This window comes from Cydia splendana, chromosome 12 (genome assembly GCF_910591565.1).
Source record: "Cydia splendana chromosome 12, ilCydSple1.2, whole genome shotgun sequence".
Classification (NCBI taxonomy): domain Eukaryota; kingdom Metazoa; phylum Arthropoda; class Insecta; order Lepidoptera; family Tortricidae; genus Cydia; species Cydia splendana.
This window is the reverse complement of record NC_085971.1, coordinates 17,454,123-18,607,555: the sequence shown is the minus strand read 5'-3', so window position 1 is coordinate 18,607,555 and position 1,153,433 is coordinate 17,454,123. Positions and strand designations below refer to the sequence as shown.

The window sequence follows — 1,153,433 nt, the reverse complement described above, 5'->3', positions numbered from 1 at the left end:
ATATTACATTGAGGCTTGCGTCATCTAGATCGGTTTTTGGTCTGTGATTGCATACGTTAAAACGTGCGCCTGTCACGGTCAGTCGTCTATCTAGGTCATCTAGGTGAGCTATTTTGAAATGCCGTTTCACCGGGGACTTGTGGCTGTTGTGGTTGTTTGTCTACATGACGTTCGGCAATCTGAAATGACATCGAAATAAAAAAAAATGTGGAGTTAGACCAAGATAATTTGCAACGATTTTGATAGCTCACGCAGTGCAACTGTTATTTTACACGTCAAACTCTCTAGGTGTATGTGACGTTATTGATTTTAGATAATTACGTGCGTACGATAACGATTATATCAACAACGGTAAATAACTTATAATATAATTAGTATATTACTTGTGGGTCTGAAATAAAGATATATTTAATTAAAATTTAATTAATTTTAAAGGTACTTCATGACGGTCGACCGGACCGAGAATCGTTAAGGCTGATTTAGACGGCGCGTGAATTCGCATGCGATCTTAGTTTCATTGCGGACTATTGGTTACGTCCAATTCAACCGACCGATCAAAAACCGCAATGTAATGAAACTCGCATACGAGTTCTCGAATCGTCTCTAAATGAGCCCTACTCTCCAATACTGATGCAGTGCTAGGCGACGTAAACGCTAAGCAATATGAGGTACCTTTACCAATGGAATGTCACGTATTATTATGACTTTATACATAAACGCGCCACAAGTCTCAATTAGTTATTAATTGGAGATGCCACGAATAGTGATTTTGGTCGAATACCGAATATTCGGCCCCTCTTTCGGCCGAAGCGCCGAATATTCGGCATAGTTAATCGTTTGTCCTAATCTGTCATTATGACTTAAATATGTATTCGTGAAAAGGTATAAAACATAAATTTACTAATTGAGGCTTGTTATATGAATAATCAATCTTTAGTAATCAACATAGTAACATTATTAACATTATTTAAAGTATAACTACTTAATGTGGTTGTAACGTTTCTGGCATTATTATTATAACTTTATCTATTGAGAGCACAAGCAACACAAAATATTCTTCAAATAAATAACTTTGGTAAACCATTCGCATAAAAAACAATAATCAAAACACTTCTCTATTTATTTCTGAGACAAGTTGCCAAGAACTCGACTCGTCGCAAACAAGATAATGCGTGGTGTAAAACAAAGTTATTTCTTAGGTACTATGTTTTCGAGCTACGCAACTCAAGAAGTGTCATTGAATCAAAAGATACTGTTTTTAACTTTGATATTCTCACAAAAATAATATTACCATAGCTCAGGAAAGAGAATACAAAAATGTTTGGAAAAACATTCTATAGAAATTAACAATAACACCGACGCGTTCGATCGTTGCAGTAGTGCCGGGACAGAAGTGTAGCTGCGGTCAGTAATACGTTAAAATCACCATATTATGTGCAGTCGAAGTAACGAAGGTCGCAAAAATATCTGACACGATCTTATTCGTAGTACAATAAGAGCGCGTCACATATTTTTGCGGCTTTCGTTGTATACCATACTATTGCTCGTGACTGTGCACTTGTGCAGTCGGTGGATATTGTTATTCATTTTACTATGGAAATTGACAATAACAACGACGTGTTCAGGCCGCTGCAGTAGTGTTGGTACAGTAGTGCAGCTGCGGTCGGAAATGGAATGCTACCCTAACCCCTTCGACAACGCCACGCAACCAAAAAAGTATGAATACATATAGGAGACGTTCGAATGTCAACGTCACCTGCATTACTCTTGCGGCATCGTTGTTGCCGCCGCTCACAGACAAAACATCCTCCAGACTGAGCATAGTCGCGCTACCCCCTCTGCCACGCATACGGTAATTTACTCCATGTTCGAGTCGAAAGTGTCTTTGTGTGACGTCCGTGTCTTTGAACGGACCAATCACGGCAAGGGACTTCGCTCACCTCGTCCCGCGCACCCCCGCATTTTTGGCATCATCGGTTGCATGAAATCATCATCATCATCATCATCATCATCAGCCTACTCTCGTCCACTGCTGGACATAGGCCTCTCCTATTGCACGCCATTGAGCACGATTTGCGGCAACTCTGATCCAGCTCTTGCCAGCCGCCTTGCGAAGGTCATCGCTCCATCTGAGGGCGTCCTACGCTACGTTTGCCGATGCGCGGTCTCCACTCCAGAACTCGCCTACCCCAACGGTTACCGGTTCTACGGCTAATATGACCGGCCCACTGCCACTTCAGCTTGCTAATCCGGTGGGCTATGTCGACGACTTTAGTTCTCTGACGGATGACTTCATTTCGAATACGATCCCTCAGAGAGACTCCGAGCATAGCCCTTTCCATAGCTCGCTGAGCGACTTTGAATTTATGGACCAGTCCTACCGTGAGTGTCCACGTTTCGGCTCCGTATGTCATGAAATAATTGCTCTAAACTCGGTCTAGAGGATTCCTAGTCTATGCCGATGCCGCCGCTGTATCTGTAAATTTCCTTAATGAAATGAATGACAGAATGAACGCCATAATAGCGCCAGTAATGCGGCGTCGAACGTCACTAATTTTAACAAGTAAATTGACAGAGAAAGCGTAGGCAGTTAATATCCGAACCTTTAGTAATTTTTAACAGTACCTACGCCCTAGTGCGCAGCGGTAACTAGCACTCTACGTGCGTATGTCGAAAATTTAAAGGGCTATATGTGCTGTAAAACGTTGTACAATACACGTGCGAAAGGTAATTCGCAACTCGTGTCGATTTAAAACACTTCAGTCGTTTTTTTTTAATTTATCGCCACTCGTTGCGTATTTCCTACTTTACGCACTTGTATCGTAATGTACTATTACATTTCTAGCAATGAGTGATTCTCAAAATAGTGGCATCTTAACCTGTCATCGAGTTTTTGAATTAAATGTATGTTTATTTGCTCTTTTTTATATGAAACAAAAATGTATCTAGATAAACTAAAACAATGTTTATCGAGGCCAAGTCATTATATTTATAAAAAATAAAGAGTAGCACTTTTCACTGTAACCTGTCTTGTCCAAAAGCATCGCTCTTGCAGTTTTAGTTCTTTAGATTTTATAAGCACCAATTTATGTAAATAAAATATCATGCTTTATAATAACATCGTAACATGCTTTTGGCATTAAGTCCGCCTTTTGTACGATAAGTTTTTCTTTTGTGCAATAAAGTTTAAATAAATAAATAAATAAATAACATAAACAATATATTTTGAAATCTACTTTGCACAGAGCCTCTACCATCAGTTTTAACATTGACATAACGCTCACGTCTACGTAATTTACTTTCTGTACATCTCGCTTGCACTATTGCTCGCATATGCGAGTACGAGCGAGATGCATAGAAAGTAAGTTACGTAAACGTGAGCGTTATGTCAATGTCAAAACTGGTGGTAGCCGTACTAGCCTTATATATATATATTTTACAACAATCTTCACGCACGAAGTTTGTCCAAGGATATTTTCTCTGTTAACCTGTACCAACCTGTACATGCGCGGTATTGCATCTGACTCATACACAGAAAAAAATATTTAGATCATAACTATGGCAAAATATTAGGTAAGTATCTGTTGGAAAGTGTCTTCGTAAACTTAAAGAATCTTGTTTCATAGGTAACTGCATAAACGCACGTGGAACAAGTTTAAATGTTTGAATAAATATACAGCTTTTGTTCGCGTGCGTGATGCCGTCACATTCGTTTCGACCTTGCTGCTAACCAGACTAAATTTGTATCAGTGCCTAATCCTCGACAATATACTCTTCATATGGACTCATCATAGTTTCCTTTACGCCCCGATTTAACAGGTCATGGGCCTGCGCGTTTTCAATAAAAATCATAACGTATTTCGAGCGTAAAAAGCGAAAATAGTTAATACGGTTGCCGGCAGTAATGGCGTCCAGTACAAGTTCCTCATCTCCACTCGTGATGGAAAAACTAAAAGGAATGGAAAACTATTCATCGTGGAAATTTATGATGAAGATGGTGTTAGTTCAAGAAGATCTTTGGGATTTTGTGGAAAAAGAGGTTGACGATAAAAAACCGGAAGATGTGAAAAAGGGCCAGAAAGCGCTCGCACGCATTGCATTGTCCGTGCAATCGACGGCCTTTGTACACATAAGGAACGTGACCTCGGCACACAAAGCATGGACGAGTCTTCAGAAAGCATATGAAGATAAGGGATTATGTCGGAGACTAGGCCTGTTGCGAACTTTGTTTAGCACAAAGTTGACGGATTGTCAGAGTATGGAGAAATACATAAACAAGATCACGGATGTCGCACAACAACTGCAGGATATTGGTGCTGGGTTGGAGGATGACTTTGTTGCGGTCATCATGCTGAGCGGACTTCCTGAGGACTACGACCCGCTAATCATGGCTATTGAGAACTCGTCAACTGCCAAATTATCTAGCGAAGTTGTATCGGCGAAGCTGCTACAGGAAAGGATGCGACGTGAGGACAGCAAGCGCGACGGAGACGGAGTTACGGCTCTGACAGCCGCGAGAAAGCTGCCTAGGTGTTATGTATGTAAGAGGACCGGACATTTCAAGAAAGATTGTCCGATGTTGAACAAAAAGAAAAGTAGCAAGGAAACGTCGTCGGCAAAGGCTCTACTCACGGCGCTGTCGGTGAACGTGGAAAGTGATCTTTGGTACGTGGACAGTGGATCGGCGAGTCATCTTTGTCGAGATGTGAACATGATGAGTGACATGAAGTCAGAGAAATCGTTGCAAGTGACTGTAGCTAACGGAGACAAACTATTTACGGCCGGACGAGGTAATGTTCAAGTGGAACAACGTAATGGCACTGTAAAGACTATAAGTGATGTGTATTATGTACCTAATTTAGTAGCTAACTTATTGTCGGTAAGCGCCATGGCAAAGAAAGGCTTTAAGATAGTATTCGAATCCGATAGTTGCGAAATATTAGATAATGGGGTTATTGCAGCGACAGCTACTTTGAAAAATGATGTTTATGTCCTTGACACTGTGGGGGCGTGTTCTAATGTTCCTACAGAACAAACAGATGGCCAATGCAGCAGTGGAGGAGAAGCGTGCGGTTACTAGCGACGAAACTGTATCTGTGGCTTCAGAGAAGGTTTGGCATCGTCGTCTATCGCATCTCAACAGAAGAAGCATGGAACTTTTGAAAAAAGGTATGGCTTCTGGTATATCATATTGTTCGCGAGCCTAACGCCATCTAGCGGGCATCCCAAGAAGAGGCGGAGTTTCCAAGCACGGCCGCGCGGGGGCGCGGCGACAGCCTCTACCACTTTACCATCTTACACGGCAAGGCACACAAGCCGCTCTCGCGATTTTTGCCAATTTTTATATAAAGTCGCCATACTATCAAAGTTCTATAATATTCATTTAATTTAATATACAATAAAACAATTTTGTAAAATCAAAATAAGAAGAAGTCATTGAAGAGCCCCGTCTGCTGCTCCTGAGACCTCCAGAATCGCTAACCTCCCAAACATTGGACCTCCGAGCCGGAAGCTATCAACCAGCGCCAGGATCAGCAAGAAACGGTCAGGCCATCCATTCTTCACCTTCTTCCCTTCAATCGGCATTGTGCTAATACCGTGTCTATTTTGTAACCTTCCAGTGTCGAGCACGTGTCGCGTGGTTCACACGGCCGCCATTACGTGCCAACAACGAGTTTCGGGAATAAACTGTAAGTGCTTTACATTCTCTCACACAAACCATGGCTACTCCTAAAACAGCAGTGACTCCAATTTCTTTAACTGTCGATTTAAACGATCCGCGTGTCTTGACGCAAAGACGAGGCACACTCAAGGGTAAACTCACGTTATTCGCTAAATATGTCGCTACGCTTAATAAGGCTAATTTAACGAATATTCAAAAAGTCGAGTTACAATTACGCATAAATAATGCCGCGAGTTATTATCGAGATTTCGATGTCGTTCAAACTAGGATCGAGGAGTTAGCAGAGTCGAGTGACCTCCCTAAACATTTAGAATACCGCGAAGAGTTCGAGGGGCAATATTATCAGACAGTGGCCGCAGCGTCCGAATCAGCTGACGTCGGCAACAGCCCCGCTGTTGCTAACGGCAGCGCCGCTGCCCCTGCCAGCGCCGATTCCGTGGGCTATAAGGTTAAATTACCTACTATATCACTCCCCACCTTCGACGGTTCATACGAGCATTGGTTAGGTTTTAGGGACACGTATACTTCTCTGATACACGATTCTAAGGACCTAGGTGCCATACAAAAGTTTCATTACCTACGCGCAGCCTTAACCGGCACCGCTTTGCAAGTAATCAAGTCCTTGGAATTTTCAGCAGAGAACTATACAACCGCGTGGGAGCTTCTCGAAAACCGTTTCAATAATCATAGGTTACTAACACACAATTACGTAAAGTCACTTTTCAACACGCAATCAATAAACAAAGAATCGGCTACACAGATTAGAAAGCTGATTGACTCCGTGTTACGTTCCCTTCGTGCCCTGAAGACCCTAGGAGAATCTACGGACTCCTGGGACACGTTAGTCATCTATTTAATAGTCACAAAATTAGACGCGGCTACGGAGCGCGAGTGGGAGGAACACAAGGGCTCAGTCAACTCTAATCGGCAGGATTCTACCTCTCGCATTAAGCTAGCTGATCTGATTACTTTTTTACAAAATCGTGCAGATATGTTGGAATCTATTGCGGCAAATCATTCCAAAAATACGCATTTAAATTCGCATGAAAACAAAAAGCCATCAAATCAGTCGCAATCACACAATGTACACGCAACGCATAGTTATGCTTCTAACTCCACGGTTTCACAGTCACACACAAACAAATCCATTTCCAAACGCACTTCGCCTCGCAATTGTCAAATGTGCAGCGCTAATCATCCGCTTTATTCGTGTAATAGTTTCCTAGATTTAACTGTACCCGACAGAGTTAAATTGATTGAGGATAAGAAACTATGTCACAATTGTCTTCGCGTTGGTCACACAGTTGACAACTGCTTTTTTGGCCCGTGTAGGATCTGCCAGAAGAAACATAATAGCTTGATTCATAGCCTGAGTAGTGACAGTGACGGTGCATCAGCTTCGGCTGGCAGTGTAAACAACAAGCCACCGGCGAGCGCCGTCCCCGCCACCTCGGCTCATCACACTATTACACTTAATTCGCACACACTCTCAGCGCCGTTAACACCGGTATTATTATCTACTTTAATAGCAGATGTTGCCGATAGCAACAATAGATTACATAGGGCTAGAGTTTTTCTCGATAATGGCTCAGAACACAGTTATGTCACACAATCTTTCGTAGACAAATTAAATACGCCTTTGATACAGTCCACTTACAATATTTCAGGGTTAGGTAAATTAGTCACGCAAACCACACACTCGTGTCAGCTTAACCTACAGTCTATTACAGGTGACTATCATGCACGCATCAATTGCATGGTAGTCGCTGTCTTAACGGAACCGCTGCCGTCAGCAGTGATAAGCGCGCATTCCATTCGCATTCCAGACAATATTCAACTCTCGGACCCTACTTATTTCAAATCATCAGATATTGATATATTGATAGGCGGTGATTATTTCTGGGGCTTGTTAAATAAGGATCGATTTCCTCTCGCAGAAGGGCCTTATTTACAAGATACTAAATTTGGTTGGATGGTCGTGGGTCCGATCAATAATAAACGCATTAAAACAAATAAGACTACTTGTCATTTCACGCAAACTTTAGACACACAATTAAGACAGTTTTGGGAGCTCGAGGAGGTGCCTAAGATAGGAGACGGACTGACTGACGACGAACGCGCCTGTGAACAGCTGTTCGTTTCAACTACGCAACGCGATAAAGATGGTCGTTTTTTAGTGCGTTTACCCCTTAAGGAATCAGCTGATGCGCTCGGCGATACCTTCGATGTAGCTAGGAATAGGTTCTTATCATTAGAACGCAAACTCGAGCGGCTCCCGGACTACAAAAATATGTACTGCGATTTTATGCGTGAGTACATTGAGCTAGGGCACATGTCACTTATACACACATACACAAAGCCTTACTGCTTCCTTGTACACCACGCTGTATTAAAAGATAGTCTCACTACACGCTTAAGAGTCGTTTTCAATGGATCAATGCCCACTAGTTCAGGGAAATCCTTGAACGATTTGCAATTAGTCGGGCCGACCATACAAAACGATATTTTTTCCATATTGTTACGTTTCCGCGAGCACAGATACGTCGCCTGCGCAGACGTGGCAAAAATGTACAGGCAAGTCCTTATTCAACCCGACCAACGGAACCTTCAACTAATTTTGTGGCGAGAGAACCCTTCGCAGCCGCTAAATATTTACCAACTTAATACGGTAACTTTTGGTACTTCGTCTGGGGCCTTTTTAGCCATCCGCTGTCTCAATCAGCTGGCAAAGGAATGTGCTGACGAGGAGGTCTCTCGCACCATATTAGAAGACTGCTACGTAGATGACCTTATTACAGGAAATAATGATAAACACGCTTTAATTGACATCTGTGAAAAGGTCACCGACGTACTTCAGTCAGGTTGTTTCCCGCTCCGAAAATGGGTGTTTAACTTTGACGTTTCGCAATTTTCCTCGTCCAAAATTACGTCACGCGAATTGTGTTTAGGCGATAACTGTCAAAGTAAAACACTCGGCTTAGGATGGACTAACAACACTGACGAATTTCATTACACGGCAAAAATACAACAGGATAATAACGAACCGATAACAAAGCGCAAAATATTATCGGTAATTTCACAAATGTATGACCCTCTCGGGTTACTTTCGCCGGCCATAATTATTGCCAAAATTTTACTCCAAAAACTATGGCTGTGCCGCTTAGATTGGGACTCGGAAGTACCTGAGGAGGTCGCATCTGCCTGGCGTAGATACATACTCACACATACACAACACATACATAGCCTCCGCATTCCTCGTTATGTAATGGATGCGTCTGCGCATTGCACACAGTTGCACTTTTTTTGTGATGCTAGTCAATCGGCCTATGGAGCCTGTGCATATGTGCGTTCGCTTTCGGGACATAATAATGAGGTCATAACAGTGCATCTGTTGTGTTCTAAGAGTAAAGTCGCTCCTTTGAAGTCCGTCAGTATCGCGAAACTTGAGTTGCTAGGCGCGCTGTTAGCTGCTAGGTTGTACTCAAAAGTAATTAAATCGCTCAAAGTGAAGTTCGATTCTGTGTATTTTTGGTGTGATAGCACAATCGTTCTATCGTTACCGGGAGCGCGCAGTGGTTACATGTAAGTAGCAAAAATAACGCAGCTGATTTAGTTAGCCGCGGCCTTGAACTTGACGCGCTTATCAATAATTCGTTCTGGTTCAATGGACCGCCCTTTTTGCATGAACCAGAATCTGACTGGTTACCTAGTACTTTATCGCGCACTTCCGAAATTATACCGGCCGATTTACCTGAAATAAAAACAAATACAATTAGTATGACAAGCCAAATTAACACCGATGTATTCGAGTTCGACAGGTTTTCGTCTTTTAACCGCTTACGGCGCGCGGGTGCTTATGTTTTACGATTTATAAATAACACACGCATTAAAATCAAAATAAATCGTAAAACTGGCCCGCTGACTGTTGACGAATTAAATGCATCGATGCAACATCTGGCGCGTCTTTCGCAAATGAAATCTTTTCCTGTTGAGTATGATAAGATGATAAATAACTTACCTGTTAAACACACGCGCGGGATTAATAAATTAAATGTCTTTTTAGACACAGATAAACTGATAAGGGTCGGCGGTCGTATTAGTAATGCGACTAGTTTTTCATACGACAAAAAACATCCGATTTTGCTTTGTTCGAAACATCGTTTCACACAGCTTTTGTTTCAGAGTGAACACATACGATTACTGCATGCGCCTCCTAGTCTCCTGCTTGCTACTATCAAAGACTGCTGGTGGCCTCTCGGAGGCACTAATTTAGCAAAGCGAGTGGTACGCACCTGTGTAACCTGCATTCGCATGAAGGCGAAGACGTTCGCGCCTATTATGGGTAACTTACCTTCGCTACGTTTGGAACCCGGGTTCGCCTTTATGAGCTGCGGGGTAGACTACGCAGGGCCAGTATACGTACTTAACCGTAGGGGAAGGGGAGCTAAGCCTCAAAAGGCATACATCTGTCTGATAGTTTGCTTCACGACGCGCGCGGTTTATCTTGATTTGGTCACAAGTCTTAGTACCGAAGGATACCTACTCGCACTTAAACGCTTTATTTCGCGCCGTGGTAAACCTAACGTCATATATTCCGATAATGGCCGTTGCTTTGTAGGGGCGATGAAAGAACTTTCGTCATTCCTACAAGACAATGCGAGTAGTATCATTGAGTGTGCCGCTAATGATAACATTAATTTGCATTTTAACCCCCCTTACGCTCCACATATGTCAGGTTTGTGTGAGAGAGCTGTACAGTCTTGCAAATATCACCTGAAGCGCGTTATTGGCAACGCGAATTTAACTTATGAAGAATTTAGCACGGTTTTGGCACAGTCCGAAGCCCTACTGAATTCCAGACCCATGCATCCTCTTTCCACAGACCCAAACGACCTTTCCGCATTAACTCCAGCTCATTTCCTTATTGGCCGACCGCTGACAGCGCCGCCCTGCAGGGACTTGACGGCAGAGACGGGCCGGCTCCCACGCTACGAGATGCTGGAGAAAATGAGACAACACTTTTGGCAGCGGTGGTCGAAACAATATATTTCTGAGCTGCAGACCAGAACGAAGTGGCAGACGCACGGCCAGGATATCGTTCAGAACTCCTTAGTTCTGGTCAAGGAAGATAACCTACCACCCCTCAAATGGCGTTTGGGACGGGTGGTAGCTCTGTTCACAGGACACGACGGAGTCTCTCGCGTCGCTGACGTGAAAACAGCGAGCGGGATCATACGCAGGGCTTTCACCAAGCTTTGCCCTCTCTTGATGACGCCAGAGAGTGAAGCTGCGCCAGCCCCATCCACATCACCACAACCACATTGAAAGCGGGTGCTTTCAAGGCCGGGGGCATGTTCGCGAGCCTAACGCCATCTAGCGGGCATCCCAAGAAGAGGCGGAGTTTCCAAGCACGGCCGCGCGGGGGCGCGGCGACAGCCTCTACCACTTTACCATCTTACACGGCAAGGCACACAAGCCGCTCTCGCGATTTTTGCCAATTTTTATATAAAGTCGCCATACTATCAAAGTTCTATAATATTCATTTAATTTAATATACAATAAAACAATTTTGTAAAATCAAAATAAGAAGAAGTCATTGAAGAGCCCCGTCTGCTGCTCCTGAGACCTCCAGAATCGCTAACCTCCCAAACACATATGATAGTAGACATTTTGAAACGTGTGTAGCGTGTGTACAAGGTAAGGCAAGTAGGGTCCCCTTTCCTAAGAAATCTCACAACAGGGCTAAAGAGGTCCTGGGTTTAGTACATACAGACGTCTGTGGGCCGCTACCATCTCCCTCATTCAGCGGTGCAAGGTATTTCTTGCTTTTCATAGATGACTATTCTAGAAAGACGTTTGTGTACTTTTTAACTAAAAAAGGTGAAGTATTTGATAGGTTCAAAGAATTTAAGGCTTTAGTGGAGAACCAGACAGGTAAAAAGATAAAATCGCTACGTAGCGACAACGGAGGAGAATACACCAGTTCTGCTTTTCAGGCGTATCTCAAGAGCAATGGCATCGTGCATCAAACCACTGTTCCTGGCTCCGCTGCTCAGAACGGGGTCGCAGAACGCGCGAACAGGACTGTGATGCAGGCTGCAAGATGCATGCTGCAAGATGCAGGCCTAAGCAACGAATTCTGGGCGGAGGCTGTTAACACGGCCGTCTACGTCAAAAACCGCTGTCCTACGAAAGCTGTACTGGGGAGCACTCCTGAAGAAAAGTGGAGTGGCAAAAAGGTATCTCTAAGTCATTTACGTATCTTTGGTTCTGTGGCTTATGCGATGACTTTGAAGCGTTCGAAATTAGATCCGAAATGCAAAAAGTACATTTTTGTTGGGTATTGTGAGCATACAAAGGGTTATAGACTCTTGGACCCGGAACAACCAACAAAATGCATCAAAGCCAGAGATGTAACCTTCTTAGAAAATACGTTCATTAAAAAAGTATCAAGTGATGACATTGACAATGTCATTGAGTCAATTGAAATATTTCCACAAATTGAAAATAATGGAAATAAAAATGTTGTAATCGAATTGTCGAACCCAACTTCTGTACAACCAGCGATATCGGTAGTGAGCGGTACGTCTGATGATGCCAATTTAACACAAAATTCTCAGAGTACGAGCGATCGAACGAGTACGATCACAATAAATTATTCGTCTAGCTCTAGTGAATGTGATGATCCGGCCGATGCAACTTATATTCCAGAGGAGGAGAGTACGGATACTTCGGAATATGACAGTTCATCGGGTTCACCACATTTTGGATTCCTGGCGGGCACGTACGATCCAGATGCTCCACGGACTGTACGAGAAGCACTGAGTGGTCCAGATGCTGACAATTGGAGGGAAGCAATGTCTTGTGAGTACAACTCATTTATTAAGAACAAGTGTTGGACACTGACAGATCGACGAGAGTCACAAAAACCTGTCAAATGCAAGTGGGTGTTCAAAGTGAAACGTGGATTGAACGGTGAACTACTCAAATATAGGGCACGCCTGGTAGCTAAAGGCTTCACGCAGCAATATGGAATAGACTATGAGGAGACGTATTCACCAGTTGTCAGATATTCCACTATACGTACTTTGTTAGCCTTGGCGGTTGAGTACGGTATGAAGATTGAACATCTTGATGTAAAAACAGCATTTCTCAACGGTGACTTGAAGGAAACTGTGTTCATGGAACAACCGGAAGGCTTTATAGTTAAAGGTCAAGAAAGTAAGGTCTACAAATTAAATAAAGCTATTTACGGGTTGAAACAAGCCTCAAAGGCATGGTACGAGAAGATTGATCATGTTCTATGCAGTAAGTTGAAGTTCAATAAGTCATCATCTGAGCCTTGTGTTTATTTTCAGCAACTGAAGGGGTCGTTTATAATTATTGCTCTGTACGTTGATGATATAATATTGTTTTCGACAGGTGATGAACGTGATAAGCTAGATGTCAAAGTCAAATTAATGAAGGAATTTGATATGACAGATCTAGGGCCAGCTCATCAGGTGTTAGGTATGAGATTGTGTAGAGATGAAAACAAAATTACTCTCGATCAATCGAGTTATATCGCGATGGTGCTGAAGAAATATAAAATGGAAGAGTGTAAGTGTTCGCCTACTCCCATGGAAACTGGACTTAAGTTACCTAGGGGCAATCAAAGAGATGATACCTATGATTATAGAGGTCTTGTAGGTTCTCTTATGTATATTGCTATCTGTACCCGACCAGACATCGCATACGCAGTTAGCTACTTGAGTCAATTTAATGAATCATTTACAGAGACCCACTGGAAAGCAGCCAAAAGAGTGCTGCGCTACTTGAAAGGTACCTTGGATCTCCGTTTGACTTTTAAGAAAGGCAAGCAGCAGCTGGATATCACCGGATATGCGGATGCAGACTGGGGCAGTGACGACGTAGACCGCCGGTCGTACACGGGCTATGTTTTTAAAATAGGTGAGTCAGTAGTTACTTGGGAAAGTCGCAAGCAAAAAACAGTTAGCCTTAGCTCTACCGAAGCCGAATACTACTCTTTGTCTAATTCTTGTAAAGAGGGTTTGTTTATTAGTACATTTCTGAAAGAAATTATAAATAAAGAAATTGTACCGACAATTTTCAATGACAACCAGTCAGCGCTAAAATTGTGTAGGAGCTCTTTACATCATGCTAGGACCAAACATATCGATATACGGCATCATTTTATTAGAGAACTTGTAAATAGTAATAAGATTACTATTGAGTATCTAAATACTAATGATATGTTGGCAGATATACTGACGAAAGCGTTGTGTAAAGTTAAACACAGTAAGTTTGTGAGACAGCTCACATTACTGTCATAGGTAAATACATTTAACTATGTATTCTATGTAATAATTGTGTTCTTAATGTAATTACCATCATGGTTATTTGTTGGTTAAGTCAAACATGATAGTGATTACATGAAATTAAAAGAATTGTTTATTTTATAAACATTTATTGAATAACAATTCATAATGTGAATAACTGAACTTTGTTAATAAGGTGTAGCGAAAGTTCAGTGCATATATTTTTGTTAATTTAATGTTATAGTGAAGTGTAAGTCACTATTTAAGTTTTGTGTTTGTGTGTTTAAACCAGCCAGAAAGCCAGCTTTCTCCATTCGCTCTGACGCAGACCTGCATCGTGTTTTTGGAGTCAGCACCGTCTCAGGTCTGGGCGGGCGTATGTAGCATATATTGTTTTGTCATTGCACTATGGGACGGCAATGTCTGTTTGTTTATTTCACAAATTTTTAGCATTTATATAATTATAAAGTTGTTTATAATCTGCAGGCTCTGGTATCTATGCGACACTGGTTCTGTTACTGTTATACATTTTGTTAAAGTTACGTCATCTGTTTGGTGGTCTGTCTGGTCTGAGGTATATCTATATAACTATAATAGTAAATAAAACACTTAAAATAGGTTTGTACAATGCAGGTTCTCTTGGCACAAATCATGACAATTTCATAGCGGCTGCTACTCGGCAGGATGTTGATGTGTTGGCGATCAACGAATCATGGTTAAGGGCGGGTGAAGAAGGGCGGGCGCCGACACTTTCTGGATATAGTTTCCGGCATATTCCTAGACCGCAGGGCGACCGGTCGCGCGGTGGAGGCGTAGGCTTTTATATTAAGCGTAATCTCAAAGCTCGGACCTGGCCTCATCCCGTTGACCCGTTGCATAAGCTGGTGGAGCAGATGTGGATCACATTTACTCTCAACGGAAAGAAGCTGGTAATCGGAACGGCATACCGACCACCTTGGATGGATCTGCAATTATTTTTTGATGCCTTAACTGACTCAGTTAGTGCAATCCGTGGCTATGATAATCTAATTATACTTGGTGACTTCAATGTTAACTTATTGAATGGCACCGACACAAAAACCACTCAGTTCAATAACTTCATAACAAGTACTGGATTAACTCAATTGGTGTCACAGCCTACGCATTTCACTGACACCAGCCAGACGCTGATCGACGTTGTCTGCTCTGACTTGCGGGCTGCTAGCACTCACATGGATCATGTGGGTTCACTGTATGGTCATTGTCTTGTTGTCTGTAATTTTAATATTAAGCGCGAGAAACTAAAACCTTACCACATTACCTACAGGCCTTTTAAAAATATCTGCGACAAAGATTTAGATGTGGACTTGCAGTGCGTGAGATGGGACTTAATATCAAATCTTGAAAATGTAAATGACATGATTAATGTTTTTAATCAACAAGTACTTAGTCTATTTAATGTACATGCCCCTGTAAAGACGTCCCTAGTTACAACACAATCCTACCCCTGGATTACTGACACCATCAAACATATGATGAGGCTGCGTGACAGTGCTGCGGCAGACTTCCACAAAAACCAGAGTGATGTTAAAAAGAAATACTACAAAGATCTTAAATCTGTTGTAAATAAAGCTTTATATTTTGAAAAAGTTGCATATTTCAAACAAAATATAAATAATAAAATAAAAGAACCTAAAACTTTATGGAAAAACTTAAAATCAGCAGTCTTGCCTAAAAAGGATAAAGAATTACCTACTTTTTTCAATAACCCCGATATCTTAAATATACATTTTCTAGAGCTGCCGGGAACTACAGGTGTCACTATATCACAGCTAACTTATTTTGAGTTCCATAAGCACAGTGACTCTGTTTTCCACTTAGACACTATTAATTCTAGCCAGATTATCAAAATAATTAAATGTCTAAAATCTAACGCCGAGGGTTTTGATGGGATAAATTTTAATATGCTTATCTTAACTTTCCCATACACAATTGACATCATTACAAGCCTAATTAATACCTCTATTGTTACATCCACCTTTCCAGATATCTGGAAGTTAGCATTAGTAAACCCCTTGCCTAAAGTATCAAACCCAACCATGCCTAAAGACTTTAGGCCCATAAGCATACTACCCTGCCTATCTAAAATATTGGAAAAAGTTGTCTGCTCACAGTTAACCACCTACCTAGAAAAAAACAATATTTTGCCAGATGTCCAATCAGGTTTCCGCAAAGGACGTAGTACAATGACTGCTCTATTGGATGTCACTGATAACATTTTGGATGCTCAAGACAAGGGAATGTGCACACTTTTAGTACTCCTCGACTTTTCGAGGGCATTCGATTGTTTGAATATTAACCTGCTATTATCGAAGTTGAGCTACTATGGTTTTGACCATAAAACTGTAATGTGGTTTGCAAGCTATCTGTCTAACCGATCGCAAATTGTAAAAGTGCATCTCAGTGATGGTTCTTCACTTTTTTCTGAGAAAGCCGAGCTAACTAGAGGAGTTCCGCAAGGATCCGTGATTGGCCCGCTCCTGTTTATATTATATTCTGCAGATATTACATCTCACATCACGCATTGCAAATACCACATCTATGCAGATGACATACAAGTATATATATCATGTAAGCCCGCCGATATCAACAGTACCATAGGGAAACTAAATGAAGATCTCACCAGAATTGCTGGATGGGCTACACAAAACTGCCTACTACTTAACCCTAGCAAAACAAAATACCTTGTGTTTGGCAGCAAGCAGCAACTGGCCGGTGCCAGCATTTCAGTGGATGTTCTGCTAATGAACAAACCAGTTGAGAGGGTGTATGAGGCGCGTAACTTAGGTCTCATAATGGACTGCGGACTACGATATGAGAAACATACCGCTGAGGCCATTAGGAGTTGCTTTTATAAACTTAAGGTACTATATAAAATTCGGCCATATTTAAGTGAAAACCTGCGCATTCAATTAATTGAATCACTCGTCCTATCAAAGCTGAACTACGTGGATGTTGTGTTTGGGCCAAGACTTCTTGCAAAAACTAAACGACTCATACAGCGTGTTCAAAATGCCTGTGCTCGCTTCTGTTTCGATATTCCGTTGAGAGCTCACGTGACCCCATATCTGAATAACCATAGCATCCTCAAAATGCAACACCGCCGTAAACTACACTTGGCTTGTTTGCTCTTTGGCGTACTGAACTATAAAACTCCTTCATATCTCTTCAACAAGCTATCTTGCATCAAGCTCCGCGAACGCCGTGATTGTGGGATTCATCTGTTGACGCCGCGTCATGCCTCAGCCGCTTTCCGAGGAAGCTTTAAATATTCTGCGTCCCGCTGTTGGAACAACATTCCGCCCCCAGTGAGAAACCTGCAAAGTATATATAGTTTTAAAACAAAGCTCAAACAGTATATGCTCAATCACCAGCTTAACCAGGAAACCTGCAGATTAGAAACCAGCTGCCTGTAGTTAAGACTCTTGCTATTGTTGTATTATATTGTAAATTTTGTTACTTACCACAATGTTCTTGTTCCTTCCGCATAGGAGTCGACACCATTCCCGACACGCCATCCTTTTTATCTGTGTCATTTCATTATGTTTCTATTTGTTTAACTTTGGTGTTGTTTTTGTTTATGTATTTTAGCCAACTTTGTAACATTGTTTTCATGACTAAAAAGTTAAAACTGATTGAGATTTTACATAATATTATATTAGATTCACTCACTTTATTGTTTGTCAAATCTGTCATCGAATTTAATTTCGTGTAGCTACCGCTGGCGCTAGTTATGCGCGCCTAATGCCGCGCCACGATGTGACCCGACCGGATGGTACAAGTTCGATCGATTAATCCGTGTACTTAATTCATCTCTTTTTTGTATTAGCTGTGTAAAATGTGTGTAATCAATTTTTCGGTTTATTTTATGTTTCTTTACTTATTTTTTTTGTCTGTTACCTTCCGTGATTATTTCTCACTTGATGGTCTAATCGGAAGATCAGCGCTGGAAGTCGCCAGCAACATGCTGAGATGGGACCATTTCGTGACACTTTATTTTTCACTATGTTTTTTCAATGTATGTCTGTTGTCTGTGTGTTTACGAATAAAAAACTATTCTATTCTATTCTATTCTAAACAAGATTGCTTTGGTTTAAGGGCCAGTGTTGGAAAGTGTCTTCGTAAACTTAAAGAATCTTGTTTCATAGGTAACTGCATAAACGCACGTGGAACAAGTTTAAATGTTTGAATAAATATACAGCTTTTGTTCGCGTGCGTGATGCCGTCACATTCGTTTCGACCTTGCTGCTAACCAGACTAAATTTGTATCAGTGCCTAATCCTCGACAATATACTCTTCATATGGACTCATCATAGTTTCCTTTACGCCCCGATTTAACAGTATCAAGCTAACCACCGTAGGGTACCATTATGACCCAAGTGTCGTAGTTCCGTAGAGACAAGTGGTTAAAGGCAGAAATCTGGGGTTTTGTAACGGAATGTTAACTTTAACTTGTCTCGATTATTTTACGAATTTGGTATGGGGCCTAATGTAATAATATCATTTTAATATTGTATGAAGGTTTATTCATCTATGCTAAAAGTGAGACATTCGTATTATTATCCGTTCAAGGGAAAAAATAAAAATGAATGTATATTTCACTGTAACCTGCTTAACTTTAACCTGTGTTCAATGTATAGGTTATTGTATGTCTTGAAAATAACTTCTTCATTTTCCGTTCCCTTTTGAAAATTTGGGGTACTTGAAGTGGTAAAACATATTTTTCATTCTTAAAAGTAAAAAAAAATACAAAAAAAAAATTTCATTAACTTTAACTTGTCGATGCCACTTTTTAGAGAATCACTCCAATAACACTAAACGAGTTATAACCACACATAACTTTGTGAACATCTGTTTCGCCCCTATACATTTGGCGACTGCACAAAGCTCATATCTACATCAACGAACATTTAAAAATACAGCGTCACAAAGAACAGAATTTATTATGTCCCGCCCGAGCCGTAAATATGCGCACTAACTGCCAAAATATTCATAGCGCTCGTGATTGCATGTCCGATGCCGCGGTGCATTTGCTAACGTAACGTTGGGGCAGACGTTCAGGCGTGAAGCTTCGGTGTGACGCATCCCACGAGTAGATGGAGGGAGTCGCAGTTAGCGGGGGAGCGGGGGAGGGAAGGCGTAAAGCGCGAAGCCGCGTGGTCATTCTAAAATAATAAATAGAATTTCATAACAAAATCTAGTAAAATAGATAGAAAATGAGCAATTTATCACAATATTGTGGATATTAAAAAAATATATGGAAAGAATACAAAATACAGCACCTGAAAGTTTCAAAGTTTAAGTTTTTTTTAACTTCCATAAACGAAATAAGTAAGGATACCATTCGATTCCTCACATTTTATCCAAAAAAAATGTATAGCAACAATATACATAAACGCAATATTTCACCGACAAAAAACGCAATTTTCTTGTATTGTTCATACTTCAAGATGGACTCTCAGTGACCTTGACGTCACGTTCACTTATCGTTTTGTTAGGGATGTTTCGCAAGTGAAGTACGACTGTCGGACTTTGACTATCATTTCTTACTTTTGTATTGCTTTAATGCAATGGGTCCCATATAGACATTTGATCCTAAAAACAAACCTGATTGATACCATAAATGAAAATTTGTCATCTAGCCTATTAGAGCATTATTATGGTAAACTCATTAGTTAACTTTCCTATTTTCTTACCTTTTTTTTAATGAGAAGAAAAGTTAATCTCAAGAATTTGACATTAAATATCGAAAAAACTGTTGTTGTGAACCATCCTTAAAATAGCTAAGGAATAAGAAAAAAACTATGACGCGAGGTGTCACATGAAGTAGAATTTTGTCCATAAAGTGCCCTACTGTATAAAAAAAAGTATTTTAGAGATACAATATTCATAGCACTTTGTGACTGCATGTTCGATGCCACATGTTCAGGTGTGAAGCTGGATGTGTCCCGCGGGGAGGGAGGGAAGAGTGGGGAGGAAAGGCGTGAAGCGCAGAGCCACGGGTATTTGAAACTGATAAGCGCGATTAACTGCCTGGTTTGGCTTTTCAGTTAACCTCAGCCAAGTCTGGCACTTTAAAATCTATAGAACCTGGAGAATACTGGCACTCAAAGCGAGAGCTACGGCCTCCATTTCAGCTTAAGGTAAAACCTTGCCTGGCTATTTTCATCTACAGGTCGCATTTTCTTAACCGACTCTCAAGAAAATTGTTCGGCAGGTTCCGTTTTTGGAAAATTTTCAAAATGGCGGGGTTGCAAAAGACTTTACTTAATTTTATGTTTGATTATACCTTAGATGTTTAATAAATTTGATTATTTTTATATGACGCAATATGACGCAATAATATTATAATTCAATTAATAGCACACATCATTGCATGTTCAGATCCGGATCCCGGGTGAATTTGCATTCACGCAGACAGTTTACAGGCGTGAAATGTGACATGCCCCACGAGGCATGGCAAACGCAATAGATTATTAATAATTCAGACATATACATTATTGGTAAAAGGCATTATAGGCAACAATAATGTTTTGAGTATCCAGCCATCACTAGAATTGAACTTTCACACCAAATACGCCATTCATTTTATCAAGGAAATTGATATACCGGGTGTGGCCTGTAATATGAGCAAAAAATTAAACAGTATGCTGTACTCCTCATACTGACCAACATTTGTTCAGCGACTTTTAAAAATAACTTCGGTTTGATTTTTAATAGACTTTAAAGTTTATTCTAAGACGCAATGTATTGCGAATTTTGTTACGTTTAAGGCGTGACAAGCAACGTCAATCACAATGATATGGCGTGGCGATGGCGTCCATTGAAGATAATATTTATTTTGTATGAAAAATAGGGAGTCTAAATACTTCATAATTTTTAAAAGTTGTTGAACAAAAGTGTCACCGTTTGAGGAGTACAATCTATGTTTTAATTATTTGCTCATGTTACAGGCCACACCCGGTATACGTCGTCGCCGGTCCGAAAGTCGCATCGAACCGGGTTAGTGTACCTGTAAAGGGTACTGAAGAGCGAGCGGTTCCCAAGGAGAAGCTCCCTGTTGCCGGTGTGGATGAGGAGGATTTCACACTGGTATCAAGAAAGAAGAAGGCGCGCACGGCGCCTCGTAAGACTCAGTGTGGTACCGCCGAACCGGCTAACTCTGGCTTGCGGGTTGCTACACCGAGTAAGGCGCTATATGTGTCGCGCCTGCACTACACCGCCACGGCTGCTGAAGTGGTGGAGTACGTACACCAGAAGACCGGTTACTCGCTGAGGGTGTTCCAGCTTCGATCGCGCCACTACGTGCACTTCAACTCTTTTGTGGTGCGCGTGCCGCGACCGCTGCAAGAGACCATCGAGTGCGCCGACTTCTGGCCGAAAGGTGTCGTGTTTCGGAGGTTCCGGGGCAAACTGCCGAATCCGACACAAGAACAGCCGATTCAACGGAGCCACGCCGTTTTGTCGCATAAATAGTGTTTAGTTTTTAAGTTTATAATATATATATATGTATGTTAGTCTGTAAGGTATTTGTAATATGGGCCTTGTTGCCTGATTTAAAATTTTAAATAAAAAAAATAAAAAAAAAAAACAGCGCCTTCGTAGAGACCGCAGCAATAGGGTATTTGACTACTAGTCAAATCAGTTTCTTTTTTCGAACTGTCAAAACGATTTTGCTACCATGAAATCTATATCAAACACTAGCATGTGATGTCACGATCAAATTACCTACTCTTTATAGTTTTGTACGGGTTTTAAAATAGAATTTATGTGTAAAAATAACTTCTGTCTACGTTTCTCTATTAATCTTCTAGTGCTTTATTTCATACACATGTTGTAAAATAATTTATTTTAAATACAGTCAAATACCTTATAATGTCGCCACAGTAATGCAGCTGCAGTTACCATCCAAACGTCAATTTTAGATTAAGTAGGTGGGTCATTCTCGCATTTCGTGCAAATCGGTATTATTTGCAATTTACCAAAAATGTGATGGTGTTTTCGAATATCTGTTAATGCAAGGTTGTAACATAGGACCTAAAGTATATTGGCCCGCCATGAACAATTCTAAAAAGGTGGTTATTTTCTTTATATTTACAATTAACCCCCACTATTTTCATTCCTCTCTGCACGTATCGCGTGAAGCTATACTTTGACCTCGATTTGAACCTTAAGATACTAAAAATAGAAAACTTGTTGTTGGTTCAGTAAACAAGTAATTTAGTTATGTTTTATATCCTATAATATTATACGCTAAGAAATTAACAATAAAACTATACAGCCTTATAAGTGATGGTCCAAGCAATTTCTTCATTACCGACGCGAGAAATAGATTAGCTATACTCGTATTTTGCTATATAGCGCTCTCTCGCGGATACAACACATTGTTCGTCAGTCAGTTGGCCGCGTGCTACCACAGCGGTCGTCTGTATGTTGCTTTTGACGAAAATACCTACGTTCTCTCGTGTCGGGAAGGAGTGTGGTTCAGATAAATCTTCATCGCCATCTAGTGATTTATACAGTAAGTACCAATTGTACATCATTAAAATTATACCTAATTGATGTGTTTTAGGGTTGCCTTTCGTGTGGCTTATTCCGCGAAATCAAGGTCTGATATCAACTGACCTAGGCGACGAAAACTTCCAAAACTTCATTCATATCTGTTTCATTCATTTCTTTTCCTTCCAATTTTGCCAGGGAAGGTAATTTATTTATTTATTTATTTATTACTCAAATAAGTGACACAGCATTACAGTAAAAACTAAGGCACTGTGAAACTACAAAATAAGAATACAAGAAAACAACAACAAAACTACAAATAAAAACCAAACACAAATTAAACATTAAATTTGGGCGACGACGTAACAGCGTGGCTCCGTTGCGTCGTCTGACTTGGTGTAGGGTTCGGCAGGTTGCCCCGGAATCTCCGAAACACCACACCCTTCGGCCAGAAGTCCGCGCTTGCGATGGTGTCCTGCAGCGGCCGCGGCACGCGCACCACAAATGAACTGAAGTGCACATAGTGACGCGACTGTAGCTGGTGCACCCTCAGCGTGTAGCCAGTCTTCCGGCGGACGTACTCCACCACCTCGTCGGCCCCGGCGGAGTAATGCAGGCGAGACACGTAGAGCGCCTTACTCGGTGTCGCAATTCGTAAACCAGAATTAACCGGTTCCGCAGTGCCACACAGAGTCTTACGGGGCGCCCTGCGCACCTTGTTCTTCCTTTCCACCAGTGTGAATCCCTCCTTATCCACATTGGTGCGGGAGGACTTCTCCAAAAGGGGAGCCCGTGATTCACACGCCTTAGAAGGCGCGTTGACCCGGTTAGCTGCGACAGGCTGACCGGCGACGTCAGCATAAGCACGCTGACGTAACTTCGAGGGGACAGGAGGCGGTCGCGCGCGCGGGGGGTGCGCGGGCGGTGCAGCGGCGCGTGCGACACATTTTACAGTGTCAGCAACACGTAAACTAACCGACTCGACTCCAGTGTCAGGTCGATAATCGCTCTTGAAATTTGAAACCGCCGACCGAGTTGGAGCATTCCGCAAACATGTGATTTCGTCGCGTAACTCGGCGATAGTGACTAGGCTAGCTTCAAACTTCATAATAACTTCGGCTAATCTTGTATTAAGGGCCACGATTTCCTTAAACAAGCTGCGAACGTCGACATTATCCGGGGCACACGACGGCAGGATTGGGACACCCGTCGCCACAAACTCCGGAATCCGATCCTTGTTTTCCCTTAGGATTTTCATTATATCCTCGAGGGACTTCTTCCCGGCTTCATCCCCTCTCCGGTGAGGTACATAGGTGCCAACGATCCCAAGGGACTGGCATAGCACTTGCTTCGCTGCACAGATGTCTTCCACGGTGAAACTCGACGCACGCGAATTCATCTGGACAGCAGTCACCGCATCCATCGCTCCTTCCTGCACCAGCTTATTTTTTAGTTGCAGAAAGGCGAGGAACTCATTCACGATGGGTTGACTCTGTTCGGAGTCACTCATCGCGTCGATTTACCAGCGGCGGCCGGTAATGAACGAATTTAGAAGGTAATGATAATGTATTTGAGGCAGTGCATTTAATGGAAAGAGGGTTAAGTTATTATAAATAGAATGTTGGTATAAACATTTAAAACTGTATGTAATAATATATAGGGGAGCCCAACTGGTGATTTTTTGGATTTAACTAGAGCCCAGTAGATTAACATAATCTGCCGCTCTACATATAATACCAGACCGCACTTAAGGACTGTGCTGAGAAATTTGACACGTTACTAAGAGACTAAGTGAGTTGGAATCATTTGATACCTGTCGACGATAAGGTGTCGAGGAGAACGGGGCAAATGTTTGAAATAAAGGGCAGAAACTACAGAAACATAAACACAGGCCGATAAGCAATAATAGTGCCTCCGCCGTCAAAAGCGACAATCCGTGCGTGATAAATCTCAGAAAACTGATACCAGCAGTAAAAAGCGGTGTAAAATCCCTCTCAGGGCGGTGGACCATCGCAAGTTCATCCATCTGTGGAATATAGCTTGAGGATCGGAGGACCTACGGGCATATCTGCTGTTATTCATGGTGCACTGTCGATGAACTTAAGCTCAAAGGGGACTCCAAGACTTTCAAAATAGGAGTACCCTCGACAATGTATGAATCCTGTTTATTTCCAACTATGTAGCCTGATAATCGTGGTCATTTCGTAAATCCAACGTCAATGGGAGTCAGACAAAAACCAACCAGTAATACTTAGTTTCGGAATCCTGATTTGAAACCTTCACTGGATCTAATTTACCAAAGTGTAAGGGGTCTTAACACCAAAGTAAGTTTTTCGGGCTTCTATGCTGTTGGTCCAGACTATTTAGGTACCTGCATATATCTTAAAGGGGTGTTTAGAGCATTTGAATGGTCCAATACACTCCATGCTTAATCTGGTACCTACTCTCCACAAGTACATATCCTCACCATTGGAAGATTTCACGGGTAAGACCGATCCCAAAGTCAAGGTATTCTTTTCTTTCAGCTTTAGCAAAGCTGTTTGAGTCCATACTCCATGGCACGTATGCGAAACAAGTGAAACCATTATTCCTGTGCAACACTAAGCATGGTTTCAGAGCGAAACGGTCTGTGAAAACTAACCTGACCTTGGTTGACACCATCTCAGAGCATCTGGATATGGGTATCCTGATAGACGTCCTGTATTATGATTTCCGAAAAGCCTTCAATCGTGTGGGTAACGATGTATTCCTACACAAACTAGACGCTATTGGGTTTAATCCACATTTGCTTAACATTTTTGCCAGTTATCTGCGTGATCAACCGCAGTATGCAACGACCAGCATGGCCACTTCGTAACAGATCCTTAATATACTCGTTCTGGTGACAGCCAAGATTCAATCTTGGGGCCCTTCCTATTTGGAATAATGGTCAATAACCTGCCCTCGGTTATCCATAACGCTCGTTGTCTACTCTACGCCGACGATCTTAAATTGGTATATTGAGTTGAGAAGGAGGAGGATTGTAAGTTGCTGCAGGAGGATGTTTCATCTCTGTTCCAATGGAGTCGGGATAACAAACTGACTTTCCATGCGGCTAAGTGTCAAGTGTGTAGTTTTAATCAAGCCCTATTTCCTACACATGCTCAATTTTTTCTTGGACCTGAGCCAATAGACTCTTAGATCAATAGACTCTTGTAATAACAAGAGTCGTCTCAGTAAAGGATCTTGCGGTCATATTCGATACGCGGCTAACATTTCACGACCATATCAAAGCTTCACTGACGAACTGTAGCTTCAGTAGATTAGGCTTTGTCACTCGCAACGTCAGAGAATTCCATGACCCTTGCCCCATAAAAGTTTTTTACAATGTTCTGGTCAGAAGCAAGTCGGAGGCGTCAGCATTAGCCTGGATCCCTTACGAGTCAACGTACATTCTACTATTGGAAAAGGTCCAAAAGAATTTCCTTAGGATGTATTACCAAAAAATATTTATTTTAGGAACCCTGAGCTTCATGTCTTTGGAGGTGAGGCAGAACTTAAGCCTACTACTTTTAGCTTGTTGGACTTTTCGTGGAGACTCTGGCTGCCTTGAACTAGTAGAGAGGCTTGTAAGACTTTTTGTACCGGACATTAGAAATATAACCCTTAGGCTTCTCCTGGTGCATCTCCTGTTGACTCATGAGTGCTTGAGATTTTGCGAGTTTATGGAGCTACGGTGGATGGATTGGCAGTCGAGTGTATTTGGATGTTAATTTTAAATTAAAGTATGTAGTTTCTCAGTATGTTGGTGACAAGACTAATGTAGTGCTGTGTAATCATTAAATAAATAAACAATACGAAATACATCTTCAATCACGTAAATTGTGCTTGACAATCGCTACAAGCTAGGTGGTAAATCATAAGTCGCGATTGTCAAGCCGGAGTATTTGTTAAGTCGGCTTGATCGTCTGCACAGCGCTTAAGACACGTGATTTTAATGTTGTTCATTATATTAATGGTGTTAATTTTCGTTAACTAAAGTTTTTTTATTGCGATTTCATAAGTTTGTTTCATTACCCTCCACTGATAAAATTACCATCCATGCCCATTTCATTACCAGCGCGTAGTTCATTACCACCAGTCTTATTAAATGAAAAGGAATAAGGTTACGAAGGTGCCTTTAGCATAAAAGTGTCAATAAATGAATCCACAATGAATGAAAACACAAAAAATTACCATTTAAAAGAAAATTTACAAATCGAGAGAACATAACCGATTTGCACGAAATGAGAGAACGACCCAGGTATATTATTAAATTGCACAACGGGACTTAATCGCGTACCTATTTAAGTTTTAAGATTTACTTCCGACGTTGCGATTTCAATCGGGACGAGGGTTTTAAGATCTCATCCACATGGAATCCAGTCATTAGTAAATGTAAGCGAAAACGAATATCGACAGTCGATAAATCGAATATCGTTAGTGTTGTGTGTCGACAGAGTAACATCCCTAGTGCGCAAAACGTTCAAACTGATAAACAAGACCAAGTGCGGGTAGTTCGAAAAACTCGTGCGGCTAGAAGATTTTGATGTCAACTTGAGCCAGTCTTCTCCGAGACCACGGGGACAACGCCGTCCTCTACGGCTACCACCAGTTTTGACATTGACATAACGCTCACGTTTACGTAACTTACTTTCTATGCATCTCGCTCGTACTCGCATATGCGAGCAATAGTGCAAGCGAGATGTACAGAAAGTAAATTACGTAGACGTGAGCGTTATGTCAATGTTAAAACTGATGGTAGAGGCTCTCGAAACGTCGGAAGTAAATCTTAAAACTTAAATACGCGATTAAGTCCCGTTGTGCAATTTAATAATGTTTAATAATAAATAATAATAAATAATAAATTCATTTATTCGCGACCAACTTGGATCAATAGTGTTAGTGACAGTTTTTATCTTAAGGCTAATGTTAGTATCTATAATATAATATACACAATTATTTACTTACTAGCTAATTAACTACTACAATCTCATATAACTATTTTTAATAATCGTGAAAGTTTAAATCAGTGTTAAGTAAGTATATTACTAATTGCAAGATACACATGTCGTGCATAATAGTTTTCCATCATATTTTCTCGGAAACGTTCGCTTTTGTCATGCTACTTCAGTCAACCTCAGTACTTTTAGGGTTCCGTACTTCAAAAGGAAAAATCGGAACCCTTATAGGATCACTCGTGCGTCTGTCTGTCTATCCGTCTGTCACATCCTATTTTCTCGGAAACTACTGGACCAATTAAGTTGAAATTTGGTACACATATGTAAATTAGTGACCTAAAGATGGCCATGTTTTTTTTATAATTTTATAATATATAGGTTCGAAGTTATGTAAGAAAATAGCCAAAAAATGACCATTCCCCCGCTTTATCTCCGAAACTACTGGGAGTAAAATTTTGAAAAAAATACACAAAATAGTTCTTTACCTATAGATGACAGGAAAACCTATTAGAAATATGCAGTCAAGCGTGAGTCGGAATTATACACGGAACCCTAGAAATGCGAATCCGACTCGCACTTGGCCGGTTTTTTGTACCAAGGCTGACTGAAATAGCATGACACGTTCGTGCGTTTCAGAGAAAATACGATGAAAAACAATTATGCACTACATCTGTAGATATGTGAGTAATATAAAATCAAAGTCATATTTTTTAAGCTCGAATGTCGCTTCTTGTAGGGGTGACACATAACTCGCACACGGCGACGACGCTTATTAGGGTTGTCCCTAATTGGGTACGAACAATAATACAAACAGCAACACTCCTAACTGTACATAAGTGGACTTTATTACAAAAAGCATAAGGTCCAATGTACAGTTAACAGTTTGAGCAATGGAACTAATTCTGCTTAGTTCCGGCCGAATTACGAGAAAACTTTTTGTTCCCTTTACACTGGCAGTATTTAATGTATTTAGGTCCCTGGTTAGTCGCCCACAGTGATTTAAAGTACTCAGATTTATATTTTAAATGTCGATTTGATATACAAGAATGGCTCAAGGTCGTACAGTATCTATAATACCGTATGCAACGCGCCAAAAGTATCTGCTAATAGGTACCCTCGATTATTTTTCCAAATAGAGATATATCGCGACAGCCGGCCTAGACAAGGTTACAATCGCTATCGCTTCGACAACGAAAAGCATTATGTCTCTCTATCACTCTTCCATGTTAGTGCGACAGTGACAGTTGCGTTTCGATCGCTACGGAGCGTAAGCGATCGGCAACTTGGCTACGCGGCCAGTTCTCCTTCAAATATATGTGCAACAGTTTTATTGTTCTATATAAAGATACAATCTCCCTTTCTTAAGTTATTAGAGAATGCTAGAATTTTTTGACGGATTATACTGACAAGTACGCTACTTTTATTGCTGACTATACCCGTATCTAGTGTTTGCACGACGGATCCGAAATGTATGGGAGGATCCGCGGATCCGGATCCGGATCCGGATAATTTCATACATTTCGGATCCGGATTGCAAACCCTACCCGTATCATTTTAGCGCATGAATGGATATCTATTCTGAGAAAAACATTGTTACGAACCGGAGTTCGTACCTACTAAAGAGCCCACAATCTGCAAGCGTACGAGCTTTTTTTCGCATCGACAAAAAATATAAGTACCTACTTAACCATAAATTCCGAACCCAAATCGTTTATCCCTCCACAATTACGTGCACGATCCGTGCGATCCGTGCAATCCCGTGCAGACTCCGTGCCACGTCATTCGCAGCAATTGCCGCAGAATCGCGTTACCTGAGCCCCTATTCTAGAAATCAGAGCGATATCATTTGAAGTGGATACTTTTATTAACCGACTACAAAAAAACATGCTGTAGATAGATATCTGTTTCCAATATGATACTGATGTGTCATTGTCAAAAGTGACGTTTAAGGTTGACACTGGCAGATCTGTATCATATCGGAATCAGATTGAACAACTAAAACTCGAATGGGCCTGTAAGTAAATATTATTTATCGCTCAAAGAAATTAAGTAGAGAATTAGAACTAGATAACAACAGGGCGATTTATATAAAATGCGTATAATAGGCCGGCAACGAACTTCGCAACTTCCGGCAACAAAGCGTCCATAGGTTATATACAGAGTGATTTGGTTGGGTCTCTATTGTTTCCCAAATAGTTCTAAGTCATAATGTATTGTTTGTCCGAATTTTCGTTAGACATAATTAGTTTTTCTCAGAAACGCGTAACTTTTCAGGATTGCCATAAAACAAACCTAACCTAACCTAACCTATCTACAGAATAACCTTACGAAAATCCTGAAAAGTTAACGGTTTCAGTTTTATGACTAACGATAATATGACAAACAATACATTATGACTTAAAACTTTATGGGAAACAAAGGGACCACGATTTGGTTATGTTTGACCATACTCTGAGGGGTGAATAATATGTAAATCATACTGAATAACTTTTACTATAGCGCCTACACCGAAAACCCAAAATAAAACTGCTGTCTTGTCTCGTACATTTCAAATCATATGTCAATGTTTTCTATGGAACAGCAGATTATTTTCGCGATTTCGGGGTTGGCTCCATATATATTATAAAAAACTACTTAGGGTGCCGCCAGCAGCAGGGCATTGGCCCAAGCTGCCGGTGGTCAGGGCTGCAGAGAGAGGAACCGGCGGACTATCCGCGCCGTGTCCAAGATCATCGCCTCTTGATCCAACCACCAAGCGAGTCCCTCCAGATGTTCGTCGAGACTTTTCGCTATCAGACCGTTCACTGAAATATGCTTATTATTAACGGGCGGGCTATACGCTTGAACCACTGTCGTAATATGAAATGAAATTACCACTACAACCATATAGCTTTGTATCACCCGAATAACCCCATTTCACCTTGTTGCTCCCTCGGTGGAAAGGGAGAGGCAAATTTTGCATTTTTGCGACAAATTGCAGCAGCGACGCGTCGACGCGAGAAATGCAACGGTTGTGATGCAGTTATATGATCAAGGAATATACCGTCAGCGGCTTTTTAGCGTTCCGTTTTTGACGTGATAAAGTCTTATAAATCGATGAACACCGGTTAGCATTCACGAAAAAGTGTCACGTTGAGGACATTCTCCTTGGTAACGTTGTGGACGGATCTCCATGGTAACGTTACGGCCACGTTTTCTTATGACGTTATCACGCAAAATTATCGTTCGTAAACCGGCTTTACAGACAACCATTTTTTTATATGCACTTATTTTCAGGGATCGGAGCCGGTTTTTTGCAAAAACGTCGAAATAGCCATATATTTCGAATTATTTTACACTCGAAATGTAGGACTCAGTGTTTTTGGGTAACGACTTCGTATTATTAGATTGCTCAGTTAGAAATGAAGTAATTGACAAAGAACGAAAAAATATGTACCTACCGTTTTCGTTCCCATACAAAAAATACCGGTATCCGATCCCTGCTTAGTTTTTCGACATCGGGAGAGTTTGTTATTTCTATCCGTCCACAGCATAGTTTAGTGATCGTTTTTGCTGAAACATTGAATCAATATTACATTTCTATTAACAACTAGACGGGCCCGCAGCTCCGCTCGCGTAAATGAAATAAAGAGTTTGTCTTAAGTTTAGTTAAATACCGATATTATTATGTATTCAACCCTGCCAGGTTTTATAACTGTGATAGGGAATATTTGTAGCCGTTATTTGGATAACTTAATTCGCAAATTTCTCATTGCGAAAAGGCAAGATGGTATTTTTATACATCTAAAGTACGTAGCTATTTATTTAAAACTTGTTTCAACAAAAAAATATTATTTATCAACCGATGAAAAAAAAACCGGAGGAGGTTCTCAAGTCGACGCGTAAATTTTTTTTTTTTTTATGTATGACCACGCATAACTTTTTACAGAGATGTTCGATTTTGATAATTATTTTTTTATTGGAAAGGGTATACCCCGAAGTTGGTCCCATATAAATTTGGAAAAAAAAATCCAACCTTAAGGGTAGGAAAATAGGGGATGATTGATTTTTTCACTCACCGATTGTAACGTATGACCACGCATAACCTTTTACAGAGTAGTCGTAATAATAATAAAAAATTGGAAAAAAATCCTACCCTAAGGGTGGGAAAATAGGGGTAATTTATTTATATTACAGAACAAAATAATAGTTAAAGTAGGATTATTAATATAACAGTTAATAGCTAAAGCAAGGTAGGTAGCTATTTTAAAAGTAATCAAAAATTAAGCATGTAATAATTTGTATAAATTATAGCCACAGAAAATTATAAAATAAAAACTTTTTAACAAAAAAAATAACCGCCGAAAAAAACTAAAAGGAAATAAAAAAACCGGCACTAACACGAAACGAGTCGACCAACAAAAACAATAGCACACTGAAAAGAAAAAAATAATTATTTTGTCTTCAATAACGCAAGTGAATACCTATGAACTATGTATATACATACTTCTGAAATCAATCACACAAATCTGCGTATTTATATATTTACAATCTGTTATTTTTGGAGTCGGTGCAGGTGCTTCACTAAGGTGCTCAAGTTTGTTTGAGGCTGGCACCGACTCCAAAAATAACAGATTGTAAATATATAAATACGCAGATTTGTGTGATTGATTTCAGAAGTATGTATATACATAGTTCATAGGTATTCACTTGCGTTATTGAAGACAAAATAATTATTTTTTTCTTTTCAGTGTGCTATTGTTTTTGTTGGTCGACTCGTTTCGTGTTAGTGCCGGTTTTTTTATTTCCTTTTTTTTTATAACCCTAGTTGCAAAAACATTTATTAGATTAATTTCCGCCTTAAGACAAATATGGACGACCACCGCCCATAAAACGCCTTTTCATACAAACGTAGGTAGTCCCCATTGGGGTTGCATTTGAATTACGCATTGTAGGGAGGGGGGTGGGAGAGGGGAGGGGGTAGGAACCCCCGGACCCCTCTCCAAAGTTAGGAAATCAATAGTTACAAAGAAAATTTTATTTTTATATTTTGAGGTTATGTTCAATACCCAATTTAGACTTTGAAAATTTCGTATACATATTTTTGAGCACTTTGTCCGTATACATGTTTTTGACCACTGTATTTCTTTTTTGACAGCGAGTCGGGTGTGTTGTGAACGCAAGATACCTAACACTCCTCCTCGCTTCGCTCGTCGTCGTACCTAACGGTGACTCTGGCACTGTATTTCGTAACTTCAAACACGTATAAAAAAAACTACGCGTCTCCTAGACACAAATCGGGTGTCATTTCAAAGGGGTGACCAATCCCTATAAAATGCCACCCTTCCCTCCCCCCCCTCCCTGTAATGCGAGATTCAAATGCCAACCCCTGGCCTCCGACAGCAGATCACGCCATGTTTCTCGGTCTTGCAATAGCTCTCGCCAGTCGCCATGGCCGAGGTTGAGCAGCTCTGGAGCAACTACGTCGTTTCAGCGGTACCTAGGACGTCCAATCGGGCGTCTCCCATTTTGTTGTCCCAAGTACGCTCTCTTCACGGCACGGTCTCCCATTATCTCTAAGTGTCCGAGCCACTGAAGCTGCCGCTTTGGTCTCTCAATATTTCGCCACTATATCGTACCACATCCTTATTTCTACGGCAACAAAGTTATATTACGATATTTGGCTGACTGCTGACTGTACATTAACTTATTTTCATCAGGTCGCTCAAAAATATCTGAACATGCACTTTATCTACTTACCTACATTATAACTTACAATCCACTTTGTATTTCTGGCCCATCTCGGCAGCCCGTTCCCCGGCATGGCAGTGTTTGCCGAAGCCGTGAAAGTCAATCTGAATCATATAACTCAAAAAGAAATAAACAACAAAATACAAATTATAAATAATATGACAATATTAATTTGATTGATAAGTCATATATGGCATAAGACACTCGTATGGGCTATAGACTAAGGTTGAGGTTGTCAGCACTTTTTATTTTTCTTCGTGTAAAAAAACGCCGAAATAACTGTATACCAACATGACAAACATACTTTAGGTTACTTTAACTTACGAATAATTTGGTCTAGTCTGTAGCACGACCGAAACGAAAACAACCGAGAGTTGCCGAGAGATGGCCGAGCGTCGTAAAATAAAGATTGTTATGAAAATTTATTTTGCTTATTATAAATTAAATACGCATCGAAAGTGATAGTTTTTATGCTCTAGTTCTATTCTCATATTTAGATAATAGATTGGAATAGTTTTTTCGTATCATGCGTGCGTCGTATTTGAGAAACGTGTCAAAAACTTTTTTAGAAATTTGTAGGGCGCCATCTCGCTTCTTCCCTCGTTTTTATCCCGTTCTGGTTTTTCAATTGTATATATATGATGATGATGATAAGCCCTTTTTTACGTCTACCTTATCACATTGCGCGACAGGCGACGGCGGCACCGACAACCATAGGAATGAAAGATCCGATCGCAGTGTCTCGCTCCAACCTATGGTTATCGATGCCGCCGTCGCAAGTCGCTCAATGTCGTGGCCGAGCCGATAAACGTAAGTAACCATTTATTATTTTTATTCATCAAGCTTGTCTTGATACGAAAATGAGTGCAGTAGGGCTAATATGGTCAGTTTTTTATCATCTGTCATCATGTCTGTCACGTTCTAATAAGTATGTAAGTGCGAAAGTGACGCATGACATGACAAGTGATAAAAATGCGACCATGATTGTGAAATTCGAATTCCTTTACAAAACTCAAGAACCTTGTAATTATTTTCAATATTCACGGATTAATTCGGATTAGGGTTTTTAATTTAGGTAAATGTAATTTTCCCTTTCTATTAGCAATATGATCAGCATATTTCAACGAAGCGCCATTATGTAAGCCCCGTCTGTACCATTACGTTATAGATCACTTACCTGCTAGGCGAAGCACAGTAGAACTTAAGGAAAAGACGCTCTCCACAAGAAATTTAGTTAGTTGATCAGCTTGTTCCTATCTCTATTGCACGCGCATAACTATATAGCTGTTCCGGTCGCTCTACTGTGAGAGTAACGGCTCGATTCGGGAAATTAATTAGAAATTAACTAGATACGATATAGTAAAGATATGTGACGTTCCGCGGCAAAAGGTACCTTATGGCGGCTGGCGCCGCGATTCGGGAAATGAATTAGAGATTCACTAGATATGAAATAGTAAAGATATGTGACGTTCCACGGCAAAAGGTACCTTGTTGCGGCTGGCGCTTACGTCGCATAGCGCCGCAATAACATTGGAGCGGCGTTAAAATTAGCGTAAGCGCCAACCGCCATAAGGTACTGTAGATGTGGAAGGTAATCGTGCCTTTAAAATACTTCTATGAATAAAATTAGAAAGGAGAAAGAGCGAAAGCAAAACTAGCAGAATAAAATATTTAAGTATATTGACAGCAACAATAACAACCATGCGTCTCTAGGGACTCAATGCGCCTGCGGGCGGCGAGTGCAATACATGGCTGTCAGCGCTGCAGCCGAGGGCCGATCGTTAGACCGTCCATACGGCGCGCAGCGCTTACAGCTGAATTTACAATATTTGTTAGTAATAAAATACAATCATCATCGTCACCACAGTACCTTTACCCGTGGGACGTCACATATCTTTACTATATCGTATCTAGTTAATCCCTAATTCATTTCCCGAATCGCGCCGTAAGTAGTAGATAGTAGAGTAACAGTAAAGGACGACTCACGTTAGACCGGACCGTGCCCGGGCCGGACCTTCCGGCGCTTCATTTTCTATGGAAAGCGTCACGTGATCACCTGTCATGTCATAGAAAAGGAAGCGCCGGAAGCTCCGGCCCGGACACGGCACGGTCTAACGTGAGTCATCCTTAATCCTACAGAAGACCACAACCATAAAAACACTGCTATAACACTTACTCTGTAGATAGTTATGTAGTGTTGTGTTCCTAATGGTGAGTAAGGTTCCCAGAGCTCCAAACACTTAAAGGCCGGCAACGCACTTGCAGCCCCTCTGGTGTTGCAGGACTTGCAGGTATACATGCGCGGAGGTGGTCATTTGCTACTAGGCAATTCGTCTGCACGTTTGCCTCATATACGTATATCATAAAGAAAAAAAGTTATTCGATTCAACCTTTCATTCTTATTACGTGCCCTGCCCAGTGCCGTCCCATTTAAGCTTTTTGGCGGCTTGGAGTATATCTCTCATGCGGTTTTTATGTCGTTATTCTTTAGTTGGAATATTTCCTTAGTAGCACCTAGGGCTTGCAATTCGAATATTCGAATTTGTCGAATATTCGACCTGTTTTGATATTTGAATATTCGGCCGCTCAGGTTTCGAATATTCGAATATTTTTTATTACTATAAAAAATCTATTTCATCCGCTGTAGTTACAGTTTCTGTGTGTTTTCCGGGTATTTACAGTGAATGAGGAACGTTAGGTACCCAAATACGAAGAAAATAATATATTTACTGTATTCCTCTCGATAGACTTCGTGAATACAGTGAAACTTAACTCAATTTGAAAGAAAACGAAATCAAAAAGTATGTATTTTCAGTGCAAGCGTACGTTAAGCGATTTTTTGAAGACTAAACCTTGCCCGCACTTATCGCAAATTCTCAAATTTAACTTTTTCCCTTAAATATTCCAATATTATATAATTGTGTCGACCTTTAGGAATAAAAACTTGCCAAAACAAACAAAGTCAATAAAGATTCAAAATACAATGGAATTAGGTACATGCCTTTTTACAGGCCTCTGAGTGATGAGATATCTTACATACCTAGGTGTTTGGATGGTTAAAGTTATATTATTTCACGCAACAACGCATTTATAATAAAAGTTTTATCTAGAAATATTGAATACGTCTTAATTATTTGGCGTTTTACTTGTTTTTATAAATGTGGGCATCTCATAGTAGGATGATAAAATCTAGTTAATTAATAAGTGGATTTCTGCAATATATCATTAGTTTTAGCAATATGTGAAAAAAGCTTTTGAATAAAACGATAATAAACCGATTTCTCGTTCTTTTTCTTATTTTTTATAATATTCGAATAATTATTCGAATATTCGAATATGTCGTCAGAAAAAGTCGAATATTCGAATACCTGAAAGTTTCGAATATTTGCAATCCCTAGTAGCACCTAAGTAATATTCTTTCCATTTTACGCTGATGGATATTTAATTTCTTAGCTAGTTCTTCACTTAAAGCCCATATTTTTATTTTATAAAAAATTAAAAATTAAAATAAAATTTATTTATTTCGGACGATAAGGAATCCATATAAACATAATTAATACACAATCTTTTTAACTAGATTATACATTTTTTTTTATTAAAATTAATTATTAATTATTTTATTATAGGTACTGTAGGCAAATAGGCGAATATTCTGTTCTCATTTTTTGTTACTAAAATATGTAGTTTGCATAGCTGATCGTTGAATGGAGGCATTCTCTGAACAAACAGAACCGTGATTGCTGTGACAACATACAGCGGCGCAAAATCGTGACCCATACAAAATACCGTGAATATAGCCAACTTTGCCACCAGGGGAAACTTTGCCCAAAACGACAATTTTAAGCAAATTCGTTAATGTAGAAAAATTTAAAATACTTATGGCCACCCTGCTATTTTTAGCAGAATATAGGTTAAATTTGTGACAAAACTATACACCATACATGTGCACAACTTGACTTGGGAATTTTCAGCGATTTGTCAAAGGGTATATTTCGGCGGGCAAAAAATTGTTAAAAAATGAATGCATGTAGAAAAAAATTGAGAACCCTTTGACAAATATTTCCGGGTTTCAGTAATAAAACATGAAGCATAGATTATGTCCATTGAGGTTTAATCTAAAAAGGCCTAACGACACAAAAGTTTTGGCGGTGGGCAATGTAATCCGGTAATTTACAGACCTATGGATGCCAACATTGCCCACCACCAAAAACGGCTTAGGGTTGTCACTTTTGACAAATTTACCCAACTTCGCAAGTAAAAGAAGGTTATTTTTGTACACTAAAGTAAGTTTATAAATATATACTGTATTTGATTGGTCTTATTATCCTTTATTTAGATGTTTTATCCCTTTTACGCATGAGAAATACAGCAAAACTCATATTTTAGGCCATTAAACTATTGTAATAGGTTTTTTCTAAAGTGACAACCCTAGTCTTTGTAAAATGCTTAGGTGAGCCTTGTATGGAAAAGGGCAAAAACGGGTAGGCAACATTGCCTACCCGATTTATTCAAAAGTTTACATACTTATCGATAAGTTATTAACAGGGAATGGTAGGATTTCCCAAAAACTTTTTGTGATTCTTAGACATCATCATCATAAGAGCTATATTTCAGCACCAAATTGACGTGGTCAATGTTGGCCACAACCCCGGATATCTTTGCCCGCCCTCTAAAACGCCAAAAAAGTGGGTAAAAACAGGACTTAATATTTTTTTCTTCAAGTAAACTAACGCGGTTGATTACAATGGACGTGCTGAGCAAAAAAAAGTCATATGATGCCATATATTTTTTTTGAGAAATTCGTGTTTTACGAAAAAGCGGGCAAAGTTGGCTATATTGACTATGAAAAGAGTTGTGACAATTAGACGCAACCGCAAACATATTCTCATAGAATGACCCACTTAAACTCCATACCGTGGTCCGATTCTAAATATATCACTAATATCAGCCTGCACGGTTAATTATCATGGTCGCATTTTTATCACTTGTCATGTCATGAGTCACTTTCGCACTTTCATACTTGTTAGAACGTGACAGCCATGGTAACAGATGATAAAAAGGCGACCATATTAGCCTTGTTGTTATGTTCCCACAACGTTAAACTCCAAATACCTACACAGATAAAAAAGATATCTTAATTCAAAGCGAAAAACTCTCTTGCGCACGGTTGCTTAAATAAAATAATAAATTGCTTAGTCCAATAAATATGTCTTGAGTTAAAACCATCATCATTCTTTAAAGGAGAATAAAAATTGTTTAGTTTTATGTTTACACATTTTTAAAGCTAATTTTAGTGATTTGAGTTAAGATATTAATTATTCGCCGCAATAAAAAAAGTCTTGGCAAGAGATATTGCACGCTCTTAAAAAATGATTTTAGCTTGAGTAACTCTTCATCAAACCAAAAATATTACCCAATTCCAAAGAAGAAGCACCAAAATTTTCCTTTGAGACTTTTAAGTTTTTAGACAAGAGCGATAAATTCTTGGTTTGATGTTTTCAACCTACAGTCAAGAACCAAAGCTATTTCAAAGAAGAAGCACCAACATTTTCCTTCGAGACTTTTAAGTTTTTAGACAAGAGCGATAAATTTTTGGTTTGATATTTTCAATATACAGTCAAGAACCAAAGCTATTTCTAAGAAGAAGCACCAAAATTTTGCTTTGAGAGTTTGGTTTATTTGCAAGAAGTTAATTTTAGTTGTCAAATTGCTGTCAAATTGTCGCTGTACCGTGTCTTGAAAATCCTAGTTCGTGGTGTTAAGATTTTTCCGAGAAACATGACGTCTGGCCGGTAATAAATATTGTTAAGCTTTTAGAACAGTTGTACCTCTATTGAATTGATTACATTATTGTATAGTCAATAAGAGGGCTTTTCTTTTAGTTCAGTTTCGAACAACAAACATTACATCTTCAACTAATCACGAGAATCATGTTGGTTTAAGAAAATTAATTATTTTTACAAGATATACAAAATTTTGCGCTAAGAAATTTCAGCTCTAGATATAAATAATATAATATTTTACATTGAGTACCGTATGCTTGAACCAATGCTTTTTCTTGTTTTTTTGGAGAAATATAATTCTCAATTCAATTATGAGTATCTTTAGCCCCAAGAAACAAAGTTTCTTGGCACAAGTTCTTTAAGTATTGCACTAAGACACTTAGGTTCAATTCAAAAACTACAATACATAAAACAAAACGCAAACGCTCTTGGTGAGAATATTGAGCTTTTTTAAAAAATCTTTTTGTAGCTCGGATAAAGAATCGATATTTTTTGCTTAAATAATAAACGTTGAAACATTTTATATCTTGACGCAAGAATTTTATTGTTTCCTTATATAGGAAACACAAAATATCTTGACTCAAGAGTATTTACTTGGCTGGAGAACTATTTTTTTTGTGTACACTTGTCTACACTGAGTTCAATAATCTGATCTCTCACATGATCGCTCAAATGCGTTGTACGCCTCAATAACTATAATCCTGGCTTACTCATAATGGCGTCTGATCTCTGCAGGCATATTGGGGATGTGTGTAATGCATAGACAATCTCTAACCGACTCCGCGTTAAGAATCCCCAACAATCTCGGTTCTCCATACAAACGTAGTTACGCTCTCGTTTTTAAAATGACTAGCTAGATTTCTCAGAAACTTTGTACTGACAATAGGATAAGGTATATCTAGTTCTATAATTATTTTATGTAGCTTCAGATACCATAGTTAAAAAAATACAGCTAATTTAAGTTTTTCATACAAAACTTGGTTTTGCTAAATTTCGTATGTTTTATAAACTGGAGCTATTAAGAACTAATTACAGAACTAGATATACCTCATGTCGTTGTATGTGCAAAGTCGCGTTTAGATCTTCAAACAATATAGGTGACGTTTGTTGCTGTATTACTGCCAGGCGGAGTTCGGAACTTTCACAGCAAAATATTAAGACGGTGTCAATTAGAAACATTTTTTATTGGTGTCGATAGGTAGTTGTTTATTAATAGAAAAATAATATGGTCCTCCAAAAAACATTATACACAATAATACGTTCCTGCAGTTTGTATGAATTCATATAAAAGAAACAGATGCAATTTCTTTTTCGAAGTCCACGTCAGCACTGCACAAACAGATGATATGATGGTAGAAGAGCCGGCCGCAAAATTTCTAACCGACTTGATACCACGATGAAATGCACAATGGTTTCCCAGAAAAGTTATGCTAAGTCCGAATTCGATAGTCTGCCACGGCGGAACTTGCCGAAAGTACGAAAAAGAAGGCCACTTCCGGTCCGAAAAAAGGGGCTGATTTAACCCATCTGATACCGAGATAGTAGTTATGGCAGCAGTTAGAAATTTACATGTAGACACAGAAAAGCGAAGTCTGCCACTATTTTTTTTGCCGGAAGTGCTTGGCAGACGCTCTCAAAGGTGACCATCGGGACCCCTAAATTAACCCATCTGATACCACCATGAAACCAATGCCAGTCGGTAGGTATGAACTCTCATGTCAGGAATATATAAGTCTGCCAAGGCTTTTCCTGCCGAAACACCATGGCAGACGAGATTATGTAAGCAAGGTCGCCATCGGTTACCCTACACTAACCCATCTGATACCACCATGAAACCAATTCCATTCGGTAGGTATGAACCCCCATTTTAGGAATATATAAGTCTGCCAAGGTTTTTCCTGCCGAAACACCTTGGCAGACGAGATTATAAGCAAGATGACCATCGGTTACCGTACACTAACCCATCTGATACCGCCATGAAACCAATTCCAGTCGGTAGGTATGAACCCTCATTTCATGAATATATAAGTCTGCCAAGGCTTTTCCTGCCGAAACACCTTGGCAGACGAGATTATGTTAGCAAGGTGTACATCAGTTACCCTACATTAACCCATCTGATACCTCCATGAAACCAATTCCAGTCGGTAGGTATGAACCCTCATTTCGGAAATTTTTAAGTCTGCCAAGGCCTTTCCTGCCGAAACTCCTTGACAGACGAGATTATGTAAGCAACATCCGCATCCGTGGGACCGGTATACGTGATTACTGTAGGCTTATTTATTACTTTATGCTTTTACATATTTGTATATTATTATGTTATTAATGAAATATATTTATAATTTATTAAACCTATACCTAATACATTGGGAATTCATTACCTGCTTACGGCAGTAGTAGGGAGTAGTGGGTGAGTTCTGGCTCACTTAGCCAGGCCAACAGTCCCTCCCCCTTTTTTTCCCTTGTTGAGGCCCTGCAACCTTACCTTGAACCCAACCTAATGTCATTGTAGCTCGAATCTAACCTAATCTTCTCATTTTTATTGCTTTTAGAAAATATTCTAATAACAATTATCTACTTTTGCAAAGTTAAATGTTGAATTCTTTATTTCGCAAAATGGAATTTTAATGTGACTATAATGTATGTGCAATCTACTTAGAAACTGGGTTTAGAAATATAAAAACACACATTTTATATAGGATAATAAGTTTATTCAAGTAATATTCTGAACATATGAGATATAGTAACATCATTACTTATTCTGTGTACAGTGGAGAAAACATGCAAGTTGACATTTTTCGTTTTAAAATAAAGATAAACTAAACAGTATTTGCCACAAACCGATGTAAAAAAAACTTTGCAGTTGTTGATTACAATACCATATCTTAAGGCCCCAGTACACAATGGGCCATCGCCGGCCATTCCAAGGGACGCATTTATGCGTTAGAGGGAGCAAATGATATTGCTATCTCATTCTACCGCATGGCTGCGTCCCTTGGAGTGGCCGGCAATGGCCCATTGTGTACTGGGGCCTTTACAATTTCTCTCCATGAACATTTTATGATACCCAACCAACCTTCCGGTTTTCGCCCGAATGAATTAAAATATTCACCAACACCATTGAGATCAATATAAATGGCTATCCGATGTCAGCCAGGTTTAAAATCCGGATCTAAATTGATAATAAGCAATTTAAACAGGTGAACAGGTAGCTGAACAAACATTGGCATTTTGTTGGCTGCAAATACATTCGATTCCACGTCTATATTCATTTTACTCATATAGTGTTACACAGAACTCATTTGCTGTCAAGAATTACCGACAATTGTCGTGTTTCTTGTGACAATTGTCATTAGCTTCGCAAAATAAGTACTTAGTATTTGGCGATATAATGGAGTTTTTATTTTATTAACAAGTTGGTGGCAAACAAGCACACCGCCCGTCTGATGGTAAGCGGTTACCGTAGCCTATGGAGGCCTGTAACGTCAGTACCAACTGTGATGTCGACAAGTGTCGCACCTGCCACCGTAGTGAAATAGAGGCCAGGCCCCAATTTCACATCGGTGACAGGTGCGACGAATTGTAAAATCACTATCGCTGACGTCACAGGCATCCATGGGCTACGATTACCACTTACCATCGGGCGGGCCGTATTCCTGTTTGCCACCATCATTGTATTATTAAAAAAAAACTTTATTATATCGGAAAAAACAGATATTTCTCCTGTGAAGTTTCTGACATTTGTCAAAGATCTAGAAGAATTGTAGGTAATTCTTGACAGGTAATGAGTTATATGTCGGAATTTCGTGACAATTGCAGTGTTTCTGTGACAATTGTCATAAACTTAGCAAGAGAAATATCTGTTTTTTTTTCCGATATCATAAAGTTTTTTTTTAATAATACAATGATGGTGGCAAACAGGAATACGGCCCGCCCGATGGTAAGCGGTAACCGTAGTTCATGGATGCCTGTGACGTCAGCAACAGTGATTTTACAATTCGTCGCACCTGTCACGTTGGTGAAACAGGGGCCAGGAGTTAAGTCAAAAGCTAGTAAACAGTAATCTCCTCCATAGTCCTCTCTAACTTTCAGGCAGTTTTATTAACTTCTTATGGTATCAATGTGGAGTATAAATAGTCTACTATACATATATCCCTCAAACTTTAACGTTTACGTTTTTAAATACAGGGTGACCTTAGCCATTGGACAAACCCTGAAATCCCACATAGGGTTACTTCTCAGAAATGCTCTAACGGTAATTTCTTTTTAATTAGAACAAAAGATAAAACATTAAATTATCAAACAAAAGTTAATTCCAATAATCGACAACAAAAAGAAACATACTGTATTAATCATTGGCAGTGCTTTTGACAATTTCTTTGAAAATGTGCGGCAATGATGACATTTGTCAAAAGTCAGAATCTTATTAATGTCATAAATAAAAAAGATAATCAAAACGGTCGAAGAAAGTTTTAATTAATTTAATTTAATTTAATAATTTAATAATTTAATAATTTAATAATTTAATAATTTAATAATTAATAATTAATCTTATTTAAAGCTGCAACACGACTGATTAATTGACATGATTGTTCTCCCAGAAGGAGGTTCGTGGGGTGTTAGACTTTGGTACGGTCGTATAGAGGGCGGTCTCGTGACTTCAGAAAATTCCGACTTTTGGCCTACCGCTTCCGGTCAGAAAAATGTTCGACGGCCCGGCCAAACGGTGGGAGGTAGGTGGGGGGTGCTCGACCAAATGTCATAGAGGGTCCCTGGCAGTTTTTGACGCCGCCATTTTTTTTCAAAATGGCTGACTTTTTTTTTAAATTTTTTCAAGTTTGTCCTAGCGCGCTGAAATTTTGGTCACGGAATCTCGGGGTCCTCTAGATTCGTATGGGAAAAAAAATTTCGAAAAAATCCAAGATGACGGAAAAAATGGCCCCTTTTATTTTGTATGGCAACTTTTAAACGGTGCGAGATAGGTGGGGGGTGCTCGACCAAATGTCATAGAGGGCCCCGAGACAAAATAAACTGCATTTAAAAATTTTCAACCGGCCGACTTTTTTTTTTTTTTTTTTTCAAGTTGGTCCGAGCGCGCTGAGATTGGCATGGCGAGAGATAGAAGCCTCTAGATTCCTATGAAAAAAAAATTTTTGGAAAAAGTCCAAGATGGCGGAAATAATGGTCATTTTAATTTTGTATGGCAACTTTTAAACGGTGCGAGGTAGGTGGGGGGTGCTCGACCAAATGTCATAGAGGGCCCCGAAACACAGCAAACTGCATTTAAAAAATGGCCGACTTTTTTTTAAATTTTTCAAGTTGGTCCGAGTGCGCTGAGATTTGGCATGCGGCGAGCTAGGGGGCCCAGCATTACCATGTAAAAAAAATTTTTGGAAAAATCCAAAATGGCGGGCGACAAGGGCAAAATTCAAATTTCCAAGTAGGTTAAGCGAGCCCGAAGGGCGAGCTTCAGGCCGGGAGGCCGAAGGCCGACCCCGCGTAGGGCCGTCAGGCCCGGAGCTTCACCCCGAATATCCAAGCGTGCCCCGCCCCCAGTAATTTTGGGCGAGGCCGAAGGCCGAGCTGCGGGAATGACGAACAAAGCAAAATCCTATACAAAAAGTGTGTTAAGCGAGCCCGAAGGGCGAGCTTCAGGCCGGGAGGCCGAAGGCCGACCCCGGCGGAGGGCCGAAGGCCCGGAGCCTCCACCCCGACTCCCAAAACGCGAGGCCGAAGGCCGAGCTGCGTGAATGCAGTTCCCCCAAGCGTTCTACAAAGTCAACTGTCTTGATAAGCGAAGCCGGCGGGCCGAAGGCCCGACGGCGAAGCGTCGAGGCTCGCGAAGGCCGAGGGCCGAGCTCCGCGTAGGGCCGAAGGCCCGAAGCGTCACACGAGAGGGGGAAGTTGGCCTACGGCCTTCGGCCTTCGGCCCGCCGTTTCGCTTGTCTAAGACACTTTTCCTATTGGGTCGTGTTTAAGCTCCAACTTCCCGCTTAAGCCCCGAAGCAAAACCAACCCTCCCAACTGTTTTAATAAGCGAAGCGGCGGGCCGTAGGCCCGACGCTGAGCTTCGAAACCCAGCGAAGGACGAAGGCCCGGAGCGTCCCTTACGAGTTCCCAAGCACGCGAGGCCAGGCCGAGCTGCGGGAATGTAGTGCTTTCACGCGGATCTTTTCGTCCTAGCAAAAGTACAACTTTATTTCTTTTTCCCTTTGGAAAACATACTACTACTACTACTACAACAAAAACAACAGCACCAACAACAAACTACAAGAAGACCGCGGGGCCCTCGGGCCCCGCGCACAGGGCAAAATCTAGTCATACTATTTATTACCTCAGGAGCTACTAACACATACAGGTTGCTCCAAAGTAAAAAAATCGTAATTTGTTATGATACTTTGTATACTGGTTCTAAATACCATTGACGTGTAAAATTGTATTGATTTTATGAATAAATTATTGAATATTGAATATAAATACCCTAATGCATGGACACCCTGTATATCAACTTGAAAGAAAATGTTCAATATTTCTTTATAGTGCGACTCCTTAGCTCGATTTAGTATGGAGGTAGAGTCTGGCTAATAAAAGATGAACCTGCAAAAATGCGGTCCTGGTCTGACCCATCCTAAATCCTGTCCCATCCGGCAGAAAGCACGAAACTTGGCATGCAAACTTCAAACTTCAACATTTATTCAGCAAATAGGCCGCAAGGGTACTATTACACGCCGCTAAAGAAATTTTCACTTCAAAAAGTTTTGAGATGTAATGTGAAACCAAGTCGGTTATTTTAATTAGTGCCAGGGGGTGTTAAAACAGTATCAATAAGATATCTTTAGTTTGTAATTTTTAGCGAGTTTTAGCGGTGGGCAAAGTAATCCGGTGATTTGGCATCCATTCCAACATTGCCCACCACCAAAAACGGATTAGGGTTGTCACTTTCATCTAATTTACCCAACTTCGCATGTAAAATAAGGTTATGTTTGTACACTAAAGTAAGTTTATAAATATATACTGTATTTAATTTGTCTTATTATCTTTTACTTAGATGTTTTATCCCGTTAACTAATGAAAACACAGCAAAAATCATATTTTTGGCCATTAAACTATTGTAACAGATTTTCTCAAAAGTGACAACCCTAGCCTTTGTAAAATGCTTAGGCGAGCCTTATATGGAAATGAGCAAAAACGGGTAGGCAACATTGCCCAGCAAATTTATTTAAAAGTTTTTACACTTATCGCTAAGTTATTAACAGGGAATGGTAGGATTGCCCAAAACCAGTGATCCTTAGACATCATCATCATACGAGCTGTATTTGAATACCAAATTGATGTGGGCAATGTTGGCGAAAACTCCGGATATCTTTGCCCACCCTCTAAAACGCAAAAAAATGGGTAAAAACACGATAAAAATATTTTTTCTTCAAATAAACTGATGCGTTTGATCACAATGGACGTGCTGAGCAAAAAAAGTAATTACGATTTGTTTTTTTTTTGAGAAATTCGTGTTTTTTTTTAAATGCGGGCAAAGTTGGTGATAATGACCGGTACCTACTCTTCGAAGGCCGCAAAAATATATGACATGCTCTTATGGTTCTACAAATAAGATCGTGTCAGATATTTTTGCGGCCTTCGTTGTGTGTTGTGTAACATAAATTGCAGGTGACTGTATATTAGGAATAATTATTTTATTTAGTTTCAACGAAAGTTTCAAGTTTAGTACGAAAATACTTCAGATATACAATATGCACAAAATGTAGACCTAATCGAAATAAAACATTGCTTTTTATAGTATTTTTTTTTTAAAACATTCGATACATAGGTATACATAACAATAACCAGGCCACAGCGGTATTGGCCTGTAAGCTTTATCTCGGTCTCCAAAGCCGCAAAAACTCGCTAGTACTTCGTGCTGGTCTAGCCGTTATTTTTTCTTGAAGATTTTCAAAGAACAGCACGTACACGCATTATACATATAGACGGAACGAACGGCATAATCATAATCATTTATTCGTCGCAATCCATGGTATTACAGATCTAGGTACAAGACTTTCAGGTATTACTTATACGAATTACATAACGCTTCCTGTTAATAGGCAATATTTTAAGATAAAAGTTCTATAATATATTACAAGATTACAATTGTCATCAAAATTAATTGACGTACAGAAGTCAAATACGTTTTTAAAATGACGCAAAATGAAAATTAATCTCAATCAGTAAAGGATGAGTCTTTAAACTTTTTTCATTTTAAGCGAGTTTTGATTTGAAGGAACATAATACTTAAATTCGACTGTAATCGTATTGTTTTAAGATAGTTTACTGAGGTTTTCAACCATTATGACCCGTAAATAACAGCAAATCAAATTTAAAGGAGACGCGAGCTGATATTTATGTACCCTATTTTTTGAAATACAATTTATCTACTGGTATACTTTCTCGTGTGCGTATATGATTTAATGTCAAATCAAGCTGTCATTTTTATTTGAAGAATTATACGTGTGCTCCGGTGCAGCCCCAGCGGGCATCTGACTTGAAGAAGAATTTTGAGTGATGTCGTCAATGTATGGAAATTGTTCGAAGGTTTACATTTGAGATTGAGTTTCTGTGTTGTCTTTGTGAGTAAAAATATAAATCTTGAATTGTCTAGCTTTCAAAATCACACAATAATTCAATTACTGTCAAAGACAAAATTGTTTTGCTTCTTTCTCAAACGGAACTCCATATTTTGATATTTTGATACTTTTAGTGTCGATTTGTAGAGAATAACAGCAAATTAAAAATATAATGGCATGAAGAGTCGGTACACGGTTTCTTCGTGAACAAATTTACGTGTAATAATAATAATTATGACTTCTGGCGTAGCATCTGGTCAGTGCCTGTCGGACACACCGAGGGGAGTTGGATGAGTGTTGTCGAGCGTGAGTGCGAGTCCATCGAGCCTATGGGGGCAGTCACCATCAGCCCCGATGACGTAAGTTGTGCCATTCGCACGGCCCAGAACTGGAAAAGTCCTGGGCCGGATGGATTGCACAACTTCTGGCTAAAATGGTTCCGATGCTCACACTCCTGCTTGGCAGCACAATTTCAACAAGCCCTCGAGCTTGGTTCTCCCCCACCTTCCTTAACAACTGGTGTCACCTTCCTGCTCTATAAGTCCGGTAGTACCACGGAAGCGAAGAACTACAGACCCATCACATGCTTGCCTACACTCTACAAGCTCCTTACATCCATTTTGAGAGCAAAAATCAACGCGCACATTGTCGCAAACAATATTTTGGCCTCTGCTCAAAATGGATGTAGGGTTGGGTCCCGTGGTACTAAAGAGCTCCTCCTCATAGACATGACCATCTGCCAACAAATCCGGCGGAACAGGGGGGCCCTCTCAGCAGCCTGGATTGACTACAAGAAGGCCTATGATTCGGTGCCTCACTCATGGCTGGAGAGGATCTTAGAGCTGTATAAAGTTGATACAGCTTTAAGAGCCTTTCTAAGCGCGTGTATGAGGCAATGGACCACAGTCCTTCGTCAACCAGGAGGCGGGGATGGGAGCCCTGGCCCGCAGGATTTTATAAGGATTGAGCGAGGAATATTTCAGGGTGATAGTCTGAGTCCTCTGTGGTTCTGCCTAGCTCTGAATCCTCTCAGTACCTTGCTGAAGGATTTAGAACTAGGTTGCCGACTTCGGAGAGGGGGTGAAGTCATTTCTCACCTTCTGTACATGGATGATCTCAAATTATTTGCACCAAATAGCCAAGACTTGGTGGAGCTACTGAAAACTACCGAAGTCTTCAGTAATGCCATCAACATGGAGTTTGGTGTCGATAAATGTGCGGTTATGCATGTACAGCGGGGGAAAGTTGTAAATTCAACAAATTTACAACTTTCTGAGACAATGTCTTTCAGATCCATCTCTGAATCAGAAACCTATAAATACCTTGGCATGTCACAGTCGTTGGGTATTGAGGAAGAAGGTATTAGACGGTCGGTGAAGGAGCGCTTTTTCAGTCGGCTCACAAAAGTACTCAACAGTCTTTTGTCAGGAGGCAACAAAGTGCGCGCCTTCAACGCCTGGGTAATGCCTCTACTCACATACTCCTTTGGCATACTAAGGTGGACTCAGACCGAGCTGGATGCCCTGGATCGGAGGGTCCGGTCACTGCTCACCACACATCGCATGCTACACCCACGCTCGTCAGTTATGAGATTGTACATCCCACGGAAGTGTGGAGGCCGAGGCTTCCTAAACGCCAAGGATCTCCACAACCGCGAGGTGTACAATCTCAGGAATTATTTCCTTAACAACGAGTGTGGGATGCATCGGGATGTGGTGGCAGTAGACAGGAACCTCACGCCGCTCTCCTTGGCGAACGAGAACTGGCGCAAACCTGTAGTACTAAGCACCGAGGACCGCAAGGCGGTATGGAAGGATAAGCAGCTACACGGGCGGTTCTACAAGGCCCTCATGGGACCCGATGTGGACCTGCTCGCGTCGGTGAACTGGTTACGATTCGGGGACCTCTTCGGAGAAACCGAGGGTTTTGCCTGTGCAATTGCGGACGAAGTGATGATGACGAACAACTATCGGAAATATATCCTGAAGGACGGTACGGTCGACATTTGTCGGGCATGCCGCCGTCCCGGAGAGTCACTCAGGCATATTATCTCCGGTTGTTCTCATCTTGCTAACGGCGAGTACTTGCACAGACATAACCTCGTAGCCAGAATTATTCACCAGCAGCTTGCCCTCCTATACGGCCTTGTGGACCGCGAAGTGCCGTACTACAAGTACTCACCTGCGCCAGTTCTCGAAAATGGTCGTGCCACGCTCTATTGGGATCGATCTATCATCACTGACAGGACTATTGTAGCCAATAAGCCTGACATCGTGCTGATAGATCGATCGCAGCGCCGGACCGTGCTCGTCGACGTCACCATCCCCCATGATGAGAATCTCGTGAAGGCCGAGAAGGACAAGTCCAGCAAGTACCTAGACTTAGCCCACGAGATAACCGCTATGTGGGATGTTGACTCGACGATCATTGTTCCTATAGTCGTGTCAGCGAACGGTCTCATAGCGAAGAGTCTCGACCAACACCTAGAGAGACTCTCGCTGGGTGGTTGGATCAAGGGTCAGATGCAGAAGGCGGTAATTTTGGACACGGCGCGTATAGTACGTCGATTCCTCACTCTGCGGCCCTGACCACCGGCAGCTTGGACCCTGCCCCGCTGCCGGCGGCACCCTAGGTTAGGTTTTTTATAATGTGTTTATATATTTTTGTTATGTTTTGTAAGTGTTTTTATATTTTACTTTTATACTCACATTGTAAAACCCTAACCTAAGACCCTAATTGAATAAAGAGAAGTATAATTATAATATAATATATATTATAGTGGTTTTCCGGGTCAAGGTCCGGGTCCGAGTCCGGGTCCGAGTCTGAGTCCGAGTCCGGGTCCGAATCCGTGTCCGAGTCCGTGTCCGGGTCCGAGTCCGAGTCCGGTTCCGAGTCCGGGTCCGAGTCCGAGTCCGGGTCCTAGTCCGAGTCCGAGTCCGGGTCCGAGTTCGATTCCAAGTCCGGGTCCGAGTCCGGGTCCGAACCGGATCCGGGTATGAGTCCGGTTCTGGGTCCGAGTCCGGGTCGCAGTCCAAGTCAAAATCGAAATTAGAAATCACCAAACGTGTACTATGCGTCGTTGAAGAGTTTTGTTCTGGTCATCATCAGCAGTTCCACTTTATCAAATGCGACAGTTTTTAATGTAAATGCTTGATTTTATGATGAAAATACAAAAAAAATCTATACTTATGCCTTTAATATTTGAGGAGTTCCCTCGATTCCTTATGGATCCCATCATTAGAACTCGAGCTTGACAAAAATGTGGCTTTAAAACTTGACTTGCTTAACAAACATAACGAAGAGGAAAAATCGCCAAACGTGAACTATGCGTGGTTGAAGAGTTCTGTTCTGGTCATCATCAGCAGTTCCACTTCATCAAATGCGCCAGTTTTTAATGAAAATCCTTGATTTTCTGATGAAAATACAAAAATGTCTATACGCATGCCTTTAAGATTTGAGGAGTTCCCTCGATTCCTCATGGATCCCATCATCAGAACTCGAGCTTGACAAAAATGTGGCTTAAAAACTTGACTTGCTTAACAAACATAACGAAGACGACAAATCGCCAAACGTGAACTATGCGTCGTTGAAGAGTTCCGTTCTGATCATCATCAGCAGTTGCACTTCATCAAATGTCACTTTTTTGAATGTGTATGCTTAATTTGATGATAAAAACCCAAAAATCACTACATGTGTGCGTTTAAAATTTGAGGAGTTCCCTCGATTCCTCATGGATCCCATCATCAGAACTGGGTTTTGACAAAAACGGAACCAATCTGTATGCATATACATACAATCAAAAAACTAATTTTCAAAATCGGTCCAGGAATGACGGAGATATAGAGTAACAAACATAAAAAAAATAAAAAATAAAAAAAACATACAACCGAATTGATAACCTCCTTCTTTGAGATTTGGAAGTCGGTTAACAAACTAATATTAGCCCAAAATCTAAAATAAATGAAGTACCGATCACATAAAAAGTAAAAAATTAAAATAAGTAAATAAAAACAGGAAGGTATCATAAAATGTTAATGAAGAGAAATTGTAAGAGATGGTATTATGCCAACCAACAACTGCAAAGTTTTTTAACATCGGTTTGTGGCAAATACTGTTTAGTTTATCTTTATTTTAAAACGAAAAATGTCAACTTGCATGTTTTCTCCACTGTACACAGAATAAGTAATGATGTTACTATATCTCATATGTTCAGAATATTACTTGAATAAACTTATTATCCTATATAAAATGTGTGTTTTTATATTTCTAAACCCAGTTTCTAAGTAGATTGCACATACATTATAGTCACATTAAAATTCCATTTTGCGAAATAAAGAATTCAACATTTAACTTTGCAAAAGTAGATAATTGTTATTAGAATATTTTCTAAAAGCAATAAAAATGAGAAGATTAGGTTAGATTCGAGCTACAATGACATTAGGTTGGGTTCAAGGTAAGGTTGCAGGGCCTCAACAAGGGAAAAAAGGGGGAGGGACTGTTGGCCTGGCTAAGTGAGCCAGAACTCACCCACTACTCCCTACTACTGCCGTAAGCAGGTAATGAATTCCCAATGTATTAGGTATAGGTTTAATAAATTATAAATATATTTCATTAATAACATAATAATATACAAATATGTAAAAGCATAAAGTAATAAATAAGCCTACAGTAATCACGTATACCGGTCCCACGGATGCGGATGTTGCTTACATAATCTCGTCTGTCAAGGAGTTTCGGCAGGAAAGGCCTTGGCAGACTTATATATTCATGAAATGAGGGCTCATACCTACCGATTGGAATTGGTTTCATGGCGGTATCAGATGGGTTAGTGTACGGTAACCGATGGTCATCTTGCTTATAATCTCGTCTGCCAAGGTGTTTCGGCAGGAAAAACCTTGGCAGACTTATATATTCCTAAAATGGGGGTTCATACCTACCGAATGGAATTGGTTTCATGGTGGTATCAGATGGGTTAGTGTAGGGTAACCGATGGCGACCTTGCTTACATAATCTCGTCTGCCATGGTGTTTCGGCAGGAAAAGCCTTGGCAGACTTATATATTCCTGACATGAGAGTTCATACCTACCGACTGGCATTGGTTTCATGGTGGTATCAGATGGGTTAATTTAGGGGTCCCGATGGTCACCTTTGAGAGCGTCTGCCAAGCACTTCCGGCAAAAAAAATAGTGGCAGACTTCGCTTTTCTGTGTCTACATGTAAATTTCTAACTGCTGCCATAACTACTATCTCGGTATCAGATGGGTTAAATCAGCCCCTTTTTTCGCACCGGAAGTGGCCTTCTTTTTCGTACTTTCGGCAAGTTCCGCCGTGGCAGACTATCGAATTCGGACTTAGCATAACTTTTCTGGGAAACCATTGTGCATTTCATCGTGGTATCAAGTCGGTTAAAAATTTTGCGGCCGGCTCTTCTACTAACTATTCATTTCCAACGTATGATTTGTATAAATTTTTATTTATTTCTTAGTGAATCGTATTTTTCTTCTATTACACAATTCACAACCCACATCGCTAAAACCATTTCTAACACTAGCTAGATCGCGACATGTTTTTGCGATAAAGATCATCGCTGATAACATTAATTATCTCATTTCTTTCGCCTTACATTATCCAAAGCTGAGAAAGTTGTTGGTAATCATGTCCAATGTACCTCAAGCAAAGCATAGTCTAATAAAACATGGTCTTCTATTCCCAGAGTGACACAGGCCTACGTCACAATAACATGGCCGCTATATATAGCGCTATCGCATATTATCATATAGCGCTGTCGCATGATGACGTAGGCTTGCGTCAGTTAGGTGACCTAGAAAAGACGGGAATGGAGTACCAGGCGGAGTATATTATTATACCATGAAGCAAAGAGTTACAGCGGTGGTGGACATGACCAATTTCGAACCTACCTTTATATTCCTATTTTACAGAGCACGTTTGCAGCAAAGAGGAAAGGCAAAAACGCTCCATAACTTATTCAAACTCGTATCTAGCTGAAATAATAAGTAGAAAACAACCATATTTTACAATGCATGAGGTTGACTTTTGAATCCTAAGTCGAAGAGAGATACGTTTTTAACGAAAGAGTATGTTCGGTGAGCCGAATTTACATTTTAGCAACGAAATATTTCTTAAAAATACCCGGTGGTGTCGCCATCTCCTCCATTATATTTGCATTTGTGAATATTTTTCGGGGTTACTGGTAGAAATGGCTGTAAATTTTCTTGTCGCGCGGTATTGCTATCTTTCTACGATTTTGCATTGTGATTTCAAGTTAAAAGTAAAAAACTTATTAGGTAGGTAATGACTTTAAAATATTTTTACACGCAGACTTTTGTTATTCTTGGATCGTTTAGTTGACAGAACAATAATAACTACAATGACATATACATAGGTAGTCCGGCTCATTTCTCTCATAAATTTCAAAAGCATAGTCCCATCCGGAAGAAAGCTTAGAATACTTATGTAGAATGGATTCTGAAGTCGCCATCCAAATGGCACCTTTGTAGGGTTCCGCACCCAAAGGGTAAAAACGAGACCCTATTATTAAGATTCCACTGTCTGTCTGTCCGTCTGCCTGTCTGTCACCAGGCTATATCTCATGAACCATGATAGCTAGACTGTTTTTACAGATGATGTATTTCTGTTGCCGCTATAACAACAAATACTAAAAAGTACGGTACCCTCGGTGGGCGAGTCTGACTTGCACTTGTCCGGTTTTTTGTTTGGTAATGTAATGTTAAGTATTTTTTCGAATATGTCATTGTGTTGAAAATGGAAAGTCAACAAGCAAAGGACATTATATTTAACGATATACAACATTCAGCCATCATCCTCGTGCTCTGAAAAGCTGCAGTTAATTACAAGGACACATTTTCATGGAAGAGTGCCCTCACAAAGATTAATTATAATTAATTGCCTTTATCTCGAAAAGCGAATAAAAATAACAAAGTGCTTCGCTTCCTGTGTTTGGTCGCTCGTATCGTTTGATGACGCCCCGTGGCAATAAAAAAGGCAATTGTTGTTACGCTACCTGGGCATAAATCATTTCGTTTCTCCTAAAGATATATAATTATGGTTTATATTTTTGTTACTTACACGTGTAATTGGTACCTACTTAAGCAATTTTGCTGCGTGAATTGATCCAAAATTCTGGGATTGAAAAAAGACTTATCAATAACTTGTACGACAAATGATGGTGTTGGTGATCGAAAGCAGTACAAAGATTCAAGATACCTAATGCGATTTATTCGCCTTTGCTATTGTGTTTAATTTACTTGCAAAATAGCGTTTGCTGCTATACAAATACATTTCACAAGAATGTTTAATAACGACTATCCGTTGCCCTTATCCAACATTTGTTCTCTGCAAAACTGTCCCTGTCTCTGCAAAATTTTCGAACACCAACTGCGAAATATGAAGCGAAGAGTATAAAACCCGCTACGCACCAAAGCTAAAGAAAAATAGTTCGAGTTATCACTATCTACAGTAATGCAGCACTTCACATCATCACGTAATAATCTCATTAATCGTATCTTTTTATGTGTATCCAAGCTATCCGAACATCTTCGAAACAGCTTCGCGACACACCCTATCAAACGCCTTTTTAAGATCAACGCACCAAGGGACTGGTAACAAAAGCAAAAGCTTATTAGCCTGCTACGGTAGTTTAAATTGACTTGCATAGACCGGACGAGGCTAAGTAACGTTCGAGGAAGCCAATCACAAGTTGGTGCGGATTGGCAAACTTAGTTTAACTGTCAGGTTTACTGGACGGTCCTGAATGCACGAATGACCGTATTCTATAACTAGATAGCTAGTTATTGGAATCTTTTTCTTCCATTTCAAACGTATATTTTCGATAAAGACAGTCCAAGTTAACTCTGCAACGATATCGCAAGCAACAGTGTGGAAGGGCCACCGTAAACATCAAAGATATTATAGTGGCAATCCACACTTTGTCACTGCAGAGTTATCTTAGACGGAGTCAGTAGCATATCCTTAAAATATTACAAAAATTAAACCTAGGTTAGCTTTGGATATTTGTTCATATCCATAACAAATCCAGGTCAAATTCACAACCTGTCATTACTAGGCTTAGGACTTTTCGTAGCATACCGTGGTTAAAATAACTTCATACTTTTGACTTTGACTTTGACTTCGAAAATTTAACATATGACGGCTCCAAGAATTTTAGAACCACGGTATGCTACGAAAAGTCCTAGGCCTAGTCATTACAATCAGAATACATTTTATTTGTACAGCAGGCTTATTATGGCTGGCTTTATCCACGTGATAAATAAGCTGTCACTTTTTAACGCCGCGGGATAGAAAGTGACGGATACCGTTTTATCACGCTGTCACGTAGACAAGAACGACCATCATATCCATGCAGAAGCGGTATCACGGTCGCATTTTTAACACTTGTCATGCCATGCGTCACTTTCGCACTTACATATTTGTTAGAACGTGACAGGCATGGTGACAAATGATAAAGCCGACCATCTTAGCCCTACAGGTTAATGTAGTTAAGTTTCATATTACGATTAACAAAATTTTATCGCAACGCTATATTGGAGCTTTCTCGAATACAGCTAGCTAGTTTCATCTCTCCGGTCAAACTTAAGTTGCTGCTTCACTAAACGCTAGCTTAAGACAATACCCATCAAAACTGTTTACTTTGATCCCAAGTAAAGTTTTTAGTATCTGGTTAAGTTTCTTCGTAAACGTAACAAGGTAAAGTTAAAAGTCCGATAAGTAGCGGAGTACCTAAGTTGGATCTCAGCTCTTTCACTAATCAAGTATTTAATAAGCTTAATTTAAGTATATTTAAGTTTATTGTTATATGAATGAATAAATGAATGAAATGAAGCAAACCAAAAGTTGCAGTTCTTGGAAAATAAGGGTTGACAATAATACATACTTAAACTAAACTTACCCTAAATACCTCTGTCTGCCTGTCCTCTTCACGCTTATACCGCCGAACCGATTTAGATGAAATTTTGTATGGAGTTATTTTGAGACCTGAGGAAGGACAAGGATAGTTTTCATCAATCATTAACATCCCACGCAGTCGCAGGCAGAAGCTAGTATATATGTATATTTGGAAAACTGTTTTATGGATTATACATATTTTCAAAATAATACCCGTCCCGTAAAATCAAATTAAGATTAACATTAAAATTAAATAATTTTTTTAACATTAACATTAACCTCGGATTAACACAACACGAAATCATCTCAACATAACACCGCAACATACATCCGTACTTTTACCATCAAATAAGTACATACATTAATACAGTTTACTCTTTACCCATTCTTTTATTCAGTACGTAATCCTGAAACCTTCCCAATCTTCAGGCGTGGAATCCTAACAGTCAAAATCATTTATTCGATTGAATTTTCAGAGGCTCTTACGTGGGGGGTGGTGGGGGAACTCAGGATCCCCCGATTTGGAGTAAACCGGCTTAGACCTAATGTGAGCGGAGACCTGTTTTTCGATGCGAGCGAATACGAATACGACTGCCGAGTTCCCAACGGTTGCTTTAAAATTAGCAGAAATAGGTATCTCATAAACAGACATAGGATTCTATGGTGCAGAATTTATTGACACCTAAGGAGTTCCTATATCGATAAACTCAATTATCAATACTTTTCCCTAATACTAGTGACCGCCTCCAGTTCCGTTTGTAAATGTATATTGTTTGTAGTATTATTTCGGGGTCGATGATAAAGTTTACACAAACCCTATTTTATATGACCGCTAGATTAAAAAAAATTACGATAAGTGAAGTTTCAAAAATTCCTTCAAAATAAAGAAAACGGGAATATAGTTATTATTTTGTTTCATGTTAATACCTTGAATAAAAATGTATTTTTACAAACAAAACTTGGAGCTAACACTAGTACGTGAGAGAAACATCGATAATTGAGTTTATCGATATAGGAACTCCTTTGCTGTCAATAAATTCTGCCCCATAGAATCCTATGTCTGCTCATAAACAAGTCAGTAACTGTCTTTTTTGATACACACTTTTACTTATATACGCACTCCTTTTCATATTTTTTAAGTACTTTTCAAGACCTTTCTATAATAATGAGCCTAAACTTAATATGTTTGTGTTTTTCCATCGACGAGTTTCACTGGCCATTCCGACTGCATCATCAGATCAGCTCCATGTTCGCATATTATTGCATTGTCATCGGAATTACGGAAAGTACTCCAAATATCAACTGAATGAGATACCAGATAATAGTTCAAATTTAAGTTACAAGATTTAAAGTACACGTACCTACCTATATATGTATAGTTGTATTTGTATACGTACAAATATACCCAGTGAAGCCATTGTCTTATACATATATGACTTCGTAAAGACGGGCCTTACCAGTTGGCGTTCAAATGACGTTTGTGCACATTTTCTTTGGTGCGCATGTTCCCTCGCCATTATATATATGAAAGGGCCTATCCTTACTTTTGAAATCTTTGAGTGAAGCTAAAGAAAAGTGTGTAAAAGGCTGTGAGATTAATGAATGACGTAGCTTGTTATTTTCCTAAAACAAAAATGGTTGTTCAGAGGAAAACAGTCATTTTGATTATTCATGCTTCCAACTTTTATTCTAAACAAAGCTTAATCAAAGCACTCAGTCTTTATTATACATTAATGCATAAATTTTCATCTCTAAAATGAATGTATTTATAACACTAATTGTATTACTAAATTAATGCAACGCTTGTTTCTCTAATCTATTAAAATAATTACATACCTACATACTAATTGGAACTCTGTCTTTTGTTTTCGAAACATGAAAATTTAATAACTGCTTCTGAAACTTAGGCCTTACATTCGTAGGTATATCTCAATTACAAAAAAAAAAAAAACAAAACCCTTACATGTCTTTTATCAGTCTTCTCAAAAGTCGTATCTCTATTTTATTTGTCACTGAATATTAAATCTTACACGTAAAGACACAAGGTTGAATTTAGCACTAGTATTGTATTAGACAAAAGCTATTTGAACAGTCAGGTGTGCCAGAATGCAGCAAAACATTAATCTTGGCTGCCTGGCGGCCGCAGGTCGTTGGTCTCACGGGGCGTTAAAGGTCACGAGATCGTCAGACAGACGACGTAACCTTTATGAGGTCATCTTTAATGGTTTCATAACAAGTGCGTGCCCGCTCCGCGTTCAAATGGCTTCTCAAGCCAGTTGAGGGTATCTACCCTCAACCTTCATCTGAAAACATTACATGATCAAATAATGTAGGTTAAAGTCAGGTCGTTCAGTGGATGGGAAGAAGACACCGGATGTAGACAGTCGTAGATGATGATCAAAGGCATAAATCACAGGAGAACCAGGTATCTTCTGAAACTAGGTAAGAGCAGTCTGAGACTTTTGACGGGTATCATCACTGGTCATAACACTCTCAACAGACACCTTAAGATTATGGATATTAGCAGAGACGCCTCCTGTCCACACTGTGGTAAGGAGGAGACTAGCTTACACCTATATACTAGCGGAATGTATCATGTATGCGGCACCGCGATATAATACATTCGGTAAAGACACACTAAAAGAAAACGAACTAAAGGACGTCGAACTTAAAGATGTCCTTCTGTTCTGCAGGAAAACAAGAAGATTTGAGGAGAATGGTGAGGGAACGCCGCCGGGACAGTAACCTGCAGCTCCGACTCCAGGGAACAGGGCTGAATGAACGCGACACGCGATCGACAGCCCGCCTGCTTCCGGCCTGGCGTCCCTGCACTACATCTACATCTACATGTACAGGTCGTTCAGTGACAGATCCAGGTGGTTTTGTATTTAGTTGGTTAATCCATAAAACTACCGACTACGAAAATGTACAAATTATTTGTTTACTTTTATTTAAGTACCTAAAGATACAGAGTCAGTGGGGAGACACTCCTGACTTCGGGCAAACTCGGCTCCGCGCGGCTCAGCATTGCTCCGAGCAATTATTACGGTTGACACAACATGACATGACGTTCCTTTGCGTGCACGACCAAAGATAAGATAATTACTTGAATTTTGACAACCCTGAATAGCCGAAAGGGATAGTGCTATAAGTTAGAAAGAGATATCATGATTCGGCCCTGAATCGCTGTCAAACTTCGGTTTTGTAGGAAGCGTCCTTTCTGTATGGTAGTACTACTTATTCTGTGACAGAGTATACAACTGCGTGCGCGGGAACTGTAGGGGGCAGCACCTGCTTTAACGTGAAGTGTCAATGCCAAGTTTAAGTTTCCGATTTAGGCCACAAGATGGCAGATCCACGGCACGGTCCCTATTGAACACGCGCCGCTGCACATCGTTCGATCAAGGAATTTGATTTCTGTAGGTACTTACTATTTCATACCTTTTCACAGGTCACAGTACCATTTCATACCTTTTCACAGGTCACAGTGGTTATAATATGAGATATATACCGTACCCCTGTGTACATTTCATTTAATATATAGCGTGACGTGACGTACGCGTTTGCGTTGTCTCATTTTGTATGGGATTTTGAGTTTTCAAAACGTCCCGCTTGGCGCGCTGTTCAACATCCCATACAAAATTACGTCACGCTATCTAATTAAATTTACACTAGGGGTTCTGATTTCTGATTACTGAAGTCCTTCTATCATAATAATATTGCCTTTGCCTTCTTTGCACTGTCGTTTGCGAATTGCCTACTTTATCCTCTAGCCGCCCAGACATCAAAACTTGCCAATACAAATGCAATTTTAATTTGTCAAAATAAAGATTCAAATTAGAATGGAACGTGAGACCTTTTTATAGGCCTCTAGAAGATATACAAACCTACCAGTAGACAGGCTAGATCTCATTTCACATTCAGGCCGTCCGTTTCACTCCAGTGAGCGCTGTGTCCCGTAGACCTCGTGCGACTGACGTGCGACTAGCTGGCTTGCGATTAGCGTTGTTTGACTGACATCCGCTGTTTTGACAAGTGATCTCGTACTACAAAGCGCCAAAGCAAAGTCGAGTTCACAAGCATTTCTACAAGCCAATATGTTAAAAAATATAAGGTCGTGTAAATACAAAGAATTTTAGGACATGAAAAGTACCTGATGATACTCTTATAGGTATATAGTATAATTTATTGTACGCTCATATGTAGTAAAAGGGCTTAAGAAAGAAAGCAGGGCTTGGAAGGTGGGGGAATGGGGTGGAGATAAAAATCTGACGTAGAATAGAAGAAACAAAACCCTGTTCCCTGTTTTGATATTTTTGTCTCCTTCAATGAATACCTATACTAGAAGATAATTTGCCCTAACAATTTGAAAACAATCCTTTTTTTGCTTTTGACAACTAATAGGACATAGGTAGGACATACCTACATAAATCTTGTATGGAATATGGAGCAAATATTAGGTATACATTTTACTATTTGTGCCTTACTCATACTCAATGCTGAATACATACACCTACTTGAGTTTAAAATTAAATCCAGGTCATTAGCCGGCTAGGCCGATCCAGCAAGGTTGAAGCTTATACCTATAAGTATACGTACGTACACATCAGGTTGACAATCGGGTCGCTAATTAGCGCGAGATCAAAGCGCCCGGCCTTTATTATTAAATCCCCTAGCAAACTTTAGACACACAAGGTTGTAAGTTGTTTACAAAACCGAGGTGATTATAACCTTGTCTAATGCAGAATTTCTGCGAACTAAACGCCTTTTGCGAAGGAAAAGACGAGGAAATTGTAAGATATTTTTAGGTGAAAATATTGGGAGTGTTCATTTTGAAACTGTGTTTTATTTTTATGGACACGCATGCTATAGCATTAGCATAGTTTTTTGTTTTGCTGTTGTCCTTTGGCCTATGACACATGACGTCACTTACCGTCCGCGAACGTGTTCGAAAACGTCGTTTTCGGCACTGACATATCAGTATCATATCGGTGTGACATCTTATAAGCATTTATCGATCGGGCCGGAAATCTTTAGACTTCCTGTTTCTCATACAAATTAATTATTATCTTCAATGTAAGCTAGCATCATTGTATTTGACGTTGCTTGTCACGTTTTAAAGGACAAAATTCGTAATACACTGCGTCTTAGAATAAACTTTAAAATGTACTTACTAATAATCAAAACACAAGTTATTTTTAACAGTCGCTGAATAAATGTTGATCAGTTTGAGGAGTAGGTACCTACAGCCAAAGAGTATAAAGTTTATTGCTTCTGGTACAGGGCCCACCCGCCTACATATTGAGATTAAAGTCAGCAAAGCTCTATGAAGCGATGTGGCCCACATTTGGCACCGAAGCCTCAGACAGATAACACTCAAATTTTATCTAGTTGTGTAGATCGCTGCCAAAGGGGCTTACCATATCCGGTTGACTGTAAAATTGGAAAACTTTATTGATATATGATTTGCATTTTAAAAATGGAGACGGTATGTACGAGACTGAGAGGTTTTCAGTGTGCTTTATGACATTGCAATAGAAAATTATATCACCCCATTTAATTCTCCTTGAGTAACGATTTTCTTAAGTGATAATACAAAAAAGACCGTTCTGATGTTTTTGATGTGCGTCCAAAGTTAAATCGGCCGTTTTTGTTTTGAGTTCATAGATTGACGAATCCAGCAACATAAAAACTAGTTTGATGTATTCAAAAGGTACTTCCTTTTTTCAATATCTTTCGTTAAATTTCAATAATCACGATTATTTAGCAGTATCGCTAGTGTGCACGTTGATGGGCTCTTAAATGAATATGAGGCGTTAATAAAATATGAGTACGTACGAGTACAAACGTAAATTTTAATAATAATGAAAAAAAAAAGAAATGAGTATTAGGTAAGTAAGCAATCTCTTTCTCGCAATTTACTAACGGCTACGAAATACGAGTAGGTAACAACAATGGGCATAAAACGTAAGATGGGGTACTTAGGGCATACTGAAAATTCCTGGACTGGCCAGCACTTAGAAAAAATAAGTCTTCTCATATATCAGAATCCAGAAACTTTCAGTATTGCCCATGCAAGACTTTACACTGGGGCAAGACAGACACTTGTATGGAATCCTCATACTGTTTGTCTTGTCCCGAGCAAAATAAACTTTGTAAGGTACCTAAGGTGGAGGCTTACAAAGTTTAGAGATGAAAATTCCATAGATGACACTAAAGGGTCCCACAGATTGCCAGTTCACCGGACGATATCAGTCTGACAGTTGTTCGAAACTGTCACTTTTTGCGTTTAACTGACAGGCTTATATCGACCGGCGAACTGGTAATCTGTGGGCCCCTTAACGTATGTGCGTAGCCACTCTCTAAATTGCGAGACCCATATACCAAATGTCCGAACCCATGCACTCAGCAAATCATGACACACACGACATCATATTACTTATCACTGTCGCATGTCGGACGTTTGTCACATCGGAAGGGTCTGTCCAAAGAGTAGTATAATATATAGGACAGATCTGTCGGACCCTCGTCATGTAATGGCGCACACTAGTCGCATTTAGAGAAAAGTGGGACATTGCTTATATCGCTATAAAAAAAATCTTTATATAAAAAAAATAATTACTCTTTGCAATATTAAAAAAAGCGATATTAGCAATGTCCCACTTTTCTCGATTTTGAGACCAGTGTGCGGTGTGCGACGTATGAAGTGACGCTAGTGTTGGTAAGAAGTAGGAACTCGAATCTCTTGGGTCTAAATCATGGTATAATAATATACTCCGCCTGGTACTCTCTTCCGACCACGTGACTGACACAAGCCTACGTCATCATGCGACAGCGCTATATAATAATATGCAATAGCGCTTTATAAAGTGGCAATGTTATTGTGACGTAGCTTGTGTCACTCTGGGAAGAGAAGACCATGTTTTATTAGACTATGGGTCTAAATTTGGTGAACTCGACTCGTTTTTGGGGTTCCGTACCTTACCCAAGGGTAAAAACGGAACCCTATTACTTAGACTCCTCTGTCCGTCTGTCTGTCTGTCACCAGGCTGTATCTCATAAACTGTGATAGCTAGACAGTTGAAATTTTTACAAATAATGTATTTCTATTGCCGCTATAACCACAAATACTAAAAACAGAATAAAATAAATACATATTTAGGTGAGGCTCCCATACAACGAACGTGATTTTTTCCCGTTTTTTGAGTAATGGTACGGAACCCTTCGCGCGCGAGTCTGACTCGCACATGGCGGGTTTTTACGATTTGCACTTAAAAAAGTCCCGAGTCGACTCGTTTGTTGAGTCTTTGCTCAACTCAAAATGGCTTGAGCCTCCGAGGCTCCAAATAAAGAGTCCGTTAACAATTTCGTCGGTTTTATCTAAATTAAGTAAAGAAAATAAACGGTAAAATTTACATAAATAAACAAAGGCAAACTTATCCCTGACACATATACCCTCTATAAGGGCACTATAGGGACATTGCATACCAAAATAAATACATCCGCATGGCCCACATAAACCACTATAACTACACCAATAGTTGAAAGTTGCGGAAAATTAGCCCGCGATAATCTATAATCAATAAAGTGGCATATAAAGAGTGATCAATCACTCGAGCCTTGGCCCGGATCCACAGGAAATGCCATATGGCGAGGATACGTCTTATATATTACGTACTTTACTGTGAATTTTGGTGTGAAAAGAAGAAAAAACTGAAGAAAAGGTGCGGTGGTACGTATCTTTTTGAAGTGATTTAAAAATTTTAGAGATTTCATATGCCGAGGATATATGTTACAAGTATACATGTATGTATATGTTATTATTGCATGTACAATGAGGAATGCTCCGAAGAACTTTTTGATTTGGTATCTCGCTTTTATCACGGCACTTCCCTTAAAAGAGCCTCGCTGCCCGATTTGCACTTTAAAATACGTCAATTAATAGATCTAGAAACGATATGTATTAGATGTGTCAGTGTCAAAAGTGACGTTTTTGTTTGAAGAAACCTCATATTTGACACTGAATATCTAATCCATATCGTTTCTAGATCTATTAATTGACGGATCTCTCTTAAAGTTCGAATCGGGCCGTCGGTAAAAGGAGCAAAGATCATCCCCATTTCCTAGATACATGGCACAACAAGAACAAGCGGGCATCTCGCTCGTTTCTTCCCAGAACGTACGGAATGTGGATTGAATTACCCCCTGAGGTCCTAGCTCTAGTCAGTTTTTCGAGAAGCGGGTATTTAGGGATTTTAGGGTTCTCAAGAGTCGGCAGCGCTTAAGTGGCTCCCCCGATGTTGCTTAAGTCCATGGGCGACGGTGACCGCTTCCCATCAGGCCGCTCGTCTGCTCGTTTGCTGATTATCACATAATGCAGTGAGGATATGGCGGTATAAATATGCCTACAGAAAATTTAAATTCAAGTTGTGAATAGAAAAGATGTGTTTAACGAAAGGACCTCCTCCTAATTCACCCCGTCTAGTTCTGTTGGCGCAACATTTATTTAATCAAGTAGTCACATGAATACTTTTAACAATGCGCATTTGCTTGTAAAAATAATTCTTCTTCAATAATGAGCAACAATATACATCCAACACGTTTCCACTGTACATTTCCAAAACGTAGTAAGTAACATACCATCGTCCACACTGTTAACTGTACATCGGTGGATCTTATGCCTTTTGAAATAAGGTCCACCAATGTACAGTTATGATACCTATGCAACTTCTTGGGACTCTTTGGAGACGTACGCTTTTCATTTGTTTATTTCCAGAATGCAGTAAGTAAAGTAGATATGCAATGTTGTGTGACTATTTGAAAGTAATAAAGTGTTAGTTGATTTACGCTCCATATACGATTCTAACGAGATGATGTGCTATTTGTTAATGTCTCAGATATGTCAGTTTAATGCTTGTTGAGGGATAAAGCTATTTTGGAAATTTGAAACAAATTGTATCCATTTATCTTAATCTGTTGCCTATGGGCTCTGTGGGAAGTGCGCAGTAGAGGAATTAAAGGCATATCGTCGGAGATAGTGCAATACCGCGTAACTAACAAATGCATTTAGGTCCAATTTCCTTGTTATGACAACGCATGGTGTATTAATATTTTGACCACACCAGCTCATAAAAGGCTCTTCATGTTTTTCAAAAACTGATGACCCATATAACCATTCCAGTCGCAGAATCACAAAGTGGTAACTAAATGTCAGATGTGTCGTAACAGAGTCCACACAATGTGTCTAGAATTGTTTCGAAACAAAGTGTCGTCGCCGTGTCTACACTTTTCCGTAACAAGGTGTCGACACATTTGTGTGCACTTTGCGTGCGGTTTGCGACTAAATCTGACAGCAAATTTGTGACAGCAAATGTCAATATAAAATACCTCTTGAAAACCAAGGTTTGTCAAACTACTATTAGTGTCTCGTGTGCTCGTAATTCTAGTAAGTCATCATGGGCAATGCAAATGATAATAATCGACCGAAACCATATAAACACCCAACACCCGTCAACCTTTTACAGAAAAGTTTTTAAAGAAATTCAATAAGCTACTTAGGTCAGGCAACGAATGCTCTAAAAGTTGTAGAGGGAAATGCTCGGAACACAATTTTTGACTCCGTAACTCGGTTTGACAAGTTAGGAGGTGAACATATCAAAAGTCCCCGGCCGTAGCCCTTGACCGGGGGGGAGAGAGGGGGCTTTGAAGGTCCCATTTTCCCGTTTTTCGATTATATCTCGGAAACTATGCATCTCAGCGACATGGCCACTTATACAAAATGAAAGTTAATTTAATTTGTTACAAGTTTATTCAGTCAATTTTTTCGATATGTTGAATAGTTTTTGAGATATCCGCTCTGGAAAGTTTATTTAGGGCTCTCAATTTTATCTTGATATATCTATATCAGTGAAGGTGCTAGGCCGTGTTTGGTATCGTTTTCGTATAAATCTGGGGTGCTGAATCCATTTAAGATATCACATTGACACCATTCCACAAAATAAAAATAAATCTTTTTAGGGTTCCGTACCTCAAAAGGAAAAAACGGAACCCTTATAGGATCACTCGTGCGTCTGTATGTATGTCCGTCTGAATACACAAAATAGTTCTTTACCTATAGACGACAGGAAAACCTATTAGAAATGTGCAGTCAAGCGCGAGTCGGACTTAATGTACGGAACCCTTAATACGCGAGTCCGACTCGCACTTGGCCGGTTTTTTGAAACTCTTCTTGACGCTTAACCGCTGAACCGATTTCGTTGAAATTTGGTATAGAAATAGTTTGCGTCCCGGAACAGGACATAGGATAGATCTTATAACCAAAATCATCTTTTGAAGGTGTGAAAAGTGGCGTGGAAATTTGTACGGGAAATCAATAACCGCTGAACCGATTTATATGAAATTTGGGATGGTCTACATCTTTGATTTAGTTAAAAATGATGAAAAAACATGACTTCAAACCTAAACTTAAACAGTATTAACTTCAAGAAGTCAATTCTGAATTCCCCCCTACACCTCATTTCACACCTTTAAAGGATGATTTTTGAGATAACTTATTATATCCTGTCTCGGGACTCAAAATATATGTGTACCAAATTTATATTAAAACTGTTCAGCAGTTTAAGCGTGAAGAGGAGTTTAAAAGAAAGTATTTTAATAAGTTTATATGTTTTTACTTCGGAATGGTGTCAATGTGATACCTTAACTAAATTTGGTACTGCGAATTTATACGAAAACGATACCAAACATGGCCTCGTAGCTTTACTGTTGTAGAAGTCAAAATAAAATTGAGAGCCCTAAATTCTTATTACTTGGCCAAACTTGTGTAGAAGGAAAAGGTAAAATAAAAGTCTTCGGCAGGAATATAAGACACAAATATATTTTTTTTTTGCGTTACTATTTCATTCATCAAATATAAACATACCTTGATTATACTATTCTAGTGAGATCCTCATAGATAAACAAAAACATTTACTTAAAAAATTACAAGGTCGAAATGTCACGGAACTTGTGAGAGTAATATGTGAAAAATAAAAAGTTTTATGACACAAAAAAATCTGGACACAATTTAAGAATCACCCAATTACGTCGAGGAATCATCTGTATTTTTGCTTGTTTCATTACCTCCTCGCTTCTTTTTTGTCCTTTGTATTCTGTAGCAATTTGTTAGATCTGAAAATAAAGATAACTTGCGTCGTCACGGATGTCGATTTATAGGTTTTAGGGAGTGCAGAATTCGAAAACGATGATCATTTTATAATCCAAGATGGCGGCTACGTATTTTTTCATAAAAGTGGAATCCAAAATGGTTATAATTTTCTAAATCTGCGCCCCCCAAAACCTATAAAACGACACCCATGACGACTTTTATGACATAGTGCATGGCCGCCATTTTGGATTTCAAAATGGTCATCATTTTCGAAATCTGCGCCCCCTAAAACCTATAAAACGACATCCATGACGACTTTTATGACATAGTGCATGGCCGCCATTTTGGAATCCAAAATGGTCATCATTTTCGAAATCTGCGCCCCCTAAAACCTATAAAACGACACCCATGACGACTTTTATGGCATAGTGCATGGCCGCCATTTTGGATTTCAAAATGGTCATCATTTTCTAAATCATGGCCCCCTAAAACCTATAAAACGACATCCATGACGACTTTTATGACATAGTGCATGGCCGCCATCTTGGATTCCAAAATGGTCATCATTTTCAAAATTGGGGCCCCCTAAAACGTATAAAACGACATCCATGACGACTTTTATGACACAGTGCATGGCCGCCATTTCGGATTCCAAAATGGTCATTATATTCGAAATCGGCACTCCCTAAAACCTATATATCGACACCCATCTCGACTTTTATGACAAAGTGTTTTGCTACCATCTGCATGCAAGACATTTCTATTATTTTTACGTACAAAAATGGCCCCCTGTCAACTTTCAATCGAGATTTAATCGATAATTTATTCGATTAATATTCAGATTAATTCAATTTCAATGTATGTTAGGTCGACTAAACTAATCGCGATTAAAATTTGAGAATTAACTTTTTTTATTCCATTAATTAGTCGAATAAACAGTTAATCGATTAATGCCCATCTCTGACCACGGAATTTTTACACTTTGAGAATAACTGAAAACAAATCAACACAAGGAGCCATTTTGCAAATCCAGTAACATACCAGTAACTTTGTTATTACTTTTGACAGCGCGTGTCATGTGTCAACACAGAGTCGACACAAAGTCGAAACATTGCAACTACTTTGTGACTGCAATATTTCTTAGCCTTAAACCATATTTATATATCATAATTAACAAGTTTCGTAGTATGTATAGCGTTATTTCTGTTATTTAAGTATAGTATACGCATCGAAGTACTAAAAATGCTTCAAATAATATAGTTATGAACACAGGCACTGAGAAGTAAACAATTTCATTTCTGGCTAAACTAAAACAATGTGGTGGCGCGTTGATTAATTGATTATATTACACTTAGTTTATCAAATCACTCGAGCAGTTTAATTCCCCATAATAATTTAAGTCCTATTGTAATATAAATGCAAACAATATATAATTACGTCTTGTAATCCGTTTTAGAGATGGCGTATTAATGTCACTTATTTTTATTTAAGTATTTTTCCATCTGACAGTTTCCATTTGACAGGAACAAAATGAACGAATGAACGAATGATTTTGGCATAAAGTAGTCGCAAACCCGAAACAATGTGTGCACACGGCGACCACACTTTATGTCACTTTGTGTCATGTGTCGACCCTTCCCCATTTCTGGTAACTGTGTCGACACGGCGACGACTCTGCGACTGGAATTGTGACCGAAACAGACGGTGTCGACACAAGATGTGTCAACACCGCGTCGTAACGGCGACTGGAAATGGTTGTATGGGGAGAAAGTTGCATTTAATACACAGGAGTGGCACAGAAATCTGATGCAAATTTAGACTTGTTCGTCATGTTGGCTGGAAGATAAGAGATGAGTTTTACCCGACTACGGCAACGCAAAAGGAGGGTTATGATTTTGACCGGTATGTTTGTGGGTATGTATGTATGTATGTATGTATGTATGTATGTATGTATGTATGTATGTATGTATGTTCACCTGTTTCCTCATAACTTCTAAAGTACTCATTGAAATTTGACAAACGACGTGTCATTCGAATCGTCTTAATCGTCCGCTGGTTATAGTGGGCTATATGACGTCACAAAAAAATGAACACGGCGCCCTCTAGAGGTCATAAAGTCACGAACCAAAAAAATAAAAATAAGTAATGATGACGTGTTGTATATCATTTGAAAGAGCTTATATATTTCAAATATATACATATTGTTAGCTTTTGGACCCGGCTTTGCTTGCATGCACCCGATAAAACATTAATTACCCGACTACGGCAACGCAAAAGGAGGGTTATCTGGTAGGTAATTCGAACTACGAATCTACAATCGCTCTGGATTCTATCTATCCGCGTGTTACGCGACTACGGCGATACAAGAAGGATTTTTCAAAAGAAATTTGTTTGGCCGCTATATACATGGTGTTTTTTAATGACCTGTAATATTTTATAACGTGAATAGGTATAGAAGTCCAGATCAGATAATAAATGGTTATCTATTTATCTATCTATCAGCAAATTTTTTTACGAGATCGGGTTTGGTCCCATGGTAAAAGTTGCTAAGTAATCTTAGTATATTCACCTCATTAAAATTCGCAGTGGTCAGGCGAAGCATACTGAAACGTACCTATGTGACGCACCGGACTCGGTCCAAAAGGCGACACTAATAGGGTCAGGCGTAGCCCGATGTACGTGGCGCGCTGTACGCGGTCCAAAGCCGGGCGCCTTCTGCACCCTCATACTAAAAGAGTCGGGCGTAGCCCGACGTACGAAGCACGATGTACGCGTTCCAAAGCCGGGCGCCTTCGGCGCCCTCATAATAAAAGAGTCGGGCGTAGCCCGACGTACGAGGCTCGCTGTACGCGTTCCAAAGCCAGGCGCCGAAGGCGCCTTTATGCCAAAGGTTGTCGAGCGTAGCCCGATATATGCGGCACTCTGCGTGCATTTCTGTACTGAGGACGCCCTCGCAAAAGTAATATAAAGTGACTTCAAATATTATTGTAAGTAACGAAATCCTGACCCCAAAATTAATTAAATAAAAAATAAGTTCAAAAACTAAAACCCGACTACTGCAAATATAAATCGCGCTCTAAAAAGTATGAAACAAGATAGAATTCTTATCTGAAATTATCATATAGGAAAATTATAAGAGTTAACATTTTTTTATATATATATTTACAGAGATTCAGAGGATAGCCGTGGTCGTATGCCACTTTACCTTAAAGTTTATAATCGTGGCATACGTCCACGGCGATCCTTTGAATATCTCTGTAAATATATAAAAAAATGATAACTCTTATAATTTTCCTATATGATAATTTCAGATAAGAATTCTATCTTGTTTCATACTTTTTAGAGCGCGAATTGCAGTAGTCGGGTTTTAGTTTTTGAACTTATTTTTTAAATAATAAATATCTAATAAAGTTCATATTTAGTTGATTTGTTATATTTTACAGTTAGTATTTTTCTCGTGTTGGAGTAGTAGCTATGAGGTTCAAAGGTTTTTTCATTTGTAGCCTGCCTCTGTCGCACTCATAAAATGTTCATATACGTGACGGCTTCCCTCTTGCACACTTCATTTCCCTTTAAGCGTAAGCGTCTTTATAGATAATATGTGGCCACCTTGGCCGTTCCGATATATCCGATGGCGACTGTTACACATAACATGACGTGACAAAGACACATGTTAAATCAAGAAACTTTAAAAGTTTTGCCTTAACGACGTCGCACACTCATTAAAACGGCCTGCCATTGTGACTAGTAGCAAATGAGCACAAGTCGAGCTCTACAGACTTTATTCAATTAAAAGTTGAAAAATCTACAACCGGCACGGTTTCCGAGTGTGCTTTGCTTAATCTTGAACTCCGATCTGTTCACAAAACGTTTTCCGTACTTGACTTTTTAGTCTTGTGTAACGTGATCTTAGACATCTACTAAGAAAATTATACTTCATTCTAGATAATATACTCTAGATGATCACTTATAGTATGCATTATCTCAAATGATTTTTAGGCCTCAGACCCTAATCCGTTAAACAAAAGCCTAATATGTTTCTTTATGGAGCGGTGCCTTTCGCGTGGCGGTCGCGTGACAAAACAACCATGTCGTTAAAAAGCAGGTATAGGTATAGGTATTTTTTAAGGATATTACAACTTATCACACGCTACGTTAAATTTATTTCAGATCCCAACAGGAAAGTCTCTTGAACAATTTTTTTTTTAAAAGGAGTATTCCTTTCGCAGCGGTTTTCAAATATTTGTGAACTTCCTTTCAGCCGCCTTTGGCTGGACTCACACTAATCACGAACTTGTTTAATTGCTACCAATTCCCCCCCCCCCCCCCTCTCCCTACAACTTGGTTGACAAGTTTAAAACTAAGGATAGCTTTAACGCTCGATTTATGGGTTTTCTTGGGTCTAAAGACTTAGGGCTTTAGGGCTTTAGGGCTTAAGAAGTTTTATAGATTAGCCGCTGAATAGAAGTGAAGAGATAGAATGCTGACAGACGGACAGATCAAAGGGGAAGCTTAAGTAATATGGTTCTGTTGGCATTCTTTGGATATGGGACCCTAAAATATATATGTACTAGGACCTTGGGAAATTTAACAAAGTTTAAAATCACTAAGTACAGTCAACTGTAAAAATATGGGTGTAGCCAACTTATTCAAAAATATGTCCCAGAGTTCTTTATTCGCTGACATAAGAGCTATGGGACATACTTTTGAGATGATTTGTGCACCCATATTTTTACAGTAAAGTTGACTGTACAACATAGGACTTTATATTCAAAGTTATAACATTATAAGATTTATAAGTTATAAGTCTTGTCGAAAATGAAACCAACAACAAGAGGCAAGAGGCCCGATGGAGTGTCCTTTGTTCCTTGGAGGTTGGGACGGATGTTGGTGTGGGATGCTACCTGCGTAGACACACTGGCACCGTCCCACCTTCAACGGACTACTGTAAAAGCGGGCGGAGCGGCGGAAAGCGCCGAAATTCTAAAACGTAACAAATATAAGAGCCTCGGTAGAGAGTACCATTTTGTACCATTTGGAGTTGAAACTCTAGGTCCATGGGGTCCCAGCGCGCATAAGTTGTTCGCAGAAATCGCGAAGCGTCTGGTTGACGTAACTGGTGACCGAAGAGCTGGCGGCTACCTCGCACAACGTATCAGCATTGCGATACAGCGAGGAAATGCCGCCAGCATCCTTGGTACAATGCCTCAAGGGCCTATTTTAGATTTAAGCTAGCTATTAATTTAGTTTAGTAGTACCACTGTATATATGTGACGTTCCACGGGAAAAGGTACCTTATGAGGGTTTCTAGTTTCGGAGATATGAAATGTTTTGTAAAGAGGTGAAAAAATGCTCAATTTTTTTTTATTGTGTGATCTGAAACCTTAATGCGTAACGTTTGTTTACCTGTTTTTTGTTATAAGTTAGTTATAAGCCTAGTAATGTCGTCTCAGAGTTTAGTAGAAAAGGTACCTTATGGAAAAAAGATTGAAAATTCCCAAAAAAACTAGTCAATACGGGAAAAGAAGTTTGGTAGAGAACTGTATTAGCATTCTGCAAAACTAATTTGATAATTTCAGTTCTGGTTGGGGCGCCTCGCAAATATTATAACCGTACATAGACCGACATCACAAATCCAAGTAGCCTGCTATTATACCAAAGTTACTCTCGTCAAGTCTTTCTTAACTAGAATAATCTTCATTTGGTTTGGTCGCATGCAGTAAATCAGCCATTGGTTTGCTGAAAAATGCCAATACCCGACGCATTACCTTATGGAATATCTGAGGTCATTGAACCTCAATGCCGCTTATCTTCAATAGCAACCGAAATATATTATTGATAAGAAATAGACGATTTATACCAGGTTAACCCCAAAATATTATTAGTTTATCCTAACTGTTCCATCATCATCATCATGCCTCATCATGTAACTTAATCACAAGGTACCTTTTCATTGCATACAAATTATTGGTCTTTTTTAAGATTATTATGACGAAGAACTAATTAAATTTGGGGCAGTTTAATGTTAATTAATATTTTCTATTCATAAAAGATAAACTGTAATATGATTGATATTTTGTAGTGATGTATTATTAGATTTATTTCCATACCTTTTCGTAAATGTATGGAGCAAATACTGTTATTGTTATGTAAGTTTAAAGTGGCATAAGGGGTTAAATATAGTATTTAGTTGGGGTTTTAGGATTTATTTCATTTGAATGACAGAATTTCTTTCATATGTGCTCAGAAAAATTTATTGTGTGTCACATTAAAAGTAAAAATATTCAATTTTGTGATTTTATATGAAAAAGTCAGAAAATACATTTTCACCTCTAAATCGGTATTGTTTTTTGCTTAAACTGTCTGTCAGTGTCGTTTTCTAATAGATAAATTTAAATCTTGAGAGCTCATTGCAATCAATCGTGAAAATGAAATAAAACTTTATTTTCAAGAGATTGGTTAGTATACACATAAATCAGTCGATATCAAAAGTTTCTATTTGCATTACAGAACAAGTCGCAATATTTTTTTAATCTCACATATATAAGGTATTATTATTTGTAGTCAACTATGTAACTTACTTCAGGAATATAGTTTTTTAGGCGGCTAAACTTAAAACTTCTCTATCGTAAAGTTGCTAATTTCACAACATTATTTTCAAAAAATCATATCTCTGTAACTACGCAACCTAGAAGGTTGATCTTTTGTGTTATCGATAGTTTATTTATTGTAGATTACTGGGGTATGCATAACTCCATACCCGCCATAAGGTACCTTTGACCGTGGGACGTCACATATATTGTATGTAAATAAATGATTTAAAAAAAAATATATATGTATGTAACAACCAACAACAAGACAACAACAACGGACAAGTGCGAGTCGGACTGGCCCACCAAGGGTACCGTTTTTTTAGTATTTGTAGTTACAACGGCAACAGAAATACATCATCTGTGGAAATTTCAACTATCTAGCTATCACGGTTCATGAGATACAGCCTGGTGACAGACAGACAGACGGAAAGACAGACAGACGGACAGTGGAGTCTTAGTATTAGGATCCCGTTTTTATCCTTTGGATATTAGTATCCAGTACTTATTTTTGAGGTAATTTATTTAATTCTTATTATTATTTGACGACCGGTCTGGCCTAGTAGGTAGTGACCCTCTGCCGTGTCACGCGCATCTCATGTAACTTTAAAAGTTGAGTTTCGAGAATTTTACGTTTAAAGTTTTAAAGATTCAAATGCTGTTAAGTATCGTTGACGGTTCATCATAATTTTTTTATTTTTTCTAATCTCATCATCATGATCATCATATCAGCCAGAGGACGTCCACTGCTGGACATAGGCCTCCCCCAAAGAGTGCCACAATGACCGGTCTTGCGCCACCCGCATCCAGCGGACTCCCGCGACCTTTACCAGGTCGTCAGTCCACCTTGTGGGGGGTCTACCCACATTGCGCCTTCCGGTACGTGGTCGCCACTCGAGAACCTTTCCGCCCCAACGGCCATCGGTTCTACGGGCAATGTGCCCCGCCCACTGCCACTTAAATTTAGCGATTCGGAGGGCTATATCGGTTACTTTGGTTCTGCTGCGGATGGCCTCATTTCTGATGCGATCACGCAGAGAGACTCCAAGCATAGCCCTCTCCATTGCCCTTTGGGTGACTTTGAGCCTTCTTATGAGGCACACAGTAAGCGGCCACGTTTCAGTTCCATATGTCATCACTGGCAACACACACTGGTCGAAGACTTTCGTCTTGAGACACTGCGGAATATTGGACAAAAAGATGTGCCGTAGCTTCCCAAACGCTGCCCAACCGAGTCGAATTCGTCGATTAACCTCTTTCTCGAAGTTGGACCTACCTAACTGGACAGTCTGTCCTAGGTATATATAATCGTCTACAACTTCAAGTGTAAAGTCTCTGATTGTAACAGGAGTTGGTTCTACACGGGCATTTGCCATGATCATCGTCTTGTCCATGTTCATCCTCAGACCAACTCGCTCGGAAGCTTTACTGTGGTCATAGAGCATCATACTCAAATCCTCCGTAGTCTCAGCCAAGATTACTATATCGTCCGCAAACCGAAGGTGAGTGATGTACTCGCCGTTTATGTTGATGCCAAGCCTTCTCCAGTCCAAAGTCTTGAAAACATCCTCCAATGCAGCGGTAAACAGTTTAGGAGAAATAACATCCCCTTGCCTGACTCCCCGCTGCAACGGAATAGGTTTCGAGTTCCGGTCCTGGAGTCGGACTGACATAGTGGCGTTCTCGTACAAACACTTCAGCACTTCGATATAGCGGTAATCCACTTGGCACCTTTGGAGAGATTGTAGTACTTACAGCCCAGGTTTCGATCGAATCGAAGGCTTTCTCGTAGTCCACAAACGCTAAGCAGAGAGGCAGGTTATACTCCTCAGTTTCTAATCTACATGTAGGAAATATGGTCACAGAATAGGCCCTTTAATTTTTTTTTCGCATAATGAATATAGTTTTCATTTTATTCGAATTAAATGGTTCCGCATGATCAACTCTTCCATACTATAGTGGTCACACGAAGTCATGGAAGTCAAGTTACATGACATACGCGTGATCAAACGTGACACGTAAATTACTTGACCAATATTGTTGTCGTATAAACCAAGCGCTCGGCCAGTCATGCCTAACTCCGGCAACTTAAGAAACGATGGTGATATTTTGGTTCTGTCAGTCATGCAACTCAAGTTAACCGAGTTGTGCCTGACGCCATCGGCAAAAAAATGAAGTTACATGAGTTAGTCATATGCTTTCCTCAGTAAATAATGAAGTTTTTCAAAATTTTCTTTTAAAAGATATATCTTTAATGGTTTTTAAGACGATTTAGACTGGTTATCCGTAACTCATGTAACTCGAGTTAACGGAGTTAGGCGTGACACGGCAGCCCTGCTATGAAGCCGATGGTCCTGGGTTCGAATCCGGGTAAGGGCATTTATTTGTGTGATGAACACAGATATTTGTTCCTGAGTCATGGACGTTTTCTATGTATTTAAGTATTTGTATATTATATATGTCGGGGCGTGACTCCAGAAGGACGTATTGCAGCGTGACAGTTCATAGTTTTAGACGCCTGTATACAATTGATTAGCAATGTTTGGCTACTAGCAATGTTTGCTGTTTGGAAGTTGTAACGAAATTCATAACGTAGAGAGTAACGCCATCTATTGGCGTGTTGTTGAACTAAGATGACAAGTAGAAGGCTTTGGAACGTCAAGAGGTTTCTCTTGGGTGAACGTAGGCACGAGTTGGCATTTTTGTCGTTATGTTGGTAGACTGGTCAAGCAGGTTGACCAACTTGACGTTGAGGCGGGAGCACTGGAGCAGCGAGGCTCCGCCGCTGGTGTTCTTCTTGATCGGACCGCACTAGAGATCGGACGTACTCGTTAGCCAACCTCGTGCCTAACTCGCCACGTTCCTGAAGGCTTATACCTGAAGGATTATTCTGAAAGCTTATAGAATTCAACGTTCTTTATCCATTTAGCTAAGTGTTTTATTCCAAGTGTTATTTTGATTTCTTATGTTTCATTAGAAGCTTACTTTTGTGAAATAAAGAAAGGATGTGTTGTTTTGAAAGGATGTGATCTTTTATTTTACAACAAATCAATTAGCATCGGTATTATCGGTATCGGTATCGGTATTGGTTCTTTTTATCATTTAGTACTGAGATATAGTAGGCGCTAGTATGGTTAACGAGTTCGAATGCTTATTTCATGCACTGGTAGCATACTAATTTAGCTGTGAAGAATACATTGAGGTACTATGCCCACTGCCGTCGCCCGTGCCTCCGTCATATATACACATCGGTAACTCGTGGCATTTAGGTAGCACTTAAAAGATTAGTTTAATTAATTCCTTGTTTTAGTGGTTTCTTTTTCTCGACTCGTATAGGAAGAACATTGTCACATCACTAGTCTGTTAGAAACTGTCAAGTGCCACGAGTTACCGATGTGCGCTCATCACTAATCTTTTAAGTGCTACCTAAATGCCACGAGTTACCGATGTGTAATTATATATATCGTTATCTGAGTACCCACAATACAAGCTTTCTTGAGCTTACCGTGGGACATAGTCAGTTTGTGTAAGAATGTCCCTATAATATTTATTTATTGTATTGCAAGTTTTCCATAGGATTTTAGCAACTTATTAAAAATAAATAAGTACTTAGATAACAATGTCATTATAATAAACATATTGTTACTTAGGTAGTTATATTTCCATGTCTCATTTCTTTTCGAAACCCATTATTACTCATTCATAATGCAAGCAATAATACGGAAATAATAATCCACAAAACCCCAATATTACAAACATAATTTCCTATCATAACAAAATAAACAACGATTTCACCAAGCGCCAAAATATCCCAGCATTAAATTTAAATCACAACTATCACGAAAACAATTGTGAAATTTGCAAATTACCTGCGATTTTCCGAATTTTCCAACATTATTCTCATATGTAGCGCGGTCTGTGCCTGACAGGGAGTGGGAAAGGGGGGATTGCGGCTGTCGCCGTAATTGGATAAGGGGGGGGATTATAAGTTCATCGTAATTACTTCTCTCGCATTGAGCGGGTATGTCACTAATTAATTGGTAGTTTCTGACGATGCGGTTACGTGTGCGTGAGGTAACTATGTTGTAATCATAAGTTAATTGGACTGGAAACTTGCTCAATAATTGCATGTCAAACATTGCCCGCCTTAAGAAACCTTTGAAGTTTTATAAATATTTAATTCCTTCAAATTTCAATTGTATTGTACTGTATTTAAGTGACCATCTGTGCTAGCGTATGACGCACCAAAAATACCTGCCACACTCAAATAGTTTCATATTAAGAGATATATTGTTTAAAACATAATGTACTTACGTTATACTTCACTACAGCTGTATAGACTATAGCTCAAAAATAACCCCACGCGAATTATGTAATATTTTATTAATATTTTTGCACATTAAGCACCTAACTTACACGAAATACCTAAGATACAAGTATTAAGTTATTTAGATTAGTTATTTATTGATGTAAAATATGTTAGAGCCAGTTACAATTTTTGCTTACAAGATCTTTTATTTTAAGGTTCACTTTTCTAAACCATTTGTAATACTTTAAGTAACTATTTAGGTAAAGCGTATTATGATTGTTTTAATTTTTGGATATTTTTCAAAGAAATAAATTTTATCTTATATTTTATGTCAACTATTGTAATGCCGTGCAAAAGATTCTACATAATTATAGGATTTTATTTCAACCAATCAATATAATAATAAATCTTATTGTCCAAAAACCTCCTTTTTTAATGTCGGGAAATTGTGTATTGTGTAAAGATTCAAAGCTGCGAGCGAAGTATATCTATGTAGAAGAGATAACTTTCAGTGTTATACCTTCATATGGATCGTTTTTAGAAGTCGAAAATGTATTGAGAGCTTCGTTTGTAATATTTCGCATTAGAATATTCTTCATATATAACTAACTAATATAACTAAATTCGTCAAAATCAATCAATATAATTCCCAAGTTCTACATTCGGATTAGCAGAGCGAGCAGCCAGCACACCAGCAGCTACGCTCTGTGCCTTGAATACTTGCTAATGAGATGCAAACGAATGCAGCCGGGGAGAGCTAACTTTATATTCTGGAGTATGTTCTTGTAGATGAGAACGACAGAATCGAATACTAGGGAGAACCAGCGTAATGGCTTAATTTTACATTAATAATTTCAGCCTATATACGTCCCACTGCTGGGCACAGGCCTCTTCTCATGCGCGAGAGGGCTTGGGCTATAGTCCCCACGCTAGCCCGATGCGGATTGGGCTTCATATACACCTTTGAATTTCTTCGCAGATGTATGCAGGATTCCTCATGATGTTTTCCTTCACCGAAAAGCTAGTGGTAAATATCAAATGATATTTCGTACATAAGTTCCGAAAAACTCATTGGTACGAGCCAGGATTTGAACCCGCGACCTCCGGATCGAAAGTCTTACGTCATATCCACTCGGCCACCACCGCTTCAATTTTACATGTAAAATCACACAAGCACCCCAGGAGTTGCAGGCGCCCAAGGCTACGGGAACCGCCTACCACCAGGCGAGTTTTTTGCGAACGACGTGGTAGGTATTAAAAAAAAGATCGCTCACCTGGGACGCCGTGTAAGAGCGTTTTCACATTGTCCGATCCGATATCGGATGTAGGATCCTACATCAGGCCGCGGGAGCGCGGCAGGCACCGGCTTTAGCGATCACGCACACTGCAAGCATTATGCCTACACATACGCACACAAACAAATATTATCGGCCGACAGCGGACGGGGGGCTCCGACATGGCTAAAATTATCGGAAGCGCCTTTCCGATATCGGATGTCGGAAGGCAGCAATGACAAAACCAGCTGCAGGAGAGTGCCGTTGGCATTAAGTCCGTCTTTTCGCGTTATCTATCGTTTTTTTAGTAATAATGATTTATTCTATGTATAAATAAATACAGAGAAACACATATATCCTACATTTTACTTGCTTCCGACATCCGATATCGGACAATGTGAAAACGCTCTAAAGGTACGGCCTAGTAACTTCTAGTCCGTTCACTGACAGGCGTTCGCAGGCTGCTGGCAGGCTGTAGGCCCACAAATACACATGTAAAGCACTACACAGGGGATTCACCCTGACCTGACTATTAAAAAAATAGTTAAGATTCCTTATAAATTAGGTATCTCAGGTCCCAGTACACTTGTTCGCCAGATTGCTCGACTCGCATGCACTCCTTAATTCCTTGACAGCCACGGAGAGACGTGTCATAATGCTCTGTTAAATAAATTATACTGATTTCGCGTCTTCGTGCAGTACACTGACAATATTATGTAGATTATGATGCAGATAGCATAGGAAACGGAACTGAATATGCGACAAGATTCTCCTATTAAATGTTGCCTTCTCCATTGTCAAATAAAGCCCTTAAAGAAAACCCTAAATGTCTGGCGAGGTCACAGAATAAGTACTCGTAATAGTACCTACTACCGTCAGAAAGGAAACTTTCTACAAAACCGAACTTTGACAGCGGTTCAGGGACGAATCATGCTGTTCCTTTTCTAATGTATGGTATATATATGTAAATATATAAATAAAGAATAATTGCTCGTTTAAAAATTATTAGATGAGACAAGCATTATATCCCCTGATAAGTAAAACAAAGATGTTATCTTTAATAATACAGATTGAAAGAGTGAGGGGTACAGTCAAAAATGTGGTATGGCAAATAGTCCCAAAAATAGAAGTGGTATGGCAACAGTTTGCTAACAGTCCCTTGGCGACATTAAAACGGTAGATTATTCCGGCTTGCAATTGCAGCGAACTTCGCGCGATGTTCCCGTGTGGCTCTTTATAACTTACACGAGAAGTTAGGAAGCATTCTTAAATTGCAGAATTCAGTGGAGAAGCACATATCAACATAGTAAGGGCACTAAAGGCAAGTGTGGCTTCGGGATAAGTGTGGCTGGCGGGGTAAGTGTGGCATTGGGGCTGTTTACACATTGATTAGTGTTTATTACGAGTTTATACATTTGCTAAGTACTTACGTTTCGTGGCAAATGTATGAACACTCTCTAAGAAAAAAATGACAACGTATTGTTAGACCACTCTGTATAAGAGGATAGAAGATTAAGCCGATCGTAAAGTTCTCCAATACGGCACTTAAGGAAAAAAAGAAATATTACACACAAAGTAACTCCAAAACCCCATTACCTACTGACATAAAATCCACTCCCACAATCCAGCTAGAGCTCAATCCACACATCGAAAACTGCAAATCAAATCGCAGCAAAACAATATTTTATTCATAGCGCAATCAAACAACGCGATTTGAAATTTCCAGCAAACAGGACAATTTTATCAGCCGCCTCGGGCGCCAAATTGCCGTTCCAAAAACGTCAGTGACAGGGACGGCGATATGGGGTGTAGATAAGTGTGTCTCTGTCGGTCAGGTTGGCAAGGCAGTGGAGCTTGGCGTTGGCGAGCCTCCAGCGCAGGTTCGTTGTTTCGTTAGCTAGTACAATGCTGTCAACGGGCAAGTGTGAGTCGTGCTTCAATATTGAGGTTTCCGAACCAATTTTATACATTTTATTTTTGAGACCTACACTTTGATCTCATTTACCGGTTGAACGGTGTTTATTATTCATTTAAACGTGAAAAAAAAACATACTATAGTTATTTGTTTTACAAGGGGGCAAAGTTGTTGTTTATCCGCTCGTGCTAATATTGATACCCGAGCAATCGAAAGATTCCAAAATTGAACCACGAGCGTAGCGAGTGGTTCGAAAAATGGAATCTTGAGCGTTGCGAGTGAAGCGAAATTTGCCCCCGAGTGAAACACAAAATTTCTCACCACACCAACCCGAAGCAAATATTAAATGTCAAATATCAAACAAAATCAAACCAAATCAAATCCAAATGAATGTTATTAAATATCTTTCATCCAAAATCATAATTTAAAAGTCAATTCTACCAGCAAACATAAGAAAACAACTCAAAATTTGTATTTGATTACTTTGCCACACATGTGAATAAAATGCAACTTTGCTATCAGTTTTTGAAGTGCAAAGTAAGCCTTTCCGAGCTGGTGTGGTGAAAAATCATTTATTGCTCCAAAGAGAAACATTTACCTATTTTATTTGTTGTTATAAAGTATATTTTTCACATCGACTAGGTTTAAATATAAATAAAATTATGCTTCTTTGTTTATACATAGAAACTTAATAATGTCAATACAGGTAAGTGTGGCTGCGCGAAAAGAGCCGAGCCCGGTTTACATTGATTTGTGTTATTGCGAGTTCATACCTACATTTGCTACCTGCGTTTAATGGCAAAGTTGGTATCACAAGGTATGGACTCGCAATAAACATTAATTCATGTGAAAACAGTCTCGAGGGCCAGCCACATTTATACCGCAAACACAATTACCCCTATTAACATTTTATATTGGGCCCTTTAGTAAATAATTTATATTGATTATTGTTTGCCTATAGAGTCAATAGGTAAACAAATCTAAAAAACTCTTACGGTTCATGACATTTACTGCCCGATTATAACTTTAAGATACGTCAATTAATAGTTAATAGTCATTCTTTTAAAATTAAGGCTTCAGCCCATTGGGGCTATTTCACACGTGGACAACCGGCCGTTGACCCAAAATGATGGTTAAACGTGCTTCAAGATAAATTCTCCATTCACTGCACACTACCACATTAGTTTACTGTATAATAGGCTATCGATATTACACTGTAAACAATATTAATGAGCAAAAAACAAAGCAATTGATCCCGACGCGTGCCATCAAGATGGCGCTCGAACCGGAAGTCCCGTCAATTAATAGATCTAGAAACGATATGGACTAGATGTGTCAGTGTCAAAACTGACGTTTTTGTTTGAAGAAACGTCACATTTGACACTGACATATCTAATCCATATCGTTTCTAGATCTATTAACTGACGTAAGGTTTACTCGGGTAATTCCGAATGTCGAAAACTGTCGGATAATTCCGAAAGAGACTTTTATTATGATGGAATTAAGGGTGATTTTCATCTGAATTTCGGAATTATCCGACATTCGGTAATACCCGAATACACCTTATCTTAAAGTTAGAATCGGGCCGACAGCCTCCTGACAAACGAACAGCGGAGGCCTAAGCAAAGGGTTCAGCTTACCACTCTTCGGACCCCTAAAAAGTATAATAAAGGGTATAAATCTGAAGCAAAGTTACGGAAATTAGTTATTTCTGCACAAGGAAAGGAAAATAGAATTACGGTCAGTATTGTGCGAGTAATGTATGCGAGGAAGCACTCGGCTTTTCAATAGGTTTATGTTAATATAGTATTACGTTAGTTCTTTCATAGGTTTTTCTGCTAAGAGTAGATTTATCTGTCGTATACTCCATTCCTTTCCTTAATTTCCTATAAAATAAGTCTATTTTACAAAAGTGTTTTTCAATAATGAGAGATTGTTTACCATTTTTCTAATACTAAAAATACGAAGTGTGTAATAGTGCAAAAACAACTTCTGCCGGAGAAAACAAAATGTTGTTGAATATTCTCAAAATCGTCTGTTTCCATTTTAGCAAATTGTCTTAAAAACGTTCACATCGAAAGAGTGATAATAAATTATTCATATGACTTTTCCTATGACTTTATGTTTTGACGCTGCGCCGGCTACAATCCATATTTTACGAGTACAGTCAGCCCGAATTATATTTTATGGATTCAACCCTTCAGTAATAAAAAGTTGAGATGAGCGCAATTGACATAAACAGACGGCTGAAAAACATATTTTCGATGTAGAATAAAGGATGACTCACGTTAGATCAGGCCGTGTCCGGGCCGGAGCTTCCGTTGCATCGTTTTCTATGGAAAGCATCACGTAATCGCCTGCTATCATGCCATAGAAAAGTATTAAGCTCCGGAAGCTCCAGCCCGGACACGGCCTGGTCGTACGTGAGTCATCCTTAAAATCGTCATGTCGGAAAATATTAGATATTGCCATGAAAACAAGTGAAATTTATTGTGACGTAAACTTGCAGTTGAATGGTTCCGATAGCGTCTGTTAAGACACCCATTTATTTGCAGAATCATTTATTTTTATAAACATTGGGTAAAAACAACAGTGATAAATAATATGACAGTGTCAAAGCGCAAACAAACTATTTAGTCAACTATTTAACAAGCTACAATATAACTATTGAGACTTTGAAAGACATATTAACTCACATTTATAGACGGGTCTATCGCGAATATATTTTATTTCCTTTTTTATGTTTCGACACAGGTCTAAACCACGTCGACCAGTCCAGAGAAGGCTAAAGTAAGTCGAAAGTTTTAAATATTACTTTGAAAGACGTCAAACTGACACATTATTCGCATCATGTTTAGCGATAAGACCGCCTGTGGCCAGCCTCTATATTTAGTCAATTGGGTTTTTGGTGTGAAATAATAGTTATTTACAGTACATATGGTGCTACTTTCGCGCACTAGTGCGAGAAAGAGCACTTTCCCGTACTAGTGCGAGAAAGAGCACTTTTCACACTTGTATCGTAAATAACTATTACGATACAAGTGCGGAAAAGAGGAAATTCGAAACGAGTGGCGATAAATTAAAACACGACCGAAGAGAGTGTTTTAAATCGACACTTGAGAATTACTTATTCGCACGTGTATCGTACAACGTTTTATAGTACATATGGCCCTTTAAACTTTTGACATACGCACGGAAAGTGCTTTATCCCGCACTAGTGCGGGAAAGTAGGACCATATGTAAGGTGTATTCGGGTAATTCCGAATGTTGAAAACTGTCGGATAATTCCGAAAAGAGACTTATTATGATGGAATTTGGGTGATTTTCATCTGAATTTCGGAATTATCCGGCATTCGGAATTACCCGAATACACCTGAAAAGAGTATTTTGCCCATCTATCAACCATCTCATTAAATAAAAAAATCAGCCAAGTGCGAGTCAGACTCGCGCACGAAAAAAACGGCAAAAAAATCACGTTTGTTGTATGGGAGCCCCACTTGAATATTTATTATATTCTGTTTTTAGTAGGTACTTATTTGTTATTATAGCGTCAACAGAAATACATCATCTGTGAAAATTTCAACTACCTATCACGGTTCATGAGATACAGCCTGGTGATTTACAGACGGACAGCGGAGTCTTAGTAATAGGGTCCCGTTTTTACCCATTGGGTACGAAACCCTAAAAATTCTCAAGGTCAAGCTGTAAATTCAGCCAGTAAGCATTAACTCTGATGGGTCTGCAGAGCTCCCAATTAGGGAGTCAACACATAATTCGCGATTCAGCAAGCAATCCACAACTGATTGAACAGCACACTTCACTGACGCCGTAGCAAAATGCTCGCGTAGTGTGCATTTTCGCACATTCACCGATAGATGGCGTTTTTTTAAACGAATGATTTAATTGCGCTATGATTTTTAAAATGCTCGTAATAGGATCCTCCAGAACTAATAATAAGTAATTATATAATATAATTATGATTTGCCGGACTTCAACATAATATTATGTTAACATATTAATCATAATCATACCTGTGCTAACTCGGATCACGAATACTTGCGAATACTAAAGTGATGTCTAATCTCTAGAAAGTGCCCGGAGTCAGTACAGGTGCATATACATGGTGTGTCTGACCATGGGGCTTTAAATCCAGGGCTTGATTTTACTCGCTAATCTGAGCTACTTTTACTATGGGACCAACCCTAAAATCGGGGAAAAATTTTTGGCTTTTCCATAGAAAACGTCGACATCTGATCACCCAAAATGTATGAAAAGGTAAAAAAAAATTTGGGATTTCGGGGTTGGTGCCATAGCAAAAGTAGCTCAGTTTAGCGAGTAGAATCGAGCCCTGGATTTAAAGCCCCATGGTCAGACACACACTGTATTATGTTGAATTCCGTTAAACAGTGTAGGCTGTAGGCTCTACCAAAGAATTAGACACAGGTAAAATAAAGGTACGTTCAGGTAAAAAGTAATACAAATGGAAAAACCATTGTCAATACAAAATTCAAGATGGATTTGAGCTAATTTGTTTATTTTTGTTTATTTGCTTGATCTTCAACTAAACCGACTCACAGCCAACATGTCAATCAGTTTATAGTTTATTTGCATGGTTGTCATTTGAACTATCTTCTCGGAGCTCCGTGGGCTGATGGTACTTAGACCGTCTATCTCTGTCTCTTATGCTCAGGTTCAATTAGTGTGACTGAGACAGCCACCTTTTCAGTTACTCTCAAATAATCGGTTTTCAGTAACTTATTTGGCGCGGTCGGTAGGTTCGAACTTATAAAGATAGAAACATTTAATAATGAAATTATGTGAGTGTAGAAGATTTATACTATACTTTTTTTATACCACGTCGGTGGAAAACGAGCATACGGCTCGCCTGGTGGTAAGCAGTTACCGTAGCCTATGGACGCCTCCAACTCCAGATATGTTACGTGCGCGTTGCCGTTGCCCTTTAAAAACCTGTACGCTCCTTTTTTGAAGGTTCCGTACTGTAGCCCCTCAGGAAAAGTTCAACCTGGAGCTCATTTCACCGGAGCGTCCGCGGGAGGAAATACAAAAAATATATTTCACCACACCGAAGAAAATATTAACTTGTAAGATATCAATTAAAATCAAACCAAATCAAATCCAAATGAATGTTATTAAATATTTATCATTCAAAATCAAACATACGAAAACAACTCAAAATTTGCATTTGATTACTTTGCCCCACATATGAATGCAACTTTGCTATCAGTTTTTGAACAATCAAGAATTAACAGTTGGTGTGGTGAAAAAATATATATTTAATCAACCATTTTTCGCTCGCTCGACGTTTGACGTAAACAGCTTAGAGCTCAATCGATTTATAGTTTATTTGTATAGTGAATGAGTCCTTTGAGCTAGTGCCCTCGGTTCCCCGTGGGCTGTCAGTGGCAGCTGCGGCAGCCTAATGCCGGTACAAACTATCTAGACAGCTAGGTCATATTATAATGTAAATCCTGACCAGGATTATTATGATCAGTGATCACCCGCCATGTTGCGGCATTCCACTGGAACTAATTTTTAGGGTTCCGTACCCAAAGGGTAAAAAAGGGACCCTATTACTAAGACTCCGCTGTCCGTCTGTCTGTCCGTTCGTTCGTCTGTCTGTCACCAGGCTGTATCTCATGAACTGTAATAGCTACACAGTTGAAATTTTTACAGATGATCTGTGATTTATCTGTTGCCGCTATAACAACAAATAGTAAAAACAAGATAAAATAAATATTTATGTGGGGCTCCCATACAACAAACGTGATTTTTTGCCGTTTTTTGCATAATGTTACGGAACCCTTCGTGCGCGAGTCCGACTCGTACTTGGTCGTTTTTTTACTATACATGAGAATAACAGCGCCCTCTTGACAATGATCCTTATTACTGGTCAGGCTTTAATTGTAAAGTTTAATATTGTAAGAACGGTTTGCAATACAGTTGTACTTGAGATGCAATTCAAAAGAAGTCTGCAGCAGCGTTGACGCAGACGGTTTCACTATCAAATATTTTCAGGAAATAAAATGCATTAATACAAACTAACGACGTTTTTGTTTGAAGAAACGTCACTTTTGACACTGACTACGAGTATATCCGATCCATGCATATCTTTAGCAAATTTTTAACGTACGTATCTTAAAGTTTGAATCAGTACGGCTACCACCAGTTTTGACATTGACATAACGCTCACGTTTACGTAACTTACTTTCTATGCATCTCGCTCGTACTCGCATATGCGAGCAATAGTGCAAGCGAGATGTACAGAAAGTAAATTACGTAGACGTGAGCGTTATGTCAATGTTAAAACTGATGGTAGAGGCTCAGGCCGAATGCCTAGTTTTCTGATTAAAGGATGGTTCAAAAACTTTTACAAGTTTTACTTGTAATAAAACCCTAGAGACCTACTCGCAAAATATATATTTTAATTTGAATCTATGTTTGGCAGGAGTCTGTTTCTCATAAGCTGCGGTGCTGTGACCCGACTAATCTGTTCATTTGCGAAGTGCAGGGGGTTGTGCGGCCCACGGATTATCGGACGTTGACGACACGCGTGCGGCCCCTTTAGAGCGCCTGCAGTGATAATTGTGATCTGGAATCTAAGGTTTAAGTCCATTTCTGACAGCACGTAAACACCGCACTCTGCACCTTAAGGCCCATTTACACCATCCCAGAAACCCAGGGTTAAGCGGTTAAACCGTTAACCCAGTGTCAAATTGTACTGGTAACCATGTTAACTCCAGGTTTAACCGGTTAACCTCAGGTTAGTGAATAGTGCAAGTGGCCCTAAGTGATATTAAAGGTGACATTCGGATATCAACTGGAGCTGCATTGCTGTTACGACACGGTTGTATCCTCAGCTGTCTCGAAGCCCAGAGTCTACTTTCTGACTAAACTAATACTCTGTGTCTTTAGGTATTTAAATAAAAGTAAACAAAATCTACCCTCAAATGGCTCCTTAAGCCAGTTGAGGGTAGATGAAAATAATTCATGATCAAATAATGTAGGTTAAAGTCAGGTCATTGTTCAGTGACAGATCCAGGTGGTTTTGTATTTGGTTGGTTAACCAATAAATGTTATAATACAACTACCCGAAAATTTACAAATTGTTATATTTAAATACCTAAAGAGACAGGCTATATTCTGTACGTATTTTTTTTGTAGTCAGTACATGGCTTTTAAGAATGTGTCAAAGCATATAAATAAATACAGATGTAGTGCATAATTATCTTCCATCGTATTTTCACGAAAACGTACGAACGTGTCTTGCTATTTCAGTCAGTCTCGGTACAAAAAGTACCGAGGTTGACTGAAGTAGCATGACAAATACGAACGTTTCCGAGAAAATACGACGAATACAATTATGCACTACATCTGTCATTTAGAAAAAGAATTTCGTTCTAGCACTACACTATTTCAATCGGATTCTGATGAAACAGTTGATCTGCAAAGATCCCATTTTATTATTATGAAACAACTTTCATCAATTTTATGAGTATAATCAAAGGTTTTAGTTCTCACCACATTATAAAGAAGAAACAGACTAAGTTTGCATCCAGCACAAAGTTAGCTGGACGTTTTAAAGACTAGGGTCGGATGAAGTTTATGTGCCGTATCTTTTACACTGTACTGTTTCGTAGTGATGGCCCTCGGTCCGGAATATTCCTGGTATGGGAAAAGAATATTGAATAGCTATTGTCATGGGAACATAATCTGTTTATATTTTTTTATAAATGAAATTTTTTTTATGACAGTAGGAGGCAAACAAGCTGACAAATCGTCTGATGGTAAGCGACTACCGTCGCCCATGGATACTCGCAACACCATGTGCTTAGTTTTTATAAAATAGAAACGACCTAATGTCATTATTTATAATGGTCTTACAATCCATAAACATATCTAAAAGGCATAAAAAAGAGAAAATAAAATTAAAAAGAAAAAAGATAAAATATCGTTTCTCATAAAAGTCATAAACAAGCATCAATAGAATAACATACAAATGTCGTTATTTCTTAACACCTAACTAGCCTCTAATAGCAATAAGTTATTCTGTTTTATTAAAAAGGAGATGGGGTTAATTTTTAACTCTCGTTTGACTCAGTTTTTATCACTGCTAGAGTTACCACTGACAAATCATATTTATAACAAATGCAGATCAGATTCATAACCTGTTATAACCAAAAACCCCTTGAGTCGTGAATATTTCTGGGAACTTTTAAGGAAATATTCCTACTTGTTTACCTCAAGAGGCACATCACTAGCTCCAAGACGCTCGTTTGACTAAGTTTTTATCGCCACTAGAGTTACCGCCGTCCGGTCGGAATTTAATTGCATTAACGCTAGTTGTAGAAACTCTGTGACAACTTCCACATGTTTTCAAAGCTTTAAATAAGTAATTCTCTTGAAAAGTTTCTCTGTATAATTTTGTAATAAGAAGAAGAAGAAATACATTTATAAAACGTCTTGATTGAGTATAAAAAAATAACACATACAACACAAATTACACAAACTAGATGCTAAACAGGATCCCCACTCAGCATAATGCCACGGCAAGCCATGACGCTGATTTTCAGTGGCTACCTGACTTAAAACTAAGCTACACCTAAACTAAAACTAAACGAGTGACAACACACACGTCAAACACAGATTACATAATACCAACACAATAAAATTTAAACTAATACTATGTATTTATAGGTATAGATAGTTAATTTTATTGTTTTGATGGTGTGTTATTGTTTTATGTTTGCTTGTGTTAGTTACATTTATTATTGCACTCCCGAAATGGACGAGCTGGTGGACTTTTGTGATATTTATAAGATCTATTGTACCTACACAGTTTTGACAATACTAATTTAATCTTATTTTATTAGACGCATTAAAAAAAAGGAGTCCATATCTAAAGCAGCCCGCAAATTTAGCCAGGCAACCATGTGCAATTCATATTATATGTTCATCAAAACCATGTTAAAAATTAGAGTTAAAACTTGTCGTCGTTATCTATGGCGTTATTCATAAATGTTTATCATGACATCTAACAAACCATTGATAACTTTGTTCTTATCAGTTATTTTGTGCTAAAATTAATATCTGAGAATAGGTATTCCTTATTCGTATAAAGTTCGTCTAAACTAACTTTGCATCGATCATCATCATTACACATCGGTAACTCGTGGCATTTAGGTAGCAGGCACAGACTAGTGATGTGACAATGTTCTTTCTATACGAGTCGAGAAAAAAAAAACCACTAAAAAAGGAAATTAATTAAACTAATCCTTTAAGTGCTACCTAAATGCCACGAGTTACCGATGTATAATCATCATCATCGATTTAATGACATTGCGATGGGGTCCCTTTTTTAGACATAATTATTGAAAGTCATAATGTAATGATTGTTAGATTATCATTAGTCATAATTCTGAAACCGTTAACGTTTCAGGATTTTCGTAATGTTATCCTATAATAGGTTAGGTTAGGTTGGATTTGTTTTATGGCAATCCTGAAAAGTTACGCGTTTCTGAGAAAAACAAAATTATGACTAACGATAATGTGGACAAACAATACATTATGACTTAAAACTTTATGGGAAACAATAGAGACCTCATTGCGATACTTTGCCATTGCAAATGCCATGCAGAGTTAGCTTGGTCCTACTCTAACCCCCTTATTCATACACGCGCTACAAACTGTTAACTAATAATCGTTTGTCCTTACCTGTCATTTTGACTTATGTATTTGTAAGAAAGCGATAAAACATAATTTAACTAAATCAGGCCTGGAAAGTTTTATGAAAAAGGGGGTAAGTCTATTACCATCAGATGGATCGTACGCTTTACCACGATCATGATAAAACATCAATTCCGCCCCACCATTTACTGGCCCGCCAGCGGATAAACGTCACGTTTTTGCCGCGAAAGCTGTCTATTAATCTTAACGACATGTGAAGGTCAAAGGGATGGGATGGTACCGGAAATATTCCCGAAACGGGAAAAGTTTGGGAATATTCCGATAGAATTCCCGGTAATATTTACCACTTTATACAAAACTAGCCTCCGGCTGTCTATTAATCTTTACGACATATGAAGGCCAGAGGGATGGGACGTTACCGGAAATATTCCCTAAACGGGAAAAGTTTGGGAATATTCCGATAGAATTCCCGGTAATATTTACCACTCAATATCATATAAAACTAGCCTCCGCCCGCGACTTTGTTCGTGTAGAAGCAGAACTTTCAACCTCTTGCGGTTTGATTTTCAAAAAATCCTTTTCAGTAAAGCGCTAGAGCTTTACAAATAATTTTAAGGTGCCTAATTATCTACATTTCATTAAACGGAATATTAACTTTGAAATTAGCAGGCATTTATACTTATATATTAAATTTTTCCAAGTTTCTAACTTGAAATAAATGAATAATTTATTTATTTGATAATATAAAACAAATACATACAAAACTTAAGAACTAAAACCCGTTCTGAGCCATGCCGGGTCCAAAGGTCCCCATCACACTTGCAGCGTTACCCCGCTGTATGGCGATGGAGACCTGTTGGACAAGCCATGACTCAGAACGGGGGTCATTCCCCTTTTCCCTTAGGCGCTTGCCGATCTCTCTAAATAGCTCACGCGCCTCCCGTCCCCAGGGCCCGGCTGTCTCGACGGCAACGGGCACAAAGTCGTAGTTGGCTCCCAAGGCAAAGTATTTTTGGTGCTTGTTTTTGGCGGCAGTCTCTGCCGCTGAGCCTGCCGACTTAGCGGTGTGTCCTACATGGGACGCAGCAAATGTACTCACACAAGTTGCGTCCCATATAAGACACCGCCCTCTCTGCCAGGGAACCAAGGTAAAATATTATTAAATTAGTAACATTTAGGACGGGTACCTATTTTTTGTGAGAATTCCCCTAAAAACGGTCATGGGTAACTTTCGTAATGAAAAGTTTCCTCTACAAATCGTCGGATGAGAAGCAAAAGTCACTAACTAACACCATTGAAATTATTGGACAATAAACCGTGTTACAAGTGTAATAAAGTGCATTGTTACTTTAATTTTTTGATAGTACTTAGTGACTTTTGCTTGTCACCCGACGTTATTTAATATTGTTATGTGTTAATAAACTTCATATACCTACTATTGCTTGTAAAAAGGCTTAAAAGATTGCTTGTAAAAGAGTTACTCTACTTTGCTTGATTTTTAGTTGGTCCTCACCCTAGTAAACATTGTTAAGGCAAATAGTTTTGTGTTCCCATTTTATATAGGTATAAATATGTCTTCAATACTCATTGAAACTCATAGAAAAAACACTTTAAAGAGACTTAATACATATTATTAAATTCAATATTTATGATCTTCTCTAATATTTTAATCCAGGTACCTACTCTATTTAACGATGAAAAACATACATAAACAAAAAACCGACTTCATTTGCGAAAATCTCAGCACTCAAAAACAGCGGATTTCACCTTAAAGTCCCATGACGGGGGCATTTACCCACTTTATCAGTCACCGGAAAACTGTCAAGTTTTTGCGACGACGGGCCTTGAAACTATTAATCACTAGCCTTGTACAGTCAGCAGCGGAAGTTGCTAAGCGGGCGAGTGTTCAAAATTACCTAGACACGCTCTTATTCTCTTAACAATAAAGTCGCGTTGATGTTTGATCACCTCACCCGCTTAGTAATTTCTGCTGCTAACTGTACTCATAGTGATAAGGTTATTTATGAAGGTTACAGGAGATAAGGAATGTAGGTGAGTTTTTGAACCACGGAAGTAAATGAATGATATTCGGGTATTAGCAATGTTCTAAAGAAAATTCTCTAGTCTCCTAAGACCTCCATACAAATAAAAACCCAAAATTGGCCACTGTGAAGCTATAGTGCAGGGAATAGAGTTGATTTTTAATTGATTGAAAATTTTACGAAACAAAAGAAATGCAACTCTGTTCCAATGGTATATGGTTTAAATTTCATCGATCTGATGAGGTACTATAGGTAGGACCTTGGGCCCTAGGAGGCTAGAATTACAAAGTTCCCAATGAAATTTTCTGCACGTTTATTGCCAAACTAGTTAGTTTCGATTTCTATGACACTTGAAATAGACGCTAATGAGTGACTTACACGTTAAATAAAACATTCGTCAACAATAGGGAATATTAGGCAAAGCTCTGCGTAGGTGGCACCTTTGTGGCACATACAGTAAACAAACCACATTGACACATCACACGTCACGTCAATCACATGGCCTACCGCGAAACAAGAAAATCGAAATTTCGTTATCTAATCTCACTATCACTCTTGCATATTCGAGCGATAAAGAGGCAGATAAGTAAATTTAGATTTTCGCGTTTACCGGTAGGCCCTTGTTAACAAACCGCCTTGATGCAACAATGTCATTTATTGTCTGTGAAAACTTGTCAAAAAACAGTTTAAGGCACAGTATGTATAAGTTAGTCAGTTAGTCTATGAATTTACTGAGTCGGTAGTGCTGCACTCTGGCGGCAGAACATTGCAGTAATATCCCCTATTAAGAACATTAAGTAATACCTAAACAATTTTCTCATGAAAGTTTCCAGCAATTTGCGGAAATTTCGAGATTGTTCTGCGACTTGTACATTGCTATTTATACTGTTTATGATAATACAAGATATACACAACTGTAGGTAGGGCAGACCGAGGTGGGTTGTGACAGAGGAGAGTTGTGACATTGTCGATTTTTTGGAATCCATTAACTAAAAACTAGGTCGCAATAGTGCGCGTTTGTTAGCTCGCAACTTGAACTAACAAACGCGCGCTATTGCGACCTAGTTTTTAGGGTTCCGTACCCAAAGGGTAAAACGGGACCCTATTACTAAGACTTCGCTGTCCGTCCGTCCGTCCGTCCGTCCGTCCGTCCGTCCGTCCGTCCGTCCGTCCGTCCGTCCGCCCGTCCGTCTGTCACCAGGCTGTATCTCACGAACCGTGATAGCTAGACAGTTGAAATTTTCACAGATGATGTATTTCTGTTGCCGCTATAACAACAAATACTAAAAACAGAATAAAATAAAGATTTAAATGGGGCTCCCATACAACAAACGTGATTTTTGACCAAAGTTAAGCAACGTCGGGAGTGGTCAGTACTTGGATGGGTGACCGTTTTTTTTTGCTTTTTTTTTGTTTTTGTTTTTTTGCATTATGGCACGGAACCCTTCGTACGCGAGTCCGACTCGCACTTGCCCGGTTTTTTAGTTAATAGATTCCCAAAAACCGACAATGTCACAACTCTCCTCTGTCACAACTCACCTCGGTCTCCCGTACTCATTACTGTGAATATTGTGAACAACTTTTGTTATAAAGAGCAACCCTGAAAACGCAAAACAATCAGGTTCAGGCAGAGGCGTTAAGGATGACTCGGACCGGAGCTTCCGGCGCATCGCTTTCTATGGAAAGCATCACGTGCTCGCCTGTCATGTCATAGAAAAGTAAGCGCCGGAAGCTCCGGCCCGGAGACGGCCCGGTTTAACGTCAGTAATCTTTTAAGCGCCTGCCGCAATTCGCTCAAGATAATTTTGGCCCGGCACAACAACATATTATTATTTTATTTTTGCCTGCCTTAAAATATCACCTTGTCACATATCAGTCTATTAGAAGCTAGCAATTAAATATGCTGTAAGTGATTAGTATTTTTTTCCACTTTCGTGTCGTTATTAAAATAATTACAGGCTAGTTATGTGCCTATACTCTCATAAACTATTCATTTTACGAGTAGGTCACCCGCCCTTGTCAAGGGCCGTCATGCAAAGCATTCTCATGTCATAGCCATCACTTTAGGACTATAGTATTTTACAAACTGGAAAGGTACCATTTACTTTTTTCGAAAAAACATCAACTTTTCGGTTATTTAGACTCGGAATCACGAGTACTAATGAATGAGACAATGAAAAAAAGTGTCCCCAGTTTTTCATACAAATTTTGGGTGTCAGGTTTTCAATGGTCCATACAAAATGTAAGTATGTGAATATGCGTTACAAATTGATTTTTTTTTAGGACACATTTTTTTATACGGGTAGTCCTCGTGATTCTGAGTAGAAATAACCCCAAAAGTTGATGGATTTTCGGAAAAATAAATGGTACACTTTTAAATGAAAATGCCCAATCGGAGTCTGACGGCGCGATTTGGGAAATGAATTACAGGCCTATTCGGATTTCGAGATAATCACAAGATCTTGAGACGATTTAGAGATCAACTAGATCTACATTAGATATCGACTAGATGTGACTTGGATATCTAAGTCAAAACATGTCGAAATCGTTCAAGAGGACCTCCAGAATCGCGGAAACGTCAAATTTGACATATCTATCTTACAAATATCTTTAAATTATCCATATCGTAACTTGTTGAAGTCTAGTAGATATCTAATTCATTTTCCGAATCGAGCCGTTAGAGATTAACTAGATACGATATGTGACATCCTACGGGTAAAGGTACCTTATGGCGGTAGGCGCTTACGCTATTATTAACGCCGCTCCAATGTTATTGCGGCGCTACGCGACGTAAGCGCCAGCCGCAATAAGGTACCTTTTGCCGTGGAACGTCACATATCTTTACTATTTCATATCTAGTGAGTCTCCAATTCATTTCCCGAATCGAGCCGTGATAGTCGTGTCGTAAAACTACAATGAAGCTGGAACCACCTAGGACATGTCCCGGCGGCAGTATTAATCCTGCGCGGTCATTCCGCGGTATTTCCCCGGGGTACCGAACCGGTTTCGGGAGCGACACCGGTGTGCGAATCATTCCGGATTGAGACCTGTATTCTACGATTAAGAGTCTATTATTTTTATTCTCTTTATTCATCATCCTTCTTAGGCTAGGGTTTTTATAATATGAATATAAAAGTAAAATATAAAAACATTTACAAAACAATAAAAATACATATAAACACATTATAAAAAACCTAACCTAGGGTGCCGCCAGCAGCGGGGCAAGGCCCAAGCTACCGGTGGTCAGGGCTGCAGAGAGAGGAACCGATGTACTATTATTTATGTCTTTCCCATCACGGAACAATGGTGTTCCGGACCTTTGGGAGGCGTGCGCGGAGCCGAAGCCAACACGTAGAGCCCCTTTTGACACTTTAATGAAATGTAAGGGGTACACCGAGCGGATGCTGCCCTTACCCGTGTCATGGGACACACGCAGAGGCAGCACCCGCCAGGGTGTATGGGCTATTGAGAGTTGATGGTATCTAAAATGAACTACGTTATTGGGTGAAAGCGATGGACTAAGTACTGAGCTATGGGGTAAAAAACCGAACGCCTGCCTAATAAAACGGTATACAATTTTATTTCCGGCAGACGGTGACTCGCCCTCACAAGATGGACCCCACAAAAAGCGACATCTAGGATGGCTCAAGGGCAACACCGGTGTGAGCGGCTCAGGGGTGTCGAGAGGTGTGCGCCGCTTTCTACCCAGTGGCTGTTAACAGCCACTGTGCCAACTCGCGTCTTATGCATATTTCACTTCCACCCCTGGAGCTTATAGCTCTAACGACTCCACTCTGGCCGGCCGGCTAAGGCAAGCCAGAGGCAGAGAATCCTGTCCCACACACCCTCCTTGCGGGTAACAGAACTCCCCAGGAGCACTCGGGTATGTGAGGTCGCTAATCCCCAACAGCTCGCCACAAGCTGCCCTGCGTTGACTGATTGCACTGGTAAAACCAGCGGGCGATGGGGTCGTCACATCCCTATTATTTATTATTATTATATACCTAGATCTCATTAAGATAATTAACTGTCAAAAATTAAGGAGGTTCTTCATTCGTCGAGATTTTAGTTTGTTAACTTTTTAGTAGGGATGTACCGACTAGTCGCCGACTAGTCGGGAAAGCCGACTATCCGGCCAAATGTGTAGTCGGCGATTAGTCAGCGACTAGTCGGCAAAAATGGCCGATTAGTCGGCACTTTATTAGTGAAAGAAAAACAGAAAAAAAGAAATCAACTGTCCATATTTACCATATGTTTTACGTTTATTTTACTAAAATACCTATTCAGGGTGCATACGAAAACTTATGTTAATATAATTGACCGTTTGATCGTTATCGTATGTTGTTGGGCTGGTGTTTTCCTCTACAGGTCGATCTCAACTGATTCTCGTGTAATTTCATGTGCAAGGTCTATAGTGTTTTTTTTTTTATTATTATTCAGTTTTTTTTAAATGGTGGAGCCATGAGGAACTATTAATGTTATTGCAAAATTTAGAGACTTAGTCAGGGCACGTTGCTCGTAAAGACGCTGACCACAGGGGATAGGTTCTTAACTGGCGACTACGTACGGGAAATAGAGCCTTGGAAATACCTCCTACAAGCTGTACTGACGGTCTGCTCAGGATCGCAAAATAAAAGAACTAAAGACAGAAATTGAACGAGGATTCTTGCGATAGGTCTTTGAACCTGTAGAGAACACCTTTTAGCCAAGCTAAATTATGATGACTAGCGCAACCAAAGGAGCAAAACTATTGTTTTTCACCTGAACTTATACGAAACTAATGATCTGGCCGACTAGCCGACTAGTCGGCCGACTAATCGGCCATTCGAGCGCCGATTAGTCGGCTAGTCTGCCAAATCAATAGTCGGTACATCACTACTTTTTAGGTATTTATTTCGAAGTTTTCTCCAGGACGGCTTGATTGATCTTGTTTTTTTTGCAAAAATATTCAATTTTCAGTTTAGTTTCAATTTTCCAAAATTCCAAACTCAAGGCGCAACCTGAAGATGTCGATTTAGAATGTTGCAATTTCGCTTGAAAACCTCTGAAAGTATAGGCATTGATTAGCGATACAGAAATGAACAAAATAAAAAATAAATATGTTTTCTACTGCAACTGACCCCCTCTGCATAGAAACTTGTTTTCAGGGGGGTCCGTTATAGTAATACGGCTAATCTCGATCCAAAGCAATTTCAGAAACAAATTTAGGTACTTGACCGGACGATAAACGACCGGGGCTGCTCATTAGCGGCTATCAAAGGCGTTTAGAATCGCTCTTCGAACCCCCTCTTCGTGCAAAAAGGGCTTAAGCGCCAATAATTTTTAACCGCATTAAGACCTTTTGTTAAAGACAATGAAAAACTTTGATTAAAAACAACCTAAGCGCCATGGTCTTCAGGACAAGTTAAGCCGTTTTGCTTGTAAGGAGCTATGTTTGAAAACGTCGTAACTACCAAGTGTTTGAGTATAATATTAAGCCGTTTTGTAAATTGTTAGAATGAATCGTTTGATAGTAAATGAGCTGCGAACGGTAATGAGCTTGGCGGTTGTGTACTAACGAAAGGCTTTTAAGTTTGCAGACCTTATTACGATGTAATAAGGTGCATTTTTGCGTGTTTTGTTAAGGCATTAGACCGATGTTAACGGCATAACGTATTTCGATGACGTTTGAAACCAAAGCCTAATGATATGAAATAGACCAATGGCGGTTGGAGCAGTTTTGAAATTATATTATAATAGCTTCTGCGCGACTCGTCTGCTTGGAACGATGAGATGATGATGGATAAAAACTATAGTATGTCCTTGAAAAAATTTGGTATGGAGATAGTTTGAGGCCCGAGGAAGGACATACTATCTTATCTTATCTTATCTTATTGTTTTCGGGGGCCCTTGCAGATACACTTCGACCCATAGGGATCTTTTAGGGGGTAATTGCACGAAAGATCCCTATGGGTCGAAGTGTATCCACAAGGGCCCCCCGAAAACAATAAGATAAGATAAGATAGTATGTCCTTCCTCGGGCCTCAAACTATTTCCACACCAAATTTTATCTAAATAGGTACAGCGGTTTAAGCGTGAAGAGGTAACAGACAGACATACACTTTCGCATTTATAATATTAGTATAGATTATGCTTGATCGAAAGTACATACCAGTAATGTCTTGACATCTATTCATAAGAACAAATTTGTTAATCAGTCCCGGTACTAGATGATAGTGTCCATTCCCGGGAATTCCCGGAGAATATCAGTCTCGGGATTTCCCGGGAGCATGCCCTAATCTTGTTGTAGTTCTGTGATTGGCCCTATTTACACAACAGCCAAATTGCGACTGGGAGCCACAATATTATATTCAATTAGCTTTGTACAGAATGTAGTCGTAAAAACCTTTGTTGCGACCTGAGCCTCTACCATCAGTTTTAACATTGACATAACGCTCACGTCTACGTAATTTACTTTCTGTACATCTCGCTTGCACTATTGCTCGCATATGCGAGTACGAGCGAGATGCATAGAAAGTAAGTTACGTAAACGTGAGCGTTATGTCAATGTCAAAACTGGTGGTAGCCGTACTGATGGTTATAACTGTTAGATTAGGTACACACGGATTTTAGACGGTATGTAAAGTCATAGAGAGAAAAAATACATAGAGTGCTCACTCCATACGTCAGTTTTAGTACCGAAACGACTATTATTTTCGTAGTCGACATCTAGCATCGAGTAGCGGAATAAAATTGTCAGTACTGCTACTTGACAATAGATGTTGCAGCGATCGAAAAGTGTAATGCTCAACAATTTTCAGCTAATATTATATCCAGATTAACCGGAACTCTATTTTCAACTCCTTCTGCTTTTAATATTAGTTGTAAATTGATGTTCAATACAATTTTCGTGAGTCGCGACACTAGAGAATTGAGTATCAAGTAGCAGTACTGATAATTCCGCTACTCGATGCGAGATGTCGCCTGCGAAAATAATAGTAGTTTTGTTACCAAAACTGATCTATGGAGTGAGCATGACCACTCTATTCTTACTAATATCTCTATGGTAAAGTCTAACAAGATTATCGGCCCGATTCGAACTTTAAGATAGGTACATCAAATACTATTACGTCTAGATACGATATGGATTAGATATATTATGAAAGTTCTTCAAAAGTCCTTCAAGTAAAAACGTCACTTTTAACACTGACATATCTAATCCATATCGTATCTAGTAGTAATTTTTGACGTATCTTAAAGTTCGAATCGGGACGTATATTTGATGTTCACCAAGTTGCAGATTTTCAGTGTTTTTATGGAAATGATAGTTTTGAAAAATATAGCAGCGAAGATCATCCTTTCTCCCTCTCATTATTATCATTAACACAGTGGCGCCCCTAGCGGCGAATTAACTCGCAGTCCCCATTATGTAAACACAACCAACATGGGTAACAATCAGACTGTAGACCAACAAAGATATTATTACTGCATTCAGTGCTAAGGCAATTTAGTCTTGTGGCTCCCAATTTGGCAATTACGCTATTGTATTAATAAACACCTAATTCAATTAAGCTAATTGTTTTGAAGTTTAATAAGATAACACAGGGTTAAATAACAGGACGTAACTGACGTACTTGAAAAGCTTTTAACTAGAGTCAGTCCATCAAAAGTCTGCAGCGGATTTGATAGCCCACGCAGTGCACGTGTTATTTATAGCATCAAACTTCTATGAAATTATGACGTATAAATGACACTTGCACTGTGTGGACTATCAAATCCGCTGCAGGCTTTTCTTGGTCCGACTCTAGCTACGGGATTATATTATTACATACTTTCGTATGAAGCCTTTGACAGTCTTAGTTTTAAAATTTGGATCCCATTTCTGGTATCAGTTATAACTTTTTATTAAGTGTGTGATCAAATACTGCAATATCTGTCATAAAATGTGGTTCTTGAACACACCATAGAGAAATATAGTAGTTACATAAGCTACAAATAAAAGAAAACTGTTTAAAATATAACTCAACTGCGGAAAAAAATATCTAAGAAATGAAATATAAAAATAAAACCTATGAATATTCCATGTGGCACCATCGAATATCAATCAATAGACACCAGGTGCAGATTGCTATGTGATTGTCATAGTAAAATAACGAACGTGAGAAGAATACTTTTATGGCATTGCCAAACCCATTGTTTTAGGTCCACCCCATACTATAACGCGTCTCTCGAGCGTCGGCGTTTAGTCAACTAAGTATTATGACTGCTCGACGCGCTGGGAGAAAAATCTTCAACGCAGTCAAGTCGGGCATGCTGCCGGATACCGGGCCGGCAGTATCCAATGAGGATTACCTAAACGTTGGCACAACTGCGCTGCTACGCTGAACAGACGCTAGTGTAGGGTGGTCCTTAACCATAGACACATTATTTAGAACATCCAGACATTATTTAGAATTATTATTATGAGCCTGTTGTGTCCCGCTTCTGTGCAAAGGCCTCCCCCCTCTTCTTCCACTCGTCCCAGTTTTGAGCTACATCTGGCCAGTCTCTCAATAAAGGAGTCCAAGTTATCCCGCCATCGCCGGCTGGGGCACCCACTCTGTGGTTAACTTGGCTCATTCGATAATATAAAAAAAGCATGACAGCTCCCGCGTCAACGCTGCTGTAGGAATGTCGCAAAAGTAATGCAGCTACAATTGAAATCAGGATGTACCTGGGTGCGAACGATACGCTAATGTCTCTCTGTCGCACTAATATTTAAGGAAGAGTGATAGAGAGAGATTACCATTTCGTCCGCTACGGTAAAACGATTAGCACCCTCTGATATATTTAATAATGTAACCACATCTTAGTATTCGTTTCAAAGATTCTACCTAGTGTTGGTAGGAACTCGAGTCCACTAAAACTGAATTTGAAGAACTCAGCTCATTTGACAAGACTCGGCGCTTAAAAATAATTCTGAGTCTTTTAAAGGGGCCCACTGCATGATTAACAGTCCGCCGGACGGTATCGGCCTGTCAGTTGTTCGGAACTGTCAAAATTTTGTTCTAACTCCGGCGGACTGTTAACAGGGGGGTGTCACTACGCAGTTTAGGTACATTTGGTCGGCGCGCCGCCCGGGCCGGCAGGTGTATGGCAGTGCAGGCCGCTCGACCGCACGATAGTCGTGTCACGTGGCGCTCGCGCAAAGAAGATTCACCGTTCGTGCGCGGTTATAAGTTTCAATTTTGTTGCAGGCGGCGAGTATAGATATAATTTAATACCTCCTAGGTTTTTCCTATATTACAGTAAAGAAATTAGGCGTTATTGTATGATTTGTGTACCTAATTCACGAATTTTACATAAACCCAAAGAGTTCTCTGGAAAGGACTCAAGTCTCTACAAAAGACCCGAGTCTTTTTTTCTAACAATTTGAAAATAACTCGAGTTTAGACTTGATTATAACTAATATAAGTCTCAAAAACTGAGTCAAGTCTTGAAGCAGAGCACTCAAAGGACTCGAGTCTTGATCAACACTAATTCTACCTAACTTCACTGTCTTGACTATGGCGTCAAGAATCAAGATGTTACGTTATGGGCACCAAAGTTACCGCACACCTGGCACCCTGCCGCGCCCTTCACACGAACGAATCGATATGTAACGGTATTTCTTATGCCCTCGGCCCGATTCGAACTTTAATGCGGGCTGTACACACTCGTCGAGAGACCCCGAGACAGGCCGAGAACGAGTGTGCACATGCTTCTCCCTCTCGTCTCGCTCTTCCTTGTCACGTCTCGCGCTTCTCCGATTGGAACGGAGCGATGCCGAGACTGTAGGCGAGAGGCTCTCGACGAGTGTGTACAGCCGACATAAGATACGATAATAGATCTAGAAACGATTTAGATGTGTCAGTGTCAAAAGTGACGTTTTTGTTTGAAGAAACGTCACATTTGGCACTGACATATCTAATACATATCGTTTCTAGATCATAACTGACGTATCTTATAGTTCGAATCGGGCCGTATATTTCTATAACATAAATAGGTTGTGGCTGTGTGATATAATATAACGGATGGTTGGGTGTTGTATGAACACAGCGTAGTAAGTAAAAAGAGTAGATAATAGATAGTCAATTATTTTATTTATTAAGTTAATTGATTAGTAATACTACCTACTACTACTACCTAGTCAATTCAATATAGGTGCAGATACCAATATTTACATAAATCATTATTTTCTCATTGTTCTATTAATTCTTGAGTTATCGAACGAGCGAACAAAGCGAAGTGAAGTTCTTACATTCAACTTGGAACACACGGCTGGCTAGGGGCACGTCCCGGAATTTAGATGTTTTTAAGCTGAACTATCAGAGGATAGTTTGATGCACAATAACTTAAGTAAATTTGTTCTAATTTAAATGAAATTGTGTGAACGTATAGTTGAGGGCATTATATTTTAGTCATTAAATTTTGAGCAGGCTCGATGAAGAGGTTATTGAGCTAGAAGAGCTTAAAATACTACAAACGCTATTTGTGAGGGGTCTTGCTATTCTGGTCAACTTATTTTTAAGAAAGTATGGTCGAGTTTGGTATCAAATGAAAGTGCTCGGTTTATACATTTACAAGTAATATTGTTTTTTAATTTACAATATTAAAATAATTGGCAAGAATTATAGAAACTAAATAAATAAACATAATATAGGTAAGTATTTGACATTTGGCAAGGAAAATTGCGGCTTACCACAGATACAGTTTCTTTTAATCTCTATGGTGACTAGTTACTTAAATCTATCAGTTCAGGGCTCCACAGACCTTGCAATAAATTGTACGCGGTTTTCGATCCTTTGCCGACTAGGTAGGTGCATTCAATTGATCTAACTTTTTGGCGAACCGCGAGTTCTCGATATTAAAATAATTGGCAAGAATTATAGAAACTAAATAAATAAACATAATATAGGTAAGTATTTGACATTTGGCAAGGAAAATTGCGGCTTACCACAGATACAGTTTCTTTTAATCTCTATGGTGACTAGTTACTTAAATCTATCAGTTAAGGGTTCCACAGACCTTGCATAAATTGTACGCGGTTTTCGATCCTTTGCCGACTAGGTAGGTGCATTCAATTGATCTAACTTTTTGGCGAACCGCGAGTTCTCAGTTCAGGGCTACTAGTTTAATTTAAATTAAGTAGGTCTGTAATAGATTGCTGATGACAGATTGCAGATTAAAGAGCTCTCAAATAAGAGCCCAAGTCGAAAGAGAATATTTCCACCTAACAGGTAGGTAGGTATATAATCCTACAATTTGACATAAGCCCTGTGTGTTCACACATGGTCTAATAAAACATGGTCTTCTATTCCCAGAGTGACACAGGCCTACGTCACAATAACATGGCCGCTATATATAGCGCTATCGCATATTATCATATAGCGCTGTCGCATGATGACGTAGGCTTGTGTCAGTTAGGTGACCTAGAAAAGACGGGAATAGAGTACCAGGCGGAGTATATTATTATACCATGGTGTTCACATACAGGTGTAAGTCAACCTGTAAATACTACACTTTACGCCCTTACGATCAAAGTACACGCTCCAAAACCACTCCATTCAACTTTAAATGCGTTCTCGTAATTTCAGCATTTTCGTGGCCGGAATGAAAGGTAAGTGGAACGAACTAGGCCGCACTCGGAGGAATTAAGCGGCAGGCAAAGGGTTGAATACGTTGTAGTTCTTTGCTGTACCGGTTTTTACGTACGTGCACAATATTGTCGCTTTTTTAGCGATCCTCGTAAAGGATAAGTTTTCTAATGGGATTACACCATACAATAGGGTAAACAGTATGACACGATTAGCATGCATCATAAGCGCGGAATAAGCATGAACAATCGAATATAACGAACAGATTAAGTTTAGATTTTAAAAAGGAATACCGCTTTTTTAAGAGGGTTTACGCTTAAAATTATCAACATGCAACTTTTATCATACGGCCCGATTCGAATTCTAAGATACGTCAAATATTACCTACGTCTAGATGCGATATGGATAAGATATGTCCCTGTCAAAAGTGACGTTTTTGTTTGAAGAAATATTGTATAGATGTACTTAGGGCATTATTATTTTCCATCGTCTTTTCACGGAAACGTACGAACGTGTCTTGTTATTTCAGTCAGTCTCTGTAAAAAAGTACTGAGGTTGACAGAAGTAGCATAACAAATGCGAACGTTTCCGAGAATACGATGGAAAACAATTTTGCATTACATCTGTATCGGCAGCATTCTGATCGTGTTCTGAAGTTAGCGCTGAGCGGTCATTAAGAGCGCCTGATTGGTTCATTCATGCGAGCACTTCGCTATTAGCTACGGTCGGATGCCCGCGCGAGGCTTCGCAAAATTACCATGGCTATCTGACCCAGTAGTATGAAGACAGGAGTCAAATTATTATTTTCTTTAACTTAGGGCACGTTTATAAAAATATGACAGAATTTACTATAACGTGACTTAATCGCGTATAATTTAACTTAAAAATTACCTCGGACGTTTGAGGACGTCATTGTCTCCGTGGTCTCGGAGGAAGACTGACTTCCAGTTTGAGCGCCATCTTGATAGTCACGCGTCGTGATTAATTCCTTTGTTTTTTGCTCAAATATTATTTAAAGTGTATACAATATAGATCGCTTATTATACAGTAAACTAATGTGGTAGTGTGCAGTGAATAGAGAATTAATCTTGAAGTGCGCTTAGCCACCATTTTGGAGTCAACGGCCGGTACTTAGTCCACGTGCTACTTGTAAAGTCCAGCTATCGCTTTACAAGAGCTAATAAAATCACCGTAATACACTGTCTTGTACTAACGGTACAATTTTTGTCGTCGTATTTAGCTCGTACCTTGATACTGGCGAAATAGTCCCACTGGACTGAAGCCATAATTTTAAAAGAATGAATGAGGAAGACTGGCTAAAGTTGACATCATCCTCTTCTAGCTGCGCGACCCTTTGGAACTACCCGCACTTGTTTATTACCCGTAACTTGCACGTTTTGCACCTTAGGCTTCCCGGGGCCTTGGCCTGGCCACGACATTGCGCGACTAGCTTCGGCTAAGTAAGGCGAAAACCATAGGTGGGAACGAAAGGTCCGATCGCTGGGTCTTGCTCCAACCTATGGTTGTCGCCTTAGCCGAAGCCAGTCACGCAATGTCGTGGCCAGTCCACAAAGGTGTATAGATCACCGAAGGATATTATTCCGTTCCTTTCCTAGAAAATCTGAAAGACACTTCGACCGTTCAACCCGTAATGTTGAAAGGTATATAGGGAGTATTACTATTACTGCAATGTTCTGCCGCCAGAGTGCAGCACTAAGCTAGCTATTAGTAAACCACCCAACTAACAATTTGAGGCAAAATTTAGGTTTATACGACCAAATTTTATGGTCGTATAAACGTCGTATATACGTTTATACGACGCGATTTGGGCGCAGTTTATTCAACTTAAAGTCGTAAAAAAGTTGAATAATGGTCGTGTTAATACCTATTTAGTTGCATAGTCGTCGTATATGCGTCGCCAATCCGACACTTCGTCGTATAAATAGTAACTACTACGACGCTTAATCGACTTAAGGAACAGTAGTGGTGAGAAATACGATATTTTTAACAAGCTTTTATTAGGTCGACCTGTATGTAACTAACTTGTAATGGAATCTAAGGTAACTAATTTAACCATCTTCCAAGGATCGTAGCGTCATGAAAATTGGCAGCTGTATGTAGTTCTGATGACAATACAATAATATGGTACTGTCGAACTGATCTGATGATGGAGACAGGAGGTGGCCATAGGAACTCTGTGATGAAACAACGCAACCTAATTGTGTTAGGGGTTTTTAGAATTGTCTCGATGAGTATTAGTTGTCTATCGTATGAAAAGTACAGTCGGCGACAAAAGCTTGTACCAAAAATGAAATTTTTGCCAAAAACTTACTACGACTTTAAGTTGAGTTATCGCCGCTTAAAGGTCGTACATTCTTATTTCTTCAACGCAAATTCCGCGTCGGCTTGTGTCAAAAATGACATCAATATTAACAGCAAGTGGTGTGAAATTGTATCTTTGAAAGAAGGCATAAGTAGCCATTTTTTTTAAGTTGGTGGTTTATGATATAGGACACAAAAGTGTATATTATATCTGTAAATTACTGCGTAGTTAAATTTACTGATGTTTGCTATATAAGTTTATAACTAATTCTTGAAGCGCTTTTAAAATTCTTGCTTATTTAATTATTTTGATCAACAAATTATTAAGCAGATGCCTTATAGGACAGTTATACAACTTGAGGTTGTATAATCTATGTTTGATTGGGAATAGTCGCCATAGCTTTTCAAAAGTTGTATAAAAGTTTATTTTACCACATCTATTCGACTGTTGGTTGAATAGCAGTAGTATAAATAGCACTTTTGCTACTTAAATACGGATAGCGATCGCCATAGTAACAGTTAGTCGACTGTTATATAAGGAACACTTTTACGACGTGTATGCAACTATTAGTAGTTTAAAAGTCGCATAATGGATATTCATACCACAAAATTGTCGTGACTACGACATCATTACGACCATAATAATGAAGACCTCTATGCAACCAACTGTCGTGTAAGAAAGTTCTATAGGAGTCGTCGTGATACCTACTATACGACTGTCGTATAAAATGGTAGAGTAAACGTTTTATCGACCTTGCTATACGACAATAAGTTTACCGACTATTAGTCGTATAAAATGGTAGAATGAACGTTTATTCGACCTTGCTATACGACAATAAGTTTACCGACTATTAGTCGTATAAAATGGTAGAATAAACGTTTATTCGACCTTGCTATACGACTATACGTTTCACCGACTATTTAGTTGTATAAAATGGTAGAATAAACATTTATTCGACCTTGCTACACGACAACAAGTTTATCCGACTATTTAGTTACATAATGCACCATTAGTCAAAATGACGACTGTTATGCTACTTTTATAATACTTCGAGTGGTATAGCTACTTGATATATGACCAAATTGTTTGTTGGGCATAGAGTAACTTATACATACTGTGTCTTAAACTGTTTTTTTATAAGTTTTCACAGACATTAAAATATAACATTCATGCATCAAGGCGGTTTGTTAATAAGGGCCTACCGGGAAAATCGCAATTTAGTTATCTGCAAGAGTTATAGAGAGATTAGATAACGAAATTTCGATTTTCTTGTTTTGCGGTAGACCCCCAAATTGTGGTGGATTGTGAGAGTAGCACCCCCTACGCAGAGTTTCGCGTAATATTCCCTATAGAAACAAAATATTTTATTATACCTGAGCTCGGGCACTTTTGTTGCTAAAATTTCAGATATTTTCTCGACATTGAACTTGTTAAACCTATTAAAGGGTCAGATTGGCCGTTCATGCGACTAATCAAAAATCAGCTATGTCTCACTGCCCACGCTTTAGGGTCGCCCTTTATGCTAAAATTGGGGAGGTCACATTAACTTAAAGGTCGCCATACTGCACGTTAAGTACTTACAACATGTGTATTTCTTGGTTACCTACTTTATTTTTCCTTCTTCATTGATGTATCGTAATGTCTGATTTTATTTACGTGATTACACAGTTTGGTTTACATAGATAGTGACCAGCGACTGGTTTCTTTATTAGAGAGTGGGGTCGCGGCCGAAAGGGCCACGTCACCACTCTTTATGTCTGAAGGAAGTGACAATAATTATGATGGCCTCCCATGCAGTGATCATGCGGCTTTTTCCGTTTAAAGGTGACATTCCATTTCTGACCGCAGCTGCACTACTAGTACGAACGCGTCGGTGTTATTGTCAATTTCCATAGTAAAATGAATGGTAGTGCTGCTGTCGTTGGAAATGGATTGTCACCTTTAAGGTGACATTCTAATATCAACAGCAGCTGCATTAAGGTGATAGTCCATTTCCAACGACAGCTGCACTACTGTTGCGACGTTACTGTCATTCATTGTCTTGTCATGTGCTTGTCATTCATTTTACTATGGAAATTGACAATATAATATCGACGTGTCGGAGCAGTAGTGCAGCTGCGGTCAGAAATGGAATGTTACCTTTACTCTTCCGGTCGTTGTTGTCGCCGCTATATCTGTCAATTTTCTTGATAAAAACTTCACCATTATGAAAATTTCCCAAAAAACAAAACGACAGAAAAATTATATCTAACTACCAAACCTGTTCACAAAATAAGGTCACTGTGGCGAAGTCCGGCATACTTTATTTTTTTTTATTTTGGAGTGATCTAGTTCCCTTAATTATTCACCTATGTTACTGCTCGTAATAGCATGCGATGAAAAATTTAATAATTAATAGTTTAGCCTTAGTGACAGATCATTTCAAGCACAAATTAAGCAAAAACAATGGCATTTTTTAAAATTCGGCGAGTAGACGGACTTCCCGTGCAGTTTAAGGGAAGTCCGTCTAGTTATGATATCAGCCAATCTATGGGTGCGTATATCCCTAGTAGCATTTTCGTTGGGGCCCACGGTGCCAACGGTAGGGAAAACGTTGGGATGAGGTTCGTTCCGTAGCCAACATTAAAATTTGTATTGGCCCACCATCGCATTTACCAACATTCGCTGTGGCACAGATGCCCAACAATGGGCCTTTGTGTATTTTGGTACCGTTGGCTAAACAACGATAACATTCGTTGGCCCAATGGTGACAAATACCGCATTTACCAACATTGGCTGTGGCACGGATGCCCAACAATGGGCCTTTGTGTATTTTGGTAACGTTGGCTAATCAACGATATCATCCGATGGCCCAATGATGACAAATATCGCATTTACCAACATTGGCTGTGGCACTGATGCCCAACATCGGGCCTTTGTGTATTTTGGTAACGTTCGCTAAACAACGATAACATTCGTTGGCCCAATGGTGACAAATACCGCATTTACCAACATTGGCTGTGGCACGGATGCCCAACAATGGGCCTTTGTGTATTTTGCTACCGTTCGCTAAACAACGATAACATTCGTTGGCCCAATGGAGACAAATACCGCATTTACCAACATTGGCTGTGGCACGGATGCCCAACAATGGGCCTTTGTGTATTTTGGTAACGTTGGCTAATCAACGATATCATCCGATGGCCCAATGATGACAAATATCGCATTTAACAACATTGGCTGTGGCACTGATGCCCAACAATGGGCATTTGTTTATTTTGGTAACGTTGGCTAATCAACGATATCATCCGATGGCCCAATGGCGACAAATGTCGCATTTACCAACATTGGCTGTAGCATTGATGCCCAACAATGGACCTTTGTGTATTTTGCTACCGTTCGCTAAACAACGATAACATTCGTTGGCCCAATGGTGACAAATATAGCATTTACCAACATTGGCTGTAGCATTGATGCCCAACAATGGGCCTTTGTGTATATTGGTAACGTTGGCTAATCAACGATATCATCCGATGGCCCAATGACGACACATATCGCATTTACCAACATTGGCTGTAGCATTGATGCCCAACAATGGGCCTTTGTGTATTTTGGTAACGTTGGCTAATCAACGATATCATCCGATGGTCCACTGATGACAAATATAGCATTTACCAACATTGGCTGTGGCACTGATGCCCAACAATGGGCCGTTGTTTACTTTGGTAACGTTGGCTAATCAACGATATCATCCGATGGCCCAATGACGACAAATGTCGCATTAACCAACATTGGCTGTGGAACTTTGCTTATGGCGTCACTAGATGGCGTTACTGTCTCCAAACATCGAAGTTATAGTTATTTTCTCGATTATTCCGGATATAACCATAATATTTTTTAAGAGTAACTTATAAATCTAATAGCTATAACTATAAAATTTATACATTAATTTAAAAAATTGTATTTTACCAACATTTTCTCAATTTAAATCTCAAAAACATAAATCTCGCTTACGAAGTTTTGAAGTGCGGTTAGTATATATACAAATTAGAGTGTATAGTAAGTGTACTTGCTTCGGCAGTACATATACTAAAATTGGAACGATACAGAGAAGATTAACAACAACTGCTGCCTAGGACCTTCATGTGGGTATACAACCAATGCCTACCGTAGTGTAATTGTAATATTTATCAGCAAAGGCCCAACGTCGTATTACACAACCACTTACCTAACGTAGGATAACTGTAGGACTCGTAAACAAATGCCCATTACATAATTAGACTGTAGGCCCACTATAAATTACACAACTATTTACCTATGGTAGTATTGTAAGAATCCTACACAAGGCCCAACGTTAAAGTTACAATGTTGGCCCTTTGTGGGACAAGCTGTGTTGGGCCTCCAACCTGGTGCACGACTACCTACCGACCTACCTGACTTGCCGTTGGGTAATTGTTGAATGTGCAAACAGAAGCACAACGAAAAACTTGCCCTTTTTTATTTTTTTGCAGTTGGCCCTACAGCAAGCCATACGGCCAAATGTAACAATTAACCAACCATCAAACAAATGTGTATAGGCCCAACCACGGCCCAACCAAAACCACAACCGTTGAATAATTGTATGATTTATTTAAATAGGCCCAACGAAAAAAATACTCTAATGGCCCTCTGTTGGGAATCTTCAGGAGGGCCTTTGTCGAGGGCCCTCCAGCAAATCGTACGGCCAAATGTAACAATTAACCAACCATCAAACAAATGTGTATAGGCCCAACCACGGCCCAACCAAAACCACCACCGTTGAATAATTGTATGATTTATATAAATAGGCCCAACGAAAAAATTACTCTTATGGCCCTCTGTTGGGAATCTTCGGGAGGGCCATTGTCGAGGGCCCTCCAGCAAATCGTACGGCCAAATATAACGGTTGCCCAAATAATACGTAAACAAAGGCCCAACCAAATCCCTACAAGAAAATGCTATTAGGGATGTTCGTAGTCAAATTCCTAAAAAGAACGGATCAAGAGAATGAAAAGTGTATTTTAAACTTGTTAATATACGGTTCAGATTCGAAATAAACACCATTTTTCTAAAACAAAGGCAAGTCATATACATACTACCAAAATGGGGTCGTAAACCTTTTTTGGCAAATAATTAAACATAATTATTTTTTTGATTTTTGAAATAAAAGGTCAATAGTAATTTTCATATGAATTTTAATCGTTTCTTTTAAATTACTGAGATCAAAATTTAATAAAGTAACATCATGCGCAAAGTCAGGAGGATTTTTTGATACCTTATCAAAATCGTTATAATATTAAAGTCGCAAAAACAGTTGGTAATCTCTGATTTAACTAAAGTCGACGGACTTGCCTTGAACATAATAGACGGACTTTCCAACTTAGTCAAATTTTAATATGATAAATTGTGGAACGTATAATTACAAAACTAAGCTAATTTCTGATATTTTAAAAATAGAATAAAGACAACTGGTTCTTATGCTACCTACGTAGTTACTTTCTGATGCATAATCTTTTCAAAAACTATTTTTAACAATTTTTTTCGAACGGCTGTCGAACTATGACTTCAAATTCAAAACACGAAATGACTTGTTGAGGCGGATTGCTCTGAAGTTGGTTGTCACAGCGCCATCTGTTTTACAGTGACGTAACTAGCGCGAAAAACTGGTTAATCGACAGGACTCCAAAGTCGCATACGTCTTCAAATTCAAAAGTTATAACGTGTTGACGGACTTGCCTTGTAGACGGACTTGCCTACAGTGACCTTACACGAAAATCGGTTATAAAATGCGACCTGGGGGCCGATTTTTGAATTTCGATCGCTCGATTTTGTCACTCGAAAACCGGTGGAAAACGGAGAAATGCAAATTTTTTAAAGACGAGTGATCGAAATTTGGAATCTATTGGTATTGACCACTCGATTTCAATTCTATTAGTAGAATTTAAATGCCTAGTAGTGGAGACATTATTGAACGAAATACACGAAATCGAGCGGTCGAAATTCAAAAATCAGGACGAAACGGTGACCTTCATTAACGCTCGGTCAGTGATATTTCGAAAATAAGACACTCATTGACATGCCAGGGTAAATCTTTGACCTCCAGTAACAAAGCTCACAGCTACCAACAATTTATCTTTGCTCAAAAATTTTGATTCCATTCATAATGTAAATTGCACTCAAAAACACAAATGGGGCATTATCTATGAAAAGGGACCTTATTGTCGATGGCGCTTACGCCGCACAGCGTCGCTCGACATTGTATTTATATCGATGCATCGTTAATAATGGCGTAAGCGCCATCATCAATAATAAAATCCCTTTTCATAGATAACGTCACAAATAACCACCATAAATCCATGGTCTAATAAAACATGGTCTTCTATTCCCAGAGTGACACGGGCCTACGTCACAATAACATTGCCACTTTATTTCAACATAACATGTTACATGGGTACATTATACCTATGGTTAATAAGTTAAAATATTTCTTTATAATTTTATAATTTTCATTTATATGTATTTTATCTTAAATTTTACAATAACACGTCATTTTTAATTATTCGTTAGCAATATCTTCCGATTCACGAAAGAAATTTCAGACGTTCGGGTAATTCTGTTTACATTACTGGCAACACAGGATAGCGCTGTCACATTTGACAATTCGGATCTAGATAACTTCGTGCCCTGACCGTCATCCTTGTCGAACGCGTGCTAATTGTGAAGGAAATATCCATGGTATAATAATATACTCCGCCTGGTACTCCATTCCGAGATTCGCGTATGACCTAACTGACACGCGCCTACGTCATCATGCTGTTTACAGGTTCTCAAACTTTGAAATGTGGGAGAATTTGAACCAACGGTGAAAATTATTTTAACGGCATTAATTTTAAGTTATTCATGTAGAAACATAGTAAAATAAAACAAATCTAATGTATTAAATTAAACTTTATTTATCTATACAAGACAAACGTTTGAAAAACTAATTCACAGTTAATCAATAAACGGTGTTCGACACTTTAAGCAATTTTCGTTTTAATTTCTTAGGGGGGCTGCTTGCGTTAACAAGCAAACATAGAACATAAAATTTTATCATTAATAGTAATTATTGTCGATAATTACGTATACATACCATTTTTACATATTGTTTTCAGTCCACAATAGCGAAGCCATTCATTGGCTACGGATTCATTATTCGGAAACGTATAAAATCTGATTATACTGCCCTTTTTACTCCTACTCTTACAGTTCCGAATAGAACAGCCAACCATTTTCGTAACAAAACATTAATTACCAAGCTTACGACGTGAAAAGTTTGGAAAACTCTGCGACTGCTGACACTGAGCGAGAAGGAAATAACAATTAACACGCGTTCGACAAGGATGACGGTCAGGACATGAAGTTATCTAGATCCGAATTGTCAAATGTCCTCAGCGCTATCCTGTGGTGCCAGTAGTATAAACAGAATTACCCGAAAGTCTGAAATTTCTTTCGTGAATCGGAAGATATTGCTAACGAGTAATTAAAAATGACGTGTTATTGTAAAATTTAAGCTAAAATACATATAAATGAAAATTATAAAATTATAAAGAAATATTTTAACTTATTAACCATAGGTATAATGTACCCATGTAACATGTTATGTTGAAATAAAGTGGCAATGTTATTGTGACGTAATCGCGTGTCACTCTGGGAATGGAAGACCATGTTTTATTAGACCATGGAAATATCCTTCTCGCTCAGTGTCAGCAGTCGCAATGTTTTCCAAACTTTTCACGTCGTAAGCTTGGTAATTAATGTGTAACTGTGAATTAGTTTTTCAAACGTTTGTCTTGTATAGATAAATAAAGTTTAATTTAATACATTAGATTTGTTTTATTTTACTATGTTTCTACATGAAGAACTTAAAATTAATGCCGTTAAAATAATTTTCACCGTTGGTTAAAATTCTCCCACATTTTAAAGTTTGAGAACCTGTAAACAGCATGATGACGTAGGCCCGTGTCAGTTAGGTCATACGCGAATCTCGGAATAGAGTACCAGGCGGAGTATATTATTATACCATGCATAAATATAAAAGGTGACATTAAAACTGCCGCAGCTGCGAGGCTATGCGATATCCAGCGATGTAGGTACGCGAGTATCATAACGCCCCGGTGGCCATTTTGAACTTACTTTGACATCAAAATGATATCTAACGGCCACTTGCACCATTCACTAACCCGGGGTTAACCGGTTAAACCTGGAGTTACCATGGTTACCAGTACAATTTGACACTGGGTTAACGGTTTAACCGCTTAACCCCGGGTTAGTGGGATGGTGCAAGTGGCCCTAAATGATGTCATTTAGTTATCATTCGCGTATGGATTTCGCGTACGTACTTGACTGTAAAGGCCCCTGTACACAATGGGCCAGCGCCGGCCAGTCCAAGAGACGCAGCCATGCGGTAGAATGAGATAGCAATATCACTTGCTCCCTCTAACGCATAAATGCGTCCCCCAGACTGGCCCCCGCTGGTCCATTGTGTTCAGGGGCCTTAATTTTGGCGTGAATGTGACGCACGGACGAACCTGTGTGAGCAAGACAGCGCTATGCACATTTATAGGGATGTACCGCTCGCACACAGAAGCGTCGAATCCAATCCAATGTGGCCGCCAAAGCGGTGTAGCCACATGTCATTAATATTAATCGGTTGCAATTTGTATGATTAATTGTTGTGGATTAATCAAAGCTTATAATTACTTGTATTTAACCCAACTTACGTGTTAATATAGTTATAAACGTTGGTTTAATTTCAGTAATTAAATGTGAAATTGAATTTTAAGTGATGATTTTGAATGATAAATATTTAATATCGTTCATTTGAATTCGATTTGTAATTAGACATTTAGTATTTAATTTACCTCGCGTTGTTATGGTGAAAAATATTGCGTTTCTCTGTATCGGTTTGTTTAACCCTTTTTGAAACACTCGCAATGCTCAAAATTAAAAAAAACTAATACATAATATCCGCGATCCATGCATGGCACGCACTGCCATCTCGGTGACGCTTACGCTCAGAGAGAGTGAGGGGTGAACCCGAACCTTACGGGGGCTTAAGGCTGGCGTCCACTAGACTCGCCGAGGCGAATCGAATCGAATCGCAATAATTCGCCTGCAATAACTGCGTCCATTGGCGAATAGCCGCGGCGCGCCGATTCGACTCTCCGCGCGTATTGCTCGTCAGGCGAATTTCTGCGTCTACGCGTTTCGACTCGACTCGGCGAGTCTAGTGGACGCCAGCCTTAAGGGGCTACCCGAGGTTTTCATCGATTTTTGACAAGTTTTTAATCTCCTACTTTTGCACTACAGATAGCATTATAAGACAAACTTTTGTCTACCGGATTTTGAAAGAATTAAATTTAATATGTAGGTACTTATTTTTTTATGTTTTTTTTTAATTGTCAAAATAACACTTTTTTCGTTTCTCGATTTCTGTGAAAGATCTTACATATACGAAATCTACAATTTGGGTTCGCCTGTGACGTCTCTAAAAACTGGTCAGAGGTTTTAATTGTAAACTAATTAACACAAAAGTTATGGCCAGAAAACCAGTTAATTGGACTAAAATCGTTCCACTTTGATGCCAAATATCTCGAAGACAATGAACTTTGAAGTAAATATGGGATACTATATTGCTGTTAATATGATAAGCTACAAAAATATTAGAAAACTAAGGGATTCAGAGCGAAGGTCATTGGGGCATGGGATCCCCTTAATTGTCCGGCCAAAGCCAAAACTCTAATACTATTATACACGTCTGTTCTTTCAAGCTTATCAGGGGATATGTGGATTCTTTCTAGAAAAACCTTCAATTTTGAGGGATTTAGGAAACACATTTGAGGGACAGGGATTTGAGTGACTTTAAGTACGTTATATATATTTTTGTATTTATACCATTTATACATTGTTAAAATGATAAGTACGATTGTCGATCACATTCATTTTGTTGTTTAATTTGTTGTTTTTAGGGTTCCGTACCCAAAGCGTAAAACGGGGCCCTATTACTAAGACTCCGCTGTCCGTCCGTCCGTCCGTCACCAGGCTGTATCTCACGAACCGTGATAGCTAGACAGTTGAAATTTTCACAGATGATGTATTTCTGTTGCTGCTATAACAACAAATACTAAAAAGTACGGAACCCTCGGTGGACGAGTCCGACTCGCACTTGTCCGGTTTTTTTTTAAATAGATTTAAAGAAAATGGTTTAAATTACATTAAAATAATTAGTACTACGTGTAGGACCGTGAGCCTTACGAGGTTGGTTATGCATAAAAATGCTCATTAGTGCAAATTACACAACCTCTCATTCTCAATTTCCCGTCACGTTTTGTGCAGTACTCGCACCATATTTTACTGGCAGTTGAACTCTATCTCCATCCAATAAGGACTAGTATTGCTAACTTTATAACTCAAAGACCCTTGAGGACCTATCGCGAAACACGAAGATCAAAATGTCGTTATCTGCCTCTCTATCACTTACATATTCGAGTGATAGAGAGGCAGATACCGAGATTTCGATTTTCGTGTTTCGCGGTAACCCCTAAGAATCGTAATGGAAGCGATATCCGAACTCGTTTCATATTCGAGGCAGGAGCCAAAGTTTTACTTGTGGAAAAGTTGGTCGTAAGGGCTCGGTCCTTTGGAACCGAAATAACTTAACTCCATAGAAGTGGAAGGTCTATAAGATTTTATCGAACTAAGGTAGACTTGGAGAACTGAGATCGCAAAAGATTTTAGTTCAGTGTGTCGTATTATTTGGCAATCTTTTGTATAAGGACCCCTGAAGTACGCGCACACCGCAGCTTATGAACTTTTTGCGGTGTCTTTTCTTCTGTAGAGACTTCTGTAGAGTATACACGTACACATACAGACATACCTACACAATTATATACACATACAATACATGCATACTTTATGCTCGCATAGGCACTAGAGGCGTAAGTGTAAAACTTGCTTGCTCTTTCTGTGGAAGTGTGACTCATTCAAAACCCGCTTAAGATTTAAAAAAAAACACACGTAAAACGAGGGAAATCCTTAACGTGATAGCAATAAACGGGGTTTTCTGTATTTATTACTCTGGAAACTCCAAAAAACTACCAAGTACTAAGCGCTCTTTTATTTCGTCAGCTGTCGAAAAAACCCCCCATTGAATGATCCTCAACCAAACATCGAAAAACGATTCTAAACTAGGGTCACCATACGTCCTGGTACGTCAGGACATGACCCAGCTTGAAGCATGGTGTGCTGACCATACCGGAACACTGCTCATACATTATGCTGGTTTGAAAATAATAGAAATATGATTTTTTGTGGCGGTTAAAATACTCAATGGCGAACTCCTGTGGAAGCTAATTGTAGATGGTGCCACAGAATAAATAATAGTACTAGCTACAGAAGACTCACTCTCTAACAAAACGCGTCTGTTACGATCAGGACAGATATGGCCGCTAGGTGGCGACAGCGCCACGCGCGGCTTATGGCTAGCCACCAAAATTGGTGTGGAACGGATGTACTTGTAGCTACCTGTAGCAAAGCGACGAAATCGCGGAGCCACGCCTGATGGCGCCCCCAGATTCCATAAAATATGATATACGATGAGACAGGGAGGCAGAAGATGGATGGTCCTTAACTTTGTACGGAGACTACTAGTAGTATAGGTATACAGTTTGAAGGCTATTCTTAGGCAAAAACATTCGAGAGAAGAAAAAACAGTAGTTTTTTTTGTTGTTTTAATCCACAACCTCTTCTTCTTTGATTTTAGGGTATTTAAGAAAACCACGCACCACGATAGACTCCCATTTAGAATCGACTTTGTCCCGTTTCGAAAACCAATGAAACATGCTTTTTTTAATCCGACACAGGTCAAAATACGCAATCGTCCCGATCGACATCCATATTTATGGCAACCCTATTCTACCCCCCCCTCCCCTTTTACCCCCTCGAACCACACACCCAGTAGGTAATTATATCACGCGTGCAAGATAGACTGTGGGATCGGTCGGATCCCATGGCATCTTTATTCGTTTAGTATAATGGAATGATTGGGTATTATTCAATATTAATTGGGTTTGGGAGTGGATCCCGTGTTTTGAAGTTCATGCAAAGAGGGGGGACTAAATGTGATAAGTTGATAATGCACGGTGTTGTAAATATATATAAAATAATAAAATCATTCACGCTAATATCGATTTTATTTTTTTATATTAAGTACATGGTACATGCATCTACTAGTAAAAACTAGTTTTAACTAAAATAGGTACATTTTTTAACAAATAATCGAAACTAGTTTTCGCCAAGGTACATTGCGAGTTTGACTGAAAAATACTAGTTAAAACTAGTTTTACCTCGGGAGAACGTACCTATTTTCACTAAAAAAATGTTTTTTTTTACGGTGGCATATATGTAGGTACATAATATTACCTGAATTATGTAAAACACAAATAGCCTCACATGTCAGATAAATCAACTGTTCCATAGAATAGGTAATTAAGTATTAATAACATTTCGTTAATCATCATTAAGTTTCGGTTGATGATTATTAATCGCTTCGGCTATTTGATTTGTCACGCGAATGACATATTTCGGAAGTCTAATTGAAAATGATGATTCATGATTGACACTCATTGATAATTCCGTGGTTCGGGTGTACATAAATGATTGTAGATTTCATTTTCCTTTGTATTATTTGGTATTATTTTACTAGTTCAATATTTTAAAATGGAGTCGTAAAGTTCGGGAAGCACACATTAGTAGTAGTAGTAGTAAACTCTTTATTGTACAAAAAGACATATTAAAAATAACATACAATTAGTAAGAAGTACAAAGGCGAACTTATCCCTTTGAGGGATCTCTTCCAGTTAACCTTTGAGTAGATGAGAGGAGAAAGTGAAAAGAGGGTGACAAATGCAGCAAAATGTACAACAAGGTACCAGAAAGATAAAGGATATAAATACATACAAAATTTATAGGATAAACATAAGTACATATATTACACAAAAAGGAATGGGGAAAATACACTAAAAATTAAGCCACACATTAACACATTATAACCGTAAGAGAAATTAAATGACGTCGGTTAAAAAACTAGTTTGAATTCGGAATTTAAAGTGAAATAAAACGAATTATAATTAATGAGGTTACTTTTTTTGCGTAAAATGTTTTTCACCACACCAGCTCGGAAAGGCTTAAGGCTTTGCACTTCAAAAACTAATAGAAAAGTTGCATTTTATTCACATGTGAGGCAAAGTACTCAAATGAAAATTTTGAGTTGTTTTCTTATGTTTGCTGGTAGAATTTACTTTTAAATGATGATTTTGGATTATAAATAATTAATAACATTCATTTGGATTTGATTTAGTTTGATTTTGTTTGATATTTTACATTTAATATTTGCTTCGGGTTGGTGTGGTGAAAAATGTTGTGTTTCACTCGGGAGCAAATTTTGTTTAACCCTCGTGCTTTGAAACCCTCGCAACGCTCAAGATTCCATTTCTCGAACCACTCGCTACGCTCGTGGTTCAATTTTGGAATCTTTCGCTTGCTCGGGTATCAATATTAGCACGAGCGGTTAAACAACAACTTTGTCCCCTTGTAAAACCAATAACTATTAAACAATATTTATTTGTTAACATTTATTTAGTTTAGGAACTTTGATAGCCCAACGGCTTCCGATCGATCCGGAGTGGAGGTCGATATAAAACAATTTGTATGATATTCGATCCGGAGTGGAGGTCGATATAAAACAATTTGTATGATATTCGATCCGGAGTGGAGGTCGTGATTTCGATATAAAACAATTTGTATGATATAGGAGGCAAACGAACAGGCAAATTGCCTGATGGTAAGCTGTTGCCGTTGCGCATACACCTGCAATACCAGAGAGTTTAGCTGTGCGAGAAGAATTGTTTATAGAAAGGCACAGTTGAGGACTGCCAACCATCTAAATGGTAAAGATGAAAATGTTTAGTAGAATTTTGAATTACTTTTTTAGGTTCACCGGTCTCCTCTGTCCATAACAAAATTTAAATTCATTTTTAATTGAACCCGCATAAAAACGTTTTCCTTTTTAATTAACCTGTGTAATCAAATCATAACTTATGTCAGTGTATGCACACAAGGATGGTTTGGACAAGTGGAAAGAATGAGTGAAAGAAGGTTAACAAAGAGAGTGTATAAGGGAGAAGTAGAAGTGGGAGTTGGAAGGGGTAGACCTCGGCGGACTTTCTCTGATCAGATCGGGGAAATCCTGAAGAAAGGCCAGGTCAAGAGCACCCTAAACCGGCGAGCGTGTATGAGGTATGTTATGAAAGTGAAGGAAGCGAAAGAGGTAGGTACCTATGTCAGGATCTTAGCAAGTGGATATCCGTGGTCTCTGCCTACCCCTCTGGGAAATAGGCGTGATTATATGTATGTATGTCTGCACACAAGGGAGTGAATAACGACAAAAGCCTTGTTACATTCGATTGCACCGGCTAGTTTTTATATTAAGCATAAATCCGGCGGTATGGCGGTCACGTCGCAAACTTGACGGCCGAGGGTCGCGAGATGGAGAATTTAATTCTCTTCAAACAATGTTTTTTCGACCCTTACGACCTTTGGTTATTTACAGTATTTGCAGTGTAGGTAAGTAGTTATTGTAAGCCGTAGCCGCATTACTGCCGTCGTTAGAACGTTCATCCCATCACTCATTTTATCAAGGAAATTGACAGTGACAGTGATCGCGTCAAGGCCGCAGCAGTCACTGCACTTGAACTCCAAATGTAACCTTTATGCATCACCATGCATAAAGGCTACACCGAGCAGTACCACAGCATCACCGTAACACTTTAAACTAAGGCTAATTTTGTATACATTTACTTAGTGTTTCGAAGACAAAATCTGCTGTAAGCTTAAAATTATCACCAAAGTTTTAAGATGCACATAAAAGTTGAGCGAGTCTTTTACGATTGTTTTACGAGTTCTGCCACTTAGTTGTCACTTCAGAGGGCGTACCGCGAACCACGTTCGACGTGTTGCCTCCCTGTCACACTTGCGTACGAATGTACAAGTGCGACAGAGAGGCAATACGTCGAACGTGGTTCGTGGTAGGCCCTCAGGCCGTTTTAGTTGCTTCGGTTAGAGTAGGAAAGTGTTCGTCACAAGAGAAAAATGTGATTTAATCCCGTAAGGGATTCGTATAGAAGGTACAAGCACGCACCTACTGCTTGCCCCTAGAAGTACGTGTAAGTATGGGCTTTCAAAGATTGCATATACTCGAGTTTCGACCGGTCCCGAAATTTCAACCGGTCCCGCAGTAACCCTGGAGGCTTAATAGTGGTTATGATGTCTGGCGCAAATGCAAAAGACATTGTTTGGATCCCAGCCTAAGTGAGTCTGCATAATTATTATCCATCGTGTTTTCTCGGAAACGTTTGTATATGTCATGCTACTTCAGTTCTTTTTGTACCGAAATAGGTAGGACACGTTCGTACGCTTCCGTGAAAATACGATGGATAGATGATAATTATGCACTACATCTGTAGGTAGTTTCTTAAAACATTCCTTCCCTTTGTTTATGAAGAACTCGACGATATTGGGTCCCAAGCAACGCCGGGCTCCAAACTGTTTGCGGAAGTGATCGAAATCACCTACGACCCGCGCGGCACGTACCAGTCATTACGTCCGGTGGTAACTCACGTCTACCTAACTTACGGCCCACTTAACTCACACACACAACACTCTACCTTATGTAGATTGTGTAAAGTTGATTTTAGCTTGAAAGTAGTGGAGAACCTGTGCCAAAACTCTGCAAGATTACATTGGTGCCGCGAGGCATTACGGCAGTTCGCGTCTAACGTAGCAACTTGGATAATGCGTCACGGGCCGAGTTATTCAATTAATAAAGGCGTATAACTATGCACTTTCCAAGGCACCTACGACGTTTTTGCCCTGCGCTGGTTTCTTAACCTGTGCCGTGCGTAAGGGCCTATAAATGCTTGGTTTTCTAGCGTTTTACGTCATTTTGGAGTTGAGTAAGTATCTCCCGGCTGGCGCTTTAACGACCTGATCGCCGGCTGCCTTTATTTCTATCTATTGGCGTTAACTCTTGGTAAGTTTCTGGCTAATTTGTCAAATGAGGCTTAAGAATGGAATTGGGACCGATTATAGCTCGTACAACGTTCAGTGAACGAAACTCGGCGGTTTTCTTCCTATTTTTTATGATTTGTTAAACTGAACTATTTCCGACAATAAATTTCAGACGTTTGATTTATTTCAGATGCTATTAAGCTTAGAATAAATTTTATAAGTGGAAAAAATACTGTCTTGGGTGAGACTTGAACGACGGCCTCTCGATCGATACTCCAGCGCTCAGCCATCTGAGCCACCAAGACCTCATCCATAGCCAGCAAATTTTCCACCATATTATTGGTCAAGGGGACCCTAGCGACATCTACCGTAAGAGTGTTACACTTCTTAAACGGCTACCGGAGTTCCAAGTCATATTGGAAATTCACCAGTTACGATGTGCTACCCATACTATATTAGATGAGATTTTGTATTTCAGATGTTTGGTCTGCAACCAAAAATGTCACTTTTGACACTTACATATCAGGTCCATAACTAATCCAGATCTAATTTAAAATCCGAATACGCCTGGAACTTCGATTCGGGCGTCACTAAATCAATTTCACGCCACCAATTTCGTAATGTAAATCTGGCTTTAAGGGCGTCCACTAGATGGCGGGGATGCAATGAGCGGGTTCACGAAAAAGATTTTACCTGCAATGGCACCCGCGTGCGAGCGCCCGCTCCGTGCATCCGCGCCATCTAGCGGACGCCCTTAAAGCCGGATTTAGCCGGATTTACATTACGAAATTAGTGGCGTGAAATTGATTTCGTGCCATTAGTTTTACCAAAGACATATGTAACTCCGTATAAGATGAATAAAGTCTAACAAAAAAACGTGCCTCGGCAATCAAGAAAAAGTCATTCTCGGATAGATGGCGCACACACCTTTGGCCTATGGTCGGCTAGATGGCGTTGACGACACCGTTTCATATTTACCAATTTTAACACATAGGTATCAGTGAATGAACATGGGTCAAAATGATATAAAAATAATAAAACCACTAATCCATATATATATACATTTTTTCGATAGTTTTATACGTTTTAATTTTGAGTTGTAGTCGTGTGGCGATAGATGGCAATACATTTACTGTGACTACATAATTTATTATGACAGGACCCCTCTATACTATCTATTCTCTTTGGTTTTACCAACAGTTTCACGTGTAATTTAATATTTTGGTAATGCATGCATTAATTTCATGAAAGCAAATCAATTTCGTGCCCTGCGCGATTTTTTGGTGAAATTAGTGTCTTGCAACTAATTTCGTAGTGTAAATGCGACGTGAAAATGAAAACTAGTGTCGCGAAGGTGCCTGTGCTGTACGGACGTGTAGCTTCGATGCTGATGGGCCCATGGCCACTGCGATACTATGAATTTCACGACCGTAATAATTTCACGAAATTACTTTCGCATATATCGAAACTAGTTGCGCGTCACTGATTTCAACATTGCTGACACTAATTTCGTAATGTAAATCCCGGTTTCAAAAACCAAAAATTCGTTGGTACGACGACATCAAAAGAACAGCTGGATCAAAATGGGTACAAAGGGCACAAAATAGAACAGAATGACAAAAATTGAAGGACGCTTACCTACATCTGAAAGATTAAAAAGGGCTAAAAAGAAGAAGAAGAAGAAGAAATCCCGTTTAAAGTTTCAATTCGATCGACGTCGAGAGACGGTTGGGTGTAAACGGTCCCAAGTGATGTGTGCCTATAGTAGTTATACTGTACCATATAGTTCATATACGTATGGTCATCATCGCAGCCATAAGACGTCCACTGCTGAACATAGGCCCCCCCCTTATACGTATGGTATATGTGTGTAACCTGATCTATGGGGTCAGTCCAATCTATCAGAAGTTTGCTTTCCGCTATACTTCGAACATTCTCTGTAACAGCAACACTTAATGAACTTTGGTAGACCTTATTGTCTTCTCATTAAGGCTTACGAGACGTCAGTCAACAATGGACGATGGTATAGTCTTTCTTGTTTACTTACCGCTTGACATCATTTCTCTGCCGCTTGGTGGACTAAATGGGATAGAATGAACAACAGTTGAAAATGTTATAGGTATATGATGTCAAATTTGTATAAAATTGTGCCATATACTTAGATTATAACAATGCATGTATGTACATATAGCTCTATGGGTAACACTTAAGTTAAATTTAATGTATTGAATATTTATACGCCATATTATGGTAAAATAAGGAATGAGAATAAAAACTTTGTACACCACCTGTTTGTACCCTAATTTATGCAAATGAATATTTTGATTGATTGGTTGAATGATAATGTCTTTCAGTAGCAGTCACAAAAACTAGTATTTTAATTAAATTAACAAGCAGAAACGTCTGAGAACGATGCTATTAAGCTTAGAATAAATTTAATAGTGCTACAACTTATCTGCTTTGCCTAAAGGTTGACTGGTAGAGAATGCCTTATGGCATTAAGTTCGCCTTTTGTACAGTGTATTTCCTTATGTGCAATAAAGATTAAATAAATAAATAAATAAAAGTGGAAAAATTACTGGTTAGGTGAGACTTGAACTCACGGCCTCTGGAGCGATACTCCAGCGCGCTGCCAACTGAGCCACCAAGACTGCAACCATAGCCAGCAAATCTTTTCACTATATGGAAACCATATGTATTTTCTACTATTTTAGTTTTGGAACGTCCAAAATACAATTAATTGAATCATAATATATTTTAAGGAATACCCATCCGCACACCAACGAAATTACAATGCTATTCACTACCAAATAACGACCCTTACGTCTATCTACCCTACTGCCGCCCAATGTACATTAGGATGTACAATCAGTTTCGATGGAATGTCAACCTTATTTAAAAACAAAGTAGTTAGCATTCCATTTGTCTCGTATAATTTCGAGCAAATGAAATTCAACCCAATTGAAAATACAACAAGATTCTAACTTCCTTGGCTGTAATTTAGTATGGTGGGCACGAGGCTATAACTATGAACCTCCAACATAATACACGTTGATAACTTATGACCTACCGCGAACCACGCTCGACGTGTTGCCTCCTTGTCACACTTACGTACGAATTTACAAGTGCGACAGAGGGGCAAGACTTCGAACTTCGCGGTAGGCCCTCTTATCCTTATCAGTATGCGGCTCGGTCGGAATACGCAAGTTCGTTTGCTAACTCCCTTACACTAATCCATAGACTAGGAATCCTCTAGACGGAGTTTAGAGCAATTATTTCTTGCTGCCAAAAATACGGGGGTGCGCGGGACGAGGTGAGCGAGGTCCCGTGCCATGATTGGTCCGTTCAAAGACACGGACGTCACACAAAGACACTTTCGACTCGAAAATGGAGTAAAACTACCGTATGCGTGGCAGAGGGGGTAGAGCTACTATGCTCAGTCTGAAGGATGTCTTGTCTGTGAACTAATCATATCATAGCCTAAACGTCTCCTCCCTAAACCCGACTTCGAGGGCCGCGTACTAATGCATTTCAGAACTATTTTTGGCTATTGGACCTTTCGGAGTTCCGCGATCATGTTCTGAACCCCTAAATTTCGTTCGATAGCGTGTCGAGCGTTCTCGTTTGCGTTATGTATTATTCTGTATGTGATTTTGGAAACTCAAAATGTCCCGCTTGGCGACAACGATAAGAAAGAGAGGACATCCACTAGCCAGGTGGTAGGAGGAGATTGTTGCTACTTCTTTCAATTTAAGAGCTGGGCTCTTATCGGTGCAGCGTGATGAAGTTGTCTCCACCTCGGTCGGTCCAAAGCCAGCCCTTTAGTGTCCTGGTACGACACGACCCCTACATGCTCCTTTATATGGTTCCTATAACTTTTCTTTGGTCTTCCCCTCCCTCTCTTTCCATTTATTTTCCCTTCCATGATGTTTCTGATGAAGTGGTCGTGTCGTAGCAGGTGGCCTATCATTCTTCCTTTTCTATTTTTAATAATACTCATTAAACTTCTCTTTTCTTTCACTCTGTTTAGGACGGCTTCATTAGTAACTCTTTCAGTCCAACTTATGCTACTGCGGGCAAAGAATGGCAAAGTGTAGCACTAGATAAAGCCAAATGGAAACAGCTGGACGGGCTTTTACCCAGAAGCTGTCTAGACCACAGGAGAAAAATAAAATAAAATTTAAAATAGATGTATCAAATCTATAATGATTCTCTGTAGAATAACGAAAGCTCTAATTAATAAATATAAATAAATAATAGATCTCTATATCAATTGTAAATATTTCAAAAATTACCTAGCATTTCGCCGTTTTCACCGATTTTCGAGTGACGAAAACGAGCGGTCGAAATTAAAAAATCGCATCCTGAATCGGGCTCTAGGAATTACAGATAGTGCATAATTGTTTTCCATCGTATTTTCTCGGAAACGTTCGTTATTTGTCGTGCTGGTTAATTCAATTTCATTACTTTTTAACGAGAGTGACTGAAGCAAGACACGTTCGTAAGTTTCCGTGAAATCTCTTCTTCCTCACGTTATCCGAGCATTTTTGCCACGGCTCATGGGGCTGGGGTCCGCTTTGACAACTAATCCCTTGATTTGACGTAGGCACTAGTTTTTACGAAAGCGACTGCCATCTGACCTTCCAACCCAGAGGGGAAACTAGGCCTTGTTGGAATTAGTCCGGTTTCCTCATGATGTTTTCCTTCACCGAAAAGCAACTGGTAAATATCAAATGATATTTCGTACATAAGTTCCGAAAAACTCATTGGTACGAGCCGGGGTTTGAACCCGCGGCCTCCGGATTGAAAGTCGCACGCTCTTACCGCTAGTAACTCTACGTGAAATCACGGTGGAAAATAATTATGCACTACATCTATATCTATAGAGTTGGAATTTGTATATTTAGCGCAAACACCTCATTTTACAACTTAATCCTGTAATCTTGTATGATAAGGTTTACAATAACATTGTTATCTCTTTGTAGAAGTAAATATTATCCCACGGCCCATCTTGATCAACATTATATAATTACTACTTAAATCATACCTACTTAACAGTCTCACTAAAGAGAATTTGAAATAGAGAGTTACCCGGTAAATTATGTAGCTATAGTACATTTACTGCCATCTTTCGACAGATTAAAACTGTTAGAACGCCATTTGACTTTGATCATTATTCTTTCATTGATATGTGTTAACTTGTTAAATATTAATATTAACGCCATCTACTCGAGCGTAAGCTGAAGGTTATGGCGCCATCGCTTGAAAACATTGCACCATACCTTTGGCCTAGAGTCGAGTAGATGGCGTTAATATTAATATTTAACAAGTTAACACATATCAGTGAAAGAATAAGGATCAAAGTCAAATGGCGTTCTAAGAGTGTTAATCTTCTGTCGAAAGATGGCAGTAAATTTACAGTGGCTACATAATTTATTTTGACAATCCGCCTCCATACACTCTATGGCAGTCGCTTTCGTAAAAACTAGTGCCTACGTCAATTGTTGGGATTAGTTGTCAAGCGGACCCCAGGTTCCCATGAGCCGTGGCAAAATGCCGGGATAACGCGAGGAAGAAGAGATATACAGGTAAATATTTCTCGTCGATAAATTCGAATTAACCGAGTTGACAGCTCCCGTTGCTGTCAGATTGTATGATGGTCTCATAAATCAAACACGAATGGACTTAGAGATAAAAATACATGTACCCGAATCGGCTTTTTAGGATTCCGTACCCAAAGTGTAAAAACGGGACCCTATTACTAAGACTCTGCTGTCCGCCTGTCCGTCTGGCCCCTATTTCACCAACGTGACAGGTCCGGCAATTGTCGACATCACTGTTACTGACGTCACAGGCCTCCATAGGCTACGGTAGCCGCTTACCATCAGACGGGCGGTGTGGTTGTTTGCCTGTCACCAGGCTGTCTGTAACTCATGAACCGTGATAGCTAGACAGTTGAAATTTTCACTGACGATGTATTTCTGTTGCCGCTATAACAACAAATACTAAAAACAAAATAAAATAAATATTTAAGTGGGGCTCCCATACAACAAACGTGATTTTTGCGTAATGGTACGGAACCATTCGTGCGCGAGTCCGACTCGCACTTGGCCGGTTTTTTTAATGGATGATGACAATGATAAATATAATATGCCTCAAATCCCGCAGGGTTCCAAGATCAATCATTAATCTAAATACTGGAAGCCTAATTAATGCCAACAGCGAGAATAATTAATTGATCGCACATTTTCAATATTCACATTTGATTCAGCAATTTCGAGTCTATTCAGCAAATATCCGGCTTTTTGATTGGTGTAGTAATCTAATTTAGTGTTCGGGGGATGCTAGTTTTGAATAAACTTGTCACTGAAATATGAATATACAGATGGAAGTGATAATGAAAAATTTGCCTTAAATATTTAATGTCCTCAAACTGCTCAAGCCATGGATTGAATGTAAGTTTTAGTAAATGATTACTTTTTGATTGTTTTTTTTTTCTGCATGATGAATGGAAAAATGATGATGATGATGATGTTGATGTCTAATCTATATGATATTCATAAGCGTTTCTATCAAAATCAAATGTATTAAGGTACGCTGAAAAACTGCAAATTAGTTAGTCCCAAATTTGATAAGTACCTAATCAATTAGTATTCTAAAAACTTGAAAAAAAAAGTAAATTTAACAAAAACATAAACAGATAACAGTCGGCAATAGGGAAGATGCAATAACAATATTCTTATTATTTGTGATAATTGTAATTGTGTGTTCATTCGGTCACAACTTTATCAGAATAAGCTTGAAATCAACCTTTGAAATCCGTTTAGTATTCGCATTAAAATGGTTACGAGTTTCTTCTCTATAAGTACTTCTAATGAAGATACAACACAATTATGTACAAGGGGGTGAACAACTGTTTTACGATTAAGTAGTTTTGACTTTCATACTTCTTCTAGTTAACACTTTATAAAGTCCAAAAAGCGACAGCAGCACACTGATCAGCACAAGAGCGGCCGCTACTATGTCTCCATCGATGAAGGTAAGCCAGTTGACGTGTACGGCGGGGGCGCGCCTGCGCGTGCGGCGCCGCAATGTGCGCTCGATCCACCAGATGGCGCGCTCGAGCGACGACTCTGAGCGGTCTTGCATCTCTTCACTTAATAGCTTTGAGCGGGAGCGGTAACTGCAATTAAAAATATAAAGGAGTTAATAATGTAGGCATGTCTCTTTCTGATACACAAGTCTGAAGCTTGTTTTTGGTAGCCTACTTTAAAGTCATCAAACTCATCAATAATGGTGGCCATGATTGTGACAGTGGTCAAACTACTCGCTCGTGAGAAATACCGATTGAAGATAAGGTAGATATTTGATAGACATCAATTATTTTAAATGATGACTATATAATTCGTAAACTCCAACAGCCTAGTTCAGATATATCGCTAACTTCACAGAGAGTTTTCCCAATTGTATCTTTAATAACCTTTTGCTGATCTATGAGGCTAATAACTATTGGAACTTTGTTCACAACGTCTTCATTACCATCATCATCATACCAGCCCTTTATTATTGCCCACTGCTAAGCATACGTTTCTCTTCTAGTACGCTACTTGTCCCGGTCCTGAGCTAATCTCATCCAGAAAAGACCTCTTACACTACTTAAAGAACATCTTACCCTTTGTCCTTTATTAGCTCTTCAATATTTTCCCGTAGTTGGACATCAGTGAATGAAGCAAACTCCAGCCTTCGCCCCACACCGAGCCTCTCATATTGTTCAGCATTAAACCACTGGTCACCGAGCATGGGGAAAGCTAGGAGAGGCACACCAGCGCGGAGGGCCTCGTCTGTGGATTGCAGGCCTCCTTGGGTGATGAAGAGAACCAGCTTCTTGTGGCCTGCGTACAATAAACATGTCCATGTAGAATAAATTATCAGTTACGTTTTTGGAGGGCGCATATCGCCAGCAAATAAATTTAGCAGATTAGAGCAGATTTTTCGAAAGACAGTCCAAATTGGCCATATCATGATATAAGACCCCTCTTTCGTCCTCTTCACAAATCTTTCCAAGTTGACAATTTAGTAAATACAGGAATGTATATTTACTAAATTGTGAACTTTGTATTCAGGGATCGGATAGCGGTATTGTTTGTATGGGAACGGAAACGGTATTTTTTCGTTCTTTGTTAATTATTTCATTCCTAATTGGGAAATCTAATAATACGAGTAATAATAATAGTCGTAACCTAATTACACAACTGAGTCCTACGTTTCGAGTTTGAAATAATTCAGAAAATATGATTATTTCGAAGTTTATGCAAAAAGACGGTTCCGATCCCTGCTTGTATTGCTCACAAACCCTAATTGTTATGAGGTAAAAGAGCAGACGAATCGACTGATGGTAATTACCCTCACCTATGGACACCTGCTACACCAGAGGGGTAGCAATTGCGTTGCCGGGAAGGAATAAATGGAAGGAATGGATGGAAGTACGCTCTCTTCTCGTAGATTTGAAGGTCGTATCTATCCGGAAATACCACAGGTTCATATTTAAGTCATTGTTATCATTTAAACCATATACTTACGCAGCAGATCAGACTGCGGCAACCAACCCGACGTCCGCACATTAGCCGGCAGTCCCGCTGGCGGCTCCTTCCACTTCCACAGCACATCATACGGCAGTGTCTCGAAGACCCGAATGAAGATCGCCATACGCTCCGGTGGAAGCAGCGACGGATCCGCGTTTGTACCAAAGCTCACGTAGATGACTCCGTGCTTGGATGAGTCCATCCATGACTTTAGGTCCTGGAAATTCCAAAAAAGGTACCTATCAAAAATTACTCGTTCCCAATATCAACTTTCAATCCCCTTTCACCCCTTTAGGGGATGATGATGAAGTGTCCTAATTTATTCCAACTTTTTTTGATTTTCGATTACTTATTATTAGATAAGTATTAAGCAGGGTAAGATTTGACACTTTTCCTTCTACTTACCCGAGGCAGATCTTTAGACGGCGCACAATTAAGACTCCCCAAATGTATCACATTAGGCGGCAGAGGGCGGTAGCCTTCAAACACGGGATCTATATTTACCATCAGCAATTCCACATTCTTATTTAACTCCTTTAACGGAGGTGTATCCTTTCCAAACAAATCACGAAGCATCACATCTTCCTTCTCCTCATACGCCATTATTAACCGATTTAATGTGTACCTATTATATAATTCTGTCACTTTTTCCCATAATGTAAGATTGAACAGCCGCGTGCGCAGGAAATCTGGATACAATATTGGGTCGACAGGTGCACCCATTAGATGGTATTGTTCATCCGTTCCTCCAAGAGTACTCATCAATACAACAGGCGCTTTGAAGACGTGAGACAGTCCCCGTGCCGGTCTCGTCCATGCTTCTGCGATCAGTAAATCGAACTGCTTTTCTTTTTCAAACACCTTCTTTGCAGCTTCACTCTTAATTTGCTTCGGGAATATTTCTAGCACGAGATCATGCCCTATATCCGTCTGCGTATATAAATCATTCTGCTTTCCAGTAGCAGTTTTAAGGAAGCGCTCGATCCACGGAGTGTAGGATACGTCGTGGAGATCGATTTCTGTGAGATTCGGCGGGGCCTGGTCTGGAAAGGCTGGATCAGTAGTCAAAATAACAACACGATGACGCTTTGCTAACTCCTGTGCTATTGGACGGAACACTACCTGATGGCTAATAGAAGGAGTTGGCACTACGATGAGTATTCGCGCGGTATCTCCGTACCATGCGCACACGCATATAATAAACGCGCAACGCCACCCGCCCACCATTCTCAAGCCGATTATCACAAATCCAAAGAATGCTCACTACAGACTGCAATTTGTGAGTGAATAGCAAGAACGTACTAAGTAAGTGTCGGGTAACTGTTGGGACAATGTTCTTGTATAAATGTCATCTTCTGTACACAGTTTGTCAATAAAGTGTTTCTATTCTATTCTATTCTAACACCTCTTGATTATTTAATTTCAATCTTATGTGGACCACCACATCATCTATCAACCTTTACTTATTTGAAAAAAATATCTCTGACTCAACCTCGAGAACGACAGGACAGTTCTTTACCGTGATGATTAAACATGTTTACTAACTTGGTTAGGTATTATACGGAAAACTGCTTCAATTAATACATACATAAGATAAGACATAACCAGAAGGCCAATTCTGTCTTCACAATTTGATAAGGAGGCGTTTTATTATTGTATTTCCATTTTGTATTTCACTGGTCTGTAAATCCCGGTTTTTGATAGGCTTGCATGGGGATATAGATCCAACATGTGTAACAAGCGTTTTGGTCTTATTAAGCTATGGACTATTGGTGGTACTCAGGGTTCGTGGGTCTGACTAGTGATTGCAATCCGGATTATTCAAAGTTCAAAAATCCGGATTTCGGAGCGTTTGAAAATCCGTTTTAAAATTCGGATTTTGAAAAAAAAAACCGGTTTTTCGGATTTTTTCCCACCAGTACTAATTTGCTCAAAATTAATGCTAATGCGAAATAAAAAGCGGTGCACATGAAGCGGTAACGCGGGAGAGCTATTGCCAGCCGGGCATTGCGCGTCGCGCACTCGCTCGCACCTGTATGCTTGCCCCGCGTCCGCTTTTAAGTAACAAAATTTGGTACTATAAAAGTCCTGAGAACATTTTGGAGCGTGCTAATGAGTGTTCATGGTTAGCACTATAATGGTGTTGTAAACGTTTACAAAACCCCTGATAGGCCCTAGTTTTATCACTGATTTATTCTATAAACATTACATAAAGGCTCTCACGGTGATAAATCAGCTCTATGGTTGAAATGTAAAAGTGACGAGAAACGCTCTTTAGTACTAAAATAGTGCTGTCTGCAACGTTTATGTCGCAATTTGGAATTATAAAAGTAACCAATGGAACATGTTTATAGTGCTATTTTGCACCGTAAACGATTCCAGTGATCTTTTTTATCATACTTGCGTCGTGGGTGCCTAAAATATTAAATAAGTTCATTCGCCATTGTTTCTTAAAGTGACATTTGTATTTAGGTAATAAAAAGGATGTACTAAAAAGCATTTGTGGACCGTTACTATGCCGGTACATTGTACATGCGAAAATAATTGTATCGATAGAATCATTATGCTGATTTCAAATTTGACAATGCGCTCTCATAATTTTCATGTTTTAATTAAATTAAAATTAATAAAATAAGGACTTGTTCCAACTGTGGCTGCTATAGTACACATAGGCTCCAGCCGTGCCGCTAATGTGCTATTATGGCAGAAAACAGCAGCCATTTTTTAAGTTACGATTTAAGTTATTTAGCAACGTACCAGGTAACTTTTATGGTACTATATAGCACTATAGAAAAACTTTCATGACTTTTAGAGAACTCTTCTAGCCTTATAGCGATGTTAAGAGAGCTTTTAAAAAGCTAAAACGTTACGTAATGGTCGTGCAAAGTCCTTTTATAGTGCAGATTGATCCTCTAATAGTGTTTACGATACTGCTACAATACTAGTACTATAAAAGTTACTTTGACGCATTATTAGTGCAAAATAGGTACATAAAAGCATCAGTAAAGTCGTCTATAGTATTAAATAGTACCATAATCGCTTTTTGCATATCTATTACAGTGCAGCACTTTAAAGATTCTTTTGTATGATCCTACAAGCGTTTTAAGAGCTAAATTATAGTACTTAAAAGGTCTTTAATCTTATAGAAACAAAACGCTTTGTTAAAAAGCTTTATAGTACAAGCAGTCACAATGGTTACCATTATAGGCCTACTATATCACTGTTTGGTGATAAAATGCCTTAGTTATAGAACCTTTTGTTACTTGGGAGTGTACGTATGTATTTTGTTTCTATTATTTTTTAAAGATTTTGTTATTGGCGTAGCAGTGTACGCATTCTGTTTTTTTATTTTTAATAAAAACAACTTAATTTGATTGTTTATTTCACTTTGCCTTTATGCCACATATTCCTTTCTTAAAATCCGGATTGAATCCGAACTTCGGATTTCGGTCAAACCAAAATCCGAAAATCCGGATTTGAAAAATGTTCACGGATTTGCAATCGCTAGGTCTGACGCTCTATTGTCACACTACACGTCTGTGTTATTCCTAAAAATCTATTTTAGTAACTAAATTAATTTTAGAGAGAAAGAGTAAGCAGTAATATTGGGCGCCAGCACGCTATAGAGCGTACAGATAGGTAAAACTAAGATGAGATAAAGAAAAACTATTGTTTAAGCTCGACACAATTAAATATAATTTCCAAAGCTTCACACAAGGAAAACAGTAGTAGTACAGTAAAGCAGTACAGAAAATAACCTTATGCTAATTAAGTATACTAAGAACACTATGCTATCGGACTGGCTAGGCAGTCTCAGTTAAAGTTTATTAAGTCTATACACTAATTATGCACTGAGCACTTGAAGTCTATTAAGAGGCCACTATTGCGTGAAGCTAATTAAAGTCTATTGATACCAGCACACCTAAATCATGTGTCTATAGTAAAAGGCAGTCTGGCTGTGTCCATGTGTTACGCCAGAGGCGCATAGGTTGGAGCCAAAAGCCGCGGTGACACGTGCCGAAACCGTCAGCCACGTGTCCAAGTGGCCGCCTATCTACCACGCCAACGTCGCGATGCGCAACAGTAATCACGAGCTCGAAAGAGCCAATAACAAATTAGATCTGACCACACCTGAGTCACGTGTCCATAGCGGAAGACGGTGAAGCCGTGGCCACGCACTGCTCCAGAGGCGCGCAGGGGAACAGCCAAGAGTCGCGGTGACACGCGGTGATACCGTCAGCCACGTGTCCAGGTGGCTGCCTGCCCGCTTCGCCAACGTCGCGATGAACAGCACGAAGCTCCAGCCCAAGATCCACAGCAACGCCCAGCGCCGACACGTGCCCGAAGAAAAAACCCAGGGTAGAGACCGGCATTAAAGCTAAAGGAAAAAACACATATTGAAACGCAATATGAAAAGGATTGAGGTTACGCACATGTTAGACCTTGTTCTCCACTGAAATTAACTAGACATTAACCAAACTGACACACCGATCCGGTATTTACAGGAAAACTTACAAATTGGCCATGCGGTCATCCGACACACATGGACAAGGACAGAAAAAAGGTTACACCTCCTACAATAAAATCGCAAATGCTTACCCGGATTTCAATTGAAGCTGCCGATGCTACACTGCCGACATTTATAAAAAAAATAATCCTAATTTGCCCTTACAGGGACTTAATATGGGACGCCATGTTGAGTTCTGTTTGCTGTAACAAAAGAAATGGAAAATCAGTATTGACAAACGTTGCAGAGAGCGGGCTATATTCTCCTAACATTAAACACTTGCGCTGTGACTTACCTTGCTACAAGAAGTCGAGGTGTGTTCCCATATTTTACAGGGATGGCTCCCGTACAAAGCGACCAGAGAAGATCTGCACCAACTTTCTCACATGGCTGCGGAAATCTCAGTGACTTGATCGCGCTCGACAATCAATTTCCTCTCTTGTTATTTTTTTTAATCTACATCCGCGCTTCACAGCCAAGGAATTTTGCCAGGCATTGCAAACGATGTCCCAAACAATATTTGAAAATTATCATATTAAAAGACTAACGATATTGAGTATTAATATTTTAGAAGAATTAAACCTAAATCTTTCAATCATTAAAGAAAATCTTTAATACTAAATAAGAACCATAAAGTTGCCTAGGGTAACAGCTTGCGACTAAGTGATCAAGTGCCATCTTGTGCGGATAGATGGCGCTGAAGACAATCCTGTGCGGTCTGTTCAACCACAATGCCGCTAGGTGTCGTTGTGAGTACCAAACTAAAAAAAAGGAATTTCCCCTGCTACGTTTGAAACGTTACACATGTAGAGGCCCTTTGGAGAGCTTTAATGTCATGTAGAACGCCTGCTGGAACCCGTTCACAGGCGCAACAATAGACACCTCGCAGGAGGCATTGGACTATTTTAGAAAAAGTGAACAGTATACCGGTCTATGGATTGACTGTGCCACTGTGCCAACTCGCGTCTTATGCATCTTTCACTTCCACCCTTGGAGCATATAGCTCTCCTCTCTGGACGGCCAATGAAGGCAAGCCAGAGCCGAGTGTCCTACTCCCCCCTAGGGGTCCACTCCGACCGACGAAGACATGCCGGAGACGGAGACCCTGACCGACTCTCGGGAGTACTTGGGTCCGCGGGGTCGTTACTCCCCAACAGCTCGCCACATATATAAGTCGACGCGCAAGTGATATAATAATTAAATTAAAACAATACAATGTTTATATGATATCAAGTAACTAATATTATTATATAAGCTGGTGAATGATGTCTTAAATATTGTTTAATATATTTTAGTACAAAAAAGATATTGATAAAGAGGTTTTGCAAGTTCGTCAAGTGACACTTAAGGGGCCCACTGATTCACAGTCCGCCGGACGGTATCGGCCTGTCAGTTGTTCGGAACTGTCAAAATTCTTTTATAACTGACAGGCCGATACCGTCCGGCGGACTGTTAATCAGTGGGCCCCTTAATGAGTGTAGCGGCTTCAGGCTATTGTTTTACAATAACACTATTATGTTTACAATTGCAAATTATAAACTGAAATAAATGTCATATAGGTACTAATGAAAAAGTGACCAAGACCTCCAGTGGCTGAGCTCGGATTCAAACCGGCGTCTTTAGCTTACACGACCTTGGACAAAGATCTCTAGAAAAGTGTCATATGCATAATTATTAGACCGCAGTTTGACTTCTAACCCTTGTAGTAAGGCTACCTTGCTCGGTTGCCAGGCTGAAAAGTGGTTCCGTTACGTTACCTCCATATAAGTGCAACGAGCCGGTATCTATGTCGTGTCGTCGATTTCTATGGAAAACATCACGTGATCACCGGCCATCTGTCATAGAAAAGTACCGGCCCGGACCCGGCCCGGTCTAAAGTGAGTAGTAACTAACGACGTTGTTGTAAGCATGACGATGACTGGCTGGAGAACCTTTAGCGGAAAAGTCTTCGTCGTCCTGTACCACCTCCTGCGGACTCGCGTTTTGTGTGCGATCGATGTGGCAAGATTGGCAAGAAATGCCGCGCTGCTATAGGACTTTATAGGCATCAACGGCTACAACAGATGATGTGGCCAATGATGATGATGTTGTAGACAGATCTTCAGGTAAATATTATATTTATTTATAAAATTGCATCGACTTACCTGAGGCAGATCTTTAGACGGCGCACAATGAAGGCTCCCCAAATGTATCACATTAGGCGGCAGAGGACGATAGCCCGCAAACACAGGATCTATGTTCAACATGAGCAATTCCACATTCTTATTTATTTCCTCCAACGGAGGCGTATGCTTTCCAAACAAATCACGAAGCATCACATTTTCTTTCTCCTCATGCGCCATTATTAACCGATTTAATTTGTACCTATTATATAACTCTGTCACCTTCTCCCATAATGTAAGATTGAACAGCCGCCTGCGCAGGAAGTCTGGGTACAATATCGGATCGACAGGAGCCCCCATTAACTGGTATTGTTCATCCGTTCCCCCAAAAGTAGTCACCAATATAACAGGCGCTTTGAAGACATGAGACAGTGCCCGTGCCGGTCTCGTCCATGCTTCCGCGATCACTAAATCGAAATGCTTTTCTTTTCCAAACACCCTCTTTACACTATCACTCTTCATTTGCTTTGGGAATATTTCTAATATGACATCAAGCCCCGTATATATCTGAGTATATAAATCATTTTGCTTTTTATTTGCGGTTTTAAGGAAGCGGTCGATCCACGGAGTGTAGGATACGTCGTGGAGATCGATTTCTGTGAGATTCGGCGGGGCCTGGTCTGGAAAGGCTGGGTCGGTAGTTAAAATAACAACACGATGACGCTTTGCCAACTCCTGTGCTATTGGACGGAACACTACCTGATGGCTAATAGAAGGAGTTGGCACTACGATGAGTATTCGCGCAGTATTTCCGTACCATGCGCAGACGCATATAATAAACGCGCAACGCCACCCACCCACCATTCTCGAGCCGAATATCACAAATGCGAGGAATCACAAAACACTGCATTTTCTGAGGGAATAGTAAAAACGTGCTTGCTAATCACGATAATGATAATGGATTGACGACATGACTTATACTGTTTCCCTTCGGGTAATAAAATTTACATTATGCTTTAATGGCAGACGTTGCTTCCCGAAACTATCACAAAAATAGCTCTATTGTATTGTAAGAATTATTTTACATAAAATATAAATAAATAAATGTATAACCATGTATGTAGAGAATTTGAAGTAGAGGAATATTGTCAAAGTAAATTATGTAGTCAGTACATTTACTGCCACCTTTTGACACAAATGATTAACACTTTTAGAACGCCATTTGACTAGTCAAGTCAGGTCGTTCAGTGACAGATCCAGGCGGTTTTGTAATTGGTCGGTTAACCAATAAATGTTATAACTACCCGAATATGTACAAATTCTTTGTTTACTTTTATCTGCTTTTATTTAAGTACCTAAAGATACAGACTAGAGTCTGTGCGGAAAGAGAAGAGTCGTGGAATGTATCGGGCCCAATACATTCCACGACTCTTCTCTTTCCGCACAGACTCTATAAATATTATCAACACCGTATCTGGTTGTTAGCCCCGAATCGGTCCCCTTATCTTGTTTGTTGTCATATCTGTCACCTCTTCACGATTTAAACGCTGATTTAACATTTATAATTGCAATAACAATTATCTTTACTTTACAATAATCTTATTTTTAATTCTTCTCGACTCTTAAGTGAATATTGATAACCGTTATCTTATTCGTATTATAATATAATTATGTAAAAAATGACTTAACAATAACAATAAATAATTCAAAATGACATTACACCTAAAATAAATACTTAAAAATAAATGCTGACTTATTTTGTCGTAATGTAATTGAATGTAATGTAACGAATTGGACTTGATAAAAGGCTTTTTTATTTTATTTTATTATCTTATTCGTTGTCTTATTTGTTTACCTTTTTATATATTACCTCTTCCTCAGTATACTAGTAAATGCTGGGTCAGCATTTATAATTATAATAACAATAATGTCACCGCCCGAGTTCACCCTGAGGTCAAATCACAACGATACGAGTATTACTTTTTATTTTATTTAAGCCATTTAATTCCTTAATAAAAAAATATACATATTTCATTTTTTTTTTATAGTAAAAATCATTTATTTACATACAATATATATACAGTGGTACTACTAAACGAAATTAATAACTAGCTTAAATCTAAAATAGGCCCTTGAGGCATTGTACCAAGGATGCTGGCGGCATTTCCTCGCTGTATCGCAATGCTGATATGTTGTGCGAGGTAGCCGCCAGCTCTTCGGTCACCAGTTACGTCAACCAGACGCTTCGCGATTTCTGCGAACAACTTATGCGCGCTGGGACCCCATGGACCTAGAGTTTCAACTCCAAATGGTACAAAAATCATAATTAAAATAAATTAAATATTATCAAACTAATGTACATGCAAGTTTAAATTGGTAATAATTATATTCAATAATTTAGTTTTTATTTTGAAGGACCTCTTGACGAGTAAAGGCCTCCTCCATTTTACTGCACATTTCCCTGTCTTGGGCTATTGTTACCCAGTCGTCGCTGGCAAAGTTTTTTAGGTCTATCCATTTTCCCAGTGGGTGGGCTGACTTTCTTTCGAGTACGTGTCTTCCAGTGGCCTGACTATCTTGCGAGTACGAGTCTTACTTAAAACAAGCTTTTATTTAACGTGCAATGTAGGTATGTCATTTATTCTTCTTCTTATGGTGCCGTCTCCTGCCGGAGGTTGGCTATCATTAGGGCTATTTTAACTTTTGACGCTGCAGCTCGAAACAGCGATCTGGTGCTCATCTTGAACCAGCACCTGAGGTTTTTGAGCCACGAGGTTCGTCTTCTTCCACATTTTCGTTTACCCTGGATGTTCCCCTGTATTATCAGCTGGAGGAGGTGGTATTTGTCATTTCGTAATATATGACCAAAGTACTACAGTTTCCTAATCTTTACAGTACCCAAAATTTCGCTTTTCTTTTGTACTCTCTGCAGCACGCTGTCATTGGTTACTCTATCCGTCCATGAGATTTTCAGTATTGGTCCATGACGACTCGCATTGACGACTTATTGGCATGTTAAAACCTTCTACTTCTTTAAATCTGTATCACGAAAGTCTTAGAAACATGAATCCAAATCATCAAATTTTGTAATGTCCACAGATACGCTGATTTTCCCAAACGATTCTGACCTATAATTAAACTTGTATCAAAGCTACGCAAATCCATTGAAGTAATTGTTTCCCTCGAGGTCAACCAGACCCCCATGTGATGAGGGTACGGTTTATTCCCGGATTTTCAGTTACATAAAGTTACAACTACCTTCATATTTCAATATAAATTTGTCCTTTAAATAAAGGAGGCCAGAGTTCCGCTCTAGTGTTGGTTAAGGTTCGAGTCCTTTGAGTACTCTGCTTATAGACTCAACTCGGTTTATCAGACTAACTCGTAACTCGACTCGGTTTTTCACTCTTAGTTATAAATAAGTCGTAACTGGAGTTCTTTCCAACTTGTTAGAGACCCGAGTGTTTTGTAGAGACTTCAAGCCTTTTCGGAGAACTCTAAATTTTTTTTAATTTTTAAATTAATATCTTTATATCAAATTCATAGGTATACAAATCATTCAATAACTCCTATTTTCTTGGATGCGTAGACAAGATGCTAATCGTTAATGCTCCGTACCGACCGAAATGCAGTTGTCTCTGTCACACTAACATGGAAGAGTGATAGAGAGATAACGTGAGCGTGAACGATTGGCATCTTGTTAACGCATCCTTAGTTAGATAAAACGTACAAAATGTTTGCCATTCTTTCGAAAGTCCTTTTGCGTTTCACCGGAGTCAGAATATCATTCAATAGCGTAAATAGCGTTCGCGTTTGCGTTATGTCTATTTTTGTATGGAATTTTGAATAGCGCGCCAAGCGGGACTATTTGGAAACTCAAAATCCCATACAAAATGACACTTAACGCAAACGTAGGTACGTCACGTCACACTATCGAATGAAATGTGTACTTATGTACAATAGGGGTACCTACTGGACTAAAAAGTCTCAGAAGTTTTTTAAGCACCGATCTCATAAAAAAAAAACGGAAAAAAATGCAAAAAAAAAACGGTCACCCATCCAAGTACTGACCACGACCGACGTTGCTTAACTTTGGTCAAAAATCACGTTTGTTGTATGGGAGCCCCATTTAAATCTTTATTTTATTCTGTTTTTAGTATTTGTTGTTATAGCGGCAACAGAAATACATCATCTGTGAAAATTTCAACTGTCTAGCTATCACGGTTCGTGAGATACAGCCTGGTGACAGACAGACGGACGGACGGACGGACGGACAGCGAAGTCTTAGTAATAGGGTCCCGTTTTACCTTTTGGGTACGGAACCCTAAAAACGAGTCGAGTTCTTCAAAAGACTCAAAAGACTCGGGTTCCTACCAACACTATTCCGTCCGTTTTTACGCGCTGCTGCGTCGTTTGTCAAATTTGAAAACGTCCGGGACCCGGATTTAGTGTGATCTGATTTCTACGACCGCGGAAAATGGTAAATAAGTTTGAATAGAGTTGGGTTAGCAGTTGGAAGATTTGTACGTGGGCGTTTTCTAAAATAAATAATGAAAACCTGATTCTCACAGATCCTGGTGTTTTTGGGTTATTTCAACTCAGACTCACTAGCATATCAACCGCGCCAGCTAGCGGGCGTCCTTAGTCTATGATCTCGCCAGATCCAGGGCTATAACCGCGAAAATCGAAGTTCGCAAAATGCGGGCATCTTTCTCTGTCACTCTTATTACGCCTTCATTGGAGTAAAAGAGAAAGATCCCCGCAATTTGCGAATTTCGGTTTTCGCGGTAGCCCCCCTGGCGTAATCCACCTTCAATACGGCTCGCTCATAAATACGCAACGATCACTCATTCGGCTCAATACGTGTGGACATGACCCAAACGCACTTAAAAACCAACCTTAGCTGCTTATCTATAGCATCCATTTTTAAATGCAGCGATCTCATCAAGCAATACCCCGGAACATTGACGTTGATATATGGATCGTAAGTTAATGGGATAAGGTTGATTTTGGATTGGGTTAGTGGTGTTTAGTAGGATTCAGCTCATACATAATGTAGCTGCTATTGGGCCGGAGCTTGGGTGATGAGCCCCGCCACACGGGGTGATATTTATGCGAAGGCTTGCAGGTGAGGTTTACAACGTAGGGTTTGTTCACTTCTGGGGACGATTGAAGAGTTATGCGACCCTTTTTGGGCCCTAGAAAAGTCAGGAGTGATCGCTTGCTTCGGATATTAACTCCCTTGTATTTCCTCCAAAAAAGTTCGCATTTTAAAGTAAATGCTAATAAACGGCATCCTATCTTAGAATCAGACCAAGCAAACTGTGTCCTTACTGGACTGGATAGATTTGTATCATCACTGTGGTCTAGTATGTACATTATGTAAGCCATAACATAAAATATGATGACTATTGTGACCTAACGGAAGCAATAAGGGGGTCAGCAGACACATTATCGGGATTCAGAATCACTGGAGTGCATATTAATATACCTAGGTAACTATCTATGTGTGTTAAATAATATAGGTAGGTACCTGTGCCTTCGTAGTTATTGACTGTGACAGTATATACGAACATTATCAAACTACACAACGGGACTTAATCGCGTATTTAAGTTTTAAGATTTACCTCCGACGTTTCGAGGACGGCGTTGTCCCCGTGGTCTCGGAGAAGACTGGCTCAAGTTGACATCAACATCTTCTAGCCGCGCGAGTTTTTCGAACTACCCGCACTTGGTCTTGTTTATCAGTTTGAACGTTTTGCGCACTAGGGATGTTACTCTGTCGACACACAACACTAACGATATTCGATTTATCGACTCTCGATATTCGTTTCCGCTTACATTTACTAATGACTGGATTCCATGTGGATGAGATCTTAAAACCCTCGTCCCGATTAAAATTGCAATGTTTTTTGATTTCAATGGCTTCCCGCACTTTTCTACTGTAGAAATGGCGATCCGTGGAAAGGATTTTAGGTTTATGCAGCTCAATCCAGTGGTTTAAGTTCGTGAAAGTTTAAATCAGTATATACGAAGTTCGTGGTGGTCGAATAAAAATCAACAATAGCGTCTATCGTGATAAAAAATAGAAATATGTGTTTCCATGATGGAGTCTTTAAGAAACTTATCCTAAGGTAAACGTTCCAGTGTTCTACGTGCTAATGCCCAATACCTAGTTAACAACTTTCTTTCAACTCTATTGCTTATGACATAAGTTTAAAATTGGCATGTAACTCTCATTCCCTATTCATACTGCTATGAAGGAGATTTTTTTTTTGTGTTCTATCAATGAACCGGTTTTTCAATGAACGAAATAATACTAGTGGCTCTGTGAGCTGTAGACCTCGCGAGCAGAGCTTAAAACTGAATAAATGTATGGTTCCGTTGTTTAGAAGAATTTAGAGAATCTAATTTGACCATAAAAACTTAACTATCAATTGCTTACAAAATTCGGGAATTTGTTTAGATATGCGACCTGTAGAGTAGAACATATGGACATACGAAACATTTTTTGGCTAACAGGCCAATTCAAACTTACACTGATATCAGAAAGACATCTAACTGATGTCATTTAGTTATCGTGCATTTCACTCGTTCTTGTCCGTATATGTATTGGCGCAAGCGAGACGCACGATGACTACTAAATAACATGATAAAAATATCATCCCGATGTCAGTGTACGGTCGATGCCCCTTAAGTATCCACGTCGCCATACTAATTGTATAGAAAAGTGGATAGAGTTAGACCAAGAAAAGTCTGCAGAGATTTTGACAGCACACGCAGTGCCAATGTTATTTGTGCCAGTGTCAAAATCTCTGCAGACTTTTCTCGGTCGAGTGTGGCCCATAATTTCCGAAAATCATTTTTTCTTCGAGGCAATTACTCCGTTCTCATATTTTGCGTTGCCCATAATTTCCCGAAATCATTCATTCTCGGTAGCAATTTTATTACTCCGTTCCCATATTTTCCCAATGGTTTTCTTCCGCAATCGCCTATTTTTAATATTTTTAAATTAATCTTTTCCGTATAGTTTTCGTTCTTTTAAATATCAAGGATAATATTTTCTTGTTACTGTATGTTAATAGTGTAGTAATTATATTTGTTTCTTGCAGGTATTTCACATACAACAAATATCAAAAACACTAAAATTAAAACATAATCTAAAAAACTACAAGTAAAAAACCAAACGCTGTCAGCCAATAACTCTAACCTACCTATATCTGGGAGCAGATTCGTTTTTAGGGTCATCAAAAAAAAAAATAACCCTAACCTACCTATCTCTGGGAGCACTTTCGTTTTTAGGGTCATCAAAAAAAATAACCCTAACCTACCTATCTCTGGGAGCAGTTTCGTTTTTAGGGTCATTAAAAAAAATAACCGTAACCTACCTATTTGAAAAAAACCTGGTTATTTTTTTTTTTAATAAAATAAAATAAAAATATTAAAAAAAAGAGAAAATATGGAGATAGAGAATATTTAGTTAGTGAAAAAAAAAAGCCTACTGGTTATTTTAACTACTGGGATCAAAAAGAAAAGGGAATAAATTGAGAAAGGGAAAATTTAGTTTACGAAAAAATGTCCACGAAAAATTAAATAAAGCGAAGAAATTCCACTGGGAAAAAATGAGAACGGAGTAATTGCGTCGAAGAAAAAATGATTTGCGGAAATTATGGGCCATTTTAGCGAGGCGATCCAAATTAAAAGGCTCTAGGATAATGTTAGTTAGACTTTGAGCCCGGGAAAGCGCAACGTACGAGCAACCTACAGCTAGTTCCCTGAGCCCAAGGTCGACCACTACCCTAGGCAATGTTAACCCCTGCGATTTATGGATGGTGACCGCCCATTCTAAGGGGCTGTCCATAAATTACGTCCCTCTATTTTTGAAGATTTAAGACCCCCCCCCCCCCCCTAAAATCATCCAAAAATCATGCTTCATGTGACCCTGTTTCCTCCTACGTCATGCTACCATCATCCGATGTCCAGACCCCCGCCCCCTAATTTGAAATGACGTAATTTATGAATAGCCCCTAACGTAAGTGGAAATTGACTCCTGGAACAGCCATGCCCTTGAACTTAAACCGCTAAAAAAATGTTCATACAAAAACTCAAACGAATACGCTTACCTCGCGCTTCGCGCTCGCTTGATCAATCAGCAATACGATGTTTAAGTGCAAAAAATAAATAAAAAAAGTTGCATTTACTGGGGATCGAACCGGGTACCTATCCCATATCCTTGCTTGTAAGCGTCTTTCCAACTGCGCTATGATAGCATTTAGATGAGCTGACGAAATTTGGTTACTTATTCTCGAGTAAGAATTTAAATATCTAATCTAAAGAGAATAAAGTGTATAGGGGACGTGCATGAACTATAGGGGGCAGCACAGGAGCCGTCAGATCTTTGGCGCGAAGCGTAGATGTGTAGTTTATGATTCCGATGTAGCCCACGAGATGGCAGAACCTACTATGCACAAGGAAACGTACTTACGAGAACGGTAGATGGTAGCACTTGCTTTGGCAATGTACATGTGCACATATGTTTCCGATTCAGGCCACAAGATGGCAGGCCCTCCAACGCGCACGGTCCCTATAGTGGGCGTGCGTGAACTATAGAGGGTAGCATAGGAGCCGTCAGATTTTTGGCGTGAGGCGTAAATGTGACGTTTATGCTTCCGATGTAGCCCACAAGATGACAGAACCTACTATGCATAAGGAAACGTACCTACAAGAACGGTAGATGGTAGAACTTGTTTTGGCAATGTACATGTTTCCGATTTAGGCCACAAGATGGCAGACCCTCCAACGCGCACGGTCCCTATATGTAGTAGAGGGTTATTGTCATACTAAATTTTGTAGTCACAGTAAATTTACTGCCATCTTTCGATACAGGATTAAAATGAAAATGAAAAAAAATATATCAAAAAAATGTATATATGTATGGATAAATGATTTTTTTTATTTTTAGAACGCCATATGATTTTGACCCATGTTCTTTTACTGATATGAGTAAAAATTGTTAAATATAAAATGGTGTCGCCATCTAGACGAGCATAGGCCAAAGGTATGGCGCCGTATATTTAAGAATCAAATTTTCTTTAAAGCGCAAAAAGCCATCATCTCTTGCAAAAAATAAACGAATACGCTTAGCCCGCGCTTGATTTAAATACGATTTTTTTCATTTTTTTCAAAATAAAAAAATAAAATAAAAAACAACAATTGATACGAAATTTAAGTATAAAAAAATACAAAAAGTTATGTAGCAGCATACAATTACTGGGGATGGAACCAGGGACCTCCCGATGCAAACAAAAAAGCGAACGTTTGCAAAATGCGCCATGATAGTTCTTACTAAAGCTGACGAAATTTAGCTACTCATTCTCAAGTAAAAACTAAATATCAAAATACCGCCGAAACCAGCAATACAAATTTTCTGAATTTTTGGCCATTTAATCTATAATCATATATCAAAAAGAAAAAACTCTTATGATATCGTTACGACTATTTGTTTAGGCGACAGGTATCACGACTCCGCCATTTTAAAAAAATTCCAAAAACCGGATTGACAAAAAAATTTTATTTAGTCATAAAATCTGGTCAAAAAATTTCATGAGAATCGGTTAAGAATTGCGACCTGTAGAGGAGAACATCCGGAAATACAAAACTAAATATCTAAATACCGCCTAAACCAGCGATAATCTTTTTCTGCATTTTTTGCTATTAACTCTGTAAACATGTCTCAAAAAGAAAAAACTCTTATGATATCGATATGACTATTTATTTAGGCGCCAGGTATCACGACTCCGCCATTTTTAAAAATTTATAAAAACCGGATTGACAAAAAAAAATTATTTAGTCATAAAATTCGGTCACAAAATTTCACGAGAATCGGTTAAGAATTGCGACCTGTAGAGGAGAACATCCGGACATACGAAAGCAAAATGCCCGAGTCAAAACGTAGACCTTCGCTTCGCTTCGGTCAATAACAGTTTTAGAACGATATTAACAGGTATTTAAATCAAATTGAGTCGTTTTTTTGTTTTCGCACTTTTTTGTCAAAAATCTTAGCATTTTCACCAAAGTATTTTTTTATTTTGGCTGAAATGTGCACTATTTAAATAAATTCTATTCAGGTTATATGCGAACCAGGAGCTCAGAGTCACTGGCTTTCAGAGCTTATATATATGTATGAGAAGGAACACGTTTCGAATGAATATGTGAAACGAATGTTTGAAAACCGAGCTGGTGTTTTGAAAGAGTAGGTTAGATTTTAAGATGTAACTTACTTTCGTAGTAGGTACCTATCTATAAACATCGCTCATTATCCCTTATATGTATTTATTTATTCGTATGGCGATTTTCTAACGTAGGCAATTTTCTAACCAAACCTAAGCAGGATCGCCGTGTCATCACCAAAGTACAGAACTGTGGGTTTTTGTAGGTGAAGGTTACAAAGACCGGTAATGTAAACTAAAATAGTTTCATTGCTTCGTGGGGCAGCGGTACATATACTCTGCGAGTGCGAGTGGCGAGTGCGAAACCCCACAGCTCTTGAAACACGAAACTAACTGAAAAATACTGTATTTACCAGCTTCACCTGCCAGGGTTGCCAAATGCTGTTTGGATAATGATTTAACCTCTGAGTCTAAATGTACATTACAATGTACATATTCTTTGCAATCTATATTTGAACTTTTCATGAACCAAATAACGTAGCATTTCTTTTGTTTCATTGCTTTTTAAAACACACGAAATTCGTTCCAATTTACTTATAAAACAAGGGTAAAATGTTGAAAAACTTTCTATGGTGGGTCTTACGAAGTTAAAATTGCGTTTATTGGTTGATTGGTACAGTATGGGGTCCTTCAAAAAAGGAGTGTACAGATTTTTAAAGGGTCGGCAACGCGCATGTAACACCTCTGGGGTTGCAAGCGTCTATAGGCTACGTTGACTGCTTACAATCAAGCGGGCCGAATGCTTGTTTGCTACCAACGTGGTATAAATTTTTTTTTAGGTGTATCATATAACGCCTAGCCTAGTCGGTAGTCACCCTGCCTACCAAACAGGTGGTCCCGGGTTCGAATCCTGGCAAGAGCATTTATTTGTGAGGCAAGAACAAATATTTTTTCCTTCATTATTGATGTTTTCTATGTCGGTACATACGTATTTATGTATAACTATATAAAATATATATCGCCGTCTATTGCCCACAATACTAGCCTTATTGAGCTTACTGTGGTACTATTTCGATTTCGGTTTTAAGTCCGCCCTGTGGCAACGTGGCAACAGCATATATAGTTTGTCAAAGGACTGTCTTTGTCTTACACTAGTACTAGCACCCAAAAGAAAAGGATGAGTATAGTTTTTTTGTTCTTATTTACTGACAAATTTGGTTTGACCAATAATAAACATTTACAGTACACATGGTGCTCCATTACGACACCGCTATAATAAGCACATTACGTAACTACGTCGAAAATTTAAAGGGCCATTATGAACTGTAAAACGTTGTACGATACACGTGCGTATAGATAATTCGCAACTCTACGTCTACCACCAGTTTTGACATTGACATAACGCTCACGTCTACGTAATTTACTTTCTGTACATCTCGCTTGCACTAATATGCGAGTACGAGCGAGATGCATAGAAAATAAGTTACGTAGACGTGAGCGTATATGTCAATGTTAAAACTGATGGTAGACGTACTCTTGTCGATATAAGTCACTCCCTTCGGTCGTGTTTTAAAATACGCCACTCGTTGCGAGTTTCCTATTTTTCGCACTTGTATCGTAAATCTTATACCTTTAAACGAGCAATTCTTGTTTATTTATTTAGGTATATTTCGGGGATCTCGGAAACGGCTCTAACGATTTCGATGAAATTTGCTATATGGGGGTTTTCGGGGGCGAACAATCGATCTAGCTTATCTCTGGAAAAACGCGCATTTTTGAGTTTTTCTATGTTTTCCGAGCAAATCTCGGTCATCCAGAAATTAATTAAAATGACATTACTCGCATGCCAACCCTAGCGAAGTAGCACTGCGTCCTACATTGTGAGAGGGAGATTGCATTCCACGGTGGTTGTATTTCGCGATCGTAAACGAAATGACGTCAGGCCAATTCCAGAGTAAGAGAGGGTAAGAGAGAAAGTGTGATGGTTGCACTCAAGATTCTCAAGAATATCCGCTTCTCGATAGAAACAGTCCCCATTTTCTGCTCTGGATATTAACATTACTTATAGAAAAAAATATTCTTACATAATTTCATGTAAGGGTATTGGGTTAGGAGTTAGGAGCAACCAAAAATGTGTATGTTATTTTTCTTTCGCTCCTATAATAATCAAAAAATCGAACGGGCATTAAAATACATCAAAATGTGTCTAAATTATTTCACCACACTAGCTCGTAAATGCTCACTTTATTCTTCAAAAACAGATGAGAAAATTGCATTTAATCCACAATGGCAAAGTAATTTGATGCAGATTTTAAGACGAGTAAAGTTATATCCTCGTGTCCTGGTAGAATTTATTTTAAGTGTTAATTTTGAATGATAAATATTTAATAGCGTTAATTACGATTTGATTTGTAATGTTTTCCTCATGTTGGTGTGGTGAAAAATGTTGTGTTCACCGGTAGCAGTTTTTTAACCCTCGTTCCTTGAAACCTTCGCAACGCTCTAGATTTCACTTTTACAAATTTTGGTATATTTCGCTTGCTCTGGTATCAAAATTGGCAATTTCGATTAGCGTTTTGCGGTAATCGATTCTTTTTAGGGTTCCGTACCCAAAGGGTAAAACGGGACCCTATTACTAAGACTTCGCTGTCCGTCCGTCCGTCCGTCCGTCCGTCCGTCCGTCCGTCCGTCCGTCCGTCCGTCCGTCTGTCACCAGGCTGTATCTCACGAACCGTGATAGCTAGACAGTTGACATTTTCACAGATGATGTATTTCTGTTGCCGCTATAACAACAAATACTAAAAACAGAATAAAATAAAGATTTAAATGGGGCTCCCATACAACAAACGTGATTTTTGGCCAAAGTTAAGCAACGTCGGGAGTGGTCAGTACTTGGATGGGTGACCGTTTTTTTTTGCTTTTTTTTTTTCGTTTTTTTTTGCATTATGGTACGGAACCCTTCGTGCGCGAGTCCGACTCGCACTTGCCCGGTTTTTTGTCGTGACATTATACTAGTATGTCTTCTTCTCGTGTCGATGGTTTCAGACTGTACGGGACCAGAAGGTAGCGACTACTAGTATGTCGCCAATTGGTGTTTGTGCCAACAGCCACCATTGCAGACGATAAAAGCGCGGCCATCATAGGCCAGCAGCAGAGCTCACATATTGCAGCGCTGGGAATCATATAGAGTTTACAGCTTTCCTGGATTCGGTCCGGATTTCGAGAACGCATTAAATTACATGAATCACACAGATAATGAAGAAAATGAATGTTTAAAGCATTGAATTACATTTACAATGTTGAATGTATCTTGCCTATTTTTAACCGACTTCGAAAAAAAGGAGGAGGTTATCAATTCGACCGTATTTTTTTTTTGTATGTATGTTACCTCATAACTCCGTCATAACTGAAACGATTTGGAAAGTTATTGAAGTGAAAACTTCTTTAGCGGCGCTGAGCACTTTTTGAGGTGGGGAAAAAATGATAAACTCGATTCAGACGCGTAACGTAACGGTGACGTCATGTGTCCAGTACGGTTACCATCAGTTTGTCACTGACATAAACGCCGTCGAGAACGTAATTTACTTTCTATACATCTCGCTCGCACTCGCATATTAGTGCAAACGGGATGTATAGAAAGTAAATTACGTTCTCGACGGCGTTTACGTCAGTGACAAACTGATGGTAACCGTACAGGACAATATTATTCACCAAAGAACTTTAGTCATAACGTATCATAATCAGGTCAATTATTTAAAACTGGACTTTTATATTAAGCAATAAAGCTCAATGTTCTAATCTTCTACGGGCTGAAATACGAGGATTTCACAGTTACATTCTAACTTTATATCACTCAAATATAATTCAATAACGCTACATCTTGATGAAATGCTAATAAAACTGAACTCTAGTACTGGTGAATAAAACTCAAAATATCATGACCAAATATATTTAGATGCGAGGTCTGCAAGGTAACTTTACAATTTCTATTCGAATTTTAAACAATTATCGCTACAAATTTAAGTTCACTGGCCAGCAATTTCGGAACTAAAGTTTTTCAATAGAAAGGAGGATGGGTCAATTATACATAGTTGAATCGGACAAATGCAGTCCCCTCATGGACAACCAAAAATGAATACGACAAAGGCGGGCAGCTGCGTCAGCTCCTCTCTCTCTCTCGTCTCTCTTACTCTAAGCATGGGCCACCAACATGGGTTCCTGGCGCTTCCCTGGCGCGCAAGTACACATGTACTATAGGAGCTGCCCCATCTATCTTTCCTATGATCTAGTACTTAGCCTTCCGTTTACGTACTCTTGACCTGGAGACACGTGGCTGCGACGACCAGCTTCCGGCCGTCGTGTGTGCCGTCGCTGCGCTCCGCTGACGACTCCAGCTCTCCGACCAGCTGCATGGAGCACAGTCGCTGCCCTAGCGGCTGTGAGGAGAATGTAACCCGTTCAGGGTTAGGAACACGTGACGTCGTTATTGAAAGGCACTGAATTTACTTAACTTTTATATTAACTGAACTCTAGCGATACATCTTATTTTAATACGTACTGACTTGTTAACTAAGGGCCGCCGCGGCATAATGTAAGACAATTATACCGAGGACAAATGGTGGAGCTGACTTGACCGGTCAGCTCCGACCCGCGCCCCGGGCAGCCGGGCACGCGTCCGCTCGCGACGAGGAATCGAATAGAAGAGAGCGATGCAACGGCTGTATGAATGTCCATTGCAACGGATGAATTGACTGATTTTACTTATACCTTTTAATTACAACGAGCCATGGATTCTCGTTGATTTGGCGTGAACAATAGTGCTGCAGACATTTTGGACTAGTCATTGAGTTTTCACTTCTGTCGGCACTCCCGGAGTGCAACCCGTTGTTTTTATGTTACCTCATAACTCCGTCATTGGTGAACCGATTCGGAGAGTAATTTTTTTGTTTGAAAGTATATAGTTCCAAGTTGGTCCCGTTTTTATTTTTTATATATACCTACAATTAAGAGATGCAAGCGTAGAATATTTGATATAAAGACTTACTTTCATAAGGCATTTAATTATTCAATTCTAATGTAAAAAGAAAAATAATAGCCCTAATTATTAAGTATTAATCTGTTACTACGTTCGCTCTGAGACATCATACATTATGACCAAACCGTAAAAAACATAACCGCACAAGTGCGAGTTGGACTCGCTCACCGACAGTTCCGTACTTTTTAGTATTTGTTGTTATAGGGGCAACAGAAATACATCATCTGTGAAAATTTCAACTGTCTAGCTAGTAGCTATCACGGTTCATGAGATACAGCCTGGTGACAGACAGACAGGCCGGACGGACGGTGAGACGGATAGCGGAGTCTTAGTAATAGGGTCCCGTTTCTACCCTTTGGGTACGGAACCCTAAAAATGCAATTGTATCGTATTTTTTTAATTACATTTATTAATTACAATATATATGTACAATAGGTATTTACATTAGTTAGACAGTATTCATCATCATCATCATCTCAGCCATAGGACGTCCACTGCTGAACATAGGCCTCCCCCTTACAATAAAATATTCATTGGTATATGTTCAATAATTATCGAAATAAACAGTTTTTTGTGTCTCCTGTAAAGTAGGTTAAAACACATGGCGACTTTTGCACGCACAGCGACGATATGTACAATAGGTATTTACATTAGTTAGACAGTATTACAGCCCTCAAAGCTTCTTTAAAAATATACTTTCCTAAAACCACCCAATATTTCTTGGCCCCAAACTTTTTCTTGACGTAATCAATCACCGCGGAACCGCGAAACTTTGCCGATACAAGCTGGAGATTGGGTCATTTTTTATCATATATCGATGGCAGCTCCGAATTAATTTATACAGGGTGGTACGTTGTTTGACGATACTCATATTTCATAAACACATTCTTGTTCATGTTGTTCAGCACATTTATATAGCTAAGTTTGTTCACTATGCTCAGGCATAACGAAGTCACTATGTACAGGGCCGGATTAAGCATGTCGGGGCCCCTAGGCAGTGCGAGGCTCGGGCCCCCTACAGTCAATTCTGCACACAGCATATTCAGTACAGGGAAATAAGTTTGCGTTTTTAATTTCAATCTTCAGGCGTCGGACGAGCCGATCCAAATAGAACGATGTCTTTTTCGCTCTTATTGCGTGGACGTAAAGCTTTATTCTATCGGTTTTTGCCGATTCCGCGTCGTGTCAAGTGTGGGGAGAGCCTCTAGGCTTAAGGCCAATTCCCAGTGGAATACCAAAGATGTGAGCTTCAGCGTCACTTTCCTATCTACCTCTAGTGGCAAATTTTAAGCGAGGCTAAAAGCTAAGCTCAACTGGTGCCGTAAAATTTATTTTTTCAATAAGTTAATATTTTGCGAGCCTGAACAGCGATTGTCCGACCATACGACCAAACGCCGAGCCACATGATTAGAATCAACCTAATAATAAAGAATTTTCATATGTTTAAATTACTAGAGTTAGACCAAGATAAGCCTGCAACAATTTTGATAGCACTCGCAGTGCAAGTGTTATTTTAAACGTTAAAACTTCTATGAAATGATGACGTATAAATAACACTTGCACTGCGTATGCTATCAAAATCATTGCAGACTTTTCTTGGTCTAACTCTACTCATTCACCAGTCAAGCTAACATGTAGATACAGGGTCAACTAAAGAACCAAAATATAAACGCGAGCGCAGCGAGCGCGAAATTTTTTTTAAAAGAAATTGTATCTTAGGTCCCTTTTATTGATTTAATCTTAAAGATAAAAGTCTTCCTTTGATAATTAAATAGCAATTACCTCCAATAATCAATTAGTTTTATGGTGGCAGTCATTTTTAACAAGGAAGCTGGAAAACTGTCATTCTTCCGGAGTATGATTAGGTCTGGCCAAATGTATAAACATTAGAATAATTTAATTGCTATATTCAAATAGACGATTTTGTAAAATTTTCTTAATCTGCGTTGACCACCCACCGGGGCCCCGCCACTTGACTACTTTTCGCGTTTTCGCTGGCGCCACTTGAAGGGTTAACAATATCGCAAATTGTGAAAGCGTGTTAAAAGGCCGGGTATCGATCTTCATTTGGGCCTAAAAGTCCGAAGTGCCCCAGTGAGGCGAGCTTTCATGCGAAGTCAAAGCCGTGCTTCATCAGGCTTCAGGATAAATAGTTGAGCACAGACACGAACCAGAGGGGCTACCGCGAAAATCGAAGTTCGCAAATTGCGGGCATTTTTCTCTGTCACTCTAATTACGCCTTCATTGGAGTAAAAGAGACAGATCCCCGCAATTTGCGAATTTCGGTTTTCGCGGCAGCGCCTCAGCAATGCCCATTGTATTAAAAAACGAGACAAAGGCTAAGCTGAAGTAGAGGAGATGTGGAACACAAATCAATGGTAAATTGAGGTAAAAAGTGAGGCTGAAGGTCGAGCATTCCTATGAAAAACTGGGGACAGTTTTGTCTACTTTCTTTTTCTTTGTTTTAATCAATAGTCCTCGTGATTCAGAGTCGAAATAACCCAAAAGTTGTTGGTTGTTCGAAAAAAAGTGAACCTTTTTTCCCAAAAACCCCTATTATTACAACTTTACAACAGGTACGCACAATACGCCCCGTAAACTGTAACGTATTGCTTCAATTTGATTACAGTAGGTATTTCATTAATTTAAATGGGTCGATAAAAACAATAACAAAGCATATAATTTTTTATAATAATAAAAAAATTACGCATGAATTTTGACCCTATGGAACAAAATATTATTTGGTGCGCGCTGAGCCGCCGGGGCCCCCTGGCCGAGGCGGGGCCCCGCCTCGGCCAGGGCTAACAACCTAGGCAGTTGCCTACTTTGACTTAGGGTTAATCCGGCCCTGACTATGTAAACAAATGCTTTTTCACCACAACAACTGGTAAAGGCTCTCTTGTTTGTTCAAAAACTGATAACAAAGTTGCATTTTATTCACATGTGAGGTAAAGTAATCAAATGCAAATTTTGAGTTGTTTTCTTATGTTTGCTGGTTGAATTGACTTTTAAATGATGATTTTTAATGATAAATATTTAATAACATTCATTTGGATTTGATTTAAATTGGTTTGTTTTTGTTTGATATCTTACAGTTCATATTTTTCTTCGGGTTGGTGTGGTGAAGAATTTTGTATTTAACTCGGGGGCAAATTTTGTTTGACCGTCGTGCTTTGAAACCCTCGCAACGCAAGATTGCATTTTTCGAACCAATTTTGGAATCTTTCGCTTGCTCGGGTTACCTCGGGTATCAATATTAGCACGAGCGGTTAAACAACAACTTTACCTCCTTGTAAAACAAATAACAATTTTTCCGGAGTTTCCGGCGCTTCGTTTTCTATGGAAAGCACCACGTGATTACCTATCAGCCGTCATAGAAAATGACGGGTCGGATGCCTCGGCCCGGGCTCAGGCCGGTCTAGCGTGAGTCATCCTTAAGTCAGCAAAGCAGTTGCCAGCGCATTTGTTTTTCAGTGTGTCCGAATCAGAATTAGGTTACAAAAAATTGTATTACATACAAATATATACTGTGCTTAATTAATCAAAAGCGTTTTGTATTTATTCACCAACAAAAACAGATGTATCAAAATAACCAATATACCAATCCATCTATTGAAAAGGCTAAAAACTCGTTACGCTTTTCAATTGGCTTGGCTCCTTTAAAAAACCGTTGTACAGTTGAGTGCATAAATATGTATACATTTCTTCACCTTAACCCATTGGAATAAGGTGAAAAAATGTATACATATTCATGCACTCGACTGTACAAAAATTCCAATCAGCGCTTGCAACGAAAGCAACGCGCCGAAACACCCGTTCTGACGAAAACAGGCAGGCTACGTAATCCGTCACAACACTGGGGTTCGTCAAAAAGTGTTTTAGACTGTTTGTGGGCCATTCCTAGTATAATTAGACCTCTAGGAGGTCGATTATATTTTAACAATTTGTTATAGTTTTTAAATTGTTTTGATACGACCTTCACAATTGTGTCGCTTAACTTCATACTCGGGTAAATCCATTCGACCCTCTCAGCAAATATCTACCCTATTAACCCTTTCTTAATACCAAAATCGCATAATCTGACGGATTTACCCGAGTTCGAAGTTAAGCGACTCAATTGTCTTAGTGATTGGCGCGCATTTCAGAGATGATTTTCACTTCATTTTGCATACACCAATGTGCGTGAGCCATTTTCAAGGATGTCAAAATAAGATCAAACCCATAAATCTAGGCAGACTAAGTACTTAAACAGGCAGGCTACGTAATCCGTCACAACAAGTATTTTAGACTCTTTGTGGCCCATACCTAGTATAATTTAGGTCTCTAGACCAAGCTAATGGTTACATGGCTACTATAATGGCTCCTCTACTAGATGGGCCATCATACTGGCCCACTAAGATGGGCCAGCGTTGAGAGTGTAGTGGTGCTGGATAGCTTATGGCGCGGCATGATGGCCGGGTGGCCACGGTGTCGGTTTTTCGTCCGTACATCAAAGGTAGTGGGCCAGCGATGGTGCGTACGCATCTACACGTGGCCCAGTCCATAGTGCGTGCTCTCAACCATCGCATGGTCATCTCGCTGGTCCAGCGCTGGGCCATTGTGTAGAGCCATAACAACTGTTACTGTTACAATGTTACTGCTGCTGCGTTGAAGCAGGCAATGTCGCTGTCAATGTGAAAAAGTACTGTACGTAACTCAACGGAGAACTACATACATATATTTTTTTCTGAATAAGGAGCTCTTTAAACCAATTTTTAACAAGCAGAAACGTCTGCGAACGATGCTATTAAGCTTAGAATAAATTCAAAAGTGGAAAAATTACTATCTTAGGTGAGACTTGAACTCACGGCCTCTGGATCGATACTCCAGCGCTCTGCCATCTGAGCCATCAACACCTCATCCATAGTCAGCAAATCTTTCCACCATATTATGGGTCAAGGGGACCCTAGCGACATCTACCTTAAGAGTGTTACACTTCTTAAACGGCTACCGGAGTTCCAAGTTACATTGGAAATTCACCAGTTACGATGTGCTACCCAAACTAATTTTTAATGTTTAACAAGCAGAAACGTCTGCGAACGATGCTATTAAGCTTAGAGCTAGCTCTTTAAACCTGCCAAATTTTATCGAAATCTACCGAAAAAAATTATTTCGATAGGAAAATAAATAAGTTTTTGGTAAAAATTTCATTTTTGGTACAAGCTTTTATCGCTGACTGTACTTTTCATACGACAGACAACTAATACTCATCGAGACAATTCTAAAAACGCCTAACACAATTAGGTTGCGTTGTTTCATGACAGAGTTCCTATGGCCACCTCCAGAACTACAACATACAGCTGCCAATTTTCATGACGCTACGATCCTTGAAAGATGGTTAAATTAGTTACCTTAGATTCCATTACATAGTTAGTTACATAAGGGCGACCTAATAAAAGCTTGTTAAAAATCGGCCTTCGGTGGGGCCGTAATGTCTATACTGGTCAGTTATAGCAAACTAACCGGTAAAATTGATGAATAAAGTATAGAAGTGCAACAAGTTTGAAACAAAGCTGGATGGGCGAGCGGCTTAAAAATGGTCCTATTACGACGAAGCCGGAAAACTGCCGCGTGTTAATGAATTGAGGGAAAGTATGTTGTTGTGGGCATACATTATCCCTCTAGTGTGGTAAGCCGATTTGTGTCGGGTGCGATTTTCCGGTACTTGTAATTTGTAGAAGGAAATCTCGCAAAGAATCTCCGCGGATATAATCACTCACTTACTCCTTATAAAAAAAAAAGTCCCCCGCCGCGTCTGTCGGTTTGTGTGTTTGTATGTTCGCGATAAGATTAATAACTACTGAGTGGATTTTCTTGCGGTTTTCACCTATCGATAGAGTGGTTCTTTAAGAAGGGTTATGTGTATAATTTTTCAACCCGTGCGAAGCCGGGGCGAGTCGCTAGTATAGTATAAACCCAAGACTAAATAATCACAATATTATTTAGTTCACTTTCACTTGCACCATCCCACTAACCCTGGGTTAAGCAGTTTAACCGTCAACCCAGTGTCAAATTGTACTGGTAACCATGGTAATTCCAGGTTTAACCGGTTAACCCCAGTTTAGTGGAATGGTGCAAGTGGGCCTGAGGGATTTAAATTATTTAATCATAAACAACATATGCAATGAAGATTTTTAGCCTTTCAAAGAGAATCCCAGACTCTCATGCAGATTTATAAGTCTGTGTATGCAGTCCCTCGTGCATTATGCACCGCCTGGCATCATATTTCACCTCGGCTAGTGGCCAGTGTGACTCTTGCTTTAGAAACGACTTAAGTGGAAATTTGAGCCGCATGTAAAATGTTTCTTTGATGTACAGTCGACGTCAAAGATATGTTTACACTTTTGCACCTTACTCCTTTGCAATAAGGCGAAAAGTGTAAAGATATCTTTGACGTCGACTGTACTCAACTGTTTTTTCTTAAACATTGAAGCTAGCTGTCTCAAATGTCTAGAATAAATAAATATTTATTTATTTAATATATTTATTTCGGATAACAAGATCCATACATTTTAATAGTTACATTACATATATAAATAATAGGACAATCTTACAAAAATTGACTAAGCCCCACATTAAGCTCAAGAAGGCTTGTTTTGTGGGTACTCCGGTACTCAGACAACGATATACGAGTATCTAATATACTTAAACTGCTGGTGGCCTAGCGGTAAAGGGGCCCACTGATTACCAGTTCGCCGGACGATATCAGCCTATCAGTTAAACGGAAAATTTGACAGCTCCGAACAACTGACAGCCTAATAACGTCCAGCGAACTGGTAATCTGTGGGCCCCTTAACTGCCCTCCTAACGAAAAGTGCAATAACTAGAGTCAAGCTACTTTCGAGAAAAACGCGGTAATAGATTTTAAATTTGTTTAGTTGATATCTCCAATATTACACATCCTATTGACTTGAAACTTTGACCAAAAAATAGATAATATTATTGAGTTTATTTGTATGTACCTAATAATTATTTATTTATTTATTAATACTATAAAAAATGAGCAAACGCACTTATGCTTAGGATGGTCCAATACAGACATGATATAATTACAAGCCATAACTGCAATAAGTAGTCTACTTATAGCACTTATCGTAAGTAAATCAAGATATTACGATTATTTTAAGCAATTATAGTATGGTGCTGTACTGTATGCTTAAATCTTAAGTACAATAAGTAGTTTATTTATTGCAGTTTTAATTAGTAAGACAATGTGTTTAATTTTTTTTTTCTATTATGGTTGTTGCAAAACCGTACGCTGACGACATTGCACTGACAGATGAGGACAAACAGAAACTGGAGCATAAAGTGAACCAATGGAAGGGTGCGCTAGAGAACGGCGGTCTGAAACAAATGTTGCGAAGACCGAGTACATTGGCATGTGGCGGCACGGACCCCGACCCCATAAAGGTAGGAGACGAATTTGTTGTGAAAACTAATAAATTCAAATACCTTGGGTCCGTGCTGCACGAATCGGGTGAAATCGATCACGACGTCCAAGCCCGAATTAGCGCTGCTTGGGCAAAATGGCGAGAAGTAACCGGTGTCCTCTGCGACCCCAGGATACTGGTGAAGCTAAAGGGCCTTGTGTACAAGAGCATCATCCGACCAGTCCTACTATATGGTAGCGAGCCCTGGCCTGTCCTCGGAAGGCATGTCCAGCAGCTTCACGTCACGGAGATGAAGATGTTGCGATGGATGTGTGGCGTTACGCGACTAGATCGCATACGTAACGAACACATGCGTGGCAGCCTCGGAATCCGTGACGTAGCGGATAAGCTGCAGGAAAGTCGCCTCCGATGGTATGGCCATATACGCCGCAGACCGGTAGACTACGTCGGAAATAGATGCCTCAATCTCACTGTCCAAGGCCCTAGATCACGCGACCGCGGTAGGCCTAAGAAGCGCTGGCTGTACGTCGTGACAGCGGACATGGGGGAGACCAATCTCACACCTGAGGATGCCGAAGACCGGGCAAAGTGGAGAAGACTGAGCAGGAAAGCGGACCCTGGCGCTAGGCCGGGAAAACGCTAGGTTTAAGAAGAAGAAGAGGTTGCTGCAAAAGTGTATTTTATGACACTTGTACCATTGTTCTGTGTTTGAGCATTAACCTCCCGGACGCTTCGGGCCTTCGGCCCTACGCTGAGGTTGGCCTTCGGCCTTCGCATTTAGACACTTGTACCATTGTTCTTTGTTTGAGCACTAACCCGGATGCATCGGGCCTTCAGCCCTACGCGGAGCTCAGCCTTCAGCCTTCGCATTTAGACACTTATACTTTAGTTCTGTATTTGACTTTCCGGACGCTTCGGGCCATTGGCTCTACGCGGAACTCGGCCTTCGGCCTTCGCAATAAAGACGCTTGTACCATTGTTCTGTGTTTGAGCACTAACCTTCCGGACGCTTCGGGCTTTCGGCCCTACGCGGAGGTCGGCCTTCGGCCTTCGCAATTAAGACACTTGTACCATTGACGACCGGTCTGGCCTAGTGGATAGTGACCCTGCCTGCGAAGCCGATGGTCCTGGGTTCGAATCCCAGTAAGGGCATTTATTTGTGTGATGAACACTAATATTTGTTCCTGAGTCATGGGTGTTTTCTATGTATATAAGTATGTATTATAGATAAATACATACTTATATACATAGAAAACACTATATAATAAGTATGTATATCGTCGCCTAGCACCCATAGTACAAGCTTTGCTTAGTTTGGAGCTAGGTTGATCTGTGTAAGATGTCCCCTAATATTTATATTTATTTATTGTTCTTTGTTGAGCACTAACGTCCCGGACGCTTCGGGCCATTGGCTCTACGCGGAACTCGGCCTTCGGCCTTCGCAATAAAGACACTTGTACCATTGTTCTGTATTTGAGCACTAACCTTCCGGACGCTTCGGGCCTCGGCCCTACGCGGAGGTCGGCCTTCGGCCTTCGCAATTAAGACACTTGTACCATTGTTCTTTGTTTGAGCACTAACGTCCCTGACGCTTCGGGCCTTCGGCCCCACACGGAGCTCGGCCCTCGGCCTTCGCATTTAGACACTTATACTATAGTTCTGTGTTGAGTATTCACCTCCCGGACGCTTCAGGGCTTCGGCCTTCAGACACTTGTACTATTGTTCTGTGTTTGAGTAATAACTTTCCGGACGCTTAGGGCCTTCGGCCCTACGCGGAGCTCGGCCTTCGCGATTAAGACACTTGTACCATTGTTCTGTGTCTGAGCACTAACCTTCCGGACGCTTCGGGCCTTCGGCCCTACACGGAGCTTGGCCCTCGGCCTTCGCATTTAGACACTTATACTATAGTTCTGTGTTGAGTATTCACCTCCCGGACGCTTCAGGGCTTCGGCCTTCAGAGACTTGTACTATTGTTCTGTGTTTGAGTAATAACCTTCCGGACGCTTAGGGCCTTCGGCCCTACGCGGAGCTCGGCCTTCGCAATTAAGACACTTGTACCATTGTTCTGTGTCTGAGCACTAACCTTCCGGAAGCTTCGGGCCTTCGGCCCTACACGGAGCTCGGCCCTCGGCCTTCGCATTTAGACACTTATACTATAGTTCTGTGTTGAGTATTCACCTCCCGGACGCTTCAGGGCTTCGGCCTTCAGACACTTGTACCATTGTTCTGCGTCTGAGCACTAACCTTCCGAACGCTTCGGGCCTTCGGCCCTACGCGGAGCTCGGCCTTCAGCCTTCGCATCTAGACACTGGTACTATTGTTTTTTGTGTTGGCGCACTAACCTCCCGGACGCTTCGGGCCTTTAACCTTACGCGGAACTGATATAATATAAATAAAATAAATAAAATAAAAATCGTTTATTTCAGATCATTGATTGATCATTGATCAGTATATATATTGATATATAATATAATTATATATACTGATACAGCCTAACCCCATTTTTTTCCACCACACCAACGCCAAGAAAATACTGACTGTATCAAATCCGATTTTGCCCCCTAGTAAGATACATAACTATTGTCATCTTGCAGCGGGGGCGCAATCTAATATGTTCATTAACTCGTATAAAGTAAAAACTTAAAAATAAAATTAAGTAAAACGGTTTTATTTTAATCAGAAAGTGTACCAAAAACTAGAAAATAAAAATTATTATACTAATCGGAGTCCTATATACTTCCTATGCTCCTTTCTCGACAGTAATCATGCAAGACGGGTAGCAATGTAGTCTTCTCGAGTCGGATTCTAAACGCCACTTTTCGACACTATGTCAGTGATTTAAGTATTAATCGATTTTTTTTCTCAGACTAAATTAAAAACGTGGGGCGTTAGTATTTAGAAATGTTGTGAAAGATCTAAAAATATAAGAATATACAATGCAACGTGGACTTTTAGTTAGCTAGCTACATAGTTATGTTTACTAAGATTTTCTTTTACAAATATATAAATGTATTATATTTTCCTTCCAACGCCGCACGTTTTTATTTTAGTCTGAGAAAAAAAATCGATTGATACTTAAATCACTGACATAGTGTCGAAAAGTGGCGTTTAGGACTCCGATTGGTATAATCATTTTTATTTTCTAGTTTTTGGTACACTTTCTGATTAAAATAAAACCATTTAACTTAAAACTTTTTTACTTATTATATTATGCTCTATTTTACTACTCATAAATGCGATAAATTGACATCATATCGCACCGTGATTGGTAAAACTATACTGTCTGTGCCCCATCGTCCTAAACATAAGTGCAGTAACTTAGTTGTATTGCCTTGTTATTAAGTAAACTTATCATTAAAATTTCGACAATCCTAAACATAAGTGTAACAACTTCACTTATTGCGTTTATGATTAGTTATTGGACTAACATTTGTTATCACAATTTTACTAAGCATAAGAGCGATAACAATTCTTATTACACTTTTTACTAGTAACGTGCTAATAAAAATAATACACCCTACCAATCATATTCGTAATAACTATCCTTATTGCAGTTTTTGTAAGTAAGTGATGTTGAAGTATTTTATTAATCCTACTTACTAAAAGTGTAATATCTATAGTTATTGCGGATATTGTTAGTAATGTTGCTTAAAAGTATTACTAATCCAAGAATAACTACAGTTATGGCGTTCTTCATAAGTAAATCAGAAGTCTTTGCCTCAGATATTGCAGTTATGATTAATAAAAAACATGTTTACGTTACAGATACCTTAAAACTGTCTAAGAAGAAAATATAGAACTCGTTATGCTCAATCCGAATATGTATATAACTCAATTTGACCCAAAACTCGAGTTATTGCACTTTTCGTTAGGAGGGCAGTTAAGAGCGTGCGATTTTCAATCCGAAGGTCGCGGGTTCAAACCCCGGCTCGTACCAATGAGTTTTTCGGAACTTATGTACCTACGAAATATAATTTGATATTTACCAGTCGCTTTTCGGTGAAGGAAAACATCGTGAGGAAACCGGACTAATCCCAATAAGGCCTGGTTTCCCCTCTGGGTTGGAAGGTCAGATGGCACTCGCTCTCGTAAAAACTAGTGCCTACGCCAATTTTTAGGATTAGTTGTCAAGCGGACCCCAGGCTCCCATGAGCTGTGGCAAAATGCCGGGATAACGCGACGAAGGTGACTTAAATACATAGAAAACACCCATGACTCATGAATCATGATCAAATCTGTGAATCAAACCCAGGACCATCGGCTTCATAGGCCCCTGCCTGCCCACTAGGCCAAACCGATCGTCAAAGACGTCGCTTACGCTTATACTCTCTTCCAATTGTAAAGTCTCTTAAAGCTCCTACATTCAAAGAGGCTTGTACCTGTTTCCTGTTAGAGTTCAACCAAGAAAAGTCTGCATCGATTTTGATAGCCCACGCAGTGTATGTGTTATGTATATGTCATAATGTCATAGAAGTTTGACGTTTAAAATAACGTTTGCACTGCGTGGGCTATCAAATTCGCTGCAGACTTTTCTTGGTCTAACTCTAGGATGCTTATACGACTTTATGGTAATAAACAAGGGTAGATTTCACATCCAGCACAGAGTTATGATGTTGGTTGATATAATGGCTTGCTATGGCCAGCTGGGAGGCAGAAATTAATGAAGGACTAGGATTAGACGACAATTGCACCACTTGCACCATCCCACTAACCCGGGGTTAAGCGGTTAAACCGTTAACCCAGTGTCAAATTGTATTGTTAACCATGGTAACTCCAGATTTAACCGGTTAACCCCGGATTAGTGGAATGGTGCAAGTGGCGCTAAGAGAGTTGAATGGTTACCCGAGTTTGAAGTTAAGCGACTCAAATCAAGTTACTAAACAAAACTCGTTAAGTAACAATCCTTGAAATAAAAAGGTACAAACTGCCCGTACTTATTTCTAGTAATTACCGCATACTGAACGTAGTAGGTTAACAACTAACCGTTTCTAAGAGAAAAATGGCGCGGCCCGCAGACCAAAGGGCATACGCGCGTGTTCAAGAAGGCCTTTAAACGCCGTTCTAAAATCGGTTTTGGTGTAACATGTTGGAATAAAGGTACCCTTTGGATTCAGACTGCACATTCTCTGTGACCAGCATTAGGGTAACATTCCATTTCTCACCGCAACTGCACTAATACTAGTACGAACGCGTCGGTGTTATTGTCAATTTCCATAGTAAAATGAATGGTAGTGCTGCTGTCGTTGGAAATGGACTGTCACCTTTAATGCTACATTAAATATAAATTGTCGCCCTGCAATACTACTGCCGACCGCATTACTGCCGGAATAAAATAACTTTTTCAAGGGGCCCACAGATTATCTACCAGTTTGCTGGACGATATCAGCCTGTCAGTTGTTCGGAGCTGTCAAATTTTGCTTTTAAATGACAGGCCGATATCGTCCGGCGGACTGGTAATCAGTGGGCCCCTTTACGTTTCTTGCAGCAATGCAGTCGACTGGATTAATACAGCAGTATTACAGCGGGACACTACTGCCGACTGTCGGCGCGATTCGGGAAATGAATTAGAGATTCACTAGATATGAAATAGTAAAGATATTATTATATAAGTTATTAACACCGCTCCAATATTTGTATATATTGCCGTGGAACGTCATATATCTTCACTATTTCATATCTAGTGACTGACTAATTCATTTCCCGAATCGCGCCGTGTATTGGTATGTTTACTACAGAAATGGTTATCATGTAAGTGATTAGGTGATGACAGTAACGAAGCAATTCTGCTGTCATCATCGAAACGCAACCTTAAGCTGCAATTCCCATTATTTTCCTCGCGTTTCGCCCAGTTAGCGGTTCCTGGAAGCGGCTACAGTAACGTTCAACGTTATCGATTCTGCCAGGATTAGGCGGGAATACACTGGATTATGCTGGGTCGGTACGTGGGCCAAATATCTAAGGCATTTAAGCTTTATTTGTGACGTTCCACGGGTAAAGATACCTTATGGCGGTCGGCGCTTACGCCATACTAATTTACTTGCCAAAGCGCTCATTGTCAGGGTAATATGAACGAAGTCTCCGCCAAAATAGATATACATATTTAACTGCACTCTGAGTGAATTCACAAAGATTACAAGCCGGCAATTATGCTATCTGCCAAATATTTAGTTAATATTTAGTCTGTTTTTACTGTAATATTCTTAAGTGTGTTGTTAACTGTTCATTATTTGTCTTCCTTTATGTAATATATATATCACGTATTGGATTACTCTGTAAAGTGGTATTATTTTTGATTATATAATAAATAAATAAAAATTATTAAGAGCCAACGGGAGTGGTAATTTCTCCATACAAACGTACTCCTCGTTTTCCTCCGTGGTTTTTGAAGCTAGAGCAATGATTTTTTTTTTTTATTGTCAATATCTGTGTCGGACCGTTTTGCTTTTTTTGATATTTTTGTTTTTTAAGGCGCTAGAGCCCTTCAAAAATGGCCAAAATGGCCTAATTGACTATGCCGCAATAAGAGGCGTGGCATTCAAAACTGATATCAATTAGCCGAAAAAGCAAAACGGTCCGACACAGATAATTTCATAATCATTTAGATTTCCAAATTTGGTTACGATTGGTTAAGTTTTGGAGGAGGAAACAGAGGAGTACGAAACCTCGATTTTTGAGATTTTTACGCAGGATTTTTCGCCTTGTCCTTATCGCACTACTTTTAGGTGCCGCTTCCGTTAGCGAGACGGGTATATTTACCTAAAATATTTAAAACTCAGCTCCTGTTTCGTCTTAAGGACGCTCCTATACTAATGTGGTGCTATGCGACGTAAGCGCCACCACCTTATAAGGTACCTTTACCTGTGGAACGTCACATATTTTATTTTGTGTACTTAATAGGTAATTATTCTTACATACAAAACATTACTTTCATTCTTATAAACATTAAATTAAATTATTATTAGCACCATTATATTGAACAACAATTCTTAGCATACAGTGTGTTCTTAACTTAAGTGACCCAGTACAATAGACGATGTTCGAGTAGCCTTTTTCCAGGAAATGCCCTAATATAGTGCGCTTTCGAAGAAAAAAAAAACACTCTGTATAACATTGTACGATGGCGAACTTTGGCACGATGATATGCGAATCTGTACAACCCTAGTCAATATCAATACGTATAATTTAACGGGTCAAACATATGTGACTATTGATATTAATGTCTATACAGAATGGAACATTTCTAGAGACCGAGCTGAAAGGATACTTTCAGCTCAGTAGATTACTTAGATAACACGATAGTACAATCGAGTTATTATAATCGTAAAGCTGGATTAATAAATAAAACAATATCATTTATCATTTACCTGTACATTTTGTACTTAAAATGTAGGTAAAATAATAAAACTTCTGTCAAGTAATAAGGCGCGTAATGTACCAGCTCCTCGGCTCCCGTTTTTCTCGAATCCCCAACAATTTAAATGGAAGTTGTTGGGTAGCTTAGTTTTTGTTCGGCACCGCCGCCGCGCCGCATTATGCATAAAAACAACCGCTTAGAAGTTGCTCTGGCCATGGCCACAGGAAAAAAGGAGACAGTAACTACCCAACTAGCAACCACGCTGCTTTGTTACGATAAATAATTTAAGTCGAGTGAAAGATTCTGATGGCTATCATAGAACTAAGTTAGCATTCGAGTTGCGATTACTCAATGTTCTTTCACCTATTCATACGAAACTCTTACGATATTTACAGCACTAAAAAGCCGAAAGAAGTCCGCCCAAATCGCGTTGAAAGAACGTGCTCAGATCCTTCTTTCGACCTTTTACAGATCTATCTCTCGACCTGAAAGAGAAACGTAACTCTGCCTTTTTTACGACATAATTTGCTAGTTGGGTAGGTACATGGTGTAAAATATAAATAGTTATTTCTTCTATAAGTGCAAGGGGGCAACGGTCCATATAACAACTTTTGATATATTTTTAGTCGATATAACGATTGAGGGACATAATGCACTTTTGCTATAACAATACATGGTATATTCTTAGAGAGTCTAACTATCGTCAAGTATAATGAACTTGTAATATAACAACTTCTAATCTAACATTAACAGCGTATAACGTATATGTGATATAATTATGTTCGATATAACGCTCAGTTGGCATAATGGTATAATTTGTATTATTTACTACTATTAAAACAACCTACGAATTCGAACTTAAGGCAGGTCTCAGTTAGGTACGACGACGAGCGAAGCGAGGAGGAGTGTTAGGTAGAACTGCGACCCTACAGCGCGCGAGCCGAGCGAGCTACAGTAACGTTCAACGTTATCGATTCTGCCAGGATTAGGCGGGAATACACTGGGATTATGCTGGGTCGGTACGTGGGCTAAATATCTAAGGCATTTAAGCTTTATTTGTGACGTTCCACGGGTAAAGATACCTTATGGCGGTCGGCGCTTACGCCATACTAATTTACTTGCCAAAGCGCTCATTGTCAGGGTAATATGAACGAAGTCTCCGCCAAAATAGATATACATATTTAACTGCACTCTGAGTGAATTCACAAAGATTACAAGCCGGCAATTATGCTATCTGCCAAATATTTAGTTAATATTTAGTCTGTTTTTAGGGTTCCGTACCCAAAGGGTAAAACGGGACCCTATTACTAAGACTTCGCTGTCCGTCCGTCCGTCCGTCCGTCCGTCTGTCACCAGGCTGTATCTCACGAACCGTGATAGCTAGACAGTTGAAATTTTCACAGATGATGTATTTCTGTTGCCGCTATAACAACAAATACTAAAAACAGAATAAAATAAAGATTTAAATGCGCCTCCAATACAAAAACGTGATTTTACCAAAGTTAAGCAACGTCGGGAGTGGTCAGTATTTGGATGGGTGACCGTTTTTTTTTTGCTTTTTTTTTGTTTTTTTTTTTGCATTATGGTACGGAACCCTTCGTGCGCGAGTCCGACTCGCACTTGCCCGGTTTTACTGTAATATTCTTAAGTGTGTTGTTAACTGTTCATTATTTGTCTTCCTTTATGTAATATGTACTCCCATCTTAAAGGCCGGCAACGCGCTTGCAACCCTTCTGGTGTTGCGGGTGTCCATGGGCGGCGGTAATCGCTTACCATCAGGTGATCCGTCTGCTCGTTTGCCTCCTATTTTATAAAAATATATATATATATGTCGAATACCGATAGTCTCAAAGGCGGTGGGCGCGTGGGGTAGTACGATAATGTATTACTTCACAGCTAAACCAGTATGCTACCATGCTACCAGTGCATGAAACAAACCTTAGGACTCGTTAACCATACTAGTGCCTACTATACTTCAGTACTAAATGTTTAAAAGAACTAATTGCTATGTTTAACTCAAGGGAGCGATATGAAAGTAAAAAGAAACCGTTTAAATCTTTATTCAAGTCAAACTAGGCCGGCTCCAACCCTACGCCTCTAACATGAGAAGATTTAGCCCTATATGGGACCGGCAACAAACTCAGAGGGACAAATCTTTTCAAAACAAGTTAAAACAACACATAACACATCATTTCTTTATTTCACAAAAGTAAGCTTCTAATGAAACATAAGAAATCAAAATAACACTTGAAATAAAACACTTAGCTAAATGGTTAAAGAACGCGGGATTTTATAAGCTATCAGAATAATCCTTTAGGTATAAGCCTTCAGGAACGTAGCGAGTTAGGCACGAGGTTGGCTAACGAGTACGTCCGATCTCTAGCGCGGTCCGATCAAGAAGAACTACCAGCGGCGGAGCCTCTCCGCTCCCGCCTCAGTCAAGTTGGCAAACCTGCTCGACCAGTCTACCAACATACCGACAAAAACACCAACTCGTGCCTACGCTCACTCGAGAGAAACCTCTCGACGTTCCAAAGCCTTCTACCTGTCATCTCAGTTCAACAACACGCCAATAGATGGCGTTACTCTCTACGCAACTTTATTTCAACAATGCGCCAATAGACGGAGTTACTCTCTACACAACTTTATTTCAACAATGCGCCAATAGACGGCGTTACTCTCTACGCAACTTTATTTATTTCGTTACAACCAAATAATACGTAGCTCAACATTGCTAATCGATTTTATACAGGCGTCTAAAATAATGAACTATAACGCTGCAATACGTATTTCTGGTGTCAGGGTCCGACATATATATATATATATATATATATATATGTATATATATCACGTATTGGATTACTCTGTAAAGTGGTATTATTTTTGATTATAAAATAAATAAATAATAGTACATTGTAGGAGAGGACGGAAAACCGCCAAAAGATGGACGAGTCGTTTGAGGGCCGACACGTTAGTGGAGGCCCTCTAATAATACGAGTCCATCTTTAGCGTTTCCGGCCGAGGCATTACATAGTGCTTTTCACGACTACTGCGAGGAAATAAGAAAACATTTGCAAAACTATAAGTACTATCCCGCGATTTCTCTGGTAGCAAATTACTAGCCACTGCCTGTGCTGTCTCTTGAATTTCGGCAGGCGTCAGCGTAAGAATATCATTTTCTTCACTAACTCATTTTTATAGCGAGCGTAGATACGTGTTTCTTGTATTTTTTAACCAAACATAATTTACACTATCCAATGCAGTAACTATTTTCAGATCCCGCCTTTTTTACTTTTTTTATCACTTTTAAGAGGCGTTTTTCTGTTATTTGCTTCAAACCGACTCTAAACTTAGAAGCGTTTTTGTTAAAAAAAAACCACAAACAGCTTCAAAAGTAAAAAACGCCTTAAGCGTGAACTGAATGGATAATTGTTAAAAAAAATGAACTGAAAGGTTTTGACATTTCTTTTTTTTTAAACAAGAAATTGGTCCTATAAATAACCTAATTTTATTTTTGAAGGAAAAAGTTGCTCCAAAAAAGACCTTTTATTGATTTTTATGTTTTAAATGATACTCATTGCTGTAGCGAACCGTCATCAATGACAGATGATGATAACAATGAAACATTGTAGTAGTGGTGGTTCAGGTGCTACAGCTATCGCCTACTTTCCAGCTTGGTTTTAGACCATCTATTGCCACATTTCCGAACAGTGGCGTGAAAAAAATATTAAGGACGCTCCTATACTACTGTGGTGCTATGCGACGTAAGCGCCACCACCTTATAAGGTACCTTTACCTGTGGAACGTCACATATTTTATTTTGTGTACTTAATAGGTAATTATTCTTACATACAAAACATTACTTTCATTCTTATAAACATTAAATTAAATTATTATTAGCACCATTATATTAAACAACAATTCTTAGCATACAGTGTGTTCTTAACTTAAGTGACCCAGTACAATAGACGATGTTCGAGTAGCCTTTTTCCAGGAAATGCCCTAATATAGTGCGCTTTCGAAGAAAAAAAAAAAACACTCTGTATAACATTGTACGATGGCGAACTTTGGCACGATGATATGCGAATCTGTACAACCCTAGTCAATATCAATACGTATAATTTAACGGGTCAAACATATGTGACTATTGTAGGGTTTTTGGTATTTAGCATACCTAGTTAATTCGTTTTTAAAGTTAAGGGTAGTTTGAAATTGAAGACTGTTATTGGTTGGGTATAAAAAGAAACTACACTCGGCCGACGGGTCTCAGTTGGTTGTTGAGTTGTGCTAGCAAACGGTTGTCATAAGATGAGATTATTGTGAATTGGAATAAGACAAGAAAATAAATGGATAAATATATTCAAGGGTGTTGTTATTTTACACTTCAGAAGTGTGCAGAACGTAAGTACACGCCTACTGTTATTACTTATTGATTTAGTAAGATAACTGATAATAACATGACCCTTATTTTGAGCTTTGAGATAATTAAATGTACAAAATTATAATGGATTACGTAAGAAATATGGTACTTACTGGTAACTTTTTATTTAATTTAAATAAGTACCTACATAATTTATTAATATTATTATGATGATTATGATTATAGGCTATCTATCTAATTGCATGTCAGTTAAACTTAGGTTAGTTTGACCCATAAATGACCCTTAAATGGACATAATCATAAGAATATATGCGTCAGTTGGTCGAGAATTCAAAGTAACAAAATCAAGTACACCTTCTTCCTAATAAATACGTGACGGTAATTACTTCTTTTGCTACTTACCTACCCACACACATGTGGAAATTAGGCAGAATATGTCAACACGTGGGTCTTGATATGTGTTGGTTATGGAGTGTTAAAGGGTGCCTTAATTATCATTATTTTTTCACAACGGCGCACAGTTTCCGAGATAAATTGATATTTATGATTTACAACCAGGTCTCGCAAATTAATTGGTGATTTTGAGTTTTGATTTTGATCCTTAATGTTAAAATTTGTGGTCCTTTAAAGTTTATAAGGTATTATGATATAGTATATAGGTACCTATATGTAACACCGGATACTTTTACGTTTCATGCCGATTTGTTGGAGAATATGGCTGACGATGACTCATGATGATCAACGGCGCTTGCAAACGTATGTAGCTGGAATTACAGCGGTAGTGAAGAAGGAATCCAGAGCGAAGCAGAGTCCTGTTGTGAAAGTCGGGAGTAACCCCGCTTCGACAGCCTTAGTGAGGGGCACGCGCCACTGGACATCAGGTCATGTACACCTACTTTTACTATATTATTATGAATGATTTGATATTGTAATATTGTATGTGTTGGATACTGTCAATTGATTTAAAAGCTGAGACTTCATCTTCATCATTCATCGAATCTAGCACATATAACATAAGTATAAGAATATTTTGCCAAAAGATAAGTTGAGAGAAAAATAAATTTCATGAACCGATAGAAAACTATTACATGTGTTATGAGAAAATTTTGCCTAAATATATCAATTTAATATGTATATATCTTACGAAATAATAGATACGATCGATGAGTGGTTCTCATCCTAACCATTGGACCGACTTTTGTGATTTCTATTTAAGAGCGCTCTTACAAGAAAAGTCGAAATAATGCAAAATTGATGATACTAGTCGAAGAAATTCAGGACTTTGCGCTCATTATTAGAAACAATGAGTACTTGTTCCAGTAAAAGCGTCTTCTTATCTTTATAAATATCGTTGTAAATATTAGAAAAAGGACTTATTAAATTAGTAATGATTTTTTTTCTGATGGTCGTTTCCGAAAAACCCCGTGAAGCACTGAATGGCGAGCTCTTATTTGGAAATGTTGAGAATTTTACTCTGCTAAACCTGGCTATTTTGTATTACTAATACCCTGTACTTTAGGCATATCAAACTATATTTTTCCTACATACCTTTGAGAAAGAGAAAATCAAAGTAAAACGAACTCGATTTTCTCTCCGAAACAAGTGTCAATTCCTACGAAAATCTACTTAATATCGAAGTCATTTTCATACTCAAGCAATCTGCCACGTTTGCTTATACTGTTGGTATACATTAGTGTTTATGAAATTCTACTATAATTTTTTGGCAATTTTTTGAAAACTACTCTATATTACCGATGACGCGCGCTGCGCCAGCTCAGTGCCGCGGCAGAGCTTGTAGAGGCAGGACGTGTGTCGGTCGGCTCCGCACATTTTCAACGGCGACGACGAGGTTTTTTATCATTGTGTGCGGCGGGCGCCGTGTAAAACGCTATACTGTGTGCGTGTAAACCGCAACGAGAGACTTTGATCCTAGCACCGTTTTTATAGTATTATAATTTATAATGGTACAGTTTAATAAACTACCGGACAGGATTAAAAATATTTGAAACGACCTGACATTCTATATGTATTTATTTGACTCAAGATAGTACTCAGGGTCTGATGATGGAGCCGGAAGGTGGTCACCGGTACCAATCAACCATGCAACTAAACCACTTCGTGTTTAGGCTCGTTTTATTCATCTTAACAAGATCTTTGACACAAGATAGTACTCAGGGTCTGATGATGGAGCCGGAAGGTGGTCACCAGTACCAATCAACAATGCAACTAAACCACTTCGTGTTTAGGCTCGTTTTATTCGTCTCAACAAGATCTTTGACTTAAGATAGTACTCAGGGTCTGATGATGGAGCCGGAAGGTGGTCACCGGTACCAATCAACCATGCAACTAGACCACTTCGTGTTTGGGCTCGTTTGATTCGTCTCAACAAGATCTTTGGCACAAGATAATACTCAGGGTCTGATGATGGAGCCGGAAGGTGGTCACCGGTACCAATCAACCATGCAACTAAACCACTTCGTGTTTAGGCTCGTTTGATTCGTCTCAACAAGATCTTTGACACAAGATAGTACTCAGGGTCTGATGATGGAGCCGGCAGGTGGTCACCGGTACCAATCAACCATGCCACTAAACCACTTCGTGTTTAGGCTCGTTTTATTCGTTTCTACAAGATCTTTGACACAAGATAGTACTCAGGGTCTGATGTTGGAGCCGGAAGGTGGTCACCGGTACCAATCAACCATGCAACTAAACCACTTCGTGTTTAGGCTCGTTTGATTCGTCTCAACAAGACCTTGGACACAAGATAGTACTCAGGATCTGATGATGGAGCTGGAAGGTGGCCACGGGTACCAGTCTACCGTGTAACTGAACCACTTCGTGTTTGGGCTCGTTTGATTTGTCGCAACAAGATCTTTGACACAAGGTAGTACTGAGGGTCTGATGATGGATCCGGAAGGTGGTGACCGGTACCAATCAACCATGCAACTAAACCACTTCGTGTTTGGCTTCGTTCGATTCGTCGCAACAAGATCTTTGACACAAGTTAGTACTCAGGGTCTGATGATGGAGCTGGACTGTGGCCACGGGTACCAGTCTACCATGTAACTGAACCACTTCGTGTTTGGGCTCGTTTGATTTGTCGCAACAAGATCTTTGACACAAGGTAGTACTGAGGGTCTGATGATGGATCCGGAAGGTGGTCACCGGTACCAATCAACCATGCAACTAAACCACTTCGTGTTTGGCTTCGTTCGATTCGTCGCAACAAGATCTTTGACACAAGTTAGTACTCAGGGTCTGATGATGGAGCTGGACTGTGGCCACGGGTACCAGTCTACCATGTAACTGAACCACTTCGTGTTTGGGCTCGTTTGATTCGTCGCAATAAGATGTTTGACACAAGATACTACTCAGGGTCTGATGATGGAGCTGATGATGACAGACAGGTACCCGTCGCCACCTTCGCGCTCCATCATCAGACCCTGAGTACTACCTTGTGTCAAAGATCTTGTTGAGATGAATAAAACGTGCCTAAACACGAAATGGTTTAGTTGCATGGTTGATTGGTACCGGTGACCACCTTCCGGCTCCAACATCAGACTGAGTATCACCTAGTGTCAAAGATCTTGTTGAGACGAATCAAACGATCCTAAACACGATGTGGTTTAGTTGCATGGTTGATTGGTAATGGTACCTTCCAGCTCCATCATCAGACCCTGAGTACTGTCTTGTGTCAAAGATCTTGTTGAGACGAATCAAACGAGCCCAAACACGAAGTTGTTTAGTTACATGATAGACTGGTACCCGTGGCCACCTTCAAGCTCCATCATCAGACCCTGTGTATCTTCAGTGTCAAAGATCTTGTTGAGACGAATCAAACGAGCCTAATCATGTTACTACATGGTTGATTGGTATCCGTGACCACTTTAATCATCATCAGATCCTCAGTACCAGTTCGTTTTTAAACCCTCGTTGATACAAACTTTACAACCTATAGGTACCAAATGCAATGACGAAACATGTAAATAAGCGAGTAGGTACCTATAATTTCTTTCGAGTAATATACCTTCATAAGTACAAGTATGGGGCTATTCATAAATTACGTCGTTTCAAATGGGAGGAGTGGGGGGGTCTGGACATCGGATGATGGTAACATGACGTAGGAGGAAACAGATTCATCCGAAGCTTGATTTTTGGATGATTTGAGGGGTGGGGGGGGTCAAAAATCGTCAAAAATAGATGACGTAATTTATGAACAGCCCCTATGTACATTCGCACTGCATTTAGTATTTTCGTTCTTACCAAATAACAGTTTTAGAACTTTAAAAGTTAAGTACAGTTAGTGTTGTTATGGTTGATTTCAATATGCTTCGCGAAGGATCAAGAATGTTTAATCCATCATTGTAGTGCGAGTGTGGTAGAAGGGATCGGCGTACTGAGCTCGCACGGCCTGCCGCAGCGCGTAAAATACCTAAACTCGCTCAACGCCGAAATGTAATAGCGCTCTTAAACTGCAAGGAACCTCCACATTTATAATGCCATCTAATTATAAACTGAATTATTTATTGATCAAATATCGAGTATCGTGTATCGCGTATCGTGTATCGTGTATCGAAGTTATCAATCAAAGAGATGGAATTATTGAATTATCGAGCTATTGAATTTTAGAACTGTGGAATTATTCGACCCTTAGAATTATCGAGTTGTTGGATTATTTAATTGAGTAATTGAATTATCGAATTATAAAATTGCTGGATTATTTTAATTATTGAGTTATTGGATTAATGAGTTATTGGATTGAGTTATTAATGGATTGAGTTATTGGATTGAGTTTTAATGAGTTACGTATTCATGAATTACGTGTTAATGAGTTACGTGTTAATGAGTTACGTGTTAATGAGTTACGTGTTAATGAGTTACGTGTTAATGAGTTACGTGTTAATGAGTTACGTGTTAATGAGTTACGTGTTAATGAGTTACTGATTAATGAGTTACGGATTAATGAGTTACGGATTAATGAGTTACGGATTAATGAGTTACGGATTAATGAGTTACGGATTAATGAGTTACGGATTAATGAGTTACGGATTAATGAGTTACGGATTAATGAGTTACGGATTAATGAGTTTCGGATTAATGAGTTTCGGATTAATGAGTTACGGAGTAATGAGTTACGGATTAATGAGTTACGGATTAATGAGTTACGGATTAATGAGTTACGGATTAATGAGTTACGGATTAATGAGTTACGGATTAATGAGTTACGGATTAATGAGTTACGGATTAATGAGTTACGGATTAATGAGTTACGGATTAATGAGTAACGGATTAATGAGTAACGGATTAATGAGTTACGGATTAATGAGTTACGGATTAATGAGTTACGGATTAATGAGTTACGGATTAATGAGTTACGGATTAATGAGTTACGGATTAATGAGTTACGGATTAATGAGTTACGAATTATTGAATTAACGAAATATTGAATTAACGAAATATTGAATTAACGAAATATTGAATTAACGAAATATTGAATTAACGAATTATTGAATTAACGAATTATTGAATTAACGAATTATTGAATTAACGAATTATTGAATTAACGAATTATTGAATTAACGAATTATTGAATTAACGAATTATTGAATTAACGAATTATTGAATTAACGAATTATTGAATTAACGAATTATTGAATTAACGAATTATTGAATTAACGAATTATTGAATTAACGAATTATTGAATTAACGAATTATTGAATTAACGAATTATTTAATTAACGAATTATTTAATTAACGAATTATTGAATTAACGAATTATTGAATTAACGAATTATTGAATTAACGAATTATTGAATTAACGAATTATTGAATTAACGAATTATTGAATTAACGAATTATTGAATTAACGAATTAATGACTTAATGAAGACTTGAATTTACGAATTAATGACTTAATGAAGACTTGAATTTACGAATTAATGACTTAATGAAGACTTGAATTTACGAATTAATGACTTATCGAGTTACTGAATTATCGAGTTACCGAATTATTGGGTTACTGAATTATTGAGTTGTTGATTTACTGAATCATTGAGTTGTTGAATTATTGAGTTATTGAATTATTGAGTCATTGAATTATTGAGTATTGAATTATTGAGTCATTGAATTATTGAGTCATTGAATTATTGAGTCATTGAATTATTGAGTAATTGAATTATTGAGTCATTGAATTATTGAGTCATTGAATTATTGAGTCATTGAATTATTGAGTCATTGAATTATTGAGTCATTGAATTATTGAGTCATTGAATTATTGAGTCATTGAATTATTGAGTCATTGAATTATTGAGTCATTGAATTATTGAGTCATTGAATTATTGAGTCATTGAATTATTGAGTTATTGAGTTATTGACTTATTGAATTATTGAGTTATTGAATTATTGAGTTATTGAATTATTGAGTTATTGAATTATTGACTTATTGAATTATTGACTTATTGAATTATTGAGTTATTGAATTATTGAGTTATTGAATTATTGAGTTATTGAATTATTGAGTTATTGAATTATTGAGTTATTGAATTATTGAGTTATTGAATTATTGAGTTATTGAATTATTGAGTTATTGAATTATTGAGTTTTTGAATTATTGAGTTTTTGAATTATTGAGTTATTGAATTATTGAGTTTTTGAATTATTGAGTTTTTGAATTATTGAGTTTTTGAATTATTGAGTTTTTGAATTATTGAGTTTTTGAATTATTGAGTTTTTGAATTATTGTGTTTTTGAATTATTGAGTTTTTGAATTATTGAGTTTTTGAATTATTGAGTTTTTGAATTATTGAGTTATTGAATTATTGAGTTATTGAATTATTGAGTTATTGAATTATTGAGTTATTGAATTATTGAGTTATTGAATTATTGAGTTATTGAATTATTGAGTTATTGAATTATTGAGTTATTGAATTATTGAGTTATTGAATTATTGAGTTATTGAATTATTGAGTTTTTGAATTATTGAGTTTTTGAATTATTGAGTTTTTGAATTATTGAGTTTTTGAATTATTGAGTTTTTGAATTATTGAGTTTTTGAATTATTGAGTTATTGAATTATTGAGTTATTGAGTTATTGTATTATTGAGTTATTGTATTATTGAGATATTGAATTATTGAGTTATTGAATTATTGAGTTATTGAATTATTGAGTTATTGAATTATTGAGTTATTGAATTATTGAGTTATTGAATTATTGAGTTATTGAATTATTGAGTTATTGAATTATTGAGTTATTGAATTATTGAGTTATTGAATTATTGATATTAAAACACGTTAGATATTCGCAACAGACTGACTTTATTCAACGAGTAACGGTACTTATAAGTTTCACACACATTGTGGATAGATGGCGCTAGTAGTAAGGAACATACATTTAATTACAATTTTTGATACTATGCCAATACCCCCACTTATCAAAATAAGCTAAACATCCTCAATAACTCACAAGGATAAACATTCTTAAGAAATTAAGAAGCCAAAAAAACCACCACCACTACAAAATAAACAACCCCATACATAGGTATATAGGTAAACCTACAAAGAAACAATACCAAGCATTTTCATAAACTTGTAGTGTTTAAGAGAACACAAACCCTTGGTCAATAAATCAGCTGGCATTTCCTCAGTAGGAATGTACTTAATATTAACATAATTACTTTTAACAACATCTCTGATATAGTGATAGCGTACATCTATATGTTTAGATCTATTGTGACTTTGATGACTAGATGCTAATTTCAAAGCACTCTGGTTGTCACAATGCAAATTAATTGTATGAAACTTTCCTGTAATTTCATGTAATAAATTTCTTAAGTAAACGGCCTCTCTGGAAGCTTCAGAGAGAGCAGTGTATTCTGATTCTGTACTAGAAAGGCTAACAGTCTTCTGTTTCCTGCTTTGCCACGAAACAGCTGACCCCGACATAACAAAACAGAAACCAGTATAAGACTCAATCAATTAAATTCGCTGAAAATGTCCGCGCGGCGGCGGGTCCACCTCGCGTGCGCGACGTTCCGCGTGTTAGCACGGCAAACGTCGCGCGCGCTGGCCGACAAGTTGCGGCGCGCGGCCGCGGCCGACTCCGCGCGCCCGCGCCGAGCCCTCCACGCGCTGCTACTGGTACCGCCCGAGTATCGTGCGGCCGCGTTCAGGGGGTCATTTCGTTACGCTGCCACCAAATGTTGGAACGATATCCCCCCTCCTGTGCGTGAGGCAAAGAGTATCCAACAGTTCAAATCTAGACTTAAAAAGTTGTACATGAATAGTCAAAAAGAGTTTGAGAATATACACGTGACCAGCCCCGTGAGGGATGCGTTCATAAAGTTAACTTTTAGGTAAATACTAACCACACGAAACATATGCTATTAAATACTGTTTCTGTATTAAGTACCCCGTAAGGAAACTATTGTCAAATACTAATGTTTTGTTTTTTATGTGAATTTCATAATTTAAATATTATGTAATCTTAATACCATTCCAATTAGCTGACCGAGGGCGGGTTTAAATTCAGCAAGCTGTACCCGCACCTTTTTCATTACTTACACAATTTGTTACACAATGTTTAGATTAATACTTACCTACTTACTCCTTATACCTAAGATGGACTAATTACCTACCTAACCCTTATACTATACCTAAGAACTTATGTAAAAAGTAATGAAATAAACGCATTTGTATTTGTATTTGTATAAGACTTTCTATCTATGGAATCACTTGCCCAATCACTGTCAACAAAACCTTGCAAATCACTATTATTATTACTATATCTCAAACAATAGGTTTTTGTTAACTGCAAGTACCTTAAAATGCGTTTTGCATAATTGTAATGTTCACTGTTATAACAATTATTGAACTGACTTAGGTAGCTTACCGAATATGCTATGTCCGGCCTTGTCAAAACTGCCAAGTACATCAAACTTCCTATTAACTTTTGGTAAGGAACATTAGGTAAACTTCCTTCAGTTTTTTCTAAATTTAACTTGGGTTCAATGGGAGTAGTTTGCGTTTTACACTCTGACATCTGAAATTTAGACACTAACTGTTCAATATATTGCTGTTGATCCACAGTTATCACACTTTTATTTTTATCTAAATTTATTCTCATGCCAAGATACTGTCTTACAGGGCCTAGGTCCTTTAACTTGAACTCTGAACTTAATACATTTTTCAATTTTTCTGTTTCAGTGCCATTGTTTGAGAAAATTAGAAAATCATCTACATAGAGCCCGACAATTATCTTTACTTTCCCATTAGTTTTTGCAAACAAACATGGTTCATATTGACTGTTTTTAAAGCCTAATTTACAAAGACATTCTTTGACTCTCTCATACCATGCTAGAGAAGACTGCTTAAATAAATATTGCTGTAAATAGCCCGCTTTAGTTTCAACACATTTCCCCCACTTTTGTTTGCAAAACCTTCAGGAATTGACATATATATGTTTTCCTTCAGAAAACCATTTAAGAAAGCGGTTGTAACATCTAAATGCGTTATACTCATTCCTAACTTTACACTAAGAGCAAATAATAGTCTCAGAGTTGAATGACGCACTACAGGAGAAAAAGTGTCCGTATAGTCAACACCAGGCTTCTGCGTAAAGCCTTTGGCCAAGAGCCGCGCACGATAACGCACATTATTGTCCACATCACTTTTTTTATTGAACACCCACCGACACTTCACTACAGACACGTTACCAGGGTTCTCGACGAGCTCCCACGCATCATTGTCCTCGAACGACTGTAACTCTTCAGCTATGGCACGTCTCCACTGCTCCTTCTCAGGCCCTTCGAGAGCCTCTGAGTATGAGATTTCCTCTGATGCTGGAACAGTACTGGGAACGCACATGCTGCTAAAGCCATACCTGTCAGGCTGTTTTCTCAGACGCTTACTTCTCAGCTCAGGTGTTGATGTATTCTGGACTGGTTGTTCTGGCTCCTCATTTGACAGAGGTTCGGTTAATGTCTCATTACCATCAGCGTATACTGAAGAATCTGAAGAGAGTACAGAATGATCCGCATCTGGATCATCAGGATGCGAATCCCCCACTGAAACACTGCTTTTCTCCTCCACACTGTTTGTCAGTGCCTCTTCATTAGGTATCCAAATAGCCAAATCTTCACAGGTGTCGCTACTATCCATTTCACCTTCCATCACAATGACATCTCTGCTGGTAACAATGGTCTTCTTTGAAGGATTATACAATCTGTATCCTTTCACATTCTCTCCATACCCAACCAAGATATGCTGTGCAGCTTTCTTATCCCACTTCAAGCGTTTCTCCTTCGGGATATGTACCATTGCTTTACTACCAAACAATCTAATGTGACTTAAATCAGGTTTTGAACCATACCATAGTTCAAACGGAGTTTTCTCTAAACCTGATACAATGGACCTGTTTTTCAGATAAACTGCGGTGCTGGCCGCCTCTGCCCAAAATCTCTTATCCAACTTTGCATCATAAAGAAGACACCTAGCTTTCTCGACCACGGAGCGGTTGGCTCGTTCTGGGATTGAGTTTTGTTCTGGAGTGTAAGCATTTGTAGTTTGATGTATAATGCCAGCAGCAGCAAGGTAGGTTTTAAACTCACGGTTGCAATATTCCAGACCTTGATCAGTATGAAATATCTTGATCTTCTTCCCTTGCTGATTCTCTACTAGTGCTTTAAATTCTTTAAATTTACTAAAAGCCTCGTTCTTTTGTTTAAGAAAGTAAATGAAGGTCATTCTGCTGTAATCATCAATGAACAGCATGAAGTATCTGTTACCATTTAAAGAATTAACCTCCATGGGTCCACACAGGTCACTGTGTATTCTGTGACATGTCTCTGTGCTCCTGGTACCAACATGAGTAAAAGGTAACCTCGTTTGTTTCCCTTCACAACAGGTTTCACATTGCGCCTTAGTTATGTCCAAAGATCCTTCATACGACACACCATCAACAATGCCATTTCTCATTTTGTTTAAATCTTGGCTATTAATGTGAGCCAGACGTTTATGCCAAAGCTGTCCTGTAACTACTGGCGCTGCCAACAAACAACTTTGTTTCTGTAGCCGCAGCTTGTATACACCATTAATTAGATCGGCTATGGCAACCAAAGCATTGTTTTTGTCACAAATATAACAATGTTTTTTATCAAAAGTGACACTGTTGCCATTCTTGGTGAGCTCGCTTACCGATAACAAGTTTGTTGTCAAACTAGGCACGCATAACGCATCCTTCACGGTTATTTGACATTCCAAATCCGAAACAATTTCCACGTCTCCGGAACAAACTACTGGCACTTATTTATTTAATCGTATGGCTACAAACTGGTCGCTTAGTAATTAATTGCTTATTGAATAGGTACTATAGTTTAACATCTAGTTTCTTCACCCATTGGGCTGCGTTCACATCAGGGCAGAGCAGGTCCAGGGAAACTCCGGTATATTTCCTCTTGGGGCAGTCGTAGATGATGTGATTAATAGACTGCACTGGAGCTCCGCAATCACACGCCGGTGAATTTCGCCAGCCACACTTAAACATGTAATCCCCACAGAGTCCATGTTCGGTTCTGAGCCTATTCAGCTGGCACAAGTTCCGTCTAGAGCCCGAGAAGCCAAATGGCTTTTGCGTGGGGTCATAGTTAGAAACATTAGCCCTGGGTGGATTTGCTATCCATTCGTCTTTCCATCTTGATTTTATATTGAACGGCTTTTCCATCAGGTACTGTGCTGTCTGGTAGGGCGGATGTCGGGATTTCAGACGATGGCGAGGCGGGCACATAAACTCCTGGTGAACCGGTAGATTTGGGTTTCGAGCTATTTTGTTGGCTTCATTTAGTAAAGCCTGTTGCCTTCTAAGATGGGGAGGCGGTATGTGGCTCAGTGCTGGCAACCATTGTAGGGGGGTTGATTGTATCGTGCCAGATATACAGCGCATAGTTTTATGCAACTGAACGTCGATCTTGTCTGTGTGGGCACTGTTCAGCCAAACCGGGGCGCAGTATTCTCCTGCAGAATACACCAGGCTAAGCCCACTTGTGCGCAGTACTTCTGCGCTAGCTCCCCAAGACGTGCCTGTAAGCTTATGCAAGATGTTGTTGCGAGTTACGAGTTTCTTATTTAACTTGCTCAGGTGAGATCGGTATGTCAGCGAACGATCAAGAGTGACGCCAAGATATTTAGGCTGTGGGTTGTATTCCAGGATTTTACCGTCAAAAGTGACTTTGGGGCAGTAGTTCCTCAGAGGCCTTAAACGTTTTGTGCTGGTAAGTTAGGGCAATATCGTCAGCATACATAAATTTTCTAGAGGCCGAACTCGGTAAATCGTATGTGTAGAGGTTAAACAGTAGCGGCGCCAATGTTGAACCTTGTGGGAGGCCATTTTGTAGTTTTCTGACACGGCTTCGTTTGTCCCCTAGGTACACAACGAACTCCCGATTGCTGAGCATGTTGTTTACTAGATTTGTGATTCGTCGGCAGGGCACCGCCTTCATTAGCTTAAAGAGCATCCCTTGTCTCCACACAGTGTCATAAGCTGCGGATAGGTCCACGAAGACGGCCACAGTTTTTAGTTGCTTTTGAAACCCAGCTTCTATATGTGATGTAAGACACAGGACTTGATCAACACAATTACGACCACTTCTGAATCCCGCTTGCTCCACAGGGACAATTTTATCGATAAGCGGGCTTATCCTGAACGCCAGTAGCTTTTCCAGTAGCTTGTACGTGCAGCTAAGTAAGGCAATTGGTCTGTAGCTCTTTGCATCACAAGCAGGTTTTTCGGGTTTGAGTACAGCAATTACTTTGGCGAAGTTAAACGCTGGGGGTAGTTTGTTTCTAGCTAGAGCTAGAATGTCGGAAAAGAAAGCTGCTAACCATTTTACACATTTAGGGCCGAGGTTCTTAATAAATTCATTGTAGATACCATCCTGCCCTGCCGCTTTACCTAGAGCAAGTTGATTGATAGCGGCAGATGTTTCATCAGTTGAAAACGACCTGGACAGATTTGCGTCATCTGGGAGGGTATCTTTGAGTTTATTAGCCAGCATCTTAATGTTTCTAGTAGTGGCACGGTCTCCTCGTACACGTGATGTTTCTACAATGCGTTTTCCTATGGAGTCCGTAAGCTTTTGAGAAACATTGTGATTTTTTGACCCAGTTTTGCCTGTAAGTTTATTGAGTACCTTCCACGCTTTTCTGCTTGATGTTTTGAAGTTAAGCTTTTCAACAGTGGCTACCCATTTGTTCTTCCGTTCGATATCCAGAGATTGTAGTAAGTCACGTCCTACTTCCTGATTGCCTGATTCTTTGTACTGTTGGTAAAGTTGCTCGCTTTCCTTGGTCCACCCGGGTATGTACGTTTTTCGGAAGCCTCGGGGGACGTACTTTTTGGCAGCTGAAATGACTAAACCAACCAATCTCTCGTAGTTTTCGGCTTTCGGCGGAATCCATCTGATGGAGTTGTCAATGTATGTTGCAAATCTATCCCACTGTGCCTTTTGGAAATTCCATCTTGGTAGAGGCATGGACTGTACTAACGGGATTTGGTTGCCGACCTCTAACAGAATTGGACGGTGTTGACTGTTTGGGAAGTTTGTTAGTATTTTCCTTGTGGAGGGAAGAGGAGCGCCTGTACTATCACGAGAAACAAAAGTTAGGTCCGGGTTGTACTCTTTTCTCCATCTGGCTGATCTAAATGAGCCCTTGTCTTTTGCGTCGAAGACTAGCTGGTAGTTATTGTCTTCCGCCCATTGGTTGAGTGCTATGCCGTTTAGGTCGTTGGAGTCATAACGCCAGGTGGTATGGTGGCTATTAAAATCACCAGCGTATACACAGGGGTGCGGTAAGATCGGTGCCCCATCTCCCCATGAGTTGTTAGGAGGTTTATAGATGTTTGCTATGGTCAACTCTTGTGCTCTAATTACCGAGATATAGTAGTTCGGATTTGGTATTTGCGGCAAAACCACGATGGTTAATATTCCCTGTTTGACATAGGTTGCTATACCATGTTTGGGGTGGTTAAGTGCGTCAACTAGACTGTACCCTGGGATTTTCCCCCTTAACTCTAAGTTTTGCTCATCCCTGGTGTGAGTCTCTTGGAGTAGTAATATATCAACATTATGTTTCGTCAAAATTTTGTGCAAGACTTCGCACTTTGCCAGGCTAATTCCTTCTATGTTGAGCTGGCATATACGTAGGCTAGGCCCAATGGTAATTTTCGAAGAACTTTCATCATTATTTGCATCCATCATAGTACACTTTCGAAATAGCATCAGCGACTCGGTTAACTTGCTGTGAGGTTGATCAGTGGCAACAGGTACAGCAGCCGAAAGGTTGTTACTCGATTAGCGCCACCCAGGGGACACGTGCAGGGTGTTGGTGGCAATTCCTGCGGACGTGAGTAACACGTGAGTAACACTACTGGCACTCTTTCATCATTTGCCACAATGATTTCTGGTAAACACGGCGTAAAGTTTGCATTTTTCACCCAATCTTTGTTCACCACAAAATGCCCGCTCGCACCTGAGTCCACGTAAAAATCTTCCTTACTGAACTTCCTAGTGAGGAAAACAACACTAAATACGCATTTACTAGCGTTTTTCTTCGACATCGGGCATTGATTTCGATAATGTCCGCCGGATTTGCATCTAAAGCAAATAACCTCTTTAACCTCTTTTTTTGTTGTATCTGTCACTGTCTTCTTGTTTGACATTGACTGCCCGCCATTATTTTTCGGCTTAGTGTTGCTAGAGTGATATTTATTTCTTGCTACAAATGCCGCACTGCTGCCAACTTCAGAATCTTTCGTTACTTCCATGTCAAGTAACTTTGACTTAATGACATCTGCAGTTATCGAAATACCCGAATGTTCAATTGCCATAATCATGGGTGAATAACGGTCAGACAAACCTGCTAACAATAATGATCCTACCCATTCATCGGTTATTGTAAATCCTGTGCCGTTTAACCTTTGAGCTGTTTCGACCATTTGTGTGACATAGTTAGACATCGAGTCACAGTTTTCAAGTCTTATATTAATCAAATGTCGAAGCAAGGTTATCTTTCTTGAGAAACCAGAGTCGTCAAACATGGTCTTCAACTTAGTCCATAATTCCGCTGAGCTCTGTGTGTTCTTGATATGCACGTACAATGCTGGATCAATAGTTAATATTAACTTTGCCTTCGTTTTTGCATCTTCTGTTGGCTTATTTTCAAATCCCTCCGGGGGGTTGATGTACTTGTCAGTTCCATCGAGCACCAACAAGCTTTGGGCCGCAAAACTCCACTCGTCGTAATTCTCCCTGCCTTTCAACTTAGGCACACTGGCAATATAGTTCGTAGTCATGTTTCCACGAATAAACGTTCACTTTTATCTATTTTACACTAAAATAACTGATAAAAACTGGAAACGCCCATAACCTATTAAAACACGTTAGATATTCGCAACAGACTGACTTTATTCAACGAGTAACGGTACTTATAAGTTTCACACACATTGTGGATAGATGGCGCTAGTAGTAAGGAACATACATTTAATTACAATTTTTGATACTATGCCAATAATTGAGTTATTGAATTATTGAGTTATTGAATTATTGAGTTATTGAATTATTGAGTTATTGAATTATTGAGTTATTGAATTATTGAGTTATTGAATTATTGAGTTATTGAATTATTGAGTTATTGAATTATTGAGTTATTGAATTATTGAGTTATTGAATTATTGAGTTATTGAATTATTGAGTTATTAAATTATTGAGTTATTGAATTATTGAGTTATTGAATTATTGAGTTATTGAATTATTGAGTTATTGAATTATTGAGTTATTGAATTATTGAGTTATTGAATTATTGAGTTATTGAATTATTGAGTTATTGAATTATTGAGTTATTGAATTATTGAGTTATTGAATTATTGAGTTATTGAATTATTGAGTTATTGAATTATTGAGTTATTGAATTATTGAGTTATTGAATTATTGAGTTATTGAATTATTGAGTTATTGAATTATTGAGTTATTGAATTATTGAGTTATTGAATTATTGAGTTATTGAATTATTGAGTTATTGAATTATTGAGTTATTGAATTATTGAGTTATTGAATTATTGAGTTATTGAATTATTGAGTTATTGAATTATTGAGTTATTGAATTATTGAGTTATTGAATTATTGAGTTATTGAATTATTGAGTTATTGAATTATTGAGTTATTGAGTTATTGAATTATTGAGTTATTGAATTATTGAGTTATTGAATTATTGAGTTATTGAATTATTGAGTTATTGAATTATTGAACGATTGAATGGTTGAATCACTGAATTGTTGAACGATTGAATTGTTGAATCACTGAATTATTGAATCACTGAATTATTGAATTAATAGGTTACTGCAGTTAATGTTACAACATTACATTGAAATGAAAGCGATAATGAAGACTGCATGGTTGAACCTGTTTGTACTTACGAGAACTTGATTTGGTTCGTAAGGTACTAGAACAGAACACCACAATTAAACCGAGATCAAGGAGGATTGATATCCTCTTATTGATTATAGTAATATGTTTTCACTCAAACTTGAATAAAATAAATAATAGTAGATTACCAATGAGGGCATTTTTAGAACAAGTCAGATGGTACGGATAGGTAAAGCATAACAGGTTTTTGCAGTTCTATCGTTTATGTCTGCCATGCCATGTAATATTTAAAACGTATAATTTATTTTAATTCCTGAAAAGAAACATTACCGACGTGTAAAAAAAAAATATTACTGATCCTTTTTCTACGGAAACAGACCTAGGTGCTATGTTTATTCCCGAACTGTGCGATTTGGTATTCTGTAATGTTTAAATTTAGGTTTATAGACTTCAGCTATTTAACAACAACGTTTAGTGTATTATTAATATACTGTTCAAGTCTTTCATAAAACAATATGCATATTATAAAAATAAAATTAATGGTCTTGAAATCCCAACGCGTCTTGCAATTGATGAACTAAGTACTTGGTCAGCTTGGATAAATCCTAACAATCTAGAATATACGACCTTCTCTGAAAACATTGGGATTACAGGTTTTTAGTTACCAATTTGATGATTGAATTGATGCATTGATAATGGAAACATAATAGGTCAAGTTGTACACAATAAGGTCCCAGTTTTACACATGTTTTGCATATGAATATGTGAAGTTAATTATCGCTGTTATTCATCATAGTAATATTTTATAAATTATAGTCAGGGTTAAAGTTATTGAAAGGTACTCAGGAAATATGAATCCTGTCTCAAGAGTGAGGTTTATAATTGTTGATTTCTTGACATGATATTTGAAAAGATGTTTCAGTCACGAGAATTGAATTGGTTCGTGTACTGTTTAGAGATGTTTCAGTCACGAGAATTGAATTGGTTCGTGTACTGTCTACCTGCAGATAGAGATGATCAATACTTATGAAAGTCGAATAATAAATGGCAATTATTGATCTGTTACCCTGAATTACTTAGTCAATGTTGGATATTTTTAGCAAGTTGAGCGCCGCACCTCTACCGGCGTCCCCCGCTTCGTATGACACTGACACCAGGAGCCCGCCTCGCGCCGCCAGAGTCCGGTGCGAGCCGTCTCCATCAGGAGCCCGCCTCGCGCCGCCAGAGTCCAGTGCGAGCCGTCTCCACCAGGAGCCCGCCTCGCGCCGCCAGAGTCCGGTGCGAGCCGTCTCCAGCAGGAGCCCGCCTCGCGCCGCCAGAGTCCGGTGCGAGCCGCCTCCAGCAGGAGCCCGCCTCGCGCCGCCAGAGTCCGGTGCGAGCCGCCTCCAGCAGGAGCCCGCCTCGCGCCGCCAGAGTCCGGTGCGAGCCGCCTCCAGCAGGAGCCCGCCTCGCGCCGCCAGAGTCTGGTGCGCGCCTAGAGCACGGCGACCGCCACTCCGCGCTCCCGTGCCCCGGCCGCGCCGCAGCCCGCGCGCGCTGACCTCCAGAGCCAGGGCCCTTCTCACCGCTCGACGGTCGTCCATTCTGATGACATCGGTGTCGGCCTCTGGTCGATGTCGAGTGGATGTCTCCGGCAGAAGAGTAACAATTTTAACCCTTCGTATGCCTTAGTCAAAATTTACTACTGAATTAATAACCTTGAAACTGTAAATTATAGTCCAAATTGTGTGGTACGTATACGGGACCAGGCATACGAAAGGTTATTTACACGATGTTTTTGAGATTTTGACGTGCTGATGACTGATTGAAACTGTTTTAAGTCACGAGAAATGATCGGTTCGTGTGCTGACACAATTAAGTAGTAGGTGCGAGAATAGAACTGGTTCGTATCCTACACATTAACTCTGATCGCAAGAAATTGATCGGTTTGCGATTAGTGTATCCACTGTTAAGTATACGTAGTCTGTCGGCCAAGTGTAGGGTTTCCACCTGGCACGTGTATGAGGACATACACGGAGTCAGGATGGACGAGTGTAGGGTTTTTGGTATTTAGCATACCTAGTTAATTCGTTTTTAAAGTTAAGGGTAGTTTGAAATTGAAGACTGTTATTGGTTGGGTATAAAAAGAAACTACACTCGGCCGACGGGTCTCAGTTGGTTGTTGAGTTGTGCTAGCAAACGGTTGTCATAAGATGAGATTATTGTGAATTGGAATAAGACAAGAAAATAAATGGATAAATATATTCAAGGGTGTTGTTATTTTACACTATTGATATTAATGTCTATACAGAATGGAACATTTCTAGAGACAGCTGAAAGCATCCTTTCAGCTCAGTAGATTACTTAGATAACACGATAGTGCAATCGAGTTATTATAATCGTAAAGCTGGATCAATAAATAAAACAATATCATTTACCTGTTCATTTCGTACTTAAAATGTAGGTTAAATAATAAAACTTCTGTCAAGTAATAAGGCGCGTAATGTACCAGCTCCTCGGCTCCCGTTTTTCTCGTATCCCCAACAATTTAAATGGAAGTTGTTGGGTAGCTTAGTTTTTGTTCGGCACCGCCGCCGCGCCGCATTATGCATAAAAACCACCGCTTAGAAGTTGCTCTGGCCATGGCCACAGGAAAAAAGGAGACAGTAACTACCCAACTAGCAACCACGCTGCTATGTTACGATAAATAATTTAAGTCGAGTGAAAGATTCTGATGGCTATCATAGAACTAAGTTAGCATTCGAGTTGCGATTACTCAATGTTCTTTCACCTATTCATACGAAACTCTTACGATATTTACAGCACTAAAAAGCCGAAAGAAGTCCGCCCAAATCGCGTTGAAAGAACGTGCTCAGATCCTTCTTTCGACCTTTTACAGATCTATCTCTCGACCTGAAAGAGAAACGTAACTCTGCCTTTTTTACGACATAATTTGCTAGTTGGGTAGGTACATGGTGTAAAATATAAATAGTTATTTCTTCTATAAGTGCAAGGGGGCAAAGTTGTTGTTTAGCCCCTCGTGTTAAAATGGGTGCGTAACGGTCCATATAACAACTTTTGATATATTTTTAGTCGATATAACGATTGAGGGACATAATGCACTTTTGCTATAACAATATATTCTTAGAGAGTCTAACTATCGTCAAGTATAATGAACTTGTAATATAACAACTTCTAATCTAACATTAACAGCGTATAACGTATATGTGATATAATTATGTTCGATATAACGCTCAGTTGGCATAATGGTATAATTTGTATTATTTACTACTATTAAAACAACCTACGTATTCGAACTTAAGGCAGGTCTCAGTTAGGTACGACGACGAGCGAAGCGAGGAGGAGTGTTAGGTAGAACTGCGACCCTACAGCGCGCGAGCCGAGCTAGCGAAGCGAGCGTGCCGCGGTAGCGGCCGGCGAAGCGCCAGGAACGAGTTTTTTTATTATAACCTCAACTTATTTTTATACATTTGAATACATTATACCATAAATACTTATAACAAATATTCATTATATCCAGTAAACGTTATATCGAATAGCTTTTATATCGATTAAACATTATACCCCATGAAAATAGTTAATTTGTTGTTATATCAAAAGTTCATTATACCGCTTAAGTGATTATTCGCCATGAAATTATATCAAAAGTTGCTATATCTTTTGAAAATATATCAAAAATTGTTATACGGATCATTACACACCCTGTTAAAATTGATACCTGAGAGATAAAAGATTCCAAAATTGAACCATGAGCGTAACAAGTGCAGGATCAACGCTAGATCATTGGCCATTCTGTAGGTAAGTGCCCAATTTCCAGCGTGTATTTATATACGACCGTATAATCTAAGTTTTTAGGCACAGAATAAATAATAGTACTAACGTACGGAAAGGACACTTCCTACAAAACCGAAATTTGACAGTGATTCAGGGACGAATCATGCTGTCCCTTTCTAATGTATGGCACTATCCCTATTGGCCATTTAGGGTTGTCAAAATTCAAGTTATTTTCTTATCTGGGGTCGTGTACGCAAAGGGACTTCAAGTTGTGTCAACCCTAATATTGCCCGATGGCACATTCTCCCCACTGTTTAAGGCCCTAATGAATACAATCAAAGGTTTTATAAAAAACGTACAATTTTTATTTTTCCTTATAAAAGAATTCAACAAGCGATGCATCACTAATACTTTGTTTTTATTCAAAACGTTGCATCAAAGATACAACCTGCCGTATTCGAACTTCAAGATATTCACAAGAGACGACACGTACTAGATCCATTCTAGATACGTTACAGTTTAGATATCAACTAGTTCTCTTTTGCAGCGCAATTCGGGCAACCGATGTCACTTTTACGTTAGATAGACTAAGATATCTATTAGATGTGAATTGGATCTCTAAGTCATATCCTGTGGAAATCGTTCAACAGTATTATTATAGTAACTTAATAAATACCAGCAACAATAAGTCCAAAATGCTCTGGAATGTCGTTAACAAGGAGAGAGGTAATAGTTATTTGTACAACAAGAGATCAAAGTTTGATATTTCTTCGAGTGCTTATATTGAGTCCCGTGCAAGCGAAAGATTCTATAATAGATTCACGAGCGTAGCGAGTGAATCTAATTTAGAATCTTGAGCGTAGTAAGGGATTCAAAAGCGCACGAGATGTAAATAACTTTGATCTCGTGTAGTACACAAAATTTTTCACCCTAAGCAGTGAGAACATACCTAGAGGGACAGAGATAATAGAACCCAAGTATATCGAACTTGTATTAGACCCCGCATGTTGAAATGACCATAAAGGTCACTTGAATGTCATTTTGTTTCACTCAGTGAGCAAAATCGCATTTTGCTCACTGAGTGACCCACAATCAGTGACCAAAATGCGATTTTGCTCACTGAGTGAGACAAAATGACTCAGTGAGCAAAATCGCATTTTGCTCACTGTTTTTAAGAAGCAAAGTACCCTTGTTCGAGCTGCTGAGGTGAAAAAATAATTGCCCACGATTGGACGTCACGAAGGTGATTGTAAACACCGATGGGTCACAGTTCGCAAGTAAAAAGGACGTTGTCGATGCGCTGAACAATAGGTTCCTCGGCGCCGCGGCGGCGTGCGGCGCGCCGCGCGCAGACGGCACCCGTGCCCTACGCCAGCTGCGCGCCGCGCTGCCGGCCGCGGATCGTTCCCTGAGGCTCCGACCTTTCAGCGCGGATGAGGTCTATCGCTTGATAACCTCCCTCATCCCCCCTAAAGCCTCAATGGACATCTATGGGATAAATATGAAGCTACTAAGGGCTGCTCCAACCCCCTTAGCCTATGCCATGGCGGAGCTATTCAATCGCTGTATAAGGGAGGGCACCTACCCTAAACCACTTAAAATCAGCAAAATAGCTCCCATCTTTAAAGGCAAGGGTAAAAGAGGGGATATGGATGCATACAGACCCGTTGCTATTATCCCCGCGATGGCAAAGGTACTTGAAAACGGAATCAGCCGCCGGTTGACGAGTTTCCTAGAGTCGACGAGCGCCCTATCGGACAGACAACACGCCTATCGAGCGGGCCGCTCCACAATCCACAACCACACTGACTCGTGATGTGGTCCGACGCGTAGTGGATGCCAGAGAGAGGAAACAGCATGTTGCTATATTGTGCTGCGACCTGTCCAGAGCTTTTGACGTCGCGGACCACGCAGTCCTTACCAGCAAGCTAAAGCATTATGGGATCGATGGTCCGACACTTTCCTTGTTCAAGAGTCTTTTGCAATATAGATCTCAAATTGTAGTCGGAGACGGCGGAAAGGCTAGATCAGACCCGCTAGAAACTACCATGGGTGTAGCTCAGGGCTCATCGGTTTCAAACATATTATTCTCGTTGTTACTGAACGATCTGCCGCATGCAATACAGGCTGCTGAAATCCTTATGTACGCAGATGATGTTGCTGCAATCGTCACAGCGCAATCGGTGGACGCCATAGAAGAGAAATTAAATGAAACCGCGGCGCAGCTTGCACAGTGGTTTAATGTCAATGGTCTAGCGCTAAACCTCAAGAAGACCCACTACCTGGTCTTCAATCTATCGGGTCGCAGCACGAGGCCACTTGCTGTGTCTGCAAATGGGACCGCTTTAGACCAATTAAGTAGCACCGGTTTCCTAGGGTTCGAAATTGACACCTGTCTGAAGTGGGACCATCATATTGACAGACTCAGCGGAAGAATCGGCAGTGCGTGCTTTGCATTAGGACGAGTAAGTAGGTTGGTGTCGGACGAGGTCGCGCGCTCGTGCTATTTTGCCACGGTGCACTCGCTGCTCCAGTATGGTGCGGAGCTATGGGGACGCTGTGCCGAGTGGGAAAGGGTATTCCGTCTCCAGAAGCGCGCGATCAGGATAATCGCCCGTGTCCCGCACAACACTCCTGCACGACCCTATTTTAAAAAGCTGGGGGTACTGACTTTACCAGCAATAGTCATCTTGCAGGTGGCTATGAATGTGAGGTCAAATCTTTCGGCCTACAAAACGCATAGCATGGTACACAAGTACAACACACGTAACGCCTACAAGCTCGTTGGCGTGGGCTGTAAAATGGCCAAGTCGGCCAAGCTCACCCACATCATGGGGCCCGCCGTCTACAACAACCTGCCCTATAGCATCACCAGCGCCCAGAGCTTGGGCAGTTTTAAATGTCGCCTCAAACGCTGGCTTGTTGAGCACCCGTTTTATGATTATGACGAGTACCTAAATTTTCATAAAAGGGATTTCAAGTAACTCTTAGTGTTAAATTATTACAAATAATGTAATGTAATGATGTGATGTTAGATTTATTTCAAATTGAGTTTTTGTTTGTTCACGGCATATTGTAAATATGTTCTATATATAACGTGTAAATTGGTTTTATGAATAAATGACTTATGACTTATGACTTATGTATCTCCAGAATCGCGCAAATGTCAAATTTGACAGGTTAGATCTTAAACATATCGTTATCGTATCTTGGTGATGTCTAAAAGATGTCTAATAGATGTCTATTTCAAAATCCGAATCGGGCCCATTGATTGAGTAAGATGCGTAAAATCTTAGACACTTTCTTGCTTCGAATTTTACAGGTACCTAAACGAGATGGCGCTGTACAGCTCCATACATTTTGCGTAACTCTGATTGTCAAAAGTTGATGTTTGACAATTCAGTAAACGCAAAACATATGGCTTAGTACAGCGCCATCTGTTTTGGATGTCAAACAAATGGGCACGTTTTATTCTTCGACTTTATCTCTCTATTACTCGTACAATCAATTCTCTTTGGTCGTATTTACTGACGCCACGTTACAACTGTCACAAGTGAGATGATCACGAAGTACCTTAGATGTTTTTTTTTTAAATTAATTGCGTTTCGGTAGTTAAGTCTAAATTAATAAAAATATCTTTCAGAATAGTTTTGTAGCACTATAACCTACGTCTAGCTTAAAATTGCAGTCTTATTTAACAATACACACTGTCTATTCTGTTCATACCGTTTACTGTTACATCCTGTTTTGTTCAGCTTTCATCGTATTGGCCAAGAAACCGGTTTGCAATTACCCTCGAGAGCAATTAAAATCGGTCACTCTGTAAGGCAAGGAGCAGTCAGATTTTTGGCGCGAGGCGTAAATGTGAAGTTTATGCTTCCGATGTAGCCCAAAAGATGGCAGAACCTACTATGCACAAGAAAACGTACGAGAACGGTATATGGCAGCACTTGCTTTGGCGTGATGTGCCAATGTAGGTATGTACATGTTTATGTTTCCGATTCAGGCCAAAAGATGGCAGACCCTCCAACGCGCAGGGCTCCTATTGAGCTCTAGTCAGACTTTTATAGCTATTTTAGTTCGTTAAATAGGTTTAGGAGTATAACTAGCAATTCCTGCAGCTCTCAGGTACATGTCGAGATAAATGCATATGTATGTTTTAGAACACTCCTATGAACCCTATGGAAATGTACGATGTATGATGAATATTCTGTTCATATGTTAACAGAATAATTTACTAACGCATACGAATGTTAGTCCAATTTCGGTCCTTCGCAAAAATCACACGAAATGTAAAAGCGTCGCGTGTTTTCGTATCATTATATTGCAATGTTTTGATTACAATTTTCTTACTTTTTACATTTTACATTCTTGGTAAAAGAACGAAAAAACTTCAGCCTATGGGCTACCTATATAAGTATATATATTGCTATATTATCCGAGAATAATAGATACATGTAAGACTTGTAGAGTAATAGCAAAGAGAATAGAGTGTATACAGGCGGATTGTCTAAGTAAATTATGTAGCCACTGTAACTGCCATCTTTCGACAGAAGATTAACACTGCTAGAACGCCATTTGAATTTGATCCTTATTCTTTCACGGATACTCAATACCCAATACTCAATATCTTTATTGCGAATAAGGAATAGTCCATGCAGTAGTGGATACACAGTATCAAATCAATTAAAACAGAAAAAAAGTAATTTTAAAACATGTCAAAAATATAGAAAATAAATAACACATAATAAAATTGATAATTTCATTTCGATTAGAATAATAATGAATAATTATACAGATTAATACAACACATCAGAAGATTCTACAAACAATAATAATAACAGTCCAGAACAATAAAAATCAAGATAAAATTTGTGCAATTCCAAGGTCTATGTTAATCAAATATCTTACCAAAGTATTCGTCCAGGTTATAGAATGGTCTACTTATTAAATATGTCTTAAGATTCGTACTAAACTCTTTAACATTACTGGAATCCTTATTTTTTATGTCAAGACTATTATATATTTTAATTGCGATATGGTTGATGCTTTTCTTATAGTATGCAAAGTGTGATTCAGGTAGCACAAGATCTAAATTGCGGCGAAGCGGGTATCTCTCACATTCTGTTTTAGATTCATACGAGCTTAAATTTTTATGAACAAATAGACAGATTTGGTATATATACAATGCAGTTACTGTAAGTATGTTGTTGTTTATAAAAGGATGCCTATGCGTTTCAGGGAAGTAACCTTCAATGAAGCGTATGCATTTTTTTTGCATGAGTAGAATTTAATTTATACTTGTACTATTACCCCATACTTCAATGCCATACCTGATTATAGTCTCTACGTATGAATAGTAAATAGTTCTCAGGGTTTGCTTATCGCTAAGTTTAGCCATCGATATTAGTGATTAACATTCACTTCCTAGACGTTTCACAATATAGTTTATGTGGTCATGCCACCTTAGGTATGGATCTAGTTCGATACCAAGAAAACGAATTGAATCCGATTTAGCAAAAGGGAGATTTAGAGAACAGTCCATTGAGTTGAATGCACGCTTAAAAATCATGTAGTAGCACTTGTCATTATTGAGCGACAGACCATTTGCGGAGAACCATTCTGAGAGATTTTACCAGCCACGTGTGGTTATATTCTGCAATTCTTCTTGAGTCTCTGCACCCAGAATTAAACTAGTGTCGTCGGCATACAAATAAGGAGTTCCATGTAAAATATTTTCTGGAAGATCATTAATAAATATTATGAATAATAGTGGTCCAAGAACTGATCCTTGCGGAACGCCACGTGTTATAATGCCTTCATCAGATTTATAGGTTTTATTATTTTCTGCTTGACTTGAACACTTGATTTCAACAAATTGTCTACGTCCGGTTAGGTAGGAAGATATCAGATTGAGTACAGTACCCCGTATGCCATAGTATTCTAATTTATAAAGTAAAATCTTATGATCAACACAATCAAAAGCTTTGCTTAAGTCACAGAATATTCCTGCACATTTTATGTTGTGATTAAGATGATTCATTATCTCAGACGTTAGCTTAGTAATAGCTGTGATTGTGTCCTTGCCTTTCAGAAATCCGAATTGTTTTGTTGAAATATAGTAGTTGTCATTCATATATTTTTCTATCCGGTCTGCTAGGCATTTTTCGAATATTTTCGCGATTATTGAGAGCAATGAGATGGGTATGTAATTCTTAATTTGTTGTGTACTACCTTTCTTATGTACCGGAACTACTTAAGCATTTTTGAGTTGACTAGGAAATGTGCCTGTTTTTATATGCTCGTTGAATATATGGCAAATTGGTATGCAAAGGATGTCAATATTATGTTTTATTATAGAAGTGTGTATATGATCTGGTCCGCATGCATTGCTATTTTTTAAGCATTTGGCAACTTTAATGATCTCGTGTTCCATAATAGGTTTTAAAACCATGGATTTAGTGTTATATACAGTTTTTCTTTTTAGTAGAATTTTAAAATCACGATTATGATGGGGAGTGTTCATGTTTTCACCTACACTAAGAAAGTATTCATTAAATAAATTGCTTATGGATTTAGGATCATTTACAATTATATATACTAGTCGTAATTTAAATATTCTATCCAGAGATTTGGACATTGATGTATTTAATAGTTCCATTCCTTCAGTGAAGCGAAAATTAGCGAATCTATTTTTTAACCCACTTTGATCGCGATTGTTTTGTTTTCACATTCAAGTAACAGGTTTGTGATTTGTCTGGGTGCTTAAGTATTTACGTATCCTCTATTCTAGTATTGTTAGCAGTCCATCCTAGATTAGTTATAAGTTCTATAAAATTAAGTGTCTTTTTTTTTTGTTATTTTCTAAATGTATAAAACGTGATAGCATGTGTGAAATTTCGCGCAAAGTTTGATATATTGTCTACTTCATTTCTATCTGTGAGTACCTGTAATTGGCTTTGTATTGTTACCTAAATCTATATAATGTTTTTGCAGCTGTTGGTACTCCTTACAAAAAAAAAAATATATTGCTATGCTCTATTTTCCAAGTACCTCCTTTGCTCGTAGTCGCTTTGCCAGTATTCTCCTTTATTAATTTCCAAACAGCCTTCGATTTATTTTTTGCTTTTGTTATAGTTTTTGTAATATAGTTACGTTTCGCAGTGATCAGTACATTTTTAAGGACACATTGGTATATCTTAAAGTATTAAAAGATATTGTGTTAATTTGTTTAATATTGAAATTAACGCCATCTACTCGACTGCAGGCCAAAGGTTATGGCGCCATCGCTCGAAATGATTGCACCATACCTTTGGCCTACTCTTGAGGAGATGACGTTAATATTAATATTTAACAAGTTAACACATATCAGTGAAAGAATAATGATCAAAGTCAAATGGCGTTCTAACAATTTTAATCTTCTTACCAAAGATGGCAGTAAATGTACTGTAGCTACATAATTTACTACAGTAACTCTCTATTTCAATAGTGAATCACTTTCACTATGTTGCCGAAATCGAAGTTTTTATAGTACATATTTACACAAAAATTCCAAATACCTGGTACATGTTTCGCTCGCTCACATATTTATCGCTTATCGCCCGAATGAACTTACCTCGCAAATAAACGGTACACGTACAGACATCGCGCGATAAATAACCCGCCGACACCGCGATACATCTCCGTCCGCGTTCTTTTGTTTCCTACCATTCGTTTTAACGCTCTCTGAGCACAGAGGAGTTTTAGCTTCACATGGACCAGGACCCTATTAGTAGAGGAGGTTCAATCCTTGTTTTTGTACCCCAAATAATCTTAATGGCCTTTCAAAATATTTAGTGAAGGCGGTTCTTTTCTATTAAAGATTATTGAGATAGATCCTTCAAGATTAAGTTGATAGTCTCTGAAGCATTAAAGCGTAGACTCGTTCTGAGTCGACTTCCTTACTTAGGTACTTAATGGCGCAGCGACCCAAAATGAGTCTTGGCCTCTGACACGAGTACACGCCAGTTGTCTCGATTCTGAGCAATCTCCCACCAGTTATCGGGTTAAAGATCGCGCAAGTCCGCTTCAACAGCATCGCTCCAGCGATACCTGGGACATCTGATCGGCCTCCGCCCTACTGAGCGTCCTAGTTACCAATGCCCTTTTAGCGCCACGATCCTCATTCTTACAACGTGGTCGAGCCAGTAAATGCGGTGGGCTTACTAAAAAAAGAGAAACAAAACAAATTGTTATCCATCGCAATCACGGTATTTTGGTTCCTGAGGCCTAAACTCGCCCTCGTTGCTTGTTCAATCGGAACACAGTCTTCTATTCGTTCATCGCTTCCACTTCGCTAAGGAGCGAAATTGGATCCGCGCTTTTCTAGCAACGTAGCACACTTAAATGAACACAGGAAGATCTTATATGAGTATGTATCATTATCCTGTATGCTATCATCTGTGTAATTTTAATATAATTAATGTTGTGTAGGTATGTCTTTATAATCGTCTCTTTAGTATTTTATTTAACCATTTGTCCACTGTATGTCATTTATTCCTGTTTATTGTATGTTTTTTTTCTTCTTGCCTGTTACGTGCCATGATTCTTCTCGCTTGGTGGTCTTATCGAAAGGCCATAGCAGTAGGCCAAGCACAGTATCTCGCCGTGAGATAGACTACCCGTCTTTTTCTAACTATATTAATTAAAGAGGGACGGGTAGTCCGGCTGGAAGTCGCCAGCAAGATGCTGAGATGAGTCCATTTCATGGCATTTTATTCCTTCCGCGTTTTTTCTTACAAATAGTAAATTGTCTCGTTTGTGTTTAATAAAAATATTTCTATTTCTATCATCCCCCTATTAAGCGATGCCATATTTTACGGCTTCCTTAGGGGTCCAATTGGTAACTTAATCCCGACAAAACACTCGTTTTTACAAGAACGACTACTAGCTGACCATCCATCTTACTGCCTGGCCACGACATTGCGCGACTGATTGTTTCGGCTAAGGTAAAAACCATAGGTGGGAACTAAAGGTCCGATCGCTGTGTCTCGCTCCAATTTAACCTATGGTTGCGGCCTTAGCCGAAGAGAGTCGCTCAATGTCGTGGCCAGGCCGTTAGAGGAAAACTAGGCTTCATTGGGGTTAGTCCAGTTTCCTCGCGATGTTAACATTCGCTAAACTTGTAGGTAAACATTCTGTTGAGATTTAAAATTGCCGCATAAATGTACATACTCTAAATTAATTACTGAATTGATCGCTAGATGTCTCTTTTTAAAATGCAAACTAGCTAACGGTATGTTTTCTAAAAACAATGGAGTCAAACAGTTTCCATGGTCAAGTCAGTAACCAAAAGTAAAGTGACAGTGATACAGTGAAGTATAGTAGTAAAAGTAACAGTGCTTAGTGATAGGAAAGTGAACTTTAAAGTGCAGTGTTTAAGTGCGGATTTACAACAGCCAGGTGCGAACATTTGGTCCTATTCAAGTCGGATCAGGCTGTGACGCGAGTGATAGTGCAGTGCAAAGTGGACTCTATCGGATTGCACTAAGGACTATAATTGAGTAAGATCGTTCCGTTTATTTGGACTTGTAGAATTTCGCGAAGTGTACTTTGAACTTGTACAATTTTCCGCGATATTTGGGACTTAGAATATTTCGTAGTGTTCTGAACATAGTCTAATTTTCGAGTATCCGAGACTTAGAAAATTTTCATAGAATTTAGAACATAGAAAAATTCTGTGATTAAAAGACTTTGAATATTTTTCACTAACTTGTGTCTTAGAAGTTTGGAACTTAGAAAATTCTTGGAATTTGGACTCAGTCAAAATGGAAGCCTTATTCGTAGTACAAGCGGATAACTTACATCTTCTTCAGAAAACGGCTACAAACTTCAAGAAGTGTCCCAAGGCGAGACTTACCAAGTCATACTTGCAAGTCAGAGTGGAGAATTTAGACAAACTTTGGGAAGTTTTTCAAAACACTCACCGAGAGATAGTGAAGATAGCGACAACAGAACAACGAAATAGTCACGAATATTTTACGCAAGAGATATACGACAATGTAGAAGAGTTGTATATAGACACCAAAGCGGAGATACTTGCGAAATTAGAAGGAGAGCAAACGAGTCATACATCAGGAACGGAGAAGCAATCCATCAGACCACAGAGCCAGGAAGTTAAGCTACCTAAGATTAATATACCACAGTTCAATGGAAATTACAATGATTGGGGGACTTTCAAGGATCTCTACACATCTCTCATTCATAATCAGAGTTCATTGAGCCCAGTGCAGAAATTGCACTATTTGAAGAGTAGTCTTAGTGGCGAAGCTGAACAACTGCTAAAGCACATTCAAATTACTGAGAAAAATTATGAAGTAGCATGGAATACCTTACACAACAGATACAATAACAAGAGGATTATGGTTAACTCAATTTTGAATAGATTTTTGGGTCAAAAGAAACTGAGCGTTGAATCTGCCAAAGGTGTCAAAGAATTGCTGGATATTTCTACAGAATGTCTGAACAGCTTGAAGAACAATGACATTAGTATCGATAACTGGGATCCAATCATAATACATCTATTGGTGCACAAGTTAGATACGGAGTCACACAAGCACTGGGAAGAGGATCTGAAGTCATTATCTGTGGAAGACTTGCCGACATTGGAACAATTCAGCAAATTTTTGGAGGGAAGATTTAGAGTTTTGGAGATGGTTCAAACTGCGCACCCAAAAGAGAAGCCTCAAGTTAGAGCCAAGACGTTCCATGCAACTGCTACGCCTAGCAGTACCACAGACTCCAACCATCAATGCGGTTTCTGTAATGAAGATCATTTCATCTACAACTGCAAGGAGTTTGCTAAATTGGATCCCGAGCAACGATCCAAGGAGGTTCAAACAAGGAGTCTTTGCTTCAACTGTCTACGGCCTGGACATAGCGTGAGATTTTGCAAGCGTAATACTTCATGCCTGCGTTGTAAGAGAAAGCATCACACACTATTGCACGTTACGAAACCTAACACTGTATCACTCGTAGAAAAACCAGAGAAAGAAAACAAAGAGCAAGCTACACCAACAATCAACATAGTATCTCACTGTGCCTCTCAGAGACGGGTTACTCTTTTAGCTACAGCACTAGTGAATATTATGACAAACAGAGGAGCACAAGTAGTTCGAGCACTCATAGATCCATGTTCGGAAGAGTCATTTATATCAGAGGAGACAGTTAACAAACTACAACTCAAACGAACAAGGGTGGAGGGTCAAGTGACAGGTGTTGCGAAGATGTCGACTCCAATCAAGCACGCGGCGGAAATACAAATAGTATCGAGAATCAACGAGAGCTACAAGCTAAACTGCACCGCCTACGTGACAAAAGAAGTTACTGACATAATGCCTGTTACGAAGATCAATAAAGAACAATGGACTCAACTACATGGCTTGGAGTTTTAGCTGATCCTACATACTACAATCCTGGAGAGATAGATTTGTTACTTGGTGTGCATGTCTATACAGACATTTTAATGAGTGGAGTCATCAAGGGCAAACCAGGATCACCGATAGCGCAACAGACGTTATTCGGATGGATAATTTCGGGCGGAGCACCCGGTGAAGAGCACGGGAAGAATGGAAGAATTGTTAGCATGCATTTGAGTGTGAGCCTAGACAACATGCTGCAAAGATTTTGGGAATCGGAGACGCTAGATAATGAGAGCAAAGACACTCTGACACCTCTAGAGAAAAGAGCTGAAGAGATTTATGAGAAAACACTAGCGAGAGATGAGGATGGAAGATTCATTGTTGGACTACCATTCGTACGAGATACACCGATTGTTCCCGAAAATTCCCGTTCAATTGCTGTCAAAAGACTTGAATGTCTAGAGAGGAAGTTAGCACACAACAGCAAATTGAAAACTGAGTACGATAACGTGATTAAAGAGTACCTTACCTTGAAACACATGGAACCGGTAGGCAAGCCTGAGAAAGATGAGAAAACAGTCTACCTTCCACATCATGCTGTGGTTCGCGAGGATCGGGAGACCACGAAAGTGAGAGTAGTTTTTGACGCATCCTGTAAAGGATCTAATGGAGTATCTCTCAATGATGAACTACTGGTTGGACCGACTCTGCTAGAAGAGCTAAGAGACGTCATCATGAGATGGAGACAAAACAAGATATGTTTTGTGGCAGACATCGTAAAGATGTATCGACAGATCAAGGTTCGAGAAGCAGACACTGACTATCAGAGAATTTTGTACAGTTTGGCAATAAGGACACTAAAACAGCTGGCCAAAGAAGAGAAAGACGCATTCCCTAGAGCATCTGAAATTATAGACAGAGACTTTTACATGGACGATGTACTTACAGGATTCGATGATGTGAAGTCAGCATTAGAAGCACACGAAGAGCTGAACAAAGTAATGAGCAAATGTGGATTTGAGTTACAAAAGTGGGCTTCTAACAGCAGAGAATTTATGTCGGCCATACAACCTGAAAAGAGAGAGAGTTCAAACACTGTAGACATGAGTAGAAAGAGCCAAATAAAGACACTAGGAATAATTTGGAATATTGATGAAGACAAACTCAAAGTTACACAAAAAGAGATAAATACTGAGAGTGCTAAACCTGTTACAAAGAGAAATGTACTCGGACAGATCGCTTCACTTTTCGATCCGTTGGGTTGGTTAGCACCAGCAATCATGAAGGCAAAGATGTTCATGCAGAAGCTATGGTTGGAAAAGCTAGATTGGGATGAGGAACTACCCACAGATCTAAAAGAAGAATGGATCCAGTACCAAGAAGACTTACCCGCGTTATCAGCGATACAGATTGATCGTTGGACTGGTTCTAGTAAAAATTCAGCGATCGAGTTACATGGATTTTCTGACGCATGCCAGACAGGATATGCAGCAGTCGTGTACCTTCGAGTTGTACCCAAAGATGAGTCACTATGTCAAGTGTCTTTAATTACTGCAAAAACCAAAGTTGCACCAGTTGTTAAATCATTGTCTTTGCCACGACTTGAACTATGCGGAGCATCGCTACTTAGCAAACTCATGAAACACGTGATGAGAGTTCTAAATATCGAGTTGCAACAAACCTATGCGTGGGTAGACTCCAAAGTGGTTTTAGCCTGGATAAAAGGAGATCCTAACAGATGGACACCCTATGTCAAGAATAGAGTGATTGACATAAGGAGCAATTTAGACACACACTGGTTATTTGTCAATACCAAGGATAACCCAGCAGATCCAGCTTCCAGAGGTCTGTCACCCAGCAAGCTGAAACAAAATCAGTTATGGTTCAATGGTCCGGAATTCTTACATGAACCTGAATTCACCATACCCGTCGACTCCATACCTGAAACAGAATTAGAGAAACGCTTGTTAGTAAAATGTAAGACAACAACCATAGAAACAGACTCTGAAAAGCTTACCTTACTGAAGAAATACTCGTCACTGCAAAAACTTCTGGACGTGATTTCGTATTGTAGAAGATGGCTGAAGATCCTGAATAGAGAAAAGAATATTAGTAAACATATAACCTGTGAAGAAAAAGATGAAGCATTTACCTTGTGTTTAAAGATGTCCCAAGAGATAGCATTTCCTGAAGAGATTGATCACCTGAAAAGTGGAAAAACTATTAAGAAAAGCAGTCGTCTACTGCAATTCACACCTTATCTGGATGATAAAGGTCTTTTGAGATTAGGAGGAAGACTGAAACACGCAGAGTTGAGTATGGATCAAAAGCATCCTATTATTATAACTAAAAACAAGGTATTGTTACCTGTTTTGTTGGATGATTCTCACAAAAACACTCTCCATGGAGGGCCGCATCTCATGACACCATATTTGAGAAGCAAATACTGGATTATTAAAGGAGGTTCTTCAATAAGGCAGTTTTACAAGAAGTGTATAACGTGTGCAAGATACAATGCGAAAACAAATACTCAGTTGATGGGAAACTTGCCGGAAGTTCGAGTGAAACCTTCCCGCCTTTTCCTTATCAGCGGTGTTGACTTTGCCGGTCCCATCACATGCAGAATGAGTAAAGGTCGAGGAGCTAAGACATACAAGGCATATATTGCTTTATTTGTGTGTATGTCTACCAAAGCCATACATTTGGAACTAGTCAGCGATATGACCACAGAAGCGTTTATCGCTGCCTTCAAAAGATTTGTGTCTAGGCGTGGTCATTGCAAGGAACTCTGGACTGATCATGGTACAACATTCGTTGCAGCTGTAAAAGAACTATTGAAGATGTGGCAACAAGGTCGCAACGAAATCCCAGAAGACTTACTCAAAAGTTTAGACGACAGAGGAACTCGTTGGAGATATATTCCCCCTGGAGCACCAAACTTTGGAGGACTATGGGAGGCCGGTGTAAAATCGACGAAGTATCATCTGAAAAGAATAATGCAAGACGCAACCCTGACGTTCGAAGAATTTTATACGGTCCTTTCGCAAGTTGAAGCGTGTCTTAACTCACGTCCATTGGCTCCATTAGGCGATGATTTAGATTATTTGACACCTGGACATTTTCTGGTCGGCGAACCCTTGATTTGCTTACCAGATCGCAGTAATGAGCAGAGTAACATATCCAGCTTATCGAGATGGCAGTTGACCCAACGAATGCTACGAGATTTTTGGGTTAAATGGCAAAGCGAATACCTTTCTCGTTTGCAATTGCGTCCAAAATGGAATACACCTAAGAAGGATTTAGAAATTGGAGAACTGGTATTGATCAAAGATGGAAGATTTCCACCAGCTAATTGGAGAGTAGGTAGAGTACTTAAGAAGTACCCTGGCACTGATGGATTGACTCGTATGTATGATATTCGCACAGCTTTCGGGATCACACAACGGCCGATTACCAAGCTGTGTCGACTTCCTAACTAGTAATCAAGGAATACTTCCTTGGCGGCGGAGGATGTTGAGATTTAAAATTGCCGCATAAATGTACATACTCTAAATTAATTACTGAATTGATCGCTAGATGTCTCTTTTTAAAATGCAAACTAGCTAACGGTATGTTTTCTAAAAACAATGGAGTCAAACAGTTTCCATGGTCAAGTCAGTAACCAAAAGTAAAGTGACAGTGATACAGTGAAGTATAGTAGTAAAAGTAACAGTGCTTAGTGATAGGAAAGTGAACTTTAAAGTGCAGTGTTTAAGTGCGGATTTACAACAGCCAGGTGCGAACACATTCAATGTAGCAGGCCATACGCTTGTTTCCCATCGATGTTTTATAAAAGTTTCACTTATATTGGTACGCCTGGGCGTTTGACTCCTCACTATGTAGCAATTAAAATAGCACGCGTGCACTCGACACATATTGCCCCCCACATATCACGGCGACCTCAAGATAAGCCTGTGGCCGACAGAGGGCGTTGCAGGCGAATATTTATGACTGAAACTTTTATGACCGATCTTTTTGTTGAAGCTACAATCGTATAAAGGTGACAGTCACAGCAGCACTACCATTTATTTTACTATGGAAATTGACAATAACACCGATGCGTAAGTGTGGTAGTGGTAAAGTAGGCCGATTCGAGCTACAAATGGATGGATGAAGTTGACAGAGCGATAGGCTAGCTCGAGCCTCGCCCGTGACAGTGAATTTTTCCACTTTTAATTTATTTCTAAGCTTAATATCATCGTTTGCAGACGATTTTTCTTAAAAACAAAAAACAATTTTTGACAAAATTGGAAAGTGTACGTTATCAAACATCAACATGAAACATCAACATTTATTCAGCAAATAGGCCACAAGAGCACTTTTACACGTCAACATGCGACAAAAAACACATCAAAACATATATAAAAGACATCTTTTAACCGCAAATATCAATTCAAACTAGTCTTCTTTATTCTTTCTCACACTCCAATGATACATATAGTACTCGAGAACTGGCATGTGGATATTGTGGATTTCACTATGTAGGTAGGCACCGCCAACCGCCAACCTACTGCCGTATTCGAACTTCAAGATATTCACAAGAGACGACACGTACTAGATCCATTCTAGATACGTTATAGTTTAGATATCAACTAGTTCTCTTTTGCAACGCAATTCGGGCAACCAATGTCACTTTTACGTTAGATAGAGTAAGATATCTATTAGATGTGAATTGGATCTCTAAGTCATATCCTGTGGAAATCGTTCAACAGTATCTCCAGAATCGCGCAAATGTCAAATTTGACAGGTTAGATCTTAAACATATCGTATCTTGGTGATGTCTAAAAGATGTCTAATAGATGTCTATTTCAAAATCCGAATCGGGCACCTACTTCTTTACAATGTCAGACAATCGTACGTGCTCTGTCTTGAGCACACGTGCCACGAAAATAAACACAAAATAAAGCCAAATGTTCTAAAATTATCTGTTTTTCTGGATGCTTTAGAGACGGCAAATGTCCGAAAGGCTCGTTATGTGTGGTAATATTTTCTTAACCCTTAAATGGTCACACGAAAGCACCGGCTGTTTAAAGTAAATCTATAAGTATTACGTCGATTTAGGACTAATTAAGGGAAATTACTAGCATTACTAGAAAGTGGCAGTTAAAATACCAGTTCAATAACTTTCGGTTTACTTGATTGCTTTGGATGATACTTTTTATATTTTTTGTATTTCATTAAGTAATTCCCTTTGAGCATTTCTGCTTTAATTTACTAGTGGAAACTGTTTTGGCTTGTGTTTTATTAATATTAATTCATATTGTATAAGATTGAAAGCTGTATGTTACCCAATAAAATAAAATAAATTATTATATTACCTATAGGTTTTGATAAAAAAAAATCGGTTCAATTCACATCTAAAGCACATTTCACAAAAGGTATTTTAGGTGTAAGCCACGCGTATTACGCGATTTGTGCGAGCGAAAGAAATTATGTTGTGGGCATGTTTAAAAAGTTCTTTCTAACGGACGAAATTCATTTAAGGGTTAAAATGGAAAGGTTTATTTTTACATGTTCTAAAGTAGAGGATTTTACCCCACATATGATAAAGTTTTACCCAGCTAGAAAGAATATTCTGTACAAAATCCAGCCATGCATCTCTTAAGACGTAAGAGAACGACGACACGTAAGCACTTCTCCATACAAACTTAGTCCCTTTCTAGATATTAACATTATACTAGACTTATATCGACCGGGATATGAACCGTGATTACCTTTTGTATTGTTCGGGAGCTCGAAAACAATACAAATAATCATGTTTCATATCCCGGTCGATATAAGTCTAGTGAAACTAAGCGTGAATCATTCAAAACTGTTATTAACATTATAGAAAATAATTTTACGCAATTTGACGTATATTAATCAATCCATTTTATTAATTATTATAACAGTTAAGAGCTTATAAAAATTGCATGGGTTTTGTTTTCTCCTAACTCTTATAATAGGTAATCAGGAAATCGAAAAACGTCAAACGAAGGGGCTTAGAGGATATAACGAAACGGAGTAGCCATTAACAGGCGTTCCCCTCTGTCAAAAATAGGCGGCCAATGGTTATACACAATGTGTAGACTAACGTTTATCTGACATGGCTAGTTTTACGTTTCGTATAGTTACATATGACGTGCCCCTCCCCCGCAAAAATCGACAGACTGTTTTGTACAGAAAATTACAGGTTTTTTTCCATAATGTCAATATCCAGGGAGGAAAACGGGGACTACGTTAGTATGGAGAAGCGGTTGTCCACTTTCCTCTTATATGTCGCGTACATTATGCAGTATGAATATGCAAGGCAGCATGCCGGTTTACATCTCAGGTCGACAGGAAGCTTTGCAGACTTGCTGAACGTAACGTGGTACCTATTTATGCTAGAAATTGGTTTTTGGGTCATATACATAGGTAAATATAAAAAAATATATTTAAGAGGGTGTCGTAAATAGCTATTAGGGTTCATGTATGTGTTTAATTAGTCTCTACGTTTAGGTTACTATTTTTACTTTTGTATATCATGTTTTACTTTGTGCTCGTATATTATGTCAAATGAATTGCGTGGAATGTTTTATATCTAGTTATAAGTCTAGGATTCATGCTCCTTTCATACGTGCTTAATATTGTACCTATTTATAAGTCTAGGATTCGTGCTCCTTTCATACGTGCTTATAATTAACGAGATTGGCAAAAATATACATTACTGACTCTGCATGATACACCCACTAGTTGAAGAAGGTACCAAACGGCCTTGTGTTTTACTATATAAGGCAGAGCCGTTTCGTGGCTTATTCAGAGATATCAGAGACATCAAGAGAGCTTCACTCATACCAGCCTGAACACTCTCCAAGTGAATAAATCAAATATATGTTTTCATTCTGCTTCCCGCGCCCGAGTCGAGCACGCGCGTACATTGCTGTGCTCCTCAAAAGATACTACCGCGCCTGCGCGCGCTATTCCGTGTGCCCCCGCGCCGCCTCGCGGCGGCCGCGCCCCCCGCGAGCTTTGACGCGAGTTTGCCGGGCCCAGCTGGCCAGTGATCCCCTAGTACAATGCGAGCGTGTTTTCGTGTATGCGGCATTATTGTGACTGTGTATACTGCGGTATCGTGCCGTGCCTGAGATAGTGACTCTATTAGTTAGGTTTTTTAGTATAAGTGTAAATTAAGTTTTTTAAGTGTATAGTGTCATTGAGTAGATTCAAAAATGGAGTTTGAATTGTCCAACGAACAAGTTAAAGAAATCGAGAGCATTGCCCTCAGGAAGGCAATGAACTACTTTTTGGAGCGCTGCCCGGGAACGGCGCAGGAGCTCCAGAATACCTACAAGGAAGCTCTAGACAGCCTTACGGCGTCGGGCGAGAGCGTGTTGGCGTCACAGTCGCTGCCGACACAGCAGGATAATAAAGGTATGTCACCTGGCACTCACGACGAAATGTCTCAATATAATGATCATCCCGCGAGAGGATTTGTAGCAAACCTCTCCCCCCTGGGCCCTATCCCCGATGTAGGGGCGGCGGCACCCAGCTCGCAGGTCAGTCTTTTTGACACCCAGCTGGCCCCAGGGCAATTCAGTCAATTATCCGATGTATCCCTGGCCCTCGGGCAGGGGCTGTCGTCCCCTACCACCAAAAATGCATGTAGTGAGAAATCAGCCAAAGACTCTGACAGTGACCACACCCTTACAGGTGATAATGAAAATGAAAATTACATGGACTGTGACATTTTAAGTGACAGTCATGACAGTACTGCTTCGACAGAACAACAAGACTTTAAGGTAGTTAAAAATAAAAAGAACAGGAGGAAGCGTACCCGTGGGTCCCCCCTTCCCCCGTCCCCCCCTCCCACTATGCCTACTCCCCAACCCATAGCGACAGGCAACCAATTTGAACCCCTCCCCTCAAATGAAGGGAAGACAGATAGTGACGTGACCCCCCCTGCCCCCACCCCAATAAAGAGGCCAGACAGGAGGAACTCAATAGATAAGATAGATAAGACAGTTAAGGTGAGACCTCCACCCATTCTTGTTCTGAGGGACAAGACTAGGTGGACCCCTCTCACCAAAATAGCCAAAGAGACACGGGTCGGTTATTTAAAGGCCCGTGTAATACAGGGTGAAGCCGGTGGCATGGCCATATTCACCCAGACCATTGAACAGTTCCGGGCCTGGAAGGCCCTTATGGTTAAAGGTTATTACACCTTTCCTACTGACGATGAAAGAGGTATTAGAGCAGTCATAAAAGGTCTCCCAAAGGAGATTGATACTGATGATGTTATGGAGAGTATCAGGGAGCAGGGACTCCCCATACTCTCCTGCCATAGAATGTATAAGCCTTATACCAAGCCGCGCCAACCATATGACATGGTTGTCGTGACTATGGAATACTCCAAGTTAGGTGGCGAGATTTTTAATCTGGCCACAGTCTGCGGCATCTCAGACTTATTAATTGAGCCCCCCCACCCTAGAAAAAGGATCCCCCAGTGCCACAACTGCCAGCTGTATGGGCACACCAAGAAATACTGTAAATTGGACCCGGTGTGCGTGAAGTGCGCCGGCGACCACGAGTCTTCTATATGTGAGAGGGACCCGGAAAAGGACGGGGACCCCAAGTGTGGACCCTGCGGGGGCAATCACACAGGAAACTACGGTGGGTGCCCTAAGGCGCCCAAATATAAATACTTCCCAAAGAAAAATCCCTCTAAAAATGTCTCAAACAATGTTTGGAATAGGTCAGCCCCAAATGCCGCTACACCACCATCAGTAGAATCACTGTCCCCTCCAGTCCCTTCTGTGGACAAATTTCCTTCTCTCGGGGTGCGGAAAGCAAAGGCACAAGTGGCCATGGCTAACCCGTCACCGCTGTCACCTCCCGAAAATCATCATCATCATACTGAACCCACGCAGGCTGAGCCTGCGGCTGCTGTTGTAGCAGCGGCTGCAGCCCCAGCTCCTGTACAGTCTCACCCCCCCTCATCCTCTTCTAAAAGAGTAAATAAGCCTAAAGGGCAAAGGCCCGTAGGACAGCCTAAGGCTGTCCCCCCCCCATCGCAGGTCTCAAAGCCTTCACAGGCCCGGACCTTCCCTAAACTTAGCCCACAGCCGCAAAACAGCTGTGGGATTTCAGCAAACCCAGCCGACGACTTGCGCCTTGTCATGGACCTCGCCTGTATCTTTGATATAGACGAGGTCTGTGACATGGCTGCAAAGTTTAGAGCGGCGGGCTCACTCGGGGACCAGCTCTTGATCATGTCAGAGCATGCGAACCTCCTCCGTAATATCAGATCTTACGCGCTTAACATTCGCAGCCAGAAATAAGCCGAGATCTCTCAGTTTGGCATTTTTTAATGCCAATGGTCTTCGAAACCAGCGCGACGAAGTCTCCTGTTTCCTCAAGGACAACCTAGTGGATGTCCTTTTGGTACAGGAGACCCTCTTAAAACCTAGCATCAGAAGCCCAAAAATAGCCAATTATAATCTACTTCGCAAGGACCGCGCCACCCCGGGTGGAGGCACGGCCATATACTATAAGCGCTCCCTACATTGTAGCAACATAGATGTCCCTGACCTTGAGAACATGGAGGCGTCAGCTTGCCGGCTGGCGCTTACCAACCATCCCCCTATAACAATAGTTTCCACATATCAACCTCCAAACAAACCAATCCTTGCCAGTGACCTGGACGTGCTTTTGGGGTTGGACTCATCGGTAATATTGGCTGGTGACTTCAACTCCAAACACGTCCAGTGGAGCTGTAGACTATCCACACCAAATGGTCGCAGACTCCTCAAATACATCACAGAAAACAACATTAATATCATAGCCCCCATAGAGCCTACGCACTACCCCATTACCAACCTATCCTATAATCCTGATATTCTAGATATGGCTCTCCTTAAAGGAGTAACCCTCAGTTTTAATAGCATTACTGTCATCCAAGAACTCGACTCAGACCACCGACCTGTGCTGCTCAAATTGGGCCCACAGGGCGATGCATCACTCGAAACAAAGACCATCATCAACTGGGTCGAGTTGGGCAAACGCCTAGCCGCAGACGACCTGCAGCTCCTGGATAACCTCCCTAAAGTTGACACAAAGACAGAAACAGATGAAGCTATTTCTTTCCTCTCCACCGGCCTCCAAAGCATGATAGCTGAGTGTTCCAGGGAGGTTCCAGCGGATGGTGATAACCGTCGTTGGCGTCTCCCTGAGCACTTGAGAGAGCTGATGTGGAGGAAGAATAGAGCCTTAAAAGATTACAATAGGTATCGTTCCCCTGCTGCCAAGACAAACCTAAATAGACTACAGAAGCAAGTCAGGCAGGAGATTGCCGAGTTCAGGGCTGACAGGTGGGGTCATTTTCTGAAGGGGATTGCGCCAGGTCACCAGGCTTACTGGAATCTGGCGCGATCCCTGCGGAAAGACACAGTAGTGTCAATGCCCCCGCTAGTTGTCCCTGGATCCGGCGCTCCGGCCTTTCTTGACTCTGAGAAAGCCGAGTGTCTGGCTAACAGCCTGGAGGCGCAATGCTCCCCCAGTCTGCAGCCAACCGATCAAGCTCACATTGATTTCGTAAATAATGAGGTAGAAACGTTTTCCAAACAGCCCATCTCGCATCCACCGGTTGACCGGGTGTCCGGAAGTGAAGTCAAGACCTTAATTAAAAAGCTTAAAAATCGCAAATCACCAGGAAATGATACCATTCCTAACAGAGTATACAAACTATTACCTGACTCAATTATCACATTCTTAGCAATCATCTTTAATGCAGCGTTATCAAACTGTCACTTTCCGGACGCGTGGAAAGCGGCAAATGTCATTGGTATCCATAAACCCGGTAAACCAGCCAATAACCCCACTAGTTACCGTCCTATTAGTCTATTGAGCACTATGGGCAAACTTTATGAGCGCATAGTGCTCAATAGACTCATTAAACACGTAAGTAAGGAAAACGTTATCATAGATGAGCAGTTTGGATTTCGAGCCAGACACTCATGCCCTCAACAAATTCATAGGATCGTGGAGCACTCGCTGTACTGGCTCACGACATTCAGACACTCTATCCCAACTGCAGCAATATTCTTAGACGTGGCGAAAGCGTTCGACAAGGTTTGGCACAACGGCTTGTTATACAAGCTGTACACTTCTGGAGTGCCAAACCAGATAGTCCATACCATCCGGGACTATCTTAATTGTCGGACCTTTCGCTACAGAGTCGAGGGTACACTTTCTGATGCCCATCCAGTCACAGCGGGTGTTCCACAAGGCTCTGTCCTTGCTCCCACCCTTTTCACTCTCTTCATAAACGATATCCCTAAGATCCCTGGTGCAAATTATGCCCTGTTTGCGGACGACACGGCTGTTTATGCCACGTCTCCGCACCCTTCTAGGTTGTCCAAGATCCTCCAGTCCGCCATCGATGCCCTCGGGGATTGGTGCCGACGCTGGAGGGTCGAGGTCAACCCGGAAAAGAGCCAGGGCATAATTTTCTCCAGGCGTGCAGACTATCGGGCACTAACATCTGCCCATGGGAGTATCAAATTACACAACACCCCTATACCCTGGGTACCTGTAGCGAGGTACCTTGGGGTATACCTTGACAGAAGACTAAATTTTTGTCACCATATCAAAAAAGTTAAAAACAGAGCTGCCTTTTTCGCAAACAGATTGAATGTCCTCATAGGCAAATATAGCACCTTATCAACCCAAAACAAACTTACATTATATAAGACGTGCATAAGGCCGGTGTTCGGCTATGCCTGCACTGCCTTTGCACACGCCTCAAATACAAACATCAAATCACTACAGATCCTTCAGAACAAACTGCTGCGGCGTGCCGTATGGGCGCCGTGGTACGTTAGCAACCTAGACCTACATAGAGACCTCAAAATGCCCACAGTGAAGCGCTTCATGAAGCTTCTCTCAAAGAAGTTTCATGAAGACGCTGAAAACCACGCTAACCCATTAATCAAAAAGTTTGGTAACTATGTTCCAAACCCTCACGCAAATAAATTTAAAAGAAGACCTAGGAACGTCCTAATAGATAGCGATGACGATATAACAAAGGCCCAGGAGGTGGAGGACCAAATCGTTAACGAACTCAGGAATAAAAAACGTGGTGTTGGGGTGGTGGGGGCTGGGGGGGGGCCCTCTGCTGTTATGGCAGCGGAGGTAGTCCAACCCCTCCCTCTGCCTCTCGACACCACAGCCGTCATACCCCCACCTTCACCGCTTCCCAACCCATCTAATTTGTCCCCACCGTTATTATTGTCGGGAGTGCCAAGTGACAAAACCCTACAACCGAGACTGCTGTGTCGTACTAAATTAGTGCGGCGCTCTCGCCGTCCGCCTTTACCCAAATTAGTTGAAACCACTTCTGGAGCTGCTGCTGCCGTCTCCACTCAAGCTGATTCCCCTGCGAGGGAAGAGAGTGACCCGTTCGAGTTCTTCACCATGAGCCCCTAACGGGGCTCACGGCGAAGAGCTCGAACTATACGTCACCATTAGTTTTTAAGTTTATTGTAAATTGCTGCGCCTTAAGGGCGTAAGTACATAGTCCGTCATTAAGCATAAGAGCCCTGTGCGGCTCGGCTTAAAAATTCCAAAAAAAAAAAAAAAAAAAAAAAAAAAAAAATGGCTTATTCAGAGATATCAGAGACATCAAGAGAGCTTCACTCATACCAGCCTGAACACTCTCCAAGTGAATAAATCAAATATATGTGTTTTCATTTCACACAACACATATACCGGTAAATGGAGGTATAGCGGACTTCGAGACAGCACAGCGGCCAGCGCGTTCCAGCGGCGAGTTTCTACGCTTCTCCCAACGAACCCCCATCACGAAAAGCTACAGTCTACACTCCACAGTTTGGTCCTTTTGAAGCCGGATGAAGATAGAAAAACGTACGCGCTGAGTTTCAAGCGACATTGCTTAACTCAGACAGCAAGAAAGAAACAAGTACGCGCTGAGTTTTAAGCGAACGTTGCTTGACTCAGACGGCAAGAAAGAATAAAGGACGCGCTGAGCCTAGAAGTTCGCTTCGGTTTAGACCCAAACCCTATACCTTTCCGTAACCCATTTACCGGCTTGCCGGACGGACCGTGCAGCGTCGTAGATTAATCTCCGCTCACGTGTCCTGGCAACTTTCGTTGCATGTGTCACATGGTTGATGCCCACACACTGCTTTCGAACGTTCTAGGCATTGCACTTTGCCATTGCGGGAGATTCAGTGCCACGAGGGATCCACGCTTAGGGCACTGACGTTGCGCACGGCAACGGTCAGTCATAGGCATAGGCAGGTCAAGTTAGGGACCCCCGCGTGTGTTAAGTGAAGTGGTTCCAGCCAGAAAGATGTCCGAAAAGGAAGCAAGGAGCCTACGACCACGCACCAAGGGCCCACCTGCGCCCGCACCGAACATGGATACCCCTACCCCCTCGTCTGGTAAGACTACGTCCAACGAGACTAATACGTGGAGCAATGGCACCAGTGGCAACCCGAATGCTACCGGTGGAACCGAGTCGGTACACTCGGAGATGTTAGACGCCACCGTAGTAAATCGTAGTAGGTCGAATACGCTAGTGAATAAAGACGCCGATGCGCCGCCGCCGCCGTCGCGGGCGCCGTCTAATCGCGAATTAAAGAATCGCAAATCGGTTAGGGAACGCGACAATGAATTGTCCGTGCTAATGGCCGAGCTCGAGGTTCATAAAGCCCGTCTAGTCGTTGCTAAGACCGAGTCCGACACTGCCAATTTACGGCTGCAGATTGCGCAATTGAAGGCGCAGTCTCGCGGCGGCAGTGACGCGACCGTCGAAGTTTCTAAGAAAGGGTCCGTCACTGCAAATTTGCGGCCGCAGGTTGCGCCACTGAAGGCGCAGTCTGTCGGCAGCAGTGACGCGACCGTCGAAGAACGTACTAGAAGTTGGGTAGAACGACAAGCTAGGTTACAGCACGAGGTCGCGAAAGAAAACGTTAAATTCCCGCCGCCGAAAAAGACCGCGCAGCCGCCGCCGCGTGCCGCCGCCGACCGGGCTAGCAGACCGCCCCCGCGCGTTTTAGAGGTACCGCACGGTACCTACGCGCCAATGTACCATAAACCGCCGGAATTACCTGCATTCGGCGGAGATATCACCGAGTGGATATCATTTAGGGCAGAGTTCGAAGATACGTCGCCCATGTTTAGTGCCGTCAATAACGTCAGTCGGATTAGGCGCGCACTTAAGGGCGAAGCTCGGACGGCCGTAAAATCAATAATGTACACGGTTCAGGATCCGTACGAGATAATGGAAGCGCTGGAACGGCAGTTCGGCGACCCTGAGGAGATTGTTCTTACGGAAATTCATAATGTTAAACGCATGCCGCGTTTATCCGAAGACAATTCGAATATAGCCTCATTCGCCGCGCATGTAGCGAATGCCGTCGCCACCATTAGATCCTTGCGTCAAGAGAAATACTTGCACGCGCCTGAGCTCGTGAATAAAATCGTGGATAAATTAAATCTGATAGTGCGCTATGAATGGGCCAAATACTGGCAGTCTAACGTAGAAACACCCGGGTTAGTAGCAATTTCCGAGTTTCTGAACGAAATTAGTACTGCGGCCAAGCGCATAAACCGATATAAGCCGTCCAACAAATCACGGAATGCAGTGAACGCGGTTTCCTCTGCGCGCGAACCCAGAAGATCGAGCCAAGCTCTCTCTAGGTCTCGCGACCCCGCGTTCTACCGTGATGCGTATGATAGATCGCGAAATGAACGAAACGCGGTTTCTTCTGTGCGCGAGCCCAGCAGGTCGAGCCGCGCTCTCGCTGGGCCCCGCGCCCCCGCGTCCATTCGCGACTATAGTTCGGATTCGGAGTCAGATTTCCGCGAGTCATACACACGTGATACGGGAAATAGATCGCGTACTAATAAATCGACCGTAGCTCAAGTAAAGCACCGCGATGGCAATTTAAAGAAAAAGCCAGCGTCAACCGGAGCTAAGCCCAAGCGACAGATAGCGTCTGTCTCTGTCTCGCACGAAGCGTGCGCCATATGTAACAACGGCAAAGAACACGAAGTTAAGGAGTGTTCGAAATTTCTAGCCGCGACCATACCTGAGCGCTGGGACTTGGCAAAGGGAGCTAAATTGTGCTTTAGATGTCTAGGCGCGAATCACCGTAAACTTTTTGGATGTAAATATGTCGCGTGTGGCATGAATCAGTGCGAAGCCGGACATAGTAGACTATTACACGGTTTAAGCGCGGCCAGGTCCGCGAACGGTAATAGTGCGCCGGCAGCACGCAAAGCAGTACTCAATGTTAAACTGCCGCAGACGTATCTCAAAATCATGCCAGTAGAGGTGTCGGGACCGTTAGGTACCGTCCAAACCCTCGCGCTACTCGATGAAGGCGCGGCAATGACGTTGATGTTACATGAAACTGCGGATAGAATCGCACCTCGTGTGCGCGGTGAAACATTAGAGATAGAAGGCATAGGCGGTGTAGTACGGGACCCAGATTCGTATGCGTTACGAGTCGCAATACGGGGTTTTTGTAGTCGACATATGGAAATGATGGAGACTTACACGGTTTGCGATATAGGTTTAGGAGCGCAGGGCGTGCCGCGAGACTTGGTAGATAAATGCGATCATTTATCTAAAATCGCGGACGAATTAAGTTACCCCCCCGCAGTACCTACTATCGTGATAGGCCAAGATAACTGGCATCTCATCATTAGTCGGCAAATTATAGACGGTCCGCCTAACCTCCCAGTCGCGAGTTTAACCAGGCTAGGATGGGTTTTGCATGGACCAGACCGTACGCGTCGCGCCGCGGTACAATTTGTTGGGCACGCAAGGCCTAATACCGCGGATGACGAGGCCTTACAATTGATGAAACGACATTTTGACATAGAGTCATTAGGCGTTTCACAAAAATTACCTCGGGCCGACCCCGACCAACGTGCGCTAGATTTGTTAGAAGCCACCTGCGAAAAGATACCGGGGGAGCAACGGTATCGCTCGGGCTTACTTTGGCGGTCAGATGACGAGAAACTCCCCGATAACCGAGCGCAAGCACTGAAACGGCTGTACAGTCTAGAACGAAAGCTAGACCGCGATGCGAAACTTAAAGCCGAATATGCAAAGCATATGAACAACTTGCTCGACAAAGGTTACGCGGAGAAAATGAGCTCGCGACCGCCCCCCGAGGCACCCCGGACGTGGTACCTAGCCCACTTCCCAACTTTTCACCCGCAACGCGGGAAAATGCGATTAGTTTGGGACGCGGCCGCAACAGCTTATGGACGCTCGCTCAATAGCGCGCTGTTAGCTGGCCCCGACCTGTTAGAATCACTTTTCGGCGTGTTAGTGCGTTTCCGCGAGGGTAAAATCGCGGTAATAGCCGACGTCAAAGAGATGTTTTTACAGATCGAAATAATTGAGCAGGATCGTGATGCGTTACGTTTCGTTTGGAGGGGAGAGGACCGTACCTCCCAACCGCAAGAATATAGGATGAAGCGGCTTATATTTGGTTCGGCAGCGTCGCCGACAACCGCGCTATACGTCAAAAACGAAAACGCAAAATCGCATAGTAAAGAATTTCCGATCGCAGCGGAAAAAACAATAAAGAATACGTACATGGACGACATGTTGATCGCCCTCGATACGTCTGAAGAGGAAGCGAGACGCGTAGTAAACGAAGTTTACGAGCTGAATATGCGCGCGTCATTCGAGCTTCGCGGGTTCGCATCGAACCATCCTGCGGTAATTGCTGACGTAGTTAATAGCAATCAGGAAACGTCGCTGTTAGGCGCGAACGAGAGCGAACGTACCTTAGGTTTGAAATGGAATCACAAACGTGACACCTTAGGTTTCAACGTAAACTTTCGTAATACGCCCGAAGACGTACTTAACGGTCAGAAATTACCTACAAAACGACAGGTAACAAGTAGCGCGATGTCGATATTTGATCCGATCGGTTACGTAAGCCCCATATCCGTCTTAGGCAAGGCGTTAATGCAGGAAATATGGAGGACAGGAATCGATTGGGACTCGCCTATACCCGTCTCACTCGCACCCGTTTGGCGATCGTTCATTGATAACGTACAACAATTACGAGACTTAGAGATTCCGCGACACGTGCCCGCATTTAATAGGGATATGCATGTTTTTTGCGACGCGAGCGAAAAAATATATGCCGCGGCCGTGTATTTAGTTAGCATCAACCCCGAGGGGACTAGAACCTCCGCGTTAGTGGCCGCTAAGGCCCGCGTTTCACCTCTCCGGGTAGTCAGCATTCCGAGGATGGAATTGCAGAGCTGCGTACTAGCTACTAGATTAGCGGAAACCATAGTCAAGGAGTCAGATTACGTAATAAAGGACAAGTATTTTTGGTCTGACTCTAAAACGGCGCTCACGTGGATACGTTCGGACCCACGTAGGTATAAAACGTTCGTAGCACATAGGTTAGCAGAAATCGAGAACACTACCACCCCCGCCAACTGACGCTGGGTGCCTAGTGCAGCTAACGTGGCTGACGACGCGACTCGTGGAGTACCTGCGCAATTCGGAGTGAACCACCGATGGTTCATAGGGCCCGATTTTATACGTAAATCCAAAGAGCATTGGCCGACCGAAAAAGTGCCTACGCCCGTCGCCGATACGGGCGAGGAACGCATTAATAAACTCGTATGCTCAGTAGGCGTCGCGGAGAATAGGTTTGAGTACCTGCCGGAGGTGTGTAGGTTCTCAAAGTTCGTGCGATTAGTTCGCGCCACCGCTAGTATTCTGGTTGCCGCCGAGGTTTTCAAAGCCGCATTGTTCGCTAAGAAAACAGATATAGAGATAAATAAGGGGCATTTAGATTTAGCAGAGATATTGTTAATCCGACGGAGTCAACATGCTGCATTTCCGGAGGAAATGAAGCTTCTGGAAACTGGGCGGCCACTCCTGAAGAAATCTCCGCTATACAAAATCGCTGTACAACTTGACAAAAACGGAATCATCGTACTAAATGCTAGAATCGATAAAAACACGCATATGCCTGTTTTACATGCGAAAGAAGATTTCGTCAAGTTATTAGTACAGCATTTTCATGCACTCTACAATCACGGCAACCACGCGACCGTCATCAACGAGTTGAAACAAAGGTACTACATTATCGGGCTGCGCGGTAGCATTCGCTATATAACGCATAAATGCCAATGGTGCAGAACCTATAGGGGAACGCCAATCAAAGTTCCCATAGGTGACTTGCCGCCAGAAAGGCTAAAAGTGAATCAGCCGCCATTTACCGCTGCAGCCGTAGACCTGTTTGGCCCCATGCACATAACGATAGGCCGCCGCCGCGAGAAAAGGTGGGGTGTATTATACACATGCCTCACAACTCGCGCTGTACATCTGGAGCTTGCCGCCTCACTTTCGGCATCCTCCATGATACTGTCGCTACGCCGAATGATAGCGCGACGCGGCACGCCTACGGTTCTCTATTCCGACAACGCCACTAACTTCCACGGCGCGGAAAGAGAACTGGCAGAGGCCAAAAACACGCTGCCCGACAGTCTCAAGCCCTTCTTGACCGAGCGAGCCATAAAATGGAAGAAAATTCCACCCGGCAACCCCTCCGCTGGCGGTGCCTGGGAACGGCTCGTGGGCAGCGTTAAAACCGCATTAAAAGTAGTACTGAAAGAAAGAGCACCCCACGAAGAAGTTCTACATACTTTACTGCTAGAATCAGAGCACATAGTCAATTCCAGACCGTTGACACCTGTGGAGTGTAGACTGTAGCTTTTCGTGATGTGGGGGTTCGTTGGGAGAAGCGTAGAAATCCGCCGCTGGAACGCGCTGGCCGCTGTGCTGTCTCGAAGTCCGCTATACCTCCATTTACCGGTATATGTGTTGTGTGAAATGAAAACACATATATTTGATTTATTCACTTGGAGAGTGTTCAGGCTGGTATGAGTGAAGCTCTCTTGATGTCTCTGATATCTCTGAATAAGCCACGAAACGGCTCTGCCTTATATAGTAAAACACAAGGCCGTTTGGTACCTTCTTCAACTAGTGGGTGTATCATGCAGAGTCAGTAATGTATATTTTTGCCAATCTCGTTAATTATAAGCACGTATGAAAGGAGCACGAATCCTAGACTTATAAATAGGTACAATATTAAGCACGTATGAAAGGAGCATGGATCCTAGACTTATAACTAGATATAAAACATTCCACGCAATTCATTTGACATAATATACGAGCACAAAGTAAAACATGATATACAAAAGTAAAAATAGTAACCTAAACGTAGAGACTAATTAAACACATACATGAACCCTAATAGCTATTTACGACAGTCTCCCCCACGTGTGTCAACACCGTCTTCATGCGCGGAGTAAATGGGGATAAGTCTAGAAACTGGGCGGCGGACGTCACCTGCGCGTGTGCGAACAATGGCCACTCTCACATGACCATCTGGGCCAGGAAATAGCTGGGCGATTACGCCTTTGGGCCACGTTCCTCGTGGCATGGAGCTATCCGCAATGATGACTACGTCACCTTCATGCAGTTTTCTCACGTTTTGATGAGCACCGGGCCTAGGGAGGAGGCTGGGTCGGTATTCCCGCTGCCAGCGCCTCCAAAATTGGTCGGCTAGCGTTTGCGCTGTTTTCCACGAAGAGAGCGACATAGTTGCGTCTGTGAAGACACCCAGTGGCGACATGGCACTTGATCGACCGATTAGAAAGTGATTCGGCGTCAGAGCTTCGATGTCTAAATCTGGATTCACTGGTGTCAGCGGTCTGGAATTGACTATGTGCTCTGATTCTAGCAGTAAAGTATGTAGAACTTCTTCGTGGGGTGCTCTTTCTTTCAGTACTACTTTTAATGCGGTTTTAACGCTGCCCACGAGCCGTTCCCAGGCACCGCCAGCGGAGGGGTTGCCGGGTGGAATTTTCTTCCATTTTATGGCTCGCTCGGTCAAGAAGGGCTTGAGACTGTCGGGCAGCGTGTTTTTGGCCTCTGCCAGTTCTCTTTCCGCGCCGTGGAAGTTGGTGGCGTTGTCGGAATAGAGAACTGTAGGCGTGCCGCGTCGCGCTATCATTCGGCGTAGCGACAGTATCATGGAGGATGCCGAAAGTGAGGCGGCAAGCTCCAGATGTACTGCGCGAGTCGTGAGGCATGTGTATAGTACACCCCACCTTTTCTCGCGGCGGCGGCCTATAGTTATGTGCATGGGGCCAAATAGGTCTACGGCTGCAGCGGTAAACGGCGGCTGATTCGCTTTTAGCCTTTCTGGCGGCAAGTCACCTATGGGACCTTTGATTGGCGTTCCCCTATAGGTTCTGCACCATTGGCATTTATTAGTTATATAGCGAATGCTACCGCGCAGCCCGATAATGTAGTACCTTTGTTTCAACTCGTTGATGACGATCGCGTGGTTGCCGTGATTGTAGAGTGCATGAAAATGCTGTACTAATAACTTGACGAAATCTTCTTTCGCATGTAAAACAGGCATGTGCGTGTTTTTATCGATTCTAGCATTTAGTACGATGATTCCGTTTTTGTCAAGTTGTACAGCGATTTTGTATAGCGGAGATTTCTTCAGGAGTGGCCGCCCAGTTTCCAGAAGCTTGATTTCCTCCGGAAATGCAGCATGTTGACTCCGTCGGATTAGCAATATCTCTGCTAAATCTAAATGCCCCTTATTTATCTCTATGTCTGTTTTCTTAGCGAACAATGCGGCTTTGAAAACCTCGGCGGCAACCAGAATACTAGCGGTGGCGCGAACTAATCGTACGTTATTAACAACGAACGATCGCCACGCGGGTGCGAGTGAGACGGGTATAGGCGAGTCCCAATCGATCCCTGTCCACCAAACGAAACGTAACGTATCGCGATCTTGCTCAATTATTTCGATCTGTAAAGACTCTAACAGGTCGGGGCCAGCCAACAGCGCGCTGTTAAACGAACGTCTGTAATCTGTGGCTGCCGTGTCCCAAACTAATCGCGTTTTCCCGCTTTGCGGCTGAAAAGTTGGGAAGTGCGCCAGAGGCCACGTCCGGGGTGCCTCGGGGGGCGGCGGCGAGTCCATTTTCTCCGCGTAACCTTTGTCGAGCAAGTTGTTCATATGCTTTGCATATTCGGCTTTAAGTTTCGCATCGCGGTCTAGCTTTCGTTCTAGACTGTACAGCCGTTTCAATGCTTGCGCTCGGTTATCGGGGAGTTTCTCGTCATCTGACCGCCAAAGTAAGCCCGAGCGATACCTTTGCTCCCCCGGTATCTTCTCGCAGGTGGCTTCTAACAAATCTAGCGCACGTTGGCCGGGGTCGGCCCGAGGTACCTTCTGCGAAACGCCTAATGATTCTGTCTCAGAATGTCGTTTCGCAAGTTGTAAGGCCTCGTCTTCCGCGGTATTAGGCTTTGCGTGCCCAACAAATTGTACCGCAGGTACGATGCTGTCCGCAGTTTCGTGTATCGTCAAAGCCATTGCCGCGCCTTCGTCAAATAGCGCGAGGGTTTGGACGGTACCTAACGGTTCCGACACCTCTTCAGGAATGACTTTGAGACACGTCTGCGGCAGCCTAACATTGAGTACTGCAGGTGCCGCCGGGACACTATTACCGTTCGCGGATGCGGCCGCGCTTAATCCGTGTAATAGTTTATTATGTCCGGCTTCGCACTGACTCATGCCACACGCGACATATTTACATTTAAAACGCGTACGGTGTCTCGCGCCTAAACATCTATAGCACAATCTAGTACCCTTCACCAAGTCCCATCGCTCAGATATAGTCGCGGCTAGAAATTTCGAACACTCGCTAACTTTGTGTTCTTTGCCGTTCTTACATATGGCGCACGCATCGCGCGAGACCGAGACAGACGATATCTCCCGCTGGGGCTTAGCTCCGGTTGACGCTGGCTTTCTCAAATTACCATCGCGGCGCTTTACTTGAGCTATAGTTGATTTACTAGTACGCGATCTATTTCCCGTATCACGTGTGTATGACTCGCGGGAATCTGACTCCGAATCCGAACTATAGTCGCGAAGGGACGCGGGGGCGCGGGACCCAGCGAGAGCGTGGCTCGATCGACTGGGCTCGCGCACAGAGGAAACCGCGTTTCGTTCATTTCGCGATCTATCATACGTATCACGGTAGAACGCGGGGTCGCGAGACCTAGAGAGAGCTTGGCTCGATCTTCTGGGTTCGCGCGCAGAGGAAACCGCGCTCACTGCATTCCGTGATCCGTTAGACGTATCACGCGTGTACGTTTCGTGGCAATCTGCCTCCGAATCAGAACTAACGTCGCGAGAGTACGCGGGGGCGCCGGACCCAGCGAGAGCGTTGCTCAATCGACTGGGTTCGCGCACAGCGTTTACCGCGTTTCGCGATCTATTAGACGTATCACGCGTGTACGTTTCGTGGTAATCTGACTCCGAATCCGAACTAACGTCGCGAGAGTACGCGGGGGCGCCGGACCCAGCGAGAGCGTTGCTCGATCGACTGGGTTCGCGCACAACGTTTACCGCGTTTCGCGATCTATTAGACGTATCACGGTAGAACGCGGGGGGACGAGACCCAGAGAGAGCTTGGCTCGATCTTCTCGGTTCGTGCACAAAGGAAACCGCATTCACTGCATTCCGTGATCGGTTAGACGGCTTATGTCGGTTTACGCGCTTGGCCGCAGTGCTAATTTCGTTAAGAAACTCGGAAATTGCTACTAACCCGGGTGATTCTACGTTAGACTGCCTGTATTTGGCCCATTCATAGCGCACTATCAGATTTAATTTATCCACGATTTTATTCACGAGCTCAGGCGCGTGCAAGTATTTCTCTTGACGCAAGGATCTAATGGTGGCGACGGCATTCGCTACATGCGCGGCGAATGAGGCTATATTCGAATTGTCTTCGGATAAACGCGGCATGCGTTTAACATTATGAATTTCCGTAAGAACAATCTCCTCAGGGTCGCCGAACTGCCGTTCCAGCGCTTCCATTATCTCGTACGGATCCTGAACTGTGTACATTATTGATTTTACGGCCGTCCGAGCTTCGCCCTTAAGTGCGCGTCTAATCCGACTGACGTTATTGACGGCACTAAACATGGGCGACGTATCTTCGAACTCTGCCCTAAATGATATCCACTCGGTGATATCTCCGCCGAATGCAGGTAATTCCGGCGGTTTATGGTACATTGGCGCGTAGGTACCGTGCGGTACCTCTAAAACGCGCGGGGGCGGTCTGCTAGCCCGGTCGGCGGCTGCACGCGGCGGCGGCTGCGCGGTCTTTTTCGGCGGCGGGAATTTAACGTTTTCTTTCGCGACCTCGTGCTGTAACCTAGCTTGTCGTTCTACCCAACTTCTAGTACGTTCTTCGACGGTCGCGTCACTGCTGCCGACAGACTGCGCCTTCAGTTGCGCAACCTGCGGCCGTAAATTTGCAGTGTCGGACCCTGTCTTAGAAGCTTCGACGGTCGCGTCACTGCCGCCGCGAGACTGCGCCTTCAATTGCGCAACCTGCAGCCGTAAATTGGCAGTGTCGGACTCGGTCTTAGCAACGACTAGACGGGCTTTATGAACCTCGAGCTCGGCCATTAGCACGGACAATTTATTGTCGCGTTCCCTAACCGATTTGCGATTCTTTAATTCGCGATTAGACGGCGCCCGCGACGGCGGCGGCGGCGCATCGGTGTCTTTATTCACTAGCGTATTCGACCTACCACGAACTACTACGGTGGCATCTAACGTCTCCGAGTGTACCGACTCGGTTCCACCGGTAGCATTCGGGTTGCCACTGGTGCCCTTGCTCCTCGTATTAGTCTCGTTGGACGTAGTCTTACCAGACGAGGGGGTAGGGGTATCCATGTTCGGTGCGGGCGCAGGTGGGCCCTTGGTGCGTGATCGTAGGCTCCTTTCTTCCTTTTCGGACATCTTTCTGGCTGGAACCACTTCACTTAACACACGCGGGGGGTCCCTAACTTGACCTGCCTATGCCTATGACTGACCGTTGCCGTGCGCAACGTCAGTGCCCTAAGCGTGGATCCCTCGTGGCACTGAATCTCCCGCAATGGCAAAGTGCTATGCCTAGAACGTTCGAAAGCAGTGTGTGGGCATCAACCATGTGACACATGCAACGAAAGTTGCCAGGACACGTGAGCGGAGGTGGTCCTACGACGCTGCACGGTCCGTCCGGCAAGCCGGTAAATGGGTTACGGAAAAGGTATAGGGTTTGGGTCTAAACCGAAGCGAACTTCTAGGCTCAGCGCGTCCTTTATTCTTTCTTGCCGTCTGAGTCAAGCAACGTTCGCTTAAAACTCAGCGCGTACTTGTTTCTTTCTTGCTGTCTGAGTTAAGCAATGTCGCTTGAAACTCAGCGCGTACGTTTTTCTATCTTGATGTCTGAGTTAAGCTATGTCGCTTGAAACTCAGCGCGTACGTTTTTCTATCTTCATCCGGCTTCAAAAGGACCAAACTGTGGAGTGTAGACTGTAGCTTTTCGTGATGTGGGGGTTCGTTGGGAGAAGCGTAGAAATCCGCCGCTGGAACGCGCTGGCCGCTGTGCTGTCTCGAAGTCCGCTATACCTCCATTTACCGGTATATGTGTTGTGTGAAATGAAAACACATATATTTGATTTATTCACTTGGAGAGTGTTCAGGCTGGTATGAGTGAAGCTCTCTTGATGTCTCTGATATCTCTGAATAAGCCACGAAACGGCTCTGCCTTATATAGTAAAACACAAGGCCGTTTGGTACCTTCTTCAACTAGTGGGTGTATCATGCAGAGTCAGTAATGTATATTTTTGCCAATCTCGTTAATTATAAGCACGTATGAAAGGAGCACGAATCCTAGACTTATAAATAGGTACAATATTAAGCACGTATGAAAGGAGCATGAATCCTAGACTTATAACTAGATATAAAACATTCCACGCAATTCATTTGACATAATATACGAGCACAAAGTAAAACATGATATACAAAAGTAAAAATAGTAACCTAAACGTAGAGACTAATTAAACACATACATGAACCCTAATAGCTATTTACGACAACACCAGTGAATCCAGATTTAGACATCGAAGCCCTGACGCCGAATCACTTTCTAATCGGTCGATCAAGTGCCATGTCGCCACTGGGTGTCTTCACAGACGCAATTATGTCGCTCTCTTCGTGGAAAACAGCGCAAACGCTAGCCGACCAATTTTGGAGGCGCTGGCAGCGGGAATACCGACCCAGCCTCCTCCCCAGGCCTGGTGCTCACCAAAACGTGAGAAAACTGCATGAAGGTGACGTAGTCATCATTGCGGATAGCTCCATGCCACGAGGAACGTGGCCCAGAGGCGTAATCGCCCAGCTATTTCCTGGCCCAGATGGTCATGTGAGAGTGGCCATTGTTCGCACACGTGCAGGTGACGTCCGCCGCCCAGTTTCTAGACTTATCCCCATTTACTCCGCGCATGAAGACGGTGTTGACACACGTGGGGGAGACTGTCGTAAATAGCTATTAGGGTTCATGTATGTGTTTAATTAGTCTCTACGTTTAGGTTACTATTTTTACTTTTGTATATCATGTTTTACTTTGTGCTCGTATATTATGTCAAATGAATTGCGTGGAATGTTTTATATCTAGTTATAAGTCTAGAAATTCATGCTCCTTTCATACGTGCTTAATATTGTACCTATTTATAAGTCTAGGATTCGTGCTCCTTTCATACGTGCTTATAATTAACGAGATTGGCAAAAATATACATTACTGACTCTGCATGATACACCCACTAGTTGAAGAAGGTACCAAACGGCCTTGTGTTTTAGTATATAAGGCAGAGCCGTTTCGTGGCTTATTCAGAGATATCAGAGACATCAAGAGAGCTTCACTCATACCAGCCTGAACACTCTCCAAGTGAATAAATCAAATATATGTGTTTTCATTTCACACAACACATATACCGGTAAATGGAGGTATAGCGGACTTCGAGACAGCACAGCGGCCAGCGCGTTCCAGCGGCGAGTTTCTACGCTTCTCCCAACGAACCCCCATCACGAAAAGCTACAGTCTACACTCCACAGAGGGGGTGTATAAATACAAAGGTAACAAAAGATATGGCGCGCCGCGCGAAAGTTTCAACAGAACATCGGGTGGAGCCTATAACGAGCAAAAAATTAAACTTTAAGCTGTACTCTTCAAACTGACCAACATCTTCATAATTTTTTAAAGTTATTGAGCTTGACCATTATATATTTTCTGGTGTTACAGGCCCCACCCGGTGTAACTTGCTATGGAAATAAGGTTTTGGAAAAAAATCATTTTTGGTACAAGCTTTTATCGCTGACTGTACTTTTCTTACGACAGACAACTAATACTCATCGAGACAATTCTAAAAACCCCTAACACAATTAGGTTGCGTTGTTTCATCACAGAGTTCCTACGGCCACCTATACTGTCTCCATCATCGGATCAGTTCGACAGTACCATATTATTGTATTGTCATCAGAACTACATACAGCTGCCAATTTTCATGACGCTACGATCCTTGGAAGATAGTTAAATTAGTTACCTTAGATTCCATTACATAGTTACATACAAGTCGAGAGTTCCTATGGCCACCTCCTGTCTCCATCATCAGATCAGTTCGACAGTACTATATTATTGTATTGTCATCAGAACTACATACAGCTGCCAATTTTCATGACGCTACGATCCTTGGAAGATGATTAAATTAGTTACCTTAGATTTCATTACATAGTTAGTTACATACAGGTCGACCTAATAAAAGCTTGTTAAAATCAAAGCTGAAATATCTATATGTAACTTACACGTCTTGAATATTATTTAAAAAACACACCTAAATGGAAACCTCATTAATACAAGTTTAAAACCTACCTGCGCTAAAATCATAAACAACCAAAGGATCCATATTAAATAAGCCGGGGAGTAACTTTGAGCCAACTCCAGGTTGTTATTGCTCTCTGAGCAAAGACAAGGCGTTTAGGCAAACCATCATAGGGAGCTCTACGATTATTCATTAGCTTTTAAAATGTTTGACTGACGTGTCAACGTTAGACCGGGCCGTGTCCGGACCGGAGCTTCCGGCACTTACTTTTCTATGACATGACAGGTCTGGTGATCACGTGATTCTTTCCTTAGAAAACGCTGCGCCGGAAGCTTCGGCCCGGTCTGTTGAGTCATCCTTTATTCAGTAGTATTGGTAAAGATTTTTTCATCACACCAGCTCGTATAAGTTATTTTTATCGCAAGTTGTAAAAAAACTTCATTTAGTAGTAATTAATGTATGTGTGTAGGTCACGTCACAATAGGCTAGAAGACAGGGTCTTTTTAAGCGTAGGTATTTCTAATTTTTTTTCGATCCGGTTGGTTTTGAGGATCAAACGTCTAAATGGCTCCTTTGCATTAAATCAATACCAAATTCAGAAACGATAGTTACAGTCTGACAATCGTACACAACGAACAAAACGCCCCTTACTAAACGGTACCTTCTTGACCGTGATGTCACGATCACGGTCACGAAACCATTTCGACGGCGAATTTTTCAATAAAATGTAAGGAAGGGACCATTTTTTTATTTATTTTAAAAGCTAAAAAATCTCTTACCTAAATTTTTAAACTGTGTTGTATTTTTTATGATTTCCATGTTTTTATTGTCCAATTTATTGTGACAAATCGCTCATTTCCTATCAATATAATACATGGTGTGTCTGACCATGGGGCTTTAAATCCAGGGCTTGATTTTACTCGCTAAACTGAGCTACTTTTACTATGGGACCAACCCTAAAATCGGGGAAATTTTTTTGGCTTTTCCATAGAAAACGTCGACATCTGATCAGCCAAAATGTATCAAAAAGTAAAAATTTTTTTCGGGATTTCGGGGTTGGTGCCATAGTAAAAGTAGCTCAGTTTAGCGAGTAGATTCGAGCCCTGGATTTAAAGCCCCATGGTCAGTAACACACAGTATATTTCGTTACAAATGTTACAATCCCCATTGCATTGGTTTACATAAGAACATAGTTTATCTGAGTAATAGAATAACTCCCAGGCAGATTCTCCGCGCATTAATAACTGAGAAGTTTGGCAAAAGCCAGAACAAAACGAAATATACGGTTGCTACAGTGTTATGTTTTGGGATCCCACAAGGAGGTGAATTATCCCCGAATGTGTTTTTATTTATTTATTTAAACTTTATTGCACAAAATAGGTATATAGTATATACAACAATGTACAAATGGCGAACTTAATGCCAAATGGCAGTCTCTACCAGTCAACCATGGGGCCAAACAGAGACTTATACTGAGAGTGTTTTTGACTTCTAGGACCATTATTATTTAAAGTTACACTAAACTTATTTTTTTCAAATTTATAGGTTAAAATGACATTTTTATCTCAATACCGTCCAGTTTGACTTTTTTTTGTTAAAATAATTGAGAATTATCTGAAAAGGACTCGATTTTTTACGAATTGCTCGAGTACTGTGACACGGCACTTTGCATGAATGATTCAGTTTAACGTTTTTAGGATTGTCTCGAATATAGTATAGTTTTGTTTTATGGCAAGGAAGTCACTGATGTAGCAACAAAACAAATGACAACCATTTGGCCAATTAGAAACTAATTAAATCTGATGGTGTTGCTACTTCAAATTAAATCCTATATTGATGGAATAATATTAATTAAATATTTAAATCAAGACTTAATATAAATACAAAAAAGGTTGAAATATATTTAAATAATTAAATATAATTTATTTCTATATGCCGAACTTACATATAAAATTATTCCATGGATTTCATTAGTTACTGTTATTTTGATTGTGTTATCCCAGGGACAGTTAGGCTTGAGATCATTTCCTGGTTGGCATTCGCCCTGGATGGGCATCTTTTACATAGAAGAGTGAAGCGATAAACATCATGCTCTGGTAGCATCGATCCGAGTTTTGGTTAGGCAGCAGCCGCTGCGTCCATAAGCTAGGAAGCTGAGATAGTAGTTATTTCGCCATCAACAGTAAGTAGAATGTAATGGTGTCTACAGGTTTATTTCCTTTGTTGAATCCTTGTCCCTGCATATTTGACCATTCGTTTTGTTTCCAGTCTGCTGGTGAAACAATGTGGTTGGGTGGGTTAGTCAGAGCTGTGAGATGAATCCACTCTAGGAATTTCCAGCTGGTAAGAAACTCAGAATATAATAATGTCCCTTGAAAGGTTAAGATACCACATGCTCCTGGTTGTTAATGTTGAAATGTTTCTTTCAGCTGACTGGGTGTTATGTTACGTTACTGTTATGTTACTGCTATCTGGTGAACAGTTCGCCATGAGCATTTCGTCTTTCTGCTGGATGGAGGAGATGTCATCTCCAAACTGAGGTCTTAGTCCTACGGCGGTGCTCCGCGGTGTTTGGTCAGTTGCCTGCTGCTGCACTTGGCTCCGGCACCATGGGTTTGAACTGGCGGTAACATTGTGATGAGGTTGGTGTACGCTTTCCTTCTATCCTAGAAGCATTTTCCAAATCTAAACTTAGAGAATTTAGTACAATCGTATGTGATGGCAAATGATAATTTAGGGACTAACAAACTTAGATAGGTCTGCTTGTAAACCATTGTAGAACCATTATTGGCACGACCCAGCTCTATCGTCTGACATTATAGAATAAGGTGCTTAATGCTAGCTTAATAAATGATTTACTTGTAAGACAACTTCCCCAGTGTGAGAATAGAAATAAATTATGTGTCACAAAACTAACTTTTCATTTTGACATCCTTTAGGAACCCCTGAATAGTTGATGGAAATAAGAGTTAAGCACCTGCTTGAGCTTTTGGTAAGATTTAGATTGGTTAATTTAGTAACCTTAATTGTCCGTGGGTTTCCTCTGGGCAAAGCCCCTGCCGGGCTAGGAAAACTCACGTGACAGTACCTAACATCTTTCTGGTGACCCCATTTTACAGTGTATAAGAATTAGCTACCTGAGCACACCAATAATTTATTAGCACTTCCCATCGACATATTCATATTTCAGTAACAAAATTCAAAACTAGCATCCCCCGAACACTAAATTAAATTACTACACCAATCAAAAAGCCGGATATTTGCTGAATAGACTAGAAATTGCTGCATCAAATGAGAATATTGAAAATGTACGAGCAATTAATTAGTCTCGCTGTTGGCATTAATTAGGTCCAGTATTTAGATTAATGATCGATCGTAGAACCCCAGGGTTAATAGCATATTATACTCGTATTTATCATTATTATCATAATTACTAGTATATGTAGGTCACTCTGAGCAATATCACAGAATAATAGTTATTTGTTTTACAAGGGGGCAAAGTTCTTGTTTAACCGCTCGTGCTAATATTGATACCCGAGCAAGCAAAAGATTCCAAAATTGAACCACGAGCGTAGGAGTGGTTCGAAAAATGGAATCTTGAGCGTTGCGAGAGTTTCAAAGCACGAGGGTTAAACAAAATCTGCCCCCCAGTGAAACACAAAAATTTCACCACACCAACCCGAAGCAAATATTAAATGTAAAATACTTACAAAATCAAACCAAATCAAATCCAAATGAATGTTATTAAATATTTATCATCCAAAATCATTATTTAAAAGTCAATTCTACCAGAAAACTTAAGAAAACAACTCAAAATTTGCATTTGATTACTTTGCCTCACATGTGAATAAAATGCAACTTTACTATCAGTTTTTGAAGTGCAAAGTAAGTCTTTCCGAGCTCTTCTTCTTCTTCCTCGCGTTATCCCGGCATTTTGCCACGGCTCATGGGAGCCTGGGGTCCGCCTGACAACTAATCCGAAGAATTGACGTAGGTAGGTTTTTACGAAAGCGACTGCCATCTGACCTTCCAACCCAGAGGGGAAACTAGGCCTTATTGGGATTAGTCCGGTTTCCTCACGATGTTCGATGTTCTTCCCGAGCTGGTGTGGTGAAAATAATATTAGGTACTAGGTACATAAATTTCACTACACGTTCACTCTCTAACAAAACGCGACTATTGCGAGAGATATAGACGCAAGCGCGAGCAGGCGTCCGTTCTATAGCGGTGCGCGGCAACTACTACTGCTAGACACCAAAACTGGTGTGCCCGCATGCACTTGTAGCGACGCGATGAAATCGCGGAGTGAGCCACGCCTGGCAATATTTACTATCAAACTCTAAATCTAAAATATTTGGCTCTCCCATAGAAAACATCGATTTTTTTCTCAAGCCACGTGTGCAAGCGAAACTATTTAAATTAAAACAGAAATGGAAAAGTCACCGCTTCTGGCAAGACTCAAACTTGCGACTTTAAAACACCGGTCTAATCGCTCTTAACCAACTGAGCTACCAAAGTTCACTAGAAGCGTGCGAAGGTACAGTCACCTGCAATAATATGTTATATATACCTGCAATAATCTATATACTCTTCGAAGGCCGCGAAAATATGTGACACGATCTTATTTGTAGAGCTATAAGAGCGTGTTACATATTTTTGCGGCCTTCGAAGAGTAACATATTATTGCAGGTAACTGTACAAAGACGGCACAAAAAACGGGACGACCTAGTAACCATTCTAAACGCAATTTAATTTTTTTTTCGAATTCTAATTTTATTTTTGATTAATCACTTAGAAAACTACGAGTAACACAACTGTAATCATAGGTAATCATTTATATGTTGCAAACCATTGTATTACACATGTTCTCAAAATGTAACCTGAATGTTATCCACTTTACCCTTTTACTCCAACATATGTTGTATGTCGCATGATCCTAATATTTGTATGTCGAGGATGGGCCGCGTGATTAATATTTACTTCTACCAAGAGATAACACTGTCATTGTAAACCTTATCACAACCGAGTAAGGTCTAAAATGAGACGTTTGCGCTGAATATCCAACTTTAGAAGATATTCCCGTGTTGAGTTTCTATTTTGAAACAAGGAAGTAATTCGGTCGCTTAGCTTGCAATGTTTTAGCACTTTTAAGTTTAAAAATATTTATTAGTGCATACAAACTTAATATAATACATACCTAGAAACAAAACATGACTAACCTACAAAACTTAAAAACTAAATAAAAAAAAAAAAAAAACTAAACTTAAAATAAATAAGTTTAAAAAAAGTTTGATGACAGTTTTTCCTGTTCTATCAGCGAACCTGTCGGCATCTTCGTGTTGAGCGAGCAATGTAATGCACGAATACGAAATTATTTGCTGAAATGGAGACATTTCATCACTCTGTGAATAAATAATAGGTAGTACATGGGACGAAGAAGCGTGAGCGGGGCAGGCCCAGGCGGAGATGGCGGGACGACTTTGACGCCTTCCTTAACAACTGGCCGGAAGAAACGCTAAATCGGGAGTATGGAAAACAAATGGAGAGGCCTTATCCCAGCAGTGAGACACTCAAATAGGCTAAGAAATAAAAAGTTAATAGGACAATATTACACAAATCGACTTAGTCCTATTAGCAACCTCAAGAATAAAGTACCTAGTAATTTTCTAAGGCGTAATTCGAGGGAAGCCAGTGCTCAGCTGTGAAACTGGTTTAACTTGACAGACATTCAGACGTACTCTATGAGTAACCACTGATGAATCTCTCAACCGTAATGTTGAAGTACAGGGTGGCCAAATAACATGTATACACTTTAGTTTATGTAATTTTATTCTATGAATTGTAAAAATTATTAAGTATTTCTTGTTAAATATTTAGGGCCGGCAATGAAATATGGAAAATAATGTCAGACAAATGTCCACCTCTAGCAGCATGCCAGATGTGAACCCTTTTCATCGCGTTTTTCATTACATGTTCACACATTTCCTGCGTTATCTCAGTGACTGTATCTCGAATATTTTGTTTTAATTGCTGAAGGTTCATTGGCCTGTTAGCATAGACAGTACAGACACGTCCCTTTAGATAGCCCCACGGAAAAAGTCAGGAGCTATTGTTAGCCGCGAAGGTGATTTCTATCAAAAATTGGCCGCAATTTTCTTAGATTTTCCGCAATTGAGTTTGTTGTTGTTTCCAAAATTGGGTTGAGTAGAACGTTTTAATATTTATATATATATATATATATATAATTTTCATGCAACAACTGTCATATTTGCCGCCAAAACAAAATGGCGTTAAAAAAAGTTGTATACCTCCAAGTTGCCCACCCTGTATACTGTATTGTTTGAAGTAATTTTCCTTATAAGTAGTACAGTCAGTATCAATAGTATATCAAATAGTAAAGATATGTGACGTTCCACGGCAAAAGGTACCTTATGGCGGATGGCGCTTACCATATTATTAACGCCGCTCCAATATTATTGCGGCCGCCAAAGGTACCTTTTGCCCTGGAACGTCACATATCTTTACTATTTCATATCTAGTGAATCTCTAATTCATTTCCCGAATCGCGCCGTTGACTGTAACATATACTTTGGACAGTGAACTGTAGAGTAGTGTAGAGTAGAGATAAGTACGGTTACCATCAGTTTGTCACTGACATAAACGCCGTCGAGAACGTAATTTACTTTCTATACGTCCCGTTTGCACTAATATGCGAGTGCGAGCGAGATGTATAGAAAGTAAATTACGTTCTCGACGGCGTTTATGTCAGTGACAAACTAGGGATGCTACAGAGCTCCGGTTCCGTTTCCGTTAAGTCGGAATTTGCGTTTGATATTACACATTCGTGTCTGTTCCGGTTTTTTTTTTTTGTTAATTTACTGTTAATTTGTTGTTTGTATTATTCGTGTTATTGAAATTAAAACTACCTATTCATATGTGTTGTGTTGTGTAATGTGTACCTACTGACAGTACTGCCTACTGACTGTGTGTGGTGAATGTTAGTGACTAAAAAAACAAAATGAAATCAAAATCAAGTTCAATTTGGAATTTTGTTTTAATAGACCTACCCTGAACGTCTCCGATTCTGGTTCCGGTTCCGTTTTTGGTTCCGAATCCGTTTCCTATTCCGATAAACTAAATTAAAAACATCTGTTTCTGTTTTCGGTTCCGATAAAACCACATCCCTTACATCCCTGGTAGAGATATATCTTTATTTGTGGCAGATACTTTTGGCACGTTGATTCCTCCGCTACTATGCCTAATATGATGCTGACTGTACCTAACCCTGTACACAGTTATCAATTATAGTAATCACACAGGCTAGAACTGTCCGATCATTCTCGAGGCTAAGACAGTGATGAATTATTCAAACGAATATCGCATCTATAAACTTCACATAAGATTGAAATACCTAACCAGTACTTAGTACATTTTCACAATTCTCTCACAAATGGCAGCATTTAGTTGGTATTCTACGCATTTGTGACAATCGGCTTGAGAATGGTGGGTGGGTGGCGATGCGCGTTTATTATATGCGTCTGTGCATGGTACGGAGATACCGCGCGGATACTCATCGTAGTGCCAACTCCTTCTATTAGCCATCAGGTAGTGTTCCGTCCAATAGCACTGGAGTTAGCAAAGCGTCATCGTGTTGTTATTTTGACTACTGACCCAGCGTTTCCAGACCAGGCTCCGCCGAATCTCACAGAAATAGATCTCCACGAAACCTACGCTCCATGGATCGACCGCTTCGTTAAAGCCGCTACTGGAAAGCGAAATGATTTATACAAGCAAGTTGATACGGCGTTCGGTGTCATTTTAGAAATATTCCCAAAGCAAATGAAGAGTGAGGCTGTAAAGAAGGTGTTTGAAAAAGAAAAGTTCGATTTAGTGATCGCAGAAGCATGGCCGAGACCGTCGCTGGCACTGTCTCATGTCTTCAAAGCGCCTGTTATATTGATGAGTTCTCTTGGCGGAATGGATGAACATTACCAATTAATGGGTGCTCCTTTCAACCCAATATTGTACCCAGACTTCCTTCGCACGCGTCTGTACAATCTTACGTTATGGGAGAAAGTAACAGAGATGTGTAACCGTTACCTAGTGTATCGGTTAATGGTGTCGTATCAAGAAAAAGAAGATGTGATGCTTCGAGACTTGTTTGGAAAAGATACGCCTCCGTTAGAGGAGTTGAAGAAAAATGTGGAGTTGCTGATGGTGAATATAGATCCTGTGTTTGAGGGCTACCGCCCAGTGCCGCCTAATGTGATACATTTAGGGAGTCTTAATTGTGCGCCGGCTAAAGATCTGCCTCAGGTAAGCCTTTGTACCGTTATGCATATCTGCAAGATCCCTTTAATAGATAGTTAATAAGCGAAATTAATTAGATTTGTCTGTCTGCTCCCTTTTATCACTTAAACCGCTGAACCCAACGTAGATAAAAATTTATAAGTAGGTACTTAGATAGTTTGAATGGAAAATTGATATGGACATGGGATAGTTTTATGAATCATTACGATAATTCCACGCAGACAAATTCGCAGTAAAACGCGCTAGTATTTTAAAAGTGTTGCTAATTGCCAACTGGAGATTTCTTTGTACAACAAAGTCGCTATTTCTTTTTACCATTCCAACGATTTTAATGACGACCATAACCTTAAATTAACTAACGCAATAACCACCACTAACCAACTGTGTTTGTTGTATTTCTTTAACTTTTTAACTAACGATTTAACTTTTTAAATAACGGTTTAACTAACGATTTACTAACCGCGAATATAAGGAAAAAAAATATCTTTATATATAAATATTGTCATCATGTGTAAAACTTGTAGTGAACCAGTGATTGATGGTGTGGACTGTGGCAGCTGCCGTAGTCAATTTCACTTTGGGTGCATCGGCGTAGTGGAAACCACCTACCGAAAAATGAACATGGATCGAAGAGCAGGAATACGATGCCAGAAATGTCGTGCCAGCACGACAATTCACAGGACATATCCACCATTCTCGAGGAGCTGAGAGGTTTTAGGGCAGAGTTCGGCGCCGCTAGGTCAGACATTGAGCGAATCTCCAATTCTGTTGACTCATTAAATGCAAAATGGAATGAGATGGAATCCCGGTTTTCCAGTTTAGAAGACAGAGTGATTGCTCTGGAAAGCAGTGCGAAAGTCGTTTCGAAATTACAATCGGAACTTGCCACCTCAAGTCAGACAATACATAACCTACAAAATGAATTGCATGTGCGTGACCAAAATGCACGAATGAACAACGTCGAAGTATCTGGAATACCGTATAAGAAGGGCGAAAACCTTTTAGTGATACTGGACACTATTTACAAAAAAGTTGGTGTACATCTGGAGGCTAAAGAGGTGGATTCCATACATCGCGTCCGCCGTTTCGTTAGCAGAAATACTGGTCAAGTTGACACCAACTCGGAAGGCAACGTAACAGGCGAGAGAAGCATGGGTAGCAATGCGACAGAACCACGTCCCCCCGCGATTATAGTTAAATTCACCAGGCGGCTGTGCAAGGACCAGCTGCTGGCAGCAGTGCGCGCGCGCCGCGGCCTCACCACCACAGACATCGGCACGGAGGGACCGGCTCGTGCCATATTCATAAGTGATCACCTCACGCCGACAAATAAACTGCTATTAAAACGCGCCAGGGAAAGGAAAGCTGAGCTCCAGTATGCATACCTTTGGACTCGCGATTGCAAGATCCTCATGCGTAAGACCGACACGTCTAAAATCGTCGCGATAAATAACGATTCGGATCTATTTAAGTTAAAGTGACTACTATGTTTATGTTATATCAGTATGTACACGTTTGCATGTGAATATGATTATTATATACTCTGTTATTGCCCTTTGCCTTCACAAATGACTGCCAAAGTACTTCTCGTCTATTTAGCACAAATCACATCATTTATTAACTATTTGCTTACGGCTATAATGGGCAGACCTGCATGCGCGTCTCATTATTATGAATGCTATCGTTATCTCAACGCTTTTTATGTACCTACATACGCCCGCCACCATGTCGCAAATATTTTACCTGTTAATAAACAATATATATGTTTTTGTATTGTATCATTTTGTAATGCCTCAACTGCTTTGAATTATAATAGTGCCTTTAGACTACTGCTGTTCATAGCTACACACAGTATAAATATACGCCTACGCTTTGTTCTTATATTTACAATAATGCAAATAAATACATTTTTTATCTGCAGTGTCGGATAAGCTATTTAACGGTTATTATCAAAACGTACGGGGACTACGTACTAAATCGCATAGTTTCTTTTCACAAGTTGCCCTGGCCGATTACGATTTTATCTGTATTACTGAATCCTGGCTGACCTCGAATTTTTATGACAGAGAATATGTTGACGAAAGATACATAGTATATAGGTGCGACCGGTCGGAGGTGGACAGCGGCGCTGCGCGCGGCGGGGGCGTGCTGGTGGCGGCGCGCCGCGAGCTGCTGCCGCTGCGCCGCGCCTGGCCCTGCCCCTCCCCCGCGCACGCAGAGTGTGTTTGGATATCACTCCCTATTTGTAATGATCACTTTAACTCTCAGCGTAGAAATACTTAAATATAAGCATGCGTATACATTCCGCACGGATCTAACCACAAAGATGCTATCGAATCATTTTTTGACATAACTTCTCGACTTATTCTCGATCACCCTGATGATGTATTCCTTATTACAGGGGACTTTAATATCTCCCATGCTGAATGGTTAGGTGGAGGCTCCGGAGCACTATCCTTAAATAATTCTAGTAATGTTTTAGTTCAATTTATGCATGATTTTATGTCGCTCAGTAATTTAAATCAATTTAACAATATTGTTAATGTCAATAATCGTATCCTTGACCTCATATTTAATAACGAGCTTTGTACAGTCACTAGGTGTGATATTCCGTTGACTCCAGAGGATGTACACCATGCGGCATTATTTTTAAATTTAAAACTTAATTATACTGCGCCTATTAAACCCGCAAAAACGCTTATATATAAATTCTATTTAGCAAATTATGATGATATTAACAGTGACTTATTAAATATAGATTGGAACACATTTTTCAATAATTTAAATATTGAAGGATGCGTAACCAAGTTTTATAATTTGTTATATACCTTAATTGACAAACACGTACCTTGCTGTTATTCTAGAAACTCGTGTACAAATTATCCTGTATGGCATAGTAGATCTTTAAGGAAGATTTTAAAAGAAAAAAGAAAATATCATAAATTATGGAAATGTTATAGTAATCCGTTAGATTATGAAAGTTATAAAATTTTAAGAAAAAGAGCTGAAAAAATAGAAAATGAGTGTTATAAAAATTATATAGAAAGTTCCGAGGATAAAATAAAATCACATGTAAAGCATTTTTGGAAATTTATTAAGTCCTCAATGTCCAATAAAGGTATACCACAAACAATGAATTACAGGGGTGTTTCTGCATCAGACGGTGAAACTATTTGTAATATGTTCAGTGATCACTTCCAATCAGTCTTTGAAAATTCCACCTTACCACCACTGGACATCGACTGCCTGGAGCCACCGCCCAAGCCAGTTTTTGATTTTAGTACAATTATGTTGACAAATGAAATGGTCCTCAAATATCTGAAATCTGTTGATATAAATAAAGGCGCAGGACCTGATCGTATACATCCTTTGCTAATTAGTAAATGTTCTGGTACTTTGGTGGTTCCTGTCACCAAATTATATCAGCAGTCTATTAAGGAGGGAAAGGTACCGCAAATCTGGAAAACGGCGTGGATCACACCAATACCTAAGGGTTCTATAAGTCAAGACGTCGAAAAGTATAGGCCTATTTCTAAGTTGTGCCAATTCGGTAAAATATTGGAAAAAATTGTCACTGACCAATTATCAAACGCTGTACGGCGTCATATCAATCCGAGTCAGCACGGGTTCTATAAGGGTCGAAGTGTGGAGAGTAATCTTTTGTCCTTTAGTGAAGTCATACGAGATGCAATGGATAATAAGTATCAAGTCGACGCAGTTTACACAGACTTCGCTAAAGCGTTCGACAAAATTTCTTACAATACGCTTCTGGTGAAACTTTAGAAACTTGGCATCCATGGTGATCTTTTTCGATGGGTGAAATCGTATATAGAAAATAGGTCCCAAAGTGTTGTACTTGGCGGTTTTTCATCGGCTTTCAAAATAACCACTTCAGGTGTCCCTCAAGGGTCCCATTTGGGCCCTTTATTATTCATTTTATACATAAACGATATCACGGAGTGTCTGACAAATTCTAAAGCCCTTTTATACGCCGATGATACTAAAATATTTCGAATCATTAAAACAGACGCTGACTGTGCTCTATTGCAGGATGATTTAACTAGCTTTGAAACATATTGTGTGCAAAATAATCTGTTTTTAAATAGTGACAAATGTTCAGTTATTACCTTCACTCGGAAAAGGGATCCCATTGTATTCAGTTACCGGCTCTGCGGCAGTTTTCTAACACGACAGCATAGTATACGTGACCTAGGGGTGCTAATGGATGCAAAACTAACGTTTAACCCACATATAGATCATATATTAAACAAAGCATACAAACAACTGGGTTTCGTTCTTCGCGTAGCAAAACCTTTTCGAAGACCTCTCACTTATAAACTTCTTTATAATAGTTACGTTCGTAGTAGATTGGAATTTGCCTCTGTAGTATGGAATCCTTTCTATAATGTCCATAAGACTCGAATTGAAAGACTCCAGAAAAAGTTTATTAAAGGACTGGAATTTCGAGTAGGTCGGAACTATGTAAATTACGCTTCCTCGGCTACACATCATAATATCCAGCCGCTTTCACTTAGGCGGTCATGTACAGATTTGGTATTTTTATTCAAAATTATTAATAATGTCGTAGATGCCCCCGACTTATTATATAAAATTGGCTTCCGTGTTCCCCGTAGGAATGAACGTAGTTGTCGTAGTAAGGCATTATTTAGCATTCCTAACAGCAGAACGAAACACGCACAGCATTCATATATTGGGCGCGCATGTAAGCAGTACAATGAAAAATGTATGGACGCAGACTTGTTTGGCAGTTCATTAGGTCTGTTTAAGAAAACTGTATATTCTTTGTTGAAGTAAAGAAAGTGTGAAATGTTGCAAGCAACCGCATACTTGTAATTTGAGTCTTTTCTCTTTTACATCTATTCTATTTTTATGTAATTGGGTACTATAAGTTTACACTAATTTTATACATTTGTAAATTATCTTTGTAAATTAGGGAACTATAGGTCTATACCGAAATTAATTTGTAGCTTCTAGCTAAGTTGCTCATATGTTTATTTTAAGACTGTTTGTTTCTCAATAAAACAAAAAAAAAAATTCTTCTTTTAGTTTACAAACTTAATGCAATTTGCTGGAACCAGGAATAAGTGGCCAAAATGTTACGAGTTATAAGACCACATGGCGTATTATAAAATTTTAATGTATTAATTATTCTATTTTATAATTCTTATTTTCCTTTAAGTTCATAAAAGAACCTGTATCACTTTCCTCGGAGGAATCACTAAATCCTGAGTCACAAACTTTGTCCTAGTTCAGGAAACAGAGGCTCAATCCCAATGAAACTGTTATAAACCTAATAAAAGATTTTTTTTGTTTTGTAATTTAGTGGAAGGCTTATATAATACTGTATTAGGTTTCAAGTAAATAAAGATTATGATTTATTATTATGAGTTAAAAATGCTTTTTACTTCGACTTGTGTCAATTAGCCGTATGGACGTCATTATCGTTAAATGTTTTTAAGAATAGAAGCAATTTAAACATGGCGGCTAAGCTACGATGTGTCTAAACGATGCTACATAATGTCACATAATTATTTTCAATGCGACAGCAACTATGCAAATACACCACAATAATAGAGTCGTTTTAATAATAGTGTGAGGAGGCGATTTTAACTAACGACATTATGACTAACGAAAATGCGGACACACACATTATGACTTAAAACTTTATGGGAGACAATAGAGAACCTTGGTGTTTCCAGGACCTAAAATCATGGATGGACTCATCAAAGCACGGAGTCATCTACATGAGTTTTGGCACGAACACGGATCCGTCGCTGCTTCCACCGGAGCGTATGGCGATCTTCAGTCGGGTGTTCGAGAAACTGCCGTATGATGTGCTGTGGAAGTGGAAGGAGCCACCAGCGGGACTGCCGGCTAATGTGCGGACGTCGGCTTGGCTTCCACAGTCTGATCTGCTGCGCAAGTATCTGGTTTATACAATGATGCAGGATTTATTCTGCATCTTCTCCGACTTTGATTTAGTCCAAAATGTTGAATACTAAAAGCATGGTATAGACCGACTGAACTACACCTAGAAGTGATAGTGTAGATTAGTCTCCATGGACAATGGTTTTGTTCGCAGGCCACAAGAAGCTAGTTCTCTTCATCACCCAAGCAGGCCTCCAGTCCACAGACGAGGCCCTCCGCGCCGGTGTGCCTCTCCTAGCTTTCCCCATGCTCGGTGACCAGTGGTTTAATGCTGAGCAATATGAGAGGCTCGGTGTAGGCCGAAGGTTGGAGTTGACTTCGCTCACTGATGACCAACTACGGGAAAATATTGAGGAGATTATTAAAGACCGAGGGTAAGATCACCTACTTATAAACAAGGTACCTAATGATATTATGCATGATTTAATGTTAGTGGTACAATGCTGACTCTCCGAGATGACCTTTTTTCGTGACTTCGGTGGCCTGTTATCCGGCAGTTTTCTAACTTTGCCTAGGTATAGTTAAAGAACTAACTCTTAACTCATAGCTCTAATTTTCATTTAAATTGCGATTTAACATTATGTCCTTCATTTTCCGATTGCAGTTACCGCACCCGCTCCAAGCTCCTAAGTGAAGAGATGCAAGACCGCTCAGAGTCGTCACTCGAGCGCGCCATCTGGTGGATCGAGCGCACATTGCGGCGTCGCACGCGCAGGCGCGCCCCCGCCGTACACGTCAGCTGGCTTACCTTCATCGATGGAGACATAGTAGCGGCCGCTCTTGTGCTGATCATTGGTGTATTGCTGGTTCTTTTAGGGTTGTATAAAGTGTTAACTGGACGAAACGTTAAAGTTAAAACTACTTAATCGTAAACCTCCATGATATAAGTTTGGCACTGAAATAGACGCTAGCGTAAACGTAACTTACTTTCTATGCATCTCGATTCTCGCTCGTACTGACATGTTAGTGCGAGCGAGATGTATTGAAAGTAAATTACGTAAACGTTAGAGTATAATTATGTCAGTTCTGTACGTCTACCATCAGTTTTGACAATGACAATACGCTCACGTCTACGTAACTTACTTTCTATGCATCTCGCTCGTACTCGCATATTAGTGCAAGCGAGATGTACAGAAATTAAATTACGTAGACGTGAGCGTTATGTCAATGTCAAAACTGGTGGTAGACGTACTGATACTGTCAATGACTCATGGTACTGTTAATAGTCTATTTTAATATTTAAAACTTTCGCTTTTTGAACACATATTAACTCACATTTATATCTACTTATCTCACGGGTCTATCGCGAATTTATTTTATTACCTTTATTTACCGACGTTTCGACACAGGTTTCACTATAAATGTGTGTGTGTGTTCATCTATAAATGTGAGTTAATATGAAGTCTATTTTATTTTTGAGCGATAAATTCTAATCGAATAGAATTTACACTAGGGGTTCAGTACGGATATGATGGTCGTTCTTGTCTACGTGACAGCGTGATAAAAGATAAAACGGTATCCGTCACTTTCAAATCTTTCAAACGCGCTCTGTTAAAAAGTGACGGATATTTTTGTGACGTGGATAAAGCCATCCATAATATGATAGAGTCGGACCAAAAAAAGTTTGCAGCGGATTTGATAGCCCACGCAGTGCAAGTGTCATTTATATGTCATAATTTCATAGAAGTTTGACGTTTAAAATAACACGTGCACTGCGTGGGCTATCAAATACGCTGCAGACTTTTCATGGACTGACTCTATTAGGCCTACAGCTGGCGTATTATGGATCGCTTTATCCACATTTATCCACGTGATAAAATAACTGTCACTTTTTAACTCCGCGTGGTAAGTGACGGACACCGTTTTATCATGCTGTCACGTAGACAAAAACGACCATCATATCCGTACTGGTCGGCTTAATGGAAATAGGTTTCTATTCTTTAATAGTCTTAGTTTATTACATATAAACAATGTAACTTCCTACAAAAAGGGATTTATATTGCAGCAAGCCGTTAGCGTAGAAAAGTTGGCACAAATACCGATAGGTCGTCGACTAGTCACAGAGCAATTTGAAATCGGAATCGTTCTTACATCCTGTTTATTATGGAAAACGGATCAAGGTGGTGGTACTAGTGCTCGAAATAATGCCAATGCCCAATAGATGACACCCTGCTGTCACCTCTATTGACAATGACTTAAGTTTCAAGGTGACATGCACTGGGACCGCGTCGAGCACCAGTACCACCACCTTATATTGCTATCCGTTTGTATATTTCGTATACTTCCTGTACAGTAGCGGTATGATGGTTGCACCTTTTAGCACTGCTCAAACTCAAATGGTTTATACCCCAATTGCAGCTTTTATTTTTTATCAAAAACATATTTTGACATATCCAAAACTATATTTCCCCTATTCTTTAGCTAAAATAGCAATGGCGTGACCAGTATCCATAGTCACAAAATAAATAACAGCAGGTACTAGGTACAGAAGACTCACTCTCTAACAAAACGCGTCTGTTACGATCAGCACAGATATGGCCGCTAGGTGGCGACAGCACCACGCGCGGCTTATGGCTAGCCACCAAAATTGGTGTGGGACGGATGTACTTTTAGCTACCTGTAGCAAAGCGACGAAACCGCGGAGTGAGCCACGCCCTGCCATAGTGTAAATTTCATTCGATAGCATGACGTGACGTAGGTACGAGTTTCCGTTGTGTCATTTTGTATTACGGGGTTATGAGTTTCCAAAACGTCCCGCTTGGCGCGCTCTTCACAATCCCATACAAAAATAGACATAACGCAAACGCGAACGCTCGTCAATAATGAAATTTACACTAAGATCACTAGAACTTATAATTGATCCTAAACTAGTGATCCAAAGGACTCGAGCCTTTTAGCTCTTTTTTTAGGGCTCGCCTCATTTCTTGACGCCTAAAAGGCTAAAAGCCTATTTAGCTCTTTAGCCCCCGAGCCTAGTTTTACTTAAGATCCTAGACTCTTGGGGCTAATAACCTTATTAAGGCTTGGGGCTAAAGAGCTAAATAGGCTTTTTTTAGGGGCTTAATAAGGTTATTAGCCCCAAGAGTCTATGCTCTTAAATAGAACTAGGCTCGGGGGCTAAAGAGCTAAATAGGCTTTTAGCCTTTTAGGCGTCAAGAGATGAGGCGAGCCCTAAAAAATAGAGCTCCAAAGGCTCGAGTCTTTTTATCACTATCCTAAATACATCTACTTGTTGTGAATAATAAAAATCCTCTCAGTTTTGGTAAAATAGTTGAACAAAATCCTATACCTACGTCACAGCAAACGTTAGTACAGTCAGCAGCAGATGTAGCTAAGATGAGTTGTTTTACAGTCAGTACAGGTTGACCACAAATACGTTGTCAAAAACAGTTTTAAGCCGACCACTGGCTAACAGGCCGCCGGACGATATCGGCCTGTCAGAAAAATTTGACAGTTCCGAACAACTGACCGGCCGATATCGTCCGGTGGACTGTTAGTGGTCGGCTTTAAGATAATTGTCTTACTTACACTTCTTTTATAAATGGCATTTAATTTTAAAATTTCAACCATTTGTCTGAAACAAAACGTAGGTATTATCTTCAGAATATGTCTTTTTTTTTTAAATTAATAAATTAATACACAAAAGATTTTTTTTTTGGATTTACTAATACACAAAAGCAAACGTTTATTTAAATTATTCCGTGTTTATACAGGATTGTATTTTCCTTGCGGTGGCGAGGTGCAAAATATACTGTGTAAAAACATGTGCCTTGAACGCTCAAAACTCCACTGATTCGTTACTAAGAGAATAATTCCATGTACAGGTAAATTTGAACACCTGGGCCACTTCTGCCCCCGACTGTACCCTGCATTTATTATCCCACAATACACATCTCGAACTGCCGGAGCGGAAGGAGCGTAAAAAACCCGGCCAAGTGCGAGTCGGACTCGCGCACGAAGGGTTCCGTACCATTACGCAAAAAACGGCAAAAAAATCACGTTTGTTGTATGGGAGCCCCACTTAAATGTTTATTTTATTTTGTTTTTAGTATTTGTTGTTATAGCGGCAACAGAAATACATCATCTGTGAAAATTTCAACTGTCTAGCTATCACGGTTCATGAGTTACAGCCTGGTGACAGACAGACGGACGGGCAGACGGACAGACGGACAGACGGACAGACGGACAGACGGACAGACGGACAGATAGACAGCGGAGTCTTAGTAATAGGGTCCCGTTTTTACCCTTTGGGTACGGAACCCTAAAAAAGGAAATTTCTTTTTGCGAACAAACCGCTGCCGTGTGGGGAAGGAGGGGGGAAGGGTAGGGGGGGTGTTGTTTCAGCGGGACGTGTACTACGCTTTATTGTTTTATTCGCCGTGGAAAATTGGGTGTAGTCCAATCAATAGGGACTGACGAATTTTATAGTCTGTACCTGAATTTTATAGTCTGTACCTGAATTTTATAGTCTGTACTGTAATACCTAAAGATGTATTTAAAAACAGTAAACAAAATCTACCCTCAAATGGCTTCGTAAGCCAGTTGAGGGTAGATGAAAACATTACATGATCAAATAATGTAGGTTAAAGTCAGGTCGTTCAGTGACAGATCCAGGTGGTTTTGTATTTGGTTGGTTAATCAATAAATGTTATAACTACCCGAAAATGTACAAATTATTTGTTTACTTTTATTTAAGTACCTAAAGATACAGCATACAGAAAAAAAACAAGTAGGTGTGTTCATGTGATTGGACACCTAATAAGTTTGCCCGATCTTAATTTTAAGTCTAGGTAAAATATAGCTCTATATTTTACCTAGACTTAAAATTAAGATCGGGCAAACTTATTAGGTGTCCAATATAGCTCTATATTTTACCTAGACTTAAAATTAAGATCGGGCAAACTTATTAGGTGTCCAATATAGCTCTATATTTTACCTAGACTTAGAATTAAGATCGGGCAAACTTATTAGGTGTCCAATATAGCTCTATATTTTACCTAGACTTAGAATTAAGATCGGGCAAACTTATTAGGTGTCCAATATAGCTCTATATTTTACCTAGACTTAGAATTAAGATCGGGCAAACTTATTAGGTGTCCAATATAGCTCTATATTTTACCTAGACTTAAAATTAAGATCGGGCAAACTTATTAGGTGTCCAATATAGCTCTATATTTTACCTAGACTTAAAATTAAGATCGGGCAAACTTATTAGGTGTCCAATATAGCTCTATATTTTACCTAGACTTAAAATTAAGATCGGGCAAACTTATTAGGTGTCCAATCACATGAACACACCTACTTGTTTTTTTTTTTGTTTAGCTCATTGGAAGACTACTAGGTCTGTACAGAATTCCTTTAGTAATTAATATTTGTCTCTATTGTCTCTAATCTATGTTTTCTTGGATGTATGTGCTACCTAAGTAGTTAGTTTTAGTCTTTTTCCAGGTCTCACTGAAAATCAGCGTCACGTTGTGTGTCCTAGGATACACAACGTGACGGGAAGCTGAGTGAGGACCTTTTAGAACAAATATTTATGTTCTGTTCGTCAATGAATTTTAGTATTATGTTATTTTTTGTGCTAATAAACATTTCTTATTCTTATTCTATTGTGCAATAAAATGTAAATACCGTGACTTGAAAGACAAATATTCAGTCAAACACATGTAGACTAAATAAACTCAATCAAAACTCGAGGACACAGAACATGCCGGTAAAGTCGAACATTGTCTGCGACATGCGGGCAAAGTCGAACATTGCCGGCGACTCGACAACTAAATAATAACCGGCATTATTGTCGCCTGTCGCGACACGCCGCACTTTACTAACACGGTTAGGGTTGCCTCTTAGCGCCACTTGCACCCAATAAACCGGGGTTAACCGGTTAAACCGTTAACCCAGTGTAATGGTAACCATGGTAACTCTAGGTTTAACCGGTTAGCCCCGGGTTAATGGGATGGTGCAAATGGCGCTTAGCGAAATAATAATATATCTATTTGAACTAAGCTAACTTTGCATGGCAATTGCAAATGATAATGTCATCATCATCAATGTGTCATCATTTATGTGAAAAATGTATGAAAAGTAGGACGTTTATTTTGACACTTCCTCACTTTGTTATATTTAAGTCGGTGGATAAAGCTTATTGAGACGGACTCTACGACTACGACATATTGCGTAAATTGCTTGGAATAAATATTAAGGCGTTAAAGAACAAACAGTAAAGATTTCAAAAATAAAGAAGGTTGCCTATGATGTATATTATTATGTATCCTATAGGTATGCTCTAACTGTATTATTTATTATTGTTTCCCTTTTTCTTGAAAATGGCTGAACAGATTTTTTTTTTCTTATTGGAACAGTTATAAATCACAGTTTTTCCTTACAAAAATTGAGGGTACCGCACAAAATGACTTGGATATTTCTGCAATTGTAAAATTGCTAATTCCCTTCTTGTAAAGAATATATATGATTATTGTTAAATATTATACATTTTATGTTGTCAACTGTAGCAACCCTAATAACGCAAGTACACCACAGCAGGCCAACTTCGAATGCGGGCGACACCTCCTGTTGCCGCGGTCGGACGACCTAGAACAATGTCTGATGTAGTACCTACAGTTTCCACGTTATACAGTAGAACCTCGATAAATAATATACCTTCGGATTGGGTTGAGGCATAGTTTTGAATAATATACAATCATTTGTGTAGGTAAATATATTTTCCTTAATGTCAACCCAGCGAAGAAAATGGGAACTACGTTTGTATGAATAAGCGGTCCTCAACTCCTCCACTATCCTCTTTTTTTAGCCTAATATGCTAAAAAAAGAGGATAGTGCTAGAAGTGTCGCGCTGCTGAGCCAAGGCCTTCCCTCTTTCCCGCCATTTGGTCCTATTCGATGCACACTCCCGCCACTCTTTACAAAATGACTGTGTCAAGATCGTCCCGTTTTATCCGTTCCTATGAAAAACGACATGTAATATGAATTATTATGAATATACGAATATGAATATGAATATAACCTCCTTTAACTATACTCTAACTTTGAATTATACTACATAGTACATAGGATTTGGGTTTTCGTTTCATCGGGGTCGCGGCAAACCTCGACGGTGTTGGCGAGATGACCTTGACGCCTTTGGTAGGAACTGGTGGGAGACGGGTCAGTCGGGTCAAAACCGGGATACGTCGAAAGGGAGGAGGGAGGCCTTTGCCCAGCAGTGGGACACTCTGTCTACCTGCCTGCGAAGGATTCTGGAGTACTTCGGGACACATAGCCAGGAAAAGCAGCGATAATCTCGAAAAATTAGTGGTCACTGGCAAAGTGGAAGGAAACAGACCTAGGGGCAGAAGCCCGATACGTTGGACTGACCAGGTTCGCACCACCCTCGACACCACCGTACACGACGCTCTTCACGAGGCAGCAGATAGAAGTGTGTGGCGCCGAGTGGTCCACACAAAACTATTTCGACGAGATGGTCACGACCCTCAGCATTGAAGAAACCGACGCGAGGAGGGGGGGACACTCTAGGCTCATATAAATAAATAAATAAATAAATCTAGGTTCATGGGGTCCCAGCGCGCATAAGTTGTTCGCAGAAATCGCGAGGCGTCTGGTTGACGTAACTGGTGACCGAAGAGCTGGCGGCTACCTCGCACAACGTATCAACATTGCGATACAGCGAGGAAATGCCGCCAGCATCCTTGGTACAATGCATCAGGGGCCTATTTTAGATTTAAGCTAGTTATTAATTTCGTTTAGTAGTACCACTGTATATATATTGTATGTAAATAAATGATTTAATGAATAATTCAATAAATATATAGGATATATTTAACATTTTAAGCTCTCGCTGTTTGTAGTCATATTACCTACACAGCCTTCACTCAGCTGGCGCAAGAACGCGTCGGATTTAATTTAAAAATAATTAAATTATATCGCGGTTGTTCTTTTTTTTGCATTAGAGAAAAGGTAAACAGTCTTGACGTGTATTTTTCTTGAAAAACACTTTTGAAAAATAAGTCATGGCAAATATGTAACAGTTATGAATCTTATACGATTATTTATTTCCATTCTTTTGCTTTCATAAATAATAGTTACTGATTTTTAAAAAGCGTTTTTCAATTAAGAGACGTCGAGATTGCGTAGTCTTTTTTTAATGTTAAAAAAACGAACTATAGACCCGTTCGTACTCGTATCACTAAATAGGTAATAGGTAAATATGTACGAGTATATATATAGGATGCTTTCTATAGCAAAACTCATCCCTTTAAACAACGAAAATTGGGTTAAAAATTGGTATCGTAAACTCAGGTAACAATAGTGCTTGTAGTTGTTTTGTGGTAATATGTTGTTTTTTAACGAATTTTTTTGATTTGTACTCGTTATATTTATTTTGGAGCTTAGATATACTTTTTTTTCTATTTTACTGATCTTATACCCCTAACGAGCAATTTTTGTTTATTTATATATTTCGGGGATCTCGGAAACGGCTCCAACGATTTCGATGAAATTTGCTATAATATAGGGGTTTTCGGGGGCGAAAACTCGATCTAGCTAGGTCTTATCCCTGGGAAAACGGGCATTTTTGAGTTTTTATAAGTTTTCCGAGCAAAAGCTCGGTCTCCCGGATATTGGAACTTGAATTTGGACCATACTTGTAAGTTGTGGACTAAAGTTACCTGAGTTTACGGTACTTATCTTCTAAGAAAACGAGGTAGCTGAAATAGACTAGTTTATAACAAAGAATAAAAACCATTACAAAACGGTAGAGTATAATGCCATAATAAATCGATCTACACATCAAATTGAGCTATCAACCATTCACAAACACGTCCCGTAGGAGTGACAAATTTGAGAGATATAAAACGAACAATCATCCTTGTACAAATAGCAACACTTAACTGTCCATGGTGTACCTTATGCTTTTTGTAATAAGGTTTATGAACTGTCAGTCAACAGTGTGAACGACGGTACGACTATTTATGGACACAAAAGTATCAATAGGCTTATTTTCATCACCTGCCAATCTAAATCCAACTTTAACGTATTCGTATAAGGTTTTATTTCGAGTGTGAAGATTATTGGATTCAGTAGTACGGGCACGTTCGGATACTACAATTCATTTTATATTCTCGAGGGACCGATGAAAGAAACAGAGGGCCTACGAAGCACGTTCGACGTTCAAAACTCTCTCTGCTCTCTGTCGCACTTGTAAATTCGTACGTAAGTGTGACAGGGAGGCAGCACGTTGAACGTGGTTCGCGGTAGGCCCTCAGTGTTTTCATAAACACGTAGAGTTGTTTCCAAGTTTTGAAACTTGGTCGTTTCCATTCGGAGTTTTCGAGTTGGAGAGATTTGCATTGAAATGAAGCGGCGCGATTCGGGAAATGTATTAGAGATTAACTAGATACGATATAGTAAAGATAATATCTTTACTATTTCATATGTAGTGAATCTCTAATAACATGTTGGTATTGGTATGTATTTAATTAGTTTAGATCAAAAAAAATTATTTCATAATTAAAATAATACATAAACTAAACATAAAACTGATTAAAAACTAAACTTAAATATAAATATAAACTAAATAAGTATAAAAAATTGCCTACTGAAGCCCGTCCCGGGCTGCCCCCGACGCAAAACTACCGTAGGTAAATAGTTGTGTAATTTATAGTGTGCCTACAGTCTAATTATGTAATGGGCTTTTGTTTACGAGTCCTACAGTTACCCTACGTTAAGTAAGTGGTTGTGTAATACGACGTTGGGCCTTTGCTGATAAATATTACAATTACACTACGGTAGGCAACTAGGCATTGGTTGTATCCACATGAAGGCCCTAGGCTAGACAGCAGTTGTTGTTAATCTTCTCTGTATCGTTCCAATTTTAGTATATGTACTGCCGAAGCAAGTACACTTACTATACAGTTACACTCTAATTTGTATATATACTAACAGCACTTCGAAACTTCGTAAGCGAGATTTATGTTTTTTGAGATTTAAATTGAGAAAATGTTGGTAAAATACAATTTTCTAAATTTATGTATAAATTTTATAGTTATAGCTATTAGATTTATAAGTTACTTTTAAAAAATATTATGATTATATCCGGAATAATCGAGAAAATAACTATAACTTCGATGTTTGGAGACAGTAACGCCATCTAGTGACGCCACAAGCAAACTCAACTGGTATTGTTAGGCGTCAGTGCCACAGCCAATGTTGGTAAATACGATATTTGTTATCATTGGGCCAACGAATGTTATCGTTGTTTAGCGAACGGTAGCAAAATACACAAAGGCCCATTGTTGGGCCTCAGTGCTACAGCCAATGTTGGTAAATGCGATATTTGTCGTAATTGGGCCATCGGATGATATCGTTGATTAGCCAACGTTACCAAAATACACAAAGGCCCATTGTTGGGCATCAATGCTACAGTCAATGTTGGTAAATGCGATATTTGTCGTCATTGGGCCATCGGATGATATCGTTGATTAGCCAACGTTACCAAAATAAACAAAGGCCCGTTGTTGGGCATCAATGCTACAGCCAATGTTGGTAAATGTGATATTTGTCGTCATTGGGCCATCGGATGATATCGTTGATTAGCCAACGTTACCTAAATAAACAAAGGCCCATTGTTGGGCATCAGTGCCACAGCCAATGTTGGTAAATGCGATTTTTGTCATCATTGGGCCATCGGATGATATCGTTGATTAGCCAACGTTACCAATATACACAAAGGCCCATTGTTGGGCATCAATGCTACAGCCAATGTTGGTAAATGCGATATTTGTCGTCATTGGGCCATCGGATGATATCGTTGATTAGCCAACGTTACCAAAATAAACAAAGGCCCGTTGTTGGGCATCAATGCTACAGCCAATGTTGGTAAATGTGATATTTGTCGTCATTGGGCCATCGGATGATATCGTTGATTAGCCAACGTTACCTAAATAAACAAAGGCCCATTGTTGGGCATCAGTGCCACAGCCAATGTTGGTAAATGCGATTTTTGTCATCATTGGGCCATCGGATGATATCGTTGATTAGCCAACGTTACCAATATACACAAAGGCCCATTGTTGGGCATCAATGCTACAGCCAATGTTGGTAAAAGCGATATTTGTCGTCATTGGGCCATCGGATGTTATCGTCGATTAGCCAACGTTACCAAAATAAACAAAGGCCCATTGTTGGGTATCAGTGCCACAGCCAATGTTGGTAAATGCGATATTTGTCATCATTGGGCCATCGGATGATATCCTTGACTAGCCAACGTTACCAAAATACACAAAGGCCCATTGTTGGGCATCCGTGCCACAGCCAATGTTGGTAAATGCGGTATTCGTCACCATTGGGCCAACGAATGTTATCGTTGTTTAGCGAACGGTAGCAAAATACACAAAGGCCCATTGTTGGGCATCACTGCCACTGCCAATGTTGGTAAATGCGATATATGTCATCATTGGGCCAACGAATATTATCGTTGTTTAGCCAACGGTACCAAAATACACAAAGGCCCATTGTTGGGCATCTGTGCCACAGCGAATGTTGGTAAATGCGATGGTGGGCCAATACAAAATTAATGTTGGCTACGGAACGAACCTCATCCCAACGTTTTCCCTACCGTTGGCACCGTAGGCCCCAACGAAAATGCTACTAGGGAAACCTAGTCTTTCATTATGTCAATAACGTACTAAAAATCATGCAGAATGGAAAATATTTAGAAGTGGAAAAACAGTTTCTCATTTTTATGGACGAATATTCTTCCCTCTTAACAGCAGGTACAGAAAATGTAGACCCACTAATTGAAGAGATAAGGGCAATTAGAGAAAATCTACGAGTAAAATTTAAACAGAACCCTTAACACATATTTTACTATACTTACAGCATAATTCATTTATTTATATGTGAATTTGCTTAAGCTAATAGTACTTAATACTCATGTAATTATTAATATCTGAAAGACCGAGCTTTGCTCGCAAACCATATAAAAACTCAAAAATGCGCGTTTTCCCAGAGATAAGACCTAGCTAGATCGAGTTATTGCCCCCAAAAACCCCCATATAGCAAATTTCATCGAAATCGTTAGAGCCGTTTCCGAGATCCCCGAAATATATATATAAATAAATAAATAAATATATACACAAGAATTGCTCGTTTAAAGGTATAGGTTTATTTTTGACAGTATTTTTTGTCATTTGTAAACAAATAATTGCGATATCAAATACAATAATTATTTCATTAGTAAAGCATTAATTCGTAAAATAATCTATCAATTCTATCATTACGAATGACGTTTCTTCCAATTATGAATGATTTATTCGGTTATAAGTTATATGTCCAAATTGAAGTCCAAGTCAAGTAGCAAGGTCTCCCATGGGGTACACCTATCACTTTTTCATTTACGTAACCATTTGGTAGCCTCGTCACTTTTAAACGTTTTCTCGAGTCAAATAGACCCCCAATTAGACATACCGAAGTCGTAAAAAACACATTTTTCACCCTATTTCTCCAAACTTACAGTTGCAATGCGTAATTATTTTCCATCGTATTTTCACGGAAACGTACGAACATGTATTGCTAGATATTTCAGTTAGTCTCGGTACAAAAAGTACTGACATTGACTGAAGTAGCATGACAAATACGAATACTTACCTAGCTTATAATTCTTGGCCCTCTCGAATTACAGACCCTTTTAAATTAGTTTACCGTATAATTAGTTACTTAAACTTCACAAAAACCCTTTCTTGCCAATAAATAATTAATGTAGGGTGTCGCGGCGTGTCAGCAAATTGCGGATTCAGTCCCTTTCGGACTGTCCCTACCGTGGGTCTTTTGTGGTGACATGATTACAGTAGTACCAAGTAACCACAGATATATAATGACGCGTAGTTAGACCAAGAAAAGTCTGCAACGATTTTGATAGCACACGCAGTGCAAGTGTTATTTATACGTCATAATTGGGTCTCTATTGTTTCCCATAAAGTTTTAAGTCATAATGTATTGTTTGTCCGCATTTTCGTTAGTCATAATTTGGTTGGTGGTAACTTTTTAGGATTGTCATAAAAAGAACCTAACCTAACCTAACCCATTATAGGATAACCTTACGAAAATCCTGAAAAGTTACCGGTTTCAGTTTTAGGACTAATGATAGTATGACACACAATATATTATGAGTTATGACTTAAAACGTTATGTGAAACAAAGGGACCCCGTCATAATTTCATAAAATTTTGACGTATAAAATAACACTTGTAGGGAAAGCCATCACTTACATGAACGTTTCATAAGTGCGAAAGAGGCAGACTACAAATGAAAAAACGTGAACACTTTTGAGCTTCACAGCGGCCGCTAGCGGCCACTTGAATGAACCAAAACGTAAGGCGGACTGGGAAATATAAATAAAGCTGAAGTGAATAGATAGGGAAAAAACAAATAGTTTACGCAATCACATATTATTTCTAGATTCAATACTTCCAATGACACTTAACATCATTCCGATTTCCGTCGCACTTTTTATAATTACATACACAAACTTTTATTACCTTGCCCTGTTCATATGTTTGTTACTTTAGTGTGGAAAAATCTTGGAAGCTAAATTTGACCACCAGTTTCCGATTTCCGATTGAGCTGAAATTTTGCATGCATATCGTCGGGTGACAAGCAAAACTCACTAAGTACTACCAAATATATTGAGTAACAATGCACTTTATTACACTTGTAACACGGTTTAGTGTCCAATAATTTCAATGATGTTAGTTATAGTTACTTTTGCTTGTCACCCGACGATATGAATATCGGATGGCAATGCAATATTATGATGACATGGAGCTGATCTGATGATGGAGACAGGAGTTGGCAATGGGAACTCTGTGATAAAACAATGCAAACTAATTATGTTTGGGGTTGTTAGAAATGTCTCCATAGAAGTTACAGTCAGAGATAAAAGCTTGTACCAAAAACGAAATTATTGCCAAAAACTTAAGATATTTGATAGGATATCTAGTACATTATAGATCTGTGGTACTAACGGCAACACTCTTTGACCATTTGTATACCTTATGTCTAGGGAATAAGGTTTATTTTGAATTAAAAGTATGAATGGTACACGGAAAGGCTTCGGGCTTAAATATTCATTATGATTAAGGCCGTTCCCTGAGCCAGAAATGTAAAAATACCCCAATAATTATCCTATTTTTCTAAGAAACGGTGATATTTGTAGACGTGGGAAAAATAAATATAATTCTTGATTATATTATCTTTAATAACACAGCTTTCGATACACGATTCATAACACTTCGCTCGATACAATTTATTCCCAAAGTAACCTCCAATTCGAATTTTTACTCCAACTTTACTCGTTTCTTTACTATGTGACACTATGAAACAAAAAAAGGAGAAAAATCAATCATAAGTATAACAGTAATTTGACAGCTTTAGAAAAACGATAATTAGAGGCAATATTTTTAAAATAAATAAACATCAACTAATTCTATCGTAACAAAATATCGACTCCGGCCTGCATGCTCTATCTCCGTCCGTCTTTCGAAATGAGACAGTGATGGCTGAGCGCTCGTGCCAGACGGACCTGTACTAGGTGTCCCCAAAACAAATATAAGATTTACTTATAAAAACTGTGCTGTGTTGTGTGTCCTAGTGATATACCGTGTGCACCAAAACCTTTAAGTTATAATGGGTAACAAGCAATTGAATTAAAAGAAGACATCTCGAAAAAGACAACTCGGAAGATTCCAACAAACAATGGAACTAACGTAAGTAAAAATGTATATTTATTACACAGTGAAATACGTAATTATTACTTAATTTAATATATACTTGATCGTACTAATTAGTAATCCATATAACTTAAAACATTCTAGAATTTAATAATCGCTCCATCTACCGGTTAAACATTGTCATCAATTCATCATCTAAATAGCTTAAAAGGATATTGCGATTCGCGACGTTTACACCACGCGGCACTAGCGCCTTGCACGGCAAAGACAGAAAACATTGCCGTCTATGTGTGCGTCTCCGTAGTTACGCGGTTGCGGTGTAGTGGGCCTTCCTATAAATACGAGCACACAGTGATACATGTAACGCACACAATTAGACGCATAAAGCGTTCTTTTAGCAATCCATCCACCTATCGAGGGTTCGAACCTCAGCTCGTGATTTGTCATGCGTCTAAACTTTTTACTTTTTTGTCTTTCTAGGAAAAGAAGAAAATTGGATAATTTCACAGCCGAACATGATACTATATCTTTAGACTACATCGAGTGAGTATAATTATTTGACTTGTGCTTTTTAGCCCTACCTACGTAACACAATACACTACTACAATTTATCTTTATTTACAGACTGCAAAATATGGAACTGGAATCTCCGATTTCATCAACCACTGACATTCAAAGTAACGAGTAAGTTCTAATTCTAATTGTGGCATTATCTATGAAAAGGGACCTTATTGTCTATGGCGCTTACGACGCACTGCGTCGCACGGCGTGGTATTTATATCAGAGCATCGTTAATAATGGCGGAAGCGCCATCGACAATAAGGTCCCTTTTCATGGATAACGTCACATATGTCGCGCGTAACTTCGTGCGTTGCGATAAATACCTACCTACTCAAGTACTCACAGCGGCGGCGTACGAAAAGACCTTAGTTAGATTTAGATACCTACTGTTTTCCTATCAGTGCAGATGCTTATATCTTTTTATGCTTTGAATTGATATTCTCAATTATTTGGACATATTTTGTACTTATTTTCCTAGATGGCTATTAGTACTACCAAGTACTACCTACTTAGCAAATGTTCGCCGAAAACTAAATAAAATGTCGCCAATCAATAATATCGTACGTACATTGCCCTCATCAGTTATTTGATATTCTCCAAGAGGTACTTAATTTAAAAAAACCGGCCAAGTGCAAGTTGGACTCGCACACGCAGGGTTCCGTATCATTATGCAAGAAACGGCAAAAATCACGTTTGTTGCATAACTATTTATTTTATTCTGTTTTTAGTATTTGTTGTTATAGCGGCGATAGAAATTCAATCATCTGTGAAAATTTAAACTGTCTACCACGGTTCATGAGATACAGCCTGATGACAGACGGACAGACGGACGGACGGACAGCGAAGTCTTAGTAATAGGGTCCCGTTTTTACCCTTTGGGTACGGAACCCTAAAAATGTACACTGATAGAATGTAATAGGGTTGCCGGAGTAAGTCCCGGAAATTAAAATCCCGGGATTTACCGATTGTCCGTACTTTCGTTATTCTTTTACGTATTTTTTAATGAACTGATAGTTATTTTATATTATACCTACCCTACACAATAGTAAATGATTTCCTTTTCTTGAGCGTGTTGACCGGTTTTTTATTTTAATAAAACTAATAATCTTGGGCAATTATTTCCATTTTCAATTTCTCATTTACCTGTGATAGAGCATTTTTAGGGTTCTGTAGCCAAATGGCAAAAAACGGAACCCTTAAGGATTCGTCATGTCTGTCTGTCTGTCCGTCCGTATATACAGCCACTTTTTTCTGAAACTATAAGAACTATAGGTACTGTTCAAACTTGGATTTTCCAACAAAAATAGAAAAAAACAATACATTTTGGGGGTTCCCCATACTTAGAACTGAAAAAATTTTTTGATGCAAAAAATTTTTTTTTGCATCAATCCCATACGTGTGGGGTATTTATGGATAGGTCTTCAAAAAATATATTGAGGTTTTTGATATCATTTTTTTCTAAACTCAATAGTTTGCGCGAGAGACCACCTCCAAAGTGGTAAAATGTGTGTCCTTTAACTTCTAAAATAAGAGAATGATAAAACAAAAAAAAATATATATGATGTACATTACCATGCAAACTTCCACCGAAAATTGGTTTGAACGAGATCTAGTAAGCAGTTTTTAGGGTTCCGTACCCAAAGGGTAAAACGGGACCCTATTACTAAGACTTCGCTGTCCGTCCGTCCGTCCGTCTGTCCGTCCGTCCGTCCGTCCGTCCGTCCGTCCATCTGTCCGTCCGTCCGTCCGTCCGTCCGTCCGTCCGTCCGTCTGTCTGTCACCAGGCTGTATCTCACGAACCGTGATAGCTAGACAGTTGAAATTTTCACAGATGATGTATTTCTGTTGCCGCTATAACAACAAATACTAAAAACAGAATAAAATAAAGATTTAAATGAGGCTCCCATACAACAAACGTGGTTTTTGACCAAAGTTAAGCAACGTTGGGAGTGGTCAGTACTTGGATGGGTGACCGTTTTTTTTTGCTTTTTTTTCGTTTTTTTTTTTGCATTATGATACGGAACCCTTCGTGCGCGAGTCCGACTCGCACTTGCCCGATTTTTTTAATACTTACGTCATAAACCGCAATTTTATTATGTTACTTGCTAGATGTTACTATTTGGCTACTTTGTTGCTACAAAGTATTTGACGCCGACTGTACCTGTAACCAGCACAATGGTTTATTTACTTTCAAGTAGTTTTCTCCATTGTCATCACTTGTTATAATATAGGTACCTACATAAAAATTTTGAAATTAGTCTGTCTCACTTTTCGAAATAACTGCATTTCTGGAATGCTGCGTTTCGCGGGTCCATGATCAATTTATGAAATAGTAATGGACTAATTTATAAATTGAGTGATGTTGTAAAGAAATGACTGACTGCTACAATTCTTCGACCGACAGATTTGTCCGGATGCTTAATGAGAGGCAAAATGTGGCTGTTATTGTTCATCATCACTTGATGATAAAAAATAGTGCGAAAAATAGTTGACATGAGTTGCGTATTACCTATTCTCACATGTATCGTACAACGTTTTACAGTACATATAGCCCTATAGGTTAACTGGAAGAGATCCCTCAAAGGGATAAGTTCGCCTTTGTACTTCTTGCTAATTGTATGTTATTTTTAATATGTCTTTTTGTACAATAAAGAGTTTACTACTACTACTAGCCCTTTAAATATTTGACATAGTTACGTAATGTGTGTGTGCATTATCGCACTAGTGCGGTAAAGTCCATATGTGCTGTAAAACATCATACATTTATTTAATTTTGGTTTTGACAGTGAGGCGACCGGCCGGCACATTTTGAACCCACGCATTGCACAGGTGGATGACACTTATCGGGTTCCTAGTATATTAGAGGAAGAAGATACCCATGAGGTAGGTGATTCATGCTAATTATGCTTATTGATTGTAGAGCAGAGAACAATTTTACCTTTTGTACTAACTACCTAGCTAGAATAACATTGTTTCAACTTCGTGTGCCAGAATTCCATCGTAAATGGATTTATCACACGATTCGTAGTCTATTATACAGGGTCTTACTTCTATTTCTCTCGTTGGTTCTTTACCACCGGTGCTTTATATGTACAGTCGACGTCAAATATATGTATACATTTTTCACCTTATTACAAAGGAGTATGCTGCAATAGGTACCAGTGGCGGCGACTGCATACAACCCGATTCCCACCGGCTTGCCTAACATTTCTTGCTACATATACCAAACTTATTATCCATAACGAAAACACTACGTAGTACCTTGCAATTGATAACACAAGTACTAAAGCTTTGTAATAGATTTTTCAACCAATCATAGCGGGCGCGCGAAGTGTAGCTTCTCGAGTCTAAACTTCACTATTCATTGATGAGCCACCACCACAGATAGGTACATATCTTTGACGTCGACTGTACATGATGTGACAAATTGTAAATGCTAACACATACAATATATTTTATTTTCAGTTACAAATATCGTTCAATGTGGAAGAAGAGCTTCCTGACAAAACCGTCGGTCGAAGAATTGTCGCAGTTAGTTACCATTCGATTCGATTCCTCACATTTTATCCAATAAAAGATTGTATGGAAACTATATACATAAACGCAATATTTCACCGACAAAATCGCAATTGAATAAATGTGCAAAATTGCATGTGAGTAGGTAAAAATGGTAATAAAATTATCAATAGGAAGGATCAAGAAGTTGTTGCAGCCAGAATTAAGAATTTACCAAGGAGAGGACATGTCACTATAATATTTTAATTCATTTTAAAATGTCATTCAGATTATCAATAAGAGTTTCTTATACCGTATTCGAATTAAAAGAAATATTTTATTAATAACACAATTCTCTCTAGTTTTTGCTCGTATTTAGTATACAACTAACTAATTATTCGTATAAAATTATTTATCGTAGAAACACTCGTATAGTTTCAAAATAAGCTATTTTATTTTGTTGGCATTGTCAAACCCATTGACTATTTTTGTTTTGCTTTAATATATGGTCAGTCGTAAAAGTATTAGCGTCAGCAATGGATTTATATAATGTATTTCTTTAAAAAACATGATATTTCATGCTAAGTAACAGAAAACAGTCAAATATTGTACCGGAAATATTAGTCCCGAAAATCCCGAAAGTACCGGGAATTTAATTTTGAAATCCCGGTTCTTTGCTTGGCTCTAAATCCCGGGAATTCCCGGTACTTTCGGTACCGGTATTTCCCGGGAGCAAACCCTAGTATGTAGGACTGTAGGTACTGTAAAACGTTGTACGATACATGTGCCAATAGGTAATTCGCAACTCGTGTCGATTCAAAACACACCCTTCGGTCGTGTTCGAATTTATCGCCACTCGTTTCGATTTTCCTATTTGCCGCACTTGTAAACGTAATGTAGGTAAGTACTATTACAATATGGTGCTACTTTACCGCATTAGTGCGATAATTAGCACATTACGTAACTATGTCGAAAATTTAAAGGGCCATATTATGTACTGTAAAACGTTGTATGATACATGTGCGAATTACCTATTTTTCGCACTTGTACCGGTATGCCCTAATTAGGGTTCCGTACCCAAAGAGTAAAACGGGACCCTATTACTAAGACTTCGCTGTCCGTCCGTCCGTCCGTCCGTCCGTCTGTCACCAGGCTGTATCTCACGAACCGTGATAGCTAGACAGTTGAAATTTTCACAGATGATGTATTTCTGTTGCCGCTATAACAACAAATACTAAAAACAGAATAAAATAAGATTTAAATGGGGCTCCCATACAACAAACGTGATTTTTGACCAAAGTTAAGCAACGTCGGGAGTGGTCAGTATTTGGATGGGTGACCGTTTTTTTTTTGCTTTTTTTTTGTTTTTTTGTTTTTTTGCATTATGGTACGGAACCCTTCGTGCGCAAGTCCGACTCGCACTTGCCCGGTTTTTTTTTAATAAATATCGATGATATACCTGCACAGTATACTTACCTAATAAATAATGATATTATAGAAAACTTGCAGTCATTAATTTGTTTAAATATAAACTGTATTTACCCTTATAATTAAATATTATTGAAATAAGAGTTGACTTCATTAAAATGAATATTTAATTTGCACTATGTTTCATTTATTTTTCCAACTTAACTTTAACGCCATCTATGAGATGCAGCATGCTTTTTTCAGTATTTAGTAATACGTTTTACAAATCAGTGTCCTGTTAGTTCATTTAAGTCGCTACTTCTTGCGTGGCGCTGTTGTATCGTCATTGTATCTAGGGGCGGGACGGGTGGCGTGAGGAGAGGCTCGATTGTAGATTTCATTTGGGTACGGGAACGGCCTTAATGACAGTAGATGAATTTTTGGGGTGAAACCATGTAAAGGGTTGTAGGTTTTAGGTTGACGTAGCTACGGTTCTTTGACAAGCAAAACGTGTATGAAATTATTAATGGGCCTTTTTGTTTTGTGTCCCAAACCCATTGGCATTCGTCTAGTCTAAAACAGATGTAGTGCATAATTAGTTTCCATAGTATTTTCAAGGAAACGTACGAACGTGTCTTGCTATTTCAGTCTGTGTCCGTACAAAAAGTACTGACGTTGGCTGAAGTAGCATGACAAATACGAACGTTTCCGAGAAAATACGATGGAAAACAATTATGCACTACATCTATTCTGTATCTAGTATGATTGGAAAATTCAAGCCAGTATGGATTTGCGCAATGTTACATATCCAATAAATTAGATCATAGTTTGTTCAAAACCATGGTATCATAATAATATACTCCGCCTGGTACTCCATTCCCGTCTTTTCTAGGTCACCTAACTGACACGGGCTTACGTCATCATGCGACAGCGCTATATGATAATATGCGATAGCGCTATATATAGCGGCCATGTTGTTGTGACGTAGCCCCGTGTCACTCTGGGAATGGAGGACCATGTTTTATTAGACTATGTTCAAAACTATATTAGTAAGGTACAGCATGGGAGTCGCCAATGGGAGGCAGTGGCGGCATCTGACCTTGAACAACTTCAACGTCTTCAACAAAAACATATCCAGTGGCGGATTTGACCTAAGGCCCAGTAAACCCGGGCCTAGGGCGGCAAATTGTGACAAAAAGTTCGCTGATGATAACAAGAAAATATAACTCAAAATGCACCTAGTCAATATGATGGGTGCGGAGAAAGAGGCGGCCCGATTCGGAAAATGAATTAGATTTCTACTAGACTTCAACAAGTTACGATATGGATAATTTAAAGATATTTGTAAGATAGATATGTCAAATTTGACGTTTCCGCGATTCTGGAGGTCCTCTTGAACGATTTCGACAAGATATGACTTAGATATCCAAGTCACATCTAGTCGATATCTAATGTAGATCTACTTGATCTCTAAATCGTCTCTAGATCTTGTGATTATCTCGAAATCCGAATAGACCTGTGGGGCCTAGGGCGCCTAAAACTGCAAATCCGCCAATGAACATATCGTTGAGAAATATGGAAGGCACATAAGAGATCCTTTGCTCTTTGATATAAATTCGAGTTCCAATGGAAGTGATTAATACTTTAGAAACTTGTTCTTGAATCGCATTGTTAAGTTAATGAGATATTCTTTGATCAATTCTTGGTTCGTGATAGTACTTAAAAAACCGGGCAAGTGCGAGTCGGACTCGCACACGAAGGGTTCCGTACCATTATCTATAAAAACGGTCACCCATCCAAGTACTGACCCCGCCCGACGTTGCTTAACTTCGGTCAAAAATCACGTTTGTTGTATGGAAGCCCCACTTAAATCTTTATTTTATTCTGTTTTTAGTATTTGTTGTTATAGCGGCAACAGAAATACATCATCTGTGAAAATTTCAACTGTCTAGCTATCACAGATCACGAGATACAGCCTGGTGACAGACGGACGGACGGCCGGACGGACAGCGGAGTCTTAGTAATGGGGTCCCGTTTTACCCTTTGGGTACGGAACCCTAAAAATTATGCCTTACCAGAACCCCTAGTGTATATACATTACATACGATAGCGTGACGTGCGTTCGCGTTTGCGTTATGCCTATTTTTGTATGGGATTTTGAACAGCGCGCCAAGCGGGACGTTTTGGAAACTCAAATTCCATACAAAAATAGACATAACGCAAACGCGAACGCTTAGTCACGCTATCGAATGAAATTTACACTAGGGGTTTCTGTATAAAGATGAAAAAATAGTTATTTGTACAGTGATCAAAGTTTGATATTTCTTCGAGTGCTTATTTTGAGTCCCGTACAAGCGAAAGACTCTATAATAGATCTAATTTAGAATCTTGAGCGTAGTAAGGGACTCAAAAGCGCACGAGATGTAAATAACTTTGATCTCGTGTAGTACACAAAAATTTTCACCTGAGCAGTGAGAACATACCTATTAGACAACTTGAAAAATGTAATCCTTCTCCATCACTTAATACCTGCACTCATGTTTTCTTAATATATACAAACAATTAAGTTTAATTACCGCAAACGAACACAAAAACAAAACGTAATAATAAATTTCAGTAAAATAATATGGAAGTAACGAACATCAACTGACACTTCAACCGACAACTTTTTTTTTGTAAAAAAATTCTTTGTACGGTCCGAATCGCGGATACGTACTATTTGTCAACTATAGTAGAAATTCTTAAAAGTAAAATAATTAATTTTGCGTGATAATCTGTGTATTTTTTGAGTTCATTATTTTAATTGTACTATAAAATACCTAAAATATAATGTTTTTATCAGTTTAAATCAAATCTTAAACTTTATTTTAATTAATTCATTATTAAGAATTCATTCTCGTACGTGGTTTGGAACGATGCGTTCTGAAGTTTTTCGGGGGTCTATTATAAACAGTCAATATACCGTTGAATGTCGTTTGAACTTTTTTTTTGTCTGTTTCTTTTTGCTAACAGTGTGAAAGGGGCAGAGATAATAGAACCCAAGTATTTCGAACTTGTATTAGACCCCACATGTTGAAATGACTTTTGACTATAAAGGTCACTTGAATGTCATTTTGTCTCACTCAGTGAGCAAAATCGCATTTTGCTCACTGTTTTTAAGAAGCAAAGTATCCTTGTTCGAGCTACTGAGGTGAAAAAATCATTTCACAATCTGACTAATGTATAAAAATTACAAATTGGAAATCGTTTAAATCGACAATATTGAGGATGCTGCCACGGAAAACCCTACGGTTGAGAAGCCTGTTCAAACGCGGTGTTTGTCATAAATGACAGGGTCGAATGGCGAAACGAGAGGGAAATAGGGCGCAGCCTATTGTATTCCGCGTGAGTGACACTATTGTCCACCCAGCGAAATGCTAATTTGACAGGGCCGCCATTCCACATTGTGTTAAATAGCTCTGTGTAATAATTAATTTTATATAATAATAATGTTTAACTTTAAATTTTGCTTCATAGTTCATACGTTTTTTTTTATTAGCAAAATTTGACTGATAATAATTGCCTAATTTGCCTATACATAAATTAAAAAGTTTAATTGAAACATTGTTTATTTATAACTCTTATTGATGAAATTCTAATGACATTTCAACCGAAATATTGTAATTATTTCTAGTAATATTTAAAATATTATTGTAGAGATAAAATCATTCCAGCGATTGGGCCAATACCACCTCTCGTTCACACTTATGGCTCCTCTACACGATGGGCCAGCGCCGGCCACTCCAAGGGACGCATTTATGCGTTAGAGGGAGCAAGTGATATTGCTATCTCATTCTACCGCATGGCTGCGTCCCTTGGAGTGGCCGGCGCTGGCCCATCGTGTAGAGGAGCCATTACAGGCGCTTTAGATAATAGCTATAAAACAGCCATGTCACAAACTATCGTATATAAAGTCGAATTTACCACCGACCGAAATGTGTCCAGTGACAGTGGTCCGTTTCCTGCGTCTTCCGTCCGGTCGTTTGTAATTCACCAACCATTCCCTTTAGCTGAATGATCATTTTATTTCAGTGGCAATTTTCCATGCAGTCGCAATATTGTATGGTTAGTTTATTAATGAATTCATTCATAATGTGTTCATGAAATTTTGTAGCTCGGAGTAGCTAGATCAGTGCCCCAAACGCGTTAGTTCCGCGTAGCATTATTCCCGATCGCATTTTTCCCCACTCGCGTTATTTCCGCGTAGCATTATTTCCGGTCGCATTTTTCCCCACTAGCGTTAGTTCCGCGTAGCATTATTCCTGGTCGCATTTTTAGACGGAGCCCCGCTTCGCGGGGCTCCTATTTCTGGGCGGTTTGCCTTTCGGGCATCTGAAGCTACCTAACGGACCTAACCTACCTACACTTTTTTGCCCAAAGTGTAAGGTTTCATGGACGTCACACTAAATTAATAGGTTAGGTAGGTTAGGTTCGTTAGGTAGCTTCAGATGCCCGAAGGGCAAACCGCCCAGAAATAGGAGCCCCGCCTAGCTAAGTTGTGAACTAAATGTTTTTTGAAAAACAAACTCTAGTGGGGAAAAATGCGACCGGAAATAATGCTACGCGGAACTTACGCGAGTGGGGAAAAATGCGATCGGGAATAATGCTACGCGGAACTAACGCGTTTGGGGCACTGATCTAGCTACTCCTATTCGACAAGCGTTTGACGTATCGTGTCGATCTCCCGTTGGTATGGGAAAAATCATAAGTTCTCAAATACGAACAATGTCCAAATTTGACATTAGCAATCCACAGTTAGGCGACAACCAAACCAAACCGAACCACCCCGAGCTTAGAGTTGAGTTTTGGCTGTAGTAACATAATCTCCATAATAATCCATACTTCTATCTATCTATACATATAATAAAGCTGAAGAGGGTCGAAAGTCTGTACATGGAAGATATTTGAAAAAAAGTTGGCTGGGGATACTTAGAATTGATAACAGAACACGTTCCAACAGTTTTTAGAATTTTTGTCTGTTTGTCTGTTTATCTGTTTATCTGTTTGTCTGTTTATTTGAACGCGCATCACGTGAAAACGGCTGAACGGATTTTGATGAAAACTTTACTAATCTGTCGAGAAAATCTCCGGCCAGGTTATAGGCTATAAAAATTCAATCCCTAAAAGGGGGGGTAGCCACAACACTCGATTGACTTAAGTTTGCCCCTGAATCGTATGGCGCTACTTAGGAAGGAGGGCAAACTTTTTTCAAATAAGTACTAACACTATAGAGTACTCTGGTAAACTAACAAATGGCGCTGAATTTAATACGATGTGACATAAATAAGCCACCGAGGAAGGATTTTGCCAAATTAACTCTAAGTTTAGAAGACCCCTTTTCTAAAATTTCAATCAATCGTACGGATATCAACAAATTTAATTGAATAATTGTGTTGATTTAATAATACAACAAAATTAAACGACAGTATATTAATTGCCCCTCATTGCACAGTGCCATCTTTTGGGGAACTGAGTAAACATTAAGTAGGTAACCAAGAAAAAATGAGTTTACCATAGTTACGTAGTGGTAAAATAAACACACATATCAACACGCGTATAATTGCATAAAATGATTTATTTTCTCCGTCATAAATTATACCTAATCGTAATTATATCGCATCCATATCAAATCCATATTCATACGTATCGCCTCCTTAAGCACTTAATACTGGCCACGAAGGTGGGTACTTTGAAAAAAAACATTGACCTCTGTCATTTGCAGTGCCGGATTAACCCTTTTAAGCAAAACAAGCACTTGCTTAGGGCACCATGCCTAGGGGGCTTCAAAAATTATCGAAAAATTTTCGCGCTCGCTTCGCTCGCGTGTTCAATAACATTCTAAGATATTTATGATAAAGGTGACATTCGGGTGGCGACTGCAGCAGCATTAGGTACTCTGTTGCAACGTTACTGCTGCGGCACTGTCAATTTTCGTGATAAAATGATGTGACTGATTTCCATTCTCAGCTGAAATGCAGCAATTAACGTCACTCAATTTACCAAAAAATTTCAATGTAAACGTGATGACCCTACGGAGAGGGGGCACCATGGTCTAGAAATACTTAATAGGGCATCAAAATATTTTAATCCGGCCGACTGGTCGTTTGCGGAGTCAAACGATTTGGGACTCGCATTTTATACGCATTACCATGCCTTCCCGAAAAAAATCGAATCATTCGCGAAAGTTTCGCAACGCATTGAGGTAACAAGGGGCACGTGGTCTTCCTCAGGAGTCTGAAGAAGACCACGGTAAGTGGCGCTCTAGCCAGGCAGGCCGCTTCGCTTTCGCTCGCGCGCGTATACCTTACTGTATCGTCCGATATACACCTACTACTCTGTCGTTTAAATCCTTAGAGAATATAACCAACGGAGTCGCCATGTCTATAATTTTCGGTACAAAATAGTCTGGCGTTTTTTGCGGGGGAGGGGCACATTAAATGTGTACCCACGTAACGTAAACATAGCCATGTCAGATAAACGTCGGTTGACCATTGGCCGCCTATTTTCGACAGAGGGGAACGCCTGTTAATGACCACTCCGTTTGGTTATATTCTAAGTTTAAATCACGTGTAAAATTTGAATAAGGGCGAATAAAACTATTGATTTTGGAGTGTAGTTTTATTTAGTGGTAAGTACCTAATTGTAAAATATTTTATCTGGACTTCAGTTCTCTAGCATATCCATATGTCAACTTTACTTCAAGTTCCGCCTCCAGGGGAGAGGGAGAGAAATTAGGATTAGAAATTAGCCGCTTACTGACACAGACCGAATTACACGCGGGCGGAGCCGCGGGCACAGCTATCTATACATATAATAAAGCTGAAGAGGGTCGAAAGTCTGTACATGGAAGATATTTGAAAAAAAGTTGGCTGGGGATACTTAGAATTGATAACAGAACACGTTCCAACAGTTTTTAGAATTTTTGTCTGTTTGTCTGTTTATCTGTTTATCTGTTTGTCTGTTTATTTGAACGCGCATCACGTGAAAACGGCTGAACGGATTTTGATGAAAACTTTACTAATCTGTCGAGAAAATCTCCGGCCAGGTTATAGGCTATAAAAATTCAATCCCTAAAAGGGGGGGTAGCCACAACACTCGATTGACTTAAGTTTGCCCCTGAATCGTATGGCGCTACTTAGGAAGGAGGGCAAACTTTTTTCAAATAAGTACTAACACTATAGAGTACTCTGGTAAACTAACAAATGGCGCTGAATTTAATACGATGTGACATAAATAAGCCACCGAGGAAGGATTTTGCCAAATTAACTCTAAGTTTAGAAGACCCCTTTTCTAAAATTTCAATCAATCGTACGGATATCAACAAATTTAATTGAATAATTGTGTTGATTTAATAATACAACAAAATTAAACGACAGTATATTAATTGCCCCTCATTGCACAGTGCCATCTTTTGGGGAACTGAGTAAACATTAAGTAGGTAACCAAGAAAAAATGAGTTTACCATAGTTACGTAGTGGTAAAATAAACACACATATCAACACGCGTATAATTGCATAAAATGATTTATTTTCTCCGTCATAAATTATACCTAATCGTAATTATATCGCATCCATATCAAATCCATATTCATACGTATCGCCTCCTTAAGCACTTAATACTGGCCACGAAGGTGGGTACTTTGAAAAAAAACATTGACCTCTGTCATTTGCAGTGCCGGATTAACCCTTTTAAGCAAAACAAGCACTTGCTTAGGGCACCATGCCTAGGGGGCTTCAAAAATTATCGAAAAATTTTCGCGCTCGCTTCGCTCGCGTGTTCAATAACATTCTAAGATATTTATGATAAAGGTGACATTCGGGTAGCGACTGCAGCAGCATTAGGTACTCTGTTGCAACGTTACTGCTGCGGCACTGTCAATTTTCGTGATAAAATGATGTGACTGATTTCCATTCTCAGCTGAAATGCAGCAATTAACGTCACTCAATTTACCAAAAAATTTCAATGTAAACGTGATGACCCTACGGAGAGGGGGCACCATGGTCTAGAAATACTTAATAGGGCATCAAAATATTTTAATCCGGCCGACTGGTCGTTTGCGGAGTCAAACGATTTGGGACTCGCATTTTATACGCATTACCATGCCTTCCCGAAAAAAATCGAATCATTCGCGAAAGTTTCGCAACGCATTGAGGTAACAAGGGGCACGTGGTCTTCCTCAGGAGTCTGAAGAAGACCACGGTAAGTGGCGCTCTAGCCAGGCAGGCCGCTTCGCTTTCGCTCGCGCGCGTATACCTTACTGTATCGTCCGATATACACCTACTACTCTGTCGTTTAAATCCTTAGAGAATATAACCAACGGAGTCGCCATGTCTATAATTTTCGGTACAAAATAGTCTGGCGTTTTTTGCGGGGGAGGGGCACATTAAATGTGTACCCACGTAACGTAAACATAGCCATGTCAGATAAACGTCGGTTGACCATTGGCCGCCTATTTTCGACAGAGGGGAACGCCTGTTAATGACCACTCCGTTTGGTTATATTCTAAGTTTAAATCACGTGTAAAATTTGAATAAGGGCGAATAAAACTATTGATTTTGGAGTGTAGTTTTATTTAGTGGTAAGTACCTAATTGTAAAATATTTTATCTGGACTTCAGTTCTCTAGCATATCCATATGTCAACTTTACTTCAAGTTCCGCCTCCAGGGGAGAGGGAGAGAAATTAGGATTAGAAATTAGCCGCTTACTGACACAGACCGAATTACACGCGGGCGGAGCCGCGGGCACAGCTAGTATTTTATAAAGGCGAATAGTTTGGTATTGAATGATTGCTATTAGCTTTATCCAGGCGCTATACCTACTTTAGCTGCTGTCACTAATTCCACGCAGACGAAGTCGCGGACAAAAGCTAGTTATAAAGGCGAAAGTGTGTCTGTCTGTTACCTCTTCACGCTTAAGCCGCTGAACCGACATAGTTGAAATTTGGTATAGAGATAGTTTGAGCCCCGGGGAAAAATATATGGTTAGTTTTTATGTCGGAAATCATCCCTGAAGAGAGTGCAAAGGGGGGTGGAATTGAAAGAGTTAATGAATTGCCTAATAATCGAAGTAAGCAATGCGCGAATTGAATGATTGCTATTATCATTATCCAGGCGCTATACCTACTTTAGCTGCTGTCACTAATTCCACGCAGACGAGATCGCGGGCAAAAGCTAGTAATATTATAAATGCGAAAGTGTGTCTGTCTGTTACCTCTTCACGCTTAAACCGCTGAACAGATTTGGACAAAATTTGGTATGGAGATAGTTTGGGCCCCGAGAAAGGACGTAGGGTAGTTTTTATCAATCATCATCATCATTCCACGCAGACGAAATCGCGGGCAGAAGCTATACTCTGTATCTTTAGGTATTTAAATAAAAGTAATAAGCTGTGAATTTGTGGCACATTTTTTTCTCAGTAAATAAGGTGAAAACCATACTAATATTTGTCTGTCTGTCTATTACGCTTAAACCGCTGAACGGATTTAGTTTGGCATAGAGATAGCTTGAGTCCCGTGGAAGGACAGAGGATAGTTTTTATGCCGGAAATCATCCCTAAAGAGAGTGAAAGGGGGTGGGGGCGGCGGGGGGGGGGGGGTGGATTTGAGAGACTTAATAAATTGCCTGATAATTGATGTAAGCATTAACTTATCAAATTGAATGATTGCTATTACACTTTCTCCAGGCGCTATACTTTAGCTACTGTTACTGATTCCACGCAGACGAAGTCGCGGGCAAAAGCTAGTATTACATAAATGTGAAATAATTCCACATCACGTTTCGCGCCTCCCACATAGGTATGTAGGTACACCGATCACATTTATGACACGTAAAAACGAAACAGGGGCCAGGGCCTACCGCGAACCACGTTCGACATGTTGGCTCTCTGTTGCACTTGTAAGTTCGTACGTAAGTGTGACAGAGAGGCAACACGTCGAAAGTGGTTCGCGGTAGCCCTCAATTTTCCCTAACATTACACGCATACAAATGGCTGGGGCAAATTTTATTTTCTGTTACGGGATATATTCTATTGTTTTTGTAGAATGCATTGTTATTGGATATGTTTACAGAGATATGTAATGGTATTGCTACTTTGGGGCTATTCATAAATTACGTCATTTCAAATTAGGGGGGGGGGGTCTGGACATCGGATGACGGTAGCATGAAGTAGGAGGAAATGGGGTCATTTGAAGCATGATTTTTGGATGATTATAGGGGGGGGGGGGTCCAAAATCGTCAAAAATCGATGACGTAATTTATGGACAGCCCCTTTCCAGCTATTGTTTTTATAAAATACGGTAACTAGGTACTTAAGACAGTACGAATAAGGTCCGCTGCTGATTCTGACCATACATTTATAACATTTGTCTTCAAGAATGTAAAAACAATGCCAAGTTATATGGGCCTTTTTATTTAAAGTTGTCCCCTAGACTTTTTTTTCAAAATTGGGATTTTTTATGTTATTTCTACTTAGAATCACGAGCTCTTTCTATCCTAATAGGAGAAAAAAAATGTCCCAATTTTTCCCATTCCGTTACCATTTTTTCATAGACTTCGTATGGCGGTTTCGGAATGGAAAGATCGTAAATTTTATGGAAATCTAGGGACACTTTTTTTCTCCTATTAGGATCAAAAGAGCTCATGATTCTGAGTAGAAATAACATAAAAAATCCAACTTTTGAAAAAAAAGTGTGGAGGACCTCTTTAAATAAAATGGCCCATATCTTATTACATTTACACTTAAAATAAAAGTCCAAATACGTCACAAAGCAAATCGGTTCTTAAATATTTGAAACACTTAAATAATAATTGCCTTCGAAAAGACGCTTTCAATATTTAATTGCGTTATAAACCACCACTTAAGTAAAGTCTGAGAGCCATAAATCCTTGAGATTTTATCCTTTAATACAGCCATTCTCAAAGTGTGTTCTACGGAGCCCTAAAAAAGAAAAAATAAAACCTTCTACATTGTATATGTCTGGTCCACAGTTGAATAGTAATGAACGGTTATTTTTTATTTAGGGCCCTTTCAAATATTATACTTGCAAAAGGTTCCGTCACTAAAAAAGTTAGAGAACCGCTGCTTTAATATATTAGGGGTATTTTGCTACGTCTGTGAGATTCTGGTTCTGTTACGGAGACTAATGGTGGGATTAAATATAAAGGTAGGATTTTTCCGTTTATTAATAATATTTTATGTTACCTTTCGTTTCTGTGTAGGTTTTTAGAAAATTATGTTTAGGTAGGTACATGGTCATATCTTTGGCCGTTTCGTGTCCAGTAAAAATCGTTTCATAAAAATTAAAAAAGTGACTGAAAATAGTGTTCTACGACGAATGATATGACAGAAGAAGACATACCTAATACAATTTTTGTATCTATATGATAAAAAAATACATGGAATAAAAAACAAGTATTTAGGTAAAACAATATTCTTATATTCAAATTTTCAATTACAAAGTACCTATAGTATATTGCATTAAAATAACGAATAAATACTTAACAATTAAAATATGTACTATACTTTATTTATTACACGATAAATACCATGTTCATGATACATTTAATACGGTACACGATCTCCGATTTCTCAAAGATATATTAAATTATTATAGATACATTATTATGTATATAAGTATGTATATCGTCGCCTAGCCATAGTACAAGCTTTGCTTAGTTTGGGGCTAGGTTGATTTGTGTAAGATGTTCCCTAATATTTATTATTATTATAATAGGTACTACAGTATGTACGGTACAGTACCGTAGGTACCAGTGGCGGAGCGTCTATAGAACTCGATTCTCATCGGCTTGTCTGATATACAGGCTCTTGGACCATTTTCTTTAAACTTATGAAGAAAAGGAAGGGCAACTCAGCTACGGCTTGCCTACGAACAATCTAGACGGCCGCCACTGGTAGGTACAATACAATACAATACAATAATTTATTCATAAAACCAATACAATTTTACACGTCATATTATTCGGTACATTACTATTCTATATTTATAATAATTATTTTACATAATACATTTCATTATTAAAATTAAGCAAGAAGTGCATACATTATTATAAATTCACCTATTCGAAGAATTCATTCAATGAATAGTAGGCAGCAGAGACTAGGTATTTTTTAAGTTTGAGTACGAATGTGTTATTGCTATTCGCAGTTTTTATGTCTTCAGAGACTCGGTTGTAGATTTTCGGGCCAATTGTGTGCAGACATTTTCTAGATTTAGCTAGCCGTGTGCGTGGTGGACGGAGTTCGTGGCGGTGCCTAAAGTTGTATTTGGGTTCCTCACCATTAGACTGGAACTGTTCGAAATTAAACCTTACCTGTTTCGCTACCTCTAGGATATAAATGCAGGGTAGTGTTAGGACTTTGTTACTGGTGAACAGTTCTTTGGCTGGGTGGTCCCATTTGACACCAGCGACTACACGAATTGCACGCTTCTGTAGTTTAAACACCCTTTCGCGCTCCGCGGCGTCACCCCATAGGTCTATTCCATACGTTAATAACGAGTGGAAATAGCCAAAGTAAGCTTTCTTGACATTGTCGGGGTGCAGACTTTGGCGCAACCTTGTGAGCGCGAAGCAAGCGGCAGCGAGCCGGTCACACAGAGAATCGATATGTGGTCCCCATGTTAGACCGGAGTCGAATGTAAGGCCTAAATATTTTACCTGGTCAACTTGTGGGACTAGCATTCCATTACAAGTGATGTTTAGGTTGTGCTCTCTAGTTCCTCTCAGGCCAAAATGGACAATATTAGTTTTATCTATATTGAGGGACATACCGTTTGCCGTGAACCACGCCGCGACTTGCCGCATCACTCTGCCCAGTTTTAATATTAGCTGTTCCTGGTTCTCAGCTGCAACAATCACACAGCCGTCGTCGGCAAAAAGGACGAACTCCGCTTCATTTGATGCTTCTGAGAAGTCATTCATAAGAATGAGAAACAGGTTATTTCCCATTATGGAGCCTTGGGGTACGGCACAATTTCCCAGGTCGAGCAGTTCTGATCGTTCACCCTTAACCGACGTTAGTTGTTTACGACCCTGGAGAAAAGATGCGATCATGTGGTGTAGTTTACCTGTTACACCATAGTGGTCCAGTTTTGCTAGGAGGAGCGGGTGATGCACGAGCTCGAAGGCACGGGAGAGGTCACAGAATATGGCCGCAACCTGTCGTTTTGCCTCTATGTGACTTACAGCACCTAATGGTAAGTTTTCTTTTGTAATAGTAAAAGGAGTAATAGTAGTTATTTATTTTTATTGCACTACTGTAATGCTCTCGGAAACCATTGGTAATGCTCCAATGACCACAAAATGATGGCATCTCAAACTGTGAAGTCTAAATTTTTATAGATTTATTGATTTAAAAACCCCCTTCGCTTCAACCCTCACTCCTCTCATCTTCATACTCCTTGAGGAACTTGACATGGAAGTTTGCGATCTGCTCCATCATGTAGTTAAACTCCTCGCGAGGATGCAAGATGGTGGTGCGGAAGTGCAGCGTACCTTCGGCTTGCCCGAATCCTGACCCTGGTACAACGCAGACGCCTGAAATATTTATAAAGATAAATATAAAAACGGGAGTCCGCTGGATGCGGGTGGCGCAGGACCGGTCATTGTGGCACTCTTTGGGGGAGGCCTATGTCCAGCAGTGGACGTCCTCTGGCTGATATGATGATGATGATGATGAATATAAAAGACTTATTCGTGACCATTACAAAACATATACGAACATGTACCTACAGATAACAAAAGAATATTAAGTGTGCATGACAAAATGGACCCAACTCGGTATTATAATGCTACAAAACCAGCGCTGGTCTTCCGTAGGTATAGTTGTGCCGTCCTCGAGAACGTTCTCCGTTTTGTATGGGAAATGTTCTCGTGCGAGAATATTCCTCATTGTAAACGGAGAACGTTCTCGCGAACGGCACAACTATATCCGTAGGGCCCATTCGGTCATGCCAGCTTATGATAAAATTTCTAAATCAGTTATCCCTCGTCAGCGATTGCTGTCCCTCGTAGACTCGGGTTCAAGTTATTAAGTATCTTATAAAGTGCCAGATAAATACAGGATGATTCATGAGACGTGAGCAGGACTAATCCTGCACACTCAGTAACTGATAATTGATCGATCACCGTCGTATTTAGGAGAAACAACCACACTTTTCCTAATTTTTTAACTTTTTGGTGAGGGCAAATTTAATTCTCAACAATCATGGTCACCCTACAGGACCTAATTAATAAACATAAAACCTCTTTAACCGTAATGGCATTTTGATTACGAAGAAAATAAACAGTCAAACTTTTAGTGAGATACGAGTTTTCAGGCCCCAATTTCACCACGGCTACAATTGTCAGTGACATATGTCGAGCGACAATTGTCAAGCGACAGGTGACATATTACAATTTTATAAAATATTTTCTATAGAAATACTTACAAACATGACAGGCATTTTGCTACAATTGTATGTATTACAATTATGTTGTGAAACAAGAATTATTTTTTCTAGTCGACATATTTGTAGAATTGTCGGTGAATCTTGACAGGAAATGCGTTATATGTCGGGATTTCGTGACAATTGTAGTGTTTCTTGTGACAATTGTCATAAACTTAGCAAGAGAAATATCTGTTTTTTCCGATATAATAAAGTTTTTTTAATAATACAATGATGGTGGCAAACAGGAATGCGGCCCGCCCGGTGGTAAGCGGTAACCGTAGCCCATGGATGCCTGTGACGTCAGCAACAGTGATGTTTTACAATTGTCGCACCTGTCACCGTGGTGAAATTGGGGCCAGAAGTAACCAGACCGTGATGACAGTAATGACATTCAATTTGACACCGAATATCGGTAGTTTAGTATTCTAATTTTAGGGTGACCATGCATGTCGTAAAAAAATTAATAACTTTTTTTTTGCAACATGACTAGAAAATTAACGTTAACCTCACTAATACTGATACGAAACAGTTGCTTATAATTAACGATATGCGCAGTGTTAGTCCTGCTCACGTCTCCTGAATCACCCTGTATGTACACGGCCTTATTTATTGCCCTTACATTAAAGTAGTATGTACATATATTTTCCACACGAAGTTCTCTTTTTATATTAAATTATATTATCGCAAAGGTTCCAATATTTCCAATTAATTTGTTTTTGTATGAACCTTGACCATCCTCTACCACCTGGTGGGTTATGAAATGAAGTAATAGTAATAAGTAATTATACCTGTTTCTTCGAGCAAACGCAAGCAGTAAAATTCATCAGGCGTCATCCCATGCGCTCGCGCCGCTGCCGCCGCGCGAGATGGTACCGAAAACCTCGGAAACGCGAACATTGATGCCTAGAAAAATCACAGATATCTAGATACGCTAACGCTTTAAGATAAAATTTAAGTGTGCAAAAGGGAAGCCATCACGTCTACGAATATTTTATAAGTGCGATAGAGCCGAAATACAAATGAAAAAAACGTGAGCTTCGTAGCGGCCGCCAACGGCCGGCTTAAATGTATAAAACGTAAGGTTAGCGGACTGGAAAATACGAAAAGATGCACTTAGGAGATACGGTGAGTATTTAATCTTGGAATATTACTGCTACAATAGCAATCATATAATTTTTTAATTGTTGATCACACCATTCCATGCACAAAGTTAAGATTTTAAGAATACTTACGTCAATAGGATTACAGGAGAATGTAGGGATGGAGTTGAGCTTCTTATGCGCAGTAGCGGTCCGTTCGCAAAGCGTTCGCCGAACCGTTGCGAGCTCGCGCGCGAACTGTTCGTAGGACGGCTCGCCGGGCGCTGGCGGTTTCATCTGACAAAACATGCGTGGACAATGTCAATGTGGAGAAGACCGGTTATAACTATAAAATGTATTGCAGGGAAAATTATCATATCGCAAGAAATTTCCTATTTGTATATGTACGCTCAGACACTGGTAGAAAGAAAAAGCTACACACTTCTGCTCTACCGACCTTCCGTAAGTGGAATATGAGTACAAACGCAACAATTAAAAGCGACGAAAGAGCTTGTAGACGGACTAGACGGTATGTTGATTGAAACTAATACGATTTTCACTCATAATTTTAAAACTAAAACTTTTTCTTGTGTCTTCTTCTACTTCTACTTCTTTTGTCGATATTTAACTTTTCAGGATTGCCATATTATACAAACCTAAACTAACCTAACGTATCTATAGGATAACCAAGGGATAACCCTACGAAAATCATGAAAAGTTAACGGTTTCACAATTATGACTAATGATAATCTGACAATTATGACTTTCAATAATTATGTCAAACAAAGGGACCCCATTTCAAAATTGTCATATTGTTGAGGCTGCCTGTTATGTTTGGTATTACTTACGACACAATCTAACGCACACTGCCCTAACAAGTTAGGGCACTGCGCCACAGCTCTCGTCGCCTCAAACGCTCTTCGCGCAGTTTCTGTCAGTCTAGGAATCTCGACCAGGCCGGCGCGGGCGCCGCACTCCGCAGCCCAACCCTTGGATGCTGTTATGAAGCTGGCTAGCTCCATTGAGGGGTATGGAGCGCCCATTTCGTGCATCACCTGATAAATAAACAGTAAAGTATATGCAGTAAATCATTAGAGCTGTAATATATTCGTTTTTTATACCATATCGGTGGCAAAACAAGCATACGGCCCGTCTGATTATAAGCAGTCACAGTAGCCTATGGACGCCTGCAACTCTAGAGGTGTTACATGCCCGTTGCGACCTCGCGTTGCGTTGTTGTATTTAATAGAAAGCCAGCAATGAATGCCAAGATGAAAAGACTTTTTGAAATATCTTTCGTTTCTTATAAAGATTTTATAAAGTTTTCTACCTTTTATTTTTTGTGCCATTTTCTAGACAAATAAACAAAAAAATCAACCAAATATGTCCAGGTATGTGGAAATTAAAATCGGCACAAATTGTCGCAATTGATTAAAATTCGTAAGCTGCAAGTAGTAAACAAGCACTTAGATTTAAATGATGACTCACGCTAGACAGGGCCGGACCCGGGCCGAGGCGTCCGTCATGTTTTTTTCTATGACGGCTGATCGGTGATCACGTGGTGCTTTTTATAGAAAACGAAACGTCGGAAGTGCCGGCCCGGTCTATCGTGAGTCATCCTTAAAGGTAGTGAGCATCAAATACCTAAATAGTGGCAGCCTAAGTTCTGGCTGTATGTACAGAAAAGCTACAGAATCTTTTCACAATAAAGTTCCGTGTATGGCAAGGCAACCAGATAGCTACTGACCTTCTTGAAGGACAAAAATGGCTTCGAGACGATGTTCTCCTGATAGACTTCATCAGCTAACAGGAAAAGTCGCCGCCGGTGTGCGAACTTGATGATTTCTTCCATGTTTTCTCGTGTCAAGACCTGGGAGAAACGTTTTTGTTTTTAACTTAAATATTCTACGGTGTTCCGTGGTTCCCACTCAGTTCAGTGGAGGCCGGGGTTCAGGTAGACCGAAAAGGAGATGGCGTGGACGACTTGGACGCATTCTACCCCAAATGGTGGGAGAAAGCCGATGGCAGGGTCGAGTGGAGAAAACGAGGAGAGGCCTTTGCCCGGCAGTGGGACACCAAAGTAGGCTAATAAAATATAGCTGGTCAAGCTCTTGTCAATAGAAAAAGGCGGCAAATTTGAAAAATGTAGGCGCGAAGGGATATCGTCCCTTGAATTTCGCGCCTTTTTTAACCGACTTCCAAATCCCAAAGGAGGAGGTTATCAATTCGGTTGTGTTTTTTTTTTATTTTTTTTTTTTATGTTTGTTACTCCATATCTCCGTCATTACTGGACCGATTTTGAAAATTCTTTTTTTGATTGTATGTATATGCATACAGATTGGTCCCGTTTTTATCAAAACCCAGTTTTGATAATGGGATCAATGAGGAATCGAAGGAACTCCTCAAATCTTAAAGGCATACATATAGTGATTTTTATGTTTTTATCAACAAATCAAGCATATACATTCAAAAACGTGACATTTGATGAAGTGGAACTGCTGATGATGATCAGAACGGAACTCTTCAACGACGCATAGTTCACGTTTTGCGATTTGTCCTCTTCGTTATGTTTGTTAAGCAAGTTAAGTTTTTAAGCCACATTTTTGTCAAGCTCGAGTTCTGATGATGGGATCCATGAGGAATCGAGGGAACTCCTCAAATCTTAAAGGCATGCGAATAGAGATTTTTGTATTTTCATCAGAATATCAAGCATTTTCATTAAAAACTGTCGTATTTGATGAAGTGGAACTGCTGATGATGACCAGAACGAAACTCTTTAACGACGCATAGCTCACGTTTGGCGATTTTTCCTCTTCGTTATGTTTGTTAAGCAAGTTAGGTTTTTAAGCAATATTTATGTCAAGCTCAAGTTTTGAACATGGGATCCATGAGGAATCGAGGGAACTCCTCAAATGTTAAAGGCATACGTATAGAATTTTTTGTATTTTTATCATAAAACCAAGCATTTACATTATAAACTGACGCATTTGATGAAGTGGAACTGCTGATGATGATCAGAACAGAACTCTTCAACGACGCATAGTACACCTATGGTGATTTCGAATTTCGATTTTGACTCGGACCCGGACTCGGACTCAGACCCGGACCTTGGCCCGGAAAACCACTATGATGCCTAAACTAAATAAACCACTATGATTACCTATCATAAAATGTAGGTATAAAGTATGATGATGCCAACCCCCCCCCCCCCCCCCCCCGGGTTAAACCCCCGTACACCGCACCGCATGCGCCGTTAAGACGAAACAGGAGCTGAGTTTTAAATATTTTAGGTAAATATACCCGTCTCGCTAACGGAAGCGGCACCTAAAAGTAGTGCGATAAGGACAAGGCTAATTGATTTCAGTTTTGAATGCCACGCCTCTCATTGCGGCATAGTCAATTAGGCCATTTTGGCCATTTTTGAAGGGCTCTAGCGCCTTAAAAAACAAAAATATCAAAAAAAGCAAAACGGTCCGACACAGATATTGACAATATTAATCTGTGTTGAAAAAATCATTGCTCTAGCTTCAAAAACCACGGAGGAAAACGAGGAGTACGTTTGTATGGAGAAATGACCACTCCCGTTGGCTCTTAAGTGGGTTAGGTTAGGTTTGAACTGCGATCCTCATAGAACCGAACAACAGTGGGTTAGGTTAGGTTAGAAATGCGAGCCTTACAGAAACGAAATGCTACTAGAAAAGTGGGTTTGATTAGGTTCGAACTGCGATCCTCACAGAACCGAACTGCTATCAGAGAAGTGGGTTAGGTTAGGCTAGAACTACGACCCTTACAGAAACGAAATGCTACTAGAAAAGTGGGTGGTTTTACCTCCTTTTCTACATAGTGCACCATCTACCATAATCTTTCACCGGGCCCTATAGAAGTCGGTTTTTTTTCTTAAAAATTATTTACTGACAAGATTTGCTTGACCAGCTTTAAAATAAATTAAAATATTAGGAATGAGCCTAGAAATTATATTTTTTTACAAACTATTTAAAAGTTGAGACAGAAAATATGTTGAGATCGTTAATATAATAACATATTTTTGATCTGACTCTTAAAAATTGAGGCTGAATTTCTATTTTGTCATAATTTCTTAGCTTAGCGTATATTTTACTACATGGCAGACTTCAAAGAGCGAAAGAGCAAAGAGTGAAGAACGAATGCATCCTTACCTTATTTACATTATAAGCAAATACTACTAAGACCAATAGGACCAAGAAATTAAATTTGCTCTAAAGTATTTCTTAAACAAGAGTTAATAGACTCTTTCGACACTTTCCATCGATAATAAGATCTTTGATGAATTGCACGACTGAAGGCAGAAACTCATGTCTGTGAGCAATATTATTTACCTGACCAGTAGGATTTCCAGGATTAATGACAACCAACGCTCTAACAGCACTGCCCTTGCTAGCTTCAGTCCAGCTGCGTTCCAGCTCATCGGCCATCAGCGCCCAGCCCTGGGCTTCGTCCAGGTAGTAGTGGGCTTGCTGGATCCCCAGCTCTGATAGGGTCCCGGAGAATACGGGGTATTGGGGGATTGGGATCATTACCGCTGGAAAGAAAAATATGAGAATAAGTACTTTGCGGCGCTGGCAATTTCCATAAAATAAGAGTTTTATTGATCTAGTTTGGCAAAGATGTTTATGTCTAAGTAAATTGATGCATACCTACAGTCCGTCGTGAATAATTTGAGACTCAAGTATTCCAATATATTCATTGATTATTTTATGTTTTTGTTAGCATCTGTGCATAGTTAGCTTGGTCAGGCAGACATGTTAAATAAACAAATAATATTGGTTCAAAGCATAAGGATATTTAATCAAGTGGTATAATCAAGTGGAATAATAATTTTCTTCATTTAATTAGCACGAATTAATAAACACTGACACAACCATTTTGAATTCAAAGATAAATGAATAAATGAATGATTTATTCACATGGCAACGATCAGCAATAAATATTACTCTCTCACCTGGCGGCTTCCCATCTACATCTCCACCAAACAACGACAATACTGCTTTAATCAGATCACTGGCACCAGAACCCAAGTAAATCTGTTCAGGATAAGCTGGCACTCCATCTCGCGTTGATAAATATTGTGCTGCGCGCCGGCGAACTACTAGCAGACCTTGGGATGGAGAATATGCACCGACTGAACCTTTCCTAGAAGTTAATAAAGTAATTAAACTAAAAGAGCAGTTTAAAGGAGATGAAAATAATTAAGAGATCACTATTAATGCTGAAATTAAAGAAGCCGTAGTCGGACAAAATATGTGTGAGATAATAGCAATGCATTGGTTAATAAGTCAGGCAAAGCAAACGAGCAGTCTACTTTGGGAGTGCTTTTAAGTCTGATTGTTGATTCCAGGAATAACCCTGATGAAACTTAAAGATTCTTAAAAGAAATACCTACTGTGACACGAAGAATGAACTAATCTAAGGACCTCTATAGTCTGCAGTAGGTTAGGCTAGTTCAGAATTGTGTCATGTTAAGAGTATCAGATAGCTCAAATTTTACCGCTGCAAGATTTAATATTGATTCAAAGTCAATTCATGTAAGACGAAATGTCAATCAAATAGATCAAGTCTAGCTACTTCAAAAAGTAAAGAACCTGTCTTTCCAAAATCAGTTCATATTTCTAATAGTTTTTAAAATGTTTATGTCCAAAACAGATAAGTTCTTATTGTTCTTAATTACATCATCGTTTAGCGCGAGATTAGCGCTGCGTGATCCCTTGTATATTCCACGTTTTTCGCGTTTTTTGCGCAAATGCGTTTATAATTGCGTTTTTGCACGCACGTGCTTCGCACAATGTTCAAACAGGAAACAGGAAACGCCAAACCAAAATTCGCTTAAAGGAAATTTTATTACAAATATCTTTAGACAATGTCTTGCGAAAGAAAATCTGGTTTTGTTGTAAACAAATAAATTTATTTGGGTATTGTCACATTATTTAATTCATCAAAAGTACTCGAGCGCGGGTAACGAGGAGGCCTATTCGACATTTAAAATCTTAACTTATTATTTTGTAGATATGATACGAATATGACAAGACTTGGGGTGCATCTCCTATGAATCCTCAAAATACACTACTTATTCATAATGCCAACAAGGTGGATTTTTAATATTTGAATACGCTTCAAGTGCTTACATAAAAGGATCATTATTAAGATGTTTATTACCAATTGCTTTGTGGACCTAGTTTGTGAAGAAGCAGTAAATTTTGATATCTGGTAGATATTTTTTAGAAGTTTCCGTTCAAAATACATTATAGTTATGTTAACAAAACTGCTTGAATAATGAAATGATCTAAATTAGGCACCTTTGACAGATTAGTCCGCCAGGCTCATCTGCCAGACAGATTTGACGAACACATCTGTACGTTTAAGGATGACTCACGTTAGACCGGGCCGTGTCCGGACCGGAGCTTCCGACGCTTAATTTTCTATGACATGACAGGCGATTACGTGATGCTTTTCGTAGAAAACGATGCGCCGGAAACTCCGACCCGGACACGGCCCGGCCTAACGTGAATCATCCTTTATTCCTAGCTATTAGATTTGTTGGATAACTTACGTGCAATCAGCCAGCAGTTCTCTCGCCCTTGCTTTCACGTCATCAGGAATATCTGGACTGGAAAGCAACTGAGGACAGGCGACAAGCGCTTGTACCTATAGTAAAAAAAAATATTCATTCGTTACGACAGTGTCCCGAATTATTTATCAAAATTGTGCTCGCTGGCTAGACTAGGACTGTAAAATGGAGTTACTTTGATTTTAACATTGCTCATCGAGTTTTGAGGAATAGGGAGTTAATTTTTGAACACACACTTAAACATTTTATGATGTGGTTGGCTTGAACAGAAATATATGATTAAATCATCCAGAAGCGAATTTCTTATAGGTTAAAAATCTATGATCATGCTACCCTACGAATCAAAGTAGGCAGTTTACTTACGGTAAGGCGTAAACGGGTCAAACAGATCACTGTGTTATTCTTTATTCTTTATTCTTTATTCAAACACTATGTATAAGTTTACAGCTCAAGCCAAGGCACTTATACTGTTAATTAGGTACATATATGTTGTCAGTATCAGTCAGTATCATAAAATTAGTAGGTACACTTATTGTATTACACACTTATCTTTATAATTGAACATACATATTATGTATTACTAAGTTACATAGAGATAAAAAAAAGAATCTGATATTAAATAACATAGGTAGAGTTTAAAAAAATCCTGATACTACGTTGTAGGGACGGCCACTTGTCTGCGAATATGTCTGCGTTTTGGACTGTAGCTATGAAGTTATTTAGTAATTCTATTGCTCGGTACGTGGGTGCGTTTGAACCGTGATAGGTGCGAACATTTGGATATGCAAAAAGGTTTCTGGCTCTACGTGCGCTACGCCCTACTGCAGCTATGTAGTTGTCTGGGGTAAAAATACGCATACGCTCCAGAACGGATGGGTTGTCAATACGATTTCTTAAAAGCAGACAATAGTGTAAGGCAAGCGTTTGCTTACGCCTTAGCTCGAGAGACTCTAACCCTACCATTCCCAATACAAAGGATGACGGAAATAAGTATGGGTAGTATCCGTAATACCTTTTGTAAAGATGTCTAGCAAATTTACGTTGGACGCGCTCGACCATTATGGTATATTTTGCTTCCCGAGGGTCCCATGCGATAGAATTGTACTCAAGCTTGCTGCGAACATAGGCATTATAAATAATTATTGCGATTTTAGGGTCACGAAATTCAGAAGTCGTTCTAATAATGAACCCTAAAATTTTGTAGGCACTTTTGCAAATATTTATAATGTGTGAGTGCATGTTTAGCTTAGTGTCGAGTGTTAACCCTAGATCCTTTATTTCTGTTACTCGGTCAAGGGGAATGTTAGTAAGAGTATATGTCTGGAGGATATAATCTACAGACCGGCTAAAACTTATTACTTTGCACTTAGATTCATTTAGGTACAAGCGGTTTGTTTTACTCCAGCTGTCAACCATGTTGATTGTTTGTTGGAGTACCGTACAGTCGGATGGATTTACGACCGGTTGAATTATTTTAAGATCATCCGCATAAAATAGTGATTCCACGCCTGATATATTACTTGGCAGATCATTGACCATGATTAAGAAAAGAGTAGGCCCCAGAGTGCTACCTTGACTAACCCCGGAACGAGTGTAATACCTTTCAGATTGGTAAGAATTTAATTGGACATATTGTGTGCGATTCCTGAGGTAGTCAGAGAAGAAAACAAGAAGTTGAGGGGTGAAACCTAAGGCTGACAGTTTGCATAGGAGAGTATCGTTGTCAACTAAGTCGAAAGCTTTCTTGAAGTCGAAATAAACAACATCAACTTGTCGTGCAGTATCCATTTGGCGCAAAACGCTATCAAAGAAGCAAATGTGGTTGGTAGTAGTGGATCGAGAAGCGCGGAATCCATGTTGACAATCTACTAATTTACGATTTATCTGATTAAGTAAGCAGTGGTTTAGAATGGTCTCAAACACTTTTCCAAACACGGACAATACAGCAATGGGCCTGAAGTTTGTGATATCGGAGGACTTACTTATCTTAGGAATTGGGGTCACTCTTGAGACCTTCCATTGGGATGGATATACGCCCAGCTTGAGTGATAGGTTGTATATGTGAAGTAACGAGTGTTCTAACAAGCATACACAGTCCTTGACTAGAAACGGGGGTATACCATCAGGCCCAGCTGACGACTTAGGTTTGAGTTTCCGAATAGCGGCTCTGATTTCTGAAATACTGATAGTTGGGATAGCAATCATAGATTCATTGTTGTTACCAGCCTCCAGTTCCGCTTTTTTGGGATCTAGTTGCGGAGCTTCAGGCTGGAATACGGAGCTGAAGAAGGACGCAAAAGCATCGACTGCTTCTTGATCAACGACTGTTTTACCTTTATATATGTATTCAGATATTATGTTTCTATTCTGTTGTTTACTTTTTACATATTTCCAAAATTCTTGAGGGTTTTTACTTATATTACATTCAATATCATGAAGATATTTTTTATAAGATTTGTTAATTAACTCCTTTACGAGAGACCTGTAGTATTTAAACATTTCGAGGTTAAATTGTAGGCCTAATGATTTAAATTTCTTTAAGTGATAGTATTTTAGTTCGATATATTTTTTGATTTCCGGTGTGTACCACGATGGATATGTATATACTTTAGTTTTGGGTAAACGTTTGGGCACAGTAACATTGAAAACGCCGTAGAGTTTTTTGTAAAAAACGTCTACCGCAGAATCAATGTTATTTGAATTAAGAACATCAGACCAGTCAATAGACTCTAGTTCTGTATACAAGGCAGGGAAATCAGCTTTAAAAAAATTCCATCCGGTCGGAGCATCACTATGTTCAACACTACGTGACGGTGAAGATAATGTGGTCCGTCTTGTCTGTCCTCTTGGCAGGGTGACAGTCACTCCTAAAGGTGGGTGATATGGATCTATTGGTATCAACGGCTCGACATCGCTACCCACGCACACGTCACTGAGACTAGTTAAAACTAAATCCAAAATGCCTCCATATTCGTTACAAATTTTGTTTAATTGCCTAAGTTTGCAAAATTCGGTGAAACAGTTAAATTGGTCAACTACAGTTTTTGTGCATGAGGAGAGGTTGAAATCGCCAATAATAATGGATTTTATGGTAGAAAATGTACAAATTGCATTCTCAATACACGTTAGTACGCGAAGATACTGATCTCTATTATAATTTGGCGGTAGGTATGCTACACATATAAGAATTTTATTATTTTTAATATGAAGTATAACAAATAATATCTCCATGTCTGGTGTCAAGCCATCAATTTGCATTACTAACTGAGGTTTGTAAATATCTTTCACTGCTAGTAGAACTCCTCCCCATCCCGCGTCGCCTGCTCTATCCTTACGGAACACGGTGTAGTTCGACGGGAAGAGCTCAGCATCTTGTATCGAGCTAGTTAGAAATGTTTCAGTGAGCGCAAATATGTCACAGGCACTTGCGAGGGCATTTCTATAAAAGAGCGAGGTTCGGCTACGTAGTCCCCTAACATTTTGGTATATTATTTGTATTCTAGTAAAGCGGTTTTTGTTATGTATTGTTTTTGTCTGCGTAATTTTGTCGAAAGGGCTGATTCCAAGGTTTGACACATACGTCTTTTGGCCAGTTATCAGGGATCATAATTCTATCTAACAGACTCGATGGCACAGTAAGCTTAAATGAAGCATATTGACCGCGGGATTTAAGACATTCAACTTTAAATGTGTCACAATCATAACCTGTAATAACTTTTAAATGATTTTTAACTACATCATCGGGGGTTCCCAACTTCACATAATATAGGTGAATTTGTCTCATCCATTCAGACGCTTGGAGTTGAGAAATGCAAGTGGTAGCACAGCCCCGTGTGATTCCCTTTAGTGACTTTCTATGGTCGTTAATTTCTGATAGGCCATTTTGGGTTGGATTTGTTTCGCGAGATGTTGATGGTGGTACCTTAAGCGGTGCGGCAGGAGTAGTAGACACTTGATTGTCTTTGTTTTTGTTAGGTTTGGAATCGTTGTTTGTTCTTGCCTTGGGACTGGAGCGAATAACGGGCTGGACTGGTAGTAGGATAGGAGAAGCTGGTGCTGTGGTGGTGGTTACAGCGGCGGCGGCAGCGGCGTAGGATGGATAAGTATTGGTAGTTGCGGTGGTGGTAGCAGAAGCGGCGACGGGAGCAGCAGGGGTGGAGGTGTAGGCAGGTGCAGATGTAGCGACGGGAGCAGCAGGGGTGGAGGTGTAGGCAGGTGCAGATGTAGCGACGGGAGCAGCAGGGGTGGAGGTGTAGGTAGGGGCAGATGTAGCGACGGGAGCAGCAGGGGTGGAGGTGTAGGTAGGGGCAGATGTAGCGACGGGACCGGCAGTTGCAATGGGAGCATTGTGCTCACTTAGTCCTGTAACATTGTTGTGTAGTACGGCAGTAATCTTATTAATAAGTGTCGGGATTAATTCATCTGACACCCTCTTGCAAATTTTATCTATTAGACGTTCATTAAATGATTCTTCAATTTCCTGGCGTACAATAGATCGAATACTTTCAAAGTAAAGAATGTCGTCGCGGAAAGTCTCATTGCAATACTGCACACTAGTATTTAGTACATTTGGAGACCGCTCTCGCCGTGTTGTGATGTTTCCAAACATGGAGTTATCTGCTTCGTAGATAGGAACAGAAGGAGCGTTGGAAGTACTGGGATTCGGTATAGGAGTAATTGACTTCTTGGTTTTATTAACGATATTCGTCTTTCCATAATTTTGGTTACAGTGACGGCATTTCCAGTTACTTTTATTTTCTATGGTCATAAGGGTAAACCGTTTAAAACTTACGCCCATTTCTTCTAGACAGTCTAGGCAGTACCTGGAGTGGCAGGAACAACAATCCAGAAAATTTCTGTGGGTCACCGTGCTACATTTACTACACAGAACCATTATCGAATAGTATTTTAGCAAATTTATAAATATATATCAAAGAAAATACGTATATAATGAAGTAAAATAATGAAAATAAATTTTATTGACGTTGACGTTTATGACACGTTCTTTCTTTCTTCTTTCAACGCGAACAAAAGCTGTACAGTTCGCGCGAACACACTAGTTTTCTCTCCTGTGGGCAATAGTTAACAGCTTGTGGGCATGTAAGTAATGATTTTATCATAGTTCTCTAAATAAAAGGAGGACCTTTTCACGTGGATAAGGGTTAAATAAGCCTTTATAGCCCTTAACTCTTGTGTATGTCTACAGGAAAGACATAACACAGTGATCTGTTTGACCCAATTACAAATGAAGCAGGGCTAACAAAAGATGGGTGATTGAATGAGTGAATTATTAGATCCTTTACTGACCTGGCGAATGACGGTGAAAGGGGCTTGGCCGAGGGCATGACAATCTCCTATGTTACCGCGCACTACTCGATCAAATGGTTTCTTCATGCCCTGGAAAACAGATAGATTTATATAAATAATGAACTATATATAATAAATGAATGTATATAAATAATAAGTATTATCTGGCGGAACCCAAACTAGGCTAAGACACAAGCTTAATGTCGTGAAAGAAAAATGCATAAAATTATGCTATGTTATCTACTCACAGAGATACACTCTACAGTCAAGAACAACTGTAAACTTACGCTTTTTACCCGGTTTCCATACAAATTGATCCATTTTTATTGCGCTCGAGTTATTAAGAATGTCAAGCTAACATATTTTATGAATGTTCGATTTTTCAATAATCTTATTACAATATCAGCTTAATTTGACCGTCGGAACAATTGTTACAAAGTGCAGACTTAAGGATGACTCACTCCAGACCAGGCCTAGGCGTCCGACAAGTCATTTTCTATGACGGCTGATCGGTGATCACGTGGTGCTTTCCATAGAAAACGAAGCACCGGAAGCTTCGCCCCGGCCCGGGCCCGGTCTAACAGTCAACCTTCACTCCAATACCTATACATTCTTCGTATTAGGTTGTCGGATGAACCTCAGACTGCCTTAGTGAGTCACAACAAAAACGCAAGGACAATGCTACTATATAAAGAAACAAATATTATGAGTTTATGTAAGTTTAGTATATGATCGATAAAATTCCTCGCATTGTTTACTTTCTGAGTACGTAACATACAATAAACCTATTGACATTGAAAAACACTCAAGTACCTATTGATTCAAGAATTGTCTGTTCTTTTATCAGAAAATATACTTCCTACTGCTAAATAAAAGCATAATTATAGCAGACATAGACCACTTCAACCACTTGTCGGAGTAGGTACATACCTACTTAGGCCAATCGAGGCCACCACATAAGCGCTCCCGTGCAAATTTAGTAGGAGCGCGACCGCATAATTATATTTCAGAGGGCCTACCGCGAACCACGATCGACGTGTTGCCTCTCTGTCGCACTTGCAAATTCGTACGTAAGTGTGACAGCGAGGCAACACGTGGAACGTAGTTCGCGGTAGGCCCTCAGTTGCGCCCAGAATTACGACAAATAAAATGGTTGAAAATACAATTCGGCTAGAGTCTGTGCGGAAAGAGAAGAGACGTGAAATGTAGGGGAGCCCATACATTCTACCTACACCCTATACTAGACCTTACACCCCCTACACACCTACCCTGTTACCTTACACTGCTTACAGGGTTGGGCATATTAAGTGTCCTAGTTTTGTACTGCCATTTTACTTAAATATAGCGCAACTTTTTTTAACTATATTATTTTTTATTAATCGAGAATTTATGCATCTTTATGATTTCTAGATGTCAGCGGGATATCTATTGTTTTTATATTGTTATCAACATGGACGCGAAACGCCAGCTCGTTGTAAATTTATGCAAACAAAAATTCCGACCGTGCGAGATATTTAAGAAGCTAAAACATTTAGAATATTAATGTAAGGTTCACATCTCGGACCATTAAGCGATTAAAAAAATCAGGATCTTCAAGAATCAGGCCAAAACCTGGTCGAAGACCATCTGTTTGTGTCAAAAATATAATTAAAAGTCTTCGTGAGCGTATTCGGCGAAATCCATCCCAAAGTGCTAGCTGGTGCTAGTAAACTCGTTAAATATATGAAAATATCCTGACGATCAATGAGGCGTATACTTATTACGACATGATCTTGGATTGATGGCCTTCAAAAAATAAAAAAATATCGTGGATTAACAGAAGCCCAGTAAAAAGCTAGAGTGAAAAAATGCAGGGACTTGCTAGCTTGGCATGAGGGCGATGAAATTATTTTTTCCGACGAAAAGATGTTTCAATTGCAAGATAGCCACAATGATCGCGTTTACGGTGCTTCATTGAGGGATATTCCAGTAGACAAATTAGCCGTACAGCGGTTTCAAAGTGCGTCGGCTGTCATGGTATGGGGTGCCATATCACCTAGGGGCAAATTACCACTGCTGTTCATTGATCGGAGAGTAAAAATTAACCATTTATACCGTGGCAAGAATGAACTGAACGAAGAACGAAAGAAATTGAATGAAGAACTTTTCTATATGGGGATACATGCTCAGCAGGATTGACAGCACACAGGGAATTAATTTAAATTCATTCAATTATCGGTTGATCAAGATATGGAACGATATAACAGATGAGGTAGTACGTGCCGCGTGCAACTCATTCTATGGTAGAATGCGTAAAGTTATACAGGTTAAAGGAGAGCGATTTGAGCTAATAAATTAATTTTGTAAATATATGTAGAGTATGCTTAAAATAAAAACAAGTTTAATATTCAGATTTGAAGCTTTGTTTTAATTTTATGGCTATTTTAAACTAGGACACTTAATCTGCCCAACCCTGTAAATATGCTACTTTCCTATTAGTCAAATCAGCTTCTTTTTTAGAACTGTCAAAACGATTCGCTAATATGGAATTTATATGAAAACGAGTAATAATGACGTCACGGTCTACTCACCTACTTTTTATATTTCAATCCGATTTATTAAATATATATAATTTGTATTTAAAAATAACTGCTACAGATCTATGTTTTGCTAATAATTGTGTTCTATGTTTTGCTTTATTTCGTGCACGGTGTCAAATAATCAAATGTTAAGTGGATGAAACATCCCTATTATAGCATTATTCAAGTCTGCATTGCGTATGTAGCCTATATTTGTAAGTATATGTGGTGACCTCATGCCTTGTAAACGCTTCATAATGCGATGTCTGTTCCGCGACAGCAGGGCTCAATTTCAGGACTTAAGGTAATTTTCCACACAACACATTACAAAATGTAGTGCAGGTACTGAAAAACTGAAACAACTGTCGCGACCTGCGCCTACGGTAATAATTCAGAGGAACGTGACCCCCCCCCCCTGTGGGAGGGGTGGGGAGTGCACAAACAGCGCAATAAATCTGCCTTATAGCCAACAACTAACATAACTTACACACTAGCGTGGGGAACAGCGTAGCGGGGAAGCTGATTCAAAATACTCAGTAATGTTTACTGGCCACTTAAAGTTGCGTATGTAGCCTATGAGTGTAATTAATACAATCGTGTGTTTAAACTTAGGTGCTGCATGCCTGTCAAAGCAAAAACAAAAACCTTTATATAATGTGTCCTTAACACAACTAAAAAGTTAAAAAGTCAATCATTACACATATTTTAGCTTAATACAATTTAAGTCAGAAAGTAACACTGTAACAAATTATGATGAAAAAGCACTCAAAGTTAGGAGGGGAGGGGTCTCAAAATAAGCTTCGCGTGTCTCCTTCTCCTATATCGTACTCAGAGATAGAAATATGATAGAACGATGCAAAGACTAGGTGGCCGGGTGGTCTGATGGTCAGGACGTTAGCCGCGTAAACTTAAGACGCCGGTTCGATTCCGGCTTCCGCCACTAGTGGACTTGGTCACTTTTTAGGGTTCCATACCCAAAGGGTAGAAACGGGACGCATGCAACAAACGTGATTTTGTCGTTTATGCCTAATAGTACGGAACCCTTCCTGCGCGAGTCCGACTCGCATTTGGCCGATGTTTTTTTAATGTATGACATGGGTATACATATTATTCCAGGTTATAATTTCTTATCATTTTCTACGATTCAAGTGTATCTATTTATTAATAAACAAAACTATTATGAAAACGTTGCAAACGTTCAACTTCCTGAATAGTTAATAGTTAACGCCGCTTTCCTTGAACCCTAGTTGAGTTATCTGTTGTTCAACCTTGTTGTTGGTCTATAAGTGAGAAATCTTTATTAGTGGGAATAAATGATCCCAATCCCACTTATCCAGGAGAATATATAATTCGATAATTCCTTCGGTTAGTTGGACTATATTTGGACCCTCGTTTTTTTGTAATTGATATCACTTTAGCGGCAAGCAAGCAGTCCGCCTGATCGGGAGCGTTCATCGCAGCCTACGGATGTCTGCAATCTCAGATGTGTCACTTCCGTTTCCGACCTTTGAGAAACCTACAGATACTTCTGTGTACCTACCTACACTTCTGTGACCTTTTTTGTCATAGTTTCTCTTATATTTTTGCAATAAATCAAAGTCATTGCAGATTTTTAGCTAAATGAGAAGTGTTAATGTGAATGACAAGTGTTATTCGAAATATTTTTTAAATGTGAAAATATTTTTGTAAAGTGTAAAAATGTTTCTCTTTCTCATTATAAAAAAAAATCAATTATTCAGGTTTAAGGATGACTTACGCTAGACCTGGCCGAGCCTCTGACATGTCATTTTCTATGACGGCTAATCGGTGATCACGTGGTGCTTTCCATAGAAAACGAAGTTACGGAAGCTCCGGCCCGGTCTAGCGTGATTCATCCTTTATTTGTACTTAGGGCATACTGAAAATTCCTGGACTGGCCACTTAGAAAAAAAAAGTCGTCTCATATATCAGAATCCAGACTTTCAGTATGGCCCATGCACGTATTTAATTCGAAAACAATGAGGCAGCCGCCCCATTCGCTGCTTTCTGTCAAAAATATGTTTTTATTGCCTCCCAGCGTCAGAATGGCCGCAAGTTCTTTCGCTATCTGCCCCATCACGCGAGATAATGCTACTTCTATACTCCACACATAACAACCGTGTGTTACAGTCGAAAATACGTTCAATTATTTACCGTATTATGACGCAATAAAGTACAATTTCAAACTATTACAATCACGCATACGGTTTTATGCGTATTAGTTATGTTCTTCTATAACTAAAAAGATGTATGTGATTATGGAGGTTTAAATGGATGTAGGACTTTTGGATGCACGACGGTTGTACGTACAAATGAAGGATGTATTATTGAATACTTGAAATGCCTGTTTTTACGATCTTTTGCTTTGAGGCTAGACATAAACTATTCAAGGGCTTGTTAAATAACAATCAGTGAGTTTCGGTACAAAATCACGGAGGTTGACTGCTGACGTAGCACGACAAATACTAACGTTTCCTAGAAAATACGATGGAAAACGTTTTTGCACTAAATCTGTAATATACCTACAACTCCTAGGGCTAAACTACAACCTAAAGCCACTTATGTAGGGGGCACACAATAAATAATAGTACTAGGTACAGAAGACTCACTCTCTAACAAAACGCGTCTGTTACGATCAGCACAGATATGGCCGCTAGGTGGCGACAGCGCCACGCGCGGCTTATGGCTTTCCCAAAAATTGGAGCGGAACGGATGTATACTTTTAGCTACCTGTACGGTTACCATCAGTTTGTCACTGACGTAAACGCCGTCGAGAACGTAATTTACTTTCTATACATCTCGCTCGCACTCGCATATTAGTGCAAACGGGATGTATAGAAAGTAAATTACGTTCTCGACGGCGTTTATGTCAGTGAGAAACTGATGGTAACCGTACTGTAGCAAAGCGACGAAATCGCGGAGCACGCCTGCCAGTAGGTACTTTGACGTTCGAGTATAAGTATACCTAATGAATAATGATGGTGTAACGTTAGGATTTAACTTTTGATCTTTTATGTTTTCTTTTAACTAAATAGAAGCTTTCTTAAAGGTAGGTACACAATAACATAGGTACATTAAACTCCCAGCCCTTAAGAAAATAAACCTTATAACATATTAACGAAAAATACCATTACCCTAATGGTGTGCAGGGAAAGAAAGGTCCCGAAAGGGTGCCTTTACCTGAAATATATACGATTCTGTTTTACCAATTTGATGTGGTTTTCATAGTTAAACAAACACATGTTTCAAAATGGAAAGAAACAAGACGCGACATGCAGGTTCTGTCAGGGGTTCAAGGAAAGTGCAATGCCGTAAAATGGTCCTACTTTGCTCCTTGGTGGGTAACTATGCTCCAATTAAAAAAAATGACTTAACGTCTAATATATCCAAACATAATATTTCTATATTATTTTATTACTTATATAGTACTCAGATAAACTAAATTGTATATTTTTTTGAATTGCTACTTTAGTCATAAAATCTCTCTTTTCTTGGCGGGGCCTATTAATTTGGCGCACAACAATGGGGTAACTTTGCACCCCTGAGTGAACTATAGGTAGGAGCAAAAATACCCCCAACAATGATTATCTTCAGATCTTATTCAGAGCTTCGTTTTATATAAAACATCATTTCATAAAGTTGATTTACCGATAAAATATAACACATGAGATGTTCTTCTTCATATTCAATTTGTCTAAATATTTAAATAAAAAACAGTTTAAAAAATATTCAAAATAACCTTAAAGTGGAGCCAATTTTGGAGCAAAGTAGGACCATTACGTACACATTTTATGTTCCTTTGGAGCACTAATGTCAAAAATAAGTTATGGCACAAAATGCAATCTGGAGTCGTCTCATAAGGCATCCCGCGCGCAACAAGAAATGCTGAAGACATGACCCAAAGTCGTATCAAAAGTTACATAAAAACCTCATCAAAATTTTAAAACAGAATTGGCCTCTTGGCCGACACGCTGATTGGTGCACGCGAAATGAAGTGAAAGCCTTACGTGAAATGCGCAGCAGTCGCCAAGATGATCGTGAAAGTCGTATCAAAACCAGTCCAAACCCATAACAAATAGTTAAATGTGAATCGTGCTCTGGTCGATGAAAAAAATTCAACGACTTAATGCATACAAACGGTTTTCCAATACGTTTATTTTTATAATTCAAGTACCTTTCGGAGTCGGGGCGAATGCGCTCGAATTTGAAAAGGGTACAAAATTCACGGAATGACTCGCAGGGTCAGGTGGGGAGAATATAAGATGGCGAATGTTTTCTGAGAGAAAATGAGAAATGATTGGAATTTAAAATAAATCTGAGACTTATGTTAATTTTATGGTTTTGCTCACGTATTTTTAGTCACTCGTGTGACATGGCAATACTTGTAGAGACCTAAATTGTTAGTATGACTATCTATATACATATAGTAAATGGATGTAGTATGACTCACGACATTTCCAATACTAAGCGGCACCATTCCACTAACCCGGGTTAACCGTTTAAACCTGGAGTTACCATGTTTACCAGTACAATTTGACACTGGGTTTCGGTTTAACCGCTTAACCCGGTTTAACCGCTTAACCCCGGGTTAGTGGAATGGTGCAAGTAGCCCTTAGAATGCGTATTGAATTTGTGTTATAAAACAAAAATCAATTTTAAAATGTTCAATTGTCTAGGTTCCTTTTTCATTTAACTTACAAACACATTTATTTGTCAAACAGGTCCCAGGAGGATTGTATACACAATTGGATTGTATAGTCCCGCGATATTTTTAAAAGTATCTAACCGCCGGCAAACGTAGCCAAAACTAAAAAAACTGGGCAAGTGCGAGTCGGACTCGCGCACGAAGGGTTCCGTACCATAATGCAAAAAACGGCAAAAAAAACGGTCACCCATCCAAGTACTGACCCCGCCCGACGTTGCTTAACTTCGGTCAAAAATCACGTTTGTTGTATGGGAGCCCCACTTAAATCTTTATTTTATTCTGTTTTTAGTATTTGTTGTTATAGCGGCAACAGAAATACATCATCTGTGAAAATTTCAACAGCCTGGTGACAGACGGACGGACAGCGGAGTCTTAGTAATAGGGTCCCGTTTTACCCTTTGGGTACGGAACCCTAAAAAACGGGAAAAAAGGCCTCTAGGGCTTCTAAATCTGAACCCCTAGTGTAAATGTCATTCGATAGAGTGACGTGCGTTCGCGTTTGCGTTATATCTATTTTTGTATGGGATTTGGAACAGCGCGCCAAGCGGGACGTTTTGGAAAGTCAAAATTACACTTAATGCAAACGCGTACGTCACTTCACAGAATTTTATAAACTCTATAGTCAATCAAGGTTTCGGTTTTGAAGCCTCGTTATGAAGCCATACATGTCGAGCAATCATCGACTTGAAATACGTGAGTGACTCGTTTTATCTTCTTTCTGGCTCAAGGAAGTTTCTTTAATAAAATTCGTTTGGATATTGTGATTATCTTAAATTCTTTAAACTCTTTAAAGCAACATTTTGTCTTATGCTTTTTATAGAAATCATGTGAGTAACTAAACCACAATATAATAATCGTAAGTATGGCGTTCAATAATCCGAACTCATTTCCCAAATCCAAACAAGAGAGATTCGGCAAATCATATACCTAATACAGTCACACTTGCGCCCGAGTCACGAAGTGTTTAGATCGAAAGGAAAAAAAATATCCTAAAAATATATGGGAGCAGCTAAGGTGTCTAAAATATGTGCACGTGCACTCTGTCCCCTTAACAATAGACTCGTGACTCTACAACACAGTTTGTACAATAGATATGTGAACACCTCAGTCGCTCCGATATCTCTGATAGTCAGACATTGGAAATTCAGGGACACTTTCTCCTCCTAGTTAGATCAAAAGAGCTCATATCTGCGTAAAAATTACATAAAATCTATTGTAAAAATAAATTGGGATATCTTTTAAAACTCAACGTACCTCTTCAAGCTCCTTCTCAATCTGCGCGGCCCTCGTCACAATAGGACCACGCACTGCATACTGTATGTTCAAAAGATTCTGATTTACATGCTCCGAGGTAGATTCCAACTTCATGTTGACACTTTCAACTGTATCCGTATAATGCAGTCCTAGAACGATGTACTGAGATTTTATTGAAAGTACAATCGTGACCAGCTGATTGCCAATAGTTTTTTATGCATAATAGCAACACAAGCGATTCCAATGCTTACCAGCAAGAGAATAGAGTCTGTGTAAGATGAAGTTTTGATTATGTGTCCTGTGAATCTGTGCCCGGTGATTCCCTATCGTTTTCCTTAAGTATGATAGAACAAATCTGCAGGTCAGCTTTTAGGTTATCTGTACCTCGAAATTTTTGGGTAATAATTTGGCGATAATTAAAATATTTGATGACTAACATGCGATAATTAAAATATTAGATGACTAACATCTTGGGCTGATTTAGAGCCCGATTCGGATTTTGAAATAGACATCTATTAGACATTTTTTAGACGTCACCAAGATACGATAACAATACGTTTAGGATCTAACCTGTCAAATTTGACATTTGCGGGATTCTGGAGATACTGTTGAACGATTTCCACAGGATATGGCTTAAAGATCCAATTCACATCTAATAGATATCTTACTCTATCTAACGTAAAAGTGACATTGGTTGCCCGAATTGCGCTGCAAAAGAGAACTATATAGTTGATATCTGGATGCTGTTAAGCAATAATGTGTCAACCCACATTAATTTTTCAATAAGATGTCAACTCAAATAATTGACGCTTAAAGTTGACATTTTATTGGAAAATGGATGTGGGATGACTCATTTTTGCTAAACACCATCCATCTAAACTATAACGTATCTAGAATGGATTTAATACGTGTCGTCTCTTGAGAATATCTTGAAATTCGAATACGGCAGTTAGACGGCGCGCGAACTCGCATGCGATTTTAGTTACATTGCGGACTGTCGGTTACGTCCAATTCAACAGACCGATCAAAAACCGCAATGTAATGAAACTCGCATGCGAGTTCTCGCATCGTCTAAATGAGCCAGAGTCACAGAAACCTAGCTACAAGCATACTCGTACAATCGACACAATCTGAAATAACATTAATTTTGAGACGATCAAAAATTTTACAAGTACAAAAAAACAACACGTAGGTATTAACTGAACTTCTCGATCTGAAGTGCTCACATAATAGAGTCAGTCCATGAAAAGTCTGCAGCGGATTTGATAGCCCACGCAGTGCACGTGTTATTTTAAACGTCAAACTTCTATGAAATTATGACGTTAAAATGACACTTGCACTGCGTGGGCTACCAAATCCGCTGCAAACTTTTCTTGGTCCGACTGTACAGTTTTTTATTCGCTCTAAGTAGAAACAAACTCAATATGTGATATTAGATAGGTAGAAAAATTGTATTTTCATGCACGTTTTCATCGCTAGAACATGTGTCAACGCACGTGAATCGAATGTAAATAGTTTCACTGAAAATCGTTAGTTTTAATAGTTTTCTCACGATCCATACCTTGCATTCAAGGTCCAAAATATGAATGCGGACACATCGAAAAAAAAAGGAAACCAGACCTTATTTACCTACACATTACGGTGTATATAAATAATTTTGCCCTTTATCCTTCCTTCAAAAAATCAAAAACCCCTCACGTAATTGATAGTTTCCCCCGAAATAGGTACCTATTTACCGTCATTATTATTTATTGCATGCATGTCATGTTTAGATATTTGTGAGCACCTCGGCCGCTCCGATATATCTGACATACAATAATGAACCAGCGAACCACTACATACGTAGTTATCCTATGTACGTTATCCTTGACGTATTAAATAATTATTTATTGACTGCTATATATATAGTCAGCTGCTAGTACGTATAATTATACCGGGTGTGGCCTGTAACATGAGCAAAAAATTAAACTGTAGGCTGTACTCCTCATACTGACCAACATTTGTTCAGCGACTTTTAAAAATAACTTGTGGTTTGATTTTTATTACACTTTAAAGTTTATTCTAAGACGCAATGTATTGCGAATTTTGTTATGTTTAAGGCGTGACAAGCAACGTCAATCACAATAATATGGCGTGGCGATGGCGTCCATTGAAGATAATATTTATTTTGTATGAAAAATAGGGAGTCTAAATACTTCATAATTTTTAAAAGTTGTTGAACAAAAGTGTCACCGTTTGAGGAGTACAATCTATGTTTTAATTCTTTGCTCGTGTTACAGGCCACACCGTATATAAATTATGATAATGCACAACCTCATCGACTTCATTACATTCTCATCATTCTCATCTTCATTGTTTTTAGTCATACAATAATTTGCGGGATGAATATAATAGGTCATACATGAGCAACTCCTACTTAACTATGAGACCATCCCCGAAATCACGAAAAAAAAAAGTTGGCTATTTCATACATTTTGGCTGCTCTGATATTTTGTATGGGAGAGTCAATTTATTTCGCGGTTTCGGGATTGGTCCCATAGTAAAAGTTGCTTTGTATGACCTATTCTATATATTCACCCCGTAAATTATTGGAGGTGACTAAAAAACACATCCTGTTTGTATTAACAGAAACTCCTCACCGTTCGTTGTAATAAGATTTATTATATATCAGTTAACGGAGAGGACGTTGGTAGAAATAAATAGTACCTACATCATTACACAGATCGCCACAAATGCAAAATACTCACGTCCCCTGAATCATCCTGTATTATAAGAGAACTGGTGATCACCACACATAGGCGTTCTCGTAATAATTAAACAGATGATTCGAAAAATATACTTACTTATGCACTCCGCGATTTCATCGCATCGCTACAAGTACATGCGGCTTACACCAATATTGGTGTCTAGCAGTAGTAGTTGCCGCGCACCGCTAAGGTACGGACGCCTGCTCGCGCTTGCGCCACCTTGCGGCCATATATGTCGTAAATGTCGTAATAGACGCGAACCTTCTGTACCTGGTAGGTACTATTGTTTATTCTGTGGCTAAATCTAGCATGGTCTAGCCAAATAAGGGGCTGTCCATAAATTACGTCATCGTTTTTTGACGATTTTTGACCCCCCCCCCCCTACAATCATCCAAAAATCATGCTTCAAATGACCCCATTTCCTCCTACGTCGTGCTACCGTCATCCGATGTCCAGACCCCCCCCCCCCCTAATTTGAAATGACGTAATTTATGAATAGCCTTTAGGTAGGGGGTTGTACTAGACCACTTCAACCTACACATGAATAAATCATAATACCACCAAAATCAAGTCTCAAGATTGCTAAAAAGCCTAAGATCGGTGAATCCCAGCCGTTTTCCTGTATGATAGGTACTATTTATCAAGGGGTCGCCCCTGTCTATTATATGGCAATGCGTACGATTACATCACACAGTTTACCGAACTGCCGTATTAGGCTATTATGAAACATAATGATTTTTTATGATATAGGAGGCAAACGAGCAGACGGATCACCTGATGGTAAGCGATTACCGCCGCCGGACACCCGCAACACCAGAAGGGTTGAAAGTGCGTTGCCGGACTTTAAGATGCGAGTACGCTCTTTTCTTGAAGGTTTAAAGGTCGTATCGGCCCGGAAATAGAGGAATAGGAAAATGGATGAAATAAACTAGTCAATCCAAAAAAGGTCTCGTTTCCCCTTGTGGGAAGGTCAGACGACAGTAAAAACTAGCGCCTACGCACTTCTTGGGGTTAATTTCAGAGCGGACCCCAGTCTCCCATGAGCCGTGGTAAAAAGTGATTGTATATTTGTGCTGCCTTGTTTCAATCAATCAATCAATCAAAATATTTATTGTTGGTCATGACCAACAAAAATATCCGTAATATAACGTACTTATAACAATATCTCAGTAACGCATGAGTTACAGAGATATTCCTAAGTAGTGTTAAGTTCTTTGAATAAGGTTCTCAGACAACACAATGACCCGCTTATTGTTAATACTGCAGCGGACAATATGTTATGAATAGATAGCATACATATGGAATGAATACCCAGCATACGTATTGGCCTTAGATTTAAAGATATTTACACCGGACGACGTAAAAGACGACGTACGAAAGACGTAATACACGTACAGTAAAGGTGGGATCAGAACGGTTCACTCGAATGAATGTTCACTTGAGTGAATGATTCATTTTTCTTTCATTGCATGTTCACACGGTGCTGGTGCTAAGATTCTGTCTGCGTCTGGAATAAAAAAAATGTGATCATTTAATAAAGATCTTTAACAAGCAAAAAGCAAAGATAACGTTGACGGTGGTGGGCGCGAGCTTCGAATACATTGGGAAAACTAGCCATTAAAGATCCGGAATCGTATCGCAATCATTTGCGGATGAATTTAAGTAATTTTGAAGAACTTCTACTATTAGTTGCATCAGCGGTGGCAGCATTGTTCTATTTTTATCGTCTGTCACTATGTCCGTCGGTTTCGCATTTACACACTTGTTAGAACGTGACAGACATGGTAACAGGCGATAAAAATGCGACCGTGCTACAGCCGCAATATATGTATATACCAAGCCAAATAAATCATCAAATTTTACTGCGATACCTTGCTTCTGGCGATTATTTAGGAATTCTGGAATATTTTTACAGAGTAGGTTTCCAAGAAGTCTAGGTACTACTACCCACAGGATTCGAGAACAATATGCAAAATCGGAATGAACATTCACTCTGTGTTCACACTGTTAATTTTTTGTTCATTCGGAGTGCGAGTGAAAGATGCCGAATGAAAATATCCAACACTGTTGGATCATTTCACTAATTAATTTATTTTTCACTTTTGGTTCATTTTGTGTTCACACGTGTCACTTTGAGTGAAAGATGAATAATGAAACAAGAAAATGAACACAAAATGAACCGTCTGATCCCACCTTAAGTGCCCCTAACTTAAGTACCCATGTCGCCATACTAGCTGTATAGAAAAATGAATACTTAGGTATTTGGGTATGGTATAGGGCGTCGACTGTACAAATAATGCCTTTTCACTATAATCTTTCTCGTTTTCGTAGAGAACTCGCCTAGCGGGTCGCTAAAAGTAAATGTCGTCATGTGACAATCAAAAATCACTAATTGCATAATAATTAAACAAAAATCAACCTTGTTTTGTTGCTGGTACGGTTCACTTTAGCTTTGAATTGTGGTAGTAGTTACTGAGTCTCGATTGTCACCTGTCGATGTGATAAGGTAGATGTAATAAAGCCTTGTGAATATCAGCTGCCACTCCGTTGGTGCATTGAGGAACAGTAGGCGGTTATCCATACTAATATTATAAAGACGAAAGTGTGTCTGTCTGTTACCTCTTCACGCTTAAGCCGCTGAACCGATTTAGTTGAAATTTGGTATTTGAGTCCCGGGAAAGGACATAGGATAGTTTTTGTCGGAAATCAACCCTGAAGAGAGTGCAAAGGGGGGTGCAAAGAGTTAATGAATTGCCTAATAATTAAAGTAAGCAATGCGCGAATTGAATGATTGCTATTAGCATTATCCAGGCGCTATACCTACTTTAGCTGCTGTCACTAATTCCACGCAGACGAAGTCGCGGACAAAGGCTAGTAAACTTATAAATCATTAAACAGGTGCAGTTTGAAATAATAAAAACACCAACATTTGCCATTTTTTATTAAATTTCAACATTGCGTAACAACTCGCTTAACTACAGATTTAAGGGTCAGGAATGTTTACCTACAGCCAATAATTGCTACATCTAAAATAAACAATGACACGTTAACGCAAATTTATGACAAGTGACTTTTTTTTAATTAACCATCGATTCTATCGATTTTGACCAGATTCAAGCCACAGATTATACAAATACGCTACTTACTCTTAAAAAACGTTCTCAAATTATTACTACCGCAAGATGATTTCGTGGACTTTTTGAGCGCGGTGAATTGTGATTACATATCTTACTTAGTATTCATTTTTGCTTGAACGTGTCAAACAGGAACTGAAATACAAGGATCTAGTGTGCTTTTAAGACACATACGGTTGTTTTATCTCCTTAAGCTCTTAAAACATTAGGTTGTATTTTAACTCATCAAGGTTTTCACCTTTTACGGAGCTCTGCCTGCAGCCATACGTAGAGGCGACGGGCCTTTGCAGATCTCAAGCCGTTAAGAAAATTGTCGCCGTTGAATGTAGCGTATCTGTTCCAGTATTCTGTAATCTGTAACATTGCTTTTACATTTATAATGCACCGGAAAAAAAATTTAGAATGACTAACAAAATTATTGTCTTTAGACATTAGTCGAATGGCACACCGACTAGACTTAAGAGAAACTTAAGAAAGAAGTTAACAGAATATTTAAGAATTAATCTTAATTACTAATCTAATTATAGTAATTATCATAGTGTTGCCAATTTACAAATGAAAAACTAACGAGTGCTGTGACCAGATTTAGACTTTTTTTAAATAATTAAAAACAAAGATAAAGTAAAATACTGTGTATAAAATATACATAAAACAGAGCATTAAAATCAACTAACTAGTCCAAAATAACAGCCATAGAATTTTAAACAATCCATTATTGCCATAACGTACATCATAATAAGGTTTAATTTCAATTGTACGATCGTTGCTTGCAAACAACATTTAGAGTAAGTCCAAGATAAGTTTGCAGAGATTTTAATAGCACACGCAGTGCAAGTGTTATTTTAAACGTCAAACTTCTATGAAATTATGACGTATAAAATAACACTTGCACTGCATATGTTATCAAAATCGTTGCAGAGATTTCTTGGTCTAACTCTAGCTAACTAGGTACAAAGAAACAAGGACCAAAAAATGCAACTTATTTTAATATATATACTAATAAACAACCAATATTAATGAGTATGGGCATTTTCGTCTTAATCGAGTATTAATTAATAACTCAGGGGTTTCTTGACATTTTTGAGTAGGTATAGTTTTAAAAAAATGCTTCATATTTATATAAACGTCAATTAAATTATTAAAAACACATTCTGCACTTCAATTCACTGGTATCAAAGATTTTAGTATTAACAGACCTTTTAACAAAGTATAGACATTTTTTTTCCGCGAAAATGCCCTTTTTACATCTTTCAATCCTAATGTACATACACATTTTCTATATAATATCAATATCTCGAATGGATTTCAACGCACCAAAGAGTCATTTCTATCGCGCCATACCTATTGCATAAATACACTATAGTATTCATAACGGTATAATTATTGTATACATATTATACATAATGTATAAAAGACTTGCGACAAAGATAATTGATTGTAATAGAGAGGTAAACTTTGAAAAAAAAAGTGTCCCTTAGTTTGACATCAAAAACAGATGGCGCTGTCCTGCGCCATATATAGTTGGTCAAACCAATTTGTCAGTCAGTAAGAACCAGGAAAACTATACTCATCCTTTTCTTTTGGGTGCTAGCACTAGTGTAAGACAAAGATAGTATGATTCTCTCTATGATTGAAATGAGACAGTCCTTTGACAAACTATATTTTGTGGTCACTGAATTGTCAGACGTCAACTTTGGACAATCAGAGTTACCGGAAAAAGTATGGAGCTGTACAGCGCCATCTCTTTTAGCTATCAAATTCGAAGCAGGAAATTCTCTCAGATTTTACACGTCTTACTCAATCAATGTATCTTTGCTTGTGATTATAAACGTGAATATATCTATACAAATAGATACCTATTGTGATGTGTTGAGAGTAAAATACAATAACTATTATTGAATTCTGGACCACATTGAATCTTCACTCAATGACAAGACGTTTATTTCAATACCTATTGTTGTTACTGAGAGAAAATACAAAGCTGCCTAGGGGCTATTCATAAATTACGTCATTTCAAATTAGGGGGGGGGGGGGGTCTGGACATCGGATGACGGTAGCATGAAGTAGGAGGAAATGGGGTCATTTGAAGCATGATTTTTGGATGATTATAGGGGTGGGGGTCAAAAATCGTCAAAAATCGATGACGTAATTTATGGACAGCCCCCTATACACTGTATCTTTAGGTATTTAAATAAAAGTAAACAAACAATTTGTACATTTTCGGGTAGTTATAAGATTTATTGGTTAACCAACCAAATACAAAAGTGCCTGGATCTGTCACTGAACGACCTGACTACATTATTTGATCATGTAATGTTTTCATCTACTGGCTTAAGGAGCCATTTGAGGGTAGATTTTGTTTAGTATTATTTAAATACCTAAATATACAGACTATAGCCCAGATAAAATGTATGGAAATGCAATTGGCGGGCAGTTGATTCACGTGATTAAGCATGTCGGCGGTAACCATAAATAATATAAAATATATCGCCGATATTGAATATTTTAATATTAGGTCATTACCTATGAAATTGGCGTTTTGTTCGGAGAATTTCAACGAAACACGAATTTCCATACAATTAATTTTGCGGATATTTTTTTGATGGCTAATTCAAACCAAACAAAATTTTTCCAGTAATTTTTGACACCTTTAAGGTATGTTTTCAATATCTCCATTTCTTGAAAATTGGTACCATTAGAAAAATATAAGTAATTTTAATACTCGAACCGACAGCACATGAAAAGACCTATTTTCAAGGCTTAATTCTGAACACTTAACAATAAAAAATAACAATTAATTGTATGTAAAATCGTTGTTTATTGAGTGCACTGTAGTTTTATTGTAATTGTGTATGTACTTTTGTAAAAAAAAAAAACTAGGATCAGACTTATATCTATGAACAAAAACGCCAATTTCATAGGTAAGGACCTAATATCAAAATGACCCCAGGCTCCGATGAGCCGTGGCAAAGGGATATCGCGAGGAAGGTGATGATTTTATGCAATCATATAGTGGGTGATCATCCACCCACGATATGACTCTTGAAACTAGCTCTAAGCGTCTTTTTCGTGGTATTCGTCTAACCGTATTAGTATTTAAGCGTGTTCCTTAGCGAACTTTTCGTGGAAGTTCTTAAAGATGTCCAACATTTCCTGGAGTAAAGCCGGCTGTGGGAGGATGGTGGTGCGGAAGTGGTAGGTGCCGGGGCGTTGGCCGAAACCTGAGCCGGGGACGATGCAGATACCTGGGAAAAGCAAAATAATTAGTTAAAGTTACTTCTTTTTTAGGGTTCCGTACCCAAATGGTAAAAAAAACCGGGCAAGTGCGAGTCGGACTCGCACACAAAGGGTTCCGTACCATTATCTATAAAAACGGTCACCCATCCAAGTACTGACCTCGCCCGACGTTGCTTAACTTCGGTCAAAAATCACGTTTTTTGTATGGGAGCCCCACTTAAATCTTTATTTTTTTTTTCTGTTTTTAGTATTTGTTGTTATACCGGCAACAGAAATACATCATCTGTGAAAATTTCAACTGTCTAGCTATCACGGTTCGTGAGATACAGCCTGGTGACAGACGGACGGACGGACGGACGGACGGACAGCGGAGTCTTAGTAATAGGGTCCCGTTTTACCCTTTGGGTACGGAACCCTAAAAACGGGACCCTATTACTAAGACTCCACTGTCCGTCTGTCTGTCACCTGTGATAGCTAGACAGTTGAAATTTTTACAGATGATGTATTTCTGTTGCCGCTATAACAACAAATACTAAAACGTACGGAACCATCGGTGGGCGAGCCCGACTCGCACTTGTCCGGTTTTTTTACTACTCTAGAGCTACTTCTGTTCATCGCTTTTTTATGGGCAATTATAGGGTCATTGCGCTAGATTCCGTCCATGCTCTAGTTTTCGTCCACTTGACAGATTAGCAAACATAGGTAATATATTTGATTTTTAATTTGCTACTTACGAAATAGCATTTTTATGTAGATAGATATATTTTTACACATTAAGGATGGCAATAAGTCCAAATTAGTGCGGCAATGTAGGTTTATATTCAAACTTCGTCGTTACGCCCGTGGCATACACTACACAATGTTTTTCATCGTTACATACATTACATCCCTAGGTCGAAATTCGGGATTTACAGACCGCATCGCCTAGCAAGTGTGATGAAAAAACGCATTATAACCCTAGGTCAAAATTTTGGATTTACGGACCTCATCGTCTACGTGTAATAACACCTTTTGCGAGTAAGTGTGATTAAAATAGATATATTTACCAGTCTGCTCCAACAGTTTGAAGGCGTAATATACGTCGGGTACCTTTCCGGCAGCCTTCGCCGCCTCGATGGCTTTCGGAGGCAGGTCGATACTTGGGAACGCGTACATCGCACCCTGTAAATTGATAATGAACCTTAATTATCAGTATTTAAAGGCGATTTTAAATTATTAAAGGAAATTAAACAAAACTATTAAAGGAGAGAAGATGATGCCTCGTGAACGTCAGCTGCCGCTGCGTATGTAGGTTGAGAAACTTCTTCTCGATTGAGAATTTATCAATTGATAAATAAGTAACTTAAAAGAAATAAGTTTTTGGCAAAAAAAAATTTTTTTGTACAAGCTTTTAACGCCGACTGTATTTTTTTTCCTGAGTCATGATTGTTTTTCTATGTATTTAAGTATTTATATATTATATATATCGTTGTCTGAGTACCCACAACACAAGCCTTGAGCTTACCGTCGGGCTAAGTCAATTTGTGTAAAAATGTCCTATAATATTTATTTATAGGTTTACCTGTACAACATTGCATTTGAATCCCTGCATCGAGTTGAAGGTGTCTGCGATCATTCTAGCCCGCTTGTTGAGGGAGTCTAGAACGGCCGTCTTCTCCTGGATCCAAAGGTCGTAGGACGGCTCGCCTTTGCTGGGCGGCTTGGCCTGAAAATAAGAATATTTAATTAAAAGAAAAAATCGGGCAAGTGCGAGTCGGACTCGCGCACGAAGGATTCCGTACCATATAAAAAAAAAACAAAAAAAAAAGGAAAAAAAAAACGGTCACCCATCCAAGTACTGACCACTCCCGACGTTGCTTAACTTTGGTCAAAAATCACGTTTGTTGTATGGGAGCCCCATTTAAATCTTTATTTTATTCTGTTTTTAGTATTTGTTGTTATAGCGGCAACAGAAATACATCATCTGTGAAAATTTCAACTGTCTAGCTATCACGGTTCGTGAGATACAGCCTGGTGACAGACGGACGGACGGACGGACGGACGGACGGACGGACGGACAGCGAAGTCTTAGTAATAGGGTCCCGTTTTACCCTTTGGGTACGGAACCCTAAAAACCTTATTAACAAATATTAAATGGGGTTTTATACAGTACGTGAACAAAACTCTTATTATAGTTTACAGCTTCTATAGTCCGCTTTTGTTATCACACTGAGTGCGATTCGCACGTCGCTCCGATGTGCGAGCGGGATGTCGCTTAGCGTTGTCTCGCTCAAACATCGGAGCCACGTCCGAATCGCATCCAGTGTGATTACGTAATCGGTTTCTGTTTTCCTGTGTGAGCTTGTTGGTTTTTAGGGTTCCGTACCCAAAGGGTAAAACGTGACCCTATTACTAGGGCTCCGCTGTCCGTCTGTCTGTCTGTCCGCCTGTCTGTCACCAGGCTGTATCTCATGAACCGTGATAGCTGGGCAGTTGAAATTTTCACAGATGATGTATTTCTGATGCCGCTATAACAACAAATACTAAAAACAGAATTAAATAAATATTTAAGTGGGACTCCCATACAACAAACGTGACTTTTTTTACCGTTTTTTGCGTAATGGTACGGAACCCTTCGTGCGCGAGTGCGACTCGCACTTGGCCGGTTTTAAGATTATAAATTATAGTAAATTATTCGTTAAATACGCAAAATACAAACACATTTTCGGGTTTAGGGATTTTTGTTTAAGTGAGCTTCCGAGTTTTTTACGTTATAAAGATTTTTTTTTATTTACCAAATGCGTGGACTTTTTTTAAACGATTATAAAACCAAAGAACCGATTTTGACCAATAAGGTGAATATCGATTTTTTTTTCTGTAGCCGAAAACTAGACTACTTTTTTTCAATGACTTACAAAGAGAATTTCTAAAGGAAACAATGTAATAATCGGTTATAATTGATATGAAATAATACTTACGACTAAATCCACCGCGGACTGTCCCAACACGGTGGGGCACAGCATGGCTGATATGCACTGAAACATTTAAATTTCATTCAAAAAGGTCGTATGGCTCGCCGGGGGGTCGTCGTGGTAGAATAGGGTATTATCCTGTATTTAAATCTAGAAAGTTAGATAATAAGGCAAGACTAAATAATGCTAAAAATATCTCGAAAACTAGTTGGGAAATCATAAATAAAGACACAGGTAAAGTGAATAAAAGAAATAGACTTATTGACAAAATTACATATAATAATCAGACCATAGATAAACCAAATGACATTGCAAATGTATTTAATAATTTTTTCATCGACACCACTCATAATAATTTAAATTTTAATAATATGGTTAATCAATATGACCATTTTCTTCAATTCAACAATACAAATATGTTCATCTTCCCCATTGACTCAATAGAAGTAGTAAATATAATAAAAAAACTGAGAAACACCCGTTCGGTGGGCTATGATGACATCCCTACACATATAGTTAAGTCAACAAGCGACATTATTGCCCCTGTACTTTCACATTTAATCAACATGACCTTTCAACAGGCAGTGTTTCCTGATAAGTTAAAGATTTCCATTGTTAAACCCATTTTTAAAGCAGGAGACAATAACTTTCCTGGAAACTATAGACCAATTACGCTTATACCTATTTTCGCTAAAATCTTGGAGAAAGCAATGTATACAAGGCTGTTGTCTTTTATTAAAACTAGTGAAATAATAAGTGACCACCAAAATGGCCTCCAAAAAGGTAAATCCACCACATTGGCCACATTTAATTTAATAAACAAGATAGTTGATAATGTAGATAAGGGTCTCAAAACTGTTGCCATATTCTTTGACATGAGCAAAGCCTTTGACCATGTATCGCACAGGTTACTACTAAAGAAATGTGAAGCCTATGGCATGAGAGGACTGGTAAACTCGTGGATTGAGAGCTATCTCAGCAATCGTCGCCAAATAGTAGAAATAGTAGGTGTAGATGATGAGAAAATGCAACAGAATTATAGCTCAAACATGTTATGTAATAGGGTTGGAGTACCTCAAGGGACTATACTTGGCCCTTTATTTTTTTCTTTTATACATCAACGATTTACCTCTAATTACAAATCACAGTTGTACCTTATTTGCGGACGATATCTCAATTGTTATTTGCGATAGGGATAATGAAAATTATGAGAATATTATTAATAATGCTATTGCTGACATAATTAAATGGTTAAATGATAATAATTTACAAGTTAATATTGATAAAACAAAGTACATCCAATTTATTAATAGAAGAGGAAAGAAGGAGAAACTGCATATAGCATATAATGGACACACTCTCGTAGAATGCGATACCACTACGTTTTTAGGATTTGCCCTAGATGATCGATGTACTTGGAAAACGCATGTGGATAAGGTATGCTCAAAAATTAATAGATTTGTATATGTTTTATGGCGTTTGACACGCATAACTGATATGAAAACTGCTATAATGGCATATCATGCTTATGTTGTATCCAATTTAAGGTACGGTATATTGATTTGGGGCAATTCATCATATGTAAATCATGCCTTTATAGCACAAAAGCAATGCATTAGAGCAATATGCAACATCCCTCAAAACTGGCCTCAAAGAACATCCTGTGTAAGTTCTTTTATAAAATTGAAATTGTTAACGGTGCACTCGATTTATATATACGAAGTTTGTGTATTTGTTAAATTGCATCCCGATATGTTCGTCATGAAAAGAGATATAACACATTTTAACACTAGATATCCTGACAGGCTAGTACTCCCTAATATGCATACAGTTATGAAAAATAAAAGCTGTTATGCAATGTGCGTTAAAATATTTAACAGACTGCCTGACGAGCTTAAACAGCTACCACTTAATAAATTTAAAAACAAACTGTACTCTTTCCTTGTTGATAAGTGTTACTATAGTCTGAATGAATTTTTAGATAAAACTATCACTTCATAATCTTTTGTAACAGTCCACGTTAATGACTTAACTAGTTTAATAATGCATGTTTTGTTTTAAATAATAATATTAATTAAACCTAAATTTAGTATAATTTTAATTTGCATGGCTTTTTAAAGCCTAAATGTGTACGGCTCTATAAATAATAATGTAACACCATTGTATACCACATTTAATGGCAAATAAATATATTTCTATTTCTATTTCTAAAATAAATTATTTTACACCGTGCATGAAATAAAGCACCGGATAATTATTACAAAAACACAAATAGAGGTTATTTTTAAACACAAGTTCTATTTAATAAATCGGATAGATATATAAAAAGTATGTGAGTTGACCGTGACGTCACGATGTAATGTTTCATATAAATTCCATATTAGCAAATCGTTTTGACAGCTCTAAAAAAGTAACTGATTTGACTAGTAGGAAAATACCCTACGTTCGCGAGCCCAGGGCGCCTCCCCAAACGGCATATTGTTGGAAACGCCGGTGTGATGGGTTTAGTGGGGAGGCTCCTCGGGGCCCACCTCAGGCAGGGGGACGATGCGTAACAGCATTCCCACACCGACAAAAAAAGGGGGTAAAAAGGGGGGGGGGGGAGAAGGCTTGGTATTTGGCCTATTTTTGAACCCTTGTAACACAATAGTAGTTTGTGTGACAAGGGATCAAAATGATATATTTCCGTCAAGAGCGTGACGGAATTGAATCCTGAATGAAGCGATGGATTCTACAATAGAATCCCGAATGGAGTGAGGGATTCTATTGTAGAATCCTGAGCGTAATGAGGGATTCAAGTGTTAACGCGCAAGACGAAATAATTTTGATACCGCGTGACACATACTGATTTTCACATCAACTATGAGGAAATTGTTATGTTCCAAAATATGTATTATTTGACCAAAATAAAATAGTATGCACGAAAGAAAAAATCGTGCCCTAGAACAGAAAAGTACAACTTTGATCCCCCCTAGCAGGGAAGAAAAGTGCCACTTTGATCCCTCCTAGCGGGGAAGAAATAGTAGTTTGTGTTACAAGGGATCAAAATGATATATTTCCGTCAAGGGCGTACATTGAATCCTGAATGAAGCGATGGATTCTACAATAGAATCCCGAACGTAGTGAGGGATTCTAAAGTAGAATCCTGAGCGTAATGAGGGTGTTGGCGACTGGCTGGCATGCGACCTATTTTATACTTTTAATTTGTATACTTTTTGAATGATTGCTTGTCAATCAGTCTGCCTGTCACCGCCTAACTATTAAGATCTTGTGCTCTGTTTTAAATAAATTATTAATGATATTTGTTTAATATCTGCGTGTTTGCATTATATCTTCGATTCATCATACAGTCCACTCCATTAGCTATCATTTTGGTCCATTCTCGCCGTAGTTTTACCATTCCATCGAAATTAACTTGTCAAATTTTTTCACGTAAGTCATTGTAAATTTTCATTTCATTGTAAAACATTGTTTACATTAATTACGTACATTTTTCATCATGGTGGAAACACGTAGTAAGACAAAGGCAGACCCGACGGCTACGGAATCCGACCGGGCGCAGCGCGAACGGCGTGATCGTTCACCGCGCGGCGCCCCGCCGGGTTTAGCCACGAATAACGAAGGTGCTTCGGCATTGCCTGGTAGTTCGAACATACTAACGACGGGCGACATTCCAACCAGCGCGGCACAACCTAAGCCCGCTGCGGAACGCCCAAATGCTCGAACTAGCTCGCTTACGCTCGCACAAGGCGATGTCAAGGCACCAACTGAAAGCGCTTCTAGTGTTCACAGTAAGCAATCGCATACCGTGCGCATACACTCAACGCGTTCTTCGGCGACCGTTCGCGCACAAAAGCTAGCTCTTGAAGCGGACCTAATGCGGCGTCAGGTGGAGCGCGAGCGCGAACTCGCTCAACAACAAGCGGACCGCGATCGGGAGCAGGCGGAGCGCGAGTTTGAACTCGCGCGTCAGCAAGCCGTGCTCGCCCGTCAACAGGCCGAGGCGGAGCGCGAACTCGCTCGTCAACAAGAGGATCGCGAGCGCAAGCTCGCAAATCTTGAGTTCGAGGCGGAACAGACGGAGCTGCAAGCAAGAATCGCCGCTCTGGAAGCTTCAGATAAGTCTGCCAAATCTCGTAGTTCGTATTTTTCTGATCGCAACGCCGAAAGGCGCACTGCGACTTGGGTATCCGAACAGAATGCTAACATGACTACAGCAACTCATGGAAATATGCCTGGTGGGGCACGGATTGTCACCTCGAGTAACGCTCGAGGACCTAGTTTACAACCGGGAGCCACCGCCAACTCGGTATCTTTCAACGTGCCTATTGTCAACCAAGCAACCCTCTCGAAACCCACTCAAGCGCCCTTAACATATAACTACGACACAGTGGCACCACGACTACCAGTATCATCTGAACGTTCCTCCTCAGACCCTATTACAAAACTTACCCAAGCTATAAATTCACTTTCGAACAGGCCAAAGAAGCCCGAGCTAATTACGTTCTCGGGTGAGACTTCACAATGGATGGCTTTTAAAAGTAGTTATGAACGAACAAAATGCAATTTTTCAGCTGCAGAAAACTTAGACCGTTTGAACCACGCAGTCCGCGGACAAGCGTACCAGTCCGTCGCGTCGCTCATGTGGACCTGCGGGTCGCCCGACGACATAGTGAAGGCCCTGGAGCAGACGTACGCCCGTCCGGAACTTCTGGTCGCCCGCGAGGTTGCCGAGCTCCGCAACAGTCCAAAGCTAAGTTCTCCTCAAGATTTAAATGGTTTAGCAAATAAATTGCGTAATTTTATTACAACGCTCACTTTGCTCAAACAAAATGAGTACTTATCATCCCCAGAGCTCCTTCGGTGCATTTTGGTAAAATTGAGTGAGCACACTAGATCTCGCTTTACAGACTACGCATCGGCTCACGCGCCAGAGCAACAAAATGTAACAAAACTTGAATTGTTGTCACAATTTCTCTTAACCGAAGCTGACAAACAGTTAAAATATAATTTTATTGCTGACAGTACGATTAAGGCGCCAACGACACCAACGCATCCAAATGTACCACGCACTAATGCTCCGAAATTCCCGTTAAAAAAGGAAACAATACATGCTACGGTATCTAGCGGGAGTACATCTGAGCATTGCGCATATTGTAAACAAGGATCTCATAAGATAAAAACATGTAAGAGTTTTTTACAGCTAACATTTGACGACAGATGGTGCTGGGTCCGAGAAACTAAAATATGTTACCGTTGTCTCAAGTCTAACCCACACACGTGGAACAATTGCCGCGCGAAACGTTGCGGTGTCGATGGATGCCCTAGACGTCATAACGCGCTCCTCCATGGCACAGGGACAGCCGACGACAATCCCGACGCAGCTCCAAGCGGACAGAGCCTCTGTCTTCAGACTTCCTCTGTCAACCCTACATGTCCTGTCAATATAAATACTACTCAACAACATAACGAAATCAAACCTTCCGACAAAATCGCGAATACTACTGATTGTTCAATTAATGCAACAGGATCCTGTCCATCGACTACACGCCCACATCGTCGAGGCCTGCTGAAAGTGGTCCCGGTCATAGTCGAGGGTCCTGACGGCACGTTCGAGACAACAGCAATGCTAGACGACGGCAGCGTCTCATCTCTCATTGACGCCGAAGTGGCAAAACGCATCGGCGCGAAGCCAACCCGCTCGGAGAGTCTTCGCATTGAAGGTGTTTGTAATATGACAGCGGAACTTGACGTAAGTTATGTTGATTTTTACGTACGTGGTCGCGACCGACCCGATCGTTACCTGATCGAACACGCGCGAGCCGTGGAACCCTTAGGGCTTCGCGCACGATATCCAGACACGATTAATATCATGGATTACGATCATCTGTCAGGTCTAGCAAACGAACTTTCACATGACATTGCTTATCCCACCGTCCTAATCGGCGCGCCTGACTGGTATATATCCATAAGTCGCGAAGTGCGGTGCGGAAAAAAGAACGACCCTGTTGCCTCCAAAACCTTATTAGGCTGGGTACTCCATGGCGCACACTCTATGTCGTCGAAGCCATTTGAATTTGTCAATCACGTCACGGAAGATCTGGATACACTTATAAAATGCCAATACGACATCGACGCCTTGGGTATCACAAAAAAGGTCCCACGTCAAAACAGCGAGGATCAACGGGCCGTAGACATCATAGAATCATCCACTCACCAACTTGACGATAGCCATTTTGAAGTCGGCCTGCCTTGGAAGGAGGAGCTACCGAAAATTATACCAGATAGCTACCCACAGGCACTCTCACGCTTCAAGGCCCTCGAGCGACAGATGTCAAAGGACCCAGCGTTCGCCGCATCCTTTCAACAATTCATAGATGACATAATCAGCAAGAACTATGCCGAAGAGTGTGATTCGAAGACTTACCACCATCGACCCGCACCAAATGCCTCTTGCGTCAACGCAGATGGCTCCATTCGCTGGTACCTGCCTATCTTTGGCGTCTATCATCCTCAGAAAAAGAAGCTGAGAGCAGTCCACGACGCGGCTGCCACAACAAAAGGCGTAAGCCTCAACAGTCTGCTTCTGCAAGGTCCTGACCTATTGTCGCCCCTACTTGACATCCTGTTCCGTTTCAGAGAAGGTGTGGTAGCCTTGAATGGCGATATCAAGGAGATGTTTCCCCAGATTAAGATTGCCGCAAGGGACAGGGATGCTCAACGTTTTCTCTGGCGTGACAAGAACGGCGACCTCAAGGAATACCGCATGTCGTCAATGATCTTCGGCGCAGTTTCGAGTCCTTTCATCGCCCTCTATATAAAAAACAAAAACGCGAAGATGCATGAAGTTGACTATGCCGCTGCCTGCAAAGCAATAATTGACGACCACTATATGGACGACTACCTTGGGAGCCACACAAATGTTGCCGACGCAGCTCAACTTGCCGCCGACGTTGTCACAGTGCACAAGAATTGTGGTTTCGAGATGCGAGCGTGGACGTCTAACCATCCAGAGGCACTCTCTCTTGTCCCGAAGGAACTTCGTAGCGACGCAACTTCTGACGTTTACCTGCCTCCCAGTAGTGACGTCGGCGTCTTGGGTGTTAAATGGAACCCACGTCAAGACTTCTTAGGGTTTCGTGCCGTACCCCAGATACCGACCGGCACTATGACAAAACGCATTCTTTTATCGAACGTCATGAAAGTTTATGACCCTCTTGGTTTTTTGATGCCGGTCGTTATCTGGGGTCGCATTTTGATTCAAAGATTATGGCGGGCAGGCGTTGGCTGGGACACAGACTTACCTGAAATGTACGTAAGCGAATCCAAAGACTGGTTTGCACAGCTGCATATTGCAGCCAATATAAAAATCCCTCGCTGGTACATGGTCAGGTCAGACGTGTCCGACGTCCAGCTGCACGTAATCGCCGACGGTGGCGAACAAGCCTACGCCTGCGTCGCCTATTGGCGTTTCACTTACAGTGATGACTCTGTATCGACAGCCCTCATCGGTAGTAAGGCCCGAGTCTGTCCCCTGAAACCGGTTTCCATCCCAAGATTAGAATTACAAGCCGCGCTTATCGCGTCGCGTTTTGCGCAAACAATTCTGCAAGCTCACCGTTTTGAGCCCCCCGCAACTATTTTCTGGACTGACTCAACCACAGTCCTAAAGTGGATCCGGAGTGACGCTCGTGCGTTTAAACCTTTCGTGGCACACAGGTTGGGAGAGATATTGGAAACCACCAATCCATCCGATTGGAGGTACCTACTACCTCTCTCAACGTCGCTGACGATGCGACAAAACCAAAACGAACCGACTTTACCGCAACTCATCGGTGGTTCACCGGTCCACAGTTCCTTGTTGAACAGTCTTGCACTTGGCCGACCGAGCGCGTCACCGACGAGGGAGAGACCTCATCAGACCCCGAGTTAAAATCGAATCTGATGGTTCTGCTCCTCGACACCCCACTCTCGAATTCGTTACCTGATCCAACGCGTTTTAGCTCCTGGCTACGTTTACTACGTGCCACCGCCCGTTTTCTCCAGGGCGCACGCCTATTCCGGCTTAAACTGTCTCGGCCAATAGATCCAAATTCAGCTTCACGCGTCAGACATGATAGAAGCGGAGAAGATGTTGGTCCGTCAAGCACAAACAGAGAGTTTCCCTGAGGAATTATCAAACTTACGATCTTCGAAGCCAGTGCCCAAGAATAGTCGGATTAAGAAATTGGCGCCTACACTTGATGGAGAAGGCCTAATGCGACAAAACACGCGCATAAGTTCCGCACCGGGAGTGAACGACGAGATGAAATCACCCATGATTCTCGACGGCCGCCACTACGTCTCACGACTCTTGATCCTACACCAACATATCAAAGCTGCGCATCAGTTTAACGAGCTCGTCCTAAATGAACTTCGTCAAAGATATTCGATCTTGAGAGCCAGAGGAACCATCCGTAGCGTAGCAAGCGCCTGCTTGAAGTGTAAGAGATGGAACACGAAACCTATCCAACCTCAGACCGGTAACTTACCACCAGAACGTCTTGATCACCACAAAAGACCATTCACCCACGTAGGCCTCGATTACTTTGGCCCGATCCTAGTAACGCTATATCGACGGAGCGAGAAACGATACATCGCCTTATATACGTGTCTCACAACCAGAGCGCTTCACCTCGAAATCGTAAACTCACTCACTGCAGATAGTGCTATAATGAGCCTCAGACGCTTCATTGCTCGCCGAGGATCGCCCACCACCATATTTTCCGATAACGGGACTAACTTTGTTGGCTCTTCCCGCGAACTGCGCTCCCTACATGACAACTCGGTCGTAGAGTATGCCACTAACCACAAAATCGACTGGCGCTTCATACCACCGGCATCCCCGTTCATGGGCGGTGCCTGGGAGCGGCTTGTGCGGACAGTGAAAGCAGCCCTCAGATCTTGCCTAACAAATCAACCACTGAAGGAAGAAGTCTTGTCAACACTCCTACTCGAGGCTGAATCGATAGTGAATTCCAGGCCACTCACATACGTCCCGTCTTCCCCAGATGCACCAGAGGCGCTAACACCATTCCATTTTATCCTCGGCTCCTCATCAGTCGTTCCATGGACCACGTCGCTGACAGACGCAGACCTATCCCGACGATGTGACTGGCGGAGAACCCTCCGCCTAGCAGATCAGTTCTGGGCACGATGGCTACGCGAGTACTTACCGACGCTTCGAACGAGGGGACCCAACAACAACGCGTTAAATCTTAGCGAGGGTGATGTGGTGTTGATCGCCGATCCTACCCTTCCTCGTGGTTTGTGGCCACTAGGAAGGGTAGCAAAGGTTTACTTAGGACCCGACGGAGCGGTCCGCGTGGCAGACGTCCACACTAGAGGAGGCGTGCTGCGCAGACCGGCCCGGAAACTTATTCTGATGGAGGCCGCACCTCAGCCAGTAGCCACCAGTGGTTAGTGTTCCACTGGGGGTCCGGTATGTTGGCGACTGGCTGGCATGCGACCTATTTTATACTTTTTCATATCTCATGCTCTGAAAGTGGGTCGTTGTTGTTCTAAAAGGTGCGCAGAAAGTGATACGTTTATGCTCTAGCGCAGAAAAGTAGTGTACTCCTCTGCGTCCCCGTCCCACGAACAACTGGGTGGAAACAAAATGGAAAAATAGTGTCTTTATTTCCTCGCTTGGAACAATTGGTAACTGTTTAATTTTACTAATCCCACGTTGATCCTTTTTTTATAAAAAATGATGTAAGTAAATTGTTAAAAACAATTTTTTCTTGTTTCTTTCGTTGAATTCTATTTACTCGATTTCGTAAGGCGGGAACCAACAGGAATACACCAAAAATATTTTTTTAAACCTTACACTTGCGTAAATTAGCAAAGGCAAAATCTTATACAGCCACAGTTAAACCTTTGTACGATATTAAATTGGTTTTTAAAGTTATTTAGCACTATATTCATGAAAATAAAATAAAATACAAGATAAAAATTTTGTTATATTATTAATGAAATAGTTATTTAATATTTAAAATACTTTTATTATGTTATTACGTGGTGCGGTGCACCAAGGTCGCGGTGCGGTCCGGTAGCCTGTTGCGGCTTTTAGAACGAAAAAGTATAAAATTAAAAAGTAAGAGGCAATCCCGCTGATTTTCATACTATAATGTACAAACCATTTTAAAATTACTGCAGTTTGTTAAAAAATGTGTATTTTCGTAAATATTGCAATCTAAATGATTTTCGCTAGGGGTTATTAATCTTTACACTTGTAAAGTCTCCGATTGCAAGTAAGTCCTAATGAAAAAAATCATGGCCGTAGGTCTATTAGGTACTTCAATTGCTGATTTTCCGAAATTGCCTTGTCTTGTTTGGTTTCCTCGCATTCGATATGAAAAGTAGAGTGTTTAACTCGGGTGAAAGGCACCATTTCCGTCTCGGACTATTGGCGCTCTCACTGCGTTCGAGCGCCAAACTACCTCGACAGAAATGGGTGCCTTTCAACCCTTGGTTAACAATCTACTATTAATTTGTATACTTTTTGAATGATTGCTTGTCAATCAGTCTGCCTGTCACCGCCTAACTATTAAGATCTTGTGCTCTGTTTTAAATAAATTATTAATGATATTTGTTTAATATCTGCGTGTTTGCATTATATCTTCGATTCATCATACAGTCCACTCCATTAGCTATCAGAGGGATTCAAGTGTTAACGCCCAAGACGAAATAATATTGATACCGTGTGACACATACTGCTTTTCACATCAACTATGAGGAATATTTAAAAATCTTAATCTATGAGGAAAATTATTCAAGCTAAAAAGAATGCAAAAAATAACAAAAACAGTGTCCTAGAACAGAAAAGTTCCACTTTGATCCCCCCTAGCAGGGAGGAAAAGTGCCACTTTGATCCCTCCTAGCGGGGAAGAAAAAGCCCTTTTCCGAATAGGTGATGTGAAAAAGCCCTTTTTCGAATAGGTGATGTGAAAACTACTATTATCACGCTGTCACGTACACAAATACGATCATCATATCCATACAGGAAAGTAAGGAGACTAAGAAGTGACATTAATGTTACCTTGTAGAGGTTGGCCTGAACGGCCTTATCGAAGTTGACAAGCTCCATCCAACCGCCTCGAAGACCGCACTCACCCATGTAACCTGTAAACGATTAATAGGTATGTTCATATATGAATGTATGCATGTACATACATACGTATGTATCTATTTATGTATGTCACTTTATTGCACATAAACAGGTTTACATAAAACGGACAAAAATAAAAATGTTATGTACAAAGGCGAACTTATCCCTAAAAAGGATCTCTTCCAGCTAACCTTTGAGAAAATGCGAAAGGATCAAACACTCATTTGTTATTGAATGTATTGATCCTGTTTTTAAAACTGGCGGCGCGTAATTCCTGTTAAGTTTGTATGTCGAGCACGCTTATTTGGACTTAAGTTATGGGATGGGTCTATGTGTCTAAGTTTGTATCTATCTATTCTAGTATGTATTATGTACACCGTGTTTTTTTTTATTTCCGTTAATTTCAAGGGTGCATACCTGAGCTTAAATCAAGTAACTTTCCCAAAGACACCGATATTCTAATTAACTCCATTTCGAAGATAATCAATATTTTATTTTTTTCCTATAAGGCCTCTACAAGCTTGTACACTTGCCTTAAGGCCGGTTTACATATTGATTAGTGTTTAGAATGAGTTCATACTACTAAACTTAAGTAAAATCTCGGTCGATCGATGTTCGAATTGACATTGATATGTCACAGATTTCAATTGTTTGGTTTAGTTAAATGTAATGCCCGTGTTACAACAACGCTATATGCTACATTTAATTACTTTTTAATACTATTTTTTCTGAAAAAAAAAGCAAAAAAAATTTTTTTTTTCAAAATTAACTATGCCATTTAGTTTTCTTAAACGTACTTAACCATACCCCGAAGTTAACGGAATTCAATAAAAACACGGTGTATATCGTTGCCTAGTACTCATAGTACGAGCTTTGGGGCTAGGTTGATCTGTGTAAGATTGTCCCTAAATATTTGTTTTATTTATTTAACATATACCATGTACATTGTACAGTCAGCTGCACAGATAAGTGAGCCCCTCACTGCAAACAAATGTCCGTGCAGGGGGGATCAGTTATCTCTGCAGCTAACTGTACCTATCTAGGTCTTCACATATCTAGACATAGTACTATGGGGCTGTCCATAAATTACGTCATCGATTGTGACGATTTTTGACCCCCCCCCCCCCTAATCATCATCCAAAAATCATGCTTCAAATGACCCCATTTCCTCCTACTTCATGCTACCGTCATCCGATGTCCAGACCCCCCCCCCCCCCTAATTTGAAATGACGTAATTTATGAATAGCCCCTATAGTACAAACTTAGCTCAGTTTAACATTGTTCCAAAATATTTTTTATTCATTTAAATTTCGACAGTTACCAATGTATATGTCGTAGTCAGATCGTATAATCCGCCGTATTACATTACGGCTAGCCGTTTTCAAAAACAGGGGCGTTTTGAAATGCGGCGGTTCGACGATTAGCCGAATTGTCATTGCGATACGTTCTTCAATAAGGCGGCCAACGTTTAGCCGCATCGTACTACTATTTAAATTGTAGAGTGACCAGTTCTTTCGGTCGCCTACGTAACCGGAGTTTGACAATGTTTGCAATTTAATTTATTTTTACCATGGCCCCACCGCACTACATGTGTTTGTTTTCCAAAACATTTGCTTCACAACTTAAATAGACGGAGCCCCGCTTAGCGGGGCTCCTATTTCTGGGCGGTTTGCCCTTCGGGCATCTGAAGCTACCTAACGAACCTAACCTACTTACCTACCTACGCTTTTTTCCCTAAAGTGTAATGTTTTCACGGACGTCTCACTAAATCAATAGGTAGGTAGGTTAGGTTCGTCAGGTAGCTTCAGATGCCCGAAGGTCAAACCGCTCAGAAATAGGAGCCCTGCGAAGCGGGGCTCCGTCTAGTTAAGTTGCGAAGGAAATGTTTTTTTAAAAGAAGCAGTCCGACGAACTCCAGATTTTATGGACACCCCAGCGTTTGTCATAGTTTATTGTTGTTATGTCAGGCAGCGCCACGAGTGTTAAAAATGAGAACTAAAAACTGGCAAAGCGGCGGCTAATGACTCGCTGTATTACATTACGGCTAGCCGTGTTGAAGAACGTATGGCGCCGAATACATTCCGGCGGATTCTCATTCAGCCGCATTCAATCCGGCTAATCGTTGAACCGCCGCATTTCAAAACGCCCCTGTTTTTGAAAACGGCTAGCCGTAATGTAATACGGCGGATTATACGATCCGACTGCGACATATACATTTCAAAATATGTTTTTGAATTGAAAAAAATTAAACAAAAGTTAGGTTGAAAAGAACAAGCTTATAAATATAGCAACGCTTGAGAAATCTTCTTTCAATAAAAGTATCTGGGAGACCGAGCTTTGCTCGGAAAACATAATAAAAACTCTAAAATGCGCGTTTTTCCAGAGATAAGACCTAGATCGATTTATCGCCGAAGAATTGCTCGTTTAAAGGTATAATGATAATTATCTTACCTTTGCTGATAGACATGAAGGAAGCCAATTCAAGTTCATTCGTGTACGGGGCACCCAATTCTCTCAACACCTGAAAAATTAAATAAAATAGCATTATAATCTGAATGACTACTGTAACTCCATTTTTTTTTTTTTCGATGTGGCGCGCGCACAGCTCTTGTGAGCAAGGGCCCCGCTAAGGATACGGGCGAGCCTTGCTCATATGCATATCTGTCGCCAGTATTCCCTTAGTCGCCTTATACGACACCCACGGGACGAGATGGGGTGGTGCTATTCTTTTCTGATGCCGGCACCACACGGCACTGTAATTCCATTAGCTGAACACATAATGTGTTGCACGGTTGCGTTCGTGGCCCACAAAATGGTCTCGCCGGAAGATCAGCGCTGACTTTCGGGTCAGTATTATGCTGAGGCGAGCCCATTTTCGTGGTAAACTTTAACGCTTACCAATTTTATTAATATCTGTAGTTTTAGTTTTACTTTTGTAATCTTAGCTTTAAGTTTGCCACGAATAAAATGCTTGATTCTTGATAATGGACGCTATTATCGCCGTGACAAAGCATACATCGCTTTCGAGCACAGCGCGATTGAAAGGGACAGCAACTGTCATTTTTTCTCGTTGTTACTTTAAGTCAATACCTACGACCATCATATCCGTACATGGCTGTTCTAATTTTGACGCAGTATTCATTATATATTGCATTATCGCTCTTTTACTCGATTTTTATAACAGCAATATAGAAGTAAGAATATAATTTCGGTTTCGCGTATTAACAGGGAGGCTATAGCTTTTCAAGTAAGGCAGTGTTAAACATGGTAGGATTGATCGAATTTAAACTGTTGTAAGACATACTAACATTGAATAGTTTTTACGGTTTAGACTAGTGATCCAAAAGACTCGAGCCTTTGGAGCTCTATTTTTTAGGGCTCGCCTCATCTCTTGCCGCCTAAAAGGCTAAAAGCCTATTTAGCTCTTTAGCCCCCGAGCCTAGTTCTATTTAAGAGCCTAGACTCTTGGGGCTAATAACCTTATTAAGCCCCTAAAAAAAAGCCTATTTAGCTCGTTAGCCCCAAGCCTTAATAAGGTTATTAGCCCCAAGAGTCTAGGATCTTAAATAGAACTAGGCTCGGGGGCTAAATAGCTAAATAGGCTTTTAGCCTTTTAGGCGTCAAGAAATGAGGCGAACCCTAAAAAAAGAGCTAAAAGGCTCGAGTCCTTTGGATCACTAGTTTAGACTCACTTGTTTTTAGTCACTCGCACGACATGTTTCGGAGAACCTAGGTCTCCTTTCTTAAGCACTAACAGTGCGAGCAGCGTCCACGACGGCCGTGCTTCGCGTACTGCGGCGCGCCGAGATAACCGGTTGAGGGAGACCCTCGTGGACGCTGCTCGCACTGTCAGTGCTTAAGAAAGGAGACCTAGGTTCTCCGAAACATGTCGCGCGAGTGACTAAAATGTCTAAAAACAAGTGAGTCTAAACCGTAAAACTATTCAATGGTAAGATTGATTGGTACTGTTGAGGTTGTCTTACCTTTTTGAATGAGAAGAACTTGCTCCCCTCGGCATACACGTTGTCCTGGTACACTTCGTCAGCCAAAAGCAACAGGTTATGTCTGTGGGCAAATTTGATGATCGTCTCGATGTTGGATCGCGTTAAGACCTGGAAGAAATTTATGTCTATTAATGTCTATGAAAAATGAGGAGAATTCCACTACAACGCTTATAGTTCCGTCACCTATATACAACCGGTATACCTTCTTCAAGTATTGTCTCCACTTTGGGCCTCTTGGACGATACTATTAACCCGGGTTAACCGGTTAAACCTGGAGTTACCATGGTTACCAGTACATTTTGACACTGGGTTAACGGTTTAACGGGTAAACCCCGGGTTAGTGGGATGGTGCAAGTAGCGCTTAGAAAGTATTTTTTGAAATTAATCCCCTATCCCCTAGCTATAGAGGGGTGAAAATACTGAAAAACAATGTGCCAGACTTAACTATATTATCCGCAAACAGAGGCTAACGACCATTCATAATGCTTCATACTTATTATCATCATCATCATCATGGTATCATCATCATCATCATCATCATCATCATCATCATCATCATCAATGCTCATGATCATGCATCATGCAAGTATTAATGAGAAGTTTTACGGTCACGGTCCTCAGTTTGGTTCAAGGATAGTATACTCGTAGTTAATCAAAGAGAGTGTAAAGGTAACGAATTTAAACAGTACCTACAGACATTTTTTACACAAAAGAGTTTCTTTTGACTAAGTATTAATCTAAACGCTGTTTTCGTCTAAGTAGCCCACTTCGATAAGGCTATATTCCTCAAATTTATACAATATGAAAAGGATGTATATACTAACCTGTCCCGTGGGGTTGCCCGGGTTGATAACAGCGATGGCCCTAACACTGCAATCCTTTGCGCTTTTCAAGGACCTTTCTAGCTCCGCTTCGTCCAAAGCCCAGGCGTTGTCTTCGTCTAAGTAATACCCCACTTGGGTGAGGCCGTATTCGGCGAGGGAGGCCGAGTATAATGGGTACTGGGGTATGGGGATGAGAACGCCTGAAAAAAGAGATTGATTTGCAATATAACACTTTAAACTCTCGAGTTTTGTACACATATTTAATCACATATTTTATTTTTTTATTTTATATCGCGGTAGACCAGTTTGTGTAATTAAATAAAAGAGATTAGGTAAGTTATTTTGAATCTAAGATGCAAAATGAAAGATGTTTAACCTTTTGAATGCCACATCTTTCGTGCGCGACGCGTCATTGTGAAGCTAGTCGGAATGCACAAAGGTTCAGATTGGGCTGAGGCCGCGCGCGGCATTTAACCTATTTGGCGATCAAAAAGAGTTAAAAAAACCGAACAAGTGCGAGTCGGACTCGCTCACCGTGGGTTCCGTACTTTTTAGTATTTGTTGTTATAGCGGCGACTGAGATACATCATTTGTGAAAATTTCAACTGTCTAGCTATCACGGTTTCTGAGATACAGCCAGACGGACGGACAGCGGAGTCTTAGTAATAGGGTCCCGTTTTTACCCTTTGGGTACGGAACTCTAAAAAGACAAAAGGTACTGAATGATATTGTCAGAATATAAATAAATTAAATTAAATTTGATGTTTATACTACAATTTCTATTTATGATACGTGCCTAAAATCATTTTTTGTGGTCACAGAGTTCCTTTGGCCAAATTTGGTTTCTATCATTAGATATATTAACAATATCATCATCATAATATTGCATTGCCTTTGATTGACGTTATTATACATAATTTCAGCTCAATTTGACACCAACAAGTGGTCGAAAAATGGTTTGCAAATATTGAAGAGCTGGCTAGTTAAATACGAATATTGCAAAAAAAATCTTGTATATATTTTTTTATGCTTCACATCATGATTTTATATTTCCAACCAGTACTCGTAATGGATTACGTTATAACCGCACTGTGAAACAATAAACAATATTAAACTCGACTACCGAGTATTAAAACATGAACGTTGAAGGTCACATACTAATTACTCCGCTGACTAACTCATTTGTTGGAATACCAATGAGATGACCATTGTCGTTTTAACCTATACATACAATAATTTACCACATGTATGTCATATATTGCCCGACGCATACGGTGATTCTAGACGTCAAACTAGGTATAAGTATTTTCGAAGAATAGGAGACCCTCTGCACCTCTCTGCACTGTCTTTCTAAACATTTTATGTGATGTAGAAGCCCTAAAAAGGAGATTTTTTTTTGCTCACCTGAAGATTTCCTCCCAAATCGTTATACACAGCAATTGCAATACATTCTTGATTCCATTAGAATTGCCACCCGTAAGGACAATGTCGTCTCATTTCGCTGGGTGACCGTCGCGACGCTCGATGTATTCGGCGACGAGCGACGGATTAGCTCGACGTAATACAACAAGGACAGAGGTACGATAGCCTGGTTGTAGAAGCGAGACAGCAAACGCTCACCTGAAGGTTTTCCTCCACAGTCGTTACACAGCAATTGCAGCACATTTTTGATACCACTAGAAGCGCCACCCGTAAGGATAATGTCGTCCCATTTCGCTGGGTGGCCGTCGCGACGCTCGATGTATTCGGCGACGTGTCGACGGATTAGTTCGACGTAATACAACAAGGACAGAGGTACAATAGCCTGGTTGCAGAAGCGAGACAAAACACACTCACCTGAAGGTTTTCCTCCACAGTCGTTACACAGCAATTGTAGCACATTTTTGATACCACTAGAAGCGCCACCCGTAAGGACAATGTCGTCCCATTTCGCTGGGTGGCCGTCGAGACGCTCGATGTATTCGGCGACGTGTCGACGGATTAGTGCGACGTAATACAACAAGGACAGAGGTACGATAGCCTGGTTGTAGAAGCGAGACAGCAAACGCTCACCTGAAGGTTTTCCTCCACAGTCGTTACACAGCAATTGCAGCACATTTTTGATACCACTAGAAGCGCCACCCGTAAGGACAATGTCGTCCCATTTCGCTGGGTGGCCGTCGCGACGCTCGATGTATTCGGCGACGTGTCGACGGATTAGTTCGACGTAATACAACAAGGACAGAGGTACGATAGCCTGGTCGTAGAAGCGAGACAGCAAACGCTCACCTGAAGGTTTTCCTCCGCAGTCGTTACACAGCAATTGTAGCACATTTTTGATACCACTAGAAGCGCCACCCGTAAGGACAATGTCGTCCCATTTCGCTGGGTGACCGTCGCGACGCTCGATGTATTCAGCGACGTGTCGACGGATCAGTTCGATGCCGTGTGATGCGGTGTATGAGCCAACTGACTGGCCACTGAAAATGATATGAATTTCCGTTGTAATTATTAAGTATTACCACAGAAACAGTAATTAGCCTCATGCATGACTGTTTATTAATTCTTTAAATAATGATCGTTTGAACGCCGGAAATAATAAAAAGAGTTTATAAACATTCCCATAAAATTATTAAAAAATATAATGTTGAAAAATTTAGAGCGGTTGAAACGCTCATAATTTTTGGCGCGAATTCGACAGAACTGATGACGACTCTCGGTGTGAACGCAACTGACGTTTGCTACTTAGTGGCGAGTCAGGTCATAATTCCATCTCTTTCACTCTTGGTTGGTCTTAACAATTTGTTGAAACGAGTGACGTCACTTGACGTTTCGACTAATGGCGTTGCGTTTCGCTCACTAGCTTTTCGCGAGCAAATTTATGTACTTTTTATTTATTATTTAAGCAATTAAATGATAATTTAATAAAGAAAGTGCATTTGTAACATGATATAACGGCAACAAACATCCAAACAATAATAAAAAACGTTTCGTTCAAATGTAAACTTCTTGCATGAGGCTAATTGTATTATATAGCAGAAGATTCACTCTTAAATGTACGGCACAGTGACGAGCGACTAGCGGCGCGTTTGAGAGAGCGTCTAGCGTTGCGTTGAGCCACAGATTATACAATAGTTCTTACGAAGTCGAGCATCCAAAGTATTTGAGCAGCATGCATTAAGGCCACTCACATATGTTTGTTAACCCTACGCCACACCTATCGTGCACCTTGCTGGAATGCACGTAGGTTAAGGGGCTACCCGAGGTTTTCATCGATTTTTGACCAGTTTTGAATCGTATCTCCTTTTTTTGCACTACAGATAGAATTATAAGACAACCCGTTTTGGTCTACCGGATTTTGAAAGAAATTAATACTTATTTTTTATGAATTTTTTAAACATTGTCTAAAAAAACACTTTTTTCGTATCTAGTTTGCTGTGAAGGATCTTAGGAAATCTACATATTTGGGTTCGTCTTTGACGTCTCTAAAAACGTGTCTAGGGTTTTAATTTTAAACTAATTAACACAAAAGTTATGGCCTTAAAACCAGTTTTTTGCCTAGAATTGTTCAACTTTCATGCCAAATACCTCGAAGACAATGAACTTTGAAGTAAATATGGAATACTATATTGCTTAAAGCCGTTGCTGTTAATATGATAAGCTACAAAAAAACATTAGAAAACTAAGGGATTCAGATCGAAGGTCATTGGCGTGGGGGAGCCCCTTAATATTAGGCTGTAGCCGCGCGCGTCAGTTGACATCTTGGCGGTCAAATGGTTAAAACGTGTCACATTCGCAATAAAATGGACCAGATCTAATCTGTAAATTGGGATGGCGGAAAAAACAAATCAAATACCTAGGTGCACGGCTGTGCAGTTTTATTAATAAATTGACTTGCTTCGAGCCATTGAGTGTGTGAATCGCCTAAAAGCTTATAGGCCAAGAAAGGTACGCTCGGCTAGTATGGCGGAATGGAAATAATTAGTAATAGCTGAAATTTTCGGTGTATGGGACAGATAATAAATCTAGTGATTACGTCGACACATAATCCAAATAAATATATTACATTTAGGTATTTCAAAAAAAATGTAAAAATATAAAAAATCACAGAAAGTTTGTAAAAAATATTAATAACATTTTTTAAATTTATACTCATAGAGAAATATTTGCTTTATGACATTAAGCATGAATCACACAAAAAATAATTCTGTATCCTACATTTAAAGTAAGTAACCTACGGTTATTATTAAATTCAGTATATTTCCGTCCTCAAAAATGGTAATAGGCTATTTTTTCTCTCATTATTTCCAAATTACAATAAGTACAAGCGTTGCAATTTAATCGTACACTAAATAATACCGTATGGGAGGTTTTATGGGGTTGTGCATTAATTGCCTGGTTAAAAATGGTAATAGATCAATATCATATGGGATTTTTATTATGAGTTCTCCTTCATCGAATACTGTAAAAATCGGCTTGAAATATGATTCGTAACACAAAAAACCATCAAAAACGTTATCGTTGCTTTAAAGTTGCCGCGCACGAGCCAGCGAGCTAACGCGATTGGTCGTTGCATGGAGCGGGGCGACGGAATGATGAAACTTCCATCGCCCCGAGCGCGAATATTTAAAAAAGTATTTAGTATATTTACTATTTACTCGGTCAAAACATATGTACCAGTGAACGTAAAAAATATGGGAGACTAGATTCGAACTAATTATCAGCTTTAAGAGTCCTTACTCCTACAGACGAGCGTATTTTGCAAAATGCTTCCTTTTTCATTTAAGATTACGACGTAACTATTAGTATTTATTCAAAAACTGATAACGTACTTAAATAATCATTTCTTAAACTAGGGGCTGAAAACGTTCAAATTTTCATTTTCTCTTTTTGAACCTAAAATAAATGAGTTTTCTTAGGAGTCTTTTTCAAATTTTGCAGTGAGAAGGGTCGTTTCGGTTCTCAATTTTGCAGTAAACAAGAATCATTTGGTACATGAATGATTACAATTCAACTCACCATATCTTGTACGAGGGGCTGACATGCTTGAAAATCGAAGATTCATTTTAAAAAATTGATAAAAAACCTTCCGAGTTTTCTTCATTTTTTTGGTGAAAACAGGGTTACATTACATTTTTTTATCGCAAATTGGACTTATATTTTGCCCCAAAAATAATATTTTATCAAATTGTAACTTTATGTCTACTCATAAAAAAAAAATCATAACTATAGGACCTACCTAGCCGTAAATCTATATTTTTTTAAAGACGTATAAATCACGCTGCACCGACACCGCGCGCTCAGTCTCCGCCGAGTGCGCTTAGGGGACGGACCTGTGCTCGACCGTCAGGCGTTCGTTGCTTTCGTAACCATCGAGAGAGTTCCGAGAAGTGCTGTATACTATGATTAGAAAATCTTGATCCAAGGGTGTACATTTTTTACACCATATTTAATTTTAACAACCGACTCTCGCTTATGTGATAGATTTTCAGTGTTACTTGAATTCTGGTTAGGGTTTGCATTTTTATTATACCCGGACGACCTGGATGATGTCCAGGTTCTCATGATGGAGTCAGGAATGGTCACCGAACTCCTAATCTACTCATCATAACTCCATCGTGTTTGGGCTCAATAGATTTTCCTTGACGAACACCATCGATCTAGATGAGGTCCAGGTTCTCATGATGGAGTCAGGAGTTGGTCACCAGAACTCCTAATCTACTCATTAACACTCCATCGTGTTTGGGTTCAAATGATTTGCCCTGACGAGCACCATCTATCTAGATAAGGTCCAGGGTCATGAGACCCTTCTGGTGACCAACTTCTGACTCCATCATGAGATGGTCACCAGAAGTCCTAATTTACTCATCATAAGTCCATCGTGTTTGGGCTCAATCGATTTGCCTCGACGAGCACCATCTATCTAGATGAGGTCCAGGGTCATGAGACCCTTCTGGTGACCAACTCCTGACTCCATCATGAGATGGTCACCAGATGTTCTAATCTACTCATAATAACTCCATCGTGTTTGGGCTCAATAGATTTGCCCCGACGAGCACCATCGATCTAGATGAAGTCCAGGTTCTCATGATGGAGTCAGTAATGGTCACCGAACTCCTAATCTACTCATCATAACTCCATCCTGTTTGGGCTCAATAGATTTTCCTTGACGAACACCATCGATCTAGATGAGGTCCAGGTTCTCATGATGGAGTCAGGAGTTGGTCACCAGAACTCCTAATCTACTCATTATCACTCCATCGTGTTTGGGCTCAATCGATTTGCCTCGACGAGCACCATCTATCTAGATGAGGTCCAGGGTCATGAGACCCTTCTGGTGACCAGCTCCTGACTCCATCATGAGATGGTCACCAGATGTTCTAATCTACTCATCATAACTCCATCGTGTTTGGGCTCAATAGATTTGCCCCGACGAGCACCATTGATCTAGATGAAGTCCAGGTTCTCATGATGGAGTCAGGAGTTGGTCACCAGAAATCCTAATCTACTCATTATCACTCTATCGTGATTGGGCTCATTAGATTTGCCCTGACGAGCACCATCTATCTAGATGAGGTCCAGAGTCATGAGACTCTTCTGGTGACCAACTCCTGACTCCATTACGAGATGGGGTCAGGAGTTGGTCCCCAGAAGTCCTAATCTATTCATCATAACTCCATCGTGTTTGGGATCAATAGATTTGCCCCGACAAGCACCATCGATCTAGAATCTAGATGAAGTCCAGGTTTTCATGATGGAGTCAGGAGTTGGTCACCAGAACTCCTAATCTACTCATCATAACTCCATCGTGTTTGGGCTCAATAGATTTTCCTTGACGAGCACTATCGATCTAGATTATTAATATTATTTTATTTTACATACATACTTACAAATAAAGCTTCATTTGCTTCCCACAAGGATCAAGTAAACCTTATAAATCAACTTCGTTCTAAATAAAAACCGGCCAAGTGCGAGTCGGACTCGCACACGAAGGGTTCCGTACCATTATCTATAAAAACGGTCACCCATCCAAGTACTGACCCCGCCCGAGCCCGACGTTGCTTAACTTCTATCAAAAATCACGTTTACAACAGTATGGGAGCCCCACTTAAATCTTTATTTTATTCTGTTTTAGTATTTGTTGTTATAGCGGCAACAGAAATACATCATCTGTGAAAATTTCAACTGTCTAGCTATCTCGATTCGTGAGATACAGCCTGGTGATTGACGGACGGACGGACGGACGGACAGCGGAGTCTTAGTAATAGGGTCCCGTTTTACCCTTTGGGTACGGAACCCTAAAAACGGAGATACTTCTGTTTTAGACATAAAATCGAACTTCAGAGAGTTCAGTAGTTGTTACTTGCAGGTACTCTCGAATTTATTGTCATTATACAGGGTGGCCATAAAATAAGTGCTTTTCCGCTGCTGGCAAGAAAATGGTTGCTGGAAAAAAAATTACCCTCCCATAGAAAATGGACTAGACAAAATGTATGAAACAGCCAAATTTTTTTTTCGCGATTTCGGGGTTGGTCCCATCGCGGTTCGCGGTTGCTTAGTTCAGTATAATCCCTAAACCTCCCTGGCAACGGGAATGCACTTATTTTTGGCCACCCTGTATATATTATTATTTAATATAACCTTATCTTTAAAACATTTAATTATTCAACTTCCTTGGTGAACTGACTTGAATAAGTTACTTGACTTCGTGGATGAACTTGTCACAATAATTCCATGACATACAGAGGTAAACAATCATTATTTTTTACTCGTCGTTGGTTATATATTATCTCATCACATATACTCTATTGACTACTACCATGCTTATAAAATAAAATACAGAGTGCCAATATAACGTTAAAATAAATTTACTTGCAAATTAAATTGAAAAGTATCAAAATTATTCTTGTCTGCGTTGAAACGCGCTTAGCTTTGCCGGCGCTCGCGTACCGAGCGCTAACGCCATCTATCGAGTGTTATTTCGCAAAATCGGTGAACGCTCTAAGGAATAAGGGCTCTTAATCTGGGCAAGAGTGCTGTAAATAAGAAAGTAAATTTTACGTAATTGCAGGCTTTCCGTCTTTGCGTGCGCGTTAAATTTAATACAATAATAGGCCAATTATATAGGGCTATTATACTGACACACACCCAATTTGATAGCAGAAAAAGACGCGAAATTAAAATTTTCTTAGGGAAATCAAATCTTCGCGCCTATAAGTTTAAACTTTAGGTTTCAATAGCGGTCATTTAAGTACCACCCCTCACCACTAAAATGTAATTATCAAAAACGACAGTTGCTAATGTTCCCCAAAGTAAGCATTTCTAGTTAATGCTGCAATACAGTGGTACCGGGCACCTTGCGACGCAAGGCCGAGCAGGAATCGCAAACCTTAAAATATTTGCACTAATTAATTGAGTTAGGATTTTGTTAGTACTCTTTAATTGAATAGCAAAAAATATAAGTTATGCATTAGAAATACCGTTTTTATTCTATTTTTAATTAAGTAATTATTGTTAAACTTATTTTTACCGTGTGGTGTCGGTTAAAATTTCACTAGTAACATCATTTGGCGACTAGGGCAATAAAAGTCGACACCACAACCAACAAATTAACAAACAACAATAACCAACAAATTAACAAACGACAAAAATTTGCAGTAATATTCCAAAACTCGACTGAACGCAAGCGCACCGAACCGTGTCGCTCCCCTGACGCAACTCAGTGTCATAAAACGTAAGGCCGTGGTATTAACGACAGCGGATAGCTGAGCGGCGAGCGGTGACTGCAGGCGGCAATAAGGTGTTCAGTTAATGTTTTTATAATTTGAAATGACTTCGTTTCCATGTAGAAATAACCAAACAGACTTTAGAAGCATTTAATATTTTATTTGTGGCCGTATAAATTATGTTTTATTGGTAAATTAACTACAATTATTCATATTTGTGGGTAAAACAATATACATACTATAATTAATACTAAATTAACATTAAATAAATACATTATTTATGACATAAAAATACATTGCGCGTATTTAACTACTTAGCACTGTTTAATTACGATACTTGCAAGCAAGTAGTAAAGTATATGGCTCCATCCTATCCTGTACCACGATATACAAGCGATAACATTTTTGCGACAGTTTTGTATAGATAATGGATTTGTCGCTAGAAAATTACGATATCGAGATAAAAGTCAGGTCTCTGAGCGCTATTGAAACCTCAGATGCTTTTTACTTATACATGTTTTAAATTTGCCGCGCTTTTTCTAGTCAAGCTGAATGTGTTTCACTATAGAATAGTAATCGAATTGGTTCAGATTTAACGTTTAATGCATATAAATAACATAATTAGTAAATAACATAATTTTGGACTAAGTACATTATACATACCTACATGACATCAGGCTATGGTTTGGCGCACCGTGACCCTGAACGGCGCGGTAATGTGTTACGGCTGTTAAGTGAAGTCCAGACGGGATGATCAAATCGACCGATTTGATCAGAAATGAAATTGGGGTCAATCTCCAAATTAAGCAACAATTAAACAACTGTACCGATATTTGGAACCTCAGAATAATATACCCGGCCGGATACCGGATAGTAACTTTGCTTGATTTCAGAGTAAACAAATTGGATTTAAGAAACAGTCACGGTCATATTGTACATTACTCGTTTATTATTTCAAAACAATTTAAACATCCACTCACTTGCACGCGTAGGTACCTACTCATTTCGAACATAGAAATGAGTCCGCGCCAATGTTCACCACGAAACAGGTTAAAACCTGCACAATGCGCACCTAAAAACCGAAATGTAGGTATTGTTAAATTTAGTTTGTAGTTAATTAGTTTTTTGGTGTAAGTGTATGAACCAAGGTCTGAATAAATGATTTTTTATTTTTTTTATTGTTCCGCCGGCCGACGGTCGGGCCGAATATCCGGTATCCGACCAAACAACTATCCATTGCATTTCTAATTGAGAGTGGCAACACTATCGTAGGTCGTATTGCCCTTTTCTAGCATATACGTCCCTCGCTCCTACACTCCCACCACACAGGCAGGTTGCTTTGTCAGTTATACAAGGCAAATTTTCAAGTCATTGGCATGCTGTTTTTCCATCTGGAAGGTCGTGAAGCTAAACTGCTGGTGAGTTTTTGAATTTGTACCTCAGTTTAGCTGACTATATTGAAATAGTTATTTATTTTACAAGGGGGCAAAGTTGTTGTTTAACCGCTCGTGCTAATATTGATACTTGAGCAAGTAAAACATTCGAAACATGGAATCTTGAGCGTTGCGAGGGTTTCAAAGCACGAGGGTTAAACAAAATTTGCCCCAAGTGAAACACAAAATGTTTCACCACACCAACCCGAAGCAAATATTAAATGTAAAAATATCATACAAAATCAAATACAAATGAATTTTATTAAATATTTATGATTTAAAAGTCAATTCTACCAGCAAACATAAGAAAACAACTCAAAATTTGCATTTGATTCCTTTGCCTCACTTGTGAATAAAATGAAACTTTGCTCTCAGTTTTTGAAGTGCAAAGTAAGCCTTTCCGAGCTGGTGTGAAATAAATAATTAAATTTTTCACGCCACTGTTCGGAAATGTGGCAATAGATGGTCTAAAACCAAGCTGGAAAGTAGGCAATAGCTGTAGCACCTGAACCACCACTACTACAATGTTTCATTATTATCATCATCTGTCATTGGTGACAGTTCGCTATAGCAATGAGTATAATTTAAAACATAAAAATCAATAAAAGGTCTTTTTTGGCGCAACTTTTTCCTTCAAAAATAAATTTAGGTTATTTATAGGACCAATTTCTTGTATAAAAAAAAAACGAAATGTCAAACTATTCATTCATTCAGTCAGTTCATTCGATTCACGCTTAAGGCGTTTTTTACTTTTGTAGCTGTTTGTGGTTTTTTTAGCAAAAACGCTTCTAAGTTTAGAGTCCGTTTGAAGCAAACAACATAAAAACGCCTCTTAAATGTGATAAAAAAGAAAAAAGGCGGGATCGGAAAATTCTCACTGAATTGGATAGTACTATAAAATATAAGAAACACGTATCTACGCTCGCTATAAAAACTAGTTCTTCTAGTGAAGAAAATGATATTCTTACGCTGACGCCTACCGAAATTCAAGAGACAGCACAGGCAGTGGCTAGTAATTTGCTACCAGAGAAATCGCGGGCTAGTACTTATAGTTATCCAAATGTTTCCTTATTTCCTCGCAGTAGTCGTGAAAAGCACTATGTAATGCCTCGGCCGGAAACGCTAAAGATGGAGTCGTATTATTCGAGGGCCTCCACCAACGTGTCGGCCCTCAAACTCACTCGTCCATCTTTTAGCGGTTTTCCGTCCTCTCTTACAATGTACTATAGTTGTCCGTTAAATTATCTAGCAAATAAAAACGATCCGGAATAGTGATGTGAAAGTGCAAGAGGATATTAGAAAGAGAGATGCCTAAGAGTAGCATACCATAATGAATACATGTGTCTTAGCTGTATATTGTATTGTTATAAATAATGTTAAAAATGCTTTATGTTGTTAATGTGTTCCAAATTGTGCTGCTTTGGCATTAGCTGTAAGGTGCAATTTGTTATTTGAATTAATAAATAAATACAATAAATGTTAATTTTACAAAATGTACCTATCAAATTGTATACTTTATTAAATATCTCTCTCCTCACAGGTGTTACAATAAAGGGTGTACGTACTACATTATTAATTAAACACTCATAATATAATTATATTACATACACATAATAAGTATATCATAGGATATGTATAATCACATTGGTTTGGCGTCTTCCCACCACCAGGCGATAACAAACATGTTTCAATATTATTCTTAGGTTCCGAATATCGGTACAGCTGTTTAATGACAGCATTTACACAAAAATAAAACGCTAATTAAATAACTTATCATATTCGGAACTACAGATGCAACGGATAGTTGTTTGGCCGCATACAGGATACGGGAGGTACGGCCTGACCATAGGCCGAATATTCAGTATTCAGCCGCCGAATATTCGGCCGGCGGAAATATTCAGGTTTTTCAGGTGCGCATTGTGGAAGTTTTGGCCTGTTTCGTAATGAACTTTCGCGCGGTATATAGGTCTATCACTAGGTACGAAATTAGTGCGCGAGCTAGTGAATGGAACGTTTAAATTGTTTTAAAATAATAATCGAGTACGATTATATTCCGATATCAAGCATAGTTATTTAGTACCCTTATTTTAGTATCCGGTATCCGTCCGGATATTAAAATAAGGGCGAGATAGGATACCGGATAGTAACCGAATATCCGGTGCATCTCTATTCGGAACCTAAATTTTTAATCCTGCATGGTGCAAATATGTATAATATTGAGACAATGACTTGAAAATTTGTCTTGTATAACTGACAAAGCAACCTGCCTGTGTGGTAGGAGTGTGGGGTAGAGAGGGAGGTATATGCTAGAAAAAGACAATACGACCTAGGGGCTGTCCATACATGACGTCATCTATTTTTGACCGCCCCCCCTCCCATAAAATCATCAAAAAATCATGCTTCGAATGACACCGTTTCCACCTGCGTCATGCTACCATCATCCGATGTCCAGACCCCCCCCCCCCCCCCCCAAATTTGAAATGACTTAAATTTATGAATAGCCCCCTACGACAGTGTTGCCACTCTCAATATTATTTATTCTTAGGTTCCGAATATGGTAAGTTATTTAATTAGCGTTTTATTTTTGTGTAAAACGCTGTCATTTTAAAGCCGTACTTTTCGCCTTATTGCAAAGGAGTAAGGTGCAAAAGTGTAAACATATATTTCACGTCGACTCTTATTATACTATGTTATACTTATTATGGAACTTACTATGTTATACTTATTATGGAGCGTAAACTATGAATTGAAAGAGCACGAAATAGTCAATATAATACGTTTGTTGGAAAAAAAAGTCTACAGACGCTTAGGCGCGAAGGGTTATTGTCTCATAGAAAATTTGAATTTCGCGCCTTTTTCTACTGACAAAGTTGTTGGATAGACGTTAATATCAAATTAAAGAGTGGGCCTACACACTTCGCTGTGACAGAATGTGAAAGTGTCACCAAAACTGTCAAATGACTACGATAATAAGTATTCCTTTTATAATGCCACTCCACACTATGCCATTCTGAAATTAAATAAGAACGATAGATAGTCTTGCGCAATTTTTATTTTTGTAGTGGGTCATAATTGACGTATATAATTACGAATATAATTTGAACATCAACCAATAATATTGGAAATGATATCAGTTATTTTTAATCAGCTATCATTCACGCGCGCGTTCATTTTGCTCAGACTTGGTCGCACAAATATTTGGTGCGAGCGAGACGCCCACGCACGTTCGAATTGGCCTGTCACTTGTAGCAACTTGTAGGTAAGTACATACTTACCTACATACTATCCACGCGTCCTTGGCACGAACTCCCGCCACCGCCCGCATTGAAACTGTCCCCGCGCGCCGCAAGGAAATGTAATCCGTAGCATTAGCGCAAAGAGTTCAAATTTGGTAGTTTCATTTAGCGAATTTGATAAAATGCACATATTTATTACATTGACCATATTTTTGTGTGATTATGTATTGAATATCACTTTGAACGTTATCAGAACAAAGTCTGCAAGAAATTATATCTATAACCATTTTTTCTAGCATGTTTAAGGCGTAAATATATATACAAGTGATACAAATCATATTGATGTCCGATTCTCGGATAAATAGCTTAATGAGGTAGTTTTATGGTAATTCAATCAAAGACCTAATTATTACTTTTTTTTTTATATCAAGTTACGACGTATATCGGTGAGGCCCCGCCATTTATTGAATTAGTTATTTTCCGTGTTAATATTTTGACTGATTCCATTGTCGACTCATTATAAATATTATTTTCGTCACGTTTACGAACTAAAAATACTATTACTATTTTTAACAAACAAGAACGGCTCTTTTTTTTAACTATTTTTTTTTACCTACTTCCGGACAGAAAGTTTTTTGGATTCGAAAATAAAGTATCTTAAAATGATCTAAAGAACAGGAATAAAAACAAAATTGCCTATTACTAATTAATGTTTAACGTAAGCGTATCTTTACTGGAGTATTATTACACTGAAAGCAGTTTAATCACCTTGCTTCCTTACATTGTTAAGCCTATCGTTCCATTGATTGCGGTGACTGTGTGTCTGTGTTGACTGTGAATCGCCTAAAGGGGCCCACGGATTACCAGTTCGCCGGACGATATCAGCCTGTCAGTTGTTCGGAACTGTCACCTTTTGCGATTAACGGACAGGCTTATATCGTCCGGCGAACTGATAATCTGTAGGCCCCTTTAAGCTTGTAAGACTGAAAGGTATATCAATAAAATCGTGTACATACCCGCAACCCTCGAGGATTTCCGTGGCGCGCTTTTTCACGTCGCTGGGAAAATCGTATGTGTCGATAAGCTCGGGGAAAGAGACGCAAGCCAGCACCTGTCAAAGATTCACACATTTATTCACATGGCCAATGTTGGCGGCATTCGACAACGTTTGTCTTGACAGTATAATATCGTCGCTATATTTACTCAACCTCATATCTGCGACAATCATTTGATGGAAATGTCGCTTTTCTTTCATTCGGAATACGGGTGTTTTTGTCATCAAATGAGTGTTGCAGATACGAGGTTGAGTAAGTATAGCGGCGATATGCCTAATAGTGTTTCAACTTTTCGATGGGTCTAGGGCAGCGGTCGGCAACCTTTTAGCAGCCAAGGGCCACATAGTAGTTACCGAAGTTGACGCGGGCCGCACTTCGTTAATATTTATGACCATATCAGACATTGTCGTTTGTCTATATTACATACAAAATAGCCAGGGAGGCTCGCGGGCCGCTAGTGAGAGGTGCGCGGGCCGCCTGTTGCTGACCGCTGGTCTAGAGGAGGCCCTGTCCCGGGCTAGGGCCTCGTAGGGGCTTCGCGACCCACATATTGCGACCCAAATGATAACACTGGATTACTGCATTACTGGTATTGTTTGAATATAAAATAGTTAGAATTTTGAAGGTGTGTAAGTGTTTGGCCGAATGGTCATGTCAGGTGGTTTTGTTTCTTTATTGAAATAGATTACATCAATTACATGTCGTAAAGAGCCCAGTTTTGTAAGGGAACCTGTGCAGGATAGCAAGGCCGACAATCTACCGGTCGACCATACACACACAAACGTCAATGTTACACTACTTACACTACTGAATCTGACCGCAACCGCTAGAATAAACTAGCCTTGACACCGTGGAGCGGATATTTTGTCATTATACCAATACACTCACGGTCACGGTGTCACGCAGTTATCCTAGTCCAGGGGTCAGCAAACCGTGGCTCTCTTACATAAGTATCCACGTTTCTATACAGCTAGTATGGCGACGTCAGTACCGTCTTTACCATAAGGGCACACGGGGCCCGTGCCCAGGGCCCCCGTCCTCAGGGGACCCCCGAAGGAAGACAGTAGCAGTATATTTGATTACCCATAATACATAGAAGATCATAGTAGAAAAATGTTAGTTTAATTCGTTTTCATTACTTTCCAAAAGCCCCGGCATATAAGACGGTCCTGGGCGACGTGGGTACCTAAGTTGAGGTACTTATTACTATACAAAGCGGCTCTTTAAGTCACAGACAAAGATAACACAAAGAGGTTTTAGAAAACTCCAATCAACATACCTCAAGGGCTCGTTGAGATTTTTGGTACTAGTGATTTCCACTGCAATTGGCTGTTCTTAGAGTTTGCCGACCCTTGCCCTAGTTGCCATTTCGAAATTCGTTGATTTAAGAACTGTCAAAGCGATGCCAGCGAAGCCATGGATGCGAAATGTACCCCACATTCCGCATCCATGGCATTTGTGCGTGAATTGTGATAAGATAAGTATGATGGAAAACAAAGTATTATGATTATATAATTTTAATCAAAACCCATAAAGTTAATTAAAGACATGGACACACGATAAACAACGTCTTTGTTATCAAATAACCTTTGTCAAATGACCTTAACATATCTAATATAGATTTTAATTTAAACTTCAAACTTATCAAATCGTATGTCTCGGTACGTTAACTAAATAACATTTTACCCCTTACCGCATATAATGCCATATGTGGCGGATATGATATTCAACTCTATTGACAGCTATTAAAGTTCAAAGTGCACCTTTACTGAGAAGGTACATATCCATAACAATCCGAGGAGACCTGTGCCTACCAGATGGAGGTAATCATAGTTTTGAAGGGAAGTTTTTATCCTAAAGCCTTTCTGCAATAGCGAAATATTACAATAATGTATTGTAATAATCCCAAGAATTGATGTAAGCACAAATAGTTTTTACGAAAGCGACTGCCATCTGACCTTCCAACCCAGAGGGGAAACTAGGCCTTATTGGGATTAGTCCGGTTTCCTCACGATGTTTTCCTTCACCAAAAGCAACTGGTAAATATCAAATGTTTTTTCGTACATAAGTTCCAAAAAACTCATTGGCACGAGCCGGGGTTTGAACCAGTGACGTCCGGATTGAAAGTCGCACGCTCTTACCGCTAGGCCACCAGCGCTCCTGAACGCTGTTCAGTGTGACCTAACTTAATCACGGCTCATCTAATCACAATATAGGGTAGTGATGATGATGATGATGATGAGTACTGACCTGCCTGATGAAGGTGATGGGTTTCTGTCCCATCGCGTGCGCATCTCCAATGTTGGCTTTGATCACCCTCTTGAAAGGTTTCTGGGCGCCCTGGAACAATACAATAAAGAAGGTAAGAAACAATCACTTTGGGACACTAGACCAGGGGTCTCCCAACCCCGGCCCGCGACGCGTTCCAATCTGGCCCGCGGACCCCCAAAGCGAGTGCCTACTGTCCGGCCCGCCGGAGCCAGGCTCCAGGGGTTCAGCATTCATTGAGAGTGGAACTGTTCCTAACAGCAGCAATCAGATACCCTCCACCGGCGCAAAAACCGACGGTGGCCCGCGCGACAGTTTCTGAGCCGCAATATGGCCCTCAGCTAAAAAAATTTAAAGACCCCTGCACTAGACAGTTTCAATTGTATTGTATGTAAAAGATGTATCCCATCATCCCATCCAAAAAACCGGTCAAGTGTACATTACTCAATTTTTAACAATGTATTTTTTATATGTAAAACGCGAGTGAATTGCCTTTAAAAAAACCCGTAGGGGTCGGATCAAAAACAAAGTAATTGGTCCGACTCACGCTTGACTGCACATTTCTAATAGGTTTTCCTGTCATATATAAAGGTAAAGAACTATTTTGTGTATTTTTTCAAAATTTTAGACCCAGTAGTTTCGGAGACGAAGGGGGGGGGGGGGGAATGGTCGGACAGACAGACAGACGCACGAGTGATCCTATCTTCTTCTTCAGTCGGTCCCTCAATACTGAGGATCGTGACATCATATCCTTCTGTTGAAGACCAGGTTCCTCCATAGGGTTCTGTTCCCTGCCATTCAAGTGCATGGCAAGGCAAGGTTTTTTCCTTTTGAGGTACGGAACCCAAAAAAGTGAAATGAGAGCCAAGTTCAATATTAAGAATACGCGTTGTTGACTTCGCCTGCAAAAGAGATATAGATAATATCAATATCTATATGAGTGACAAGTTCTAGTTCACTTAGGCTGTAATTTGCGCTAAAACCAGGTCAAAGTTACATATTTACACTCTCTTTACCTTGAAAATATGTAGTATGATGCATACTCGTAGAGTAGTAGAGTACACACGGAAACATTTGACTGGCCGATTGTAGACCCTATTAAAATACACGCAAGGTCTAGTAACGGTAACTTTTGTGATCTCGCCCCTTTCAAATCTTTAGACGTGACAGCACCTGGCTTTTAATGAATAGGATATGCGACGTATGAGCTTTTATATAACCCAACAAACAATTAAGCGACACTTAGCACTTATTTTATCACCTAAAGACATAGAACGGCTGTAGAATAGCTACATATTCTAAGCTTACAGGCTCTGGTGACATCAAGGTCTTTAAGAGGTCCATGTATAGTTTTAAGATCCACAGTAGCCGTTTTGGCCGCTATAATGCATCTTAAGCCGCTAGTGTTATAGCTCAAAGTGAATTCTACCACCTTAATATCTATATGAGTAATAAGAAGCTGCAATTTTCACTTAAGGTTCTAAACAGGCGATAAAAAGTCTTTTATAGCTCCGTGTATCATAATCGCTACTTAACTCTCTTGTATCACTTACAGTCGAAAAGAGAAGTTATGAGTCACCATTATCGATCATGTAGTCGCAGACGAGCGTTATTCAATACCTTAGTACATCTTATACTGTTATTGGAGTCTTACTTAGAACCTAAGCCTATAGCGCCATGTTAAGATGACCGATGAATCAATAAGCAAAACAAAAACTATTAATTAGAACGTAAATACTTCATAAAAATCGATACTTTTACTCAATATTGACCTAATGTTAGTATTGTTATATTTAAAACCGGACTTCACGTATATTGAGTAATTTTTCGAAAATTAAATACGGTGGACCACAAATAAAGCAATATTATATTCAGATAAATATGCAAAGGATCAGAGGCCCATTAAAATTTTGTTAGTAATACATATAGTTTTTGACAGTGTAATTAATTTCGCGATCATAAATCCGCAGATAACTCCTGCATCAGTGAACTAAAATAATTATTTGCTTTTAATTATCCGCCATTACATTTCACTTCAAGCTGTCACAGAGCAAGCTTACTAATAATAATACAAAATGGAAACATCTGCAACCAAAGCAGATAGGGCTAAGGAAAAATGTGCAATTACCTTCTTGAGTATTACAAATATTGACTTTTCACGCCACTGTTCGGAAATGTGGCAATAGATGGTCTAAAACCAAGCTGGAAAGTAGGCAATAGCTGTAGCACCTGAACCACCACTACTACAATGTTTCATTGTTATCATCATCTGTCATTGGTGACGGTTCGCTACAGCAATGAGTATCATTTAAAACATAAAAATCAATAAAAGGTCTTTTTTGGCGCAACTTTTTCCTTCAATAATAGAATTAGGTTATTTATAGGACCAATTTCTTGTTTGAAAAAAAAAAGAAATGTCATTCAGTTCATTTTTTTTAACAATTATCCATTCAGTTCACGCTTACGGCGTTTTTTACTTTTGTAGCTGTTTGTGGTTTTTTTTAGTAAAAACGCTTCTAAGTTTAGAGTCGGTTTGAAGCAAATAACAGAAAAACGCCTCTTAAAAGTGATAAAAAAAGTAAAAAAGGCGGGATTTGAAAATACTTACTGAATTGGATAGTGTAAATTGTGTTTGACTAAAACATACAAGAAACGCGTATCTACGCTCGCTATAAAAATGAGTTCTTCTAGTGAAGAAAATGATATTATTACGCTGACGCCTACCGAAATTCAAGAGACAGCACATCAGGCAGTGGCTAGTAATTTGCTACCTGAGAAATCGCGGGCAAGTACTTATAGTTATGCAAATGTTTTCTTATTTCCTCGCAGTAGTCGTGAAAAGCACTATGTAATGCCTCGGCCGGAAACGCTAAAGATGGACTCTATTATTATTTGAGGGCCTCCACTAGCGTGTCGGCCCTCAAACGGCTCGTCCATCTTTTAGCGGTTTTCCATCCTCTCCTACAATGTACTATTAAATGCTAATATACCATCTAAAGCTGAAAGTATCATCTATATGGCCCTACACTACTACTCAAGTAGTTAGTATTCGCTTATTTGGCACCCTTTTAAATCCTAAGTACTTAATCAACGCTATTACAACACTACTTTAGCGCTCTTCTACTACAACAGTTTGTAGTCACCTATATGCAATCCATCTATCTCCTAAAGAATTAATTAACACTATTGTAGCTCCAGTATACCGCTCTTATGTCTCTTTTTTTATCCGCTAACCCTACTGTAGCACTGTTATAAATCTTATGGTGATAAAATTTGTGCCCAATCCGGGGTTTAAACGGGGTTATAGCCGGCTATAACTCCTATTTTTAGAGCACTAACAACACCTAAGGAGTAAATAGGCGCTTATATAAATCTCTTCTAACCCTTAAATTTAGCGCCTAATGTTAGTTGGGAACTAACAATCTATGGGCAAACTGGCCTGAAATTAAATAAAGATAAAAAATAGGTATACCTACCTACCTAGTTATTCAAAAAAAAAGTACAAAGTCGAACCACTAACTGTCTACATTCATACTCGACAAAAATAAGCATGTGATATATGTAGGTACCACAAAATTATTGTTTTATATGTAGGAAATTATGTGTGTGATTTACTATTAATAATTGTGATATATTTTTATGATGTGACGTGTAAAATTATTATTTTATAAATAAATTAATTGAAATTGAAATTGAAATTGAAATATTATTATTCTTCTCAGCTGGGCTAGCACATGATTGGAGCGACAGTATCTCGCGGCGAAATATTTTATTAACGTAGAAAAAGACGGGTAGTCTATATATGTCACATGTTAAAACTTATACGAGTATGTACACCATGGAATTGTTTATGTCTATCTACATATATACTATCATATTAACAACATAATACAGTAGATAAGACGCCAGCAAAAATATTTCCATCCCAGATGACGGATAAACCAACAAACAAGATTATGTCATAATACTCATAATCACTATCATGTTCAAAAAATTTATCACCCGAAAGACAATGACCGATTCTGAACCTTACTACATTGATATACAGCTCACAAATGTAGATATAATAGAGTTTATCCTTGAGACGGTTAAATATTGCCATAAACGGGTCTCTATTGTTTCCCAAAAGTCATAATGTATTGTTTGTCCGAATTTTCGTTAGTCATAATGGTTTTTCTCAGAAACGCGTAACTTTTCAGGATTGCCATAAAACAAAACAAACCTAACCTAACCTATCTACAGAATAACCTTACGAAAATCCTGAAAAGTTAACGGTTTCAGTTTTAGGACTAACGATAATATGACAAACAATACATTATGACTTAAAACTTTATGGGAAACAAAGGGACCCCGCCATAAACACATTATTGCTGGAAGATAGACATAGAGCAAGAACTTTGGTTTTTGTATACCTACGTACAGTCACGGAGTTTAATTGTTGAGCCATTTAGGGTTCAAGCTTGGATGGCATAAAAAAAAATGTCCAATGTAAAGTAAACCCTAAATGGCTGAACAATTAAACTCCGTGACTGTACGTCGCTCAGACAGTCAGAAAGGAAGTTCCACATTCGACTTCAAGGTTTCTAAATTATAGCTCTATAGACTTTCTGAACCACTTGTGGCAAATTTTGGAACTTTTCTCTAGCTGGAGTCTCAACACTCTCAATACAAGCACGAGACGTAAACAACAACTTTACTCCCTTTAACAAATAAAATGGTTCACCTAACAGGTACATAACTTTAACCGTGCTTATTGATTTTGTTCACTAGGTTTAGTTGCATAACCTATGTTGACCTTTGGTAGGAACCAGTTAGGCCATTTTTATTAAGACTTAAAGTAATAACAAGAGGAAAGGTCACGTTTTCAGCAGTCTTATATAATATGGACTTCGCTAGTAAGTCCATATTATATAACCCGCTCCGGCTTCGCACGGGTTACACAAAATCTTAACAAATTACATACCTAAACCTTCCTCAAGAATCACTCTATTGATTGGTGAAAATCGCATGAAAATCCGTTTAGTAGTTTTTATGTTTATCGCGAACATACATACACACAGATAGACGCGGCGGGGGACTTTGTTTTAAAATAAGATGTAGTGATTAAATACCTAGGCCTACATGTGAAATACTAAATTTTTAACCTAAGTATTTTCCAAAAGGCTTTAGGCAATTTTTTCACCAAAAAAACTCAAATATATTTTAAAAATCGTATCGATCGCTTTTCCCGAATCTACTAGCTGGATTTCATAGATAAGCATAGTTTTGTATTGGTTTAAATTCATACATATATCTATTATGTATTTTCGCCGCAATAATAACTGCTATCGTATTAAAATAATAAGCATTAGGGTAATTCGCCAGTAACTGGCCACCAGCAAATAACTGGCCACCCTAAACAAATAAAATGAATTATATTCACCTATAAACAGAATTCATTTTAGTATAAGGTTACAATAACTGGCCAGCCTTCAATAACTAGCCACCTTATACTAAAATGAATTCTGTTTATAGGTGAATAGAATTCATTAACAAGCTTTTATTAGGTCGACCTGTATGTAACTATGTAATGGAATCTAAGGTAACTAATTTAACCATCTTCCAAGGATCGTAGCGTCATGAAAATTGGCAGCTGTATGTAGTTCTGATGACAATACAATAATATGGTACTGTCGAACTGATCTGATGATGGAGACAGGAGGTGGCCATAGGAACTCTCGACCTGTGTGTAACTAACATGTAATGGAATCTAAGGTAACTAATTTAACCATCTTCCAAGGATCGTAGCGTCATGAAAATTGGCAGCTGTATGTAGTTCTAATGACAATACAATAATATGGTACTGTCGACCTGATCTGATGATGGAGACAGGAGGTGGCCATAGGAACTCTAGGATGAAACAACGCAACCTAATTGTGTTAGGGGTTTTTAGAATTGTCTCGATGAGTATTAGTTGTCTGTCGTAAGAAAAGTACAGTCAGCGATAAAAGCTTGTACCAAAAATTAAATTTTTGCCAAAAACTTATTTTAAGTTTAGGGTGGCCAGCTACTAACAGGTGGTCAGTTGCTGGCGTATTACCCTATATGCATTAATTCTATAATTTTCATAAATATCAAGTCACGAGACACTAACTGTATTCAGTTAAATGAGTTATCTATCTTTTAGTAACCATTAAGTGAACAGACTGTATATAAGTGAACCTTATTTTAAATATATTAAGGCCTACAATCAGTCACTAAGCGTTCCTATTTGTACACTAATAAAATGAAGTGGTTATACCATATCGGGGCCAATTGTAAGCACTTATCTCGTGATAACACGCAGATCTGAATGTTGAAACATTATAACTTAAGCGCCATTTTTGTTATTAAAATTTATACCTTATTACTCTAATGATAAAGCATTATTTTCAATGGGAAAGAGGTAGGACATATGACATTTTAAATGTATCTAACGATGATAGACCGCACGCAGATCTGTACGAGATACTATAGCGTCAAGTGATGTATGTACAAAGCTTTGCTTTTTGAAATTATACCGTATAGGTATAAGAATAAAGTTTTAATTGCAAAGGTACAATATAGGCTTTTGCTGGTTATGGTGATAAGTGATAATAGAAGAGTAGGTTATCATTATCACACTTATCACAATCCGCTTTCATCGTTTAATGACAGAACAATTGACAGTTGAATACCTATGTAAGCTAAAAATAAACATGATACCTATGTTAAAATGATAAAATAATTTAAATGACATAAGTAGGTACGCTAAGTTACAATCAAATGTATAAGGTGTAGGGGGTCAATTTCGACTGCGGGATAATTTCTACTTATCGAAATATCTTCCACGTTTTACATTATTAACAGCCATATATGTCCAGATAGCGAAAAAGATGTGTTGTGTGTGCTATGTGTGACTCTAGTTAATAATGTAAAACATGGAAGATATTTTGATTAGTTGAAATTATCCCGCAGTCGCAATTGCCCCCCTTGCACCTTATCTTCACATTCCTAATTATTAATTTTATGTAACACCCAACGACTCCGTTTTAATTAAAAACTTTGAAAAGGTCAAACAGGCAGGTATTAAAAAAGTTGTCAGAAATTGGATAATTAATTTCAAGAGTTCGAATCGAAATAGGGTGACTGCTATATTTATTGGCCACCACATAGTAAGAATAAGAATAAGGTAATTGTCATAATAAGAATAAGATAGTAATTGGCCACTCTTGACAACAAGACTTATATTGGCTTGTTTCTTTCTGCCTTACTATGGAATGGCCAATTACTATGTAGTGGCCAATAGCTATAGCAGTGACCCTATCATGACATGCAAAAATCTGGCTAACTGCCAATTTTGTGCCAATGGCTAAACTAATAAAATTACCATAACTTTCATAAGCAGGTGACCTTCGGCAAACTATTAACTCATACGTGCTCTGAAAATAGCTACAGAGTACAGTCATGCTCGGAAAGGAATATAGGGTAATTGCGTCTGTTTACCGTCCGGTGCCAGTTTCCGTCCACTTGACGAATTAGCAAATAACATTTCATTATTAATTTGCTACTTGCGAAATATATTTTTATGTAGATAGATCAATTGCTTAGATATTAAGGATTGCCATAAGTCCAAATTTGTGCAGCAATGAAGGTTTATATTCAAATTTCGTCAAGTGGACGAAAACTAGCGCAATGACCCTATAATTGCCTATTTATTTTATTCCCAAAAATTGCAAGGACACTTTGCAATAGGCTGTGTAGCCATCCTTGTTGTAATGTAAGTATCCCATGCCATACATACATTATTTATTTTTTCTGTAGGTATATTTTCCCTCGCAATCGAAGAGAAAAGCAGAGTATATTACAACTCGGGCATAAATGCCCATTTTATCCTCGCTAACTCTCGGAACAACAAAATTACCTCGGATACAATGGGTCACTTTATATTGTTGTACCTTTATTCTACCGTTTTGACTACTTACATAAAAATTAGAGTCCGAATTTTATTTGAGTAATTTTGAAGTTTTTTTAGAAAGGATCTCTCTTAGTGATAAGACTGCCGATTGTTTTATCTTAATTTATCACTAAGTCTCCTTTTCATTTTTAAGAAATTTGCTTTGACCATACAGACATCAACAGAAATAAAAGATACAAAACTTTATCAAAATAAAAAAAATCAAGATCAAAAATATTTTATTGCACAGTTATCGTAAAGGAAGTTGGAATAAGAGTGAGTGTCTACTTTTCATTGTAGAAACGTATGAAACTTTAGGCCTATTTTTAGTCATTTTTGTAAAAGGCTGTTTGTTTTCTAAATAAATTTAAAAAAAAAGTGTGTAATAACTATCTGCAGTAATTTCCAGTACTCTGCAGCAGCACTAGAGTTGCTGTCGACTGTACACCACATAGCAAGAGCCAGATAAAAGATCTAGATTATAAGCAATTACCTCTATCAGCCAAGTGTTGAGATAAACCCATTATTAGATAATATTATACCAAGCCTGGCGTAATGTAATACACGTGATATCTGATCATTACAGGTGCATTGCAGTTTTAATGTGCGACATATGCATTTATACATGCTTTATATGCTTATGCGCTGATTATGACTTTAATAGGGTGGATTTCATCACAAAAAATTTCACCATACAAATTTTTTTTTTTTTTAATGTTTAATTTAACACGATTCTAGCTGGGTAAAGGAATAGGGGGCTGTATATTGAGGATATTTATGGTATTTATACAATCATTTGTGGCTTATATTTGAAGTTATCGCTTTCGGAAAATAAAAACGCAAGATGGTGATGACAACCATGGTATGGTAATGACTCTTTTATAGACGGTAATGACACTGCATGTACGGTAATGACGATTTGGGAACTAATTTATATATGTATTTAAAACGTATTAATAAAACAAAAACTTTTTTTAATTGTAAGGCTTTAGAACTTTAATAATCTTTAACAAACTTTAATAAACAAATAACGTGTTTTTGGACATAAGACTAGCTACATAAATTATTTTTAGAAAATTATAAAAAATACATTTTATTCATATAAATAAATATATAACAAGTATTTTTATTGTTAATTTTAAATAATTTATATTCCGAAACAGGCAATTTATGTATTCATTTATTTTTTTGGGTTTTTTCAATGTTAAATCATATTAACAATATTGTACTCTTATTATCAGTTTAAACCCGCATCTTCTTTTATCTACTGCATAACTTGGTATTTATATCATATTATAAAATTGCTGGCTTACCAATGAGCTTAATTGTTATGATATATTACTTTTTGATAATTTGAATCATTGCATTGCATAACTTTAAAAATAGCTATAATGATTTAAATCCATATTGTTTAATAGCTAAACATTAATATATAATCAGTGTTTTATAAGTTGCAAGACCCCTACTTGTAATGCATGTCATAAGTTACAAAATGTTAGGTATTGGGTCCGGTGACTACCCAATGGTATAATTATTAATTGCTGTAATTATATACATCAATTAATATAATATTATCAAAAAACATAAGGCCATCACGATAGTGAGCCAGTACCGTAGCCTATGGTCGCTTAAAACTTAATATATGTTGCTTGTTTTAATACTTTGTTTTAACACGACTAACATGCAATTACAGACTCTAAGTTGCACGATTTACATTATTAGATTATAAAAAAAACATTTGTATGTTCTAAGTTCTAAGTGACCTAAATGTTGCCTACTTCAGACAAAATGTTATTTAAAAACTAACCATCCTCTAGTGTGAAAGAAATAGTTATATCTTCTTCTACATTTATTCTACATTTATAAGGTAGACATTATATAGTGTTAGAAGACATAGAGAACGTTTTTCAAACATACAGCTTAATTTCATAATGAATTATAGCAAAATAACTAGAAAAGTTTCTGAGAACCGTCATCACCATACACATGAAATCATCACCGGTCGTCAATTTTTCCCGGTGATGATGGGTATGGTGTTGACGATTTGAGAGTTTCTTGTTTTTATTTCTAGAATACGAATAATAGTAGTTAATGTCTATGCTACACAATAAACTTCATGTACTTTGCCATTCATTTCAGTAATTATTTCTAATATATCATTTGTAACTTTTTTAAACCAAAGCATAACGGTGATGATGCTCTGTTGTGACAAACTACGTTTTACAAATTTGTTCGTAATATTTCTCACGATTCAATGATGTGACTTTATAGTGAAATCATTTTTGGCATTCTATATTAAAGTGAAAAATAGGGCAAGGACCTTTAGCGGTATTTCGTTGTTCATACACGGAGATAAGCTCACATTGACATTACCATGACGGTGTTGACGAATATTCGTGACAAAATTTTAAATATTTTTAAATGTACTTTCTCGGTGAAGGAATTATTGCATATTTTGTCATGTGTTAAACAACAACATGGAAAAGATATAAGTAAAAGAAAAATCGCAATCGTACGATAGGTATGCTATAATTTTCACTGGAAACAAAAAGGTTCAGATTTTTCCGGTAGACGGTGATGATTTTAGACACATAAAACATTTTATATAAAAAAAACTATTAAGTTATTGGAGATGGTAATTGAAGGAACATGAAGATAATAGTTCTTAAAAACATATAAAAAAGTTGCAACTCGCACAACCTACTAGTTTTTTTTATAAAGACCGAACCATAAGTTTTCGCAGGATTTTGAAATCCACCCAATAACATTAATAAAAACAAATATGGGCTTGTGCACAAATCACGCCAGATCACGTTGGGGGAGGGGGAGTATAAGGAGACCTCACCTGTATTTTTATACAGTGAACGAAACTAAGAAAAAATACCTACCACATGAGTAGATACTTTGTCTCGGTTTCGTTAAACATAAATCGCCATTCCGAACTTCGAAATAGCGAGTCTATTTTACGAAATTTTGGAGCGCGTGGCCTTGACCGGTCGGATAAAAACAATTCAAAAAAATACACGTGATGTTATGTGGGGGAGGGGGGTAACCAAAAATCTCACCTAATATCACCAAGGGGGAGCTCGGGAGGGGGGGTCAAAAAGTAGCCGAAAACACCTCGCCTGATTTGTGCATAGGGTTGCCAGATCGAAAGGCGCTATTATCGGGAAAACATATCAATTTATCGGGATTTTGGGACTTAAGTCGGGAAAATAAAACATTCAAATTAAAGTAATTGTATTAAAAACAACGATATTTTACATTATTAGCACTACGCTCGACGCGGGTCGCTCGCTCGCTCGACGACAGTTCGGAACTTTTATTGTTTTATAACGTGGAGCTGTTTTTCGGGACAATTTTCACTATGTCGGGAATCGGGAACACATGCTAAAAATCGGGAGAATCCCGCCAAATCCCGACCATCTGGCAACCCTAGCCGTAAGGCATAGGCCTCCTCCAACTGTCTCCATTGGGCTCTGTCTGCAGCAACCCTCATCCAGTATGGCCCCAGAGTCAGACAGACAGATGTGCTTGCTTTCTAGTACAGCCTCTAGGGTACCATAGAGTAACCTGTTTGCTCCATTATTCTATTGGGCAGCGTAGCATGTGGCCTGTCCATCCCCACTTTAGATGGTCAATGCGAGCAAGTATGTCGGTAATCTTTGTTTTCTTTCTTATTTCTGAGTTTCTGATCTTATCTGATAGTTTGAATGATGTGATACATACTAATTTGTGAAATCGTATCTTTCCTTTTTCGTAAATCACGTTGGAACAAATACGTTTGGTATACTTTATTTCTCCTATATTTATATTACACTAGCGACCCGGCCCGGCTTCGCACGGGTTACACAAAACCTTAACAAATTATACACCTAAACCTTCCTCAGGAATCAATAGGTGAAAAACGCATGAAAATCCGTTCAGTCGTTTTTGAGTTTATCGCGAACATACATAGACACAAACAGACAGACGCGGCGGGGGTCTTTGTCTTATAAGGTGTAGTGATATTTTTTTCATCTTTCCAGCTTCGAATCCCCAACCCCGACCACCGTAACAGTGCCCAGTAATCAGACCGAAGCCGTGCCGCTGAAGCTGGTGGTCCGCCGGCGCGCCGTCGGTAAGTCCCGTCGTATAGACAAATATGACAACGCGGCTTCTTCGTTAGGTCTGTGTTGGGTGTTGATGCTTAATGCTATCTTCATTTATATTATAAAGGGTTAAAAATTAGGATTAATGTATTTTTAATAACTCTCTGTCTCTGTCTTACATAATAAGAAGAAAACAAGAGAGCTATAGTCTGTCAAGCAAAGTATGGCAGTAGCAATGTGAAGTAAGGCAACACTCAAAGAGCAGTATTGCGCTAAGAAAAGCAGCAATGTATATCGAACCAAAACATGTAATTATCATAACCTCCAATTTTACAAATATTTACGATTAACGAGCATGGTTGTACATTGTAGGTAGGGTTGCCAGATGGAAAGACGCTATTTTCGGGAAACAATATCAATTTTTCGTGATTTCGGGACTTAGTCGGGAAAAAAAATACATTCAAATTAAAGTAATTGTATTAAAAACAACTATATTTTACATTATTGGCACTACGTCAGCTCGCTCGCTCGACGACAGTTCGGAACTTGAAATTATTGTTTTATAACGTGAAGCTGTTTTTCGGGAAAATTTTCACTTTGTCGGGAATCGGGAACACATGCTAAAAATCGGGAGAATCCCGCCAAATCCCGACCATCTGGCAACCCTATTTGTGCACAACCCCTATTCAATAAAATTGAGGCCAAGAAGTCAAGGACCCTTGCTATCCAGCCATGTTCTGATCACTTTTAGCACCATGTGTAGTAACAGTTGAGTGTAAAAATATGAGTGTAGACAACTTACTCAAAAATATGTCCCATAGTTCTTAATTCGCTGACATAAGAGCTATGGAACATATTTTTGAGATGATTTGTGCACCCATATTTTTACACTTGACTGTACCTACTGATATTTTTAAGAGCGACCATCACTAAACCAAACTTGGCAAGTGAAGAGTGACTCATATGAAACATTATATATATGTATGTTAATCTGAGTTCTAATAAGAAGCCTACACTTGCTAATATGTGGCTTTCCATCAGAGAAGGGTCCATATGCTTCATAAGCAATAAGGACCATTCTATTTAACTACAGGTGAACAGCAATTTTGCCTTTATACAGGTGTTGCATTCCATATGGATCAAACAAAGGACCTTAAAGGGCTTAAAGCAGCCAGATTTGACCGCCATGTCTGTTTAATAAAAACCGGCCAAGTGGGAGTCGAACTCGCGCACGAAGGGTTCCGTACCATTACGCAAAAAACGCCAATAAATCACATTTATTGTATAGGAAAAACAGAATAAAATAAATAGTTAAGTGGGGCTAACTATTTATTTTATTCTGTTTTTAGTATTTGTTGTTATAGCGACAACAGAAATACATCATCTGTGAAAATTTCAACTGCCTAGCTATCACGGTTCATGAGATACAAGACAGATGGACAGACAGCCAGAATCTGAGTAATAGGGTCCCGTGTTTACCCTTTGAGTACGGAACCCTAAAGATTAATGGATTCAAAGAATCATTGGGTTGATTCAGCCTGATATGAAGGTATGTGACTAATTGCAGCAACAAAAGTGTTAACTAACATTTACTCTGTTGGGTACAATGAATGGTATGAAACTTTGCCAAATCTTTTGTTCAATGCACATTACTTCCTGATAAATTCAGGACAATGCTCCAGAATCTTTGTTTGAAGATGTAGATGCAGTGGTGTAGTGACTTGTGCGCTCCATCTAGCGGGTGGTCTGCCGCGAGTCCTCTGGCCCTCAACTTTGCCCGTCATAGTCGTCATTTCTAGGCTATCAGGAGAACGTCGTGAGAGGTGGCCAAAATATGCAAGGATGCGGTCTTGACATATGGTCGACAGCCGGCGGTTTATGCGTAGCTCTTCTAGAATGGACTGGTTCGTACGCTTTGCAGTCCAAGGTATTCGCAGAAGTCGACGCCAACACCACATTTCGAAGGCATCGATGCGACTTTTCATTTTGGCTCGGATAGTCCAGGTCTCATCATTCATATTGGAAAGGTTATTTGTAATTTAATTCTGGAAATTGCGGGAAGTTCCAAAAAACCTTCATTGGAATAAATACCTCAAAATACCAGAACAAATACATGGCCTGTTAACCCTTTATAGAGCATACTTAGATACTATAATTGGAAAAGGACCACCGATAACATCATCTTTTTGTATTTTTTTTCTAATGCAATATTTTTAGAACTTAAGCTTGTGTATTTTTTTAAATCTTGACCGTTGAAGGGTTAAAAGAGCCAACCCTTGAATGTGATCGGAAAAGGCCAGGCAAAAAGTTTGTAAAAGCTAATCATAAATCTAGATTCATTTAACTTCATTGACACAGAACATTTTGCAGGAGCGTATTTACCCTAGGGCCAAGGGGGTCATGGCCCGGGGCGGCTTTCCTTATATGAGATACATATCATCACTTAATGGGGCGGCGAATCTAACTGGCCAGGGGCGCTACATCTTTAAAATATGCCTCTCATTTTTTGAGTGGCGGGAAGCAAGCCAGTGCTTGGTAACATATTGTCGGTAGATTGACAGCCAAAAATGTATAAGTTGCCTGTAGAATATTTATATTGATTATGAGGTTTGTACAATATATCAAAAATAATAATTATTTATTTGTTAAATCCATAATTTAATATTCGGGCTAAAGGAAAGTTAAACCTGATTAATAAATTTACACTTTCCTTTTGTTTTCAGAATAACAAAACTGGCTTATCATATCAAAACAATTGAATGGTGCCATAATGTTAAGTTATCAGAGTTTAGTAGAGATATCTAAATATGACAATAAAAAATTATTCTTGGGTAATCAGTTCAACAATCATGGCAATGTTTTAATATTAAGAAGTCTAATGATATTACACCCTTTCAACCTTACATAAGTTTTGAATTTACCACACAGAACATACATAACTGTTCCAATGAGGATAGACTTCTTGAAAACTATGGCATGGCATGGACAATGTGCAAAGAATAATAAAAGTATTGTCAGGGCCACATGACATGCCGATTGTAATTTATTAATAAGCAACTGCAGCAATCCATGTAATTAACACAATTTTATTAATGTTGTTAAATAGTCTGACTGGCCTTGTGCTCAATACTGGTGCCTTTCACTCAAAAAGACGAAAGTTTAAAAAAGTTATTTAAAAAAATAAATTTAAAAAGATAGTGGGTTAAGGCGCAAAGATTCCTTATCAATATATCGTACCTTTTCAAGTTCCTTTTCGATTTCCGCCGCTCGGATGACCAGCGGTCCGCGCACAGCATATTCCAACTTCACAATGTTAGGGTTGATATTTTCTAAAGTGATAGCTTTTGACGCCATCCTGTGTTGTATTAAGTGATTCCTCGGCAACGTTGCACTACAAACAGCGTCCAAACGTGCCGCCGCGCCGGCCAGCAATCGACTGTGGTTTATCATCTTCAACCCCGACATGGTTGGCTGCAATCAGTCACACTACTTAAAAACACGTCACTGCTAAACAACACCCCGCACACACGATAACACCGCTTGTAAAATTAAGAAAGAATTTACGTCACTGCTATCTTTCTTTATCTCACAAAAATAAATCACGAAATGACTGCAAACGGGGAATCAAAAACACGATTGTACACCGATCGATATATCGCTTGATACGTTCGCTCGTGCCCCGGATTACAAAAGGACTAGATGTCGGAATAATTATAATAAATTAGTTCATTTAATTCATGTCTTATCAAGAGTCAAGTTCGAAGGTTATAGTTATCTGATTAAAGCAAGAATACTTCAAAGAACTAGGGCTGTAATGCCGTAACTAGTGATAAACTGTAATTTTATCGTGGTTATAAACAATAAAACATGAATCAAATAGTAAAAACTAAAAAAGTAACTACTTGCGCTGTTACGTAAATTATGTAATTTGAAGAAATGAAAAGGAATGTATCTTGTATGTATTGTGTTTTGTTTGATTTTTAGCAAGTTGGCAATATCTGAAAACTGAAAATTTAAGCGGGAATGTAAGAATGTGACATTTTAGTATGGCAACATTCGTGACAACAGCTGTTTTTGCTGTGACAAAATTGACATTACAACTTATCACTAGTAGTTATTATTGCACGTACTTACGTAGGTTCCTATTTGTACTTGTACTTTGTACCCCACAACGGAAAGACGTCGTATAGGTGTACTACAACCATGGTACAACTCACTTCGTATTTTGTTATAGCGTTGTGGTTGTGACACTGCGTCACTTTCGGCTCACTTAACATAGCTATACGTACTCATACTCATACTCATATATTTTATTGCGTTTCATGTGTACAGAGGATCTTATGATATAAATACAGTCTCAACATGAACCCTGCAAGGGTATAGCAACATTAAACTACCAAAAACAAATTAAATATCAATAGCAGTAGGTATTACAAAATAACTAAACATCTAAATTCTCACTTAAAAAATCCTGTAAACAATAATTATGCTTTACTAATTAAAAGACGCTTTAATTGCAACTTAAATCTATGTATATTTGTTTCCACCTGTATTGTCTTAGGAATACAGGTGTACGTAAATACGTAGTACCACTAGTACCAGTTAGTGCTTAACATATAGAGGATAGAGATGTTTAACTAGCTAGATAACAAAGAAAATCATTATGAATGCGTGTTTCCATTTCATGATTTTGAGGAGAGCTTCAGCACCATACCAGATTTAAAATTATAGCAGCACTTTTGGTGGTAGTTTGTTTCTTCGAAAAGGATCGACCAATTACGGTGATGTTTTCTGTAAAAAAAATGTGATATCTACCGCCATAATTATGGTGCTATTACATTTTTTTAAGCTGCTAAGGGACTCGAGCCCTCTCACAATGCATTAGAGACGAGACGCTCAATTAATAATTTTAAGGTAGTACCTAGTAGCTACCTAAATCTACCTTCATTGGGTTCAAGCCCAAGTCAAACCAAGATCCTGGATCCGCCCATGGTATAATAATATACTCCGCCTGGTACTCCATTCCCGTCTTTTCTAGGTCACCTAACTGACACAAGCCTACGTCATCATGCGACAGCGCTATATGATAATATGCGATAGCGCTATATATAGCGGCCATGTTGTTGTGACGTAGGCCTGTGTCACTCTGGGAATAGAAGACCATGTTTTATTAGACTATGGATCCGCCATTGCATCTATTCGGTCGCCGGACACTGCGAAAGTGCGACAGGGAAATAACATGTAGGTTCTTAGCAGACTGAATCCGGCGATCGGGTAGATTTAATAATCCGTAGATTCAGCATCAAGTTTATTTTACTGTCTGTACTTATGTAATTTAATTTACTCACCATTAAGCCTTTGGGAAATCATTGTTAATTTAGTTTTGTGACTGTAAAATAATATGTGATACTGTAAAATTATACCGAATAAATTAGAAATAATAAGTGTATTTTTTTATTATAATATCTTAATCAACCTGAGAAAGGGATTAGCCGTTGGCATTTCATATTATAATTATAATGTGAAGTTGTCAGTATATTGTCAGCGTTTAGATTTGTTATAGTTTTTTTTCCTGTAGTTCGTTTTTTTAGCATTAGAAAGAACTTGAAAGAATCTTGACATATCTTTTAATTGAAAAACGCTTTTTAAAAATCAGTTACTATTACTTATGAAAGCAAAAGAATATAAATGATCGTATTAGATTGATAATTGTTACATATTTGCCGTAACTTATTTTTAAAATGTGTTTTTCCATTAAAAGACACATCAAGATTGTTTACCTAATTTCTAATGCTAAATAAAAATAACGAACTATAGTTTGAATTTTTTGGTTTCCTCATGCCCAATTTACACTATTAGGTAACTGTTGAGTTAGTGAGAAGAGAAGTGATACTTCACTTTCAACTACTGCTGACTGCATAAATTTGGTAAAACGACAAATATTCTCTTGAAAAAAGCTATCAAGAAAAGAGAAAAGCCCTTATTACTTACAATAAATTTGGTAAAACAACGATTTGCAGGTGCACAGTTAAATAATATTCATTCCCTTGAAAGAAGCTATAATGTCAGTCAGTAAGAACCAGGAAAACTATACTCATCCTTTTCTTTTGGGTGCTAATACTAGTGTAAGACAAAGATAGTACGATTCTGTCGATGATTGAAATGAGACAGTCCTTTGACAAACTATAAATTCCTTGCTACCATAATTCTTTGCTTGCTAAAAAAGGATGGTATTCCTGTCCAATTTCTTGGTCCAATTCATTGCGTCTTACGTGCGTCTCACTCTCTCATTTAGCAAAATGTGAGACGCAAATACACATTGGCTGAAATTGTACAGGTGGAATCCTAATCTTCTCACTTATAGGGTATTTGCCATTTAAATACTAAATCCCTGTAAATCGTGCATCATGCTTCCAAAACTACAATATTTTATGCCTGTCGTTGGCAACACTAACGCTAATGTCACTGTCAGTAAATGTCAATGTAATGTGTCAATCTCAGAGTCAACTGTCAAACAAATATTCGTATTTTTCTTTTGAGGTTTCTGTTTGGTCGGCAACTGCAAGTGCATTGATTTTATTTGTAAGTAAATGATATATATCAAGCAGCCCATCGTTTCCTATATCGGAAAACTGTAAAAAGGGGGACTATACCAGTCTTATAGGGAAATTATGCCTTAATTATTTATTATTATAATTATTACTTGTCCGGGGCATAGTTTATTTTGGTGTAGTCCCATTATTCCCCGTCTCTCTACCGCTGCCATACATGAGGATACAGATGGGAACAACACAGGAATGCACCTATTCCCATCTGTGCCCAGCGGAGACAGACCAGGATACACCTTTGTGTTATTACTTCAAGATTGAATTATACTCATAAGTGATTGTAATTTTGATATTTTTAAGTAAACCTAGGCTTTATAGTCAGCTATAATACAAAATAAACAATAAAAGCATCAGATAAACGGTAAAAATATATTTAATTACTATACAATTATCACTTTAAAGTAAAATTCTACAAGTATCTTAGAGGCTACTCGATATATTTTAATTTTAATGAAATATTTAGTTTAAAGTTTGAATATAAAAGTTACAATAATATCATGCCACACTCTAACCTATTACTTTGATCTCCAACTTTGCATTGAGTGCCAAAGTATGGCTTTGACATGACCAAGTATGGCGGTGCCACAACCATCATAATTATTTTCATAGTTATGGTGCACAGCTAGTGTGCATGATTGTTACATCTTTTATTTCATAAGATTTTAACCAAAATACATTTCTATCACTATTAGGTAAACTATGTTTTATAAAGGAATAAATAGGAAAAAGACAGTAGAAAGAGAAATAAATAACTTATGAACTGAATATATCTATAAATAATACTAAATTAAGACTAAAATAAAACAAGGAATATAAAAACTACTCAAAGAGGCCTCCCTGCGCTACACCCAGCGCAAAGGTGCCCATCACTCTCGCTGCGTTACCGCGTTGAATTGCAATGGACAGCCTATCACTATTGATGTAAGTTTCACTGTAAATTTTTCTAGTATACTACTTAATACACTGCTGATTGACATGTAGTGTCTCAGGGTGGGTGGACAGGTGGTTAGGACCTCAAAAAAGTTTTGTTGGCATATCTAATGATGTTTTTTAAACAATTGTAGCCCCTTCTGTGTTAAGCTTTTTGCGATTCTCCTTGCAACTAAGTTGCCCTCTGGTTGTTACTTTATTACCAACGTAGGCACACGTCCAAGATATGTATACACTTTTCCTCCTTAATACTTTGTAATAAGGTGGAAAATGTAAACATATTTTTGACGTTGACAGCACCATTGTTGTACACAATACCGATCGAATCTAAACCTTCCTATAATTATATAAGGTCCAATTTGTGATGGCTAGGCATATTTTTTTGTGAATTTCTGGTGGAAGTCTTGAAATATATTGAGCATTTCTTTGAGTAAATCCATCTGTGGTAGTATGGTGGTCCGGAAGTGGTAGGTGCCTGGTCGCTGCTTGAAACCGCTGCCTGCCACAATGCAGATTCCTGTAAGTTATGGATTATATTACTGCTTTTGGCCATAGTTTATTTTTTAATAGCAACATGCTATAGCTCAATATCAAGTCTCATGCAGTCTGATAAGCTGCAGCACACGATTGACATGGTATGGCATGGCGATCAGAGGATTAAAAATAATGGACTTTATTTCTTTGCAATAAAGTTCACGATATTTTATTTTCGACTATGGTAAGGTGTATTCGGGTAATACCGAATGTCGGATAATTCCGATATTTAGATGAATATCACCCTTAATTCCATCATAATAAAAGTCTCTTTTCGGAATTATCCGACATTTTTCGACATTCGGAATTACCCGAGTAAACCTTACAGTCAACCGTAAAAATATGGGTGTAGACAACTTACTCAAAAATATGTCCCATAGTTCTCAATTCACTGACATAAGAGTTATGGGACATATTTTTGAGATGATTTGTACACCCATATTTTTACAGTTACTGTCCTATACGTGACGAGTAAAGTGAGGCCAATGTTTAAACAGCTGAAGTAGATGGCGCTGCTTGTCCCATACATTATGCGGTAACTATTAACAAAGACATATGTAACTTCGTATAAGACGAATAAAGTCTAAGGAAAAAACGTGCCTCGGAATTCAAGTAAAAGTGATTCTCGAATAGATGCCGCACACACCTTTAGCCTATCCTCGGCTAGATGGCGTGACGACACCGTTTCATATTTAACAATTTTAACACATAGATATCGGTGAATGAACATGGATCAAAATGATATAAAAATAATAAAATCATTTATCCATATATATACATTTTTTGATAACTTTATACGTTTTCATTTTTAGTTTTTGTCGTGTGGCGATAGATGGCAGTAAATTTACAGTGACTACAAAATTTACAATGACAGGACCCCTCTATACTATCTATTCTTTTTGCTATTAAGTAGGTATTAACAATATAGTGATCTACCTTGTCCTTACAAGGTCCACCGAAGGTCAGTTAGAACTCCTCTAAGCTAAAGGCCAGTCCAGACGGGACAATTAAATTGACAATTTGATCAGAAATTAAATCTTATCTAGCGTCCCCACGTACGAAACTTTATCACCAATTTTAGACTTACAGTCTTAATAAGCCTTTTAAGAATCTTTCTCCTTGAACCAGGGATCGGAACCGGTTTTTTGCAAAAACTTTGAAATGACCTTATACACCGTGTTTTTATTGAATTCCGTTAACTTCGGGGTATAGTTAAGTACGTTTATAAGAACTAAATGGCATAGTTAATTATCAAAAAAAAAATATTTTTTGTTTTCTTTTTTGTTTTTTTTTTTGTTTAAAAAGTAATTAAATGTAGCATATAGCGTTGTTGTAACACGGGCATTACATTTAACTCAACCAAACAATTGAAATCTGTGACATATCAATGTCATTTCGTACATCAATCGACCGAGATTGTACTTAAGTTTAGTAGCAAATGTATGAACTCATTCTAAACACTAATCAATATGTAAGCCGGCCCTAAGGCAAGTGTACACGCTTGTAGAGGCCTTATAGGAAAAAAATAAATTATGGATTATCTCCGAAATGGACTTAATTAGAACATCGGTGTCTTTGAGAAAGTTACTTGATTTAAGCTCAGGAATGCACCCTTGAAATTAACGGAAATCAAAAAAAACACGGTGTATATTTTGAATTATTTTATACCTACTCCAAATGTAGGACTCAGGTTGTGTTTTTAGGGAGGTACCTGAATTTATTAGATTGCCCAATTGGAAATGAAATAATTAACAAAGAACGAAAAATAACCGGTTTCGTTCCCATAGAAAAAATACCGGACTCCGATGCCTCCGCCAGGGGGCCTCAACTTTCATCGGTTATTATTACCTGTTTCTTCTAGTAAAGCGAAGGCGTAAAAAACATCAGCCGCCTTCCCGTCAGCTTTGGCCGCCTCTATTGCTTTTGGTGGCAGTTGAATCCGTGGAAAGCAGTACATGGCTCCCTTCAATGAGAAAATAATATGTAATATGTATATTGTGACTTTAGCCGACACTGACGCTGTGGCAAAAGCTAGTTGCCAAGCGGCCCCAGACTCTCATGTGCCGTTTAAAAAAGCCGGGACAACGCTAAGATGATGATGAGGAATAATATGTAATGCTTAGCGCCACTTAAAATGATAGTTGGGTTGCACCATCTCACTAACCCCGGGTCAGTAGGATGGTGCAAGTGGCCCTTAATGGTTATAACATCTGATGGTTTGGCTCCAAGTGCGAGCTGTCGTCGAAAATGTTAAAATACCTGAACAGCGTTGCATTTGAACCCCTCCATGGAGTTGAAAGTATCGGCGACCATTTTAGCGCGCATCTTCAAGGATTGCAACACAGCTGTCTTCTCTTTATTGTAGAGGTCGTATGAAGGCTCTCCTCGTTTTGGTGGTCTGGCCTAATGAATACAGATACAGGTTATTAAATCATGTTTAGCAAAAAAAAGAACTGTCTTGTTTAAAACAATTGAAAATTGTTTTTTTGGGCAGTCCTGTAAAGTACCTACTACCTAGTACACTTTATGGTTCTCACCAGCAGTTCCACTTCACCGAATGGTGCTCTCTAAGAAGAAAAGCAGGAAAGAATGAAAATCGATTCAGTATCGTCTTCAAAACCGCAATAGGTGTGAGTATAATACAAACAGCAACACTAACTGTCCATCAGTGGACCTTATGCCTTTTGTAATAAGGTTTACGAACTGTCAGTTCACAGTGTGGGCGATGGAGTACATGAGTTCCCTCGATTTTTTCGGGTTTCTTTCATCGGCTTCTGACGTGATGAGGACATTCTTTCCTGAATTATACTAGAGTAAATAATAAACTTACAATTGCATCTGTGGCAATCTGGCCAAGTACAGTCGGACACAGCATCGCTGATAATGCCTGAAACAATGACACATTATGAGGGTCTAATATCTAACAGCTATCGAGCGAACGACAAGGCAAAACCGATGGCACTAGACCACGAGGCAAATGACCTATATGCGATGGACCTACCAGATTAAATCTGCAATAGGTGGACTTCTACCCGCAAGCGAAAGGAAGACGGCTGTCAGAGAGGAATGGAGCTGCGTCTTGTAAAGCTTGCTACTAGCACCTAGCCTTGTGGTAAGATCTCACTTAAACATTGATAGGTTCCTACTCTGCCGAAAACCCCTGTATTCAGTGTTAGGCTCAAGGCTCGGAACCGGTTTTTTCTTCATACAAAAATACCGGTATTATTACCTACGTTCTTTTTCGTTCTTTGGTTTATTATTTCATTTTTAATGGGACAATCTAATAATACGAAGTTGTTACCTAAATACATGATTCAGGCCTACGTAAAGAGCATAAAATAATTAAAAATATTGGGATATTTTGGGATTAAAAAAAACCGGTTCCGAGCCCTGGCGGCCTAGCCAAGGTGACGATCGTTTGCGCTTCGCCATCGAATCGCTTTGTATCTCTATCACTCTTCCATATTAGAGTGACGTGAGAGAAAGTGACCGTTGCGTTTCGTTCACTACGTAGCGTTAGCGATTGGCTTGTCTGTCTACGGGACCTGTGGGCGCAGCACGGTTCCATTTTTATCGTCTATCACTATGCGCGTCCCTTTCGCACTTACGTACTTGTTAGAACGTGACAGGCATGGTGACAAGGGATTAAAACGCGACCGTGCTACTTAGTCTGGTTAGGCTACACTACGTCGCAGCTGATGTTGTAGAAAACTCAAATAAAATTTCCCATAAGCAAAACGACAAACGGCTCGATTTGGGAAATGAATTAGAGACTCACTAGATATTAAATAGTAAAGATATGCGACGTTCCACTGCAAAAGGTACCTTATGGCGGCTGGCGCCGCGATTCGGGAAATGAATTAGAGATTCACTAGATATGAATGAAATAGTGAAGATACGCGACGTTCCACGGAAAAAGGTACCTTATGACGCCCGGCGCTTACGTCGCATAGCGCCGCAATAATATTGGAGCGGCGTTAATAATAGCGTAAGCGCCAACCGCCGTAAGGTACCTTTACCCGTGGGACGTCACATATCTTTACTATATCGTATCTAGTTAATCTCTAATTCATTTCCCGAATCGCGCCGAATATGTTGCAGTCTTACTTTATAAAGGTGCGCCTGCACTGCTGGCTCCATGTTCACGATCTCCAGCCATCCACCCCGCAGTCCGCATTCACCCATGTAGCCTTTACTGACTGTCATGAACGAAGTCAGTTCTACTTCGTCCGTGAATGGAGCGCCCATTTCTCTTAGTACCTATGAAGGTAGATAACATTTAGGTATAGGCTACCTTTTCAACGCCAAACGGCGCATCCATTTGCCGTGCCACTGACGCCACGGGGGTAAAATTTAGTTTTGCGAATAAATAATGCCAACCTAAAAGTGGGGTGTTTTTCAGTAGATTTTCATCAAAAAACGATCGACGTCAAATGCCGTCTTTGGCGTCGATATCACGATTTTGCGTTTACGTCAGTTGCCGTCTGTGGCGTTCAAAAGGTTAACCTTTTGACCGCCAAAGACGCCGATAACAACCTTAGTGCAAGGTTCACGATAACGCGGCGCGCACGATACGCGCGCAGTTCAAAAGGTTAAAAAGGTTTTATGTTCTGCATTAAACATTGTTAATGGACAATTGCCGGAAAATAGTCTCTAAAATAATCAAATTTCCACTTTTTTCCATGTGAAGATTTGATTGAGGCTCCGGAAACCTTTCAACTGCATATGGAACGAAGTTTTCCTTGGTTGCTTGTGAAAGTTATCGGTAAACTCTGATGTGAACTTCACGATCACTGGTATAAAAGTAAAATTTCACATTCTTCTGGTCTGAGCGAAACAAATGCTAAGCCCTAACAAATACGAATGTTTTATGGTCCTACTTAATGACATTCTATCACATTTCAAGTGTATAGAATGTTTACATTGTTTACTGTAAAAAAACGATACAGAGGCAAATGAATAAACCTTCTTAAACGAGTGGAACTTGCTGCCCTCAGCGTAAACGTTGTGCTGGTAGACTTCATCCGCCATTATCAACAGATTGTTCTCGTGTGCAAACTTGATGACAGACTCTATGTTTTCCCTCGACAACACCTGTCAAACAACACGTGTTAAAATCATCATAACATTTCCCGGCATATTTGCCCACCAAGAAGAGAAAATTAATTTATCAGTGTACTCGTATTCCTGATTATAAAAAGCGCTGGTGGCCTAGCGGTAAGAGCGTGCGACTTTCAATCCGGACTCAAACCCTGACGCGTAGAGTCTGTTCGGATAGAGAAGAGTCGTGGAATGTATTGCCCCCCCCCCCATTTCACGACTTCTCTTTCCGTACAGACTAATGAGTTTTTCGGAACATATGTACCTACGAAATATAATTTGATATTTACCAGTTGCTTTTCGGTGAAGGAAAACATCGTGAAGAAACCGGAATAATCCCAATAAGGCCTAGTTTCCCCTCTGGGTCGGAAGGCTTTCGTAAAAACTAGTGCCTACGTCAAATCATGGGATTAGTTGTCATGCGGGCCCCAGGCTCGCGTGAGCCGTGGCAAAAAGCCGGAGTAACGCGTGGAAGAAGGTATTAATGTATTCCTGATTATATTGAGGGACGAGGGAGTAAAATGTAGTTTCTATAATTTCTTGAATGTACCTAACTACAATATTCTTTTGCATATAGTGAAGGTATCCCACACAGTTTTTCAGTCCAACCTGGACTGCGACAAAAAGTGCAAAACACAGGTGCCAATGTCACTGAATCTTTTGCATTTCCGAATTCCCTAAAAGTCATACATTAGCCTTATAATGTCGTAGTCATCTTGCACCGTCAAAAACATAATACCTAGCTATCTTCAGGAGACTTTCAGCATAAAGAGAGATAGGAAACATTCCTGTCCCTAAATTTAGCGTACCTGCCCCGTAGGATTCCCAGGATTTATAATAACAATACACTTCACACTGCACGTTTTCTTCGCCTTGTCCAGAGCGCTGTTCAGCTCATTCACATCCAGCCCCCAGGCGTTGTCCTCATCCAAATAATAGCCTACGGGTTCTAGCCCGAATTCGACGAGAGTGGCCGAGTAGAGCGGGTATTGAGGTATGGGGATCATTACACCTGAAAATATAGAGAACAAAAAAAGAACCGACTTCACTACACACTTTAAAATAAGTACCGTAATTTTATGGTTTTTATCAGCAGGTCCACTTTGCATAATTGTACTTTTCAAGACCAAACGCACGGTTACAATAAAAAATACCAAAATTACTACAAGTGTGCTTATATAATTTAAAGGGTCCCCTCTATTTGTCAGGGTCCAGTAATCAAATCCTATTTTCATGACAAATCGGCCTAGGTAATAGTTGCAAAGAAGATGAACATGGTACATTAAAAAAATACGATGAAATGAGAACTTACTCCTTTTTTTAATCTGTTAAAAATACTTAGATATCCACTGATCTAAAATACCTTATGCAAATAAAAATCTCTATATCTATATAGCGCTAAATGAAGATTTAGAATATTCCACCATCAAACCAGTTGCTACCTAGGGGCTGCCCATAAATTAAGTCATCGATTTTAGACGATTGTTGACCCCCCCCCCCCCCCCCCCCCCCCCCACTAAAATCATCCAAAAATCATGCTTCGAATGAACCCGTTTCCTCCTACGTCATGCTACCATCATCCGATGTCCAGACCCCCCCCCCCCCCCTAATTTGAAATGACGTAATTTATGAATAGCCCCCTACTTTTAACGCATCAGCATATTGCTGTCTATATAGTGCAAATGAGACACATCAAATATGAAATATGTAATATCAAAATCAAGATTAAATGTCTGCTCGGTCGTTAGCTGAACTCCCGATCAATTGAGTGAAATACCACTGGTTTTACTTACCATCAGGTTTGCCCTCATCCGAAGAATACAAGTTGAGAATACTTTTAATGCCCATAGAAGCTCCAGCTGTTATAAGAATATCTTCCCATTTGCTGGGGTGCCCGTCTCGTTCTTCGATGAATTTGGCAACGTCCCTGCGAATTATTTCTAGTCCGTATGAGGCGCTGTAGGCTCCGACTGACCTTCCTCTAAAGACATGAAATAATAAGCTTAATACTTAAGTCTACTTCCTATGTTTTGGGTACGATCGTTTGAACTGCCTTACAAAAGCCGCCCATAAAAAAGGACACAATATTATTTTGCTGAACTAAAAATAGTGCGCACGCCAATTCCTGGGATTCGTTGCCAAGCGGACCCCAGGCTCTCGTGAGCCGTGGCAAAAATGCCGGGACAATGCGAGGAAGAAGAAGGAGACATGATTTTGCGAATTAAGTAGCTACATCGCTGGCCCAATATTACAGGGTTCTATGTTACATTTTCAAGATAGTTGAAATTCGACTTAATGTCACTATGACAATGTTCAAATTTCAGTTCGATAAAAGTGAAACATAGAACCCTGTAATATTGGGGCAGCGACATGTAGATTATTATTGCATTGCCGGTTACATGATGGAGGTACTTCTATCAGATAGGTAGGTAGGGAACGACATGAAAAAGTTATATGGACACATTATGAATGATATTTTTAATTATGAATTATATCCTTGAATACTTCGGACATATAGCAAAGAAAGATGGTGGCATTGGTGGCAGCCTCGAAAAGCTTTTTGTGACCGGCAAAGTGGATGGGAAAAGGCCTGGACGTGGACGCAGTCCAATTAATACGTTGGTCCGACCAGATCCGCACCGCTCTTGAAAGTCTTGACTCCACAATCCACATGGCTCTTCACACCGCCAAGGACAGAACCAGATGGAGAGAGATTGTGAGAGAGAAGGTGATTCAAAAGGGAGGTCACGACCCTCATTACAGTGAGGATTACGATGCAAGGAGGAGTTTATATAGTGGCCATGCACTTTTGCGGCTCGGTGTACATGTGTGTGTAGCTGAATGGGAATATGGAGACTTACGCACATCCATCCAGCAGTTCATTAGCACGCTGTTTCACGTCACTGGGGAAGTCATACTTATCAATCAGCTCTGGAAATGTTGCACACGCCACCACCTGACCAAGGAAAACTGAGAAATTTATGAATATTATGATAAAAGTAACAAACAAACGTTGGCGCCCTAGGCATCAACTTTTGAAGAATGTCGTTTCGAAACCAGTTCCTATTAATGAGTTTCCTGGAACTGACATAAATGTTCACTCATCGCTTTTTAGGGTCATTCTCGCATTTCGTGCAAATCGGTATTATTTGCAATTTACCAAAAATGTGTTGGTGTTTTCAAATACCTGTCAATGCAAGGTTGTAACATAGGACCTAAAGTATATGGGCCCGCCAAGAACAATTCTAAAAAGGTGGTTATTTTCTTTATATTTACAATCGCGTGAAGCTATACTTTGACCTCCATTTGAACCTTAAGATACTAAAAATAGAAAACTTCTTTTTGGTTCAGTAAACAAGTAATTTAGTTATGTTTTATATCGTATAATATTATACTCTAAGAAATTAACAATAAAACTATACAGCCTTATAAGTGTATGGTCCAAGCATTTTCTTCATTACCGGCGCGAGAAATGGATTAGCTATATTTTGCTATATAGCAAGGGTATATAGCACTTCCCGCGGATACAACACATTGTTCGTTAGTCAGTTGGCCGCGTGCTACCGCAGCGGTCGTCCGTATGTTACTTTTGACGAAAATACCTACGTTCTCTCGTGTCGGGAAGGAGTGTGGTTCAGATAAATCTTCATCACCATCTAGTGATTTATACAGTAAGTACCAATTGTACATTATTAACATTATACCTAATTGATGTGTTTTAGGGTTGCCTTTCGGGTGGCTTATTCTGCGAAATCAAGGTCTGATATCAACCAACCTAGGCGACGAAAACTTCCAAAACTTCATTCATATCTGTTTCATTCATTTCTTTTCCTTCCAATTTTGCCAGGGAAGGTAATGAACGAATTTAGAAGGTAATGATAATGTGTTAGAGGCAGTGCATTTAATGGAAAGAGGGTTAAGTTATTATAAATAGTATGTTGGTATAAGCATTTAAAACTGTATGTAATAATATATAGGGGAGCCCAACTGGTGATTTATGGATCTAACTAGAGCGCAGTAGATTAACATAACCTGCCGCTCTACATATAATACCAGACCGCACTCAAGGACTGTGCTGAGAAATTTGACACGTTACTAAGAGACTAAGTGAGTTGGAATTGGAATCATCAGGTACCTGTCGACGATAAGGTAGAGAACGGGGCAAATGTTTGGAATAAAAGGCAGAAACTACATGAACATAAACACAGGCCGATAAGTAATAATAGTGCCTCCGCTGTCAAAAGCGACAATTCCCAACCCGTGCGTGATAAATCTCAGAAAACTGATACCAGCAGTAAAAAACGGTGTAAACCTCTCAGGGCGATGGAGCATCGCAAGTTCATCCATCTGTGGAATATAGCTTGACAATCGGAGGACATACGGGCATATCTGCTGTTATTCATGGTGCACTGTCGACGAACTTAAGCTCAAAGGGGACTCCAAGACTTTCAAAATAGGAGTACCCTCGACAATGTATGAATCCTGTTTATTTCCAACTATGTAGCCCGATAATCGTGGTCATTTCGTAAATCCAACGTCAATGGGAGTCAGACAAAAACCAACCAGTAATACTTAGTTCGGAATCCTGATTCGAAACCTTCACTGGATCTAATTCACCAAAATGTAAGGGGTCTTAACACCAAAGTAAGTTTTTCGGGCTTCTATGCTGTTGGTCCAGACTACTTAGGTACCTGCATAAGGGGTCTTAACGCAAAAGTAAGTTTTTCGGGCTTCTATGCTGTTGGTCCAGACTACGTAGGTACCTGCATATATCTTAAAGGGGTGTTTAGAGCATTAGAATGGTCCAATACACTTCATGCTTAATCTGGTACATACTCTCCACAAGTACATATCCTCACCATTGGAAGATTTCACGGGTAAGACCGATCCCAAAGTCAAGGTATTCTTTTCGTTCAGCTTTAGCAAAGCTGTTTGAGTCCATACTCCATGGCACGTTGTCGAAACAAGTGAAACCATTATTCCTGTGCAACACTCCGCATGGTTTCAGAGCGAAACGGTCTGTGGAAACTAACCTGACCTTGGTTTACACCATCTCAGAGCATCTGGATATGGTTATCCTGGTAGACGTCCTGTAATTTGATTTCCGAAAAGCCTTCAATCGTATGGATAACGATGTATTCCTACACAAACTAGACGCTATTGGGTTCAATCCACATTTGCTTAACATTTTTGCCAGTTATCTGCGTGATCAACCGCAGTACGCAACGACCAGCATGGCCACTTCGTACCAGATCCGTACCATACTCGTTCTGGTGACAGCCAAGATTCAATCTTGGGGCCTTTCCTATTTGGAATAATGGTCAATGACCTGCTCTCGGTTATCCATAACGCTCGTTGTCTACTCTACGCCGACGATCTTAAATTGGTATATTGAGTTAAGAAGGAGGAGGATTGTAAGTTGCTGCAGGAGGATGTTTCATCTCTGTTCCAATGGAGTCGGGATAACAAACTGACTTTCAATGCGGCTAAGTGTCAAGTGTGTAGTTTTAATCGAACCCTATTTCCTACACATGCTCAATATTTTCTTGGACCTGAGCCAATAGACTCTTGGGTCAAAAGACTCTTGTAATAACAAGAGTCGTCTCAGTAAAGGATCTTGCGGTCATATTCGATACGCGGCTAACATTTCACGACCACATCATAGCACTTGCCACTGTAGATTCAGTAGATTAGGCTTTGTCACTCGCAACGTCAGAGAATTCCATTTCCCTTGCCCCATAAAAGTTTTTTACAATGTTCTGGTCAGAAGCAAGTTGGAGGCGTCCTGGATAGCCTGGATCCCTTACGAGTCAACGTACATTCTACTATTGGAAAAGGTCAAAAGAATTTCCTTAGGATGTATTACCAAAAAATATTTATTTTAGGAACCCTGGGCTTCATGTTTTTGGAGGTGAGGCACAACTTAAGCCTACTACTTTTAGCTTGTTGGGCTTTTCGTGGAGACTCTGACTGCCTTGAACTAGTAGAGAGGCTTGTAAGACTTTTTGTACCGGACATTAGAAATATAACCCTTGCTTGAGATTTTGCGAGTTTATGGAGCTGCGGTGGATGGATTGGCAGTCGAGTGTATTTGGATGTTAATTTTAAATTAAAGTATGTAGTTTCTCAGTGTGATGGTGATAAGACTGATGTAGTGCTGTGTAAACATTAAATAAATAAACAATACGAAATACGTCTTCAATTACGTAAATTGTGCTTGACAATCGCTACAAGCTAGGTGGTAAATCATAAGTCGCGAATGTCAAGCCGGAATATTTGTTAAGTCGGCTTGATCGTCTGCACAGCGCTTGAGACACGTGATTTTAATGTTGTTAATTATATTAATGGTGTTAATTTTCGTTAAATAAAGTTTTTTTTATTGCGATTTCATAAGTTTGTTTCATTACCGTCCACTGATAAAATTACCATCCATGCCCATTTCATTACCAGCGCGTAGTTCATTACCACCAGTCTTATTAAATGAAAAGTAATAAGGTTACGAAGGTGCCTTTAGCATAAAAGTGTCAATAAATGAATCCACAATGCATGAAAACCCAAAAATTTACCATTTAAAAGAAAATTTACAAATCGAGAGAACATCACCGATTTGCACGAAATGAGAGAACGACCCTTTAGTGAAGAAAAACATTGAGACGTAGAGGCGTAAATGTAGTTTCCCGACTCGGTCAGGTTAGTTAGATCGTTCAAATGGCAAATCACATTCTTAAAAACTATAATTCTTGGGATTACATTGCTATAGCGGAACCTGCTTTATAAAATGCTGCCGGGACCATCGGGAAAAAGCTAAGATGCATTTGATGTCTATAGAGACATCTCTTGCGCTCGTGTCAGATTTTTCTTCTATACCTACGCCTTTACCTATTTTGCTACGAGTACCTACCTATGTCTTCGCTATGTTTGGAAGTTTCTTTTGTAGATATTCTGCGCACAAACGGCTTACCGTTAATATCTGTACCTTAGAACAGCGTAGGCGAGTGTTGTTGATGGTGCTTTGAATAGGTACAATATAAATAGAATGTGTACCTGTCGAATAAAAGTAATGGGTTTTTGCCCCATTGCATGCGCGTCGCCAAGGTTGGCTCTGATTACCTTCTTGAACGGTTTATTTGAGCCCTGCAAATTCACAATGATGATCAGTAAAGGTGGTTCAGTCAAGGTTCAGTAAATCTAGTGCCTACCTACATTCAATTCTTGAGATTAGCGGACCATAGGCTGGCAAAGAAGAAGATCAGTAAAGGTTTTAAACTGTTGTGAGACTGTAAACATGGCTATTAACATTGAATAATTTTACGGAAAGGAGACCTAGGCTCTCCGAAACATGTCGCGCGAGTGACTAAAAACAAGTGAGTCTAAAATTCTAAACCGTAAAATTATTTTTCTCAAAAATGGACGGCAAAGTCGACTTTGCCGTTTAAAAAATAGGTTGCGAAGCGCGTAGTTTATGGTCAGTCAAAAATTAAAAAGTTAAAAACATTGCAGTCTCGATTTTGGGACTGCAATGTTGCATACAAATTCCATTATTTGTCGAGTTCCAAACTTTTTAAAAGTTGAAATGGCCATATCAAATGAAGGCACAGGCCCATTAAACAGCCAAACAGATGATTAGTACCGCGACTATTTAGCTGTCTCAAATAGGTTGGCGTATTTTCGGCAGAAAAATACACTTCTACTTTTTTATTAAAAAAATAAAAAGGCGGCAAAGCTAATTTTTTCAATTGTTTCTACTTTTTTCTGTGAAAATATATACTTAAGAAAGTTGCTTTTGTAAAATATTTCTATGATATTTATATTTCTTGCACCATTTTTGAGAAAAGCACTATATATGACTCGGCTGGAAGGCTACTTGCTGGCTTCGGATTCAATTAAACGGACTCCCAAGGTCGTCCGTTTAAAACGAATCCTCAGCCTGCAAGTAGCTACTTCCGAGCCTCGACAATAATGTACTATACCTATACTATATATCCACTTATACTATATATATCAGTATAAGTGGCTCCAGATGAACGCATGATGATGATTTGGCAGGATTGAGAATGACTTATGGAAAGTCGCAGCGTTGTCGTATAAAGAGTGACCATAACAGTTCTGCCAAGAGCTTAAGAAAAGCAAGTTTCAATCGATTGAAGTGTGTTAAGTATACATATTTCGATTTTTTGGTATAATGAATCCTATGTACCTACAGAAAAGGCAGAAATGTAGCTTAGATTTTTTGGTTATGGAGAGGAGCAAAATGTGTATGTATCTATTACTTAGAAAACTATACCTAGATACTTCGCGCATGAAATCCTTGTGGATTCGCGATCTATTTCGCTTCCTCAGACCTTGTACCTAGGTACTCTATGGTTTACTACTACCTATACCTAGTTATAGGTAGTAATCTACCTTCTTAAGTTCCTTCTCGATGGCAGCAGCTCGTTGGACCAGCGGACCACGCACAGCATATTCCAGCTTCACAATGTTTTGCCTCATAGTTTCTAGTGTAAGAGACTTATGCCTACACTGTATGGGACTTAAACTTGTAATAACGGCTTCAAATCGTATTGCTAGCACGTGGCTTAGCATTTTCTTTGCCCCACCCATTCTTATTCGGAAAATAAGGTTCATTCGACTAGAATTTATAACAATTCTTCACAAACAGTCGGTTTGAAACGAAATTTAAAGTAAATTGCAAGTAAATAGAAGTTCAAGAAACAGTTTTCGAATTTGGTCAAGCATCTGACAGAAGAGAGTGTTTGACATTGTCATTGTCATAAGAACTACAGTTGATGAATAGAGGTTTACTAAAAATATTTATATGACAAAGGCTCTTGCACATGTCGCGTGTAAGTCGTGTAACATAAGTGCGGATGGGTCTGTTTACACATTGATAAGTGTTATAGTCGCACCAAACAAAGTCTGCAGCGGATTTGATAGTCCACGCACTGTAAGTGTTATGTATACGTCATAATTTCATAGAAGTTTGACGTTTAAAATGACACTTTCAGTGCGTGGGCTATCAAAATCGCTGCAGACTTTTTACGGTCTGACTATAAGTGTGTTTCCATACTTACTAACTCACTTACTTAATCCGTTGGCTCAGCGACCCAAAATGAGACTTGGTCTCCGACATCAGACTGCGCCACTTTTCTCGGTCCCGAGTCTGTGCGACTTCTCACCAATTGTTGACTCTAAGTTCGCGCAGATCCGCCTCCACCATGTCGCACCAGCGATACCTGGGGCGTCCGACAGGACGTTATCTTGCCATGCAGGCGGCCCAGGTACCTACAGTCGCCATCAGATATATCGGAGCGGCCAAGGTGTTCATAATATCTGAACACGCGCCCTAACGCCTTGACAATAGAGGCGTGTTCAGATATTTGTGAGCGCCTTGGCCGTTCTGATATATCTGATGGCGACTGTACAAACAGCAACACTCCTGTCCATCGATGGACCTTATGCCTCTTGTAATAAGGTTTACCGATTGATATTTAACAGTGTGCGCGATGGTACACTATAGTTCGTTTTTTTTGCATTAGAAAGAACTTGAAAGAAGGTAAGCGATCTTGACATGTCTTTTAATTAAAAAACGCTTTTTAAAAATCAATAACTATTACTTATGAAAGCAGAAGAATATAAATGATCGTATTAGATTCATAATTGTTACGTATTTGCCGTAACTTATTTTTAAAATGTGTTTTTCAATTAAAAGACACATCAAGATTGTTTACCTTATTTCTAATGCTAAAAAAAACGAACTATAGTCACGTCCCGATCTTCATCCATTCACCGACCGTTTGATATTTTTCACTGAACGTTGAAAGTAACTATTGCCTAGTAAGTAAGGGTGAAGGCTAGTAGCTATACCTACCTTTAGATATTAAAATCAATTTAGGACGTTATGCTTTGAAATAAAATACGAATTCGTTTCATTATTAATTTATTTTTTACACAATATTTTCAACTACCGTCAGAGACCTCTAATAACTATAAGAATTCCAATACAAAAATATTTCATCTCTTTTAACTATCCGTAGTATTGACATGTTTACTCTTTTTACAATATACATATATATTTATGTTCATATATTCAATTCTCAATAGGCTATTTAGTTATATATAATTTTAGATTGTAAACAATGTGATGTATTCACAGAGGAGTATATATGTATATTAATATGGTACATATGTATAGCAACTTCAGTAAGAAATGGAATACGGTGTTTTATTTACAATCTTAGAAGATTCATTAAAAAATTGATGATAATATCATTAAAATTAAACAACAGTTACAGTAGAAACATTATCTCACACTTTTATGGCAAATTCTTAATGTCCACAAAACAATTGTAATAATTTTTACCATTTTTCATTAATAGACAATTATAAAACACAACATTGCTATATTTTACATAGTCTTAAATCGAAATAAATAAATTATTCTCTAAAATAGTGTATTGCTTATTGTCAAATAAATTTAAAAGTCTAGAAAAATCCCCTTTAGGGGGCGGCTGTGCAATTCCTAGGTTTCATTTATGTACTAGACCTGTGGATCTAGGTCCACGGAATGTATAGAAAGGCTCATCTAATACAATTTACAAGATATTAGCCCTAAGTAAAGCTTGAAGGGAATGTATACAACCTCTAATCAATATAGGTACATATATCTTAACAAACATTATGTTGATATCACGCGATGATATGAATAATTCGAGTTCAAATATTCAACAATGAAAAAATATTCCCTGACAAGATTTCATTTGGCCTCCGCCATCTTGCGGATTTTCAGTGGTACAGTCGACGTCAAAGATATGATTACATTTTTCGCCATTTTACAAAGGAGTACGGTGCAAAAGTGTAAATATATCTTTGACGTCGACTGTACTAATTTACTTTACTGGCACGGAATCAACAGACGTTGAATGTGAACAAATGTCCCCGATGTAGGTAAACAAGAAGAAAAGATTTTACAATTATAAACGATTTTACTACAAATATGCCAAAAAAGATTGTCTAAGGGGTCAAAATTCTTCTTGCTCTCTTGTTTTTTGTCCCCAAAAAATGTGACGGTGTGGAGCTTTTTGTATGGGGTGAAATTTAATTTTTCTCAAGAGTGTTATAATTTAGGTAGGTGCAGCTAGGAAGACATGCAATAGCACTCAACTTTATTTATTTATTTGATAACAGACAAAAATAGAAGCGTGACAGAGTGGTCAGAAACGAGACAACAAAAAGAATTTAGATGCTAGAACAATTATTCTGAATACAATAAACGATTTACATCAATAAAAGGACGCAGAATTGCGTAGCATTCTAATAAACAATGTTTCGAAATTAGTTATTGACGTGAACGGTACTGACATTACGATTTGCCATATGTAAACTGCTTGTAGCGACACTACCTCAGGGCCAAATAAAATCTTGTCAGGCTTTACATGAAATAGAGACATTCACACAGAAAATACTGATACAACATAAGTACGACCAGATCTAGCTGGAGATTTAAAAAAAGCATAGAGTAGTGACACATTGGCCAGTATTCACTATACTTTTTAAGAAAAAAATAGAATAGGTTAGGATAGAAAAGTATATAAGAAAAAAATAAAATCTCTATTTACGTCAATAATCTAGATTTACATGCGCTAAATTCGATTTTTCCGCACAAAACTGGATAAAAATAAAATACGTCAACATTTTCAATTATTACAAACAATTTAATTAATTATAAAGTATCGCATTTCGTCCGAATTCAATTTACAATGGATTTCGTTCGAAATACGAATTTAATTACCGGCAGCGCAAGAGCTATTATTAATAAAATCATTATTAATTTTAATCAAGCATTAAGTCACTTTTGCACTGTCGGCGAAATAGAGTCACATTTAAAGCAACTCAAAAAACTAACACAAAAAAATTACCTTACCACTTAAAATCAGTTAAAAATGCCACAAGTTCTTGCCGCGGCATCGATAGTTTAACATTTTGGATATTTCGGGTAAATCCTCTTCAATTGAAGGCATACTTTTAGAAAAACAATATCACCGACCCCAATATTTCCTATCTTAAAAGAAAAATGGACTCGTCAGTTATATTTTTTCTACAAATATCCCTCAATTCTACGCTCTCGTGAAACTTCTATTGCTACTCGAAAGTACCTTAGCAATAACAGGCACTATGTTGGAAAACTTCAACTTTACAGACTTAGGGATAAGCCTTAAAACGACTGTCATCCAACGCTACTGAGTTTCAGCGCGGCACGTATTTCGTATATTGACCTATCGACTTTTATGGTTCTGATATTAAAGTTACGACTCTATCTCTATAGATATAGCTCATTAATCTAGTGATTATCACTTAAGGGGCCCACTGATTACCAGTCCGCCGAACGATATCGGCCTGTCAGTTAAAAGCAAAATTTGACAGCTTCGAACAACTGACAGGCTGATATCGTCCGGCGAACTGGTAATCTGTGGGCCCCTTTAGGTTGGTATTTCACCTGTCCAATTTTTTGGGCCAATGTGTATTGCGTTGTACTCTCTCATTAAGCAAAATGGGAGACGCAAATACACATTGGACATAGAAATTGGACACCCTAAGACACAGAAAGGAAATATTAAGACGCGTAAAGTAAGTTTAGGCGCCGCAAATTTAAAGATAATTTAGATGGTGCTGCACTTCATACGTTATGTGGTAACAATAAGGTTAACAATTCAGTTATCACAAAATGGCACCGTCTATACTACTGTTAAATATGGAGCCCTATTTCGCACTTTTCGTGTCTTAACAATTCTTCGTGAGCTTCAATAAGGCTCAGAACGCCCTGCGATTAATTTCTTGCGGATTCAGAACCGCAAAAAACGTACGGTACGCTTCATAATCGCACGCTTACAAGACTAAAAACGCAAGAAATTACACTGAAACCGCAAGAACTATAGGGGCGCCATAAGCCTTCAGTAAGAAGTGCATATACTTGGAAAATTTGACCTATGCCGCTGTGGCCCGGTGGCCGAGTGGCTTAGGCACCTGCCGCGATAGCAGAGGGCGCTGGTTCGATTCCAGCCTGGGGCACTAGAGGCCTCGGTCCCTTTTTTTTAGTATATGACATTTATTTCAGATTATAAACCGCAAGAAATTAATCGCAGGGCGTTTGAAGCCTAACCAAGGGCCACGGAACACTCGTTGGGAGCGAAAAATTCTAGGTCAATATAAGAAATCGGCACTGCAAACCTCAGCTCAGGGATAATATGTTGTGACGCAAGCTACCTGTCCGGCCTTGGGGCGCCCCCTTCTGGGGGCCGCGCGGCGCTAGCAGTCGCGGTCCTCCCGCACCAGCTGCGCCGTGTCCGCGCCCGTGTCGGCCGCCGGGTCCAGCGCGCGCGGCCGCGGGGCGCCGCGCGTCTCCGTCGACGATGGGGATATCACCGCGGATACCACTTTGTCTTTAAGCTCGTCTGGGACTTCGTAGATGCCCGCTGGAAGAGAGAAAGTTTCATTATGGATCGCTTTAAATCAATAAGTAACTATTATTATGAGTTTTGTCGATGAGAAAGTACACTTTCTGAGTGAGTAATTTGCTGCAAGGTTCTCGAAACATTCGCTTTCAGACAATTTTTCTGCGATCAGAAATACATCTTACGTTCGAAGGGTGTTCCAGGCTTGGACACTGGAGGCCTTGGTATTTTTTTCCTTAGTATATGACATTAACACATTCACTGCCCCCGACGCACATGTGCGTCCACCGTCATACAAATGTGTTCCTAGGCCACGCCCCCTGGCAGTGAATGCGTTAATTTCGGTTTGTAATTTAAATAGTATAGTAAATAACTTTTCTCAAACATGCAATGAAATATTGATGTTATGTTCCTTATAATAGGCTGCGAAGTATGACGTTTCAGGTGCGGCTAGGGCAAAAGGTCGTTGATGGAATTTCATACACATCTTGCAGGCCTAGGCCGGCAAAGTCCTCTTTTTTAATTTTCATTTCACAGATATTTGTGACACAGCATCGTGGCATTCATCCATTAAAAAAAACTAGAGGCAGTATTTGCTTTATGGTTCGTAATGACACTCTGCCACTACGCCTATAAAAAAAAACCAAAAATAATGTTTGCTATTATTTGCAGTTTTATTTGTATAAAATCAACATGAACTTAATAAATAATACATTCTATAATTTTATAATTTTAAATTATAATTTTAACTACACAAATAAAAACATTTAAAATATTTCATCTAAACGTTAGCGGTAAAAAGGTCTACTCAAACACGCGTAGTTATATTTTTAAATTGTTATGGAGGTAAAGTTGAAAAATATTCATTCTGTTTTATTGGATTTATGGTGCGTTGTTGATTTTTTGACTTTAATATGAGTTTAGACGAAATAATGAAATTAATATTAATTGTAATCGTAGGTGTTGGAATTGGCAGCGTAAGCAGAATTGATTTTAATAACTTGCTGCCTCTACCGCCAAGTCAAAGACGAAGTATGTATATGGTTGCTTATGGCAATTTTATTATTTGAGAAACTAAGAAAAATGGCTTACAGTTTATTAGAAACAGTTTTGTGGCATATTTTAAATGAATGTAACTACAAATTCGTCAACACTGTGGAAATTATACTTATTTACTCCATGCATAAAGCAACGATGTATATGAAACATGATATCAACATGAAAGACTATGTAAACTTATGTGACGAAAACGACAGTCAGACGGATACAAGGCGAAAAAATCAAAGATACATGAAAATATACGGGTAGTAAAAATACACGACTCGTGTAAAACATACGCGTGATAATGATATAGGTACGTGTTGGTTATATTTTGGGTGTAGTTTACTTTTAGTTTTTTCTATAAATAAAACTTGGGTTTCGTGGATTTTTATTTTATTTATTTCATTGCATGTTTGAGAAAAGCACTATACATACCTCGGCGGGAAATGGGGTTGCCCGCGCTCAGACCTTTCGTCCCGGCCTCTGTAGTAATGTACTATAGTGTGTCTACTTGAAATAACCAAATTTAAATATTTTCATAGAAAGTAATTTAATTTGTTTTTATTTTTCTGTTCATTACAGCTCTGAAAGTTAATGTTTCTCTATTTAGTAAATAGTGCTTACTGAATTGTGGTATGTTTCCAAATCGTTTCAATCACCTTACGGAAATCGAAAAACTACCCAAATTTTGTATCTGGGTCAATGTTTTTTTTTTATTTTGTTGTCTTTTTTCTCACTTTTCTCAAATTTGGTGATTAAATAGAGTTCCTTGTTGTGTACAACATTAAGTGCAATTTCACAAATACTTCCACCGAGTTACGGAAAACGTATGGAATTCTACTTTACTCAATGGGATTTTTTTTTCTCAGGATTTCGTATTTATTCCTACCAGAATATCCTTATACTGATTCTGAGTTTTTGATAAAAATTGGTAGGTTTGAAACCTGAAGCTCAAAAAATTAAAATAACAAACAATAAATGGCCCATTTATATAAACTCACGTGGCGGCTCGGGCTCGCCCTGCGCGGCGGCGCGCGTGACGGCGTCGTACATGGGGTTGGAGAAGTCGCGGCCCTTCCGCCGCGCCTCCTCCAGCGAGTACGCGGGCTCCGCCACGCCGCCGAATTCCACGTTGGAGCCCTGCCGGAACGATACGCTCTGGGATGAGGCTAGGCTGCTTAGGCCACCGCCTTTGCCGCTGGAAACAAAAAGTTTTTGTGAGTAATTTACATTCAAATTAAGTAAGCTTTTCTTGCATTAAAATAAAGCCTAAAGTTCCTCTATGCAAACATTGCACACATTTTGCAGGTGCAAAGTATAGAAATGCTTCTATAGACGTCATATTTTTATAGTAATTTGAGGTTAATGGTACCTCTACTACTCTGTCGTTTGGCAAGTCGGTACAGACTTTTCTCGGTCTGACCTTAGTCAAACTACAACCAAGTTTTTTGAAGTGAAAATTTCTTTAGCGGCGCTGGGCACTTTTTGAGGTGGGGAAAAAATTATAAATTCGAGACAGCGTAACGCGATCACGTGACCGTAACGTTTAGATGGCCACTCATTTAAATGGCATTTAAATCAATAAAGAAAAACTCAATGGCATTACATGAAAAAGGTTCTAATTTTGTACGGGTTGAAATACGAGGATCTCACAGTTTCATTCTAACTTTATATCACTTTATATAACTTTATTCAATAAAGCTACATCTTGATGAAATCGTTAATAAAAGTTAACTCTAGTACTGGTGAATAAAACTCAAAATATCATGACCAAATATATTTAGATGCGAGGTCTGCAAGGTAACTTTACAATTTCTATTCGAATTTTAAACACTTAACGCTACAAATTTGAATTTCGAATTTTATACAAACTCACTTTCAGCTTTCACAAACCAGCAATTTCGGAACTAAAGTTTTTCAATAGAAAGGAGGATGGGTCAATTATACATAGTGCTGCAGACATTTTGGACTAGTCATTGAGTTTTCACTTCTGTCGGCACTCCCGGAGTGCAACCCGTTGTTTTTTTTGTCTACGTATGTCACGTATGATCCACAGACGGGCTTTACTCGAGCCTTGGAGGTGCTGCTGGCTTAGCGTAGCAAGGGATGGATGACAAATGCGCATCAATGGTCTTACAATAAAAATGGCAGGAAGGATAGTGCGATGTGGAGTGGAAAAAGTCGGAGGCCCTCGGCTTCCAAGTAGTAGCTGAGAACGCAACCTGTACGGATATTATGGTCGTTCTTGTCTACGTGACAGCGTGATAAAACGGTGTCTGTCACTTTCTATCCCGCGGTGTTAAAAAGTGACAGTTATTTTCTCACGTGGATAAAACCATCCATAATACGCCTGCAGGATATAATTGACCGAAGCGTAGCGAAGGCCTACGTTTTGACTCGAGCAATTTGCTTTCGTATGTCCGGATGTTCTCCTCTACAGGTCGCAATTCTTAACTGATTCTCATGAAATTTTGTGACCAGATTCTATGACTAAATAATTTTTTTTTGTCAATCCGGTTTTTGGAATTTTTTTAAAATGGCGGAGTCGTGATACCTGTCGCCTAAACAAATAGTCGTATCGATATCATAAGAGTTTTTTCTTTTTGAGACATGTTTACAGAGTTAATAGCAAAAAATGCAGAAAAAAATTATCGCTGGTTTAGGCGGTATTTAGATATTTAGTTTTGTATTTCCGGATGTTCTCCTCTACAGGTCGCAATTCTTAACCGATTCTCATGAAATTTTGTGACCAGATTATATGACTAAATAAAAAAATTTTGTCAATCCGGTTTTTGGAAATTTTTAAAAATGGCGGAGTCGTGATACCTAGCGCTTAAACAAATAATCGTATCGATATCATAAGAGTTTTTTCTTTTTGATATATGTTTATAGATTAAATGTCCAAAAATTCAGAAAATTTGTATCGCTGGTTTTGGCGGTATTTAGATATTTCGTTTTTACTTGAGAATGAGTAGCTAAATTTCGTCAGCTTTAGTAAGAACTATCATGGCGCATTTTGCAAACGTTCGCTTTTTTTGTTTGCATCGGGAGGTCCCTGGTTCCATCCCCAGTAATTGTATGCTGCTACACAACTTTTTGTATTTTTTTATACTTAAATTTTGTATCAATTGTTGTTTTTTATTTTATTATTTTATTTTGAAAAAATGAAAAAAAATCGTATTTTTTATTTATCAAGCGCGGGCTAAGCGTATTCGTTTAATTTTTGCAAGAGATGATGGCTTTTTGAGCTTTAAAGAAAATTTGATTCTTGAATATACGGCGCCATACCTTTGACCTCTATGCTCGTCTAGATGGCGACACCATTTTATATTTAAAAATTTTTACTCATATCAGTAAAAGGGTGAAAATCATATGGCGTTCTAAAAATAAAAAAAATCATTTATCCATACATATATACATTTATTGATATTTTTTATTCATTTTCATTTTAATCCTGTATCGAAAGATGGCAGTAAATTTACAGCACTGATTTACAGTGACTACAAAATTTAGTACGACAATAACCCTCTACTATAGGGACCGTGCGCGTTGGAGGGTCTGCCATCTTGTGGTCTGAATCGGAAACATGTATATTGCCAAAGCAAGTTCTACCATCAACCGTTCTCGTAGGTACGTTTTCTTGTGCATAGTAGGTTCTGCCATCTTGTGGGCTACATCGGAATCATAAACTACACATCTACGCTTCGCGCCAAAGATCTGACGGCTCCTGTGCTGCCCCCTATAGTTCATGCACATCCCCTATACAATCTATTCTCTTTAGAATTTAGATTAGTTAGATATTTCAATTCTTACTCGACTAAAATTAAAAGCATGAAACTCCTTCTATTGCGACTCGAGGAGGAACAAAGACTGAAAAGACTGGCAAACCAAACGCGCACGAAGCTTCTCAGTTGCAGTTTACAGGCTAATTAAAAGGTAATGTTGGTTCCCTAACATAAGTAGAGTTAGACCAAGAAAAGTCTGCAGAGATTTTGACACTGGCACAAATAACATTGGCACTGCGTGTGCTGTCAAAATCTCTGCAGACTTTTCTTGGTCTAACTCTATCCACTTTTCTACACAATTAGTATGGCGACGTGGATACTTAAGTTGGGGCACCGACCGTACACTGACATCGGAATGATATTTTTATCATGTTATTTAGTAGTCATCGTGCGTCTCGCTTGCGCCAATACATGTACGGACAAGAACCAGCGAAATGCACGATAACTAAATGACATCAGTTAGACGTCATTCTGATATCAGTGTACGTTTGAATTGGCCTGTTAGCCAAAAATTGTTTCGTATGTCCATCTGTTCTACTCTACTGGTCGCATTTCTAAACCAATTCCCGAATTTTGTAAGCAGGTTCGATAGTTAAGGTTTTAATTGTCAAATTAGATTCTCTAAATTCTTCTAAACAACGAAGCCATACATTTACTCAGTTTTAAGCTCAGCTCGCGAGGTCTACAGCTCACAGAGCCACTAGTATACCCTAAGAGAGAGAGAGAAAATAACAAAAGACCACTTACAATGGCCTTTTCCTGATGACGAACCACGCTGCCGCTCCAGCTATCGCCAACAACAACACCAACAGCACTGGTACTAGTACAGCAGCGGGCGCAGCCCTCGTCGACGCCGCCGCTTCAGCACAATACGGTGGCAATAACGGCGCTCGACAGATGCACTTTGATTTGCCGTTTCAGAGACATAGGGAATGGTCCCGGTAACGAATTCGTATGGCAAGAACCGGGGAAAAAACCGAGAATTATAGTTTCGGCACTGATTTTGTATAAAATATCAGTACGGGAGCATACCCTAAGAGACGGCGAGGCACAGATGCGAGCAGGGATTTGACGAACAACCGCCAACCAACCGGCTAATTTTGTTATAGTTACCAGTACAAAGTTACTGGTTCCCAGTAGTATCTGTTAACTAGCTAGAAGTACATACCGGCATCACACGCCTGTTCCTGAGAAATACTCTAAGAGAGGGAGAAAAAAATAACAAAAAAACACTTACAATGGCCTTTTCCTGATGACGAACCACGCTGCCGCTCCGGCTATCGCCAACAACAACACCAACAGCACTGGTACTAGTACAGCAGCGGGCGCAGCTCTCGTCGACGCCGCCGCTTCAGCACAATACGGTGGTAATAACGGCGCTCGGCAGATGCACTCTAATTCTCCGTTGGTGGTTTCGGAGCAGACGCCGCCATTCTGGCAGGGGCAGATGCGTGGGAGCGGCCTTGGGACTTCCGCAGCTGTGGAATGAAGGAATATTTAGTAGTAATAAAGCACTTTAATCCACTATAAAAGTATCTAAAGGCACGAAATTCAATTAATGAAGTCTTCTTCTTGTTGCCCGTAACTATAGGTACCTACAGTCACGGATTTTAATTGTTGAACCCATTGAACCATTTAAGGGTTCAAGTCAGCGTCAAGCGATTCAGGGACGAATCATGCTATCCCTTTCTAATGTCTGGCACTATCCCTTTCGGCTATCTAGGATGGTCAAGACTCAAGTCAAGGTAATGGCCATGATCCATGGCCGTGCACGCATAAGGACGTCAAGTGGTGCCACTCTAATAATTGCTCGGAGCAATGCTGAGTCAAACGGATCCAAGAATGCCCGAAGGGAGGGGTGTCTCCCCACTGATAGAAGTAAATATTTACCAGCATCACATATTTAAAGCTTGTTCCTGAGCAATGCCCTTAGATTTGGGAGCGGCTGAATCAGGGCACGCGCAACGCCAGCCGCCCCCGGCACAGTTATAGGCACAGATGAGAGCAGGGATTCGACGAACAACCGACTAATCTTGTTACTAGGTTTTCAATAACTACTGACTGGTTTCCAGTAGTAACTCTTATACAGCTAGAAGTACATACCGGCATCACAAGCCTGTTCCTGAGCAATGCCCTTAGGTTTGGGAGCGGCCGAGTCAGGGCACGCGCAGCGCCGGCCGCCCGGGACGGCGAGGCACAGATGCGAGCAGGGGTTCGATGAGCAGCCGCTGGTCACCGAGGTGTTGTAGCGGCGTGGGTGGTACACTGTAAACAAAGGACACAGGATAAGGCGACGTAGTTTAGTAAAGGGGCCCCAACCCTAAAGATCATAAAGAAGGCGTCTATTTTATTGGCTTATTGTTTGTAAGGGGAGGCCTTTGCACAGCAGTGTAAAAAAAATGAAAATTAGGTAGCCATTTCCATATACTACTTAGTATGCTGCTGACTGTAAATAGTATGAAAATGTAACGTAAAAAAATGTTAATTCTTGTATATAAAGTCCATGTTTCACTTTGGAATGTCTATTTGGCTGTGTTGTTTTGACCTATGTAAAAAGAGGTAAGAGAAGATACACACTACACACCTCACCGATTTTAACTTTAACAAAACAGTATCTGCACCCAACGGATTTCGACGACTTTCAGTTTAAAATAGTCCGTCTTGATGCTAAATAATAAAATAACTTACCAAAAGACTCTCTAAGCATAGAAAGGAAGATTTTTACTCACCTTTAACAGCCGACGGGTTGACTAGATCCTTGGACAGTATAAACGGCACACCGCGCCCGAATTTATCCTGACGAACCAGCTCTCCTGACTCCCTCGTCACCCAGAACAGAGACGACTCAAACACGTCCAAAGACACAGGATGTTTCAGCATATCTCCCTTAAGAACCGTCTTTCGGAGCGAACCGTCTGGCCGCATCATCTCAATGGTGTTCAATTTCGTGTCCACCCAGTAAATAGTGTGATCCATGGCATGGTCAATAGCCAAGCCAGTCGGGTGTCTGATGTTCTCGTTAATAAGCGGTCGGCGTTGTGAGCCATCCATCCAAGCGGTTTCAATCTTCGGCGCTGAGCCAGCATCAGCCCAGTACATTTTACCTTGCTGAGGATCGACTACAACTGATGTTGGACTCTCTATTCCCACAGTTACCAAAGCTCGTCGGTATCTTCCATCAGTCTTAGCGACCATAACGCGACCGCGTGGTTTAGAGCCAGTTCTATCCGTCTCTGTCCAGTATAAGTTTTCACCAATATAGTCTACGGCTAAAGCAGTAGGCTTCGAGCTTCCCTTCATGTTAAGATCCTGAGCGAATCCACTCTTAACTTCTCCATGCAACGCGTTGACCATGTAGGATCTCTTGATGGTCTTATCGTAACTGTCAGCCCAGAAGACCATCTCATGCTGAGGATCGTAATCGATGGCCTCAATGCGTTTCTCTGATGAGATGACTTCGTATTCTTCGTTCTTGTCTTGCACGAAGCCTCGGATCTCAGGGCCGTTGGCAAACATTAGCACTACATCTTCTTCCGTCGCTTTACATACACCGGAGAGGCTGTCAGCCAGTCTGTAAAAAAAGAAGTTTATAAAGAATATTGTTTTTTTTTTGCTGTGCCGGAGCAGGTAGGTACATTCTAGGTCAGCAAATGCAGTCTGAGCACTGGCTCTGAATGTTTTCTGATTGAGGTAACGGACACATTCAAGCTGTAACGTGAATTGAGCGCAGGGTATTGGTAGGAAAGTGGGGCTCTCTTACTAGTACTAAGAGTTCGTAAGCAGATTTTGTGTCAAAAGTTGTTATCCACCTGTATAAGCTGAACCTCCAGTGGCCCACCATACAAGAAAAATCGGCAGTCGAATCTGTTGTATTAGATTATTAGAAGATAGAAAAGAACCAGACATAAACAACTCTGTTCCATTTAATAATGATTCAAATTCCATTGGAAGTAATTTGTACTAGCATTAGGACCATGGGACGCTAAAGGTTATTTAAGATTAACAATAGCTTTGAGTACTTACTTGAATCCTTCCCTGCAACTACAACTAAAGCTGCCATTCAGGTTAGAGCATAGCTGCGAGCAGTGATGGTCACCCGTAGCACATTCATTCACGTCTTCACACCGCTTGGGGTCCGCGTGAGAGATGATGTAACCCTGATAGCAGGAACAGATGTACCCCACACCAGTACCGCCGGTCAGGTTCGTGCAGAAGTGCTCGCAGCCACCTAGAACATAAATGTATTAATCAAAAAATATCATCACTAGCAGCAGCTTTGGACACAACATAAATCTCTTCCGTACGTCTGGGGTAAATATTAAATTCAATATTGTTGGGACTTGGGACCGAATGAGTAGGTAATATCACAGGTCTTAGCATGATGACAATCCCTTTCATTGCTAGCGTCTCCACAATCATCTGACAGGTCGCAGAGTTGCGTTCGCTCCACGCATCGGTGGTTGGCATTGGCACATTGGAACTGAGAGTATGAGTCTTAGAGCTTATATTTTTCCTTACCTTTAGAGATCATATCACAAGTCTTAGCGTGATGACAACCCCTCTCGTCACTGGCGTCTCCACAATCATCTGACAGATCGCAGAGCTGCGTTCGCTCGACACATCGGCGGTTGGCACATTGGAACTGTGAGTATGGGTCGCAAGGCTTGGCACGGGCGGCGCAGAGCGTCATGTTATTCTCGTCTGATCCGTCACCGCAGTTGTCTACTCCGTCGCAAACTTGGTATCTGTATAAAATAAATGATAGTTAAGTCTTGGTCTCTGGTTCACGCCCTTAAGAAATGATGCTTCTATATTGTTATACAATGTTCCTCTATAAGTAGGTACAGCGTGTCAGAAAGGTCAAAAGGTGAAAGTTGAAATACAGAACGCAACGAAAAGTAATGGATTCAGGAGACCATCACAAATCTTTACTTTCTTATTTAAAGTACCTAAGGCTCTTAAAAATATAAGCCTGCAGCATTGCTAGAATATATATGTATTGTTGAGATAAAGTTATTACCTGGGCACACAGCGATGATTAGTGCAGTGGAACCGCCTGAGCGTATCACAGTTGAAGTTGGTACACAACGCCGGTGCTTCATCACTGCCGTCGCCGCAGTCGTCCGCTCCGTCGCACAGGTCCGATTGTGATACGCAGAGGTTGTTCGCGCACTGGAATCTGCAAGTGGAAGTGACGATGAGTTGAAATTGGACTCTATTTCTTTTAGCATAACAATTATTGAGGGTAGTTTCCAGGATGACTGCTTAGAGTTTACCCACAAACAGAATTGCAACAGAACCGATCCATTAGTGGTGGAGCAAGCCTCCGTATTCTCCATAAACATAGAAAGGGAGACAAACACATCATAATACACAGAATGGTGAGTATTCTTCATAATTAAGTGGGCTAAAACTTTGGTATACATCCTTATTCACCAAGCGAGCGCAAAGCGTCGCCTTTTCACTTGGACAAAAACGCTGTCGTAATTAATTATATGGATTTTTTTTCGATTACTTTTTCTATTTTTTTTAAATGGCGGAGTCATGGGGTTTCACCAGGTCTACAGCTCACAGAGCCCCTTAAAGAGACCGAAGACAGAGAGGGCGTAACAAACAAAAAAAAAAGTAACTAACCTGCTCTCCGGGCAGTATCTCCCACCAGGGAAGCGCGGCGGGCAGCCAATCTCGTCCGACAGATCGCGACAATCTCGGTCGCCATCGCACCGGAAGTACGACGCGATGCAATGTCCCGACTTGCACTGGAACGTTCCATTCTTACACTGGAAGCCGCCGCATGACATCTCGTCTGAATTGTCCCCGCAATCGTCTTCGTGATCACAGCGCCATCTTGAGGATATACACTTTCCGTTTCCGCATTTGAATTCTGATTCGGAGCATTCTCTGTATTGATGTCGGCAGACTCCTTCGGCTTCATCGCTTCCATCGCCACAGTCATCAGTGAAATCACAAAGCCATTGCTTCGGTATACACCGTTTGTTCTCGCAAGTGAAATCCGTGTCTGCATTGCAAGAGGGACAGTTCTCTGGAAGCTCATCTGAGCCGTCTCTGCAGTCATCCTTTCCATCGCAGAACAGCCATTTCGGTATGCATCTGTAGTTAGACTGTCCAGGGCAACGTCGCCATCCAGTAGTACAGTTCTTCTGTCTGCACATGTATGCAGGCTCATCCGAATCGTCACCGCAATCGTTGTCGAAATCGCACATCCACAGTTTAGGGATGCAGCGGCCGTTCTTGCAGGAGAATTCGGTGTTAGGGTCACAAGGTCTGTTGTGACACATTAATGGGTCTTCATCGCTGTTGTCTTTGCAATCTGTGTCACCATCACACTTCCAGCTGTCCAAGATACAACGGCCACTGGCTTTGCACTTGAACTCGAGAAGAGGGCATTCATGAGCGCATTCAGCTTCGTCGCTTCCATCCCCACAATCGTCAGTGCCATCGCAAATAGTAGCTGCAGGAGTACAATTAGTATTCTTACACTGGAAGGAGCCAGCTCTGCAATGTCGTACAGGGCATGTGTCAGGTTCATCCGAACCGTCCATACAATCTTTCTCGCCATCGCACTTCCAAAACCAGGGAATACACTTCTCATCGCGGCCGTTACATCTATGCTGGCCATCGGTACAGTTGGCAATACAGGTCTTCATATCTCTAGCCAGGTAATACTGATTCGGGCATGCGCATTTGTATGTAGTCGCGCCTTCCTCACCGTAACCTTCGATGTTCAAGTAACTGGACTCGTGAGGCGGAGCAATAAGACACAAGTGCGAGCATCCACCGTTGTTATCGCCGCAAGGATTGTGATACGGCAGCTGTCTCAGTGGGTGGACTACGTGAATATCATACGGTCTGTGGGTAGTGTTTCTCAAAAGCGTGAGATTCTCTCCGGAATGTTTGTTGGCTTTGCTTATAGCTTTAAGATTCCAGTCCGTCCAGTAGATTTCATCATCGAACAAACTGATGGCAAAAACGTGAGGTACTTTGTCTCCTGAAAGTACAACGTGTCTGTGTTTTCCTTCAAGATCAGCGGAACCAATGTAGTCCAAATGAGCGTCAGCCCAGTAGATTCTGTCAGTGAAATAATCGATGGTAAGAGCGTTCGGCCACGCGATGTCATCTTCCCAATTCAGAATCGCGGTGAAGTTAGAACCATCCATGCCCATCTTTCCGATGTAAGCTTGGAGGTGCCAAGATGTGAAGTACAAATATCCAGTACCAGGATGGACAATGATGGCACGAGGGTCGGCAATGCCAGTCTTGAGCGTCTTTCTACGTGTACCATCTAATTCAGATACATCAAGGTTCTTAGAATGTCTATCCAGCCAGTACAATTTTCTTCCGATCCAGTCTATTGCTATTCCTTCTAAGCCGTGCGAGTCATGTCTGATCACTACTTCCTTAGTAGGATTAGGATCTGTAAAGTCCGAGCGATAGATAGTTTTGGCTGAAACATCGGCGAAGTACATCTTGTTTTCTTTAATGTCGAAGTCGATGGCCACGACGTTCATTAGGTCTTGGTGGACTAGATTGTAACGAGAAGCGTCAGTCGACATATTTCTGACGTAGTATTTGTTGGTGAATATGACCCAGGCTGTGATGTTATCCTTCCTCTTGCAGGTATGCTCATCGGCTTCTCTTTCGTAGTACCTGTCGTTACATTTACAGTAGTAGGATCCTGGTGTGTTGGAGCAATATTGTGAGCAAACTCCTGGTGTTTCCAAACATTCGTCTATATCAGCACAAGCTTTTCCATCTGACAACAGCTTGTAGCCTTGGTTGCAGTCACAGTAGAAACCAGTTAGTGTGTCTATGCATTTATGTCCGCATTGGTTGCTTTCTAACTTAGCACATTCATCGACATTACAATGTGCAGGCTCATCGGAATCATCCGCACAATCTGACACTTTATTGCATACCAGTCTGTTGTCAATGCACTGGTCGTTGTTACATTTGAACTGTCCAGCCGGACAAGTCTTATTCTCCTTATTACATCCGACTTCGTCAGAATGGTCACCACAATCATCTTCACCATCGCAGCGGAAATGATTGCGGATACACTTGAAGTTCTGGCATTTGAATTCTTGGTCGGAACACTGTTTGTAAAGAGAGTTGCAGTGTTTTCCTTCGTCGGAGCCGTCGCCGCAGTCGTTATCGTGGTCGCAAACCCAGCCCTTATTGATGCAGCGTCCATTGGTGCATTGGAACTGGTCTTCGGAGCAAGGAGCGGGTGTAGCACAGTGGTGTATCGAAGCATTTTCGTCCGCACCGTCAACACAGTCAGGGTCACCGTCGCACAACCATTTGCGCGGGATGCATTGAGCCCGGTTCCAGATTTTGTTCGCTTCGCAAGTGTATTCGGTTTCCGCGTCACATTTGCGTTCGTTACATTGGTGTCTTTCATCCTCGTCACTGCTGTCAAGGCAGTCGTTGTCACCGTCGCAGATATAGATTCTTGGAATACAGTTTCCGTTGTCGCAAGTGAATAGATCGCCGAAACAGGTGCGGCCTTCTGAGCGGCAGTATTCTGGCGGTTCATCGGCACCATCTCCGCAATCATCGTCGCCATCGCAGTACCAAGTAGCGGGGATACAACGGTGGTTAGGGCAACGGAAACTGTTCTGCGGACACGTCCTCTGAGCGCAATGTAGCGGATTCTCGTCTGAATTGTCTCCACAATCGTTATCGCCGTCGCATAACCAATAAGGTTCCACGCAGATATTCGTCTTTTCACACTTGAGATGGTTAGCTGGGCAAGTGGTGTTCTTCGGGCAGCGCTCGTGCGTTTCATCTGACGTGACGTTGTCTTTGCAATCGTTGATGCCGTTGCAAACTTGGGACATTGGTATGCAGCGCGAGTTGGCGCAAGTGAATTCTCCATCAGCGCACGGCGCGTATACGCAACCTTCTTCGTCAGAGCCGTCTTTACAGTCGTTTTCATGATCACATTTCCAAGATTTGAAGATGCAGCGGCCGTTGTTGCAGCGGAACTCGTGAGGGGAACAGGAGTGATATGCGCAGTAATCAGGTTGTTCATCAGAGCGATCACCACAGTCGTCATCACCATCACAAGCCCACATACGACTGATGCATTTGCCGTTGGCGCATGAGAATTTGCCAGCGTCACATGTTACGTTGCGCGGTACACACATTCGACCCTCATTGACAAGCTTGAAATTGTCATCGCACTTGCATTCGACAGTGTTATTAGGTGCTGGGTGGCAGGAGTGAGCACATCCTCCATTGTTGATGTTGCAAAGGTTCGCTGTGCAAGTCTGCCTGCTGGTACTATAAACGTGGATATCTCGCGGTGAATCTTCTAACCTCTTTACCATCTCTACCATGTTCGCTCCGGTATGCTTCTCAGCGCGATATACACCGCGAAGTTGTAAGTCAGTCCAGTAGATGTAATTACGGAATACTGTGATCGCGAATGGGTAGATCGTAGCGGAGATGAGGACCTCGCGATCTGATCCGTCCATTTTTGATCGTTCAATTTTCTCGCGTACGGCATCTGTCCAATACAGCATGGAGTCATCGAAATCAATTGTGAGACCGCTCGGTTGAGAAAGGTCCTTATCGATGATGGCTTTCTTTAGTGATCCGGCCATAGTGGTTCTGTAAATCTTGCCTGAAGTTCCAAATCTTCCCCAATCAGTGTAGTATAAAGTTCCGTTGCAGGGGTGTACTACAATAGCTCTGGGTCGTTCTACTCTGGCGATCATCACAATCATGGAACCATCGAGATTCATAGCGTAAATGGAGTTGTTAGAGCTATCGGTCCAGTAGATCTTCTTCTGTGTCCAATCATAAGCGATACCCTCAGGGTTAATGTTCTTTTGCAGTATGTTTTGGATAGTAGAGGGATCAGGGTTGGTTGATGGCATCCAGGCGATTTTAGCCCACGGGCGGATCTGAGTGAAGAACAATTTGTTGTCCGCATAGTCGAATTCAACGCCGACTACGTTGGTTAAGTTAACGACAGGTTTGAATGGTGTTCCAGTGGATTTGGGGTCTAGGTTCACGGCACGGATTTCGGTTCTGGTGGTGAAGACTAGATATTCGTCGACGACTTCGCATTTGCTTGGGTTACTCTTTGAGACTTGGCCTGTGGCACAGTCACAACGGTGCATGTTTCCTTGGAAGCTGGCGTCTGGAGGGAAACTGAAACACAATTGCTCGCAACCACCGTTTCCTAACTTTCTGCACGGATTGGTTTCGTCTATTGGCTGGTTGTTTATATCAAATATAACGATGTCCCTCAATTTTGGCAGATTTGTTCTCATTTTTTCAGGCATTGACATATTTCCTGGAAGTTTCGAAGCCTTGTAGATAGTTTGCAAATTTCTGTCTACCCAGTATACGCTTGTCGTGTGAATAGCGATACCCATAGGGTTTGGTAAGTTGGAGCGGATCACCTGCCTGTTTCCGCCATTGTATGAAATTTTCTGAATCTGATCCAGTTTGGAATCTACCCAGTAAACGTCGTGCGATAACATATCGATGGTCAGATCTCTAGGGTTTGAGATTCCTGAGCTTACAACTGGCTCCCATTTAGAACCATCAAGGTATGATTTACCAATATGCGGGTATTGGCCGTAGTCAATCCAGTATAGCAATCGCTTTATCGGATTTACAGCGAGTTCGCGTGGCGCTTCCATGGTCTTCTTAACAAGTACTTTCCTGTGTGAACCGTCAAGCCAGCACATTTCTACGTAATTCTCGTGCGGGAAGACGTTTGTGAAGTACAAGTTACCAGCTACCCAATCAATGGCCAGCCCTCGAATGCCGTTGCTACCGATGCCATCTTTAACAATGTGTTGTAATTCTGTGCCATTTGGTCGGATACGGAAGATACCGTTCCACTGTCCACGATTGAACTCAACCCAATATATGTAGTTCTCGGCGAAATGTACGTCCACATGTAGTATATGATGTCCCAAGCCAGTAACTGGGACCATAGCTTCAGCGCTGTTATCCAAACTGTATCCTCGGATGAGGTCGAGTTGTGACACAACTGCAAAGGTCTTGTAAGGGACACAGTTGATTTCGTTTTCTTTCTTATATCCGACTGAGCAAGCGCATACTCTCGAGCCACCTTCACCAGGGATACAGATCTGTTCGCATCCTCCATTATTCTGCAAGCACGGATGATGGATCATCTTTCTCTTTTGGAATATCGTGAGGGATTTCAGATCGCTTTCATTGTCCATGATGATTTTAATGTTGTCACCGTTCGGGAGATCAGCCTTGATTATCTTTTCATGTCTTTGGTCCAGGACGTAAAGTCTTGAGTCAAGCACTGCGATAGCTTTAGGATATGAAATATCATTGGTTTCAGAAAGTACGGTACGGCGATCGTTGCCGTCTGTGTTCACGCTGCTGACACTAGCTGGATATTGAGTGCTGAAGTAGATGACCTTCTTCTCAATGTCGATGGTGATGGCTTCAGGTCGTTCGATGGCGTCGACCAGCACTATCGGGTTGGTACCGTCCATGTTGGCGCGTCCGATCTTCGCTGGCACACCGTAGCCGCCTTCGTCTGACCAGAAGATTTTTCTGGAAAATAAATATGGCATCGTTTATAAGCAATATTTTAATCTCAAAGGGATTTGTATTTTTTTTCTCAATCTTCGACTCCATGTGTACAGAATGCATTAAAGATTTAAAACACAAAGCTATGTAGCTATACACAAGATATAACTTACCCTTCAGTAGGATCCAGACAGATGCCCTTCGGCCTCGCAACGGACAACCGGCTTCCATCATTGGCCAGAATAATAGTCCTGTATTTGATCTTCCCATCAATCCTGACCATCTCGATATTGCTTGCGATCCTATTCGCCATGAACATATTACGGCCGAGCCAATCAAAGGCAATGGCCGAAGGGGCTCCAACGATGCCGGTGTCATCTCCGAAGAATTCTTCCTTGTTCCCGCCTCCGTAGGGCATGCTGTAGATGGTGCAGTTTTCGTTGTCTTCACTGTCACCAGAGACGGATTGGAGCCAGTAGAGCATGTGGCCTTGACGGTCGTAGTCGATTTGGACTCCACCTATAAACAAAGGAAATTATAGTAACAGACAGCTGAAAAGCGTTTACACTTCAAATACAGATAATTCCAACAACGCTCGAGCAACCCTCTGCACCTTTCGCGCTGCAACCAATCGTTTAAGTTATCTCGTAATTTTCAAATATAAATAGTGTTTACATTCCGCTTTATTTAATCGTATGGCGAAGTAGTCAAATAGGAAAAACATAAAGTAATATTTGGATAACGCAAACATCCTAGTTTTGTGTTACATATGCTACTGTATGCATGTACTTATAATAAGGCGTATAATTTTAGTTCGACTTCAACGTCAGTCGTTATATCCCATCCTCGTCGCCACTGTTAGATATCGGAACGGGACGAGTGCGTATTATCTGAGCAGCATTCGTTTCCCTTGTCCCGTTCCGCTATCTAACATTTTGCAACCACTGCACAGCATCGGGCGTCAAGTCTATCTGCTAGTTTCATTCAACAGTATAGATCTCCGAGGTTCAAACCTAAACGCAACAAGTATCAAAGATGAAAAGCATACCTTGAACGCCAACAACTGGTGCAAGCTGACCGGCCTTGCCAGAACCGTCAGGTGACAAGTCGATGATTTGGGATCCCTTCAGTACCATCAGATATGCGTTCTCCTCTGAAATGTAACAAAAAAGTTATCATTATTTTCTGGCCAAAAGCCAAATCAACAATTTCTGACAAAAAAACTAATGAAGTCTTTACCTTCCACGCATTTTCCTTCTGACAGCAGTTTGAATCCAGGTTTGCAATAGCAAGTGTAACCCGTTGGCTTATCTGGACTGAGTAAGCACAGATGCTGGCACGAATCAGGCTTGCAAGGGTTTGTATACTGGGGCTGCAGCGATGGGTGGTGCACATGGATCGAAAGAGGCTGCGAGATCAGATGAGATACCACTGTTTGGTTAGTGCCTCTGAATTTGTGAGCTGATAGTACTCTGTTCAACTGTCTATCCGTCCAATATAACGTGTCTTCAAACATGGTGAGTGAATGCGGATGTAATAGGTAATGGCTTCCAGCTAACACTTGCTGCCGTCCTGTGCCATTGTAGTTACAGAAATCGATGAAATCTAGCTTGGAATCCGCGAAGTAGACGCGTTGCGTGGCTGTGTCGAGGGTCAGACCGTTAGGCCAGTAGATCTTGGTGGTGATGATTGCCATGCGATGAGAGCCATCCATGCCGACGCGTTCGATACGAGGATTCTCTCCCCAATCAGTCCAGAACAACCATCTAGCACTTGGAGCGGGATCTAAGCACATTCCTCTAGGCTGTGTAACATTTCCACTTAACAAAGTTGTCCTCGCGCTTCCATCTTCTCTAGCTACCTCAATAGTATTCAACTTGCTGTCCAACCAGTAGATGTTGCCACCCACCCAATCATAAGCCAAACCTTCTACTAAGTCCAAGCCAGTGGACACCAAAACCTTAGGCTCGCTGCCACGATCTAACCTTGAAATAGTCTTTAATTTCATATCGGACCAGAAGATAGTTCCAGTGTGCATATTCGAGTCTGTAGCGACGACATTTTCGACGCTGATCGGGACTCTTTCTAAGCCTTGTTCGTTAAGATCTGCTACTAAGATGGAATGTCTGTTAGAGATGATCAGGAAGGCACTGGAGTGGTTATTTGCTTTGCACATATGTTTATCCATGCCTAATACGTAGCCATCCACACAGCCGCAGTGGTAAGCTCCTTTAGTGTTAACACAAGTCTGAGAGCAAAGGCCTGGCGGGTTGCATTCGTCGATATCTTTGCATCGGAAGCCATCAGACTCTAATTCTTCGCCTGGTGGGCAGAGACACAATGGTCCATTAGGCGTTTGCTTGCAATCGTTCGAGCAGAGACCTGATTGATGTTGGCATTCGGCGAAATCGCAACTTGGTCCTGAAATAAAGCATAGAAGATTTAATTTGTATCTTACGAAAAACCACAAAGTGTAGTCAACGACTCTTCTGAAAAGCCAGATGAATTTAAATCTTACAACAATGGAATAACGACTAAAATTGTACGCGTTGTATTTTCGGATCAATAATTGTTGACATACCTTCATCAGCTCCATTGGGGCAGTCAAATTTGCTATCACAGACTTGCGTGAGATTGACACAGCGACCCGTGACTCCTGGACACTGCCATTGTCCTGACGGACATCTGGAAATTAACGAATCTCTCATAAATATCTGAGTGTGGAAAAACATCGAGCTGTAGTGATGAGTTGATGACACAAGTAAATATGACGTTAAAAGTATTACGAATAAAGTAGACCACATCATTGCATTGCTTTCGAGTTGCACTTTGGAAGTTCGGGCTCATTCAAGATCTAGTGTATTTTTTGTAGAAAGAAATACGAAAAAAAATTACATAGTAGGTATAGTCTGAAATGTCGTTGACGAAATTCAAGTATCGATTTCTGGTTTTCTTGATAAATTTCAAGTTCCAGTAACAAGTGACTCTGAAGGTTACAACTGTTAGAAGTTCGAGTCGAGTGTCATGTCATGCGTCACTTTCGCACTTACATATTCGTTAGAACGTGACAGGCATGGTGACAAATGATAAACAGCCGGCCCTTCTGCTTACCTGAAAGGCGGAGGCTTGCACGCATGCGCGGTACCCTCATCGGATCCATCTCCACAGTCATCCCGTCCGTCGCACACGTAGGCCTGGTACACGCAGCGGCCTGACGCGCATTTGAAGTGGTTGGGCGGGCAGGCGGCCGCGCCGCAGGTCGCTGGCTCGTCCGATAAGTCTTCGCAGTCTGGTGAACCTGGAATAACCATTTATCGTGAAATTAAGGACTTTCTGGTTGTTGATGGGTAATGAAACGGTTCAAATAAGTTGGGACGTTCAAGTTGTGTGTCTTTATCTTAGACCAATGGAGGTTTTGAATCGGTATATATAGAAATAGTAGGTACTAAGTCAACTGTGTTGGATGCTACTGTCGATGAGTTAAGTTTGCTAGTTCTGGCCCCATAGACGACATGTCAATCGCTAACGCTCCGTAGCGAATGAAACTCAACTGTCACTGTCACACTAATATGGAAGAGTGACAGAGAGACACAAAGCGATTCGATGGCGAAGCACAAGCGAATTGGTCAAATATTAGAGAAAAATTAGGACTACGTCTGTATAGAGAAGTGGTCGCCCCTTTCCTCTTAAGATTGGCACATACTGTCTAGTGAGAGAAGTACAGGACAGGCTAGTTACAGAAACTTACCATCGCAATACCAAGTCCTCGGTATACAAATCCCAGAGCTTTGACACTGGAACTGTTTATCCGGCGAGCATTGATGCGGCGCCAACGACGGACAACCAGCTTCGTCGCTTCCATCGTTACAATCCGGTATCCCATCGCACTTGTACGCTTCCTGGACACATTGTTTAAGGTCGGCACATTTGAATTGGCTGGCGAGGCAGGAGATGGGCGGGCAGTCGGCCTCGTCTTGTTTGTCGAAGCAGTCGTCGTCGCCGTCGCAGACCCAGGATGCTGGGATGCAGTGGCCGGTTCGGGGACAGGTAAACTGGAATTGTAAGAAATGAAACCTGTTATTTTTGGATTGGAACTAGATTTAGTATGTTTGAATACGGGAAAATAGCTGTTTTGAAATATTTTTAAGCTTCTCCTTCTTTGGGCCTCCTATATTTGGAGTCTGTTCTTATAATCCGGATTGATCATTTTCTTGGTCATCTTTGTATATTCTACTTTTTCAGGTCTTTATGTTGTTGTGCCCTGAACACCCGTTGGATCTTTAATTCCCGATAAGGTACCTTAAATCTACAACTCACCTGGAAGTAGGCGCAAGTTTTCTCCGCGCAATGCGTGCCTTCATCAGAACCATCCCCACAATCGTTCTCCGAATCACACTTCCAAGTGCTAGGCACGCATCTTCCGTTGTCGCATTGGAACTGCGACGCGGAACATGTCGCGTTGACGCATCCACTCTCGTCGGAGAAGTCGCCACAGTCATTTTCGCTGTCGCATTTGAAAGTGGCTGGGATGCAGCGACCGGATTTGCACATGAATTCGGAGGCGCTGCAGGTAGTTTCTGAAAAAATATAATGGTAGATACTTAGAATAAACTGCTAGAAGTGCTAGATTTTTTAAAAGATTACTGGGTAGCTAAAGTTTAATTAGATCTTTATCATTTAGAGACATTAGTTTCTGAATCAAAAAGGTTTTTAATGGTTCATTAGAGGATATAAGTGGCATAATAGAGGACACAGTCCAATTGAATTTTATTAAATACTTCCACCATTATGAGTTGCATAGCTTTTACAATATCAAGTATTTTGTACAGTCAGTCGGTCCCATGACATGCATTGCAAAATATCACCTAAGTGAGGCCATAGCAATACATACTTTGCAATGCATCTTATTATCTCATCTTTTAAATAAGGTAAAGTCAAAGAAATATGAAAACATAAATATAAGATAAAGACAAGCATCAAAAAACTTACTGGTGCAATTTTGCTCCTCATCACTATTGTCCAAGCAGTCGTCATCTCCATCGCACACCCAACTCTTCGGAATACAGCGCTGGTTGTTACACGTAAAGTCCCAAGTGTTAGGACAAGCCTGCACCGGTGGTTCCTTGTTGGGATCCGCTATGCAGCTCATACCATCCGCATCTAACTTCTCTCCATACGGACAACCACATTTCACTTGTAATAACTCAGTGTTGTTTCTTGGGATAGCGAAGCAAAGCTTCTGACAATTTCCATTCCTGATCGAACAGGGTTGGTTTGGATGTATTTTCTGTATCTCTTCGCTGTAAACTTTGACACCGTAAAGTCTGTTAGTCTGAGGTTCTCTCACCATAATGTCTTCCTGTTCACCTGTGAGCTTATGCAGCCTGACTATGGCGTCTAACCGCCAGTCGGTAATATACATGAATTCCTTGTAAATGACGATGGAGAACGGATGTCTGATGAGTCTGGAGTTTACTGTCTTGACATCTGTACCATCTAGTTTAGCGTGTTGAACGTGGTCTAATAAAGCATCGCACCAATAAACGCGATCGGCGTCGAAATCTATGGAAAGACCGTTAGGCCATCCAAGGGTTACGTTTTCGAAGACTAGTAGACCAGTTCCATCTGTATTCGCTCGGCTGATGTTAGCAGGACGATCCCATTCCGAGAAGAATATGTAACCTTTGTTCGGATGCACCACTATAGCTCTCGGTCTTTTCAGGTCTTTGAGCAAAGTTCTTTTGTATGTAACATTTATCGTAGATAAAACGTTTAGTGTACCTTTCCTTGAATCAATATAATACAAATTCTTTGACGCCCAGTCGACTGCTAAGCCTTCGACTCCTTCATTCTGCGACGCCAACACTATTTCCCTAGTTGATCCATTCCTATGTACTCTATAGATCACATCTTGTAAAACATCAGAATAGTAAATATGATTATCTCTAGCATCAAAGTCTAAACCTACGAATCTCGCTCTCCTAGAAACTACGGGCAATATGGCTTCGCTGAAGCCTTCTATGACAGGGTTCAAGACTTTGCCTTTGATGAACCTCTGCTGAGAATACATAAGGAACTCGGATACGATATCACAGCTGCGTAAGTCTGTTTCTAGTTTGTAGCCAATGTTGCAGGCGCACCTGTAGCCTAGACCGCCATTCTGCAGGGCGGTCACGATGCACAAGTGAGCGCAGCCACCATTGTCATGTCCACAAGGATTGTTCACTGAAGTCTGTTTTAGAGAGTGTATGACGCTGACCGCCTTAGGGTCTCTAATGTCTTTCATTTTGTAAATGGCCTGTATGCTGGTTGAGCCTTCGAATTTGTTGACGGAGCTGATACCCTGTTTGGTAGCATCAGACCAGTATACCCTGTCTTCAAAGAGGGCTAGGCGTGAAGGACTAGGAACCTGCTGCCCTCGGAGTACGAGGAAGCGATGGTTGCCTTCATAGTCTACGGTTTCGATGTAGTCCAATAACGAGTCGCACCAGAAGACGCGGCGAGCGATAATGTCAACGGCGATACCGGATGCTTTATAAGCTGCTTCGGAGACGATTGATTTTGCATGTGTACCATCCATGTTTGCTCGTATAATCTGAAAAAAAAATTAAAAGCGTTATTTTTTGAAGTTGCCATAAAAAAATCTTGCATTTCTATGGTACTAAGTTCACATCAAGAAAAGTCTGCAGCGATTTTGATACCCCACGCAGTGCAAGTGTTATTTGTACGTCATAATTTCATAGAAGTTTGATGTTTAAAATAAGACTTGCACTGCGTGGGCTATCAAAATCGCTGCAGACTTTTCTTGGTGTGACTTTATAACTTTTGTTTAGATACTTCTATGTTTTGTATCATCTTTTCATTGTTATGTAAATGTTGATATGTGAATTGCAAAGATACTTGCACCACTCCTCGCATGCCAACTTTAAAGTGGTAGGGTGTAATTTTAATATTCTCAACATTACAAACGCTATAAAATCAGACAAGTTTAACCAACGCTCTTCAATGTAGAAAAATATTTACTGGTTCACTGCTTTATCAAGCAACAACTAATGTAAGAAGATGAATCAAGGTATTTTTAACATCAAATCATAATGCCTCACCTGATTGCTATCAGCGACAAACATCAACCCAAGCGTCGGGTCCAACGCGATATCGGCCGGGCTGGTCAAGTTACTGCCCAAAACCACAGCATGCCATCTCCCGTCAAGTTCAAACACGTCTATCTTCTGTCCCACAGCATCTGCGACGTAGAGCTTGTCCCCCACCCAGTCCACGGCGAGCGCCACGGGGGCCCAGGAGCCGGTGACGGTGATGTCGTTCTCGTAGCTGGTCGCGCCCGCTGGGGAGCTTAGGTGTTGGATGTGGATCTGAAAATATATATGGATTAGATTATTGAGTGCTGGTGGCCTAACAGTGAGGCTTCAGAAAAAAGTCGTGGGTTTGAATACTCCAAACGTCATGGCTTGCCAAGCAAAATTTTCATTTTGCTTGGCAAGCTTTGACGTTTTGATTTGTCAAAACAAAGATTCAAATTAGAATGGAACAGAAGACCTTTTTATAGGTATCTGCCCGGTTAGACGACGGCTCGTCGTCGCCATTTTCACAATGAGACCACGAATGTGATGTTGGTTTAGTGTCATTATAGAACACAATAAATGGGTTTCCATAACAGGTGGCATTTGTAGTTTTTTGAATCTGAAGAACGGGCAAGACTGTTCTCTTTTGCTGCTGTTATTAAAAAGAACCATTCATGAGATTTAAGGTGACAGTCCATTTCCAACGACAGCAGAACTACCATTAATTTTACTATGGAAATTGACAATAACACAGACGCGTTCGTACTAGTAGTGCAGCTGCGTTCAGAAATGGAATGTTACCCTAACTAGCTGCTGTTTATGCATGAAATACGTTCTAAACTCACCTTTCTAGTTTTAAGATCAGACCAGAACAGCAGATTCTTCTTGAAATGGAAGTCTAAGCCAGCGGCGGCCGTGGCGTTAGCGAGGACAGCGGGCGCTCGTCCGTGCATGTCCATACGAAGGATCGCCTTCTCGTAGGCCAGCAGCAGCGCGGGCGCGGCGGAGGCCGACGCCACGCAGCGCGACCCGTCCACGAGTGTGTAGCCGGGGGCGCACGCGCATTTGTAGACTGAAAAAGCACAAAGATGAATATAAGTAGGTAGTGCTCTTTATTGGCATAAAAAAATGCGTGTTGAAACTCCAGAAGAAAGTTTAACACGTTTTGAGTAAAACGAAGAATTGACAGATCTTCAATTTTGGTGATGTTGGAAGTTGAAGTTCCAAATCTCCAGAGAATTGTATCATCATTATTAAAGTTTCCCCCCTCTACAACGACCAATCGTGCGCTGACCGCTTGCTTAGCCACTAAGTATGCCGTTTGCGATCTTAACCATGTCGTCGATCTATCTATACTGTGCTCAACAAGAACAACAACAAAATCTATAAAGAATAGAATAAAAACAGTGGCAACCCGGGAGTGCCGACAGAAGTGAAAACTTGAACAACCAGCAAACTCAACTCTCGTGTAAACGGGGCCAACATATGTAGATACTTATAAACAGAGGGGTCGGTTACGGTAACGGCAACAGTGTCGCGAGTTAAATGGTTTTTTCAAATAATGCCCAACACGCCTAAAGAAGTTTTCACTTCAAATATATTTTCTATTATTTTCTTAATTTAAAAAAATATCAATAAGTACTTACATCCAGGCGTGTTGACGCACAGCTGATGGCAGTATCCCCATTCCTTGCACTCGTCGCGGTCGACGCAGGTGCGGTTGTCCGGCGCGAGCGTTAGACCGGCCGCACACGCGCAGGCGCCGCCTGAAGGCGATGCCACGCATTTGTACTCGCAGCCTAGTGCTGGGCAGGATGCCGTTGCTGGAAAAATTAAAAGCAGTTAGTAATTAATAATATATAATTCAGCATATATACGTCCCTGTGCTGGGCACAGGCCTCCTCTGATGCGCGAGAGGGCTTGGGCTATACTCCGCACGCTAGCCCAATGCGGATTGGGGATTTCACATACACCGTTGAATTTCTTCGCAGATGTATGCAGGTTTCCTCACGATGTTTTCCTTCACCGAAAAGCTAGTGATAAATATCGAATGATATTTCGTACTCAACTTATGTACGAGATGGATCAGGGATGTGGAAAATCGGCCTGATGGACCGATATCGTGAAAAATGCCTGAAAAAATGCCACCTGGTTCTGGAAAGCGGAAAATCGTGCACTCAGTGCAGATAGAAGAGAAGAAACTATGTGATCGCAATCCTCAATCCTCTGTCACATAGAAACCAGGAAGTTTTAATGCATTAATAAGTGTTTTTGAAGAGTGGAAACCAACCGTCTTTTTTAGCAGTAAGTACCTACAGAAACGAATAGACCAAATAAGTTAATAACTAACAAGTACATAATCTAATTTTACATAAACTGTTGCCCAACTTTCCTAAAAATCTACAATGCCAATAAAACAGATGAACCAACCAACAACACACACACACACACACACACACACACACCCACAGCAGTACCCACAGCAAGCAGCATTCTCATTGTCCTCCGGGCGTATACCTCTAGGACAGAGGTCCTTGTTGTCTGGACAGGCAATGGCCTCATCTGGCAGAGGTACTTTAATGGATAAACAGTTCAAAAATACTTACAGCAAGCAGCATCCTCATCAGCATTATCCTCACAATCCTTCTTCCCATCGCACAGCTGCGATCTCGCTATACACTTATGTTGTCCTCCAGGCGCGCCTCGCGGACAGAGGTACTTGTTGTCCGGGCAGGCAATAGCGGTACAGTTGGCCTCGTCTGAGCCGTCGCGACAGTCTTTATAGCCATCGCAGTGGAAAGTCGCGGGGATGCAGAGGGCGTTGCTGCAGCGGAACTGGCCGATGTGGCAGGGCGGGAAGCCTGGAAAGTGAAATTTTTGGTTAAATTTTGAAAAATGATCACAGCTATGATACGAAATAGTTGGTTAAGTAGTATGAAGGTTCTGAAACTATAGACAAAGGATTATAGGGGGGATTTATTCCTGAATGGGTGATTTGGATTGTAAATGATGTTTGTCAATGCTTGTGTTACGCTAAATTTCATGGGAATGCATCTTACAAGAAAGATTAAGCTTTTGTACTAAGTTAAGAAATGTTTGAATTCGGTAGACACGTCGCAAAAAGTTAAACTGACTGACGCAATCTACAGTTTTGCCGGCCGTCCCACCAAAAAACTATATCTTAACTTTAAACTTTATAAAAAACTTTTTATGATAGGTTGACAGATATAGCGCGTAAAATGAACCGCGGGTATTGTAGTTCTGAACTCCTGAGAGCCAAAGGTACACCTCGTGGTTATTTTGCTTAGTTTTACCAAAGCAACAATCATACTATACGGCACTGCCTGAGATGGTGCGTGGTGAAGGATGGTGCATACCATTACCTATACTGCTGACAATAGATATATATATTATATAAGTACTTACTACAATGCGCCTCATCCGAATTGTCCCCGCAGTCATTCTCGTGGTTACACTTGGCCGACATGTTGACACACTTGTTGCCGGACTCGCAACGGAACTCGTCCAGTCGACAAATCGTGGTGTTGTTCGCGCAGCCTTCCTCGTCCTTTCCTGTTCTGCAGTCTAAGTAACTGTGGACAAATAATAATGTGGATTAGCTTTATTTTCCTAGTCGAATCCTCATGTCTGAGGGTCGTGACCACCATAAGTCGCTCTGCGGTGTAGTGCTCTCCATCCTGGCCGATTCATTGCCTTCCTTAAGGAAACCTGGCACGTCTCGCGTGTAACCTCTTGAATGGAGTTGAACCAGTGTGTGGGTATCCCTCCCTGTTTTCGATGGCCTTCAACAGGCGATGGCGTTTTCCGGTGTAGCGGTTTATGCCATAACTACTAAGCCAGTCGGTCACGGCGGTACTCAACCCAATTTCTTGAGAACTATACATTGTTTACAAGGCTACCTTTGGTTTCGTCGTTTCCAATTTGCATAATGTCAGATAACTATAACGTTCCATCGTCGCTATGGCGGCGCCATAAAGGATGACTCACGTTAGACCGGGTGGTGTCCGGACCGGAGCTTCCAGAGCTTACTTTTCCATGACATGACAGGCGATCACGTGATGCTTTCCATAGAAAACGATGCGCCGGAAGCTCCGGCCCCGACACGGCCCGGTCTAACGTGAGTCATCCTTAATCATCCACACATCCAATAGATATAACCCCCAGAGAACAATAAAATCAATACGCGGCGTCCATTATTATAATGAAATAAAACTCGTCACCGTGTGCTTAGCATAATTAAATCAATACAATTACTCGATTGAAACGGCCAATGATTCGATAAAGCTTACTGGGCCTATTTAAATTAATGCGATTTCCTCATAGGCCGAGCATCACAGATAAATAAAATACAGGAGATACTCTTTTGAAAAAAGAAAAGGTGCTCTCTGTACAGATATAGTGCATTATTGTTTTCCATCGTATTTCGGTCAAACAGAAATCTGTGTTCGCGTCTTTCCTGTAGACATACACAAAAGTGTACAGTTCGCGTGAACACACTAGTTTTCTCTCCTGTGGGCAATAGTTAACAGCTTGTGGGCATGTAGGTAATGATTTTATCATAGTTCTCTAAATAAAAGGAGGACCTTTTCACGTGGACAATGGTTAAATAAGAAAATTAACCTTTATAGCCCTTTACTTTTGTGTATGTCTACAGGAAAGACGCGAACACAGAGATCTGTTTGACCCATATTTACTCGGAAGCGTTCGTATTTGTCATGCTACTTCAGTACCTTTTGTACCGAGACTGACTGAAATAGCAAGACACGTTCGTACGTTTCCGAGAAAATACGATGGAAAATAATTACGCACTACACCTGTAATGCATTATATGACAAGTTTAATTACAATTGCTATATTGCTATTTATAGCAAATGAAGACAAACAGCAATAGATGTAAATTATATTATTTTTTGAAAAAAAATAACCAGCAATCGTGTGAAACTTATGCTTTAATAAATGGCAAATGCAGCTAATGAAGATAGGTAGGCATGTCTATTTAACTACAGTGTTTTAGTGTTCAAGTAACGTCAGATCACTTTGACTTCTCCATAATGCGTGTGGCCGATAAATGAGAGGCAGTCTAGTCATGTTAGGCATGTACTTTATATGTTAGGGACAGCCTATTCAAATTCTTGGCCAGTTGTATAGGTATGGAGACAAGCTTCTGCAAATCTATTATCTGTCGTCACCGACCTTTTCAGCTTTTTCGAATTATATTTCTGACTGATATATTGAATTATAGACGAACCGAGCTCAATTGAGTAAATTATAAGTAATCTAGTAAGTGGTTCAATATCAATCAATTTATTTTTTGGCGAGTTGCAGGTACCTTTTAAGCTTTTAGGGTTCCGTACGTCAAAAGGAAAAAACGGAACCCTTATAGGATCACTCGTGTGTCTGTCTGTCCGTCTGTCACAGCCCATTTTCTCCAAAAGTAATCGACCAATTAAGTTGAAATTTGGTAGGTACACATATGTAAATTCGTGACCCAAAGACGGACATCTTACGTAAACAAATTAATTTTAAACAAGGAGGCCACTTTTGGGGGTAATGAGAAAATTAAAAAATAATGTTTCAAACTATATCGTGTTACATATCAAATGAAAGAGCTCATTTTGAGAATCTCAAATATTTTTTTTTGTAATTGTAAAATAAATAGTTTAGAAGTTATTTAAGAAAATAGCCAATAAATGATCACCCCCCCCCCCCCTTTATCTCTGAAACTATTGGGTCTATAATTTAGAAAAACCGGCCAAGTGCGAGTCGGACTCGCGTTCCAAGGGTTCCGTATATTACACAATTTTTAACAATCAGTGCCGGATTAAGATATGTTGATGCCCTAAGGATTTCTAGGTGCCCCCTCTCCCTCGGGTCATCAAGATTACATTGATTTTTTGGTAAATTGAGAGAAGTTCATTGCCGCGTTACAGCTGAGAATGGAAATCAGTCACATCATTTTATCACGAAAATTGACAGTGCCGCAGCAGTAATGTTGCAACAGAGTACCTAATGCTGTTGCAGTCGCCACCCGAATGTCACCTTTATTATAGCTTAGAAAGTAATAGAAACGCGAGCGAAGCGAGCGCGGAAATTTTTCGATATAAAAACGCAATATGATAGACAGTTGTAAATTTTTACTTTTAGTATGGAAATCAGTCACATCATTTTATCACGGAAGTTGACAGTACTGCAGCAGTAACGTTGCAACAGAGTAATGTTGCTGCAGTCGCCACCCGAATGTCACCTTTATCATACCTTATAAAGTTATTGAAAACGCGAGCGAAGCGAGCGCGAAATTTTTTCGATATACAAACGCAATTTTACTTTTAGTCCCAACCAGGCGCGACTCCAGGATTTCATACAGAGAAGGGATGGGACAGTTTTCTATCAGCTTAGCTTCGCATAGGGCTCGATATTTCTTAATAGGCTTCGATATTCGAGGTTGTTTTCATGCATAAAATATGCAAGAAAGCAGAGCTTGGAATTGAATTGGCGAAGTGTGAGAAAGGCAGTAGGCCTAGCTGCGAAAGAGGAAAGCTTGGATTTGGATCCACGCCTAAGTGTAATTAAGGCAGAAGGCCTCGCATAACACCTAACGCCGAACCGCAAAAGAGTGGGTTGAAATCGAATCTATGCATGTAATCACGACTCTTCTACTGCTACCGATTGTTTCCCAAAGAATTACGCGCCATTATTTTTGCAAATTAGCTTTTGGACAGCTAAAAAAAATCGTGTGGTAAAAACGATGTGTCTGTCCCTAATTTTAAAATTTGTTCACCTTTTTCAACCTGGCATTTTGGTGCCCCTCCTGAATGTGGTGCCCTAAGCACGTGCTTGTTTTGCTTATTGGTTACAAAGTCTTTATTAATTCAACCATTAAAGTCGACGAGTACAAAAATCTTTAAGCTAGCTCTCAATTTAACATTTTTTTAAAACATTATTTTTAATTTGACCTTACAATTACTCGTAAGTAGGTAAGACCGTTAAATATTTAAAATGATTATCTTATCAGAAAATTATCACCAATTACTCTAAGAAAACTACTACTCTAAGTAATCCGGCACTGTTAACAATGTATTTTTTATGTGAAACGTGAGTGAAATCTCTTTAAAAAATCCGTAGGGGTCGGATTAAAAACTGTAATTAAGTCCGACTCACGCTTGACTGTACATTTCTAATAGGTTTTCCTGTCATCTATAGGTATAGACCTATTTTATGTATTTTTTTCAAAATTTTAGACCTAGTAGTTTCGGAGATAAGGGGGGGGGAATGGTCATTTTTTTCCTATTTTCTTGAATAACTTCTAAACTGTTGATCCGAAAATTATAAAAAAAAATTATTTGAAATCCTTACAATAAGCTCTTTCATTTGATATGTAACATGATATAGTTAGAAAAATTTTTTTTTTTCATTTTTTCATTTACCCCCCAAAAGTGGCCCCCATGTTTAAAATTCATTTGTTTACGTTACATGTCCGTATTCGGGTCACAAACTTACATATGTGTACCAAATTTCAACTTGATTGGTCCAGTAGTTCCGGAGAAAATCGGCTGTGACAGACGGACAGACAGACAGACAGACAGACAGACAGACAGACAGACAGACAGACGCACGAGTGATCCTATAAGGGTTCCGTTTTTTCCTTTTGAGGTACGGAACCCTAAAAAATATACAAAATAGTTCTTTACCTATAGATGACAGGAAAACCTATTAGAAATATGCAGTCAAGCGTGAGTCGGACTAATTACTTCGTTTTTGATCCGACCCCTACGGGTTTTTTAAGGTTTACTAACGAATGGGCCAAAAACGTTTCCCAAATTATCACATCCCAAACTATGTTTCCCAAATTATCATTTCCCAAAAAAATGTTTGGCAAAACAACTTATCGCGAATTTTCAGTCAGCAATAGACTTTTTTGGCAAGTTATTGTTTAGCAAATAATTATTTGGACAAGTTTCATTTTACCAAGTATTATTTAGTCAAATGTATCATTAAGCATAACATATTGCATGGCATATAATTAACATACCAATAGATATTTTTATTTTTGCTTTTATTCGAAATACTTAATCCCGACCTTGTTTTTTTATCATTTTGGTTATGTTTTACGCATACGGATGTGATTAGTTGAACCATAAACATTATAATTTTTAAGAAAAAATACCTATTTCTATGGGGGCCGGTGAAAGATTATTGTAGATGGTGCACTATGTAGAAATGGAGGTAAAACCACCCACTTTTCTAGTAGCATTTCGTTTCTGTAGGGGTCGTAGTTCTAGCCTAACCTAACCCACTTCTCTGATAGCAGTTCGGTTCTGTGAGGATCGCAGTTCGAACCTAATCAAATCCACTTTTCTAGTAGCATTTCGTTTCTGTAAGGGTCGCAGTTATAACCTGTCCTAACCCACTTTTGTTCGGTTCTGTGAGGATCGCAGTTCAAACCTAACCTAACCCACTTAACGGCTTTTTTGGAATATAATATTAGCCAATAAAAAACGTTTGCTAAATATTTTTTTGTCCTAACAACATTTGACAAAGTAAAATCATGCCAAGTGATAATTTTACCAAATAAATTATATGCGAAGTGTAACTTTGCTAAAGGTTCCTTTGGGAAATGAAACTATTGCGATAAGTTTGTTGGGAAGTGAAATTTGGCGAAAGGTATTTGGCCCAAACGAAAGTACACCGTTTTTTAAAGGCAATTCACTCGCGTTTTACATATAAAAAATACATTGTTAACGATTGGGTAATGGGTAATGTACGAAACCCTTGGAAAGTGAGTCCAACTAGCACTTGGCCGGTTTTTTAAACTATCTACAGGTTTTTTTCACCTAAATGATTTGCTTCGCAGAAAACATCATGGTGCAAAGAGTGAAACAAGATAAAGTAATTATGTGGTCACGCGACAATTAAATCAATACCTAATAGATACCCTGTAGCTAAACTGTGATAGTTTGCTAACCTACAATGACAATACAGGAAGGAATTGAAAGAATTGTAATCAATAGCAATTTTATGTTTACGGAATTATGGAAGACGCAATGTCCATAGAGTTAAGAGTGTTAAACTTAGACCAAGAAATGTCTGCAGCGATTTAGATACTTAGCCCACGTAGTGCAAGTGTTATTTATACGTCATAATTTCATAGAAGTTTGACGTTTAAAATAACACTTGTGCGCTGCGTGGGCTATTAAAATCGCTGCAGACTTCTCTTGGTCTAACTGTAAGACTGTATCGACCGTCCAGTGGCGCCCTCATTGGGGATTGTGTTATCTAATAAACCAATTCAGTTCACAACAGAAATTAGACGCTAACTAAACAAGACCCCTAATATTACACACTTATTCGTTTTCAAAAATTGTGAAAACGCGTTTTCATTATTTAAACGCGCTTACACTAAAAACGGGGTTTCAAGATAACATGTACAATACGTAAACGTACGACAATAAATAGAGTACTTACCCATCGCATCTCTTTTCCTTGGGTATGCAGGGTCCCTGAGAAGCGGCTTTCCCTGATACCGACGTTTCGACACCGCACTGAAAGTCGTCCGGCTGACACTTTCTGTACGCTGTAACAAATATATTACAATATTAATTGACTGCTACAGTGATAAACCGGATATCTGCCGTATGCAATTGGAAACGTGGGTCAACATGGCGGATTCCCAACTGTCCCCGCTTCGTTCACATAGGGCGGGAACAGCGGGTACGGTTACTTCTCATTCTATGCCCACCGGGGACGGATGGGAATGGTTTCATTCCCCTCTGTACCCCCTATGACTTGTTAGCCGTGCCTTGGCCGTCATTTTTACGTAATAAATATAAATGCACTACAAAATTCACAAAGTATGAGTGAAAATGATGATTGCAACTTGGTCAAACTCGAAATTATGTTAAAACTTAACCTTGTATCTACTAAAAATTACGGCGGTCGGAACGTCCGAGCTCGGCCCAGGTAAATTTCCAGGGAACACAGAATACAAAAGCAAATTCTGTCACATAACATGTTCACTAAATTATCAGTCCTTCCATGTTTCAGCACGTAATATCAAGTACACACGCATCAACCAGCGGAAAACCAGTTCGAATTTGGACTTTGTTACGTCAGAATACGGCAAAGAATTGAATGTATTTTCCAATGGCTGTTGCGCAGTGGACAGACTTGTCTAGTGTTGGTTAAGACTGGAGTCCTCTGAGTCCTCTGCTTTTAGACTCGAGCCAATTTTTTAGAATAATAATTAAGACGAAACGAGATCTTTTCAACTTGTTAGGAACCAGTGTTTTGTAGAAACTTGAGTACTTTTAAGAGAACTCCCATTTTTAAAGAAAAATCTTACAATGCAATGTTATTATGTAAAATTCATGGGTTATTAGGTACCTACACAAATCACACAATATTTTTTTTACTGTTATTTAGATAAAACCTACAAAATTGTTGACAGTCTTTATTAAGAGACTAGAGTCCTATGAATTTGCGCTTAAAACCACTCAATATAGAACTGGACTGTTTTAAAGTGCTGAGTCTCATTAAATTGAGTCGAGTTCCTATAGTCCTATGAATTTGCGCTTAAAAAAGACTCAAAAAGAACTCGACTTTTTTAAGCGCCGAGTCGAGTTATTCGAGACTCAAAAGACTCGAGTTCCTACCAACACTAATGTTACGTGTCCGATCGCGTGTGCCGAAGTGTGAAATTTCCCTTGTGCACAAACACTGTTCTAATTACAAACGTTCAAACGTCCGTCAAACGTGTTGGGTTACGAATCAATAGCAGTATGAGCATTGTAGGGTAAACAGGTAAGTATAGGAGAATTAGGACCTAATTAACTGTGTACATGCACTAAATTACAGAACCCCTAGACTAAATTTCATTCAATAGCGTGACGGACGTACGCGTTTGCGTTCAGTCTCATTTCGTATGGGATTTTGAGCAGGGCGCCAAGTGGGACGTTTTGAAAACTCAAAATCCCATACAAACGCGTACCTACGTTGCGTCACGCTGTCGAATGAAATTTACACTAGGGTTACTGTCAGGCGTGGCTCACTCCGCGATTTCGTCGCTTTGCTACAGGTAGCTAAAAGTACATCCGTTCCCTTCCGTTCCACACCAATTTTGGTGGCTAGCCATAAGCCGCGCGTGGCGCTGTCGCCACCTAGCGGCCATATCTGTGCTGATCGTAACAGACGCGTTTTGTTAGAGAGTGAGTCTTCTGTACCTAGTACTATTATTTATTCTGTGGTACTGTTTAGTTCCATAACGTAGACTGAGTTATGTTTTTGACGCGTATGTCTCCGAGTTAAAACATAATTGTCAAAAACTTTTTAGTATGAGTTAAAGTTATAAGACTTGCCCGTGGATATAAAATAAACTTAGAGCCACTTGCACCGTCCCACTAAACCGGGATTAAGTGGTTAACTCAGTGTCAAATTGTACAGGTAACCATGGTAACTCCAGGTTTAACCGGTCAACCCCGGGTTAGTGGAATGGTGCAAGTGGCGCTTACAAGCCTAATGTTCGTACTTTATCCTTTCCGGCTTGATAAAACCTATATCCTTAAATTTCTGTGCTGAAAGCCTTAGCAGAATGTATCTTATAGACATATTCTCATTTTAATAACAGATTATGAATAGGGGGTATTACTGCAGTGTTCTGCCGCCAGAGTGCAGCACTAAGCTAGCTAATAAACCATAGAGTAACTTATACATACTGTGCCTTAAACTGTTTTTTGACAAGTTTTTAAAGACAATAAAATATGACATTGATGCATCAAGGCGGTTTGTTAACAAGGGCCTACCGGGCAACGCGAAATTTAGTTATCTGCCTCTTTATCACTCGAATATGAAAGAGTGATAGAGAGGTTAGATAACGAAATTTCGATTTTCTTGTTTCGCGGTAGACCCCCAGATTGTGATGGATAGTGGTAGTGGCGCCCGCTACGCAGAGTTTTACGTTATATTCCCTATTAGATCTGGATTACTTATAATATCTGTCAGTTTCAAAAGTGACGTATTTGTTTGAAGAAATAAAATCAGTATACCTCTGTAAATTAACTTTAGTAATACCCACAGAACAGACGCCTATTTTCGCAAATGTTTTTAATCAAAAGAAATTAAAGACAATCAACACACGGATACATTAATTTAGTTAATAACAAACCTCGTGTTATAATAAGCCTTTCAAAACATAATGTCAACGTCTAACATTTCAGGTCTCCTTCATTGTTTCAAACTCAATATTACTTTGCTAATTTTGTTAGTAATATAACGGCGACGTCAACTCGTGTCTCTCACACGGGATCTTGTTAAATTTCGTCGTTTCTTCATTATTCAAACGCTAAACGCTTGCCTAATAATGTAATGATGTACAGTCATTCATTCTTTTAAAATTATGGCTTCAGTCCAGCGGGACTATTTCGCCAGTATCAAGGTATTGGGAGCTAAACGACGACTAACAGCCGTATTCGAACAATGAGATACGTCAAATACTAGATATTGAAATGATATGGATTGGATATGTCAGTGTCAAACAAGTGTCAGAATTGACGTTTCTTCAAACAAAAACGTCACTTTTGACACTTGTTTGACACTGACATATCCAATCCATATCGTTTCAATATCTAGTATTTGACGTATCTCATTGTTCGAATACGGCTGTAAAAGTGTACGGTTAGTACAAGACAGTGTACGGTGATTTTATTAGCTCTTGTAAAGCGATAGCTGGACTTCACAAGTAACACGTGGACTACCGGCCGTTGACTCCAAAATGGTGGTTAAACGCATTTCAATATTAATTCTCCATTCACTGTACACCACCAAATTAGTTTACTTCGATTCCTGGTTTAAATATTCTATCACTTCATACTCGGATATAATTATGAAAGACTGCGTAAAATTCTATGAATTCAAATCAAATTAAACTAAGTAGATAATCAAAAAGCCAACTAAGATCATGATAATTAAAAAAAATATATTTAAAAAAATTTAAGTAATTAAAAGATTTAAAAGAAATCGCAATATAGGAAGACCAACTTAACCAAAATTTATTAAATTAATCCACGTACCCGTCTTACTTTAAAACCTGCCTGAATCTCATTACCGACCTGCACACATTTTAAATATACATAAGATATCTCTATACTATCTCCATATATTATACTGCTCTATAAAGGTGCATCGTGGATAATGTGGTTGCCATACAAAGCCTAGGAAAAAGCCTTTGAGACCGAGTCTTATGCCTTTGTAGTCGATAACTTTGAGCTGGAAAGGTTAGCACAATATGGGAGATATAAGGAAGTAGGTTACTTTGAGTGCGTTATATACGCTGTATATTTTATAACGATCAATAGCTTTGTTTGTCATTTTCGTATTTAAGTACCTACTTGTTTCGTCTATATTTTTGCATGCATGGATTGTTATTTTATTGCGTTTATTTTTTATTTTCATGCAATGAAGTGCGTATTGCATGCGAACTGACGTGATGAAGTGTCAGAATTGTGGTAGTAACATAGGCTATATACATTTTGAAAATGAAGGGGGGGGGGGGGGTTACCATAGCAATATGGGTATCAAAGACCATTTCAAAAATATATGCATGTAACTAAGGATTTTCCCTTTTTATCAAGCCCCTTTCATGTTTTAAGCAGTTGGGTTTTATGTTTTTATAATAATATTTATTTACACTTGTTTATATTCAAGTCGCTACAAACTTGCAAAGGTAGCTTAAGGATAAATCACGTTAGACCAGGCCGTGTCCGGGCCGGAGTTTTCTATGGAAAGCATCACGTGATCGCCTGTCATGTCATAGAAAAGTAAGCGCCGGAAGCTCCGGCCCGGATACGGCCCGGTCTAACGTAAGTCATCCTTTAGACGGACTTTAAAAAGCCGTAATAGAGTGTCCGCCCTGTGGCACGTCTCACCGCATCAAAAAATGCAAATCGCCCGTATGGAAATGACACGGCACCAACAAAAGAGCCTGTAATGCATCCTTCTGTCATCCAGATTAAATGCAAATTTAAGCCAAACACGGACCTATTTTTATGGCTAACTTTGGCCACACAAAGGATGGGATGCCAGCGAGCTGGACCCGTAGTTTTCCTGTACGAGTTTACTAAGCAAAACGACGTATGTAACTTGGTTTAGTTTTTAACAAGGATTTTTTTTTTTTATGCAATAGTAAATGGGTCATAAAACGTCCGGGAAAACCGGCGCCTTTTCTGTGGACATTACAAAAGTTAACGATTTTACATTTTTCTAAGACTTTTAGCATACAAATATTAAGAAATAAGCATACAAATATAAAAAAATAAATAAAATAAATAAATAAGTAAAAGTAAGTTAAGTAATTTTGTAAGTTAGTTTAGAAATATCATACGTATAATTGTAAAGTAAATTATAAAACTTATAAAATATAGGTTATATTATAGGAAAACTAGATCGGTAGGTAGTCTACCTATATTTTATTGTCATACTGAAAATCAACTTTAAATTTCGCATAATAGTACGATATGAAAATTTACATAAAAAAAAAAGTAAAAGTTTATAACATGCCTATAAGATATATAAAGTAAAAAAACTAGGCTTTAAGTCATGATCATAATCATTTATTGTGTAAATAGATTTACGCCATGTACAGCACAGTGAAGTAGGTCCATATAGTATGTATGTATGTCACTTTATTGCACATAAACAGGATTACATAAAATATAAGGTTTAATTTTCTTGCAACAAATTATAAATATCTAGACAGACACAGCATTATAAAGTGCAAAATACACTGGTTGGAGTTGGCGCATAGTATAATTATATTAACAACGCAGGTGTAGACACAGCATTGCGCGCGAAATGCAGGAAGGCTATTATGGATGGTTTTATCCACGTGATAAACCTGTCTCTTTTTAACACCGCGGGGTAGAAAGTGACGGGCACCGTTTTATCACGCTGTCACGTAGACAAGAACGACCATCATATCCGTACAGGGCTCAGGGCAAAGTGGGCGGTATGAAATTGAGTCAGTCGCTGAACCGCGTCTTCATGTCAAAGGATTTGCACATCTAATGCATGCGAAACTAAATAGGTATTTTTTTTATATGAGACGTCTTTTTAGTACTCACAACACAAGCCATATTAGGTACTAGGTCGATTTTGTAGTTAATTTTTTTTAGGTACTATTCATAACCATTGACTCTAAACGTTAGGTACCGTAAACCGGGGTGAAAAGACACGATTTTCAACTTCAAGGACGATTTTCGCCAATAATCCAAATGATAAAAGTAATTTTATGAGTCTTGGTTAGTTCCTTAATTTTGCATTTGTGAAATCAATTTAGACCCGCCCAATTAAGAGAAAATCAAAGAAAACTACCTGTTTTCTCCATATCCTTAAAACGGGGTCGATAGACACACGAAAGGGGTGAATAGAAATATGGTTTTAGTTGTCATAGGCATCGAATCTGGTCATTGTTATGTTGATACTCTATTGGCAAATAGTATAGGTATATCTGTTAAACAAATATATGATACAAAAATATTTTTTCGTGTCTTTTAACCCACAAGGCGTGTTTTTTCACCCCTTTGTGGTGTCTAATCACCTCCTATGACGTAGTTACGTCGTAGTAGTTACTCACCCCATATGCGTGTCCACCGACCCCTTTTTCACGTAAAATTGCTGGTAGGTACTAACTTATAACTTAGTTACAGATAATCTTAGAATCTGCCTAGCAGGCCTATTCGGCATAATAATAGTTTCCCAACTCGCTCGTATAATCCGCTTAAGTCGCTAAACGTTCCAAATCGAATCATCAATCACAGCGCTTATAAACTAACTTACTACACTTCGCCTGCAAATATTTATGTAGAAAACAGTATTTTAACTTGTAAAAATTAAAAAGTAATAACGAGTATAAGTACCCAATATTTTAGTAAAATCTTTCCTGCTTATTCATAAACGTTTACTAAAGTTGACAGGCTGATAATAATCGTTTGTCCTTTGCCATCATACCAATATGTTGGAAAGGGACAAACGATTATTATCGGCTTGTTAACTTTAGTAAACGTTTATGAATAAGGGGGTTTATATGCAAGTTGTTGGTTAAAAATGTATCGTCTCACACTTCATTTATTTAAAACGGCACATTAGTCCTCTTTAGGCCAACTTCTACTTATTTCTTATTTCTTTTGCATGTCTATGTTTAGTATAGAAGTGGTATAGAATAATAAAAGATATGTAGAGCCATCAGTATGCAGTGGCGGATTTGCAGTCTTTGCCGCCCTAGGCCCCAGGCCCTATAGCCGCCCCTTTCGCAGCATCTATCATATTGACTACATTTTACAGTTATTTCTTGTTATCATCAGCGAAATTTTTTGTCTGTAGGCCAGGGCCTACTGGGCCTTAGGGCAAATCCGCCACTGTCAGTATGCAAATAAAGCGACGGTTATTTCGGGCTAAAAGTAGTAGTAGTAGTAGTGGGTAATATACATACTAACATGTCAACACAATCAATAGATTAATTCGTATAAGTACAAAGCAAAGGACAAAGGACTCCTCCTGTTTTTTAACTATGAATTTTTGGGCGATTTCTCGTAACCAAATTCGCACGAGAAAGGTTTGCAATATGCCATCAGTATCAGTGCTAAACTAAGTTTCAAGTCAACATACTGTCTCACTATACTGTATTTTACCTCGCTGTATTGGAACCGTATTAAAAGTTCCACATCCCAAGTTAAGGCTCGGTGCGCGTCATTACCATACAGAACATAGCTACGTACGTACGTACATACATACATACATAAGTTAACGAGTACGAGTATACTCTAGAGACGCAACAATGTTGAGGTGTGGTTTGAAACTGTGAAATGTACAGTCAACGAGGTTTATGTAGACTTTTCGTACTATATCGCACATTTTGTAAGATGCCTTAATAAATATGTCTAAAGTTAATTATACAACAAATCACCACTACATTAAATAACTACTGAAATAAAATAAATTGGCTAAATGGGCACACAAGTTTTTAAAAGTTTTTAGTGATTACTTTTTGAGTCCGATTTTCGCTTGATTGGGTTATATTATTTGATTAGTTACTTAGTTATTATATTATGGTTTAATCCCTTACTGCATGTAATCAAAAATATTTGGTTAAATTTGAACTATGCGTATGACAAGTTTGGTGGTTAGAATTAGGTAACTAGGTTACCTAATAGATAAGTTAGGCTAGGTTCACACGGCGTGATTTTTTCCCGTATACCGTATACGGGATTTTATCGAATACCGTAGTGACAGCCAAATTTGTAAGGAAACGTTCAAAGTCGTTCCCACAGCATCTATGCCGGAAAGCCGTCTAGCCGTCTGAACGATTTTGAACGTCTCTATACAAATTTTGCTGTCACTACGGTATTCGATAAAATCCCGTATACGGTATACGGGAAAAATTAACGCCGTGAGAACCTAGCCTTAGGCTCTCTGTTACTTACTTATATTTGCAATTGTGCAAATTGAGTTGTTGGTTCTCCGAATATTAAATAAATATAATGGGCATAATGGCATATAAACGTCGAATATACATAGTAAGGTGGCCTCCGTTTCCGCTGGGTTAGTATGAATCATTAAGTAGTCAAAGCTATGTTTTTTGTTAACAATGACAAGAGGAACACGCACAAATCTCTACAGTAAAAACACAACCAACACACACACGTATGTTCCAAACGTACGTATACTATACAGTGTATGGAACTGTACGTATGCATCAGACTACTGATTACCTAGGCGTGCAGAAACGCCGCTCCAAAACACACCGGCCTATTTTCTTTTAAAAAGAAACTCCACATGGCAGGTGAAAATGTCAACCACTCTAAAACTAGGAACAACAAAGCGCGCTATATCTATATCTACAGCTCGTATTTTAGTTTGCTGTTTTTAGATAAATATTTGTCGTTAAACAATAACAATGTCATATTATGAAAAATACTGGCGAAATATACAATGAAATCAAATGGAACTCAAATATGCCGAACATTTTGCGATATCGGATCGGACAATGTGAATGCGCTCTCACACTTAACAAGCTTTAATGTTGTAGAAATTGCGTTTTTCTTTACCGTGCCGTGTTCCCGCTAAAATCTGCTGTCTCTGAAACTCCACAACTTTGTTTCCAAATCTTAATGGGAGCGTAGTACTTGAGTTCTGGTTAAAAAACAATGGTAGGTATCTCAAGTTTCGCTTAAATCCGATATCATTCGTGTCTCGTGAAGCGAAGAATGGAGCCATAACTCGTTCTTTTACGCAAATTTGCCACGCGACATATTTTCTCCACAAACTTAGATTTATTTCCAATACGCTCTATAAAATCAAAATCTTGCTTACGGCTGCATTTTTTCTGATTCTATTTGTAACGGTGCGTGTAACGAAACGTTACACTACCACCTTTCCTATTATTACTGGCACATCCAAATTCTAAATTCCCTTTTTAAATTCAAATCCTTCTTCAAATTCCATTCCTTGATTTTTATTTTCAGTTCGATCCAAAACTTCGATCGATGAACATATTTTTATTTTAACAGAGTGTACTTCCTACATAGTTTTCTAAGTTCTATTTTATTGTAATCGAGATCCACAGTTAATACAATATGAAAAGTGCAGTGAATAGTGTGCACGATTACCTATTGCCAAGCGCAACTCCAGATCTATACCCACATCTTAAAGGCACATTAATTGTAAGTTTTTAGTAATATCTAAGTTATTTACGAAAGTGTTTATACATAAATGTGTAACTGCATCGCAGGGCTAACCCTTGGCCTGTATATTGTTACAGGTGCCTTTTTATTAAAATTAATAAATACCCATCATCGCCCTGGATCCTGCCTTTGATTTCCACCATCCCATGTGAGGCCCCATCAGCTCCCCTCACACTATTCTCGCCGCTGGGAATAAATAATATTTTTTTACCTACTAAAATATTCTATAGGTGAAACTTTGGGGTATCATTTCGAGTATAATATACTTACAACAATCTGCTCAAGACTAGGGAAGCATATTAATCAGGTTAACGCACAAGCGATCGTCATGGAGGTCCCAAGGGAAGCCTTTTGGTCATTGCTTTAATTTTTCGGCCCATTGGCTATTAAAAACAGTTCGATTGGAAAAACTATAATACCTATGTTATCTTTTTTGCTATTACAGTAAAACAAGCAGAAATAAAAGTACACTTACTCGTTCCCGCCTCGCTCACGGGGCATTACTAAAAGAACACACTTTTTCCAGCAAATATATCGCGAAACTTTCCGCGAGACAGTCGGAGTTTTAATAGCTCTCAATTATATCGTAGATCTATCTCGCAAGTTTGGATTGAAAAGGATAGTTTGTTCCATGGACCGAGAAGCAATCGGGGTTGAATTAAAGATGTATCTCATCCATCGCCTCAACTATTCCATTTCCCGGGATTGCATCGCTTCAGCGCCGGGAGATTTGCCTCCGATGTTTTCGACGTACTATTTGTTGTGGAACGACTTCGGAGGGAACGCAATTTCTTTTGTTTTCGTTCGGTTTCCATTAGCTTCGTTGCGGTTTGATATTGGGTAAATTGATTGGTTCGTTTTGACAGTTTTGCTAATTGTTTTTGCCTGCTCCAGTTTTGTGTGACAGTGTTATGTCCGTGATCAAAGGAAGTAATTGAAATTAACTCAGGCGGAAATTAATATAACATCGTTGGGGTACTTTGATAGATATTGAGTAATTGACACTTAATTTCGAATACTTCAAACAAAAGTTATCCATGTTAGAGTATTTTCATCAGCTTCGCCTGTGTTTACAAACAATAAAGTTTCCCTTGATATGAATTGATTCATATTCTAACAGATTTTTGCACTTATCGTTAGTTTGGGACTTAATCCATACCTATATCCTTCGGATAATCAGCGCGTAGGGTAAAGTAAAGTAAGTATAAGTATGTCGGTAATTGCATGTTTGGAAATAAACTACTCTGCTATGGATGTCACGGCAATATTCGAACTTTAAGATACGTCAAATAATATATATGGAAATGATATGGATCGGATATGTGAGTGTCAAACAAATGTAAAAAGTGAGGTTTCTACAAACAAAAGCGTCAGTTTTGACACTTGTTTGACACTGACATATCCGATCTATATCGTTTCCATATCTATTATTTGACGTATCTTAAAGTTCGAATTTGGATGTGTCTTTTATTCATTTAACATTGGCGCAGTCGGCAGTATAATAAGGGTGCAACAACAGGATGAAAGCGTCCTTGTTACCTGAAGGGGTTAAAATATTTGGCGAAAACCTGTAACTTCGGAACCGGTCTCGAAGAAAATCTACAAGACCAATTCGTCTCAGGTTTATGCAGTGAAGAGTTGCGTTCGATTTGTTCGCCGAGAAAACCATAGATTACAAGCGGGCTGGAGTGACCGTAGTGATTTGGATAGGTAATAAAGGTCTATATTTGGTACTTACTGCAGTCCGCTTCGTCGCTGCCATCCATGCAGTCGACGTGCATATCGCACCGATAATGCGCTGAGTAGCAGTACGTCTTGTTGAAGACGTACTGCCCACAGGACAGCTCATCCTGTAAGCAGTCGGGTGGAGCTGTGGACAAAAAAAGAAGGTAAGTAAATTGGTTTTATGAAGATACTTATTGAGAACTTTCTGTAAGTAAGTAAATACATATGAGGGCGTCCGCTAGCTGACGTGGTTGCATGATGCGGGTGAGCGGGATACCGAAAAATATACCTAAGTCAGTTAGAACAATAATTTGACAGTTCCGGACAACTGACAGGCCGATACCGTCCGGCGGACTGTTAATCAGTGGGCCCCTTTACTGGCACGGACACGTGCGATGGATTTTACTTACGCCCGCTCCGTGCACCCGCGCCAGCTACCGGACCCCTTAAACACTCTCACGCGTACACAATGTACACATACATACACCCGCACACACTGCCACTTCGCTTTCTTTGTTTTATAAGCGCTTAATTAATGTTTACCTCATCTATTCTTATTTTTTGGTTTTTAAATTATATTCCGTTCCACTGTTTATGTAATCTTTTAAGCTATTATGTAATTTCGGGCATTACGTGTACATTTTAACAAGCTTTTATTAGGTCTACCTGTATGTAACTATGTAATGAAATCTAAGGTAACTAATTTAACCATCTTCCAAGGATCGTAGCGTCATGAAAATTGGCAGCTGTATTATGTAGTTCTGATAACAATACAATAATATGGTACTGTCGAACTGATCTGATGATGGAGACAGGAGGTGGCCATAGGAACTCTGTGATGAAACAACGCAACCTAATTGTGTTAGGGGTTTTTAGAATTGTCTCGATGATTATTAGTTGTCTGTCGTAAGAAAAGTACAGTCAGCGATAAAAGCTGAACCTAAAATGAAATTTTTGCAAAAAACTTATTTAATTTGATTTGGTTACCTATACTAGACTGACAAAGGCGTGCTTTGAACTTTCCAAATTACACAGGCCGTTAAACATTATTGAGCTATTATTTATTAATTTATTTACATGAAAAAATATACAGTGGTAGTGGTAGGTATGAATTCAATAGCTCAATTTAGTTTAGTAATACCAGTGTATTACTAAACTAAATTGAGCTATTGAATTTCAAGAGATTCACACATGACACAAATTGGTGACCCAATACGTGGCAACTGGGAAAATGGCCACATGTCACACAAACCGGTGACCCCCGGAGGGGGTGACTGTTTGTCTTAGATTTGGTCAATGTTGTTTACCCGGTTGTAGGCTTCCATCCGTTGTTTATTTGTATCGCTAATGGAATCACGTTAAAATTTTATGTTTGTACAGGATGTGGGTCAATCCTTGGACCTACTTCGAAAGATACATTCGTAGGTCTGTACCAACTACGATGCTGCAAATAAAAGCTATTTGATTTCACAAAAAAATCGACAATTTGTTCAAAATGTATGAATCTAACATTTATTTATTTAGACCACCTGTTGTTACCTACATTACTCAGGTACAGTCAGCAGCAGAAGTTGCTAAGCGGGCGAGGTGTTCAAAATGACCTTGACGCGACTTTATTGTTAAGAGTGTAAGAGCGTGTCAAGGTAATTTTAACCACCTCGCCCGCTTAGCAACTTCTCCTGCTGACTGTACTTGTAAATTTTCCGGCACGTAAATCTTTTTATTATTATGTTTTTGTTGTAAACCGTAATTATTCTTTGAACTGGACTGTAAAACAAAATTAAAATAGGTACTTAATTCTTCAATTTAATTTATTCCATCGTGTAGGTACGAAAGTTACCGATATAAATTCCATTACACAATGAAATCAATTATATTTCCAGTTGAATGCTCTATTTGTCAATGATTAATGCCATAAAAGTGTCCAGAGATTTTCGATTCCACCCAACACCATCAATGAGATATTTTTGGACAAACCTTTTTTATGTAGGTACGTTTAAATGGTTATTTACGATACACTTTTCGTGCGTACCTATGTCAAAAGTTTAAAGGGCCATAAGTACTGTAAAACGTTGTACGATACACGTGCGAATAGGTAATTCGCAACTCGTGTCGATTTAAAATACTCCCTTCGGTCGTGTTTTAATTTATCGCCACTCGTTTCGAATTTCCACTTTTTCGCACTTGTATCGTAAATAACTATTACAGTACGTATGGTCCTATTTTCCCGCACTAGTGCGTAAAATAGCACTTTTCGTGCGAATGACAAATTTTAAAGGGCCATATGTACTGTAAAACGTTGTACGATACACGTGCGAATAGGTAATTCGCAACTCGTGTCGATTTAATTTATCGCCACTCGTTTCGAATTTCCTCTTTTCCGCACTTGTATCGTAAATACTATTTTAGCACAAGCGTTACGGCCGTCTTCACATTGCATGTGCGTCTCCGCTCGCTCGGGTGTTATACTGCGTCAAGCAAATCTTGTCAGTAGAAAAAGGCGGCAAATTTGAAAAATCGCGGGCTAGCAACACTGTGTTCGAATAATTCCAAAATCGCGTGTCATCTGTGTTATCTGTGGCATGTGGATCGCCATCTTATTTATTTGTTTATATCCTGAATCGTTTCTATTTCAAGAGATATTTCTGCTGTGATTGATTAAATACCAATATATTGAATAAGATTGTGCATGACCTTAAGCAAAGCTAAGCCTACAATCAATGTACAATCATGCTCGTTGATAGTAAACTTTAATTAGGTAAAATTTGAGGTTATGACAAGTACTGGGAGAACTCTTCGGAACTTTTCAGATTATGTGCAGTTTTTTTTGTTTTAGGGTTAAAATGCATCAATAAAATTAAAATGTATGCCTAAATCCATCCAATAAGACCACACATTGTGTCCTGGAAACCGTCCATAGGCCCACATATCTTAATATTTTCAGCGACTGATCCGACTACATATTTACAGGTAAACTTTTTAAACAGTATTAAGAACCTTGATTATATCCCCGTTCTTTCGCAACATTACCTAATCCTTACATATGTTTGTTGCAGGATTAAATCTCGCCCAATAAGGCATTCGTAGCATATTCGTAGTAGGTAGTTTCTCTTCAGAAGTTCAGACAAGTACCTACGGCGGTTTATGTATGTGTACAGCGCAACCAAGACGAGACGAGAGAAGAAAAATGTAATACAGATATTGGGAGCAATGGAATAGATTATTCTTGTATAAGTTGTCCTTATGTTAGTCATCCAGAAAATATAATTATTTAGGCTAATTTGTTTCATGCACTCAGCTACTGCACATATATACCTATTGGAAATCCTAGTTTATACTTGCTGAAATAGGTATATACCTTTTTAAAATAAGTTTTAAGTCGCTTTACATACCTGTTTGTTCCATGAAAGAAAATAATTTAGTCGGTATTCATATGGAGCACTAGATCCAGTGTAGGTATAAAGTATTTTCTCATTTCCAAAATGACAAGTCTTGAATAGCTTAATGTGCCAGTTAATAAAATTCCTTAACAGTATTCTCCTGATATATAAATGCCTTTTTTAATTATCAGCATACCAAATATGATTTAGCCGATACCTACATGTAACATTTTTAGCCCATACACAAAACAGCAGTATGAGCAAAATGTTACCAAGCTAGCATGTAAAGAGTATCACTGAACTATAATTAACACACACAACATAACAATATTATAATTGAGTTAATATTTCTCAAACATATTTCTTAAACTTTAGTCTGGCAAACACTACTACATAGCCAGTTAGTAAGAACCAAGAAAATTATACTCATAGCTTTAGCATAAGACAATGATGTATGATAATATGATTCCCTCTGTCTATGTTTAGACAGTCAGTCCTGGGCCAAACTACATAAAGAATATTTTATGCCTGCCACAAAACCCTACAAATTATAAATTGAATATGTTTCTTAGCACCATGAAATAACTTAGGTACCAAGGGTTAAATTAAACAAATTACTGTTAAACTAAACTAAAAATATTTAGTTTACCCAAGAAATGGTTATTTAAGTTATATAGGGAAGATAAAAAGTTAACTCCTTATGTTTGGAAACTTAAATTACACATTTTGTAACAAATCTGTTTTATGCTTAAGATGCAATAGATGACTACAGAGTATTATACCAAGGTTACCTAGCCACTTCAACCAAGCATCATGCTTGGTAACCTTGGTAACTTCATTATATTTTTTCAATGTATGCCCTGAATTATAGTGTAAAAAGTTATAGTGATCCTTATCTTATCTTACATTTAAATTAAATAAGCACCCAAATATCATTTGTTTTATTTTTTATTATGTATATTGTACAATATATACTAATCAAGATATTACACTGGTAGGTATGTCATATTGATCCAGAAAAGTACACTAATTTACATTAACAAGTGGCATATTATATTGTAAATAAGTATCAAATATTGCACAATAAATCCATTTTACTATGATTTAATTTTGTTTTAAGTACTAACTAACTAGTAGTAACTAACCAACTTAACTGCTTGCCTAACTTGCCTTGCTTACTTGTTGATTGTAACTTTAGATAGGAGTTGTTTTTGACGCCAGTTCAGAATGAAGGAGCTCGAAGAGAATAATTAATGCCACTTGTTGATATACTTATCCTAATGTCACCTATCACTTATATTGAAGAGGTATTGTCTGTCTGTAAGCCCTGGGATCTCGGAGATGGTAAGTTACCATTGCAATAAAAAACAAAATTAATACTCTGAAAATGCAGTTGCCAATATACTGTATTAGTTACCCGGACTGAGAAAAACCATTACAATTACGGTTGTCGCAAACACTGCAGCTTTTCTCAAAAATGATTTTGTACTGTATTTACATAGAACGAATCAAAGAATAGATAGGATTGGATAGAAAAGCGTTTAAGGTCGATAAATACTTACCCAAAAGTCATAAAAAAATCATAACTTACTTAGATGAGAGACTAAAAGTATGAAATGAAAAGTGTAAAGCTTTTATTTGTAGGTACAAACAGCAACACTCTTAACTGTACATCGATAGCCCTTATTACAAAAGGCATAAGGTCCACCGATGGTTAACAGTGTTGGCGATGGTACCTACTTACATCTGAGAGCAATAAAAACGGGTAATTTGTATGGATAGGTATATAATAAAATAAATGCGAATGTAACTAGGTACGGGGTCTATTACCTTTTCAAGTTCAAAACTACTGAATCGATCATGATAAAATTGAGCATATCGAAAGAATAAGCTAGGGCAAAGGTTGTTATTCATTTTGGATCAGAAAAAGTGGAGGCTCGCTTTGTTATTTTGGTATGCAGCACAAAATTATAACTTAGCCAATTATCATCACGATTTGAACGGCGCAAATTTTTGCGCAAAATTAACATCCACCAAAGTAAAACGTATGAGCATAGTTATATTAGAATATGTTCCATCAATTGATACAAAACCAGAGATTTTTAAGGCTAATCGTTCATGTTGTCCTAAAGTTAACCTCCGGACCACTGAGACCTGAACTAAACAGAGCTGAGGAGTCAAATGGAACCAGATTTCATTTAAGGTGTGTAAGTAAGTTGCATTAATTTTGGGAATACCGGCCGAAATTTGATAAATCGGTAAGTACTATTTTTAACGTGTTACAGGTCAAACTCATACTCTGAGTCTAAATATTCGACTTCTTCATAGATCGAGTTGGTCTCACTGTCGTTTTCGTCACTGTCATCTTCATCATCTACGTGTATTACGAGTTTGTTTATGTGATCTACTGCAATTCTATCTTTGGTTCTGTATTCTTCCTCGACTTTAATAACGTGGTCAGTGAATCGCTTCCACTGGTCTGCTGTGACGCTGAGGAAACATTCTGTTATTAAAGTCTGCATGTCAGCTGCCGGTATTCCCAAATTTCGTTTTGCAACGGTCCGTTTGGCCATACTCCATGCCAGCTCTATTGCGTTGAGGTCACAGTGGTATGGCGGTAGCTTTAGCACCTCGTGACCATGAGCCTTTAAAATCTCTTCTGTTTCATAGCACGCATCAGGAGATTTATTCTTGTTGACCAAAGTCATAAGTTGTCGTTTGTCGGCAGCGGGGTCGAATGGAATACCATTAGTGGTGAGCCAATTTTGTATGGTCGCTTTTAAGTCCTGCTTAGTTGGTGGTTTGTTTATTTGCCTTACATGGTATTTGGCATTATCCATGACAATTATGCTGGGCTCATGCAAATTGGGGATTAATTTTTCTTTGAGCCATTTCGTGAAATTTTGCGCGTTCATATCGTGATGATAATCGGCTGCTTGGGATTTTGTACTAAACACTAAAAGTGCATTTGGAACCCAACCTTTGTCTGAGCCAGCATGAACAACGATATACCGTTTGCCAGCTGAAATATTCTCAGTGACACCTTTGACGGACGGTCCCTGCCAGGATTTTTTAGTTTTGTAGTTGAGATGCACGTAAGTCTCATCTAAGTAAATTATGGGTTTCCCCTCTTGTCTCTTGGTATAAATCGACCTTAAGTACTTTTCACGCCATTGCGATATTTCCATCCTCTCCATAAGATCCTGTCTTTCGGATCGATTATTTTTAAATACAAATCCATTTTTGTGTAGAATTTGACGCAGTGTCTCGTGGGAACCCGTGAATCCGATGGCTTCTCTCAATTCGGGTAACAAAGACCGTAATGTTGGCACTTGCTTTTTCACGGTGTAAAATTCATTAATCTTGTTTTTTATAGCAGTGATATCAAAACTGTCTAAATTTGCAATAATGCCTTGTTTTTTACTAGATCCGCAGGCTACATTGTTTCCAGTGGCTTCTTCTTTGGTTTCCGGGTTAGTTATTTCTTTCTTAAGTCGCCACAAAGACCTCACTGGGACATCTATAAAATTAATTAGGTACTTACACATTTTTATCAAGCTCGAAATAGATTTCATTTAGTCTTTAATATGAATAAGCATATAATTTTTTTATATAAGTATAATATATGTTTAACCTATACTTATAAAGAAGTTACAAATGACACGAATAATTTAAGTCTGCTTAAATTAATGTGTTACCTTATACTTATATAGTTGTAGGTAATTTTATATGAAAATTGCCATTAACCTGTGAGAAATGAAATCCTTTCCATGTATTGGGTCTCGTTACGCAACCTATTGTTCTCTTCGAGCTCCTTCAGTTTTTGAACTGGCGTCAAAAAGAGCTCCCTATCTATATCTTCTATGTTTGCTAAAACAAAAATAAAATAAAATCATATCAAGCTATAAATAGTCCATATGTTTGATATTTAATAGGTAAGTTCTACAATTCGTGAGAAGAATACTTAGTGATACCGTACCAGTGACTGCCCAGTGCTGCTACTATATGCAGATCGGTTATAATATTTACCTACTACTATTAATATCAATCAACAATAAATGATTTCATTATAGTTACATTCGGTAGCAGGTACTTATACTTAGCTCGTTTGGTAAAAAACTTAAAAGGTACCCTTTCGCCCTCCACCTTTTACTAAACAAAAACATGCGAACTTTTATTTTAATCCAATCCATTTGTTAAGATTACAGACGAAACATAAATGTTCATACTTAATCCCATTAGACTTCTCTAATGCCCCACCCATCCCATGTTGTGCTTACCTCTAAGGAATTCGATGTGATTGATATATTTTTCGATTGTACCTACTTATTTAAGTATGTCTAATTTGCAATGTTTCATGAAGGGCCATTAATTGTATTGCATTTTATTGTTATATATATCATTCAAATTGAATTCCAACTGAGAAATCTAATAAAATATTAAAATCCAGTAGAACATCTACCTGCGGAAGCAATGATTTTATTTATACATTCTAATTTAATGGCATAGTCCGCTTCTAATTGTAATTTTATATCTTCATATTTGTTTATCATTTTGACCAACATTGTTTTTATTCCGCTTTTTAATTGTCCGTCCATATTAAATATCAATATCAAAAATTTTCAATACTTAAACCGCAAGTGACAATTTGAATTGACGTACGTAGTAGGGCGCGCTCAGCGGAAAAAAAAACATATTCGTTTTGGTTCGACGTACATTGCTGCTTTTCATAGCGCAATACTGCTCTTTGAGTGTTGCCCTACTTTAGTTTGCTTTACATTGCTACTGACAAGATTTGCTTGACGCACTATATGTATGTGCGGTCCCTCGATATACAGGGTATTTATATAAATATTTCTAAGGGTTGAAATAACTTCCTTTACAAGTTCACACGTGGATAGCACTGTCTCGCTTACACTCCGGAATTGCGTGCTGATCCTTACGTCAACGAATGGAATCGATCCCACGCTTATTAGTGGGCACTCGTGTCCACTGTCCACTGACCCATCAATCAATGGACCCCGTAGGACGGCGCCCTGTATGGATGAGGAAGTATTTGGGTATAAAATACTCCGGTTAAATTTAACAATTATCATGTAGGTAACAGAATAAAACAGTTAATTATTTCTGCACTTCTAACCCCCTGAGACTAAATGTACATTACAATACAATGTACATATTCGTGCAACCTGATTTGAACCTTCCATGAACCAAATAAAGTAGCATTTATTTTGTTTAATTGCTTTTAAAAACAAACGAAATTCGTTCTAATTTACATAAACTACATAAAGAATAAGGTTCAAATTATAAAAATTAAAACTTTATATGGTGGGTTAGGTGGCTAACTATTAATCCTACGAAAATCTATAAAAACCTCAGGGTCAACTATGCAAATTTCATGTTTTAAGTTTTATTACTCGACGATATTTTGAGTAATCTTCCACCAATATTACACGACAGTTCGCAGGAACGAAGTTCATATAAAAAACATTTTGCTAAACCTGGCACTAAGCCTGGTTCAGGAAAAAGAAAGGCCAAACGGAATTGCGGATGCAGGTTTTTTGACATCCGCGGATGCGGATGCGGATGCGGATGCGGATGCGGATATTTAAAGCCTCACATATGCGGATGCGGATGCTGATGTCAAGATTTGGTACTTGAAAAACGTCAATTACATTTTTAGCATTTTTTATTTAAAAAAAAACGAATCGTTTAGTATTTGAGCAAGAATATAGGTGCGTTTTATTTAATCAACAGTAACTTGGCCGACTTATCGGGATCTAGACGATTTCGTTGTATAATGACAAAATTACCTAGCACTTACGCCGCCGGCGCCGCCGCTAATACGTTCCTGTTACCGACTTGGTCGACATCCGCATCATGCGGATGCTCCGCATCGATTTTATGCGGATGTGGATGTTGAAAATAATGCGGATGTTCCGCGGATGCGGATGCGGATGCGAATATTCGCAACATCCCTGCACAAGACCACGTGGATGATGGGGTGCTCTGATTTGGATTTGTAGCCAATTTATATAAAACATATTTATGACTTGTCTATACTAGTTACGGCTATTAAATTTTATGGCAAGTATCATTATTTAAATTGAATTTGAAATTAATGTATAAGGCAATTATAACACTTGGTCGTTATGGCAAATGAAGTTACAGAATTTTATGACAATTATCATTATTGCATTTGTAATTAAGGTTTAAGACCATTATGACACTTGGTCGTTATGGCAAATTAAGTTACAGAATTTTATGACAAGTATCATTATTGCAATTGTAATTAAGGTTTAAGACAATTATGACACTTGGTCGTTATGGCAAATGAAGTTACAGAATTTTATGTCAAGTATCATTATTGGATTTGTAATTAAGGTTTAAGACCATTATGACACTTGGTCGTTATGGCAAATGAAATTAGTGGAAATGAAATGGAATACGAATTCCTGGTTTTAATACTTTTATTACTGCAACAATAATAACTGTATGCAATTAAGTTCCATTGCGTTAAAAATAACGAAAAATAGCGAAAATGGCTCCGATGTAAACAGGACTTGCAAGTACGAGTAATGGCAACAATCCGACCTGTCATGTTAACATCCCCATCGTTCTGTTTCAAGTTAATTAAATGAATGTTCAACGTTTTTTACATTCACCGGATTTTTCGAAAAAATCCGCGTATTCGTTGACAAGCTACATTTGGGTAACGTGTCGGTCCAATTATTTTGAGATGTTGACTTTTTCCGAATTCAAATATCTCGTCAGTCATTTTTATTGCGTTGAGGTATGGCATTTTGATCTGCTGAATATTCTTGCCATTCTTATCAAGTTGCGTTGCCAATGGGTTCAGTGTGTAAAAGCTATTGTGAACGCAACTTACGTAATTTCTATGCATCTCAAATGAATATGACGTTGAAATTTAGAACAATAGATTTAAATTCCCCGCACGAATCCGTGTCTGCATACGAGGGGTTAACAATCAAGTTTCCTAAGCCAATGCGTTCAGTAGCAGTGACTTCAGGACAATAGTATTTCAAATACCCAACCCTTCGGTCAATCCCTTCAGTATCATGTCCAGAGGTACTTGAAGTAAAGGCCTAGAGCGGTGAGGTGTGAACGGGTCGGCTCTCAAAGTTGTGTTTGTGTATCTGTATGTTTGTATATCACAGGGTCTGGCTTAACGGGGAAGCTGTGTAAGGATACTTATCGAAACTTTACGTAACTGCGATTATCAAGATGTTTTTTTGTCCTCAGACTTTGTATGTATATATGTGTGCGATGTGAAAGGTCCATGCAACGACAACAACAATGTAACTAAAATCGCATGCGAGTTTGGGCGCCGTCTAAATGAGCCCTAATGAATTACTGTTTTGTTTTTCAATTATTAAAATGTCACTTTTTAACACCGCGTGCCTTATATCCTTTTGGAAAGGAGCCGATTACTCTTCAACCTGCTGGATCGATTTTTACCAAACATAGCTAAGAACCACCGCAAGGAAGCTCGCTTTCACGTGAGAGCTACGATGCAAAAGACACACAGATAGACATTGGCATCATACGTATAGGTAACACCTCTCTTTTTGCATCGGAGGTTAAAAATACTGAAACCTCTGTCAGATTTTTCCGCAACATGATTTTGCGACATCCGCTCGCACACAAGGCAACCTCATTTGTAGGAATGCTGAGGAAAATCCGCAGTCGCATGTGGCATCCGTCACGTCTCCAGAGGCCGCGCTGAGCCATATGCATGTCAAGCTTTCCGATTCTGATGCACTTGCCTGAAGCCGTCCATACCGACCTTCCCAACCTCGTATTAAGACTATCATTGAAACATCGACTGTAAGTCCTTGGAACAAAGTCCACTTCACAACCATCGATGATTGACTTGTGACGTTTTGATTTTGTTGAGCTTCCGTATCGTTTGGTAGCGTTAACAAGCGCTTATCTAGAGTAAAATTTGTTGGAATGTCGACTCTCAAGACGTGTGCGAAGGTTGATTTTGGAATGATCAGCGTGTATGCGATAAGACGTTTTTGTTTTGATGCTACATGGGTGACGCTGCAATAACTCGGGAAAGGATTTGCAGCAAAATTCTACGCTTTTGAGCGAGATAATGGGATTGATAAGAAAGAAGGACGGAATAAGTCTGGAATAGAGTTGATTAAAAAAAGGTACTAATGAGAAAAAATCTGCTGACTCTGATTCATGGGCAGTAGTTCTACAAGAGGTAACCAACTTTCAAAGTAAATAAAGACTGAAACTATACATTTCACTTAACGAAAACTTACGAATAATATACAATTGTTTTCACCAGTAAGCATAATTACATTTTCTAAATGCTACAAATAATTAGCACGTAATAAATGCCAATAATGTATACAACATACCTAATGAATTTTGTACAGCAGGCATCGATACTCTAATAAAACGGCCAAGATCATGTCGGGACATGCTCAGTGAAGGGTGTTTTGAAAGACCATCCAACGATACCCCACACCATTGGATTAAAGTGAAAAAACTAATAAAAAAAAAACGTTTTGTATGGCAGGTACTCAAAAAAATGTTATCGTAGTTTTTATTCCACCGTTCTGTCGCCATGCCAAATTGCAGCTTTCTAGCACTAACGATCACCCAGGAAAGCCGCGGACGGACGGACAGACGGACATGGCGAAACTATAAGGGTTCATAGTTGACTTCTTCTTCTTCTTAGTCGGTACACTCTTGCCAGAGTGGTCGTGGTCATCATTGTGAATCTCGATGAGTGATGATCTTGCTAATACGGCGCCATTCGTCGCGGACTGCAGCTTTCCGGGTACATTCGTAAACCGAGCACTTAGTTGCGGCCTTGATCTGGTCTGTCCATCTCATTGGTGATCTACCACGTGGCCTGGTGCCTTCGACCTTTCCCTGCACTACGAGACGCTCTATGGAGTCATTACCATGACGAGAAACATGGCCGAAGAAAGTCAGAATGCGTGACTCCACTGTGGTTGATAGGCGCTGTCTGATGCCGAGTTCTTTTAATATGGAGTCATTTGTACGAAACTCTGTCCACGATACTAGTTGACTACGGAACCCTAAAAAGGGTAGAAGAGTAATTTGCAGATACTGTGTTCCCAATTTCTTTTCCTAATTAGAACACGATACCGAATACCTATGTCCTTAAACGGATCCCGACTATTTTTGTTACACCTTATAAATTAGGGTACAACCACCGATAATTGGTGAGCTGGGTGTCATTGCTACGAACTCGCTACGTCGTAGCCGCGTAGGCGTGCTACGCGATCTAACTTTCGATGTCCTTGAACTATAATGTTGAACGTTTGATCTGTTCGCGCCCCTTTCGTTCACTATTTCACATTCATTCATTGCGTCCCCCGTACATGATGCTTTGCACTTAAAGTACTATAACTAGCGACCCGGCGGCTTCGCACGGGTCTACAAATTATACACCTAAACCAGCCTTAATAATCACTCTATTGATAGGTGAAAACCGCATCCATTCAGTAGTTTTTGAGATTATCGCGAACAAACAAACAAACAGACAGACGCGGCGGGGGACTTTATTTTATAAGATGTAGTGATAGATAATGTGGAAACTTATAAATAGCCAAAATGATGGTATTTTATTTTGTGTATATTTTGTTAAACAGCATGTTTACAAATAACTGCGTTTGCTCTGTACGTCCTTTGCGGTGGTTAACCCTTTGAACGCTACAGTATATCCTACAAAACCATCGTAAACCTTATCGGAATACACGAAGGTTAATATTATACTGTAACCCCGTCTGTGGCCGTTTTTGACCCCTGGCTTTGTCAACAAACTTGCCAAACAGGGGTCGCCAACTAATGTTGACTACTCTGCAGTTCTCTAATTGTGACTGCCCACACATTTTAGTTGATTTGCTTTATTTTAGTTTCGTGTCTGAGAAGTTTATTTGAAACAATCGCGATATTTGCTTTGGTTTTGACTCACCACTTTTTATGTATGATTTTCTCGAGTTCTGGTTCTGTTAGTTAGCAACGTCAATTACACTGATGACAGCGTACATTGAAGATAATATTTAATTTGTATGTTAAATAGGAAGTCACTACATAATTTTGGACAAAAAAAAGTAACATTGTTATCGTTTGAGGAGTACAATCTATGTTTAATAAGATATATTTTGCTTGTGTTACAAGCCCCACATTCAATTTAGTATTAGCCAAAGAGAATAGAGTGTATAGAGACGGATTGTAAAAGTAAATTATGTAGCCACTGTAAATTTACTGCCATCTTTCGACAGAAAATAAAACTGTTAGAACGCCATTTGACTTTGATCTTTATTCTTTCACTGATATGTGTTAACTTATTAAATATTAACGCCATCTATTCGACTATAGGCCAAAGGTATGGTGCAATCTTTTTGAGCGATGGCGCCATAACCTTCAGCCTACTCTCTAGTAGATTGCGTTATAATATTTAACAAGTTAACACATATCAGTGAAAGAATAATGGTCAAAGTCAAATGGCGTTCTAACAGTTTTAATCGTCTGTCGAAAGATGGCAGTAATGTACTGTAGCTACATAATTTACCATGACAGTAACTCTCTATTTCAAATTCTCTTTGGTATTAACAAATTCACGTTGGTGTTACAAGTACATTCTACGGTATCGCGTACTATTTCAAAAACAAGATTTATGCGTTTAGCCACGCAGAACCGGCAATTTGTCACCTCGGTATCTAATATCGAAGTTTCCCTGAGAATGGGATATTACATTTTGTACTCATGCCCAATTTGTCAAGGCAATAACGTTCGTGGAGACATATCATCATATGTCTGACTAGGCTTATATTTGAGCTAGTGGGATAAGTTAGGTTAAAATATAGGGTCAGGAAGGAATAAAGCAAATTTGGATATACAACGAAGAGATATCTTGACGACAAGAATATAAACTGAAATACAGCCCGATTCGAACTTTAAGATACGTCAAATATTACGACTAGATACGATATGGATTAGATATGTCAGTGTCAAAAGTAAGGTTTTTGTTTGAAGAAAAGTCTACAGAGATTTTGATAGCCCACGCACTGCAAGTGTTATTTTAAACGTCAGACTTCTATGAAATTGTGAAAATAACACTTGCACTGCGTGAGCTATCAAAATCGCTGCAGACTTTTCTTGCTGTAACTCTACATGACATCATGTCATATCAACGTGCCAACGAGCAATGGAGCGTAGCATATTAGGTGTCAAATTGGTGGATCGGGGCCGGAACACCACGCTGCGCTCCAAGACACAAATTGTCGATGTAAAGTGTCATTCTATGGAACTTGCTAACTATGTAAACAAACCGCCACATTGAAATTGTCTCTGACTGATGAGTTGACTAGTGACTTTTGTTTACATAGTTAGCAAGTTCCATAGAATGACACTTTAGCTCGGTAGGCGGCCAAGCTAAAATGGGACTGGGCTGGTCACGTCTGCCGAAAGAGTTGTGGGGCAAAATCACTTCAGAGTGGGAGCCCGAAAACTCAAATCGGAGATCTGGCAGACCCTGCCGGGCGATGGCGGGATGAACTGGACTCCTTCTTAAAGGAGTGGCCAGACATAGCAATGGACAGAGATTTGTGGAGAAATTGGGGGAGGCCTTTGCCCAGCGGCGGGACACAATAGGCTCCGAATAATAAAGATTTCATATACTAAAGAAAAACCCGTTGGCCGCGGCCAGAATCGAACCGGCGTCTTCGGTTTATGCGGCTAACGCCCCGACTACTAGGCCACTAGGTCACGGAGATATATTATATTAGTAAATGTATGACGTTTTACTCATACCAAATTTGTCACGGCAGTAACGTTCGTGGAGACAAATCATATGTCTGACTAGGCTTATATTTGAGCTAGTAAGGGACAGGGCTGGTTAAATATGGGGTCGCGGCAATAAAGTAGGAGATATAACGGGAGTGGACAATTCGAGAATAAAAATAAGTCTCAAGGAAAAAAAATATGCCGATTCGAAAAATTACTGGCTCAAACTTTGGGGAAGAATGCAATAATAGAAAAAAAAGATGTCGTTTCGTTTCCTTCTACAAGCTCCAAGAAACGAGAAGATTTGCTTGCCTCCACGTCCCGCACTAAATGCACCGTCTCGCTTCCTCAGCCAGAAAATAGGTAATTGGAGTTTGTGCGCATTCTGTACAATAATTAGCCTATATTATTTCTACTCGTACCTACTACTAAATAAAAGTCGTTACATTTTCAAGCCATTTCAGTCGGCAGTCAGTTTTAGACATCGTGAGGAAACCGGACTTATCCCAATAAGGCATAGTTTCTCTGGGTTGGAAGGTCAGATGGCAGTCGCTTTCGTAAAAACTAGTGCTTACGTCAATTCTTGGGATTAGTTGTCAAGCGGACCCCAGGCTCCCATGAGCCGTGGCAAAATGCCGGGGTAACGCGAGGAAGAAGGGTCAGTTTTAGGTTGATCTTGTCATCTATAATGAAATCAAGGTGTAGGTTTAACCTGTTTTCAGTATCTTGTTTACTATCAGTCTATCACTTTCATAAAACAACGACCAAAAAAATTTATCAATTTATTGGCTTACGGCCCGATTCGAACTTTAAGATACGTCAAATATAACGGCTAGATACGATATGGATTAGATATGAAAGTGTCAAACATGACGTTTTTGTTTGAAGAAAAGTCACTTTTGACACTGACATATCTAATCCATATCGTATCTAGCCGTAATATTTGACGTGATAAAGTGTGCCAAGTCAAAGGTCATATTTTCATACATATTTGGATATCTTGGGCCCACTCTAGATACTTTGTCAACTTTCACGTCATGTATATGTCCTTAGCATAACCAGCAAGGGACACACATTAGTCTGAAGAATGTACGAAGACGCATTGTCTTCCGTGAATAATAGAGGGCGTTTCTGAGGCCCTTCACGAAGTTTCCATGGGTTAAATGGGTTAAAGTAATGATAATGGTGTTGTGGTTTATTGAAAACTTCTTGAATGGATAGAAGTAGATGTAGGTATTTATTTGTTTTCAAGCGATCTCAAGTATTAAAGTATTATAGTAGTACTAGGAGGAGCTGATGGGAGGTACAGTCGGCAGCAGAAATTGCTAAGCGGGCCAGGTGTTCAAAATGATCTTGACGCGACTTTATTGTTAAGAGAATAAGAGCGTGTCAAGGTAATTTTGAACACCTCGCCCGCTTAGCAACTTCTGCTGCTGACTGTATGGAATAAGTAGGTACCTAACCTTGAACCTTAAGATCGTCGTTAGATCCCGCGTTTGCTCTAACAAACGGATGAAGTTGCGATTTCTGCCCTATCGGATCAAGACTGGCAAAAATGTTTTCAAAGTTGGTTTAGACCGGCGGTCGGCAACCTGCGGCCCGCGGGCCGCTTGCGGCTCGTGAAACTGTCACTTGCGGCCTGCGAGCCTCTCTGGCTATGTAATATTGAGAAACGACAATGTCTGATAAAGTCATAAATATTAACAAAGTGCGGCCCGCGTCAACTTACTTATCGTTAACTACGCTACTAAAACTACGCAAAAAAAGGTTGCCGACCGCTGGTTTAGACGAATGGAACTTTGTATTCTCTATACTATAGAGAATGATAGAGCGGATTTAGAAAAAAATTAAAATAAATAGTGCTAATATCTTGAATAGTTTTTCTGTATCTCAAAAATTATTGAGTGACCTACGTATACATACAAATTATACATAGTCAATTAGTTTTTCTTTTCTTGTAATAAATTCAGCGCATGCTGTCATTAAAAGCTAGTTTTCAGCCACAACAGTCAGAATAGTCAGATAAAGCCGTCGTCCAATAAACTGCAGCGCGTAGGCCGTCCATCCATCACGCTATTGTTGCTGCGCTGAGAAATGGCGCGGCAATTTTTCGACGCGGACGTGAGCACGAAATAAATAACAGAAGATACACGTTTGTAAGAATTTTTGCGGTTATATATTATAAGGTTGCTTAAGGTTACATTTGGATAGCGACTGCAGCCTTGCTCTTACATCGTTACTGGCTGCTGCTGCGCTCGCTGCTGCACTTACAGCGTTGTCAGTCTGTCAATATCTTTGATGGAATTATTGTCGAATTGACCGTTCTGAACGCGATTAATGGAACAAATTGACAAACTTACTTGGCTGGCGCGATGACCCAAAATGAGTCTTGGCCTCCAATATAAATCTACATTTAAAACTAATTTCTTAGACCAAGCGCCTGTTTTAGTGGAACAATGTCAATCGCTTAGTTTTCGTGGCTCAGATAACAGCGGCGGTATCATGGTCACATTTTTATCACCTGGCATGTCATGCGTCACTTTCGCACTTAAATACTTCATAGAACGTGACAGGCATGATGACAGTTGATAAAAACTGACCATCTTAGCCCTGCAACTACATTTTTAACGATTTACATATAGAAGAAATTTTATATCTAGTCATTAACTAAACTTTCTGAAATATTTATTTACTCTGTGAAAAGGGAATTTATCGCCATTAATAGTATTGTCATCAGATTTATAGCATGGATTTTATTAGATTTGTTTATTTACCGTAACGTTATTATTGTCATGCCGGGATATATGTTATGTGGGACCAGTGATTCAAATGTTGAAACCAGCGGATATATCTTCGGACCAGTGTACGGATACTGTGAGTGTTGCGTGTCGTGCCGTGGACAATAAACATTAAACTTTACCGGGTAGCTGCAATTTCTTTGTCTACCCCGAACATTTTTATAAACTAATTTCGGGTAGTTTAGTGGTGTTTTATTAATATCTCCGTTGACATTTGTTGGGACGTCAGTCTTTCCGTGACCACAGCTGGTGCAACTCAGCTGAAACGTCGGAATTAAAGGTAAAAACAATGAAATTATATCGCGGTAGACCCGTTTGTGTAATTAAATATATGTTAATATATATATATATATTTTTATATTTCATTATTAATGAAAGTTTTTATAGCTGACTGTAATTTTCTATTACCTAACAAGCAACTATATTCATGAACCGGGACAATTCTAAGAAACCTAAACACAATTAGATTGTGGTAGGACTTGGGTATGATGACGAAGCCTGGCGCTGTGGATCTGAAGGTACCTATGCTGTTATCATTATTTGTTTTTTGGTCAATAAGTCTAAAATTATTCATGAATAATTAGGTTGTGTTGTTTTATCACAGACTAGATCCTATGGTCACCTCCTGCGTCCGCTAAAAGCCGATAGAAAAAAGCTTTATTACCTATGTCTACTCATTTACGTATAAAGCTTTTTTCTATCCGCTATTGCCGATTCCGCGTCGATAGGTGTGGACGATGCATTTTTAGGTAAATAAGTCCTTGTCAACTGCATAGTGTACGCTAGTTGTCCAGTTCAGTTTTAGAGCCGTTCGGGGACATTTAATCGATGCAGCACTTTTAGCTACGTTCGGAAAAACGTGCAAGCTAACTTAACTTGTTTTAATGACAGCTCGTAAAATAGCGACGGTGTGATGGTTTTTTTGTGAGCATGTAAAAAGACTAATAAAGTGTTGCGCAACTACGTTTTCCGTCAAAAAACCGGACTTTGTCGCTTACCATAAAGACGCTTTGCACGGTGTGCTCAAATTACTGCACCTATGCAATTAGAACTGCACGAGGCCATGCGCTTGGCGAAGAATAGAAGCCTATAGAGGAACCTTTTTTTTTTTTTTGACGGAGTGGGAATGCATTTACGCACAGTGTGTGGGACTCGCCGCTCCTTATCCCTCTCTTAGCGAGAGGGGGGGAGAATTTGGCCCTACCCACTAAACCCACTCCGGCGTTTCACCCTCTTTGCCGTTCGTGAGGGCGCACTGGGATCGAGCCTATAGAGGAACCTGGTCTTCAACAGAAGGACATGATGTCACGATCCTCAGCATTGAGAGACCGACTGGAGAAGAAGATAACGACGCTTTGGCAGTTATTCGTATAAAGATACAAACAAATTTTATCCTTATTGTAAGTGACAAAGTACTTTTTGCATGAAAAGGACACCTATAATTCTTGAAAGTGATACTTACCATTTTCATGTTTCCTTTCCACTGAGGCGGTATATTTCGAATAGCATTTAAAGTTGACTCATGTTAGACCGGGCCGTGTCCGGGCCGGAGCTTCCGGCGCTTACTTTTCTATGACATGACAGGCGATCACGTGATGCTTTCCATAGAAAACGATGCGCCGGAAGCTCCGGCCCGGACACGGCCCTGTCTAACGTGAGTTATTTATCCTTTAGTTGTAATTCGGCGCATTCTTCACCTCGGTGGAAAGGCAGCTTCAGTTTGACATAATGTAAAAGTGCTACTTGGCGAAGAAGCGCATCAGTAAGATAAATATAAATAATATTGTCATTCGTCATTGTATTCGTCATATTGTATAGTTTTATTCCATTCACTACACTGTTAATAGTAAAGTCTTTCTTACTTATAAATTCAAACTCGTCCTTACTTAAGGTGGTTCGACTAGGTTACTCAAAGCTTAACTCTCGCTAGATGGCGCCACTTTCGCAAAATTACAGGTTTTATTTTTTTGTGGCATGGTCTTGGTATTTGTATACTTAAAAGTACGTTTAGCGCACTCTTTAAGTAAATATTGAACTATTAAAATAAACATTGAATACTTCATTGTGCAAAAACCACCCTTTTACGTCGACGGAGTGTTGCTGTCACGCTGTTTCCTACTATTACTCACACATGGGAACAGTGTTTCCTTGATCCTTGTAGTAGACAATTTCGCACAACGTAAGAATGCTGCAATGGCGTTGCGGTATGTTCGTGGAAATACGTGCAAGAGGATTGGGGTTCAAGACTGATGCGAGTAGGTAATTTCTTTTTGTTTATTTTTGTCTTTTTGTGTTATCTTACCTTTAAACGAGCAATTATTATATATATATATATATATATATATATATATATATATATATATATATATATATATATATATATATATATAATAATTGCTCGTTTAAAGGTAAGGTATATATATATATATATATATATATATATATATATATATATATATATATATTTATTTATTTATATATTTGGATGATATCAGAAACGGCTCTAACGATTTCAATGAAATTTGCTATAAGGGGTTGGATCTCTTAGCTAGGTCTGATCTGTGAGAAAACGCGCATTTTTGAGTTTTTATATGTTTTCTAAGCTTTGGTCGGTCTCCCAGATATTCAATCTCATCTTCCTCGCGTGGGGTCCGCTTGGCAACTAATCCCAGAATTGGCATGGGCGAATTTTACGAAAGCGACTGCCCTGACCTTCCAACCCAGAGAGTAAACTTATTGGGATTAGTCCGGTTTCCTCACATTGTTTTCTTTCACCGAAAAATAGGTATCGGTATATAAATAGGTTCCGGTAAATAGGTATCAAATGATATTTCGTACAAAATTTCCGAAAAATCATTGGTACGAGCCGGGGTTAGAACCCGCGACCTCCGGATTGCAAGTCACACGCGCTTTCCGCTAGGCCACCAGCGCTTCCCCCAGATATTCAGTATATCAATAAATTACTTTATCAACGTTTTCAAAAAATATATTCAATACCTGATTTTCATAGATTATGATCTTTTTGGGTTCTTCCAACTCAGAATCACTAGCATATTCTTCTTGAATCCTGATGCTAATATAAAAACTATGTTCCAAATATTTGTATAGAAGTTTTAGTTTCCGCTACGTCAAAAAAATGTCTAATGTAGGTAATAGGAAGAAAGATGATGCAACAATATATTATGGATTCTAATAAAGTTATAATTTACTTACCGGGTAGTAACTAGTAATAATTGTGTTTTTATTCATAGACAAAATTCCATTATTTTCAACTACAGGAAATTTTATACATTTCTTTTTTATTGCAGTGAGGATGTCCTGTTGTATAAATCCAAGAGATTAGGTAGAGTATAATTTCTAATTATCTTTGTAAAAAATAAACGAATACTCTTAGCCCATACTTAACCCCCATAATAAATAAAAAAAACAAAACGAAATTTAGGTGTAAAAAAAAGACAAAAAGTTATGTCCCAGCTGGGGATCGAACCGGGAACCTGCCGTTTATAAGCAAAAAAGCGACTGTTTACAAAACACACCATGATAGTTCTTAGCTAAGCTGACGAACTTCGGGTACTTATTCTCGCTTCGGTCAATTAAAGTACCTGTCAACAAAATTGCACTAAACATGACGGCACTCCAAATTCGCGCCGTGGTCAGCCCGGCAACGTCGGAAATGGTATGGCAACGTCGCAAATGTATCTGTACACGACATTTGTGACACACACATACGTAAAATTGATGAAAAGTTAACTATGATTTTTGCATGATTTCTGTATGAAACATTGTTTTCCTATTAATTTCGCGCAAACGAATATTCAAAAGTAGATAAATGCGGAAATATTTATGTACTAATAGTGTGTAGTTACTTAATGAACACGGATTGAATTTTGTATGAAAATCGAACCACCTTAAAAAAAAACAACTCGAGTCAAAACAATCATTTGTAAAACAAAGACTGTTAAAATCATAACCCTTCCACTTTCGTCGAGTAAAAACGTCACGGATCGGTCACGTCCGACGTATCAGTAAAAGAACATCAATAAATGCAGTTGCAACAAAAGCCTGAAACCGACTGCAGCCAATGGGAGAATTGGGAGACTGTAATTTTTCAACAATTGAATCGTGGCTCCATTGTGTCGGACCCGACAAAGCGTGCCCCATCTGACCAATTTGCTGGATTCGATATATTGTGAACATATTTGTTACTGTTATTTCGACACGACTAAATAAATATATTGTCTTCAGTTAACGCGATAATCTGATCTATACTCGTATATACAAATGCGTATGTCCTGACTGATTCATCAACGCAGAGCCGAAACTACAAAGGCTAGTATAAATAGTAGATTGTACAACAAGGGCATAAAGTGACCCTTTTTTACCCGAGGCAATTTTTTGGTCTGAGCGAAACGAAAAGCAAAATAGTAGACGAGGGTAAAAATGGACATTTATGCCCTTGTTGTACACTCGGCTTTTCACTTCGATTGCGAGGAAAATAAATTATATTTTTCACGGCAATTTACACCACGAAATTGTCGTAAAGCGAAAGAACAATAACCAATTCCCGCCAACTAACTTTTTAATTTTTTTTAAATTTTCAACATGTGATCAGAGTTTCAGATGCTTGGTTTTCTGCCAAGTCAAACATTTCGGAGCATTTTTGAACGATAATCGACTCCTATTTTATGTGATTTACTAAATGTAATGACAGAAAATACGGATTTCTAATAAATTGTAGCAAAAATAAAATAATATAACAAGTTTTGTCATCTACACAATTTTATTGCTCAGTAAAATTGTGCAATATGTTTTAACTGTTTGGCTGTTGAGACCGATTACCTTAGTCTTAGAAGAAAATTTTACTTTTATGCTCTAGAGTCTAGAGCATAAAATGCGATTTTATGTCGTCTACGCACGACATAAAGGTGCACTTTTTGAGCATGAGAAGTGAAAATAAAATTATGTATGTAAACGGAGTATATTATAATGAATTTAAAATACATCCCGACTCCGCCATTTTGGTATAGTTTTGCCATCTTGAATTCCAGTGGATAAAATGTTTGTTTCCTCGGATGAAATCATTCATATTAAGTAGTCCCTAGTATCACTAAGCAAACCGGCTTTCTGCATGAAATGCAGTTTAATTTTGCTAAGCCTTATGACTAACAATCGGCTTCGTTAAATTGACAGCCGATGACACAGCCGTTCGACGTGCCGTGCCGTTACGTTTGGTGACAAATCACCCGCGTCAAATAACGTTCGTGGCATTGAGACGGTTAAGGGTTGATAGATTGTTCAGACCTGTCTGAACGTAGACAGACTAGTTAATGTACCTAAAGTCCGTTAAAACTAATTTTGCACCGACTGGAAGATAACAAAGTGAAAAAGTGTCATTATGTCATATAAATTTGACATTAACACCTTCACTGCCAACGTTTTTCACGTTTTTGTAGCGCTAGTAGCGCTACGCTCGTGGCCGATCCCAGCGTTTTCCCGATTTTTAGAGAAAAGCGACTACGAACAGAAATCCTGAGCGGGTTCCCGGCACTCAATGTGTTAATGATGATATTTCCACACTTTCCCATTGAAAATGGCATGCAATGTTAGCTTGGTTTGCGTCCAGAAAGCAAACCTATTAACTATGCATTTGCTTATTAGTTCCAAGCAGAGTTCGTTAACGTTTGCCAACATGCATAATATTCGTAAAGCTGGAGCAAAGTCCACAAAGTTCAGAATGGTCAACCGCACGGTGTTATTCTCGGTATTCATGTTCGTTCTGAATGCTCTAGACCAGCGGTCGGCAACCTTTTTCTGCGTAGTTTTAGTAGCGTAGTTAACGATGAGTAAGTTGACGCGGGCCGCACTTTGTTAATATTTATGACTTTATCAGACATTGTCGTTTCTCAATATTACATAGCCAGAGAGGCTCGCAGGCCGCAAGTGACAGTTTCACGAGCCGCAGGCGGCCCGCGGGCCGCAGGTTGCCGACCGCCGCTCTAGACTCTGCCCTAGTTCAGGAACTCACTTCATTTGAACAACTTTCATGGAAAATAAATGAACATCCAATCCTACTTGAATGTACTGTGATACGAGATCATATATAAAAATGCTTTGCACTAGTGCGTAAAATAGCACTTTTCGTGCGTATGTGAAAAGTTTAAAGGGCATATGTACTGTAAAACGTTATACGATACACGTGCGAATAGGTAATTCGCAACTCGTATCGATTTAAAACACGCCCTTCGGTCGTGTCTAATCTGTCGCCACTCGTTTCGAATTTCCTCTTTTCCGCACTTGTATCGTAAATAACTATCACAGTACATATGGAGCTAATTTACCGCCCTAGTGCGGTAAGTAGCACTACATATACGCTATGATATAGGCTTCTGTAGCTCAATTGGTTAGAGCAAACGCACGGATTGCGGAGGTTGCGGGTTCAAATCCTGCGTAAATTTTTCCATTTTTTCCTTTAATATAAAATTTGGACTATACGCGCGTATGTCGAAAAGGGCCATTATAAAACGTTGTACAATGCGAAAAGGTAATTCGCAACTCGTGTCGATTTAAAACAGAGGCCGTGAGTTCAATTATAGCCCAAGGCAGTAATTTTTCCACTTTTAAATTTATTCTTAGTTTAAACTACTGTTTATCTTATCTTATTGTTTTCGGGGGCCCTTGCGGATACACTTCGACCCATAGGGATCTTTTGTGCAGTTACCCCCTAGAAAAGATCCGTCAACTACTCAAGAGCTTTTCCCACCATATCCATGTGCCATAAACTACTGTTTACTACAAATGCTAAATAACTTAAGTAAGAGGACCACACAGTTCAAATCCACAGAACTAGTGTCTAATGTTCGCCTTAGCACATTCGTAATGCATTCGTCCTGCAATGGCACTGAGCTTTGCAATCGAGTTCTAAACTAAGCTTCAAACAAGTTAGCTATTAGAGTAATGGAAAGCTGTGTGGGTTTTCAATGTGGGATTATAGTTCTACATTCATTAATATTGTCAAGTTTTTTGTAGTAACTTAATGACCGACGCAGCATACTTGTATCACAATAGGCCTGATGACAAATTTTGAAATCCCTTTTATTATTGTCGGTGCAATTGTATTGGTTCCGAAAAACACAATATTTCAGCTATACTCATAAGATTTAACATAAATAATTGCATTTTATTATAGCTAGTTTAAAACTCGCGCGAAAACGCCTCGCACGACATTTGTGACGTCACCATTTAGTTGGTGGTAGGGTGGTAGACATTGTTTACATACTTACAGTTACGAATTTCCTTTGAATCCGAATGATATTGTTAATTCAGCACCATATATTACGATTAGGGATCATAAATACATTACAAAAATAAATAAATAAATAAATAAATATTATAGGACATTTTTACACAAATTGACTAAGCCCCACGGTAAGCTCAAGAAGGCTTGTGTTGTGGGTACTCAGACAACGATATATATAATATATAAATACTTAAATACATAGAAAACACCCATGACTCAGGAACAAATATCTGTATCATCATACAAATAAATGCCCTTACCAGGATTCGAACCCGGGACCATCGGCTTCATAGGCAGGGTCACTACCCACTAGGCCAGACCGGTCGTCAACCAAAAATCAAAAATCAAAAATCGTCAAAAATTTATCACAATAACTCATTTTACACAAAAACTCTGACACGGTTGCAATTTAAGATGAATTATTTAGATATACTGGGACAAGCACATGGTATAATAATATACTCCGCCTGGTACTCCATTCCCGTCTTTTCTAGGTCACCTAACTGACACGGGCCTACGTCATCATGCGACAGCGCTATATGATAATATGCGATAGCGCTATATATAGCGGCCATGTTGTTGTGACGTAGGCCCGTGTCACTCTGGGAATGGAAGACCATGTTTTATTAGACTATGGGTCAAGCAGATCTTGTCAGTAGAAAAAGGCGGCAAATTTGAAAAATGTAGGCGCGAAAGGATATCGCCCCATAGAAAATTTGAATTTCGCGCCTTTTTCTGCTGACAAGATTTGCTTGACCATCTATACATGTAAATTTTGAGTGAAACTCACCGAGCGCCGGTTTTACTTTTTAATTTTTCATTTTTTCTAGTTACGACAGCCAACATGGCAATGATAGTTCCATTCAGCCAAATAATTAAAAAAGTTTGTTGGTGAAATATCGTATTATTTAGCATTTTATTTAGATAATAACTAATAGATATCTCCTTTATATCGTGTAATAATATTTTTTGGACGTAATAAATGTTTAGTGGCGAAATAACATTTTTTTTGCACCTTCGAACTCTTTGGTGAGAACATATGGATTTCGGTCAATGAGGTTGTCTATGTTGCTCTAAGAAATATGTTATGGATTGATGACGTCACTGTTTAGAACGCTTCTGATTGGCGTTTCAGTAATAATGGCCGATTGGAGAATTTTGCAGTTTTATTTTATTGAATATATTAATAATCCTTCAGTTTATACTGAGATTGGGCCATTTTTTAGAATCATATATTAACATATATGTTTCACACGTATCGTTTCGTACATATATTAACATATATGTTTCTTTGAAACCATTATTTCCGTGATTCTTTGTTACTTGCAACAGGCCTATTGGCCCGATTCGAACTTTAAGATACGTCAAATATTACGTCTAGATACGATATGTCAGTTTACCAAAAGTTTTTGTTTGAAGAAACGTCACTTTTGACACTGACATATCCAATCCATATCGTATCTAGATCAAATATTTGACGTATCTTAAAGTTCGATTCGGGCCGAATGTACATGCTTGTATCACAATGTATACTGCATGCGTTACCGTTAATAGGTTTTACACATATAATTAGCGAAGATTAGGGCTAATTAATAGTATTGTAAGGGCTTGAAAACCTAAAAAGTAGGTATTGCTAATAAATGTACAACAGAAATAAAATTACTACCGATGTGCTGATGAAAAGTTTCTGAAATTCGAAATTTTGCACATCGGACGATCTCTGACACCTTTCATACTTATTTTCTTAACTTACAGTATTCCCTATTCTAAAAATGGAATATTTCTTTATTTCAATAAGATTTTCTTGAAGTTACCGATAATGCTTCCCACATTTAGGAAAACATCCGTAACTTTCACATCAATATACAAATTAATTCAATTCTTTTATATAATTAACGGATCAAATCCCCCGTGTATCAATTACACCCAGTCCCCTCTAACGGTCGTGTAACATTAATTTTTATTAATCTCATAAATAATATTCAAATGGATCTTTAATTGCAAATGGCGGGATGTGACTCGAATTAATAGCGTCACATTAACTAGCGGCCGCAATCCGGGAATTCCCGGGAATTCCCACTATTCCCGAGGATTAGCGGGAATAATTACGCGTTATTGCGTAATCGTCAACGCGTGATTCAATCAACGTGACATGGAAATTAGGGAATGGCATTACAATTTACAACTGCCGGTGTCGTTCAATTGTCATTTAAGTTCGTTTATATTTGGAAATAGTGAATAACACATTCACTGCCAGCGCGAGCTACGTGCTACGAGCGTAGCTGGCGAACACGTGTTTTCCTTTATGCAGCGAAAAGCGCCTATGAAGATTGAACCTGGGTCGAACAGAGGTCGCTGACAGTAGTGGCAGTGAATGTGTTAAAATCAATTAAAATTACGCGAAGTAAGAATTATACAACACTGTATTCTGAAACGATAGGTACGTAATACCTATTCTTATACCTTTAAACGTGCAATTCTTGTTTAAATATATATTTATATATTTCGGAGATCTCGGAAACGGCTCTAACAATTTCGATGAAATTTGCTATGAATATCTTTGTATAGAAAGACACACAAGTGCGTCCACTGATGATCCGCAATGCGGCCATGTGGACGTCTACCTTTCTTCAAACAAGATCGTGCCACCGCGTTCCTGTCCTAATAAAAACTGCACAATCACTTCCACAAGCGTTACACGAGCTCAACAGGTCTCGGACACGTACAGGCACGGGACGATAAAACGGGACATTACCGGGACACGTGTCTGCACCGTCCCAGGACATGACACGTGTTACTCTAACATGGTTAGGGAATCGGACTTGCAGGTTATTCTAGTTGCTTTTATCGATTGAAGGTCGTATCTTGTTTGTAGCAGCAAAATCATACTCTTAATTGTTGAAGTCGTGAAATACATGCATAAATAAATTATATTTAATTAGGTTTTCTTTATTTTCAAAAGTAACTTTTAGTGTTTAAGAGAGCGCGCAAGAGAAGCCTTGCGTGGAAAAACGAATACATGGGAGTAGAATGCGATGCTTTATTTATGCAGCGCATTAGTATCGCACCAATACATCAGTGCGAGCGAGATGGACTGCGATCCAGTTGAGGCAGTCGCTAACGCAAACGTCAACCTCATGGGGTACGACTATAGGTCAACTGGATGCTAAGTGTCAGGTGACTGTTGTATTTGATACAATTTAGCACCTGTCCAACACATTTATACACGATATGGTCGATAGTGGTTTGGTCTAGCTGACTCTAGCTCATTGCACTTTAGTATGTTAGGTTTATGATATTATAGAATACTCACGGCACTGCTGGAATTCATCTTCGCCCTTCTCGCAGTCTTTCTGATAGTTGCAGACCCTCGACCGCTCGATGCAGGCCCCCTCGGGGCACTGGAACATGGTCGACGGACATATTGTGTCGCCTGCAACAAAAACACAGCTTTAGAATGATGCAAACTGGTATAAATTTTATATATGTACAATTGTACACTGAAAAAATGAACTGTGATCAACTCTGGCTAACGACGGACAATGTGGAACGTGTGGGTGGGGGAATAAAAAAGGAAAACTCAATATTTTTAGTAGAGATGCACCGGATATTCGGTTACTATCCGGTATCCGGCCTACCCGGCCATTATTTTATCATCCGGGCGGATACCGGATAATAGCCTACTATCCGGCCGGATACCGGATAATAACATTGCTTGGTTTCAGAGTAAACAAAATTGGAATAAGAAATATTCACGGTTATAATCGTACTCGATTATTATTTTAAAACAATTTAAACATTCCACTCACTTGCACGCCGCGCACTCATTTCGAACCAAGAAATGAGTCCGCGCGAACGTTCACTACGAAATAGGTCAAAACCGAACTAAACAACCGAATTGTAGGTATAGTTCCGCCGGCCGAATATTCGGCCGATGATCAGGCCGAATATCCGATATCCGGTATCCGGCCAAACAACTATCCGTTGCATCTCTAATTTTTAGCGATGGGTCCACACTGTTAATTGTCCATTATAAACCTTATTATAAAAGGCATAAGGTCCACCGATGGACAGTTAAGAATGTTGCTGTTTGTACTTCCAATGACGCTATAGAATGAGTCCTCGCCTGCCGCCCGCACCTTCCCCGCCACCCTTAGTCGTCCTACCACGTCGCCCCCGTACCGCGCAGGCGAGGACTCATTTAAGCAGTCGGTCCTTAGATATATTTAATTCCGATTTTCATCGTGTTTTTGATCGTTGACAAGTTGATAATTGAATAAACGAGAAACTCAATTGGCACTGAAAAGCATAATATTATCTTACTTTTGAATGAAAACACGAGAAAATCACTGCTTTCAAACTGCCTATCAAAGACAAAGTTCATAATTAATACAAAATGTAAACAATCCAAGACATTATCGAATATCCATCATTTGACAGTTTTCGGCACAAGGGTGAAATGTAATTGATACCGCGGATATTATCTTGGGAGGAAGTTATTATATTGGGAAAGTATCAGGTGCTTGTAACGGGAGATGTTTTGTTTTGTAATTACATAATTCAATCTAAGATGGACTCCGAGTTTATAAAGGAAATAGAATACCGTAAAATTAGGTAACTATAGTCCTCGTCGTATAGTCTAGCAGCAGCAGCGTACACTGAAAAAAAATAGTTCTCCAGCCAAGTAAATACTCTTGAGTCAAGATATTTTGTGTTTCCTATATAAGGAAACAATAAAATTCTTGCGTCAAGATATAAAATGTTTCAACGTTTATTATTTAAGCCAAAAATATCAATTCTTTATCCGAGCTACATATTTTTTTTTTAAAAAAAAGCTCAATATTCTCACCAAGAGCGTTTGCGTTTTGTTTTATGTATTGTAGTTTTTGAATTGAACCTAAGTGTCTTAGTGCAATAATTAAAGGACTTGTGCCAAGAAACTTTGTTTCTTGGGGCTAAAGATACTCATAATTGAATTGAGAATTATATTTCTCTATAAAAACAAGAAAAAGCATTGGTTCAAGAATACGTTACTCAATGTAAAATATTATATTCTTTATATCTAGAGCTGAAATCACTTAGCGCAAAATTTAGGATATCTTGTAAAAATAATTAATTTTCTTAAACCAACATGATTCTCGTGATTAGTTGAAGATGTAATGTTTGTTGTTCGAAACTAAACTAAACTAAAAGAATAGCTCTCTTATTGACTATACAATAATGTAATAAATTCAATAGAGGTACAACTGTTCTAAAAGCTTAACAATATTTAGTACCAGCCAGACGTCATGTTTCTAGGAAAAATGTTAACACCGCGAACTAGGATTTTCAACACACGATACAGCGACATCTAGCAGGCAATTTGACAACTAAAATTAACTTCTTGCAAATAAACCAAACTCTCAAAGCAAAATTTTGGTGCTTCTTCTTTGAAATAGCTTTGGTTCTTGACTGTATATTGAAAATATAAAACCAAAAATGTATCGCTCTTGTCTAAAAACTTAAAAGTCTCAAAGGAAAATTTTGGTGCTTCTTCTTTGAAATAGCTTTGGTTCTTGACTGTAGGTTGAAAACATCAAACAAAGAATTTTTCACCTCAGCAGCTCGAACAAGGGTACTTTGCTTCTTAAAAATAGTGAGCAAAATGCGATTTTGCTCACTGAGTCATTTTGTCTCACTCAGTGAGCAAAATCGCATTTTGCTCACTGATTGTGGGTCACTCAGTGAGCAAAATGCGATTTTGCTCACTGAGTGAGACAAAATGACATTCAAGTGACCTTTATGGTCATTTCAACATGCGGGGTCTAATACAAGTTCGATATACTTGGGTTCTATTATCTCTGTCCCTCTAGGTATGTTCTCACTGCTTAGGGTGAAAAATTTTTCACCTCAGCAGCTCGAACAAGGGTACTTTGCTTCTTAAAAACAGTGAGCAAAATGCGATTTTGCTCACTGAGTCATTTTGTCTCACTCAGTGAGCAAAATCGCATTTTGCTCACTGAGCGTGTTTCACTCAGTGAGCAAAATCGCATTTTGCTCACTGAGTGAGACAAAATGACATTCAAGTGACCTTTATAGTCAAATGTCATTTCAACATGCGGGGTCTAATACAAGTTCGATATACTTGGGTTCTATTATCTCTGTCCCTCTAGGTATGTTCTCACTGCTTAGGGTGAAAAATTTTGTGTACTACACGAGATCAAAGTTATTTACATCTCGTGCGCTTTTGAATCCCTTACTACGCTCAAGATTCTAAATTAGATTCACTCGCTACGCTCGTGAATCTATTATAGAATCTTTCGCTTGCACGGGACTCAAAATAAGCACTCGAAGAAATATCAAACTTTGATCTCTTGTTGTACAAATAACTATATCGCTCTTGTCTAAAAACTTAAAAATCTCAAAGCAAAATTTTGGTGCTTCTTCTTTGAAATAGCTTTGGCTCTTGACTGTAGGTTGAAAACATCAAACCAAGAATTAATCGCTCTTGCCTAAAAACTTAAAAGTCTCAAAGGAAAATTTTGGAGCTTCTTCTTTGGAATTGGGTAATATTGTTGGTTTGATGAAGAGTTACTCAAGCTAAAACCGTTTTTTAAGAGCGTGCAATGTCTCTTGCCAACACTTGTTTTTATTGCGGCGAATAATTAATATCTTAACTCAAATCACTAAAATTAGCTTTAAAAATGTGTAAACATAAAACTAAACAATTTTTATTCTCCTTTAAAAAATGATGATGGTTTTAAACTCGAGACATATTTATTGGACTAAGCAATTTATTATTTTCTATAAGCAACCGTGCGCAAGAGAGTTTTTCGTTTTCATATTTATTGGACTAAGCAATTTATTATTTTCTATAAGCAACCGTGCGCAAGAGAGTTTTTCGTTTTCATATTTATTGGACTAAGCAATTTATTATTTTCTATAAGCAACCGTGCGCAAGAGAGTTTTTCGTTTTCATATTTATTGGACTAAGCAATTTATTATTTTCTATAAGCAACCGTGCGCAAGAGAGTTTTTCGTTTTCATATTTATTGGACTAAGCAATTTATTATTTTCTATAAGCAACCGTGCGCAAGAGAGTTTTTCGTTTTGAATTAAGATATCTTTTTTATCTGTGTAGTATAGTTGTATAGTAGTGTCGTGGTCGTGTAGTATAGTCGACATAGTCGTAGAGTAGTCGTCGTAGGTGGTCGGGTTGAAAGGTCAGATGGCAGTCGCTTTCGTAAAAACTAGTGCCTACGTCAATTCCTTGGATTAGTTGTCAAGCGGACCCCAGGCTCCGCGCTACCAGGCTAACGCGAGGAAGATGATGATGACTGTTCGAGAAATGGGCCCCTGCATGTTAAAAAGATGAAAGACGCCTTGTAAAATTAGAATGGATAAGTAGACAATATAATAAATTTTGGCAAAAATTTCATTTTTGGTACAAGCTTCTATCGCTGACTGTACTTTTTTTCGACCGGCAAATAATACTCATCGAGACAATTCTAAAAACCCCAAACACAATTAGCTTTCATAGCTCGAGTTCCTATGGCCAACTCGAGCTTGCAAGATTTGACCCGTACAAACATAGTAACATAACTACATATTTACATCGGTACATTGCAAGTATTAAAGGTTGTAAAAATATACAAGCCTGTTTAATATTAAACACGCTCTACACACGCTCTAACTACAATTGAATTAAATATTAACGTTAACTTTCTAAATACTAGTTAATAAATATTGAAACAGTGTTATTTCTAATAAAGTGTAAGCTAAATAAGCAAAGGAGCTCAAACAGACTTAATTTTCTTAAGGCATAATGCGCGAGGCGAGTATGAGAGCGCGAACAATATTCCAAATTGTATTAACATTTGACGTCAAAAATATGTATACATTATTTCGCCTTATACCTTTGAGATAAGGTGCAAAATTGTGAATATATATCTGACGTTGATTTTATACGTAAACCAAGTTGTACAACAAAGATCGAGTGTAAGAAAGCTTCGTTAATTTAAATTCGTTAAGTTTGCCCTTCTTCCTTAGTAATAAAACGATTTTTTACAGATATACTCGTAGGATAAAGAAGTAGTTAAGTCCACTTACTTGTTTATTAAGCAAGTTAAGTTAAGAGAGTAGGTACAGTTAATTTGTTTCTAAGGTACCTAATTATTAATTATCAAAAACAATGTATTTCTATGTTCGTCAAACGCAATGCGTTTAAACATAAAAATTATAAAAAACCGCGCGTTTTTCCAAATACGCGGGAAAGCCAGAGATTTTTATGTTGGCACCATTGAAATATTGCAAATGCAATCCCATCTGTCGCGGGTACTGATTTAAATTTCGAACAAGGTGATTGATTTACACCCAGTTACCGATTTGAACGGCCATTACTTTTTTTCTCGATTTCCGATAATTGTTTGTGGCCAGAATGGCAGATATTTTGGTTTATGGTCTATGGGCGAAATTCAATTAGAGTCTGTGCGGAAAGAGAAGAGTCGTGAAACGTATGGGGGCCCCATATATTCCACGACTCTTCTCTTTCCGAACAGACTTCTATGAAGTTTGACTTTAGAGTGATTGGGTTTTTGTAGGTGTTTCTTTTAATTAATAGGTCAATTAAATATTTTGGCTTTAGTCGTTTTAGAGGTGAATTACGAGTTTTTTTCCTTCATATGTAATAGATAGACTTTGACGTCCAGTTTTTTGCGGGTACTTACGGTTTTTTGCAGGATCCAGTTTTCTGTAGTATGTATGCAGGATCCCGCAAACAGAGTCCTCGTGTGAAAGTTACTATATTAGCTGTATTAGCACAACCTATACTACTATAACGGGATTAGGCAAAAACCGTATCCGCAAAAAAACTGGACGTCAGTGGGAAACAGCTCTTAGGCGGATTATTTTTAGTCGATTCATAAATCGATGTCAGTTACACCTTGAGATCTTTTTACCTATTAAGAGTATGAAGTCCAATCCACTAATATTGTAATCCATCCTTTTTTTTCTAGTTGACAGTTGTAATAAATGTATAATTTACAACTGTCAACTAGAAAAAAAAATAGGAATATTGTGCGGACGTAGGCACGACGTAAACAGCCAATAAAATTTGATGTCCTCGTAAACACAGATGGCGTTTTTAATGGCCAGCGAATTAGTTGAAATGGCAGCTTTTACGCCAAATAGAAGTGACGAGACTTACTATGTAGTTTCATTAGAGCTACTAAGTAAATTACTATTAGTTTTTTATTACTATTGATTTATTAGTCATTGTTATTGGTATTTTTCTCTGATTCTCATATAGCGTATCATTTTGAGCGTAGCGAGTCGTGAGCTCCATCGATATATAAATAGTTTTCTCTCTAAATCTGCTTTTCAGACGTTATTATATTTCCAAAAAAAGTCTAAGCTGTAAATAAATTACGAAATTCTATGATAACAACGAATAAAAAAAAAACTAAAGCTCTGTTAGTTGTAAATCTCGCCAATCCTATAGGTTTGCCATTTTCGAAAATTTTCAAAAACTGAATCGTCGACAAAATCTTTAAATTCGGATTTTAATCGAAATAACTCACAAAATTTCATGAGAAGCGGTTGAGAAGGCTTGTCTCTGCGTCAGAAGAATTTTTGTTCTAGAGTCGGACCAAGAAAAGTCTGCAGCGGATTTGATAGCCCACGCAGTGCAAGTGTAAATAATTAGAAAATAAGTTTAAATTTAGAATTTCTTTAGTTGTTTACTTATATATGTTTTGCATGCGGTGTTTACCTGTAAGTGATTGTGACATCACTCCCTAACATGTATTAGCTTGTACGTTTTAAATGTATCGATGTCAACAATTGTTGGTGAACCTTAATAAAATAAAATAAAAATAAAAATAAGTGTCATTTATGCGTCATAATTTCATAGAAGTTTGACGTTTAAAATAACACGTGCACTGTGTGGGCTATCAAATCCGCTGCAGACTTTTCATGGACTGACTCTAGGCTTAAGTTGGAGACACTACTTCTCTCGGCCAAATACAGTCAAATCCCGTTCATTTTCAGTTAAAGTAATTTAATAAAAAAACTATACAGCGTGGAACATTTCTAGGGACTGAACTGGAAGGATGAGGATGAGACAGGAAGGACGGAAGGATGAATGAGAGGATAAATGTGTAGGATTGTATCTACAACCCCGATTGTAGATCATTTAGATAACACTATCTAAATTATCTACAATCGGGTTATTATAATAGTAAAGCTGGATTAAAACGAAAAACAAAATCATTAAAATGAAATATTTTTACATATCAGTCACAAGTGTCACAACCCTACAAATTTATTTACATTTTAAATTGACACATGTTATACGTGTCGGAAGCCGGTGTTGCTCGAAGTGTTATACCATTAATAGGATCTTCTTGCTAGGGTTGAAACGTAGAGATTTTGGCACTAATGTTTAACAAACTATATTATTATATCAAAAAAAAATATATTAACGTGATTAATAAGTGAAAAATAAAGTTCGTAGCCTAAACAATTCCCCGTTTGCACAAAAGTACCTCTTTCTGTTCCACCCGATATACCTACAGAAATAATTAGGTTCTGGCTTAAGAGCCAACGGGAGTGGTCATTTCTCCATACAAACGTACTCCTCGTTTTCCTCCGTGGTTTTTGAAGCTAGAGCAATGATTTTTTCAACACAGATTAATATTGTCAATATCTGTGTCGGACCGTTTTGCTTTTTTTGATATTTTTGTTTTTTAAGGCGCTAGAGCCCTTCAAAAATGGCCAAAATGGCCTAATTGACTATGCCGCAATGAGAGGCGTGGCATTCAAAACTGATATCAATTAGCCAAAAAAGCAAAACGGTCCGACACAGATAATTTCATAATCATTTAGATTTCCAAATTTGGTTACGATTGGTTAAGTTTTGGAGGAGGAAACAGAGGAGTACGAAACCTCGATTTTTGAGATTTTTACGCAGGATTTTTCGCCTTGTCCTTATCGCACTACTTTTAGGTGCCGCTTCCGTTAGCGAGACGGGTATATTTACCTAAAATATTTAAAACTCAGCTCCTGTTTCGTCTTAAGGAAGCTAAGGCACTACTTAACAACTATGACATCGCGCATTTTCTTGATGGTCCCTGTGACAGTTCTTTCGATTCTTATTACTTAAGTTGGGCTTTTTTTTTAATAATTTAAGAAATATGTTTTTACCGTATTTTTATTACTTAAATGTTACGTTTCTAAATAACTTCCAAAAAATGTCGTTATATGTAGTACATCTCATACCCATCGACATTCCGCCACAATTGAAAATTGTGTTATAATATTTTAAACGGCTATCAAATTAATAAAATTAAATATTTTTGAGCATAAACAAAAATATCAAATAATAAACGTCGGTATTTTAAAAGTAAAACTCCTTTATAAGTACCAGAGCCTCTACCATCAGTTTTGACATTGACATAACGCTCACGTCTACGTAATTTACTTTCTGTACATCTCGCTTGCACTAATATGCGAGTACGAGCGAGATGCATGGAAAGTAAGTTACGTAGACGTGAGCGTATATGTCAATGTAAAAACTGATGGTAGACGTACAGGTACCTTGACTTTAAACACACTTTACTTATAACCTACATGGTTCGTATGAATTAGTGACATAATTAAAATTTTCACAATCCATAATTCCCGCGGGAACAATATAGGCCTTTGTCCTTCAATACACGGAGTACACCTGCATGAAATAAGGTATTTTTCGAGCAAGTGTGGTGAAATAGTTATTTACGATACAAGTGCGGAAAAGAGGAGATTCGCAACGAGTGGCGATAAATTAAAACACGACCGAAGGGAGTGTTTGAAGTCGACACGAGTTGCGAATTACCTATTCGCACATGTATCGTACAACGTTTTACAGTACATATGGCCCTTTAAATTTTCGACATAGTTGCGTAATGAGCTTATTATGGCAGTAGTGCGGTAATGTAGCACCATATGTACTGTAACTACATCATTCGACGCCAGGGGTGTCGATGATTGGTTAAAAACGTAAGTTTCTAACCAATCATCGCCACATTTGCAGTGTGACCAACATAACGGAACTTGTAAATCCGCACGAACCTTTCAACGTCTATTTATACCCGCACTGGCTCTCGCACCTCGTTAGCTGTCCGTCCATCTTTTATTCAACAGAGCTATGAACGAATGAATGTGAACGAATGAAATGAACGGACTCAGATTGACGACCAACGCACCAAATATAGTATTCACTTGTTCTAACCGTTACGCCGTTGAGTTAAAGTACATTTTAGTTTGAATGGACGGTAAGGGAATGTGCCGGATTGTTTTATTTAGGAAAGAAAGATAGGTGCGTTGACCCTTCGGGTGTAAGCCGGGTTTTATGACAGTTTTGTCGCTGTCGTTTATGTAACTGGGCATTTTCACTTAAACCATTTACTTTTTTTCGAAAATCCATCAACTTTTGGGTTATTTCTACTCAGAATCTAGATTTAAAAAGAAATAAAATGTGTCCCGAAAAAAAGACAGTTTTGTAACGCATTTTCACATACATTTTGTATGGAACGTTACAAAACTAAAACTTGTATGAAAAACTGGGGACATTTTTTTTCTTTATCTTATTCAATAGTACTTACTTGTGATTCTGAGTCTAAATAACCCAAAAGTTGATAGTTTTTCGAAAAAAAGTAAATGGTACCATTTTTTCTGAAAACCCATAATGACAAAAAATCAATAACACCAAAGAAAGCTACATTAGGTAGCTTCAAGCTAACTAACTAAAAATATTTTATTGGATTGTGTTTAGTTTTTACTATGTCAAAAAAGAAACTAACATAATAAAACCTAAAAACCGAATACCCGTGTTTAACGAAATCCTACCCAAAATTATGTTTCTTTTCTTTTCATCGTTTTTTTTTAGAATTAGAAAAAGCAGAAGTAAAGCATGAGGTTCTTAATTAGTTGAAAACGAAATTAGTAATCGAAGCACGGCTTGAGATTATTTAGATATTTTACCTTTTAAGTGACCAATAAAAATCATAATGCTTATTTCTGTGGGGTTAATTCTTAAAAAACTACCCTAATTATTGTTACTATACCATTCACGTCGAATAATGGTACCTGTCTGTTTGGTTGGACTTTATTAAAAAAAACTAAATATTCCTCTCTTATTTTTTCATTACTTAAATGTTACATTTCTATGTAAATAAATGTGCTAAGCTTCCAAAAATATCGACTATCATTGGACGCGGGAGGAATAGGAACTAGAGTTAAATATTAACTTTTTTTCATTGGCATAAAAGCACACTGCAGGCATAGCTTTAGTTTTAATAAGGCACATAATACCCGCTCAAGCGGTCGAGAGCTAAAATTACCGGAACTAAGGAGCTAAAGATGTAATTACTTGGCAACTGGATACCGGTAACCCGGCTGGGTGTGAGATTTCCTTTACCGCTAAGGATAAAATACGCAGTTCTTACAAAATATGATATTTAGGGCTGATTTAGACGGCGCGTGAACTCGCATACGATTTTAGTTACATTGCGGACTGTTGGTTACGTCCAATTCAAACGACCAATCAAAACCCGCAATGTAATGAAACTCGTATGCGAGTTCCCGCCTCGTCTTAATGAGCCCTATACTCACAGTTTCGTTACTAACGGCCCGATTCGAACTTTAAGATACGTCATATATTACGGCTAGATACGATATCGTTTATCGTTTTTGTATATGAAGAAACGTCACGTTTGGTAGTGACATATCTAATCCATGTCATATCTAGACGTAATATTTGACGAATCTTAAAGTTCGAATCGGGCCGTTAGATCCTGACAGACGCACACAACACGGGTTTTCAAATACCTATTGTACTTACGTGGTTATATGAAGCGGAGACTTGTTATCTATCTACATATACCTAGTATACCTACCTACCTAAATTACTGGATTTTATTAGTTACTTAGATTTTTTTATTACGTCTGTAGTTGGATTCAAAAATTCAAGCTTCAATGCAAACTTGAAAATGGAAAAAGTAGTCCATTCGGTGTGAAAACATTGTAACCAAGACTTGTTTCCATTCCTGCGATATCACGACTCCGAGCTTTGTTTGCTTTTCGATTCGTCAGTCCTTTGTTTTGCGAATTCACGGCATTTTTGTTATGTCTACCGGTAATTAAATACGGTAAATCGGTGACATACTTCCTTTAAGTAAGATACTAAGATGTGTGTGTGATATGGCTTTACTTTAATATTTTGTATTTATTTAAATTACATTGCACAACTTAACATAAACATTTGTACCCAAAAGATTTGAAGACATTTGAAGATCGCTCACGCGTAAAGTGCGCCAACCATGAAGACGAATGTCGAAGGTCGTATCAAAACCCGTTTAAAACAATAACAAATTGTTAATAGTACATAGCCGTCGCGATTTAACTTACTCTCGTTTGCAATATTATTACGCCCCGAGTTACACACAATGTTTTTCATCACACTTGCGATACAAAAATTAGTATAAAGACAAAAAACTGTTAATTATGGCACTAGAAACTTCATAACTCCCTAGGGAGAACGTTTTTTCTATAACTCCCGCTAAACCTGCGTGCAATTCTACATTTACTGAGCGAGTGTGATGAAAATTAGTATTAAGTAGCCTTCTGTAGGGCTAAGATAGTCGGCTCTTTATCATTTGTCACCATTCCTGTCACGTTCTATAGTTCGTTTTTTTAGCATAAGAAAAAAGGTAAACAATCTTGAATATCTTGATGTGTCTTTTTATTGAAAAACACTTTTAAAAAATAAGTCACGACAAATATGTAACAATTATGTATGAATCATATGAGATTATTTACATTCTTTTGTTTTCATAAGTAATAGTTACTGATTTTTAAAAAGCGTTTTACAATTAAAAGACTCGTCAAGATGGCGTAGTCTTTTTCTAATGCTAAAAAAACGAACTATAACAAATGTGTAAGTGCGAAAGTGACGCATGGCATGACAAGTGATAAAAATGCGACCATGATACCGCTTCTGGAATCGTATTTTAAAATAATCGAAATTTCGGGATAGATTTCGAGCGAGTCACGCTTCAAAATTTAACTGAACCATTAATTCGAGCACAGCTCAGTTCAGTTCAAAAGCACTAAGCTAAGTTTCAGTTTGGAACAGATGTTAGCACGGACCCGAAACGGCTATAGTAGAAGAGCCGGGTTAGTGTAGGCTAACCGATGGTTACCTTGCTCACATAATCTCGTCTGCCAAGGTGTTTCGGCAGGATAAGCCTTGGCAGACTTATATATTCCTGACATGAGGGTTCATACCTACCGACTGGAATTGGTTTCATGGTGGTATCAGATGGCTTAAATTAGGGGTCCCGGTGGCCACCTTTGAGAGCGTCTGCCAAGCACTTCCGGCAAAAAAAATAATGGCAGACTTCGCTTTTCTGTGTCTACATGTAAATTTCTAACTGCTGTTATAACTATTATTTCGGTATCAGATGGGTAAATGAGCCCCCTTTTTTCGCACCGGAAGTGGCCTTCTTTTTCGTACTTTCGGCAAGTTCCGCCGTGGCAGACTATCGAAATCGGACTTAGCATCACTTTTATGGGAAACCATTGTGCATTTCATCGTGGTATCAAGTCGGTTAGAAAATTTGCGGCCGGCTCTTCTACTACTAAGCCTGCAGCTATTGGTTGAATCTGGACGGGGGACGTTTGTCCGGGGCATTCGATGTTTAAATATTTATGACCACCAGTCTGGGGCCCATTTCTCGAACGATATTAGACTAATATTATTAGTCCACGAACTGTCAAATCGTATGGGTTGTCATGACAACACACTAATAATATTAGACTAATATTGTTCGAGAAATGGGCCCCTGGCCTAGTGGGTAGTGACCCTGTCTATGAAGCCGATGACCGAGCTAATCCCGGTAAGGTCATTTAATTGTGTGATGAACACAGATATTTATATACCTGAGTCATGGATGTTTTCTATGCATTTGTGTGAATATTTCTCTCATTTCCATTGTTTTCTAAATGCTCGAATATTATAGTTAAACCAATAAAGTTTTTGCATTACGTATTTGTGTTGTGCAGAGAATTTAATGTAAAACGGATTTACCTTTGTCTATCTTCCTGTTGGGTGCATATGTTGTAGGCAAAGCCCGAAATTCATAACTTTATTTAAAAATCAGGGACCGGAACCGGTTTTTTGCAAAAGCTTCGAAATAACCATATATTTTGAATTATTTTATACTGCAAATGTTGGACTCAGTCGTGTTTTTAGTTAACGACTTCGTATTATTAGATTGCCGAATTAGAAATGAAATAATTAACAAAGACCGGTTTAGTTCCCATACAAAAAATACCGGTATTCGATCCCGGTTTAAAATATAGGAGGCAAACAAGCAGACGAATCGCCTGGTGGTAAGCTATTACCGTCTCCCATGGACACCCGCAACACCAGAGGGGTTGGAAGTGCTTTGCCGGCCTTTAAGATGGGAGGGAGCTCTTGAAGGTTTGAAGGTCGTTTCGTTGGGTGCGCTCTCAACAATGGTTAATACTTTTATATGTATTGTAGATATACATACGAATTGTAAAAGGCACTCTCGGATGGTACATACATAGATATTTTGTATCGAAATGCCAAAGGTATTACAATGCCACAGTTGCCCCGTTTAGAGTAACTTTGCCCCGACTTGAACACAAAAGTGACCGAGTGTCAGAATAAACGTCATATTTTCAAAGAAATTTCAAATATATTATGACATTGCCACACTTTTTCATTGCAAATGCCTTGCAGAGTTAGCTTGGTCCGACATTAGCCATTCTTAAAATTGATTATTTGATTTACAAGATCGCTGGTACAACTTTGCCGGAATTGTGGCTTTGACTGCAACACTTGAATTCTGTGAATTGTAAATTGAATCGAATCTCTACACCGCATATCAAACTGTTATTCGGAAAACTAATTTCCGTGTTTCCCTTTTAGATCAGAAACTGCTTCTATATGTTTGAAATTAGTTTGACGCTGATTTCTAGTGAAACTGGAACAAGAGTAAATTATAACTAACATGAACTTTATTTGAATATCCTATATAATAGAACTATTATTTTGGTATAATATTGAAAACTTTCGCGTTTTGAACACATATTAACGCACATTTATAGACGGGTCTATCGCGAATATCAGTTAGCTGCGGCCAGTGAAACCTGTGTCGAAACGTCGGTAAATAAAGGTAATGTACTTAATAAAATAAATTATTGATAGACCCGTCTATAAATTTAATGTGAGTTAATATTATTTTGGTGTTTGTTTCTGTGTACTTTCTAGGGTTTGAATATAAATTCCGTTTAAATTCGACCAAATATATTTGATTCTATGTGTTGCCTGTCAGCACGGTTATCGCCAAGGGGGTGCAGGATGCAGCCACCCCCCCCCCCCTTCCCTTAGAAGATAAAATTTGTAACTAAATGCCCCTCCTCCCCACCCCTTCGCTTGCGGCCATATCAACTGTCACAGAACAGCGAGTTTAAAATTGTAGTTTGTAGCACAATGCTCTAATATTAAATATTTTAAGTCCACAAGCGACAGCAAAAAGATAACAAATAATCATTTCAGCATCTGACTTCGCGAACGAGCTAGCTTCCAGCGAGGTATAAAGCGCCCTGTACACGATTCCAGTAAGTACCCCTCTAGGCCCAGTGCATATAGGGGGCAGCATAGGAGCCGTCAGATTTTTGGCGCGAGGCGTAAATGTGTCGTTTATGATTCCTATGTAGCCCACAAGATGGCAGAACCTACTATGCACAAGGTAACGTACCGACGAGAACGGTAGATGGTAGCACTTGCTTTGGCAATGTACATGTGCACATATGTTTCCGATTCAGGCCACAAGATGGCAGACCCTCCAACGCGCACGATCCCTATACGGCTTTCACCAGTTTTGACATTGACATATTAGCTCGCGTCTACGTAAATTGCTGTCTATACATCTCGCTTTCACTAATATGCGAGTACGAGCGAGATGCATAGAAGGTAAGTTAGACGTGACGTGAGTGAATAATAATATGTCAATGTCATAACTGGCGTAAATTTCATTCATTAGCGCGACGTGACGTACGCGTTTGCGTTAAGTATCATTTTATATGAGATTATGAGTTTCCAAAACGTCCCGCTTGGCGCGCTGTTTAAAATCCCATACAAAATTAGACATAACGCTTACGCGAACGCACGTCAAGCTATCGAATGAAATGTACACTAGGGGCTCTGTTATTATTGATATGAAGTGTAAGTGTCCCAGTGCACTGACTAAAAGTTTTGAACAGTCAAGTATTAAACAAATAAAACTTGTTGATAATATGGTTTTTAATCCAGAAAAGCTATCAAAATTAATAAAAAGTGCGAGGAAAGTAGAGCTAATAAATATCATTGTGAACTTTTTATGATTTCCCAGTATGACATTTCGATTCTGCGCTTGTCATTTCGGCTATAAGTAGTAGACTTTATACATTCACAACATATTGTGCGATTTCCTAAAATAGGAGCATATATGTCCCAGTGAATTACGTATGCAGCTAGTATGCCACATCGCAGCCAGTCGACCCTTCTGTTCCCAAAAGTTAAAAAAGCTAAGTACTTCTGGTTTTACAGCTTAAAACCCGTGGCGATTTATAGCTCTTGGTTGTACCAAAATTATGCACTTTTTTTTTACTAATGCGCATTAATTTTATATTTTTGTACTGTGACCTATAACTTTAATGTTTGGCAATCTGCTGCAAATGTAAGTTGGTTAAATAAATAAATAAAATAAACAAACTTTACTGTGAACTACAGAAGAGACGGACTAAAACTGTATGACTGGGTACTAAAGCCAGTAACTACCCATGAACGGGACAGCTACTCACTCAATGTGTCTCGGCCTTAAGCGTAACTTTTTCACGCTCGTGAGCCAGCGTCGCTGTGACGTTGCACTAATAAGCTTAACTGATAAGAAGATTGCGTTTTCTTATAACTTATAAATCTTATAATAGTATTTTGTTGCAATTTCATTTTGCGGAATGGGAAATATGAGTTTTAAAGCGAAGGATGCGAGAAGCTAGACTTTTCTGTAAGGTTAAAATTAAACCTACTTTGACATAGTAAGGTTTGAATTTTTGTATATTTAGCCGCTAGAAAGCTATAAAGTTTAAATTCCAATTGCAACTGTACCGCGGCATAATGTCCTTGATAAATTGTCATTAACCGTGTTAATTAATGTCCTTTCCGTTATAATATTCTCTGTAGTGACAGCTTCCTTGAACCATGAATTACCCACCGATAGCCGTCATCGACTAACTGCTAACATCCATAACTCAGGAACACATATTTGTGTTCATCGCACAATTAAATGCCCTTACCAGGATTCGAATCTGGGACCTCCTGCTTCGTAGGCAGGGTCACTACCGACTAGGCTAGGAGAACGATAGGATTAGGAGACAAAGTAACTCAATAATGATCAGATTTATTTCGTCGAATCGTTGGCCTTAAAGATGACTCACGCTAGAACGGCCCAGGGCCGGGCCGGAGCTTCCGGCGCTTCGTTTTACGTAATCACCGATCAGCCGTCATAGAAGATGACGCTTCGGCCCAGGCACGGCCCGGTCTAGCGTGATTCATCCATTATTGTCTCCTCAATTGAGCCAGGAATGTCAAATATTTGTATCCTATATTACATGAGTGATACAGGCACTCTGATATCGCATTGCACTTACCGTCGCGATGCACTTACGGAATGAAAGATGGCGTCTCTTGGGTCAAGGGGATGGTACAACCGCGAAATGGGATAGCTTGTGCTTATTTAAAATGTAAAATATATAACTATTAGGGGACATCTTACACAGATCAACCTAACCTCAAACTAAGCAAAGCTAGGCGACGGTAGCTATAACTACGGGTGCTAGGCGACGATAATGAGCGTTTTCCAAAAAATGTCTGCATTTCATTTATGTCTTTAAAATATTGAATTCTTGGGCTCATTTTACTCAGAATCATTTGTACATTCACGCCTCATAAATGAAAAAATGTGTCCCAAAATTTTGTATGAAAAATGTTTTTCCAGTGCGTCACGTTCATACAAATAAAAAAAAAATTCATAGAAGAATGTGACGATCTGGAAAGGAAATTTTTGGACACATTTTTTCATGTATGAGGCGTGAATTGTACAAATGATTCTGAGTAAAATGAGCCCAAAAAGTCAATATTTTGAAGACATTAATAAAATGTAACACTTTAAACTCTCGCGTTTTGTACACATATTTAATTACACAAACGGGTCTACAGCTGGCTGTCGTTTCAGCTGGTGCAACTCAGCTGAAACGTCGGAATTAAAGGTAAAAACAATGAAATTATATCGCGGTAGACCCGTTTGTGTAATTAAATATTAATAAAATGTACCTACACATTTTTTGGAAAACGCTCAAGTATGCCTAGGTATATTATACACCTTCCTCAAGAATCACTCTATTGATAGTTGAAAACCGAATGAAATATGTATTTAAAGATTTTAAAGGTATATCCGAACTAATTTAAAATCAATAACAAAGCAAGATACCTATTCCATGTTTGAACGCAGCTTCTACACGATAGGATTTAGTTATTAGGTACTTTGTTCCCACCTCACGATAAGTCGGGCTAACAGGTGTGCGACGATGTGGAAAACAGGGTTTTACATCCTTATATGTAGCCTAGAAATATGTATACACGGGTCGATGAACTATCGGGGACGAGGCTACGCTGGTGACAATACAATGCATTTTATAAGACAGTTTCTAAGAACTAGTCTGACCGAAACCGGATTTTTGCCGAAACCGGTTCGGTTATGCTCTAGTTTTGGCCAAAACCGAAACTTGATCTTTAAGCTGAAACCTGCCGAATCCGAAAACAAAATACAGTTTAAGCGTGGCCGAAAGGTTCGGCAGTTTTCTGGTCGAAACCGATCTATCGGCCGAAACATTCGAAATTGCCGAAACCGAAATAGAAAATTCGGTCAGGCACTATCAAAAACTGACAACAACGGGATATATTGGCTGCTATACCGAATTGTAACTAGGTTTTGGGCTTGGAATCACACACAAGTACACTTACTACCAATAAACGGGTCATTTTATACCCATGATAACAGAGTTTTTCAAGAAAGCAAACCCAGACAGCAAAAACAAGAAATAAGTCATGAAACAAACACCTCAATGCCGGATCGGCAGCCATGTTCCCGGGAACATGGCTCCGGATCCGGCGGAAGTGGGAAGCGTCACCGCTCTCATTGCGACGCACTTCCGGCAGACGCTGGCGCAAGTGTCGGTGCAATTACAGGATTTTACAGACTTTCAATGTACTTTTCAGTGGCAATAAGAGCCAAATTAGCTTTAGAGGCCAACGGCTCGATTCGGGAAATGAATTAGAGATTAATTAGATACGATATAGTAAAGATATGTGACGTTCCACGGCAAAAGGTACCTTATGGCGGCTGGCGCTTACGTCGCATAGCGCCGCAATAATATTGGAGCGGCGTTAATAATAGCGTAAGCGCCAACCGACATAAGGTACCTTTACCGTGGGTAGGACGTCACATATCTTTACTATATCGTATCTAGTTAATCTCTTATTCATTTCCCGAATGCGCCGTAATTCAAACATACATTCTGACATCAAAACGATTACTAAATGATGTCATTCACCCGTGCGTCTCTATCGCACCAATACATGTACGGACAAGTACGAACAAAATGCACGCGCGGTTGACAATGCAGGAAACTCCCTGAAAAGTTTTTTACACACACACAATCTGCACAGTGCGCGGCCATTTATGATTATAATGAGTTACTAAATACTTAAATAGCATAGTTCATAATAAAATTTTAATTACATTTAGCTTCGGAATTTGATTTAAAACCCAAGTCCGCTTCTCCACACAATTTTTCCAATAATATTCGCTACATCCCCCCACTTTGACTCCAAAGCAGTGTGGCTACAACGCTGCAGCTACACGACTGCAGGCTACAACGCCACGAGGTGCTAATTTATAGCCGATTGTTCCATCGCGTCGCCGGCGATTTTGAATTATTTCCACTTCCAATAAACTACAGAACGACGTATCTCCCACGCAAATATTATACACATACGATCTTTTAGAAATAGAACAAACATCGACGTTCAAGGACATAAGTTGAGCTTAAACTATTTTGCACTTAAGCCCTTTAGAATTAAGGTTTAAAGTAGCAAATGATAAAACGCACTAATGAACACAGCGATGCATTAATGACGAGCCTGTGCTGGCATTTTGGACTGTTTAAACACGTTGAACACTTGATAGATGGCTTTATTGAGCGTCATTTGTCGTTTCATCAGTTTGTTACACGAAATATCGTTCAGTGATCCGAATTGTAAATTGAGAGTATTTTCGTTGAAACTTTTAATAAACAACATTTTTACGGCTTCAAAGTAGCATTAAATTTCGTAAAACCTCTGTCTTCTTTTTAAAGTAAACGAACTTAAAAGAAACGGTAAGCAAAAATAATTATTATAAAAAACAGTTTCAAACTAATCTCTTCTCTGATCATGAATATTTATATCATTCATTTTTTTCAAAAAAAAAAGGTAACCATGATAATTCTCAAGCTTCTTTCAACGAGTGCAATCGACTTTAATAGCAGTATTTAAATCTAAAAATATCTTCAATACCTAATCTTAACCATTTTCAGAGGCTATCTAGCCATCTTAAGGAACATTACTAGATCCAAATAACGTTCCTGCAAAATCAACTCTACACCATCAGACATAAGGTAGAAAATGGCAAGTTTAATCGGCCCCACGTTGGGCGCCACTATTAACTCGTAATAGCCACTACGACTGAGACTTTCCTGTCGCTTAGTGAATTCAGGCAAGTCCAAGGTACAAAGAACCAGAATGAGGGCCATCAACTACCAAAGTTGCATCCACCACAATTAACGGATTAATTAGCGTCACTCAGCAGCATTGAACTATTATTAGAGTTAGACCAAGAAAAGTTTGCAGCGATTTTGATAGCCCACGCAGTGCAAGTGTCATTTTAAACGTCAAACTTCTATGACATTATGACGTATAAATAACACTTGCACTGCGTGGGCTATCAAAATCGCTGCAGACTTTTCTTCGTCTCTACTAACGTAATAGAAGGCACAGAGAACCTGTATTTTGCGCCATGAGTTGATGTTGTTTTGACATCAAACCATAGAAGCGGAGCGTGCATCTCGCGACCTAAACGCGTAAGCGCCATGAAATTTACGGCCCTTACGACGTTTTGGTCGCGTGGTACAGGTTGTGATTGCGACAATTTCATTGTTTGGTACGTCTTCTTTAAAGTAATAATAAGTCAATGCTCAGCAGTGAACTATAATATACAATTAGGAGCCGTCCTTACATTGTAACAGAAAAAATGTATTTTTTTATACATCTCAATACTCGTAAATACGAGTACCTACTGAGAATACTACTTGTTACTGTTGTTACTTTTTGTTACTGTAAATACAGTAAAGGTAATTCCGTAAGTAAATGATATTCAAAATAAATATAAAATAAATAAATATCATCGGACATCTTACACAAATTGACTAAGCCTCACGGTGAGCTCAAGAAGGCTTGTGTTGTGGGTACTCAGACAACGATAGATATAATATATAAATACTTGAATATGTACATAGAAAAACAACCCTGTTTTTGTTTTAATTTTTTTGTTACGGAATGTCAATTTATACTGGTCCATCGAGATTCATTTCGGCCGCGCTGGCAACACAGCCCGTTGTCTTGATCGCCTCTACTCGGGGATTGCCAGCTATTTCGTTATTTTCCTATGTCCCATTCAGTGCTTAGATAGCGAGTAAGAGTAATTGGGGTTAGTAGTTTGTTTTGGGCTGGATTTATCTACAATTCACTGAAACGGAACGTTCCTAATATGTAACTAAACATGTATAGGTCCTGTAAATGTATGTACACCTGAAAAGGTAAAGTTTCGGTGTAACTAAATATGTAATTGACGTAAATGTATATTGCACCTATTACAATGTAACCTGATTCTTACATACAATAACAACTTTGAACTTTGAAAGGCGACATCATTATTTCTTGCCAATAGAGGCTATACTTTTAAAAGGGTTATCATTGCATTCGCCCGTAATTTAAATTTAAATATGTATGTATAGTTAAATATGTGCAAGTTGCGAAAAATAAGTCTAGTACCTAAAAGTTCTGTGGTTCTAAAGATAAATGGTTCTTTTTAAACAAAAAGCATATTTTACCTATTTTAACTTTAATGGCCGTCTACGGAACCCTAGACACAATTAATTTTTTTTATAAAAGGTGTAAGAAAACATTTTTTTTCTATGGTCAGCTCGACGGGCCAGGTCGTGTAACTCGGCCAACTCTCCATACAAAGGCCAAAAAATTTTCACGTCAAAAAAAATTTTCCTAATCAGAACACGATACCGAATATGCCCAAGTCCTTAAACGGATCCCCACTATTTTACACCTTGAATACTTGAAACGTTATACTAAGTAGGGTATATAATAAGAAAGTTTCTAAAGATATTCAGAAAAATAATTTTATTTTCTGAATAAATAACTATCCACGTGGAATCTAGGTTCAGGACAAATTGGACCGAAGGACGCCAGATGGGCCCTAATCGAGTTGACTGGGCCCGAGTGATATAGAGCCTGAAAAATACTTTGCTGAGGCCGTTCTGATAGACGGCGACTTTAAAACGATTCAGGCCGATACTAGATCAAATGAAATTGTAGACCTTTTTAGTTTCACATTTTTTCTTTAGGTAAAAGAAATTCTTGATTGATTTATTTTACTTTATTTATTACCAACAGTTGAGATAGTATTATCTACGTTAATTTGATCAGTTCATTTTAAGATGACTTTGTGTTTTAACTAGAAACTCCGACTCTGACTCGGACGTATTATATTTATTTATGACGAGTCACTCACGACGAAATGAGGAATAAAAAAATTTGGCTGTTTCATACATTTTGGCTGGTCCATTTTCTATGGGAGGGTAAATATTTTTTTCGCGATTTCAGGGTTCGTCCCATAGTAAAAACTGCTCAGTATAATCCCAAAACCTCCCTGGCAACGGGAATGTAGTTATTTTTTGGCCACCGTGTATATCTGAACACTTCACTGCTACAAAAAGGTGAGGTAAAATACATTTACAGGAAAAGCAAGCATACCTAAAAGCTTACATTAATATCTCTGTTCTCCGCGTAACACTATTAGCTCACAAAACCGCTTACCACTACTACCACCAGACTAGCAAGTTAATTCAGTACAGAATAAATCCCAGCGCGCAACCTCAGAATGAGCTTCGGAAATGAGGTGCAGTGTTTACGCGCCTTATCTTCCCTCTGAATTACCTCACTCCGTTGTATATGAGGAAACTATACACACGGTTAAGTAGTATGAGCCATTCGTATAAATGCGGGAGTATTATTGTTGGCGGGTGAAGTTTTTTGGGTAGTTATTTTGTCCCGCTGCCCAAGAGCAGTGGTAAGAAATATTGTATCACGTTCTACTAACATGCTAACATTGCGAACTTGCTAAGTAGCTGACCCATTATGATAATGGCTTATAACTACCACAGAAACGAAAATTAATCGCTGCCTCAGGATCTAGTAAAAAAGCTATTACCCTAATATGGCTAAATCATTGACGTATAGCTCGGGACGGGCCTTACGGGCACTAACAATAATATGGCTAAATCATAGATGTATATCTTACGGACGGGCCTTACAGGCACTAAAAATGGTACTAGTTAAGTGACAACTTACGAATTCAAGCCAACTAGTCTAACGCAACTAATTGCGACTAATCGCGCGCGTGATGCGAACTCATCACCCAATCGCGTTGTAGCTGTGTCATGTTGATGCCCCATTCTTATTGCCCGTAAGGCCAGTCCTGAGATATACGTCAATGGGCTAAATACGATTTCTTGCGGGCTACCCCTCCAGGAGTCCCGAGTTCTGGTCGTTTACCAAAGCTGCCGATACCATCTTCGACGATTTGACTCAGTCCAGAGGCGCGCTGTACGAACCGTCGACGATCCCAAACTCACAGTTATTGAACCTTTAGGAATACTGTTGCTTTCTGATACTAAAATTAAATAACAGGTCTCGAAAACTTCTCAGCAACAAACCTAATACCTTTAAACTATATCAAGAAAACATTTCACAAACTTAGAACAGCAAACCGAGGAAAATAACATTACATTCGATACTTAGAATGGACTATCTGAACAAGACCACCGAGTAAAGCTTGTGACATTGGTAGAAATTGTTTCGGATTGTCGTGGTCACAGTATTACTTACACACAAGAAGAATTCTAACACAAAAGACCTATTTACTTGCGAGACGTTGAGCATTTCACCAGTGTTAAGAACGCCACTGTTTTATAGATATTAATTCACATTTACAACCGGATCTATCGCGAATTTATTTTGTTACCTTGTAAATGTGATTTAATATGTGTTCAAAACGCGAAAATTTTTAAATTTTATAGATATGTCAAAATGCAAACCGAACTTAGGTCTGATCCAGGTACTTACATATACCTACATATTGGAATTTGACGTTACGTCCACAGCCCGAAGTAACGTTGGAATTACCGCATTTTCTAGCAGCTTTTGAGCTACTTTAAGAGCCCATCAACGTGCACACTACTGCTAAATAATCTTGATTATTTAAATTTAACGATAGGTATTTAAAAAAGGTGGCCGCTACGTACTGTATTTTGTATTTAAGTACCTTTTGAATAAATACAAAATACAGTAGCGGCCCCCTTTTAAATTTAAATAATCACGATTATTTAGCAGTGGCGCTAGTGTGCACGTTGATGGGCTCTTAAAAAAAGAGATGCAAAACGAGGTGTCGTTAATCAAGCTAAGTAATTTGCAAGCAATAAACATAGAAATTAAAAGACACACAGACATGGACATCCAGCCTGAGTTAAAAGTCCTTAATTAAAGTCGACCGGGATAAATGCGTCACTTGAGATAAATGCGTCTATTAAAGATTCTTTAAAAGGAACATTTTGAAATAGAATAAAATAGAGAGCGTTTATTCGTGAAAAAATAAATAAAAGAAAACAACAAGTAACACAACAACATAATGGTCACGACAACCCTCTCTGTTCGAAGTGTGGTCACTGAGCTTTTAATGCAGACGGCTGTAATAGTTATAATATGTTGCATTTCGAAGATATCTTCAAAATACGCATTTACCACAAGAAACGCATTTATCCCAGTTGACCTTATATTCTAGCCGCCCAAAGACCTATAAAAAGGTCTCCTGTTCCATTCTAATTTGAATCTTTGTTTTGATAAATCAAAATTGCATTTTTCTTGGCAAGTTTTGACGTCTGGCCGGCTAGAGGATAGGTGACTGTGACCTGCGAGTGGTAGCGTGTCTGTAACGGAGCCCGGCTGGCATCTAGGTTTCAATTCACTCGTGTGGAGTTATGATTTCGTTGTACACATGAATAGGATATAGAAAAGAGCGGAAGCGGACAGCGTTTTTCCAAATAGTTTTTGAAATAAAGGTGACGATCGCATGCGCTTCTCCATCGAATCGCTTTGTGTCTCTCTATCACTCTTCCATGTGTGATAGTGACAGTTGCGTTTCGTTCGATTCGGTTCGGTACGGAGCGTTAGCGATTGGCATGTTGTCTACGGGGCCTGAGGGCATACCGCGAACCACGTTCGACGTGTTGCTTCTCTGTCGCACTTATAAATTCGTACGTAAGTGTGACAGGGAGGCGACACGTCGAACGTGGTTCGCGGATACCGAAGCTCACTCGGTTGCGGAAGATATGTCAATTTAAAGCATTTATTAATGACAATCACAAAACATGTACGAACATGTTCAGGAAACCAAAGCAGAAAAACTCAATGAAATTCCTTTATTTTACACGCTTCAGAAATGTGCGATATCTTCTGTAAATATACTAGACTATCTAAACTGATTTATATTCTATTCTATTCTAAAAAGTAGGTACTGACGCCTCCATTTAGTACATAGAACTTTAACTTATGTACGTGGTAGGCAAATATCTAGATAAGTTACTAAAATCTACGCTAAACATGCTAAAATTCCGAAAAGTTTCTGGAATTATTCTACTTACAATAAATAGTAGTTATATCTATAGACTACGAGTACATACAATAGATAATATGTAAGTATACCTATAGTAACAATAAAACACAAATAGGTATACTTTAATACTATCCAATATTCTTTGAATCCAACACAGCTAAGAATACTTCAAGTAATTTCGTAATAAATCTACCCAAAAACAAAGTAGAAATCGCAGAAACAAACTCTGAATCTCACAGCTCAAGTCCAAAGTTGACATTATCTCGAAACTTTCGGACTTGCCCGCGTTATGATTGTTAAAACAGGTGCTATCTTGGAAAAAAGTTGGAGTCCGTAAGATAATACCTTTTCTTGGAAAGTCTACTGTTGGGAAGTGTTTGATAACAATTACTTTGTCATATCGCTTTTTAAGTTGCTATGACATGAGAATTAAGGGAGTGTGACGCGTGCGAACTGGGCGAATGGTGAATGAATTTAATTATTTACATATATGAATAAAACACTGTGAAAAAAAAATCAATGCTGTTGGCAACGTATTGTTGTAGTTAATATGGTTTACTCTAACCACATTAACTATAACGAGTGATATTTTAAACACTCGTATAGTCAGCAAAAAAAAGTAGTGTATCAGACTATGCGTTAAAAGTATCTTTCTCTGAAACTTAACATAAAAGACATGTGTGAGACAATTAAACTGTTGCAGATACTTTTGAACGCGAACTGTCGAGATATAATATGTATCTCTAAGAAATTGGAAAAGTATTCGAGAGTGGCAGATACTTATTTGGCACGTCGTTTCATACTCTACTGCATCCAGGCAGGTTTGTGGGTTCAAACAGGAAATATCCAATAAACTAAACTGTCAGCTCATTTAATTGTGAGTATCTCCAAATATTTTTTTTAAAGGGACGAAAATGTCCCAAAAAAGTTTTTAAGATCGCTAGCGCTTAAACACTATAACCACAAAACAAAAGAGTGGCGAAACAATCTCGCAGACAACAAAATAAATTGCTCGCGTCTCTCGGGAATTGTTTTTAAATTTTGTTACACAAACTTGCGAATTGTCACATCTTGCCAAAGCATGTGTTACTATTAAACCACTATATACTGAACCGCAGAAGCGATTATGTAATAATTGCTCTGTGAGCTGTAGATCGAACCCTCATGGATCCGGCCTTTTGAAAAATCTCTATAAAAATCATTTATAAGTCGAACCTGCTCACAAAATTTCACGAGAATGTGTTGAGAATTGAGAACAGGCGATAGCCGGACACACGAAATAATTATTAACTAAGAAGCTCTGATGCTTCTTGGTCAAACATCACCCAAGTGTTGTCCCGGCATTTACCACGGCACACATAATAAGGCTGTGACCCGATTGACATCCGGGATTAGGTGACACAAGCATTAGTTTTTACGTATCTGACTTTCCAACAGAAGATACCAGGGATTAGTCCTTCCACGCGATGTTTTTCTTCATCAAAAGGGATTTTGTACAAATGTTTTCTTACATATGCTCCAAAAACTCATTGGTACAAGCCAGGGTTCATACCAGCTACCTTCGGATTTAACGTCGCATGCCATACCGCTAGCGCCACCAAAGTGTTTTTAGAGTTAGACCAAGAAAAGTCTGCAGCGATTTTGATAGCCCACGCAGTGCAAGTGCCATTTTAAACGTCAAACTTCTATGAAATTATGACGTATAAATAACACTTGCACTGCGTGGGCTATCAAAATTGCTGCAGACTTTTCTTGGTCTAACTCTATTTGCTTTTCAGCTTCGTAGTCAATAAAATATCATATCATAAAAATATCATTTTCTGAGCATTAGACTCGCGTGTGTTCAGTAATAGGCTGAAATTACCCCCAGAGCGTGGCCGCAACACGATCCTATCTAAGTTAGAAAGGGACAGCATGCGTATTTCTGTAGTTGGAAAAATAATGTTGTAATGGAGAAGACAAGTGTTTTGAGGTTCTTTTAAAGTTCGTAGGGGAAAAGTTGGATATTGGTGCTGGTTTGTGTTTAAATATGTATGGACTTGTGTAAGTTAACTTTCTGATGTTTTTGTTGAAATGGAAAGTTAATTTAGTTTTGTGTTCTGTACCTATATCACCTATATGACGACAAAAAACACCGATTTAATTCTGACAAATATGTTATACATATATTCGGAGTATCGCACTTTATGGTAGAAAAACGTAGACTCTGACCCAGATTGACCTAAAAAGCCTGGAAGCTTTCGAAATGTGATGTTGGAGGCGTATGAAAGCTATAAAATGGACGGAGAAGATAACGAACGAAGAACTATCACGTAGAGTGAAAGAGAAGAGGATGACACTGAACACCATCAACAACAGACAGGGAAACATGATTGGACATTTGTTACGGCACGACAACTTCCTTAAAACCATCATAGAAGGAAAGATAAAAGGAAAGAGAGGCAGGGGCAGACCAAGACGTAGCTACGTAGACCAAACAAAAGAAAAAGCTTTGGTTAAAACAAGCCCCGCACTCCCCTACACACTGTTTTATACTCAACAATCTCAACACAGCCCCAGACAATCTCGCCCTAACTTTTATTTTTAAACCGTACAGAGTTAACCTCGAAAAAGTCAATCAAACTTAGCGCTCTCCACATAACTTTAAACTTCCCGAAGATGTGTGCTAACTTTTAGATTGCTTCAACCCACTTTACGGCTTAAGTTTGAACCTATTTTTTGCAGGTTTTTGTCAAGATTAAGTTAGTAGTTTGCGCTGTGACGCAGAGTTTTGCTGGATAATTCCAACATAGTTGACCTAGAAGTTTAACAAAAATAGACGCTTTTTAATCTTTTTTATCTTAAAACACGCTAAATTTATTATTATAATATAAATAACTAGCTACTTCCATTCTTTTTTAAAAGCTAACAATGATAAAGTCTGGTTCAATATAACACAAGTACATAAAAATATTTAGACTGCCTAATTCATATTGTTTTTGAGATTCTAAAAACTTTCAGTGTTACCCTCTTACCTGGAGACTATCAGTAAATTTACTGCTGTCTACATCATTTCATATTTTTCGACTGTCTGTTCTGTAATTTCGCATCTGTCATATAATTTCAATAATAATGACACAGATATCCTGTCACCCATAGCCAATTATGACAATAATTTAACGCTATAAAGCGGTGACCACATGCCCGCGGTCGTCCGGACTGATCTCGACGGCGTCACCGCAACGCGTAATGAGCTCGCTACGGTGACCAACCGGGCATCCATTTCGGGATATTATATCATTCAATTTGATTGAATAAATATTGTAATAAACATAAGAGGATTCTTATATGTATGTAGATATTATACTGCTAAGGTATGCAGGACATGCAGGTTACAATATACAATTGAATGAAGACATGTTTTCGTGTTTTTAGGGTTCCGTGCCCAAAGGGTAAAAACGGGACCCTATTAAATACTAAGACTTCACTGTCCGTCTGTCTGTCACCAGGCTGTATCTTATGAACCGACAGTGATAGCAAGGCAAAATGAAATTTTCACAGATAATGTACTCGTATTTCTGTTGCCGCTATAACAACAAATACTAAAAACAGAATAAAATAAATATTTAAGTGCTCCCATACAATAAACGTGATTTTTTTGCCGTTTTTTGCGTAATGGTACGGAACCCTTCGTGAGCGAGTCCGACTCGCACTTGGCCGGTTTTTAGGGTTCGTACCTCAAAAGGAAAAAACGGAACCCTTATAGGATCACTCGCGCGTCTGTCTGTGTGTCCGACCTTTCCCCCCCCCCCCCTTTATCTCTGAAACTACTGGGCCTAAATTTTTGAGAAAAATACACAACAAAATAGTACTTTACCTATAGATGACAGGAAAACCTATTAGAAATGTGCAGTCAAGCGTGAGTCGGACTTATGTACGGAACCCTTGGAACGCGAGTTCGACTCGCACTTGGCCGGTTTTTTCTATCGATCCAACTTTTACCTATTAAGGTTTTAGTTAGATTCTGCCCTTGTAAATGTGACTACATTATATATAGGACTTAGGAAACTAGACTTAGTTTCCGTGTAAAATGGCATTTACCCTTGATTAAAACGTGTAAAATTTCATTATGAAAACTACAAATTTCTGTTAACCCCCTCTTAAGTTTTCACTTATACAATCCTCTGAAGTATGAGTTAATGAAATCATATTCTAGGAATCTCATCGCAATGCTGCTTATAAAGTCTGGCGTTTTCTGAACAAAGTAATAATGCCTTCCGAGAATATGTACAAATTATAATACACTTAGCTCACATACATTATTAAACATTTAACTTCTGAGTAATTCCTGTAATAAATGAATACTGAAAGTTTTTCCAGAGATTCTGGCTTGGGTTGTTGCCAAATTTAATAGGGATATTCATTCTAGCCTTCAGTCGCCCACTGCTGAGCATAGGCCTCTCTTCGTGTACGCCACTTATCCCGGCCTGGGCTAGTCTCATCCAAAAGTGCCCCGCGATTTTCCGAATGTCATCCACCCAACGAGCTAACGGACGCCAGGCGCTTCTTTCATCCGAAAGCGGCCACCAATCCGTCAACATTTTGGTCCACCTGCCATCACTCTGCCTAGCAACATGTCCCGCCCAACTCCATTTAAGCTTGGAGATGACGTCACCCACGTCAGGGATATATGAGTAGTTTAGTAATTTAAGTCATGGCTGTGGCAAGTGTGTTGAAACGCATGTGTATTAGTCATTACACACATCGGCTTTCTTATTGCGCGCTCACTGTAACGTAGCACACTCGTATCACAATGTACTATATCGTAAGCAAGATCATTCTGGCCTCGAATGTCCAATTCCTGGAACCTGGAATGTCCATATGCCTCGAATGTCCAATTCCTGGAATGTCCATATGACTCGAATGTCCAATTCCTGGAATGTCCATATGCCTCGAATCATCATCATCATCATCTCAGCGATAAGACGTCCACTGCTGAACATAGGCCTGCCCTTTGGACCTCCATATATACCGGTCGGAAGCGACTTGCATCCAGGGTCTTCCGGCGACCTTTATAAGGCCGTCTGTCCATCTTGTGGGTCCACCGTTGTTATATTCTATTTGAATATTAACAACATAAGAAACCAAAGCCGAGTACAATCGAAAAGGCCATCAATAAAGACCCCATCCAATGCTATATCTTGCCTCAGCAATTCCTGTCGTTGCGGTGAAAATGCCCATAAAAAGTATTTAAATCACCCTTATATATCTTCACTAGATATTGGTAGGAAGACTTAATTTACATGCGCTAGCGGAAAGCTTTTTTGACAATGTTTTGTACGAGGGGCGAACTGAAAGTTTTTAGAATAGAGAAAACTGTAGCTATTAGGCGGTCATTGATCAAATGGCAGTACCAATGAGTTTCTCGAATAATGAACGTATATAATATCATACCATACGATAAAACTTAAGTACCTTGTACTTTTTGGTGATAAAAATTGGACTAGATTTTCACTCTGGTTTGGTATATGTCAGATAGCAGACGCTTTAAAACTAACGTATGTACCAATACTTGTGATTAGGTTGCCGAATGGACCCCAGATTCCCCTAGTGCGTCTTCTACAGCTGTTCCTAGGTAACAATATAGTTCCGCTCAGGTCATTTTTGACATCTGTCCCGCTTACTTCTGTAGTTGACCGTACTCCATATAGGTGTTTGGCATGGCTATCAGTATTATCGTGATACTCCGATATGTCAATATTAACGCGAGATTTTAAATCGTTTCGATTTTCCTATGATACGAATCAACATTTCGTTATGTGCATCGCGATATCCGTGGATCACACTATAATATTGATAATGTAATCCGTGTGGTTAAGGTCGCAGGGAGCCGATGGATGAGAGCGGCGCAAGACCGGTCGTTGTTGAGATACCATCAGGGGCAGGCCTAAGTCCAGCAGTGGACATCTTTCGGCTGATATAATGATTTCTAAGAACAAATTAAATTATTTTCTATGAAAATATTTTAATTTGTGTTTTTTCAAGTCAACACACTACTATTTAAAACTATAAACCCAAATAGATGTCATATACCTACAAAGGAAAAAAAATACCAAAGCCTCCAGTGTCCAGAGCTGGAATCAAACCAGCGTCCCCCGTTTACCGAACAGGTTCCTGAACCACTCGGCTATCCGGTCACGGTGGCATGGGTCGAAATTTCCAAGTATATGACAATTTCCTGAATGCTTGTGGCGCCCCCTATAATGATGATGATGAATTCGTGCCTTTCGACAATACTAAAATTCCTGGACTGGAGAGAGAAAAAATAAGTCGTCTCATATATCAGAATCCAGAAACATTAAGTATGCCCTTTACAAAACGCTGCGCTCCTATACTTTGCACCCCCGTAACTGCAGCTTAAACCCTTCGCCATATTCGTTATCTCCGCTCTATTTATTTCCATCACGTGTTTATAGGGACGGCTTCCTACATTGTAACGAATGGTATGTAAACACTTTTAACCTATTAACCTGCCTATAAGGATAAATATATCTATTTGGTTTGAAAAACAGAATAAAAGGCAAAAACATCAGCGAAAAAATGCTACATCAGGGGCCTTACCAATGATGTCCTTATTGCGAGGTTTAGGACCTAAACTGAATTGCTAAAGGACGGAGCTATATAAGTCGCATAACTCCGTCCCTTAGCAATTCAGTTTAGGTCCTAAACAGAATCGCAATAAGAACATCATGGTAAGGCCCCTGTTGTCGGCCCCTTGATTTTAGCCTTCATAGGCAATACCTAATTATAAACTTCTAAGATTAGATATAAATGAAAAGTGGCAAAATTCACTGTCTCGGGTGAGACCCTGTTTCACTAGCACATCGCTCTGTCAACTGAGCTACCGAGACTTCGAATATTTCCACCATATCACCCGACATATGAGCGGTGGTAGCCGAGTGGATATGACGTCCGACTTTCAATCCGGAGGTCGCGGGTTCAAATCCTGGCTCGTACCAATGAGTTTTTCGGAACTTATGTACGAAATATCATTTGATATTTACCACTAGCTTTTCGGTGAAGGAAAAACATCGTGAGGAAACCTGCATACATCTGCGAAGAAATTCAAAGGTGTATGTGAAGTCCCCAATCCGCATTGGGCTAGCGTGGGGACTATAGCCCAAGCCCTCTCGCGTATGAGAGGAGGCCTGTGCCCAGCAGTGGGACGTATATAGGCTGAAATGATGATGATGAATGATGATCACCCGACAGTGAATTTTTACAATTTTGAAATACTTCTAAGCTTTGCGGTATCGTTACTATCGATTACAAACTTTTCTGCTTAATGTTTTGACGACCGGTCTGGCCTAGAGGGTAGTGACCCTGCCTGCGAAGCTGATGGTCCTGGGTTCGAATCCCGGAAAGGGCATATATTTGTGTGATGAACACAGATATTTGTTCCTGAGTCATGGGTGTTTTCTATGTACATATAAGGATGTATTTATTAAGGATTATTTATCTATATATGTATATTGTCGCCTAGCAGTGAACGTTTCTGCTTAATACAAAATGAATGTTAGCTTCTACTCGTGACTTCACTTGGGTATTAGAATAGGGTATCTGACTGTATTTAAAATAAATTATTTTACAACATGCATGAAATAAAGCACCAGAAGATTAATAGAAAATTTAGACAACAGTTATTTTTAGACCCTATTTCTATTTTAAAACCCGTATAAAACTATAAAGAGTAGGTAATTTGATTGTGACGTCACACGCATGAAACACTTTCATATAAATTTCATAGTAGCAAAATCGTTTTGGGAGTTCGAAAAAAGAAACTCATTTAACTAGTAGGTAGTCAAATACCCAATTAAGTCAAATGTGATTTCCATTCTTATGTTTTCGGGTCTCAATAAAAGTAATAAGTAACGTTGGATGTTAATATTTGCAGCTTTTTTTTATATCGTAATGAATAACGAAATGAATAGCCATACACAGAAAAGTTTCTTAAGCGTTTCAAAATAACATAGGACCCTTTTTATAAAACGTTTGCCCAAAGCTCTCTCTTTCTTCGCCCATGAGCTCGGTATTTACGCCACAATAACCCGCATTGAGTATTTGTATTCAAAATATTTGTGTTTATGAGTAATGAAGTTAAAAGTCTATCAGGAGACATTCATCATGTCGTATTATTCTCACACTGATAGATATTTGTGAGATAGGTACATGTTTTTGTATTTGGTAACTTTTTTACGAATAACCATCACCTTTTGGTTATTTAGACTCAGAATCACGAGTACTATTGAATGAGACAGAGAAAAAAAGTGTCCCCACTTTTTCATACAAATTTTGGGTGTCAGTTTTGTAATGGTCCACACAAAATGTATGTGAAAATGCGTTACAAAACTGTCATTTTTTTGGGGCACATTTTTATTCTTTTTAAATCGATAGTCCTTGTGATTCTATGTAGAAATAACCCAAAAGTCGAGGAATTAACGCAGATATGTAAGGAAGAAAATTAGAATGGGATATCCCGTTCTAACAGAAAGAGGGGGGAGGGATACAGTCGGATGAATTCATCGCGGACAAAGTCCCGGGCAAGAACTAGTATACATTACTAGGGACTCTGTGAGTTGTAGGTATAAGTACATTAGTAATGACTCTGTGAGCTGTAGACATCGCAAGTTTGATACGCTTAAAAAATGTAAAAATAAAAGACACTATAGTTTACTTCGTTGAGTCACAGCGAACTCATAATGGTCTTAAGAGCCAACACAGTTACGGCACTTAAGTATTTTATGTCAATTTCCACCGTATTAAACATTTTCCAAAAAACGAAACGACAAAAAAATCTAACTACCTACCGAACCCTGTCACAAAATTTCACAAGAATCGGTTGAGAAATGCGATATAAATAAATATTATAGGACATTCTTACACAGATTGACTAAGTCCCACAGTAAGCTCAAGAAGGCTTGTGTTGTGGGTACTCAGACAACGATATATATAATATATAAATATGTATTTAAATACATAGAAAACAACCATGACCTAGGAACAAATACCTGTGTCATCACACAAATAAATGCCCTTACTGAGATTCGAACCCAGGACCATCGGCTTCCCAGGCAGGGTCACTACCCACTAGGCCAGACTGGTCGTCAAATTGCAGAGAACATCCAGACATACGAAAGTACTTTTGCCAAAGTTGAAAGTCAGTCAATTACATCAACAACGGTTTGTGATTCTCCGATTCATGCCGCCACGTGGTGGTCTCGTTTAGTCAAATTAAATACGGGTCACTAGAAACCGTTAGTTACCAAAAAAGGAATGGAAGTCACTTAGAATGAAGCCGCGAGTCGCAGTATCATCATGATTAATGTGTTTGTTACTTATAAGGGCATGCGACTAGCTGCCATCATTCTATTTTGAAATAGCTCTAAAGGCCATGCCACACCGGCTGCCTGTGCGTGCGCTAAAATGTTGGAGCCGCGCACGCACACGTCACGCAAGCGGTGTGTCGTCTCTCACAAGGATCTGTATATTACAACCCGCACGTGCACGTCTACGCACACGCACCTGGTGTGAACAGACTTAAGTATTTAGCGAAGGATACTTGATGATGACTTGAGCGAAATGCGAACTTTAATAATAATGAGTAATATTTTTTTATTAGCCTATAAGTGTCCCACTGCTGGGAAAAGGCCTTATGTTAAAGGCCTATATATTATTTAAAACATATTTATGTCGGGTCGGTCACGAATTTATTTTGTTTTTACCTTTACTTCTGATCTTAAAGACTTTTCGTTAGGTAGCTACGAGTACACTAATCCGTTTTGATATTTTGCAGAGACATGAGTAAATAATCCGCGACCACGACCAGCGTCTAAATTTCGGAAAAAAAAATAACAAAATAAATTCACGATAGACTTTTTTTTTCACTAGTAAGTTGCATTTGCCATTGCAAAGTCTGTGCAGAGTTAACTTGGTCCGCCTCTAGCCACCTTTGTCCCGGCCCTTGTGGACCAACTGTCGTGTATTTCGCACGATGGCAAAGTAAATATTTGCGCGCGGTCCCGCGTTCGAGTCCCGCCGATGATGGATTGGGGCACAATTAACTTACTTGCGGTAATAAATTGGGGTCAGTAGGGTTAAGGGAATTAGGGGTAGTTAGTTATAAATCTACCACTTAACTTAAGAGATTGGTAAAGGAATGAAATTGTGCGATGTTTTTCTAGGAACTATATTCTAGTTAAAGTATTTTACTATAAGTAAAGTATAGAAAGTATCTAGTTACTCAAAAAAATTAAATCTAAAAATTACAAATATTACTTGTAGCACAATATTACAATATAGGGTAAATACACACAAAAATTTTCAAAATAAACAAGACAAATCGAAAATACACACCCTTTTAAAAAAATACTTTTACAAACCCAAAAAATTAACATGATTAAGTAGTTATATGTTGTTTATTCTCATAGTTCACAAAAGTGTAAAAGTAAAAGTAAAAATAAACACAAAGTATATATACTTTGTGTTTATTTTTACTTTTACAGATAAGCAAGTAGTACCTAACTCATGAAATGTAAATATCCCAATATACTCGTAAACATCTTCAATAAAATAACTTAGAAAGAATCCCAATAGATACATAAAACACACGCACCTTACCTTCAAGAAGGAAAATACACGTAGAAAAATATTTAGTACACTAAAAAACGCTATGAGAATATAAGAAAAACACATAAAAACTACAAATAAACACTAACGCCCTCTACGACGTACCTTTGAAGCGTATTTTTTTTAAAAAGGGCTTGGACAGCCGACTCTTGACTCGGGCCACACGTCCTGGAAACATGTGCCAGTTCAATAAAAAATGGTACTTATTACTGTGTATTTCAACACGTTTTACCCTAACAGTTGTCATATTAGATCTACTTTATGGCTCCTCTTCACGTTGGGCCAACGCCAACGCCAACGAGGGACGCATGTATGCGTTAGAGGGATCAAGTGATATTGCTATCTCATTCTACCGCATGGCTGCGTCCCTCGTTGGCGTTGGCGTTGGCCCAACGTGAAGAGGAGCCATAACGCTCAATGCTCACACACACGGCGGGAGCGTGTGTGTGCTTGCGTGAGACGGTATCGGCCTGTCAGTTGTTCGGAACTGTCAAAATTTTGTTCGAACTGACACCGCGAACACTGAAGTTCGCAAATTGTGGGCATCTTTCTTCGCCACTCTAAATGTTGTGTAGGTATGTCAGTCAGTAATCATAACTCCTTAAAGAATGGAGGCGATTCAAAAGGTAACATAGCCAAGACGATAAAATAATTCATTAAACCTAAAAAATATTTCACTTTTTCAAGGCAGCCTAAATATAAATTCTTAAAGTGCCGAGTAAACTTAAAAATACAGCAATTAATTAACCTAAAAGGCATTAAATTAAAAACTCGTAAATTAGAAAAGCCTTATAAATACGGGTTAACGATATCCTTTAGAATATTTCTTAATGATAAGTAAATAATCTGACGCGGTCTTCGGTACACAGAACTAAAGGACTTAAGCGCCGTAGTTTTTCTATACATTTTCGTCTTTTTAGTGAGAGTAGGCATTGTATTCCTATTATTTTGAGAGCTGGCAGGTCGAACGAGAACGAGTGTAATTGATCTTGAGATTCGTACACTTTCGAAAAATGAGAAAACAATATAATTACCGGGCAGCTCGTCTAAATAAAAGACAATAAAAGTGACTATCACCGTACAACTACGTAGATACCTATCGGCTATCACCGAATAGCCAAGGTTTGCCATAATATGCGGCATTCTAATAAAACTCGCATACAAAAAACTGTCAAAGCGGGTCTGATTCTCATTATCTTTCAGCTATAACGAAGACAAGTAAAAGGGTTGCCAGAAATAATCCCACCTGCATTAATATCGCGAATTTGAAATTCAATTCTGACACTACCCGGCTACCCGGCTACCCGGCCCGGATCCGCGGATGTACCTCGTAAGTCGCAGATGAGATAAATAATGGAGTCGGAAGTCATCTTTAACGGCCCACTGATTAACAGTCCGCCGGACGGTATCGGCCTGTCAGTTATTAAAACAAAATTTCGACCATCCGGCGGACTGTTAATCAGTGGGCCCCTTTACGTAGGATTACTCAAACTTTTTACCCTGATGCGTACCCCTCATCAATTTCTGGCTGGCCTTATATGAACGCGAAAGTATAGTCCAACAAGAAATTGACGAAGAAATTCAATAAATGACTAAATTGTAAAATTATTGATGGTGCCACTTCCAGCGGCCCACACGGCACGGCACTAAGAGTATCTTACCGTATCTAACCTTTACCACATCGGCCGCATCCCAAATACATGAATAAAATGAATATTTCGGGCCGAATGCAGATTAGCGCGGCGGCGCAGACTCATTAAGGCCATTACCTGCAACAATAGATACAAAAATAAGTCAGTTATACACAGGATGAGGAATACAATTTTATTTATTAAAACATTATTAATCGTTTTTCAATGAAATGAAGAAAAAAACACAGCCTCGGCTGAGACTCGAACACGCGGCTCAGCTAATAAAACGGTTCGGTTTTTGGTGACCCACCATACCCTTAAGCAGCTAGACTGGATGGATGCCTCAAACTGATTCGAATCTCGTCCGGGATGATGTTCTAATTTTTTTTACATTTTCAGATAGTTACGCTGAATTTCTGGGTATAATTTAAAACGAAAAGTATATGATTTCGTCTGTCGTTACAATCACTTGTTAAACCTTTATCTCAAAGTGTATGAACTTAAAAGTCAAACAAAGCTTCCTATCTCGTAAAAATATCTAATTATATCTTCACAGTATCACAAACAACAAATTATAAAGAAAATAAATTCATTGTAAATTCTATCTTCTTTCTGGGTCGGTGTGGACGCTTCTAGAACATTCTAGAATTTTCTAGAGCGAGCCAATTTGTGTCTGCTTGCGTTGTCTGATATTAAAAATCCCTCAACTGTGTACGAGTTATATTATTATCGCAGTAAAGTATAATAAACAGTAGGTAATTTAAGTATTTTTGTTGTTTTCATTATAAAATGATATAGTAGATTGTTGACCAAGGGATGTAAGAGACCCATTTCTGGCAAGATATTTTAGCCAATATCCAATAGTTCGAGTCAAAATGGGTGCTTTTCACCCTAGTCAAACGCTCTAGTTTCTATTTTGAATACGAGTAAAGTAAAATACATATATTTTACAATAGTACTTATTTCTTGACAGTATTAACAATTTAGGTAAAATATCGTTATTTATGCAACCGAGGGTTAAATATGGAACCGAATTAAGATTGCTTATCGTAAAAAAAAAAACGTACCTACTTGGAAAGTAAAATGAAGATCAGAAACGGATCAGTTTCAGCCCGCTTCACAGATAAATAATAACTTTCAATGCATGAGAAATAAAAATATGATTTTCATATAGAAATTTGACATGTATGATGTCATTTCACAAATGCCACGCAGAGTTAGCATGGTCCGACTCTAGTAATCACTAGCTTGTGTGGTGCTAAAGCGGCCATTAAATTTATTATCTGTCTACAGATGTATTAGTGCATAATTGTTACATATCCATCGTATTTTCACGAAAACTTACGAACGTGTCTTGCTATTTCACTCAGTCTGGGTACAAAAAGCACTGACATTGCCTGAACTAGTATGACAAATGCGAACGTTTCCGAGAAAATACGATGGAAAACAATTATTTCATGTACTACCTTCGTTAACGCTAACGCATTAGCAAGCGCAAACTATCATAATACAGTTCATTAGCAAACAGAATGGGGTTCCGTTGGGGCCCTTTCGGAACCCTCAGTCTCCTCGGTGTAAATAACTGTACCTCTAACTGTTTCTGTAATACGCGGGTATAATGAGGGTTCGTGTTAAATGTAATATCCTGCGGATCCTCTCGTTGTATTGTGTTTATAAAATATAAGGGTTTGTCTGTGTTGTGAACTTGTATAGAGTTTTCTTACAGGAATCTAATTTTAATAGTAGGAATGAAAGGTTTAAAAAAAATACGAACAATAATAATGAACTGAACCAAAAACAAAGTGTTAAGGAAATTTTTATAAGAAAATTTTGGCAGACGAGAAATGGCGTTAGACTAGATTCTAGATAAGTATAGTAATATTTTAACCGAATTTTACTGCTTAATGGTAGAAATTTGTCCAGTTTTAATTTTCTTCATTTCAATAAGAAACTTAATCCATATTAAACACACAAAAAAACGATGACCACTATAGCCAGTATATTCTTAACGGAAAAAAAATCATGACACTCGATGATGTCATAAACACTACTGACTATCAGTACCGTCTTTACCATAAGGGCACACGGGGCCCGTGCCCAGGGCCCCCGTCCTCAGGGGGGCCCGAAGGACAGAAAGTAACAGTATATTTGATTATCCATAATAAATAGAAGATCATAGTAGAAAAATGTTAGTTTAATTAGCTTTCTTTACATTCCAAAAGGGCCCCAAATTGTTATGTGCCCAGGGGCCCCAGCATAGTTTAAGACGGCCCTGCTGACTATATCAGTGTACTGTCCACAACATTCGTTCCCGTAATGTCTCAGGTACAGTCAGCTGCATAAAGATAAAAACTTGCCGTGGAATGAAAATGTTCTTACGGCCTTATTGCGCGATCCTAATAGGCGGCGAGTAAGTCTTTGAATAACTTTTGCAAAACTTGGAAATATTCATGAGAAATATACGAGATGGATGAGTTTCGTAATTTATGTGTTCGCACTTTTGTTACAGTGTATTTGACTTATTTGGATTCGAAAATCTTGCTGCAGACTTTTTAGTGTGTAGACAAAGGGATATGCTAAGTTTGATAACACACGGATATAACGAGTAACGACTACCATTTGTTACCTACAAGCGGACATGCCGCCGTTCGCCGAATGGTAAGTAATATCAAGTCAAAATATGATTGGCCAAGTTTAGAAAGCGATAATATGTTAGAGATTTCGTGAAAAAATGCAGCAAATGCCAAGTAACGAATGCGAAGTAACGAAGATTTAAGAGGAAAGGGGACGATCACTTCTCCATACAAACGAAATCCTCATTTTCCCCCCTGAATATTGGCATATTGGAAAATATTTTTACACAATTTGGTGTAGGTACTTAGGTATTAAACACCACTATGTCTGACTGTCCGAAAAGCGTTTTTCAATAAAAGATACAACGTAGGTTGGGATCGTGTAGTCTTTTATATGAAAAAAAACGAGGTATAGTGAAAAGTGTTCATCCCTAAACTGAAACACATAACTTCATAACAAAATAAAAGAAAATAAAGACACAATATAAAGTCAAGACACAGCGTAGTATTACACTAGCAACAACTGTCACATAAACTCAGTGTCTGCAATATGGCGACACAGATGTCGTCGAGTTCATATTACACCTGCACTTGTCTCCGCGAATGTACGGGACAGTGCCTGACTCTAAATTAATGGTGACATTCCATTTCTAACTGCAGCTGCAATACTGTCAATTTTACTATGGAAATTGACAATGACAGCGACGCGTTCAGTACCGGTAGTGCAGCTGCGGTTAGAAATGGAATGTTACCATAAATTTTAAGTAAATTTAGCTAATCTCTGGATTATTTCACTAATGAATTCATTTTTCACTATTGGTTCATTTTGTGTTCACACGAAAATGAACACAAAATGAACCGTCTGATTTCACCTTAAATTTCATTCAAAGCGTGACGTGCGTTCATGGTTGCGATATGTCTATTTATGTGCGATACTGAACAGCGCGCCAAGCGGGCCGTTTTGGAAACTCACTTCGTCAATTTCCTTGATAAAATGAGTTTATTTGACTCAACAAAATGATAAATCGTTTGTAGTATTTTAGGCACTTTATTCATAAAACCTTTATTACCTAGATAATGGATGGATATAAGAGTCTTTTACTCTTGATTTTTTCTATGCCTAAGATTTTTTTTTACTCTATCCATCGCATAAAACTTACTTAATACAACATTATAATATTAAAGGATGTTATTAAATCTCAGATTTTCCACGCGAAAAAATCCATTTTTAAACATGATAATATTTCTGGCAGAAAAACAGCCGATTTCGCTCAATATCAGATGATATCTGAACTTAATATCCTGTCGAGAAGATTTCATATTTGAAGCCTTCTTCTTTAGTTTTTAGGGTTCCGTAGTAAGGAGACTTTTTCAGACAGAAGTTGTCCTTTTTAACGCCCTAGGAAGTTACTATCAAAAACTATTGCGGTTTATTCGATTTTTGACAAAGTTGCGTTCGGTGCTCGAGGTCACAAACTTGGATTATTCATTGGGCCAACATCATAAACAAGTCTGCAAAAAATCAGAACTACCGGATTTGACGCAAACGCAAAATGTATAATTTTACTGTATTATTACCAGGCATCGGAGTTTTTATCGCATGGTAAGACTAATAGCAAGCTATGGAGTCGACATTTGCCATAAATGTAAACTCTTATTCATACTCATACTCATTTATTTAATTTATCTTGAAATGCCTTTAGAGCGGTCGGTCGTGTATATTGAAGTTCCAGTGGATTTCGTTTGATGAAGAATACTGTTGATATGTTTTAAAATAAATTTATGTTTCAATTGGGTGAGTTGTACTTCACAACTCAAGCACACTCTAGCAGATTTTTCATAGTCATATTGTAAATCGTTGTATGGATCTATCCATGCCAAAATTGCAGCTATTTCTGGGTTAGGCATAATAATTAATTATGGAATAATCCACAACGTATTTACCACTTACAGATATAAATAACTACTACGTTTGCAATCACCAGTGATTGACATATGATAAATACTAATCAATTTTATCAGCGGTCAGTACCTACATGACATTAGGTCTTTCGCAGCGATGTAGTTTGTATAGTTGTATGTTAAAATAGTTGAAGTTATGAATTCATAATGTAATAGAAAAATATTTTTATATATAATTCGACTAAGATAATATACACGACCGACCGCTCTAAAGGCATTTTAAGATAAATTAAATAAATGAGTATGAGTATGAATAAGAGTTTACATTTATGGCAAATGTCGACTCCATAGCTTGCTATTAGTCTTACCATGCGACAAAAACTCCGATGCCTGATTATTACCTTAAGTAGTAAATTCTAATTTCATTAAATTGATATATACAGGATGGCTAAAAAATAGGTGCCGTTGCCAGGGAGGTTTTGGGATTATACTGAGCAACTTTTACTATGGGACCAACCTCGAAATCGAGAAAAATTTTTTGGCTGTTTCATACATTTTGGCTGGTCTATTTTCTATGGGAGGGTAAATTAATATTTCGCGATTTCAGCGTTGGTCCCATTGTAAAAGTTGCTCAGTATAACTCCAAAACCTCCCTGGCAACGGGAATGCACCAATTTTTTAGCCAACCTGTATATTAAGAAATAAAATTCAATGCAATTCATGTATCTGCTACTATTGTAAACTAGTATTTTCACTCTGCATCAGTATCTCAAATACGAGCAGTTTTCTGCATTTCTCGACGTCTGTTACTTTGTGGCCATTCGATAGTTTAAAGTTTAAACAAATACGACACATCTCACAAAGTAAAATTGTTCTCATTGTTGACCTTATTCCGATGGAATAGAGTTCAAATCGGTTTGCAATTACGTTTACATTTTATAAGTTAATGGTAGTTAGGTCCCTTTTGAATAAGATACCGTTTCTTTGACTTTGACGAAAACATTCCGAAGCTGGTTTAATCCTAAGGAAATGCACAGAAACCTGAAAAGACGCAATGTTATTTCGCTTTGGAATAAAACACAATGTAGAAAAGTTGGTTTCATGTGAACCTTTGCATACGAAACCCTAAAACAATATTAGTAGTCGTAAAGTGTGAATAAACTATGAAACTACTTTGAGCCAGTTTTTGCATTGCGAAATAGTGCGAATTAATAAACAAAAATTTTACGTTTGTAAATAAGCACGCAAGAAAAAATATAAATAAGTCATAGTAAAAGAAATAACATCAAATACATAGTAATAATCTTTATTTTCGTTGCATGAAATATGTATGTGGCTAAATTTATTATTAATAATAATAAAAAAACATTAAAACTAAAAACATTATAGTGCGAGTTGTTTTCTATAATTTTTACATGCAAAATATTATCACTTTTTTTAATGATACCAATTCTATCTTTTCTTTCATCATATCAGCCGTATATAGTCCACTGGTGAGCAATTGAGCATAAGCCTCTCTTCTAGTACGCCACTTGTCCCGGCCCTGAGCTAATCTCAACCAGAAAGCATGTTTTTCGATTATAAGTACATATTTTTAAATAAATTTTAATTATTCTAACTTAGATAAAAGTTTTCTGTTTATCTCCACCATTAAAATAATAAAAAATATGAAGTTAATCCATTAAACCAAATAACATTTTAGGCTGTTCAGTGATTATTTAGAGCCGCTCCGCAGATTTATGCAAGCTCTAAATTATTTTAACTACACGAATGTCTGTTGAGATAACATAATTACGTTAATGTTACTGGAATTTAACATTTGTGTAGCTCATCGAATAAACAACTATCAACAGCACTTAATATGAATATTTCATAGTAATATAATATAAATGTATCAAGTTATCAACACCGGCAGTACCGTCTTTACCATAATCCTCAGGGGGCCCCGAAGGACAGACAGTAACAGTATATTTTATTACCCATAATAAATAGAAGATCATAATTCATAGTAGAAAAATGTTAGTTTAATTCGCTTTCTTTACATTCCAAAAGGGCCCCAAATTCTTATGTGCCCAAGGGCCCCAGCATAGTTTAAGACGGCCCTGAACACCGGTCTAGTCCTGTAAAGTCATAAACGGGCCTCAGGCTGCCTTTCCACTGAGTCAACCACGGAGATTGGCGGAGATGAGACATCTCTTCCCCACTCCGCTTGCTTACAACCAATGATTATTGCTTGATTCCCGCACTTTTCCTCCCATCTCCACTTTAGTGGAACGGTAGCCTAAGCTACACGTCACGCGCCATATACACCCAGCTGCAAAATTACATGGTCATTTTATGAACGAATTCATTCACAATGTGTCAGATCATTAGCATTAGGTACCTATTGGTTTGTTTTCTAAGTCCTAATTGCCATGCATTTTTTTCGAGAATTTCCAAGGATACTGAGGGCCTACCGCAAACCACGTTTGACGTGTTGCCTCTCTGTCGCACTTGTAAATTTGAACGTAAGTGTGACAGGGAGATAACACGTCGAACGTGTTTCGCGGTATGCCCTATGAGCTCCCCTTAAAAGTAACACAATTCCCTTGCAGCTCGAAACAATATCAACCGACACGAATTCTTTTCACCCATAACAAATCCTTTGGGAGCCGCGATCCCAACTACCCACTAAACCTAAACACATACTACAAGCTGAAATCAACCTTACACCTAACACACAAAGTCTAATTTTGTTTAAAACTCTTTAAATAGTTTAATTTCATCGTAAGAGTTCATAAGTCCTGGCGCAGACATTAATAGGGATTATACGGGTAGTAGCGGAATTAACTTGCATTTTCACGAGTTTCATAAAGGTGGTATTCTACCTGTCCATTCTTTGGTCAAATGTGCATTGCGTCTCACTCTCTCATCAAGCAAAATGTGAGACGCAAATATACATGGGACCAAGAAATTGTACGGAATAGTACCCTAAGGTAGCTCGTTGATAGGTTCTAGTTTAAGCTACTGCGCTTCAGTAGGTTATTCTGAAGAGGGAATTTTAAAGTCAGCAGTTTGGATCTTATAAGGTTACCAAGGTTAGACGGGTGCAGAAGCGTTATCATGGCTTTTATCACCTGTCACGCCATGCGTCACTTTCGCACTTACGTATTTGTTAGAACGTGACAAATGATAAAGAGCCGACCATCTTACCCTACAGCAATATGGTCGCCTTTTTATCTTCTATCACCATGCCTGTCACGTTCTAACAAGTATAAAGGTGCGAAAGTGACGCATGACGTGACAAGTGCTAAAAATGCGACCATGGTAGCCGTGTACATAGTTTGGATTAGACGTTTAAAAAATGCGAAGACAAGTGAAACTTATTAACTTACTATAAGTCGATCTTGATAAAATTTGACATAAGTGCTCTCTTATGCCGTTACAGTTTGAACAAGAAAAGTTTGCAACGATTTTGATAGCACACGCAGTGCAAGTGTTATTTTAAACGTCAAACTTCTATGGAATTATGACGTATACATAAGACTTGCACTGCGTATGCTATCAAAATCGCTGCAGACTTTTCTTGGTCTAACTCTATGTAATATTTAAATATTATAACCGTATTTACAATAAGATGAACTGAACTATTATTCGACGTCATTTATCATTCATTTAAAAGTCAATTCTACCAACTAATATAAGGAAATAACTCAAAATTTATCATGGTCGTATTTTTATCACCTGTCATGCCATGTGTCACTTTCGCACTTACATATTTGTTAGAACATATTGACAAATGATAAAGAGACGATCATCTTAGCCCTACTGATTACTTAATTGGCCCCACATGTGGATAAAATGCAACTTTCTCATTCGTTTTTGAACAATCAAGAGGAATACTACTTCGTGTGCTGATAAACATATTATCTCACAATATTTATTTATTTTATTCATTTAATCTTTATTGCACATAAGAAAACACACTGTACAAAAGGCGAACTTAATGCCATAAGGCATTCTCTACCAGTCAACCTTTAGGCAAAGCAGATAAGTTCTCAAAAAGTTCAAAGGAGTGAATATTCTCCTTTGGCTTTTAAAAACAAAAACAAAGCTGTGTTAAAATTATCAATTTATCAGCAATACGCACATTTAAAAAAATTGCCAGCGTATTTACGAGTCTGTAATTCCACAATTTCCTTGAGGAATACCTTTTCATTTCTTTTCTTTAATTGGCTATCCGACCTCCAGCCTTAAGACCCTTGGGGTCTTAACCTGACATCTATCACTTATCAGTTGTAAGACGTAGGTCAGCCATTGGGGATACACGTAGGTAGTACTGTAGGTCCTAATTCAGACCCTTGGGAAATTGATTTATAGAGAAAATATCGACACTAAGCTAGGCGACCTAACACATTCAGTGCCAAGAACCCGACTGTCGGGTACACTGTTCGTAGCGACTACGCGCTCCATACGGCGAAACCGTGGCTACGCGCTACGAGCGTAACCCGTAGCACTTAGTGGCAATGAATGTGCTAAGCAATAATTTAAAACATTTCTTTTACTGTACGGACGGACTTAATGCTGTTAAGTATTATTTACCAGCCAATATTCGGGAAAAGGATATAACGTCAGATCTAATGACAACCAAAACTCACTAACTAATAGGGAATATTAGGCAAAGCTCTGCGTAGGTGGCACCTTTGTGGCACATACAGTAAACAAACCACATTGACACATCACACGTCACGTCAATCACATGGCCTACCGCGAAACAAGAAAATCGAAATTTCGTTATCTAATCTCTCTGTCACTCTTGCATATTCGAGCGATAAAGAGGCAGATAACTAAATTGCGATTTTCGCGTTTACCGGTAGGTCCTTGTTAACAAACCGCCTTGATGCATCAATGTCATATTCTATTGTCTGTGAAAACTTTTCAAAAAACAGTTTAAGGCACAGTATGTATAAGTTAGTCTATGAATTTACTGAGTCGGTAGGCTGCACTCTGCACTGAGAGAAAAAACTAACAAAAACACACTTAGAATTACAAAAATAAAACTTAATCCGGGGACAAGGAGAGTCAACTAATAGGAACAAATTGACTTTTGCAATTTCCATTTAGTAGGAAATACAACTTCTATATTTGTAATTTGAAGTATGCTAGAGTAATTTCAGAAATTTGGTTTTGTTATTCCGAGAGGTGCTTTAGCAATATCGGAGGTGATGACGTCATGGGTGAAAACTAGCCGTTTTGTAATTCTAAGCGTGCTTTAGCAATATCGGAGACGATGACGTCATAGGTTTTACTAAACTGTACTGCGATTCCAAGCTAGCTGTTGTTATTCTAGAGATAATGACGTCACAGGCAAAAACTAAACTGTTTGCAATTCCTCCGCCCCTAGCAAACGGGCGCCGCGAGAGCATGTCGCGCGCGTGGTAGCTACCCGTCTCTATTTCTGTCTGTATGAATAAAAAAGCATTTGGTAGTATATCTCTGTACTGAAGAGGCACTATAAAAGCCTGTCGAGATATTCTACCCATTCCTTTCTTATTCATACAGTCAGAAAGAGACTAGTAGTTATTACGCGCACAACATGCTCTCGCGGCGCACCTGTGCTAGGGAGGTTGGAATTGCAAACAGTTTAGATTTACCTTTGATGTCATTATCACTAGAATAACAACAGCTAGCTCGAAGTTGCAGAACAATATATTCCTGTAGACCCCAACTACACAGTAGGTCGCGGGTTAATATGTCCATGGCCCACAATATATCCTAAATTTATTATTTAACTTAAGTATGTTTTAAACAAAGAAGACACGAGACACGCCCGCCCGACATCCGACACAATACTAACTCTAACCAAATGAACGTAGCAAGTAGCTGTGTTGGTATTACAAAACTCGTTTAGTGATTGGTACAACAATGAACATAAACACAACAAGTCTATCTATTAAATACCAGTAAACTTTGTAATGTCGCTATAGTAACAACTGAATTGTTATTTTAAATGGGGTAATGTTATTCCCGCGAACTCGTTTTTTAGATATTACAAAACTATGTAAGTGAGACATTTACTAAAATCATAACTTGAAATCACAGATGCTTTTTTTCCAAAAATCACAAACTTTACTAGTAAAAATCGGAGAATTTTAGTAGTAATAAAAATGGATTGTAACAAATACTGAACTTTGTTTAATGCTCCATTTACTAAAGTCTGTTTGCTGAAATTAGATTTAGTATTACTGAGCTGTTTGTAGAAATAAATAAATTTTACAGAAATAGTGAAACTTCCATGATTACTACTAAAACTTCATTTTTTCCCCCAGTACAGAACTGTTTATTAATTCCTGGTGGTGATTTTTCTCTCAGTGTGGCGGCAGAACATTGCAGTAATATCCCCTGTTACTAAAAGATAACTAAACAAAAATCTACCTTATCAAAGTACTAATACGGTTAATTATGGTTATGTTATGAACTTGTGGTGGTAGTTAGTGAGTTTTAGTGATCAGTTGTCACCTAACGATAAGTTGTCGGCTGATTTGACAGAGACATCGGCGATAAGACCACATTTAATCTCTTTTCCCTTTTTTTAAATATTTTATCGTGGAGGATTCAATCAGTTATTTGCATTTCCAAACCAAAGGTGTTTTCGCTTATTATATACTATATTAAACTATACAAGATATCGAAAAACTTGATGAGTAGAACTTGTAGCAAATTTAATAAGCTTTAATTTTGTAGAAAACATCATGTCTCTAGGACGCATAGTTTCCGAGATATAAGTAAAAAACCGAAAAACGGGACCTTCAAACCCCTCCCTCCCCCCCAGCACCAGGGCTAAGGGCGGGGACTTTTGATATGTTCACCTCCTAACTACTCCAAACAAAGTTACGGAGTCAAAAATTGTGTTCGTAGCATTTCCCTCTACAACCTTTTTTGGGCATTCATTTCCAAAACTTTGTTTTATACAGAAATCACGAAAAAAAAAACGTTTATTTTTTATCAATGCAATACCAAAATAACGTTTTTGCGTGATTGTGTGGATAACGCAATTGGTTTTTGTATGGAAAGCGACCCACCTTAAGTTAGATGAATCAGGTAAGTACAGACCGAAGCCAACTTTTTTACATCAATTATGAAATATTTGACTTTTTTATATCATCTAAAATATCTGCTATTCAAGCGTCTGTACCACATAAACCAAAGCAGGGTTCGCAAACCTTTTTCCCACTTTAATAACAAAATCCAGGTGCGCTAAACCTTTCCTCTTATCCCCCAAAATTACGCCCAGAGTTCATTATAGTTGGACCGAGCATTTTTAGGGTCAACTTTATTCGTTGCCCGTTCGTTCGGTGCACTCTCATAAAAATGCAAATTCCGCGAGAGAGAGACGGACGTATTATGTTAATTATCGCGAATGCGCCATCTTTTTTACACATTTTTCACCATTTCGTGTGTTTCAAGTTCTTATTTATTCCCTCTAAAACGTTTTATCTTCGGATTTACGCTGTATGCTGGTGGTTTTTTTTAAAGCTAAGAGTTTCCGCATAAATTGTGGGAATTTGAATATTGAAATGCGTTTTTACTTATGTTGATGTTTCGTTATTTAAAGGAGTTACTTTTAATGACTTGAAGTTTTCCTCATGTGTTGCGTTATATTTTGGTGATTTAAACTAAATATCTGTTCCTGATTTATGTATGTACCTATATCATTAAGTAGGTATTTACTAGGGATATACCGACTAGTCGCCGACTAGTCGGGAAAGCCGACTATCCGGCCACATTTGTAGTCGGCGATTAGTTGGCGACTAGTCGGCAAAAATGGCCGATTAGTCGGCACTTTATTAGTGAAAGAAAAACAGAAAAAAAAAGAAATCAACAGTAAATATTTACCATAATGTTTTATGTCTATTTTACTAAAATACCTATTCAGGGTGCATACGAAAACTTTTGTTCATAAAATTGACCGTTGGATCATTATCATATGTTGGTGGGCTGGTGTTTTCCTCTACAGGTCGATCTCAGCTGATTCTCGTTTAACTTCATGGGCAAGTTCGATAGTAAAATAATTTTATTATTATTCTTTTTTTTTAATGGTGGAGCCATAGGAAACTATTAATGTTATTGCAAAATTTAGACAGGGCACGTTGCTCGTAAATACGCTAACCACAGGGGATAGGTTCTTAACTACGTACGGGAAATAGAGCATTGGAAATACCTCCTTCAAGCTGTACTGACGGTCTGCTAAGGATCGCAAAATAAAAGAAAGACAGAAATTGAACGAGGATTCATGTGATAGGTCTTTGAACCCGTAGAGAACACCTTTTAGCCAAGCTAATATGATGAATAGCGCAATCAAAGGAGCAAAACTATTGTTTTTCACCAGAACTTATACGAAACTAATGATTTGGCCGACTAGCCGACTAGTCGGCCGACTAATCGGCCATTCGAGCGCCGATTAGTCGGCTAGTCGGCTAGTCGGCCAAATCAATAGTCGGTACATCACTAGTATTTACATATAATATACTCGTATATCTTCGTTGGTTGGCGGGCCTTGACGCTTTCTAGTACTGTACGGATATGATGGTCGTTCTTGTCTACGTGACAGCGTGATAAAACGGTGTCCGTCACTTTCTGATCCCGCGGTGTTAAAAAGTGACAGATATTATATCAGTGGATAAACCCATCCATAATACGCCGGCTGAGCTTACTGTGGAACTAGGTCGACCTGTGTAAAGTAATCCTATAATATTTACTTATTATTTATTTATATAAGTCCTACTTAAATAGTTATATGTACGTGCCTATAAATTTCAATTGTAAAGTTTAAATAAAACCGGTTTTATAAAGAAACATTCCCGTTGTTTCAAGTATATCGTAAACTCTTTATTTCGATTCTAAAGAATGTAGTATAACGCTCATTACGCTCTTCCTTACAATAAAACTTTAATATCCAGTACTTTAAAATCCACTCTAAGAAAACTATTATGTTGATCTGTGTTATGTGGCTTAAAAACCTAACTTGGTTAACAAACATAACGAAGAGGACAAATCGCCAAACGCGAGCTATGCGTCGTTAAAGAGTCCGTTCTGATCATCATCAGCAGTTCCACTTCATCAAATGTCACGTAAAAACCATAGCTAAATATCCAGCAAATAAAATAGAATAGAAATCGATCCAGCAGTTTCAAGACTATCAGCTTTTCCAAGATGATGTAAGGCATTTTTGGAATGAAATGTTTTTTTTTTGGGAATATAGCGTGGGGTTTATATTTTTTTTTATATAATAGTTATTTGACCAAGTGAAGCAAAAAAGGTATCCATTTCGGCTTGCGCAAAAATGTTTTCCTATGCATGTAAAAGTTAAAACAGCTAGTAGTAGTATTAAAACTCTTCTCCCTCTACAGAAGCACTACCACCAGTTTTAATATTGACATATTAACTCACGTTTAAGTAACTTACTTTCTATGCATCTCGCTCGTACTCGCATATTAGTGGAAGCGAGATGTATAGAAAGTAATTTACGTAGACTCGAGCTAATCTGTCAATGTCAAAACTGGTGGTAGCCGTACAGGTCGCCGTCTTCAAACGATTCTCGGTGAACAGGTTCGATCATTTTTTACACCGTTCATAATTTAGAGCGTTTTCATATTGTCCGATCCGATATCGGATGTAGGATCCTACATCCCCGTAGTCAGGCCGCGGGGGCGCGTCCGGGCGTCGTTTTTAGCGGCCACGCACACTACCTACACATACGCACACAAACAAATGTTATGGATCCGACAGCTGACGGGGGCTCCGACTTGGAAGAATTTATCGGAAGCGCCTTTCCGATATCGGATGTGATGACAAAAACAGCTGCAGGAGAGTGCCGTTGGCATTAAGTCCGCCTTTTTTGTGTTGCCTATCGTTTCATAATAATTATTTATTAAACGTAAAAAAAATACTATATCGGATCCGATATCGGATCGGACAATGTGAAAAGTCGAACTCTGTTCCCTTTTCCTGTTTGGTCGATGAACGTAGAATAATACTTGTATTAAACAAACTGTAGCAATTGCAACTTCAACAATTAGACGTATAAAACCGTTCCGTCGGGAAGTAACGATGCGTTCCATGTGGCTACGCTACGTTCCACGCGTGGCGGTTTACATTTGTTAGGCATAGTTTACATGAGAATTTGTTGCAATACAGCAGTTTTTTAGGGTTCCATGCCCAAAGGGTAAAAACGGGACCCTATCACTAAGACTCCGCTGTCCGTCCGTCCAGGTAGTTATAACTTTTATTGGTTAACCAACCAAATACAAAACCGCCTGGATCTGCCACTGAACGAGCTGACTTTAACCTACATTATTTGATCATGTAATGTTTTCATCTACCCTCAACTGGCTTAAGTAGCCATTTGAGGGTAGATTTTGTTTACTTTTACTTAAATACCTAAACATACAGAGTATAATGTAAGACAACAAAATTGGTACACACGAAAAATTGTGCTGAACCACGTCCTTAGAATGATGTTGAAACTCGTCTCATCGTGTTTCGTTCCACGCAGGAACGTAACGATACCGCTTTACGAGGCTTTGCGCTGTGCTGAGAAAGCTTATTTACATTCGCGGCTCGTGGCTCGGCTCGCCGCTCGTCTCGTGTTCGCCTCGAGCTCGTAAGCTCGTCGAGCTAATGATTACACTCTTGCCTCGTGGCTCGGCTCGTGGCTCGTCTCGTGTCTCGATCACAGCTCGTAAGCTCGTCGAGCTAATCGATTTTAAACACAAACGGCATGGTATAAGGTTTGTAACAGAATGACAGCCGAACGCGAATGTAAACAGCAATCGCGCGTCCCGCGCGAGCCCCTTTGACTCGTGCTCAAAAAACCGCTCCTCCACGCGAGCGCAAGCCGAGCAGCGAGACGAGCCACGAGCCCACCGCTTACACTCGCGTCTCGTGGCTCGGCTCGCGGCTCGGCTCGTGGCTCGCACGCGAATATAAACCGCGGGAGAGACGGATTGCGTTACGGTGATGTGGCTTTGAAATTTTATAGTTACAGCTGTCAGGATGTATGGGTACTAAGGAGCGTTATGTGCTCCTTTAGTCAAGCTCTCATGGAAAACTGTGATACAAGTAAATATAACATTTAAAACTTTCGCGTTTTGAACACATTTACAACCGGGGTTGTTACCTTTATTTACCGACCTGTCGAAACGAAAAAAAAACCGCGATAAACCCGGTTATAAATGTGATTTAATATGTGTGATACAAGTGTTCTAGAAGTTGCTTAAGGTGCAAAATGCTCAATTAAAGGATTCAAAAGCCACTCGAGGTTACGTCAAAGGTGCCTCTTGCATTGAAACATTTTGGACCTCAGAGGAGTTTGTAACATCTTCCAGTCGTAGAGTTAGACCGAGGTAAGTCTGCAACGATTTTCTGACCTGACCTTATCTAAAATTTCTACTGATTTTGCTCCAAAACTTGCTTTTAAGGCAGTTTCAATACATGACTAATGACAAAGAGATTTTCCCGCTCGAAAGGCCCGCTCTTGTATTAAAATGTAAATATTAATAAGCAAAGGCCCCGAGCCTTACAAAGTAGAAATTAATGGATGCATCGCGAAGGCAAAGAATAGAGCAGCGCCATCTAGTGGCCAAACAAAGCTGTTTGTTTGGCTCTGGTTTATGGAGAGTAAACATGTGTCACGTACACATTTTTAATATTTTTATAGGGTGCAGTATTATATTTATTTATTAAGGCTGACGAAATATAAAGTGAGCCGATCTCTCGAACAAGTTTGAACAAGCATGACCATTAGTTGTCTTTTGAAAGAAAAGTACAGTCAGCGATAAAAGCTTATTTCACAAATGAAATTTTTGACAAAAAACTTATTAAGTAATTATATTTTATCATACATATAGCCTAACTGCCGTTTGTGTTTTCGCAATGAATTTATTTGCTTTCAACAAACTTAAGGTGGCCACTGACGAGCCTTCCAACAGTCCAAATGGCGTGGCTGCAATCCAAAATCGGGCCGGGAATGTCAAAAACGTACAATGTTTAATATTAGGATGCCGTCCATTTGGATGAATCCATTGTAACGGCATCCATTTGGAAGGCTCGTCAGTGGCCTGCTTTAGCAGCAATATTCAAAATTCTATCGTTATAGTGCTATTTTGTATAGTACAGAAATTAGTAGGTACTTATTCCGATCTTTCAAGCTATTTCCTCCTCTTAAGTAAATAAAATTAACAAAAGGAAAAACAAGGTAGACACTCTAGTAGTTATCCGAAAGTTAGTGACCGCGTCCGCGTCATGCGGGTGTAACTTGCCTTTATTTAGTTAGTTAGTTAGTTATATACTTTTATTTCATTGTAAAAGACAGTAAAAGGACAAATAAATAACTTATGAACTAAATACATCTATGAATAAAACTAAATTAAAACTAACAACCCTAAATATATCTAAAATAAAACAAGGAATATAAAAACTACTGAAAGAGGCCTCCACGCGCTACCCCCGGCGCAAAGGTGCCCATCACACTCGCTGCGTTACCGCGTTGAATTGCGATGGACAGCCTTTGCACCAGGAAAAACCCGGAGCGCGGGTCAAGGCCCCTTTCTTGCAGGCGGCGACCTACTTCCCTAAGGAAGGTTTTTGCCTCAGCGCACCAACAACCGGACGTCTCTACGGCTACTGGGACGAACAGGTATAATTGTAATTGTGAATCAAACGATCTGATCTAGTTTACTCAAAGAGTCTCAAGAATACAATACCATTGAGTGGTAAACCACAAATTAGGATAATTACCTCGTAGTAAAAGCAGATTATAACCGCCTTGAAATGTTAGTATAGATTAACGACTCTATTTCTTTAAACAATAGACTACAAAATACACTAACTAAATAATGGCTAACCTAACTTTTTTTGCATTTAACAACCATCGACACTCAAAAAGAACACACTCAGTAGAAAAACAGCTATGAGATACCATAAAATTCCATTATATTTTCGGCTCTATAGTCTTACCATAAGGATAAAAATGCTTTGAAGGTAAGAATAACATTCACACGTTTTGCATTTAGAGATAACAGATGTGCCGCCAGAGTCGTACTCGCATTGTTGCAATTGATAAGCACGTGGTTTATCTGTTTATATCGGAATGTTATTTAGTGGTAATTTTTTCTGACCTATACCTAACTACAATTGTAATAAAAGAGCGAGCGAGACACCAATAACAAAAATTACCTGGCCTGTTATAAAATTGTGGGACACATTATGATATAATTGTAGTTTTAAATCTTAGTGTCTAACTGGCTTTCGCTCGTTCAGTACATGTGTTCTTATTCAATTCCTACTGATCTTTTACGCAACTTGTCTAAGTTTTACCGGACATTCCCTGCTTTCGATTGGATTTTGTACCTTGTGATTTTAACGACCCTGGCTACGTTTTACTGGACTTGATAATAATTATGTGGCGACCGTGGGTCAATGCGAGTACAAGTGGATATTAACTAATAATGTATAATAATTATACATTTTTATCTTTCTACATATTTTATTTAACACCAGAATACGTCCCTGTCGTGGCTAAGGTGCATGTGACTTTCCAAAAGATTGAATATGATATTATCTTTTTAGACCATTTTAACCCCATTCAACAAGAAATAAGGTTTAGAATTCAATATACATGCCATGTACTTCTAACTTATTTTGTAAGTAAATTGGTTGGCGCCTACGAGAACAAAAGCAGATAATAGGATTGTAATAGAACAATGCCATTGTTAGTACAGGTAAGTGAACAAGATCAGTTCAAAAATTTTTACCTATAATTGGTGAGTGGTGAGTGCAAAGGTGTGAGGGGGCAAAAGTGCTTACACACGGAGCGTCCCATAGTAAGCACTTGCCTTTTTCCCATGGAACCAGTGTTAGTTTAGGGTTAGTTAGATATAACCCTTCCTTATTAACTCAAGAATAAAGTGTTTTGTGGTTTACATACACACACACACAATACAACATTAAACAAACAAAACTATGTCGCGAAAAGTTAGTTTACTCTTCATACATACATACATATCACGCCTATTTCCCGGAGGGGTAGGCAGAGACCACGGATTTCTACTTGCTACGATCCTGACATACCTCTTTCGCTTCCTTCACTTTCATAACATTCCTCATACACGCTCGCCGGTTTAGGGTGCTCTTGACCTGGCCTTTCTTCAGGATTTCCCCGATCTGATCAGAAAAAGTCCGCCGAGGTCTACCCCTTCCAACTCCCACTTCTACTTCTCCCTTATACACTCTCATTGTTAGCCTCATTCTTTCCACGTGTCCAACCAAACCATACATACCTTTCTCAATTCAACTCTTCATATTACTTATTAATAGGTATTCATTGAGTCATAAAATGGGTTTCTTTCACCTCACTTAATAATGGTCAGCTATAAAAGTTAATTAATAAAATGCTCAGTCGCTTGAAACAGCTTCGCTTTGATCGTTTTAACACATTCCCAAGTAGCATTGCAAGCTGTATATAAGCTGTATTTAAGTTTATTTGTATACTATAAGCTGTACAGTTAGGCTGTACAAAGGCTGTATAAGCGCTTATACAGCCCTTATAAGTTAAAAAAGGGCCCAAATTATACAGCCTTTCGCGTTATTAGAGCTGTAGAGTAGCTGTATAAGCAATACATAAGCTGCATTACAGCTATATTTCGGTGTAACAGGAAACCTTAACACTGCAGATAATCTCTTATAAGTACGATATAAGAATATAAGTTTTAAATGAATTTAAAAAAAGAATTACAAGAGAATAATAATCATTTAAGAAACTAAAATGTCTTAATCTTGTTCATTCGTAATATAGTAATGGCGACAATAAAGTGTTATAGTGGATGGTAAAAGTAAAAGTAAATATTATACAGGACTTGAGTGGAATATTATATCATTGGTAAGTGCCGATTATTATTTATTGTGAACCTGTGTATCTTTTCTGGCAAAATATTCACGCGCCTGCAAAATAACAAAGAGAAACCATAAGGAAAATATCAAAAATCGGTAAAGTTAGTGTTTGTTTTTAAGGTTAGAATATCAAAAATATTTATAATATTAATTCTAAGGCTAAAGTCAATTTATTTTAGCTGGTAATCATAACACGGCGTTAGTCTGCTAAATATTTACAAGTATTTCTTTAATTATATTTACAAATACGTTTTTTTTTCGTTGTAAAATGGCGACAATTGTTAAACAGCCTACGGGATAGTTGGAGAGCATTATAATCTTAGTAGCTGTGCTGTGTAATAAATGGAGTGTCTTTTACAGCTTTTGTAATTAAAACAGCTTTATAATAGAATATTTGTATTCATTTGGCTGTATTTCGGTTCTCCGTACATAAGTTATAATTCTCTTTAGAGATCCGTATAATAAATAAAAAACACGTAAGTACTGTAACTGTCATATATTCCTTTAGTTTTATAATACACTTATTTTCAAAAATTATTATACTACTATACTTATACGACTGTAAAATTACGCCAAAAGATTGTTATAAGCGACTCTGTCAGTAATACAGAAAAAAGCTGTACAATAGCTGCCATTTATTCGTTTAGTTTTATAATACCCTTACAGACAGAAGTTATACAACTACTATTCTTATAGGAGAGTAAAATTACGCCATAAGAAATAGCTTTAAAACGGAGTTGACAGATACATTTGTACAGCTACAAGTGCCAAGTGATACTACAATACAGCCTGTATACAGCTTTTACGATAAAATTAGCTTGTTGTGTTTCACAACACTTAAAGTTTTAAAACGGAGTTGACAGATACTTTTGTACAGCTAAAAGTGCCAAGTGTTACTACAATACAGCCTGTATACAGCTTTTACGGTAGAATTAGCTTGTAGTGTCTCAAAACACTTTTAGTTTTATAGTAGATTTTTTATATTCTGATAAAGCACCCCATGCTTCCGCAGAACCCTTTATAATGATTTTATACAGCTTGAGCTGTATAATGTCTGTAAAATACCTTTTATACAGCTTAAATCTTTTCTGACACTCTTATACGTCCCTTAAATCACTCTAAGTTCTAAATTGGCTGGTATATTGAGGTTGCCGACACTTCCATGCTACTTGGGTTGTGACTCTGAACATACGACCCAAAACAAAAAGTGACCCATCCATTTACGAAAGTTACGGGTGCTTGGGGCTAACTCTTTCCATTAAGTGATACTTATATGTACAATTGTACATCTTTATATGAGTCGCTTAAATCCATCTGTCAGATTACGCGATTTTGGTATTAAGAAAAGGTAATAGGGTAGATATTTGCTGAGAGGGTCCAATGGATTAACCCGAGTTTGAAGTTAAGCGACATATATATAAATCAGTCCTATTATTAGACATTGACAGATAACGCGCGGACTAAAACATGTTGTAAAGCTCGCAATAAAGGTTTTTTTTATATTTAACCTCTGCGGGCGTGAAAAGGGTGTTGTCAGTTTTTAACAAATATAGCAGATTTCATGTTTTAAATACCTATACATATTAGCGACCCGCCCCGGCTTCGAACGGGTAAAGGATGCGGACACGGCCCGGTCTAACGTGAGTCATCCTTTACAAAGAACCTTAACAAATAATACACCTAAACCTTCCTCAAGAAACACTATTTTAGGTGAAAACCGTATGAAAATCTGTTTAGTAGTTTTTGAGTTTAACGTGAATATACTCGTACATAGCCATAAACAGACGGCGGGAGATTTTGTTTTATAAGGTGTTAGTGATTTATCCTAGCCCAATTGAAATAAAGTTGAAAAGTGGAACATATTTTCAGCATTGACTGTACAAATGAAGAACCCAAATCTCTGATTACTTAACCTAAAAACCTAGAATATTCACTCCTAACACTTCTTACATACGCTCAACGACAAACATGTCTCAAAATCCCTGTACTAAAATCTACTTAAGTCCCAAACACTTACTACCGTATTCGAACTTCAAGATATTCACAAGAGACGACACGTACTAGATCCATTCTAGATACGTTATAGTTTAGATATCAACTAGTTCTCTTTTGCAGCGCAATTCGGGCAACCAATGTCACTTTTACGTTAGATAGAATAAGATATCTATTAGATGTGAATTGGATCTCTAAGTCATATCCTATGAAAATCGTTCAACAGTATCTCCAGAATCGCGCTAATGTCAAATTTGACAGGTTAGATCTTAAACATATCGTTATCGTATCTTGGTGATGTCTAAAAGATGTCTATTTCAAAATCCGAATCAGGCCCATAATATCCGAAGCGTATGTTTGCTTGACTCATCCAGGCATCCAATAAGTCTAAAAGTCCTAATTTTGGAAGCGCTCGGTAAAGTTTGAGCACATAAATCAAGCAGAGTGTACTTGAATCCGGGAGTGTACATTCGTCCTATATTTTAAACAAATGTTTACTCTGTACTTTTAGGAAGAGACTTGGAGTTTCGGTTTTAAAATCTTTCAGATTGTTTTTTGTAAAATAATACTAATCAGTTCTTACCTCTATTTTATTTTTGGGGTTGGATTAGGTTAGCAGCGAGGCGGCAACAGAGGGGTTTTAGTGGGTAAACCTAGGGTCTCATTAGCCCACAACAGGGAGTCCCACATAACCATCCCGGCCCGTCCCCGCGCCGGGTGGTATGCGTAAAGCATTTCCCCTCTTAAAAAAAAAAAAAAAAAAAAAAGGTATTATAACGTGCGTCGTATACTTTGTAAAAACTGGTAAATTATTTCTAGTTTATACGAGATAGTTCATACATTTTACTCACCATCAAAACAAATAAAATAGGAATCAAAATCTGAATCAGAATCATCATCATTTATTCGTGATAAACTATGACATAAATCTTATGTTTAAATAGTTTACCACGAAATGGTCTCGCCTCAGCATAATGCTAACCCAAAAGTCAGCGCTGATCTTCCGGCGTGATCATTTGTGGGTCTAGAACGCAGAATCTGCAGAGCTGTGGGGCAGAGCACTGGATTATCGATCCAGAGGCCGTGAGTTCAAGTCTCACCCAAGACAGTAATTTTCCCACTTTTAAATTTATTCTATGTTTAATAGCATCGTTCGCAGACGTTTCTGCTTGTTAAAAATTAGAACGCAGCTGTACGACGCAAATATAAATATGTAAATATATTTTTAAAACAAACAAAACCAGGATCGCCTAAATGGATTCCAAACACCCCAGTGCCTAACCGAAACCTAAATGATCTAACCCAGACTCCAGTACAGTCACCCATATTTCAGATTCAGTAAGTTTGCGAGAGATAAATCAGCTGAGTGTACTTGAGACGAGGCGAGGTGCAGTGGGAATAAATTGTATTGTCCTATAGTGGTGCAGGTTCGAGTCGGTCGAGTCTTCATTAAAAGTCGAGTCAGGTTTTATACAAATCATTTTAAGTCAAAGCTTGAGTTCTATTTCAATTGTTAGAGACTCGAGTGTTCTCTTGTGTTGGACCGGTCCCGGGTTCGAATCCTGGTAACCAGTTAGGGGAGTTCTACAAAGAGATCAGGAACCTTACGAATACCACACCACCTGCAAAGGTGCCACTAAAGCCTTGTAATGGCGAAGGCCTTCTTAAAAGTAAGGATGAGGTATTGACACGGTGGGCAGAACACTTCAACACTCTGTTGAACGTTGATCGAGCAGCAGATCTAGAACACATCAAGTCAATGCCTCAACTCCCTATTGCCGTTGAACTGGATAAGCCACTGTCAGGTGACGAGGTTGCTCTTGCTATCAAACAACAGCAAAACAAGCGTGCGGCTGGCATCGACTTTATACCAGGAGAACTGATTAAATACGGCGGCGGGGAGTTGCAATCAGCTATGTGGAAACTCTTTGATCTTATATGGGAAAAAGAACAAGTCCCTCATGACTACAAAGTCTCACGCATCAGGGCGTTATGCAAGAGCAAAGGCGACCGTTCTGATTGCAATTCTTACCGTGGTATTTCGCTGTTATCGGTCCCTGGGAAAGTCTTTGCCAGAGTTTTACTAAACCGCCTTATGGATGTATCCGAAAAGCTGCTTCCAGAGACCCAATTTGGCTTCCGGCCAGACCGAGGCACCTGTGAAGCTATATTCTCAGTGCGTCAACTACAAGAGAAAAGCAGAGAGCAGGGTCGGCAACTGTTCCTCTGTTTTGTTGACCTTGAGAAAGCATTTGACAGCGTGCCTCGTGAAGCCCTCTGGGTAGTTCTGAGCAAGCTTGGATGTACGGAGAAGTTTGTAAGACTGGTTAGACTCCTGCATGACGACATGGAGTGCTGCGTGGCTATCGACGATGAACAATCGGACTTCTTCCCCGTTACGTGCGGTGTGAAGCAAGGCTGCGTCCTAGCACCCACTCTGTTCGCTTTGTATTTTTCAGTTGTAGTCCGAGAAGTCTTATCGACATGCTCCGAAGGTGTTCGCGTCCGCTACCGCACTGACGGCAACATTTTTAACCTGGCCAGATTCAAAGCACGCACAAAAGTCTCATACGCAGTGATCACAGAGATCATGTATGCAGACGACTTGTGTTTTGCGACTGAGTCCCCGAAAGGCATGCAACAGCTGATGTCCAGTTTCGACGAGTCTTGCCGCAGATTTGGGCTCAAGATCAGTGTCAAGAAGACTGAAGTGATGTCACTGGACGTCCTCAGTCAACAGACACTGGTCGTTAGACTCGACGAGGACCAGCTGAAGCAGGTTGACAAGTTCCGCTACCTGGGGAGCACGATAACCTCCAAGTGCGATCTTGATGCTGAAGTTAACAGCAGAATCGGGGCTACGGCTGCAGCTTTTGGTAGGCTAGATCACAAGGTCCTCAGCTCACACGACTTGAAATTGGCCACTAAGATCTCCGTGTACATGGCAGTCGTGTTGCCTAACCTCCTTTACTCTGCTGAAACGTGGACCGTTTATCGCCGCCATATTCGTATGCTGGATCGATTCCACCTCAGATGCCTACGTAAGATACTGAAGATGCGATGGTCCGATCGTGTTCGGAACACCGAAGTGCTGCGTAGAGCAAATCGGCTACATCAGCCACTTGCGAGCACACCAACGAGAGCAACGGAGTTGACAGCAGTCGCCGTGGCCGAAGTCGGCCGTGGAGTTATTATATAACAAATATTTGCTCCTGAGCTATAGATGTTTTCTATGTATATAAGTACATATTTATATGTAAATATTACTTCACGAATAAACGAATCACCTAATGGTAAGCTATAACCGTAGCCCATGAACACCTGCATCACCAGAAGCCGCTAGTTGCTAGTGCGTTACCGGCCTTTCTGATGGGAGTACGTTCTTTTCTTGAAGGTCGCACCGGTCCAGAAATACCGCGAGCGACAGTTCATTACCATTACACATTTTAGCTGTGCGAGCCAGGAAGTTTCTGGGGAAAAACACATACCACAACTGAAACGAGTACTCCAAATCTAGCCTCGTCCTGCCCAATGTGATTTCTAAAGGACGTCTTCTTCTTCCTTCCCTTAGTCCCAGTTCTATCTGGGGTCGGGCCTTCTTGTACGGCGGCGCCAGGACGCTCTAACCTGGGTTGTCATAGGGGTTAGGTTCTGGGCTTTCATCTCCCTCTTGATACTGGACAACCATGTGTCGGGAGGTCTTCCTCTTCCCAGGGGTATTGTGGGGATATTGAGGACGATTTTTAAAGGACATATTCCATTTTTAGCAAGTTATTAATAAAAAACCTGAACAGGTTCAGTTTACACTAAAAATCGTTAAAAGGAAAATCAACTCTATTTTCCAGATAATGTGGTTTTAATTTCAATGGATTACACTGAGTATGATGGGCAGGACGAAGCTAGACTCGTAAGACTCGAGTTATTAACAACACTATTCCTTAATGTACGTGGCTTTCGAGGACTGTATATATAACTATGCGAATTCGGTCGGATATGTTTGCAAAATCGACCAGGAAAATTAGTTTATACATATTTAGTGGTCTAGTCTCACTCAGTTTAAGTGAGATACGAAATTAATGTAGGTGATTTTAAGGATCAACTTAAGCGGAACTAATGTACATATAGTACCTCTGAGTACAATATCAAAACAATTAGTAACTTTTTATTACTCTTTGTGCAAGTTATTTCTTGGCTTCTCTTATATAATATCTCTGCGTAAATACGATCATGTCTCTTCATACCGCTCCCAGCTTGGCTGGCTTCCCATCCGTCAACGACGCAGTGTTCGCATGCTGTGCACTCTATACTCTGTCCTCAACGATCCACACTCTCCTGTATACCTCAGGTCCCTCTTTCAATACTACGGCGTTTCTCGCAACCGTCAGCTTCGCTCTTCTGGCAATATGTCCTTATCCATCCCTCCACATCGCACTGGCTTTATGTCAGATTCGTTCTGCGTGCAGGCAGCGCGCCTTTGGAACCGACTCCCCCTTAGTATTAAAAATGCCCCAAACAAGTTCGCTTTTAAGAAATCGTTACGTGCTTTCTTTGCTGGTAGAATGAAGGATTCCTAGTTTTAGTTATATAAGTTATATATTTTATTGTATATATTTAATGTTAGGTATATATATATATATATATGTATATTTATATTTTTATTATATGTATATTTATATTATATGTATCGTGTATATTTTGATGTACTTGCGTATGTATGTTAAAATTCTTTAAATTAGCGTTGCGTCCTTATATTAAATTTTGTTAGTAGTAGTAGCAGTTGCACCGCCCACAATCTCTCTGCTTTGCCTTAAGGTTGACTGGTAGAGAATGCTTTTGGCATTAAGTCCGCCTTTTGTACGATAAGTTTTCTTTTGTGCAATAAAGTTTAAATAAATAAATAAATAAATATAGGTTATACTGAAAAAAAGAAATTGCGGATTCTATTTTATTACATTTAAAAATTATAATGAAATATTTTTTACATTTTAATCGATATATCCATTGAATCATATTTTAATAAGGTTCGACCTACTGAAAATCCATTTACATAACTTTCTTTCACAGATTCAGACACATTGTATTTCATCGAACAATCCCAGCGTAAAATCTGAATTTCAAAACGAGCATAAAAAATGTTCGTCACATAAATCGGGGCGGCTTTGAAAACGTCAGAAAAATATAATTTACTACCCTAGGCCGGGAATGTTCGTGACGTCACTGTCAAGGATTGTCGGCCGCGTTACCGGAGGTGTGGGGACTGTAAAAAAAGTTTTGACGCCTGCAATTTTATATAGGATTGAACAGGTGTTATTAAAACGTAGAAATTTAAAATTTCTAGATACATTTCACCCTCTTTTCACTTTCTCCTCTCATCTACTCAAAGGTTAACTGGAAGAGATCCCTCAAAGGGATAAGTTCGCCTTTGTACTTCTTACTAATTGTATGTTATTTTTGATATGTCTTTTTGTACAATAAAGAGTTTACTACTTACTTACTACTACTTACATTTCATCATCTTCCTCGCGTTGTCCCGACATTTTGCCACGGCTCATGGGAGCCATTATTATATTTGGTTTTAATACCCTATTAAGTGTTAAATTGATGAAATACTACTAAGCTAGAAATAATACTGTTCCTGGCGGAAATTGAAAAAGAAATCGTATTTCGTAGCGTTTCTGACCTCGAAAACAACATTACAATACTTTTTATGAGTTTCGCATTTTCGCCGTTCGTACTTTTTCCCTTCCAGGAAGTATAAATCTATTATAAATATCAGAAAATATTTATGTTTTGGGTTTAAGAGGCACTTTGCAAGGGTAAAAGGTTTGTTGAAATAATAATAATATTATTGACATACTTACTTTGCCAACGATTTTTGTAAAAGTGCTTTCAAATACTTCTAAGCTAATATTTCACGAGATATTGGTTTCAAGAATATTGGCTCTCGGCCTGATTCGAACTTTGAGACACGTCAAAAATTAGCTAAAGATGGATTAGCTAAACTGACGTTATTGTCTGAAGAAACGTCACTTTGACACTGGCATATCTGATCCATGTCGTATCTATAACAAATTGTTGACCAGTATCTTAATTTAGAATCAGGCCGTATGTTTAAGTAAAAAACCGGGCAAGTGCGAGTCGGACTCGCGCACGAAGGGTTCCGTACCATAATGCAAAAAAAAACGAAAAAAAAACGAAAAAAAAACAAAAAAAAAACGGTCACCCATCCAAGTACTGACCACTCCCGACGTTGCTTAACTTTGGTCAAAAATCACGTTTGTTGTATGGGAGCCCCATTTAAATCTTTATTTTATTCTGTTTTTAGTATTTGTTGTTATAGCGGCAACAGAAATACATCATCTGTGAAAATTTCAACTGTCTAGCTATCACGGTTCGTGAGATACAGCCTGGTGACAGACAGACGGACGGACGGACGGACGGACGGACGGACGGACAGCGAAGTCTTAGTAATAGGGTCCCGTTTTACCCTTTGGGTACGGCACCCTAAAAACTGAGGCCATAATGCATAATGTAAGTATCAGAAATTCCACTACTAAGAAATTGGAGAAATGACAGATAATATGTTGATATTTTAAAGAATTATTTTATGTTTCAAGTTAATATAATATTATATCATTTCATTTTCATTTATTCCTTTATAAAACATAGTTTTATATGTCAATTACAGTATTTCATATTTACAACTATTTACATATTAATTACATAACATAACACATCACTATAATTATATTTAATATTAGGTATAAGATATGTTACATTTTGAAAAAATAAATGTTGGGTACATCAAGTCAAGTTAAATTCATATTTTAATTGGTTGTGAACCAGTTTAAAGGATGACTCACGTTAGACCGGGCCGTGTCCGGGCCGGAGCTTCCGGCGCATCGTTTTCTATGGAAAGCATCACGTGATCGCCTGTCATGTCATAGAAAAGTAAGCGTCGGAAGCTCCGGCCCGGACACAGCCCGGTCTAACGAGTCATCCTTAAGAGTGCGTATCTTCAAGTAGTATATATGTACTTATGTAGTAGATACCTAAGTATAAGTCTATACTAGACTTTACTTTTTACATTTCCTATCCAAATAACACTGGCATTTTTTCTACACTTAATTCTTACTTTTTAAAATTCAAGTGAAACTCAAATAAAATCTAAGATTTTTCAAGAAAAACTAACGATATAAAAACAACTTGAGATACAAACTGCCGTATTCGAACTTCAAGATATTCACAAGAGACGACACGTAGTAGATCCATTCTAGATACGTTTTAGTCTAGATATCAACTAGTTCTCTTTTGCAGCGCAATTCGGGCAACCAATGTCACTTTTACGTTAGATAGAGTAAGATATCTATTAGATGTGAATTGGATCTCTAAGTCATATCCTGTGGAAATCGTTCAACAGTATCTCCAGAATCACGCAAATGTCAAATTTGACAGATTAGATCTTAAACATATCGTTATCGTATCTTGGTGATGTCTAATAGATGTCTATTTCACAATCCGAATCGGGCCCAATGTAACGAACCCAATATTTGTTTCGGGAAGAGCTCTCTAAAACTAAAAGCACTGAATTTAAAAAAGAAGGAGCATATTTGTGTCGCTTGGGTATAGAAAGTTCCGTTGATTTTATTGTATAATACAATGTAGTGTACAATTATTTCCATTTCTCATGCTCTGAAAGAGGCTCATTGTTGTTGCAAAAGTGTGCAGAAAGTGATACGTTTCTGCACTAGAGCATTTTACTTTCCAAGTACGATTTTTTTTAATTTTTTTACTACAAGCAATTGAAATTTGATTTTAAATTGATTTGGTGTACGTTTTTCATTCTGATATTTAAATCTCCATTCCATAAATAACGATACCTACTTTTACTTAAATGGTTATTTGAAAGTAAGTACCCTCAAGAAATGCTATAAAAAAATATAAAAATTATACTTATAGTAGAGTGCATGTTTAACTCAGGTGAAAGGCATCTTTTCAGCCTCGGACTATTGGCGCTCTCACTGCGTTCTAGCGTCAAACTACCTCGGCAGAAATGAGTGTCTGTTATCCCGTGGTTTATAATCGACTAATGCAATTGAGAGTGAGCTTCCTCTATGTATATATTCCGTCGCGGTTTATATTATTTCCAAAGGGATTTACCTAGAGGTTTAAGGAACCCTAAACTTGCAAACAGAACGCTACAAGGGCCCCGCTCATAAAAAATAACATTTTACTCGGCACAATAAAAAGGCTAGGAAAGAATAATTTTATTAGAACGTCACGTCTGCCCCGAATGTTATCTAATCTTATCTTTCCAGAAACGTCGTGCTCATTATATTATATCTGATGTATCTTTTAATAAAAATGTGATGTGGAGTCGGAAGAGAAATGTGTTTATAAAGAAAATAGTACTCTATTGTCAAAATCATTGATTAATGATTGTCTGTGTTGAAAATAGTACTCTTTAAAGTGTATTTGACTGTTTAATCAAATACACTTTAAAGTGATATTTAATACGCCACTTTGGTATCTATTTTCATCAAATAAGTTCATGAAACCTTAAACATGTTTCGCGAATTAAATTTACGATATCCTACAGGCAAATAAAACACGAGAAATGGAATATTTCATTATAGTATTTCATTTCTCGCATTTAAACACAGAAAAGTAGGTACATAAGTCTCTGTAAAATTTTCTTTAGGGCTATAAAATGTAGGCAGTATAACTGCTTTATTTAACGTTTCCCATATATGAAAGTAATATTCCAGATACATTTTATGGGGGCCATTACTTGTATCTTGAACCGGGTTGGAGGCAGGTGCTGAGTTTTTTTAATAAAAACCGAACAATTTTATGACATTTCTTCTTGACAATTCCGTTACGTTCGAAATTTTCTTAGGATCCGTAACTTATAATGTTTTATTTTCTGAATGAATGATCGTGCGAAAAAAATTAAATTAGTTAACTTATTTTATATTTATTTGAAAGTTTTATAGTTAAAAACAGCCACATTATTACCTAATGTAAACAAAAAGCAAATCAAATTTTGTATATTTTCATGTTTAGGTACTTGGCTGCACAACGGCGAAGTGCTATTATTCCCTTTTCTAAATTACTACATTGAACAAATTATTAACTATAATTGATTTCCCAAAAAAAAACTTTCAATTTGTAAAAGTCAAAATATCAGAAATCAAGAAAAACTACTTACACCCTTTTACACTGAACTTTGACAATATACCATCGTGAGTGAGCACAAGTGATCAACCACACGTCCAAGTTTAATTGCCAGCTACTGGAGGCGAGCCAACTTGAACGGCCACTCGACCGGACACTCGACCTTAATGCGATTACGGAATTGCGTTGGTTGATAAATCTGAGAACATTATTAACAGTAAAAAAAGTTTAAAACCGTCAGTATCATATGAAAAACTGGCCAAGTGCGAGTCGAACTCGCGCACGAAGCGTTCTGTACCATTACGCAAAAAACGGTAATTCTTTTTGTATATATATTGTAATTGAATCCTATTATGGTCCATTTCTTATTATGATAACACAATAGAATCAAATAAAATTACGACTAATTACATATGTACGTTTTTTTTTTACATTTCATCCGGTGGGTAACATTTACAAGTTTTCTAGATACCTACGTACCTACTAATTTACCTAATGTATACCTACTGCAAAAATACTTAAACTGTATAGTTAGAATACAAACGTATTTATGTAGGTATAGTTACATAAATGAAGCAACTTAATACTGTAATAAATTGTGCGTACTTTAAATAATAGTGGACCTAATTCTATTCAATCCTATCGTTCGAGCTGTTTTTCAATCCGGGTAATAAATACTCCGTTGTCAATCAGTGGCTATCGCAGGCAACAAAAGCAGATTCATTAAGATTCTACCGACGCAGTACGAGTAGTACCAGGGTGAATCGACTTTTAGAACACCGATTTCGTGCCCCTAGACTCCCTAGCAAAGAAAAAGCGATTTCTAAAAAACCATCTTGATTTTTTTACTTTTTTGTTTACAGGGGCATTGTTAGATCCATAAGTATTGAATTAACACATTAAAATTAAGAACTTGGTCAGATAGAAGTTACATTTTGTACGGTAATGCAGGATAAAAAAATATGCTCCCTTACAAAAATGCATGTCCCTGATTTTTGTATGGGAGTAATTTTTTTTCTTCTTCTTTAAAGTTGTAGTCTTAATTTCGAATAGACATGGTCCAATCATATAGCCTTCTGTAACTTTCTCAAATGCAAATATATATTATGCAGGCTACTTCAAAACTGACTGCGCGTCTCTTCTGAGAACCCGTTCACGGAGCCTAGCAATGACCTAACGGTCGGCGGACAGTTATAGGAATATCAAATATTAGCATATCGGTGGCGATACAATACCTATACACGCATACAAAGCTGCGCGTGTACCTATGTCCTAGATAAAATGACAGTTTTATTGGTTAATCCTGCGGATGTCAAAATTTGTACTTACGCCCTCAAATAAAACGCGAGCCCTAGTATATGGAAAAAACATCTATAATTGACTTTATCGATATAGCTTCTTGTTCTTACCTATTATTAAATTTCGCACCCTAAAAGCAGACCTCTAGTAAAAACCGAAGTAAAAATAAGTTTCTTTAACACTTGTTGTGTTTTAGCCAAGTTCTTGTTTAATAATTGACTAAATCTGATTCTATGAATCTCGAAGAAATTAATTTTGTCTTAAGATAATAACAGAGTTTAGAATTTCAGTATTTATTTGTAGATCAGATTGTTTAGCTCAGGTTGTATTGTTTAACTTAATTAGTTTTACTTTACTCGTAATTCGTAACTTTAATATTATAAATGGAAAACAATTCTGTCTGTAAACAGGCAGACAAAATTACTTCTTGACGCTTAAACCGCTAAACCTATTGAGATAAAATTTGGTATGGAACAGTATACCGTACCTGTGGCGCACTGTTCAAAAAAATTGTATGGACAAAATGAGACTAAACGCAAACGGGTACGTCTGTGACGCTATCGAATGTACACTAAGGGTTCTGTAACCGTTGATCTCAGTGAATAATACCTTCTATAAAATTATAAAAGTAGTAAACTAGTAACTCTGTAGGCATTGAGAAAATCTAGGCAGATTTTTGCCAACTGCCAAGCTCTACAGCTCCACATTTAAAGAAATTTCTTCCAATAAAACACAAATCTATCCCTCCACTATACGTATTTTAATGCATACGTTACTGGAATCTTAATTAACCCCAACGAAACCCCATTGTACCCCCGAACCCTCCTGATACATTGTAAATGGGAATGAAAGGCATGTTTCGGACTGTTAGGTACGAATAAATTATGCCTACCGGATCGCAAAAACTACCCGAATAGGATTTTCGTACGTGGGTTATGGAAATTGATTCGTCGGGGAAAATATTAAGGTTTTTGAGTATTTATTCACATACAAGGATAACATATAGAATGGATGTTATTAGGTCATTACCTATGAAATTGGCGTTTTGTTCGGAGAATTTCAACGAAAGACGAATTTCCATACAATTAATTTTGCGGATATTTTTTTGATGGCTAATTCAAACCAAACAAAATTTTTCCAGTAATTTTTGACACCTTTAAGGTATGTTTTCAATATCTCCATTTCTTGAAAATTGGTACCATTAGAAAAATATAAGTAATTTTAATACTCGAACCGACAGCACATGAAAAGACCTATTTTCAAGGCTTAATTCTGAACACTTAACAATAAAAAATAACAATTAATTGTATGTAAAATCGTTGTTTATTGAGTGCACTGTAGTTTTATTGTAATTGTGTATGTACTTTTGTAAAAAAAAAAACTAGGATCAGACTTATATCTATGAACAAAAACGCCAATTTCATAGGTAAGGACCTAATATAATAGATAAGTACACCTAGAAAAAACAAGAGTCGAAAGCCTCTTTAAAGGCAAAACATTCTGTGATTTATTTTATGGCCGACTGTACTTTTCTTCAGAAAGTATATCATCTTCTACTGATCAAGACGTTTCTAATATGCCGAAACCAATTGTTTTTTACTACAGACTCCATGTGATTCGTTCGATAGATCCGGTTATAAATATGATTTAATATGTGTTCAAAACGCGAAAGTTTTAAATGTTACATCATCAAGATAGCCTGGTGATGCATATTTCGATTGCATTGTCACCAGAGTTGGTGCGACGTGGTGGAGGCGGATCTGCGCGAACTTCGAGTCAATAATTGGCGAGAGGCCGCACAGGACCGAGAAAAGTGGCGCTGTCTTGTGTCGGAGGCCAACAACTGCCCTATTCGAACTATAAGATACTTCAATTAATAGATTAAGAAACGATATGGATTAGATGTGTCAGTGTCAAAAGTGAGGTTTTTGTTTGAAGAAACGTCACATTTGACATTGACATATCTAATCCATATCGTTTCTATATCTATTAACTGACGTATCTTAAAGTTCGAATCGGGCCGCAAGTCTCATTTTGGGTCACTGAGCCAACGGAGTAATAAAGTGAGTAGTCACCAGAGTTACGTGCCAAATTCCATCTCAATATATATGTATCGGTAACTAGTTTAGTTCTTGCTAGCAAGATTTGAAGTAAACAAATACTCTTATCTACACACATATCATAAACTCTCTATGATGCCTTCAAAATCCGTAAATAATGGCCCACATTACGATAAACTGTTTTGTTACAGCAAATTTCTTATCTGTGAAAATGCGGTAATAGCTTCATTACTATATCAAAATCGATTTGGTAATGAAATTCAAATTTCGAACATCTCTGAAAAAAAAAGCAATTTGATTTGACCCCTATTCTAATATCAGTCGAGATGACGTTTTATTCGAAATCAAATGTCAATTGCATACAATATTGACAAATCTCGCTTGTAAGTTGGTATCGGACGATATGGTAATCGACCCCGACTCTAGTTTGTCTCTGAATTAAAAAAAAAACTACGGATGCGTGACATGCGTGAAAAAAGTTTTCATTTGCCGCCATTTGACGTACAGTTTATCTTTTAATTAGTTTGTAGTAAAAAATAATTTGTTTTGTTGTTTTTAAAGTAACTATAACAAAAGTTTCGTGTAAAATGTGCGATAAAGATATTTCGGAGACGCCACCTCACATCCGCGAGTTCCGCCAGAGAACAAAGTGCCCCAATGTCGGTTGTAATATGAGGTTAGTGAATATATCATAGAAAGTTTATAATATGTGTGTAGATAAAGCAGTGTATGTAACTGTACATAATGAGGCATTAAAACACTCGTGTGATACTATTATGAAACTCATTTCATTCGTTTCATAAACCCACACTCGTATTTTAATGCCTTTCATTATGTAGCAGTCACATAAACTACTATTAATGATATTACTCTCCGTTAAGAACCTTCTTTACTTACCCCTGTACTCTGAGTTTATTAAGACACATACCCCCTGAAAAATACTTAATCTGTGCTCCATAAATTTCATATTTAAATTCCTTTGCTTAACAAAGGGTGTTTTTAGTAACCGGCGTTTTATTTAAAATTAAAAAGGTGAGGTAATAAAACCCATAAAGTGTGAAGCTCGGCGAAATAATGGTAAAGCGATGGGGCCGCTGCAAATTTATTTATTGTCTTGACCCTTGTTCGGTTTGCTCTGGCTGGCCACTAAAACCGCGAGTTTCTAAGAGATATTTCACTTAAGTTTAGAGCGGGTCTATTTATTTCTGATTTCTTGCTACTATGTTCTGAACTTGTTTATGTTTCATTCTAATTGTACATAAACTATAAAATCACTTTTACTAGTGAACCAAAAGGAGTATATTTAATAGAGATGCAACGGATAGTTGTTTGGCCGGATATAGGGAATGCAATAACCGGCCAAACTTCATAACCGGTTTCGGGTACGGTTATGCCCGAAAAATAACCGAATATCGGTTATAATCGGTTACGGTTATTTTAGGGGAAAAATTATAAATTTATAATGAAGTAATTAAAAAAATACAAAAATCTTTGTTTTAGTACCTACAGTATTAGGGAATGTGAGTAAAAGTCTTCGTTTTTTAATAAAACACACCAAATACAGTAAAAGTAAAATATGACCTTGAACGTGATACAATATTCAATAAAAATATTTCATAAATAAGGGAAGTAAATTTGGTATATTATGCTATTAAAGTCCACGAATGACAAAAATTATAGTCACAGGCGTCACAGCCAAAAATGGCATGATTTTGTAGTCATTTGATGATAAAAACATACAATTTAAGTCATAAATAAATAACCGAAAATAACCGTAACCGGTTATTCGAGTTTCCAATATTCGGTTATGAAATTTTGTCAAAATATTTGGTTATAACCGAATATTTCGGTTACGGTTATAACCGATTTGCATTCCCTACGGATACCGGATACCGGATATTCGGCCGAATATCCGGTATCCGGCCGCCGAATATTCGGCCGGCGGAACTATACCTATATTTCGGTTTTTCAGGTGCGCATTGTGCAGGTTTGACCTGTTTCCTAGTGAACGTTCGCGCGGACACATTTCTAGTACGTCTACCATCAGTTTTAACATTGACATATACGCTCACGTTTACGTAACTTACTTTCTATGCATCTCGCTCGTACTCGCATATTAGTGCAAGCGAGATGTACAGAAAGTAAATTACGTAGACGTGAGCGTTATGTCAATGTCAAAACTGATGGTAGAGGCTTAGGTTCGAAATGAGTGCGCGTGTAAGTCAGTGGAATGTTTAAATTGTTTTAAAATAATAAACAAGTACAACTATGACCGTGACTGTTTCTTAAATCCAATTTGTTTACAATGCAATGTTACTATCCGGTATCCGGCCGGATAGTAACGCACTATCCAGTATCCGGCCGGATATTGAAATAATGGCAGGATAGGCCGGATACCGGACAGTAACCGAATATCCGGTGCATCTCTAATATTTAATTTCTAAGGCATTAGTAGTCATTATACTAATAATTACATACCTACTAGATAAAATAATACATTCTATCAAAAACGTATTTCTGTTTTTCGAGTATTCAAATTGCGTGCCTTAAAGAATTTCTCCATCTACTCTCCACCAATTTACTAGCCCCACGCGTACACTCGAAACTTAATCAGTTCGCCCGCAAGTTGCGATAAACTCCGGTAAAAACTAAGTTCGCAGTCTTCGTGGTGGAGTTCAAGCCTTTTTTAATTACTACGAGCCTCGGTAGGTTTAATCTGTATTGCAGGTATCAGGATAAAGTGCCTACTGTATTGAGCGTGACTTTATTTTTAAAAAACTTTGTAAAAAAATTTAGAACTAAAGGAAACATTCCTCGCTTTGGGAAATACTCGAACTTGCGGACTTTTGGAACACCGGTCCAATCACTCTTAACCAACTGAGCTACCGATGCTTACCAGAAGCGTGCGAATTTTTCCTTTCTTTCCTTTTGTTTACACGCCTTAGTGACTTGAATCTTGTCCGAATCGGTGAATTTTTCCTTTTTACATGAGTAAATATCGTAAATCGCTGATATTACATATTATTATATAATATCGTCTTTTAGAACCGAAAACACAAGCCTTCTTGAGCTTACTGTGGGACTAGGTTGACGTAAATTATTTTTTTAATTTGATTTTGAGAAATCTGATGTAAATGATTGCTCAGATCGTAATATAAACTACAAAACGTGCAATAATTTTATATTTGAAAAACTATCTATACTTGGATGAACACATTATATACCTATAACGGATACACCCTAATCTTATATATGTTTATTAACAGTTGAAAATGTCCAGTAATTGATTGATTGCGGGTCGAGACCCTTGGACTAAAATGGCGCCTACACCTTTTGTACTGCGTCGTGGGTTAACATTAATAACGCTTCGAATAAATAACTGTCGATAGTCGATGCAAGTTTTGCAAAAAGGTAGTTTGGGGTTAGAGGGAGGTGGTAGATGTAAACACGATTAACTGGGGTCAGTGGGTGAAGAAAACACTATAATATATGGTTTTTTTTAGGCAAAGACCTTCAATCATCCTGTTCATTTTAAGTTAGAGTTACCAGTTAATGAAATCAACGCGAATAAATTAAGGAATGACGGTTTTATCACTAGACTTTAAAATATCGCCGATGTTAATAATCGACAAAATTTCGCACGGTGCGTCAATGCACCACGATCGCATCACTAGTTGGTTATTTCCAAGTCGCCTACGTCTTACGAGAATTGAAGACTAAGGGGCCCACAGATTACCAGTTCGCTGGACGATATCAGCCTGACAGTTGTTCGCAACTGTCACCTTTTACGATTAACTGACAGGCTGATATCGTCCGGCGAACTGGTAATCTGTGGGCCCCTAGACAAGCATTCGCGGCACATTCGCAGCGCGTTCGCCAAAACTGGACGCACCTTTCGACCGCAACGTCTTCCTTCCATGATCGTCAATCACGATAAATTACCTGCAACAAAAGATTACGTCAAAAATATGTATACAGTTCCCCTTATCACGAAGGAAAAAGGTTCAATATTGTTAGCATGTATTCAGGTGTATGAAGTAAATAAATCTCTCGCTCGGGGAGTCGTTATAGAGACGGATGGGAGGCAGCGGCGATTACAGAGGAGTTATTGCGATTTAAAAACAAGAAAAAACAGAAATAAATCCGTGCCACGGTAGTTATCTGACCTCAAAGATCGAGATTGTTGTCTGGGGGTCGATTGGTTGTATTTATATCGGTTACTGTATGTTTGTGATGGTAGGGTTTATCGTGCGATACACTGGATAACCGCAAACACAATAAACGCATGAAGTTTTGGTTCCCTAATTATGTGTTGGTTGAGGGTGATTATGTTATGATGATTAACAGGCCAGTTCGAATGTACACTGATTATCGTGATGTCATTCAGTTATCGTGCATTTCGTCAAACATCAACATTTATTTAGTAAATAAATATATAGTTAATGAAATTATCCTTCGAGATGTAATAGGGTCTCCAAGAGTCAAAATCCTGTATAATACATTCATTAAGTGAAAAAAGAACATACACTGAGAAAAAAAATCGTTTAAAACAATTGAAATTGCATTAACGTTTAATGATTTAAACGGTTACATATGAGCCTATCGAACCAAGCAGTAAAGTTTACTGTTTGTACGTTACACGTACGAACGAACGTACATTAGTTGATATTGTAATAGCAGTTAATCTTAATGAAATTATTTTAATGTGTGCTCGATAGCTCATATTATTTTTTTCAGTGTACGAGAACCGAATGAGGTGTCTCAATCTTCGCTCGTACTTATCCGTACATATATTGGCGCGGGCGAGCACGATAACTAAATAACATGTATGATTCAAATATCATTCTGATGTCACTGTACGTTCAAATTGGCTTGTGAGATGAAAGGTCATACTCATAAGGCCCATACTCAACAACTTTTGCTTTGAAACCGACGTATTTTTTTTGTTTAAATTAAGATTTTCTATTTCTATTTCTAACAAAAATCACTTTGACACCAACAATTGCAATTGTCATCACGTCCCTATAGTTCCAAGTTCCAGCTTATAAGGCGAAGCACATCCAAGCCGCAAATCGCATTATAGTTGGCGGGAACTTATAATTATTTTTGTCAAGTTAAATGAGACTTCCGAGACTGGTTTTATTGAAATTGCGGACTTAGGCTTTCAATTTATCTGCTTGTTCTTAACTTTGTTCTCTAACTTTGAAGCTTTTTGGATTATTCTAATAAAATTGTGTTTGAGGTCTGTATTTGTTGTACTTATATGTTTAAAATTTTGAAATCTTTGAGTCTGACATAGTAAAATTGAAATGGTAACCAAGGAAGTAATAAATAAATAAACCTGTTAGAGGCAGCCGTGAAACAATTGTGTCGTTTCGGTAGGGTCGCCATGTAAAAACCTCTTCTTCCTGTATTATTTCTATTGTTTTCTGTAATGAGGTGTGCAATAAAGAGTATTTGTATTGTATTGTATTGTATTGTAAAATTGGCGGACGCGAGGATTTTTTAGTTTTAGATATTGTCTGATAGTGTTTGAGGTTTTTAGTGTCTTAGGTTAAAACAGTTTTAGAACGTCGACCATTTAGACATCCTAAGGTAGTTGCTCAGAAGTCCAAACTCGGGGTTTGCCAGAGAGCTATGGAGCGCAGCATATTAGGTGTGAAACTAAGGGATCGCATCCGGAACACCACGCTGTGCTCAAAAACTCAGATAATAGATGTAGCTCAAAAAGCGGCCAAGCTAAAGTGGGACTGGGCTGGTCATGTCTGCCGCATGCCGAACGACTTGTGGGCCAAGTTAACCACAGAGTGGGCGCCCCACGAGTCACACCGGGGATCCGGCAGACCTCGTCGGCGATGGCGGGATAACTTGGACTCCTTTTTGAGAGACTGGCCAGATGTAGCTCAAAACCGGGACGAGTGGAAGAAGAGGGGGGAGGCCTTTGCCCAGCAGTGGGACACAACAGGCTCATAATAATAAGAATAATAAGTGTTGCCCTGTTGTCGCACTGTGCGTGCGGCCATTGCGGGGCCCACTCTATGAGTTGGCAAGTCACCACCTGTCTCATACAATTTTGAGACTGATTGTCACGGCAGGTGTCCGCTAGTCTCCTCCCATAGCCTGATATCCAGTCCATCCAACATTCAAATCTATAGCCTATGACCTTAGTTCCCATCGCAGCACAAAAGTGCTGCACTGCAATAGTCTTTGCACCTGGCGGGGACCATCTCCGGATGTATCATATTGTGCGTTCGGGGATGGTATCCGCCACGTGTATCCCTTGCCTTTAGATTAATTTGTCTTAAAGGGCCTCTGCGCTGTTGGCTTCGGCCCCACGCACGCCTCCCAAAGGTCCGGGACCCTATGGTCCCGAGATATGGAAAGACAGACAAATAATAATAATAATAAGGTAGTTGTTAATATTTGTTCGGGAAATATTCGTTTTATACTATACTGGCAGGGTCGCCATGTAAGAGAGGCGACCGGAATATAATAAACAATTAGGAAAGATGATGACGGTTACATTTAAGAAAGTTTATTTTTTTTATTCAATATTATTACTAAAACCAATAATATCGCTAACGACCAAACTAACAGTCAAATGGAAAACTTTGTTTAGGAATTATTGGAAATTTAATTTAATTCGACATTAATTGAAGCTTCCTATTGACCACGTTCCTCTAAACTTTACAAACAGTTTATTATCAAATTAGCCCTAAAACACCTGACTGCTTAGTTATTTTGATGACTTGTGCAACACATGCACAAGTACCTACGCAACAATAATCAGATCAAATAATTATTAGATATTTTAATAACAAGAATCAGCAGATGGCGCTCTGTAGCCGCCGCGCGGTTGGTAAAAGCAGGTAAAAGTAAATATCATGAGGAATTAAAACAAAAATATTACTTTGCTAATCCGCGAAAAGATAACGTGCTAGTTAATCAGTAGTGGGAGGGTGGGAACATTAATTGCATGTAAAAAATACGCAAGTAAGTATAACGGGTTAGCACTGATTGACTAGTACTAGGGAATGCAAATCGGTTATAACCGTAACCGAAATATTCGGTTATAACCGAATATTTTGACAAAATTTCATAACCGAATATTGGAAACTCGAATAACCGGTTACGGTTATTTTCGGTTATTTATTTATGACTTAAATTGTATGTTTTTATCATCAAATGACTACAAAATCATGCCATTTTTGGCTGTGACGCCTGTGACTATAATTTTTGTCATTCGTGGACTTTAATAACAAAAATATACCAAATTTACTTCCCTTATTTATGAAATATTTTTATTGAATATTGTATCACGTTCAAAGTCATATTTTACTTTTACTGTATTTGGTGTGTTTTATTAAAAAACGAAGACTTTTACTCACATTCCCTAATACTGTAGGTACTAAAACAAAGATTTTTGTATTTTTTTAATTACTTCATTATAAATTTATAATTTTTCCCCTAAAATAACCATAACCGATTATAACCGATATTCGGTTATTTTTCGGGCATAACCGTAACCGAAACCGGTTATGAAGTTTGGCCGGTTATTGCATTCCCTATTAACTAGTACGTTATCTTTTCGCGGATTAGCAAAGTAATATTTTTGTTTTAATTAATGATTTCCGCAAACGCCTGATTCTATTAACTATCATGAGGAATTCCCGGTAGATGAATTTATCCGCGCTTACTTTAAAAGTGGCAGCAAACTTCTTAATCGCATGGAGAAGAGTAATCATTCAAAGAAGTATTTCTGATGTTATATTAGTTCACATAAATCTTCGACTATTCGTAAACCTTAATTCAAAGACATAAGGTCCACCGAATGCTCAAAAACCTTCTGTTACCTGAGTTCCGCAAGTAATTAGAATTATATCCAGCACCCAGCGATATTCAAATCAAACAGCAATTGCGAATTCACACCGGCAAGTCGACGGTCAAGTTGGCGGGCGAGTAACTCGCCGCTCTAATCATGCCTGATCTATCTGCCTTTGAAAATACATCAAATTTTGTACCTTGCAGCATGGGAACTAGGTTGATAATTCAATAAGTAATCAGTTGCAGATAAGATGGTTATGGAGTAACTCTCTTCACAAATATACCTGTTATATCTGCGTTTGAAAACATCTTCAATTGTGCACCTTATATAATGGGAATAAGATTGAAAACTGAATGAGTTTTTAGTTGAAGATACGGTAGTTATGATAAAGTTGAAGCCAGTGCAGAAACTAGTTGGAAACTTGCAGTTTTGATTATGTTACCGTAATAAGATTATTTGTCTTTTGGATTAACTAGATCTATTAATTAGTGTGTGAACATTATGAAATTGCTGGGGATGAAAGATGTAGGTATCTAATCTGCATGTATAATCAAACTCCGATTTGATGGTTAACATTTCGCCACTACTTTGATAAATCTCGTATCTGACACTATTACCTACTCAAAGTTAAAACTTAAAAGGCTGTAATGTAACTCTGTATGCATCCCATTTTGACATAACAATTAAGGTACCTAAAATTCGTTTTTTTTTTTAAGTAGTGCCGAGTTGTTTGATGAGGTTTAAAAAGTGTGAAGACGGTTGAAATCTACTCTTATTCGATGTCCATAAAATTATGAAGATTTTTTTTTGTAAAATAAAAACAAAATCATTTGAATATACAGGATTTTCCCAACACGACATACAGGAAGAACGTCACCTTATTAATAAACTATGTATTAAATATTTGTCTAGTATTCGACAATCAATAAAAAATTAAAACGTGGTACAACAGCCTTAATTTCAGTGCCAAGCGCCTTATATCCAATACAAAATGAACACACCCTAGCGTGTAATAGCTAAAAAGAAAAGGTTTTTGAACGTTACTTCGTTTGTTTTAAATTTGAAGTCGGCCGAAACAACATCTCTAGAAAGCACAATACAACTGTTAAGACTAAAAGGCGTTAAGAAGTTTAAAAACCCAATTAAATAAATTTGCTCCACACGTGAAGGAATCCGCACTAAGCCGGCGAATTGCACCAACTTCTGATAGTTTAGATTGCCAATTCGGAATAGTGAGGAGCCCTAAAATAGGGTATTTTCCTACTAGTCAAATCAGTTACTTTTTTAGAACTGTCAAAACGATTTGCTAATATGGAATTTATATGAAACATTACATCGTGACGTCACGGTCAACTCACCTACTTTTTATATTTCTATCAGATTTATTAAATAGAACTTGTGTTTAAAAATAACTACTATCTGTGTTTTTCTAATAAATATCTGGTGCTTAATTTCATGCATGGTGTAAAATAATTTATTTTAAATACAGTATAATACCCTATTACCTACCGATAAAACGAATAAGTTATTTTATTTTAAACTAATAAGTTTTTAGTCAAAATATTTATTTACGATACAAGCGGAAAAGAGGAAATTCGAAACGAGTGGCGATAAATTAAAACACGACCGAAGGGAGTGTTTTAAATCGACACAAGTTGCGAATTACCTATTCGCACGTGTATCGTACAACGTTTTACAGTACATATGGCCCTTTAAACTTTTGACATACGCACGAAAAGTGCTATTTTACGCACTAGTCCGGGAAAATAGGACCATATGTACTGTAAAATCATTTTTGACACAAGCTTTACCACCGTGCCACATTACTTTTTGGTGCCTAATAATCATCTAATTATTCTTTGATGCCTCATCTAATAGTACAACCTGGCTAAAACGTCGGGAAAAAGGTAAAATAATAAAATTTAATCGCGTTAGACCCGTTAATGACATTAATTATTCCTGGAGATATTTGCGCAGCACACCACTAGTTTAGAACATTTTATAGTCAGTTAATTAGTTAGTTATTTGATCTTCCACAGTTTCGGTTAACGTGGCTACTTTGCTCTAGATAGTTATGTTTCGAGTTTTGAAATAGGTAAACTGAGTTTCAGAATTCTGATCCCAGATTTATGAAATCTAGGTAAGTTTTACGTAGCTTGAGCCGTTTTCCCCTGAACGGGCGTTTTTCAAGTGTCTCGGGAATTTAGGAAATTTTCAATAAGCATGATGTTATTCCAAATGTTCCTCGAGACATTGACATTTTTTTCTCGTCTCGACTAAGGACTAAATTCTCGAGAAACCCTACTCGAAGATAAGCGTTTTTGCTTGTCGGTTTTCATTGCCTTATTAGCTATCGTTTAAAGCATGGTATAATAATATACTCCGCCTGGTACTCCATTCCCGTCTTTTCTAGGTCACCTAACTGACACGGGCTTACGTCATCATGCGACAGCGCTATATGATAATATGCGATAGCGCTATATATAGCGGCCATGTTGTTGTGACGTAGCCCCGTGTCACTCTGGGAATGGAAGACCATGTTTTATTAGACTATGGTTTAAAGTACGAATGTTACAACACCCTACGTTAAACGTGGTGCGACACGCATTTAGAATCAGAATCATCGCATTTGTTCAGAATCATTTAGCCACTTTTAATTCAAAATTCTTCATTTAAATTGAAATCTCACTAGAACAATTTCATTGCAGCGCCATCTGCGTTAAGCTTTGCGTGTTTAATCTCATTAATAACGAATAATATCGAAGTTATTCAGCTCTAATCATGCGTAATCTTCACGAATAAGGGTGATATTTCTAAAACACTTCCCTAAATACGTTGGAGCATTTTCCCGCAGTTTTGCCATTCATTACTTCCCATACCAGTATTTTTTTTACAAAACGTCGTATGTAAGCAGAACGCCATAATGCAGATAAGACCTTTTGTAAATTAGTCTGCCATACCAGTCTATTTTACAAAATGTCATATGTTAAAAGAACATCATATGTAGTTAAGACCTTTCGTAAACGAGGTTAGCATAATTCGTCTAATGACGTCCATTGTCCCAGAAAACTCACGCGATACACTCATAAGCCCTTGGGTCTTATTATTATGGTATTTAGGGTGGGAATTGAATGGAGCCATGGGAACGACTTTCTGCAGATTATCTTGTAAACGCACTTTGATATTGTACAAAGGTTTTGTTGTGTGCGTGTATTTTTGTATGTGTTTATCTTAGTTTCCATTGGATCGCTTTGAAAAAACAGCACAAAACAACATTGAAATGGATAACTCGGTATTGAGGTCGCCCCTTAGGTATTATTATAACAACACTAACGCAAACTAAAAATTGTCTTTGGCGTTACGGATATATTCTATGATGTCTCACATAGTAGAAATTACTTACATACAAACTTATAAAATAATTGAACAAAACTAAACTCTCAACAATCATGGACAATCTTATGTCACGGACTCACGGATCCTGTCTTGACCATGACGCGATTGCACTAAGTAAATTCATTATTTTTAGGTGCTATTTAGTGCCAAAAATCCCATGTGCCGCACAATCTTAACTCAGTAAATACTGTACAGTCGCCATCAGATATATCGGAGCGTCCGAGGTGCTCACAAATATCTGAACACGCACTCTAACGCCTTGACAATAGAGGCGTGTTCAGATATTTGTGAGCGCCTTATCCGCCCCGATATATCTGATGGCGACTGTACCTATGGCAAGTAACCAAATATAACGTAATACCTTAGGTAATATTATTTTTTCTCGATTAAAATAGGAAAATAGGAGTTACAAAATGAGGCCACAATTTTATCAAGTTTTATTTTCAATTCTTTGTCATAATATTTTTTTTTTGATCTCATCGCATTACCCTGTATTCCTCAAATTAACTAAAACCCACAATGTTCCTTACTGCTTTTAGTAAAGCGTTCATGTATTATGTAACCAACTTAGCTTATATCTAAGAGCTAGCGCACCTATCTTTCAGCCTAATTTGCCTAAAGCACTAAGCGAGTGAACAGACAAACAGACGGTGGGACCGCGCATACATAATTACTAATATGAAAATGCATGCGCCTTGCGTGCCCGACGTGACTGCTACGTAACCATGTTCAAGTTGGATACGTCATTTGACGTATGTAATAGAAAATGAATTTGTAGGACATTAATAGAAAATTACAACAGGACGACTTGGCCAAGAAAACTACCGAGTGGACACCAAACAGTGCGGCACGGCAGACCTAAAAGGAGATGGCGGCACGACTTTGACGTCTTTTGGAAAGATTGGCCTAAATACAGAGATGCGTGGGAGATCATTGCCCAGCAGTAGGATAGGCTAACAAATAATACAGCGCTGTATTTGTCAATTGCCTTGATAAAATGAGTGACGTTCGCCCCATTGTAAAGTTTATTCAGTCAGTCATTTCTTTCTTCTAAGTCGGTCCCTCACTGCTGAGGATCGTGACTCCGCTTGCTAATTTTTCCTATGGCAGCTCTCCACTTCTCCCTGGCGGTTGCTTTGTGGAAAGCGTTGCTAAGTGTAATGTCCATCTGGGCGGATATTTGGTCACACCATCTCGAATGGACTTGGTCCTCTAGGCCGTCTGCCGTCCACCTTTCCCATCACCACAAGTTGTCAGGGTCTCTGCGAGCTATGTGACCGAAGTATCTCAGTACTCGTTGAAGACAGATGGTGGATAGTCTAGGTTCCTTTTCGAATTTGATTTCAGTCAGTCATTTAATAAAGGAAATTGACAGATACGGCTGCAACAGTAATACAGCTGCAGTTGACATCCGTACGTCACGTTAAAACGAGCACCAGTCTATCTGACGTGACACAATGGACCCGCGCATATTGGCTCGACTGCACCGCATTTACATTTCATTTCAACTGTTGCCGTGCAGGTGCGCAAATAGCCAGCCATTGTGGAGTCTGCATGGGATTTAGAGATCCTATAGGCGTCTAAAATCTGGAAGAAGCACTAAGTAATGAAAACTTCTGGATACTCGCATCCGCGAACCTATCGCTTGCGGACCGCGAGCCTCCTTGGCTATTTTCTATGTAATATCGACAAACGACAATGTCTGATAAAGTCACAAATCTAATACCTTTAAACGAGCAATTCTTGTTTATTTATATATATATTTCGGGGATCTCGGAAACGGCTCTAACGATTTCGATGAAATTTGCTATATGGGGGTTTTCGGGAGCGATAAATCGATCTAGCTAGAGCTTATCTCTGGGAAAAACGTGCATTTTTGAGGTTTTATATATTTTCCGAGCAAAGCTCGGTCTCCCAGAAACAAATGTAAAAACAATATAATAATGTGACGAACAGACAAAAAGTGTAAAAAATATAAATAATATATAAAACATTACCTCCTCAGGTTAATAATGTTCCTACTATTATATACTCAGTAGTTAGTATACTCAGTTAAGTAAGATGTTTCTCCGGAACGTGATATTGTGCGCGCCGGGAAGATTTGCAACAATAGCGGGACTGTTTGCTTAGTGCTCGGCCGTCGCTTTACCGGCCTAGGCAATATAGGCACTAAGCAAACTAGTTAACTACATTTTATGGTGAATTTTTAAGACGTACGGCCCGATTCGAACTTTAAGATCAGGCCAATGTGGCTAATTCCGTCATAGGAGTCATTTGCTTTTGATTGCTGAAACTAAAAGCAATCGCTGCTTCGTCGACGAAATTATCAATGTTGTTAGTTGTTCGAGAAAAACGCTAGTGGACGGAATAGTCCCTATATGACGGAATTAGTCACATTGACCTTACGTCAAATATTACTCCTAGATACGATATGAATTAGATATGTCAGTGTCAAAAGTCACGTTTCATCAAACAAAAACGTCATTTTTGACGCTGACATCTAATTCATATTGTATCTAGATGTAATATTTGACGTATCTTAACTTCGAGCAACACCGGCTTCCGACACATCGGAAGGGAGGGGCCCAAGCGATATCTCACCGTACAAATCTTTCTGCCATTTTTCGCGGGGGGAAAGGTGCACACAGTCGCACTTCTCACACACTTACATACAAAATCCAATCTGTAATGACGACACAAATACATAGAAAATGACACACGTCAAAGACAAATCTTGCAAACCTCGATCTCTTTTTGTGTTACGGACGAGTGACAAGTGTCACAACACGCACACTAACACATTTTTGTTGAAGTATGTTATTGTATTCTGAGAGACGAGAAGTCGGATTTGTCGCTCGACCGATCCGCAATTTGTACTGAGCGTGCAAAATCGATAAATCCAACAATTACATGAGACTAAAATATAATAATTGTGTTTGAATGTAATTAAATGTATGATACTTATGTAAAAAAAAATTTACATGTGAAATGTAACACTTTCTTTTTGTAAATTTGATGTCCCTGACCTCTTTTTATAACAAAAAACCGAGCAAACGGGCATTTTTGTGCAGCAGTGTTCACGCGCGCGTCTGGACTCGGTCTAGTGAAAAATCCAAGTGCAACTAGTTTTATTACCCGCGCTAGATTAGATTGACGCGCTAATCTTGTACCTCGGCAGAGGGGAAATAGTGCGAATGCCGCCTCCCTTCCGTGTTGCTCGAAGTATCTTAAAGTTCAAATCGGGGAGATTGAGTGCCGGGGACTCGGCGGGTTCTCTGTTCGTGTCGCTTTCCTCTACAGAGCGGTAAAACGCTGGGATCGGCCACGAGCGTAGCGCTACGAAAACGTTAGTTAGTGAACGTGTTAAATGGAAAAAAACCGGCTTCATCTCTGTGGAAAGTTACCGATTAATCTACTTTTTTCTTTAAAAAATCATCATACAACATGTAGGAGTAGACGGTTTTAACATTCATACATTCATATACGAATAAAGTAAAAAAATTAGGCTTTAAATATCCGTTTGTTTCATGAAGTCCACAGGAAAGACGCAAAACCTCCTACCTTAGCCGGTAGTGAAGCAGGAAGTCCCGGGTTCAAACTTCGGTAAGGGCATTTATTTGCGTGTTCATTATAAACGTTTTGTTCCTAACTTATGGATGTTTTCTGTGTATATGTAAAGTATCCTATAATATTTATTTCATATTTATTTATTGCGGTCCCTTTGTTTCCCATAAAGTTTTAAGTCATAATGTATTGTTTGTCATATTATCGTTAGTCATAAAACTGAAACCGTTAACTTTTCAGGATTCTCGTAAGGTTATTCTATAGATACTTAGGTTAGGTTAGGGTAGGTTTGTTTTATGGCAATCCTGAAAAGTTACGCGTTTCTGAGAAAAACCAATTATGACTAACGAAAATTCGGACAAACAATACATTATGACTTAAACTATTTGGGAAACAATACAGACCCATATTTATTACTATAAATCTTGAAATGATTGTATAAATCGTATAAATTGACATAATCCTTGCAGCCTTGGCTTTATTATGCTAAATGCTACAATGATCCTAGTATTCAAATATCATGTTTTCCTCTCCTAATACAGAATGAAGGAATAACTATGGCAAAGCCATACTTAACCTCCATAGTCCAGGCAAAAGTTAACTCTATGCGATAGTATGAAGGTCCAAAATCAAAGAGGTTCATCGTTTTGGTTCTTGTAATTCGGTTTTCGGTCAGAATTCGTCTGACCGAAAATTCAGAAATCCAAAGGCTGTATAAATCGGAATAATCCATCAAATTATAATATTTGTTTGAAGAGCACTTGAAAACGGCTTGTAAGGGATCTGGAAATCAGATGTGCAAATGTACAGTCGGTATCAGATAAAAAAACGCGTATGGTTGACGAAATAAAATATGCACCGATCTCTCGAACATGTATGTCGCATTGGTGCAAATTACGTTAACTGTACCATCCTCTATTACTGTTACAAATGTGACGTTCCTCGGGTAAAGATATGGTTGACGCTTTAGTCGCGTAGCATTGGTAGAATTGGAGCGTCGTTAATAACAGCGTAAGCGCCGACCGCCATAAGCTACCTTACCCGTTTGAACGTAACAAATATCTCTACGGGTAGGGTTGCCATATGGAAGAATTAAATGTCCTGATAAAAATCCGGACATCACCCTAATAATCCGGACATTTCTTGTAGTAGAAATTTGGCGTAACTTGAACGACGCCCCTGCGGCGCGTTGCTCTCTGCGGTGAACTGTATCGTGGGATCTACTTTTCCCTTTCCCTTCGCCCGATCCCGTAGCCCCCTCCCCGGGCGCGCATTTTATTTTTATAAGGTCATTCCTAAAAATCTGGACACATGACAAATCCGGACGTATGGCAACCCTATCTACGGGTTCAAAAGTATCTTTTTTTTATACCACATCGGTGGCAAACAAGCATACGGCCCGCCTGATGGCTCTCTCACACTCATTTTGTTTAACACCATAGAGACATTATATCTCGTTTAATACTTAATGTTATTTATTTATTTAAGAAGAAACAAACAGTCGTTTACAAATAGGTTTACAAAAATATTTCTTAAATTAAGACCTGGAGTTTCCTTATTATATGTATATAAAAATTGCAGTCTGTAAAATAAAGTAACATAAACATAAGGTACTAGATTAGTTTGAACATATAGGTATACTCTTATATAAGTTTCAGCCCACGACTTCGTCTGCGAAGACAGATAATTTCCATATTTCCAAAACTATCGTAAACTCGTTTAAGTGTGAATAGGTAACAGACAGACTGAAAGCGTTAATTTCGCATTTATAATATTAGTAGGGATAGGGATCAGCGAATGGTATAGAAACTTTTAACACGTAATCTCATCCATTTTTATTGACGCTGAGTGTAGCTATGTAAATATCCTAAAAAAATACTCAAGAAAGCCTAATCTGATTTTTGCAGAGAACCGGGGGATGAATTTGGAGAATTGGTTTAAAATATTCAAATGAAGGCTTTTGTTGTCCACCCTTTCAAATATTTTTGAAAGCGTTTATGAAATGTCACATTAGAAAATCTTTGAGTTATGTTTGAAAATTCGACTTTTATACGTATTTGTGACCTTTATACCTATAATCCAAATCGATAGCATAAACTATGTAAACTAGGTACCTAGAAGAAGAAAAATAATGAAAAAAAACCAACATCAATAAGATTTATGGTTTACACATAGGTATACGTAAACTAAGGGTCGGTTGCACCAAACCGTCTAATCAACAAAGTTTAGTTTTTAACCTAGACCTAGACTACCTGCGCTGAGAAAAAGATCTACCTTCCTTATATTAAACAATATACCAACATTTCGTAATTGTGATACTAATGTTATTAAAATTTATATCATTTGTGTGGCAGGAAGGATAACCAAAAAACTTTTCACGGAACGTTTTCGTTTTATTTGAACGCCGAAATGCCCGAAACTCACCTATTGGTTTTTACCTCCGCGTATATTCTAAAAGAAAATTTGTTTCAAAATTATTACGCATTCCAAACAAAATCTTTCGCAAGCAATACAGTAAGCAACCCAAGTTAATCCTGATCTTTATTGTACTAAGAATAAGGTCGGTTTTGCTTGTGGTGCACCATACAGTATAAGTTCTTGGGAATATTTTTTCGTCATAAATAAGGATTGGGAAACGAGCCTCTTGAGTGAACCCTTAAAATTTTACGATTCATCGGGGTTACTGTTGGTAACAAAGTTCGTTGGCGTAAAAAAGTTTACACGTGCGTTCGGAAAGCCTTAAACGGGTAACTGAAGTGGGTACGGAAATCGTTTTAATATCAGCATAGGAGGCTAATACGGGTCTTGATAACTTCGAACACACCCGACTTGAAGATCTTGACGCCAAACGCCAGCTCCGAAAAACTCGGCCCAAGCCCTCCTACAGTTACACATACAACGCGTCTGGGCAGCTTTACTGTGTTTTGTGTTGTCGCACTTACAAAACCAAATCTGGATTTCCGAGCCACGCTCGCGCCCATGAACGTAATAGTTAAGACCCTTAATTTGTCAAGATGTCGCCGTCGACGGATACGTCTGGGAGGACATCATCAGGAGGCTAATATAGCGCATAGTTACTCTCATATTTCGGACACTCGGTGCGCAGAGGCGACGAAAGTTTGGAAAAAACTGATTGTGATTGGAAACACCGAAGGCAGAAGATCACGCGGTCGTTCACCAATAAGATGGACCGATCAAGTTAAAGACTCGTCATCCTCTTCTTTCTACACGGTCGTCAGAGACGCGTTGGACAGAAACCGGTGGAGGCAGATCATCCGCTCCAGATGCAACCCTGATACTGACCACGATCCTAAGACATGAGGGACCGACCAAAGAGAGAAGAGGCTAATAAGCAGACGAAACATCCGATGGTAAGCAATTACCGACGGCCATGAACACTTTTGCAACACCACAGGGGTAAGTGCGTTGTCGGTAGATGGAAGTACGCTCTTTTTCTTGAAGGTCCATTAGTACGTTCATTTATTAGCCACATTAAGGATGACTCACGTTAGACCGGGCCGTGTCCGGGCCGGAGCTTCCCGCGCATCCTTTTCTATGGAAAGCATCACGTGATCGCCTGTCATGTCATAGAAAATTAAGCGCCGGAAGCTCCGGCCCGGACACGGCCCGGTTTGTAAATCATCCTTTAGCTGAGTTGATAAAGTGTGATACTCTTCTCCTAAAAAAATTGTGTAGCATATTCTGAACACCTTACCTGCTTGACTACTTCTGCTACTTGCCTTTATACATAGCTAATGCAATACCAATTCAATTTCAGCGCTGCGCGGAAGGCTAGAGTTAAACAACAAAAACCGTACAATTCTTTCCCATTCAGCCTTTCTGAACGTGAATACTGAAGCTGATTCTGTTTTTGAAAGAAGAAAAAAAAGAAAATACATTTATTTAACACCTCAACATAGTACATAAAAAACCGACCAAGTGCGAGACGGACTCGCGCACAAAGGGTTCCGTACCATTACGCAAAATATCATGGTTCATGAGATACAGCCTGGTGACAGACAGACAGACGGACGGACACCGGAGTCTTAGTAATAGGGTCCCGTTTTTACCCTTTGGGTACGGAACCCTAAAACAGGAGACATGCAGATATACTTACAAAAAAAATGGATGCTAAAATAGAATGCCGCGACAATCCATCGCGCTGGTTCACAGTGGGGACTGGGGACTTGACTTAGAAACTATGATGTTATGAGTTTTAAGAGCCCATCAACGTGCACAACTGCACACTAGCGCCACTGCTAAATTGGACGCATAGATTGACGAATCCAGCGACACAAAAACTAGTTTGATGTATTCAAAAGGTACTTAAATACAAAATACAGAACGTAGCGGCCCCCTTTAAATATCTTTCGTTAAATTTAAATAATCACGATTATTGAGCAGTGCCACTAGTGTGCACGTTGATGGGCTCTTAACAATTTGATATGGATTTCATTTCATACGACCTTGAACCGTGTTATCATATATCACGCCAATAAGGGCGAGCGAAATGTCTTATGCTGAGTTGTGAGACAACTTCTCATTGCATTTCGTCAACACCAATCAGTTTGAGCAACTAACGGCCCGGCCACGAGTTTGTGCGACCGGCGGCGGCGGCGGCAACCATAAGTGGGAACGAAATGTCCGATCGCTGTGTCTCGCTCCAACGGAATGGTTGCCGGCGCCGCCGCCAGTCGCGCAATGTCGAGGCCGAGCCGTAACGCTGATTGGTGATCACGATCAAGGTATCAAAACAAGATGAAAACCTTATCATATTTTTAAAACAGAATCGGCGTCCGAAACACTAAAAGAACTTCGACAAAATCGAACGGTAGCCCGGCAACGCTTGTGCCTGAAAGACCGAACAAAGCACAAAAACAGTTCCAAAGCATTGTTGGGTTTTCCCCAGTTTTAGGATTCCGTACCCAAATGCACTGACACATGAAGGCACGCACTGGACAAGGGGCAAAAAAGACGACTAGGCGTCATCATCATCTTCCTCGCGTTATCCGGGCATTTTGCCACCGCTCATGGGAGCCTGGGGTCCGCTTGACAACTAATCCCGAGAATTGGCGTAGGCACTAGTTTTTACGAAAGCGACTGCCATCTGACCTTCCAACCCAGAGGGTAAACTAGGCCATATTGGGATTTCCGGTTTCCTCACGATGTTTTCTTCACCGAAAAGCGACTGGTAAATATCAAATGATATTTCGTATACCGGGTGTGGCCTGTAACACGAGCAAATAATGAAAACATAGATTGTACTCCTCAAACGGTGACACTTTTATTCAACAACTTTTAAAAATTATGAAGTATTTAGACTCTACTTTTCATACAAAATAAATATTATCTTCAATGGACGCCATCGCCACGCCATATCACTGTGATTGACGTTGCTTGTCACGCCTTAAACATAACAAAATTCGCAATACATTGCGTCTTAGAATAAACTTTGAAGTGTATTAAAAATCAAACCACAAGTTATTTTTAAAAGTCGCTGAACAAATGTTGGTCAGTATGAGGACAGTTTAATTTTTTGCTCATGTTACAGGCCACACCCGGTATACAGGGTCATTTTTAGACCTTTAGCCATATTGTTCGAGGTGATTAGGTAGGTCATACTGAACAACTTTTTCTATGAGACCAACCCCGAAATCCCAAAAAAAAAATTGGCTTCCCATAGAAAACGACGACATCCAGTCGACCAAAATTACGAGCCGGGGTTTGAACCCGCGAGCTCCGGATTGAAAGTCGCACGCTCTTACCGCTAGGCCACCAGCGCTTCTCCACGACAACGACGACTAGGCGTATGAGTACCAATAGGACCATGTTCTGCAAACCCCGTCAAGGTCCAAGCCAAGATGAAAATCGAAACTTAAATAATGTATGGAAATAGTTTATTTTTCTTTTCGTTTGGTTTATTAATTAATTCTTTTAAAATTATGGCTTTAGTACAGTGGGACTATTTCGCCAGTAACAAGGTATTGGGAGCTTTAAATACTACTAAAATTGTACGGTTAGCACAAGACAGTGTACGGTGATTTTATTAGCCCTTGTAAAGCGATAGCTAGACTTTACAAGTAGCACGTGGACTACCGGACATTGACTACAAAATGGTGGTTAAACGCGCTTCAAGATTAATTATCCATTCACTGCACAAGTACACACTACCACATTAGTTTACTGTATAATACAGGGAAGACCCGATGTAAGATTGTTATCTTAAGCATTGTCAGTGTCAAAAGTGACATTTTTCAAAATGTCACTTTTGACAATGACAGATCAGTATAATATCGAATAACTAAAACTCGATTGGCCTGATAAACATGTAGACCAAGCGTGAGTTAGGCTTAAGGAAAACAATTGGGTGATGGTACGGGACCCTCGGGGCTTGAATCCGACTCGCACTTACACGTTTTTCCACCTTTAATTAAAGCAAGATCAAAGTGCATTTGATGTTTAAATTAAAATAACGTTGGTTTATTTATTATTGGTTAATTAATTTGTCTCCGCCGTTGATCCGGCAATATAAATGTAAATTATTTAATTAGGCGGTGCTGGATTAAAGGCCTTGTGAAAGTGTGGATTTTTACAAGCCTTTGTGTTCTTTGTCTTCCATTAACTTTGTGTGGTCACTGGGTATTATCGGTTTAGTCGATGGTTTAGTTAAATGAAAACATTTCGGCGTCGTACGCCTGCCGCCCGCACCTTCCCCGCCATCCTTAGTCGTCCTACCCCGTCGCCCCCGTACCGCGCAGGCGAGGACTCATTTAAGCGGTCGGTCTATAAGTACAGTCACCACACGGGATTGTTATGCCAGTTATGCCATTTAGGGTTCTAGTTAAATTGGAAATTCTATAGCGTAAGTATTGAACAACCAATTTAGCTAGGACCCCAAATGGCGGAATAATCGCGGAGCGTGATGGTACATATTAGAGATGCACCGGATATCCGGTTACTATCCGGCATCCGGCCAATCCGGCCCTCTTTTTACTATCCGGCCGGATACCGGATAGTGAACTACTATCCGGACGGATACCGGATAGTAATTTTGCTTGATTTTGGAGTCAACAAATTGGATTTAAGAAACAGTGACGGTCATAATCGTACTCATTTATTATTTTAAAACATTTTAAACATTCCGCTATTGCACGCGCACTCATTTTCGAACCTAGAAATGATTCCACGCGAACTTTCACTACGAAACAGATCAAAGCCTGCACAATGCGCACCTGAAAAACCGAAATGTAGGTATAATTTCGCCGGCCGAATATTCGGCGCCGGATACCAGATATCCGGCCGATGATCAGGCCGAATATCCGGTATCCGGCCAAACAACTATCCGTTGCATCTCTAGTACATATATACATTTCGTTTGATAAAACCATTTTACAATACATGCGCTCAGAAAGTGGTACTTTATGTGGAACATTCGCATAGAAAGTGCCACTTTTCCGCACATGTGCGGGAAAGACATGATTATAACTATTTGCAGGACAGGTAAAAATACGGGACGCGGTACTTAAATACGGTGACAGTCTCTTATATACGGGACGTATGATAGCCCTACCAATGTAGAGCAAATAAACCAAGCGTAATTCACCCAATTAAGCTTTACGTCGACCACGTAAAGTCCACAATTGATTGACCCGTCGGCATTAAGCCTCTGATAGCGGTTTAGTATAATCCTAAATTAATTGAGCCGTGGATTGCCTTTCTTGATTAGGTTATTTTCTAACTAAAATATTGTCTAACAAAGCAAATGTTGGCTTTATAAGTCTCCTGGCGTGAAACACCTATATTTCATATAGATTTCATTTTGACGCCTCGAAAGCCTCCCTCGAAAACCTCCAAATCAGCCATATCTTAAAAAAAAACAACGGGTTGCACTCCGGGATTGCCGGCAGAAGTGAAAACTCAATGACATTGTAACAGTTTTTCGATCAGGTCACGTGTCCGTCTTACGAATTTTCAATCCGTCGAACCTGTCGGTCACGTGACCTGTCGCGAGTTTAACATTTTTTCCCCATCACAAAAAGTGCACAGCGCCGCTAAAGAAGTTTTCACTCTCAAACTATAATGTGTAAGTACAAAATCTTTGTTCTAACTTATTTTTGCTATGGGCCACTGTTTACGAGTTATTTACGAAAAACTAAAAAAAGGGGAAGGTCCCTTAGTTTTTTAACATTTACTTTGCTTTTCGTTTGGTGAGCTACAATACAAATACCTACCTACTCTTTATTGCACACCTCAATAAAACAATACAGAAAGAAAACGGCAACAGAAGTAGAGGTAAACAACAGGCGATCTTATCGCTAAAAATCGATCTCTTCCAGACAACCTTTAGTTAGCGGAAATAGATAAAATTTACACAATGAAAGAAATCTTGTTGCAAATCCAATGAAAGAAATCTAAACTATACCGCTATATAAATACTATTACTATACCGGTTGAATACTAGGACCTAGAAACAGCCTGCCCACCTTATAATAATTATTAAGATATTTGTAACATAAGCAGGGGTGCGAAACTCCTGACTTCGGTCAAACTCGGCTCCGCTCGGCTCAGCATTGCTCCGAGCAATTATTAGGGTTGGCACCACTTGACTTCCTTTTGCGTGCACGACCACAGATAAGATATTCACTTGATTTTTGACAATCCTAAATAGCCGAAAGGGATAGTGCCATATATTAGAAAGGGCCATCATGATTCGACCCTGAACCGCTGTCAAACTTCGTTTTTGTAGGAAGTTTCCTTTCTGTACGGTAGTACTATTAATTATTCTGTGACATAAGTGCATATGAGATCTATCAATTTTCACATAAACAATAAAAATCTTAATTTTACTCAGAGAAACAATATAAAGTCCATATAAACTTCGGCAGTAACTTTATTTTGTAGCGCATAAAATCTAAGAACTCCCTCTTACAGACTTACGTAAAACTCTGCCGTATTCGAACTTCAAGATATTCACAAGAGACGACACGTACTAAATCCATTCTAGATAATCTAGATACGTTATAGTTTAGATATCAACTAGTTCTCTTTTGCAGCGCAATTCGGGCAACCAATGTCACTTTTACATAAGATAGCGTAAGATATCTATTAGATGTGAATTGGATCTCATATAAGGAAGTCATATCCTGAGGAAATCGTTCAAGAGTATCTCCAGAATCGCGCAAATGGCATATTTGACAGGTTTGATCTTAAACATATCGTTATCGTATCTTGGTGATGTCTAAACGATATCGAATAGATGTCTATTTCAAAATCCGAATCGGGCCCACTGTACCTACATTGTTACTCGATATAGATCGTTAAGTTTGAAGGGTTTTTAGTTGAACTGATTTTTAGTTTATTTTAGTCCAGAACAATGAAACATTTGGAATTAGGTTTTACTCAATACAACTTATTACCAGGGCTCGGAACCGGTATTTTTTAAAAACCCCGAAATAGCCCAATATTTTGAATTATTTTATGCTCTGTACGCAGGACTGAATCATGTATTTAGGTAACAACTTCGTATTATTAGATTGGCCCATTAAAAATGAAATAATAAACCAAAGAACGAAAACGAACGTAATAATAACGGTATTTTTGTATGGAGCAAATACCGGTTTCCGAGCCCTGCTTATTACAACTGATCTGAAATATCGTTTACGGTTTGGGAAATTAGATGAATCCATACTTTTATTATAAATGCAATAGTAACTCTATCTGTCTATTTTTCCTGATAAGGTAACAAGGTAACATACTAAACTGAAACAATAGAATTGATTTAAATGCTATTTGGTATGGAGATAGTTTGAGATTTCGGGAAGGACACAGGATCGTTAATTATTTGCTACCTAACCTCATGGTATAATAATATACTCCGCCTGGTACTCTCTTCCGACCACGTGACTGACACAAGCTACGTCATCATGCGACAGCGCTATATGATAATATGCGATAGCGCTATATAAAGTGGCAATGTTATTGTGACGTAGGCTTGTGTCACTCTGGGAAGAGAAGACCATGTTTTATTAGACTATGCCTAACCTAGTTCATTATTGTTGTATAATTTATATTATATATTAGTATTATTAGTAATCAGAAATTCACTCAGTTATTTTTAGGGTTCCGTACTTCAAAAGGAAAAAACGGAACCGTTACCGGATCACTTTGTTGTCCGTCCGTCCGTCCGTCTGTCTGTCAAGACCCATTGTCTCGGGAATGCAGGTAAGATAAATTTGTACAGAACCCTCGGTGGGAGAGTGTGACTCGCACTTAACCGGTTTTTTAATGTTAAGTTTTATATTTAAAAAAAATACCTGTACTGTGTGAATATGTGTGAATTATTAATGACATAATGACATTATGAATGAACTAGAATATTTTCTGACAAATTACCCACCATATCGAACCTAAAACATATTAAAATCTATATTGAAGCAATTAATCATGATTTTTATTGGCACGTCGCTAAACCAATCAATCAGGGGTCATACATATTCATACAGGGTGTGTTGGGTCACGGGACACGTCTGTTGGTGAATCGGTAATCCTTTAATTTTGTGTAGGATTCGGGATCTTGCGTTTGCGTGTCCGGAATTCGATTTACTGAGGCAGATTTAAGTAATTCTATGTACCGGTACCTACTCAAATAAATATTCAAATAGTACAGTATATATTGAACATTGAATAATTTTACGGTTTAGACTCACTTGTTTTTAATATACAGGATGGCCCATTTAGATCGGTCAGTATGGGAAAATCTGAAATGCGTTTCTATGGGACAGCCCGTGGAACGCTTAAAAAACATAATTTTTCCGTTTTATTTTTCAATTACCTCACATTAATGATTCAAACACTTCCAAAAAACCTTAAAGGCGCGGCTTAATCGCTAATCCGTGGCGAATATTAAAAACGCGGCCACAAAAGCGGTATGAAGTCATAATGCCGGCGTAAGCCGACTCCTGCGATGGCTAGGTTAAGCTTTTAAGTGTTGGGCTCAAAACGGATAGAGGATAAACACTGGATATTGTGTGGAAATCTTGGAAATCTTTCGGGCTAACCTGGATGCGATTTTGCCTAATATTTTCACTTTAGAATATAGATTTTTCTAGCTAATCTTTTCCTTTTAAATTGGTGATGAAAAAAAAGTGCAGTTCTTCCAAAAACTTAAAAAAAAGCTATTTTTCAATCAGGTACCTTAAATTACTGATTTACACATTTCCACCTAAAAACCTTAAAGGCGCGGCTTAATCGCTGATCCGTGGCGAATATTAAAAACGCGGCCACAAAAGCGGTATGAAGTCATAATGCCGGCGTAAGCCGACTCCTGCGATGGCTAGGTTAAGCTTTTAAGTGTTGGGCTCAAAACGGATAGAACATAAACACTGGATTGTGTGGAAATCTTTGAAATCTTTCAGGATTTAAAACCTGGACGCAATTTTTCCCAATAGTATAATATTTTCATATTTATTTACCTATAAATAAAATTTCCTAAAAAGGTTTGATTTTAAGAATTAATAATTAGGTAAGACTTATAATGTTTTTGGAGAAAATTTTATGTAGATTATTTATTCATTAAAACCTATTTTGCTATGGTAAGACTTATATGTATATGTACAAAGATTTTAAAATATTCTCATGTCTTTGAGCCAGATAAAATGCTATTTAAAAATACCTTATAGGTAATAAATATATGATTTTTGTTTTGTATATATTTTTGATACGTTTCACTCTTGAAGTCATTGAAATTGAAATGTTTATTGTCATATTGTGAGTAACGAGGATCTTAAAATTACATCAGAGTAGAATCGTCACAATAATCCGCGATGCAGCGTACAATGTTAATACTAAAACTAAAATACTTATATGTATTAATAAGTGGCTAGCTTATCTAATACTAAGATAATATCTGTATCTTGTCTGTAATACCTGTAGGTGATCTAGCAAATTCCCCATTATAACACGTCTACACGAATTGATTGCACGGCTAACACGTGCGAAGCGGCTTTAGATCTGTTAGCACGTGTATTTTAATTAAGGGACTCATCCCTAATATATGTCATCCCTAATAGAGGTAGAGGTAGCTCGATGCACCTAGTCCCTAAACTCGTTTCTTCTGCATAAGCATTACTGAATTTGTGATTAATTAATTATTTATTTTTAATTACTTATGTTTGTAATTTGTTATGTATATGGACTAACTGTCTGAAATAAACGTTTACATTACATTACATTATTCCTAGTCACATTTTTCCCCGACGTTTAATGTTTTCGCGATAGTTACTCCGACCCGATTCGAACTTTAAGATACGTCAATAAATAGTTCTAGAAACGATATGGATTAGATATGTCAGTGTCAAATGTGATCATTTCTAGATCTATTAATTGACGTATCTTAAAGTTCGAATCGGGCAGTCTGTATAAACTGCGGGTCACTTCTGGATAAGATCAGCTCAGGACCGGGAAGTGGCGTACTAGAAGAGAGGCCTATGCTCAGCAGTGGGCGATAAAGGGCTGATATGATGATGATGATACATAAATAGGTACGTTGGTCAAGTTCGTTAGGTAGCTTCAGACCAAACGGCAAATAAGTTCGTCGACGTCGTAGTCGTCCAGAAATCAGTTCGTTTTTAGGGTTCCGTACCCAATGGGTAAAAACGGGACCCTATTACTAAGACTCCGCTGTCCGTCCGTCCGTCCGTCCGTCTGTCACCAGGCTGTATCTCACGAACCGTGATAGCTAGGCAGTTGACATTTTCACAGATGATGTATTTCTGTTGCCGCTATAACAACAAATACTAAAAAGTACGGAACCCTCGGTGGGCGAGTCCGACTCGCACTTGTCCGGTTTTTTGAAGGAAATGGTTTTGGAAAGACTACCTACACTTTGGTGAAAAAAACGATACTAAGTTTTAATATTGTGAAAATAAACGCTTGTTTAAATAACATGATAGCACAAAATGCGACTCGAAATTTTGCCACGGAGAACATACGAGTTTGGCGACCTGGCCCCAATTTCACCACGGTGACAGGTGCGACAATTGTAAAATCACTGTTGCTGACGTCACAGGCATCCATGGGCTACGGTTATCACTTACCATCGGGCGGGCCGTATTCCTGTTTGCCACCATCATTGTACTATTTAAAAAAACTTTATTATATCGGAAAAAAACAGATATTTCTTTTGCGAAGTTTCTGACAATTGTCAAGATTTAGAAGAATTGTAGGTAATTCTTGACAGGTAATGAGTTATATGTCGGAATTTCGTGACAATTGTAGTGTTTCTTGTGACAATTGTCATAAACTTAGCAAGAGAAATATCTGTTTTTTTCCGATATAATAAAGTTTTTTTTTAATAATACAATGATGGTGGCAAACAGGAATGCGGCCCGCCCGATGGTAAGCGGTAACCGTAGCCCATGGATGGCTGTGACGTCAGCAACAGTGATGTTTTACAATTGTCGCACCTGTCACCGTGGTGAAATTGGAACCTGATCCAGTTACTATTTAGTCTCTGGGAATCATAAGAACGCAATATACAACAATTAAAAATAACGCCCACCTACTTATGCATAGTTAGTAAACTAGTTAATAAGGTGCTAATTTTATAATTATAAAGTTTTAATTGGAGACTAACAACATCGACCATCGAGCATCGACCTTAACATCAATAAATTGAAAAAAAAAATTGATCTCAATATTTAGCGAATGATGATTATCGGTAGATATAGGTACGAAAATAAGTCTACAGATATGTATTATAGCCTAGTTGGTAGTGACCCTGCCTACGACGCAGGAGGTCCCGGGTTCGAATCCTGGTAAGGGCATTTATTTGTGAGTTCATTACGTATGTAAGTATTTGTATATATGTGTATATTATATATATCGTCGTCTAGTACCCACAACACAAGCCTTATTGAGCTTACTGTGGGACTAAGCCGATCTGTGTAAAATAGTCCTATAATATTTATTATTTATGTATTTAATACATGCCTATTTACATAAATATGATTTATAATTTCAACGTAATAATAGTACACATAAGTTGGGAAAAGTTCTAACAAGCTTTTCGTACACAAATAAAAGAGTTCAAAGATTTATTACTCAGTGAGCACTTTTACTGGAATTCCTAATGAATGGTTCAGTACGTCTGTTTCTTGGAAGCGGTGGAAATAAGAAGATTTTCTGGAACATGGCTGACATACTTGACACTTACATACTTACACTATGCATTGTGAAAAAGTACTTACTTACCTGTGCTCTTTTTAGGGTTCCGTACCCAAAGGGTAAAACGGGACCCTATTACTAAGACTCCGCTGTCCGTCCGTCTGTCACCAGGCTGTATCTCACGAACCGTGATAGCTAGACAGTTGAAATTTTCACAGATGATGTATTTCTGTTGCCGCTATAACAACAAATACTAAAAACAGAATAAAATAAAGATGTAAGTGGGGCTCCCATACAACAAACGTGATTTTTGACCGAAGTTAAGCAACGTCGGGCGGGGTCAGTACTTGGATGGGTGACCGTTTTTTTTATTGACGTTTTTTGCATTATGGTACGGAACGCTTCGTGCGTGAGTCCGACTCCCACTTGCCCGGTTTTTTTTGGGTTCCCTATTAAAAGTTAAATAAGGCATTATCAAAAGTCTAAAAATGTATCAAATAAACTTATCCTTTCTCGGTTCGCGCCAATAAATGTACGTACAATTACGAGCAAAATACACGTGCGAATGACAACATTTTGAATTCAAATTGTTGGTTAGAATTGGCCTGGGCAAGTGGGCACTGGAGGCCTTGGTCACTCTCACTTTCGTGAATTTCGTATAGGTATTAGATATTAGCGATTTTCTAAAATATCCCGTTGTCGAAGTTACCCCAATACACCTTATCCCGTTCTATCTCCATAATCATTCTATCTTCTCTTCCATCTTTGCATCTTAGACCATGCAGATCCAGATTCTATACAAACCCACAGCCAATCTACCTAACACACCTATTGTAACCTTCTACTAAATTTGCATAAGACTGACCATTTTAACTTGAGCTCTACCTACGTAGTACAAGTATGGAAGCAGGGACCAAGTTGTTGGAAGTTGCTGGACAATAGTGTAACACGTGATTTTACTTTTGATGGGGTTGCATCGTGGGGTAACGGATAAGAGGGGTTTTGCATTAGAGCTTAGTTTGGTTTGTCATTCGTGTTATTACTTCAATTTTCAGTAAAAAAAAAAGCGTAAAACGACCATGAATGTTTCTCTAAAAAGTAAAAATTGGTACAATATAACAAGTTGTCTGAGTACCCACAACACAAGCGTTAGGGCTGATTAAGACGGCGTGCGAACTCGCATGCGATTTTAGTTACATTGCGGACTGTTGGTTACGTCCAATTCAACCGACCGATCAAAAACAGCAATGTAATGAAACTCGTATGCGAGTTCTCGCATCGTCTAAATAGGGCTTTAGTGTAGAACGTCCTATAATATATTAATTTATTTATCAATAGTAGATTGTACAATAAGGGCATAAAGTGACCCATCTTTACCCGAGGCAATTTTTTGATCTGAGCGAAGCGAAGACCAAAATAGTAGACGAGGGTAAAAATGGACATTTATGCCCTTGTTGTACAATCTGCTTTTCACTTCGATTGCGAGGAAAATAAAACACATTTTCACGGCAATTTACACCACGAAATTGTCGTAAAGCGAAAGAACATAATACATAACCAATTCCCGCCAACTAACTTTTTAATTTTTTTTTTAAATTTTCAACATGTGATCAGAGTTTCAGACGCTTGGTTTTTGCCAAGTCAAACATTTCGGAGCATTTTTGAACGATAATCGACTCCTATTTTATGTGATTTACTAAATTTAATGACAGAAAATACGGATTTCTAATAAATTGTAGCAAAAATAAAATAATATAACAAGTTTTGTCATCTACACAATTTTATTGCTCAGTAAAATTGTGCAATATGTTTTAACTGTTTGGCTGTTGAGACCGATTACCTTAGTCTTAGAAGAAAATTTTACTTTTATGCTCTAGAGCATAAAATGCGATTTTATGTCGTCTACGCACGACATAAAGGTGCACTTTTTGAGCATGAGAAGTGAAAATGATGTTTATCTACGCATATTAGACGCGGAACAATTACTCAAATTACTTAAATACGGGACTAAAAATCTGCGATGAGTCGATAACAGCGTGACAGAACAAGGCCGCGGTAATGACATCGAAATGGTACACGGCAATGACAAGTAACCACTTCCGCTGCATTATGTGACAATCGCATCCGGCGCTTTCATGATATTCCATGTTCACATGTTTATGGGTAATTATGGTTTGAGATTATAGGGTTGCAATGAAATATATATTTACAGATTCTAGAAAAAAATACAGTTAATATTGTATTAGTGATAAGTAAAGCAGAAATATAATAAAAAAGTTTCATCAAGATTAATCTAAAGTTATTGCTTATTGGTCTCCCTTCATTTTAATTTTCTCATTGCTATTCTTCTTCTTCGTCTTCTTCATTACTGAAGGTCGTGCCTGTCTTGAAATGCCTTCACCGAGGCCTCGACGAGCTGCTTCCATTTCACCCTGTCTTCGGCTTGTCTAAGGGCAGTAGTGACAGTAAGTCCTGTAATGTTCCTTACTTGATCGGACCAACGGGTGGGTGACCGTCCTCTCGGCCTCTTGCCATCCACTTTTCCACAAACAACCAGTTTCTCCAGGTTATCTGGCTGCCTTCGAGCAATATGTCCAAAATAGCCCAGGACTCGTTGGTAACAGATTGTGGATAGTCTGGATTTGATCCTGAGTTGGTTGAGAATGGATTTGTTGGTTCGTTTTGCTGTCCACGGTATGCGCAACATTCTCCTCCAACACCACATCTCAAATGCCTCAATTATTTTCCTGTCTATTGCCCGTATTGACCATGACTCCGAGCCGTAGAGAAAAATTGAAAACACTAAAGACCGCACAAGTCTCATCTTGGTGTCATTGGAGACGTTTCTATTCCGCCAAATTGTGTTCAATTTGCTCATGGCGCCTTTTGCCATCTGTGCGCGTCTTCGAATTTCTTTCTCACAGCCGCCCTCATTGCTGATGAGTGAGCCCAGGTAGACAAACTCTTGTACACATTCGAGGTCCGACAGTTCACCAGTCCGTACAAGCAATCCAGCTCGATCAATGACCATGATTTTGGTCTTCGATTTGTTAACCGAGAGCCCTACCATTTTGCTTTCACGCTCTACCTTCCTAAACAATTCGGCTAGTTCCTGTTCTGAAGAAGCAAACAATGTTGTGTCGTCTGCATAGCGAAGGTTACTGATCTTGTGACCACCTATTGAGATGCCTCCCTCCCAGTCCTCTAGGGCTCTTCGCATTATATATTCGCCGTAGATGTTGAAAAGAAGCGGTGATAGAATGCATCCCTGGCGGACACACTTTCCTGGTTTGAAAGCACCGGACACAACATCATTGATCTTGATGCTCGATTCGATATTATATTATATTACCATTAGCATTATGTAATATTGCGTAGGAATGAACCCAAATATTTATATAGCTACTTACATACTTTAAATACGATTTGATATAATTATGGCCAGTTTTTTTATGTAACCAGTCCAAGTCTGTTGGTAGAAATAGCTTAAACAATTTTTATTTCATAAGAAGTTTACGTTAACTTCCAGTCTCTTATATTTATTTTTGTTTTATTTTTAAAGGCTGAAACTCCAGCAGGTTATACAATACCCCTGCATTTTACGCCACAAACACGAATTAGCATTGCAATTGCCAGGGTAATCCGATAGCGCTGCGCCGCGCCATCTGCAATCCGGTCCACGATCGTCATTTCCATGGCGCCCGCACGGTAGTGACTGTCATATCCGTGCCAGCCGGACGCATCTAACATGTATACTCGGAAATTTATTCCTGAGCTTATGTCAGCGGGCTAAGGTCCAAATTTGAATAGATTTTTAGTTGAGCGCAACATTATTTGCAGGCTGCGTTATGAGTCGCTTCGAACTGGTTTCTGGTTTTAGTGTCTATAATATATGAGTATATCTACCTACTTGAAGTGTCCGGTGTATAAGCTGGCGGTCAAGGAGGCTTAGCTATTAGAATAGATTGTAAGTTTTGTACTTTGAATTGTTGTCGTTTGTTCGAATTGGTAATCCTGCCTACGACGTCAATGGTACTGAGTTCGAAATGTTCGAATCTCGATAAAGGCATTTATTTGTGTGATGAGGGTTAGCACTAAAATTGATTCTCGAGTTATCAATCTGAAGTGTGTGTAGTTTAGGTTTAATTCGTTTTAGTTGTGTGTGTGTGTGTGTGTGTTTTTATTTTTATTTTGTACTAGCGACCCGCTTCGCACGGTTTATGCATAAATTATACACCTAAACCTTCCTCAAGAATCACTCTATTGATAGGTGAAAACCGCATGAAAATCCGTTCAGTAATTTTTGAGTTTATCATTAACATACAAACACACAAACAGACAGACGTGGCGGGGGACTTTGTTTTATAAGGTGTAGTGATAGTGATAAATATAGTGATGTTTTTGACATGTTAACGTTTACATCCTATCCATGAAAACAAAAGGCAATAATCTGTTATTTATGTGGACAGAAATGGATTGTTAATTCAGATTAATTGTCTAACCTTCGTGTCAGCTGACACCGAGGTACGATCTTCGAGATGACAGTAACTGCGCTTCCTATAGGTACAGGAAACTTCTCAGGGTCTACCTTATTTATTGACAGCTATCCTCTTCCTTGCTATGGTGGTTGCTTGGTGGGGAAAATAATGCTTGAAGCTAAATTTAAAAGTATGCTTGAAGCTACATTTAAAAGTATGCTTGAAGCTAAATTTAAAAGTATGCTTGAAGCTATATTTAAAAGAATGCCTGAAGCTAACCTTAAAGTTGGATGTACTAGATTAAAATGTATGAGCGCAAAGCTTCCCAAAAGTTGAATATGTTCTCGAAATTTTGTGGAAATTTTCACAAGATACAAAATTCAAACAACTGGTTCCACGTCCTTCTAGACGCAAAAGTGCCCATCACGCTCGCCGCGTTGTCGCGTTGAATCGCAAAAAATAGCAATGCATCCTGCATCAGGAATGTCCCGGAAAGAAATACGAAGTATGACAATTGTCCAGTTAGAGTTAAACCAAGAAAAATCTGCATCGATTTTGATAGCCCACGCAGTGCAACTGTTATTTTAAACGTAAAACTTATATGACATTATTACGTATAAATAACACTTGCACTGTGTGGGCTATCAAAATCGCTGCAGACTTTTCTTGGTCTAACTCTACTTGATTTCAACCCGGTCACTTCTAGTAGTGACATATCGTCTATACGCAGACCAGTTGGATGCACCTGCAGCAAATGTATCAATGCATTATGCACCGAGAGCGCCTTTATGCGGTGACGAACGTGCATCGCATGCCATTCGGACTTCCTAAAGCACCAAATATTTTGTTTGTAAGTGTAAAGGTTGCATTCGGGTTACGACAGTAACAGAAGTACAGCTGCGTTCCTCACATAACAATTTTGCACCTTAATCCTTTGTGATAAACACAGATCTAGAATCACGATTAAATATAATTGAAGTGTGCGGAAGGGAAGCCATCACATATATGAACATTCATGAGTGTGAAAGAGGCAGAATACAAATTAAAAAAGTGACTACTTTTGAGAAAAAAACAAATAATTTACGCAATCACATTATTTCTTAATTCAATACTTCCTATGACACCTGCCAATTTTGGTCGCACATTTGAGAAATCTTGTACGGTCACATCTGAAATACATATAGATATGCACGACAAAGTGTGTACATATTTTTGGAACTTTGTCCGCATGTAGGGTTACCAGATGTCAGGAATTTTCCTGACATGTCAGGAATTTTGGCCGTTTGTCAGGAATGCGGCCGGAATACGAAAATGTCAGGAATTTTAGTGAATTAACAAACTTTTCTATTATGTACCTTAAAAGGTACATTATTTAAATGTGAAAGGTACCTTATTGCGGCCGGCGCTTACATCGCATATCGCCGCAGTAATATTGGAGCGGCGTTAATAATAGCGTAAGCGCCAACCGCCATAAGGTACCTTTACCCGTGGGACGTCACAAATTTACTTACATAAATCCAAAACAAATCAAATTTAAACAATGTATCTAGCATACATAGATATCGCTTACGGCTAGTCCCCCCCCCCACCCCCTCTCGCCCATATGAGCGTCAGGAAAAATATTCGTAAATCAGGAATTTTGTCAGGAAATTCCAAATTTGGATCTGGTAACCCTATCCGCATGGATATTTTCAGACGTGACTGTTTATGGTAGATATGAAGCGTTACTGCTGCAGCGGCATCCTCCAGACTGAGCATAGTAGCTCTCTCCCCTCTGCCACAAATACGGTAGTTTTACTCCATTTTCGAGTCGAAAGTGTCTTTGTGTGACGTCCGTGTCTTTGAACGGACCAATCACGGCACGGGACCTCGCTCACCTCGTCCCCCGCACCCCCGTATTTTTGGCAGCATCGGTTTCATGAAATAATTGCTCTAAACTCCGTCTAGAGGATTCCTAGTCTATCATCATCATCATCATTTCAGCCTATACACGTCCCACTGCTGGGCACAGACCTCCTCTCATGCGCGAGAGGGCTTGGGCTATAAGTCCCCACGCTAGCCCAATGCGGATTGGGGACTTCACATACACCTTTGAATTTCTTCGCAGATGTATGCAGGTTTCCTTACGATTCCTTCACCGAAAAGCTAGTGGTAAATATCAAATGATATTTCGTACATAAGTTCCGAAAAACTCATTGGTATACGAGCCAGGATTTGAACCCGCGACCTCCGGATTGAAAGTCGGACGTCATATCCACTCGGCCACCACCGCTATACTCGGCCACCACCGCTAGTCGCTAGTCCTAGTCTATGGTGTGATCTAATTCTAATCGCGATAGGTAGCAAAGACAACGCAAAAAGAAAACGCAATCATTTCATTTGCCGTCGCTGCAACATCACAGCAACAACACTGTTGCCGTTGTAATCCGAACCAGGGATGTTGCGAACATCAGCATCCGCATCCGCAACCGCGGAACATCCGCATTATTTTCAACATCCGCATCCGCATAAAATCGATGCAGAGCTTATGCGGATGCGGATGTCGACCAAGTCGGTACAGGAACGTCTTAGCGGCGGCGTAAGTGCTAGGTAATTTCATCATTACCTATAACGAAATCGTCTAGATCCAGTAAAGTCGGCCAAGTTACTGTTTATTAAATATAACCGATAACGCACCTATATTCTTGCTCAAATACTGAACGTTTCGTTTTTTTTTTAAATAATAAAAATATTATTTGACGTTTTCTAAGTACCTAATCTAGACATCCGCATCCGCGGATGTGAGCCTTTAAATATCCGCATCCGCATTCGCATCCGCATCCGCGGATGTCAAAAAATCGGCATCCGCAACATCCCTGATCCGAACGTAACTCATCTTAAACGTAACTTCAGTTCTTTTCCTTGAAGCTTGTAAGTTTTGTCTTAAAACTTAGCCGTCTGGGAAGAACTTTGTTTTGAATCTCGTCTAAGAGTCTAAAAGGTAAAAAAATGTTAGTAAAAGTATACATAGTGAAAGAGACGGATCTTTTCTTCTAGTCACGTGCCCTAGCACTTTGTCTGTCTTCTGCTATTCAATGGACTAACCTTTTAGTATTTGCATAACATGTATTTTGCTTATCTTAAGAACACTGTGGAAAACTGGCATTTCTCTGCATTTCAAAAGTGCAGGAACACAGCAATAAAGTCGTTTTTTTTTCTCATGCTAAACTCTGCCGTATTTCGTAATAAAGTAAGAAATGATGGAAATATGCTCGGTACTAGAGTTAGACCAAGATAAGTCTGCAACGATTTTGATAGCGCACGCAGTGCAAGTGTTATTTATACGGCATAATTTCATAGAAGTTTGACGTTTAAAATAACACTCGCACCGCGTGTGTGTGTTGTCAAAATCGTTGCAGACTTATATGGTCTAATCTGAGCTACTGAGCTCACTTACGTCTGGACTGTTTTTTTCAGTCGCAATTTTGAATCTCATTATAATGATTTTTTTCTCACATCAAAAATCATTCTTGTTACAAAGGCCTTCAAAACCACGACAAAAGAGTCCACGACCTTTTTACCGGGACACCTTATTTTAGTTCTTCTTCTTCCTCGCGTTATCCCGGCATTTTTGCCACGGCTCATGGGAGCCTGGGGTCCGCTTGACAACTAATCCCATGATTTACACCTTACTTTAGTTAACACTTAATATTTCAAAACTTCAAAAACTTCAGAACTTCAATATTTATTCTATTCAGCAAATAGGCCACAGGGACACTTTTACACGTCAACATTGAATTTACATACAAGCAAAAATAATAATAATTTGGTAGACACTGTTGTTTATTATTTATTAAAGCGTTCCTTCCAGCAGAATATATATCGTGTATGCACCGTTAGATGCATCTGCAGCTGATTTATACGCGAGTCAGATGTGGCTGAGCATTGATGAGACATGTCGCAAATGACTTATAATTTATAGTTCTTGGCATTTGATTGGCTTGTAAGCTTACGATTAGTTACGACCCATATTGTAACTATACTGTCTAATTGTTTATTCTATTCCAGCTCGATGTTACGTATAGGTACCCTTAGAGCATTTAGGAACGGCACGTCAAATGTATAGCTATTCGTACATGATTTGTACGTAGCGTACAAATAGCCATGTCCGATAAACGTTAGTCCATACAAAAGTTTGCACAATTGTGCAAGGTTTTCGGCAGAGGGATAAGTAAGCTCTTAAAGACGACTCCAGTTATTAAATGCTTTAAACCTATACCTTGTCACTTAACGATGCGCAATTTGGGTTCCGACCTGGTTTGTCTACGGAGAGTGTAAAGAGTGTAGATAATAATAATTTGGTAGACACTGTTGTTTATTATTTATTAAAGCGTTCCTTCCAGCAGAATATATATCGTGTATGCACCGTTAGATGCATCTGCAGCTGATTTATACGCGAGTCAGATGTGGCTGAGCATTGATGAGACATGTCGCAAATGACTTATAATTTATAGTTCTTGGCATTTGATTGGCTTGTAAGCTTACGATTAGTTACGACCCATATTGTAACTATACTGTCTAATTGTTTATTCTATTCCAGCTCGATGTTACGTATAGGTACCCTTAGAGCATTTAGGAACGGCACGTCAAATGTATAGCTATTCGTACATGATTTGTACGTAACGTACAAATAGCCATGTCCGATTAACGTTAGTCCAAAAGTTTGCACAATTGTGCAAGGTTTTCGGCAGAGGGATAAGTAAGCTCTTAAAGGCGACTCCAGTTATTAAATGCTTTAAACCTATACCTATTGATAACCGATAATGACCCTTTCGCGAGTGCAGCCCAACAATCGGAATTGGAAATGGTCACATCACTATAGCGCGGCAAGGACTGACAGATGTGCATCGCGGCGCGGTGCAAAATGGCGGCGTCGTAGTAGAGTTTCCCAGTTCTCCGTTATTATTGAATTAAATCCTTTATTGACATAGACCTTTAACCATCCCTCTGCATCTATCGAAAGGATTACTTTTAAACCAAGTGTGTGTGTAATCTACATTACAGAACAGAGAAAAAGAAAAATGTCATCTTACCCAAAAACTCACGTTCGACAATCGCATTGAAATACTAGATATTGTTCTACAAATTTAGGTTAAAAACGATTTGGCTAAACGCAGCCAGTTGTACAGTTTCCCGTTGAAGCCTAACTGGTTATCGCCACGGTCCGGTGGCTCGGTGACAAGAGTAATCCGGTGACAATTAACAGTATCATCAAAGAGAATAGAGTCTATAGAGACGGATTGTCAAAGTAAATTATGTAGCCACTGTAAATTTACTGCCATCTTTCGACAGAACATAAAACTGGTAGAACGCCACTTGACTTTGATCCTTATTTGACGACCGGTCTGGCCTAGTGGGTAGTGACCCTGCCTGTGAAGCCGATGGTCCTGGGTTCTAATCTCGGTAAGGGCATTTATTTGTGCGATGAACACAAATATTTGTACCTGAGTCGTGGGTGTTTTCTATGTATATAAGTATGTATTTATCTATATAAGTATGTATATCATCGCCTAGCAGCCATAGTACAAGCTTTGCTTAGTTTGGGGCTAGGTTGATCTGTGTAAGACATCCCCTGAAAAAATAAAATCTTTCACTGATATGTGTTAACTTATTAAATATTAATATTAACGCCATCTACTCGACTATAGGCCAAAGGTATGGTGCAATGTTTTCGAGCGATGGCGCCATAACCTTCAGCCTCGAGTAGATGGCGTTAATATTAATATTTAACAAGTTAACACATATCAGTGAAAGAATAAGGATCTAAGTCAAATGGCGTTCAAACAGTGTTAATCTTCTGTCGAAAGAAGGCAGTATATGAACTGTAGCTACATAATTTACCATGACAGTAACTCTTTACTTCAAATTCTCTTTGGTATCATTGAACTGGATACATTTTATATATTGCAAATTGATTTTACCAATGTTGTGTTAAACAGACCGTACGTAAAAGCAGAGGGCCTACCGTGAACCACATTCGACGCGTTACCTCTCTGTCACAGTTGTAAATCGTACGTAAGTGTGACAGGGAGGCAACACGTCGAACGTGGTTCGCGGTGGGCCCCCAGTTACCATGATCATGTATAGCAGTAACAGGAGGAATTTGTTCATCGACAAACGCTAAAGACGTAAAAGATGCTACGAAAACTCACGTAACTATTTCCATACATTATTTAAATTGCGATTGGCGTTCCCTATCAACGATTGTCATCTTGGCTAGTACCCAGGTCAGTGGCATGACAAAAAAAAAACAAATTCTCATTCCGAACAGAATCGTCGCTACCGAATCAGGTTTCTTAGAAAAATATACCTGAAAAACAGTCAATATCCATAACTACATACTAAAGAAAGCGCTGGTGGCCTAGCGGTAAGAGCATGGGACTTTCAATCCGGAGGTCGCGGGTTCAAACCCCGGCTCGTACCAATGAGTTTTTCGGAACTTATATACGAAATATCATTTGATATTTACCAGTCGCTTTTCGGTGAAGGAAAACATCGTGAGGAAACCGGACTAATCTCAATAAGGCCTAGTTTACCCTCTGGGTTGGAAGGTCAGATGGCAGTCGCTTTCGTAAAAACTAGTGCCAACGCCAATTCTTGGGATTAGTTGCCAAGCGGACCCCAGGCTCCCAGGAGCCGTGGCAAAATGGCGGGACAACGCGAGGAAGATGATGATGAGCCAATATCCATAACTCTAATTGTGTTATGTAAGCTGATAACTCCTGTGTATGATTTTTAGACCTATTAAGTATTCTCTTAATTTTGAACTCCACTGGTAAAAACGTTTACAACAATATATAGGCATTTTATTTAAAAATAAACCTATTTGAAGTAAATCGCCTCAGACACCTGACAATGTCCCGGAACGTTCCCGATGCGGCTAATGCCCGCACATTCCCGCATAAAACGCTGTCGTGGTGCAATTTCAATGGCGCTGCCATCATTTTCTTCGCAGATAGCTTTTAATATTCGCTTCACCTGCTGACCCAAGTAATAGGATAGGCGGAAGAGGGTTAAAATTATTCTTATGAGAAACGTAGTTTTGCATAAAAAAAGTACCGTAACATAAGATCTATTTTCGCGTTCGTCTCTCATAAGCTCATAACGTAACGTGATTTGGATTCATCACCTTTTTTAGGGTTCCGTACCCAAAAGGTAAAACGGGACCCTATTACTAAGACTTCGCTGTCCGTCCGTCCGTCCGTCCGTCCGTCCGTCCGTCCGTCTGTCACCAGGCTGTATCTCACGAACCGTGATAGCTAGACAGTTGAAATTTTCACAGATGATGTATTTCTGTTGCCGCTATAACAACAAATACTAAAAACAGAATAAAATAAAGATTTAAATGGGGCTCCCATACAACAAACGTGAATTTTGACCAAAGTTAAGCAACGTCGGGCGTGGTCAGTACTTGGATGGGTGACCGTTTTTTTTTTGCATTTTTTTTTCGTTTTTTTTTTCATTATTCAAAACGAAAAAATAAAAAGCAAAAAAAAAAAAGGTCACTCAAAAATCTGTGAAAATTTCAACTGTCTAGCTATCACGGTTCGTGAGATACAGCCTGGTGACAGACGGACGGACGGACGGACGGACGGACAGCGAAGTCTTAGTAATAGGGTCCCGTTTTACCCTTTGGGTACGGAACCCTAAAAAGCTAAAAACTGTATTTTTTACGTGTTCATCACTCGCTTCGGTCCAAAACTTGAACCACCATCGCGGTGCACTCGTTACGGCATATTTGGCGGAAGCTAGCGCCGCGCCGCGGCTCCGCTCGACTTCCTTGCACGACACTTGCATCCGTTATGACGGGCTTCTATCTATCTCTAAAGGTGTCGTTTCGATTTGTAATCATATATGGACAGCCGATAAAGCAATACCAAAGACATATGTAACTTCGTGTAAGACGAATAAAGTCTAAGGAAAAAACGTGCCTCGGAATTCAAGTAAAAGTCATTCTCGAATAGACGCCGCACACACCTTTAGCCTATCCTCGGCTAGATGGCGTGACGACACCGTTTCATATTTAACAATTTTAACACATAGATATCAGTGAATGTACATGGATCAAAATGATATAAAAATAATAAAATCATTTATCCATATATATACATTTTTTGATAACTTTATACGTTTTCATTTTGAGTTTTAGTCGTGTGTCGATAGATGGCAGTAAATTTACAGTGACTACAAAATTTACAATGACAGGACCCCTCTATACTGTCTATTCTCTTTGGCAATACTTATAAGGACACTTGACATCATTCCAATTTTATTCGCATTTTTGATATTTGACAGGCAATCTTGTACAGAGGTAGTGAATAATAGGGAATATTACGCAAAACTCTACGTAGAGGGCGTCACTAGGCCAATCACATGGCCTACCGTAAAACACGACAATCGAAAGTTCGGTTTCTGAATTAGAGATTCACTAGATATGAAATGGTAAAGGTATGTGACGATCCAAGGCAAAAGGTACCATTTCCCCGGCAGAATATTGGAGCGGTGTTAATAATAGCGTAAGCGCCAGCCGCCATACGGTACCTTTTGCCGTGGAACGTCACATATCTTTACTATTTCATATCTAGTGAAACTCTAATTCATTTCCCGAATCGCGCCGAGAGGCAGATAAAGAAATTTCGATTATCGCATTTCGCGGTAGGCCACCTGTAAACAAACGGCCTTGATGCATCAATGTCATAGTGAAAACTTGTCAAAAAACTGTTTTAGGCCTAGTATGTATAAGTTACTCTATGGTTTACTAAACAAATGAGTGCTGCACTCTGGCGGCAGAACATGGCAGTAATACTCCCTATTGTTTTCCATAGTATTTTCTCGGAAACGTTCGTATTTGCCATGCTACGTCAGTCAACCTCAGTACGTTTTGTACCGAGACCTACTGAAAGAGCAAGACACGTTCGTACGATTCCGTGAAAATACGATGGAAATAGTTATTTGTACAACAAGAGATCAAAGTTTGATATTTCTTCGAGTGCTTATTTTGAGTCCCGTGTAAGCGAAAGATTCTATAATAGATTCACGAGCGTAGCGAGTGAATCTAATTTAGAATCTTGAGCGTAGTAAGGGATTCAAAAGCGCACGAGATGTAAATAACTTTGATCTCGTGTAGTACACAAAATTTTTCACCCTAAGCAGTGAGAACATACCTAGAGGGACAGAGATAATAGAACCCAAGTATATCGAACTTGTATTACCCCGCATGTTGAAATGACATTTGACTATAAAGGTCACTTGAATGTAATTTTGTCTCACTCAGTGAGCAAAATCGCATTTTGCTCACTGAGTGAGACAAAATGACTCAGTGAGCAAAATCGCATTTTGCTCACTGTTTTTAAGAAGCAAAGTACCCTTCGAGGTGCTGAGGTGAAAATAATTATGCACTACATCTGTACATTGTAGATCTGAGAGAAAATAACTGTGATAAAGTGTGATTTTGTTTATCTTTAGGTAGCCATCATAATCTGAGAGTTGAATGTAGTCATACTGAACAAGTTTTATTATAAACAGAAATAAATGTCATATACTAAGAAAAAGTAACCAAGTCCTCCAGTGCAGTGCAGGTACTTTTTCTTAGTAGGTACCTATATGACATTTATTTCAGTTTATAACTCTGTTTGTACTTGAAATAAAAAGAAATTAAAGTATTTTCTGAAAATAATTTAATTTGTTCTAATACTTCTAACAAGTTTTATTATATTAGGACCAACTCTGAAACCGCAAAAAAGTCTTCTGTTTCAGACACTAGCGATTCATATTATGTTTTCTTTCAGCAGATATTTCTTCGCAATTTTGGCGTCCTAAGAAAGTAACGAAATAAGAATTATTTTAAGTCTCTCCACATAAATTATTCCGTCAGTACCATTATGTTTTAACGTATTTTCTTATTAAATATACCCAGTAATTTCAATTTTCTTTTTCCCAAGACTTATCAAAACTAAAAGTAAAGTCAAATAATCGAATTTCTTCAATTCTCTGGAGAACAAAAATAACAATGAACGAAAAGGGTGAAATCTATTAAAAGATTATTTTAGACGAAAATTTTTGTTTAAATCATTTCTTTTATTGAAAGTCATTTCTTAGCTAATATTTTTTTAATTTCTTGTAATTGAAGGGTTGGTAATTTAAATTGCTCTAGAGGAATCAGTATTTAAAAATTGTGAGAAAAGTATTTCGGTGTACCTAAAAATATGGCGTACTCTACCGTACCATGAGTCATTGACAGCGTCAAAACTGACATATTATGATACGCTAACAACTACGTAATTTACTTTCTATACCTACATCTCGCTTGCACTAATTATGCGAGTACGAGCGAGATGCGTCGAAATACGAGTAATTTACGTTCTATGGATAGCGTTTATGTCAGTGCCAAACTGGTGGTAGCCACACAGGTAATGTTAACGTTTTCGCTCTATCACAGACATTTTTGTCATTTGCACATGACATCTGTACAAATCACATTGTTGTCATTCAAAGACAGACCGTCCTAACCTTGCACTTGACAATGGCGGCGGAACTGATGCGCGCGAAAAGCGGAACGCGCCATTGTGCGAATTCGCGTACGCGTCACGTCACGGCTCGTTGGCCGACTTTGAAAATATAATGTCGGCTGTACCAGGGGTGCGAAACTTTTCCATTCGGGCAAACTCGGCTCCGTTCGGCTCAGCATTGCTCCGAGCAATTATTAGGGTTGACACAACTTGACGTCCCTTTGCGTGCACGGCCACAGATAAGATAATGTCTTGAATTTTGACAACCCTAAATAGCCGAAAGGATAGTGCCATATATTAGGAAGGGTCAGCATGATACGACCCTGAACCGCTGTCAAATTTAGGTTTTGTAGGGAGTTTCCTTTCTGTATGGTAGTACTATTATTTATTCTGTGGCTGTACACACTCGTTGTGATTCTCTCGCTGAGAGTCTCGGCACCGCTCCAATCCATCGGAAAAGCGCGAGACGAGAAGGGAGCAGCATGTACATACTCGTTCTCGGCCTGTCTTGGGGTTTCTCGACGAGTGTGTACAACCGGCTTAAGGTTCTCTGACGAGACTTATCGAATTCCTGTACATACTACTTGTTGAAAGTCCTCATATTTATTACTTTTTTAGCTAAAACATAGATAATTAATAAGCTTAAATCTTATTACAAATAAGTTTTAAAGCTCGATTAGAATTTGTAAGACTCTTATCTATGTTAGACAAGCGGCCCGTCCCCGCGCCGGGTGGTATGCGTAAAGCATTTCCCCTCTTAAAAAAAAAAGGTGTTAGACACACACTAACTCGACAAAAAAAACGGAAATACAAAGATTTGCTTTATTAACTGACAAATAATGTAAAATTAATTTCTAGTATATGTTGTTTATGTCTTTACGTTACCTTAACGTACCCTAAGTTCCAATTAAACAATATATACGAATTTACGGGGTTTTGTATTATTTTTATTTTATTATTAATAATTTAATTTTATCTTTGCGCTCTATTAGATACTTAGATACCTACTACACCGCTTTGATGGAACCCATCATTTGGTAGATAAACAATAATTTATCACACGCGGTCCTATCGACCCCAATCTCCTCTAATAGACGTAATGCTGAGGTTATGACTCCCATTTGCAACGGACCCCGGTGCCCCCAATTTGGGCGTAGGGTAATGGGGTTTAACCCTTTCGAAGGGTTTCGAAAGTTATTCGTTTTCTTTGCTAAGATTAAAAAAACTTTAACACGTTCAGGCGCTATAAAAACGGAGGTATTTTGTATGTCAATTCTACATGCCGTAAAGTAACTTTGGCCGTTGAGATTTACTCGGTCCAGGTTATAATTATGGAAATATGCCATGAGGTTTATTTTAGCTAAATTTTCACGTTTTTATGTTTTGAATTAGACCCTTATAAATGAGGTTTTCATGCGGGTCAAAGTTACCCTCCATTGGGTCAAAGTAACCCGAGTTTACGGTGTCCCATTTTGATTGCTCCGGAGTGCATACTCACGTGGACTTTTTAATTACAAGCCCTTATTTCTTTTTTGCCTTTTTTTGGCATCCGGGCATGCGCATGGCGTACATACCTGTAACAAAATGAGAAAATTAAAAATAGGAATACTGGCGTAATTACATTCCGGAGGGAGCTTGTGCGTAAATATGTACACATAGGTATGTACTCGTATGCACGTATATAAATAGGTAAGTATGCATGTGTAAGTTATTTATTTCGCACGTCTAGGATGGACAGAGAGCGCCACTAGCACCATCCCACTAACCCGGGGTTAAGCGGTTAAACCGTTAACACAGTATCAAATTATACTGGTAACCATGGTAACTCCAGATTTTACCGGTTAACCCCGGGTTAGTGAATGGTGCAAGTGGCCCTAAAGCGGGGTCTACAAGTCGGTGCCCCAATATTACAGGGTTCTATGTTACATTTTCAAGATAGTTGAAATTCGACTTAATGTCACTATGACAATGTTCAAATTTCAGTTCGATAAAAGTGAAACATAGAACCCTGTAATATTGGGCCAGTGAAGTGTTAGTTCATATTAGAGGTAAACACCAAAACAATGGGCGTCTCTAAACACTAAACTAAAACGTAATTATCTGGAAGACTGCCTCAACTAACAAACAAACAGGTTTAGTTTAGTTAGCGCTGAGCAAACCTGTTGGCTATCTGTCATTGTATGTCGCTAGACTCGAAACACAGTAAATTTAGCGCTTGCAGTATGTTATCCTGTGATAAACTTTACGCAGCAGACAAGCACTGAGCAAGCCTCTTGGTTATCTGTCATTGTAATACAAGAATCTAGCGACATACTATGTCGATAGACTCGCTAGACACAGTAAAGTTTGTGCTTGCAGTACCTACACTGTTATCCTGTAGCAAATACACAGACAGCGACGGAATATATATTAATATAATTATAGACGAAGCTCTTAGTACAGTTTTACATCAAAAAACAGTCCACGTGAGTGACGCTTATCTGAGACGTATCACTGCCAAGTTATCCCTTCTCAATGAATATACCCGTTTGCGGCTTTGAATGTTACTCGATACACAATTTCCCACTATTAAAAAAGTTGGGATTATTTACTAATAATTATGAAGTTTTTGTATGAAATAGGACGAAAATGAGGTGACGAATCGCTTGATGGTAAGCAATTACCGTCGACCTTGGACACTTGCGGCGACAGAGGGGTTGCAACTGTGTTGCCGGCCTCTCTTTCCTTGAAGGTTAATAAAAAAACTTTGTTTACTACTGCTTACAAGTAATAAATGATTCAAGGTGAACTTATCATTGTAAATAACTTGTACACATAAGTTTAAAAGGTAAATGCAATGAGACATTGAGTAAGCGTCATCTGATCCCCGTACTAGTAAAACCTGTATCACGGTGGAACAGGGGAATCCTTGTCGTTGTTTACATTCATGTGTAATTATTATAACTATTATAACATGACTTTTCTTATCGTCTTTTCTTTTCTTATCTTCTAGATATGTGGGTAAGTTAGTTTATGGCTGTATCGGTATATAAGTAAAGTACTGTCTGCAATATTCATACTGTGTGCTATCCGTGTGATAAGACCTGTCAATACCAATAAGGATTAGTTCTTGAGATCCAATCACTCACCGATGAAGGGCTTAGCGCTTAAACTGTAGACCTAGGACTTGATTGATATTATTAGAAAGCGACGTACAAGTGAAAAGTAAAATATGTCTAATGTATATGGTGTTAATGTGAAGTGCTAGAAAAAAGACGGCGAATTGATCTTCAATTGAATTTTTAAGTTTTACACCTTTTTTACTGAAAAATTGTGACACCAGACTACATCAAAGTTCCTACAATTAGGGATTGCAAACCGGATTGATTTTCAATCCGGCCGGATCCGGCCGGATTTTGGCCTCAATCCGGCCGGATCCGGCCGGACCGGATCCGGTTAGATATAAGGATATTAAAGTTAATTAAATGACATATTTTTCAAGTTTTATGCGTTATATGAGAAACAAAGGGTATTTTTACAAATGTATTCATAAAACAACAATTTGAAGTTAATAAGAAATAACTTTTTAACAATAAAATAAAACTAAGTATGTATTAAAAAGTGTCACATAGTCAATCTCAATTTAAAAATAAAATTTGAAATCTAAGTCATTAATTAATTTTATTATATTTAATCATTCACATTCTGCTCAAACTTATACGTTTACAATAAAAATATAAATTTGATTTGATGGGATAATTATGGGATGCGAAATAGAACTCCTTGAAAGGACAAGTTTTCGTAACTGTTCTTTGATGGAATTATTTGTAACGCTGAGATCCATTCTAGTAACAAGATATTTTACTTTTAACCAAAATTGTATGAAATGCGTTCCAATATTATCTTGCTTTCATTTTTTATCCGTGAAAATAGTTTTATAGCCTAAATCACAAATAAATAAATAATTCATGAATAAATATTTGAGGACAATTTTATACAGATCGACCTACTCGTAGCCCTAAACCAAGCAAAGCTTGTAATATGGGTACTAGCTAGCTCTAGGTAGTACTACTAGGCGACGATATATATACGTATAGTATATTGATAAATACATGCTTATATACGTAGAAAACACCCATAACTCAGGAACAAATATCTGTGTTCATCACACAAATAAATGCCCTTACCGGTATTCAAACCCAGGACCATCGGCTTCCTAGGCAGGGTCACTGAATGAATGGTCACTAAGTACTCACTAGGCCGGACCGGTCGTTACAAATGCCTTCCATGGCATCTCCATCCTTTAATTTTTACTTCTAATTATTTAAGTAATCGTCGTATCGTGCCGATTCGTGCCACCAACATGAAAGAAGTCCTAAATCCTCTTCTGTTCTCAATCATAGTCATATTAAATATCATCTTATTTTACTAAATTTGGATTTTTTCAATCGTTCTTTATGCTGTTTAACTTCTTTCTTCTATCCGTCGCCTTTATCTCACCTAAAACGCGCAGTGGGTGCTGCGTGTGGTCTTATTTTCTATTTTCCCGGATCCGGTCCGGATCCGGTGATTTCAACCGGATCCGGTAGCTCCTAAAAAGTGCCGGATCCGGCCGCATTACCGGATCCGCCGGACCGGATTGCAATCCCTACCTACAATCAAATAGGATAACAAAGCAGTAAAATAAATATTGAATATTGAAGTGATAATGATTCCATGTTAAGCTTGCGGTTGTTTTCTGCGATAAACGCAGCGTTGAATGCATGCGATCAACGGAATGTAGGAAAAATGACATTTTGCATAAGATAATGACACTATTTTACGCGATAAGCGCATTGTAATTTTTAATCCCGTTAACGCATGCCTTCTATGCGTTCAACGCTGCATTTATCGCTTAAAACAACCGCGCGCTTATTAAATGACTTAACATTTTACTTACTTAAGTACCTATTTTACTTCCTTAATAGATTATTTTATAGAAAAAGATTTATTTGTACGAGAAACAATATTTGTAATTAATAAACATTGCAATTTAATAATAAAATGTAAAACAAGTTTGAATTTGAACTTCAACGCGTGAGAAAATGAGAAAATACTCCCCGTATTTGACAGGTTAATTCGTTTCTGGCGTAAAATCCGTGCCTAGATATACCCGACCTAAATTGATGACCTAGTTTATCTAGATCGAAGTAAAGCCTAAATAGCCCCAAGTCGTCAGCCTTCGCGATCATCGCCGAGTGTAAACAAGCGAGCTCATCTCGGGTAATAGAAGGATTACTGAAAACGACTTAATATACTGCGTTAGCGATATATTGGATATTAATAGGCTGATATTACTCTTCATATTAAAAATGTGTTACTTTGTATGTGCCAAAACGAAACGGTTGAACATGAACAACTCCCATATTTAATATTTTCAACAGGATCAGATCATAGATGAAATTCAAGATGGCGTCCGCTTGTCACAATTTTAACCACTAGTTGGGACCTTCTGGGTTTTCAAATACCATTTTCGACATAATCCGACTAAGAATTAAGATCAGCAAGACAAAAAATGAAATAAATTTCATATATATACGAAGGAAAAAAATTACCAACTGCCCAATTCGAACTTTAAGATACGTTAATTAATAGATCTAGAAAAGTTATAGATCAGATATGTCAGTGTCAAAAGTGTAATTAGTAATTTGTTAACCCGTGCGTAGCCGGGGCGGGTCGCTAGTGCTTGATAAAGCGGAGTCTACCAAGCGGGTTGTCTGTGAAGTAAACATAATGAACAATAATTATTAGTCCATTACTCGCTGAACCATGTACGAATATGTTCTGCGCCCTTATTAAGCAGACATGTATATTGCGAGAAACAGCTTATTGCGAGAATCAGCATAAAGCGAGAAATTAAACAGCGCTTCAGGAGAGCTGGCAACAGTGAGATAAGGGTCACAGTATAGACAATGACAGTAATCCATTCCTAAGTTTATTTTATTTTTACGACGAACCCTCCGCCAAAAAGCCGCTCCCATACAATCTTTGGTGCTAAATATTGCAACACAAATAAAATAGAGCGTGTAGAAATACAGATGTAGTGCATAATTATTTTCCATCGTATTTTCACGGAAACATACGACGCGTCTTGTTATTTGAGTCAGTCTCGGTATAGTACAAAAAGTACTGAGGTTGACTGAAGTAGCATGATTAATACGAACGTTTCCGAGAAAATACGATGGAAAACAATTATGCACTACATCTGTGCCTAGGGGCTATTCATAAATTACGTCATTTCAAATGGGGGGGGGGGGGGTCTGGACATCGGATGATGGTAGCATAACGTAGGAGGAAACGGGGTCATTCGAAGCATGATTTTCGGATGATTGTAGGGGAAGGGGGGGTCAAAAATCGTCAAAAATCGATGACGTAATTTATGGACAGCCCCCTATACAGCTGTATAAAACGTTTACTCTTACAATTTCTAACAACGAAAACTAGTAACACAGCACACACTATGTATGGTGGCGGCTAGGTCCGTGTGGTTTTTAAATAAAGTATATTTACAAAACATTGTCACAGGAGTTCACAGAACTTACATTTAGGTGTAATGCGATCATAAAATCGGCGATATCTCCAGCCGGTCCGAATGGCAACCGAACTTTTCCTTATACCGGGCGTTTCCTCGTTAGGTCTTCCACTATTTACGATACGCGGAGGCACCTATACGGTTACCATCAGTTTGTCACTGACATAAACGCCGTCGAGAACGTAATTTACTTTGTATACATCTCGCTCGCACTCGCATATTAGTGCAAACGGGATGTATAGAAAGTAAATTACGTTCTCGACGGCGTTTGTGTCAGTGACAAACTGATGGTAACCGTACTAGTGTGCCTACTACCTACATTTATACCCTCACCGTGAGCATAGTCTAATAAAACATGGTCTTCCATTCCCAGAGTGACACGGGCCTACGTCACAACAACATGGCCGCTATATATAGCGCTATCGCATATTATCATATAGCGCTGTCGCATGATGACGTAGGCCCGTGTCAGTTAGGTGACCTAGAAAAGACGGGAATGGAGTACCAGGCGGAGTATATTATTATACCATGACCGTGAGTTTTGCGTGGCCTCAAACCAAAATTAAGGGCGACAAATGATTCCACAGTTAGGTGGCCACTGACGAGCCTTCCAACAGTCCAAATAGCGTGGCTGGGTCAAACAGATCACAGTGTTATGTCTTTCCTGTAGACATACACAAGAGTTAAGGGCTATAAAGGTTAATTTTCTTATTTAACCCTTATCCACGTGAAAAGGTCCTCCTTTTATTTAGAGAACTATGATAAAATCATTGCTTACATGCCCACAAGCTGTTAACTATTGCCCACAGGAGAGAAAAATGTGCTGTTCGCGATAACACACTAGTTTTCTCTCCTGTGGGCAATAGTTAACAGCTTGTGGGCATGTAAGTAATGATTTTATCATAGTTCATTAAATAAAAGGAGGACCTTTCACATGGATAAGGGTTAAATAAGAAAATTAACCTTTATAGCCCTTAACTCTTGTGTATGTCTACAGGAAAGACATAACACAGTGATCTGTTTGACCCGGCTGCAATCCAAAATCGGTCCGTGAATGTCAAAAACGTACAATGTTTAATATTAGGATGCGGTCCATTTGGATGAATCCATTGTAACGGCATCCATTTGGAAGGGTCGTCAGTGGCCTGCTTTAGCTGTGCGAGGAAGGAAGTTTCTGGAGAAACGCACAGTTGAGTACTGCCAACCATCTGTGGTGAAGATGTTTCCATCTCTTGTGTACTCGTAATAGTTTCATACGATACCTATTCTGGCCTGGGTGCCTAGCCAAGATGCCACTCGTTTGCGCTACAACAACAAAACGCTATGTCTCCCTATCGCAATAATATATATGTATGAGTGATACTGAGAAATGATTCAAGTTTCCTGGGCAAGTCTCCCGGATGCCCGCTATTAAATGTTTAAAAAATAAATAAAAAATGAGTACCTACTTCGTACTCATTTTTTTAGGGTTCCGTACCCAAAGAGTAATAACGGGACCTTATTACTAAGACTCCGCTGTCCGTCTGTCCGTCCGTCCGTCTGTCTGTCACCAGCGGCAAGAGAAATACATCATACAGGTATTTCTCTTGCCGCTATAACAACAAGTACTAAAAACAACATAAAATAAATATTTAAATGGGGCTCCCATACAACAAACGTGTTTTTTTTGTCGTTTTTTGCGTAATGGTACGGAACCCTTCGTGCACGAGTCCGACTCGCACTTGGCCGGTTTTTTTATTAGTTGCACGTACTACTATGGGTAAAAAAACATTAGTAATGTAACCTCGCGTAAAGTATTTCCAAGCGTGTTCGAGAAATACCTAATTACCTACCTATAAGCACTACCTAAGCTTCTCAAAGACGTCATCCTCCTAAAAATACCAAAGAGGATAAAGGTTATCTCACATCTGATCATTTAAGCCAGTTCTCATAATTGAAAGCCGAAATTCAAGGTTCGCAAAAAGGCCAAACGGTTTTGTGATGAACATCCTTATCTTGGCTTAGATTTTTTCTGCGGATGTTTTCCAAAAACATAGGTATTTATTTAACTAAGATTGTGATTTCTGAAAGCCAGACTTGTTGTGCATTTTAAACTAGAATATTATTGCTTAAGAAACCCACATATGCGGTAGATATGATTTCAGTATTGCGCCTTTGTGTCTTATGATTTTTTTGAAAGATCGTTAGTTGGACCTAGCTAACTCTCCATGGCAATTTTAATGACGATGTGTGGCAATGTCATCATTAATATCAAATTTCTTTGAAAATATGGCGTTTATAATGATACATCCTCATTTTGTTATATTCAAGGCGGTGTTGTTATCTTAGGTCGACTCTAGCCCTCTAGGGATCTCTATCTATTCTTTAAAATGAATCCGAACCGAATGTGATGCAAAAAACCAGACAAGTGCGAGTCGGACTCGCCCACCGAGGGTTCCGTACTTTTTAAGGTGACGTTCGGATGGATGCTGCAACAGTAATGCAGCTACAGTTGACATCCGAACCTCACCTTTAGTATTTGTTGTTATAGCGGCAACAGAAATACATCATCTGTGAAAATTTCAACTGTCTAGCTATCACGGTTCATGGGATACAGCCTGGTGACAGACAGACGGACACTCGGACAGACGGACAGACAGACAGACAGACAGACAGACGGACAGTAGAGTCTTAGTAATAGGGTCCCGTTTTTACCCTTGGGTACGGAACCCTAAAAAATCATCAATTAAATAGGAAATAAACTACAAATCATCAAATTATATGCCAACTTGTAATACCTACTTCACAACAAAAATAAAAATTGTTACTTATTTGCTGTGTTCGTTGTTGTTTCAAGGAGATTACGTGCAACGCGAACGCCTTTTAAAAGACAGTCATCTGACATCGAACAAGAATTCAAAGTCAAGACTTAAGAACACATATGTTGAATCATCGAGAGCGTGGAATTGCATATGTAGTAGTATTGTTTGTTTACAGGCATTCTATATTTGAATTTTCTATTTTCTTGTACTATCAGCATACAACCACTACAAATGCAATTCCATCTTCTCGATTATTCAACTATATCATTGTTTGTTTTACCCTGCAAATATTGGGCCCGATTCGGATAGACATAGACATCTATTAGACATCTTTTAGACATCACCAAGATACGATAACAATATGTTTAAGATCTAACCTGTCAAATTTGACATTTGCGCGATTCTGGAGATACTGTTGAACTATTTCCACAGGATATGACTTAGAGATCCAATTCACATCTAATAGATATCTTACTCTATCTAACGTAAAAGTGACATTGGTTGCCCGAATTGCGCTGCAAAAGAGAACTAGTTGATATCTAAACTATAACGTATCTAGAATGGATCTAGTACAAGTCGTGTCTAAGTTCGAATACGGCAGACTGTCTTGGAATTCGTGTAGAAGATACAAGGAAAATAAGTGTTATTTTTCCTCTAATGTTTTCTTTTCCATTGTTTTCTCGACATTACTCTTCAAATATTCGTAATATGTTTTTTTCTATGCTATATACGATATTTATTATGAACATAATATGTTTGAGATGAATTGATGATACAAAATTACCTACACTTGTAATTTTAAATCGTAAAATAATGAAGTTTTACGTAAAATAATGAAGTAAGTAAGTACCTACTTACTAAACTAAATATTTTGCATAATTTGTGAGCGCCAAGTTTTTTATAAATTAAAGTAAACCAAAATAATCGCAAAAAACGCTCTTAGATCCCGCAGTACCTAACAATATCGATAGTCACTTGTAACAGTACTCGCGCGCATTCTTGCGGCGATGCCTGGCACGGGCTGGTACGGTCCTCCACTCCCCACTACACTAACACCGACCTTAACCACTACGACTTACGGCTCAAAATAATTAAGCATATTCACGTCAGTCGAAGCGACAGGGCTCACTCGTACATAAACGTAATTTGAACGTTAAATTTCGAACGCTACGGTTCGAATTCGATATCGTTATTTAAGTTGCACACATGGACGCTTAAACCAGCTGCTCAACTGAGTTTCAACTCTATTTACTTGCAGTTCAAGTGCATTTTTGTTTGGGGTTTAATGAATACAGAATGTAAACATTAAGCAAGTCGTTTAAATGAATGTGTTAGTTTTGTTTGTATGTTGTTTTGCGTGTGAGACGGCGTGACAAACGGTGAATGGCTGATGGATGGAGCCCTTACGGTCGGACTATTGTGTGATCCATCAAAATTAGGCGTCTAAAGATTACGAAATGGTACAAATGAAAGGTAAAGCGGCTGTTTAGATGCGATCGGTAATCTGAGTGCGTAAAGTTCATCTTCCCAGCCTACTAAAGTTAGACCAAGCTAAGTTGGCAGCGTTTTTGATAGCCCAGTCTGTGCAAGTGTTATTTAAACGTCATAATTTCATAGAAGTTTGACGTTTAAAATAACACTTGCACGATTTGGGCTATCAAAATCGCTGCCAACTTAGCTTGGTCTAACCCTAAAACGCATGCACATATACCGCATTTCATGTAGGGATTGCAATCCGGTCCGGCGGATCCGGTAATCCGGCCGGATCCGGCAAAATTCACCGGATCCGGTAAAGGGAATCAAAGCGCTAAAATATAAAATAACAGCTTAAAACACTGCTAAAATTTAAAAATTTTCGCCAGTATTCGAATTTTCTCGCTCGCAAACAGCAACACAACAACTTGTGTGTTAGTTGACGCCAGTCTTCTGGCCGACGAAATATGTGTGGTTCGTAGCGTTGAGATTTCCGTGCACCGTAAGTACTGGATTGGTTTATATTCAATTTATTGTGTTGTTACATTGTAATTTAATGTACTTACATGGTCTTTCGTTATATTTTGTACAAACCATTATACCCCAGTTATAATAAGTGTTACCTGCATTTAAAATATAATGAATAAATATTTATAAAACTTCATTCAGCACTTCAGCAGTTAAGTTAAATGTTTTGTCGAATTAAAAGTAATTAGAGGAATATATGTTGACTTTTGACGACCGGTCTGACCTAGTGGGTCACTATTTCATGTGTTTATGTTACCAGATAAATAGTTTTTGAGTTATGTAAGGGCCAAAATTTGCTCTAAACAGTTCGTGTCATATACCTAATAGGGTCATAGGTATTTGTTGAATTTGGCTTGACACACTGACTCGTGTACAGATATCAGCATATTAGCAAAATACACATAACACTATTATTGACAAATTTGAAATTACACCTATTATAAATGTACCGCCGCGTCCGAAGTTCTGATATTCAACTATGGAAACATTTTAAAAGTACTTAGGTACTAGAAATATTATTTGATTGCTATTTATTTTGCTAGTACTTCCCCATTTATGCTACATTTACTCAATTTTATGCTACTTTTTACTTAACATAAAATATCTTAGGTAATTTAGCACTGTCCACAAATTATGCAAATATTCTGCAATGATGTCATCCTTTTAATGTATTGGATATTCTCAAGGAACAATGTTAGAACTATTCGCATAGAAAATGATCGATCGGATAATTAGTATCGGAAATTGCCGCATAAAATGTTACAAATGTGCCAATATATCATTTACGGTGGAAGTGAGCAATTTTAAAGAAAATTTTGTAACAATTTATGGTATAATTTAAACTGAAAACATGTAATATACCTACTACCCATGTAATATGTACGTTGGCTCGTTGGGTGGATGATATTCGGAAAATCGCAGGGCACTTTTGGACGAGACTAGCCCAGGACCGGGATAAGTGGCGTACACAAAGAGAGGCATAGGTATCCTCAGCTGTGGGCGACTGAAGGCTAGAATGATGATGAGGATGATAGGTACCTACTACAGAAAATTGACCCTGCAACAGAAGAAAATGTGCACCAGAAACTATAGAGCTAGCCGCGATAGCTGAAGGAAGACGCCGGTTCGAATCCGGCCTTGGACACGGAGAATTGATATTTTTATAGTTCTTATTACCTATAGGACCTTCGGCCATCTAAGCAGGACAGGGCCAGATAGCCTAGAAAGGCTCTTTATTACTGCATGGCCGCATGGCAAGGAAGCGTAAGGGTGGGCGTATGGCCACGCGTTGTTGGCGGGCAGAATATCCATCAATGGCCACTGCATCCCTGACGGATGATTGTTGCAACGCTGTGTCAAGAGCGGTTGAGACGGCCAATGCATTTCCGCCTATGGCTATACAAGCCTATCGCTGCACGGCACTTCTTGCCGCATAATTCGCATGTGTGTATTTGTTGAGCCTCTGGATCTGAGACCAGGCTACCAGCCCGATGACGCCTGTGCCTTTTTTGTCTTAAGTTTTCCAGCCACCCTTCGTCGTGCTTCTTCACTCCCACGCATAGGTCTCTACGCCACTCGGGTCTCATTGCAGCACGTTCCTCCCAGCCGTCGGTACCGATGCCAAAATAACGTCAGGGATCAAACGCCACATTGCAGGCTAGCATGCACTAGGCTCAAGACAGAGCGGCTTGGAGAGTACTGGTGAAAAGTGTCCACATTCGTCACGTCACTCAGCCATGAGGATACGACAAAGAAGATAAGACTATAGGACGTAAATTCTATTTCAGTTTAAAAATTAACAGACAATGAATCATTGTTTGTAAATTTTTCTAAGGATTACTTATGTTATTGTTTGCAAGAATTGTAGGTTAAACTAATGATATAATGATGTCATCAGCTTAGAGATCGGATGTCGCCGTAATGTCTGTGTTTTTCCAATGCAGAATTCCATGCGTGTATGGGTAGTATGTACCTATCTCGTAAACGATGTAAGTACCTACTTTAAAATCAAATAAATGATAAATAAATAAATATTATAGGACAATTTTATACATATCAACCTAGTCCCACAGTAAGCTGAATAAGGCTTGTGTTAAACGGCCTCCTAGCCTAGTCGATAGTGACCGTGCCTATGAAGCAGGAGGTCCCGGGTTCGAATGCTGGTAAGGGCATTTATTTGTGTGTTATCACAAGTATTTGTTCCTGGGTTATGGATGTTTTTTTATGTATATAAGTGTATATATTATGTGTGTATATTACACCACAAAATCGAACGTGAGGTCGCGGCAAACCTCGACGGCGTTGGCGAGACGACCTCGACGCCTTTGACATGAACTGGTGCGAGACGGGTCAAGACCGGGATACGTGGAAAGGGAGGAGGGAGGCCTTTGCCCAGCAGTGGGACACTCTAGGCTCATATAAATAATATTATATATATCTTATAGTAACCACAACAAGCCTTATTGAGCTTACTGTGGGACTAGGTCGATCTGTGTAAAATTGTCCTATAGTATTCATTTATCTGCTTGAAGATCGCCTTGTGAATGTGAGCCGTCCCAATCCATACATTCGAAATTATGGTCTCGTTGAAAAAAAAAACTTCGATTGTGTGGCGGCGGTTAGGTTCTTATGACGCTTCAACAGCTGTATCACTAATGATACTAAATATTACCCAGTGTGTTTATCAGACAGTGTTGTAGTAAAATAAACAACTGGAATTACCAGAAACGATCGTGACTCGCCATGTTCAAGGTTGATTATCCGCATACACTTTTTCCTTGTCAGATACATCATTATAAAAAAAAAGTCTGTATCTTTAGGTACTTAAATAAAAGCAAACAAATAATTTGTACATTTTCGGGTAGTTATAACATTTATTGATTAACCAACCAAACACAAAACCGCCTGGATCTGTCACTGAACGACCTGACTTTAACTTACATTATTTGATCATGTAATGTTTTCATCTACCCTCAACTGGCTTAAGGGGCCATTTGAGGGTAGATTTCGTTTACTTCTATTTAAATAACTAAAGATACAGAGTACATAATAGAGAACTCCGAGCTCTTTTAGAATGGAAAACGCGAAGATAAGAAGGTTATCTTATCTCGCTCATGCATTTATGCACCTCGTTTTTCGCCATGCATTCGAGGCTACAGGATAGTGCAGAAAACAAGTAGGTACAGTACAGACGCCATCAGATATATCCGAACGGCCGAGGTGCTCATAAATATCCGAACTCGCACTTAGCGCCTTGACAATAGAGACGCGTTCAGATATTTGTGAGCACATTGGCCGCTCCGATGTAGGTATCTGATGGAGAAATAGTCGTGACGAGCGTTATTTCAAGGCCCACCTCGTGGTCAAACGTGGAATAATTACTCCATTGTACCTATCCATGATTTATTATCAGCCTCGGTACATACAACTCCAAGTGGTACAAAATGATACTAGAGAGTAGTCTGGACTTGAAGTTGAAATTTAGTCCATGGGGTCCCAGCGCGCACAAGTTGTTTGCAGAAATGGCGAAGCGTCTGGTTGACGTAACTGGTGACCGAAGAGCTGGCGGCTACCTCGCACAACGCATCAGCATTGTGATACAGCGAGGAAATGCCGCCAGCATCCTTGGTACAATGCCTCAAGGGCCTATTTTATTTAGATTTAAGCTAGTTATTAAGTAAGTTTAGTAGTACCACTGTATATATCTTTCAGTAGAATCAAGTCATGAAAATAATTAAAAATATTAATCCCTGCACCTCAATTTGTTTTGGAAACTCAAAACCCCATACAAATTGACACTTAACGCAAACGCATAGTTACGTCACGTCAGTTTTGTAGTTTCATTATCGAATTTTACTCTAGGGATACAAATTTACCCGAACACACCTATCTCGTTTCCAAAGTCGAGTCGAGTAGCTCTAATGACACCTACTCGACTTTGACATGTCATATCATATCAATTGTGCATCCAAATTTTCCATGGCACAGAGAACTCGCAGCAGGGAAACATCTCACTTGTATGCTCTAATGACACCTACTCGACTTTGACATGTCATATCAATTGTGCATCCAAATTTTCCATGGCACAGAGAACTCGCAGCAGGGAAACATCTCACTTGTATGCTTTTAGAGCATTAGCCGTCGCTAATAACTCCGTGTGTACACTAATTAGCACGTATTAGGGAGCCGCGACGCAAAATACAGAGTAACAGTACGAAAGTTAGAATTTTGAATCGGCCATTTTATAAGTACCTACTAACTGCTCAACTTCTTGGAGCCTAGAGGTTAATATAAAGCTGAAATGTATTTTCTCAGGTAAGTTTCGGCTTGTAGGTGGCTAGAGAATAAATGTTTGTTTTTTTTACTCCCTATATACGACTACAAATATACAAATACCTATCATGTTTTAGTGAAAAACTTATATCGGCTACGACTTGTAGTGCAAGGAAAAGTCGAAGGCACAAGGCGCGGTAGATAACCAATGCGTTGGTCAGACCTAGTCAAAAATGCACGCAATGGACCAATCCTCCGTAATTTCATAGAAGTATGACGTTTAAAATAAAACTTGCACTGCATGGGCTATCAAAGTCTCTACGGACTTTTCTTGGACTAATTCTAATGAAATTGTCGCCCTTGTAACCTACTGTATTCATTTACTGTGACCACGGATGTCAACGCGTTTGACAAATTAATGGCACTAAGTGACGAATACTGGATTCGCATTGAAACTCCTAGGTACCTACCTACATCATATATTACATATAGTTATGTATATGTACGCTTGATGGCGTTAATCAATTATCTAGGGTCTCTAAGGAGCTAAGGACTATGTATGTTAATGCCTAATGGCACAAGGGAAATATATTTATGACTGACTTCATCATCTTCCTTGCGTTATCCCGGCATTTTGCCACGGCTCATTTCCTGGGGTCCGCTTGGCAACTAATCACAAGAATTGGCGTAGGCACTAGTTTTTACGAAAGCTACTGACATCTGACCTTATAACCCAGAGGGTAAACTAGGTCTTATTGGGATTAGCCTTTTATGACTGACTTATGCAAATATTTAAATTTCAAATATCTTATATTCCTAATTAAATACTCAAGTTACAGCTGATGTAGTGCATAATTATTTTCCATCGTATTTTGACGGAAACGTACGAACGTGTCTTGCTATTTCAGTCAGTCTCGGTACAAAAAGTACTGACGTTGACTGAAGTAGCATGACAAATACGAACGTTTCCGAGAATATACGATGGAAAACAATTATGCACTACATCGTAAATACATCAATTAACAAGCAAGTAACAATTTTAATTACATTCTAACGCCTACACAAATTAAAAGTCTACAAAATTAAGACGTACTTAAAGCAATTAAAATTCTTACATAATAAACAAAATGCAAATCACGCTCTTATACAATCGCAATTTAACATTAAACACTATGCAGTTAGCATAAGTCATAAAAAACAAACAATGTAAATAAAAATACAATCAAAAACCATTCTTACCTCTTTTTAATAAAGTTCACCTAAACCGCACAGGTAAAGTAGCGTAGCTCAGGGCCTACCGCGAACACCGAAGTTAACACCATCTTTCTCTGTCGCTCTAATAACGTCTTAATTGGAGTAAAAGAGACACATTCCCGCAATTTGCGAACTTCGGTGTTCGCGGTAGCCCTTTCGAATTGTCTGCATTTTTAGACAAAGCAATTTGAATTCTACGCCATTGTAATACGGTCCCGGGTAATTGACATGCAAAGAGGTGAAGGCCCAAGTACCGTTGCCGCGGGGTGAATGAACTCGCGTGGGAATACGATCTTTGCGTAGAACAAATATATAGCCAATATGTGTGTAGAAAATATTATCAAATAGAAATCATAGACGAGGTACGTTATTTTTATTTTTTTGCGTAATTTTTTAGAGTTGAAAGGAAAAAGGGCACTTCTGAAAACTAGTTAATTTTTTCACTTTTAATCATTTTAAAATAGAAAAAACCGGACAAGTGCGAGTCGGACTCGCCCAACGAGGGTGCTTTTTAGTATTTGTTGTTATAGCGGCAACAGAAATACATCATCTGTGAAAAATTCAACTGTCTAGCTATCACGGTTCATGAGATACAGCCTGGTGACAGTCTGTCTGTCTGGACAGACGGACAGCGGAGTCTTACTAATAGGGTCCCGTTTTTACCCTTTGGGTACGGAACCCTAAAAAGTGACACGAAACATTAATCATAAGCTATGTTGTGATTAATAGAGTCAGGCTAAGCTAACTCTGCACCGTATGTGATAGCACAGAGTGTACAAGTGTTTGAATTTTGACGTTTATGATAACATTTCCACACTCTGTGCTATCAAACTTCAAAACTAATATATTATGTGTAATAAGTACTCATATTTCTATGAAACGAGCTAATCGTGAACCTTTATTCAAAGGTACCTTATATTATAGTATAGGCCAATCAAATTAGATCCAAAAAAAGCGTTTTGAGGAATTAATTCCCAGCAAGCTGGAAATCATTTGAATACCTTCATTTGGTCCTAAATGCGTATAATACAAGTTTACTCCATCCCAAGAGGTGTGGATAAATTTTGGGAGCTTTTAGGAGATACATTTTAAACCTTGGATTGACAAAACCACTCGATGTAGAAATAAGGAATCCTCCATCAATTACAATGTCACTACTAGCAAGGTTGTTGTGGATCAGATACTGGTGAAAAATATTACCGGATTTTAACACGATTTAATACCAAAAAAAAGAAATTCAAAGTGGCGGCCATTTTATACAATCTTTGACTACGAATTCATATTAAGGTATCTTTCGGATCCTCAGATGTCAATTTTTATAACGATTACAGCAAATTTTCCGTCGGATGTACCGTTTTTGAACTACAAGCAAAAAACAGAAAATTAAATTAAATTAAATAAAATTAAATAATTATTTATTTCAGAAATTAAATTTCCATAATATATTAGTAGCTTATATTTTCTTTATTTATTTTTCGTCTTAAGTTAGGGTTGTTATAATATGAATATAAAAGTAAAATATAAAAACACTTACAAAACAATAAAAAATACATATAAACACATTATAAAAAACCTAACCTAGGGTGCCGCCGGCAGCGGAGCTTGGCCCAAGCTGCCGGTGGTCAGGGCCGCAGAGTGAGGAACCGACGTACTATACGCGCCGTGTCCAATATTACCGCCTTCTGCATCTGACCCTTGATCCAACCACCCAGCGAGAGTCTCTCTAGGTGTTGGTCGAGACTCTTCGCTATGAGACCGTTCGCTGACACAACTATCGGAACAATGATCGTCGAGTCAACATCCCACATGGCGGTAATCTCGTGAGCTAAGTCTAGGTACTTGCTGGACTTGTCCTTCTCGGCCTTCACGAGATTCTCATCATGGGGGATGGTGACGTGGGCGAGCACGGCCCGGCGCTGCGATCGGTCTATCAGCACGATGTCAGGCTTATTGGCGACAATAGTCCTGTCAGTGATGATAGATCGATCCCAATAGAGCGTGGCACGACCATTCTCGAGAACAGGCGCAGGTAAGTACTTGTAGTACGGTACTTCGCGGTCCACAAGGCCGTATAGAAGAGCAAGTTGCTGGTGAATAATCCTGGCTACGAGATTATGTCTGTGCAAGCTTAGCTTATTATTATTACTCTTAACCTATGTTAGTGACTATCTATGTTATGTGCTTTATTTAACTTCTATAAACATGTAGGCTACTCCAGTACTCCCAGAAAGCGCCATCTATCCTGTCTGCTACAGTGGCTAGGAGACTGTTGGCGCTGCCGCGTACGCGCCGCATCAGCGACGCCACCCGCTTGCGCATGATGGCGTGGAAGCCGTCGGTGCGCGCCTCCGCGAACATACCGCTAGCGCTGCAATAGCGCGGCAGCCCCAACAGCATCCTAAAAGCGTTATTATATTGGACGCGTAGGGCGCTGTAAGCTTTTTGAGTAAAGTTGATCCATAGGCTGCAGGTGTAAAATGACTGGCAGTACGCCTTAAAAAGGGTGATTTTAACGTTGCTAGTACACCTTGCGAACCTGCGAAAGAAAAAGAGAAAAAAAAAATTCCACAACTCCTGGAATGGAGCAAACTCGGATTACACTAATTTAGAACCAAATGGCGATAAATGTCTCTAGCTTCTGGTTCCGCACAGTCTGAAACCATCGACACGAGAAGAAGAAGAACCATATGAAGATTAGTTTATATAAATTATTTATTGTATGTAATATAATGTGTATTAAGTATATCATATTAATTGTATGTAGTATATTATGTAGGTATTAGCTTTAGTGATTAGTAGCACCGCCCACAATCTCTCTGCTTTGCCTTAAGGTTGACTGGTAGAGAATGCTTTTGGCATTAAGTCCGCCTTTTGTACGATAAGTTTTCTTTTGTGCAATAAAGTTTAAATAAATAAATAAATAAGATATTAAGACGATTTCCAGCTTGCTGGATAAAATCTTATTTGACTGGCCTAATACCTTATAACGAGAACCTATTCATGTATTCATAGACCCGCCTTTATCTGATCTAATCATTACTCGTATGAGTTATTGGGTAAGCGTATAGGTACCTCTGTATACAGGCTGTTATTTTCATGAAGAGGGGTCTAACGCAAAATTGTAGTTTTTATATATCAACGGCAAATGCCATGAAAAAAAAGTTTTTGGCAAAAATTTAATTTTTGGTACAAGCTTTTATCGCTGACTGTTCTTTTCTTACGACAGACAACTAATACTCATCGAGACAATTCTAAAAACCCCTAACACAATTAGGTTGCGTTGTTTCATCACAGAGTTCCTATGGCCACCTCCTGTCTCCATCATCAGATCAGTTCGACAGTACCATATTATTGTATTGTCATCAGAACTACATACAGCTGCCAATTTTCATGACGCTACGATCCTTGGAAGATGATTAAATTAGTTACCTTAGATTCCATTACATAGTTAGTTACATACTGGTCGACCTAATAAAAGCTTGTTAAAAATCACACGTAAAATACTGAAAATAGACTATATGTTTGTAAGGGCAAACTCAAACCAAAACCTTAAAAGGTTTTGACCTCGATAGAAATAGACAGACAGACGGACAGACGGACGAACAACAAAGTTCCGTTTTTTCTTTTTGAGGTACGGAACCCTAAAAAATCACGAAAACAGCTCGCGCGATGGCCAAATCTTATGTCGCAAGTTCCGCGCGGCGGCGGCGCGCCATATATATATGTACTATGTGCTTTACTTATTTACCTAGTGCATAATTATTTTCCAACATATTGTCACGGAACCATTGGTCACGAGGTGAATATAGAGCTGCGTTTCCACCACAGGTGTGCGAGGATGCGTGACGAGGGTCGTGTTTATTACAAACCAATTTTTTAATATGGTCAACTAGAGCTGCGCTGAGCAAGGATAGGTAAATGAAGTCATTCTATTGGTTCATAACAAACCCATCCCTCGCAACGCATCTTCGTACATCTCTGGTGGAAACGCAGCCTAATATACCTGTGAGTCATACTGAAATATGAGACAAATCCCAATGTCACGATTAAAAATAAGAAAATAATTTTGTGAATTCAACTTCAAAGGGGTGAAAATTATGTTGACATTTTTTAACGTTTTCTGCGCGGGCAGAAGTCGCGGGTAGACACTTAATTGTATTCCATATTACTCCAATGTTTATTTGTGACGTTATCTATGAAAAGGGACTCAATATCGATGGCGATTACGCCATTATTATCGATGCTCCGATATAAATACAATGCCGCGCGACGCTGTGCGGCGTAAGCGCCATCGACAATAAGGTCCCTTTTCATAGAAAATGTCTCATTTAGACACTACAAGATGTAGATAAGAATAGACAACATTTCCCCATTTCCTCATGTTATGTTAAATCAAGTTTGGCGAAGCATTGCGGAATCGCGAGGGGCTCTTAAAAGATATAATATAAATAATGTTCGCTATTCTCGCAGTTCTTTTATTCTGGCCACATAGTGGATATAGTCAAGAACACTCAGCACAGTCCACAGCAAAAGTACCTTAGAGGTGAGATAACTTTTTGAAGTGAAAACTTCTTTAGCGGCGCTGTGCACTTTTTGTGATGGGGAAAAAATGTTAAACTCGCGACAGGTCACGTGATCGTAAGATTCGTAAGACGTAAGACGGACACGTGACCTGGTCGGAAAACTGTTACAATGTCATTGAGTGTTCACTTCTGCCGGCACTCCCGGAGTGCAACCCGTTGTTTTTTTTTATTGGAGGCAAACAAGCAGAATCGCCTGATGGTAAGCGATTACCGTTACCCATGGACACCAGCAATACCAGAGTGGTTGTAAGTGCGTTGCTGGCATTTAAGATCTCTTTTCTTAAAGGTTGTATCAGTCTGAAAACTCTGAAAATACCGCAAGCGACAACAGTTCATTTCACAATCAGTTTTCACGATTTAAGTACGTTTTTACCGTATCTTTTGGATTATATGTAAAAGTTTTTAATGTAATAATCCCAATAGGTAATCATTTAGCCAACATTGATTAAAAAATAGACTTCAAAACTTTTTTCGATACCATAACTTTTTTATTAAGTAGATTCGTATGTTTAGCAATAAAAATGCATAAGTATAAATTCATAGTACGATTCTCACAGAATAAATTACTAGGTACAGAAGGTTCACTCTCTAACAAAACGTGTCTATTACGACGACATATATGGACGCAAGATGACGCAAGCGCGAGCAGGCGTCCGTTCCGTAGCGGTGCGCGACAACTACTACTGCTATAGACACCAAAATTGGTGTGGGCCGCATGCTTGTAGCGACGCGACGAAATCGCGGAGTGAGCCACTCCTGCCCTAGCCAGTGACTTTTCCCACTTTTCTTCACAAAAAAACCTCTGTTTTTCATAGTCTGTGAAACGCGAGTAAGTAACACTAATGACGGTGAAGCTCAATCATGTGAGTGCGAGACGGACTTATACGAGATGAACTTGTTAGAGAAGAGCGGAAAACATAAGTACCTACATAACTATATAGTAGTACATCAGTTCATGATATGTCTTAACAACAAGGCATAAATCTTAAGGTACACGAATTCAGTGTTAAACATGATCTTGTTTTTCATTCATGCGTCGCGCTCTTAACAATGCGTTAAAACTAAAAATGGAAATATAATAACTTTTTATAGTACGTAGCGTAGGTACGTACCTCCATAAGAAAGAAAAAATATGGACAGTTCAAATTGAAATACCTCCATAATGAAAGAAAGAAAGAAAAAAAAATGTTCAGGACGCTTAGCTTAAGCGCGCACCACGATTTTAGTTTTTGCGACACGATTTTAGAATCGCGCTGTAATATATCGCAGAAAATTCACTGCGCGCACTGCGATGAAAAAGTCGCGGTTTGTTCATTCTCAACATGGATTTCGTACCAGTCGTTTGTCATGAAACGTTGTCTTTAATATGTGATCGCTGTATGACTTTGAGTATTTATACCACAAAGGTGATCTCCTTCTATTTCCATAATTAAATGGTCAACATCTAGCGTCTTCAGCAGCAGGTTCCGACATGTTGACGCTTGGAGAGCGATATGCCGACTGAGGTCCGGGTGCGATTTTATTATCGCAGTGCGCGCGGGGCCATACAACTCCGTATGCCGCAATTCACTTTGCGACAATCGCGTCGCGAGCAGTCGCGGAAAAATGTGACAAATCACAATTTTAAAATCGCTGCGATTTTTTTGTCGCATATGCGCGCACTGCCATATAAACACATACGTTACATTTCTGCGACTAAATTATCGCGCGACAAAAAGTCGTGGTGCGCGCTTGGCCTTACAGTATTGCTTAAATCTAATACAACACTTAATTTTTATGTATAGGAGGTTGCATATGTACTGGCACAATCTATCGACGGTGGAAATTTCAAATGTCGTAAGGGACATTTACTGTCTAATGTAATGTCAATATCTCAAAAATATATATAGTTTCTACCTAAAACTCGCCTTGACTATCAGTTCCACTTATTCTGCTGTGAACCAAAATGTTCTTCGAATATCATGACCACATCGATCGAATACATAATTTATACCACATCGGTGGCAAACAAGCATACGGCCCGCCTGATGGTAAGCAGTCACCGTAGCCTATGGACGCCTGCAACTCCAGAGGTGTTACATGCGCGTTGCCGACCTTTTAAAAACCTGTACACTCCTTTTTTGAAGAACCCCATACTGTAGAGTGTAGACCCTCGGGAAAACAAATAATAAAAAATAATAATTATGAAAAAAGCTCCGTGAAAAATATATTTTTTCAATTCTCCGGCCGGAAAGCGTCAACGTTCGGGCCGCTGCGCTAAACAAAGTTACCGCTTTCCGGCCCCACCAGGAAAGGAAATCAACTATTCCTAATGACACCTTTCTAGAATTTCAGTAGTTCGAACAACCTTTTTCATTCCATATTGACCAGAAGCCCTAGTGTAAATTTCATTCGACAGCGTGACGTGCGTTATGTCTATTTTTGTATGGGATTTTGAACAGCGCGCCAAGCGGGACGTTTTGGGAACTCAAAATCCCATACAAAATGACACTTTTAACGCAAGCGCGTACGTCACGTCACTCATTCTTTCTCGCGTTGTCCCGGCACTTTGCCACGGCTCATGAATAGGCTAGATGACTAATTTTTATTTATGGTATCAATCGATCAGGTTTGTTTTTAGGATCAAATGTCTATATGGGACCCATTCCATTAAAGCAATACAAAAGTCAGAAATGATAGTCAAAGTCCGAGAGTCGTACTCCACTCGTGAAACGCCTCGAACAAAACGATATGTGACCGTGACGTCAAGGTCACTGAGAGTCCATCTTGAAGTATGAGTGGTATGAACAAAACAAGAAAATTGCGATTTTGTAGGTGAAATGTTGCGTTTATGTATATAGTTTCCATACAATCTTTTTTTGGATAAAATGTGAGTAATCGAAAGGTATCCTTATTATTGTCGTTTTTGGAAGTTGAAAAAAAACTTTCAGGTGCTGTACTTTTGTATTATTTCCATATATTTTTTTAATATCCAGAATAATGTGATCAATTGCTCATTTGCTATCTATTTTACTAGATTTTGTTGTAAAATTCAACATGTGTCATCATCCCTATTGACGTAGGCACTAGTTTTTACGAAAGCGACTGCCATCTGACCTTCCAACCCAGAGGGTAAACTAGGCCTTATTGGGATTAGCCCGGTTTCCTCACGTTGTTTTTCTTCACCGAAAAGCGACTGGTAAAAATATTGAATGATAATTCGTACATAAGTTCCGAAAAACTCATTAGTACGAGCCGGGGTTAGAACCTGCGACCTCCGGATTGAAAGTCGCACGCTCTTACCGCTAGGCCACCAGCGCTTACGTCAACGCTGTCGAATGAAATTTACACTAGGCACTCCCCGGGTACCAGAACCATGAAGTCAAGCCATTTACAAACACCTTTTCCACACAACGACCACATTATTTTAAATGTCACTTGAAATCCTCAATTTGCACTTCATTCTAACACGCAGGCGTCTCTTTCTTGCTTGTGTAGAGTGGTAAATAGTCGTCTCTGTCGCACATTATTATTTTTTATGGGGCCATTGGAAAGTGCATCGCTCGTTACTGGAAACGACGCTAGAGCGGTATTTGAACTTAAAAATGTTTTTTTTTTAGATTTGACAGGCGTTTTTAGATATAAGAACAGGCGTTTTTTATTAATATTATGACGTTTAAAATTATTCTCTTCACTTTCGGCCCGAATCGAACTTTTACGTCAAAAATTTGCCAAAGATACGGTATGGATCGGATATGTCAGTGTCAATCAAAAGTGACTTTTTTGCTCGAAGACACGTCATTTTTGACACTGACATATCCAATCCATGTCGTATTTAGCAAATTTTTGACGTATCTTAAAGTTCGAATCAGGTCGTTTGTTAGAGTCAAATCAGTGCAAAGTTAGTTTAGACGGGCTCTATCTAATCAAAATTTAGAAATTTTAAATCTTTACCACTAATTATTTCGCATTAGAGTTAGAGCAAGAAAAGTCTGCAGCGATCTTGATAGCCGACGCAGTGCCACTGTTATTTATACGTCATAATTTCATAGAAGTTTGACGTTTAAAATAACACTTGCACTGCGTAGGCTATCAAAATCGCTGCAGACTTCTCTTGGTCTAACCCTACTACTTTAAAATTTTCAACAAGGGAAAATGATGTACACATACACCCATATGTATAAACAATAAAGGTTACCCCACACTGATGTATTTCTAATTACCAAAACTAACCCCCATTATCCCAACTAATTCCAAGCATATTCCAACTAACGCAAAAACGCCGTAGGTACGGTCCGCAAAAAGTTAATGGCTTGTTTAATTGACGTTTTTCCCTAAGACCTTGATCACTTTTTTGCTGACGCTAAGTTTTGGTGTAGGGTATTGTCGGGCTTGTAATGTTTTGTTAGTATATTATACAGGGTAAGATTTCATACGTGCTTAAATGTAAAAATAAATACGAATACAAGAGTGCTCGCGATTACAAATCACAAGGAAATAATTTTATAAATTCCTTTCGAAATAATTAAATTTGTGTCAAAATCAATGGTTCCCGGAATGGACGTTTTTTATTAACGGGAAAAAATATACAAAAAGGAATTTTGCTTCGCGTGCAGTAAGTATAACATGTGTCTAAAGAAAGACTATTTTTTATTATTATTTAATTAATTGCCTTTTCATGGCTTAGGTAAACAAATGTATGCATGTAGTTTTATTTATTCATTACAAATAATTTGAAGTTGGGAAAAAACATTAACTTGTAAGGTACCTGCACCAAATAAGGCCCGGTTCGGTTATTAAGCGGTGTTAACTTCCAAAATTGAATTTTATAAGTGCGAATGGGTTACAATTTTGCGCCTGCATAAATATATCCGCTAGTACTATTGACAAAACTGCAAGTAAAAAATAAAAATAACGATGGGCCTTATTTAGTGCAAGTGCAGTACTTTAATTTAAAAAGTTGTGATTTTATTCTGTATCATCTAGATAGCACTCTACAAATACCATATAAAATTGCTGTATTTTACGCTTGACCGTTATGTTCAACAAAACATAATATAGCAATTATGACTATTTAAATACACATACATGTACTTAACATAGATAGCACTCACGCAATGTTTGATGTTTGTATTTGATGAATTGGATGCATGACATACCTGTAATAAAAATAATTTATTAGAACAAGGCTATAATTATTTTAATGTCATAATATACAGTGTGGAAAGATAAGTCGAGCCCTGGAGGGAAACTACCTTAAATCCTTAAGCTGGCTCATTTTACTTAAAGGAGACATTCCTTTAGTTTTAAAAGAAACAAAACTGCATTCAAAGATTTTCTAAAACTCGTTTGCCTCGCCCGGGACTCTAACCAAATAAAATTAAAAAAACAAACACTCCCTATTTTATTATACTAATCGAAAGTATTATTATTCAGGATAAAATTTCACTAACAAACATTTGGTCTTAAAAATAAAAATGATCGTAAAATCTAACATTAACTTTATTTTACTATCAATTTGTTACACTTAAATTACTTAACTGATAAATTGTTCGAATTGAGCCCCCTCGTTCTGGCTACACAAAATTAGTCGCCGTTGAAATTCATTTCTTGTAGCCTTCAGCAAAGTGTTGTGGTGTATGCCCCTAATAACATTTTCTACCGCAACCCTTAGCTCTTGAATGGTTTCATAGCAAGTTTCATAAATAACATTTTTTACATGACCCCATAAAAAGAAGTCCATGGGCGTCAGGCCTGGACTTTTTGCAGGCCGTCTACTCGTCCCGTTTGTACATATCCAGACTCCAGACATTGAAATTTTCATTGAGGTAAGCCCTGGCAATTCTGCTGTTGTGGGCAGGTGCGCCATCTTGTTGAAAAATGATATTGTGTTGACAAATGTCCTGAAAAATAATATGTACTATCGATTAGTATAATAAAATAGGGAGTGTTTGTTTTTTTTTTATTTTAGTTGGTTCGAGCCCCGGGCGAGGCAAGCGAGTTTTAGAAAATCTTTAAATGCAGTTTTGTTTCTTTTTAAAAATAAAGGCTTGTCTCCTTTAAGTAAAATGAGCCAGCTTAAGGATTTAAGGTAGTTTCCCTCCAGGGCCCGACTTATCTTTCCACACTGTATAACAAAACATAGGTACGAGTACATACATATATTTTAGAACAATAGCTCTAGGGATTATTCCAATTCACTCTGGTCTATTAGCTTTTATTTATTGTTATTTATTAAAGTATTGTTCGTTTATATTGAAAAACTGTTTAGAAATAAACAAAGAACTTATTCATTTAAGTCTATTGTAAGTAACAGTAGCAAGATAAGACGTAAGATGATTGTTTCCTACGGGCTTGTTACTTGGAAAGATTTTTTTATAGCTCATAAAGAAAAAAATAAGCCCATTCAGCTCCAGCTTGCTTTAGAATTTATATATTTACTTAGAATTCTGCCCCGAGTTAGCACAGGTATGATTTTAATATATACTTTTTAAACAGCTAAATTAAATGTCACATTTCGATATAATCGGTCCTATAGGTAACGTTCAAATTTACAACCTTTCATCGACTATTGATCGTCTTCGGCATGCAAGAGGCAATACCGAAACCACCAGACTATTAACGGCCGGCCGATCAAACAATTAGTCAGCAGTTAACCGACGGCGGTGCAATTTGGCCGGCAACTTGAAATTTAAAGGCTTAGCGCTTGCATTGATTAAAGTTACGTTAAAAATGTTTAAGTATTTGGTATAAGTTTGAAGTGAGTTTAAAGTGGTTTTATTTAAGATTCAAATGATATAATGTACGTTTTACCACAGACAATAAACTAACTGCAAGCTAATTGTAAAACTATTCTATGTAAAATTATAAATACCTAAAATGTATGTAATAAATGTACTAGAGTAGAGTCTATGCGCAAAGAGAAGAGTCGTAGAATGTATTGGATCCCATACATTTCACGACTCTTCTCTTTCCGCACAGACTGTAGTACCTAATGAACTAAAGTTGAGTGGTTTAACGGTATATGAAACTAACGTAATTGTGTACAAATAGCCAACTGTGCTTGCTATGTAGAACTTGGAAATAGTCGTAGTTAACATATCTCGGTTACGCTTTTTCCTGTAGCGACCGGTTAGTTAAGCGTTAATTAGGAAGCGGTTAACTGGCGGTTGTATTACCGGCTCCGCAGAGAGCATTTTCAACTAAAAACATTAAAAAAACATTAAATACGTTTTTTTTAAACACACCACGTATACATATAGTAGGCCTTTATCATCTGTGTCAGATGTTTTAAGCAGCATCCCGGTTACGACACTTGCGTTCGTGGTTGTAAAGCCCTATACGAGAGAGGATCCCTCTGTCACACACGCGGCAGGTGTATGCTACCACACCACATACGAACCTAAGCGAAATTTTGTCCTTAGAACTCGATTTTCAGCGTCTCATACTCGTAATTACCTATATGTTTCGAAATAATTGAGGGCCATATTCTAGAGGCCTCAAGAGAAAATACCCAAGCGAAAATTACCTATATTTTCTTTTTCCATATTCTATTTAAAACTACGTTTGGAGCGCATAGTTGAAACGTATATTGAATGACATCCTAAAAATAAAAACTTTTATAAAAAAAATAAGAAAACCGACTTAAAAAAGGATAAAATAAAATATTATCCATTTTTAAGTATATGCGTTACCAACTGATATGTTTGAAGTCGGTGCCAGGCCAAATTTGAGGCATACCATGATTTTAGGGCGATTCGATAAGAATGTGGCTATATGTACGTTGGATTACCTTAGACGACACGACAGCAATGATCATACTTTTTGGAGATACCTAAGACACACAGTCAATCCACCTTGGCGCAGTTCCCTTCAAACAAAAAAAGAATTGCTCAAATCGGACCACGGGTCTCGGAGTAATCGCTGAACGTCCTACATTGTAAGAAATCGTCATTATTATCATCAAAACAATCATCATCATCAGGTGCACTTCATGAAATTGGTGGTTTTCTAGAGAAAATGCTTGAGTTGCTTAAGAAAACACCCAAATCACCATACATGTGCTTTTAAAAATGGAGTAGTTCCCTCAATTCCTCATGGATCCCATCATCAGAACCGCACCAGATTGATGTTGGACTACCTTGGAAGTACCTTCTTTCGAACAAAAAAAGAATTACTCAAATCGGCCCACGGGTCTCGGAGTAATCGGTGAACATACATTAAAAAAAACATAGCCACAACCGAATACAGAACCTCCTGCTTCTATGAAATTGAAGTCGGTTAAAAATGGGTATTTAAGACATTTTTCCTTCTGCGTAACCCTATCTCGAATAGAGTATAGTTTTACGCTTCTGTAAGTTTCAGTTTCCTTTCACCCGCTTAAAACGCAACGTCTTATTTCAATATGAAAGCCCAACCTCAAGCCCTAACATATATTAAGCCTCTCCAACAAAAAAGTCTCTCCTCAGTACAAAATGCACGGCGCTTACGCCTTTCCAGTTCCGCTCAACAAAATACGTATGGAAATTAAATAAGGCCCATATAAATCACACGCAACTGTCAGACCCTTCATTTGCACAGGCTGTTTACTTAACCGTGTAGACTTTAAGGCTAAGACTTAAGGGTGATATTGCGGTGGCAAGAGGGCAATCTCGTCTTATTGCTGAGTGAAAATCGTGACATTCGTGCTTAAACCGTGTGTTAAATCATGTTTTAGATCTGGTTTTTTAGGGATACGTAACTCTGAGGAAGAAATAATTATCTATAGTAAATGAAATATTCTTTCTCTCATGGTTCTCTTTACTCATACAATGAAAGTTTCGTTCATTTCATTCGTGCCAGAGGGCCTACCGCGAGCCACGTTCGACGTGTTGTCTCCCTGTTACACTTACGTACGAATTTACAAGTGGGACGGAGAGGCAACACGCCGAACGTGGTTCACGGTAAGCCCGTGAATCAACCTGTATCTATAGGACTCGAGTAGAGTCCACTCATCATACTCAAAAGTATGTCTCATAGCTCTTATGTAAGCGAATTAAGAACAATGGGACATATTTTTGAGTAAGTTGTATGCACCTATGCACCCATATTTATACACTTCACTGTAGCAATTCGCACTTGTAAAATTACTAATTACCGTAAAACGGGGTGAGTAGGTTTCGCGGGGAGAGGTGGGTTATGCTTATGAATGGGGAGAGAAGGTTTGAGAGGGGGGTGAAAAGGGATTTTAAGGCTACTGCTACAAAAATAATGTATTCCAATTTAAAATGGAGCTATAGTAGTATATAGTAATACGCATAATAATAAAAAATCGATCCAACAATCTTCCAAAATCACCTTTGTATGAAAACCCCTCTCACCCCAAATACGAGGCACTACGGGGTGAGGTGGGTTTTCCTCTTTATCGTCAAAATTATGAAATGGAACTACCCAAAATAAAATAAAAACTAAAATACAAACGTCCGGAACACTTATCTTATTATATACACCATTCAGTTTTCATATGTAAAAATAAAATGTTATCGAGGTTTGAATTTCAGTTTTGACCCTACTCACCCCATTTTTAACGGTACTTTGTTTTGCTCGAATCAAAGCGTTAACGAGATCTCTAAGGTCAAAAGTTCAAGCCTAAGTTCAAAAGTCAAAAACGTAAAATATTTTGGCCTGTACGGAATCAATATTTTCATTTAGGTACTTGTTCAAATTTGCATTTCGACACAATGCATCACGTCTCAATGTGAACGTCCGCGCTATAGCTTTCAAGCTGCATATTGCACATGCATCTTGTAACGTCTAATACCCAGAATTAGCTGGCCAAAGCTTCTTACACGTTTGTCTGAAACCCAACCCTAAGTACATTAACCGCTCATGCAGTGTTTACGTATGTAAACATTATATACCGGGTGTGGCCTGTAACACGAGCAAATCATTAAAACATAGATTGTACTCCTCAAACGGTGACACTTTTGTTCAACAACTTGTACATCAACTTTTAAAAATTATGAAGTATTTATTAGACTCCCTATTTTTCATACAAAATAAATATTATCTTCAATGGACGCCATCGCCACGCCATATCATTGTGATTGACGTTGCTTATCACGCCTTAAACATAACAAAATTAGCAATACACTGCGTCTTAGAATAAACTATAAAGTGTATTAAAAATCAAACCACAAGTTATTTTTAAAAGTCGCTGAACAAATGTTGGTCAGTATGAGGAGTACAACCTACAGTTAAATTTTTTGCTCATATTACAGGCCACACCCGGTATAAATAGTCTATTTACATATGTAAGCAGGAGGTGGGTTAAAATGTGTGTATGTTCATCCATCACTGCCTTATCACAGATATTTGTTCCTGAATTAGGGATGTTTTCTCTGTATTTATTCTATCTACATCTATCATATATATCGTCATCTAATACACACAACACAAGACTTATTGAGCTTATTAGGCTAGGTCGATATGTGTAACTATCAAATAATATTTTTTTATTTAATTTTGTCCTCATTAATAATTTGTCTTTATTCCATTGTTAATTTTTAGGGTTCCGTACCCAAAGGGTAAAACGGGACCCTATTACTAAGACTTCGCTGTCCGTCCGTCCGTCCGTCCGTCCGTCCGTCCGTCCGTCCGTCCGTCCGTCCGTCTGTCACCAGGCTGTATCTCACGAACCGTGATAGCTAGACAGTTGAAATTTTCACAGATGATGTATTTCTGTTGCCGCTATAACAACAAATACTAAAAACAGAATAAAATAAAGATTTAAATGGGGCTCCCATACAACAAACGTGATTTTTGACCAAAGTTAAGCAACGTCGGGAGTGGTCAGTACTTGGATGGGTGACCGTTTTTTTATTTGCTTTTTTTTTCGTTTTTTTTTTTTGCATTATGGTACGGAACCCTTCGTGCGCGAGTCCGACTCGCACTTGCCCGGTTTTTTAATGTTGTAAACCATTAGACTTTTAGCACTTCATTTGTGTACCCATATATCTCTTTTGATTTAATGGTTGTGCAAAATTTGTCAACGTATTTTCGGGTAGTTCAGTGCAGTTTATTTATATCTCCGTTGACATTTGCTGGGTCGTCAGTCTTTCCGTGACCACAGCTGGTGCAACTCAGCTGAAACGTCGGAATTTAAGAGCCAACAGGAGTGGTCATTTCTCCATACAAACGTACTCCTCGTTTACCTCCGTGGTTTTTGAAGCTAGAGCAATGATTTTTTCAACACAGATTAATATTGTCAATATCTGTGTCGGACCGTTTTGCTTTTTTTGATATTTTTGTTTTTTAAGGCGCTAGAGCCCTTCAAAAATGGCCAAAATGGCCTAATTGACTATGCCGCAATGAGAGGCGTGGCATTCAAAACTGATATCAATTAGCCAAAAAAGCAAAACGGTCCGACACAGATAATTTCATAATCATTTAGATTTCCAAATTTGGTTACGATTGGTTAAGTTTTGGAGGAGGAAACAGAGGAGTACGAAACCTCGATTTTTGAGATTTTTACGCAGGATTTTTCGCCTTGTCCTTATCGCACTACTTTTAGGTGCCGCTTCCGAGACGGGTATATTTACCTAAAATATTTAAAACTCAGCTCCTGTTTCGTCTTAAGGCAAAGGTGCTTCTTCAAGTGAAATGTACACATCCAAAATTACTGTTCACCTATGTTCATCACTAGATTTTTGCAAATAAATATCTTTATCTTTAATAACAATGAAATTATATCACGGTCGCCCGTTCGTGTAATTAAATATGTGTACAAAACGCGAGAATTTAAAGTGTTATAACGTGAAAATACGTTATACGGGCCAACCTGTAAACAAATAAATATAAAATTTCCCATTGCACGTCATTTTATTCTTGTGCTTGAATTTGCACCTAGACTCTCCGAAACATGTCGCGCTTAGTGACAAAAACAGTATCCAAATACGTGAGTAAAACTGTAAAATGATCTAGGGGCATGAACTATAATATCAATAATATGTCATTACGAAAAAAACAATTTTCTGGTGATTGTCTGCGAGGTCTCACGTTACAGAATGGAACTGCGTAACGAATTGAACTGTTACGTGGTGACCCGTGGCAATAGTTACACTGTCAATTACGCCATTATTTGTTACGTGTAACTTTTTCTAAGATGTTTTTATACTTAACATATTTTTATACTACCTGTAGCTTAATTAGGGGCAGTCCACCAAAGTGTCACTATAGTATTTTTCAAACTGGAAGGGTAGGTACGCTGATACACGCCAAAGGAAATCTTCGATAGAATAACATAAACACATTGAGTTTAGGCTCATTTGAAAGGTCTCGGATACTTGAAAGACATGCAAAAGAGAGAAAGTACAGGCGGCTATAAAAGTGTGTATCAAAAAATATTTTTGACGGTTACATGTTATGTTATATTTACCAATATCACAATAATTACCTAGAATGATTTCCACGCTTTCTCTTATATGTATCTTTGAGTGAAAAACGGTACCTATACTTAACCTTTACATATTAAATTATTTGTAGTTTTCAAAGTCACGTTTTAGCAGAATATTTTCTGTATTAAAATTCATCTGAAGCGATTAAAAACAAAGTTTACGCAATGAATACTAATGAAAGTCGGGATAGTTTTAAGAAGAAAACTTCCTATGAATAACTGAGAAGACGTTTTAAATGCAATGTTTCGTCATTTATTTCGGTAAAACGAGCTAAATTAAAAAAAATCTACCATGAGTTATAGCAGACAACCACAGCTATATGATTCGGTCAAATGGTGTTTTTTGAAAAACAAATTATAGCCAGCATTCAATGAATGTAGTATGATACCTTTGGGTATGGTGCTTTACGCACACTAGTGTCCCATCCCCTCCCCCTGACGCAACCCCCCCTTTTAGCATGAAATATGTCCCGGATGACAGTTATTTTTTTATTTTTTGGGGAAAGTATACAATATAGGAAAAAAGTGTCAATGAAAGAAATAATCCCTATTAAATAATTAACAAAGAAGGTTATATTCATTTTTTTGATATGAAGCACCATATTATTTATATGTCGGACCCTGACACCAGAAAGACGTATTGCAGCGTTATAGTTCATTATTTTAGACGCCTGTATAAAATCGATTAGCAATGTTGAGCTACGTATTATTTGGTTGTAACAAAATAAATAAAGTTGTGTAGAGAGTAACTCTAACTCCGTCTATTGGCGCATTGTTGAAATAAAGTTGCGTAGAGAGTAACGCCATCTATTGGCGTGTTGTTGTACTGAGATGACAGGTAGAAGGCTTTGGAACGTCGAGAGGTTTCTCTCGAGTGAGCGTAGGCACGAGTTGGCGTTTTTGTCGGTATGTTGGTAGACTGGTCGAGCAGGTTTACCAACTTGACTGAGGCGGGAGCGGAGAGGCTCCGCCGCTGGTATTTCTTCTTGATCGGACCGCGCTAGAGATCGGACGTACTCGTTAGCCAACCTCGTGCCTAACTCGCTACGTTCCTGAAGGCTTATACCTGAAGGATTATTCTGATAGCTTATATAATCCCGCGTTCTTTAACCATTTAGCTAAGTGTTTTATTTCAAGTGTTTTTTTGATTTCTTATTGTTTATTGTTTATTGTTTATTATTTAAGTTGACAATTGTACCTTAACAGCTAAAGCCACAGCGGCACAAATTGGGAGACAGTAATACTTATACCTAGGGTACACAAGTATTTACATAACAATATTATAAAATACTACTTACAGGCATCTCTCGCTCTATCACTCTCTTACACTCAATCATCAGTCGTCCAATTGCACTTACAAACAAATCACACTCTGGGTGTGCCTCGAGCACGGAGTTGAGCAGAGCGTGCGCGCGCGCGACCGGCGCCTGCGCGTGCGCCCGCGTGCGCGCGGTGCCCTCCGCCAGCAGCGGGTGGCGCCGCGCGCGAGTGTACTGGTTAGGCACAAATAATCGCATGAAGGCCTCGACAAGGGCTACGCTATCTATTCTGTTTCTAATAACACCGATCGTGAATTTCGCCAAAGAGAGCATCCTCCGTAACTGGAGCGAGTCGTACCCTAGGTGTCCCTGCAGAAACAGAGTAGGGTACATATACGGATAATAGGTGTGTGTTTTTTTGTATAATGCCCTAAGATACGACTTTTGGACTTGCTCCAGCATAATTGTATATTTGCTTTCATGCGGACTCCACACCACTGCATTCGTTTCGAGAATGCTGCGCACGAGTGCCGCATACAACACGCGCATGGCTTCCACAGTCAGGGGCGCTGAATTGCGCAGAACGAAACCCAGTCTGCTGTACGCAGTCTTAGCCACGGCCTGGACATGTTCGCGAAACGTTATATTTGAGTCAAAGAGAACTCCTAAATCCCGTACCTGTTCCGAGCGCGATATGCCGGCGCCGCCAATATTGTAACTAAATATTTGAGGTGTATGGGACCGGGTGAAAGACATCATTTCGCATTTACTTGCATTGAAATAGAGTTCATTTTCAACACTCCAACGTTAAACTGCCTCTATGTCCCGTTGCAGCTCCTCGCAATCCCTTTGGCTTTGGATCGGTTTAATCAATTTCACATCATCAGCGAACATTAGCACTGTGCAGTGATGCACTTCGACAGGCAGATCGTTTATCAGCAGCACAAAAAGAAATGGTCCCAAGTTGGACCCCTGACTGATACCCGAGCGCGTGGGGTAGCTTTCTGAAACGTAAGGACCATACTTCACGTACTGTTTTCGATCGGATAGATAATTCGCAAAAAGATTTATAAGTCTGGGTGTGAACCCCATAGCACCTAGTTTTAAAAGAAGGACGTCATTATCTACCCGATCGAAAGCTTTTTGAAAATCCAGATAGACGACGTCCACCTGAGCTTTCTTATCCAACTCGCGTGATAAAATATGGGTCAACGTGAGCAGGTTTGTGGCCACCGATCTTCTGGGGAGAAATGCATGCTGTGTACTGGTTATGTGAGGCTGACATTGAGGGAGCAGTTTGCAATGTGTCGCCGATTCAAAAACTTTTGCCAGGGCGTTCAGAATTGCAACGGGACGATAGTTCTCGACTTTAAGTTTAGATCCCTTCTTCGGAATCGGCGTTACCCTCGATCTCTTCCAGTCAGTTGGGTATACCCCAGAATGAAGAATGAGGTTGAAAATGAACTCTATCGGACCCACAAGACTATCAATACAACCCTTGAGCACAAAAGCCGGTATCGCATCCGGTCCAGGCGCCGACCTAGGTTTTAGTTTTTTTACTGCGTTCCTTACGTCATTCTGTGTAAAACCCCTGATATCAATACACCTCGCGTCAACAGGCAAGGCCGCGCTGGCTACCTGTGGGTCTAGGACAGGTTCATCGGATAGAAAAACCGAGCCGAAGTGAGACGCGAACGCACGGGCGGCATCAGCGCCTGTGTGCTCTACATCCCCGCGCGTCACTCTCGGTTCCACACCTCCCTTGCAACGTAAGGAATTTACATGGGACCAAAATTGAGCCGGGTTACGAGATAACCTCTCAGACACGTTTTTCATATAATTATTTTGTGCCTCAGTTATGTCAGTTTTTATTTTTGTACGAAGCTGACTATAGCGGTCATAAAACAATTTATTTCCCGACCTTTTCCATTGTCGATGGAGATGTGCTTTTAGCTCTATGTCACGGATGATTGCTCTCGTATAGAAGATTGGGTAGGTACGACTACACGAGTGCTTCCGTATTTTCTTTGGAATCCAGCGGTGGAAAGCGTTATACAAAGTGTTATTTAAAAACTGGACAGCATCATCGGAACGACTCATATTGTATAGTTGCTCCCAATCTGTATCCCTAATTTCGCAATACAATTGGTAAAAGTCACCCTTTGAGAAATTCCAGTCGTTTTGTTCCCCTATGTTGGATGGCTCCATTATAACCCTACCTGATACGAGCATATAACGGGCTTGGATAATGATAGGCGGATGGTGCCCGTCGATCTTAGATAGCACTTCATGCGAGTCCGCGGGCCGCACACACACCGCTCCGCTCAACTCCTGGCTCGCCAACACTACATCCAATATTCGTCCATTTACATTAGTCACTGTATTGTACTGGGATACGTTACAAACATTAGTAAAGCAGTGAAAATACCTTTCTACATTTGCATTAGCGCTGTAAAGATTTAAGTCACCTAGAACAATAATCTTTGAGCAGCCATGAATTAAACACACTCTTTCCACTGAGTCAAACCATTGAAAATACACTTCATCATTAGATCCAGGTGGTATGTATACTACACAAACATAAATATACTGCCCGGAGACTGAGAATCTCGCCCAGAGGTCTTCACCCTGAGCTGTTTCGTAGGACGTCAACCTCTCTAGACACAAGGGCGCACGCGAGATCAGTAGGACCCCGCCGCCTCCACGTCCACTGCGGTCCCGCCGAAGCATGTTCCACTCGGCACCCGGGCCGCACACTTCTGCGTCGTATATAGACTCGTCGAGATTAGACTCTGTAACCGCCACTAAGTTTAAATCATCAGAGGCAATGAGATTATTTCGCCACGATTGTAGCTTGGTTTTCAGCCATCGCACATTCTGGTAATATATATTCAGGGAAAAGGATTTAGGCACTCGCTTTGTACCCGGCTTTTTGAGTTTGCTGTGGCTTCCGAAATAACCAAGCCTTGACTCGAGCATTATCGGGCCAACACTCTGCTGACAAACATCTGTCGTAAAGCTCCGAAGGAACACCAATTTTATAAGACTTATAGTCGCCTTTTGGTTTCAGTTCGTCGACAGTGAACGTTTTATCCGGCCCAAGTGTTTGCAGATAACTTCGTATTTCGTCCGCTCCGGATAACATGTTCCATAGGTGAATGAATTTGCGGCGTTCAACGGCTCTCAGCGACGTCACACCAGGGCCCGCAGTACACCGTACCGAGGTAGAGCGGGATTTCTTGCGCTGCACTTCCCATACCTCAGACTCTCCATCTCCAGCGGTAGTTAGGTCCAAGGTCGGTTCGTCGTTGTATGAGAGTGTCGTGTTTCTGTTAGGAACTGCTGGCTCGTCCGAAGCTCCGTCCACCGCCTCGCTCGACGCCTCACTTACCACCTGAACCTCTGTGACTGGTTCCGCATTTGCTGAGGTCGTTGCAATAGGCGCCGCTGACTGTCCCCTACCACGTTGTTGTCTGTTTTTCCTCCTTGGCTTCGACCTTGGTTTGTTATCCTGCACAGGCGTGGACTCAGTTTTACGAAGGCAGGAGCACGTAGAGGCCAACTCCAAATTCAGCAGCCTTTCGTTGACCGCCTCGAATTTTGCCGTACAATTTTCAAGAGCTGCTTGGTAATGTGCTATGGTGGAGACAGCGGTAGTTAGTTGTTCCGTTAACTGACCTATTTGATCCCGTAACAATTGCAATTCGGTCGACATCTGCGTCACGTCGCACCCCGATGGCTGTAGTGAGAACGAAGCATCACTTTTGTTCCTCACCATCACATTCTTCAGAGTGGTGGGCGTACCTACAGGGGTCTCACAATTGCGGCCTACCTGCCTATACGTGATGCAGCACTCTGGGCAGACCCAGTTGTCCCTCTCCTCGAGCACTATGGTTTTACCGGTACAACCGTGATGATACAGTTTACGACACCTTTCCATCTTACACTGCAGGTATTCCTCGCCAACCTTGAACTCTTCATGGCACGCCTGACATATTAACTCACCACTATCCGCCCTGCTCATAATGAACTTATCGTTGGCGGCCATACTTGCTAACATTATATACGGCAAAGTGTAGCGCGCCACTTATAGTTTATTAACCGGTAGGCCAGCGAGCCTCGTAGCAACTGTGTAGCAATTGGTCGTAGCTAGCGCGCGGACATGCAAAGCGTAGCAAGATGTCGTAGCCGATACGCGCGGTCTCGATGACGTCACCGTACCTTGCCGTCCCAAGTTTCGCCGACAGTAGCTCAACGATCTCGGTCCAGCGGTGAGTGCGGCTGCCTTCTAATTCGCCGACCCCGGTTCGATCCTCGGCAGCGCAAGTGCCAATTCTTGTCGTCCTCTTCTAAGACCGCCCACTGGGTGGAGTCCACTGGTTAAAGCTCCTCAAGAGTGACAAGGAATCGCAAGCAACCAATCACAATTTAAATAGCGAATTAAATAGCAACAAGCTCAAAGCAACAATATACGCGTCCACTCGCGGCGAGCGCGGGACGAAATATGTTTCATTAGAAGCTTACTTTTGTGGAATAAAGAAAGGATGTGTTATGTGTTGTTTTGAAAAGATTCGTCCCTCTGAGTTTGTTGCCGGTCCCATATAGGGCTAAATCTTCTCATGTCAGATATGTAGGGTTGGAGCCGGCCTAGTTTGACTTGAATAAAGATTTAAACGGTTTCTTTTTACTTTCATATCGCTCCCTTGAGTTAAAAATAGCAATTGGTTCTTTTAAACATTTAGTACTGAAGTATAGTAGGCACTAGTATGGTTAACGAGTCCTAAGGTTTATTTCATGCACTGGTAGCATGGTAGCATACTGGTTTAGCTGTGAAGTAATACATCGAGATACTACCCCACGCGCCCACCGCTTTTAGGACCATCGGTATTCGACATCAGCAAGTGGGATAGATGCAGAGTTTCATGTATTGCTTGCACAGCCACCTGGGAAGCGTGCACTGAGAGAAAAATCACCACCAGGAATTAATAAACAGTTCTGTACTGGGGGAAAAAATGAAGTTTTAGTAGTAATCATGGAAGTTTCACTATTTCTGTAAAATTTATTTATTTCTACAAACAGCTCAGTAATACTAAATCTAATTTCAGCAAACAGACTTTAGTAAATGGAGCATTAAACAAAGTTCAGTATTTGTTACAATCCATTTTTATTACTACTAAAATTCTCCGATTTTTACTAGTAAAGTTTGTGATTTTTGGAAAAAAGCATCTGTGATTTCAAGTTATGATTTTAGTAAATGTCTCACTTACATAGTTTTGTAATATCTAAAAAACGAGTTCGCGGGAATAACATTACCCCATTTAAAATAACAATTCAGTTGTTACTATAGCGACATTACAAAGTGTACTGGTATTTAGTAGATAGACTTGTTGGGTTTATGTTCATTGTTGTACCAATCACTAAACGAGTTTTGTAATACCAACACAGCTACTTGCTACGTTCATTTGGTTAGAGTTAGTATTGTGTCGGATGTCGGGCGGGCGTGTCTCGTGTCTTCTTTGTTTAAAACATACTTAAGTTAAATAATAAATTTAGGATATATTGTGGGCCATGGACATATTAACCCGCGACCTACTGTGTAGTTGGGGTCTACAGGAATATATTGTTCTGCAACTTCGAGCTAGCTGTTGTTATTCTAGTGATAATGACATCAAAGGTAAATCTAAACTGTTTGCAATTCCAACCTCCCTAGCACAGGTGCGCCGCGAGAGCATGTTGCGCGCGTAATAACTACTAGTCTCTTTCTGACTGTATGAATAAGAAAGGAATGGGTAGAATATCTCGACAGGCTTTTATAGTGCCTCTTTAGTACAGAGATATACTACCAAATGCTTTTTTATTCATACAGACAGAAATAGAGACGGGTAGCTACCACGCGCGCGACATGCTCTCGCGGCGCCCGTTTGCTAGGGGCGGAGGAATTGCAAACAGTTTAGTTTTTGCCTGTGACGTCATTATCTCTAGAATAACAACAGCTAGCTTGGAATCGCAGTACAGTTTAGTAAAACCTATGACGTCATCGTCTCCGATATTGCTAAAGCACGCTTAGAATTACAAAACGGTTAGTTTTCACCCATGACGTCATCACCTCCGATATTGCTAAAGCACCTCTCGGAATAACAAAACCAAATTTCTGAAATTACTCTAGCATACTTCAAATTACAAATATAGAAGTTGTATTTCCTACTAAATGGAAATTGCAAAAGTCAATTTGTTCCTATTAGTTGACTCTCCTTGTCCCCGGATTAAGTTTTATTTTTGTAATTCTAAGTGTGTTTTTGTTAGTTTTTTCTCTCAGTGTGGTGTATTTCCGTGTGTTTTGGTGACCTACATTCCATAATCTGGACACGTGGTAATGGTAAGCTCACGTGTCTAACCTTCATTGAAAGTGTCCTGCAGCCCGAGCCGAGCCAACTTACAGACACCATTACGCATGTGACACAGAAGCAGCTGTGCAGTATCATCTGTGCTGGAGAGTTGGAAATAAAAGTACAGGTTTCGTTCCAATTGTTTATTAGTGAATTTTATTTTCAGTGTAATGGCGAAGCATAACAGTCTAACGTAACTAATTAGCTGTCACTTTTGGTATTGGCCCATTTTACCGAGTTACTTATTTTTGGAACACATGTTTGTTTGTTCATAGAAGGAAATAAAACGCACTCAATGAAGTTTAAATTTTATTCTGAGATTTTTAAAGTCCCGTATCCTATGGCAACATGTCTTTTGTGTCCGCTACTAGGGCACATTCACAAACCCTGAAGTTTAGCCTGCATATATGATAAACCTGATACCGTGCAAATGATGATTTCAGTAATAGCCAGCTATGATGAACCACATCGTGCATCTCGCCATCTGCCGCAGCAACGGCAACTGCAAGTCGGAAAGCATCAGCCTTCGTGCTTGGGTCGGACTTCACCACTACCACCTTTGACTTGGTCGCGACGCGTGCATCATGCTTTATTAATCTGGTGAGCAGTTCCCATTTTGTTTGGATTATTTTGAGAGGATTTACTTCTGCATAGAAGTTTTGAGCGAGTTTCTATTGTTAAAGCTAAAGTAGAAAGCTGAGTTTCTGTTGTTGAAGCTAAAGTAGAAAGCTGAGTTTCTGATGTTAAAGCTAAAGTAGAAAGCTATCTTTAGTGATTTTGATCAGTAATGTTCAGTTTCAGTCGGTCAGTTGACGCTGATAGTACCAATGGTTCTGAGTAACATGATTTAAAGACCTGTTTTTATTTTCTTTTTGGAATTCACTCTTAACATTGTTTTTGCTTTCGACGGACTGAAAGCTTGTACTTTCGAAGGACTGAAAGTACGCCCGATGGACTGGGCACTACTGTTTTGCTTTCGATGGACTGAAGCCAAGCCCGATGGACTGGGCACTACTGTTTTGCTTTCGATGGACTGAAGCCAAGCCCGATGGACTGGGCACTACTGTTTTGCTTTCGATGGACTGAAGGCAAGCCCGATGGACTGGGCACTACTGTTTTGCTTTCGATGGACTGAAGGCACGCCCGATGGACTGGGCACTACTGTTTTGCTTTCGATGGACTGAAGGCACGCCCGATGGACTGGGCACTAATGTTTTGCTTTAGATGGACTGGGTATTGTTTTGTGACCGCATCAGAAGTGCCGGAGCATGTAAGAGGTGCACGTGGTCTGCTTTTTACGTGCAGAATGCTCTTTGCGAGGAGTAGCACTTACGCGGCTGAGATGGTTACTTCTGACGAGGGTCTGGTATCTGCCGAAGGACTGGCAATGTACCGAAGGACTGGTGTTTTGTTAAAAATGAATTCCCGTTTATATACTGTGTTCATATGAGTAAAATTGGCATTATTAAGTCAGAGTGCTATTTATTTTAAGATGTCCTACAATGATTATTATCACATTTGACCAAAATATTTTTTTTAATGCCAGATAATTTCCCCGTAAATTGATATTGATGACAATAGTAGTGATACTGTCGAGCAATGAGTTAGAGCTGTTGTATTTGTGTTTTTGATGTTTGAGATTGTTCTGTTTTCACATAAATTTGAGAGTATCCGCCAGATGGAGGCGATGATTAATGGAGTGTATCCGCTAGATAGCGGCGATGATTACTGATTATTTTTATTAAGTCTTTGCTCGATGGACTATTTTTGACTAGAGAATTGAGGATTGTTAAAGTAATTTTGAACAATATTTTTTTCTGGTTGGATTGATAACAAAGTTTGATTTTAATAGTAATTTGAGAGAGACCCAAATTGTGGGTCAGGAATGACCGAGCGATGAGATACTGTGCTGAGTATTTTGTTACAGAATCAAATGCATACACCCACACACGAGGACGTGTGTAGCGCAGGACGGCCGTGTCGGACCCTGACACCAGAAAGACGTATTGCAGCGTTATAGTTCATTATTTTAGACGCCTGTATAAAATCGATTAGCAATGTTGAGCTACGTATTATTTGGTTGTAACAAAATAAATAAAGTTGTGTAGAGAGTAACTCTAACTCCGTCTATTGGCGCATTGTTGAAATAAAGTTGCGTAGAGAGTAACGCCATCTATTGGCGTGTTGTTGTACTGAGATGACAGGTAGAAGGCTTTGGAACGTCGAGAGGTTTCTCTCGAGTGAGCGTAGGCACGAGTTGGCGTTTTTGTCGGTATGTTGGTAGACTGGTCGAGCAGGTTTACCAACTTGACTGAGGCGGGAGCGGAGAGGCTCCGCCGCTGGTATTTCTTCTTGATCGGACCGCGCTAGAGATCGGACGTACTCGTTAGCCAACCTCGTGCCTAACTCGCTACGTTCCTGAAGGCTTATACCTGAAGGATTATTCTGATAGCTTATATAATCCCGCGTTCTTTAACCATTTAGCTAAGTGTTTTATTTCAAGTGTTATTTTGATTTCTTATGTTTCATTAGAAGCTTACTTTTGTGGAATAAAGAAAGGATGTGTTATGTGTTGTTTTGAAAAGATTCGTCCCTCTGAGTTTGTTGCCGGTCCCATATAGGGCTAAATCTTCTCATGTCAGATATGTAGGGTTGGAGCCGGCCTAGTTTGACTTGAATAAAGATTTAAACGGTTTCTTTTTACTTTCATATCGCTCCCTTGAGTTAAAAATAGCAATTGGTTCTTTTAAACATTTAGTACTGAAGTATAGTAGGCACTAGTATGGTTAACGAGTCCTAAGGTTTATTTCATGCACTGGTAGCATGGTAGCATACTGGTTTAGCTGTGAAGTAATACATCGAGATACTACCCCACGCGCCCACCGCTTTTAGGACCATCGGTATTCGACATATATATATTATAAATAAGATAATGTGTTCTGAAATACAGTCAAAACCAAAAAAGGATATAAAATTGTATAAAGATGATTTTGTCGTACCTGTTATTTGGTGATTATACGTACTGATCATAATCTTATATATATATATTTTATGAATTTGTTTCAACAAACATGTTTTGTTAAGAAACTGCTAAAAACAACATTTATTTCAAGGTTATTGGCTATTGATAGCTTAACCTCACAAACACGAGTTAGAGATAAATCACAGTAACACGATAGGTATATGCAAAGAGGATTTAGACTAGAGGAATATTGTCAAAGTAAATTATGTAGTCAGTACATTTACTGCCATCTTTCGACACAAGACACTTCTAGAACGCCATTTGACTTTGATCATTTATTATTTTTTCACTGATATGTGTTAAATTTGTTGGTAAAAGATGGCACCATACCTTTGGCCTATCCTCGAGTAGATGGCGATACTTTTTGACATTTAACCAATTTAACACATATCAGTGAAAAATAAGGATCAAAGTCAAATAGCGTTCTAAAAGTGTTAATCATTTGTGTCAAAAGATGGCAGCAAATGTACTGACTACATAATTTACTTTGACAATATTCCTCTATTTCAAATTCTCTTTGGTATAGGTAACACATAAATCAGGCACATTAGGCCATAGATCCAGGTATTCTAGTATCGGCATTGTACACTTAAGTACAGAAGTCATCAGGCGCTATTTATCAAAGTATGTAATGTGCGAGCATTACCACTTGTGCAGTACACAGAGTGTGTGCAGTATGATAATGAAAATAATCATTTGTGAATAAGTATGAATAGTGGTGTAGAAATTGACAACGAGAATGCACTATTGTCAAACTGTAAGCGAATGATCCTTACACTTAATAAGTTTTTGGCAAAAATTTCATTTTTGGTACAAGCTTTTATCGCTGACTGTACTTTTCTTACGACAGACAACTAATACTCATCGAGACAATTCTAAAAACCCCTAACACAATTAGGTTGCGTTGTTTTATCACAGAGTTCCTATGGCCACCTCCTGTCTCCATCATCAGATCAGCTCGATGGTACCATAATATTGCATTGTCATCCGATTTATACATGCATGCAAAATTTCAGCTCAATCGGAAACCGGGAAGTGGATCAAATTTAACTTGCAAGATTTGATTACAGATCAACTTCTAAACTAACTTTATTGTATTTCATTTAGAACTTCTTTTAGTACCTGATGGAGAAGTAATGTGTGACAGCATAGCTATAGCTAGTTCGATTTACGAACCCTGAGATACATACAAATAGTCCATAGCTCTTTCAAAATATTTAAACCTGTTACACATTATGCGTTAAAATTTAAAAGTGAAATTTTATTGTAACACCACTTAACACCGCATAAAGTATCCGCTAGAAATCTTTTCAATGGTAAATTATAAAGAAACATAAAAATACCTAAAATAAAAGTACATATCTAAACGGGTACTGTGACCGCCTGCCACCATACCAGTAATTAGTGTTACAAATGACTCCGTACCTGCGCAGATTGCTACCACCATCTTATTCTAAAACGACCTAACCGCCTACCATTCCCAATGTCGCTTACGACTATATTACCCCACTAAAATATATAACTATTTAAAGTTTAATGGAGTTTAAATTGTAAGTCGTTGCATTAAGGTTGCTTTTAGTGTGTAGGTATGTTGCTATAGTTGGACTGTCTTAATCTTTTCTTTGACGCTCCTGAATTTAGTTTCTAGGTTTGTAGTAATTAAATAGGTAATATATGTTGGTATAATCATAGCAAATATAGCGGACCGCCTAAAAATATTTCTATTAAGTCAACTATTTATTAATAAACTGAACCTCCCAAAGGTCCACCATATAAAATGTCAGTTGAATATGAAATTAATAGTGATGGACCTAGTTGAATTTATTTTGCTTTGAATTTATTTACCTAATAACAAAACTTCCGTGAGACACAGACATATTAAATATATTACGAACGGGTCACGTAAGTCGAAAGACGCTCGACATGTTTCACTAACGTAACCGGGAGTGTCATCAGGAGCTTTCGTCCGTCACCGTCAACGCAAGCTCCTGATGACACTCCTCGGTACGGAGTGAAACATGTCGAGCGTTTTTCGACTTAAAATACGTGAGTGACTCGTTCTTAATATATTTAATATGATTTCATTTACATTGACGTATGTTGTACTACAGGTGGGCATTAGGAGGATAAATTTCCAGATTCCAGACATCACTGCAATGCAATGGGCGTCCATTTTGCAATTCAAACACGAGAACTATGTTGTCAATTTTCGTCCCAAGATGGCGCCCATGCTATGTTTATTCATTATTCGAGAGGCGGTACACGATTGATTTAGTTTAATTGAAATCTGAGACTAACGTCAATTTGCATGACACGGTTGCGTCGGTTGCGGTGTTATTATGTAATGAAACAATTTAACCTTACACAACTCAAATTTAATTGGATGTCCGCTTCTCCATACAAACGTAGTCCACGTTTTCCTCCCAGGATATTACAATACAACACAAGACTATTTATTGCACACCGTGAGGTTGCACATAGTTTACAATAAATGTACAGAAACATATATAAATATTGATCTTATGGAAAATATTATTCTACAATTTCTTGTATCTATTAACTACAATTATGCAACTTCGTTAGAATCGTTAGATTTTTTAAGATTTTTTGATTATTATTAAGAGTTTGCAGCGAAAAACAAATCCATACAATTTTTTTAATATCACGTCGGTGGCAACCAAGCATACGGCCCGCCTGATGGTAAGCAGTCACCGTAGCCTATGGATGGCCTACAACCTACTGCCTAACTCAAACAATAAAAAAATCGAAATAAATTAAACGAAGGGACATCGATATGGTTTAATATACTTACATCAAATTGCGTAAAAATATTTTCTATATTATTAATATTCAGAGAGGATAATGGGAACTACGTTTGTATGGAGTAGCGGTCCCCTTCCGTCTTAATTATTTAGCGACTACACGAACTTGAAACATGTGTTCTATATCCCATGAATAAGACTCATATTCGATTGTCATTTCTGACAAAATAAGGGTTAAGGCATTCTGACATGCGTGATGCGTGAATATATGATCATTTGATCAAGTTGATATTTGATCGCTCATTTCTCGCGGTACGATGAAATTGATATTTCTCATTATTATTCACAACGAATCGTGTAAAATTAAGTTTTAAATTTACCTCCGTCGCTTTGAGGACGGCGTTGTCCCCGTGGTCTCGGAGAAGACTGGCTAAGGTTGACATCAACATCTTCAAAGCGCGCGAGTTTTTCGAAAATGTTTCGCAAAATTTTAAACAGACGTATGTTTATTTTCAGAGTAATTGAGATCATCGTTTCAGCTCGAATTACCTGTAAAATAAGTACCTTTCCATGCCCTTATTAATGCCAAAACACCTAAGTAGATCCATTTTATCTTATGTGCACAAGCTAAAGTTTCAGATAATCACAACCTTTTTTTATAATGTTGGGGAAACGCGTTTACGCAAGCCACCTGGCCCGGGCGAGCCAGGAGCGATGACCGCCTAACCAGTGGTAGGGCTACCGTCTAAAACCACCAACGAATGCCGACTCCGCCTTGTAGAGGAGCGCCGCAGGATTACTATCAGCGGGATCATCACAACCTTGATACACACACACACATAACATACACACACACACACACACAATTACACATTACATAATTTGCTATTCTAATGTTGTCATCATCATCATCATCATATCAGCCCGTTATCGCCCACTGCTGAGCATGGGCCTATCTTTCAGTAAGCCACTTGTCCCGGTCCTGAGCTAATCTTATCCAGAAGTGACCCGCAATTTCCTGGATGTCGTCCACCCAACGAGCCAACGAGTCTAATGTTGTATCGTACTTAAACTACAGTATACATAATAGTACTACCGTACAGAAAGGACACTTCCTACAAAGCCGAAGTTTGACAGCGATTCAGGGTCGAATCATGCTATCCCTTTCTAATGTATGGCACTATCCCTTTCGGCTATTTAGAGTTGTCAAAATTCAAGTGATTATCTTATCTGTGGTCATGCACGCTAAAGGACGTCAAGTGGTGCCAACCCTAATAATTGCTCGGAGCAATGCTGAGCCGAACGGAGCCGAGTTTACCCGAAGTCGGGAGTGTCTCCCCACTGCTTAAACTAAAACAAGCAAAATTCAATTAATCGCGCTCCTCACGTCACATGAGCGGTAACTAATACCGTCACCAAACTGAAAACTCTTGCAGAACTGCAGCGGAACTGCAGCGCAACTACTAAGCCGGTTACGAGACGTGACGGGCTGATTGATTCAATTTCCGGTTGCTTATGGAGCCGGAAGCGAGCATAGAGGAGAATGGACTTATGTGTACATACAGCAACACTCCTAACTGTACATCGGTGTACCTTTAAACAAAAGGCAAAAAGGTCCACCGATGTACAGTTTGAGTGTGAGCGATGGTACAAGTGACACAGGCTTTTACATATAAAACGCCCACGCCCCGCCCGGAAAATGCACCTGTGTGACGGAACCTTTAAAACAAGACAGTTAAAATTCTTTATACTTACCGCAAATTATGGCCTGCATAAAGATAAACTATTTTGATTGATATATTTGTATGATTATAGATAATATAATATTAGTATGGATTCATATTATCAGAGATATATATAACTCCGTATAAGATAAATAAAGTCTAAGAAAAAAACGTGCCTCGGACGGCCAAGGAAAAGTCATTCTCGAATAGATGGCGCCATTACCTTTGGCCTATTCTCGGCTAGATGGCGTTAACGACACCGTTTGGTATTCAACAATTTTAACACATATCAGTGAAAGAACATGGGTCAGTATGGAACAATAAAAAATAAGAATCATTTATCCGTAAACATATTTTGATTATTTTATACATTTTCAATTTTATTTTAAGTTTTAATCGTGTGTCGATAGATGGCAGTAAATGTACCGTGACTACAAAATTGACAATGACAGGACCCCTCTATACTATCTATTCTCTTTGATATTATCCATACTAATATTATAATTGCGAAAGTGTATCTGTCTGTCTACTTATCTGTCTGTTACCTCTTCATGCTTAAACCTCTGAACCTATTTAGTTGAAAGGTACATATGGATAGTTTGAGGCCCTGGGAAGGACATAGGATAGATTTTATCAATCATCATCATCATCCACGCAGACGGAGTCGCGGGCAGATGCTATTCATTCAATAAAGCATTCAAAATAACATAAGATAAGAACGTATACCGTAATACATTGTAACATTGCCCTTTCAACATAACTTTGCCCACCGCGTCACAGTTCAGTACAAGTAAAATAAAATAACTTAAAAGTAGTTACAGATACACTTTCTAAAGAAAGTGAAGAAAGTGTATCTGTAACTACTTTTAAGTTGTGCCGCGGTGGGCAAAGTTATGTTGAAAGGGCAATGTTAATAGTGTTCTACGGTACTTTATTACAGCCTTAGGTACTCTACCTACTTAGAATTTCATCGAGTACTCAGTATATACATTTTTAATAAAAACAAATTTCGGTAAAAAACATTGTTGGGTTCCGCGGAGGGATTATAGAATCACGTTTTGAAATAAAACAATGGAGTGTTGACACGTATAGGTAGTTAAATAAAGCAAAGTTAAATGAAATTGATAACCTTAGATTTGTAAGAAATTGTGTTGTGTAATGCCGTTTTCAGTACGTAATAACAAATTCTGTTGATCGACGAAATATTATTTTGAGGGTTCTCGAGGGTTTCCTTTTTTTTTATGAAATAGGAGGCAAACGAGCAGACGGATCACCTGGTGGTAAGCGATTACCGCCGCCCATGGACACCCGTAACACCAGAAGAGTTGCAAGCGCGTTGCCGGCGTTTAAGATGGGAGTACGCTCTTTTCTTGAAGGTTTGAAGGTCGTATCGGTCCAGAAATGCCGCAGGCGACAGTTCCTTCAATTAAAATAACATACATATTATATTTAAAATGTATATGTCTTTTATTAGTAAAATAAGACTTTTAAATACAATTTTCCTCTGTGCTCGATAATATAAGATACTAAGATAATAAATATCTCATTAGTAACCAAGTTCCAAAACGAAAGACATAATGATCAAAATATAAGGTACAGTCGCCTTCAGATATATCGGAGCGGCCGAGGTATTCAAAAATATCTGAACACGCACTCTAGCGCCTCGACAATAGAAGTGTTCAGATATTTGTGACCACCTTGGCCGTTCTGATATATCTGATGGCCACTGTTACGTGTGTTACAATTTCAAACACATCTCATATTTGTCTATCGGATATCGGTAACGACATTTTCCATTTCCAAAATGTAAAATTTCCTTTAGGTCTTGTCAAACTTTCTAGAAATTTGCGAGAACTTTTCCAGGTTTTTCGTAACTTTCGCAAGGTACGTCTGTAGGTCTATATATATATATATATATATATATACATCTACTCGCTCTCTTTTCTCTATTTTTGGAAAAGTTAAACATGAAAAATCCAAACTGGCAAATAGGTCTTCTTAGACTGTCTTAGAGTGATCAAGGAACCCTAAAAATGATTCTCAAGCCCGTAAAAGCCTCGGAACCCATTGAATGGGCCTCTTTGAATTCTAACAAATTACGTTATCCTCCCTTCTAACGAGGAATATTGTGTTTTAACCGACTGCGACAGAAAAGGGTGAAAGGGTATGCTTAAGTGTATTACATCAAATTAGAAATAAGACCCTAAAAGTCGTCAACATAGCTCAGAAAGTTCTTAGATATCACTTTTAGAACCGATGGTCTCTGAATTCGAAAGGTTTTTATATGGCCACCTGAAAATATTGCTCGTACAGTCCCTTTGAGATATATCGAGCGACTAAGGCGCTCAAAATGAACACGCCTCTATTTTCAGTGTGTTAGAGTGCTTGTTCAGATATTGTGAACACTTTGGCCGCTCCGATATATCTGACAGCGACTGTACAATAGGCTGTGCTCTGAAGAATTGTTTGACACGATGCCAACGGCCGCTTTCTATCACCGCTCGCCGTCGGTAGGGTTTTCATCCTCACACCCTAGAAGCTAAATGGTCGCGCACTGTGCGGTTTAAAGGGGCCCACTGAGATTAACAGTCCGCCGGACGGTATCGGCCTGTCAGTTAGAACAAAATTTTGACAGTTCCGAACAACTGACAGGCGGATACCTTCCGGCGGACTGTTAATCAGTGGGCCCTTTAAGAGGAATTTCATCCCGAGCGTAGCTAGAATTTAATATAAATCAATATCTTAATGAACCGCCAATACGCGCCGGGCCATATAAATCCATCACAGAGACAGCTCAAAATTAAAACGGCCCGTAAATGCGTAGACGCAGACGTTTATATAAATTGCCGCACGTCGAGAAGTTATCGCTTCCGGGCTTAGTTTTATTTATGTGACCTCTATTGGCTGTGAGGAATCCGGGCCAGGAAAGTGTTTTTTAAGCCCTACGCGAAACCTAAAGGAATACTTAGTTTTATTGATCGAACGAAAGCGAAGGTTTTCAGACCTGCTAGCATGAGTATCGTTCTCGCGCGCGTCTCCATACATCAGGCGCGACTTCAAGTATGGACTCGCGCGCGAGAACGCAACTTATGCTAGACCGCCAGCTTGGGCAAAAATTCTTTCGTATATCCGGATGTTCTCGTCTACAGCCGGCGTATTATGGATGGCTTTATCCATCTTTATCCACGTGATAAAATAACTGTCTCTTTTTAACACCGTGGGATAGAAAGTAACGGACACCATTCCATTTTTGGATTTTTTTCAAAATATGAATAAGCAAAGATCTAAAGAATATTCTCAAGACCACTTCGCCATTTTGAAGTTCAACAGTAAATCCAGCACTGTACGTTGCCGCCATTCCAATGTAACCTGTAGCCTTCTGGACCGACTTTGTGACGTCATAAAAACTCACTCCATCACTTAGAAGGTGACACTTGCATTTCATAATCAGTAGACCATGCTGATACCAACGATACCAGTTGTCGGTATAAACCTTTTCGGTCCTACAAAAATCGTAAAGAAGGTAGCTCCTACGAATTGGCCTCTCCACTACATCTTGAACAAGTACGGTCATAGAGAAATATAGTAAGACAAGTGTGCTCACTCCATACATCAGTTTTGATACCATAAAAAATTGTATTTTCATAGTCGACATCTAGCATCGAGTAGCGGAATTATCAGTACTTTAAGTAGTAGTAGTAGTAGTGCTGTCAAATGACAATAGATGTAGCACCGACCGGAAAGTCTTATGTTGTTGATCATTAGACTTTCCGGTCGGCGCTACTCTAATCTATTGTCATTTGACAGTACTACTACTACTACTTAAAGTACTGATAATTCCGCTACTCGATGCTAGATGTCGACTATGAAAATACTATTTTTTTGGTACCAAAACTCATGTATGGAGTGAGCACTCTTGTCTTACTATATTTCTCTATGGTACGGTCAACATACATCTCCTTAAAAACGGTTCCGTACATGTTAACAATCAGGTAGTGTGGTTCCGGGTTCGCCAAATATTTGTTTTGTCCGGATCTATGCAAACGAGGCTCTTGAGGGTTTCTTAGAATCATAGTAAACTGCACGTAAGTGAGTTGTCTTACTGAAATCTGGTTTTATTTTATACATTCTAGTTTGTGGTATGTATTCGTAATTCATAATAAAGACGGATTCGTGTGTTCAATAGAAAAGACAAATAAAACTAAATTCAAAGACAAATTTTCCATTAGCTGCACTGCACACTTCCACGTTAGTTCCCTGCATAATCAGCTATCAATAAAAAAAATCTCGAGACGACTTAGCCATTTTAAAGTTCAACCGGAAATTCTATCACATAACAATAATGTTGTCATATATTGTCACCGAGACAAGTGACAAGGTGGCACAGAAATCAAATTCCTTGACCACTATGAGACCCACAGATAATATCCGTGTGTCTCCACATTAAGCTAGCCCCCCGCAGGATGTCCAATCAATCCAATTGCTGGTCATCGGTTACGCTTCCGCTATGACTAGCCCAACGGATGTATCACAGCGGGCATTTCAATACCTCGTCATTCTTCTTAGAAGATGGACTCAGACGCATGCGATGACTACTTCATTATAGGGACCGTGCGCGTTGGGGGGTCTGCCATCTTGTGGCCTGAATGAAACATATGTGCACATGTACATTGCCAAAGCAAATGCTACCATCGGTACTTCTCGTCGGTACGTTTCCTTGTGCATAGTAGGTTCTGCCATCTTGTGGGCTACATCGGAAGCATAAACGACACATTTACGCCTCGCGTCAAAAATCTAACGGCTCCTATGCTGCCCCCAATAGTTCATGCGCGGGGCCTATATAGGAAGGAAAAATGCTAGCAGCAGAAACCAGTCTGGTGATTGTTTGACGTGCGTTGCCGGCCTTTAAGATGGGAGTGCGGTCTTTTCTTGAAGGTTTCGTATAGGTTCGGAAATACCGTGGGCGACTGATTCTACAGTTGAGGATTGCCAACCATCTAAGTGGTGAAGATGGAAATGAAATGATGATACCATCATTTCATTTCCATCTTGACTGAAGTTGTATTAAGAAAATCGAGCATGTACATTATTGTACATATAATTTTGAATATAAGGTAAGTTGAGATGGTTTGGACACGTGGAAAGAATGAGTGAAAGAAAAGGCTAACATAGAGAGTGTATGAGGGAGTGGGAGTTGGAAGGGGTAGACCTCGGCGGACTTCCTCTGATCATATCGGGGAAATCCTGAAGAAAGGTCAGGTCAAGAGCACTCTAAACCGGCGAGCGGGTATGAGGAATGTTATGAAAGTGAAGGAAGCGAAACTGGTATATCAGAATCGTAATAGCAAGTGGAAATCCGTGGTCTCTGCCTACCCCTCCTTCAAATAGTCGTGATTATATGTATGTATAATTTTCAATAACATGCCGCTTACTTACTTCTACTGCTAACTGTACTATGTTAACAACAATATACCAATACAAAACCAACACCCAGACGTAGGTATTAAAGATAATTGCGTGTTAGTATATGCAAATTGGGTGGAACAGAGCTAATTCGTCTCGGGAGGCAAATGGCGAATTGTTATTCGCAAACGCCGAGGAAATTACTTGAAAAAGTCAGTGCTTTACACTATGCGGAAAAAATACTAAGGGCCACAGGCACCATTCCTCTAACCCGGGGTTAACCGGTTAAACCTGGAGTTAACATGGTTACCAGTACAATTTGACACTGGGTTAACGGTTTAAACCCGGGTTAGTGGGATGGTGCAAGTAGCGCTTTTTGGGGCGTTTAGGGTCCTAGTTAAATTGGTTGTTCAATAATTACTTACGCTACAGAATTCCCAATTTAGCAAGAACCCTAAATGGCATAACAATCCCGTGTGGTGACTGTACTAAGAAACTTAAAAATAAATTTAAACTTATTATTTACCAGCTAACTTAGTGAACAAAGACCGGCAAACTAAAAATCTATGCCCTCACCATGAGTTTTACGCGGCCCTAATAGTGACTCGACTCTCGTAAAGACCCGCATACTCAGTTTCTTCGGTCACGTCTAGAGACGAAACAATTACTCCATAGAACGTCTGAGTGGTGCAGGGTAGGGCCAACGGAACAAGACCCCGTAAAAGGCCACCTATGCAATGGACTGATCAAATTAAATCTGCCACGGAAGGACCCCTGAACGCATTTTCCAGAATGACAACCAACCACGGAAACTGGCGAGAAATCGTACGGCAAGCAACATCTGTGCCTGATGTGCCTGTGTGTGCCTGTGCCAGTTGACCACGACACTCTGCAAAGAGTATAACGACTAAGAAGAAGAATAGTGACTGCGTCAACTCAAACGCAGTGCATCTCGCTTGCACCAATGTCAATACGAGAGAGATGAATTGTGAGTTAGTTTACGCAGTCGCTAGCGAATATATATGTTAGTGTCAAATTCGTGGTAAGGATACTTGTGTTTATCCTGATGGTATATTTACCTACTGCTTTTGAATTTAGTTGTGAAGTTTTTAGATGATCGCAGATGGTAGTAGAACTATTTATCTGTATGTATTTTCCTTAGGGGAATATTGTTAGCAATTTGTAACAATATATTTCTAGAGTTAGACCAAGAAAAGTCTGCAGCGATTTTGATACCCCACGCAGGGCAAGTGTTATTTATATGTCTTCATAATTTCATAGAAGTCTAACGTTTAAAATTACACTTGAACTGCGTGGGCTATCAAAATCGCTGCAAATTTTTCTTGGTATAACTCTAGTAAAGTACTTCACAGAGAACGATTCCGTAAATAAATAAAAGTCGTCACGATCCCGTTCTCAAATCGTATCGTATAAATGTCTTTTCATCCGCCAACGCGAAAGAACTGGTAATGAAAATTATGACAATAAATGGACAATCTTACTTTTATGCTCCTTTTTATGTTAAATAAGGCGTTCATTCCCATCAGCTTTCCTAAGTTATAAGTGTAATTTTACTCCCTACCAGTGGCGTACGTAGAATTATCTTTGGTTAGGTCCGGTATTTTTTTTTTCAATTAATATTTTAAAGTTTTAAAATAAGGCATAGCGCTGCATTTCCAGGCAAACAACACCGCCTGAGGTATATACATATATATATAGGTATCCTAGGTACTTCCTATGTACTTACCTAATTTATTAGAATAACTGTTTCTGCTTTGATGCGTAGCAGTTCTCGTAGAAAAAACATCTTACCTGAAAGAAAAAGACAATATTTATTAAAATAGGAAATAGAGAAATAACTGTTTTGACATAATTATTATAATAAATATCTGAGAGACCGAGCTTTACTCGGAAAACATATAAAAACTCAAAAATGCGCGTCTTCCCAGAGATAAGACCTAGCTAGATCGATTTATCGCCCCCGAAAACCCCCAGATAGCAAATTTCATCGAAATTTTTAGAGCCGTTTCCGAGATCCCGAAATATATATACATAAATATACATATAAATAAATAAACAAGAATTGCTCGTTTGAAGGTATTAGATTATTATACGGTATAAATAACACTATTAAGTAGGTATCCTCATGATACGAATTTAGATCATACTTACAAAATCGACAATGATATAAACATTTTCCGTAACCTTTCCAAACATTTAGAGCCTTTCGTTTCCAACGTTTAGAAACGAAAGAGTGGTACCTTTTACCGGTAAACGTCACAGCGATAAACACCAGCTGCATATTGTATAAAAAAACAAGCAAAAGTCCAACAAACCACAAAAAAACCGCCATAAATTAAATTGATAATCGTAACGAAGGCTCTGCAAGGTCAAGTGCGCGTGCGAGCGGGACGAGGCGGTGCGCGAGCGAGACCGCATGCGCGGGCGCATGGCACCGCCTGGCACCGGTTTAATTAAACATTAAATTAATATATCGATGTTTTCATGTTCTAAAGGTGGGAAAATTTGGTGAGTGGTAAACAAACATATTGACTGCATTCCATTGGTTATCACACGTAGTACTTTTTGCAAATGTAGGGTAATTTGCCAGTAACTGTTCTATTCACCTACAAACAGAATTCATTTTAGTATAAAGTGGCTAGTTATTGAAGGCTGGCCAGTTATTGAAACCTTATACTAAAATGAATTCTGTACATAGGTGAATAGGTATAGAATTCATTTTTAGTTTAGGGTGGCCATTTATTGGCCGGTGGCCGGTTACTAGGGAATTACCGTAGTTAGATGAAGTAAAAAGACAATACCTACTTTTTAATTTTAGTGTTCTATTATTCAGGATGGCTAAAGAATAACTGCATTCTCGTTGACAGGGAGGTTTTGGGATTATACTGAGCAACTTTAACTATGGGACCAACCCCGAAATCGCGAAAAAAGAATTGGCTCTTTCATACATTTTGGCTGGTCCATTTTCTATGGGAGGGTAATTTTTTTTCGCGATTTCGGGGTTGGTCCCATAGTAAAAGACGTTCAGTATAATCTTAGCTAGATTTTCCTGGTTTTTATTTACAACTTATCTACGATACTATTCTTAAATGTTAGTCCTACATGGATTTAAAATGCATTGTTTAGCTTAGTCAAAAGTTAGCAAAGATATGATAATAATAAAATAATAATGAATATATTAATTACATAATCAAACTCGAAAGGAATTCACCATCATCTCTAATCAACAAGATCTTACCCACCATATTAAATTTCTGTGATTTTGTCAATGCCGACGTCCTACAAAACGCCCTTCAGAGTTCACAGTCAAGGGCAACGTAATTAATTCTCTTATTTTCCGACTCAAATATTTCGCGGAAGGACGTCCTCGATCTTTGTTTTTTATGTATGTTTCCTGATTAACGAAAAACTGGGCCGATTTAAAAATATAATTTGTAATTCATAAATGGTACCTATATGCAGTCAACAATAAAAATGGCAAAATATATTAACATTTAATTTGTAATTTGGTACCTATATAGGATCACAGTTCAGTTAGGAGGCATTGTATGTAGAAAAGTGTCGGGTATAATAATATTTTTTCATATCTCATGCTCTGAAAGTGGGTCGTTGTTGTTCTAAAAGGTGCGCAGAAAGTGATACGTTTATGCTCTAGCGCAGAAAAGTGGTGTACTCCTCTGCGTCCCCGTCCCACGAACAACTGGGTGGAAACAAAATGGAAAAATAATGTCTTTATTTCCTCGCCTGGAACAATTGGTAATTGTTTAATTTTACTAATCCCACGTTGATCCTTTGTTTATAAAAAATGATGTAAGTAAATTGTTAAAAACAAATTATTCTTGATTTCTTTCGTTGAATTCTATTTACTCGATTTCAGATAGCGGGAACCAAAAGGAATACACCATAAATATTTTTTTAAACCGTACACTTGCGTAAATGAGCAAAGGCAAAATCTTATGCAGCCACATTTAAACGTTTGTACGATATTAAATTGGTTTTTAAAGTTATTTAGCACTATATTCACGAAAATAAAATAAAATACAAGATAAAAATTTCTTATATTTTTAATTAAATTGTTATTTAATATTTAAAATACTTTTATTGTATTATTACGTAGTGCGGCGCACCAAGGTCGCGGAGCGGTCCGGTAGTCTGTTGTGGCTTTTAGAACGAAAAAGTATAAAATTAAAAAGTAAGAGGCAATCCCGCTGATTTTCAATTTTTCATACTTTAATGAACACATAATTTTATAATTACTGCAGTTTGTTAAAAACTTTGTGTTTTCGTGAATATTGCAATCTAAATGATTTTCGCTAGGGGTTATTAATCTTCACACATGTAAAGTCTCCGATTGCAAGTAAGTCCTAAGGAAAAAAATCATGGCCGTAGGTCTATTAGGTCTAGTTACTGATTTTGCGAAATTGCCTTGTCTTGTTTGGTTTCCTCGCATTCGATATGAAAAGTAGAGTGTTTAACTCGGGTGAAAGGCACCATTTCCGTCTCGGACTATTGGCGCTCTCACTGCGTTCGAGCGCCAAACTACCTCGACAGAAATGGGTGCCTTTCAACCCTTGGTTAACAATCTACTATTTTTACACTTCTGATAAAGCTAAGAAGGTTTTAGCATGATAACATTGATAACGTTTGATAACTTAGCTTTAAATTGAACGGTTTATAATACAAATTTCTGTAGGTTTTTAAGGTAGCTGGCCTAGGCATCAAGTCCTCGAAAATTAGACCTTTTTGTAGCATGCCCCTGATTGTCATCACATGTCAGGGTCCGATGGTAGAATCCAGATGATGATGATGTGCTGACTATATATTGACATTTTAAACCGTTTTGCAGTCAGTTTTGATTAAAGAATTGTATGGCATTCGATGTACAAAACGTCCTTGAAACTCCACGGTCAATGGCAACATAATTCTGTTATTTATGTAAATGAACCCGTCCAAGAGTTCGCGACGATCAATGTGTATGGAATCCCGATTACGAGTATACCGACAGACATTTACAGCGATTTTAAAGATAGGGACAAACTTAAATGTTGTGGGGTTTTAAAAGTTTTAGGGCAATCAAATTATGTAGATATCCAAAAAAAGCAAGCTAGTAATCGTTTTAATACCTTCATTTGGTCCTAAATGTGTTTAATCCGAGTTTGCGCAGTCCTAGGTGTGCAAAAATTTTTGCTCTTTTTCAGTATTTTTCTTTATTTAGATTTGAAAAAAGTACTGTGGCGGTACCCTGAGCTTGAGTTATTCGTCTTGACTGTAAGGTTGTTGAAAACTAACAATTTTTTACATTAAAAATACAAATCGTTTCAAGTTTCTGAACTTTGATAACAAAATCTAAGCGATACTGATTGATTTAAAAAAAATACAGCTTTTTATAACAAATGCCTTAAAGTAACAAAATTACAAATTGCTAAACAAATAGGTAAGTAATATGTATTTAAATACTAACACCAATATTGCGAAGTCAGGTTCTCAGGCTATTTAAAGTTAATGGAAATATTTTTCTTGTTGTTACCGAGATAAGCTCAACCATGTGTAGTTCAACCAACCTAAGTTCAAAGAATGTTCGTCCCAAACACATAATCTTCCATCTCATCCGGCATGTTCTCATTAAAAACACAATTGCTATTGTGTCCTCTCGGATTTCATTCCCATCCTACCAAACATATCGCCTCAGACCAGCGCGCCGGTACAAATATGACCTTTGTAGGTCCGCAAATATGACCTAGAAATCCGTAAAAATTTTGAGTCCGTTTAAGTAATACTCGTAGGTCTATCACTTCATGTACTTAAATTTATTCTAAGGTTGTGCAATAACGAGGATTTGTGTTGTATTGTATTATGTATTATCTTAGGAGGTTGGAGGTCTCTTTAGATTTCACATTTTTCGGGAGTCAGTGACTCTCTGGGCGATGTGAAGAACAAGCGCCGCAATGATTGCATTATATGGACCACTCCTCTTTTCTCGTAATAATAACAGGCGTACTCTTTTATGTAATTTACCTGGCACTTACGACTAGTTACGAAAGAAGTATAATCCAATCCAACTAACAATGTAAAAAATATATAAAAATTACACGTATACACGTGTAAAAACTTTTGTAACTCGTTGAGTCGTTGCAATTATTACGCTAAAATATATTAAAACACACACGCGACTGACTGTCCTAATCCTAAGGAACTTATTTATACACACAGTGATACGTATACAGACTTTTCAAAAAAGGACGACCAATTAGGTTGAATAATTTTTGATACTATTAGATATCGACATTTATACCTACCTTAAAAATATGTCAATGGCTCAGAGTGAAAGTGAGAGGCGAAATAGGAATTCATCGCAACAATAATATACCAAATTCGATTCGCATAATTTGTGGTTGGGCTTAGAAATCCATGAAGTGAAAATGCGCCAAGAATGTAATCCGTTATTTAGATTGTACTACACCAAAGGGCCACGAATGTTTTACATTGAATCGAAAGTGACATTTTATTTCCCATAAAAACTTTATACTCTTTCGATGATTTGCATGTTTAGTTATTAGGTACTTTCATAATTGTTTCAAAACCTGTTATTTTATTTCACTGTCTGTAAGAATTGAAAGAAAACACCGTAGTTTTGTTATCTTTGATTTTGTTAGTTTTTTTTTAATATTTTTACTATATTTTCTTATTCAAATGTTATATATTTTTAGAGTATGAAACTGTAAACTGTAAGCCATTGATTATATTAAAAGAAAACATATTTAAATATACATTACTTATATAGGTATTATAAAGAATTGTCAATTGATACTCAAACCTACAATTTAAATTGATTAAATTAAAAGTATTTGAATTAAGACCGAAAATGTTAAATAGGCATTTTGATTTGTCTTATTTTAAGTACAAACGCTAATAGAAACCGGATGCCTTGGCCTTTTCTTTCGTAATATATAAGACATCTATTTCACATATAAGCGAATCCCAAAATAGATTGTACCAAAAAAAACCGGTCAAGTGCGAGTCGGACTCGCGTTCCAAGGGTTCCGTACATAAGTCCGACTCACGCTTGACTGCACATTTCTAATAGGTTTTCCTGTCATCTATAGGTAAAGTACTATTTTGTGTATTTTTTTTTTATTTTAGACTCAGTAGTTTCAGAGATAAAGGGGGGGGGGGGGAATGGTCGGACAGACAGACAGACGTACGAGTGGTCCTATAAGGCTATATTTTTTCCTTTTGAGGTACGGAACCCTAAAAAACAATCACTACCCAACGATTACGCTTAACCTATTCAAATCTCATTACCCGCGTGACAAAGCGGACGGTAATGAAAAGAGTATTGAATCCAGCGCCATCTATCGCACAAAGGGCCGGATAATGCGACGTCTTTAATGGAAACGTCAGTGACACGCGCTAGTAAGGCGACGTGTACCGGGATTATGGTACATAACAATACAAAACTTTATTACACTCTCTTCAATAGCAGCTGATATAAATGGACTAGGTAACAGAATAGAATAGAGGTACACCCAGACGCAAAATAGCCACGTTATGAATGAATTCAAACATACAATACAAATATTATTTATTACTCATCAATATGAAAAAGAATATGACATACAAATAAAGAACATAACTTAAACAATGTATGAAAGCAATTTGCAGCTCGCTCTGCATTGAGGCTTGGGTTTCGGATGTTGCATTCCGGATCTAATAAGGGCTTATTTTTATATACCTTTTTGTAGGACACTTTCTGCAATATTTCTGCAAAGAGCAAAAAAACTGGCTGTTTCATACATTTTGGCCGGTCCACTTTGTAGGGGAGGGTAATTTTTTTTTCGCGATTTCGGTGTTGGCCCATAGTAAAAGTTTCTCAGTGTAATCCCAAAACCTCCCTGGCAACGGGAATGCAGTTATTTTTTAGCCACCGTGTATGTAACTAGCTAAATGTAGGGTGGTTAATTTATAAATTCATACACGAATTGTTAAATCAGTATAATACATAAAGGGTCTCTAAGCTAAGGCATTATGTATGTATGTATATGTATAAACTCTTTACTGTACAAAACACAAATTACTAATTTATGGCACAGGATAGGTAGTACAAAGGGAAACTTATCCCTTTACTATTAATGGGACGGATATAACGGGAGTGATTAGTTAGACGCAACTGTTAATTAATAGCAAATTAAAAAATATTTCGCAAACATCATTTTCGCACGCACAAAATACTTGTCATACCATGGTATGACAAAAGGTTTTTAAACGTGGTACATGTACCACTTTAAAAAACTGGTACACACGGCATCCCAACTAGCACGTGCTTGAAAGCTCCTTCGTGGCCCATTATTAGGGCGTCACTGAGTATTCCTTGGTCCCTTTGTCAGTCAGGAGACATACGAGAGACAATTAGTCAGTGCTATTAAGATAGTTCAAATATTAACGTTCTGTGGCCTTCTGACAACGGCCTACACGGAGTCCTATAGGTCCAAATTAAGATTAGACTATTTTCAGTTGTCAATTATGATATTGATAAGCAATTTTCAGGTGAATAAAATGCTATATTTTTACAAATCTTAGAGATCTGTTTTACGATAGATTAAACAAAGAAATGTTTCAAAATAGACCAATTTGTTTGAGATACATAATAATTAGTAATATTTGTATTTTTGGTTAGTTTTTAATGTCTTTATACGAGTATTACCACTTTGTCGGCATGATTGATTTATATTTATATATTAGCTATGCCAAATTGCTGTTACCTATCACTAACGATCACGGAGCAACGCCGCGGACGGACAGGCAGACAGACAGACAGACGGACATAGCGAAACTATAAGGGTTTCCTAGTTGACCACGGAATCCTTAAAACCTAATGATTAATTAGCGTTTATTACGTTGATATTAACCTTAATTCACATATAATTTATAGATAATTTCAGTTGAAATTATCTATACCAATTCCGTTAACACCACACGAATCGATTTGGTGCAGCGGAGTGTGTTGGAATAATTTCAACCCTAATGATTAATTAGCGTTAATTACGTTAATATTAACCTTAATTTACCATTTCAGTTGAAATTATCTATACCAATTCCGTTAACACCACTCCGCTGCACCAAAAATGCTGGAAAATGTACGATCACTGGTAAGCAACATGTGGAGTTTCATTTGTTGATAATATTCTTTCGTAACTTGAACATGAACAGTTGCCATCTGATATATCGCAGCGGCCGAGTTGCTCGAAAATATCTGAACACGCGCTCCAGCGCCTTGACAATAGAGGCGTGTTCAGATATTTGTGTGCACCTTGGCCGCTCCGATATATCTGATGGCTGTAAACCATTGCATCAATTGAAAACCTCGAGATGTTACACACAATACAATTTTCTAACACAAAGAAACATTGACATGTGTCATGCTACATATTGCATTATACGCTACAAGTTATATCCGGCACAACCTATATGTAACAATAACCACTCATATGCATAAATAAACATATTACTTATGCCGTAACAAGAACTTTGAACTCCCGGCCTAACCTCTGACACTGTGCGAGTAAGTCAAGTAAGTTGAAAGGTACTTGCTAATCAAACTTAAGGTCGGCTTACACGGTGCTAGTTAATAATGAACTTCATTAAAGTTTCCTATTTTAATGATATACTAGTTTGCTTAAACTAGGTTTAGATGACCTGTCAAGATAAGAAACTACTATTTGGTGACACGAGTGATGTAGGTTCTACATAGTTCTAGTATCTCTAAGTTGACTATTTATGTATTGGTAATTTACTTTTATATAATGCATCAATAGGGTTGCCGGTTGCCATACGTCCCGTATATACGGGACTGTCACCGTATTCAAGTATCACGTCCCGTATTTTTACTGGTCCCGTTTTTGTCCCGTATATTAATTTCCCGTATTTTGTCGACCGGTCTGGCCTAGTGGGTAGTGACCCTGCCTATGAAGAGTATGAAACCGATGGTCCCGGGCTCCTGGGTTCGAATCCTGGTAAGGGCATTTATTTTTATGGTGATACAGATATTTGTTCCTGAGTCATGATTGTTTTCTATGTACCTATTTAAGTATTTATATATCACACATATCGTTGTCTGAGTACCCATAGCATAAGCCTTCTTGAGCTTACCGTGGGGCTTAGTCAATTTGTGTAAAAATGTCCTATAATATTTATTTATTTATTAATAGCGCTCTAGAATACCACTGTCCCTTATCAGTTCTGACTAATTATGACAACCCAAACGAACCCGAACGATCTGATTAATTACATCAATCAATAGCATTCAAATAAGCGACATTTTATTCATACAGTTTATTAGAAGACTTGATAGTTTGTTATAAGTGCTATAAATTTGATATAATTGCCTAATAATATGTATGTTTTTTTTTTGTACGTATAAGAATGTTTTACATTAATCATTAATTTTCACATTGTTCAAAGAAGTATTAATACGGTTTTGTTCATCACTTGACAAATGAAATGATAAAATCATAAACTACTGAACGGATTTTCATGCGGTTGTGACCTATCGATAGAGCGATTCTGGAGGAAGGTTTATTAACCCGTGCGAAGCCGCGGGGCGAGTCGCTAGTAAGATATATTAACACTCACAGCTTAAGATCGAACGACATATTTTTTTTCCACCGCCTCGCGTCTAATTTACTTAAAGTACTTGTCTTATGTCCTCGTCATGTTATGTAAATCGTCATTTAATCTCAACGTCCAACAACTAAACAACTAGCTACACTGAATAATTCAACATATACCACATTAAACTTCAAGTGTCGAACTTCAAACGGGGTACAGTATGCGTTTAGCAAATATGCAACGGCCCCATGTTTGGGCGCCAAACTGCATGTTTGCCAAGAGATTATTCCAATGTACGAGGAAGCCAAAAAGCTTAGCGATTTTCGACTCTATCACAATGAAATAAAGTCCAAAATGCCTTTGATTTGACTGACTGTATATTTGTTATGTTAAGATTCCAAATCTTTGGACGGTTATGGTTGAAATATGAGATGAGTCCTGAATTCCTTCGCAATAACTTTGTTATGCTTTATATCTTGAAGCTAGAACCACAAGTTCGTGTGCTACGTTAATAATATTACTAACAAGCTCACCAAATGCCTAACTACTCATTTAGATTTACCAAACTTAGTAAGGACCATGGGCCACTTTGTATGGAACCTGGTCCAAAAACCAACAGAAATGAGAGTTAGGTCATTATATAGGTATTTCTATGTACTTCATTTCGTTATATGGGCATCAAGCGGAATTCCATTGCAGAACTGAGATATTGGTATTTAAGTCAAAATGTCGTCACCCTTATTACCGTCACCGTTTTGGTTGAAAATGGCACATATATGGCGCAGTCAGTAGGATCGAAGTATATTTAATGTTCCATCGCCCACACTGTTAACTGACAGTTCGTAAACCTTATTACAAGAGGCATAAGGTCCACCAATGGACAGTTAAGAGTGTTGCTGTAAGGACTAACCCCCTTATTCATAAACGTCTACTAAAGTTGACAAGTCGATAATAATCGTTTGTCGCTTTCCGAAGTATTGGTATGATGGAAAGAGACAAACGGTTATTATCGGCTTGTCAACTTTAGCAGACGTTTATGAATAAGGAGGTAACTAATTAAATAAAACCGTCTAGCCAAAAAGTCTTATTCGAGTTTTGACTGATGCCAGAATGATGGAAAATGGACACGGTTACACGATCAGTCCAGACTGACAACAGGCTGATGAAATTACGACACAGTCGCCGTTTGGACACAGAAATGAAATGAAATGAAATGAAAACATTTATTTTCAGGCAACTATACACAACGCAACTATACAAGGCAACTATAGGCAACGCAACACAGTCATTTTAGTCTTGTCTAATATGGTGACTGACGCGAGAATGACCCAAACTGGTTACACGATCAGTCTCCTATCAGTTTTCTGTCATTCAAAATGGACTGACGAATATTATCTAAATTATTAAATTTTCATCAGTCCATATGAGTCCGAGTGTTACGCGATAATTCTCTCGTCATTCTGACCAGAATGATGGACTAATTTATTATCCTTATTCCACCATAGACTCCTATTTCACTCTCCTTCCGTTTTAAGGGCTCACTAAAATGAGAACTTGGCTAAACTTTGATTTACGACCACGTATAATGCGCTCGGGAGCATTTAGCCAACTTTATAAATTGGGCGTGTTTGTCTTTTTTATGTTGGTAGTAAACGGAAGTTGCGACGCGGAACGGAAGTGACGTCGGCTAAGTATTTTGCGGGTATAAAATACTTTCGGCCCGATTCGAACTTTATGATACTTCAGTTACTAGATCAAGAAACGATGTAGATTCGATATGTCAGTGTCAAATGTGACGTTTCTTCAAACAAAAACGTCACTTTTGACACTGACACATCTAATCCATGTCGTTTCTAGATCTATTAATTGACGTATCTTAAAGTTCGAATCGGGCAGTTTTTAGGGGATTAAACTTCTCAAGTGACTTGAAGGGAAGACGATATGGCTTGGAGGATTTCTAATTTGTTTTTCCCGCAAAATAATAGGGTAGGATGTATATAAGAGATTGTATTCCATTAAAAAACCTACACAACATATATATTAAACGAAACAACAATTATCCACAAGAAATCTGTATTTTGCGAAATTAGGGAATTTATTTGTTATAAAATCAACGATCTCTCACGCAGCCTAATAAAAATAAATGTGATTTGTAACATCACAATCGTTTGACATTAAGCTAATTTTACTGTTCTTACTCAAGTGTTTTTAGTCACTCGCGCGACATGTTATGTAAAATTAGCTTAATATTAATATGTCTCATGATAGTTTAAATTCGATAACGTCTGTCTTTCGTAAAAAAACCGGCCAAGTGCGAGTCGGACTCGCGTTTCTAGGGTTCCGTACATAAGTGCGACTCACGCTTGACTGCACATTTCTAATAGGTTTTCCTGTCATCTATAGGTAAAGAACTATTTTGTGTAATTTGTGACAGACGGACAGACAGACAGACGCACGAGCAGGGGCGTATTTACCCTAGGGCCCGGGGCGCCAATCCGCCAGGGGCGGTATATCGGCCGTATGGCGCCCCTGGCGAATTGCATTTTGTTTTTCTTCCTTGACTTCTGGGGCGGCGAAACGTATTGGCCCGGGGCGCGAAATTTCAAAATACGCCCCTGCGCACGAGTGATCCTATAAGGGTTCCGTTTTTCCTTTTGAGGTACGGAACCCTAAAAATGAGTTTATGCTTTCTTTCCCAAAAGCTCGTGCAGGAAAAGCACACCTGCTCCATTATAACCCAAAGTAAAAGGTACCATAAGTATTTTAAACGAAATACCTAATACTGAAAGCTATTCAAGCCGAGTACTAAACACTTTTAACCCGCCACTACACAGCTAACAGGGAGTTTATATCGCGTTAAACGCTTTCTTTTTTAAAACTTCGTGACAGCAAAGAGGCGGAATGAACGCAAACTGCGCACACTAAGCCGGAGTTAGGCAAAGAGTACGCGGCGAGTAAAGTTACGTAGATTGCATTGTAAGTCACACCCTGGTGCGATGGTTTTAGATTTTCAGAGCATACAACATTGGCTACCAAAGCTTAGAACCCATTCAATGTACGTGTGAAATGTTATTTTTGAGAAAACAGTACAGGAATTTGATTACTTAAAGCAGTGTTTTTCAAACTGTGGGTCGCGACCCCCAGGGGGGTCGCGGCACTTGTCCAAGGGGGTCGCGAAGCTCAGCTTTGAAAGAAACTTATGGAAAGCAGATTTAATGTTATTTAACTTACAAATAATCCAATCCTTTAAAATTTAATGGTCGTTAATGTACATATCAATAAAACAAATCATTATTAGATAGGTAAACTGTATTTATTAAACAGTTAAATAAGTTAAGATCTGTTAGGCCAGTCAAATTAGATTTTTTCCAGGAATTAATTCCCAGCAAGCTGGAAATCGTCTTAATACCTTCATTTGGTTCTAAATTATTGTAATCCGAGTTTGCTCTATTCCAGGAGTTGTGGAAAAATGTTTGCTCTTTTTCAGTTTTTTGCTTGTAGTTCAAAAACGGTACGTCCGACAGATAATTTGCTCTAATCATGATAAAAATTGTTATCTGAGGATCCGAAAAGTACCTTATTATGAATTAGTAGTCAAACATTGTAAAAATTGGCCGTCACTTTGAATTTGTTTTTTTTTTTGTAAAATCGTGTTAAAATCGGAATTTTTTTACCAGTGTCTGATCCACAACAACCTTGCTGATAGTGACATTAATTTTGACGGTGGGTTCTGTTATGTTGGCACATTGACTAGTGTGGTTTCTTGTTTAAAAAATAAATATTTAGTCTATGCTGTCATGGCGTTGTTTCATTTACTATATTGGCGACTCGAGGAAATTAATTAGTTGTTATTCGTGAAAATGGCGTTAAATACGAATTTCTTGCTGCCCGGGGCTTTCGATCAAAATAAGGACGATTGGAAAGTGTATAAAGAACAAATGTTGTTTGCGCTACAAGCACTAGGCGTGGAAAATAACCTAGAAAATGCCCGCGCCATTTTTCTTTCACAATGTGGAAAAGATACTTTTGCATTCGTAAGCTCATTAGTGGCGCCGAAAAAACTCATCGAAGTGGACTTTAAAGATATCCTGGGCGTATTGGACAAGTTTTTCGCGCCCGAGAAAAGCGAAATACTTGAAGCCGGGAAATTCCATCTCCGATGTCAAGAGAAGACTGAAAAAATGCAATCTTTTATTTCGGCCATTAAAACGTTAGCAGTGCATTGTAACTTCAGTGATTTAGAAAGACAATTGCGTGACAGACTGGTGTTGGGAGTTAGAGATGTGCGTTTGCGACGTGAATTACTAAAAACGGACAATTTAACATTCGCGCAAGCCGTAAGCCGAAGCGTTCAATATGAGCAAACTGTGAGCGACCTTTACCCGCAGGCCGCGAGTACCTCAACACCTCTGGAGACCAAATCAACAACGAGCACAAGTACATCTGAACCTATGGACACCAACCTAGTTAACGTCGGCTCGCACAAGCGCGAGACTGCCTGTCGTCACTGCGGGGCGAATCATAACCCTAGAGGCTGTAAATTTGCCAGGGCAAACTGTAACTACTGCAAGAAGGTGGGCCATACGGTTGCCGTATGTTGGAATCGAAATAAAAAGAAAATTAATCTGATTGAAGTTGAAAAACTGGATGACAGTAAGGAAGATTTCGCCTACATGAATGAAATTCTGCAAGTACATGTCAATTCAAGTGCGGAACAAGCTAGTAGCAAGATCTTCACTACAATGAAGTTGCAAGAGAAAGAAGTTCAGTTTGAAGTGGACTCTGGGGCGGCACGAACTGTCATCTCATATGAAACATGGAGAAACCTTCAGTTCAATATTAAATTGGAAGACGCTAAAATAAACCTTATCACCTGGGGTCGGCATCCAATCAAGCTGAAGGGATTGGCTAAAGTTAAAGTTGGATACAAAGGGCTTGAACATGAATTAACAATAATTGTTGCCGAAGACAGGGGACCTAATGTTTTGGGAAGAGATTGGTTTGCGCCATTGGGAATACAAGTGGAAGGACTCTGTTGGACAAGTCAAGTACCAGAAGAACTGCAGTTGAAATACCCTAAAGTATTTAGCGACCAACTGGGTTGTTACACGGGATCACCTGCAAAACTAATTCTGAAGAGTGAAGCTCAACCAAAGTTTCTCAAATGTAGACCTATCCCCTATGCTCTTAAAGAAGAAGTGAAAACTGAACTGAAGCGACTTGAAGCAATAGGTGTGTTGACTCCTGTACGATATTCTGATTGGGCTACACCACTACGCATTGTGAGAAAGGAAGATGGAACCTTGAGAATATGTGGCGATTACCGTTCTACGGTTAATATCTCAACAAACTGTGATGTTTATCCACTGCCAACATCAACAGAAGCGTTCCAATTACTAGCTGGTGGCAAAATATTTTCAAAACTGGACCTAAAACAAGCTTATACACAGATGTTAGTAGATAAGGAATCTGCTGAAATTTTGACATGGAATACCCCGTTAGGACTGATGAAAGTAAACCGATTACCTTTTGGGGTCAGTTCAGCACCAGGCATATTTCAACGAGTGATGTCAAGTCAATTTGCAGACATGGATGGTGTTGCTGTTTTATTAGATGACATTGTGGTGACAGGTACTGATGAGGCTGAACATGCTGCAAGGCTAGCTAAGGTACTTCAGCGTATTCAACAGCTTGGATTCACTATAAACATTACCAAGTGTCAATTCTCTGTGCCATCAGTGACCTTCCTCGGCTATGTTCTTGATGCCAATGGCATACACCCGTGCCCAAGAAAGATTAAGGAAATCCAAGAGAGACCAAGCCCATCAGATCTGAAACAGCTCCGTGCATTCTTAGGCCTAGTTAATTTCTATGAAAGGTTCTACAGAGCTAAGGCGGACATCTTAGAGCCTCTGCATCAACTTCTAAAGAAAAATATGACTTGGAAGTGGGGAGAGACAGAGGAAGATGCTTTTAAGAAGGCCAAACAGCTGTTAACCTCTGATTTGACACTAGTGCAATTTGACAAGAATAAGGAGGTAATTCTCACTTGTGATGCCTCAGAATATGGAGTTGGAGCTGTGATAAGTCATATTTTTGATGATGGTCAAGAGAAACCAATTGCAATGGCTTCACGAACTATGCAGCCGCATGAAAGGAATTATAGCCAACTGGATAAGGAGGCCCTGGCTATAATCTATGCACTAAAGAAATTTCGAGACTACCTGGTTGGTGTAAAATTTACCATAATTACAGACCATAAGCCGCTAATTGGGCTCTTAAACCCAAGGAAGCCTATTCCAGATCAAATCTCTCCACGTCTGCTGCGCTGGTCACTGATTCTTGCTAGTTACAATTATGACATATTGTATAAGCCAGGCCAGGTAATTCAGAATGCTGATGGATTAAGCAGATGGTGCAGTCCAGAGCTGGTGCAAGAGGAAGCTCCTTTGCCAGAAGTGTTACTTCTTGAACAAACACCAGAAGGATGGACAGTTTCTGTTGAGGATATTGCCAATGAAACTAAGAAGGATGAGGTGTTAAAAAAAGTAGTGTTTTTTGCCTTACATGGGTGGCCATCAGAAAGCAATGACCGCGTGTTGCTGCCCTACATACAAAGGAAAGATGCAATTTCAGTTAGCAAAGATTGCTTATTGTTTTCAAATAGAGTCATAATACCAGAGAAATTGCAGGGTCAAGTGTTAAAGATTATACATGCACCGCATGCTGGTATGGTACAATCAGAGGCCTATGCACGAGCGTATGTTTACTGGCCAGGTATGGACTCAGACATTACTGAGATTGTTGAGCAGTGTGAGCGCTGCCAGTTGACTCGCAACAATCCTCCAGCAAAATACAGAGAATGGCCTAGGCCCGAGAAAGCATGGGAACGCCTGCACATTGACTTTGCGGGCCCATTTATGAACAAGACCTTTTTGATACTGGTGGACGCATACTCCAAATGGCCAGAAGTAGAAATAATGTCTAGTATGTCTAGCGCGCAAGTTATACAGTCATTGAGGAAGATTTTTGCTGAACAGGGCTTGCCGGATGTACTAGTATCAGACAATGGAACTGCTTTTGTCTCTGATGAATTTGAAACTTTTTTGAAGAGGAATTCCATACAACATATAACTTCACCACCTTATCATCCAAATTCTAACGGACAAGCCGAACGCACGGTGCAGACAATTAAGATAAAAATCAAGCGTCAGAGTGATATACCATGGCCGGAGAGAGTTGCAAAACTCCTGTATCATTTAAGAACAACTCCCAGTACAGTAACCGGGAAGACTCCGGCAGAACTCCTAAATAACAGGAAGTTTAGAACAGCTTTATCAACATTGCACCCTGATTCCAATCATAGCAAAAAGGTTCAAACATCAAGTAAGGGCCTAAGAGAATTTTCGGTGGCCCAAAAAGTATACATAAGAAAATATAATAATAATATGGAGAAGTGGATGAAGGGAATGGTGGTGAAACAGAGAAGTGAAACAATATATGAGGTAAGAGCTGATGATGGGCTGGTGTATCGGCGTCATGTGGACCAAATCAGGGTGAGGAAAGATAACAGCCCAGTCCAGGACGCCGATACTGAGCTTCCACAAGATCCCATGGGTAGTACATCAGAGAGATGGGTCAGGGATCAGTCACAGGAGTGTGATCCGCCCATTGTGATACCCCGTGAAAGTGAATGGAGGGATATAATCGGATTCTGATTGTGTTCCATAGGTAATGTTAGTTTACTTTTGTTGTTCTTGTTCACTTACAGGAGTACTGTTGAGTAGTTGATTAGATTCGAGAGATATTAAGGCTGATTAATGTTTTTGTCAACTTTGGTGGAAAGATGTTATGTTGGCACATTGACTAGTGTGGTTTCTTGTTTAAAAAATAAATATTTAGTCTATGCTGTCATGGCGTTGTTTCATTTACTACAGGTTCCTTCTACATTGAGTGGTTATGTCAATCCAAGGTGAAATGTATCTCGCAAGGCTTCTAAAATTTATCCACACCTCCTGGGATGGATCAAACTCAGATTATTCGCATTTAGGACCAAATGAAGGTATTAAAAAGATTTCCGGCTTGCTGGGAATTAACTGAACTTTATCTTAAATTACTTTATAATATTTGATAATATGTAAGTCGTTTATATACGGATTTTTGCTCCCGTGATAAAAAAAATACCATCCTATAAAAATAAACACATATATGTAGAGTGCGTCCTAAAACGCATATGTAACTGAGTGAAGAGTGAATGATAGAAAGGTGCGTTCCAAACACTGGTCTGTGGTTCCAAATTTGTTAGAGTCTGTGCGGAAAGAGAAGAGCCGTAGAATGTATGGGATCCCATACATTTCACGACTCTTCTCTTTCCGCACATGTGCAGTCTGCAGACTATTTTTACATTTTTTACATAGATAGAAAAACGTAGAAACGGGGTTTGGGGAATCGTGAAAAAAATTTAGTGGTCATAAAGGGCCGTGACACCATAAAGTTTGAAAAACACTGACTTAAAGAGTCTCAATCAATACAATAACATTGAGTGGTAAACCACAAATTAGGATAACCACCTCGTAGTAAAAGCAGATTATAACTCCCTTGAAATGTTAGTAGTAGATTAACGACTCTATTTCTTTAAACAATAGACTACAAAATACACTAACTAAATAATGGCTAACATAACTTTTTTTGCATTTAACAACCATAGACACTCAAAAAGATTGCACTCTGTAGAAAAGCCGGTTTTTATACCACTGAGAGGGATTATTGATCATTGATCTCTGTGACAAGGTACGAAATGGTCCATAAAGGATGGCTCACGTCACGTAAGACCGAGCCATGGCCGGGTCGGAGCTTCCGGAGCTTCGTTTTCTATGGAAAGCACCACGTGATCACCGATCAGCCGTCATAGAAAATGACATGTCGGACGCGACGCCTAGACCGGGCCGTGAGTCATCCTTAAACCAAATCCATTGACTGTTCACCGTGTCCAGTTCGAATACACATATTTTTACATTAACCCTGAAGACGCACAAATACGAATCGCAAACTATTCGATTATTTTATAATTTTAAGCAGTATGTTGACTCAAACAAGATATTATTTCTAACGACAAACATTTTTGTATGAAGTGTATCATTTTAATTCAAGGATTCACGGTATTAATGCCTCTTATAGTTTCAAGCAAAACCTTTAAAATTTCTACAATCGAACACTAAATTCATTTTCCATTTACATTCATACCAGGTTTAGAGATGAGTATTTATTTAAGGCTTAAATTTTAAGCACACTTATGCACACTATAAGATTACGCTTACTATAACTTAATCATTTTATTAACCTTTAAATTCAAATTAATTAACGTCGACTCAGCTTAGTTCGCAGATTAAGTACAGCATTTAATGCGATCACTGTCAAGAGAATTATTCTGCATTGTTAGAATATTTTAAAAGAAAAAGGTCACATTGGCTAGAAAAATAAAGTTTATTCACGCTTTTTTAGAACGGAGAGCGAAATAATATTGATTTGAGACTTTACTGAGACTAAGCTCTATAGGATTAAAAAAAATAATGTTACTAGAAATAAAATGTGGTTTTTCATCAGAGAGGTCCTTATGTTTTATGTGCGATAAGGACCGTTTTATCAGAATTTCTGTTAGAATTTCAGATAAAAATGATCTTATTACACTCGAAGCTTAAGGACCCTTCTGTGATGGAAAGCCACAAATATTCTCAATTTTTAACTTATTTTGAAGCTAATACAGTATGATTTGATACAATTTAACGAAGCAAATTAGATCTAAGATACCTTTGAGAAATCTGTCTTTAGCAATTTTTGTCCTAAGTACGCAGTTTTATACTGAAATCTAATTTGGCTCAGACCATTTTAGCATAATCTTGATGTGTTTTATATAATGGACCCTTATGATTAAATTACTTTGTTTCTACATATAAATTGCTTTAAGCTGAATACGTGTTTTATGAATGATGTATCAAATAAACTGATCAAAGAGTTTTTCGGAACATGTACGAAATATCATTTGATATTTACCAGTCGCTTTTCACTGAAGGAAAACATCGTGAGGAAACCGGACTAATCCCAGTAAGGTCTGGGTTGGAAGGTCAGATGGCAGTCGCTTTCGTAAAAGCTAGTGTCTACGCCAATAGGCCTGATGACAAATTTTGAAATCCCTTTTATTATTGTCGGTACACTTGTATTGGTTCCGAAAAACACAATATTTCAGCTATACTCATAAGATTTAACATAGATAATTGCATTTTATTATAGCTAGTTTAAACTTCGCGCGAAAACGCCTCGCATGCCATTTGTGACGTCATTATTTAGTTGGTGGTAGGGTGGTAGACATTGTTTACATACTTACAGTTACGAATTTCCCTTGAATCCGAATGATATTGTTAATTCAGCACCATATATTACGATTAGGGATGATAAATACATTACAACAATTTATCACAATAACTCATTTTACACAAAAACTCTCACACGGTTGCAGTTTAAGATGAATTATTTAGATACATGTAAATTTTGAGTGAAAATCACCGAGCGCCGGTTTTACTTTTTAATTTTTCATTTTTTCTAATTACGACAGCCAACAAGGCAATGATAGTTCCATTCAGCCAAATAATTAAAAGTTTGTTGTTGAAATATCGTATTATTTAGCATTTTATTTAAATAATAACAAATAGATATCTATTTTATATCGTGTAATAATATTTATTGTACGTAATAAATGTTTAGTGGCGAAATAATATTTTTTTTGCACCTTTCGAACTCTTTGGTGAGGACGTATAGATTCCGGTCAATGAGGTTGTCTATGTTGCTCTAAGAAATATGTTATGTATTGATGACGTCACTGTTTGGAACGCTTCTGATTGGCGTTTCAGTAATAATGGCCGATTGGAGAATTTTGCACTTTTATTTTATTGAATATCTTAATAATCCTTCAGTTTATACTGAGATTAGGCCATTTTTTAGAATCATATTAACATATATGTTTCTTTGAAACCATTATTTCCATGATTCTTTGTTACTTGCAACAGGCCTATTCTCGGGATTAGATGCCAAGCGGACCCGCGGCTCCCATGAGCCGTGGCAGAAAACCGGGACAACGCGAGGAAGGATGGACATACTCCAAATATTGTACAGCTCCTATTCCATACCCATGAAGGAGTAAAATTGGTAAAAATGTTTTTATATGCGGACTCAAAATAAAATAGCCAGTGATGTCACAATGAAGTTGGCAATCGTTTGAAGACCTATATACTCCCTTGAACCCCATACTGCAGTCCCTTGAGAAAGCCTCAGCAAGCCATCATTAGCGTCTGAATAGGCCCAAGATCACCTTGATCATTATTTGGCATTAGAACGATCAACCTTTAAGCAACCACTATAACAAGATCCCTAACATAACATACATTGACCTGTACGGATATGATGGTCGTTCTCGTCTATGTGACAGCGTGATAAAACGGTGTCCGTCACTTTCTATCCCGCGGTGTTAAAAAGTGACAGTTATTTTATCACGTGGACAAAGCCATCCATAATACGCCTGCAGAACTGCTATATAGCATAAGTTGCGTTACTCCATACATTCTTCTTCTTTATATTTAAGAGCTGTGCTTTTGTCGGTGGAGCAATCTAAAAACTCGTCCGTTCCTCTGCTCTTCCTCCTTTTCCTCCTAACTCCTTAACCTTCGATATGAATCGACCTGAACCTTTTCTTTTATTTGGTAATCCATACATACGAGTGTTTTTTTAGTCACCTGCAAAACATAATTTACAGGATGTATATAAATCATACTGAGCAACGTTTACGATTCGACCAACCCCGAAATCGCGGAAAAAAAATTAACTCTCCGATACATTTTGGCTGGCTGATGGTGATATACAGGGTGTCCCAGAAATCGACGTCAAGCCGTAAACGGATGATAGACCAAGTCATAACAGTTATCATAAAAATACAAAAAAAAATCCACCTCACGTTCTTTAAAAATTATGGTCACTTTAAAAATTCACAAAAAAATCCACACCCTGTAATGGTTCTTTAACTCTTGTTACTACAAATTCCATAATTTATTCAAATTTTATTATTATTATGTAAGCTTGAATAATGCTTCTGTAGATTTTTGCCTAAAATTTAAAGCCCACTGCTATTACTTGGAAGAAAATTACACTTCTATAAAGTGATGTAAAAAAGTAATTTTTTTTTCAGTACAGTCAGTTAAACTTGGGCGAAACAGTAAATTTAAATAATTTGGTTTTGATAAAGTGTAATTTTCTTCCAAGTAATAGCAGTTGGCTTTAAATTTTAGGCAAAAATCTACAGAAGCATTATTCAAGATTACATAATAATAAAAAAAATAGGGATGTGACGACCCCATCGCCCGCTGGTTTTACCAGTGCAATCAGTCAACGCAGGGCAGCTTGTGGCGAGCTGTTGGGGATTAGCGACCTCACGTACCCGAGTGCTCCTGGAGAGTTCTGTTACCCGCAAGGAGGGTGGGTGGGACAGGATTCTCTGCCTCTGGCTTGCCTTAGCCGGCCGGCCAGAGTGGAGTCGTTAGAGCTATAAGCTCCAGGGGTGGAAGTGAAATATGCATAAGACGCGAGTTGGCACAGTGGCTGTTAACAGCCACTGGGTAGAAAGCGGCGCACACCTCTCGACACCCCTGAGCCGCTCACACCGGTGTTGCCCTTGAGCCATCCTAGATGTCGCTTTTTGTGGGGGCCCATCTTGTGAGGGCGAGTCACCGTCTGCCGGAAATAAAATTGCATACCGTTTTATTAGGCAGGCGTCCGGTTTTTTACCCCATAGCTCAGTTCTTAGTCCATCGCTTTCACCCAATAACCTAGTTCATTTTAGATTCCATCAACTCTCAATAGTCCTTACACCCTGGCGGGTGCTGCCTCTGCGTGCGTCCCATGACACGGGCAAGGGCAGCCTCCGCTCGGTGTACCCCTTACATTTCATTAAAGTGTCAAAAGGGCCTCTACGTGTTGGCTTCGGCTCCGCGCACGCCTCCCAAAGGTCCGGAACACCATTGTTCCGTGATGGGAAAGACATACAAATAATAAAAAAATAGAATAAATTATGGAATTTGTAGTAACAAGAGTTAAAGAACCATTACAGGGTGTGGATTTTTAGTGATTTTTTTAAATTGACCATTATTTTTAAACCACATAAGTTGGATTTTTTTTTTGTATTTTTATGATAACTGTTATGATTATGACTTGGTCTGTCATGCGTTTACGGCTTGACGTCGATTTCTGGGACACCCTGTATGTATGGGAGTATTTTCTTTTGCGATTTCGGCGTTGGTCCCATACCCATAGAAAAAGTTGCTTATGACCATATCACCTCGCAAATTATTGCAGGTGACTAAATTTACACCCCACGTATGTATCGCGCGCGAGAACGCAACTCATGCTGGACGGTCTGATTGACAGACCAGCTTATGTTGGACGCCATTATTGTAGTTTAGGCTGCGATCGCCGCGACATTTGCAGGTCGATGACCTGATTAGGCAACAAGTTGTCGGTTGCGAGTGTACCATCCTTTAAAACTTGTCTATAGTATTAGAGGGTGGCATAACTTTCGGTGCTTCCTTTTATCCGCTGCAATGGATGCTGACTGTACATTAAAGTGCACTCGCGAGTGTACCAAGGACACCGGACACTGCAGCTGCTGCATTAAGCTAATGGTCCTTAAGAAATTCAGTTTAAGAGGGTATCTGGTTATTTAATGGAGCGGTGCAAAGTTGGCGCAATTTCTAAAGTGCTGTAATACTTATGATAGTGACTTTCATTAGTAATGGAATTGCGGTATTCCATAGTACTTGTAATTACTACATTTGGAGTTGAAACCTTAGGTCCTTGAGGTCCCAGTGCGCACAAGTTGTTTGCAGAAATCGCGAAGCGTCTGGTTGACGTAACTGGTGACCGAAGAGCTGGCGTCTTCCTCTCACAACGTATAAGCATTGCGATACAGCGAGGAAATGCCGCCAGCATCCATGGAACAATGCCTCAACGGCCTATTTTACATTTAAGCTAGTTACTAATTTAGTTTAGTAGTACCACTGTATATATCTTTTATGTAAATAAATTAGTTTTAAAAATTACTACATATATTTAATATTGTTTTACTATTCCGCTTCCGGTTCATTCACATGAACCACGAATTGACAAAAAAAATTTAGATCATTAAAAAAATCTTACTCAAAATCAATTTCAATGCTACGATTCCGAAAACACTCTATTTCTGATCTAGAGTCTGTTCGGAAAGAGAAGAGTCGTGGAATGTATTGGGCCCCATACATTTCACGACTCTTCTCTTTCCGCACAGACTCTAACTTTACTAATATGCAAAGTAATGCTTCACCTTTAGTCCATTATGCAGTTCGTACAGGGACTGGTACAGGGCTAGAAATATGTGCATGCCAAGTGCAAATAGAGACAAAATATGCGCATGTTACGATACGAGCTGCAGTACCTGTGTCGAGAAATTCGACTGTAAATTGTAGCTTCGTAACTCACTCACGAATAAGAAATACAGGCCAATGCGAGATCACTGCGGTACGATACAGATATGTCAGTGTCAAAAGTGACGTTTTTGGTTGAAGATATGGCCCTTGACACTGACAAATCGTTATCGTACCGCAGTGATCTCTTAGAAGCATTGTTCGAATACTAATACTGATAGTATTATCATACTGAACGGACAACTTCACCTCACTAAGATAGGATTTACCTCACCCCATGGTACTAGATTGAAAGTCTATTGACGTAATTTCAGTTCAGATAACAACGCAATGACGGCAAACAAATCTGTACCCAAAGAAAAGTCAAACTAGAGGATGGCATCTCGTTTTGATGAAGGGAGCAATGCCAACATTACTATAAATCAACATGTCAATAAAAAGTTATCGTCGAAAAACTAAAAATTCTCATGTCGAACCACAAGGTGCCACAAGTATGGCGTCGTACCACAGTGCGACACGAAAACAAGCGGAAACTGACAGGACTAGGTTGTACAGTAGGTTGTACCGATTCTAGATCTGATTCTATTCAATAATTATTATTAAAGAATTAGAAAATTATCAAAATGGCGGATTCATGGTGTTTCGCGACGGTTACAGGTCAGAACTACTAGTATTATTCATCATCATCATCATCATTCTAGCCTTCAGTCGCCCACTGCTGAGCACAGGCCTCTCTACACGAAGAGAGGACTAGTATTATTATGGTAAAGTATGTATGTAGTCAGTTGAGCGTAGTTTCGTTGAATATGACAGGCAGAGTTAGGCAAGCCGCCGGCAGTGGGATGGCACGGAAACCTGCATTCGGCGTGATGCCGCGGGCTCTAAGCTTAAGCGGGCAGTGTTGGTCTTTAGATTGCATACAGGCAGGCGTGGCTCACTCCGCGATTTCGTCGCTTTGCAACAGGTAGCTACAAGTACATCCGTTCCACACCAATTTTGGTGGCTAGCCATAAGCCGCACGTGGCGCTGCCGCCACCTAGCGGCCATATCTGTCCTGATCGTAACAGACGCGTTTTGTTAGAGAGTGAGTTTTCTGTACCTAGTACTATTATTTATTCTGCGCCGTTGACGCAAAAATTACGTAATTGAGATAACAAACCTATTGACGCGTAGAAAAAAATATATTTGTTACGTAGAATCATGTAGAATACACTGTCAAAAATAAAACATATGTTAGAGTCTGTTCGGAAAGAGAAGAGTCGTGGAATGTATTGGGCCCCATACATTCCACGACTCTCTTTCCGCACAGACTCTATATTTAATAAACTAACAATATATTATAGGTGAGTGGCAATACAATGAAAGTCAACTGACTTTCATTGTCGTGTGTTGACTAGGTCGACAGGTGGCGCTGGTGTCGCCCTCACCGGGCTGACGCTCGCGGAGCACTTCCGCGACAAGGAGGGACAGGACGTGCTGCTATTCATTGACAACATCTTCCGTTTCACTCAGGCCGGCTCCGAGGTACGGTTGTGACGTGTCCGTGTGTTGACTAGGTCGACAGGTGGCGCTGGTGTCGCCCTCACCGGGCTGACGCTCACGTTACGCTGACGTTAGGTAACTACCTAACTAAAGTGGTAACGAAATTAAAACAGTATCGCTTGGTAGGTATATTTTACACGTTGAACTCTTTACTCCATCTGTATGACTGTACTGACCTGTTTTCAGTGTTCATGCGAAATTACGAACTTAGATTCAAATCCTGTAATTTAAATTTGGACAATGTATTCATATGGACTGATTTGATGATGCAGTCGATGGCTAAAGGAATCTGTCGAAGAACTAATTAAAAATTAATAAACGTGTTAAATATAGTTAAATAAATATTCTAGTACCTCTACCTACGTAAAAAATTATAATAAAAAAAATTAACGTGTTAAATATAGTTAAATAAATATTCTAGTACCTCTACCTACGTAAAAAAATTATAATAAAAAAACTTAACGTGTAAAGGTATAGTCGATTTTTTTTGAAGTGAAAACTTCTTTAGCGGCGCTGTGCACTTTTTGTGATGGGGAAAAATGTTAAACTCGCGACAGGTCACGTGACCGTAAGATTTGTAAGACGTAAGACGGACACGTGACCTGATCGAAAAACTGTTACAATGTCAATGAGTTTTCACTTCTGCCGGCACTCCCGGAGTGCAACCCGTTGTTTTTTTTTTTATTAACTTATTTAGGTATACAGTTATAACATTCAACTTCTGAGCCTTAAATCGTGTCGCAAGCGCATCAGCGCATCGTGGGAACACTTTCACTGAGTCATCTTCACAAGTAAAAAGGTAGTAAGCGCCATATAAACTAATTTTCTTGCTTTTTGATTATGGACTTTAATGTAATCGTGATAAGGTATCGTTGTGTCTTCGTTAATGATTACATTTGTTCTGTAGATGTGGTGGTCTGTGTCATGTTATTGGAGGTTTTAGAACATTTTCCTTTTACGTTGAATTATTTAAATATGGTTATAACACTAATATGATTATAATAATTCCAGCCTAATATACGTCCCACTGCTGGGCACAGGCCTCCTCTCAATGCACGAAAGGAGCTTATAGTCCCCGCGCTAGCCCAATGCGGGCTGGTGACATCACATCACCTTTGAATTTTTTCGGTGAAGGAAAACATCGTGAGGAAACCTGCATGTACATAAGGAATATTCTAAAATTTAAATAACAGACACATGGGGACGAAAAGTACCAATGAGTTTTTCGGAACTAATGTACGGAATATCATTTGATATTTACCACTAGCTTCTCGGTGAAGGAAAACATCGTGAGATAACCTGCATGAAATTCAAAGGTGTATGTGAAGTCCCCAACCCGCATTGGGCCAGCGTGGGGACTATAGCCCAAACCCTCTCATGCTTGAGAGGACGCCTGTGCCCAGCAGTGGGACGTATATATGCTAATATATTATATTATATTATATTAGTATGTAAAACTTTTACTCGTTCTTATTTCTTTATGTTACAATTTCTAGAAACGAAAAAGTACCAGACATTATTTATTGTACGTATGTTACAAATGTTCACGTCAAATTTCATGTGTTTTCAGAAGGTGGTGTTAATGAGAGCGTAACATCGATTGTATGGCGGCGTCTAATAATTAACGATGACTATCATTAATGATATTTTTACTGACAGTGTCTGAAGTCCACGAAAAAACGCACGCAAAAACAAAAATAAATAAAACGATTTGCGTTAATATCACACGCCACTATTTTTTCTAATATTTCTTCACATTATATTGATTATGTTTTTACTAACTTACGTAAACGCATTACATGCAAACCGCAAAATATATTGCGTCTTTACAATCACAACACGTTCCGACAGTCGCTTACGTCATTTCTAACGACTTTTCTATTCAAATACGGCTGAAAAGGTATTAAGCGCCAAGGACACTATTATTTTAATTTTAATTCAAATTAAACCTTATTCTGAGGGACTTAAGGTTTATATTGTTTATTTATTACCAACACGCTCCATTGGCCATCGCTATTTCTATAATGATTCTTTATTTAAATTCCATCGTCACTGTGAACTGATCATTAGTGTGCCTTATTACCAAGACATAAAGTTCAAAGATAGTCAATTGTTCATCAATTTTATAATTGAGGTAACGGGTGTTGTACGTTCCTAATTGTGGATTTGTGAAATGTTATTATGAAACTGCTTGTATGAATGTTATTATGAAAGTGCCAATGTGCCAATTGGGCAGTAGGGGAAATCGGAAACTATATGAACTAGTAAATTTTTCCTTACTTTTAATCACGGCTCCGAATTCGTATTTAATAAAAGTAGGTACCTACGTTACATTAAAACATATTCGCGATTTTAGAATTAAACTCATCAATGGTGATTTTTGTGACAGAAAGTTTTTTTTTTTTTTTTTTTTTTTTAACTTAGAAATCTGAGTCGGCCGGAATGTGACAGAAAGTACCCTTTTTTTGGGGTTAAATAGGCAACTGGGGTACCGTAAACTCAGGTAACTTTAGTAAAAAGCTAAACAGGCAATTATAGTCTATTCGTTTTTCTAAGATCAAGGACGCCATAGGAAATGTATGGCGAACTTGATCTCAAAAATCGGGCCGGCTATACAGGGATTGCTAACCCTAACCCTTTAGTTTAAAAAACAACACTCGAAAGAAACAACACTCCGCACTGATAGGAAGTGTCAACACACCACAAGTGTTCCCCAAGGCACTACTGCATCCGAATAGCGTAGCTTAGCACTAACCATACAAACCACCCATCTCTGTTTAAATTCGCAATGAAAAACCAACCGTATCCCTTTCAAGTAAAGTCCATATTAGAAGCACGCGCGCCAACCAGATACGAGTTTTAGAAAGTTATTATAAACGCGTGTTAGCACTGTCCCTAGTACACATAATTTGCTCACACGCGCCGTGAAAAACAAACCTATCCCCTTCAATTTAAAGTTTAAACTCGAAGAACACGCGGCACTCACTTACGAGTTTGCGAAAGTAGCAGTTAACGCTTCCCGAGTCTCATGTGGAACACTCACCTCTTTATACATTTGCAATTCAAAAAGAACTCTAAACCTTGCTGCTAAAGTTCAAACTTGAACAACATACTGAAGCTATTTACGAGTTTGCGAAAGTTGCAATGAATACTTCTTGTATATTGCGAGGTTCTAAATTGGACTTTAATGCTAAGATAATAAGGTGTTGGTTGTTAAAGATAAGTGGCCACGGCTAAGACGGTGCGCTCAAAGACATGCATTTTACAGCGTGGGTATTGTAGCGTGAGTGGCGTCTTTGTTTTGCGTATGTCGTTGAATATTTAATGTGGTCGAGATAAGTGATATATGTATACACTGTAGAACACTGACAAAGCGTTTGTTTTTGACACATATTTGAGATTAAATAAGAAGTGTTTATTTGTGTTGTTGAAATGTAGTATTTATTTTTCATTCTTTTGGCAACTAAGGTGTTCAAAGTTTCAGGATTCGACGTGTCATGTAGGCAACTTTAAGGTACTTACAAATGCTAGTGCAATCGTCATTGTGACTCCATAACACACAAAACAATGTCACTATACATAATTACTATTTACATAATTATAGATTAGATTTTAATTACAATAAGTAAGTAAGCACTGTCATATGAAAAACTACATAGGTCGCATAAACCTTCATAAGTAACTAAATGTATAATCCAAACACGTTAGTAAAACCAATCAAAACAATTTAACACATGAACCTGTTTCCCGTTTTTACCCTTTTAACACTCCCAAATAAACCCCATCTTCATCTATTAGCACGTTTAGACCCCACAACACAACGCCCAAAACAACCAGCTCTCGCACTACTTTTTTAAAAAGTTTTTTTTTACACTATATAAAGCTGTGAATTAGGAATTAGCTCTTCCTAAAGTTTTAAGTTTAAAATGCTGTTTAAGTTTATCCTGAGCTCTGCACTCAATAGAGAATTAATGCAGTTTTAGGTTAAGTTTTAAGAGTTTTTGAACTAAAAAAATATGTTCACTGCCACTGCCAAGAAAACTAACTCACTATAACGGCGAAAATCGAAGTTCGCAAATTGCGGGCACTTTTCTCTGTCACTCTAATTACGCCTTCATTTGAGTAAAAGAGAAAGATCCCCGCAATTTGCGAATTTCGGTTTTCGCGGTAGCCCCTCAGTCACTACTTACCTATTTATCTAGATTTAGACCAAGAAAAGTCTGCAGCGATTTTGATAGCCCACGCAGTGCAAGTGTTATTTATACGTCATCATTTCATAGAAGTTTGACGTTTAAATGACACTTGCACTGCGTGGGCTATCAAAATCGCTGCAGACTTTTCTCGGTCTGACTCCAAATGCAAGACGTAGCGTAATAAGACTAACTTACAAATTGTTACGACATTTTCGAGTTTAAAAAATAGACTATAACATTATGATTACATACCTAATAATACATACGTATGTATAATATTGTACAATATTCCATGCGAGGTTGAAGGAAGAAAATAGATATCAATAATACTTAGAAAGAAAAAATGCCTCCATACATAAATCAGTGTACTACTACCCCTACTACCCCTATTACGAACATCTACGATTTCTTACTAAGCCTATTTTTGTGACTTAGGTACAAAATGAACGAACTCAATGGATACATCTAATTATAGTAATTATACAACTTCTAGATAATGATTAACAAGCGCACCGTAGCATACAAACGACGAGAACGCATGGCGTAGGAAAAACTTGATTTCATGACGATTTACCCTTCCAAGTTCCATATAAGGTATTTGACTACTAGTCAAATCAGTTATCAAAACGATTATTCTACTATAGAATTTATATGAAACACTGGCATATGACGTCACAATCAAATTACCTACTCTTTATAATTTTATACGGGGTTTAAAATAGAAATTGTGTCTAAAAATAACTTCTGTCTACGTTTCTCTATTAATCTTCTGGTGCTTTATTTCATGCATGGTTTAAAATAATTTAATTTAAACACAGTCAAATTATGAAGTAATAAGTTGCTATTATTTAAGTTTGAGTGAGAAAATGTACCTCAGTAACACCAAAAAAACCTTACGACGTCAGCAATCCGGATCGGTGTAACCGATCGTGTAATAGCAAGTTGTGGTTCCGTACCTGAAACAATTCCAATAAAAATGTCATCACAATATAAGACGGGATAAGCTCAAATCAATACAGGAATGCGGATTGAAGAGATGTAGAGATGTACCTACAGGTACGGGAAGTTTTTAGGGGGTACAGTCACCTGCAATAATATGTTACTCTCCGAAGGCCGCAAAAATATGTGACACGCTCTTATGGCTCTACAAATAAGATCGTGTCAGATATTTTTGCGGCCTTCGTTGTGTAATATATTATTGCAGGTGACTATACCAATATTTTTTGCAACAAGCGCCGCTTGGTGAAAAAAAAATGGGCCATATTAAGGATTTTATAGACGTAGGTATACGCAACTCTTCATAATCGATGTACGTGGCGCAACACACGTACTCGGCCGGTTTTATTATTCTAACACTATACTTAGTAGGAGATCCCACATATATGGTCGACCTTCACCAATCTGTCTGACGCATGAAATATGTTCCAGAACATAAATAAATAGGGTTGCCTAAAGAAATATGGTCAAAGCTATTTTTAATAATTTTTTGAAAAAAAAGTTTTTTCGGCAAATTTCACCGATTTGTCTGACGAACGAAATAAGTTTAAATGGAAAGTATACAACTTGTACAACATAAATCAACTAGGTTGCCTATCTTTTTCCGGTCACCATTAGGTGGTTGCCGTGTTTAAAGAGGTGATTTAATATCGATATTTGCACTCATCTGTCTGACGCTTGAATTATACATCAAATTGATGGTAATGGTTGCCTGCGAAAATCCGGTCACAAATAAGGGTTGCCAGGCTTTTAATTAAAATAAGAAGGAAAGACTTTTAGCGATAACTCATAAACGGCTTAACTGATCAAGTTTGTTTTAATTTTATTTGATTAAATTTTTTAAGCACTATTTTCATGATTTTTTCCATATTTTTTGTACGGATGGTTCAAAAGTTAGATAGGTCTTTTGAAATAAATACGGTTATTTACAAAACATTTGATAAAGTGAATATTTTAGGAAATAATCGCCTCGAAAGAAACAAAATGTACGTGAGGATTTTTTTTTCGTGTCAACCCTATGGTGTGGGATGTTGTTGGAAAGGTCTTTAAAACAAACTTGATCAGTTTAGCCGTTTATGAGTTATCGCTAAAAGTCTTCCCTTCTTATTTTAATTAAAAGCCTGGCAACCGGATACCGGATAGTGGCCTACTATCCGGCCGGATACCGGATAGTAACATTGCTTGATTTCGGAGTAAACAAACTTGGAATAAGAAACAGTGTCGGTCATAATCGTACTCATTTATTATTTTAATAGTACATTATTGTCGAGGTTCGGAAGTAGCTACTTGCAGGCTGAGGATTCGTATTAAACGGACGACCTTGGGAGTCCGTTTAATTGAATCCGAAGATTCCGAAGCTAGCAAGTAGCCTTCCAACCGAGTCATATACATATATAGTGCTTTTCTCAAAAATGGTGCAACAAATATAAATATAATAGGAATATTTTGCAGAAGCAACGTTCTTACATATATATTATTCACAGAAAAAAATAGAAACAATTGAAAAAGTTTGCTTTGCCGCCTTTTTATTTTTTTAATTTTAAAATAGAAGTGTATTTTTCTGCCGAAAATACGCCAAGCTATTTGAGGCAGCTAAATAGTCGCGATACCAACATTATAATAATTATTACTAATCATCTGTTTGGCTGTTTAATGGGCCTGTGCCTTCATTTGATATGGCCATTTAAACTTTTAAAAAGTTTGGAACTCGACAAATAATGGAATTTGTATGCAACATTGCAGTCCCAAAATCGAGACTGCAATGTTTTTAACTTTTTAATTTTTGACTGACCATAAACTCCGCACTTCGCGGCCAATTTTTTATACGGCAACGTCGACTTTGCCGTCCATTTTTGAGAAAAACAATTTAAACATTCCACTCACTTGCACGTGCAATCATTTCGAACCTAGAAATGAGTCCGCGCGAAAGTTCACTACAAAACAGGTCAAAACCTGCACAATGCGCACCTGAAAAACCGAAATGTAGGTATAGTTCCACAGGCCGAATATTCGGCGGCCGGATACCGAATATTCGGCCAGATGGTCTGGCCGAATATCCGGTATCCGGCCAAACAACTATCCGTTGCATCACTTGCATCTCTAGTTCCTACCGAAGAGATGTACTATATATGAAATGAAACTACGTTTTATCTAACGTGCACCCGTTGAAAAATCAGAGCACAAGGGAGCAAATGCATCGCCCGCGGCAAACATCGCACTCGCATTAGAGATAAATGTCGCACACCTATAATTTATACCAAGAACAGGCTAAGAGCTAGTCAAACAGTGCAGGGTAAGAAAAATCTTGGTAGAAATGCATCAGCGCAGCGCCTGAGGCGGTTTATAACTGCCGCATTAGAGATATATGTCGCACACCTATAATACCCTATATTTTATACCGCGAATAGGCCAAGAGCTAGTCATACATTTCATAATTTAAACTGACCTCAAAATTTTAAAGGATTGTTTATTCATGTTTACCAATTTGAGATTCGTTTTAGGTATAACTTGTATTTGCTCTCTGATAGAGACATTCGGTAAGTTGAAAAGCTGTTTTGCTGTTTTGTTAAAGTTTATTTTTAATCAAACAACTAAATGTTGCACAAGAAAATTGTTATACTTAGATCACGAAAACGGTAAATAAACTGCAAAAAGATAAATTTTTGAATAAGCAAAAAAGGTACAATACACTATAATATAAGTATTATTACAACGCCCATCGTAAGCAAAACCTTGAGAATGTTTATGTGCCAATGGGGAGACCAAACTAATTTCGATTTATTTTGGTATCGCTTATTTTATACTAAATAGTATTAAAAAAATGAATTTATTATTTTACCTTATGGAATGTATTTCGCTCAAAATAAAATTATAGAAATTATACTAATTCAGATAAATAATCACCATATAAAACTATAATGCGCAGACACTCGGACAGACGAAACAGGTTATGTAAATATAATATTGGAGTCCGGTAAGTATGGCAAATACTTAAAATGCTAATATACATATTTTATGGATGGACCGGTTTTACAAACTCGGCTTTTACCTATTGTAAAACAAATCGATATTAGTCATTCGTAAAATTTTTAATAATATAATAAGTGTAAGTACGCTTGGTTAATTTCTTCTTTAAAATACCTTGCAAACCCTAAGTGCTACCATTGTGCAATTTTGACTGACAAATGAATTGACAATAATATAAATCTTTACAATTATCTATACTTAGCTCACAAAATTTCACGAGAATTGGTTGAGAAATTCGCCGAAAGCATTTTTGCCCAAGCCGAAACGTATCGGACCTAATATGAAAGAAATCTATATTTTTTTCATAAAGAAATCCTATATTTTTGCATGTTATAAGCGCTAGAAAAAGTTATATTTAATTACACAAACGGGTCTACGGGTAAGGTAAAAACAATGAAATTATATTGCGGTAGACCCGTTTGTGTAATTAAATATGTGTACAAAACGCGAGAGTTTAAAGTGTTATATTGCTAGAAAAAGTTATCGAGGCATATACTGAATCCGGTGATGGTCAATGAAGTCTTGGTCACTATGTCAATGAATAGTAACGTATATGTATTTACGTCACCCTGCCCGTAAGTGGGATTTTCTTCCCACGGGACGGGAAGAAAATCTCACTTCCTGGCCAAGGCAAGACGTAAAACTTTATACAAACCACGGGCGGTAATTCGTAAAGCCCCAGATCGCATATTTATGGCCCTAACCTTCGGTTCGGGCCACAAACACCTGCGATCTGGAGCATTTACGAATTTACCTCCCTAGGTATGTAATGTACTATTATATTACTACCTACTGCTGTGGCGCAACGACCCAAAGTGCATCTTGGCCTCCAACACCAAAGACCACCATGCTACTCTGTCCAAAGCCGTTTCTGTCCAGTCGACGGCGCCGAGTTCGCTAAGGTCTTTTATATTACTTCGTTATAATCACAATCTATAAAATGAAGTAAGATTCCAATGCATGCGAATATCAAATTTATGGTAATTTTAGAAGTATACTGGAAACACGTTTTCTAGTTGTAAAATAGGTAATAAAAGGTAATAAAATCTCAAATATGCTGCACTTTACATATTTTATTCATTAAAAAGGCACTTTCAATCAATTATCCAATGCGAGTGTTCGTTTCCTCATCATAATCCTCCTACAACTTATCTGCTTTGCTTAAAGGTTGATTGGTAGAGAATGCCTTATGGCATTAAGTTAGCCTTTTGTACAGAGTGTTTTCTTATGTGCAATAAAGATTAAATAAATAAATAATGAATAAAAAACTTATTATTGTGTTAGCTTCTGCCAGCGACTTTGCCATCAAATGTTATGGAGATAGTTTGAGACCCGCAGAAGGATATAGGGTAGTTTTTCTCAATCAATCATCATCATCACCATCGTCAGCATTCCACAGAGACGAATTCGCGGGCAAAAGCTAGTAATTAAAAAATATGTAAGAATTGTCTTTTGTTAATGTCATAGCATATTGCCCACGCATATCCTAATCTTTTACCAGACAAATAACTTGTTATCCTTGTTTTTCAGTTGTTTGCAATAGTTCCTAATTAAATTCTCATACTTTTCTTCTCGCACCATTTTTATTACATCTCTGTTTAGCCCTATGGTTGACTGGTAGAGAATGCCTTTAGGCATTAAGTCCGCCATTTGTACATTTTATTTGTATTTTGTGCAATAAAGTTTAAATAAATTAATATAGGATTCTCGTAGAGCCGTATATTTTTTGGAAAAATAATTTAATAACCGACCTAAGTTTATCTCAGGCTTGGCTAAAAATAGATAAGATTACACAATATCTCGGCCCTCAGTACTATTACGGACAAATCAAATTATTTTCAAAATACTTTGATGCGACTACGTCAAAAAAACCTGAAGACTCTCGTCAAAATCAGTGATCTTTTTAATTTTCCTTAAGCACTTATGTAACGTCTATTTTCAACTGCCGAATTTGTGCTAAAATTAGCAACTACCTCTTAGATTAGAGTACCCCAGTTCGATTGTTTTTCTGAAATCAGCCATCCGTGGCCTTTGAAATTTTCCTTAGGCACTTACAAGACATCTATTTTCAATTGGGTTGTTTCCTCTACTTAAAATAAATTATTTCACGAAATAAAGCACCACATAATTATTAGAAAAACATAGATAGCAGTTATTTTTAAACACTTTTTATATTTAATACATTGGATTGAAATACAAAAAGTAGGTAAGTAAGTGACCTCACTATACTCGTTTTCATATAAATTCTATATTAGCAAATCGTTTTGACAGTTCAAATGAAAAGAAGCTGATTTGACTAGAAAATAGCCAATTGCCAAATGTGCTAAAATTAGCAACTGCCTCTTAGAGTACCCTCGTTCGATTTTTTATTTGAAATCAGCCATCGTACCTCCTTTGTACTTTTCCTTAAACACTTTTATAGGTACATCAATTTTCAATTGCCAAATGTGCTAAAATTAGCAACTGCCTCTTAGAGTAACCCCCGCTCAAACCCACGCGAGATTCTACTATGGCAGCCAATTATTTTTATCTGCCATGGCGAAACCAGCTTAGCTACGTATCGGGATATTATAGGTCATTGCCCTGACATTTCTATTACGAGAAACGCTTTTTAAACGTTTTTTCAGGGTTCCGTACCCAAAGGGTAAAAACGGGACCCGGGTACTAAGACTCCACTATCCGTCCGTCTGTCTGTCTGTCACCAGGCTGTGTCTCATGAACCGTGATACAGTTGAAATTTTCACAGATTATGTATTTCTGTTGCCGCTATAACAACAAATACTAAAAAGTACGGAACCCTCGGTGGGCGAGTTCGACTCGCACTTGTCCGGTTTTTTATTAAGAGATCTTTGGAATCTTTATAACATTTTGGTAATTTCGTACTTAGGTAAAGATGGAGACATTTACATAAGAATACGAAAAGCACTCGGTAAATAATACAAAACATAGATTGATATCTCCAGCTCTTAACCAATCATTCTCGGATTTATCATGTTGTCAAGCTCGGAAAAACCGGGCAAGTGCGAGTCGGACTCGCGCACGAAGGGTTCCGTACCATAATGCAAAAAAAAAAACAAAAAAAAAAGCAAAAAAAAAAAACGGTCACCCATCCAAATACTGACCACTCCCGACGTTGCTTAACTTTGGTCAAAAATCACGTTTGTTGTATGGGAGCCCCATTTAAATCTTTATTTTATTCTGTTTTTAGTATTTGTTGTTATAGCGGCAACAGAAATACATCATCTGTGAAAATTTCAACTGTCTAGCTATCACGGTTCGTGAGATACAGCCTGGTGACAGACGGACGGACGGACGGACGGACGGACGGACGGACGGACGGACGGACGGACGGACGGACGGACGGACAGCGAAGTCTTAGTAATAGGGTCCCGTTTTACCCTTTGGGTACGGAACCCTAAAAAAGTGATAAAACCGCTCAAGTGCGAGTCGGAATCGCCCACCAAGGGTTCCGTACAAATTTAAATTTTTACAAATGAGTTTTCAGATTTTTCCTGTTATTTGTAGTATAAGACGATATTACTTGACAAATTTCATAGTTCTAACTTCTAGGTCAACGGAAAGTACCCTATCAATTTTGATTCCGTTGAGAGTGTCGAAATATGTATACGTTTTTTGCGGCATAAACGACAGCATCTTTTTTTTACGTTAACTTAAATGTTTAATTTTTTCACAGCTTCAAAGGATGGAGGTATGGTTTTAATTTCAACTCAAAACTTACACGCGTTCCCGAGATAAAGGGCCTTGATAGACAGACAGACGGACGGACGGACAAAAAAGTGATGTAGGGGTTCCGTTTTTTCCTTTTGAGGTACGGAACCCTATAAATAAACGTGTCCCGAATCAGCCTGTTGACAATTAAGTTACTTATATGATTGATATGATTTACAGATGTAGTGCATACTAATTGTTTTCCTTCGTATTTTCTCGGAAACGTTCGTATTTGTCATGCTACTTCAGTCAACCTTAGTACTCTTTGTAACGAGACGCAGAGATTTTGATAGCCCACCCAGTGCAAGTGTTATTCTAAACGTCAAACTTCTATGAAATTATGACGTATAAATAACACTTGCATTGCGTGGGCTATCAAAATCTCTGCAGACTTTTCTTGGTCTAACTCTATCAATGTTTTGGTCAGGGGTAAAAATGGACATTGCAATCCTTGACCTCTAAGCAAACATTCAATCAAACACGTACGTTTTTAAACAATTGAAACAAAAGCCTTTGTTGCAATCCGTCAATCGTCAGTTAATGACAAATGATTGTCATTGAAAGTAATCCTGTAATGTGATTAAATCGATGCAATAGGTTGGATTGCATTGTTAGGAGGATGAAGCATCATCGTCATTGATGATAGGCGCATATCTAGCAACGTAGTGATTTAATTCTCTTTGGTCAGACCGTGCCGTGCCCGGGCCGGGGCGTCCGACATGTCATTTTCTATGATGTCTGATCGGTGATCACGTGGTGCTTTCCATAGCAAACCAAGCTCCGGAAGCTCCGGCCAGGTCACGGCCCGGTCTAATGGCTCCTCTACACGATGGGCCAGCGCCGGCCACTCCAAGGGACGCATTTATGCGTTACAGGGAGCAAGTGATATTGCTATCTCATTCTATCGCATGGCTGCGTCCCTTGGAGTGGCTGGTGCTGGCCCATCGTGTATAGGAGCCATAACGTGAGTCATCCTTTACCAGGCGAATTCTGACATTGCTACCAGGGATCGGATACCGGTATTTTTTGTATGGGAACGAAAACAGTAGGTATTTTTTAGTTCTTTGTTAATTATTTCATTTCTAATTGGGCAATCTAATGACACGAAATCGTTACCTAAACAACTGAGTCCTACATTTCGAGTTTATTTCTAAGTTTTTGCAAAAAACCGGTTCCGATCCCTGATTGCTACCTACATTGTTTTATGTATACATATGTCCATTAGGGCATTGATTGTGTATTTAATTTATCACAGATGTTCCTGAGTTTTGGATGTTTTCATTAGATTTAAGCATTTATCTATATATGTATTATATAATTACATCGTCGTACTTAGGGCATACTGAAAATTCCTGGCCTGGCCACTGAAAAAAAATAAGTCGTCTCATATATCAGAATCGAGAAACTTTCAGTATGGCCCACGTATATAGTACCTACCAAGAACACAAGCCATATTGAGCTTATTGTGGGACTTGAGGTCACAGTGGGAAGGTCGATTAGTCTAAGATTGTCCCGTAATATACAATTTCTGGGAGACCGAGCTTTGCTCGGAAAACATAAAAACTCAAAAATGCGCGTTTTCCCAGAGATAAGACCTAGCTAGATGGATTTATCACCCCCGAAAACCCCCATATAGCAAATTTCATCGAAATCGTTAGAGCCGTTTCCGAGATCCCCGAAATATATATATAAATATACAAGAATTACTCGTTTAAAGGTATTAGATACATTTTTGTATTTATTTTATTCTCTCAAAACCAAGTCACATCCGAACACCAACAGCAACACGAACAGGGGCCCGTTTCTCAAAAGCTTCGCTTGTATTACAAGTTACATGTAATACAAGCGAATGTCACTTTTTGACAGCTTTTGTTAGAAGGGACTTCCACATGTATTACAAGTTACAAGCTTTTGAGAAACGGGCCCCTGAACAGCGATGGACCTTATGCCATTACAATAAGGTTTACGAACTGTCAGTCAACAGAATGGACGTCCACGTTAATCAACTTGTCATTTATTAATCAGCCGCCAATCACGGACCCGGTTAACCCGTCCGGATGTCGGAGCTATTATCCGAAAGTCAATTCGAAGTTCGAATTTCGAATTTATAATTGTTTTTACACCACATCGGTGGCAAATAAACAAATGTCTTGGTGACCAGTGACCAGTGTGTTTGTAACACGTGTACAATCGTTTTTGATGCAAAATCAAATAAGTGTTGGGTGTGTGACTAATTTTTTTTAATATTTGTAAATTAACTTAAATATTCAGCTTAAAATTCGACGCTATATTAAGCTACTATAAAGCTACTATAAAGATATAATATAAAGTACGCGGAGCGTTCTGAGCGTTCACTTAAATTTAATCTAATTTTGACATCTCCCACCCACAGGTTGTGCATCTCACTCAGAGGTACTTATACATACATTGGTACGACCGAGGTATGCTGCGAGTAACAACATGTAAATAGCAAATCAAGAACAGATATGTATAGTCCGAATGCCGGCCAAGCCCGGTTGATTAAGAGCCGGGTAACCCTTTGCGTGTTCAGCGCGTTGCAGTTGTACTTTTTAATTAAGTGCAAAAAAGACTGATTGTTTCGTTCTTACATCGAAAATGTACGTTTGATTGTAAAAGTCCATGTGTCACGTTTTACACATTTTTTTAGCGTAACCCCTTTAATAGTAGTTTATGTGACTGTCACATAATTAAAGGCATTGAAATACGAGTGTGGGTTTATGGAACGAACGGAGTGAGTTTCATTGTCACACGATTTATGATATGTATGTAGATAAAACATATTTCTATGTTTATTTGTAGGTACATTTGCTTGTAATTCTATAAGTTAAATTTGAACCACTTTCCAGTGTCTGATTTCTGATTGGGTTCTTAATACGCTTCCCTAATTTCTTTGATAATGCGATTAATATATGCTAAAGCAGGTCTAATGTTGCTAGGCACAAAGTACCTAATCGACTGACGAATAATTATTTAAACAGAATCGCGAATTAATGATTAATATTAGGTGATTATATAATCATTAATTCGCGATTATTTTATTATTCAATAAAATTACATTCCCGTTTTTTTTTAAAACTGTTATTTAAAAGTAATCGGGAATGTAGAATATTTTCATATAAACATTTTCATAATTAATTCGCTGCGCTAGCTGTTTATTTCATTATTATTAACACATATTTGCGAATGATTTAATAAGAGCTATAATTGCGAAGATCCTGTCGGACATGGAGCCAGACGCGATTATAGCAAGCTGTTCATCTGAATGCACAAATAGGTTCCTGCTGCAATCGAGGGGGCGACGGCTGCAGTAATTGAAAACCACCCTGAAATAGAAAAGGTTCCAAGTACACTTACATTACAAGGGACTTAAACCCTTTTTGAATTTCAGTAAGCGCGCTGGGTTAGATCAGGTGCAAAGGGACATTTCATTAATAGAAACTGTATATTTCTTTGTTTTTGTAAAGTTTGACGGATTATATTATTTGACTTGTCGTTGGATTTTTTGCAATTCAATTATTTTGAGGGTCTCTTCAAAATGGTGTAAAGTGATTTTAAAGGTTACTGGAAGAGGACGACATATTGTGCACTGCTACAGCACAAGTCAGAAAAGGGCATATTTTTTGACGAAGTAGCAGTTGATTTGTTATTTATTTTCCAGTTATCTTAATTAGCATAAACCACAGATAAGTAGTTACCATCAATCACATTCACATTCACAGTAAAATAAAGTGCACTAAAACAAAGTGCACTAAAATGAAGCGTTTAAAACTTCCTATTGGAAGTGGTTGGTAAATACGTCTTTAAAATCAAAGTAATCAGTCAGTTTTTATCCGTTTTTTAACTTGCTAACCAGCTAGAATAGCTGGATAAATGTAAATATGTGAACTTACTACTAAAAATACCTACTTAACTTCCATCACGATGCCGAAGTTGATTGAAATTCGGCGATTTGCATATGCACACTTCCCGCGAAATTGAGAAAGTCAAACCGAGATATATGAATACAAAAGGGCGTATGCCACTATGGAAATCGTTTTGAGATACGACGTTTTGTGGATTAGTTTGGTGAAACTAGAGTGTGTTTGTTTTTCAGCTTGCCAATTAAGTACGTAGTTCATTTAAAGTTTAATATCGAGGCTGTTAAGTTACAATGATATTGTACAGTCGACGCCAAATATATGTTTACACTTTTGCACCTTACGCCTTCGTCAAAAAATGTAAACATATCTTTGTTGTCGACTGTACGGGTACATGCTAGTTGACAAAGTCTTTTTATAAAAACTTACCTACTAAATAGGGTCAAATGTACCTAATATTAAGTAATAATATAACCATAAAATCAAATTAAATCTATTTTAAGTTATTATAATAAATATTTACATATTTACGTGTTCGAAGTCTTAAATTGTCATCACAATTCACATTCCTGCTTCAAAATGACATCATACTATAATACACCCATCTCTTTTTCCATTTAACCCCCTACGTGAACTGCAGAATAATCTTAGCGTCTAATCACGTGTGAAAAATACGAATACCCTCCATTTTCCTACATTCATATTTCAACCCAATCCCTCGGGAATAGAGTCTACAAACGCTTGGCATATCAAGTCCAGTAGAGCATTTGAATTTAATGGTTCTCCTGAGAGCATCCATCTACGAGAAAATAATATTTAAATGCACGTATTGCATTTCTAGATGTAGCGTTGTTAGTGCAAATTGTTTGAGATATCTGATATTTTCATTTGTTTTGGGTAGAAACAGTTTGCGAGGCAATAGCCTCAAAATATTGGTTTATATTCACCGGATTTGCTGATAAAATACACAATTGTGAAGAGTTATAAAATTAAAATCAGGTGATGTAAATGCCAAATTAAAATCAGGTGATGCCGTTCTAGACACAATTACTGAAATGAAACAGTCGACAACTGAACTTGATAAAAACTGAGATAGTAGGTATATTTTTTATATTGGAAGAATTAAGGCATGAGCAATAATTGACCCTTTAAAGTAGTCACTTCACCCTTATTTTTGAAGAGAAGTCACTACTTCTGCCTTTCAAGGTTGTAACTGTGTATATACATGGGTAGATCAGTACAGTTTACCCATGAACATCGATTTTTAACCTCAAAATTGTTAAATAGTTATCAACATTATCAGAGTTTACAATGAAAGTAATCCCAGTTCCACAACTACCACCAAAAAGCAAACCACAAAGTAGGTACCTACTAATCCTACACAACCCTTAACTTTTCACAAACTCCTTTAAACTAAAAGGTTTCCAAGTAAACCAATCCAAAACTAAGAGGCGATTAAGAGTTAAGATTAAAACCGCATCAGGACGCAGGTGCGAGTAACTCGGTCCAGTAACTAACTAACTAAACTACCGAACTAAACTCACGGCTTGACCTTAATGTTGTTTCCAACTAAATTTAGTTTGGACCGGCCTTTTTGTTGGGCCTTTCGGACATGCGGTCTGGCTTTGTAGGCTGAAATGTGGTCATGTCTCTAAGTATTTTTTTAATGTGACTCTGGAGAAGGCAAAGAGAGCCTAAGCAATGTTGACTTATTTATTGATTTGCTAAACTTTACGGCCCTGATTTAGTTCAATTATGTTTTATCCCCTTCTTACAAATACATAAGTCAAAATGAGAGATAAAGACAAACGATTGTTAGCTAATTGAGGTTTGTAGCGCTATTGTGAATGTTACTAAAAGCGATCAGTTCTTGAAGCGTTAAGGGTTACCCAGGTTAAAGGGTTACCCGGTTTTTTAAGTAGTAAAATATATGTATGACTCAACAGTGCATCAATGCATGGACGTGAGACTGACGTGCATTGGCCTGATTGCCCACAGAGCAAATTGACCCAAATTATAAAACCCGGGTAAGAACCGACCGGGGAGAATAAGCCCGCTCCGGCACTTGTTCGGATTGGTTAACACTTATAAATATGTACCTATAAACAGTACCGTAGTCACAGAATAAATAATAGTACTACGTACAGAAGCCTCACTCTCCAACAAAACGCGTCTGTTACGATCAGCACAGATATGGCCGCTAGGTGGCGACAGCGCCACGCGCGGCTTAATGCTTTCCCCAAAATTGGGGCGGAACGGATGTACTTTTAGCTACCTGTAGCAAAGCGACGAAATCGCGGAGTGAGCCACGCCTGCCGTAGTGTAAATTTCATTCGAATAACTGTAAATTTGGCTAGATTTAAAATTAAAATCTTTATTTTAAGTACAACTACTCGTATAAGTACCACTTGTTTTGCACCGCCTACAACTTATCTGCTTTGCCTAAAGGTTGACTGGTAGAGAATGCCTTATGGCATTAAGTTCGCCTTTTGTACAGTGTATTTCCTTATGTGCAATAAAGATTAAATAAATAATAAATACAATATAACTTTTTCATTTACCCCCCAAAAGTGGCCCCTATGTTTTAAATTCATTTGTTTACGTTACATGTCCATCTTTGGGTCACTAATTTACAGGTAGAATTATGTACATTTTTATAACATAATAAAAAACACTATAAACTTATAATAAAAAAAAATTACCTAAGTCGTAGTCGCTCGGTAGGGTGCCCAGAAGGCTGGCCGCATTAAAATTAATCTCGCCGCGATCAAGGGGATTGTTATATGTATACAGAGCGGAACATTTCTAGAGACTGAGCTGAAAGGATTGTGTTATTTAAGTGATCTACAATCAAGTTATTATAATCGTAAACCTGGATTGAAAAGTAAAACAAAATCATTAAAATGTAATATTGCTATATCAGTGACAACCCTACAAAGTTATTTACATTTTAAATTGACACGTGTCATTCAATAGGATCTACTAAACTTGCTAGGGTTGAAACATACAGATTTTTGCACTAATGTTTAACAAGCTGTATCTCAAAAACGGTTAGAAATATTAACGTGATTAATAAGTGAAAAATAAAGTACGTAGCCTAAACAATGCCCCGTTTGCGTAAAACTCCTTCGTTCTGTTCCACCCGATATAAACTTTAATTCCCAAAACTGAGCTAAACCTACTAAAAAAATGACCACGCAACTTCTTTACCAACCGTATGATTTAAGTCACTCAAGTCTTAAGTGGTTGACCCGCAAAACTTAAAATAGCCGGTATAATTACTACGTCTATCTCATGTGAACAGTTTCTCATCTAAAATATGTTTCCTATTTATTTAATCACAGTTTGGTGGTTTTGGTGGTACGATATTAATGAACTAACCTATCAAAATTAATTAACTACTGATGTAAACAGCAATAACTTTAATTACTTTTATCATTACCTCAAAGTCGTATATTGATATTTAATACGACTTATCGTATTAGGTATGTATTGCAAAGCAACCGGAATGTATCGAAGTAGATAAATTCATATATTATACCTTTAAACGAGCTATTCTTGCATATTTTTTTATTTATTTCGTGGATCTCGGTAACGGCTCTGGGAAAACATTTTTGAGTTTTTATATGTTTTCCGAGCAAAGCTCGGTCTCCCAGGTATTATATTTTATAGTACAAAATCGCAGAGCACCCACATTTCCACACCCTTATAATCAAAAACCGAAGAACACAAATGGACGTATTTTTGCAGATGGGAACCAACTCACACCAAATACTCATTGAAAATAGAACCTTAATGTTAAAACAATTCACTTAACATTTGAATGAGTATGTGGTGTGGGTTGGTCCCCGTCTGCAAAAATACGTCCAAATATTACCTACTGCAAAAGTACCGACTAAACCAAAATAAAACCGGGCAAGTGCGAGTCGGACTCGCGCACGAAGGGTTCCGTACCATAATGCAAAAAAAAAAGCAAAAAAAAACGGTCACCCATCCAAGTACTGACCACTCCCGACGTTGCTTAACTTTGGTCAAAAATCACGTTTGTTGTATGGGAGCCCCATTTAAATCTTTATTTTATTCTGTTTTTAGTATTTGTTGTTATAGCGGCAACAGAAATACATCATCTGTGAAAATTTCAACTGTCTAGCTATTACGGTTCGTGAGATACAGCCTGGTGACAGACGGACGGACGGACGGACGGACGGACGGACGGACGGACGGACGGACGGACAGCGAAGTCTTAGTAATAGGGTCCCGTTTTACCCTTTGGGTACGGAACCCTAATAAATGTCATATATACGAAGCTCTAGCGCTAGCGATCTGGTTCGCGACGCTGGTTCGATTTCCAGCCCTGGGCTATAACCGCGAAAATCGTAGTTCGCAAATTGCGGGCATTTTTCTCTGTCACTCAAATTACACCTTCATTGGAGTAAAAGAGAAAGATCCCCGCAATTTGCGAATTTCGGTTTTCGCGGTAGCCCCTCTGGGCACTGGAGGCCTGGGTCACTTTTTTCCTTCGTATGACATTTATATCGGTTTATATTTATAAGTATATATTATTAGTAGAAATAACACAATATAATATCTTCTTAAAAAATAATTTGATTTCCTTCGTATGACATTTATATCGGTTTATAATTTATAAGTATATTAGTAGAAATAACACAATATAATATTTTCTTAAAAAATAATTTAATTTCTAAAAGTACCGACTAGGTATTACTTTGTTTGTCTGTGTTGCTTCTTCAAATACTAAAGTAAATGCTTTAAAGGGTCGCGTAGTTTGAATATGGTTTTCTCTGTCAGTATTCAGTAGGTTAGGTAAATATCTCCTATCGATTGTCCAGGTCCAGGTCCAAATAAAAAAACATCCGAGCACTTTACCGGCTTTTTGTTAAAAATCAGATTTAGCTACATTTTTCAGAGGACGGTCACAAAAACCGGACAAGTGCGAGTCGGACTCGCCCACCGAGGGTTCGGTACTTTTTTAGTATTTGTTGTTATAGCGGCAACAGAAATACATCATCTGTGAAAATTTCAACTTGCTATCACGGTTCATGAGATACAGCCTGGTGACGGACAGACGGACGGACAGACGGACAGCGGAGTCTTAGTAATAGGGTCCCGTTTTTACCCTTTGGGTACGGAACCCTATAAAAAGAAAATGCTGTACATTTATTGGTGAAAGGTGTGCGTTACGGAGTGGACGCGTATTGGTAAAACGTTTTTTCATGCTCCACTATGTTACGACATGGCACGCTTCGATGTTTTTATTTTGAAAAAAAGCTTCCATTTTTAACGTATTTATTATAGTAGATTACTAGACTATATTGTCTAAATACTGAAAACAATCATGTATTATTACAACAATACAGAACCAGGATCAAAAGTACAAAAAATAAATTAAAAAGTTAAATGCGCATAATTCTATTCCATTCTTGAATGAAAAAATTTCGTAATCGTTTGCCATTGGGTTTTTTTTTCAATAAAGGGTCATTATTATTATTTAGGTCATAAACGACTTTTACTTACCAAGTGAATCGAACTCGTAGCTTAAAAAATTACACCTTCATACATTTTTCCAAATCAAAATTATAGTTTGTTAAAGGACTGTCTCATTTTAATCATAGACAGAGAGAATCATACTATCTTTGTCTTACACTAGTACTAGCACCCAAAAGAAAAGGATGAGTATAGTTTTCCTGGTTCTTACTGACTGACAAATTGGTTTGACCAACTGTATTTGCAGATTTACCTACCTATCAAGCTCTCGTACAGTTGCCACACCCAGTTATATAAATCTTCATAATAAATACCGGTTAAAACACTTTTAAATAATTAACATCATAAAAAAACTAAAACGCCGGTAAATGAGTACCGTTAACTCATAAAACTTAAAAATGCAAGTAATCACAACCCCGCAATACAGTAATACCGCAAAAAAAAAACTAGAAACGAGCAACTAAGTTAAAAAAGGTCCATTTGAAGCAAACTTAACTACGAATTAAAATCCCCATTACACCGGACAGACAAACTCGACAAAAACATTCAGTTTTAATGCCCGGAGCAATTAAATTAAAATTTCTTTAAAATAAAACTTGCAGCGAAATGCATTTAACGGGCAGAGATCGGTGGCACATACAGAATGCTTGGGGTTTTATTCTGAGCTATTAGGTCCGCTTTGAAAAGAAAAAGAGCAAAACTAGATAAGAAATAAAATAAGATAAAATTTATTTCATTGAAATTGCTTCATATACCTACAGGGCAAAAAGGGGAACTTAAATATCGTGTTTTCTATAAAAACAACAAACTTTTCGTATCTGAATACCGAAGAGAAGAAAAAGAGTTCGAATAATATAATTAATATCCATCATTATTATATTTATAGTAGGTATATATTTTATAAATATGTGGTAGTTTATATATATTCCATTTATTTATGTACATAGTTTATAAGTATAGTTTGCTTTTTAGGGTTCCGTACCCAAAGGGTAAAACGGGACCCTATTACTAAGACTTCGCTGTCCGTCCGTCCGTCCGTCCGTCCGTCCGTCCGTCCGTCCGTCCGTCCGTCCGTCCGTCCGTCCGTCCGTCCGTCCGTCCGTCTGTCACCAGGCTGTATCTCACGAACCGTGATAGCTAGACAGTTGAAATTTTCACAGATGATGTATTTCTGTTGCCGCTATAACAACAAATACTAAAAACAGAATAAAATAAAGATTTAAGTGGGGCTCCCATACAGCAAACGTGATTTTTGACCAAAGTTAAGCAACGTCGGGCGTGGTCAGTACTTGGATGGGTGACCGTTTTCTTTTTGCATTTTTTTCCGTTTTTTTTTTTTGCATTATGGTACGGAACCCTTCGTGCGCGAGTCCGACTCGCACTTGCCCGGTTTTTTTTTAATTCACTCAATACATTTCTTACTGCACCACATCTGTAACTGTAAGTAATATTTTTCCTACTTTTGTGTCTGTGTGAGTGTATTTTACAAACTTTTATTTAGTTTCACCTGACCGTTGTCTGTCGGTCTGTAATCAAATCTTGCAAGTTAAATTTGATCCACTTCCCGGTTTCCAATTGAGCTGAAATTTTGCATACATACGTAAGTCGGGTGACAATGCAATATTATGGTGTCATCGAGCTGATCTGATGATGGAGACCGGAGGTGGTCATATGAACTCTGTGATAAAACAACGAAACCTAATTGTGTTTGGGGTTTTTAGAATTGTCTCGATGAGTATTAGTTGTCTGTCGTAAGAAAAGTACAGTCAGCGATAAAAGCTTGTACCATAAATGAATTTTTGGCCAAAACTTATTTCTATCACATTGTTTTAACCGGCTAGTTTACCTCCTATGTACAAGTGATATAATATAATAAGTATCCACTGGAAACTCTTTAACACTTGCAGCAAACGCATCCGACTTTTAATAAAAATAAATTGAAAACTATGAGGCAAGCGGGATTATACCCAGTTATTGACTACACCCCATAGACTCCACTTTAAAACGAAGACCGCGAACTCAACACACCTTTTATTGCTATGCTATAAGACTTGATTAAGTGTTAATTATTTTAGAAAGATATTGGTGGCAAGCTTCACAAAACGTCGCTCTATTAGCCATTTCTTGTGTACTACTTACAGTACCACACATTTATAAGGCGCTTTTTTAATGGTTAATGACTTAATGCTACGTCACGAGCTGATCGATTTTATTATCACGCAATAGTAACATCTTCACAGATATAACACTTTAAACTCTCGCGTTTTGTACACATATGTGACGTCCCACGGTCAAAGGTACCTTATGGCGGGTATGGAGTTATGCATACCCCAGTAATCTACAATAAATAAGCTATCGATAACACAAAAGATCAACCTTCTAGGTTGCGTAGTTACAGAGATATGATTTTTTGAAAATAATGTTGTGAAATTAGCAACTTTACGATAGAGAAGTTTTAAGTTTAGCCGCCTAAAAAACTATGTTCCTGAAGTAAGTTACATAGTTGACTACAAATAATAATACCTTATATATCTGAGATTAAAAAAATATTGCGACTTGTTCTGTAATGCAAATAGAAACTTTTGATATCGACTGATTTATGTGTATACTAACCAATCTCTTGAAAATAAAGTTTTATTTCATTTTCACGATTGATTGCAATGAGCTCTCAAGATTTAAATTTTATCTATTAGAAAACGACACTGACAGACAGTTTAAGCAAAAAACAATACCGATTTAGAGGTGAAAATGTATTTTCTGAATTTTTCATATAAAATCACAAAATTCAATATTTTTACTTTTAATGTGACACACAATCAATTTTTCTGAGCACATATGAAAGAAATTCTGTCATTCAAATGAAATAAATCCTAAAACCCCAACTAAATACTATATTTAACCCCTTATGCCACTTTAAACTTACATAACAATAACAGTATTTGCTCCATACATTTACGAAAAGGTACCTTATGGAAATAAATCTAATAATACATCACTACAAAATATCAATCATATTACAGTTTATCTTTTATGAATAGAAGATATTAATTTACATTAAACTGCCCCAAATTTAATTAGTTCTTCGTCATAATAATCTTAAAAAAGACCAATAATTTGTATGTAATGAAAAGGTACCTTGTGATTAAGTTACATGATGAGGCATGATGATGATGGAACAGTTAGGATAAACTAATAATATTTTGGGGTTAAGATGGTATAAATCGTCTATTTCTTATCAATAATATATTTCGGTTGCTATTGAAGATAAGCGGCATTGAGGTTCAATGACCTCAGATATTCCATAAGGTAATGCGTCGGGTATTGGCATTTTTCAGCAAACCAATGGCTGATTTACTGCATGCGACCAAACCAAATGAAGATTATTCTAGTTAAGAAAGACTTGACGAGAGTAACTTTGGTATAATAGCAGGCTACTTGGATTTGTGATGTCGGTCGATGTACGGTTATAATATTTGCGAGGCGCCCCAACCAGAATTGAAATTATCAAATTAGTTTTGCAGAATGCTAATACAGTTCTCTACCAAACTTCTTTTCCCGTATTGACTAGCTTTTTTTGGGAATTTTCAATCTTTTTTCCATAAGGTACCTTTTCTACTAAACTCTGAGACGACATTACTAGGCTTATAACTAACTTATAACAAAAATAAAAACAGGTAAACAAACGTTACGCATTAAGGTTTCAGATCACACAATAAAAAAAAATTGAGCATTTTTTCACCTCTTTACAAAACATTTCATATCTCCGAAACTAGAAACCCTCATAAGGTACCTTTTCCCGTGGAACGTCACATATTTAATTACACAAACGGGTCTACCGCGATATAATTTCATTGTTTTTACCTTTAATTCCGACGTTTCAGCTGAGTTGCACCAGCTGTGGTCACGGAAAGACTGACGTCCCAACAAATAAAATCTTCACAGATAATAAATTTGTAGTAGCAAAACAGTTAATCTCTATTCTGGCGGTAATTAGCGGTTGTTGACGCTTCATAGACGGTTTAAACGCTAAATAGTTTAAAGCGCAAAAATAACTAAGTTCGTTATATTTATTTTCTACAGTTTGATCCTCTATTCCGCGAATCGTCATAGTTAGATCCGCGAATCGTCATCATACGTTCCGTCTCATCGTTAAGTGATCTGTGTTGCCAGTTAAGACCAAGTTTTCATTTGAGGACTCGTTTTGATGAATCGTTCGTAATTTAGCTCGGTTTAATTCAGAGCTGTTGTGAAACAGAAATTAAACGAGGAGAACATTTGTATGCGTTAATATCTTATAAGACGTTATCGTTGACTTAAGGATGACTCACGTTAGACCGGGCCGTGTCTGGGCCGAGCTTCCGACGCTTACTTTTCTATGACATGACAGGCGATCACGTGATGGTTTCCATAGAAAACGATGCGCCGAATGCTCCGGCCCGAACACGGCCCGGTCTAACGTGAGTCGTCCATTATAGGTAAACACACTTTTATTCGATTTTTATTTTATAGTTTTTTTTTATATTCTATGAAATTTTCTAATAGGGAATTGACGAAGCCTGCGTTGTGGATATCCTTACTGAAAATTTGATCATATTTGTTATTGTCTAAATAAAATGATAAAAATAAAAAAAATAAAAAATAGGGAATTATAATATTTATATTTCCTAATTCGTCTAAATTATCCATAGATTTCCGAACATTCAATTTACACTTAAAAGTGGGAAAAGTCCTTTTGTAGCTTATTTATTGAATAAAAATAATGATCTGAACTTTAAAAACTGGTGACTGACAACCAGTTAAGAAAATGAGTGGGACTTTTCAATACATGTCCCATTTCTACGAATTCACGCGTTCCTCTATCTTCTTCTTCTTCTTCTGAGTACACAGGCGTTTAAAATATATGTGCCGTTTTCAATCAAAAGGGTACTTATTGTCGGTTGTCAAAAAGGCGCTATTTCCATAAAGCTTCAATTGGAAATCAACCTTATCGACAACCGACAACGTGGTACCTTTTAGTTGAAAACGTCACACGTCACACGTTATAATATGCACGTTATGATGGAAAACGGTGCCTTACAGGTGAACGTACGAATACGACAATGGTAAAGACGAGGAGATGCAGACTCGGATTAGCGTTAAAAGCATTTCATTTCAGTCTTAAGGATGACTCACGCTAGACCGGGCCGGGCCGGCCGAGGCGTCCGACATGTAATTTTCTATGACGGCTGATCGGTGATCACTTGGTGCTTTCCATAGAAAAACGAAGCGCCGGAAGCTCCGGCCCGGCCCCGGCCCGGTCTAACGTGAGTCACACTGATGAGAAACCGCGCGCCGCTCCGGCAAGGCAACACTATTCCCGTATGTGAGGTTTTTAAATTTTTTATCAATTCTAGCCTTTTGCGATATAAATAAATTGGTCATACTGGACCACTTTTATTGTGGGATCAACACCGAAATTGCACAAAAAAATGTTGGTACTCTCATACAAAATATCGACATCCGATTATTCAAAATATATGAAACAGCCATTTTGTTTGGGGATTCGGGGTTGGTCCTATTGTAGAAGTTATTGAGTATGACCTATATATTCAGCTTGTTTAATATGGCTAAGGGTTGAAAAAATTCACAGATTTCGTGCCTCACACGACTATCGAGCACATTGGAAATGAATCTACGGAATTCGAAAAAATATTGTCGCTGAGCGACGAGAAAGTCTGGATAAGGAAAAAGTTACAAAATAAAACTACAACGTTGAATGATAATGAATGAATGATTCTTAGACTAACACAAGTATCCTGGACATAACGCATGTGAACAAACAAATTGCAAAATTTCCACACGCGTATCCAAGTTTGAATAATTGTCGCCGTGGCGCATAAGTATAGGTACATATTTCATTTTTCGATTAATAAGCAGGATATATTAATGTTCAAAGTACAAGAAAATTATTACGCGGCAAATCCGTAGTCAACTCGAGAAGTGGTGATCGGCAGCGGCCCATTTGCTGCAAGATATGAAATTTTCTTGACAGCAGTTTGACGCGACGAGAGATGACCATAACAGCGTTTGTCTATGTTGCACCAAACCTGAGTTCCAATAGGTACTACCAGGGTTCAGCATCAGCTATCTTGGGTAATGCTCATCATGACGAATCGGGTGTCCAAAACAGCGTGTGCCTATGTTGCACCAAACCTGAGTTCCGCTAGGTACAACCAGGGTTCAGCATCAGCTCTATCTTGGGTACTACTCTCCTAAGTGCTCATCAAGACGAGTCGGATGACCAAAACAGCGTGTGCCTATGTTGCAACAAACCTGAGTTCCTTTAGGTACAGCCAGGGTTCAGTATCAGCTCTATCTTGGGTACTACTCTCCTAAGTGCTCATCGAGACGAGTCCGATGACCAAAACAGCGTGTGTTTATGTTGTATTAAACCCGAGCTCCACTAGGTACTGCCAGGGTTCAGCGTTCAGCATCAGCTATCTGCTAGCAGCCGCCAGCAACATGCTGAGGTGAGACCTCCCTCTCCCTCTCCCTCTCCCTCTCCCTCTCCCTCTGCCTCTCCCTCTCCCTCTCCCTCTCCCTCTCCCTCTCCCTCTCCCTCTCCCTCTCCCTCTCCCTCTCCCTCTCCCTCTCCCTCTCCCTCTGCCTCTGCCTCTGCCTCTGCCTCTGCCTCTGCCTCTGCCTCTGCCTCTGCCTCTGCCTCTGCCTCTGCCTCTGCCTCTGCCTCTGCCTCTGCCTCTGCCTCTGCCTCTGCCTCTGCCTCTGCCTCTATCTCTATTTCTATTTCCACCACCACATAATCCCGATAATTTACAACAAACACTGATAACGAACTCTGCGAAACATGAAGTCATAAATGTCCTGTGAAAAATGTCGTTCTGACTTTTTGACTATTTTAAGGTTAGGCTACAGGGCAAACCCTTAACCCGATCGTCTTTGTTTTAGACTCAAATTGTAGCTGACTAAATTGTCCAGAGCCGTTTTTCTCAAATTTTTGATATCATTCTTCGTTTCCAAATTATCGAGCACCAAAATCAAAAATTCGGAAAAAATTGAATTTTATTTTCACTATTTCGACCATAACTTTTTTTGTTATTGACTTTCTCGAATAATTATTTTTGCACCTTACAGCTCTCGTGATTATGCGTATTTTGAGACTATTTTTTAATATCATATCTTCACAACTTTCCGAGATATAAGGGGATCGCACTTTTTCGTGAAATCGGACCGTATACTGGAGCGAACGAAAAGACATTTCCAATGTCAAAACAATCTTAATAGCTATATATGTCCCGCTCGCACACCGGAGCCGGATCGAATCCAATGTGAAGACCGCCTTAAAAGCATTTTATTCAGACTGAGTCTTACCTCTTTTGAAGGCGATTTAGCTCTTCGAAAATAAGAGTATGAAGCGAGCAAATCGGTAAGAATTTGCGTTTTATTTTTCAAAATTGCTCGCTCATCAGTTTTGTTGGAAACCCTTTGCATCGGACTATTGTCTGAGTACTTACTGAACATACTGCCGTATTCGAACTTCAAGATATTCACAAGAGACACGTACTAGATCCATTCTAGATACGTTATAGTTTAGATATCAACTAGTTCTCTTCTGCAGCGCAATTTGGGCAACCAATGTCACTTTTACGTTAGAGTAAGATATCTATTAGATGTAAATTGGATCTCTAAGTCATATCCTGTGGAAATCGTTCAACAGTATCTCCAGAATCGCGCAAATGTCAAATTTGACAGATTAGATCTGATGAAAGAAAAGATGTCTAATAGATGTCTATTTCAAAATCCGAATCGGGCCCATAGTTTTAAGTCGTAATTCTGAAGAGAGAATCTTACTCGTACATATTGGGCCAACGCAGGCCAGTCCAAGGGACGGAGCCATGCGGTAGAATGAGATATCAATATCACTTGCTCCCTCTAACGCATAAATGCTTCCCCCAGACTGGCCCAATATGTACAGGGGCCTTTAGGTATCTTGCGCGACTTCAAGTATGGACTCGCGCGCGAGATCCCAACTCATGCTAGCCGGTCAAATGTATGCACATAGATATTTGACAACTTGACCCCAATTAAGAGTAACTAAGACCAACTAAGACTAAAAACTTCTTTTAATTAATTACACAAACGGGTCTACCGCGATATAATTTCATTGTTTCCGTGACCACAGCTGGTGCAACTTAGCTGGAACGTCGGAATTTAAGACGAAACAGGAGCTGAGTTTTAAATATTTTAGGTAAATATACCCGTCTCGCTGACGGAAGCGGCACCTAAAAGTAGTGCGATAAGGACAAAGCGAAAAATCCTGCGTAAAAATCACAAAAAACGAGGTTTCGTACTCCTTTGTTTCCTCCTCCAAAACTTAACCAATCGTAACCAAATTTGGAAATCTAAATGATTATGAAATTATCTGTGTCGGACCGTTTTGCTTTTTTGGCTAATTGATATCAGTTTTGAATGCCACGCCTCTCATTGCGGCATAGTCAATTAGGCCATTTTTGAAGGGCTCTAGCGCCTTAAAAAACAAAAATATCAATTAAAGCAAAACGGTCCGACACAGATATTGACAATATTAATCTGTGTTGAAAAAATCATTGCTCTAGCTTCAAAAACCACGGAGGAAAACGAGGAGTACGTTTGTATGGAGAAATGACCACTCCCGTTGGCTCTTAAGGTAAAAACAATGAAATTATATCGCGGTAGACACGTTTGTGTAATTAAATATGTGTACAAAACGCGAGAGTTTAAAGTGTTATAAGAACTTCTCTTAAAAAACCGGGCAAGTGCGAGTCGGACTCGCGCACGAAGGGTTCCGTACCATAATGCAAAAAAAAAAACGAATAAAAAGCAAAAAAAAAACGGTCACCCATCCAAGTACTGACCACTCCCGACGTTGCTTAACTTTGGTCAAAAATCACGTTTGTTGTATGGGAGCCCCATTTAAATCTTTATTTTATTCTGTTTTTAGTATTTGTTGTTATAGCGGCAACAGAAATACATCATCTGTGAAAATTTCAACTGTCTAGCTATCACGGTTCGTGAGATACAGCCTGGTGACAGACGGACGGACGGACGGACGGACGGACGGACGGACAGCGAAGTCTTAGTAATAGGGTCCCGTTTTACCCTTTGGGTACGGAACCCTAAAAAAGTAATTTGATACACGCAAGCGATTTTGATACTGATGATAGAATACTTATTGTCTAGGAGTAGGTAAGTACTAGGACTGCGCTGAGCGAGGGTAAACAAATGAAGTGATTCTATTGGTTCTTAATAAACACATTCCTCGCTACGCACCCTCGCATGGTGGAAACCTAAGTGTACCAGTAAATGCAATACAGTTGCATTATTATTGTCTTCCAATATCAAACGCTTAAACACTGTAACAGTTAGCCGATTAAGGCCTTGTTTTTTAAACAACTAGGTACAACCTCTAAAATAACCTCTACTGCTCAGAACTTACAGTTCATTTTACACGTGCGAAGAGTTTTATCAGAAATAATCAGAACATCAACAAGGCATTGTTTAGGCGATAAAGTGTATACGAGTTTATAGAACTTTGTTATCACAGGCTAGTAGGGTTTGCATGACGGTTCCGAAATGTATGGGATGATCCGCGGATCCGGATCCAGATCCCGATAATTTCATACATATGATACATATCGGATCCGGATTCCAAACCCTGGCTATGAGTATGATTCGACTACCAAATTAGATTAAAGAGGTTTCAATGTGCCAAAAAAACTATAGCGAACTATGTCTCAATGATGCTATATACGGGTGACCACAGGGCTGGGTCCTTGCCCAGAGAATTGGCATTGCCATTCAGCGCGGCAATGCCACCAGCCTTCTGGGCACCCTACCATCCGGCGCAGAGCTAGCTCCCATTTTTTATTTGTAAATATGTGTATATAGTTGTTAGAGTTAAATTTTGGTTTTAATTTTAATGTTTAGTTTAATTATTTTGTTAATACTCTTGTTTTTTGTTAATATAGCGAACAATGTCCGACAATGAAATTTTGGTCCAAAGAATTTGGACATTATTTCAAATTCGAGCGATCAGCGTGTGACGTGCAAATGCATGTTAACAGTAATTATAAGGGTCAATCTGTTCCCCTGGTGTAAATTTCATTCAATAGCGTGACGTGACGTACGTGACGTACGTGACGTATGGGATGTATGGGAAAACGTCCCGCTAGGCGCGCTGTTCGAAATCCCATACAAAAATAGACATAACGCAAACGCAAACGCGAACGCACACGTCACGTTTTATCGAATGAAATTTACACTAGGGTTTCTGGTACTATCAAATTAAGTATGAGTATTTGAATATGTGTATTATTGTGTATTCAAATAAATGACAACATAACACTTGACGGCCTGCCATTACACTCAAGCACGCTAGACTAGATCAAGGGCTGTTATAGAATTTACCTAGGAGATTAAATGGGTATTGTTATTTGTATGCCTGTTGACATATCATATCATGCTAAGTGTATACTCGACATAGGTATGAGGCTTCCCAACAAGGAGGGATTTTCTCTAAATTTGTGAATCATAGGTATACATTACCTACCCCCTTACCCAGGGTTACGGGTGAAGACCCTACGGCAACTACGGCGGAGAAGGCAGTCTTCGGTACGGCGCAAGTTTGGCGGATGAGGCGACGCCGACGGATTCGGAGTACTCCGACAGTAAGGTTCAACCTGAACGAGTCGGCAACTCCTGCAACCAATTCAACTCAACACGTACTCAAGCTATGAATGCTGGGCAAGTTTATAGTTTCACAGTTGTGTCCCAGGCGATATGCAGTGCTTGTGGCGAGGTCACTCTGCCTGTGCCCGAAAAGGTGCAGAAAACAACACGGGGAGTCACAGTCTACCAGTAATGCCGATCGACCGGCAGTATATGTAGGCTGTAGACCACCTCCTTAAAATACCTTCTTTAGTCTGTGCAACTATCGTCTGCAAAGATGATGTGGATGTGGCCAATGATGATGATGAGGTATACATAATGCTACACAAATTATATCATCATCATCCTTGACCACAGCATGTTGACAGATGACTGTTGCAGCGACAGTTTATTCAGAAGAAGAGGCCGCGCCGTCGGAGATCGGAGGTGGGGCACACCTTTTCCTGTTAGTCTGTTCGAGAAACGGAAAACGGTGAAAAATAGATATAATACTCCTAACAATACGTGTGATACCTCATTAGATTTGTAACGATGTCTAGAAAAATGTATTCGAAGCGTGTATTAGCACACAAAAAATTACAAAACAAAAAAAGGAAGAAAAAAGTAGATTTTTCTTATTTCCCAACTATCTCAAAAAGTATTAATATTTAAGAAACTAAAATTAATATTATAAAAGAGGAGGATATTTCCAATAAAACATTCCATACTTCCAGAACTGTATCTCCATTATTTATACTTTTTATACAACGCTGAACACAGCCCTCCGCGCCTCATTTTCGGGAAACGCGCGCGGCGTGAAAAAGCGATTACGTAACATTAAATATAATTTTAAAGGTATTAAATATTCATTAAAAAGTTAAAAAAATATATGGTGTATTTAAAACATGTCAACAAATGTAATACTTGTAGAAATTTATCTTAAAGTTATTTTTTCAACAAGTTAGGCAATAGTTAATGAACAAAATTTTCCCGAAATTCCTTCTTTATTAAAAACGAAAAAATACATGCTTAATAAGATCACGTTATAAAAGTTCTGGAAAAATTAATCATCATCATCATCATCATCATCTCAGCCATAAGACGTCCACTGCTGAACATAGGCCTCCCCCTTGGACCTCCATACGTGCCGGTTGGAAGCGACCCGCATCCAGCGTCTTCCGGCGACCTTAACAAGATCGTCTGTCCATCTTGTGGGTGGACGTCCTACGCTGCGCTTGCTAGTCCGTGGTCTCCACTCGAGCACTTTTCGACCCCATCGGCCATCTTCTCTGCGTGCAATGTGGCCTGCCCATTGCCACTTCAGCTTGCTAATCCGGTGGGCTATGTCGGTGACTTTAGTTCGTCTACGGATCTCCTCATTTCTGATACGATCACGTAGAGAAACTCCGAGCATAGCCCTCTCCATAGCTCGTTGAGCGACTTTGAGTTTTGAGATGAGGCCGATAGTGAAAGACCACGTTTCGGAGCCGTAAGTCATCACTGGTAACACACATTGATTAAAGACTTTCGTCTTGAGGCACTGAGGTATGTCGGACGAAAAGACATTACGTAGTTTCCCGAACGCTGCCCAACCGAGTTGGATTCGGCGGTTGACCCCTTTCTCGAAGTTCGACCTACTTAATTGGACTACTTGTCCTAGGTAGATGTACGAGTCAACAACTTCGAGTACCGAGTTCCCAACAGAGACTGGGATGGGCACAACATTGGCATTTGACATAAGTTTCGTCTTGTCCATGTTCATTTTCAAGCCCACCCGTTGTGAAACTCGGTTGAGGTCATCGAGCATCATGCTGAGTTCCTCCATCGACTTTGCCATGACTACGATATCGTCGGCAAACCGAAGGTGAGTGATGTATTCGCCGTTGATGTTGATGCCAAGTCCTTCCCATTCCAGGAGCTTGAAGGCGTCTTCCATTACGGCAGTAAACAGTTTCGGAGAGATAACGTCTCCCTGCCTTACGCCTCTTCGCAATGGAATCGCCCTCGTGCTCTGCTCCTGTACTCGGACCGACATGGTGGCGTTACTATACAAACACTTCAACACTTCGATGTACCGATAGTCAATATGGCATCGCTGAAGAGACTCAAGCACCGCCCATGTTTCCACCGAATCGAAGGCTTTCTCATAATCCACAAACGCTAAGCATAATGGCAAGTTATACTCTTCGGTCTTCTGTATAACTTGCCGCAGCGTATGGATGTGGTCTATGGTACTATAGCCTTTTCGGAAACCGGTTTGTTCGGGAGGCTGGAAGTCATCAAGTCTGTGTTCGAGACGGTTCGTGATGACCCTTGAAAACAGCTTATAGACATGGCTCAGAAGCGTGATGGGTCTGAAGAGTCCTTTTTTGAAGAACAGCACCACCTCGCCTCTATTCCATGTTTCAGGCGTTATGCCCTCGGACAAGACGGAATTAAAGAGCTTCTGGAGGACTTTAAGTACCGGTGTTCCACCCGCTCTCAGAAGCTCTGAAGTGATTCCGTCTTTGCCCGGCGCCTTGTTGTTCTTAAGCTGCTTCAGGGCCATCCTAATCTCGTACAGACTGATGTCCGGGATATCTTCGGTATAATGTCGGGACAGCTTGGCTCTTGGATCTCCTACCAAGCTGTCAACGGGCTTTGCGATCGAAGTGTATAACTGTCCATAGAACCTCTCGATCTCACCTAAAACCTCCGCTTTGCTCGACGCTATGCTGCCATCTTCCCGTTTCAGCTTTGTCAGCTGGCTTTGCTCAATAGACTTGTCCTTTGCGAACACTTTGGAGCCTTGGTTTCGCTCAATAGTCTCTTTAATATGGTTAGTATTAAAGAGACGCAGATCATGTCGCAAGGACTTAGATATACGTCTATTGAGCTGCCTATATGACTCCGCGTCATCGGGAGACTGCAACTGTAGCGAGCGTCGTTCAGCCATGAGGTTTAAGGTTTGCTCGGTCAATTTCTGAGGTCTATCTTTACGGCGGGGTCTAAAAAACTTAGACCCTACTGTGTGGACAGTTTCCACTAGCACGTCATTGATTTCGTCCACTGAAGCCAAGTTCTCTAGGCAAGCAAAGCGGTTAGAGAGCTCGAGTTGAAAGCTTTCGGGGTTTTGAACATGGGCTTGAGTAGGTCGGAGCGTAGACTTCATTAAAAAAATTAATAGTTTGGTTATAATATTGTTTTATATTTTACAATTTTACCTTGATTTTCCGTTTTTCGTCAATTTTCTATGTTATTCTAAAACTTATTTTAAGCAAAGCATTAACTTTATTAAAACTTTTATAATGTGATCTTTATTAATACTTTTTGAGATTTTAGGGAAATAAAAAATATCTACTTTTTTCCCCCTTTTTTTGTTTATAGCTTTTGATATTTTTTGTGTGCATTTACATACTTACATACTTCGAATACATTTTTCTAGACATCATTACGAATCTAATGAGGTATCACACGTATTTTTAGGAGTATTATCTCTATCTTTCACCGTTTTCCGTTTCTCGAACAGACTATGTGGCTGTAAAGTCCAATCGCAGCACGGCTAGGGTTACCAGATGTCAGGAATTTTGGCCGTTTGTCAGGAATTTTAGTTAATTAGCGGACTTTTCTATTATGTACCTAAAAAGATACATTATTCAAATTTCCTTACATAAATCCAAACCAAATTAAACACAAGGATCGCAGGTGAAACGTGTATCTGTTGATGGTTCCTGTGAAGCCCGAAGTCTTTTCTGCTCTCTACCAACCAACAACAAGCAAGCTGAAACTCTCTACCAAGATTCTCGTTTACAAAAAAAAACATATACCTACCTATATAAGGTATATCATTACCTAACGTTAGGAAATAATCCTCCTAAAATCCGTAAACGGTTCAAAAATTAATTACTTTATGTTAATATCTAATACCAACCGTTAATTAAAAACCTAATACCATTTGAGCCTTTTATCCGGTAATTATCTATAATGAATTGTAAATTGATATTTTGATGCGGTACGGGTACCCAATGCCCGGATACCAGGTACGGGTACGGGTAACCCACGGGCAAGCGGACAGCCGGTATTAATTGTTAAGGTAACATTCGGATTGTGTCCACAACGCGACGTACTGCTGCGGCGTTGAGTCTGGCGATGTTACTGTCAACCTAAAACATTGCTATTGTTAGTTGAACATTCAATCCGTCAATCATTTTATCGAGGAGATCGGCAGTGACATGAACACTACCAGCAGTAAAGCTGCAACAGTAACGCTGCAGCGGTCACTATCCGAATGCAACCTTAACCCACTGGCAAGCGGGCGACCGGACCGATATTAATTGCCGGCGATGGTCGTGTAACGGTTTGCCCGGATCAAAGAATATTAAATCAATGCTTACCTATTTGATTATAACATTGATCAAGTCTATGTAAAAAATATATCAGGATTTGTTTGGACAGAATTGAATAAATGTGTAATGGACCAAATTCTGCTGCGTATACTTGGATAATTTTGACATAAAATACGACGATTTGACGTAAAATATAACGGATTTTTTTATACCTATAAAGTTGCAATGGGCAGGCCATAACTTTTACCCCAGCAGCCGATTCTCGTGGTTGGCGGACACATATCATTGATAAAGAAAATTAGACTGAAAAAGTTACTACAGTGTAGTGCATAATTATTTTCTATCGTATTTTCTCGGAAACGTTCGTATTTATCATGGTACTTCAGTCAACCTCAGTACTTTTTGTACCGACACTGACTGAAACAGCAAGCCACGTTCGTACGTTTCCGTGAAACTACGATGGAAAATAATTATGCACAACATCTGTACTTCAACATCAGTCAGTATGGTCTCTGGTGTCTCTGCAGCCGCTAATCTTTAATCCGTATAAATCGCCCTCTCTGCGGGCGAGGAGAAATAGGCATGAACATTCTAACACTTTAACATTATATCCGGCGTATCAGTGCAAACTGGATACAAGCCACGTTGTGTTCTTCCGATCGGCAATTTGCCGATGAATCTTACACCTACGCCTAATATGCGCTTTGTTTATTGTTGGGGAAAATGTACATCAGAGGATTTATTGAATAATGGTCGGGGAACTCGGGAATAGTTTAGAAGTGGTCAATAAAGGGGAAAATAGAGACTTAATAAAAATGTAAGTAAATTATACAGGGAGGGTTTTTGTAGATAAACCGCATTAACCTATGAATGAATGCCATTCATAATGTGTCCATACAATTTTGCAGCTCGGTGTACGTAAGGTTTGTACCGTATGTTATACCGTAGAGTCACAACTACTAAGCCAATTTTGTTAAGTGACGTGTCAATACATTTCCTTTCAATTATGCAGGTAACAGGCTTCATTTCGAACACAACTCTTGACACAAACTTTTTGCTTAATTTTTCATTTGCATCTGTATCCAATTATTCCAATATCTTTGGGTAATAACAAATCTGTTTACAATATTAATAACAAACTTAGAATAAAAAGTAACCTAAAATTAAAACTACCTACAAAACTAAAACTAATACCTAAAAAAAATATAGAACTACCTACAAAACTAAAACTAAACCTAAAAAAAAAAAACCTAAAAATCTATATCTAGAGAGGGCCCCTGGGGCATAGTGCCAAGAATGCTGGCAGCATTTTGCTCGCTGGATCGCAACGCTTATGCGTTGAGCGAGGAAGCTGCCAGCTCTTTTGTCCCCAGAGACCTCAACATTATTCCAATTACATATATCGTGGACATCTTCAATTACAATTCAAAGTTAGTGTAGTAGCCCCAAACGAACAAGTTATAGATCGCTCTGACCACAGATTCTTGTAAACTATAGAGACCATAGGTTCACGGATGACCGCACCGACGTATTGTTATGTACTAACAACAAGACTGATTATTGGTGAATCTTATCGCTTTGAAATATGGTTTAGGTCAGTTAACTTTGTGGATGACAGTCAGTGTGGATGATGGTAGTGTGTACCGTACCGGTCATGGTACACGGGGTATTTATGGACGTATGGATGTAGCTGTGTAAGGTATTTATGGTACACGGGTTCATGTACAGATAGAACGGTTTACGGCAATGGTAGGGTTTGTAAATTAGCTCCTAGATTTACAGCGTTAGTACTGTATGAATTCTAACCCTAGGTACTGTTTAACGATCAATATCGTTAGCAAATACGTGATTTAAAACGCCTATAAGTAACGGTTTGGATTATTTCTTGGGATAATTGGTTTCAGATTTTTTACGATAAAAGCAAGAAAGGAGTAGAAATATGTTTTAGCCAAATAAAGCACAAGCAGAATGAGTGTTTGCTAATTTTTCTTCTAATCTAATTTATGGAAACTGGCGTTTCTTTGCGGAAATCCATATTAATTATATGAATAATATTGCTTGGCCAATAAATAAATTAGTTCTAACCTTATACTCGCATATTTTTTGCATGCAACGAATGTTCACAACCCTTCACGAAAATAAATTTCAAAATATAAAAATAACATACCAAAAAAAATGCAAAATTCACTGATTATTTAAAGTAACTAATTACTTGTTTTAGTACTTTCTACCTAGACTACGCAATTCTTAAATACCATTTCATGCTCAGTTCATAAACACTTTCGTTTTTATATTAACTCATTAAAACAGCTGAAAGTAAGTTTTACTTTCTCGGTGTTCTGAACGGGAACAAAATATGAAAATACTTTTCAGGCATGCTTGGGTGGGCTGTTATGTTAAGTACTGAAAAACTAGAATTTATAATAAAAGAAAAACAAATAAACTCGTTTATTTCAGACGTAGTAAGTCCATCGCGGTTAGCATAATGCCGTATGTTTTTTGTTTTTGTTTGTGAGCGGTTGACGCGACGCTGCGCTAGCGCTGCGCCGCGACGCTCCGCAGGGTGCGCGACAGCCGCCAGTAGGGTTTCTGGTTTCTCGACCTTTTTAATTTCTCGAGGCACGGGAATTCTCGACCAAGATTTCTCGAGTTTCTCGAGTATCTCGAGAAATTTTGAAAGTTTCAAAAAATACCATGTAATATAGGAATCGTAGGTGAGATCAATAATCAAACATGGTAAACTGTTAGTTACCATAAATTGCACTTAAAAATCAAAAATGCAATCAACAAACAAAAACGATAGGTGCAGGCGTGCGCGCCGGCGATGTGGTATGCTATAGTGTATTTCTTTAGGTATTTAACAAAATGTAATCAAACCACAATACCGTGGTATTTTATTACTTATTAGGCAAGAATATTCAAGTCATTAAATTTAACTCGATGTGACAAACTAACAGAAGTTTTACTACGAAATAGTCAACGTATTCAATGAAGCTATTATGGTATTTTGCTAATAGGAATATATCGGGATGATTTAATTGATTTATCAATAGTAATTTAGTATATTTGTTATTACATGGCAATATAATTCGTTTTTTAGCATTAGAAAGACTTTGAAGCGTCTTTTTATTGAAAATTAAACCACCGCAAATATGTAACAATTACAAATCATATACGATAATTTACATCATTTTGCTTTCATAAGTAATAGAATTACTAATATTTTAAAAGCGTGATGTTTTAATAAAAAGACACATCATGACAGAGGGGACGGATCAAGTCAGTTTTTTATTTGGTTGGTTAACTACCTAATAAATGTTTTAAGTACCTGAAAATGCAAAAAAAAAACATTGTTTACATTTATTTTACTACCTAAAGAATAACACTATAGACACATACGCGTGTTTTCTTTTTACTTATCACAAGAGATTTATTTCTCGAGTTCTCGAGGCATTGACTTTTTTTTTTCCCGTCTCGACTTAGGACAAATTTCTCGAGATTTCTCGCCTCGAGAATTCTCGAGCAGAAACCCTAGCCGCCAGTCTCCTGGCCGTAGTGGCAGGGAGATGGGATAGTGCATTAGTTAGACACTGGACCTCCCAACATCTTAATGTAATTAATATTGTGATATTTCAAATGTGTTGACCTGTAACTCTGTTATTAATAATAAATTTCATTTCATTTCATTTCTTAGTTTAGGCAGGCGTGGCTCACTCCGCGATTTCGTCGCTTTGCTATATAGGTAGCTAAAGGTACAATCCGTTCCACACCAATTTTGGTGGTTAGCCATAAGCCGCGCGTGGCGCTGTGGCCACCTAGCGGCCATATCTGTCCTGATCGTAACAGACGTGTTTTGTTAGAGAGTGAGTCTTCTGTACCTTAGTACTATTATTTATTCTGTGGTTTAGGTACTAACATAGTAATTTAAGTCTATTTGTAAGTTTGTAACTTACAACTATGGATTGAATAGTCCGAAATAAATGTTTTTTTTTTTAACCGTACCGAGCAGCATCATCGAGAGCTCGCATTTGCAGACCGGTGAGTGACCCGTTTTAATATATTTAATATTTCTGTGTAAAGATACCGTAATGACTTTTTTATTGGAAAAAGAATAAATAATTTTTATTGATAAAGCCTGGGATATGTACAGTCGCCATCAGATATATCGGAGCAGCCAAGGTGCTCAAAAATATCTGAACACGCACTCTAACACCTTGACAATAGAGGTGTGTTCAGATATTTGTGAGCACCTCGGCCGCTCCGATATATCTGATCTGATGGCGACTGTACCTAACTACGAACAGCAACACTCAACAATCCATCGGTGGACCTTATGCATTTTGTAATAAGGTTTACGAACTGTAAATTAAGTGTGGTCGATGGTACATATTTTAAAATCTGACGTCATAATATATGAAAATTGAACATTTTATCACCGCAGTGCGGCGGCCCTAATGGAGGGCAATTTGCTAAATTAACGCGCACTGCAAAAATTGCCACCAGAACAAATTGCAGTAGCTCAGAAGACATATGGCGTAAGTATAGTGTACACATGATACACTTAAGTGCAATTGTTCGTACAAAGAATTTAAGTTGTCACATTTACCATAATTATTTAAAATTTTAACTGACATCATACAATTTTTCCAGAATGATTCATTTTTTTAACCGCCTTCATATTGCTTTTAATTTCGTTATGTTTTTATTGTAGTTTTTTTCTGGTAAAGTGTCACTATACATAATCGCCATTTTTCACTCTGCCAAATGTTGAATTTCAAAACACAAATTGTTTTGTATAATAGGTAAGTAACTAGTTTGGTTTGGTTCTCAAGAAGCTCTTTATTTCTTTTTTTTTCTGCCCTCCGGCCGGAAAGCGTCAACTTTCAGCTCCGTCGAACAGAAAATATTAGTATACACAATTACACACCTCCGCCAGCAAGCAAGATAACCTCAAATCACATGTTTGTCTAATGTTTACTGCCCTAGGCGTGTAATACTATTTCAGTTATTTAAAAAAGTTTTCTCAATACTCACTATATTTAAATTTGTCGCCATTACTGTCATACGCGAACTTCTATTCCGCAGAACTCAACAACATTCCAAACAAACTAACCACTCAAAAATATACCATATTTCCATTACATAAAGTCCTTCACGTCCGCAAATATTTGAGTTTCTCGACAGACATAACAATGTTTTCCGTAAAGGAAAACAAGTCGTATTCTCTAACGGAAAGAGTCCAGACAATGTGCATGGAAAAGTTTGCGGAAAAGTCTCTGAGGTGTCGAACGTGCATTTGCGTCGCGGATGTCGAGCACGACTCGCACTTGACAATTTTGTTAAAAGTTTACCTATATTTTCATAGGTCTGACGGAATGTACTTTTTCTCAAAAATGGACGGCAAAGTCGACTTTGCCGTTTAAAAAATAGGTTGCGAAGCGCGTAGTTTATGGTCAGTCAAAAATTAAAAAGTTAAAAACATTGCAGTCTCGATTTTGGGACTGCAATGTTGCTTACAAATTCCATTATTTGTCGAGTTCCAAACTTTTTAAAAGTTGAAATGGCCATATCAAATGAAGGCACAGGCCCATTAAACAGCCAAACAGATGATTAGTACCGCGACTATTTAGCTGTCTCAAATAGGTTGGCGTATTTTCGGCAGAAAAATACACTTCTATTTTTTTATTAAAAAAATAAAAAGGCGGCAAAGCTAATTTTTTCAATTGTTTCTACTTTTTTCTGTGAAAATATATACGTAAGAAAGTTGCTTTTGTAAAATATTTCTATGATATTTATATTTCTTGCACCATTTTTGAGAAAAGCACTATATATGACTCGGCTGGAAGGCTACTTGCTGGCTTCGGATTCAATTAAACGGACTCCCAAGGTCGTCCGTTTAAAACGAATCCTCAGCCTGCAAGTAGCTACTTCCGAGCCTCGACAATAATGTACTATTGAACACATAGATAGCGAAGGTATTCGCACTTCACATAAGTATCTAAGAATAATGTTAAAATTATTACCCCCCTATTTATAAACGTCTACTTTTGCGTCTACTAAAGTTGACAAGCCGATAGGTAATAATCGTTTGTCCCTTTCCGACGTATTGGTATGATGGAAAGGGACAAACGATTATTATCGGCTTGTCAACTTTAGTAGACGTTTATGAATAGGGGTTAGACAGCAATCTTGCAAACAAATATATAGAGTTAGACCAAGAAAAGTCAGCAGAGATTTTGACAGTACACGCAGTGCAGGTGTTATTTTAAACGTCAAACTTCTATGAAATTATGACGTATAAATAACACTTGTACTGCGTGTGCTGTCAAAATCTCTGCAGACTTTTCTTGGTCTGACTCTAACAACCATCAATGAGTACACAAAATGACAGTCATTGACACTGAACTTCAGATGATGTGTCTTCATTTTAGGTCCAATTGACACTCCTATATCTATTCACAAAAACATAGTTCACTCGGTAGAAAATGGAATGGAAAATTTTACATAAGTATTTGCAAATAAATAAGGACAACACTAGAAAAATAAAGGTAAACATTTTTTTTTAACCAACAACAAGTTTATTCAACTAGTTTACTTTAAGGTAAACAAATACGTTAAATCGAAGATATACTATGATGAGATCATTAGTTAACATATATATAGATATTTCGTACGTTTTAAATGGATCGTATATATTTATTCTACAAACTGTACCTTTATAGGTATGTTTATATATTAACATACTATGTTAATATATCATTTATCGTACAACCATAATACTCCAAGCAAAATAATTAGGTACTCGTAAACACACAGGTTTTTACTCCACGGCAAAATAGCTACAAACAAAAGGCGAAATAGGAATATCCCATTGTTTGTGTACAATACACATTTGTTAAAAACATGTATTGTACCGCGAGCGGCCATTTCTGTCGGCCATTTTGAAAATTGCCTCTTAAAGTTAGGCAGTTTCATGCGAATTTTTTAGGCGCGTTTTATGAGATTTTCTCCAAGAAAACAATTTTATGTCGCTTATGTTAATAACTAAAATTGAGGAGGAAAGCGTTTTGAAATTTTAATATCTGGAAATTCAGAACGACAACGAAGTTAGAGAATTCAAATGACTTGCCAACGTTTTTCCGTGTTCCTTTGATGATTTTAAAGGACTTGGCGGTTTTTTTCGTGTTTCTTTGTAGATGAACTTATGTCCGAAAGTACATACCTGAAAAGAGGGAAAGGTCAATTAGACATAATATAAAGAAATGAGTGACAGAAAAGTAGCTTTTTCCAAGAAACAGAAAAACTTAAGTACTTGTTATACATTCTAGTAATTCTATTTTTATGTCAACACAAGCCTTATTGAGCTTACTGTACTGGATCTGTGTAAAATTTTCCTATAATATTAATTTTCCTACAATCATTAATTAGGTATTCCTTTCATTCGTCTCTTCTTACGCTACCTATAAAACTAAGCAGAAAACATAACTTAAATATTAACAGCGCAGCGGTATGCCAAATTAAACGGCCCATATATCTCACCGTGAGCGCACATTACCGGATTCCGGTAAATCTCCCGGAATCCGATTAACCGGTAAAGTGGGCGTCAATAGCCCGCGATTACCGGACACGGCTGGCGCTGGGGTAACTTAAAACAGTGGGGCCATTTTTAGAGATATATTTTTTGGGAATTTTGTTTGAACTAATGATTATATACCTATTTCGACAGGTGGGTGAGCCTACAGGTCAAGCCCGAGTTAAATTAAATTTTGAACTAAGGATCGCTCCTACGTACAAATGGGTCTCTTCTACGGTGTCTGGGAACTTGTGTGCGAAGTATAGCAACGAAATAGAAACAGCAACATTAGTGACGAGGCCGGCAATAAATGAAATCACTGTACTTGTAACTGTAACTGTATTTTTTATCCAATAACATGCCCGCAATTGTTTATACCACATCGATGGTAAAATTGGTAAAGCATACATCCCGCCTGATTGTTATTCGTCACCGTAGCCTATGAAAGCCTGCAAGTAGGGGCTCATTTAAACGGTGCGAGAACTAGCATGCGAGTTTCATTACATTGCGTTACTTGATGGGTCGGCTGAGTTGATGTAACCTCAATGGTCCGCAATGTAACTAAAATCGCATGCGAGTTCGCGCGCCGTCTAAATGAGAGGTGGTGCGCGTTGCCGACCCTTTCAAAATCTGCACACTCCTTAACATTCACCCCATATTATAGTCCCTCGCAAAATTCACCTTTTATGTAAGATTTGATCATGATAAAAGGGCTATAACCGCAAAAATCGAAGTTCGCAAATTGCGGGCATCTTTCTCTGTCACTCTAATTGCGTCTTCATTGTAGTAAAAGAGAAAGATCCCCGCAATTTGCGAATTGCGGTAGGCCCCCAGGACAGGCTGTTATAAGCTGTGTACAAGTTAATGCGCCGTCGGTGAACATTTGCACCGATTGTTGCTTCAGAAGTGCAGACTAATTGGACAGAGCAGGTTTTGTTCCACCCGAAACTGTAGCACAAATCGACTTTATGACATTTCATCACATTTCCACTAGATACTGAATGCAACGACTCTGAGAGTCATCACTTCATCAGGGACTCTAACCATAGAGAAATATAGTAAGAATAGAGTGCTCACTCCATACATCAGTTTTGATACCAAAACGACTATTATTTTCGCAGTCGACATCTAGCATCGAGTAGCGGAATTATCAGTACCGCTAATTGATACTAGAATTCTCTAGTGTCTCGACTCGCGAAAATTGTATTGAACAACAATTTACAACTAATATTATATAAAAGGAGGAGTTGGAAATAGAGTTCAGGTTACTCCGGTTATAATATTAGCTGAAAATTGGTGAGCATTAAGGTGACAGTCCATTTTCAACGATGGCTGCACTACCGTTCATTTTACTATGGAAATTGACAATAACACCGACGCGTTCAGTACTAGTAGTGCAGCTGCGGTCAGAAATGGAATGTTACCATTAGACTTTTCGGTCGTCGGAACATCTATTGTCAAGTAGCAGTACTGATAATTCCGATACTCGTTGCTAGATGTCGACTACGAAAATTGTTTTGGTACTAAAACTGACATATGGAGTGAGCACTATGTATTTTTTTTCTATGGCCTAGCCAAGATCACAATCGTTGATAGAAAACTTAAATATTGTACCAGGCGTGGCTCACTCTGCGATTTCGTTGCGTCGTTCAAAGTACATGCGGCTCACACCAATTTTGGTGTCTAGCAGTAGTATTTGCCGCGCACCGCTACGGAACGGACGCCTGCTCGCGCTTGCGCCACCTTGCGGTCATATCTGTCGTAATAGACGCGTCTTATTAGAGAGTGAACCTTCTGTAACTAGTACAATTATTTATTCTGTGATTGTACTGGAAATATAGACAGATAAATACTTAACCCATTCAGCGCTAATCACGACACGTTGTCGTTTGCCTCCACGGAGCATTTTCGCTACATACCGGGAAGTCCATGTTATCGGTTACGACGTAGCGCTACGACCGCAGCTCAGCGGTGAATGTGTTAATAGACAGATAAAGACGTACACAACCTGCGAACCTTTACACAAAGTGCACGTAATTGCTGCTTTGAAAGTATAAATTACTAATAGGTAAGCAATACCTACAATATTTCAAAGAAAGAGGCACTTAAAAATATTTAACGCTACAAGTGCTCAAAGAAGAATAATTTTGTTGACTGTATTTTCTCTTTTTGTAAAAATAACCTCAGAGCACAAAATAATAAGTTATTCATTACAACTTTTCTCAATTTGGAATAATAAAGGCGACGAGATGTTATTGTTAAGAGTCTCCAACAAGCTCGGTTTTCCATACAAACGTAGTTAGTTACGCTCTCATTTTAAAACGACTAGCTAATTAAAACCAAAATATTACTTTGCTAATCCGCGAAAAGATAACGTGCTAGTCAATCAGTGCTAACCCGTTATACTTACTTGCGTATTTTTTACATGCAATTAATATTCCCACCCTCCCACCGCAAAAAAGCAAAAGGATTAGCAGTAATAATTTGGTTTTAATTAATATGGATTTACGAAAAGTAACGCCTGATTCTATTATTCACTAACGACTAGATAGATTGCTCTGAAACTTTGTACTTACAATAGGATATCTAGTCCTGTTAATTAATTTATGTAGATTCAGATACCTACCATAGTTAAAAAAAATACAGCGAAATTAAATTTTTCATAAGTACAAAACTTGTTTTTGCTCTATTTCGTTTGTTTTATAAACTGGAGCTATATAAACTGATTACATGACTAGATATACCTGATGTCATTGTATGTGCAAAGTTTCATTAGTTCATTACAATCCAAAACGTAGTTTTAAAATGAGAACGAAACTCCGTTTGTATGGGAAGGTGAAATTCGGCCGAGCTTGCTGAGGACTCTTAAGGGGGCCACTGATTAACAGTCCGCCGGACGGTATCGGCCTGTCAGTTGTTCGAAACTGTCAAAATTTTGTTCTAACTGACAAGCCGATACCATCCGGCGGACTGTTAATCAGTGGGCCCCTTTAAACTTTTTATGTGAACACAGTGAACAAGTTAAGTTAACATAAATATTTCATGTTTTATTTAGTCGATTGGGAACAAAATTGAACAATGAATATTAAGATTATTCTGTTTTGAACGCAATGCATTATTTATTAGCACTCAAAGAATTTGGAGGTGAAATTAAAAAGTTACTAACTATAGAATGTGGCGTTTCTTTCCTAAAGAGTCCTTATGCTCCATGTTCATAAGGACCCTTCTCTGATACCACAAATATTAATAAACAACTAACGATATCTCACAAATATCTGTAGCATTGTATTTGATCCTTGCATGAATTACAAAGACCCCCATCTACCTTAAAGTAGTTCATAATCTTAGTACAACAAAGTCCTAAATAGCTACCCTGCCATAGTCACATATGGCATTTTCTAACTGTCTAACGAAAGGAGTCTCGGGTACACCAATCATAATATCTGTAGCACTTTGTCTCAATATTAGGAGACGGGCTGTAACGAAGATATTAAAATGTTAGGGTGGGGTGTGAAAGGGTTATCTTGCCTTTTGGTAGTAAGGGTTAGGTAAAGTAAGGGCGTATCATAAATAAATATATAGAATACTCTTTATTGGCACACCTCTTAGAGCATTTAATAACCGGAGTCGCCTTTAAGAGCTTACCCCTCTGCCGAAAACCTTGCACAATTGTGCATACTTCTGTATGGACTGACGTTTATCTGACATAGATTTGACGTGCCCCTCCCCCGCAAAAATCGGCAGACTGTTTTGAACAGATAATGAGTCTTGAGTTACTAAATGATCTAAGGCACACCTCAGTAAAAGATACAGCTTAAAGAAAAACAATTGATTAATGATAGAGACAGACAACAGACAACCTTTGGGTAAATAGTTAAATAATTTGTGTAATAGGTAAATGATAGTACTACAGAATTCGCATTCTCTAATCCTACCCTATAACGGCCTCAGACGGACAGTGGAGTCTTAGTAATAGGGTCCCGTTTTTGCCCTTTGGTTACGGGACCCTAAAAAGCAACAGCGCATGTATACCCTGACTTTATTACTTCTCCAAATGAAGATTAATACTCCGCGTACCGTACAGAATAGACGTGCGCGCCGACCTAAAATTTGCCGGCGGCGGCGCGCCGGCATTTTAGGTCGGCGCGGCGCGGCGGCGCCGGCGTGTAGCTATTTTTTTTCATTTAGGTATTACCTACTAAAAACTACAAAATTTAACTATTTATAGTTTTTCACTAGCATTATACTCACACACACGCTGTTCTTGTACATACATAGTTTAGTCTTATTGCGTAAGTGTGTTGTTCAATAGTTTACTTTAATTGCCATCTTGCTGTGGTACTAAATAAGGAGAGCAAAACAAAAAAATAAACAGATTGTTTATTAATAACATGCAATTTTCTTTATATGTTGCATAATTGTTGTGAATAAGAATAATTGTATCCACCCGAATCGGGCTTAAACGCTCAGTTGCCCGTGCAACGGCGCGCCGAGTGGACGAGCCGGCGGCGGCGGCGCGTATGAATGGCGGCGCGGCGCGCACGTCTAGACTACAAAACAACGTTCTAGGTAAGACTATCTCATTTCACGTGATATATGCACAATACAAGATGGGATTTGTCACACTTTGTTTTCATCTTAGATTCACATTTGTTTTACTTTCGTAATGCACGAATAAGCAAGGATTTTATATTTAAATAATACGTGATGAATAAAGTAGGATTTTTAGGATGTTTATGAAAGTAATGAAACTACTGAATGCTTTTCAGTGGATATATGTACAGGGTGGCCAAAAAATAACTGCATTCCCGTTGCCAGGGAGGTTTTGGGATTATACTGAGCAACTTTGGGGACCAACCCCGAAATCGCGACGGCGAAATTTCGTTGGCTCGGTCACATACATCGCATGGACCCTGGGAGAGTACCACGCCAAGTAATGCTGGGTCAGATAGCGGACGTAAAAAGACCTGTTGGGCGCCCAACTCTATGGTTTAAGGACTCCTGTAAACGTGACATGGACAGTTTTGGCATTCAAACCGAAGGCTGAGAGAAACGCGCGTGGAGAATTTTAAGCGGAAAAGTCTTCGTCGTGCTCTGCCACCTCCTACGGACTCGCGTTTTGTGTGCGATCGATGTGGCAAGAAATGTCGCGCTGCTATAGGACTTTATAGCCATCAACGGCGATGCGGGATCCCATAAACACACAAGCGCCGCAACGAACATCTACAACAGATGATGTGGCCACTGATGAACACTCCTATTCGAGAACTGATACTTTTGAAAGTTCTATCAATGGAATCAGTTATCGATACACTGAAATAACATAGCAGTAACAAAATTTATATTCTTCTACTATTTACACAAAAATTGGGACTTGTTACACCGGCCAACAGTCATAAAAACAAAACAAGTTATATTGGATATTGTTCAAAATTCATTTCTTTATTACTTAAGATCAATTGTTTTTGAATTACTCAATGGGTGCGGCTAATTCTTTTTTCAGTGCATACAATAAATTACAACTATCGGGTACGTACATGTACAGGCACCTGGCTACGACAGGCTTGCATGAGCTCGCTAAATTCATGAATGTGTCAGAACTCATGAATGGCGTATCAGGCGGGTGTTATCGTGGCTAATGCAGCGTGCGAGGCCGTATTCAAACACGAGGATACAATCCCACTGCAATTATGTAAAATTAAGCCAAGTTATACGAGCTAAACACCGAACTCCTTCAGGATGTCCGACCCGGAAAATGCTATGTGAAAGTAGAGGCCAAGTTCATTGAAACACAAAAAGCAGTGGCATCTGAAGAGCTAACAAGTTTGGCACTTCGTTAATTAAAATACCCAAGGGGTAAGATAAATTGCCCGATTCGAACTTTAAGTTACGTCAAATAATAGATCTAGAAACGATAAGGATTAGATGTATCACTATCAAAAGTGACGTTTTTGTTTGAAGAAACGTCACATTTGACACTGACATATCTAATCCATATCGTTTCTAGATCTATTAATTTTTTTTTTATTAATATAATAAGTAACGAAAGATTTATTAGTTATTACAACACTATTAAATAAATATAAAACATTAAATTAGCTTAAAAATGTTAACGCGATACTGGCGTTAACTATACAGGGTGATTCAGGAGACGTGAGCAGGACTAACACTGGGCATTTCGTAAATTATAAGCAACTGTTTCGTATCAGTATTAGTGAGATTAACGTTAATTTTTTAGTCATGTTGAAAAAAAAAGTTATTGATTTATTTACGACATGCATGGTCATCCTAAAATTACAATACTAAACTACCAATACTCTGTGTCAAATTTAATGTCATCACTGTCATCACGGCTGGTTACTTTTGAAAACGCGTATCTCACTCAAGTTTGACAATTATTTTCTTCGTAATCATAACGCTGTCATTACGGTTAAAGAGTTTTTATGTTCAGTGATTAGGTCTTGTAGGGTGACCATGATTGTAGAGAATTAAACTAGCCCTCACTAAAAAGTAAAAAAATAGGAAAAACTGTGGTTGTTTCGCCTAAATACGACGGTGATCGATCAATTATCAGTTACTGAGTGTGCAGGATTAGTCCTGCTCACGTCTCATGAATCACCCTGTATTCTTGTCCTTTTGTTATAGAATTATTGAAACTAGTTTATAGTAATAAATTCGTAATATTATATTGAAAGCCTAGCTTTCAAGAGGCTCATGGGAGCCTAATCCTTCTAAGGCTGATAGCCTTGATACGGCTCGCTTGATGATGCCGTGCTTCGTTTTTAGGTCGACTACTCTGCAGACTCCATCATTTCCAGTATACAGTTTGACGATGCGCCCTAATAGCCATTTCATTGGTGGCAGCTGGTCGTCCATGACGAGGACTAGGTCGTCGATCTTGATGGATCCCTTACTGGTTTTCCACTTGATACGTTGCTGGAGAGTAGCGAGATAATCTTTAGTCCATCTCGTCCAGGAAAATATGTTCTCGAAGTCGCTGTACGAGCTGGTATCTATTGACCGTCATCGTCTTCACTTCAGGCGATGGCAGGGACATCAATGGTCGCCCGACAAGGAAGTGCCCAGGCGTGAGTGGAGCTAGTTCAGATGGATCCTCAGACAAAGGTGTCAGAGGACGTGAATTCATAATAGCCTCAATTTGTGTAAGCAGAGTAGCTAATTCCTCGAAAGTCAAACTGGTATTAGCAGCAATACGTTTTAAATGATATTTGATCTATTAATTGACGTATCTTCACACAAGAGGGGAAAGCCATATAAAAAAATGACGTATCTTAAAGTGCGAATCAGGCCGATAATTACCTACATGAAACATATAATTTGTGACTAAATAGATACAACGATACATTGTTCAACTAAGCCTTTTTAACCGCCATGTAAAAAGTGGGGTGTTATATGTTTGACACCAATGTTTTACTGTCTGTCTGTGGCATCGCGATCGTAACTCTCCAACGGCTGGACCGATTTCGATGCGGTTTTTTATACGTGAAAGCGAGTTTCCTTGCGGTGGTTCTTCTGTTTGATAGAAATCGATCCAGCAGTTCGAAGAGGATTTTAGCTCTATTCCAAAATGTTGTAAGAGGTTTTTAAATTTAGTATAAAGTAAAAAATGTGCCCTTCTTGATATTAGGTTATCCTTTCTGCCCTCCTAAGCTAAAAGGAGGTATCTCAAAAACAAATGAAGTTAAAAATTGAACTTTCACATTTAAATTTCATTTAAAATACTGCTTTTTTACTTAGCAGGGCAGCTGAAACTGGGAAAATGCTATGATGAGGTACTTACCAATTTTTTTTACTGGCCTATTACGGTGTCCCCCTGCTGGGCAAAGGCCTCTCCCCTAGTCTTCCACAACCCCGATTTAGGGCCTCTTCCGGCCAATACCAATATGTTTTATATATTATTCCGATGCATGTTCCAGAATAAGGCTCAGGTGATCGCTGACGGCTGTAATCTGGGCTCAAATTAGCCACATTGTGTTAGGGGCGTCCGTGTGCGGCCACACTAACACAGCGGTTTAACTTTTTCATTCGTTAGTGGGAATAATGTGCCTCCGACAAAACGGAATATAAATGTCCAAGTGGACGATATAATAATATTGAACTATAAATTAACATTATATACAATTCGAATTACACATACCTACTAATTAATCTACACATCCTTGCCTCACACAGCTAAACTATAGAATGATCGGTATTTCCGGACCGATACGACCTTCAAACCTTCAAGAAAAGAGCGTATTCCCATCTTAAAGGCGTGCAACGTACTTACAATCCCTCTGGTGTTGCAGGTGAGGCTTAAATCTGCTTATAGATTCATGTGGTTTCAATTTATACCAAAATTTCAGCGATTATCATTTTAATTTTTAACAAGCAGAAACGTCCGCGAACGTTGCTATTATTAAGATTAGAATAAAAAGAAAGATATAGATATGGTGGAAAGATTGGCTGGCTATGGTATGGATGAGGTCTTGGTGGCTCGGATGGCAGAGCGCTGGAGTATCGATCCAGAGGCCGTGAATTCAAGTCTCACCCAGGACAGTAATTTTTCCACTTTTAAATTGATTATCATTTTCCCGCTAATTTCGTGGCCCAATAGCACCGCTACAGCAGTTCGCCAAGACAATAATGTGGTTTAGCAGCCGTCAGCGGCACTGATTGGGACACACACACATACACCGTCTAACGATATTAGGGCTGGTTACATGATAATCCCATTAAACTGGCAGTATTTGGATATGTGTTTTAATTTTAATAAATAAGGATAATCTTACTCAAATCGACCTGGATCCACACTTCACACTAAACGTTCCGTCACACAGGCGCGTTTTCCGGGCGGGGCGTAAGCGTTTTATATGTAAAAGCGGCGCACCCCGCCCTGAAAACGCGTCTGTGTGACGAAGCCTTAAGCTCAATAAGGACTGTGTTGTGGGTACTAAACAACGATATATTGTAGAAATTCCAAATAAGAAAAAAGTGTATTGTACTTTAAATGCCCCATTTTTATCTGAAATAGGACTGAAAACAATTATTATCAGAGCCAGAAACCTAATTGGGGTCAGGTTAGATTAGAATCCACGAGGGACCGATTTTTTCAATTACAGATAAGACTTTTTTGCATAGTAATGTAATCATGGAATAAAGATTGGAAATGGATAAATCGCTCTAAGACAAAAATCTCCAGGTATATTTCTTAATACATGTTTCAAAACGTAAAAAAGTGTTTTTTATTTAAAGTTCTGCGTTCGAGCGCCAAACTACCTCGGCAGAAATGAGACCCTTTCATCCCTTGGTTAACAATCTACTATTTTTCGTTATTTTTAATGGACACGTTTCTTACATGTAGCTGATGTAGCTAAAGTGTTCAGTTCCTTATACGACGGCTATTACATGTATGGAGTTCTACAACGCACTATCGAAGTTTCTAATATTGTTTAAGGGTATAGATCTACCACACTACACCTGCCGGAGCGCGTCGCTAGTACAACTATAAATCAACTTTTATCACATTTTGGCACGGTTACTTAAGCACACAATACATATTTCTTTATTTCATAAAATTAACCAGTTAATTAAAAAAAACAACGTCGCACATAAACGCCGCAATAAACCTGAATAAATTCGATATCCAGAAACCACTTCATTATCGTTAAAATCAGCCGCTTTTCCACCCTAGGACCGCAAAAGGCTTATTAAGCGCTCAAGTTTCAACAACATATGCCATTTTCAGTTCAGCAATTTTCACAATCGAGTTCAAACTACGGTGAAGGTAATTAAAAAAGTAATTCGTATCGATAACACTTCGTCTCGGTGTGCGACACCTAATTAAAAACTTACTGTGTTATATTACAACTACAAACTGCTTTCCTTAGATACGCGTCCATTGCTTTTCTAATACGCAATGCGTTTTGAAACTATGCAATATAAGCTGTCATGTATAAAAACCATATCGATATAAACGTTTGAAATTATATTAGAGATAAATTTGTGGTATCGAATCAATGTTTATGGAAAATACAATATTAATAACGTTTTTACGATAAATTACCTGTGTTATTGTTTTAAGCGTTTATACATTATGTTATAATTTCACAAAACTGATTAGTTAAATTAAATTTAAGAACTGTTTGATAGTTCATTAAACAAACTTAATTAGATTTCTATTCAACGATAATTAAGTTACGGAGTACAATTATACTAAATGACTATTGAATTAGCTATTCCGTTAAATAAATATTGTCATTATAAAATCAGTTGCAATAGTTAAAAGTATAGAGAGAGAGAGTAAGATCTGTCCGTTGCGAACTTGTGAGCAGGGTTCGGAACCGGTTTTGATGAAAAACCCGAAATAGTCCAATATTTGTAATTATTTTATGCTCTTTACGTAGAACTGAATCATTTATTTAGGTAACAACTTCGTATTATTAGATTGTCCCATTAAAAATCAAATAATAAACAAAAGAACGAAAAAGAACGTAATAATACCGGTATTTTCTGTATGAAGAAAGAACCGGTTACGAGCCTTACTTGTCAGTAAATTTTATAAATAACCCTAAACCATCATTACTGTACTAATGTTGGCACAACACGGTCATTAGAGCCGGCTGCATTTTAAAGTCAACGGACTTGGCGGTTTAACTATCTTTATCTTTTACTGAATACGCCTATTACATTTAATTTAAGCGGAGGATGGACAACCGAGCAAATGTGAGTCCGTTTCACAAGTCGAGGGTTACATTTTAAATGCATAATTTTTTTAAATTATTATATTGTAGGTACTAATTGCTTAGGTACCAAAAATAATAGATAGTATAGAGGGGTCCTGTCATTGTAAATTTTGTAGTCACTGTAAATTTACTGCCATCTATCGACACACGACTAAAACTCAAAATGAAAACGTATAAAGTTATCAAAACATGTATATATATGGATAAATGATTTTATTATTTTTATATCATTTTGATCCATGTTCATTCACTGATATCTATGTGTTAAAATTGTTAAATATGAAACGGTGTCGTCACGCCATCTAGCCGAGGATAGGCTAAAGGTGTGTGCGCCATCTATTCGAGAATGACTTTTGCTTCAATTCCGAGGCACGTTTTTTCCTTAGACTTTATTCGTCTTATACGAAGTTACATATGTCTTTGTTAGGTACTTATCTACAGTTTTAAGGTGCTATATCTTCAGTATGGTTTTTGTTAGAGTACCTATATCTGTCATTTTACATTAAAATATCTTAAATAATTTTATTTACTTCATTTTTGATAATTATTTTTAACTTTTATTTAGGCTTTATTTTATTTCAAATGAACGAAACTTGTTTCCGTAAAACCTACATTTATTTATTTGTCTATGCTTAAACTGCTGAACCGGTTTAGATGAAATTCCGGTATGGAGATATGTACATAGTTTAAAACCCGGGAAAGTGCATAGGGTAGTTTTTGTCAATCATTATGTGGAATAATGATTGACAAAAACTACCCTATGACGCTGACAGACGCTGGCAGATGCTAGTAATCAGTAATAAGTACATGTAAGTTTACCTAATGAACTCCCATTCAATTTGAATAATTAGTAACATTTTAACTTACAATATGCAGTAAACTCACCTGAAACGAAAACAATCTCATAAGTGAACAAAATCTCCGACACATGCGTGTTTACAAAGTAATTACAACATTGTGTGCTATTAACTAAATTTACCGGGTTCGTTTCAGGTAGATTTCCACTTTACTACCAATACTTGAATACTTCCTGCCAAGCACAGCTAAACTGGATAAACGCCCGCGCCCCGCGGTATTTCCGGACCGATACGACCTTCAAGAAAAAAGCGTTAAGGCCATATGTACTTAATTTTCAAAATCATGTATTTTAGGAGGGCGTTTACAAAAAAAAATGCCGTCTCGGACTACTGCCGAGCGACGTGCAAGTTGCGGAAAATGTCCAAAAATGTTGAATGATTCTTGGAAATTTCAGGAAAATTTCACAGGAAACAAAGAAAACTTTCATTTTGGAAATGGACAATTTTGATTTCTGTAGGTACTAAAAATTATAAGTTTCCGAAGTTATTCCATGTGAATATTTCGCAATTTTGGATACTTATTCGGCAAAGGACTGTTTGCTTTAAATTTGGCCTTTGCCGAATGCTTTCATTACTCGGCTTAGGGCCAGCTTTATAATTAAGCCGATAAAAAGCTTTTATGATAATTCACTTTGGTTTTAAACCGGCGTACTTGTACAAGTACATATTTAATTCGAGTTTTGAACTCTTAGGGCCACTTGCACCATCCCACTAACCCGGGATTAACCGGTTAAACCTTTAACCCAGTGTCATATTGTACTGGTAACCATGGTAACTCCAGATTTAACCGGTTAACCCTGGGTTAGTGAATGGTGAAAGTGGCCTTTATAGGAATAAAAGAGAGTTCCATATTTAAAATCGTTTCAATAAAATTCAACTATAAGTAGGTGTACAGCCAGCTGCAAAATTGCATGCCCTTTCATTAATTCATGAATTCATTCATAATGTCTCCATACAATTTTGCAGCTAGCTGTACAGTCGATTTCAAAGTCAAAGACATATTTTCAATTTTGCACCTTAGGGGTCATCCATTAATTACGTCACACGAATTTCTAGGTTTTTTGACCCCTCCCTCCCCCCCTTGTCACATTTGGTCACATTTGGCAAACACCTCCCCCCTAGTGTGACGTCACATTTTTTCTACGAAATCGCCAAATCGAATTAAGTAAGTACCTAAGTATTATTAATATTTTATCAAAATATTTTTGACGATATAAATATTAGTAATTTTATAACCCAAAACTGCTTAGGAAAGAAAATTAAAAGAATAAAAACGATTATCGTTTTAAAAACTTGTTATTTAAATGTACAGCGAATAAAATAATTTAAAAAAAAAATTCGGTTACTGATGAAGTTAAAGTGACGTCACAAAGTTTGTGTCTCCCCCCTCCCCCATGTCACAATATGTCACATTTTCTTGACCCCCTCCCTCCCCCTAAACGTGTGACGTAATTAATGGATGACCCCTTACTAATAACAAAAAGAATAGATAGTATAGAGGGGTCCTGTCATTGTAAATTTTGTAGTCACTGTAAATTTACTGCCATCTATCGACACACGACTAAAACTCAAAATGAAAACGTATAAAGTTATAAAAAAATGTATATATAATATGGATAAATGATTTTATTATTTTTATATCATTTTGATCCCTGTTCATTCACTGATATCTATGTGTTAAAATTGTTAAATATGAAACGGTGTCGTCACGCCATCTAGCCGAGGATAGGCTAAAGGTGTGTGCGCCATCTATTCGAGAATGACTTTTGCTTGAATTCCGAGGCACGTTTTTTCCGTAGACTTTATTCGTCTTATACGAAGTTACATATGTCTTTGCTAATAATAATAAGCCGAGAAATGTAATTGTAAACATACTTAAATATCTTTGTATTTGTACATCGAACTAGTAGCTATAGCTACTAATCCGAGAACAGGCTTTAACATCATAGGCTTCTAATAGCGGACTGACTGACGTCACTCGCACCTGGCCGGGGCAACGACCTCGTCAACTCGCATGACAGTTTACGCGGCGTGCGCGCCGGTTCTTGTGCTAGCTTTGCGCGCGAGAGTTGAGGTGGTGTGCTAACCGGTGTATCGTGACCTAAAGATTGCCTATACTAGTTACAACTAAACATTAAATCAACTACTTATTCTCAAAGTATGCTCCGAGAAGCCCTAGGGCTCCGCAACGTAGTCTTCATTTTGCCCCTCAAACTTCAAACTTTTTTGAAGCCGGCAGGCCGGCAGTCAATGCCACTGCGCGAGCGGGACAGCAATATAATTATGTGCGTGCGATAGAGATAAGAACAGGCGGGTCAATGTACCAAATACTTCGTGTTTAGGGTCCTTACTTTACCTCTGAGTAGTTGAATCGCTTAGCTGAAGCGATAGGAATGTCACCAAAGATTCCTATCTTAGGAGCATAATGAGCATTCTGTCAATGATGTTAGCTGTACAATGTACAGTTGGCATTATAAATAGCAAACTTTAAAGCTTAAGTAGGTATTAAGTTGAGATGCCACGAATATTCGGCAACTATTCTGTATTCGGCCTATTCGGCCACGTTACCGAATATTCGGCGCTTCGGCTGAGAGAGGGGCCAAAAAATTGCTAACACTTTGAACGCCAAGCCTGCGTGCATGAACTATAGGGGGCAGCATACGAGCCGTCAGATTTTTTGGCGCGAGGCGTACAGCCTGGCAACAAAGAGTAGAAATTAAAAAGTGGCAACACTGTAGTGTCGTCCCGTTCTCTTATATAGATTGATTTGAAAGGGACGACACTACAGTGTTGCCACTTTTTAATTTCTACTCTTTTTTGCCAGGCTGTAAATGTGACGTTTATGCTTCCTATGCAGAGGGCGAACCTACTATGCACAAGGAAACGTACCTACGAGAACGGTAGATGGTAGCACTTGCTTTGGCAATGTACATGTGCACATATGTTTCCGATTCAGGCCACAAGATGGCAGAACCACCACGGTCCCTATCGTGCCCGGCGCGTCATCCTGAACCTTGTCAGGATGCACGAAGGTTGATATTGGGTTGTAGCCGCGCGTCAGTTGACGTCTTTCAGTCAAATTTGAACCTTATCTCAAAGACATAAGGCATACGAAGGGTCAGTCGTTGTTACAATCTGCACAGTGTCCGGCCTTAATGACTGTTTGTTGATAAACCCGCGTTGGACTTGGACTTGAGCCAGCTAACATAATGGGGAATAAAGCGGAATAAAATGTAATTAAGTGTCAGTGATTAGGTGGCGTAATGGCGGCAGCAGTGCCTACATTGGTCGCCGTCAGATCTTTGCTTGTTTTTGACCTTTCGCATCTGATGGACCGGCCGGGAATGTTTATGAAAAGAAACTGAACCGTCTCATGCGTCACCGCGAAGTGCACCCGCGCCAGCTAGCGGACGCCCTTAAAAAATAATTAGTTTATTCGGTAAATATTCGGCAGTTCGAACCGAACTATTCGGCCGAATACGAACATTGAAAAACATGCCGAATACCGAATAATTACCGAATATTCGGCCCATCTCTACTTGAGACCAAGGAAGCTGACACTCCAGTTATGAGGCAAAATAACCGGTTCTACGCATATTTACTTTTATGCTCAGAGTAGATTTCTTTAGAACTGTAGGTATTCATACCATATTCAGGCATACATACCTATTTATGTGATTTATTTAAACTTTATTGCACAAAAGAATAACTTATCGTACAAAAGGCGGACTTAATGCCAAAAGCATTCTCTACCAGTCAACCTTAAGGCAAAGCAGAGAGATTGTGGGCGGTGCAACTGCTACTACTACTAAGAAAATTTTATATAAACCGCAAAGCTAATTTAAACGAACTAAATACAGGCTGGAAAAGTTTGCACATTTGGAGCTCAAATGTTCTCTGCATTTCGTTTGAATGAATTTTATGACGTCCTGTTGCTATTTACGAATCTGATATGGAGAGAACTGCCGGCATATTATGAATAGCTTTATCCATCTTTATCCACGTGATAAAATAACTGTCACTTTTTAACACCGTGGGATAGAAAGTGACGGACACCGTTTTATCACGCTGTCACGTAGACAAGAACTACCATCATATCCGTACTGGTCTGAACTTGATTATACGAATTAATTACATTTACTTTCAACTTTGTCGTCAAACTTTGTTTAAATAAAAGCAATGATAAATGTAAAAGTCCAAGTATCTTCATGTAAACCCACTTCACCTCGAAATTCTCGACAAATGTATCCGCGAATGCTATTTCCAATAGAATTCCTTCTAGCAACAATGCTATCTTTCAGCTGCGCCTGCATGGACCACTTCCACTTAGATTCCGTGTTCAACCTCTGGATAGTCTGGATCAGGGGCATTCCACAAAAAGGATTTGCCAGGGACTTGACGCGTATGACAGTCAATGACATGCAGAAATCTGTATTATATACAGATGAATTTAATGCTAAGTTACCAAACGCAATCATGCCAAATATCGACTTCTTAGCTTCATCAGAAGTGTTAAAAAATAGCGTCACGTAGGTACGCGACACTTGAATGCCCCATCAGAGTCAATATATACTATGTTTATATATTAGTAAGTTAGGTATTGCTGGTGCGACATGGTGGAGGCGAATCTGCGCGAACTTCAAGTCAACAATTCTCAACAAGTAAGCACCGAGAAAAGTGGCGCTGTCTTGTGTCGGAGGCCAAAATCAGCCAAAATGTATGAAACAGCCAACATGGGAAAACCCCCATATGTATATGGTTACATCAAGTCATCTCAAAGTTAAGTGGTCTGCGACTTTGGCAACCGTCCAACAGCATTATACAGATGAGCGCGTGGTATATCCTTCCAGAATGTGTGCACAATTTCATAGTTTCTGAAAAAATAACCACTTGACAGTCTGGGGAATAGTCTGCGGCAGGAAAGTGCATCTTCTAAATACAGGAAAAGTTTGCACATTTGAAGCTCAAATGTTCTCTGCATTTTTTTTGAATGAATAAATAAAAAATATAAATAATTTAGTCTACGTTCCACTGCTGGGCACAGGTCTCTCGTGCGCGAGAGGGCTTGGACCAGTGGCGGATTTGCCCTAAGGCCAAGTAGGCCCGGGCCTAGGGCGGCAAGATATTAGGGGCGGCAAATTGTGACAAAAAATTCGCCGATGGTAACAAGAAATAACTAAAAATGTAATCAATATGATGGGTGCTGAGAAAGGGGCGGCTACAGGGCCTGGGGCCTAGGGTGGCAAAGACTTAAAACCCGCCACTGGCTTGGAGTATATTTATTTTGAATGAATATTTAATTAAAATAGTCTGTACTCTATCAACAAGCGTTTTTAAATAGCTTGGTTACGTCAGCAATAATTATACAACTGATACAATACATCTTCAAATGAGCAAGCCATTTTGAAATCACAAAAAACCTATTACTAACAATGCACGTACATATTTCATTAATCATACAGCAAATACATGATTAGCATATTATCTCCCGGTCATTATTGTCGGCTTTCAATGGCCGTCCATCTCTTTCACTCACGCTGCTGTTGTAAAGGAACGAAAGAGAAAGTGCGATGCGCGTGCGCCGCGTACTGTTAGGCGTCGGTGGGAGTTATGAGTGGGAGCGTTTTAAGCTGTTATTTTTTCTATTGTTTAGATTGAATTACTGTTAAGGTTTTAGTGTGTCAAGTCTTATTATTATAATTAAAGACCAATTTAGATTGAGTTAGGCGTACGCTTAAGCTTTTCGTGGGTGAAAACTAGGACATGAATAGCGGATATATTTATCTCTTGGAGCTGTACTGGTTTTTGTAATAAATTAACATATTATGACATCGCATTTACCGTTTAACAGATATGCATTTATTTGGTCACTGTTGTGAAGTGAAGTGGGTTACCACAGTTTGAGTAAGTTTCAGTTTAAAATATGAAGGCAATCGTGTTAGTTTAAAGTTTAAATGACCCCTGGAGTTGCTAGTGTCCTAACCTAGCCGTTTACCATGGCGGGTTTAAAAAAGCATTTACCCTCGACTGCTTTCCACTTGCACCATCTAAATATGTAGTTCCGTTAGTGAATTTCGACTGGTACGTCTGTAAACGGGTCGCATCGAACGGACGAGAGGCCTCACGTGTAGGGTTGCCATACGTCCGGATTTGTCCGGACATGTCCGGATTTTTGACCCTTTGTCCGGATTGCGGCCGGACTTGGCATGTGTCCGGATTTTTAGGAATGGCCCCGGGGAGGGGGCTACGGGATCGGGCGAAGGGAAAGGGAAAAGTAGATCCACGATACAGTATACCACAGAGAGCATCAGCGCGCCGCCGGGGCGTCGTTCAAGCTATGCCAAATCTCTGCTACAAGAAATGTCCGGATTTTTAGGGTGATGTCCGGATTTTTATCAGGACATTTAATTCTTCCATATGGCAACCCTACTCACGTGAGAAGTCTGAAGTTGCTAGCTTTCTTTAAGATCATACCGCTTACAATATCAGGATGGTTTGACATCTACGTGATACCAAAGTTATAGTCTTTCGATCTGTAACTGGCCCCGAGCCGCTAATCCTTTGTCTACTCGTATTGTTAAGTAAAACCACACGTGCCTCTAAAACTATCTAAACTGGATCCATACCCAAAGGGTAAAAACGGTAAAAAGTATTAGGTATCCCTCGACTGCTTTCCACTTGCACCATCTAAATAGTTCCGTTACTCAGTGCATTTCGACTGGTCGTCTGTAAGCGGGTCGGAACCACTCACCAGAACCGTGTCGCCCGAATTATCCGATCGAAAACGTGCTCATAAAGATGAGATGATTGTTTCACTTTTGGTTGCTAAGCGGTTAGTCAGACCAAGATAACTCTGCGGCGATTTTGATAGCACAGACTACGGAGGTGTTATTTGACGTCATAGTTTCATAGACATTTAACTACAACTGAATACGAGTAGAGTTAGACCAAGCTATTCTGCAGCGATTTTGATAGCACAGAGCAAGGCCTATTGACTTCCTTGGAATGACGTAACCCTTCATAATTGTACATGTGTGCTCCGTTCCTAGAGGAAGATTGCCAGTAATTACCATAAAAATATTTTACTACAGCAACATTGCTAGAACTGGCTTTGTCTATACGATTTCTAGGAACAAATCCAATTATTTTATCAAATATATTTTGATTTGTATTTTATGAAGTAGTCGAAGTCATATGTAAATTATTATCTATTTCAGTTTGTCTTTGTCTATGTTCATAAAATCTATGAAGGGTAGACGTGCCTCTACCCTCCATGATAAAATTAAAAAAAATCTTTGTCAATAGGCCTCTTTGATAGGCCTTGATTTGGGTCTGGCCGGTAAGAACATAGGCAAGACAAAAGCCTGTAATGTCAATGCTGTCATTAAAGTCATTTAACGCAGAAATATCAGTTTTCATATAAAACGATTTATTCACTTGAAATATATTTATTTACCTATTAATTTTAAAAATAAAAACTATTCATATGTACGAGCAACATATCTAAATGCGTCTTCGCACAGACTTAGTTAAATTTAAACCGTTGTAGTAAACCAGAAACAGCGATAATTTCAAGGTAAGAAATACATATATTAATCTTTAAATAAAAATGAGCGTACTAATTGCCAAATTCAAATATAATAATTTAATCTTACTATCCCCGTAAGTCCCGCGGACGCTATATCGCGTCCGAAATTTTAATCAAAATTCATCATAGATGTTAAACCTCACATTGTTTAAGCTGGTAAATTTAGACCCGGTAGCAATTAGCGACGTTAGTAATTAGGCAGTTAGATTATATTGTTTAATTTGTGACTGTTTTGTTTTAGAGAGGGAATCAGCAGATGGCTTGAGCGTGAGATAACACTATAATCCTGGGCCGTCATATGATTTCTTGTAAAAAGCTCAAGGGGCACGCATCTGCCGCATATCCAGACTAGTATCCCGGTGACCAAGAACGCTGCGCGGAGCTGTGAAGCAGAAAATGTCCGATAACCGGATAGATGTAATAACAACTTGTAACTATTTGCCATATCAATGTATGTATTCATATGTATTGCTCCTAACATATATACAGTAATCCTAATAGGAATGAAAATATTTATATCTTAATATACTTTTTTGTTACCTTTTATATTTGACGAATTTCTAAATATAGTACCTAATCATTACCTTTTAACGTATTTTTTTATTTATTTGTGATATGCTAATTTAAGAGCCCATCAACGTGCACACTAGCGCCGCTGCTAAATAATCGTGATTATTTAAATTTAATGACAGGTATTTAAAAAAGGGGGCCGCTACGGACTGTATTGTGTATTTAAGTACCCTTTGAATACATCAAACTAGTTTTTCTGTTACTGGATTCGTCAATCTACGCGTCCAAAGTTAAAACGGCCGTTTTTGTTTTGAGCTCATAGATCGACGAATCCAGCAACATAAAAACTAGTTTGGTGTATTCAAAAGGTACTTAAATACACAATACAGTCAGTAGCGGTCCCCTTTTTGAAAAACCTGTCGCTAAATTTAAATAATCACGATTATTTAGCAGTGGCGCTAGTGTGCACGTTGATGGGCTCTTAAAAACCTGACCCCAACAAAAAAGAAAAAATACAAAAAAAAATCCCTCTCCGGGATTCGAACCCAGGACCATTAGCTTCCTGAACGGGATTACTGCCAATACCCGCTAGGCTAAACGGGTTGTCAATTCTAATTACAATGGTATCCTACCAGAGCGCTAGTAGTATAAACGAACTTTTGAAAGGGACATTTTTTTGTATGGAGTTATCGTTCTTCTCCTAGTGAGTATTATATTCTTTGGCACAGAGCGTGGAAGTGTTAATAAACGTCTAATGTCTAATAGACATCGACAAAATCGCTGCAGAATAGCTTGGTCTAACTCTACTCGTATTTAGTTTTAGTTAAATGGACGGAAAGTCATTTGTATTACGGTTTTAATTCGGTGTTTTGGACAAGAGTTGCTATGGGTAAAAACTACACAATATTTGGATAATTATGCTTCATTAAATCTCCCTGCACGGATATGATGGTCCTTCTTGTCTACGTGACAGCGTGATAAAACGGTATCCGTCACTTTCTATGCCGCGGTGTTAAAAAGTGACAGTTATTTTATCACGTGGATAAACGTGAATAAAGCCATCCATAATATGCGGGCAGGTTATCTTATTGAACACTATTTTTAGCACGGTAACCCGGCGGGTGATTTTAGTGGGCAAAAATATCTGGTTCGATCTCCTGAGGGATTTGATGAATTCCGGTTTTAGCCATTTCCCTAAGATATATCTACTAAAATACTGCTAAACATGGCTTCCAATAAAAACAGCTCGGAAGACATATTTGTCCAATATCATTCCTAATTTGTATATCTTATATTATAACTTTAAACAAGCAATTCTTGTATGTGTGTTAAGTTGTTAAGAATTAAGAAGCCAAATCACATCAATCGAATTCCTATTATTATTTATGTGCACTTAAATACGACGGTTACGTTCGTCGGTCCGTCTCGTTATGCCTCATAAACTACAGATGTCGGCCCTTGAAACGGTCTAATTGGTGTTCTAGGCTTAATGTGCTACATATATACTATACGGATGATATAACTTCAAGTCTTCAACAAACAAAGTCTCGCTTCAAAAATCAATTTAACAATTATAAACACATTAAACACTTATGCAACATTGTTGTGTTATGTTACAGATTCTCTTCCTACCTTATACTCTGTATCTTTAGGTATTTAAATAAAAGTAAACAAATAATTTGTACATTTTCGGGTAGTTATAATATTAATTGGTTAATCAACCCAATACAAAACCACCTTGATCAGTCACTGAACGACCTGACTTTAACCTACATTATTTGATCATGTAATGTTTTTATCTACCCTCAACTGGCTTAAGGAGCCGTTTTAGGGTAGATTTTGTTTACTTTTATTTAAATACCTAAAGATACAGACTATATAGATGTTCATAATCAGACAGAAAAGTTGTTGAATAACTTATCCCGCTTAAAATTGAGGTAAATTTTCAGTTACCCAAATTGTAAATCGGCAAATAATAATAAAAAGTTTCTACAAATTATTCGTTCCAGTCATCATCAATCTTACCCATCCACATCCGTCAATCAATCCTACATGCGAAATTAAAAAGCTTAATTAAATCTACCAGTCAACAATGTGACACTTCCCTTGTCCTGAAACCATCAGTAATCCTCAGTCCGGAGTGACGCGGGTTCGATTCGGGCCTCAACCAGTTTGTGACGCTTGTAACCCACTCTTGATTAGGCTCTAGGATTGACAGCGTGTGTTATCCAATCATAGTAATTTGTCTGTTTTGTTTGCCGGTGACAATAACTTGGTTTGGGAGCTATTTTGATTATGATGGCGTTGGGATTATAATATCTACAGTCAGCGTCAAAAGTAGCGGATCAGACTCAGACTATACGCGTCAAAACTATCTACCATTCTTCAACAGCTTAACAAAACAGATATATCTCTACAGAGTGGCCAAAAATTAAGTGTAACCTCGTTGCCATGGAGGTTTTGGGATTATACTGAGCAACTTTTACTATGGAACCAACCCCGAAATCGCGAAAAAACATTTACCCTCCCATAGAAAATGGACCAGCCAAAATGTATGACACGGCCAAATTTTTTTTTCGCGATTTCGGGGTTGGTCCCATAGTAAAAGTTGCTCAGTATAATCCCAAAACCTCCCTGGCAACGGGAATGCACTTATTTTTTGGCCATCCTGTATTATGTAGAAATTGTAGAACAATTAAAGTTTTGTAGTTACATTTGAACGCGAACTGTAGAGATTTTGAACTATAGTTATCTATCAACGATATTGTTATCTTGGCTGGTTATATGCAATCTCCTAAGAGCTTACCGTGCCCGACTAATTCTAAGGTACAACAATATGCTTCGTACCTCCTATCCGAATCAACCCAGCTGATTCCGGGATACAGAATGTGCTTCTACTTAAAAATATTTTTTTTATTAGCCCGGTCCCACTGCTGGGCAAAGGCCTCCCCTCGCTTCCCCCACTCAACCCTGTCTTTTGTAGTTTCCCGCCAATCCGGATAAAATGCGTCCAAGTCGTCCCGCCATCTCCTTTTCGGTCTGCCTGCACTCCGGCCAGCACCATCTATGGTGTTCCGTGGGTCCCACTCCATAACCAAAAACAAAATTGTTTCCTAATAATACATGGTGTATCGAAAAGCCTCGTACTAGAACCACGACACACCTCTCATATCCGCAATCCACACACATGTGACACAGAACAGAACCTCGGTCGTTGGCTGCGCGGCGGCGCATTGTTTTGGGTCAGTCACTCGCGGCCATGCTAATCGCGTCTCGAGGCGCACGCGCAGACTAGTACAGCTACACCACTATATGTGACGTCCCACGGGTAAAGGTACCTTATGGTGGTTGGCGCTTACGCTATTATTAACGCCGCTCCAATATTATTGCGGCGCTATGCGACGTAAGCGCCGGCCGCCATAAGCTACCTTTCCGTGGAACGTCACATATGTGGCATTCTCAACCAACAGGGTACTCATTGTCGGTTGTCATAAGACGCTATTTCCATATAGCTTCAATTTGAAATCAACCTTATCGACCACCGATAATGTGGTTTTTGGTTGAAAACGTCACATATACACAGAAGTTGAAAACCGCGGCCACTACTGGTACAAATGGGCCTCTCCTCACATCATCCTGGAATGCCCCCTTACTTAAGGGTACTTGGGAAGGGCAAAATTCTAATTTATAGTTATTCTTTTTATATGTAATTCACATGACATGCACGTTATCCATACGAAAAATAAACACTATACTCGTACTTGTAACAGAGACCGGTTAGATAATATCTTCTCTCTTCCTGCAAAAAGTGACTCTTCTTGGGTGAAACTACGAGAGTGCCTTAGCTGGCCAATGTAGTCTGTGTCAACGACACTGTACTTTGTCGAATCTTTTAGATCAAGTGTTAATGTTTTCTGCAAATAAGAGACGTCTGTACTCCGCAAACATTTAAACAAACAGCTAGCTATCTCCCGAGAGATTGTACCGAGGAATGATATGAAATCATCATTATAATTAAAATAAATGTTTTCAAACAAAATATAATCTAAATTTAGAGATGATAGAATGTAGGTGCAGTTAGGTGCAAGTATTCAAGGTGATTCGATACTATCTTGTATAAAATTAGCATCGTCTACTAGAGTAGAATTAAGCGAATAAAAAATCCGTTAGTATTTGCAATTTGAAAAACATGATGCATTAATATGACCGTGCGTTTTACCCTGCAACGCCAATCATAAGGTGCATTTTATATATGAACATATTTTAGGTTCATCCTATTTTCCCTCTGATCCGTTTCGACATAACCTGCGGTCGAGTGCACACACATTTTTAATAGCAAACGTTCCAAATATATTATTTACACGACCTTATTGCAAGATAGGCAAAATAATGTTAGGGATGAATGTTGATGGAAGGAGAGCGTGGTAGACCCAAAGACGATGGATGGATTGTGTGAAAGAGGATATGAGAAAGAAAGGAGTGAGTGCTGAGGTGACGAAAGATAGAGGAGAGTGGAAGAGAAAAACATGCCCGACCCCACATATCGTGGGATAAGGGCAGGAAGAAGAAGATTGCTAGCAATCTTCTAGTATCTACTATCACTACACCTTATCATTAAACCAAAGTCCCCCGCCGCGTCTGTGTTTGTTTGTTCGCAATAAACTCAAAAACTACTGAACGGATTTTCATGCGGTTTCCACCTATCATTAGAGTGATTCTTGGAGGTTTAGGTGTATAATTTGTTAACCCGTGCGAAGCCGGGGCGGGTCGCTAGCTTTCCTCTAAGACTTAGAGGCGCGTAAATATATTTTTGGAACGTTGGCTTGAAGATATTTGTGTACTTGCCTGTACCTGCTTAAACAGTCCGCTCAAATCCATAACCTGATAATCGTGAGAATTGAACCAAAGGGCCAAGATCGAAGTATCACAACTGCGATAACACACAAAACCGGTTTGACGCCAAACTCACCGACTTTCTACTGTACGCATGTTCAGCGTCGAATCGCACAAATTGCTACTACCGATGAAAATTAGTTCGTCTGGTTGTTGACACACAACAATTTTGTTTCATTCTAATAAATTTTACACATGAAGATAAAATGACCCAGTAATGGGAACCGTAATAGTAATGTTAAATCTAGTTTATTTTGATCGTATAATAAAGATTTCGTATAAGAAAGTGATTGTAAAACTAAACTATTATTTTTGTACAAACGCAAGAACCTCTAGAAATGGTCTGACCTGACGAAAACATGCATCGGGGCTAGTATATGGGGTTATTCTAATAGGTTTTTGGGCGTTATTCAATTTACTTCAAACTGAAGGAGTTATTGTTATACTTATTATTATATATGTAACTCTTTGTCGATTCAAGTTTTTGAAGATTCAAAATGGTGGATTCACGTGTGTTCGCGACATCTAAGTACAGGTCACGGACAGACTGCCCGAATTAAGATACGTCAATTAATAGATCTAGAAACGATATGGATTAGATATGTCAGTGTCAAAAGTTACGTTATTGTTTGAAGAAACGTCACATTTGACACTAACATATCTCATCCATATCGTTTCTAGATCTATTAATTATTGACGTATCTTAAAGTTCGAATCGGGCCGAGAGTTATTCACGCATAATTTCAAAGCTGCCACTGATATGTAAGTAAATGTAAGGGCCCTATCACACTGGCGATTTGCGAGCGAAAGCGAGGCGAGCGCGTAGCGAGTTCGACGCGAGCGCGTCGAGTTCGTCGCGAGCACGCAACGATCTGGCAGCGAGCGCGCCGAGATTTCGCTACGTACTAACAAAAAGAATTTGAAATAGAGGAATATTGTCAAAGTAAATTATGTAAGTAGTCAGTACATTTACTGCCATCTTTCAACACAAATGATTTAACACTTTTAGAACGTCATTTACTTTGATCCTTATTTTATCACTGATATGTGTTAAATTTGTTAAATGTCAAAAAGTATCGCCATCTCCTCGACGATAGGCTATTGGCCTATTCTCACTTACTTTGACAATATTCCTCTATTTCAAATCACCTTTGGTACTAAGCTGCATACTGGGATTATTTGAAAATACGTTGCGCTCGCGGCGAAATCGTTACGCGCTCGCCTCGCTTTCAACTCGCTCGCAAATCGCCAGGGTGATAGGGCCCTAAGTTCGCTCGAACGCGTTAAACGCTTCACCCGATTACAATATGCTCATCAGACTAAGTGGTGCCAACGCGACACTAATTCGATTTGCCATTCGATCGATCAAGTTTTTGCCACTTTAGTTAGCGGAGACTTTGAATTTCTTTATTGTTTTAGACATTAATGAGATTGGGATAAAGTTGGGCCTGGTTTTTTAATGGAAACCCATTAAATAAATGGAAAAGATTTTCCAATAACTACTGATCTCATATTTAAAGGCGAACCTTGGCCGTGATCTTAGCCGATAGATTTTATTTTAGATAAAGGATGACTCACGTTAGACCGGGCCGTGTCCGGGCCAGAGCTTCCGGCGCTTACTTTTCTATGACATGACAGGTGATCACGTGATGCTTTCCATAGAAAACGATGCGCCGGAAGCTCCGACGCGGCCACGGGCCGGTCTAACGTGAGTCATCCTTAATGATCATAATTTTGTCAGTAAATCTTACTATTATTTATTACAGTAAAAGTACCTAACAATTTGTAATTTTAAAAACTTTCTACCGTCAAAATTAACTTGTAACATTTCCCAAATTCGAACTTCCCTCAGAAGTAAAATGTCTTAATATGCGAATTAATCTTGTGGCGCGATAAATTCATACACAGTAAATTATGGCACTGATGAGCATCCTTATCTGGCGGACCCTAGTTCTATCTCTGTTCGTTTTCATTTATCAGAGAAGGATAGGGAGATGGAGCGATTGAGGGAGATAAGTGGATGGAGGGTCAGTACAAGAACTTAAGTCAGGAAGGGCGTAAACGCTGTAGGAAGTAAAGTTGTTCCAAAGAGGTGGAGAACTTTCGCTCGTTCGCTTTTGGCCAAACAGCATGAAGGTACTAAGGTAATAAATAAACACGCAATAAAATGATAATTCATGTAGGTGACAGTCCATTTCCAACGACAGCAGCACTACCATTCATTTTACTATGAAAATTGACAATAACACCGACGCGTTCGTACTAGTAGTGCAGCTGAGGTCAGAAATGGAATGTTACCCTAAAGGTGACAGTCCATTTCCAACGACAGAAGCACTACCATTCATTTTACTATGGAAATTGACAATAACACCGACGCGTTCGTACATGTAGTGCAGCTGCGGTCAGAAATGGAATGTTACCCCTTACTCTTGTCAAGATCGAGATGAAATAATCGAAATTAAACTTTCGTAAGACATAATTTTAAACTGTTTAGACGACAACGGTTTCACTCACTTGAATTTTTAGTCGCTATTGGCGACATGTTTCGGGCCCGTCGGGGGTCCTTCCTCAGGCTCGACGGGCCCGAAACATATCGCCAATAGCGACTAAAAATTCAAGTGAGATGAAATGAACTATAATGGGGGGAAGACTGGCTTATAATTTTTTGTTGGGAAGACTGTATTTGAATATGTAAGTCGCTCAGCTCAGACACAGTCAGGAAGCGAATGCTCTCTTTCTACTCTACCGACCGTATGTAAGTGCAGAGAATGTAGACGATCTTACCTTATAGACGGAGTAAATGTGGGGATGACTAGCATATATTTTTTTGTCAGGAAGACTGTATGTGTATATATATACATATATATATACGTAAGTCGCTAAGACATCATAGCCAGGAAGGTAAAGGATTACTCACAGACCCGGGCCGGAGCATCCTGAGCTTTGTTTTCTATGGAAAGCACCACGTGTTCACGGATCAGTCGTCATAAAAAATGACATGTCGGACGCCTCGGCCCGGGCACAGCCCGGTCTAGCGTGAGTCATCCTTAATGCTTCGCTCTTTCTGCTCTACTGATCATCTGTAAGTGCACTATGGGTACATTTGGTACAAACGGAAAAGTTGAAAGCGACGAAACAACTTGTAGAAAGCAGACGGTCTTTATCTTACAGACGGTCTTAGCCACATTGATCTCTCGACTTTTCTGCAGCCATTGGGAATACAGGATGGAATGTGTTTAGGGCCTTTTGGAACGGGCTGCAAGTTGGGCCATTAAGCGCAAATGCTGTGGCCACAGACGGTCTGAATGTCGAGTTCTTTCGGTGCAATAATTGCTAGGGGATGGATGTGTTTTGTAATGTAGCTACTTAATCTTATTAATCTTGATTATATTAATTTATAAAAATATAATTGGAGCAAGTGGGCCATATTATTTAAAGTTGTACCTGTTTTTTTATACAGTCAGCAGCAGAAGTTGCTAAGCGGGCGAGGTGTTCAAAATTATTTTGACGCGACTATCGGCGCGATTCGGGAAATGAATTAGAGATTAACTAGATACGATATAGTACAGATATGTGACGTCCCACGGGTAAAGGTACCTTAATCGCGTTTGGCGATTCATTTCCCGAATCGAGCCGTTTATTGTTAAGAAAGTAAGAGCGTGTCAAGGTAATTTTGAACAGCACGCCCGCTTAGCAACTTCTGCTGCTGACAGTATGCTGACTGTAAATTTTTTTGTTATTTCTACTCTAAATCACGAGCTTTTTCGATCCCAATTGGAGTCCTAGGTAAAAATAGCTGGTAATTTACTAACTTTAAATTTTTACCATAATGTGGGTAATATTTCGCCTGCATTTTTCAGACTTGAGGTGTGCGGTGTGTTCCTTTCTTATTCAGAGACTCGGAAATATTACCTGAAAATAAGAAAATGCCAAATTAATAACTAGTTCGTATTGATAGTCCCACCTAGGCGAAAATATTCAAGTTAAATTTAAACCATATTTCGAGCTTTTGGACTAAGTATTAACTTAGGTAAATTAACGGTTGCCCTGTTAAGGATGACTCACTTTAGACCGGGCCGTGTCCGGGCCGGAGCTTCTGGAGCTTACATTTCTATGACATGACAGGCGATCACGTGATGCTTTCCATAGAAAACGATGCGTCGGACGCTCCGGCCCGGACACGGCCTGGTCTAACGTGAGTCATCCTTTAAGCTATATTGATGCAAGCTAGCATCATTTTATAATTATAACGTAGCTTCCATATTTGAAAAGATTATAATCAGCCGTTTAAATCCGGACACATTTGAAACTGCCGACGCCGCGATAACGTTTTCAATATGACTGCGGTCAGCGTAACCGTATTTTACGGACGAAGCAATTATTTTAGCCAATACAACACCATTACATTAGCTGTGTTACATTAAGTAATTATACTTAGCAATATTACGACATTTTATGTCAGCATGTCTTATTTTACGGTGTTATGGCATTAACAGTAACTCCGCAGTAACATTTTCGTGCGAATGGTGAGGCGAATAATGATATATGTGTGTAAGTAATATAAATAATTAAGTAGCAATTAGCGAGACTGATACCAGTGATACCCTGACTCCACAGTCAAACTAAATGTAGTTTTGTGGATATGATGTTTGATTTAACACGATTTTGTTCAATAGGGCGGATGTTTTTTTTTTTCGAGCTTTTATTGTTTTTTTACTCATGTCTGGATTCACCATCGTATCGTCGAACTGAAGTCGTTTTTAATCCAAAAGGCCTATTATTCCGTTGGTGAATTCTTGGATGAATACCTCGACGATAACTATTATTTTTAAATTTTTATGACATTCTGAGAATTTTATTGTTGTATTTTTCTTTTTGTATTAATGTATTTATGTTTGACTTCCATCTCGCATACCTATGTACCTAATTATAAGATAACACTGACAATGTATGATTAATACAAATAAAATGAATATGAATATGAATATGTACACTAATCTTGTGTGGTTACTATTTAATAAATACCGTCAACTTCATTAAAATTGCCTACCATGTCAAATATTGCCTGGCTTGAAAAAACAGTGATTCGCTATCAATATTAGCTGTGTATGTTGTTGTAATCCTCATCCCATTATTAAGAATTAAATTGGCACTACTTTGAAAAAATCTCGAATCTCACACTACTACTCAAGTTGAAAGGCAGTAAGTACCTCTGTATGCATCCCATACATAGATACCACATTTTTCTTTTGATTGACAGAACAAGATAAGAGTTTTTTTTTTCAAAGGTGTGCCGAAACATAGATCGAGATTTGGTAGAGTACCACTGTTTTTCAAGTCTTGCAATGTTGATGCTACGTAAATAACTTAAATTAAAACTTTTTTCTCTTGACTAGGAACATTCTAATGGAAACTCAAGTATGAGTAACACCAACGTTCTAACTATAATAATTAAAAGCCATTCACAAGTATGATAGAAACGTGTTTTCTCACGGAAGCACGTAGGGAAGATACCGTGACATTGTAAAACAAAAACATGTTGATTTCTGTATTAATTCTGGGTAAGGGTAACATTCCATTTCTGACCGCAGCTGCACTACTAGTACGAACGCGTCGGTGTTAATTGTCAATTTCCATAGTAAAATGAATGTTTGTGCTGCTGTCGTTGGAAATGGACTGTCACCTTAACATTCCATTTCTGACCGCAGCTGCACTACTAGTACAAACGCGTCGGTGTTAATTGTCAATTTCCATAGTAAAATGAATGGTAGTGCTGCTGTCGTTGGAAATGGACTGTCACCTTAACATTCCATTTCTGACCGCAGCTGCACTACTAGTACGAACGCGTCGGTGTTAATTCTCAATTTCCATAGTAAAATGAATGGTAGTGCTGCTGTCGTTGGAAATGGACTGTCACCTTAACATTCCATTTCTGACCACAGCTGCACTACTAGTACATACGCGTCGGTGTTATTGTCAATTTCCATAGTAAAATGAATGGTAGTGCTGCTGTCGTTGGAAATGGACTGTCACCTTAACATTCCATTTCTGACCGCAGCTGCACTACTAGTACAAACGCGTCGGTGTTAATTGTCAATTTCCATAGTAAAATGAATGGTAGTGCTGCTGTCGTTGGAAATGGACTGTCACCTTAACATTCCATTTCTGACCGCAGCTGCACTACTAGTACGAACGCGTCGGTGTTAATTGTCAATTTCCATAGTAACATGAATGGTAGTGCTGCTGTCGTTGGAAATGGACTGTCACCTTAACATTCCATTTCTGACCACAGCTGCACTACTAGTACATACGCGTCGGTGTTATTGTCAATTTCCATAGTAAAATGAATGGTAGTGCTGCTGTCGTTGGAAATGGACTGTCACCTTAACATTCCATTTCTGACCGCAGCTGCACTACTACTACGAACGCGTCGGTGTTATTGTCAATTTCCATAGTAAAATGAATGGTAGTGCTGCTGTCGTTGGAAATGGACTGTCACCTTTGGCATCAATTTTGAACCGTATCGCACTGACAACTGTCGCCATCAAAACAAGCTTTTATTTAACTTGCATTGTAGGTATGTGTGTAGTATAAGGGTAAAGTCTTACAAGTTAAAGGACTATTTATTTCGTTCTATGGGCACCAAGCGGAATTCTATTGCAGAACTGAGTAATTGGTATTTCAGTCAAAATGTCGTCACCCTTATTACCTAGGCAATCGCTTCGCACACTAAATCCAACTTTTTCTAAGGCGATGTGGGGAGAAGAAACATAGTTTATTTTGCTCGGGGCAAGATAAACAGTATGGGGATTCTTTACTGGTGTACGTTCTTCTTGCACCGATTGCCTCAATGCTTCTCTTAAAAGATGACACACGTTAGACCGGGCCGTATCCGGGCCGGAGCTTCCGGCACATCGTTTTCTATGGAAAGCATCACGTGATCACCTGTCATGTCATAGAAAAGTAAGCGCCGGAAGCTCCGGCCCGGACACGGCCCGGTTTAACGTGAGTCATCCTTAACTCATCTAATCTTTTTTTTAACTGTTTACTAGATGTTTTATTAACTACAATACAGCATAGAAGAACTGTCCAATCCTCAGATCCTCACACACCTCGACAATGCATAATACACGCATTATACGTTAATTTAGCACAACAATACAAAGCAAAACATACTTGCTTGGCGCTTACGCCCTTCTTGCTACCATTCCCATAGAAATACGACAGTTTACGTCGTAACCGCCACAGGTGATGAAACAGGTTTCGCTGTGAAACATACATGTTGTAATCCAACCTAATATTATAGTGCTCCTTTGTGTAAGAATTAGCTATGCTATTGTCTGAGCAGATTTCATTTGTGAACCTTATAAACTAGATATTAAGGTTTATTTTGGTTTAAAGGTGTGAAGGACGATTTAGAAAATGTTATGTGAGGGAAATAGTTTAGTATGTGGCTGATAAGGCAAGTATTTCCCTTGGGTACTGTTTTGACAATGTCAGATTGAGAATTGAGACCCTAGTTTGGGGCTTGGGGTGATTATTGGTACAGATACTATGAGTAAGTACTGATATATAGGGCTCGCATTTTTGCAGTCTGACAAATGGGGAGACACTCCTCCTTTCAGGCAAACTCGGCTACATTCGGCTCAGCATTGCTCCGAGCAATTATTAGGGTTGGCACCACTTGACGTCCTTTTGCGTGCACGACCACAGATAAGATAAAGACTTGAATTTTGACAACCCTAAATAGCCGAAAGGGATAGTGCCATACATTAGAAAGGGATACCATGATTCTTCCCTGAATCGCTGTCAAACTTCGGTTTTGTAGGACGTGTCTTTTCTGTACGGTACCTAGTACTATTATTTATTCTGTGGTCTGAGTGACACGATGACCGAAAGAATAGATCTACATTACCAGCTAGAACCAGGGGGCCTATCCAATATGATAATCGTTTGCTGAAAACGAAACGAAACACCATTGTCTCTCTATCACTCTTCCACATTAGTGCGATAAAGACAGATAGCGTTTCGTGTCTCTGCGAACGATTGTCATCTTGGCTAGACCCCAGATTAGGATGTACCTATTGGATGATTCCCGCCCGTCTCCTCTCGTCTCCCCTCATCTCCACCTCAGTGCAAAGGCAGCCTAATTGTTTCATAACATGAGGTCTGGCTGTCTATGGTTACATTGCAATGCAATTAGGGTTACCAGATGTCAGGAATTTTGGCCGTTTGTCAGGAATGCGGCCGGAATACGAAAATGTCAGGAATTTTAGTGAATCAACAGACTTTTCTATTGTGTACCTAAAAAGGTACATTATTCAAAATATTCAAATTTACTTACATAAATCCAAAACAAATCTTTAAACAATGTATCAAGAATACTTAGATATCGCTTACGGCTAGCCCGCGCCGATATAAGCATCAGGAAAAATATTCGCAAATCAGGAATTTTGTCAGAAAGTTTGTTGATTCACTAAAATTCCTGACATTTTCGTATTCCGGCCGCATTCCTGACAAACGGCCAAAATTCCTGACATCTGGTAACCCTAAATGCAATGTACTCGTATCGTATGGCCATTCATAATTAATCGGCGCGTCATCGTGAACCTTGTATGAATGCACGAAGATTGATATTGGGCTGACCCGCGCGTCAGTTAACGTTATTGTCGGTCAAGGGGTTAAACAAACAGCATCTCGCCTTACAGTCATCGATGTACAGTCACCTGCAATAATATGTTACACAACGAAGGCCGCAAAAATATCTGACACGTTCTTACATATTTGTAGAGCCGAGCGTGTTACATGAACGTTCTCCAAAAGAAATTTACATTTCATCCGTGTCTTCAAAATATTGACTTCTAGGGCTCATTTTACTCTGAATCATTTGTACATTCACGCCTCATACATAAAAAAATGTGTCCCAAGATTTCCTTTCCAGATCGTCACGTTTTTGTTTGAATAATTTTTTTATTTGTATGAACGTGACGCACTGGAAAAATATTTTTTCATACAAAATTTTGGGACACATTTTTTCATGTAAAACGCTCACATATTTTTGCGTCCTTTAAAGAGTAACATATTATTGCAGGTGACAGTACAGACGTGTTGTTGCCGTTCTTGGTGACATACCATACGATAAACACGTTTAACGACCGAGTCGTGACCATTCCTTCATTCATTCATTCGCTAAGTGAACGAGTCTTTGTTCCACAATGTCGCGATGTACGTGTGATAGTGAGATGGCATAAGTCTAATTATAGTTGTGAATGGCTTTTATTATCTTTAGTTTTACACCTGGAGAAATGTTGGAAAGCACGTGATCACCGATCAGCCGTCATAGAAAATGATGTGTCGGACGCCTCGGCCCGAGCACGGCCCGGTCTTATCTCTTATCTTATCTTATTGTTTTCGGGAGCCCTTGCGGATACACTTCGACCCCTAGGGATCTTTTGTGCAATTACCCCCTAGAGAAGATCCGTCAACTACTCAAGAGCTTTTCCCACCATATCCATGTGTCGGATGATGGAGCTCATTAGCGTTTTAAAGTCCTTTGGTGACATTCACACATTAGGTGTTTTACTGTCTCTTCCTCTTCGCCACACATACGACAATCGGTGTTGTCATAGTGTCCCATCTTGGCCAGTAATCGCCCCCGTTATAATTAGGAGTTGTCTTTTGCTAAGTTTCCAAAGCTTTTTGCTCCAACCGGAGTCTACTCCTTGCATAAAGAGCTTGCAAAAAGCGGCCCGGTCTAGCGTGAGTCATCCTTGATCTAACACTTTTCCAAGGTTTCCAAGATCCAACATTTCTCTAGCCCTCGCATTTTTCCATTTAATGGACTCCCAGAGGCTCTACAATTAAACTTTATTTTACATTTTCCTGTAAGAAATGTTATTATTTTAAATATGAACTCTTTTACCCGGAAGGTTTAAGGAAAACTCTTATTTCACTTGAAATGTGACGTTGCAAAGTTGTTTTTGTATAATTAAAGTGGTAGCTAGAAAATGAATTATCTATACTCTGTATCTTTAGGTATTTAAATAAATGTAAACAAAATTTACCCTCAAACGGCCCCTTAAGCCAGTTGAGGGTAGATGAAAACATTACGTGATTAAATAATGTAGGTTAAAGTCATGTCGTTCAGTGACTGATACGGCTCGGCCACGACATTGCGCGACTGGCGACGGCGGCGGCGGCGGCAACCATGGGTTGGAGCGAGACACAGCGATCGGACCTTTCGTTCCCACATAACCAGTCACATGATTGATATTTTTCAGTGATTATTATGATAAAATAAGGGTGACAGCGTGCAACTACGGTTGCATAAAGCATGTGAGTGGCTATGGTTGCCGCCGCCGCCGTCGCCAGTAGCGCAATGTCGTGGCCGAGCCGATAAACGTAAACTTGTTTAACGTGGTTTAAAGAAATATAAATAACGAATCTCTAATGGGCTCGGTACACGTACCGAGTAGAGTGGCGAGACAGTAAAACGAAGTATGAAATTGTTACTCGGCCGAGTAAAAATTCCATATGCATGATCGCACGTATCGAGTAGAGTGGTGAGACAGTAAAACGAAGTATGAAATTGTTACTCGGCCGAGTAAAAATTCCATACTTCGTTTTACTGTCTCGCCACTCTACTCGGTACGTGTACCGAGCCCATACTTCGTTTTACTGTCTCGCCACTCTACTCGGTACGTGTACCGAGCCCATAATGGTTTTCTGTTTCAATGTCAAGTAAGTAATTAAATAAAACACTATTGAATGAAAGAACGATCATATAATGGATTATTTCAAAAGTTTTACCTTTGTCAAGGCGCGACAGTGACATAAACGCATTATCATTATTATAATTTAATAAACAGTCATCTTTACGCCAAATTATATTCTTCATTAGTGTAATGTAGACCTGACAACTGTCCAAAAACATAAAGGCGTAAGTAACGTTTTCAAGTAGAGTGAATTGCAAAAAAATTGTACGTAGGTAATTAAGCGCAGTTAAGAAGCTATGATTAGTCTTAACTTAATTGATTCATTTGTGTTACGAAAATTAACTATGTAAATTGTATTGTACTGTATTTATTGTACTTAATTCGTACACATGTCAGTCTATAGCATACGCTAACACACTTTCATGCATCTAACTTAAGTAGAAATGGATTAACTGTCGTAACACAATGGAATCAATTAACTTTAGACTAAATGAGCGTTTCTTTTAATTTTTGCAATTTTATATATTGTGACCTTTTTTGTCACTTTTGTGTTATTTCTAGTCAGGATCGCGAGCCCTTTTCATCCTTATAGGAGAAAAAAAGTGTCCTAAATGTCCATACATTTTTCGAACTTTCCTTTTTGTTACCGCCATACAACGTGTATGGGGAAAAGGTAACACAATAGGAAAAAAACTCTGGGACATTGTTTATCCCATTAGGATCGTAAGAGCACGTGATTCTGAGTAGAAATAACACAAAAGTAGCAGAAATATTCATAATAAATAAAAACGGCAAAAAATAAAAGAAACGCTCCAATTACAGGTACAATTTTTGACTATGTACAATTTTTTTGCAATTCACTCAGAATTGCAAAAAAAAATAAAAATTGTACTCAGTTACCTAACTCTCTTTCATAATATCCGAGCTCCATACATTTTACTAACGAGATAAAGAGTTGAAACATTTTTATTCGACGCTGGAGCGCGGTCAATTTTGTATGATGAGATTTTTAGCTGAGATGAAATATAAATATGATGAGATTTTTAGGTGCACTGGGTTCTTGGCTAGGCAACAGAGAAGACTTTTGTACCTAGTTAATCTAGAGATTAACTTTTAAATTATTGTAAAGAGAATGAGATGCACTGTGAAAAGAATTTTCAAGAATGCACAGGATGTGGATAATAAACTAACATTTTGGACCTTATATTATTCGATTTTGATACACAAATACTAAGTTAAACGTGCTGGTGCTCGACGCGGTCCCATTACATGTCATCTTGAAACTTAAGTCATTGTCAATAGAGGTGTCATCTATTGGGCATTAGCATGTCGAGCACTAGTACGTTTACCTTACGTTTTTTTGTGTCCAAAAATAATGTTTGGATCCGTAGACCTTCTAGTGCTTATACGTCGCTAATCAAGCGTTCATAAAGGCGTATAGTCACCTGCAATAATATGTTACACAACGAAGGCCGCAAAAACATCTGCCACGATCTTATTTGTAGAGCCATAAGAGCGTGTCACATATTTTTGCCGCCTTCGAAGGGTAAATTACTGCAGGTGACTGTACTTAACCCACTATTTATAAGTTATACCTAAATACGCAGAAAACAAAAGAAAACTTCTGGTCCTCTAATCTATAGGATAATGGAACTTTTCTGAACGTGACTTCATACAGTTTACTTATACGTACTCAAGAGGTATTTTAAATTTTTGGGCTGGGGCGAATTGTTACAACGTGACAACGTTTTGATTCATAAAGGTAAAAATTATCTGGTTCCTAAACAAAAGTCAATTAGAGAGATCATACACTGTACGCTATATCGAAAGATTCTCTCTCATTCAGCTTTGGGGCTCGGCAAATTATCCGGTCCGGTTTCCGGCCGGACCGGGAATCTCCCATCCGGGGCTTTAGGGCAAATAAGAAATAGATTTTTTTCATGACAGTATCTAGGTCCTCTAATTGTTAATAGGGACTGGACTAAGGTCTCCACATGCACACGCGCATGCGGGCGTTTATAGAACTTTCATCGGCTTGCCCTTTTTGGAGTTCTCGTAAAGTTATTGACAATAACTTATTGTACTTATAATGATGCATAATAATCAAGTTTTTCAAATTCCGGCCCCGGCCCGGTCTAGCGTGAGGCGTGAGACATCCTACTCCTAAAGTACAATTTATCATAAGTACCTACCTAAGTAGGTATTCAAGCTTAGAATTAAGATCATTCCATTCAGTAAGTATAATCCGTAATTATTTATCTAATTAAATATGAGCGGGAAAACCAATAAGCTGTCGCATGTCGCATCAAATTATTAATATACATGACACGTTTATTAACTGCGCAGGAGTAACAGGTAACCATTTGTAAGCCATATTACAATCCCATAAGGTCTATTTTTGCATGTCTTCTACGCTGATCCTAAGTTCGTATAGCGCTGAAAAAGGCTTGAGTCCTTGGACAACACAGACCAGCAATGCGACGGTACATGTACTATGATGTACTTCCACTCTATCCTCCTAAGGCCCAGCCATAAAAATGAAAAACCCAAAATATGCCACTGAAGTCTGAACCTATAGCGAAGGGAATAGAGTTGATTTTGATTTGTTTGAAAATTTTGCGAAACAAAAGAAATGCAACTCTGTTCCAATTGAGTATGGTTTAAATTTCATCGATCTGAAGAAGTAACTATAGGTAGGACCTTGGACCTTAGGAGGCTATCACTGCAAAGGACAGAGTTAGCTGAGTGATTGGTTAGACTCTAAGGACCGATACTGGACTGCAACCCGACTGCAATTTGTATGGGTACGTCTGTACCGGCCTTAAGTAGATATACTGTGTTCGCATTGATTCTGTATTTAAGTGCAAGCGAGCCTTCTAGAGCTCTTCAGTACATTGTGACATTGAGATCCGTAAGAAATATATGTTTTTTTTAATACTTATAGCCTATAGATATTGAGTCCCACTGCTGGGTAAAGGCCTCCCCTGTCTTCCGCCACTCGTCACAGCTTTGTGCATGCTCCCGCCAGTCGCCACAAAATGAGTCCAGGTCGTCTCGCCATCTCATTTTCGGTCTGCCTCTGCCTCAGGTGATCTGTGGTGCTCATTCTGTCGCTATTTCGGCCCATCTGTCAGGGTGCACCCTACAGATGTGACCCGCCCAATCCGAAATATATGTTTTAGGGAATCAAATTTAAGCTGGTTCACTCGGAAAGCGATGACAATTAAACTGCTTCCTTATTCGCTCAGCCTTATTTGGACGTAAGCATGCTAGGCATTAGTATTCTGGTTAAAAGAAGGGTATCCTGTGTTTGATTGTTTTAACTTCCATGATGTGTACTTTACTAAATTATAAACTTTTACAACTTTCTTGCACGGATTGATAATATATTGACATTGACACCGGCACATAATAAATGTGGTTCTAAGTGTGTTGGACCATTGGAATAAGATTTTTGAAACTATGTTCCCTCTTAGTAAGTATACTAAGAGGGAATGTAGTTTCAAAAATACTTACTCCTCTGGCGCAGCGACCCAAAGTGTGTCTTAGCCTCCAACACGACTGCTCGCCACTGATCCCGGTCATGTGCCGTTTCTCGCCAGTTTTCAACCCGGAGCTCGCGCAGATCAGCGTCCACCACATCCGCCCATCGATACCTAGGTCGACCGACCGAGCAGGTCCTATCGGTTTTCCCTCACACGCTCAATAATAGGCATAGTAATACATACCTACATACGTCTTAGAAGTTTATACTCAGCAAGATTCAGGCCATAGGCATCTATATGGCGCATGCATACCTAAACGAAACAGTAGGTTCGAGCATAGGCCCCAGGGTCACAAAATACTAATATCCAACTCTTCAGTCGGATCACGCAAGCGAAAACACAATATGCCTGCATGCCGAGTTTCATAACTTATCAATAATGTATTAAAGCGCAGGAATGATGTAAAAAGTAATCTCGGGAAGGTCGGGAAGGGACTCAAAGTAAACGTTATACAGCCCAATGCTCTGGGGAATTCGGGTGGGGTCGGGTGTAAGCGGAGAAGATTACGAGCGAAAGGTTAGCCTAAGCCTTATGGCTCGGCCACGACATCGAGCGACTTGCGACGGCGGCAGCGATAACCATAGCGAGCATTGGAGCGTGACACGGCGATCCTATGGTTATCGCTGCCGCCGTCGCAAGTCACTCGATGTCGTGGCCGAGCCGTTAGGCTACGGCTAGGCTAGGTTCCGTTCGCGGTCCTAAGGGCCTAACAAACATACTTCAAGTCTTCGTCAATAAGTCCCTGAGGTCGATCCTTCGCGTTTTCTGGCTAAAGCCAATCGAAACTATGACCTGTGGGGTAAATATCGACAAACACCTTTTTACGTAGAAATCGCGACACGAGAATGGAGATGGATAGGACATACTGTTCGAAGGGAAAGGAATAACGCAACCATCGCTTTCGGTTGGAAAACTTGGAAACCGTCGGACGAAAGACATGGCTCCGGGTGTCCTGTGCATTCGTACTCGGATTTAACTGGAATGAGGCCAGAATAGTAGCTGAAGATAAAAAAGCATAGCGCGAGCTTGTCAAGGCCCCTTGAACCTCTGAGTGCCTTATTAGGATAACAAAAACAACAACAACAACAACATATCGTCAGGTGACAAGCAAAACTCACTAATTACTAAAAAAATATTAAACAAAAATCAACCTTATCCCGATAATAATACGGTTCACTATGGCTATGAACTTGTGGTGGTAATAAATAGTTTTGGTTCTCACCTGATGATATCATAAAGATGCAAGTTCAGATGATGTGTGTTCAAAAGATAGGGGCAGAGGCTAATAGTTAAACTTACAGACCGCTAATAAACATGTTCTATAGAACAGAACCAGTCCTGCTTTCGCTGACACTGGGGCGTTTTTAGAATTAGGGTCCGTCACGTAATGGAATTCCACCCACTAAAAAAAATTTTTTTTTAACTAAAAATGGGTTTAATTATATCTACTATATCGATATTTTATGAAAATGTCGCTTTTTTTCGATATACGTTATTGATATTCTTAATAAGTCACTTTAAACGTAATGACAACCAATGTGAACATCCATTACGTCACAAAATTTAGGTAGGTTTTAAAGAAAGATCGGAGTGTTTTAATTGAACCAGTCTTTATTTATCAAAATACAAAAGAAAAATAATCTTCTAAAAACGAATAACAACTGCAATTGTGACACGGCACTTTGCATGTATAATTCAGTTTAACGTTTTTAGGATTGTCTCGAATATAGTATAGTTTTGTTTTATGGCAAGGAAGTCATTGATGTAGCAACAAAACAAATGACAACCATTTGGCCAATTAGAAACTAATTAAATCTGATGGTGTTGCTACTTCAAATTAAATCCTAAATTGATGGAATAGTATTTATTAAATATTTAAATCAAAACTTAATTTTTAAATACAAAAAAGGTGGAAATATGTTTAGATAATTAAATATGATTTATTTCTATATGTTGGACTTACATACAAAAAATTATTCCAAGAATTTCATTAGTTACTGTTATTTTGATTGTGTTATCCCAGGGACAGTTAGGTTGAGATCATTTCCTGGTTGGCTTTTGCCCTGGATGGGCATCTTTTAATTTAGAAAGTGAAGCTAAATACATCATGCTATGGTAGCATCGATCCGAGTCTTGATTAGGCAGCAGCCGCTGCATCCATGAGCTAGGAAGCTCATGCAGAAGTTATTTTGTCACAGACAGTAAGTAGAATATGATAATATATAATTGTCTTCAGGTTTGACTCCTTGTTGAATCTTTGTCCCTGCTTATTTGACCATTCGTTTTGTTTCCAGTCTGCTGGCGAAACAATGTGGTGGGATGGGATTGGTTAGAGCTGTGAGATGAATCCACTCTAGGAATTTCCAGCTGGTGAGAAACCTAGATCATATAATGTCTCTTAGGTTAGCAGAGCACATGCTTCTAGTTATTAATCTTGAATTGTTTCTTTCAGCTGACTGGGGTTTTGTTTTTTTCGTTTTTATGTTACTACGTATGTGAAATCAGTTCGCATATCAGAGTATGGAAGTCTGTCCATATTCCTAAAACTTCAAGCGTGTTTGGTGAGCAGTTCGCCATAAGAATTTCGCTCTTCTGCTGGATGGAGGTGAGGAGGATCACACGTCGGGCTTGAACTGGTGGAACATTATTATGAGGTTGGTGTACGCTTTCCTTCCGTCCTAGAAGCATTTCCAAATTTAAAGTTAAAGAATTTAGTAGAATCATATGTGATGGCAAATGATAAATTAGGTACTAACAAATTTAGATAGGTCTGCTTGTAAATCATTGTAGAACCATTTTTGGCACGACCCGGCTCTATCGTCTGACATTATAGAATAAGGTGCTTAATGCTAGCTTAATAAATGATTTACTTGTAGAACAACTTCCTCAGTGTGAGAATAGAAATAAATTATGTGTCACAAAACTAACATTTCATTTTGACATCCTTTAGAAACCCCTGAATAGTTGATGGAAATAAGTGTAAGCACCTGCTTGAGTTTTTGGTTAAGATTTAGATTGGTTAATTTAGTAACCTTAATTGTCCGTGAGTTTCCTCAGGGAAAGCCCACAGCCGGGCTAGGAATATTTACGTGACAATTTGGCGCCCATTAAAGAGATTTCTTTTTGTTTTAAGCTAAGTATTTCCATCAAATTCAGTTTATATCATTGCCATTACATATTGATGAGAAAAGTTTTGCAATACTTACGGTAAAGTATTAATTTTGAGCTTGTGCTTTGGCTTTGCACACTGTGATACCATCCAGGTTAAGCTTTAGCTGTTTTACAGGTAGTTTTGTCCAATTTACTGCACAAAATTCAGAATATATGGTGAAAACCGTGAATTAAATGCTTTGATTTTCAGTTAGTAAAATATGTGCTGACATGTTGTCAGGAAGTTGAAAGTGTCAAACTTTTAGTACATTTTGCTACTTTTTATGCTTATGAGCTAGTCTCTAAAGACTGAGACCTAAGATATTTTGCATTTTTGAGGATTTAAAAAGCATTTTTTTAATTTTGTTGTATAACTTGGTTAGTTATAGACAAATATTTGGGCAGAGCTTTTATAAGTACTGCAATTGAGTTGTATGTCATTTTGTTAAGGTCAAGTTAATGTCAATGATTTTTTAGGTCAAGTTCGAAAAGCTATTGAGCTTGTGCAGAAACTGTTAAGAAATTTGAGAAGTATTGTTTAAGTGTAAAATTTTAAATCAGAATACCTTTTTAACATTAGATATTTAGCCACAGATGGAAAGCTTAAGTTACAATCCAACGTGATTTTGGGCTTTAAGAACAAAGGAAATTGTTTTTGGTAAAATGTATGAACATACAGTGTGTACATACTTGATTTTGGAACGTTTTTTTTTCTAGATAGACTTCAACTTGAAAGCTTGCAATTTTAGGACAATTTTGTGTAGTAATTTAATTTAGTTAGTGGCTTGCTTTCACTGTTATCAATAGCTTTGATACAAATTTTGTTTATATGAAATATGTAAGATACTTACACAGAGCTAAAAAGGGTTCATTGTAGTAAATAACACAATAAATTTAGCATTGTTTATTATAAATAGCAATGATACAATAGTGCCACATCAATTTGTAAGTCTTTTGCCATCATATTTCAATATTTTGAGTTAAACTTATTATACGACGGCGGTTTCAGTACACTTTTAATGTTTAATGCCCGTTGAACTTATTTATGAAGGTGGATCAAATCTGAGGCGTCGCTGGCAGTAGTTGGAAGTTTGCAGGAACGGCGGAGAAGTGGAAATGTTTGAGTGTCCGGCAGCAGCAAGGTTGATAGTCGCTGGCAAGTGACTTCTGTTGTGTTCCTGATTAGGAAATGATTTTGATTTGTGAAGATATACTTCTTCAGCGCACTGCCAGTGCCTATGTTCTCATGATTTAACATTGTTTGATTTTCAAAGTTGCAAATTCCTGTAGTCCGGTGTCCAGTTATAGGCATAGCTGGATATCTATTGCTTTAATGGTGGTCTGTTGTTCAAATTTAGCACAGTTTTATAGTAGTCTGTAACAATTTCATTAAAATTAGAGTTGATTGTACATACTAGGTTGGTTATTTTATAAAATACAGGGAACTTTACAGAGGTTTTGCGTTCAGTTTAGAGTATGAGAACGAAAGTTGACTCCTTTTCTCATTATTTGGTAGATTACCTGTGTTTATTAGTAGATTTAATTCCATTCCAAGTCGCATTTTGACAAACTAAATATTGAAGTTCTAAGTATTGTTCGAAGTTTGATAACCCTCGTATTTGGTTTTCCAATTTGTTGTACTTTAAAGTGGCTAAAATATAGATAAATCTAGTAATAAATGATAAATGCGGCGAAAGTTTTTTTTGTAGGTAAGGTTATAATTCGAAAAATATCTCAGTGACATTTAACTTTTTAAAAGCAAGAGTCATAGAGTAAATAAATAAGTTCAACAAAGGGTGCGTTCAGAAACATGATATTCTTAGGGTCCAAACTTAAGTCGTAACGTGTCAGCGTTTAATAAACGCTCGTTTTTTTTTGAAGTTATTGAGTAACTTGGTTTATCATTACGGGGTGTTTCAAAACATTCCATTTAATGATGTAACGTTACGATAATGTTTTTTAGCACCAAGTTTTAAATTCAATTGAAGTTTTTTGTATGGTGCTAGGTAAAGTTTCGTTTTGGATTTTGGACATGGAGTTTGGATCGTGGCGTATTAAGGATTCGGACACAAGGTTTTTGGTAGGTTTTGGAGGTGGTGGTTTTCTCTGGACGCAAGGTCCCGGTTTTTTAGCTTTCACCTTGCCGCCAGAGTAAACGCCCTCGCTTACGCCATAACGTTTCGTTCTACGGTTGTTTCGTTTGGAGTGTTGGATATTGTGGTAAAAATATTCAATCACGACTGTATGTGCGGAACGTGGTGAGCAGCAATGTCTGTTTTCACTACTATTTTTTGTTGTGTGTGATGAATGAAAGGGTTCTTGGAACAGTTCTCTAAATGCGTGGAGTATGAAAGGGGCGTTACAATCTAGCTCATTTTTTAAGTTTTGGAGCGATCCTTAATACGGCCAGGGGTTTTTTGTGAGAAGTTTTGGGTGCTTACCACACCCGAGCGCCGTGTTTGGTGCGTTTTGTGTTTTAGGTCGACAGGGGTCCACACCCAGGAGATTTTGTGAGGTATGGCGGGGCGCGCACCGCATACCACGGACGTTTTGCGTTCTTTTTATGTACTCCGATGGGTTCTTGCTCTTTTCAGGCGTCGACTGGTACTCGCTGGTGGGTACCTTTTTCTGTACGTGTTGCCCATAAGTCCAAGCCATAGAGGCGTTGGTAAGGCACACGATTTTTTGTGTTCGCGCTGCCGATACGACGAGAAATATTTTGTAGGCGAAGATGCGACACGTGGTATCGCCGCCAATCATGCCTGGCGTGCGGTACTGTTTCAGTACTCAACCTCAATGGTTGAGATTTTTGGGCATGTTGCAACCTCAGAGTTGTGTAAGGTTTTGGTCGGTTTGTTTTGTGATCCGGAGAGTTGGGGGATAGGTTACTCTCACCAACTCGAAGGGCCCAGATGTTTTGGTATGGTTTGGTTAGTTTGGTTTAATGGAAGAGTTGGCACAGTTAAGATGTGTCCAATTCAACCGTTTGTTGTTGGTTTTTTTTAGGATTGGTATTTTGTTGGTTTGGGTTTGCTGTGGTTGTCAACCTGAAGGGTTGAGACAATTATTGGTGTCCTCAACCCGTAGGGTGGCGACAATTTTAGGATTAGAATGGAAATTTCGGAATTACTAATGATATTTTGGATTGGATTTTTATTTAGCTTCTCAAGTTTATGAAGTAAACTTCGAAGTAGGAATTATTTCGGACTTTTATTTTGCCCGGTCTAGTAGAGATAAGTTTGGAATGCTGATCATCAGTCCTGGCAGTTGGTTTGGTTTTTCCAGCGCAACGACGCAATGTTGTGCTGGCAAAACCAAGGAATGTTCACTGGTTAGTTAGGAATAATGTGGTGGATTTTTCTGATGGGCTCGGATACCACACACGTTAGGTTTTTAGTATTTAGTGTTGCGTGGGTTCGAGAATTCGTGAATTTAAATTTATGGTTTAGCGGTTTTGGCATGTAGTGTTGATTGATAGTTTGGTTTACTTTGGTTTTTTAAGGTTAGAGTTCTCGGGACCTGCAGCAATCATCTTGGTTGTTTTTTTTAGGTGCTCCCATACTAGGTATGGTCGAGGTAGTTTAGTATTGTTTTGTTTACTTTTCTTTGTGACACATGTTTTGGATTTAGGATAGTCGCTGAGGACAGCGAGCGTTTTACCCTTGGTAAAACGCAACAGCGGGGAGAGGGGTATTGTGACACGGCACTTTGCATGTATAATTCAGTTTAACGTTTTTAGGATTGTCTCGAATATAGTATAGTTTTGTTTTATGGCAAGGAAGTCATTGATGTAGCAACAAAACAAATGACAACCATTTGGCCAATTAGAAACTAATTAAATCTGATGGTGTTGCTACTTCAAATTAAATCCTAAATTGATGGAATAGTATTTATTAAATATTTAAATCAAAACTTAATTTTTAAATACAAAAAAGGTGGAAATATGTTTAGATAATTAAATATGATTTATTTCTATATGTTGGACTTACATACAAAAAATTATTCCAAGAATTTCATTAGTTACTGTTATTTTGATTGTGTTATCCCAGGGACAGTTAGGTTGAGATCATTTCCTGGTTGGCTTTTGCCCTGGATGGGCATCTTTTAATTTAGAAAGTGAAGCTAAATACATCATGCTATGGTAGCATCGATCCGAGTCTTGATTAGGCAGCAGCCGCTGCATCCATGAGCTAGGAAGCTCATGCAGAAGTTATTTTGTCACAGACAGTAAGTAGAATATGATAATATATAATTGTCTTCAGGTTTGACTCCTTGTTGAATCTTTGTCCCTGCTTATTTGACCATTCGTTTTGTTTCCAGTCTGCTGGCGAAACAATGTGGTGGGATGGGATTGGTTAGAGCTGTGAGATGAATCCACTCTAGGAATTTCCAGCTGGTGAGAAACCTAGATCATATAATGTCTCTTAGGTTAGCAGAGCACATGCTTCTAGTTATTAATCTTGAATTGTTTCTTTCAGCTGACTGGGGTTTTGTTTTTTTCGTTTTTATGTTACTACGTATGTGAAATCAGTTCGCATATCAGAGTATGGAAGTCTGTCCATATTCCTAAAACTTCAAGCGTGTTTGGTGAGCAGTTCGCCATAAGAATTTCGCTCTTCTGCTGGATGGAGGTGAGGAGGATCACACGTCGGGCTTGAACTGGTGGAACATTATTATGAGGTTGGTGTACGCTTTCCTTCCGTCCTAGAAGCATTTCCAAATTTAAAGTTAAAGAATTTAGTAGAATCATATGTGATGGCAAATGATAAATTAGGTACTAACAAATTTAGATAGGTCTGCTTGTAAATCATTGTAGAACCATTTTTGGCACGACCCGGCTCTATCGTCTGACATTATAGAATAAGGTGCTTAATGCTAGCTTAATAAATGATTTACTTGTAGAACAACTTCCTCAGTGTGAGAATAGAAATAAATTATGTGTCACAAAACTAACATTTCATTTTGACATCCTTTAGAAACCCCTGAATAGTTGATGGAAATAAGTGTAAGCACCTGCTTGAGTTTTTGGTTAAGATTTAGATTGGTTAATTTAGTAACCTTAATTGTCCGTGAGTTTCCTCAGGGAAAGCCCACAGCCGGGCTAGGAATATTTACGTGACACAATACTATGTATTTTAATAAAGTTATTTTAAAAAGTCTTTCCAATACGCTACATTTTTGGTTTTTATCGTTGCTTTACAAACATCTTAGCATAAAATACGTAAGGAAAAGGTACTATAAAAAGTTGTTTTTATTAAATATCACTTATTATTCTTGCAAATGAGATCGAAATCAGTTCAATTATCCTTATAATTATTGTTAATTCTTATAAAATAAATCACAGGTACAGTAGGACAAAGTGACGTTATGGATCATAATGTCACGTTTAGGAATCACATGATAGGTTTACATGTCGTCGGCCTAAGTCGACTTTAGTATTGTTGTCCAAGGTAGCAATTAATAATTTCCTTGAAATGGCGTTACGAGGTTTGCGACTTAGGCTGACGATGGGCGGAAAATAGCTAGCTTAATTTAGTACTGAATGTAATTTTTGTCTCTAAAAATCTTATAATTATGACTTTAATGAATCTTTAATATATAATCTTCTTTAACAATCACACGCTTATATAAATTAAAACTATACCTACTAAACCTATCTTAACCTATGGGGTCAAAATTATGACTTTTAACTTTAAGGTGGCCACTGACGAGCCTTCCAACAGTCCAAATAGCGTGGCTGCAATCCAAAATCGGGCCGTAAATATTAAAAATGTACAATGTTTAATATTAGGATGCCGTCCATTTGGATGAATCCATTGTAACGACATCCATTTGGAAGGCTCGTCAGTGGCCTGCTTTAGTAAACCCATCCGAGTTTCCAAATATTTCAAACAACTGCTAACTTACTGCTCACTCAATCATTACAAAAGAAAGTATGGTGGATTTTTTAAACAAAATTAATGAAAATCTTATTTGTTAAAAACAAACAATAACCGTAGTAACAAATCATTAGACCCCTTTAGCATATGTCTAGAAATACAGGCAGTCAAATTACACAGATGACGTTGTAAAATAATATATTATAACTACTCTACTATACTATACACACGTCTTACGCTTACACTTATATTCTATTCTACATTTATATATATATATATATATATATATTATTATTATATATCTGTTTTTATTATATATCTCACTCAACGTCTAAACAAATCGAACAAATGTAGTCAAACATAGTTGTTCCGCTACAGGTACAACAAACCCAGTTCGAACAAACCATACATTTAACCATGTCTCTCATGTTAAACTGTCGACGAGACTTACACTGATGGCAAGGAAATGTTTCCTCTTCTGACTTAATGTTTTTGGAATTATTGTTACGCCTAGATGGTTTAAGAACCTTGACTTTTTTAACAGGTCTTACTTTAGATGATGATACTGATGATTGTGGTTGAATTGTCAGTGGTGAAATATTTTCTTGTAGACTTTCTGTGCCTTCAATGTCAAGCAATAAACATTCAGGTGAGTTGTGTTCTTCAAACAGGTCATGTACATTATTATCCAGGGTTTCAATGGGAATATTAAGTATATCTGATAATATATCATCGCAAATGGGATTATCGTCACAAGTTATGAATGAAACAGGTGGCAAAGGGGGTGTTTTAGGGGTGTGCATTTCAGCAGCTGTGTGTAACTCCGATGTCATGCAAGTCTTTGAAACTGTTTGGGGTTCTCTTAGAGTGACTGACAGTTTTTGGATACCTGATGGACCTGGTGGACCTGGAATCGAGGATTTGGTGCTATTTCTGGATATTCTTGTATTTATGGATGGAGTTCCAAAGCTGTGCGTTTTAGGCAAATAACATTTACATATGCCTCGCATTTCGCCACAGAAGCAACTTAGCTCACGGTATTGGATCTGTTGTGATCCTTGTTCCGAAATAATTTGATGCAGTTGCATTGTTTGTGGTACTGGGCGTAATTTGTCGGGGACCAATTTCTTCATGTGAGAAATATCTTCATCAGAGACGTAAAAAGGCTTTACAGACCTCATTCTGTCCTGCAGAACTTGATAAACTTCTGTGCCACATGTAATATCTTGACCATATGACACCCTTTTATCTAACTGTCGTTTTACAGATCCTCCGATACCGTCAGCCATGCTTTTTCCATGTCCTGCCTCTGAGAATGACCAAGTCGCATGTGTCAGATTAAGTTCTTGGGTCAACAGGTTTAATAAGTAGGAATTTTTCTTTTGCCGATACTGAGATGTTGGACCGTCAGAGAAAAAGTGGATGACTTTTAAATTAGGGTTCATTTCCTTCGCATGCTTTATTACAGGGATGAGATGTGCCCATATTGCGTGAGGCTCATGGCAAAGGTTGTCAGATACAGTAACAAATGACTGAGCACGGCGTTTTTCAAATATTACACCACAATGTAGAGTAATCGAACTTTTAGAAGCACCGAAATGGGTGGCTTGAACTTCTTCTCCGTATTTGCCACTATAGTTTTCAGAGAAGTCACAAAGGATAGCTATCTCTTCCTCTTTCATCTGTGTGACGCAATCACGGTATTGTTTTTGTTGTTCCTTCCAGTTAAAGTAGTGTTTCTGAAAGTCTTTTATTTCACTGGCAAATATTTCCAAAAGTTGAGCAACAGTACCTGTTACACATTGTTTTGTTGTTTTTTTGGTTGTGCAGTCTTGTCCAGATTTTTCATATGTGTGGTTTATTCTGACCCATTTCCACCATTGGACACTATTTTGTAACGTGTCTTCGTTATATTTAAGTGTTCTGTTTGCACTGTTCGCATTTTCCGTACATGCAATCGTACGATGTAACATTACAAGCCAAGTCTTGCAACAATTCAGTCGTGTCCTTGTATTGTATGACGTCATTACGTTTTAAGGCATTGAACATAAAATCAATGTTACTATGTCGGATACACAAGCATGTCTCTCTCGTCTTGGCACTTGGTGATAGTATGTAGAACGGCTTGTACACAAAGAATGTAGTGAAACTGCACTTTCCGCCCTCGTCTTTATAAATTTGGTAAAGATTTTGCAAAGTGTCGACAAGGTATCTGATTTGCATCTTCTTTTTCTTCATAGTCCTAGTTTCACGCTTGCCGGCCGTGCTTCTGCTGATATCATCTCTGTGGTAAAATTTTTCTAATTCCAATTGAATTTTCTTATTGCGCAATTTTTTTTTGCGGATTGTTTTTACACTTTTCAGACCGAGTAACCCGTGGTCGGGTTTCTGGTTTGTGTGATTACCGACTTTTGTAACGATTTGTTTGAGAACCTGTTTGTGATCTTTTTTTTTACAATCGCCGTATACTTCACGCAGAGATAATTCCATCACTTCCTGGCGAGCTTTCAACTTAGCAGTTTGAGACCGTAATTCAAGCAATGATTTTCTTTCTTCTGTAAGTTTATTTTGCATACGGTAAAGTTTCTTCCTCAATGTGCTTGCCGTTGTTTTATACGTTTCCACCTGGTTTTGAGCTTTTTTGTAGAGTGAAAGCAAATGTCGATACTTCTTTATAAGTAGATTCGAATTCTTCGAAGTAGATTTTGGGCCTACCGCTTGGTGGGATGTGTTATTAACTGTTTTTGGTAGTATACTTTTCTGTTTTTTCTCTTTTTGTTTCCTCTTTTGTTCCCGCCACTTTTTTCTGGTTTCTGATTTTTCTTTATCCGTGAGGTCTTTAATTCGTTTTTGGTGTTTACGTAGCCGGTTCTGTTCTGTTTTCTTATATCGCTCATACTTTTCAGCATCTTGCTTAATTTTTTCTCTATAACGCTTCGACCGCTCGGCTGCCGTCAATGCCATGTGGGTTGCTACAAAATAATATTCACAATAGGTAAATTTAATAAACAAACGATTATCATGGTATTGTGACCTTGGGATTTTATGCAAGAATTAAATGTCATCATCATGAACTTTTCTACGCAAATGCAAAACAATGGGGTGACATTTTCATATTCGTTTTTTGGTGACAAGTGAGACTATACAACAATTGAAATTTAAAGGCAACGGAATACTTATAAATCAATGATAAATACACCTAAAATAGTAACAGCCAATTACACGTTTGTATCGGGATGACCCCATCCCTCTTAAGAATGAAAAATAATTATAAGCGATATAACCAGACATTTGATTATAGGAACATGTAGTTGGCAAATAAGTTTACAGGTTACTTTTCGTGCAAGTCATCCCGGATAGTCATATGACGACCAGTCTGGCCTAGTGGGTAGTGACCCTGCCTGCGATGCCGATGGTCCTGGGTTCGAATCCCAGTAAGGGCATTTATTTGTATGATGATACAGTTATTTGTTCCTGAGTCATGGGTTTTTTCTATGTATTTAAGTATTTGTATATTATATATATCGTTGTCTGAGTACCCACAACACAAGCCTTCTTGAGCTTACTGTGGGACTTAGTCAATCTGTGTAAGAATGTCCTATAATATTTATTTATTTTATTTATTTATAGACATCTCCATTCATTCGTTTCAATCGAAAGTAGTTCAAAAGTGTACGACAAAAACAAAAACATACCCAAAAACGTGTTTCAATCTGTCTAATACAGTGAAACCTGGATATTTTTTAAGTCTGTTTAAATATTTATTTGAATTTAATTTGAATGATTCTCCAAAGGATAGATACTTCAAAATAAAATTAAATTTGATACGGACTTCATTGCGTATTAGAAATTTAATAAATTAAAATTTATTTTTTCGTGTTACTTATCAATATTTCAGCTTTCGTTTCGATAGTTTTAACTACTTTCATAAATTAACTAAATCAAACTTGAGGTTGTTTACACACAATTAGGCAAATGCAGAATTTGTGGATAGACTAAGAGTTAGTAAGAATACGGAAATTGTTCAATGAAGTCCAAGTTAGAGAGGTCATAGATTGACGTTATCTCAAATACAGAAGTCAATTCCCTATAAAATTCTAAAAAACAATTAGGAAAATGTAATCTAATAATAAATATAGTAAAGTAGTAATAATAAATATAGTAAGTATATAATAAATATAGTCTCAGTAAAAGAGGTAAAATACACTCTCTGTCTCAATTATAGAGGCATGTGACTATAAAATCACAACAACGAATCCCAGTTATAGAGGTTCGTTTTTTCTCAGTAACAGAGGTAATTCAGTGCTAAAGTGTCGGGACCGCACCGTGAGTCCCAGCTATTATAGAGGTTTCTCACTTATCCAGGTCCCACTTAACCAGGTTTCACTGTATTACTATGTAAGAATACCATGATTGGCATATTACATGTCGTCGTGATTTTAGTGATATTTTCAAAAGTCACTCAAGTTATTTGATTATTTTGTTTATTGTGTCTCAGAGATGGGCAAAATTTATTCGAATGACGAATCAGAAATGATGAATATTTTCGATTATTTTTCTCATTTGAATAAATTAGTCGTGGAATAATTTATTCGTCAAATGAATTGCCACGAAAAATTATTTATTGGAATGCCATATTAACTTTTCTCGGTTTAGAAAGATTTTGAATATGTATGTGCACTGCAACTACTGCATGTAAATAGTTACTTTTAAATTTAAATAATGCGTTGTGAGATTCGCTCTGAAGCAAACAACTGATAAGGGGCTATTCATAAATTACGTCATTTCAAATTAGGGGGGGGGGTCTGGACATCGGATGATGGTAGCATGACGTAGGAGGAAACGGGGTCATTCGAAGCATGATTTTTGGATGATGTTAGGGGGGGGGGTCGAAAATCGTCAAAAATCGATGACGTAATTTATGGACAGCCCCTAAGAAAATTTGGTTTTTTCATGACCTCAATCATTAATATCTTTAAGCTAATACGAATATGCTGCGGGAATCCCAGGAATCGTGTTGTATTACTACAATATTTTAAAAAGTTAATAAAATAAATTTATATTACCGTATAATAATGAACAGGTGTAAAGGTTTTACAATAAACAATGATCAAATAAACTTTAAATCACAACGTGCGAACTTAATGGTCCGAGGAATATAACTTAACATATTTTATTTTCTACTAGAAATGGGTTCTCAACCAATTCCTTATCATTAAACTATTATAGAAACGGATTGCATTTACTTATATTAATAAATGGACACTGTTTGCCGTCTCTTTCACGCTAGATTCAACTATGCACTCGTTGCACGACGCAAACAATAGAGAATCCAACAGTGACCTTGGACAAGCCAGGTAGTCAGGTAAAGGGTTATTTATCACTTTAGATAAGTTTATTTTAAACAACATTATATTTGTCACGGGTGCAAAAATAAGAGGTAGGTACCTACTGGAAATTGAAACAATACCTACTCGTTTAAAGTGTATCAATGTTTTTAATGAATAATGATACAATATATGCGTTTATTTATAGTTTCAAAGTCTATTTATAAATAAATAACACTCAATATTCTAAGTATTAGAATATTTTTCGAACAAGATCGCGGCATTTGAGTCATGTCCACAATAAGATTTCTACTTGGAATCCCGCGGTGTGGCGCCGACTTTACCGATCACTGGTTATTACGTGTTACAAAGAACTGAAATCACGACAACACAACAACGGTGTTCTTACATAGTAGTATTAGACAGATTTAAACATGATTTTTCTTTTGTCATTCACTTTTGGGATAGTTCAAGGCCGTTTGATGTCTAACTGAACTTAAATCCAATTTGTTACGAATTTTCACACTGTTTTATGAACAGCTATATAAAGATATTTATCAATTTCTAACACTTCACAACAACCAATGTGCAATCACTGTGTAAGTTCGTATATAACTAGGTACATACCTACTTATTTTCCCTACTCTTTTGACTAACCTTTTTACGAAACTAACCTAATAACTTTATTGTTAACTACCATGATTTCTCTTAAAATAATTATACAAATCTACTTACAATACTATACGTGACATAATTAGGTGCCAATTTGTAATAATATAACCAGAAGTTTTGTAAATAATAACACGTAGGTATAAAAAAGGCATAGGTACTTACTTGAGTAAAGGCAGATGAAATAATCCAATAGGTAGTGACAACTCACGGAGTCCAAAACGATAAGCTGATCAGCAAAGTCCAATAAACAATTAAGCCAAGTCACAAGTAGAAGAAAGATATCAAGTTCCGTAAACGTCAGCCGGGTCAAACAGTTAAATCGAAATAATGATAAGGAATAAATAAACGCTTCCTGCCACTTGCCAGTGCCGAACGAAAAGTGACAAAATAATGCAGCGAGGCGCGCCCGGGCCTACGCGTCTGTGTGCGTCCATTACACACACAAGTACAGTATCTCGCTTCGCTGTATAAGAGTGACAACGTTGCGCGCGTGATAGCAGAGCGGTTGATCAAACCGGCAACGGCGCGTTTTAAAGCGTTCAGGTTTCGCTCCTTTTCGCACGTGCGAGACTTTGGCGAAATTCTTCTTTCCCACTTATTGAATTTTCTATTTATCTATGTATGTACCTACTAAATTGTATTTCATAGGAGCGCAATTACCAGCTCTCCGCTTTACGTGTTAGGTATATAGATAATAGATAGTTTAATATCTATACTACCTAAAAACTATCTATAAAGTTATAATGTATAATAAAATTAAAAAGGTTAACATCACTTGTTGGTAAGGTACTTTTAGTCTTTTTTACAATAAATCTTAAATAGTACCTTATAGGAATAAAAATGAGTAAAATGACATATGTAAGTAATTATTTATGGGAGTGCATCACACCAGTTAAGTGTGTAATTACCTAATAGTTAAGTTGACATGAATATATGAAGCTAGAATAAAATTATTTGTACTATATTTTGGCAGGTTAATTAATACTAAAATGACGGCATGTAAGCCGTGCATTTTCATTCCATACGTCACGTTTTTTTGTTCCACTAATACATCACGTAACGTTTTGGATGTGACGTAGGCATGCCGGTTGGTAAATAAAGCGAAATAGCGGTTTGATCCTTAGAATTTTCTTAATTCTAATTATTTGTATGTAAATAAATGTTTTATACTCTCAAAAAAAAAAAAAAAAAAAATTATTTGATATCATACAACACATAATAATCTATTAAAATTCATATAAATTTAGTCAATAACTGTTTCCTTACCTTCAGCTTAATCCCGTTCGTTGTGGAAAATAAATTTCTGCACAGCGTGACGCACAAACTAAACCTTGCATTTTCGAGCCCAACTGCCTTATAAATTCCAAACACCGGGTAATACAGGATGATAATATTACAATAATGTAAAAATGCGTTAGATATTAGTAGATTTTTGCAACTAAGTTGGCAAAAACTCCGTGACGTGAGTGGAAATTTCCACTCCATCGATTTTAAAGGACAACTATAAATTAAACATTTGTGCAAATTTTTGCTTTAGGTGCTATGAAATGAGATTTTAAATAGATTTTGGCTAATACGATCTTATCACATTACAACCAGGTTCGGGCCTAGAAGGCGGCAGGTATATAATATTTGGATCCAAAGTATGCAAAGTGTGCATGGGACACTCAAAAATCATCTCCTTTTCTTCAGTTTTTGTACATTTTTTTTACTTTTAAGTACCATTTAATCAGTTGTTTTACTATAAATACTCAGATAATAAATCACTTTACAATTTTTGTATACATGTAGTACACTTTAAAACAGTATTTGACGGTAAAAAAGTATACCAAAGTCGTGGGACAGTGATATTTGACCCAAATATTTTTTTCCGAAAACGCCCACTGACCCCAAACCCCACCTTTGACCACCGAGCCGTGCTCAATTCAGGTGCGCTACTAATTTGGGACGATCGCTTTTTAATATCACAATTCGGACCTCAATCGGCTACGGAAATGAAGGATTTCCTTTGTCCCATTTGGACCTTAAAATTGTAATGGAGTGAGAAAAAGATTTATATCCCTTGTGAAAAGTTCGGGGTTTATTTGCGAATGGTTGTTGTGTTTCGGAATAAAGCCTATTAATGGGTTTCAAAATACATTTGAGATTATATTTTTTTTGATCAGCGGGGTTTTCTGTCACAAGCATAATTGTTGCTCAAAAGAAGATCGTAGCCTATATTGTAAAAACACTTACTAAAGCCAATAAAATAAAATATTTACTTTTTTTAACTCTGGCCTTAATTTAAAAGGTACAATAGCAGATTTGGCTAAGAGGTGAGGTGTTCAAAAATATCTACTCGCACTCTTATTCTCTAATAATAAAGATGTATATCAATCAGATCATTTTGAACACTTCGCCCGCTTAGCTAAGATTGCTAATTCAACGAATATTATGAGACTGGATGCTCATTTTAGCGCGATTTTACTTATTTTGACCGAGAGGTTGCTTGCTAAAAAACAATTTGTCAATCATTTCGTCTTTTATTAAGAATTAATTAGGTATATACTTGACATATACATCATATTTAACGACATTTGTATTTGATCAGCATATTATATTGTATGATATTTTATATTTGCACAGATGTATGATTAATATTCAAACTCTTTCAAGTATGTGTTAACACTAACTGGCATATTTGGAAAATGTTTTAAATACTTTTTCAAGTCGTAAGGAAGTAGGTAAAATGACAATTTTAGAATTTTTGAGGCAAATGAGCACAGTACCTTACATGTTTTTAAGTTTTCTACATGTTTTAAAGAAAATATAACTCAGTATTATGTTTTTTAAGCTTCTAGAATACTCTCCTTGTAACTGTATAAAGTGCAAAAAAAATCGTTGCATCTCTCAAAGCTCGTCCAGAAATCATGTGATCAAATTTGGGCTACTTTTGACCCAAGGACCCAAAGGACAATGAGGACAAACGTTTGTACGAAAAGGTGATTTCGCGCGGGTCCTCCACTGTCATCTTAAGAAGATTCTGAAGGGACCATGCCAAAAACACGCATAAGCGGGAAATCGTATTAACCGTGAAAAATTGATGATAATAAGTTATAGATATGCCAATCTAAGAAGCCAGATGGAGGACGCGGACGCGGCAGGCCCAGATGGAGATGGCGGGACGACCTAGACACCTTTCTCAGTAACTGGCCTGAGCAGGCGCTATGTCGGGACTCGTGGAAGACAAGGGGAGAGGCCTTTGCCCAGCAGTAGGACACCTTAATAGGCTACAAAAAAAATATGCCAATCTAAAATGTTGTCGCAGAAAACCGTCATAAACGTATTTTCCGGGTTTTACTGTAGATATTTTTTGAAATTCGATGTAGGCGGTAGGTAGCCTAGTGGCATTTGAGTGTGCTCTAGATTCCAATGAGCGTTGACCTACAAGACGCTTCTATATGACGTTAATTATATTGAATCAACAGTGCAGCGTCGAACAGCGCCTGGGACTTGGAGATAAGTAAATGTTTTGCGACTACACAGCTTATAACAGCGCCGACGGTGTGAAAAAAAAACGCTCAATTTAAGGTGCGCTCCAGCGTATCCATTTGTAAAAAAAACAATCGCTGTCGTTTACTTACGTTTAAGAGGCCGGTAACGATTTTAGAGCAGAAATGTAAAATTGATAGATTTAGTCGTTGAAATTGTACACCTTTTGTTACGTAATATCTAAATAACAAGTATTGGTTTCTATTAGCACGTCTTCTCATCTAGCCGTTTAATAGATACATTTTTTGAATACAGACTCACTAAATTAGGAATGCTTTTTTTCTTATGGACGTTTAGGTAAACGCGCGTAATAAAGCACTGATTTTGTCGGCCTCTACGGGCATTCTAACCAATTAAATTTTTGAGATTTTTTTCACATGCACAACTTGTAGTTGCTACAACTTAACCTTTGACAATTCAGTGACCATCAAAGATTCAAAGATTTCAAAGCATAAGACGCCGTGCCGTACACATATTTCTATTCTAAATCTCTGGGGCACGATGTTATGTAACCAGCAACTCTTTGATATAAACGGATTCTATGAGATAAAAATGATCGCCCATTGTGTTGATAATCGCGGCAAGAATAATTAACATGGCCCCGGTTTTTGGGAGAGGAATGTTTTACACTAGTCAAAAAATAGACAAAAACTATAGAAAATTGCGAGTCGGACTCGCGCACGAAGGGTTCCGTACCATTACGCAAAAAAACAGTAAAAAAAACACGTTTGTTGTATGGGACAATATCACTTTGATTTTGATATCGATCGCTTCAGCATAATATATAGGTCTTGCTTTTTTTAAATATTTTTTTTTGTATTGCAAATTTTGAAAAAAGGACAAACCTATAAACCTACTTTTTCATATGTCAATAACATACTAAATAATCATGGAGAATGGAAAATATTTACAAGTGGAAAAACGCTTTCTCTTTTTGTATCGACGATCACGTGCTAAAAACCCCTCCCCTCTCCCCTCCCTCTTAAAATTAAACGTCTGCAACATTGCAGCTATTATATAGTATTAACACCTCTGCATTCGCCGTTAAACAAAATTGGATAATTCGGTATAAACGCTGTGTTTCCATTATCTCTTATTATTATTACGTTATGCTACTCGATTGTTTTAAACACATTTTGAGTTAATTCAATTACTGACTAATTGTTTTGAAGTGTACTGAAGTGCAGTGACTAGTGAAAGCACGTTTAATTATTAGATTACTATATTTTATTTAAGTATCTATCGAATTAATTTAATAAAGTACCTATTAAATCTCTGGAGGATTAAGTAAAAATATTAATTTTTAAACACATATTTTGGGCAATAAATTCACAATTGTTACAAAAAAAGCAATGCTTTGTTCGAATATATTTTACCACCTTACCCTCGCAATTAGTTGGATTTGTTCCAGATGCCATACAACAAAATATAAAAACATTGTTTCAATTAGTGTGCAATACAAAAAAAATACACGGATCTCTTAGCAAAAACTAAAAACTGAACTAAGGGTACTTAGTACTTACCAATACGCATTACAAATATCGTGGTAAATATGTATGAATATTGCGATGTTACTATAAGTTGCGCCATACCTGAAACAAACAAGTTATCATTATTCAAATGTCATCTCAATGTGAGACGTGTTTTTGCTGAAGACCGTCGTGTGTAACTAGCAAGACTGCAAATCCCTTATATCAGTGCTCGTAGAACCAAGATCAGCTGCCCGATTCGAACTTTAAGATAGGTCAATTAATAGATCTAGAAACGAAATGGATTAGATGTGTCAGTGTCAAAAGTGATGTTTTTGTTTGAAGAAACATCACATTTGACACTGACATATCTAAGCCATATCGTTTCTAGATCTATTAATTGACGTAGGTATCTTAAAGTTCGAATCGGGCTGTGGCCCGATCGGTGACACCGAATCGGTGTGTGGTGTAGGATATTAAGACCTGTGGGTCTTAATATCTATGCTCTCGCCCAAATACGACCCTTTATCCCCAACAAATCTATTGAATCTTCTTTTAGAATAGACCTGGTATAAGAAGCTTTGTATATTAAATTTAATAAATTTTATGTTTCTTTGCGTTTCATTATTAAGGTAAGTTAAACGTTCGTGCACGTATTTATTGAACAAACTTGACTGGCCACAAAAATCAAAATTGTGTCTAATTAAGTAAACAGTAATTTGGCCCAATTTGTTGTATCGCAACTGTAACCGCTAAATTATTTTTAATAAGATAATATCTTAATAAGCAAAAATATACATATAAACTCCGTATAAGATAAATAAACTCTACGATAAAAACGTGCCTCCAAAAATCAAGAAAAAATTATGCTCGCCTTTGGCCTATACTCGTGTATATGGCTACACCATTTATCCTCATAATTTCAGCGTTTTAACACAAAATGGCATAGCTGTAAACAGTATGCGCCTCAAGTCGTTAAGTTAGACAAGGCGAGGCACTCGGTTATTGAGCATTTAATTATCACGCTCGGCAACCTGTCATACTCGTGCTGAATTTACTGGTTTATTGGACATTTGCGACCCAGCCACGTTTCTTCGCACGTTTTAAGGCCGTAACACACTATCGCACCGCACCAAAGTCATTGTGCGACGCACCGATAAGTAAGAGCGAGAAAGAAATATCGCTTTCTCGCTCTTAAGGCTCCGTCTCACAGGCGCGTTTTGCGGGCGGCGCGTGAGCGGGGCGCGCCGGTTTTACATATAAAACGGTCACGCCGCGCTCACGCCCCGCCCGGAAAACGCGCATGTGTGACGGAACCTTTACTTATGGGTGCGTCGCGCAATGACCTTGGTGCGGTGCGATTAGAGTTGCCAACCGTACTATATTATATAGTATTGTACTATATTTTGGCTCTCTGTACTATATACTTTTGGAAAAATATATAGTACGCTAAAATACTATATTTCCGATTAAACGTATATTACACTCATGTTTAGTATTTTATCTGAAACTATATTTTTTTGGAATGTACTATATTTTTATTCCTTATTCTGGAAAATACTATATTCCACCAAAAAAAGTTGGCAACCCTAGGTGCGATAGTCTGTTACCACTATTACACAAAACCTTAACAAATTATACACCTAAACCTTCCTCAACAATCACTCTATTGATAGGTGACCGCATGACAATCCGTTTGGTAGTCTTCGAGTTTATTGCGATACACACAAACAGACAGACGCGGAGGGGGACTTTGTTTTAAAAGGTGTAGTTTGCGACTATTGCACTTAAAGGTGCTGGAGGCTAATTCAAACTTGCATTTGGACATCAAAATTATATCTAAATGATCATTTTGTCGCCGTTCATCCGCGCGTTCGTTCGCGCCAATACATTTAAGGACCAGTACGAGGGAAATGGACGCGCGAATGATAACTAAATGACAAGTCAATGACATCATTTAGACAGCAATTTGATGTCAAAATGTATGGTCTCTCTACGTGACAGCGTGATAAAACGGTACGCACTCTGTTAAAAAGTGACAAATATTTTGTCACATGGATAAAGCCATCCATAATGGGCGTACTGGTAAGGCTAGACAGATAAAGTACTGTAGACGTAGAGTTAAATGACTTTTGTACCTAGGGACTCATACTCTATCCACGTTAACGAGCTAGTATAGCGGTCTCTCTTTTGCACTTTTGTATGCAGATGAAAAGGACAAAAAAGGGCAGTGGGACATTTTAGAACATTTCATAAATCCTTCTAACTTGAAACTTTCAAACGAATATTTGTAGGAAGAAGAACCTATTACTTACTCGTAATTCATTTAATCTATTCTCATTTTAATTTACTTAGGAAGCAACTGATTTACTCTGCTGGTACAATTAAATAAATTAAATACATCCTGTCTGGTTTCTAGTTGCATTATTACAAATACGAATATATATTACAAAACTGTATAATTTCATTATGCCTGATTTAATATAAACCATATTCACTGTGTACTTAAGTCTAACTTTCAAGCTCACTTAAAGGAAAGTAAGACAGTTTGAAACTACCGTATTTTATTTCTTTGACACTCTCACGACTCGCGTATAACAATAGATTTTCAGCATAATTCTGTTTTTTTAGTAACAATGCATGTTTCGACATGACGAAGCAAAAAATATGCCTTACTGTTATGTTCTATGTAACTTTTCCATTTTAATCGAGTAAAGCTGCATTTGCCTACAAAGCTGTACAAAATATAAATACCTCAGCAGACTTAAAAATATATAGATTTTATTTGTCTATTTACAAAATAAATACAGTTACCTATTCTTTTTTCTTTCAATTTTTTACTCTGCACGTGCACGATAAAAGAAACGGAGATAGTTATATTAACAACCCAGAGTAGAATACCATACCGGAATAACGAGTGAGCATAAGCGTAATAGTTTGATGTGCATGTTCTTAATCCAATTCTTCTTTCTGTGTTAAGAGATCAATGAAAATAAATAGACGTTTTAAATAAATACTTGTGTTAATGCTAGTAGAGTCTGTTCGGAAAAAGAAGAGTCGTGGAATGTATGGGCTCCATACATTTCACGACTCTTCTCTTTCCGCACAGACTCTAACAAATGTATGAACTCGCAATAAACACTAAACAGGGTATAAACAATATAAACATGCCGCAGCCACACTTATCCGTATTGACCTAAAGTATGTTTTGACTTTTTTTTCTGTTCTTCACGGCTAAACTTTATTCTGTTAGTTAAGTTTTAAGTAATTAAACTCAGGAAGAAATAAACTAAACCACAATCTCAGTCTAAAACGTGGAAATGTAGTTGAAATTTCAGTAAATCGCTAACTTACCGACACTATACAATTTGCTTCTTCCTCCTTAGACATTAAAGTAGCTATTTGTATGAATTATTTTATTAAACTTAAACAGTTTTAAGTATACAAAGTCACGTTCGTAAACTTATTAGCGAATAACAAGGATGCAATTAGCTTAAAGTAATTAACAATAAACACTTTCGTTGGAACGAGCGCAATTAATGCGAAAATATTTTCTTGAAATTAGTCACCTATTTAGTTTAGAAATTATAATTTTGCAGTTAATGAAGTTAAGAACTATACATTAGTCGCTTTCATCATCATCATCTCAGCCATAAGACGTCCACTGCTGAACATAGGCCTCCCCCTTGGACCTCCATTCGTACCGGTTGGAAGCGCCCTTAAGGCCGTGGTTTTTCTGGCCCGTCACACGCGACCGGCGGCGTCTGGACGTGCGTCGCACGCTGTGCCACACGCCGTCGGTCGCGGGTGCGTGGGTTTTCTGGCCCGCGGCCACCCGTCGTCGGGGAAGGAGCTCAGTCGCATTGTGCCCGCTTTGAGAATTGGTGTGCTGTGCTTTAAATGAAATGAATAGAAAAATACTAACATTTTTATTGTTAGAAGAAGAAGAAGACGATGAAATATTAATATTATCAAAAAATAAAAGAGAGCCAACCGATATATTTAAAAATCGGGAAAATGAAGGTGCATTTTTTAACCTGGTTCTCAAACACTTGATGTGCAATGAAGAAAAATTTACATCTTATTTTCGACTAACTCGAGAACAGTTTGCAAAAGTATTGAATCTGATTGAAAGTGATATTACTACGAAGCGAAGTAATAAATATCCTGTGCCTATTTCTCCAGCTCAAAAACTAGCGGTGTCGATAAGGTATGTACATTTAATAAAATAAATCGAAACAAAAATAATCATTTATTTGTAATTGAAAATTAGGTAGGTAGCTTTCATTTCCTATCATCAGGTAACAAAATTTAACAAAAAGTTAATGTTTACAAATATGTAGCCATATACTTAGACAGTTCTTATTTGCTTAATCAAAAAATCAACATTTTTTTATAATACATAATTAGGTTCACCTTACTTTACTTATTAAATTTAATAAGGCCAGCTATCAGAAGAATCGTAACTTGACGGCATAGGTGTTAATGACAATGATTGGCTATTCTTTATTTCTAGTTCATTAACCATTTGACAAACTTTCAAGCGGGCCTCAGCAATAAGATGCGGTGGAAGTTCGCAAACAATATCTGCCATCGACTCAAAAAATTTGTGTATAGGAGACTTTTTTGGGTCTGATAATAATTTATCAAAAACACGTGCTCTTTCGTCTTGCCTGTGTTTTAAAAGAGAAACTAAATCATTCGTTTTTTTACGTTTTTTTACAGTAGGCTCCACAAACGAGTCATCAGTATTTTGTGGAGAATCTACACTCATATTTTTATCTAGATCTAGATACACACTATCTTGAGATGTATTTTGAGGTGTGTTTTCTTCACATATACTCTCGTTTTGTTCTTCACTTATTTGAACCTCTGATTCTACATTTGTAAGCGTGTGTCGCTGTGATGGTGCTTGTGACAGAAAAGTCAATTGTGACATATATTCCCATGTGTTATTATCATTTTTCGCTTGGCCAGTGCCTGAAGCCGCTTTCTTTTTCTTCATATAGTGATCTCTTAAATGTTTCCAGCGTTTTTTTAAATCTGAAACTAAATAAAAGTTTTCATTAAAGTTACGTTTAATACTTACTTATATTTTTTCTGTTTCAGATACTTGGCAACAGGAGAAAGTTTACGATCGCTAGCATACCAGTATCGTATTTGTCAATCACATCTGTCAAAAATATTTTATGCAACATTTAGAGCTATTTGTAAGCATTTAAAACCATTATATTTACCACAAGTGACAGAAGAACTTTTAAAAAATGTTGCAAGTAACTTTTTAGCTAAATGGAATTTTCCTAACTGTTGCGGTGCCTTGGACGGAAAGCACTGCCGTGTGCAATGTCCGCCAAACAGTGGATCGTTATTTTATAACTATAAACATTTTTTTTCTGTCGTGTTAATGGCCTTAGTGGATGCAGACTGCAAATTTATATGCGTCGATATTGGATCTTATGGAAAAGAGGGAGACAGTGGTATATTTTCAAAATCGGTACTAGGAAAGCAGATCGAACATGGTGGATTTCCTTTTCCTGGTGACGCAAGATTACCAGGTTCAGATATTTATTTTCCACACTTTGTCATAGGAGATGGGGGCTTCAAGTTATTGCCTAGACTTATGAAGCCATATTCTAATGCCCAAAGTCAAGTAGATATTCTTAAACGACAATACAACTACAGGCTTAGTCGTGCACGAAGAACTGTGGAAAGTGCGTTTGGTATATTATCTAATGTTTTCCGAGTGTTTCATACACCTATATTACTCAAAAACACAGACACAGTAGACTACTTAATTCTCGCAAGTTGCTGTCTTCATAACATGCTAATGGAAAATAAAAGCAATGAAAACCCCACAAACTCTAATACCAGCAACAATAACACGAATCAAAGCAATTTGACGGCACTTCGACGGACTGGTGGTGTAGGTGGAGTCGCAGGAATAAATTTAAGAAATGAGTTGAAAGACTATATATGTTCACCTCAAGGGTCAGTGACATGGCAATTAAATATGGTGTAATTATAGGTACTAAGAATGTAAAATTGTAAATAAACACTCACCTGGAATTTTCATTGTTTCACTAATATTTTCCCATTTTCTGTGCTTTAAATTGTTATTTTTATAATCTTTGTCAGACGCGTCGAACAATATAGGATTACAACGTATTAGATTTATTAATAATTCATCGTTGTCTTTATTGAAATGAGACATTTTCAATATCAAGACGCCACCCGCCGTCCGTCGCTATTCTACAAAAATGATAGCGACCGACGCGTGCAGCGTGTGACCTTCGCCCGTCGACCTACCCGCCGCCGGCGGCGTTTCAGAGAAACCACCCTCAAACATTCCCGAACAAAACATCCGAACGTCGTCGGCGGCGGACACGCGTCGGTCGCCGGCCGCCGGCGACGGGTGGTCAGAAAACCCAGGGCCTAACAAGGTCGTCTGTCCATCTTGTGGGTGGACGTCCTACGCTGCGCTTGCTAGTCCGCGGTCTCCACTCGAGCACTTTTCGACCCCATCGGCCATCTTCGCCTTCATCTTCTTCTTAGTCGCTTTAGTTTGTAGATTTCCGTACTACAAAAGGAGAAAACGGAACCCTTATAGTGGCTTATAGGATCACTCGTGCGTCTGTCTGTCTGTCTGTCCGACCATTCTACGTTTCTCCTGTACCTATTACAAAAACGTAAATATAAAATCGTACCGTTCCGTATTATAATATCTCCAAACCGCTGAGTGTAAAAACGTGTTTGTATAAGTGGGACACTCCATACAATTGGTTGTGATTGTGACGGATAGAGTTCATTGCCGGCCGGAGTTGTTGTCGTACACACTGCTGTGTTTGACGCTGGAACATGGATTTGTTGGTCTGATTGTGTGTATTACATACATATACAAGGTGTCCCAAGAAGTAGTGATATACTGAAGCTGGGAGGTAGAGGACCTAGAGGGCTATCTGAATCACCCCCATGTATGTTCCGCGATTTTTCGTGTTTTCGGAGTTATGAGTTTTTTAATTTTTCACCTTTCGCCGAGTACGATGAGATTTTTATTTATGGTGACGTGAATTATTGCGGTAGATGCTTGATTTAATTTGTGTGCTAAGCTGATACAGAGGCCAATTCAGTATGGTAACATTTACTGTCGTTAGATCTTTGAATGGAATTAAAAAAAATCATAACTCCGAAAATACGAAAAATCGCGGAACATACATGGGGGTGATTCAAATAGCCCTCTAGGTCCTCTACCTCCCAGCTTCAGTATATCACTACTTCTTGGGACACCTTGTATATCAGGCGTGGCGTGGCTCACTCCGCGATTTCGTCGCGTCGCTACAAGTACATGCGGCCCACACCAATTTTGGTATCTAGCCATAGTAGTTGCCGCGCACCGCCATGGAACGGACGCTTGCTCGCGCTTGCGCCACCTAGCGGTCATATCTGTCATAATAGACGCGTTTTGTTAGAGAGTGAACCTTCTGTACCTAGTACTATTATTTATTCTGTGGTATTATTCCTATGTTTTCAGTTATAAGGTTAAACTGACTGTGGATAATAATAGAATGCAACAATGTGGTCAATCAATAATAATGACGGGAGATTCTTTGAGCGTTTTTACTAATCCGCTAAATACTTTCAACCCCACTTTTACTTTGGGATTAAATTTCCGAAAATCCTTTTTCAGTGGTGTTTTACAACTCTCTCTCTCTATCTCTCTTCCTAGCTATCCATCCCACATGGTGGCGGGGTCAGCTTTCCTGCTTAACCTTCTCCACTTGGCCCTGTCCACGACATCGTCCTCGGATAACTTGCACTCACTCATGTCCTTTAGCACTACACCCTTCCATCTTGTGCCGTGTGGTGCCGGCATCAGAAAAGAATAGCACCACCCCATCTCGTCCCGTGGGTGTCGTATAAGGCGACTAAGGGAAAACTGGCGACAGATATGCATTGTTTATATAAAAAGTTACCTTTGAATGTCATCTAACATAATTTGTTGATACGGCAATGTCAAGAAATACGGCCTAAAAATATCAGCCTTTTATCGTTATGTCTAATAAATGGACAATTAAAATTTAACAATATAACCCTCCGAAACTTCTGTAATTATTGACGGCCAGATTCGAACTTTGCTAATTTTTGACGTAGGTATCTTAAAGTTCAAATCAGTCCGTAAGTTTTAAATTTTAAACCCAACCCAATCCGGATCCGGAAAACAATTTTCTCAGAAGTAGTATATCAGTGTTGCGCGGAGCAAAAAGTTAATAGATCCATTACAGCATGATGGCGATGGTATGAGAACCCACATCTATAGTTCGTTTTTTTAGCATTAGAAAGAACTTGCAAGAAGGTAAGCGATCTTGAGATGTCTTTTAATTGAAAAACGCTTTTTAAAATGCAAAAACTATTACTTATGAAAGCAGAAGAATATAAATGATCTTATTAGATTCAAAATTGTTACATATTTGCCGTAACTTATTTTTAAAATGTGTTTTTCAATTAAAAGACACATCAAGATTGTTTACCTAATTTCTAATGCTAAAAAAAACGAACTATAGCTTGATCGATGCTATTTCTTCTTCTATACATAGATTGCGAATCGTTTAGTTCATATCAGCAAGATAACAATTATGTTTGTGAGCAAAAATAATTAAAACTACAGGGTGGCCAAAAGTGCATTCCCGTTGCCAGGGAGGTTTTGGGATTATACTGAGCAACTTTTACTATGGGACCAACCCCAAAATCGCGAAATCCGAATTTTCGGCGGCCGGATACCGAATATTCGGCCGATGGTCAGGCCGAACATCCGGTAACCGGTATCCGGCCAAACAACTATCCGTTGCATCTTTAGTACAGATGTAGTGCATAATTGTTTTCCATCGTATTTTCTCGGAAACGTTCGTATTTGTCATGCTACTTTAGTCAACCTCAGTACGATTTATACCGAGACTGACTGAAATATCAAGACACGTTCGTACGTTTCCGTGAAAATACGATGGAAAATAATTATGCACTACATCTGTTACTTTCATAGCCTTCTAAGGCCCAGCCGTACAAACGAAAAATCCAAAATTTGCCACCGAAATTTGAGCCTATACCCTAGGAAATAGAGTTGATTTTGCGTTGTTTGAAAATGGAATGAAACAATGCCAAAGCGACTCTATTCCAATTGAATATGATTTAAATATGCTCATATCTAGCTTAATCAATTTTATGTTTTAGTCCTACAGTATACAATACAATAACACTAACGTCACTAATGTTAGCCATTCCCATGCTTACGTCGAGTTATCGAGTATGCCTCCATTGCCGGCCAGCGAGCGCCGTGCCTGGCACGGCCGCGGACGCAATCTTTGATCCGATCTGATTTAGATACAAGCAATACTAATCTATACTTATTAACCTTACTATAGACGCCGGGAAACGAAGGGTTGCAGGCCAAGTAAAATATAGATGGATAGGGATACGCGGCCGGCAACCCCGTTTCTCGTCCGAGATTTGTATAGTGCTTTTCTCAAACGTGCAATGAAATATCGATAGGCTACGGTCGCCAAAATCGAGAAAAAAGCTGTCTAAAAATTGATTTTAGCGCTACACAAGTACCAGGGCCTCATGAGTTACGAGAAAGTGTCGTAAACCATCCTGCCGAGCCTACATCTCGCTTGCACTAATATGCAAGTACGAGCGAGATGCATAGAAAGTAAGTTACGTAGACGTGAGCGTTTATGTCAATGTCAAAACTGATGGTAGATGTACTGGCGTACTGGCAGCCGGGGCGCGTAGTACGAGTATGAAGGTTAACTTTACAGGCCTAGGTGTGTAAGGCTGTATGAAATTCCTTTCCATATCATCTTCACTCATCGTACCGGATACGTAGTATGTCCGGCCCTAATTTGAAGTAAGTCATGTCAACTCATTGCAAGTTTTAGAAAACGAAATTAACTGTGCAACGGTAATGAGATCTTCAACTTTGAAGTACCAGTGGGCTGCTTTAGACGGCGCGCGAACTCGCATGCGATTTTAGTTACATCGCGGACTGTTGGTTATACGTCCAAGTCGACAAGTTTTAAGTTTTATTATGTTTAATTATTTCTTTCTTTGTTTTTAACAATAAAGTAATTCTAGATCCTTGTTTAAGACACTTACGGCTGATTTAGACGGCGCGCGAACTCGCATGCGATTTTAGTTACAATGCGGACTGTTGGTTACGACGTTGGGACGTCTAATTCGACCGACCGATCAAAAAGCGCAATGTAATGAAACTCGCATGCGTTCTCGCATCATCTAAATGGGGCCTTATTGTACACACTGACGTATTCCCATGTTTAGTTCAAGTCGACGTACGTGGTGCCGGTGCCAGGCACGGCGGCGCGCGGCGCGGAGTCGCGGACGCAATCTTTGACCGCGTATGAAAAGCTAATTCATTCATTGTAACCATTGTTTCGATACTTATATGTAATTGTAATCTATACACACGGCGCGATTCGGAAAATAAATTGGAGATTCACTAGTTATAAAATAGTAAAGATATGTGACGTTGCACGGCAAAAGGTACCTTATGGCGGTTGGCGCTTACGCTATTATTAACGCCGCTCCTATTGCGGCCGCCATAAGGTACCTTTTTCCGTGGAACGTCACATATCTTTACTATTTCATATCTAGTGAATCTCTAATTCATTTCCCGAATCGTGCCGATAGTTGACCGAAGCGTAGCGAAGGTCTACGTTTTGACTCGGGCATTTTGCTTTCGTATGTCCGTCCGGATGTTCTCCTCTACAGGTCACAATTCTCAACCGATTCTCGTGAAATTTTGTGACCAGATTCTATGGTTAAATAAAATTTTTATGTCAATCCAGTTTTTGGAAATTTTTAAAAATGGCGGAGTCGTGATACCTCGCGCCTAAACAAATAGTCGTATCGATATCATAAGAGATTTTTCTTTTTGAGATATGTTTATAGATTAAATGGCCAAAAATTCAGAAAATTTATTTCGCTGGTTTCGGAGGTATTGAGATATTTAATTTTAACTAATTTTAATTTGAGAATGAGTAGCTAAATTTCATCACCTTATCAGAGAGTCTGGGTTCGATCCCCAGTATTTGTATGCTGGGATATAACTTTTTTTATTTTTTTACACTTTAATTTCGTATAATTTTTTTTAATTTACTATATTTAAAGCTCTTAGCACCATGTAATTTAAAGCTCTGCTCGCGAGGTCTACAGCTCACAGAGCCACTAGTATAGATAAAGTAGAAAAAAATGCTCAGTGCGAACCAGACAATATGGAACCGTCGTAATGGTTGACTGGTAGAAAATGCCTTAAGCCCCTAAAGACATTAAGTCCGCCATTTGTATTTTCTTTTATTGTGCGATAAAGGTTATGTAAATAAATAAATAAATCTACGATCAAACAAACAAAAATACCGACAAATTCCTTTTTGATTCCTGTATTATTTATTATTTTGATTGTGTTTGAAGTAGCGACATAGATAATTATAAAGAAAACTTAAGTAAATGATAATACGGGTCATTAAATCGTAAGAGGTTGCAGGTTCGTGACCGCGAGGCAGGGGTCGGCAACCCAATAACCTACTGACTGAGGAACTTTGGAACCTGAATATTCTATGAACTATTGGCTTACAAATTAGGTGTAAAAACAACAAGCATTTGACGATCAATAAAAACAGAAAAAATAAAAAACCGGTGCGAGTCGGACTCGCCCACCGAGGGTTCCGTACTTTTTAGTATTTGTTGTTATAGTGGCAACAGAAATACCTCACGGTTCATGAGATACAGCCTGGTGACAGACAGATGGACGGACAAACGGACAGACGGACAGTGGATTAGTAATAGGGTCCCGTTTTTACCCTTTGGATACGGAACCCTAAAAATTATGCTCCAATTGCTTTGATTTTGCGATTTAATAACATTGCTGCCGTGCCGTAAAGAGGGAGAGGGAGAGGGAGAGGGAGAGGGAGGGATAGAAATAGAAATAATTTTATTCGTGAGCACAAACACAAAATAAAAACTTATACAGAGAAACATAAAAAAGAAAAAGTGCCACGAAATGGTCTCACCTCAGCATGTTGCTGGCGGCTGCTAGCAGATAGCTGATGCTGAACCCTGGCAGTACCTAGTGGAGCTCGGGTTTAATACAACATAAGCACACGCTGTTTTGGTCATCGGACTCGTCTCGATGAGCACTTAGGAGAGTAGTACCCAAGATAGAGCTGATGCTGAACCCTGGCTGTACCTAGCGGAATTCAGGTTTGGTGCAACATACGCACGCGCTGTTTTGGACACCCGATTCGTCATGATGATCACATGGTAGAGCATTACCCAAGATAGCTGATGCTGAACCCTGGTAGTACCTATTGGAACTCAGGTTTGGTGCAACATAGACAAACGCTGTTATGGTCATCTCTCGTCGCGTCAAACTGCTGTCAAGAAAAAGACTCGAGTGACGATAACGGCGATGTGGCTACCACTTCTCGAGTTGACTACGGATTTGCCGTGTAATAATTTTCTTGTACTTTGAACATTAATATATCCTGATTATTAATCGAAAAATGAAATATGTACCTATACTTATGCGCCACGGCGACAATTATTCAAACTTCGATACGCGTGTGGAAATTTTGCAATTTGTTTGTTCACATGCGTTATGTCCAGGATACTTGTGTTAGTCTAAGAATAAAATAATTATCATTCAACGTTGTAGTTTTATTTTGTAACTTTTTCCTTATCCAGACTTTCTCGTCGCTCAGCGACAATATTTTTTCGAATTCCGTAGATTCATTTCCAATGTACTCGATAGTCGTGTGAGGCACGAAATCTGTGAATTTTTTTCTTTGTCTGTAGAGTACTCGTGATTTTGAGTCTAAATAACCCAAAAGTTGATGGTTATTCATTTTTTCCGAAAACCCCCTTGTACTGTATTGTACCTATAAATAGAGTAGAAAAAATCGTACACGAAATAAATGCAAAAAGATGACTAAATATTCGGTCAGGATGCTTATCACGCACATCAAGATTTACAATACCTATTTCTCTGAATAAATATTTCACAATCACAACCTTTCGATTACCTAAGATCACGTGTAGCCAGGTAACGACTGAATGGCCTGACCTCGCCATTTAGTTAAATTAATCAAGGCAATTCCCGAAACGTGACAAGCGCAAATTGGTTAGGTGACTGAGGCGGCCATTTTGTAATTATTGTTGCCTAGTTGTAAGACAATATAGCAAATTACGTATTTCTTATGTTTGTATATTATGGTTCCTGTCACAAATTATTAAATTAGTATTATTTTTTTTGCCTTGTCTCCACTACCCTAGGTTGTCCAGAAGAGATCGATCTTTAGCGATAAGACCGCCTGTTGTCTACCATAGTTTAAGTTAGAATATTTGTATTGTATTGTATTTTTTTATTTATACTAAACAGCAGCAGCAGTAGATAATATGTACAGTTATTTCCGAAGAATGCTTTTAATGCAGAAACTATCCAGGCACTATAAAACTGGTATAAAAATATCCAGGCGCCTGAATGTACAAAAAATATAGTAGAATAAATATTCCTTTTCAAATCGTTTCAAAATAAAGTTAAATGCCAAATAAAAAAAGGTTGTCGATGCCTGTCCAAGTTTCTCCTCTGGCTCCACAGCCTCGCGTGTCAGGGGTCGACAAAGAATGGCACGTAACTGTGATTTAATTCAAGCAATCATGATTACTCTCCGCTGACACGATCGGCAATCACGGAGATTGTAATTGAAGTCAAATAAAAAAGAATAGATTTAAAGATTAACAATTTTCTTTGCTTTGCACCGCACTCCTCAATTGTCTACCACTTAAACTGACTTAAATAGTCACTATAGTCTGTATCTTTAGGTACCGTAAACTGGGGTGAGTAGGGATTGCGTGGAGAGTTGGGTTATGAATGGGGAGAGAAGGGATGCCGGGGGGAGATGGTTTTTAAAGGCTACTGCTACCTAAATAATGTATTCGTATTACAAATGGAGCTATAGTGATCCAACAATGTTCTAAAATCACCTTTATGTGAAATCCCATCTCACCCCAACTACGAGATACTACGGGGTGAGGAGGGATTTTGTGTTTATCGGTAAAGTTATGAAATGGAACCACCCAAAATCATAAAAAAACTAAAATACAAACGTACAGAACATTTATTATATATACCATTCAGTTTACATATGTAAAAATAAAATGTTATCGAGGTTTGAATGTCAGTTTTCTCCCTACTCACCCCCTTTTACGGTACTTAAATAAAAGTAATCAACTAATTTGTACATTTTCGGGTAGTTATAAGGTTATAACATTTATTGATTAACCAACCAAATACAAAACCGCCTGGATCTGTCACAGAATGACCTGACTTTAACCTACATACATTATTTGATCATGTAATGGCTTTGAGGGTAGATTTTGTTTACTCTTTTTTAAATACCTAAAGATACAGAGTATAGGTGTAATGCATTTTATGTGAATTCTGATCGAACCTACAAGCATTATAGATGTTATTGATGATTAGTACGTATACATAAAATCGAAGTTAACGCTCTCATTTATTAGTGTGTCAGCGAAAAAGTCGTCAAGTCAAGCAAACAATATATTTATTATACAAATTTCAATTCGAATTTAATTTATATGTATAATATTGTAAAAGCGCTAGGGCTACAGCTCTGTAAAACGCATTCAATTTCCTACTGTATCCTCGCGCAATAAAGTCCAAATTCAAACAGTTCCAATGTCTGTTAAGGCTGTTATACACGGTGGGACTTCAAGTGTAAAATTATCTTCGCATGCAGGGAATAGTAAGCAGACCACGTTTTTAATCAATTTCTAACCGGTCGGCTGTCTGACAGCTTTACTTATATGATTAATAGCCAGTTTCTTGGTTTAGATAAGTTATGTGCCCATTTTTATGCCAAGATCGGAGTTCCAGAGGTGTCACATACGCCTTGCCGACCCGTCACAGTGTCATTTTCAGCGATTTTTCATTCCAGTAAACCCGTAGGTACAAAACTGTAATAACTTTGTTTTCGTCAAAAATAATTTTGTCTAAAATAGCCCTGACTTTTCTAAGTAACACATCTGTAAATATTATATCTAATTAAAGTTTAAAACTATGAAATAATAAAGAAGATACACGAGTGATCCTATAAAATAATAATAAATAAATAAATAATAAATAAAGATTCTTTTTAATTAACTGAAACATAATTAGTAATTACATAACTATTAACTGATGACTGATTTTTACGGCACGGCAGCAATGTTATTCAATCGCAAAATCAAAGCAATCGGAACATGATTATTTTTTATTTTTATTTTCTGCCAGAAACAACGTCTGCTTTAAGTTACCAAAATACAGACGTCAGACAACGCTTAGAAATAAATAAATAAAAAACTAATATAATAATTAATTAATTTCTTTATTTCTAAGCATTGTGGTGTCTTTGCAGACGTTTCTGCTTAATACAAAATTAATTTATCAAAATACAGAATCAACAAAACGGTGCCCTATTGACCGACTTTACTAAAACTGTCAATGTAGTCATTTATAATAGCTGACAATGCCGTAATAAAAAAAACCGCCCAAGTGCGAGTCGAACTCGCGCACGAAGGGTTCCGTATCATAACGCAAAAAAATTCACAGATTTCGTGCCTCACACGACTATCGAGCACATTGGAAATGAATCTACGGAATTCGAAAAAATATTGTCGCTGAGCGACGCGAAAGTCTGGATAAGGAAAACGTTACAAAATAAAACTACAACGTTGAATGATAATTATTTTATTCTTAGATTAACACAAGTATCCTGGACATAACGCATGTGCACAAACAAATTGCAAAAATTCCACACGCGTATCGAAGTTTGAATAATCGCCGTTATCGTCACTCGAGTCTTGATCGGCAGCGGCCCATTTGCTGCAAGATATGAAATTTTCTTGACAGCAGTTTGACGCGACGAGAGATGACCATAACAGCGTTTGTCTATGTTGCACCAAACCTGAGTTCCAATAGGTACTACCAGGGTTCAGCATCAGCTATCTTGGGTAATGCTCTACCATGTGATCATCATGACGAATCGGATGTCCAAAACAGCGCGTGCCTATGTTGCACCAAACCTGAGTTCCGCTAGGTACAACCAGGGTTCAGCATCAGCTCTATCTTGGGTACTACTTAACTCTCCTAAGTGCTCATCAAGACGAGTCGGATGACCAAAACAGCGTGTGCCTATGTTGCAACAAACCTGAGTTCCTTTGGTTCAGCATCAGCTCTATCTTGGGTACTACTCTCCTAAGTGCTCATCGAGACGAGTCCGATGACCAAAACAGCGTGTGCTTATGTTGTATTAAACCAGAGCTCCACTAGGTACTGCCAGGGTTCAGCATCAGCTATCTGCTAGCAGCCGCCAGCAACATGCTGAGGTGAGACCATTTCGTGGCACTTTTTCTTTTTTATGTTTCTCTGTATAAGTTTTTATTTTGTGTTTGTGCTCACGAATAATTTTTTTTTCTATTTCTACCCCTACCCCTTCCCCTACCCCTACCCCTATCCCTACCCTACCCTACCCCTACCCCTACCCCTACCCCTACCCCTACCCCTACCCCTACCCCTACCTCTACCTCTACCTCTACCTCTACTACCTCTACCTCTACCTCTACCTCTACCTCTACCTCTACTACCTCTACCTCTACCTCTACCTCTACCTCTACCTCTATCTCTATCTCTATTTCCACCACCACAAGAATGCATAGATTGTCGAATAGTGCGTTATCTACGCCCGTCTCAAACAGGATAGATAGAGTTAGACCAAGAACATCTGCAGCGATTTTGATAGCCCACGCAGTGCAAGTGTTATTCTGCCGTCATAATCCCGATAATTCACAACAAACACCGATAACGAACTCTGCGAAACATGAAGTCATAAATGTCATGTGAAAAATGTCGTTCTGACTTTTTGACTATTTTAAGGTTAGGCTACAGGGCAAACCCTTAACCCGATCGTCTTTGTTTTAGGCTCAAATTGTAGCTGACTAAATTGTCCAGAGCCGTTTTTCTCAAATTTTTGATATCATTCTTCGTTTCCAAATTATCGAGCACCAAAATCAAAAATTCGGAAAAAATTGAATTTTATTTTCACTATTTCGACCATAACTTTTTTCGTTTTTGACGTTCTCGAATAATTATTTTTGCACCTTACAGCTCTCGTGATTATGCGTATTTTGAGCCTATTTTTTAATATCATATCTTCACAACTTTCCGAGATATAAGGGGATCGCACTTTTTCGTGAAATCGGACCCTATACTGGAGCGAACGAAAAGACATTTCCAATGTCAAAACGGCAAAGAAATCACGTTTGTTGTATGAGCCCCACCTAAATATTAATTTTATTTTGTTTTTAGTATTCAACTTCAACTGTCTAGCTGTCACGGTTCTCGAGTTACAGCCTGGTGACAGACAGACAGACGGACAGCGGAGTAGGTAATAGGGTCCCGTTTTTACCCTTAGTCTACGGAACCCTAACAAACAATACCTACATAAAACAGACGTCACACAATGTGTAATATTCAAACTATGTCATAAACACATCAGACAACAATGAATTCCTTTAATAGGTATAAATTTATTGCTACAGACTTAATTTAATACTAAAATTCCATGGAAGAAACCTAACATGCCTAGAATTTTTTAATTACCATTTAATACAATGGAATCCTGACTATTTTCCGATAAGTAAATCTAGAAAAACTATATTTTCAGCCTTACACGGCAGGCTTTTAGGTTAAAATTGCAATACACTTGTGAAGATTGAAGCCAGAATCGTACATTAGCAGAATAATCTAATAAGTTCAGTAAAAAAAATAACATATGTAAAGGATTTCTAATTTGCGACTTACGTAGGAGGTTTTAAAGTTTAAATTTGCATACACACCATAATTGACTATCATAAATTATGTACTGACAATGGTATAACTATGTCCAAAACTCCATTCGCGTATCCATGCGTGAAGGTCAACGAACTCTGGTTAAATCGCGGTATTGTGCTGGCTGAATGCAGGTTTTCATGTTGTGGGGTCAGAAGAGATGCGCAAAACGCTTCACTGAGTTGAAAAGATCATATCTTTCTCTCGCGGTAATATGTATCACTCATTTCGCTCATTTCGTTCATTTCGCTAAGTGGATCTGTATGATATATTGTTCACGAGTGAGTAGAGAGAGAGATGTCAATCAATCAGATGACATAAGTGCGACCAAGATGGCGAATCACGCGATACGATCCCGCCATGTTTTCCCTACACCAGCGGTCGGCAACCTTTTAGCAGCCAAGGGCCACATAGCAGTTAACGAAGTGGACGCGGGCCGCACTTTGTTATATTTATGACTTTATCAGACATTGTCATTTGTCAATCTTACATACTAAATAGCCAGAGAGGCAACGGGCCGCTGGTTGCCGACCGCTGATTTAAATGAACTGTATCATTTGACTGAACTCACTCACTCTTCCACTCAGTGCAGATTCAACTCGCTCATTTCGCTCAGTAACTCATCTATCTCAGTGTTCCTTGCTCGCTCTTTCCCACTCATGATTCGAATGAGCCGGCCGATCGTGACGAGCGAGTGAGCGAGTGAGACGATGCGAATAGGTTTCGGAGCGGTTCGGAAGAATTCGGAGGGTATAGGCCCTACACCAGGCTTAAGGCTTAAGCCATTGTAATTAAGTTATATTGCAATGCCCTACAGGGTTTCAAAGCTGAACCAATATAATGTACCAACCTGTATAACCAGTATAACCTATGAAAGCAATAAACACACTGATTACTGATAGCCTAACATGATTAGCGTAAAACACCCATGAAGTTATTGCTATGGTCTTGATAAAAATAAATAAACCTGACATTGTGTATGTGTATGCCCGCATGGCCACAGCCTTACCTTTATCGACATCGCATACCTCTACGGGCAAGGCTACAATTATCTATGACACAAATGCATACGCAGTCCATACAACTTTACATGCATGTCATTGACTTATCAGTAGATCAGTACTATGCGATTAGGTTAAATATGCGAAATTGGCATAATTGTCTTAAATATACCTATTTCCATAATTATCTACACAAAGGGCTCTCTATCTTGGGCTGCCGTAAGTCATTCATTCTACATAGTTGTTAGAACCCTTTTTATTGTGTCGTTTTTAGGGTTCCGTACCTCAAAAGTAAAAAACGGAACCCTTATAGGATCACTCGTGCGTCTGTCTGTCTGTCCGTCTGTCACAGCCTATCTTCTCGGAAACTACTGGACCAATTAAGTTGAAATTTGGTACACATATGTAAATTAGTGACCCAAAGATGGACATGTTTTCCCCCCCTTTATCTCCGAAACTACTGGGTCTAAAATTTTGAAAAAATACACAAAACCGTTCTTTACCTATAGATGACAGGAAAACCTAATAAAAATGTGCAGTCAAGCGTGAGTCGGACTTAGGTACGGAACCCTAGAAACACGAGTCCGACTCGCACTTGTTTATTTCTTTTTAATTTATGTAATTTTTCATTCAAAACATCATTGAGTTACGACTTACGATAATTCCATACCTTTTCGTAACTTAGGGGAAAATTTTAAAACCATACTGTGAAATTGCAATTATACCTATTGTACAGAATAGGGAACTCAATCTTCTTTACGAAATTGTATCGCAATCTGACGAAAAAAACGACACTAGAGTCTGTGCGGAAAGAGAAGAGTCGTGAAATGTATGGGATCCACTACATTCTACGACTTTTCTCTTTCCGCGCAGACTCATAAATAAAAATCGGCCTAATCGGACCAAAATCAGAAGACTTGCCCAACATGGATCACAATGACCAGCCAAGTTGACATTAAGCTTGTAAGTTGTAACAATCTTGTAATCTTGTATAACGGTAGCGAAATGTCAAGTCGTGACACTCGTGACTCCAATTTGAGTGCCATTAGATTCTGATTCGATATAGATTTGTTACAAAACGTTTGACATGTCGCAAAAACGTATGCTGTTAGGATGGCACGACTTCCCGGCTGCAATCATCATAGGCCTTTCCGTCTATTGCAGACGATTTATGGCGTAAAACCGGAGAAACACCGTTTTTGGTGGCTGAATAGATCGATGCGAGACCGACATGGTTTACCACAGGTCTGACAAGAGGAGTTTGCGGAAACCGGTACTGAGACACCTTGTCGCCGTTTTTGTCTCTTGTCAGCGAGTGCGGCGAACCAGTACGGTTACCATCAGTTTGTCACTGACATAAACGCCGTCGAGAACGTAATTTACTTTCTATACATCCCGTTTGCACTAATATGCGAGTGCGAGCGAGATGTATAGAAAGTAAATTACGTTCTCGACGGCGTTTATGTCAGTGACAAACTGATGGTAACCGTACAGGTCTCATCACAAAACTTGCCACCCTCCACAACACGTTTGCGGCATTCCGTCCGCTGTTCTGCGAGCCTCTCCCAGTCTCGGTGGTCGATATGGAAGGCAGGCTGCAATAGGCGTATTAAATAAGAGTGGTTGTTAGATGGGATAACTTCGGAAGCGGGATTAGGGTTCCGTACCCAAAGGATAAAAACGGGACCCTATTACTAAGACTCCACTATACGTCTGTCAGCAGGCTGTATCTCATGAACCGTGATAGACAGTTGAAATTTTCACATATGATGTATTTCTGTTGCCTCTATAACAACAAATACTAAAAAGTACGGAACCCTATGTGGTCGAGTCCGACTCGCACTTGTCCTGTTTTATTTTAAGAATTGCTAATATCTACCAAAACCAGAAGAACTTCATCATCTTATTTTAATACAATTGTAAGCATCACAAATTTAGTTAATATCCTGTATGTGGCCTTACTGGCCTTATACCTACTGATAATCACATGTAGTATGCACCTGATGGTTTTATAGTTTTTGGTTCTTGTGTCTACGGTCATTTTGGTAGAGATAAAGAACTGTCAGATTTGGCGGCAGGTCGTCGCCCGAGGTTAGAGTCGGACCAAGAAAAGTCTGCAGCGGATTTGATAGCCCACGCAGTGTAAGTGTTATTTATACGTCATAATTTCATAGAAGTTTGACGTTTAAAATAACACGTGCATTGCGTGGGCTATCAAATCCGCTGCAGACTTTTCTTGGAATCCTGTATATCGATGTAATAAAAGAAAGGTTACTGGAAGCAGTGGTTTGTGCTAAACCCCTTTTACTGAGCATTTAATCTATGAATGATTTCACAATGTACATAAGCTATTTCAATAATCAATACCTACTAGACCTAAGCAATAAACAAGTGTTAGTAATCGTCATAGGCGGCTGCGCGCGACTCGCGTGCCCACACGCGGATATCCCTCTTGCACAACAGATTTTCACCGAGGGAAAAAACGAGACGTTAAATTACGTGTTTACTGGTAACGCTAACGTATTGGGAATTTAATAGCTTCTAGTCATAAACTGCTTTTAATATTTTTATTGGACTAAAGCAGTATTCTAGCTGCCTTTTAAATTGTTCACTTGATGTCACTCTTTCATTCACTACTTTCACTAGTTTAGTCAGTTCAGTTTAATTGACTTTACTTGCTCATTCTCTTAGAGGGTGACAAGGACGACATGTTTGATTTGAACCTTCGATTCATAAATTCATTTATTTTAGTGATTCATATTGAGTGAAATTAACTATCAAATTATTCATTTAAATACATCCCGCAAATGAGAGAAATGCAACCAGTACTATTGATAAAGATGGATCTGTTGAGCTACTGAACTAAACTGAACTAGTGACTAAAAGAGTGAACTACTTCAGTAGTACGAAAGATGCATAGGTCTTCTTTTCTTCTTTCATCTTTTCATCTTTTCTTTTCAGTGACACATTTTGCGCTTGGCTCTGCGAAATGTACTACTGCGAGTCGTCTCATAACAATAGCAAAAAGTCAACAATTTGTAAAATTGGAATATTACTCCTGCTAAAGAAGAGTAACAGAAAGTAAGAAGGTAACGGGAATGACGCCTTTAAGTAACTTGCTAAGACCAAATACTGGTTTGAGATCCCATTTCTTAACTGGGCTAAACGGTGGCCCATTTGAACTGTACCAAGCACCCTAAACCTAGTTGCCCAGTTCCTATTCGTCGCCCGCCCTAGCCAACCAGTACATCGAGAACTCGGTAGTAAATATTTGTTTCCAGAGTTCCATAGTTTACTCAATAAGTCGTTAGATGGCGCTGAACCGAACGCGGCGAATCCTAATCCTATTTATAAGTGTGTTGAACACAACCAGAGACCGGGGAAAGCTATGATGGCGCCATCTTTGACAGTTGCCAATCCCATTCATTTCTTAAGGCCCCAGTACAAAATCGGCCATCGCCGGCCACTCCAAGGGACGCATTTATGCGTTACGCTACGTCTTACGTAGGCGAACAACGCGCGAACGCGGCGCGGCGCGGCGCGGCGAAAGCGGCCGCCGCCGCGCCGCCTGACATTCGCGTGCAAATCGCGCCGCACCGCGTTCGCAACTTGATCGCTTACGTAGGACACTTCTATGGGCATCAAAGGATTGATTTCGCCGCGCCGCGCCGCGCCGCGTTCGCGCGTTGTTCGCCTACGTAAGACGTAGCGTTAGAGGGAGCAAGTGATATTGCTATCTCATTCTACCGCATGGCTGCGTCCCTTGGAGTGGCCGGCGATGGCCCATTGTGTACTGGGGCCTTTACATTCATCATTCGTTCCATTCACCCATTCGCCTCTTCATAAAAATACGGCTCGGTAAGCGGTTAGAATTACAACTGACCGGAAGCTACGTCTCGACGTGTTTGCCACAATAACTCACTTCCTGTCTACACTTCGTGCTTCTGCAATCAATTTTGAACCTTAAACTTTAAACATAAGGTTAAATTAAGAAATGACGTTAACATCGTCACTCTATTACATTGTCTACACCTCAGTTTGGCGCAATTAAAATTGAACCTTAGATGGCAATAAATAAGGCTTATTATATAAAGGAGTGTCAAATCTTATTATTGACACAATTGAATTTGAACTTATACCATAACCCTAATCTTGTCTTCATTCAAAACTAGGATGCCGATTTGAACAGTTCGAACTTTGAAATCGATGACAATTTGATCTAAATTTGACACTCGCAAGACTCCGTAAAATCTGATACAGATGTGTAGTGCATAATTGTTTTCCTTCGTACTTTCTCGGAAACGTTCGTATTTGTCATGCTACTTCAGTCAACCTAAGTACTTTTTGTACCGAGACTGACTGAAATAGCAAGAAGAAATGGAAAATAATTATGCACTACATCTGTACTGTAGATAGAGTCAGACCGAGAAAAGTCTGCAGCGATTTTTATAGCCCACGCAGTGCAGGTGTCATTTTAAACGTCAAACTTCTATGAAATTATAACGTTTAAATAACACTTGCACTGCGTGGGTTATCAAAATCGCTGCAGACTTTTCTTGGTCTAACTCTACCTACTTTGCAATGACATGGTGTAAAGATGCCACCATCAATCTTCCGCGCGTTGTTTCGTCTTTTTTCCACGGCTCGTGGGAACGTGGGGTCCGCTTAAGAACTAAGCCCGAGACTTGGCGTAGGCACTAGCTTTTACAAAAGCGACTGCCATCTGACCTTTCAACCCAGAGGGTAAACGAGGCCTTATTGGGATTAGTGCGGCTTCCTCACGATGTTTTCCTTCACCGAAAAGCGACTGGTAAATATTAAATGATATTTCGTACATAAGTTCCGAAAAACTCATTGGTACGAGCCGGGGTTTGAACCCGCCTCGCTCTTACCGCAAGGCCACCATATTTAATTGGGGCTCCCATACAACAAACGTGATTTTTTTGCCGTTTTTTGCACAATGGTACGGAACCCTTCGTGCGCGAGTCCGACTCGCACTTGGCTGGTTTTATTCCTAACTACACAGTTTATACCAGAGTATCAACAATATCATCACCCGACACGTTTCTAAGAATCCTACAAACAAAAACACCCAAACACGCCCCGTCTCCCTCGCACCTGCGCACGCGCACCTCTCTCTCTACCTTACGGTCACTATAACCAGTTTGCAAACCTTGAACCTATAATAACCGCTATACGATCATAAGTGACTTTAAATTGCTCAATACTTATGCTTTTTTGTCTCTTTTCATGGTTTCTTGTCTCTCTTTGTCTTTTTATTTGAAATAAGCTTATGTGACATTAGAAAAGTGTGTAGTTGGCTGTATCAGTCTTGATACTTGATGGTATCTTGAATATAATATAGTTTGAATGGATTTGAATGAGAGATACCTAGGCATGTGGATAGGTGATATGGCATCACGCATCACATCTTACAATAATGTCTTTCCTAAAGTATCTTTTGTGCATCCTTGACTTTTTTTGCATCGCTTAACGCAGGTGACATTGCAATCATAGAGAAACAAACGGGAAACCACAAATTACAGACTTTTGTTTGATTCATAGGTAGTTGGAATCATTCTAATTCTAATAATTATTTAGACTAGGCTATTCATTATTTGAGTTAGGCTACCTAGGTTCAAATAGGTAAGCTTCGAGTAATTACAAGCTTTTATTTAGTTTCACCTGACCGTTGTCTGTCTGTCTGTCGGTCTGTAATCAAATCTTGCAAGTTAAATTTGATCCACTTCCCGGTTTCCGATTGAGCTGAAATTTTGCATACATATGTAATTCGGATGACAATGCAATATTATGGTGTCATCGAGCTGATCTGATGATGGAGACCGGAGGTGGCCATAGGAACTCTGTGATGAAACAACGCAAACCTAATTGTGTTAGGGATTTTTAGAATTGTCTCGATGAGTATTAGTTGTCTGTCGTAAGAAAAGTACAGTCAGCGATAAAAGCTTGTACCAAAAATGAAATTTTGTGCCAAAAACTTATTTTTCGTGTATAACCACAATGTTGATGTATCTAATTTACATCTCTCTCTGGACTCTAACTCCGAAAACGTAACGTAAAGTTAAGTATGTTTTCTTGGAAAATAAATTTACAAGAACTTATTAGTAAGGATTAATATTGATATACAAATTGCATCTAATTACTTAAAAAAAACGCATTTAACCGATTTGCAAGACCGAAGTGATCCCATAAGAGCTTCGTGGACAGTTTTGTGCGGAGGTTTTGTAAAAACCGTCAGCTTACAAGATTTTAATGTGATAATGATAAATGTCATATTATAGTCAGATTTTATTGTAATTAATTCTCTTAATTACTATTAAGAGTTGTCTTGCAAACAGACTTGAAGCCAACGTCAAGTTCAAAGCACCCCCAGTAAAGTCCTAAAACATCAAAAAACCAAGTTCTAATCAACAACCCCTTCTGAATGACAATTAACACACCCATGTCACACAAATAATTGATATGCATGGCCGCGCGTTGAAATCTTTCCTTAGCCCACCTCCGGTATGACGTCATGTTATATCAATCCATTTTAAACTTTATTTCTATTCATTTAAAGTTCAATTCAAATTAACGTTGAGACGAAGTAGCTTGAGTATCCTTGCGTCAAAGCGATTTAGACTATATTGTCATTGATTTATAGTCCATTTTAAAATGACAGCCGATACAAATCGGGGTGTACGTAAAACTCAAAAGGGTGTAAGTGCATAGGAAGTCATATGACGTAAATGTCCTTTTTTAAGGTAATTTGCAGTTGTTTACTCCAAGACGACAATTTGAGGTGATTGTTTTTTTCTGTTTGTAAAATTTTATTTTATTTATTTTTATTTATTAACAAAAACCTAGTCTTTAACACATTCACCGCTGAGCTACGGTCGTAGCGCTACGTTGTAGTCGATAACATGGGTTTCCCGGTATGTAGCGAGAATGCTTCGTAGAGGCAAAACGACAACGTGTCGTGATTAGCGCTGAATGGGTTAAAGTAGCAATGGCACTCTTATTTCGAAAAAGAGGATTTCAATTCGTTTGTATATTTTCTTTTTTTTATGACACAGTTTTTCCAGATTTGTGTCGTGATTATTTTTCCCAGATTTTAGCTAAGAATATATATTTGGTTCATTCCATTTTTCACAGCCTTTTTGTAAATGAACTTCTAAAATATTTGATACTTAATTTTACAATTAAGACGAAGTCTTGAAAAAAATATTAAGTTTAATATTTTCTTACTTAAAAAAAAATAGCGTACTTATTATTAATTTTAAAAGCAATTACCTATACGATTTGTTTAAAAAATAATCTAATAACGGAACGGAGTAAGAAAACGGATTAGGTATATGTAGGTACACATAATAGATATTACCAAAGACATATGTAACTTCGTATAAGACGAATAAAGTCTAAGGAAAAAACGTGCCTCGGAATTCAAGTAAAAGTCATTCTCGAATAGATGCCGCTCACACCTTTAGCCTGTCCTCGGCTAGATGGCGTGACGACACCGTTTCATATTTAACAATTTTAACACATAGATATCAGTGAATGAACATGGATCAAAATGATATAAAAATAATAAAATCATTTATCCATATATGTACATTTTTTGATAACTTTATACGTTTTCATTTTGAGTTTTAGTCGTGTGTCGATAGATGGCAGTAAATTTACAGTGACTACAAAATGTACAATGACAGGACCCCTCTATACTATCTATTCTTTTTGATATTACATACTTACATTGCAGGGTTGCCAGTTTTTTTTTTTGAGATATATAGTATTTGGTGGTTTAATTTAAAGCAGCGGTCGGCAACCTTTTAAATAAAGTATACGCAGAAAAAATAAAGTATTTCTTTATTTCTTTCACATTTTTTGCTTGTTCTAGTTTCAGTTTAAAATAAAGTATTTTAGCATACTATATGTGTTTCGTATTTTATAAAGTATACGGAGGCCAAATAAAGTATATATTATAGTATGTCTGGCAACCCTAAATATATGTGAGAGTACATAGGTATTTGATAGTATGTATAGTCTGTGCTTGGTCTGTGCCTAGATCTATCGTGAAAATAGGCTTAATATAACGAGGCCAACAAATGCCAACTGCGTAGTTACCGCGGACATGTTGAAAATAGATACCGCAAATGACTAAACGTATCAGTTTCAAAAACATAGACTTATATTATACCTCAGAGTCTGTATGCATCCCATACATACTCGTAGTAACCACATTTTTCTTTTGATTGACAGAACAAGGTATATAAGTTTTTTTTTTTTCTAGAATAGTTACCATATCTGCCAAAATTTCTCTACATAAACTTGGTATAAACGCATCAAGACGCAACTTAAATAATTTTCTCCACACACCTATCTAATTTAAATACATAAAATCGGAACTTCAAACTCAAATTCCCTGGCTCGTTCAACTCGAAACTTACTTCGAAAAGTTGGAATTTAAACTTTAAATTGCAGGCAAACTTATTTCTACATGCTGCATAATATTGTGCATGAACTATGTAAATTGAAAATATTACAAATATGTACTAAATTATATATATTTAAATGTAATATTTAGGGCCTGTTGCACCAACACCAAACCGTCTATCATTGTAAATGGGTAGATCAACTTTCCAGTGGTCACAATTGGACAATTTTGACTATTGTCGATTTTTTTTGTACTCTCTAAGGGGTAAATATGTAGGTCATATTGAACAACTTTTACGCTGGTGCCAACCCCGAAAATGTAATACAAAAAACCGGACAAGTGCAATTCGGACCCGCCCACTAAGGGTTCCGTACTTTTTAGTATTTGTTGTTATAGCGGCAACAGAAATACATCATCTGTGAAAATTTCAACTGTCTAGCTATCACGGTTCATGAGATACAACCTGGTGACAGACAGACGGACAGTGGAGTCTTAGTAATAGGGTCCCGTTTTACCCTTTAGGTACGGAACCCTAAAAAGCTGCTGCCTGATACATTTCGGTGAATCATATGTCAATATTGTCAATGTTTTATATGAAACAGCAGATTTTCTTTTGCGATGCGGTGTCTATTTATTTTAAATTTCTGGTCTTTGGTATAAACGTAGCCTGATCTCGTTTTGTAATTTATGTAAGGCTGTTTCAACTCAGCAACGAAGACAAGCTAAACTAGCCCTTGTTGCAATGATATAGAGTCTAATGGTACTGTAGTACTTAATCTTGGTGTGGAAGGCAGATCGCCATGTCCTAGGCATTAATCTGAGGATCTAGACCTCTACATATACCTAGTTTCAACTTGAGAAACCAGTTATATAATATACCAGTTCACATATAATAAGTGCTGACTTTTTTGCAGATCTTTCTTGAGACTCACACGAATCGTTTTTAGGGTTCCGTACCCAAAGGGTAAAAACGGGTTACGGACCCTATTACTAAGACTCCGATGTCCGTCTGTCTGTTACCAGGCCCCAATTTCACCACGGTGACAGGTGCGACAATTGTAAAATCACTGTTGCTGACGTCACAGGCATCCATGGGCTACGGTTACCACTTACCATCGGGCGGGCCGTATTCCTGTTTGCCACCATCATAGTATTATTTAAAAACTTTATTATATCGGAAAAAAACAGATATTTCTTTTGCGAAGTTTCTGACAATTGTCAAGATTTAGAAGAATTGTAGGTAATTCTTGACAGGTAATGAGTTATGTGTCGGAATTTCGTGACAATTGTAGTGTTTCTTGTGACAATTGTCATGAACTTAGCAAGAGAAATATCTGTTTTTTTCCGATATAATAAAGTTTTTTTTAATAAAACAATGATGGTGGCAAACAGGAATACGGCCCGCCCGATGGTGAGCGGTAACCGTAGCCCATGGATGCCTGTGACGTCAGCAACAGTGATGTTTTACAATTGTCGCACCTGTCACCGTGGTGAAATTGGAGCCAGGCTGTAACTCATGTACCGCCGTGATAGCTAGGACAATTGAAGTTTTCACAGATGATGTATTTCTGTTGCCGCTATAACAACAAATCGTCGGGTGACAAGTAAAAGTCACTAACTAACACCATTGAAATTATTGGACAATAAACCGTGTTACAAGTGTAATAAAGTGCATTGTTACTTTAATTTTTTGATAGTACTTAGTCACTTTTGCTTGTCACCCGACGAAATACTAAAAAAAAAATATTTAAGTGGGGCTCCCATACAACAATCGTGATTTTTTTGTCGTTTTTTGCGTAATGGTACGGAACCCTTCGTGCGCGAGTCTGGCTCGGCCGGTTTTAGAAAGAAAGTACTCCACAGAACAGAAGTTTTTTATCCGGCTCTTTAATTGTTAAAAATAATAGAATTATCTAATGTCTGGTCAATACTCATAATTCAGGTACTTCAAAAAATTGCCCGATTTGGAACCATAAGCTTCCTTCTGCGAAGTTCTTTAATAATGCAAAAAAAACAGGAAGACGCTCTCATATTATAACTATAATCTGTACCTATCTTTAGGTATAAGTACTTAAATAAAAGTAAACAAATAATTTGTATATTTTCGGGCAGTTATACGATTTATTGGTTAACCAACCAAATACAAAACCCCCTGGATCAGTCGCTGAACGACCTGACTTTAACCTACATTATTTGATCATGTAATGTTTTCATCTACCCTCAACTGGCTTAAGGAGCCATTTGATGATAGATTTTGTTTACTTTTATTTAAATACCTAAAGATACAGAGTAGTAGTACCACTGTATATATATTGTATGTAAATAAATGATTTAATTATGATAAAAAAAAAAAAAAAAAAAAAGATACAGAGTCATACATTCCGATATAACACGAAATTTGACATGAACATTCAAGTAAGTACCATATGTAGGTAACTATATGTCTGGTAAGTACCTACTATGTAGTTTTCGTTGCTAGAAACTAGAAAATGTCTGCTCGCTCTAATTTGATTTCTAAAGCTTATTATACCACACAAGACTACATGAATGATATTACAACGTGGGATTAATTGTTATTCGAAATGATTATTTATTTATTAGGTATATTTGATTATTGATGAGGAAATGGATATTCCGATGTAATACTATCTACTTATTTTGTACTTATGCTTTTTTTTTGACATTTAGATTTTATTCTAGAAATTCTAGACTAGTATTTTTTTATACAATCTTTTTAATGTTTGACGATCCTTTTGTGCAATTCTTAGTGTTAAATCTGATATGTATAATAATCCAATTTTATTATGGAATAATATTAACATCAATAAATTGCTCTGATAATTAGATTAAGATTAATTACGATTCATAAGAGCTTGTCTAGGCCTACATGAATAAAGTATATTTTTGATTTTGATTTTTGATTTTTTTTTATTTTCTTTGTACTCATAAGCTCATAACAATTTTTAGCAACGAAAATTAGTACCAGACATACCTATATTATTTTTAGCAACGAAAATTAGTAAGTACCAGACATATATTAGGTATTTGAGCAACGAAAATTAGTATCAGACATAGGTATATTATTTTTGTAGCAACGAAAATTAGTACCAGACATACCTATATTATTTTTAGCAACGAAAATTAGTAAGTACCAGACACATATTAGGTATTTGAGCAACGAAAATTAGTATCAGACATAGGTATGTATATTATTTTTAGCAACGAAAATTAGTACCAGACATACCTATATTATTTTTAGCAACGAAAATTAGTAAGTACCAGACATATATTAGGTATTTGAGCAACGAAAATTAGTATCAGACAGGTATATTATTTTTAGCAACAAAAGTTAGTATCAGACATATATTACTACGCAGATGTTTATGTCAAGTTTTATTTAATTTAAGAATATAGGTACCAAGTTTTGAAATGGTCCCAAGTCCCAAATAAAATGGGCTCCGGCTTGCCTAAAGCACTGGAAGTGCAAAAATCATGTCCACGAAAAATAACCTAAAAACCTTAACCTAGAAACTTATCGGTTGAGTTCAAGTTTAGCGGAGATAAAAACTAACTGTTAATATTTAAAGCCTGTTTAACTGTAGTTTTACGAGCCGTGAGACCTAGATAGGCATTTCACACTTTATGCTGGTTTTGATTTTACATACCTAGGGTCATTGCGCTAGTTTTCGTCCGGCTCTAGTTTTCGTCCACTTGACGAAAGAATATAAACCTTCATTGCTGCACAAATTTGGACTTATTGCAATCCTTAATATCTAAACTATCTATCTACATAAAAATTATATTTCGCTAGTAGCAAAATTATAAATGAAATGTATTACTTATTTGCTAATCCGTCAAATGGACGGAAACTGACACCGGACGGTAAACTGACGCAATTACCCTATATCAGAATTGAAATAGGTATTTTTTTAGAATTATGTTATGGTCTTTTTAATGTTAAAATAAGTATGTACGTAGGTACCTACGCTAGTTAGGTTTACAGGCAGTCAGGTTACATTAGGTACTTGGTTACTGTGATCTTACGTATTTTTAGCCCGATATTACAAGGAATACCTAAGCAAGTCACGGAAGTCTTTCTGAAACAAAATTAAATAATACCTACCTAATATTAAACTTGGTTTCGATAAAAAAAAACGATTGCTTATGCTTAGCCGCCTACTTTCTAACTTAAGTAAAAACGTAGTTTCTCAGTTAAGTAACTTAACTTCCTCTTTAATATCAGTGTTATTTAATGTAAGAGAAACGCTGTGAAACAGTTAATAACATAACCTATTAAAAAACTACCCCGCCATTAAATTTTAAGTTACTTTCGAGTTTCGAGTGCTATGGTAACTATTTAGAACTTAGGACAATTACGGAACTCAAAAACGGAACGCCAAACTTTCGAACGTTCGAAATTCAAAATTCCAGTTACCAGGCCTAGCGCCAAGATCCCCAAAGTCATTGACCTGCAAACTTTTCACTGTCAACACGGTTACCTGATAAGTGCCTGGTGTCTTGTGCCACGACGCACACCGCCAGGAGTGCCAGCCAGCACCCGCTGGCACGCATCTTCACTTCACAAACACATCAACACTTTGCACACAACACACACAATTTTCTGGAACTTCGTGGAAAGTTTTGGGAAAGTTTTGGTGACGTGTAACGTGGGGACAGCAGGCGTGGTGTCCCTTCGGTGGCGGGCGAGTGACTGAGGAGATGTTAGCCGGCCGGCCGCGGCGGGGTTGCCAGTGTAGCGCCGCAAAGCCTCCGCTTGGGGAAATCCCGACATTTTAAGTTGGTTTTAAGTTATGTTTTTGTTTTGATTGTGATCTTCGAACATGATGGGAAATCCTGTGGAATTTTGCTTTTAGATGTTGATAATGTATGGAATTGTTCTTTAGGTTTTCTGTGTACAAGAGTTGGAGTAATATAAAACATATCCGAACTATCTGTATTAACATAAATGTACGCATACCTACCTATCTATAGAATGTTAATTTTACTATTGGTTTATTTGGTTTTTCATTTCCTCAAAATATAGTAATTATGTAGACACATATGTACTTATTTATAATTTATGACTTAGTCACAGGCTCACAGGTGAAACTAAAAATTATATCTTGAGCATCTACAAAGATATTTCCTGTAACAAGAAATATCTTTGTACTTAGATGCGATATTATAATAAGAGTAATTAAAACCGAATTTATAATCGTCACTGGATACACTAATAGCAAACAATGCCCACTTTCAAGTCTCCACTTTCAAATTTTCCAGTAAAAATAATTTTACAGTTTTCCTTTATTCATTTAATTTCTTAGATTAGGTTATTTATAATATGAATAATTTTTCCTTTATTGTTAAACTAAACACTGCGCACGATTAAATCGCCACACTGTTATGCATCCCCTAAATTAACGGGGATAGGCGCGCGCTGGCAGAACACCGCACACAGGTCTGGTGGCCAAGTAAATGGCCATTACTGTACCAGCATTTATTCAGATCATTTTGAAAAAATCTCCACAATTTGAGGGAATCGCCGCGCGCTGGGAGCTTAGCACACAAAAGCAGGTAGTGAGTAAACATTTATGTAACGGCATTTTGTGCACGACAAAATTCCCGCACTTTGAAAAAAAAAAAACAATTTGAGGGGACCCGCTGGCAGCACAGCGCACATAGGTGGTTAGCAGGTAGCGAGTAAACATCTTAGTAACTGCATTCTGTGCACGACCACATCGCCATACTTTTCATAAATCCCCCAATTCGCGGGAATCGCCACGAGCTGGCAGTCCAGCGCACAAAGGTGAGCAAGTAAACATTTCAGTGCACGACCAAATTTTACAAATCCCCACACGTTTTACAAATCCCTCCGATTTGAGGGGATATCCGTGCGCTGGCAGCGCATCGCACACAGGTGGTTGGCAGGTAGCGGGTAAACATTTATCGCGGCGCTCCTCCATTGTGGGTCAGATTTGTGCCACGCGGTGTGTTTTTGTACCCCAGATACTAATAACTCCTCTACACGATGGGCCAACGCCGGCCACTCCAAGGGACGCATTTATGCGTTAGAGGGAGCAAGTCAGAGTCAAGAGTGCTATCTCATTCTACCGCATGGCTGCGTCCCTTGGAGTGGCCGGCGTTGGCCCATCGTGTAGTGGAGCCATAAAATGACAGTTCGATTGACAAATTTGGGGCATTATGTATGAAAAGGGACCTTATTGTCGAAGGCGCTTACGCCGCACAACGTCGCGCGGCATTGTATTGAAATGGGAGCATCGATAATAATGGCGTAAGCGCCGTCGACAATGAGGTCCCTTTTCATAGATAACGTCACATTTAGTTTTACCATAGAGTATAATATAAGCAAAGACATATGTAACTCTGTATAAAATGAATAAACAGACAGTATAGAGGGGTCCTGTCATAGTAAATTTTGTAGTCACAGTAAATTTACTGCCATCTATCGACACACGACTAAAACTCAAAATGAAAACGTATAAAATTATCAAAAAAATGTATATATATGGATAAATGATTTTATTATTTTTATATCATTTTGACCCATGTTCATTCACTGATATCTATGTGTTACGTGTCACGCCATCTAGCCGAGCATAGGCCAAAGGTGTGTGCGCCATCTATCCGAGAATGACTTTTTCTTGATTTCCGAGGCACGTTTTCCTTAGACTTTATTCATCTTATACGAAGTTACATATGTCTTTGATACTACGTACCAAAGTAGGTAGGTACTTAAGTAGGCTTTTAGCAGGCGTGGCTCACTCCGGCCACTCCGCGATTTCGTCGCTTTGCTACTGGTAGCTAAAAGTACATCCGTTCCATACCAATTTTGATGGCTAGCCATAAGCCGCGCGTGGCGCTGTCGCCACCTAGCGGATATCTGTCCTAATCGTAAGATTCGTAACAGACGCGCTTTGTTAGAGAGTGAGTCTTCTGTACCTAGTACTATTAGGGTTCCGTACTCAAAGGGTAAAACGGGACCCTATTACTAAGACTCCGCTGTCCGTCCGTCCGTCTGTCACCAGGCTGTATCTCACGAACCGTGATAGCTAGACAGTTGAAATTTTCACAGATGATGTATTTCTGTTGCCGCTATAACAACAAATACTAAAAAGCACGGAACCCTCGGTGGGCGAGTCCAACTCGCACTTGTCCGGTTTTTAGGGTTCCGTACCCAAAGGGTAAAACGGGACCCTATTACTAAGACTTCGCTGTCCGTCCGTCCGTCCGTCCGTCCGTCCGTCCGTCTGTCACCAGGCTGTATCTCACGAACCGTGATAGCTAGACAGTTGAAATTTTCACAGATGATGTATTTCTGTTGCCGCTATAACAACAAATACTAAAAACAGAATAAAATAAAGATTTAAATGGGGCTCCCATACAACAAACGTGATTTTTGACCAAAGTTAAGCAACGTCGGGAGTGGTCAGTACTTGGATGGGTGACCGTTTTTTTTTTTTGCTTTTTTTTTTGTTTTTTTTTTATATGGTACGGAACCCTTCGTGCGCGAGTCCGACTCGCACTTGCCCGATTTTTATTTATTCTGTGCTTTTAGTAAAGTGTCATCCTAGACGTAGAACTTTTTGTAGCAAAAACGAGGCATTTATTGCTAGCTACTCGAGCTAGCGAAAGATTCCAAAATTGAACGAGCGTTGCGAGTGGTTCGAAAATGGAATCTTGAGTGATGCGAGGGTTTCAAGGCACGAGGGTTAAACAAACTTTGCCACCGATTGAAACAACATTTTTCACCACACCAACGTATGGAAAATACTAACTGTATAATTGGTACATTATGTACATGTGGCCCATGTGGCCCAAACCAGGCGTGGTTCACTCCGCGATTTCGTCGCTTTGCAACAGGTAGCTAAAAGTACATCCGTTCTACACCAATTTTGGTGGCTAGCCATAAGCCGCGCGTGGCGCTGTCGCCACCTAGCGGCCATATTTGTCCTCATTGTAACAAACGAGTTTTGTTAGAGAGTGAGTCTTCTGTACCTAGTACTATAACTATTATTTTTTCACCTCAGCAGCTCGAACAAGGGTACTTTGCTTCTTAAAAACAGTGAGCAAAATGCGATTTTGCTCACTGAGTCATTTTGTCTCACTCAGTGAGCACAATCGCATTTTGCTCACTGAGCGTGTTTCTCTCAGTGAGCAAAATGCGATTTTGCTCACTGAGTGAGACAAAATGACATTCAAGTGACCTTTATAGTCAAATGTCATTTCAACATGCGGGGTCTAATACAAATTCGATATACTTGGGTTCTATTATCTCTGTCCCTCTAGGTATGTTCTCACTGCTTAGGGTGAAAAATTTTGTGTACCTACTACACGAGATCAAAGTTATTTACATCTCGTGCGCTTTTGAATCCCTTACTACGCTCAAGATTCTAAATTAGATTCACTCGCTACGCTCGTGAATCTATTATAGAATCTTTCGCTTGCACGGGACTCAAAATAAGCACTCGAAGAAATATCAAACTTTGATCTCTTGTTGTACAAATAACTAATTCTGTGCCCATACTGCCTCTTGTAGAGAAATCTCGCAAATTTCCTTTGGATATTCTCTAACATCGGGGTGTACTTTTTCTCACTTCGATCCCATAACGTGGACCCGAATTCCAATAGCCAAGTGCGTGTTTTCTCAATGTGTCGGTAGATGTCGCTTTACCGAGCGTAAACTGGCTAACGCTGTGTCGTCGTAGTACGTACCAGTGTACTCTTGAGATATTTTGTTTACTTTCGGAGTGTAGTATTATAGTGTAAATAACATTATTTGCGGTATTTGACACATTATGACTGACGTATATAGAGATGTAACTAACGCAAATCGATTGTCACAGCAAGCGATTACGATTGGATGGCACGTAGACTGAGGTATCGAATTGTGACGTATAATGAATTTTTATTTGAGATTTAAATAAAGCTAGAATTATATGGTTTTCCCGCAAGCTACCGGTCGGTCGGTGTATTTAATACACCGACCGAGTAGGTCGCACCCATTGTCAAAATTGAAACTAACTGGGGATCTATTTTAAAGTTTATTTATGTTATTTCTGTGTCAAATTTGTTGTCTGTTAAGTGACGATAAATATATCCATATTTACAGTTAATTATCCACCTTTTCCTTATTTTTATTAAAAGAAAAATGAAAAATTCATATCGATTTACTTAGACGACTACCGATTCATAACGGTGGTGTCCGGCCAACCCTAAATTAAAAAAAAAAAGACGTAGAACGTAAACGTTCGCAGTGCAGTTGTTTTCCTTTGTGATTTCGATGTGCAAAACATTTTACGTAGTATTGCTGTTGTGAGTGACAGACGTCAAATACCGCAAATAATGTTATTTACACTATAATCGGTTTTAGTATTTTTGTAGGTGGTTTATTCATTCAGTGAATGAATGTACCACCATTGAATGAACGATATCGAGCCTCTCTTTCCAAGAAAAAAAGATACAGCTTAACATAGAAGGTAGGATCCTAATAGGGATGGTATACGCGTGCCTCCGCGAGGGACAAAACATACGCAATGCGACACTATGATTGGTCGAATTTATTTGTTGCCCACCATAATGTCCATAATACATACAAAATTTACGATGGGGAATAAAATAAAATGTGAGTCTTTTGTACTGTACCTAGTACTATTATATTCTGTGCCCAAACGGAGATGGCGGGATGACCAGTACGGTTACCATCAGTTTGTCACTGACATAAACGCCGTCGAGAACGTAATTTACTTTCTATACGTCCCGTTTGCACTAATATGCGAGTGCGAGCGAGATGTATAGAAAGTAAATTACGTTCTCGACGGCGTTTATGTCAGTGACAAACTGATGGTAACCGTACAGGCCCCAATTTCACCACGGTGACAGGTGCGACACTTGTAAAACATCACTGTTGCTGACGTCACAGGCATCCATGGGCTACGGTTACCGCTTACCATCGGGCGGGCCGTATTCCTGTTTGCCACCATCATTGTATTATTTTATTAAAAAAACTTTATTATATCGGAAAAAAAATAGATATTTCTCTTGCTAAGTATATGACAATGTCACAAGAAACTAGTGTCCGACCGAAGGTTCGGTTTCGGTTTCGGTTTCGGCCAGTTTCGGCCGAAAAATCATGTTTCGGCTGGAGTTTCGGTTTCGGCCAAAAACCGGCCGAACCTTTCGGCCGGGCCGAAACTTACGAAATGACTCTTCGGACAAAGACCAAAATTCATGTATATTAGGCACAGAAATTAATTGGTTTATTATAAAATACAATTCCACTAATGAAGGCGCCACTGGACGGTCGACGCAGTCTTAAGAGGCTGTCAATACCTATAACGTCGCATGTTACTGGGCCCGGGCCAGAGAATAATAAGAAAACTCATCATCTTCCTCGCGTGATACCGGAATTTTTGCCGAGCCGTGGCAATGGAAATGGGAGCCTGGGGTCCAATTGACAACTTATCCCAAGAATTGGCGTAGGCACTAGTTTTTACGAAAGCGACTGCCATCAGACTGATATTCTAACCCAGAGCGTAAACTAGGCCTTATCGGGACTAGTCCGGCTTCCTCACGACAACAGTAGAACCGTTTAATGGTGATTTTAAGCAGGGCCGGATTAAGCATGTCGGGGCCCCCCGTATCAGGTCGGCCCGAGTCGAACGATGTCTTTTTCACTCTTATTCAGTCATTTTCCTACATACCTCTAATGGCAAATTTTAAGCGAGGCTAAATGCTATGCTTAACTAGTGCCGCAAAGTTGATTTTCTCAATAGTTTATATTTTGCGAGGCTGAACAGCTGACAATTGATTAAAACGAAGAAAAAACTCTTAAAAGTGTCCCCAGTACAGTTTATCATACGAATGCTCGACCTTAGCCTACTTTTTACCTCAAGTTACCATTGGTTTGTGTTCCACATGTCCTCTACATCAGCTTAGCATTTAGCCTCGCTGCGCCATGCTCGGCCTGCGGTCTCGCTTTTTAATACAATGGACATTGGTTGGAGTCTGTGCTCAACTACTTATCCTGAAGCCTGAAGCACCGCTTTAACTTCGCATGAAAGTTCGCCTCACTGGGGAACTTCGGACTCAGGCCCAGTTGAAGATCGGTACCCGGCCTTGCGATATTTGTCAACAAAAAATTTCGCGCTCGCTGCGCTCGCGTTTATGGTTGGTTTTTTAGTTGACCCTATATCTACATGTTAGCTTGACTGGTGAATGAATAGAGTTAGACCAAGAAAATTCTACAATGATTTTGATAGCAGTGCAACTAGTGCAAATGTTATTTATACGACATAATTTCATAGAAGATTTGACGTTTAAAATAACACTTGCACTGCGTGTGTTATCAAAATCGTTGCAGAATTATCTTGGTCTAACTCTAGTAATTTTCTTAAAAAACTGCTTAAGTAACATCAATTTCAAGGACATTGGGTGTTGACAGCCCCATAATATGTGTGTAAAAGCGGTTTTATGACATTTTTTCAACGATTTTAACAAATCTACAAAAGGTTCGGTTTCGGTTTCGGTTTCGGCCGAAACTAGAGCCAAAGCCGAACATTCGGTTTCGGTTTCGGTTTCGGCAAAAAAACATGTTTCGGTCGGACACTACAAGAAACACGACAATTGTCACATAATAACTCATTTCTCATTTCCTGTCAAGAATTACCTAAAATTCTTCTAAATCTTGACAATTGTCAGAAACTTCGCAAGAGAAATATCTGTTTTTTTCCGATATAATAAAGTTTTTTTAAAATAATACAATGATGGTGGCAAACAGGAATACGGCGCGCCCGATGGTAAGTGGTAATCGTAGCGCATGGATGCCTGTGACGTCAGCAACAGTGATGTTTTACAATTGTCGCACCTGTCACCGTGGTGAAATTGGGGCCTGGATAGCTTCCTGAACAACTGACCGGAGTAAACACCAAATCGGGAGTCGTGGAAATTAAGGGCAGAGGCCTTTGCCCAGCAGGGGGAGACTCAAATAGGCTAGGAAAAAAAATGTATGATTGCCTGTAGTATTTTTCAAAAAGCTTGGGTACGGTGACAGCAGATGTCATATTATATCAGTATTAGCCTGTCCGATTTCTAACTGCATGGCAAACTTGATCTTAGAAAGAAAAACGGACGGAAAATTTTGCGAGATTTGACATCTGTCACGTCACCGTATACCCATGATGTTTGACAAATCATCATCATCATATCAGCCAGAGGACGTCCACTGCTGGACATAGGCCTCCCCCAAAGAGTGCCACAATGACCGGTCTTGCGCCTTGCGCCACCCGCATCCAGCGGACTCCCGCGACCTTTACCAGGTCGTCAGTCCACCTTATGGGGGGTCTACCCACGCTAGCCACGCTGCGCCTGGTCGCCACTCGAGAACCTTTCCGCCCCAATGGCCATCGGTTCTACGTGCAATGTGCGTTTGACAAATACCATAATATGTACCTATATTGAATGATAACTACGTGTCAGATAGTCTCACTATTCTCTAAGTAATAACAGCTACTCTGATAATAATGATAATATGGACCATCATTACCAGTGACGTTGGGTATTTCTCGTCATTAGTTAATGATAATGACCCGTTGTCTCTGTGATTAGATGTTAGAGTTCGTCTAAGCTAACCATAGAAGGTAGGATCGTATAGAAGTGGTATACGCGTGCCTCCGTGAGGGACAAAACATACGCAATGCGACACTGTGATTGGTCGAATTCATTTGTTGCCCACCAAAATCCATACTAATAGTGGGGAACAAAAATATGTGAGACTGTGACAATAATAGCGCTTTCGCTATTAATACTCCTACTGAAAGATACATAAGACTATCCCGTTCTGTCAGTTATCCCCACCACTCATGCCCAATCCAGTTTAATACTAGATTCATGAAGTTAACTAACGCTACGTCTTACGTAGGCGAACAACGCGCGAACGCGGCGCGGCTAAATCAATCCTTTGATGCCCATAGAAGTGTCCTACGTAAGCGATCTCGTTGCGAACGCGGCGCGGCGCGATTTGCACGCGAATGTCGGGCGGCGACGCGCGGCGCGGCGGCGGCGCGGCGAGACGCGGCACGGAAAAGACAAACCGTTGTTGCATATGGAAGTGTCCTAGGTGAGCGATTTTGACGCGATGACGAAGCGGCGCGGCGGCGGCGCGGCGCGGCGCGGAACGGGCGCGATCAATCCATTTGATTTTAAGACGCGAATATGACGCGGCTAGAGGCGTGGTGGGTGGGTAAAGGCAAAGGGGGCAAAGGGGGGTGGAATTGAAAGAGTTAATGAATTGCCTAATAATTGAAGCAAGCAATGCGCGAATTGAATCATTGCTATTAGAATTATCCCTGGATACCTGCGCCATACCTACTTTAGCTGCTGTCACCAGGGGCGTATTTACCATAGGGCCAAGGGGGCCACGGCCCGGGGCGGCAGGCCGCAGGGGGGCGGCGAAGGTTTCTACTTCTTATTGTATGTGCAAGGACCCCTAACATGTAACTTAAAGTTATACTCTAATAAAAATTACACCATGAGTTTAATTTTGAAATCTCTATTTAGGTAAATGTGTCTTCTTGCGTCCAGACTGTCCAGAGCACCTCCTCGTGGTTGACGGTGGTAACAAACAATATGTTTTGTTTGGCTAAGACTCTGGGCGCGCGTTATGCCGTCATGGCAAGAAGAATTCGAGAATGTGATTTAAATGCCTCTGGAGTCCGTCCTGGAGGGGAAGATATGCAAGCGGCGGATGTGCCGGAGAGAGCTAGTCAGCCTCCGGTACGGGGTCACCACGAAAAGGTTACTGGCTTGAATTAAAATATTTGATGTTGTTCCTTGTGACGCTGCTCTCACGCGGTCGAGAAAACTATTGCGACAACATTCATTATCAGGGAGTCCAGACAATAAAAAAGCTTTTGAATTAAGATTTCGTATACCAAACTGCATTTGGGTAAGTACTTTTAATGTATGAGCTCCCAACTCAACTATAATATTCATTTCGACAGTTTAGTCAACTATAATGAAATTGACCAACACAACCCGCCGCGGTCAAGAGGGCGAAACAAAACCATAGCTCAAATTAATTAATTATTTTAGGTTGTATTGTAGGAGCAATTGCTTCATAAGTCAGAAACGCGCATGTGACACCCTTAATATAGGAACATTCATAAACTACGAAAACCGCTTAGCGTTACTTGTTAGGCTCCATAGGCAACGGTGGCCAAAATCGAGAAAACAACTGTCTAAAAATTTAATTTAGCGCGGTGCAAGTACAAGGCCGCGTAGCCAAGATGCCAATCGCTTACGCTCCGTAGCGCAACTGTCACTGTCACACTAATGTGGAAGAATGATAAAGAGACAATGCTTTTCGTTGTCGAAGCGATAGCGATTGTAACCTTGGCTAGGCCGGCTGGGCCTCATGAGTTACGAGAAGGTGTCGTTGACCAACCCGCCGTGGGGCGCGGGGCGCGGCGGCCGGGTTGCGTATGTGTATGAATGTATCGCGGCTGCTCGCGTACTTAGCTGTAGGTATACTTTTGGTTTGGTTTGTCGGTATCATGGTATAATTACTCCGACCACGTGACTGACACAAGCCTACGTCATCATGCGACAGCGCTATATAATAATATGAGATAGCGCTATATAAAGTGGCAATGTTATTATGACGTAGGCTTGTGTCACTCTTGGAAGAGAAGACCATGTTTTATTAGACTATGATCTGTATGATTCTACTATTTTAAAGTATTATTTTTGTTGATTCGTAGAAAAAGTATTGTATAAAATAGTAATATAATCAAGCTTTTCAATCTCGTACCTTATTTAGGCAACTCAGCAAGCTTCGTTGCCTAAACTCGGTACTCGACTGAAAAGCTCTCTATTATATCACGATTGTATAAAATACTATTATTTTTCCAAAATGAAGCTACATTACAAAAAAAAAGACATTCCATCAAAGCATATACATGTAAAAATGGTGCCCGTACTGTTGGATTCTGTGTACACATTCTAACGGTCATTTGGTACCTAGCTTATGCAAGACACCAAGAAAAACGTCCCAACCCACCAAGCGATCAGATAGAAAACATTTTTGTAATGTTTGACAGCTCCGATGAAGAGTCAGTTTCTGACGAACTTTAATTAACTACAACTTACTTCACACACATATGTTCATAAGTTAAAATATTTTGGTTATTGTTCTACTCGGTTAGTACTACATACTGTAATAAAAATCATTCGTGTACACCAGGGGCCCAGTTTGGGACATGGTTCTTTGGTATAGAGATAGTTTGAGTCCCGGGGAAGGACATAGGGTAGTTTTTATCCCAGAAATCCCTCCCTTAAAGAGGTTTAAGGGGGTGAAAAAGGGGGTGGAAGTTTGTATGGGGAATCAACAACCTTTTCTTCAACAATTCTTCAACTTCTACTTCTCTAACTTCAACTTCTCCAACTCGAACTTTTCCAACCTTTTCAACTTCGTCAACTTCAACTTCTTCTACTTCTTCAACTTCTTCAACCTTTTCAACTTCAACTTTAACTTCTCCATTTTTTTTTATTTTTTTTTTAAGAGGGGAAATGCTTTACGCATACCACCCGGCGCGGGGACGGGCCGGGATGGTTATGTGGGACTCCCTGTTGTGGGCTAATGAGACCCCAGGTTTACCCACTAAAACCCCTCTGTTGCCGCCTCGCTGCTATATGGCGAGGTCCCAGGAACGCCGAAGTACTCTTCCGCAACCTCGCCAGCGGTCGTCCGGACTCGGACCCGACTCTAGGGGAAATCACCCCTTCACCTCAGTGGGCGCGTTGATTACATATCGCGCCCGCCCACGCAGGGACCTTTGTGTGGGCGACAGACGTCCCCGAGCCTGCCGCCCACAAGTGCCCTTATGGGGGTAACCGGCGGTCGTATGCCAACCGCCGCCGCCCCACGCGCTTGCGGCGCATTGGCTGAGAGGCCGGATCTTCCTCTCTGCTACGCTCCGCTGCCTCCTTCTGCACCATCACGTCCTCGCAGAAGGAGGCCACCGCCTTCCATCGACTCTCCCCACCAAGCATGGCTTTTACCACCGCTGGCAAGGACAAGTCTCTCCCCACTACGGCCACGAGTGCGCCCCTCTCATCAGCCCACGCTGGGCAAATGGCCAGCGTGTGTAGCGCCGTGTCTTCGGCATTGCCGCAGTCGTGGCATTGCATAGTTGGTTCCCGTCCCGCCCTCCTACACAGGTATCTCCCGAAGCAACCATGCCCCGAGAGGACCTGAGTAAGGTGGAAGGAGAGGAACCCCCCCTTTCTTCTGATCCATCGCTCCAGAACGGGTCGGATGGCTTCGACGGTCCAGTGGCCGGCACTTGGCGCCTCCAATCTCTCTTTCCACTTCTGGAGGAGCACTCGACGGGAATCAAGTCTCCAGCGTCTTACCTCCTCCAGACTCCAGAGGTGGTTGAACCCCCCTGGCCCGCGCCTCAGAGACACGCCAATAAACATCAGCGAGCGCTGCTGCGTCGAGGTCCCAGGGCGGAGTCCCCGCCAACACGCACGCTGCCTCGTGGGATACGGAGCGGTATGCCCTCACCATCCTGACCGCCATAACCCGCTGCGGCCTCCGCAACTGGGCTTGATTTTCGGCGGTCAGGGTGAATGCCCAAATGGGCGCCCCATATAGGGCCATCGACCGCACAACACCCGCGTACAGTTTCCTGCAGCCCACATTCGGCCCACCGACGTTGGGTAGAAGCCGGCTGAGTGCCGACGCCGCTCCAATTAGTTTGGGAGCAAGGCCCTCAAAATGTTTCTTGAACGTCCAACGGCTGTCAAGGACTATGCCTAGGTACCGCATTGTCGACTTGACACCAATGGACGTTCCCCCCACCATTAAGCTGGAACGCGCCGGAGGGGCCTTCCGAGGCCCATGGAAACACAAGGCCTCTGATTTAACTTTAACTTCTCCTACTTCAACTTCTCTAACTTCAACTTCTCCTACTTCTTTAACTTCTTCAACTTCATCAACTTCTCTAACTTCAACTTCTCCTACTTCTTCAACTTCTCCTACTTCTTCAACTTCTTCAACCTTTTCAACGTCTTCAACTTTAACTTCTCCTACTTATTCAACTTCTTCAACCTTTTCAACTTCAACTTCAACTTCTACTTCTTCAACTTTTTAGGTAGGATATACATAACTCACGGCCTCTGGCTTAGTAGCATTGTTAGCAGACGTTTCTGCTTGTTAAAAATTAAAACCCTCTATACTTTATATTTTCTTTGCTTCTGTATGTATTTACTTTTTTTACGTGTTTGGGTGGCTGTGGCTGCAATTCCTAAAAAACTGTGGCTAAAAAACGGAGTTAAGTACACTACTTTGAAAAAATCTCGTATCTCACACTGCTACTCAAAGTTGAAAGGCAGCAACTCTGTATGCACCACATACATATATACTATATTTTTCTTTTGATTGACAGAATAAGGTACGAGTTTTTTTCAAAGTAGTCCCTATATATCTTTGCTAAAAAGAAAACATTGTTCAACATTTAGTTTGCTCACTAATTCAACAGATGGCTCGACCTACCCCGGCCCTGCTAACACTTAACTATTCTATCCGTCAATAGAGGGCGGGACGTGTCTTGTGTTTCGAAACGGTATCTGTCTTTCTAAAAAACAACTAAATTAATTAGTCAACCATACAGGGTGATTGGAAATTCGCCGTATTCCTTGAAAGGGGTTATTCTATGGGTCATTTGCAATGATTTAAGTCCAGTCAACCTGGGGTCAAAACTCATTGGTTTTCAAGTTAATTGAGTTTTTAGTTTTTTGTTTAAAAAACCCGCCTTTCGACTAAAAAGTGGTAATTGTGAAAAAACTACTCAAATTTGGAATTAAAAAAACCGGGCAAGTGCGAGTCGGACTCGCGCACGAAGGGTTCCGTACCATAATGCAAAAAAAAAAAACAAAAAAAAAGCAAAAAAAAAAACGGTCACCCATCCAAATACTGACCATACCCGACGTTGCTTAACTTTGGTCAAAAATCACGTTTGTTGTATGGGAGCCCCATTTAAATCTTTATTTTATTCTGTTTTTAGTATTTGTTGTTATAGCGGCAACAGAAATACATCATCTGTGAAAATTTCAACTGTCTAGCTATCACGGTTCGTGAGATACAGCCTGGTGACAGACGGACGGACGGACGGACGGACGGACGGACGGACGGACGGACAGCGAAGTCTTAGTAATAGGGTCCCGTTTTACCCTTTGGGTACGGAACCCTAAAAAGCATCCATCTAATAGCCAATAAACTACTGATTACGTGAAATACAATAAAAAGCCAAAACTTTCCAAAATTTTCCAAAAAAAAGGATTTGAAGTCACATTTTTTTTGTAATTTTCCCAAGACTTTGTAACATTTTAAGGCATTACTTTAAAAAAAAGTATGACACTTTGCGTACAAAATACAGAAATGAGTTCCTCAGCTCCTCAGCTTTCCAAAAAAGTACGAATGTCGACATTTTCTCTTAAACTTTTTAAAATAATAATAATAATAACCCCGCGGGGGCAGCTTGTGGCGAGCTGACGGTGAGTGGCGACACCGCGGACCCCTATTCCAGAGGGCACTTTCATCTGGCCCTCGCCTCTGTGCTTGCCTTGATTGGCCGGCCAGAGTGGAGTCGCAAGAGCGGGACCTATGCTCCAGGTTGGAAGTGTAAAATGTCATAACGCCGGCGGCCTGCTGAACGGATTACCGGGATCTGGCTACCGCAGACTCACCTCTCGACAACCTCACAGCCACTCCAAAGTGTTGCCCTGTTGTCGCACTGTGCGTGCGGCCATTGCGGGGCCCACTCAATGAGTTGGCGAGTCACCACCTGTCTTATACAATTTTGAGACTGATTGTCACGGCAGGTGTCCGCTAGTCTCCTCCCATAGCTCTATATCCAGTCCATCCAACATTCAAATCAAATAGCCTATGACCTTAGTTTCCATCGCAGCACAAAAATGCTGCACTGCAATAGTCATTGCACCTGGCGGGGACCATCTCCGGATGTATCACATTGTGCGTTCGGGGATGGTATCCGCCACGTGTATCCCTTGCTTTTAGATTAAAGTGTCTTAAAGGGCCTCTGCGCTGTTGGCTTCGGCCCCACGTACGCCTCCCAAAGGTCCGGGACCCCATGGTCCCGAGATATGGAACAGACATACAAATAATAATAATAGCAGAGCAGGCGGAAGCTGTGACCTAGCATACGTGACCATTAATCGGTTTGTTTATGTCACTTTATTATCTCCATGGGCTTTATTTATCCCTTAATCGGTTCGTTTATGTCATTTTAGTATATTCTTGGGCTTTATTTGTCTTCTGTAGGGGTCACATCCTTGCCTTCGGTGACCCAAATTAACTAAGGGTCATTACAGTAATTAGTTTCTACGTAAGCATTTTTTATCCTCAGTACCTTATCTTATATTATTTTCAAGGGGTGGGGGTGCTTTCCCCCGCGAACGCAGGCGCATGTGATGAGTGTCGGAAGCCCTGGCAGCGGTGACATTGCGCGGGTCCCTTCTTTCCGCGCCATGCCTCCACCTTGACACTCCTCATGTGGAGAAGCTCCGTCACCGCGGAGATGCCCATGTGCAGCCCGGGCCCTGTTGCGTCTATCTGTTTGGCGTACTCGACGGGGTGGCCCAGCTTCTCCAGGGGTTTCTTGATATCTTCAATCGGTGTGAAGGAGGGGAGGTCCCTGACGGCCACCTTGAGCCTCTTCTCATCGTCCAGCCTGTAGATGTTGTAGATTGGCTTGATGACGTCAGTGGGTTGCCCTTTCTTCGCGGCTTCCTCGATGGCGGCCACAGCTTCAGCCTCCATGTTGTTAAGGTAGGTAGCGGCTCACTAAACTCCGAGTCGTAAATAGATTCCAAAAAAAGTAAGACAATGTTGCCACTGCAATAATTTGTTTGTAAAATAGTAAATTTCTTTTTATAAATAAACACGCTAAGATAATTTATTTATTGGTAATTTTACTCCTACGATTTAAAAAAAGTACTTTTATTTACTTATTTTTACATAAATACAAGACGCGCTATAGTGTAAATAACATTATTTGCGGTATTTGACGTCTGTCACTCACAACAGCAATACTACGTAAAATGTTTTGCACATCGAAATCACAAAGGAAAACAACTGCACTGCGAACGTTTACGTTCTACGTCTTTTTTTTTTTAATTTTAGGGTTGGCCGGACACCACCGTTATGAATCGGTAGTCGTCTAAGTAAATCGATATGAATTTTTCATTTTTCTTTTAATAAAAATAAGGAAAAGGTGGATAATTAACTGTAAATATGGATATATTTATCATCACTTAACAGACAACAAATTTGACACAGATATAACATAAATAAACTTTAAAATAGATCCCCAGTTAGTTTCAATTTTGACAATGGGTGCAAACTACTCGGTCGGTGTATTAAATACACCGACCGACCGGTAGCTTGCGGGAAAACCATATAATTCTAGCTTTATTTAAATCTCAAATAAAAATTCATTATACGTCACAATTCGATACCTCAGTCTACGTGCCATCCAATCGTAATCGCTTGCTGTGACAATCGATTTGCGTTAGTTACATCTCTATATACGTCAGTCATAATGTGTCAAATACCGCAAATAATGTTATTTACACTATAGTAAAAAGTGGCAACACTGTCTTACTTTTTTTGGAATCTAATTATGATTTTCAGTTTAGGCGGTACTCCGCCTCGGAGCGGGGCTCGAAGGGTATCCCAGCCCCCAGCGGTGTGGTGAATGGTGACTCCCCAAACTTTTTATTTTTGTTCCTCTTGATATTAATCAATATAACAACAGCAACGCAATCTAACAGCAGATATTCAAAGTATTTTTGAAATAATTCCAATAGTTCTGACTTAATTCATTGCAAAAATGCTATAATGATAAGAAATTATTTTTATTTTTTTCTCAATTCTCCCATGGCTTGCAAAAATGCGACTCATACCACTGAGTAGCAGATACATTTACCTACATACCTAGCCCTATTTCGTTTGTGTACGCTGTGGGTCATATGTCCGAACAAAACGCTCAATGACCTTTACAAAAATAAAATATATATAGTTTTTATTAGAGATGCACCGGATATTCGGATAGCAGGTCACTATCCGGTATCCGGCCGGATATTATAATAATGGCCGAATAGGCCGGATACCGGATAGTAACATTGCTTGATTTCGGAGTAAACAAAATTGGATTTAAGAAACAGTCACGGTCATAATCGTACTCGTTATTATTTTAAAACAATTTAAACATTCCACACACATGCACGCGCACTCGATTTCGAACCTAGAAATGAGTCCGCGCGAACGTTCACTACGAAACAGGTCAAAATCTGCACAATGCGCACCTGAAAAACCGAAATGTAGGTATAGTTCCGCCGGCCGAATATACGGCGGCCGGATACCGGATATTCGGCCGATGGGTAGGCCGAATATCCGGTATCCGGTATCCGGCCAAACAACTATCCGTTGCATCTCTAGTTTTTATTTAATGAGGCTTCAGAAAATGGTTCTTAATTTATCTCACATTTATAATTTACGAATATCTCGATCTAGTAAAAAAATAGTATTGTAAGGCGAATTTCCCCCAAAACATCAATAAGTTATGGTTAGTTTACATGGAGCCTACTAGATGGCGCTAGTAGTCCTCAACTTCGACATAAACATTAGTGATATTTTATCTTACCCGTAGTTTTAAAAATCCAAAACCTTGCGTAACTTAAAACACAAGTTACCTAGTTTTTTTATGTAAACATAACGAATGTGCAAATTAAGAGTAATGTAAATTCGATAGCTTCCAGTTAGGGTTGCCAGATGGTCGGGATTTGGCGGGATTCTCCCGATTTTTAGCATGTGTTCCCGATTCCCGACAAAGTGAAAATTGTCCCGAAAAACAGCTTCGCGTTATCCATACTAATAGTATAAAGGCGAAAGTGTGTCTGTCTGTCTGTTACCTCTTCACGCTTAAGCCGCTGAACCGATTTAGTTGAAATTTGGTACCTATAGAGATAGTTTGAGTCCCGGGGAAGGGCTCTATGGGCAGAGCAGCTGACGTAGTGCCAATAATGTAAAATATCGTTGTTTTTAATACAATTACTTTAATTTAATGTTTGTTTTTTCCCGACTTAAGTCCCAAAATCCCGAAAAATTGATATTTTTTCCCGATAATAGCGCCTTACGATCTGGCAACCCTACTTCCAGTTCCTAGGCAACCTTTAGTTCATTGCGCCTCACAAGATGGCATTACTAGTACCCAATGTTTTGTTCTTAAGCCCAGTGTTCCTGGAGTCTTAAAATTATGACTTCAAGCATTTCGTAATACTTGTATTTTTACCAAAACGTAGCAATGTATAGATTTGGATGAACGTAATCTTGAACACTCATATATATATAGTTCACCTATATGCACAGAGATGGCGTTAGTAGGCCTATCATATCTCGTTTCTGAAACCTGTAAAAATACAGAACGTCATGTAACATGTTCCTAAAAATATATCGAATGTATCTAAATAGTTTAACATACACAAAAACAACGCGCATGTTCGTACAATTTAACTGTTTACCAACTAGTCACTAGATGTCACTGTACAGTACGCATACTATTCCTACATGGCGGTGTTAAGATTTTTCCTTTAATAAGGACCCGATGCACCGAATATCGTAAATGTTGAGAATTATAAAAGGGCGGGTACACAAGTGACAGGTAGATGGCCACCCATACAACCATTTCCAGTCGCCGTTACGACGCGGTGTTGACACATCTTGTGTCGACACCGTCTGTTTCGGTCACAATTCCAGTCGCAGAGTCGTCGCCGTGTCGACACAGTTACCAGAAATGGGGAAGGGTCGACACATGACACAAAGTCACATAAAGTGTGGTCGCCGTGTGCACACATTGTTTCGGGTTTGCGACTACTTTATGCCAAAATCATTCGTTCATTCGTTCATTTTGTTCCTGTCAAATGGAAACTGTCAGATGGAAAAATACTTAAATAAAAATAAGTGACATTAATACGCCATCTCTAAAACGGATTACAAGACGTAATTATATATTGTTTGCATTTATATTACAATAGGACTTAAATTATTATGGGGAATTAAACTGCTCGAGTGATTTGATAAACTAAGTGTAATATAATCAACGCGCCACCACATTGTTTTAGTTTAGCCGGAAATGAAATTGTTTACTTCTCAGTGCCTGTGTTCATAACTATATTATTTGAAGCATTTTTAGTACTTCGATGCGTATACTATACTTAAATAACAGAAATAACGCTTTACATACTACGAAACTTGTTAATTATGATGTATAAATATGGTTTAAGGCTGAGAAATATTGCAGTCACAAAGTAGTTGCAATGTTTCGACTTTGTGTCGACTCTGTGTTGACACATGACACGCGCTGTCAAAAGTAATAACAAAGTTACTGGTATGTTACTGGATTTGCAAAATGGCTCCTTGTGTTGATTTGTTTTCAGATATTCTCAAAGTGTAAAAATGCCGTGGTCAGAGATGGGCATTAATCGATTAACTGTTTATTCGACTAATTAATGGAATAAAAAAAGTTAATTCTCAAATTTTAATCGCGATTAGTTTAGTCGACCTAACATAGATTGAAATTGAATTAATCTGAATATTAATCGAATAAATTATCGATTTTTTTTTTTTTTTTTTTAAACATTTATTTACATACAATATATATACAGTGGTACTACTAAACGAAATTAATAACTAGCTTAAATCTAAAATAGGCCCTTGAGGCATTGTACCAAGGATGCTGGCGGCATTTCCTCGCTGTATCGCAATGCTGATACGTTGTGCGAGGTAGCCGCCAGCTCTTCGGTCACCAGTTACGTCAACCAGACGCTTCGCGATTTCTGCGAACAACTTATGCGCGCTGGGACCCCATGGACCTAGAGTTTCAACACCAAATGGTACAAAATGGTACTCTCTACCGAGGCTCTTATATTTGTTACGTTTTAGAATTTCGGCGCTTTCCGCCGCTCCGCCCGCTTTTACAGTAGTCCGTTGGAGGTGGGACGGTGCCAGTGTGTCTACGCAGGTAGCATCCCACACCAACATCCGTCCCAAGCTCCAAGGAACTAAGGACACTCCATCGGGCCTCTTGCCATCATCTCTGATAATGCCAGTCGGCTCAAGAAGAGCAGGCACATTGATGGTGGCAAGAGACCGACGGACTATGTCATTAAGCGACGCATGTCTCGAAAAACGGCCTGCACTTTTTTGACAAGATAATCCGTGGTGTCCCAGTCGGTCCACGTCCGTGCCACAAGAGCATATGTGTGGCGTACACACCGAAACCCCGAGTCGCAAACCAGTCGCCAGTCTAAGGGAGGCCGGATCCAAGAAAGTCTAAGTTAATTATCGATTAAATCTCGATTGAAAGTTGACAGGGGGCCATTTTTGTACGTAAAAATAATAGAAATGTCTTGCATGCAGATGGTAGCAAAACACTTTGTCATAAAAGTCGAGATGGGTGTCGATATATAGGTTTTAGGGAGTGCCGATTTCGAAAATAATGACCATTTTGGAATCCGAAATGGCGGCCATGCACTGTGTCATAAAAGTCGTCATGAATGTCGTTTTATACGTTTTAGGGGGCCCCAATTTTGAAAATGATGACCATTTTGGAATCCAAAATGGCGGCCATGCACTATGCCATAAAAGTCGTCATGGGTGTCGTTTTATAGGTTTTAGGGGGCGCAGATTTCGAAAATGATAACCATTTTGGATTCCAAGATGGCGGCCATGCACTATGTCATAAAAGTCGTCATGGATGTCGTTTTATAGGTTTTAGGGGGCCCCGATTTAGAAAATGATGACTATTTTGAAATCCAAAATGGCGGCCATGCACTATGTCATAAAAGTCGTCATGGGTGTCGTTTTATAGGTTTTGGGGGGCGCAGATTTAGAAAATGATAACCATTTTGGATTCCAAAATGGCGGCCATGCACTATGTCATAAAAGTCGTCATGGGTGTCGTTTTATAGGTTTTAGGGGGCGCAGATTTCGAAAATGATGACCATTTTGGATTCCAAGATGGCGGCCATGCACTATGTCATAAAAGTCGTCATGTATGTCGTTTTATAGGTTTTAGGGGGCCCCGCTTTCGAAAATGATGACCATTTTGGAATCCAAAATGGCGGCCATGCACTATGTCATAAAAGTCGTCATGGGTGTCGTTTTATAGGTTTTGGGGGGCGCAGATTTCGAAAATGATAACATTTTCAATTTAAAAATGGCGGCAATGCACTATGTCATAAAAGTCGTCATGGATATCGTTTTATAGGTTTTAGGGGGCGCAGATTTCGAAAATGATGACTATTTTGGATTCCAAGATGGCGGCCATGCACTATGTCATAAAAGTCGTCATGGATGTCGTTTTATAGGTTTTAGGGGGCGCAGATTTCGAAAATGATGACTATTTTGGATTCCACTTTTATGACAAAATACGTAGCCGCCATCTTGGATTATAAAATGATCATCGTTTTCGAATTCTGCACTCCCTAAAACCTATAAATCGACATCCGTGACAACGCAAGTTATCTTTATTTTCAGATCTAACAAATTGCTACAGAATACAAAGGACAAAAAAGAAGCGAGGAGGTAATGAAACAAGCAAAAATACAGATCATTCCTCGACGCAATTAGGTGATTCTTAAATTGTGCCAGATTTTTTTTGTCATAAAAGTTTATATTTTTCACATATTACTCTCACAAGTTCCGTGACATTTCGACCTTGTAATTTTTTAAGTAAATGTTTTTGTTTATCTATGAGGATCTCACTAGAATAGTATAATCAAGGTATGTTTATATTTGATGAATGAAATAGTAACGCAAAAAAATAATATATTTGTGTCTTATATTCCTGCCGAAGACTTTTATTTTACCTTTTCCTTCTACACAAGTTTGGCCAAGTAATAAGAATTTAGGGCTCTCAATTTTATTTTGACTTCTACAACAGTAAAGCTACGAGGCCATGTTTGGTATCGTTTTCGTATAAATTCGCAGTACCAAATTTAGTTAAGGTATCACATTGACACCATTCCGAAGTAAAAACATATAAACTTATTAAAATACTTTCTTTTAAACTCCTCTTCACGCTTAAACTGCTGAACAGTTTTAATTTAAATTTGGTACACATATATTTTGAGTCCCGAGACAGGATATAATAAGTTAACTCAAAAATCATCCTTTAAAGGTGTGAAATGAGGTGTAGTTTAGAGGTACTGTTTAAGTTTAGGTTTGAAGTCATGTTTTTTCATCATTTTTAACTAAATCAAAGATGTAGACCATCCCAAATTTCATATAAATCGGTTCAGCGGTTATTGATTTCCCGTACAAATTTCCACGCCACTTTTCACGGTTCAGACACTGTTCAGACGGACATACATACAGACGCACGAGTGATCCTATAAGGGTTCCGTTTTTTCCTTTTGAGGTACGGAACCCTAAAAAGATTTATTTTTATTTTGTGGAATGGTGTCAATGTGATATCTTAAATGGATTCAGCACCCCAGATTTATACGAAAACGATACCAAACACGGCCTAGCACCTTCACTGATATAGATATATCAAGATAAAATTGAGAGCCCTAAATAAACTTCCAAGAGCGGATATCTCAAAAACTATTCAACATATCGAAAAAATTGACGGAATAAACTTGTAACAAATTAAATTAACTTTCATTTTGTATAAGTGGCCATGTCGCTGAGATGCATAGTTTCCGAGATATAATCGAAAAACGGGAAAATGGGACCTTCAAAGCCCCCTCTCTCCCCCCCGCTCAAGGGCTACGGCCGGGGACTTTTGATATGTTCACCTCCTAACTTGTCAAACCGAGTTACGGAGTCAAAAATTGTGTTCCGAGCATTTCCCTCTACAACTTTTGGAGCATTAGTTGCCTGACCTAAGTAGCTTATTGAATTTCTTTCAAAACTTTTCTGTAAAAGGTTGACGGGTGTTGGGTGTTTATATGGTTTCGGTCGATTATTATCATTTGCATTGCCCATGATGACTTACTAGAATTACGAGCACACGAGACACTAATAGTAGTTTGACAAACCTTGGTTTTCAAGAGGTATTTTATATTGACATTTGCTGTCACAAATTTGCTGTCAGATTTAGTCGCAAACCGCACGCAAAGTGCACACAAATGTGTCGACACCTTGTTACGGAAAAGTGTAGACACGGCGACGACACTTTGTTTCGAAACAATTCTAGACACATTGTGTGGACTCTGTTACGACACATCTGACATTTAGTTACCACTTTGTGATTCTGCGACTGGAATGGTTATATGGGCAGCTCGAGTACGGACAAGTTAGAGTGAAGACGTCTTGAATATTTTATTGTAAATTGATTGTTATTATGTTTGTAACAAATGAATAAAGTTAAAATATTGGTACAAGTATTAGTTTTCATCATCAACCCGGTAATAAATAACCCAACAGGGTTGAGTCTAGTTATTTTTTTTTGTTCTTATAATAAATAAATAATTCTTATTAGATTTTTTTATATCGACGATTTATTACCTTGAATGATAAAGCGAATTTTACGTAAGTATTTACAATTAGGTTTCGAGCCGCCCATTCATATGCCAGCATTCCAATCCGCCTCGCAGGATATATTTTAATATTTACTCTCACACTGTATGTGTAGCTTTAGCTACTATTTTGGGAATCTACTTGTAGAGTTAGACCAAGCTAAGTTGGCAGCGATTATGATAGCCCATAAGCCCACCCACACGGTGCGTTATTTAAACGTCATAATCTCATAGAAATTTTGGTTTGTCCCTTATAAGAAACTTGTAGTCATAGACATCGGTTACACGCTAATTCTGGCGTCAGTTCCGTCCATCATTCCATTCGAGTTTTGACTGATGCCAGAATGATGGAAAATGGACACGGTTAGACGATCAGTCCAGACTGACAACAGACTGATAACATTACGACACAAGACATCGGTTACACGCTAATTCTGGTGTCAGTTTCGTCCATCATTCCATTGTTGCATGGACGGTGACTGACGCGAGAATGACACAAAGAGGTTACACGATCAGTCTCCTATCAGTTTTCTGTCATTCAAAACGACGAATATATTCAAAAAATTTAAATTTTCATCAGTCCAGACCATCAGTCCATCAGTCCGCGTGTTACACGATAATTCTCCCGCCATTCTGACCAGAATGATGGACTGAACTGATGCCAGAATTAGCGTGTAACCGATGTCAATATTATCAAAAAAAATTTTTTTTCATCAGTCCATCAGTCCGCGTGTTACACGATAATTCTCCCGTCATTCTGGCCAGAATGATGGACTGAACTGACGCCAGAATTAGCGTGTAACCGATGTCAATATTATCAAAAAAAAATTTTTTTCATCAGTCCAGACCATCAGTCCATCAGTCCGCGTGTTACACGATAATTCTCCCGTCATTCTGACCAGAATGATGGACTGAACTGACGCCAGAATTAGCGTGTAACCTATGTCATAGACTCATAGTACTTAATAGTTATAGTAACTCGTAATCGAATCAGAGGGGCTACCGCGAAAACAGAAATTCGCAAATTGCGGGGATCTTTCTCTTTTACTCCAATGAAGGCGTAATTAGAGTGACAGAGAAAAATGCCCGCAATTGACGATTTTCGATTTTCACGGTAACCGTCCAGTCGCCACTCGCCAGTCGTCACAATAACAGGAGAACAATTGTGCCGGGCACTGGTTTGTACGGGCCACGATCATGACTCGTATCATATGGTACCGTGTATTTAGCTGTGAAAACACGTTATTATTTACTATTGTAGTGCGTTTATGCTGTAACGAGTTCTTTCAAACGTAATGACGACGGAATAATAACCCAGTTGCTTCGGATTGTAGGTAAATAAGAACAAAAAAACTATACTCATCCTTTTCTTTTGGGTGCTAGTTCTAGTGTAAGACAACGATAGTATGATTATCTCTATCTATGTTTGAAATGAGACAGTCCCTCTGATTTATAATAGAAAAATAATTATTTTAGTAGCACATAGTTTAACATGCATACATGCATGTAGTTTAACAAAAATATTTTTTTCTACTCGTCGACTGTAATTCTTGAATTAAGATTTCTTATACCAAACTGCAATTGGGTATTTTTAATGTATGGGCTTCCAACTCAACTATTATATTCATATCGATACAGTTTAGTCACCTATAATGAGATTGACCAATCACAGCTCGCCGCGATCAAGAGGACGAAACAAAACCATAGCTCAAAATAATTATTCATTTTAGGTTGTATAGTAGAAACAATTGCTTCATAAGTCAGAAACGCGCACACCCTGTGACACCCTTAATATAGCAACATCCATAGACTTCGAAAACCACTTAGCGTTGCTTGTTAGTCTCCATAGGCTACGGTGGCCGAAATCGAGAAAACAACTGTCTAAAAATTGAATTTAGCGCGGAGCAAGTACCAGGGCCTCATGAGTTACGAGAAGGTGTCGTTGACCAGCCCGCCGGGCCGAGCCGGCCGGGGCGCGTACCAGTATGAAGGTGTCGCGGCTGTTCGCGTAAATCGCGTATCTTAGCTTTTGGTTTGGTTTGTTTGTATGATTCTACTAGTTTAAAGTATTATTTTTGTTGACGCGTAGAAAAAGTATTGTATACAATAGTAATATAATCAAGCTTTTCAATCTCGTACCTTACTTAGACAACTCAGCAAGCTTCGTTGTCTAAACACGGTACTCGACTGAAAATTATATATCACGATTGTATAAAATACTATAGTAATTTGTGTAGCCTGTTAATAGGTGTAATTTGTAAACAATAACACATGTAAAAAACCTGTTAAAATCTTAAACCTCTTTGTACTTTGTTAACCGACTTCAATTTCATAGAAGGAGGAGGTTCTGTATTCGGTTGTGGCTATTTTTTTTTTTTTTTTTTTTTCTATGTACGTTCACCGATTACTCCGACATCCGTAGTCCGATTTGAGTAATTCTTTTTTTGTTTGAAAGGAGCTACCTCCGAGTTGGTCCCATTTTAATTTGGTTCTGTTCTGATGATGGGATCCATGAGGAATTGAGGGAACTCCTCAATTTTTAAAGGCACATGCATGGTGTTTTGGGCGTTTTCTTAAGCAACTCGAGCACTTTCTCCCGAAAACCACTAATTTGATGAAGTAGACCTGATGATGATGATTATTTTGATGATAATGATTTCTTTAAATGTAAGTATGTTCACCGATTACTCCGATTACCGATTACTAAAAAAATAGGCACCTGTGATCCGATTTGAGTAATTCTTTTTTTGTTTGGAAGAAGTTACCTCCACGGTGTTTCCGTATTATTTTTGGTTCTGGTCTGATGATGGAATCCATGAGGAATTGAGGGAACTCCTCAATTTTTAAAGGCACGTGTCAAGTGATTTCGGGGTTTTCTAAAGTAACTCGAGCATTTGCTTCCGAAAACCACCAATTTGATGTACTGCAACTGTAGCCTTACCACGAGTTTGACATTGACATATTCGCTAACGTCTTATGCATCTAAATGTAACTTTTTATGCATCTCGCTCACACTAAGGTTAGTACGAGCGAGATGCATAGGAAGTAAGTTACACACATGCTAGCGAATATATCAATGTCAAACTCGTGGTAAGCTGGTAAGGCTATTACTGATCGGGGGTTAGGGTTAGGAGTTAAGGGGTCAGAGATTAACGGGTCGGGGAATGGCGGTTGAAGGGTTGCTGGTTCAGGATCGAGGGGTTCCTGGATCAGGGGTTGATGTGCTGTGAGGTTGAGTGATCGGGGGGCTGAGGGATTGGGTCAGTGGCGGGGCGGGCGGATGGATTTAGTTGACAGGAATTATAATTTCCCAGACGGACTCGAGAAAATTCCTGGTTCAGGGTCGAGGGGTTCCTGGATCAGGGGTTGATGCGCTGTGAGGTTGAGTGATCGGGGCGTTGAGGGATTGGGCCAGTGGCGGGGCGGAGGATGGATTTAGTGTAGTAGTGACAGGAATTATAATTTCCCAGACGGACTCGAGAAAATTCCTGATTACATACATATTTATTAAAGTAATAGGTACACGAATTTAGTGTTAAACATGATCTTGTTTTTCGTCGCGCTCTTAACAATGCGTTAAAACTAAAAATGGAAAAATAAAAACTTTTTACAAAAAAAAGCAAACAGACTTCAAAAAGGATGAAATAAAATATTATCCTTTTTGAAGTCTATGCGTTACCAACTGATATGTTTGAAGTCGGTGCCAAGCCAAGTAGTAACAATACCAGTCAAAATAATCAGCTTTATGGCTATAAATCCCATTAGAACTGCACTAATAACTATTACAAATGTGTAAGTAATTTTGTCTGCCTCTTTGTCGCCTTTTCATGGCTAAACAACTGAACCGCTTTAGGTGAAATTTGGCAAGAAGGTAAATTTCTTAAATTGTTTTATATTTTGAAATGTAGTCCTCTGGATAAGGGACGGGAAATTACTCAGTCCCAATCTCACACTTGCGTGCTATAGACTGTTCGAGCATTAGTAAGAAATGCTCTTTAAAAAATACGACGAAAAAAAATGCATTGGATTTCCACTAATGTGCCGACAAACCAAGGACCGGAAAACCCCTCTTTACGCTTAATCCTATCAATTCGGTAACCCAATCGATTCGGTTACCGTATCATTCGGTAACCCTATCATACTGTTACCTGATTGTAATGGTAACCTTATTGAAACGGTAACCCTAACCTTTAACCGAGTTAATCTCAAAACCCCATTGCGATAGGGTTTTTGTTAAGGGTTTTTAACAGGTTTTCATTCAGTTATGGTAACCTTTATTATCGGTTGCTTACTGGTTTGCTACATTAAAGTAGTTTTAGTGATGTGCCGTCAGAACTAAAAAAAATACTAAAAAATTTGTTTATTTTATACTTTACTTATTAAATTAATTTAATTTAATTTATTTATTTAATGGATTTAATTTGTTGATTTTTTTTTTTAATTTATTTAATTTAATTAATTTATTTAATTTATTTCATTTATTTAATTTGTTATATTTGTTTAATTAATTTAATTAATTTAATTTAATTTTTTTTTTTTTTTTTTTTTATTTAATTTATTTAATTTATTTAATTTATTTAATTTATTTAATTTATTTAATTTATTTAATTTATTTAATTTATTTAATTTATTTAATTTATTTAATTTATTTAATTTATTTAATTTATTTAATTTATTTAATTTATTTAATTTATTTAATTTATTTAATTTATTTAATTTATTTAATTTATTTAATTTATTTAATTTATTTAATTTATTTAATTTATTTAATTTATTTAATTTATTTAATTTATTTAATTTATTTAATTTATTTAATTTATTTAATTTATTTAATTTATTTAATTTATTTAATTTATTTAATTTATTTAATTTATTTAATTTATTTAATTTATTTAATTTATTTAATTTATTTAATTTATTTAATTTATTTAATTTATTTAATTTATTTAATTTATTTAATTTATTTAATTTATTTAATTTATTTAATTTATTTAATTTATTTAATTTATTTAATTTATTTAATTTATTTAATTTATTTAATTTATTTAATTTATTTAATTTATTTAATTTATTTAATTTATTTAATTTATTTAATTTATTTAATTTATTTAATTTATTTAATTTATTTAATTTATTTAATTTATTTAATTTATTTAATTTATTTAATTTATTTAATTTATTTAATTTATTTAATTTATTTAATTTATTTAATTTATTTAATTTATTTAATTTATTTAATTTATTTAATTTATTTAATTTATTTAATTTATTTAATTTATTTAATTTATTTAATTTATTTAATTTATTTAATTTATTTAATTTATTTAATTTATTTAATTTATTTAATTTATTTAATTTCTATAATTTATTTAATTTATTAAACTTATTTAATTTATTTATTTTAATTATTTTAGTTATAATATAATAATATTTATAATAAGAACACACCACACAAGTAGGTATAAAGATAAACAAAGGAAAGGCAAAAAAACTTGTTTGTGCTGGAGGCTTCATAGACCGCCCATGCCAACCTCGGTTATTCAATAATAAGTTGAATTTAAGTGTGCGTAAAGATTACAATCGTTTGAACTGGTCAAAAACCTCATAATGAGGTAACTGAATAGACTGGGTTTTTATTTCGGTTACCGGTAACAGAGGTTAACTCGATCTGATACGGTTACCGAATCAAAGTGTTACCTTATTAAGCGGTTACCGTTATGGTAGGGGTTTTTATAAACACCTCTAAAATAACCCTATGAAAAACCCCGGTTAAGGTAACCGGTTCCTGTCCCTGCGACAAACATGGTACAGACTGCGCCAAGAAGGTTTGATCGTGTGTTCTGAGGTGTGTTCTTAAGCCTCCTCCACACTCGTGAGCGAATCGCGGCGCAAAGCCGCGAACGCGAGTGTGGAGTCCTGAACGCAGACCTGCGAAATCGACTCCACACTCGCGTTCGCGGCTTCGCCCGCGATTCACGCGCATAGTCTGGAGGGGGCTTTAGATACAATCGACGTCAAAGATATATTTACACTTTTGCACCTTACTCCTTTGTAATAAGGCGAAAAGTGTAAACATATTTTTAACGTCGACTGTACCTACAGAAAGTACGTTCATTGTCGTCGTGTAAGGCAATCCAACGTAGGTACATCCTTATCGAATCGCACCAAAATCATGGTATGCTTCAATTTGGCTTGGCACCGACTTCAAACATATCAGTTGGTAACGCATAGACTTCAAAAAGGATAATATTTTATTTCATCCTTTTTGAAGTCGGTTTGCTTTTTTTTGTAAAAAGTTTTTATTTATAAAACGGCTTCCTAAAAAGGTGCATGGCAATTATTTTTACATTTATTTGTACTGGCAACTTTAAGTAAATGTCACTAAGGGGCGTTTTTGCATAGTTTTAATAAAGTAGGTAACTAAAAAAAGCTTTGATTTGACTTGAAAATCTTTGCATATGCGTTTCATATTTATTGTATAATTTTTGCTGATACTTTTACGTGATTATGTAAAAGAAAACTAAACAAATACACGTGACATTCATTTTTTATGCGCATACATGGCGCATACAATACTGACTTCATGACGTGCTCGATTGTAGCTAGCGAAATAAAAAACGTCTTTACCGCGACGCAAGACACGAACGCTACAAAATAATAAAATAAAAATAATGATTTACTTTCCGGAGTAAAACTTACAATTTAGAATTTAGGTGAATTAATAACAATAAAAAGCCGAAATGGCCGCAATCGATCAACCGGATCTTTTATTCTTCGATACTTTCTCCCACGACACGAGCGAGGTTAGTAAAAACCGCTATAGACTGAAGTTTTTCTTTTATTTTGGTTTTAATTTGTTTTATATCTTTTTCAGGAACTGAATTTAGATCTAGTGCAGTTTCCGAAGTCTGTTTATGTGAGAGAAATACGAATTATTCCTTTGGGGGCTCGTGTGGAGGGTGATTTTCCTGGCGGTGTCCGTTTGGGAGCAACGAATCCGACGAAATTTCACATAGATTTCTTCGTGAATGACTTGAGCAAGCCTGGAGCATCGACTTTCGAAGCGCTCGGGAGCTTGGACTACTGTCAGAATGGACAGATTCATATGGAGTGTGGGTCAAACTTGGACCAGCCAAGAATTCCCACTGATGGACTCGTGCTTAGAGGTATTTTTTTTTATCTGGGATACTAATATGACAGTTAAGGCCTACGCACACGAACTCAGTAGCAAAGGCCCAGTCAGCACACACTTTAAATACTGTGGCATTCCGGCGACCTACCAAAACATCCTGCGAAGAGATCCTTTAGCACAGTCTTAAATGTAATGTCAAGAAATCCCTTTTGATGCCACAGGATCAATTTCAAAACATTAGTTTGAATTCATTTTGAATTGCTACTAGATAAGTTTGAATGTCCTTTGGTCAAATTTTGAATCCTTTGCCATTCTGTAGGCCTTTAGGCTAATTTGGTACCTAATCATTCTGCTTTTTTACTGATTTTTTAATGTAATGATATAACAGGTAGGTGCTCAAATTGGGCCAATCAGAAATATTGTTTTATACGGTCTAAATATCATTGGGGATAGTGCAATACCGTGTAACTAATAATACTCTCCATGGTCAACGGCGACTGCTATAAACTCCGTTGCTGTCACTGGTGTGCTCGCAAGTGGCTGACGTAACCAATCTTGTTTGTAAAAGTTCGCGAGCATTGCGGGCATGTGAGCACACCATTTGTATCAGGAAGTTACCATGTTTTTCCTCCCTTCACAATTGTAAATCTTTTTTCTGACAATGCTTGAACAATGTATGACACAGATCTGGTATGGCAAAATCACCCTGTCTGTGATTGATGTAACTGTAATAACTTTTTCAATGTAGCCCAACCCAAGATACGGAAAAATCTTCTGGACATTTCAGTAACACAAATGACAATGTTTCCTATCCTAATAGAACACTTGTGTTTTATTTCCACTATTTTGGTATGGCTCATTGGCGAAAATCATGAATATTGTTGCACAATCCTCAGTAATCCTCACAATACTAGCCTTATTTAACTTATTCTGGGACTAATTGACTAACTAAGTAAAGACTGTCTTATACATTTATTGTTTATTAACACAAAAAATCTTCATACATATTTTGGAATGCTCAACCAAGCACATGTGCACGTTTTTTCATTAGTATATACAATTTTTATTCCAGGATGGTATACAACCATCACTCTGGCAGTCTACGGGAACTTGAGCCAAGTGATTCCGGAAACCCCAGTGGGAGTGAACCCACCCTCAGTCCAAAGGCCTTCCATCCCCCCTGAAGTACCTTCAGTATCCAATGTACCACCACAGGACTGGAACCCAGAGGCTTCTAACCCCATACCAACCTACACCGGCTCTGCTGCTGCTAACCCTGACGCCTATGGACCCAATTATCCTCCGGAGAACTATGACAATCCCTACCGGACAGAATACTATGACAATGAACCTCCAAAGGACCCAAGAACCTATCATATTGATGATGATTGGGAAAAGGACCGTCGGGGCATGAGTCTCGATCGTGAGGGAGATAGAATGCGGCGTAGCCCCCGATCCGTAGAGTTGGACAGGGATAGAAGAGAAGGCAGAAGTCGTAGGAGATCTCTTGATAGAGGTCGAAGTCGAGATTCGTCAAGACATCGCGATAGAAGCCGAGATCTAGATAGGATGGATAGACTCCCTTCAAGGTCTAGGAGTCGGGAAAGAGAGTATGTTGTGAAAGGGGAGTATAGACCACTCAGCAGGTCTAGGTCTCGGAGCATCGATAGGGACAGACTGCGCGGAACTTCAGGTGATCGCGACTGGGACAGAGGTTCTTATAAAAAAGACGACTATAGGCGTCACAGGGATTCGTCGTACGACCGATCGCGTGGCGGATCCTACGACAAGCGCTCCGGTTCTTACGATAGGAGATCGCCTTATGACAAAAGAGCTCCTTCCTACGAAAGGAAATTGTCTTACGAAAAACGTGGACCGTCTTATGAAAAAAGGCAGTCGCCAAGAGCTTCGTCGTACGAGCGCAGAGCACCATCTTACGAGAAGCAGACATCTTACGATAAAAAGAGACATTCGCCATACAGAATTAGAACTTCGAGCTATGGCAGTCGGTCTCCTAGTCGTGACGATCCTAGGAAACGACCGAGAACCCCTCCTGGTGAAAGCAGCAGAAGACCATTATCACCAAGAGAAGGAGATACCTCTAGTCCCATCAACTCAATCAGGTCTGAAGAAACTGGGGACTATGACAGGAGCGGAAAGCAAATCCCAAGAGTTGACTTTTATCATCCAACCTACAGACATAAGAACCCGATAAGGAGTCCTTCGGAAGAAATCGAAAACCCTCCATATGTCGAACCTCAGCATTCCAGTCTTGTTACTGTTCAGATAGTGGATACTTCGGCACCCAAGGTTATTGAATCTCCCGCGCGGAATCCCGAGGAAGATCGCTCAATGGATGCGGAGCAATTTGAACCAATTCTCTCAGACGAAGACATTTGTGATGACTTAGAAGCGCCATACATGGACGTTGACTATGATGTGAACGACTATGATGGTATCGACGATATCATAAAATACTTCAACCCATTCAAGAACGATTGGAAGAAGTACCAACAAGTAAATGCCGTGCACAAACTTGCTAATGAAAACAAGGATGTAATGACAGCTAGTTTTGATGAACTCTGCGATGCCAGTCCCGATCTATTCAAGATGTCAGAAATGGCTAAAGCGGGAACCAAGAGGGAACAGAAATTCTTCTCCAATACGTTCACTGAAATCGATAATACGGCAAAAGAAGAATGGGTACATCAGTGCGAACAATTGACTACCTCTCTGACTAATCTTTGCAACAGTACTGATATTATATTGAGGATTTTCAAAAACAGCGTTCGTACGGTAGGGTCTGAAGAATTTACAGATATTTATAACCTTCTAGCGACTTTCTGCCGCATTGGCTTGAACTTTGAGTACGCATTGTCACAGAACGTAGCTACATACAAGATAAGACACATGAAATGTGGTATCCGTTTAGCCGAAGCTCTGTTTTCGCACAGGCACAGTGAGCAAGTTATCAAAGTGTTTCTAAACACTGGAATAGATGTCCAGATGTTACTGTTAGAAATGTATTCCAAAGAATACATGGCTTTGAGCATTCGCCTGATGATCTTAAAGGCACTAAATGCTTGTCTGTCATCTAAGGTCGCCATTGAGCATTTTATGGAAGAGGCGGTTTATCCGAAATTCGGTAAAAATGAAAGTGACAGTGACAGCAAACCTATGAATGGCTATCAGGCGCTCATAGCTATTATGCAAACGAATCCTTTAGCGAGAATTAAGTTTTCCATCAGTGCTTTGATTAAAAAGCTGAATATCTATGAATTATTAGAAAAGTTACATGATTTAGTATTGAATTTTAATAAGAATGCGGCAGAAAGTAACCAAACAGAAGACGCAGAATTATCAGAAAGTGATACCGATTTCATTGTGAACTCCTTAGAGGAAGTATTGTACATGTATCGTTCACAATGCTTCCATATATCTCAACCAAAGCGTTTCCTACCTGTATCTGCTCAATTTGAAATCAGCAAAGACTGTTCCAACGAGACTTTGTTAGAATTCTTCAACATTCATCACATTCTTGAAGTCTGCTTATATTTACTAACGTGCCCTACCACTTGCAACAACTTGGTCGTCATAAGTCCGATACACGACTTGATATATGAACTTGTACATTCACAGAATGGCTTGAATTTCTTATATAGAAACATGGAGATGAGCGAACTACTTTTCAAGACCTTAGCTCAACCTTACGGTCAAAATACTGATGAGTTCCTCTATCCCCATGACTTGAGCAACTACACAGATCTACAAATACTTGGTCTTGAACTTGCTTATAGACTTAAGGCGTTATACTACTTGGAGTCCATCTGTGATTTGCAAGCCGGCAAAGTGGACGAAAACGAATTGATAGATAGACTGCAATCTCTATACTGCCTAAGTTTTGGAAGCATTGGCAGAACTGCGGTCCCTGATGTAATCGCTATGGGGGATAACGCGGAATGTCTAATGGAAGTATTTGAGAAAGAATTAAAAAGTAAGAAGAGCGATTCATTATCTAAGCAAAAGTCGCCTGCAAAAGGTTATGCTATTGAATTAATAGTATCTGCTGTTCGGTATTCAGCCAGTGTCCCATTTTTGAAGAAATATGGGAACAGACTAGTAAATGTTTCCAAGGAACACGATAGATTTGAACCCAGCGTTTCAAGTGTTCTCCAAGAAGTGATTCCCTACTTGAAACCAGTCGAAAAGACCAATCTCCTAACTGGAGAGGACATGGGTGAATGCGTAGAAATACTTAAAAACACGTTGGAACAAGTCCCAGATTTGCCTGGAGAATTAATGACCTGCCTAAGGATTTTACGGCATTTCTGCATTTCGGATTACGAATCGAACGCGTCCATCGCCAGCGAATCTGCCACCGATGAATATGTTGAATTAAAATACAAGTATAATGTACTTCAACTGTTTTCTCTAGACGGAGTTGCGTTATTAGTTGGAGTGTTGGATCGTTTGGCAGAACATTTCGATCAACCAAGCATGCATACGGCATTCTTCGCGTCAGTTAGAGGTCTCCAACTGGCCCAAATTCTCCAGCCCTGCTTGAGGCTTTTAGACGAAATGCTAGCACGAGTTGTCCGCTGCCGCGGCTCAAGGTTCCGTGACTTAACCGCCGCTCCCATGCTGCTCAAAACCTACGGAATTGCCAAGGCATTCCCTGTAGGTTCAGTAGGGTACAGGACTGCGACTAAAGCATCAGAAGCAGCCGTGAAAGCTTTACTAGCTTACGCTCAACCGATAGCTGACAACGCGAACGACGGAGACTCAATACGTCGAGGGCCTTGGACCTCTTTATGCTCTGAAGTGATCTCATACATTACTACAGCACCTTATACTTTTGTACCTGGGCTTTTGGTTTTCTCGGAGCTTTTACCTTTACCTCTACCGATGCAGACTAAAACGCCTCCAACGGAAAGAGAATTAGCGGACGCGTCAAACGAAAGGCGCTTATGGTCGGCGCATCTCCATGCTCTATCCAATGACTTGACTGACATGATTCAAATCATTTGCATGTCGACTTACAGACCTGTCGTTCATATGTTAAGGCGGGTATGTGTTCAGATAGCTGATTTAGCTCCGAATACAGCTGCTACCGTCGCTAGGGCCGCAGTCGGAGCAGTTATGAGAGAACTAAAACCTGGTGAACCAGCTACAGCTAGCTCCGCCCGAGTAATGGGTTTCTTAGCTTGCTTAGTCTCGCACGCTCCAGTCAAATGTGCAGTTCTACATGCTATGAACAGCGGAGGGCCGAAGTCTACCGACGTCCAAACAGCATTATGTGGAGTTTTAACTCTTGCAAACGCTTCTAACGAGCATGCGGCGGCTCAAGAATTCGCCGCTCATGCTTTAGCGGCCTTTTGCGATGTGGAAGTCACATTAACACCTATGCACGCTTCCACAGACATTCTCCTTGCAAATTCCCTTCCCGGAAAAGAAGCTTTAGCAGCATTCTTAGATGCATCAGCAGATTGTCTAGAATCCTCGACAAAAACTTGCTCAGTGGCCTTAGCAGTTCTTAGAGCGTACTTCGTATTAACCGAGCATCAATACGGATTTCTCCAGTTCCGAAAATTTGTGACGAAGAGGAGGGAATCTTTGGGAAAATTCTTCAGATGGGTATTGGAAGGGCCTGGGGAAGATAAGGCGGAGTGCTTGAGTTTGTACTTCGATTTGATCAGGATGTTGAAGGCGGAAGAAGGTGATGGGCCTTTAGGGCGTAAAGGGGTGTTGACGGATGAAGAGGTAGCGGATATGGTGGGGTATACGGCTAATGAGGAAGACCATCCTGCTTTGACGCTGGAGAAAACATTGAAGGTATGTGTTTTTGACATCGACTGTACCGTAAATTGGTATCTAGTATGTTTTTCTTCTTTACGCTTGTAAAGTTATAGTTAGTTTTGTAAGATTCAACTCAATATGTGGAGTACTGGTCCGGTGCATACGATCTATCAACTTTTTAAAATTTTCTTCATAAAAAATTCTTAGTACCTACTTGTAAAATAAAGCACACAATAAATAAGTTAAATTTTATCTTAAGCTAGTATTACATTTGACAAGAGTTATTTTTGTTCGGCTAACTTCTTTCAAAATGCAGAAACAACGCGTTATTTAGCGAAAATCTTCGAAATGTAAAAAACGAAACAGGTTCGCCTGTCAGTCTTAAAAAAAAAAGTAAAACGATTTTTTTATGCTTTCCAGGAACGATCCCAGGACGAAGACGTCTCAATCGCCTGCCTAATCACCTCCTGTCTCCAAAAACTGAAGCCTTCAGAAGAAATCCCTGAAGTCCCGGAAGCCATCCTACCAGTCCCAGAGACTTTGGTAGCCCAGTTCGCAGCCAGGACTATATATGCTATAGGGGAGGCCAGTGATGAGAGACTGACTTCCAGCTATTGGTTGAATCTGCCTTCAGTTGGAGGCGAAGAGGACGTCAATGACAATGAGTTGGTATGTAACTTGTATATTTGTATCATCATCATAGGTATATTTAAAAACTGGGCTACTGATGGTGGAGGATTTTCCGTGTACGTTTGTCCTCCGCCTTCGTGGCCTACTTGCAAATTTAGTTTATAAACAGTAGTCGATATTTTTAACGTATAAAGTGACGCTGTGAGGATTCTTCAGCCACTGGAGACAGGTTACTTATAATTTATACTTACTGTCATTATGCAAGTCCTCTCAGAGCGAGTCTCGCGACAGACGTGCTAGCGACGCCTCGTGTTTGATAAAGTGTCATTCTATGGAACTTGCTAACTATGTAAACAAAAGTCACTAGTAAATTCATTCAGAGACAATTTCAATATGGCGGTTTGTTTACATAGTTAGCAAGTTCCATAGAATGACACTTTAGATACGTTTATATGGACAGAACTGCTTCTCGCGGCAATGTACTCGCAAGGAGGCTCGTTCTCTGTGTCTTGTGTCTGTGTGTGTTATAAGTCAGAGGGAATATATTTCCCACAATGATTTTGAACTTTATTGCAAAGTGAAGGATTCATTTTAGCGTAATTTCTGATACTCTTATGCTCGTTAATATACTCTGTTTTCCTTTCAGGTGTGCGTGGACATAATGGAGATAGCTCGTTCCTGCGTGGGTGCGGGTACAGATGTCGCCGGTGCTGTTCGTCGTCTGGCCGGTTGTCGTGCACAGCCTGCGCCTCCTAGGGAGCCTCGACCCCCAGGTAAAATTTAATTTACGAGTGCGCCTCAATGGCACACTACGATACAACGTACAATACATTGTTTTGTTGATTGGCGACGTACCACTGATGTATAATATCTAAGGACTGGCCTTACGGGCACTAAAAATGGTACTAGTTCAGCGGTGTCACTCACGAATTTCAGCCAAACGTGCAGTCTAACGCAACTAGTTGCGACCAATCGCGCGCATGATGCGAACTCCTCAACCAATCGCGTTGTAGCGGTGTCACACCGCTGTACTCGCCCCTGTCCTGCCACATTATTATTGTCCGCAAGGCCAGTTCCTAGATAACTATGTCAAAGCGACGTACAATAAAAATTAAAAGCGAATTTTAATTTTCTCAGTGGCCTTATCCCGCGTCCGACCAGAGGGCGCAGATGCGTTCCGCTCTAGACCACCCAACACGTCCCGCCCGCCGTCCCTACACGTCGACGACTTTACAGCACTACATCTACCTTACGGCAAACCTCAAGCACGGTAAGATGACCAGTTAGGCCCACTTGCACCATTCCACTGACCCGGGGTTAACTGGTTAAACCTGGAGTTACCATGGTTACCAGTGCAATTTGACACTGGGTTGACGGTTAAACCGCTTAACCCAGAGATAGTGGGATGGTGCAAGTGTGCCTTAGTTAAATAAAAACATCATCATCATCATCAACATATCAGCCAGAGGACGTCCACTGCTGGACATAGGCCTTCCCCAAAGAGTGCCACAGTGACTGGTCTTGCGCCACCCGCATCCAGCGGACTCCCGCGACCTTTACCAGGTCGTCAGTCCACCTTGTGGGGGGTCTACCAACGCTGCGCCTTCCGGTACGTGGTCGCCACTCGAGAACCTTTCCGCCCCGACGGCCATCGGTTCTACGTGCAATGTGCCCCGCCCACTGCCACTTAAGTTTAGCGATTCGGAGGGCTACATCGGTTACTTTGGTTCTGCTGCGGATGGCCTCATTTCTGATGCGATCACGCAGAGAGACTCCAAGCATAGCCCTCTCCATACAAAACATACTTACGTTTAAATGTGATACGTAGAATTGAATGTAAATTGTTTGTCGTTGCAGCGGCATGCGGCGCGGCGCGGCGCCGGACCGCGGGCGCTTCGCTTCAGCCGCTCCTGTGCATCCCCCCCACCAGGGCCACCCCTCCCACCAGGGCCACCCCCCCCACCAGGGACCCGCGCACTACCGACATCTGTGAGTCGCCCTCTATTGTCACAAATACTGTACTAATATCACTGTCTTCCTATACAATATAGCGCACCCGGTATACAAACCGGTTGACAATTGTGAAACGTCAACTTTTGACTAGCGGAATGGGGTTGGCCGGTAGTAGTATTTAGCAGATGGCGCCAGCATAGCTTGCCCTAACGATCCCTAGAATTTTTGTTTTTTTAATGGAATTGTATGCCCTGAATGCCAGCCCTTTAAGTCAAATCTCATAGAAAAAGGGGCAAGCTATGATGGCGCCATCTATGCAAACCTTTGACAGTTGCCAACCCCATTACCACATCATGTACAAAAGCATACATTTTTGTACGGTAGAATTATGCAATTGATTTACCTCTAAATAATGTTTAATTGCTCTAAATAATGTTTAATTGCTCTAAATTGTGCAATTTATCTACCTCTAAATAATATTTAATTGCTCTAAATGTTCTTATAAATAATTTCCATGTATTTCGGATAAAAAAAAACCTGGTGGAAATGGGATATTATTTATTTATTTATTTATTTATTTATTACTATTCGGAGATCCAACAGCTGTTAACATGTTAATAGGTTTTATAAATGTGATACAAGAAGCCAATTACAGGTTCTCACCAGTAAATACAGATTAACAAAAACAATTGGTGGTTAGCACTATTGCACTACACATACATTTCAACGCCAAAGGCAGAGTAGCAAATTTTGAATTCGTATTACTAAAGAAGATTCAAAAGAAATACAGATTAACAAAAACAATTGGTGGTTAGCACTATTGCACTATACATTCATTTCAACGCCAAAGGCAGAGTAACTAATTTTGAATTCGCATTACTAAAGAAGATTCAAAAGAAATAAAGAAAAAACACAGCACAATGAAATTTCACATTCCACTAAGCCATGCTCATTTAAAGAACTCCTCTGTCAGGATACGCCGCACAGTTTGGATGTTGCTGTTGAAAATATCGATTAATAAATAAAAATTTTTGGAGTACCCTAATACATAAGTTTGTGTTTTACAGACGCGGCCGCGGCGCCTGGGAGATGGGCGCGTCTCATTTCGGACACTTCCCTCCCGCGCAGTACATGATGAGTAAGTATAGACTTTCATATCAACTACTAGCGAGCGCTTCACACGGGTTACACACAAAACCTTAACAAATTATACACCTAAACCTTCCTCAACAATCACTCTATTGATAGGTGAAAACCGCATGAAAATCCGTTCAGTAGTTTTTGAGTTTATCGCGAATATACATTCACACAAACAGACAGACGCGGCGGGGGACTTTGTTTTATAAGGTGTAGTGATTAAGCAGTGGCGCCCTCCGCTACCATTTTTGCAGTCATATAGATATAGACATGATTGATTTTTCATCACTTTCCTCCTTACAAGTATATTTGTGACGTTCCATGCCTAAAAGGTTTATGCACATGAAGAATAAGTTTGGCCGTTAGGCATGGAATGCCATATTCCCACTTCCAAGGAGGGCATGTCTGATTGCTTCAAAACTGTATCTTCTTCTTTTCATCCTGTTACCCCCTGCTGGGGTGTAGGTGTAGGGCTCGAATCTTTTTCTTCCACTGACTCCGGTCCTGGGCAGCTTGGGTAGCCACCTCCCACCCCATCCCCAATACACCCAGCTCTTGCTCCACAAAACGGCGCCAAGTAGATTTAGGGCGACCATGTTTCCGTTTGCCGGGCATCTTCCAGGTCAGGGCCACTTTGGATAGGTGGGTGTCAGGTTTCCTGAGGATATGCCCAACCCAATGCCATTTCCGCGTCTGGATCTCCTTGTATACGGGTGCTTGTCCGGTTATTCTCCATAAGTGAGCGTTTGTGATCCAGTTAGGCCAAAAGATACGTAGGATTTGCCTTAAGCATTTGTTCACAAACACTTGGGGTTTTGTCATTAGGTCTTTGCGGACAAACCAGGTTTCGCACCCGTACAGCAGCACGGCCTTTACATTCGAGTTTGAGATCCTCACTTTAGTTCTTCTCGTTAGGATATAGGAGTTCCACACAGGTCAAAACTGTATAATAATTAATTAACCTAATAAACATTTAACTTTTTTTAGGCTCCATGGGTTGGGGCGGAGCGCGCATGCAGCGCGGCCCGCGGCACCGCGCCTTCCTGCGCTAACTGCGAGTGCGCATGCAGCGCGGCCCGCGGCACCGCGCCTTCCTGCGCTAACTGCGAGTGCGCATGCAGCGCGGCCCGCGGCACCGCGCCTTCCTGCGCTAACTGCGAGTGCGCATGCAGCGCGGCCCGCGGCACCGCGCCTTCCTGCGCTAACTGCGAGTGCGCATGCAGCGCGGCCCGCGGCACCGCGCCTTCCTGCGCTAACTGCGAGTGCGCATGCAGCGCGGCCCGCGGCACCGCGCCTTCCTGCGCTAACTGCGAGTGCGCATGCAGCGCGGCCCGCGGCACCGCGCCTTCCTGCGCTAACTGCGAGTGCGCATGCAGCGCGGCCCGCGGCACCGCGCCTTCCTGCGCTAACTGCGAGTGCGCATGCAGCGCGGCCCGCGGCACCGCGCCTTCCTGCGCTAACTGCGAGTGCGCATGCAGCGCGGCCCGCGGCACCGCGCCTTCCTGCGCTAACTGCGAGTGCGCATGCAGCGCGGCCCGCGGCACCGCGCCTTCCTGCGCTAACTGCGAGTGCGCATGCAGCGCGGCCCGCGGCACCGCGCCTTCCTGCGCTAACTGCGAGTGCGCATGCAGCGCGGCCCGCGGCACCGCGCCTTCCTGCGCTAACTGCGAGTGCGCATGCAGCGCGGCCCGCGGCACCGCGCCTTCCTGCGCTAACTGCGAGTGCGCATGCAGCGCGGCCCGCGGCACCGCGCCTTCCTGCGCTAACTGCGAGTGCGCATGCAGCGCGGCCCGCGGCACCGCGCCTTCCTGCGCTAACTGCGAGTGCGCATGCAGCGCGGCCCGCGGCACCGCGCCTTCCTGCGCTAACTGCGAGTGCGCATGCAGCGCGGCCCGCGGCACCGCGCCTTCCTGCGCTAACTGCGAGTGCGCATGCAGCGCGGCCCGCGGCACCGCGCCTTCCTGCGCTAACTGCGAGTGCGCATGCAGCGCGGCCCGCGGCACCGCGCCTTCCTGCGCTAACTGCGAGTGCGCATGCAGCGCGGCCCGCGGCACCGCGCCTTCCTGCGCTAACTGCGAGTGCGCATGCAGCGCGGCCCGCGGCACCGCGCCTTCCTGCGCTAACTGCGAGTGCGCATGCAGCGCGGCCCGCGGCACCGCGCCTTCCTGCGCTAACTGCGGCGCACACACACTAACTTCATATTATATATGTGACGTTCCACGGGAAAATGTACCTTATGGCGGCTGGCGCTTACGTCGCCTCCCACCGTATGGAAGCGGAGCGGCGTTAATAATAGCGTAAGCGCCAACCGCAATATACTTTTAACCGTGGGACGTCACAAATATTATGACTATGACTAACTTCTACGACGATTTATTATGTGGTGTAATTCAACTGAGCAACTGAGCTGATTAAGTTGCTATACCGCACGGAAATACTTGTTTCCATATTCGCTGTGAGTGAAAGTTAACTGTAAAGTAATAGATACCTAAGAGTGCGGTCACACATATGGGGATTCGGCGAATATTCTTGATGGCGTCTCACGCTATCTAAGGGAAATGAAAGAGGCGCCAACAAGTATATTCGCCGAATCCCGATATGTGTGGCCGCAGCATAAGAAATAAATGAAATTACGTACTAGTAAAATGAATCGTTTTTTTTTATCCGCCTAGATCGCCTGTAACGATGCATCTTAAATGATATACGGTAATTCGCCAGTAACTGGCCACCGTTAGTAACTGGCCACTCTAAACTAAATAATAAGTTTTTGGTAAAAATTGCATTTTTGCTACAAGCTTTTATTGCTGACTGTACTTTTCTTACGACAGACAACTAATACTCCTCGAGACAATTCTAAAAACCCCTAATTCAATTCTAAAACACAATTAGGTTGCGTTGTTTCATCACAGAGTTCCTATGGCCACCTCCTGTCTCCATCATCAGATCAGCTCGATGGTACGATAATATTGCATTGTCATCCAATTTATACATGCATGCAAAATTTCAGCTCAATCAGAAACCGGGAATTGGATCAAATTTAACTTGCAAGATTTGATTACAGACAGACAGGTGAAACTAAATAAAAGCTTGTAAAATGAATTCCATTCACCTATGAACAGAATTCATTTTAGTATAAGGTAGCTAGTTATTGAAGGCTGGCCAGTTATTGAAATCTTACTAAAATGAATTCTGTTTATAGGTGAATAGAATTCATTTTTAGTTTAGGGTGGCCAATTACTAACAGTGGCCAGTTACTGGCGAATTACCCTACAGGTTGATTCACGAAGCTGTCACGAATGAACGTTTCATTAGGGGATATTACTGCAATGTTCTGCCGCCAGAGTGCAGCACTACCGACTCAGTAAATTCATAGACTAACTTGTACATACTGTGCCTTAAACTGTTTTTTGACTGGTTTTCACAGACAATAAAATATGACATTGATGCATCAAGGCGGTTTGTTAACAAGGGCCTACCGGTAAACGCGAAAATCTAAATTTAGTTATCTGCCTCTATATCGCATCTAAACTAAACTAAACATCTAAGGCATCGGTCCACTGTTACTTTTTACACTGGTTCAGGTGATATCTTAAATGAAACAACAATTCTTATCAAACTATATTTCGCCACGCAACTCCGGGAAATAAAAACAATATAAGAAAATTTAGAAACAAATCAACTTTATTATCAAGATGAAAAATTAAATCATATATTATATATAAGCTTAAGAAACAGATATGTCACCTGCACGGAACCGAACCAGGTGGAGGTGTCACTATAGCGTAAGAGCTAAGTTCTGGTCTCTCGAACTATATAGGTTACAGATGTGCGTAATTATTTTCCATCGTATTTTCACGGAAACGTACGAACGTGTCTTGCTATTTGAGTCAGTCTCGGCCTTAGAGCATTTAATAACCGGAGTCGCCTTTAAAAGCTTACCCCTCTGCCAAAAACCTTGCACAATTGTGCAAACTTTTGTATTGACTGACGTTTATCGACATGGCTATTTGTACGTTACGTACAAATCATGTACAAATAGCCATATATTTGACGTGCCCCTCCCCCACATAAATTGGCAGACTGTTTTGTACAGAAAATGACAGCCAATGCGTCTCCAGTTATTAAATGCTCTAAGGTCTCGGTACAAAAAGTACTGACGTTGTCTGAAGTAGCATGACAAATACGAACGTTTCCGAGAAAATATGAAGGAAAACAATTATGCACTACATCTGTAATATAATATTAACTAAGGCGTAGGTATTATATTAAAATTAGGTGTTAAGGGAGCTAAGTTATAATTGTGAAACTTTTAACCGTCCTAATTTATAATTTAAAGCATTCTAGAGTCGGTTCTATAAATATTATTAGGCTTAGAGTTGTTTAAAAAAAAAAAAAGATTTGTTAAACCTTATCAATGAATATACAGGACATTTTTGACAATATTGATATAAGGAGTAACATATCTTTGTAAAACCAAGCAATTATTAAATATTATACAGTATGGTTTATGACATAACTAATAAACAAAGTATAATACCTAAGTAGGTATAACAACAAAACCAAGCCTGAAAGTAAGATTTTTTACTTAGACGTCATTGGGTAAATCAAAGCGCTTTATTTGCCTTCTCAATAAAGAAATATTGCTATAAACGCTTAGTTCTTATTGATCATGAGACAAATAGAATATAGATCTGAGACGACTAAAGGCTGATTTAGACGGCCCGCGAACTCGCATGCGATTTTAGTTACATTGCGGACTGTTGGTTACGTCCAATTCAACCGACCGATCAAAAACCGCAATGTAATGAAACTCGCATCGTCTAAATAGGGCTTAAGGTTCAGTTGCACTAAATCACCGTCTATCAATTGTGGTATGAGATAACCTTCCACACAAATTAAACTAGATTTTATAGGAAATAGGACAAACGTTCTAAAATTTACCCATCAGCGACGTCATAACGACACCAAATGCACTCACTATAAGCCAGGGCGGTCAAAAGGTCAAAACCTAATCACAGCCCGAGAGACCACCAACGCTTATAGATACAATATAAAATAAAAACAATTATATCACTCAATTTCATAATGCCTTCAACTAAAGAGTAACTTTGTAAAATTTACATTTTCTCATTTAAAATTAAAACTTCACCGCGAATTTCCCATTACTATAATTGTCTTTAGGTAAGTCCAGATCTGCCGAATTCGTTCGCGCGTCATTCGCGAACCGATTACCTGCACACGAAATGCACGCTAGCAGTTAAAGTCCGTCTAAGGTAACTATGCACAAATTTTGAAGTGAAAATGTTATTTTAACGTCATATTTTCATAGGAATTTGACGTTTACGATGGCACTTCCACAGTAAAATCCGTGCGGTAAGCTTAGCACGTGCGCGCCGCGACAGTATCTCACGTGCGAGATAGACTACCTGTTTTTTCTAACTGTATTAATTAGAAAAGGATGGGTAGTCTATCGCGTGCTAGATATAGTGTTTCGTTTTTCTTTTTGGCCAATTCATTTCACAGCGTACTTACTTAAGAATACAAAGAAATTGTTAAGTTTACCGCAAAACACGGAAATGACCAGATAGTAAAAAGTCGTCAGAACCATCTTAACCTTTTGAACGCCACAGACGGCAATTGACATCGATAGTTTTTTTATGAAAATCTACTGAAAAACACCCCACTTTTAGGTTGGCATTATTTATTCACAAAACTAAATTTTACCCCCGTGGCGTCAGTGGCACGGGCACGGCAAATGGATGCACCGTTTGGCGTTCAAAAGGTTAAAGGTCGAACAGATTATCAACTCATCTCTCTGAAAAATAGATTGTTGTCAAATAATAGACAAAAGGGCCTTTACTCTAAATGACTATCCTCAGGTAATGGTACGAACACACCCTGTCGCGACGCACTCGTGCTAAGCCTAAGTTTATCTCGGTGCGACTCTAGCGATCCTTTTGCAAAATGGCGCGCACGGCGCATTCGCCAGATCTGGACGCACCGTTTATTTTTTAATTTTTATTTTTTAATTGGTAAAACATCTCACTAGCATAATATATTTACAAGGCGTTTGCCGCAGTCTGTTCATTGTATAAAAGTATCACTCGCGACTAGCGCATGGCACTGTGGGTCCGGGCGGGCGGCGCCTAGTCGCCGGGGTGCTCCGGACACGATCTGTTCACCTCGAACCATTGGTCTATACATCTGGAAAGGTAAATAAATTATATTAGTGTTAGTCACTCGTACATACATTCATAAAAGAATAGATTTATAAATAGATTCTACTCTAAAGCCGAGTTGTGAACTAAACTCAACATACAACTTTGGGAACAAATCAAAATACATATTTATTTTATTTGTGCTTTGTGGTGGCCTAGCGGTACGAGCGTGCGACTTTCAATTCAATCCGGAGGTCGCGGGTTCAAGTTCAATCCTCGGCTCGTACCAATGAGTTTTTCGGAACTTATGTACGAAATATCATTTGATATTTACCAGTCGCTTTTCGGTGAAGAAAAACATCGTGAGGAAACCGGACTAATCCTAATAAGGCCTAGTTTCCCCTCTGGATTGGAAGGTCAGATGGCAGTCGCATTCGTAAAAACTAGTGCCTACGTCGATTCTTGGGATTAGTTGTCGGACTCCAGGCTCCCATGAGCCGTGGCAAAATGCCGGGACAACGCGAGGAAGATGATGATGATGTACGAAATATCATTTGATATTTACCAGTCGCTTTTCGGTGAAGGAAAACATTGTGAGGAAACCGGACTATTCCTAATAAGGCCTAGTTTCCCCTCTGGGTTGGAAGGTCAGTACGGTTACCATGAGTTTGTCACTGACATAAACGCCGTCGAGAACGTAATTTACTTTCTATACATCTCGCTCGCACTCGCATATTAGTGCAAACGGGATGTATAGAAAGTAAATTACGTTCTCGACGGCGTTTATACGTCAGTGACAAACTGATGGTAACCGTACAGATGGCAGTCGCTTTCGTAAAAACTAGTGCCTTTGTCAATTCTTGGGATTAGTTGTCAAGCGGATCCCAGGCTCCCATGAACCCTCCAGTGGTGGAGGCCGGATTCGAACGCCGTCTTATCCGAATTACCCGAATATAGAATACACTTTATGTATACATACATACTATAAGTAGTCAACTCGTACTCGTAACTCGTAAGTAGTCAACAACGAAAGTAGCTATAAAAAATGCACGGGCACTGAAATCTCATCTCTGAACAAAGGCCTCTCGAAAGGGCCGATAACCTGAACTAGGTCGAGGGCCCGCGGGCCAAACACGGCCTTTGTGCACCGAGTGCACTTTTACAAGGGGCTGCACTGCACTTGCAATTAGGTAAATGCATCTACCGGCTATTAGGCTACACACAGCTTATTTTTGAAAGTGAAGATGTTCAACTAGGGAACACTAAATTATTTTGATTTGATTATAATATAAAATAAATTATAAATTTAAACTTTAACCGGTTCAATCCCAGCCTTGGTCACATTTTCTTTCATATGTGTCTTATGAAATCTATTTCAGTTTATATTTGTATGGGAGGTCTGTACTTTAAAAAAAGTTTTTATTTTACCATTCTGTCGCCACGCATGATTAATGTATCCATGCCAAATTGCAGCTTTCTAGCACTAACGATCACGGGGCATAGCCGCGGACGGACAGACGGGCATGGCGAAAGTAACTAAAAATGACATAGCTATTAATATGTATAATATTAAGAAGGTGATTACCCCTTGTGGTAGATGCAGAGGCAGGGCAGCCTCGCGATGGTGTCACCAGCGGTGAGCTCCTCGAGACAGATCACGCACTCGCCCTTTGAGTCGGAGAGCACGTCCTCTGAAACACCAAAACAACACGTTTTAAAAATATAGTTTTTAGTTTAGTCCACACGTCCACAGCTTCATTATGTATCCTAATGCCTAAGGCAATATACTATATCTACTGCCTAAAGAAAAAAATCTTTGCAATTTTTTACCAAATCGTCGGTCTTTGTTGGAGGCATTTCTGGGCTGTTTTCCCGGTATGTGGTCAACATTCAAGAATCGTTTTGCCCGAGCGGCCGGCGGTTCAACGAGCAATACACCCTTTGGCAAAGCTTGACAACTCTCAGAACGTCGATGAGCTTGATTGTTCTGCAGTTTTCCATATTTTTTATTTAATCTTGCAGGGATATTTAGTAAACGCTTGTTTATGTAAGGCGTAAGGCTGTATATGATGCCTTCGAGACCGTTTCACTTTCAAACTGTCGTGAGTACGGTTGCGCACTATCAAGTTAAGCAGTCCCCAGTACTCTTAAGTGCTTTAAAATGTAGTCGTAGGCAAACGCAAAATTCCGACTAAAAATACGTAACAACGTTATCCAGCGTTGGTGGCCTAGCGGTAAGAGCGTGCGACTTTCAATCGGGACGTCGCGGGTTCGAACCCCGGCTCGTAACGTTTTTCGGAACTCATGTACGAAATATCATTTGATATTTACCAGTTGCTTTTCGGCGAAGGAAAGCATTGTGAGTAAACCGGGCTAATCCCAATAGGCCTAGTTTCCCCTCTGGGTTGGAAGGTCAGATGGCAGTCGCTTTCGTAAATACCTACTAGTGCCTAAAGTGTCATTCTATAGAACTTGCTAACTATGTAAACAAACCGCCATATAGAAATTGTCAAAGAATGATGAATTTACTAGTGACTTTTGTTTACATAGTTAGCGATAAGTTCCATAGAATAACACTTTACATCAAATCATGGGATTAGTTGTCAAGCGGAGCCCAGGCTCCCATGAGCCGTGGCAAAATGCCGGGATAACGCGAGGAAGAAGAAGAACAACGTTATCCAGGAGCTGATACTGACCGTTATAGGAAAGGCGAGGCCTAGTGAGACACATGACGAGGTGGCACTCGATGTCATCTGGCAGCACAAATTTGCTGCACACTGGACATTTGATTCCTGAAACAACATAAACACTATATTAGTGGCTAGAAGAAGAAAAAACCGGACAAGTGCGAGTCGGACTCGCCCACCGAATTCAAAAAGGAGGAAATTCTCAATTCGACGGGATTTTTTTTAGCTTTTTTATATCGATCCCGAGACCGCTCGACACTTATAGAACCAACGATAAACAAATTCACAATTACGAGTAGGTATATATGTGGATGTTCTTCGATAATAATTCGTCTATCGAATGCTATTAGTTTAGGTAAATGTTTTCAATTACTCGACATAATATTATACTAGAATAATAAAACGAATTTACGTAAGGATCACAAAATGTTGTTTTGTAAATTGTCACGTAGAAACCTTAGCATTCAACCCGTAGCCTTGACTTCTCACGTAAAAAACACGTATATACGTACGTTACATTCTATATAGCAAGTCTGTAAATATTCGCAACATATTCCGTCATAAAATTATAACTTCCTTTTTCAATGTCGTATGTGAAGTTTATGGGAAAATACATCGTGTTTAAAGTGTGATAAAATTCAAATTAACACATTAATTGCCAACGTAGCGCTACGCTTGAAGCCGATGCCAGCATTTTTACGCTTTGTAGAGGAAAGCGGCTACGACCATAGAACCCGCCACTCAACGTGTTAATAGGGATCACTTCATAATTAAGTAAGTACGTAAGTAACTTAATTAGGGTTCCGTACCCAAAGGGTAAAACGGGACCCTATTACTAAGACTTCGCTGTCCGTCCGTCCGTCCGTCCGTCCGTCCGTCCGTCCGTCCGTCCGTCCGTCCGTCTGTCACCAGGCTGTATCTCACGAACCGTGATAGCTAGACAGTTGAAATTTTCACAGATGATGTATTTCTGTTGCCGCTATAACAACAAATACTAAAAACAGAATAAAATAAAGATTTAAATGGGGCTCCCATACAACAAACGTGATTTTTGACCAAAGTTAAGCAACGTCGGGAGTGGTCAGTATTTGGATGGGTGACCGTTTTTCTTTTGCTTTTTTTTTGTTTTTTTTTTTTTTGCATTATGGTACGGAACCCTTCGTGCGCGAGTCCGACTCGCACTTGCCCGGTTTTTTTTTAACAAGCAGAAACGTCTGCGAACGATGCTATTAAGTTTAGAATAAATTTAAAAGTGGAAAAAATACTGGATCTGGTCTGGCCCAAGACAGTAATTTTTCCACTTTTAAAATTATTCTAATACCTAAGTAACAATGTGATGTGAGATTAAACGTGATAAAATTAAAGTCCATAAAATTAGTCCACATACAACCGCGACAGCCTAAAGCACTCTTTATTATTTTTTATCTCTCTCTCTCTTCCTTCCTTGCCGTATCCGGCAATGGCGAGTCCATCAACAATTCTTATCCGGATTATGAAATGCCCTAATGTGGCTCGCAAAACCAAACTTTGTCTTGAAGATGCGGTCACACGATTTTTTATAACAAGTATTAGATCCGCTTGGTCACCATATATATATGGAAGGTTGCTAAAAAATAAATCGATAGCTTAAGTTAAGCCAAAACGCAAAGACCTGCGTCGTCGCCAACATTATTGGGACCGCTAGACTCGCTAGAGGCGCTAGAAAATACAGCCAGTCAGTTGCAGGATTCTCCAAAAAATACCAGCTATTTTTAAACACCTCCATCGCAAACACCTATCCGTTTGTCTGTCGTATAAAACAAAAGAACGTGAACCTTCCTTTGACATCGACAACAAAAGCAATTCAGCAGGTATTCGGGAAATGGAGAGTATCGATCTACGAGGATGGAGTGGTACCTGTCGTTTTAAAATTAACCTCTAGTAGCCTATAGGCATATAGAAAGGCTTTAATTATATTTTGAATTAAATTGGAATTTTATTTGTCTCAGCAAGTTTTGATCTGTAAGAGGTTAAAGCTAGTGTCCGACCGAAACCGGATTTTTTGCAGAAACCGAATCCGAAGGTTCGGTTTAGCTCTAGTTTCGATCGAAACCATGATAGATGAAAACCATGATTTTTATTCCTAAACCGAAAATATCAAAAATCCAGTTTTGGCGCGGCCGCAGAGTTCATCGGATATTTTTGGCCTAAACCGAACCTTCGCCCGAAACATGATTTTTATTCTGAAACCCGACAAAACTAAAACTTCGGCCAGACAAACGTAATGCAGAGTAATTTCTCCGTCGTGTATTTTATAATATGTATGATCGTAGGTATAACTACGAAATGCTATGCGATTAAAACCAAAGACATTATAAAGAATTAACACTATGAAAGTAATTAGCCCTATTTAACAAAAGTGAGTTTATTGCACCGTGATATTTACACCCGTGTCTACACAGATACTCGTAACAATTATTGGACATAAGTCCTCATATATCTGCGTGAATACTCGTATCACCACATCCAAATGTGATTTATGTATTATTGTTGAGCTCAACGATCTATTGTCACTGATACTGTCATTCGCTCGTTATTAGATTACTAGGAAGCCGTCAGACTGACGACGACTAAACATATTAATGAGGCTACGTCAAACATAACTACACATTAAGAACGACGGGACACGAGAGATATGACGGTCTTCGTTCCTAAAATATAAATGTCATATTCTTGGTCCTCGGTATTAAACTTGTTCATTTAGAGAGGCGAATGGAACGAATGATGAATAGAACTAATACCTAACACCGGTAAAAAAAAGGATTCTAAATCTAAAATGGTACCGACAATTTTATGCACATACGATACAAATAAAATGCAGTCAGATTGTATGCGTTCAGTGTCATGCTCGTTACCATATATACCTTTCACTATAGGTAATACCTACCTACTAGTTGCGGGTTTCCAAGTAAATTAATAAGTGGTTGGACATTTCTGAGAAATTTCATAAGAAATGCTAAAAGAAAGGTTACATTTAGTAAAATGTCGTTTTCAATACAAATATTTGTGAAGTAGCACCTGAATATTTTCGCAATTTTCGAACCTTTCTGAACCATTTACCATTTTAAAGTGAAATAGATGTCATATATACCAAAGAAAAAGTGACGGAGTCCTGCAGGGGCGGAGGCCGGATTATTTAACATTATTTTTCTTTTATTGGCCATCTTCAAGTTTTTCGTCAGAGCTGATTCTGCACCGACTGTGACGTGACAATATACGTCATATTTTCGTATAAATTTGACGTAAAAATATAGTGACATTTCCAGACATCAAAGCATTGGGCCGACTCTGAACGACCTTATAAACCTCACCATCATCTAACCATACCAATACTCGTAATGATTGCTACAACCATGGGAGGTAGTTCTCAGGGCCCAACGCATTACGATCCTGACGCAACCCCGCCCCGCCATATTGACCGTCGTGACGTCTGTGATTGCAGGCTAATGCCCCTAATAAACTTAGACCTCTGCTTAGAACGTTACTATGGTACTTAGAGCGTTACTACTTAGTACTTATCTTACTACCTCTATACGACGCATATTATTACGTATAGGTACCTTATCCACCTTCTATACCGTAATGCTATGTTTACTACAACTATCAATTGTTTAAATAAATAGTTGGGAATTGAATGTTGTTAAAGTACTAATACTTTGTTATCTAGTACAAAATTAGTCGAAACTCTGAACGGGACTCGGAAAGAGTGGTAGCACCCCTAGGGACTTTTGTTCAGGACTCTGAAATCTATAACATATCAAAATCTCAAGATATTTAACTGAAACCACATTTTCCATACTTTAGGTCCGGGGTCCTTTCCTGTCTGTATGGTAGTAGATACTATTATTTATTCTGTAGCCATACTACCATATTCTCAGGGCCCAACGCATTACGATCCTGACGCAACCCCGCCATACTGACAGTCGTGACGTGCATGTGATTGCAATAATTGCAGGCTAATGAACGCCTAATAAACTTAGACTTCTTCTGCTTACGTTACTAATATCCCACTACCTCTATACGACGCATAGTACAGTCACCTGCAATAATATGTTACTCTTCGAAGGCCGCAAAAATATGTGACACGCTATTATGGCTCTGCAAATAAGATCGTGTCAGATAATTTTGCGGCCATCGTTGTGTAAGAGGTGACTGTACTTTACCTAATCCACCTTCTATACTGTAATCGTACATACCAATGCTAGCCATTTGGGCCCTGAGAACATGGTACCATGTACGCATAAATGGTACGCATTATCCTGACGCAACCCCGCCATATTGACCGTCGTGACGCATGTGATTCCAATCATTGCAGGTTAATGATCGCCTAATAAAGATATACGGCTTCTGTTTATAGCTGTAGTTATCAACTACCTGTATTACCGTCGATCTGTTGACTGACGATTTTAAACCTTAATGCTATGACATATGGTCCATTGATAATCAGTGTTGTTAATACCATTAAGCGAGGTTACTTCGATCGCTATTTACGATTCCGTAACTACAGATTTAGTTTTTAATTGAGTTTCTTCTATTCTTTTTTAGGGTTCCGTACCCAAAGGGTAAAAACGGGCCCCTATTACTAACTTTACTAAGACTCCAATGTCCGTCTGTCTGTCACCAGGCTGTATCTCATGAACCGTGACAGACGGTTGAACAGTTGAACATTTTCACAGACGATGTATTCCTGTTGCTGCTATAACATAACAACAAATACTAAAAACAGAATAAAATAAATATTTAAGTGGGGCTAATACAAGAAACGTGATAATTTTGCCGTTTTTTGCGTAATGGTACGGAACCCTTCGTGCGCGAGTCCGACTCGGACTTGGGCGGTTTTATTTATCTTTAATTTGGCTACATTAATGTTAGATACACTAAAATTAAAGTAACACGGGCACTTCATATATTTGCTCCTTTTTGCAGGATGCAGATTTCCTTACCGGTATTTCCATGAAGTTTTCCATCACTACGAGTAGAACTCATTGGTACGACACGAACACTTGACGCTACTAACTTAGCTTATCAGAAATTATGAGACACGAATTATTATTCTTATAATCTATTCTTATTGATTTGATGAAACAAAATTTGTGACAATGTCACAAAGACTGACATATTTCTCTATTGCTATTATTACTTTTTCTGTAAATAGTTTATTGGTTCTGTAAATAGTTCGAATGTGACTAAATCCTTGTTCGTAGACTGACATAGGTACAGTCGCCATCAGATATATCGGAGCGGCCAAGGTGCTCACAAATATCGGAACACGCCTCTATTGTCAGGGCGTTAGAGCGCGTGTTCAGATATTGTGAACACCTTGGCCGCTCCGATATATCTGATGGCGACTGTACACCTAAAACCACAGATCAATGCGACAAAATATAAAACTCGTTTTAACCTTAGACTCCTTAGAGCATTTAGTAACCTCTTTTTTTTGTATGGCTTTTTGTGTTACTCTACTTCAGATATACAGTTTTTAAGTACTGTACGCTTTTATGGTTAAGGTGGTAAAATCCTCCACTTTCCCATGGTATTTGGTTAGAGGACAGTCAAATACCGTGTGGTGTACGGTCTGCTCGGTAGTAACCTCTATGCTGATAACATACCAAAATCAACCTACCAACCTAATACAAAATATATATATATATAAAGAGCGAAACTTATAAACCTATACAATAAGTATAACTGAAGCGATCGACATCAAAATCTACGTGTTATGTATGTGAGATTTAGTTAGCGGAAAACGTTTTCTCCCCTCTTGTACGAGACTGCGAGCGAGACGCACTGACATTCAAATCAAATATTTTACATTTATAAATACGTCTCTCGAATAAAAACATTCCAAGATAAAATAAAGACTGTTAAATGGTAAATATCCCTTCACCTAGTCCATTCAACGGCGCGGGGAACAAAGAAACCAGTCAATTAAGAAATCCATTCGACTGTAAATTCTTCTCTAATTATTCGATTTTTATGCGGTATCGCGCCGAACGGTCTGATAGATACAGGCCAATTCGAACGTACGGTCGTCGGTCAGCCAAGAAAGTGGTCTACCACTTTTCGACTCTATCAATCAGATGATAGAGTCGAAAAGTGGTAAACCACTTTCTTGGCTGACTGTACACTGACATCAGAATGATATTAGAATGATGTTAGAGTCAGACCGAGAAAAGTCTGCAGCAATTTTGATAGCCCACGCAGTGCAAGTGTCATTTAACGTCAAACTTCTATGAAATTATGACGTGTAATAACACTTGCACTGCGTGGGCTATCAAAATCGCTGTAGACTTTTCTTGGTCTAACTCTACTTAGTTATCGACGTTATCGTGCGTCTCGCCCGCGCCAAGACCTCCATGTACAGATGTAGTATGTAGTGCATAATTATTTTCCATTGTAGGTACTTTCTCGGAATCGTTCGTATTTGTCATGCTACTTCAGTTAACCACATTAATTTTTGTACCGAGACTGACTGTAGAAAGTACTAGCGACATGCACGATAACTGAATGACATCAGTTAGATATAAGTCTGATATCAGTGTACGTTCGAATTGGCCTTATAGTCTGATACTTTATGCATAATATAAAAATGTAGTGAATAAATTATCTTTGGTTAATTAAAACTTTTGAGCCACGCAACTCGCGTTGGATATCTCGCCTACGGTCTACTTTTTATATCAAGACTCCAAATACGAATTTACCTAAAGCGGCCAGAAATATATGATCATTGACAAGAGGGCGCTGTTATTCTCAGGTGAAATTCTGCAAAATGGCGCGTGATCATATATTCCTGGTCAGGCTTTATACGTTATCTTTTTAGCCCGCAATATAACAGGAAAACCACATGTGTAATATGTATTCGTACGTGTTTGATATTCTGACGCCTGATGTAGGTACTGTCGGCGTAAATGTACGAAAATATACTTTAGGAGCTGTTTATAACACATAACACCGTCGAAATGTAGTAAATATGTATGAGTGTGGATACTTAGTTTTATATCTTCGGTCGTCAGTGGATTTAATTTAAGAGCGAACACTTTTCTTTAGAACGCTGTATAGTGTTTTCAAATACAATTTATTAACCAAGTGAAAGCGAAAACTCCGTGTCAGCTTGGGCATAAACACTTACTCCGTTGTTCATAAAACTTTACGGGCCTGATTTAGTTAAATTATGTTTTATCCCTTTCTTACAAATACATAAGTCAAAATGACAGATAAAGACAAACGATTATTAGCTAATTAAGGTTTGTAGCGCGTTTATGAATAAGGGGGTTAGTGTTTTCGTTGCATTTTTCAACCGATTCTCGTGAAATTTGCTGTGCTGGTTCTATATTTTTTAACGATGTAGTTTATCGAAATTATTCAATATAGTAGAGCCATGGGGGGTTCGCGGGGTCTACAACTGACAGAACCACTAGTTCATAAGACATAATTTATACTACTAATACTACTATATATCGCCTGTTGTTTACCTCTGCTTGGATTTCTGTTTTCTTTTGTATTGTCTTCTTTTATTGAGGTGTGCAATAAAGAGTATTTGTATTTTATTGTATTGTATTGTATATGTCATGTACTGAAAGATGTCATATACCTACCAAAGAAAAAGTGACCAAGACCGTCAGAGTCCAGGACTTCTAGACAACCCAGGTCAGCCCGGCGCCCATCCAAAATTTTCCAGTATCTGCTATTTTTGAGAAGGCTACTTACCTTGTCAAAAACAGCAGACACTGGAAAAATTTCAAGATATTAGCCGCGAAAGGTGAAGACGCTAGTTCCATTTTATTCCTAGGTATACCTGCATGACCTGGCCTTAAAAGGTCCAGAGTGTTCGAGAACGAATGGCAATGGCACCAAACGGCATACCACTTATTTCACAAACCCTAATCAACTGGCTTTATTAGCCCAATGAAGGCGTAAAGAAAAAATACATAGAGTGCTCACTCCATACTTCAGTTTTAGTACCAAAAAGACTATTATTTTCGTAGTCGACATCTAGCATCGAGTAGCGGAATTATCAGTACTGCTACTTGACAATAGATGTAGCACCGACCGAAAAGTTTAATGCTCAACAATTTTCAGCTAATATTATATAACCAGATTAACCGGAACTCTATTTTCAACGACTGCTGCTTTTAATATTAGTTGTAAATCGTTGTTCAATACACTTCGTGAGTCGCTACACTAGATAATTCTAGTATCAAGTAGCGGTACTGATAATTCCGCTACTCGATGCTAGATGTCGACTGCGAATATAATAATCGTTTTGGTACCAAAACGAATGTATGGACTATGGAGTGAGCACTCTATTCTTACTATATTTCTCTATGCCCAAGGCAAGTGTGGTCTGTAGCAAAAACACTATCCGTATACTCGTCACGTACTTACATTTTTATACCAAAACGTCTTAAGAATGTTTAGTTCGCCCACACATACGTCTATTTGCTTTTAAGTGGTTAAGGTGGATTACGGTGAGGCGGTTTAATGTTGCTGGTTCATTAAATAGGGACTTGTTAGGTATACTGATTAAAAAACTGGCGAAATTATGCGAGGAGCTGTGTTGTGTGGAATGCTAGGTCTAAGTCTCCTAGCGCTAATAAAAGATACTAGTCGGCAATTAGTGTAACCCGTAATTAAGTATATTTTTCATAGGGTTCTTCGACCCTTAATGTGTTAAGGAACCAACAATAAGGAAGGAACTCTTTAATATTGTCTCAGTCGCTTTTCAGTAAAGGGAAACATTGTGAGTAAACCGGACTAGTCCCAATAAGGCCTATTTAGCCTTGCCTCCGGGTTGCAGGGTTAGATGGCAACCGCTTTCCGTAAAGTAGTGCCTATATCTCTTGAGATGAGGTTGCCTGGAAATGTAGAATGCAACCGACCGGGAAATCAATTGTATACTTTATAGAGACAGACAATGAATAGCAAAGATATATCGTCACTACTTTGAAAAAATCTCGTATCTCACACTGCTACTCAAAGTTGAAAGGCAGTAACTCTGTATGCATCCCATACATAGATACCACGTTTTTCTTTGATTGACAGAACAAGATACGAGTTTTTTTCAAAGTTGTGCCGATATGCTTCAACGAAACCCTCAATCTTAGAGGATATAACCAACGGAGACGCCATGTCTATAATTTTCGGTATAAAATAGTCTGCCGTTTTTTGCGGGGCAGGGGCACATCAAATGTATACGTAACGTAAACATAGCCATGTCAGATAAACGCCACTCCATACATATGGTTGACATGTGGTTGACCATTGGCCACCTATTTTCGACAGAGGGGAACGCCTGTTAATGACCACTCCGTTTGGTTATATTCTCTAAGCCCTCAATCAATTTGAAACAAAGTAACACAATATTGTTTTTTATTACGTAGGAGGCAAACAAGCGCAGTATCCACCTGATGGTAAGCTATTACCGTCACCGTAAGAACACCAGCAACACCAGAGGGGCTGCAATCGAGTTGCCGGCATTTAAGTTGGGAGTACGCTATTTCCTTGAAGGTCCTATCAGACCGGAAATACTGAGGGCGACAGTTTGGCAAGTATTTCCATAACCATAGACTAGGAATCCTCAAGACCGAGTTTAGAGCAATTATTTCATGCAACCGATGATGCCAAAAATGCGGGGGTGCGCGGGACGAGGTGAGCGAAGTCCCGTGCCGTGATTGGTCCGTTCAAAGACACGGACGTCACACAAAGACACTTTCGACTCGAACATGGAGTAAAATTACCGTATGCGTGGCAGAGGGGGTAGCGCGACTATGCTAAGTCTGGAGGATGTTTTGTCTGTGTCCATAACCAACATGGTTTTCGCTACTTTTACCAATAACCATTTACCATGGGTTGGACCTAATAACTATCAATTTATCATACCTAACTTAATACGCCTACGTCCTACAATGGAAAGCCCGCGGCCCGGAGTACATTTCAGAATTTCCTGCAGATAGAAGCATAAAAGGTATTTCATGTTCCCTTCCAGGACCCGTGTATGTAAAGTTTTAAAACGGATTGTACAATTTGTACGGATAGTTTAGTAATTATTGAACCTTTAGACATTGATTAATATTAGTTTACATTTTCATACATTAGGATGATTGTTAATTTTAAATTTTCTTAATTTTCGGTCATACGCGCCTAGTCTGTGTTTTCTCTTAAGTTTTAGTGGCGCTACTTATGGTACTGATTTTCCACATAAAATAAAATAATATTATACTCGTATTGTGTAGGTATATATTTTCTAAAGTTTTTTGTAGGTTAGGTCTCGGACCGGTAAGGAGAAGACCCGAAAGAGTCCTAAAAAGTAAACTTTTAAAATACCAATGAATGGCATAAAAGTAACATCCGCTTGTATTACTTTTGAATTGAGACACGGGCCCCACGACTTTATTACCAGTAGTGTGTCTGAAAAATAATTATCTCGTAGTTGATTTCCCAATCAACTATGTCAATTGTAATCTTCAATTGTATATAATATTTAATATGTATAGAATGTATGTAATATGTTTTCACATATTGGTACAATTTTCAAAAATTACTCAAATAAGACAAACACCCTCAATACCTATAATCATCCTTCACAAAATATCCCATTATTCAATTCCTTAAAAGCCCATCTTCGTTATTCCGAAGCTCAGGTGGCTTTCAATAACGATATCGAAGTCATTGTGCACGAAACAAAGGCTCAATGGCGTCCAATATTGCAGGCTCACGGTCCAATCGCTCTATTTGACTAGTAGTCCAGTCAACTGAGTCCTTGATGTACGGAAATACTCGTGCCGTGACGTGACTGACGTTGCAAAGTCAGAAGTAGAAATAACTAAGCGAGTTGAGTCCTCAAAAACATCCTTGCACATAGGCCTATTAAATCTATTTACATGCGGCGCCTGAGTGATTGAATTTAAACCCGGCCCGGAGAACTTAAGGAACAGGGTCTATTTATCACTATACTAGATTACTAGGTAATATACCGACCCCAAGTGAATGGGACAAGGGCAAGAGAATACTTAAAATAAATCTAGAAGTGGAAAAATTACTGTCTTGTGTGATACATAACTCACGGCCTTTGGCCTACGCTAGCTTTTACGGTAGATGTCGCTAGGGTCCCTAAGACTCTCATGGTAAAAAGATTCACTGGCTATGGATTAGGTGTAGGGGGCTCTGTTGGCAAGAGCGCTGGAGTATCAAGCCATAGGCCGTGAGTTCAAGTCTCAACTAAGGCAGTACTTTTTCTACTTTTAAATTTATTCTAATCTTAATAGCATCGTCCGCAGACAGTTCAGCTTGTTAAAAATTTATAGGTATACTATTTTGTTTCACCAAAAAGCATTTACTTAATATCAAATAATGAAATACTTCCTTGACTCCTCGTTGATTGGAATACCGTTCCCATTTACCATCATTGGAATCGGCCCAGCTCGTAAATAATCAGCAAACTGAACAACACTCCCGTGAAAATTATAATTTCGGAATCGCTTTTCATTTGGCCCGGGACTGCGAGTTTCAATCGAGATTGAAAGTCGAATCGTATTTATTTTACGATTTACGTTATAATCATTTTTATTTACGCGAGATTCAGAATTCGACGTCCATGTGTTCGAGTTAAAGCTTGTACAGTCGCCCTCAGAAATATCGGAGCGGCTAAGGTGCTTTAAAATATCTGAACACACTCTAACGCCTTGACAATAGAGGCAAAAGATATAGAGATAGAGGGGTAATAGAGATAAAAAATATGGTACCATAACTACCATATGATTTGATTAAAAGATTAGTTTAATATTTCTTATTTTTCAAGTAAAATTAATCTTACACTAAGTAATCATGGTCACCCTATGACTTTTGCCATACGCTGTATGGAAAGCGACAAGACGTCACATTGAGTAGGGTGACCAAATTGTATGCTAATGTTTTTTTCTACTTGTCATCTGAAAAATAATCATCATTATTGGTGATAAACAATAATTAACAACACCATTAGGCTCATGCTTTTATAACTAACAAGGGACTTAATCGCGTAAAACTTACGTTTGTTTATGGCCTGACCAGTCTGCCCGTGACCACGAACGTAACGTCACGTTCGAAACGTCAGGCCATAAATAAACGTACGTTATACGCGATTAAGTCCCGTGTTAGATAAAAGTATGAGTGAAAATCGTGTTAGTTTAAATCAATATATCATTAGGCTCATCTTTGAATTCTGTATGATGTCTTGTTCTCTTGCTACACGACCCCGAAATCACACTGTATAGGCACAGTATAATAAATATGTAGTACTAACGTACAGTATGGACACTCCCTGCCTCCCGTTGAAAGTGCCGCCCACCCGCTCTCGGTTTCCTCACAGTTACCGGCTGGCAAGGACGCGACGACGCGTTGCGCAGAGCGGAGGCCACGTAAAATATTCAAATATTAAACAAATATTTACAAAACCTATCAGATCACACTGAAAACAACAAAATATCTATATGAACAAAAAATCATGTTTTCAACTTACGTAATATTTTTGTAGCCTGAATTTCCTTACAAAAATTTTGTTACTTCGTTTAAACTGATTCAAAATAGGAACCTATTGTATAAATCGAGCTTAGATACCCACCTTACAGCATAATACGATTCTTATTTCTTCCTAATACGCGCAATGAGTTTTGAGTCATTGAGGTCATCGAACTTGACAACAAGATGGCGGGAACCCTAGCACGTCCACAGAGGAAATAATAGTACTACCGTACAGAAAGGACACTTCCTACAAACCCGAAGTTTGACAGCGATTCAGGGTCGACTCATGCTATCCCTTTCTAATATATAGAACTATCCCTTTCGGCTATTTAGGGTTATCAAAATTCAAGTGATTATCTTATCTGTGGTCGTGCACGCACAAGAAAGTTAAGTGGTGCCAACCCTAATAATTGCTCGGAGCAATGCTGAGCCGAACGGAGCCGAGTTCGACCGAAGTCAGGGTGTCTCCCCACTGGCACGTCTTATCTCACTCAAACAAGCAAGGTACGCGATCACCTACACGAGCTTAGACTGTGTGCGTATTTAGGAACGAGTTTGTTTCATACATTTGATCGCCAGTGTCCGAGGTGTGGTATAGGTAGTTAAACCGTTAAGTGTTCAGAGCAATAAGCCGATACTGTGCTGTATTATGTTTGAGTAACATGTTTACGCAATACAACAATATCGATATGTTAGTGTACCGTTCGCCTCTCGCAACGTTCGACAAATGTTTGGAGAGCTGGACATTAAATCGTGTAGTGAGTTTTCGCTTGAATATATATGGTATATATGTAAATAATATTAGGTAATGTGGAGAAGACCGCCATAGCGATTGAAGCGCTGGTGGCCTAGCGGTAAGAGCGTGCCACTTTCAATCCGGAGGTTGCGGGTTCGAACCCCGGCTCGTACCAATGAGAATGAGCGCCCCCTGCGCAGAGTTTCGCGTAATATTCCCTATTGACTGCGGTGCTTAGGGGAGAGAGGTCATGACATGACCTTCGTTCAGGCCGTCTATCGTTATTCACCGTGGTAACGCCGTGAACGTGATGGGCGCCTTTGCGTCTTGAAGGGTGCGGGACGAGTTGTTTGACTAGGTGTTTTTGTGACTTTGTTATGATTACACTGGGCTCTACAATACCGTGTTCTTTAGATACTACCTACTACACATTTGCCTGGGTTCAATTCCCAGCTAGGTATCTCTCAATTTGAAGCTTTTTACGTTTAATTTAACGCTTAAAACTTTATTTATTGACCCTTTTCGACCTTATGACTGTACACCCTGTATAAATTATCTCGATACAATTTAAGCTTTTGTACTGATGATCAAATTATGGAGTTCTGCGTTAAATTTTGTTAGAATTCTGTGATGAATGAGGTTATAAAAGTCGAGATGGCAATTTAATGAGAGATCGATTTTATCTTGTTTATATACAAGTCATTGTATTTTAGAAGGAAAATGCAAAAGGTTTATTTTGTTGGTACAACACTTCATCATCATCATCATTTCAGCCTATATACGTCCCACTGCTGGGCACAGGCCTCCTCTCATGCGTGAGAGGGCTTGGGCTATAGTCCCCACGCTAGCCCAATGCGGATTGGGGACTTCACATACACCTTTGAATTTCTTCGCAGATGTATGCAGGTTTCCTCACGATGTTTTCCTTCACCGAAAAGCTAGTGGTAAACATCAAATGATATTTCATACATAAGTTCCGAAAAACTCATTGGTACGAGCCAGGATTTGACCCCGCGACCTCCGGATTGAAAGTCGGACGTCATATCCACTCGGCCACCACCGCTCCTTACAACACAACACTTACAACAATATAAAGCCTTTGTATTTAGTAGAAAAAAAAACGATAGTCTTAAGAATCTAAATAGATAAATAAAAAACAAACATGTTTTAAATGTTTTTGGAGTAACGCTCAGACTGCTTAGAGCATTTAATAAACGGAGTCGCTTTTAAGAGCTTACCCCTCTGCCAAAAACCTTGCACAATTGTGCACAATTGTGCAAACTTTTGTATGGACTGACGTTTATCTGACATGGCTATTTATACGTTACGTACAAAGCCAAACATTTGACGTGCCCCTCCTCCGCAAAAATCGGCAGACTGCTTTGTACAGAAAATTACAGTCAAGGCGTCTCCAGTTACTAAATGCTCTATACAGGGTGTGTGGCCCACAAGGAAAGGTAGTTGAACGAAGTTTCGGACAGAAACCAAATCTGAAATCATTGAATTGCACAATATTTTCTTATTACAGCTCCCAAATGCTTCTAATCTGGCTGGTCCTCATCCCATCAGTGGCGGCCTTCGTTTGCAAAAGCGCCTGCGAATTATGCGCGATGGGCACTAACCAGGATTCCGCCGCCTGTGCTCTGTGCAGGTACTATACTATCCTGGGTCATGTATTACTGTGTTTTTCAGTCTTACCACGTCCAGCAAGTGTGAAAGAGAAGTTGTACAATCTTGGTCATCAATTCGTTGCGGATAGTTGTAGTGTTTAGACGTCTCGATCGCTTACGTCATGGTGACGTCACTGACAGTTAAGAGCCAGTCGATGTCAGACTGCGAACAGAGCCGGTCGTACCGCGTGATGTTTGTGTTGGCGAACCGTTGGAAATACATTATATCGTATATACTGAGGTAAATACAGTACTTTACAATAGTAAAACGGCAAAACTACTACGTTTACTAACATACAGCGCCGTCCACCTGACATCAAACCGATATTTGAATCGAATCTCATTCAAATTTCGTTTTGATGTCTGGTACACGTTCGAATTGGCCTGTCAGTTTACAGAGTGGAAGGTACGCACCATATTTCCGATATAAAATACCGGAACATGTTATACACCTTTTCTCAAAACATGGATCTATCCAGAAAAACGTAAGATCTTATTCGAGTAGAAGAAATAACATGATATTTTTAAGGCCGGGACCTTTTGACAGTTTTGACTGTTTTGTCATTAATAAAAGGACAAAGTTAATCAGATCTCGGTCTAGAGAACTCTAAATAATCTTAATAGTTAATTATAGGGTTCCGTACCCAAAGGGTAAAAACGGGACCCTATTACTTAGACACCGCTGTCGGTCCCTCTGTCTGTTACCAGGCTATATCTCATGAACCGTGATAGCTAGGGAGTTGAAATTCACAGATGATGTATGTCTAAAACATAATATAATAAATATTTAAGTGGGGCTCCCATACAACAAACACGTGATTACATACGTGATTTTTTTGCCGTTTTTTGCGTAACGGTACGGAACCCTTCGTGCGCGAGTCCGACCGGTTTTTTTATACAGCACTGACAATTTTAAGCTAATTTTTATCAAGCCAAATTCAAGTTAGAGTTGGACAAAAATAAGATTGCAACGATTTTGATAGCACATGCAGTGCAAGTTATACGTCATAATTTCATAGAAGTTTGACGTTTACAATAACACTTGCACTGCGCGTGCTATCAAAATCGTTGCAGACTTATCTTGGTCTAACTCTATCACATTTCGATTTTATCAATCCTCTGATAATATTTAGGGATTGCAAGAGTTCCGAAAATCGTCGCATGATGGATTTCACCCATAGAAAACCAACTCTAAGCGACCAGCAGAAGGAAGATTTGAAAGAATTAGAGAAATTAGAGTTCAAAAAGGTCATGCAGGAATACGGATTGAAGCCGGAGGACCTGATAGATGACAATGACGCTATGGAGTGGACTCCTAATCTTAGGCAGCAAACTGATCCCACCCGTGAGTTGAGACTCCTAATATTAGGCAGCAAACTGATCCCACCCGTGAGTTGAGACTCCTAATCAGCAGGAATACGGATTGAAGCCGGAGGACCTGATAGATGACAATGACGCTATGGAGGATACGCGGACTCCTAATCTTAGGCAGCAAACTGGTCCCACCCGTGAGTTGAGACTCCTAATCTTAGGCAGCAAACTGATCCCACCCGTGAGTTGGGACTCCTAATCTTAGGCATCAAAGTGATCCCACCCGTGATTTGAGACTCCTAATCTTAGGCAGCAAACTGATCCCGCCCGTGAGTTGGGACTCCTAATCTTAGGCAGCAAACTGATCCCACCCATGAGTTGAGACTCCTAATCTTAGGCAGCAAACTGATCCCACCCGTGAGTTGGGACTCCTAATCTTAGGCAGCAAACTGATCCCACCCGTGAGTTGACAGCCCTACCGACTGCGCCAAGTCGCCACGATTTTGCGCGACCGGCGGCGGCGGAAACCATAGGTGGGAACGAAAGGTCCGATCGCTGTGTCTCGCTCCAACCTATGGTTGCCGCCGCCGCCGCCAGAATGTCGTGGCTTAGCCGTTAGTTTTAAGCAAAGGCGAATGTCATGAAAAAAATCACGCGGAAATAAGACCACATATACTTATTGCGCAAGAGCAGGCTCGATCGTAACTAAACCACGTCTCGTCAGTTACGAAAGAAGTTATTAATGTTTTTATCCACTAGCCCTATTCTTTCTCTTCTTTATTTCTCCATCTTTCTCTTCTTTCTCCTTTATTGGAGTTTTTTTTATTTAATCGGACGTCAATATCTTTTTCTCAAAAACGGACGGCTAAGCAAGCTGCACCGTCCCACTAATCCGAGGTTAACCGGTTAAACCGTTAATCTAGTGTCAAATTGTACTGGTAACTATGGTAACTCCAGATTTAACCGGTTAACCCCGGGTTAGTGGAATGGTGCAAGTGACCCTAAGTCGACTTTGCCGTTTAAAAAATAGGTCGCCAATTGCGTAGTTTATGGTCAGTCAAATATTAAAAAGTTAAAAACATTGCAGTCTCGATTTTGGGAATATTTTTGATCACTTTTAAGGAATTTTACATAAACACTAATCGATTTATAATTAATTAATTATTTATTAAAGCACTCTATAGTAATACTATACTATTTAATCTTTTTTTATTAGTATTGATCTCTAACAAAATTTTGGTGGTAACCACTGGGAAAAAAAAACCCATATTTTACCAGAGGTACTACTGGGAAAATTAATTACCAGTAGTTACCACCAAACCGAGTTGGTGGTAACTACTGGGAATTTTTTGGTTTGGTGGGAAAAAAATTCCCAGTAGTTACCACTGGTAACAACTTGGTGGTAAGTTGGTAACTAGTGGGAATAACCCGACGAATGTGACTGGACAACTCATCAACCAATCACGCTGTGGCATCCGTGCGCACAATGCGATTTGACACCAAACAAGAATACTATTAGAAGTATTAGAACAAATGAAATTATTTTCAGAAAATATTTTAATTTGTTTTTATTTCAAGTAGAAACACTAAGTACTATATAAATTATAGCGGGCTGTGGCCCGGTGGCCGAATGGCACAGGCACCTGCCGCGATAGCAGCGGACGCTGGTTCGATTCCAGTCTGGGGCACTGGAGGCCTTGGTCACTTTTACTTAGTATATGACATTTATTTCAGTTTATTACCAAACGAGAATGTTCGCCTGTTAGGTCGGAAGTCGGAATTATATGAAAATTATATACAGGGTGTCCCTAGCCATTGGACAAAGCCGAAATGTACATATGCATTAGGGTATTTAGAACCAGTATACAAAGTATCATAACAATCGGTGTACCGGTTACGAAGAAATTAACAAATTACGATTTTTTTACTTTGGTGCAACCTGTATGTGTTAGTAGCTCCTGAGGTAATAAATAGTATGAAACCTTCTTCAACCGTTTTGATTATCTTTTTTATTTATGACATTACTAAGATTCTGACTTTTGACAAATGTCATCATTGCCGCAAAACAAATTGTCAAAAGCACTGCCAATGATTAATACAGTATGTCTCTTTTTGTTGTCGATTATTGGAAATAACTTTTGTTTGATAATTTATTTTTTTATCTTTTGTTCTAATTAAAAAAATATTACCGTTAGAGCATTTCTGAGAAGTAACCCTACGTGGGATTTCAGGGTTTGTCCAATGGCTAAGGTCACGTTGTATACAGGTTGATTCATGAGACGTGAGCAGGACTAATCCTGCACACTCAGTAACTGATAATTGATCGATCACCGTTGTATTTACGTGAAACAACCACACTTTTTCCTATTTTTTAAGTTTTTGGTGAGGGCAAATTTAATTCTCTACAATCATGGTTACCCTACAAGACCTAATTAATAAACATAAAACCTCTTTAACCGTAATGACAACATTTTGATGATGAAGAAAATCAACTGTCAACTTGAGTGAGATACGAGTTTTCAAAAGTAACCAGACCGTGATGACAGTGATGACATTCAATTTGACACAGAATATCGGTAGTTTAGTATTCTAATTTTAGGGTGACCATGCATGTCGTAAACAAATTAATAACTTTTTTTTTCAACACGACTAGAAAATTTACGTTAACCTCACTAATACTGATACGAAACAGATGCTTATAATTTACGAAATCCGCAGTGTTAGTCCTGCTCACGTCTCCTGAATCACCCTGTATATTGGAATTATATTTTTAATTTAGAAAACTTTGTTAATTTCAGCTTGCGACATAGGGCCATTCACAAAAAGCTGCTTTATTACAAATTCGAGGGAGCCGCAGGAGACGAAGAAGGAGGATGAGGATGAGGACGCGAACGAGAGTCCGACAAACAGTGGCAAGGATGAGTTACTGACAGGCAAAACAAAGACAAAGACTAAAGCGAAAGGCAAAGAGCAAAGGTATAAAAAAAATTGCCTTAACAACTGCTCTCCACCAGTCACTCCCAGGAGGCCTAGGACTGCTAGGCCTACGAGTACGCGTTGCCCGCCTGTCACGCCTTGTAAGAACGCCTTGAAGATGATCACACAACAAGGACAATCAAGCTCGACGTTATCACCTTATGCGTACATTTTAAACAATGTAGTAACTCTGAGTGACTCGGACTACGATTTAAATGACCAAGGTACTTACGGCGCGATTCGGGAAATGAATTAGAGCTTCACTAGATATGAAATAGTAAAGATATGTGACGTTCCACGGCAAAAGGTACCATTGCCCCGGCTGAATATTGGAGCGGCGTTAATAATAGCGTAAGCGCCAGCCGCCATAAGGTACCTTTTGTCCTGGAACGTCACATATCTTTACTATTTCATATCTAGTGAATCTCTAAATCATTTCCCGAATCGCGCCGTTATATACTTGAAACTTGTCATCCCACGGTTGCGATATCGGGTCAGCAATATCAATCTAATTCTAAATCTTACGATGTTTAAAAAAAAATAATTGGTCCAGTAGTTTCCTATCCAGTGATCCTATAAGGGTTCCGTTTTTTCCTTTTGAGGTACGGAACCCTAAAAATTTTTGTGTACCCAATCTTTTTATCTTGAAAATGGAAAAAAAATACATACATCGAAATAAAAAGCGGTAATAAAAGATGTATCTTTACTTACAGATACACTGTCAAGCTGTTTCATTTATATGTCTGATACTAAAATGACAGTTCGATTAGCTATTTACTGCTTTTATTGTCATTTTGTACTAAAATTACGGTACGGACAAATTGGGGTATTTTAGTATCTAAATAGAATATAAAAAAATAAGATTTACCTACTTTTTGAAATTTAAAAAAATTGGTAAAATCAAATTAAAACTTCATTTTTAGGTTGTCCTACCCAGCCCATTTGCTCTGATGACAAAGACTATGAAATGCGAGTAACAAAAAGGGAATCCGTCCGTCCGACGAAGATTATCACGAAAACTTGGTGTCCCGAGAAACTGTTTAAGATGCTAACCACAAGTACCACAACACCACCTTGTGTGCCTTGTATGCCTTTTTGTCAGCTACCTTGCGTGATAATGCCACAAACACCCTTTCTACCAACTCAAGAGACTCTGACAGAAAAATACACAAACGAGAGAAGTGAAGAAAACAACCCAATCCTACCAAAAGAAGAAATGACTAAAACATCGAGTGTAGGAACGACGAAAGACTACATTTACGTATATGTAGGCGTTCCAAAAGATGTGAAACATTTACGTAAAGGCTGAACACGCAAAATTATGAATTTCTTTTTAATATACACTGATTTAAACTTTCACGGTTTTTAAACAGTATTAAATTGCACACCGGGACTTAATCGCGTATTAGTGCGCAAAACATTCAAACTGATAAACAAGACCAAGTGCGGGTAGTTCAAAAAACTCGCGCGGCTAGAAGATGTTGATGTCAACTTGAGCCAGTCTTCTCCGAGACCACGGGGACAACGCCGTCCTCGAAACGTGGAAGGTAAATCTTAAAACTTAAATCGCGATTAAGTCCCGTTGTGCAATTTAATAATTCATTTAATGTTTTTTTTTTTAATCTCCATAAGTTCTTAAGGAATTTCATATAATTATGTACTAAGGAAAATTTCGACTCATGCCGCTGTGACCCCGGTGACCGACCCGTTTAGGCATCTGCCTCGAATGCAATGGACGCTGATTCTATTCCAGTCTTGGATACTGGAAGCCTTGGTCACTTTTTCTTTCGCGTATGACATTTATTTCAGTTTATTTTATGTATTTTCAAGTCGACGATAAATCCTGACATTTCTTAAAGTTACAATATATGTAAATTATAAACTATAGTAGGTACATTAATTAATATTCGCGGCAGCGGTGGATTTCTAATCTTCGTATATAAATGATAGCTTTGATAAATCGCATCCCTTATCAACAATATTAAAATACAGGCCTTTATGGCCTTATTTGGCCTTAAATACAGGCCTTCAAAGGTTTGCCGTGTACGGGAATTTTCACTACTATGTACGTACCATTAACGGCCGGTTAGCAAACGTCACAAAACTGTCGGTCAATGTCAAATCCCATACATTTTGTCAGGAATGTGACGGTTAGTCGTTACTGATACACGACTTAAGTCGCGCTTTAAAGTACAAGTTAAAATGAAAATGCCCTTACATACATTTGGTAATTATTTATCGTCTACTGTAATACCACACATGTACAACTTGACTTTGAGCGGGGTTTTAAAATTGTCACACACACATGTGTCGAGTATTGTTCTTTTGGTGGTGGTTTATTATATTTATTTGTTGTATTTATTTTTGCGGTGGGAGGGTGGCAACATTAATTGCTTGTAAAAATTAAGTATAACGGGTTAGCAACTTAATTAGTTATTGATATGGCATATAATTATATTATTTCTAACGAAATCGGGCAAAATAACACTTTCTAAAATTTGAGCTAACAAATGTATATGTAGACATAAACAAATTTTTTTGTTGGCTTATAAGTCTTATAACTTTTAATTAAGTCGCTGTACACAATAACCAAGACTCTTTCCCTATCGAAATTAGCTCAAGGAAAATTGTTTTGCTTCTCTGTGCGTACCTACCTAATAAGATTAAAACACAATATTTACCGTAATGCCACATGTTATTTTTGGAGCTGTTGCCAATACGTAATCTTCTTAATAAAACAAACATTACCCAAAGAGCATACTGAACTTAATGTGAAAAAAAAAGAAATATAAAAATACGTGGTCTACCATTTCTGGCCGAAGGGTGTCGTATTTCGGAGTTTCCGGAGCAAACTGCCGAATCCGACACGAGCAGCCGATTCAACGGAGCCACGCCGTTCTGTCGCATAAATAGTGTTTAGTTTTAAGTTTATAAAATGAATATTTATGTTAGTCTGTAAGGTATTTGTAATATGGGCCTTGTTGCGTGATTTAAATAAATAAATTTATCTCAACTATCTCAAGCAAGGTGGTAAAGACGTCGCGTGGTGATTTTCTAATAGTAGATGGTAGCTGATTTTTGAGAATAAATAAATCTAGTTTAAATATCGTCACTACTTTGGAAAAATCTTGTATCTCGCACTGCTACTCAAAGTTAAAACACATCAGTAACTCTGTATGCATCCCATACAGGCATACATAGTTACCACAGTTTTCTTTTGATTGACAGAATAAGATGCGAGTTTTTTTTTAGGGTTCCGTACCCAAAGGGTAAAACGGGACCCTATTACTAAGACTTCGCTGTCCGTCCGTCCGTCCGTCTGTCACCAGGCTGTATCTCGCGAACCGTGATAGCTAGACAGTTGAAATTTTCACAGATGATGTATTTCTGTTGCCGCTATAACAACAACTACTAAAAACAGAATAAAATAAAGATTTAAGTGGGGCTCCCATACAACAAACGTGATTTTTGACCGAAGTTAAGCAACGTCGGGCGGGGTCAGTACTTGGATGGGTGACCGTTTTTTTTTTTGCCGTTTTTTGCATTATGGTACGGAACCCTTTGTGCGCGAGCCCGACTCGCACTTGCCCGGTTTTTGCAAAGTAGATATATTATATTATTACTTAGGTACTATAATAACTTCTTAGCATCCGCCTCAGAATCCGTAGTGTAAATTTCATTCGATAGCGTGACGTGCGTTCGCGTTTGCGTTATATTTTTTTTTGTATGGGATTTTGAACAGCGCGCCAAGCGGGACGTTTTGGGAACTCAAAATCCCGTACAAAATGACACGTAATGCAAACGCGTACGTCATCGTCACGTCATGCTATCGAATGAAATGTACACTAGGGGAACAGTTAAGACGAAACAGGAGCTGAGTTTTAAATATTTTAGGTAAATATACCCGTCTCGCTAACGAAAGCGGCACCTAAAAGTAGTGCGATAAGGACAAGGCGAAAAATCCTGCGTACAAATCTCAAAAATCGAGGTTTCGTACTCCTCTGTTTCCTCCTCCAAAACTTAACCAACCGTAACCAAATTTGGAAATCTAAATGATTATGAAATTATCTATGTCGGACCGTTTTGCTTTTTTGGCTAATTGATATCAGTTTTGAATGCCACGCCTCTCATTGCGGCATAGTCAATTAGGCCATTTTGGCCATTTTTGAAGGGCTCTAGCGCCTTAAAAAACAAAAATATCCAAAAAAGCAAAACGGTCCGACACAGATATTGACAATATTAATCTGTGTTGAAAAAATCATTGCTCTAGCTTCAAAAACCACGGAGGAAAACGAGGAGTACGTTTGTATGGAGAAATGACCACTCCCGTTGGCTCTTAAACGGTAGACCTATAGGGTAATTCGCCAGTAACTGGCCACCGGCCAATAACTGGCCACCTTAAACTAAAAATGAATTGTATTCACCTATAAACAGAATTTATTTTAGTACCTATAAGGTTTCAATAACTAGCCAGCCTTCAATAACTAGCCACCTTATACCAGTGGGGAGACACTCCTGACTTCGGGCAAACTCGACTCCGTTCGGCTCAGCATTGCTCCGAGCAATTATTAGGGTTGACACAACTTGAGGTCCCTTTGCGTTCACGACCACAGATAAGATAATTACTTAAATTTTGACAACCCTAAATAGTCGAAAGGGATAGTGCCATAAGTTAGAAAGGGATATCATGATACGACCCTGAATCGCTGTCAAACTTCGGTTTTGTAGGTGTCCTTTCTCCTTTCTGTACGTTAGGACTATTACTTATTCTGTGCTGCTTATACTAAAAAAAATCCTGTTTATAGGTGAATAGAATTCATTTTAGTTTAGGGTGGCCAGTTACTAACAGGTGGCCAGTTACTGGCGAATTACCCTAGTATATGTCAGTCAAGAGTAGGGTTGCCAACTTTTTTTTGGTGGAATATAGTATTTTCCAGAATAAGGAATAAAAATATAGTACATTCCAAAAAAATATAGTACTTTCAGATAAAATACTAAACATGAGTGTAATATACGTTTAGTCGGAAATATAGTATTTTAGCGTACTATATATTTTTCCAAAAGTATATAGTACAGAGAGCCAAAATATAGTACAATACTATATAATATAGTACGGTTGGCAACCCTAGTCGAGAGCGTCATAACTCAGCAGTATATAGCATTGCACATGTCACCCGCATTGTTGCATCAACAATGATATGATCTATCGGTTCTAAGAAAGCCTACCGTGACTAGGGTTGCCAGATGTCAGAAATTTTCCTGACATGTCAGGAATTTTGGCCGATTGTCAGGAATGCGGCCGGAATACGAAAATGTCAGGATTTTTTGTGATTTTTTTATTATATACCTAAAAAGGTACATTATTACTTACATAAATCCAAAACAAATCAAATTTAAACAATGTATCATGCATAGAGTCTGTGCGGAAGGAGAAGAGTCGTGGAATGTATGGGGCCTTCCCGAACAGAGTCGACATAGATATCGCCTACGGCTAGATCCCCCCCAACCCCCTCCCCCCGTCGCTGATATAAGCGTCAGGAAATTTGAATCTGGTAACCCTACCGTGACTACCGTGTCTCAGGCTACATGTCTTGCGAATTGTAAAACAATGACTCATATCAAAATAAGTATGTATTTAGCACTGCTGGTTCGTTATCTTTTTACCCCCTTATTCATAAACGCTACAAACCTCAATTTGCTAATAATCGTTTATCCCAGGGCTAGGAACCGGTTTTTTTTTTAATCCCAAAATAGCCCCATATTTTTAATAATTTCATGCTCTTTCCGTACGACTGAATCATGTATTTAGGTAATGACTTCGTATTATTAGATTGACCCATCAAAAATGAAATAATAAACGAAAGAACGAAAAAGAACGTAATAATACCGGTATCTTTTTTATGAAGAAAAAACCGGTTCCGAGCCTTGGTTTGTCCTTATCTGTCATTTTGACTTAGTTTTATTTCATGAGTAACTATCACGGTAACCAAAGACAATATAACTTCGTTCCATGTAAAATAATTACCAAACTACTACCGCCTGCATTAAAAGTTCAGTGACCACACTTCGAACGGGGTTGCAATAGTTCTAAAATGTTCCGTTTAAAAGATGCATTTATCCCGGTTGACCTTAAATTAGATTGTATTACGCAGCTTATGTTGTTAACTTTAAGATACATATTTCTCAATTGTCACGCCAGACTCGTAAACATCAGGTTAAGGAAATTTTTGTAAGTAAATATTTTGTGTCGGAAGGCACTCTTTACCAAGTACTTATTTTCTTATCACTATAAGTGTGGATATTTCTTGTTTTCAATAATCCCGTCCGCCAGGAGACAAAATAATCAGTTTGTAAGAAGAAATATTGAACCTCGTTCTACTATAGGAAACCCAGGAGAACGTAACCATGGCAACGTGTAACAAGAAAAAGTGGTTTACCCAAAAACAAAAAAAAAACACCGCAGTTGATACGATGTACAACTTGGAGTAGATGTGTTTCAGGGATCGGAAACCGGTATTTTTTGTATGGAACGAAACCGGTATTTTTTCGTTCATTGTTAATTATTTCATTTCCAATTGGGCAATCTAATAATAGGAAGTCGTTACCTAAAAACTCAACTGAGTCCTACATTTTGAGCACAAAATAATTCGAAATAAATGGTTATTTCGAAGTTTTCGCAAAAAACCGGTTCCGATCCCTGTGAATGGATTGTCAAACTTTACCGTTTAGCAACCTAGTTACCGTACTATGCATGGGGCCGTACAGGGCGTACAGAGGGCCTTAATACTACAGCTGTCAAACTTGTGACTACAACGTTTTACACTACTTTATTAAATATTCATTTGTGTATGTTACAATAATAACCAATGTTTTTAGTACCCGTATCTCGAGTTACTGACATATAGGTCCGCTAAAGTCTATACATCTTGCTCGCGCTAATATGCCAGTATTAAAGCGTTTATGTCAGTACCTAGAGTACCTACCTATAACACTTTAAACTCTCGAGTTTTGTACACATATTTAATAACACAAACGGGTCTACCGCGATATAATTTCATTGTTTTTACCTTTAATAAATATGAAATTATATCGCGGTAGACCCGTTTGTGTAACTAAATACGTTTATGTTAGTATCAACTGCCAAACTGGCGGTAGCTGTACAGTTGTCAATGCGTAGAATGTTACAGAAACATAGTTGTAGTCTATATATGATGTGGAAATCTGAGATGTCCTGTTTGACACAGACAATACTAATACATTTCGTAAGTGTTTACCGTAAAGTATCCTCCGTGGCGGACGGCGAAGCTGCGCGCCGTACGCCGCCGCGTCCGGCTCCGCGTCCGGCACGCACGTCCCGATGATGATCCCCATGACCCACGGATCCGGCACTCAACCGTATCACGTCCGACACATTACCGTCATTTCACAACTTCACATTTCCCATGGCCCGCTATGTACACCGACAACGTTTTAAAAGTTACACAATAACGCTTTTCATGCTCACAGTGTACACAGAAAGATGTCTGAAACTCCACTTTTTATGGCCAGTAAATCTAAAACACTTTATAATGCTCAGCCTAAGACATTAACACTTTTTATTACCCGTTAAACTTGGCCAAAACACAAATAAAGAAGTTTTATTAGGCAACACTTTAGTTCCAGAGCGTACGCACTCGTAAGAATTTAAAACATCAACATTTTACGTTCAGCGTACGCAATTGACGTCAATCCAAAATTATACACTGCACTTCAAGTTTATTACTTTAATTGGCTTGCACTCTTGCTCCCTAACTTCTATATTAAACTAGCACAGTAAAAAATAAACTCGTAAACTTAGGCGACAGTTTGTCAGAAAACGTCCGCAAGTGTACGCAAATCGTCGGGCACTTTATGTAAAGTGGCGGACAATTTAATCGGCACGTGATTTCTCGACGACGCTCTGCAGCCGAATGAGCGTGTCTATAGGTCCTGGTCAGATGTGAGACTGAGCATGTGCGAGTCTGCGGCTCGGAGTAACCAATTTAGTTACATTGTTTGTAAAACTTTAAATTACTGTATTAAATTTTATTAATTTTTACAGACAAAGTGTTAAAAGGGCAGATTTTAATGGAGTTTTAAATTAGCATTATTCATAAAACTGTCAGCTTTATGAATAATGCTATAATAAGTTTATAGATGCGATTTTTCTGATAATGTAGTTGAGGACCTCTCTGAGGAAATAAGATATAGAGCAAGATACAAAAAACTGAATATTCGATATATAGATTTACGCATTTTAGAAATCATGTGTTATTTTAACTCAAAATCACGAAAATCCCTTTCGGGGTGTACTAATAAATGAGAAATGCGAAACTTAACGAAAAGTATTTGACATTTATTTTTCTTATTCTCGAAATGATAACTGGTAATGAAGACCAAATCTATTTAGCTACGTTCCATTGGTAAAAAAAAAAAACAAAAAAATCGTCTTAATATTATAAAAAATACACAAATCTAGAAAAGTAATCTTCTTTTTGAAAACCAGCCAATTGTTACAGATCTTAAGGTCATCTTAGATTGGTTGTCCTCAAGAACTCGACTCGCCTCACCTGCGCAACGAACGCTAGACGTGACGTGTCGAATGCGTCACGAATAAATGTAAATATGGCCGACCTATTTCGGTCGCGAAAATGACCGGTTGACCATTAAGGATCGTAGGGCTGTGTAAATGTAGATTGTTGACTACTGTATAAGAACAGTCAACTATAGGTACCTATTGTACAAATATATGTACAACAATGACATACGGGAGTTAATGACATTTTCTACCAGTCAACCATACATAACCAAGAGCAAAACAAAACTAAACGTACAATTTAATTTGAAATCATATGACTATACGAGTAATATGAAATATTAATGACCGTAACATAAAAGAATAGGTTTTTTTTTTTATTTGCACGGGTTCACTTGAGTTAACGAGATTGACTAAGAAATGTGACGCACTACCATAATTCAGAATGATGTTATATCAAAGTACGAATTTAACCTTATTTGCATATAAAAAAGATATAAATGGTAATTTGCTAGGTATAAGGTTGACGAAATATAGAGCCGATCTCTCGAACAAGTTTGAACAAGAAAGGTCAATGTGGCTAATTCCGTCATAGTATAGGGACTATTCCGTCTACAAGCATATATTTCTTTGATTTTCAATCGTAGGAAAAAAAACCAATTGCTTTTGATTGCTGAAACTAAAAGGAATCGCTGCTTTGTCGATGAAATTATCAATTTTGTTTGTTGTTCGAGAAAAACGCTCGAAGACGGAATAGGCCCTATGACGGAATTAGCCACATTGACCTTATTTTGTCTCAATTAATAGGTGAAGCTGCAATTAAAGTTAGTTTGTGTAATTGAGCAAACCGAACGAGAATTTTATTTATTCTTCCAAACGACTAACTTTCCTAATTTAAAAATTATAATTTTATCGACCTTCATCAGAGAAACAAAGATTAAATAAACTTAAAAAGTAGGCTATTATTTCTACCTTCAAATGAAACCAATTACGAACAGCTTTTTGTCTAAAAGCCCACTAAGTAATTTTAAAGGCAAAAGTTTTGACGTACAAAAGCGTGGCAAAAGTACCTACACAACCTTAAATCACTTTCAAGTGAATATGATACACGGGTAAATTGGGTAAGGGCGTAAATTTTGGCAATTAGTAACGCATAGCAACGTAGAAAATATTACGTTACGGTAAGGTGAATAAAATGTTGGGGCATTGTTATTTGGGGTCGGTCGGTAAGAAGTTGCTACGGACTGGATGATGGCTTGGCTGGGTGTCAATGTAAACCATACAGTACCCCGGATTAATATCATGCAGAACGAAGCCAGTCTTATTTTTAGGGTCATAAGAGCGTGTCTTATATTTTGCCCGCTTAGTTATCGAAAATATAGTTGCAAGCTGTACAATGCAGTCAAAGAATTGAATTTGCTACAATTCCTACCCATTTTATATTTTGTCATAGTGACAATATGAGGTCTCTACTCTCTAGTACTTGGGTTTTTATTATGGTAACACTTTTAAAAGAAACTGTCACCAGACTTGTGTATTCGCTAGTTGAAGTTTTGAACTAGCGTTATTGCTTAACTTCACAAATATGTACATAAAGTTCGCTCGATGGAAACTCGATTTGAAAATACCATAACCCAGAGTTAAAATCACAGGTGGAATTTTATTTGCTAGAATGCATACATTTTGGTTTTATCACGACTTAAAATGTCTGCAAGTGTACACTTGAATGTTATTGTTCTCGTCTGTACTCTGTAACTTTGTAGTAAAGTGGCGGATAATATAAAAGACACGCAATTCCCTTCAAGGATCTTCGCTCAACTGCACTAAAGTGCATAATGGACGGTAATGTGTTACCGTCCATTATGCACATCTGCAGTTAACTGTCTGACATATTCGCTAGCGTGTGCGTAACTTATGCATCTCGCTCGTACTGGCGGATTAGTGCAAGCGAGATGTATAAAAAGTAAGTTACGCAGAAGTTGGAGTTAGACCAAGAAAAGTCTGCAACGATTTTGATAGCACACGCAGTTCTAGTGTTATTTGAAACGTCAAACTTCTATGAAATTATGACGTACCTATACCTAAATAACACTTGCATTGCGTATGCTATCAAAATCGCTGTAGACTTTTCTTGGTCTAACTCTAGTGAATACGATGTCACAATGTCGGTGTCAAGTTAGTGAGAAGCTCGTGGTAGCCATACTTAAGACGATGACGCGTATAACTTAATAAATTGCCTATGCTAATGGCTTATGAAACTCAAAAGCAGAAATGATAACAACTGTTCAAATTACTTAACAACTAGACCATCCAACTGTTTCTTGCAAAAACCGCTACATCGGAAAACCCATCGCAATGCTGACTCATCATAATACTGCTAGCAAAAGAAAAAACACCTTATTTCTATGACTTAAGTTGTTATTTCCCACTTTATTTAACAGTGTACTGAGCCCTTTTTACCAACGAGTGACAGAATCGTTAAGTAAATAATACTAACACTGCCCTATCATTTTATAGTCATTAGGGGATATTTTAAATTGACATGTTCAACTATTTTGTATTGATGTTCTTGTATTTAATTAATCGATGTGACATTGCAGACGGTTAAACCTATACGTGGGCCATACTGAAAGTTTCTGGATTCTGATATAAGAGACGACTTATTGAAGTGAAAACTTCTTTAGCGGCGCTGAGCACTTTTTGAGGTGGGGAAAAAATGACAAACTCGAGACAGTGTAACGCGTAACGCGTAACGCGCTGACGTCATGTGTGACGGACAATGTTATTCACCAAAGAACTTTAGTCATAACTTATCATAATCAGGTCAATTATTTAAAACTGGACTTTTATATTAAGCAATAAAGCTCAATGTTCTAATCTTGTACGGGCTGAAATACGAGGATCTCACAGTTACATTCTAACTTTATATCACTCCAATATAATTCAATAAAGCTACATCTTGATGGAATTGCTAATAAAGTGAACTCAAGTACTGGTGAATAAAACTCAAAATATCATGACCAAATATATTTAGATGCGAGGTCTGCAAGGTAACTTGACAATTTTAAACAATTAACGCTACAAATTTTAGCTCACTGGCCAGCAATTTCGGAACTAAAGTTTTTCAATAGAAAGGAGGATGGGTCAATTATATATAGTGCTGCAGACATTTTGGACTAGTCATTGAGTTTTCACTTCTGTCGGCACTCCAGGAGTGCAACCCGTTGTTTTTTTTTTTCTAAGTGGCCAGTCCAGAAATTTTCAGTATGCCCTACGTATCAGGTGTTTTTGTCTTTCCATAGGTCTAGAATGATACTTACGCTTAAAGAAAATTATAGTGTGCAAAAGGGAAGCCATCACATACATATATGGACATTTCATGAGCGCGAAAAAATGCAGATTACAAAATGAAGAAACGTGACCACTAATTGAGCTTTATAGCGGCCACTAGCGGCTGCTTGAATGTACCAAAACGTAAGGTAAGCGGACTGAAAAATTAGACAAGATGTATTCAGGTAAAAAATCACGACAAGTACCTACCTACCTATTAGCATGGGTCAACGCTCGAGATACAAAATTGAAAATAGTTTCCCGACTCACTAGTCGGTCACTAAGTAGTTCACAAACCACGAGTAGACGTAGCCAAGGCCGCCTTATCAGCGCTAGCAATGTTCCAAAACTTCATGTCACAAAATAGAAAATTGTTCCCCGACTCGTGACGTCACAAAACGCCATAACCCATTGAAGTGGACGTAGCCACTAAAGGTAGCCATTAATTCCATATCCAAGGTCGCCTTATCAGAACTATCAATGAGTTTGTTGCAAAGGGTTTGCGTGACTGCCCCTATTTATTCTGTTAAGGTTCCGGCATACTGATGCGGAATTCAAACGTAATCTGTTGAATCTGATACCTTTGAATTTACGATGGGGGTGAGAGCTTTAAGGCTTTAAGGTCGCTGAAGTGATTTTTTTCGTCGTAACACAGCTATGGAAATTATAAAATAAATGTTTTATGTTCATTGGCTTTTTTTGGGTTCCGTACCCAAAGGGTAAAAACGGGACCCTATTACTAAGACTCCACTGTCCGTCTGTCTATCCGTCTGTCTGTCGGTCTGTCCGTCTGTCTGTCGGTCTGTCTGTCTGTCTGTCTGTCACCAGGCTGTATCTCATGAACCGTGATAGCTAGACAGTTGAAATTTTCACCGATGATGTATTCCTGTTGCCGCTATAGAAACAAATGCTAAAAAGTACGGAGCCCGGGGTGCGAAACTCCTCCCTTCGGGCAAACTCGGCTGCGTTCGGCTTAGCATTGCTCCGAGCAATTATTAGGGTTGACACAACTTAACGTCCCTTTGCGTGCACGACCACAGATAAGATAATGGCTTGAATTTTGACAACCCTAAATAGCCGAAAGGGATAGTGCCATTAGAAAGGGACAGCATGATTCGACCCTGAACCGCTGTCAAACTTCGGTTTTGTAGGGAGTTTCCTTTCTGTACGGTAGTACTATTATTTATTCTGTGACGCAACCTTATTCGGCTAATACCAATTAGATTAGGGCAGGTGCACACCGGCTTGTTACGTGCTACCTAATTTGTTGTTGTTTGTCAACTTTGTGGAAACAATACCAAAACTTTCCGTAGTTTGTTAGATAACTTCTATTAACTAAAGGACAAAGCTGATATTTTGATAGCAGCCAGTACACTAAACAGTTTCTTTTCATTTGGTTTTTATTTAAAAATTGATGCCTTCTAGCTACACATAGAAATATCAAACTAATAAGATGGATCTCGGGGCACAGGAAGACCAAAACGGAGATGGCGGGACGACCTTTGACACATTTTGTAAAGAGTGGCGGGAGTGTGCATGATAGGACCAAATGGCGGGAAAGAGGGGAGGCCTTGGCCCAGCAGTGGGACACTCCTATAGGCTAATAAAAAAAAGAGTTGGCCACTTGATTTGTTAAAAGCTAAGTAGGTGCCTATCGGCAAGGCCACCACAATTATTCTGCAGACAGATCAGTGTCGGTAGTTCAGTTTGTAGAGCGACATGCTGGTAGCTTAGTATCAATGCTCCTCTACAAGTCTACACGATGGCCCAGCGCTGGACCAGCGAAATGGCCATGCGATGGTTGAGAGCACGTACTATGGAATGGGCTACGTGTAGATCTGTAGATGTATACGCACCATCGCTGGCCCACTACCATTGATGTGCGGACGAAAAACCGACACCTTGGCCATCCCATCGCCATCCCGCCGCGCCATAGGCCATCCGACACCCTCTCAATACGCTGGATCATCTTAGTGGGCCAGTTAAGGCCCACCGTATAGAGCTATCATAGGAGTCGTGAGTTTGAGTTTCGCCCGAGGCAGTGATTTTTTTCTTTAATCATTTAAGACTGGTGTCTCCTGGCAACACTTAAAACGTCCAAGTACAAGGGTCACTTAATCAGATAACCTAAGTGGCTATCGGCAAGGGCAGCACAATTATCCTACAGATTAGCGGCACGCAACAGGCTATTTAGCCACCACAGGGTTTCCCTTTTATTCGATTACTTAAAGGTCGAGGCGTCTTCCATTTTTTGCGGTTGTTTTGTTTAGGCATATCGTAAAGGAAAGAAGCGTCAAGTAGTATACTTTAGGCGCAAATTTTGATAGGGGAAGATAGCATGGTAGCGCGCTATAGGTATTAAGGTAACTCAACTCACTGCAATACGAGTACTGCTGCGAATCTAGTTTAAAAAAAAATGTATTATCAAAATGGTGCCAAATTATACATTCTAAAGGGGCCTACAAGTTACCAGTTCGCCGGACGATATCAGCCTGTCAGTTAATCGCAAAAGGTGACAGTTCCGAACAACTGACAGGGATCGTTCGGCGAACTGGTAATCTGTGGGCCCCTTTTACTAAACAAATGTAAAGTTTATTAACTTGTCGAAGGTGTCATGCTTTGTAATAATTGTAATTGTAATAACATTACCTATAATTTTATATACTTACATAGATGTTGTTTGGAACTATATAAAGAATATAATACACCTTTAACTAATCACAGATTATCTATAACTTACAACCCAGTCACGAGTAATACCTAAAGCTTTTTACACTCTCGAAGAATATATGAATGACGGAGCTGAATATATGTATTCGTTTTAAGTGTAAATTTTACATTTTTTTTTCTAGGTTAAGTTATATTTTAAGATTTGTCACGCCCTAGCAGGGTCCATGCTGTACTTTATAACGCTATTATTATAATATGTAAACACCTAGTAATATGGTTGGCATTCAATAAATGAAATGAAATGAAATGAGGTTTTATGAAACTTGAGTCAACTATTAGAACACCAAAATGAAGGTTAGGGGTCATCCATTAATTACATCACACGAAATTCTAGGTTTTTTGACCCCTCCCCCCTCCTTGTCACACTTGGTCACATTTGGCAGACCCCCTCCCCCCTGGTGTGACGTCACATTTTTTCAACGATATCGGCAAATATTGATTTAATATTTTATCAAAATATTTTTCACAAAAGAAATACCTATAGTAATTTTATAAACCAAAACTGATTGGGACAGAAAATTAAACGAATAAAAACGTCGTTCCAATAACTTGTTTTTTAACCGTACAGCGAATAAAATAGTTTTCGTTACTGATGAAGTTAAAGTGACGTCACAAGTTTGTGACTCCCCCCTCCCCCTTGTCACAACATGTCACATTTTCTTGACCCCCTCCCACCCCCTAAATGTGTGATGTAATTAATGGATGCCCCCTTATATTAGTTCCATTTACTTCTAATTACATATGAAGTTATATATATTATATACTTAAGTATCATGAGTATATTCATCAATCTAGCCACAAGAGGCCGGCAACCGAATATAAATCGATTTCCTTAATTAGGTTTGCGATTATGACGCTCAAAGTAAAAATAACTATTTCGTGACGCGGGACCAAATTACTTGCGAAAGAAACTAATCGTATTATTTTCGTTAATGGGTTTCTACGTACAGTCACCTGCAATAATATGTTACTCTTCGAAGACCGCAAAAATATGTGACACGCTGTTATGGCTCTACAAATAAGATCGTGTCAGATATTTTTGCGGCCTTCGTAGTGTAACGTCCCAAAATAAAAAAGGAAAAATATATTAACATTTAAAGTTGATAAGATAATATTAATATTAGATGCGATTGAGTTTGAGGTTCGCAAATTTCGAAATTACAGCAGCTTAAAAACAATTTCGAATTACCCTTCTTGACCCTTTTAGATTGAACAAACAACAATTAAGCCTAATCCTGGCTTAATGGACTAATTCGGATAAAATATGTATAGGACCAGACCAGACTGTTTAATTAGGTACTCTACTCAATTAATATCTAATATTATGCTAGTATTTGTAGTGCATAATTATTTCCCATCGTATTTTCACGTAAACGTACGAACGTGACTTGCTATTTCAGTCAATGTCGGTACAAAAAGTACTGAGGTTGACTGAATTAGCATGACAAATACGAACGTTTCCGAGAAAATACGATGGAAAACCATTATGCACGACATCTTTTACAGTAAAAGCGCTGGTGGCCTAGGGGTAAGAGCGTGCGACTTTCAATCCGGAGGTCGCGGAACGACGCGCACCACTGGTTGGCAACTCCGGCCTAAAGAAACTATGGCGATATTCATAAACGCACTACAGGCCTCGGTTAGCTATTTAATCATTTGTCTCTGTCAATAATTAATTTGTAAGAAAGAGATAAAACATAAATGAACTTGAAATAAGAGGCTTGAAAAGGCATAATTGAGGCTCGAAAAGTTTTTAATTATAGGGTAAAAATATCTAAAATGGTGTTATTCATAAACGTCTGTCAAATCCAACACGTTATATTGGCATTGGTATTATTTGTTAAAAAGAAAGAATGGAAAGTACTTTGCGAACACACATAAACAACTAAGTACAAACAATAAATTAATTAACTGTGCGAGCAGAAAGGCTCAACATTGTGCTACAGCTCGGAGACAACATATAAACAGAGATGTTGTAAGATTTATGAATAAAGGGTTATTTGTTTTACAAATTCAAATCCGCAACCCTTCCTCAATTAGGGCAGAAAGGACACGACAGTCGCGGGCAACCTTTTACGGGTAGAAGATGAATATCGTGCGATCGACGTAAGCGATGGCGGTCGAGGGCTTGACAGTCTGAGCGATGGATTCTAATGCTGGGGTTTCAAAACGTTTATAAAAGGCCGATTCCGTTTTCAACTTGTTTTGATAAGACCTTGAGTCGTATTATTAAGTAGGAATCTCACGCGCACTAATAAGTGCAAGTTTCGTCGTGTCGATGTAAGTTTAAAGTTTTTTGATATCTGTACTTACAAACGCAAAACGATTACAGCCTGTATATTATGTGATAACAATGCGTCGTATGAGGAAATTAAAAGACTGGCACAAGAAACAAATGATCCACCGACAAGAGAAAAGTTCTTAAGCAATGATGATGATGATGATATGATGTGATGACTTTCCCTGACTGTAAGGCAACAACCAACAGTCTTACATCAGGCCCCAATTTCACCACGGTGACAGGTGCGACAATTGTAAAATCACTGTTGCTGACGTCACAGGCATGCATGGGCTACGGTTACCGCTTACCATCGGGCGGGCCGTATTCCTGTTTGCCACCATCATTGTATTATTTAAAAAAACTTTATTATATCGGAAAAAAACAGATATTTCTTTTGCGAAGTTTCTGACAATTGTCAAGATTTAGAAGAATTGTAGGTAATTCTTGACAGGTAATGAGTTATATGTCGGAATTTCGTGACAATTGTAGTGTTTCTTGTGACAATTGTCATAAACTTAGCAAGAGAAATATCTGTTTTTTTCCGATATAATAAAGTTTTTTTTTAATAAAACAATGATGGTGGCAAACAGGAATACGGCCCGCCCGATGGTAAGCGGTAACCGTAGCCCATGGATGCCTGTGACGTCAGCAACAGTGATGTTTTACAATTGTCGCACCTGTCACCGTGGTGAAATTGGAGCCAGGTGATAACTTTCTATGACTATGAGGCAATAAGCTACAGCCAATCTAAATCTCCTGTGAAAATTATGTTGATAATAAACATGCGAACATAATACAAGGATTGCTAAGCCTCTCGAAATTATATGTAGGTATGAAACTCACATCAAATAATAATTAATTAAATGTTAATCTTGGTTGAAAGTTACACGCGCACATTTCAATAATATTCCCTTTACAAATCGTAGGAGGTAATTAATATTTGAAATTACCGTAATATTTCACCAACTATGTTAAATAGCTATGCCATGCATGTATATTTGAATAGATAATAGATATCTTTAGGTATTTAAATAAAAGCAAACATAATCTACCCTCAAATGGCTCCTTAAGCCAAGTGAGGCCGTTGAGGGTAGATGAAAAAATTACACGATCAAAATAATGTAGGTTAAAGTCAGGTCGTTCAGTGACTGATCCAGGATCCAGGCGGTTTTGTAATTGGTCGGTTAACCAACAAATTTAATGTAATAAGTACCCGGTTTACAAATTGTTTGTTTACTTTTCATTAAATACCTAAAAATACAGACTATAGTAAATACACAGTTGATTAACTTTTATATAGTAATTCGCCACTCTTAGCAACTGGCCACCCCAAACCAAAAATGAATTCTATTCACCTATAAAGAGAATTCATTTTAGTATAAGGTGGCCAGTTATTGAATACGAAAATTAATTCTGTCTATAGGTGAATAGAATTCATTTTTAGGGTTCCGTACCCAAAGGGTAAAACGGGACCCTATTACTAAGACTCCGCTGTCCGTCCGTCCGTCCGTCCGTCCGTCCGTCCGTCTGTCACCAGGCTGTATCTCACGAACCGTGATAGCTAGACAGTTGAAATTTTCACAGATGATGTACTTCTGTTGCCGCTATAACAACAAATACTAAAAACAGAATAAAATAAAGATTTAAGTGGGGCTCCCATACAGCAAACGTGATTTTTGACCAAAGTTAAGCAACGTCGGGCGTGGTCAGTACTTGGATGGGTGACCGTTTTTTTTTTTGCTTTTTTTTCCGTTTTTTTTTTTGCATTATGGTACGGAACCCTTCGTGCGCGAGTCCGACTCGCACTTGCCCGGTTTTTTTTTAGTTTAGGACGGCCAGCTACTAAAAGTGGCCAGTTAATGGCGAATTATCCTAGTACGTTAAATTAAAGTATCCATGTATAGAGTAGCCGTAGTTTACGGTCTGACGTCACGTCTACGTTCCACGTCATTACCTAACCTCGCACTTAGCGTGATTGGTCACCGGTGGTTTCCGTAGAGCCTTCTAGCGACATGGAAATTTTCCGTGACCTGTTTATATGAAGAAAAACTTCTTATGGCAGAAAAAAATATTTTTATTTATTTATTTTAATCTTTATTGCACAATACATGAAGGTACAAATGGCGGACTTAATGCTTAAGGCATTCTCTACCAGTCAACCAATGGGTCAAACCAGAAAGATTAAGTAGGTGCAGTGTCTTTAAAGTAAATTAATTTGTAAACAAGACTATATACATATAAAAATACTTGCATTGTGCTGTTTTTAAGCTTTTCGCGATCTATTTGCCATCTCAGTGTCCAGTCATAATTTTTTTAAGGTTTCACGTGTACAGTGAGCTTCAAAAGTGCATACTCACTTCAGGAATGGAACTTATTTGCTTTTGGAGCTAGGTACACGGTAAAAAACGTACTGTAGGTATACAGTACGTTTTTTAAATAATCCTCTGACTCAGAATTATTCGAATTACTTTAACTAAGACGATAAGTGTTCGAAATTTAATGTTTTATATCGTAACGAGAAGCTTCTACAGGAGCCCCACGCGTTGGCGTCTCGGACGCTGACTTAATATAATTATTTAATATGTATATCCGAGTTTCATGAAACGATTGATCATTTTGATTGTCGAATTTAAACTGTTGTGAGACATAGTTGTTCGGAACTGTCAAAATTTTGTTGTAACTGACAAGCCGATACCGTCCGGCGAACTGTTAATCAGTGGGCCCCTTAACAGTCCGCCGGACGATATCAGCCGGTCAGTTGTTCGGAACTGTCAAATTTTTTGTTCTAACTGACAGGCCGATATCGTCCGGCGGCCTGTTAGTCAGTGGTCGGCTTAACAGTGCGAACAGCGTTCACCATGTCGCGCGAATTACTAAAAACAAGCGAGTCTAAACCGTAAAATTATTCAACAGTTTGATTGTCTCCATCATATTTGTTTTCGTTGAATGAATCCACTTCTCTCGCAAATACGATACGTTATGAATACGTAAAATTACTTTTAACATAAAATGTAATAAATAACCAAGTTTTTCCGCTGACGGTACATAGATATCGATAAAATAATGAAATTTATACATCAACAGTCAATATTTGTGGACCCAATTTATTGTAATTCCATTTCGTTGATTTCTTTGAAGTAAAATTGTTCAAAGATAAAAAATGCTTCAAACATAATACCGTGATAAGCCATACAAAAATGTATTTTGTAATAGAAATATTTCTTCTATAGATTTAATTAAAATAAGACATTAAATATCGGGAGGGTAATGTAGCGAAGATAAACACTAAAATATAAGTATACAGTATTTTTACGATAATGGACGTAAAATGTAACTAATTACAAGTAATACCGATATTGTTAGGGCAGTAGCCAACAGGCCAATTCGAACGTACACTGATATCAGAATGTCATCTATTAACTGATGTCATTCAAATATCGTGCATGTCGCTCGCAATTCTCCGGACATGTATTGGCGAAACGCCCGATAGCTAAATAATATGATTCAAATATCATTCTAATGCATTGAGTATACACGGTGGCTAAAAAATAACTGCACTCCCGTTGCTATAGGGAGGTTTTGGGATTATACTGAACAACTTTTACTATGGGATCAACTCCGAAATCGCGTAGTGTACCTAATCCTAGTCTGCTCCATTCCAGGAGTTGTGGAAAAATTTTTGCTCTTTTTCAGTTTATTGCTTGTAGTTCAAAAACGGTACGTCCGACGAAAAATTTGCTCTAATCATGATAAAAATTGACCTCTGAGGATCCGAAAAGTACCTTAATATGAATTCGTAGGTAGTCAAACATTGTAAAAATGGCCGCCACTTTGAATTTCTTTTTTCTTGGTAAAATCGTGTTAAAATCCGATTTTTTTTTCACCAGTGTCTGATCCACAACAACCTTGCTGGTAGTGACATTGATTTTGACGGTGGGTTCCTTCTACATCGAGTGGTTTTGTCAATACAAGGTATCTATAAACCGAAGGCTCCCAAAATTTATCCACACCTAGAATGGAGCAAACTGAGACGCATATAGGATCAAAGGAAGGTATTAACGCATTCACTGCCAGGGGGCGTGGCCTAGGAACAAACTTGTATGACGGTGGACGCTGGACGCATATGTGCGTCGGGGGCAGTGAATGTGTTAAAATGATTTCCAGCTTGCTGGGAATTAATTCCTCAAAACGCTTGGATCTAATTCGACTGGCCTATGTCAGAGCACGTTCGATTTGGCCTGATAGTAACAGTTAGGTAGTAACTCGCATCGGATCGATATGTAAACGATTACTGTTATCACCCATGTCACGTGTACACGCGTACTTTGAGTAGAATGCGTGGGTGGACACCTGTGGGCCTACCGCGAACCACGTTCGACGTGTTGCCTCTCTGTCGCACTTGTAAATTCGTACGTAAGTGTGAAAGGGAGGCAACACGTCGAACGTGGTTCGCGGTAGGCCCTCTGGACATAAAACTAAATATTAGTAAGCTTTATTAAAAGGTTCATACCTAAATAAATAACATTTTTATTTATTTATTTATTTTAAAAGATAAGGTTGTTGTTATGTGTAATGTAAATAATAATTTTCTATGTATCATTGACCTGTGTGTATATGGAAAGTTTTTTATGATATACAAACAAAGGAGACAAACAAAAAAAACTTTCAAGTGACCGTTTTGAATACTGCTTGAAAAATATATCAAATAAAATCCTTTGCAATGAACAAAGCACGAACGCGTATAAAATCGCGTCGCGTCGGCCATGACACCGGATGCGATCTCGCGGCGGACGCTCCACCGGAACCGGAAATAGACACAACACCTGCCGGCGGACTTACAGCTAGGTAATGTCACAGAATAAGTAAGTACAGAAGGGACACTTCCTACAAAACCGAAGTTTGACAGCGATTCAGGGACGAATCATGATATCCCTTTCTAAATGATGGCACTATCCCTTTCGGCTATTTAGGGTTATCAAAATTCAAGGCATTATCTTATCTGTAGTCGTGCACGCAAAGGGACGTCAAGTTGTGTCAACCCTAATAATTGCTCGGAGCAATGCTGAGCCGAACGGAGAAGAGTTTGCCCGAAGTCAGGAGTGTCTCCCCACTGGTAATGCACACGGTGTGCGGAAAGCACCCTTATATGCAAACCCCGTTATCAATGTTGTAATTTATTCCCGTCCCACTGCTGGGCACAGACCTCCTCTGAAGGATGCGGATTGGGGACTTCACATACACCTTTGAATTTCTTCGCTGATGTATGCAGGTTTCCTCACTCCTTCACCGAAAAGCTAGTGGTAAACATCAAATGATATTCCGTACATAAGTTCCAAAAAACTTATTAGCCTATTTCAGTTAATGATAAAAAATTGTTGTTTATTAATTACTTACCTATCACATAGTATAAATTGTATAAATTAAACCTATGTTCATATTCCAAGTCGTCACCTTTCAATTACGTTTATCAAATTACATTTCCAACAAAATGTAATATCATCTACATGAAATATTCCTGATGTAACTTTCCCACTTCAAAAACAATTCCACTATCATTCATGATTTATTGCCTAACTCTGAAGATAGGTCCCATATAAATTAAGTTGGGTGTTCTCGAGGAGTTCGCTTACTAACATTTAAAGTGCTTCGTAAGTATTGTCGGTGTATGATTTAATAACTGTAGAACAAGTTCATATCATAATAAGCACCTGTCATTATAGCAGATACATTATAACAACTATTAAAATCGTATTTTTAACCGACTTCAAAAAAAGGAGGAGGTTATCGATTCGACCGTATTCTTTTTTGTATGTATGTTTCCTCATAACTCCGTCATTGGTGAACCGAACTGGAAAATTATTTTTTTGTTTGAAAATATATACATAGTTCCAAGTTGGTCCCGTTTTTATCAAATCCCAGTGCTGATGATGGGATCCATGAGGAATCCAGGGAACTCCTCGAATCTTATAGGCATACATATGTATGGCGATTTGTGTATTTTTATCAACAAACTAAGCATTTACAATTAAAAAGTGTCATTTGATACTGCTGATGAAGACTTGAAGTCGGTTTTTTACTTTTTTTTTTTAAGATTAATTATGTGCAATAATAGGTACCTACATAATAAAAATTCCTAAAATTTAAGCGAGTCGAGCCCCGAGAATTTTAAGGCATACCTATCGTATCGTTAGACACAATATTTTCTCTGAAACAGCATCAAACAATAAAAATGATAAAATAAAATTAAAATTAATACCTATACAAGAGTAAATCAATTTTGTTTTTAGATCTTTAGATCTTTCATTGTCATAACATAAGTGCCCGATGCATGCTTCCTACAAAAAAAAAGTGCCAATCTACCCAACGCATTACAAACCCATCTTTATTATCTGACGACGACGGTTAAAGTTAAAATTCAAATAAAACTCGATTGATCGATGGCAAAAGCTTTATAGTAGTAGCATGTCACACCAACTAGATTGACAGATTCGTTCCCCGGCATGCATTTTGCCAGGACAGAGGTACTGCACGCTTGCCGTGTGTTTCCCGGCCTCTAATCGATATTTTCACTGGTTCGGAAAGGTGAATTATCATATTCATGTGTGGGTGAGTTTATAACGGTCGATATAACTATAGTAGGTATATAACGTTTCATGTTATATTGAGGTTCGAGGCTTATCAAAAGTTTTCATGATTTATAGGAGTAGTTAAAGTAATACGTACTGAAAACCATGATTATGTATGGTTGACTGGTAGATATTTTCCCAACTGGCTAATTGCCTTGAGGATTAGGTCATTTTAGGGTTCCGTACCCAACGGGTAAAAAATGGGACCCTATTACTAAGACTCCGCTGTCCGTTTGTCTGCCTGTCTGTCTGTCACCATCAGGCTGTATCTCATGAACCGTGCCTAGGCAGTTGAAATTTTCACAGATGATGTATTTCTGTTGCCGTTATAACAACAAATACTAAAAACAGAATATGTATAATAAATATTTAAGTGGGGCTCCCATACAACAAAAGTGGGTTTTTTTGCCGTTTTTTGCGCAATGGTACGGAACTATTCGTGCGCGAGTCCGACTCTACAGATGAATTAATATGTAACAGATTATTACCTAAGTATATATTTCAATGTGAGAGTATAATTGAATAGCCTTACTACAAATTAAAATTAGGTCAAAATATATAACGAATTATACATATATCATTCGCAATTCGCATTCACCCGGTCTGAACCAACATTAAATAAAAATAATCTGTTCACGATAAACTAAATATCGCACTGCAAACATACCTACAATGTCGATTTAACCCATCTATATAGGAATACTAATGTTCACATTTTATCTCCATATGACCAGGACTCCAAAGGATCAAAGTCATTTTAAATGTTAACATATATAGAAACTGGAATGCTCCAAATTATTGATTACTGCTTATTATGAAGAGCGTGATCCACAGACAAAACATGGCGTGATCTGACTTTATTAGCCGTCTATTCATTCAGTATTTACACATCGTTGAGCAACTAAATTTGATACCACTTAAGAAGATATATTTTTGAAAGATCCATTTATATTCCAGAATTATTTTTTTATGTGAAATCAGACAGAAAATTTAAACATTTCCCCCCTAAAAGCATGTTGCTGCACCGATTTTCCTAATACGTATAAAATGGCTCTATTAACGCCGGGTTGCGAGCCCCCTTGCGTCGTATTTGTAACACTTACAATAAAGAATTTACTTCCATCGATATATTCAATGTCAATAGGCCCAAATATCGTAACCAAATACTCAATATCCTCAACGGCCAACATAGTGTCCGTCAGTAATGTGTCGTCATCATCGCTACTATCTCTGCTGTCATTGTACTTAATAATTATTGATCAGATTGGTTGTCAGTACTTTCAACTTTCTCTAATGCAAATTTTAGAACCTCAATAATAAATATTATAATTCACATAAGAATTGTCTACAAAACTTCGTTAACTTGTATGTAAAGATACGTTTTAGTTATGTCCGTTTATTTTAAGTATGTTTTAGTGAGAGCGTTTAAGGAAGTAAGTGTTACATCTCAATAATATAACCTAACAATGTAACCTATTATCCTGTTGCATACTTCTGTTGTTTCTCCAATAAAATAAAAAAATGTCGCCATCATTTAACTTGAGAATACTTAAGAGGATATAAGAATTTGTAAAGCTCCATTCACATTCCTAAAATATATTCAATTCATGTCTAAATTGAAATCAGTTTGATTATTTAACCATTTCCCAAAATGCATGTTGCTTCACCGATTTTCCTTAATCTTATGAACAAATCTATAAAAAACTGTCGCCATCATTTAACACAAGCATACCTTATCACAATGTCCTTGTGTAAAAGTCCATTCTAAAATACGTAAAAACTAAGCTAAATGAACACAGCGCGCGCCCGGGCGACACGGCCGCTCCCCGGCGGGCCAGTCGGCTACTGAGGAGAGGACTAAAGGGGGGTTGACAGAGGGGGGAGGGGGGATGAATACGAACTAATTGACAAACAGAACTATTCGAATTTTTGTCCTTTGAGAATGTATGAAAGTGGAGTTATTTGCGAGTAGCGTGTAATTTTGCTAGGTTCTTTCATTACCTACCCTCTTTGCCGTTCTAGGGCGCACTAGGATCGATGTCGTTCCACCAAAAAAAAAAAAAACAAAAAAAGTTCCTTCATTACGTTGCTTAGAGATGTGGAAATAGCCAGATGTTATACAGGAAGGAACATTTTGGGGATGCTTATGTCCATTTAAGGAAAGGAGGTTCAAGGTGCAATAAAATACGTTGGTAGAGTTTTGACAAACAAGAATAAAATAGGTACACAGGTTGTAGGTACCTATTCATAAGTTTGTTAATTTATACTCGTAGTTGCTCGAATTGATTATGTTAAATCGTTTTTAATGTACCTAAATTTAACTTAAACAACGCTCATTTAAAACTTTGCGTAGTAATAAACATATAGAATAGACCACTGGGAGGGTGACATTAAAACAAACCAGACGTTGTTAGTGTTTAAAGGTTTTGTAAGCTGTGGGTTTCAGTTTCAACATCAAAGTGTTCGCCTAACTACGTGCTTTTTGTAAATAGTTTTATATAGTTTAATTACTTTTATACCCAGACGAGTATACATATACTACTAGTAAAGGTTACCGAACTACTATCATATTGCTTGTAAATAAATTACCCATTTTCCAAAGTTAAATTCAACTTACCAATCTCTTAGGTTTCGAAATTAGCGGCAGATTTTGTAAAGATTTTTTTTTCTTACCTGTAACAAAAAAATATGGGTTTATGATACAATAAATACATTAAATTAGCCTTATTTTTAAACGTATGTAACAAATGGGTAGAGGATATACCTCGTTTTTTGCACTAGAAAAGACTACATGATCTTGACGTGTCTTTTTATTGAAAAAAATGCGTAAAATATGTGACTGTTTTAATATGTATATTTTATATTTCCATGAAATTCCTCAGATCAGAACATTTTTGATCAATTTTTAGGAAACATTTCGCAACTTGCACATATACGTACTTGCAATTTTTTTTTCTTACTGCCCCATTTGGAAAAACCCTGTATATTTTCCAAGTGTTCTGAATATAACATCTCGCTAATACATCACCATGACGACATTTATCTTCCACATAAACTTATCCATTTTTTCTTTAGACCGATCCCTACAACAATATGTACAGTACTCGATACAATATCTCTAAAAAAATAACAGGAATAGGTAAAAAACTTAGCTAAGGCTGCCTTTCCACTGAGGCGGAGATGAGAGACGTCCGGGAATCAGCCAATAACATTGGCTCTGGCTGTAATCCAGCGGAGCGAAAAGAGATGTGTATTACACCCAATGTTTTAATCAACATCTTTTGGTTTTGGTTGACTTCTCCTCTCATCTCCGTTTCAGTGGAAAGACAGCCTATAAAGCCCCTCTTGCTTAGCTTCTATCTCGTGGATATGTATGACAAAGAGAATTGATTGTAATAGAGAGGTAAAGTCTAAGAAAAAAACGCGCCCCTTAGTTTGACATCAAAAACAGATGGCGCTGTACGCGCTGATTGTTTAGTGGTCACTGCATTGTCAAACGTCAACTTTTGATAATCAGAGTTACCGCAAAATGTATGGAGCTGTACAGCGCCATCTCGTTTACCTGTCGAATTCCAAGCACGACATTGTCTTCGATTTTACGCATCTTAGGGCCTTTTGCACCATCTCACTAACCCGGGGTCAACCGGTTAAACCGTTAACACAGTGTCAAAAAGTACTGGTAACGATGGTAACTCCAGGTTTAATCGGTTGACCCCGGGTTAGTGGAATGGTGCAAGTGGCGCTTAATACTCAATCAATGTACTAACTAACTTTTTGGGCTCAGTGATCCAAAGAGAATCTTGGCCTCCGAAACGAGAGCGTGCCACCTGTCCCGATCCTGTACGGCTACCACCAGTTTTGACATTGACATAACGCTCACGTCTACGTAATTTACTTTCTGTACATCTCGCTTGCACTAATATGCCAGTACGAGCGAGATGCATAGAAAGTAAGTTACGTAAACGTGAGCGTTATGTCAATGTCAAAACTGGTGGTAGCCGTACTGCGCAACTTCCTGTCAGTTATGTACGGTTAGGGTTACCAGATACAAATTTAGAATTTCCTGACAAAATTCCTGATTTCCGAATATTTTTCCTGACATTCATATTTTTTGACTGACAAAAGGCCAAAATTCCTGTCATCTGGTAACCCTATGTACGGTTGAAAGTATTAATTAAAGACCCACTTCGTACCTTAATTTGTCACAGTGCCAATGAATATGAAAGTCGCTAGAGACCTCATTCTATTGTCACTGTGACAAGGTACAAAATGGGTCATAAATTAAAACTTTCGACAGTATGTTTGTGTATGGTTTCCAAACAACTCATTAAATCAATTACTTGTCGTGATGTACTTATACACCGTGTTTTTTTTTTATTTCCGTTAATTTCAAGGGTGCATTCCTGAGCTTAAATCAAGTAACTTTCTCAAAGACACCGATGTTCTAATTAAGTCCATTTCGGAGATAATCCATAATTTATTTTTTTCCTATAAGGCCTCTACAAGCGTGTACACTTGCCTCAGGGCCGGCTTACATATTGATTAGTGTTTAGAATGAGTTCATACAATTGCTACTAAACTTAAGTACAATCTCGGTCGATTGATGTACGAAATGACATTGATATGTCACAGATTTCGATTGTTTGGTTGAGTTAAATGTAATGCCCGTGTTACAACAACGCTATATGCTACATTTAATTACTTTTTAAACAAAAAAAAAACAAAAAAGAAAACAAAAAAAAAATTTTTTTTTTGAAAATTAACTATGCCATTTAGTTCTTATACACGTACTTAACTATACCCCGAAGTTAACGGAATTCAATAAAAACACGGTGTATAATTAAATGTAAAAGGTTTTCGCAAATTAAGAACCGATACCTTCTGGGGTAAGTGGAAAAGGTCGCTCATTAAGAGCATGACTTTTAGGTTTAGCTATATTTATAACATGTTATAAAATGCCTTTTTCATCACTATTACTTGTACTTATTGTTTGGTATTGTCGCTTAGTTTAAATACTTTTGATTTTAATTATTAAAACGATAAAAAAACATATTTTAAACCCACTCAAAGCTTATTATAACAATCGGAATATGCCTCAAGTTTGGCACTGACATAAACTCTAGCGTGAACGTAACTTACTTTCTATGCATCTCGCTCGTACAGTCAGCAGCAAAAGTTGCTAAGCGGGCCAGGTGTTCGAAATGATCTTGACGCGACTTTATTGTTGAGAGAATAAGAGCGTGTCAAGGTAATTTTGAACGCCTCGCCGCTTAGCAACTTCTGCTGCTGACTGTACTGACATTAGTGCGAGCGAGATGTGTGAAATATTACGTCTAGACATGATATGGATTAGATATGTCAGTGACGTTTCCTAAAACGAAAAAGTCACTTTTGACACTGACATATGTAATCCATATCGTATCTAGACGTAATATTTGACGTATATTAATAAAGTTCTGACTCATGGTACGGGTATAGGCGCCACCTTTTTTACTCCGCTGCATTTTTCGTAGCGCTACGACGCAGTGCGTAGCAACCAACCGACAACCATGTAGAGAAAATTATTCGTAGCACTTTCGTTTCTCACAGTAAAGCCTCGCTAATCCGGACCCTCTAACACGGTGACCCTTTTAATCCGGATGATCAAATTTGATTTTGAAAATGATTTGCGATAATTTTAACCTTGAGTATATGTACTTAGGTACTGCGATATCGCAGTCGTATGGTATCCAGTTTGAAAAACGCATTATGGTTGGCATGGTGGATGGAGGACGGGGTAGTGGACATCCACCAACCCGCTGGGTGGACTCTGTAAAGAAGGCCTGCCAGGGCATCTACACTGGCGCCTATTATTAGGAAGGCGGAAAATCATGGAGAATGGAGAGCCAGAATGACGACCTCAGGTGGTCGCGACCCTCAGTCATGAGGAATCAAGGAAGAAGATGGTACCCAGAACGTCGAATAAGGAGTCTGCTGAGTCACTTACAGCGATTAGCGAGCGAACAATAACAATATTTCGCGGAAGTTGTGCCGGGCGCGGCCGTAAAGTGCTGCCGTCCGAAATGTCCTCCGCATTTACGATGTAACGAGTCTGGTGAGGTGTGGTTCCACTGACAGCGAATCACTACTCGCCACATTACATTCACTTACATTACAACCACTTCACAAGGTTCGATAGGAGGGTGGGGGGTCGCGAAAAAATCACGACAGATCACGTTGGGAGAGAGGGGTATAAGGAGACCTCACGTGTATTTTTCTACAGTGAACGAAACTAAGAAAAATACCTACCACATGAGTAGATACTTTTTCTCGGTTTCGTTAAACATAAATCTTCACTCCGCACTTCAAAATAGCGAGTCTATTTTACGAAATTTTAGAGCCCGCGGCCTTGACCAGACGGATGGAAAAATTTCAAAAAAATACACGTGAGGTTATGTGGGGGAAGGGGGGTAGCTAAAAACCTCGCCAAATATCACCAAGGGGGAGGGGGGTCAAAAAATAGCCGAAAACACCTCGCGTGATTTGTGCACAAAAATGTATTGTGTTTGTACAGTGGTTACAAAAATGTATTGTTATGTAATATATAAAACTATCCTCCCAGAACCATTTGTTTTATTTTTGAATTTGGAACCCTTAGTCACTGAATAAATTTTCAAAATAGATTGTGGAATATGTACAAAAAATTGTACGCAGGGTCTTAGGAGTTTAAGAGAAGAAATAGATAACTAGTCATATTCCCTTCCTGCAATTGCAACAAGTAATCGAAAGTCTATGTACTCTTGGAAGAAAGAAGTAAGGAAGAAACTGATATTTGGGTCTTCTATTTTGTAACCGCTTATGAATTGAACGTAGATAAATATGGGAAGCTCTAAGGATAACTAAATGTATTTTATTAATTAGAATTGAAATAAACTTCTTTGGTGTAATATAAATAGGTATATTTATGTAACCACTAATGTCTTAATAAGTGATTAATATTAGATTAATCACGCAGGTAACAAATAAAGAGCGTAGACGAAGTCCAAAAGACTTATTCTCTGAATACAGCCTCCTTATGCGAAAAAAATCATGGCTCTATTAGTTCCCAAAACTGCTTTTTAGCATTAGGCACAAAACGCTACCTCCTGTCCGCCCGCTTATGTCAACCCGCCACAACAGCCACCACCGCCCGCCGCGGGCGCCATGCCAGCAGGCTGCGCACCGCCAGTGCCAAGTCCCGGCTTCGATCCCGGCTGATGCACGGGATAATTGGAAGCCCGCCTCTACAATTTGTTGAAGAACCGAGTAATGAAGTGCTTAAAGCAGATGTTTATCACTTTAATGTGATATCATTTGCGGCGCGATTCGGGAAATGAATTAGAGATTCACTAGATATGAAATAGTAAAGATATGTGATGTTCCACGGCAAAAGGTGCCATTACCCCGGCTAAATATTAGAGCGACGTTAATAATAGCGTAAGCGCCAGCCGCCATAAGGTACCTTTTGCTGTGGAACGTCACATATCTTTACTATTTCATATCTAGTGAATCTCTAATTCATTTGTTGAATTTTCTTATAATAGCTGGTTTGTTAGTGCACACCGTTGTATGGGGACCTTGCACTTTGAGACTATGCGCTGAAACTTGGCACAGTTGGTTCTTAGCTGGTCCTGAGCAGATCGGGAGACATCAAGAGCCACCTCTCATTTAGTGGGGTGGAGGGGGGAAGTTCGACGCCGCCGCGCTTCACTTGGAGCAACATTTCTCTAAAACTATACCTATTAGGGCATGTGATATATAATTTTCGGATAAAATAAGGATGAGAAATCTATTTTTAGAACAAAAATAATGCACTTTCTAACAAAAAAAAAGGATAAAGTAGAAAAGACTAAAAAACGTATTTTTGATATTTTTATAATTACCAATTTTTTTTAAAAGCGTTGCAGTGCAGGAATCCGAAAACAAAACATATAGTCGTAAAGCTACATTTATTACGTTTAAAAAAATATATGGTTTATTATACAAATCTGTTGATAAATGGGAGATAAAAAATAATATTAAGCGTGGGTCAGAGTGATCTCATATGAAGGTGAGAAGGTTACTTATAATTTGTTCTCACAGAACACCGCCTCTAGAAACCTAATATTGGCCATTTTGTTTGAGACGCAAATCACCAAACTGTGAGGTGCGGGAGGGGCGCTCACGGCATTGCGATTGGTCGTTTCAAACATGGCGCGCTGACACGTGCAAGCGTAGGGATGGGACATGTTCATTACAGGTAGTGGGTACTGCTACCAGTGATATCGAAATTTATTGTGGTAAAATTGTTACAAGTAGTATACTTAGAGTAAACTTACTTAATAATTATATTGATTAATTTAATATTTCATTAAGTAATTTAACAATGTACCTGAAATTTTTACTTAACATGTTAGGGCATTTCTGTTTAAAGTACCCAGAACATGAATTTTAAAGTTTAGATTTTTTATATTATTTCCACTCAGAATCGCAATCTCTTTCGATACGAGAAAAAAGTGCCGCCAAAATCACATACAATTATTTTCTTTTGTCCGTTTTATTAAGGTCATTGAAGGTTGTATTGAAAACATATTCAAATGGACCAATAATATATGCCTATTACAAATCAACTCCGAGTTCTCTCGCGCTTCTTTGAAGTTCATCATCAGGTCCATCTCGTGACATGAGACCTAACTGCTCACCTAGAGGATTCTAAAAAAACCATACAACATATGTCTATCACAAACCAACACCGAGTTCCCTCGAACTTTCTTTGAAGTTCATCATCAGGTCCATCTCGTGACATGAGATCTAACTGCTCACCTAGAGGATTCTAAAAAACCCATACAACATATGTCTATCACAGACCAACACCGAGTTCCCTCGAACTTCTTTGAAGTTCATCATCAGGTCCATCTCGTGACATGAGACCTAACTGCTCACCTAGAGGATTCTAAAAAACCCATACAACATATGTCTATCACAAACCAACACCGAGTTCCCTCGCACTTCTTTGAAGTTCATCATCAGGTCCATCTCGTGACATGAGACCTAACTGCTTACCTAGAGGATTCTAAAAAACCCATACAACCTATGTCTATCACAATCCAACACCGAGTTCCCTCGCACTTCTTTGGAGTTCATCATCAGGTCCATCTCGTGACATGAGGCCTAACTGCTCACCTAGAGGATTCTAAATAACCCATACAACATATGTCTATCACAAACCAACACCGAGTTCCCTCGTAGGTACTTCTTTGAAGTTCATGATCAGGTCCACCTCGTGACATGCGGCCTAACTCCTCCGCTGGCCTAGAGGATTCTAAAAAAACTTACACAACATGTTACCTATATATTATGTCTAAAACGGTACAATACGGTATGACGAAGCACGAAGTTTCCGCAACTGAAAAACCATCATCGTCACATCACTAGTCGAAAGGGAAAGGGATAGCGCATTGCATTTTCAAGTTGACGAAAAGGGACGGACATACTTCGCCTCTGCTTCTGACCAGTATAAAATGAACCCCGCGGACAAGAAACGTTATTCAATGAAATAATGAATTTTACTTTCCTGTGGGATGTTTTTCCATCTGTTTCGTATGTAGATGTCTTAGATGACTTGCCACACCATTTTACGCTGCAATATCCCATGATTTCCCAATGAATTCAATAGTTTACGATTTATTTTCTTAGACTCGTGCACACTGCTAACAGGTCGTAACCTTGGGCGCAACTGATCGGAGCGGCGCGCGAACAATCTTATATTTGACCTATACACCATACGGGCGGTGACCGCGAGTCGTCCTATAAGCTCGGTCTATAGGGTCTATAAAACGATATCAAAGAGAGAAAATAAATTCTAAGGTCCCCTTTTTAAATATTGATCCTAGCGAAAAAGTTTGAATAACCTTTTTTGTAGGAAATTTTATGTAAATTATTCATGTAATAAAACATGTTCTGCTATTGGCCATCGATTACGAGTTATTACGAATTACTAAAAAGGGGACCTTAGAATTTATTTTCTCCCTTCAATATTTTTTTAAAATATTGATCCTAGCGAAAACAAGTGGCACTTATTTTATAAGAAATCTGAAACAGATTATTTACGTAAAAGATATTTTTTTGCTCCGGGCTACCGTTTACGAGTTATTTACGAAAAACTAAAAAAAAAAACGATTGTAGAACAAATTATAAGTAACTTTCCCACCTTAATAATATTTTGTATTGAGATCACTCTGACTCACGCTTTATATTATTTTTTATCTCCCATTTATCAACAGTTTTGTATAATAAACTATATATTTTTTTAAACGTTGTAAGTGTAGCTTTACGACTGTATTTTTTGTTTTCAGGTTCCTGCTAACTTTAAATAAAAATTGCTGATTATAAAAAAATCAAAAATACGTTTTTAGTCTTTTCTCTTTTATTCTTTTTTTTGTTAGAAAGTGCATTTTTTTGTTCTTAAAATAGATTCTTCATCCTCAATTTATCCGAAAATGATGTAGTACATGCCCTAATAGGTATAGTTTTAGAGAAATGTTGCTCCAAGTGAAGCGCCGCAGCGTCGATCTTTCCCCCCTCCCCCCCACTAAATGAGAGGTGGCCCTCGACGGCTCCCGGTCTGTATCTGCTCAAGACCAGCTAACAATCAACTGTGCCAAGTTTCAGCGCATAGTCTCAAAATGCAAGGTGTCGTGCACTAACAAACTAGATATAAGTGAGCTTTGTGGTTTGAGAAGTATAAGTGGCTTTTTCAGAGAGCGTTTTCCGAACACACCTACAATATATTTAATACATTTAAAAATTTCTTTCTGTGGGTATAAAAAATTTGGCTGTTGGTTTTATACTGAGCAACTTTTACTATGGGACCAACCACGAAATCGCGAAAAAAAAATTACCCTCCCATAGAAAATGGACCGGCTAAAATATATGAAACAGCCAAATTTTTTTTCGCGATTTCGGGTTGGTCCCATAGTAAAAGTTGCTCAGTATAATCCCAAAACCTCCCTGGCAACAGAATGCAGTTATTTTTTGCCCATCCTGTATAAAATAGGTCGAGTTCGAGTTACATCTAACGTGGCATGCAGACTTGTCCAACTTACACAGACACTGACTCTACGAGTAACTTAGTCTAAGTTGGTCCACCGTGAGATACTGTGACTGACAACCCTTTCCTGTATGTCAGCAAACATTGCGAGGGTAAAGCCGGAAATAGGGTTGTTAATACAACTTACCGAAAAAGACTGGAAACTTTTGAAATGTGCTGTTGGAGGCGTATGGAAGGTATTAAATAAAATGGACGGAGAAGATAATGAATGAAGAGGATTACGAAGAGTGAAAGAGAAGAGGATGATACTGAACACCATCAACAACAGACAGGGAAAAATGATTGGACATTTGTTACGGCACGAGAACTTCTTTAAAACCATCATAGAAGGCAAGATAAAAGGAAAGAGAGGCAGGGGCAGACCAAGACGTAGCTATGTAGACCAAATAAAAGAAAAAGCTGGTGTCGTGTCGTATCAAGAGGTCAAGGATATGGCATATGAGAGGAAGACATGGAAAATACTCCACCGACAAGAGAATACCTCTTAAATTGAAGAAGAAAGAATACAACTTACCTTCGTCCATTCCTTCGTTACATTTCAATTTGCAAATTTAAATGATCTTCTAATGTGAATAAGTAATTATTTAACAAGAATAATCCAATCCTACAAAACAGCCATTCCTGGCTATCGTTCAAATTCCAACAGAGTATGTACGTACCTAAACTAAATGAGAGAAAAGCCTAAATAACACAATGGACTAAAAGGGCATTTTAAATTGCGGTGCACAGCACATTTGTTGGCGCGGCCGGCCGCCAAATCAAATTACTGGCGCCAAAGAGAATTTGAAATAGAGAGTTACTGTCATGGTAAATTATGTAGCTACAGTAGTACATTTACTGCCATCTTTCGACAGAAGATTAAAACTGATAGAACGCCATTTGACTTTAATCATTATTCTTTCACTGATATGTGTTAACTTGTTAAATATTAATTAAACGCCATCTACTCGAGAGTAGGCTGAAGGTTATGGCGCCATCGCTCGAAAAGATTGCACCATACCTTTGGCCTACAGTCGAGTAGATGGCGTTAATATTAATATTTAACAAGTTAACACATATCAGTGAAAGAATAAGGATCAAAGTCAAATGGCGTTCTAACAATTTAAATCTTGTGTCGAAAGATGGCAGTAAATTTACAGTGGCTACATAATTTACGTTGACAATACGTCTCTATACACTCTATTCTCTTTGCTGGCGCCTAACATTGTCATGGAAAACTGTGCATTCTATTTATTTCGTGAACAGTTTTAGGAAATCATTATGCTTAACATAAAGAAAAAGAATGAAAAGAAACACGCCGCCATCTACAGCAGCTGCTTGCAGTTTTTATGAAGTTTCAATAAATATTTACAATCCGCAGGTCTAGTCTAGGTAAAACTATGTACTAACAGGTATGTATATGTCTAGGTAGATATGTTATGCGGGTAGGTAGGTATACGATTGAAATAATCAGACTAATTGGTTAGCAATAAAATTGGTTTAATCTTACACAAACACAATATACTTAAAATTATTACCTAACTTAAAAGTATGAGTAAATAAAATAGCAATAAAGAAACCTCCTCAGTAACTTGTTGTTTGTTGTTAAATATAGCGCTCGATTCTTCGCACGCAAGGCAATAAACAAACATAATATGTTTATTATTCGCAATAAGATACTTCAATATAACAAAACACAAGAAAAAAAGTTAGAATGGTGCAAAATATTGCGCTGGTACAATTTTATTTAGAAACGTAGGCTGGGAGCCAAATGGAGTTCTCCAGCCCGCATACTGATCCAGCCTAAAACATTGCTGTTGGTAACTTAGTTCTGGACCATTCGAAAGTTGTTTCAATTTACATGTTTTGATGTAGTTTTTAGGCTGCGCGCTCCATATATGTGATTGTGATGTGAAATTGAAATTGAAATCGTTTATTGCATATCACATAGCAGGTACAGGTGTTCTTAAATATAAGCAGTTCATGTGACGCCCTGTTAGGGCACAGCAACATGGTTCCACATAGGACAACATACTAATATAATCTAAAATTGTACATATTATTTACATATATTCCTAATAGTTATTTAATTATTTTACATTTTGATAATATCTTACACATACTAATTATAGATTTAGAATTACAAGTATCACTATACCAAAGAGATATTATGTATCTTCAAAAAATTCTCTTATACTATAATTACCTTTATTTAGCAGGAATGATTTTAGTTTCTTGCTGTTGGCTTAGTTTATTCTCATTTTTTATGTTATTTGGGAGGTGATTATATATTTTTATGGACATATAGTGTGGGCTAGCTGTGACCAATTTCAGTTTAGAAAAAGGAAGCTTTAATTTATTTAAATTGCGGTCATTTCTTCTGGGTAGTGTTTCAGGAGAGTATAGTTCACTATGTTTTCTTACAAATTTGCTAGTCTCCAGAATATATATAGAGGTAAGGGTGCGTATTTTATATTTAACAAAAAATGGCTTACAGGATTCCATTTCGTCAATGTTGGCTAGGATTCTGACACATCTTTTTTGGAGTATGAATATTTTGTCTATGTCGGTACTATTACCCCATAAAACGATCCCGTAGGATATTCTGGAGTGAGCGTATGCATAGTACGCTGCGAGAGCTGTCTTTAAGTCCGTTACGCGTTTGAGGTGATTTAGGGCATAAATGAATGATGATATCCTTTTCGTCAGGTTTTGTATATGCTGCTTCCAATTGGTACTAGTATCTATATATATCCCTAATAAAGTTGTTGATTTTATGTATTCTAATTTAATGTTATTATAAGTAAGGCTTATTGGCAAGTCTTGTTTTTGATGGGGTTTGAATTGTATGACTTTTGTTTTATTTAGGTTAAGTTCAAGATTGTTGGCTTGTAGCCAGTCCTCTGTTTTATGTAGTGTTTGGGTTAATATTGTGGCAGCTTCCTCAGGGTGAGTGCAGGGGAATAATATTGAAATATCGTCTGCAAATAACGTGCAATGTACATCTAATATTTTTGGAAGGTCGTTGATATAGATAAGGAATAACAAACAACCCAGCACACTACCCTGCGGGATAGAGCCAGTTACAGGGACTCTGTCTGATTTGACGTATTGTGTTAAGCCTGTATCGAAGTTAGTATTTGCTATTTCGACATATTGGAATCGATTTTCCAAATATGATTTAAACCATTTTAATGTACAGCCTCTGATTCCTGTGTTATGCAATTTAACCAATAGACACTCATAGCTAACTCTATCATATGCCTTACTCATATCGAGTAAAAGGCCTACTGCGTATTTTTTATCGTTTATTTCATCGAAAAATTTTTGGACATATTTATAAATGGCTAGGATGGTAGAGCGGTTCTTTCGAAATCCATATTGGTTTTCATCCAAAATTTTGAATTTTTCATAGGAAGAAAAGAGGCGTCTTATCATTGCAGATTCATAGACTTTAGCTGAAGTTGGTAGTAAAGCAATCGGTCGATAGTTGTTAATGTCTGACGTTACTCCTTTTTTGTGTACTGGTCTTACTACGGATATTTTTAGCGCGTCCGGAAAAATCCCTTCTGAAAATGATTGGTTTATTAATAGCGTGTATGGAATAGCTAGATTTATGGCACAACTTTTTATAAGAGTGGGAGGTATTTCGTCAATGCCGGAAGATATTTTATTTTTTAGATTTTTTATTATTGAAATTGTTTCATCAGGTTCTATAGGCCTTAAGAAAAAGGAGTTATTTACTTCGTTATTTGTGGGGATTTTTTTCGTATAGGTGGAATGGGCATTTGCAATAGAGGAAAAAAACATATTGGAGATATTTGCCACTAATTTAGGATCATTTTTTAGACTACCATCAGCCTTTTTGATTTGAATGTTATTTGGACAATCCAATTTGTTTTTATTTGTCTCTCTATTTATTATTTGCCACATTGATTTAGTTTTGTTTTGAGCTTTTTCAAGTGATTGTTTATAATGTTTATTATAGAGTTTTTTGCAGTTGTACATGGCTTTCCGTAGAGTTTTACAGTAGTTTCGATAGTGTTTTCTCAAGACCTCACTTTTTGACTGTGACACAAGTAGCTTAAGGAGTCTTTTGTTGCGGCAGGAGGTCTTTAGTCCTTTTGTTAGGTCTGATTTTTTGGATTTAACAACAATTTTAGTTATAGGAATGCATTTATTTAGGGCTCTTGTTAGGGTTTCGCTGAATGAGTTATAGTTCTCATTTACTGATTTTCCTAATGCAATTACATTATCCCAAGGTACAGTTCCGATTTCTTCCTGAAATTTAAGTATGTTTGATTTCGCGAATATTCTTTTGTGGATAATCCGGTTACGTAATATTGGGTTAATGTTAGGGATATTGAATAAAATACCTCTATGGTCTGAGAAACCTAATTCCTTAATGTCGAGTTTTGCTTGATTTGTTTTAAAATTGGTAAATAGTAAATCAATACAGGTAGCGCTAGAGCTAGTGATTCGAGTGGGTTCGTCGACTTTTTGACAAAAATTATATTCTAACATTAAGTTTGACAGTCTTATTTTCTCACTTTTATCAGACATATAATCAATATTAAAATGTGATGTTTTACATGCTTTTATTGTTTTTCAAACCTTGCTTTTATTCATTAAGAATGTTTATTTTTCTAGGACGCCTTCACGCCTGTGGATTTGATTGATACCAATGTTAACTGGGGTTTTCTTAGATTTTTTTGGACTTATTAGAATGAAGAAATAGGTCAAATGAATATTAATATGGTCCCCTTCTCCATTTTTTACACGTTTTCACTTTTTATTAAAGTTGACTGAATTCTCTTCCACCCTTACGCCATTAAGTCCGGCTTTTGAACGTCAATTTTGTGGAATGCCCCTGTTTATTTGCTCGGTGCTCAAAATCTGCTTCAGGTATGATTGCTACAACTGTGACATTCAACATGTTTTGTCACATGGCTATCATATGGCCAATTTCGGGAAGTGGCGATATCAAAAGTGGTGTACTGATATAATTCAATTGAAAGTCAAATTTGAGAACAGTCTCATTTAGACAGCGTGCGAACTTGCATGCGAGTTTAGTTACTTTGCGGACTAAGTATTGAGTTTATATCCAATTTAGCCCACCGCAATGTAATGAAACTCGCATGCGAGTTCTCGTAAAGAACATTGGTGGTGGAAGAAACAGAGTGCAAACACAATCGTCAACACTTCAACACTACCTACGTCGGGAGGTCGGGACCGTCTGGTCGGCAATTTTCGGGAACAAAAATTTCGATTTTGTCATTATTTATTATATTCACCATGTTTATATTTTCATGCGTGAGAAATAAAATTGAAATTACACAAGCAATTTCAAAGTATATAACAAGCAAAATTAAATTATATTCAAGTTTATACAATACAAATGTGACATTTATATAACGTGCAAAGATTTCAATAGACGCCTAGAACTAAAAGCCTTTTAACGAAAATCCCAAGTTATCGCTTTAGTACAACATAATATAATACCCCTCAAAATAGGTACTTTACGTAAAAGCCAACTCCAAAGCCTTTTAGTTGAAAAGAAGGTGCTTAATTTGGTTCTTAAGAATTAATATTGAATGTAAGGAAATGGCCGGAAAAAGCACAAGAACGGGAGTTGTGGAGATCAAGGAGAGAGGCCTTTGCCCAGCGGTGGGACACTATAACGGGCTAAGAAAAAAAAAAGTAAATCTGCATATGTGCACAAAATGACTTCAATGTTTTATTAGTATTTTTTTGTCGACCAGAATTTCATATTTCGTGTAACGTGAAATAGGCTTTTATACTATTCAAACTGTTGCTCTTTCAAAATGTTTAAACTACGAGTATGGAAATGGGTAGTAAGAAAGACTATTGAGTGGCATCACAAAATATTGTAATAAATTTGCCTTACTTACATCATGTAAGCGTTTTCTGCTTGAAGACGCAGAAGACGTTAATAATATAAAACCGGCCAAGTGTGAGTCGAAGTCGCGCACGAAGGGCTCCGTACCATTACGCAAAAAAAACGGCAAAAAATTACGTTTGTTGTATGGGCGCCCCACTTAAATATTTTATTCTGTTTTTAGTATTTGTTGTTATAGCGGCAACAGAAATATTATCATCTGTGAAAATTTCAACTACCTAGCTATCACGGTTCATGAGATTCAGCCTGGTGACAGACAGACAGACAGACAGACGGACAGCGGAGTCTTAGTAATAAGGTCCTGTTTTTACCCTTTTGGTACGGAACCCTAAAAAGGTTTAATTTCTTGCAAAATAATAAACCATCACCCACGAAATGAAATTGACATGTCGTATTATAACTTTGGATGATACGCCTTCCTGAAACAAATTACCAGGAAATAGTACATTTCGATGCTAGTGCGGAAGGTATGTCATTACTTCACGAGTACCGAGATATCTTGCCACGAGCCGCAGGCGAGTGGGAAGACTCGGGACGAGTGAAGAATGACATTTCCGCACGTGTATCGAACGACGTTTTTTAATACAGTTGCGAAAAAATAAGTAAAACATTGTTAATCGTACACTAAACAAAAGTGGTAACAGTGACAGCTCGCTTAGACGTCGTCTTTAAGTATATTATATCTATGGGCGTTTGGCAGCTATTCCGTTCCATTCAGACACCTTATTAAGAACGGAATTTTCAATATTCAATATTAAAAAATAAACGTGTTATAATGATGAAGAGGTAAGTATTAAAATATGAAATATGTATATTTTTCATATTCTTACATTAACAGTAGGTTTTTATGCTGATTACGACGTTTAAAGGAAACTAATATTAACACTCATCAATAAGTAGTCGTGAATTGGTACAAGTATAAATTTAAAAAAATTGGAAAAGTAAAAAGCACTAGTTCGACATAACCAACTTTCCGCACGCTTAACAGCTACGTAAAGTAGCACTTTGTGAGCAACTGTATTAAAAAGTAATTTACCTATTGTTTATACAAAGGCGGATGTCAGACGATTTCCTTGTTATTGCAATAACATGTGTCGACTCCTTTTAAGAAACATATTATTTTCACATGCTCTCAAAGGTAAAGCCATGACAGCCACGTGTATAACTTAGTCAAGGAAAATATTTTCAATTACATTTTGAAAACAATTGCTTGCTCGTAAAAACAATTTTCCTTGGTTCATCACCTTTTAATATACCTACTGTTAACCCCTAGCAGGCGTGGCTCACTCCGCGATTTCGTCGCTTTGCTACAGGTAGCTAAAAGTACATCCGTTTGGCCCCAATTTTGGGGTTTGTCATAAGCCGCGCGTGGCGCTGTCGCCACCTAGCGACCATATCAGTGCTGATCGTAACAGACGTGTTTTGTTAGAGAGTGAGTCTTCTGTACCTATACGGTTACCATCAGTTTGTCACTGACGTAAACGCCGTCGAGAACGTAATTTACTTTCTATACATCTCGCTCGCACTCGCATATTAGTGCAAACGGGATGTATAGAAAGTAAATTACGTTCTCGACGGCGTTTATGTCAGTGAGAAACTGATGGTAACCGTACTAGTACTATTTTTTATTCTGTGCCCTAGTGTAAATTAAATTCGATAGCATGACGAGCGTTCGCGTTTGCGTTATGACTTTTGTATGGGATTTTGAGCAGCAGCGGGACGTTTTGGAAACTGAAAATCCCACACCGAAAAAAATAATTTTCTACAATACTACCAGAACGTATAGTAATTAAAAATATAGTTATACCTACTAAAATCCGGTAGTAATAACAAAAAATGTTGTATCGTGTAAAACTTGTTTTTTAAACATCACTGTTTAATTCTAGTTAAATGCAATTTAGTACTGCTTACAATTTCGTTGTATATGTAAAGATGCAAGTGTTGTAAATATTAAACGTTTGTCTCGTTTAATATATGCATCGTAACACTAACTATTGATATGTAAAAATAAAGATACGAGTGTACACGTTACAAGTTATTATGTTGTGGTTACTATAATGCATTGTAGTCTGAACGAATCAATCAGTTGTGCCAACACCACGGTGTATGCGCGGGTGGCGGGGGGCGGAGAAAGGAATTACGCAATTCACAGAACGGCAGCCATTACGCCAGCGTCTTACGTTCCGGCCGGTCGATGTTTTATTTACGTAGATCCTGTCCATAATTTTATAGTAAACTAGTATAAGTGCGTGTTGTTTGCGTGTTGCTGACACAGTGAAATGTGCGGGCTCCGATTAAGGAAAAGTCCTCCCGCACCGATGTGGATAAGGAGGGATTCAAACTGGTGGAAAGGAAACGCAAGGCGCGCAGGGCGCCTCGTAAAACTCTGTGTGGCACTGCGGAGCCGGTTAATTCTGGCCTACGAGTTGCGACACCGAGTAAGGCGCTCTACGTGGCTCGCCTGCATTACTCCGCCGGGGCCGACGAGGTGGTGGAGTACGTCCGCCGGAAGACTGGCTACACGCTGAGGGTGCACCAGCTACAGTCGCGTCACTTTGTGCACTTCAGTTCATTTGTAGTGCGCGTGCCGCGGCCTCTGCAGGACACCATCGCAAGCGCGGACTTCTGGCCGAAGGGTGTGTGTGGTGTTTCGGCGGTTCCGGGGCAACCTGCCGAATCCTACGCCGAGTCAGACGACGCTACGGAGCCACGCTGTTACGTCGTCGCCCAAATCCAATGTTTAATTTGTATGTCATTTTTGTGTCTATTGTTTTCTTTGTGGAGACAAAATGTTTTTTTCTTTTGTAGTGTCACAGTGCCTTGGTTTTACTGTAATGCTGTGTTACTTATTTGATCAATAAAAAAAAAAAAAATAAGTGTGTAAAACTTGTCTGTATTTACTAGAAGAGCAGTATACTGGTTATATATTGTTCACGTAACCAGAACCCACTGTGCTGAAGGGACTTCTAAACGGGCCATATGTTCACTGCAATATGTGGCCGGCAACTATTAGTGTCCCTCTCTAACATGTGAGTAAGAGGACACCAATAGTTGCCGGTCACATATTGCAGTGAACATATGGCTCGCTTAGAAGCCCCATTAGCACAGTGCGTTCTGGTAACGTGAACAATATAAAACCAGTACACCGCACAAATCGTTCAGTTACATATACTGAATACCTTGTTATAACAACAGGACAGGAACGTATATGTTACTGTATTATTTAGTAACCATTAACAGACCGGCTAGTTGGGTTTACTAAAAGTCTTATACCCACTACTATACACTTCATAGAATTAACAAATTTAATTTAACAAGAATGGTCTGGTTATGTTTACAAAGTGTCCTGTCGTCACATATACAACAAGACAATATAGTACAGCTAACCAGATTCTGGTTACCAGTACCAGGTTTTTTTTTCAGTGCATACAAAATGACACAAACAAGTCACGCTATCGAATGAAATTTACACTAGGGGTACTGATATTTTTGAAGTTACGTCCATTTTATAGCTTTTACGGTAAGGGGGGGAATTTTTTTTTTCAACGGCGACCCTCTTTTCTTTGTACATTTAAACTTTGAATCATCATCATCATTTCAGCCTATATACGTCCCACTGCTGGGCACAGGCCTCCTCTCATGCGCGAGAGGGCTTGGGCTATAGTCCCCACGCTAGCCCAATGCGGATTGGGGACTTCACATACACCTTTGAATTTCTTCGTAGATGTATGCAGGTTTCCTCACGATGTTTTCCTTCACCGAAAAGCTAGTGGTAAACATCAAATGATATTTCGTACATAAGTTCCGAAAAACTCATTGGTACGAGCCAGGATTTGAACCCGCGACCTCCGGATTGAAAGTCGGACGTCATATCCACTCGGCCACCACCGCTTAAACTTTGAATAGGTGTATTTTATTTTACTTTTTCGTATTTTCTCTATGTTATATAACAACTTCAAATACTAAATAATTCTACCACTTTTTAGGAGTAAATTTTAAAAATATTAGACCAACAAAGCTTCTATTGAACTCTCAACGCCCAATATAGCCGACGATAGCAGTTGGAGAAGGTAACTGGTCTACTGGCGCCTCGCTCGAAACCGCAGTCGCCCCAGCCTACTAGATGCCCATGTGCGAAGCCCTCGACGAATATCTTCAACCGCCTCGCGATAAAGAATAAACTACACGATTTAAAAAAAACTGACTTTTATTACGCGGTACAAATATAAAAATACTCCTACAACGATTAGGCGGTACAGCTTCGGATCCCTCAGGTCTTCCTTGGTTTTCTTCCTTTGGTTTTCTTCCTTTTGGTTTTTCCTTTTCGGCTGCTCCTGGTGTACTGTACGATCCGAAGCGGTTCCGTCTTACTTTTATACGAAAAATCAAGAAAGAGAGTCACTTACGATAGGGAGATAAAATCATGTCTTAATTCGCGGAATTAATCGGCCTGTGATTGGTCGCTTACGTCATACGGTCATTTTCGGGTGAATTTTCATTATCCCGCTATCGTTCTGCGACTCATATTACATACATCCGATTAATTACTGACTTAAAACTATTACAAATAGTTAACTACGTTCATTAGTTATAAAAACAAACGATAACAAGTTCACTAGTCCTTACGACTTGGCTTACAATAGATAGGAAAGCGGCCGAAATGAATACAATGGATGGTTTATGGCCCTTTTGCCGACTCGCAGGCCTTTGTCTACCTGTGACTGCCTTATGATTCTTATCTAACTAGGTGACTAGGCTAACGACCTATAATATCTACAAATATTGTTATGATGTAACTTTAACAGGTTACGAATTAATTAATGAAACGTGTATGTTTCTAAGTGAAAATTACGCTGTATCGGAGCGCTGAGCTCGAATTTGGCCGACCAATGAGAAGCGGTCATTCTGTCCCTTTCATATTGAGACTTCCTTGTCTTGATCCGCCTTTCTTTGGTTAACCAATGACAGAGCCTACATTATTTTACCAAGTTTATAGTGATTACTTGGGAATTGGGAAATAGGTTTAACCATGTTTTTTCCTAACTTACTGGGTGACCTAAAACTTATTACGAACCTACGAGTTAAATAACGGATATTTTGAATACTTATGACTACTGACAATCTAATCGCGGTTTTCCCTACCTATCAAATAAATCTTTATTGAGAATACAGTCTTAATCGAATTTGATCTTAATCTAACTTATAATTATCCGCGTCTTGTCGTAGCGTCGCTAACATTTTGTCCCCGCAGTCGAAGACTCCTGGTGCATGGGTTGCGACGCGATGACCGCCAGCTTGCAGCTCGGCCTGCGTAGCGTCCCGTGCCTCGTTCTGACGTCTGCGGAGCGAACCCTCCCGTCGGGTCCATGATAGACGGTCTCGACGACTCCTTTAGGCCACACGCTGCGTGGTCCGTTGGGTTCAGAAATGATGACAACATCTCCCGGCTGGATCTGTCGCCCTCCGTCGTCGGATGATTTGCGTGGTGCCAGCAGTGGAAAGTACTCCTTGGTCCAGCGCCGCCAGAAGTGGTCTGCTAGCGCCTGGGCAGCCCTCCATTGTCGCTTGTCGTTTTCCTCGTAAGCGCCAATCATAGGTAAGTTAGCGTTATGAAGTAGAAGAAAGTGCGCAGGTGTGAGACTTTCTTCGCTCTCTGGGTCGACGTTCACGTGTGTTAACGGCCTTCTGTTAACGATATTCTCGATCTCTGCCAGTAGAGTCTCGAACACTTCGGTTTTCGGTGCTCTAGTGTTGAAGGTATAGAGCATCGCTGTCTTCACGGTGCGTACCATTCGCTCCCAAGCTCCGCCTGCAGATGGGTTGCCGGGGGGAATGAATTTCCAATCCATTCGTCGCTGCACGCCGTAGTGTTGCAATTGCGGAAGCCATTGCCTGTAGGCCTCGCGCAGCTCGTTCGATGCCGCCTTGAAGCAGGTTGCGTTATCGCTATACATAACGCTCGGCCATCCTCTTCGTGCGGCGAAGCGCCTTAGCGCCAGTAGAGCGCTATCCGTAGACAGGCTATGTACAGTTTCGAGGTGAATAGCCCGAGTTACTAGGCATGTGTACAGACACACCCAGCGTTTCTCTCGTCGTCGTCCTATGGTCACGTACATAGGCCCGAGGTAGTCTTGCGCGGTGTAGGTGAATGGCCTCTGGTAAGCCTGTAGCCGCTCGGGTGGTAGATCGCCAAGGGGCTGCGCTCGCGGTGAAGCTCGACGTAGCTTACACAGCGCGCAGTCTCGCGCTACAGCTTTCACAGTAGGTCGCAGTTGTAATATCCAGTAATGTTGTCGTAGCTGATTTACCACTGCCTCGTTATGAATGTGCGCCATTCGCCTGTGTGCGCGTTGGACCATTAGTCTGGTAAATGAGTCCTTGCCGTCCAATATTACGGGTCGTACCGATGTGTACAACACTGGAGCGTTTCCTAACCTCGTCTTCATTCGCAGCACGCCGTCGTCGCACAGCTCGGGTGCTAGATTGTATATTCGCGATTTCTTGTCCAAATCGCGTCCTGCGCTTAGAGTGCGCAGCTCGTCCGGGAAACTTCTTCGTTGGCTATTCTGTAGCCACATATGCTCGGCTCGCTTTATGTGGTTCACTTGCAGCTGCAGCGTCTTGTTCTTATTTTTCATCTTATCTATGAAAAGTAGAACGTAGGCCGTCGAATTCATTAGCCTATCGTAATTACTGAAGCGTCGTATGTCAGGTAGCACGCTCGACGGATCTGACTTTGACGTAGTAGTAGATAACGTAGTCTCTACTGTGACTCCGCTTTTCCTTTCAGGAAGGTCTTCAGTCGGTCTGCCTATTTCTTGACTCGGCCACTCCACTTCTGGTCGGTGAAGAAATGACGGTCCTTTGTACCATTCGTCGTGAGCGGTGATTTTCCTCGCCGGCTTCCCTCTCGTAGCGTGGTCTGCGGGGTTCACGTCGGTTGGCACGTACATCCACGCCCGCCGGTCCGATTTTTCAGCTATTTCAGCCAAACGGTGTGACACGAACGGCTTGTAGTTTCTTGCGTCGTCTTTGATCCATCCTAGCAATACTCGAGAATCCGTCCAGTAGATAATTTTCTCGACGTTGTATCGTTGCTCCTTTTTAATCGTCTCGGCCAGTCGAACTCCGATTACTGCGGCTGTAAGCTCTAGTCGTGGTACTGACAATACTTTCAGGGGGCAAACTCTGCTTTTGCCCGCTGCTAGGCTGACTCGTACATCTTCTTTGTTCTCGATACGCCAATACGCCACGGCGCAATAGGCTTCAGTTGACGCGTCGGTAAAAACGTGTAACGTGTATCTTGTAGCTCCGCCCGGTGACTCATACCTTCTAGGTATGCGTAGCGCCGCTACGTGTTTCAGTGCGTTCTGCCACTGAAAAAAGTCTTCAGCTTCTTTATCTGGTAGCGGTGCGTCCCACGTAGTGCCTTTTGTCCAAACTCGCTGAAATATCATTTTAGCGCTGATGACGTAGTGAGCGATAAGTCCCATGGGGTCGTATATGGACATTATCGCGCTGAGAAGTTCCCTTTTTGTCGGCGGCCGTTCTTGCGTCTTCACAGCCTCGGGAACTCGCAGCATTTTCGTGTTGTAGCCCAGAGTGTCCGTCCTAGGGTCCCACGTCATGCCTAGAACTGTAGGTTGACCTTCGCCCAGATGCGTCGGTCCTTGCGCTGCGTGTAGTTCGTGCTCGACGCTTGCCAGCATTCGCGTACTGTTGCTCGCGTAGCCTCGTAGATGAAAACTGCCCTCCGCGTGCGAGTCTCGCACTTGTTGTGATACTCGTAGCAGCTCATCCTCGGTCTCGTACGATGCCACGTAATCGTCCATATAATGATTATTGTGGATGTCGTAGACCGCGTCCGGATATTTGTCCTGGTTGTCGAGCGCGTTCCTATTACGCACCGAATGCGCGAGGAAAGGCGATGACACGTTGCCAAAACAAACTCTGTTTAGTTTGTACACCTGGGGCTCCATATCTCTTCTAGTGCCGCGCCACAGGAAGAGTTGGCTCTGTTGATCTTCTTCTCGCATTTGAATTTGCAGGAACATTTCTTGTATGTCCGCGACCACCGCGAAATTCCATTCGCGGAATCGTAGCAAAATTCCTAATAGGCTTCGTAGTAGGTCTGGCCCCGATAAAATATAGTCATTCAGACTATTTCCTTGACTTTTTGCCGCGCAGTCAAAAACGGCTCTTCCTTTGTCTTTATTTAAATTAAATACATTAAAGTGCGGCAAAAACCAGGTTCGGTCGGTCTGCGGCGGCTCCATGATACGTTCCGCGTATCCTTTCTGTAGTAACTTCTGAATTTGGGCTTCGTAGTCTTCAGCGAAGTCCTTGTTGCGCCGCATTTTCATCTCCAAGTTGTGTAGCCTCGACCGCGCCATTACGTAACTCGGTGGTAGCTTCACGTTGTCCGACGCCCACAGTTGACCGACCTCGTACCGGCCCCCTGCAGTCTTGCGTACCGTAGCGTTGAAAATGTCGATGGCTCGCTGATCGCTCGGACTGACGTTTTCTTTATTCGTTACTCCTAACGCTTCGATCGACCAATGCTTCTTAACTTGATCGATTAATTCGTCGTCCTCTGTGCGGCAATGAAGTACGGTTTGCTCGATCGTGCGAATGATGCGCGGCATTCGCCCAAAAAATACCCAACCCAAGGGTGTCTTCATTGCGCAAGGCTCGTCCTCTCCGCCCTGCCTGATCTCGATGGGAGTCTTCAGGTGGCAGAAATCGCCTCCAATCAGCATCTGCGGTACTCCTGTACCCACGTAGCATTCGTCGCCCAAATCTTCTAAGTGTTTGTGCTTCATCAATTCGGCCTTGTTGAGTGATTGCGATCGTATGCCAAGTCCTTCTACGGTCTTCATGACGATCTCGTGCACGGTGCCTCCTCGCAGCGGTCCCACTTGCGCCTTTACAGTTTGCGTGATAGATGTGTGCTTCAGGTTTCTTATCCCACGTAGACAGAGAGGTTCGTCTTCGCCTACTGCTCCGATTTCATCTGCGACGTCTTGATCTATCATGGAAAGCGTTGACCCGTCGTCGAGGAAAGCGAATATTTGAGCCGTACCCTTCGGCCCCGTGACTGTTACAGGCAGCACCTTCAGTAGCACGTTGAAGTTTGGGGTTGACGACACGTAGACGCGCGGATCGTTGTCCTCTCGTTCTGTAGGCCGCGACTCCGTTTCGGCCGCTGCCGCAAACGATGACGTCACTCTCGGAGAGGCGACCGCTCGATGCGTCGACTGAGCTACCGCTATTGTAGCCCCACTGCTGTTGTTCGCCTGTGTAGGCTCGGTGTGCAGCAAACGGTGATGCGTGTGCGGGCAGCCTGTCACGCCGCACCCTTTCGCGTTGCATTGCGACTTCAAATGTTTCGCGTCCATACATCTGAAGCATATACGATTGAGTCTTGCCCATTCCCATCTAGCGCCTATACTCTGTGCGGCCAGCTTGCGACAATCTGTAGTAATGTGATTGCCACCGCAGTACAAACACGTGCTCTTCGCTGTGATTTGTCGAGCCGCATACGTCGCCTTCTGCCCTCCGCTGCATCGATTTGCGGCCGGAGCTGGAGTGGGGATGGGATAGCGCGGCGCGGGCGCGTTCAGTCTAGCGCCAGGCGCGCGCGCGTACGGTGCTGTCATCGGTCCCTGCGCGCGCTTCGCTGGTGCGCGCGCGTGACAGAATGACATCTCTAGCTCGCTCTCTTCCATCAGAAAATCAGCCAACTGCAGGATCTCGGGGTCGTCAGTATCGCGATGTCTGTTGGCGTAGTCGCACCATCTGCTTCGTAGATGAGGCGATAATCGATCGGTTACTTCCCGTATCAGCATCGGGTTGTCGGCGTAGTGTCTTCTATCTATGTCCATGATAGTAGATACGACGTTCATAATCTTGATCGCAAACGTATTGAGGTCGTTCGCGCTCGGCCCCAACGGTGGCAGTCTTCGTAGGTCCTCGATTGCTTTATCCAAAAGCACCTCGCTTCGGCCAAACTGCTTCTTCAAAATACGTATAACCATGTCTGGACGAGTAGCTGTAGACAGGACATGTGACACGCACATCTTAGCGTCCCCGCGTAACGCCATACGCAGTCTTGCAACGTTCTCGTAGTCGGTGAACTTGTAGCGCTTCGATGTCTCGATGTAGGTATTGTAAAAGCTTCGCCATTCGCTCACATCTCCATAGAAGTGAGGTAGCTCGAAGATATCTTTAGGTGCCGGACGAGCCGCCATCTGCATCTTCTCGAACAAATGCAGCATAGACTCCGCAACTGTGCCTTCTTGCGTGTGTTGCGTACGCGCCGTGTGCGGCGTACGGGGCTCCTCCGGTGGCGATTCCGATCGCCGTTGACGTTCCTCGCGGCTCGGTGAGCGGCGTCGCATATGTCGCTCGTCCCGCAGAGGCCGTCTAGGAGTCTCGTAGTCCGGTGGTGGCTCGTTGGCTAACCTCTTCTTAACTGGCTCGGTTATAGTCTTGTCATCCTGAGAGTCGTCCATCCACTTCAGGATTCGTTTCTGTTGTGGCTCGATGTCACCCGCATCTGAGACTGCGCCCGTGCTTCCTTCCGCTATAATCTGTGATTTCTGCGCCTCTAGCCTCTTCTTTATTAAGTCGGCTTCGATCCGCAACTCTTTTCGCTGAATTTCTGCTAGACGTTCGCTCGCCTCAAGCTCCACTTGAGATAGCCTTGCCTCGATGACCGTACTAGCGCATGAGTGCACGGACTGAGTAGGGGCAGGTGCATACGGAGTGCTCGACTCCATAGTGCCTCCCTGCTGCGTAGCTGCGACGTCCTTAAGTTTCGTTCTCGCCCGTCGCAGTGGTAACGGTGTGGGCCTCGCAAGTCGTCGTAACCGCTTGCGGAGCTCTCTGCTCCACAGCAGTGTATTTACTTGCGAGGGAGACCCCGGTGGCCTCGTGAAGTCGTCCGCCCTGAGGGAGTGCTGTGGTGCGGCCGCTACGCCAAACGGCTCGGCGCTAGCCGCGCGCGGACGCTCGCTGAGCGCGTCGGACGACGTTACAGGGGTGAGGAGGGGGCGCGCCGCCTCGGCGCCCTCTGACCTCTCGGCGTCCGCGCGGGCAGCCCTCTGAGCCGCTGCCGCGCCCTCCGCTAGGTAACGCCGCCTATCTTCGTCGCTCTGCATCGACGCAGCCTTTCGCGAACGCGTACCGACCATTTTATCGGTCATTTGTGACGTTTCTTCGCAGCAAGTGTAGACTTGAGCACGACGTCCCGGTGCGCTGACAGTAGATCCGGTTCGAAGGACCAGAAAATATTGAACTCTCAACGCCCAATATAGCCGACGATAGCAGTTGGAGAAGGTAACTGGTCTACTGGCGCCTCGCTCGAAACCGCAGTCGCCCCAGCCTACTAGATGCCCATGTGCGAAGCCCTCGACGAATATCTTCAACCGCCTCGCGATAAAGAATAAACTACACGATTTAAAAAAAACTGACTTTTATTACGCGGTACAAATATAAAAATACTCCTACAACGATTAGGCGGTACAGCTTCGGATCCCTCAGGTCTTCCTTGGTTTTCTTCCTTTGGTTTTCTTCCTTTTGGTTTTTCCTTTTCGGCTGCTCCTGGTGTACTGTACGATCCGAAGCGGTTCCGTCTTACTTTTATACGAAAAATCAAGAAAGAGAGTCACTTACGATAGGGAGATAAAATCATGTCTTAATTCGCGGAATTAATCGGCCTGTGATTGGTCGCTTACGTCATACGGTCATTTTCGGGTGAATTTTCATTATCCCGCTATCGTTCTGCGACTCATATTACATACATCCGATTAATTACTGACTTAAAACTATTACAAATAGTTAACTACGTTCATTAGTTATAAAAACAAACGATAACAAGTTCACTAGTCCTTACGACTTGGCTTACAATAGATAGGAAAGCGGCCGAAATGAATACAATGGATGGTTTATGGCCCTTTTGCCGACTCGCAGGCCTTTGTCTACCTGTGACTGCCTTATGATTCTTATCTAACTAGGTGACTAGGCTAACGACCTATAATATCTACAAATATTGTTATGATGTAACTTTAACAGGTTACGAATTAATTAATGAAACGTGTATGTTTCTAAGTGAAAATTACGCTGTATCGGAGCGCTGAGCTCGAATTTGGCCGACCAATGAGAAGCGGTCATTCTGTCCCTTTCATATTGAGACTTCCTTGTCTTGATCCGCCTTTCTTTGGTTAACCAATGACAGAGCCTACATTATTTTACCAAGTTTATAGTGATTACTTGGGAATTGGGAAATAGGTTTAACCATGTTTTTTCCTAACTTACTGGGTGACCTAAAACTTATTACGAACCTACGAGTTAAATAACGGATATTTTGAATACTTATGACTACTGACAATCTAATCGCGGTTTTCCCTACCTATCAAATAAATCTTTATTGAGAATACAGTCTTAATCGAATTTGATCTTAATCTAACTTATAATTATCCGCGTCTTGTCGTAGCGTCGCTAACAGCTTCCATACATTCGAAAAACATTACGCTCTTCTGATTCTGCTTCGAGCAAATCGCATATAAAACTCTACTTGGTAATTAGTGTAATTACTTAAATTATCAAAAGATTCAAGACAAAAAAAATTGTTAAATTTTTTGCAGCTTCCTCCATCATTCCAATTTCTTGTTCCAGATGAAAAATTAAGGTTTTCCCAATAGTTGTTTCCTCGTAGGGACCTTGGGCATAATTTACGAACAGTCAATAACAGCGGTCCATCTTACGGTAGTTTGGGGCTTAAACTTTTGCTTGTTCGGACATTTACGAGAAAACTTGTCCGTCGGCGATTTACTCAGGTTCACTTTACTGCCATTTTTTAGATGTTGTAGTTTATTTAGCAAATACATAAAACGTTCTACTAGACTAGAAACTTTATAATGGCTCACATTTATAGACGGGTCGGGAACGTGAGTTAATGTGAGTTAATGAGTTAATGGGAATGTGAGTTGTGTGGCTCTTGAAGATCAATAGCTGATTTAGTGATATCATTTTTTTTATTAGCCTACTTTCGTGTCCCACTGCTGGGCAAAGGCCTCCCCTCGTTTTCTCCACTCGATCCTGCCCTCCCTCCCCCTTTCCTCCTCCTCTGTAGTATTCGTGAAATTCCGCTGTGACACGAGTTCGAATCCCGCGCAGAGACGCTTAATTTACATTTTGTGTTTTTTCTTTCTTGTTGTGTTAGAATATTGACTTTGCCCCTTGTCTATTTGACTACTTTTAAACATTTTTGTGTTTTTTCTAAGCTTTCATGATTAATTCGTGACTATAATAGTGATATATCTTTTCTTTTTTACGATTACTGCCTTATATATTTTTATTTCTAGTGACAATAATAGTGACTTAATATTCATTGTTCAAGACAAATACGGTGTCTATGTGTTATGCGCTATGCGAACTATAGTATGTGCAAAGGTAATTCTGACTGTTAAGAGAAAACATTGAAGAAACCGCCAGCGACTCCGCCCACTTCAGATACACTCGCACTACTAGAACGCTAATTTCGCCATCTACGTCACGCGTACGCTTGGCATAGTGTAAATTATACATGCATACAACGCTGGTGGCGTGAGTTCTAATCCCGCGCAAGTGACACAAATTTTTTTGGTTTTTTTTTTGTGTTTAAATACTTGACTACTTTTTGTGCTTTTTTTTTGTGCTTTAAAAACTTGACTGCTTTTTGTGCTTTTTTGTGCTTAAAAACTTGACTGCTTTTTTTTTTGTGTTTTCATTACTAAGTTAATGACAAAGACATTAATAGCGCTTCTGCCTTTTGCCTATTTTACTTTATATCTAAGTGCCTATAAATATTATAACAAAGATAATTATACATACAATGGAAACTACTAACAAATCTACTTCAAAACCAAACAGCCGGAAAATTGCATCAATCTGTCCAAGATGTAAATGCGCGGCAGATTCTAAGAATAGTGCAGAATGTTCAGAATGCAAACGAAAATTGCACTTTGACTGTGCGGGATTTCCAGAAAAAGTTTTTCGCCTAATGGAACCAACAAAACGAGAGAACTGGAAATGCAAGGCTTGTAAATCTAAATCTCCCATTATTCTAAGCAAACAATCTTTACGGCCGTTACCCTCTAGGTCTCGAGTTACACCCACATCCACGACTACACGCACACAGCCAAGTAACGCAAAAGAACTTACATCAACACCGTCCACGGACAACGTGACCGTCAAAAGTCGGCCCAATACGCCTGTCGACTCTACCGGTGTAAATGAAACACCGTCCACGGACAACGAGGCTGTCGAAAGTCGGCCCAATACGCCTGTCGGCTCTACCGGTGGAAATGAAACACCGTCCACGGACAACGAGGCTGTCGAAAGTCGGCCCAATACGCCGGTTGACTCTACCGATGCAAATGGCAAACCGCCCACGGACATCGAAACCCTCGAAAGTCAGCCCGATACGCCTGTCGACTCTACCGGAGCAAATGGCACACCGCCCACGGACAACAGACCGTCGAAAGACAGCCCGATACGCCTGTCAACTCTACCGGAGCAAATGGCACACCGCCTACGGGCAACGAAACTGTCGAAAGTCAGCCCGATACGCCTGTCGACTCTACCGGTGCAAATAGCATAACGCCCACAGACTACGATTCCGCTGAAAGTCAGCCCGATACGCGTGTCAACTCTACCGGTGTAAATGGCACATCGCTCACGGACTACGAAACCCTCGAAAGTCAGCCCAATACGCCTATTAACTCTACCGGTGCAAATGAAACACCGTCCACGGGCAACGAGACCGTCAAAGGTCGCCCCAATACTCCTGGCGGTTCAACCTGTGACTCATCAATTGACTCTGAATTCACGACTGACCTTTTCTCTACATCATTATCGTCTGAAGACTCTTTCACTTCCGAAAACGTTCAAAACAGAAGTCTCCCTGACTTACGAAATGTTAATGAACAGAATATACAAGATTACGAACAAAGGATTTTGAACTTAGAAATTAGGCTTCAATCAGCTGAAAACGAAATCCAAAATCTAATTTGTGAGAATGGAGAATTAAAAAAACGTTTAGAAGGTAAAGAGCATACCATTAAGGGATTAGTTCGCATATGCTCAACTCCGCCCCGAACACCAAAAACTAAAAAGCAAAGAAAAAGCCGGAATAAAAACCAAATAGAACTTAGCTCTTTGGGCAACCCAGAAAATAAGGACATGGAAAATATAAGTAATCAAAATTCATCAACTACACAACATTTACAACAAGATCAAGACGTAACAAGATGTAACATGTCTAAAGACAAAGAACCTCCGATAAACCACAAATTGCAGTTTTTTAAGCAAAAGGAAACTCTTGTGACCAATAAACTGTGTGTAATTAGTACCATCAGTGGTAAAGCAGGTAAAAAAATCTTGAATGCCATGCTGGAAAATTTTGACACCTCCGATTGTATACACCTTTCAACTCCGGGGGGAAGGATTCGTGAGCTTTTGGCCACGCTGCCTAACAAGCTCAAAGAATACACCAAAGAAGACTACTGTATCCTACTAATTGGAGAGCAAGATTTCAGAATAAGTGAAGATTTTGAGCATGAGGAGCTCGTGCAACAAATTAAATCAACTTTAGATACGGTAACTCATACCAACATAGTAGTGTGCACGCCGACATACACCTGTGGCGCTCCGCTGTTTAATTATAGAGTAGAATTATTTAATACGCGCCTTAATCAATCACTCCAAGACTCGCAATGGGCACATTTTTATGACTCTAACTTGAACTTAACGTTAGACATGTTTTCTCAGTTTTCTGGGAAAATACTACCCGTAGGTATAAAAAATATATTAAACAATGTTAAACTTATGATACGCGACATTGTACCAATTCCTACATATTCACAAGAGAAAGAAGAAGTGAACCAGCCTTTTTGTTCACAGCCAAGTAGAGATGCGAATAGTTCCTTTCGTTCCTTTAATAAATAATCAAAGAAAAATAACAGTCATGCATCAAAATATAGCTGGTATTTTAGGCAAAAGAGATTTGATGGAGGCGGCAATTATCGATTTAGAAACATTGACTGGAAGTATCGATGTTATTTGTCTTAGTGAGACCTTTATCAAATCTGGAGCTGTTGCAAATCTTACTATGAGTAACTACAATGTCGCATCATCATATTGTAGGGAACATGAAAGAAGAGGCGGCACATGTATCCTAGTAAAAAAAAACATTGAATTTAAGACATTGGATTATATACCATCATTATCTCTTAAGTACGACTTTGAAGCATGTGGCACAGAAATCCCATTATATAATATGATAATAGTGTGCGTTTATCGCACGCCATCATCGAACGTTAATGTTTTCTTTGCCTCACTTAGTCAGGTTTTACAAAAGGTAACTAAAAATAAATGAAAACATATAGTACTATGTGGAGATTGGAACATAGACTTTATAAAGGAAAGTAAAATTAAGAAGGATCTAACATCAATCCTGTCAAATTATAATCTAGACAATCATATAGTAGCTCCTACCAGGAAAAAGACATGTATTGACTTAATTGCTAGTAACATATCGGACTGTAAACCTAATATTTATACTTTGGATCTGTCGGACCATGAAACATGTCAAATACTTTCATGCAATGTAAAAATGAACAATAAACTTAAAGCCAGGCCCAAGTTCTGGCGTGAAATGATAAGAGACTACAGTCAAGAAAATTTACGAAAGTTTAGTGATTGTATGTCTGCCTTATCATTTACTGATATAATTAACGAAACAGATACAGATAAAGCATTCAGTGAATTTCATGACCTTGTAATCTTGTTTTATAACTTATGTTTTCCCTTGATTAAAAAAACAAATCAAAATAAACCCATCATGAATAAATGGCTCACAAAAGGAATCAAGATTTGTTGTGCTAATAAAAGAAAATTACATAGAGCTGCAGCTAGGTATTCCGAAAATAAAGAACTAATGAATCAATACAAGGTATATACAAGATTACTTAAACGATGTCTACATAAATCTAGGCAGATTGCTAACTATCGTTTCATTAAGAACTCTAAAAATGTATCCAGAGCTTCTTGGCAATTAATAAAAAACAATTGCGCTGTTAATACCAATAATAATGATATATGATATCATTGAAGCTAGTAAAATGGACCCTAAAACTTTGGCAGATAAATTTAACAACTTTTTTATAGAATTGACTAACAAAAAAAAAGGATATAATGTAAAATCATGTCAGAATATCCAGCAAAATACAAATAGCTTTTTCCTTTTTTCAGTAAACTCAACAGACATTCAAAAGGCAATAAATCTACTGAATAATACGAATTCCACAGGTTATGATGGCATATGTACTAAGGTTCTGAAATTAAATGCCAAAGTCTTAGCTATCCCTCTGGCTCATATTATGAACTTGTCATTCTTACAAGGCGTTTTTCCGGAACGCTTAAAATATTCTGTTGTAAAGCCTATTCATAAGAAAGGTCCCAAGACAGAATTAAACAACTATAGGCCAATTACCCTCATTCCTGTCATATCGAAAGTTTTTGAGAGAATAATGTATGATAAGATAATGAAGTTTATAACAAAAAATAAAATTTTAGCTGAAAATCAATTCGGATTTAGAAAGAATAGCTCGACATCTCTAGCGTGTTATCATCTAGTAAGAGAAGTAATTGAAAGCCTTGATAAACAAATTCCAATTGTTGCCGTGTTCTTAGATATGAGCAAGGCTTTCGATTTTGTAGATCACCAAATTCTGCTTCATAAATTAAACAGATATGGTATAAGAGGTCCAGCGTGGGACTGGATCGCTAGCTACCTTAGAAGTCGTCACCAGTGTGTTGAAATCACCAGCATCGACGGTAATGACAAAATAGCTTATAAATCGTACTACAAACCTAACACAACTGGCGTGCCGCAGGGCAGTATCCTGGGCCCTTTGCTATTTTTACTCTATATTAATGATCTCCCAAATGTAGTAAGCCATGATACTATCCTCTTTGCGGATGACACAACGCTGCTCATTAAAAATGATGACGATACGCCATTTGATGATAAAATCAACCAAGCTTTAGTAAATGTAATAGACTGGCTAGAAAACAATAATTTAAAAATTAACATAAATAAAACAAAAATGATACAATTTCAGACATACCGAAGTAAACATATTGATTTAGAAATTAAGTACAATGATTCAAAAATTGAAGAAGTAGATTCTGCATCTTTCCTTGGAATAAACATTGACCACTTCTGTAATTGGAAGAGCCACATTGATAGCCTACGCACTAAATTGGATCGATTTGTTTATGTACTCTATCGTATTCGCAATGTGGTTTCGGAAGCAGCCGCTCTTTCGGCATATCACGGGTATGTGTCATCCCTATTGAGATATGGTTTGATTATATGGGGGAACTCAGTCGATGCTGACATCATATTTAAGACACAAAAAAAATGTGTGAGGTCTCTATCTGGGGCTTGGCAATTAGATCACTGCAGACCGTTATTTAGGCACAATAAAATCTTGACATTACCTGCAATGTACATCTTTGAAATATGTACATTTGTCAAAAAGCACCCCACATGTTTTAAAACTATCACCATGAGGTCTCAAAGAGGTACACATCGATGTAATCTGTGCATACCCAGGACAAACCTTTCACTAAGCAGAAAAAACGTGCATTACATGGCAATACAATTATTTAACACTTTTACTGACGATTTTAAGGCCCTTCCAATTAAATTATTCAAAAAGCACTTGTTTGATCATTTGATAGAGAGTTGTTATTATTCAATTGATGAGTTTTTGACATTATGTAAATTATAAGCTATTATTATTGATGTGTACATTGATTATGTTTTATAATGATTGTATATTTTTATATAAGACAAATTGTAATCTTAAATGATATTGACAATCTATGATTTTATTATTATTAATTATTATTAATTGTATTTTTATTATTTTTCAATGTGTCATTTTAATGGAAGTTTAATATTAGATAGTAATTTAAGAATATTTGTACGCCATGTATTATGGTAAATTAAGGATTGGAAACAATATTATGTAACATCAATTTATACCCTTTTTTACACAAATAAACTATTCTATTCTATTCTATTCTATTCTGCTCTGCCTCCTCTCTCTCTTCTAGCCCTGTCGTCGGCATTTTCCCACCATTTCAATTTTATACATATATTAATGTCCACTTCGTTTGTCTATGTTTGTCTTCGTTTTTCAAAGCAAACTTTACAACTCCTGTCATGTTACAAAAAATGTTAATTATTTACTATGTGTCGGACGTCGGTAGTTAGGAGGATAGGATCACTGTGTTTTCAAGCGAGTCAATGACTATGGCATGACTATGTTAAGTAGGAAAGTTTACAGTATCTTACAGCCTAGCAAAAAAGAGTAGAAATTAAAAAGGGGCAACACTGTAGTGTCGTCCCGTTCTATTGATTGATTTGAAAGGGACGACACTACAGTGTTGCCACTTTTTAATTTCTACTCTTTTTTGCCAGGCTGTACGAAGGCTGCAACGTTGCAAGCGCAGTTATTTATAACGTCCTAAGGGAACTTTTAAAGTACTCGGATACTAAAAAAAGTAAGTAAAAAGAGAAATAGGAAACTCCGACGGCCGTGCGGTATTGTTAAAAGTTTAAATCTGTTTGCGATGCTACAGAGTATGACGTACTGCCACAGAATAAATGATAGTACCACCGTACAGAAAGGAAACTTCGTACAGAACCGAAGCTTGACAGCGGTTCAGGGTCGAATCATGCTGTCCCTAATATATGGCACTATCCCTTTCGGCTATTTAGGGTTATCAAAATTCAAGCCATTATCTTATTTGTGGTCGTGCACGCAAAGGGACGTAAAGTTGTGTCAACCCTCATAATTGCTCGGAGCAATGCTGAGCCGAATGGGTCCGAGCTTGCCCGAAGGGAGGAGTTTCGCACCCCTGGTACCGCTACGAGGGTAGCTTACAAGTGAATGAGTGATTTGAATCACTCTACTTTTCTCATCATTACCAGCATTTAGCTCTTTACCCGGCGCTCTGAAATACCTAGGTCCAACAAAGGCTCTTAGCGTAATGCCTTCAATTTTCGCATTAGCCTTAATTAGTGAGGCTCACTGCCCACTGCAGCTCACTGGCTCATTTTACAGTAGGTACAAGTGACTTATGTAATAAGATACTAGAGAAAAAAATCGTAATCTTCTGAACGACGATTGTTATTTGTTGATTGTTGTTTGTGTTATTGTTGTGTGTTTTTGTTGTGTTGTTGTTGTTGTGATTGTTGTTGTTTTTTGTTGAGATATCAGCGACCGTAGCCAAGATGCCAATCGAAAAGTAATATCGCGGTGACCGATGCGATGAAAAGTCACGCCATCATTTTCCATGCATTATTTAAGCTTCCATTAGCATTTTCTATAAGTTATATGGCGTCCATTATTTACGTCTCTAAGGCCCACTTGCACCATCCCACTAAACCGAGGTTAACCCGTTAGATCGTTAACCCAGTGTCAAATTGTACTGGTAACTATGGTAACTCCACGTTTAACCGGTTAACCCCGGTTAGTGGAATGGTGCAAGTGGCGCTACGGCGAGTATTTTTTTCTTCTGTTCTATTCGACTACCCATTACCCAGTAGACTGCGCATAATTCGCATAAATCTTATATAATAATTTATTGTTATTTATTATTTAGCAGCCTTTATTTACCGGCTCGGTAGCGAGGCCAATGGGCAATTAGCGGGCAATTAGCCAGCAATCTCGGCAATTGTTGCTAAACGAGTCGAGACGGGAATTGGAACTTAATCGCTCGCCGCACGGGCGATTATTATTAAGTTTTCACGATAGTTGCTTGGAAAGTGTTGCTTAAGTTAGTCAAGTTTGTATTAAATACAGGTTGGCTCAAAAATACGTGGACATTTTTTTACTGTGGCATTTTTTTTATTGTTGGTCATTTTAGTAAATGTTTTCGTTTGCGTATCAAAGTTAAAGGAGAATATTTTGTAGATATTACTTACCTACGGTTTGTTTTAGTTAAATGATTATATAATTTTAATTTTTAGGAGTGAGTGCTGAGGTGACGAAAGATAGAGGAAAATGGAAGAGAAAAACATGTTGTGCCGATCCCACATAACGTGGGATAAAGGCAGGAAAAAGAAGAAGTTTTAATCGTAAATGACTTTTTTTTAAATATGTGTAAGTAAGATTTTTTGTCAATGTATTTTTGGGCCAGTAGATTTTTTTTCCAGACACTGTCTTTGAGATTGAAGACAATAGAGATGTGTAATGATGTTTCCCTCTAACACAGACCTCTTTCGGCTCTATAGAATTTTCGAGTTTGCCTGTTATACAACTCATACATGGGTGCCAAAATCAATTGCACCGAGCTGCGCGAAAATTAATCGTACCTACGAAAGCAAGTGTCAAACCACTGCTTTTCGGTTAAATACTCACGATGTCATTTGATTATAATAGAATTGTGATATTTTACCTGAAACAAACAAGAAATATAATAAGATAATGTATTAGGTATATACAGGCTTCATTCTTACACAGAATGGAATACATTACATAAAATGAAACAATGTCCCAAAGGTAATTTGTAGAGCTGGTGTGTAGCATTGCATTCATGAGATTTTTCAATTAGGTTCCAGGATTACGAATGACACAGAGTTTCCATTCAATCATGAACCTTATATTTTATGTCTGGTCTCTACAGAATGTCTCTCTGTTCTCATCTAAGGCTGATTTAGTGTAGTAATTTGTTGTTGTCCCGTAAAAGTAATGGATAAAATCCGCATTTTAGTTAAAATTGTAAGTAAAGACATATTTTAATAATACAAGCGATCATAGAATACATTGTTTATTTAACGTAAATAATACAAACTGAATACTTAAGTACCTACCTTATAAAATAGAATAACTAAAACTAAACCTAACAAAAAAATAAAAATCCCTAGAACCTACCTTCAAAGCCTAGGCCCCTCGGCAAGGTGCCCATCGCGCAGGCAGCGTTCCCGCGCTGTATAGGGATGGCAATCCTTTGCGCGAGAAAGCTGCCCGCGCGAGACTCCCCTGTTGCCTACCTTAACCGCTTACCAAGCTCCTTAAGGAGCCCACGCGCTCCTCTACCCCATATGATCATATGTTTGTGATATGTGAGGTTACATTTACGTAGGTAATCCATAAAGCCATAAATTATTTATGAACAACGAAATCTATGTAAGGGTGGAATTCCACCTGTCCAATGTCAGTTAAAGCAAAATGTGAGACGCAAATGACGCAATACATATTGGACAAATATATTGGATAGGTGGAATTGGTATTGGTATTCTTTAATTACACAAACGGGTCTACCGCGATATAATTTCATTGTTTTTACCTTTAATTCTCATTGTTTTTTTTTTCATTGTTTTTTCTTTAATAACTCAGCTGAAACGTCGGAATTAAAGGTAAAAACAATGAAATTATATCGCGGTAGACCCGTTTGTGTAATTAAATGGGGCACTATCTAGGAAAAGGGACCTTATTGTCGATGGCGCTTACGCCGCACAGCGTCGCGCGGCACTGAATTTATATCGGAGCATCGTTAGTAATAGCGTTCTTTGTCAAATTGGGTCGTTCCTATGGTAGCATTTTTTAAAGCGACACAGCAACATGACATGATGTCGCAGACGTCTTAACTAGCCATTAGTTTTGTTTGAGCTTCCATTAGCACTTAGACTTCTTCGGGTCAGATATCCATTGCATACAAAGGTTGAGCATTAGACAAACTTGTGTGTGTAGCTATACCACAGAATAAGTAAAGTTGCAAATAATTATCAATCTCTGCTCAAAAAAATTCACAAGAATCGGTAGAGGAATGCTACCCGTAGAAGAGAATATCCGGACATATGAGAGCACTTTTGGCTTTAAATTATGTTTTATCCCTTTCTTACAAATACATAAGTCAAAATGACAGATAAGGACAAACGATTATTAGCTAATTGAGGTTTGTAGTGCGTTTATGAATAAGGGGGTGTATCTTTAGGTATTTAAATTAAAGTAAACAAACACTTTGTAAATTTTCGGGTAGTTATTACATTTGTTGGTTAACCGACCAATTTACAAAACCACCTAGATCAGTCACTGAACGACCTGACTTTAACCTACATTATTTGATCGTGTAATGTTTTCTCTACTGGCTTAACCCTCTGCGACTGATGTGCGGTCTATCAGACACCGCCAAATATTTTTTTTGTTGCTATGTCGGCGTACGGCGCGATATAGTTCTGTCTCGCTCATTACCTTCCTCAAACGACTCGCGGCATCGGACAGTGATACCCGAGCGGCAATGTGGTGCATCCATCGGGAGATATGAGCTGCGGGTGTCCCACAGACGTGAGCACAGCAATAAGTCCTGGGTCTGACAGACCTCACCTCATAAAAATATGTACTTGTTCATAGTAATTATGGGGTCTATCAGACGTCACCTCACAAAAATAGTAATGTTTCTATAGTGTCTGACAGACCTCACCACATAAATAATTATATTTTACATAGTTGATCGACGAAAATCCTTTAAAATAAGTACCAATTTCAGGACTGATTAGTGCCTTATTCTGTCTTTAGATTTTCTCTATTTTTTTATGTATAAATATAATGTTCAAAAGAAGGAAAATTAATGAAGTTACATGAAGTTGTTGATTGTTAAGCTTTTTTTTTAATTTTTTTGTTAGCCTAAGTACAAATTGTAAAAACTGTGATCTCATTAAAATTTATTATATATTTCTTATGTATTTTATTTTAAATGTATTTTACAATTGAATTTATTAAATTATAAATGGATTGATTGTTATATAAAACAATAGTTACCATTTTGCCATTAGTTTATTTTTAATGAATTAACGAAAATGAGGTCTGATAGACACCACATCAGTAGAATCTCTCTAAAAAAGTCACCACAGTTGCAGAGGGTTAAGGAGCCATTTGAGGGTAGATTTTGATTACTTTTATTTAAATACCTAAAGATACAGAGTATAGGCAAAAAGAATAGATAGTATAGAATAGAGGATTACTGTCATAGTAAATTTTGTAGTCACAGTAAATTTACTGCCATCTATCGACACACCATTAAAACTAAAATTTAAAATGTATAAAAATATTAAAAATTAATATAAATATAGATAAATATTTTTTTTATATTTTTTTTTTATTTTTATTTGACCCGTGTTCTTTCACTGATATATGTAAAAAGTTGTTAAATATCAAACGGTGTCGTCAACGCCATCTAGCCGAGTATAGGCCAAAGGTGTGGCGCCATCTCTTCGAGAATGACTTTTTCTTGATTTCCGAGGCACGTTTTTTCCTGACTTTACCTATCTTATACGGAGTAACATATATCTTTGGTATAGGTTAATAAAAGTATTTTTAATCAGAATGGCCACTCACTACCCCGAGCCAGATTGAATTACGATATAAATTAGCACTAAAACGATTTTCCTACTATGACTTGTCCGCCTTGTGGCTATACGTTAAGTAGTTTTATATCTGCAACAAACACGAAAGTTTTACGACTTCAACGCAGGCGAAGTCACGGAAAAAGGCAAGCATTTATTTACAATTATCGTAAGATCGCATAGGTACGATAAGACACTGTCATGGTATAATAATATACTCCGCCTGGTACTCCATTCCCGTCTTTTCTAGGTCACCTAACTGACACGGGTCTACGTCATCATGCGACAGCGCTATATGATAATATGCGATAGCGCTATATATAGCGGCCATGTTGTTGTGACGTAGGCCCGTGTCACTCTGGGAATGGAAGACCATGTTTTATTAGACTATGGACACTGTCACTTTGTTACCTAATTCCTAAGTATGTGATAAGACCAAGGCCTCAGGGCCTCTTACCATGAAGTGGTTAATACAAATAAATATTTGCCGTACTCCTATGTTTTTTTGTTTATTTATATCAGTAGAAAACATAGTCCATGCTAAACCGATTTTTATTTCTGGGCGATAGTGTTCCCTATTCTTTAATATACATACATGTAAGCGCAATTTCACCGTATGGCCTAAAAAACAAACAAAACACAAAGCAAGTGAGAGGTACTGCATCTTGAAACACATGCGAGCACTTGAAAGGGTACATTGGAATGTGCGACTTATCCACTTGAAAGTGGTATGAGTGGATATTAGGGTGGTTCACGTTTGTATGGGAAAAATTCAAACTCTAGTTAGAAGAAGCGGCACCCACTCATTTTGTTACACTTGTTATGTTGACAAAATACGCCAAGTTTTGTTTGTTCTTGTAGTTGAGATAAAATTACGAAACTTGGTGTATTTTATCAGCATAATAAGTGTAACAAAATAAGGGGGTGCCCCGTAGGAAAATAAAAAAAAATGTTTTTTGGGCCACCCTAGTGGATATTATATTGCCAGTTTTAAAGATTAATTTACAATGGGTACTGTACTAATACAAAACGTAATTGTATGAAAGTGGTTTTTAGAAATGAATTTTATTCCAATTATAACTAGACACATGGGAGTGTGTCCAGTCAAGTACAAAGAAAAAGCTCTGCGACTCTGCAGTGTGTATTTGTATGTATTATGTGAACCTCTGAATCGATTATATCATAAACTGTAAATATGTGTGCAAAAAATGTAACTTGAATAATATACTTTAATTATGAAATTGCATTGTAGATTTTACAATAATATCATAAATCAGCTCGTTATAATCTGGCCAATTCAAACCGATACTATTTGCACAAATCAAGGTTGCAGCTTTTGATATATTACAGCAATGCTATGCTCAATACGATTGCAGTTATGGTAGGTCAGGGATGGCGTTCCAAATAGCACACGTTCCTCGAGTGTATACGGAGAATTGTGGCGTGTTATTTGAAGCATCTGGACGTGAATATTTGAATAATGATTTATTTCAATGAATTTAAATAGGTCTAGTACAACACTGACGATGTAAGATTGAATTTTGTGCCTTATTTAGTGACACAATTATGGCTGAATAGCAGTTGTAGTAGCAAAACAGTTTTTTTTAATAGCTTGTATCTTTGTTTAAGTTTGTTTATTTTATGATATACAGGTAGACACACCGCCGCGGTAAAAACATTTATTAGTGATTCATAATTTCACCATACACTATTCATACGACAGATGACTCACTTTCTACAGATAAAAGATAAGATAACACTTTAATTAACTTGTAGTACGTTTATCATGGCCGCAAGTACATCCGGCTGTCTGGTGTAGACTAAGTACCCTTCTAGGTCTTATGTAGGTATACTAGTCTAGGTGCGTATTTTCAAGTCTGGAGTGCTAAACTATGTACAGTTAGCAGAAACAAATGCGCAGAAAAAGATTTCAAAATGAAGCTTGTAGGTATTCTATAGATAATTTTGAACACTAGTCGCTGAAAATTTATGGAAAAATGTTTGTTCTCACACGACTCTAAGCGCCACTTGCACCGTCCCACTAACCCGGGGTTAACACGTTAACCTAGTATCAAATTGTACTGGTAATCATGGTAACTCCAGATTTAACTGGCTAACCCCGGGTTAGTGGGATGGTGCAAGTGGAGCTTAGACACTTAAATCTGCCTGTTACCGTATGCTGTATCTAATAAACTGCAAATGACGAGGCAATTAAAATTTTCATAACAGTATTTATTTGAATGCCACTGTAGCAATTAACTACATATAAGTATAAGTTAAGTAGGTAATCTTGTACCAAATTTTAATTTTCGATCGCATTTAAATTTTTACAACATTGTTTTCGTACTGTATGTAGGTGTGGGAAATTACATACGCACTTGACGGTTTTTTAGCTGACTCTAGTAACAACGACACCCCTGGGGTTCGTATTCGTATGAACACATGTACAATAAATCTAGATACACAAAGGTATCTCTGTTCCCTGTCGCATTTCAGAATTAAGCTGTACAGACAGACAGGCGGCACTCGAGAGTCGCGCCGCATCGATCCAGGTAAGAACACTAGTGTAGTTTACTTTTATAAGTTAAAACGACGTAAGTACGTATACAGGTGTAGATGTAGAGGGTATATTATACGCCCTTATAGTCCAATGTAGCGGTTGAGTATTTAGTGTCAAAATGGCGTAACTATGAAGAAGCGTAGACGACGTTTACGCCCTTATAGTCCAGTGTCTTTAGTCTAATGCAATGGTTGACTATTTAAGGTTGAAATGGCTTAACGACACTCAGATATCGATAGCGTTTACAATGTTTACATCTTTTCTCAGCAAAATAGTGATCGTGTAACTTACGCCCTTATAGTTTAATGTAGCGACGGAGTATTTTAAGTCAAAACGGCGTAATGACACTCAGGTGTAGATGGTGTTTATGCCCTTTTTCAGTAAAATAGTGATCGAATGAATTTAAAACGAAAGGGCGATGTACAGAATTCGATGCTGCTTACGCCTTTCTTTCCTAAGCTACTGTCGTGTGTTGTTTAAGCAGGTGGTGCGTCGCCCTTATTACCTTTTTAATAAGGTACATACTTTGCATCGGGTTAGATGGCACTTAGGGGCTATTCATAAATTACGTCATTTCAAATTAGGGGGGGGGGGGGGTCTGGACATCGGATGACGGTAGCATGAAGTAGGAGGAAATGGGGTCATATGAAGCATGATTTTTGGATGATTATAGGGGGGGGGGAGTCCAAAATCGTCAAAAATCGATGACGTAATTTATGGACAGCCCCTTACGCCCTTTTTAACTTTGGTCTGATGAACTTCCGGGGTGAATGACCTTGTGGGGTTGGAGGAACATCCGGTCCTTTGTTTCAATAAGAGGAAGTATCCTAGACTAGTCATATTTTAGTTTAGGTTACCTACGTTCCGCTTTATAAAGTACACAGTCGCCTGCAATTACACAACGAAGCATCCAAAATATCTGCTGCTACTAACTTAATCCCTGTATAGCATTATTTCCCAGTATGTAGCAAAATTCGTCGTATAGAAGGGTAACGACAAAATGTCGTGATTAGCTATGCATGGGTTAAATAACACTTAATACTATTAAAACATCTAATTTAATTATATTTCAAGTCTTGACAACTAGAGTAACCGTAAATTATAGTATATAATACTAGTATTTATTACATTAGCTATCAAATACGAAGCGCGAACTTATCTTAGACTTAATGCAACTTACACGATCAATACATTATTGTGTATACTGGGTATATAATGTTGTAACTTTACAATACCACATACATAATTTTGTAAAAACTATTTTCAATAGCCACAAATTACAATAAAACAATACCCCAGTCAAAAGCAGGAACATAAAACGAATTATATTGGTCAATTTAGCAAGGCCGGACATTATGATAAATTAACGAATTAGATCGTACCTGGAAACTCGTTACAAAGTACAATTTTATTATTAATTTTGGATTGCGCAAACAAATATTGATATTCTCTTTACATTGCTTGTCGAAAACTGCCTTTGTAACGGAAGCCCTATACGGCTACCACCAGTTTTTGACATTGACATAACGCTCACGTTTACGTAACTTACTTTCTATGCATCTCGCTCGTACTCGCATATTAGTGCAAGCGAGATGTACAGAAAGTAAATTACGTAGATGTGAGCGTTATGTCAACGTCAAAACTGGTGGTAGCCGTGCTAGTGTAAATTTCAATCGATGGCATGACGAGCGTTCGCGTTTGCGATGTCTATTTTTGTATGGGATTCAGAACAGCGCACCACAAGCGGGACGTTTTGGAAATTCAATATCCCATACAAAATGATACTTAACGCAAACGCGTACGTCACGTCACGTCACGTCACGTCACGTCACGTCACGTCACGTCACGTCATGTCACGTCACGTCACGCTATCGAATGAAGTTTACACTAGGGGTACGAGCCTTCTATTATATGACTGTTTTGTCATTGTATTATGTCTGTGTCTGTTACTTTCCAACTATATACACTTCAAATGATGGGCCCTATATGCCTATGACAGTTCCATCAAGCCTTTTTCCTTCAGTTTAATTTTAATTTAAAAAGTAATTGAACACCACATGTTTTTACCGTATTTTTATTACTTAAGTACTTATAACATTTTTAAATAAATTAATGTGCTAAACTTGGAAAAATCCCATTGACAAAGTGAGCGAGGAAGTTGAACGTTTCAATTCCATTTTTGTCGGTGATTAAAAATATACCTATGTTTCAAATATTTATTTCTTATAAAAATGTACTTATACTCCAATAATTAACAACCATTTTAAGAACTGTTCTTGTAAAGAATCTCCTGTGTAAGGAAAAATTTTCTCCGAAACCAATTTATCTCTCGAAAAAACCGCGAAAGAAGCAATGTACAGGATGTTAGCAAAACATCCGCCTTAAAAGGGGAGTTAAGCGATGATTAACGATTTAATAAATTCGCACCACGCCGTATAAATCACTGGCTGGTTTAAATGTAGCTTATCACGTGGACATACGGGCGAGTATTGCGGACGCGACTGTTATATTAAAAAAATGGATTTATGAGCGTTTGTATGAAAAGTATGTGTTCAAACTGGGGGACGGAACGTTTTAAGATTTTCTTTTTTCGCATATTATACCTACTATTTTCTTCATCTAATGGGCATTTTCATTTAAACTTGCACTTTAAAGCGCGACTTAAGTCATGTTTCAGTAACGTCTAACCGTTACATTCCTGACAAAATGTATGGGATTTGACATTGACCGTCAGTTTTGTAACTATTGCTAACCGGCCGTTAAAGGTGCACAGTTAAGTGAAAATGCCCTAATACATAGATAAAAAATGTTGCAGACACGACCCGCATTGATACAGTATAAAGACAGTTTTAGTTTCTTAAGGGTTTGTACAATAAACTTTTAAAATTGCAAAATAAAAAATCCCAGCCGGCTTAGCACAGACATGCCGCCACACTATAGTAGATGCAAAACAAACTGACGACCGGGGTCGTAAAATTTCTCATTCACACTCGCGTGGTCGTAGGTAGGGCGAGAGAGATAGTGTTATATGATCCCGATAGTCAGTTTGGTGTTTGCGTCTACTATAGCCCGCGAGATAGAATCCGCCCCTCTCTAATTAATAGAGCTATGAAAAGACAGGTAGTCTATCTCGCAGGCGAGATACTGTCGCGGCGCTCTGCTAAGCTGTGGCTAAGCCTACAGTAATTACTGGCTCAGCCACATAGTTAACAAACTCGTAATGTTTGTTACCTTCATTGCCTCATTTTTACTAACAGTGTAGTAACAATAAAAAAAATAACGCCGCGTTTCTGCAGCTTATCGGCACCGTATGTTTTCAATATTAAAAGCCTTGGAGGAACAAAGAAAACCACGAGACGCGACCTCCGAACATTTACTTTTTGTCGCGCGACAAACGACGCGATATATCTCTCGAAAGGGCAACCGAGTGATAATGTGTACAGGATGTTTGTTAAGTGTCTTCGAGTGTCTTTAAATACGATGATACTAGATCTCGTTTCAAATTGAACGAATTCTAAGTTATTTAAACTAAACAAAAGAGACTTGATCTGGATCATATAAGGATCTAATTCGTGGCTTGTTATTAAAATCAGAATACGCCTGATAGTATATACTATAAATATCTGCTTGTGGCCAGCGGAGCAAGGCTGCAGGAAATTGCCCCTGTCGCGGCGCCTGCGCCGATCCGCTTCAATGCGCGGGCCGTGACGACCTCGCTAGGATCTCGGAGGAAATTCAAGACATTCATTCAATTTATAAACGAAGTCAAATTAATACGCTCATGTAATACTTACAGGAGTGTTGGTTTGATTTGATACTAATTGATACCAATGACAAAGGCGCACTTTACATATAAATTATAAATAGATTTGGATTTGCGATATTTTCACAGTGAATCCGTCAATTTTGTCTATTCCTCGTCTTTTGTACGTCCTCGATATTTCTCGTCCTGCCAAATCTCCTCATCTGGCGATCATCTAATTTCCATGCTTAACCTTTAGACTCTCAGTTACAACCTTGAAGTAAATTGTTTTATTAGGCTTCAAATCTTACATGACATAACTCCAAATCCTATAGCAAACAACACAATATTTGCCGACACCTTATATAACTTTAGTTTCTCTTCACATCATTACTGTAAATAGCATAATGCAGCATTATACTAGTCGTAAATGATCAAATTATAAAGGACTTAGTGCCACCATAGAGTACCTAATATAAGTAAAGAAAGAATGCTAACTCTGTACATCAGTTATCTTACCAAAACGCGCGTTATTTCGTAGTCGACATCTAGCGTCAAGTAGCGGAATTTATCCGTACTGCTAGTTGACAATAGATGTCGCGGCAAACACAAACTCTAATGACCAACAATTTTCAGCTCATATTATAACCGGATTAACTGGAAGTCTATTTTTAACTCCTTGTGCTTATATAATATTAGTTGTAAATTGTTTTAGTAGTACATTTTTCGTCAGACATCTGGTGTCAAGTAGGGGTACTGATAGTTCCACTACTTGACGTTAGATGTCTACTACGAAATAATGCGCGTTTTGGTAAGAAAACTGATGTACGGAGTTACTACTCTTTCTTTACTTATATTACTCTATGGTGCCACTAATGTTGTGACAATATTGCAATGAGTTAATACTTTATAACGGAAGTCAGATAGAGTTGATAGTTCAGTCTTAATATCGAGTATTTGATACATGGAGTGATTATGTTTATGCCTAGATTTAGTTGAATACGAGTTGAAAGTGACAGACATAGAAATAGATAGTAATCAATCATAATCGATTTGTGTAAAGGGGCCCACAGATTACCAGTTCGCCGGACGATATCAGCCTGTCAGTTATTCGCCACTGTTACCTTTTGCGAGTAATTAACATCAGGCTTATATCGTCCGGCGAACTGGTAATCTGTGGGACCCTCGAACGTCCCGTAACTTTTATCTTTTTATAGGACCTCAGCCACCTTGGAAAGGTGTAGACTGTAGGTAACGCCATTAGGCATTGAGCCAGCCATTGTTGAGCGACCTTACTAGATAATTGCTATAAAGACTATAAATTATAAAAGCAATTACGCCTGCGTGATGCGGCAGCCTTCAGACCGCGGTCATGGAATGTTTTGACACTCTGACTATAAGCACAAGGGACAAGAGCAAAGCAAACTAGTGTCACATTGGTGTCAGAATAGAAAATAGTAGGTGTGGTAGGGTACCCCTTATTACCTAACCACTTATTACAAGGGGGTGCCCGAGCCTCCTGACTGCCCAATGTCCCCCTACCTCCCCTACTATACTTACACAGAATTCTCACAGTGAGAATTTGACTTCATAACTCGTAACTGAACCGATGATAAAACCGGCGGATGACGTATCATATTATCCCTTGCGCATGACATGTTCTCCTTCTAGAGTTAGACCAAGAAAAGTCTGCAACGATTTTGATAGCATACGCAGTGCAAGTGTGATTTATAGTACGGTCAAGGAATAATTAATAAGGGTTAATTTTCAGTACCATTTCGTACCTTGTCACAGTGACAATAGTATGAGGTCCCTAGCGACTTTCATTTGTCCAAGGTACGGTACGTGTAAAAACTGACCAAATTATTGTCATGGGAAAAGCCAAAAGAATAGCTCTTTATTTTTATGAAGGCATAGAAAATACACGATGGTATGGAGTTTAAATATTAATAACAATAAAAAGCACGTAACTTTTAATTTTATTTCTCGTAAAACTATATTTTTTCCTGAACCCCGACTTTAAGAAATGATAAAGTGAGCTAAATTTTGTGGCGAGCTGTTGGCTGGAACTTTATGAACTTTCTGATAGTGGGGGTGCTTTTTCTCACCCCTTAATTTTACGGTGCGGTTAAGCTTTCATATTAAAAAGCCACTACTTCTTTTTACTTGACTATTGCAAAACCAAAAGGAAGTTAAGATTTCAGAAGAACTTTATTCTTAGAGCGGTATTCTGATTTCAAAATCTGTTAAGGATTTGATGCTATCGCACTTATTGGTGGTACCATAAACTATAACAATTGAGAAAATTTCATACCGCTCCCAATAGCCATTTTAAGACAATTTTTACATACTTTTAAATCAAATAAATATAATATTTGTAACAATTGAAGTTTGCTATATCATTCTAACTTTTTCACACAAAAACTCAGAAAAGGGAGATGCCCATAATTTTCCTACTAAACCTATTCCCTAGTCACAGCCCGCTCTAATTTCCAGGGCGCACTAACGAGCCCTAACAGGATTACCTGTCGGATTAATAACGTGAATCTTAACCCGAAGACCGTAAGGTTTCTTATTGATTGGCATTTGATTAATAACGCGCCTAATGAGGTTAGAGCGGACGAAGGTTTTGTATAGTTGTTACAATGGTATACGTCGCGTGAGTAATAAAAGCAATTATATAGTGTTTGAAGTTATAATTAATCTTGGGAAATGACATAGAACGACGCATCTTCATCATTGTGGAGTAGAACCATTATTAAAGGTTTAAGCAATGTTTTTAATCTGGGTTAAAATCGTATACATAAAGTCGATACTTACATAAAGTGTATTATTGAAGGAAGAATAGAAAATCGACGTAGTGACGTATCAGAAGCGCAAAACAGTGGCAGAGAGAAGAACGGAATCCTCCTCCAACAAGAGCCAGGCTCTTAAGAATAATGATGATGATGAAAATCGTATGAAAGAAGAATCGTAAGCTATAAATTGAAATAAATGTCATATACTAAGAAAGAGAGAGTGAGCAAGGCCTCCAGTGCCCCAGGCTGGAATCGAACCAGCGTCCTCCGCTATCGCGGCAGGTGTCTGTGCCATTCGGCCACCGGGCCACTGCGGCATAGGTCGAATTTTTCCAAGTATATGCACTTCTTACTGAAGGCTTATAGCACCCCCTGGCCATCCCTAAGGTAGAACAGTATGGTTCGACCTTCTAACTGGATCATCTCAGGTGATACCGAGCTAGCGAGAGAATATTATCTGAAAAAAAAAATGTTCTAATACTTCTAATAGAATCGTAAGCTGTCAAACATGGATCCAGATAATTTAATACCAGTTTGATCCGAATTGCATCCTAAACCACGAGTAAAGCATTAATTTTCTTTACTCCGGCCGGAAACCGTCTGCTTTCGGCCCGCTTACGAACAAGGAACCAATGAGTATTATGTTTATATGATGTAGGTACTAGCATATATGCACGCAGATAAGCAACAGTGATATCATACATTACTCATGTAATTGTTCCCTCATAATAGTCATGATCAAAGCCGCATTGTATATATCGTGCATTGTAGTAAAATATGCCAGTCGCCTTGAAAAGTGCGATCATATCATAGTAATTTAGATTATACAGGGAATATGTATGACGCTATAAAGTATGACATAACAGAAAAAGATATCATATACAAAAGAAAAAAAAACAAAAAAATACCAACAGTGGCGGAGGCCGGATTTCCAACCAGCGTCTTCAGCGTGACTAACGCCCCGTGTGGCTGCCACCACACACTCAGACATAAACACTAGCGTGAACGTAGGGTAAACCCTCCAGTGAATGAACACCCCCCAGTGAATGAACAAAATCACGTTTTTGTCTAAAATAAGAAATATAGCAATTTCTACCACTTGTCGTATTTTTTTTCTTATTAACAACTCTATTTCCTATGCAATTTCAACCCCTGCTAAATTTATTTTCGACCAGTTTGAACGTGACTGGCGTTTGAAGTTTACGTATTTCTGGTTTTGAAGTTTTGTATGCAAAAATTATATCCCAGATAAGAACAGTGTACGTTTGGAGCAACATATGAAGTGCTTATTTAATGTTTACCTGTACAAAGTTTGGTTATTTGGTTAGATTAAGAGTTAAACCTTCTACAAATGTACACTTTGTCGACGTATTATGTGATTAAGTCTTTATTTTTTTATAGTTCCAATACTGGCTTATCAAATGTTCTGAAACCAGTAAATGAACGGTGTGTTCATTTACTGGTGTCGTCTAGATATAATTTTTTTTCTAAATTTATGTGTAAACGAATTGGTATTGAGCTTGTTTTTTGTGATCCTGCATAGAAAATGATTCTGATTCTTTCAGCCAGTATTGGAACTAGTGTCCGACCGAAACATGTTTTTTTGCCGAAACCGAAACCGAAACCGAATGTTCGGCTTTGGCTCTAGTTTCGGCCGAAACCGAAACCGAAACCGAACCTTTTGTAGACTTGTTAAAATCGTTGAAAAAATATCATAAAACCGCTTTTACACACATATTATGGGACTGTCAACACCCAATGCCCTTGAAATTCATGTTACTTAAGCAGTTTTTTAAGAAAATTACTAGAGTTAGACCAAGATAATTCTGCAACGATTTTGATAACAGACGCAGTGCAAGTGTTATTTTAAACGTCAAAACTTCTATGAAATTACGACGTATAAATAACATTTGCACTAGTTGCACTGCGTATGCTATCAAAATAATTGCAGAATTTTCTTGGTTTAACTCTATTCATTCACCAGTCAAGCCAACATGATTGTAGATACAGGGTGAAACAAAAACGCGAGCGCAGCGAGCACGAATTTTTCGTTGACAATATCGCAAGGCCGGGTACCGATCTTCACCTGGGCCTAAACGTCCGAAGTGCCCCAGTGAGGCGAACTTTCATGCGAAGTCAAAGCCGTGCTTCAGGCTTCAGGATAAGTAGTTGAGCACAGACTCCAAGCAATGTACATTGTATTCAAAAGCGAGATATTTCCTTGAGCGCTGGTGCGACTTTCAATCCGAAGGTCGCAAGGTACAAACCCCGGCCACGTACTCTTGAGGTACTCGTACCAATGAATTTTTCGGAACTTTTATACTATATATAATTTTGATATTTACCTACTATTTGCATTTCGGTGAAGGAAAAACATCGTGAGGAAGCCGGACTAGTCCCGATAAGGCCTAGTTTATTCTCTGGGTTCGAAGATCAGTCTGATGGCGGTCGCTTTCGTAAAAACTAGTGCCTAAGACAATTCTTGGGATTAGTTGTCAATTGGACCCCAGGCTCCCATGAGTCGTGGCAAAAATTCCGGGATTACGCGAGGAAGATGATGAGTTTTCTTATTATTCCTTTGCCCAGGCCCAGTAACATGCGACAGTCCTAATCTCATTTACTCCGATAGTTACAATTAGACAGTGTGCGCGTTATAGGTATTAACAGCCTCTTAAGACTGCGTTAACCGTCTAGTGGCGCCCTCATTAGTGGAATTGTGTTTTATAATAAACCTATTAATTTCTGTACCTATACATGAATCAGTATATGTAGGTACATATTAATAAATATTGTTGTCCTACTTTTTCCCCAACTTTTGGTCTTTGTCACATAGTTTAGTTTCATAGTACGAAGTACCATTTCGTTAGTTTCGGCCCGGCCGAAAGATTCGGCCGTTTTTTGGCCGAAACCGAAACTACAGCCGAAACATGATTTTTTGGGCGAAACTGGCCGAAACCGAAACCGAAACCGAACCTTCGGTCGGACACTAATTGGAACAAACAAAATTTCTATAGTCCATTTACTGGATTTTTCATGCCTATGTATGAACAATACAACATTTGGGGTGTTCATTTATAAGATTTCTACTAATTCTATGTTTGAACAATGTAACCACGAACAATGCAATGACAAGTTTATTATTTTAAGCATTATTTGCTAATCCTAACTTTTTTCATCAGAATATGCTGATTGTTTCTTGTTTTAAAGATTGATTCTCTTTTTCTTAATAATATGTAATAGGTTCTGGTGAATAACCATCATTTTATTACATTCTAATCTATTTGAAATCAATATGGAGGGGATAAAAATATATGAACGCTTTCGCTATACCTACTAAAATAGAGCTGGAAACGTTTATAGTGTTAAAAATGTTTTTTTAAAGCTGATTAAAAATATCTAAATGATGTTCATTCACTGGATTTTGCGGTGTTCATTCACTAGTTTTTATGTTCATTCATTAGGTTTTTGGGTACTTTTTGATAAATTCTGCTATAACTCAAAAACTATGAAAGTAATAAAAAATCGCAGAAATTACTTTCTTATTTATTAAATGAGGATTCATTAAATTGCAGATAATTATTGAAATTATTAATGAATGCTGAGAAATGATTTTTCAAACTTGGATAATTCCTTAAGTGTTCATTCACTGGAGGTCTTACCCTAACTTACTTTCTATGCATCTCGCTCGTACTCGCATATTAGTGCGAGCGAGATTGTATAGAAAGTAAATTACGTAGACGTTAGCGTATATGTCAGTGTTGACACTGTCAGTAACTCATGGTACGGGTACAGGGTGTCATCTTTTGGGCATTAGCATGTCGAGCAGTAGGAGTCTAGGACAGTCTTCTCCACGTTGACCTTAGGTATAAATACACCTGTGTTAGTTCCTATGATAAACACAAGTCCGCAAATCGACAAAACTTTTAATCTTCTAAGTTTCTATCAGCCTCAAAACACCCACTAATGGGAACATTATCGGGAATCAGAACAAAGTTGCTAACAAACCTGGTACATTCGGATACATAAGTTTTAATATGTGATATATTTGTCTTGTTAGAAACAATGAACGGCTGCTGGAATTTACCGCTTTTTGTGTTGTCAAATACAACAGTGATATTTATTGCCGTAATATTATAAACACTCGTTTAATCGGTTTCTTAACCGCTCTAATTTTTTAAATTCGGAACTCAGTCGGAACCTAAACATCATCACCTTCATCATCTTCCTCGTGTTACCGCTCCGCTCGGTCCGCTTGACAACTAATCCCAAGAATTGGCACTAGTTTTTACGTAAGCAACTGCCATCTGACCTTCCGACCCAGAGGGGAAACTAGGTCTTATTAGGATTAGTCCGATTTTCTCACGATATTTTCCTTCCCCGAAACGCGGTTAGTCGGAACCTAAACATTTTAACCTCATTGTGATGTTTTGTTGTTTTGGTATTATGATAAAAATAGTTTAAATGAATATATAGCTATAACATAGACCTGACAATGACTTCATACAATTAAACATAAACGTGTTAAACAATCTTGTACGAGTGGGGGTTAACGAGGTATCAAAGTCATTATGCCATTACGATCGTCTTTGTTCGTCATCTCATTATGCGAGATGCGGCTTAAGGTATTTAAGGGGATAATTGACTATGTACCTTAAGTGCAACTCTTTACACTTCCCTGTTTGTAAATTTACATTAGCTGGTTGTTACATACACCATATGTACGAGTAGGTACCTATACTTTAATTTAAGTGACCAAGTTTATGATTTTATTGGTCATTAAACAAATAATTTAATGTGTTTATTTCATAAAAAAAAGCATGCATTTTTACAAACTTAACTACTCGTATGTACTAATGATAAATTAAAAAGTTTTTTTTGAGTTAAGGAGTCTACGTATAGTATATCGAATTAATTATATACAATACTTTTACACATTTATTACATTGTTACAAGATAGGGATAAAATTATTTTCTAATTTTAAGCGTTTGTTTCTTTATAATGTTTCTAGCTTGCCCATATGTTATAAAATACAAAAAAAAACTACATATGTTACGAATTACGATTGAGTCAACGGCTCAAAGTAAACTCAATAACTCTGTACACAACTTTTTTACATAAAGAACACCTTTCAATTTAAATACATAGGGAACTAACCATTCGAAGTCATTGTAAAAGTTACCTTCATTGTTGTAGATGATAAGATATCAGCTTTTTAACTTACCTGAAACAGAAAAAGCGTACATTAGGTATGAATATACGAGTGGTAAAACATTTCCTCAAACGCTTTCGTACGTACATATTTTGAAATTTAAATCAGGCAAAACGGCCCATATTACAAATACCTTATAGACTAACATACATACATATTTAATAAACTTTAAACACTATTACAATCTAGGTATTTCCGAATTTTAAGGAAATAGTTGGCTAGGTATTAAAAAAAAGCACTTGCGTAATGTCCGTTAGGTAAAAATCTAGTTAAATCTACAAAAAAAAATTCTACCATTCAAATGGTAGCACCAGAAATACGAATAGATTTTTCTAAAAAATATTAATGTTCCTATAAATGGCTTTTAGCTCGAAAACTATTTGTTCATCAAAACAATCATCCTAAAAATAAAATTACCATTTTGTCACTTTCCACCTCGACTGTACTTTCTTTGTCCGGCCCTATAATAACCGAACAAGATAACTTCCTCAATAACGCCGTATCACGCCATTCACATTGTAATGGCCGTATTGTTTCATGAACTTATATAATTTACTTTAGCTTTTTCCGGTGAGTTTGTTTGTATTTAGCTTATACAGGGTGGCTAAAATAATCCCAAAACCTCCCTGGCAACGGGAATGCACTTATTTTTTGGCCACCGTGTATAATTTACTTTAGCTTTTTCCAGTGAGTTTGTTTGTATTCAGCTTATATAGCTATAGGGACAAAATGTAACAATATCTACCTCTAAAGCCGACCACTGACTAACAGGCCGCCGGACGATATCGGCCTGTCAGTTAGAACAAAAATATGACAGTTCCGAACAACTGACCGGCCGATATCGTCCGGCGGACTGTTAATCAGTGGTCGGCTTAAGACGAAACGGGAGCTGAGCTAAAAGTCAATTTTGAGATTTCAAGCTGAATATACCCGTCGCTCTGACGGGGCGTGAGAGACTGTATTTGTGTGTGTAATGCACGCACACAGATGCGTACGCTTGCACCCGCGCGCGCCTCATTGCCGACAATTTGCAATGTTATTTTTCGTGCGTTACTGCCACGAGGCGTTCACTTATTACTTACTGTGTTGCGATTGAATTTTTTGACCCGGCTTACGTTTACGGAACTCGATAATCTTTCTACTACTGTGACTTGGCTTTGTTTACTTGACTTTGCTGATCAGCTTATTGTTTTGGACTCCGTGAGTTGTGGTTACCTATTGGACCGCACGCAATTCATCTACCTTTATTCAAGTAATTAAGCGTAATTAGCCGAAACCTTTATAAGAGTGTAATTCATAAGAAGTACATAAGATATAATTTATGTACTGGTTTGCTGTTAGCTTTTAATTGTATCACTTTACATATATGTTACTCAAATAACTAACACGGTTACACTGTTGTAAGAACATTATTTTTCAGGTAGGCCTTATTATACCTACTATAGGCCTTATTACCTCCTAGTACCTTAGTAGTACTAGTACTACTACGGAAATTGATTCAAAGACTCAAGACTGACTTAAGTGGCAGTAGGGTGTAGGGTTTTTTCTAGGCTTAATGAGTTCGCTGAAGCTTATTTTTTATACTTAGCGCACAGAACCACTAGTTTAACAGTATCAGCTCTAACCACATGTCACCATTTTGTCCTTTACGTAACAAGCTCAGGGGCCCAGAATATCCGATGTACCTATCAAATCAAGGTTCTGTACCAAATAAGGCCCGGTTATTATAGTTCGTTATTTTTTAGCATTAGAAAGAAGGTAAACAATCATGACGTGTCTTTTTATTAATAATTATTGAAAAACGCTTTCAAAAATTAGTTTATATTACTTATGAAAGCAAAAGAATATAAAAAAGTATATGATTAATACATACATACATACATACATACAATCACGCCTATTTCCCGGAGGGGTAGGCAGAGACCACGGATTTCCACTTGCTACGATCCTGACATACCACTTTCGCTTCCTTCACATTCATAACATTCCTCATACACGCTCGCCGGTTTAGGGTGCTCTTGCTCATTAATATGATTTATAATTCTAACATATTTGCTATGACTTATTTTTCAATGGTAATTTTTAATAAGACATGTCAAAATCTGTTACCTTAATGCAAAAACTAGGGTTCCGTACATAAGTCCGACTCACGCTTGACTGCACATTTCTAATAGGGTTTCCTGTCATCTATAGGTAAAGAACTATTTTGTGTATTTTTCAATATTTTAGACCCAGTAGTTTCGGAGATAAAAGGGGGTGAATGGTAATTTTTTGGCTGTTTTCTTAAATAACTTCGAACCTATGTATTTTAAAATTATAAAAAAAACATTTCCATCTTTAGGTCACTAATTTACATATGTGTACCAAATTTCAACTTAATTGGTCCAGTAGTTTCCGAGAAAATAGGCTGTGACAGACGGACAGACAGACAGACGCACGAGTGATCCTATAAGGGTTCCGTTTTTTCCTTTTGAGGTACGGAACCCTAAAAACGAACTTTAAGCGTGCTAACTTTCAAAATTTCATTTTTTATAAGATAGTATAAGTAGATGGGCAAAAATTTTGCGTCCATGTCCACCAGTGAGTAAGTGATTGAGACCTAAACATTTAACTTTATAATGTAAAATGATATAATTTACTAACCTACTCGTTTAATTTCAGGTAGGTTGAATAAGGAACCAAGTAACCATGGGGAGGAGCAGTATTTACTAACATTTTCTTTTTGGGTCTTCAGAGTGTATCGTTTCCTTTTTTTTGCACATATTACACTTAAATATATATTCTCTGTGTAAACCCTTACGTCTTTCAATGACAAAGGCAAGATCAGCAAATGTACAATTTGTATGATCGTGCCTGATATTTGAGATCACAGAAAATAAATATTTTAAATCCACTATTCTGCGACCTTCTAAAATTTTGTTTTATCATGATTCATGATCAAAAAGCTCGGATTCAATAGTCATATCAAACGTCGATTATGCAGTTGATGATGAGCTTGCATTTTCTACCATTGGTGCTGCAAATGCATCAACCGGTGGCGATAAACTTTGCCCTCTTGTAAAACAAATTACTATTGTGATTGTGTCCAGCAAAAGGCCAAAATTCGGTTTACTTTCCTGTTTAAAATATTACTAATTTATTCATATTTCAGATTAGGTACATAGGTAACTGTCTGAATGTTACAATGCCAGCTGGCAAATTCTATCACATTTGTTTGTTTGGTAGTCATGGTAACATTCACTTACATCAAAGAGAATAAAGTCTATAGAGACGGATTGTCAAAGTAAATTATGTAGCCACTGTAAATTTACTGCCATCTTTCGACAGAACATAAAACTGTTAGAACGCCATTTGACTTTGATCCTTATTCTTTCAGTGATATGTGTTAACTTATTAAATATAATATTCACGCCATCTACTCGACTATAGGCCAAAGGTATGGTTCCATGTTTTCGAGCGATGGTGCCACAACCTTCAGCCTATGCTCGAGTAGATGGCGTGAATATTAAAATTTAAAAAGTTAACACACATCAGTTAAAGAATAAGGATCAAAGTCAAATGGCGTTCAAACAGGTTTAATCTTCTGTCGAAAGATGGCAGTAAATGAACTGTAGCTACATAATTCACCATGACAGTAACTCTCTTCTTCAAATCCTCTTTGCTTACATTGATATCCTTATTAAGATCTGTATCTTATTATCCAGACCTTAAAATATTGCCACCGTTGCCCTTTAAAAAAATACTGTTTAAATAATTGGCTACTCAAACAATGCTTCTATAGTATAAATAATGACTACACAAAAATGGGTAGTATTGTATATAATGCACGAAATAAGGCCCGATTCTTAAGCGGGTTTAAATTTTGAGGCCATGTCCGCTAATACTATAGACAAAATATCAAGTTTAATAAACACAAAAAAAAACATTGATGGGCCTTATTTTATAATTTAGGCCTTACTTTGTAATTTAAAGTAGAGTTAGGCCAAGAAAAATCTATAGCGATTTTGATAGAACACGCAGTGCAAGTATTATTTCAAACGTCGCTTCTATGAAATTATGACATATAAATAACACTTGCACTGCGTGTGCTATCAAAATTGCTGTAGACTTTTCTTGGTCTGACTCTAAAATATTCTTTATTACACCACAAACATAAAAACAAATTTAAAAAAAACCGGCGAAGTGCAAGTCGGACTCGCACACGAAGGGTTCCGTACCATTATTTATAAAAACGGTCACCCATCCAATTACTGACCCCGCCCGACGTTGCTTAACTTCGGTCAAAAATCACGTTTGTTGTATGGGAGGCCCCACTAAAATTTTTATTTTATCCTGTTTTTAGTATTTGTTGTTATAGCGGCAACAGAAATAAATCATCTGTGAAAATTTCAACTGTCTAGCTATCACGGTTCGTGAGATACAGCCTGGTGACAGACGGACGGACGGACAGCGGAATCTTAGTAATAGGGTCCCGTGTTTTACCCTTTGGGTACGGAACCCTAAAACCGATTTACAATGTAGATAAAGGTAGCAACAGGCGGTCTTATCGCTGTTAGTTCTTATTCTTCGTTTGTTTAGCATTAGAGTGAAGGTGACGTGTCTTTTTTAAGCATGCAATCGTATAATTATTTAGCTTTTTTTGTAATAGTTATGTACTTAGTGGTTAATACTAGCAAAAAGCAGAGCTTTGTAAGGGCTCGCGGAGGATTTCTACCTTAACGTACCGAACCGGTTGCTGTCCGGTACGCCTGTCTGTTACAGCTTTTACTTTGTCCTTTAAAAACGTGTCCAGACGACAAAATCAAATTGCCAATATCATCCACACATAATATACAATTTCATAAGTGCATTACATCCTACACGGTCGTCCAGTACTTTTTGTGAGGAACCCAACTGGCTTTCCTACATAATGTTGGGTCAGCGAGCCAATGTTCTTGAATTTATTTTTGCGTCCACTCCACACAATTGATCGAAAAACTATCCCGTCTGGACACCTACAGGCGGTAATCACGCTGCTCCGCACATAAACTAACACACACAGTTCCACTAGGTACAGCCAGGGTCCAGCATCAGCTCTATCTTGAGTACTGCTCTTCCAAGTTCTCATTAAGACGTGTCAGATGACCAAAACAGCGTGTGCCTATGTTGCACCAAACCTGAGTTCCACTAGGTACAGCCAGGGTTCAGCATTAGCTCTATCTTGGGTACTAATCTCCTAAGTGCTCATCAAGACGACTCGGATGGCCAAAACAGCGTGTGCCTATGTTGCATAAAACCCGAGCTCCATTAGGCACTGTCAGGGTTCAGCATCAGCTATCTTGGGTACTGAAAGTACTGATCTACCCAGTGATCATCATGACTAGTCGGATATCCAAAACAGCGTGTGTCTATGTATGTTGCATCAAACCCGAGCTCCACTAGGTACTGCCAGGGTTCGGCATCGGTTCTATCTTGGGTACTACTCTCCTAAGTGCTCATCAAGATGAGTCGGATGACCAAACCATAATGTGCCTTTGTTACACCAAACCTGAGTTCCACTAGGTACTGCCAGGGTACTGGGTCATTTTGTTGAACTGCACGCCGACGTTTCGATTGGCGTGCAGTTCCCATACAAGTTGCAGTCGGGTTGTAGTCCGTCTGTATCGGCCCTAAGTCACTGAAGTTTGTATTAATTATGCTTATCTTTATTTATAATTTTAGCAGTTCCAAGCAATAGTAACACTAAAGGCGCCATTCATTAATTACGTAAGACAATTTTTGCCAGCTTTTGACCCCCTCCCTCCCCTATGTAAGAAATAATAAGAATAGGCTGACCCCGTCCAGCCACCAATATAATTTATTTTCAAAAAAATATTTTTACGAATGTTTATTTGTACTTGTACAAAGGTACTTGAGCTCGTTTAAGCTAACTCTGCACCGTGTTTGATATCATAGAGTGTGGAAGTATTATTTTAAACGTCATAATTTCATAGAAATTAAAAAAAATATCGCATCCATGTGATCTTACTTAAGAACTATGAAAACCCCCTCCCACCCCCTTGTAAGAAAAAATAAGATATGTTCGACCCCCCTCCACCCCAAAATCGTCTTACGTAATAAATGAATGGCGCCAAAACTGTATGTCGAACTGAAAATACCCGATTTAAGTTTGCTAACACAACATGACTGATCATCACATCGTCAGCGTCACAAAACATACGAGTAAATTGACCTCCGCAGTAAATATACAGCAAGATTGATTGTTCTAGTAGGTATTCACAAAAACTTAATTGCTAAAATGGGAATCAAACCAAGTGAAGCGAGGTGGGTTGAATCCAAAATTGTACCCACTTTGGTATTCATCGTTGTTAATGGCGTAAGCGCCATCGACATTATTGAACTTGAAAACACCACATAGGTATCGTATTGTCTGAATACCCACAACACAAGCCTTCTTAAGTAGTCAATTTGTATAAGAATGTCCAATATTTATTTATTTATTTATTACTAACGCCATCTGTTAGAGAAAGAAATAATTAACATTAGCACGAATGTTAATTCATCATTTTGCCAACAGATGGCGCTAGTAGTAATACAAAGTGTTATTACTTTATTTTATTTTTTTAGGTTTATAAAATGATATTTTTATGTTTGATAACACATCTAGACATGAATTTAAATTACTATGTTAAATTTCAAACCTAACAGTGCAGTAGTTTTTCCGTAAAGTGTACCACAAGAATGCATAGTTCGTCGATTAGTGATAGGGCTCGCTTCGCTCGCCCTAATTAGTATTTACTATTTTTTTTTTCAATAATGCTTACAAACGAAGTATAGACATGACAACCAAATATTAACGCCATTGTAGGGCAGGATATACAGAACATGAATCATTAGTACTGTCACGCTCCGTGATTGTTGAGCCATTTAGGGTTCTAGCTAAATTGGACATTCCATAGAGCACGAGTAAGTATGGAACAACCAATTCAGCTAGGACCCTAAATTGCTCGACAATTACGAAGCGTGCCTGTAGGTACCTAAAAATTTTGTTAACCCATTTTAACCATGCAATAAAATATTTTTGATTTTGATTTCTAATTTGAAATATTAGAATCAAAAAGTTCATAATAGATTGTATATCATAACTACAAAAATGTGTTCCCTACTCTCAACCCAAAACCCCTTGTATCTTAGGATCTAGATATTTTCACACAAGACGGTTTATCGATAACTTCTTACATCACTAGATTATCGACATTAAATGTCGACTATTGCCCATCACTTTTCTGGCTGTGTACGTATTTAGAAACTTGACTCCGCCCCTAAAATTAGTGCGATAGGGACAACTGCAGCTGAGGCGAAAAATCCTGCGTAAAAATGACAAAAATCGAGGTTTCGTAGTCCTCTTTTTCCTCCCCCAAAACATAACCAATCGTAACCAAATTTGGAAATCTAAATGATTATGAAATTATCTGTGTCGGACCGTTTTGCTTTTTTGGCTAATTGATATCAGTTTTGAATACCACGCCTCTCATTGCGGCATAGTCTATTAGGCCATTTTGGCCGTTTTTGAAGGGCTCTAGCGCCTTAAAAAACAAAAATATCAAAAAAAGCAAAACGGTCCGACACAGATATTGACAATATTAATCTGTGTTGAAAAAATCATTGCTCTAGCTTCAAAAACCACGGAGGAAAACGAGGACTACGTTTGTATGGAGGAATGACCACTCCTGTTGGCTCTTAAGTATTTAAAACAGAGCTTGATATTTGAATTTAAATTTGGTCCGGGAGGCCGATCGGACGTCCCAGGTATCGCTGGGGCGATGCGGTTGAAGCGGACTTGCGCGATCTCCATGCCGATAACTGGCGGGAGATGGCACAGGATCGAGACAACTGACGTGCAATCAAGTCGGGGCCATTAAGGCTCATTTTGGGTCGCTGCGCCATTAAGTAAGTTGACATTTCGCTGGCTCAATATTACAGGGTTCTATGTTACATTTTCAAGATAGTTGAAATTCGACTTAATGTCACTATGACAATGTTCAAATTTCAGTTCGATAAAAGTGAAACATAGAACCCTGTAATATTGGGGCAGAGATTTGAAACATTTTCTTCAAATGCTGTCAATTGAAAGTGGGTTTGACAGTTTTCGGAAGTCACGGAAGCCAGTGTAATTAGGTTTAGCGCGTTTTTGTTTGTAGAACGATACACAAAAAGCAGAAGACATAAATTAGCCTAAAGTAGCCTCAGTAAGTGGTTTAATAAAAAATTAGTGCATATAACTACTTAAAATAATTGAAAAGATACAGAAGTATTACAAATACGTGCCAAGGCCCATAGCGAAAGGAGGTTAATATGAGTGTATGAAATTTTTCTCTAGATGCGCTTTGCATGGCAATAGCAGATGCTAGAACTGATAGCAGAGGAAATAACACACACTGAGAATATATTTAAACGTACTAACATTAAATTAACTCATGATACCGAATGGCATCAATGGAATCCGAGGACGTTGTTAAGACAAAACATGAGTTAAAATCAAAAGCCTGGATCGGATATTCTAAAGACAAAGTACCTATCAATGATAACCGCTTGACGCCGATTGGCATCATCGCTGCAACAACGGCAAACAAGACCATTATATCGCTTTGCTTGTTTGTGATTGAATAAGCTTAAGTAATTTACACCGGATAAGGTGTATTAGGGTAATTCGGACTGAAGTGTCTTCTAATTCCGAAAATCACCCATAACTCCATCACATTAGATTCCATTTTTAGAATTCTGATGTTTTCAAAACTCTGCGTAGAGGGCGTCACTAGGCCAATCACATGGCCTACCGTGAAACACGACAATCGAAAGTTCGGTGTCTGCCTCTCTATCACTCTTGCCTATTCGATCGATAGAGAGGTAGATAAAGAAATTACGATTTTCGCGTTTCGCGGTAGGTCACCTGTAAACAAACCACCTTGATGCATCAATGTCATAGTGAAAACTTGTCGAAAAACTAAGGCCTAGTATGTATAAGTTCCTAGTATGTATTAGGCCTAGTATGTATAAGTTCCTAGTATGTATAAGGCCTAGTACATATGTGTATTACCTACTCCCTTTTACCAAATACACCTTACCACTAATATTACAATTTTCAATTATCAATAGGTACATAACAAAGAAAAGAAAAGAAAGTACTTGTTTTCGATTCAAATTCTCTTTCGTACAAAACAAATACATTTCTAGATTAGAATTTGTTTTTCCTGTAAATATTTTCGCACCGATAAGATTGGTACCTACGACTGATTCACATTCTATTTCTGTGTTTGATCGAACGATCAATATTTGCTATTTATTCTTATCGCATAATAATTGCCGTGTTTTCCTATAGGTACTTAAACTCTGTATCTTTAGGTACATAAATAAAAGTCAACAAATAATTTGTACATTTTCGGGTAGTTATAATATTTATTGATTAACCAACCAAATACAAAACCACCTGGATATGTATATAGGCTTAAGAAGCCATTTGAGGGTAGATTTTGTTTACTCTTTTTTAAATACCTAAAGATACAGACTTTAAACTCAAGATCTTTGCTGAGGTCTCTGCTTCCTGTGAAAACAAAAATATAAAAGCGCAGGATTACGACGTCTCAAAATTTATTGTAAATTCAAAAATCAATAAGGCGGCCTAGCCAAGTTGACAATCGCTCTTGCTTCACCATCAAATCGCTTTGTGTCTCTCTATCACTCTTCCATATTAGTGTGACAGTGACAGTTGCGTTTCGTTCGCTACGGAGCGTCAGCGATTGGCATGTTGTTTACGGGGCAGGTATGATTTAAATAGATGTGAGCGTGACGTACTAACATTGAAAGTAAGTAACGTGTTTTTTACATTTGTAAAATGGCATGGCATGTTTATAAATTTCATAGTACCTAATACCTATACGTCCGCTCCAGCTGTACTTTTATATAGATAGTTATAGGTTATAGGTTATCGCGGGCTTGGTTTCCGCAACTCGACGTCATATTATTGCGCCTATTTTGCGTGGTGGGTTGGCGGCACTATTCTTGCCAACCCAACTCTACCAAGAAGCCTAGCAGACCCTTGACGTTGCCGACGACTTCTGGGAGAGACCACGGTGAGCCGAGGTGTTGTGCCCGGTATTCTGCCACCCCTGGGCATTCGAGAATGACGTGGGCGGATATAGATAATTACGATGCTGTGATTCTGTAAAGTAAAAAATAGTTTGTACTTTTTTATTTTGCTTTTCGAAGTCTTTTCACGTATATATCAGAGTGTTTGCTTCTCTCAAATTTAATAGCACTTTGAGTTGTGATTTTTGGTAATTAATTATGTTATTGAAATTAGACCATTAAACATTTGAACTTTTACTTTATTATTGAACCGCGACGTGCAAATAAGAAAATACAAGTCATTTAGCAACGAACTCAACAAAAACATTGATTAAGGTTTAAGTTCGAGTACTGTACATAATAATCTTCTCTGTATTATAAGTACGTCGTATTAAATGTCAATTTCCTTAACAAGAACGACAATAACACGTTTGTTGCCCCTCATCCGACCTTGCCACTCGCAAATCTGTTTATTTATACATGTTTATGTCTTATTGGCAGTCAGTCTCGCTTGTGAAAAACAAATTAGAATAAGGTAAAGATAGCATTTGGTTGGATTGGAAGTAACCGGTAGTCAGTTTCGGGGTATCTCGGTTTTTTATGTATATTTTTCTACTTAATTTAGCTAATCTAATCAATCATTATCCTTACCTAAATACGATTCTATAATATCAAAGAAATATTGTGAAGGCTATGAGATATTTTGACTTCTAGTTCTACCGGTAACGGTCCCTGCTTCAGAGCAGCTTCGTCGGGTAATAATAAGGCAATACAAGATGCAAATGTCCTCTCAAACGGCTGCATCGATCGGGTATCAGTGCACGGTGGCTTTCAATTATTCATTGTACGGACGATTTAACGCTATCCTCCATTTTTAGAGTCGGGCCAAGCCAACTCTTCGCGAACTTTACAAAGACAATATTGACGTAATAAGTAAATGGCGCCACCTGTTGAAATAACAAAGCAGTAGTGCCCATTGGCCACAGACTCTTCCGCCCACTTTTTTTCCAGTAAGCGCCACTTGCACCATTCCACTAACCCGGGTTAATCGGTTGAACCTTCAGTTACCGTGGTTACCAGTACAATTTGACACTGGGTTAACGGTTCAACCGCTTAACCCCGGGTTAGTGGGATGGTGCAAGTGGCGCTAACAGGTATTAGAGCGAATAACTAGGAATATACGCACAGATCTGCCCATGTATACAAGGAATCAGGCACATCTTCTTCTTCTTTGTTCATTCCCACATTTGGTGGGGTCGGCTCTCCTAATTCTTCTGCGCCATGACATTCTATCTAGGGTTGTCGGATCAGGAAGCTCCTCCTTCTTTAATAGGCTGGTCATACTGGTCCACCACATCGTCGGGGGCCGGCCTCTACCTCTTTCTTTTTCCGGCAGGGATAGCGCTTTCTTAACCACATACTCGGAATCAGGCTCCATATCTCGGTCCATAATGCCTGTCATACATTTGTACATCTGCTAGACACATCAGACAGATTGGTCTGTACGTAATATCCCTAGATAATAAGTAGAGATGCAACGGATAGTTGTTTGGCCGGATACCGGATACCGGATATTCGGCCTGATCATCGGCCGGATATCCGGTATCCGGCCGCCGAATATTCGGCCGGCGAAATTATACCTTCATTTCGGTTTTTCAGGTGTGCATTGTGCAGGCTTTGATCTGTTTCGTAGTGAAAGTTCGCGTGGACTCATTTCTAGATTCGAAAATGAGTGCGCGTGCAATAGTGGAATGTTTAAAATAATAAACGAGTACGATTATGACCGTCACTGTTTCTTAAATCCAATTTGTTGACTCCAAAATCAAGCAAAATTACTATCCGGTATCCGGCCGGATAGTAGGTCACTATCCGGTATCCGGCCGGATAGTAAAAATAGGGCTGGATAGGCCGGATACCGGATAGTAACTGGATATCCGATGCATCTCTAATAATAAGGCAATACAAGATGCTAATGTCCCTTCATAGGGCTGCATCGATCGGGTATGAGTGCACTGCGCGACCCTTTCAATTATTCATTGGCTCGGACGTGCATATTGCGACGCCATTACCGTGGATAGTGAATCTTTGTCATCGGATTACACTCGATACCGGGTCTCTTTGTGTGAAAATTTCTGAAGAAAACGACGCGATTTCATTGCACTAGCATGTAGGTTGCTTTTATGTTTAATTTAACGTTTTCGTCCGTTATAAGCATACCCTGAGGTTTTAAGGGCGGGAAAAATCATAACTTATGTTTATTGTAAAATTGTTACCTATGAATTAAAAATAGGAAGTTATCTCCAAATGTAATATCTAGAAACGTTAGAATTGTTTCTGTTTTTAAAGTTTTTACCTATTTTTTAGCTAAGTGAAACATTCCCGCACCCAAAACCGCAAGCGGTCAGTTCCCAATGCCAGTGTTATTGTGAGAGATGAAATTTTGTTGCATGCGAAAGCATGTGAAGAAAAACAAAATCGTAAAATAAGTGTCAATGAAGTCTAATTTGACACAAATACACAGATCCACCAAGCAACCAGGTTGATTACTTGTAAGTAGTACATGTCCACAAGTGACGTAACGACGTCATTAGTCCTCAATTCAACCTTCCACTCAATCTGAAGTATTGAATACTCCAATCTCTGTCAATTTGCGGGGTTCAGTGAACTATCAAGGTAGCGGCCCGGTTCCCGTAAATGTGTGCTCTTTATACGGTCCGGTTATTACGGGCAGTTATTTAACTTGGATCCACTCAATCTGAAGTATTGAATACTCCAGCCGCTGTCAATTTGCGGGGGTCACTGAACTATCAAGGTAGCAGCCCTACTCTTTATACGGCCTGATGGTTATTACGGGCAGTTATTTAACTTGGATCCACTCTAGTTGAACTATTGAATACTCCAGCCGCTATAAATTTGCGGGGTTATTTGAACTATCAAGGTAGCGGCCCGGTTCCCGTAAATGTGTGAACTGTGAAATCTTTAATACGGTCCGGTTATTACGGGCAGTTCTTTAATCTGAAGTATTGAATACTCCAATGTCTGTCAATTTGAGGGGTTCACTGACCTATCAAGGTAGCGGCCCTGTTCCCGTAAATGTGTGCTCTTTATACGGTCCAGTTATTGCGGGCAGTTCTTTAACTTGGATCCACTCGATCTGAAGTATTGAATACTCCAGCCGCTATCAATTTGCGGGGTTCTTTGAACTATCAAAGTAGCGGCCCGGTTCCCGTAAGTGTGTGCTCTTTATACTGTCCGGTTATTACGGGCAGTTCTTTAACTTGGATCCACTCGATCTGAAGTATTGAATACTCCAGCCGCTATCAATTTGCGGGGTTCTTTGAACTATCAAAGTAGCGGCCCGGTTCCCGTAAGTGTGTGCTCTTTATACGGTCCAGTTATTGCGGGCAGTTCTTTAACTTGGATCCACTCGATCTGAAGTATTGAATACTCCAGCCGCTATCAATTTGCGGGGTTCTTTGAACTATCAAAGTAGCGGCCCGGTTCCCGTAAGTGTGTGCTCTTTATACTGTCCGGTTATTACGGGCAGTTCTTTAACTTGGATCCACTCAATCTGAAGTATATAATACTCCAGCCGCTGTCAATTTGCGAGCCTCAGATTAACAGAAGATGCTATTTGCTGCATGTACATGTGTAATTGCCTCACTATACATACTGAGGAGAGAGACAGATTTCGATGTTAGCGGAAGGCTCTCAGGGCTAGGATCAAAAGAGTATCCTCGTCTGCATTTGGGGCAATAAACGCCATAACCACTACATCGCACTAGATCTAGGTTACGTTAGTTAGTGTTTTCAAGTTAAAATACTGTCTATCACTACAACCGCGTGCACCGCGACGTGTGAACAAACTTTATCACACTGTTACTAATTTATTGTCTTATTTACGAGTGAGCCCTCCAGCTGGTCCGATGACCTGGTTACGGGAGGCTAAGGAAACAAACATGGCGGCTGTGGTTGCTGTATCAACTGTAAGTCTATTTGGATATTGGTCCTAAACCAACCATTTTGTACTTTATTGCAGGACATTAAAGTACAAAATTTAATGAATAAAATTATATCGTAGATTAGATTCAAATATTTGAGATGATTCGCAAGCGCAATAGACCAAAGTAGAGTTTTTGGATATCGTATAATCAATTAATCACCCAACAATTGTCCGATACTGCAACTATGGTCTACAAGTTAAATAGATAAAAAACTTTAAATGCAAATGTTCTTTCTGGTTTTATCTACCTATGTTTTTGCTTTCATTTATGAAAATATTTTGCCTCAGTACCTAATGTGTCATTCAATTAATAAGATTGGAGATTGAGGACTATACCTACTGTTTTAAACCTATTGTTGTTTTTCATTCCTTTGAACATGAGTTGATTTCTCTCTACTTCTTACTTACAACTGGCTGCTTTCCGACAGTATAATTTAAAATTCAACAACAGTCTTTGTGTCAACGTTGCGAACGCGAAGCAACGATTCCGAATAAAATATGCAACATTTTTATAAAATAATGTTTCGTTACTTAATTCTGCTTCCACGAGCATCAGAGAAATAAAATTTTAAGTCATAAAAATGATAAACGGAATGCGAAACGAGGCGGAGAAGATGCCTCGCTACAGTCGGTACCTACTTCGAGAAAGTTATTTGCGACTTTCCGGAGGTACAGTCAGCAGCAGAAGTTGCTGAGCGGAAGAGGAGTTCAAAATTACCTTGACACGCTCTTATTCTCTTAACAAAGTCGCGCCATGGTCATTTTGAACACCTCGCCCCCTTAGCAACTTCTGCTGCTAACTGTAGTAAAGAATGCTTCGAAAGAGGTGGATTCTAATTTTAATCACAATTTTATTTGTCATTATGTTACCACGTGAGAGCGTAATGCATGTCTGCATCAGCCTCTCAGGTGATTTGTTTGCAAGCAGACTGGTGGCTGTGCGTGATGAATGTTTGAGGTTTTGTGAGAGGATGGATGCACGTCCTTCTACTGTTTAAAATGTGCTAATTATTTATGTTTAGATGTCAATAGGTATTGTAATTTCTGATGAATTTGGTATTTTTACTGTTATGCTGTTTAACTTGTTTGAAATAAATAAAATAAATAAATGTCGCGCACACTAATAAGCGCGTGCCACCGTGTCATATCAAAACCATAACAGATTTGTTTGAAACCTGCAGTTTTATTAAGTTGTTAATCAGAAATGAACTAAATATGTAACAGACTTAGTAACCTTATTACGGTTACTAACCCTGTTGTAGAAGAGGGTAATATGTTAATAAGTACATACAAAACAACACAGGTTGTCCGATTTTCCGACTTTTCTTAATCTACAGCCATGTTCAAGAAAGTGTGCCACGCATGACAATAGGTAATTATTCGCACAGATACTTACGAGAACAAAACGAGGCGACAAACAGAAATAATCACGGCTTTCTCGGGTCAATAGCACTCATTTGGCACAAATAAAGAAAAAGACACAGTTTCTTCGGTTTGCAAATAAATAGAAATACTTTATTTGTAAACACATGTTAGGCACACATTTGAGGAAAAAGAAAAACATCGATGAAAGACGGGAACGTGTCACGATATGGGCTCATCTCCTACCGCGAAACACTTGTTCGTCTATTTGTCTCTCGATCGTTCGAATATCCAAGAGTGATAGAGGGGCAGATAACGAAATTTAGATTTTCGATATTCGCGGCAGTTCCTCAGCCAGCTACCAGCGCTGATCTTCCGAGACCGTCACGTCAGCTGACCAACATAAAATATCATTAATCATTAAGGGCCGGTACAGACGGACTGCAACTTGTATGGGAACTGCACGCCGACGTTGCAGTTGGCGTACAGTCGGGTTGCAGTCCGTCTGTATCGGCCCTAAACCTAGAACTTTTCTGGGATTGAGTGTTGTCATAATCTTGTTTGGATCATCTCAGGCAGAAACGACTTCGCAGAGCTGATGGATCACCTCAGGAGTCAAGCTCAAGACACATCTGTGATCGATGCGGCAAGAAATGCCAATCGGCTATTCGATTATACAGCCATCGCAATCGATGTAGGCTGTAGACTACCTCAAAATATCTCCTCAGATGCTGCTACTATCATCTGCAAAGATGCTGTGGCATATGATGATGTATCTTTCGGACTGGCCCAGTGGGTAGTGAGCCTGCCTATTAAGCCAATGACCCTGGGTTCGAATCCCGGTAAGTTTATTTGTATAATGAGCACAGATATTTGTTCTTGAGTCATGTGTGTTTTCTATGTGTTTAAGTATTTGTATATTATATATATCGTTATCTGAGTACCCACAACATAAGCCTACTTGAGCTTACCGTGGGACTTAGTCAATTTGTGTAAGACTGTCCTAATAATTAATGATTAAACGAACTTACCATAAGTGAAGTTCTATCATAATTATCCAAAAACTGCCCGCAGTGCGAACCATACACGTGATAAATAATGATTTGTCTTACATATCCATAATTATTGTCGTTCATATGCTGAAAGAGATACTCGTATAAAATGTTAAAGGACTGACCTTCCGTGTCATCATCATGTCGGTGTCGTTTAATATTCTTCTCTAGCTTCTTTGGGCCCGATTCGGATGTTGAAATAGACATCTATTAGACATCTTTTAGACATCACCAAGATAAGATAACGATATGTTTAAGATCTAACCTGTCAAATTTGACATTTGCGCGATTCTGGAAATACTGTTGAACGATTTCCACAGGATATGGATACTTAGAGATCCAATTCACATCTAATAGATGTCTTACTCTATCTAACGTAAAAGTGACATTGGTTGCCCGAATTGCGCTGCAAAAGAGAACTAGTTGATATCTAAACTATAACGTATCTGGAATGGATCTAGTACGTGTCGTCTCTTGTGAATATCTTGAAGTTCGAATACGGCAGTTTATCTTGTGAAGGAAATAATCGTAGTCACGATCTTTATGCTCTCTTACCCATTATTTGATAGGTAAGCAATAAAATTTATTTATAACTGAAAAATGCTGTTTGTTATATAGAAGGTGTGTACAGGCGTAGCACTGAAAATTGTGAATGATCGTAATGTCAGATGTCAATACGTTTTTAAATTTTTTACTTTTTCTATTCTCTCAAATTCAGTGTTTCAGGCCAAGCATTACGTGAAACTACATTGTGTTTATTTCGAATCTATTCGACGAAGCAAAGAGGATAATATTAATTTATTTATCTTGTTTGGTTTCATTGGCAAAACCATACATTTGTCCTTCAGAATAAGTGACGTTATTTGCCTAAGACGTCCACTTATTTCTGGGTGTCTTGGTCTTTGTTGTTTCATTCGTTTTGGTATTCAGTGCGCATCTACAAGTACTTATAATACAGGGCACGATTGGGTACCTACCTACCTATAGGAGAATTCCAATTTGCTTAAGACAATACATTTTGATAGCATTATTATCGTAGGCGTGGGGTATTTCGATTTAGGCATTAAGGAAGTTAAATACATTCAGTTAAATAATAAGATTATTAACCCATTAACTTATATCGCTTGGCATCTACGATTTAGCGCGACATAAGAATTTTAAAGTTATTAAAAATTTTGTAAAACTAAGACAGGTTCCGAAGACCTTGAAGCAAATGCTTAAATATAGCAAACCAACAGGCGCATTCGAATTTTAGCTAATCGACCTGTTTCCGATATGACTCTGATCTGTCAGTGTCAAAAGTGTCATTTCTTCAACCAAAAACGTCTATTTTCGACACTGACAGATCAATATAATATGTGAAACATACCGAATAAATAAAATTTGAATACGCCTATATATTCACTTACAATTTCTAGAGACGTAGTTGACTAGATTGCTAAGTTTGGAAAGGGATATTGTATCAAACGCACAAAAGTGACAAAGTTACAAAGAAACTTTTGAAGGTGATCGATCACTTGGGACGGTAGAGACACGACTAAAACTCAGTAGAAAGTTTGCACTCTTCTGTTTGTAACCTATTCAGTTGTAACTAGTTTGTACACAAAGTAATTAACACGGTATTGGGAGTTTACTACAATAAAAGTTGTAAATGTTTGAGTCTGTCGCTAAAAAGCTACAACATTCACTTTAAAATGTATTACTTAATTTGCATATCTAACCAGACAACATGCCAATCGCAAACGCTCCGGAGCGAACGAAACGCAACAGAACTGTCACTGTCACACTAATAAGGAAGAGTGATAGAGAGACAAAGCGATTCGATGGCGAAGCGCAAGCGATTGTCACCTTGGCTAGGCCAGTAGGAACAAAAGAATGTCCTACGAACAAACTTCGCCATTTTGACTAATTCCCAAAAACTCAATTTACTAAACAAAAGCGTTATGGTTTTGTTTTGAACCCACGATTTATAAAACCTGCTTACATAATTTCACGAGAACCGGCTGAGAAATGAGACCCGTACAGAAAAGAACATCCGGACCTATCATATGAAAGACAGGCCTTTTTTACTATACAGGATGGCTAAAAAATAAGTGTATTCCCGTCGCCAGGGAGGTTTTGGGATTATAGTTATACCAAAAAGAATAGATAGTATAGAGGGGTCCTGTCATTGTAAATTTTGTAGTTACTGTAAATTTACTGCCATCTATCGACACACGACTAAAACTCAAAATGAAAACGAGTAAAGTTTTCAAAAAATGTATATATATGGATAAATTATTTTATTATTTTTATATCATTTTGATCCATGTTCATTCACTGATATCTATGTGTTAAAATTGTTAAATATGAAACGGTGTCGTCACGCCATCTAGCCGAGGATAGGCTAAAGGTGTGTGCGCCATCTATTCGAGAATGACTTTTACTTGAATTCCGAGGCACGTTTTTTCCTTAGACTTTATTCGTCTTATACGAAGTTACATATGTCTTTGGTTATACTGAGCAACTTTTACTATGGGACCAACCAAGAAATAGCGAAAAAAAAAGTTGGCTGTTTCATACACTTTGGCTGGTCCATTTTCTATGGGAGGGTAAATTTTTTTTCGCGATTTCGGGGTTGGTCCCATAGTAAAAGTTGCTCAGTATAATCCCAAAACCTTCCTGGCAACGGGAATGCAGTTATTTTTTAGCCACCGTGACCCAGTGGTATCAATAATCGAGTTATTACTACGAGTCAAAGTACCAAGACGTCAGACCACAGCAGGACATAGCGTAATTTTTACGAACACACACATAGAGAAAAAATACCACATATGATTTAATTTCGCCACACTGCCTTCCGGCGGTGCGAAGCCCGATTGCTACCGCTTCGAACTAGACGCAATCTGGACCCAATCTAGACCGGCAATAGATTTCGGAATGCTCTAGACCCAATGCAGGTTGACCCTGCGTGTAATAAAGGTCACGGGACGTGATTTTATTACCCGTGTTGGCTGTGGGTCATGATAGATTTTGCTAACAGGAGTAACAATATCATAGCCTGATGACAATCGTTGATAGAATACGCCAATCAAAAGTTAAATAATGTATCTGAATAGTCACGTGACTTTTCGTAACATCTGTCATCCTGGTACATTTTTTCTTTTCGTTTGGCGTTATGTCGATGTACGATTGCCATCTTGGTTAGGCCCTCTGGTTATATGCGAAATGCGTGGTGGGGATTATTTTTAATTCATGATAAAAGCCGTAAATATAATAATAAACATTGTTGCAGAGGCCGAGGAATGGCAACACGTGGATGAGATTCGATTTTGTGGGACGATGCGAAGCCGAGTCGATAGAAAATCGAACTCAAAACACAAATCGGCCTATTCACACCTCGCATTACTGCAATTTAAAACGTCTAAATTGAATTGAAATGGAACACCGACGGCCCTTCTGGTAAAGGCCGGCGAGCGGTCAACGCGCCAAGGCGAGCGGGCAATTTGACACTTTAGCTCACAAACACACCCACTTGCTGTGTCAATTTTTACTTTTTGATTGCAGCGTTTGTGTGTAGCGTGTTAACTGGCACTTTTTCGGTTACATCTTAAAGGAGGCTGATGTTTTGGCAACTTATCCCAAATATTGGCATCCGGTTTCCACTTCTACAGTGTACGGAAAAGGACTGGTAAATATCTGAATATTGAATGATACCCATTGGTGCTACCTAGGAATCGAACTCTGCTCTGGAGCCGCACGTCATACCGCTAGGCCATGTGTGAGAATGTAAACAATGAGTGAAAAAAGCGTCGAGCTTTATTTCTCACCATGACAGTAAAAAACGAGTAAGCTTTTTCCTAAATCAAGTACTTCAAAACGTACCAAACATTTCATATCTTGATATTACGAGGACAATGGTGCACGGTTTAGTTAGACTTTCGTAGACCTTGTATTTATACTATTTATTAAGGTGCCTTTACCGCAAACAAACGTGAATTTAATTAGAAATCAAAGGTTAATGTCTCTAAATTTTAAATAATAATTAAAACAAGTTAGAGTCACTATGATAACCGTCCGTGTATGTATACAGTTTCTCAACATAGGTATGTCTTTGGCATGATTAAAAACATTAAATTTATCTAATGATCCTTAGGTACTATACTTTGGACTCTGTGGTACAAGACTTTCGCCAAGTTTAGAATCCAACATTCACCGCTTGCTGCGATAACACCAAATTCTAAGATTTACCGAGTCAAGTTCGGTAAAAATCCAGAATGAACGAGAACCGTTGAAAATATCAGTTTTTTACCCACAGAAATAGTAATATTTTCCGTGTCTTTACCAATAGGTAGGTATAATTTATCCGCTTTTCTAAGATAGTAAATCTATGGCGAACTTAATTGATCTCAAAAATCGGATAGTCTATCTATACGCGTTGGTAAATCTTAGGTTTTACTGTATGACGTGCGAATTCGCACCCAATGTGTGAAGACCGCCTTAAATACGGTTAACATCCCTAATATGATACCTATGACCGTGACTGTATAGATAGTCTATATTAGTCACATTTATGTTTATTTGAGTTGCGTTCGCGAGGCCTAACGTTATTGGCAAGGTTCAAAGACCTAGTGACTTCTGTTAGCTTTGTTTGTTACGAATAAAACTGGGTTTTAGGTCTTTCAATGGGTCACTGTCATTTTAGGTACTTCAAATCCTTTTTGAATAAGCGCGTAATGTGCATACTAGGTCATCGGAACGACTAAAGTTTAGAAATAACAAAAATTCTGTGCATAAGGGCCGGTACAGACGGACTGCAACTTGTATGGGAACTGCAACGTCGGCGTGCAATTCCCATACAAGTTCCAGTCGGATTGCAGTCCGTCTAAGTCCGCTTTTTCAATCATCAGTGACAGCTTACTATAGTATAAATTATCTCAGATGATTTTATCGGGTTTGGGTGCTAATCCGTCAAACAAAAGCCTTTGTTTCTTTTAAGAGCGCTCTTCAGCACGTGCCAAAGCAACCATGTCGTTTAAAAAGCAACTATCGTTATAGTATTAAGGTCCAAATTCATGTGACAGCTTGTTCAGAGAACAATCAGGGTGGTCTTGTTTTTGGAGATAACAAAACGTGTTATCTCCGTTATGGGCTGTTTCATGAATTTGAACCATATAAATAGAGTAGTAAGTTTGCTTTTTAAACGGGCTTGTTCCCGTTACTTATGTCGGGGCTATTAGCAGTAGGTAAGTAGTGTAACCACTGCATAAAGGAAACAATACCTTTTGTTTAACAGATTAGAGTCCGAGCCCGAAAAAATCACCTGAGATAATTCATACTATATCTGCTTTTGACTGCTGGAACTATAAGCGATCGCTGTATTATCAATATCATGTAGTTAACAATAGAGTACTGTTTTCTGAGGAGCGGGTTTGTGTACGAAATTTCCCACCGATGGTTTTTCCGCATTGGCAAAGAAAGTTATTTTTGATAAAATAATGCAACAAATTAAAAACTTCAAAAAATCATGTCGATCGCTGACGTACAACAGACATAAACATAATACATCGCATGTCCATACAACGACCAACACTACAATACCTATACATTACAGAGCGATTATTATGTAAACATACTCACATAACAATATAATTACATCGACACGAGGAAAAACATACTATTACCGAGCAATTAATTTTAAAAGGTCATAAATACCAATTAATTTCTTAACACTTACTCCTTTTTTATCTTTTTAATACGAGTACTTTTGTTGTGCTGAAAAACCTTGACGTGTCTCTATTTTGTACCTTATTCAATTACATTAAGGTTGATTTTAATAAATGCCGGTAAAAGTTCTGTTTATAGCAGTCTTTATTCCATGCTGAAAATCCTTGACGAATCACAAATATGTACCTTATTACTAAAGCACATTAAGGTTGATTTTAAAAATGTTTGCATTCCGATTAGCAATTTTCGTTCTAGCTACGCTGAAAAGCCTTGACAGGTGGCAATTTGTACCTTATTTTGCTGATGTTAAGGTTGTTAATAAGTGTAAGTAAAATTGATTAGACGATCTTTAATTACAGTAGAGTCCGGTTAGTACGACTTCGCATATAACAACCAACCGCTTATAGCGACGTAAGTATAGGCACTTGTTTGGTTTTAGTACAAGCTACTATGAAAGCACAACCGTTTATTACGACTCCGCTTATAACGACCGATCGCTTTTAACGACGGAAATCGACTCAAAATCCGTCCGTCAAGTCCGGTTACAACGACAAGCGACGTAGTTTTTACAAATAAATTGTTGGTAAGAAGCTTACTCCGTCCCGCGCATCCAATTCCCCTCCCCTTTTGCTTATACGGAGCAGGATGAAATAGTCATGTGACTTTTCGTAATCTTGCAAAATAAATAAAACAATTCCCATTATTCAATTGAGCTTAAACTTCACATACATAATTATGTAAGTTGGGTGACAATGCAATATTTTAGTACCTTCCAGCTGATCTGATGATGGACACAGAAGGTGGCCATAGGAACTATGTGATAAAACATGTCCTAACAGTCGAAAAAGTACAAAAATCCTTCGCGAGATACTTGTTTAAGAAAATGTATTTTTACTATCCGTATTTGTATCCAACCCCGTACGTATTGGGTATGGTGGGATACCAGACACTCGAAGCTCGAAGAAATGTAGCCTTGGTACGATTCTTGATTCGTTTACTACGAGGCCAGACAAATAACAGCTACCTCTTAGCGCAGGTATCTTTCAACGTTCCACCTGTTTCAAGGCACAATCTCCGTCCTCGTAAACTACCCTTACTCAACCTCCCAAACACCAGTACCAAGTCGAATTCCCACTCACCTCTCTACCGAGCTCTAAAGCTTATTAACGCCATATTGGCCCAAGACGATTCATTGGACTTATTTTCGACTCCTGAACCGAGATTCTTAGCCACAGCCGGGCGCTACCTCGAGGCTATAGTCGCCCCGAGCACCATTAGTACTGATTAGATAATAATATTATTTAAGTTATGACATACTGTTTTTTTTTCGTTAATAATTTATTAATTATTATAGTTATGTATAATTCAATTTAATGCTTATATTCCTATGTGTCATGTTTGGTGTATACTGTAAGTGACATTATAATAAATAAATAATAAATAAATAATAAATAAATAAATAATAAATAAATAAAAACAACGTCAGACTAGTTGCCCAAGAATTACGACTTTTTATTCTACGGGATTCGAGTAATTTGGGGATGAAGAGTCAGTACGCGTACCTTGAAAAGTGGCTTCTTCTAAACACACAAGTCTCTCCATTTAAGACAAGGTGTCGTAATACTAACGTAAATAAATATTTTAAAAGAAATGATTTTTTTTCTTTGATTGTCGCATAAGTATTAATAAATACAAAAGTATGTAATTATTTTGATTAAAAAATATATTAAAATTGGCAGTTCGTTTTGTACGACGTCCGGTTAGTACGACGTAATATCAGCGGTCCCTTGGGCGTCGTTATAACCGGACTCTACTGTAGTTAATCGTATCTCTTTTAAGTGCGCTCAAGTAGGTGCTGAAAGTAATAGTGAAAGTACATCCCGGAAACAATTAAATCTGTTATCCTTGTGTAAAATGATAAAATTGTAGGTATTAAGAGACTTTTAAAAACTGGTTGTTTTAATGTTCTTTTAATTTTTATTGAAATCGTAATATGAGAAATCGGACTTATGTCATTGCCACTTTTAAAGGAACATTTGCAACGTGTTATTAATTTCGTTTAGTAGTACCACTGAAATATATCTTTAAGAAAAAAAAAACTTATGTGTAGTATTATTAAGGTACATATTACATACTTAACTTATAGTATAGATGACATGCCCGCAAATAGGAGTGGAAGTATTTATGCAAAACATGACATACCTGAAACAAAAAAAACCATTAATCAACAACAAATAGGTAATGATCCATATTAGTTATAATTGGACGTAGTTTAGGGAAAAGGATCCAATCCACATAAATATGTTAGTAAAATTTGAACTTTCTGTCAAACGGAAAAGTCATTCATTTAAATGACAAATTTTAGAGTAGAGGATGGATCATCGTTTTCGCTAAACTGCATCCAATTATTAGCCAATAGTTATGAACTTATGAGGAAATATAGAGATAAGGTATTAAATCGTAACATCTCCAATTAGGTGATTAATTATTATATCTTCATTTAAAAAGTGTGTGTATGATAATTACTATAATTAGTCACTTATTGTATTCCACACAATAAAGCCATATCACTACATCAGGAAGATACTCATATACGCAAACAATGGTATTATCATATCATGCAACCAATATACAATACATGTACCTACAGTTACGCAATATTAATATTAAACAGTTTATAAAAACTGGAACAATCGATAACATGTAATCTTTTTTTCAGCAGACATACCACGAATTTATATCAATTCAATACCAATTTCCTATATCACACGCGGTTTTTTCCAGTTTCTGAGACTAAAAGCTCGCTACGCTCGATGGTTCAATTTTGGAATCTTTCGCTTGCTCGGGTATCAATATTAGCACGAGCGGTTAAACAACAAATTTGCCCCCTTGTAAAACAAATAAGTATTTTAATACAGTCAGCAACAGATTTAGATTTACATCAAACATCTGTAACATCTAAAATGCCGTGAAAATCTGTTCATTCGTATTTTACACATTTGTGATTGAAAAATAAATAATTGAACGGAGCCATTTTATCTTTTCATGGATATCATCTTTTGACAGCTATTCACTACACTTTATAAAACAAAGTCCCCCGCCATGTCTATCTGTTTGTGAGTTTGTTCGCGAAAAACTCAAAAAGTACTGAACGGATTTTCATGCGGTTTTCACTAGAGATGCACCGGATATTCGGTTACTATCCGGTATCCGGCCTATCCGGCCATTATTTTAACATCCGGCCGGATACCGGATAGTGACCTACTATCCGGCCGGATACCGGATAGTAACATTGCTTGATTTCGGAGTAAACAAAATTGGAATAAGAAACAGTCACGGTTATAATCGTACTCGTTTACGAGTATTATTTTAAAACAATTTAAACATTCCACTCACTTGCACGCGCACTCATTTCGACCTAGAAATGAGTCCGCGCGCACGTTCACTATGAAACAGGGCAAAACCTGCATAATGCGCACCTGAAAAACCGAAATATAGGTAAAGTTCCGCCGGCCGAATATTCGGCGGCCGGATACCGGATATTCGGCCGATGGTCAGGCCGAATATCCGGTATCCGGCCAAACAACTATCCGTTGCATCTCTAGTTTTCACCTATCAATAGATTCTTGAGGAAGGTTTAGGTGTATAATTTGTTAACCTGTGCGAAACGCGGTCGCTAGTATCAATAATAACACTGTTTTTGTATGTCATGTAGTCAAATTGTTCAACATGCATGTTAAACAATTTCAATTTCACTATCTTATACAATAGCAGTCAATAAAATCAAACATTTTCACTTTTAATAAAGACAAACACTGCCACCTGATATAACATAAACGATATAGATAGTGAACATAACAAAACAGCTTTATAGAGTTATCTTTATTGCGAAGTTATCTACACGGAAACGTAGCCATTAGCAATAAGTGCGGAATGAGGTGAAATGTCTAGTCGGGTCTAGACATTAATGCGAATATAAGTGCGGCGTAATAGCAACGTCACAAGGTACGTATCTTAATACAGTAAAATTATACATTTAGCGTTTGCGTCAAATCCGGTAGTTCTGATTTTTTGCAGACTTATTTATGATGTTGGTCCAATGAATAATGCAAGTTGGTGACCTCGAGCGCCGAACGCAACTTTGTCAAACATCGAAAAACCTGCGAAAATTTCGGTTTTTGTTTAGTTTTGGGCGATTCTAACCCTAAAGGACTAGTTTTGATAGTACCTTCCTTAGACGTTTTTAAAGAAGACTAAATTTGTTACAAATACGAGATTAGAACTGTCTCTGTAGATTAAATAGTTTCCGAGATAAAAGCTTTCGAGATCGTAGCTACCGCGCCAAATCAGCTTTGTTTGACCTTAGGAACAATCGTGCCAAGCGGCATCGCCTGAGTCAAAAGTGCATACTCACTGCACTCACTTAGCTTACGAGCTCAATTTCAAAAAAATCTAAATTTTGAGAGCCTTTATCTCGAAAACTATTCAATCTACAGAGACAGTTCTAATCTCGTATTGTAGCAAATTTAGTCTTCTTTAAAAACGTCTAAGGAAGTTACTATCAAAAACTTGTCATTTAGGGTTAGAATCGCCCAAAACTAAACAAAAAACGAAATTTTCGCAGATTTTTCGATTTTTGACAAAGTTGCGTTCGGCGCTCAAGGTCACAAACTTGGATTATTAATTGGGCCAACATCATAAATAAGTCTGCAAAAAATCAGAACTACCGGATTTGACGCAGAAGAGCCACGTTACACAATTCTACAATTTCACTGGATTATCTGTGATATCATGTTTTTCATGTACCTAGCTTGGTCGCGCTAAAAATCAGACTTAGGGTTACATCACATACTTACGTCGACGCGTCGGCAGGCGCCGGCCGATGCGAGCCGAACCGAACGACTTTAACGCTCTTATTGCGCAGATATAAAGCTTTTTCATATCGGCTTTTGCCGAATGCGCGTCGATATATCTGGGGAGACCCTTAGAAAATTGAATTTCGAAAATCATCGTAATGTAAAGTGCATACCTTTTTCCCTAGCACTTAAATATAGGACCGGGGCCGCCAGTAGCGTGGCGACACCGGCCTACCGCAAAAAACTAAATTTTGTTATATGCCTCTCTATTGACTAATACAGATTTCGTAATAGAGCGGCAGAGAGGCAAATAGTAGAACGAACAAAGTGGTTAGCTCAGGCCCTCAGTACAGCCAATATATAATGAAAACGTGTATCGTAGTATAACGAATGTGAATAATTGAATAGGAAAATAGTTTCAGTAGTATATTTAAATTGTATATGTAAATGTTGGAATACGTCTGTGTATTCTGTATTATTTTGTATAATGAAATGGATTGTTGTAAGGCGGGATCCAGACAATTCTAGAGAAACATTATAAACGAAAAGGGCATTCATTGCTAACTAATAAAATTGTCATTGTTATCCTCTCCAGCATTACTTAAAAAACCAGACACACGAGTGATCCTATAAGGGTTCCGATTTTTGCCTTTTGAGGTACGGAACCCTAAAAATACTAGCTTCCGATCCATCTAAATCGGTTCAGCGGTTTAAGCATAAAGACACTTCAGACTTGAAGGTTACACGCTATGATTTTTTTTTCTATAAAACCGATGCTGATATTGTTTAATCCCCTGATTAATTTCGAATGCGGCTCCAAAAATATAAACCGGAAGAGTTGTGATATCAACAATAAATAAACTAAAATCTCTTAATTATATACGGATTATATTTATATACATACATACATATAATCACGCCTACTTCCCGGAGGGGTAGGCAGAGACCACGGATTTCCACTTGCTACGATCCTGACATTCCTCGTTCGCTTTCTTCACTTTCATAACATTCCTCATAGACGCTCGCCGGTTTAGGGTGCTCTTGACCTGGCCTTTCTTCAGGATTTCCCCGATCTGATCAGAGAAAGTCCGCCGAGGTCTACCCCTTCCAACTCCCACTTCCACTTCTCCCTTATACACTCTCTTTATTTATATACATGACAAACAATAACAGCTTCTATAAGTTTATTGACCCTCAAATTTGACAAAAGAATAACAAGAAGTCGATAACTTTTGATGATGAGATGAGTTACGAAAAGTCAATAAGACGTAACCGGTTCATATTTAAAAACCGGAAATTAAATAAACATACCAGAATCAAAGGGATAAATAGGTCCTATTTAAAAACTTATTTTGTTTATTTTGATAAAAGTGCATCGAACACTACCACAAACACAGGTATTGTGCAATGTACACATGCATCGTAACTATTATAAACATGTTAAAACGCACAGATATTAATACTCTAATTCGTATAATTATTATACGTTTTTAATAAAACTCCATTTGTAGGTACTCTAAGAACAAATGAAATTAATTACTTTATATGAAAATATTTTAATTTGTGTTATTTCAAGTGGACACACTACTATTCAAATTATAAACCGAAATAAACAGACACAGAGGACGCTGGTTCGATTCCAGCTCTGGACACTTCGTACGAGTATATGCCATTTATTTTGGTTTACAATTCCATTTGTAAATTTCCTCCATAAGTATTCCGACTAAGTATTTCCTGGCATCAGACAGTATCTCAATAGCACTGTCTCATTTCGAATTCGCGGCCAAACCTTCATTGAAATGCAAAATGTGAAGAAAAACCACAGGATCCATTATAGAAACTGGCCGTTTATTCCCATTGCTGGGCGAGTGCGGGCGACTAGAATTCTTTGTCGCCAGTATAACTGAGATCTTGAAATAAACTGTATGTAATTCTCACAGTGCATTTAGGTAATATCAGTTCGCCTGAGACTTTGTTCAGTTAGCAATGAGAATGATAAATATGATAAAGCATTCTGCTTACATTTACAATACTCGTTTCAGACAGGCCAATATATGTCTGATCTCCAATCATACATTAAATATGTCTCACATTAGGTAATGTCGGTAATCTAAATATCACTTTCAATGAGGGTGATGTGCATGGGGACCAAAGTCCAGTGATAGTTGTTTGACGTTATACCTATATATTATGTGCAACCGACATTCGAAACTCTGTAAGCGCGATGTAGAACCAGCATAATCGCTGTAGCTGTACACAAGTTACACTCGCAGTGGGGAACGGGCCATAGACGCCATCTATTGGTAAATGTGGAGTGATACTCAAGTTGACAATTGACAGAAGAGGGGGTCTCATGTGGGGTACATGTGTAGGTGTGGTGCGGAGTGACTGATTATGAGTGAATGAATGAATAATATTTATTTCAGGACAATATAGGTGGATAATTATAGATGGACCAAAATGTTAACGGAATGGTGGCCGCTTTCGGATGACAGAAGCGCCTGGCGCCCGTTGGCTCGTTGGATGGACGACATTCGGAAGACTGCGGGTCACTTCTGGGTGAAATTAGCCCGGGACAAGTGGCGTACTAGAAGGGGGCCTATGCTCAGCAGTGGGCGATAAATGGCTGACATGAAGATGATGATGTATGTGACCACAACTCTGGTGCCGATACCTAAGAAATATAATTAAAAGGTCGCTTTATATTGGTGACGAGATTAATCGTGTAGATGTTTCGAGAATGGTTAAGATGAATAGATCGCTTGAACGTTTTTAATCAGGGGCAACCTTGGCCGTGGCATTGACTTCGGACGTGATCTGATATTATCCAGTTGACTAGGTTTAAACACCGGCTATTGTTATTTAACAATTGGTAACTGCGACTGACTAATGTTGTGAGTGCTGTTGCTATGCTTTGATTTTGTATACTTTGTACTTACCTATCGATGGAAGAGTATGCTTTATTGAACCAAAAAGTAAAATTAATGTAGGTGACTAACAAAGAACTTACTCAAAAAAGGTTAGGTAACAAGTCTACATACATCCATATGAAATAGATATTAAATTAAGTAAACGAGTACTAAGAAATAAATTAATAAAGAGTCATACTTCACAAATAATTCATAATTGTTCTTTGAAACACCCAGGCCGGGGGATACCCTATCTAATGCTCCACTAGTAAATCAATGAGGACTTATAGTAGTTAACTGATAGTAGAGTGCAGGGATGTTGCGGATGCAGATTTTTTGACATCCGCGGATGCGGATGCGGATATTTAGATGCGGATGCGGATGTCAAGATTAGGTACTTAAAAAACGTCAAATATTACATATTTGGTCATTTTTATTTAAAAAAAAAACGAAACTTGTATTTGAGCAACAATATAGGTGCGTTATATTTAATAAAGAGTAAGTAACTTGGCTGACTTTTCTGGATCTAGACGATTTCGTTATATGTGACGTTATCTATGAAAAGGGACCTTATTGTCGATGGCGCTTACGCCATTATTAACGATGCTCCGATATAAATACAATACCGCGCGACGCTGTGTGGCGTAAGCGCCATCGACAATAAGGTCCCTTTTCATAGATAATGCCCCATATAGGTAATGACGAAATTACCTAGCACTTACGCCTCCCCTAAGACGTTCCTGTACCGACTTGTTCGACATCCGCATCCGCATAAGCTCCGCATCGATTTTATGCGGATGCGGATGTTGAATACAATGAGGAAGTTCCGCGGTTGCGGATGCGGATGCGGATATTCGCAACATCTCTGGTAGAGTGTAGGTGCAGTAGGTACTAATGTTACGTCAATATTTGATTTAAACATAAACTCAGACTAGACCGCATTGACTCAAGTGCAAACGTAGAAGTAGAGGTGAAATACCTCTAGAGTCTAGATAAACTCTATGCATAATGTAGGTTAATTCTGTTAAATGTAATAACTACTGTTTTGACTAGTGAAAACGCGTTTTCACCTAGGGACTTTATGAAAACTAGTTTTTACTGAATTTTTTTAAGTGAAAACTTCTTTTGCGGCGCTGTGCACTTTTTGAGGTGGGAAAAAAATGTTAAACTCGAGACAGCGTAAGACGTAACCCTTTCTTTCTACCGCGTGGCGAAAATGTATGCCTGAGCCTGCTGTTTCGTTTAGGCGGCGCAGGGCGCTTGCGTGACGTCACGTGTGAAGGACAATGTCATTGTGTTTTTCTTTTTTGATTTAAATGCCATCTAGTGAGTTTCCCTCAAACTGGTATTAATTGACCGAAGCGAAGCGAAGGTCTACGTTTTGACTCGGGCATTTTGCTTTCGTATGTATGTCCGGATGTTCTCCTCTACAGGTCGCAATTCTTAACCGATTCTCGTGAAATTTTGTAACCGAATTTTATGACTAAATAAAATTTTTTTGTCAATCCGGTTTTTGGAAATTTTAAAAAATGGCGGAGTCGTGATACCTGTCGCCTAAACAAATAGTCGTATCGATATCATAAGACTTTTTTCTTTTTGAAACATGTTTACAGAGTTAATAGCAAAAAATGCAGAAAAAAATTATCGCTGGTTTATGCGGTATTTAGATATTTAATTTTAACTAATTTTAATTTGAGAAGGAGTAGCTAAATTTCGTCAACCCATCTAAGAACTATTTGGCTCAGTTTGTAAACGTTCGCTTTTTCTGTTTGCACAGAGGGTCTGGGTTCGATCCCCAGTAATTGTATGCTGGGATATTATAACTTTTTGTATTTTTTTACACATAAATTTCGTATTGTTTTTCTTTAATTTACTATACACCGTGTTTTTATTGAATTCCGTTAACTTCGGGGTATAGTTAAGTACGTTTATAAGAACTAAATGGCATAGTTAATTTTCAAAAAAAAATTTTTTTTTTGTTTTCTTTTTTGTTTTTTTTTTTGTTTAAAAAGTAATTAAATGTAGCATATAGCGTTGTTGTAACACGGGCATTACATTTAACTCAACCAAACAATTGAAATCTGTGACATATCAATGTCATTTCGTACATCAATCGACCGAGATTGTACTTAAGTTTAGTAGCAAATGTATGAACTCATTCTAAACACTAATCAATATGTAAGCCGGCCCTAAGGCAAGTGTACACGCTTGTAGAGGCCTTATAGTAAAAAAATAAATTATGGATTATCTCCGAAATGGACTTAATTAGAACATCGGTGTCTTTGAGAAAGTTACTTGATTTAAGCTCAGGAATGCACCCTTGAAATTAACGGAAATCAAAAAAAACACGGTGTATTTAAAGCTCTTAGCACCATGTTATTTCAAGCTCTGCTCGCGAGGTCTACAGCTCACAGAGCCATTAGTATAAGTGTAGTACTCACAGTGATGTGCTTAGGGGTTTCAAGTAATGCGACGAAATAACGCTAGATGGCGTTAACCTCAATTATACATAGTGCTGCAGACATTTTGCAAATTTGCACTAGATGGCGCTGTTACTAATATTTTGAGTTACAATGTCGATGAGTTTTCACTTCTGCCGGTACTCCCGGAGTGCAACCCGTTGTTTTTTTAATTTGTGTTATTCCTTTGTATAAATTGTATATGACATTTATTTTAGTGAAACAAGAACTCACACATCTCCTTGTTACGTGTGATCATATCGCTGGCTCAATAGTACAAACCCAACTAGCAAATGTATGTGCTATAAAAGTTGAGAGCACGTTTTTGTTTTCGCTTTTTGGTGCTATAAACGGTGTAAAAACAGTCGAATAAAAGTCCTGTAAGCGTTTACTCAACGCGAAAAAGGCGCACTTATACAGACTAAAAGTGTTATAAAAATCGAGTAAGCGCTGTATAAGAAGCAAATCGATGCTGTAAGAGTTGAGTAAAAGTGGATAAAAGCGATTCTAGTGTTTTAATAGCAACGATAGTGCTTTTATTCGACTATTCGTTCTATAAACATTAGCAATTTACTATTACTCAGTGAAAGTGTTCTATAAAAGCAACCGCACTGCTTTTTCTCAGCAAAAATGTTTCGTAAAAGTAGCCGAATTGCTTTTACTCGGCATTTTGAATGTGTAAGAGTGCAGTAAATGCTTTTATTCAACTAATATGTGCTAAAAACGATCTCAGGTAAGCGATTATATTTCAATTATTTGATTAAGTTTGAGGCCTAATCGTCTTCACGTATCTAATAAAACAAAAAGGTACTTAAGTATTTTTTTACTGCTGTCATCCATGACATTTATTATTACCGTGATTGTGTACATAAGTTTTTACTGTCTGTAAGTACACGTAATACAGTAAAACCTAGCGCGAAAAATACTTTATTGATAAAACCAAAGGCACTGGTTCATATATATTCATGGGCCGCCTATTTTCTTAAATTTCAATAAAAAAATATTAATTAAAATAAGTAAAAATTTGCTTACACGATCTAGTTTCTGTTATATCTCATTAATTCGACTATAAGTCGAGTAACTGCGTTTACTGCTACACTTATAACACATGATGTCGCCATGTTTATGGATTTATAGTCCGGTGGCCGACTGCATGAAACCCTACCTGATAAAAAAATAGAATAATCCTACTCTGTGAGGGTAGCTGACTATTTTTCGATGAGGTAAATTGTAGTTGTCACGTGGTACCACAAATTCGGTCGAACACAGGAACCTGCCAACACAGGATGTAGCTGACCACTTTTGTTTTGCTGTACTCAAAGGCGGCTATCCTACCATGCAAGTTTCATTCTATTATACGATGGGGTTTTTTTTTTTTGATGAATTTTTGTGCCACTATTTTGCCATTTACGCAAAATTTGCGAAATTAAGCCGCGGCCGACCAAGAGCAGTTGATGCTACTAAAAGTCAGCTACCCCTACAGAGTAGGATTTTCTATTTTTTTATCAGGTAGGGTTTCATGCAGTTGGCCACCGGACTATATTGAAACGTACAACATGGCTGACTTGTGCTGTTAATGTAGTTCAAAACTCTTTAAAAGTACTCTAAGCTGAATACATTTTGAATAAAACCTGTAAATACACTTCAGCTCCTATAACAGCGGTTTGAGCCCCATTACCCGAATTATGATATAAGCGCGCTGTTACAGCAGCATTGTTGCCAAATGGTTATTGGATTGCTTTTAATAGGCTTTTATAGCAACAGAGAAGAGAGTTGAGTAACAGTTGTATTAAAGCGCCTTATTCAGACAATTAGCTATTCTATAGCTGTTATATGATTTTAATAGAAAAATTATGCTGAATAAAAGTGATTTAGTAGCGCTAACTCAGCATTTATTAAAAGGTGGAATAAAAGTGCTAAAAGATAGTGCTATAAACGTTTATACGACATGATTATAGCACTAATTAGCGAAAATTGCTAAATAGTCGAGTTAACCGCTATTATACGATATATTGGTGTTTCAACAACCGTAACTCGGCTGTTATACGATTACAGGCTGAGTAAATCAATTCTTATACGACTATTTTGCTAGTTGGGAAGTTCTATGTTACATTTTCAAGATAGTTGAAATTCGACTTAATGTCCCTATGACAAAGTTCAAATTTCAGTTCGATAAAAGTGAAACATAGAACCCTGTAATATTGGGCCAGCGATATATGTTATATAATTAGATAATGTAAGTAATTAGGATAAGCTTTATTGAATGTAGTTACTAGTGCATACAAACTTAATATACATAACTAGAAAAAAAAACATAATTAAATAACTAACCTACAATAATTATATATGTAGTTTAAAAGCAAATGAGCATTATAAAAAGGCCCCTTCTGTCAACCAGCTGGGCGCAGCAGGGACCCGTATAATGAAGTCATCGGGTGTTATTAATTAATTCAGCAGTGATCGCTTTTAGTGATAAGACTGCTGGCTTGTTTACTTAATTATGAATTTTCTAGTAGTAATTAAGTCAGTAGTAGAGTTTTGAATAAAAAATGGGGCATTATCTATAAAAAGGGACCTTATTGTCAATGGCGCTTACGCCGCACAGCGTCGCGCGGCATTGTATTTATATCGGAGCATCGTTAATAATGGCGTAAGCGCCGTCGACAATAAGGTCCCTTTTCATAGATAACGTCACATATGTTTGTCATTGTATGTATTGTACGTCGATTTCCTTGGCGCAGCCTATAGCCCAAAAAGCATAGCGGATTATATTTAAAGCATAAGATATCGTTTAATGCGTCTCAGTTGTAGCACGGGCAATGTTTATTTTAGTCGATTTCTTTTACTCTACTTTATTTATAATTTTAATCAGATTTCTTATTCTCTGTCTTTGTTTGGTTTCCTTTCAAAGTCATTTGTCTGGCTTTGACCCTTTTGGCCTGTTTGTTGGACTTTGTTCTATTTTTGAACAACATCAAGTTCACTTATGTACGGTATTGGCGGCGCATATTATGTAACTCACTTAAAGTACTTAAAAGAAGCTGAATATTTCAGTGCCTCGTAGCAAAGTGAGTGGTTAGGAATTACCATATTAGTAGGATGGGGCGAGTTACTCGAAGTCTAGTTAACTTTGGAGCTCGCCTGAGTAAAATACGGGTAAGTAAGACAACTTAAAAAGTGCCCCATCAGTAGCTGTAAAGCCTGACCACAGAGGGCGCTGTTATTCTCATGTATAGGATGACAGTTCAGTATAGTATGAAAAAAATTGTTCCAGTGAAATTCCGTCAGGTCAAGTTCCATATGGTCAGGCTTTAACTATTTGAGTATGTCATAACTATTAAATAATTACCGTCAAAATGTGATATTATTATCACACTGTTTATTGATAACTGACAAATGATAAATGGTAATCTTATTGTAAAGACAAGGTTTAGCGATGTTAATTTAGATTTTAGAGTGTTGGTGTAAGAACCAATGTATATGTAGTAACAAACATGTTTCTTTTTATATAAATGTTAGAGGTATGGGTTTCTTATTTTTAGAGAAACAACAGCCTAAGTTCCAGATTGAACAATTTTGAACATTCTATTATTTAATACAGCTAGCAGTAGTGCAATGCAGTGTAAGCATCACAGTAGTAAATATCCTGTATGTGGCCTTATAAATTATAATGATAATAACATGTAGTAAACAATAAACATCTGGCTTCGCAGACAGACATGTTTTAGGAGGGAACACGATTTTGCAATCGATAAGCAGAAACATTAAATGTATTCGTGTTAAATAATAAAACTGAATTCAATTGATCAACACAGACGATTGGTTCCATAACAGAGCCTCACAAGGTTACTGATCCTAAAGACTTAGAGCTAAAACTCATTCGTTATTACACTTCAGGTAAAGTATAAGTCAATGGAACTTGCTAACTATGTAAACAAAAGTAGTAGTAGTTGTAGTAGTAGTACACTGAGAGAAAAAACTAACAAAAACACACTTAGAATTACAAAAATAAAACTTAATCCGGGGACAAGGAGAGTCAACTAATAGGAACAAATTGACTTTTGCAATTTCCATTTAGTAGGAAATACAACTTCTATATTTGTAATTTGAAGTATGCTAGAGTAATTTCAGAAATTTGGTTTTGTTATTCCGAGAGGTGCTTTAGCAATATCGGAGGTGATGACGTCATGGGTGAAAACTAACCGTTTTGTAATTCTAAGCGTGCTTTAGCAATATCGGAGACGATGACGTCATAGGTTTTACTAAACTGTACTGCGATTCCAAGCTAGCTGTTGTTATTCTAGAGATAATGACGTCACAGGCAAAAAATAAACTGTTTGCAATTCCTCCGCCCCTAGCAAACGGGCGCCGCCAGAGCATGTCGCGCGCGTGGTAGCTACCCGTCTCTATTTCTGTCTGTATGAATAAAAAAGCATTTGGTAGTATATCTCTGTACTAAAGAGGCACTATAAAAGCCTGTCGAGATATTCTACCCATTCCTTTCTTATTCATACAGTCAGAAAGAGACTAGTAGTTATTACGCGCGCAACATGCTCTCGCGGCGCACCTGTGCTAGGGAGGTTGGAATTGCAAACAGTTTAGATTTACCTTTGATGTCATTATCACTAGAATAACAACAGCTAGCTCGAAGTTGCAGAACAATATATTCCTGTAGACCCCAACTACACAGTAGGTCGCGGGTTAATATGTCCATGGCCACAATATATCCTAAATTTATTATTTAACTTAAGTATGTTTTAAACAAAGAAGACACGAGACACGCCCGCCCGACATCCGACACAATACTAACTCTAACCAAATGAACGTAGCAAGTAGCTGTGTTGGTATTACAAAACTCGTTTAGTGATTGGTACAACAATGAACATAAACACAACAAGTCTATCTACTAAATACCAGTAAACTTTGTAATGTCGCTATAGTAACAACTTAATTGTTATTTTAAATGGGGTAATGTTATTCCCGCGAACTCGTTTTTTAGATATTACAAAACTATGTAAGTGAGACATTTACTAAAATCATAACTTGAAATCACAGATGCTTTTTTCCAAAAATCACAAACTTTACTAGTAAAAATCGGAGAATTTTAGCAGTAATAAAAATGGATTGTAACAAATACTAAACTTTGTTTAATGCTCCATTTACTAAAGTCTGTTTGCTGAAATTAGATTTAGTATTACTGAGCTGTTTGTAGAAATAAATAAATTTTACAGAAATAGTGAAACTTCCATGATTACTACTAAAACTTCATTTTTTTCCCCCAGTACAGAACTGTTTATTAATTCCTGGTGGTGATTTTTCTCTCAGTGTAATCACTTTATTGCACACAACACAAGTTACTAAAAAGTTACTAGAAAATTCATCAGTCAGAGACAATTTCAATATGGCGGTTTGTTTACATAGTTAGCAAGTTCCATAGAATGACACTTTATGTGATAAGACACACACAACAATACACACACATATAATAATAGGTCGAGGTTATCAGGTTTACCACCCAAGTATGATCTCAACACAAACAGGAATCCACTTTCCTACAATGTCTTAAAACAATCATCATAAAACTCCAGTAGTATCTTGATTTATGTTTACCAAGCAAAAACAGGACGTATGAAAAATCTCTATAAACAACGAACGTAAAACATACATACATACATACACAGCATCAAGTGTTTTTGTGCATTCAGATTTCTTCTCAAAATCTGAGTCAAGCTTATTAGCGGTAAAACGAACATGAGTAATGGAATGGAGTAATTTAGATAAAATTACGAGTAGTTATAAAAACAAAGACTTTTGTAGGTGTTTTTGTGAAATTTACCTACTCTTTATAAGGCGAGGTGGCCTGATGGCATTATATTATTATAAGTTTTCTACCTTTTAACCTTTTATCTTGTTGGAGTCTGCCTTTGCAAATATAGTGCAGTTTACATGTAAAAGTTTTTCCACGCATATACTCTTCTTTAAATCATCTAAAAATTTAATATAAAAATTACAATTTTGCGTTAGCCCTCTTCAGAAAACATTCGACACAGGGGCATTGAAAACAGACCACTTTATTGGAACTTGGAAGCACTTTTTTTACCCTCAACTATTTTCCATAATATGAATAACTTTTCACTACCGTTTCATTTTGTTTGAAACTTCTAACGATTTTACCTTTGTTTTGCAAATGTAGTTTTCTTTTTAATCTACCTCGATACCGGCTCATCGTTCTACCAACTACCCTAATCAACCTAAGCTGATTGCGGCGAATATTTCTCATTATCAATCATCATTCGCTTGCCCTTATCCCATTCATTTGGGATCGGCGCAGCATGTCTTTTTCTTCCATACCTCTCTCGTCCGTCATCTCATCATTCACTCGCGTTCGTTTCATATCATCTCACACACAGTCCATCCACCTTTTCCTCGGTTTTCCTTTCCCGTAACTTTCCTCCACATTCATACGTAATACCTCTCTCGTCACATGACTTTTATCCCTCCGCATCACATGCCCGTACCACGCTAGGCGATTCGCTCTCACTTTTTCTACTATATTTCTCATTATCTCACCATGAAATACGCAGCAGCATGATCATAAACTTTCGGTAAAATACAGGAGCAAAATACCACTTTTTCTGCCTATTCTAGACACTTGCGTAGGCGCAAGTAGATCTACAAATCTGTTTACAATCCAGTTGGCACTGCCCGCTGGCACCGCGACGGGTTCACGGGAGTCGTTTACCCGCGGTCAACGGAACTATGTGTTTAACCCACAAAGGATAGGTATATAAATATACGTATCTCTCTGTATCTATTGGGTTTCAAGCCAATTCTAACCTACATTTAGTGTCAAAATTATATCAATTTTGTTATCATTCTTGTCTTGCGCGTAACGCGTGGTAGGTCGAACAATTACGCGCGAAATGCACACGCAAATTATAATAGAATGACATCATTTTGATATCGGAATGTTAGTTCGTACCTAGGTATCTCATATAATTGTCCCTGTGACAAGGGAAAAAGTGGTACGGAAATCAAATTCTTTGACTGTACGAGGGGGTAATTAATAATGTTTTAAATAAATAACGCGCATCGAGAATAATGTCTTAATCAAGTGCTTATATTATATTATAAGTAACGCTCTGGAAAATAAACTTAGGTAAATTTTGCCCCAAAACATATTTTTCGGAATGGCAAGGCCAGGATTATGACAGTTTATTTTTTTTTGACGAGGGTTAGTTTAGATTTACCATGACAACAAACATCGTGGCATTCTGACCGCTTTTGCAAAATACAGTAAAAACCATTCATTATTGCGGTCATTCAATGCATAAGAAATGTCTTCTTAGGGTTCCATACCAAAAGGTTATAAACCAAAGTGTATAAACGGGACCCTATTACTAAGACTCCACTGTCCGTCTGTCCGTCCATCTGTCTGTCATTAGGCTGTAACTCATTAACCGTGATAGCTGGATGGTTGAAATTTTCACAGATGATGTATTTCTGTTACCGATATACCAACAATACTAAAAACAAAATAAAATAAATATTTAAGTGGGGCTCCCATACAACAAACGTGATTTTATAACCGTTATTTGCGTAATGGTACGGAACCCTTCGTGCGCGAGTCGGATTCGCACTTGGCCGGTTTTTTTAAGTCACCGTTGTGCATTAGAAAGATGTAGCGGATTTCGCAAGTGACTGATACCGCATAAATTTATAAAGGTAAGGATAAAGGTCGAGATTTTGATGCCGGCACATACATCATACATATGGCGTGATGTACCTACCAACTTATATTAATATTACATATTTATTTACGATATTACTAAACGCCAAACAGAGATAGGTAAAAACCTTTCCCATGCGTGAATTTTGAACCTTAGGTTTCGAACAAATATCTTTATAGAAGTTGATTATAATGATTATAAATTATAAGTTATAAAAATATATTTTATTATGTACTTGGACGCAAGAACGCTAATGAAATATGTAAATAAGCATCATGTTTAGTACAGTAAGGTAAAATTTACTTGTAAAGTGCAAGTTGCTAACAGGTCATTGTTGATTTCCAAACACTTTTTTATTTCACTAAGGATGCGCGCGACGCTTGTCTTCAATTTATCTTTCAACGAAAACAATATTAAGTATACAATTCAGTACTCCTAGTGTAAATTCCATTCGATGGCGTGACGTGACGTACGTGTTAGCGTTAAGTCTCATTGGCTATGTAGCATAATTTTTAAAATCAAAGTTCCTAATTACGAAATTCCTAAAGATATCGAAAATCAAAATGTCTAATGTACGAAATTCCTAAAGATGCATGTCCTAATACAATTTTAAACGAAATGCCTTTGAAACTCAATATTTCCCAGAACATTTCCTTCTTCCCCCGATTCGACGGAGCTCCGCTACGCGGGGCTCCTATTTCTGGGCGATTTGCCCTTCGGGCATCTGGAGCTACCTAACGAACCTAACCTACCTATTGATTTAGTTTCGTGTGACGTCCGTGAAAACATTACAAAAAGAGTAGGTAGGTTAGGTTCGTTAGGTAACTTCAGATGCCCGAAGGGCAAACCGCCCAGAAATAGAAGCCCCGCGAACCGGGGCTCCGTCTAGTTAAGTTCTGAAGGAAATGTTTTTTGAAAAGAATGTTTCGTTCGTTAGACTCTTTAAACTACGAGTAAGGTCAGCTAAACATTGGACAAATGTTGTTAGAAATTTCGCAATTTATACATTTTAAACTTAGGTCAACTGGACGTAGGAAAGAAGGTCGTTAGTATTTTCGTGCACTAGCACTATTGTACTTTAGATTTAGACATTTAAAAAATAGGTTAATTAACCGTAGGACATGCATCTTTAAAAAATTCGTACATTAGACATTTTGATTTTCGATGATCTGTCTTTAGGAATTTCGTAATTAGCATATTTGATTTTAGAAATTATGCTACATAACCGTCTCGTTATATGTCCTGCGCAATTGACTGGTACTGGCCCGACCACCTGCGGTCATAAACTACAATTTTGTCGGAGGGGTGCTGACCTGCGGTGAGTGTGGACGTAATTCACTGCAAAAATAGGCTACGTCAGCCACCTGCGAGCTCACGATCGTCGCTCTCACTAGCCAGTGCATACACAGTCGCCGAGGCCGAAACCGGCTAGGACAGGATGATGATGATGATGATGAAGTCTCATTTTGTACCTATGCCATTTTGAGTATCGCTTGGCACGCTGTTCAAAATCGCATACAAAATGAGAATTAATGCAAACGAATGAAAACAATAGGGGTACACTTGTTTATTTATATATCCGTAATAATTATCGTATTGTTGTTTCGCAATCGTGTTATCAGAAGTTCGTTATCAAAACCCACAATCAGCCGGCAATTTGCAATTTAAATCTATTGTAAATATATACGACTGTACCATGTAAGTAAATATCAATAAAAATGTAACAACACTAAAGGCCTGTGCACAACGGCTGCGTGTGCGTGACGTGCACGTGCACGCGCATACAGATCCTTATGAGAGACGGCACACCGCTTGCGTGACCTGTGCGTGACTTCTTCAACATACGTATTTACTTTATTTTAATCTTTATAAACTTTATTAGTAAGCACTTAAAGTACGATATCATCAGTAAACATTACTTAGCTTTCCCGGCATCAAAACAAATATGTTTTAGTATAGCCGTCTAGTATAGCTGGATACCTAAAGTACTAATCTAATAATAATTCAGCCTATATACGTCCCACTGCTGGGCACAGAACTCTCATGCGTGAAAGGGCTTGGGCTGAGGGTCTACCGCGAACCACGTTGGACGTGTTGCCTCCCTGTCTCACTTACGTTACGAATTTAAGAGTGCAACAGAGAGGCAACACGTCGAATGTGGTTCGCGGTAGCCCCTCTGTAGTCCCCACGCCGGCCCAATACGGATTAGAGACTCCACATACATTTGAATTTCTTCGCGTATGTTTTTGCGTGTTGTTAGGTTTCCTCACGATGTTTTCCTTCACCGAAAAGCTAGTAAATATCAAATGATATTCCGTTAAAGTACATAAGTTCCGAAAACCTCATTGGCATAAGGCAGGATTTGAACGTCCGGATTAAAAGACTGACGCAGGCGTGGCTCACTCCGCGATTTCGTCGCTTTGCTACAGGTAGGTAAAAGTAGATCCGTTCGGCCCCAATCTTGGGGTTTGCAATAAGCCGCGCGTGGCGCTGCCGCCACCTAGCGGCCATATCAGTCCTGATCGTAACAGACGCGTTTTGTTAGAGAGTGAGTCTTCTGTACCTAGTACTATTATTTATTCTGTGACTGACGTCAGAACCCCTAGTGTACATTTCATTCGATAGCGTGACGAGGGTTCGCATTTGCGTTGTCTATTTTTGTATGGGATTTTGACCAGCGCGCCAAGCGGGACGTTTTGGAAACTCAAAATCCCATACAAAATGACACTTAACGCAAACGCGTCACGTCAGGCTATCAAATGAAATTGACACTAGGGGTACAGATCCACTCGACGACAGTAGGTAATACCAAAGACATATGTAACTTCGTATAAGACGAATAAAGTCTAAGGAAAAAACGTGCCTCGGAATTGAAGCAAAAGTCATTCTCGAATAGATGGCGCACACACCTTTAACCTATTCTCGGCTAGATGGCGTGACGACACCGTTTCATATTTAACAATTTTAACACATAGATATCAGTGAATGAAAATGGATCAAAATGATATAAAAATAATAAAATCATTTATCCATATATATACATGTTTTGATAACTTTATACGTTTTCATTTTGAGTTTTAGTCGTGTGTCGATAGATGGCAGTAAATTTACAGTGACTACAAAATTTACAATGACAGGACCCCTCTATACTATCTATTCTTTTTGGTAATACCAAAGACATATGTAACTTCGTATATTTAAGATGAATAAAGTCTAAGGAAAAAAAAAAACGTACCTCGGAAATCAAGAAAAAGTCATTCTCGGATAGATGGCGCACGCACACCTTTAGCCTATGCTCGGCTAGATGGCGTGACGACACCGTTTCATATTTAAGAATTTTAACACATAGATATCAGTGAATGAACATGGGTCAAAATTATATAATAATAATAAAATCATTTATCCATATATATACTTTTTTTTTATACGTTTTCATTTTGAGTTTTATTCGTGTGTCGATAGATGGCAGTAAATTTACTGTGACTACAAAATTTACTATGACAGGACCCCTCTATACTATCTATTCTCTTTGGTAGTACTAATCTATTTTAGGTATTCGTCGTAAATAATGTAACAGGTTTTAAATAACGAATGCCTGTGTCTCGTCTAACATTTATCCTACATGTGACACGCAAGGTGAGCCACAGTTATAAGTATAATAAGACTATAAGCAGTGTCTGTGAAGTCAAATTAAATTAGCAAAGTCACGTTTTCTCCATATTTATACCCGACGGTGGGTTATATTTATTTTATCCAAGCGTATGAATATGTATAAGTATGTATGTTGACTGTGGTTGGGCCAAAAAGAATAGATAGTATAGAGGGGTCCTGTCATTGTAAATTTTGTAGTCACTGTAAATTTACTGCCATCTATCGACACACGACTAAAACTCAAAATGAAAACGTATAAAGTTATCAAAAAATGTATATATATGGATAAATGATTTTATTATTTTTATATCATTTTGATCCATGTTCATTCACTGATATCTATGTTTTAAAATTGTTAAATATGAAACGGTGTCGTCACGCCATCTAGCCGAGGATAGGCTAAAGGTGTGTGCGGCATCTATTCGAGAATGACTTTTACTTGAATTCCGAGGCACGTTTTTTCCTTAGACTTTATTCGTCTTATACGAAGTTACATATGTATTTGGGTTGGGCGGTCGAAGTATTATAGCATAGCTTGCCCTGTCACTCCTTAGAGTTGACTTTTTTTTTTTATGCCCGGGATGCCAGCTTTATGCCCCTTAAGCCAAATCTCATAGAACAAAACAGTACTCAGTGCTATACTGCCCTCCTAACGAAAAGTGCAATAACTCGAGTTTTGGGTCAAATTGAGTTATATACATATTCGGATTGAGCATAACGAGTTCTATATTTTCTTCTTAGACAGTTTTAAGGTATCTGTAACGTAAACATGTTTTTTATTAATCAATACTGCAATATCTGAGGCAACGACTTGTGATTTACTTATGAAGAACGCCATAACTGTAGTTATTCTTGGATTAGTAATACTTTTAAGCAACATTACTAACAATATCCGCAATAACTATAGATATTACACTTTTAGTAAGTAGGATTAATAAAATACTTCAATATCACTTACTTACAAAAACTGCAATAAGTATAGTTATTACGAATATGATTGGTAGGGCATATTATTTTTATTAGCATGTTACTAGTAAAAAGTGTAATAAGAATAGTTATCGCTCTTATGCTTAGTAAAATTGTGATAACAAATGTTAGTCCAATAACTAATCATAAACGCAATAAGTGAAGTTGTTACACTTATGTTTAGGATTGTCGAAATTTCAATGATAAGTTTACTTAATAACAAGGCAATACAACTAAGTTACTGCACTTATGTTTAGGACGATGGGGCACAGACAGTATAGTTTTACCAATCACGGTGCAATATGATGTCAAGTTATCGCATTTATGAGTAGTATAAAATAGAGCATAATATAATAAGTAAAAAAGTTTTAAGTTAAATGGTTTTATTTTAATCAGAAAGTGTACCAAAAACTAGAAAATAAAAATGATTATACTAATCGGAGTCCTAAACGCCACTTTTCGACACTATGTATCGATTTTTTTTTGTCAGACTAAAATAAAAACGTGCGGCGTTAGAAGGAAAATATAATACATTTATATATTTGTAAAAGAAAATCTTAGTAAACATACCTATGTAGCTAGCTAACTAAAACTCCACGTTGCATTGTATATTCTTATATTTTTAGATCTTTCTCAACATTTTTAAATACTAACGCCCCACGTTTTTAATTTAGTCTGAGAAAAAAAAACGATTAATACTTAAATCACTGACATAGTGTCGAAAAGTGGCGTTTAGAATCCGACTCGAGAAGACTACATTGCTATACTACCCGTCTTGCATGATTACTGTCGAGAAAGGAGCATAGGAAGTATATAGGATTCCGATTAGTATAATAATTTTTATTTTCTAGTTTTTGGTACACTTTCTGATTAAAATAAAACCGTTTTACTTAATTTTATTTTTAAGTTTTTACTTTAGTAGCATTACGAGTTAATAAACATATTAGATTGCGCCCCCGCTGCAAGATGACAATAGTTATTTATCTTACTAGGGGGCAAAATCGGATTTGATTTACAGTTAGTATTTTCTTGGCGTTGGTGTGGTGGAAAAAAATGGGGTTAGGCTGTATCAGTATATATGTCGCAGTCAAAAGTGTGAACTGGTCAAAAGAACTTTTAACCGACAAAAACAGACAAAACTGCTTTTGACTGAGCATGTTGGTCAAAAGTAGTTTTACCTGAAAATCATTGGTTAATAGTAATTGTGACTGTTACTATCAGTCAAAAGTACTCGCAGAAATAGGTAGGTTAGGGTTATTTTTTTTTTGCTACGCCCTAAAAACGAAACTGTTCCCAGAGATAGGTAGGTTAGGGTTATTTTTTTTTTGCTACGCCCAAAAAACGAAACTGCTGCCAGAAATAGGTATGATTTTCAGGTAAAACTACTTTTGACCAACATGCTCAGTCAAAAGCAGTTTTGCCTGTTTTTGTCGGTTAAAAGTTCTTTTGACCAGTTCACACTTTTGACTGCAAGATATATAATTATATTATATCAGTTCCGCGTAAGGTCAAAGGCCCGAAGCGTCCGGAAGGTTAGTGCTCAGACACAGAACAATGGTACAAGTGTCTTAATTGCGGAGGCCGAGCTCCGCGTAGGGCCGAAGGCCCTAAGCGTCCGGAAGGTTATTACTCAAACACAGAACAATAGTACAAGTGTCTGAAGGCCGAAGCCCTGAAGCGTCCGGGAGGTGAATACTCAACACAGAACTATAGTATAAGTGTCTAAATGCGAAGGCCGAGGGCGGAGCTCCGTGTAGATCCGAAGGCCCGAAGCGTCCGGAAGGTTAGTGCTCAGACACAGAACAATGGTACAAGTGTCTTAATTGCGAAGGCCGAGCTCCGCGTAGGGCCGAAGGCCCTAAGCGTCCGGAAGGTTATTACTCAAACACAGAACAATAGTACAAGTGTCTGAAGGCCGAAGCCCTGAAGCGTCCGGGAGGTGAATACTCAACACAGTACTATAGTATAAGTGTCTAAATGCGAAGGCCGAGGGCCGAGCTCCGTGTAGGGCCGAAGGCCCGAAGCGTCCGGGACGTTAGTGCTCAAACAAAGAACAATGGTACAAGTGTCTTAATTGCGAAGGCCGAAGGCCGACCTCCGCGTAGGGCCGAAGGCCCGAAGCGTCCGGAAGGTTAGTGCTCAAACACAGAACAATGGTAGAAGTGTCTTTATTGCGAAGGCCGAGTTCCGCGTAGAGCCAATGGCCCGAAGCGTCCGGGACGTTAGTGCTCAACAAAGAACAATAAATAAATATAAATATTAGGGGACATCTTACACAGATCAACCTAGCCCCAAACTAAGCAAAGCTTGTACTATGGGTGCTAGGCGACGATATACATACTTATATAGATAAATACATACTTATATACATAGAAAACACCCATGACTCAGGAACAAATATTAGTGTTCATCACACAAATAAATGCCCTTACTGGGATTCGAACCCAGGACCATCGGCTTCGTAGGCAGGGTCACTATCCACTAGGCCAGACCGGTCGTCAATGGTACAAGTGTCTTAATTGCGAAGGCCGAAGGCCGACCTCCGCGTAGGGCCGAAAGCCCGAAGCGTCCGGAAGGTTAGTGCTCAAACACAGAACAATGGTACAAGTGTCTTTATTGCGAAGGCCGAAGGCCGAGTTCCGCGTAGAGCCAATGGCCCGAAGCGTCCGGAAAGTCAATACTCAAATACAGAACTAAAGTATAAGTGTCTAAATGCGAAGGCTGAAGGCCGAGCTCCGCGTAGGGCTGAAGGCCCGATGCATCCGGGTTAGTGCTCAAACAAAGAAAAATGGTACAAGTGTCTAAATGCGAAGGCCGAAGGCCGACCTCAGCGTAGGGTCGAAGGCCCGAAGCGTCCGGGAAGTTAATGCTCAAACACAGAACAATGGTACAAGTGTCATAAAATACACTTTTGCAACAACCTCTTCTTCTTAAACCTAGCGTTTTCCCGGCCTAGCGCCAGGGTCCGCTTTCCTGCTCAGTCTTCTCCACTTTGCCCGGTCTTCGGCATCCTCAGGTGTGAGATTGTTCTCTCACATGTCCGCTGTCACGACGTACAGCCAGCGGTTCTTAGGCCTACCGCGGCCGCGTGATCTAGGGCCTTGGACAGTGAGATTGAGGCATCTATTTCCGACGTAGTCTACCGGTCTGCGGCGTAAACGGCCATACCATCGGAGGCGACTTTCCTGCAGCTTATCCGCTACGTCACGGATTCCGAAGCTGCCACGCATGTGTTCGTTACGTATGCGATCTAGTCGCGTAACGCCACACATCCATCGCAACATCTTCATCTCCGTGACGTGAAGCTGCTGGACATTCCTTCCGAGGACAGGCCAGGGTTCGCTACCATATTGTAGGACTGGTCGGATGATGCTCTTGTACACAAGGCCCTTTAGCTTCACCGGTATCCTGGGGTCGCAAAGGACACCGGTTACTTCTCGCCATTTTGCCCAAGCAGCGCTAATTCGGGCTTGGACGTCGTGATCGATTTCACCCGATTCGTGCAGCACGGACCCAAGGTATTTGAATTTATTAGTTTTCACGACAAATTCGTCTCCTACCTTTATGGAGTCGGGGTCCGTGCCGCCACATGCCATGTACTCGGTCTTCGCAACATTTAGTTTCAGACCGCCGTTCTCTAGCGCACCCTTCCATTGGTTCACTTTATGCTCCAGTTTCTGTTTGTCCTCATCTGTCAGTGCAATGTCGTCAGCGTACGGTTTTGCAACAACCATAATAGAAAAAAAAATTAAACACATTGTCTTACTAATTAAAACTGCAATAAGTAAACTACTTATTGTACTTAAGACTTAAGCATACAGTACAGCACCATACTATAATTGCTTAAAATAATCGTAATATCTTGATTTACTTACGATAAGTGCGATAAGTAGACTACTTATTGCAGTTATGGCTTGTAATTATATCATGTCTCTATTGGACCATCCTAAGCATAAGTGCGTTTGCTCATTTTTTATAGTATTAATAAATAAATAAATAATTATTAGGTACATACAAATAAACTCAATAATATTATCTATTTTTTGGTCAAAGTTTCAAGTCAATAGGATGTGTAATATTGGAGATATCAACTAAACAAATTTAAAATCTATTACCGCGTTTTTCTCGAAAGTAGCTTGACTCTAGTTATTGCACTTTTCGTTAGGAGGGCAGTATATTTGTCTACCGTTCTTCATCAATTCTCATCTACTCAAAGGTTAACTGGAAGAAATCACTTAAAGGGATAAGTTCGCCTTTGTACTGCCTATCTTGTGGCATAAATTTGTGTTATGTATAATAAAGAGTTTATACATACATACAAAACTAGAGAAAGGGGCAAGCTATGATGGCGCCATCTATGCAAACCTTTCACAGTTGCCAACCCCATTGTATCGCACGTGCTACAGCCCCCACGTGTAGGGTTAGCAGATGACAGGAACCGCCGCTGATGACCGGCAGGAAAAATATTCGCAAATCAGGAAGTTTGTCAGGAAATCCCGAATTTGTATCTGGTAACCCTACCCACGTGGCCCCCACCATTTGACGGATTAGGCACCTACAATCAATGTTGCTAGTTAAGTTTTGTTTAATGAAAAGTCCACAGACCAACCCCTATAGACCGAGCTTATAGGACGACTCGCGGTCACCGCCCGTATGGTGTATAGGTCAAATATAAGATTGTTCGCGCGCCGCTCCGATCAGTTGCGCCCAAGGTTACGACCTGTTAGCAGTGTGCACGAGTCTAAGAAAATATATCGTAAACTATTGAATTCATTGGGAAATCATGGGATATTGCAGCGTAAAATGGTGTGGCAAGTCATCTAAGACTTCTACTTACAAAACAGATGGAATAACATCCCACAGGAAAGCGAAATTCATTATTTCATTGAATAATGTTTCTTGTCAGCGGGGTTCATTTTATACTGGTCAGTAAGCAGAGGCGAAGTATGTCCGTCCCTTTTCGTCAACTTGAAAATGCAATGCGCTATCCCTTTCCCTTTCGACTAGTGATGTGACGATGATGGTTTTTCAGTTGCGGAAACTTCGTGCTTCGTCATACCGTATTGTACCATTTTAGACATAATATATAGGTAACATGTTGTGTAAGTGTTTTTAGAATCCTCTAGGCCAGCGGAGCAGTTAGGCCGCATGTCACGAGATGGACCTGATGATGAACTTCAAAGAAGTGCGAGGGAACTCGGTGTTGGTTTGTGATAGAAATATGTTGTATGGGTTATTTAGAATCCTCTAGGTGAGCAGTTAGGTCTCATGTGACGAGATGGACCTGATGATGAACTTCAAAGAAGTTCGAGGGAACTCGGTGTTGGTTTGTGATAGACATATGTTGTATGGGTTTTTTAGAATCCTCTAGGTGAGCAGTTAGGTCTCATGTCACGAGATGGACCTGATGATGAACTTCAAAGAAGTGCGAGGGAACTCGGTGTTGGTTTGTGATAGACATATGTTGTATGGGTTATTTAGAATCCTCTAGGTGAGCAGTTAGGTCTCATGTCACGAGATGGACCTGATGATGAACTTCAAAGAAGTGCGAGGGAAGTCGGTGTTGGTTTGTGATAGACATATGTTGTATGGGTTATTTAGAATCCTCTAGGTGAGCAGTTAGGTCTCATGTCACGAGATGGATCTGATGATGAACTCCAAAGAAGTGCGAGGGAACTCGGTGTTGGTTTGTGATAGACATATGTTGTATGGGTTTTTTAGAATCCTCTAGGTAAGCAGTTAGGTCTCATGTGACGAGATGGACCTGATGATGAACTTCAAAGAAGTGCGAGGGAACTCGGTGTTGGTTTGTGATAGACATATGTTGTATGGGTTTTTTAGAATCCTCTAGGTGAGCAGTTAGGTCTCATGTCACGAGATGGACCTGATGATGAACTTCAAAGAAGTGCAAGGGAACTCGGTGTTGGTTTGTGATAGACATAGTTGTATGGGTTTTTTAGAATCCTCTAGGTGAGCAGTTAGGTCTCATGTCACGAGATGGACCTGATGATGAACTCCAAAGAAGTGCGAGGAACCTATGACCTTAATAAAACGGACAAAAGAAAATAATTGTATGAGATTTTGGCGACACTTTTTTCTCGTATCGAAAGAGATTGCGATTCTGAGTGGAAATAATATAAAAATTCTAAACTTTAAAATTCAAGTTCTGGGTACTTTAAACAGAAATGCCCTAATATGTTAAGTAAAAATTTCAGGTACATTGTTAAATTACTTAATGAAATATTAAATTAATCAATAAGTATAATTATTAAGTAAGTTTACTCTAAGTATACTAAATTGGTAACAATTTTACCACAATAAATTCGATGTCACTGGTAGCAGTACCCACTACCTGTAATGAACATGTCCCATCCCTACATTTACACGTGTCAGGCCGCCATGTTTAAAACGACCAATCGCAACGCCGTGAGCACCCCTCCCGCACCTCACAGTTTGGTGATTTGCGTCGGGAACAAAATGGCCAATATTAGGTTTCTAGAGGCGGTGTTCTGTGTGAAAAGTCACATTATTATTGCAAAAGTAACATTTTCGTCCTTGCATTATGAAGCCACACACATTGTCGCACATGTCACAGACGAAAGGTCAAGTCACGACGACTGTGACTTTTGTGACCAGATGGCAACACTGATTACAATATATGAGATGCCATTAGATTCGTCTGGGTTGTGGGAGTGACATTCTTAGGTTTATATTATACTAAATAATTGTTTGCGAAGCTTAACCGCTTTTTTACTCTTTAATTCGACTTTTTTACTAAATAATTATTCTGTTTCCTTAACATCTGACATAAGAAATAAAGGCATGATGGATTTAGTCTGATAATGACCTAATCTAATTCAATATATTAATTATTAAACAGACACAATTTTTGCCATCGGAAATGTTGTCGTTTCGTTTTCAGCAAGTCCAATTATCTATACAATCGCCTTCAAATACATCGCTCGCCCAGAGTGGTCACACATATCTGTACACGCCTCTATCGTCAAGGCGCTAGAATGCGTGTTCAGATAATTTTGAGCACCTCGGCCGCTCCGATATATCTAATGGCGATTGTACCATAATCCGTGAAGCGAAAACAAGCTTTATGTCTAAGACACAAGGTCCATCGCAAATTGTCTATTTCTATCAAACATGTACTTTCCACTTTACCGCAACTTCATAATTAAGCCTCGCAACCATTCGAGAAACAATTGAAGTTGTGAACAGATAAAAAATAACTGTAATACAAGAGGATAAGGTTGTCTTTCCATTGCGATCGTTCTTGTGATTAAGATTATGACGTTTTGATAAACGTGTACAGAAAAACAAATAAACAATTATAGTCGAGTGATAATTAAAGTAAAAGGTAAATATAAAGTAGAGTCAGACCAAGAAAAGTCTGCAGCGATTTTGATAGCCCACGCAGTGCAAGTTAATTATAAATCATAATTTCATAGACATTTGACGTTTAAAATAACACTTGCACTGCGTGGGCTATCAAAATCGGTGCAGACTTTTCTTGGTCTAACTCTAGACCGTCACTGTGACTTTTCTGTCTGTTCTATAAATTTATTTATAGACCAATAGTGGGACCGGATTTTTGCACTAAAAGTTTTGATAATTCTAAAGATGAAAAAGTGATACTTATCTGACATGGGACATATTTTTAAGCATATTTGTAAAATATGACGAAAAGTTAGAACGAGCGTTAGATATAAATTAGGTATTTATATATTTTTAGTAATGATTTTTTAATATTGAATTAAAGTGCAATGTTTAAGTTCCATCGTTTATAATATGTATGACGCTTTATAATGTAAAATTATTAGAAATTTTTTTAACGTGCTTCTTATTCAAACTACAAATTAGCTATTATTTTGTCGATATTGAATTAAAGTTTAATAAATCCACAACAACATATCTAAATTCTTAAGTTAATAGGCAAGCTAAAAATTTAGAAGAATAAGATATATGCTTTAGAATTAATATGCGTTTTTTGTCCTATAATATCTAATATTGAATTAGAGTCTGTAAAAATAAGTCTATTACTATAAAATAATATACGCAGCCATATTATGGAAAATAAGAAATTTCGGTGTGTAGCTTGCATTGTAATAGTAAAATATATTTAAAAAGGCGCGAAATTCATACATACGCCGCGCTGGTCCGTCAGTGTCGCCGGCGCGGCGCCTGAGACCCTATCATAGCCTACCTATACCTCGCCCCTCGCCTCGCCCCACCTGCCGCTCACAGCACTGTCTGTCTTTTCTTATCATTCATTTGTTTGTTTACTGTGGACATATATAAATTAGATGCGGACATTACGTGAAATTAAAGGGGTCCCTTTGTTTCCCATAAAGTTTTAAGTCATAATGTATTGTTTGTCATATAAGAACCTTCGGGCTCTCGAATTAAGGTTTATTTTTGAATGGCCTTAGTAGCAGTGTGATAGCATTGACTCGGCTCGGAGAGTTGGCGATTCATTCGCCGAGTTAGCGGATCGGATACCAAGTTATCAGTTAGTTTAGTGGCCGAGTTGATTAGGAAGAACATTTGAATTTCGAAATTGTAATAAAAATGTACATGATATTCACAACTATTTTTTACCATAGTTTGTCAAAGGACTGTCTCATTTCAAACATAGAGAGAATCATCATACTATCTTTGACTTACACTAGTACTAGCACCCAAAAGAAAAGGATGAATATAGTTTTTTGTTTTTATTTACTGACAAATTGGTTTGACCGACTAGACCTATTTCTGGTTCCTATTGTCATGTCCTGTCCTATTCAACGTCAATATCATATTATGTATATTATAAACCAACTGCTCAATATTACACGTATACATATTGAATATACAATAAGGTAAGTGACCTCACCTTATTGTATATTCCGTGTCGGCCGTATATGCCTATATACGGCCCACCTTAAATTAAAATGTTTTTTTTTTTAATAAACAGGATATTAAGTATGAAAAACTCACTCAAATAGGTATCTTATTTATTGAAGTTTCTTCATTATACCAAAATAGGTATAAAAATATTACGATACTCTTGGAAAATATAACTTTTATAAAAGTCCTATTGTGGGCCTTATTGAACACTAGCAGGGTATTACTTAATCCCGCAAAAAATAATAATTTTGACAGTAGACAATAACAGATTTTATTGTTTTTAACTTAAGAGTTATACATATACAAATAACAATATTTGGTACTTCACAACAAGAGGATATTTATAATAAGTTAAAAATAATTCTTTTGGGCCTTATTAACTAAAGATATAAAAATTGTCTAGTTTACGCGAAAATAGTAGGTAACTAAAGTCACTAAACATAAAGCTTTATTATTATTATGTTTTAACATCTGGGGGCACGGTAGTGCCCCCGCCAAGACGAGCAAAGCGCAAGGGCACTATCTACCTTTTCTCGAAGCGCTTCGTCGTTTTTTGGAACCCTCATAACTTGGGGTTGGATTATACTAGATAAACAAAGTTCTCGGACTTATTAAGCATATCAATTGCATAGCTCTTATACTTTAGATTTTATTAATATCTAAAAACTTCGATTTCGTCACTGACTCACTCACTTGATGATTATCAATACCTTTAGGGTACTTCCTGAAGTCCTCTAAGAAGCTGAAATTTGAATCTGTAAGATAGTTTTAGTACACAAACAACAAATAAATTCAAAAACTTGAATTTTTTAATCCCTAAGGGGATGATGAGGGGGTTTAATCTTGTATGGGGAATCAATAATCGCTGAACCGATTTAGTTGAAATTTGGTATGTAGATAGGTATTGTTATGGGATTTCAGATTTCAACCCCAAAGTTTACCCTTACGGGGTGAAGGGTTTATATGGGGAATCAGTAAGAAGTACATTGTGTAACAGATGCCCCCAGATACTTATTTCAGGATTTTTAATAGTAAATCACCCCCAACCCTTTAAATTAGGGGATGGAAGATTGTCATAAGCAACTTACAAAAAGAAGTGAAATCCCACCAAAAACATTTTGATGTAAAATGTTGCCCAGACGAAACCATAAGGCTCGCACTGTCAAAAAGTTATCAGATCTCTTGCCAAGCTTCTAACTCTACAAGCCCTAACTTCACTAGCTCTACACCTTAGTCAAAGTATGTAGCTCGGCCGTTTCGTTTCTACAAGAACTATTGTATGTATAATAAAAAAACCGCCCAAGTGCAAGTCGGACTCGCGTTCCAAGGGTTCCGTACATTACACAATTTTTAACAATATGTTTTTTTAGTGAAAAGTGAGTAAAATGTCTTTTAAAAACCCGTAGGGATCGGATCAAAAACTAAGTACTTAAGTCCGACTCACGCCACAGATTATACAATAGTTCTTACGAACAGATACTTATCTCTCAAACAAAACGCAAGCACCTACCGTTTTGATACCTACACAAAAATACAATGGAGTGACCTTCAACGCGCCGCTCCCCGCACCGCGCGCACCGGCACAACGCTAGGGTTGCTGACGCTTAGAAATGATAAATAAATACCCACTTAAACAGAGGAGTGAAATAAAAGGAAAGCTAAATCTTAAATTATACATAATATTCCGATTATGCTTTAGTGTTTGCGAAATAGTCATTTTAAAAGGTCATATGTCCCTGCAGTAACCGCAGTGTTTACGCCGTTTTATAAACCGCGCAATAATCCCAGCAAGAATTAGTTTTAAAACTTCGTGTAATTTAAAACCAGATAGAGATTAATGTTACATAGTAAAGAAAAATAATAGAAACCCCATGAATAAAGGTAATTAATTATAAGTTAACCAGAGCAAAAATGAGTAGGCACTTTCCGGTGTAAACTTACTGTCGTTAAAATAAACATTTACCAAAATAAATTAAAAATTTACTACCTATTTCAAATAGATAGATATCTAAATCTATACATTTGTCACACATATTAAACATTACATGTTTAATTAAAGAAATTCAATAGTAGGTAGGTACCTACTACCCGCGCGATTCGAACTTTAAGATATCGCGCCGTTAGACTTCACTAGATATGAAATAGTAAAGATATGTGACGTTCCACGGCAAAAGGTACCTTATGGCGGCTGGCGCTTACGCTTATTATTATCGCCACTCCAATATTCAGTCGGGGCAATGGTACCTTTTGCCGTGGAACGTCACATATCTTTACTATTTCTTATCTAGTGCATCTCTAATTCATTTCCCGAATCCCGCCGTCCGTGTAACTATCGTAAAAATTGACAGTGCGGCGCGCGGTGACGTGCGTACGTGAGCGCGTGTGGCAACCATCTGGCTTGCTTTTCTACCGTGAACGGGAGCAGATTCGTAGGTATTAATCCGAGCTCGCGCAGAGAGTTCCATAGGCCTGCTCACGCTTAGCTCCACATTTCTAATAGGTTTTCCTGTCATCTATAGGTAAAGAGCTAATATGTGTATTTTTTTCATAATAAAAAGACCCAGTAGTTTCGGAGATAAGGGTAATGTTAATTTTTTGCCTGTTTTCTTAAATAACTTCTAAACTATTTATTTTAAAATTATGAAAAAAATATATTTGAGATTCTAATTCTAAAATGAGCCCCTTCATTTGATATATAACAAAGATATAGTTTTTTTTCTTCTATTTATCATTCATCTCAAAAGTGACCCCTTTATTTAAATTTATATTACATATTTACTTTACATGTATGTCTTTGGGTTATAGACAAGTTTCAACTTATTAGTCCAGTAGTTTCGGAGCAAATAGGCTGTGACAGACGGACAGCCAGACAAACGAGTGATCCTATAAGGGTTCAGTTTTATTCCTTTTGAGGTACGGAACCCTAAAAATAATGATTATAATAAGTTTTTCACCTTATGCCCATGTGGCGGTAGCAAAACAGCCAAGCCACATATTTTGACTAAGGTGTAGAGTTAGTGAAGGGGCTTGTAGAGTTTGAAGCTTGGCTCGACAAGAGATCTGATAACTTTTTAACAGTGCGAGTCTTAGGCTTATGGTTTCGTCTTAGCAACATTTTACATGAACATGTTTTTGGTGGGATAATTTTTTACAGTATAAATATTTATTCGTAACAGTTAGTATTATCTTTTAACATGATTTTTACTGTACATCTGGGCCCTATTTCACCAACGTGACAGGTGCGACATTTGTCGACATCACTGTTACTGACGTCACAGGCCTTTATAGGCTACGGTAACCGCTTACCATCAGACGAGCGGTGTGGTTGTTTGCCACCAACCAGTGTTGGGCGTAATTAATTACTCGTGTAATTAAATTACATGTAATTAATTACTCGTGTAATTTAATTACATGTAATTAAAATGTTTGTAATTTAATTACATAAAATTTAATTACATGTAATTAATTTTTCTGTGTAATTTGCAATTGTGATTACATTAATTAGTAATTAAATTACTCAATTACTTTTCATTTACCTTTTTAATAATATGCAAATATGAACAAATTTACTTGTAGTAATTATAAAGAAAAACTTTTATGAATTCCATTATACGCTGGATAACGTTATAACATATTTTTTATCCCTGGAATCATACCTTTACAGGGTACTATGTGACAAACCACGTTGAATATGGCGGTCGGCGCTTACGTCGCGTAGCACCGCATTAGTTTGCACGATGCACATCCCTGCGCCGGGTGCGGGCCAGCCCCAACCCTATCCTGTGTGTGATAGCGGACAGACTTGACTGCCCGTATATGAGACACTGCTGCGAAATGCATGTTTCCAGCAGTGTATATATATTGTAATACATAGTTAATTAGGTACTAACATTAGGAACGTAAGTCTACTAACAAATCTGTATGAGTCCATAGTTGCTCGAAATAAATATTTTTCATTTCATTTTCATTTCATTAGTATTAGGGCGCCGGTAATAATGACGTAAGCGCCGACCTAAGGTGCCTTTCGGGTTGGACTGTAGCAAAGGGGGGGCTGGGACTTGGACAATTGTCACAAGAAATACGACAGTTGTCACGAAATTCCGACACAGAACTCATTTACTGTCATGAATTACCGAAAGTTCTTTGAAATCCTGTGTCAATTGTCATCATTATCATCATAAACATCACAAGAAAGATACCTGTTTTTTGCCGATATAATAAAGTTTTTTTTTAATAATACAATGATAGTGACAAACAGGAATAAGGCCCGTCCGATGGTAAGCTATAACCGTAGCCCATGGATGCCTGTGACGTCAGCAACAATGTCACGTTGGTGAAATAGGGCCCTGGTGCTACATTACGACACCGGTGCTATAATAAGCACATTAAAACACTCCCTTTGGCCGTGTTTTAAAATTCGTCATTCGTTGCAAAATTTCAATTTTTCGCACTTCTATCGTAAATAACTACCTATGTATTAATAAAAAAAGTTACCTATATAAGTAAGTAGTTACTGCCTTTAAAAAGTATAAGTGACTAAATGTTATTAGACTTTTTGATTCTTTAAAACGTCTTTAGGTCAATAAAGCAAGTGAAAAATGATTAGAGTTAGACCAAGAAAAGTCTGCAGCGATTTGGACAGCCCACGCAGTGAAGGTGTTATTTATAAGTCATAATTTCATAGAAGTTTCTTCAAATCGGCCTTATTAATGAGAGATTAAAAATATTCAAAATTATCTAAAAATATTTTAATCTATTATTTCATCTCATACGTTCAATAAGGCCCGGGACTGGACCTTTTTACCTGCACTGACAGTGGATCTTCTTAGCAACAAGTACAAATTCAGAATAATAGGGAGCAACTGCTATTTTTGAATGCTGGGCCTTGTTACCCGCCGGGCCTCATATGCCTGCACCTCACCTACCTTATTTATTTGTTTTACAAGGGGAAAATTTGTTGATTAATCATGCTAATATTGATACCCAAACAAGCGAAACATTCTAAAATTGAACCACAAGCGTAGCGAGTGGTTCGTAAAGTTGAACCTCGAGCGTAGTGAAGGTTTCAAGGGACGAGGGTTAAATAAAATTTTCACTACATCAGCTCGTAAAGGCCCTCTTGATTGTTCGAAACGGATAAGAAGAGTGGCATTTAATTTGATGCAAATTTTGAGTTGTTTCCGTAGGTATACGCGTAAAGCTCAGTTGGTTGGTAAAATTGACTTTAAAATGATAAATATTGAATAACGTTAGTTTGAAATTGATTTAAATGATAAAGTAAATATTATCGGAGATATATATATCGGATATCGCTCTTAAACAAAAAATATATGTCGCTAGTCATTTATAACCTAAAAGCGCCAAATTACGCAAAATTATATTGAAATGACACCTGTCTATTGAATTTGAAGAATACTTTAACAAGGGTGGTTATCTGTATGACAATGCACCTAAAATAATTTTCAAATGTATCTATTATTTCTATACTTAACACGATAACGAATTCTACGTAAACCAAACCGCGGGCAATCCCTAGTACATATAGAAATAAATAAGTGTAGGTAAGTTTCCATTAGTGTACCTACTATTAACAATATAACTATTTACCATTGATAATAATTTTATAAACGTTTTGCGTATTTTTTACGGGCACCGCGCTAATCGCTAGCCCGCCACCGTCGATCGCTGCCTCTTGCCACGGCGCACAGCGCGGCGCGCGAAAACGCCGCGTGTTTGAAATGTAACTCAATATAAGCGCGGAATGCATATTTACGTATCAGTATTTAGTGTCGCCGTGATTTTATATTTCTAATATTTTGTGTGGGAACTAAGATCTTTATTATGACCGTGTAATATTAACTCTACAAACTTTAATTCAATATTGGCTATACTGCTTAACCAGAAATCAATATCTAGACAAGCACATTGTCTACATTTCTAATTTTTTACAAGTATACTAAGTTGATAGATAATATCGTAATTTTACAATATCAGCTACTTTAATTCTTTATTGACAAAGTAATTCGTGTTTTTACGTTCACCAGAAAGCAGCTGTTCCAGATTTCTAAAAACCGAATAATGTGAATAAATTAAAGTGTTATTGAACATGTTACAGTTTTTTGTAACTTTAATTTTATATTTACATAGTTATTTAGCAAAATTGAAATATTTAAATATGGCCGAACGCTCCACCTATAATTTTCTAATATTTTACATAAATGTTATTTAACATGCATGCAATAACATATCAAAAAAGAAAAAACTTTAATGTTATCAAAACCCATTTTTGTTCCACCGCTGGTCTATTAGACGAAAAAGGGATGAATAAGTATCTAGATTCGGACAAAGTGACCAAGCCTAGGCATCAAGGCATCTGCAATAAAGTGTGGCAATGTCATCATTAATGTCAAATTTCTATGAGAATATGAATTTTATGACACTCCCTCACTTTGATCTATTAAAATTCAAATCGAGTCAAGAGCCATGAAAAGGCATTTTTAACCGACTTCAATATTTCAAAAGCCTCTTCCTTTTGCGTTGATTTTCTTTTAGGATTCCGTACCCAAAGGGTAAAAACGGGACCCTATTACTAAGAGTCCATACTGTCCGTCTGTCTGTCACCAGGCTGTATCTCATGAACCGTGATAGACAATTGTAATTTTCAGATTATGTATTTCTGTTGCCGCTATAACAACAAATACTAAAACCAATAAAATAAATATTTAAGTGGGACTCCCATATAACAAACGTGATTTTTTGATAATGGTACGGAACACTTCGCGAGTCCGATTCGCACTTGGCCGGTTTTTAAACGACTACAACTTATGTCATTACAACAACAATCACCAACACAACCCACCTATTTCTTTCCTGTGATAATGCCTGTCATTGTGCGACGTCGTTCCAAAAGACTGGCCCATTTTGACACTTCACTGACACAATAAAAAAAAACAATTAAAAAAAAGAACAGCGCACTGAGAGAATGAAACTTGACAAGCACTAATAGAATGAAACTGACAATCAGCTGTGCGAACAAGTGACAGTTGCGCCGCGCATGCGTTAGGTACGTGCGCGCTCACGGACAGCGGGGACGGTACTGAGTGAGCGAGTGAATGAGTGAACGAACGATAAGATTGACCTACATAGAAATAGATAGTGTTTGTTTTGAATGGGTTAAGCTTACCGGCTTTTGCCGACTCTGAGAAATGGAAAAGGAGTATAGCAAATCTGCAACGATTTTGATAGCACACGCAGTGCAAGTGTTATTTTAAACGTCAAACTTCTATGAAATTTTGCAGTTGCAGACTTCTCTTGGGGGCTATTCATAAATTACGTCATTTCAAATTAGGGGGGGGGGGGTCTGGACATCGGATGATGGTAGCATGACGTAGGAGGAAACGGGGTCATTCGAAGCATGATTTTTGGATGATTGGGGGGGGGGTCAAAAATCGTCAAAAAACGATGACATAATTTATGGAGGGGGGGGGGGGTCAAAAATCGTCAAAAAAACGATGACGTAATTTATGGACAGCCCCTTGGTCTAACTGTTGTAATTTACTTGAAATCTGATTTAAAAATAACGAAGTCAATAATGTATTTTCTGTTATCATTATCACCTGAAAATTGCATTTTGTTTACCAATTATAAGACTCTATTTGACGTCACATATTACAATGTAAGATAAGGCTCTAAGCGCCACTTGCACCATCCCACAAACCCGGGGTTAACCGGTTAAACCGTTAATCCAGTGTCAAATTGTACTGGTAACCATGGTAACTCCAGGTTAAACCGGTTAATCCCGGGTTACTGAATGGTGCAAGTGGTCCTAAAGTGATACTACATATATATAAAGAGAAATGAACCTTAGCTTAGCGATAAATGCTTATATTCAACTTATACAAGTTACGTAATGTTCGATTCTTGGCCGTTATTGATCTACCAGCACTCGTAACAAGACATTGTATTTTACCATGTTTCAATGCAATTCTTAGAATCGCGAACCCAGAATTGTTTAAGGATGTATCAGGCAATACCCGACAAAACAATTCACAGTTCTATTTAAATATTGTCTGTGTGCTGTGAGTGATACGTTCCCGGCGCTCAATATGTTAAAGATATATATCAATAAAAACAGTGAAAATTAAAACCGGACAAGTGCGATTCAGACTCGCCCACCGTGGGTTCTGTACTTTTTAGTATTTGTTGTTATAGCGGCAACAGAAATACATCATCTGTGAAAATTTCAACTGTCTGGCTGTCACGGTTCATGAGATACAGCCTGGTGACAGACAGACGGACAGTGGTGTCTTAATAGTAATAGAGAACCCTAAAAATTAGAGAACGGTAACAATGTAATAACAATCGATGGGATTGTACTCGTCGTGATAATGGACCATTAAAGGCAATTAGCGCTTAGCGGCTAATTAAGCACCAGACTAATTACGGTAATGACAGATGTGATAAAATGGGCAGCGAGTTTTGCTTAGCAACGAGTTTTAACGTGCTATTTACAAAATAAAAAAAACCGGGCAAGTGCGAGTCGGACTCGCGCACGAAGGGTTCCGTGCTATTGCAAAAAACGGTCACCCATCCAAGTACTGACCCCGCCCGACGTTGCTTAACTTCGGTCAAAAATCACGTTTGTTGTATGGGAGCCCCACTTACATCTTTATTTTATTCTGTTTTTAGTATTTGTTGTTATAACGGCAACAGAAATACATCATCTGTGAAAATTTTAACTGTCTAGCTATCACGGGTCGTGAGATACAGCCTGGTGACAGACGGACGGACGGACGGACGGACGGACGGACGGACGGACGGACGGACGGACAGCGGAGTCTTAGTAATAGGGTTCCGTTTTACCCTTTGGGTACGGAACCCTAAAAAATGGTGTGATTTGATCTAAACTTTAATTTCTGTACAGTCGCCATTAGATATATCGGAGCGGCGAATGCGTTCACAAATATCTCAAATGATTTGTCTTCTAGACGTGAAGTTGAGTAGAAATGATATATTATTTAATTGTACAACGGGACTTAATCGCGTATTTAAGTTTCAAGATTTACCTCCGACGTTTCGAGTTGTACAATTTAATAATGTCTAAAAATCGTGAAAGTTTAAATCAGAAATGACATATTTCACAATCCTCATAAACTATTGTAAAAAATCGCACAACACCTGCTGGCCTGGTCAGGCTTAGTCACACCAAATCCGTGTCACAAAATGACGGCATCCGTCACAAAATTGTAGGTAACTAAGGTAACTGTAAACCAATTTACGTGTGGCGGTGAAAACATGAATGACACTAAGCAAATAGCACAAAAAACTTATTGTCACTTCCTGATTCGGTCAGGTGAGCAATCTATGTGTTTTATGTAAATATTCAATTATACGAGAACCTATAACAAAAGTACATATCTGTACCTAATTTTATTCTCTTAGGTACCGAAATCAGTCATAAAGAGCATTCAAAATACTTAAACTTAACTACCAGTCTCGTCTAACTAAACGGCCTAGCTTCGCACTAATCGCACTCGGCTGGCAATTCACTATTTCCCGGCTTTAATATACCTACTAAACTTCTTGATGCAAAATGCTTTTTTCAATCGTACATGTACCCGTTTACGTGTACCTACCCGTTTTGTATGTATGTACGGTCACCACACGGGATTGTTATGCCATTTAGGGTTCTTGCTAAATTGGAAATTCTATAGCGTAAGTATTGAACAACCAATTTAGCTAGGACCTTAAAATGGCGCAACAATCGCGGAGCGTGATGGTACGTATTAGGGCTTCCAATACCGGGATCCCGACATACCAGAATCCCGGCTGATTTAACGCATTTTTCAATACCGGTATTTTTTAATACAATACCGGGATCCCGGTATTTTCAAAAACAAGGAAAATGTGCCGATTATAATGGTTAAAATCCATTAAAATGATTAAATTCGGCTGTATCAAGAGGATTACTAGTCCATTTAATTAAAGAAGATCATTTAATTGAAACAAGATCAGTGCATATGCGTTACATAAATATTTGGTGATGAATTCTGATGTTCAGGATATGATATTAATATAATTAGTTCTTAAAATTATACCAATAAGTAAATACCGTATCGTTAATTATGAGGACAACTTTACTTAGCCGTTTTTTTGTATTATATTTTTATTTCATAATTACACATGTGTTTAATTAGTGCTTTCTTCTAGTTGAGCTTATTCTTCTAGCTGTCTCCGTCATTTCGCTCTTGCATCAGAAATTGAAGGGATTCCAAAACGTGGGGTGAAAAATCGTTTTTATGTAAAAATAAAAATTCACCACATTTACTCCGCAGCTGCTCAATTGAGCAATCATGAAGAGGACACTTAGATAACATGTTTTGGCAGCTTATTAACCTTTTGTTACTTTAAATCGTACCAAAGAGTCGGTGAAATAGTCTCAAATTCAGCTCGATAGGCTTGTCCGGATATATTTGCTATACGGTATTAAAAGTATCATAAAGTCCCTAAAATAAATAAAAAAAATGTCAAACCTTCTTAAATCAGATATAGCTTAAAAATACCCTCAGATTATACTCTAAGAACATAGTACAGTACAGTGTAGTACATAATACAAAATAATACACATGCCAACAGTTAGACCAGGTTTTATCTGTCCCTATAATTAACGATACGGTCTTTAGAATGAAATAAGCAAGGAATTGTCGACGATGGTACATCTATTACAGTTACGTGCTAAAGTGCAGTGTCAACAATATGTAGGGCGAGATGACGAGCAGCTAACATTACCGGTATGTTTTGTCTCGTACATACCTGAAATAGAAAGAAGTATTCATTAATAAAAGTGTTGACAAAAAATAAATAGGTTCGTGGTACAGTCGCCACCAGATATATCGGAGCGGCCAAGTGTTCACAATATCTGAACACGCACTCTCGCCCTGATAAGACAATAGAGGCGTGTTCAGATATTGTGAACACCTTGGCCGTTCCGATATATCTGATGGCGACTGTACCTATATATTTTAGTCATTAAAAATATCTAAAAAAACAAAGTCGTTTGTTAGATAACAGTTTATAAATAAACAGTAGAATTCAAAACAACTAGATAACTATGTCTGATATCCACTGTTCGAGTATTTTATAGTTATTTACGATACAAGTGGGAAAAATAGGAAATTCGCACGTGTATTGTACAACGTTTTACAGTACATATGGCCCTTTAAATGTTCGACGTAGTAACGTAATGTGCTTATTATAGCACCTGGTGTCGTAATGTCGCACTAGATGTAAGTACTGTAAAAGGTCGAATAAAATGTATTAACAATACAAAGATACTTGCCCCACTGAAAGTCCCCCCTGCCCCTCAGTGGGTCAATAAAAAGACCCCCTGCCCCACAGTGGGTCAATAAAAAGCTCATAAAGCTCGGGTATTAAAAAGATAATAAAAAGTTAATGTACTTAGATAACGTTTTATTACCATATTAATTAACTAGATAAACCCAACAGTACATAGTATCTAAGTAAATAATACATTAATAACAAACGCATTATATGTAATCTTTATGTAAATTAAAATAACCGGTCTCCGATAGTGATAGGTAATTAAATATAATGATTTAATGGCAAATCTTTTTTTAATTAACTTTTGGAAAATATTGGATCATATGGACTTGGACCTACCAGAAATATTTTGAAGATAACTAAGATAATTTTGTAATGACCAGACTCGTAAATTTTATAGCATTTTCGGTGCAGCGGAGTGGTGTTATCGGAATAAGTCAAGTCAGCAGCAGAAGTTGCTAGGCGGGCGAGGTGTTCAAAATTACCTTGACGCGCTCTTATTCTTTTAACAATAAAGTCGCGTCAAGATAATTTTGAACACCTCTCCCGCTTTGCAACTATTGCTGCTGACTGTATAAACAATTTCAACCCTAATGATTAATTAGCGTTAATTACATTAATAGGTATTATTAACCTTAAGAGGGAGTGGTAATTTTTCCATACAAACGTACTCCTCGTTTTCCTCCGTGGTTTTTGAAGCTAGAGCAATGATTTTTTCAACACAGATTAATATTGGCAATATCTGTGTCGGACCGTTTTGCTTTTTTTGATATTTTTGTTTTTTAAGGCGCTAGAGCCCTTCAAAAATGGCCAAAATGGCCTAATTGACTATGCCGCAATGAGAGGCGTGGCATTCAAAACTGATATCAATTAGCCAAAAAAGCAAAACGGTCCGACACAGATAATTTCATAATCATTTAGATGGACCCCGTACCATAAGTATGGAAAATGTGGTTTCAGTTAAATATTCTGAGACTTTGATATAATGTAGATTTTATCGTCCTGAACAAAAGTCTCTATGGGGGCTACCACTGTTGCCGAGTCCCTTTCAGAGTTACGACTTATTTTGTACCCTCAAGGAAATAGACTAGTACTAACTACTAATTCGCACCTTGTCACAGTGACAGTAATATCAGTAATGTAATATGACACTTCCAGCGTCTTTTTCTAGTGAAAAATAAATCGTTTGATAAATGTTTTGAGAAGTTCTTATTACAACGACATACAAATCATTGGAACATTTTTTTGTGCATTTTAATGCACCCATATTTTTACAGTAGATTGTACCAGACAAAACAAACTACCTAACGGATAAAATGAAAGAAAATAGTGTTACTCGTTCAATCTTATCTACATATATTTACATACTTTGATAGATACACATGTACACTTTAAAACTCGGTTTATCAAGGATTTCTGTTCGCACAATCAAGTATGTGGTTTAATAATGCAGTACTTGGGTATTTCACGTTTTCTTGATGACGTGCATAACCAAGGTACCATACCACACTGGCAACATGAGCACAACAACCAATAGTCCTGGCACCGGTTTTACATTTACAGTAATAGGCCAAGTTAGGCTCTTCCTCCGGAATTTCGTTTTGGAACGCTATCCATAATTGATGTTTAACTGCATTTCGAAAACGCGAGCGTATTCATTTGGCCGTGTTCATTTGGTTCATCAAACTCAAATACATCGTTATTATCCATATCCATTTTATCCTGTACACTGAAAAAATGCCTTGGTTGATTTTACGAAATTTTTATTGGTTGATTTCAGTTTTGTAAAATTTAGTAGAATTATAGTTAATATCACAAAACCTGCAAGATTGAAGTTACGAAACATACTTGGGTTGCCGTCTTAAACAAGTACTTTTGTAAATTTCAGCTACACGATATCTAAAACTTACCAAACTATAGGAGTACACTCTACAAAACCTCTAGTTTAGTAAATAATACAAAATCTGTTTGTACATTTTGCACACAAAATACGTAATACTTACCGAACTAATTACGTAATATTTACAAAACTGTAAGTTTAGTAAATAATACTCAATTTCTTTGTAGATATTAGCAAACACAAATGTTAAACTTACCAAACTGTATAAGTAAAACTTACAAACTATTACTTTAGTAAATAATACTAAATCTCTTTGAGAATTTTAGCTAACCAGTTTGGTAAACTTACCAAACTGTATAAGTAAAACTTACAAAACTATTATTTTAGTAAAAAATACCAAATCTCCTTGAGAATTTTAGCAAACCAGTTTGGTAAACTTACCAAACTGTATAAGTGAAAATTACAAAACTATTACTTTAGTAAAAAATACCAAATCTCTTTGAGAATTTTAGGAAAACAGTTTGGTAAACTTACCAAACTGTATAAGTAAAACTTACAAAACTATTATTTTAGTAAAAAATACCAAATCTCCTTGAGAATTTTAGCAAACCAGTTTGGTAAACTTACCAAACTGTATAAGTGAAAATTACAAAACTATTACTTTAGTAAAAAATACCAAATCTCTTTGAGAATTTTAGGAAAACAGTTTGGTAAACTTACCAAACTGTATAAGTAAACCTTACAAAACTATTACTTTAGTAAATAATACTAAAACTCCTTGAGAATTTTAGCAAACCAGTTTGGTAAGTTTAATTTAAGTATAAGTAAAACTTACAAAACTATTACTTTAGTAAATAATACTAAATCCCCTTGACAATTTTAGCAAACCAGTTTGGTAAACTTACCAAACTGTATAAGTAAAATTTACTAAACTATTACTTTAGTAAATAACCAGATTTATAATTAACTTTCCCGCGTTAATATCTCTTTAAATATTGTTCCTAGCGAAAAAATTTAACGGAATCTTTCTTGTAGGCAATTTTATGCAGATTACTTATCTAATAGAACATTTTTGGCTATGAGCCACCGTTTACGAAAAACTAAAAACAGGGACCTTTAAAGTCAAATATCTCACTTCCGGTCAAGAATTCGATCAAACAACTGGCAAATTCGGATTCAGCGGGGTCTAATTAGGTTAAAAAAAACAACGGGTTGCACTCCGGGAGTGCCGACAGAAGTGAAAACTCAATAACTAGTCCAAAATGTTTGCAGCACTACCTATGTATAATTGACCCATCCTCCTTTCTATTGAAAAACTTTAGTTCCGAAATTGCTGGCCAGTGAACTTAAATTTGTAGCGTTAATTGTTTAAAATTCGAATAGAAATTGTAAAGTTACCTTGCAGACCTCGCATCTAAATATATTTGGTCATGATATTTTGAGTTTTATTCACCAGTACTAGAGTTCCCTTTTATTAGCGATTTCATCAAGATGAGACTTTATTGAATTATTGAATTATATTGGAGTGATATAAAGTTGAATGTAACTGTGAGATTTTCGTATTTCAGCCCGTACAAGATTAGAAAATTGAGCTTTATTGCTTAATATAAAAGTCCAGTTTTAAATAATTGACCTGATTATGATACGTTATGACTAAAGTTCTTTGGTGAATAACATTGTCCGTCACACATGACATAAGTCACGCAAGCGCCCTGCGCCGCCTACATGAAACAGCAGGCTCAGGCATACATTTTCGCCGTGCGGTAGAAAGAGACTAGACGCCTTACGCGTTACGCGTTACGCTGTCCCGAGTTTATCATTTTTTCCCCACCTCAAAAAGTGCTTAGCGCCGCTAAAGAAGTTTTCACTTCAAAAACCCGGTTGCCAAAAAGTAACCACTCAACCGTCCGGCCCGCGAGACTGTTTTCCTGTCAACCGTCCGGGTTTTTTTAGCGACGCACGCCCCGCGCAGCGCATTCACAACTTTCTACAAAAATTATGACTACACTGCCATCTACATTTTTTTAGAGCTAACTACTTTATTAGGCTACGTTGTCCCATCAAGAGAATTAGGAAATAATGCCGAAATATTCCGTTAGATGGCTCTGAAATCAATTCTTTCTTCCACCCCTTATATATTATATAGGATAGTAAGGTTCCCGCGGACGGTTAAGAGCATATTTTTAGGGTTCCGTACCCAAAGGGTAAAACGGGACCCTATTACTAAGACTTCGCTGTCCGTTCGTCTGTCACCAGGCTGTATCTCACATTCCGTGATAGCCGATAACCTATATCTGTCCCTGCTCATTGGAAAACGAATAAAACAGTTTTAGAGCTGCGTTTTGCTTTGCGATAGTTGCGTCCGTTATGCGCGACTATGTTATCGTATGTCGCCCCCTCTTTGTCATCGTTTTTAGGGTTCCGTTCCCAAAGGGTAAAACGGGACCCTATTACTAAGACTCCGCTGTCCGTCCGTCCGTCCGTCTGTCACCAGGCTGTATCTCACGAACCGTGATAGCTAGACAGTTGAAATTTTCACAGATGATGTATTTCTGTTGCCGCTATAACAACAAATACTAAAAACAGAATAAAATAAAGATTTAAATGGGGCTCCCATACAACAAACGTGATTTTTGACCAAAGTTAAGCAACGTCGGGAGTGGTCAGTACTTGGATGGGTGACCGTTTTTTTTTGCTTTTTTTTTTGTTTTTTTTTTTTATATGGTACGGAACCCTTCGTGCGCGAGTCCGACTCGCACTTGCCCGATTTTTTTTCGGATACTATGCTATCGTCGGACGGTCAAGTTGATTAGCCAGTCGAAGTCGAATTTTACAAAAATAAGACCAGTCTATATGGGAGCCCCACTGAAATCTTTATTTTATTCTGTTTTTAGTATTTGTTGTTATAGCGGCAACAGAAATACATCATCTGTGAAAATTTCAACTGTCTAGCTATCACGGTTCGTGAGATACAGCCTGGTGACAGACGGACGGACGGACGGACAGCGGAGTCTTAGTAATAGGGTCCCGTTTTACCCTTTGGGAACGGAACCCTAAAAACGATGACAAAGAGGGGGCGACATACGATAACATAGTCGCGCATAACGGACGCAACTATCGCAAAGCAAAACGCAGCTCTAAAACTGTTTTATTCGTTTTCCAATGAGCAGGGACAGATATAGGTTATCGGCTAACGAAAGAGCGAGATAGAGATAAAAACGAAACGAAACGGATTGAGCTTTGTTCAGGTAAACGCTAGCGCGCGCTTTTTACCAGGCATATTCAAAAACTTCAATGTTCGTTAGACAAATAAGTGCTTTATTTTATAAGCATTAGAGTTTAAATTAAGGAATCTTTTAATGCGTAAAATTAAAGGAAGTAGCGTCAGTTGAATAACGTTAAAAATGATTCACGACGCTTAACGAACACTCGCTAGCATCACGAATTGAGGGCCATTTTATGTGTGACCTATCGATTTATCTTTATAAAGTACTGAAGTTAGGGGTCAAGTTATATTAGACATTTGTGAGACGATGCAGATTAGGTTTTTATGAAATGTGAATTGCGTGTTGTACGTTTTATTTGTTAGTTCAATGCGATTTCGTTTCGTTTCGTTCGACACACACAGGGAATCCAGTTATTTTAGAAACTGTTTTTGAAAACCCATCAGTTTGTCACTGACATAAACGCCGTCGAGAACGTAATTTACTTTCTAATCTTTCTATACATCTCACTCGCACTCGCATATTTGTGCAAACGGGATGTATAGAAAGTAAATTACGTTCTCGACGGCGTTTATGTCAGTGACAAACTGATGGTAACCCTACAGTTAGGCCCCGTTCGCACGGCAGCTTTTTCAACGCGCGTTAAAAAAGCGTTTGAATGACACAAATGGATAACCATGTATGTATTCACACGAAGGCGGTTTTTAAGCGCGGCGCTTTTTTATCGAGCACTGTTCGATTTTCGGCGTTGAGCGTTGGCGTCAAACTGAATAGACCATACGGAAATCCGTGTATCTGTTCTCACAAGCGTTGAAAAAGCGCCGGCGCTGCTGTCAGTTGGCTGTCAAGTGTCAATTTTTGGTGTCAATCGTCAAGATTATTATTAGTTTCACCTTAAAAATGTCAACTTATGCTTACAAATTCCTGAAATATTCAAGCTATATTAGTAGTAATAGCAAAAAAGTATGGCTTTTCTGAGATGCGTACGTGGCAGTACGACTCACAAGTGATTTTTAAGCGTTCATATGAACACAAATATTGGAAACGGTAAAAAAGCGCCAACGTCGGGTTTTAACGCAACGCTTTTTAAGCTGTCGTGCGAATGGGGCCTTACGTGATTAAAAAAACGGTTACGTTTCGTTTCACGGAAAAACTCGAAACGACCCAGCTCTAAAGCATACATAGGGACAGACAGACAGAGGGAAGCGACTTCGTTTTATACTATGTAGTGATAAACCATAGACTTGTAAATTTGTCTATACCTTAACCCTTTTCTTGGCAACGTAACACCCGTGATACGTGAGGTAAAAAAATCTAACAACTTCATTTTACTACTTAATAAGTTATTCCATATGTTAATCTACCCTCCTATATTTAAACAAAAAATAATGCACACTAATGTCAGTGTCAATTATGTAATTAGGAATCGTCAACATGGCGCCACCGAAACAATACATGTCGTTACGTCCCGTATGTGTACCACTTATTTCTTAGATTTCATTTCAATATATTTTCGCATATTTTGCGTTTAATGTCATTTATTATCTATCATTGTGTAAAGATTTAAAAGTTAATTTTAAAACTTAGAACACATAAAAATTTCACGTCCAACGTTGTCGTCAAAATAGATTTACATAAATAAGTTTTTGGCAAAAATTTCATTTTTGGTACAAGCTTTTATCGCTGACTATACTTTTTTTACGACAGACAACTAATACTCATCGAGACAATTCTAAAAACCCCTAACACAATTAGGTTGCGTTGTTTCATCACAGAGTTCCTATGGCCACCTCCTGTCTCCATCATCAGATCAGCTCGTTGGTACCATAATATTGCATTGTCATCCGATTTATACATGCATGCAAAATTTCAGCTCAATCGGAAACCGGAAAGTGGATCAAATTTAACTTGCAAGATTTGATTACAGACCGACAGACAGACAGACAACGGTCAGGTGAAACTAAATAAAATCTTTTAATTATTTTTATTTTTGATTGTTTTTACATTTTAAAGGTTTGGCGAAAACGTGTAGTAATAAAATATTTAACCTTTATATTTTTATTAGTTATTTCGATCTTTGAAGCTATTTAAGTATTGTTTTATCATTATATGCCTATCAGGCCTACGCTGCTACGCCGCAGACCGTTCCGCGGAAAAAAATGTTTATGGCGAAATATGCCCTTCTACAATCGTTTTGTCTTTCAAAATATTTATTAGTTTAGCTTTACATTTGCACGTAAGGACTTTTTGTTATGTTTGTTGGAGTTTCACGATGTGAAAATTTTAATGCCTGGTGATTAGGCAATAGACGATTTTCGTGTATTTTGAAGATTTAATGGCCACCTGGTACCTTAAATTGCCTTATACTCGTAGTAGTGATAAACGATGATTTCTGTTAACTAAGATGTAGTATTATTTATATCGAAAACCACATTTGTTTTCTACAAAATACATAACTACTTCATCGAGGACATTGCATTGTATCAAATATGATACATACGTTTTTAAGAAACTGAAAAGCTATGGATTTTTTTCCGTATTTTTTAGTTGCTGAGTAAGCCTAAAAGGTGACAAAAAACTAAGAAAAAAACAGCATTGAAGATATTTTGTCCTTGCCAAGAAAAGGGTTAAGTAATATAGTTGAAAATGGCCAAAACCGACACAGTGGCCACAACCGGGGCATCCTGCCCTACCCTCTTTCCTTGGTAGCTCTAATATTAAGCGCTTAAATTTGTAACGGGCCCTCTTATTAAATTTCCATTAGTTGTACGAAATTTTGGCATGAAGGTGAAGATAAATTGTTACCGAATTACGGCCGAGTCTTTATTATTAATATTAGAAAGCTTGAATGATGGTCTAGACTAGACAAAAAGCTTAAAATAGAATAAGCATACCTACCCAGCTGGCCGTGTAAATTGCTTTTCGGTGAAGAAAAACATCGTAAGGAAACCGGACCTAATACCGATAAGGCCTAGTTTCCCCTGTGAGTTGGAAGGTCAGATAGCAGTCGCTTTCGTAATAAGTATTTATTTATTTATACCTAATATATACCTAATAGACAAACTCGAAGAAGCTATTAAAAGAGCATTTGGAATATTTGGATTCTATATATGTGTAGGTATTTACTGGAAATTGTAACTGCATAATGTGTATTGCGCAATTAGGTACCTACTTACCAAAGTAGACTATTAAAATTAACCCAAAATGTTTTGTAAATTATACAAATTTGACTTTGGTTGGCCGCGAGTGAATGAGTGAGATGGCGAGATATGTTAACAAGCGTGCGCACACGGGACAATACTCACGCTCATTCCCGATTCCCGCCCCGCCCAGCAGTGTTGCCAGTGCTAGGTATCTACACCGCTTATTATTATCCCGCAATACTGCAGATAAAGTAGTGTAAAGTGAAAATATTAACTACTACTAGAGTCAGGCCACAGAAAGTCGGTAGCGCTAGATGAAAAGTAGTTTTTAGAAATCAGTATGTGACAAACTGGTGACAAACCACAACCACAGAAAATGGATTAAATAGTCTTGATACTTGTGAAATTTATTTACCGTCTATGAAAAATGTAAGCTGTGCATTATGGTTAAATAAATTTAATTCCAACAATAAATGTCACTAATAATATGTATACTTACATCTACTAATGTTGATAAATAATATTGGGAGAATGTGACATTTGGCATGTGACATGTGACTCGCCAAATGTGTACAATCGCTTGCTCGATAGTATTAGAAAAGCAGCTACCACCGCGGGCTTTAAGAATAAATTAAAAATGTTATATATTATAGTATATTATAGTTTGGAAGAGTTCTTTAACCTACCTATTCTAATATAAGTCAAAGTGATGCGAAACATGTATTTAATAAATTTATGTATAAATTATGTATAATACCAAAAATGGTAAATAGGTACAGAGGGCCTACCGCAAACGCCGAAGTTGGCAAATTGCGGGCATCTTTCTCTTGTAATCCCATTAAGGCGTAATTATATTGATAGAGAAATTGCCCGCAATTTGCGAACTTCGATTTTCGGAAAAACGAAATAAACCATTAAAACAATAAACATACATTCAAAATAAATTTAAGCTTTAACTAGTAGGTACCCACTACCCATGCCGTAAAGCATACGCATGGAGATTATGGGTTCGAGCTCGAAACACAGCTCGTACCAATGAGTTTCTCGAAATGTTAGAGGAAGTTCATAAGATAAGTATGCCTACACCTATTAGGTGTGTTCAATTTGCTGTGAAACCTTAATCTAACTAAACCAATATTATATTATCTACATATGGTGCAAGTATTAAGATGTTTCATTCCACTTACCCGTCATCAACTACAAATTTTGTAAACATTGTCGTTTTTGAGCTTGAATCGCTGCGTGCTGATTTTTTACTAGTGTAAAATTATTCCTCATGCGGGAAAATAACTCCTGCACGCCGGTTTTGTAAGGTTTCACCATGTTTTTCCCGTTCATCACAAAACACAACGAATATTTAAACGATTTTGCAAAGCTCATTTGGTCTGACCCTAAAGTGATTTTTTTCGGGTGAAGTCGTGCAATTTGGGCCTACCCTGGCAACATTGGCGGCGCTGGCGCAGACGCGTACACGCCAGTCAGCGACAGACAACGGCCATTTTGCATGACGAGCGATCCGCGTTGGTACGAGTTCTGTCGTATTACTGTCCGTATTTTGTCTGTAATAATCTTTTAAAGTAAAAGAGGAGTGTTTTACTGTGCGTGAAAATGGCATCTGAAGAAGATGAAGACAGCCTAAGTTTAGGACTCCAGTATTTGGAAGAATGGGGTTTATCGAAAAGCACCATCAATAATTTTGCTGGTAAGTATATATTGCATCATTATACCGTATTTACCTAATTATTTATTAAGAGTGATCAATGTATTGTAGGTACCTATTTCAATTCTCTGTTTTATAATGCAGGGTCCTTTTTTGAGTTTAATTTTACTTGATTTTACTTAGTCTCAAATGTACAAATTCTGGATTAAACTTGTCATGCCCGAGATGTCATGACTTCATGACGATCATGTTTCTTCACTGCATAAAGCTTACCGTAAACCGGGGTTACTTTGATTTGCGGGTCGACTTTGATAACGACTTCCCTCCGCTACTAAAGTGCTAGTTTTGACGAGTTGGAAAATACCTTCGCAGTTATTTTTTCTTTATTGGCAACACTGATAGTTGCTTCACCGCCCAGTAACCGGACGCGAGTGTAATATTATTATTTCGTCTTGAAAAAAAATATTAATGGCGGGTACGCATTTCTTCCTGGTTTTATTGCTTGAAAAACTTAAACTGTATTTGTGTCAATAATTAAATACATGTAATTTTATAGTGTCTTAGGTTAATCAGTGTTTATTCGTGAGTTTATAAAAAAATACCTGTATTCAACAACCTACACATGAGCACATAGCTGGGGAATCCATGGGTCGGGGTGTCTTTGATCACTTATACGTGGTGAAATTGATCAAAATATTAAAGTAACACCATGAATTATTTTGGCAACTTATGATTTTTTTATGTATCTTTTTCAATAATAAATAGGTATCGTTTGAGTCAGTGGAAGAGGTAGAGGTTGTAGAATTATAAGTTTGTATGTAAATGTTGATCTCCGGAACTGCTTATCTGATTTTAAGCATTCTTTTACCCGTTTCTATTGTATGGAATTAACTTTCTGGGTGGAAATTGGCTATATTTAATCCTGCGTCTTTGCTTTAGGGATTTTATTATACGTGCGTAAGGCCACCAGCCCACCACCACCAGGGTATTAATTAATTCTACTATTATTAAATATGCATTTTTTTTTATAAAAACAATGCCAGAGATTACAAAAAAAATATCGGGTAACGAGACTACAAAAAATACCAAGAAGAACAACTCAATGATGCACTCGCACACATAGTGGCGGGCACAAAATGTATTCGTGCCGCATCGAAAGCATACAATTTTTTTTATACAACTTTACACATTAAGTATAAAGGCAACATATCAAAAACCCGGGTGCCCAGACCAAATTTACTGAAACCGTAAAGCTTGCAATTCAAAAATCAGTTGCTAAGTGAGATAATAAGTTATAATCCTACGTTATTTATAGTAGATAATATAATAAGCGCTTAAAGTTATTAATTTGTATCATTTGGTATGTTATCAAAGTAACCCCACACCTTAAAAATATAAATAACTTAAAAAGTACTTAACGGATTTTTATTTTTTAATTTTTTATGGGCTTTTTAGCGGGTCTACTTTAGATTGTCAGCAAAAAAAATAGTGGTTTCAAAGTAACCCCATTCTCAATATAACTTTGATCGCGTTGTTTTTATTTATTTCCGAAAAAAATATAAGTCCTAATTTTTTTTTATTTGGCAGGCGGAAAGAAGAGAAAAAACCGATTATTATATTTTTATTTCATATTTTTACCTATATTAGGAAAGTCAAAAAATGGTGCCAAACTCTAAAATTGATCAAAGTAACCCCGGTTTACGGTATTTTCCTATAGTATTATAATTTTGTATAGCGGAATCATAAGAGTTTTGTCCACAAGAATTTGCCATGCAAAAAGTGATTTGTCACACCAACCGCCAAACGCTAGTCTATTTGGCCGCCATTTTGTGCGTCTTTTGGGGTTTACAAAACAGGAAATTTAATTCTACGAAACTCAACTTAAGAAAGTCCTACACTATTTATCTAAGTAAGTACCTAACTAAAATGGCTTCGCTTGTTTTATCTTTCAGATAATGGCATAAGTTTTAAACTTATGGAAAAAATTCAGGATCCCGAGCTGAAAGAGTTGATTCCTAATATAAAGGAGAGAATATTATTCAAGACTGGGCTCGAGAAACTACATCAAATAATCCATGTAAGTAAAGTAAACCTACTCGAGTGTTATTTTGCCGTGTTGAAATGATTTGCATAGAGGCATTCTATAAAGAGGCCTGTGTGTTATAAAAAAACCTGCTAAGGACGAGTCCGACTCGCGCATTGGGGATTCCCTGTTGCCAAGTCAATGAAATATACTTGTATTATCAGGTTCATATGTATAAGTACGATCCCAAAGGTTCAAAAACCTCTGAGCAACCTTATGCAACTACTTTATTAAGGCGTGTTGACATATTTTTGGGCACTTTGTCCGTGCATGTATTTCTAACGACTGTACTGTATGTATGTCAGGCCGCATAGTTACAGATAAGGCACCATGTGAGAAGCTGTGTTTTCATATATCTGACACTGACACCTGGCACACTGTGTCACTTTGTATGGATGGAAACACAGGTTCGCATATCTCTGGTGGATGCTCACCCTTACTCGGATTTTTGATCTTATAAGTTTAACAGTCATGTATTTTTGTGTATCTCGCTGTGGCATCATAGCACCCAAGCGAGTGAACAGATTTGTCTGATTTTTTAAATTGAATGTACCTACCGGAGACGGTTGTCAGCTATGTTTAGTGGAAGTAAGAGCAGTCATCTCCATGATATTCAGCGTTCATTGAAACTAGTGACAGGATTTTAGTCAGTATTGAAGCTAAGAATTTCAAATTTTGGTTTCTATTCGTTTTAGTATCATCAAAGAGAATAGATAGTATAGAGGGGTCCTGTCATAGTAAATTTTGTAGTCACAGTAAATTTACTGCCATCTATCAACACCCGACTAAAACTCAAAATGAAAATGTATAAAATTATCAAAAAGATTTATATTTATGTATATGGAGAAATGATTTTATTATTTTTATATCATTTTGACCCATGTTCATTCACTGATATCTATGTGTTAAAATTGTTAAATATGGAACGGTGTCGTCACGCCATCTAGCCGAGCATAGGCTAAAGGTGTGTGCGCCATCTATCCGAGAAGGACTTTTTCTTGATTTCCGAGGCACGTTTTTTTCTTAGACTTTATATTCATCTTATACGAAGTTACATATGTCGTTGGTATCATTTTCTCACCACAGAATAAATAATAGTACTAAGTACAGAAGAATCACTCTCTAACATAACGCGTCTGTTATGATCAGCACAGATATGGCCGCTAGGTAGCGACAGCGCCACGCGCGGCTTATGGCAAACCCCAAAATTGGGGCCGAACGGATGTACTTTTAGCTACCTGTAGCAAAGCGACGAAATCGCGGAGTGAGACACGCCTGACACCACTCACTACTTAAATGAGGGTCTCATGATGACCAGCTACTTGTGTTGAGGATGGGAATGGTCATAGAGAAGCTGAAAACGTACACTCGTCTATTCTTAGGGTTCCGTACCAAAAAGGTACAAAAAGAACTCTTATGCCTCAGAGTGTAGTACCTGGCGCAGTATATTATTAGGTCTAACTCGTACTTGCCCATTTGTTTTTGCAGGACACTGCATCTGAAGATACAGATTCAATTAATGGTGATTTGATGGTGCCAAGCTTGTCATCAAGTTCAAGTACCTCTGGAGTAAGCGACCGTTGCGTAGAGAAATCTCCTGTAAGTTTTTATGCTTTTTAATTTAAGTCTACTATATGTTTATCTCTTCTTCCTTTTTAATCTTTTTTTTTATTTCAATATTAGGTACAAATTGATTTGAAACAAATCCTAACAACAACTAATTGTGGTGAACTGTGTCTTGCATCTGCATCTGCAAACAAGCCCCTAGATAATGCATTAAGGAACCAACTAGTTCGAACCGTAGTAGAATATTACATCAAACGTTACAATAAAATGACCAGTCAAGACTTTGATGTATTGTCCGATCAAATAGTAATGCTGTTTCCCTCGGAATGCAAGGTTTTTACTTTTTTTTGTTGGTAGAAGTACAGTAGATTATTATTATTAGTAGTACGTAGCAAAGTAAAAGTAAAATTTTGTGACACACTCTGGGAATGGAGAGGGCGCTTAACCACGTCCGGTCGACCACAATCAACCGGCTATGGAGGATTTGATGCTATAGGTATACTGTAGACTTTGAAACTCTTTGCTATAATGTTTATATTTAGGGCAAATTCTTTAGGTGAAAGGCCAATTTTTCTTTGACACTGGTATTAGGGTGTCCCTTATATTGCGATTTTGAGAAATTAATAACGCATACCCCCAAAATGTATTTTTATTTATTTAATCGTATGGCATGCTTTTACATAATAGACATTGATTTTATTTTATGGTACAAAGTAGGTAAGTCAAGTCAAATATCAACATTTAGACAGTTAGACAGTAGACTAAGCATATATTTTTTTACCCAAAATTCTCAACAAAAATATCAGGCCATTCGTGTAACTCTAACAGTTAGAGTTAGTTTTTAGGTTTGCAACGAGATTTTTTTTTCATAATAGTGGGTAGTGACCCTGCCTATGAAGCCGATGCATGGCCCCAGGTTCAAATCCTGGTAAGGGCATTTATTCGTGTGATGAGCACAGATATTTGTTCCTGAGTCATGGGTGTTTTCTGTGTATTAAAGTATTTATAAATATTTATACAGGGTGACCTTAGCCATTGGACAAACCCTGAAATCCCACGTAGGGTTACTTCTCAGAAATGCTCTAACGGTAATATTTTTTTAATTAGAACAAAAGATAAAAAAATAAATTATCAAACAAAAGTTATTAAAAGTTGTTATAAGCCAGAATCTTATTGATGTCATAAATAAAAAAGATAATCAAAACGGTCGAAGAAGGTTTCATACTATTTATTACAACACATACAGGTTGCTCCAAAGTAACAAAATCGTAATTTGTTAATTTTTTCGTTACCGCTACACCGATTGTTATGATACTTTGTATACTGGTTCTAAATACCCTAATCACCCTAATGCATATGTACATTTCGGCTTTGTCCAATGGCTAGGGACACCCTGTATATTATATACAGTGTGGAAAGATAAGTCGGGCCCTGGAGGGAAACTACCTTAAATTCTTAAGCTGGCTCATTTTACTTAAAGGAGACATTCCTTTATTATTATAAAGAAACAAAACTGCATTCAAAGATTTTTCTTGTTTTCTTCAATTTGGCTTGTCTAAAAAAATCTTGAGTACTAAATATTAGATTTTATGGATATTTTGTATGACAGACGAGTGTAAGACCTAATATATCTTAGAGAAATGTTATCATTAACATTAACTGTATCGATTAGTAGAATAAAATTGCGAGTATTTATTTTTTGGATATTTTAGTCGGTTCGAGTCCCGGGCGAGGCAAGCGAGTTTTAGAAAATCTTTGAATGAAGTAGTAGTAGTAGTAGAAGTCGTCGTTGTCGTATTAGGAGTAGTAGTAGTTGTAGTCGTAATAGTAGTAATCATTTTTTTTAGTACTACGGTGGCAAATAGGGTTGCCAACTTTTTTTTGGTGGAATATAGTATTTTCCAGAATAAGGCATCAAAAATATAGTACATTTAAAAAAAATATAGTACTTTTAGATAAAATACTAAACATGAGTGTAATATACGTTTAATCGGAAATATAGTATTTTAGCGTATTATATATTTTTCCAAAAGTATATAGTACAGAGAGCCAAAATATAGTACAATACTATATAATATAGTACGGTTGGCAACCCTAGTGGCAAAGAAAAGCATACGGTCTGCCTTATGGTTAGCAGAAACCGTAGCCTTTGGACTCTTGCGACTCCAGAAGAATCACGAGCGCTCTGCCTGCTTTTATTGATTTGAGGATTCTGTGTTGAGAGCTAGAGACAAATACAGGTCCCTCACTCTTAACACAACGCATTCTCTGGACCTCTGGCGACCGTACTCACCACCAGGAACACAGCACCACATACCTGCAGAGCAAGCTTTATTTGTTGCACCAAAAACTACCTAGGTAACAACAGGCGGTCTTATCTCTAAAAAGTGAATCTCTTATCAGTGTTGCTAACCCGCGACTTTTCAAATTTGCCGCCGTTTGCTACTGACAAGATTTGCTTGGCCCAGTATATATACTTATTTAATTTAGACATTGTAACAATCGACGTAACGTAAACTGTTAAAATTACAGGAGACATATTACATCCCCAGTCGGAAAATTGGAGAAAAAACTTATATTCCCGCACAAGCGAAACTACCTACTCGCTACCGTAATCAGCTAAGAGTATTAAGGAAAAGTGGAGTAGTAACACGACTACCCACCAGTGGCACCAGTTCCGATAATAACGAAGATACCATTCCAGGTAGGCGTGACGTGTGTATTCATAGAGGTTCGATGTCATGGGCATACGAGTCGACGTTAAAGATATGTTTACACTTTTGCACCTTATTACAAAGGATTAAGGAGGAGGTAAACTGTATCTTTGACGTCGACTGTACATAACTAAAATTACATTCTTCTATCACCTTATTTGTTGTGTATTGTATTATTTGTTGATCATGTGGGTAATGTGTATATTTGTTTATAATCAGGATCCAGTACTGATATTTCATCAGAAGAGGCCGAAGAACACAAGTTATGGTTGAAATTTAACAAAGAACCATGGGTAGACATTTTGGATAAATGGAACCAGACCAGAAAATACAGAGCGGCATTTATCGCTGAAGAAAAAAATACAATACAGGATATTCTTACAGAATGGCCTAGCCTTAAGGCGAGTCTAGGATATAAATTGGTATGCTTTTTGTATTATATTTGGATTCATCGGTATTCAGAATATGACCATTTCAGTTTTTTTTTAAGTATATACCAGGTGTGGCCTGTAACATGAGTAAAAAATTAAACTGTAGGCTGTACTCCTCATACTGACCAACATTTGTTCAGCAACTTTTAAAAATAACTTGTAGTTTGATTTTTAATACACTTTAAAGTTTATTCTAAGACGCAATGTAATGCGAATTTTGTTATGTTTAAGGTGTGACAAGCAACGTCAATCACAATGATATGGCGTGGCGATGGCGTCCATTGAAGATAATATTTATTTTGTATGAAAAATAGGGAGTCTAAATACTTCATAATTTTTAAAAGTTGTTGAACAAAATGTCACCGTTTGAGGAGTACAATCTAGGTTTTAATTATTTGCTCGTGTTACAGGCCACACCCGGTACCTATTACCTCCTATTTATAAACAAACCCTAAGTTACTATAATAATATCTATAAAACAGATGATCACCGACTCTATTTGGCTTTACATGCGTATAATGTGACTTTCAGATTGAAGCAGATTTTGACGCTATGCATCCGCATTGCGAACTTAATTTGTTTAAAAAATGGCCATCATTTATGGAAAAAGCAAGACCAATACTGAAAAATCTTAAATCGCCGGACATAAATTTACTGGATGAAAACCTTCAGGAAGGTAGGTTATGTATGTTGTGTCTCTAAGTTGGGCTATTTCTTGACTTGGCGGGGCGGAATCGGTATGCAATATTTTGTACTTCGACGTGACCTTACTGATGTGCCCAGATATCAGTATTACATTTGCGCAGTAGTAATATTATGCATAGAAGCGTGGCGGTACGGAATGCAGTACGTACCGCCACGCTCCTGCAGATCCCGCGCCAGTCAGGCAGTACTCGTTTAAAGGCTCCGTCAGACTGCCGCATTTTGTTAGCTGGGCGGAAGCGGAGCGCGATCCGCTCGTAGACGCAGCGCCGCGCCCGGGCAGAAAGAGACAACCATAATATATAACTGCCCCTTGAGAGAGCGATGCCGCGAGCCTGAGCGGCTACCGCGAAAACCGAAATTCGCAAATTGCGGGGATCTTTCTCTTTTATTTACTCCAATGAAGGCGTAATAAGAGTGACAGAGAAAAATGCCCGCAATTTGCGAACTTCGATTTTCGCGGTTATAGCCCTGACGCGGGCGCGACGCGCGCTGCGCTCATCGCGCTCCGCTTGCGCCCCGCTAACAAAACGCGGTAGTCTGACGAAGCCTTTAATGTGATCATCATCATTATCATCATGATGACGGTTTGGTTAATCGTTGATCCCATCCAAAACATAAATGTAAATGAATGCCAATGATTATACTTTGCTTCTTTTAGATGCCACGAACTACATTTTCTTCAAATTAATGTCGTGCAAGATGTCGCCTACCGTTAAAGTGCCAATCAAAGAAAATGGAAAAAAAAGATTTTACAAACCCAGCATTGTGGAGTCGCAGAATTCATTTATTTTACACGTTACGGTGAGTACATGTATTAAGTCAAGTTATCCAGTATACTAGGATATATTAGTCCAGGACCTGAGTATAATTCTGTGGGCATGGCAAAATGCGAAAGTAGCTTTGTCCGTTTGTATCTGTTACTTTTTCACGTTTGAACTACTGAACTGTTTTTGATGAAATCTGGTATGTACGAAGCGTAAGCTTTTGAGATAGAGTATCTACTTTATTATACGAGATTTGAGTTTTGTTTGAATTTTTTAAAGTTTGTAGTCCATAAAGTAAAAATTAACGAGATATGTGCTTAAAAAAAGTATATAGGTACCGAAGTAAGGAACTTCATATTGTGTTTTCCAATACCAGTCGCCTGCCGCCCGCCACCCGTTACCCGCCGCGCTACACACGTCGCACGCGCTTTATGTCCATTGATTTTAAATTTGTACTCCCTTGCGGGTTATGTTTCGGCGCGAATTTTAAACTACCGGCGGCGTCTAGTCTTTATTATTTATTTTTAGTCTTTATTATTGCTTAATTAGTCGAATAACCCGCACCGTGTCACTCCTGGTGCAAAGGTGTCCCTAACGCTTGCTACATTACCGTCGGTGCTACCATTTACAGTTTTTTTTAATTCATTATTAAAAGAAACTTTAAAAAAAAACTTGGCCCAAGAACTTTCATGCGGGAGGTAGCAAATGTCGACCACACCTATCCGCTATTATAGCAAACGGTGCACCAAACACCCCGTATAATACGAGTATTTGTGTTTGTTACAGAACCAGAGTGAAATCAAAAATAAACTGGAGCAATACCAGAAAATGCATCTATCCAGAGGAACCACCTTCCAACCGCTGGTGATTGCCGTCGGACCAACGAGCAAGGACTTGAAGGATTTTTACGTAGCGGTTGAGTCAGTTCTCTACAAGGTAGATCAACTGCTAAAAGCTGTCGACGTGTGTTTCAAAGTAATTCACGTAACCAACGTTCAATACCCGCTAGAATGTTTATCTATATGGTCATTTATCCAAAAATATTTTTATAACTTGCACAACAAAAATGACAAGAAAATTTCTTCCGTCTATTGCTTTATATCAGATCTGACTGACTAATTGAGCATCTTTCAAGGACTTAAGAATTTTTGTGACTATAGGGATAATAGTCTAGTAACAATGTTTATTTGCTTCATGTGTTCGATCGAAACAGCAAACCATCAAGATCTTATTCATCATTACAAAACTAGTCACAATCTCGGTCATAACTCGATATATCGATGTGCACAATCGAATTGTTTCAGAGCATTTCAAAGTTTGCGTTCCTTTCGTCGTCATATAGTTAGTCATAATGTCTCGGACCGGAATATATATTCAGAATTAGCCCCGTCGCTTAATTTTAACACTGATAACATGATCGAAAATTACAATAATTTAGACATAACAGATAATACTCAGGATACATGTAATGTTAATGCATGCTGCAGTAATCTGCAACCCACATCTGAAAGTTTCAGTAAGAAAAATGAAAATGTACGGAAGTCTACTGCAGCATTTGCATTATCGTTGTATAGCAATCCTTATTTAAATCGTAAATGCGCTATGAAAATAATTGACGATGTTTCAGAACTAGTAACTGGTGTTATTGGAACTATGTTGTCTGAACTCTCACCTAATGACGATACACCGAATAAAAACATAGTTGAAGCAATTTCCAATTCTTTCGACGGTTTGGATACTGAAAGTAAAGTAATTAAATATTTTTCTGACCGTAATATTTACACACCCCCAAAAAAATTTACAATTAATGAAAATGTGACTGTAAATACAGGAAATTCTACGGTAATGCTAACACCTATGTTGGAAACTGGAGCGATAGTACCTTTGAGAGCAGTTTTAAAACAAATATTTGAACTACCCAACTTTTTAAAATGTAGCACTAGTATTCCTGATGTTCAATCTATATCAAATTTTACCCAAGGTAATATCTGGAAGCAAAAATTGGTCGGAAAAATGGATGAAAATAGCTTATACATTCCATATTTTCTGTATTTTGATGATTTCGAATGCAATAACCCCCTGGGTAGTCATGCTGGAATCCATTCTATCGCTGCTACCTATTACACATTTCCAACGTTGTCAGCGGATCATGCTTCACTATTAGAAAATATATTTGTTGCAATGTTGCATAAATCATCTAGCAAAAGTCATGGCAATGCTTCAATTTATTACGAACTCATAAAGGAGTTGAAGAGTTTAGAACAAAATGGCATAGATTTAGAAATTAGTGAAGGTGTTTCTAAAGTATATTTTATACTAGGGATGATCATTGGTGACAATTTGGGACTAAACACCGTTCTTGGATTTGCTAAATCGTTTTCTAGTAACTATTATTGTAGAATATGTAAGGCTCATAAAAATATAATGGGGAAACAGTGCAAGCAAGATGACGGTTTAATGCGCAATCGACACAATTATAACACTGATGTCGAAATTAACAATGTAACAACGACAGGAATAAGTGAACGATGTGTATTTAATGATATTAGCACTTTTCATGTTGTTGATAATTTTTGTGTTGACATTATGCATGATATATTTGAAGGTGTTTGCCATTATGATCTGACTCATATTATTGTGTATTTTACAGAAAGCATCACATTGTTCACTTTAAATAACTTGAATAATAGGTTACAATTATTTGACTACGGATCTGGTGAGCTAAATGATAGATGTGGAATAATAAAACATGAACATTTAAAGAAAAGCAAATTTAACATGTCTGCATCTGAAATGATGTTATTTGTACACATATTTCCTTTATTGGTGGGAGACTTAATACCTGAAGATGACGAAGTATGGCAGTTTTTTCTTACACTGCTAGAAATTATTGATATTTTACTTTGTAGGGATATCGATAATAGCACACTGTTGTATTTAGAAGCCTTAATAAGCGAACATCACGAAAGTTATGTCAAACTGTTTCACGACACCTTAAAACCGAAGCACCATTTTATGGTGCATTATCCGCATGTCATAAAGCAAGTAGGACCTTTGAGACTAATATGGTGTATGCGATTCGAAGCCAAACACAAACAATTGAAAAGAACGGCATCTCTTATAACGTCTAGGAAAAACTTGCCATTGACTTTATTAATAAAAGAACAATTGACTCTTGCTCACAGACTTTACACTGGAAAAGGATGTGAAACAAGAATAGAGTTAGGTACTAGGATATCTGAACCACTGAATATTCATGATTATCTTAAAGATGTTATTATTTCTGACGATGTAAATTTAGCAAATAGTCTTAATTGGGTTTATTATAACGGTATAAAATACGTACCAGGAATGATTCTAGTAATTTCTAATCGGACATGTTACAATTTTTTTAAGATAAAATTTATTTGTGTTTCGTCATCAAGTAATAACATCTATTTTCTAACAGAACAAATTGATTGTATAGGATTCAATTACCACTTGCAAGCACACCAGCTGCATCAAAGAGAAACTGGTTTTTATAGACTAATTATGCCACAAGATCTTATTTACGCACCAACTTTTTGTCATATTATCTCTAATGGAGACTCTTACTGCAGAATCAAATATATTTAGATACATGATGTCACAGTCTGAACATTGTTTAATAATTGGAGATTTTTAAGCTTAGAATAAATTTAAAAGTGGAAAAATTACTGTCTTGGGTGAGACTTGAACTCACGGCCTCTGGATCGATACTCCAGCGCTCTGCCACCTGAGCCACCAAGACCTCATCCATAGCCAGCAAATCTTTTCACCATATTACGGGTCAAGGGGACCCTAGCGACATCTCTACCTTAAGAGTGTTACACTTCTTAGGGCTACTTGCACCATTCACTAACCCGGGGCTAACCGGTTAAACCTGGAGTTACGATGGTTACCAGTGCAATTTGCCAGTGGGTTAACAGTTTAACCAATTAACCCCGGGCTAGTGGAATGGTGCAAGTGGGCGTTAAACGGCTACCGGAGTTCCAAGTTACGTTTCTGCTTGTTAAAAATGAAAATTAGTATGGGTAGCATCGTAACTGGTGAATTTCCAATGTAACTTGGAGCTCGGGTAGCCGTTTAAGAAGTGTAACACTCTTAAGGTAGATGTCGCTAGGGTCCCCTTGACCCGTAATATGGTGGAAAGATTTGCTGGCTATGGATGAGGTCTTGGTGGCTCAGATGGCAGTTCGCTGGAGTATCGATCCAGAGGCCGTGAGTTCAAGTCTCACCCAAGACAGTAATTTTAAATCCACCCTGTATATTCATCTTTCATAATATACGCAAAGAATACTTACCAAAGAGATGCCTTGTGGCTTAAGCCCCCAATAAAAGGTCGTGTTTAGCGTCTTGTGTTCGAAGCGGTATTAACATTATACCAGGTTCATTTTGTTTTAATTTAGAAGGTTGTAAATTGTAAACTTATTGTAAACTCACTTTTAAACTTAGATTTTTGTAATGTAAATTCACCCACAACCTTTTTAGATACTTCTGCGTCAAGGGCACTTGCACCCACAGTAGGTTAAGTTTTTAAATGCATGAGAAGATACCTAGCATCTCATTAATATAACATATACTTTTAATCTATTTTTTTTATCTATTACTTGTACTAGAAGATAGGTTATAGGTTCGCTTACGAGTAGACTACAGCGTGTGAATTTTCGTTAGTGTAACTTGTTATTTATGGAAAAAGCTCGCTAGGGTCCCCTTGACCCGTAATATGGTGAAAAGATTTGCTGGCTATGGATGAGGCCTTGGTGGCTCAGATGGCAGCGCGCTGGAGTATCGATCCAGAGGCCGTGAGTTCAAGTCTCACACAAGAGAATAATTTTTCCACTTATCAAAAAAAAGTTTGTCAAAAATGACCTTTTTATTTATTAAGAGTGATCAATGTATTGTGGGTACCTATTTGATTTCTGGTTTTTATAATGCAGGGTCCTTTTTTGAGTTTTAATTTTACTCGATTTTTCTTAGTTTGAGAACCATCTACAAATTCTGGATTAAACTTGTCATGCTTAACTGTGCGTGAAAATGGTATCTGAAGAAGATGAAGAAAACTTTAATATAAACACTCACTACGCTCAGGATTCATATTTATTTACACTTCACTATATTAATTTTGTACTAAGCAGAAACGTCTGCAAGCGAAATTTCAATTTTATAATTGAAAGAAAAAATGGAAATGTTCACCGCGTTGAGATTATTTGATGTAATTTCTCGAGCCCAGTCTTGAATAATATTCTCTCCTTGATATTTGGGATCAGCTCTTTCAGCTCGGGATCCTGAATTTTTTCCATAAGTTTGAAAGTTATGTCATTATCTGAAAGTTAGTTACTTACTTAGATAAATATGGTAGGACTTCCTTAAGTTGAGTTTCGTAGAATTACATTTCTTGTTTTGTAAACCCCAAAAGACACACATAATTTTATTTATATGAGCCTAGAGTGTCCCACTGCTGGGCAAAGGCCTCCCTCCTCCCTTTCCACGTATCCCGGGTACCGTCCTCGATATGACGTTAAACTGTCGTGCACTTTTAAGTGTATTCTACCAAATCAGGGCGCATTTAATATTAGTGCGGCCTAGTTTGGTCTACTGGTGCTAAGACAGGGTATCAGTTTAGGGTGGCAGCGGATGAACATCTAGTATGTCAACGGTGGCGCCCACGAGCCGAGTTAGCAGGCTTACTGTCTACTCATTAACACGCACTGGACGAGCGTGGTGAGTTAAACGTCCAAACCCCTCCAACATGAAACGAATGAAACACATAATCATTTTTACTATTCTCTAACTCGGGCATGACAAGTTTAATCCAAAATTTGTACATTCTCAAACTAAGTAAAATTAAAATTCAACATACATAACCTACCTTCCTGAAGGTTTTCATCCAGTAAATTTATGTCCGCTGATTTAAGATTTTTCAGTATTGGTCTTGCTTTTTCCATAAATAATGGCCATTTTTTAAACAAATTAAGTTCGCAATGCGGATGCATAGCGTCAAAATCTGTTTCAATCTGAAAGTCACATTACGCACGTAAAGCCAAATGATCATCTGTTTTATAGATGTTATTATAGTCACTAGGGTTTGTTTATGAATAGGAGGTAATATATACTTAAAAAAAAACTGAAATGGTCATATTCTGAATACCGATGAATCCAAGTATAATACAAAAAGCATACCAATTTATATCCTAGACTCGCCTTAAGGCTAGGCCATTCTGTAAGAATATCCTGTATTGTATTTTTTTCTTCACCATTTTATGGTGCATTATCCGCATGTCATAAAGCAAGTAGGACCTTTGAGACTAATATGGTGTATGAGGGCTACTTGCACCATTCACTAACCCGGGGCTAACCGGTTAAACCTGGAGTTACGATGGTTACCAGTGCAATTTGCCAGTGGGTTAACAGTTTAACCAATTAACCCCGGGCTAGTGGAATGGTGCAAGTGGGCGTTAAACGGCTACTGGAGTTCCAAGTTACGTTTCTGCTTGTTAAAATTGAAAATTAGTATGGGTAGCACATCGTAACTGGTGAATTTCCCATGTAACTTGGAGCTCGGGTAGCCGTTTAAGAAGTGTAACACTGTAAAGGTAGATGTCGCTAGGGTCCCCTTGACCCGTAATATGGTGGAAAGATTTGCTGGCTATGGATGAGGTCTTGGTGGCTCAGATGGCAGTTCGCTGGAGTATCGATCCAGAGGCCGTGAGTTCAAGTCTCACACAAGACAGTAATTTTAAATCCACCCTGTATATTCATCTTTCATAATATACGCAAAGAATACTTACCAAAGAGATGCCTTGTGGCTTAAGCCCCCAATAAAAGGTCGTGTTTAGCGTCTTGTGTTCGAAGCGGTATTAACATTATACCAGGTTCATTTTGTTTTAATTTAGAAGGTTGTAAATTGTAAACTTATTGTAAACTCACTTTTAAACTTAGATTTTTGTAATGTAAATTCACCCACATCCTTTTTAGATACTTCTGCGTCAAGGGCACTTGCACCCACGGTAGGTTAAGTTTTTAAATGCATGAGAAGATACCTAGCATCTCATTAATATAACATATACTTTTAATCTATTTTTTTTATCTATTACTTGTACTAGAAGATAGGTTATAGGTTCGCTTACGAGTAGACTACAGCATGTGAATTTTCGTTAGTATAACTTGTTATTTATGGAAAAAGCTCGCTAGGGTCCCCTTGACCCGTAATATGGTGGAAAGATTTGCTGGCTATGGATGAGGCCTTGGTGGCTCAGATGGCAGCGCGCTGGAGTATCGATCCAGATGCCATGAGTTCAAGTCTCACCCAAGACGATAATTTTTCCACTTATCAAAATAATGTTTGCCAAAAATGACCTTTTTATTTATTAAGAGTGATCAATGTATTATAGGTACCTATTTGAATTCCCTTTATTATAATGCAGGGTCCTTTTTTTAGTTTAAATTTTACTTGATTTTACTTTTCCATAAGTTTGAAAGTTATGTCATTATCTGAAAGTTAGTTACTTACTTAGATAAATATGGTAGGACTTCCTTAAGTTGAGTTTCGTAGAATTACATTTCTTGTTTTGTAAACCCCAAAAGACACACATAATTTTATTTATATGAGCCTAGAGTGTCCCACTGCTGGGCAAAGGCCTCCCTCCTCCCTTTCCACGTATCCCGGGTACCGTCCTCGATATGACGTTAAACTGTCGTGCACTTTTAAGTGTATTCTACCAAATCAGGGCGCATTTAATATTAGTGCGGCCTAGTTTGGTCTACTGGTGCTAAGACAGGGTATCAGTTTAGGGTGGCAGCGGATGAACATCTAGTATGTCAACGGTGGCGCCCATGAGCCGAGTTAGCAGGCTTACGGTCTACTCACCAACACGCACTGGACGAGCGTGGTGAGGTAAACGTCCAAACCCCTCCAACATGAAACGAATGAAACACATAATCATTTTTACTATTCTCTATCTCGGGCATGACAAGTTTAATCCAAAATTTGTACATTCTCAAACTAAGTGAAATCAAAAATTAAAACTCAAAAAAAAGACCCTGCATTATAAAAGAGAATTCAAATAGGTACCTACAATACATTGATCACTCTTAATAAATAATTAGGTAAATACGGGATAATGATGCAATATTATAGGCAAGACTTACCAGCAAAATTATTGATGGTGCTTTTGGATGGAGCGATCCGTGTTGGTACTGTTGTTACGAGTACTGTCGTATTACTGTCCGTATTTTGTCTGTAATAATCTTTTAAAGTAAAAGAGGAGTGTTTTACTGTGCGTGAAAATGGCATCTGAAGAAGATGAAGACAGCCTAAGTTTAGGACTCTAGTATTTAGAAGAATGGGGTTTATCGAAAAGCACCATTTGCTGGCTATGGATGAGGTCTTGGTGGCTCAGATAGCAGAGCGCTGGAGTATCGATACAGAGGCCGTGAGTTCAAGTCTCAACCAAGACAGTAATTTTACCACTTTTAAAAATCCTAAGCTTAGTAGCATCGTTAGCAGACGTTTCTGCTTGTTAAAAATGAAAATTGGAGAATTTTTAAAAGTTATGTCATTATCTGAAAGATAAAACAAGCGAAGCCATTTTAGTTACTTAGATAAATATGGTATGACTTCCTTAAGTTGAGTTTCGTAGAATTAAATTTCTTGTTTCGTAAACCCCAAAAGACACACATAATTATTTTGACTATAAATATGATTCTTCGTATACTCACATCTCGGGCATGACAAGTTTAATCCAGCATTTATACATCCTCAAACTAAGTCAAATCAAGTAAAATTAAAACTCAAAACAGGACCCTGCATTATAAAAAAGAGAATTCAAATAGGAACCTACAATACATTGATCACTCTAAATAAATAAAAAGGTAATTTTTGACAAACTTTTTTTGATAAGTAGAAAAATTACTGTGTGTGTCTTTTGGGGTTTACAAAACAAGAAATGTGATTCTACGAAACTCAACTTAAGGAAGTCCTACCATATTTATCTAAGTAAGTAACTAACTTTCAGATAATGACATAACTTTCAAACTTATGGAAAAAATTCAGGATCCCGAGCTGAAAGAGCTGATCCCAAATATCAAGGAAAGAATATTATTCAAGACTGGGCTCGAGAAACTACATCAAATAATCGCACTTTGTTAATATGTGTGACATTGTCAGACATTGTCGTTTGACAATACTACATACAGAATATAGCCAGGGGGGCTCGCGGGCCGCAAGTGAGAGGTTCGTGGGCCGCATGCGGCCCGCGGGCCGCAGGTTGCCGACCGCTGCTCTAAATAAATAAAAAGGTCATTTTTGACAAACTTTTTTTTGATAAGTGGAAAAATTATTGTCTTGGGTGAGACTTGAACTCACGGCCTCTGGATCGATACTCCATCGCGCTGCCATCTGAGCCACCAAGACCTCATCCATAGCCAGCAAATCTTTCCATCATATAACGGGTCAAGGGGACCCTAGCGACATCTACCTTAAGAGTGTTACACTTTTTAGGGCTACTTGTACCATTCACTAACCCGGGGTTAACCGGTTAAACCTGGAGTTACTATGGTTACCAGTGCAATTTGACAGTGGGTTAACAGTTTAACCCACTGTGAAGTACAAAATATTGCATACCGATTCCGCTCCGCCAAGTCAAGAAATAGCCCAACTTAGAGACAACATACATAACCTACCTTCCTGAAGGTTTTCATCCAGTAAATTTATGTCCGCTGATTTAAGATTTTTCAGTATTGGTCTTGCTTTTTCCATAAATAATGGCCATTTTTTAAACAAATTAAATTCGCAATGCGGATGCATAGCGTCAAAATCTGGTTAAATCTGAAAGTCACATTACGCATGTAAAGCCAAATGATCATCTGTTTTATAGATGTTATTATAGTCACTAGGGTTTGTTTATGAATAGGAGGTAATATATACTTAAAAAAAAACTGAAATGGTCATATTCTGAATACCGATGAATCCAAGTATAATACAAAAAGCATACCAATTTATATCCTAGACTCGCCTTAAGGCTAGGCCATTCTGTAAGAATATCCTGTATTGTATTTTTTTCTTCAGCGATAAATGCCGCTCTGTATTTTCAGGCCCCAATTTCACATCGGTGACAGGTGCGACAGTTGTAAAACATCACTGTTGCTGACGTCACAGGCATCCATGGGCTACGGTTACCGCTTACCATCGGGCGGGCCGTATTCCTGTTTGCCACCATCATTGTATTATAAAAAAAAACTTTATTATATCGGAAAAAAAAACAGATATTTCTCTTGCTAAGTTTATGACAATTGTCACAAGAAACACGACATTGTCACGAAATTCCGACATACTCGTATAACTCATTTCCTGTCAAGAATTACCGACAATTCTAAATCTCTGACGATTGTCAGAAACTTCGCAAGAGAAATATCTGTTTTTTTTTTCGATATAATAAAGTTTTTTTAAATAATACAATGATGGTGGCAAACAGGAATACGGCCCGCCCGATGGTAAGCGGTAACCGTAGCCCATGTAATTGTATGCCTGTGACGTCAGCAACAGTGATGTTTTACAATTGTCGCACCTGTCACCGGTGTGAAATTGGGGCCTGGTCTGGTTCCATCAAATAATCGCACTTTGTTAATATGTGTGACATTGTCAGACATTGTCGTTTGACAATACTACATACAGAATATAGCCAGGGGGGCTCGCGGGCCGCAAGTGAGAGGTTCGTGGGCCGCATGCGGCCCGCGGGCCGCAGGTTGCCGACCGCTGCTCTAAATAAATAAAAAGGTCATTTTTGACAAACTTTTTTTTGATAAGTGGAAAAATTATTGTCTTGGGTGAGACTTGAACTCACGGCCTCTGGATCGATACTCCATCGCGCTGCCATCTGAGCCACCAAGACCTCATCCATAGCCAGCAAATCTTTCCATCATATAACGGGTCAAGGGGACCCTAGCGACATCTACCTTAAGAGTGTTACACTTTTTAGGGCTACTTGTACCATTCACTAACCCGGGGTTAACCGGTTAAACCTGGAGTTACTATGGTTACCAGTGCAATTTGACAGTGGGTTAACAGTTTAACCCACTGTGAAGTACAAAATATTGCATACCGATTCCGCTCCGCCAAGTCAAGAAATAGCCCAACTTAGAGACAACATACATAACCTACCTTCCTGAAGGTTTTCATCCAGTAAATTTATGTCCGCTGATTTAAGATTTTTCAGTATTGGTCTTGCTTTTTCCATAAATAATGGCCATTTTTTAAACAAATTAAATTCGCAATGCGGATGCATAGCGTCAAAATCTGGTTAAATCTGAAAGTCACATTACGCATGTAAAGCCAAATGATCATCTGTTTTATAGATGTTATTATAGTCACTAGGGTTTGTTTATGAATAGGAGGTAATATATACTTAAAAAAAAACTGAAATGGTCATATTCTGAATACCGATGAATCCAAGTATAATACAAAAAGCATACCAATTTATATCCTAGACTCGCCTTAAGGCTAGGCCATTCTGTAAGAATATCCTGTATTGTATTTTTTTCTTCAGCGATAAATGCCGCTCTGTATTTTCAGGCCCCAATTTCACATCGGTGACAGGTGCGACAGTTGTAAAACATCACTGTTGCTGACGTCACAGGCATCCATGGGCTACGGTTACCGCTTACCATCGGGCGGGCCGTATTCCTGTTTGCCACCATCATTGTATTATAAAAAAAAACTTTATTATATCGGAAAAAAAAACAGATATTTCTCTTGCTAAGTTTATGACAATTGTCACAAGAAACACGACATTGTCACGAAATTCCGACATACTCGTATAACTCATTTCCTGTCAAGAATTACCGACAATTCTAAATCTCTGACGATTGTCAGAAACTTCGCAAGAGAAATATCTGTTTTTTTTTTTCGATATAATAAAGTTTTTTTAAATAATACAATGATGGTGGCAAACAGGAATACGGCCCGCCCGATGGTAAGCGGTAACCGTAGCCCATGTAATTGTATGCCTGTGACGTCAGCAACAGTGATGTTTTACAATTGTCGCACCTGTCACCGGTGTGAAATTGGGGCCTGGTCTGGTTCCAATTATCCAAAATGTCTACCCATGGTTCTTTGTTAAATTTCAACCACAACTTATGTTCTTCGGCCTCTTCTGGTGAAATATCAGTACTGGATCCTGATTATAAACAAATATACACATTACCCACATGATCAACAAATAATACAATACACAACAAATAAGGTGATAGAAGAATGTAATTTTATTCATGTACAGTCGACGTCAAACATTAGCTCCTCCTTAATCCTTTGTAATAAGGTGCAAAAGTGTAAACATATCTTTAACGTCTACTCGTACACCCATGACATCGATTTTTTTTTGATAAGTGGAAAAATTATTGTCTTGTGTGAGACTTGAATCACGGCGTCTGGATCGATACTCCAGCGCTCTGCCATCTGAGCCACCAAGACCTCATCCATAGCCAGCAAATCTTTCCACTATATTACGGGTCAAGGGGACCCTAGCGACATCTACCTTAAGAGTGTTACACTTCTTAGGGCTACTTGCACCATTCACTAACCGGGGGTTAACCGGTTAAACCTGGAGTTACTATGGTTACGAATGCAATTTGACAGTGGGTTAACAGTTTAACCGATTAACCCCGGGCTAGTGGAATGGTGCAAGTGGGCGTTAAACGGCTACCGGAGTTCCAAGTTACGTTTCTGCTTGTTAAAAATGAAAATTAGTATGGGTAGCACATCGTAACTGGTGAATTTCCAATGTAACTTGGAGCTCGGGTAGCCGTTTAAGAAGTGTAACACTCTTAAGGTAGATGTCGCTAGGGTCCCCTTGACCCGTAATATGGTGGAAAGATTTGCTGGCTATGGATGAGGTCTTGGTGGCTCAGATGGCAGTTCGCTGGAGTATCGATCCAGAGGCCGTGAGTTCAAGTCTCACACAAGACAGTAATTTTAAATCCACCCTGTATATTCATCTCTCATAATATACGCAAAGAATACTTACCAAAGAGATGCCTTGTGGCTTAAGCCCCCAATAAAAGGTCGTGTTTAGCGTCTTGTGTTCGAAGCGGTATTAACATTATACTAGGTTAATTTTGTTTTAATTTAGAAGGTTGTAAATTGTAAACTTATTGTAAACTCACTTTTAAACTTAGATTTTTGTAATGTAAATTCACCCACAACCTTTTTACCATACTTCTGCGTCAAGGGCACTTGCACCCACAGTAGGTTAAGTTTTTAAATGCATGAGAAGATACCTAGCATCTCATTAATATAACATATACTTTTAATCTATTTTTTTTATCTATTACTTGTACTAGACGATAGGTTCTAGGTTCGCTTACGAGTAGACTACAGCATGTGAATTTTCGTTAGTGTAACTTGTTATTTATGGAAAAAACAAGATCAATATATAAAAATCCTCAGTACCAGTCCGCAGTAGGCTCAACTGAACCCGGTTCCCCATACAAACATAGTTTGGTTCTCTTTTTAAACGGTCTAGGTCGGAATATACTTCTAGCTAGAAATTATAAGAGAAAAAATAGAACGAGCATAAAGTTTTTCATAAAAGACCTTAAACTCAAAAAATTGCTCTATTTTTTTTAATTATAATTTCAAGCAACAGAAGCTAATTTACGACCTAGATGTGGCAGATCCCATTGTGTTTACAAAGTTGCCGTTTTCAAATGAGGACCAAACTACGTTTGTATGGGGAACCTGGTTCAGTCGAGCATACACTCTAGTACCAGTACTAGGCTCACGCGCTGTAGTCTCCCTGTATACAAACCCATTATTGATATGAAGAGCCCAATTTTTTGTTCTTGAGTGTTATGTTACGTACATTGTACATATGTTTGTAGTGTTTCGTCTTAATTAGAAGAGATTAATAATTGAGGCCAAATTATTATTATCATGATTATGCGTATATACATACATGTAATACGTTTAAATATCAAACCCAAATTTTTGTAATGCCACGAGAGTAAAATACATATTTTTTTAAATTCTCATTATTTTGTTGTTTATTTTCTCCTTCACCCTGTTATTTCAGATGTGATAGACCTTGTCATATGTCGTTGTGTAGGTATATGCAACTGTGCATAATTTTATGAAACGAGCCGAAGGCCGAATGCCTATTTTAATGTAATATTGTTATTGTGTGCCAATTTACTCTGTATACTTTTATAAATCTAACTAAGTGGCTTTTGTTATTTTTTTGGTATATTGTACATTGTGGTGAATTGGATTAAGTAGCTTTTTTATTCGCTTTATACCATTTTAAGTTTTTACATTTTAATGATAAGTTTTGTTTCTATTTATGCAATTGCTTCATAATTATTGGTTTTAAAACGATTGTGATCATAATTATTTTATGCCAATATTAATTTAGTAAGAAATATTAAATTATATTAGTATTATATACAAATTAAAATGCATTACAGATCCAATAACCGTCCCATTACATGACCCCATGCCATAAAACCACTATATATTATAATTTATATATTATGGCATGGAGTCATGTAACGGTTATTGGATCTGTAATGCATTCTAATTTGTATATTGTACTAATATAATTTAGTATTTCTTACTAAATTAATATTGGCATAATATACGAAATATAGTAGTTCGATGTAACAAAATCATGTTTCGTAATTTGTACGCAAGTAAACTATTAAAATCCACAAAAGCCGTTTAGTAGAATTTATTAGAGATATTTTGTAAATTGCACCTAAGTAAAGTAGTAAAAATTACAAAGTTAGTTTAGTAAATCGTACAAAATCAGTTGCAGTAAACTATGCGAAAGCGCTTTAGTAGAATTTACTCAGATAAACCAGGTAAAATATACAAAGGTAAGTAGTATATTTTACTAAAGTTGTTTAGTAGAATTAACCTAAGTAAGTTTCGTAAACTATACATTCCTTAATTTAGTGATATATACGAAACTTCAGTGCGTCATACATACGAAAGAAACTTAGTAATTATTACAAAAGTATATTACTTGATTCCACTAAAGAAGTTTAGTGATATCTACGAAACTTCAGTGCGTCATACATACGAAAGAAACTTAGTAATTATTACAAAAGTATATTACTTGATTCCACTAAAGAAGTTTAGTGATATCTACGAAACTTCAGTGTGTCATACATACGAACGAAACTTAGTAATTATTACAAAAGTATATTACTTGATTCCACGAAAGAAGTTTAGTGATATCTACGAAACTTCAGTGCGTCATACATACGAAAGAAACTTAGTAATTATTACAAAAGTATATTACTTGATTCCATTAAGGAAGTTTAGTGATATCTACGAAACTTCAGTGCGTCATACATACGAAAGAAACTTAGTAATTATTACAAAAGTATATTACTTGATTCCACTAAAGAAGTTTAGTGATATCTACGAAACTTCAGTGCGTCATACATACGAAAGAAACTTAGTAATTATTACAATAGTATATTACTTGATTCCACTAAAGAAGTTTAGTGATATCTACGAAAGTTCAGTGCGTCATACATAATAAAGAAATTTAGTAACTATTACATAAGTGTATTACTTAATTCCACTAAAGCAGTTTAGTGATATCTATCAAAGTTTAGTGGTCATACATACTACAGAAATTAGTAATAATTACGAAAGCAAATTAATTGATTCCACGCAAGACGTTTAGTGGTATCTATCAAAGTTATGTACGTCATACATATTAAAGAAATGTATTAATTATTACGAAAGTAAATTCGTACACGCTACGACAGTAATTTAGTGAAGCGTACAAAAACTTTTGGAGAATTACGAAATCAATTTCGTTAAAAGTACAATACTAAGTCCGTAAAATTTACGAAATATATTTTGTCAAACGTACTAAATTACTAAACTAGTTTTGTAAAAAGTTCTTTACTAAAGTAGTTTTGTAAAAAGTTCTTTACTAAAGTAGTTTTGTTAATTCAATTTACTAAAGTAGTTTTGTAAAAAGTCAACCAAAGTATGTTTGGTAAATTCAACAATATTTGTGTGTAGGTCCCAATTCAACCCATAAATTTCGTAAAAATTTCGTAAAATCAACGAAACTATTTTTTCAGTGTATGTAAGCAGGGCTTAAATTAATTTGGTAAATACCAATAGTCAGTCGCTTCAAATACGCCATGTCAAGCCTAGGAAACTGCGGAAAATGATTTTCATTAAGAAGGTTCCAATTAGCATTACGTCTAGTAAGATTAACGTCAGCTTCCACCCGTGCTTGCATTACATTAATATCATGAATCCTATTCAGTAACTCTCTGGCTAATCGAACAGTTGCATCCTCCATATAGATATTGACATGATATCTGTTAATTATAGCACCAGCTATTTTCAGAAAGTCGTTTAGATGATTAAGGTGTGCCATTGGGATCAAACCATCAAAAAACTTAAAAATTGACTTCAAATGGCCATTGCGGGCTTCAACTATCCATCTTGTCTTCGTAATTATTCGCGATTTGTTTGCTGCTTCTGTTGAAAGTTGTTGCTGTCCACGTGCAAGGACTTCGGGCATTTTACAGTGCATGCCTTTATTTTGGAGATATGGCACAACATCTCGATATCCTCGATCCATTAAAAACACATCGCCATCTCGAAACCATTGGCTCATATCATCGTTCGATTCAAACTCGACTTCAAGTATGCTCGCGTCATTATTTCTGGAGTCTGAAAAATAGGGTCCGTGTATATCTAAAATGTATCCATCAGGGGCTACTATTAGGCAGGGTTTTACTAAATGTCGTTTTTTATGAAAAGAAAAAGATTTTCTGAGAGATTTGAAGTTGCTAGGTTTTCCTGTATAAGTATAGGATGCATCAACAATAACTATTGCTTGTCGATTGTCAGTATTAGGATTGTATAGTTCATTAGCGAATGGTGTCACGTGGGCATTAATGAAGTCATCTCGAGTAATGGCATTATACCCAATAGACTGGGGCACAAATCTTATCAATAATGATTGCCTGACTATTTTAATGTCGCGACTCACGTTGGCTCTGGAATTGTATTTGAAAAGAACTTTTAGGAAATCATCAGAGAGTCCTTGACACATTTTCACCAAGAACATCAATAATTTTTTTTCTGTGACATTGCGGTTAGGCCCGTCGTCGTTAATCGGCACACAATACTGCAACATGTCTTGAAATTGCTGTTTTGTTACGGGAGATATTATACTGAAATCTTCTTCTGAGATGTTGTCTACGTCAAAATCATCACTTTTTTTTTGCTTACGTAACGTGTGTAGGAATGAACTCAATTCATGGCCCGCAAGTCGATAACGTCGTTTAACAAATAGTAACGTGGGCTTCAATTCTAAAAGTAGTAGCCCGGAAATGTCCAAGTGTCCAACACAACATCGAGCTGATGCGGGTACATAAATGTTTAATTCAATGAAGACGTTTGTTCTTGCATTGAGGTTCAACCGGGGATGGTTTTCTCGTGAGTTGCAAATCATGCAAGTATTGCTCGACCTTTGCCTCAGTACGTTTAAAGCAATACAATCATCGCGACGCAGCTCCTCCAACTCTGTATTTAGCAATCGGTCACAGTTAATACATACACGGGACTCATTGATAAATTCAGCCGGGATATTGTTCATACTTTCTCTGTATGAAATCGCCATCTGAATTTTTTCTTCGTTATTTTCCGGTATCCGCCGCAAAGCACGAGGAACATAGGCATTATTGCAGACAAAGCAATGTCCTCTAACTAATAGTAACGCCATTCTACTTTACTCTTACCTATTTGTAAATCTTACATCTAAACCTTACATAAATAATCTTATTCGGTATATATTCACATTATTATCAATAAATATTATGTTATTTATTAATAATCTACGAAGTGCACATGACGCACGTTTGAAGTTGACATTGCAGTCACTTTATCTTTCGTCAAATGGCCAGTTTATCGCGAAATCGCAATATAGGTTCAATCTAATGTCAATTGTTTAAATATATAGTTGGTAATTGCATCTAATTAATGATTTACTATCTGATACAAAATAAGTCGTAACTCTGAAAGGGACTCGGCAACAGTGGTAGCCCCCATAGAGACTTTTGTTCAGGACGATAAAATCTACATTATATCAAAATCTCAGAATATTTAACTGAAACCACATTTTCCATACTTATGGTACGGGGTCCTTTGGTTACGATTGGTTATGTTTTGGAGGAGGAAACAGAGGAGTACGAAACCTCGATTTTTGAGATTTTTACGCAGGATTTTTCGCCTTGTCCTTATCGCACTACTTTTAGGTGCCGCTTCCGTTAGCGAGACGGGTATATTTACCTAAAATATTTAAAACTCAGCTCCTGTTTCGTCTTAATTTACCATTTCAGTTAGAATTACCTAAACCAATTCCGTTAACATGTCTGGGCTGAGTCCGATGTGTGGTAATGACAAAGTGTGACAATGCCAAACTTCTGTGAATATATGACGTTAAAGAATGACAGTGCGGACTTTGTTTTATTCAAATCATTGCATAGTTAGCTTAGACAGACTACCTTAAAAGGCAAACCGAGAAGTAAACAAAGATGGCAGACAAAGGCACAGAGTAATTATAATCAGATTTATCTCTACGTCGGTCAGTGGTCTAGTGGTTAGTCTGGTGCAACTTGATTGCAGAATTGCGCAAGTGCTGCAGCGTAGTTTACAGAGGAGCCACAACTGAAATCAAACGCAATGATATTTTGTTACCCACTAGCGACCCGCTCCGGCTTGGCACGGGGTAACTCTCTCTCTCTTTAGCCTTTCTCTACCCTTCGGGTATAGGCCTCCTTCATTTTACGCCATTCGTCACGGTTCTGTGCGACCTAAAGCTACTTCTTCCCCGCAGTCCTTTTGATGTCGTCGTCCCAAGTCCCAACGCATCCGGGGTCTACTTTGGGGACGCTCCTCCCCCCATGGTCGCCACTCGAATAATCGTGTACTCCACGGTCTTTCGTGCTATATGACCCGCCCATTCCCACTTTAAACTAGCTACGCGCTCTATAACATCAGTGACCTTGCTCTGTAGTCTCAGCCACTCGCCATTCATTATTTTTACAGTCCTTTTTACGGATTCTTCCTCAATAATCACTCTATTGAAAGGAATATAATGATAGGTGAAAACCGCATCAAAATCCGTTTGGTAGTTTTTGAGTTTATCGCGAACATACACACAGACAGACACGGCGGGGGACTCTGTTTATGAGGTTTAGTGATTATAAGGACGAAATACATTTTGTTAGTAAGACTTTTTATTAGACTCACTCATGAATAGACCCCGGATAGCCCAGAGAACTTTGGGAGCCCATAAACTTAGATATCTAAAGCGTTTTTGACACATCGAGTGACTATTCTTCAAGCTTATTTCCTACGTCACAAGATAGTCCGCGTTCGCGTGAAACTAATAAACCGAGACTTCCTTGAACAGATGACGTGCCGTGATGAAATGTCAGCCAACCGGTTATTACATCTTGTATTTTCTGTACAATAGAAAATAACTGAAAATAGTGTTTAAAATTCAGCCCGAGACTAATAGATCGTAATCTTAAAATTTGATTTGACACGTTTTAATTTTTCTTTATAAGTTCTTTATTTAACATAATTTATTACAGGGTAATTACTTAATTTAGTGTAAAATTGAATCCTAATTGTACTTAATAACAATATTTAATATTAAAACGTGTCAAATCACCTATGCGATTAGGTGGCATACTAAGTAATCAGCTAAAATACGAAACGGTTAAAGGTTTAATAAAAATAGTAAGTATCGGTACATCTATGTTGACGACCGGTCTGGTCTAGTGGGTAGTGACCCTGCCTATGAAGCCGATGGTCCCGGGTTCGAATCCTGGTAAGGGCATTTATTTGTATGATGATACAGATATTTGTTCCTGCGTCATGGTTGTGTTCTATGTATTTAAGTATTTATATATTATATATATCGTTGTCTGAGTACCCATAATACAAGCTTTCTTGAGCTTACCGTGGGGCTTAGTCAATTTGTGTAAAAAATGTCCTATAATATTTATTTATTATTTATTTACGTTATTTAACTCACTTTATTAAGTCATCCCTGACAAAAATGTGTCTGTAAGTTACCTAAACATACAAAAAAATTACGTAACAGCTTATAACAGCCACAATAAGCTAATAAATCAGTCCAAATAATCTATAAACAGACTTGTCAGCGCCAACGTTTTCTATAGCCGCTATACCGATTACAATATTAAAGCGCCTACAGCAAACATATTAGCAACAAAGCGCTCGTCGAAAGAACGTAGGCATTTGGATAGGCGCCAAGATAAATTGATTCGATTACCTATACAAACATATTCTAGTTTCACTAAATCAATATGTGTTGAGCGAAGTTTTGTTGGTGATGGTTGGTGGAAGCCATCAGATATATCAGAGCGGCCAAGGTAACAAAACCTCTAGTATCAAGTCGTTCAGAGGATAGTCGACGATCGCTCTTTCACACAAAATTTCTCATTTTCCTCCCTGGATATTGACATTATGGTAAACATTTTGACTCTCTCATATATAATTTCTTACTTTGTGCATTACACATTATTTACAAACACAACAAACAGTACAAATTAATTAATTTTTGTTTCTTTTTGTGTATTTTTTTTCTTTGTACCTACATTATATATATTTTGTTTCATTCTAATTTAATCTGTCTTATATACAATAAAGTGTTTATATTCATTGTACATACATACATACATATCTGATGGCGACTAGTACGCGTGAGGATGAAATTGAAGTTTTGTTGTTGGTTTGGTGCCAAGTAAAATTACATCTTCAGAGTTCTAGCTAGAGTATACTTTCCACTACAATCTAGGCACACCTTTCTTTGTAAAGCTAGAGGGAGCCACCGTCACAACAATTAGTGCGGCTAGTGGCCATTATAAAACGTGAAGGTGCGGCATAATAATGCTTCCCCTACATACCCTACCGAAAGAGACTACCTTACAGAAAGAGGTATAAGGCGATTATTATTTGAACGAGACATCGCTATGCGCGATTGCGCGTACTATCGCGATATCCCGCTCGCACATCGGAACGTGCGAGTGTGATAACCGCCTAACAAAGAGGCCAGGCGAAAATAAATCTTATGCCAATGTCACAAAGACTGTGACCGCAGTTCTTACTACACTAAAATAAACAGTTATGTGGGAGTTCTCAAAATTTAATTTGTTTCAAAAGCAACTTCCGCAACGTTTTGCGTCGAGTCTATTTGTTTTCGTAAATAAAAGCACAAGAATTACAACGTTTTTACAAGCTTTTATTTAAGTTGCAATATTTGTACGCATGTTGGGGTCAAATCTTGCAAGCTAAATTAGACTTACTTTTCATTATTCGATTGAGCTGAAATTTTACATACAAATGTAAGATGGGTGACAATGCAATATTATGGTACCATCGAGCTGATCTGATGATGGATACAGTATGGTGACCATAGGAACTCTGTGATAAAACAATGCAACCTGATTGTTTTTGGATGTCTCGATGAGTATTAGTTGCGTGAAGTCGAGTAAAGAAAAGTACAGTCACCGATGAAAAACTTAATAACAAAAATTAAAATTTTGCAAAAAAAAGAACTTACTTATTATACAGGCGGTTTCTTGCTTCAGACCTCCCATCTGGAGATCAATACTCGTATAGCGAATAAATAAAGTAAAATTTTCCGATGAACATCCGAAATGGTAATGGAAAGGCCAGGAAACGCAGAGATCGATTGACAGGGAAATATCCTATTACCGGCCGCGAACGACTTGCGAGTCCTCCGACTTTTCAGATGACAATTTATTTGTTACTTTGCATAATATAAAAGTGGAGAAGTGGCATCGGAGAAAGGTACAGGTAAATTTACAAGTCTAAGTTCGTAGACTTGTAAATTTACCTGTACCTTTTTCATTTTAGCATTTTCCCAATTGCAATCTGAATTCCATCTAGGGATTCTAGGGCATCCAATATCGGACATTTTTCAATACCTACTGGTATTAAAATCCAATATTGGTCCTCGATACCCTACCGGAATTCCGGAATTAAAACCGGTATTTGACCATTTAAGTATTTTTGTTCTTCTTTATTTAGATTCACTGCATATATTTGTTTCTTTATATACTTTATTGATTCAGATCTAATAATTTTAATTACTTCCATATTTGATCCAGTTGAAATTTGGAGTAGATCCATAATTTCGATGACAGCAGTCGGATGGTAGCCAAAGGAACACATCTAGTTTTGGCTCATTAGAAAGGGCTTAAAAAGTACTTGAAAGACATGCATATGAGATGATATCATGGCATTTGCTCTTGATTAAAACGTGTAAATTTTCGGTATAAACAGTACAATTTTGCGTTAGTTCTCCTAAGCATAAAATGAATATTGAAAAGCCTCAGAATCAAAATTAAGTCAACGTCTATTCTATTAAAATGAAACTATTCAAAATAAATGAGATTTTTTAATGCTAAGTTCTGAGTATGCAGGAGCAAGGATAATTAAGCACTAGTTCCCCTTTAGTCTAGGCGGTTTACCTCAATCAATAAGGATTATTGAAAGTGAAAATGAAATGAAAATGAAAAAAATGTTTATTGTGTTAAACAGTACAATTTGAATACAATTAGACTTGAGTCCTCCTTGTAAGTATATGTATACCTGTATCAGGAGAACCCGCTCTTTATTTTAATTCAGCTTAGGTATGCTATATATATATATATATATATATATATATATATATATTTAATTATTAAATATATTAATGTCGTTTAATATCAACTATACGATAGTGTGTGTTTGTGTGTTTGTGTGTGTGTGTGTGTGTGTGTGTTTCAGGTTATAAGTAATTCAGTTTCATTATAATTAAGGGATTATAACCATCTTTTTACAGTAATTTTACATTTAGATAGCGGTAAGTGATAAATTGATAGTTTATTGTTTATAGCAGTGGTTCTCAATCTTTTTTTTTGACGGAACCCTTTTGGAAAGCGAAATACTTGATGGAACCCTACAATAAAACAATAGTTTTTAGAAGTGTGTTTTTTGCATAGTAAAATTTTTCGAGGCGATTAAAGCATAGTGTTCCAAATTCTTGCGGAACCCCTGCAGGGGTGTCGCGGAACCCTAGGGTTCCGCGGAACACACTTAGAGAATGGCTGGTTTATAGTATTATACAAGTGAGCAGATTGTGCCGTGTTTTGTCTTTTGGCAAACAAAGATCTTACATATGGTGCGGGGACAGCATTATGCTTTCGCCGACGGAATGAAAGTTGTGGTTTGTATGTAAGTGTTTTATGTAGATATAAGATAGAATTTAGGATGTATAGTTTTCTAACAGTGAGTTTATTCGAGATTTCATACAGTTCATAAGTTGGAAATTGGTACGGTTAGGAGTACATGACTTTAAGTAGGCACCTTTGTCCTCGTTCTGCCTGTAGAATTTTCGTTTTGTTGGCTCCTCCCCAGACCGTGATGACTGCATCACGGTCTGGGGAGTGTTTAACGTACTGACGTTATGATAGATTGAGCAAGTGCGGTATAAATTTGGCTTAGTAAGGGTTTTGAGGCGATGTATTAGGTTATTTTTTTTAATTCCAGACAAGTTTTCTAACCCTGGAATTAATGTGTTCAATATATTTATGCCACGAGAGTCGCTGATCCAGTATTATTCCAAGGTATTTGGTAGAGGTGACTTTGTTGATTTTTAAGCAGTTACATTGTTGATAATTACTAATTGGGTTGCATGTGTGAATATTTATTTTTAGGTAATCGGGGGCTGCGAGGTGGTATATTTGGAAAACCACATGTAATTTGTTTTGGAGATATTTAACGTCAGAAGGTTATTGTTAAGCCAAGAGGTAATATGATTAAGGCCTGTCTCAGATTTTTTGTAGGTAGATTCCCATGTGCTACCATGGAAAACGATTACGGTGTCGTCCGCATATGAGAAAACAGGGCTATCTTCAACGGTAAGATTTGTTAAATCATTGATGTACGCCAGGAATAAGGGCGTTATTTCTATCCTACATTAAAATTGAAGGGATAATAGATTCTTTCAAGTGTCATGTAGTTTTAACCTCTTATATCATAGGGAGCAATCTGTATTGTACGGCAAACATTACCATTCTATAACGTTTGTGTATTTTTTCTTACGTAGAAATTTGCGTCTAATGAAATAAAAATGAGGCTTGAATGGATTTTTTCAATCTAGTCCGTTAAAGAGTTACAAGTTCGATACCGAAAACTTTCTGTCGTAATTCGACGCCCCAGTTGATCGGACTAATAGTCTAGCCGACAAGTCCCCAAGTGGGGAGGCAGACGATGAAAAAACTGTCTGGATCGCGATCAGGTAGCGGTTCCACTCCACTTTATTAATGGCTGTGGGAGTCATTGCATTTTCTGTAATTTGAGTAGTGCGCTGAAAATAGTTTTGAAACTCTCTAGTGTATAGTGTTGGTTAAGACTCGAGTCCTTAGAGTCCTCTACTTCAAGACTCGACTCAGCTTTTGAGACTCTTATAATTTAGTCTAAACTCGAGTTCTTTTCAACTTGTTAGAGACCCGAGTCTTTCAAGTCAAGTCAAGTCAAAGAGAGTTGAGTAGTCCTTTTCAAAGAACTCTTCGCATTTACTTAATGTAAAATTAGTGATTTAGGGACACAAATCATACAATAACGCCTAATTTCTTTACTGTTATTTAGGAAACACATATAAAATCGTTGACGGAGTCTTTATGAGTTGCTCTTAAAAAAGACTCGACTCGGGACTTAAGAGACTCAAAAGTTTTTTAAGCGCCAAGTCTTGTAAAAAACGAGCTGAGTTCTTCAAGTTCAGACTCAGTGGACTCGAGTTCTTACCAACACTAAGTGTAGGTTTCATGGACTTATCAGAAATATACCTACTTATATTTGCCAAGTATAAGCTCAAAGTAAAGTCAACAGCGGAAGTATCTTAAGGTATGACTAAGAACAAGGTAAACAGATAATTTTATCCTCACCCGCTTAGCTGACTGTATCAAACACAACACAACATTTATAAGCCCTGTTACTGTTTGGAAGCTATGTAAAACCATCCTGTATATACAAAATGTTGTTTAATTAGCTGAAGCATGATCATAAAGTTGCTTACGTCATAGAGAAAAAAATACATACAGTGCTCACTCCATACTTCAGTTTTAGTAACAACAAGACTATTATTTTCGTAGTCGACATCTAGCATCGAGTAGCGGAATTATCAGTACTGCTACTTGACAATAGATGTAGCACCGACCGAAAAGTCTAATGCTCAAAAATTTTCATCTAATATTATAATCGGATAACCCGAAACTCTATTTTCAACGACTTCTGCTCTTAATATTAGCCGTAAATTGTTGTTCAATACAATTGTCGTGAGCCGCGACACTAGAGAATTCTGGTATCGAGTAGCGGTACTGATAATTCCGCTACTCGATGCTAGATGTCGACTGCGAAAATAATAGTCGTTTTGGTACCAAAACTGATGTATGAAGTGAGCACTCTATTCTTACTATATTTCTCTATGCTTACGTTTAGCGTTCGTTAGGCGAAGCCCCGCACAGACTGACAACGACAGCTTATAATATAAACAAGCTACAATTTCTTAGTAAAAATGTGAAACACGACGTGTTGGTAGTGTCCGACCAAAACCTGATTTTTAGCCGAAACCGAAGGTTCGATTTTGCTCTATTTTCGGCCGAAAGATACAGAAAATCCCAGTTTCGGGGCATCCTAAAGGTTCAGCTGATATTTGGCCGAAATCGAACCTTTGGCCGAAACATGATTTATATGCCGAAACGTGCCAAAATTTGGAAACTTCAGTTGGACGCTTTATTAGTTGACTTTTAGAGCACTTGGGCTAAATCTCGATGGACCAGGAGTCCAATTTCTGGCTAACGGACTGATTTTAATTTTAGATTAATGTTAGATTTCTATTCGATATGGATCGGATCTGTCAGTATCAAAAGTGACGTTTTGTTTAAAGAAACAGTGATATATATTACCTAGGTACAACGATATAACACAAAAGGAACGAAATAACATTTCAAAATGTCCCCGCTGCCCAAACAGTCTACGCAGAGGTCATCGAAACTCCGTCAAGCCGGGTCCGTAGCAAAAAAACTTATTAATATTCTATTTAGGGTTAATACGAGTATTTAAGCAAACAAGGAAAACAAGCATTCTGTGCATTGACCTGTGCTCGTTATAAACTCTTGAGAGCGAAAACTTGGCGAGCGAAAATATGGATGTATTTTCTATGTAGGATATTTCAGATTACTTAATTAAAAGCGGCCATTTTTTTTTTTCAAATTTACTTTGAACACTTAAGTGCCTCGAATTTATGATAAGCGACCCCGACTGCATGTCATGTCAGTCTGAAAACTACAGGAATGGCCGGCAATAAAATATTAATTGCTTCGCTGAGGAACTTGTATTAAATTCTAGGACCGTTTTAAATATTTAATGTGCTCTGGCGACGATACATGCTCATGCTCATGTCATTTTAATATTCGTATTTGTATCTGTACATATTTTATACTCTGGCAAAGCCACTTTGTCAGTAGAAAAAGGCGCGAAATTAAAATTTTCTGTCAGAGGACAATCCTTCACGCCTACATTTTTAAATTTGCCGCCTTTTTCTACTGACGGAAATGGATTGCCAAACTATAGTAACAAAACTTCTGCGAGGCACAGACATATGTATTAAATATAGGTACTTTTAAAACGGGTTACTCACGAGAGTACCCAAAGAACGAACTTTAGGTCGAAGATTGCTCGGCATGTAACGCTCCATAACGAGTAGCTGCAACGGGAGTATGCGTTGGCCGACCGACGGAGTTTCATGTGTTTTCGCACTTTGACATTTTGTAATGTGGCGGCCGTGATGAGAGACGACAAAAACCCGACCTCTTTAAAAATGCCTCCCGCGAATTTCAAATATACCTACGTACAGTTTTCAATGGTGAGTAAAAATTAAGTTTTATACCTTTTAAAAATGGCACGAGCTGACGCAATGATCGTAAAATTCAATGAATTGAATGCAAAAACCAGTTCCAAGCCATTATTGGTATCACAAATGCCCATCAAGTATCAAGAAGAGTTCAATGGTCCTTATGTACTGACAATGAACCCTGAAATGAAACCCATTTGATTTGATAAGAGTTTCGTATCTAATCAGATCAGATAATTAAGTAGAAATGCTTTGTAGGAAAAAAGTAAAATAGCCATGAATTTATGAATTCGTAAAACAATCCAATTGGTTACCATAAATGAATACAACCCAAAGTAAATAAGAAATAACTGACTGATCACCTACATATCTTTAAAAGGGTCCAAACTCCAAACTATCAGTCGATCAGGTTTGTTTTAAGGATCAAATGCCATATTGCGACCCATTGCATTAAAGCAATACCAAAGGTCAGAAATGGCAGTCAGTCTGATCAGAAAGGGCAATCGTATTCTTCGCTAGAAATGCCTCTAATTGATTGTCCCATTATAATCTTTTTATTTATTTATAGTCGCTACTCGCTTACTATTTTTTGTGTCCAATATACCTACTTATTGTGATAAATTGCTTATTTTCAAACTATTTATGTAGACCAAGAAGAGTTCAAAAAACTCGCGCGGCTAGAAGATGTTGATGTCAACTTTAGCCAGTCTTCTCCGAGACCACGGGGACAACGCCTACCTAGAAACGTCGGAGGTAAATTTAAAAACATAATATTACGCGATTAAGTCCCGTCGTTGTGTATAATAAAGAGTAAAAATCGTGAAAGTATAAATCAGTATTTATCTAGAATTTGTTATAAAATTCAACATGTGTCTAATCTAAACTTCGTCAGTCAGACCATGAAATCCATGACCTACCCAACAAAATGCACTTAGGAAAGAGACAAAGGGCTATAAACACAGAGTTGAAGGTTACCAATGAAAGGATGTGACGTTTACTTTATCCCAATGAGACGTCGACGTCAGATTATATTTAGCAAATCGCAGCGCCCTTGCTGGGTCGTTCACCTGAAGTATATATACAGTCTCGTTTGTAAAGAAAATAGTTTAAAAAACCGGGCAAGTGCGAGTCGGACTCGCGCACGAAGGGTTCCGTACCATAATGCAAAAAACTGCAAAAAAAAAAACGGTCACCCATCCAAGTACTGACCCCGCCCGACGTTGCTTAACTTCGGTCAAAAATCACGTTTATTGTATGGGAGCCCCACTTAAATCTTTATTTTATTCTGTTTTTAGTATTTGTTGTTATAGCGGCAACAGAAATACATAATCTGTGAAAATTTTAACTGCCTAGCTATCACGGTTCGTGAGATACAGCCTGGTGACAGACAGACAGACAGAGGATTAGTAATGGGTCCCGTTTTTACCCTTTGGGTACGGAACCCTAAAAACGACAAGGGACCACGAAAATATATGTAGTTGCAATACGGGGGCACGTAACAAATATTCGTAGGGAAACCCGAGCTATATTATGTTTTCTAATTACGATAAAACGAACCGAAAAATAAACTGAGTAGCTAAAATTAACTGACTCTAGACGCTTAATAGTTTAAAATTACCCTCTCATTTTAAACCAGTTTCATATATCATCAATTCATCATCTTCCTCGCGTTATCCCGGCATTTTGCGACAGCTCATGAGAGCCTGGGGTCCGATTGACAATGAATCCTAAGAATTGGCGTAGGCACTAGTTTTTACGAAAGCGACTGCCATCTGACCTCCCAACACAGAGGGAAAACCAGGCCCTATTGGGATTAGTCCGGTTTCCTCAAGATGTTCCTTCACCGAAAAGCGACTGGTAAATATCAAATGATATTTCGTACATAAGTTCCGAAAAACTCATTGGTACGAGCCGGGGTTAGAACCCGCGACCTCCGGATTGAAAATCGCACGCTCTCACCGCTAGGCCACCAGCGCTAAAAAACCAGTTTCATACATAGTCACTGTTATTTAAAGCCAGGCAATGTTTGGTATTCTTGGCAAAGAGTTAGTTTACGATACGTAGTTCTTTGTGGATCAAAATAACTCTAATACAGGGACAAAGGGATGTGCCCATTAAGTCAACGGCCCTTCGATGTACCTAAAATAGTCTGCAAGCCCTCCTAAAACTTATTACGCCTGATTTTAGCGCGAAATAATGCCTATACTAACCACAACACTCTATAGTTCGTTTTTTTAGCATTAGAAATAAGGTAAACAATCTTGATGTGTCTTTTAATTGAAAAACACATTTTAAAAATACGTTACGGCAAATATGTAACAATGATGAATGTAATACGATCATTTATATTCTTCTGCTTTCATAAGTAATAGTTACTGATTTTTAAAAAGCGTTTTTCAATTAAAAGACGTGTCAAGATCGCTTACCTTCTTTCAAGTTCTTTCTAATGCTAAAAAAAACGAACTATAATAAACATCTGATATATTACGTTACCTACAGCAATACAATACACCGAATTAAAGCTTATCCCACCTAATCCTTTAAGCTAAATTGACATAAAAATCTACATTACTTTTCAATATGAGACTTATTCGAGATCAGTGAATCGAAAAGGTTTCAATAAGTCTCTTAAAGACTTTAGGGAACAATTTTCAGAAAAAAATGGGAAAGTAAGAAAGAAATTGTTTGAAAACGATGCCGTCTACATCAAAACAAAACACACTCGATAAATTATAATTTAATAAAAGTGGTGAGTGTCGTGGAACACTCGGTTGGAACGAAGTTAAGAAAGGCTGCTGATGTGTTCATGCTCGTGTTTTGTTTGGTTGTTCTGTTTTGTTTTGTTTTGTTTTGTTCTGTTCTGTTCTGTTCTGTTCTGTTCTTGCATATATTGCACTAGTATGGCTTGTGACGGCAAAATCTTACACTTTTTAGGGTTCCGTAGCCAAATGGCAAAAAACGGAACCCTTATGGATTCGTCATGTCTGTCTGTCAGTCTGTCCGTCCGTATGTCACAGTCACTTTTTTCCGAAACTATAAGAACTATACTGTTAGAACTTGGTAAGTAGATGTATTTTATGAACCGCATTAAGATTTTCACACAAAAATAGAAAAACAAAACAATACATTTTGGGGGTTCCCCATACTTTATACATAACAACATAACTCAAAAATTGTTTTTCATCAAACCCATACGTGTGTGGTATCTATGGATAGGTCTTCAAAAATGATATTGAGGTTTCTAATATCATTTTTTTCTAAACTGAATAGTTTGCGCTAGAGACACTTCCAAAGTGGTAAAATGTGCCCCCCCCCCCTGTAACTTCTAAAATAAGAGAATGATAAAACTAAAAAAAATATATGATGTACATTACCATGCAAACTTCGACCAAAAATTAGTTTGAACGATATCTAGTAAGTAGTTTTTTTTTAATACGTCATAAATCGTAAACAGCAATTTTATTATGTTACTTGCTGCTACGGAACCCTTCATGGGCGAATCTGACACGCACTTGGCCGCTTTTTTTTCGCCTAGCCCCCATCCGCAAACCGTCCGATAAGGAACTTCGCGCGTTCTGAAAAATCCATCTAAGACTCTGAAACCGTCAACGAAAAATCTAGGAGTTTGTTTAATATTAGGTTATGTATTTGTATATCCTAATCGCCATCAGGTCAAGTAGCTCACAAATATCTGAACAAAGCCTCTACACTAAAGACGTTAAAGCGCGTGAACAGATATTTTTTAACACCTTGGCCAATTCGATATAAAAATGAGATCGTCTCTTTTTGAAGTTTGCAAATGCATTAAACTTAAAACGAGTCTGAAATGATAATCTCACTGAAAGCTCTCGGATTGAACAAATTGATTTCAGTCCCAAGTCTGGGCTCGAGTGGTTTTGAGGTGAAAACACTTCCAACGCAATAGTCTGCGCGCCAGACGCTCCAGTGAATGGGGGTGCCGTGCCGTAGACTAACATATACAGACTCCGCTCTAAAAGTTTACTTATAATTTCAGACTATATACGTCCCACTGCTGGGCACAGGCCTCCTCTCATACGCGAGAGGGCTTGGGCTATAGTCCCCACGCTGCGCATTGGGGAATTCTCATACACCTTTGAATTCCTTCGCAGATGTATGCAGGTTTCCTCACGATGTTTTCATTCACCGAAAAGCTAGTGGTAAATATCAAATGATAGTAGCCAGGATTTGAACCTGAGACCTCCGGATTGAAAATCCCACCGACCACCGCTTTTTTTTTAAATTTTACATTGTACAAATAAAGAAACATGTTTAAATGGTGGACTTAATGCCAAAACTCCAAAATTAATTCTCTACCATTGGATCAAACAGAGACATAAGTTGGCGCAGGAATAGTTATTTGTTTTACGAGGGGGCAAAGTTGTTGTTGATGCACGAGCAAGCGGCAGGTTTCAAAATTAAACCAGGAGCGAAGCGAGAGATCTTGAGCGTTGCGAGGATTTCAAGGCACGAGGGTTATACAATGTTCGGTAGCAAACAGAGAAACACAACATTTTCACCACACCAACGCGAGGAAAAAACTAACTTTAAAACATTACAAATCAAATCCAAATGAACGCTATCAAATATTTATCATTCAATAAATAGATTATTTGAGCCTAATAGGCTCAAATGGGACTGGGTCGGTCACGACTACTGCATGCATCTGGAGACGTGGGCTAGATTAGCCACCAAGTGGATGCCGGTAGAGGGACGTGGACGCAGCAGGCCTAAACGGAGATGGCGGGATGACCTGGACTGCTTCCTGAATAACTGGCCGGAGGAAACACCAAATTGGAAGTCGTGGAAATCAAGGGGAGAGGCCTTTGCGCAGTCAGATAGGCTGAAGAAATAGATTATTGCAAGCGATGAAGAGAGATCTGAGGAGCGAAAATGTCACCTCGAATGCCGTCTCATCCTGCAGTTGATTTGTTTGAAAGTCGCACTAAACAAGCATATGATCGCCAATTGTATGGAACTGCGAGTAATCCTTTATGCTCCGTCTACTAGGCAAGTGCTCTGTGGCGGGTGCTAACTCGAGTTTAATAGAATATAATGGAACTTGTAAAGCCACGTGTGACCCGAACAAATGAGTGTCGTTAGCTGAAGACGTTGTTTGTTTAAAATTTATTAGATCCTGTCTGGATCTAGACTAAAGGAATTCTAGTTGGTGCTATGAAGAACCTGGTTAAATAACATCGTTGTATACAGTAAGTTGTAGATCGCTGTACAAGTACAGTTAGCAAAACTATTAGGGAATTATGGATAGCGGGGTTCAAAACAGGAAATATTGGAGTTTAGGAATCATTTATAGATTTGAATAGTTCCCAATAAGTACCCAGTACTTGAACCTGATAGGCCTTGAAGGGCAAGGTCGTCCGCGATCAATGAATGTCAAGGTCGCGGACTCTTAACGATACTCGTGTATACGGTACAAGGTTGGAGATCAGAGCGGTTTTTCGTAGCACAGTTGGTCAGACTGATCGGACAGATGTTCCAAAAATCGCGAACTAATTTTACAAAAGTAAAGATAGCCCGTTCATATATATAATGCCGAACGAATATGCGCACCTACGGACATATGCACAAACGCGATTTGCGCACCAACGAACCGACCCACTTTGTAGTGCCCGTAAATTATTCGCCGGCCCGTCTTTACGAAATAATATATAAGTAAATAAATTGAAGTAAATATAAATAAATAAGTCATTGGTCACGAATTCGAATCTTACCGGAAAAGGTGAATTATAGTATTTTTCCGTTTATAGTGAATTATAGTATTAAAAAAAAATGTTATACGTCACTGCTTAGGGGCTGTCCATAAATTACGTCATCGATTTTTGACGATTTTGGACCCCCCCCCCCCCTATAATCATCCAAAAATCATGCTTCAAATGACCCCATTTCCTCCTACTTCATGCTACCGTCATCCGATGTCCAGACCCCCCCCCCCTCCCCCTAATTTGAAATGACGTAATTTATGAATAGCCCCTTAGTACAAAAAAATTATCAGAGCGGAGGTTCCAAATTATAGGTTTCTTATGAAAGTTTGATGCTGACATCGAGGGTTGAGCGGTGAATGGCTGAAACCCGAAAAGTGAGTATGTTTGTGTGCGAATCCGATTAAAGGTAGGGACAAACTTTGACTTTGACGACCAGTCTGGCCTAGCGGGTAGTGACCCTGCCTGTCACTGCTTGCAGCCGATGGTCCTGGGTTCGAATCCCGGTAAGGGCATTTATTTGTGATGAGCACAGATAATTGTTCCTGAGTCATGGATGTTTTCTATGTATTGAGGTATTTGTATATTATATATATCGTTGTCTGAGGACCCACAATACAAGCCTTCTTGAGCTTACTGTGGGACTTAGTCAATTTGTGTAACAATGTCCCTATAATATTTATTTATTTAAACTGAGCCCTTTCTAACTTTTCTAAGCATACAAATTTCAGGCACCAGATTTCATAATATGCATATACATTGCATACGTTGCGTTGCGTGATGGGCTCAGTGTCCCTACCTTTATCATGAAAACAGTTTTGTCTTGGCGACCCTATCTATCTATGAACTCTTTGGTAAAAAAGTTTATTAAAAATGCCTTTGTACCACCCTGCTGATAACCGCCTTTGTCGCATACTTAGTAGGGTGAGAGCGACCGCACATTCTTGCATTGTTAGATATCAAACGTTTTCTAAATTATAGGTTTGTTCGCAATTAAAAAAGACGAGTAGTTTTGTCCTATCAGGGTACGTAGCCAACAAGCCAATCGTTTACACTCCGTAGCGAAAGAAACGCGATTGTCACTGTCGCACTTATATGGAGTGATAGAGAGACACCAAGCGTTTCGTTGTCGTAGCGCAACCGATTGTAACCTAGCTAAATCCCAACAACTGGCGCAGTCACTAGTTCTACTTTTAAACCCCCGACGCAAAAAGAGGGGTTTTATATGTTTGACGCCAATGTCTTGTGTGTCGGTCTGTCTGTGGCATCGTAGCTCTCCAACGAATGGGCCGATTTCGATGCGGTTTTTACGTGAAAGCGAGTTTCTTTGCGGTAGTTCTATGTTAGACAGAAATCGACCCAGCAGTTTGAAGAGTATCAGCTCTTTTCCAAAATGATGAATGGTATTTTAGGCATAAAATTGATTTTTTGGCATACTTATAGCGTGCGGGCTTTTTAAATTTACAAATTTTATAGTTATATATCCGACCAGAATAAAAATGCCTACTAGAAGTGGTCGCCTTGTGTAATGTATGTATTATGTATGTCACTTTATTGCACTTAAACAGGTATACATAAAACGGACAAAACAAAAAAGCATTATGTACAAAGGCGAACTCCTCCCTAAAAGGGATCTCTTCCAGCTAACCTTTGAGAAAATGCGAAAGGATCAAACCACAGACAAAACATCCTCCAGATTGAGCATAGTCGCGCTACCCCCTCTGCCACGCATACGGTAATTTTACTCGATGATCGAGTGGAAAGTATCTTTGTGTGACGTCCGTGTATTTGAACGGACCAATCACGGCACGGGACTTCGCTCACCTCGTCCCGCGCACCCCCGCATTTTTGGCATCATCGGTTGCCTAAAATAATTGCTCTAAACTCGGTCTAGAGGATTCCTAGCCTGGATCAAACACTAACAGGTGAAACACAATTTAATATTAACAAATAGCAATAATTATGAGAATTTTGCACTCACGTACAACTGAACACATCGCTCGCCCCTCTACTCCTATATGTGACGCAAAAGGGACCTTATTGTCGATGGCGCTTACGCCATTATTAACGATGCTCCGATATAAATACAATGCCGCGTGATGCTGTGAGCCGCAAGCGCCATCGACAATAAGGTCCCTTTTCATAGATAATGCCCCATATACCGTTGTACTCACAGCTTACACATGTCTTTATCCCATTTCCCTCGGCAAGTAAACCGCAGTTATTATTACCTCGTTAATTTTAGCAGATACCGAGCCGGCCTTGTACAGTCGCCGCTATTTTCACTGCACATTGCTCCCTCGTGCCTCCTGTACATTTGTCTGTGAGATGTCGAGATAATTATAATTAGAATTAGCTTTAACTTCGTGTAGGTTGGATATTTTGAATTTCATGGAACATCCAAGCACGTTTAGCCCAACGGAGTTCCTTTATACTGTACGGGATGGACTATGTCTATTCAAATTTGTCCCCGCCTCATGTATGTCAGCTGTCAGCGGTCACGTGGGGCGGGGACAAACGGGAACACACCCTATTGACACGCTCGAAATGTCAGTATAAGTATAAAGTCAAACTATCTTCATATACATTGGTATACAGATTTACATTCGCATTTACCTATAATTATGAGCAGGTATAACAGTGGGAGGCTTGATCCTAGAGGAGACTATGGTCAATTGGTCACCGACATTATAAAACCATAATTGATTGACAATAAATGATAAAAGAACTATTCTAAAATGAACCAATCGTTATAATGATCTGATTTTGACAACGTAGTAGAGTTAGAATTGCATTTTTTTTTTAAATATAAATTTATCATTTATAGAGGTCCGGCCAGCGAACGAAATGTCTTCTAGAAATCGATTTTCGCTCATGTCGTCTCTGATCTGGGTGAATATGATATCGATGCATTCAGTGTAATTAAGGCCTTCTATTAGGAGACCTAGGACTCTCCTAGGACCAAGTCTTCCCAGTCTCCCCTAAATGTACGCGATAAGATATACGATACAAAGAGTTCCTTAGTTTTGTAAAAAAAAAGAAAAGCATGTAAGCTTCACCATAGCAAAGGAATATTTACCTTTTTCTTGTCCGACTCAACAACGATTAGCGAAATTACGACAGTCTCAAAAGGCATTAAATGTACTTAGCATCAAGCTTCTTAATCTCCAACAAGTAGTAGAATTTCTAAGAATCATTAATCACCACAGATTGGCCCCCCGTTGTGTCTGACAGTCTTGACAGCATTATTATAGGTGTCATTAGTTACAAGCCTTCTTTGGATGTTTTAATATAAACGATACAAATAGCCGGTGCTTCTAGATGGTACAAATGATTATACAATTAACAGAATTAGGCACAGATGTGTACCAATTTACTGATAGGTTTGGTCCCCAAACATGTCTGTCAGATGGATCTGACGGACATGTATATATGACAATCTATTGATTTGAGTACCAATGCATCCCTCTTTCCTTTCCACGTATCCCGGTCTTGACCCGTCTCCCACCAGTTCCAATCAAAGGCGTTAAGGCCATCTCGCCAACGCCGTTGAGGTTTGACGTGACCCAGAAGAAGAAATGTCACTTTTGACATTGACAGATCAGATCCATAACTAATGCAGATCTGATTGATATCCTGTTATTAAAATCAGAATACGCCAGTAAATCATGCACTCAACAATAGCGCCATACAATATATAGAACACCTAAAGGTGACAGTCCATTTCCAACGACAGCTGCACTACTGTTGCGACGTTACTGTCATTAGTGTCATTCATTGTCTTGTCATTCATTTTACTATGGACATTGATGATAACATCGACGTGTCGGAGCAGTAGCGCAGCTGCGGTCAGAAATGGAATGTTACCTTAAGGCTCTTTTTGTGTACGCCAACTTACAGTTACACCCGTAAAAATCTATACAAATTTTCACGTTATCCCAAGTTAAAAACTGTGTACATATTTTTAGTTGCAACACACGGTATTTATTACCTTTTAAGAACGCAGAGCAGCTTAGTTGGAGAGCTGATTATGCATGCAATAAGGTCGGGATTTGCATGGCCGAGTGCGGGCGAAAATAGAAACGGTCAAGCGTGATTGGGCCCTAATTGGATTATGTCTTTAAGCTGTAGAGTTAATATTAGACGTGGCTGACTGTATGTAGGCAAATTGTCGTAAGTATACTAATAAAAATTGTGGTTTGGTTTCATTGTACAGTCGACGCCAAAGATATGTTTACATTTTTCGCCTTATTACAAAGGAATAAGGTGCAAAAGTGTAAAGATATTTTTGACTTCGACTGTACCCTCGCCCACACTGTTAACTGTACATCGGTGGGCTTATGTAATAAGGTCCGCCGATGTACAGTTAGGAGTGTTACTGTTTGTACCTTAATTTTGTTATCGTTATACCCGTTTACCAAAATTCCTAAACTGATCGTCAAGTGCCGGATATTCGCTTGCACTAGGTACCTGTTTTCGCCTAGTTTTATTAAAATCGAAGTTTTCGATTGATTTTTGCTGCAATATGAATGAATGGGTAATCTTAACCTAAGTAATTACATTCGAGTAAATAAAGAATAATGCCAATTTTAGGACCAGTAGGACCACGTGGCCAGAGGGTCAATGCGACCTCATTTTATCATAAAGTCACCCCATTTTACGGTGCTAAGCAGTCTTGGTTTTTTTCGGCTTTAAATTGGCCTTATGCAAGATTAAAGTAGCCTGCTCCAAACTATCGCTAACTAGCTATTACATATTCATTACAGCCTCCAACTCGTGTTAGCGGCACGCTAACTAATAATACGCTAACTACTGGTTAGTTGGTTTTTGGTGTACTTATTTATAAACTCGATCGAAAACATGCTTCTAATATGGGGATTTTATGTAGTGCAAGCTTGCTAAAAATGATATAATTTATAATAATTTCAGCCTATAAACGTCCCACTGCTGGACACAGGTCTCTCATGCGCGAGAGGGCTTGGGCTGTAGTCCCCACGCTAGCCCAATGCGGATTGGGGACTTCACATACACCTTTGAATTTCTTCGCAGATGTATGCAGGTTTTCTCACGATGTTTTCCTTCACCGAAAAGCTAGTGGTAAATATCTAATGAGATTTCGTACTAAAGTTCCGAATAACTCATTGGTACGAGCCAGGATTTGAACCCGCGACCTCCGGATTGAAAGTCCGACGTCATATCCACTCGGCCACCACCGCTCTGCTGCTAAAAATTACATAATAAAAAAAACCTAATACGCACATAAGTACACTTGTCACATTTGTGCTTTTCTTTACGAATAAAAGTAAGTACTTCTGTTTCTGCTTACCTACACTTACCTAACACAATATTTTTATTGACTAATAAAATATTCTGAATATCAATCTTGTTCAAACTGCTGACTTCAGACAAGTATAAATAAGTCAAGCATTGTAACTCAATTCAACTGTGTGAAGTGTGCAATAAAGAGTACTGTATTGTGTATTTTCGCGAATTTTTCAAGCTGTGTATCGCGCTTTATATTGGTTAAAAACACTCTTTTATATACGATACTAAATATTTCAACAAGCATGACATTTAAAACGTAGCGAAGTTTTAACCCGCGTTGCATGCGCCATATGGAAAAATCAATTGTACATGTCATGATGCTTATACTTTCGCAATTAGGTCTGGCTAAAAATAATTCAGCATTCCTTGAAGTCAATGATCTCATTTCTATGCAAAAGGCAAGTCCGACATCCATGAGAATAGAGTTTTATTGATTTTTCGCCGCCATAAACCTATTTTCGATCCACAACGTAGCAAAAATTAACGAAGTCAAATCAGGCCAATCCTTCAAGTTATTCAAATCTTAATCAAAGCTTTCGGATCATCTCGGTCATATGCTAACGCAATCAATTTTTGTACAGCAACCAATGATTTATTGGTATAATAAAAACAAAAAATAGTTAAACAAATATATCGCGACATTACTAGATAATACATTTCTCTTAATGACTCAATAGTAAACATTACTAAAAATGTTTTTTTTTTATGACGTTTCATAAAGAGTAGTTGATTTGACTCGTCAGTAAATAGTCTATTCCAGCGCCGGTCGTGCCGGAGGAATGAGTGAATGAATAAAAGAAACGGAAGGAATGAGTACAGATATAGAACACTATATCTACTTAGTCTGTCGTTATAAAGAGCTATCCATCCTTTTTATGACTCGGTTCACTCTGTTCTCTAGTGGCAATGAAATTCATTAAGCGTATATTAAGTAACTATTGTAAATTAAGACTCCCATTCAAGCGTCATTCTACAAAGTATCATCAACACTAGAATTTTCTTTCATATAGGAAGAACTTGGATGCATTCCAGCGGGATTTGGTGGGATCTTGCTCAGCACAGGGAGGATTGGAAAGGGAGAGGAGAGGCCTTTGCCCAGCAAGGACACACAGATAGGCTAACAAAAAAAAAAGCAAGAAATCAAAACCTAGAACCGGTCACTAAGACCGGGGTCCGTTGGTAAGACCGGTCATTGTGGCACTCTTTGGGGAAGGCCTATGTCCAGCAGTGGACGTCCTCTGGCTGATATGATGATGACGATGAACACCTAGAACTGAAAAGCTTGGCAAGGTCATCGATCTTTTTCATGTCAAGTTTAAGGCGATACTTCATCAAGTCGTGTGAGTTTTATATAAAACGCTAGCTGAACGGTGAACGAGTCTGCGTCAAATAATAAATTAACGTTTGGCCATCGGCCAGCTAGAGCTACGCGCTGTTACCGTATGAAAATTTAAGGAAATCGTTTATTAAATTATATACGGCAGTTTACACAGTTAACTCTGGATATTATAAAATAATAGTTACTTTTGGATACTAGAAATGGAATCACTTTGAAAATAGCCCGAGTAACGAGATTTTTATATAAGTATTTATTCTTTATATTGCCAAATTTTAATTCCCAAAAAATGGGACGGAGTGGAGTTTTTCATATGACGACTTTGACGATTCTTTTTTTTTTTCATATTAAGCATTGTTTACTGGGAGAACATTTTGTAGGTACCTAATTAATAAATTGCTCCTCCTTGTTGAGATGAAGACGCTAATTAATCATTATTCGAAACATAATTGAGAAAAACGGGACAACAAATAAATGATAATCTTTACAGTATAGTACAGTTAATTGATAGAATAACACAACTTCTGAACTTTGAGCGTTTTCCTTCAGTCCCTCTACAAACCTTATTATAACTCTTTTATGAAACTAGCGAACAACAAACTTCGTAGCAAGATCCAAGACACACAGCGAGAGCAAGCTACTGTGTATCTTGCTTCAAAAGCAAGTTACGTTAACTTACGTCAAGTTACGTCCAACGTGAATTAAGTCCTATACCTTATACATAAATTAAAAAAAAAACTCAAAGTCGTGTCGTATCAGGCTGTCAAAGAAAAGGCAGAGGACCGCCAAACATGGAAATTGCTCCACCGACAAGTCTTACTCTTAAAAATATGATGATGATGACATTGATGACCTTATAGGAAGTACAGGGTATTGGGAAGAAAAGTAATACATAGGAACTAAGCGGCTATGCTTAGGTGGGCCACATAAAAAGGCAACGAGAGCCTCAGCTTAGAGAGCAGCAGCTGGATGTACCTACGCTTACCAGTAAGCTTGATTAACTTCAAAAAACCCGTCGGGATTTTATTTTCGACTTATATTAAGAAAACTATCTGTGAAGTGAAGCTTGTGACTATAAAATTGTAACAGAAACAGAGATGTTAATATTTAAAAGCTCTATTCGGAGTTACACGATCACAACATATTGCACGTGGATTTTTTTTGTCTTTGATGTAAGTAAACATTTTCGTTTTACGGCTGCCATTTTGTATTTTAATTTGATTAATGATGAAGCTTTCACTAAATTGTTTTATTTATATTGTTGATCGTACTCATGCAACTGTTTAAAAATAGCGGTCGAAATATATTCGTCTACTAAAACTATTTCTGTGACCACATTTGCAGCATTTGTAACACTAACCAGCTAAATTACACGTTCGAATACCAGTGATTCTAACACCATAACTCCAGAACTAGGTCAAATGTTATTGCAGCCAAGCGCTTACATGATTTAGTTACTGGCGAATAAATTGCACCCAAGTAACATGGAACGGGGTAAAGTTCAACATTAATACTGGGGCTTTCCGTGCTTAAACCACGGCTTGGTGCAATTGTTAAGCTTCATTTATGTACACAGTTAACTTTAGAGACTTTATTGAGATTAGATCGGGCTATGTGAATATAAATATGAACGTTGGTGGTTGGCGGCTTTCAAATCGGAGGTCGAGGGATCAAAGCGTTCGAACGCCAGCTCATACTAATACGAGTTTAACTTGTGTGTAATGAGTGGAACTTGTGTAACGTTTTGACAAAAGAAAGAACCGTGAGGAAACGGCTCTAATTTCAACTAAGCATGGTTTCCTCTTTGGGTTGGAAGGTCAGATGTACGAGGGGCGTTCAAAATATTCTCGGTATTGATATCTTACAACCTCTTCTAAAATTTCTTTCGTTACTGGCCGCTAAGGTTTATTCGTTGACATTAAAAAAAAGTATAATTCGAACCGAGATGTTCTTTTGTTTTTCTGCAATTGCTGAACAAACACGGACATCATGTGCGAATTGACAATGTTAACAAAATTAGAACATCGATGCGTCATAAAATTCTTGACAAAACAGGGTAAAAATCAAAAAACCATAAAAGAGGAAATGGATTGTGTTTACCGCGAGTCTGCTCCTTCTTTATCTACCATTCAAAAGTGGTCAAGCGAGTTTAAACGTGGAAGGGAGAGTATTGAAGATGACCCTAGACCTGGCCGGCCTGTAGTAGCTACTTCACAAGAAAATATAGATAAAGTGGAAAAACTTATATTAGAAGATGGTCGAGTGAAAGTAAAATCTATAGCTCAAGTAACCAATCTCTCTATTGGTACCGTACATGATATTATCCATGACCATCTTAATATGTCAAAAGTAAGTGCAAGATGGGTTCCGCGAATGCTGACTCGGCTTCAAAAAGACATGCGTGTTGCTTGTTGTTCCGATTTTATTGACCTGTGCGGTGAAAATCCTGATGAGGTGCTGCAAAGAATAGTTACTGGAGATGAAACCTGGGTTCATCATTATGACCCAGAGAGTAAACAAGAGTCCATGCAGTGGCACATTAAGGGTTCAGCTCATCCCAAGAAATTCAAGGTCATGCCTTCAGCTGGCAAGGTCATGGCCACGATATTTTGGGATTGTGAAGGAGTATTACTAATCGACTATAAAGAAAAAGGTGTCAGTATCACAGGACAGTACTACGCTAATATTCTACGTCAGTTAAAGGATGCAATCAAAGAAAAGAGGCGAGGAAAGTTAACCAAAGGTGTTCTGCTTCTGCATGATAACGCCCCCGTCCATACTGCTCATATTGCCAAGGCAGCTATTGTTGAATGTGGGTTTGAAACTGTTACTCACCCACCGTATAGCCCGGACTTAGCCCCCAGCGACTTCTTTTTGTTCCCCAATCTTAAAAAGGATCTGCGTGGAAATAAATTTTCTGACGATGAAGCATTGAAGGCGGCAGTGGAGGAGCATTTTTACACCAAAGATAAAAAATATTTTTATGAGGGATTAAAAAAAATAATTGATCGATCTCTTAAGTGTATGAACATAGGGGGGGAGTATATTGAAAAATAAAAATATCAAACTTTTCGTACTTGTTTGTTTTCATTCTCATACCGAGAATATTTTGAACACCCCTCGTACATCCAACCCTACGGTTGCCATACGTCAGGATTTCTTTTGACATGACAGTATTTTTGGTCCTTTGTCAGGATTGCGGGGGGACTTGGCGAATATCAGAGTTTTGTTTATTAGAAACCTCAACAATCCATTTGAAGCCAAAACTTTGGAGTTGGGCAGAGGGAAGGAAAGGCTATGCTACTAGCTGTCGCGTGATGTGTAGGCTAATGGGTACTGTGCTAATGGTAATGGCCCACGAAAGGTTTTGGAATAAGGGATTGAATGGGCGGGCGAGAATATTCTATTTTTTCGTATGTCAGCTCTAGATGTTAGTAGCTTTCGGAAAAATATTGCCTGATGCCTTTCAAATCGAGTTACCAAAGAGTCCAAAAACGGACCTTGGGATACTTTAGGAACCGAAAAAAAAAACGCTTAGGAGAAGATCAGATTGGACTCTAGCTAGTCTTGAGTTGTGTAATTGCTGATGCCAGCAACTATTTTATTTACAAAAAAGTTTGTGACTGATTTCGTTAGTCAAACAAGAAGTCCAAAAGGTTAACTATAAAGCATTTAATATGAAAATAATTTAGAAAGCATAAAAAGATCGCCACAAGTAAATCTAAGAAGGAAGTGACACATTATTTAAACCCCTAAAACCCTGATCCAATTTAAAACACGAGTCTGAATAAAGCTCGAGACGATTCCATTACCGAGCCTGCCGCTGAAAAAGGGCCCTTGCGAATTGACGATTTAAATCGAGCAATTCATTATGGCGGATAAAGGATTTCGGTGCGATGTGACAGTTTTCGATTAAGTGTTTTAATAGTGTTATTGCGAGACCGTGCCCAAATGTTAGGGCAGGATTTTCAACACAGTTAATAATTAGGTAATGAATAATCACACAGGATTTTCTTTTGGTTTCCGTTGCTTGTCTATAAAATGGGTAAATGCTGTCTACGCCATATCATTGTTTATAAGCTTTGCTTTGTGGTTATCGATAAGAGTATAGGCAAGTTTTTGTTTGTCTAAAGTTCTAAACCGAACCTTCCGCCGAAACATAATTTTTGTGCCGAAACAGAAACTTTGGACACTATTTTAAATTGTTAATAAAGACGCCACGAGTATTTTTTGACTCGGTTAAACAACGTTGCATACAATACTTTTTCTACGATCAAGCACTTTGAAATAAAATTGTAAATTTAATAAATATTTTAATGTCATCTAGTGGACTTGAATGAATTAATGAAATAAAAAAAATCATGTCTATGGTTTTAGACCTAACAACCTGTATTCAGGCAGATCAGATACCATTAGCAGGTGTGTTTGTACTAATGGTTCACAAAGCTGAACAGCGATCGTATACGAGTAGTATTGTACTGTGTTCAACAGTATTTCACCCGTAGTTTGGGCAATGCTGACGTAAACGTAAAGGATGCAATCAGATCGGACAGTGCATGAGGCGAGTTGCATTTCATTTGTCCTTTATGAAGCCTTCCAATCAGTGACAGTACAAAATCCTCGGAATTTTGCGGAAATTGCCGTACGAATTTTAGGGACATTTTTCGTTTTTTTAGAAGTTTTAGAACAGCTGTCAGAATGAAATGCAAATATACGGTTGGCGGGTACCACAGACCGCAAGACAAGTATATTATTATACGCGGCCACCACGTATTGGCGCAAAAAATAGTTTAGTATGAGAGAGCAACCACCCATTTCAGTTGCGTCTATTACGTTTACAATATGTACGCATGTAGGTATGTACGTAAAGTAAAAGAAGAATCGACTATTGCAGAGCAAACCAGTAATACCCTATCCGCAAATCAAAATGACGACCAAGATCATTATTAACATCTCTTCTCAGTCAGTCCTGCTACTACTATGCAAGTGTGTATGAGAAGTTTTACGACTCCGGTCGTCAGTTTGGTTGCGGCGGCTTGGACTTTTGCGGCTTGACATTTGCGTATTCCTTGCGGTTTTTGTAAACATTTCATAATGTAGAGTCTAACTTTAATAATCTATGCCTCCCCAAAAAACGTCACAAAACTTTCTCATAAAATAGTTATAGCGTAAAAAAATTGGCTACGTTCCGGATTTCCACGAAGATGTAAGCGAATGTGACGTTAACGAGTTTATTAGATTTGGCTGGCTAGTGTCACTGCCAAGGGAAGCTTGGGCCCGCTTTGTGTTAACGTAAATGTAAGAAGTTACTACTGCCAAGAGAAAACGGCTGAGAAAGAACACTTCATTGGTAATTTTAGACTTCTTTAGTGTACCGTAAAATGGGGTGTGTAGGGTTCGCGGGGAGAGTTGGGTTATGAATGGGGAGAGAAGGAATGGAAGGGGGGTGAGATGGGATTTTAAGGCTACTGCTACAAAAATAATGTGTTCCAATTTAAAATGGAGCTATACTCGTAGTAATACTCATAATAAAAAAATCGATCCAACAGTCTTCCAAAATCACCTTTGTATGAAAACCCAACTCATCCCAAATACGAGGGACTACGGGGTGAGGTGGGATTTCCGGTTTATCGTCAAAGTTATAAAATGGAACTACCCAAAATAAAATAAAAACTAAAATACAAACGTCCGGAACACTTATTATATACACCATTCAGTTTGCATATGTAAAAATAAAATGTTATCGAGGTTTGAATGTCGGTTTTGCACCTACTCACCCCATTTTACGGTACATATTTAATTACACTAACGTAGACCCGTTATGATTATGCGATATGATTTCATTGTTTTTACCTTAAATTCCGACGTTTCAGCTGAGTTGCACCAGATGTGGTCACGGAAAGACTGTCATTATATAGTGTAGTCATTGGCAGTACATTAATTTAGTCTAATTTTTACGTCACGCATTGTGAAAACGTTCTATGGTGGGTCACAGATCGAACCCGTAGTGAAAATATCATTCGATAGCGTGACGTGCGCTCGCGTTTGCGTTGTCTATTTTTGTATGGGATTTAGAACAGCGTGCCAAGCGGGACGTTTTGGAAAATCAAAATCCCATACAAAATGACACTTAACGCAAACGCGTACGTCATGTTACGCTATGGAATGAAATTTATACTAGGCTACTAGGGGGCTGTCCATAAATTACGTCATCGATTTTTGACCCCCCCCCCCCCTATAATCATCCAAAAAGCATGCTTCAAATGACCCCATTTCCTCCTACTTCATGCTACCGTCATCCGATGTCCAGACCCCCCCCCCCTAATTTGAAATGACGTAATTTATGAATAGCCCCTAGGGGTACAGTTGGTTCGAATAATCGAATATACTACTTGAAGTTTAAACACAATACATCTCTATTGCACAACTTCAAATTTTTCTTGATGAGATAATTAGCATTATTTCGGGCCCCTCTACCTTCAGCTGTTTGAAAACTTTTTGCGAATTTTCTTAATGATTCAGGCAAAAATCCGTATAAATTAAAGCTTCACAATTTAAATCCCGAATTTCAATCGTATCACTCAATCCGACAAATAGGGCGGAAATGACCGTTAGCTCTGCGTCCGACAGTAACATGTATTTAATAAGGACTGGTAGTAGTACTCACTATCCATGATATTGATAAATAACAGGTCTTATACTTACCAATATCATTTTTATAGAATAGTGGTATTATGGGCCTGTAGAATAAGGCTTGGACAAACAATAACCTTGACCACACACCGCAGAGCCACTTCCTCATGGACAGAGCCTGAACCACTATAATTCGTGTTCGTGTGTCCCAGACGGGACGAAAGTAATTAATTATCGGCCGGTAGATAATGTCAATTAGCAAGTATATCTGGATGAATTTGGCTCGGGACCGGAATAAGTGGCGTACTCGAAGAGAGGCCTATGTAGCACTGGGCGATAAAAGGCTGATATGATGATGATGAACTTGAACAAGTATTAACTTTCCTTGCAAGTACTCAGACCAGATGACCAGATACACTAGGTACAAAATTCGAACTATAAAATATATTTTTTAATTGTCTATATTGTGGTACCTATACCTAACTAATGTATGCTCATTTAAAGTAGACCATTTCTACAATACTATCATGTTATTGAGGCTTGTTGCACCACTAAAGTAGTCTATAAAAACGCGTTCTATACATTATATAGGTCTACCACTTGGGCCATTTTATTTAAAGTTGTCCCTTACACTTTTTTTTCAAATTTGGGATTTTTTATGTTATTTCTACTCAGAATCATGAGCTCTTATGATCCTAATAGGAGAAAAAAGTGTCCAAAAATTTCCATACAATTTTCGATCTTTCTATTCCGTGACCGCCATACAAAGTCTACGAAAAATGGTAACGGAATGGAAATAAAAACCTTGGGACACTTTTTTTCTCCTATTAGAATAGAAAGAGCTCGTGATTCTGAGTAGAAATAACATAAAATTTCACAAATTTAAATAAAATGGCCCACTTATGATATGACCAACCGCCTCAGTATAAGGCAGACCCATAGGTTGACTGTCTTTATCTTAACTCGTCTCTCCGTCGGATAAATGATTCCATCAGCACTTCGGAAATGACGTCCGGAGGGATCATTATTTAAATGATCCGGTTATAAAAATCGGCCGTATATTTTTGCCAAAAGTCGATTTCGTAAGATTGAGAAGAGATGTCGTGTTTTTGAAGCAATTAATTAGTGAATAAAATAATGGATATATGCTAAATCAAGGATATAGTATTACGTTTTGCTTAAACTCTGTATCTTTAGGTATTTAAATAAAAGTAAACAAATAATTTGTACATTTTTGGGTAGTTATAACATTTATTGGTTAACCAACCAAATACAAAAACCGCCTGGATTTGTCACTGAACGACCTGACTTTAACCACAGAATAACTACCGTACAGAAAATTCACTCATTCACAAAAGTCAGATTTAGGTATAAAATTATACCTATACTCGCCGCCTGCAACAAAATTGAAACTTATAACCGCGCACGAACGGTGAATCTTCTTTGCGCGAGCGCCACGTGACACGACTATCGTGCGAGCCGAGCGGCGCCCACTGCCATACACCTGCCGGCCCGGGCGGCGCGCCGGCCAAATGTACCTAAACTGCGTAGTGACACCCCCCTGCTTTAACCTACATTATTTGATCGTGTAATGTTTTCATCTACCCTCAACTGGCTTAAGGAGCCATTGGAGGGTAGATTATGTTTAGTTTTTTTTATATACCTAACGATACAGACTATCGTTTGGGGCTAGGTCGATCCGAGTAAGATTGTCTCCGAATATTTATTATTTATATCCTTGATTTTCCACACTGTATTATACAGATCTACTTTAGCTCTGTTTCCTACGATAGCCGCCATATAACGGCCGTCCCCATACAAAATTCTACTCATCCATATTTAGCCGTATGATTTTGTATGGAGACGGCAATGTCGTGTATGTGGTGACGGCACCGCTAAGTAAACAGAGCTTTACACTCGAGGACAATGAATACATGGAGCTTTGTACCGAATGTTGTTATGTTGTGTTTCTTACCCTACTTTTGACATTTCCAAAATCAGCATTAACAACCGTGTTCTTACCTGAAACAAAAAATAAAAACAAGTTAAATATCACATTTTATTCTTGCTTAGAAAAATAGGTATCTTGGCTATGCTATTAGGAAGTTAATTGTAGATATATATATTTAAATATCAGAGCCTCTACCATCAGTTTTAACATTGACATAACGCTCACGTCTACGTAATTTACTTTCTGTACATCTCGCTTCCACTATTGCTCGCATATGCGAGTACGAGCGAGATGCATAGAAAGTAAGTTACTTAAACGTGAGCGTTATGTCAATGTCAAAACTGGTGGTAGCCGTACTGGAAAAGATAAAAACTCGAAAATGCGCGTTTACCCAGAGATAAGACCTAGCTATATAGATAGATTTATCGCCCCCGAAAACCCCCATATAGCAAATTTCAAAGAAATCGTTAGAGCAGTTTCCGAGATCCCCGAAATATATATGTATGTAAATAAACAAGAATCTCGTTTAAAGGTATTAGATTTTATTGAATCAGTACAGCATATAGTTGTGTATTAGCACGCTAATTTAATTTATGTGTGTGTGTCTAAAAGTTATGACAAAATAATTGCTTAGAAACATAAAAAATGGCGTATACAAAATAGGTTTTAGATAACCGGCCAGGGCCTACTAGTTCGTTTAAACACTCGGTTAATAGGTTTCCCGTGCTCGTTCACAAGTCATACTTTATAAGTTTATACACCTTTTACTCATCTCTCTAGCTCTAGTATGAGGATCCCTTAAAATATACTCAGGACAAATTTAGAGTAAAGCAAAAAAAAGTTTTAATTACTGGATTATAGCACCTAAAGTAATTTCAAAATTGTGGCTCCAAACTCGGGTAAATTCATTCGACGCTCTCAGCAAATATCTACCCTACCTTTTCTTACCAAAATCGCACAATCTGACAGATGGATTTACCCGAGTTTGAAATTAAGCGACTCAATTAGTAATTAATTTTTTTTTCGCGTTCTAAATTTGTCCATGAGTGTAGTTACAGCACCTTTTTTAATATGATCTGATCAGATAATACATCTTTTCGATTAAGACATAATAACGCATGTGCGTTCAAATGGATACAATAAATGACCTATAGGGCAAATTCATTATAGCTCTAGTCGCCCAGACAAAAAACCATTTCAAGACAAACGCAATTTTGATTTGTACAAAGAAAGGTTAAAAATAGAATGGAATGGCAGACCTTTTTATAGGCCCCTGGGCCCTGGGCGGCTATAGGATAGTAACTTCATTTTATAATATTTATTCGAAAAAAATAAGCGTAGGTAGTTAACCGAACGGGAGCGGCTAAGTTAAAATGGGACTGGGCTGGTAATGTATACCGAATGCCGGACGACTTGTGGGCCAAGTTAGCCACAGAGTGGGAGGCACGAGTTTAACCGGGGAGCCGGCAGGCCTCGTCGGCGATGGCGGGATAACTTAGACTCCTTCTCGAGAGGCTGACCAGATATAACACTAAACAGAGACGAGTGGAAGAAGAGGGGGGGAGGCCTTTGCCCAGCAGTGGGACACAGTGGGCTCTGAATAATAATATAGAATCGAAGGTCTTCAGTTAAACTGGACAATCAACATAAACGTGGATCGCTCAGTGAAGAGCTAACAAAGCGTTTGGTTTTTATTTTCATTCGCCGAGAGCACTCCACTGAAATACTTCATTGTGTTTTATTCTCCAGAGTTGCGTTTAAACCCGAGCTCTTCATTGTCTGCTTAAGAGCAGTTGTAATGCTTCATTTGATCTTTGAAATGATGGTAGTTACTAGTTAGGAACAAAAGTACTTAAGCCTGACAATCGTTTGTAGAAAACGCAAAACTAAACATAAATAATGTACCTATTGAAATGATCACTTAATTCTTCGTTGCATCTGTTATCCCGATATTTTTTTTTTAGTTTCGATTGGCGTTTGTCCATATACATATGATCATGGAAATACACCTTTATTGTCAAACTTTTATCAGGCTGAGAGAGATATATTTCCCACATACGCGTTTAGCACTTCAAACATGTGTTCTATTTTCAATGAGTAAGACTGACATTCAATTGTCATTTCTGAACTGTCAACCAGAGAATTAAGAGCTTATTATGTAGATCAATTTGAACACTTCGTCCGCTTAACAACTCTTGCTGATGACTGTCCATTTTAAGAACGACTTGATTTTATTCACCATGTGTCCATGCAATTTTGTTGCTCGCTGTACATTTACGTCTGAAGACACGATTTAATAAGTATTTATTTACACGAATTGACAATGTTATACCCGTACGTTAATTACCTATACTTTATGATATACGGTGTTATTATAGTAACGTAGCTGGCAGTTAATTTAATTATCGACTTTGCAGGGGTTTCCCTAATACTGTAAGAAAATGTATGCCTTAATGCCTAATCGAATAAGTAAATTGTAGTAAATGGCCTGCGAGAAACTAGAGTAAAACATGAGGGGCCCATCCATAGCTCCGTAGGGGTGTGAACGTAAATTCATACCTATAACGGCTATAATAACATATATGATATTCTTCTATAAATTGTCAGGATTTACCAAAGATCACGTCCGAATTGGCTGTTTCTTCAAGACCAAAAAAACATTTAATTTTGCATTGCATTGTTCCAACGTTATTGCTGACAATTCCGGCATAAAATTCACCCAGCCGTATTTTTGTCCATTTTGACAAGCGTCGCTGTCGCAGGCAATAAACAAAAGCGTGTGTATGTCATTTTGAACACTTGGTTCGGTACTTCTAGACAATTTTGCTGCATCTTCTTGCCAGGTGGATAGTGCAAATTCAGCATAAATGCTGACAATTCCAGCATATAATTCATCGAGCCGTATTTTCACAACGATTCGCAGGCCATTTTAACAAGCTTCACTGTCGCTGGATACAACTGTGTAGGTTATTTTGAACGCCTCGCCTCGCCTTTCATCCTGCTAACTATATACTACGGAATTCTAGTTTTTGCAGCTTCTACATGTGCAATGCCAGATGTAATTGTGCAAATTCACCGTAAATGCTGACAATTCCAGTATACAATTCACCTGGCCGCATTTTCACAACCGGCCCGATTCGAACTTTAACATACGTCAAATATTACGTCTAGATACCTACGATATGGATTAGATATGTACGATGTGGATCTAATCCATATCGTATCTAGACGTAATATTTGACGTATCTTAAAGTTCGAATCGGGCCGAACGATTCGCTTGGCCATTTTGACAAGCGTGGCTGTCGCCGGCAGTAACCCGGCTAAAAATACCGCGCCGCGCGAAAGCGGCCTTCGGCTTTTTATACTGCACTCCACCGGAACATTGCAGGGGACGGCAATGGTTATTTTGAACATTCATATAATTGTTTTAACTTCAATTATTTGAATGTTTGAAATAACTTTCAATAATTTACAAGATTAAAAAAAAAATTGTCGCCGACTTCTCGCACCTACGTGTTTGTAATTGTAAAAGTGAATCATAGGTAATTATGAGCCCAAACTCGAGACGTTTTCTAGTAGCTACCGAAGGGTCTATGGTACGAAGTTATTGTATTGATATTGAACGAGCACGCATGAAGCCATTCAGGTAGGGCAAAAATGCTCTCGTATGTCTGTCCAGTGTCCGGTTGTTCTCCTCCACAGGACGCATTTCTCAACAGATCCTCGTTAAGATTCGTGAGGAGGTTAGATAGGTACTTATATGAATTTTTCTATTAGAAGGAAGTTAAAATCGAGAGCAATATTTTCTTCAAAGTTAACGTATTGCCATTGGTAAAAAAAACATGGAGCTATGAACTCGTCTTGCACAAATCCGGAAGACGATCGACCCAATTGACAAAATCGCGTGGGAGATCTGTAGCGAGTGCGGGGACCCCAGGTTCAGAGACCGTACCTGGCGTCGCTCCAACGATACAGATCAATCGATAATTCTACATTGAACTCTTGAGATTTAATTATTACATCTCTGTACAACAATACAACTAGTCTGAACTTTTAGAAATATTCTCATGAGTTAAAATAAAACCATGATAGATACAAGGATATCGCTATATGCCTATGCATAATAACCAAGAAATATTCTTACGTGGCAAATTTCGCTGTGATGGGGCGGCACGTTTGAAGCAACCGGCCGTTAGTGGCTTAGCAACGAGTTGCGTGTTTTACTTTTCTCGAAACTATATGTGAATAAAGTAGCAGGACAACTTGCTGCTTGGCTTTTATGGCTTATGTGACATGAGAAGATAGGAACCTACAAAATGTATACACAGAATTCGATCGTACCAACGTTAGGCAGTTAAAAACCTGGACTACACAACGCTAGGAAAAAGTGGCTGAATAAAGTAGACCTCAAAACCTTTCCCAAATGTGAACAAAGTACCAGGATAACAGGAAACGAGCAAGGTAACGTCTACGAGCGGATACCCCAGGTTCACAGACCGACCTGGCGCTAGTCCAACGATGGACGCAATCAATAATGCTAGCTGTTTCTTTACACTCTCGAGATTGAGTTATTGCGTCTGGGTGCGCACATCTGAGACTGGCATGAAATGCAGATCAGTTACAGGGATGCAAAAAAAATTATGATGCATTTATATACGCTGTAAAATGTTGATGGTTATTAAAAAAAATCATACTATACAAATCTAGACACCACGACCATAAAAATATGCGCAGTAAAATGTTGATGGTTATTAAAAAAAATCATACTATACAAATCTAGACACCACGACCAAAGAATATAATACTCACTAGGAGAAGAACGGTAACTCCATACAAAAAAATGTCCCCAACCGTTTATACGTTTATACTAGTGGCGCCGTCTTTGTGTACCAATGGAACTAAAGTTGACAACCGGTTTAGCCTGGCGGGTATTGGTAGGTAGTAATTCTGTTGATAAACATATTTGTTATCTTCATATCACGAAATATATGCAAGATGCAAATATTACCCCTTGTTGTGGTATTATCAATTGATTTAAATAAAAGGCATGTTTATGTTTATAACATTATATATATTATTTATTAAAAAATGTTTTACATATAAAAATATACACTGAAAACTGGCAACTGGCAACTTAATAAAAAAATAGACATTAATAAAGCGCATTCACAAAGTTTTCAGTACCTTTTATACAAATAACATTAGGCATGCCTACCTATTACACTTTACACACAGATACACTACACTTTACATACGGCATTTTACACAGATTTCCAACTTGTATTCATACATTTCTTCACGGTTAATTAATACGCTTTCCAGATGCGTTATGACTCGGTTCCTTCTGAACCCACTAAAGTTGTAAATTTCACTCTGGCTGCTTCAACAGCCGTTGCTCCGCATTTAGCACATTTTCTATGTGCATTGCTGTAATCCATGTAGGTACAGACTTACAGTCTTAAGTGGTACGTAGCGGTACACGTTGTATGTATTATTTAAAGAGTTAATAAATAAAATTTTCGTTATGAACTTTAACCACAGCAGTTGGACAGAGTCATTGACAAATATATTTTTTATTATGGTGGGTAGACGTACCTACCCTCCATATATTTTATGAACATTGATAAAGACAGTTGGAAGCAAATATTCATTATAAAACTTAATCGCATGTAATTAAGTTTTAAGCGTTTTAAGTCCCGTTTTATGATTAATATTGTATAAAATTCGTGATAATTTAAATCAGAGTTGGGAGCAATGTTGCTGTAGAAAAATGTTTTTATTTTTATTACTCGCAACTTTTTCCCGGAGGCCAACGCACACATAGAAGATTAAGGCGCACACATGCGCAATTATTTGGGGACATAACTTTCTTAGGAAGTGAACAGGCCTTGACCACGACCATAAAAATATAGGGCTTATTATTAACCAGGCAACTAACTAACTATAGCATATGCATCAAGAGAATAAACATTTGCAGTAGGGTAAAACCGAGACGCATAATAAGCATAATTATGGTCGTTTTATCGATATGCAGATTCACCATCGTGCCAAAATCACACACCTGGCCATTATTAGGTCCTAGATCTAAATCCAGGCCCGGCAGCGGCCCACTGACTCGACCCAGTCCCGAATTAGTCCACCTATTGGCAGCCGATTTCATCGAAACGACACTTCCGAGAACTGATACCAAATAATGATGAAGTATGATGCAAAGAAGAGTTACAGTGCCCGCTAGGGATACATTTTCTAAAAGTTAAGTACAATAGGTACAGTGTTCGATCGCGAGTGTAAAAACGCGAAATGGATAATCCAGATTAACTGTTTATAACGACGATTGAAGTGGTTCAGTAGTTCATTCATCATCATCATTATCATCAAAGCGATTCAGACAGAAAGGGAATAGTTCAAGGTCATTTATTGGATATCGTGTGATAAAGAAAAGGAAACCAAAAATATACGTGATAAAGATACACCGCTTGACGGCTCTCGGGGTTCCCGAAAGATATGCAAAATATCTTAACCGCAAGGGCGCGAACGAAAATGATAAATGATTTAGGTGTGGGACTTAGATGTATGAATCCGAAACAAAAAGGTCAAATTTAGAATTATATTGCGGTTGCAACTACACGCTGACTACACGTGGATTGGACACATCGAAACCAAGAAACAGTTGGCAATTTAAAAATGGCTTCCCTTAACTAAGACATGGTATATGGTATATGTTTAATGAAATATAAAATCATGCAATTTTTTTCTCTAATAGAGAACGTTAAAGCCAATTATTTTAAAGGTTCTAAGCATAAAGTGAGTGTTTCCAAAAACATTGATATTTGCGTGTTTGGCCCTAATACAAATCATGCCTTTAAACAAATAATTTAATTTCTCTGGTACAAAGACTGCATAATGCAATAGGGCATAGTTTACCCTCTGGGTTGGAAGGTCAGATGGCAGTCGCTTTGTAAAAACTATTGCCTACTTACGCCAATTCTCGGGAATAGTTGTCAAGCGGACCCCAGACTCCCATGAACCGTGGTAAAAAAAAAACGCAAGGAAGATGATGATGCCAAAGACTGCATAATGCTTGAAGCAGTCGAAAGCCGCTGTATCGACCCAGTCTTTAAATAGTGCGTGCGTACGTACGATTGGCAGCTGCCTATTCAGAAATGTTAACGACATCTGAGAAATATGACGTACGCAATTATGAAATAAACGTTTAGTTCATCGGGTTACATCATGTTCAAACACAAATTAGACATGACATGACATAAAACGTGAAATAAACAAAACAGTATATAAATTGTAAATACAGATGTCAATCACAATGAAAAAATCAACGATGATCAACTCTGGCCAACGTCACATCAACACAACACAACAGCAACACAACAACAACAACAACGACAACAGACAACGTGACATCTGTATTTACAGTAACTTATAGATTGTAGTAATGTGGTACGTCCCACAATAAAAAAGGAAAAATATACATATTAACATTTAAATAAAGCAGTACTTTTAAATGACACGATAACAGATGGGCCGAAGTAGCCAGATCGAAATATAGATATGGCGGGACGATCTAGGAAAGAAGGGGTCTTGATAAGCATCAGGTAGGAGTGGAAAAAGGAAGGGGTGACCATTGTCCAGCCACTGCTGCCTGGTAAGTCCCAACTGGTCAGAAGCATGTTTTTAATAGCCTTATTTGAAGATCGATCTACGAGTATCACGATTTAATCTTTAAGAATTTAAATTATTCTTGGGTTTACTTTGACTTAGTAAGGAATGGATGTAAGAGGAAAGCAAAATGAAGGAAAAGGTGGATGGACAGAGGGGAAGAAAAAGACATGCTGCGCCGACCCCCAGTATTCACTAAAGTAAGGGAAAAGGGAAAGGGGAGTAAGGGAAAGGGCAAACGTGTAATAAAGGCTTTTTTTGGCTTAAAATTGATTTTGCTATGCGAAGACATAGAAAATTGCGTTAAACCATTGGCAACAATACCTATAGCACGCATATCAACAACTGTGCTGTTGTTGTTGTTGAGCGCTGGTGGCCTAGCGGTAAGAGAGTGCGACTTTCAATCTGGAGGTCGCGGGTTCAAACCCCGGTTCGTACCAATGATTTTTTCGGACCTTATGTACGAAATATCAGTTGATATTTACGAGTCGCTTTTCGATGAAGGAAAACATAGTGAGGAAACCGGACTAATCCCACTAAGGTTTAGTTTACCCTCTGGGTTGGAAGGTCAGTCGGTTTAGTAAAAACTAGTGCCTTTGCCAATTCTCGGGATTAGTTGCCAAGCGGACCCCAGGTATGAGCCGTGGCAAAGGCCGGGATAACACGAGGAAGATGATCAACAACTGTTCTGTTAATAATCTACGCCAATTTTCGCTGCAATAATAAATCGTAAAGGCCGTTAGTTTGAAGCAAACGTATTTATATTATATGCAGATTAGACTAAGATATTTTTCACCACACCAGCTCGGAAAGGCTTACTTTGCACTTTAAAAACTGATAGCAAAGTTGCATTTTATTCATTTTATTCACATGTGAGACAAAGTAATCAAATGCAAATTTTGAGTTGGTTTCTTATGTTTGCTGGTAGAAATGACTTTTAAATAATGATTTTGGATGATACATTTTTAATTACATTCATTTGGATTTGATTTGGTTTGATTTTGTTTGATATTTTACATTTAATATTTGCTTCAAGTTGGTGTGGTGAAAAATTTTGTGTTTCACTCGGGGGCAAATTTTGTTTAACCCTCGTGCTTTGAAACCCTCGCAACGCTCAAGATTCCATTTATCGAACCACTCGCTATGCTCGTGGTTCAATTTTGGAATCTTTCGCTTGCTCGGGTATCAATATTAGCACGAGCAGTTAAACAACAACTTTGCCCCCTTGTAAAACAAATAACTATTAAACACACTATTATAAACATGGATTATAAGCTCCACTGAAAATTGCTCCGATCATCTGTTTGTGTGGATGAAGTTCTAAAGTAGTCTCAAGATTTATGTTCTAGAGCAAACAAAGCGGAAACTGCTGAAAGCGATATCAAGTTGTTTGGAGATGATCGCTTTTAAAATTTATCGATATTTTCCGCAAAGCCAACAATGCCGAAGGCGTGAACTCGGTGAACGCGGAATTTAAAATACATATCTTGAAATATAACACTAACAAGGTACAATGAATGTGGAGGGATGTAAGAGGAAAGGAAAACCAAGGAAAAGGTGGATAGAATGTGTGAGAGGGTGACATGAAAAGACAGGTGAATAATGAGATGACATCGACGGAGAGGTATGGAAAAGGGAAATGAATGGAAAAAGGACAAGAGTTTAATAGAAATTGTAAAACATTTATCAGGGTTGTGTATAACAACCAGCCAAATCAGCTTGGTTCTATTAATTAAACGTCAAAACGATTTGTTAAGAGTATTGTATGAGAATCCACCTCCTTTGAACGAGACTTTATTTTAGGTACCGTTTCGTCTTGTTTCGTAACTTTTGATCTTGTTTCCTTTGAAACAATTTATCTCTAGAACTCAACCCCTTTTAGTAAATGATTGTAAAGCCATTTCAAGTTGTCCGGCGGGAAGAACCGAGCACTGATTATGAATTAATTACTCGTGTCTTTTAGTTCTTATGTTGTTAATGTTAGTTAAGTTAATATAAGGTTTATATTATATAATAACGCTACCTGTTAGAATAATCAAATAGAACCTAGATTACATTTCGTTACTTCTTTTTCAACAAAGTTTTTATACCAGCTCATATTAAAATTTCGTGACTCATTACCCGCGTTTGCAATGCATTCAAACTTTCCCAGACATACAATATTTCAAAAACAAAGGGATACTTCCATAATTGGCTGGACCGAACTTGCAGCAGCGCAAATATTTTCGCTAACCAACCACTCTTTCGAAAAAGGTCGAAATTGTCGAACTTTGAACTTTAGTTGCAGAGAATAAAGTTGGTATTTTAATGAACTGTTGGATAACGTACGCATTTGCATAGATTTTCAGTGTTTTACATGCTTTTGAAAGTTGTTAAGGTTGTATTTTTGTGACGGATTTAGACGTGCGCGCCGCCGCGGCGCGCCGCCGCCATAAGGAGTCGGCGCGCCGCCGCCGCCGCCGGTAGTTTAAAATTCGCGCCGAGACAAAACCCGCAAGAGAGTACAAATTTAAAGTCAATGGACATAAAGCGCGTGCGACGTGCCTAGCTTTAACGTTCCGACTGTCCCGTTTTTTTTAATCCATTGCTTGATTTATTTTAACCCTTAAATCGATAACGTCCACTATACTGGACATCCCAAGAAAAAAATTCTGCACCAAATATTTAAGCATAGCGTTATTTTCCCCTGGTAGCGTACTTACACTACCAGATAACTACTACTACTACTACTAATACTACTTGAATGATATGTTATTTATAAATAAATAACAAAATATTGGGAACCAGTCTGAACATAATATTTTTGTCAAAGTCCTACAGACCGCAGAACTTGCAAGGAAGCATCCGACAGACTGAGATTTTACCCATATTTCATTTTTTTTTATATGACAGTATTAAGCAGCGTTAAAATAAAACGTGCAATAAGTTACTAACTGGTCTGTTTATTACGTGGCAATATGATTTACATAAAAATGTTTTGTGTTTATGGGTAAAACAAGTGTAAAATGTGTAATGTCCAGTATTTTGCCCGTTGTCGATTACACGGCACTTTTGCTAAGTCCAATATGTTAGACGTTGCCAAGTATGCGAAGAGTAAAATTATTAAATTTTCTGGTAGTTTTTGTGGTAAATAAATTAAATAGAGGGATGTTAGGTGTTTCAAAACATTTTAAAAAGTCATTACTTGCCGTATTACAACGTAATGAACCAAATAGATATAAAAATATTTTTATGGATTTTATTCCTGTGGATGTGGTGTGTGTGTGTGTGTTTGTTTCCTGTTTGTGTGTGGATTTGTTTTCATCAAGAGATAGACCAGATTTCATTTATAAAAAGAAATTTGTTAGGAAAATTTTGATAAAAGTGCATGCATTATTGTAAAAACCATTGCTTAAATGTTACTGCTTCCTAGAATACCCCGCTAAGTTTGATTTAATTTTAAATAAAAGACGTCAATGACTGGTAAAATTTTACCACCTACGAGCTATAAAGTTATTCCACAAATATAAAAATAATAGGTTTTACTTTAACTCATTACATAAGTTGACATTATCAGTAAGTTCAAGTATAGTTCAATATCAGTAAGTGTATTTCTAATTAAAAAATGCAATTATTCTATATTTATTTTAAAAAACATAAATTGGACTAAAAAACCTTATACACATAAAGTAGGTAGTCTATACTCGGCAACGTCTTTTCATTACTCGGTTATTTACACCGATCCTGGCAACGTCCAACATACTGACATATGTTTTTTTTTTCAAAATTATTATTAGATTTTTCATGATTTTTCTACAATAAACCAAAAAACGATGTAACACAGTTTTTTTTGAGATTTTTTCCCTTGTTGATTTAAGAGTTAATCTTGGTTTCTCATTATACGTATATTGAAAAGTTGGAAATCCCACGCCGCCGGCGTTACGCCGCCGCCGTGGATTTTTTCGTGGCGCGCCGCCGCCCGATTTTTTTCGACCGGCGCGCACGTCTCGGATTCAGCTTGCATGCCAAAATAATCATTAATAAATTTGCTAACGCTTTCCTTATTGAACTTTTTATTTTATTTATATAAGGCTAGAGTGTCCCACTGCTGGGCAAAGGCCTCCCTCCTCCCTTTCCAAGTATCTTGGTCTTGACCCGTCTCCCACCATCCTGTCAAAGGCGTCGAGGTCATCTCGCCAACGCCGTCGACCTCGACTAATAATTTATCCACAGTATATTTAAGTAATTGAATATCGATTCATACAAATATTGTAGAGATGCCACGAATATTCGGCAACTATTCGGTATTCGGCCTATTCGGCCACTTTGCCGTATATACGGTATTCGGTCGGCCAAAACCACTATTCGGGGCATCTCTAAAATATTATCTAGATTTTATTTTCATGTATTTTTTGAAAATGTTATTAAGCAGTTTTACCTTGATGATTTTTGTCTTAGGCGTCCGCAAACTGGATCCCTGAAGTCCTTGAACCTTACACACGATTTCCCACAAATAGACGTCACACCACATAATTATTGTAATTATAATTAATTATACCCTTGTCGTAATCCGTCACATTAAACGGCGCCATAATTAATAGGAGGCGTAACATGTCACTAATCATGTACTTAACATGTAATTAGGAGAATTCACGTATGCTGACACGGTGACAGTATTGGCTCAATACTCCAAGGCAATACTATTGACACGATTGAGGAAAAAGTATAGTAAATTACACGGGCAATAGAATATCACCTTTATATCCAAGTAAAACATACATTTGGTCTGAAATAACAATTAAATATTCATATATAGGAAGCGGGCATGAACTTTAGACGGCAGCAAAGAAGCCTATTCATTGGCGAGAAGCATTATGTGAAGATTCCATTTTTCGATTTAAGCCACTAGATGGCAGACTCTACTATGCGAAATAGAGCCAGCGTGGTGGTGGTGGTGGTGGCAGCACCTGGTTAGAAGCGTGAATTGTTTTCGCTTTCGATTTAGAGGTCTCTATAATATCTGAGTGATGTTATTTAGTTTTCCTGCGTGTCGCCTGCACCCAATAATGCATAACTGAATGACATTATACTTAGATGCGATTCTGATGTCGAGTGCCTGTAACTTTAAGTACATTAACATTCCTAACGATATCAAAATCGAAAACGCCGCCGCTGACTGCTCGCTCCGTAAGCTTGAGCCATATAAAAACCAAAATCAAAGATCAAAGTGTTCAGCACAAATAGAAGAAGTCTAACGACGCCAGCCTATGAGATTACTACATTCATCATCGAAGGACAGGGGCCCCTGGGTAGCGGTATCCACGTCACACACCAGGTGAGTCCCAAATTCTGGATTATGCTAGTCTAGATATCAAATTATTCAACATAATTATTATTATTATTATTTGTCTGTCTTTCCATATCTCGGGACCATGGGGTCCCGGACCTTTGGGAGGCGTGCATGGGGCCGAAGCCAACAGTGCAGAGGCCCTTTAAGACAAATTAATCTAAAGGCAAGGGATACACGTGGCGGATACCATCCCCGAACGCACAATATGATACATCCGGAGATGGTCCCCGCCAGGTGCAAAGACTATTGCAGTGCAGCACTTTTGTGCTGCGATGGGAACTAAGGTCATAGGCTATAGATTTGAATGTTGGATGGACTGGATATCGGGCTATGGGAGGAGACTAGCGGACACCTGCCGTGACAATCAGTCTCAAAATTGTATGAGACAGGTGGTGACTCGCCAACTCATTGAGTGGGCCCCGCAATGGCCGCACGAACAGTGCGACAACAGGGCAACACTTTGGAGTGGCTGTGAGGTTGTCGAGAGGTGAGTCTGCGGTAGCCAGATCCCGGTAATCCGTTCAGCAGGCCGCCGGCGTTATGACATTTTACACTTCCAACCTGGAGCATAGGTCCCGCTCTTGCGACTCCACTCTGGCCGGCCGGTGAAGGCAAGCACAGAGGCGAGGGCCAGATGACAGGGCCCTCTGGAATAGGGGTCCGCGGTGTCGCCACTCACCGTCAGCTCGCCACAAGCTGCCCCCGCGGGGTTATTATTATTATTATTATACTTGCGAATTGTTGTATTCATTGGTTCCTCCCCACTTACCTGAAAAAAAAAACAACAAATATTAGAAAAAAAAAACTATTAAGATTATGATACATTGTTAAAAATCAATATCATTTCATAACAATAAATACCATTTAAATAAATAAACTCTACAAGTGTAAACATTCAGAACTATACATCCACATCATACATTATGTCAAATTCTCACTCAATACGGCCCTAACAAAGCAATTACTTCTAAAAGATATTCCAAAGGAAAATCACAGAACTAAGTAAATAAATATTATACAGAAACAGCCTTTGATGTCTGCGACCTTTATATAAGGATTCCTACATTAGGTGATGTCGTATTTCTATGTATAGTCCTTCTGTAAAAGATATTGAATTATTTTGTGTTATTGAGACTTCGATCTTACCCTTCAACGATCGTAACTAGTAGCATATCTTCGTCCGTTTTGTATTTGGTACAATTGATTTTTACTATAAAGTTAGTAATAATGTATAATGGTTAATTTATTCGCTTTGGGACTTTGGACTTTAACTAATCGATATAAGGTCGAGTTTTTAATGGCTTAAGTATATCTATATTGCTAGTCGAATGCCATGGCATTATTCAGCGGCTATCTTAATGACTCGCTGGACCAGCGGTACGACGACGAGACTTGCGTGCATGAGGTCGAGCGTTCGATCCCCGGCTCGCGTAGTATCTTTTTCTATTTATTTGTTTTGAAGTTAGTATTCTATACTGCAGTTTAGATTAATGAGTTTAAAATAACAACCATCTCGGGTCGCAGAGGCATTCCCGCTCATCTCTTGGTTGTGTTCACACCGATGTAAAGACGGCGATGTCATGTGTTAAGTTTACCCTCCAAAATGGAGATGAAATTACAATGGTATAAATGACATGCAAATTCGAGCATAAGTGAAATGTAAAACCTGTGTTTTACCTGTGTAATTATTAGACATTTTTGCAATTGTTAGTGTTTTATACGGCGAAGGGGTAAGTGCTAAGATTAAGCTAAAAACAGAATCTGTAATGAAGCACTATAGGCATTACAGTAGAATTAAATTAGTGCAATTGTTTTAGCCTCTGGACATGCCCTTCGAGTTCCGGGTTACAATTTGATATCGAATAGCGATTGGATCGAGGACCATTTCGAGTACATTTTACGTCGCTAGCCGGTGGCAACTGGATAGGCAGGGTTCCAGATATCGTAGAAAATCCCTCCTGGCGCCTAACAAAACTTAGATTAAGATAATTAGACTTAAGTTTTTCATCTGCTAATTTGTATCTTACTCAGTATAACACTAGTTTTTAATTAAATTTATACAAACGTGATAGTTGGTTGTCTTTCTTACCTCAAGAGCCCGTAACAAATGTAAATTTAGAAAGAAAATAACAATATTACTAGACTTTATTGCTTTTAAAATTGTTACGTTTTATAGTATAAACAAAATTATTTGCGGTATTTGACGTCTGTCACTCACAACAGCAATACTATTACGTAAAATGTCTTGCACATCGAAATCACAAAGGAAAACAACTGCACTACGAACGTTTACGTTCTACGTCTTTTTTTTTTAATTATAGGGTTGGCCGGACACCACCGTTATGAATCGGTAGTCGTCTAAGTAAATCGATAGGAATTTTTCATTTTTCTTTTAATAAAAATAAGGAAAAGGTGGATAATTAACTGTAAATATGGATATATTTATCGTCACTTAACAGACAACAAATTTGACACAGAAATAACATAAATAAACTTTAAAATAGATCCCCAGTTAGTTTCAATTTTGACAATGGGTGAGACCTACTCGGTCGGTGTATTAAATGCATTTAGCTTGCGGGAAAACCATATAATTCTAGCTTTATGAAATCTCAAATAAAAATTCATTATACGTCACAATTCGATACCTCAGTCTACGTGCCATCCAATCGTAATCGCTTGCTGTGACAATCGATTTGCGTTAGTTACATGTCTATATACGTCAGTCATAATGTGTCAAATACCGCAAATAATGTTGTTTATACTATAAGCACATTGCAAATAATTTGTACCAACTGTCTAATAAATAATTAATAAATTGTAATATTCAATCTAGTTACACAAATGGATTCATTTATCTTTAATTCCAAAGTCTGGACAAATGCCCAAAAGATGAATTTATAACACGGACAATATTTTTGCTTCATTAATTTCCGGACACAATCATTACTCAGTTATAAACTGAAATAGATGTCAGATACTAAAGAAAAAGTGACCAAGCCCTCCAATGGCCGACGCCAGAATCGAACCGTCGTCTTCAGAGGGCCTACCGCGAAGCACGTTCGACGTGTTGCCCCTGTCACACTTACGTACGAATTTACAAGTGGAACAAAGAGGCAACACGTTGAAGGTGGTTCGCGGTAGGCCCCCAGCTTACACGGCTAAAGCCTTTGCGCCTTTACGAGCTGGTCAAAGGCGCCTAGCTATATATTAGTTGTGCCGTTCTCGAGAACTAATACGCCTAGTCTATCACAGATTGCATATACTCGAGAATTTGGGATTGGGACGCATAACTCGGTTATTAGAACCGAGCTCATCGCGATTTACTTATATGAGTATGTTTCAATTTAAAATTAAAGTAGATTCAAGGATAAACCTCTTCTTCTTCCTCGCGTTATCCCGGCATTTTGCCACTGCTCATGGGAGCCTGGGGTCCGCTTGACAACTAATCCCATGATTTGACGTAAGCACTAGTTTTTACGAAAGCGACCGCCATCTGAGCTTCCAACCCAGAAGAGAAACTAGGCCTTATTGGGATTACTCCGGTTTCCTCACGATGTTTTCCTTCACCGAAAAGCGACTGGTAAATATCAAATGATATTCCGTACATAAATTCCGAAAAACTCATTGGTACGAGCCGGGGTTTGAACGCGCGACCTCCGGATTGAAAGTCGCATGCTCTTACCGCTTGGCTACCTTTTTTTGATTCAAGCATAAACCGTTAGCAAAATAATCAAACGTGTATTAAAAATATCTGATATTGAATCTGAAACTACATCCCGTACGAAGAGAAATCGTATTTATAACCAAGACGGATGTATTAACGCTAGAGAATTAATAATTGTGAGGGTAAACACGTAAAGATGTTTCTAACGTACGTGCAAGGTTACACTGAAACCTCGTGTGTGCCTTTATTTTTATATCACGATGTACAAAGTGCAGTAATATATCAGTACAGATGTAGTGCATAATAATTTTTTATTTTTTCTTTTTGCTTGTCTTTTTTTTCTTTTTATCTTGCTATTTCAGTCAGTACAAAAAATTCTGAGGTTGACTGAAGTAGCATGACAAATGCGACCGTTTCCGAGAAAATACGATGGAAAACAATTATGCAACATCTGTATCACAATTTTGGAACGTCTGAAATAACTTTTCTACTAGGGTGAGATAGTCTCGAGGTTTTGACAGTGAAACAAGATGTAAATTCCCCTTTGTACTTCTCTCTACTCTATCTCTGAATAATAGGTATGTTTACTTGTTCTGGGCAATAAAAAGTAAAAGTTTACTAATCAGTAAAGCGCTCCCCTATAGGTAGAGGAGGGGGGATCCAAAACTGCAGGGTGGGCACGGATTTTTCGTCAACAAAAGATACTCGCCAAATAATTTAAAACCAGCCTGGATTAACAGGTTCAATCACACTTGTAAAATATTTCAGGTAAGTAGTAAAAATAGCTGCTATAGATAAGTGTAGTCTCACGTTAGCAATTAGCAATGATATTGAGAGCACCCAAGAATGACACCACACTCTATGAAGTTATTCGATCATACTTGAAATTTGAACTGAGAACGGTATCTACTGGATTGCAATTCAATACATACCGGTAACCCGTAGTAGGGCAGCCGAAACAATATGATAAAGTATTTAGTATGGTGAAGAACAAATCAGACATGTTTCACGAATATGCTAGGAATATATGTACATATTATGCAAAAATGAAAAATAAACGCCTAAATATTAGTCTTCTAAGTGCCACTTGCACCAATCCACTAACCCTGGGTTAACTGGTTAAACCGTTAACCCAGTGTTAAATTGTACTGGTAACCATGGTAACTCCAGGTTTAACCGGTTAACCCCGCGTTAGTGGAATGGTGCAAGTGGCCCTAAGTTAAATACCTACTAGAAGTTAGAAGTAAAAAATATATCTACTTATAACAAGTATATTTGGAAGAAACCGACAAACCGTCATATGATATTGATAACTAAATATAAATTTAACAATATTGATGAAGACCTTATCCTAACATAGTTAAAGAGAAACTAAATAAGTGCCGCAAGAATATTTATTCTTCAAGTTTCGATAAAAATACTAATAATCTACTAATTCTACTTTCTTTCCAAATTTCTTAAAAAGAGTTAAAGTTTAAAAGACTGCTTTATATCCTCGCGCCTTAAACGAGTCGGATCTAACCAAGATTTACGCCATGATTATACTGGACGTATATTCCCAATGCATAACAGACTCAGACGACTCGAAGGTCCAAACCAGCCAGTGTAATCATGTGCCCGAGGCTCGTACTAACTATACGTAACCAGAAAGCACTCTTATACTGGTGGGACTGAAGCAGGAACTCTTTCGCGCTCGGTACGCTTTGGCAATGATACAGGCACCCCTGTATTGAGATATACTGTCGGCCGAGTGGCATTGAATTAAAAAGATTCACGGGGACAAGGTCTTGTCTTGAGGAACGAGTGGAAATAGGTTTAGAGGGGAAATGGTTCTAGAATTAGCTTTCTTTTGTAGCTTCACAACCTGACTGCGATAGCGATAGAAAAACGATGTTTAAAATTAATTTTTAATAAGCAGAAACGTCTGCGAACGATGCTATTACTACTGCGGAACTGAGGGGTAGAACGACGTTATCATTTTTGAACTACTCCTACATCGGCAACTTACAATTAGTTAAATCGAAAGCTTAGAATTCATTATGGTGGAATATGGTGGATTGATTCGCTGGCTATGGATGAGATCTTGGTGACTCAGTTGCGCTGGAGTATTGATCCAGAGTCCGTGAATTCAAGTATCACCCAAGGCAGTAATCTTTTCCACTTTTAAATTTAAACCATTGTTTCTTTTATTTTACATTTCTAGACAAACTGAGCGTTTGCTGTAAACTCAATGCATTTAATAAACCGTATGACAGGCATTATTGAGAAGTCAGACTCAGACAACAACTTAGAGGGTTTTAGCAAGTTGTCAAAGGATCCAAAATCTTGAGCTGGTCGAAAGCAGCAAGCTTAAAATTGTGGCATCTTCGCCATAGAACGCGTTTGAAGGCATCCGCTGAATATGCAAACACGAAAACCGTGGCCTAAGCAAGCCAGAACATCATGCACAGCAGTTGTGACGCGGAACACAGGGGTCGAACGGAATGACATATTTTTTTTTGGACCAATTCAACAACTCGACAAAGAACACAACAAAGGCCGATTAGAAAGAACACAACTTTCCAATAGTCAAAACGAAAGTTTGTTTACCAACGTCATAGAAAAAAAGTCTATTCGTCCTGAAGTACATTAAATTTTGACAGCCCCTGTAAATTTCGAGACCGCTTGTTTACATTTTACTATACGTCTTGCAATTAACATCAAAGATAACCAAGTAGGTATTGGATTCGCGCCCATTGCTAGTAACTAACCCCAGACTGCTATTTCAGTTCATTAACTCTTTAATAACGCTAACGTCATTTTTACTCGCTTCTGTTTGCGTAAAACCAATTTTACATTTGTAATTTTGTACCAACAACATACTTTTAAAATGTAATATTAGTAATGTAATGTAATATTACTTACGTAGTCGGCAATAAATATGACTATAAACTTTAAACATACTAATGTTTCATACACGACTTCTGCTATTCCCGAAGAAGATAATTCTTAAAGGCGTGTAATTGACTAGCAGGTGGGTATAACACGCGAAACCGAAGCCGAATACGTACGAAACGAGAAACTCTACTGCAATTACGACCAATACCAATTTGCGATTTATTACTGTGCCACTAACAATTGGTGCTCTTAAAACTGAAGGAGAAAACAATTTACGGAAAACTGTAAATAAAAAATCGGGCAAGTGCGAGTCGGACTCGCGCACGAAGGGTTCCGTACCATAATGCAAAAAACGGCTAAAAAAAAACGGCAAAAATAACGGTCACCCATCCAAGTACTCACGTTTGTTGTATGGGAGCCCCACTTAAATCTTTATTTTATTCTGTTTTTAGTATTTGTTGTTATAGCGGCAACAGAAATACATCATCTGTGAAAATTTCAACTGTCTAGCTATCACGGTTCGTGAGATACAGCCTGGTGACAGACAGAAGGACAGACAAGAAGGACGGACAGTGGAGTGAGCTGAGTCTTAGTAATAGGGTCCCGTTTTTACCCTTTGGATACGAAACCCAAAAAATTATGTAATATTATTTTAAATAGCAATTTATATCTGACCCATTATGTCGCAGGCAAAGAAATATCACATTTATAAATCACTGCAATCCGCGTACACTGAAGGTTTTTATTACGAGATCATGCTTGTACCTCCTGGGGCAAATATCCGGGGTTAAGGATATTTTATGCTGAAATATTTGAACACGTGACATTATTTATGAGTATTACGTGGCATGTTTCTTTAAACTATTATAAGAGGATAGTGGACGATCGCTTCCACGGTGCCGATCAGTGGACGCAGTTGTGTGACTTTCTATACAAAGAATACTAAAATCCGTTGCGTGCGATGCGTCCGATGTCCGATGCAGCTCTGTGGACGTTTACCTCAATACTCCTTTATCTCTCTGTACAATTTGATGTAAAGCGTGTTTGGTACATCGTTTGCCGGCAGATTAGGTTAAGTCATTTTCTTTCTTAACATGCCTAGAAAAAAAAATTGCACGCCTTTGTTTTTTCACCTCTAAGCATGTTTTTCGTAAATTACATATTGTAACGTTACGTGCATTGAGGTGAGAAAAAAATTTAGGCAATTTATTATACTTATTTTTTGTGTCACTACTCGCTGACCTCTCTACTCAGAGTGATGCATCGATATGGCACACAAATAATCGAACGACGAGCTGAAGAATCGAAGCTCATAACTCCCTGAATGTTATTATGTTAGGGTATAAACATAGTTATGATAGGCCAAATCCTAATTTTCAGAAAACTAAACGACCAATTAAACCCACGTCCAGATGACAGACTAAACAGCCAATAAACATTAAAGTGTGCCAAATCAACATATAATATCCGGCTGTAACATATACGTACACACGTACGTACGCTACTGGGGGTTTCCACTAAATCGTAAACATAAATAATTAAGTCTGGTCTGCGGCGGCTGCTGCGTGAATTTTGATAGTTTTGACATTTTCTAATGAAGATTGACTGGAATTTATTTCTAAAATAAGATTAACGGCCTCCTAGCCTAGTCGGTAGTGACCCTGCCTACGAAGCAGGAGGTCCCGGGTTCGAATACTGGTAAGAGCATTTATTTGTGTGTTCATCACAAATATTTGTTACTGAGTTATGGATGTTTTCTATGTATATTTGTATAAATGTGTATAGTATATATATCGTCGTCTTCACTGAGAGAAAAATCACCACCAGGAATTAATAAACAGTTCTGTACTGGGGGAAAAAATGAAGTTTTAGTAGTAATCATGGAAGTTTCACTATTTCTGTAAAATTTATTTATTTCTACAAACAGCTCAGTAATACTAAATCTAATTTCAGCAAACAGACTTTAGTAAATGGAGCATTAAACAAAGTTCAGTATTTGTTACAATCCATTTTTATTACTACTAAAATTCTCCGATTTTTACTAGTAAAGTTTGAGATTTTTGGAAAAAAGCATCTGTGATTTCAAGTTATGATTTTAGTAAATGTCTCACTTACATAGTTTTGTAATATCTAAAAAACGAGTTCGCGGGAATAACATTACCCCATTTAAAATAACAATTCAGTTGTTACTATAGCGACATTACAAAGTTTACTGGTATTTAGTAGATAGACTTGTTGTGTTTATGTTCATTGTTGTACCAATCACTAAACGAGTTTTGTAATACCAACACAGCTACTTGCTACGTTCATTTGGTTAGAGTTAGTATTGTGTCGGATGTCGGGCGGGCGTGTCTCGTGTCTTCTTTGTTTAAAACATACTTAAGTTAAATAATAAATTTAGGATATATTGTGGGCCATGGACATATTAACCCGCGACCTACTGTGTAGTTGGGGTCTACAGGAATATATTGTTCTGCAACTTCGAGCTAGCTGTTGTTATTCTAGTGATAATGACATCAAAGGTAAATCTAAACTGTTTGCAATTCCAACCTCCCTAGCACAGGTGCGCCGCGAGAGCATGTTGCGCGCGTAATAACTACTAGTCTCTTTCTGACTGTATGAATAAGAAAGGAATGGGTAGAATATCTCGACAGGCTTTTATAGTGCCTCTTTAGTACAGAGATATACTACCAAATGCTTTTTTATTCATACAGACAGAAATAGAGACGGGTAGCTACCACGCGCGCGACATGCTCTCGCGGCGCCCGTTTGCTAGGGGCGGAGGAATTGCAAACAGTTTAGTTTTTGCCTGTGACGTCATTATCTCTAGAATAACAACAGCTAGCTTGGAATCGCAGTACAGTTTAGTAAAACCTATGACGTCATCGTCTCCGATATTGCTAAAGCACGCTTAGAATTACAAAACGGTTAGTTTTCACCCATGACGTCATCACCTCCGATATTGCTAAAGCACCTCTCGGAATAACAAAACCAAATTTCTGAAATTACTCTAGCATACTTCAAATTACAAATATAGAAGTTGTATTTCCTACTAAATGGAAATTGCAAAAGTCAATTTGTTCCTATTAGTTGACTCTCCTTGTCCCCGGATTAAGTTTTATTTTTGTAATTCTAAGTGTGTTTTTGTTAGTTTTTTCTCTCAGTATAGTACCCACAACACAAGCTTTATTGAGCTTACTTTGGCACTAGTCAATCTGTGTAAAATTGTCCTATAATATTTATTTATTCAGACAAATGTACGTTTCTGCGTATGATAGACACTGTCCACGTCATAACGCAAACGTCACTTTTTACCGCGGTATGAAAGGCTACTGAGAACTTATTCCTTATCCCCTCCTACATATTTATTTTCTAATGTAAACAAATTACAATTCCTTTTTTCTTCTATAAAACTGTCACCAACACGGAGAAAAAAATATTTTACAATATTACCAGATTGTATAGTAGTTATGATTCTAGTGTAGGAAAACAGATTTCAGCCATGTTTAATAGGCTCGTATTTTGGACAATATTAGAATATTCTAGTTAAAATATTCTAGTACACTAAAACTCTGATATCGTTTTGGTAACAATCTAATAGTAACAGAGTAAAATATGCATTTAGCATACAACACTTTACAATAATTGCGATGTTTACAATATTTATTAATTCGGTTCACCATCATCTAGTTTAACACACCAATAATAAAAGTGTGTATTACAAAATCTTTGTTTTGGGGGCCACCTTATGTAATTCATTTATAGGTACTAGATTTTCTCGTACCTGTTAGCGGATTTTTAATACCTATTACTTACTCGAAATTTCTTGATTACTATGAATATTTTTACACATAACTAGATACGTTCTCTGTTGTCTAACATACTCTTTTTAATGATAACAATAAAGAGTGGTTCCAGCAACAATAAAAATTGTTGGCATTACAATATTATTGCACACTAAACAAAATATTATTTGCCTGTAACGAAAAACTGTTCAGTCCACGATATGAGCTAACTGCTGCCCCCCGCACCCCTGCGCCGCCGCCCGCAGTGCCCAGAACATTCTGTCATTTTCACCGAAGTCCGGACAGAGTTCATTTCAAGTGTCGCCAATAATAAATGAATCAGGTTGCATTCCTGTTTAGATCACCGGTTTTAACAAATAAAAGTGTCTGTGTGTAGTGAACAAAGGCGGACGAAGCGGATAGCGGTTTAATTGAAAATTTATACATATGTTGCTAATAGTGATAAGGTTATATTGGAGTGTTCTGTTTGTGTGTTGTGTTTGCTACCAAAATTATCTCTGTGTTATATTTGCCATACGCTCACTAAAATTGCGGCCGATAATTTATGTTATGTACTACTAAAATTAAAACGAATTTAAAAAAAAAGTTTGTTTTTACTTTACTCATAGTAATTATTTAGGATTGAGATTTTTCTGTTTATGTTTCAGGCCACCACACCTATACCACAAACATCATTATTGCGGACTAGGCCAATGTAGGTACTTACTGCCGAGTTAAACAGAATAATGTTAAACACCTTAGGTAAGTCTTCGTCGCAACGAAAGCATGTTAAAGCGAAGACTCACCTAAGATATTTAACCTAACTCTGTTTCACTCGACAGTATATTACAATTTCAGTCCGCAATAATGATTTGCTGAACACAAATATAAAACCCGTTAAACTCTACAATATATATAGTAAACAGAACATACTGTTTATTTCATGCCACAACAGTTATATTTAACACAAACATAAATCTGGTATTCTCCAATACTGCATATAGTAAACAGAAATTGTTGATTATTTCAGTCAGCTAAAATTATACTTAAAACTAATAAAAAATCTGGTGAACACTAATGAAATATCTGATAAACTCTACCCTGTCCTATAATGATGGCTACAGATAGGTTTTGTATACTACACAAAATTTATTTTCTACGAGGGTAATAGAAACTAGAAATGATGTTTTAAAGAACTAGAATTTTCTATTAATGTGTAAAAAAAGTCTAGTTGTCACATATAATACAATAAAATCAAGTTAAATTTACAATATTCTGGTAAAGAACACTAGATTTTTTTCTCCGTGAAGGAAGTTTGTGTTTTTATAGTTCGGGAAAGCCGCGTGCTGCGCAGAAACTGCTAAAATTACGTGCAATACTTTTAACAAACACACTGTTATGGTAGGTCATTCGTTTAAACTAGTTCGAAACAAAATGGAACTCCGAATTGCAAATTATTCCAATTGTAAAAACTAACTTAAAGCGATCAATTTATATCTGCTGTAGGTACACATACAAAATTCGAAATGCAAAAAAAGAAAAGAAAGAATGTTATGTTGTTCTTCGTGTCCGAGTCCGTCATCCTCATTTTCATTCTCATTAGTCTCATTACATAATTATTTCGCAATATTATGGCTTGTGACGGCAAAATCTCGCAAAACACTTTTTTTCGACTATCCCCCATCCGCCAACCGTCCGATATGGAACTTCGTTCCAGAATATTCTGCTAATATTTTCAATGGCTCTTTTGCAAGTCAATCTACCCATACTTCATACGTGTCAAAGTATCGAAACTCCTCCACAGTTGGGAAAAAAAGCTTTGTCTAAGATCCAATAATGAGTCGTTCGCTATCGTCATCCAGCGATAGTCTATAAATCCTGCAATTTTGACCAGGGAACTATTGTGTAGGTGTACACACTCATACTTGTCATATTATCCTAGTTGATTTCGGCCACAGCGACTGCATTCTACCGCTAAAAGCGTCGCTGGTGCGCTCTCAGGTGACTGACATAGCCTGCGGCGCTCTCAGGTGACTGACATAGCCTGCGCTCTCAGGTGACTGACATAGCCAATCTTCGCAGCGAATGTGCTATGCACACTCGCTGCAAGTCCCCTCCGACATAATTGTAAAGAATGGCCACAGGTGGTCTGGCCCACAGAAAATCTAGTTCTGTGGTCTGGCCTAACCGCTGACCGCTGATATTCAAGTTATAAATCGTTTCACATTGCTTTAAGCCTCCCTACACTTTCCTTTACGTCATCGGTTCTACAAACAGTGTGCCCGGGCCACAGAGTGCTCAGTGACTACTTTATGAGCTGTGTCGCAATCATTACAGAAATACAATTGCAAACTGCAATGCTGTTCAGTGAAAACCGTCGGAAATTCGTCCTTTTGTCTGCATTCCCGTTTATTTTCAACGCCACGCGACACGACAGATTTAGGTCAAATTGACGTTTGACAGATTCGTTCACGAGTTCAAAGTCGAGTTTATGAAGAAACCAATGTACATTGTCCCTCGAGATCCGCAAAAACACTAAAAACAATACGCAATTGGTGCACATTTGCTCCTTCCCTAGTAGTTACGGTCACATTTTGCGTAAACCAACAAGTTACTCGTACGTAGTCAATAAATGCTTTGGATAAAACGCGTCCAGCCAATTTGCACCAGTATCTTCTTTGGGCTGAGGTGTAGGTTAGGTTAGACTATTAACATTGTCATGCTTCAATTTAAAAATAAACAACTCTGTTTGGGTTCGGTTATGCCGTTTCGCCTGGCCCACAGAAGCGGAGACGCCTTGAAAAGTTGCGAGGGATGAAATGCGTGCCAATGATCTCACAATAGATTCTTTTAATGCCGTGAAAAATGGAGAAGAAAAGTCGAAATGTCCGAAAACCGGACCTTGACCTCAGATGTTAGGTAAAGACGCAACCAAGATAAACGAGAACTAAGCTTAGAGAGAATCAGAGAACACATCATTAATAGGTTCTTCTAGAATGTTCGACTCGTGCTTGCTGGGTGAGCGTTTAGAATCATATCCCTGTATGAATATGACGAACTAATTTAATAATTTATTAGCGTGTTCTGGCATTAGACGAGTGAAGCCAGACATCGTATAAATTAGAAGCGACTTATTACTGTTTAATGCCACTTCTACCCATTTAGACAAAGGTGAATGTCCTGCCACGTGATTAGTTTCGTCATATCGAAAACATATTGTTCTGCAAGCTTTGCTTGATTTGAGGAAAACAGTGATTCTATATCATACCTACAGTCTGTACGTATCCAACTCCTAAAATAGGAGAAAAAGAAAATTTGACTTAGAGTCGGATCGAGCTAAATCTGCATGCTATGTGCAATGACAGAGTGTGGAATTGTCATCATGCATGTCCAATTTCTATGAAACTAACAAGCATCGTTCATACGAGTACAAGTATCAAGTTCGACGTCACAAAGACTTAACAGAGTACCGTCATTAACGTGTCCAGTTTTTTGGCAGATAACCATTTTAATTTCTAGTTTTTTCGCCAGCAGTCAAGGCCACTTTAAATTAATGACACAGCACAGCTTTCCCGATCGTTTATATTTTGTCCTGACGTAAGGCGTGGGCGGGACACGGGTGAACTAAATGTCGGCGTATTTCATGCGAGTTTATAAACTACAATGCAGATGTTTTTATTGGAAAACACGGGGAAACGGGAAGTGCGACGAACTATGTAAAATACATGACAGAAAAACAACAGTTGACAACCTTTTGTCTATTTTAAAATGTAGAATGTCACACATATGCCGACATCATTTGTACAAGTACAATATCTGATACATGTAGGTAAATTCAATTTGACTTGAAAGTATTAATTTTTACTTTGACAGCGTTCTTTACGTTTCTGGGCGCGACTACTCACGATACCCTCTAGAATATTTAGTGACTCTAAAGTAGATAGACAGAGACACATTAATTCCTACAAGTACTAAACACAGCATGATATGAGTAAATAAAATCAATTCACCTCTTGTTATTAGGGTATGATAAGGATCTTGAGTTCCTGGCCGAATTTTAAGTCATCTTTTTGCATTTTTACCTACAGCACAATCGAGGTTAATTTATTGAACAACTTATAACTGGCGATGCGTGGAACATAAAATAACTATAATCACTTTGAACAAGTTAACTAACAACAAGCCATTTTTACCTACAGCACAATCGAGGTTAATTTATTGAACAACTTATAACTGGCGATGCGTGGAACATAAAATAACTATAATCACTTTGAACAAGTTAACTAACAACAAGCCACTATCTCTAATGTTTACCGCGCTTCGGGTAAAAACATAGCAATTTCGGCAAATGTTACGACTCCGGTATACCAAGACCGTTACTCCACTCGCCTCATCAGAACCATTATAACAGTGAACTCCTAATACCCGTAGTTATTACACATCACTGGGTCTCATTACATTAGCTTAGGTACTTACCCAATAGGAATACATAGTGATATTGCAACTCCCCGTCAACAGTCTCGACAATAAAAACTTTCCGACAAACAAGGCCCAGCCCCCCTTCGTCACCCCCTTACCCCCTCAGCCCGCAGGCGTCTGACTGAAGACAAATGATTCTTCTTAACAAAAGGACGCAACATATGTCCTACACCTAAACCTAAGTATATTTGGAATTGGGAGTCCTAGTAAATGATGCGGTCAAATTGCGACTCTATTGTGTGAGGCACATGATTGAAATTGTAATAACAGTGATGTAAGTTGTCGGTCAAGTGATTTTTTTTTAATAATGTTTAGGTCAACATACGCGGTTGTCTGACGCAGAATATTCAAATTTAGAGGGCTTCATTGTTAACGTAGTTAGAAAATACGAATAATTTCACGCTATACGCATGGTTTCAAATTATGTATGTATTTGTTAGTCACACTACACGCCTTTAAATCTTATTGTAATTATTATAACAACTAGATCTTATAAAACAAAGTCTCCCGCCGCGTCTTCTGTGTGTATGTATGTTCGCGATAAACTCAAAAAATGCAGAACGGATTTTCATGCGGATTTCACCTATCAATAGAGTGATTCTTAGGTTTAGGTTATTTGTTAAGGATTTAGCACGGGGCTCAGCCAGGGCGGGTCGCTAGTTATAAAATGTAATGTGAAATACTTCTTTTTTTTTTCAGAAATGTTTAAACATTTACAATAGTAAAGATGTTACATCAGATACTTGATCTTGTGGGCCATAGTTGTAGTATCACCCCCTTATTCATAAACGCGCAACAAACCTCATTTAGCTAATAATCGTTTGTAAGAAAGGGATAAAACATAATTTAACTAAATTAGGCCCGTAAAGTTTTATGAATAAGAGGGTTAGACTATAGTTGGGTGATTTTACGGAACTTGTTTTTTTCCTTCTTATTTGGAACCAAATCCCGTACATAATCACATATTCTCACAGTAATCACCTAAAATATGACGAGTCTACACTTCACATTCACACGTCACAATTATACTTTTCATAACACTTGTTTTCGCTGTTTCCTCCCGCGATCCCTCTTCTGACACGAGTGACAATACATGCTCTTGTTAAAGATGCCTATATACTTAGCTACAATAGCTACATACAACAGTGACAATAGGCCTGTTGCAAGTAACAAAGAATCATGGAAATAATGGTTTCAACGAAACATATATGTTAATATGATTCTAAAAAATGGCCCAATCTCAGTATACACTGAAGGATTGTTGATATATTCAATAAAATAAAAGTGCAAAATTCTCCAATCGGCCATTTTTACTAAAACGCCAATCAGAAACGTTCCAAACAGTGACGTCATCAATCCATAACATATTTCTTAGAGCAACATAGACAACCTCATTGACCGAAATCTATACGTGGGCACCAAAGAGTTCGAAAGGTGCAAAAAAAATGTTATTTCGCCACTAAACATTTATTACGTCCAAAAAATATTATTACACGATATAAAGTAGATATCTATTTGTTATTATTTAAATAAAATGCTAAATAATACGATATTTCAACAACAAACTTTTTTAATTATTTGGCTGAATGGAACTATCATTGCCATGTTGGCTGTCGTAACTAGAAAAAATTAAAAATTAAAAAGTAAAACCGGCGTTCGGTGATTTTCACTCAAAATTTACATGTATCTAAATAATTCATCTTAAACTGCAACCGTGTGAGAGTATTTGTGTAAAATGAGTTATTGTGATAATTTTTTGTAATGTATTTATTATCCCTAATCGTAAAATATGGTGCTGAATTAACAATATCATTCGGATTCAAGGGAAATTCGTAACTGTAAGTATGTAAACAATATCTACCACCCTACCACCAACTAAATTATGACGTCACAAATGGCATGCGAGGCGTTTTCGCGCGAAGTTTAAACTAGCTATAATAAAATGCAATTATCTATGTTAAATCTTACGAGTATAACTGAAATATAGTGTTTTTCGGAACTAATACAAGTGTAGCGACGATATTAAAAGGGTTTTCAAAATTTGTCATCAGGCCTATTGTAAGAGCCTGTTTTTGAGTTAGTGTCGTAACGTAACAATTGACAATGCCCTCGTGTGTCTGAGTATCTCTTATTTGGTCTGTTGTCGTCAGTTTTGAAAATGTTTCTTTGGATAGGCTTTCTGAAAGCAACGGATAAGTTACGGATTAGATATGTGTACAGGATGAAGGTTTGAACTACCTAAGCGTAGTAGCATACTCGTATTTGATCTTAAGGCTGCGTTTCTGTTACTACCAGAGATGTACGAGGATACGGAGCGAGGGATGTGTTTTTAAGAACCAATAGAATCACTACACGCTGAGCGAGGAAAACAAATGAAGTGATCCTATTGGATCTTAAAAAACACATCCCTCGCTACGCATAGATAGATAGATAGATAGAATACTCTTTATTGGCACACCTCAGTAAAAAGATACAAAAGAAAAGTACAATTGATTAAATGTAGAGGCAGACAACAGGCGGTCTTATCGCTAAAGAGCGATCTCTTCCAGACAACCTTTGGGTAGCGGAAACAGAGAAGTACTTAATCGAAAAAGTAGGTGTTGCAAAGAGAACATTATGGAGCCTACGTTCACACACACAATCACATTGAATAAACATACACATATACGAAATACAAATAGACATACATAAACATACATATATATATAAAATAACCGGGATATAACTAAAAATATGACAGCAACATGTCAGCCACAGAGTAGGTAACATACAAACACTAGGGGAGAGATAGATAATGTTCTTTTAGTAGTTTTTACGCATCCTCACACATCTCTGTTAGAAAGCCAACCTTAATGTCTGTTGAAACATCTATGCGAAATAAATATAAGCAATTGAAGCACTCTATCCTTATCCTTAAAGTTACCAACTCCTTTGAAAACTTGAGAATTAATTTTATTAGCCTTAGGATCTGCGAACTCGTTTGTTCACTCAGTCATAAAATAAAACAAACTTTAGAGGCGGGTTGCAGTGACATTTGACGGAATCGTTAACGTCAAGTATCTCTTTGGAAACATTGGAAACGACCGAAATTTCATTTGGGATTTTAACGATTTTTTGAAACAATATGACTATTTAGATGAAGTTTGGTATGGAAGGGAAATAGTTTGAGTCCCTGACGTAGAAAAGTTATTATCACGGAAGTCATCCCTTATGGGAGTAAATTTACTACATCACTCAAGGGGGGTGAAAAGGGGGTAGAAATTATTACGGATTAGGGATATGGAGGTATTAATTATATTCAGACATCGCGGGCAGAAGGTGTAATTTATACATGTTCACAGTTTGAATTTACTACATCACTCAAGGGGGTGAAAAAGGGGTAGAATTTACTATGGAAGTGGGGTATGAAAGTATTAATTAATTATATTCAGACATCGCGGGCAGAAGGTGTTATTTATATATGTTCACACAGGTTGTCAAGCACCGTCTAGGTCTGTCTAGCGTCACAAGTACTTAACCGGTTGGCTTTGATATGCAAACTACTCGCACAGTGCGGCGAGACGAAACGCAAACACGCAGACTTTGAAAACTGAACGCTACTTGAATTATTAGTGTGCGTGGTAAGGGTTGTTTAGCAGTTACAAAACGCAAAATATTACCGCAAATAAAAAATAATGAAAACGAAATTTTCAGAAAGAGGAAGCAGGAAATCTTAGATAACTCGGAACACGTTGTATGTGTGATGTGTAGAGATTGTAGAGAACTTTTAAGTTAGGTTAGTATTCAGTATTAGTGAAATTGAACTTAAGACTATTTAGATATCAAAGGTGATATAGCTTTGTCAATTGATTTACTACTAAACAAAAAGGATAGGTATTTCCTGAATCAACACATAGCCGCTGTACGAATTTGAACTCTATTGAAAGACTATAAAGTAGGTAAATAAAAACCTTTACTGAATGAGAAATTCAAGAATGATACTTATATTACTTCAATCCGTACCACACTTTACGTGAACGTAACGTCTGTTACGTGAAGACTTTTAGATCTCACGTAAAATATGGTCCATTTTTTCTACTATTTTGTGGGGATGTTACCCCGTAGTTTTACGTACTGTATAACAAATATTTTTAGGAAGTAAAGGTTCATTCACACGCACCTTGCGCCGTGCCAGCACTCTCATACTTGGACTTGAGCTTCGCAGCAGTCGCGCGCGCATCGGACCGGACCGAGTCCGTCGCCGTTGTCGTCGTCGTGCGGAAGGACAGCGTCGTCGAGACCGACGAGAACGACGAACCGAGGCCGAGGCCCAGCGTGGTGCGGTAACGACGGCGGTACATGTTCACGCGACGGAGGTTAGTGGCTAACTGAAGCTGGACTGAAAAGTTTATCTTGTAGAAGCCTAGAGAGTTAAAGGCTCGAGCGAAACCAGTATAAGCGGGTGTTCTAGTTGATACTGACGTTGAGGTCTCTTTACGCTGGTTATACAGATTCACCTCGGCTTGTGATATTAATAGGAATAGTACCAGCGCCTACGCATGCCGGAACAACTCCCAGTTTAAGCGAAATGTCATATGTTTATTTAAAGCGGTGGGCGTTTCTGACGTTTTGCTATTGAAGTGGTGGTGGATTTATTATAGTACACTGGAGCTAGGCGGGTGGGAAAGCGGTTAGGTCTGATAGTGTTTTTCAGTTTCGTTTTGATTGTTAGACAATTGCTCGGGTTGATTTGTATACATATTTAATAAGTACATCACCGAATATAACAGCTTTTTGTCTAGCACATGTAAGGTTCAAAGATCTATTAGATCAACTACGAAATGTCAGGATTGTCAGGAATTTTGGCCTTTTGTCAGGAATGCGGCCGGAATACGAAAATGTCAGAAAGTTTAGTGAATTAACAGACTTTTCTACTAATATGTACCTTTACTATATTATTCAAATTTACTTACATAAATCCAAAACAAATCAAACAATGTATCAAGGATACATAGATATCGCTACGGCTAGCCACCCCCCTCCCCCCCTCTCGCCGTAATGAGCGTCAGGAAAAATATTCGCAAATCAGGAATTTTGTCAGGAAATTCCAAATTTGGATCTGGTAACCCTAACCATGAACCTATATATGCTATCAATAGCAATAGACCGTACCTAACTTATTTAACCCAAAAGTAACAAACACTAGAGCTAGTTTGATACATAGAAATGTAAAAAATCCTATAATATCTTTCAGACCCCTGGCACGAAGATTTAAATAGCGGGTTGCACCTGCACCAAACCATCTGTCATCGTTAAAGCTTTCGCATAATTTTATTATATGGGAAGTTTCATAGTTCACTGCTATTAGTGACGTTAATCGGGGGAGGCCTTTGCCCAGCAGTGGGACTAGGGTTGCCAGATGGTCGGGATTTGGCGGGATTCTCCCGATTTATAGCATGTGTTCCCGATTCCCGACAAAGTGTAAACTGTCCCGAAAAACAGCTTCACGTTATAAAACAATAATTTCAAGTTCCGAACTGTCGTCGAGCGAGCGAGCTGACGTAGTGCCAATAATGTAAAATATCGTTGTTTTTAATAGAATTACTTTAATTTGAATGTATTTTTTTTTAGAGATGCCCCGAATAGTGAATTTGGCCGAATACCGAATATTCGGCCCCTCTCTCGGCCGAATACCGAATATTCGGCATGACATGCGAACATTTTGAGTCACAATTATTATGCAAACTGTTCGCCATCAAAGCACTACGTTTGCTAAGATATATTTTTATGTTGAACAGAATTAATGAATGTATATTAGTCAATCAAATCAGACCCATGATCAAAATAAAATATTTTGTAATCAATAAATGCTCAAAAACGTGCCTTCGTATTTAACTACTTTCCAAGAATACATTTTAAATATTAAATATACCTAGTTTTTGGTTATTTTTTTGTAATTTTTCTTTTTAGGTAGATGCAACAGATATTCGGTATTCCGCCGAATAGTAGGCAACATTCGGCCGAATACCGAATAGTTGCCGAATCATGGCATCGTGGCAATCGTGGCATCTCTAATTTTTTTTTTCCCGACTTAAGTCCCAAAATCCCGAAAAAATCATATTGTTTCCCGATAATAGCGCCTTTCGATCTGGCAACCCTAAGTGGGACACCAAAGTAGGCTAGGGAAAAAAAAAATTGTGGTTGATGCAACTGGCCCTTAGTTACTATATTAGCTCGTATACTACTAAAACGGGATCCTGCAGAAAACCGTGCCCGCAAAAAACTGGACGTCAGTGGGAAAGAGCTCTAAAGGCCTCGAAAGAACTCGATCTGATCGAGTTGGCTCGCGAGCCAACCCGGTATCCATTGCGCGCGGCTGCCTCGCGAGCTGTTCGATAGTTTGCCGCGCAATATGGAGACAGGCCTTTAGGCCTTTCTAAAGTTTATTTGCATGCATGTACTTCGCATAGGAACAGAGAGAGGTATAGATGTTATTTAGGAGCGTAATAACTTTTGATAACACCAACATTCCAAGCTGGATGCAATCCGGATTACTGCGGTTCCCTTTAAATGTTATTGCAGGTGTTTTTAAACGCGCAGGTTAAATAAAAGAAGTTGTTTTGCTCTGCAAGTAGGTCAGGCGTCCCGTAAATATCAGGGGTGTCATTCCCGTCACCTGGTGTGACTTGGCGAGTCATACGCTCACGGGCTCTGACGTGACTATTTTGATATTTATGTTCCGACCACGTGACTGACACAAGCCTACGTCAATTAGATATGAGCGCCGCGCCGGCGCGCCGCCGCCGCCGACAAAATTGTCGCGCCGCCGCCGCCGACGCTGCGCTATCGGCGTGGCATCGGCGTGACCTTGATAGATACTACTACTTTCAGAATCAGATAATATATATTTTATCTAGTTTAGATCTTAAACTGCGCCAGTCTGAATAGCTTATAGACATTCAAAAGGTATTTTTAGGTCCATATAATTCAAAAATATTGATGGTAAATCAAACTTTTCTGTTTCGTAACCACGCTACTAGTGTTAGAGCAATGGAATGACTAATTTTGCCAGCTGGCTAGCTCATCCGTAATTCACCGCGAATTCAATCATTGCAAGCATGGTTTGAATGTCTTTAAACGGTGTAAAAAGGGGTTCATTTCAGATATTAAGCGTTTTCACGCCCAAAGGTCCGGGCGTTGGCTACGTACGGAAGGGCGTCAGAAACAGAATCGGGTCTCATTTAAGCTTGGCCCTTGTTCTAATTTCAAACTTTGCTCTCTCTTAACCCAATCTATTGCCTCGCATCGCTCGCACAGAAGTAAGACTGAACCTCCAAGTTTTCGGCCCTGTTTGGAGCCTAACTTTCGGGCTCGCTTTTAAAATGCTTGATCATTGGTTCTTCTCCGATCTTAGCTCCACTGCAGCACGGCCTTTGGCCTCGCACGAATGCACCTGCAGGAAAGCTCCAGGTCTTTAACACTATGGCCTCGGTCTTTATCGGCCTTCGGACTTGCTTACACTGGACTAATAGTTCAATTCCAAGCTCTGCTCTATTGCAGCTTGGCCTTCGGCCTCGCACAGAAGCTCGCTGTAATCGGCGCTCCGGGCATTCGGCCGTCAGCCAAGTTCACACTTGGCGTTCGATTCTAAGCTGTATGCTTGCTTACCTGAAGCTCAGCCTCTGGCCTCGCATGGGAAGGCGTCGGAATCAGGTCTTCGGTGTTAGGTGGAGCTCGGCCTTGGGCCTCACTTTTTGACATAAATCGGTTTGTTGGGTCGATATTGATTAATGACGGGCCTTGATTTTCCTCACTTCGGCTCTTTGAAATGTCGACCAGACGTTTCCCTGATACAGTCAATCCGCTACTTTTTACTTAGCACTAAAGATAAGGGCCTCGCAAAGATCTTCCGGCTAGGGCCTCGCCAAGATTCAGACCGCCTCTGATGCCGCGCGATACCGTTTATACTATATAAAACTTTTTTCGTACCTTTATTCAATAAATTTTGCTTGAAATCGAAAAATGCACTTATTTTATAACTTTCTTACAGCAAAAACATGTTTTTTCGGTAAAATTTTGGGTTAAATTCTTTTTTCATTAATCAAAGGTGTTTCAAGGCCACGCCGCCGATTCGCCGCCGCCGCCGACCGATTTTGACCGGCGCGCCGCCGCCGGCTAAATGCCTATCGGCGCTCATATCTATACGTCATCATGCGACAGCGCTATATAATAGTATGCAATAGGGGCTATTCATAAATTACGTCATTTCAAATTAGGGGGGGGGGGGGGGGAGTCTGGACATCGGATGATGGTAGCATGACGTAGGAGGAAACGGGGTCATTCGAAGCATGATTTTTGGATGATTTTAGGGGGGGAAAGGGTCAAAATTCGTCAAAAATCGATGACGTAATTTATGGACAGTCCCATAGCGCTATACAAAGTGGCAATGTTATTGTGACGTAGGCTTGTGTCACTCTGGGAAGAGAAGACCATGTTTTATTAGACTATGTTCCGATTAACGTTTTCTGTCAACGATTGTCATCGTGGCTAGACCTCCTGAGGTAGGTACTTATACAACTATCACAGATACCACAATAAAACGGTTTAACAAATGTTTGCACTGCGTTAATCCCTGGAACGCCGAACCGACAAACGTACTTGTACCCGTCAGATGCCTAGTGCCGGATCCGTCCCATCCCCCTCAAATGCCGGATAGGCTCGCGTACGTGCACCCGTCAACTGCCGCGATAAAAAAAAAGTGCTATAGTGCAAATGATATAAAACTCTATTTGTAAGTGTTTAGATCTCAAAATTGTAAAAATATAATACAGTAAATTTGGTGACTGATAAGGCACAAGGCAGTTGAGACACTTTGTACAGATCTGGGACTAGGCAGTTGACGGGTACAAAAATTTAAGACCCTCCGGCAGTTGACAGGACTGGTACGGATATGGCACTAGGCGTCCCAAGGGTTAATGCACCAAATGCGTGAGCTTTAAGTTGCTGAAGCAGTGTCGTATTTCCAACATAATTATTTCATTTATGCAAATGGGGGATTATTTGGCTGGGTTTTATTCGAGGTATGTATGATAGGGCTCAATTATTTTATTAGTTTTATTACATACTAGGCAAGCCGGTGGCAATCGAGTTTTACATGCACCCTGCAACTGCATGCTACTATTGCTACTGGTAAATAGAATTGGCAAGAACTCCAGTTTTCAGAGCTTGAAAACTCTATTTATTTTATAACACTGCGCTTAAAAGGCTTCTGCTACAATTATTTAACTCCGATTTATCAGAGCGATCTGTCAAACCATGAGGTCGAAACTAATCTGTTATGTTTCATACTAACTCGCTCAAATATGCGAAGATTTTCGATCCTGTAGGTCATTTTACGTTTGATTGGTCTCCTTTGCTCGCGCTCGCGCACTAATCAGAATGCGCCCAGCGCGGGAGGGACAGTGATGACAAAATTGCCAGCAGTCAATTACCGACCCGACGGACGGCGGGATTTTGTTTTTTTTGTGTGGCATAGACAGTGCAGCATACAGACCACCTGTATAGGCAAGCGAGTGTTGACAGGGCGGTTATCGCGAAAATCGAAGAAAGCCTATCCACCTCTGTCGCTCTTGTCTTGCAATATTCGAGTGACAGCGAAGCAAAGAGACTATTTTAGAATTTTGATGGGGATATACAAACTTAACAAGTTGTTTCCAGTTCTATGTTGTGTTGTTACCTACATAATAATAAGCTACTCGTACATGAATACCAAGTTTCATGCTTTTTCCGGTTGGAACTGTACTTTGAGCTTACAAGCCGGATCATATTTTTTATTATTCACAAAAATTAAAGGACCACGAAATTTTTTGAAAACATAAAAGGTTGTGTAGTTTGCTTAAATATTACTCGTATTTTTAGGGTTCCATACCCAAAGGGTAAAAACGGGACCCAATTACATACTAAGACTCAGCTGTCCGTCTGTCTATCTGTCACCAGGCTGTAACTCATGAACCGTGATAGCTAGAAAGTTGGAATTTTCACAGATGATTTATTTCTGTTGCCACTATAATTAACAAATACTAAAAACAGAATATAATAAATATTTAAGTGGGATTCCCATACAACAAACGTGATTTTTTGCCGTTTTTTGCGTAATGGTACGGAACCCTTCGTGCGCGAGTCCGACTCGCAATTGGTTTTTACAATATTATAATGACCTTGACTTATCGCGGGAGGCCGCTGGATGCGGGTGGCGCAAGACCGGTCATTGTGGCACTCTTTGGGGGAGGCCTATGTCCAGCAGTGGACGTCCTCTGGCTGATATGATGATGATGATGATGAATGACCTTGCCTTGCAAGCGCGTTGACATGATTAGGTACGAATATAAACAAAGACGCTAGGACAAGACGTAGTAACATTAAAAAACCGGGCAAGTGCGAGTCGGACTCGCGCACGAAGGGTTCCGTACCATAATGCAAAAAACGGCAAAAAAAACGGTCACCCATCCAAGTACTGACCCCGACCGAAGTTGCTTAACTTCGGTCAAAAATCACGTTTGTTGTATGGGAGCCCCACTTAAATCTTTATTTTATTCTGTTTTTAGTATTTGTTGTTATAGCGGCAACAGAAATACATCATCTGTGAAAATTTCAACTGTCTAGCTGTCACGGTTCGTGAGATACAGCCTGGTGACAGACGGACGGGCGGACGGACGAACGGACGGACAGCGGAGTCTTAGTAATAGGGTCCCGTTTTACCCTTTGGGTACGGAACCCTAAAAACATGTTCTCAAACGAGATAACGTTATCAGTGTTATCTCAAACTAACTTGTTATAAGAACTAAAATCTTATTATGACGAAATACTAATTAATGGATCGGAAACAACGCTGTTGAATAGTCGTTTGCGCAGTAAAATACTGCGTCATGCCTAAATGTCCTAAAAAGTTAAAAGTAAAAAAAAAACTTTGACCGTCAAAGGTTTGTTTTCAATGTTTTCATAGGTACTATATAATATAACCTGCTCTTGTTGAAAGTCGGTTAAATATGTATGGACCTACCTAATCACAAAACTAAATAAAAAAAATCAGCTAGATTGTGATCTACGATATAACACATGATGCAAACATAATATGTAGGTACCTACATACATTTATATGATAGCTATACTTATATCATCTAAGCCCCTTATTCATAAATGCGCTACAAACCTCAATTAACTAATATTGTTTCTTTGTCTGTTATTTTGACTTATGTATTCGTAAGAAAGGGATAAAACATAATTTAACTAAATCAGGCCTGTAAAGTTCTATGAATAACCATTTTACCGAATTCCATTGTTATTTGTGTGAGTTGTAACTGAATGTGTGATAAAACTTCCTAGAAATACAAAAAAGAATTAACAATAAAGGCATGATAACATTTGACCTAAGTACCATATCTTGAAACTATAGAGATTCTAAGAAATGCCGAACATTTATTTATTCTGGTTTGAACCTCAACATATACCTATTTTTTTTTAATAGCAAATCTGATACTAGTAACGATAGTAACATAATTATCAAATTAATTAAAACGCTATGGGAAAGCTAAATTGCTAATGTACATCTTAAAAAAAGATTTTCCCCACTTCCAATAAGAATCTTATTAGGCAATAACATCAACCTCACTAACATATGATTGATGGTCTATTAGACTCATGACTAGTCATGACATTCATGACATTGGCCAGAGAAAAGTTATTGCATGCATAAAACTTATATTAGCTGCTTGTATGATTGGCTCTTTTCAAAACTTAAAGGAAATCTAAGACTTGAAACTTTCGCTTTTGACAAAGGTTGAGGTGAACATATTGACATAGGTTGAATGCAAACATACTTGTTTACTGAGCCGAATATATGGAAATCTATGAAATTTGAATCTTTATACAATTAGGGCTGAATCTTTAAAGCCAAGCCCTGTCTTGCCTTTTGCCGGGTTCTAGTCAACAGATATCAAACAAAGTTCTTAACTTCCAAGCCTCTAACAATTTTAAAATACATTGGCATAAATAGCGCTGATATCCAATCGCAAACATCTTTAGGCAAAGTGTTAAAAAGTCTCCAGGTTTTTTTTTAAATCTGAGTAATTTCTACATACAATGTTATTAGATATAGAAAAGGTCCTCGCCCGCCCGGTAGGCCCAGACGGAGATGGCGGGACAACCTGGACGCATAGGATCTCAACAACTGGCCGGAGATTGCTCAAAACTGAGACTAATGGAAATCGAGGGTCTTAGCCCAGCAATGGGACACCATATAGGCTTATAACAATAATAATAGAAAATTTTATTTCATCATCATCATCATCATTCAGCCTATATACGTCCCACTGCTGGGCACAGGCCTCCTCTCACTCGCAAGAGGGCTTGGGCTATAGTCCCCACGCTGGCCCAATGCGGATTGGGGACTTCACATACACCTTTGAATTCCTTCGCGGATGTATGCAGGTTTCCTCACGATGTTTTCCTTCACCGAAAAGCAAATGGTAAATATCAAATGATATTTCGTACATAAGTTCCGGAAAACTCATTGGTACGAGCCAGGATTTGAACCCGCGACCTCCGGATTGAAAGTCGGATGTCATATCCACTCGGCCACCACCGCCATTTTATTTATTTAATCAATTTAAATTAACTCATGATCTTAAATGTCTGGAATTTTAAACATTTGTTGGGCATCAGTGACTGAAGTAGCAGACCTAGGCATGTATTATTTATTATCTGTATATATTATACATTGAGTAGCACAGATATATTATTATGAAGATACCTACCATACAGTATAAGGACATACTAACGCATGATGATGTTTATCTTATGATTATCACAAAATTTACTGCACTATCAGTCATAATTGCTTTACATACACAGACTGAACAAATTTCTTTGGATCATGAACAACAAAAAACTAGACAAAAAAACTTAAATTATTACAGAAACAATATTTTGTTTCTTTTATACATATGGACAATCTTAAACATATTATATTATTGGATAATTGTATCCTTAGAATGTAAACAAAACATGATTTAGAAAGCATATATGTAGGTACCCACTTATTAGAAAAGGAATACTGAAGAATCAAAACAAACCTATAATAAGCATATATTATTACAGTGGAAACTGGATAAGTGGAATCGCAAGGGACCGGCTGTTTAGTTCCGCTTATCCAGGTTTTCCATTTATCCAGTTTTCCACTAAACCAGGTTCAAATAAAACATTTTCTCACTTACAGAGGCTCTCGCTAACAGAGGTTGTGGATGCTAGTAATGTCGCTTATAGAGGTCACGTATGGTATGATCAAGACTTAAATAATCATCTTTTATTAAATATGTATGTAGATATGTATGTATTAACAAAAATAGGTATGTAATCCTGACTTTAAAAAAAGCAATACTGTAAATAATCCACAGTACCTACTCGTATACAATTTTCAAAATTACAGAAACAAAATCACTCCTAATATTTATTTATGCAAGAGAAACCAGTATGGTTAAATAAATCAATGTACCGATTGTACTTTAATACAAAAAAAAACTGAACGATGTGTGATCTCATACAAAATACGTAGATAAAACACGAACCATAATGTTAACGAAACAAACTACCCTCCTTGTGACGGTTTATTAAAAATACAAATTTTATAACGCCGAGCTATTCCACTCATAGAGGTTTCGGAGACGGCTGCTTCCAGTTACAGAGGTAAAAATAAGAAATTTTCGAAAAAATGGATTCCGCTTATAGAGGTCCCAAAATTCCACTTATAGAGGTAATTCGTTGCCAAGGGACTGGAACCGGGAACTTGGGTCCACTTAAAGAGGTTTTCCACTAACCCAGGTTCCACTTATCCAGTTTCCACTGTATATCAAGTTTCATCTTCAAGTGGAGAACAAAGAACAACCACAGACTTGCATTATTTATTGCAGTTTAGTCACATTTTTATGCAATTCAGAGCTGTTAAGATGATAGACCAATTTACTAATTTACAAACTTGGCAATGGCAGACTATTCCCTACATTAACACACACACACATTATTATTGGTAACTTTCCCTACATTAGTTTTGAGATCAAGTTTAATAATTTTTTGAGGGTAAATTGACAAATCAAAATGCTTTTATGCATGATACATCAACAATTTTCTTTGATTCCCAAATGGTGGAGAAGTGATAGAAAATACAAATGGTCATGTTTACACTTGAGAGTTTCTGTTATACCTAAGTACTGCTTGCTGGTGTGTTAGGTAACTTCATTGATGAAAAAGAAATATGAACTCACCGTTTATGGACCAGATATGTGAAGGCAAGGAGTGAGCAGCATAGACGCGGCCGAGCGCCAGCGCAGCGCCAGGGCCCGGGCCCGCCTCCTCGTTGGAGCTGGAGTCTGTATCCGGGCTGGCGGCCGCCGAGGCCTCGTAGCTTGCCGAGCTCGGCGGGATCGCGATCGCCTCGTGTGATGCGTGCAGGTCCGGCACCGACGACAGCGACCTAGCCCGCTGGCGGTCGCTCGTCACCTGGATCCCAGGAATCGCCCGCAACAAACTAAACCCTGCACCCCCCGACACCACCTCGCTGCTCGAGCTCGTCGAGAATGTCCTTGCCCGCGGACTCTGCCCCCCGTTCGCCGTACTCGCCTTTGCACCCATTGCTGCACTAAATGTTACGCAAAAAAACACCTGTCACACGCACCGAGGATTAAACTACGAGCACGCGCGGACCGCTACGCCCGCGGCGGCGGAACGCATCTTACACAGCGCTCTAACTGCGGCCTTTTACGTGTAATACGACAATAATCACGGGAAACGACGGGGCTCCGCAAAGTAAACAGCGATGCATGTGCGGTAGCTCACTGCTTTCCTGCAAAATTTTGACAGGTCTGCCCCGAACCACTACACACCACAGACCCGGAATGTGATTATATGAAATCATTAATGCGTAGTTAGCAAATTATGTATGTTTTCAGAAACGTGATTGTTTCCCATACTAAAACAATGTAGCCAATGTTACAAAATGCATAGATGTCAATCATATGTTACAGCACGGGTGACTATTTATAATCTGTGAAACTTCATGTCACCGTGTCACGTCAACTTTTCACGGGAAACGAAAATAATATTCGATTTTCGGTGTTTTTCACGATTATTCATTGAAAATATAATAATTATCCGAAGTGCTAAGATTCAGAGATGAACTCTGCAACCGTAAGTACATAGTACATATTACTAAATAGAAAAATGATTCATTTTAATGCAATAAATTGCCAAAAGTTTACATTCGTTATTACTCATGATTGATTCATAAATATTTTCTTCGTTTAAAACGTTAATTTAATATCCAGATAGTTTATCTGATTTGCTCATTTATGACTAACTTGTAACTTGTTTAGTATTTATTTAACTAGCATTTGCGCAAGTTATTTTTCGCATTAGGTTTAATAGACCATACCATTTGTTTGCTTTTGATGAACTGTAAAGTAACGTAAGTAACCTATCATATTTTTTACCACCTTGACAATTCATTGGTCTGACTGTTACTAATTAGAATTTTATCAAATATATGTCTGCATGGAATTGATGTGAAGTCGAGAATTACAATTATAAACAATGCAACAAATTTGCATGCCCATACAAAATAAATACATATCTCTATTTCAGACTAATCATGATTACAGATGTAGTGCATAATTGTTGTTCTTCGTAATTTCTCGGAAACGTTCGTATTTGTCATGCTACTTCAGTCAACGCCAGTACTTTTTGTACCGAGACTGTACGTTTTGTACGTTTCCGTGAAAATACGAAGGAAAATAACTAAACACTAACCCCCTTAAAGTTAACAAGCCGATAATAATCGTTTGTCCCTTTCCGACGCATTGGTATGATGGAAAGGGACAAACGATTATTATCGGCTTATCAACTTTAGTAAACGTTTATGAATAAGGGGGTTACATCTGTACAACCATATAATAAACTAAGACCATCCTCATGTTTGATTACCCATAATAGTATAATTAGTACAACATGAATTCAACCATAAATTATCACTTGATTGCTTGTGTCCTTGAGTAGCAACTAGATAAAGTATCTTTTTACAGCTCCCCATCCAGAACAAAGAGTAAAACATAGTTAACATTAACTGTCATTTACTCATTTTAATTAATTTCAACCGGATATCAACCGGGTAGACAACCCCATTTAAAAGCTCTAACCACTTTGAAATGAAGTTAGTTGTGTTCATATTTCTATGTAGTTGTATTATCCAATAGGGGGTGTTCTTTCATAGCTGGTCCCGTAGCAAAATTTGATCAGTGAGATTATTACATTGTTGTTGCGCTTGTAAATTCCACTAATAAGCAAGAAAACCTTATATATAATTTCCAGAGTTTCATTGAAGTTTTCTAAAATTGGGTACATGGTACAACAGAATTTACAAGCACAGTAACTAGTGTCACTGTAGTCATCTTGCAGAGTATGGATGAGACATTGAAAGCACACCCTTGTATGTACTTAGTTATATTTCGAACAGAAGACAATTTTTTTTTTAGAAAAAAGTATTGATTTTTTTATTTTTGCTAATATGTTGTCTACCTGCCATCATGTAACTAAGTTTGTATGCTCGCATTAGCTTTGCACGGCTTGGCCTGTAGTTGTCGCTACTTACATTACAGCCAGGTGTGCCGCAGGTCCCGCTGTTGGATGACGACACACTCGCGTTCGGGGAAGAAGACAACGCGGGGAAGAAATTTATGTAAGTTACATTTTGAAGGTTACATGTGAAGATTGTGAAGTAATAATGTTTTTTTTTCGCTGCCCATTTAAGATCTAATATTAATTACAAAAATACAATGTATGCCCATCCTCCTCTCCATTAAAGGCCTGTGCACACTGGCTGCGTGTCCGTGACGTGCACGTGCGCGTGCGGCGTTGTAGTATACAGATCCTTATGAAAGACGGCACACCGCTTGCGTGACGTGTGCGTGTGCGGCTCCAACATTTTAGTGCACGCGCACGTGCACGTCATGCACACGCAAGCCGGTGTGCACAGGCCTTAAACCTTCAACAATAAATAACAACTCTTCAGACCATCTGATCCGAAGAAAAAACCTCAAACTTCTTTTGTCACTATCCTGTGGCCCCACACTAGGCTATGCCTGTCACGTGGCAGTCTGATTCGGTTTAAAATAAGGTAGTTACATTATACATAAAATAGCTAGTTACTCCGGTAACATACAGCCAAAGATAAGGTTAATTAAAAACTAGGTAACATTATTAAGAAAGAAGTACGTCTAACAGGTAATCTAATAACGAAAGAACGCACAAAAAAAAATTTCTGAGTGTGTGCGTGTGTGTATCCTGAGCCTTTTGTATAATTTTAGGACCAAGCCTATGCAACTCAAACATGCATGTTGTCAACTATAATGTACGAAATTCTTCGTACAGTCAACAGCAGAAGTTGCTAAGCGGGCGAGGTGTTCAAAATTACCTTGACACGCTCTTATTCTCTTAACAATAAAGTCGCGCCAAGATCATTTTGAACACCTGGCCCGCTTAGCAACTTCAGCTGCTGACTGTACTTAGGGTTCTTACTTTAGCGTGTAAACTGTTTCTGAATTCCAGCCACCCATACATCGTGTTCTTCCACCTGGTGTTCCGCTGCTCCGCCATCGTGGTGTACATCCTCTGCGGATGGTTCTCCGACTCCTTCATAGCCTCCTTCGTGCTGGTTATCCTGCTGCTGTCCGCTGACTTCTGGAGCGTCAAGAATATCACTGGTAATCTCTTGATTAATCCTAGGAAGACCAACTTTTCAAGATTACTTAGGCTACGTTCACACGGCGTGATTTTTGTCGTATACCGTATACGAGATTTTATCGAATATCGTAGTGACAACAAAATTTGTTTGACTACGAAAATACATTTAGAGAAGCTGTTTCAAATATATTTTTATTCATAATTCGTCTATAAAAACTTAAAATCTCGCAAGGCTAACCCACAAAGGCACGAACTATCTTACGAGAAAAATAATTTACTAATTAAAAATTAATAGATATTCTATGTTACATTCCAGGCCGTCTGCTCGTGGGTTTGAGATGGTGGAACTATGTTGATGATGATGGAAAATCGCACTGGGTCTTCGAATCCAAGCAGGTATGATATTAGTTTCATTATTTTGTATATTACTGTTCAATATGCGATATGCGTTTCTATTTGACAACTATATGTAAATCTAACTTCTTCTAAGGCATGATGGGCTAAAGGCCAAAGTAGCAAACACTGTCATAACCACAGACTTAAATAATAACACATCTTTGTCTCCAAATGTATGTGTTCTTTGACCTCCAAATCTACATATGTATGTGTCCCATCGGCTGTGTTCGCGATAGTGACCCTCGCTTGGCGCCCCTGAGGGAAATGGAACACATTCATTACATATTTAACTATTGACAGAATTGATTCTAATTAAGGTAAGGTGGGATATGACTATCACTGGGGTAAGACGCACTTGTATGGAATCCTCATACTGTTTGTCTTGCCCCGAGCAAAATAAACTATGTTTAAATAAACACTCATTTCGCATATAGATAATTAAACTTATTTCACAAAATCTATTTGGGTAACAGTTTCTTGCTAACGTTGTGTTGTTTTTTTTTTATCTTCTAGAACCGTGTGAACCGGAATGAGAGCCGACTGTTCTGGCTGGGGCTGATCCTGTGCCCCCTCGTGTGGAGCGGTTTCTTCCTCATGTGTCTCTTCACCCTCAAGTTTAAATGGATGGTAATGGCTTACCCCCTTATTCATAAACGTCTACTAAAGTTGACAAGCCGATAATAATCGTTTGTCCCTTTCCGACGTATTGGTATGATGGAAAGGGACAAACGATTATTATCGGCTTGTCAACTTTAGTAGACGTTTATGAATAAGGGGGTTAGCCTTTTATTGAGTACAAGTAGTACAACGCCATCTATTGGTTGTAGCAGAAATATTAACGACTTTAACTCCTACCCACATCTAAAATTGTTTGTCTGTAGGGATCTTAAATTCCTTGTAGGCCTTTAAAGTTATTTTCATCTTTCATCATACGTGTGTTAACCCTTCTTTGCATGGTGGTGGAAATTTCCATCATAACATTGTCCTATGAATTAAAGGTACTTTTGGAGGTGATTAATATTTATTTTTAAGACTCAACTTTCAACACTAATCCATTTACCGATTTCATATTTAAATTTACGCAGTATTTTAACTAATAAAAATTACATTTGCTTTGAGACGAAATGTCGGAAAACTTGGAAAAACCCAGAAGTTAATTATTTTTAGCATGTGATTTTGGGCGTTTTTTTACGGAGTTTGTAATTGTTTTACATTTAAAAACTTTATCATAGGTTTATCGCAAATAGCGTACCTTTGTAATAATATTATATATTTACATAAATATGATATAGCCTATGCAACTTCTAGCACAATTTTTTTTTTACTTTTTTTTCCAGAATCAGCAAACAGTTACGTGACACACATATTCATTTCGGGCAAAAAGAAATATCATGCAAAGAAAGGTCAAATAAGAGTATTTTATAGCATTGACTTTTTCAAAACATAAAAATCTAAAGTTAACATTAATATCACTCACATACTAAGATTTTTTACTGCTATTTTGTGCAAGCTACATTGTAATTTTTTATTTTATTTTACCTACTTCTCTGACACAAGAGAACGCCACTCCGCCCTCTTCTGCGCATACATGTTTTTTTTTATTATATTTTTTTCCACAGCTCCTCGTACTAATCGCCCTAACCCTCAGCGGTGCGAACCTATACGGCTACATCAAATGCAAGTTCGGGGCCAAGGAGAACCTACAATCAGCCACAACTGACTTCGTCAGGAAACAGATACTTCAAAACGCAACGTCATTCATGTTCTCACAACCTTCTCCGCCTAATGCGGCTGGTGGGAATAGTGCTGGCGTAGTTTAAGCAGTTTTAGATTTTAATTGAAAGAATATGGAGGTGATTTTGCCATAAATGTGTTAAGAAAGAGATACAATAGAACGAGACTTGTTTATGTTCTCACAATCTTCGCCTAATGTTGAGGTTAGAAATATGTAGCGTAAAGCCATTTCGGACTTTGACTTAAGGACCATAGGATTGATTTTTGTCTTAAACGTGTGAAGAAAAAAAAATACAGAAGACGATAGGGGTGGGAATAGTACTGCCATAGTTTAACTTTTATTTTGAACTCTAATTTGGAGGTACAGGGGTTATTTTGCTATAAATATGTAATCTGATGTTCTTGTAAGTAAAAACTAAAACATATTCTTTTGATGTTTAACACATTTTTGGTTCAAAATCATCTTTACTATTATATTTTCTTTGTAAATAAAGTTCCTTGATCTTTCTAAGTATTTTATTTATTTAAGTAAAGATATTATTAATAAATTAACTTGATGATTTTATTAAAATAATGTTTTAATCCCATTTTCATTGTGATTTGTCTATGTTAATTCCATGGCATATGATTGTATTTTCATTCCAATTAGATAAAGAATATTTGTGATCAACATTTCGATTACTATAAACTAATAATAATTATTTAAAATTATGGCTATGTTTATTTATTTTGAGACCTTTAAAAGCTAACTTTGTTTGACAAGGGTTTAATTTAATTGTAAACTTTTGGTTTAATTACATAGTTTCATCCTGTCGAAACATATACCTAGACTACTGCCTAGTTCGTTTTTTTTAGCATTAGAAAGAAGGTAAGCGATCGTGACACGACTTTTAATTGAAAAACGCTTTTTAAAAATCAGTAACTATTACTTATGAAAGCAGAAGAATATAAAATGATCGTATTAGATTCATAATTCTTACATATTTGCCGTGACTTATTTTTAAAACGTGTTTTTCAATTAAAAGACGCATCAAGATTGTTTACCTTTTTTCTAATGCTAAAAAAACGAACTATACATAGCTAGACTATTTCATAGAGAAATAAGAGCGAGTGCTCACTATATACAAAACAAAGTACATGGTACATGGTTTTATAAAAAAATATACAGCGTTCGAAACACAGTACAGGTTTTGTAACATTTCATCTGGTTTTACAAAACTTTGTTTAGGGTTCCGTACCCAAAGGGTAAAAACGGGACCCTATTACTAAGACTGCTGTCCGTCTGTCTGTTTGTCACCAGGCTGTATCTCATGAACCCTGATAGCTAGGCAGTTGAAATTTTCACAGATGATGTATTTCTGTTGCCGCTATAACAACAACAGAATAAAATAAATATTTAAGTGGGGCTCCCATACAACAAACGTGTTTTCCCCCCCGTTTTTTGCGAAATGGTAAGAAACCCTTCGTGCGCGAGTCCGACTCGCACTTGGCCGGTTTCTTTGAATATATTTTTTTTTCAACAGCAAAACCAGCCGTCAATAAGTTTAGTTTTCTTTTGTTCCTCTATTCTATTTCATCATTGGAAAGAAAATCCCTTTTTACTGTGTAAATTGTGTCATACAAAAATTATGCTCCAGGTGAGGCTCGAACTCACAACCCCGGCATTTCTCACACGAACACTGTCTTATAAGTACCGTGCGCTAACCAATTGCGCCACTGGAGCTATGGTGGCACAGGCCGAAATTGCCCGTCACTTTGGCCTACTCACTTTGTGGTCAAATGACGTCCTGTTTCGTGATAGCAAACGTCAGAATTTCGGAGTTTTCCAACTGCACACTTTATTTGACACAGTGTTTGTTTTGACAGCTCGTGGACCAATAAGAAACTGTGTCATTTAGCAGCCAACGTTCCTGATTGGATCTTGACACGTCAATACTACTTTGTTTATGACCGATTTGCAAATCGTTTCAGAAAAATCAGTCCATATTTCGTGTACATGAAATTAAGAAGTGTAGTTATAGTGTTTCAAATTGCTATAAAATTTAATTATTTTATTTCAGAGGGTTTACGCAAGCTATTCTAACAATTTGTCGAAGATAGGGTACCGTCGCAGGATACAAAAAGTAAAACATAAATACAAATACTTATTACAAAATGGAAACGTCACTTAGTTCCTGTGTTGTGATAATGTGAATAATGTTTTTCGATTAAACAATGGCCAGTTAAAACATTCATACGGTGATATAATACTGCGGATATTTTTAAATAGTCATACGTGATGTTTGTGTGCGTAGTCAATGAGATTACAATATGAATTGGTTCGACACGTCTGGTTTGACGAGTCTGGCGAAGACGGCGCTGAAAGAGGCCCAGAAGACGCTGGACAAGGCTCTGGACATTCAGGACGAGAGCGGGGAGGAGGAGGAAGCGGGGGCGTCCACTTCTCAGATGAAATCTTCACCAGGTGAAAGTGAAACGACCCCAAAAGACAATTCTGATTTCTTCGCTTCTTGGGGCCTCACAGTAAGCGCTGAAGGCCCTCAGGATGCCAACGAGCAGACCGTAGTCACCGAGAGCCCTTCTAAGGGCTCTCAAAGCCTTTGGGGCTCTTTTGCAGGATCTTTCTTTGAACATCAAAAGGATTCTGAAACAGATACAGCTATTGTTCAACCTCCAAAAGCTAAGTCCATGAATGTTATTAATGACTCGAAATATGGCAGTGCTACCGACTTGTTCTCTAAAAGCCAGCTTGTTATGTCTGATGATACAGAGTTTGATATTAAAAAGGTAAAAGATGAAGTCAAGGCAGACGAGAGACGTAATTCATCCCGCTCAAATAGATTATCACTGGTGTCTAGTAGAAATAGTTCTGATTCCGTTGAGGTATTGTCACAGAGTTTGAAGACTACTCCTGACTCTGAAGCTGCGTCCATTCACTCCATCTCCCACAGTAGTAGTGTCGGGCAGAAACTTAACTCTGAATCTGTGGAAATTTTACCAGACAGCCTTGTGAGTCCAAGCTCTATTGAATGTTTAGGCTTTGACAGTTATTCCAGTGATAAACACAGCAGTACGTCTTCAAATCTCTCACCTGGCGAGTTGAGTGATAAGAAATCCACACCAGTTGACAGGACAGAGAAGGCAGAGACTGCAGACAGTGTCAGTTTGGTTGCCGATGATGATGAAGACACCATGTCCTATAATTCCATCTCGGAATGCACAGCACCCACCGTTTTAGACACTGATGACAAGCCAGTAAGTCCATTTCCGAAAAGAGAAAGCAAGAAGTTTTTAGAGAAAGAATTTATACACTTAGATCCTCCATTGCTACCACAGAAAATGCAGATTAGTGAGAATTCTTCTAATGACGGATCCTGGTCTGATCGGACCTTGAACGCTGACAATGACAGTATGATTCTAGATGTCAATGTTGACGAGCCAAAGAAAGAGACTGAACCTGAGGATGTCCTTATGGAAAAATTAAGTGATTCATCCTCATTTTATAATGTTAATGTTTCTGGAGAAATGATTAGGTCTGAAAGCTCAGCGTTTGTTAATGTGGAGAAGCAGCAATGTAGCCAGTCTGATAAATCCGAGTCTCAAAAAGGTAGCGTTAAAGAGCGGACATCACCAACCAGTTCTGACAGCAAGAGTGACTTAGTTAAGATTGGTTCTGATCGTACGTCCGGCCATACTTCAGGCGATGAGCTTGAAACAACCACATCGTCCGACATTGAGATCATTCCAAGTCCAAACGGTGACAACCATGGTTTCCGCAACAGTCCTGCCAAATACAACTTCAAAAAATTTGATGGCACTACCTCGCCAAACCTAGTGGATTTAGTATTAGGAAAATCGTTAGCGACTAAAATCCGTGGACATAATAGAGAATTATCCGAAGCATCAGTTCAAAGTAATACCAGTGACGACAGTAGTACAGAGAATGACCGGCTGATGCGTCGGCTGTGTGAAATGGCAGAAATACTGGAAGCCAGAGAGAACAGACTGATGGAAGTGAGCAGGAGCAATGTGGAGCTGGCGGAGAGTAATGCGGACTTGAAGACCCAGATGGAGAGCTTGCTGGCAAAGCACGGGACTCATGAGGGTGGGGATATTAGTACGATCACGGAGGACTATACGCAGAGGATGTCGGCATTGGAAAAGAAGTTCCAACAGGCCATAAGGGAAAAGGTAAACAATATACATTGTAAACTTTATTTATATTAATTGCGTTTTAACGTTGACCAATAGACGACGTTAATTAAAATCGCCCTTACGAAGGGTTATTTTATTAGGTTATTAACTTATTAAATAAATAAATAAATAGGTCGATTAAATCATATGCGACGCAGGTCATGCAACGCCAATCTACAGGGTGAAATTTTAATCACGAGCCATACTCTGCGTTGGTAAGTCATACATGAACAACTTTTGTTATGGAACCAATGCGGAAAACGCGAAAAAAAAATTTGGCTGTCCCATAGAAATCAGCGGCATCACATCACCCGGAATATATGAAATAGCCAAAATTTTTTTCGCGATTTCAGCATTGGTCCAATAATAAAAGTTGTTCAATATGACCTATAAAGTCACTACGCATTCATACATTGCGCTCGACCAAATGTATGAAGATGAACGGCCTGGATTTGCCGCTCGCCGCGCCGCGCCGCGCCGCGCCGCTTGCGACCAGTCCGCGACCTAAAGGCAAGGACCTCGCAAAGATCTGTCGTCCCTAGACACGCAATGGTAAGGCCGCCACTGTGGGTACCTACTTAATTAGGACTGTTAGGAACAATGCAATATTTATAGTGGTAATTATACCTATTTAATCTTAGTAGGTATTTATTCGGTACATTTTTCCGCTAATCAATACAGTTACTTTTTTTTTCTGATAAAAATAATGTTTATAGACATGGTGCGATATTTTTTATATAAATTGTGTAATTTACCCATATATTGGCAATGTATAGTATTATATTATCTGAAAGTTCTGAAACATATTAAAATCATGAGTCCCAAAGTTCTTACACTTATTTTTGTTTAGAACCAAGATATAAGACATGTAAGTACTTACAAACCAATTATATAATTTAGCCTATAGGTACTTATACCTCCCACTGCTCGGCACAGGCCGCCTCTCAGGCATGAAAAGGACGACGAATGGCAGGAACGTGTAAATATAGATCCCGTGCGAATAAAAAAGATGCATATATTCTGGCAAGACATTTCCGTCAGTAGAAGAAGTCGGCAAATTTAAGAAATGTAGGCGCGATGGGTTGTCCGCCCATATAAAATTTGAATTTCGCACCTTTTTCTACTGACAAAGTGGGTTTGCCAGAGTATATATTCATCCTTAATACCTGACTATTAAAATGAATATAAAACTAAAATTAACTACAATTAAGATAACGAAAGCTAAAAAAAAAATACCTATCAAAATTTTGCGCCCTTGGTAGGGTGCCTATCACGCAGGCAGCATTCCCGCACTGGATTGCTATGACCAATCTTTGCGCGAGAAAGCTGCCTGCGCGAGGGTCACCTGTGGCCTGCCTTACGCGTTTGCTGAGCGCAATTAATATTGGCGGCGAGTACTTTATAGGTATTTTTTTCTCTCTTCTTCTTCCTCGCGTTATCCCGGCATTTCGCCACGGCTCAAGAGAGCCTGATGGGGTCCGCTTGACAACTAATCCCATGATTTGACGTAGGCACTAGTTTTTACGAAAGCGCGCGACTGCCATCTGACCTTTCAACCCAGAGGGGAAACTAGGCCTTATTGGGATTAGTCCGGTTTCCTCACGATGTTTTCCTTCACCGAAAAGCGACTGGTAAATATCAAATGATATTTCGTACATAAGTTCCGAAAAACTCATTGGTACGAGCCGGGGTTCGAACCCGCGACCTCCGGATTGCAAGTCGCACGCTCTTACCGCTAGGCCACCAGCGCTTTTTTTTATAGGTATTTTTTTATCGTAATTTATAGGTATTTTTTTACAGGACCAATTACGCAAGCAACTTGACAGCCTCAAATCCGACTCGTCCCGCAAGAACTCCTCCGAGCTTGAAAGCAGTTTGAAAGAAAGAGACGAAGTTATAGCGCAGATGCAAGAGGAAGGAGAGAAGCTAGCTCGTCAGCAGTTACAGCATTCGAATATTATTAAGAAGCTGAGAGCGAAAGAGAAGGATAATGAGCAAGTTATTAAAGGACTGAGGTAAGTTCTTTTTAGAAGCCAGTACATGTACAGTAAGCAATCGCCATTAAGCTTCTAATATCGTTCTAATACGTTAAAGCTATCCTTATTTCTCTAGTGTTGTTATTACCTATCGAATGAGCGTATTATGGTTCGACCTAAACATCGACTTTGCTCTTACAATACTAATTACCGGGAAAATTCTGTTGTAATTAGTACCATAGTGCACAAACATAAGGCACAAATTACCACCAAATTTTCCGCGTAATTAGTACGAGTGTGAACTAGAGTATCGATAGGTATGTCAACGTTCAAATAAGAAATCGAAAACAAGTAGCCAATGAAGTAAATAAGTAAGTGATAAGTAGTTTATGAAGTTAGATACGCCACCACTTTAAAGCGCAATTTAAATTCCCGGTGATAAAAAAAATCTTTGGCACGCTACGGCGATTTCACGGTACATAAACTATCGTTTTGCAAATATCGTTGCTTTATTACTGTTCTAGGTACCTATAGGTCATAAAGTTTTTTCCTAAAAATTTTGAAAATTCTCTACTATTCTCCCTCCACGGCCATGTTATGCCAAAATTATGAAATTTGGGATCTGAAGTAAATTAAACAAAAAAAAAACATTTATTTACATACAAGATATATACAGTGTGGTACTACTAAACGAAATTAATAACTAGGTTAAATCTAAAATAGGCCCTTGCGGCATTGTACCAAGGATGCTGGCGGCATTTCCTCGCTGTATTGCAATGCTGATACGTTGTGCGAGGTAGCCGCCAGCTCTTCGGTCACCAGTTACGTCAACCAGACGCTTCGCGATTTCTGCGAACAACTTGTGCGCTGGGACAATAAAACAAAGTCCCCCGCCGCGTCTGTCTGTTTGTATGTTTGTTCGCGATAAACTCAAAAACTACTGAACGGTTTTCATGCGGTTTTCACCTATCGATAGAGTGATTCTTGAGGAAGGTTTGTGTATGATTTGTTAAACCGTGCGAAGCAAATACCGTGCGAAGTAAATAAAAAAAAGGTTAGTATAAACTGTATTTTATTTCAGGGATAAAATAGCTGAACAGACTTCCGAATTAGATCGCCTAAAGAGGTCTATCGCTGCCAAAGAAGAGTTAGAAGTATCCCAAATAGAGGCTGTATACCGGCTTACCACGGCGAACAAGAAACTCGAGGTGGAACTTGCTGAGGTAAAGCAGACCTTATTGTTATATGTACAGAGTCGAATTTACATGCCGCGAAAGAGGAACTGTTCATAAGTATCACAGGTCGAGGCTGGGTATCAACTGCCCACAGCTAATAAGAAACTAGCCGAGGTAATCTGCATCTTATTAATATGTGATTAGAGTTGAATGTACAAGAGCGCCTACAGAGGTTTATTACTTCGAAAAAAGAGAAGTATCCCAAATAGAGGCTGTATACCGGCTTACTTCAGCTAATAAGAAACTAGAGGTGGAACTTCCTGAGGTAAAGTTAATTTTATTTCTTTATTGACCAAGCGAAAGCGAAGGTCTCCGTTTCAGCTTTCTTTCGCATGTCCGGATGTTCTCGTCTACAGGTCGCATTATTTCAAATTGTAAACTTGTCCTATAATAATTATTTATGCAGTAAAATCATTTATTTACATACATTATATATACAGTGGTACTACTAAACGAAATTAATAACTAGCTTAAATCTAAAATAGGCCCTTGAGGCATTGTACCAAGGATGCTGGCGGCATTTCCTCGCTGTATCGCAATGCTGATACGTTGTGCGAGGCAGCCGCCAGCTCTTCGGTCACCAGTTACGTCAACCAGACGCTTCGCGATTTCTGGGAACAACTTATGCGCGCTGGGACCCCATGGACCTAGAGTTTCAACTATTTATTATTTATTTAATGGTCACTCAAGAGTATCACTGTTACAAGACTATCACGCATTTAAAACATACATTTGCGTAGATTTTATGTTAAGTACTTATTTGTGATTTTAATGAACTATTTTGCGCAGAACTGTTTTACCATGAAGCGAGAATCAAATCAGTAAAAGTGTACATTACATTACGTATCTAAATGCATTTTCCTTATCGTAACCACATTGTAGCAATTAGAAAAGGTTACAAGTGAAATACAATGCCATTGGAAATTGAATTTTAACTCAATGTAAATTAAGTTTAAAATTTACAGTTATAGATAAGAACTGTTTCTATGTGTTGTTTAGACTGAAGGTATTGTACGATCGAGTTTACAAATATGTTTGTTGACAAGCCAACGTTCTAAAAACATCTTACACGACCTTATTGTCAGTGTCTTAGAGGCGTGTATATATTTTTGGAACGTTGGCATGAAAACATGTTTGTGAAATTGACTGTACGATTACCACTTAAGTCTAGCATTTTATGAAGACAGCTGAATGGAACGAACTGCACACACAGATAAAAAAGTATGGAAATAGGGTATTTTCCTACTAGTCAAATCAGTTACCTTTTTAGAACTGTCAAATCGATTTGCTAACATGGAGTTTATATGAAACATTACATCGTGACGTCACGGTCAACTCACCTACTTTTTATATTTCTATCCTATTTATTAAATAGAACGTGTGTTTAAAAATAACTCCTATCTTAGTTTTTCTAATAATTATCTGGTGCTTTATTTCATGCATGGTGTAAAATAATTTATTTTAAATACAGTATAATACCCTATTATAATTCATACACGTGTTTCTTTATACAGAGTGTTGTTGAGAGTGGACTCTCTTTACGTTGTGATACTTTACCTATTGTGTAGAGTCGCATGCAGACGTTATTAAAAACATTCTTTGTTGTGATTTGTATTTTAGAAGTTTTATATACTTTATACATATAATAATACGAAATTTTGAGAGAAGTCTCATCTCAAAAATAGCACTTCATATTAGGCAAATTTCATATCATATTATCTGGGACCCGTTTCACGATAGTTAGTGGCTTAACCCTTTGTCTGTGTACCTATAATAAGGATCCTGACCGAATTTGTCGTTTTTATGTATTGTTCTTCCTAGGTTTTTCAGCTCTATACGGCACAACCGAGTTCTGAACCTACGATTTTTTACTACCACACATATATGAATGGGAAAGAAAGGGAATATCTTTATTTTTTAGCTGTATTCATTGAGACTTCCGCTGGTATTATGGACACTATCTGATGTAACATTTCCGCTATTATATCGTGAATTATGCGACGATGTCAGATAAGGAAACGTTATCTTTTAAGTGCCGGCATCAAATTGTAAAGCGATGTAATTTTAATTAGACAGATAACTGAATGAAAAGGTAGTGATTATCAATATTATACCTATTACCAGGCTTGAAAATAGGTAGATTTTACTAGATATGATATACGAATTAGATTATCCATTTGTTATTTTTATCTGTTGCTGCTTGATATTTATTATTTCTTTATTACTCAAATAAGTGACACAGCATTACAGTAAAAACCAAGGCACTGTGAAACTACAAAATAAGAATACAAGAAAACAACAAAAAACTATAAATAAAAACCAAAGACAAATTAAACATTAGATTTGGGCGACGACATAACAGCGTGGCTCCGTTGCGTCGTCTGACTTGGTGCAGGATTCGGCAGGATATCTTTATAGTCTTTATACTCATTTTACCCTTCACAGAGTGAATGTACCACTGGTTTAATCCTATTTAAATGTATGAAATTAGGTCGGGAAACGTTTTACTGTATGTAAATTAGCATTCTTGTAAGGTTTAATTATTCTCTTGTAACAGTTGCAACTAAAAATGTTGTTAACACATCTTTATATATAAACGCGAGCGGCTTTGACGGTAGAAACAAATTAAATTATGCTCAAACAAAAGAGCGTAAAAAAATAACACTTTTGAATCGACAACATATATCCGCAAAATTCGTATTGTCGCGTATTTTGCATTTAAAAGTGAAAAAATTTCGACAAACAATACTAAAGGCTCAATTTGTTGGTTGACATTTGACAGCTATGCGTTGCGTTTAGAAACTGCAAACATGCTTACAAGTTAGGTTGGTCGTATTTTTTTTAATAAAAAGCAAGACGAATATTACTGTTTATTTGATGACTTTCCGGTATGTATAATGGTTATTATTTGCATTAAGTTTCGTTTCATATGGATATGTATACCGGTATAATTATTACATAAATTTGTTTTTAAGCCAGAACGTGCGATAGTCTGTTACGGCTTTTAAGACGATAGCAACACTGCCTAGACGTCAACGACGGCTGTTATTCGAAAATACTTTATCCGGTACTCCAGACGTGATAAAAACCTGTTAAATAGTGTATTGTGTGTGTTAACAATAAAAAATAGTCACCGAACATAGTGCAAAGTGCAAACGCCATCGTAACGTAACGAGATTTGAACTTCAAAGCGTTCCATGGGTGTATTGTGTTTAGTATAAACATCGGTCTCTCAGTTGTATTTTAATATTTCAGAATGATTCCAAATATTCTTACATGTCAAGGCACTACTAGCTACCTGGAAATGCAAGTGAAAGCAACCTTGAAGCAGCTGTGATAAACTAATAAGTGAGCGAGATGAAAATGACGTTGTTCAAAGAAACTTTGAGTTAAGTGCCAGCTGACTGTAACACACTCTAATTAAGTACATTGCCAGTGTGAAACAGTGCAAAAAGCTACAGTGTATTGTGGACATATTTAATAACTGTGCTTTAGACTATGAATCAAATTTGAGGTGTATCGGTGAATTGGAAAGTCAACTGCATAAAGCTAATAAGTTATCTCCGGAGTCAATGTAAGTTGAATATAAGATTAAATATAATAAGATATATAGATAGTATATATGTCGCAGTCAAAAGTGTGAACTGGTCAAAAGAACTTTTAACCGACAAAAACAGGCAAAACTGCTTTTGACTGAGCATGTTGGTCAAAAGTAGTTATACCTGAAAATCATTGGTTAATAGTAATTGTGTTGTGACTGTTACTATCAGTCAAAAGTACTCGCAGAGATAGGTAGGTTAGGGTTATTTTTTTGCTACGCCCAAAAAACGAAACTGTTCCCAGAGATAGGTAGGTTAGGGTTATTTTTTTTTTGCTACGCCCTAAAAACGAAACTGCTGCCAGAAATAGGTATGATTTTCAGGTAAAACTACTTTTGACCAACATGCTCAGTCAAAGCAGTTTTGCCTGTTTTTGTCGGTTAAAAGTTCTTTGGCCAGTTCACACTTTTGACTGCAACAGGTTGGGCTGGACATATGGCAAGGGAAGGTAAAGATAAGTGGGATAGAGAGGAAGCGGAATGGTATCCTAGAGATGGAAAAAGGAGAGAAGGGAGACCAATAATGAGGTGGTCGGATGACATAAAGAAGCATGCGGGACCTAATTGGATAGGGACGGCAAGGGATAGAGAGCTGTGGAGAGAGCTGGGGGAGGCCTATGCCAAGAAGGCAGACTGAAATAATTATTAAAAAGCAATGACATAAAAATTATTTAATAAAGTTACTAAGGAAAAAATATTGAAACTAATTGATATAAATGAAATGTGAATTTATTTAAATGTAATATGTGCTGAAATTTAATTTTTTGGTCAATAAAGGCTATTCTATTCTATTCTATTCTAATTTGACAGGTGACAACAAAAAAAATATTAATTCCTGCTAAAATTTCAGAGTCATAGTGAAGCATAGTACATAGTACCAAAACAAGGTTGATTTTTAGGGTTCTGTAGCCAAAGGGTAAAAACGGGACTCCTATTACGAGGACTCCAATATGTTATTAGATCAAAACAAATTATTTTCAGAAAATATTTAATTTAGGCTTAGGGATGGCGAGGCTCCATAAACCTTCAGTAAGTAGTGCATATGTATCCTTGGAAAAATTCGACCTATGCCGCCGTGGGTGGCCCGGTGGCAGAATGGCACCTGCTGCAATAGCAGAGGACGCTGCTTTGATTCCAGCCTAGGGCACTGGAGGCCTTGGTCACTTTTTAGGGTTGCATACCCATAGGGTAAAAACGGGACCCTATTAAATATTAAGACTCTGCTGTCCGTCTGTCTGTCACCAGGCTGTATCTCAAGATCTCATGAACCGTGATAACTAGATTAACTAGACAGTTTCAATTTTCACAAATGATGTATTTCTGTTGCCGCTATAACAACAAATACTAAAAACAAATTAAAGAAATATTTAAGCGGGGCCAATGCAATGCTAGGCTGGATATGACTGATGAAATGAGTAAATTTTTATTAATATGTTTTAATATGACATGTTGGTGGCAAACAAGCATACAAGGCTGTTAATGCCGATGGTAAGTGGGAGTTTAGACTAGACCTCTGCTTCTCCAAGGGACTCACATTGCTGACCGAGTAAATTTTTATTAATATGTTTTAATATGACATGTTGGTGGCAAACAAGCATACAAGGCTGTTAATGCCAATGGTAAGTGGGAGTTTAGACTAGACCTCTGCTTCTCCAAGGGACTCACATTGCTGACCGAGTAAATTTTTATTAATGTTTTAATATGACATGTTGGTGGCAAACAAGCATACAAGGCTGTTAATGCCGATGGTAAGTGGGAGTTTAGACTAGACCTCTGCTTCTCCAAGGGACTCACATTGCTGACCGAGTAAATTTTTATTAATATGTTTTAATATGACATGTTGGTGGCAAACAAGCATACAAGGCTGTTAATGCCAATGGTAAGTGGGAGTTTAGACTAGACCTCTGCTTCTCCAAGGGACTCACATTGCTGACCGAGTAAATTTTTATTAATGTTTTAATATGACATGTTGGTGGCAAACAAGCATACAAGGCTGTTAATGCCGATGGTAAGTGGGAGTTTAGACTAGACCTCTGCTTCTCCAAGGGACTCACATTGCTGACCGAGTAAATTTTTATTAATATGTTTTAATATGACATGTTGGTGGCAAACAAGCATACAAGGCTGTTAATGCCAATGGTAAGTGGGAGTTTAGACTAGACCTCTGCTTCTCCAAGGGACTCACATTGCTGACCGAGTAAATTTTTATTAATGTTTTAATATGACATGTTGGTGGCAAACAAGAATACAAGGCTGTTAATGCCGATGGTAAGTGGGGGTTTAGACTAGACCTCTGCTTCTCCAAGGGACTCACATTGCTGACCGGTTACAAATCTATTACACTCATACTAGGGTTCCGTACCTGAAGGGTAACTAAAAAACGGGAACCTATTAGCGATTCCGACTCGCACTTGGCCGGTTTTTCTTAGTAGGTATATGACATTTATTTCAGTTTTACTTCATTGTCCGTCTGTCTGTCTGTCTGTCTGTCTGTCGCCAGGCTGTATCTCATGAACCGTGATAGGCCTAGGCAGTTGAAATTTTCACAGATGATGTATTTCTGTTACCGCTATAACAACAAATACTAAAAAGTATGGAACCCTTCGTGCGCGAGCACTTGCCCGGTTTGACATTTCAGGCTCCGTCACACAGGCGCGTTTCGCGTGCGGCGCGTGAGCGGGGCGCGCCGCTTTTTCAAATAAAACGCTCAGGCCCGGCTCTGAAATCGCGCCGGTGTGACGGAACCTTTATTTCAGTTTACTCCACTGTCCCTCTGTCACAAGGCTGTATCTCATGAACCGTGATAGCTAGACAGTTGAAATTTTCACACATGATGTATTTCTGTTGCCGCTATAACAACAAATATTAAAAAGTGTTCCGTTCTTGATGGGTGAGTCCGACTCGCACTTATTCAGTTTTTTTTTTGTAAACGAATTTAATATTAACGGATAGGCATTAATATTAAAGAATGAAATAGTAGTGATAATTTCCATACTTTCACTTTAGTGCCATGAAGGGTAGGAACAAAAGGGTTCCCTCTTTTGAGATTGGAAAGTGGGCTAGGTTATAAATGCGGCCTTCACAGAACCGATCTGCGACCAGAAAAGTGGGTCAGGTTAGAACTGTGATCCTTACAGAACCGAACTGCTACCAGAAAAGCGGATTAGGTTTTTTTAATTACATATTTGTTTTTAGATATAATTATCGGAATAGTAAATTTTTCGAGTTATGATTGTATGTTACGGATTTAAAGTTTTCTGAGATGAGATAGGTTTGTAACCGCCTTGATGAAGGTATGAAGTCTAAAAGTAAATAATTACTTAATTCAAAATGAGTATTACCTATTACTATTATTTATTTTACCCGAGCGAAGCCGGGTTTTCATCTAGTGTATTGATAGTTCTAATTGCATTTTTACAAGTTTAATTGTTTGTTTGTTTGTTTAATTGTTGATTGTTGAAGGTTGTGTATTGGCACCTACTCTCTTCGGAATATTCTTTTCTGTACTCTTGAAGGTCGCTTTTGGAGACTATCTACAGGGCATACATCTGTACACAAGATCCGATGGTCAGATGTACAACCTAACGAGGCTTAAGTCCAAGCGTCATAGGGAGGACTTATTTGTAGACAGCCTTCTCTTTGCTGACGATGCTGCTTTCGTCGCTCACAGTCAGTCTCAGCTGCAGACCATCATGGACAAATTTTCAAGAGCTTGTGACCTCTTTTCCATGTCTATTAACGCCAAGAAGACCATCATACTAGCGCAAGGATGTTCAGAACAGCCAACGATCATGCTAAATGGCGCACCTCTCGAGGTGGTCAGCAAGTTTTGCTACCTTGGTTCGCTTGTGTCGAGCAATCTCTCGCTTGACGCAGAGATCGATTCCCGCATCGGCAGAGCAGCCACTACGTTCGGGAGGCTCCGTGCAAGGGCTTGGGACAACAAACATCTCACGGTAAAAACGAAAATGCTTATTTACCAAGCATGTGTCCTAAGCACACTTCTGTATGGAGCGGAATCCTGGACAACTTACGCAAAACAAGAACGCCGGCTGAACACCTTTCATATGCGCTGTCTGCGGAGCATACTTGGCATCACATGGAGGGATCGCGTGACAAATGAGTCTGTTCTAACCGAGGCACAGCTCCATAGTATCACAGCCACACTGAAGAAGAGACGACTGAGGTGGCTTGGGCATGTGTATCGAATGGAACGGACTCGTTTGCCACGTCAAATCCTGCTAGGAGAGGTTGCAGACGCAAAAAGACCGGTCGGGCGGCCAATGCTGCGCTTTAAAGATTGCGCGAAACGTGACATGGTTGCCTTTAACATCTCATGCAACCAATGGCAGAAACTGGCCGAAGACCGACCCGTGTGGCGTCGTGCTATTCACGATGGTCAATCCAAGCACGACGATGCCTGGTTTTCCTCATTAAAAGAAAAACGCATGAGGCGCCACGAGCAGGCCTCCAACCCCCGCCCACCTGGGGGAGCATACACCTGCCGCGTGTGTGGCCGAGGGATCCTCTCTCGTATAGGGCTTTACAGCCACGAACGCAAGTGTCGTAACCAGGATGCTGCTTAAAACATCTGACACAGATGATAAAGGCCTGTTATTATTTATTAATTGTTGACAGTCAAACAAGGATTCTTTTGCTGTATGTATGCCTTCATTTATAAACTTAAATATCTACGATTATATCTTGTATGTAACGTTAGCAAATAAAGAAGGTCGGCTGTACATTTGAGACGTTATAAGTATTTGAATATAATACTTCTTCTTCTTCTTCTTCGTCGTTCCCTCATGACTGAGGATCGTGACCAACAACTATGTCCCTCCATTTATCGCGAACAAGGGCTATGTGGGCTGTCCTCTGCATGGAACCACATGCTTGTCTAATGGAATCCCACCATCTTGCAGGGGCTCTTCCTCTAGCGCGCTTGCCTTCAACTTGCCCCAGTATGATGTCACGTTCGAGGCTGTGGTGTGGTGACCGCATTATGTGCCCAAAGAATCTGTGAGCCCTCTCCTGGCAGATTGTTGAGAGTCGTTTGGTGATTTTTAGTTCTCTCAGAATGGACTCATTTGTTCTCATTGCGGTCCATATATAATTCAATACTAATAAAATATACATGGAAAAACTAATCGTGTCTAGTGAATTTCAAACGCGCAACGCGCAAACAAAGAACTAAGGGATTTTTCCATTTTGCTCATTTTAAAATTCAATTTCCAGACAAAAAGCGCACTAGATGACGCAACCCAACGCCTCACCACGACCCGAGCGTCGCTCGAGGCGGCCAAGCGAGAGTTAACCGACGTAGAAACAGAGCGAGTAGAGCTGCGGGCACGCTGCGGCGCCGCGGCGCGAGCGCAGCGGGACGCCGACCAAGAGCGCGCCCTGGTGGAGACACTGCAACAACAACTGGCTAGTTTGAGAGCGGAGGTGGTTCAAGGTCAGTCTAGTTAGTACTAGCACAACTCTAGCGTCGCTCGAGGCGGCCAACCGAGAGCTAGCCGACGTAGAAATAGAGTGAGTAGAGCTGCGGGCACGCTGCAGCGCCGCGGCGCGCGCGCAGCGGGACGCCGACCAAGAGCGCGCCCTGGTGGAGACACTGCAACAACAACTGGCTAGTTTGAGAGCGGAGGTGGTTCAAGGTCAGTCTAGTTAGTACTAGCACAACTCTAGCGTCGCTCGAGGCGGCCAACCGAGAGCTAGCCGACGTAGAAATAGAGCGAATAGAGCTGCGGGCACGCTGCGGCGCCGCGGCGCGCGCGCAGCGGGACGCCGACCAAGAGCGCGCCCTGGTGGAGACACTGCAACAACAACTGGCTAGTTTGAGAGCGGAGGTGGTTCAAGGTCAGTCTAGTTAGTACTAGCACAACTCTAGCGTCGCTCGAGGCGGCCAACCGAGAGCTAGCCGACGTAGAAATAGAGCGAATAGAGCTGCGGGCACGCTGCGGCGCCGCGGCGCGCGCGCAGCGGGACGCCGACCAAGAGCGCGCCCTGGTGGAGACACTGCAACAACAACTGGCTAGTTTGAGAGCGGAGGTGGTTCAAGGTCAGTCTAGTTAGTACTAGCACAACTCTAGCGTCGCTCGAGGCGGCCAACCGAGAGCTAGCCGACGTAGAAATAGAGCGAGTAGAGCTGCGGGCACGCTGCAGCGCCGCGGCGCGCGCGCAGCGGGACGCCGACCAAGAGCGCGCCCTGGTGGAGACACTGCAACAACAACTGGCTAGTTTGAGAGCGGAGGTGGTTCAAGGTCAGTCTAGTTAGTACTAGCACAACTCTAGCGTCGCTCGAGGCGGCCAACCGAGAGCTAGCCGACGTAGAAATAGAGTGAGTAGAGCTGCGGGCACGCTGCAGCGCCGCGGCGCGCGCGCAGCGGGACGCCGACCAAGAGCGCGCCCTGGTGGAGACACTGCAACAACAACTGGCTAGTTTGAGAGCGGAGGTGGTTCAAGGTCAGTCTAGTTAGTACTAGCACAACTCTAGCGTCGCTCGAGGCGGCCAACCGAGAGCTAGCCGACGTAGAAATAGAGCGAATAGAGCTGCGGGCACGCTGCGGCGCCGCGGCGCGCGCGCAGCGGGACGCCGACCAAGAGCGCGCCCTGGTGGAGACACTGCAACAACAACTGGCTAGTTTGAGAGCGGAGGTGGTTCAAGGTCAGCCTAGTTAGTACTAGCACAACTCTAGCGTCGCTCGAGGCGGCCAACCGAGAGCTAGCCGACGTAGAAATAGAGCGAATAGAGCTGCGGGCACGCTGCGGCGCCGCGGCGCGCGCGCAGCGGGACGCCGACCAAGAGCGCGCCCTGGTGGAGACACTGCAACAACAACTGGCTAGTTTGAGAGCGGAGGTGGTTCAAGGTCAGTCTAGTTAGTACTAGCACAACTCTAGCGTCGCTCGAGGCGGCCAACCGAGAGCTAGCCGACGTAGAAATAGAGCGAGTAGAGCTGCGGGCACGCTGCAGCGCCGCGGCGCGCGCGCAGCGGGACGCCGACCAAGAGCGCGCCCTGGTGGAGACACTGCAACAACAACTGGCTAGTTTGAGAGCGGAGGTGGTTCAAGGTCAGCCTAGTTAGTACTAGCACAACTCTAGCGTCGCTCGAGGCGGCCAACCGAGAGCTAGCCGACGTAGAAATAGAGCGAGTAGAGCTGCGGGCACGCTGCGGCGCCGCGGCGCGCGCGCAGCGGGACGCCGACCAAGAGCGCGCCCTGGTGGAGACGCTACAACAACAACTGGCTAGTTTGACAGCGGAGGTAGTTCAAGGTCAGTGTTGCCTGAGCGTAAAACTAACGGACAAACCTACCGTTCTAGAAAAAAAAATTACATTTTTGAGCTGTCTAAAAATAGGTAAATATCGTCTAGGTAAAACGGTGGCATTTATATACTGTAGAGTACAAGCAGACAACTTCTGAAATGGAACTTTTGATAGGCTCCGAAATCGGCTATTAACCTTTAACTTGTTACCCTATTAACCATTTGACCCTCGGAGATTTCGCATTTAATTTCAATTCTATTTGCTGACTCGATATCGCCTCGGCGGAAAGTAATTATTAACCATTAAGCACTGACGTACGAATGTGGTGTCGTCGTCAGTCGTTAAGATGTTTCATTGTTTTCCATCGTATTTTCTCGGAAACGTTCGTATTTGTCGTGCAGTGCTACTTTAGTCAACCTCAGTACTTTTTATACTGAAATAGCGAGACACGTTCACTTGTTTCCGTAAAAATACGATGGAAAACAATTATGCTCTAGAAGTACATCTGTGAACTAATTAGTAAAGGTTTATCTACTACTAGTTTGTGAATGTACGTATTGTTTACAGAGGAACGTCGCTGGGTGTCCCGCGAGGAAGCGCTCCGCCTCGAGCTGACGGAAGCCCGCGAGCTGTGCGCCGCGCTGGAGGCCCGCGCCGGCGCCGCGGCGGCGGGCGGGGAGGGCGCCGCCGCGCTGCTGGCGCAGCTCGCAGCACTGCAGCGCTCTGCGCTGGAGAGGGACCAGGCACACGTCAACACTGTGAGAGGACTCAAGCAGCAAGTCGGTAAGACAGTAGGTTATACAATTATCGTTAGTGGCGCGGTCGGTAGGATTAGCAGTGAAATGTGTCGTATGTGATTTCGACTGCGTGATTATTAGTAAATGCCCATTTTCTCTATTTAAACAATGTGTATATGTGACGTCCCACGGGTAGAGGTACCTTATTATCCTTAAAGTAGCAGCATATTCGTATAGGAGCGTCATGAATAATAGCGTAAGCGCCAGCCGCCATAAGGTACCTTTTCTCGTGGAACGTCACATATTTATGGCTAATTTAGCTCTACCCTTATGCGAGGGTGTCAGATCATCAGATTCCTATTTTTTAACTTTAAATATAGACATAACTGGTTAATAAGATGTTTATATAGGCATGTTGACATGAATCGCGAATATATAACATGTTATGTTTTTACCATAGCAAGGAATATTAGAATGCTGAAAATCATATTTTGCAAGTGTAAATATGCGTAATAAATTAACTAAAAATAATCAAAAGTATTTAAAATAATGCCCAGTATCACGTGACTGTAAACGCCAATCGGAGCGCGTGACGTCATGACATGAGAAACACCACAGACAAGTCGTCAAACCTGACCGTAATCCATCCATACGACACCACCAAAGAGTTTGGATGTTCAAAAATTGTATGTATTTTTTATTTCGACAATAGACATTTATTACGTACAAAAAATATTATTACATGACATAAAGTATATATTTATCTGTAATTAAATAAATAAAATTTTATATGATACGATATTTCACCAAAATCTTTTTATAATTTGGCTGAATGGAACTATCGTTGTCACGTTGGCTGTAGGAAACAAAAAAAATATTTTTTTTTTAAAGTTATATCTGCGCCCGCTATATTTACATTCAAAATTTTAGTTCTATCATAATAATTCATCTTAAATTGTAACTGTAAGTGTTTTTATGTGAAATCAGTTATTGTGATTCATTTTTGAAATGTTTTTATCATCGATGAACGTAATATGTATACATATAGTGCGCAATTAACAATATCATTCAAGTCAAAATTCGTAACTGCAACGTAAGTATCATGTAACAAATATTTGTTTTATACTCTAGGATCTTGATTGTTGTTATTTTACACATGGCACTGCATAAGACATATCCAACGAAATATTTACTCAGATGCCTCGGATATAATTCCCTAGAAGTAAGGCGCAACAATAAATTGATGACCAATGCTTGTCACATACTGCGTGGGGAGTCCGACTGCCCGGAGCTTGTGGCTCGAGTTTTACGGCTGTATGTCCGTGACTTGCCAAAAATCACTTTGAGGCCGCGAGCGCGTCCACTGCTGGCAGTGCCGGCGGCGCGCACGGTGTCGCATAGGAATTCGCCGCTCTATCGTACGCTGACGCTGCTCAATGCGCTCCTGACATCGGCACCTGAATGTGACTTGTTTGCTTGGAGATGGGCGACTGTGTGCCGTGAATGTCTGAAGTTCTGCGAGATGATGGATGACAGGCTGTCCAGCATTTATGTTTAATGTCTCCTTATATGTTTCATGTGTTTGTATACTGTGTGTGTTGCAGTGTTTAATTTCTCGGTGTATTGGCTTGTCTGTAATGCCGTGTAAATATATTGTTAAATAAATAAATAAATAAATAAATGTAAAACTTGTTATTCATTATTTTAGCTTATATATTTACGTAATACTTATCTTTTAGAAAGAGAGATAAATTAAATACTTTTTTGCTTTTGATCTACGCTAGGACTGACATTTTGGCAGCAGTTTGTTTATTTATCTGTTTGTGACGTCACGTGACAGCTTGGAGCGTTTAGGCTCAAACTTTAAACACTAAACTAATTAAGCTCTATTTAGTGTTTAAAATTAATGATTGAAAATTTTAAATATTTTTTTTAAATAATTACGTGTCTATCTATAAAATGAATACAGTTCTAAAAAAATGTCAACATGCCTATTGTAACATTTATAACATTAACTCTTTCAACCCCCTCAGCTGAAGCCGAAACCTCCCTAACCAAAGCCGTCGAACGCGAGCGCCTCTCCCGCGACGAATTAGAAGAACTAACTCGACGACTGGCCGCATCTGAAGGTTTACTGGACGACGCACAGAGCCGACTGGACACTGTGACCAGCCAGTGTCGAGAACTGGTCGCTAGGGTCGACACACTAGAAGATGAACTAGCTAGGTAAGTTTGAATAGCTAATTCGACTTAAGAGGTTACCTGATGACTGGCTTCGTCTGAAGGTTTACTGGACGATGCACAGAGCTGACTGGACACAGTGACTAGCCAGTGTCGAGAACTATTAATCGCTAGCGTCGACACACTAGACCAGCGGTCGGCAACCTTTTTTTGCGTAGTTTTAGTAGCGTAGCTAACGATGAGTAAGTTGACGCGGGCCGCACTTTGTTAATATTTATGACTTTATCAGACATTGTCGTTTCTCAATATTACATAGCCAGAGATGCTCGCAGGCCGCAAGTGACAGTTTCACGAGCCGCATGCGGCCCGCGGGCCGCAGGTTGCCGACCGCCGCACTAGACTAAGGGATGAACTGGCTAGGAGGAGTGTGGAACGAGTTTTAGGAGTTAACTAGATGACTTGCGCCTCTAAATGCTTACTGGACGACGCACAAAGCAGACTGAACACCGTGCTCAGTCATCAGTGTCGAGAACTGGTCGCTAGAGTCGACACACTAGAGGACGAGCTGGCTAGGTAAGAGTGCGACGAGTTGGAATTACCTTGTACGAATGGAAATCGAGTATGCCCTTACAAATTAATGGTCAGGAGATCAGAATCTACTACTTATTTACCAGATTGAAACGATTTTTATGGTCATCAATGTATCAAGCCAAATTTCGGTGATTGCTACGAAGGTTTTGGTTATAGAAATAGTAATATTCTATAAATTGTCATTCTCAGTAAATCCAGAGAGCTGTCGCGGGTAAAGGAAGAAACCAGCAAGCAGATAGCAGAGTTGCGGCAACAGGTCGCTGCCGCCGAGACTGCCCTGGCTGCTGCCCAGGATGCCTTGGAGACGGAGAAGAAACGAAACGCTATTTTACAGGTGAATTGCACAATTACCTACTTCCTATAAACTGAAATAGATGTCATATATTAAAGAAAAAGTGACGAAGCCCTTCAGTGGTGAAGGCCGGATTCGAACCGGCGTCTTTAGCAATCCGGGCTAACGCCTTGAACCCCTGGGCCACCCCGCCACGGCGGAACCCGTCCAATTTCTCGACTATAATATGCCATCTTACTAAGACTAGGCGTCTTTGACCAACTCTAAGGGCAATATGCGCTTGCACCTTCTATACGAATTCCTTACGGAATTACGATATAGCGAGAGAGACTGGTGCTGCCATCTATACACAACTTAAAATAATTTGATTTGTTCCCAAAGTTGTGTTACCTACTTCCTGTTCACTGATTTACTAGATACAGTGGGCCTAGCGCGAATCACGTTCGACGTGTTGCCTCCCTGTCACACTTACGTACGAATTTACAAGTACAACAAAGAGGCAACACGTCGAACGTGGTTCGCGGTAGGCCCTCTGAGTAGCTGTGTTTTGCGGAGGTCTTAAGACGAAAGGGGACGACCGCTTTTCCATACGTAGTCCCCATTTTCCTCCCTGGATATTAACATTACCTATAGACAATATTTTTTGCTCTAAACTCTTCTTGATAATCAAAAAATTTAAAAAACAAGATTTAAAGCAACATATACAGGTTGGCCAAAAAATAAGTGCATTCCCGTTTGCTCAGTATAATCCCAAAACCTCCCTGGCAACGGGAATGCACTTATTTTTTGGCCACCCTGTATACAAAGAAATATAGATACCTATATTTCATTATACGCAGTGAAGCTAAATAAAAAGTGTGTAAAAATCGACGCCATACTTGCCATAGCATTTTGCAAGAAAACTTAGCCATGATACTTACAAGTAAGGGTGGTATTCCACCTATTCAATTTATTTGACCAATGTGTATTGCGTCTCACATTTTGCTTTAATGAGAGAGTGAGACGCACTGTCATTGCACAAAGAAATTGGACAGATGGAATACCATCCTTAAACGCCTGTTAAATTTTGTCTCTTTCTTACTCGTACATACAGAAATGTTAAAATTACGGATCTAAGGATGGTATTCCACCTGTCCAAATTCTTGGTCCAATGTCATTGTGTCTCACTCTCTCATTGGACAAAGAAATTGGATAGGCGGAATATAGACCGACAAGAAATTGTAGAAATTAAAAAGTGGCAACATCGTAGTGTCGTCCCTTCCAAATCAATCTAAGAAAACGGGACGATACTACGATGTTGCCACTTTCTAATTTCTACAATTTCTTGTCGGTCTATAACTCTATACCATCCTTATGATTATCAATGACATGTTAGATTTGACAGAAGTATTTATGAATCATGCCACGAATGTTTTCCAGGAGCAAGTTTCGTGTCGCGGCGACATCAGCCCGCCGCATTCTGTGGCGTCCGACACGCTGTCCTCGTCGTTATGGGCTTCGGTAAGTCTTTCATATCTTTTGGAAAGTAATTCTATAAGTACCAAGTAAAAAGTTTTGAAATTAACTAAATATAGGATTTTTTTGACCTATCACATTTTTGTTTCGTAACGTAACGTATAGTCGTTCGATTTGTAGCTGGCCCCGAACGGCTAATCCTTTGTCTATTGTTAAGTAAAACCTCACGTACCTTAACCTGTAAAAAAGGGTCGTGTATTTGTGTAATTCTAATTAGGATTGTTCATTTTTTTTAGACCCCCATTTTTATTTTATTTTCTGAAAATATAGGTTAATTTAAGATACCAATTTGAATGATTTATTAATTCACGGCTCGGTTGAATATTTATAATTTATTGAAAATATGAGATACGACTTCTCGTAAATTACATGTAGTGGCTGATTTGATAAAGCACAAGCAATAACAAACATTAAAAAAATAGTTGTAATTGTCAATTGATTGTAATGTCACCTGTCGACAATGTCAGTGTCACGCGTTTCTATAAATAAGATCGTCTGGAAAACTCGTTTATTTTGAATCCCTAAATCAATAATTTCAAAATACCTACGCTATAAATTTGTGAAAGCTGATTCCAGAAATCTGCCTCAGTTATATAATATAACTTAGTTTTATTGGAGTATGTATCCATATAGCATCCAACTCCAACCATAACTTGGCTGAAATCAGGGGAGCAAAAATATAAAAATTTTACCTTCCAATAAAATTGATATTATGTTTCCTTCTACGTCAGAGATGTTCATTGAGAGAGTAACGCGATCGGTGACCGATAGATGCCGCTAGCGTCTATGTAGTCGCTCCGCCCCACGCCGTGACGTTGTTCCGCTTCCCATCACTGCAATCCGTTGCTCCCTTCCCGCGACTCGCCGCCACCATGTCATTGTTGAGGAGAAGTACCGTCGGCATAAAAGTAGCCTAGTAGCCTGCCAGGAAGGCATTACTCACATCTCTGACGTAGAAGGAAACATAATATCAATTTTATTGGAAGGTAAAATTTTTATATTATGTGTTCCGTACTCTACGTCAGAGATGTTCATTGAGACCTGTTTATTATCTCCTGGTGGCGAGTCAGCGGGCGCGCAAGCGTTAGGGCTACACCTACTGTCATAGAACTCAGAGAAAGAATAAATATATACGCCTTATTGCAACCCATGAAATCACAGTGACTCGTTCTAATGATGCATGACAGGAAATTGTGAATTTAAATTGTAATCCCAGGTTCGAATCTGACGTTAAACTGGTTTGAGAGATTTCTCATTCGAAATCGCATCCAATCCGCAGAATCTCGGCGATAGAATCGTCTAAAGAAGAGTCATGTTCCCAATTAACTTAAGCCAAAATATCGCTAATTGGATAGATTTCCAGCCAATTTAGTGATTAAGTACATCGTGGATCGAAAGCAATCTTAAGCGAGGCCGGCTTGGATGAGACTGTGGCTGAAAGCGCAGTGTCCCCTAACATTTTGTGTAATTCTCACAAGTTGACGTACCCAGACTACCTACTTACTGGATCTATACTTTATTCCGGAGCTTCTAAGAGTCCAATCGGTAAGACACGTTATCTGGTTTAGAGCCGAATTTCGGACACAAAATAATAGCGTGAACGTTATCTATGTAATTGCCCGGGCTACAGTATAGTAGAGTAAGGTCATTGACCCTGCGGCCTGATGCTAACAGTAAAAATGCGGCAGCTCTTCTATATAGGTACGTTGTAGGGCTATTCAAATTAGGGCAAGTAGATTTCTCGCGTCCCAAGCTGGTGGTTTGGGAGGCGCTGGTCTCGCTATTAATGGCGTTGGAAGAAGGCATAGTGTCCGATAGTGGTTCACATACAGCGCTTGTTACAGGCTTATGAACAAGTCTCGTTCTGAAAGCTAACATGGGCAATAGAAATATATGTCTGAGATAGCTCGCTACTTCACTGGATATTAGAGGTACCTGGCAGTCGATCTTATTTTTGATGCACCATGAAGACCATTTCTACATTGTGGGCGTACAGGCGGCCTAGAGAGTTGCGTCTCGTTCGCTATGTAGCGTTAGCCCTTGGCATGTTGCATGCATGCGCCAGTCACGCCAGCTCGGTGTTGGAGCGTCCTATCTGACAGGAGGGCGGTCGGGCGGGCGGGAGGGCGGTCTGACGCTGTGTTCACTAGGACCGCCAGTAAATTGCAAGCTTACCACAGCTGCGTGAAGGCTCTCCTTATCACGCCGTCACAGGTAGCAGACTAGGCTGGGAGGTGGAGACATCCATACCAAGTCGTATCACCGGCAGCTGCCAGAAGAGACGTGGTAGCAGTTCAAAGAGTCTGTTAAGAAATACCGTGACACAGTGCGAAGGCTCTCGAAATCGGAGGCTGGCCAACAAGGCGCCTATCAGGCGCAGATAGTATCGGCGGCTTCTGGGCGTAGCTGCCACTCGGGCGCGCAGTGAATTCTTGATAAACCGTCGCCCTCGGGGGTTGTACCGACCTGGTAAGTAGCAAGGAACCAGCGCGACCTGTAGACGATCTGCTGGCATCAGCAGTTTTTGCGACAGCCGTGGTAACGGAGGGGATGTAGTGTCGCCGTCGTTTTATGTATACTGTAGTGGTGCGGTTGTATGTTTACACTTCTGTCGTCAGCGCTGCAGATGTGGCCCGTTAACGGTTACTCTTCACTGTAAGGGCCTTACCTCGTAGATTGTCTACCAATATTGGAGGTTGTAACGGACTGCTTTCATAAGATGAGGAAGAAAGTGGCGCGAGGCTTTCGGCAGCTTCGTGTTGCTGGGGACTGCGAAGGTGTCACCTTCCTCCATGAACTAAAGTTTGCGAGTTTGAGACTGAACAGGAGGCATTGAGTCTCATTTCTGCGAGAAACTCGGCAGCAAGGCAGGCCTGTATGTCGCGAAAAAGAAAACTTTCAATCGGGGTGTTGTGCCGCGTGTCCCACGTGATGTCTAGGAGCGTGATAGTTTAATTCGCTTTACCCGAAGAAACACCCTATATCGAGCTAGTATAGCCGCCACGATAGACCCATCGTGGCGGCCCGCTCTAGAGGCGCTGTCGCGTAAGGTGGGCGGCTCCATCGTGGCGGCCGGCTCGGGAGGCACCGGTGCATGAGGCCGGGCGGCGCTATCATGGCGGCCGCCACTGGTTCGGGAGGCGCTGGTGCGTGAGGCGAGGACCCATCGTGGCGGCCCGCTCTAGAGGCGCTGTCGCGTAAGGTGGGCGGCTCCATCGTGGCGGCCGCCGCCGCCGGCTCGGGAGGCGCCGGTGCGTGAGGCGAGACGCGCCATCGTGGCGGCCAGCTCGGGAGGAACCGGTGCGTGAGGCGGCCGCCGCCTGGCTCGGGAGGCACTGGTGTGAGGCGAGAGGCGCCATCGTGGCGGCCAGCTCGAGAAGCGCCAGTGCGCGAGGCGGTGGTGCCGTCGTGGCGGGCGGCGCCGTTGTGGCGGCCGCCGCCGCCGGCTTGGGAGGCATCGGTGCGTGATGCGAGAGGCGTCATCGTGGCGGCCAGCTCGGTAGGCACTGGTGCGTCGTGAGGCGGGCGGTGCCATCGTGGCGGGCAGAGTCATCGAGCGGGCGGCGCCATCGTGGCGGCCACCGTCGCCAGGCTCAGGTGCGTGAGGCGAGAGGCGCCGTCGTGGCGGCCAGCTCGACAGGCGCCGGTGCGCGTGACGGACGTTACCCGCACGGGAGGCGCCGATGGCTGGCTCGTAATTGCACGCATCATCACGGTGACACTGCTGCCCTCGGCGGCGCCATCGTGGTGGCCACCACCGGCGCGTAGGTAACCAGCGACGTCATGACGGACGGCAACCAACGCGGCGATCGTCGCTGTACTCGTAGCGTTTCCATTGCTTCCACGTAACTTACCTTCCTTCCATTCGAGCAGGACGGGATCGAGAGGTCCGCGATCCACCCGCGCCGCGACCGCAGCAATAGGAGCGGGCGTGTGCCTCTCGGAGTCCCGCGGACTGGAAGCGCCCGCAGCCACAGGAGCGGGCGTGAGACGTCTCTCGGAGTCCCGCGGACTGGTGGAAGCGTCCGCACCGCGACTGCTCTCGCGGGCTGGAAGCGTCTGCACCGCGACTGCAGCAACAGGAGCGGGCGCGGCCTGGAAGCGTCCGCACCGCGACTTGCACCGCGACTGCAGCAACAGGAGCGGGCGTCCCGCAGACCCCGCACCGCGACACCTCGGGCTCCGGCCCGCAGCGTCGCGGCGTCTCGGGGTCACCTTGGACGACAGCAGAAGAAAGTCGACGGCGCGCGGGGGCCGGGGCCCGGGCGGGACAGGGGAGCCCCGGTCGCGTCGCAGCTAACGACACGAGGTACTCCCAGGTTAATACGACCTGCTGGCTCACCGGATGGTTCGTGACAATCCAAACCTCCTTATCGGCGAAGCGCGGCACCCGGCAGCGGCGCGCGCAGGCTGCCCGCCTCCGCGCCGCCCGGGCGCCGCCCCCGCCGCCGCCGGCACGATGACCGCACGTTCCCTCTCCGATGCGGAGCGACTTGCGTTACCACTTGTTAACGAAAACTACTGACGCACTTCCTACTTCGATCTCGAAAATGCGAGTTAACGGTAACGATTTTAGCAGCATGGAATGTGAAAATTAATTTAGCAAGAAAAAAGTGGGTAGAATCGAAAAGCACCGTTCGATGACTTCGATCGCGAGACCGCCAAAAGACTAATATGTAGTAGCGATCTCTGCTATATCTCACTATTTAATCGACCGAGCTTTGGATCGGAAATGTTAAAACACCATGCTGCAAAAATATACGCAAAAAAAATATTTGCGGACCATCGGTCAGACGGTCGACGAAACAATGACATGGTGGCGGCGAGTCGCGGGAAGGGAGCAACGGATTGCAGTGAGGGGAAGCGGAACAACGTCACGGCGTGGGGCGGAGCGACTACATAGACGCTAGCGGCATCTATCGGTCACCGATCGCGTTACTCTCTCAATGAACATCTCTGACGTAGAGTACGGAACACATAATACAAATGTAAGTTACATCATATATTTTTTTACTGATTCGATTCGTAAGATGATTGGATTCATAAAATCGTTATAAGCGTCCATTGCTAAGGTAGCTTAGCACCCAGTGGGTTCTACCGGCTTGTCACCATTGTTTGGATATTGTACTATATTAGGTACATGCCAATTTTGCTAATTATATCCTATAATTTCAGGTGATTCCTATTTAGATACGGCTGTGGGATACGTAATGTACGAAGGAGATTGATTTTGTTAAGGCACTTGGGCCCTGAACAAAGTTGAGCATTTTGTATCGAAACGAACGTCATATTAATCGTCATAATACTTTACGACAGTAAATAATGCCTGGGAACAGAGTAAATAACAAACCATACACTTCTCTTCTGGTTCGTCAACAAGAAGCCATCATTGTCAGCTGCTCGTGCAGAACATGATGAACATACATATATGTATAGTTACTTTTTTTTGGGAAACATATATACATATATTTCCTAAATTAATAAAAAAGTAGGTAAACAAAAACATGTTTTATTATTCACAACTATTAACTTAAGTCTTGTCCACCATGATATCAGCAGCTTGAACTGCAACATGTACCTGGAAATTAGAAATTATATCTTTTTAAAGCAGTTTCAGGCTGAATTTTGAGTATGACTATGTATTCTTGTATAGTGTTTCTTTCTAGTAGGCACCATCTCTGTTTAACGGTTTGCCTTTATATACTCTGGCTACATTACCACAGAAAACACATAGGTCCCCGCGACCCTACCTACAAAGTGAGCTTTTAAATAATTGTAGTAAAATAATATTAATTTTATACTTACATCGACGTGATCCTCACAGCAATACTGTGTGTAAGTAGGTAGGTATCAGTAGCGGCGGCTTCATACAACCCGATTCCCACCGGCTTGCCTAAAATTTATTGCTACATATATATCCATAACGAAAACACTACGTATTACCTTGTAATCGATAACACGATTTACTAAAGCTTCACTATTGATTAAATTTCAACTAATCATAGCGGGCGCGCGGGCGACTAAGTTTAAGCTTGAGTATTCATTCATGAGCCACCACACATATACGAAAACTCACGCACACGCTCATAAAGTTTGCTAAAGAAAGTCCGCGTATTTACGCATCAAAATAACACGGTTTTGTATCGAGTTATTCATTTAAATAAAAACCTTAAACGTAACATGATAAGGTTTATATTGGAAAAATGCACGCACACAGTCAAAGTCCGCGAGTGGCGTAAGTGCAGCACCACAAGTACCACAACGGTGTGCTGCTTCATTTGAATTTAAACCTTAAATACAAATAGGTAAGATTTATATTGGAGTGTAATGTTTCACAATTTTGAATCGAGTCGCGTTTGCCGCTCGTGTGGTTAATGTTGCCGTACCAAAACATTGAATTGAATTAATGGGTAATTTTTTTTTGTATTTTGCTATCATTAATACCAAATTTTCAAAAAACCTTTAAAAAAAGAAATTTTATTACAAAATCTAAGAATATTATGGAGTCGCAAGTTTAGTTAAGGTAATTTGATAACGAGGGTTTCTTCAAAGAAAGTACTGTTTATAAATTTGTAGTAATAGGTTTTGGAAGTCCGTAGGTCGTGGGTGAAAATGGAATAATATTATGACAACACTTCCGTTCCGGTTATTGCCAAGATTTGTTGTTATTGTTGTTTTTATTAGAGTTTTATAGGTTTTAATGAGATTTTACTTAGTTGTGTGCATATATTTATATATAAAGACTAAATCAGTGAATTTTTGAGTGTTATTAGTGTTGCGTATTGTTCGTGCAGGTGTTTCAAGGTCAGTCCTTGTTTTTATTAGGTCGATCTGTATGTAACTAATGTAATGGAATCTAAGGTAACTAATTTAAACACCTTCCAAGGATCGTAGCGTCATGAAAATTGGCAGCTGTATGTAGTTCTGCTGACAATACAATAATATCATGTACTGTCGAACTGATCTGATGATGGAGACAGGAGGTCGCCATAAGAACTCTGTGATGGAACAACGCAACCTAATTGTGTTAGGGGTTTTTAGAATTGTCTCGATGAGTATTAGTTGTCTGTCGTAAGAAAAGTATAGTCAGCGATAAAAGCTTGTACCAAAAATGAAATTTTTGCAAAAAACTTATTAGTTAGGATTGTTAGGAATTTAGGAGTAGGAATCCGCTTTTGTCATACACGACATACACTGTTTATGTGACGTCAGTGATGACAAGTATGGCAAAGGTGGTTATACACTAACTGCAAAAGAACGAACTCAAGGACACACCTAGCGCTTTACTTTACCTTCGCTTATCATGAAAAAATAAGTACATAATGTAGGTGTTTCATGTAGGTGTTTTTTTTTTGCTCCGAGTTGTCTAGAGAAAAATTCCACGCGCCGCCACTGGTAGGTATTCCAAGTTCAATTCACGGCACCATGTTTCACGTCGTAGGTCTTCGCGGATTCGAACAATTCTTTTTGTGAATCATTCCCACACGTAGGAACAAGGGCTTTGACATATTAAGCAACGAAAACTACTGTTTAGGTATCAATTATAAATCAAATCATAACAAACCAGCGCAGCGGTTTAACTGAAAATTTTCATTATGACAATGATAACTTTGACAATTACGTGAGTGACGGATTGATTTACTATGGTCCGATAACTTTTATTATGCGATGACTTTACATTCAGCCAACGAGAAAGGTCAAACTAAGGTCATAAGGATATTTGTTGAAATATCTTCAATCCTCAATTATTATATCGCAGCAAATGTCGGAAACTGTTTGAAAACCTCATATCTCGAAATGGTTTTTGAAATAGAACATTTAAAAAAAAATGAACAATCCTAATTGGCACCTGAGCGCGGGCTAGTCCAACGTTCAAATAACCAGTGTAAGTATGCTCTCTGATAACGCGCCTTTGTTACGCACCTTGATGACACATTAAAGACTGGTTCTGTAGCGTTCGACTCGCTAACACTCAGTAACCGTGGGTAGAGGGACCACAAAAATATTTTTCCATTAGTTCATTTGCATCTTATTCCAATTGTTATAGAGTCTTAATTCAATAACCGGTTAAAGCGATCGAACGAATTTTTAAGCAGGTAAGGTAATACATGCGGTTTTACTTAACAATAGACAAAGGATTAGCCGTTCGGGGCCAGCTACAAATCGAACGACTATCCCCCTTATTCATAAACGCGTTACAAACCTCAATTAGCTAATAATCGGTTGGCTTTATGTGTCATTAGGACTTATGAATTTGTAAGAAAGGGATAAAACATAATTTCACTAAATCAGGCCCGTAAAGTTTTATGAACAAGGCGGTAACTCTTTGAAATGTTTTCAGGAGGACACGGGCCGCGCCACGCCCACCGGCGCCGTGATGACGTCACAGGCCGGCGTCGACGAGCTGCTCTCACAGCTGCAGCGGCGGGACGGCGAGCTGCGTGCTGCGCAGGCGCGGGCGCTACAGCTTAGCGCTGAACGAAACACGCTCAGAGACCATGTAGCTTCACTCAGAGCGAGACTGGATGACTATCAGGTGACGTAGCTATATCGTTCTCACTTCTCATTGCCACTTGGTTAGACTCGCTGGTCGGTTGGTGTCGACGAGCTGCTCTCACAGCTGCAGCGGCGGGACGGCGAGCTGCGTGCTGCGCAGGCGCGGGCGCTACAGCTTAGCGCTGAACGAAACACGCTCAGAGACCATGTAGCTTCACTCAGAGCGAGACTGGATGACTATCAGGTGACGTAGCTATATCGTTCTCACTTCTCATTGCCACTTGGTTAGACTCGCTGGTCGGTTGGTGTCGACGAGCTGCTCTCACAGCTGCAGCGGCGGGACGGCGAGCTGCGTGCTGCGCAGGCGCGGGCGCTACAGCTTAGCGCTGAACGAAACACGCTCAGAGACCATGTAGCTTCACTCAGAGCGAGACTGGATGACTATCAGGTGACGTAGCTATATCGTTCTCACTTCTCATTGCCACTTGGTTAGACTCGCTGGTCGGTTGGTGTCGACGAGCTGCTCTCACAGCTGCAGCGGCGGGACGGCGAGCTGCGTGCTGCGCAGGCGCGGGCGCTACAGCTTAGCGCTGAACGAAACACGCTCAGAGACCATGTAGCTTCACTCAGAGCGAGACTGGATGACTATCAGGTGACGTAGCTATATCGTTCTCACTTCTCATTGCCACTTGGTTAGACTCGCTGGTCGGTTGGTGTCGACGAGCTGCTCTCACAGCTGCAGCGGCGGGACGGCGAGCTGCGTGCTGCGCAGGCGCGGGCGCTACAGCTTAGCGCTGAACGAAACACGCTCAGAGACCATGTAGCTTCACTCAGAGCGAGACTGGATGACTATCAGGTGACGTAGCTATATCGTTCTCACTTCTCATTGCCACTTGGTTAGACTCGCTGGTCGGTTGGTGTCGACGAGCTGCTCTCACAGCTGCAGCGGCGGGACGGCGAGCTGCGTGCTGCGCAGGCGCGGGCGCTACAGCTTAGCGCTGAACGAAACACGCTCAGAGACCATGTGGCTTCGCTCAGAGCTAGGCTGGATGACTATCAGGTGACATCACTATACTATATACACGGTGACTAAAAAATAACTGCATTCCCGTTGCCAGGGAGGTTTTGGAATTATACTGAGCAACTTTTACTATGGGACCAACCACGAAATCCCGAAAAAAAATTGCTCAGTATAATCTCAAAACCTCCATGGCAACGCGAATGCAGTTATTTTTTAGCCATTCTGTATATACAGATAGATAGGAAACTAGTGGCACAATACAGTCATTCAACGAAGCCGTCTAGACGTAGACAGGGCAATCGTGCGGGGTGCGCGGGGTGGGTCGCGCGCACCCGAGCTGCATACTACTTAGAGGGCTAGCGTATTTTATAGTAAGTCAAGTCAAAGTCTTAGGCAGTTGTGTAAAAGTCTGACAACCCTACTGTGTTCTTGTGCGGTGTCGGCATTTACGCAAACACCAAAGGCGTCGGTCCACTGTTACTTTTTAAACTGTGCTAGTGGACCCACATCACATCAATCTTTCTTATTCACAGAGCGTTCAAGAGCAATACGACGCCCTACTCCAAATGTACGGCGAGAAAGAGGAGCAACTAGAAGAACTAAAACTAGACTTGCAGGACGTCACACAGCTGTACAAGGCGCAACTGGACGAACTGGTCGCGCTCAAGCGCAGGTAGCCATCGGCAGCGGCCGGCCCGTCTTAAACCTATTGCAAGAGGAAATAACCAATGACATAATGGGGATAGAGTAACCAATGACAGCGTCCTGCAGAGTGCAAAAGAAAAGAGACATTTTGAATACTATAAAGATTAGGAAACTGCAGTACTTTGGTCGTGTATTACGAAATGAGAAATACCTCCTCCAGCTGATAATACAGGGGAAAATCCAGGGAAAACGATGCGGGGGCACGCGGGACGAGGTGAGCGAAGTCCCGTGCCGTGATTGGTCCGTTCAAAGACACGGACGTCACACAAAGACACTTTCGACTCGAACATGGAGTAAAATTACCGTATGCGTGGCAGAGGGGGTAGCGCGACTATGATCATTCTGGAGGATGTTTTGTCTGTGGTTCAAGATGAGCACCAGATCGCTGTTTCGAGCTGCAGCGTCAAAAGTGAAAATAGCCCTAATGATAGCCAACCTCCGGCAGGAGACGGCACCATAAGAAGAAGAAGAAGGGAAAATATACAAATATTCGCCCGTATTGGATTTACACACTGTATTTCCCATAATGATTACAAACTTTATTTCAGTGATAGGGTTTCATTTTGATAAAGGACTTCTTACGATTTCCAATGCGGAAAGAAATTGCCTGTTCCCAAATTATATTACTAGAAAGGTAACCTTTTACAATATTTCGAAATAAAACCATTATTTCGAAAATTTGCGCAATTTCCTCATGTGCAGGCGTATTATGGATAGTTTTATCCACGTGACAATATAACCGTCACTATTTAACACCGCGGGATAGAAAGTGACGGACACCGTTTTATCACGCTGTCACGTAGACAGAACGACCATCATATCCGTACCGAAAAGCGATGTCATCCTTGTATTGTCACTTGGACGCGTGACATTAGTTTTTTAGCTATAGGGAATATTAGGCAAACCTCGGCGTAGGTAGCACCTTTGTGGCACATACAGTAAACAAACCACATTGACACATCACACGTCACGTCAATCACATGGCCTACCGCGAAACAAGAAAATCGAAATTTCGTTATTTAACACATTCAACACCAAGAACCCGACTGTCGGGTACACTGTTCGTAGCGACTACGCGCTACATACGACGAAACCGTGGCTACGCGCTACGAGCGTAACCCGTAGCACTTAGTGGTATTGAATGTGCTAATCTCTATCACTCTTGGATATTCGAGCGATAAAGAGGCAGATAACTAAATTTCGATTTTCGAGTTTACCGGTAGGCCCTTGTTAACACATTCACTGCCCCCAACGCCCATGTGCGTTCAGCGTCATATAAGTTTGTTCCTAGGCCACGCCCCCTGGCAGTGAATGCGTTAACACATTCAATACCACTAAGTGCTACGGGTTACGCTCGTAGCGCGTAGCCACGGTTTCGTCGTATGTAGCGCGTAGTCGCTACGAACAGTGTACCCGACAGTCGGGTTCTTGGTGTTGAATGTGTTAACAACTTGATGCATCAATGTCATATTTTATTGTCTGTGAGAACTTGTCAAAAAACAGTATGAATTTACTGAGTCGGTAGTGCTGCACTCTGGCGGCAGAACATTGCAGTAATATCCGCTATTGAAATTTCTCATGGCTGTAAGAGACGTAGACTAGGTGACAGTCGTTAATCGCTAACGCAAATAGAGATATTAACACATTCAGGGCCAAAACCCGACTGTCGGGTAAAGTGTTCGTAGCGACTACGCGCTCCATACGGCAAAACCGTGGCTACGCGCTACGAGCGCAACCCGTAGCACTTAGTGGCAATGAATGTGTGACTTAAATTGATCATGCTCGGATCAGTTAAAACGATGTATTTTGATATTTCGATTGACTATTGCCATTCATTTTCACATTTGAAATAATCTTATAGACGCAACGCATACAAACATGACAAAATATTATTATATGTCTTGTTTGTGCGTCTTATAGCTTTTGCAATGAGGAAAGTGAGGCCGATTTCATCTCGCAAAGCTGCCGCTACTAATATAATTTATGCCAATTGTATTTCCCTTTAATAATTGTTGCTCTAATTGCCATTTAAATGTAAAACGGTGTTCAATGTGTATTTCACTTGAAAATCACGAATTTGCACCTGTGTGCTATGTACATAGCTTACATTGTGATATGCCTTTATTAAAATACTTAGGATCATGGTTACGGTCTGTACTCGGAGAAATGTACAATCAAGGAATTTGATTTATGTGTCAATTCGCACTCTGTCAATGTGAATCGTGACAATGTACAGTAAGCTGCAATAATGCATATCCACTGTATGAGCTTGCACTTTTGCAGCTGTGTGCATGGCGGTTTAGTGGTACAGAAATCAAATTCCTTGACTGTACAGGGACACACATATGTAAAGAAGAACTCATTGTCAACGGTTTTACGGCTATACACCGTGTTTTTATTGAATTCCGTTAACTTCGGGGTATGATTAAGTACGTTTAAGAAAACTAATGGCATACTTAAAAAGTAATTAAATGTAGCATATAGCGTTGTTGTAACACGGGCATTACATTTAACTAAACCAAACAATTGAAATCTGTGACATATCAATGTCAATTCGAACATCGATCGACCGAGATTTTACTTAAGTTTAGTAGCAAATGTATGAACTCATTCTAAACACTAATCAATATGTAAACCGGCCTTAAGGCAAGTGTACAAGCTTGTAGAGGCCTTATAGGAAAAAAATAAAATATTGATTATCTTCGAAATGGAGTTAATTAGAATATCGGTGTCTTTGGAAAAGTTACTTGATTTAAGCTCAGGTATGCACCCTTGAAATTAACGGAAATCAAAAAAAACACGGTGTATATATATATGTAGTATACATATGTTTTGTCATTGGTAACTTATAAAATGGCCTTGATATTAAAGTACCGTCAAATAAATTATAATGTAACGGTGCTCAGAAATCTCTGACAATTATTCAATAGTCGAATTAGATATAATCTGGTAAAATGCAGGCATTATATATATATATATGCTTAGCAATTTTTGTTTCTTTAACGTAAGTTTTTGAAAAAGCTGTTTGAATTTTGAGAATGCTGAAGTCCGTTTATTGTAGTAAATAGAAGTATTATTTTTAGTGATAATTTGAAACTGTCACAATTCGCCCCATTTTATTATGCCCCTCTAGAGTAATATGCATTTTAAAATACTGACTTCACGAAGTGATATTGAGTTATGTTAGCAAAGTCTGATAAGGGAATCGAGAGTAATAAATGTAATAATATACACTCTAGAGGAAATAAAAGGATCACTTTGTATTAGTATTTGCGTACAAGCTGATTAGTACTAAATACTAAACTTGGAGATGGCTTATCATGATATTGTTTAGATTAAATAAACTAATTTTTTTTTTCATTTTTGTTCGGTTTGCCAAATTCTTGGTCAAAAAATTTATAGAAATTAAAAAATTGTTTATGAAATTTATTAAATATTGTTTTGTATAATTGGTTGCTTAGTTATATTCTTTAAATGCCTTAGATATCATCTAAATTTTACTTAGTGTGTATTAAACTATGTAAAGATGTATAGATTAAAGTGATGTAAAGCTGTTCATAAATCGCTGACATAAATACGTGAATGTAAAGACCAGTGAGTTAAACCGTTCGTTAGTCAGATTCGGTGTCCATACATTTATGTCGAGGGCTGGGAGGTCTTCTGCAATTATAATGATAGTATTATACATTAAGTCAATGGTGACAAGTGCCCTTATAAGGTCATAAGGCAACTGCGCCTATTCGAGGAGTAATGGCTCAGAGGGCCTACCGCGAATCACGTTGGACGTGTTGCCTCCCTGTCACACTTACGTACAAATTTACAAGTGAGACAGAGAGGCAAGTATCACGCTACAACCGTGAACCAATTCATTCGTTCGTCTATTCTCTCTAGCGCTTGAATAAGTGCCGGTTGCACCAGCCACAGTTGACAGACTGATCAAACGTCACTCAGCAGTGAACTATGAAACTTCCCATACAATAAAATTTAGCGAACGCTTTAACGGTGACAGGCGGTTTGGTGCAACTGACCCTTAAAGTGACAGGCAAACAGGCGAATTTTTGTATTAGGGTATCCCTTCAGGGCTTACATCTCCGTGGTCACCACATTTGTATTTTTTGAATTGATTGTCATTTAGGGCACTTGTCACCTGACTATAGATGTTTCGTTCTCAAGGAAAAGGACTTGTGATGTGGCAGGAAGGAAGTGTGATGGCTCTCATGTGCTAATAAACCCATTGGAGGTTCGCTAATATTTACACCAGCATCAACCGCACGAAGGTTCCTTTTCGCTGAAAACGACACATTTTTTAACTAATTCACAGCTGCCTGTATGTTTTTGTAAATAAAAATGAAACAAGTATTTTTTTGTTTCTTTTTCCATCCCCGATTATAACCTGGTACAGTCAAGTGTAAAAATATGGGTCCATACAACGTACTCAAAAATATGTCCCATAGTTCTTAATTCGCTGACATACGAGCTATGGGACATATTTTTGAGTATGATGCACTCATATTTTTTACACTTGACTGTACATATTGTATGAATATTACCTACGGGGAATATAAATGTATTTGTTTTGTAATAGACGGACACAGCAAATGCACCTCTATTCCTGTTGAAAAAGATTTAAATGTAATTATAGGTACCTACCTACCTAAATTACATTACATTATTATTACATTTAAATCTTTAAGTACCTATAGGGAGGACCTTGGGATGGGAGAAAAGGCAGACAGATAAAATAAAACAATTTGACATACACCATTTATTAATATTGAAGTAAACAAACATACAGCAGTGGAGGCATTCCAAGTCTACAGAAGTTGTAAAAATAATTTAAGAAAATTGTGTATTTT

The 1,153,433-nt window shown here is 38.9% G+C and overlaps 11 protein-coding genes, 3 long non-coding RNA genes and 2 other non-coding genes across 25 annotated transcripts; 8 read left to right on the top strand and 8 right to left on the bottom strand.

Annotated features, from left to right (window-relative positions):
• Window positions 1-130,271: 130,271 nt before the first annotated feature.
• Window positions 130,272-139,679, bottom strand: LOC134795677 (UDP-glycosyltransferase UGT5-like). Of its 2 annotated transcripts, none has more exons than XM_063767607.1 (4): window positions 138,822-139,679; window positions 132,168-132,387; window positions 131,261-131,480; window positions 130,272-130,771 (listed from the first exon to the last, which is right to left on the bottom strand). In XM_063767607.1, exons 1-4 carry the CDS (start codon window positions 139,641-139,643, stop codon window positions 130,513-130,515), a joined length of 1,521 nt encoding a protein of 506 aa, XP_063623677.1. In that variant the 5' UTR covers window positions 139,644-139,679; the 3' UTR covers window positions 130,272-130,512. The 2 variants fall into 2 exon arrangements, with proteins under 2 accessions (XP_063623677.1, XP_063623676.1); XM_063767606.1 differs by lacking the exon at window positions 138,822-139,679 and adding an exon at window positions 132,576-133,545 and having other exon boundaries at window positions 130,478-130,771.
• Window positions 139,680-239,005: 99,326 nt separating this feature from the next.
• Window positions 239,006-246,705, top strand: LOC134795620 (UDP-glycosyltransferase UGT5-like). The gene is made up of 4 exons (XM_063767521.1): window positions 239,006-239,867; window positions 245,582-245,801; window positions 245,965-246,184; window positions 246,415-246,705. The coding sequence occupies exons 1-4, from the start codon at window positions 239,052-239,054 to the stop codon at window positions 246,674-246,676; spliced, it is 1,518 nt and encodes a 505-aa protein (XP_063623591.1). The 5' UTR covers window positions 239,006-239,051; the 3' UTR covers window positions 246,677-246,705.
• Window positions 246,706-258,365: 11,660 nt separating this feature from the next.
• On the top strand, window positions 258,366-579,156 carry LOC134795746 (uncharacterized). The gene is made up of 3 exons (XR_010144846.1): window positions 258,366-258,410; window positions 421,450-421,578; window positions 579,133-579,156. It is a non-coding gene; the product is annotated as an uncharacterized LOC134795746 (long non-coding RNA).
• Window positions 279,263-302,272, bottom strand: LOC134795683 (alanine aminotransferase 2-like). 2 transcript variants are annotated; one of them, XM_063767613.1, is made up of 10 exons: window positions 302,026-302,272; window positions 293,491-293,580; window positions 288,166-288,260; window positions 286,561-286,751; window positions 285,938-286,140; window positions 283,330-283,452; window positions 282,431-282,637; window positions 281,736-281,879; window positions 281,292-281,406; window positions 279,263-279,610 (listed from the first exon to the last, which is right to left on the bottom strand). In XM_063767613.1, exons 1-10 carry the CDS (start codon window positions 302,137-302,139, stop codon window positions 279,444-279,446), a joined length of 1,449 nt encoding a protein of 482 aa, XP_063623683.1. In that variant the 5' UTR covers window positions 302,140-302,272; the 3' UTR covers window positions 279,263-279,443. The 2 variants fall into 2 exon arrangements, with proteins under 2 accessions (XP_063623683.1, XP_063623684.1); XM_063767614.1 differs by lacking the exon at window positions 293,491-293,580 and having other exon boundaries at window positions 302,026-302,271.
• Window positions 310,071-362,861, bottom strand: LOC134795675 (alanine aminotransferase 1-like). 2 transcript variants are annotated; one of them, XM_063767599.1, is made up of 13 exons: window positions 362,716-362,861; window positions 362,051-362,284; window positions 346,751-346,840; window positions 344,462-344,556; window positions 332,340-332,530; window positions 330,072-330,271; window positions 329,227-329,355; window positions 327,695-327,764; window positions 325,175-325,257; window positions 314,101-314,157; window positions 312,705-312,848; window positions 312,190-312,304; window positions 310,071-311,151 (listed from the first exon to the last, which is right to left on the bottom strand). In XM_063767599.1, the coding sequence occupies exons 2-13, from the start codon at window positions 362,276-362,278 to the stop codon at window positions 311,003-311,005; spliced, it is 1,551 nt and encodes a 516-aa protein (XP_063623669.1). In that variant the 5' UTR covers window positions 362,279-362,284; window positions 362,716-362,861; the 3' UTR covers window positions 310,071-311,002. The 2 variants fall into 2 exon arrangements, with proteins under 2 accessions (XP_063623669.1, XP_063623670.1); XM_063767600.1 differs by lacking the exon at window positions 362,716-362,861 and adding an exon at window positions 362,425-362,667.
• On the bottom strand, window positions 366,713-380,574 carry LOC134795728 (alanine aminotransferase 2-like). The gene is made up of 11 exons (XM_063767678.1): window positions 380,389-380,574; window positions 379,030-379,119; window positions 374,847-374,941; window positions 373,779-373,966; window positions 372,795-372,997; window positions 371,851-371,979; window positions 370,993-371,145; window positions 369,716-369,772; window positions 369,145-369,288; window positions 368,734-368,848; window positions 366,713-366,868 (listed from the first exon to the last, which is right to left on the bottom strand). The coding sequence occupies exons 1-11, from the start codon at window positions 380,566-380,568 to the stop codon at window positions 366,720-366,722; spliced, it is 1,503 nt and encodes a 500-aa protein (XP_063623748.1). The 5' UTR covers window positions 380,569-380,574; the 3' UTR covers window positions 366,713-366,719.
• On the bottom strand, window positions 384,443-788,982 carry LOC134795643 (low-density lipoprotein receptor-related protein 2). Of its 2 annotated transcripts, XM_063767542.1 has the most exons (27): window positions 788,760-788,982; window positions 493,558-493,620; window positions 457,953-458,072; window positions 429,379-429,510; window positions 418,375-418,483; window positions 412,318-412,484; window positions 411,498-411,752; window positions 410,538-410,714; window positions 409,737-409,963; window positions 408,916-409,182; window positions 406,802-408,407; window positions 406,130-406,389; window positions 405,561-405,864; window positions 404,924-405,110; window positions 404,394-404,497; window positions 403,052-404,233; window positions 402,861-402,965; window positions 401,986-402,331; window positions 395,894-401,836; window positions 395,280-395,438; window positions 394,778-395,004; window positions 394,283-394,487; window positions 392,989-393,830; window positions 392,363-392,524; window positions 391,497-391,737; window positions 387,476-387,672; window positions 384,443-385,454 (listed from the first exon to the last, which is right to left on the bottom strand). In XM_063767542.1, the coding sequence occupies exons 1-27, from the start codon at window positions 788,830-788,832 to the stop codon at window positions 385,288-385,290; spliced, it is 13,827 nt and encodes a 4,608-aa protein (XP_063623612.1). In that variant the 5' UTR covers window positions 788,833-788,982; the 3' UTR covers window positions 384,443-385,287. The 2 variants fall into 2 exon arrangements, with proteins under 2 accessions (XP_063623612.1, XP_063623613.1); XM_063767543.1 differs by lacking the exon at window positions 493,558-493,620.
• LOC134795836 (uncharacterized) lies at window positions 760,694-762,938 on the top strand. The gene is made up of 2 exons (XR_010144867.1): window positions 760,694-761,082; window positions 761,982-762,938. It is a non-coding gene; the product is annotated as an uncharacterized LOC134795836 (long non-coding RNA).
• A 29,517-nt stretch (window positions 788,983-818,499) lies between the features above and the next one.
• On the top strand, window positions 818,500-829,632 carry LOC134795619 (protein virilizer). Its single transcript, XM_063767520.1, has 9 exons — window positions 818,500-818,690; window positions 818,762-819,053; window positions 820,092-824,851; window positions 825,236-825,484; window positions 826,092-826,218; window positions 826,583-826,715; window positions 827,303-827,434; window positions 828,466-828,536; window positions 829,523-829,632. The coding sequence occupies exons 1-9, from the start codon at window positions 818,628-818,630 to the stop codon at window positions 829,585-829,587; spliced, it is 5,892 nt and encodes a 1,963-aa protein (XP_063623590.1). The 5' UTR covers window positions 818,500-818,627; the 3' UTR covers window positions 829,588-829,632.
• Window positions 829,633-832,194: 2,562 nt separating this feature from the next.
• LOC134795714 (E3 ubiquitin-protein ligase znrf2) lies at window positions 832,195-1,109,794 on the bottom strand. 4 transcript variants are annotated; one of them, XM_063767660.1, is made up of 5 exons: window positions 881,864-881,944; window positions 863,885-864,414; window positions 837,390-837,485; window positions 836,279-836,384; window positions 832,195-834,739 (listed from the first exon to the last, which is right to left on the bottom strand). In XM_063767660.1, exons 2-5 carry the CDS (start codon window positions 863,979-863,981, stop codon window positions 834,682-834,684), a joined length of 357 nt encoding a protein of 118 aa, XP_063623730.1. In that variant the 5' UTR covers window positions 863,982-864,414; window positions 881,864-881,944; the 3' UTR covers window positions 832,195-834,681. The 4 variants fall into 4 exon arrangements, with proteins under 4 accessions (XP_063623730.1, XP_063623727.1, XP_063623728.1 ...); XM_063767657.1 differs by lacking the exons at window positions 863,885-864,414; window positions 881,864-881,944 and adding an exon at window positions 1,109,173-1,109,794; XM_063767658.1 differs by lacking the exons at window positions 863,885-864,414; window positions 881,864-881,944 and adding an exon at window positions 1,099,038-1,099,233.
• LOC134795835 (uncharacterized) lies at window positions 850,521-857,967 on the top strand. 2 transcript variants are annotated; one of them, XM_063767768.1, is made up of 5 exons: window positions 850,521-850,675; window positions 852,182-852,304; window positions 853,457-853,668; window positions 856,433-856,834; window positions 857,534-857,967. In XM_063767768.1, the coding sequence occupies exons 2-5, from the start codon at window positions 852,189-852,191 to the stop codon at window positions 857,917-857,919; spliced, it is 1,116 nt and encodes a 371-aa protein (XP_063623838.1). In that variant the 5' UTR covers window positions 850,521-850,675; window positions 852,182-852,188; the 3' UTR covers window positions 857,920-857,967. The 2 variants fall into 2 exon arrangements, with proteins under 2 accessions (XP_063623838.1, XP_063623839.1); XM_063767769.1 differs by having other exon boundaries at window positions 850,533-850,672.
• LOC134795737 (uncharacterized) lies at window positions 1,015,341-1,052,495 on the top strand. Its single transcript, XR_010144837.1, has 2 exons — window positions 1,015,341-1,015,461; window positions 1,052,401-1,052,495. It is a non-coding gene; the product is annotated as an uncharacterized LOC134795737 (long non-coding RNA).
• A 162-nt stretch (window positions 1,109,795-1,109,956) lies between the features above and the next one.
• Window positions 1,109,957-1,115,278, top strand: LOC134795712 (uncharacterized Golgi apparatus membrane protein-like protein CG5021). Of its 2 annotated transcripts, none has more exons than XM_063767654.1 (6): window positions 1,109,957-1,110,094; window positions 1,111,558-1,111,637; window positions 1,112,507-1,112,661; window positions 1,112,958-1,113,037; window positions 1,113,551-1,113,664; window positions 1,114,657-1,115,278. In XM_063767654.1, the coding sequence occupies exons 1-6, from the start codon at window positions 1,110,080-1,110,082 to the stop codon at window positions 1,114,855-1,114,857; spliced, it is 645 nt and encodes a 214-aa protein (XP_063623724.1). In that variant the 5' UTR covers window positions 1,109,957-1,110,079; the 3' UTR covers window positions 1,114,858-1,115,278. The 2 variants fall into 2 exon arrangements, with proteins under 2 accessions (XP_063623724.1, XP_063623725.1); XM_063767655.1 differs by having other exon boundaries at window positions 1,109,960-1,110,094; window positions 1,111,573-1,111,637.
• A 1,122-nt stretch (window positions 1,115,279-1,116,400) lies between these two features.
• On the bottom strand, window positions 1,116,401-1,116,494 carry Trnai-uau (transfer RNA isoleucine (anticodon UAU)). The gene is made up of 2 exons: window positions 1,116,457-1,116,494; window positions 1,116,401-1,116,436 (listed from the first exon to the last, which is right to left on the bottom strand). It is a non-coding gene; the product is annotated as a tRNA-Ile (tRNA).
• Window positions 1,116,495-1,116,709: 215 nt separating this feature from the next.
• On the top strand, window positions 1,116,710-1,152,935 carry LOC134795723 (TATA element modulatory factor). The gene is made up of 11 exons (XM_063767672.1): window positions 1,116,710-1,118,962; window positions 1,120,766-1,120,980; window positions 1,122,023-1,122,164; window positions 1,131,010-1,131,229; window positions 1,133,607-1,133,822; window positions 1,135,810-1,136,002; window positions 1,136,738-1,136,882; window positions 1,138,260-1,138,340; window positions 1,146,697-1,146,891; window positions 1,148,406-1,149,451; window positions 1,150,132-1,152,935. The coding sequence occupies exons 1-10, from the start codon at window positions 1,117,082-1,117,084 to the stop codon at window positions 1,148,547-1,148,549; spliced, it is 3,432 nt and encodes a 1,143-aa protein (XP_063623742.1). The 5' UTR covers window positions 1,116,710-1,117,081; the 3' UTR covers window positions 1,148,550-1,149,451; window positions 1,150,132-1,152,935.
• Trnas-gga (transfer RNA serine (anticodon GGA)) lies at window positions 1,136,961-1,137,033 on the bottom strand. Its single transcript has one exon. It is a non-coding gene; the product is annotated as a tRNA-Ser (tRNA).
• Window positions 1,152,936-1,153,433: the final 498 nt, after the last annotated feature.

Bases quoted from the DNA above. Each gene is read 5' to 3' on its own strand.
- LOC134795677 (XM_063767607.1), bottom strand. From the start codon at position 139,643: ATGGTGGGTGGGTGGCGTTGCGCGTTTATTATATGCGTCTGCGCATGG. The intron at 132,388-138,821 runs GTAAGTCGATGC...TGGAATTTCCAG, and splicing joins CGTCTAAAGATCTGCCTCAG to GACCTAAAGTCATGGATGGA. The intron at 130,772-131,260 runs GTAAGATGTTCT...TTTTAATTGCAG, and splicing joins GAGCTAATAAAGGACAAAGG to TTACCGCTCCCGCTCAAAGC.
- LOC134795620 (XM_063767521.1), top strand. From the start codon at position 239,052: ATGGTGGGTGGGTGGCGATGCGCGTTTATTATATGCGTCTGTGCATGG. The intron at 239,868-245,581 runs GTAAGCCTTTGT...TGGTGTTTCCAG, and splicing joins CGGCTAAAGATCTGCCTCAG to GACCTAAAATCATGGATGGA. The intron at 246,185-246,414 runs GTAAGATCACCT...TTCCGATTGCAG, and splicing joins GAGATTATTAAAGACCGAGG to TTACCGCACCCGCTCCAAGC.
- LOC134795683 (XM_063767613.1), bottom strand. From the start codon at position 302,139: ATGAAGTTGGAATCTACCTCGGAGCATGTAAATCAGAATCTTTTGAAC. The intron at 288,261-293,490 runs GTCAGTAAAGGA...TTTTTACTATAG, and splicing joins CTTTCACCGTCATTCGCCAG to GTACAAGCGCTTGTCGCCTG. The intron at 281,880-282,430 runs GTAAGTAATACC...ATGTTTTGTCAG, and splicing joins AGTGTGCGTTAGATTGTGTC to ATGAAACCGCCAGCGCCCGG.
- LOC134795675 (XM_063767599.1), bottom strand. From the start codon at position 362,278: ATGTCGGGGTTGAAGATGATAAACCACAGTCGATTGCTGGCCGGCGCG. The intron at 344,557-346,750 runs GTCAGTACTCAT...AATCTTTGACAG, and splicing joins CCATCACCTTCATCAGGCAG to GTGCTGGCTTGCGTCTCTTT. The intron at 311,152-312,189 runs GTAAATATATCT...TGCTTTTCCCAG, and splicing joins CAAACTGTTGGAGCAGACTG to GTATCTGCATCGTCCCCGGC.
- LOC134795728 (XM_063767678.1), bottom strand. From the start codon at position 380,568: ATGCTAAGCCACGTGCTAGCAATACGATTTGAAGCCGTTATTACAAGT. The intron at 379,120-380,388 runs GTAGATTACTAC...GTGAATTTGCAG, and splicing joins TCGAGAAGGAACTTAAGAAG to GGCTCAAATAAACCGTTCAA. The intron at 366,869-368,733 runs GTAATAATAACC...CATAACTTACAG, and splicing joins CGCTTTACTAGAAGAAACAG to GAATCTGCATTGTGGCAGGC.
- LOC134795643 (XM_063767542.1), bottom strand. From the start codon at position 788,832: ATGCGTGCCAGCGGGTGCTGGCTGGCACTCCTGGCGGTGTGCGTCGTG. The intron at 493,621-788,759 runs GTAACCGTGTTG...ACATGTTTCCAG, and splicing joins AGACACCAGGCACTTATCAG to GACGTGTGGCCCGAGTCAAG. The intron at 406,390-406,801 runs GTAAGTTTTTTG...ATATTTTTTCAG, and splicing joins TGAGGAGCAAAATTGCACCA to AAACTACCTGCAGCGCCTCC.
- LOC134795619 (XM_063767520.1), top strand. From the start codon at position 818,628: ATGGCCGCAATCGATCAACCGGATCTTTTATTCTTCGATACTTTCTCC. The intron at 824,852-825,235 runs GTATGTGTTTTT...TATGCTTTCCAG, and splicing joins CGCTGGAGAAAACATTGAAG to GAACGATCCCAGGACGAAGA. The intron at 826,716-827,302 runs GTAAGATGACCA...TTGTCGTTGCAG, and splicing joins TACGGCAAACCTCAAGCACG to CGGCATGCGGCGCGGCGCGG.
- LOC134795835 (XM_063767768.1), top strand. From the start codon at position 852,189: ATGCTTCTAATCTGGCTGGTCCTCATCCCATCAGTGGCGGCCTTCGTT. The intron at 853,669-856,432 runs GTGAGTTGAGAC...TGTTAATTTCAG, and splicing joins GCAGCAAACTGATCCCACCC to CTTGCGACATAGGGCCATTC. The intron at 856,835-857,533 runs GTACTTACGGCG...CTTCATTTTTAG, and splicing joins CTACGATTTAAATGACCAAG to GTTGTCCTACCCAGCCCATT.
- LOC134795714 (XM_063767657.1), bottom strand. From the start codon at position 1,109,539: ATGGGTGCAAAGGCGAGTACGGCGAACGGGGGGCAGAGTCCGCGGGCA. The intron at 837,486-1,109,172 runs GTGAGTTCATAT...ATGTTGTTTCAG, and splicing joins ACATATCTGGTCCATAAACG to GAATCAAATGTCCAGTGTGC. The intron at 834,740-836,278 runs GTAATCACCTTC...TTACCTTTCCAG, and splicing joins CTCTGCATCTACCACAAGGG to ATGTATAGACCAATGGTTCG.
- LOC134795712 (XM_063767654.1), top strand. The intron at 1,111,638-1,112,506 runs GTAAGTTACATT...TCTGAATTCCAG, and splicing joins AACGCGGGGAAGAAATTTAT to CCACCCATACATCGTGTTCT. The intron at 1,112,662-1,112,957 runs GTAATCTCTTGA...GTTACATTCCAG, and splicing joins GAGCGTCAAGAATATCACTG to GCCGTCTGCTCGTGGGTTTG.
- LOC134795723 (XM_063767672.1), top strand. From the start codon at position 1,117,082: ATGAATTGGTTCGACACGTCTGGTTTGACGAGTCTGGCGAAGACGGCG. The intron at 1,136,003-1,136,737 runs GTAAGTTTGAAT...TGTCATTCTCAG, and splicing joins CTAGAAGATGAACTAGCTAG to TAAATCCAGAGAGCTGTCGC. The intron at 1,138,341-1,146,696 runs GTAAGTCTTTCA...AAATGTTTTCAG, and splicing joins CCTCGTCGTTATGGGCTTCG to GAGGACACGGGCCGCGCCAC.